This window comes from Myodes glareolus, chromosome 11 (genome assembly GCF_982192425.1).
Source record: "Myodes glareolus chromosome 11, mMyoGla1.1, whole genome shotgun sequence".
NCBI classification, from domain to species: Eukaryota; Metazoa; Chordata; class Mammalia; order Rodentia; family Cricetidae; genus Myodes; species Myodes glareolus.
In genome coordinates this window covers 15,935,806-17,089,238 of record NC_142036.1, presented here as the reverse complement: position 1 = coordinate 17,089,238, position 1,153,433 = coordinate 15,935,806, and the positions used below count along the sequence as shown (strand labels likewise).

At 45.7% G+C, this 1,153,433-nt stretch overlaps 14 protein-coding genes, 4 long non-coding RNA genes, 1 other non-coding gene and 4 pseudogenes across 57 annotated transcripts; 12 read left to right on the top strand and 11 right to left on the bottom strand.

Moving 5' to 3' along the window:
• Positions 1–107,862: 107,862 nt before the first annotated feature.
• LOC148120438 (uncharacterized) lies at positions 107,863–110,945 on the bottom strand. The gene is made up of 2 exons (XR_015739181.1): positions 109,119–110,945; positions 107,863–108,450 (listed from the first exon to the last, which is right to left on the bottom strand). It is a non-coding gene; the product is annotated as an uncharacterized LOC148120438 (long non-coding RNA).
• An 800-nt stretch (positions 110,946–111,745) lies between these two features.
• On the top strand, positions 111,746–113,580 carry Dio3 (iodothyronine deiodinase 3). Its single transcript, XM_048431496.3, has one exon. It carries the CDS (start codon positions 111,746–111,748, stop codon positions 112,658–112,660), a length of 915 nt encoding a protein of 304 aa, XP_048287453.1. The 3' UTR covers positions 112,661–113,580.
• A 165,681-nt stretch (positions 113,581–279,261) lies between these two features.
• Positions 279,262–281,496, bottom strand: LOC125398593 (uncharacterized). Its single transcript, XR_015004605.2, has 2 exons — positions 281,288–281,496; positions 279,262–280,368 (listed from the first exon to the last, which is right to left on the bottom strand). It is a non-coding gene; the product is annotated as an uncharacterized LOC125398593 (long non-coding RNA).
• A 279-nt stretch (positions 281,497–281,775) lies between these two features.
• On the top strand, positions 281,776–416,209 carry Ppp2r5c (protein phosphatase 2 regulatory subunit B'gamma). 8 transcript variants are annotated; one of them, XM_085697945.2, is made up of 17 exons: positions 281,777–281,913; positions 282,495–282,560; positions 305,134–305,308; positions 360,942–361,141; positions 379,550–379,660; positions 381,009–381,101; positions 381,181–381,311; positions 386,262–386,321; positions 387,939–388,047; positions 390,713–390,766; positions 394,533–394,703; positions 400,322–400,449; positions 401,415–401,516; positions 403,112–403,184; positions 407,069–407,185; positions 410,770–410,839; positions 413,559–413,681. In XM_085697945.2, exons 1-16 carry the CDS (start codon positions 281,887–281,889, stop codon positions 410,815–410,817), a joined length of 1,665 nt encoding a protein of 554 aa, XP_085554071.1. In that variant the 5' UTR covers positions 281,777–281,886; the 3' UTR covers positions 410,818–410,839; positions 413,559–413,681. The 8 variants fall into 8 exon arrangements, with proteins under 8 accessions (XP_085554070.1, XP_085554069.1, XP_085554071.1 ...); XM_085697944.2 differs by lacking the exon at positions 410,770–410,839 and having other exon boundaries at positions 281,776–281,913; positions 305,137–305,308; positions 413,559–416,209; XM_085697943.2 differs by lacking the exon at positions 410,770–410,839 and having other exon boundaries at positions 281,776–281,913; positions 413,559–416,209.
• LOC125398598 (large ribosomal subunit protein eL43 pseudogene) lies at positions 367,291–367,632 on the top strand (annotated as a pseudogene).
• A 21,884-nt stretch (positions 416,210–438,093) lies between the features above and the next one.
• Positions 438,094–504,794, top strand: Dync1h1 (dynein cytoplasmic 1 heavy chain 1). Its single transcript, XM_048431305.3, has 78 exons — positions 438,094–438,502; positions 448,487–448,574; positions 450,125–450,298; positions 450,414–450,669; positions 450,885–451,071; positions 452,856–453,127; positions 453,212–453,439; positions 454,018–455,094; positions 455,548–455,727; positions 457,009–457,158; positions 458,692–458,838; positions 461,412–461,552; positions 462,421–462,597; positions 462,727–462,837; positions 462,922–463,041; positions 463,825–464,064; positions 464,851–465,006; positions 465,152–465,265; positions 465,594–465,704; positions 465,782–465,991; positions 466,146–466,292; positions 466,631–466,797; positions 466,881–467,054; positions 467,528–467,693; positions 467,774–467,962; positions 468,109–468,303; positions 469,592–469,874; positions 470,113–470,213; positions 471,251–471,410; positions 472,423–472,666; positions 472,827–473,010; positions 473,389–473,601; positions 474,094–474,332; positions 474,515–474,671; positions 475,808–476,035; positions 476,898–477,128; positions 477,344–477,484; positions 477,718–477,951; positions 478,041–478,247; positions 478,333–478,454; positions 479,299–479,464; positions 481,229–481,392; positions 483,672–483,801; positions 485,479–485,612; positions 486,012–486,126; positions 486,220–486,381; positions 486,465–486,679; positions 486,778–486,982; positions 488,993–489,166; positions 489,247–489,366; positions 489,555–489,675; positions 491,092–491,287; positions 491,724–491,841; positions 492,936–493,151; positions 493,773–493,985; positions 494,087–494,214; positions 494,489–494,642; positions 495,137–495,283; positions 495,370–495,520; positions 495,647–495,900; positions 495,978–496,112; positions 496,198–496,292; positions 496,438–496,612; positions 496,816–496,891; positions 498,618–498,778; positions 498,948–499,059; positions 499,144–499,204; positions 499,295–499,418; positions 499,647–499,760; positions 500,265–500,435; positions 500,680–500,897; positions 500,989–501,092; positions 502,533–502,744; positions 502,988–503,141; positions 503,557–503,699; positions 503,830–503,998; positions 504,151–504,278; positions 504,433–504,794. Exons 1-78 carry the CDS (start codon positions 438,250–438,252, stop codon positions 504,559–504,561), a joined length of 13,938 nt encoding a protein of 4,645 aa, XP_048287262.1. The 5' UTR covers positions 438,094–438,249; the 3' UTR covers positions 504,562–504,794.
• Positions 504,795–505,678: 884 nt separating this feature from the next.
• On the bottom strand, positions 505,679–515,796 carry LOC125398497 (uncharacterized). 2 transcript variants are annotated; one of them, XM_048431306.3, is made up of 6 exons: positions 515,729–515,796; positions 510,367–510,424; positions 509,257–509,387; positions 508,732–508,782; positions 506,595–507,115; positions 505,679–505,812 (listed from the first exon to the last, which is right to left on the bottom strand). In XM_048431306.3, the coding sequence occupies exons 3-6, from the start codon at positions 509,353–509,355 to the stop codon at positions 505,809–505,811; spliced, it is 675 nt and encodes a 224-aa protein (XP_048287263.3). In that variant the 5' UTR covers positions 509,356–509,387; positions 510,367–510,424; positions 515,729–515,796; the 3' UTR covers positions 505,679–505,808. The 2 variants fall into 2 exon arrangements, with proteins under 2 accessions (XP_048287263.3, XP_087767641.1); XM_087911515.1 differs by lacking the exon at positions 515,729–515,796 and having other exon boundaries at positions 510,367–510,783.
• An 11,922-nt stretch (positions 515,797–527,718) lies between these two features.
• Positions 527,719–533,234, bottom strand: Hsp90aa1 (heat shock protein 90 alpha family class A member 1). Its single transcript, XM_087911514.1, has 11 exons — positions 533,076–533,234; positions 532,346–532,507; positions 531,884–532,250; positions 531,434–531,567; positions 530,756–531,076; positions 530,447–530,612; positions 530,055–530,245; positions 529,679–529,826; positions 529,205–529,473; positions 528,703–529,036; positions 527,719–528,387 (listed from the first exon to the last, which is right to left on the bottom strand). The coding sequence occupies exons 2-11, from the start codon at positions 532,505–532,507 to the stop codon at positions 528,278–528,280; spliced, it is 2,202 nt and encodes a 733-aa protein (XP_087767640.1). The 5' UTR covers positions 533,076–533,234; the 3' UTR covers positions 527,719–528,277.
• Positions 533,235–555,867: 22,633 nt separating this feature from the next.
• LOC125398573 (crooked neck-like protein 1 pseudogene) lies at positions 555,868–557,580 on the bottom strand (annotated as a pseudogene).
• An 11,684-nt stretch (positions 557,581–569,264) lies between these two features.
• Wdr20 (WD repeat domain 20) lies at positions 569,265–636,041 on the top strand. 9 transcript variants are annotated; one of them, XM_048431319.3, is made up of 5 exons: positions 569,271–569,712; positions 611,947–612,129; positions 624,465–625,724; positions 629,588–629,603; positions 634,299–635,232. In XM_048431319.3, exons 1-5 carry the CDS (start codon positions 569,464–569,466, stop codon positions 634,364–634,366), a joined length of 1,776 nt encoding a protein of 591 aa, XP_048287276.1. In that variant the 5' UTR covers positions 569,271–569,463; the 3' UTR covers positions 634,367–635,232. The 9 variants fall into 9 exon arrangements, with proteins under 9 accessions (XP_048287268.1, XP_048287269.1, XP_048287276.1 ...); XM_048431308.3 differs by lacking the exons at positions 629,588–629,603; positions 634,299–635,232 and adding exons at positions 628,261–628,325; positions 635,239–636,041 and having other exon boundaries at positions 569,272–569,712; XM_048431313.3 differs by lacking the exons at positions 629,588–629,603; positions 634,299–635,232 and adding exons at positions 628,261–628,325; positions 635,239–636,041 and having other exon boundaries at positions 569,374–569,527.
• Positions 636,042–638,994: 2,953 nt separating this feature from the next.
• Mok (MOK protein kinase) lies at positions 638,995–674,686 on the bottom strand. 13 transcript variants are annotated; one of them, XM_048431322.3, is made up of 12 exons: positions 674,460–674,686; positions 664,624–664,738; positions 659,730–659,819; positions 658,146–658,216; positions 647,005–647,083; positions 646,842–646,890; positions 645,464–645,642; positions 643,482–643,583; positions 642,116–642,289; positions 641,395–641,509; positions 639,620–639,814; positions 638,995–639,536 (listed from the first exon to the last, which is right to left on the bottom strand). In XM_048431322.3, the coding sequence occupies exons 1-12, from the start codon at positions 674,464–674,466 to the stop codon at positions 639,456–639,458; spliced, it is 1,257 nt and encodes a 418-aa protein (XP_048287279.3). In that variant the 5' UTR covers positions 674,467–674,686; the 3' UTR covers positions 638,995–639,455. The 13 variants fall into 13 exon arrangements, with proteins under 13 accessions (XP_048287279.3, XP_085554081.2, XP_048287277.3 ...); XM_085697955.2 differs by having other exon boundaries at positions 639,620–639,820; positions 645,464–645,639; XM_048431320.3 differs by having other exon boundaries at positions 639,620–639,820; positions 674,460–674,685.
• On the top strand, positions 674,478–702,847 carry Znf839 (zinc finger protein 839). The gene is given in 11 exon segments (XM_087911446.1): positions 674,478–674,529; positions 676,955–677,082; positions 677,749–677,887; positions 682,183–682,709; positions 687,349–687,576; positions 690,479–690,571; positions 691,122–691,271; positions 698,567–698,710; positions 698,833–698,965; positions 700,090–700,890; positions 700,893–702,847. Coding segments are annotated over 11 exon segments (2,520 nt in total). The 3' UTR covers positions 701,018–702,847.
• On the top strand, positions 678,503–678,576 carry Trnai-aau (transfer RNA isoleucine (anticodon AAU)). The gene has a single exon. It is a non-coding gene; the product is annotated as a tRNA-Ile (tRNA).
• Positions 702,848–703,002: 155 nt separating the features above from the next.
• Positions 703,003–718,483, bottom strand: Cinp (cyclin dependent kinase 2 interacting protein). The gene is made up of 5 exons (XM_048431337.3): positions 718,339–718,483; positions 713,940–714,108; positions 709,326–709,455; positions 706,056–706,185; positions 703,003–703,640 (listed from the first exon to the last, which is right to left on the bottom strand). The coding sequence occupies exons 1-5, from the start codon at positions 718,343–718,345 to the stop codon at positions 703,438–703,440; spliced, it is 639 nt and encodes a 212-aa protein (XP_048287294.2). The 5' UTR covers positions 718,346–718,483; the 3' UTR covers positions 703,003–703,437.
• On the bottom strand, positions 711,991–712,454 carry LOC146892496 (non-histone chromosomal protein HMG-14 pseudogene; annotated as a pseudogene).
• Positions 718,463–823,693, top strand: Tecpr2 (tectonin beta-propeller repeat containing 2). 5 transcript variants are annotated; one of them, XM_048431333.3, is made up of 21 exons: positions 718,692–719,010; positions 719,486–719,585; positions 727,848–728,135; positions 761,046–761,174; positions 761,907–762,038; positions 769,407–769,564; positions 775,417–775,729; positions 778,357–778,489; positions 779,978–780,307; positions 781,784–782,772; positions 785,256–785,439; positions 786,466–786,639; positions 788,591–788,771; positions 790,584–790,725; positions 793,771–794,011; positions 795,741–795,830; positions 797,757–797,990; positions 808,262–808,410; positions 819,392–819,533; positions 819,751–819,900; positions 820,356–823,693. In XM_048431333.3, exons 3-21 carry the CDS (start codon positions 727,917–727,919, stop codon positions 820,508–820,510), a joined length of 4,245 nt encoding a protein of 1,414 aa, XP_048287290.3. In that variant the 5' UTR covers positions 718,692–719,010; positions 719,486–719,585; positions 727,848–727,916; the 3' UTR covers positions 820,511–823,693. The 5 variants fall into 5 exon arrangements, with proteins under 5 accessions (XP_048287288.3, XP_048287292.3, XP_085554089.2 ...); XM_048431331.3 differs by lacking the exons at positions 718,692–719,010; positions 719,486–719,585 and adding an exon at positions 718,463–718,598; XM_048431332.3 differs by lacking the exon at positions 719,486–719,585.
• LOC146892497 (uncharacterized) lies at positions 729,960–732,797 on the bottom strand. 3 transcript variants are annotated; one of them, XR_015739180.1, is made up of 3 exons: positions 732,433–732,740; positions 732,214–732,302; positions 729,960–731,358 (listed from the first exon to the last, which is right to left on the bottom strand). It is a non-coding gene; the product is annotated as an uncharacterized LOC146892497 (long non-coding RNA). The 3 variants fall into 3 exon arrangements; XR_015004609.2 differs by having other exon boundaries at positions 729,960–730,385; positions 731,326–731,358; positions 732,214–732,726; XR_015739179.1 differs by having other exon boundaries at positions 732,214–732,797.
• Ankrd9 (ankyrin repeat domain 9) lies at positions 823,631–830,562 on the bottom strand. 2 transcript variants are annotated; one of them, XM_048431336.3, is made up of 3 exons: positions 830,353–830,562; positions 829,440–829,624; positions 823,631–828,953 (listed from the first exon to the last, which is right to left on the bottom strand). In XM_048431336.3, exon 3 carries the CDS (start codon positions 828,895–828,897, stop codon positions 827,917–827,919), a length of 981 nt encoding a protein of 326 aa, XP_048287293.3. In that variant the 5' UTR covers positions 828,898–828,953; positions 829,440–829,624; positions 830,353–830,562; the 3' UTR covers positions 823,631–827,916. The 2 variants fall into 2 exon arrangements, with proteins under 2 accessions (XP_048287293.3, XP_085554090.2); XM_085697964.2 differs by lacking the exon at positions 830,353–830,562 and adding an exon at positions 829,888–830,053.
• Positions 830,563–839,753: 9,191 nt separating this feature from the next.
• On the bottom strand, positions 839,754–841,563 carry LOC146892499 (uncharacterized). The gene is made up of 3 exons (XR_015004607.2): positions 841,480–841,563; positions 840,799–840,930; positions 839,754–840,142 (listed from the first exon to the last, which is right to left on the bottom strand). It is a non-coding gene; the product is annotated as an uncharacterized LOC146892499 (long non-coding RNA).
• A 53,859-nt stretch (positions 841,564–895,422) lies between these two features.
• On the top strand, positions 895,423–985,959 carry Rcor1 (REST corepressor 1). The gene is made up of 12 exons (XM_085697965.2): positions 895,423–895,935; positions 896,009–896,068; positions 942,378–942,461; positions 960,113–960,165; positions 964,788–964,949; positions 966,359–966,477; positions 968,504–968,582; positions 970,059–970,253; positions 977,883–977,960; positions 978,147–978,204; positions 980,275–980,504; positions 981,953–985,959. The coding sequence occupies exons 1-12, from the start codon at positions 895,653–895,655 to the stop codon at positions 981,992–981,994; spliced, it is 1,443 nt and encodes a 480-aa protein (XP_085554091.1). The 5' UTR covers positions 895,423–895,652; the 3' UTR covers positions 981,995–985,959.
• A 49,467-nt stretch (positions 985,960–1,035,426) lies between these two features.
• Positions 1,035,427–1,141,395, top strand: Traf3 (TNF receptor associated factor 3). Of its 4 annotated transcripts, XM_085697967.2 has the most exons (14): positions 1,035,427–1,035,588; positions 1,035,992–1,036,100; positions 1,076,145–1,076,279; positions 1,094,564–1,094,672; positions 1,110,496–1,110,754; positions 1,111,959–1,112,010; positions 1,115,681–1,115,785; positions 1,117,216–1,117,383; positions 1,121,503–1,121,583; positions 1,123,968–1,124,042; positions 1,125,435–1,125,527; positions 1,129,581–1,129,721; positions 1,134,679–1,134,853; positions 1,135,605–1,141,395. In XM_085697967.2, exons 5-14 carry the CDS (start codon positions 1,110,513–1,110,515, stop codon positions 1,136,174–1,136,176), a joined length of 1,704 nt encoding a protein of 567 aa, XP_085554093.1. In that variant the 5' UTR covers positions 1,035,427–1,035,588; positions 1,035,992–1,036,100; positions 1,076,145–1,076,279; positions 1,094,564–1,094,672; positions 1,110,496–1,110,512; the 3' UTR covers positions 1,136,177–1,141,395. The 4 variants fall into 4 exon arrangements, with proteins under 4 accessions (XP_085554093.1, XP_085554094.1, XP_048287299.1 ...); XM_085697968.2 differs by lacking the exon at positions 1,035,992–1,036,100; XM_048431342.3 differs by lacking the exons at positions 1,035,427–1,035,588; positions 1,035,992–1,036,100 and adding an exon at positions 1,035,793–1,035,939.
• On the top strand, positions 1,082,146–1,082,775 carry LOC148120437 (guanine nucleotide-binding protein G(I)/G(S)/G(O) subunit gamma-5 pseudogene; annotated as a pseudogene).
• Positions 1,141,396–1,145,561: 4,166 nt separating the features above from the next.
• On the top strand, positions 1,145,562–1,152,773 carry Amn (amnion associated transmembrane protein). The gene is made up of 12 exons (XM_048431345.3): positions 1,145,562–1,145,661; positions 1,146,174–1,146,292; positions 1,146,371–1,146,415; positions 1,150,670–1,150,766; positions 1,150,882–1,151,099; positions 1,151,232–1,151,369; positions 1,151,469–1,151,577; positions 1,151,667–1,151,749; positions 1,151,862–1,152,009; positions 1,152,083–1,152,260; positions 1,152,352–1,152,445; positions 1,152,530–1,152,773. Exons 1-12 carry the CDS (start codon positions 1,145,619–1,145,621, stop codon positions 1,152,638–1,152,640), a joined length of 1,383 nt encoding a protein of 460 aa, XP_048287302.3. The 5' UTR covers positions 1,145,562–1,145,618; the 3' UTR covers positions 1,152,641–1,152,773.
• The last annotated feature ends 660 nt before the right edge of the window (positions 1,152,774–1,153,433 follow it).

The window sequence follows — 1,153,433 nt, the reverse complement described above, 5'->3', positions numbered from 1 at the left end:
ACACTATGAGGGGGCAAGAAGGAATAGCAGAGCTGGGGGATGGCTCGGTTGGTAAAATGTTCACTGTACAAGCGTGAGGACCTGAGATCAAGTCCCCAGAACCCATCTAAAACAGTCAGGCAGGCACGTGAAAGGATTGTAACCCAAATACTGGAAAGACACAAGCAGATCCCGGGGACGAGCCTAATAGGTGAGAGGCAAATCAGTGATAGACCCTGTCTCAAGAACACAAGGTAGACAGCACCTAATGAAGGGTACTGGAGGCTGACTCCTGTTACACACACACACACACACACACACGGACGGGGACCGGGGGCACCTCTTCATAGACACCACTACCTGCTTTTGCAGTGAGCTATACCCTCAACACCCTACCTGGCACCAAGGTTCCCTTGAGCAGGTGCCGTGAGAGAGCGGCGTGGATGCTAAGCGTGGCACAGCGAGAGGCAGGAGACCACGTGTTCCAGACGGTGACAACAAGATGCTACTGAGTCTCTGTGTGGGGAGAAGCCAGACTGCCCTCCACGAGTCCAGAACCAGTGTTCTGTGTTATCTCAGTTTCATATTTGGAAGAGATACTTTTTTCTTCATTTTAAGAGTTGGGAATAATTATGTAATTCTGCCACCTTCTCAAAACTGAGATTTTTCCAAACTGACTCCTGCAGTTTGGGGCTGATATCCTTCCGGGAAATTTGGCTTTATTTTTTTTTCCTTTTGGATTTGTATCAAGTGTGTGTCAATCAAATTCTTTTATCTGGTCAAACGACTTCATTATGAGAGGCATCGGAGAGAAGGGGGAGCAAAGGAAAAATCCTTCTGAAAGATCACCCTTTATTTGCTTTTACTCCGCATATGCATATTGGTGACGTGTGTGGGGAGGCACACCTGTGAATATAGGGTCACTGGGGCTAGAGGAGCCTACCCAGGGTCATGTTCGATCACTCTCCATTTCATTCCTTTAAGACAGGGCTTCTCACGGAACCTGGAAGGAAGCTGGCAGCCAGCAAACCCCAGGAATCCTCTTGTCTCCACCTCCTCCCACAGTACTGGGGTTACAGATGCAGCCACACTCAGTTCTCTACGTGGGTGCTAGAGAGTTGATCTCTGACCCTCGTGCTTGAGCAACAAGAGCTCTTAGCCACTGAACCTCCTCTCCAGCCCTGTAGTCTACTGACTCTTAGGTGTCTAAAGTGCCCACACAGGTAATCGAGCTCCTACCTGTGAATTAGTCAAGTACCTTGAATTTCCTCCTGGGGATCTTCCCTCTTCCTCTTCAGGGTTTAAGAACCTAGAAAGAGGATCAAGACAACTGTGTACTCTAAAACTGCTCTGGACTCTTTGCTGTCCCTCCTCCCCGACACATTCAAAATGGTTGCCAAGGCGCTTCTCATTTTCCATCCTAGATTTATCTGCGGTCCACGTCAGCCATGGGGTTCTTTACTCCCCACAAGTTTCTGAGCACCCCCAAATCTCTGTAGCACAGGGAACTCCAAGCGCAAGGGATGAGTGACAGCAGGGATCCAAGACTGAGGATGAAGCTCGATCAACAAGCGTGTTTGCCTAACAAGCACAAAACCCTGGGTTCGAGCCCCAGCACTGCACAAACCAGGAGTGGTGGTGTGTACCTGCAATTCCAGAACTCAGGAGGCGAGATCCCAGATCCAGGGGCGGCATGTGATGTTTGCATTCTAATGTCACCTGCAGGTGACTTCACGAAGAGGGTGAAGGGAGGAGAGAGGAGGGTGATCCTGTCCTTGTGTTCAAGGGAGAGACTGTCTGCTTTCAGATGTGCATATCCCCGCCCACCCCCGGGGCATAAGCTTTTTTTTTTTTTTTCTTTTCCTCTCAAATGCATTTCCTCTCCCTAGCTGGAGAAATCCCAAGAGAATCTGAATACCACCATCTGTAAATTGTGCCATGGGCTCCAGTGGGCAGGCTTGAAGCTGGGTTTCTCTCTCTCTCTCTCTCTCTCTCTTTCTCTCAATGTTTCTTCTGCTTCAAAATGAGCACAGATTTGTCTGGCTCCCCGTGAGACTGACTCAGAGTCTGAAAGTCATCATTCTTCTCCGTCCCTCTCCACCCTGAGGCCTCTTGGGATTCTCTATATGTAGATGAATGGGAGAATCTACCAATGAGTCACGTGCCTGTGGCTTCACTGAACCCCCAAACCACACATTTCGAACTACACGTGTCAGCAACAGGACACACTATTGCATATGGTTGGTCTATCCTCATCACAGTCAGGGGAGGAAGCCTTGGAGATGGGGTCCACTTTCAGTAGCTTAAACGTCGCCTTCAATACTTCATTAAGGGGTACCACCCTTTGCTGCCATTGCTGAGTGAGTATTTAACTCACTCCTTTCGAAAGTACTGGAGTATTTACAAAGCCAGTGGACATACTTTGACATGTTTGAATCCCTTTCACATACACAAGACTCTTCACGTCACCTCAAAGTGGTTCACCATCTCAGGGTGTGATTCTCACCCCCAAACCCAGAGCCTGCGGAACCAGACAGCCCCTTTAGCACCTGAGATGCCCAGCAGACCCTGAACTCTACTGAAAACTAAAATTAAAACTACTTTGCAACTCTCCCGATAGTTGGCACCCAAATTAAATAGCTAAAGAAGAACAATGCACAAATCAGTTTAAATGTGTGGGCCCAATCTCAAACATTTTTACCAAGTTAGCTCAAAGATGTTTGGAGACAGAATTGAACCAACTTTATAGGATTTAAAAAGTTAATAGCATGTTTATTCGCTTCCTAAAATGTTAGCCAGGTGTGTGTGTGTGTATGGTATGTATGTGTACATATATATACATATATATTAATTTGGCCCATTCAGGTATTGAAAACCAATATTTACAATGTGGTCTAACTCAATCGTAACTGGGAGAGAATATTCCTAATTCTTGCATGTGTGCCCCTATGTGTGCATGCATTTGTATTTACTGATGTGCTCGTGCATGTGTGTATGCAGGAACAGATACATACAGATACACGCACATGGAGGCCTGGGGTAAACACTGCTCTTCCTCCGTTGCTGTCACCTTGTGTTTTGAGACTAGATCTCTCACTGAAGAGACTCTCTAGACTAGCGGACCGGGGATTCCCGGGGATGCCCCTGACTCTACGTCTCCAGTATTTCAATTACCAGCAGGCAAGGCCATGCCTGGCTTTTTTCACATGGGCTCTGGGGATAAAATTCAGGTTCTCATGTTTGCACGGTGGGCACTTCATTGACCTTACCATCTCTGCAACCCAAATCTCTGGATTTTCAGGAACGCCCCCACGCCTGATTGAGCATGAGTGGCTGAAGGCCCTTCGGTGGGGAGAGCTCACAGCATCATTTGCCTCTTTAGTTCGTGACTATAAAACTTTAGGTTCCTCGTGAAAAATGGCTCCCTCAGCCGCACAGACCCACACTGCTGTTCCAGACAAAAGAGGTCAGCTCACAAACCACTAGCTTCCATCAGACATTCTGTCAGTCTCTCTGCCTCAATTGCATAGAAAAGCAACCACTTCACAAAGCAGCTGCTTCCTGTTCCTCTGGATACCGTGTTATTAAGTCAACAGGCATAGAAGCTCGTAAATGGGAGGAAGACAATCTTCCCACAACAGAGGAGATGAGGTTCTAGAAGGTTCTCAGGCTTGCCCATGACCACAGGCTGAACCAGTTCTCCCTTGGACTCTTGATGATCCATATCCTTTCCCTTCCCTCTTGCTTACATCTCCTGCCACAGCTCTGCCTTCTGCCAAGGTTGCCTGGGGCTATGGTGGTCTGTGCCTTCCAGAGGAAGAGGAAGAAAGGCTTTCTCCCACCTTCCCAGTGGCCTTCAAGCCAGGAGACCCTGCAGTAGCAGAGAGGAGCCGTGCCCCTGAGGCCACAATGTCAAGAGACCATAGTTCACAGCTTCAATATTGGAACACAGACCGGCCCACGGGGGCTTTTTATGTCAGCAATGGCATTTGTGTCTGCTCATAACTTACAACAAGGAACTCAAGGAGGGTGTGAGATCCTCCTCAACCCGAGGTAGGCACGGGGCTGGACCAAGCCTACTGCTGCTCCCAGTCAGCTTGCAAATATGTCAATGACCAAACACAGATGTGAATGCACACACACACATATACATATGTGTATATGTATGCATATGTATATGTGTGTGTGTACAAACACTTCACACTAATTGATGATTTCCACACAGAACAAACATTTATATAGGATCAGATATTATAAGTGAACATAAGGGCTAGAGAGATGACTTAGCAGTTGAGAGCACATACTATTCTTTTAGAGAACCTCACTGGGTTCCCAGCACCCACATCAGGCAGGAGTTACAGTTCTGATGCACTCTTCTGGCCTCTGTGTTCACACACACACACACACACACACACACACACACACACAGTATCCTAGTTTAATTCCTGTTGCGGTGATAACACACTAATGGAAAGCAAGTTAGGGGAAGAAAGGATTTATCTGGCTTACGGGCCACAGTCCATCATCCAGGGAAGCCACCGAAGAAACTCAAAAAGGAACCTCAAGATGGCAACTGAAGCAGAGCAACAGGACAGAAGCTCTCGGAGAACACGCAGCCTCCCCAAAGGCCCAGTCATCCTGCCTAGGGCTGGCACCGCCCACAGTGGGCTGGATCCTCCCACATCAACTAGTCAAAGAAAATTCCCCACAAACTTGTCCGCTGGCCAATCTGATGGAGGCAGTTTCTCCGATGAGGGACCCCTTCTCAGGTGAATCTAGTTTATGTCAAGCTGACAAAGAGTAACCAACATCTGCGTAATTAAAAATAAATCTTGAAAATCAGCGAAATCAAATTACTCAATAATAGGCTTAAATGGGTTTTAAAAACATGCCTCGCTGATAAGACAAACACTCAGCCACCTTATTTCTTTTTAATTTGTTTTTGTAAATGTAGTCTTGCCCTTAATGACTGATTTCATTACCAAAGACCTAACTAAGTGCTAGGCAATGTGCTGTGCTCTCTTTGGGTTTCTGCTTCCCCTGTGGGGTACTAACGAAGATGTGGACCCACCCACCCAGCCCGCTGCACATGAGTTGACCAAACCAAGATGCAGAGAGACAGAAGAGCTTTCACAACAGGGCACAAAACTAAGACCTAAGGCCATGTCATTCCTGAAGCCACCGTTGAAATACAAAGCTAGACTCAGATCTTCACCAAGTGCCCAGGCTTTTTGGGATGCAACTTACCTGCTCTACAGCAGTGCAAACGAGAAACAGGTATATGTCTTCCTAAAAGGATGACGTGTTCCCTATCCATTCTGACCAAAAAAGGTGTGTGTACGTGTGCTTGCGCGCACACGTGTGTGCATGCATGTATGTGTGAAAACAGGTATGTCTGTATATAAAGGAGTATGTGTGAAAATTAGTGTGTGTATGTATGTATATATGTATGTACGCAAATGGGTGTGTGTATGTTTATATAGAAATAGGTAGGCATACTACATGTAAGTAGACAGTAACTTCAAACATAGAACTGCTGCTTTCCTTCCTCATAGACTCTCCCATTCCTTAGATGAGGTTTATCTCGCACCAGGCACCCATCTCCTTCCCCAGAGACACATTTGGTTCAGCAGATAAGATACCAATGCTACAACACTCAGCTCGCTGTGGAGATAATCAATTCATGCAAGCTCCTTATCAAAAATGGATGAACAAAGGGTGAATGCATTCCCGCAGGGGAATAAATAAAAGATCTTATTTCCATAGCCCGGAGGCAGGCCCTTTCTCTCTCTGGTGGCAAAAGAAAAGGTGAGAGCCACGTGTGGCATGTAATGGTCCGCACGGCCGCCCAGATGAACAAGGTTTGTCTGAGATGACTGGCAGACGCATTTGCTGAATTTCGCGAGCACTGTCGCTGTGCCTTACTTTTTCAAATATGTTACAATTATTCAGGGTTTTCTTCACAATTTGTTTGTATGGATTTAATACACATTGCTTTAAGTTAAAAATAAAAACAAAAAGCCCAAACCAAAAACAGCTGGGCAGGCATGTCTCCTCTGCTTCTGGGGGTAAATTCTAGAATCTTTTAAAAAATCAAAGTCAAACTCCTCCAGCATCCCGCCTGCTAGCTTGGCTATTTGTCTCTCTGTGCCAAGCTTCATGCTGAATACTGATGTAAGTGTGGCTCACCGTGCAGACTTAAATTGTCCTTCCCACAACTCTATCTCAGAAGCCTGACAATGGTGGCAATCACAGGACTAGTTTTCCTGGGTGAGACTGTTCTATCTGCAATTTCCTCTGACAGGCTCCACGATTTTTAAGTGCAATTAAATGCTAAGAATTTGCCCAGGAAAAGAAAAATCTACCACATTTAAAAAAAAATGAAGCAGGTAAAAAAAAATACAGTTGAACTGAACAACTAATTATTAAATGGTTGTTCTTTTTTTTATGTGAGGTTGAAAAATCAATTTCTTTGTATGACAGGCAACTTCCTGGGTCAGAGAAAGAGCCTGGTGGGAAGACACAGCCACTGCTGGTCTCTACAAGGTTAAAGTTTAGGCTTAACTACTATTGGAGACACAGAGAACCTTGAGAAAACATGCTTCAGAAACCGCTGGACCTGATTCCCATCACCAGGGCAGATCAGGGGACCACAACTCAGAACAGCTTGTTTCCACCAAGCAGCTACATACACACCTTCTTCCCTACCCAAGAAGTGGAAAACAGAGTTCTTGCTAGGCCAATCACACAGGGCCACCCAGACGACCAACCGCACCTGAGACCAGTGAGAGGCGAAGTCCTCCTCTGGAATGGTCCTGGCGGCACTCTTAATAAACATGAATGTAGCTGTCAGGAGTGGCTGTTCCTCCCACCTGTCCATCAGCCTCCTCAGAGATGTCAATCAGCAGAAAGCTAGCCTGACATTGACATAACTATCCAGCTTATGTTCGGGAAATCAGACATTTGTAAGAGATGCCTGCTCTGCTCATGTGCCAATGCAGCTGCTAGAAACCATGGTCGCAGAGGGGTGAGGTCTCCGGGTCACATACCGGTCATCCAGCTTTAACAAACACAGAGCAGAGAAGCTCTCTGAAGGCAAAGGAAAGATAAGAAACAAGAGACAGGGGACAAAGAAGTGCCCCGTGGGGATGTAACCCTCACCCCAAGAAGTGCTTCCTGGGTTTCAGCACTATATAAGGATGTGAGAATTAAGCTTGAGGAAGAACTAAAAGATGAGAATTTAGATGACCTTAAAGAGCTAGAATAGACTTTGTTTAATGCCAGGGATGGGAGGGTGGCTCCATTTCTGGCCATGCTCTGATCAGGGCACAGGATCCAGTCACTCAACAACCAGAGTTTAAGAGTACAGATTACATTCTTCAAGCTGAGGTATTTGTAGCTAAGAATACAGAAGAGGAAAGAAGGGCTTGTTGGGGGCAGAATGAGAAGTTAGCTATTCTCTTTAAACAAGCTGTTTTTTAAACTGCAGGGTCTTCTGTCTCTTTTTGCCACCACCAGGTGTCTAGAAGCAGGGTCAGCAGTTTTTCTTCTACCGTCCCCAAAATAGCTGGTTTCTTGGAGTTTTTAACTAAGTTTTAGAATCTTAGTTCGTTGCAGGGGTTGGGAAGGCTCCTTTACTGCTAAATTATAGACGATGTCACGGCACATCTTACTTACGCTGCGAGTGTGACAGGGCACCATCTTTGAGGGCCAGCCAGAATCAGCTCTGTAACCTAGGATGCAGCAGCCACAGACAAGGCTGGGAGGGCAGGGACCCTGGTGGTGTTTGCCATTCTGGAGACTTCCACCCTCCTCCCTTCCCTGCACCAAGAACTTCCTGAGCCCCAGCCTCTCCCTGCTCTGTGGTTCTCCCTGCCACAGATGTGTCACGCTGTTGTGTGGCAATTTTCCCTGAATTGAAACAGTTCTTCCTACAGGAAGACAGCGAGGGCTTAAGGCTCAGCATACACAAAGCCTATAGGCTCCGAATCTTAGAAAAATCCACAAAGTCCCAAGGTTATAGAGGCACTGAAAGAGCTGCTGGGAGAAGAATCCTCCTCAAGCCTCACTCTACCTGGAGCAGACCCATCGACTTGTCCTGTTTGTCCAGCTCAGCATGCAGGGTGCTGTGGGGATGCAGGTTTGGTGAGTCTTCACTTCCACTATGGTGGGCTTCTGCCATGAACTGTCTTCAAGCCATCCATGTTCCTGTAAACAACCCTTCACCCCTGCTCCTGTCACTCCAATAAACTCATGGGTGCTGTGGAATACTACTTTAACTCTGCAAAGATGTGTTACATTTGTTTATGTTGCAGACTATTACTTTAACTGTGTAAAGGTGTGTTACATTTGTTTATGCTGCATTTGTCTAATTATGTAAAGATGTGTTGCTGTTTTACTTTGCCTGCTGAAGGTACCTGATTGGGCTAATAAAAAGCTGAATGACCAATAGTTGGGCAGTAGAGGAATAGGCAGGGCTGGTGAGTAGAGAGAATGAATAGGAGAAGAAATCTGGGCTTGAGAGAGACGAGGAGAGAACAAGGGAGAAAGAGAGGGAAATGCCTGGGGCCAACCAGACAACAGACAGGCATGGAGTGGGACATACAGAATAAAAGAAAAGTAAAAAAGCGCCAAGACAAAACACAGATGAAGAAAAACAGCTTAATTTAAGTTATAAGAGCTAGTGGAATAAGCACAAGATAATGTTGAGCATTCATGACTAATAACAAGTCTCAGTGTCATGATTTGGGGGCTGGTGGTCCAAGAAAGCCTACTACACATAGGCTTGCCAAATTGAACTTTGGTGGAGTCAAATTGAACTTTGGTGGTTCCCTGTCTGGAGTGAGGGGACATTTGTCTGTCTGCCCAAGAGAAGTCACGCAACACACATACAATGAACACTGATACCCTCTCTTCCCATGTGCCCAAGATGTCTGTCATCACTCAGCGATCTGAAACAACCTCAGCTCTCCTGCTCAGTTAGCTTCCACTTTCCTACTTTCCATCACCGTCCAGGCCTGGTGGCTGGCACATGACAGAACTCCAAGAGATGCTCGCTAAAGGTTTCCTTCCTTTTGAGCTGATAAAATAATGGCCATTAAAAAGTCACCTGGGTCATATTGTCACTGTGTATTTCTGTTTCCAAGTATCTTCCTCCACAGACCATATGGTAGAAACCATAGCTCTCTCGTTGTCCTCCCAGAAATGCCAGGGTGTGTGTGTGTGTGTGTGTGTGTGTGTGTGTGTGTGTGTGTGTGTGTGAAATATGTGGATTAAAGCTGATGATGAAGAGAGACCTGAGCAGGAGCCAGGAAGTGCACATCCAATCCAAGGCTTCAACCTGTGCATGCAGAATATTGGCAAATCTGTTCATCAACACTTTCTTTCCTAGAGGTCTTGAATTCACCTACTGTTGTATGAAGCATGAACAAAGAGCCAGTCTTCTCAACTGTTGCAGTTGGAGGATCTGAGGCCTCACAATGGAAAGAGGAATCCCTGATGCATAGAGGTTCCTTTGGAGAGGAGTTGATCAAGACTTAAGAAGCCCCAACTAGAGACTGTTAAAGTCTCAGGAAGTCAACAAGTCAGAAGTCTCAGGAAATCCCTGAAACTGACTCAGACATGCAAGGTCCCTCCCTCCCCCAGGTCATAATAAGCAGTAAGGATCTCTGAGAGGATTCAAAGAAGCCAGGAGCCTTCCCTTTCCAGGCTACCCCTTTTCCTGGATGGCCATCTTCTATGTCCTTCCCTCCTGATGGATGCTGTGTGAAGCTCCCCTAAGGGCCATCTCCCAACGCGTGTTTCTGAGCTTTCCCTTCCTAGCCTAGCACAGAAGCTCCTGGTGGTTTGTCACACCTTCACAGATAGCTTTCGCCTTGGCCTTTGAGCACTGCTAACTGAGGGGCATGCCACCTTGGCCAGCATTCAGATGTGCTGCCACTCAGGCTCCCACCATCTTGGAAATCTCACTCTCTGTTGTGGACTACTTCTTCCACCCAGCTCCTCTGATTTCAATGAGACACCATGAGATCACCGCCTCGCATATAAAAGACTCCACACGATACCATGAGTTACTCAGGAGGGAAGAGGCAAGCCTGGAAACCATTAAGAGGAGCTGTGGGTGGAAATCTTTCCTGCCTTAAATCAGGCTCATCCCTGTCTCCCACAGAGGCTCAGTTCCTCTCCCGGGGTATCAGCCCTTCAGTGTTCTCATGAGTACACACGTCTAGTCAGAAACAGGACCCCTGCAGAAGATGAAGTGGAATACCATGGCTTCTCACCCTCAACAAGGCCATTCCACTGATTTGGGGAGTTCTCCAACAGCCGCCCCCAGCGGAACTCTTAAAGAGTTTTCCATCGGGGCTGGAGAGATGATTCAGAGGTGAAGAGCACTGGCTGCTCTTCCAGAGGTCATGAGTTCAATTCCCAGCAACCACATGGTGGCTCACAATTATCTGTAATGAGATCTGGTGCCCTCTTCTAGCATGGAGGTGTTCATGCAGGGGGAACATTGTATGTATAATAAATAAATAAATCTTTTTCAAAAAAAAGTTTTCTACCGGGTTTGCCTGAGAGCTTCCAGCTTTTTCCTCTTGAACAAAAGATGCTGCCCTGGGCCTTCTGGTCTTTGGTGATGAGAAGTAACAACAGGGCCCAGAAATGCTCATAGCGCCCCCTAGTCCCTATGTTAGGACTGTTTTACTTCATGGTCTCGTTGGATCCCTGAACAGCAAAGTGCGGCGCTGAATGCTGCATACATACTGAACCATCTTTCTGGACAAGTTATCTTCACTCATCTTATTTATTGGTAGGTTGTGATATGACGTCACAATGCTTTTTGTAATGTGTTGTGATCAAGTACAAGCAGTTAGGGTTTCATCTCCCTAAATAGGTGCCATTGCTTTCTACTACAGAACTGAACCCTTCTGGGTATTTTGGGGGTGGGGAGGAGTGGAGGTTGGATGTAAGTTTGTTACATGTGTGTGTATATATATGTTTACAGGTCTGCGGATGTATGTGTGGGGATAATGCATGTGTACGTGTGTGCGTGCATGCATATCTAGGCCTGAAATTGAAGTCACTTTGCTCTTTTATTTAACAGGACAAAGGCTCTCAGTTGAATCAAGTTCACAGATCAGCCAGCCTAGCTAGCTAGCTTTCTCCAGGGAGTCCACCTCCGCCCCCCAAGGACTGGGATTGCAAGTGACCACCTCATTCACCTGCTCTGCCAGGCATTTTTATGTGGGTTCTTCTTGTTGTTTTTCTTTGGTTTTGGGTTTTGAGATAGTCTATTATGTGGCTCTGGTTGTCCTGGAACTCGCTATGTAGACATAGATCCTGTTCCTGCCTCCCCAGTGCTGGGATTAAAGACATGCGCCACTACACCCAGCCTTATGTGTTCCAGGCATCTGAACTCAGGTACACAGGTATGCACAAACACGCTTGAACCAAGAACCTGTCTCCCCAACCTCATCTTCCAGATCTTCACAAATATGTAACAGACTATTATAAACTGTAGTCACATTACATGCTGTAGAATCTAGGACATATTTCTCCTAGTTCCCTGGACTTTGTTAACCCTCACCCAAGACCTCTCTGCAGGCCTCTCCCCCTTCTTACGATCTCGTGACCACTTTCCACTCTCTGCTTCTATGGGACCATTTCTTCTTCAGCTTCTACATGTACATAAGATCATGGAGTATATGACTTTCTGTGACCGGTTTATTTCACTTAGAACAAGCTCCCCATGCTCCATCCGTGCTGCCGATGACAATGCTCTTTTTCCCCCTTTGTGATGGAATAATATTCTATTGTATAAATATGTACTTTTGATACCCATTTTAATTTCAAAAATGCATCTCCAGAGGTCAAGTACTGGCACACAACACAATTCGGGCTCTAATAAAGAACGCTGACATCTACAGAGAGTCCACTCCATCTGCTCTCCCAGGCCCTGAAAATAACTCAATCAAAACTGAACAATGCATGATCCCGCGTGAGAAAATTAAAAAGCCCTGTAATAATTAAAATGTATATCATAGCCCCACTTCAGCCAGAATTCAGCCAGACTGCTCACTATTTCTACCCAAAATAGCCTGATCTCTTGAAAGACCTAGCGGTTATTAGAACTTAATATAGGTCAGGCAGACTCACTGGATGGGGTCCTGTGAGTTACATAAGCTAGTTTCTGTTTACATGTGCTGGTCAACCATCCCAGGGATACTCTTGGCAGGAGGAAGGTCAGGTACCACTATCCAGGTCATCCACGGTCCTTGGTGCCACATCCTTATGATTGTTTGTGTTCTGCAGTTTCATACCCTCCTGAAGTATGGCGTGTGCTAATACACCCAAGGGTAGGGATTGTGGCTGGAGAAATGGGCAAGCCTGTATAGCGTTTACCTTTCAAGTATAAGGGTCGGAACCTGATGTCTAGCACCTACATAAAAGGGGCTGCTGATAATCACTTGTAATCCCAGCACTGGAGGAGGGGGCTGCCAAGACAGGTATCCCAGGGCTCCTTGGCCAGCCAGCAAAGTCTAATTAGCAAACCAGCAACAACAGATCAATGTCTCCAAAACTAAGGTGGACAGAACAGCTCTTGAGGAACGTCAGAGGTTGTCCTCTGGCCTTACATGGACGAACACACACACACACACACACACACACACACGCAAATTATACACACATAAAAAAAATGCACCCAAGTGTAGCACTCAGTCCACAGTTCATATAAACCATCTCTAAATAGGCAGGCTTTCTTTAACAGAGAACACTTCAGCACCAGAGTTACAACTCAAACTGAGCCATCCAAGGATTCAGAAACCTCCTGGAATGAATGCTTTAAAAAAAAAAAAAAAAAGTTTTTGAAAGTAAGAGAAAAGACCCTGATATTCAGACTCACCCCCCTTTTCCACTCACATTCAAGGCTCCCTGAAGTCCTGGTCATGCATTTGCCACACTCGCTGCAAGAGAGTATTTACAACTGTATGTAACAGGACTGGGAGGGTCCAGTCCTGTCACCATCCAAATATCTGTGCTCCTGAGATGCAGTGACCCTGAAGCACAAGCATCTGCCTGTGTTCCCTTCCTACACTCTGAAATCAAAAGAGATCTTAAGTCTGACATTCATCCTGCCCCACGGGCTTGTGGACAGGTATTGTTAAAGTCAGATCTAAGGAGGGGCCTGGCATCTAATTAAGATAAAGAAGCCCAGAATAAAAGAGAGGATGCTTCGATTAAAACTGAAAGCCTGGCCTGGGTCCAGAGCCGCCTTTAACACACAGTGAAGCAACGCACCAGTTCCTTGACGGTTGGCACAGACCCCAATATCAGTTCTGCTTCCAACCATAAATCAAAAGTGGGCATTTCTGTCTTGTTTGCTTCTCTCTTCCCATCCCCCTAGGAGAACACCCAGGGAGCCAATTTAAAAGGAACCTGGCCCTACATATTTTCTTTAACTATTGAGTTGGAATAAAATCAGCACATCCAAAAAAAAAAGGGTCTCCAAAACCATAGTGTGAATGGAATGAGTCTTTAGTTCAGTCTATGTCTCTGGTTGAAAAGACACAATAAGGTCAAAGGATTTCATGGCTCAGAAAGGCTCAAATCATCCATCCATTTAAAAAATAAAATAATAAAATACTTGGGGGGGGCAACAGTGCAAGCCCGTAAGACAGCTTGAAAACCCCACTTCCCCACCCTGCACCTTTCCTCCAACCCAGCTCTGTTTTCGGCGTTTTGCGTTTGATTATCTTGCTGTCACTGATGATCATGAAATGAGAATTCCAAACTGAGAAAGAGGGTTCAGTTTCCCGGCGAACGATGAGACCTCTCTGAGATGGTCCCCTTTGGAGAGCGTAAAGTTCATGGCAAAGCCACAATCCATTTTTATATGCTAATACTTCTAATTTAGTTCATCTGAATAAGTGGTCTGAAATGGTACCTGGCTCATCGATGAATTGTTAACACATTTTCCGGAAAACCTAAATGCCAAATTTTCCTCCCTCAGACTCCAGAGAGAGTCGTTCTCCCCACTTTTCCTTTCTTCCTGAACCACAGCAATTGCTGCTTCTTTGTTCCCCAAAGAGTTTTGAAAGGAGCTGTGCTCGAGCCATTTTTCCCTCATCACGCTAATCAGGCACTTATTGGCGGCAATGGGGTTTATCAAGCTCTTCAGAGCTTGCCCCCATCACCAGGGTTCCAGCGCGATTCAGTGTCAGCGATGCTTTCCCGGGGGAAGGTTCCTGAACTCAACTCACCCTGGTACACAGACTGTCACTGAGGTAGAACAGTTTCAGAAACACCCCTGCCTTCATGTAGGACAACTTCCCAGGCCCTGGGGGAGGCAGTGAGCAGACACCTGTCAGATACACTTCCTGGAGCATTAGCCAGGACATTCCTGCATCATGGGGCCTCTCCTGACTCTCAGGAGTCAGCTCCTCTTAGGCAAATATAGGCTATCCAAAACAGACATGCTGTTTAGATGGCTCTGCTTTTGTTTGTTTCCCCCTCCATTTTCTAGGGCAGTCCGATGGAGTCGTATTCATTTTTTAAATAGTTTAAGATCCTACCTAATTTAAATCATTTGCCTAATTTAAAACTCAAGTGACAATGACTGAGCTTATAAAGGAGTGTGTCCTCTTCAACCATGGGTGCCATGCTGGGGTGAGTAGGTGCCACTACAACATGCCCCCACTTTCCCTCTTGCTGACACAAGATCTATAGACCAACGAACGTCCTGTTGACTGACAAACAGTCTGTACTATCCTGGGCCCTGCCTGTCAGAGAACATGAAACATACCAATGATTCCCTGTCAGTCAAAGCATATCAATGCTTTTCCAATCCTGGAAACACAGCCAGTCCCTTACAGGAACTGCAAAGCAGGAAGCTAAACATTGAGGACAGTGCCACTGGGTTCCTGTGACCACTCAGTGGTAGAGACAATTACACAAGGGTCAGTGAGTCTAAGAGGGCCAACCTGGCCCTGCAGAGAGAAGGTAGAAGGGAGAGAGATGTGAGGAACACCCACAGACAGCAAAACAGGGGTTTGTTAAATAGTGTGGCTGGATCTGGGCATCTGGTGGTAGGGTACTTGCCCTGGGATATGGGATGGAAGGTAGCTGTTTCTATCACCCTGGTTCCTTGCAGAGATCTTGTTGTATCCCAGCAAATGTAGATCAGAGGCCCAAGAGTTGCCCCTGGAGGGAGCAGGGCCAGAGGAGATGATGAGACAAAGGAGTCAGATATGAGAACTTTTCAGAACTGTGTCTAACCAAATACACAAATATTCTGCTTCAGAATACTATCTAACTCCCCCAACCCAACAGGTCTAGCACACAATCCACCTCCCCTACAACCAATGCAGGCGGTCAGTATTGAAATTATACATTCCTTAACCATAAACCTCTCTCCTCTCCTCTCCTCTTCTTTCCTCTCCTTTCCTCTTCTCTCCTTTCCTCTCCTTCCCTCCCCTTCCCTCCCCTCCCCTCCTCTCCTCTCCTCAAGTCGAATCCAGAAACTGTCAAATACAAACTTCTATTTAACAAAATGAACATCTGCGCTCACCCACCAAGAACAAAACTCCTAACTGTGCTAAGCCTGGCACTTTGCTTTGACAACCGAGTTCCAACTTTTTTTTTCCCCTATTACTTTATTTCCTTAACACACCTGCTTTCTTTACATCCTGCCTTCTTAAGGAAGGGATTAATTTTTTTTATTGCCAAAAACAGTTCTTTTCCAGACCGGGAGTAAAAGCTGTGCTGTGTAGAACCTGTCTGTGGGTCTGTCATTAAATAATCCCAGGGACTGTGGACCCAACCTGCAGATCCAGCTTCTCAAGTAAGGAATTAAGACTGACAGAGATAGCCCCTGCTGGGCAGAGCGGCCTACCCACACCACCCCAGCACAGCAGGCCTGTATTAGCATTAGAACTCTCCGGCTTCCTCCTCAGCCCCTGCTCCCATCCAGTTATTCAGAGGGATATAATTTGGCACTAAAATTTAGTTTAACTGAAACTTTGGTCATAAATGGTCTCCCCACCCCACCCCAGCAAAGCACAATTTCTCTGAGCCATTTTCCAAACATTAGCTGATCTCTTTTTTAAGCTGAGAAAGGTAAAAGTTTATTTTTAAAGATCAGGCTCACATTTCTAAAACCTGGCTGGATTTTTTTTTTAATTCAAATAAACAGTCAGGGTGCCGGTAGCTGTGTTAAAGGACTTGAAGTTTTCATAAGCCCTTGTCAGAGATCTCAGGACGGCTCTGCAGACATTAATTAAAGTTCAGTCCAATGGAGATTCCGATGAGAAAAGAAGGAATGAGAGGTTCAAGGCCGCGCTGTTGTGAGTCGGCTACGGAATTGGAGATTGAAACCCCTCTTTCCCAATGAGCCAGTGAGAGTCTGCCGAAGTATTGAGGAGCCCTATTGAAGGCTGTGGGAGTTTTGGCGGCTTAATGGGATTGTGTTCAGTCCTCAAGCTCCCCTTTAAAAGCCTCCAATAAAAGGGCCTCTCTAATTGCTTTCTGACTTTCTATGAAACTTTCTAAGCTACACTGACATCCTCGAAGACAACTACGGAATTAAATAGTAGAGAAAGGCAAGACAAAGTGGGTGCGGAGAGAAAAAGAGGTTCTCAGCCTAGTGTGTGTGAGGTGGGGGGTAACTCGGCGGGGGGAGATGGGGTGGGTGTGAAGTCTGTGCTGCGAAAAGAAAAATATGAGTGTTCTCTTTTGTGTGCGGACAAACAGCCTAGCGCAGGGAGGTCGCGGCTGGGGTCACGCGGCTCCGGGCTGCAGCTGCCGCGGTGGGGCGGGGGTCCTGGGCGGTCACCGAGAGTCCCCAGCCGCCAGCAGCATCAGCATTCCGGCGGCGCGGGAGGCCGCTGTCCTCGCCCGACCCCGGCCCGGTCCAGTCCAGAGCGCGCCCAGCACCAACTCTGGCCAAGCAAGGTAAGCCGCACGCGGCACCGCCGAGGGCCTAAGTCTGTGCGCAAGGAGACCCCTCGACAGGGCGCACGGCCAGCTCGACATCCTGGTCTCTTGAGTCACCACTATGCCCGGGAGGATCCGGGAACCTGGAGCAGGGGCAGCTGGCCATAATGGCACAGGGCCTGAACCTGATCATGACTTGAGCAGGGACTGGGCTTCACTGTCTACCCAGGGTTGTGTCGCCTCCTCTCTCACTAGGAAGTTCAGGAGGTCACAGGTAACTCTGCACGGGGCATCCGAGGCGGTGGGTCACCTTCCCTTGGAACCTCCTTAAGCAGGCCCTGACCAGCCTGGGCCTCAGAAGGGCAGGTGCAGTGCCCGATGCTCTGTAAGCTTGGCTGCCCCCTGGAGCACCTGCCTGTGCTCTGCCTGAGTGCAAGGCCCGGCGCACTCACTCCGGACCCGGATAGCGATGGCACACTGTGGGGCGCAGAGGGCAAAGAAGGCGGCGGCGGCCAGGCGCCGGCCATCAAAGGCCTGGGGTGGTGGCCCGCCGCATTGCCCGAGGCCAGGCCAAGGACATGAAAGGATCTTTATCCTCGGGTGACACGGCCGGCAGTTTCCTCCTGCCTCCCCCTCGCTTGTCCCTAATTGGGGCCGGCTGCTAATGTGATTAAAGGCCAGTTAAACGTTTCTCCGAGCAGAGGATGGGAAGAGGCCGAGACCCCTGCCCCCTCCCTGGGTCACTCCAGGCCCTTGGTCAGGGGGTCGGTGGCAGTGCCAACCCCAGGACAGCCTGCCCAGGCGCTCCATGATTGTTCCCCTCAGGCCTGGAGGCCGAGGGCGGGCGGGTTCCCGGGGCTTTATGTAAGCCGGTGGGCTTGCGGCCCGGCCGGATTTGGGGATTCTTTTCTCAGTTTCCATTTTCTGGCCTTTGGAACTGCGCCCTGGGCCCTCAGAGCCCAACACCCCTCTGATGCCTGGCGCCGCGGGGTCCATCCACGAGGGCAGGCTTGGGGGTGCGGGCGTTGGGGATCTCTCCACCCAGGACAGTGACTCCGGCAGTAGCGCCCTGGCAATGTGCTGTGGACAATCAAAGCCCGCGACCCCGCGGAGGCCTGTGTGACCGCGGAGTTCCCACGTTGGCTGCGGCGTGGGTGGTCCCGCGCACCCCGGGAGGGCTCATCAGTGTGGCCGCTGAGAGCTTCAGGTCTGCGAGCCAGTTGTGCCCTCTCTGTCCTCTTCATCCTTTTCCGAATGTCGCCTGCGGACTCATGCCTGGAGCCCACAGGCCCTGGGGACCCCCTTCCAAGGCTTGGCCAATGCGTCCAAAGCCGGTGCGCTCTAAGCGTGCAAGGGTAGGCTACTGTCTGGGGCGCTGGGGTAGAGAAGTGAAGAGTGCTTACCCCACTGACCAGCTCTTGCCGGTGGCCTTGAGCCCCGGGAACAATGAGAACCAAAAAGGATCCCTGCGGGCCATCTGATCTGCAGATCCCGAAACCTTTCGCTGAGCTGGCTACCTTGACCACAGTTGCTTGGGAGTCCGTGGTGGTGGTAGTGGTGGTAGTGGTGGTGGTGGTGGTGGGGACTTGAAAGCGTGCCCCAGTGGTATGCCTAAGCTCTGAAACTCCAAGTCTGGACCGGTTCTGAAACTGGGTCAAGGCAAATTTTAAATAAATAAATAAATAAATAAATAAATAAATAAATAAATAAAATTTTTAAGAGGTACTCAAACCTAGGCGTGAACTTCCCGACATCAGGTGGTGAGGCTGCGCGCTCACTCGGTGGGCTGCCGCGCTGGAATCTGCGGGTCCCAACACACTAGCAATTGGGTTCCACACAAGTCCCCACTGCAGGCACACATGGTCCACCGCCTCCATGAGCTTCAGAGAACGAAAACTCTTGCCAGCCCTGAGACATCGGAGAGCGCACTAGGGAGTCAGGCCAAATGGGTCTCCAGGGGGCAGAGAGAGGTCATCTGTTTCCTTCCTTGTCCGCTCCCCTGGGGACCATCACTCCATGGTGCCCACCAGCCAAGCTCACCGCTTCAAGATTCCCAATGCCTTAAAAATTAACGTGAACCGAGCAGGAAAGCAGGAATACTTCCGTGGAAATTTTACATACAGGCTGTTTACATTTTTCCAATATTGTCCAAAATTCTCGGTAGGGCTTTTTCATATCTACTCGTCAGTCTGAACACATCAGAAGATATTAAATGAAAATGTCATTTTATTTAAGTAGAACAAAAGCAGACGGCACTTTTTTTTTTTTACTATTTCTGGGAAAATGTGTTGTGAATGTAAGATTTTTTTTGTCATGCTCAAATCTGTAATTTTTTGATATTTTAAAATATATATATTGCACACTTTTAACCAAAAACCAAGAGAAGATAATTTTTAAAGCAAAACAACAGAAGCCAAGAAACCCTGCAAGAAAGTGGAGGGTTAGGAGCCACAGTTTCCTTTCCCTCACATTCTTTTTATTTGCTTCTTTTTCTTTTATTTCTAATAGACTGGAAAAATAAAGCAAAGGTACAATAATTTCTTATTAAATTAACACATAAAAGTAGCTGCTTTCTGTACATATGGGTGGAGGGGACCTGGTTGTTTCATATGCACAGAAATCCCTGCTTTACGTGATTCTGTCTCCTTCTGCTGCTGCTGAAAACTTTGCCGGTGCAAAAAGGAAACCGTTTCATTTGTGTGTGTGTGTTGTTTTTAAACCTGTTTATTGAACACAGATAAAATTAGAATCCTCATCTATTTGAGACAAAAATTGGCTGATTTTTTTTTTTTTAAGCTGAGGAGTGTCTGCTTTTGTTTGGTGTAGAACAGTCCCATTTAACTAATGTGTAACAAATAGGATGACCTTAGGCGTGTTTGCACTCAAGCTCCCGTTACCCCAGTGGAGAGAAAAATAGTCTTAACGTTCATCTCATCCTGTGGCTTTTTTATTTTCCCCTGAGATAGCTTTTCTAGCAATCTTACATCAATAAATGAGCAATATAGAAAGTAATAATTTGTGTGTTCTTAGCAAGTAATTTTCTCACTTTCAGAAAAGCAAAGCAAAAAAAAAAATCCTCAGTGCCGCTTTTTAGGAACAATCTCTCAACTGAATTCAAGAAGGGAAGATGGATTTTTGTTGCCCCTTCAACAACAGGGAGGAGGAGAGTTGAGATGCAGACAGTTTCACAATGGGGAAGCAGCATGGCCCCCGGCTCCAGAGGGTTAATTGTCCCCGCTCTCCGGTATCTGTTGGTAGCTAGGCAGATAATTGTGCTGACCCTTAGGAGGACTGCTGTGGACTTGTGCAATAAAGAGAAGGCAGCTGAGTGGGCTGCACAGTGGGGGTGTGGGAGAGGTCCACAGCAGAAAAACAGTCCTGTCTTGGTCCCCTCTGCAGGGCGCCCCTGTACTCCACAGCAGATTGCTCTCAGGCAGTGACTGGATTGCTCTATGATATTACTGAGGACCCAGCCACCATTTTTCATGACCCAGGTGTAGATAGAACCTTAGGATTCAAAGCGTCCCGGAACTAACTTGTCACTTCCAGAGGTTTGGAGAGAAAGCCACTAAGATGTGTTTGTTACATTATACATACACCAGAGAGAGAAAGAAAGGAAGAAAGAAAGAAAGAAAGAGGGAGGGAGGGAGGGAGGGAGGGACAGAGGGAAAGACTTTGGCAAGCATCCTGATGGAGTTGGTGTGTGTACAAATATATATATTTGGGGATTTTGCTTCTGATTTTTGTTCAATGCTTCTGGGAAACAAAGATACCTTTGTGGGCCCCAGGATGGACAGCATGGCAGACAGGAAATCAATGGCTTCCTCAGTCAGCATGGTCTGCTGTGTACTTTCTGTTATGACTGGAGATCTGGCCTTGTGCAGGGTTATCTCAATGGACTGCTATCCCAGAAAGGACACATGGGCAAAAGGAAATACAGATGTAGATATCTAACAATGGTCAGGGGAAAGGGCAAATGCAGGTGGACTCTCTCTCATACACATCCTGGACTCCGTGGCAGGAAATTTTACAGGAAAAATAGAATAACAAATGAGAGCCTAGGACTGATACCTTCCAAATGTTCATTTTGGCCAGAATTACTTGATAGCAAAACCAATTCTTTTCATACCTATAATCCCAGTACTCAGGAGGTTGAGGTGAGGGGTAGGGTGTTACAGATAGAAACCTACCTGGGCTATATAGCAATGTCTATCTCATAAACACACACACACACACACACACACACACAAAGTCTCCCTAAATCTTGTTGGCCCAGAACCTTCCTCCACCAGCTAAAAAGCTGTGACCCCAGAAAGCCTTCAAACTACTCCCAGCCTCTAGAATTTGGTGACCTCCGACCTAAGCGGGGTGGGCATGCTGTCTTCCTTTCCTCCTCAAAATCACCAGTACTACCTGAGCCAAGAAAGGCTTTCTCCATTTCCTCCACACACAGGGTTTAGGGCTTCTCCCAGCAGCCAACTGGACCTGTCTTAGGGTCTTTCTTTGCTGACTTGCAAGCACCCTTCTCCACAGGTGAAGAGCACAGAGACTCACAAAGAGAAAATGGGGCTATCCTCCTTAACATAGAGGCTCTGGGGAAGGTTAATACCCCACACACCCATGTCACCCAAATCCTCAGGCTCCATGTAATGGTGCCACCACTGCCCTGCTGAGCCAGGAGCACTATGTGAAATCCTCCAGCCTGCCCTGGCCTGTGCCCAGCACCAGTATCCTTGTTCAGAGAACAAAGTCTCAGAGGCCTCTGCAGGAATCAAAAAGGTTGAAAGCTTGGCTTTCAGAGCTCTCTCCCTGTATCCAGGAAGATGAATAAGTTGTGCCTTCCACCCCAGTGCTTGCAAGACAGCTGTGTATACAGTAAGCATCAATTGTACACCGCCCTGTGATGTGTGTTCTTTTGTCTCTTTTTTACCCAAATAGTGACTGCCATCCCCAGGACCACTCCCATCACGTTTACCTGCAGTGTAGGAAATACATAGACATGCCTGGAAATATACGCTGACCTGAGGCTGTGGGGGAAGACAACTGGGACTCGCCCATTCTTGGATTCCTCCCCTTAGGTTAAGTATGAGAATGTTCAGCTCCTTCAGGGTGCAGTGAGCCTCTGTATCAAAAAAGGCTTGACTCAGTACCTGCCTAGGTTGCCTGCCACTTTGTTCCTGTCATGTCTGACCCCTGTCTCTACCCCCCAATAAGCCTTGCAAGAAAGTCCTCCTCCTTGTCCTCCAGTTCCCCCAATTGCCCCAGTTCCAGCTGCACCCCAGACTTCCCTTTAAGGAGCTTTCTCTGATAGTCTGCTGCAACATCCAGGGTCAATAGGGGATCAGTACAGCTCCTATAATGACTTCCTTTGCTAGTGGCCTAAAATCCTAGGGATCTGCTTGGCCCACCAGAATTCCCGGGCAGAGTCAGTCAGTCATCTCCAGAGCTCAGCAGCACCCACCCAACAGCACTGTGGATACTGACTATCACCAGTCTCCCCACTTTACAGGTTGGCAGTGGGAGCCCAGAGAGATAGGGTGATACGGTTTGGGGTACAACTAGCGGCAGAGTAAGGGAGGCTACCTCTCCTGGCCCTTGAGGACTGTTTTGCTCTGTCTGTTGGCATGCACAGGGTCAGGCCAGGTCTCTTTCTGCCTGCCTGGGCACATGTCATCATGGAAAAAACTCAGTTCCCTCACCACTGCCCCCTCTTCTGCTCTGGGAGAGCTGACTATATTCCTCTTCATTCTTGTCCCTCATGGTGGGACAGGCTAAGATCTTCCTGCCCCATCGAAGACCTAACACTCCAGCCAGGAAATAGCAACTTTAGTTCCATTACCATGTAAACCCGGTGTGTGTGTGTGTGTGTGTGTGTGTGTGTGTGATGTACACACACGTGCACAGGAAATAGCAGCTTTAGTTCCATTACCAGGTAAACTAGGGGTGCGTGTGTGATATGCACGCACGTGCACACAGACTCATCTCACACTTATGTCTGAGCACACACACACAGAAAGCCCTGATCCCGCAGGCACGTGTGTTGAAATTCAGCATCTCCCTCTGCCCTGTGCACCTTAGCTTTCCCACAGTCTGCAAGTTTAGGTGAGGAAACTGACCGCGACCTCTCTCTTGGGTCTGGCCACGAAAACTTACTGAAATGTGCAGTCTGGTTCAAGCTGCCCATGAAGAGTTCTTTTCCCCACAATTTATCTTGGCCTTTCCAAGACTTGAAGTACAAAAGGACACACAGAGTGTCATGGGGAGTCTCAACTGCGGACAGAGTCATCTGGGGACCCTCCTTGCCTAATGGTACTATTCTGGAACTGGAGACAGTCAGACCATCCCTGTGTTCAAACAGGAGTAGAGTAGGGATGGTAGTGGCTGGCCGTGGGCCACACATGCAGGGAGGTGACGCTCTCTACAGGGAGAGCAGAGCTCTCTAAGAATGTTTGGTGCCTAGAGGCATACAAGCCCCAGTATGGTACCAGTGAGAGGCAGGAAGGAGGCTAGTGTGGCAGCAGCAGAGGCAAAAGAGGAAGTATACACATGAGGCAGGATAGTTTAACCCTGACACCCTACCTTTTCCAACCCCAGGGCCCAAGGGAACTGTGGGACCTCCCTGGGTAGCCACCACTCTACACAGAGCCCTGGCGGACCTTACACCTTACGTAAGCCTTTAAATCTCTTCCCTGCATCCACCCCAACTGTGTGGCTTATGAATGGCCTCTCAGTAACCCGTTTCCCTTTTCAATCCACCTCTTGGTTTTGTTTACTGGACAGCTTCTGACCATGTCCAAGCTGCTCCTGCCTGCTGTGTTCTGCTCTCTCGGGCACCTGGAAATGGAGGACCAGGATAGTGGAGGCTCCCTTACAGCACATGTCCACATTCAGCTTCTAATGCCTCTCAGTGCCCACCTTCCTCCAAGTGGAGACCTAGGGCTCTGGTAAAGGAAAGAGAAGGCACTAACAGGGGTCAGTAATGTCCCCCAAGCTTTCTATGACCAGAGGCTTAGAACTCTGAAGCAAGAAGACTTCAAACTTCCACACAGGTACAGATCACACACCTGCTGTGCCAAGGGGAAAGCTGTCCTAAAAGCAGTGGCCTGTGGTGACATTCTAAAGTCTCTCCAGAGCCCCCAAAAGTATAAGACTTACTCACTACCAGACTACCCTAGGTATCAGATATGATGAAGCCTATTGTCTATTCCTGGTCAGGGAAAGCTCAGCCTGTAGGAACAATAAGCGTGGCTACACCTAGACTGGGAGGGACACTGGGAGTCAGTTTTCAACCCAGTAATGGCTTCGCCTCCATACTCTGTAAAGAGAGACCCTTGAGTACAATGAGGGACCACCGTGTTAGGGAGTCACAGTTTGCTTCCAGACTGAGGTGTGTTCCACAAAACAGGCTGAAACTTTCCTAAGGAATCCCGCCAGGGTGGGCAGGAAGCCTGTGGTTGTTGGAGTTAGGCCAGTGTTAATGTAGGGGGGAGCCACCATCCCAGGAGACACCGGAAGCCTGAAGAAGAAGAAAGCGGCACGGAGGTTGGGATGGGAGAGATGGACTAAGGAGCAGCTGCAGCCAGCTCATCTCTGTAACATCCATGGGCCTTCTGCACTCTTCCTCCAAAACCCTCCTTACACAAGGACTTCTTCTCGTGGCAGGGCAGATACCCATGGTTATGTAGACTGGCTCCGTACCCGTTCCCCAGTGTGCCCATGTGGTTTGGGAGAGGGGAGCCCACGGGTGCCCTGACTGGACAGTTGGGCCACTAGCACCTCCCCACCACACACATTTTGGAGGCTATGGTTGACTCAGAGTGGACAAGAAGGCACAGTTGGGCCAACGGAGAGTAAAATAATGAATAGAGTGGAACTGAGGCGGTTAAGCTGGCAGCAGGAACCTGGAGCTAACACTAACTCCGCCAGTAAATGGGGGAAATCTACAGAGCAGCGACTACCTAGGGGAAAGCTGAGCCTGGGTAGAGAGCAAGCCTGCTGTCCCAGTGGAGCACAGCACTGAGAGGGGCCTCTTCTGCCCCTTATGGGACTCAGGGCCCATATGAGACCCCACACACCACACATACCTTCACAGACCCGTGTAATAGAGACTGAGATTTTAGTATAGGCATCTGGGGGTGACTCAAACCTTTAGTAGAGGCTCCTCCTAGTCTCCAACAGGGGACCTTCCCTCCAGGGTCTCCAAGTACCCCAACTCCCCACGGTTAGCTCTGCCTCTTCAGGAGCCAACTGTCACCAAATACAAATACAGGTGCAGTTTCTCCAGAGATGCTGGGCTAGCACAGCCTCTCACATGACAAGAGGACCCAGGGAGAAACTGGCACTCAGCACACTGGACAGTGTTGGTGGTGATGCTGGAGCTGGGCTAGCTGACCTTGAACTCTTGGATCACAAGAACCACCTGTCGGCCACTTGAGCTGAGTTTCTGTCATTGACCCAAGAAGTGAGTGAAAAGGCATTGGAGCAACAGCTGTGTGTGTCCAGCCACTCCCCTACACCGCCAACCTCAGGTCAGCGGCATAGCCCACTCACCTGAAGAAGATGGAAGCTTCCACATGCAAGGCACCAGTTCCGAATACGCACCACAGCCCTGTCCTTGCCCTCCCGGGTCCTCCTCAGGAGGTGGACAATACTGTAGGCTGAGAACGAAAACCAAGATGACCAGCCCATGCCTACACCTGGCCCAGCAGTCATGGGAACCTGACTTGAAGGTATTTTGACCAATTGGTCACTGAGCATTGGGACCTCTATGTCAATGCCTCCTTTGAAAGGTAGAAGATAGTAGATTAGGTTCAGAGACATCAAGGCTGGGGTTTGGGGACCCAGATGATCCTTTAACCAGTAAAAGATAACAGGAGCGGAGAGGGCCTGGAGAACCCACTCTGACAGAAAGTGTTTAAGGCCAAACTAGATATGGAACTTTCCGCCAGACTGTTCTGCCTGCATGGCTTCCCAATAGATCTGTGGAACAGGGCTTGGTGTTTATGGGCCCCAACATTGTGAACATTCTAAGGTCACCTTGAATAGGTGACTTGACTAGGATCAAGGTCACCAGCCAGTAAGAGGCTTGAACTCACCATACCCCAGAAACACCATGAGGAAATGGGCCAAAGAGGGGGGTGGGTAAACTAGTTCTCTTGGAGACTGGTACTCAGAAGTTCCTGTTCCCCCACTGCCTCCCAAGCAGAAACTGGGACAAGAGAGGATGTTTAGGGACAGGGCTGCCATCCTGAGACTTCGAACACCCATCTGCAGCCGTCCAGTCAGACACTTCCTTTACTCTACACAGAAACTGAGGCCAGGTTCCAGGGGGGCTTTAAACAAGTCATGGAGCTTGTCCATTCCACCCTCAAGCCACCGCCATGCCAGCCCCTAGGCCTCCTGTGAAGGCATGGCACTCACTGCAGCCTCGAGTGGCCTTTCTGCACCAGGCTGCCAGGATACCTACAGTCACCAACGGCAACGTCATTCCCAACAGTCAGGCAAGTTCAAGAGTGGCAGGCATGAGCTGGGGAGCAGGCTTGGAGATGGAGAGAGGAGAATAAAGGGGTGATTTGTGTGCCAGGCTTTTAGGGGGGCACTTCTGTTGCCAGGTGGCCCTTGAGCTCTAGCCTGGACTAAATATAGTTCCTCGGACAGTTTCAACTTTGGTAGCGCTGCAGCCGCAACGCAGGAGTCATAGGCCATTCTTGTCTTCCCCGACTGAGAGCCAGGGCAGCCAAGTGGGATCTGGAGCAAGGGCAAGCCTGTCCCTCTGTCTCAGGCACCCATCACTGATATGAGACCTAAGTTAGACCCTGATTGGGGTTCTCCATCTCCAACACGCTGCTGTCCAAATCACAGCACACAGAACTGATGCTCATGAGTAAACACCAAGGTATCCCGCCAAGACTTGGGGACACTTTTATAGTATCCTGATTACTTCTTCTACCGACATCCCACAGGCTCCATGTTCTCCCCTTTGGATAGGAAGGAGGTTTTAAAACAACACGACAGCGTTTTTACTTTGAAATGCAGTAAAAGAGAGTAAAGGAATCCAAGATCCCATCGTCCATATCCAGGGAGTTTCTGTTGGTGTTTTGTAAAATAAAGTCAAATAAGTACCCAGGGAGGAAAATGAAGAGGCTGTGGGAAGGGAGAAGAAGAAAATGAGGCCTGGAAGTTACCTCAGCTGGTAAAATGCTGGGCTGGCTCTCTGTCTAGCTATCACAAGGAGAAGGGGAGGGAGAGAGGAAAGGAGAGAAGGAAAACAAGTAGGTAGGTAGGTGATGGTACTTCAGGTTTTCCTGTATCCTCCACCTGCATTCACACACACTCTCTCACACACACACTTTCTCTCTCTCTCTCTCTCTCTCTCTCTCTCACACACACACACACACACAGAGAGAGAGAGAGAGAGAGAGAGAGAGAGTCCCTGCCCGTGGGGGGGGGTACAAGAACTTATCTTCTTTAGAAAAGATTTTATTTGTGTATATGAGATATGCATGGGTGTTCATATGTGTAAGCAGGCTAAGGAGGCGTGTGTATGCCACAGTGTGCATGAGGAGGTCTGAGGACAAGCCCAAATGTTCGTCTTCACTCTCCAACGTGAGCACATGCGCACACACACACAAAGAAAATGAGAGCCAAGAAGCTTGGTCAGCAGGTCAAGTCATCTGCCACCCAAACCTGGTGGCCTGTAAAAGCCTGATGTCAGGGAGGTCTCATCTGTAATCCCAGTGTCCTTTGATAAGGTAGGCGACTGAGGCAGAAGACCCCCCCCCCCCCCGAAGGTTGCAGGCCAGCTTGCCTGGAGTAGACGGCACAAACAAAGCAAGAGAGACCCTGACTAAAAAACAAGTCGGAGAGTGAAGACAAACACCTGAGGCGGTCCTCAGACCTCCTCACGCACACTGTGACATACACACGCCTCCTTAGCCTGCTTACACACATGAGCACACATGCATACCTCATATACACAAATAAAATCTTTTTAAAGAAAATGAAGAACTCTCTGGTCCAGCCTTACTTTCTCCCCCCTCCCCGCATTGCAGAGCCCACATCCTCATCACCATCAAACAGAAGACAAGACTTCAAGTCCACATCCCACCTCATCATAGATCACCTCTACTGCCTAGGTATGCCCATCGCCTCCCTGGTCCTCAAAGTGGGTGCAGTGATGGCACCCACCTCCTGGGGCCTGCTGAGGACTCACTAAACTAACTGTATAGGGGACTCAGAAAGGGATTTGCCATGATTCATGTGTTTGGTGATGATATAAACAGTCATTGACTGGTCTTTAGAAGCACACACCCCTATCTATTTCTCTATCTTTTTGTTTAATCTGCAAATGGAGCATATTTTGTCTCACCTATTATTTTCTCTCCTGTGTGAATTTAGAGACCCACCCATTCTGGGACCTGCAGATTCACCTTGCACATGAGCACAAACCCAGATCTGTGTGCCCCACACCATTTGCATGCTGGTGCCAGCCACACTGTGTGTGTCTTTAACTTTCCTGGATTTGAACTTTCATTGGCATGCCATGGATGAGGGTCCCATTTCTCTCAGACCTCTGACAGGCCTGAGCATAGCAGCCAGCAATTCCAATTAGATGTTTTGGTGGCTAAGAGCCTTTGTGGATATTTAGGCTAGAGGTCTATACACACTTAGTCCTAGCATCTAAGGTGGGAGCAGCCTTCAGAGAGCACGTGAATCCACAAAGACTATGGAGAGGGTGAGGAGCACCAGACTCCGGAACAACTCACAGGTTGGGGAAACAGTACTTCAACAAGTTTTATCTGCATCCACACCCAGAATACTCTATAGACTGAAGCACCTGACATGAGCCTAACACAGTTGGCTACAGCATTACTTTCTCTGGGGCTTTCCTGACTCTGCCCCCAATACCAGCCTTGGAGCCCCTGCAGAGAAGCCTGCAGACCCAGGCTCCTCAGTGTGACCCTTCAGCAGTTCACTTCCAATCTGCCATGTGGAAAGAGCCGGACACCCTTCTGAGTCAAGCCCGGCGGGGACGCTAATGAGGCTGATCCAGGTCATCCATGCTCTCAGCCACAAGGCAGCGATGCCAACTGCCACTCCATCATGACTCACTTAGAGAAAATTTTAGAAAAGAGGCCCCTTGAATCTCTGATGAGAAAGATGCCTGCCTTCTGATGATCGAGTCTGGGTTTCTATCTGCAGGGCCTTCGAGCCAGAAAAAGAAAGAACACATGTTACTCAGGGTGTTTCTGTGTACATGTTTGAGCATGAGGTTAGCATGGGGATGAACTGCCTAAGGAGAGCAGTTTTCCCTCCCAGATATATAGGTGGGCCTCATCCAATCAGTTGCCAATCAGAACAGAGGGCAGGCCTGCTTCCCAGCACTAGAGGATCCATCCTAGCCAATGGCATTGCGCTCAGGCGTCTAGATTTTCCTTCCCTGCCTCTGAGATTGAGCTGAAGTCTCAGTGTCTTAGGCTGACAGTCTAAGATCCCAGTGCTGCCAGTTTGGTTCTGGTAAAAGATGACTCCTTGGTTTGCCAAGCATTGGGGGCCCTCTGTTCTGGCAAAGCAAGGAGAGGGGGTTAGAAGGGAAGAGAAAGAAAGAGCGGTGTGCAAGCAAGAGAGAGAGAGAGAGAGCACACTTGGTTGCCACCCAGTTGGTGGAGTGTTTGCCTAGCATGCACAAAGCCCCAGATTCAATCCCCAGGGCCATATAACTGAAGTGTCTATAATCCCAACACTCAGGAGGTGGAGACAGGAGGATCAGAAGCTCCGGATTATCCTTAGCTCCATGTTGAGTTTGAGACCAGCCTGGACAACATGAGAGCCTGTCAGATGGGGGAAGAAAGAGACATTTTGTTTCTATAAAGGCATTAATTCATCCAGAGGGCTCCTTCATGACCTTATCTTCTCCCAAAGGACCTCACTTCCTAACGGTTTGTGCCAGAAAGTTGGGGTTCCGTCATGTAAACTTGGGGATGACTCGTTTAGGCAGAGAGCGGCCTTCCTGAGGCTTGGGCTCCAGACAGCCTCCCTGTTGTCCTCGGGATTCAGCGTGACTACTACACGAGTTGGCCATCACCTTACACAAAATCATCTTTTTATTGACTATTCCTCCAAAAAACCTTGGCTGACTCGGTGTCTCGGGTGACAAAAGGACTCACAGAAAGAGCCCGAAATTCAGCTCATTGGTTCAAATATTTATAGTAGTTAAATATTCTTATCTCCTTCAGATGGGATCTGACCACATCTGTCCAACTTGGTCCTATCTACAGCAAACCTTCTTCCTCTGTCTCCTGTCTCGACCAGCCCTGGCTCAGCCTGGCCCCTCAACCCGCCCCATCTGTGGCTTAGCCACCACTGTATTCTGTACCCCCTTCTCATCACCTCAGTTGTCACTTCCTGTCCCCAGACATAACCTAGGCCTCTAGACATCACAGCTTTCACTTCTAGGTCACCATCCCCCAAGGCTTTGAGGGGTCCTGGGGATTCAGGGTGATCAGAGATGACAGAAGAAAAGAGCAATCCGGGAGAGGACACATGAGCACCTGAGACAGGGCTTAGGCTCATGTGCCTCAGCTTCCTAGTCCAAGGGATGGGCCACTGGGATGATGGGTACCAAGCATTCCTTCCAATTCCATTATTTGTGAGGTTTCTCACAACTGTAGCTAAAAGGTAGAAAAAGGCAATAAAGCTGAGACACCCTGGTCACTGAAGCCCTATCTAGTGAAGTCACCTCCTCACAGGACACTTAAGGACACCCACCCTCCTCACTGGCCTCCCACCTCCAAGACAATTCCCGGACTCCAAGATGTCCCAGGGAAGGTAACAGAGATGGGCTGGAGGGCAGAGGAGGACACACTTCCACTGACCATCCAGCCTAGCAGAGCTAGAAACTGTCAAAAAATAAAAATTCCATTTGTAAACAAGATCAAATTATTTGATTGTGAAACCAGGGTCCATGGAATTTGAAATAATTTAATATGAAACAATATCATTTGACCTGGAGGTGGGGAGGGTGCTGAATCCTTCTGTGCCCAGACACGTGGAGCCCAGCCTCAGGGAATATCAACAAAATCCTTCTTTCAAGGAGCAGAGTTCAGAGTCTGCTCCAAGCCAGGTTCTGCCAACAAGCCTGTAGCTCACCATCCTCCTGGAGGGTATAACCCAGATAACTAGTATCTTACCTAGTAAGATGGTCCAGAAAACACGGGTGCCCAGGCAGGGCAGGAATAAGGAGAAAACACATAATTCAAGACAGGAAGGAGATCCAGACAGATCCAGGGGATACAAGTATGAGTCCTGGGGGCAGCTGGAGAGGCTCTGGGGACCACAGTAGAGCAATGAGCAATGGAGCCCAGAGAGCAAAGACCTTTGCACTCAGGGGAGGACACTCAGAGGGGTCCTGGGCACGTGCAACATCAGGTCTGCCTTGTACTGCTGTGACTATGAGTAAACAAGGTACGACCAAGTCCTAGCTTCCTCCTCTGCAGAACACAGAGGCACAGCTCCTTCTCCCTGCCTTCCAGGAGGCTCAGCAGTCACTGCCGTACAGTCCAGAGCTGTGGTCCTCGGTGGGCAGAGCCCCTCCAAGCCGAGCATGTGATTCAGGCAGTACCATCTTCAGGTCCCAGCAACTGGAGGCAGCAGGTGACGTCCTGCTGGCCCGACTAGTGTCTGAAGCATGTGGTGTTAGACTAGTTCAGAATTCTGGACATAGTCTGGTCTCATAGGTCAGGAAGACACCCCATGGCGCTTGTAGCTAAGGCGTCTTGAAGGGACAAGGCAGGATCCTGAGGGTCTTAAAGCCCCAGCACTTCGCCTCCACAGAAATAATAGGGATCTCTCAGGACTGTAACAGCAAGAAAAACAAATCCAAGGAAGCCGGACAGCACTCACGCAAATGAGAACTTTCGTGTCAGGTCCAGAAACTACTCGTTCAGCGAGCCACCTGCGGGCTTTTAACTCAGTGGGGAGATGGAGGCTCAGTGTGTTTAGAAAACTCAAGCTGGCCTTGTAGTTGTGAAGGAAAAGGACAGTCCCATCATACTGACCTGGACTCCCACCACAGAGCAGGCTGCCACTCCCAGATGTCCTCCAGCCTCTGGGTTCGAGATCTTCAGGCTAGCGAGTAGCAGACCTAGAGGCTGCATCCGAATGCTTGCATCGCCCTACCCTTGGCTGAGCTCGACCATGCTGCCTGGGGCCTGGAGGAGTGAGAGAAGACAGGCGCCATGCCGCCACCCACCCTGCTTACACGCACACCAGCCACCTGTGGACTTGGGAAGGGCTCTGCTCTCCCCCACCCTCGGAGATGGCGACGCTACCGAGCCATAAGCGTTATTTTTATTCCTCCCTAAGCCTTGCCAGATTACATTGTCAAGGCCAGCGCTTTGGAGATATTTCCTTGGTTTCGCAATTCACGCAGTGACTAACACATGTTACATTTTGAAAACTTCTCTGAGTAAAAATTTAAGCTGAATTGTAAATACATAAAAGTCTCGGTGTTAATGGGGCGCATGAGTTCTCGGTGACTGTTTTGTAACCCAAGACCCCGAAAGGGTGCGGAGCTGTGTAACCTCAGCAAGCAGGCGCCTGGCCGGGAGCTGCCCTTTGAAGCCAACTCTAGGGGCAGTGGCCCCTACTTCTCCCTGGCATTATGTAAGTAACAACACCTCCACACTCCCTGACCCCATGAGCGTTGGGGAGTGTTCTGAGATCATCAAAGCAGGATTTCAGAACTCCATCGCCCTAATGGCAACTCTGTGGCCATGTTCACATGTGTTACCTCTGGGGCACCACTGAACTCTACGTTACAGGTGGCAAAACTGAAGGACTTGCCAAAGGCACACCCTTCAAAAGGACAGATCAAGACCCATCCCAGGCTTTCCATCTCTGCCTCACAGGGTACTTATGGCTGGATCATCAACTGGCAGACCAGGCCTCTGAACAGCTCAAGGTTAATCACATCCTAGGTCACCATCCTGCACTAGTTAGTTAAAAGCCCAGGGTGGTCAGGAGCATTTCTGCCTCAGTGTCTAAGAACTGTAAAAGAATAGGCAATTAGTGTGAGAGCATCCAGTTGGCCTTATACACACTAGGGTTACAGGAGCCCTGTGGGACTCCAGGGGAAAAGAACGGGCGAAGAAGATGAAAGAAGAGAAGCAGAGATCGTAGGAGGGACTGTGGAGTTTCGGAGGAAGCTATGGAGGAAGGTGGGGGGAGGAACCAGCCCCCACGTGCTGGAGGGAACCCTGTCTGCTCTTGGCAGCCCTGCCCTACACCCCTGTTTATGACCTTGGTGGATAGCACTTATCAGCCCGTAGTCACTGGGTTCTGTTACCTGTGCAGCAGGAATACCCACAATGCACTGGGTGCTTCCTGTGTGTCCCCGCCAAGTTGGGAGTCCCAACCGCATCTCCAGTGGCTCAGTAGAGTGTACACTTGTTGGCTCTTTGTTACATCTATGCACCTCTAAAGGAATAGGGGAGCCACCCCTCCACCCACCTTCAGAAGCCCAACCAGACCCAGGTTTCTCTTGCTTCCCCCCACCCATGTCCTCAGACTGGATATCTCCCTGGATACTCAGGGTGAGTGGACGGCCAGAGGCTCTGCAATCAGCAGGGATCACTTTGGGCCACCTGGGAGCCAGGAAGTAGTACTACGCTAGAGACTTTATGAGACCATAAACTCTTGGTGAATATTGATTTTTCTTCAAAGTTCAGGGACTATCTGTCTGGGTCCCTCGGATCACCCCAGGTCACCCAGGGCTGCCTGAGCAGTCTCTGCCTGGGCTATCCAGGCTGAGTCGGCTTTTTTCCCCCACGTGGCCAAACTGTTGGGTTATTTTTTTTTTTTTAATTTCAAGGTTTGTTGACACTCAGTGCTGTGACTGTGGACTTCCTGTAGGAGGAGTGGGAACACCTGGACCTCCTCACAGAGCATTTTTCATTCATCTCCTGTTGGAGAACTGCAGCAGTCTGGATTCTGAGGGTAAGAGTAGTTTTATTGCAGTCTCCCTGGCAAGGCTGAGCGTTCTTTGATGCCTCAGAGTCATTTGACCCTGGAGGGGAAAAGAACAACTGCCCACCAGTGTCCTGGAGGGAACAGTTAGACCATGTCGTCCCCCAATCTCCTGTGGCAGTTGTAGATGCTAGAAGACATATTGATCTAATGACACCCACTTTCAGAGTGCTTGGAAAGCGGCTAGGAAAGGAGGGTGCTTGCTGGTTTTGGAACATGGTATGTGTGTGCATGCCTTCTTTCAGTCGGGGTGGGGCACAGAAGGTGCAAGCAAGCCATCCTCCAGGTTCATAAGGCATTGCAGGGGGTGGTGATCAACCCAGCAAGAGACAAACCCAGAGACACCTTCTTTGTCACTAGTACAGAAACAAGATCCTGGTCAGGGTGCCCTGAAGAAAGGGCCAACTCCAATAGGGGTCAGCAAAGAAGTCCCAAAGAAGGGAAATTGCAACTATTATCTGGCCGTATTAATTCTGTATCTTCAGAACGTTGTTCGCTTAGCGCCTGCTGGGAACCTGATGGTATTACTCAGCTTTGGGGTAATAATGAGTTTGTCTAGGTCATATAGGGAAGTGCTTTAAAGTTATTCTTTCTTTTTTTTATTATAACAACGACTCATGATACTTAAAAAGACATTTTCTTTAATTCAATTATCAAGTGAGCGAAATGCATTTGCCGGAGATAATTAAAAAGTCTTTATAAATATAAAACAATTATCTCATCAAAATACAGTACTGGATGCTATTATTCAGAACTCCCCCCGCTACACTTCCTCAAAGCAATTCTCAAAGCCCTCCACCCCTCCCTCTGCCCAGCATGCCCAGACACTCTAGTTATAAGTTCTGTCTACCCCCGTGTGACCAGAGCAGGTATCTAACTACTGAGTGGCACAGACCGTAGGCTGCTGGGAAGACAGGTCAGCTGAATTCAGTGAAGTACCTGGCTTGGGTCTTGAAACAGAGGAGACGTGTGGGACTCTGGTGTATCACTGAGCATGGTGGCCGATGCCAACTTCCTCCCTTCCTTCCTTCCTTCCTTCCTTCCTTCCTTCCTTCCTTCTTTCCTTCCTTCCTTCCTTCCTTCCTTTCCTTCTTTCTTTCTTTCTTTTTTTGAAATCTTTGTTAACCTTTATAAACTCCAAGGTCAATTAAGATATACACCAACTAAGGGTTTTCATGGGGATTATGCTGGACAAGGTTACAAATCCTACAATTCACAATGCTCTAGAGGCTATGCAAGGCACCACCCCTCTGTACCGTTTCCTTTCTTTTTCTTTAGTTGTTTTCACTGAGCTATATAGCACTGGGTAAAGTATCACAGTGGGACTGGAGATGATCGGCCAAGGGACAGCCGATTGGGGACTATATGAGGACATTCTTTGCAGTTTTTCTATAAATCTGAAACTGCTCCCGAATGAAGTATCTTTCTAAACGAAAACAACAAATTTAAGTTAATGAACCAGGAGGGCAGAATCTTGCTGTTGCCGGAGAGCTCCCATATTTAGAAGTTCACCCTAAACCCTCTTCCCACATCCAGATCCAGGTGGTCCCTGAACCTCACAGTTGTCTCTTCTGAATCCATCTTCTGGTCCCCATTCCACTCAGGGTGAAGATCAAGTTCCTGTTGACCCCTCTGTGAGACAGGCAGGCTGCTCTGCCTAAGGATGTTCTTCTTTAGGCCTAGGTAATCAGAACACTAAAGATGGTCTCAGGTTGGGTTATCACCCTCTGCTGGAGGTATGGCCCCAGGGTGCGAAGCCAGGCTTTCCCAGCTACCCAGAGCTCCTCACCCTGTTGGCTGGTCACACTTCCAACAAACTTCCTCCTTGGCTGGATGTCAGCCACAGGGTCCCACAGTTGATCATAGCTAGAAGGGACAGGTTGAGCTGAGCCCATAGATCCCCTAGTGAGTACAGTGAGTGTGTCGGAGAACAGGAATGGCATTGACAAAAGGGGGCTGCAGAGGAGATCACCAACAAAGTACCACACATGTGAAAACCGGGACAAAGGAGGCATCCCCAGGGTAACCCAACTGATTAAGATTAAGATACCTGTGTTCGATGTCAGGTGTTGCCAGCCTTTGCCCTCCTCATTAGCCCACCTAGCTGTCACCTTCCCAAAGCCTAGGCAGGAGACAGGCTAAATTAAATCCTCAGAGCTGCACTGACTTTCAAGGGGCCCCTCCCAGTCTACTGTTATCTGTATTAAAATCATTTTTAACAAACCTTCAAATGCTTTCACATTTTTGTCTGCTTTAGGCAAGGTTGAATAGATGGGGGGTGGTAAATCTAAAACTATTCTGTTGAGACAGATATTCTCACCGTGGGTTTGCAAGGCCTTAGGGGTTCCCAGGTCACACTTCCTGCTCTAAGTGACCTGGGGCACATAACTTAGCATCTTCGATCCCATTTGAAAAACATGGATAATGATACCTGCTTTGCCTGGGCTTTTACGAGCATTGCTCAAGTTAATGTGTGTCAAGGCCTTCATTCCATCCTGTTTCCCCCCTCTCCCCACCCCGGAGGGGATCAATAAATACCTCCTCTTGAGCAACCTCCAAAGCATCAGGCAGCCAACAGTGTTTCCTCTGCAAACACTCCAGGGAGACCCTTGGCTTCTTTCTGCAAACAAGCCTTCTTGATTTTATCTTGTGAGCTTAACTCTGCCGAACTCCCTAGTGACCTGAGTCCTGGGGGCACTTCAATAGGGTCATGCCCCTGCACTTTGTCCTCCTGCTCTTACTGCCCTGTTGTTCAGTGCCCACAACCTGCCTGTGCCTCAGTGGGCCTTTCTGGAGTTTCTGGAGCATGCTGCAGGCCCCTGGCTCAAGTTCCCTCGTTGGAATAAGCACAGGACAGGGTGTTTATAGAGGAATAGGGAATTGACTGAAGTCCAGGTTCTGCTCGGAGTTCCCTCTGACCGCTTTCTCTTCCTCCTTGAGAGTGCTGGTGGACAAGACCCCAGGGAGTCAACTCAACAGATCTCTCACTGCCAGGACCTCTCTGCAGGGGCTGGAGAAGGGACAAAGCCCTCCACAGCGCTTGTCAAGACTGCGCTTCCACCTTGGGTCCTCTCTGAGTCTTATTTGGCTAATGAGGTCAGACAGGCTTGTAATTTTAGGTAACTGCAGTCGCTGCTAAGCCTGGAAGAGAGGCTCATTCCCTGGCATTCCCACAAATTCCTCCCAGTTTGTTTGGCTTGGAGAATTGGGCAAGAACAGGTAGGAAAGCGGCGGGTGAAGCCCAAGCCATTGCAAGAAACTGACTCACGGTTACCCACCGCGATGCTCGGTCTCTCATTCCTCTCCTCAGCTACTTATTTATTCAATAAGTATTTATTGAGAAGCTAACATATGTCTCTACCTCTTCACACCCCCGAGCCTTTACCTAAGCTGGGTGTTCCACCAAGCCCACCCATTAGCCAACCTGCAGTTCCTCAGGCTGTGTCAAAAGTTACCTCCTCTGGAAAGCCTGTGTCACTGTGGCTTGTCACCTAAGATCTTTCCTCTTAAAAACCAGGATTGTCCCCAAATCAAGGGCCCAGGACATTCCCCAAGGCAAGGCTTATACAAGCTACTGATGTCTCCCTTTCTATAAAGTGTAGATCCCAGCTGTAATCTCTCTTCTGGCTCCTGTCTGTTGGAGCTGCCTGCCTAAAACACAATAAGCATCTGTTTCCAGTGTGTAAGAAACCAGGGAGCTGTCTATTGGGAGCTACAGGTGGGAGGAACTGAAAGGGAGAAGTGAGGTGATGGCCACACACCAGTTGGTTCTGTGGATCGCAAGGATCATCCATTCAGGAGCAGAGAGACCACCATATGCCCAGGAGGACCAGCATCCTCATCCAGAACTGGGTCTCAGAGGCTCCAGAGAATGGATGGACTAAGAGCAAACCCACCTGCTGGTACAGGTGTCATGGAGCCTCTGAAACCCACCTAGTTGACACTCCTCTTCCCCGAGCCACCAGATAAATAGGTTGATCCTCTGCACATTGAAGCGAGCTTTGGTTTGGGGGCAGGCTCTTGTCAAAGAGCAAGGGAGGGGGCTGTGAGTCACCATAGACGAAAGCAATCCCAGGCAGTGCCAGACCACAGGCTGACTCCTCTCCAGAGGTCCCAGTGGAGGCAGAGCCAGGCTGGAGCCGGGCTGGAACCAGAACAACCTGGGTCAGGGTCTGTGGGACTCGTGTCTGGAGGAGCTCTCGGAGGGTGACTTTCTCAAGTCAGGTTCTCTGCCCACCATGGAGTTAGAGCCAAAGCAAAAGAGATTATGGGAATCTTGTTAGGTATTAAATCCTCGCTATTGAGTGAAACAGCAGATTTAGCCTAACTGAAAGAAACGGGGGAAATAAAGGTAGGATTGCCCAGCAACATCCCGAGAAAGAGGTCCACAGACAGATTGGAGCGTGTGCTGATTAGCTCCTGTCAACTAGAACAACAGTGTCACTCGGGAAGAGGGAGCTGTCAAGTCCAAAAGAAATGGGGGACAAATGATGTAGGTTAGGCTCTCAGCATAGTAACTACTGGCGGCTCTTCTCAGCTCCTCCCATCCTGCCCCTAAACTTCTCCAGCTCAGGGGGGCCTTCCCCAGCTTTTCATTCCCATTTAACTGCTGGTTCAGCCACATGGTCTCTTGTCTTTTGTCTTCCTCTCTTTCTCTCTCATTCTCCTCCCCTCTCTCTCCTCTCATGGTCTGGTTCAGTCTATTGGCCAGGTTTAGTCTAATACTTTCTCTCCCTGTTCTGGACTCTTCCAGATGCCCCTGCTGTACTTTCCCTTATATCTACAATAAAAACCTTCCTCCTCAACCAACCTTGGAGCGGCCATGGCCCCTCTTTATATAGAATCCTCAGTAGATGAAGACGCCTCCATCAGATTGGCATGTGGGCAAGACTGTGGGAACCTTTTCTTGGTTAATGATTGAGGGAGAGAGCCCAGACCACTGTCAGCAGTGTCACCTGTGGGCAGATGACCCTGGGTGGTATAAGGAAGCAGGCTCAACAAGCCGTGGAGAGCAAGCCAGGGAGCAGCTATCCTCCATGGTCTCTGCTTCAATTCCTACCTCCAGGTTCCTGCTCTGACTTCCTTTCATGACGGACTGTGACGTGTAACTGTATGCTGAAATCAACCCAGAATTCCTCCACAAGCTGCTTTTGGTCATGTTGTGTATCACAGTAACAGAAAGCAAGCAAGGACAGATAGTCTAACGTGCACTTAACTGGTACTCCAGGAAACAGCAGAAGCAACAGGGTTGTGAGGTGACTGTCTGAAGCTGTGATAGCAGGAAACCTTCCAAAATTTAGAACAAGTTCAAATCCTGAGATTCAAAAGATGTATCGTGCAGGCAAGCCGCTTTTTCGTGAACAGCAAGATGCCAAAAACAAAAGGAACCAGTATACAAGAATGACTGTGAATTTATAAGTTAAATGGACTCATAAAAAGAAACATTTAACGAATACCTACTAGGTGCTCCTGGGTACATCGATCAAAAGATAGACTTCTTACGCCTCATCCTCCCAGACAGAGAAGCTGCAGCTGTATGTAGAACGAATGGGCAAAGTTTACCTGGCATGAGGAGGTTGAGCACTGTGAACAGTAAGCTAACAGGGACAGGGCATCTGGCACACGTGTGCAGCTGGAGAGGGTGAAGCAATATGGAGTATTCACTCGCAGAGAGCATGAGAGGCCTTCCTGAGCAAGGGATGAGGGGACAGGGGGGAGTCGGCGAGATGGTGGTGAGGGCCGACATTTCTGCCAGAGGATGGGCCGTGGCTTCATTCCATCTTCGTCAGTGTTATGGTCATCCATCTACCTGTCAAATGATTGAGCATCGTGTGGTTTGGGAGCTGGAAGAATCTTTGATATATTCTGGGTGTGAGTGAGTCTGTATCAAATGTGTAAGTGACAAACTGTTGACTGAGTTTCTGTCCTGCCTGGTTTTTGTCCTCCCACCAGGTCTCACAGTCATTTAGCCCCAAAGAAATCACACCGAGGTCTATATTAATGATAAACTAGCCCATTAGCTCAGGCTCCTTATTAACTCTTATAACTTATATTAACCCATTATTCTTATCTATGTTAGCCACATGGCTCAGTACTTTTATCAGCGGGGCAATCACATCTTCCTTCTTCTGTAATTGGGACAGGACTGGGGAGGAATGGGCTTCCTCCTTCCCAGAATTCTCCTAATTCTCCTTTTCTCATTGACCCGCCTCTACTTCCTGTCTGGTTGTCCTGCCTATTCTTCCTGCCTGGCTACTGGCCAATCAGCGTTTATTTAAAACATAATTAACAGAATTGTCCCGCACCAGCAAACTGTTTCCCTCTGTGTGTAATTAATGTTCAGGGAAGAAAAGGACAGGGAGACAGCTTAAAGGACAAATGTCCCTGGGGCACAAGCTTTATGACCTAAGTTCAATCCACGGTCTCCAAAGACACTGGGTACAGTCGTGCACATTGTCATCCAGGGACTTCTCAGTGAGGTGGGAGACAGAGACAGGACAATCTCTCAGAAGTTCCTGGCTGGGACCAGCAAGCCCAGAGTGCACAGTGTGGAAATGAGAGAGGCCGCCATAGAAACAAGATGCCGAGAGAGGCCTTGGCTTCGAAAACCTGTCCTGGGGCTTTCATGAAAGTGCCCAGGCACAAGTACACCCACATCAATAAGTCGAGTAAGTTTTAAAATAGCCTAAGAAGAGGCATTTTTCATATTCATTTTTATCAGCTTGCATTGTTATGTTTTTGTGGTGTTTTGAATTCTACACCAAGGTCACAGATTTATTCTCTAAGAGGATCCATGAGATCCTGGACTTCCATATTTAAGTATGTGATCCATTCCAGTTTCTCTGTATTGTGTAAGGGAGAGAATAAACTTTGACTTACGTATAAATTTTAATATAAATATTGTATTTATGTTTATTTATTTACAATATATTGTATTTATAGATATTTTATGTTTTAAAGTAGATTTCAATTTATATTTTTATATAATAAACATAATATAAATGCAATTAATTATAAATTGGATAACTATTCTCCTACAAAGTTTATATAAATTCTTTTATGTGTTTTTTTATATTCTCATGTGTGGATATCCAATGATTCCGGCACTGTCTTAAAGACAACAATTTAGCCTGGTTCCTTTTTCAAAACTTGGTAGATTATGTCTTCAAGGACAGTCACATCTCCACTCAGTGTTAGCAATTATCCACAATACAGCACATGTTACCTCCTTCCACGTTCACTTCATGGACGACCTAAGAATCTTACAGTGAAATCCCTCACCCACCCTGACCTTGGCTCTGGGCACCGTGTGGTGGGATTCACCTTTCCATATGTAAGGAACTGCAAAGTGAATTCTTGCTGGGTTTTGGTTACCTTTTAAAGAGATAGAAAGATGAGGAAATTTTTTAAATAAGTGTTCTGAACTCGTGGAGCACAATACCGTGAAGCATTTCATGAAGAGCCAATTTGTATTCCACATATGTGTGTGTGTGTTTTATATTTATAATAAATAGAAAATAAACTATGTGGAAGGCTGCTCATCAAAAACCATTTAATTCAGAAGGACTTGTCATCAATTTATAACTAGGTAGCCTGAGTTTGTGTTCTGTATTACCATAATTTGAACATACCTAATCAATTTTTCCTTTCCAATATCATTTATGAACCATGAGAATTCTATTACTATATTTCAAAATAACCATTCTTAAAGTGGTTTTTATTTGCTTTTAAAAATGGGCTTTGTGGTTTGGGGGTTTGGGGGCTGTCTGGTTTTGTTTTTTCTTTCTTTTTTTACATCATTTATTTACATATTTTATATTTTTACTCGACTTTCGATCTAGGTTCATTTTCTTGCTGCTTATATAAGGTCTCTTAACAGCTTTCATAGTGTGAGATACTAGTGTCTTAAAAACTTCTCGCTTCCATTTTTAATGTTATGGTCCAGAATTTTGAGTTCATGGCGGGCGTTCTTCATCTCTGTCCATGTCTCGCCCTTTAGAAGCAGCATTACTGGCAGCCTCACATTGCTCCCCTGTGCAGAACATACCTCGTTTTTCTGTGGCAAGTTATCTGACTTTTTTCTCTAATTCAGGTTTCAGAAAATTGATCCTAAGTGTGATTGTGGTTGTGATCGTGGTAATTGTGACTGTGGTTTTGATTGTGATTGTGGTATGCCGGAGGTGTGATCACGTGCAGTCCTCCATTGTGTGGAGCTATCCTGGTTGGCTCCACAATGTCTTGGATGCAGAGAGTTGGTGTTTAGGCATCACCCTTGGGAATGTTTAAGCCATTATTTCTGGAAAACACTTTTGGTACACCCAGCCTGGGATCTTCCAAACCACCCAAGTACACGACCCCCTGTGGCCACAGGGAACCTGCTTAGTGTTCCCAGCTGTTTTGCTCTGTCTTCAAGTTCACTGGTCCCTTTAATCGACTGTCAACCATCTCCAGTGAAACTTCTATCTGAGATACAACTACAGCTGTTTTTATGTCTCCGACCTTCCTCACTCAACCCCCTATTTCCTCCTAAATACTAGGATGTAGTTAGGACAGCCAGTGGAGCTCTGTTTTCTGACATTTCTTTGTTCATGTCAACTGTGGCTCTGGTTCTAAAGCCTGGTGCTTCTCTGATTAGGAATTTCATGACCTGGCTTCTTGGTGTGTCCTCTTGATTGGGTGCTGAGGAAGGTGAATTTTCCCTTGCTGAGCATCTATCTAGATCTTGCCATGTTCTTTGACAAACATTGAACAAGTAACTTAGCCAGGTCCTGATTGACTGCAACTGGCTTGGCTAGTGCAGATCTGGAGTAGCCATCGCCTTGCATCTTAAACCCACCACCAGGGCTATTCTCCTAGTGCCTGCCCAGTTCTCTGTCCTCTCTCCTCTTTCTCTCTCCTCTCCCTCTCCCTCTCTTTCTCTTGCCCTGAACAGTCCATGCCACCTCCAATAACAGGAGGGTTTAACCTCTACACCAAAGGTCTTCTGTCTCCTTTCCTGCAATATGACCCCTCCCATTCATAACCCTGACCCTTGGGCATCACCTTGGACACCCAAGTGCTCTGCCAAGCTGCCTCCCTCCCTTCCACAGCAGCCTGGAAATAAGATCCACACAGAAAACAATGCAGCATTAGTCTGGTCTCTTGTCCCTCCCTCAGAGTCAGGGTGCTTGCTGGTGTTTGCCTCTGTCTGGCCAGTGTGAGGAAGATGTCAGTCTAGTTCCCATGATGCATCACTGCGGTCTGACCCATGCAGGGGTTCTAAGCAGGAGAGTAACACAGCGGTGGCTTCATCAGAGAAAACTGTAGCAGGGCTTTCTTGTTGGACTTTCTTTTCAGCCTCCAGCCCCCAAATAGTGACACTGAGATTTATTGTTAATTATAAGTATGCAATTACTGATGATGATGATGATAATGATGATGATGATGATGATGATGATGAAAACTTGGCTTTTAGCCTTGTTCCTAACTAGCTCTTATAACTTAAACAAACCCATTTATATTTATCTACATTCTGCCATGTGACTTTTTACCTCTCCTTCATTCTGTACGTCTGACTTCCTTGGTGTCTAGCTGGTGTCTCCCTTGCACCTAGATTCATCCCATGTTCCTCGCTTTCCCCAGAAGCCCCGCCTATGCTCTCCTGCTTAGCTATTGACCATTTGGCTCTTTTTTTAAACCAATCATAAAGACACATCCTCTTTGTAACTTTGTGTAAACAAATAACCCGCAAGAGAGCATGGACAGTGAGCCCTCAAAGACTGAGGGCAGGAGGCCTGAGGCAGGTGAGCACTGAGATCCAGGAAGATGCTGGTCAGCTTCAGGGTGAACGGTCAATCAGGCCTCTGTACTATCAAACCAGACATCCATTTGATCCACTAGGCATTGAAACCACTGGGGGAAATTTGTGACCTACTAAATGTGCACAGACTTTCATACTGATGGTATTCTTTGACGCAGCATAATATTTATACCAAGTTTACATGTACTGTGTGTTATTAGAGATCTAGAAATGATCTAAAATGTACAGGGGTCGAGCTTAGGTGATATGAATGCCCTGTGCACTTCATGTAAGGAACCCAGATGCCAGGGGCCATTCTGGAACCCTTTGGTCCCCCCACAGTACTGAAGAGCACCTGTATTTCAAATGTGAAGCCTGGTGGGGTTCTTGGCAGACTGGGCATCGTGAAGAAAATCGCGCGATGCGGTTTGGTGAGAGAGCTGCGCAGGAGACATGCTTGCCACCCTCAGAGACGGGGCAGTCTGTGAAGGCCCTGTGAATTTAAAGGCATGCGTGATTGCATGGAAATGTGAGGCTGGAACTCAGTCAACAAGTCCTGTGTTTGTGGAGAGATGGAGGTTGTCGATTCGGGAATAAAAGTAGATAAAAGGGAAACAAGAAAGTCAGGAAGCATGCAGAGGCAAGGACCTGGAGGACTGGGGTGAGGAGGAAGGATGAGGAATTCCAAGAGGACCAGAGAATGCTGAGTGGCCAGCCAGGGAAGGGTGTGAGCCATGGGAGAAGCAGTTGGTTTGGGGGTGTAGCAGCTCAGGAGGAAATGAACCCCAAAACCTCGATGGCTCTAGCTATATCAAAGTCACCTGAGGAGCAAGAGGCTCCCAACCCGGCTCTAGAAAAGGCTGGGCTACAACGGGAGTGAAGCCATAGACAGCATCAAAGGCAGCTGTATTCCGCGAAGGGACGCAGAGACCAGAATGGCAATCAGGGTGGGCGAACAGGCAGGTGGATAGCAGTGAGCATGCTTTCCAGCCCCGCGCTGTGTACCCCTGGTCTTCCCCATCCAGGGGACCAACCACAGCTTCTGAGGCAGCTAGTCAGGGTTGACCTCTTCTGAGAGGGGCGGTAGGGGAGTTAAAGACAGGACCGGGAATTGTGGGTAAACAGGATCCTAAATAGGGCTGCGAGTTTGAGCCAAAGCACTGCTCTTGCTAGATGCTACTGCCGCTGCTACTGCCTCCGCACCTCCACCTGAGCATCCTGACACGTGAGAATTCCCGTTGCTCGGTACCCAAGGAAAGGCCTGGATCTACAGTTTGCCCAAGTCAGTGGGATTCCAGGCTCTTCCAGATGGAGGTGGCTGTGCTGTTCTTCGGAACCTGTCCCTCTCCGTAGAGCAAAAGCCCCACTGTGAACACAGCCTGCTCCTGCGATGACTCTGATGGAAGGAGAAGCTCTCCGGCCCTGAGCACATCGCATGCTTCCCCGGGACAGTCGCTTTGCTACATTGACGGCCTGACCAGTGCTCCCTGTGGACCACTGTGCTTCCTCGGCAGCCCCAGTGGGCATCCCTGGCAGCTACCACATGGCCTTTCCTGCGAGGAAACGGTGTGGTATTTCAGCTGGCCTGCAGAAAGAGCGCTGCTGTCTTTGGAGCCAGGCCCGGCTGGTGCATTATTCATGGCCTCAGACCACACCTCTCAGCATGCTGCCCAGGAGCCAAGCAGGCTGATCCCATGGGGCTGGTTAAAGCACGTGTTAATGACCCTGGCATGTGGCTGGGTTCCTGCGATTCTGTGAGGGTCTCTGGGCTCCTCGGAGAAAGGAGAGAGTGCCAGCATCTCCTCCAGGCACAAGTAACTAAACAATATTGAGGGAAGGTCCCCCCAATAGCTCCACTGGCGTAGATGGAGTGGGTGGGCAAGGCCCTCAGGCCGTGGGTACATCACTTTGTTTCTGGGTCACACTCCCATTGGGATCTGGACTTGCTTAGCCTATACATCCCCAGTATGTAGGGCTGGTGGTGCTTGGAACCCCTTCACCCTCCAGCCCCACCCCCTGCTGCTCCTTCTCCTCCCTGCAGGAATTCTCCTGAGCAGAAGCAGGACTAGAACTAAGAAGGAATGAGTAGGGTGCTTGTCTTACAAGCAAAATTGAAGATGGTAGTAAAAGAACTCAGCAATGTGTCTAAGTCACATTCTAACCTGCTATTTATATTTTTTAGATTTCTTATCTATTCTTTGACAATTCATACATTTATACAATGTATCTCCACCATATCCACCCCCAACTGGGACTTCCCACTTCCCTAGACACCTCCTCCCACCTTCACGTCCTCCATGGTCTTTGTTTTGTTTTGTTTTGTTTTGCTTTGCTTTGCTTTGCTTTGCTTTGTTTTGTTTGTAACCGACTAAGTCTAGCGCTGCTTGCTGTAATGTTGACTGATCTTTCTGGCTTGTGTCTGTAAGGGTCTTGTGCAGGTAACCATAGCTGCGGCACATTTGTGTCAACCTCCGTGCCAAGTCCAGATGACCAGGCTCCCACAGCACAGGAAGTGCGGGGCCCCATCTTCCAGCTCTTACATCCCTTCTGCTTCCTCATCCATGATGGTCTCTGAACCCTGGGGCAGGGTTGCTACAGCTGTCCCATTTAAGGCTAAGCACTCCACACTCTAACACTCTGGTCAGTCATGAGCCTCTGCATTGACTGCTGCCCAGTGGAGAAAGAAGTTTCTCTGGCCAAGGCTGAGGGCAGCACTAATCTGGGCCTATTAACAGAAATATTTGCAAGACAGTTTGACAGCATGGCCATCTTGCAAAACACGAGTAGTAGATCCTGCTTAGGCCCTATAACCTCTGAGCCATGGGTTTTTGATCAAGTCTGCAAGACATGCAACGGTATGAATTCCCTGCTGTGGAGAAGGCCTCAAATCCAATCAGAGAGCAATTGGTTACCACCAAAACAGTCATGCCATTGTTAAACCTGTGGCACATCTTGTCTGGTAGGTCACTATGGTAACATACAGGGTGGGTTGCAAGGTAAGACTATGGATGGGTTACCTTCCCCAGTGCTTTCCAGTGCTGTGAAACATAGCCTGCCAGCAGGGAAGAAGCTTCCAACTCCGTCCCAGCTTGATTGATGCTTTGTGTTCTATGACCAAAGTATCCTGTGTCTTTGGCCATGGGATCTTATTATCTTGTTCTGGTAAGTAATCAGATCAGTGACGGTAGTCTGTGTTGTTGGTGGGGGAGACACCAGCCCCTCCAACCAATAACTCACTGGAGATGTATCCCATGCATAACACTGAGATTTTTGTTGAATAACTCATGTCTTCTGGAGAAAAAGAATGTCTATCCATTCAGGATACCTGTGTTCAAATTCCTTTCATTTTTAATATTTTATAACTGGCTTACAAAGGAGTGGGTTTCTATAAGGTTTGTTTTCACACACCCTTCGTGTTGATTAACTAATCCTCAGCCTCTCCTCTCCCATCTCTCCACCCTACTTCCCTGCTGAAGGCTTTTACTGCCAGTATCCCCCTCACCTGACTCTCCTAGCACATGTGTTTTGCCACCCTCTCACTCTTAAGCCCTTTTCTCCTCCCTGACTCATGGGCCCTTTCTAGCTTCTACAGACTTTCCTGATTAAACACACTAATCTGATGATTCAAAGCGAGGGTCTGGTATGATAGTGTCTAAATCCCGGCCTGGGTACATAGTGCTTCGGGAGAGCATTTACTTACCTTGCACCAGTGTGGCCCCATGTCTGACCCCCAGCAAAAACTGGTGCAGCCTTCTTATGTATTTGCCTAAACTTTCGAACACTTTCAGAACACCCCAGGGTCAGAGCAAAGACTTAGGTAAGAAGCTTTAGACTCAGAATATTTATACAGGTCAGCCACAGCAAAGGTACAATGGAGGGGCATGGGTTGAGGGTAGGGAAGAGTGTAGGAGGAGAGGTCTCTTGGGACACTCTTTTCTTTTCAATTTTACTGTGAACCTAAAATTTCCAGAAAATTTAAATTGAAAAAATTTTTTACTTGTCCTCAATACTACTCAACCTGAGCAACTCAACTCAGAGGACTTGACAGTGTTTCTCTACGAAGCTACACACCTGGTGATGGGAAAGAGAGCCTCCTATCGCTAACCCTTGGGTGACACAGATCAAAGCCATGGCATGGAGGGCTACGAATGAGACAGCCTCTATGCAAACCAGTTAGTGGTTCCTCAAAAAGGTAACAAGCCAGTGACTACGGTATTCAGCAATTCTACTTCCTTGTGAATACCCCAAAGAGTTGAAGTTAGGGTTAGGGTTGTGGCTCATCAGTAAAGCGCTTGCCCAGCATTCACAAGTTCTCAGCACCACATAAACCAGGCGTGGGACACTCCTATCATCCTAGCTCTTAGGAAGTCTAGGAAGGAGGGTCAGGAGTGAAGGCGCGTCCTGAACTGTGTCATAAGTTCGAAGCTAGTCTGGGATATGATAGCTATTCTTTGTTATAAATTTGACTACATCTGGAATTAACTACAATCCCCCAACATGGAGGGTATACCTCTGAGACATTTCTGCTTAATTTGAAGTAGAAAGATCTACTTCTAATCTGGATCTCTGAAGACACACTTTTAATCCAGATCTAATCTGAACCATGCCTTTTGCTGGACAAATATAACAGGACAGGAAAGAGGGAAGCTTTTGCCCTTTGCCTGCTTGCTCTCACCTTGCTCCAAGTCCTTTCATTCACTGGCATTGGAGCCTATGCTTCAGGATTCCAGCATCTGCTGAAGACCCGCTGAGACATCCAGTCTTGTGGACTGAGTGGCTACTAGATTCTTGAACTTTCTATTTATAGACAGTCATTGATGGATTAGCTGGACCACGGCCTGTAAATCATTCTAATAAATACTATATAGATAGATAGATAGATAGAGATAGATCGATACAGAGAGAGAGAGATAGATATAGAGAGATATTCATTCTGTAGATTTTTGTTATTCTAGAGAACCCTGACTAATACATGGAGTGAGAACCTGTCTTAAAAACAAAAAAAAATAAATTTTATCATTAAAATAAAGGATTCATACATGAATTCCATGTTCACGGCACTGTCATTCACAAGGCCCTGAAAATGGAACCAACTCAAGCGTCTGTCAGCAGATGAACTGACCGACAGATGTGGACACACAAACAGTGGAGCGCTTTTCAGCTGGCAATGAGAAGAAAATCCTGTCGCAGCCTATATGCCCGTAGGAGAACCTCCAAGACTTGAAGCTGAGGACACTAGCCAGACTCAAAGGAAAAACACGGTACCCTGAGTAGTCAATTCACAGGCACAAAGAGAACAGAGTGACCAGGGGCTAAGTAAAAGGTAGCAGGCAGTAGTTTAACGAGTACAGAGTCTCCGTGTGGAATGGCGGTGGCAGTTGTGCTACACTGTGACTATACTTAATGTCACTTAAAAATGACAAATGTGGAAATGCTATGCTGTGTGTGGTTTACCACTGTTCAATACCAGAATAAGGCAAACAGTTTACAATATAAAGTAAAGATGATGATCATTTCCCCCAAAGATGAAGACAGGGCTGTACCAGGTCATATACCTGAGAACACATATGCTAAGTGAAGCAGGATGTATCCTCCGCAGGATGGAGGCAGGCAAGCATGGGCACCGCGTAGCAACACAGGACTCCACTTGTCTTTAGCTATACACCCTCCTAGGAGCCGCCTGTGAAGAACTGCACTCACACCCCCACTTCAAACAGCGGAGTTAGTTCCCCTTCCCATAGCAATCCTTTGCTGATTCCCCCTTTTCGGCCACTTTCCACTCAAACATATCCTGAAACATACCTGGTGATGAGAGTTAGGGCACCATTCTGGCATGAACCAGTTTCGGACGCATGCACAGTGACGCCAACTGCATCCTCTGAGCGAGGGAAAATCCTCTACTTAGCATCTTCTGCAGAGTTGGGCATGCACTTGATTGAGATCAAAAGCATCATGGGAAGTATCAAAGGCTGGCATAATCCAAGCCTGTCAATCAAGCCAGTGCCACTGATATCATGCCCCTTCACAACCAGCTCTTCCTCCTCCTAGACCCCATAAAAAGAGGCCCCGAACAATAACCTAGCTCAAGAAGCCTGCTGCTCAGTTGGAGCTTATCTGAGCCACATGATTGCTTTGCTTCTGAACAAGTTCCCTGGCACCGTACAGTCCGCGCCTGCGTCTTGAATTCTTTGGCTAAGGCACGAAGAACCCAGGAACACCCAGTCTACGCACACACCAGTGGCAGGATGACAGTGCATTCTCCCACTTTGAAAGGGGACATAGCACATTCAAATGAAGAAAAGAGAGTAGAAGTGGCCAGTGACTGGGAAAAAGCTTAATGACTTCCATTTTGGAAAGACAGAAAGAGTCCTGGAGCCGGTGGCGGTAGTGGAGGTGCAATCAGTGCCATTGCGCCCAGTGGCCACATTCACTGTGAAGTACTTACCTAGCACGGATCAAGACCCCGGGTTCCGTCCCCAACCCTGAAAAAAGAGCATTTCACTGGCGACTTATGCCTGATCTAGATTTTCCCACTTTTTTCTTTTTTAAAGGGATAGGAAAACAAACTACCACCAACAATAAACAGCGAGCATTAGCCCTCAGCCAAGGCTCTCTGAGGCAGTCTGGCACATGAGCGGTCAGCAGGGACCTTCCTGCCACCTTTGCCCTTGGAGCTCCATGGAGCAAAGTCTCGCTGTACCTGGCACTACTTCACCTGGCCAGAGGCCAGTATTCGTAAAACGGCAAAGATAAATATTTTCCACCTGGGCTTGGGTAGGCGTCTGTAAACAGAAAACATTCCGTTTGGTTTTCAGAGCGCATGCCTTGTTTTGATCCTCACACGCTTTCTAACTCCTGTGTTGTTGACTCTCCTCGCTTCTGACACGTGCCCCAGGTCTACTCCTTGGCTCTCACGAGCCGCAGTGCCTTACACGTGACCCTCTGGACTGTTGTGATATGATGAAACTTCTTCCTGTGTATTAGTATAACAGCCTTCTGATGTGGCCGTGGGGTGGGCAGAGTTGAGCTGCACGCTGGAGGTATGGAGGATTCCGAGACCGTTCCATACTTCATGGTCACCCGGCTGGCCAACCTTCCCGCGCTACACTCTGTCTCACCATCCTTCCAGCCGCTGAGGAGATGGGAGATCATGATGCATCAGGTCCTCTGAACCTATGAAATTAACATATGCTAATAGGAGGCGTGGAACCCCAAGCCAGGTCCAGCCCTGGGGGTTTTGTATTACAGATGGATGCTAGCAACAGAATCAGAAACCCGTGAACATAGAGAATGACCAGTCTAAGATCGACATCAGAGCATCAGCCTCAGTGCACAGTCCCATCCTGGGCCTTTTTCATGTCATCATCCTTTCCAAGAATTCTGTAACTCAGCCCAGTATTCAGTAAGGGTCTGTGACAGCATCCAGCCCTTTCCCAGGCCATGCTGTTCAGCTCCCATGGAAGCTCTCTGTGGTTCCCACCTTCAGGGTAGCCAGGCAGTCTTCGTCTTCCAATGCGGGAAAGTATCTTTTGCTTCTATCTTTTGACACTGACTATCTATGCTGAGGCAGGGACTAATTAAACTAATTAATCCCCAGGCGTTTGGCTCAGCATGGAGAAACTAGGCCCTCACACTTTGAATAACTCCAGAGAAAATAATTTGGTTCCCGAACATCTGGGGACCTTTCATGTGGCTTTAAGTTCAAGCCGAGCCAAGACCCAAAGACCTCGGCGTCCCCAGAGCCTCTTCTCTGGGTCTCTGGAGGGGTCTCCCTGTTGGCTGACCCCAGAACCACATTTAGGGCTATCAGGGACATCAGTCCCTCCTACCTCGTGCATCCTCCTCTAGGAAACAAGCCAGGAAGCCACCCTGAAGGGAACCTCGTGATACTCCCACGAAGGATTTGAGCTTTTCCTATAAGGGAGTCGGGGGGCTTGAATACTTTAGGTTCAAGAGGACAGTCTGTTGAAAGGGAAGTCCGAAGACTCCGAGGAGGTGGCCCTGGGGCACCTATCTCTGGGTTAACAGGTCCCTCATGCAGTGCCATTCCTTCAGGACAACAGCAGACTGTCCTTGGCCAAGGCGGGAGGAGCAGCTGGCCACAGTGTTTACTCAGATACCATTCTGGCAAAATTCAGTGTTTTCCTGTTCCTTCAGGATCTGAAACCCCGGGCCACTTGGATGCACGTTTCCGCACGTGACTTTCTAGGGTTGCATCTCTGCAGAGGGTGGACATCCTCTTGCCCAGATCCTCTGCCGCCTTCCTCCCTGGGTTCCTACCCCCACCATCCCATCCCCGACAGCAGGTTTCTGAACAGAGAAAGCGTGCGGCTTCGAACGTGCCTCCGCCGCCCTCACACACTTTGTATTGTGCATCTTGGCTGAGCCATGTTTTCCAATTCCCAGCAACCATTTCCAAGTCAAGTTTTTAAAGAGACTTGTACCTTTGACCTAATAAAAAGCCAGAGAAAGCTGGACAAGGCCTCCCCATAAGTCTCTAAGACCATTCTGTTTATTTGCTTCAATTAAGTTGCGCTCTCTTGTCTCCAAGTCGCCCTTTCTGCTGGAAGCTCTGGGCTTGTAGACCAACGCCCCTTTTCATTCACACTCCCCATGCTCTCTGACATACTCTGGGCTCCAGGAGGACTTGGCACAGTGTACATTCTCAAGTACTCAGCATCGATGATGCCAGAAATCCCTATTGCCTGTAGACACCCATCCTTCCCTGGCCCCAAGGCAACCATGAGCATCACACTGCCCTCCCATCAGGCTTAACTTAGAAACTCTCAGGGGTTCCCTTGTCCTTCCAAACTGGACACAGACTGTCAACCAGAGGTCGGAGTCCCAACACAGCTCAGCCTTCTCAGTCAGCCCCACCATGTGAAGCCTCCCTCCACACTAATCTAAGAACTCATTGCCATCTGTCAAGGCATCCATACCGCCTGCAGCCTCTTCCTCCTGAGTTGTCCCATTAGCCACCAGACCCTTGCACCATGCCATCTGCCTGCTGCTACATCAGCTGCCTCAGCAAAATCCCTGTGGATTTACTGGCCTAGGTGATCTCGCTGCTCTGAAGGTCCAAGGCAGCCCTCACTGTGGAAAGTCAGCATTCCAGCAGGCTGGTAGCTCTGCAAACTTAGGCTGATCTGCTTCCTCAACTTCCACAGCACATAGAGGCCACCCACTGGCTCATCACCTTCTCTGTGACCTTTTCACCTCCTTCTTACCCCTGTAATCTCTCGCACTGGACCCACCAGACAACCCAGAACCCCGCCCGTATAGGCCTTATCATACCTGCAAAGTCCTTTGGGGCCTTTATCTAGCCAAGCACAGTATGCAAGCGCTCGGCTCATTCCAGCTCAAGACATCCATTCGCTTCCACTGTCTCCATGGACTCCTGAAGCAGATGAAGGAATCCTGAGGCTCCCAGAGCAGGAAACATCGGAGCAACACATGGTATGAAGATGAGGGCTGGGTCCCAGCAAGCCTCCCTTAGGTCCTCATCTGTTCATGCACCATTTGCCTGGTTCACCTTCAGTCACCACACTGACAGTGGCCATCCAGGACCTCAAGGCAATTGGTGACAAAGGTACAAGCATGGGTTGGCCACACATCCCTGGAGTGGCGACGGCTATCAGAGAACAAAGTCCCCACTTCTCTCCATGACCAAGTGCTTTCCCACAAAGATGCTTGAGCCAAAGCACCGGGCAAAGGAGTGCACAGACCAGAGCTGGCCCAAGAGGTTAAAGCCAGCCACAGGGTGCCAATATAGCAGCACACACTTAGAGAATACACACATGCACAAGCATACCCACACATACATTCCTAGACATGCACCAACCCCCCCCCCCCACACACACACAAACACATGCATTGGCATACAGGCACTCAAGTGTTTTAACTTCATAGCTTAGATGTAGCCTGAAACATACACTGTATTCCAGACCCTAGGCTTAAAAAGAGGGAACAGGACTGCGTCCTTCGTGTCCTCCTTTGTGATTGGTTCTAACAAGAATGCAGCAGCCCCCATCTTAGACCATGAGCTCTAAGCCCTTTGTGGCGGGCCGCAGAGCAACATCTGGGCTGTTGGTATCTTTCTGCTAATCTGTGCTCATTAGTTCTTTGACAGAAGCTAAAGCCATCTTGGAAGAGGGAACCGCCCCCCAGATAAGACCTCCATCAGACTGGCAATAGACAAATCTGTTAACTAATGATTGAAGTGGGAGGAACCCCCTGGAGTGTGCAAAAAAGTAAACTGAACAAGCCGTAGATAACAAGTCAGTAAGCAATCTTCATCCAGGGCCTCTGCTTCAGTTCCTACCTCCAAGTTCCTACTTCTGCTCCTCCACGGTGTCCCTTCACGAAGGGCTATACGCTGTAAGATGGCGTAAACCCCTTCCTCCTGAGTTGCTGTTAGTCTGTGTTTTATCACAGCCTCAGAAAGCAGACCAGGATAATCCCCCTGAGCTGCCTGTCTTTGAAATACCCGCAAGAAGGATGTGCACTGCCACCCTGTTCCAGCCCCTGCAGAGATGCAGAGTCTCCACCCTGTGACAGACTACCTCAACCTCCAGGGACTGTGCCATCATCAGGAGCCCCAGGGACACAGTGGGAGGAAATGCTATTGGTCCTCAGTGCATAACGGACCCTTCATCAAATCACTTTTGCAGGATTATAAGGCCTGTGGTACTTAACTCCTCAGCAGAACTGACTACAGACACTCACAGAGCAGATGGACGGCAGAATCGCTGGTGCTTTCTAAGATACAAGGCAGGTGGCTTTGCAGATAGCAGAAGGGAGAGGCCAGCTCTGCTCCTTCAGAATCCTCCGTCAGATAAGGGCAGCTGGCCCAGGCCAGGACCTACGGAAAGTGCTGTCTCCCAGGGACCTCTGCCGGCATCCAGGGACTCTGCCAGCGAGTCCGTGAGAAGGATCTGGTGGAGAACCGAGGCCTGGAAAGCAAAGACTCATGAAGTGGAAAGAGCTAGACCTAGGTGAGATCCTTGCGTGAGGCCTCGTACGCTGTCTGATAAGCCAGGTGAATCCACTACCTTCCCCTAATGTGTGCCATGGAAGGCATTATATGGCCCAGGGAACCCCACGCGTGCCTTTCAAAAGCATGCCACGGGCTGACAGTCTCCCCATCAAGGGGTCCAGAGACACCCCAGGCTGCCATCAGGCCGAGCTGCGCTGCTCGGCAAGGTCCATTTTAGGAAGTGAGGGCAGTGGGGTGTGAGGGAGGGCAGACTTCAGAGAGGCCACGTGGGCACAGGAAACTGCAGACAAGGGGGGGGGGGGGACAGCTACAGCACATCCTCTTTTCTAGTTCCTGAGGCAGACGTCCCCAGTCCTGGTCCATGAGGGACAGCAGACCCTTGCCAAGTCCCTAGCCCTCAGACCGCTCACTTCTGAGCTTACTTTTTCGTCGTGATGAGAGGATTTCAAAGCATCCACAGATCCTGGACTTAATTATCCACTGTCCCACACAAAGGTGATAAGCAGGTTTCAAGTGTGGCAGAGTCCACACGGATGTTGGATGCCCAACAGGACAGGCTGTGACTTAGGCCATCACATGTGCCCAGCATGCACTAGATAGAGCCCTATTGGTTTTCAGTAGCTTATGGCACCATCCTCTAGGAGGATGTACCTAGCCTCCCTGAAAATGCCTTATGTCAGTGGGGTGGGATTAGACAAGTTCTGTTCTGTCTCCTTCACCAGGCTACCCTGTGGGGTCTGAGGACAGGCAAGGCCTTCTGGAGAAGATGGAAGGAAGAGGAAGAGCAGCAGGGTGTGGCAGAAACCTGCGCCCAGGCCTGGCAGCAGTCCAGCCTTGCATGGCTTATCCAGAAAGAGGGATATGGAGCTTCTTCCTGCTGCTCGCAGATCAGCTGGGACCCTCATTACTGCTACCGGTCCTGGGATCTAACACAGCACAGAGGGTTGGTTGGAGAGGGAGAGAAGGAAGCCTGTCCCAGGCCTGAGTTTTTGTTTTCTGTGTTATGCTATTTAACCAGGAATAAGCTGTTCTGAGACTGCCGGTGACTCCGTATGCCTACCTCTCCAAGGAAAAGCTGTATCATTGGTCTCCATAGTGATGCAGAAATGCAGACTGTAAACAGAGGTGCACGCCTGTACATGCATGCAACATGCTGTTAGAGCTTGGCCCCTGCCATCACCTGGGAGGCAGGCAAGTGACGCCTTCTTCCCAGAAAGCCTGGGTGAGCTTGCATCTTTGGATAGTTGCGTCAGTGTAGGTCCTTCGTGGAAATGGTTCTCTCTGTCAGTGGTGTGCCCACACCCCAGGTGGCTGTGGCAATCCCATGGGGCCATGCAGGAGAAGAACCTATAGCCACACCTGGCATTCAGTGGCCTCTCAGGAGGACACAAGCCTGACACTGGGGGACCCCATATCAGAAAATATCAGAGCTATTACTGTCCAGGGACTCCTAAGCTAGAAAACTGATCAGCTTGGGAGGGGGCCAAGAAAGCTAGTTGGAAACATGTGAATCCTGAAGTGGCATCCTAGACTACAAGAGGGACCTGGAAGTCACAGAACATAGTTATGACAACCCGGCACCTGCAGAGACAAGGCCTGCAAGACAGCAGTCACGCGGTGGGCTCCTAGCTGGTGGAGTAGTGGGGGAGGCAGCAGACGGCAGCTATGTGGTGGGTTCCTAGCTGGTGGGGGGACGCAGCAAAGGCCTCTGGATGAGCTCTGGAGGCAGTGACATGGGACAAGATAGGAATCAGTTCCCCAGAGGACCATTCAGGTAGCCCCACCACACCACGGCACCCTTTCAGAATCACAGGCCACCGAAGAGCAGGAACTGGTTGGAGCCATCTTTCTGTCCTCCAGGGGTCTTGTTTCCTCAGCAGCCTCCTCACCTGGAAGCATGGCACAGTGACCTTGTCATCTCTGCGCTGAGGGCCCTCCAGCGACTCTGCACCACATAGTAGGCACTCGGGGACATCTTGTGGAGGAAACCTAGCACACAGTAGGTACTAGAGGACAGTAGGTGAAGAAGGCCCGAGGAACACAATGGAGCACACTGGGTGACATCAGGTAGAGGAGGTACTGGCACACAGTAGGTACTTGTACACTGGCCAAGTCAGCCCCCGGTCGTTCTCTGAGGGTACACAAAGTCTTCAGAACCTGACCCCATTATGTACCCCCCTCACCCTAGAACCTCAGTCCCAGGGCCTCTTCTTGGTCACCTCTGCCAGGATCTGGGTGTCCTCAGGAGACCCCGGGAAGCGGGTGCCGCAGAACTGGGAGGCAGTGTTCCTTTCCGTCTTCACATCGGGCTGAGACTCAAAACAAAACTGTCAGATTTCAGAACATTTCACAGCAGCAAAAATAACTGCACTTGGGGAAAAAACATGCAGACACTTCTCAAAGTCATCTAGTCGCTTCAACCATGTGCCAAAGGCTTCTGGAATTGACAGGTTCGGTTTGCCACGCACCAAATGCGCCTACCCCTGCCAACCTCATCTCCCTAGGCTCCCGAAGTTCTTCTGTGCCAAAGCCGTGGTACAGAAAAGACGGCACACGGGACGCCACAGGGCTGCCTTGGCTCGGCCCTACTACGTTACTGGTTCAAAAACCCTTCCCAGAACTCACAGGTCCCACATGCCAGGTCCAAGGTGACTGAAACAGGAGCAGGCAGAAGAGCCACATTCAACTGCACCTGGTTGCACTAGGGCACTCTCTGGTTGCTGTCACATTTGGTCCTCCCAGCCACCCCCAGAGAGATGGCTCCACTCTGCAGATGAGATTTCTATCAGGGACGTCCTCTCTGGTCAGAGTCGGCCTTCCTTTCCCGGGAGGGCATCATGTTGGCTTCTGCATCCTCTGGGAGCTTGGAAGATCTCTCGGTGGGGAACCACATTTGTTCTGAAAGCATGAGGACCTGAGTTCGAATCTCCAGTGCCCATTTTAAAAAGCTGGAGATGGTTGCATGTGCCTATAACCTCAGCACGGGGAAGAGGGTCAAAGGCAGGAGGACCCAGGAACTACCAGGCAAGTCAGCCCAGCCAGAAAGGAGAGCTTTGGGTTCTTCAGGGGACATTGTCTCAGAGAAATAAGGCAGAGGTCAGTAGACAACTGACATTTTGTTCTAGTCTCTAAATATACAGATATGGATGCACACACCCACAGGTACATAGGCCACACATACACATAATAAAGACGGAAGACGGGTTGACTGGGCATGTGGTTTCCCAACCAAAAGCAGAATCTTCTGGCCTCCTAAGCAGTCAAGTTGGCCATGTGACACATTTGGTCACTGGATGCCAGCAATGTCCTCTGTCCCTATTCTCATCTTCCCATGGCAAGAAATGAAAGGCTCGTCTTGGATGGCATGTAGAAGTCATTTCAGGATCAGCAGGGCCATGAGAGGCACAGGGGCTGGGCCGGCACTGTGAAGCTGCCCCAGGAGAACCTGGACCTCGTCCACACCATTGTGGCCTCTGAGGGAAATTAGCACTTAACCTACAGTGAGCATTGGGCAGCAAGACTTGCCACAGCCCCTCCCAGAGCTCAGCTCCGGGAGCCCAACCAGGGAGCCTTTCAGAATCCCATCCAGGGGAAGGCAGAGACTGGTGAAGAAGGTGCTTCACCATGGCAGGACTCTAGCCTGGCTATGACTCAGCATCCATGCTAGAGTCTGTCTCCAAGCAAGAAGAACTGATGGTCTTGAACTAGAACAGAAACAGAGAGATGGAGAGATGTAGACAGGCTAAGGCTGGACATGTGCCTCGGGGAGCTCGGGGGAAGATACTGGAGCTGAGGAAAGCCAAACTAGTGCCAATGAGGGTGGCAGAGAATGCTTGTGGGAGAGCCAGCTGGGATGGGGACAAACCAGCCTAGGGCAGGACACTACTACAGAGCTATCAGTAGGCTAGCAAAGAGAACACGTGCTGTGTCAATCAGATACATAGGCTTGGCTGTCAGAAGACATCCTGAAAGTGCAGGTGAAGTGATTGGCCACTGATAGTTACCAGTGGATACCAAAGGCAGCAGTGGCATTGACTGGAGGAGTGAATGGTGTCACCAAGGGAGAACTTAAGGTGAGCCTAAGGAATAGCAGAATTTTAAGGTTGGTAGAAGGGAAGGGGCCTTCTGGGGGCCCTGTGAGAAAGAGAACCCACAGAGGAAAGAAGGAGCATGGGGGCTGCAAATCCCGACGTTCTGAGAGGGTGGGCTAGGTGGGTCAGTGCAGTCATCAGATCAATCAGATCAATCAAGACCTTTGGGATCGAGGGAGTCAATGACAATGGCAGATGATGCAACACAGAGAGTGAGACCAACCCAGGGACACAAGGGCTTGTGGGAGCCTTTGAGAGCCTGAAATCAGCAAGGGGCTAGGAGGTGTGAGGAGCAGAGACATGGCACGTGGGTCCTGAAGGAGGCAGGGGTGCCTGGGAGAGGTGGCTCTGGCAGGGCTCCGTTTCATTCCGAGGCTTCAATCGTTGCCAACCTCCCATTTCCACCACTTTCTACTTAATATTTTTCTTAGATTCAATCCAAAATAGTCTCAAGTTTTAAACCTGCCTTCTGCTAGACAATATTCTCAGTAAAATCCAAATTTGTTGGGCTATTTTTTTCTAATACACATGAAAGTAAATGTGCTATTATGTAAACGGCCTGTCCAGGCACATCTGAATTGCCATGGGACCCACAGGATTTCCCCTGGCCTTAAGAACTTGGGAAAGAGGAGGGGCACACACCTGTGTCTCAAGTCAGGTAATATGGGGTGACCTCCAGCCTCTGCCAGACCCAGCTGGATGATCTCAGGCACGTGACACGCTCCAAACTCCATCTCTCTAAAGTGGAGATAAACTTGTCTGTCTATCTCTAGCAGAGATGTCAGGGTGCTGTGAGGTCAGAGCGAAGCGCAGGGCAGACCGGCACTCAGTCAGCATTGTGAGCTTTTATAGTATCTATATCATCATTATTGATGAGGATGACCACTATGGGATGAACGGACGGACGGACAGATGGACACACACGTACACACACACACACACACACAGATGGACACACACGTACACACACACACACACACACACAGGCAACATGCCTGGATGCCTGTGACTGGCCCACCTCTCTCTAGCGGGGCCTGTGAAATGTTCCAGCTAGACTCTGGAATAGATTACAAACCGCTAACTTCGGAGCCTCCATGCCAAACATGAGCACGGGCAGACCAAAGTGTGTACCCAGCTCCACACCCTGGTGCGATTGGCTTCTGGGAGGATCCACCAGAGGAAGGAGCTCAGTAGTGCAGACAGGCTCTGCCTCCCAGGGCTGTGCGCACAGCGGGGAAACATGCAGAGGCTGCCGGGTACCACAGCACATGGCAGCCAGTGGATTCCAGTTTGCCCACAGGCTGGAGACAGGAACTCTCCCTGGCTGTCTCCAAGTGAGAAGCTGTGCAGCCAGAGGCCATCACCACCACCCTTGCTCGCTGTACAATGTACAGTGAAGATGTACAAACTGCAGATGCTCATCTTCCTGCCCACTTTTCCCCATTTCTAAGTTTGGTCCTCTCTAACTGTTTTAAATTGGGTTCTGTCCAAACTAGGAGGATCTGCAAAGAAAACCCCAAGCCTGTTCTGAAACGGCTTTCTACGCAGCCTCTGTTGGAATAAACCCCGAACAAACTCTTCCAGATCCTGACCAAGCCCTGTGATGAAACCCCAGCCCCTTCCCCTCACTGTCATTGCCAAACTCAGTTGCCCACTATGACCCACATCCCGTGAGCTGGGGCAGGGAGGGTTCTAAAGATAAAACGGCCCTGTCTGGACAAACAGCTCCAGGAGGGATGAACTCCAGGTTTGCACATAGCTGAGAAGTTGCATTTAATTCCCCACCCCCCAGCCCTCAGATATAAGCCCCAAGCACCCTTTCCCCGTCCGCAGATGCACCCCTCCTGCAGTGCTTGCCCCTCACCGTGCGAAATGAACAGTCCAGTCTACTGTGGTCAGCCTCTTTCTGCCTCCTGTACCCTTAAGTTGTCTCAGAAGTCTAACATTCAGCTTCCTCGGAAGTCTAACAGTCTCCCCTTGCTGGGGGACCAGGGCAGCTGAGGCACATGAGAAAATTTTGAAGTTAAGATACGGCTTTAGAGAGTAGCCAGGTCTTCTCCCCAATTAATAGCAGCTGAAGTCCAGCAATTCAGAAGGCTCAAAGCCACCGTCCAGCAAGAACGCGGTCTGCGGCCTGTCTTGCCACAAGCTCATGAAAGCATTTTCCCAGGGACTCTGCTGCACACACAGGGGCACCCTAAGGACCTTGTTCCTCTCTTCTCTCTGCAGTCACCCGTTTGTTCCCTAGAAGACGAGCAGTCTGGCTTCGCTGAGGTTGACTGGGTCCAGAAAGAATTAACTCAGTTCAAGGTCAGAGGGTAGAGCCCAGCAAGCGTGTTCTATGTTACCGTGGCTGTGTGCTTGGCCGAAGTCGCTCGGCCCGCCTGACCAAGGAGTCAGGCGAACCCCCCTGCTTTGCTTTCAGTACTGGCTGGAGCAGTGCCAACTCGAGGCTGGGGACTGGCTCTGCTCGGGTAAGGTGTGCCTGTAATCAGCACACAGGTCCTCTGAACCAAGGTGCCCCACCCATCTCGCTCCAGGGTAGAGATGCACCTATCGCTTCTAGGACCTTACTAGGCCCCCAGGGCAAAGGGGAGCCCCTGCCCAGCCCTGCTCAGTTGCATTAAATTCCAAACTGGCTGGGTCCAAAGAGCGATCCCAAACATGCTTCTATAAAAATGTGTTGTAAAAGAACATTCTCCCCTCGCACTGGCCCTCTGCCCGCTTCCACTTTGGGGTTCTGGGCAGAATTTGAGAAGCAAACTTCTCACCAATTACCACGAACAAAACAACTCCCAGAAGAGGCAAGCTGCTGCCAGGACGAGCTGGGGACAAACCCCATGTACAAACAGTTTCCATTCTGCTTCAGGAAATCCCCAGAGATGTTCCTCACGAGGCCCAGGCCACAGCCCACACTGCCCCGTAGGCCCCTGGCTTCTCTCACCTGTGGCTCTGCTCCTCAGGTCAGGAAGCCAGAGAAAGCTCCCACAGACACCAGAGTCCAGAAACTAAAGGGATCCAGGCCTCCCCACCTATTGCGGTTACCGCAGCCAAGGCCGGAGAGGATGCTGCTTACCCTGGGCACAGTCCTGGACATATCCCAAAGGTCTCCGAGGGTGGAGGGCTTTGGAGACCCCCTTCCTCACCTCACACTTTATATGATCAGGGAAGAAGACTAGCAGGAGGAAGTACTTCTGCTGGTGGCTAAGACCATGTCCCCAAATGATCCCACACGCTAAGAACTGGGCCTTTCCGGAGCAGATTGGAAAATCCGCCGGAGTGAGTGGGGGCCTTGCCAGCTGCTTGGGAAAATGTCTTTTTAGAGTGTAGGGAGTCATCTCCGCAGCCCTCTCCTTCCAGTTTGTACGGCCCGGTGGTGTGGGCTGGAGACTGTGGTCCCAGACAGGCCTCTAGCACGCATCCTGGCCTTCCTCACAGAGCATCCACCTAGAGTCAGAGGGGGTCCTGCCAGGCTGTGGGGGCCTGAGGAGCTGGAGCAATCAGGGGAGCCTTCCTGGAGAGCTGGCTCCTGAGGATAAGTCGGAGTTCCTTATAAAACCAATTATGAACCTAACCACAGCATTCAGGGGGAAGGGAAGACTTAGAGCCCACAGTCGGCTTGTCGGCATACCGCAAGCATCATGGCAGTTGCTGGGAAGTTGTGAGGCTGGGAAGGTGGGATCCTGTGAGGGCATGAATCCAGTAGTGAAGGAGAGAGATGCTGGGCAGTCTGGCATGAGGCATCCGTACCACAAGCAATGCAGGCTTTGAAAAACAGTGTGGAGCCATAGAAGGCTCCAAATAAGCAATGACATGGGGCCATGTCTTAGAGAGTTCGTTCTGGTGACCACAGAGCTCAGAACAGCACCAACAGTGCCAGACATGGGGGACTGGGAACATCTTTTCTGAATCCTCAACTGTCCAATGGCCCTGTGGTGGCCCACTCGGCTTTTCTGTCTAGATAGGGACCTGACCCACTGACCTCTCAGCAGGCTACAAGGACAGTTGGCTGCCATCTGCTTTTCTGAACAGAAACTCAGCTCGCTCCCTCAAGGTAGATTCCCTTCCTGGTGGCCCACAGTCAGATGGCCTAGACAAGGCCTTTGCCCTCACCCGGGACACCCTGCACAGCCACCTTAGCAAGAGGCCTCCTCTTGGCATTGTCTGAGGGTCCTGTGGAGATGGTCCCACAGCCTGCCTTTTGCCCACCAGTTCCTTCTGCCTCTTCCACAGCTGTCAATCAAGGACACTTCTTCCATGCTCTTCCCCCTTGGAGTTGTTCCTGGGAAACCTCAGCTTGAACAATAGGTGCCAGCTAAGGTCTAGTTAAATAGCCACAGCCGGCTCAGAAGACCCCCACGCAGGTCCTGGCAGAGTAGAGGGAACCCAGGCTATAGCCTTTCCTGGGTGAACAGCCTGAATTCCACCTAAAGGGGATGGGAATGCAGGTGCAGCAGGCACTCAAGAACATGGGGTACAGTGGCTGTAAAAAATAAAAAACACCTCGGGGAGCTTATGAGCCTGTGGACTGACCACAGGACCTAGTGATACAGCACATTCATGGGCTCTGATGAAGACGTTCCTGGCCAGATGGGTCTGCTCTACGAGGTTAGACATGCAGGGAATATGGAGAACCTGGCTGTGATGCTTAAGCTTTATTGCCAATTTGAAACCAAGCCTAGTGGCGCACGCCTTTAATCCCAGCACTCATGAAGCAGATGCAGGTTCAAGACCAGCCTCATCTACAGAGTGAGTCTCAGGCCTGCCAGGGCTCCATAGAACAACCTTTGAGTTGCCTAGGGAATGGTAAAGTACACTTCTGGTAGTGTCTGCAAGGACATGTCCAGAGAAGACCGCAGTGTGGAACAGCAACCAATGGGAAAGGCTCACCCCAAATGTGGGCAGTGCTGTCCAATGGGCTGAGAACTCAGATGAACTAAAAGTAGGAAAATGCCAGCCTGTGCTAGGTTCTCTGGCTCTTCAGTGTGCAGCCAGCCACTGTTGGACTATGCAACCTCCACTAGTGTAAGTCAAGTCAAGTAGTGTGTGTGTGTGTGTGTGTGTGTGTGTGTGTGTGTGTGTGTGTGTGATGGGTTCTGTTCTTCTAGAGAACCCTTGACTAATACACTGGTAGAAAGGATAGTGACTTCTCTGTTGATGCAGCCCTAAGCTCAAATCTCCAGGTCCCCCTGAACTCTCAGAGCCCACACAAGCATCCATTTTTTTTACTTGTCCTTGGAGACAGCCAATACCTGCCTTTACTCTAAGGCCACTGAAACCTCCTCACCCCAGGAGAGTAGACAGCCTTCAGAGTGTACTATCTCCCTCCCTTCTTGGCCACTGGCTGGATGCCCAAAGATAAATCACACTGTTGAGATTACCAGGTTTGTGAAAGGAGAGGAGGCTGGACCTCCCAAAGGCCAGGAAAGCATGGCCAGGACTGATCCCTGGAGAACACTGCCCAGAATCTCAGCCAACAAGTGCAGACTGAAATTCTGGTCGGTTGCTCCAAGCTACTCCGGAGAGGCCTGGAGAGTACTAAATGGGGAGAGAGAATCCTCCAAATGGGAAAGGTATTTGGGTATAGTGGGATGAGTTCCACGTTGCTTGTGGAAAGATAAGACCTGAAGTTAGAGAAAAGGTAGATTCATGGGCAGTAGGGTGTGGCTAGGCCAGCATAGCGCTGGCTTGAATTTGAGGAAATCGGGGAAACATAGAGCAGGTCATGTAATGGAATTGTGCACAAAGTGGGAAGGCCCCCAGCTTTGTATTAGAACCCACATGTAGTGATATCTCACATGTATTCTAATAAATAAAACTTGAATAAATAAAATATGCCTGAAGTTCAGAGAGTAAAACATCCACATGGATCAGCCTTACAGACCAGGTAGAGGTGACACACACCTTTAATCCCAGTAGCCATATTAGTTTGCCATAGAAACCTGGCGGTAGTGGTGCATACCTTTAATCCCAGCACTAGAGAGGAATATAAGACAGGAAGAGACAGCTCTCACATACAGTCTCATTCTGAGATTCCTGGAGGCAGACTCACCATTTCAAACTGAAGTAGAGGTAAGAATCAGTAGTTGGCTGTTTTGCTTTTCTGACCTTCAGGGTGAACCCCAATTTCTGTCTCTGGATTTTTATTATTGTGCTACACCCACAGGAAAGCACACACTTCAAGGATGCACATATACCTGAAAGTGACTTGGCCACTGGTCAGCAACCACTTTCATCACTGGCTCTCTTAGTCAGTACTCTATTGCTATGAAGAGGCACTGTGACCATGGCAACTCTTATAAAGGAAAGCACTTAATTGGGACTGGCTTACAGGTTCAGAGGTTTAGTCTGCTGTCGTCATGACTGGGGGCATATCGACATGCGGGACACACTGCTGGAGAAGGAGCTGAGAGTCCTACATCTGGATCTGCAGGCAGCAGGAAGAGAGAGACTCTAGGCTTGGAATGCGGTTTTTGAAACCTTAAAGTCTTCCCACCAGTGGCACACTTCCTCCAACAAGGCTACACCTCCTAATCCTTTCAAATAGTGCCACTCCTTGGTAACCAAGTATTCAGATCTATGAGTCTATGGGGCCCACTTTCATTCAAAACATCCTATTAGCCAGTCCAGTGCTGGTCTGAGGAACATCAGAAAGGATCATGTGGACAAGGGTTTAGACAGGCCAGATGTGTAAGTTCCCATTGCATGGCAGATCCAGGTCCATGAATGATGGGCCAATTGCAGCATCAAAGAGCCTTCTTCCCTCTTCCCACATTGCTCCCACAGAAGGCACATCTGCCCCTCAGAGCTTGTTACCTATCTTGGGTTTTTATTGCTATAAAAAGACACCATGACCATGGCAACTCTTATAAGAAAAACATTTAATTGGGGGGGGCTTGCATACAGTTTCATAGGTTCAGTCCGTTATCATCACGGCAAGGTGCAGGCAGATGTGGTACTGGAGGAATAGATGAGAGTCCTAAATTTTACAAGCAACGGACAGTCAACCTATTGTCACGCTGAGGGAAACTTGAGCAAAAGAGACCTCAAAGCCCGCCCCCACAGTGACACACTTCCTCCAACAAGGCCACACTTCCTAACAGTGCCACTCCCTTTGAGGGCCGTTTTAAACCACCACAGTACCCATTAAAGAAACTGGTAAGCAAGCACTTCAGATCCCCTGAAGATCTGTCTGGAGGAGGCAGAAGAGGTCTCTAGCCTAAATGAGCAGCTCAGGGTCAGAAGTCTGCAACCCTGGGCCCCACCTACAGAACCCTTAACAGGAGGTGAAGTTAAGCAGATGTGCATGGGCCTGTGACAGAACTGAGCAAGGCAGGGTCTCCCACCCCCTCCGACACTTGAATTTTGGCACCTGAAAACTCAAACTTGTGGCTCCCTCAGGGATGCTACGGAGATCTCCCTATCTGGTCATCCAGCTCCACATAAGCACCTGCTGCAGGCTCAGGCCTGGAGAACTAAGCTTGCCCATAAGGTGGGTCTTTCGACCAAGCAGGAGGTGAGATGGGGCAGACCCTCATCTGAATCATCAACACCTAAAACAATGCCTACAGAAGATTTTAGAAGGTCTCAGTTTCCCCGCATGTAGACAGGATTCCTTGGCAGCAGGGTTTCTGGGGGCCTTCTATGATGTTCTCAGGATCTGACCAACTAGGAGCTACAGAAAGATTTCAGATCACCTCTAGGCCTCATAAAAGGCACATTGTTGGGGAGCATGTGTAAATCAGCAGGAATGTTGGCCAGGACCCTAGGAATCAAGTCCTGGGCCCCGTCCACCGTTCTGCAGATGCTCTGCCACCTTCCAGGACTCAGAAATGACACCCTAGCCACTGAGTAGCTAGTGCCCACCTCACCAACCTCACCGGCGGCCCTTAGACTCCAGGGCCTCAGTCCTGCCGACACTGGCCCCTCACCACAGCTGAGCTTTCTGCTGATTCACTGAGGTGTGGATACCCTGCAAAGCAGCAGCCCCCTGGCCAGCCCTAAGGCGCATGCTGCATAAACAGTCCCACCACTAATGAGGGCTTTCAAAGAAGCTAGCTCCCCAGGCCTGCTCCCTAGGGAACCCAACTTCCTGTTCTCAGCAGCCATTGTGGGAAGAGGAACGTTCCAGAGGCATCCTGGTTGGGATAGTTGGAGCCTAAGGTGGCAACAGGAAAAGAAGGGGTCCTGAGAGAGGTTGCAAGGGGAGAGCTGCTCCTCCTTGGTAACCCTCACGCCTCCTACCCTGGTTGTCAGGTCCAACGTTTGCCCACTCCAGGAGGAGAGCAGAAAAGTGGCCCAGAGTCATGAAGCTGGGAAAGAAGATCTGGGCCTCAGCCTATTGTCTGGTGACATGGCTATCTCTGGAGCTGCTGGAAATGACCACGTTGGGCCTTCCTTGACATATGGAGACACCTGTCCAAAGATGCCTAGTTTGGGGTTGGGACACTGTGAGTTTATAAGACCTCATCAGAGTGTGGCTCCAGTGGTGTGAAGCCCCAGCTTTGGACTTCTGCTGGCTTAGCCTCCCCAGCAGACAAACAGAAAAGGCCAGAGCCCATGGCCTTAGTGGGAAGCTCATTTACCTGCACAACTCTGCTTCTGTTAATAAAGAACTGGGAACCCTGAGTCCCATCATCCAGCTGGGGACACTCCCAGTGCAGATGGTATCAGGGGTCCCCATGTGCAGCCAAGGTGGAGCCTTTTTCCCACCCCTAGAAAGTTGTGCGGGTCCTGGTACAGCACAGCCCCGCTTCCTCTGTTAGAACAGACCCCTGTGGCTGTTGTAAGGTCTCCAGTTCCTCCCTCCTTCCCAGCAGTGACATCAGTTCTTACATTCCTGAAGGAGAATTCAGACAGGACATAGGAGTGGATCAAGCAGCCAAGAGTTTAACCACATGACAGGAAGCAAGGACACACTTTAGAAAAGCGGTAGATGGAGTAGGGCAGGTGCCTCCCCTCCCTTCTCTTATCCCCTCCTCTGTGCCTGTCTCTGGATGGACACTTTCCGGAAAGGGACATATTCTTCTCAGAATCCCTCTTCACCCAGTATCCTGTCTGTTACAAGAAGATGTATAAGATAAATATGTGTAAGGTTTAAGGACCCCTAAAGTTAAAAGTTTAATTAACAACACTCTCTGTGCCTGTTCCCTTCTCAGGAACTCCACAAAGATGGGGAAACTACTGCACCTGCTATTTCTTGCACCTTGTTCTGGGGCCCTGAGCTGGTTCATCTGCGGGGACCACCACAAACTGTCTTTGCACCCTGCTTCATCAATTCCCCACCCTTTTCTTATGGCCCTACTGCAGTGCCCACCACCACCCTATGCCCCAGTTTGTGTGACCTGTCCGTCAGTCCTTCCAAATATAATCTTCTTCTAACCTGCCCAGGGACCTTCCAAACAGCTTTATGTTTGTTGAGGGAAGTGGGTGGGCCTGTCAAAGAAAGCACAGGGTAAAGAGGGGTGGCCCATTTGGACTATCATGGGAAGGAGAACCCCTCCCAACCGGAGGGTGGTGAGCTCCTCATCCAGAGAGGCGTGGGAGTTTGGATTCAGCCCTAGATTGTGAAGCAAGGGAAACTTTTGACATCACCCAGGGCAATGAGGATTAAAAGAATCACTTAGAGAGTCCTCAAACTTGTACAAGAGTCAAGCGTGTGGGTCCCACATTCCCTGACAGGAGCTCCCTGAAGGTGGCCTTCTTCCTTTCCACTCTACTAGGGGTCAGTCTGCAGGGAGACAGCTACAATCTACAGTGGAGGAATGGACACCATCATATCAGTAGCAGCTCAAGAGCTTGGCTGCCCTGGGGCTCAGAAGTGAAGGTTAGAACAGGGGAGAGTGGGCTGGACTCGGAATCCAGCTGCAAGCCCAGGACCACCTCTCGCCCTGCCTAGCTTCTACCCAATGCAAGTATCTCTCAGTGAAGTAACGTTAACAGTCGATGGTAGCTGGGATTTTGTTTTCTGTTTTCAATGTTCTTTCTTGGCAAAATAGAAAGTTGGCACCCTAAGACAGGAACTAAACTTGATTTTTGAAATTTTAATTGTTTGTGAAATCCACAGACTTGGAACTCCATATAAATCTCAATCTCTCCCTGTCTCTCTGTCTGTCTCTGTCTGTCTCTCTGTCTGTCTCTCTGTCTCTCTCTATCTCTCTGTCTCTGTCTCTCTCAGAACATAACTCAGGGTCCTGCAAGTAGTAGGTGAGTGCTTTACCACTGAGCTACACCCCAGCACTAAATCATCTCCTTTTATTCTCCCAGCCCTCACCAGGAACAGCTGGGGTCCATCTAGCCCATTTTACAGATGGCATATAGGTGATGAGAAGGGGCCTGCCTGAGCCCCATCCTGGGGCTGGGATATGGCTGGAACACGGTCTGACTTACTAGAGATCCCACTCCCTTCCTGAACCAACCCCACCCTCCTATGGTCCTTGTCTTCGAACCAGTCTCCATCATCCTTCATCCAACCACATGGAGGCTTATGGAGTCCTTTCTGGTCCTTCCCATCCCCTTGCCAGGAGCAGAAGACATGGTCATCCCGACATTGGCCAGGAATCTGGGTCAGTTTGCCCCAGTGAGGGTTCTGCCCACTTGCTCCTGCCCCACCCACGCTGCCCCACGGCATGTAGCCCAATCTCCCTGGAGTGAGTCTTGCTACCCATGGGCCTTACACACACACACATACATGCACACACATGCATGCACACACATGCACGCACACACGCATGCACACATGCACACACACACACTAGGTTCCTGAGCCCGGGCTGAGGCTGGGGGTCCTAGCTCTCCCTGTCTAGCCTAACATCAATCCCACTGTCCTGAAATGGCCCAGACCAAAGGACCTAACTGCAGTTACTCAACAAGAATAAGGACAAGTTGTTCACAGTGGCCACAGGCCAAGGGTTCCAACTGTGGTCTTGCCTTGCCTCCAGAGACTTCTGCACAGCGCCTCCTGAGCACTGAGTCCTCAGGCCCTGCTCTGTGGGGGAATCTGGCCCTGGCCACACTGCCTCCCCAGCTTCACCAAGCATCAGTGGCCCCTCACAGACAAACATCTGAAACCCACTATCCATCCCTCTGACTTCCCATCGCCCTCTCCCCACACCCTGAGGACACCACTCACTTCTAGTTCCTAACCTGCCCACCTCCCCTCCCGACTGTCCAGGCAGCACCTCTACCAGCATGTCTTTGTGGAGAGAGAAGGCCTGTAGACCGTCTCCTCCTATCCCAGCCCCAGAGCCTCGGAGCCTTCACCTGCAGAGTGGGCATGACAGCAGAGCCCAGCTCATGATGTCATGAATGCTGAAATAAGAGAGCGGGCACTAGTGCAGACACCAGCACGTAGTGAGGGTTCCCCAGTTAGACAGCTTCCTTGGTGCTGTCCACGGCTCATCCCCCACTATTATGGCCCCATTCCATCATCCATCTACCTCCTGGCTCTCTGCCTGTACCACTTGGCCTTCTTGCTCCCCTCACCCTCTCCAAGCAATCTTGTCCCTCACTGTGGCCTTGTGCAACCACTCACCTGGACACTCCTGGGCCAGGTTCAGTTGCCACATGGCCACATCTGCATTGGTGACCCTCAGAAGTCCCCAAAGCTGCTATCTCTAACATATCTCTAACATTTTTTTCTTACCTGTCTCTTTCTGTCCCAGAGGACTCTGCCAGTAGATACTGGTGTGGTGTTTCCAGCTCCTCTCCTGTTACCAAATCTTTTAATCATTCAGTAATGTCTTTGGTTGCAAATACCAGAAGGACTAGCAAACTATGAGTTTCTTTAAACATAGAATGATTTATTTTCTTGGACTAATAGGAAGTCTTTGGGCCATTATGATGTCTATTCTTGGTTGTTAATTTTGACTACATCTGAATTAACTAAAACACAAATGGCTGGACACACCTGTGAGGGAATTTTTTTCTTATTAAATCATTTACAGTGGGAAGACCCACTTCTAATCTGGATCTTTGAAGTGGTGAAGTACGTGTTTAGTCCAGATCTTTAGAAGTGGGAAGATCCATCTCAACCTGGGCCACATCTTCTGCTGGTAGACTATATAAAGGACGTGGAAGATGGGAGCTTACTCTCTCTGTCTGCTTGTTCTTCTCTTGCTCTTGTCAAGTCCATTCCTTCACTGGCATTAGAGCCAGGGAAGAAGATTCCGGCATATACTGAAGACCAGCTGAGACATTCAGCCTCGTGGACTGAACAATGACTGAATTCTTGGACCTTCCCTTGGTAGACAGCCATCATTGGACTAGCTGAACCATAGCCTGTAAGTCATTCTAATAAATTCATGTGCGTATGTGTATTTTTATATATGGTTCATATATATTATAGAGAGATGATAGATGGATGGATAGATAGATTTATTAGAATTATTTAGAGGCTGTGGTCCAGATATATATATATATATATATATATATTCATTCTATAAGTTCTGTTCCTTTAGAGAACTCTGACTAATATGGTCATCATCTACTGACATTGGCTCTACAGCCCTGTAACAGCCTTCCCTGTCCCCCATGACTTCCATTGACTTTGTCTTCATGAATGCAAGATGGATATATCAGTTCCAAAATCAAATCCCAAATAATGTTCAAAGGCAGGAAGCATGAAAAAAAGACAAAGTTGAAACATACCTCATAGTCTCTCTTATCAGAAGGACCAAAGTCTTTTCCAGAAGTCCCTGAGGTCATGTCCTTATATATCTTATTGGTAAGAATTAGCACATGTTGCTACTCAGAGCTGCAAGGGAGTCTCCCAGACAGCAATCTTATATGAATGTGGATAGCATTGTATTGCCCTCCTGCCCTTGGCAAAGCCATGACTCCTCCCTCCTTCCCATCTGGACAGTTCCAGGCTTCCTCGGATGCCCTGATAGTCCTCCATGTGCCCTGCCCACATCCCTTACTGTGTACTGAATAACCCTCATCACTTGCGTCCTATCCCAACCTGATTGTTACAGGCACTGAGAAAGCAAGACGTTTCCAAATTAGCCCTTTTGGTGACTCCTTACTTCTCTGGGAAGAATCCAGACTCCCCTCTGTCCCCAAGTCCTTCCTTAGGGACCTATGTATCTTTCCAGCCTCACCTCCTCCCAATTGCCAACAGACCCCAAATTGAGGATGAGTTCTCCTAAAGTTAACCCTAGACAGGGAAGAGATGGTGTGTGGTTCTAATGCAATAGACACTTCAAGGGCAGTGGGGAACATAACAGAAAGGCGCCAAGAAGAGTGTGCTGCCAAACGCTGTCCACAGGCCAGAGGAAGTTATCCACCCCATGTTAGTCACCCACCTGAGGGGTAAGGAAATTGGGGAATGGGTCACCTGTTCCCAGTCACCATTGGTTCAGAGCCATTCATGAGATGAAGGAGGTCATTCTTTATTGTTTCAGCAGGAATGGTACATTAGGCAGCAAGGCACTTAGGTCCATAGTCCATAGGGTTGGGACTGTGTAACATGCACCTTGGCACAGTCCCCTGTCTTTATACTCTTCAATACCCCTTAGATTCGGAGACTGAAAGCTTTAGAAAGAGATTCAGGGGTGTGTGTGTGTGTCTGTGCGCACGCGCGTGCGTGCGCGCGTGTGTGTGCACAACAATAATAATAAATTTGAGAGCAAGGGATGTGGAAGGGTTTAGAAGGAGGGTATGTGGGAGAGACAGAAAAGAGGAAAGGAAAGGGGGAAGTAACTAAATTCTATTTTAATGAAAATGTATAAGAAGGAAGTAAGGGAGGGAAGGAGGGAGAGAAAAAGGAAGGGAGGGAGGGAGGGAGGGAGGGAGGGAGGGAGGGAGGGAGGGAGGGAAGGATGGAAGGATGGAAGGACGCTGGAGAGATGGTCCAGTGTTTAAGAGCACTGATTACTCTTGCAGAGAACCTGGGTTCAACTCTCAGCACCCATATGGAAACTCACAACTCTCTGTAACTCCAGTTCCAGGGGACACGAAACTTCCCATGGCAAATCACTAATGCATATTTTAAAAAGAACAAAATAAAAGTGAGGAGAGGAAGAGGCAGGGAAGGGCCCAGAGAAGGATCTGATGTGGTCCAGGCAACCTCTCAAGTCCTTCCCCCATGGCCACATTAACAGGGCAGAGACAACCTTTTGAGAGCAGCCGGGACTCTAGAAAGAGTGTAAGAGCAAGTCTCACAGACGCTTACCCTCAGAAAGCCTCAGTTTCCCCTGTGGGAAGTGCCGATCAGAGACCACTGGGAGACTTGCAAGACTTTACAGTATATATCAGAAAAGAGGTATTTGTAATCCAATGTGTCCTATGTTGGGATACTCAACCACATCCAAGTCAGGAGAAACCGCACCTCCCTGGCCCCGGCCCACTTCATTGGCCCCAGGTCTGTGATAAAGACAAGACAGGAGGGCTGAGCCCCTTGCACAGAACAAGCCCCAGAGGCAGAGAGAAGGCAAATTAATGAGTTCCAGAACCCAGGCACCTTCAGAGCCCTTCCATCCCTATCTCTCCCCCAGGGGATTTGAAGCTGGTGGGGAAGGTGACTTAGGGGTCACATAGTGCAAAGCCAACCTTGGGTGCTATCTACTGCTGAGTGGTACCCATACTCAGGTGAGGGTAGTTTCTCATTCATTGTAGCCCAAGTTGTGGCCACTGAATACCCAGGCACAGCAGGGTCAGCACACGGGTGGAGGCGGAGCCGGGAAAGCCCCAGGCAGCAGAGCTGGGTCAGTGACAGGCGGCCCAGTGCCCAGGCAGAGGACAGGACACTATGTTTTGATTATTTCCAGTTTCCTGACCCCCAAGTAGTGATTTAATGTTCCTGTTTACTCCAAGGGCTAGAACAGAAGGCGGGCTGGCTAAACAGGCCTCCCCTGGTTTCACCCCTAAGACTTCCAGAAGGGAGACATCCACTGAGAGCAGAGCATCCCTAGGGTGGGTACCAGGGCTCTGGGTGTATCAGGGACCCTTGAAACAAACCCAGGGCTGAGTCAAACATCCAGGAGTCCCTGGAGAAATACAGTTAGCCCCCTGGGGAGTGTGGCCAGAGCCTCCCTCACTGCCCAAGAAGAGAGGCTACCAAGGCCTAGGTGGTTGAACCAGATAGGTTCAGGAATTCCAAACCCCATCCCCATAATCCCTTCTGGTACCCACTTTGATCTGTGCCTCAGTTTCCCCATTACTGAAGCTGGAGTTGAGCCCAAGGACCCCTTCAGTCATCCACCATTCTCTACGATAGAGTGGGATGGATAAAGGAGATGGTTTGGGGTGGGGGACCTTGAGAGAGACCGTCATTCACTGGAGAGTCGGTTTCAGACTTCTCACATAGGACAGAGGCTGGAGTCCATGTCCAGGGCAGCCTCCTTCACAAAGGGCCCCCAGGACCTGGTACCGGTTTATTCCCGCTGTGTAACTTCAGGCACATCTCATGACCTCTCCGAGCCCAAGCACGCTGATGCCCAGAGTCGGAGGTGGCGAGCAGACAGCAGTCTGCAGCAGGCATCCAGTGAAAATGGATCTGAGAAGGCAGTTGAGACAATCAGGGGCATGTGCCTGGGTCACGACTGCAGACAGGCTGCCCCTCCTGGGAGCCAGTGGCGGTAGGAAAGTGTGGGACACGTGGGCTCAGTTCTGAGAGCAAATCCCGCCCTTTCCTAGTCTCTCCTCTGAGCTCTTGGGTAGAGCTGACTAAAAGAGAGACCTAGGTGTCCCCCTAACGCCAGCCTGAGATGGCACTTGGGAGCAATCAGGAAATGCTGGTCCTAGCCCTGAACTTGAGGACAGCTCTGGGGGTGGGGAGCCAGGGGGCACAGAAGTCAGTGAGTAGAAACTAAGACAAAAGGATCAGCCAGGTCAGCAGCCAGGCCTGCTCAGAACCAATCCTAGGAACACTGGAGGGGGCTCTAGGGTGGAGGAGGGAGTCCTGGGGCAAGAGCAAAAGGGGGGACAGGAAGCTGTAGGTAGGAGGATAGGGCACTGGGCCAGGACAGGGAGGTGCAGGGCCAGGAGGGGCATCCCTGGGATGGGAGGGGTGCCAATGGGGTGGGAGGCATGTCACTTGGGCACATGGTGTAGCAACTGAAGCCAGTTTCCTTAGCGTTCCAGTCCCTTTTTCCAGATTGGCCATTTAGGAGGAAAAAACATAGCCGAGAAAACCTACAATTGCCAGAAAAATGGGTCAGTGGCCAAAAGGGATTGCAACACAGTGGCCCTGAGCAATGTCCACTGGTGCCAGGCTGGACAGGACTCAGCTCTGGGTACCTTCCCGGGTGCCGCCTAGCCTCAGGACCCAGAGCTCAAGCCCCGCCTGCTGGACATTAGAACCTGGTTCCCAGAGACAAATGGACAGCCAGATGGCCACAGGATTTCAGAGTGTGCTAACGGATACCTTCTGCAGGCTACCAGGCAGGGTGGGGGAAGGGATCCAGAGGTAGGAGGTAGGTGGGAGCCGGGAACAAGTTGGGGTGATGCGGATTGAATACACTGCCAGCCCTGGTTGTAAACTATGGGCAGGAAGCCTAGAGGAATGAAAAGGTGTTGGGACCCCCAATGGGAGCTGCAGAGGAAGGAGACAGCAGTCATTATGCTCCCAGGAGAAAGCTCTGGGTCCATGTCCACCCACAGCTAGCACTGTCCAAGTTCTTGCCTCCTGCTTCAAGGCATCCTGGCCACCTGGAGCCATGTGCGCTCCAAGTTCCAGGCTAGGCTGAGCAAAGGAGCATTGCTGCAGATCTTATCCTCCCAAAATGTGGGGTGTCTTGTAACTGAAGGTAGGGGTTGAAACTTCTGCAGGCACAAGGATGACTGCATTGATGAAGTAGTGTCTTGGGGAGCGCTTGCCTATGCCGTGTCCCGCAACTTCACTGCAGCCCTGGCTTCAAACACATGACATGTACATTTTGCAGTGTGCATGCTATCATGCCATGCTGCACCAACAAACACAGGCTGCAATACCTCAGTTCAAATTTGAGACTGCTGTGCATGATGAACTGCCATTTTTACGGTACATATAGTTTTCTGCTGTGGTAGAAACCATGTTTTAACTACAGAAAACAGAATTTTAAAAAAATGGATGGGTGGATGGATGGATGGATGGATGGATGGATGGATAGATGGATGGATGAACGTTTTGCCTGTGTATGCCTGTGCATCATATGTATGCAGCGCCTAAAGAGGCCATAAGAGGGCATTGGATCTCCTGGAACTGTAGTTGCAGATGGTTGTAGGCCCTGTGGGTGCCAGGATTCAAATGCCTGGTCCTCTGCAAGGGCAGCCTATGCTCTTAACTGCTGAGCCATCTCTCCATCCCACAAAACAAAGACTTTTAATATTCCCTACTGTATTCTTCAAATCTGTGTGTCTGTATCTGTGTGTCTGTGTCTGTGTTTGTGTCTGTGTGTCTGTGTCTGTTGTCTGTGTGTGTGTGTCTGTGTGTCTGCATGTGGGTATGTGCGTGTGAGTGCAGGTGCCCTCAGAGGCCAGAGGAGGGCCTTGGATCCTTTACACTGGAATCCCCAGCAACTGTGAGCTGCATGGTACCGAGTGCCCCACTTGGGTCCTCTGCATGAGCAGTATGCACAGTTAACCACTGAGCCAACTCCCAAAGCCTGAATGTTTGATTTTAAAAACTGTTTAAGTTGCTAACTTGAATTTCACTTTCAAAATTGCTATAATTTGACTTGAGATAAGAACAGAATTTCTAAAATTTTCTGAAATGTCCATAAACATGCCTCTGTCATTTTACACTGTGGATCTATGGGAAGCAGTGTTCATTCCCATCATTGATGATTATAAAATCAAAATATCAGTCAGCTCTGAAATGCTTTGAAGATACCTTGTATCCCTGCTGTATCAAATATTTAACCAAGGTTTAATTCTTTATGTAAAAATAGGCATATCCATCACAAAGATGTAAACTTGCTGTCATCTTTAATAGTTAGTAAAATTACATGCATATCAGAGAATTGTTTGCTTTTATTTTATTAAAATATACTAATTATACATAATAACAGGTTCCACTGTGACACTTTCACACATGTATATAATATATTTCATTCACTCCATTGCCTTCTCTTATTCCCCATTCCTCTTGATCCCGTCTCTTCTCATCTAGTCCCCTTTCTACAGTTATATCTCTTTCTGTGTGTGTGTGTGTGTGTGTGTGCATGTAGGTATGTATATGTGTGTGGATAGAAATTTCTGTCCCACCTGGTCCTCCACTTTTCAGTCTCAAAGAAACACATAGGCTTATAGTAATTATAAACTGTTTGGCCTATTAGCTTAGGCTTATTACTAACTAGCTCTTACAACTTAAATTTACCCATAATCCTTGCCTATGTTTAGCCACGTGGCATGGTACCTTTCCTCAGTAAGGCCTTCCCATCTTGCTTCCTCTGTTTTTGGCTTGCGACTACATCTCTGTCTTTCCTCTTCTGAGGATTCCCCTATACTTTCTGCCTGGCTACTGCCCAATCAGCATTTTATTAAACCAATACGAGTGACAAATCTTTACAGTGTACAAGAGCATTATCCCATAGCTTTTCCCCTTTTTTTCTTTTCAAAACAAGAACCCTGAATATAATCTCCTTTGTTTAGCTTTTTTTCTGATCATTATCTATAACAACTTGTAACCAACATGCTAAACAAAGACAAATATCCATAATCCATTTGGGGGGATTGTGGGCATAGTTTTCTAGGCTATTTCCTGCTGGTTGGGGTTACTGATAATCTTATGGGGACACAAAGAAAATTTAGGATTATGGTCAAGATCTGACTAGAGTATTCTGTGAGGCTGGATCATCTCAGTCAGCAGTCTTGACGCTGTTCTGGATGCAGAACTTAGAAGAAACTGCAACATATGTGCATATGTGGATGTATGTGGTAGGTGTGAATGTGTGTGTGTGCAAGTGTGTATATGTATATGTATGTGTGTATATGTGTCAATGTGTGTAGGTGTTTGTGTGCATTGTGTGTATGTGCATAGGTATAGGTGTGTATGCATGTGTATGTACATGTGTGCATGTGCATAGGTGTGAATGTGTGTAGGTGTTTGCATGCATGTGTGTGTAGATGTGTGTGTGCATATGTGTGTACATGTGTGTATGTACAGAGATGTGAATTTGTGAATATAGGTATGTATATGCATGTGTGTATGTGTGTATGTGCCAGTAATTTTCACTGGGATGGGTATGTAAGTGGTGAGAGGAGCACAAGCAGCTCACCAGCGGCAACACCACTGACACTGATGTCTCTCCCTCGCTCAGGAACCATTACCTGCCTATAGGTCCTCAGCATCTCTCTATAGGTGGAGTCCCATGAACCTCTCCTCTCTCCATGCCAGGATATTAGTAGACTCAGTATTATACTGATCCTGTGCAAGCAGCCATGTGTGAGCTCAAGAGTGTCACAGCCAAGCCATGCCTAACAATAACTTATTCTCAGAATTTTGACCACCTAGTAACCTCTACAGGCACCCACTGTACAAAGATGCTGACCAAAGCTGACAGTAGACTACTCTTCGGGGGTAAACACAACTAGAAGACATTTTGACGGACACATCATGTCCATTTAGCCGTGGCTTCCCTCCTACAACCCTTGACCTCCACGGCTACAGGCTTTGGACCGAGCTTACAGTACCAGATATGAATTTCCTTCTGTAGAGCCAACCTCACATCCGATCAAAAAGTGGTTGCTATCCCCATAACAGACATGCCTCTATTGCACCAGTAAGCACATCTTGCTTGACATTTTGATAGTGGGACCAGGACACAGGGACACACGCCTCCCCCAACAGCCTGCATAGCACCCCCCAGCTTTGTGGGGGCTAGCCAGCAGGAAGGATGCCTCAGCTCAGTTCCAACTCAAGTTCTCTGTCCTACAACAGAGTCCATGTGCTATCTTCAGCAATAAGGTTGTATATCTACTTCCGGTGGACAACCAGCTGCAGTGGTGAATGCCTACATTGTCTTGGGGTCTCAAGGGCCTCTCTGGCCAATAGTTTGCATGAGGTATCTACGCCACTCTGGCACTTGGATTTTCATTTTAGTGAAATGAAACCTATGGCTTCTGGGGGCAGCTTTACCCGGTTATGAAGTCTTTTTTTTTTAATCCACCATTAAAAGTCTTTTGTATTTTGATTTACTTTTCACACAAAATATCAGAAACACAAAGTATATGTGTGTCACAGTGCACGTATGGAAGTCAGAGGACAAATTGCAGGAATCGGTTCTCTCCTTCCAACATGTGGTCTCTGGGGCTCTAACTCAGATCGTCAGGCTTGGCAGCAAGCACCTTTGCCCACTAAGCTATCTTACCAGCCCCTATTTTAGTTTTTTAATAAGCTTACCAAATATCAGGGTTGCTTGTGGCTTTGGTCAGCATCTTTTTACAGTGGGTACCTGCAGAGACTCATAGACAGTCAAAGTTCTGAGAATGCGTCACTGTTAGGCATGGCTTGGCTGTGGCACTCTTGAGCTCATATCCTTGTTTGGGGTTGATCTTGCCTCACCCATCCTTTTCTCCCCTATCTCCCTGCCACTCCTCCTCAAACCTTCCCACTCCCAGGACCCCCTTGCACTCTCAAACCGTGTGTTCCATTACCCCCCGCCCCGACCCTGAAGCCTCTTTTATCACCCCTCGTGGGCCCCTTTCTAGTTCCCTGATCATATAAACTCATTCCCACAAAAATACAGTTTTATGAATATCAGAAGTTGGGATCCTCATATGAGAGAGAACATGTGCTCGCCTTTCTGAGCCCGGGTTAACTCACTTAATATAATATTTCCAATCACATCCATTTTCCTGAAAATTTCATCATTGTCAGTTTTCCTTACAGCTGAATAAAATTACATTGTGCATTTTCATTACCCATGGATGTCTAGGCTGACTGGAGTTTCATTTCTTTAAAATGCTAAATTAATTTGGCTTAAGATTAGAACAGAATTTCTTTTAAAAAAAAATGGCCCAGACAAGCTTCTGCCATTTTGTACTATCATTGAAGATGTTCTGAGTCCTTCGGTATCAAATATTCAACCAAGATTTCATCCTTTATGTAAAAATGAGGATCCATGTCAACAGCACATTAATTTGCTGTCATCTTTAATAAATGATAAAATTACATGTATACCAAAAAATCGTCTCAAAATAACTTTATTTAATGTCTGTAAATGATTAATCTGTATATCTATTTTATATACCTTTCTATCCAGGGTCAGATAAAATTTTCTTGGATGAAAAGGGGTCACAGTGTGAAAACCTAAGAAGCTGTTGTCAGCTGCCAACTATATTCCATGTTAGTTGCTGCAGCTTCAACCCCTGTCCCTCTCTGCCCCTCTGTACCCCAGCCTTCCTGGTCTTGATCCTTTGTAGAATGGTAAGTAGGTATCACAGCCATGCGCTGCCTACCTGCTGTGTACAAAGCCTGGGGTCAGGGCTCTGGAACACAGACAGCAAGTGCCTGCCAGGACCCCAGGCCCTTGTGAACAGGAACCAGCAGGGAACCCCAGCACAGAGCTGGAGAATCCCCTGATGCCTGTGAGCCCCATTCTACCACATTTCTCCCCAAATCCTGTGTGTGTCATGCCCACCACCCTCTACTCATAAAACCCCTGCAGAGAGTAAAGGAAGCAGCTGGTCAGTCTGTGCCCTTTGGTGCCTGGATTATCTCTTTCCTAGACCCCCTAGTGAAAATGTCCCCAGCCCTGCTGTAGATGACACAATTGGCTAAGAGAGGGACCTCAAGAGTCAGCTGCATGCTGCCCCTGATGTCCAAAGCTCTGTACCACAACTGAACCCCCATGTGCTGCCTTCCTAAGCCCCCGGCCTGGATCACTCACATGTGGCAGTGGCAGTGGCCCTGGTGGTATATGTCTGAGTCTCAGGGTCTCCTTCTATAGCATAAGAAGCTCCGAACTGAAAATGTCTCAGATCCTTTATTGTCTAACTATCCGTAGTCTACCATCTAAAACAGGAATGCTCAGACCCACAGCACACATGTTCACATTTTGTGTATGCTACACTTTGGCAGACATCAGTAATCAATCAATCACCGATCTCTCAGATATCAGAATCTTTCTCGGCGCAGGGCAGAAGGCATTATTATAGTTACCTCTTCCAGAACAGTAAGAAAGCCTGATAGCATTAACCGTCACAATGCCAGCTGATCGAAACCAATAAAATAAAAACTCTCTTACCAACTCTGCTTGCAGGATGGAAACTGGACTGGGAACAGGTCTGAGGAATGAGAGTCGAACACCAATCAGGTTCAGCCTATCCAGAGGGAAACTGTCACAGATTAAGACCTGTGATCCATACTGGCAAGGAAGCATCGGGCTCCACAGTGCCCGAGACTGTCTTCCCCAAAGACCTTCTTGCCTAGTCCTAAGATTCAGATCTTGACTTTTTCCTCCCACACAAGTTAGGGATATTCACGGCACCTCAGTTACCCATACTCTCCCTTAGTCTTCAATAAACACACTAACATTTGTTTCTGGCTCTCTAAAACAGCTCGGGTCAGAAAGCCGGCACTCCCGGGCTCCAGAGCAGAGCATAAGGCTCCTCTGAACCTGCACATAAGTGGATTTACCTGGCAGGTACGCCCCATTTCGCATTCGCGCTCATTTGCATCAGTGCAAAGACCCAAGGAAGCTAGACGAGTGCACCATTCTTACCCTTTTCAACATCCTTTCTGGTGAGGAAGAGAGGCATTTCGGGGACAGCTTCACATATAACTAAGTGGCAATACATGGGAGACTGCTTCAGAAGGTTGTCTCGGGTGGGGGGAGGGCGTCATCTTCCTGAGGGCCTGATGGGTGGAGTGAGAGGTGAGCAGGAAGTTGGGGTGAACCAGAAGACGGTGAAGGGCCAGAAAACTGAGGTGACGGCTAGCCAAGAGACCCTGGCTGGGAAAGGGGCTGATCGCTGGAGGCTCCCTCCCTCTGGCACAACCACTCTCTGTGACCTGACCCCTCCTTCCGGCTCCAGGAAAGCATCTCAGTTGAGTCCTCTAGGTCCACCTGCAGCTGTAGTGGGGCCAGAAGTCCACCCCAGAATAATCTTGTGCCTCTTGTGTGAGTGGCTATGGACTCCAGGGTGGTCTCCTGGTATCGTCCCGGGAAGGTGGACCCTGCTCTCTGAGAGGGGATGGCAGCAGAGGGTGGAGCAGGAGACCACACAAGGCCCTCTACCTGTGCTGCCAGGCAGGCGCGGGGGCGGGTCTGACAGCTCCCCACACCCACCCTCTGCCAAATTGTACTTAATTATAATGATAAGCGGTGGCAGGCATCCACAGCCACAGGCAGAACACGACAAACACTCCACGGCTCCAAGCCAGCAAGCTAGCTTCCCCACCACGCATCCCTGCACAGGAGGCTCAGAGGGGTGATCTGAGGCCACAGGAGGCCCACGAGGGAACCAGGCTGGACCCTGCTAGCCAGCTCAGAGTGGGTTCTACTAGGTGGAGCCCGGGGGCCCCAGCAACATGGACTTGAATCCTCACCCATCCCCCCGGAGTTCCCAGCATCACCTGCTCATTCGTTCGGCAAAGCAAGTCTGTGAGTGTGAAGAATGACACACACATATGCAATGTCTCAGCCACCTGCTCTCCAGAGGCGGGTCCAAACTCAGGACCTCAGCTTTACACACACCACGAGGGTGCAATATAAGTGGCCTGGCAGGAGTTAGCACAGAGAGGGCCCAGGCTAGGCTGGGTGGGCAAAGCACGCCTCCCGAATTCCAGCAAGATAAGTCTTCCTCACTAGTGAATAGTAGGCGGACCTGGTGTCTGGGCTGGGAGAAGACATTTGCTTTGTTTCCCCAAGAGAAGCCCTCAGACTCATCCTAGTACAGCAAGTGGGGGAGGGATGAGACCTGGCTTTCTTCTTTCTTTTCTTTTCTTTTCTTTTCTTTTCTTTTCTTCCTTCTTCTTTTTAAGCACACATGCCAAGCAGCCATTCTGCCACAGAACTATCTCTCCAGCCCTCTGTTTACTCTTCTTGTAAAGCACAGCCTCGCTAAACTGCACAACAAGCCTTGGACTCACTCTGGAGTGAGTGTACCATCCTCCTGCCTCAGCCTATAGAGTAGCTATGATTACAGACTTGCACCACCCGGCACACAGGTTAGGTGTGTGGAATCAGCTGGAGAAGGCAGGGTATGTGGGTTGTGCAGCTGGAGGAGGAACCCTAATACAGTGCTTGATGTAAAGGGTAGCTCTCAAAAGATACAGCCAAGCCTGATCTGGAAAGACCAGGAAGAAACCTATCCAGGTCCCCGTTACATAGTAGAGAAACTACCCTTCACAAAACCTGGGTCCATAGAGAGGGGTCCTCTGAGACCTATTTTACCTCTCTTTGTAATATACTTCTGCTCCTTTGAGGGTTGAGTGATGGGTGCAGGGGGAGGTACCCATGAAACCCTTGCTGAGGTTCTGCCTGGTTTCAGGGACCCAGAGAGGGCATGGCCAACTACAACAGGACTGAAGAGTGGGTATGGCTGTGTGGAAGTGGCCACAGGCTCCAGGACTTTAGGGTGGTGGCTGCTGGTCGTCAAGATGGGAGGGGCCTTAGGAGCATGAGAAGGGTGCTGTCAGAGATCTTCAGAGAGTGTGGGCTGTTGGGATGGATCTGGGGGTGCAGGTGTTTCAGGGTACATCAGTAGCAGGCACGTGAGTCCATGTGTGGGAGGAGGGTAGGATGTAGGTGGGTGGGAACTAGCTAGCTGGAGTCTGGATGTCAGCCCAGGTCTGGCAGCCTCATCTCCGCCTGAACCACCACATCCCCTGTCTTTCTGTGACTCCCTCATCGGACCCAGAACCTCAGTAGCTTACCAGAGATGGCAGACAGCCCTGCCCAGGGTCCTCCCAGTTTGTTCCACTGGGCTGGTGTGGGTATTGGCTCCTGCCCTGACAGATTGATTTTATAGGGTCTAAGAGGATGCCTCATCTCACCCATAGAGACACACACAGGCCTAAGGCTAGAAGAGGAACCAGAGATACCTCTACAGGATACCCACACATACCCCATTAGCACTGTCCTCAGGATCTTCTGTGGTGTTAAGTTCCCAGGTTAGCCTGGGGTAGCAACTGAGCTATTTCCTCAAGCTGGCTCTCACCTCTGCTCCTAAGCACCCTGTCCTTTGCCGCACAGCCTATATCTGAGCTCCGGAACCTATCCCAAGAACAGGAGGAACCAACCCAGCCTCAGAAGTGCCTACTGAGCTTGTGAAGCAGGACACGGCAGGGTCAACTCTAGACAACACAAAATGAGAGATGTCATGTCTTCCCCTGCCCCTGACTCTTGGTTGTTCTGCATGTAGCTAATACTAGTGTAGTAACTGCCCCATGTAAGACATCAGGTGAAGCTTTAAGCAACATGACCCCTGTGGTCCTCTCAACACTGGTCCATTTATCCCTACATACCTCAGTTCATCGCTCCTGCTACAGAACTCTGACAGTATATCTAACTGTGTCCACTTACCCATCCCTTTATCTAGCCACCCCTCCTCAAACCGTCCATACATTCCTGCTAAAGCAGGGCCACCAGGTATTTGCTGTGGAGATGGACTGGAGGCCTGAGCATCTTCCCATTCATCCAGTCACACATCCATTGGCCCTCTCCTGCATCTACCCTTATATCATTCGGTCTGTTGATTGAGCCAGCTCACCAACAAACCGCTCCATCCATCCATGGATGCCATGGATGTAACAATTGATAGAGCCACCATTCACTGATCTACCAAACACTGCCTTACCACAGTCCATTCATGCATACGCCCATCTCTAACCCAACCAGCCATCAAGGTGCCCATCCAACCACTTATTGACTCTGTTCTCCACTCATAGAAACACTTCACCCAGCAGCAGAAGTGAGCACTTCAGGCCTTTCGAGAGTCTGCGAAGGGCCATGTTCTTCCTTCCGAGCCATCCTAAATGTAGCAAGCACAGATTTTGAGCCTCTTCCTTTCACTCAGTGTCTGCTCTCTGTACCGAGGCCATTTGCCCAGGGTTATCCTGCTTCCCTTCTTGGCCTGACATCAGGATCAAAAGGAACAGCAGAGAGGCAGAAGCCAGTGCGTGGTCCTAGGGCAATGCTACAGCCCCTGCATCTGACATCTCAGTATACGTCTGCACACAGCTAGTAGGTCCCTCTCAGCTGCATGGTCCCCTCCGCCTAGGCCCTGGCTCCTGTTATAATAGTATCATGACAAGGACACGTCACCTTTTATGGGGTCATACTGTGCCATCACCTCGTCATCCTCTAAGGCCAGCAACACCACTACATACACTGTGCGTGTTAGGTTCCAAGATCTTAGGGAAAAGTACAGGTGGAACACATTATTTGTGCCTACCTGCACTTGCTAGGCCACAGGCTATCCAGATATGATCCGGTTCATGGAAACAGGGACCCTGATGTCCCTGCCACACAACTGGGCTTACCCAAAGCCATAGTTCTAGAAGGCAGGAGTGCTAAGATGTAAGTCCACACCTGTGACTCCAAGGCACATGCTCTTGGCGGCAGGTTGGCAGTGACAGGCATCTGTGTCATAGGAATAGCGAAGGACAGAGGGAACCAAGCAAGCTGGAAAGCTCTAAGAGCCCTGACACTCCTCTGCAGCCCCACAGACATGGGGATGAGATGGGGGCATGGAGCAGGATGGGGATGAGATGGGACCATGGTCCAGGATGGGGATGAGGTGGGGCCATGATCCAGGAAAAGAGATCACTGTCAGAGACAGAATGGGAACTGAACCAGGGAAGTGAGCGGGTGTCAGGCAGAGGCCCCTGGCCAAGTCGCGGTGTCAGAACTGATCCAGCTGATAACTCTAAGGCAGAGCTAACACAGGGCAACCAGCTGTTTGGAGTGTAGATGGCCTTGTCTCCTGAGCATAGTCTTTGGACTCCCAGCAAGCCCACCTGAGTAGCAGACTCAGAAAGTACTTCCAATGGCACTCTCTTGGCAGTCTGTGCATGTCTCCATCTGCCTCTCTCCCTCATAACAATCCACCACGATCTCCGCAGCTCTGTGTCTGTGACCTAACCACACTTTGGAAACGTCTCCTCCTGACATAGGGGGTCAGGGATTTAGCACTGGGTCTTCATGCAGCCACGGTTGCCCAGTTCACTGTCATAGCCATTGTGGACACTCTGATCTTTTCGACCAGGACTTTTCCCTGTACACCAGAGTTGGGCACACAGTAGGTGCTTAATGGTTGCTTGTAGAGGAATAAGCGAATGTGTGAACCTAAGAGGCCTGTTTGACGGTGGCCCCTTCTTGACCCTCTGTTATAATTGGGCAGCTTTCCCATCCAGTCATGTGTCCTCAGGTCTAGCTAAGGAACACATTCGTCCCTAGGTGTTTTCCTCAGCTGTCACTATGAACCATGGCATGCTATAGGTCTAGGGAGAGATCATGAGAAGAGGTGTCCCGCCTCTCCTGAGTGTCCTAGCCTTTTACAGTATATGCACTTTGTCTGAAAACCAGAAGTTTGATGCTAAGATGTCAACATGCCTGCGGCCAGTACAGTGAGGGAGCATGACTACTCAGGGTAGTCATGGATAGTCCAGGGGTGCCTGGAATACCATAGTGTGGCCATCTCTGTCCATCATGTGTTAGACAGTCAAGTCACACCAATAGAACAGGGCTGCCATTGCTGTGGAGAGTATGGCCTTCGAGACCACTGACCTGGAATGACGGCCGAGAGGTGTGACTTCAACTGCAAACCCACTGGAGTTCAGCTCACGACTGGAGGGAGAGCAGCCTGGTGAGGGGCGCAAGGACGCCTCTTTTACTGAGGCAAACAGAAAACCTTGCCTCACCTCAGCTGTAATAAGCTAATTTTCTCTTCTAAATGGGTGTAATCAAATTCAGCCCCACAGCCTCATTTCCAGGCAACTTTATTCATTGTTATTTTTATTCCAAGAATTCCTTGGCATTTTCTGAGAGCCACTGAAGGGTTTAATAGCTGCCTAAGTAACGATGTGCCCTCTTTGGAGAAAACAGAGAAGAAAAGAGTCACGGCTGGGGGTAAGGTTGGGAGGACACACGAGGTCACAGCCCAGGCGTGGGAATGAGGCCAAAGTGGCAAAACCAAGGGGCACTCACTGCCTGGCTGGGTGGGCAAGACAGGGCTGTGGTGGGGCCACCAGCTCTGGGGATGGGTGATAGTTACGAAAGGGCTGAGAGTCTGGGCAGAAGAGGCAGTGGGGCCTCTGGGTGGGGACGAACTCAGGCAGGGCAGCAATACCCACAATTCAGAGGGCACGGCTCAGGGCCTCCCATCTGCTGTGCTGGTAAGGCTCCAGGGAACTGGGGTAGGCAGTGGAACTGGCGTTGGCAGCTGTATCCTGTACAACTCAGACGCATGGAGTTCTTGCTCCCAGGAAGGAGCTACTGGCCCTTAGCACACCTTATCTGTGGACAGCCGGCACCTATGGGAGATCCCTGGAACCAGGAGTGCTCAGCATCTCTCCTTTGTCCTCTGCATCCAGGATGGAACCCTGAGGTGGCAGCAGAGGGCCAGGGATGAACTGATACAGGCCAGTGCTGCTTCACAGGCCTGCGGAAAGACCTATGCTATGTCTGGAGGACTGGGGAGCATCCTGGACAGATGACGCAAAGGTCAGACATGCCAGGCTAGGATGGGGACAGGTCAGACATGCAGGTGACATATGGGTGGCTGGAATGGGACTAAGCATTGGGAGATATTAGGGAAGCATTAGGTGGGAATTTGGAGGGACTGAGTACCTGAAGGGATTCGAGATGCTGGAGGCAAGAGAGTCTGGAGCAAGAAGTTAGGACTCCCAGGATGGAGCTGCTCACCAAGACTGAGCTATGTCTCTTGAAACCCTCTTAGTACCTGAGTCAGAGTGAGGGCTACTTCTGGCCCCTCCGGACCTCTTGGTCCTCTCCCATAGGGCCCACCATCCTCCTTGACTGAGTAGGACCCCAGAGCCCAAAGGGAGGGCTGGCCGGTGTGCTTCTCATTGTGCTGTTTAAATCATTAAACAGTTCTTTTGTAAGAGTCCTTTGACGTTCAGGAAGTCCTTTGATGCCTTTCAAAGGCGTTTTAATAAGTGTTTCTAATCCTCTTCTCTTCAAAAACAGGAAGTCACTGTGTGCCGACCGTAAACACCAGAAGGTCCAAGTTAGAATGGCGAAGCAGAAGACCCAGGCACCCGGTGGTTGCTGAGGCCGCCCCACATGGCCAGAGCCTCCATACCAGGGAGACCTTGGTCTGGAGATGAGCCTCAGTCTGTGGAAATGCTGAGCCAAGACCACAAGTGACACCTGGGCAGGCACTCACCAAGGAGGATGTTTCTGCAAAGCCACACTGTGCTCCCCCGAGCTCACTCCTCAGCCAGCTACCCCTACCTACAGTTCTGCCCAAACCCTGAGTCATCTAAGCAGGGAACCCTGGTTGGGGTCTTTGTTCTCTCATGCTCTGTGGTCTTCTGTCTATGTCTACATTGTTTCTGTATCCCAGAATCTCCTCTTTCGACCTTGTTATGCTGCAGGGTCCTACTTGTCCCTCACAGCTCATCCTCCATGACAACCTGTCCCTAGGTTCCCTTTCCCCCTCCAGTCCCAGAGCCCCAGCCCTGGGCCTTCTGCTCAAAGGAAATAGTTCTTCCTTCATGGGCTGAGGGTATGATCAAGCCCTACCTGCAGTTTTCGCTCTGATGTGCCATGGGGTGGGGCAATTGGCTCTGTCTAGGAATACTAGAAGGAAGTAATTACAACTAGAGAATTCAGCCTCCACCCCATCAGCAACACACACATACACATAACCCTGTGATCCAGCAAGCCTCCTGGAATAGCAGGGAATATATATAACCTTTGTCCCCATACAGCATACTGATGCAAGCTGTGCCCAGGGGCCACCAGAGGCCACGAGGGCAGCAGAGAGAGAAGCAGAGGCTGACAAAGGTTGCGGCTGGGCTAGAGAAGGTGCTTGCCCCTGGAACTCTGCAAATGCCTCTCCCTCATCAGAAACTTGGTGGGCACACAAACCAGCTAGACCTGAGCATCTGTCGACTTCTTTCCAACCCCCCACCCCCGTGCCCTTCCTATGTTTTCATTCATTCTGCAAGCAGGTGCTTAGCCTGCACAGAAACTAGTGGATCCATGGGGTTGGGGCAAAGATGTGCTGCCCTCAGGGGACCCTTAATCCCTAGGCCAACCCACCCAAATAAAAGCAGGCTCTAACCAGAACACTATGCGTGTCCCACTGTGGTTTGTGATGGTTCGTTTTAGCTGTCAACTTGAAATCAAGACTCGCTTAGGAGGGGAGTTTCTGAGAGGATTGTTTAAATCAGGTTAGCTTATCTATCCAGATCAGCTTATATATAAGGTTAGCTTATAGGTGTGTCTGGGGGGTTGTCTCGATTATGCCTCTTGGTATAGGAGGACTAGCCTAAAAGAGGGAGGCATTGCTCCCTGGGTTTAGATCCTGAACTGGGTAAGAGTGGAGAAAGCGAGCTGAGAATACGGCACACGCGCACACACTCTCTACCTGCTTCAGGGTCCCACTGCCCTGGGTTTTTCTGCTATGGGACTCCACCTGGAGCAGTGAGCTGAAAATTAACATTTTGCCTCTAAGAGCATCAAGGAATGAACCTAAGAAAAACGGCAGCAAGAAAGGCAGCTATTGCCATGATAACCCTGACCATGGGGCTTTTATACCTTAGAACTGTTTAGCAGAAGGAATATTTGGCATTCGGCGCCTTGGTATAGAAAAGCCATTGAATGTTGTAAGCAAATATTAATCGGTGTCCTAATGATGGACAGAAGACAGTATTGCTGAGAGAAGCAGGAGCTTGGGATGCTTCACGGGGAACAAGGGCTCTGGGAGGAACTGGACGGGGGCTTGCCTGTGCGATAGCCTGGCCAAGACTCTGGCTTCGTTTTGCCCATGTCCTGAGAAGTGAGCGAAGTTAACTTTAAAGAGGATAGACTCATCTCTTTTGAGTGGGAGACATCAAGGCAGCACTGGAGTCAAGCTGGTGTTGAAGAAGCGATTGTAATGGAGAGGTTAGCACCATTGCAGCCTCCTCGGCCGGCCGCATTAGGACAGCAGGAAAGCGTTTAGTCAAGGTCAGTTTACGGCTGGTTCAGCTGCGGCTTATATCTTCAGCTATATCTTGAAACCGGCGGCAGCAGAACTTGGCAATGTTCTAAGTGGCCACACAGTACTGGTTTTAGAGGCAAAGATGCAAGCCTGAGGGGTCATGGGGAGCTGCTGGGGCTAGGCGGTGTGGAACAGGCCCATGGTCCCTGGGGAGAGGCTCTGAGAGGCCATTGCATGAGGCTGTGAAGGTGAAGCCTCGGTTGCAAAGAGACAACAGAATATTGGAGATGCCCAGAACATGGGACGTTTGCCCAGAAGAACTGCGGGTATGGTGTGTAGCCAGCTTAGGGGAAGATTTGTGTGTGCCGAGGCGGCAGAGCTAAAGGGGGTGGGGTTACCCAAGCTCTTTGGAACCAAGATAATTACATTGCAGGCCCTAGATGCTGGACATGGAGCTATAGGATTTGGTGCTTTTCTCTGCTGGGTTTTGCTTTGGTGTGATTTCTCTTTGCTATGCCCTGATTTTTCCTTTTAAGTGTTGGAATGTTTTTTAAAGATTCTGTGTGTGTGTGTGTGTGTGTGTGTGTGTGTGTGTGTCCATGTCTGTGTTGTGTTGCCCATGGAGGCCAAAAGGCAGCTTTGAGTCCCCTGGACATGGAGTGACAGTCAGTTGTGATCTCTGGTGGATGCTGAGAACCAAACTGAGGTCCTTTGAAAGAGCAGCAATTGCTCGTTGCTGACGAGCCATCTCTCCAGCACCAAGTGCTGGACTTTTTAAAGACTACAGGAACTTTTACAATTGGACTCTGATGTACATTGTGAGATAAACATGAGGCTTTGGGAATAAGGGGTGGAAGGGTATGACTTAAGGTGATGTGCCCATGTGTCAGGTTGGCAAGTGATGGGATCGTGATGGTTGTAATTGCCAACTCGACACAACCTAGGATCACCTATGAAGAGAGTCTCAGCGAGTGTCTAGATCTCATTAGCCTGTGGGCGTGACTGTGGGCATGGTCTTGCATACATTAACTAATGTGGGAGGACCCAGACTAAAAGTGGGTTTGGGTCCTGGACTGTGTAAGAATAGAGAAGTCAAGCTGAGCGCAGGCATGCAGGCATCTATTCTCTCTGTGATCCGAACTCTAGGTTTGACTAGCTGGTTCCTACTGCCATGACTTCTCCACTGTGGCAGATCATAACTCGGAACTGTAAGAAAAGTAAAACCAGGATTCCCTAAGTTGTTTTGTCAGTATTTTATCATAGCAACAAAAAGAGATTTTTCTTTAACGTGTCCTGCTAGGACCTTTCACAGGGAGAGGGACACAGAGCTAAATAAAATGATACTGTTCTGTAGTTGTGGCCGCACAGGGGTCCAGAGATGTGCAAAGGAGTAAGTCTGTGCAATGTCCCTGCATACAAGACACCCTGGTCTAAGAATCAGGTGGTCTCAGCTCCAGAGGAGGCCCAGGAGAAGGGTCTACCTGAAGACCCAGGTGGCTCCACAGCGTAACAGACACCATATCAAGGGCTGCGGAGGCCAGTCAGAGAGTCCTCGGACTGGTGTTTCCAAGAACCAGGGTTGGGGTGTTCCTGTGGACAAAGGATTACCTACTTCAGCCTGGAAGGGGTGCTTCTGTAGACAGAGTCACTGTCCTTGTGGTTAATGGGTGTAAATGTGCATCAAGTGTCTCAAGTGATAGTGTCTGCCTCTCCCTTAAAGTCGAGGCTAACAGAACAGCTGGGCTCAGCCACAATGTCAGGGGTACATTTCCCTTTCCAGTTTGGGGAGTGACTGAACTCGGCCCAGGGTGAGTCTGTTGATTTCAAGGGAGGCTGAAAAAGGACAAACTCTGGGGGTAACCCTGAGATGGGCAGGAAGAAACAGATGAGGCATGCCTGCTCAGCTCTTACTGACCATGATGGGAGGCAATTTGTGTTGTGGTTCTGAAGGGAAAGTATGAGGCATGCCAAGGCAGAAGTAGGCAGGACGGTTCCTGAGAAACTAGTAAATGGGGAACATCCCTGCTTCCTGTGGAGGGGTGCACCGGAGCAAGGCATGCTGGTGTGGAGCCAGAAGGAGCAACAGTGAGCTCCAGGACCATCATTGTGGAGCTGCCAAGTGGAGCTAAAGGTAGGGAACACCACGAGGTAGGGGGCAGTGTCCGGTGATGACCAAACTAGGGGAATGCAGAATACTGAGTGGGGGGCAGGACTGGCCTTTGTAGGCCCAGGAAAGTGGGAGGCCACCTGCCTGGGGCAGCACTCTGCAGCCCAGAGCAAGGGTGCTGGACAGTGAGGCCACTGTGGGTGGGAAGGCCGCTGAGGTCCGGCTAACATGCACCCTCCAGAAACTATCCCCAGTTTCCAAGGTGAGAGAGAGGGGCAGGAGTCAAGCTCCGGGGGCAGCAGGGCCTGGTGGGAAAAGGGCACCTCCCGATTGGGGTCACCTCCTTAAAACTTGCTTTATGAACTCCTGGAAAGACAGAGGAGGAGACCCTAGCTAGGCCCAGAAGAAGCCTGAACCCAGCAATAAGACAGCACCTTGAAGGGATGGGGGCGGGGGCAGAGGTAAGGGTCTGCAGTCCCAGACACAGAAACCCCACCCCTGGCTCCTAATAGACCCCCTGCAAGTCTTTTCCCCTTTTACTGACTTGTGTGGATGGCAGGCAGTATGCAGGTTGGCGCTGGCTCCCAGTGCATCCCCCACAACAGACTGCCAGACTCTTACTTGGCCCCAAAAGTCCTGTGGAAGAATAAACAGGTACAAAAATCAAAAGAGGCATGTAGGGCATCCTCTTCTGAGTGTGTAGCAAAGGAAACACTAGCCCAAGGGTGTAGGGAGGAGTGAAATTCTGAGTGATTATGCGCTGTTGACATGTGCATAGTCGCGTCGTGGACCCCAGTGACCCAACCCCATGGGAGTGGCAAAGCTTTCCCCAGGCAAGGCTCAGAGGGATGGCCAGGCCTCTCCCAGGTCAGAGTGCAAATGTTGACATGGGGCGGGGGGGGGGGGGGTGTCAGTCCACCATAGCTTTCTCCTGGATCTTTTCTCCTGGATCTTCACAGCATGAGACCCGTCTCTTATGGCTCCTACTGAGATTAGCCACACCCTCCTGCTTGTTTACCTGTATGCAATAACCCCTCCTCCCTGTACAACTGTTTATAATAAGCACACTGAGCTTCCAGGGTGCTGTGGTTTCCTCATCAGAGAGCCCTGCCCACCCGATCCCAGCTGTGTGTCTGTGTGCTTGCCCTTCCTTCATTCCCTTCCCACCCAAGTCAGGCTAATCCCTACCAGCGTGCAGAAAAGGACTGGTCTGTGGCCCCTCTCGGCAACAGAGCACTCAGCCAGCTCCCAGGTGCCTTGTAAAGATAAGAAGTCAGAGCCTAGAAGGGAGGCCCAGGTGGTAAGGCACCGGCCATGCAAACAGGGGACCTGGGTTTGGGTACTCAGGATTCTTGTGAAAATGCAACATAGTCCTAGAATCCCAACTCTGGGGAGGTCGAGGCAGGCAGATCCCTGGGCTTATTGGCCAGACAGCCCATTTGAATGGGTGAGCTTCAGGATCAATGAAAACCTTTGTCTCCAATAATAGTAATAATAATAATAAAATAATAATAATAATAATAATCGTTAAGAGGAGATTAATTCCAAGGTTATCTTCTGGCCTCTACATGCACACTCACATACATGCATACTAATATACATGCAAGCGCACACACACACACACACACACACACACACACACACACATATATATGAGGAGAGGGAAGCAGAGAAATCCTCTGGGTCACACAGCAGGTCTGATCTGGGACAAAACTAGAACTACAAACCTCAGGCCTCCCACAGTTATCGAAGGATCTGATCCCCATACCGTAAAGCGACCCCATAGTCCAAGTGAATAAAGCCCTGAGAAGCAAGAGGACTCTGAAGACCCCAGGAACGACCCTCTCACTCATAAGGCTCAACTAGTTTAGAAGGAACCAAGGAGCCAGAGGGTCTTCCCCAACCCTGTCACTCCCCACTTCTCTCCGTGTCCTACCCCACCAGCTGTTCCCTAATCCTGGATGTCCTCCTCCATACTGCACCCAAGGGGGGCCTGGTCTGGCCGCAGACCACCAGTTCCTGGAAAGGCCACCCTGGGAATTGTTGTCCCGCCAGCTGAAGTCCATGGTACAGCCTGCAGAGTGAGACCGGCCGTTCAGGTCCCTTCTGGGATCGCTCACATTTCCAGGAAAGTTGCAACACATTAGAGAGAAACTGGTCATACCCTTTCCCATTGGCCTAGAAAGAGATATGGGGGAGGGGGCACAGACCTCTGCCTGCTGTGCCTGCAATGAGGACAGCCTTAGAGGGAGGGCAGGCAGCCCCTGCTAGGACACCTCCCAGGGGGACAATTACTGGACCACTAGGTGCTGGTGGCCCTTAACCGAAGCAGGACCAAAACTCTGCTTCTCCGAGGCCACCCAGCAAGGCTCCACCGAGCCACAGAAGGCTGCAGAAGGGCAAGAACAGGATGGCAACCTCCAATTTACCCCACAGGCTAGGCATGGAGGCTGGCAGGCTGCTCCTCACTCCCCCAGGAGTGAGCTCTCCTCTTGAGGGTGGGCTGGGACTTATGACTCACTTCCTCACAACCATGCCATGGCACCAAGTCAGAGCCTGAAAGACCATGGTTTCTGCCCCCATGGGATCCTTCTGCTTCCCAGTTTATGGGCCTCCCTGAAGTGAGCTGTGACACTGAGAGTACATGTGGTCAGGAGCTAAGGATCCATCCCCATCCCTTCCATCCTTCCACTCCCACAACCCACCCTGCCCCGCCCCACAGCCCTCACCCTCACCATCAGGGAACAAGACCTTAGGTCCAGCAGACCCCAGGAAACTAGGCCTACAGTCTCACTGAGAAAACTAAGGAGCTGATCCTGCCCCAGGGCAGACCAGGTAGATAAAACTCTACATATAAGGGAAACTGGGATACACTTGAGCTTGGAGTCTTGGGACGGACAGACAGACAGAAGACACACACACATACACACCTGGGAGATGACAGACACTGGTGTTCCCCAATGGGGGTTAGTGAACTTTGTTACAGCGATGAATGTGTAACAGGAGGACAAGGGAAAGCAAAATGCACTTACATCCCACCAAGACACTAGCAGGCTACCCACATGAGCAGTGACCCCTGAAAGCCGACAATTGGCTGGAAGGAGAGATGAGAGGAGGGTTGGGAGGAAGGATGGGCTGTAGGATAAACAGAAGCAGTCCTCAGCATGAGAGGGACACACTGTACCCCACCCTTTCCCCCTAGGCCACCCACCCCCACCCGTCCAACATGACCCCCAGATCTCCCCCACAGAGTTTCACCTTCTCTCCTCAGACCCAGTGAAGTGGCCTGAGTCTCTATCATTCATGTTGTACATTCTTCTCAGCCTCCAGTCTCCTGAAAGGAATCCAAGTCTCACATTTTTCCATTAGCCCAATCCCTGGATCACAAACATTCTCCCAGCCTGGCCCACAGGGCCCACAGCAGATGCCTGAAGACTAATGACTTAGGGGCAAATGAAAACACCTCCAAGGTATCCCTGCGTGTGAGCCAGCCCCTAAGCCATGATGACAACAGGATGAGAGGTGGACATGGGTCCCTGCTGGTCACTCCATGAACAACAGAGCCCCTCCTGCAGCCTGCCCTTGTAGGAGGCAGAGCAATGCCCAGAGACATTCCTGGGAAGGACTTCTTCTCAGTGGTGGGGTGGGGTGGGGTGGGGGATAGGGACCCCACCTTTCTGTTTGTGAGAGAGCAGAGATCTTCCCAGAAGAGGGGAGTGATGAGGCCCAGAGCTGGAGCTTCCCTGGGGGGGAGGGAACATCCAACTACAAGAACAAAAAGCCCAGAGTGCTCAGAACCAGTGAGCATCATGAGAGACTAAAAACGAACTTAGAATAATGCCTCTGTAAGCCCTGAGATCAGAGGGGTCGGGGTCAGACCTGACTAGGACCACCAGACTCAAGAGGCCCCCAAGGTCAGGCGTGCAGGACTTCTAGGCTGCTGCCTGTCTAAAGCCTGAGGTCATTGCCTTAGACATCACTTCTCCAAGAGGAGTCCATCTTTGGGAGTCCTTCCCAAGCAGGGAAGCGGCTGTGTGGAGGGCGGTGGTGGCCTGGGCCATAGCTGCTGTGAAACAAGGACCCTCACAGGCCTAGGCCCACGACTCCTGCAAACCCCAGCCCCTCTGCCAGGCAGCGCCGAGCTCCCCAAAGAGAACTGACAGATGATTTAAAGGGTGTCCAGAAAGAAAGAGAAATCCTGTTTTAACATTTATTTATGGTCACATGTATTGAAAAAATATATATATAGCATGTCCAACCCACAGTTCCAGATTCTGCCATTTAGGTCATAAGCATTTAAGCTTAAAAAGCAAGTTGATTTTAAAACATTAAGTAAATGATTAAAAAACTGCTAATAGGAGTATACAATATCAAATCAGATCACAGGGGTCACCTGGCCTGCGTTTCTTGGCCAAAGAGCAAAACCTCCCCTAGTCTAAGCCACAACTATTTTGGACCTTGTCATGGCAGCCATTCCTGGACCCTCAGCTAGGGAAGATGTTCAAGGCAGGGAGGATGAAGCGTGCAGAGGCCCTGGGGCAAGAACAGGATGCTGTGCTCACTGCAAGGGCACCTGGGAGCAAAACAACAAGACTGAGCCAGGCTGCACCGCAATCTGGAGCATGCTAGCCTGGATTGCCCCCTCTCTGTCTGTGGAGTCCCGAGCACACGGCCTCTGTAGAGAGTGTCCTCAGCTCCACACTTACCAGACAGAAGGGGAGACTCCAAGGATCCTGCTGACTAAGTACAAGAGGGCCTCTGGAATCCTGCCCCTCCCACACGCAGTGATCAAAGGACCCAACCCCAGCTGGGTATCAGGTTCTCCCTAGGAGCCTAGGAACAAGAAACTGCCTACCTAGCTAGGTCAGGGTAGAGGATGAGGGCAAAGAGGACCGCCCCCAACCCCACCAGGGCTTGGAAGTAGGAAGTAGTAGATGTCACAGTCCTCAGTGGAAGGGGTGGGGGAGGGGTACTGCCATTATCCCTTCCTGGGCCCACAGAGCTCACTGGATATTGGCCTTATTAGATGCCAGGGCCTCATGGACACAGACCACAGGCCAGTCAGCTGAGAGCAAACCACTCACCTAGGAATGCATAGTAAGGCTTTCCTCCTTCTTCACAACTAAGCCAGAGCCACTGCCCGGAGACCCCAGAGACCACAGAGCCACTGCCCAGAGATCCCAGCCAGCACAGGCCTGCCCTCACTATCTCTCTTCCTATGTCTAGGAAAACTGACATCCCTGGGCCACAGGTGGTTCCAACGCTGTGAAGAACGAATTCAAGTTCAAACAGCTGAGTGGAAGAAGATCCATCTCCCTCCCTCTACACTCTGCTGTGAACACTAGAGGTCTTTCCCAGGCTTGTAAGACTGCATGAGGGTCAGGCTGTGCCAGGAGTTCCCAGACTTGGAACAGAGATTCCCACTTCAACCCCCATCTCAAGCTGGTGCCAGGCCCATGGGGTCCCGAAAAACTGAGCAGGTTTGAAGGCAGGTGGGGCATCATTTTCTCAAGGGCTCTGGGGAGCGAGCTGGAGAGAGAATACAGGAAGGCAGAGCAGGACCCGCTGGGCCGGGGGCCTCCTGCACTTTGACACAGAGACAGCACCTGGCTGTGCAGCATCCGAGGAAGACACCTGCAAATGGGCCCTGTACTTCCTGGACTCTTTCCCCACACCCCTGCCTGTGTGCTCCCTTCCCCATGCATTCAGCTCTGTCACATCCCCTTGCAGAGCCCAGGCCCGCACTTGGCCATCCCAGAGTCAGGCACCTGCCGCCTATCAGCTTAGAGGCCTCTCTTAGCTCCAGGGCAACCTGAGGTTCATACTGCAGAGGTAGGGCAGGCACTGTGTAGGCGAGGGCTGGGAGGGCTGGGGGACCGGTTTGAACTGACCCACAGTGGTTGGTACAGAGTTTCAGAAGGACCTGTCATTGTGTTCAGCAACCAGCCTCTCCCCAAGCTTTACCTCACCACCAGCATTGCGGTCCCGCTGGTGAGTCCCTGGGAAGGACCGGTGCCCTGAGAAACCCCGGTGCCCCGCAGGAAGAAGAGTATGGTCCTCTAAGAAGGAGACTCTGCAGCAGCAGCCATATCCTGGTCCCCAAAGGCCTCATAATCCCCAGGCAGGTAGCACCTGCCTGGGACCTTTCTCCCGCCTGGGACTTTTCTCCACCTGGGACCTTTCTCCCGCCTGGGACCTTTCTCCCACCTGTACCTTGTAATGGCCTTCCCACCTGGTCTAGCTGCTTTCTGTTGCTGCATTGGAAACACCTTGACAACAAGAGGCATAAGGAAGAAAGGGTGCATTTAACTCACTCTTCCAGATGGCAGTCCTTTGAGACAGTCACGGCAGCGGGAACTCGAGACTAATGGTCATAGCACACCCACAGCCAAGGGAAGAGCAAAACGAACGCACAATACTCATCGGGAAGCTAACCCAGGGCTCAAAACCAGGGAATGGTGTCACTCATGTCCTTCAGGCTGGGTCCCCCTACTTCAACCAAGGCAACTGAGACAGTCCCCCACAGGCCTGTCCCCAGACCAACCCGATCTAGACCGCTCTTGATTGAGAGCATCCCCAGGTGATTCTGCGGTGTCTGACTTAGCCATCACAGTTGCCGTACGGTGCGGTGTGGCACACCTTCAATCCCAGGACGCAGAAAGCAGAAAGCAGGTGAGTCTCTGTGAGTTCCAGGCCAGCTTGCTTCACATAGCAAGTTCAAAGAGAGAAAAATAATAACACTAACCCTCACATCGACCTTCCCAGCACGAGGTTCACCTCTCCTTGTTTTTCTGTCTTTGTGCATGCCCTCTGATTCTTCCCAGGGTTAGTGCCTACCTAGCATAACGCTTTGAGGCCTTGAGTGAGGGTGGCAGCTACCCACCTATACCATCCTCTGTCCAGGTAGGATCTCGGCATCACTGAGTGGCAATGACCCTCCCCAGGCCAAAGACCCCCACCCCTCCAAGCCTCAGCACAAAGAAGAATATATAGTGTAACTGATACTCCTACTAGCCCTGGAGACTTAGAAAGTCCTGGAACATTAGGAACGTGGAGACATGGTAGGATGCCACCATCTACCCAGGGCCTGAGTGCAGCCCAGTAGCTCTGAAGCGACAGAGAGCAGAAACTCAGCCACTAAACTGAGTCCTTAGCCTCGTCCATTCCCAAGGCCAAGTCACCCAAAGCCACCCTATGGCACGTGGCTCACATTGGGGCCCCTTGTGCCCCTCACCTAACTATGGGTCGCTTAAGGACAGGTCCTCCTTGGTCTGAGCAGAACCCATTGTAGTTTAGATGACTTGGAAAACAACATGAGCTGGGGGTGGGGTGAACACAGGCAGTGATGGAGCATGGATGGGCATTATGGAGGAGGCATTAAGCAAGGAGCTCCCACACTGATGACTGCAGCCAGAAGATGCAGCGGCCCAAGGGTGTGATGGAGCGGTGACATCACTTGTCACAAGGATGTAATGGAGCAGTGTCCCCTGTCACATGGATAAGCCTAGAGGACACTCAATTGTGGATTCTAATGACTTCCTAAGAACCGAGTGAGCCCTGAGGAACACACACTCATGATCTCTCCCTCTTGCCCAAACCCACTCTTGCCACAGGGTAATCTGTCAGCAAGAGGCCACTGTGAGATGTGGCCCCTCAACTCCACACCCTCAAGACTAGAATGAGCCTCCTCCTGGGAACTCACAGGGAAAAGAATCATGTTAGCATAGACTAGGGGGTATGCAGCTGAGACAGCAAGATTCATAAACAGAAAGGGGGTAGCTGTAAGATGCTGAGGAGAGGGAGGGGACCATAAGGGCTGAGTTTCAGCCATTCATGCCCAGGAATATTCTAGAGTTGCTGGGCTGTACTCAGACCTGAGTGGACAAGCATTGCATGCTGTCTGTGAGTTACTAGGTAAAAAATGATTTGGCTTTACATGGGATGGGTCTCCTGTTGCCCCGGGCTACTCTGAGTCACAAGGGAGGGAAGCCACATGTGGTCCCAAAACAGAAGGGACAGAGGTACTCACGTGCCTAGGAGGAACTCTACCTCCCTGGTCATTCCTGGGCATGCCTAGCCAGTGGCTCTGAGGTCAGGGCCCTGAGGGGCAGGTGTGGCCTCCCAGAGTTCCACATGCCTTCACTCTCACCTGGAGCTTCCCTGGGGAAGAATAACCTCAGAGCAGAAAGTTGACCATGCCAGGGCAGCCAGAGGGCCTTGTCTGTCCAAAGGGTTGAGTCAGGGCAGCCAGCTAAATGTTGGCCCAGTGACTGCAACATGACAACCCTGGGAAGGTCTCCCCGAGGTCTGTCTGCAGCCAGGGGTTGACTGCTAACCGAAGCACTGAGTCCCATGGAAGTTGTTCCTCTTAGGAGACAGATGTTTTCATTCGGGCTCACTAAACCCAGCAGCTTCCCAAAGTGCAGAAAGATGGTAGTGGAAGCAGGGAGAAAGGGCCTCCCCGCCGCCCCCCACGCACACACACACACACACACACACACACAGAAACTGCCACAATCAGAATTCACGCCCTGAGGAGGCCAGCGTGGAGAGGTCCTTCTACTGTGTGTTCTGTCATCTGGGTCCAACTCGACAAGGACAGCATCACCCGCGTGTCACACAATGGCCCTTAAAGCCCTGACTCATCACTGACCTGCCCAGGATCCCACAAGTGCCTGACCAGGACAGCATTCAAAGCTACAGGAAGACCCCGCTACAGCCCCAGATGAAGCCACGCCTCTAAGCAGCTGTGCTCCTTTCATCATTCCACTAACAGTTAACCAGCTCCCCATCCAAATCTATTTTAATTAGTTTACATTTTGTCACTGTGACCAACGCCAAAATAAGACAGGATTAAACAAGCTACAGAGTACCCGCTCCTACCCTGCTTCACGTGTCCTCTGGGTTTTGGCAACCTGGGCTGGAGTAGTGATAACTCATGTTCTTTGGCTAGTTGTCATCAACTACCAGCTCCCCTTCAATAGGCAACACAGCACAACAGCTCCTGCCGCCACATCTGCCACCCCACAGTAAACATGGGGAGTAGAAAGGCGAACACACTTCCTCTCTTCCCTCCAAGGGACTCGGAGGGCTCGTGGTCACTTTGTACACATCTTCGTCAAGGACTTGGGCAGATGGGTACACAGACTCCTGCGAAGGAGACTCCAGTTTACCTCTTCAGATGCACCCTGCCTGAATTTGGAGCTCCTGTTACTCTAGAAGGAGGTGAGAAGCAAGCCACTGTCATGGACAGACCATCTCCAGGCCTCTGGAAGCTAGTGAGCCAGGGGCCTGAGGAAGAGACCCCTCTGCATGGGGTTGGGGAGGGAAAGGAAGAGAGGCTACTTAGTGAGGAACGAGGTGGAGGGGCCCTGGGAAAGACTGTCTGTCTGTGTGGAGCTCTGAGAGGTAGGCAGGCTTTGATAGGGGCAACTGGACAGTTTCAGGAGAAGATTCAGCAGCTAATGACCAGGCGTGGAGCCCATGGCTCGGGACAAAAGCCAAAACTTGAGACAGAGACCATGTTCAGTTATGTGTCCTTCTGCACAGCCGTGGGTCCTGTCTCCTGAGCCCTGGTCGGTCTCCTCAGTGAACAGCCAAGGTCCTCACTAAATCCACCAGGGAGCCAGGCTCACAGGGGGTAGTGGAGTAGGGCAGTGGATACTGAAGTGTCCCCAGAAGATGGAGATAATGAAGGGGGCACAGCCCCCACCAAGGCCTGAAGGACAACTCCCCACCAGGGGTGGTGTGCTGAGCAGAGAGCGGCTTTGGGTACAGCATACAGATCTTAGGAAAGGGAGAATGGAGGGGTGTGCCGAATCCAGTGGACACAGCAGAGCCCAGAGCAAGAGTCGCCAGGGAGGGCTTCCTGCAGGAGGCTGCAAAGTGCTGCTCGCTCGGTGAGGCCAAGGGGACTGGAAGGGCCCAGCCATATCCAAGCCACGTACAGGACAGTCCCTGCAGAGTACACCCAGAACTGAGTCTGACATCACCTCACATCCCACCAGAGTCTCCCCAGTGACCTCAAGAGGTGGAGATTCTTGCCCCAAAATCAGAAAGAAGGAGCAAGTCACTTCCCCGAGGCCACACAGCAAGGATATGGGGTTCAAAATAGTAAGCACTGATTGGAGTTTTCCTGCCTCTTGGAAAGTCCTCCAGGCACCAGCTGGCAATGGCATCCTGAAGGCAGGGGCAGACGACCTAGGATGTTCATTCCAAGCATCCCCCAGAGGCAGGGATAGCACCGTTCTTCTGGATAGGAGAAACCCAGGTCCAGAGGTAAAGCCAGGCCACAATGCCTACCAGTGGGCGGCAGGACTTGAATCCAAGCCTCCAGACTCGGCTGGTTCTCCCTAGTTCTCTTTGAGCCCCGCCTGCTGCTGTTTTTCTGGCTCCTGCTCAGGGTAGAGAACGCACTCTGAGTCTCTGGTTCCCTGGGAGAAATCCATTTTCAGAATCTGGAGGTGTAGACATGTGTTCTTTTTGCCTCTCCAAAGAGCCCTTCCTGAGGACAGAGGTGCCCCCAGGAGCTCTCCGGGACATGGCAGGACCCCAGCAGTGTCAGCCCAGCACAGGGTCTTGGGGAGATGACAACATTCAGGGACAAGGTCCCCTCAGGAGTTTAGAATTCATCCAGTTTCTCAGCCTCGAACAACCCTGCTCACCTTCCACCTGGCCACAGCTGTGACATCCAGGGCTCCGAGGAGTGGGCAGCCACTGTACCTGCCTTGATGACCACTGGAGCCTGCAGACAGCCAGGCCACTATGGTCCTGGTTGCCGAAGCCTTCAAGATTGCTTACCCTGCATGGGGTAAGGGCAGTACTGTGAAAGTCTTCCAATGGTAGGAGCCTCTCCCAGAGAGAGAAGGGAAGGAAGGGAGGAGAGGGAGGCAGAGTAGGGGTGGGGAGATGAGTCTCCCTTCCCCCATATACCTTCCCCTCAGCACTCCTGTCAAGCCCACATTTCAGTTTATCCCCAGCTCTACCCCACCCCTTTCATACTTGGCACTAGAAGGGGGCTCTGTCCTCTCCTCCCAGCACACCATTTAGGCAGCCCCTGACCACAGATTCCTGGGTAGATCCAGTCCCGGTCCCTTCCATAGAATGTGCTCAGGCCTTCCAAGCCCCAACCGTGAACCAATCACTGTGGGCAGGGACCATAGCAGGCCTAGAGCCCCCAAGAAGCAATTCCATTGGCTCCAGAGTTTAAACCCAAGAACTATGATCTCATCCGCAGCCATAAGCCTGAAAGGTCCAGCAAGGCCAGCCTGCCCCAGCCTTCTCACTGGGCCACCACAGTACCCCTAAAAAGAACTCCAAGCCTTCAAGACCAGCAGTAGGAAGCTCTCTGGCACAATGGTCAGTCGCTGATGGAGAGAAATGCCCCCTGGGACAGGGCATGCTGGCCTTCAACACCCCAGACTCCACCTGCTGGGCCATAGTGCTAGAGGCTGAAGACTGCTCCCTCCACCCCAGGGCTGTTGTAAGATTTCTCCCTGTAAGCTCCCACAGGCCCATGCTGGAGTTCTGGAACCAAACCTTGCCACCCTCCTAGGAACCATCCACATCTTTTGTCTCCTTCCAGGTCTCTGGGAGGAAGTTTCAAGCATTCTGGGATGCTGGATCTTATCTCCAGGGCAACAGAATCCCTGGAGGATCCAAGGTGGCATACGGCAAGAAGTTCTGATCTGAGAGACAGGGAGTTGGTCCCCAGAGAACAGCTCTGTGCCTGAGCAAACAGTGTTAAGCACCTCATCATCATGGTTTAGGACCCAAAGGAAGATATCATGGCCAGGATGCCCGTGCCCCATTCCCAAGGGCCTAGCCCTTCCACCACCTCCACCTGAGTGGACACCTACCGCTACCCCTCCAATTTCAACCAAGCCACTTGGAACTGTAGCAGGTGATATTCCACCTTAGATTTCAGCAGGCTTCTCTTCCACCCAGGTCTTTGCAGGCTGTGGCTTCTTACTCATCCACAGTAGCAGTATACTGTGCCACTGACCACATAGGACAAACCATAGTCATGCTTTACAGGGCTTTATGAGGATGACCATGAAGCCATCTCTGTCTACAAGCCCCATTCTCCTCTTCCCTACTTCTTAGTCTATTCTCTAAGACCCTCACCAGGTCTGTAGCATCTCCCAGCATTCACCTCTCCAAGGAACCCATCATGAGACGGGCTGGTGTGGTCCTTCAGATCAGTTGAAGCAGTGTGGGTACCAAATGGATGGATAGAGGAGTAGGTGGACAAAGAGACATATTAATGACTGAATAGATACATGGATGGGTGAGTAGATGGATAACAGATGGACTGTCAGATGAGTAGATGGACAGATTGATGGAGTAGATGAATGGATGAAGAGATGGATGATGGATGGACAGTAAAAATGTGTGGGTGGGTGAATAATATATGGACAGATGGATGGCTGGGTGGGTGGATGGATAAATGATGAAGGATAGATGGAGAGATAGATGGGTGGGTGGGTAGATAGATGATGGACAGATGGGATGGGAAGGCTGGCAGACAGATGGGCAACTTGTGGATGGGCAGTACCATTTCTTAACAGGATTGGGGCACGTGCTTCCCCGGAAGACTCAGCATCCTACGAGTGTGAGAAAGGCATAGAGATTCCCTAATGTTGCATCAACACATGAAAACACACCCAGTTGAGCACCTGGCACACAGTAGGCACTTCAAGCACTAGAGTACCCTTGCTCCTCATTGTCCATGTCATGTCTCCTGAAACAACCAGGAATGAGTTTCTACCATCCTGAAGAACTGTATTTCTAGCACACTGAACCACTTAACTGAAATAGGTTCTTGACCAACATGAAGAAGCCACCAGCCCCAGGAATAGCCCCCAGGCAGGAAGAAGAGGCAAGAGGAGCCCGCCTCCACTCCAACCCCTCTGCTCAGGGAATTACCCAGGGGACAGCTCAAATCTACAGGGTGAGATCACAATAATCATACCACAACCCAATCTCACAACTCCTGCACCTCACAACCCCTACTCAACCAGGGGAGCCTGGAGAAGCTTCTGGAAAGAGAAAGACAAACATCAGAGGCAGGAACTAAGTCTGTCCTCCAACCTCTCATCTCTCTCTTCCCCTGGGCAGCAGCATCTGTTGAGGATCTTGAGTCAAGAAGGCTCTAGTATGCCTAGGAGGTCATGGAGCCTAGCAGGGACTATGGGCACAGAATAGAGAAGAGCCAAGCAGGAAGCCACCATTCTTCCCAAGGGCCGTGCACATTGTTTCTGTGCCAAGGGACTCTGGGGAGGAGGAGATGCACTCTCCCTGCCCCTGAAGCTGCTCCTGACACCTTGTAGAGTCTCTCTATTCTAGGAGCACCATGAAGTAGGCTATGCAGAGGACCTGGGAACCAGAGGCCCCGTAAAGCATTCTTCCCAAAAGAAAATCCTGAGCCTTCTCCTGCTGGGTCCTGGCTTCTGTTTTGTAGGTGACAAAGATGGGACTGGCTACCATTAGAAGCTGCAAGATCAAGTCTAAGTTTGACCCTGATTCTGCACAACCCCCAGCACCTACACTCCCTCTCTGCTTCTGTAGACCTCTATGCTCCAATAGGGCACCAATCACGACTTCTTTGAGCTGAGGATATGTGCAGATACAACTCCTGCAGGCCATGACCCAGCCACCATATCCCATAAACACACAAAAAGGGACAATACCTCCCTTCAAAAATAAGCAGATTGCATCTCAAGGAAGTTTCAGGACATGGCTTTTGGCAGCAGTCACGGGATCTGAGTGCAGGTCTGGGAGATGCACAAAGCCAGTGTCCCTTCAGATGGAAAGGCCTGGCCTTATGGAATGGCCTCTAACAAGGGTCACCTTGAATGAAAAGGCCTGGCTCTTATGAGATGGCTCCTGACAGTTGGTATTTACACCCTGGCCCAGGCCAAGAGTCCTGGAAAAGCCATTCACCAAGCAACTGAACTTCAAACTCTACATCTGCCCACTACAGTGGCTTTTAACCTGGGATCTCTGGATGGATCTGTCACAAGTGCTGTGCTATACATAGTTCGGCTGGCTTCTCCACCAAAGCACAGATCCTATGGGCTTCATACCTCCAGCCATTTCTATTTCAATTTGTCCACAGTCATCAGCTCCAGAACACATCCAGGAAACTTTTATTAACCTGGAACAAAGGGCCAGAGTATGTGGCCCCTTTCCAAGGAGGAGCACCAAGACAGGAAGTCCTTCAGGCTTCACAATAGAGCCACAAAGATGTCGAGGCTACTTCTCCACCTATGGCAACTTTCCATGATACCAACCAGCACAGGGAATTCACTAGACATCCTTGCTCTCCATGAGTATGTGACACTCCTACCAAGGGTCCCACCATGTTGGGAGCACCTGAATATCAGCACACATCTGCCACTCCATGTACAGCTGGAGAGAGAGAGCTGGGGAGAGAGAGAGAGAGAGAGAGAGAGAGAGAGAGAGAGAGAGAGAGAGAGAGAGAGAGAGAATCAAAGAATCAAACAATAACCAGAGTCTGGTTTGGCCACCCCCAGAGGATAAACATCTCCCATCTCCCTCGGACTGTCTTTCACATCATGGGCAGTGGGAAAGGAAGAGCCTTCTCCTCTCATGGTCCATAAACTCATACTGGATGGCTGCACTTCAAGGAGTCTGAGACTCAGAATTCACACCAAGCCTCAGTGCCGGGGGCCATGCTTCTGACCAGCATGGCCTGCAGGCATGCATGGGCACAGTTAGACAACTTGTTTCCTCCACTGATCCTCTGGCGTCATAACCAGACAGATTTTACCACCAGGATGTTAAGGGAATAGTCCACAATTCTTCTGTTGCCAGTGTTCGCTGTGGCTGGACTTTGTCCCTAAACGGGAGGCATCTTCACTCCTGCTTTTACACTCTCATCTCTCTTGTGATGCCTTCTGAACAAGAATAGATATGGACACACATGCACGCACGCACACACGCATGCACACTCCACATTTGTTCCATGCATGCATGCACACACACGTGCACACACTCCATATTTGTTTCACATCATGGTGATTCAACACATTAAAATGTTAGATCTGCCAGAAGTAAAGGAATCTGGGACTTATGTCTGCTGGCTGGTGACCCCACCTCTTTCCAGAGGCTTAGTGGTAGATACACAAGAAGGTGGCTTCTAGGCAGGCGGGAATCTGTCTTGTAAGAGTAGCCCTGCATTCCAAGGCCAGGTAGGAGCCAGGTACCCACACAGTTGCTGGTAAGGGGTATTATCCATTGTCCTGTCCCCTAGGGCTAGAGCATGGTGAATGCTTGCTTGTGCCAGGACTGAGTTAGAGCTGGAGGGTGGGGACAAAAGGCAGGCAAGATGATACTGGAGGCAAGTGGCCAGAATGTGAGTCCGGGTGAGATTTCACAGGATCCCCAGAGAAGTAGACAAGAGCAGGACAAGATCTTCCAAGGTGTCTAGAAACTTCTGCATTAGTGGAATAACAGCACAAGGAAGGCATTGGCCAGATGTTCAGATCCCGAATCTCTAAGGTCAGCGCTGAACCTCCAGCTGCCCAATCTCCTTGGGTTATTTCTGTGCCCTCACTGACTGGTTTGAGTCAGAAGTGGAGAAATGTGTAGAGAAAAGACCACTTTCAAACTAGTAAAAAAAAAAAGGGGGGGGGGCTAAGCACCTCCTTCAGAGGGTGTGTTGCTTAGAAAGGTGCCAGCCTAGAAAGGGAAAGCCAGTAAAGTGGCCAGGGGAAGGGCATATTCATTAGAGGCCACACCCAAAGGGAGCAGGTCCTCGATGACCTCACTCAGCCCTGCTGCCACCAACATGCCCTACCTTGCTTACTGCTGCCATGTGCAAAAGGGCAGAACGGCACATCTTGAAATCCCCCCCAAACCCAGAGCTTTCAGTAAGGCCACACTGCACACATTACTCATTGCACAAAGTTTTATTGGGCACCTCCCAGAAGTCACTCCAGGGGATCCCAGCTGGACCAGGAGGGGCAGGGCTGCCAGGGAGACACAAATTTTATCTGTTGGACAGGCTGCTGGCCACTGAGGAAGAACAGAACAGGCAGAGGGCATGAACTCCTGTGAGGATGGTTCAGGCAGGAAGGCTGGGCTCCCTACATGGGGGAGGGTGGGACAGGTCAGACTAGGGCTTTGGAAGGAAAGAAAAAAAAAACATTATGTGTGGGGGGGGGGAATCCGAAAGCAAAGAGAAAAGCAACAGGAACACCATGATGGAAGTTCAGAGAGAGGAAAGCTCCTGGGCGTCCAGAGGTCAGTGCAGAGGGGAAGGAGCTTAAAAGTAACAAGAGTGATCACCAAAGAGGCCTGAGTCCATGCGACCAAGTCATGATGAAATGGGGCCAGTCCTAGGGCGCAAGACTTGTTCTCCAACACTCCTCTCTAAGGATGGCGCTGAAGCCTTTTCTGAGTCCTAGGAGGTACCCCTGCTGGGAGATGTGAAAGCCACTGGCACTGTCCACCAACTTCCATGGAGTCTTCCGACAGTCTTGGGAAAGGAAGGCAGAGACTATACTTGCCACACCCACCCACCAACCCCACCCAGAGGCTGGAAGACCAAGGGGTTAGTGCCAGGTCCACTTAGCACCCCCCTCACAGGCAGACCACTATGACCCAGATCTTGGGAGTAGAAGGCTGGCCAAAGTCCCGTCCTCCCCAGTCATGCCAAGGCCTCCACCCCCACCCCGAGTTGTTCCAGGGCACCAAATGGACCCAATCCAATATATCCCTCCTTTTCTCTCCCCTGTCTGCCCTCTGCTGGAGCTGGAAGAGGGCAGACAGGAGTGCCCCCTCCCCCAGAGTATGCCCCTCCTGGGCTCTTGAAACAGAAGAAGTCCCCAGAGTCCCCTCCCAAGTCTGTCAGTTCCCACTAAAGTCCAAGCATCGCATGGACTTCAGTATTTCCACTCAATTTCCTTGGCCCAGTATTCACACTCTAGGCTGTTGGGACAAGACAGGACACTTAAGCAACTGGTAGAAAGCCAGAGATCTATAGCTAGTAGGGGGTGCTGGCCTGGAGGACAGTGGGAAAAGAGGGTGGGGGAGCTAAGGAGGGACAGGAAGAAGGGAAGGGGTAGGGGGCACTGGAGTAGGAGTTGTCAAGCCAGGTATGTGCCCCAAAGGCCAGAATCACCCACACCTTGGCTCTGCCCTCACCTGTCCAGGAGACCAGAGGAGTCAGAAGGGCCTGGGTACTTCATCCAGTGCTCTGGAATCCTGAAGTGTGGGGTGTAGCCTGTTTCCCACATCACCAGCAGATGCCCAGGAAGACCACCAGCTGCTTTCCCAGGTGCCCCACATCAGGAGGAAGTGAGGATCGGATGTGACTGGTTCATAGAGCAGGACCAGCAGTGCTGGACTTATATCTGTCCCAGACTATGACTGCCACGTGGCATAGGCTCCCAGACACATAGGAGCATATCCCAGGTGGCCTTTTCAGAAACTGAATGTGGAAAGGGAGGACCTGTTTCATTCCCTGATTCTTGAGGCAAGAAGCAGGACATGCGCTTCCCAGAGATGAGAGACTCTTGGGTTGAGGAGAAGTATGTCTTGCTGTACCCAAGATAAGGTCTCAGAAGCCCCCAATCTGCCTCTCAGACTCCCCAGCAAGTGTCTCTTCTCACTCTACCACCCCAGTCCAACAGAGAAGAGGGGTGGTGGTCTGTGAGCTCAGAGAAGCCCTGCTTTGGGATAAAACCATATGAGTTGGACCCCCAGTCGGGTATGTTCAGGGAAATTTCCCTAGTCCACCTGAAAGATCCTACCAGGACGGCTAGGAACAATAGGAGTCTGCAGGTTTCCCTCAGGTGGGAAGTGCTGGGGTGTATACCCCATCCCACCGAGCAGAGAAAGTCCCTCAGCCACAGGGAGAGGAGACACATTCCCAGGCTACTCTGTTCTCTGAGTATGGTACACTCGGGGCTCCAACTGCAGCAGCCACAGGTCCTACGAAGGGTTCCCGGGCAGAGACCTCGGAAACCCGGTAGCGAGGGCAGGCGCCTACCTGCGCGCCCTCTGGGCCACTTGCCCCGCGATCGACTTCTCCGGACAAGTTCCTTGGCTAGTGGAGAGCAATCGGCAAGCGCCCACCCGCCCCGTTCGCCAGAGCGGTCTCCAGCCGGGAAAGTTAGGCAGCTGGTCTCTTCTGGGAGGGCAGCGCACGGGACGCGAGCGGCTGGAGCTGCCGTATCCGGCTGGGGTTCCGTCACCCCAGAAAAGCCCCAGCGATTGCTAAGGTGTTCTAGGCAGTGCGGCTCCCGGGAGCTACCTTTGGGGTTGAAACCTTGCCCTGGAGGGGGTCACTGTGAAGTGTAACGAAGCAGGACTTGCTCAGGGTCTCGGGGACCCCAGGTCAAGGTACCTCCCCGCCCCGCGCGGCCCCTGAACCCAAGTCGCCAGCGGTGCGCCGCGCACAGGGACAGATTAGAAGGTCTCCACCGCCGCGGCGGGGCCGGCCAGAACCCCACGTTGTTGGGGAGTTACCCCGCACCCCTAAAAAGCCTCAGCACACGTTCCCGGTTGGAAGTACGCACTTTACGCGTCCGGGCGCCTCCGCGGTGAGTCGGGCCGCCGCGCTCCGGGTTCGCGAAGGTGGCTCAGTTCGGGCGCTCCAGTCTCGACGTTCCCGGGGCAGAGAGCAACGTCCGGGGACGAACGGGACGGGTGCGCCCGGCGGCCGGGGCTGTGCCGGGCGAGGCAAGCGGCGAGAGGGGAGCGCTCCCGCGTTCAGGCAACAGCTACCCCTAGTGGGAGAGCCGCCCGGGGCCGGCGCCGCCCCGCGCCCGCTGCCCCGCGCCCAGCGCCCGCAGCGCCCTGCGCCCAGGGCGTCTGGGAGCCGGCCGGGGGCGAGGCTCGGCGTCGCTTGCCTCGACTCTCTGGGTCTCCCAAGTCAGGCACCAGCCCACCCTCGGGCCCTGCCCTCTGCACCTCCGGGCTGGAGCAGAGGGGACGCTGACCCGGGAACCGTGGCGCCCGGCGGGAACGAGATGGGACGGGGCGGTCGCGGCGCGGACTGGGGCGGCGCGCAGCAAGCTCGGGCAGCGGCGGGGGGCGCGGAGCGCGGTGTGCGTGGCGGGGCGGTGCGGGGGGCGGCCGTGTGCGAGGCGCGAGTGTGAGCGCGCGCGGGAGGCGGGCGGACGGGCTGCGGCAGTCGAGCGGCGCCCGCGGGCGAGCGGGGAAGGCGGCGGGAACCCAAAGTTGCCTCCTCGCGGGCCCGCGTCCCCGGCGGGGCTGCAGCCGGGGGCCGGCCGAGCGGCGGCCGCCGACCTGGACTCCTGCGGTACCTGGGCAGCGACCCCGCACGAGCGGCAGCAGCGTGGGCGGCGTTGGCGGCGGCGGCGCGCGGGAAGCGAACCGGAGCTCCGGCGCGGCGCTGCGGCCGCCAGGGAACTCAGCTCAGGTGCGCGGAGAGAGGGGCGCGGACTAGGGCCCGCCCGCTGGGACCTGAGCTGTTCGAGGCGCTTGCGCCGGCTAGACCACTGCCACCCACGACTGCCCGGCCCTGGAATCGGGCTCCTGGCCCCTAGCCGCAGCGGCTCCGGGGTCCCCCACCCCTGAGAGCTGGCTGCGGGCTCAGACCCGCCCCTGCCAGCCTTGGGACGCACCGCTCCACCCTCAGCCAGCCTACGCCGGCCCTCGACCCAGGATTTCTGGGGCATTGGCCGCGCCTCTGGGTGATCCCTCCGGGCTCAAGTTGCAAGGGGGCGGGCCCCGGCCGGAGGTGGAGTCTCCCGCCAATTCAAGCTTTGGCTATAAATTGAGCTCCCTGCGCCATCGAAGACCAGATGCCTCGCCAGGCCGCCTCGCGGTTGGTGGTGGGAGAAGGTGAAGGACCCCCGGGGGCTTCGGGGCCCGCGGCCACCATGCTCCGCTCCCTGCTGCTTCACTCTCTGAGGCTCTGCGCCCAGACCGCCTCGTGCCTCGTGCTGTTCCCGCGCTTCCTAGGCACAGCCTTCATGCTCTGGCTTTTAGATTTCTTGTGCATCCGCAAGCATTTCCTGCGTCGTCGTCATCCTGACCACCCTGAGCCCGAAGTAGAGCTCAACAGTGAAGGCGAGGAGATGCCCCCCGACGACCCACCCATCTGCGTATCAGACGACAACCGTCTGTGCACCCTGGCCTCTCTCAAGGCCGTGTGGCATGGCCAGAAGTTGGATTTCTTCAAGCAGGCCCACGAGGGTGGCCCTGCGCCTAACTCCGAGGTCATCCGACCTGATAGCTTCCAGAGCCAGCGCATCCTTGACTATGCGCAAGGGAGCCGCCCACTGGTTCTCAATTTTGGCAGCTGTACCTGACCACCGTTCATGGCGCGAATGAGCGCCTTTCAGCGCCTGGTCACCAAGTACCAACGTGATGTTGACTTTCTCATCATCTACATCGAGGAAGCCCACCCATCCGACGGCTGGGTCACCACAGATTCACCCTACACCATTCCACAGCACCGTAGCCTGGAGGACCGTGTCAGCGCGGCAAGGGTACTTCAGCAAGGTGCACCTGGCTGTGCTCTGGTCCTGGACACCATGGCCAACTCCAGCAGTTCCGCATACGGTGCCTATTTTGAGCGCCTCTATGTCATCCAGAGTGGCACCATCATGTACCAGGGAGGCCGTGGCCCCGACGGGTACCAGGTGTCTGAGCTTCGCACTTGGCTGGAGCACTATGATGAGCAGTTGCATGGTACAAGGCCACGTCGATTCTAAATAGCCCAGGGACAAGTGTCTGACGTTGGAGAGCTAGGCCTTCGAAGTCCACATGCCAGTGCTACAAATGAAGTCAAGAGTATCTGGGTGCCCATGCCACAGATGCGCACAGCCACAGAACTCAGGCTGGCTGAGTCTGGCTCTCAGCCACCTAAAGACTCTGCTATAGTGACTCCCATTTGTACCTGCTTGACTTGCTCTAGGGAGCATTGCTGTGGCTGGCAACTTTGTCCCTGTTGGAGCTTACCTGCTGGACTTTCTCACACCAGCTCCCAGCGCTCCTTCAGCAATGCAGGACAGTCCCTAGCATCTCACAGCTCTGACTTGTTAGCCACGCCCGCGCGCCCGGAGCGCAGCTGGGTTCCAGCAGCGCCACAGGCTCTTGCTAGTTGCCTGGCACCCACCTGTCGCGCGCGCGCGGGGAGTCCTGCTGCTCTTGTGTTTATTTCTTGTCCCTGAGTTGGAGGAGGGACTCAGGATAGGGAAAGGGTGGGCAGGGTATTTTCCCCTCCTAGCTTTGGGTGCCCTGGAGCCCGGCTGCTGATGACGAACCGTCTCTAACTGGACTTGTCCACGGGTTGGCTCTGAATTGCAGGGGGGCTCTAAAACAGCGCCTAAAGTAAGAGGGGGAGAATGCTCTGGGTTCCATAACTGAACCGCCAAAAATGGGGTGGAAGAGGGACCAAAGGAAGTGGCTTGAGGTATCGGCCCCAGAGGCTAGAACTCCTTGGAGAAGGGGTAGGAGGTTAGTTAGTTCGAATAAAGGGGGATGGGGAGAGCCTGGGAGCCCTAGGCAGAGAGCCGCGATTGGGGGCGGGGGCGGGGGGTGAAGAACTGTCAATGAGTGTTGTGTTGGAAACATTCCTTGTGTATAAACTTTTAAACTACAATAATAAAAACTTGAAGGAAGTTGTTCTGATTGCCTTGGTCCGTTTTATTTTCTCGTGTCTCTGAAAAAGCAAGAAGAATAAAGCACCAAGTTTTCCCTTGCGTCCCCATTGTGACTCTGGGGGAAGAGCAGCGGGAAAGAGCCCAGGTATTGCAGTGGGGGGTACGAGAGTTGGATGCTATGGGAAGGGATTCGCCCTGGAACCGCAGACATAGGTACATGTGCCACACCTGAGCAGAGAACTTGGGGCCAGAAGACCTGGGATGCAGAGGCCCACGAGGAGAGCGGTGAAGCAAGAGGGTCCTCTTTTGCTTCTGCGCGTGTCCGCGCCGGCGCGCAAACATACACACACACTCAGAGACAGATACTAGAACAGCTACAGAGCCGTCTAACTTCCAGCTTAGGGCAATGCTGGGAGAAGTGCGCTGTGCGATGCGAAAGGGACTCTGAACCGCCAAAGACTTAAGTTTCCGCCCCCTGGATTGCCCTTGCTCCCCTGGCCCAGGTCCTTGGGTCGCACTTGTGGAATTGTCTGCGACTAACCCTCCAGTTTGCTAGGAGGTGCTACTAGAAAGGCGCACCGGGGCACAGCGGCTCAGTTACTAGGCACAGTTCACTTAGGGATGGGGGATGTTTGGGGGATGCCCGCGCCCAGGACACCTCTCCTCCCGCTTTCTTAGCCAAACCGTACTGCCGTCCACCCCTCATTCTGCTTGGAAATGGGAAGCAGAGAAGAAGACGAGGAGGATGGGAAAGAGCAGCGGCGGAGGAGGGTGGAGAGGGAGGTCGCAGCTGGCGTCCATCCCTGTAGAGTCGTGGCCAGGAGATTTCGCGCAAGGCTCTTCCTCAGTCTTTCCCCGGCAGCTCGCAGCTCCCGGATTGAGTAGAAGGAGGCTCCACAGACACGAGAGATCAACGCGCCCCACACCTCACTTTGCTGGTGACATCTTAGCAAAAAAAAAAAGTGAGATGAAAAGAGGGGTTCTTAGGCCAGAGTTGAGGTCCGGGTGAAAGGGCTGTGAACCCTGAGCAGTCTGAGCCCCGGGGGCATTGGGACGTATGGCACAAATCTTGATGCAAGGCACGCGCATGGATGAGTAGGACGAGACAGGCAAGATGGAAGACAGGCCCTTGCCCAGTCAGCTTGCCCCTGGTTCCCCGGACAGTCCCTGCTCCCCCACCCCAGAGCGCGCTCTTCCCTGAAAACGCTTGGAACTGATACACTAACATCGGTGAATTACTTTTTATTATATATACTTTTTGCTTTGAAAATACTTCAATTGAAAAATAACTTTTAAGGAAAAAATCAGCACAGATGGTATTTCTGCGTCCCCCATCCCCCTACACCGTCACCCCCCCCCCCCCCCCAGCCGGGCGCACTTCTCATCCCAAAACCTCAGGAAGAATAAACACAGAGAACGCGGCGGAGCTGCCGCCTGGAGCTGGGCAGAACCCGCCCTAAGAACACAGTTGCCTCGCAGAGGCTCCACCGGGCTAATCCGGGTCCCCACTGGTCACTTGAGGGTCTCCTCAAGCAACCCCTGTCTGGGTATGATCGCAAAACAGGGCTTTCTCAAGCGTCCGGGCCACGGCTGGGAGAGTTCGGTGTGTCCTAAAGGCTCCCGCCCTCCCCTCAACCCCCACCTCAGCTCCAATGGAGTCTCAACACCCTTCTTCCTTCCACCTTCCTTTCTTCTTTCTTTCCTTTCTCATCCTTCACTCTTGCTTTTTTCATTTTTCCTGGAAAAAAAAGAATATCCTTTTCTCATTAAAATAATGCGTACTCATTACAGAAAACAAAGAAAATCCTGAATAAAATAAAACCTACTTGCTATACCCTCCCTACCTGTGTACTGTCCACACTTGTATATATCGATCTTAAAAGCAAATGCAGATCCCATCTTTGAAACTCGCCATCAACTTTTACCCACCCTGCCTCTCATAATCTCCTTCTTTCTATATCAATAACTGAGATTTGAACAGTGCCACAAGGAGAGCCAAGGACATCAGTCTGGGTAGGCACTCCAAAGGCCACAAAATCTGCCCCTCTGTCCAGGGCACCGCACACTTCCTGGCGTGAAATAGCTAAGTCAGCGCTGGGGACCAGCTTCACAGACAGACGTGCTTTATAGCATGTTGCTAGACTGACTTCCAGAAAAATCTAATTGGAATTGTTTCCTATTTTCCCGATGTGCCCCTTTCTTTATTTTTAACTAAAAACCACAGAGATGGCACATAAGCTTATTCTCCATATTAAAATTTAAAGACAGAACATACAGCAGAACGCAGAGTACTGACTGAGAACCGTTTCCTAACTGAACATCAGGACCCAGCCATGGGCAGTGCCATCAGTGTACCCCTTGGGTGCTGAAATGAACCATCCCTTCAAGTCACACAACCTGAAGAACTGAAACAGAATAACACGGAAGAAAACAGAATAAACAGAAATACACAGTAAAAATGCCAGTGTGTGCTTCACCCAGGGAACTAGGGAGGTGCAGGGTCCTGCAACAGCCAGAGAGGGAGGGAAGGAGGGAGGGAGGGAGGGAGGGAGGGAGGGAGGGAGGGAGGGAGGAAGGGAGGGAAAGACTCCCGGGTGTGAAAGGCAAGGAAGTCAACTCCTGGATAGTCAAAATGGACGTGCTTGTGAACCCTGACCTCACCTCCTGCCCCTGAGTTCAAGACTACCCGGTGGTGAACTGCTGCGGGGGGAGGGGCGTCTCCCTGCAGAGTCCATTTCAGATAATCACTACTGTGAACGCCACTCAGGGATGTATCTTCCATAACTGGGTTTGATAACCGCCCACCCACCCCACATGCTTCTCTCAGGCCCTTCCCTCCAGCAGCCCCCTCCACTGACAATCCATCTGGTCTGAGCAGGTCTGTGCCTGCAGACTCTGCCTGGAACCATCCTGGCATCTAAACGCCCCTCCCCCAGGAGGCAGAACTCCGCTCTGTCCTCAAGAAAGGCTGAGATTCGTGCCTGTTGGGGGGTGGTAAGGAGAGGCTTTTGACTGCTTCCTTCACCCGCCCATCTCTTGGCTGCTCCAGATTCCCAGAGGTCCAGGCTTAAGGTACAATCCAGCCTCCAACAGGGAGGGAGAGAGATGAAGGCCATTAAAGACGTCCCAAGAGGGGGGTCTCACTGACCCTATAAGGGCAGAGGTCCTCCCAAGAATGTGTGGGAGGAGGGGCTAGCATCCCCGGGAGAAAACAACACAGTCAAGGAAGCTTGAGAATACAAGTCGACCCCACAGAAAGATGTCCTCTACAGGACTGCAGAGGGAGAGGGGGCCCTTAGCAGGAGGACAGACCAAAGGACGAGGTCCAGCCTGTTGTTTGTTACACCTGAGCCTTTGGAGACAGGAACTCCAGACAGGAAAATGGGCACTTGTCAGAGAGAGAGCTTAAGTTGGAGTGGGGTATATCTATCCATCTACCACAGGCAGGGGGGATCCTGGGCTCAGAGGGATCAGAGCTGGCACCTCCACTTCCACCCAGCAGCTCTGCTCTAGGGTTCACCTGAAGGAAATGAAGTATATTGGTGGCTAAAGGAGTAGGTGGGTACCAAGAGGCCAGGCCCCACCCCTGCCTATTTGCAAGAGACACTCCAGAGGGGGTTTACTAGGGGGAGGGGTAGGCACAAGGATAATGCTTCTGAAGACCTGCTGGCTGGTTGGTCACCTTGAAGAACGTGATCACAGCCCATTTCCTGGATGAAGAAAGTGAGGCCCAGTGTGTCAGGCCAGGATATTCAGGCCTGAGCTATTACCTTCCACATTCCTACACGGAAAGCCTCACCTCCTGCAATTAGAACATGACCTTATTTGGAGATCAGGCCTAGAAAGAGGTGATTAAGTTAAAATGAGGTCATTAGGGTGGGCCCTAATCCAACTTGACTAGAGTCCTCCTAAGATTAGGATCCTGAAGCACACAGAGGAAAGGTCCTATAAGGACATGGCAAGAAGGGTATATCAAGCAGTCAAAGTCACAGGATAACCCCGCCCCCCCATCCTCCCCCCCTCCTTCCATCCCAGCTATGGCAACACTGTTACAGCAGCCCCAGGGTTAAAAAGGAATTTTGACCCAGGCTTGCCATCCCCCACTCCTAGGGTTTAACTCCTGGTTCCTCCCTGGGGAGCAGGGGCTGAGGATCTCCTCCTTCTTCAGCAGACCCTCCCCCCCCCCCAGAGCAATGAGTCTGGGTTGGGATGCTTGGTTTAATGTTCTCTTTTAAATATCTGCAAAGACGAGCGCACACACAGCTCTAGAAAAATCTCCCCGAGGTAGGCACAGTACTCCTCCCTGTGTGGGTGAGATTCTGACTGTTTTCTTGCTTGCTTCTTATTGCTTATCTGTAGCCTGTGATTTCTCAGTAATGAACGAGTATTGCTCTTATGACAGAAAAATAAATGCAACTAAGAACAGCAGAAATGGTGACTGTCACCTGGGGCCAGGAAGGAAGGGCATAGGGCAGGCACAGGTGTGGCTGGAGATGGTGGGCTCTGGGCCAGTCCTGAGGAAGGGGCACTATGATTAGAACTAGGCAGGCCAGTAGGCAAGAAGAAAAGGGAGGAATTGAGGAAGAAGAAGAGGGAGGGAGGGCGAGGAAGGAAGGTTGATGAATGACAGGAAAGGCAGTGCAATTTGAATTTCAGCTAAACCACAAGCAATACTTTAGTGTAAGTATGTCCCATGCATTGCATGGGGTACACTTATAAAATTATCCCTCACTGCATTGTTTACCTGATATTGAAATGGAACAGGACATCTTGTTTGTTTCCCCTTGCAGTCTGCAAGATCTTTAGCTCCAGTCTCCCAGAAGTGACTAGATCCTGTCAAGTGGCAGAGGATGCCAGACTCTCTGGAGATTGCATGTGGGGGTGCAAAGTCAAGAAAGAATGGCCACAGCTGGTCCAGGCTTTGCAGAGTCCCCTGCAAAATGAAGCAGCGAGACCCCTGTCCTTTAAACAGAATGCCACCGACAATACAGAAAGTGTTTCTTTCCTCCGTTCCAAGGCATCCCAACTTGTCATGGTGTTTATTTGCTATTTAATGTCATTATACAGAAGGGAAAGGTAACATTTTACTCTTTGTGAAATGTATTGCCATTACCCGAACAGTGTTACTATTACATTAATGTCATGGGATGTAAATGCGCTGCTTGTGTAGCAGCGCTAGTCTAAGTTCTGAATAAATGGAACCAACAGGAGCTGACAAACAATTAGGGTTTTAGCATAAAGAGTCAGCTCCTGGAGAAGACCCCGAAACCAGAGGAAGCAGCAGAAGAAAAAGCAAATGAGACTGAGTCAAAATAAAAGCCAGTGCACAGCAAAGGAAGGAAGAGGCGGCATGCACAGCGGAGGAAGCATTTAGAAGCCACACAAAGGCTTAAAAAGCAAAAACTGAGTCTGGAGCAAAGGCTCAGTGGTTAAGAACACGTACTGCTCTTCCAGAAGATCAGGGTTCAATTCCCAGCATCCGTATCAGACAGTTTCCAACCAGCTGTAATTCCTGGTCCACAGATCTGATGCCTCTGCCCTCCATAGGTATCTGGACTCACATGCGCATACACACACATACACACACACACACACAAGCATGCACATAATTAAAAGTAATAGAAATAAGTTTTCTTAAAAATAAGTAAAATTACAATGGTAAATACATAATTATAAATTATAAATTTTTAATATGTGAAACATAAGAAATTCAACATTTCAATAGCAAAAAACAATTGGATTTTGAAATGGGCAAAGGACCTTTGTGATGGTTCATCTTGATGGTCAGCTTAGTTGGATTTGGAACTACCCTGTGGCTCAGCAATCCCAGTTCTTGGTGCAAATTCACTAAGTGCATTGCAGCAGTGCTGTTCGCAGTGGCTGAGGTATGGGCCAATCTAGGGATCCATCCCTGGGTAAATGCTGGAAGAACACACCATCTTGGGCTGACAAGATGGCTCAGTGGTTAAGGGCGCTTGCCACCAAGTCTGGCGTGGTGGTTTGAATAAAATGGCCCCTATAGAATTATATGGGTATGTTGGAGGAAGAATGTCACTGGAGGTGGGCTTTGAGGTTTCAAAAGCCCATGCTAGGTGTACTTGCTCCCCCCCATACACACACACATACCTGCCTGCCTGTGGATCAGGATGTAGCTCTCAACTACTTCTCCAGCACCATGTCTGTCATGTCTGCCACCATGCTCCCTGCCATGATGATAGTGGACTAAGCCTCTGAAACTGTTAGCAAGTCCCAATTAAGTGCTTTCTTTTGTGAGATTTGCCGTGATCATGGTGTCTCTTCACAGCCACAGAGGTGACCAAGACACCTGGCCATCTGAGTTCCATCCCTGGGAGCCACATGATGAAAAATGACTACAACAAGCTGTCTACTGACTTACACACACACACACACACACACACACACACACACACACAGAGAGAGAGAGAGAGAGAGAGAGAGAGAGAGAGAGAGAGAGAGGCCCAGCCACATGTACAGACACTCACATACACACATATACACAATGTAACTTTTTATTGAAAATAGATATTTCTTTTATACACTATATTGTGATTATATATAGTCCCCCAACACCTCCCAGATCCTCCCCACTTCCTTGCCCTCCCAAATCCTCACCCTCTCTCCCATTAGAAAATAAACAGGCATCTATTTTAAAAAATAATAATAATAAAATAAGATAAAATAAAAACAAACCAGAATAGCATAAAAATTGAAAATCATAATATATAGAAAGATCTTTTTAAAATATTAAAAAGAAAGCACTGAAGAAGGACTACTACTTGACTTTAAAAGATCTGTTTCCCACAAGCTGGAGACCCTGAGATCTGAACCTGTGAGCTCCCAGGCAAGTCCAGTCCCCTGCTTGGGATGACATCTGGAGTCACCAGGAGGCAAACCGCTGAGTATCTATGAGGGTATTTCCAGAGAAGGAGGGGTTTGCTAGCAGAGGAAAATCACACTCTCCATGCAGCGTCCCCAGGGCTGATGTCAGGCACTGAACAAAGAGAAGTGAACTGAACACTAGCGTACATTGACCTCTGCTTCCGGATTGCAGATGCAAAGCATCTTTCCGCCTCACCACCCACCACCACCAGGGATCCACCCCCAGGATAGACCACACCCTTAAAGGGAACCGGAATTAACCTTGCTTTCTTTCTTTAAGTTGCTTTTGTCGGATACTTTGTGGCGGTGACAAGAACTGGCCAGGGAGGAGCATTTCCTTGCTCAGCCCACAGGTGGCTGGGTGAGGCCACTGCGGGAGGGAGGATGTCTGTTTCAGTCAGCTGACGAAGTCAAACAGAGTGAGCCCGTCCAGAAACCTTCTCCAAGACACATCCATGATAATGTTTGTGGGAACACTCTGTGGACACAGAAGTAACCATCAGAGTGCTGGCATGCGCCCTTCATTCATCTCTCCAGCCATAAAGACAAAATCCTCACATTTAGCTATGTGGAGGGTCACCGAAATGAAACCACTTATTTTGGATCTGCCCCCCACCCGTCTATTTTATTCTTGGCAACACAGCTGAGATGTCACTGGTGTTTGTGGCACTTTTGGTTCCCACACATTGTGTTCTGTGAGCAGGTGAACGAGAAGAGTGAAGAGAGCCTCTGCTTTGCCCTTCATCCAGTCCTCTCTACCACTCTGTACGGAGCAGACAATAAAATGACCCTGGTGCCCACTGCTACCTGCACACTCAGCTCACCTGCACTCTCAGCTCACCTGCACACTCAGCTCACCTGCACACTCAGCTCACCCGCACTCTCAGCTCACCCGCACACTCAGCTCACCTGCACTCTCAGCTCACCTGCACACTCAGCTCACCCGCACACTCAGCTCACCCGCACACTCAGCTCACCCGCACACTCAGCTCACCCACACACTCAGCTCACCCGCACACTCAGCTCACCTGCACTCAGCTCACCTGCACTCAGCTCTCCTGCACTCAGCTCACTACATCATGCCATCAGACTCTATGTGACCCAGGCTTTTGTTTGTGTTCAGTGGCCTCTCATGGAACAGTTTCTTCTACACCTCAGACTGCCCATCAGCCAGATTCTGTGAAAACAAAAATGACACACAGACACCAGCCACCACAGTGCACATGGATTCTGATCCAAACCAGGGGACCAAACCAGAGTCAGAGCTTGGATGGGCAAAGGAAGGCATTCGGAAGAAGTGGGAAGAGTTGTGAAACCTGTCCTCAGCTGATACAGGATGCTTGTGTGTGTGTGTGTGTGTGTGTGGTGTAAGTAAAAGAGAGACGAGAATGAGAAACAGAAAGATGCATATCTGTACACTCATGTGCATGTATGAACCTAGGTAATGTGTGTGTGTGCTTGTATGTATATGCATGTGTATGTCTGAGCCTATGATTTCCCCCTCCATACTCCCAATGAGTCTCTGACACCCAGCAAGTGAAAATACAACCAAAGAAGTAGGGTGCCTGGGAGAAGGAAAGCAGTGAGGATCCAGGAGGGCTTCCTAGAGGTCCACCATGGAAATGAGAGAAGGCTGTGAGTGGAGCCTTGGCAGCAGGGAGCAGCATCCTGGCAATTCTAGTTAGTGCAGGAAAGTCCTTGAGGAAGCTCCTGGGATTAAAGGCAAGGGTGGCTAACCCATGCTCGAGCTGATCCTAGAAGGTTCTGGGAGGTACAGGAAGGTGTTATGAGTTGAACAGAAGTGTGGTGGACAAGCCCTACCTAATGCTTCCTAGTGGTTTCATTACACACTGGTGGCTGATAGACTAGAGAGAAGTGTTGGCTTCCAGTTCCGAACCACAACCCCACTTCCTCTGACCTGGACTTCCTCTTCCTTCTTTGGGACAGCTAGGCCCAGTCACCCTGACCTCCACAGGGCTCAGGGTTGGGCACAGCAGAAGAAACCACCCCAGGTAGCTAGCTGTATCAGGGAGCTGCTCTGAGAACCCGCCCCAGGTAGCTAGCTGTACCAGGGAGCTGCTCTGAGAACCCGCCCCAGGCCCAGCTCCTGTGCACAAGCCACTACCACTCTGGCTGCCTTAACGTCTCCAAGAGAAAGAGCTCCAACCACCTTCGTCCCAGGATGCAGCCCCACACCCACAGCCGTCCCTCTTCTGAGGTGACACAGACCCACAGCCCGTGACCCACACAGTAAGGAATACAAGGGGCAACGCCAGCACAGGTAAGATCTTCTGGTTGAAGATCTGAGAGTTTTTCCATCTCCTCAGCTCCTTCTGCACATTCAATACAATTCCCAGGGGTTGTCAACAAACTCACCCCTTGTCCATTGGAAGAAGAAAATGGGAGAGGGAAGGTCTAGGGTGTGGGTGGCCCCATCCTTGCAGCCACTCCTTCCTTAGACCGTGTTCGTTCCTGGTCTGAACTGTGTCAATCCTGAATTCTGCTCCACAGGGACATTTGTGAGCGCACTATGTCAGAACCTTAGACAAACACATTTGCATATTTTTAAGATGTCAGTATTTATTAAATAACAACAAATTCACATAGCACAGCAGTCTCAATGGCAGCAACTTGCTAGATACTCCCTCTTTCCTTGGTAATTCTGGCCAGGGCAACATGGCTTCTTTTATTCTTAATTACTAATATTAAGTCTCAGATAACATAGTACACGTAATACAACAAGTGTGGTGTGTGTGTGTGTGTGTGTGTGTGTGTGTGTGTGTGTGTGTGTGTGTTTAGGTTACAGAATGGCTACAAAGGATTTAAGAGGCAAAGAAGTTCAAAACACCTGAGAAGCCAAAGCTCAGAAGCCAGTGGATTACACGGTAGTTCCTATAGTGACGGTAAGGAATTCAAATGAACACTAAGAAGATGCTATAGGAGCTGCAGAAGCTGGGCGTTAGGTCACTGTCTGTCACAGGTTTGGAAGTGGGTACCCACAGGTGCCACCAGCAGGGCCAATGAAATGTTATTCAGTCTTGAAAGGAAGGAATATCCACCATTTGCCACATAGCAAATGGACCTTGAGGGTACAATGTTGAGTGTTACAAACCAGGCATGAAGGGCAGATGCTGTCTGATCTCATTGACACAAGGTTCTCAGAGTCCTCAGATCCGCAGAAAGGAGAATGATGTGCTCCCAAACAGGACAGAAATCACTGCTGAATTGGCCGAAGGTCTCCGTTCAGAAGAGCCCGTGTTGGCTTTTCATTCCTTCTGTCAAATGTTAAAGTTTGTGCCCTCTACTAGGAGACAAGATTTCCTCTGGGATGAGCTAGACATGCCCTGTATATAGGAGAGGTGCAGTACCACAAAACAGCACCCATCGGCTGGCTAAGGGTGCACAGTCTTGGAACCTGACCTACTCTCTCCAAAGAAGCCCAGGTCAGAAGGACAGACACAGGCACTTCTGTCAGTCCAAGTCTGAAGCTGCAAACAGCCCTGTGACGGGGGAATCAAGTAGGATGTGGAAGGTGAAGCCTTCATGAAGCCTCCTGGAGACCAATTATACAGCAATGTGAATGCGCCTGGCCCTGTGGATTTCTGCACTTGGACCTAAGAAAGCAGGAGCTGGGGACATGGTCCCATGGGTGAAAGCATTGCAGTGCAAGCATGAGAAGCTGCATTTACAGTCCTAGCGCCTGCATGTCCGTCCAGCTTGAGTATCTGGAAGGCCAACTGTCCGACAGGAAATGCAGGTGGGAGTCTGGGGCAGAAGAGGCCTTAGAAGCTCATGGGCCAGCTAACCTGGCAGACACAGCAGGAAACAAGGAAGAACATGAGGGCCAACACCTAAGGGTGCCCTCTGACCACCGCGTTCACATATGTATCCACAATGGGAAACCGAGCGGGGAGGGGACTATCACCTCAGCACTTGAGAAGCAGAGGCAGGAAGAGCAGATTTCCAGGCCAGGCTGGGCCTATCTCAAAAGCAAACAGGCGAATCTTATGATTGTGTATATTGTGTCATATGTATCATGTATATGGTCAAGAATGTTTAATTTAGTGTGAAGTTTCATACCTGTATAGATTGTGTTATATGCTTGGCATTTCTGTTCTCATGTCCATACACACTCTTTCCCCGCTACACACAGTTATTAAAAGTGTATCTCTACAGTCTTGGGATAAGGGGGAACACCGCATCTAAAACACAAAACTCAAACACCAAAGAGAAGATACGGGCATTCTCTCGAGCCGGATTGTCCTTTGGATACCTGCTGCCTCTTGTCCCTGTTTCTCCAGGGTGTGGTCGGCTGAGGCAGCTCACTCCTGGCCCTGAGAGTGGAGCCCCCACCACAGGCTGCCCTTGATGGCCTCTGAGGATGGAGCTGGACAGCAGGAGGCCAGGGAGAGGGTAGGAGGCAGAAATAAGAGATGCAATTTGTTCCCCATCAGTGGCTGCAGCCACTGTGTGCCTAAGCCACTGTGCCTGCCAGGCAGCTCTCCCTCTACCCTGTTCTCTACCTCCTTTCTTACTCCTGGATGACTGGGGAGGCATGGCTCCTGAGGGTCATCAGTCTGGACACTAGGCCTGCCCAATGGACTCCTCCTTTGCTAACAGTCCCATCGTTTGCCTCCTTCCCACACCCAGCTGGAGATGCCACATTCTGTCACCCGATGGATCAAAGAAACTGGGAGCAATAACAATATTTATAACCTCAGCACTCAAGAGGCTGAAGCAGGAGGATCACAAGTTACAAGGGCAGCCTGAACTGTTGGGTAAGATCTTGTCTCCAAAAAACAAACAAAACAAAATGATGACCAGAAGGACGGCGCTGACAGGGGGAGCATTGTAACCCCAGAGCCAAGAGATGCATGGAGCCTACACATCATCATAGAGACAGACAGCTAAGCCAAAAGCTCCCCAATACTGAGAGGGGGTGACAAACAATCATGACGAGCCATCTGTCTTCCATGGCCAGTGAAGCTATCCTGACCCCACCTCAGAAATACCCATGCTTGATCCCCAGGGGCTATAGATGATTCTAACATCTCACGGCAAAGGGTACTTGCAGGTGTGGAGAAGAGTTGACTCTGGATTATCAGAAAGAAAGGCCCTCATGAGAGGGAAGCAGGGGTCAGAGGATGGGTCTGGCTCTCTGGATGGAGGAAGGAACTGTCGTCAGTCCAGGGAGCAACAGTCTCTAGAGGCTGGAAGAGATAGATGGACAGGAAGTTTTCTCTACCAGAGTCTTCAAGTGCAGCTCAGCCCAGGGGGGACAGTCAGGGCAGTCAGCCAGACTCAGGGCCACCAGAACTGAAGAAGCCCTTGGCCTTGTTTCAGGCCAGCAAGCTCAGCTCATTGGCTGCCCCGGTAATTTCAGAACTCACCACCTTCAGGAGGGAATGACATCTGTGGCCCCGCACTGTGGGATTCTGCACTGATGAGAACTCAGGGTTCACACATGGGAGCTCTGACTCACTAGGGTTCTAGGGGCACCCACCAGAAGATGTCTGGATGCAGCCTTGCCAGTGCCCAGGAAGCAGAAACACGCCCAAAGCTCGGCAAAGATACTGAAGCTTGTAACCCGCTCTCAGGGCTGTGCTCAACCATGGCCCCTGTGGCCATACTCTAATGTGTGCCCCACCCATACTGGCTGTGAGTAGGCCCTTAACTCACCTCACTGGGAGAGACACAGATGGGCATCTGGGACTGTGACTTAAGAGGTCCTGGCTGCTTCACTTTCCTGCTTTGGGGGTTGGGGCCACAGTGTAAGGGGCTAGCTACTTTACTGTAGTGGCCATGTAGAGAAGGAGAGAGGCCTGGCCACCTTTGCCTCTTGTCTTCCTACAAGAGATGGCCAAAGCCAGAGGTTCTCAACCTGAGGGTCATGACACCTTTGGGGTCACATATCAGCTATCCTGCATTTCAGATATTTACACGAAGACTCATAACAGTAGCAAAATTACAGTTATGAAGTAGCAAAGAAATAATTTTATGGTTGGGGGCCCCTATAACTTGAGGAACTGTGTGAAGTGACGACAGCATTAGGAAGGTTGAGAACCATAGCAAGCAGAAAAACCACCCAGCTGAGACCATTCAGCCACAGAGGCAAGAGAATTAACCAGGCAGCTGTCTCGACACTCACCTCCGGGTGGTCTGTTCTGCAGTATCTGGTCATTCCGCGCATTCTAGGGGAGTTGGGAGAAGGGAAAAAGAGGCTCCCCCCAAAAAGTAAAACCTGGCATTGTACTCTGGGGGCTCAGCGTAACCTGGGACCCCTTCCAGCAACCCTGTGGCTAGCCTGGATCAACTGGTCACGCTTGTGGGCTCTGCAGACACATAAATGGTAGTGATTCTATACTGTATGCCTGGCAGAGGAGAATCCTGTGAACATGCAGGCACTTGGTGGCTGCCAGAGGAGGGCCTGGGGCCAAGCGCCTCTCGGCGCACAGCTTCAAACAGCTGCGCTATTTCGTGTGACTGTCTCCTCAATCAAGGAAGGCACGTGAGGCCAAGAGTCAAAGTACAAAGCGGGTGCGCAAAGTCCTCCAGTGTTTGTGAACGCATGCATCACCCTGCACTCGTGGACGCCATGAAGGACAGACAGAAAGCCATTCCACAGGTGCCCCCTCCTAGAGTGGGGGGAGAGGAAGTTTGAACGAGGACCAGGGAGCCCAGCCAGATCTTGTGTTTATTTCATGCTGTAAAACCAAAAACTAGCGTCACTCTGTGAAGAATCTGAGCAGTGGGTGTGGATGTGGGCTCTTTATGTTTGGAATGGTTCACAATTTACCATAAAAAACAGAACCCACTCATCCTCCCTCCCCCACTCCACCTCCCCCAACCCAGAGGCCTCAGCCACGCTCCTCAGAGTACTCCTCCCATCTAACTATTGCCAAACTGTGAGGTTGCCCGAGAATACACATCCAACAGCCCCTAAGACCCAGGGGCTTATCCTCTCCGACCCAGGATAGCACCCAGGAGTGGGACCCAAGTAGGCAGACTGAAGAAGGTCACCCGGGGTGAATCTAGGTGCCTTCCAGGGCTAATACCACTGTGTAGCTGTTCACATGGGTTCCCCAGAGTGACCCTCACAGGGATGCTCAGGAAAACGTGGGAAAACTGAGGCACAGAAGAGTCCATCATTTACCCAACCGAAGGTAGAGCCAGAATTGACTCTGTTCTGATTATACCAACTTCTCAATACTGGCTCTGCACATTGCCTCACACTGGGCCAAGGTGTGCCATCCGTAGCCCTGGCTGCTTGATGTTTTCCTTGTTAGCATATGTGCCACCCTCAACAAACCCAGGGCCCCTAAACTAGGTGCTAGGTTTCTGCAATAATGCCCTAGCAAGTTAAAAAAAAACAAAAACAAAAACATGGTAAGGGGCTTTGCAATGCTCTTGAGACCACCGTACACACTCTACATAGGCTGCTTCCACTGAACCCCTCCCCCACCCTAAGCACTCTACGTAGGCTGCTTCCATCGACCCCCCCCCCAAGCACTCTACATAGGCTGCTTCCATCAACACTCCACCCTACGCACTCTACGTAGGCTGCTTCCATCCAGACCCAGAGCACACCGTTCTTGCGTTAGCTTGTACCAGATACCCACAAAGAGGGCTTTGAAACCACTTCTCTGAAGCCATGTGGAAGACTATCAAGCCTCAAGTCATGTGATGGGTACCATGGCTCCAGTCTATGCCCTGTGCAGATAAAGCCAGCCCCATCAACCCAAGGGTTAAGACTCTGGGTCAAGACTCCTGCCACAGCCAGGATGGCCTGCGGGGATTAACGAAGCCGAGGTAGGATGGGAGGCAAAGTGCAGCCTGACACTTAGCTCTCTGAAAGCATGCCCTCTCAACGAAAGGGGTCAGAGACAGGTGGATACTCTGCGGTGGGCACATAACTCCATGCCCCTAGCTGAGTGAGGGCAGAGTGAGCTGGTGCCTGTAGTGTCCCAGTGTGCAGCAAATGGTGGCTGTAACCACACAGATCACCACTAAGGAGTGAGGAGAGGCCTGGCTGATGAGGGTGAAGCCTAGCTGTTGTGACTGCTGTGGCCACAGGCTATCTGTCAGCACAGTGGGCATATTCCTTCCTCAGACCTCAAGGTGATACTCCATGCAGCCAGAGGAGCTGCCCTGACCTGCACAAACTTGAAGGCCCTGACCTTCTTCAGCTGGGATACTCAAAGACACATTGTCTCAGAGGCCACCGCCCACCCCCCACTCTGATCCCCACCATAGCAGCACAGACATACTGTGAGTGGCCCTGAGTAAGCACCCTCTGTGCCCTTGATAGATGCTCACAGAGATCCACCAGGCAGCTGCTGAGGCTGATTAGAACACCGAATCTGAGCCCCTTCCCCTTTGCAGAAAGAAAGGACAGTCACCCAGTCATCCTGCACACAGCTCCCAGGGCCAGGTTGCCACGTCATTGCTCCACCACCAATGAGCCATGAGCACAAGAAAAGGGCTCATGCCTAGCTCTCCTGTCTGCCAAGGAAGTGCTACATCTTAGTACTCTTGGGAGCACTGGCGGGTAGGGACCTGGGAAGCTCGTGTGTCTTCACTAGGCTGAGACATCAAAGCCACTGGGAATATGAGGGAAACTGGATGCAGGAATGCCAGGACTCCAAGAGAACCATGGAAAAAGAGAGATTTACAGAGTCAAGGGTGATAGGGAAATAAATCCCAGGTACCTAAAACAGAAGGATCAGCCTGCGACTACCCCTGAACAAACACTCAGAAGGGTGCTGTTGGACCCTCAAGTGGTACTTGGAGCTGGGGAACCCATCTCTACTGCAAGCCTGACTGGTCAGCCCAGTCATGCCCACCCTCGATAGCCTTCCACTCTAGTTGGATATCTCAATTTGGGTTTTCATTGCTTTGAAGAGACTGCTTCACACCACCTGACCTGGTCTTCACCACCCAAACAAGAGACGGCAACCCCCACCCTCTTTCCATTAAAGAGGTCCCAAGAAGCACCACCTCTATCGGGGCCAGAGAGCACTCGGCCCCCCTATACAAGACCATGGCAACTCTTACAAAGAAAACACTTAATTGAGGGGGTTCGCTTACAGTTTCAGAGATTCAGACAGTTATTGTCATGGCGGGGAGCATGGCGGCATGCAGGCAGATGTGCTGGAGCCGAGAGTGCTACATCTTGCAGACAACAGGGAATCAACTGACTGGCTGGGCAGTATACTGAGTACATGAAACCTCAAAACCCACTCCCACAGTGACACACTTCCTCCAACAAGGCCACACCCACTCCAACAAAGCCACATCTCCGGATGCTGTCACTCCCTATGAGATTATGGAATTATAGGATTGTGGGGACCAATTACATTCAAACTACCACAATGGAGTATCTTTAGGTTGTATGCTTCTGACTTGCAAGATGTCCAGACCAGCTGCTGGGTGCATGTTGCCTGAAAAACATTCTGGTTTCCAGTGGAAGTGGATCTGAGATGTGGAGTTCAGAACCTTGACAAGAGTTTTCATTCGCTGAGAGACACTTAAGGAAATGCTCAGCATCCTTAGTCATCAGAGAAATGCAAATCAAAACAACTCTGAGCTTCCATCTTACACCTGTAAGAATGGCCAAGACAAAAACACTGATGACAACTTATGCTGGAGAGGTTGTGGGGTAAAGGGAACACTTCTGCATTGCTGGTGGGAGTACAAGCTGGTACAGCCCCCTTTGTATATCAGTGCAGCAATTTCTCAGAAAATTAGGAAACAACCTTCCTCAAGACCCAGATACCTCTTTTGAGTATATATCCAAAGGATGCTCAACCGTGCCACAAGGACATGTGCTCAACTGTGTTCATAGCAGCTGTGTTTGTCATAGCCAGAACCTGGAAACAACCTAAATGCCCCTCGACCGAAGAATGGATAAGAAAAATGTGGTACATTTACACAATGGAGTACTACACAGCAGAAAAAAATAATGACATACTAATTTTTGCAGGAAAATGGATGGAGCTAGAAAACATTATTTTGAGTGAGGTAACCCAGACACAGAAAGACAATTATCACGTGTACTCACTCATAGGTGGTTTTTAAACATAAAGCAAAGAAAATCAGCCTACAAACCACAATCCCAGAGAACCTAGACAACAATGCGGACACTAAGAGAGACTTACATAGATCTAATCTACATGAGAAGTAGAAAGCGGAAAAAGACAAGATCTCCTGAGTAAATTGGGAGCATGGGGACCTTGGGGGAGGACTGAAGGGAAGAGGGGAGAGGCAGGGAGGGGAGCAGAGAAAAATGTAGAGCTCAATAAAAATCAATAAAAAAAGATGACTTTGAGCATCTGAAAAACAAAAGCTATTACTAGTTGAGAATGATTAGCATTTCTATTATTATATAATTATATTATTATTACTAGGTAACATATAAATATGTAGGCCCAGACCCTTCTGATACTGTTACATTTACTATTTGATTTTGTGGTTTTATTGTCATGTATTACTGCAGATGATACTCTACATTTTATTTATATACCTTTCGTATCACAAATACAGAGTAAGAAGTAATTACAAGAAAAAATGAATAAGGAAAATGTGGTACATTTACACAGTGGAGTACTACACAGCAAAAAAAGATAACATCTTGAAATTTGCAGGCAAATGGGTGGAGCTAGAAAGCATTATTTTGAGTGAGGTAACCCAGACACAGAAAGACAATTATCACGTGTACTCACTCATAAGTGGTTTTTAAACATAAAGCAAAGAAAATCAGCCTGCAAATCACAATCCCAGAGAACCTAGACAACAATGAGGAGCCTAAGAGAGACATGCATGGATTTAATCTACATGGGAAGTAGAAAAAGACAAGGTCTTCTGAGTAAATTGGGAGCATGGGGAGAGGATTGTAGGGGAGGGGAGAGACAGGGAGGGGAGCAGAGAAAAATGTAGAGCTCAATAAAAATCAAAAAAAAACTGCAGTAATAAATTTTTAAAAAGAGTTTGCATTAATACTGACTAGATTCCCTGAAGGAGGACTGGGGAGAGGGGGATGTCCCCAGGCCCTAAGCACACATGACCCCTGTGTTCAGGTGTACCTTCCCATATACTGTTGCAGTATGAGGTCCTCAGAGCAAAACCGCTACCATCTTCCTGAACTCAGCTGTGCTTGCTTGTAAGAGGACACCACAATAGGAACTGTGGACAGCTGACATTCTCACAGAAGAGGGGTGAGAAGGGCCAGGGGACCCTCACTCGAGACTCTAGTCACTTCCTCAGATACTTGTATGCAAGATATTCTCACAGCACACACACACACACACACACACAGAGAGAGAGAGAGAGAGAGAGAGAGAGAGAGAGAGAGAGAGAGAGATCCAGGCATACATTTTCGCTCACATACCCTCGGGCTCTCACACACGGATGGTCATGCCACACACTTACAAGCTGCACGTACACAGGTTCACACAAAGTCGCAGTCACACACTCACACCACTCCTGTCTTCCTTCCCTTTCTCTCCCCAGTCTTTTGGAACACTGCCTGGGGTATCTGGCAGAGGTTGTTGACCTACCAGTGAGCAAAAGAAATTCTCACCTACCCCTCTCTGGGGGGCCTAAGGTAAGGAAGACGACATGCCTTCCTTGACTAGAGGTGAGAATCTTGGGACACCCCAACAGAGTTGTCTCAGTCATTCATCCCCCAGATCAGTTAGCACAGCTCTGGAAACTCCACCCATCATCTCTACCATCCCAGTCTACCACATACCTGCTCACCTGTGCATCTAAACCCCTGTCCACCTGCCCAATTCAAACCCCAACCAGGTGCCATGCGGAGACAGTCAACCAGTGTAACGGGAACCCTTGCTCTGGACCCATTCCTGAGACTCAGATAATGACTTAAAATGCATGGTAAGTCCCTCTACACAACCCGCCCATCCTGATTGTCACCTAGGCTAAGGAATTCCGAGCCACTGTCGAATAAGATTCCATTTGTGTGTTGACTTGAGCATCTGTGAGATTCCGTGAGAAGCTGACACAGTTACAGGGTTCCTTTTACATAGTTTACACATTCCAGGGACCCCCACCTTTGGTGCCAAACCATTTCTACACACAGTCAGAATGTGGGGACAAGGCTAGGGTGTGGGGGGGAGGCAGGTCCAGGAGCAGTCGTCTCCCCAGAGGAAGCACGTTTTTACAACTTCTGTAAATCCCACCGAGTTGTCAAAAGCTCCTGAACTCAGCTAGTAAATTGTGAATCGGAAGTCTCAGCTCTCTATGGTGCCACAGAAAACATGACAGCTGTTATCAATTAGGGTGTTTCTGCCTCCAGGCACAGCTGACTGCTCCTGGTGGGGTTTCCTGGCGGGTGCTGGGGCTACGGTAGGGCAGGCGGGCAGTCCTAGAGAAGCCCACCTGCTCTCGCCCTTCCCTCACTCGGCCTCGAGGTGGTGGTATTGCCACAGGGGCAGGAGGCTGAAGCCCTGCCAGAGACAAGGGAGGAAGGCATCTTAGGGCAAAGGAAGATGGCTCAGCTGGTAAAGTGCTTGTGGGCAAACACCCAAGTTCCACCCGCAGCACACATGTAAAAAGGCTTGGTGTAGAGTCAAGCACTTGTATTCCCCATTCTGGCAGATCTCTGGGGCTTGCTGCCAGCCAGTCTAGCCTATTAGGAGAGCGTTAGGTACCTCTGAGAGACCCTTTTCCACACATCCTAGGGTATGACATGGTTGATCTCTGTCCCACACACAAACACATATACATGTGCACTCATACACTCAGGGACAGAGTGGGGGGTGGGGGGAGAGGAGACTTCACTTTCAGGTGTACTGGCCTAATTTCTGTATCTGGTAAACACCACAACCAAATACCACTTATGAGAAAGTGTTTATCTGGCTTTTATTTTCACATCACAGTGCATCACTGGGGAAAGCCAAGGCAGGAAGGAATCTGGAGGCAGGAACCGCAGCAGAGGGAGTGGAAGAATGTTGCTTACCGACTTGCTTCCCGTGGCTTGAGCTGCTGCTTCCTCCCCTATATAACCCAGGACCTCCTGCCCAGCCATGATAAGACCCATAGTGAACAGACCCTCCCATATCAACGAGTAATCAAAACAACACCTGGTAGACTTGCCCACAGGCCAGTCTGATGGAGGCATTTTCTCAGTAGAGGTTCCCTCATCCCAGATAACTTGAGCTTTTATCAAGTTGACAAAAAAAAAAAAAAAACTGCCTTGAGAACCCAAGAAGCTCTCTGTCTCACGGGGTTAAGATGAAGACAACTTACTTGGCTTTGTGGCAGGTGGGCAGGCGGGCAGGCTTTGCCATTCCAGACACATAAGGGGAATCTGCCACTATCCCATTCATAATTTACCCCACACTGGCTGTTTTACTGCAGTGTTTTCTATTTTGTCCAATACTCCTTCCCTTCCTCCCAATAAGAGTTCCCTGCACTGTAGGACACCAGCACACTCAGCCAGTTTAAGGGGGATAATGTGATCATAGACGGTTTTTCAAGGATTCTCTTGTTCCCTCCATAAAGAAAAGCCAAGGCAGAGCTAAGGAGAGCAGGGAACTAGGAGGAAGGAGAAGCCCTGTTGGTGCTGGGTAAGTGTGGAGGCCAAAAAAAAACGCAGGCCAATTTCCACCTCGTCTGACAGTCAGAGACTTTGGAGATTTGACAAGCATAGTTGCACGTCCTAATTCAGGAGGTGATTGCTTGGCTCTTTTGAAATTAAGATAGCTCCATGTCATCCTGATGTGTGGTCAGGATTTGTAAAATTTCTGCTCCTTCTGTTATATCTATGAGGTCACCTAGGGAAGGGTAGTCTTCAGCATAAGTGACTTAGAGCACCTTAGTTACCTAGATGACAGAATGCTAATATTTTGATGTCTCAGAGTGATAAAGCCATTGACTGTGTGAGTTGTCCTTTTGTGTCATATTAATAAAGTCTTTTGCTACTTTCTCCCCCATTTGTGTTGGGTATAAAAGTTGTGGAAAAATAAACACAGGTGTATTTCAGGATTTCAGTCACTAGTATGCCCTCCCGAGACTTTCTATGTTTTCTGTCTTATTAGTTAAATGTTTTCATATTCCTTACTTATATTTCTTCAATTCCCATACCCCTACCCTGGTAAGAAGTATTTTTGTTCAGGCCGGTCCTTGACATACAGCACCCAACATGGGACTGGCCTGAGAACCCCAAAATGCATAGAAATGTGGCCATACATACAAGGGAGAGCATGAGGAACCCCATGAGAAAACTGCACCCCAGGTGAAGATAAGAGTAAAGAGGACTTGAAAATAAACAGTAGATAATAAAAAAGGAAAGAGAAAGGTAGGGGAAATATGGAGCAAAACTGTCAATAATTGTAAACACAGGACAAGGAAATAGCTTGTACAACTACCGGTACAGTTGCTTGGATGGATTTTCATAGCTAGAGGAGCTAACGTGAAGCAGAAACAAAGGCAGAGATATTTAGAGTTTGTAGATATTTTATTCCCATCCCTGCACTGGCAGCATATGCGCTGCTGCCTTCGGGCTGCTCCGGGTCTCAGAGAGGCCAAAGTAAGACCTCACCTTCGCCCTGGGCAGCCAGGAAAGACAGGAGACAAAGAAGTTTAAAGGGCTATGTGTCCCTCCCACGGTCAGCTTTCAGAGTCTATCAGTGGAAATGCCTAGGGGCTAATTGATCCATGAGCCAAGGAGCCTATATGGATAAATCTATGGCTTTTAACAGAGGAGAGGGCTCAGGAATTCTATGATTACAAAATTTAAAATAAAGAACCAAGGATAGTAAACCTAAGTCGTGGTCTAACGGTGCAGTCTCAGAGCCGCTACAATGGCGGACGACACCTGAGAGAGCCTGTAAGTTTATCAACCACCTCTAACACTGGCCTCTGATGGGACTGTTAAACATAAACAGCATGGCCTGTGCCCGTGCACAACAAGCAATGAGGGACGGGCACCTCCTGGCCCCTGGTACCCAGGCAAGACAGCCAAGTGGCAGAGGACATGGCTTGCACCCTGTTGTGTGGCCCAGCTTCAGCTAAGAGCCTTGCCCGACCAGACGGCCAAGCCGCAAAAAGGTAGCCTCAGGGAACTGCGGCTCCAGGCCAGCCAAGTGTCTGTGAAAACGTAGAGAAGCAGGTTAAATATGCTTTCTTTTTTTCCATTTTACATTTTTTTTTTTTTGCTTCTTTGTAAAAAAAAAATCTGGTGTTTGTAGGTGTGTGGATTGATATCCAGGTCTTCGATTTGGTTCCATTGGTCCTCATATATGTATTTATGCCAATAGCAGGGTGTTTTCAGTACTGTAGCTCTCAAGTAGAGTTTAAAGTCAGGGATTGTGGTGTCTCCAGAAGTTCCTTTATTATACAGAATTGTTTTGGCTATCCTGGGTTTTGTTGTTGTTGTTGTTTTTCCATACGAAGTTGAATATTGTTCTTTCGAGGTCTGTGAAGAATTTTGCTGAAATTTTGATGGATATTACATTGAATCTGCAGATTGCTTTTGGTAAGATTTCCCTTTTACTATATTAATTCTACCTACCCAAGAGCATGGGAGATCTTTCCATTTTCTGGTGTCTTCTTCAATTTCTTTCTTCAAAGATTTAAAGTTCTTGTCATACAGATCTTTCACTTGTTTGGTTAGAGTTACTCCAAGATATTTTACGTTATTTGTGGCTATTGTGAAGGGTGATGTTTCTCTGATTTCTTTATCAGCTCATTTATCATCTGTGTAAAAGAGGGAAATTTAGGTTGTTTCCAGATTCTGGCTATGACAGATAATGCTGCTATGAACATAGTTGAGCACATGTCCTTGTGGTATGATTGAGTTCCTTTGGATATATACCCAAAAGTGGTATTGCTGGGCCTTGAGGAAGGTTGTTGCCTAATTTTCTAAGAAATTGCCATAGTGGTATCCAAAGTGCCTGTGCCCATTTGCACTCCCACCAGCAATGCAGGAGTGTTCTGTTTACCCCACAACCTCTCCAGCATAAATTTTCATCAGTGTTTTTGATCTTGGCCATTCTTACAAGTGTAAGACAGCATCTCAGAGTTATTTTGATTTACATTTCTCTGATGTCTAAGGATGTTGAATATTTCTTAAGTGTCTTTCAGTCATTTTAGGTTCATCTGTTGAAAGTTCTCTGTTTAGGTCTGTACCTCATTTTTTATTGGATTATTTGTTCTTTTGATGACCAGTTTCTTGAGTTCTTTATTTACGTTGGAGATCAGCCCTCTGTCTAATATAGAGTTGGTGAAGATCTGTTTCCATTCTATAGGCTGACATTTTTGTCTTGTTGATTGTGCCCTTTGCTTTACAAAAGCTTCTAAGTTTCAGGAGATCCCTTTTATTAATGGTTTCTCTCAGTGTCTGTGCCACTGGGGTTATATTTCGGAAGTGGTCTTCTGTGTCAATGCATTCAAGTGTGCTTCCCACTTTCTACTCTATGAGGTTCAGTGTGGTTGCTTTTATGTTGAGGTCTTTGATCCATTTGCACTTGAGTTTTGTGCATGGCGATACTATGCATCTATTTTCATTCTTCTACATGTTGATATCCAGTTATGCCAGTACCATTTGTTGAATATGCTTTCTTGTTTCCATTTTCCCGTCAGCTAGGCAGACTTGCAACTTAGATTAGAAAGATAGCTTACAAACTTTTAATAAGACATACAATGGCCAAAACCTTAACTAAAATTTCCTATGGGAGACCTTGAGCCACTAAGTAAGAGTCTTAAAGGGAGCAATAATCTGAGTTCCACTAGACAGCTTACAGAAGCTGCCAGACAGAGAGGATGCTACACAGGTAGAGGATGCTACACAGAAACAGTAAGTATATTATAGTAATTATGATCAGCCTTAACAGGCATATATATTACCTACAAAACTGACTCCTACAGCAGTTTTATGGCAAAACACTTTGCTTCTATGGCTGCACCTTCTGGTTTCCACCAATTAAGGTATTAGACCTTATTTTAAAGCAGTAGCTTGTCCAGCCCGGAAGAGCAGGATGGAATCTAGGAGATATTTTGACAGGGAACTGTCTATGATCAAAGTTCCTTATACTAAGCAACAAATTAATTGATTATTTCAAAATAGTGATTCTTGGGCAATTGTGTTTGCCCAATTTGAAGGCCAGATCAATAAATAATCTTTTCCCAGTTAATCCATTGCTGCAATTGGCACAACTACATTCCTTTATTCTTTTTTTTCCCTCAAATTGTAGCAAAAGATCCCTTAAAGGATGCTATGCTAAATTTTACAAGTGGTTTTTTCAACGGAAGGCCTGCATATATTGTTACTAGTGAAAAGGAATTGTGGAGCGTGCCCATAACTCCTTGAAAGGATAAAAACAGGAGCATTAAAAATCACCACACAATGCCTTAAGTCATGCACATTTTATGGATGTCTGTGAGTGATCTGCTGCAGACAGATTTTGGCATGATGGCAACAAGGCAACCTTTGCTCTGGCAAGGTGAAAAAGCCCTTGCACTGGATCACGGAAAGACCTGACCCTGTATTAATTTCTGGGAGAGGATGTGTTTATGCTTTTTAAACAGGGAGGAAATAAAGTTTAAATGGATGAGATGACTGTATATACAGCAACGGAGTGCTAGGCCCGATGACATCATAGCTGCTAACACCAGCCCTGATGATATCACAGTTGTTGATGATCCTGATTTTTTTCGTACCACCATGTGCTGCAGGCTAAGGAAAGGGGAACCTGAACCAATGTTTCTGACCAATAACAGCTTGCTGCAGTCTGATAAGGGGAAGAAGATCGTGGCGACGACTGGTGATTCCCAGTCACCGATGGACTTGCTACACAGACCTCCAGACCTAGTGAGTCCTGTTTACCTTGGAGCAGGACCAGAAAGGCAGACTAAACATTTGACTGTTTTACTCTCTGAGACACAGAACTCATTTTGACAGTATAGTATTCAATCTGCTGTTAAATATAGGACTTGAGAGCTGAGACCTAAACTTTCCCCTCAGGGCAAAAAGGACTCTTTACAAGAAGTGTGAAGTCCCTCTTCACAGAGGAGGAGGGTAGCCTAAGGGGTTTTGCTGCTGCTCAGAAACTGGGACAATTACTTAAAAGCAACATTGTGGTTGATCTCTCTCACCCATCAGAAAAACCTTTTCTTGTCTTTCGATTAGAACAGATTTAAGAGACTTGTGATATGACAAACTGTGTCTTTATTGTTAATTTCCATTCTAGAATTATGGCATTGGCCTGGTAATGTTTATGACTGCTTCACTTTACTATAAGATGTTAAGAAAAGTTTGACATTTCCTCTGAGTACTTGGAATTAACGTATTCGATAAATTTAGATTTTGATACAGTAAAAAGTTGTTAAGAAGCACTTTAAACCAACTGATGAGGCCTTTCCCAACCCTGATGAGCCCCTCACCGTTAACTGGGAGACTTTAGCCATCAGGAGCTTGATTAGTCACAAAACATTGTCTAATTGCAGATGAACTCTCTTAACAAAAAATTGACTCAGAGACACAGAGCCCAAAAGTATTTCTCTCCTTTAATCCTATGTTTACAGAGGTCAGTAGTCAGTGATGGGTTTGATTCTTTCTCCCCCCAGGCACCTAAGACATGGACTTGCATAATTAGAATGCATGGTCCGAAGACAAGTAACTCTAGGAAATGGGGAAGTGTTCACCTAAGACAGACTTAATCATCTGTCCTGTACAGAAGTACAGGCTTTATTAAAATTAATAAAAAGGGAAAAATTGTGGAGGCCAAAAAGTGCAGGCCCATTTCCACCTTGTCTAACAGTCAGAGTTTGGAGATTTGACAAGTATAGTTGCATGGTGTAACTCAGGAGGTGATTGCTTGGTTCTTTTGAAATTAAATTAGCTCAATGCCATCCTGACAGGTGGTCAGGATATGCAAATGTACTTCTGCTCCTTCTGCTGTAACTAGGAGGTCACCTAGGGAAGGGTGGTCTTCAGCATAAGTGCCTTGGAGCACCTTAGTTACCTAGACGACAGAATGCTAACGTTTTGATGTCTCAGAGTGATAAAGCCATTGACTGTGTGAGTTGTCCTTTTGTGTCATGTTAATAAAGTCTTCTGCTACTTTCTCCCCTGTTTATGTTGGGTATAGAAGCTGTGGAAAAATAGACGCAGGTGTATTTCAGGATTTCAGTCACTGGAACGCCCTCCTGATACTTTCTGTGTTTTCTGTCTTTATCATTTTTATGGTCTTCATATCCTTTACTTATATTTCTTCAATTCCCACGCCCCTATCCTGACAAGAAGTGTTCTCGTCAAGGCCGGTCCTTGACAGGTAAGTTTACATTTCCTGTGGCCATGATAAAACACTCTGACAGGCCCAACCGAAGGGAGGAGGTTTGTTCTGCCCCACAGTCTGAGTGTCCAGACTGCCACAGTGAGGAAGGCACAGGGGTGGCAACGTGAAGCAGCTTGAAGTCACAGTCAAGAAGCAGAGAGCAGCAGATGAGGGTGCTCAGCCAGCTCCCTCCTTCCTACACAGTCCGGGACCCAAGCCTAGGGAACGGTGCCACCCATGTTTAGGGTGGGACTTTCCCATCTCAACATAATCACCATAACCTGTCACAGGCGTGGCCAGAGCTAACATAATCTAAATAATACCTCTTAGATATACCCAGAGCCTTGTCTGGACATACTCTAGTTGACCATCAACATTAACCATCACAGGCATTGCAGCTACACTTGAAGCCAGAGATACCCTTGGATTTCCTGTAGTGATATTTCATTTGTATTTTAATAAATAAAACTTGCCTGAAGACAGCCACACTAGTCAGCCATACAGGCCAGGCAGGGCTGGCCCACACCTTTAATCCCAGCAGTCACACTAGTTAGCCATAGAGGCCGGATGGTAGTGGTGCACACCTTTAAGCCCAGAACTAGAGAGGAATGTAAGATGGAAGGAGACAGATCTCAGTTCAGTCTCATTCTGAGGACTAGTGGAGGCAGGATCACCATTTTCAGTCTCAGGTGGAGGCAAGAACCAGTGGCTGGCTGCTTTACTTTTCTGATTTTTCAGGTTGAACCCCGATATCTGTCTCTGGGTTTTTATTATTGGTGCTACAATTTCCCATGGTGGGAAGTGAGTTTTCCCTTTAACTAGTGTGATTTGTGTTTCTGCTGTTTGCAATGAAGCCTGTCTACCCTGTTGCCTGATATGCGCCTAGGTGCATGCTGGGCACCAGGATGTAGTAATGAGCAAAACCTACTTTCCCTCATGCACCACAAGAAGCAAGCAGTTCTGGAACAGTCTGAGCCAAGGACTATTCTTGACACTTTTCATAGATTTGATCACTGATCTGCTGCAGCCAGGAGCCTCCGTGAGTTCAAAGTCCAACAGGGTGAAAGACAGACAAGAGTTAGCGTGGGAAAGCCTGACTCAGGATGAACAAAGGTCACAGCTTCTCTAGAGGGCTGTCCAACAAGGAGAGTCACAGGTGGATGGTCCAGAAGAATGCCCGGAAGCCAAGTGCAAGTCATCCAGAACAAGCAAAGAGAAAGAAGACCAAAAAAACAGGAAAAGTAAAGTTTCAGAAGACCCACCCTCACTCCGAAAATGTGCACGGTCTCAGCTAGAGATGACTACACAGGACTGTGTGTGCCTTGTTCAGACGCCATGAAGAAACATCAGAAGGAAACTCAAGTGTTGGCCGCAATTGCCGCCGACAAATGAAACTGAAGGCTAGCTTCTATTTTCATTTTATATTGTTCTGCATTTTCCAAATTCCCAATGACAAACCAAGTTATTTATTTAGTAGTAAATTAAGAGGCACCCCAGGCCCTCTTGGTCCTGCTCAGATAATCCCCACTGACAAGCACAGAGGCCCAGCTCCCAGCTGATTCTAGGTTCTGCCAAGCCGACACCCACCACTAACCATTCCCACCTTATGGGCAAACCCTGTTCACAGCAGGACAAAGGACACAGTTCCTAGACATGGGGACAGTGATCCCAGGCCACAGCTCAGCTTCCTGTGGGCCTGTGAGTCAGGCAGTGGTGACAACAGGGCAGATGCCTTTCCTCCCCATTCCCTCATTCCACCATAGCTCCAGGGCCGCCTCGGAGTGAAGCTGCACTCAGACTTCAGCTCTGCCACAGACCCACTACCTACACCAATGCCATGGTAGCCCTAACCCCTAGCTGGCCCTGGGCACCCCAGGTCCCAGGAGGAACCGCACAGTGTCCACTCCATTTGGTGACAGCCTCCAAACATGTTCCACTAAGAAAGGATGTCAGCTATGTTAATGAATGTCATTGTTGACTGCTTGACACTTGCCTATGTCAAAGAGGAAGGAGTTCAAAGAAAGGCAGGGAGAGAAACGAGGCCTCTCCTGACCCTAGAACAGTCCTAGCCTGGAAAAGGGTCAGAGCTTCAGCCCATCGCAGCCAGGTGCTGCCGGGTGACCGATGGAGGAACAGGTGCCAGAGAAAAGCTGTCTAAGGTGCAGTGCCCCAGTGGACCCAGAAAGCAAATGGGGGCAGCACTGGAGAAGGACATGGGAACCAAGGCCTGCGACCTGCAAGTGCAGAGGAGGGGAAGACAAGGAGACAGACTGCAGAGGCAGCTGTGGCTCCAGGAAGAGGAACAGGAGTCCCAAAGTGAGGTGAAGGTGGAGAGGTTCCGGTGTGCTTCAGAATAAAGCCAGGGAGCAGTGCTGGGCGCTGTGGCCACTCTCGGTGGTGGGTTCTCCATAAATCTGCTCTCTATGAGTCTCACTGCACCTGCCTTGCCAACAGCCCCCAGGGGACACATGCCTGAGGGATACCCTTAGGTCACCCTGCCCACATCCCCTGTGGGCTTCACCTGCTGCTTCCATAAAATGGGTAGAAGTTCTGCCTTTAGAAACACGGAGAAAGAGAACCACAGGAGGCCAGCAGAGTCCTCTGGACCTCCGCTGTTCTGCCCCAGGTGCCGGTGTGGCACCCTTGACTCCACACTCGCCCTCTTCCCTCTCTTTCTTCGTTTCTTTTCTCTCCTTTGCTTTACTCCTTGGCCATCAGTTGCAAAACACAGCACTCACTGACCTCTCCCATCAAAAGCAGCCCCATTTATTTACTGTGGACCAGGTGTGCTGGTCTGAGGGCCGGGCCCGGAACCAGGGAGATACCTATTGCATCTCTACATAGCGACCACAGTGAACTTCACACCCAGCGGACCAGAGAGCTCCTGTGTTTCAGGTCCTTACAATGTTGGTCTTTATGCAAAAGCAGCAGGCACCATTTTAACAAATGTGCCCTTCATGCTGGCTATGTGCTCTTCTGTCTCACTGTGTCAGATAAAGTTGGAGATGTGGTTAAAGAAATCTCAAGCCAATAAAATTAAAGTTCACAAGAGTAAGAAGGGCTTTGTCCAGGACCCCTCAATCTACTCGACTCACCTTCCCGGGCTCTCAAGTCACAGAACACAAGGCCCCATGACAAAGGGAGATTCACCAAGGCCATGCTGGAGGAGTGTCCCCACATTCAGGACTCTGGCGTCCTTGGCTTTTCTGCCTCAGCCGCAGGTGCTTCTGCCACCCTCTATGACAGGTGCATTTTATAATCTAGAAAGTTCCCCTCTTAGTTTGCCAGAGTGAGGCCCTGAAGCAGGACCTCAGCCTTTATAACTGGCTCCCCTCGAAGCAAGGGAGGCATTACCCCACTGTGCAAACCAGTCTCCCTGCCACAAACCTTTCTTCTCTCAAAGGTTTATGCTTAGAATCTGTTGTTCACCCTGTCTCCACCGGCTCCTGTTCTAACACTTGCTTATTCTGAAGATGAAGGTGCTGTTTGTGGGAGCAGTAGAGTTTTTAGTAGATGGACCTGTCTGGTGAATATAGGTCAGTAGAGGTCAGTGTTTGAAGGCCATGCCTGGTCCCCCCCCCCCTCCAGAGGCATTCTCTGCTTCCTAATCCCCTGCATTTGAATAACTTCTGACACACTCACACTGCCAAGGACTGAGCAGCTCCCTGGGGATGACCTGGAGGCAAAATAAGTCTACCAAGGACCTGGGAATGGTAGCAGGTGCCTGTGATCTCAGCCCTTTGAGCTGGAGGCAGAAGGATCAAAGTTCAGGGTCACACTTGGCTTCACAACGAGTTTGAAGCTGAACTGGAATACATGAGATAATAATGAACAATAAGTAAGATAAAATAAAACTGAGACCTTTAGGTTGATTATGTCAGGTGTTTTGCCAGGGTGCCCACAGGTAACCAATACAGAGAACCGGCACCAGAGAAGTGGGGTTGTAGCTACAACTAAACATAATCGTGCAGGGCTCAGGTCTTTGGAACTGGCTTGCAGGGGGAGTCTGGAAAGGTCGAAAAAGTCCTACAAAGCCCCAAGCAGAGCTGGATGGGCTTTTCTGGAAGATCAGCAGAGAGGACAAACTGTGTTCCCGGAACTCCAGGTGGGGACAGGGACTTGACTTGAAATTGGGATTCGGGAAATTTGTGTCACATTTTCTGTGGGGAAAAAAAGTTCACATTCTGGACCTGTCCCCAAAATCTGATGATGTTAAGTCCATTATTTTAAAAATAATGGACCGATGAATTGGCAGAGGAAATCTCTGGACAGTATAGCATTCAAGCCACAGCATAGGTGTTGTTTATTGTTCTCAGCCACGTTTACAATGAGAATTGGCAGCAAGAAGCAGGTCAAAATTTTTGAAAACTGTGTAGGAAGGGGCTTGAACATATTTGAAGTTGCAAACGAGGAGAATGTGGACAAAACAGATTAGTTGTTCAAAAAGTCCGTGTCACCAAAGCACAGTCGTGCATTCTGCACTGGGACAATAGGAAAGATGTCTTGAGGATGAGAGTTCAGACACTGAACGCTCCAGCAAGTAAAGTTAAAAACTGATGGCTGGAGAGATGGCACAGTGGTTAAGGGCACTTGCTGCTCTTGCGGAGAATCTGTGTTCAGACGTCAGAATGCACACCCATGTTTAGAACTGCCTGTAACTTGAGTTCCAAGAAGCCCAAAGCCCTCCTCTGACCTCTACAGACACCAGCACACAGAGTGCACGTATATTCATGCAGACAGTCACACAGAAACATAAAATAAAAAGTGATAAATCTTGACACAATGTAGACTTTGACTGCCACCTTGATACAATGTAGACTTTGATTGTCAACTTGACACAATGTAGGCTTTGACTGTCACCTTGGCATAATGTAGACTTTGATTGTCAACTTGACACAATGTAGACTTTGATTGTCAACTTGACACAGTGTAGGCTTTGATTGACAACACAAAGCAGACTCTCCTGGGAGCACAGGTTAAATGAAGGACTGCCCAGATCAGGTTGGACACAGTTATAGAAGACTGTCTTAAGTTGACTGATATGGAAAGACCCAGCCCACTATGAGTTTGGGTCTGGACTGTATAAGAGCGGGAAAAAGCACCTGCAGAGATGGCTCAACAAGTAAGAACACATACTACTACTGCAGAGGACCCAAGTTTGGTTCCCAGTAGCTGCATTGGATGACTCACAACTGCCTTGAACTCCAGCTCCGGGGGCTCTGATGCCCTCTTCTGAATCCCATAGGCACCTGCACTGACACATGCATAGACCCCCACACAGGCACACACATAGGCTGGTTGGTTTTTGTCAACTTGACACAAACTAGAGGTGTCTGAGTAAAGGGAAACCCAGGTGAGAAATTCCCTCTGTCAGATCACTGCCCAGGCATGTCTATGGGGCACTGACTTTGTGATTGATGACTAATGTCCAGTCCACTGTGGGTGGTGCCACCCCTGGACAGGTGGTCCTGGGTTGTATGGGAAGGGTAACTGAATGTAGTGGATGGTTTGAATAAGAATGGTCCCCACAGGCTCATATTTGAATGTTTAATCACCAGGGAGTGGCAATGTTTGAAAGGATTAAAAGGATTAGTAGGTATGAACTTGTTGGAGGAAATGTATCACTGGGGGTGAGCTTTGAAGTTTCAGAAGCCCACAGCAGGCCCATTCTCTCTCTCCCTCCTTCCTGTAGACCGGATCTAGATAGAGCTACTGCACCATCCCACCACCATGACAATGAACTAAATTGAAACTGTAGGCAAGCCTCAATTGAATGCTCTCTTTCCTAAGAGTTGCCATGGTCACGGTGTCTCTTCACAGCAGTAGAAAAATGACTAACGCACTGAGCAAGCCATAAGAAACAAGCCAGCACGGAAGGTCCCTCCATTGTTTCTGCTTCAGTTCCTACCTCTGGGTTCCTACTTGAGTCCCTGCCCTGGCGTGCCCTGATGATGGACCAAGACATGGGAGTGTAAACCCAATGAACTCTTTCCTTCCCACACATGATGCGGGAGAATTGTCAGTATTCTGTCAATCATATTTTAATAAAACGCTGATTGGCCAGGCAGGCAGTATAGGCAGGAAAACCAGACAGGAAGTAGAGGTGATGCAATGAGAACAGGAGAATTCTGGGAAGCAGAGAGGTTCCTCTGCCATTCCTGTGCAGACCACTGAAGAGGCAGCATGTAATTTGCCCTGCTGAGAAAGGTACGGAGCCATGTGCTAACATAGATAAGGATAATGAGTAACATAAGTTATAAGAGCTAATAAGTAGCCTGACCTAATGGGCCAATCAGTTTATAACCTTATGGAGTCCTGTGTGTGATTCTCTTTGGGATTTGCCAGCTGTTGGGTACCGGGCGGGACGGGAAACCCCAACAAGCCGGCCCCCTCATGTTACACACACATCTTTGGGTCATGGTGTTTATCACAGCAACAGAGACCGCAAACTAGAACAGCATCCTCATTATTGAAAAGAAACAACTCTTTTAGAAGAGTAGAGAAGGGGGTAGCCAAGCAGTATCACCCAGGATCCCCAGAGCCCACACAGAGAAGTACTCCTGCCCAGCAACCCAGAAGTAGCTGTTCAGAGGGCAGGTGTCTCAAGGGTAGATAGTCACCTCTCACGGAACCTTGACTGGGGTCTCAGGCACACTACCAGTGAGGAGCAACCTGTGGTGGCGTATTAGGTTTCTGTAGAAGAACTAAGGCACGCGCGCGCGCACACATATACACACACACACACATATATGAATCTGGATCTTCCTGAGGTGTGTGTGTGTGTGTGTGTGTGTGTGTGTGTGTGTGCGTGTGGAGTTGAGGGGTGATCCAGCAGATGAGAGCACACACTACTCCTGAAGAGGACCATCACTCACTTCCTTGCACCCACCTCAGGCCAGTCACCCCCACAATACCTCCTGCTCCAAGAGAGCAGATCCCCCCTTCAGGATTCTGCAGCCACCTCCACTCACACACGTGTAGCCCCACATGCATATGCACATAGTCTTAAAAGAAACAGTTTTAAATAAGGAGATTTATTAGTCTGGCATATAGGATACAGTCCGAGCATGTATGGTCATCTTCACACCGGAAGATGAGAACAGGTAGCTATTCAGTTCACGATGCTGGATGCCTCCACAGTCAAATCTAGTGCTGAAGGCCTGGAAGATTCTGGAGACTCTGGTCTTCAGACCACCCTAGAAGAACTTGGGTTCTCATAGCAGCAGCAAACAGAGTAGTCTCATTTCTGTTGTGATAAAATACTCTGACAAGAAGTGACAGAGGAGAAGAGAAGCCGATTCAGCTTACAGTTCCAGGCCATGGTCTACCCTGTGTGGCAGTCGAGGAAGGAACTTCAAACAGTTAGTCACATCATGTCCACCACCAAGAGATAAGTGAGTACTTATGAGACCACAGCGATGGCCCAGTGGTTAAGAACACTGGTTGCTCTTCCAGAGGACCTGGGTTCAACTCCCAGTATGCACTCCAGGTCCAGGGAATCTAGCGCCCTCTTCTGACCGCCACAGGTACTGCATGTCCACGGTGCACACACATGCTGGAGAAACCCTCATACACATAAAATAAAAATAAAAGGGACTGGAGAGACAGCCCAACAGTTTAGAGCACTTGTTGCTCTTGCAGAGGACCAAGGTTCAATTCCCAGCTCAACATGGCCATTTGCAACTGCTCATAATTGCGGTCGTAGGGGATCAGATGCCCTCTTCTGGCCTATGTGTGCACCAGGCACACACCTGGTACACACACTTACATACACACATATGTTCATGAAGGCAAAATACTCAAATACATAAAATGAATGAATTCAGAAAACTCAATTTTAGATAAATGCATGCATGCATGTTCTGCTTGCACTGGGCTGTATTTTTCCTCTCCTCTACAGGTCAGGACCTCTAGCTAGAGAACAGCATAGCCCACAAAGGACTGGGTCCTCCTGTATCAGTTAATTAAGGTACTCTCCCATGGGCCAGTCCAATAGAGACAATCCCTCATTGAGATTCTTTTCCCAGGTGACTTTGAGTTAATCAAGTTGACAATTAGAGCTGACCATCAGAAACACCAGCCAAGTGAAGGTGCCACTCACTCTGAGGGAGGGTCCCACACACCCCTAATCCCCCCTGGAAATGCCCCCACAGATTTCCCAGAGGCATGTCTGTTAGTTGATTCTAGATTCGATCAGGTTGACAATAAAGATGAAGCATAGGGGCCGAGAAGGATGTGGAAGAAGACTGTCTCCCATGTGTACTATGAGGTAGCCTAAGCTAGACCTCAGAGTGAAGGGAATCCAAATGCATGCCTGCTAAGCCCAATACTTCCAGGTAGAATCCCTGGTTCCATTTCTAAACATCACCAAGGAACACAATGGAGATCCAACAAGACATGCAGGCTGGTGGTGGCTCTGCCACATCATCTGTGTCGCTCACCATCTGTGGCGCCCACTGTCCACAACATCTACCGTCTGCAGCATCCACCATCTGCACCGCCCACCCACCAGTCTCTCCCGCCCAGGCCCCTCCTTCTTTGGATCATCAGAAGAACCTACAAGGGCCTGAAATCTTTTCTCATCTTGAAAATAAGCAAATGTGAGCACCAGACAGTAGTGGCGCACGCCTTTAATCCCAGCACTTGGGCGGTAAAGGCAGGCAGATCGCTGTGAGTTAGAGGCCAGCCTGGTCTAAAGAGCAAGTTCCAGGACAGGCTCCGAAGCTACAGAGAAACCGTATCTCAAAAAGTCAAAAAAGAAAATAAGCACATTTCTTACCATGCCCCCACTCACTGATAGGGTCAGAAACAGCGGAATTAGAAGAAAGACACAAAATAACAACAGGAATAAGCAATGGATACAATTCCTAAAATCAAGCTTTGGCTTAAGCGCTGAATTCCCTAGCAGTCAAAGCAAAAACAGAGTCATGCTCTATTATAAGATTTAGTCTGTCCAAATAATGGGGTCAGCCATGTTAGCATTTCAGGAGACAAGGAGCTTAGAACTTGCCTGTGACCCCCGCCAAGCTCAGGACAGGAGAGGGAAGAACATACAGCTAGGTCTCCAGAGCCACCGGCATTTGTTAAGTCCCTGTACTGCCAAGCTTGGTGCCAATAAGGCACATCAAATTCAAACCTTTCTCCTGTGCCTCCTCGGGCAAGGTTCTGTCAGTCAGCTGCGTTTCTGAGTTAGGGAAAAGGAAGAGAGCTCTGCTGAGACTCCAGTCAGTGTCCCTGGAAGCGGGGTTCTGGGGGCTGTGGGGAACAAGGCAGCGGGACCAGGATCACCAGCCAGCCACTGAGTTTCCTGTTTGAAGCCTCTGCCCCAGGAAACGGCCTGCAGATGGCCACAGATTGGGGACAACAGCATTGCTCACCACAGGTGACCAGGCACTTGACTTGCTCAGCCTCTGATTTCTGGTCACACAGTGGTGTGAAATCCACTATGAATACTAAAAATTTATAAATTTTTCTGAGCTAGGGACATGGGTGTAGTGGCCTCTCCTGATATTAGGGGACAGTAACAAACCACAAGCCACAGCTAATCTGCCCCAAAGTCCCAAGAGGAAAGTCCTGGCACAGTGCAGGTGACTAACTAGGGCCCTTGGGAGGCCAAGTGTCCTACATGTACCGTTCCACCTATAATTGGTCACCAGGATGTAATCCCCCCAGGTCAGGGATTCCTGCAATGGGATATTATCACAGTGACAGCAATGTGGACGCTGACGCAAGGCCTGGTGTCTATTTGGAGATTCCAGGCTTTAGATGTGGCTCAGGTAACCAGTGTGCAGGAGGTGGTGTGTGTGAAAGGGTAAACCGCGTTCCAGCCTTGGAGTCCTTGGGAATAAAGCAACTTCTTGCCAGATGTTTGCTGACACAGACTGAACATGCACCATCTCCCTCTCCAGCCCAGATAGCCCCTTCCAATGGTCCCATCTCTGACACAGTCTTCTTTTCCTTTCTCCTATAGTAACAGAACCCTGGCGTGGCTGGGCATGTGGTCAGCCAGAATAAAAACTACATTTCTAGAGTTGAGGAGATATCTCATAAATTGCTTGGAAGGCAAGCATGAGGAGCTGGATTTGGTCCCAGCAACCACCTGGGAAGGCCAAGGGTGGTGTTCAGGTCTATAACCTCGTGTTGGAGTGGCAGAGACAGGGACCTCTGGGGACAGCTGACCAGTCAGCCTAGCTAATTGGTGAGTTTCATGCCAAAGAAGACATCTTATCTCAAAATCTACAGAAGGGCAGCAAGATGGTCCAGAAGATAAAGGTATCTGCTGCCAAGTCTGATGAGCTGAATTCATTTCCTAGGACCCATGTGGTAGAAGAGGACTGACTCTCACAGGCTTTCCTCAAACCTTCACATGTGCACAAACACGCGCACACACACACATACACACACATTTTAATTTTTTAAGGTAGAGAAACAATTGAGAAAGATACCAGACATTGATCTTCTGCCACCACATGAGCCTACACACAAGAACTTTTACGTGCACAAAGATTACATACACACACAAGCACACATACACATGCACGCACAAGCACACATACATACACGCATGCACTCACGCACAGACATGCAGAGGCTACATTTTCCAGATCTCTTTGTGGTTGAGGATGACCATGTGACTAAATTCAGGCCAATAGCAGAAGTGCCATATTCCACTTCCAGGTCTTAAAGGGCAGAGGAAACTGGTCCCTCATCTCTTTGCCATGCTCTTCCTCTGAAATGGGATCCACGTAGGGGCAGTCACCCTGAACACAGGAACACAAGAAAGCATGCCGAGGTGCTGGAACTTGGGTCCCTGCTGTATTTTCAGCACAGCAGCCCGATACAGGCATACTGTGATTAATCCATGATCATTCTGAGTCTGCCCCGTGTCAGATTCCAACTGCTACGCCAAGTAAGAAAAATCTCAGCTGGTCTCTTCCATCATCTCCCAGGATGGAACCCAGGAAGTGTCAGGAGCTGAGCTTCAGCTCAGAATACTTCATCTCTACACATGAATACGTATCTCTACACATGAAGTTTGTCCCTCATGGGCCACATTAACCGTCCTAAATAATTCAATCACCTCAAGACAGCCTCAGAGAGTGACATCATGTACCCAAGTTGACAGCTGAAAGAATGCTTGAGAGGGTGATCTGTTTCCAGGGTTCCAGGAGGCTGTTGGAACCCAGGAGGGAGTTCCAGGCTGAGGTTCCTGGACAAAGGTTTGGAGAGGGGTGTGCACTACCAAGCCCTACGCACCTGATAATCTTGATATCTCGCTGCCTTTCTTTCATTCAAATCAAATTTGATTCATTTCAATCAAAGTCACATTTTGTGGCTGACTGGGACACTTTTCAGAGGTCTCACTCTCCTGTAGACACACCTGCAGCCCTCCCAAGGGCATCATGCAGAAACAATGGCTCCACCAAGGAGCCAGTGGTGGGCAGCAGATGCCTGAGAGGTCCAATAGAGGAAGCCTTTGGGAGGCAGGCTGTCACCGACCCCTGACCCTGCCTGGGGAGGAGCCTTAGAGGAGAATTCATACCCTCCCCACAGAACTGCTCCCTCCAGCTAGAGGCCTGGGGAGCCCCTCAGCCCTGAGTTCCAGTTCTGCCAGCTGTGACCTGGGGATGCAATGGGCCCTGCACTTCCCTTATCTTTCAAAAGGAGGAGGGCCTTCCTGCTGGCCCTCTGCCCCCAGGCCTGGAAGACCAGAGGATTGAACGATGTGTGGAAGGGTATGGGCAGTTGTGGGGAGGGCTTTGTGGACTGAGTGGATGTAGAGCCCTTACTTCTACACCCAGGCACAATGAGCCCCTTGCTTCTTTAGTCAAGTACGTCATTGGGCTACTAGCCAGTGAGCCAGGAACGGCGGTCCTGCTCTCAGCACTAAGATCCAAATCCAGCAGTGGGACTGAGTGGAGCTGAGTTACTTACCCACGCCTGTAACTACCACCTACTTCCTACTTCTTTTTTCCTCTTATTTTTATTAGCTCTTTAGAAATTTCTACACTGTATTGTGATCCTGTTCAACCCCTCCCAAAAGTCCTCACAAATCCACCCCACCTCTATACCTAACCAAAATTTTGAGTCCTCTTTAAAAAAGAAAAAAGACGACCACCAAGTGCAATTTGGGCTGCTCATGTTCTCTTGGGTGTGTGGCTTTCCACTGAACTTGTCAATCTACCGGGCGCACACCCTTACAAATCAACCGCTTCCCAGCGCCTACCCACAGCCAATCGCTCCTCAGCTAGGGGTGGGACTTCATGCCCACCCACCCCGCACGCTGGGCTTTGGTTGGCATGAGCTGGCACGGGTCTTGTGTGTGCTGTTACAGCTGTTGTGAGTCCCAATGTGCCTCTTCCTTGCTGGGTCTGGAGAAAAGAACAGTGGTGTCCCCTTGTAGTCCTCCTCACCTCTGGCTCTCCCCATCTTCCTGGGCCCTCTTCACAAAGATGCCCCAGTCATACAGAGAAGGCTGTGATGGATACGCCCCATTTAGGGCTGAGCCCTCTGTCGTCTCTTTTTCTTTGTACATGGACCAATCATGGGTCTTGGTACCCGTCACCGTCATTTGCCAGTCTGTGGTGTCTTGTTGGGGTATTGTCCCACTCACTATAAAATAACTCCATTTAAACTCTTTTTCTATATGTAAACATTGAGGAAATTCTGCAGTAGTTGGTGGCTGTTAGGGAAGGATTAGGAGATATGGCCCTGTCAGGGGAAGTTTGTCACTAGGGCAGAGCTCGAGGTTCAAAGGGTTTCCTGCCATTTCCAGAGTCTTTCTGCCTTCTGCTTGCTCTTTGAGATGTGAGCGCTCATGTGTTCCTGACACCATGCCTTCACTCCTAAATCATGGACTCTACCCTTCTGGAATCATAAGCCAAATTAAATGCTATCTTTCATAATTTTCCTTGGTCGTAGTGCTCTATCACAGCAATGGAAAAGTAGCTGAGACACAGGCTGCCGCCACTATTCCTGCTTACCCTCCGGAACTTGATAGTAAGGTCCTGCTGCAGAGGGTGGCCTTTGGGTCATAGGACATGGGAACATCATGTGGGTGCTGACCTCCAAGTCATGCCTTCTGGGTGGCTTCCATCGCTCTGAAAGCCACTACTTACGTTACCCTGATAACATTAATAGTATGCTATCGAATGGAGAAAGGGAATCCACAATCTTACCCAGTGTGAGCCTTGGGCATTACGATACTGACTGGCCTGGCAAAAGGCGTCCACTGGCATAACAGTGGCACAAGTATTATGGGAGCAATCAACTACTTTGTGATTGGATGTAAAGGCTGCTGCACCAGCCTTAACCACACAGCATGCCTGGTACCGTGAAGTGGGCCAAGGACCCGTGTCTGGCTATGTCCCAGGCCCATGGAGAGAATGTACTACTATTATTCTGCTAAATGGACATAGTATTAAACTGCCCCCTAGCCCTCTAGTTCTTATCTTTATGCCAAGAGATTAGCGCATTTCTCAACTCTCATCAAATAAGCTTCTTTTTGCTGTAGATGGAGGCTAAGACAGAAACCTATAACTGGTCAAGGCGAAAGTAAGGTACTATGGAGTCAAGTCCTAAATGGGACACCTAGATCACACTCTCTCCCCACAAGATTCATTCTAATACTTTCAGATGTGACTAGATTTAACTTAGTCATGTTTGACCAAAGACTGTGCACAAGGGACCCAGGTGTGCAACTTTGCCTTCCAATACCATTTGCATCCGAGCACAGATGGGGTCAGGCGGCATGAAGTCCCACTCCTAGCTAAGAGCGATGGGAGGCTGACAGCTGCTGGAAGAGGGCAAGTCAGCTTTCTTCAGGAATGTGGTCCCTGAGTAGCTACCCTCGGTAGATAACGCACACCTAGGCTCATGCCGGCAGCATGAAGTGGATTCATGAGACTTTTAAAAAGGGAGACAATGTGAAGTTGGGAGGGAAAAGTGGTGGCAAAGAATCAGAGGGTTAGAAATAAGGAGGTGATTAAAACATTATGCGCATGTATGAAATTCTAGAACAATAAAAAAAAAGACACATAGACAAATGGAATACAATAGAGGACCCAGAAATAAACCTGCATTACAACACCTGACTCTCAACAAAGAAATCAAAATGGATGTTGGAGAAAAGGAAGCTTCTCCTGGTTCTGAGGAAGCGGGAGACCTACACATAGAAGAATAAGACCAGATCCCTGTCGCTCATCTCGTACAAAAATCAATTCAACATGAATCAATGACTTTTATGTAAGACTTCAAACTTTGAGACTTGGGGAGAAAAGGCTCTCGGACGAGAGCTTTCTGCAAGGAGCTGCGGTAGCTCAGGAAATAGCAGCAAGGGTTGACAAATGGAATTGAATCCAATTTAAAACATAGGAAGCAATTACCAGAGTGAAGCGACAGCTTACGGAGTGGGAGAGAAACCTTTGCCAGCTCTTCATGTGGTGGGGTTAACATCCCAAGTACTCAAAGAACTAAGAGTTACTAAACCAGGAGAACAAAGAATGCAATAAATAAACAGGAAAATAAACACACTTCTCAAGAACAAGGGTGGATGGCCAACACATGAAGAAAAAGGTCTGGCATCCTCGTCTGCAGGGCTCCGCAAATCAAAACTGTAGTGGGGGCACTCACTTGAGCAGCACGTAAGCTAACACTGTGATGTTACCAAGACCCGGCCCTGTGCAAAGATGGCATGCAAATTCGTGATGCATTTCTTATCTTTACAATGGCAGAGCTTCGTAGCTGGCCAAAGTGCTGAGACTAAGTGACAAGTGCTCAGTCATGAATGGGACATCCATGTCACACACGCACATGCATGCACACACCCTCTGATGCTCAGAGAGCACGACGGAAGAAAGGGCGGAAAGGATGTAAGAGCTGGAGGAAGCGGGGCACGGTTTTAGAACGTTGATTTCCAGACAAGACGTGGCTGCTGCACTCTTGACCGCACAGCCGTTGGGATGACCTGCCAACATATGACTGCAGTGAATAGCAGTGTTTTGTATTCCGTTGATAACAATAGTGAGATAACAATATCTCACCACAAACAAATGATATGTATGTGAAATAAGACGAGCGTTAATCAGCTCTAGTTAGCTATTCCGCAGTGTGTGCATACTTCCAAACTATGTATTGCACATCACAAATGCAATTTAATCAATTAAAATAAATTACTTCAAAATAAAAGAGAAACCTAAAATCCATAATCTACAAGTGTATCTTAGGAAAGTTGGAAAATGAAGAGCAACTCAACTCTATAGCACGCTCAGAGAAATAATCATAAATTGAGCAAAAATTAATGGAGTCAAAAATAGCATTACAGTAGAAAAAACAACAAAAGATGGTCTTTTGAAAAGATCGATAAAATGGATTGAAAACTCTCACACAGCTAGCCAAGGAAAAGATGAGAGAAGATGTAAACTATTGACATCAGAAATAAGAGCTAAGTACCACTGAGGCCGTGGTTGATGAGAGACCAATAAAGGAACTACCCACAATTCCATGCCTATCACTTTAAAGGCTTACACGAAATGTACCAGTTCTGTGAGAGACACATTATACCATAATTCACACCAGGAAAACTAAACAATCTCAACTTCAGCATAAGCCATTAGGGAAACTGAACAGAGGGTCAGAGAGAGATGATTTAGTGGAGAGAGGGCCTTGCATACAGGTCTGAGGGCCTAAGTCCAACCTGGATCCCAAAAAGTAACTGAAGAAAACCAAGTCCTGGGAGATGCTTTATGGCCTACATATATATGCTGTGGCACATGCATGGCTACATGTGTGCATGCACACACATGCACACACACACACATAAAAGAAAGGAAGAAGGAAGGAAGGAAGGGAAGGAGAGAGGAAGGGAGGGAGAGAGGGAGGGAGGGAAGGAGGGAGGGAGGGAGGGAGGAAGGAAGGAAGGAAGGAAGGAAGGAAGGAAGGAAGGAAGAAAGTTGAATCAATAATTAACAACCTTTCAAAAAAGAAAGTACCAATCCCAGAGAGTTGTTCTGGTAAAGAGTTAAGAAAGAAATGCTGTCAATCAGTTCTCTATCGCTTCTTCCAGGAAATAGAAACAGAAGGTGCATGCTCTGACTCATTCTACAAGCCCACCATGACCTCAGCACCAAAACCAGATGTGACATTGTAAGAAGAGAAAGTTGCACGCCTGTGTCCTCTGGGCGGTCTTCCGTCATTTATGAACAAGTTAAATCTAATCATAAGAAACATGTAATATATAGCATGCCTACAGCTGGTTTGTTTCAGAATGCAAGACTGGGACTGGCAAGATGACTCAGTGTAAAAACACTGTCACCCAGCCTGAGTTCAATCCCTAGAACCCATATGGAGGAAGGAGAGAACCAACTTCCAAAAATTGTTTTCTGAATTCCAAATGTGCTATGATTGTGCACACACACACACACACACACACACACACACATGCACAAACACACATGCATACACACGTACACACATGGGAGCATGAATGCACATGCACATACATATATACACTCGGGCATGAACACACATACAATAAATGCAATAAATTTTTAAAGAACACAAGACTGAGTCAACGTCTGCAAACCAATTAATGTAATTTACCACAATAGCAGCATAAAGAGCAAAAATACAATCATATCAACTGCAGAAAAGGCATTTTAGAAAAACCTACATTCCTTCCTTCATTCCTTTTTATTTTAATTCTCAGAAAACTAGAATGAGAAGGAACTTCCTCAACTTCATTTTAAAGCACCTGAAAACCCCTACAGTTGATATTACACTTGACAAATGTGACACCGAATGGCTCCATGGGAGACCAAGATGAAGGCAAGGACACACCCTTCACTGTACCCAGTCAACAGCACGCCGGCCGCCTTAGATACTGCAATAAAAGAGAAAACACAAAACACACATACTCTAAGGGAGGAAATAAAATCATCTTCACCCACAGTTGACATGATTATCTATAAAGAAAATTCCAGCAAATCCACACACGTGCACAGACGAAACCTTGCAGAGCTACGGGCAATCACAGCAGGGTCGAGGGTGCAGCGTTCAGACACAAAAGCCAGTGGCTTTTCTCCGAGACAACAACGAACTACCGGAATTTAAAATTTTTAGCAGAATGTCATCTACGATAGCACCGAGAATGATACGCTTAGCTATAAATCTGCCAAAATACACTCAGGATCTAGATACAGCAAACTACAAGTCTTTAATAAAAAGATCAAACTGAAGAATATCCAAGTAAATGGAGGCCTCTTCTGTGCTCACAGACACTCAATATTCTTTTCGGTTTACCCACAGATTCAGTACAACTGCAAACAATATCTCAGCAAGCTGTTGTGCTGCTATCGACAAACTGATTTCTGAAGTTGATTGAAAGACAAAAGGCCGCAAGAGCCAAAGCAATCCTGGAAAAGAAGCCGACAACGGGATGACACTATGTGACACTAAGAGTTACTATAAAGCGACAGTAGGCAAGGCTTTCCGGCATCGGGAAAGGAAGAAGCAAGCAGATCAATAGAGCAGAAGGAAGTGCAAATGCATCAGCTGATCTTCCACGGGAACAAATGCTGTTCACTGGAGGGTGTGGCCTGTCCCATCAGAAGGTGCTGGAGAATGTGGGACTCACTTGTGAAAAGAGAGGAGGCATGGAGACAAGGAGGAGCAGGAAGAGGGTGAGCTGGAAGAGGAGAAAGGAGAGGAGGAAGCCCTGAGTGAATGGGTAAGGAGTGGATGATAACCAAATGAGTGTGTATTCTTGGACATGAAACACGCCATTACAAGGACCAAAGCCTTGGATGCATGGGAAATTAGCAAAGGACCCGTGGAAATTAGCGAAGGAATCATAGGAAGTTGGCAAAGCCTCCTATATATGAATCAAATTCAGAAATGTAAAACCCTCTTCTGGTCCAAGTACAAGTTCCTATAAGGATTGATCAGTATGTGCAACAATTAGAAAGTGCAGGTTTCTCTTCCTAGATGTGTAGAGGTGATACTGCTCCCCTACAGAGACCCACTTGTGAGCAAGAGAGGAGGCGTGGAGACACTCCGCCTGCACTGTACCTAAGAGTCAAATGAAGTGGTGGGTTCTGGGTTGTGATAGTAATTGGTGCTACTTCATCAGAGTGTGCACAGCTCACCTGAGTCCAGCTTTCCTGTGTCTCTCATTTCTTTAGTGCCCTTATCCCCTCCACCTCTAGTCAGGGTTCCAGGATCAAGTCTTGAGGAATGAAAAAGAAGTTGGAGGGATAAAGAAGAGGAGAAGGAGGAGCATCAGCTAAGAAAAAAAGCTCATATCTTTCACAACAACTAATTCAAAATGAATTATAAGCCAAAATATAAAGTTGCCAAACTTCTAGAAAAAAGCAACAGAAATTCCAGGTAACCCTGGATTTAATGATGAATTTTTGAACACAACACTGTAAGCTGGATTCATTGACCAAATAGACTTGATTGAAATTCAAAACTTCTCAGCTGGAGGGTGGTTCAGTCATTAGGAAAGCACACTGCCCTTGCAGAGGATCCAAGCTCTGTTCTCAGCACCCCTATTAGGCATTTCACAAACACCTGTAACTCCAGCTCCCAAGGATCCAGCGCCCTCTTCTGGCTTCTGCAGGTACTGCACACACACATGTATATGCATTTACACGGACACTCATACCTAAATAAAAATTTTTAAAAAGAGGTTTAATGTATCCAAATTTTAAAAAACTATTTAGGAAGTCAGAGGGTTCTAGACAGGAATGGGACTGCAGTGAGAGACTTTTTTCTACTACAGGCGTGCAGTACAGAGAAGGGGAGGGAAGTATGCTGCCACAGGCGCCACATGGCGTCCTTCAGTCAGAGGCCATTTCTCACTGCGTCATGTGCATGGGTTAATAACATGGGTGTTCCTATCCATGAATGGCTGGATTAGAAATGGATGATAGAGAACTAGAGAACTGGCTCAGCCATTAAAAGCTCACAACCAAAAATCTAAGAAATGGATGGGAGACAGTAGAACCCAGACTCTCACAATGGGATGGAAATTTCTGGCTAAGCAATAAAGTTGATGACACTCGTATCAGCTCATGCTTTGCCTGGTGTCGGTGCAGACAGAAACATTTGTAGGCATGTGCACATCTTCAGGTTCCCGTGCGCACATACTCACGTCTCCCCCTGTCAGCTGAAAGAGCTTAGGTTCAATACGCAACTCTACACCCAGATCCTGGTTTCTACAGTCATCCTCCACAGAAAACAGACAGAGCACCTCGGAGCAAAACGCCCAGGATTAGGGCAGGAAAGGCTCCAGATGAGCCTGGCAGAAACTGAGGAAGCCCTCAGGAGAAAAAGAAGTGATGGGGATGTATCAAAGGTCACAGAGCAACTGGAAGGGCTACCAACGACCCACGAGGAAGCTATAAAATATACAGCAATGGTTCTAAAATAATAAATAAGAGGTCGTTGAGCAATAAAGGATTATTACTGAATTCAGACTATAAAGTAAATATATGTGAATCCATAGTAAGTAAGAGATAAAAGATGGAAAAACAGATAGATGTTTAGATAGACAAATGATTGATTAGATAGATAGATAATAGATAGATAGATAGATAGATAGATAGATAGATAGATAGATAGATAGATAGATAGAGGATGTAGGGATGTATGGATGGATGGATAATAACTCTCTCTTGCAAGAGAATGTCAAGCCATGTGTGTGAGAACTACACATTCACGCTGAAGGAGCAAACTCCCACTCCATCAATTTGGCAGGTGTGTAGTGATGACTTTGTAGATGGCTCAGTGGAAAGGTGGATAAAGGAGCCACTTTATGATGGTGGCATCCCATAAGCACCCGCAGCAGTCATTTATGTTGGAAGAAGGTCAAGATGAGCCAGGCACACTTCACCTCTGCAGGCTTCCTTCCCAGCCTACAGACATTCTCCAGAAGGCTTGGCTACACCCTCGGAAGTGTCGCAGTCACCACAAACAAGGGAAGGCTGAAAGAGATAAAGGCTGGGAAAAATAAACTGCTGAATAGAAGACAACGCGGGGGAAGGAGAGCCAATGAAGTCTGGATGAATTGCAGAATGTGGCATCGATATTGGTCCGTTAATTGTAACAGAATTGGAGAAGAGTCAGTGAGCTTCCAAACCAATCAATAAAAACTATTGAACCTGCAGCGTGGAGAGCAGGAGGAGGAAGAAGTGAATGGCGCCCAGGCCTGCACAGATATGACGAGGTCAGACACAGATGCAGAAGGAGGGGAGAAATAACACCAAACTCATTTGGTGATAAAAAGCCAAAAAAAAAAAATATTGAGAATTCCAGGAGCAGACCTTACACAGAACTGAGTTAAAGTAAAAACTCGCCATGCTGGAAGCTGTTTATGTCAGTGGACAGAAGCTAGAGTGATCTGGGAGGGAGGAGTCTACTGGAGAAAACGCCCCCAGAGGGCTGGCCCGGAGGAATTATCTTTCTGTGCACTGTGAATATGTGTCGCTCGGACTGGCTTAGTAGAAAGCTGGACTGCCGGTAGCTAGGTAGGATTTCCAGGGCAGAAAGAATGCTAGGAAGAAGAAGGGGTGAGAAGTCAGCCAGATGTGGAATGAGCCAGATACATGAAACAGAATAGAGGTAAAAGACACACGGTAGAATATAGATTAATAAAAGTATGGTTTCGGTTATAAGGACTAGTTAGAAACAAGTCTAAGTTATCTGCAAAGCTTTCACAATTAAGAAGAAGTCTTTGTGTGGTTATCTGAGAGCAGGCTGGTGGGACAGAAAAAGGCTGCCTGCAGTCTGGAGGGCATATTCTAGACTGGAGATTGATGTGGGAAGACCCAGACCACTGTTAACAGTGCCTCCCATGGGCAGATGGTCGGTCCTGGAGGGTGTAAGAAGACAAACCGAGCAAGCCGGGAGGAGCAAGTCAGTAAGCAGCATTCCCCCATGGTCTCTGCTTCAGGTCCTGCTCCAGCTTCCTGCCCTGGCTTCCCTCAGTGAGAGGTGAATGGTGGAACCTTCCTCCCGGGGCTGCTTGTGGTCACAGTGTTTCATCACAGAAACAGAACCCCTCACAAAGACACATTCCTACACACCACAGTCAGGGCACTAAAATGAGGAGGGACGCTCAGAACTCTGGGTTTTTATTATTAAGAACAATTAGAATTCATGCTATGAAAAGATCCCAAGTTCCACGGCCACGTAGGCTACAGAGGAGTCTACAGTCAGACTGGATGATCTAGTAAGATCACGTCTCAAAAGAAACAGTAAAGAGTATCGAGGTGGATGCAGTTCAGTGGGAGAGCACTGGGATGCTTGGGATGTGCAAGGCATGGGTTCAGTCCCTCCCACACACAAACATGGGTGAAATAAGAATGCTTGGAGACCAAAAGGAATCAGAGATCTCATAGCTGTCATGCCTGCTCTATTACAAAAGCCTGAAATGGGACCATTGCCGAGGTGGAGGGCAGAGAGCAAGGGGAATGACAGAGAACAGGAAACCTGAGGGGGACTTGGGTGAAATGGGGGGGGCTCTAATTAGGGAGGGGAGGGAGCCAAATGCAGAGGAGGGAGGAGGGTAAAGCAGCAGTGAGACCGTCAGAAAAGGTCACAAGGCAATTCACTACTAACTATCCACCTAAATCACCTATAGTACACGGAAGACTGTGTATAGGCACATATTTATCGTTTAAATGAAACTTTATCATCTGGACTGATAATGCTCCCTCCAAGAGCCAAAGACTACATAAGAAAAAAACAGCAGCAGGCGTGAGAGCCCTCTTCTAGGCTGTTGATCAGCCTGTCTAAGAGACTCCCAAAACACTACAGCCTATCGCTGTTACCCTTAGCGACCCGCCAAGGGTGGAAGGTTAGCCCCTATTGCTGACAACATCGTGTCAGACCCAGGGCCCAGAGGCCCCTGAGCTGGAAATGGCTTGAAAGCCTCCTCCCGGACGACTAATTTTCATGGGACCAGAAGATACCGTGCAGGCTTCCAAAGGATGGAGGCAGCCAGCAGCCCTCCTGAGCTGTGATGCCCATGAACCACAACAGCCTGCATGGTACGGTAACCCTAAGTGTACAGAGTCTCACATACCTTGGTGGCAGCCAGCGGCTCTCTAGATGGACTCAGCCTCACTCGACAGGAGGGAAATTGTGCCTGGTGCTGGAAAACTTGTCATGGATTTTAGAAGAGAACCTACAAAGCCACTGTTCTAAACCAGCATAGCCCCTAACCACTTTCTGAATATTTGACTTTGTGTCCACGGATAAGTGTAGTTCTCAACCCTTGCTAGCAGACAGAGACCATTACAGGAAACCACAACCAATCAAATGCAGAGTTGCAGGGCCCAGTCTCTACTGATAAATCTACAACACAACTCCTGAGCCTTAGGTATACAAGCTACAGGAATGGGGGAGTTACTGGGAGATTGTGCCTCCTAGGGACGTCAGAAGCTATGCCCATAAAAAGGGATTTCTGAACATGAGCTGTTTAAGGAGACACCAAAATACATGCTAACATGGAAAGAGGAAAGTTCATGAGGTCTCAGCTTGACACCAAGAGCTAGAGGAAGCTAAGGCTTACTGAGATCAGGACAAATAACCTCTGGGGAAAGTGCAGCAGTTGGTCAGTCCTGAAAACATAGGTACAGGCAGCATTGTATGGACTGAGCAGGCTGTGTTACATATTTAGGAACACACACACACACATACATATGTAACAACAATTAATGATAAAAGGTCATGAATTTAAAATGGAGCAAAGAGAGGCATATGGGAGAGTTTAAAGGGAGGAAATCACATGCATTACAATGTGAAGAGGCAAATGCCTCTAATCCCAGCACTCAGAAGGAAGAGGCAGGAGGATCTCTGTGAGTTCCAGGCCAGCCTGGTCTATAGAGCAAGCTCCAGGACTGTCAAGGCTACACAGAGAAACCCTGTCTCAAAAAACCAAAATAAAATAAAGATTTTACAGGAATACTTCAGGATGAATGGAAGGGACACCACCTGGAACTTAAATCTTCTTCTGTTTCCTCTTACATTTAAAAAGACATATGCCAGGTGCCCAGTGATACACTATAGGAAACAAAAGCAAAGGGAAAGATGGTAGCGTGATGGACACATGATGGTGGCATGATGGGGACGTGATGGGAGCATGATGGGTGCATGATGGGGACGTGATGGGAGCATGATGGGCACAAGATGGGCATGTGATAGGAGCATGATGGGTGCATGATGGGCACGTGATGGGCGCATGATGGGATCGTGATAGGAGCACGATTGGAGCATGTGGGTGCATGATGGGCACATGATGGGAGCATGATGGACATGTGATGGGCACATGATGGGATCATGATAGGAGCACGATGGGAGCATGTGGGTGCATGATGGGAGCATGATGGGAGCATGATGGGCATGTGATGGGAGCATGATGGGAGCATGATGGGCATGTGATGGGAGCATGATGGGAGCATGATGGGTGCATGGTGAGAGCATGATGGGCACATGATGGGAGCATGACGGGTGCATGATGGGAGCGTGATGAGAGCATGATGGGCATGTAATGGCAGCATGATGGGAGCGTGATGGGAGCATGATGGGCATGTGATGGGAGCGTGATGGGCATGTGATGGGAGCGTGATGGGTGCATGATGGGTACATGATGAAGATGTGAACGGGGCATGATGGGAGTGTGGTGAGAGTTTGATGAGTATATGGCTGTACAATCTCTACTTTTACATGAAGTGATCAAAGAGTCATTCTAAATAGACAGTTAATGTAAATAATGCAATTTAATCCTAGAATAACTATTCAAATTTTTTAATGGGCCTGGTGAGTTGACTCAGTAGGTTAGAGTGTTTGCTGCCAAGCTCGAAAACCTGAGTTCCCTATAACCCACTGGTGTAGGAAGAGACCTGACTCCTGCATGGTGTCCTCTGACCTCCACACGTACACCACAGGGGTATATACAAGTAAACATGTGTGTGTGTGTGTGTGTGTTTGCGCACACACATACAAGTACATAAATGCAAAACGAAAGAACCAAAATGAATAAATTGAAACAAAACCCTAAAGCATATTCCTCTCATCTAGAAGAAGCAGAAAAAAAAAAAAGGAAAAACCCAAGGAGCCCAAGCCAGAAAACCCATAACAGTGAGACACACAGATGAACGATTAAAGGGCAGATGTTTGGAGCTACTGCAAAAGCCAAACCAATACCAACCAAAGCCTCCACAGCTGATGCCCTTAAAAAGCAAGGGCAGGGAGGGAGGGATGGCTCAGCAGTTAAGAGCACTGACGGCTCTTGCAGAGGACAGGGGTTCCATTCCCAGAACTCAGATGGTGGCTCAACCAGCAGTTTCAGGAGATCTAGCGCCCTCTTCTGGCCTCCCTGGGCACCATGCAGGCAAAACACCAACACATATAAACATAAAAGTAAATCTTTCTTTTAAGCGAGGGTAAAATGAAAGAAAGAATTCTTTTTTAAAACCAGGGTTATAATCTTAGTATCAAATATTAGATAAAGAATGTTCAAGACTTGGGGTTTTATTCCTGCCTATTCATCCTGGGTCATAAAGATAAAGAGGTCCATTCATCAGGAAGACATAGTCAGCACAAATGTGTGTTCATATTGTAGCAAAATTCCACTATACAAGGAGCAAAAGCCGACAGGGGGAGCAGATGTGTCTCCAGCTACTGTCAAGGACTCGGCTCTCCCAGTCGATGATATGGGATAACTGATATGAACAACAGTACCAACCACCATGACTTAGCTAGTATTTCTAGACTCTGACTATAGAGTTCACATTTCTTAAGAAAATTCATCCCAACTGACCATCAGCTGAGCTGAAAGATTCAATAAACTGGAAAGGATAGAAACAAAACACCTTATCTAGCAACCAAGCTAACCTACCAACAGAATTATAGGACGGAAACCCCAAAGACACTCCTAAAAAAGTCAATGTCTCAAGGAAGTCACAGGACCTCAGCACATCAGGAACCACACAAAGCAAGGGTAGGGCAATTACTTCAGTGGCACAGCTCTTCCCTGAGGGCTCATCCCTGGGGGGTCTCTTCCCTGGGGGGAATCTCTTCCCTGGGGGGAATCTCTTCCCTGGGGGTCTTTTCCCTGGGGGGCCTCTTCTCTGGGGGTCTCTTACCTAGGCGGCTCAAGGATCTGGGTCTGCTTCCTAGCATTGGGGCACAAAAATCACCTTACCTGTGAAATAATGCTGAAACAATTCTTAAAGTTTTTTAGCTTTGATATTTATATAGAGCAAAACAGAAAATGAAGAAGTCAAAAGTTGGCTCTTTGAAAGGAACAAAACTTGACAGGCCTGTAACTAGCCTGATCAGAGAAGAAAGCTGACATTTCCAAGCCAGAAACTAAGAAATGTTATCACTCCAGGTTCTACAGAAGAACCTCCGGTGCACAGATTCAGTGACTTACACAAGACAGGAAAGCTGGTTGGAAAGCAAAACTTAGTAAAAATAACACGAGATACAATAAAGAATTTCAATAGTCCTAAAGAGATATTAAAATGTAATATCAAAACTCCGAGACTAGATGTTTTCAGCAGTGAGTTACATCAAAACTTAGAAGCAAAACAAAACAAAAATCTCTTTAGAATAATGCCTGAAAATAAATTCCAAATGAACCCGGGCAGCGGTGGTGCACACCTTGAATCCCAGCATCTGGAGTTTGGTTGCAGCAGGAAGCTCTGGGGCAGAATAAAGCAGCAGAGATGGGAGCCCTTGGCTCCTGGAGCACCATGGCCGGAGGGAGCTGGCTGGGGCAAAGCCTGGCCTCCATCTCTGGAAGCATCCCCTAGACCGGCGAAGAGATGAGGACGCCTGACAACGAGCTCGTCACTTCTGCCTCTGAGTCTCGTGCACACAGCAACCGGCGGAGATCATGCACCTAGGGACCCAAAGGTGTCACCCTCTGGTAGGTGGAAAAGCCAGAAGGCTGTGGGGTGGAGGGAAAGCTTCCACAACATGAACAACTCTGGGGTTAACCTGACTGGGGAGTGGGGAGACGAGGGAATGAAGAAAAGACAGACACACAGACACTGGTCCTGAGAAGCCAGGATCGGGTGGGTCGTACACTCGGATGGAGATGCCTGAGTAGCCTGGGAACTTGGAAGGTTCACTCCATCCATCTGGATGGAGGAGGCAGGTTTGTTGCACACAGTTGAAGGAGGAGGCGGGTCTTGCTGATCTCGGGCCTCTGTATGGAGCAGTCTCGGGCTATAAACATCTCCATCTTCCTCAGAGGAGGAAGTCGCCTGTGATACTTCCTGTGTACACCATCCTCATCTGCACACAGACAGGGAGGAGGCTTTGCCGTTCCCCTGAGTCTGAGGCACTGGGATCCTTGACATGGCCTTGCTCACGTCAACAACACACATCCACTCAGCACTTCACGCACCACCACCCACAGAGAGCATTTTCCCAGCGATACGCAGGGCTGGCAGAGGAGACAGAGCTCGTGGGTAGGCCGGCCTACATCCGTTCTCCATACTCAAGGAGACTGAACTGTCAGAGATTGCAGACCCTGGGCCGGGAGAGATGCATGGGCCATGGACAGGGCACTTACCTTGGAACATGCCTGCCTCATGTCCCAGGGAGACATCCTATCAACCTGAGTCATCAAAAGTCACAGGAGATGTGCATACTGAGGTCAGCTTAGGGGACAAGGGCATATTTCCAGAGAAGCTAATTGTGAGAGTGACAGGCTACAAGCCTGAGTATCTGGAGGATGTGAGCCCCTACCAAGAGCTCAGAGGGAAAGATGCCGCTTTGGGGGGGGGCGTGAGAGCTAGGATAGAATGGCCCCCACGTAGGAGGTGGCCCAGGCCACACTAGTAAGGCCTCATGCCACTTAGGCCTGCCTCCCAGGTATGCTCCTTCCACAGAAGGTCTCCTTCAGTGTGTATAGTACCTGGCCTTGGCATTCTGGGGGAAATAAAGGCAAGGCAGGTCCCAGTTTAAACTCATATCCCTTGGGAACCCTGGACAGGGAGCCAAAGACAGAGGCCCAGGTAAGCTGCCTTGCACTGAGGAGCAGGCTTCGGTCTGTGTGTTTTGCACTGCTATGCAGATCCCAGGACTAGGGATTCCCTCAAAGGGGAGCACAGAGAGGAAAGAAGGGACCCTGGGCCCTTCACACCCTGGGGATGGGAGTCTTGAATAGGAGAGGCCAGGGCTGGGGGTTTGCTCACACTCCACCTAGCGAGCTGTCAAAGCCTCATCAACCCAGGATACAGTCCCTCGTGGACTTGCAAATTCACAGTCCAGAGTGCAGTTCCAGAAGCTTCCAGGATGAGGGGAGGATGATGGGAAAGATTATCAATTTCTCCCAATGTATGAGTCCTTTAGAGAACTGTCTGTTCAGTGCATTTGCTCATTTATTGACTTGTTTGTGGGTTTCGCTGTTGGGCTTTTTGAGACCTTTATGTATTCTAACTTCTCACACACCGCCGGCCAGGATTTCCCTCCCATCCCACGGGTGTCTCTTCACTCCGGCAATCTTTTCCTTCGCTGTGCAGGACCTTTGTCATCAGGCACAATATCTTTTGTCAACCCTTCCTATTGTCCCCTGAGCTATTGGAGTTCTAACCAGAAAATCTTTGACTGCACCTCATCTTGAAGTGGTTTTGCTTTGCCTTCCTCTTTGATCCCTTCTGAATTGATTTCTTCTGTACAAGGCAAGAGAGAAGATCTCATTCCATTCTTCCATGTGTGGATAGCCAGCTTCCTCGGCACCGCTTGTTGAAGAGGCTCTTTTCTTCCATGTATGTGTTTAGCGCAGTTGTCAAAAGGCAGGCTGTTGTAGCTGTGCGGGCCTATTTCTGGCTCCACTGTACGCCCTAGTCTTGTGTCTGATCCCAGGCTTTTGTTATAGACACTCTGACACCTCTTTCTTCTTATGATTGCTCTAGCTATCCAGGGTCTTTTTCTAGATCTGTGAATATCATCAGAGTTTTGGTAGACATTGCACTGACTCTGTAGATCATTTCCGGTTGTGTATCTTGGGGCATGGAGATTTAGCCCAGTGGTAGATCAAATGCCCAGCAAATGGAAGGCCCCGGGTTTCATCCTCAGCAAGTGTTCATACCTATATAAGAAAGAAAGTTCCTGAAAAGAGGTGCGCCTTCCAATGGACTGCTGCCTAGCAGAACGGGACCGCCCAATGTTTCTGGTTATTTTTAAAATCCTTGCTTTATGACTGTCTGTGTCCTCGTACTACAGAGGCTTTATGAAACTGCTTTCACTTGGGGGCATGGAATCTGGGGAAAACAAACTCTGTGTCCCTGGGGCCACAGTCACTAATGTTTGGCTCCAGAGACGAGAGCTGGTTTTTATACAGACAGTAATGGTGCCCGAATGAGGCACTCCAAGAATGATCCGCTTTCCATAGAATAGGTCTCCCAGATGGAAGGAACATATGTGCAACACGAACCCCTTGTGTCCACAGCTTCCGCAGGGGCTAGCTACCTGGTAGAGTTTGGTGCTTGCTTTCTGCTCCTCACTAGGGCATTGGTTATTTATTCAGAGCGGCTTGTTAGGACCCTGTTTGACAGATGCCTCGTTGAGGTTTGCGTTCGAGGCATTTGATCTGAGGCATCTTTCCTGTTTTGAAATTGTTTCGGTTCTGAAAGTCGGTTTGTTTTTCTGTTTGTTGGCATCTGGTTTGCTATGGTCGCTAGCTGGCTCTCTTGTTCCTCCAGCCATGCCTCCCGTGTCTAATTTAAGGAAGGAGACAATGTCTGGAGAAAAACAAATAGATGTTCGGTACTGCCGCTGGTTTTATGTTTAGTGCGTTAATTCAACGCTTAAGAATTTAAAAAATGGGAAACTCCAACTGAAGAGAAGTTGGCTTTAGCTTCCCTCAATGGGCAACATTTATTATCTCCAAATTGGTTTATTTTGCATGCTTAACTAAAAGTCCTAGGCAATAAAAATTTTTAAATCACAAACAAGCGGCCTGCTTTAATTGGGATTTAAAATCATCTAAAAAAAGAAATGATAAAATAAGTCCTTTATAAAAGAAACAGTAAGAACTCTAAAGACTATATGTGAGTTAAAAAAGGAATGTCGCAAATAAATAAGAAATTAATTAGAGGCTCCATCAAAACTAGAGATAAATCCTGGGATTAATTCCCCTCCCATTTCTTTCTCTGACCTCCCCTCATCCTTCTTAATCTCCTAACAGAGCAAAACTCTCTACCAAGGAAACGGTTGTGAGCTGCTGCAGATAACAGAGAAAACTCAGGCCACCTGAGCCGTGATGATGACCAAACGTGGGGCAAAGGGCTCTGTGGGGAGGCCTGTGCTGCCTAGAACAAAGTGAGAGACAGCTGACATTGCCAGAGGCCTGATGCCTGACCCAAGAGTCGGTGCTCCTTTGTTCCTTTCCCTTTCTGTTTCTTTTAGATACACAAGAAGGCATGGGAAATATTAAATTATCATCATAAACTAAAGAAATAAAAGTTTGGGGCCTAAAGTAAGATTAAGAAAAATATTTCTCACCGGGCAGTGGTGGTGCATGCCAAAAAAAAAAAAAAAAAAAAAAAAAAAAGACATTTTTCTTCCATTGCTCTTTATCTCCTAAGAGGAAAATGTAGCCTTAAGTCTATGAGAAACTCTGCCTCTATCTCCCATGCTACTGAATCTTGTTACATCTCAAGTAGATAAAAATATACATTTCAGGGCTAAAGAGATAGTTCAGAAGTTTGGAACACTGGCAGCCCTTCCAGAGGACTGGGGCTCGGTTCCTAACACACACACACACACACACACACACACACACACACACACACACACGGTTCTGTAATCCCAGTTCCCTGGGATCCGACAGCCTCCTGATTCCCACAGGCACTGAGCACACCTGGTGTTCTTACATACACGCGGGGAGACATCCTTAAAATTAATTGACAAAGAATGATGTCACAGATTTGTGACTAGTTCACGGTTGTTTTATTTTTTCGTTAATTTTAATTAATTTTTATTTTGTTTTTTACATGTCCAATTAAAATGCACATGTGCATATTTATAAATGTGTGTGTTGGGTGATATGTTAACAGACCTGATAAATACACACTGCCTTGTAAACTTGGGAACTCTAAACATCTTAAAACCTACTCAAATGGTAAGTTAGGGTCTATTAAGTGTTTCATAAAACTTTAAAACTTCTTAAATCTATTTGAATGATATCTCTGGGTGTATTAAGTGTTTCATAGACTCTAAAATGCCATTTGTTCACGTAAACTAGCATTCACTGGAGTCACAAAATAAAAGGTTTAGTAAGTTATGAAATTCAATGCTGTAATCAGGCTCCAAATTATATATAAATAAAAGATATAAAAATAAATATATGTAAATATAAATTAAAATTTTATTTTATTTGTGTAACAGTCGTGGGTAACATAAAAATCATATAATTTCTTTTCTGGCAATGTTCTTAATACAAAATTGTTAAATATGAAATTTTTATTTGTTTGCCAAAGATCTCTGTGTTGTTTCCTTTCCACAAGGAGATTACAAGAGATGCAACCCAAGTAAAGGAACATTCACAATCTAAGTTTTTGGATTTTACAGGGTCTCACTACGTAGATCTCACTGGCCTGGAACTCACAGAGATCCTCCTGCCTCTGCCTCCCAAGTGCTGGGTTTATAGGCATGTGCCCCACCACAGTTGGCCCCAAAATCTAAGTTTTCAAAGTTCTTATCCTAATTTTTAAAAAGCCTTAGATTGTATTCTTCACATTTAATCTTTTCCCACCAAACAAAGCTTTGGCTTGTGAGGTAACCACTGCCTCGGCAGCAAGAAAATTCCCTTTGGGCTGTGGGACAGCTCAGAGGCTAAGATTATGTACTTCTCTTACAGACAGCTGGAGTTTAGTGTTAGCATCACGTCAGCCGAATCTTAACTCCAGCTCCAGGGGACTAGACCTCCCTGCACGCATGCACACACACACACACACACACACACACACACACACACACGCACGCACACGCACGCACACACACCATTAAAAGTAAATCATAAAAGAATTGAGAATGACACAAGCCATTCTCAGTTTAAAACATACTATTACAAAGGACTTTAAATATAATAACCAAAAATTCAGAATTAGTTAAAGAGTCTTCCTCAAAAGATTAAAAAAGCAACCGACGATTTCATCAACTAGAAGAATAAAGGACATCACATCAAAGGCTTCATCCCACCTGCAGGAAGAGGGCTCGCAGTACTCCTAACCTACCCCTGACTGCAAGCCCCGGGAGATGAACTTCTAGATCCCCAGCCTCATAGCAAACATGTGCCAGCTTCACTGAGAACAGCCCCAGCGGACTTCAAACAGTGTGTGTGCTGCTTGTATTCGGGTCCCTTGACAGGTGGGGGTGCCAAGGAACCAAACATTCCTCCCGCCTCGTATGTTTCTCAAATGCTTCCAAAACAATATGTTTCAGGATTGTTTAGTTTATTTTATGTGTGTGACTGTTTTTGCCTGCACCACATGCAGGTTCGGTGTCTGTGAAAGTCAGAAGAGGGCACCAGGTTCCCTGGTTTTGGATACAGGTGGTTGGGAGCCGCAGTGTGGATGCTGGGAACCCAAACCCAGGTCCTCAGGAAGAGCACCCAGGGCTCTTAAGCACTAAGCCGTCTCTCCAGCCCTTGAATCCTTTTATCTTTAGATATTTTTAACTGCTTGTAATATATAGCATTTAATCTCATATGGTCATACGTGATTTTAAAAAAAAAAAAGTGCTAATTGTGGTTTCGGTGATGATACGGTGTGTCCTTCCGTTCATCCTGACTTTGGGACGGCTGTTCCCTGACCCAGAACATTACCTTCCTCAAATCTCGTTTTCATATTTGAAATATCCAAGTGAAGTGCTTTCACTATCTTTGTAAAAAAAAATCTCATTTTTCAGTAGAATTTGAATTTTTTATTCTAATTTTTCAAATTTACAAAAACTACTTCTAATCTTCCAGAAGAATTTATTGGGGGGGGGCTATATCTCAAATCCAAAGTCTAAGGAACTCCTTTCTGGCTGGATTTGGGTTAAATGTTTCTATTCAAATTATACAAAAGATATCGATCTCTAAAAATAACAAAAATCATATTTTATACCTTAAAACATGATGTTTCTTAATTAAATGAATATTTAAGATATCTCATAGTATAACTAGCTGGGATTTTAAAAATAATTAAACAAATTTGCATTATGCTACTAAAAAGGAGATGCGTAACACTAAAGTAACTCTTACTAGAGTCCTGTTTCCATTTCTATCCACTAAAAATAAGAAATAAAATTTGAGGGCGGGAGCAGATGGCTCAGTGGTGAGGAACGCTGGCTGCTCTGGCAGCAGATCTGAGTGCAGACTCGAACCCACAGCCCCCTGAAGTCCAGCTTCGAGAGAGCTGATGCCCTCCTCTGGATTCCTTGGGCATGTCATATCAGGCAGATCTGAGTTCAAGATCAGCCTGGTCTACAGAACGGGTTCCAGGATAGACAGGGCTACACAGAGAAACCCTGTCTCAAAAAAAAAAAAAATTAAAAAAATCTTTCACAAGAATTAAAGTTAGCCGCTCCATATAAGATTATAGTTATGTGTAGATAAGGTTAAAGAAAAGATTATAGTTATAAGATCAGGGCCAAAAGGAAAAATTTGAAGGTAATAGGTAAATAAAATACATAATTCATAGAGCACAAATAACTATAAACACAGGTGAAAATGCCCAGTTGATCTAGTTTTAAATATATTTCATATATTCTAATATATAAATTGTTTAAGTCATCCATCTCCTTTCTCTGAGCCCACTCCCCTTGTTAGGCCAGACAGTGTGCTCGGCTGTTCCAATTTTAGGTATAAAACTCCTATTTCGCGTCATATGTTATGTCAAATACAGATAATTGAACTGTGGCTAGGATTTTAATATGGTCCACAAGCCCCTATCTTAACGGCTCCACCCGCTCTCCCCCTCTCATGAGGACTGCTCTCCTGCGGCTCAGACTCATCTGGAACAGACCCTAGGGATGGGCATTCCTAGCAGTGAGAGAAAGTTCACATCTGGGCTCTTTGCAAACAATAATGTGCTTGGTCATTGGAGAAACTGTGAAGGGAATTCCTGAAAGGACGGACCCTCGTCATCCACTGAATCTTCTGTGGAGCCGAGTTATCTCGGGACATCTTTAGCTTTTTTTTAAAGACATTTATTGCTCCCCTCTGTATGTGGCCTAATGTGTTTGGGACCATTTGGCAAATTCTTTAGACTGTAGACACAGTCCCCTGGTTCCCAGCCAGATAAACACTGCACACAACATCTCAGGACTATAGTAGCCGTAACCCGTCTACCTTATGTTTCCAGCAACGTGTTTGAAAAGCACCTTGGTTTATTACCTTCTTGTTCTCTTACTATACAAACTTCATCAAGCTGTTACCACGTCAAAGCACGGAATGTGGGGTGACCTTTGAATCTACTGAGACCAGATGGTTCCACAGCAAGTGCCCTGCCACTTAGGCCCCCACAGTCTGTGTCCTGATGCAGCTTGGTGCGATTTCCAGCCCCACCAGCACCAAATGTAGTTTTTAACTAAGTATCGTTTATTTACCAATAAAGCCTTGGAAGTCAGACGTTGGGGTGAAAATCTGCTAGGTCAGAGGAGCCAAGAAGCAACCAGTTGATCTTCCTTTTTAGCCTGACACAGCAAGAGAGCGTCTCTCCAGCCATCCCAACCCAAGAAGACCATCAAACTCCAAGTCCCCCCGCTACACTTCCCTGAGCGTCTCTCTATCGGTCTCCCTGGGTCCTGCATACTCTCTATGGCTAATTTCTGTCAACCAGTTACCCCATCATCCACAGTTGGTTTGACTAACGTAGTGTCAAGTTTTACGGTGTGATCAAATATCCCAAAACAGTAGGCTTTCTGTTATACGCTGCCTTGGTCTTGGTGTCTTACCTCAGCAGCAGAAAAGGAACAAATATAGTCCATAGCTCTGGCTGAGACTCCAGTCTTTACATTGAGAGTGGAGAGCATAGAGATCCTGGTTTTAGAGGGGTTGCTTTCAGTCTTTCCATGTTACTTGGGGTTTTGACCTGGATAGCTTCATTATCTTGGTGTTCATGATTTCTTCAGGTCTTTCATCATGAAAGGATGTTGACTTCTCCATGCACTGAGATGACTCATACATTTCTGCCATTGTATCTAGGTTTCTGCTGTACTGTATCTGCTGGTCGGCTTGTGTTGACCCATCCTTGCATACCTGAAATACAGCCAACTTGATCACAATGTACTTTTTTAGTGTGCCGTTGAGTTCAGTTTTCAAGTATTTTGTGAAGATGTTTTCATCTACATTTGTTAGGGAAATTGGCCTATAATTTCCCTTCTTTCTTGTGTCCTTGATTAGCTTTGATATCAAGACAATAGTGGCTTTATAAGATGACGCTGGCTTCACTCCTTCGCTTTTCACCTAGCTTGGGGAGCACTAACTGTTAGCTCCGCTTTCAAAATTGGATAGGATCCAGCAGTGACTCTGCCTGCTCTCGGGCTCCTCTTTGGGAGACTCATCATTACTGTTCCAATCTTGTTTGTTCAATTCAAATAAATCTGTCTAAATTGTTCACATCCTCTTGTTTCAGCTTCAGTAGGAAGTTATCCACCTCTTTTAGAGATTCCAATTTATTGGAATACAGATTTTCAAAACATTCTCTAAGATCTTCTGAAGTTCATTGTTATCTATTTTAATATCTATTTTCTATTGTTAATATTATAAATTTGGGTCTTGGGCTGGAGAGATGGCTCAGAGGTTAAGAGCATTGCCTGCTCTTCCCAAGGTCCTGAGTTCAATTCCCAGCAACCACATGGTGGCTCACAACCATCTGTAAGGGGATCTGGTGCCTTCTTCTGGCCTGTGGGCATACACACAGAAAGAACATTGTATACTTAATAAATAAATAAATATTTTAAAAAAAAATAAATTTGGGTCTTCCCTTTCTCTGGGTTAGTTTGGCTAGGACTTGTCAGTCATATTTATTTTTCAAAGAATCAACTTTTCTTCCATTAATTCTTTGTATTGTTTTTCATCTCCTTTGATTTCTTCCCGCAGTTCTTGCAGTGTTAGCAAGCTCTTGCATCACTAAGATCTTAAGATGCGCCACTACATCATTTAATGTCTCTATTATTTTAACACAGGCACTCACAACGATAAACATCCCTCTTAGAACTACCTTTGCTGTATCCCAAAGGTTCTGGCAACTTTTACCTTCATTCTATTTGATTTGAGATTTTTTTTTTAACCTCCTCCCTGATTTCTTCAAAAATACATCAACTCTTCAAGGGTATATTGTTCAAGCTCCATATGTTTCCATAACTTCTGTTGTTTTTATTGCTATTGATCTTTAGTTTTATTCCACCACAATGTGATAGACTATAAGAAATTATTTTGATTTTCTTCTCATTTGTTAGACTTGTTTTAAGGCATAAAATGGGATCTGTTTTAGAGAATATCTTATAGGTTTCTGAGAATATTGTGCATTCTGTAGCTGTTATACAAAATTTGGATAAATGTCTGTTAAGCCCATTTTATCTGTGGTGATATTTAATTCTATAGCATCTTTATTTTTTTTTGTCTGAATGATCTAGCTATTGATGATCAGAGAATTGAAGCCATCTACGGTTATTGGTTTTGGACTTGACTATATGTGTCCAGTACATGTTTGTTCTATGAAATAGATGTCCCAAAACTTTGACTTGAAGTCTGCTTTCCTATATATGTATATATATATATATATATATATACATATATACATATATATATATGTATATATATATATATAGGAAATATATATGTGCCCTTTAATCCCAGGGCTCGGGAGACAGAAGCAGACGAATCTCTGTGAGTTCAAGGTCACCCTGGGCTACATGAAATTGACTCTGTCTAGAAGAGAAAGAGAGCTCACATGAAGGTGATCCCAGCACTTGAGATCCTATGCCTTTAATTCCAGCACTAGGGAGGTGAAGACAGGAGCGATGTGCCTGGGTGTAAAGAGGAATATAAGGTGGGAGGAGACAGGAGCTCATTGCAGTCTGAGGATTCATAGAGATCGATGCAGTCTCAGGTTTTGTAGAGACAGCAACCAGTCAGTCTAAGGGTTCCTAGAGACCGGATGCCCCTTCGGTCTGAGCATAGGTAGAGGTAAGAAGTCTCCAGTGGCTGCTGTTCTGCTTCTCTGCTTCTTTCTGCAGCTTTTGCCCCTGATAGCTGACTCTGGGTTTTTATTATTAAGACCGATTAAAATTCTTGCTACAGAGAAGGCTACTTCTTCTACACCCAGCTTTACTCTGCTGCCTGTAGATCTTTGAGAAAGATTGCATACTTGTGGGCTTTCCCTGTACAGTTTGGCATGTTCGTTGGTGTCCTCCTTGTCTGGCTTGTGTTTGGGCAGTCACGTTAGTAAGACTTTGTAGGTGTCGCTTCTGATGTCGTGGAGACAATCTCATGGCAAAGTCCCTGCTGCTCTGGCTCTTACAGTCTCTCCCTCTTCCACCATGTTCCCCAAGACTTAGGTGTGGCAGTGTGTTTTAGATGTATCCATTGGGACTAAGCACCCAAACTCTACATACTGATTGATTGTGGTTATCCGTAGTGATCTCTATCTGTTTCAAAAAGAAGTTTCCTTGATGAAGGGTAGAAACTACACTTACTATAGCTATAAGTATAAATGTCCTATTGATTGGTTTTAGGGATTATGTTTGTTTAGTACATGAGTGGTTATAGTTTCTCCTTCAATAACCAGGATTTTACTAGCACTGAGTTTTATAGGTTTCCAGAAGTTATCAATGGTTCTCCTTCTTATTGAGCCAATCTTAAATCCAATTAGAGCACTGTTGGTTACCACCAGGTATGTATGCCACTACAGCACCCAGTAGGCCATTCCATGTTGCTCACTGACGTAGTTCACGGACATCAGAGCTGGGTGGAACTGCTGGTTACCTCCCCCTGTGGGAGCTGGCATCCTGCCTTCTGGTGCCAGGAGAACTAGCTCACGGTGTGGGGCGGGGGGAGACACTCAGGTCAGTTCCAGCTCAGCCTCTGGAGTGCATGGTGTCTTCAGAAAAAAGGGATTTACCTTCCACATCTGGGGGATAATAAAGAGTAACAAAAATAGGCTCTATGTTTTGGGGGTCTCTTAGATAACCCTGGCCAACATTCAAAAGAAGGCTTCTTGTGTCTTGTTAAGAGGGGATACCATAAGCCCAGAAGAAAAATTTTCAATTAACCTATATATGTATGCTTATATACTGAATTCCTTGCATTATAGGTTTGGGGAGTAAATAGTCAATAGTATGAATCCTTGTGACGTTTTTGTTATTTTATCTACTTCTGTTCTTCTATATTTATCTCTCTCTTCTTTTGCAAAAGAGCCTCTGTTTTCCCTTTCAGATCAATTGAATCCAGTTATTTCCCTCTACCTTCCCCCACCTTCTTCTGTTTTAACCTCCACTCCCTAAGGAACACTCCTTTCTCCTGTCTCCACTGTCAGATCATTTCTACTTTATCTCAGCTCCTTCTCTACTCCATGGATACTTCAGTGAGGTTTCTGACCATGTCCCATAGTTATTGGGGGTTGTGGTCATGCTTAATTTTTAATTTATTCTCTAGGTGATAGGTACATAGATAGATAGATAGATAGATAGATAGATAGATAGATAGATAGATAGACAGACAGATGATAGGTAGGTAGGTAGGTAGATAGATAGACAGATGATATATAGGTAGGTAGATAGATAGATAGATAGATAGATAGATAGATAGATAGGTAGATAGATAGATAGATAGACAGATGATATATAGGTAGGTAGGTAGATAGATGGATGGATGGATGGATGGATGGATGGATGGACGGACGGACAGACGGACAGGCAGGCAGGACAGACAGAAATACAGACAAGCTTGTCTTTCATTCCTGATACTCTTTCTTCTCCCTGACCTCATCATCTACTGGTGATATTTTTACTGGCTCTCATTTAATCATGTTTTTGTTTCAAATATTTTTTTCAGGATGTTTGTCAAAATCTTAATTTCCCCAATGAACTCCTCACCCAGGATGTCAATTTCTTCTCTCTCTTACAAACTTTCTTACCCATATCCTGAACTTACCCTGTATCATTCATTGGCTTCTTTCCTCTTTGAAGTCATTGGTCATTTTTGTAAATAGACTTTTGAATTTCCTGTCTATCATTTCAACCACTTAGGGAGTTGTGATCTTTTGGAGGTGTTGTATTGCCTTGCTTTTTAGTGTTTCTTGGTTTCAATGTGAAGGACTGTTGGTTTGGATAGCCCTCCCAGCTTCGTTTGGAGAATCTTCTTAGGGAAAAGTCTACTCTTGGGCACATTTTCCAGTACCACTCAGGAAGGGGAAAACAGACTGCATTTAGGCTGATACCGAACCCAGGCTGGTCAGGTGTCAGACATCTTCCGGAGCTCTCTTTGCTTTGGGAACATTCTTTCTTTGGATACTAGTGTAGCAGAGCAGAGTTACAGAGGGAGCGTAAAACTGAATTTATAAAAAAGAAACCACGTGATACCAGAAAGGAATCGCCTTTCCTTGGCTGATGCTTAGTGTAAAGCCCGGTCAGCCTCCCTCCTTCTTTTTCCCAATCCTTTGCTATTCTTTTTTCCATTACTTGAGGCCTTTTTTTTAAGCCACTTGTAAAATGAGTGTGTTAACAAGAACTTGATCTAAAGTTGAACTTCAAAGAGAAAGCTCTACCAAGACTCCACCTACAAATCCTGCAAAGAAGTTCTCCACATGTGGGAATTTTCCATACCCCCTGAGGTGTCCTTTCCTCCTGAAAATGGGAGATATTCTTCTGTGGAAGTCTCTACCCCATTTTCCCAAACCTGGACTTACCATCTTGACCACAAATGTCTGTCTCTTGCTTTCTTTGCCACTCGCCAAGACCCTGTCCACAGAAGCCCCAGGCAGCAGGACCTCCAGGGCCTGGTAACACTAGGAGGCTCTGTCACTCGTACTTAGTTTTGCAGCCTGCGGGCTAGACAGATTCTCCCACACTGAGACTTACCAATTTGTTCACACTGGAGTGGCCCAGGTGCTAACCAAGGGACATCACCTGGGCATGCTGAATGGCAGAGGAAGCAAGAGAAGCACTCAGATCTGCTCAGACCTGATCTTCATGCTTCAAACTCCACAGTGCAATCAACACCCTGGGAGAGGGCTGAGGCGATAGGAGTCCAGTGCTCGAGAAAGCTTCCGAGTTCTGAGTCTGTAAACTGTGTGGCAGAAGGGTAGATCCAGAGGTCACCTACTGACTTCAGGTGACAAAGTCATCTCCAAGCCCCATAGGCCAGGCTACTGACCACTGTACTGTTCACTGGCCAGGCCCAGTCTCCTGCTGTATAAACACCTCAGCAGTATTCAGCCTCTTCCTCCCCATCACTGCTTCTCACTGATGTACTGGGCACGGATCTGAGTCCCAGGGCTGCCACCCAAGCGTCCCACGGACATCTGTTGAAATTCCCAGTTTCTTGTGTCCAAGGGCAGTAAGCTGGACTGAAGACAAATGGATAGAAATAGAAACAGAAACAAATCATTATGTAAAGGAAAGCACTCCTGAGAATGGGCGTGAATGGAGGAAATGGTCCAAAAAGTGCTGAGCCACGAGGCAGGTGACCGTTTATCGGACACTCACAGAACACCCACCCCTTCCACGCTTGTATACCTTGGGCTTTTCTCATACACGTTTCACTTCATGTAGGAAGTCCTGGTGGGAAGGGGCATCCAGTCTCTCTCTGCCACCTGGCTTCCGGTCTAGTCGCTGTGGCTGTTGCTTATGTGCATGGCTGGTTTACCCATGCCCTATGTGCAGACAGTTCCCAGGGAGACCACAAAAGGGAGTCAGGGTCCCTGGAACTGGAGTTGCATCTGGGTGTGTGTAACCATGTGGGTCCTAGGAATTGAACCCTGGTCCTCTGGAAGAGCAGCCAGTGCTCTTAGCCACTGAGCCATCTCTCCATCCCACCATATGTCAATCTTGATGCTGCCTTTTTTAGTCTCCATAGCCCACGTCACTCTAGGGCTGTGGCTGCTGGCCCCAGGCTCCCTGGCTTATGATCGGCTCTCATTATCAGACCCTAGTGGGAGCTCAGTCTTAAATAAGTTCCTGTCAGCTACGCCAGCCACACAGCCCCGTGACCTATGAAAAGTGACTAAATGGGTCTCTGTCCAGCTGGTGGCCGGTCACAGAGGAGTCACAGTCTCACCAAAACATCCGACCTGAAGTCTTAAAGAACAGTGCTTGCCTTGATGCCCTGTAGGTAGAACTGTCAATCTCTTTTCAGCAGGGCTGCAGGGCTTACCATGTAGATCAGTGGTTCTCATCCTTCCCAATGCTGCGACCCCTTAGTCTAGCTCCTCATGTAGTGGTGACCCCCAACCATAAAATTACTTTGTTGCTACTTTGTAAATGTAATTTTGCTACTGTTATGAGTTGTAATGTAAATATCTGATAGGCAGGCGGGGTTTCTGCTATGGGACCTCCAAAGGGGTCGCAAACCGCAGACTGAGAACCACCAATGCAGGTGAAGCTTCCACAGCCAGAGCCTGGGCCACCCGTGTTTTCAGTGCCCCTTCTGTTTCCCTGGACTTCTCAGCCGTCCTGCTGCCCCTTGTGATTTGTGGTGCTCTTTGCTCTTTCTCTCTTTGGAATGGATCCGATCTGCTCTTGTCTTTTTGCTAGTAGCCAGGCTAACCCAGTGAGCTATGCCCTTGTAGTCTGATTTGCCTTTCCCTAGCAACTGACGGCGGTAAGAACTTCCTGCAGACCGCCAGACAGCTGCACAACTTCTCTCGGTGTCTATCGAGATCTCTTACTTGTTTTTAAATGGGATTGTGTGGGTTTTTACTGACTTGTTTGAGTTCCTTGTAAGTCTTAGATATCAACCCTGGTCAGAAGGGTGCTTTTAAATATCCCTTTACTTTATGTACTCTATAGTCATCGCCTTTGCTGTACCGAAGTTTTTCAGCTTGTGCAGCCACAGTCCTTTCCCAGTTCAATCTATGGAGTCTTCCCATTTTGTTTTCTTCTAGTATTTCCGTAGATTTTATGTTTTTGGTTAAATTTTTGCTTGGAGGAGGTTGCTATTGATTATACATATCTGTCATATGATCTACTCGGTGTGTGGTGATTCGGTACAGTTATACAATATACTGGTGATTAAGTCATGGTAATTAGCCTCTCCATCCCCAGCCCCCTTTATTCTGTCTCAAGCATTGAGCTCTTCTCTTCTGCTCTTTGAACAGCAGTATCTTCATGATGCTATCCCACACCAGCCCTTAGTGATGCCATTCACACCAGACCTTAGTGATGCTATTCGCACTAGACCTTAGTGATGCTATTCACACCAGACCTTAGTGATGCTATCCACACCAGACCTTAGTGATGCTATTCACACCAGACCTTAGTGATGCTATCCCACACCAGCCCTTAGTGATGCCATTCACACCAGACCTTAGTGATGCTATCCACACCAGACCTTAGTGATGCTATTCACACCAGCCCTTAGTGATGCCATTCACACCAGGCCTTAGTGATGCTATTCACACCAGCCCTTAGTGATGCTATCCCACACCAGACCTTAGTGATGCTATTCACACCAGACCTTAGTGATACTATTCACACCAGACCTTAGTGATGCTATCCCACACCAGCCCTTAGTGATGCCATTCACACCAGACCTTAGTGATGCTATTCACACCAGACCTTAGTGATGCTATTCACACCAGACCTTAGTGATGCTATTCACACCAGCCCTTAGTGATGCTATCCCACACCAGCCCTTAGTGATGCTATCCCACACCAGCCCTTAGTGATGTTATCCCACACCAGACCTTAGTGATGCTATCCCACACCAGACCTTAGTGATGCTATTCACACCAGACCTTAGTGATACTATTCACACCAGACCTTAGTGATGCTATCCCACACCAGCCCTTAGTGATGCCATTCACACCAGACCTTAGTGATGCTATTCACACCAGACCTTAGTGATGCTATTCACACCAGCCCTTAGTGATGCTATTCACACCAGCCCTTAGTGATGCTATTCACACCAGCCCTTAGTGATGCTATTCCACACCAGCCCTTAGTGATGCTATCCCACACCAGCCCTTAGTGATGTTATCCCACACCAGACCTTAGTGATGCTATCCCACACCAGACCTTACTCTCTCTATCTGGTCAGCTTGGCTACGTGTTAGCCAACCTCCTCTACCCTCTCTCCCCTACTTCCAGACTATGGGGACCCACATTCTCCCTGGCTTTCTCTCAGTTTCACATACAAGAAAGGACATGGAGTGTTTGCCTTGCTGTGCCTGGCTGATTTCACTTATGCCAGTTTAACACCATCCGTTCTGCTACATTCCATTCATGGCTAAGTAGTATTCCCTGGTCTTGATTCATTCATCTGTCAGTGGGCGTCTGGGTGGATTCACATCTCGACCATCAGATACAGCACCACAATGAGTATGGGACGTACAGCCATCTCCTTGACACACCTTCATTTCTAATATATTTTTAGAAATGGGATTTGGGGATTATCTAATAGATTCACATATAGTTTTTTGAGGAAATTTCTTACTGTCCTCCACAAAGAATGTAGTTTCTTACCTTCCCACCAAAAAAGTTTAGGAACTCCATTTTCAAGAGACTGGAGAGATGTCTTGGCAGCTAAGAGGTCTTGCTGTTCTTGTGGAGGACTGAGGTTCAGTTCCCAGAGCCCACATCCAACAGCTCACAATGACCCAGGCTCCAAGGGATCTGACACTGTCTCCTCGGGCACCAGCACACATGTGCTCAGATGCACTCACAGGTACATACATAAGAATAAAATAAATCTTTTGGAAGAAGAGTTCCTTTTTCTTCATATCTTCACCAGCAGATCTATTCTGTTTTGCCTTATTTTTTAACTATCTTATTTTTATATTTTCCTATTTGTTCATTGTGGTATGGATTGTGGATGTGGGCACATTCTCCACGGCATATGTGTGGAGGCTGTGGCTCTCCTTCCACCACGATCAATCCAGGGATCAAATTCAAGTTGGCGGACTTGAGGGCAAGTATCCTTATCCACTAAGCCCTCTTACCTACTTCTCTAAAGTTTATTTTAATTTTAAGTGTGTGTGTGTGTGTGTGTGTGTGTGTGTGTGTGTGTGTGTGTGCCAGCAGAAGCCAGAGGGGTTAGATCCCCTGGAACTGGAATTGCAGGTGGTTGGGGGCTGCCTGACATGGATGCTCAGAGTCAAATTTGGTCCTTTGGAGGAGCAGTACACACTTTTAGGCTCTGAGCCGGCTCTCAGCCCCTTGTTTTATTTTTGAAGCAGGATCTCATTATTTAGCCCAGGCTGGCCTCAAACCGGAAATCTTCCTACCTCAGCTTCCCGAGTCCTGGGATCCCAGGTGTAGGCCACTACACCTAAACTGTGGCTTTTGTCTTGTTCATCTCAGTCACACAGACTCCTGGGAGATGGCTCTTCCTGTGACTTCGGGTTGCATTTCCCCAGAGCTACTGATGCTAAGCATGCTTTCATGAGTTTGTTGCCCTGTTGGCTGTCTGAACTGAGAAAATTCTGTTTAAATCATTTGCTGGTGTTAACTAGATTATTTGCATTTTGTTGTTCAGTTTCTCTTGAGTTGTTCATATATTCTGGATATTAATCTTTTTTTCAGAATACTTGACAAAAACTGATTCTTCCCTGTCTGGAGGACAGATTCTCACCTCAGGATTGTTTACCTTGCTGGCAAGAGCTTCTCAATTTCATCTAATCCTACCTGTTTGTCTTTAAGATTTTTTTAAAGTTACATGTATGTGTGTATATCTGTGTGAGTATGTGAGTGTAATTATGTAAGGAGACCAGAAGAGGGCATCAGAGCCCCTGGAGCTAGAGTACAGGCAGTTGTGAGTCGACAGATGTGGGTACTGGGAATCAGACTCTGGTCTTCTACAAGGACAGAACCATACTCTTAACTGCTGAGCCATCTCTCCGGCCTCCTCTCCATCCATCTCCTGTGCTTTCAGGGACTCATCCTGAAGCATCATTGCCTATACCAGTGTCTTCAAGCATTTCTCCGCAAGTTTTCATCTAAATGTCCATAGGTTCAATATGCAGTTTAAACCCTTGATGAATTTGACCGAGGTCAAGTTACAGCCTTTTGCATATGGCTTTGCAGTGTCCCCAGCACCATTTATCAAAGAGGGGATCTTTTCTCCAGTGCATGCTGCGTCTCTGTGGAGCTGGGGGCAACAGTACACGTGTGGCTCCTTTCTGGACTCGGCTCTGTTCTATTGCTCTATATGCTCACTGGTTATTGCTGTTTTGAGACAGGATCTCACTATGTATCTAGAGCTGATCTTGTTACGTGAATCGGGCTGTGTATCCAGCATCGTGCTGTCCTGGCTCCTCCATGCCCCCAGCTCTGCTCACCTTGCTCAACCTTGCTTTGGCTGCTCAGAGTTTTGGGTGGCTCCATAGGAACCTTGGGAGCATTTACTGATGAGGGCGATGAGTGAGTGACTGTGGGCATGGACTCCTGGGTGAACGGGTAAGCCACTGGGTCTTCGGCTGGGCGGCTGAGTCCTGGGCAAGTGGTAGGGTGGCTGAGTTGGCAGCTGGATCTCAAGAGAAGAGGCATATGGAGATGTTTCTGGGTGGGTGGCCTCACAAAGACAGACCTCACCTTGGGTCTTGTCACTAAGGCTTCTCCAGTCTGAAACATGAGGGCACTCCCTAGTCCTTGTATTACTTACCCTTGTTGCTGAGCTAAAGCACCATGGCCAGGGCCGCTTACAAAAGGAAGAGTTTATTGGGATTTACAGGCCAGAGGGAAAGTCCATGACCGCAGGGGAGGCATGGTAGCAGGTGGCAAGAGCAGAAGGCTGAGAGATCACAGCTCATCGGCACATCGAAAGCTGGGGGACGTAGGGCGAGACTATGAACTCTCCTAGTCTGACTGCCATGAGGTTCTTCCTCCAGCAAGGCCCCATGCCCTAAAGGTTCCATGACCTCCCCAAAGAGCACCACCACCTGGGGGTCAAATGTTCAAACCCCTGAGACTACAGGGGACATGTTTTCATTCAAATTCCTGAGATCCATGACACTCCAATGGGCCTGGAGACTGTAGCTCAACCCGGAGCACTTGCCTGGCACACACAAGCCCTAAGGTCAACCTTCAGCCTGCGGGAGAGACCGGCTCTAAAATCTGAGCTGGATGCATGCCACCCTCATGAACCTCAGTGTCCCCTATATCAGACAATGGGGGTAGGCCTGTCTGTCTGTGTTTCAGGATGCTGGGATGGATGAGCACAACACCACCTTGAAAAGGGCAAGTTCAGTAGGTCAGAAGATCGTGCCAGCCCTGCCAGGGCACAGCAGGAGCTGCCAAGGGCACAGCAGGAGGCAGGCCCGACCAGGCATGCTCTGAGAGTGTGCGTGGGTACACCCAGGTTGGCAGGGTGACAGGAGAAGGAGCCAGAGCCTCCCAGGCACTCCTGCCCTCTGACCCAGTTGTTCACTTCTAGGAACCAAGGCGAAGGCGGTAATCAAGGATTCCTGCGGAGCCAAGCCAACGGCCAGGACGGTCAGGCAATAGCCCAGAGCCAGTGCCATGTCAGGGAGGCCTCTTTGGAATACTATGCAGCTGTGGGCACCCGAGTTTCTCAGAGATGGCATGTGAGACGCCGTCAGTAGAAACAGGGAGAAGAAGGTAAGAACAATTGCACGCAATGTCCTTGGTGAGGATGCTGTTTGGACGTCCCTTTGGAAATGCCACAGATGGAAGGGCCCTGACCTTCCTGCCAATCCATAGGTATCCTATTTTTTTTTATTCTTCCTAATAATATTCAGTACTACATTCTGGGTTACATTTTGGGTCACACACCTCAGCAGGCCTGGCTTTGACCTTCCTTACCTGCAACCTAAGCAGGTAGCTCCACCACCAGCCCCCTCCCAAAAGTTGGTCCCTAAAGCCAAAGTCCCGACCTCTTCCTGCTGTTTCCACATTCCTAGTCCCGCCTACCGCCCCTGGAAAGCTGGTGAGAGAGTCTTACTGGAGAGCTCGCTTTGCTGACTACCCCTTTTCTGTTTAACCTTCCACATCATCTGCAAGAAGCAGAGAAGCGAAACAAGCAAGGGCGTTGGCTGACTGGGGATTCGTCCAGACCCTACCTCCCTCCTGCACCCCGCCCCGCCTGCCCGCTCCCCCCCCCCCCCTTCCCTCCTGTTCAGGGCTTGCGGCAGCCTGCTCTGGAACACAGCAAAAACAAAAAAAAAAAAAAACAAAAAAAAAAAACAAAAAAAAACAATGCTTTCAATCAACCAGCTGAGCCAAGCCGGACTAGTGGCTCTGCCTCTCAGTGTCTCCCCTTCCAGACTCAGTTTCCCCACCTGGGAAGGGGGCATAATCACACCCCACCCCTCGGACCAGTGCTCATCTGTGGAAGAAAGAAACAATGTAACAATGTACTTTGGGAAGGGGAACCCTGTGAAAGACAGAAGCCGGTTCTCCTGGGGCTCCCAGGTCCTGAGAAGCCAGAACAGAGCCAAACTGATAGCTAGCTGCTTTAAAGACGAACAACTCCCTCAACATCCCCGAGGGCAAGGCCAGGCACGGAGACAGGATCAAGACCCCAACAGAATTCTGTAATGAACGCTCTGCTGTCTCAGTTTATGAGAGAATACATAAGACATGTAATTGCTTTTGTATTTTGGACACTCATTAGGAGAATAATAAATGTTATTATTTATTAATATGGCAATGAATCATTCAGTTTTTTAAATTAAACATTAAACCGCTAACAAATTAAATGTAAATTATTAGGCCCGCGGATGATGGAGAGGCTCCCGGGGGAGGGGGACAGCTAGCTGGCTGCGCAGAGGCGCGCCGCATGGCCCGGGACACAGCCGCAGGGCCGGGGTGAGCCGAGGACATTGCGGCTCGTGGACCCAGCCTGCCCTCTGCCGGCAAACAGCGATAGTGCAGCGGTCCCGAGTGCCCCATCCACCCAGCGCCAGATTGTTCTGGATCCTTCCAAAAGCAGCTACGCCACTGGCTGTCAGGCGCCTGCGCTCACGTCCCGCATGAATTTTGCTGCGCAGACCAGCTAGGGGAGGGCTGTCTGGCTTGGAAATGTGTGCTCCCTTGGAGAAAATCGCTGCCCTTACCCACTGCAGCCTAAACCATGGCTCCCGGTACATTGCACTACTAATATCCGTGCACTTACAGGAATGAAGCACAGAGAGTCTTAGTGACTAGCTGAAGTTACACAGCCAGCAGATACATTACAGCTGTGCCCAGTCCAAAGTGCCAGTCTGAGATCATCTTGTGTTGCTGTTGGTCTCTGAGGAACTGGGGTACCAGACTGCCCCCCCAAGAGCCCCTCCAGAGCCCATAAAAGGTACCTGTATAAGGAGCCACAGGAGTTCTTCCCAGAGGACTAAATACAAATTCCAAGTTATCTAGTGCCCATAGCTACCCAATAAGGGGGGGGGGCGGCGCATGCCCATGCCCATGCCCATTTCCAAGATGAGCAAACTGAGGCACAGAGGATGCAGCAGACAAGAAATTAGAACCAGTACTCCATTCCAACCCAGACTCCATTCCTGATCACTCCAAACTCAGACCCGATCCTTCCAGGAGCAGTGGACAATTCCCCTGCCCTCTCCTCGTGTGTCCACTACCCGGTGTATAACACACACACACACACACACACGACAGGACCCGTGCCTTAGGGGAGCACTAAACTGAAATCACACGAGTCTTTTGTCTATGTTTCCAACGCAGTGTGGGGACCTGGTTGGGTCGCTGTCACACAGGGGGCTATGGTCAAGCTCTGGGGTCTCCAGTTTATTCTTTAAGAGATTTCAGGAATTGAACCGCTGGAGCCCCAGTGCCAGGTGGCAAAGGTCCCAGGAAAAACACCTGACACCCAGTGGGAGAGAGCCTTCTGGGAAGGGGCTCCCGGGCCCACCCCAAACAGAAGAGGGTAGCGCTCCAGAGTTAGTTAGCCCCGGCTGGCGGGACAAGGACGTCCAGCTCACGTACAACCCTGGTTCCTGACATTTCCTCCGTTGTTTTTCTAGGCAAGCCCTGGACTTGCTATGGGGTCAGAGGTCAGTCAGCAGCACAACGGGGGTGGGGGGGAGGTCCTTGGGCCTCTTTCTTTACTCTTTATCTGTGTGTGGTCTCTGTCCCTGTCCCGGGCTGCCTGCCTTGGTCCGTCTAAGTGGGCACTTGCTACCCAGAAAGTCACTCTCCTTCACGTTCCCTTCTCAGATCAGTCGCAACTTATAAGCACGCAGTAAACCTGGCTTACGGACCCTACATCGTTTTCGTAGCAAAGATGGAGCCAGTTTGCTTCCCGTGGGTCACGCCTGTCCCTCTGACACCTGCCCCTGGAGGAGGATGGTCGGTGAAGGAAAGAAAGATTCGGAGAGAGTCACTGCTTTTTGTTTGGGGGGGGGGGGGCGCAGGCTGGAGGTTGAGCTGTGAATTTGTCTCAGCTTTCCTCCGGATGTTCCACCTTTGCAGTAGGGTGCTACAAGGTGCCTCAGTGGGACTCGGTAGGACTGTGCGGAAGTCGGGAGGGGCTGTGCCCAGGTCCCAGCTCCAGGTCAGATAGGGCCAGCAGCGTCGCTGTGCAACGGGCGCCAGAATGAGGCTTGTGCGTCTGCCTCCTGTCTGGGTCCTGCCCCAGGAGGGGCTGACAAGGCTATTATTGCTGTTCTCGCTCAGGGCCACTCAGACACCAGCTAATTTGTTTCAATCTCGCCCCCTCCCTTATTGATCAGTGCTTTCGTAGGGTGTTGCGTTAAATGACTTGTTGCCATAGCAACCATCAGATACTCCTGGGGACCGATGAGTCTGTTTCCTGAGCCAGATCGCCCCCTAAGAGCGCCCGGGAACAAATCTCCTTTCATATCGTGGCTGTCTCCTGAAAGGCACAGGATATTGCTCAGAACGAGTCATTTTGAAAAACAATATTAAAAAAGAACATAACCAGGTTTTTCAACAGATTATGAAGTTGTCTCATAAGGTGCCTCCCTCTTAAGAAATATGAAATCAGATTTTAAAACCTTTGACCAAGTTAATCTTTCTTCTGACTACTTTGTCTCTCCTCAGGAAATAAGCTGAAATATGGAACCATTTCCCTGCGTAAAGGCATCGGCCATATCACTTCTCGGAGAAAAATTAAAACAGACTAAAAGTACAGTAATGGACGATTCAAATAAACTGCGGTTCACACACCTGTGAGCACATCGCAGCAGTGTTTAAAATGATACTTACGAGAGAGGCACTTATGTCGACGGGGAATGGGAAACGAGATTTTAAAACCTGTTTGCAGGGTTAGCATGAACGCAAAAGAAGCCCCAGCTGTGGGAGGGGAGGAGCCACTTGTGCACCCACTGTGCACCCAGCCCATTTCTAAGTCTTGTGTTTCAAAAGAATTAATGTGCATTGGTACTTTTTAAAGAAAAGGGAGTGTGTGTGTGTGTGTGTGTGTGTGTGTGTGTGTGTGTGTGTGTGTTTTAAGCTAGGGTACCTGTTTCAACCTCCAGGTTGACAACAAAAACAAGATCACAAATTCTGTGAGGAGAGAATGAGGGACATAAGCCCCCTGCCCTGCATCAGTGGTCCAACCCTGACAAAGATCAGCAGCTCCCCCACCAGGACGCTCGCATGTTTTTGTAGGAGGCTCCAGTCAGGTGCAGTTCAGCTGGGGCTGTTGCTGCATGGTGGGTCACTGCAGCCCAGGACCTCTATATAGATGAGCTTGGTAAGATGGTGTGTCACCCCAAGATAAGGGCTCTGAGGGACAGAACCTGGAGAGTATCCCCCATGGGGCAGGGGAGTTTAGATTGTACACACTTGCACCATTTGTTTCTGGACCAAAAACACTGATCTGCAATTGCTCTGGTCTAAACCGTAGCTCGTGCAGCATCGTGCCTTGCTGTAGCTTGGGCTGTCCCTGCCTTCCAGCTGAACTGACTCGGTATTAGGAAACAAAAACTTTAAGAGGTGCTCTCATTCTAACCATTGTCCGGGTGGTCAGACAGTGGATGCAAACAGTAGGGCACCCCCACTCCCGCCCTGCGTTGGAGAAGTTGCACCAGGCTCAGCTCTTCCTAAGTCCAGCAGCAAAACACAGTTATCTCCCCACGCCTCCCCGTGCTGCCAGGCCAGAGGTGATCAGGCTCCCAGAGCCTGCAGCACCCTGAGCGCCACCTGCAGTTCTCCCAGAGCAACTACAACACACCGGCGGCACTTTTTTTCTTTTTTTCTTTTTTCTTTTTTTCTTTTTTTCCTTCCAAGTAAGAAAAGAGGTCAGACCACCTTGTCACTTTTGCGTGCACTTTCTGCTGGGTACAGGGGCAGCGGACAGCTGAAATCATGCTCCAGGCCACACTTCTGCTACTTCCCACCTCCACGTACCTCTCCACTGCCGACTGTCTACCCAGATTGACAAGCACTCAGGGTTTGAGCGACATTTACAACCTAGTGGGCTGACTTTAGCGGGAACTGCCTTGGAGACATCAGGCAGGCTATCCCACTGCTGGGAGTCTCCACATCCAAAGCCATAGGGCAGAGAAACACAGCACTTCGTTTGTCAGCTATTGGGATGCAAAAGAGGCAATGTTTGTGAAGCTAGGGCACACACTAGGTGCTCAGTAAAGGGAACTGTGCCCCTGTGCCCCCTCCCAGCTAAGGCCTATCAGAAAGACCTCCTCCCAGAGGACGCTTCTATTCTCCAGTCCAGGCAACTGGAGGGTGAGGTCCACAGGCCTGCACCTGGCTGGTGATCCTCTCAAAGCCCAGGCCCCAGGGAGCCCCTCTGTGCAGAACCGCTGGCTTTCCCCCAGCGTGTCTGATCTCAGGGTGTGGAGGCGGCATGAGGAGATGGGTTTAGGCAGATTGCCTTTCTGCCCCATCCTACTTCAGTGAGTCTAAGCATGTTGCTTCACCTCTCTGACATCTGCATCCTCTTCAGCACAATGCAGATGCTGAAGCCTTCTTGGCAGGCCTCCTGCTGAGATTAACTGGGCATTAGGTGTGGCCTGGTAAGCCTTCCACCTAGGCAAGCTTTGTATCCAGGCACTCATGGCTTTGTTCTTCCTGACAGATGTCACCAGTCAGCTCCCGAGGCAACCCCTGGCTCTTCAGCAGATCTACAGGAGTAGCCATGGGGGCAGAGAGTGACACCCCCCCCCCCCCCCCGCTTCGTTTAGGCTAAGCAAGAGGCTGGACAGGTAATACATACAGGATCTAAAGGTCAGGAACAGCCATCCTCTAATTTTGTGGTCCATGGTCTTGGGCAGGCTCTCAAGCTCAGCTTAGCCCTGTGGGTGGAGGCTTAGCCATCCTCTTCTTCCCTCGTTCAGCCCTGTGACACTTGGCTCACACTAAGCCTTCATGCTGGGCCTACTTTCATGACCACTGTTCAGTTGCTCCTGGTAACTGGGGCCTTATAAACCTTATCTTTAATAAGCTCGCTGTCTTCTCCTTAAAAAGAAAACACTTCGGTGTTTTCTTAAGAATCCCAACAGTGGGGGGTCTGGAGAGATGACTCAGTGGTTAAGAGCACTGGCTGCTCTTCCGGAGGACCTGGGTTCAATTCCCAGCCACCCACATGGCAGCTCACAGCCATCTGTAACTCCAGTTCCAGGAGATCCAGCACCCTCACACAGACATTCACACATGCATACACGCAGCAAAATACCAGTGCACATAAAAAAATTAATAAATTTAAAAAGATTTTTTTAAAAAAAGAAGTAAAAAAAAAAAAGACAGATAGAATAAAGAAAGGTAAAGCCCAGAGGCAGATGGGATAATTTAAGAAAAGCTGGCTGGAAACAAACCAAGCCAAGGCTGGACCTTCATAAGTTTTAAAAAAAAGAAAAAAGGAAGGGATCCCAACAGTGGCTGCAGCATTGTCCAGGCTTGAAGGAAGAACAGAAGAAATGACCGGTTTGGGCAGCACCAGCACTGGAGCAAGCCACTCCCTCTCCCCTTCCTCAGAGCCACCTGACTCGCCCTGCATGCACTTTGACCCAGGAAGTACTTCTGGGAATCAACGGTGGGAGTAAAGGATGTTCCCTAGCCTGATAATTGCTTTGATGTTGAACGTGGGCAAACCAGAAAGAGCAAAAGGGGTTAAGGTGAGCAGTCTGTACTCCAGCCATACTCTAGTCTACAAATAAATACAGAGAGATGGCTCTGGGGTAAGAACACCATCTGCTCTTCCAGAGGACCCAGGTTCAATTCCCAGCACCCACATGATAGCTTGCAACCACCTGTAATTCCAGTTCCAGGGGATGCCAGCCCTCTTCTGGCCTCCTCAGGCACTGCTTACTCGTGGTCCACAGACATATATGAACACAAAACACTCATACACATTAAATAAAAAAACAATAACCCTGTAAAAATTGTCTCACAAAGCAGCCAATGACCACAGGAGACAGCAAAGCACTATGATCTAAATTTCATGGGGTTCCAGAAACGTGGGGATGTGTGAACCTATATCTAATGTGTGCCTAGGGACAAGCATAGGAAGGAACACATAAAATGCTAACGGTACTCATTTCTGGGTGAGTTCGTTGGCTTTTAAAAAAAATTCTCTGCGTTTTTGATGCCTCCCAGAATCTCTCTTTCTGTCGCTGGCATGGCAGTTTGGGTCCGGTCCTTCCTGTATGACTGTGGACAAATCACCTGACCTCTGGGCTTCTAGTTTCTCACCTGGACAGTGCCAACAGCAGCTGTCTCCAAGTGTTGGGGGGGGGCGGGTGTTAAAGTTAATGTATGCAAAATGTTCAGCTTCTGGACTCAAAGATAATAACACCCCAGTGCCAGCTGTTTTTATTATTTGCTTAATTTTCTACGTATAAACATGTCACTGTACTGCTCTGGGGATATCACAGCGCCAGCTCGATTCCAGTGGAGAGAAGATTAAAGCCAGCACTCACAACCGATTAATCCGCTGCGGTTGGGAGCAGTGATTAATTCATTTCAGTTGGGGTGATGCTGTGCAAGCGCTTTAAGGGGACCCTTGTTGAGGGTTTTGATCATTTTCTTAAGAGTATAGAAAGCGTGGCACTGAACAGCTTCAAGCAGGGCAGTGATCAGAGTGCACTGAGTTGAAACTCCGTGTCTACACTGTGTGCGGAGAAGGCTGGAGTCTTCCTGTACGGCTGCAGTGGGTGGAGAGCCAAGTAGAAGAGGCAGGCCAGCCGAGGAAGGCACCCCCCACCAGACTCCAGCACCCTAGGACCTTCAGGAAGTGGATCTCCACACTTGGGAAGAATGGTCTGGGGTATGGACAGGTCAAATCTGGGGTTATCTGTGAAACTGGGGGCATGCCAGAAAATCCCAGAGGCTATGCCATCCGGAAGGCCACCTACAAGAGGAACATATGGTCATTGCTCTGCACAGAGACATCCTGCAGATGGAAGCCAGGGACTTGGGTGGCCTGGCTGCGTGATCCCTATAGGCAGAGACCCCTCACATGTTGGTGCCCCTACACAGGCCCAGGCCCTTACGCACCTCTGAATTCTGACAGGCCTCAGTAGAGCTGTAGGTTGTCAGGGCGTCAGGGCGCTTCACCCCTGTGGTTCAGCTCTGTCCTCTCCCGACTTTCCCTTCATGGTTCCCAGCCCTCCAGCCAGGCAGCTCTGTCCCCTTGCAACACATCCCTCCTGTCTCTTTCAGGACTGTGTACATGGAAGGCAGAAATTGACAGGTGCTGGGAGGAGAAGTACCGGGACATGGTCGGCACTCAATAAATATTTAGGGAAGTGAACTGCGTGGGGAAACAGAACAGAAAGGAGAGACTGGAGTGGCGTGGGTCTCAGCTCTTCGGAGGCCGCTTCACACTGCCCACGGTTCACGCTGTGAACTGGTATCTATATGGGAGTCAGAGACCGTGATTACCAGCTGGAGTTCTTGGGATTTGTCAGGTACCAACTCAATAGCAGAGGCTGGGGAGCAGACCCAGGGCTGGCAGGCTCTGATATTAGCTCTCCAGAGCAGTCTCAAGGTACCCCTGTCACCTACCCTACCTTGGGAATGCACAGGCCTAGCTCTGCCTACCCCGCGTTCGAGCACTTGCTTAAAACCCCCAGAAGCTGGCCCACTCAGGAAAGCTGACTCCCACTGGCAAAATATGAGACTCTGTTCCACTAGCTGTTAGTGTCCCAGGACCCCGCGTGATGTCCCCTGGTGGGTTGATGCTGTTTAGAGGACCATTAAGAGCATGGCATCTGGGTAGTCAGGAGACATCCCCAATTTTTCCAGGACTCCCTTTCCTGGTGTAGGACTAAGTACCAGTACTTCCTGACGGGCTGTAGCGTACAGGAGCACGCAAGGCACGCAGCCCCTAGCTGTTTGCCCAGAGTTTCAGACAGGGACCAGTTGTCTGCTCCCTGGGCTGTGTGACTTGCTGTTTCAGGCTGGCCGGCGTGGGGGTGGCTGGGGATAAAACATTTCCTAAGAAAGGCCATCTGACAGCTCCACGGCTGCGGTGACAAGTTAATGAATTCCACCGCGGTTACCCAAGGCACACATCTGGGCCACGAGGCCGGCTGTCTGCCGTGTTGACCTTTAAAGGTGAGCATTTAACGCCCACGATCACTCACATCTGATCGAATGTTCCGAAGATGAAGCCTGTCTGCAGGGAAAGCGATCACTCACTCTGCCTCCGCCCCCACAAGACACTGTCCTCCCTTCTGAGTCATCACATGGCAGCTTTGCAAGACTGGTTCCCTCCGGCTCTGACGGGGAAAACAGAGCACTTCCTGCCTGGCCTCATGTTGAATGCCAACCCCCGGCCCCGGTACCCCCACCAGGCCTCAGCCTTCTGCACATACCACTTTGATCCCAATCCCTTCTTAAGCCCCTTGTCCATTTTCCCACCCATCTCTGCAGCAATAGATCAGGGAGGATCACATCCCGGGAGACTCACTAGAGAAGAGAAGCCAAGCTAATCCAAGCAAGCAAGATACCTGTGGGTATTATTTCATACAGCAGGAAGCTCAGATGTAGAGTACATTCCAAGACGGGCTGACTCAACAGTTGTGCTGACCCCAAAGGTTGACTTCCCTGCCCTGTACTCTTGTCTGCAATGTACCACTGTGTCCCCATCACAGCGTGGTCCCAAAAGTGCATGTGCTTGTCTGTTGGTGAGAGCATAAATGAACAACCATTATGAAAGAACTAGATATATAGACTCAAACCATGATCCACAGAACTGCCATAGAAGCCAGCAACCCAAAGGAAATGAATTCATGACATCAAAAAGACATATACACCCCTCTTTACAACAGAGGAGACCATTACAGAAGACCACAGCTGGTCAAAACGCAAAGACATGTGATCAGGGGCCTGGCCCTAACTGCTACATCTACAGTTCCTTCACTCGAGGCTCAGGGACCATTACAAAAGAGGAAATGGAAAGACTGCAATCGCTAGAAGATCAGAAAATCTGCTGTGAGATTGTGTCTGCTAGAAATAACAAGGAAATTTACCCGTGGCAACTCAATAACACGGCTGCCCAAACAAGACCTGAAGGACAACATCAGTAGACATGCTAATACAGGAGGGGGACCTCTCCCAGGGCCCCGCCCTCTGCAGAGAACTACAGGCAGTTAAAGAGGACGGCTGAGGTTGGATGAGTCTTCCCCAGGGATGAGTCCCTTAATCATTTAGCCAACAGCAAGTGGTCAGCCTGAAATCATATACACACAAGTAACTATAAAGGGACTGAGCAGGCTGTATTCATGTATGTGTGTGTGTGAGAGGAGGGAGAGGAAGAGGGAGAGAAAGAATGACAAGTAAAGGGGGAAAGGCATGAATTTGAGGGGGAACAAGGAGGGGGACATGAGAGGAATTGGAGAGAGCAGAAGAAAGGGGAGAAATAATATAATTATATTTAAAAAGCAAATAGCGTAGTAAAGACAGGCTCCGTTGCATGTTTAAGGCAGGAGTATTCACAAAAGGCAAAATATAGACTCATCCCCCACCCACGAGTAACCTTCAGTGCATGGATAAAGAAAATATGATGTATCTACCCAGGAGACTGACTACTCAGCCACATAAAGAAAGAACTCCTATCACATAAAGTCACGTGGAAAGACAGAGGTCACTGTGTTAAGCAGCACAAGCCAGATGACTACCACATGTTCTCACTCATTTGTTGGTGGTGCAGAAGAATTGGGTGAGGACTGAGAAGGGAGAGGACAGGAGTACAAATGAAGTTCAAACCCACAGAATACGGGAGTCACCCACAGGTCCTCCTCGGCACAGTGGGCTAACTATTGGGGAAAGCCGTCAAGAATACATCTCAAAATGACTAGGAAATGTCTGCGTGATTCCCAGCACATAACATGGTTACAGGTTAGAAATGCCAGGAACTCTGACTTGATCATGCACATACAAGGAATAAAATAAATGTCTCAAGCAAATAAATATTTTTTAACAGGTCACATGTTGGAAACTTCATCTCCAAAGTCATATGTTGAGGGTGTCCCAACATGGAACTTTTGGAACATGGTTAGGACTAGATGAGGTCACACAGACAGAACGTACAAAGTGGCATTGAGTCCCAAAGAAAAAGAAAACAATCATACACCTTTAAACCCAGCGTTCAGTTCTCTGAGCTTGAGGCCAGCCTGGCCTACATAGCAAGTCCCAAGCTAGCCAGGGCTACATAGAGGGAGCCTGCCTTTAGAGAGATCTGAGTTGGCTCGCTGGCTCTGTTTGGTATGTAATAACCTCCAGTATGTTTTGATTCAACCATGGCCCTCACCAGATCCTGGTACTCTAGGACTTGTAGCCTCCAGAACCACAAGCCAAATAAATCTATGTCCTTGGTGACTTAGTCCCAGGTACTTTGTCATAGAGCTGGAGACAGTCGCTGCCTCTCCACCTGCAAACTGGAGCCAAGATGGCGGCCTCTAAGCTATAGACCCACCTGTGACATGGGGAGCCTGCCCACTGGGCACCACAGAAAGCTAGTGCCTAGTGCTGGCTTCCCAACCACAGTCAGATGAGCTCTGGGACCAGCCATTTACCAGCCCAGTTCTTTATTTTGCAAGGAATGAAAAACCGTCCTTCTCTTCCTGGTCAGTTTATGGCTTCCGCAACCTTCCGTTCTGTCTTCCAAGAGCTGCATTTTGTTTGGTCCCCACTATAGAGCAACTTTGGATTGGTTTTCAAGTAAAGAACAATTGATTTTATTAGTTGTCCTCACTGTCACTTCCTGATTCATGGGGGTTGGGGAGGTGTCAGGGGGGCCACCCATATCTCAGGTTGACCCTGAGCTCACTAAGAAGCAGAAAAAGACTCTGATTCTCCTGCCTCCACTTTCTGAGTGCTGGCTCACCCGATGCTACCACATCAGATTCCTGCCGAGTTGGGGATGGTTCCTGGAGCTTCGGGCATGCTTTGTGCACAGGAAAGCGCTTTCAACTGAGCTGCATCCCAAGCTGTAGATACGCAGAGTTTTACATTTATATCACAATTGGTCAAAGTCTGATTCTTAACAAAATTTCATAATGAACCATAGAAATTAAAAACTGTTTCATAAACTAAAAATCTTATTTTATTACAAAAAAATCTAATATACTTCAAACAAATCCACCCTTTAAAGTATTACAGGCAATGAAAAACCTCAGAAATCCATTGTTTTTTCTCAGGATACATTGTCTAATACCCATATGTAGAGGGGATGGTTATATCTTGGGAAGTTTTCAAACATTTAATTCCTGAACAAAATGCCTGCCAACATCTTCCTGCATCCTATCTTGCTCCACACTTAAGGCTTTTAAAATTATTTACATTTTTAGTCATTTAATAATGCAGACATTTTTTAAACTCTTGAAAATTGTTATTTTTCAGAGGCTCTAAAAGCCTCGGGTCTAATGAAGTATTTCTTGTCTAAATGGATGTAATTCTACAGATATTTTTATTCCCTCTATAATTGACAACATTTTAATTAAAGCTGGAAAGTTATCAGAGTCACAAGACAAGCAGTAATCTCCCCCCCAAAAGCCTAAGTCGTTAATTAGGCAACATAATGAGAATTGTTGAACGTTGGGAATCATGTGGCCCGACAATCAGCCCCGAAGTTAGGCTGCAGACTTTATTCGAATAAAAGAGTCATCCAAGCAGGCAAGGGCAGCAGCCACTCGGTTCCACCCCAGCGCTGGGCCACGTGTGCTCCGTGACCTTTTCTAAGTACCCCCAAGCACGAATTGAGAGGCAAAGTTCCTTACTGAGATCGATGTGCCCGGTACCCGTTGAAGCCCAAGGAGCTGCTTACAAGGTCCAGCAATTACGAGCTAAAGCAGAAATGACTCGCGTAATTGCAGAATCGCTCATTTTAACAGCCTGATTGGAAACTGTCAACACTGTGTGTCTAGGGCTAACGAAGCAAGGGAAATGGAAAAGGTGACATTTTCCGATAATATTATTAGTAAACGAATTGACTACACGTCAGATGACAAAGAAGATGCCATTCCAAGGGTTTATTAACCACCCCCCCAAAGAAGTTTTCATTTGTAGATCGATGCATCTATGCATTAATACATTTCTAATCGGGCTCCATTAAAATTAGAGATCAGCACCCCTAAAGGAAGGAGCAAGAAGGATGTTGCTTGCTCTTTAAGGCAACCCCAAAACAAATCACAAGCATGAAGCGTTGAGACTGGTGAGTTAATACTTGGTGATGCATAGCTCATGATGGAGGCCCCACGGTGTCCCGTGCAGATGCGAACCAATAATGGAAAGTTTAACAGCTCTCCTCCATTAAGACTGTTCTAGAAAACCCTGAGAAGCATGTAATATGCAGTATTATTCACAGCTACTGGTGTAGAACCTTTGCATGACAATCTGACATCCCCATCAAATAATAGGATCGCATGGGTACATCTCATAAAACCCATACTGCGACAGCACAGTCTGCTTCAACGGGATGTGGAAAAATGACACCCCACGTGCCTGGCTGCACCCTGCCAAAGTGGCCATCCAAAGGAGATTTGTTGAGTTTAAGAGCTAAGCGATGAAATGGAGGCAGAAATGTGAAAATGATTCTCACTTAGTACACTGCACTCGGTTTCAAAAAAGCGGTGTACTTAGCTTGACACCTTTGACACCTGAATGAACTTAATTGGAAATTGCAAGGCCCATCAGGCCAGGCTGTCCTTCAACTACGCAGACTGTGAAAAGCACTTTCAAATGTGCAGGAATCCAGGAAATATATTCAGAAGCCCTTCCCCAGGAATCTACTGGCAGACCAGCGGTGAGTATTAAATATGCTTAATTATGGATCCATGGCCAACTGGCTGGAAGGATAAACAGTGCTGAGCGCTCCGTCAGAACAGAAATAATACACCTCCAAGTGGGAGGGGCAGCAAGAAAGAGACTGGAAACAATAAACCTACTGATTGTTACAGAAATTAGCAGGTGGGAAACAAAGAATTGACGCATCAAGCTGACCGACCAGACCTCATCCGTTGGCACCATCTGAAATTGCTCATATCTGTTCATCGTTTACCTGCAAAAAGTGCTGGTTCCGTGTTGCTCGAGCTAATTAAGCATTAGAATGAAGACAGTCACTCAGACGAAAATACAAACTTTGAGAAATCGCAAATGAAACGGAAAAACAAAAACATGCCATCATCGGGATGAATCTTGAAAACATGGCACTCAGGGAAATAAGCCAGACACAGAAGGACGAATGCCATATACACGGGCTTCCACAAGAAAGACAGGACGACGGGCAGTCTCACAGAGGTGGGAAACAAGATGGAGGTTAGCATGGGCGAGGGGACAGGAAGGGGGTGCTGATGAGAACAATTTTTTCCTGGCAGTGAAAGTTTTTGGAAATAGCAGTAATGGCTGCAGTCTTGTGAGTGCCCCTAGTGTCCCAGAATGGAACTTGAAAATGAGTTAAAGTGATAAATTTTATATAATGTAAGTTTTACCAGGTTTTAAAAATCAATAACACAGCAATCACAAACCACTGAGCTGTGTCACCTAAAGCGTGGGGGAGATACATCACAATGAAGCCGGGTTTGTTTGTTTGTTTGCTTGCTTTAAGTAACAAAACAAATATAAAGAAAGCTTTTGAAGAAGAAAGAAAACAGAGTAGGTGGAGAACGGGACAGAATAATCGCCTTGCAGTGTGCTCATCCAGCGGATACTGTGTATCAGTCTAGCGGGGCGGAGAGCGAGCTCAGGCGGAGCAATGCCTGGGAACAGGCTTAACGCGCAGATTAGGAGGGAAAGATCTGCAAATTGGCTCAGAGAGCAAGTCACCTCTCTAAGCAGAGCAATTTAGAAGGATGGAAAAGGCAGGCAAATGGATTTGATTCCACTATCAGACAAGGTGGAACTCGAGCCAAAAGCATCTGGAGCGGGAAAGGTGCGAAGCTATTAGGTCGATGGAAATTTAGCAGGCCTGAATGCCAACGAAGGAGACATCTCGTAACGCCACCGCTATGGAACACAAACACCCCGCCAAAGTACACTTATCCACTGTGCTTGGTCAAGTGAGCAGAAAAAGGCAGGCCAGAGAATAAGTATTCTGATCAATTAAGGAGATATCACTATTGGATGGAAATTTTATACTATGTCTGGGGAGGCAACTCAGCGGAGAATACAAGTTTGACACTGAAACTCCTGAGTTCAATCCCTAGTCCCAAAAATAACATATATATTGTTATTTTAATGCATAAGATATATATTAATGTATATTTTATATGTAATTTATTAACATATATTAATATACATTCAACATGTGAAATATATATTGAATACTGCATACTTTTATTATTTTTAATATGTTATATAATATGTTTTGTATAACGTGTTACATAATACATATTAAAAATAATTAAAAGCATGCAGTATTCTCAAACATACACGAAGCATGCCTTAAGTCATAAATCATTGTTTGTAGTGCTGAGAATTGACCCCAGAGCCTTGCATATGCTAGACAAGGACTTTACCACAGAGTGACAGCCTTAACCCAGAACTTTCCAAAAAAACTATCAATTATAGAAATAACCTTTCATTGATTATAATGAATTAAAATATGGCATTAAAGGCTCAGAAAAACAGGTTTTGCCCCAAATTTTAAATTCTCTCGAAGGGAAAGCAAAATACAAATTGAAATATAAAATGGCAGAACGCTCTTACAAATAACAAGGCTGTGCGCCAGCATCTGGGGACAGGACCAGCTAGTTACCCGGGAAAAACATCACACTCAAATGTTTGTCTCAGCACAACAATTAATGAAAATGCATGCAGCAAGCCACCGCTAGTTATTCTGACGGTACTGTCACCAGCTCCCTGGCAGACACAACCCAAGGACAAAAACAATGTATTTTGCTTCCAGGATGGGAGCGTTCAGTCCCTGGTCACTTGGCCCATGCAAGTGGCAAGAACATCATGGTGGCAGGAAGCGAAGAAAAGGCCAGAGCCAGGAAGACTCTGGGACAAGCTCCAGGCCGAGGACACACCCTCAGGGATCTACTTCCTCATGTAGGCACTATCTCCTCCCTTCCACCAGCTCCCAATATCGACACCACGTGATTACTCCATTGATGGTGTTATAGGGCTTAAGGTCTGTCTGTCCAAGGAAATAGCATCACAGACACATGGACGCATGTTCTGCTGATCCGCCATCTAGTTCTCATACCAAGAAAGTTGATTAAAAGCAAACTTCATGGCCTGGATAGATGGCTTGGCAATTAAGACCACTGACTGCTCTTCCCGAGGATGTGAGTTCAAGTCCCAGCACTCACATGAAGGTTCATACAGTCTGTAATCCTTGTAATTCTAGGGGAATCTGGTGCCCTCTTCCAGTCTCTGCAGATATTACATGAACATGGCACACTGACATACATGCAGGCGAGACACCAATACACATAAAATAAAAATAAATACGTCTCTTAAAAAAGATCAAACATCACAGTTATAGACTCAAAAAAAAAAGAGAGATAGAAGGCTCTGGGGGTGTGGCTCATCTGTGCAATGTTTACCTGGCAAGATCCTGGGTTATCCAACACTGCAACTAAAACTCCAGATAAGCAAGAATCCAAACAAAAACAAACAAATAGCACAATAAGGAACCAATAGATATTTAGCCAGAAATTAATAAACAATGTAAATATAAAATAATGCAGTCATTGTTTTATAATGACAGGAACACAGTTCCTCAAAAAGCTAAATATGGTGAATGACCACAACCCCAGCTACTCCACGTCCAGGTATCAGCACAAAAGCAGTGAAAGTGTGTCACCCAAAAAAGGCCACATGAATGATTCCTAGGGACCAAAAGACAGGTGCAGGCACTGCCCATCAACAGAGGACGAATGAAGCAGATGTGGGTGATGCACACGGTGAAGCCTGGCTCAGCATCACAAAGGTACTGGCAGCAGGCAACAGCTGGAATGTCCCTCAAAACCAGTTTGCTGGGTGAAAATAAGCAGACACAAAAGGTCACCTAGTCCACGATTCTGCTCTGTGATTATACAGAACACAGCTCTTGGAGCCAGAAAACAGCTCAGAGGAGGCTGAGAGAAGGGCTAATGAGCGGCGGGAAATAATTCTCCAATGCATATGAGGTGTTTCCATGGAGCGATAAGAACTTAAACGGGAGCGCGTGATGGTTTCCCGGCGCTGCGAATGCAGTAGATAGCGCTGACTTCTACTGTGAAAAGGTTAATTGTATGTTATGTGAGCTGTATCTTGTAGTACCCAGACTTTCTTGTCACCGGACAAAACACCTGACAGAGCAGCCTAAAGGAGGAAGACGCGTTCTGACTCCGTTTCAGGGGTTCAGTTCAAGGCTTCTTGGCCTCACGCACTCAGTAGAGAGTCATGGCAGAAGGAGCCTGTGGCTAAAACATTTCTTTGCCTTCTGGGAGATGGGAACAGATGGTGGGGGCCAGGTCTCACATGTGAGCCTTGCCTCGGCTGGCTTCCTGCAGCCAGGTCCCATCTAAAGTTCCCAGAACCAACAGCCCAGGGACAGGCATTCAGCGTACACTCCTGGACGGGCAATGTTTGTATTTGACTCTTCTCACCCCAACTTAGAAAAAAAATAAGAGGTGGAAAAATGAAAAAATGGAAAAAAAAAACAGAACCAACTGATAAAGTGAGAGTCTGCTGCTCTGAGAAGAATGAGCAGTCTTCGGTGAGCATGGAAAAGTGGGCAGAGCAACCCCAGCAGAAGAGGCAGCAAGGCAACACGGTGGAAGAAGCTTCCAGAATCCTAAGAGACCATACTGCACAACTCTATACAAACCTGTGTGGAAACTGAGGTGAAGTGGGTGAATTCCTAGGAAATCCAGCGAATAAAAGTTTAAACGGTCCATTTCCACAAGCACAAAAGTATGGAAATAGGACAAATAGCTCAAAACAGCAAACAAAACAGAAACCAATTAAAATGATTATGAAAGTCAAACCCTTGACTTTTGCGGGGAGGAGGCATTTCAAGACAATTTAACTATGTAACCCTGGCTGTTCTGGAACTCACTATGTAGACCAGGAAGGCTAACCTTGACCTCACAGAGATCTGCCTGCCTCCGCCCCCCCCCCCCAGGACCATGTGCCATTGTGCCTAGGCCACTCTTAAAATATTTTTAATTTCCCTGATTCATCCACAAAAAAGACAAGGAGAAACGGGCTGTGGTGGCGCACACCTTTAATCCCAGCACTCAGAAGGCAGAGGCAGGCAGATCTCTATGAGTTCATAGTCAGCCTGGTCTTCAGAGTGAGTTCCAGGACAGCCAAGGCTACATTGAGAAACCCTGTCTCAAAAAAATAAATAAATAAAAATAAATAAATAAGAAAGAAAAAGACCGACAGACTGAAAGGAAGGAAGAAGAGAAAGAAAGAAAGAAAGAAAGGAAGGAAGGAAGGAAGGAAGAAAGGAAGGAAGGAAGGAAGGAAGAAAGAGTAATGATATGCTCTGAATCCATCTCTGTGATACGTCTTCACTTCTAAACCATGCCAATATGGTACACATTGATAAAATAAAATTAAATCAACAAGATTTGAGAAGAACTCCTAAAATTGAATAGAAACATAAATAGGCATAACTATAGGGCAGTTTGATAGCATAACTACATAGACAAAATAATCAACCCAAGGACATTTTGAATGAATTATTTTTGCATTGACAGGAAAAAATAAATCCTTAATTTTATTAAAAGGTTTGTTGATAATCATAAGAAGAATAGAAAAGTAATTAGAGGCCAGGCAGTAGTGGCACACGCCTTTGATCCCAGTACTGGGGAGGCAGAGGCAGGAGGATCTCAGTGAGTTCAAGGCCAACCTGGTCTATTAAGTGAATTCCAGGATAGCCAAGACTGTTACACAGAGAAACCCTGTCTTGAAAAACCAAGAAAGAAAAAAAAAAGAAAAAGAAAGAAGTGAAAACAATCCCACAAACTGTCAAGACTTATGGGGCAGAGCAAAGCAGGGTGAAGAATGAAGCTTGTTTTGTTTTAAGATGGAGTCTTATAGAGCTTAGGCTGGCCTTGAACCTCTGATATTCTTGCCCTGACCTCCCAGCTACTGGGATTACAGATTACAGACGTGTGTCACCATGTCTGAGTTAAAGACATTTATACCTAGCGACACACACATTAGGAAACAAGGAATCTTTCGAAACTCGAACTTTAGAATTTAAAGAAGTAGAAAAAGAATTAACCCAAAACTATCTGAAGGAAGGAAACACAAAGATTAAAACAGAGACAAACGAAATAGAACACTATCAGGGAAAATCAATAAGGTCCAGGATGTTAGCTCGGTGCAGAAACACTTGCTTTGTATGTACAAGGTCCAGGGTTCAAGTCCCAGGACTTGAAAAAAAAAACAATGAACCTAAAGGTTAACTCTTCAAAAAGATCAGCAAAATCAATATATCCTTAGCTATGTGGGCTGACAAAAAAATTTATCTAACCCAGAAAGGAAGGAGGGAATTGTTCTACAAATTCTATCCAAATAAGAAGGGCCAGGAGTGTGTACCACACCCCTACACCAGAGAATTCGACAAGTAGAGACAATGGATTAGTCTCCAGCAACTGCACACTGCTGTGGTGACATTGCTGGGAAGAGGGGATTCCTGGGTGTATCTGCATGGGGGTCTCTCTCTGGGCAGGTTAGCTCTGCATGGGGGTCTCTGGGCAGGTTATCTGAGAACAGGGCCACCCTGGATGTAGGTGGCCTCAGGACATGAGCTGCAGTCTGTGCTACTGCTGCAGAGAAGATGGTGAGCTGGGCACCAGCATGCATCTGCCTGCCCGCAGCCTGACTGCCGGTCTACTGTGGCTAGCTGCCTCACACTCCCGCCACCACAGCTGAAGGGACTAGAGGCCTTCTTAAGCCAGAAGGCAAAGCAAACCTTACCTTCCTTGGATTGATTTTATCAGAACAATGAGAGCAACTGGTACTTTGACTTAGACTAAACTGTGAGGAGAGAAAATCTGAACAGCCTGTATATGTAAGTGGGTTGAAACAACAGCCAAAGTCTCCTGACAGGGGCTAGAGAGATGGCTCAATGGTTAAGAGTGTGTCCTGTTCTTGCAGAGGATCCAAGCTCTGTTCTCAGCAGCCATAGTCACAACCTCCTGTAACTCCAGTTCCAGGGGATCTGACACCCTCTTCTGGTCTCTGGGAGTACCTGCACTCATGTGCTCATACCTCACACAGACATGTGTACATACATAAGACAGACAGACAGACAGACAGACAGACAGACAGACAGACAGACAGGGAGATAGATAGATAGATAGATAGATAGATAGATAGATAGATAGATAGATAGATAGATAGATAGATAGATAGATAGATGGATGGATGGATGGATGGATGGATGGATGGATGGATGGATGGATGGATGGATAGATAGATAGATGATAGATAGGGAGATAGGGAGATAGATAGATAGATAGATAGATAGATAGATAGATAGATGATAGATAGATAGATAGATAGATAGATAGATAGATAGATAGGAAGAGAGATAGGGAGATGGATAGATTATCTAGTGAGGGAGGGAGAGAGGAAGGCAGGGGGTAGGGAGGAAAGAATGGAGCTAGACAGACAGTTTTTAAATTTAAAACATCTCTCTTAACCTCTAGCGGATGTAGATCAGGGGTACAGTGCTTGCCTAGCATGCATGAAACCATAGGTTCAATCCTCAGCAACACATACAAACAAATACACACACACACACACACACACACACACACACACACACACCTTCTGATAAAGATATATTAAAAGCCCAGTACCTGGGGATTTGTGGAATCCAACAAACACTTGAGGGAGCATTAACTCCAGTCCTTCTCATATTTTTCCAAAAACAATTAAAAACCTCCAGCTCATTCTGTGCAGTCACCAGACCAGATACCAAGGACAGCCAAAGGCAGTAGAAAAAAAAATAGAAAGAAAAAAAAGAGCTCACACTGACGTCCTTATGCATACTGATGCAAAATTCAGCAAAATACTAGCAAACAAAGCTAGGTATGTACACATTTAATTCAAGTACTGGAAGGCAGAGACAGGCAGATTTCTGTGAATTCAAGCAAGGCTAACCTGGTCTAGATGGTGAGTACAGCCAGGGCTAAATAGAGAGACTCTTGTTTCTAAGCCAGACCCAAAAAGAGGAACACGGTATGTATTCACTCATAAGTGGATTCTAACCATAATTAAAGGTCTTTGAGCCTATTATTCGTGATCCTAGAGAAGCTAAATAAGAAGATGAACCTGATGAAGATTATTTAGCTATCCACCAGGAGGTAGGAAATAGACAAGAGTCCCAGGTAACCTCGGGTGCATGGGGGGGTGGGAGGGTCGATGGAAGGGGAGAGGGTTAGAGAGAAGGGAGTAGGGGAGGAACGGGGAAATCTTGGTGGCCTGGGATGGGGGGGGGGGGAGGAAGGATGAATATGGGATCAGGGAAGAATATATTTCAACTAAGGGAGCCATTTTAGGGTTTACAGGAGACTTGATTATATATGGGATCCCAGGTCCAAGGAGAGATCCCCCAGATTGCTCTCTGGACAGAGGAGAGAGTGCCTGAATCGGCCATGGCCCATGACCATACTGATGTATATTTTGCTTATCACCATAGATCCTTCATCGGGCGAAGGACGGCGATACAGTCGGAGACCCACATTGGAGCACCGGACTGAGCCCCCCGAGGTCCAAATGAGGAGCAGAAGGAGGAAGAACATGAAAAACGAAATCAGTACTGCGAGGGATGCTATCACCCACTGATACAAGGGAACGGATCTGATGAGAGTTTACCAAGGCCAGTTGGACTGGGACTGAACAAGGACGTGATCTAACCAGATTCTCGGAATTTGGCCGGATTCTATGACTGTGGCTGGCCCGAAGTCTTTCTGAAAAGCCATTGACTATGACACTGGGACCTGTTTCCTCCACATATACTGGATTTTGGGGATCCAGTCTGTTTGGACACTCACCTTCCTGGACCTGGAGGGAGGGGGAAGGAACTGGAACTTCCCACAGGGCAGGAAACCCTGACTGCCCTGGGGGACGAAGAGGGAGGAGGAGGGGGAGTGGGGGGAGTGGGAGGGTGTTGGGAGGGGGGGCGGAAATGGAAACTTTTATAATTTAATAAAATTTACTTAAAAAAAAAGTAGAACACTACACTGATGGAAAAAAAAAGAAATATAGCAAACACATCCAACTGCGTATTAAAGAGAGCATCAATTCTTGGATTTATTGCTGAAATGCAAGGATAGCTCAGCAAATGGAAATTAATCAACACAACAGATCACATGTTATAGTGCTGGAGAAAGACTCTCAGCCAATGTGGTGGAACATCTAGAATCAAAAAAGAATACTTGCCAGGCGTGGTGGTGCAGGCCTTTGATCACAGCACTCAGGAGGCAGAGGCAGGTGGATCTGTCTGAGTTCAAGGCCACGCTGGTCTACAAAGTGAGTTCCAAGATACCCAAGGCTATTATGCAGAGAAACTCTGTCTTGAAAAACCAATAATAATAATAATAATAATAATAATAATAATAATAATAATAATAATGGTAATACTCAGCATTAACCACTATGCTCTACAATAAGAAACATCTCTGACCAAAGTTAAGAGCAGCACAAATCTATGAATAGAAACCTAAATATTTAGGAGTCAGTTTGACAACATGACCTTTAGAAAAACAAGTCACTATGTTCTCTCCAAGGACCCATGGGCTTACCTAGCCGTGAGTTCTGCCCATGCTTTCAGGACCAAGCATGAAGAAAGCTGTTGGTTATTCCTACACACTGTCTTGCCACTGCTGCACAATGGGTTCATCTTGGCTGGCTGGTTGGTTCTGTGGCACGCAGAGGGCAGCACTAGGCAAGACCCTGGACCTTTCTTCTCCCTCAGTCACCTCCACAGCACCTCCCAGCAGGATGAGAACTAGCCAGCAGAAGCTTCATAGTCAGCTAAGGCAGATTTCTCTGTGCCCGGTAACTGAAGCTTGTGACATCTTTTGCATTGGCATCTTATCATCTAGTTTTGGTAGGCAATCAAGAGCAGTGGCATTAGCTCGTGTTGTCCTGGGGACCTCTGGGGCCTCCCTGACTAACTTGTAAGTCTACAAAGCAAGTTCCAGGACAACCAGAGTCACAGAGAAACCCTGTCTCAGAAAGAAAGAAAGAAAGAAAGAAAGAAAGAAAGAAAGAAAGAAAGAAAGAAAGGAAGGAAGGAAGGAAGGAAGGAAGGAAGGAAGGAAGAAAGAAAGAAAGAAAGAAAGAAAGAAAGAAAGAAAGAAAGAAAGAAAGAAATTTTGCTACTTTGGGCATTTCACTAGTATTGATTCTTCCAGTCTATGAACATGGGCTGTCTTTCCTCCTTTGTTTCTTCCTTCTGTCCCTGTTTAACAATGATGTAAAGATCTCTGGCTCCCATGGAGAGTTTGCTGTTTTGATGTCATTGTTAATGGGGTTGCTTTATTAATTTCTATCTGAGTGGCTTTTATTGGTATAAAGGGATGGTACCAGTTCTTCTAGCTGACTTTGCATCCTGCAATTTCCCTGAGTTCATGTTTGAGTTCCAACAGTTCTGTGCAGCCTTGTGGCAACATTTAGCCATCAGCAAACAGGTAATTTTCTTTCTTCTTTTTGGGTGCAGATTGCCTATCTTTTTCTTGTCTGCTTACTTGTGCTAGAACTTCCGATGGTGTGTAAACAGATGAGGCAATGGTGACAGGCTTGCTTTGTGACACACCCTAGCAGAACTGAGCCTTGGTTGTTTATTAGCCTTGAGCTTTTAGCAAATGACCTCTGCCACCTGCTATAGCATCAATGTTCTATAGAGAGCATGAAGGAGAGTTCCCAGCAAGAACTGCACCTTCAGTGTCTGGCATGGCGGAGCACACCTTCAACCCAGCACTCGGGAGGCAGGCAGGCAGATCTCTGTGAGTTGAAGGCCAGCCTGATACATACATAGTGAGATCCAGCTTAGCCAGGGCTACACTAAGAAAGCCTGTCTCCAAAATAAAGAAGAAGAAGAGGAAGAGGAGGAAGAGGAGGAAGAAGAGAAAATAAAAAGAAATTGCACCTTCAAGTTAACCTTCTGCAAAGCTGATTAGAACTTCAGAGACTCTGATAAGGTTGGAATGTGGCAGGTCCTGGACTTACCTGGAATTCACCTTGGGCATTCTTTAGCCCCTTCCTAGACACCCTTGAGCTTATTTGTGTCTGGCTTAACATTCCATGACTAGCAAAATCAAAACCTTTGTGATTCATCAACTTAACAAAATTCTAATTTACACCAACGAAAAGACTAAGCATTGCCATCAGATAGCTTCTGAGGCCTGAAGGTGACACTTCTCCACTTCTCTGCTACCCAACTACTTAATGTTTCCATCAACATATTTGCAAGGCACCTTGGTGGATGACTTCATCATCCTTCATCAAGTTGTTACCACATTGGAACATGGAATTTGGGGTCATTCAAATCTGTGCTGTTGGTCTGACCTAGTTATGAAACCAATGCCACTTAGAAAAGAAGGCATTTAACTGGTGGGCTCATGGTTCCAGAGGGCTGGAGTCCCTGATCATCTTGGTGAGTAGCATAGTGGAAGGCAAGCATGCCATTGGAGCAGCAGCTAAAGACCTCATCTTGCTGGAAATGTTTTAGGCAGGGAAAGAGCGCTAATTGGGAATGGCTTTGGCTTCTGGAACCTCAAAGCCCCCTCAGTGACACACCTCCTCTAACATGGCCACACCTCCTAATCCTTCCCAAACAGTTCCACCAACTGAGGACCAAGCATTCAAACTTACGAACATTTAGGATCCATTCTCATGAAAACCACTGCACAAGCTGTGATCACAGCTCATGTTGGGTTTCAAAACAAATTTCCTTTTATCCCCTTAGATGTCAGTGTTATGATTTTTGTATCAGTAAAACATTTTTTTAATTTTTGATCAAGGAAGGATATTAAACTTTTCCAAATGCTTTTTCTTTGTGTACAGAGATAATTCAAGTAGTTTTAATCTTTTATTTAATTAATGTTTGCCTCACACTTATTATTTTGCATATGTGAAAGCAATCTTGAATATCAAAAGCAAACCCCACTTGGGCATGGTATTATCATATCTTTGATGTGACATTTAATTCAGTTTGCTTGAATTTCATTGAGAATTTTGCATCTAGGATATTATATCATGGATACTAGAATAAAAAGGCTAACACTAAGATGCCTTACATGTCAGAATTCTATAAAAGGGCTCTGAAGCAGTTCCACCCAGAGAACAGTTACAGACACATTTGAAATTGATCAAAATCTCCAATAAAAACATAAAAAGATACAAACGGAGAAATTGCAGCTAAAAGAAATAGCCAAAATTTAATAATTCACTGAAAATGGAATTAATCCCACAACAAAGGGACCAAGATTAAAAACACAGAAATCATTAAATCTGAACAGATAAAAACAGGACGAAGTTGATGGAATGTTGGAAGCCTGTCATTAGCTACCAGAAGACCTAAGACTCTGATCTTCAAAGTCCCAGAAGAAACAGAGAAGGGCAGTAGTGCCGAAGAGGTGTTTGAAGAAATGATACATGTTTCCTCAAGTCTGACAAAGAATAATCCTACAAAATCAAGAAGGTGAGCAAATTCCAGAAATAAGTAACATGAAAAAAATCAACGCCAAGACATATCATTGCCAAACTTGAGAAAACTAAAGGCAAAGAAGAGATCTGGAAGCAGTGAGCCAGGACTCAGAGCCTGAAGGGAGGGCCACATTTGGCAAATGCTGAAAGAAATGTCAACCTTGGTCCCCTATGAATCAGGGTTGTTTAGCTTGGGGGTTTAAAGTTTTAGGCCAATCTCTGTCTCTTTGCTGGGGAGTTTAATTCATTTATATTTAAAGTAACCAAGGAAGAGAAGAGAGTGTTCCTTCTGTTGCTTTATTCATTGTCTGTGTGTGCCTTGTAGCTTCTCTGTCTCTTCCTGTACCAGTAACTTCTGTTGTGTTTAACTGTTTATACTGAAGCATTTAAACTCTCATTTCATTTTGTGTATATTCTTTGGCTGTCTTCTTAGTGGTTACCTTGGGGACTATGACTAACACCCTAAAGTTTTATCGTCTGACTTAAATTTATACTAAATTAACTTCAAGAACTTATAAAACCTCCAGTCCTTTTGTTAAGATTTATGTATTTTATTTTTTGTATATCAATGAATGTCTGCATGTGTGTATGTGCACCACCTGAATGCAGTGCCTTCAGAGGCCAGAAGAGGGAGATACACACACATATACACACAGGAACTGGGGTTACAGATGGCTATCAGTCATCTGAGTCTGGATCTTCTGCAAAAGTAGCAATTGCTCTTACTCCCTGAGCTGTTTCTCCAGCCCCCAACCTACATCCCATTAGTTTCATCCATTAAAAAGTCATAAAATTACACTTTGCAAATTATGAATTTTAAGTACTGGGTTTTTCAAGTGAAGAGTTTCTGTTTGGTTTCTTTTTAGTTTTTATACATTCTTTTCAGTTTTGTTCACTTGCCATTTTCTTGACTTCTCCACATCTTCCTTTAGTAGTCTGAGAATATTTCTGACAGTTTTAAAGCCCCTATCTAATAGATCTGCCACCAAATCCTTCCCAGGGAACATCTGCTGATTCTTTTCTCTAAAAAGGGTCGCATTTTCTTACTTACATGAGCTTCCTACTGTGCCAGTTCTAGAGTCAGATCATCTTCCCTGGAGCCTGAACTTTGTTACTGTCAACGTTTCTCACTTCAGTGTGTGTGCCGTGTGTGTGTGTGTGTGTTATGAAGAGTTTTTTTTAATTGTTTAGTTTTTAATTACTGTGGACTGTCCCTGTGCTTATGATCAGCCTGGGGTGTGGACTCAGAATCTCCTCAGTTCTTTCTGTACCTATGACTTCCACTCAGCATCTGTACCCCCTGCACCATCTTCCCCATCCATGGAGTCACTTTTGTATCCCTTAATCTTTGATGTCTGTCTCTTACATGGGGAGAAGAGATTTTTTAAAAAAAAAAAGGAGAAAGAATGTGCCAGGCACCTCAACTGGAGGGAAAGAGACTTCTACATGGCAGGCAAGTGTGGAACAGTGGCTACCACCTCTTAGCCTCTCTGGACCCAGGAGCAATATTTGACTCCAAGGGCATCTCTTGATACTTGGGGGGAAGGTGTTTTGGGTCCACCCTCACTACTGCAAGACACATGCAAGCTACTCTTGACATATATGAACAGCTGTCTGCCAGTAGGAGCACATGAGACACTGCCACTATGCTCAGAGCTGTAACTGGAAAAAAAAAAAAGCACTGAAATTCTCCTTTGCCACCTAAGCTCTCCTCTGGAAGCTGCAGCCATCGCCAGGCTCCAGGGCTCCAATGCAGTTGTCATGCAGGCAGGGAGACAGAATCCCAGCACTGCCTGCTGGGCCACAGCCCTCCTTTCTCCACGTTCCCCGTTAGATGGCTTCTGCCGGTGTGTCTTCACGTCCTCTAGTTCTGCTCTTCCGCCTAAACCTCGGCCAGTGCCCGTTTGCTGTCACGTCAATCCTCCGTGTCTCTCCCTGACCTTTCGAGCGTATCGAGACAGCTCTAATGATGACTTCTAGCCTCTCGTCGGTTCTGGCTTGCTTTCAGTTCATTGATATTCCTCTTCGTGGCAGGTTATGTTTATCTCTCTGGTAACTCTTGCTGAGACGGAAGCTTTCTGGAGTCTACCTCGTTGGGCACTGGGTACTCTGTAATTCCCATCACCTGAAATGATTTTTCAAAGGTTCCGTGAAGGTCCTCATGAATATTACAACCAGGGCTGGAGAGATGGTTCAGTGGGTAAGAGCACTTGTTGCTCTTCTGTAGGACCTGAGTTTAGTTCCCAGTACCCTTGTCAAACACCTCACAACTGCCTGTAAGCCCAACACCAGTGGATCTGACGCCCTCTTCTGGCCTCTATAGGCACTGCCTTCCCTTGTACAGACATAGAAACGCATCCATTAAAGTTAAAATAAAACAGTCAGGCAGTGGTGGTGCACGCCTTTAGTCCCAGCACTCGGGAGAGAGAGGCAGGCAGATCTCTTGAGTTCAAGGCCAGACTGATCTACAGAGCTAGTTCCAGGACAGCCAAGGCTACACAAATAAATACCTGTCTCAAAACAAGCAATAAATAAAAATACTATGGTCTTCTTTTGAGTCTTCCTCAAGACTGCAGCGTGCTCAACATAAAATAATCACCCCACACTATAGAGACCAGACTTGCTCCTCTCACGTGGAAGTGTCACAGCTCAAATGGAAAGGGATCCTGGCAGTCGGGAGTCAGGGAATACGGAGTGTTACAGCTCAGGAAGAAGAGCGCGCTGACAGTCAGGAGCACCGGCCACAGTAAGCGTAGCAGCTTACTGCTCCGGCAAAAGAAGGTCTTCACCTAAACCTCGCTCGAGAGACTTATTGGGAGGGAAGAATCCAGGAGATGGCTGCCTCTACCAGGGTAGAGGAAGAGCAGCCCCAAACGGAACAGGTGCAGGGCTTTTATAGGGTTTCTTAGGGGCTGCGTTTTCCCAGGGAGAAGAGGGATTGGTTAGTTTTTCCCTGCTCAGGGATTGGTTAGTTTTTTCCCTGCTCAGGGATTGGTTAGTTTTTCCCTGCTCAGGGATTGGTTAGTTTAGTTGGTCAGGGGCAGAGATGGCGGATATCAGCGCCAAACTGTCTTTCTTTCAGTGTCTTTGACACTGGTTTCAGAGTCAGGGCATGTTTCTTTGGTTCTGGGTTCAGGGTTAAAGTATGTTTTTCACTAGCTCAGATCTCAGAACCGGGGTGTTTCTTTCACTGGCTCTGGTTTCAGAGCCAGGATGGTTTTCTCTGGTTGACTCTCTTACCCTACACCACGATCTGGCTGAACCTCGGAGAGGTTCCAATACAGCTAGGGGGACCGGCTCTATTCCCAGCCCTGACTGAGCACTGAGCGCCCTCGCCTGAAGAAGGCTCCTTCCCCAGCCTCAGGCAAGCCCTCAGAGCTTTAAACAGGTGCTTGGTATCCAAACAGACCCTTGTGTTTAGGCAGCAAACATTTCATCAGCGAAGACCACCCCAAACCCCCATCTCTCTCTCCATATTCTTAACCCAAGACATTGTTGTTGATGTAAACCTTCACGCAGTCTCGGCACGCAGCAGCTACCGTTGTCGTGGTCAGCATTCTTTCTCCTTCCTGCATCTAATGCCTTCATCCAAGTTCACCCCTTTGCCTGAACAATGACATTTGATATTTTTTAGTGTGCTTCTTCTTAAGCCCAACTCTATTTTCGTGTGTCTGAAAGTATCTTTACGTAATCGTGAATGATATTTTCTATGCCTCTGACTTCATTTCTGTTTAAAACCAGCTCTGTACATAAGGGCAAGAGGGTGCAGCTTGGTGGGGACGCAGGATGTTGGCGTAGGCGTGCTGCAGAAGCTTGTCCACGGGTTTAGTTAGAACGGGAAAGAAAATTCACCTTTGAAACCTCTTGTTTACGGCAGCAAGACTCCAGCAATGGCGCTCTGGCGACCCCTGGTGGCCGTCAGGGTAAGTGTGGCTCACAGTTAGGGGAAGATGTCCTCCTACATCTTGAAGTGTTTCTACACTAAACACAGGTTGGTCAGACAGTAACCATCCGAAGACAAAACATGTGGGGAAACAGACATAAGAGAAGCCATTCTACAGGCACTTGGATATTGAAATTATCATCTATGAATCTCAAATAAACATGCATTCTTTGTTTATAGAGATAACAAACAAGACTGAGGATTTAGGCAGAGATCAGAAACCAACGGGCAGAAAGAGGTGGCTCTGAACCCCGCACCTGTAAACCAGCACCAGGACTTGGTCCTTCGCCAGTGCTCCTCGGGATACTCACTCTGTGTTGAGGTTAAGACTAATTCCTCGCCTTCCTGACCGCAGAAAAGCCCCCAGATCATAGAGCCAGGTTGCTCATTTTCTGGAAATGGCTGGCTCCCTTCCATGACATGGGGAGAGGGGATTTGAGTCTCCGCCTCTTTCTAGAAGGGCACTAATCATAGGATGGGGCTCCATCCACTCAACTTCATCCAAACCTAATTACCTTCCATGATAGATTAAGGCTTCAGGGTGTGAACTTTGGAGAAACACAGCATTTGGTCCTAAGCAGCCGCCTGGCGTGTCTCATCTGTCACAACTGTCCTAGCTGGGTGTCATCTGACCACTCCAGTGTAACCCACCTCATGTCACCTCGGGCCTGCACTGGATCCGACTTGGAAAACGGTTTTCCCATTGCAAAAGAATAGCAAAAGGCCCAGGATTTGTTCCATCCTCTTGATACACAAGGGAACTGATGCCCACGACTGAACCTTGAACCTGACTTGGGCACTGACTAGTAAAGAAATGATTCCCTGCTCCGCCTCCTGAATGGACAATCTGAGCCCACAGCACTGTGAAAGGCGCATTTGTGGGAGCCAAGCTTCTCGGCAGCCCTGTCTGCTGTGCACTGTGTCCCTGCACACTGTCCTCAGTCCCTGGAGCTCACTCCACACGTGGCAGGCCCACTAGCTGGGTGTGGGGTTTCACTCCTTTAAGTCCATGCAGGAGGAGCTCTGTGAGCTTCAGGCCAGCCTGACTACAAAGGGAGATCCAAGACAGCCATGACTATAGAGAGAGGAGGCTCAGTATCCAAAAAATAAATAAAATTATAAAATAAAAAAAGAATCTCTAGCCCCACCCACACTTGCTTTCTGGGTGGAGCTGTTCTCTCTGCATGCAGTGGGACAGAAAAGGACCCCAAGTTAGAGGCTAACCAGAGGAGTTCACTCTCTCAGAGCTCTGGAGCCAGAAGCTGACTGGAGGCAACAGCCAGGCACATGGCCTGCTTCACACCACTTGGTGTGACGGTCCCTTTCCAGCAGGCCTCACCTCAGTGTCACCCCAGCAGCTTACTTCTGTCTGTCAAGGTGCCCAAATTTTCCCACTTAATAAAGAAGGACACTGGTCATGTAAGATTGAGCACACCTTCATGGCCTAATGTTAGCTGGTTCTTCATGGCCTAATGTTAGCTGGTTCTTCATGGCCTAGTACTAGCTGGTTCTTCATGGCCTAGTACTAGCTGGTTCTTCATGGCCTAGTACTAGCTGGTTCTTCGTGGCCTAGTACTAGCTGGTTCTTCATGGCCTGGTATTAGCTGGTTATTTATGGCCTAGTACTAGCTGGTTCTTCATGGCCTAGTACTAGCTGGTTCTTCATGGCCTAGTACTAGCTGGTTCTTCATGGCCTAGTGTTAGCTGGTTCTTCATGGCCTAGTACTAGGTAGTTCTTCATGGCCTGGTGTTAGCTGGTTCTTCATGGCCTGCTTTTAGCTGGTTCTTACGGCCTAGTGTTAACTGGTTGATTTCTATAAAAAACCTCAGATAGTCCTATTCTGTCATGCTGGAGGTTGGGGCTTCAACTTACGCTTGGGAAAACATAATTTAATGTGTATCACTAAGGAACCCCGGGGGGAAACAACAGAAGGAGTGGGTAAAAGTGCTCACTGTTCAAGGACCTGAGTGTGGAACCCCAACGCCTGTGTAAAGGTGGGGTTTGGTGGCATATACTGGGAACTCCAGCACTATAGACACGGAGACAGGAGGACGCCCGGGGCTCACTGGCCAGCCAGTCTAGCTGATACAGCTAGCCCAACGTTAGGTTCAGTGAGAGACTGTGTCTCAAAAATAAGATGAAGATCTGAGATACCAGCGTTTACGGCTGACCTACACTCACACGCACACGTACACACGCAGGAAAAGTGAAAGAGAGGTGTGTCTAGATGCCCAAAAATCAAAATCTAGAGCAAGGTTAAACTATTTTTAGAAACAGACTGTAAAAGACATATACAGCATCATTGAGCCTCAGGGGCCACCACAGGGCCCTCCTCAGAGGCCCACCCACCCCAGGGCCCGCCCCAGGGCATAGGTATTCTCCCTGGAAAAGGCACACAACATGCTTCTGAGTGTTCCAAAATTCCGGGTCCGTGTTTCCTCGCTGCCCCTTTTAAGTCTCCCAACTCCTTGAAGTAGATTTCTGTTCCCCAGCTTTTCTAGTCTCTGAAGAGAAAATTGTCCTGAATTACTCAGGTTTGAGGATTACAGAAGCTTCAAATTACTTCTAATGTTTAAAATGCCCTGGAGGATGGCAAAGCCCTGTAAAGGGGTTTGAGCCACGGCTGTTTACAAACTCACACTCAAATAAGATTTATATTTCTTTTGTTTTCCTTTGCTTGTGTATAAGGGTGTTTTGCCTGTGTGGATGTAAAGATGACCTGTGGTGCAGTACCCACTGAGGCCAGCAGAGGGAGCCAAATTCACTGAATTAGAGTTACAGATGGCTGTGAACCACGATGTGGGTGTTGGGGTTCAAACCTGGGTCCTCTCCAAGGGCAGGAAGGGCTTTTAATCATCCCTATAGCCCTACAGATAATATTTATTAGTCGAAGTATTCCAAACCAAGAAAACCTTGGAAGCTCCCCCGACTGAGCTATGATGTCAACATATCCCTAACAGTAAACTTCCTCAGGTCAATCACGGAGCAAGATGAACGGCTTCCGTTTCTTTAAATGGAAAAATGTGTATTCAAATTTATGCACTTCGAAAATCCACACTATTGGAGTTGGAGAGATGGCTCAGCTGTTAAGAGTGCAGGCTGCTCTTCCAGAGGTCCCAGGTTCGAGTCCCAGCACCCACATGATGACTCACAACCACTTGTAACTCCAGGTCCAGGGCATCTGACACCCTCTGGCCTCCGTGGGCCCTGGACTCACATGGTGGTCAGACAAACATACAAACAAAATACTGATACAAATTTTTATTTTGTTTTAATTCCACACTCTCATCAAATAGTTCTCATTCCGAGAAAACAAGAATGTGTCTCCAGCTTCATTTACCTTATGAGCTGTCTCAGTGAATGCCATCCTCTGCATTTTCTGGAATTTTAGCCTCTGGTCATTGAGGTTTTTGGTGTGTCTATATGGGGCGCCATGACGGATTTTATTTTAGTGTTATATGCATAAAATTAATTTTATCTGCTTGGCATTGCCAAGATGGATAGAATCATTGTGTTATAAAAATGAAGAGAGGCATTTCAGGAAGCCCCCTAGGAGGTTGGGAAGAAGTTCTTGGGGAAAAAGCAAACAAGCAAACAAACAAACAAAAATGATAATTTCTGTTGAAAAAAAAAAAGAAGGCGTCTGCATTAAGGTAATGACAGAGAAAATCAGTTAAAATGGCAATTGGAGAATTTTTAAATGAAATGAGAGTAGAAAGAAGCTTTCTAAACTTAACGGATGACTTCCCAAGCCCTGAACATTGTTCTCAAGGAGGGGGTCAGTTCAGCATAGCTACTGACCGCACTGCAGAATTGTACCCTGCACAGAGTGCGGAGAGCTGAAGGCTGAGCCGCAGGCTCTCACAGGACAGACGGTGGCCATGTTCCAGAGCTCTGAGTCTATGCTGAATAACAAGGAAATGGCACTGAGCTCAGAATCCATCCAGCAGTGACGGCAAGCCTGCCTGTGGGTCTGAGACCCCAGTGGGCTTCCATCAGCCACTGGCAAGGGTAAAACCCATCATCTCTAGAGGGAATTGTCCTCAGTTCAGACCAAGGATGGCCCTAAGTTAGATCAGTAATGAGCTCATCATTGGAGAGCACCAAGTCAGTGAGGAAGCAAAGGATCATTGGGGAGAGCTGCAGAAGACCACACATTCCCACCCCTTGGCACGCTGGTGCCACTCCATCAGCCTGCAGAAGACTGTTTTCAGCTCACCAAGACAGCAGAGTAGGAGGTGCCAGCCTTAACCCACACGCAGAAGAAACGTTTGTACACACACACACATTCATGTACACATACACACCCATGCCTACATTGTTATTCACAAGCCAACATAGCCCAGAGAAGGAGCTGAAGAACTCAACAAAGGCCCCTCAGGAATAAGATGGGCAGAGCCACTGTGAAGGAGCCACCCCGATGCACTAGGACTCAGCTGCAAAAAAAACAGAGGAGACTGTCATGAGTCACACAGCGGGATCCATCGTCCTCCCAGAGACTGCTCTGCAGAGGACACTGCATCCCTTACCATGAGGTGACCATCAGGCATTCTTGTTTAGACACCCAGAGAGAGACACAACCATACACCCCTCCCCACACCCAAGATAACATTTTAGAGGGATTGCTCTCCCTGTCACAAAACCCACCGGCCACTGGGCATCCCTGGAAGAGCTTCCAACAGCAGCTTAAGTGGCAGGAGTATTGTGAGAAAGCAGACCATGGAGGCTGGGATGATGGGGGGGGGGGGTAAATACAGCAAATGGTAGCAGGAGGGAGGTAGAGAATGGAAAGAAAGAAAAAGAAGAAGAGGAAGGAGAAGAGAAAGAGGGAGAGGAGCAAAGGAAGTGAAAAGGATGGAAGAAGAGAGGAAGGTGGAAAGGAGGAAGGGGGAAAAAGAAAGAAGTGGGGAGAGCATCTCCCAAGCCAGGGATCGGTTCTGCAGAAGGCAGCTGCCTGCACAGCACAGTTGCGGAGGTCACAGCTCCATCCCATACAGACAGTGTACCAACCTCCGCTATTCAAACCTGCTATTCAGTGAAACTGAATACTCTCTGACCTGCCGCAGAGTTGAGCATTGTCCGTGGGCAGCATTGCTTCTTGTCTCCTGTTTAAGCTGCCAACTTCGCCTGGTGACTTTGTGCCTTTTGTGTCTGGTTGCTCTTGGCAGAGTGAAACGCCATTCTCAATCTTGTGCCTGTGTAGCTCTGGGCTTTGTTCAAAGGAAAATGTTTCCAGAAAAGTGCATTTTGCATGTGGTTTTGACAGTCTCAATTTTGAGTGCTGGGAAGTTTTTTGTTGTTGGGAAAAAAAAACTTCATTCCACAGGTTTTTCTGTCTAATACAGGATATTCTGAAGACTGTATAAAAAGCTACTGGGCTGCGTAGTCTATATCAATTTGTCTGAAATTGAGAAAGAGGTATCTGAAATTGAGAAAGTTGAGGAATTTTAATTGAGAAGATGCCAATTAAATAAATAAATAGAACCAATATAGGGCATTTTTCTTAATTAGTGGTTGATGGGAGAGCAGCCCACTGTGGAGGCGGGAGGAACCCAGGGCTGGTGGTCCTGGGTTCCATAAGAAAGCAGGCTGAGAAAATCATGAGGAGCAAGTCAGTAAGCAGCACCCCTCCATGGCCCCTGCATCAGCTCCTGCCTCCAGGTTCCTGCCCTGTTTGAGTTCCTGTCCTGACTTCCTTCAGTGATGAAGGCGATGCTGGCTGAAGTATAAGCCAAATAAACCCTGTCCCCTCCCCGGCTTGCTGTTTGGTCACAGCAGCGGTGACCTAAGACAACATCCAATGGCAAAAACAATAAGAAACAGTCTGAGTTTTGCTCTTCCTTCCGTCACATTGATGCTTACTTAACAGAACTATTCAGATCAAGTTGCTAGGGACAAATTTAAAGACAAAAACGCCCATTTTCTTCCAGTCCATGAAACACGCTATACCCAATCTACCTGCAACTTGAAGTTCAAAATGAGCTGTCGTTCTTCATTGTACACACTGTGATACAATAGAGCAAATACTTACATAAATGTGGCTCTTTCTCAGACTGTAACATCTGTATACACAAATAACCATAGATGTAAGTCAGACAACAGCAAACAAGAGAGTCGCGGGAACGAAGCAGGCGTCAACACACCGTTCTGCAGAAGGGACGCCCACAGAGAGAAAGGGCAAAAATGGCCAGTGTGCTGATTTGGTGCAAGATCATGGATGTTGTTTTGTTCTTTCTTTCTTTCTTTTTTTTTTTTTTTGAGACAGGGTCTCTCTGTGTATCTCTGGCTGTCCTTGAACTTTGTCTGTAGCCTGGGCTGGCCTCCAACTCAATGATCCACCTGCCTCTGCCTCCCATGTGCTGGGATTAAAGGCAAGTGCCACCATTCCAGCAAGATTTTTTTTTTAAATCCCCCAGACCATGAGAAATTCCTGTCCTCTTTTTCCATAGGCCAAGGCCTTGCCCCCTTCCCCAGATTCTGCAATGAATAATTTGGACCCGAGGCTGCCCCTTCTCTGCTGTGGACGTAGTCACGTAACTTTCCAACTCTCAGAGTTCTGAGATAAGCATGGGTGAGCCTCCAGCTAGGGGAGGGACTCGGCACCACCACTCTTCTCTGTATCTCTAATGGACGCTAAGTGCATCTCATGCTGAAGATGGACCACAGCCGTTTATTTCTTACATACACACACACACACACACACACACACACACACACGCACATGCATACGCACACACACGCACACACCGTTGGTAAAGTGTGAGATGCAAGCAAAGAACTCGAGCACAGATTCCCAACACCCACGTGAAGCTGCCATTGGTGGCTTTACATCCCAAGTGTCTGTAAGCAGACCACCGCAGGGAGGGAGGAGCAGAAAGAAGTGGATACCCACGGCTCACCAGCCAGTCCATCAGACCAGTTGGTAAGTGTCGAACCTTAATTAACAAACCCTTGTTCAAAAACTAAGGAGGACAGTGGTGGAGGAAGACACCCAACATTGGCCTATGACCTACATACACACACTCTCACATATACTTGTGCATTTGTACCTGCATACCTATGTGCACGCACACACACACACACACACACATACTACATAGACACATAGAAAGAAAGAAAGCTCCAGATTTGTCTTTGTAATAGCAAGGCTGTATGCAAAGCTATGACAAGGGATAGGCTGGTATCCAGTGGTAGGATATTCCGAAACCAATGTGCTCTCGTTCTTCTGGCCCCTAGACTACACAAGGAAGCTGGGGGCTTGGAAGTGTGGAAGCGTACACACACCTGTCCCATGAAGAAGCTGAAGGCCGCCTCTCATTTTTAATATTACTTTCAGGTTCTTTTGCTCGGTAGAGGAGACCCAATTTCACCCAAATGTCTTAAGAATTGTGTTTAAATAGAGTGAATGATGGAGGGAGGAAGAGAGGGAGGGAGGAAAGGATAGAAGGAGGGAGGGAAGAGAAGGAGTGGGGAGGCAGTCAACCTTTCCAATCCCAGGGAAACTGCAGACACCCAGGAACAGGAAGTCAACTCTCGAGCAAGACTGATCCAAACTAAAATAACACAAGAAGAGGCAATGGAAACTCCAGCCACGGAGAGCAGTGATGGGTAGGCACAGGCCCCAGGGCTGGCCACTGAAGCCACGAGGAGAGTGGTATCATCCAGCAGCTTCAGCAAGAATGTCAAGCAATTCACAAATACATGGAAATTAAGCAGCCAATGGAAACTGGACACCTGACAGATCAAATAAGCAATTTTTTAAAAAGGAATTTTCTTTAACTGAAGACAAAATGGGAAGACAACATAACAGAACTCAATAGGACAAAATCCACCAAATATTGCTCTTTACAGGACAGGAAAAGAACTGACTGTGCCCTTACAGAGAAAGAAATAACGAGGAGAGCAACAGAAACTGGTGGAGACCCAAACCAATAGGGAAGAAATTAATGTGGCTAAGAATTAGGGTTGGGGTGAGGTTGAGACAGGGTAGACTCGGGGTTCTCAACACCTCCAGCTCCTCAGGAACTGGCAAGCCTTTAGCTAGACAGGAAGTAGAAAAAAGACACAAGCAAAATGAGATGTGAAAGAAAAGATGGTACAACTAACATCACAGAAATAGAAAGGATAGAAAGTGACTTTGCAGAATTACATACCAGCAAAGAATTGATTCCTGGTCACAGACAGACTACAGACTGGGACTAGACCAGGAAGGAATTGAAAACCAAGCAAAGCAATTAAGTAGAAAGATTGGAAAGGAACTCTCCTGACGGCTGGTGTTGCAGGGGCTGGAACAGGGGTCTCCCTTAGAACAAACCATTCAGAGAACTCTCCTAGTGGGAAGGCACAGTTCAAGCCAGAGGGGAAACAACAAATTACCTCAAAGAGAGGACACCTCATTCGATCTAAGTAGCTATTGACTATGCCAAGCAAAACTGGATGTATGCTGAGTTGAAAATGCAGGGGTAAGCAAGATGGCTCAGCAGGTAACAGCTCTTGTCACCAAGCCTGGCAACCTGAGCTCCACTCTCGGGAGACACACGGTAGAAAGAGAGCACAGCCTCCCGCAAGTCGTCCTGGGACCTCCACTGTGTGCGGTGGCACCACCTACACACACAAGCCCAGAGAGAGAGGGGAGGAGAGCACAATCAGTCGATAAACAAATAAACACATGCAATAAGAAAAATAAAATATCTGTAGAAAGGAAATAGATTTTAATAATAACAGAGTTTTAAAACAGTCCCACAGTGCAGAGGAACTGGCGAAATAAAAGGCGAAATTCTGCGCTACACCTTAATGAGTAAGAAAGTGCATGCTGGGATCTCTCAAGCAACCTTTAAAGACAGCAAGAGAACATGTAACTTACAGGGAAGTGGGGAAACATGGGAAAGTTCTAGAAACTGAAAGGACAAAGAAGAGACGATAATCAACTGGGTGCTACTACATCGCTACAAACGCAAGGATCAGTGATTACAAAAACGACATTAAGGCTGTTAAGGATGAAGCCCCGCCCCCAAAGGAATAGTACCCAGAAAACACACAGCTCTGAGTCCGAGAGAAAAAGGACAGGGGCTCAGTTCTCACTCCACAGTATGAGCATGTTATGGGATAATGTTCCTGTACCCTGTAAAGATTTGTCACACATGCCTTTAATCCCAGCACTTGGGAGGCAGAGGCAGGTGAATCCCTGTGAGTTTGAGGCCAGCCTGGTCTACAGAGTGAGTTCCAGGACAGCTAGGACTGTTACACAGGGAAACCCTGTCTTGAAGAAAAAAAAAAAGATTTGTCACTCATATTGATTTAATAAAATGCTAATTGGTCAGTAGCCAGGCAGGAAGTGTAGGTGGGGTGACCAGACTAGAAAAATTCTGGGAAGAGCAAAAACAGAGTCCCAGTCACCAAGCACAGGAAGCAAGATGAGACTGCCTCACCGAGAAAAGGTACCAAGCCACGTAGCTAAACATAGACAAGAATTATGGGTGAATTTAAGTTGCAAGAGCTGGTTAGTAATAAGCCTGAGCAATAGGCCAAACAGTTCATAATTAATAATATAAACCTCTGTGGGACTGAATGGCTGTGGAACTGGGTGGAACAGAAACTTCCATCTAAATGATCATCTGAGTTGAACGCCCCAGAACTCAAGTGGCCCAGTTTCATTTCTGCGGCTGAGATAAAATATCACACTGATATTTGCTCATAATTCCAGGTTACAGTCCATCACTTCAGGGACATCACCACGGTGGGTTCTCACGCCGCATCCACAGTGAAGAGCAGAGAGATGAACGCACGCACACATGCTTCATACTCAGCTCGTCTGCTCTGCTCTACAGCCCAGGGCCCAAAAACCCAGGAACAGTGCCATCCACATTCAGGCTGGCTCTTCCCACAGCTGTGATGGTGAATAAGACAATCCCCACAGGCCGACCGCATCTGGGCAGTCCCTCCTTGAGACTTCCCAGGAGATGCTAAGCTGGGTCAGGTTAACAGTCAGAACCAGCACACCCCACAACCCACGTCTGTGACCCCAGCACTCCCGTGGCAGAAACAGGAGAGTCCCTCAGTCAGATAGCATGGTGTACACACTAGGAGGCAGCAAGGAAGACCCTGATCGAACAAGGTGGGAGATGAGTACGGACACGTGAGGTTGTCCTCTGACCCCCTCGTGGGCCACGGCACACACAGGTGCATACACATGCACACAGAATTTTTTTAAAAAGTAAAAGGGCAGAAAGAGAGGAACGCGGGGTAAGCATAAGATGAAGAGAGCACATGGGACTCCGCTGCCACCAAAGGAGACCCAAAGAATAGGCCCAGAGATAAGGCACATAAAGAGGCTCAACCACCAGGGGCCTGCCCACATACCAGTGGAGATGCACATACCAAAACAGCCTGGATGCACTCTAACCAAAACTGGCAGAAGTCGTTTTAGAAGTAGACAGATGCATTGCTAGAGTGTGATGTCGTCAAACCTCTACCGCTAACAAAGCAAGCAGACAGAAAATCAGGAACAGTAGAAAGGCTCAAGACCACAGGCCAGTAAACTCGACCTGAGTGACAGTCAGAACGGAGTGTGCCCGCCTGCTAACACAGGCATAGAGCAATCACCCATCAGCGCCCGGGAAGTCTACAAAGGTCTGCTCCTTCCATACAATATACTACAGAGCAATGAACAAGGTGGCTATACACAGCCATGAGGATGAGCCTCAACTCCAAAGAAGAGAGGGAAAGCCAGGGTACCTAGAGCAGGATTTAATTTTTTTTTATTTTGTGCTGCATTAACTGATTGAATGACTGAGGCATGAATGAGCCATGGCATGAGCGTGGAAAGTAAAAGTCAACTCTTCCCTGCTGCCGCTGTGGGCCCCAGAAATGCAGCTCAGGGCAACAGGCTCGGCTGCCAGGACCTTTATTTGCAGAGCCAGCTTGTCAGCCCCAAAGATTGTATTTACACAAAATCAATCTACAGGGTCTCTTTCTTTGGAAGGTGTCTCGGTCGCTCTTCTGTTGCGGGGAAGAGACGCCATGACCAAGGCAGAAGGTCTTTAATTGGGGGCTTCCTTACAGTTTCAGAGCCTCAGTCCCTGATCATCACAGCAGGGAACAGACTGGAAAAGCAGCTGAGAGCTTTTCATCTTGATCTGGATGCAGTGGGTAGAGGGGAGGGGGGACCTGGCATGGGTTTTTTGAAGCCTCAAAGCCTACCCACGGTGACATACTTCCTCCAAAATGGCCACGCTCCTGAACCTTTCCCGTCTCGGTGTCATTCCCTGGTAACTAAGCACGTGAGGTTACAGAGGCCCTTCTCATTCAAACCATCACAGGGGCTTGCTTAGCAGATGCTTAAGCGAGGGTTCCGCACTCCTGCATCGCTGGTGGGAGTGCAAGCTGGTACAGCCCCTTTGGATGTCAGTGTGGCGATTTCTCAGAAAATTAGGAAACAACCTTCCTCAAGACCCAGTAATACTACTTTTGAGTATATATCCAAAGGATGCTCAATCGTGCCACAAGGACATGTGCTCAACTATGTTCATAGCAGCTTTGTTTGTCATAGCCAGAACCTGGAAATAACCTAAATGCCACTCGATCGATAAGGAAAATGTGGTACATTTACACAATGGAGTACTACACAGCAGAAAAATAATAATGACAGCTTGGATTTTGCAGGAAAATGGATGGAGCTAGAAAACTTTATTTTGAGTGAGGTAACCCAGATACAGAAAGACAATTATCACATGTGCTCACTCATAGGTGGTTTTTAAACCTAAAGCAAAGAAAGCCAGCCTACAAACCACAATCCCAGAGAACTTAGACAATAATGCAGACGCTAAGAGACTTACATAGATCTAATCTACATGGGAAGTAGAAAGTATAAAACAACAAGATCTCCTGAGTAAATTGGGAGCATGGGGACCTTGGGGGAGGGTTGAAGTGGGGACGGGAGAGGCAGGGAGGGGAACAGAGAAACATGTAGAGCTCAATAAATATCAATAAAATAATAATGACAAATCTTTATTTTAAAAAAGTGTTTACTATTAAGTTTTTCTTTTGTGCCTTGTTTTGTTTTGAGGGGCTCGAAACATAAAAAAAAGAAAGAAAGAAAGAAAGAAAGAAAGAAAGAAAGAAAGAAAGAAAGAAAGAAAGAAAGAAAGAAAGGGTTCTGGAGGAGGTAGCAATTCGTCTTTTAATTCGCGTTCTGGCTAAAGGTGGCGATGGTAGTTCTGTTTGCAGAGTGAAGATGTCAAGGGAGGTGACCAGTAAGATGTTGTTGGGTCTCTAGACCGGGTCTGACAAAGTTCAAACCACAGCCCTGGATCAGAGATGGCCTTGATCTCCGAGTGGTTCACACTTTCACACTTTTCATCTTGTGGCCCTGTGTGTGTGTGTGTGTGTGTGTGTGTGTGTGTGTGTGTGTGTAGCGTATGTGTGTGTGTGTCTGTCTGTCTGTCTGCCTGCCTGCCTGCCTGCCTGGCTGCGTGCGTGCGTGCGTGCGTGCATGTGTGTGTGTGTGTGTGTGTGTGTGTGTGTGTAAAAGTTAAGTTACTGACTAAGCCATCTCCTCCAGCCTTTCCTTCTAAGTTGTTTTTAAATAAGTGCTTCAACTGTGGGCCTGAGATTAGGATTTGTGTCTGCGTCAGAGAGGACACACATTTGGATGTTTGAAAGAGAAGTGTTCCGACAAGCAGTCAGCGTGACCTCCCCACCCCACAGAGAACAAGGGGCTGTCCTTCCTGACTCGGCAGCTGTCCCACCATAACAACACACAGTTAAAGAGTTCTTAAAACGAGCATAAAGGGGCTAGAAAGATGGGGCAGTGGTTAAGAACCCAGGCTGCTCTTCCAGAGGACCCAGTTCAGTTCCCAGCATGTATGTGGTGACCCACAACCATCTGTAACTCCAGTCCCAGGGAGCCAACACTCTATTCTGTCCTCAAGGGCACTGCATACATATGGTGCACATATATGTAGTCTAAATACTTATACACATAAAATAAAAATAATCATAAATTTAATTTTAAGATTAACCTAAAGTTGTGATAAAAATGTTATCTAACTGTGCAAATACTGAAACAGCAGAATTTGAGGTTTATAACATAATGAAACACATATTGGCTGAAGGAAGATTGTCAGTCAATGAACTCAGTGTTTAGTTCCCAAAGATGAAAAAAAAAACTCAAAACAAGAAGAAATAATTAACATGACAAAGTTATGGGTGAACTCACACCTGTGCTCCTGGCCCTCGGGAAGCTGACGCAGGGACCACCACAATTTCAAGGCCAGCCTGTGCCACACTGAGACCCTGTCTCAGAGTGAAAAACCAAAGAAAGAAAATAAGAAAGATACCAGATGAAATCAATAAATAAAAACGGGAAAACAAAGTTGGCACTTAAAACAGATTTAGAAAGATAACTCTCTGGTGAAAAACGCATGAAAGACGGTGCAAAATAAAGTGTTTGAAATATAAAAAGAAAGCAGACAGCGAGAAGAAAGCGAAACCACGGTTCACCAAGCTGCCTGGCTGAAATGAGGGACACGTGTGCCCCGGCACTGTTGCACCTCGCTTGAGCAGCCCGTGTATGGTGGCTCTGGTGAACCTGTTCATATGGTTGCTACTCAGGTGTGAGGATCTGAGTGAATCCCTAGAACACACAGAAAGCTGGGCATAGCGTCACACGTCTGTAACGAATGCGGTGCTCTTCTTACAGCGCATGGAAGACAGACACAAGAACTTCCCCAGGAACTCGAGGGCCAGCTAGCCTGCTGTAATAAAGCACAATGGTGAACAACAGAAACCCTGCCCCAAACAAGCTGAAAGACCAACATCTGAGGCTGTCCTCTGACCTACACGTACATACACACACACACACACACACACACACACACACATGTTCACACACACACTCACCCACTCAGACACAATCACACTCTCACACACCCTCACACACACAGTATGGCACACATGTGCCTGTACTCACACAGATAACCTCATGCGCACATACAGACATAGCAAACACAGACAGAAGGAAATCGATAGCATTGTCTCCTCAGGTTAGAGAGAACGACGGCCTGATCCCAGCCACCTAAGCCCCCGTCTTGAGAACCAGGAAGAGAAAGGGAGAATCGAAGCAATCAGGAAAGAAATGACGGTTATGATCCCAGACACCAAGTAAATAAAAAACAGGAATCAATGAACCCCAAAGCTAGTTCTGTGAAATGACCAATAAAACTGACACGCTGTTAGTCACGATAACAAGAATATAAAGAGACAATTAAAAAAATAAAGGTAGCAAAAGACATGAGTTAATAACAGCAGAAATCAGAGAAAAGGCATTAATAAAGACCTCACAGATGATGGCAACATTAATAATGGTTTAAGCACACAAATTCAGACAAGACAGATTCAACAATGGGGATGAAACAGCCCATCCTGGTAATCACGAGATCTACGAACTCACTCAAGAATAAAGTAGACAACTTGAGAGTCCTTTATCTACGGAAGAAAATGAGTTGGTACTCCAAATGGTTCTAACAACAGAGCCAGGGCCAAACATGTTCATCAGCCGTCTCTGTCATCTGTCTATGGGAGAAATAACTGTGTGCTAGCCAGCCTCCCTCCAAGCTAGAAAAGCGTGGAACATTTCCAAATTCATTTCATAAAGCAAGTAATTATCCGACACCGAGGAAAGGGAGAAGAAAGGGAAGAGGAGGAGGGAGGAGGGAGGGAACTGAATCAGCACACGGGGTGAACCTAACCTTGTAAATGCAGATACAAAAATCCACACCATAAACCTTCAAACAGATTCCAGACATATATCAAAGGCAACAAGATCCCTCGACCAAGTAGATATTAGTCCAAAATGGCAGGCTGGTTCAATATTTGAAATCAAAGCAATCCACCCAATTAACAAAGGAAAGAAGAAAGCTGTATGGTTTTATCAATAGATACAGAAACAACATGAGTCTGTGCGTATGTTAAAACTCAATTTAGACTGGGCGTGGTGGTACACATCTCTAATCTCAACATGCAGGAAGCAGAGGCAGGAGGATCTCTGTGAGTCTGAGACCAGCCTGGTCTACCTGGCAAATTCAGAACACAGGGAAACTCTGTGTCCAAAAATAAGTGGAGGGGGGCACTAGAATAAGAAAAAAATGGAAGTATAAAATATGAGCAGAAATTAAATAGAAAATACAGTAGAAGAAATGAGTAAATTTGAAGTTAATTTTGACTCTCATGTCTCACGCACATACCACACACAGGCACACACACACAGAACGAAAAATTAAATGGAACTTTTTAAGGAGGACTAAGAATTGCCGGGCATTTAAGGGGGCTTCCTGCTCAGCCCAAGTTCAGGCCCCAGGACCTGTCGGGGTGGCTCCCATGCCTGCAACTCCAGCTCCGGTTTTGTTTTGTTTTGTTGAAGTCAATAAAATGCTAAACCTACCAGGAGTAATCAGAAATAAAAATAAAAGAGACAAAAGCCAAACTGTTGACTGTTGACATCACTAAAGGGAACAGATAGTTTTAGGATATCTAGAAAATTCAGTGTCAAGAAGAACAGATGCTTTGCACACATTCTTCAGATGCACAACATACCATACTGACAGGGAAAAGGTGAATTATGATGGGCCCAACAATGAAATTGAATTTGCCTTTTTTTTTTTTTTTTGGTTTTTTTTTGAGACAGGATTTCTCTATGTAACCAAGGCTGGTCTAGAACTCACTCTATGGACCAGGCTGACCTATGACCTATCAGACAGATCTGCATACTTCTGCTTCCCAAGTGTTGATATTAAAGGCATGCACCACCACCTCCTGGTTATATATATATATATATATATATATATATATATATATATATATATATATATACTTTTACTTTTTAAAAACTGTTACATGTGTGCAATGCCAAGAGAGGCCAGAAGAGGGCGCCAGACCCCTAGAGCAGGAATTTCCTGTGTCTGAGCCCAGCGAGGGTGTTAAAACCCAACTTGGGTCCTCTGCAGGAGCCGCCAGTGCTCTGAGTCAGCTCTCCTGATTTTCTAGTGAAGAAAATTTCAGAGCAAAGTGGCCTCACCTGATAATTCTGCCACATTTGAGGCGGGAGGGGGTTGTGACACCAACTTCTTCTGAAAGTAGAAAGAAGAAATGTTTTCCAATATGCTCCTGATACAATGGCAGTCTGCATACATTTCCAGGAAAGGAAACATAAAAATAGTAAGCAAGGATTCTTTGTTTAGTTTGGTTTGGTTTTCAAGGCAGGGTTTCTCCGCCCTAGAGTAGACCAGACTGAATTGAACTCCGAATAGTTCCGCCTGCCTCTGCCTCCCAAGTGCTGGGATTAAAGGCGTGTGCCACCACTGCCCAGCGTAAAATAAATTTTTTACAAGACACCCAGCAGTCAATGCTAAGGTACAACGCAGAAATCGGCCTTCAGGGGAGAAACCAGGAAGCCAGACTTCCTCCAAGAATACAGAAAGCATTCAACATTGTGCAAAAAGTGGGAGCCAGCCATGAGAAGGTAAGTAAGGGTTAAACATGAATAGATCACCTAAAGGAAGTTCTTTACTTCCAACCATTATCACCTGCCAGAGAAGGACTCCACGGTGATAAGTTTACTGGAGGCCTGAGTCTCAGTAGTTTACCCTGGAGCAACTCCTGGCTGCAGGAAGAACCACAAACTGAGACTACCAAGCACCACCCAAGAACAGACCATCCAAAGGAAATGCCTACCATTCCAGTCGCTGTAGATAAGATCACCTGCCAGCACACACTCACTAGGACACCCCTAGACAAATGTCAGCCAATCGGGGTCCTGAACCTCAGAAACCCCTCACCCCCACTTTTACTACTATAAAAACCCAACTCTAACTGAGCTCAGGGCTGTTTATTCCAGTATGTTGGACACGCGGAGAGACCGAGTTTGCAAACTTGCTTAAAATAAAGGTTCTTTGCTTTTACATACGGGACTCTCCTGTTGGCTTTTGTGAGGACTTCGCAGATTTGGGCATAACATAAAACACTGCAATAACTAACGCAGCTGTTTTCTTTCTTTTTTCTCCTCCTCCTCCTCCTCTTCTTCTTCTTTTTCTTCTTCTTCTTCTTTTTAGCTTTTCAAGGCGGCTTCACTGAAGTTTTGGAGCCTGTCCTGGAACTAACTCTTGTAGACCAGGCTGGCCTCCAACTCACAGAGATTCCCCTGCCTCTGCCTCCCGAGTGCTGGGATTAAAGGTGCCACCACCGCTTTCTTTTGTCCTTTCTCTGTGCATGTGTGCACACTTGTATGTGTATTTGTGTGTCCACCTACGTGTATAAGTACACATACATATATGCCTGCTTTGGGGGGGTCAGAGGTCAACACTGGATCCCTTCTTCTATTGCTCCCTGAAGTATTTTTGAGGGGATCTCCTACTGCATGTGGAGTTCACCCACTTGGCGAGACTGGCTGGCTAGTGAGCCCCAAGGCATGTGCTGCCGTGCCCAGTTTTATGTGGGTGCTGGGGGCTCTAGCGCTCATGTTTGTATAGGAAACACTTTAGCAGCTGCATCGTCTCTTCAGTTCCCATTTGTAGTTGTTAGTTTTATGTACAGATGTCATAGAGCCACAAAGGGCCCAGTCATTTGGCTAAAGGTCTGTCTGTGTCTCTCTGAGTCTGTCTAAGGCGGAAGACACCAACCGAAGCAGCGGCCCTCCAAGGCCATCAGCTGAAGGCTGGGCAGGTGAGATAGGAAAGGCGTGTGAGACAAACAAGGAGTTGAAAGAAACCATAAACTAACTTCCTAAAAGGATGACCCTGCCCCCAACCCCAACCCACCAACCAGGGAAAACAGCCCAGTTTATTCTTGCTCTTCCCTCTCTTCCTCTCCCTCTTTGGTGACCTTTTCCTTACTAAAATCCCTTCCCAAGTGTAGACAGAAGCAAACTCCCCTCTCCCATGGTCCCAGACACAAACCAAGGCACAATCCACCAAAGTTCACGCTGGGGAACCAACGCGTTTATTGGGTGCAGTGAGGGATTACAAAAAAAAAAAAAAAAAAAAGCGTGGGCAACATGCCAACAGGCCCTACCTAAAACGCCTTACCCAGCAGAAGAGGGTGTCCTGTAGCAGACTCTGCCTGGCTGTGAGGAGCAGAGTAAGCAGACAGCAAGCCCAGCTGGGGTGATCTTTTTCAAGGAGGTGGTATTTGCTTTGCCACTTACTTATGGCAAGTGCTGTGTGCCCAGCCAAGGGCCTGATACACATCTGCTGACCAGGGTGGAGGGAAGCCAGCTGAGGGTAGGGGCTGGAAGAATCTCAGGAAAAACAACCGCAGGGTTTTGTATGTCCAGCTTGAGGGTCTGGGGGAGACAGCTCAGTGAGTAGGGACACTGTTTGCTGCACAGCATGAGGAAACAAGTTCAGAGTCCCAAATGTTGTTGGCGGGACAGGCAACAGTGGTTGAGCAGAGAGGGGGCTCCCAGGATCTGGATGGCTAGTCCTTGTAGCCAAAATGACAAATTGGAAGCTCAGTGAGGGACTCTGGAGCCAAAAGTAAGGTGGAGAAAGCTAGAGGAAGACTCCCAACAGCCAACTCTGACTTTCACGTGCTCACAAACCCGTGAACACACACACACACACACACACACACACACACACACAGAGAGAGAGAGGCGCATGCGTGCACATAATGAAAATAATTCAACTCGTGGTCCCGATGCCCACCCAGAAACAGGAGACCTGGGTCTTTCTCAGAGCCTCATTTATCAGCCTAAGGGACACCAGGGATGGGAGACTGTTCCCAAGGGTCTTTGGCAGGGTGAGAGTAGAGTGGCCTGTGCTGACACATCCTGTCCTTCTTCCCTACATAGCCTGCCTGCAGAAAGGACAGGGGACGAGGACCACAGGCAGGTAACCTGTGAAGAGGAAAAAAATCATCTAATTAGGTATTCTGAGATGTAATGATAAACTGTGAACACCAGATGGCGCTCAAGGATCAGAAAATGCCATTACTGAGTTCATACAAACTTGTTGACAATGTCAACTCTACCTTCACAGCCACTCGTAAGGGATTTGCTGTTGTTATTTTATACAGATGAAGACTGAAGTTTGAAATCATGCAGTGGTACCCAGCAGAGGGCTCAGACCCCACCCCTGTCTCCATTTAGTCCCGCTGCTTGCTGTCTGATCTGTGAGCATTCAGTTCACATTCTGTCTAAGACGCCAGATACTAACTTGAAACGCGGGAGAAGAATGAGCTGCAACCCAGAATAAAATCTTTATTCTTGGGGAACACTCTAGAAACTCCAACTTTTCTTTCCACCACCAACACCCCATTGTCTACCTGCTCATCACCAGGGATGTCCACCCTGGGCCACCCTAAGGCACTGTGTAGAGCATTTCAGAGGAGAGCGTCCTTCCTAAGATGCTCCATCTGCCTGTGAGCTGCTGACAGTGCAGGTCCTGGGGTGAGTCCAAGGAGGGCTGCAGCAAATGCACAAGCTTTGGTCCATGTGACTGAAGTCCTGAGCCAGATCTGAAGCTTCTATGGGACATAGCCTGGGATGTGGTCACATGACACCAGAGCCTTCGGCATGGCTACCTAAATCCCAGATTCATGTAGATAGCTCTGGGGACCCTGTCTGGAACTCAGGGCCACATCCATACACCAGATTGCGAAACACAGTGCTCTACTCATGGGTGCTCCTGGTAGGTGCTGGGGAGGGAGGGACAAATGGAGGAAAAGGAGAGAGAAATGGGGGAGGGGTCTCAGTCAGAAGACAACAGGGCACAGCCAGGGTTATTGGGGACCTGTGGGTAGGTTCCAAAAAGCTGGCATGACAATAGGAGGGTTTGCTGAGAGGGACAAGTGTGTGTGTGTGTGTGTGTCTGTGTCTGTCTGTGTCTGTCTGTGTGTGTGTGTGTGTGTGTGTGTGTGTGTGTGAACTTTGGGAAAGGACTGTAGCTCCCTGTAGCTATGGAGGTCTGTGTGGCCAGAGAACTCAGAGCAACCAGTTCAGCAATGTTGCAGAGAGAGTGGAAGCTCAGAAGATGCAGGAACCAGAACCCTTTCCCCAGTAAAAAAAAAAAAAAAACCCTCAAGTGGTTACAAACACTAAAGGGCAGACGGAGATGCCCGAGCTGAAGAGCTGTGGGGAGAGCCCACCTATTTCCTATAGCTACACCAGGAATACTAGCGTGCACTATTGATGGAATCCCAGGGACTCGGCCCTTACAGCTGGCTGGGAAGCCAACATCAGTTCCCTCTGGAGAGGAGACGGGTTCTTAGGGGCCAGCTAACAGGCCACAGCACACAGCCAGGCTCCTTTCCTGGCCCAATCCTTAGCACAGACATCCTAAGGCCTCCTCCTTTGACAGACCTTTCTCTGCTTAGAAGGGTCATGGGTGATTTCACCTGGTTATTAACCTTCTCATTCAATAGTTAGCACGTGAGAATCTGGGGTGCCTCCCCGAATCACCTGAAGCTTTGGCCCCTATTTGGGGTGCCAAGCATGGGTACTCCAGTGGAGGGGATCCCCCTGCCTCTAGAGCTGCATTCAGATTTCATATTTCCATTATCGGGACCTGTCCTGATGGAGAGAACATAAAATACATGTATGTAGTCCTTACAGAAATATCAATGGTCAAAGGAAGGAGTGTGCTTTTGACTGAATGTCTGAGCCCTCAAAAATCCTGGGTTGAAATCTTTTTTTTATATGTGAGTGTGGTGTACACTGCAGGTGTGCATGCATTTTTTGTGTGTGTGTAGGCGGCACACATGTGGGCACAAAAGCTGACAGTACCCGGCTTCCTTGAGCACACTCCTCTTCATACGCTGAGACAAGGTTTCTCAAATGACCCCGAGCTCACCAACTCAGTCAGTCTAGTCAGCCAGCTTGCACCAGGGATTTGGGTGTCTGCATCTAGCCTGCTGCGACAATGCATGGCCACCACGCCCACCTGGCATTTACGTGGGTGCTAGGGATTTGAACTCCAGGCATCATGCTTGTGTGACAGGCCCTTCACCCACTGAGTCATCTCCCTGTGTCTCTGATGTCGGGGACCAGCCTCGACAAAAATACCTCTCACCAGGGTAGAGGTGTGGGGATTTAGAAATATAGTAAAGAATACGAAGACACAAATGAAAATAATAAAACAGAGAAACATACAGGAGAGTATCGGGAGGGAATTCCAGTGAGTACGGAAAATTCACCCACGTTTAATTTCCAATTGCTTAAAATACCCCTGACCCCAAAATGTAGGAGTAAGACAAAAGACTGCATCAACAGGACACAAGGAAATGAACAGACCAGCTGAAGATCGTGGGATATGTCCATAGTTCAACATTCTCTTGCTAGAACAAAACAAATCACACTCACACCCTAGACCAAAATATTCTGTAGGCAAACCACTCCCTGGGTGGGATCCAAAGCTCTCTCTTTAAAGAAACTGGATCCTTAGACTTTTGTTTCAGGTAGAGGCATATCTACTTCTCTATTCCTGAAATACAAGGGCTGGATTTTAGCCACACCTGTAGACAATAACCTTGAGAGAGCAGAAATCTCTGACCTAAATCCAGGTGGGACCTTTGTTTGAGGTGGAAACACAACCTTGAAGGATGGGGGCAAATTCCAGCTCTCTGACCTTTGGTCCAGGTGGAACTAGGCTCACATTTCAGGCCTCCATACTCTGTGCAAAAATCTTTTTTTTTACTATTGTTTGTTTTGGTTTTTCAAGACAGGGTTTCTCTATGTAACAGCTCTGACTGTCCTGAAACTCTCTTAGACTAGACTGGCCTCAAATGCACAAAGATCCACCTGCCCTTGCCTCCCAAGTGCTGGGATTAAACCCTGCACCGCCACCATCTGACTGCTCTGACAAAATCGTAACCCTCCCAGTAACTTTTTAAGGAAGACGTTGGCATCCGGGGATGGTGTGCTGCTCTAACACCTGCAAAGACGTGGAGGCAGCTTGGAAGTGGGGGTGGGTGGTCAAAGCCTGGAAGAATCAGGGGGTGCAAAATCAGAAAATCCTCCCATGCCTTATGGGACCCCAAGAGTACCCAGAGAGCTCAGGGACAGCAAGGGCTATGGAACAGGTGGCCTTGAACAAACACTGCAGACATACAGGCAGTGATGGCGTCCCTGTTGTAGAATATTATTCGAAGGTGTGTTACTTTTGTTGGTGCTCTGGAACATTTGTCTAATGATGTAAGATGTGTTGCTTTTGCTTACGTTGCATTTGGTTAACTGTGAAGCTGTGATTCTTTGCCTGTCTAAAACACCTGATGATCCTAATAAAGAGTTGACCAGCCAATAGAGCGGCAGGAGAAAGGATGGGGGGGCTGGCAGGTAGAGAGGCTAAATAGGAGAAAAAAACAAGAAGAGGAAGGAGAGCAATGAAGGAGCAAGCAAGGAGAGGAAGCTACCAGGGGCCAGTCATGGAGTAAGAGTGAAAGAAAGGTATACAGAAATAAAGAGAGAGATGAGATAATTTAAGAAAAGCTGGTTAGAAACAAGCCAAGCGCAGGGCAGTGGTGGCCCATGCTTTTAATCCCAGCACTTGGGAGGCAGAGGCAGGTGAATCCCTGTGAGTTTGAGGCCAGCCTGGTCTACAAAAGCTAGTTCCAGGACAGCTAGGACTGTTACACAGGAAAACCCTTTCGTGAAAAAAGAAAGAAAGAAAGAAAGAAAGAAAGAAAGAAAGAAAGAAAGAAAGAAAGAAAGAAAGAAAGAACAAGCCAAGCTAAGGCTGGGCATTTAAAAGTAATAATAAAAACTCTGTGTGGATTTATTTGGGAGTTGGGTGCTGGGCCCCCAAAAGAGAAAAAAAAAGTCCAGAAATTAAAACAAACAACCCCTTCCTGAGGAGCCTGAGCGGGAAGTGAGGATTGAGCTGTGGCGGGAGCCGGTGCGCTGACTGACGGATTGACGGTCTACTGTTTCATGGATGTCGTGAGAAATGGAGAGGGACATTTGGCTGATAGCATTTTTCAGCAAACTGGAAAGCCCTGCTTGAGTCCCTGACTGCTTTTTAATGGGTAACGCTTATCAAAAGAGATGGGGAACCCAGAGTGGCCCAGGAGCAGTCAGGTGACCATCAGAGGAGATTCGCCTGTGAGCAGACACCAGGTGCTAGTTCTGCTCAGGACAATAGAGGAAGGTTCCAATGGCAATTTAGAAACCATGAGGGCTTTCTTCCCTGGCCCAGGCAGAAGGCTCAGAGAGCAGATGCCTGTACACCTCTAGTCCCAGCATTCAGGACGCTGAGACAGAGGACCAAGAGTTCCAGGCCAGCCTCGACTACTCAGTGAAACCCTGTCTCCAAAGAAAAAGAGACAGAGACAGACAGTGTGGGTTCACTGGTCAAGTGAGCCTTTGCCTCGAGACTCCAACCCAGGATCCCTAGAGGAGAGGAATGATCTCAGGAAACTGCCACAGTGGCAGAGACCCGAGCAGAAGACCCAGCCCCTGCCAGGCACAGTGCAGAGGTGTCTGCTGGGTAAAGGTGGGGCTGCTACCCCAGCAGGTTTGAAGGCTAGAATTCACCCTTGTGCATCTAGAAGGGCCCTGCCCCGTGGACCTAGAGGACAGACCATGGTGCCAGAGGGTTACTGCTGGGTGACAAAACTCTCCCTAAGGAGACAACGCATACAACCACTCACCTCAGATAGGAAACTCATCACAGCCAAACAGGCACACCACTAAAGTCAACTCGGTGAACCAGGGAGTTCTACTGGGGTTAATTACAGGAATGTGGGTGAGAGGTTACTTACAGGCAGAGAAATGACTCACCAAAACCACTGCTGCTGCCTGCTGGGAGTCAGAGAAACTGGCTTCAGGCTCCTGCTGGGACACCTTCCACCCTTCCTCAGAGACTTCTAAGAAGGGACCTCCACCATGCTGGGGTGCTGGGGCCAGAACCCCTCAGAGCCTCTGTCATGCTAGTATCTGTCTGTCTGTCTGTCCATGGTATTAATATCGCTCCTGTGCAAAGGTGGAGCAAATGTATAAGGAGCGAATAAAATCCCGAGTGAGTGTGTTATTGACAAGGAGGAATAGAATGCCTCAGACCCATGGGAAGTGGCAAAGCCTTCCTCGGGTCCGACTCAGATGGCAAAGTCTCCCTCGGCGTGAACTCAGGGACGGCAAGCCATTGTCTGGTCTGTGTGTAGATGTTGGCAGTGTGTGCTAAAACTAACAACCATAGCTTCTTCCTCCAGATGATTTCAGCTTTTCTGTACGTGTGTCTGTCTGTCCTTCCTTTATTCCCTTACTGTTAGGGCTTAGCAGCAGAAGGGTACCTTAGGACCAAGGAATGCCACAAAATCACACCACGTAACAGACCTCACATGAGAATCTTAATGGGGGTGAGGTGGTATACAGAGACTGCCTCTGGGAGAACAGCGGAGAAAAAGAACAGGCCGTGAAGGCACTGGCTTTAGGGTACAGCACATGCGCATAGGGGGAATGTGAGACTCGTGGTGACAGTGGAAATATGTCGCATTTGGTGATAGTACTGGCATGACTGCTGGTGCTGAGTTACTGAAGGTGGGCTTGGGGTGCCTGGCTCTGGAATGAGGGCGGTTCTCAGTTTTCCAATACTTACTGCCCTGACTTAGTCAGTGTGTTAGTGCTGTGAAGAGACACCATGATCATGATAACTCTTACCAAGGAAAGCATTTAATTGGGGCTTGCTTATAGGTTCGCTGGTTTAGTCCATTATCAACATGGCGGGAAGCACCACAGCATGCAGGCAGACGTGGTGCTCGAGAAGGAGCTGAGAGTTCTACATCCAGATCCATAGGCAACAGAGAAAGAGAAAGCCCTTGGGCCTGGCTTGTGCTTCTAGAAACCTCAAAGCCCAACCCTAGTGACACATTTATTCTAACAAGGCCACACCTCCTAATCCTTCTCAAGTAGTGCCTCTCCCGGATGACTAAGCCTTCAAATATGAGCCTGTGGGGCCTTTCTCAGTCAAATCACCACACACCCCAAACATGTTTTCAAGATCAAGCCATGCTAGACACAGAATTCTTCTCATAGACTTTGTACTATGTTTCAGCGTCCCCAGTGAACTTCACATCCAAGTCCTTTTACCAACACCAAGGAGAGTATTAGAGGTGATTATATTGGGAGGGTGGAGTCCCTATGAATGGAATTCATGCCCTTAAGAAAGAGATGCAGAGACCACCCACATCTCTTTGCCCTATGCGGGAATAGCAGGCCAGATATGGGTCTGAAGCTCAGGCCCAGCAGGCCAGCAGAGTCAGACACTCAGCAATGGCTTGCTCACACTGACAGACCCGCAAACACAACAGAAAATGGGGACTGAGAATGAGGTGGGAAGATCAACAGGAAACTGCAGAGCTAATGTGAACCACGGAGCCCACAGGACACACTCCTTACAGCCAGACTAGAAAGCAAAGAAATAGCACAGCAGTGGGTTGGAAGTCGACACAGAAAATACATCCCTCCAGGAGCCCAGGCCCAGAAAGACAACATCAGCTGTTCTTTCTCATGTGCTCCCCCCTAGCTTCAAATTATTAGGTTTGCATTGCCCAAGGATTTGTAGCAGTCAGGACACTAGGAAGGGGCCATAGGAGCCAGGTGGGGAAGAGGCCTAACGGAGTGAGGGGACACTGACAAAATGGCAGGGTGTAGGCGGACTTCACAAGTAATGACAGAGACTTAATAGTAATTATAAGCTCAGCCTTTAGCTTAGGTTTTTTTTTTTCTCAACTACCTCTTATACCTTAATTAACCTGCTTTTTATTAGTCTGTGTCTCACCAGGTTCAGGGACTGCTCCTCTGTACTGTATGTCTGACTTTTTCTGCTTCTCACTGGCATCTCACACCCCTTCTTCCCAGAATTCTCTCTCTCCCAGGAAATCCCGCCTCGCCTCTCCTGCCTAGTTATTGGCCATTTAGTTCTTTACTAAACCAATCAGAAGGTGCCTTAGGCAAAGACTCCTCTTTACAGTGTAAACAAATACTCCGCAACAGTAGGGCACAGGGAGAGAAGGGCATGGAGCAGGATCACCAAGCCAAGGATATATAAAAACAAAACCCTTGTGAAAACTCACTGCTTTTTTTTTGTTAATTAAGAATATATATTTTTTTAAAAAAAAAAAAGGATTTGAACACAGACACCCTGCATAGGTGGAAAAGGTGGAAAATGTTATCCCAAGAAGACATGGGACTAAAGCTGATTGTTTTTACTCTTTTGACTCTTCGGGGGGGGGGGCTACCATCCAGCTCCCAAAGAAATACATGGAGGTTTATTCTTACTTATGAATGCCTGGCCTTAGCTTGGCTTATTTAGAGCCAGTTTTTCTTAAATTATCCTGTCTACCTTTTACCTCTGGGCTTTTATTTTTTTTCCAGTCGATGTACCTTTCTTTACTTCTTACTCCATGGCTTGCTGTGAGGCAGGCGGCTGTCCCCTGGCGTCCTCTCTCCTTTTCCTTTCTCGCCCCTTCTCCTTGTCTTCTCTTCCTATTTATGCTTTCGATCTCCCGGCCCCACCTGTTTCTCTGTCCTGCCTAGCTGTTATAACTGTTCAGTTCTTTTTGCTTTATTTTGGTTTTGGTTTTGGTTTTTGAGACAGGGTTCCTCTGTGTAACAGCCCTGGATGCTCTGGTACTCTGTAGACCATGCTGGGCTTGAACTCACAGAGATTCTCCTGCCTCTGCCTCCATAGCACCGGGATTAAAGGCGTGCACCCCCACTCAGCCTATTCATCTCTAGATTAGACCAATAGGTCTTTTAGGCGGACAAAGTAACACAGCTTCACAGAGTGAAATTAATGTTAACATAAAAGAATGCAACACATCTTTGTATCATTAAACAAATGCTCCACAGCATAAACAGTGACACGTCTTCAACTAATATTCCACAACATGGGACTTTCAGTTAAAATCTCAATTCTAGGTATGGAATATTACCAGAGCTATGGGTTAGGGAGCCCCAGAGCAACCCTCCCAACAACCCAGGATATTATCATTGCTCTTAGTTGCTCACCAAAAATGGACAGTCAGACCCCATTGTTAAGAGCATGGCACACTTTGCTTTCAGGGAACAGAAATCGAGCTGTAACTTACCTAAAAACTCCCTCCCTGCTGTCTGGCTTTTGTAGTGCTTTTGGGGGAGGGAGGGTCATTACCAGTATTACCCAGAACTGAGTCCAGAATGCTGCAACTGACCTTCCAAGCAAGATGTACCCACTGGTGCAATAGTGGCATGGAGGTCAAAAGGGTGACCAACTGTTTTTATATTGGATCTGAGGCCTGCTTCATAGGAGCAGATTCATGCCTGGTACTGTATACTGAGGCTAAAGCCCATGAGTCAGCAGATCATGAGCCCTAAGGGAGAGCCTACCATTGTCATCTTGCTAATTGGACTTGTCAGACTGCCTTGGAAATATCTGTGTTTCTCTCCATACATTTGGACCGCCCCCAACACTGACTAGAGAAGGTTCTTATTCTCCTCCTGTGGCCAGCAGTTATGTAGAGGCCTGTTATTGGTCCAGGTGCTGAGAATAAGTGACTATCGAGTGCTTAACCCTAAACATGCCACCTGTGGCTAACACCCCAGGCAGGCATGGGGAACGTCATGGAAGAGGGGGGTGGTAAATGCTGGAGAATGGGGAAAGTGCTGGGAGACGCTGTTATCTAGACACAGCACGGTTACTTTCTCATGGACTCACTGTAGCTATGGTAACCTGCACACGCTCAAGCAAACAGACTCAGTCAACATGCCAACGGGCAGCGCTAACTGGACTCAGGAGATAGCAACAACACAAACAACAGTAACAACAACAAACCCAGGAGGGTGGGAAAGAGGTATTGTGAGAATGGGAGGGGTGATTAGGGGCGAATGGGATAAAATACATTGTATATAGGTATAGAAGTGTCAAAGGATCAATAAAAATGTTAAAAGAAAGAAAATAGAACTGTATACTTGTCCCGCGCTACCTTCTCGCCAGCAAGAACGACGCGGAGCACTTAGGATCCTTCTGCAGTAAAGCTTTAATGCCCCTTGGGAGAGCAAGCATCAGCCAACATGGAGGAGACCCAGAATGAGGGGAACCCAGCCCTTATAAAGGAAACAGTCCTCGCTTCTGACGTGTCACTCTTGGATTGGTCCGCTGCCCATTATCCCAGATGATGCCTCGGGAGTAGACAGGGACGCAGCGGTAGAGAGTTAACAAGCACATGCGCTGGGATTAAAGGCGTGTGCTACATCACCTTGAACTCATAGAGATCTGCCTGTCTCTGCTTCCCAGGCATTGGGACCAAAGGCGTGTACTACCACGCCTTGAGGTCGCAGAGGTCAATCTGCCTCTGCCGCCCAGGCATCAGGACTAAAGGTGTGTGCCGCCACACCTTGGGGTCACAGAGGTCAATCTCTACCTTTGTTCCTTGAAGCAATGGAGAATGTGGTCCGGCCCTCCACATATACTGACTGGGTTGTGAGTTGACGTAAGTTAGAGTCATCAGAGGAAGGAGCCTCAGCTGAGGAAACGCCTCCTCGAGTCCCAGCTGCAAAGCGTTTTTTCAAGTAGTGATCGGTGAAGGAGGGTCCAGTCCATGGCGGGTGGTGCCATCCCTGGCCTGGTGGTCCTGGCTTCTAAAGAAAGCAGGTTGAGAAGCCTGGGGGAGCAAGCCAGTAAGCAGCACCTCATTGATGGCCTCTGCATCAGCTCCTGCCTCCAGGTTCCTTCCCTGTAGTTCAGGTCCTGCCTTCCTTCAGTGATGAACAGCAATGCTGAAGGGAAAGCCTCATAAACCCCTTCCTCCCTAACTTTATTTTTGGTCATGGTGTTTGGTCACAGCAGCAGTAGAAACCCTAACTAAGACAATAATGATCGAAAGGGGGTGGGGAACAGGGCTGTTAGGGAGAGCGGCTCTGTCATTTTGAGAGAGACACGCCAACAGTGCTAAGTCACATGCACAGCACTCACCTGTAAACGGAGTCTGCGCATTGGTTTTCTGGCGCCCAGACCCAAATAATCACACAGAAACTATATTAATTACAACACCGTTTGACCTATTAGTCCAGGCATAATTCTTGCTAGCACTTTAAATTAACCCATTTCTATTAATCTACGTACCACTACAAGGTTGTGGCCTACCAGTAAGGTTCCAACATCCTTCTCCTTTTACATGGCATTTCTTTGACTCTGCCTGCTCTTTCTCTATATCTCTTCCAGCCTAGTTATATTCTGTCCTGCCATAGGCCAAAGCAGCTTCTTTATTAACCAGTGGTAATAAAACATATGCACAGCATACAGAGGGAAATCCCACATCGCTTACCTTTGACCCAACATGACCTTCCCAAGTTGCACAGCCCCAACCTTACTGTGAAAAAGAGAACAGAGAGATCCTGGTGTCGGGGCACCTTGAAAAGCACAGGCCCACCTGTTAATGTCACAGCCTCAAGGAAAATGACCTCCAACCCAAATTATGGTCAAATCAGAGCAAGTTTTATTCATGTGCACATTAGAGCCAAATCTGCCACTGTCTCCCCCTAAGCTGGAGTTCATGAGACTAGCCCCAAATCAATTTCTCAAGCCCTTCTTTTATAGCACAAAACCATAGGGTGGGGATTTTTTGCATGCAAGCGTGGCAACAGAAGCAAGACAGGGCAGTTAAGGAAGGTCAATCATGTAACAATGAGTATAGATCATTTCTTAGAGCTGTTAATTCCAGGAGGTTGGCTTTTTAATGGTACATTCTATGGGGTAGCGTGCAGCCCAGTTCTGAGAAACAGAAACTCAAGTTCTATAGTAATAGAAATTTAACTTGGCCACAGACTCACAATGGCTCCTAGGAACAAAATGGAGATGGGCTGGTTTCGAGCATCCAGGGCAGCAAACATAAGAATGGCCTCAAAGAGGATCTATATATGTTTTTCTTGGAGTTCACCTTATTATTTGGCTTCACTAGGCTTGTGAACTATAGGCTTAATGTCCTTTGTTTGTGACTAGAGTTCACTAATGAGTGAGTACATACCATATTTATCTTTTTGGGTCTGGGTTATCTCACTCAGAATAGTGTTTTCTATTTCCATCCATTTGCATGCAAAATTCAAGATGTCAATGTTTTTTACCGCTGAGTAGTACTCTAATGTGTACATATTCCACACCGTCTTTATCCATTCTTCCATTGAGGGGCATCTAGGTTGTTTCCAGGTTCTGGCTATTACAAATAATGCTGCTATGAACATAATTGAACAAATGCTTTTGTAGTATGATTGGACAGTGGGGGCTGACTGAGAAGCCATTGATAAAGGCACTGGGAATTGCTTTTACTGTATGTACTGGCTTTTTGGGACCCTAGTCTATTTGGATGCACAACTTCCTAGGCCTAGATGTAGAGGGGAGGGCCTTGGACTTCCCACAGGGCAGGGTCCCCTGCCCTCTCTCACGCAGGGAGGGGGAGAGAGGAGGGTGAGTGGGGAAGCGGGAGGGGATTGGGAAGAGGGGAGGAAGTGTAAATTTTTGAATGGAAAAATAAAAAAATAAATAAAAATAGATAAAAATAAAATTATACAAGATACATATAAGTAAATACATATGCATTTAAAAAAAGAATGGCCTCAAAGACTTCACAGACAGAGCAGTCTGGGAACAATGATGAGTCAGGTCATGTGGTATCCTGGATAAGATCTGGGAACATAGAGAATATAAGGGAAACTAAGACAATCTGGATAGAGCATAGACAATATGTGGTGACCTTGGTTCCCTGGTTGGGCAGAGCGGGCTGTGCTAGCATGGGATGTCTTCAGGAACAAGAGCTACGTGGGAGTACAGGAAGTCCCAGTGCTGTCTTTACAGCGATGCTGCGGCCACAGAACTGTCTTTAATGGGGAGGGCTCTTGGGCTGAGGACATAGGGCAGTTGGTAACGGGCTTGCTTAGCGTGCACAAAGCTCGGGGTTTAAGCATCAAGCAGCATGCTAAGACAGGCCCCGTCATCCTAGAGCAAGGATAAAGGAGAGGACCAGAAGTTCAAGGTTATTCTTGGCTGTGCAGCATAAATGAGATAAGGAGACCTTTCTCCACAGCAGGGGAAGGGAGTCAAAGTGTAAATAAGGACTTGGAGAACTGGTTTAGTAGCCTCAAAATGCACAAGGACCTGAGTTTGAATCTCCAGAACCCATGTAAAAACCAAACATGGTAACTCAAGCCTGTAGTCTCCGTCCTGAGTAGATGAAGACAGGCAGATCTTGATTTTGAGGGCCAGAAATACTCTCCAAATCAGTAAATTCCAGGGAGAGACTGACTCTCAAGAAGGAAAACTGGGGACCCTTTCAAGGAAGAAACCCAGAACTGACCTCTGGTCTCCACATACTTATTCACTCACACATGCCCACCCACATATGAATGTGTATAGATTATCCTGCACATGCACAGAGAGAGAGAGAGATTAAATAAACGTGAAAAGGGAGTCCTGTCAGGTCTCTACAACAATGTCCACATGCTCAAGAAATGTGTTTTTACATAACCTTGAACTTCAATTCGAAAGACATTCTGAATTCCAGATGGACGTAAGATTCAAATATGTATTTTCTTCTTAAAATGGGACTAAGAGAGCAATGACAGTGGATATTTACATAATCTTGAAAGAAATAAACATCATTCCAGCAGCAAAACCGCAGAGACAGCTGTGGCCCCACAAGGTGCAATACTCTGTACGGCCAACAGAAAAGTAGCACACCACTCTCTGGGCTCCGGGTCCGACACTGCACATCTGATTAACTCGTTTAATCTACACAACAGGCCTACAAGTAGCAGTGCTGTCCCCAATTAGGGATGACAAATGAAGGTCTGGCAGGAGAACGGCAGCTGCATAGTGAGGAGGTGACAGGGACAGCGGAGCTGCTGTGTTCCTAATCACAAAGGTGGCAGACACACCACAGACTAGGGGCTAGGAGAGCAAGATGGGTGTATATGTTATGACAATGGGGTGTGCACTCTCTCCAATAGGAAGGCAATAGGCACCTTCACAGACAGGCAAAGGAGTCATCCCCACGAGACGGTCGCATAGGACATCACTCAGTCACACTCTAAGGCATAAATCCGCCTCTCCAGCTCCCAGAGGGAAGTCAGCCCCTTGCTTCACTGGCAAACTGACTGACATGGAAGGGATCTGGTCTCCAGTGTGCGCTCACAAGCAGGCTTCTTCAGGAAGCAGGTCCCGGGTGAAGGTCAAAAGCCAGGGGTGGGGCTGGAGAGATGGCTCAGAGGTTAAGAGCTAAGAGCATTGCCTGCTCTTCCAAAGGTCCTGAATTCAATTCCCAGCAACCACATGGTGGCTCACAACCACCATGTAATGGGGTCTGGTGCCCTCTTCTGGCCTGCAGACATACACACAGAAAGAATATTGTATACATAATAAATAAATAAATAAATATTAAGAAAAAAAAAGCCAGGGGTGCTTAATGCAGACTTTTCTCACCAGCAATAGCTGCAGAGGGAAGGGCAGAGGAACAGAGAGAGAGGAAAACGTCACTCCAGACCCAAAGAAAGTCCTGCTGCTTCCACAAGGAGTGACTAAGCCCAACTACCCAGGAGGCCTTGTTCAGTTGTTTTGTTGGGACCAGGTCTCTTTATGTAGTTTGAATGTCCTTGAACTCAGTATGTAGGCCAGGCTGGCTTCAAACTCCCCTCTGCCTCCTGAATGTTGGGGTTCAAGGCATACACCACCACACTCAGCTCTTGTCCAGTTTTTGATGTTTTTCGCCATAGCTTAGACTAGGGGTGCACAACCTTGGCACCTGTCTTTATCCAACAGGGTTGGGGGTTGTTAAAAACCTGCTGGGTCACATGACCTGTCCACTGAATTTTTAAAGTTCTTTCGAAAACTCAATCTTCTGAAGGGATTCTAAGTGTTTATACATATACATATTGTGTGTATACAAAATATATATAATATATTATATATATATGTACACACTATATATATATATATATATATATCTGTGTGTGACCACAAGGCTGTCCCTGGTCCCTGAGGTGGAGGCCTGTGGGCAGGAGTCATAGACAGCAGGTAGCGGGGTGGGGGTGCAAAGGAGCAACACCTCAACACCCTCTGTGTGGGTGTGGTGCAGGTGAAGCTCATCACAGGGATGCTCAGTCCCAGCCTGGCCACCTGCCAATAGCAGATGCATCCCATCAGTTGCTTCCCAGCTCAGCTTTCAAGGGTGATGGGGAACCAGAGGCTGGAATGGGGCCTCTTTGCCTTCTCCAAAAGCAAAAGCTAGCTGCCTTGAAGGAAGTCGGTGACCTTTGGAGCAGAGTCCCCAAGGAGGAGGTGTGAGTAGCACCAGCCAGGGGCCCCGCAGCAAGCCTGCTCAGAGGAAGAACACCTCCCACGTCAGTCCTCCATGTCTGCTTTGCAGGATGCTCTCTCAGGGTTTCCTGTTGCTGATGCGATGCAACACCACGACCAAAAGGCAACTTGGGAAGGAAAGGGTTTATTTGGCTTCTACTTCCATGTTGCTGTTCATCATTAAAAGAAGTCAGGACAGGAACTCAAACAGGGCAGGATCCTGGAGGCAGTAGCTGATGCAGAGGTCATGGAGGGGTACTGCTTACTGGCTTGCTCCTCCTGATTTGCTCAGCTAGTTTTCTTATAGAAGCCAGGAGCACCAGCCCAGGGGTGGCACTGCCCACAGTGGGCTGAGCCCTCTTCCATGTATCACTAAGAAAATACCCTACAACAAGATCTCATGGAGGCAGATTCTCAGCTGAGATCCCCTCCTTTCAGATAACTCTAGCTTGTGCCAAGTTGACATAAAACCACCCAGCGCAGTGGCTGCAGACACAAATGTCCTCGGGCCTCAGCAGCACAGGGTCCTCCTTGTGTGCACAGCAGAAGGAACTTGAGCTTTGCCTCCGGGAGACAAAGGACCAAATCCCAGAACTCCTCAAGAGGCCCCCGTCTGTCTACAGCATAGCTGTGTATTCATCTTCTTCCAGGAGCACCCCAAACTTAGCACTAAGCCCTGCAGACAGGAATTCCATTCCTAAGATAGGCAGGGTCCCCTACAACAGGAGGACACTGGTTGCCACCTGGCTGGGTTGGCACCCACGCAGACACCCAGGCTCTGTACTCTGTCTGGTTCCTAGAGCGCTGGTGGAACACTGGGGACCCTGTTACTGAATTTCTCATTAATGCTCGTACGTGAGATAAACTCACCGTATTGCCACCCCACCTTTGCCAGCACAGCTGTGCGCCTTACAAACAAACCTCTCCAATATTTAGACAAGCTACCCTTTTCTGACTGATGCTGGGATCAACACAAGTAAAAAAAAAAAAATCAGTCTGCCAGGGTGGGGGTGGGAGAAACTGGCAGATTTGTTATCTCAGCGTCCCTCCCAGGTAAACAAAACTAATAATATCTGCTTAATTAACGAGAACGTCTACAGCCTACACCAGCCAGCTCGAAGATTAACCAGCTCGGTTACTACCCTGCCAATAGCCAGGTGGGGCAAATGGAACTGGGCATCTTGTATGCAGTTGTTCCGGGTGCACACGGAGGCGGGCCACGTGCAAACTGTCTCCTGTGGTCAGCTCCTGTCTCAGCAGCACCACATATGCTCGACGCCCATGACTTTTTGGCGGCTCTATGAGTCACCCCCAAAACAAAGTAGCTTAAAACGACAATAAATATTCAGAGCTGGCAGTCAGTTGCCATCAGTGACTTGGGCTGGTCACCTACACAGCTGTGCTGGTGCTTCCTGTACTGGGGACTGTGTCTGTGGTGTTGGCCTGGCACCCACACATTGCCTCCACTTCCTCCTAGCAGGGGCCCAGGCTGTGAACCCAGGTTGAGAAGGGTGGAAGCTCCTCCCCATTTTGTGTCTCAGCTGTCAGATAGTGTTCACACTGGCTTGCCTAGATTAGGAGAGAGGAGCAGAGCAGACACCTCACCTCTTGACAGGGTGAAAAGGGCTAGAGGTCCATCCGTCCCCTACACAGCTCTTTTAGCTCCTCAGACCCAGCATGCACCAGCCCATGTCCCTGCCCAGGGAGGCACTCCCAGGCGTGCTGCTTATTTCTGCCCTTCTCTCTCTCCCCACAGAGGAACAGACCGAGGCTGAGATTGGCAGGCAGCAACAGCCTTGGGCGGCTGGGGAGGAGATCAGCGGAAACAGAACTTAGAGGAAGGAGGAGCATGATGCTTGGCTTCCAGGTCGCTCACTCCACATGAGAGCTGCATCAGATACAAAGGAAAGCAAAGGCATTGTCTGGCGACAGGTGGTGCCCAGGGTGATGCTGAGGGCTCCACAAACAGCACAGGTCTATGTGGCAAGGCCCCCAAAGGAAGTTTGTGGACTCATTTGTTAAGGGTTGTTCTTTAGCAGCTGGGCTTGGTTTGGAGTCTACTGGCCTCGTTGGCATCCTCAGCACTGAAGGGCCGCCTCTGGGCAGGCTCTGAGCCTGGACAGGGAGATGAGTCGGATACTGGGCATACGCTCAAGGGAGAGGACAAAGTCTCACTGCAGGTGAGACAGGAGAAGAAGGGCTGAAGGAAGGACAGAAGTGTAGGGAACCCCCCACCACTAGCCAGGTGAAGGAGAACCAGCCCAGGGTCTGAGGCGGTACCAGAGGAATCTAGGAAAGGGCGGGCCAGGTTTTAATGAGGTTAGATTGTGGAAAGCCAAGCTGCTGCAGGCTCTTCCTCATGAATACAGCAGCTACAAAAGGGACTTCCAATAGGAAAGCAACCCAGTCAGGTTTGAGGTCAGTAGGTGATTCTGGCTGCTGAGGACAATGCCACTGAGGGGAAACAGACTGGAGATGTCCCTGCTGGAGATGGAGCCTAGGCCTGGTGCATGCTAGACAGGCACTGTTTCAGGCAGCTGCGTCTCTAGTTCAAAAGGGTTGGACTCTGAGGAGAGGATGATGGACATTTGGGAAGCTGAGATCCCAAGTCCAAGAAGCCCTCTGGGGCACCAGACCCAATGTCTTAAAGGCACTCGCCACCCGCACTTGAAATGTAATTCTTTTGTGTTAGAAGACTCAGATTTATTTGGAAGGGTTTTGTTTCTGCAATTCTTTAGCTGCAAAACCTTTCATTGAGTTTCTGCTATGGTTTACTGACAAGTGCTGTGCACGGGGGAGGGCTCACTCCTCTCCATCAGGCTGTGGAGCAAGAGTCCCTACAGGGAAGCTCATGCCGCATCTGCAAGGGTCCCAGCTGCGGGACGTCCCAGGCCAGCATCCGACCTCCACCCATGATGTTCCTTCAACTGCCCTGTGGGCTAGTCCCGTACTTTGTTCCTGGGTACCCAGGGAAGAGGTCGACCCAACACCTGGAAAGCGACTTAGGGTTTGGGATGGCGGAATGCCAGGGTTCTAGAGCTGAGGGACGAGGGCGGATGAGATCTCAGGGCTGCACTTATGCTTCCAGAGAAGCTGTGTTGCTGAAGGTGGTGGGGCAGGGTGGAACCCTGACACCCTCAGGTTTAAGGGTGCAAAGCAGGAGGAGAGCCTGTTTTAGAGACAAAGACTGCTTTACACCGTTGCTTTAAGCAGTGACTGTGACGGACCTACTGCCCACTCGCCTGTCTGCCTTCTTCTGGTGCCTGCCTTCTGCAAAGGCCCCTAAGATACTCGTCCTTGCCTGCTGGAGCTGGGGTCCCCAGCAGGGACCCTGCTTTTTCTAGGGATGGGGTGGGAGCAAAACGCATCCAAACTGTCTGCCTTCCTGATCCGGCACAAGGCATACAGGAGAATGTGTGATCTGCCAACCCCTTCCGCTCCTGGTCCCCTGCTGCCAGGCAAAGGGAGAGGCAGGCTCTGTGTTGCCCTAGCAGGAGTACTCTGGGCTGGCTGCCAAGCCGGACAGCAGGGACAAAGCACTGTCGGCTGCTCTTTGACTTGCCTTACCATCCTGGATGGGCAGCCTGTGATTCGCTGCCTCCCCAGATGTCGTCACACTTGAAAAGTTCCCCTGCCTCCGACTTTCTCACTTTTGGGAAACCTCCCAGCAGCCCAGATTCACGACTTTGAACTTTTTCGAGACTGGCTCCGGAGCTTGGGAAGCGACCTATTTTCTCACGGCGCTGCTCCCCTGCTGCACTGTGGACTCGCAATTCCATCCCTCCAGCTTTTCCCCCGCCTTTAGCCGCCCAGCTCTTCTCTCTCAACCTCCACATCACACAGCAGAGTCTGACCTGAGATATCTCGGCCAGTGAGCACCTATTGTGAAGTGTAAGGACCTAAATTCGGACCCCCAGCTCCCAGATGAAACGTGGATGCGGTGGTACATGCCTAGAACCCCAGCACAAAGTCCAGGCAGCTGGAGAGCTCTGTCCTCAGTGAGAGCTCTTGTTGGTAGAAACAAAGTGGGAAGCAAAGAAGAAAGGTCCCTGATGTCCATCTCTGACCTCCACGACCCCAAACACATGTACCCTCCAGGTATGAGTGTGCATGCACAAAACACATATGCACACACACAGTACACACATGAAAAATAAACAAATAAACAAGCAAACAAATAAGTAGGCACACAGAATCTGACTGAAAAGAATTTCATCCAGGAAAGAATCTGCCAATCATCTCCGTTTCTACAGACTCATCTGGAATGTTCTTTGAATCTCTTTCCAAAGGCTCCCTCCCCTCCCCTCATGGGGTACATTCTCGCTACCCTGCCTCTCCCTACCCACTCCTCACTGTCCTGCAATCCAGTGGCATTTGCTGTCTCTGGCTGCCTCTCATGAGTGTAGACAAGCTCTTTGGGACAAGGGGAAACTCAAACTCCTCAAACAAAAGATTCAATGTGGTGGAACATTACTTTAACTAGGCAAAGATGTGTTATATATTTTTATATTGCTGAATATTACTTTACCTGTGTAAAGGTGTGTTGCATTTGCTTATGCTGCAGTTGTTTAATTATGTAGATGCAGTGCTCTTTCACCTTGTCTGCCCAAGGCAGCTGATTGGCCTAATAAAAAGCTAAATGGCCAATAGCTGGGCAGTAGAGGGATAGGGTGGGGCTGGTGGGCAGAGAGCTTAAGTAGGAGGAGAAATCTAGGTTCAAGGAATGAGAGAGAAGAGAGAACAAGGGAGAAAGAGAGGGAGACTCCTGGGACCCAAAGTCAGTCAGCCTCCAGACAGACAGACAGACAGACAGAGAGGAAACAGGAAAGTAAGATATACAGAAGGAAAAAAAGGTTAAAAACCCTGAGACAAAACATAGATAAAGAGAAATGGATTAAAACACGAGATAAGATAAGGCTGAACATTCATAATTAATAACAAGTCTGTGTCATGATTTGGGAGCTGGTTGATTCCCCCTCAAAAAAAAAAAAGCCTGCTACAATTCAAGATGAGTTTGTCCTGGTCATGTGACTTTGAACCTGATCTTACAGCCTCCAGAAGGACAGACCCTGCCAACGCCTTGCCCTCGGACCCTCACTCCAGAGTGCCTGGCACAGGATAGTCTCCATTGTGTGGTACGTACTGGTAAGCTTTTCTTGGGGAGACAAAGAAATACCTATTTACTTCAGATGGAGATGGTAACAACAGACCAAAGAAATAATTCTGACCAAGCCAATCTTGGTGAACCATTTCGTTTATCCGGGTTACACACATGGATATGAACGACTCTCAGGCAGCCACACGGGTGATGACTCAAGAAAACTGTGCCACTGGAGTTCACCACGTGACTTGGAGGCCCCACCACCACTGAAGAAACCACTCCACTACAGCAGTTATTTTTTTAACAGTTTTTTGGGTTTCTACTTTTCTTAGTCATGAGCAACTTCAGCCTCCCCTCTCCCTCCCTGAGGGACTGCTTCAGTCCGGAGAAAAAGGTCACATAACGGAGCTGAACTGTTTCTGTACCAGGCCCCAGCGCCTCAACAAGTGACTTCATTTGGATAGCATGTCTTCACAATAATTAAGGCGAGATGTGGTAGTGGTGAGCACTATGGTTAATGTTCCTGTTTAAAGAACAGATGGGGGGGGGGGTCACAGAGGGAAGCTGATGAGAGCCACCTGGGCAGATGGCTGTTAGGAGCCCAAGAGAGAGGTCTGGCACTGGCTCTGCCTCCTAGCCTCCAGAAGGAAATGAGTCTGCCCACACCTGGCTCTTGGACCCCAATTAGCACTTGGACCCCCACCTCCAGAACCGGAGACAACCATATCCTATTGTCAAGATTCAGCTATGGCAGCCCAGGGACCAAATTCGCCCACCCTGCTAAGGTCTCTTAATGCGACAGTCCATGGAGCACTGGGTCATGTCCTTCATGACCCATCATGGAGCATTAACAGTGCATCTGCCCCAGGCCTGAGTGCTAGACTGAGTGTCAAGACACTGACATTCGCTCCTCTTCATCTCTGTCAGTAGCATCCACGTCAGATGGTAGGGAATCAGTAAGCACATAGTAGGTAGCTAGCAAATTCCTGAAGAATTGACTTCATATGGGTTTGTGATAGCTGCAAGCTTTCCCATGTACAAGGCTATGCACACGTGTGGGCGACAAATATTTTAGTTTTCAGCAATACCCAGAAAAACTAATCACACAAAATAGCTCCTTATGTCTTCCACTGTGACGACTGCCCTGTTCTGTAGGGCACACAACACTGAGCCCTGCTGACAGCTATCACTGGCTTTCACAGCCTCGGCCGGCCTTCCGTGGGGGCAAACCATGGCTCTGCAATACCGTTTGAGGTGAGGTAGACTCTCTGGATGCAGCCGACTGCAAATAGAAGGCATCTCTAATGATTTATCAAGCAGATTAGCAATGTGGATACATGCCTGAGAGAGCATTACATCATTCCAAACTGGCCTTTTGGAAGCACTCTGTTATGAGATAGAGAGAGGTGAGGGAGGGAATGAAAAGGAAGGGAAAAAGGAAGGAACTAGGAGGGAGGAAGGGAGGGAGCAAGAAAAGGAGGAATGGAAAGGGGGGAGGGGGGAAGGGGAGGGAGGGAAGGAGAGAGAGAGGAAGGGAGTGGAGGGAAGCAGACAACATAGTTGAGGAAAAATTAGTCTCTAAAGTTGGTGTGGGAGAATTATCTGTATTCTGTCAATCATGTATTTTAATAAAACGCTGATTGGCCAGACAGGAAGTATAGGCGGGAAAACCAGACGGGAAGTAGAGGTGATGCAATGAGGACAGGAGAATTCTGGGAAGCAGGGAGGTTCCTCTGCCATTCCTGCCCAGACCACCAAAGAGGCAACATGTAAGCTCACAGCTGAAAAAGGTACCAAGCCACCTGGCTAACATAGATCAGAATAATGGGTTAATATAAGCTATAAGAGTTAACAAGAAGCCTGAGCTAATGGGCCAATCAGCTTTATAACTTACAGAGATCTCTGTGTGATTGATTTTCTCTGGGACTTGCCGGTTGTGGGGTACCAGGCGGGAACAGATACCCCAACAAGTGGGCCCCTCATGTTACATACAGTAAATGAGTGCAGTGTGGTGCTCCTCAGAAGGGTCTGTAACACAGGAAATCACAAATCACAGTGCTGCCTTGTCCCCTGTCTACAATGAAAGATTTCAGAGGCCAAGCATCTCATTGACAACCCTCTGGGCATATGCTCTCCTTTGCCTTCATGATACTTTCTTTAGCTTCTCCAGAAACTGGAACGGATTAGCACCTGGCTAAAGCATCCTGACCTTTCAGAGATGCGGAGGGGCGTGCTTCTAGGTTCCAGGGAACAAAGAACACACTTCCTGAGAAGCCCAGATCTCATGGGACTGCAGGAAAGACCCACGATGTAAAGTGTGTACAATGGGCCTGACATTCCAATCACATTGTCAGTTAGTGACCACAGCAGACACAGGCTTAGGCTGGGTAAAGATGGAGGTCTCCACAAAGGTGAGAGACTGATAGGGGGGCTAGGACTCATAAAGAGCCACCTTTCCTCCTTCATCCTCACAGTAGCCTGTGAAGTCTATAGCTTGGGTGCTGTAGGAATTCCTACAGTCGGTAGCCTTTAAGTTACCTGCCCACTTGGGCATGGCCTCTTATACTATAAATGCTGATGTAAAGCACGCAGGTACTCTCTCTTCCTGCTGAAGGATTCCGATACCCTGTTTGAGCAGAGGGTTGTGATCTGTGAGTCTACCCCTAAATAAATAACCCCGTATTATACTCAATTCAGAGCTAGTGTGGGATTTCTTTCTAGCGTCTGTCTTCATCTGGTGCCCACGTGGATCTGAACTCCACACCTACTGGGTGGACTGACTTAAAAGGCCTGAACGGTCCACAGCCCAGAAAGTCTCCCACCCCTTCCCGCTGGCTTGCTTTCACCTACAAAGTGTTTTTTGTTTGTTTGTTTGTTTGTTTGTTTGTTTGTTTTTTGTAAAACCCCCTGCCACAGTGAAGCTAAGTGCGTGGAAATTTCCCAAGCTCACACACATCCCCCACACACACACACACACTGCCATGTTCCCTGCCGCACAGCTATTTTCACAGCTTCCGGTGTGTGCTCCTTCCTGCTGAGTTCTGGGCTCCTTGCTCCATGTACAAAATTGATTTAATTGCTTTTAATTTGTCAAGCAAAGAATATCTGTCAGTATTTAACCAGCACCAAGGTGAAAAACCAAAGCGGCTCAGGGCTATTTGTGGCACCACCGGTTTGTGCTGTCAATGGTCACAACTCTGCAACCACGACTCCTGCTGGACAATAAAGATTACTACACATAAAACAATTGAGTGGACCTCAATAAACTTGAAAGTTATATAATTGCAGACACACTTTTTAGTAACCTTTTTGCTAATACTATGGATTGTATTCTGTAAGGTTTATATGATTATTGTGATACATCCATTTATTGGATATTGGAACTCAGTTTTTTTCATATTATATCCTTAAGAAAATGGTTTAGGCCGGGTGGTAGTGGTGTATGCCTTTAATCCCAGCACTTGGGAGGCAGAGGCAGATGGATCTCTGTGAGTTCGAGGTCAGTCTGATCTACAAGAGTTAATTCCAGGAGAGGCTCCAAAGCTACAGAGAAACTCTGTCTCAAAAAAAACCAAAAAAAAAAAAAGAAGAAGAAAATGGTTTGATAACAGAGCCAAAAACGAGGCACTTTTAGAAATGATATCGTCTTTACAGACTAATAACGAACAGCTAGCTGACAGGATTAACACTATCAAAAGTCAAAAGTTACCTGAAAAATTAATACTATTGAAAATGGTAACATTAATTTGACAGACAAATTGAATCTCTGTCAAAGGGTACTGAGAAATTATCTGAAAGAATTCATACTATTGAATTTGACAATCAAAATTTGTTTTAAAAAAAGGTATGATAGGTTAGCAGATAGAGTATCTCTGTAGGAAGGCAATCTGCACACTATTCAAATTATGTCCAAGGATGAGATGTTATCTTGAAAGGAAAAACTTCAGACCGTGGAATCACATGTGCAGAGTGAGGACCAGAGGCTAGGTGCCTCAATGAAATCACTAGAAATATATACAGGCCAGGAAATTCAGGCTTTACAAAAGACAATAGTAAAAAGATTTGAAAAGATTGGGGAAATTATTGGAGCTTATGAGCAGAGAAAGAAGGTACAAAGACAGGTTTCAACATTGCCAGTAGCTGTCGGAGATGACTTACCCAGTGTTTTAGCTTCCTACCTTGTAATCTACTCTGAGAAAGAATCAAGTTCTAAAGGCCCAGAAGGATCCAAAGAAGGTAGATGATGCCTATAGGAATGAATGTTCTAAAAGAAACTAAGCAAGCATTAGTAACTTATGGTTTGCATTCCGCATTTGTTAGGGAGATGGTAAAGACATGGATGTCTAGCATTAAGACCATGCCACACAACGAGCTTCAGTTAGTTTCAGCAGTCCTGGATGATGGGCTTCATCTGATGTGGAAATGTTATTTCAGGGAAGAGGCAAAAATTTTAGAACAACAGGGAAAAGCACAAGGCCTTGAGACTTCCCAAGATCAAACTCTTGGTGAGGGCACTTATGCTGACCCACAGGCTCAAGCTCTTTATGATGAACAAATCTTGTCCTTATGCCACTAAGCAGCTTTAAATGCTTGGAACAGGATTCAAGAACTAGAAAAATAAATTGAATCATATACCAGGGTTAAACAGGGCCAGAGAGGACCCTTTAATGACTTTTAACAAAGATTAACTAAGTCTGTACAAATAGGAGTAACGGACCCAGATGCTAGACAAGTACTTATTGAATCTCTGTCTTTTGAAAATGCCAGTTGAGAATGCAAAAAGTTACTTGGACCTTTAAAGATTAGATCAGCACCAATTGATGAATGGATGCTGCCTACAATGAATATTGAGATATTTGACTATAATGCTGAATCTTGGGTAGGAGAAGCAATTTCCAAAGGTTTGAGGAGACATCAAAATGCTGAATGTCTTAATTGTGGTAGAATAGGACATCTGAGAAGGGATGGTAGACAAGGAATTCCTAGAAATAATGTCTCCTCTGGGATTGGCAAAAATAAAAAAGGTATCAACCTTCTGGATTATGTAGAAGGTATGGCAAAAGCTGACATTGGACCAATGAATGCAGATCAACAAAAGACAGACAATGCAACCCAATACTGTCAGGAAATTCCTTGGGGAACTTCTCGCAGGCCCCCAAGTAAAAGTGGTCCAGTCATTCCCAGTCAGTGTGGAGGACATGTCTCACCAGGAAAATTTTAAAAAATCCAGAGCCTTCTGAAAAAAACAAAAAGAAAATAGAAAACCCCCATACTTTTCTGGATAATGGAACAAACATAGAGGATGAATCAAAAATTCCAATAGGAAATAGGAAACATATATTTTGGCAGGCTTCTATAAATGATCAAAGACCAAAGCTAAGAGTGCTTATAAATGGCTTTGTAATTGTGGGTTTGATAGACACAGGTGCGGATGTGAGTATTATTACTCCAGAATCTTGGCATCCAAACTGGCCTCTTCAAGAGGTAGATGTTCAATTCCTAGGAATTGGAACCCTATCTCAAGTGAAATAAAGCATGAGATGTATTGAATGCATAGGGCCAGAAGGACAGAGAAGCAGGCTGAGGCTGTATGTGGTCAATATTGCAGTGAATTTATGGGGTCATCACCTGCTGCAGCAATAAAATTCCCAGATTAACATTTCTGTAGTCCCAGAAACTCATAATTCTGGGAAAGATATGATAAGGTACTATACACAAAGGTCACCAGCCATTCAGACTGTACAAGAACACAAAGCAACTAGCAAACCTTTAGAGGTACCAACAGCCCTACCTTTAAAATGGTTAACTGAGAAACAAATATGGGTTAAACAGTGACTGTTAACAGAAGACAAACTGCAGGGTTTAGAACAGATGGTACAGGAGTAACTAGATGCTCACCATATTGCAGAATCAACCAGCCCTTGGAATTCTCCTGGGTTTGTTGTTAAAAAGAAATCTGGTAAATGGAGAATGGTGACAAATCTCAGGGCTGTCAACAAGGTTTCAACCTATGGGCCCTCTACAATCTGGAATTCCTCTGCTTTCTCTATTACCAAAAGGATGGCTTCTTATAGTTATTGATTTGAAAGATTGTTTCTTCACTATACCTTTATAAGAAAAGGACAGAGAAAAATTCGCCTTCACAGTGCCTACTTATAATAATTCTTAACCTACTAGGAGATACCAGTGGACCATCCTTCCACAGGCAATGCTCAATATCCCCACCCTATGCCAATACTTTGTAAGTCAGCCATTGGAAATAATGTGTAAAAATTTTTCTAGGGGCTGGAGAGATGGCTCAGAGGTTAAGTGTACTACTATTCTTCCAGAGGTCCTGAGTTCAATTCCCAGCAACCATATAATGGCTCATAACCATCTGTAATGAGATCTGGTGCCCTCTTCTGGCAGGGAGGTGTACATGTAGGAGGAACATTGTATACAAAATAAAAATAAACTTAAAAAATTTTCTAAATCTATAATTTACCATTACATGGATGACATTTTGATTCAAACATGGATACTTTAGAAAGAATATTTGAAGAAGTAAAGAAAGTTTTTCCAAAATGGGAATTACAAATTGTTCCTGAAAAAAATACACAGAAGAGATTCTGTTAATTACCTAGGTTGTAAAATAGACTTACAGAAAATTAGAATGCAAAAGGCACAAATTAGGAGAGACCAATTGTGGACTCTTAATGACTTTCAAAGATTGTTAGGCAACATTACCATCTACAGCCAGTTGTTGGGATAACACCTGATCTAATAGTTTATTTAAACAAATGAACTATTGGTGACAAATAGGTCTTAAATAGGTCCCTGAGCCTACCTGCCGCCCCAGCCAGTTGTGGTGCATGCCAGTAGGATTTGCTGAAGGAAGCAGAGGCAGGAGGATCTGGAGTTTGAGGATGACTGCCGAGCCTTCTTGGCTGAGACTTCAGGATCACTGTCGGTGGCCATTATTGCCACTTCTGTGGCCGCCTTCATGGCAGCTGGGATCGTCATCAGCCAGATGGCTGCTGTGACTATCTTGTAGCCAGCACCAGCATTTAATATCATTCATGTGGAACATAGAATGAGCATGTTTGTTGGGCGTTTTCCAATTTATTGCTGTTATATTTGTGCTACGCCCATGCCAGTCTGTACCGCCAACCTGTACTATGTAACAGTACCATACTACTCCTGTATTGCGGCACCTGCACTACAGGATCATTCACGAGCCAGGCAAGGGCCTGGAGATTTAAACACACAAAGACACACAGACAGAGACACGGGTCATCCTTAAAACAGGAATGCCCCCTTTATTGTGTTCAGGAGCAGCTTATATAGGGATCCTTAACTGATAGCCACGCCCCAGCCAAACCCACCAGAAACCACTCCCCTCCCATCAGGAACTCCCGACGGTCTCGTGCTCAGAGCAGCTGCAAGCATAACACGTTGTTTACAAGAAATTCAGGATCTGGGGGTTCACAGCTCCCAACACCAGCCCAGAACTTTGGTCTAATTATATAGAAAAGGGAGAGCTGTTAGGGGCTGTGGCCCACCAGACTCTGAATTTTCTGTAAACAACTTGTTATGCTTGCAGCTGCTCTGAGCAAAACAACTTGTTTTCCGGTGTTTGCAGCTGCTCTGAGCAGGAGAGCCTCAGGAGTTCCTGATGGCAGGGGAGTGGTTTCTGGTGGGTTTGGCTGGGGCGTGGCTATCAGTTAAGGATCCCTATATAAGCCGCCCTGGAACACAATAAAGGGGGCATTCTTGTTTCAAGTATGACCCATGTCCTTGTGTCTCTGTGTGTGTCTGTGTTTAGATCTCTAGCACCTTGCCCGAGACTTGTAAATGTGAGTACCGTCCTATAGCACAGCATAGTGCAGAGTACTCGGAACAGGGGTAGTATTTTACAGTTACTTTCCTCTCATGGCTTGGCCAATTATTTATAATCCAAGACTTAAACTCCTTAATATAGGATAATTATTGAAGCATTTATCACATGTTTCTTGCTTGATATTGTTTATGCTGGTTGTAATTCTAATTTTTATCCTGATATTTGTTCTTATTGTATATAATTTTGTATTAGGCTTAGAACTCTCTTATTTAAACAAAAAGGGGTTGTGTTATAGGAATTCCTACAACCAGTAGCCTTTAAGTTACCTGCGCACTTGGGCATGGCCTCTTATACTATAAATGCTGATATAAAGTGTGCAGTCGCCCTCTCTTGTGGCTGCGGGATTCAGTTGCTGTTTCCTGTTCTAACAGAGGACTGTGATCTGTGAGTCTACCCCTAAATAAATAACCCTTTATTTATTCAATTCTGAGCTAGTGTGAGATTTCTTTTCAGCATGCATCTTCATTTGGGTACCAGGAGTCTGACTGTTGGGCTACATGCCTAGGCCCTGACTTCTTTTTGTTTTTAAAGCACCTTGTTTATATTTTAAAGATAGAGTCTCATGTAATCTCAACTGGTGTCAAACCTGCCCTGGAGCAAAGAACGACATTGAACTTCTGATCCTCCTCTCTCTAGAGCTGGGTTGACAGGTGTGTACTGTCTTGCTCAGGTCATGTGATGGACATTGGGCTTCAGCATCCTGCAAACCAATCAAGCACTTTACTACCTAAACTCTATCCTCAGACTTCAAGACACTTTGAAACTCTCATGGATACATGCTCAATTTCTAAACCAATCTTCCACCTTAAGATGTTGGAAGCCACATAAGAGTCAGTTTTAAAGGTAACATGAGGGCTGCTACGTGTCAGTAATCGTCAGACAGAGTTCTTCTCTGCTCTTGTATTAACTATTTCTCTTCTCCAGGGAGCTTGAAGGCCCTCAAATAGGCACCTGGTTTGGGGTTCTGTTTCTTCAGAAGCTGACCTAAGATACACAGGTGCACAGATAACCTTGCTGAGGGAGGGTGTATGGTATCAGACAGACTCAGGATGATAGCACTATTTTTATATAAAATACAAAGAATACAAAAATCACAGTGCACATCGCCTCCCACCGAGAGCCACTATTAACAGTTCTTATAGTGATGTCTTATCTAAGCATTAAAATGTTAAAACATTACACTTGATGTGTAGTTCTGTACTTGCTTGTTCACTAAATAATATAAACCTGGAAAATCTTATTAGCCATTACCCAGCCCTTGGAAGCTTCATTACTTTTCTTTTTTTTATATTTATTGAGCTCTACATTTTTCTCTGCTCCTCTCTCTGCCTCCCCTCCTCCCTTCATCCTTCCTCCAAGGTCCCCATGCTCTCAATTTACTCAGGAGATCTTGTCTTTTTTCTACTTACCATGAAGATTAGATCTATGTAAGTCTCTCTTAGTGTCCTCATTGTTATCTAAGTTCTCTGGTAGTGTGGTTTGTAGGCTGGCTTTCTTTGCTTTATGTTTAAAAATCACCTATGGGTGAGTACATGTGATAATTGTCTTTCTGTGTCTGGGTTACCTCACTCAAAGTAATGTTTTCTAGGTCCATTCATTTTCCTGCAAAATTCAAGCTGTCATTATTTTTTTTCTGCTGTGTAGTACTCCATTCTGTAAATGTACTGCCCTGGGTTCCCCATTGCAGAAGAAGGCCCGCATAGGGGAGGCTGCGGGCCCCTGGCTTCCCGGAGCGGAAGGTCCGCTTATTGCAGCGGGCGGGTCTCTCAGGTCCAGTGCGTGGCTGCCACAGTCTGAATTTCAGGGCTGTTACCGCCGGAGCCTGTCCCGAAGCCTTACTGTGGGCAGTGCGTGGTGCATTCTCTAAATCCGGCCATAGTGCCTGGGGCTTTCTCTTTGACCAGAACCCGCGACCCTCAAACTTCAGAGTGGTTCTGTCAGGGATTTGGTTAATAAACCGGTGCTACCCTGTTAACTTATCGTAATTTGGGGGGCGGAGAGAGCTCATCCAGCAAAGGCGCTAGAGTTTGATACCTGGAAGCCACATGGCGGAAAATGAATTAACCCTCAGCACCGTGACACCCACGAGCTCCCGCACACACAATGGAAAAATAAGTGTAAAGGGCTGGAGAGACGGCTCAGCGGCTAAGAGCTCTTAGAGCTACCAGCACACATGGAAGGCAGCTCACAGTCACCTGGACCTCCAATTCTAGGAGACAAAAAGTCTGCTAATGGCCTCTGCGGGTACCAGGGGCAGGACACACATGCTGCACTGACATACATGCAGTCTAAAAACTCAAAACTCATTTAGAGCAACAACAACAACAACAACAACAACAACAAGCCTATCCTGATTTTTGAAGCACCCTTAAAATGATTAAGATGACCCAAAAGGTAATTTCGGCCAGGCAGTGGTGCACACTTTAATCAGAACACCAGGCGGAGGCAGGTATTCTGAGTTTGAGGCCAGTTTGCTCTACAGAGCAACTTCGTAAAGAAACTCAGTCTCGAAAAAACAAACAAAAACCCAACCCAAACCAAAAACACCAGTAATTTCTTCTTATAGGCTTCCCATATACTTTTCCTTTGGGCTACCCCCACCTCTATTTCCGTATCATTTCCTGCCTCCAAAACACAATCATGAAGAGTAGGAAAAAGAAAAAAAAATGCCACTGTGGACAAAAATACAACAGATAAATCCTCAGAGAAAGGAAGAGAATTGACCCCCTTAAAGGAATGAGTCCCTCCATAGCAGTTAAGAATAGACATCTGGCCTTCTCTCCCTACTTGAGTGGTGGTGATATTTGAATACAAGCAGCTTACTATGTTGAGGTGGTAGTTTTTGTTCTTTTTTAGTCTTATTGCTCTAGCTAGGACCTCAAGAACTATATTGAATAGATATGGAGAGAGTGAACAACCTTGTTTTGTTCCTGATTTTAGTGGAATCGTTGGGAGTTTCTCTCCATTTAGTTTGATGTTGGCTGTTGGCTTGTGTATATTGCCTGTATTATGTTTAGATATGTTCCTTGTATCCCTGCTCTCTTCAAGACCTTTATCACGTAGGGATGTTGTATTTTGTCAAAAGCTTTTTCGGCATCTAATGAGATGATCATGTGGTTTTTATTTTTCTGTTTGTTTATATGGTGGATGACGTTGACAGATTTTCATATGTTGAACCATCCCTGCATCTGTGGGATGAAGCCAACTTGGTCATGATGGATGACGGTTCTGATGTGTTCTTGGATTCAATTTGCCATTATTTTATTTAGTATTTTTGCATCAGTGTTCATGAGTGAGATTGGTGTGTAATTCTCTTTCTTAGTAATGTCTTTCTGTGGTTTGGGTATCAGGGTAATTGTAGCCCCATAAGAAGAGTTTGGCAATGTTCCTTCTGTTTCTATTGTGTGGAATAATTTGAGGAGAATTGGTATTAGTTCTTCTTTGAAAGTCTTGTAGAATTCTGAGCAGAAACCATCTGGTCCTGGGCTTTTTTTGGTTGAGAGACTTTTGATGACTGTTTTTATTTCTTCAGCAGTTATAGGTCTGTTTAATCTGCTTATCTGGTCTTGATTTAATTTTGGTAAGTGATATTTATCCAGAAAGTTGTCCATTTCCTTTAAGTTTTCCAATTTTGTGGAGTACAGGTTTTCAAAATATGACCCGATGATCCTCTATATTTTCTCCATGTCTGTTGTTATGTCCCCCTTTTCATTTCTGATTTTGTTAGTTGGATATTCTCTCTCTACCTTTTGGTTAGTTTGGATAAATGTTTGTTTATTTTGTTGATTTTCTTGAAGAAGCAACTCTGTCTCATTGATTCTTTGTATTGTTTTCTTTTTTCTATTTTGTTGATTTCAGCTCTCAGTTGATTATTTCCTGCCATCTAGTTCTCTTAGGTGAGTTTACTTCTTTTTGTTCTAAAGTTTTCAAATGTTCTGTTAATTCACAAGTGTGGGATTTTTTCCATCTTCTTTATGTAGGCATTTAGTGCTATGAACTTGCCTCTTAACATTGCTTTCATTGTGTCCCATAAATTTGGGTATGTTGTGTGGTCATTTTCATTGAATTTTCGGAAGTCTTTAATTTCCCCCTTTATTTCCCCCTTGACCCATTGATGATTCAGGTGAGCAAATTTCCATGTGTTTGTGGGTTTTCTGGAATTAATATTGCTATTGACTTCTAGTTTTAAAGCATGGTGATCTGATAAGGTACATTGGGTTATTCCAATTTTTTTGTATTTGTTGAGGTATGTTTTGTTACCGAGTATGTGGCCAATTTTTGAGAAGGTTCCATAAGGTGCTGAGAAGAAAGTATATTCTTTTTTGTTTGAATGGAATATTCTATAGATGTCTGTTAAGTCCATTTGAGTCATAACATCTGTTAGTTCTCTTATTTCTCTGTTCATTTTTTGTCTGATTGACCTGTCTGGTGGTGAGATGGGAATGTTGAGGTCTCCCACTATTAGTGTATGGGGTTTAATGTATGATTTAAGCTTTAGAAGTGTTTCTTTGATATATGAGGGTGCCCTTGTATTTGGGGCATAGAAGTTCAACATTGAAATTTCCTCTTGATGGATTTTTCCTGTGAATAATATGAAATGACCTTCTTTGTCTCTTTTGACTGATTTTAGCTTGAAGTATATTTTGTTAGATATTAGGATAGCTACATACACTTAGGTCCATTTGATTGGTATATTTTTTTCCCAACCCTTTACTATGAGATGATGTCTGTCTTTGAGGTTGAGATGCATTTCTTTTATGCAGAAGAAGGATGGATTCTGTTTTTGTATCCAATCTGTTAGCCTGTGCCTTTTTATAGGTGAGTTGAGTCCATTACATTAAGGGATATTAATGACCAGTGATTGCTATCTCCTGTTAATTTAGCTTTCATCATTGGTGATGTTAATTTGTGCATTTTTTTCTTCTTTGGGATTTGCTGTTATGAGATCATCAATTGTCTGTGTTTTTGCTGGTGTAGTCATCTTCCTTGAGTTGGAGTTTTCCTTCTAGTATTTTGTGTAGGGCTGGGTTTGTGGCTGTATATTGGTGAAATCTAGATTTGTCGTGGAATATCTTGTTTTGCCCTTCTATGGTAATTGATAGTTTTGCTGGGTATAGTAGTCTGGGCTGGTATCCATGGTCTCTTAATGTTTGCATAATGCTTAACCATGACCTTCTGACTTTCATTGTCTCCAATGAGAAGTCAGGTGTAATTCTGATAGGTCTACCTTTATGTGTTACTTCAAGCCCTGACTTCTTGTTGGTGACCTCTGAGAGCCTCACCTAGTATATTTTTCTGTACCTTTCCATCATGACTACTTTGGGAAATGGACGAGGAATCTGAGGCTCAGGTGATTAAGTTAACAAGACCCAGCTAGGCTCCAGTCAAAAAAGAATCAGGTATAACTGGGAAGATGCTTCAGTGTTTAAAGCACTTGATGCACAGGCTTGGGGACCAAATTCAGATCCCCCAGAACTCACATAAATGCTGGGTGGACATGGCAACTGCCTGTAGTTCCAGTTTTGGAGGGCAGAAATAGGTGACTGCCCTGCCCAACAATCTTAGACTAGCAAGGCTAACCAACTTGGTGAGTTCTGAGTTTGATTCAGTGAGAAAGGTGGAAGAGTGATGGAGGATGAATATTGACATCAGTCTAGCACCTCCACATGCAGAATACACATGCAGAACACATGCAAAGCACACACACATATGAAGATGGGGAAAAGAATGGGTGGATAGATGAACATGGCTCTAATTTCAACAGCAATGAGGGATGCTCCAAAGAGTCTCATGATCACTAGGCCAGAGCTAGTGGAATGTCTGACATCCTATTTTCCTTACATGGAATTTTCTCGTATTAGCACAACTCTGGGAAGCCACAGAACCCTGAAAAGTGTCCCTCCACAGTACCATAGTAGAAACAAAGATTATAATGGTGAATATTCCATCTTGTGCATTTTTCTACATGGTGACAATGGAAAGGCCCACTCATTACCTCTCCCTCACAAGCTGGAACTTACACAAAGCAGCCTCTCAGGGCTCCAAAGACCAAAAGTAGCCTCGAAAGGAACCCTGTTCCCCAGAGTAGAGGATGGTCTCAGCCTTCCCAGGAACAGTCAGGTCTCCACATTACATTGACCACCAAGATACAGGAAGGTAGGGTGTGCAGTTATGCCCACCCAGCTTCAGGTCCATCCAGGTGGACAATCTCCTCCTAAATAAAGTCTGTGCCCAAGGTTCTGGCTTCCACATCATAGTTGTCTATGACACTTGGTGACTACCACAGAGGGCAGGACAAATTATGAATGTAAAAATAATTTCACCAGAATCTTGGTATCCAAATGGTCTCTTTAGGAGGTAAATGTTCAGCTTTTAGGGACTGGAACTTTATCTCAGATAAAACAGGGTATGAGGTGGGTCAAATGTATAGGGCTGGAAAGACACAGAGGAAAATTAAAAATTTGTGGGGGTGTGATTTGTTACTGCAATGGAATATTCAGTTAACATTCCCCCAATCTTAAAAATAAACCATAAATTAATGTATGTTTCTGGAAAAAAATATTAGAAGGTATTAGAAAGGACAGTCAGTGACCATTCAAGTTGTACAAGAACAGGGCACAAAAGGTGCTGATCTTCCAAAGGCACCCACAACCCTACCTTTAAAGTGGTTGACAGAAAACCTATATGGGTTGTGCGATGACCTCTAACAACAGAAGCTGCAGGCCTTTGAAAAGCTGGTATAGGAGCAGTTACATGTTCAACATATTGAAGAATCAACAAGCCATTGGAATTCTCTTGTATTTGTTGTTAAAAAGAAATCTGGAAATGAAGAATGGTAACAGATCTAAAAACTGTTAATAAGATGATTCAGCCAATGGGTTCTCTACAGTCTGGCACTCCTTTGTCTTCTCTATTGCCTAAAGAATGGCCTCTAAAAGTTATCGACTTAAAAGATTGTTTCTTCACTATAACTCTTTACAAGAAAAAGACAGAGAAAAAATTGGGGGGAGAGATTAACAACAAATATCCCAAAAGCAAGATAATTCAACTTATAAAGTGAGCTCACTGGATCCTCCTCACACTGTACAAGAAACACCAATAACTGGAGCAGCTTCATTCTATACTGATGCAAATAAATCAGGAAGGGCAGGTAATAAAACAGAAAATTTAGGTAAAGTGGATCAAAACCCTTATGATTCTATCCAAAAGTCCAAATTACATGATATTCTCATGATACTAAGAGATTTTAAGGAACCTTTCAACATAGTTACCGATTCACAATATTCAGAAAGAGTTGTTTTGCATATTAAAACCACTGAATTTATACCAGATGATACAAAACTGACATTATTATTTTTCAGTTACAAGATATAATCAGGAATAGGAATCACCCCCATATACATAACACGCATCCAATGCCATACAGATCTACCAGGTCCTCTAGCACAAGGTAATGCAGAAATGGATCAATTATTGATTGGAAGTGTGCTGGAGGCCTCAGAATTTCATAAAAAACATCATGTCAATAGCAAAGTTTAAAAAAGAGACGTTTCCATCAGATAGCAACAGGCCAAGGAAATTATAAGGAAATGTCCTACTTGTTCTTTATATGACCAAACACCACTACTTGCAGGAAGTAACCCAAAGAATGAAACCTGGCAGCTGGATGTGTTCCATTTTGTTGAATTTGGAAAACTAAAATACGTACACCACACCAGTGATACCTATTCAGGTGTTCAATGGGCAACTGCTTTGAGTTTGGAAAAGACTGATTCAATAATCATGCATTTGCTAGAAGTTATGGCCATCATGGATATATCTGTACAAATAAAGACAGACATTGATAAAGCATATGTATCTAGGAAAATGAAACAGTTATTATAATATAAAGCATATTACAGGTATACCACACTATCTGACAAGGGCAGATAGTTATAGAAAGATCAAATCGAACTATAAAGGATATGTTGAATAAACAGAAAGAGATGATAAATACCCCAGAAATAGATTGCATAATGCTTTATTAACTTTGACTTTTCTAAATGCTAATGAGAAAAGAACAACAACTACTGTGGGATAATGGTCTGTACACTGTCACTTGTATTTAAATAAACACTGATTGGCCAGTAGCCAGGCAGGAAGTATAGGTGGGGAAATCAGGCAGGAAGTATAGGCAGGGTGACCAGGCAGAAAGTAGAGGCAGGACAGTGAGAGTTCTGGGAAGAGGGAAGTTTCAGTCTGCAGTCATTATCCAGACACAGAGGAAGCCAGACACAGAGCAAGCAAGATGTGACTGCCTCTTCCAAAAAGGTACCAAGACACATAGCTAACACAGACAAGTATTATGGGCTAAATGTTATAAGAGTTAATAAGCCTGAGCTACTAGGCCAAACAAAGTTATTACCACCTGTTTAGGATAATAAGGAGATGGAAGCTCGCAATTTGTCCCCTATTACAATTGAACTTGTAGTCATATTAGGTATGTTTTCAAAGTCAAACAGAGATATATTTTACTCTTTTTTGGGGGGGGGTTGAGAAAGGGTTTCTCTGAGCTTTGGCGCCTGTCCTAGAACTAGCTCTTGTAGACCAGGCTAGCCTCGAACTCACAGGGATCCATCTGCCTCTGCCTTCCAAGTGCTGGGATTAAAGGTGTGTGCCACCACCACCTGGTTCAGAGATATATTTTAAATAGACAGGTTGTCTTGGAACACTTCAGAGATCTACAGAATATAATATTTAAGATGTTTTGATTACATAGGTTCCTTTTTCTAAATGACAATGAGAAATGTCTGCTCCTGGCAGCACTAATCTACTTCAGAGAATGTTGTTGGGTTTCTCTACTGTCCAGTTCCCGCAATCGTTAGGTCCCAAAGAAATCACACAGAGGTCTACATTAACTATAAACTGATTGGCCCATTAACTCAGGCTTCTTATTAGCTCTTATAACTTATATTAATCCATTATTCTTATCTATGTTAGCCATATGACTCAGTACCTTTTTCAGCACCGTAGTCACATCTTGCTTCTTTGGTGTCTAGACAGGACTGCGGAGGAGTGGGCTTCTCAGAATTCTCCTGTTCTCATTGACCTGCCTCTACTTCCTGTCTGGTTGTCCCACCTATACTTCCTGCCTAGCTACTGACCAATCAGCATTTATTTAAAACATAATTGACAGAATATAGACAATTGTTCCGCACCAAGAGAAGATAATGGGCATTGAAGAAACTCCATAGGGAGTTTACTTTCTTTCTAGCAAAAGTAAGCCACTGGGCAAGAAAACGCCCTTGCCTCGACTACTGACAGTATGCTGCTCTAATTGGGCAAGCAGGACACAAAAGAGAATGACTATAAAACCTTATCAAGACAAGGCAGGACAGTCCTTCAAAAATCCTGCTTCATAGAAAAGTCTGTTGAATATTCTAGGCCTTTAGGCTGAAGATGGATGCCCCAACATTGCAGAGGAACTTTGAGTGACTGTTCTGGCAGCCAGCTGTTTCTGTCATTTCTTACATTTTTTGGAAGTTGCTTGTTTTCACTTCCTGTTTACTCAGTTAGTATTATTTCCTTCTTGGGTCTCTGAAGTAGTTGAAGACTAGATAGTTATAGTTATAGCTTTCTTTGTTTACAAGACTCAGAAAAGAAATTCACTAAAGAAGTGTAAAGTACATAAGGTTGAGAGATATCAAAAGATGATTTTGGATGATAATGCAAATTAAGATAGAAAGCAAATTAGGTGCAAGACTTTGGACTCACCAAGATAGGATAGATATGGAGTATTTTCTCTAATTTTGTCAAATGCAAACGAACTAGACTTTGTTGATGTATTTATTGCCTGTATATATTGCAGATAATTATTGTATATAGTTTTTCTTATATTAGTTATAACACTTTTTATATTAGACAAAAAGGGAAAATATAGTGATACTTTGTTTATGATCTAACAAAGCTTGCCTGAAGATGAGGGTGCAAAGCAGCCACACTAGTGAGCCATAGAGGCCAGGCAGTGGTGGTGCACGCCTTTAATCCCAGCACTAGAGAGGACTATAAAGTGGGATGAGACAGGAACGCACTCTCTTTTCAATCTGAAAATTTTGTAGAGATAAGAGCTCTCTAGTGACTTGGCTGCTTTGCTTTTGGATCTTCAGCTTGAACTCCAATACCAGTTTCTGGGTTTTATTATTCATGCTACAATATCCCTTTTGCCTGGGTTTAGATCAGAGTTTCTGTATTGTAGTACTGCTGACTTTGGGGCTGGAAGACACTTTCTGGTATGGGAGATCCTGTACACTCTGGGAGGTTGTGAGGTGACTCTGGCTTTTATCTGTGGGAGGGGATCAGTACCTCACCCACCCAGTTGTGACGACCTAAAATGCCTCCGGACATTGCCCAGTGGCCCCCAGGGGGCAATGTTATTCTTCTTAAGAATCATTCGTTTAAAGAGCTAGACTGAGTCCACACACAAAACAGAGTCTGCCCATTCCAAACCTGCCATTCTGCCACCCCGCAAATTACTCTCTACCCAAAGGTCCCTCGAGACCCAGTTTCAGACTTTTTGCCATGCTTTTGGCCCTAAACAAGGATATTCAGGAAGGGACCTCCTGGGCTGTCCCAGGCTCCAGCTAACTGAGGACCAAGGGAAACCCTGTAAAGGGAGAAGAAAAGAGAAGGGAGGGCTACTGTGGGCCCACTTGCCCTGCCTGTCGTCCACACTTGGGTTCTGACTGCCCTACCTGCCAAGCTAGGCAGCCCCCACTGTCCAGCTGGCAGCACCGGTGGCCGTCAGAATTGCACCCTCTGCTTCCTCACCCATGCATTTGACCTGGCAGGCCTGTATCCACAGACCCTTCATTAACTTAGTCCCAATTAAACCCATGTGGCAGTGCCATCTGTTTCCTGCCTGTTAAAACCAATAACATCAAACTTGGGATAAGAAGTAAAATCAGGCCTTGACCACACCCTGGCTTTATCACAGCGTTTCACTCCGGCAAGCTCTCTGTTACCCCCACGTGAACGGCACCCCACCACTGGAGCCTTCTAATCTGGGGCACTAATGCTCTTAAGGTATTCTTTCTCCACCTCAGGTTATTTCTGTCCATTTCATCTTCTCCATTGGACTTAGGGATTTGAGAGGAGGCAAAGAGAAGATTGCATCTCAGCCCATTTACCAGGAACTATGCATTTTTTGTTTCCCATTTTCCTTTATCTCTGCACACACACTTTTATTTTTATTCTTTTGTTGTTGTTGTTACTTTCGGTTTTTGTTGTTTTTTTCGAGACAGGGTTTCTCTGTAGTTTTGGAGCCTGTCTTGGAACTAGCTCTTGTAGACCAGGCTGGCCTTGAACTCACAGAGATCCCCCTGCCTCTGCCTCCTGAGTGCTGGGATTAAAGGCATCTGCCACCACCGCCCGGCTCACACACATTTATTAAGGTAATTTTTGGAGAAATCTGTGAAACCTCAAGCTTTTAGGAGTCCCTGGGATTCCTCCTTTTGGTTTTCAGTGTCTATTCCCCAAACTTTTACCTGCATCTCAAAATGGTCATGGATTTTCAAACACCCTTCTCCTCACAACAGGAGCCTTGCTCAGCCTGATCGAGTTCTCTGGGTACCCTTGACCCTTAAACATGTAAACAAGGAGTTTTCCTTGGACAGCTTGGAGCTGAACAAGGCCTCCTGTCAAACCACTGTTCACTTGAAGACCAAACTTACGAAGTATTTGTTTGGTGCCAAGCTTGTGCCTGGTCAGTGCTTGTCACATGTGGGTAACTGAGTTAATGTGACCTCACTAAACCTCCCAAAGCTATAGCAGTTTTCCAGCAGCGGGGGCTGAAGACCCACCGGCCCTGCCTGCCCTCCACTCCTGGGTTCTGGCTGCTCTACTAGGCAGCCCTCTACTGCCCAGCAGGCGGCACCTGTGGCCAACACACTTGCACACTTTGCCCCCTTACCCATGCCTCATCCTTGCAGGCCTGTATCCACAGACCATTCATTAACTCATTACTAACTACACTCTTATTGAAATATATCCAAATTCAGTAAGAAATTACTGGGAGTGGATTTCAGTGGAAACAAAATGAGCTGGAGTTCTGGTTTGTCCTTAAGGGAGGTTACTGTCCTGTCCAGGTAAACCCTGGCCAGAGCTGGGAGGCTAGGCACCTAGGAGCTGATGGTAAGGTTAGAGGAGACCTATAGCTCCATCACAGACTGGAGAAGGCAATTCCCAACAAGAGTGGCATTCAGAGATGAGACCTGGGAAGCTGGGCAAACCCACAATGAAGGTGGCATCCATTTGTTCCAAAGCTAAGCACTAGGAAACTGATTGCCGAAGCCCTCACAACTGTCGCTCAGGATGCTCAGCAAAAGCCAAACACAAAAGGTTACTCTAACACCCAGAGCTGTGCTAGATGGGCATGACAGAAGCTGAGCCCATGAGCTGGTGGCCCTAGAGCCTAAAGTCTTCCCAGAGCAGTGAAACCCACACTGTACAACAGTCTTGACGCTGTGACCCCTTAAATCAGTTCCTCATGTTGTGGTGACCCCAACCATAAAATTATTTTCATTTTTTACCATTATGAATCATAATGTAAACATCTGATATGCAGACAGTCTTCGGCAACCTCTATGAAAGGGTCATTTGACTCCCAAAGGGGTCATGGCCTACAGGTTGAGAACCACTGCTGGAGTACTTCAGGCTGGACAGCTTCTTACCTGCCCTAGTGGCAAGGATGTAGACAGACGGTGTCACCAGCATCTGAGAGGTGGCAATGGGACAGGCCGACTCCAGTGGCTGAATCTAGGTGAAGACATCGTCTCTTGTCCAGCAAGAGACAGAGTCCATACCACTCTGTAGCTGCTAGGTCCTCTTCAAGCGTCTCTGAACCTCTAGTGAGACTTCAGGGGCATAAATGAAGAAACCCACCATGTCTTCAGAGCTGGACACGGAGAAAGCACAGAGCCTTCATGAAGAAGAGTCCCCAGGAAGACCAGTGCCTGAGTAAAAAGGGTTTGTATGATGTGGATGGTAATTCTACAAACTGGAAGCCTAGGCCATCCCAGAAGAAGTATCCCTCAGAGGTGAGCACACTCACACAGACACGAGCACCTAAGTACACTGTGTGTGCTCTCCCAGGTGCACACACCCACACTCGGTATTCTCCCTTGATAGCCCATTTCAAATCCTCTGTGTGCGGTACATGTGTGTGTTGATGTGTGCCTGTGTGCATGCAGATAAGTACATGGGTCTGTATGTGGCAGGGTACAGAGGCTGATGTTGGCTACATTCCTTTATCGCTCTCTCATCGTTCTATTCATTGTTATTGTGTATGTGCATGATGTGTGTGTGATTTGAACAAGTGCCGTGCTGTGCCTAAGGAAGAAAACTGTGGAGCTGGTTCTCTCCTTCCACACTGCTGTGAGTTCTAGGGGCCAGATTCAGTTGTCAGGCATATGAGACAAGCGCTTTACTGAGTTATCTTTCCAGCCCAGCCTCACCCCCCTTTTACTGAGGCGGGGTCTCGTGTAGCTCAAACTGCCCTCAATCTTGCCATGTGAATCTTAAGCAATTCAACAAAGGCTGTGGCCCCAGCACACTGCAACACCCAGTGTCCTCTGAGACTGTCAGCTTACTGGGTCATGGGCTGGACCCTTCTATGTGGGCAAATAAAAAGCAATGACCAGTGAGGCACACGTGTGCTGGATGGTATTGTCGAACTCAGGCGCCCTGACTACTTACCGGGGTTCCGAGGTCATTGTATGGAAGTCGGCAGCATGTCCGCTATCTTGTTCCTGTGCTCACCCTTAAACTCAGATCTGATCAAGTGCCTCTAGCATGGCATGTGACTCGACCTCTAGGCGATATTTCTAAGTGATATTTCCAACTGCCAACTCTGATGTTGCACGGGCTCCTGTGCCTTGAAGACCTCCATCTGTCCACTGTCCACCACAGTACAGAAGTGCAAGCTGACCGCTGCCCTTTCACTCCTACATTCTGCTTCCCTGCCGCCTAAGCAGGACCTCAGGGAGGCATCTGTGATCCTCATTACTGCCTGTTACCGGAGGTGCCTCACCCTAATTATGCGCCAGCCTTCCTCTGACCTTGCCTTGACCCTTGTCCTACACCCCTTTCCACACCCTCGTCACAGACATCTTCAACAATGCAAACGAGTGTTGTGACAAAACTTTTTCCTGGGAAAATGTAACCCACACGTCTATCCACCCCAGTGAGCCACTGTAACCCACACATCTATCCACCCCAGTGGGCCACTGTAACCCACACATCTATCCACCCCAGTGGGCCACTGTAACCCACACAAAACTTGGTGAAATGTATTTTACTGGGGTCACTTACAGGAGGAGTAGAAATGACTCAGACAGCTGCATCAAAGCCACCCCAGCACGGGTGACAGTTAACAAATCTTAGAACCTGGAGCACACTGCACAGTGAGAAGGGAGCTCAATAGGTTGGAGTGTCCTTTCCAGGCCCTTCAGTTAGTTTTCTGCTTCTTCTAGGTCTGATGTCACCTTTGCCACTCATCTCCCTTCCCTCTGGGGTGGGGGTGGGGGTTCTCAGCTTTTATTGCTTACCCTAGCAGGGAGGGACCTAGTAAATCTAGTCAGTTTCAGAGACTTCCTGAAGCTACTTTGAGTTATTTACCTTCTGGGTTTTATTTTGTTTAGGTTTTTTGTTTTGGTTTTTGGTCCACCCCCTCCCCAACCCTCAGGGTCTCTTTGTGTAGCCCTGTCCTGGAACTCGCTTTGTAGACAATGCTGACCTCAAACTCACAGCGATCCACTTGCCTCTGCCTCCCAAATGCTAGGAATAAAGGTGTGCAACCCCCACTCCCCCCCACCACCACCCCGCACACACTTCAGCTACCTTCCTGTTAAAGAGACTTAATATTTCAATCTCTGGAGAATTACTCTATCCTTTCTCCAGCTCTTAAATTTTTTCCACCCTGACCCCTTTGAGCAAGGATCCCTGAGCCTTGAAGGGGTGACTACCGACGCCCACCTATGACTGAGCACCATGCCACAGTAAGTCACGTGTGCTCAGGACCTTCACCAGTGCTCATGAATTGAGGCTGTAACAACTGTGATCAACAGGCATAAACACACGTGTCTAACACAGACCCATCACATCCATCTAGGAAACCACACAAGCTTCTTCCCCAGTGGGATCTACGACCTCCCCAGCCACAGGCTTTTATCCTGGCTTACGGTATTAGACATGAACTCTCTTTCGTGAAGTGGGACTTAAATCCAGCTGGAAGGCTGTTGGTCTTATCCACACAGCCAAGATACAATTACACCAGCAGGCACATCCTGCCTAGCATGTCAGTATTTCAGCACGCAGGGTTCATAGCTGAGTGGTAATGTTGGTGACAGGTCTCCACCAGCAGCCTGCATGTCCCCTTCTGGCACTAGGAAAGCCAGCAGCAGAACAGGAGTTTATGATTCAGTCCCAGCTTAATGTCTGCATGTCCGACAGTTACATCATGCACATACGGTGTCTTCAGCAAGTGTCTTACAGTCTAGTTCTGGAAAACAACCAACAGCAGTAGAAACAGCCTTTATGGGTTGTGGGGCCTTAAGAGCTTTCCTAGACAACTCACAAGGAGGCAGCCCATCCCTGGCACTGGGGTTTTCATTCAATAACCTTATGGCTTCTGGGAGCTTCCTTTTCCACCCATGTCAGGTACAGCTTTTGGATTTAAACTCTGTAGCTGTTCTTTTAACAACCCACTTTTCCTTTCAATTAAGCCAGCCTGAGTGGGATTGTAGGGTGAGTGGAAGTACCATTGTGTATACCTGTTTGTCTCTCCACTAGTTTTCCAGGCCTGCAAAACACTCAGAGGTTAGCCTTCTGTCACCTGGGTAACAGAACCTTGTCCAGAGGCTGGGCGGGGCAAGGCAACATCCCAAACTGCCATTCCGTATCAAAGCTAGCCTTGGTGAAGTACTCTGAAAGCCTGTTGTTATCCGTTCTCAGTAGGGGTCAGGCGACCCAGAGGTTCACAACTAAGAAGATGCTAAAGTCAAACAGAAGCAAGGTCTACTACAGCACAGAAAGGTTCCATCCATTTGTATTAGTTGCTTTCTCCACCAGTCGAGATTGGGTACAAAGCATCGAGAGGAGGTGCTGTCTTAGCTCCTTGTGATCCCTGTTCATCTTCTCTGAGCCATTGTGTTTCCATATCCTGGAGCTCTAGCACAGAACCTCCCTACATCTCCCCACACCTGACTTCTGCTCAGACCAACTGGCCAGGGCCAAGGGGGAAGTGGTCCTGCTCTCCCCTACTGGACCTGCTGGCAGCCTAGGTTGGACAGGCCTTCAGCTGGCACTGTAGTAGCTGCCTCCCGCTCACCATACCCTGGCTGGGCAAACTAACTCTACCTCTAGCATAACCTGCTGGGGGGGGGTGTATCCTTCATATTTTGGGGGTAATTATCCACCCCAATGGCTGACTTAGTCGTCTTTACCTGTATTCTTCTACCACGGATGTCTTCTGTGAACTTCTACTCAAGACTTTTAAGGCCCCCCAAAGCCCCCTAGCACCCAATCTGGCTTTCTATCAATTATTTTCTTAGGAACTCCAGCTCAACACAAATGCTGCCACATTTCTCTTTGACCCCTCAGACAGACTTCCTTCTCTGCTTTACCTTTTCTTATCTCCTCTAGGCTGCTCTCTCGCTTTACGGACACTCTTTACGTGCTGGTCTAAGTCACGGAGATCGGCCGAAGCTTTTCCTACTTTATAAACATCTTTCCCCACTAAAGGGACTCAGCAAAACCACTAAAGCTCCACACCAGCCTCAAGGTCCCTGCTGGGTCAACCTTTTGACTCCTCTGTGAACATGATTTTATCTGGCCCAGTGAACTGGGGTTCAAACACAGCTTCTCTTATTTCCAGTTTCCTCAGTAACATCTGCCCCTCCTCTATGGTCCTCGATATTTGTGGGGACCTCAGATGGAGATAACCAAGTGTTCCTAATGGCTTTGTAAGCTAGCCCATCAGGGACAGGTTTCTCTCACACTGTCTCAGGTTACAGTTGGGTCGTAAGGAAGGATGGGTGGTTATATCACTGTGTTCCTACCTCCACAGCAGTCACTCCCATGTCCCACAGCCTCACACGCCAGGCTGAGACAGGATCTTTCTTTCGCTGCCTATTTAAGAGTCTTTCCTAGTTTCAGTGCTGAGTATTTCATGATCATCTTTGTTTGTTTGTTTGGTTGGTTTTCGTACCAGACCATTGTAAAGACCCCATCTGTATGTTAAACCACAGATTTCCCCTAATTTTCTACTAAAGCTGTAAAGCTGGCACTTGATGAGTATCTTCTACTGCTTTTTCCACCTCTCCCTCTCATCTCCCCATTTAGCTAGCTTACTTGCTAATACAATGGATGCTTCATATCTATCTTTCTTGTTGCAATTGCTCCTTTGTACAAACAAGTTCTTGCTTTACACTAACAAGTACCAGGTTGGCAACCATCTTAGCCGTAGATGCATTTTTAACTGCATCCAAGAGGGGCCAGGCAACCTCTGCCTCTGCTTGCCTGCAGTCTCAACCCTTCTGTGCTAATTTCAAAGACTTCGAGACTTCCTCTAAACCTTTAACTGTTTTCAGAGAATCTCTGTATTCACATGGTGTCCCCCTGCAAGCCACCAGACCATAACACACAGATGAAAACTGCCATTCTGGATTCCCTGCCACAGATACTCCTAATTCTGACAGCTAAGCCTCAGTAGACTGTCTCACTTCCCACAGTAAGAACTATGAAGCTGCTGCCATAGCACAAAGGCGTACTAAAATACCATACAGGAACAGTCACCTGCATCTGAATTTCCTGTGGATGCTCCCCTCAGACTTCTCTGCCTCAGGCGCATGACTTGAGATCCATAGCCAGGACCATGGACTCACTCCTTCCCAACCCATCTCTGGTTCTGTCATGTCCCTGTTCAGGTGCCAGTTATGTTGTGTGATGAAACTTTTCCTGGGGAGATGCAACACACACGTCTAGTTACCCCAGACCAAAACTCACGACAGACCAAAGTACAGGTATGTCCAAAGTCCAACTTTGTGAACCATGGCGTTTTATTGGGATTGCTTACAGGAGTATGGGTGAGGGGTTACATACAGGAGCAGAAATAACTCAAAGATAGCTGCATTACCAAAGCCCATTCCAGCATGCTGACAGCTCACAAAGCTGGGAACCTGGAGCACACTGCACAGTCTGCAGACAGCTCAACAGGTTGGAGAGTCCCTTCCAGATGCCTCAGGCAGTCTTAACCTCTTCCAGGCACAGTCTGGTCTGTGAGTCTTCTTTCCTATGAGTCTTTGCAGCTTAGCTTCCTCCCCTCTGAGGAGAACTCTTGCTTTTATTGCTCACTCTGGCAGGGAGGGACCTAGTGAATTGGATCAGTTTTAGGAGTTTCCTTCTGTTTAAAGAACTTCCCAGTAGGATGACATGTTTTCATCTTGTGGACACGAGGAGATGTTCATTTCCAGCTAAACATGCTTTCAGCATCCTCGCTGCACTGGAAGACAAGTCCAGCTCCCCAGCAAGCCACTCCTATCTAGATTAGATTGTCCTTCCCATCTCCTCTCCAGCATCAAAACATCCTGCACCTCACTGTGTCCCCAGCTAGACCATCCCCACCTTTTCCTTGCAGACTTGTCACATGCTCTGGGGGCTGATACAGGGTTTCTTGTTTCCATCCAGACATGCAAATTACCAGAAGACAGGGGAGACAGACACCTTGCTAACCAAGGAACTTTTTGTGCAGTGCTTTGCATCGTGGATGTACAGCAAATGTCTGTCAAGTGGATCAAGGATGGGCAACCCCGGATCATGCACAGTAGTAACCAGGATGTTGGCAGCATTGACTTCTCTCCAAAAAGTCCAGACTTCTTGCATTTATTTTTAAAATACAAAATTAATTAGGGACACTGTTTTTTCTTTATTTTAGAGAAATTTTTAGTCCACTTAAGAGAGTAATCATGATTTCTTCTGCAAAAAAAAAACCTGTCCAGCTTGCCATGCCGACCTCCAGATTACTTTCATTTAGGTGCATAGTCAGACACCTGCGGACAAAACTTACTCTCAGGACCTCCTACAGCATGTTTTGATCTTTCTTGTTTGTTTGCCCCGCACAGAGTTCTGGTGAGAACAACCAAAAATGCTTTGCTTGGTATTTTCAAATGCAGAAAACAAGGGTTAAGAGGACACATTGATTTTTCAGTGCCTTAGGCTGGGGATGTAGCTGAAGGGTCTGGCATTTGTCTAGCATGCTCAAGGCCCTCGGTTAGACGACGGCAGCTCCTAAATCATCCGAGTGAGCATTTAATGTGTCTCGCACTTAAAACAGTTCACTCCAGAGCCCTACTTCCTAGTGAGCTCCATCAATATAGGATATGGGGCATTAGCAACTTCAAAAAGGATTGTAGAAGTAGGGAATGAGAAAGCTAAGCTTCTTCCCTCATAAAGACCTATCAGACAAGGGAGAGAATGAAGTGATTCCTAGTCCATGCATTTTCTCACAGACCACTGCAAATTAAAGAATAAAAGTGTCAAAGGTGCAGGGTCGCCCAGTTTTAGTGGAGGCGACAAAGATGCGGGCTCCGGTGGGCAGGGCCGATGGGCGGGGCATGCAGGTTGATGCCTCAGAGCGCGCGCAGCAAATGGGCGCTGTCTCGGTGGATCCTATCCCCCACCCCCCAGACGGGAGGTGCCTACGCTGGGGATGCGGGGGTGGTCTTGCGGGTGGGTCGTGCATGAACCTCTGCACGTGGGGTTATGAGGACCGCGGTGGGTGGAGCCTGTTCTGGAGAGAGCGCCTTTGCCTGCGTGGGCGGGAACGAAGGGAGAGGAGTGGGGTCTGTAGGTGGGGTCTCAATGGGTCACGCCCCCGAGGCATGCGGTGGGCGGAGTCCACCCTAGAGCCAGCAGCATTGCCCTCGTGGGCGGGGCCTAATGGCCAAAGGAAACCGCCGCTCGCGCCCCATCTCTACAGAAACATAGCCGCGACGCGGCTTTCGGGACAGTGCTTTTCGTGCCTGGACGGCTGCTGAATAGTTACCATAAGTTTCACATGTGTACTTCTGCTTCTCACTGTCCTCTGCTCTCCGCCCCGCCCAGACTCAGCGGATGCGCCTTTATCACCTCCGTCGTATCCATACGCCCCTCTCTCTTCAGCAGCTTCCTTCCTGCTGGCCCCACCAAACCCTTCAGACCCGGGCAACTCATCCGCACACGAGCCGACAGGCATCGAGGGGGTGGGGACCGTCCGCGCAGTGGGCGGGGCGACGCTGCGGAGCGTTAGGGCACGTGAGTCCGTATTGGCCAATGGAGTGACGCCGTTGAGGGAGGCGGGGCGGGGAGAGGGCGGCGTGGGGCCGGCGCGGGGCGGGGCCTGACGCGGGGGCGGGGCCTGCCGGGAGAGGGGCGGAGAGACGCCGCCGCCGCTGCCGCCGCCGCCGCCGCCGCCGCGGCTGCCGCAGCCTCTGGGAGCCTGGAAAAGGGGAAGCGAGAGCGAACGAGCGACTCAGTCCCCGGGCGGCGGCTGCAGCGGCGGCGGCGGCGGCCGGGGCGGCGCGACGGCTGGGCCGGGGGCGCTTCTGCTGCTGCGGTGGCGGCGGGCGGCGGCAGGGGCGGCGGCGGCGGCGGCCCGCACCAGCCATGCCGAATAAAAACAAGAAGGAGAAAGTGAGTCGGGGCGGGGGTCTCCGAGACCGGGTCGGGGGGGTCCCCGCGTCGGCGGGTGGGGGCGGGGCGGCAGGTTGTCCAGGCTCGCGGGCGGGCCCAGGGCGCTGACAGGATTGCATGGAGCTGGGGAGGCCGCCCAGGCTCTGAGGTGGCGCTGAGGTGCCGCGGTCGCTCTGGGTGGCGGCGGATGCTCCGTGCAGTGCTGTGCGTGGCGGGGGCTGGGGTGCTGGAGTCTTCCAGACTCGCCCCAGAAACCCTCACTCGTGAGGTTTAAGGGTGGGAGGGAAGAAAGGGATGGGCCGAGATCCCTGCCTATGATTGAGTTTATCTGACCCTGCCTGGAGTTTTCACCCCCCCCCCCCCGCCCAACCTAGCCGAAGACCATGAAGAGAAACGGAATCTGAAGGCTTCTGATACTGTGTCTGTATTCCATATGATGTAGTTTTGCTGCTGGCATATTAAAGCCACCAGAAGCTCTCAGTGCTATGAATCAGTTTGGAAACGGCATTTGAGCCGATGCTTAGCGGTTCACATATTGAGACCACTAATTGATTTTTTTTTTTTTTGGTAACGTTTCCCAGGAACCACCAAAACCGGTGAAAAGTGGAAAAGGTTCAAAAGAAGGACAAGACACAGCAGAGTCAGAGGTAACTGGTGTCACATACTCATTGCTTTTCCTGAGCAGCTTTTATTTAGGGTCTAACACACAGGGTAATGAAAACCAAAGTCTCATAAAATGTGTGCCTGTCTGAGACTTTTTGAAGTGTTTTCATATGTTACTTATTTTTTCCCACTTTTATTAAAGTGCACGCCATAAAGCTGACATTTTAAAAATAAATTTGCTGCCTCTAACTTAGCAAGCCTTCCCATGTGAACTTGTCTTAAATTGAGCCCCTACCTCAATTTCATATTCCTTTTAGCCCCTCCTGCCTTTCCTGGTTATCCGGTGGCTTTCTGGGTGACTCTTCCGTGGTCCTTGCTTTTCTTGATGCAGTCTCTCTAGCTGGTGTCCTGGGCAGGCTTCCCCTGCTGATATCTGTTCCCTTGAGGCCTTTTCAACCACATAGTACTGGCATTTATTTGGCATCTCTAATTTGGGTACTTTTTACAGTCTTCTGTTTCTTTTCTCTCCAGTCCCCTATCCTCATTGGTGAGTTCTGACTTTCCTTGCTTCCTGACTTTGGCTTATTTCCCCTATAGCTGGAATGCCCCTTGGGTCATTTGGGAGAATCTGTGTTCCTTGGTAGAGTTGTATCTTGGGGGCATTTGCAGAGCAGCCACTTTCTTTTGCCTTCTCTTGTATCTCATTGTCTTGGAACTAGAATGCCCAAGGCCAAGGATCCCAGAGCTCTGTTGGCTTGGTTTTTAAAAGCTCCTCATTAGTCTTCATTCTCCAGAACTGGATCTTCGAAATCTGACCACAGACATTTTTAATTTGTGAGTGTTAGGCCTCTCCTTCCTGCAAACCGCATTAGAATTTAGAGTTGGGCTCTGCCTGGGAAGCGCAGTTAACTGCCGATGTCTGCAGGGGTTATTTTCGTTGCAGGTTGTCTTCCCCTCTCACGTGGTGTGTTCTAAGCCTCCCTCCTCTGCAGCAGGTGGTTCATCCCAGCAAATCTGTTTCCCTCCCTAGAGCTGAAAGCAGAAATCCAAAAGGTTCCTGAAATACCAGTAGTTAGGAGTGTCTGTGCCAGTCTTTGCCTGCCCTTTCTGTACAGCAGACCGTGATGTTTTCCTGTGGCAGCGCTTGTGTTTGACTGCCTTCCAGAGCAGTCACAGTGAAATGTAGCTGCTCTTCAGGGGTATACGCTGTGTGCTTTCTTTGTTGCCTTATAGTTAGTTAGAGCTGCTAAAACTTCTTACTGTTCTCCAAACCTTCCTTGCTCAAACATACCTGTATCCCGTTCCTCTTGGGGATCGCAGAGAAATATCAGTATGTGTGTTTCATTTCTCTGAAATGAACCTTGCTGTAAGGATAGGGCAGATAATGTTGAGTTTTGACCTGAAAAACCCATCCCAGTTCAGAAACGCCCATGCCAGTGCTGTGTAAGAAAGTATCTGTGAAGTGCATTGGGGAGTTTACTGGCAGCTGAGTAGGACTCTTGAGTGTGGCCTGCCATGTCCAGTGTGATGCCCCAGTTGTCTTTTTGTGTCTTTTCTAGTGCAGCTGTCTAAGAACTGGAGCCACAGAGCTTGAAATGACCACTGAAAAAGCACTGAAATGTTGGGCACTCCACTCCTTCCTCAGAAGGAGACCCGAGGCAACGTGGCATACTAAGCATGACACTTGGCAGATCCCTGCATACATTATTTTGCAGGAATACAAATCAAGGTGCTTTAGTTCCTGTGAACTCTGAGTTGACTTCTACTTTCGGATCACTGTTTTCCTCCCCTCAGCCTTCAGCCCTATTCTTTTCTAGTCCCACCCACTTACAGAATATGATTGACTCAGCGAGTGAATTAAGTCATTACTGCACACACTTTTCTTCTCCTATTGCTCTGAATTGGACTATTTTAACCTGAACAGTTGAAATAGGTTTGGTATTCCCGGGCTGCTCGTGGAGCCCTTCTAACCTCATATCCCCTTCACAAGCAGCAGTTGCTCACATCGCCCCGCAAAGATGGCTCTGAGTCTGGACAGTTGACACACTCAGCCCTCACAGCCTGAAGAGGCGGACAGGGCAGGTGCCTAGCCATGGATGAGCTGCCAGAGACTTAGGGAATAATCCCAGCAGAGATTCAATAAGTTAGCCGTGTCAAGTATGTGGAGAGTCCTTACAGACACTTGGCTGGCGGTCCCCAGTCTCACAGGACACAAGGCATGAAGCAGTTTATACCAGGATACTTGGGGCTAGACGTAGGCTTTCTCATGAGGAAGGAAAGTACTAGAGTGAGAGACAGCATGAGACACATTGCAGAGCTGGAAGTTAGAGAACAAAAATGCTGGTTCTTGCTCGCCACGATTGATGCCCTCGCTCCCCTTGTGCAACGTGTTGCCTCATCTCTAAGACAATTTAGTGAGCTAAAGATTTTGGGGACCATTTTTCACTATGTGGGACAGATTAGGCCCTACTTTTTCTAAGAAATTTTGCCCTGTAAGATGTATAGCAGGATAGATCTGTTAGTATAGTGACAAATACTGTTAAAGGTGGTCTGGTCTTTGATTTATATAATATTTATATATATTATAGGTATATAATCAATGTTAAAGGTGGTATAGTTTTATATATACATATGATAGGTATATAAACACTGTTAAAGGTAGTATAGTTTTATATATGTATGTTATACATAAAAATACTGTTAAAGGTTAGGATAGTGACAAATCCCGTTAAAGTGCTGGACAGTTCTTGCCTTGTTCTGGAAACCTCGTCACTGTCGTGCTAGTACATTTCTCCTTTCTTTTTTTCTCTGTCGAATAGGATGTTAAAGTTGGACTTGTTGCTTATTCCCATGTGTCCTGAAAGTAAGCATTTCTTTCCAGTGCTAGATACAGGTTTATTTTGTGTGGTATCTTTAACTGACAGGCCACAGCTGTTCCATGGGCCTCTTGAAGTTGGAAAACATTGTGGAGATGGACAGAGAGAACTAATTAGCATTCGGATATAGAGGACCATGACTAGGCACATTTTTATGAACACTTAAAATCTTAAAGAAATTATACTGGAATCTGGACATTGATTTTGCAGGGTCAGGCCATTGGATGGTGTTGCTGTGTTGTCTTGTTGTGTTTTTTAAGATCTGTGTACTTTGTACAAAGTTGATGTTTTAAAATGTGTTGAAGATTTTTATAAATGGTTTGTTCCGGCACATTAAAAGCGATGTGAGTCTGGTTCTTTGTGTGTACTTCCTATGCCCGGCTCAGCTTAGTTTTGTAGGAAAGTCTCTCCAGCAACTCTTATGTAACAGCCAGTGCTCGGAAAGAAGCCTGAGCAGTTTTCCCTCAGACTTGAGATCTCATTTTGACACCATTTCCCTTTCTGACTATTCTGTCCCTTTGCATTCTATTGCCACTATACCCATTGGCATCCCGGAGCAAGGGAGAATGAGACTGAGCCTTGTTAGGGATCACATTGTACTGGCTGGTAAATAATGTTTCTCTATACATTAAAACTAAAATTTACAAACATTATTTATCTAGTAACAGAACAACAATTATGTGTAAACATGAAAGTAAACGTAAAAGAAACCAGGGGCTTTCTGTTCGTGTCTCTGGATCGGGCATCCTTTTTGAATAAATTTGAAGAGACTATGGGAGTGGTTTGGAAAGAGCCACATGGTGATTTATCTGACACCCTCTGTGGAAGGGCCAAAGCCTCCATCCATAGGTTGGCTTCAGCCTTACCTTGATTGGCCCTTCTCAGGTCTAAGGCCCTTCCTTGCCCAGTGTGCTCAGGTGCCACCTCAAATGGAAAAGCTTGGGACCTGTTAGTGGTTGGTTTCTCCAGGTTGCCTGCCTTTGGGGCCTCAGAAACTACTTCTTCCTGAAGGTACCCTTTCCTCTGGTTCCCACTCCATCCACATGTGAGGTGAGAGGTGGGACCCCTGAAGCCCCATGGGCCACCAGTGCATAGTCTACACTAGCCGTATCAAGGCAGGTGCTTTGTTAGAGGCTGTTGTCAGGCTGTGTGTACTGATCCTGGCCTCACCCACTAAATGCCAGTGACAAAGATTGCTAACATCTCCAGAGGGTGGACTGGCCCCTGCTGAGCCACACATGGAAAAGAGCTCTACAGTGTGTGCACACTTGCCTCTAGAGTGTGTCTGGTGCTCTCTCCCAGTTATGCTTGCGTGTAGAACAGCAGTGCTCAGACAAAAGGGAAGGAAGGGCCCTTTATACTCCTCAAAGGCGCTGGGAACCCAAACAGCTTTTATGTAGGTGGGTTACAGCTAGCTACCCATATTTTTCATATTAGAAATTAAAACTGAAAAATTTGAGTATTCATCAATTCAGCTAATAATAGCAATAATACTCATTACATGCTAGCAAAAATAGCATTCGTGTGAAAATAACTGTTTAAAACAATTCACTGAGAAGAAGGGCACTGCTCTGGGTTTTTGCAAATCTCGTTAGCTGCCTGGCTCAACATTCAGTTAGCACATGCACAGCTCCCAAAATTCTCCACAACATGAGACTTCAAAGGAGTCATTAAGCCATGTCTAAGTTAACTATGAAGACAGTTTGGCTTCCTGGATCCCTTGAAGCATCTAAAGGGACCCTCGGTGGCAGCTGCAGACAAGCTTTAAGGACAGCTGTTTCCGAAGACCCTTCTGAGGACTGGCAGGATGGCTCAGTGTGTTAAAGCACCTACTGCCCAACCTAACAACCAGAGTCAGCCCCCGGGACCCATGGTAGAAGAGAACTAACTCAGGCAAGTTGTCCTCAAACCTCTGGCACACATGCACACAAGATAAAAGAACTCAAAAAAGAATCCCTTCCTGTCTTACCGTCTTCCGAAAAGTTGATGGGAGCCTTCGATTTTTTTTTTTTTTTTTTAGCAACAGCTCAAATTCATCTGTTCTGAAATTTAGGAGGTTTGATTTTTTTAAAATTTATTTTTATGTGTGTCCGTGAGTGTTTTTGTTTACATTTGTGTGTGTGCACTGTGTGTGCCTAGTGCCCATAGGGGACAAAATAATTCTAGGAGTTTGTAAGCTGCCATGTGGGTGCTTGGAGGGAACCCAGGTCTCCAAGGATGACAAGTGCTCCTAACTCAGTCATCTCTTCAGTTCAGGGGAAGGTTTTCTTTTCTTGGGCCATATTGCTTTTGTCTTTTAAACTTGGTTTGCTGTCACTTTTGTAATATACAGCCTTGAGCCGCCAAGCCTTCCTGTGACCCACATCCCTTACTAGCTGAGGCCCTTGAGGACAGCTATTTAACACGACCTGTGATTTGTCTTTGTGCTCTCCATGTGTCAATTAGGACCAACAGTCGAGAAATATTTGGTTGTTGGATTTAAAAAGTGCTTAGAAGGTTGGGAATTTAGACCAGTCGTGGAGCCCTTACTAGAAAATGCAAAGGCCCTCTGGTCAGTCCTCAGCACTTAAATAAATAGTGCCAGAAAAAGGAGAGCTTCAAGTCGGTTAGACTTTTTGCTCTTCCCCATTATTGAAGTTATATAAATGACTTTTAATTATTATTTACTTTATTTTTGATACCCAAAGGAATTTCAATGCAGAATTTCCATTCAATATTATTTACTTTAAGTAAATAACATTTTACTAGCTCAGATGATTGACACTTAGGACTTTTAATTTATCTTTATATCTGAGACAGTGTCTTACTATGTAGCCCAGGCTAGCCTCTTACCTCAACCACACTGATGTTGAAATTATAGGCATATGCCACCACACCTGGAACTTTTCTGATGTTTTGTGAAAGTTTTGACTAACAGAAAATTGCTTTAAAAAAAAGAATAGTTGTTTTACAGACCTTACTAAAAAAGGTCAGTGGTAAATATAATTTATCTATCTATATAGTCTGTTTTAATTTAGAATTTCCACTGAAATGTGTTTCTAGTTCCTAATTACATTTATTTGAGGAGTTTTTCTTTGTTTTGTTTTGTTTTTTGTTTGTTTGTTTATTTGTTTTCCGAGACAGGGTTTCTCTGTAGCTTTGGAGCCTGTCCTGGAACTCTTGTAGACCAAGCTGGTCTCAAACTCACAGAGATCTACCTGTCTCTGCTTCCCGAGTGCTGGGATTAAAGGTGTGCACCACCACCGCCCAGTGAGGACTTTTTCTTAGTAGAATATATTTTTACTGTAAAATAGTACACTTCATGGATGGGTAGATGAATGATGGATCTCTGGCCTGGGTATCTTTGGTCCTGTATGAGTGAGCATGGTGTTGAGGATTGGGGAGGATAAATAGACAAGTGCAGTCCTGACCGGTTAAGAACTACGCATTAGCTCTGCACTATGACGTGTGACCCCGTTGCCTCTGGACAGTCTGCAATTGGGAGTTTCTAGCCAGTTCCACTTTGATGGTGTTGAACGAAAGAGCTTAGCTGAGGCCCATCTTCTAGGAAGAGCCAGCTGCAGCCTTGGGTAAGGACTCCAGGTGCTGTTAGCACCTAAACAGATAGGACCAGGTCCCTGAGACAGAGCTAGGGTTAGAGGTGGGAGAAATTACCTAACGTGGAGGCACAGGCAGCAGCAGGGGGAGTGCAGGCATTCTGCCGCAGGACACAGCAGCTGTTTTCCTGACCTTGTAGAGGAGCTAGCTGTTCACTGACTAACTGCCCAGTCACTGACATGGGTCACAGGATGTTGTACATTGAGGTACAAGGCAACTCTGAAAGTTTCAGTGAAGGGAAGAGTGTATTTATCTTAGAAGAAACTATCCAAGAGTGTTTCTACAAGGGAGAGGCCCACCTGAGGGCACGGCTGTCTCAGCCCCTCCTTAGCCTCCCTGAGAAGGGCCACTTCCCAGTCCACAGCGTCCTTGTTTCTCCACCTGGGGGAGTCAGAGAACAGTCCTAGAATTTAAACTCAAGGAAGAGAATAAATGCCTTACCTTAGCTCGAGGATACACTGGTCTTTCCTTTATCTTTTTGTATTTTTTGTTAAGAAGAGTTACAACCATAGATTAGCACACACCCTCTTGCTGACAAATGCTAGTTTTGATCCAGGGAGGAGCTCAGAAGTTAGCCACATCAAATGATTTCATTTCAACCTGAAGTGGTGAAAGTTAAACTTAAAATCAAGTTCCTTGGTGCATTAGCCACATTTCAGGTGCTCAGTAGCCACAAATAGCTAGTAGTTAGCAGATGCAGAATATGTCTGTATCTGAGAGAGTCCCGTGGGGCACAGTTGACTTGTAGCCAGGCAGTATTTTACCCGACTACTTCTAATATGAGTAAATGTAATTAAATTTAACCTATTATTTCTCTTTAATAATACAATTTATCAAGTTTCATATTAAAAATTTAAATGAAGAAATGATAAATTGGCAAGAGAAGAAAATAGATTTAAAAAAAGAAAGGAAAAGAAGGAAACACAAAAGATGGTGCCTTGGTGAGATGGCCCCAGATCTACACATGAGGAAGACTCCTTTTCCCTGGGCGAGGAACCTTGAGAGACCCAAGACGAGTTACACAGTGTCACAGTTATTCTTGCAGACAGTTTCTTATAGGTCTGTATTTTTTTTTTTAGTCAAAAAGTTCATGGTTGAAAATGAAATAATACAAGGGCTGGGGCTGTTCATTGTAGAGTGCCTATATACCTACTCTGCACTAGACCCTGGGTTTGATTCTCAGCACTGGAAAAAAAAAATCTTTTTTGTTGAACTAGTACAGAAGTATATCCCCCTCACTACACACTCAGCTTGCTTTAGGTGGTCAGGGACAGTCTTACCAAGGAGTTGACATTCAAGGTGGGAGCTTCATCCCAAGGGTGATAGGCATTTGGAGCAAGAAAGTGAGAGCAGGTGACTGCAAGGTTTGCAGAACTGGACCTGGCTGCTGAGCTGCTGTGCAGCAGGGCAGACGTGACATGAAAGTGCTCTCTCCATACACACACAGGGATGTAATGCCAGCACAGCTGGCTGGGGCTCTGGTCTTGGCGACTTATTGCTGACCACTTGTTTTCAAGACCTCAGTGGAGCTGGCTTGAGACTTTACTGGGCGGAACCAGGCCCTTCACCAACAGCATCAGTTTCCTAGACAGTTAGGTTTCTCTGGAGAATATGTTTTTCTTTCATGGACACTCAATTCTTTCATGTTCTGCATAAATGATACAGTAGAGGTGGCTGTGTACAACATGGGGTAAAAAATTCATCTTCTCCCTCCTGCCTTCCACCGTAACAGGTTCCACATCCTCTCCTCTGGGGATACATGGAGCCAGACCACATCCCCTCTCCTTAGCTTCCTGGTTGAAGATGCATCTATGGAGAGAACTCCACAGGGACACCTGTGACACACTCTTCGGTATCCTTGCTCCTAGATGTCACAGTTCTGTGATTCCTTCCTTACCACTGGAACAGGACTGGCAGATTTACTAAGGTCAACGATGGCCAGCACTGATCAGAAAACCCTCCTTCCTCTCTATTTCCACCTCTCAGCAGGAACTGTTGGCCTAGAAAAAGAAAACTTTCTGTGAAGGTCCAGATATAACTGTCCTCGGCCTGAAATATTTGCACGGCTTGTCACAGCCGCTTACTGTGCTATTGTAGGGGAGAGCAGCCTTAGACAGTGTTTAGCAAATGGCGACACCTTCCGTCAAAACTGTCTCACAAAGCAGGTGAGGTAAGGCAGTGTGGCTCAGGGGCATGGCTTTCTGCCTCTCAGGGGCGAGGGGCGAATCCAAGCAACTGGCAACACTTAGAGAAAGTGCGAGGGGTTGGTTATGCTGCCATCCTTGGACCCTCATCTGCAACCAGCCCTGGTTAGCTCAGCGCAAACGGCATCCTTGTGTTTGATTCCATTCAGCATCATGAACTTCTTGAGGTTCCAAAGGCTTGGCCTTGCTCAGTGGCACAGTAAACATCTTACATGTAGTTATGAATTTTTAGAACTGCAGAGTTTGAATGAAAGAAGAACAACCTCTTATATGGTAAGATGCTTAGGAGTGAGGCTTTGTCTCAAACCTGTTTGTTTGTTTGTTTGTTTATTTGTTTGTTTGTTTTGGTTGAATGAGTAGTTTTGAAGTACAGAGACTAACAAGCACCCATGTTATCTGTTGCCCTGATTATTTCACTCACATTTAGGAGGTTGCTTGTGGGAATGAAAGTGACAGACTTTAGAAGTCTCCTGTTAGAAATTGTTACCTTTCTTGATACCTATATTGTTTCTCTATGGTAGTCTGTGCCACCATTCCCAATGGCTGCTGGGAAGACACGGGGCAGTAGCAATTTCCCTCTCTATCCACTGTGGTCATAGCAAGTCTGCAGAGGGCCTGCCTGTGTGCCTTATTGCCCCAACTTCCCATGGGGACTGACAGTCCTGCTTTCCCTCCACTCAAGAACCTCCCCTTGATGGCTCCAGAATCCTAGTTTTTGGGCCTTGAAAAGTCAGGAAGACAACTGCTCTGTTCCTTAAGATACCTTAAGTCATCCTGCAGCCACCCAGGGTTCCCCAGAGATGCAGTTTGCAGACAGATGTAGTTCACAAGCAGAGATGCGGTTCACAGACAGATGCGGTTCACAGACAGATGCAGTTCACAGACAGATATGATTCACAGACAGATGCAGTTCACAGACAGATGCGGTTCACAGGCAGATACAGTTCACAGAGATGCAGTTCACAGACAGATGCGGTTCACAGACAGATATGGTTCACAAACAGATACAGTTCACAGACAAAGATGCAGTTCACAGACAGATGCAGTTCACAGACAGATATGATTCACAGACAGATGCAGTTCACAGACAGATGCGGTTCACAGGCAGATACAGTTCACAGACAGATGCAGTTCACAGACAGATGCGGTTCACAGACAGATGCGGTTCACAGACAGAGATGGTTCACAGACAGATATGGTTCACAAACAGATACGGTTCACAGACAGAGATGCAGTTCACAGACAGATTCTGTTCACAGAGATGCGGTTCACAGAGATGTGGTTCACAGGCAGAGATGCAGTTCACAGACAGCTGGTGGCCATAGTTTGCACTCAGAACTCCATTGGGAAAGATCAGTTATCTCAATTCGGATTTGATAAGCAGCACTGTTTGGGACTAGTATATCAAATGCAAGGAGACTAAGGGAGGAAAGGCTTTGGGGCCTCTCACACAGCTAACAAGTAGATCAAAGCAAGCCTGCCATGGTCTCCAATCCAGGACAGTGGCCAGAGGGAAGAACCAAATCTCCGAGAACGTCCCCCAGCCAGGCAGCAAACAGCACACACTCCTCCACAGAAGTCAGTTTTAAGACTGGTCTCTTTATTTCATGAGTGAGCTCCTGGCCTGTAGAAGCCCCTGCTGCTTCTCACTCACTGTCCAGCCCACGTCAGTGATGAGCCACAATGGCACTCACTAAGCCACAGTTGTTTGTAGCAGCAAGCCCAGAAGGGTAAAGGATGCCAGAGGTCAGAGCAGCAGCCGCACTACCTCCTTCCAGAGCATTTCCTCAGCTTGAGCTCCAGGAAGCCCACAGACACCAAGCAGCCTCTCCCTAAAACCTGGCATCTGTGCCGTTCCTCTTCTGCCTGGATCACACTCCATCCTAAGGCTGTAACACACTTTATTGCATCAGCTGAGGATGCCCAGCTTGGCTCTGCCTTCTGTTGTGGGTAGGACTCCTGCAACCATGTGTCAGTGTGCTTCTCTGTGTGCCTGTTTGAGTCCTAATGGGTGGGTGTCTTCCAGGGAGTAGGATTGCTAGGTCATCTGGTAATTGTGCGTTTAACTTACTGAGGAACCTCAACTTTCCCCCCACATCCTTGCCGGCTATTGCTGTTTTCCATTTGTTCCAGATTCCTGCCTATGCTGACACCGGTAGCTGGTGAGCACCTTTCCATGTACCCCTTGTTGGCCATTCGCATGTCTTCTTTGGAGAAATGTTCAAGTCCTTTGCTTCTTTAAAAAAAAATACTTAGTTTTAATTTTTATTTAATGTGTGTCTGTGTGTATGTGCCACATACGGGTATCCGTAGAGGCCAGAGGAGAGTACCAGATCCCCTAGAACTTGTTACAAGTGATGGTGAGCCACCCATTGTGAGTGCTGGGAACTGAATAGGGATTCTTTGGAAGAGTATCAAATGCTTTTAACTGCTGAGCCATTTCTTCAACCCTAAATATTTCCCTTTTTTGTTATTTTCCCCTTTTGAAATTATTTTTTTTACATACAAATCCCAGTTCCCCCTTCCTTTTCTCCTCCCCACCTCCCATCCACTCGTCAGAGACATTAAGGCCTCTCCTGGGAAGTCAACTAAGACTGTCCTATTCCCCAGTTGAGGCAGGACCAAGGTTCTTGCATCATCCCCCTCCCCTGTGCCTACGCTGACAAGGTATCTTTACATAGAGAATGGGCTCTACCAAGGCAATTCATGCATTAGAGTTAGATCCTTGTCCCACTGCCAGTGGCTCCATATACTGCCCAAGCCACACCAATGTCACCTATATTCATAGGGCCTATGCAGGTTCCCCAGTTGTCAGTCAGCAGTCAGTGATCTCCCACTAGCTCGGATCAGCTGATTCTGTGGGTTTCCCCATCATGATCTTGACCCCTTTGTTCATATTATCACTCGCCCCTCTCTTTGCCTGGAGCTCAGCCCAGTGGTTAATTGTGGATCTCTGTATCTACTTCCTTCTATTTCTGGAGGAGGGTTCTAGCTTCTCTGGGGTTGTGGACTGTAGGCTGGTTATCCTTTACTTTATGTCTGGTATCCACTTATGAGAGAGTATATGCTATATTTGTCTTTCTGAGTCTGGGTTACTTCACTCAGGATTTTTTTTCTAGTTCCGTACATTTGCCTGCAAATTTCATGATGTCCTTGTTTTTTACTGTTGAATAGTACTCCATTGTGTAAATGTACCACATTTTCTTTATTCTTTCTTTGGTTGAAGGGCATTTAGGTTGTTTCCAGGTTCTGGCTATTAGGAATAATTCTGCTATGAATATAGTTGAGCAAATGTCCTTGTGGTGTGATTGTGCCTCTTTGGGTATATGCCCAAAAGTGGTATTGCTGGGTCTTGACGTAGACTGATTCCTAATTTTCTGAGAAATTGCAATACTTATTGCCACAGCAGCTGTACAAGTTTGCACTCCTAACAGCAATGGAGGAGTGTTCCCCTTAGTCCATATCCTTTCCAGTATAGGCTGTCAACAGTATACTTGATCTTAGCCGTTCTGATTGGTATAAGATGGTATGGTGTCTCAGAGTTGTTTTGATTTGCATTTCCCTAATGACTAAAGATGTTGAGCATTTCTTTAAGTGTCTTTTGGCCATTTTAGATTCTTCTGTTGACAATTTTCTGTTTAGTTCTGTACCCCATTTTTTAATTGGATTATTTGGTAGTTTGTTGTCTAGTTTCTTGAGTTCTTTGTCTATTTTGGAGATCAGCCCTTTGTCAGATGTGGGGTTAGTGAAAATCTTTTCCTATTCTGTAGGCTGCTGTTTTGTCTTGTTGACCATGTCCTTTGCTTTACAGAAGATTTTCAGTTTCAGGAGGTCCCATTTATTATGTTGCTCTCAGTATCTGTGCTACTGGTGTTATATTTAGGAAGAGGTCTCCTGTATCAGAGTGTTCAAGGCTACTTTCTGCTTTCTTTTCTATGAGGTTCAGTGTGACTGGATTTATGTTGAGTTCTTTGGTCCATTTTTCTTGAGTTTTGAGCATGATGATAGATATGGGTCTATTTGCATTCATCTACATGTCGACATCCAGTTATACCAGTACCATTTGTTAAAGATGCTTTCTTTTTTCCATTTTCTATTTTTAGCTTCTTTGTCAAAAATCAGGTGTTCATAGATGTGTGGATTAATATCAGGGTCTTTAATTCAATTCCGTTGGTCCATCTATCTGTTAAGTTTCTGTCTGGAAGACCTGTCCAGTAGTGTGAGTGGGGTGTCTAAGTCTCCCACTATTAGTGTGTGGAACTGAATGTGTGATTTAAGCTTTAGTAATGTTTCTTTTACAAATATGGGTGCCCATGCATTTGGTGCTTAGATGTTCAGAATTGAAATTTCCTCTTGATAGATTTTTCCTGTGATAAATATAAGATGTCATTTATCTCTTTTGGTTGATTTTAGTTTTAAGTCTATTTTGTCAGATATAAGGATAGCTACACCATCTTGTTTCTTAGGTCCATTTGATTGGAAATATTTTTTTTTACTAACCCTTTACTCTGAGATAATGTCTGTCCTTTTGAGGTTGAGTTGTGTTTCTTGTATACAGCAGAAAGATGGATTCAGTTTTCATATCCAATCTGTTAGCCTGTGTCTTTTTATAGGCAATTTGAGTCCATTTATATCAAGGGATATTAATAACCAGTGATTGCTAGTTTTTGTTGGTGGTGTTGGTATTATGTGTGTTTTTCCTGTCTTTGGAATTTGCTGCTGTAAGATCATATATTGCCTGTGTTCTTGTGGATGTAGCTGATTTCCTTGGGTTCAAGTTTTCCTTCTAGTACTTTCTGTAGGGCTGGATTTGTGCTTAGGTATTTTTAAAATATAGTTTCATTATGGAATATCTCGTTTTTTCTGTCTGTGGTGATTGAAAGTTTTGCTGGGTATAGTAGTCTGGACTAGCATTTGTGATCTCTTAGTAGTCTGCAGTCAGTGCCTGTCCAGGACCTTCTGGCTTTCATTGTTTCCATTGAGAAGTCAGATGTAATTCTGATAGGTCTGCCTTTATATGATACTTGGCCTTTTTTCTTTGCAGCTCTTAATATTCTTTCTTTATTCTGTATGTATAGTGTTTTCATTATTATATGGCATGGGGACTTTTTTTTTGGTCCAGTCTATTTGGTGTTTGGTATGCTTCTTGTATTTTCATAGATGTATCCTTTAGGTTGGAAAAGGTTTCTTCTATGATTTTGTTGAACATATTTTCAGTGCCTTTGAACTGAAGTTCTTCTCCTTCTACCCCTATTATTCTTAGGTTTGGTCTTTTCATGGTGTTCCAGATTTCCTGGATGTTTTGTGTTAATCTTTTGTTAGATTTAACATTTTCTTTGACCAATGAATCTATTTTCTCTATCGTATCTTAACGCCTGAGAGTCTGGTCCATCTCTTGCATTCTGCTGTTTATGCTTGCATTTGTGGTTCCTGATTGATCATTTACCCAAATTTCCCATTTCAAGAATCCCCTCAGTTTGTGTTTTCTTTATTGTCTCTATTTTAGTTTTCAAGTCTTGAATAATTGCTTTCACCTGTTTGCTTTTTTTGTTATTTTCTTTAAGGGATTTGTTGATTTCTTCCAACGTTTTGTTTGTCTTTTCCTCTTCTTTAAGGGAATTTTTCAGTTCTTCTTTAAGGGCCTCAATCATTTTCATAAAGTTATTTTTAAGGTCTTTTTTTTTTTTTGGTCATCTCTGTTGGGGTGTTCAGGTCTTGCTGTTGTAAAGTCAGTAGTTTCTGGTGGTGCCGTGTTGTTCTTTTTCTGTGTTCTTACCTTGTCTACCCGTCTCTTCCTCCAATTGGTGTAGTTGGGGGTGTGTCTCCCTTGAAAGCTCCTTCAAGTGCAGGCATAGCAGAGCCTCTGGTGGGCACACCCAGGCTGGTTGGTGACTTGGGCCTCTGGCGCTCCCAGGCGGGTGGTGGTTGTAGCCTCTCCTTTGCTTATTTTTAATTCTATTGTTTTCCTCTTGTTGAGTTATTGGGAAGTATTGTGTTCTGGCTACTTGACTGTTATATATGTAATTCACAAATATTTTGTCTTTATTAGTTGCCTTTTACTTTGTTGATAGTGCCTTTGGCATTATCAAATTATATTTTTAATGAAGTCCAATTTATCTTTTTGTTCTGTTTCATTGTAGTTAGCAACTTGCTGTCAAACCCAGGACCTTGAAGGCATCTCTCTGTGTGTCTGTGCAAGTTTATGCTGTTACCGCTTGTATTTTGGGTCCTCGGTGTAATTTGAATTAGATTTTACGTATGCTACGGGCTGGAGATCCATTTCTCCTCTTTCCCATGTGTCTGTCTAGCTGCACCAGCTCTCTCCATTGCTGCCTATATTTTTTGTCCACAGAGTATGTCAGTCAGATTACACTATTTTGACAAAAAATATATTTTAAAAGATATTAACAGACATGCAAAAATAGCTTGGGAAATATAGTCTGGGAAAACAAGCCAGTTGGCATTGCTGGAACATAGAGTGGGTGTGTTGGTGAGTGCCTGCAGGTATGTACAGTTTGTGTGTACAAGCAGTTATATGGATGTGGACACAGGAGTTGAGTCTGTGGTACAGTAGAGGAGAATCAACAAGTAGAGTGATGGCAGATGGAAGCAAGATGAGACACTGTTCTGATGCGCAGAGCTGAACGTCCCTGTAGACAGTGGTTCGAGATGTGGCCCGTGAGGGGACACAGCTCAGAGTACAAGAGTGTAGAGCCATGGCTGCCTGAGTGAGGAAGCAAAGAAAGCTTCAGTCCTGAACCAGTGCCCAAGGTCAAGAATCTGAGAAGCTTGGGTTGGGGTGGAAGTGGGATGAGGAGACGAGGCATGTCACATCCAGGGGACAGGCGCTGACACGGCACCAGTTCAGGGGACATTCGAGAATCAGAGTTCCAGCATGCCCGAAGTGAGGGTTGTGCGGCAGGACTAAGGTTCAGAAAGGGAAGCCTGGAAGCAGAATACAGTGAGAGAAAAGAGGAGCTTTATACTCTAGTCTCATCTAGAAGTAGTGTGACTAAATCTGAGATTTTTTTAAATTGTTGTTATGAATTATTTTCCTGTACACAGGAATAAGGGGGAAAGTTTGTTCTCCCAGAGTCCTCTCCCACACACATGGCTGTGATATCACCAGAGTGCTGCCCGCCTGCTCTTCTAGTGCTCTCCTTCCTCTTCTTAGGTTGTCCTGAGGTGAATGGAGCCAAATGTGTGTTTTGCAATAAGGGCTTTTTTGTACTAACATGCATAACTAGAGCATATTAATGGGGGTCAGCCCCCTAATCACAGTATTTGCATACAGTGATGGTGTGTGGTGTGTGGTGATCATATTTGGCTTCCCTTTCTCCACTTCTGCTAATCCCTCTTCTGTATTCAGGCCAACTGCATTTTTAACTTCCACATATGACAGAGACCATGCAGTGCTTAACTGTGTTTGACTTATTTCACAGAGCACAGGGTCCGCCAGTTTCCTCCTTGTTGCTGTAAGTGGCATGATTTTATTCTTATTTATGAGTGAGTAGTATTCCATTGTGCATCTGTCATCTGTTTGTGAGCACCTAGGCAGATTCTACATCGTGGTGTCATTGATGGCACTGCAGGAACCTGAGTGTGCAGGTAACTTGATCCCCTTTGGATATAGAACCAGAAGTGAGATAGCTGAATCATATGGTAGAGCTATTTTTAGGTTAGTGAGGAACCACAATTCTGTTCTTCATAATAGTGCTAGCTGACATTCCCACCAGCAGTGTGCAGGCTCCTTTTCCTCCACATCCTCGTTAGCTTTGAGGTGTGCATGTGCATGTGTGTGTGTGTGCGCGTGCATGTGTGCGAACATGTGTTCACAATTCTGAGGTGAGACTGTAGCTCGTTAATGATACAAAGTAACTTCACATACTTTTTGGCCATTTCTGTTTCTTTTGAAATCAATCTATTCAGATCATGTGCCCTTTCTTAATTGCATTGCCTGCTTTTGTTATGTTTTGTTTTTATTTGATATGTGTTCTGGATATTAACCTTCCATCAGATGACTAGCTGGCAGACATTTCTTCTCTTTTTGTGGGCGGTCTCTTCACTCTGTTTTCTTTGCTGTGTAGAAACTTTATTTGTTATGACTCTATTTGCCAGTTTTTGCATGTTTCCTGTACTCGGAGATGCTTAAGCAGAACCAAACTACCGTCAATACCCCTTGAAAAAGAGCAGTGAACACATGCCCAGGTTGCTATTGTGCTTAGCTTTAGTTCAGGTGAGATAAGCTCCTGGCTATCCTTGGTTGTTATGGTACCCGACTTTCTCCTGCTCATGTGGGTTCCTTTTCTCTTTCCCCTCACAATTTAGCTATTAATAAAATTAAATTAGTCACATATTTTTGAAAGATGTGATTCTCAACCTAGGGTGATTTTGCCCTGCTACCCCACCCAGGGGACATTGAGTAATGCTGGCGACATTCTTGTCTCGACCTAAAACAGAACTTTTGTCTTCCAGTGGGTAAACGTCCTACAGTGCACACACAGCCCCCACAGCAGAGCTACCTGCCTGCACCCCATGCTGCAGTAGCCACCCTCTGTGCCTCCCACCCAACTCCAGTCAGGACTGCAGATTGCAGTCCTATCACTTGTTAAGTGGATGCCCTTTCCATTTTGTCTCTGATGGGCTGGTGGGTAGAATGAAATCTAAAGGGCAGTTTCAGGCTTGCCCTTTAGGGGAAGCAAAAAGCACTTCTCAAACTGTGTGTCACGTGATAATGGATTGTCTCTAGTACTTGAGTGGCAGCAGTTTTTACAGTTCATCATAAAGCTGAAGAGAGGGAGAGCTTCAGAAGGTGCTAGAAGGCAGAATTGCTCAGTGGAGAGTGCAGGGAAAGAGGATCAAGGCAGTGCCGTCATCACCCAGAAGTGGGGCTCGGTGGCCAGGTGTGACCGAAGCCTGGCTGCACTAGTGCTGCAGAACATCGAGTTCACCTGCACATAGGGATGTTAGAAAAGGGCGAGAGAAGAATGGGTGGGGTCTTCACGGCCAATCTGTTCGGTCAGCGCTTGTTCCAAGATTGACTGTGAGCGAGATGGGTTGGCCTCTAAGAAGGAATATTTGTCTAGAGCCACTTCATTTCTCCAGGTGCTAAGCTTTTTCCCTTTCTGTGGTGACCCTTTTGACCGCCCCCCTTCTCCTTAGACTTTGATTCTCTCTTTACAAGTGACTCCTGGTAGACCTTATACTATTTACCCACATGAACTCATGTAGTCAGATTGGCATCCATGCCTCAGGTCATCCTCCCTCCCCTTCTGCAGACCTAAGCCCAGCCCAGCTATTCTCTCAGCTGTGGCTCCCTTCCTGTGGGCCCTGTCCTGCCAGCACCAGGCATAATCAGACGTTCCTCACTGGAAACAGCTGCTCCTGCCTCCTGTGCCCTTTCTCTCCAGCCAGATATCTCTATGATGTTACTCATGGCTCCTGCTTCATCTTAGCTCTAGTTAACTTCTCCCATGCTCCTCAAGGGGTTCAGCATCCCCCAGCATGACTGCTGTGCCACTTCTACTGCTGCTAGACACCTTCTGTGAGGCCACACTCCCCTCCACCTGTACTGCTGAGCCCCGTTGGTGTCTTCTTCGGCCAGGTGATCATTCCCAAGTCTTGAGCAACTTACTTAGATATTATTCACTTCTAATATTACACGACCAGTTCCAGTGGCCTTCCCAAGTGTCTAGTGGTTGTCCAACAGCATTGTCCTGAGCACCGGGACACAGTGAGAAAGGTGAGTGAGATTTTGTCTCATGGGCAGAATGGGATGGATAGCCATTGGCCAAGACTACAAGGAAAAGAACCTAGCTGCTGAGTCTTATTCTTAAAATAGAATACATTCTGGAAGAAGCAGGGAGATGTAACTGTGGCCTGTTCATCCAAGTGTACCGCATCCCCACATGGGACCTCAGACAGTGCAGTTACATTGAACTTACTGCTTTGTCTTACGGGCTGCTTGCCTTGCAGTTCCCCTGTCTACCTCAGTCAGAAAAGAGACAGCTCCCAGAGTCTCTTCTCCACTCCCCATCCCACACACTTGCCTTGTCCTCCGACCCTAGTGATTTTGCAGAGTGTCTGATATTTAGTTGTCTACACTTAGCTGCTGCTCCCTGTCCAAGCCAATCTCTGAATATCTTGTTTATACTTCAAGGCAAAGCCTTCCCAAGGTCAGAGCCCACAGAGCCAAAGTGCCCATTAGAAAGGGAGACCTGCCCATCACTGCCACACCACACCACTTCACCTCATTTTTAGTTCTCTTACAGAAGGTCAGTTCTCACCTGGGCAGTTGTTCTGCTCACTGCCCTGGATGGCACCTGTGCTTTTCCAGTCTTCCGTATACCTGTCCCTTTCTGTGTGAATGACCTGAAGCCATGCCGAGGCCATGGCAGAGGGTGGGGAGTGGAGGTGAGCTCCTTACTTCAGAAAAGCCCTTCCTGACTGGTGACTCCTGAGAGCCCCACAAAACTGACAGTGAGCAGACAGGCCTTGTCCTCCAGGGAAAAAGATGTGCTCCCTTACAGTTGATAGAGTGTAAAGTCACAATGTGCTCAGAACATGACACGACATGGCAGGTGCCATGGAGGGTAAGCAGCATGGCAAAGGGGAAGGCCTGGAGTAGCTGCAGGAGGGGACATGGTGGTGGGGCCAGGTCTGGAAAGAGGCATGTAACCACCATGAAACTAGAAGAAATTGCCACAATGGATAAACATGGAGCAACGGCCAGATTTTCTCTCTGGAAGTTCTGCCTCCTCATGGGTGATAGCTCTGGAGAGGCCCAGAAGGAGGCAAAGTCAGCAGGGTCCAAGGGGTGGGAGCTGATGGTTTGGTGTCTGCAGAAGTTGTACCATCCTTATTTCTTCAGACATTGGAAACCTTACCTTAGCTTGTTTCCCAGCAAGGGTGGCCTCTGAATTTGATTTGCTTCTGTTTTGTGGGTTAATCAGATCACCCCTAGTCTTATACTTGGTTATGTAAGATGCATAGCTTGTTTCCCTCCTGTATGAAGTGACCTTGGAGCTGTTTGTGTTCGTTTTTTTTTACCTGTTGTGTCTGTCAAGGTTCTTGTATATATGGTCCTGCATTGGACATTGGAGACAATGAAGGGAGATGGAAGTTTTAACAATCTGTAGTGTGTGCACGGGAGCTTAGTGTGTACAGCAAGGAACACTCTGTGGGCATGTCCTTGAGGCTGTGGAGTAAATTCTAGAGCTTTTAAATTATGTTATTATTTTACAGTGTGTGTATGTGTGTGTGAGTGTGACTTCGTGAGTGTAGGTACTTTGGGAGGCCAAAGGCATCGGATCCCCTGCTACTGAAATTCCAGACTGTGAGCTGCCCGGTGTATGTTCTGGAAACAAAACCCATGTCCTATGTAAGAGTAGCAAGTTCTTTTAACTACGAAGCCATCTTTACAGCTTTTGAAGGAGCATCCCAGGAAAGGTGAGCTGATAAGTTTTAAGTTGAGAGGAGGGCTTCATGGAAGAGGCCAGTTGTATGTAAATGGCACTTTCTTTTTAATTTTGATACTGTATTAGTTCATGTGTGTGCATGTGTGTGCACATAAATACATGGGATATTACAGGAGACAACCTGTGGGAGTTGGTTCTCTCCTTCCACCATGTGGGTCCCAGGGATTAAACTTGGGTATCAAGCATGGTGGCAGACACCTTTATCCGCTGATCCATCTCACCAGACTGCACGTGGCCTTTTCATTCTCTTTGTGCCAGATGGTAAGAATGAGAGATTCTCTGTAGTTGTTTGTCACAGTAACCAATGACAGGCATAGCTACTTCTAAAGGAAAATTTTTATTGTGCTCACAACTCTGGAGGTAGCTCAGTTCTGGTGAGGACAGAACAACAAGAGGCAATGACTGGAGTGTGAAACTTGCCTCATTTCAATCCAGCAGCAGAAAGAGCTCCCAGTGACATAGGACTTCCTGTTAGGCTCCACCTTTTAAAGGTCCATGTCACTTCTATACCGTCACCCCACGGATCAAGATCAGATTATAACAAGACGTCAAGATCAGAGTCCAAGAAAGTACATTCTGACCCCAGCCTGTGGGAAGGGTACCCGGCCCCCACTCTCGGGTCAGAACTGCTGCTGTTGCTCTGGGCAGTCTCATTTTGGAGCACCCTTTCTGTTTGTAGGCTGCTTATTTTAAAAGCAAAGCAGGCCCGTATTACAATTAGCAAACATGCATTCAAGGACAACAGATAAGTTGGGGCTTGTGTTGGTGTGGCTGGTCTCCATGGCCCTGTGTGGTGATGGGAAGGGGCTAAGGAATTTTGTATCTTCAGGTTGATGCTTGTTGACTTTTCAGCATGTATATGTATGGGGAGGGAAGATACACACATGTGTGTATGGATGTCCTTATCTGTGTGTGTGTGTGTAGGCCAGAGGTTGACTTTGTGATCACTTTCCACCTTGTGTTTTAAGACAAGGTCTCTCGCTGAACCTACAGCTTACTCTTTCAGGTAGGTTAGCCTGCCAGTGAGCCCTAGGGATCCAGTCTACCCATTTCCACCCCTGCTCCCCACCAGCACTGGAGTAACAGATAACGCACACGCTTTTACACAGGTTCTGGGAAATCTCAGCTGACATCCTCATGCTTAGGCAGCAGACACTTTACCCAGTGAGCCATTTCTTTAACCCCACTAGTGACCATTTGAAAGTGCGTCTGTGCAGACACGAACGCCACTGTTTGGGAAGACGGTACAGCGGGCATGCTGTGTGCATCTTCCCTTCACTGTTGTAGATGATGGCTGTCATTTCCACCATTGTCCACATGGTAGCAGGAAACCACAGTGTGTCACATCAGCTGGTCATGCACAGAGATTCCTCTGACTGGGGGCCAAGAGTCCACATAGCTCCCCAGGATTCCTATGGGGAGATGTCCACTGAACCTGTGTCAAGGGTCTCCAGTGGCTCTGCTTTGTATTCTCTGAGAGTGTTCATTCTTCAGGAATATCTCACTGGACATGTTGAAACTGGCCTCAAGGAGGTTGGCTAGCCCTGAGGATCATCATACCATCAGAGATGTGCCTGTTAGGTGGGAGCCCATGGTGCAAAGATGAATAGTTGTAGGCTAAGGAAAGACACCTGTATGCAGCAGACAGAATAGTGAACTTGAGAACCTTCTGTCACAGGAGGTGTTTAGCTCTGTTCTCCCTGATGCTTCTGTTCAGTGATTGTAGGAGCACATGCTCTCACATCTTACAGTTCTAGAGGGCAGAGATTGAGCACAGGACCCAAGGAAAGGTGTGGCAGGGTGACGTATCTGACCCTCCTCTGTCTTCAAGCCACAGTGAGCTTTGTGTCTCTCTAACTCTTGGACTTCAATTTCCACTATCTCCTCTCCTTTCCTTGTTCCACCATCCTGCCTCCCTCATGAAGATCTTTCTGCTGACTTTGGCCATCTTGATACTCAAGGATCCTTTCCCTCTCTGGTGACCTTAGTTCATTTGCCAAGCAAGGTGACATAGCCACGCATCCCAGGTTGTAGGATGTGACCATTTTTGTGGCAGTCATTACCTAGCCTACCACATTGTGGTAATATTTTAGAAGCCAACCAGGCAGGTGGCCTACACTTGTAATTTCAGCACTCAAGAGGCTGAAGCAGAAGGATCATCACTAGTTGGAGATCAGCCTTGTTATATAGTACATTCAACACCAGCCTGAGCTATCGGGTAAGACTGTTCCAAACAGGCAACTACCAAAGAAATCAGAGGTCTGCAGGGGACATAGTAGTTAGGTGCCTGTGTCTCTTACAGTCCAGGATTGCTAAGGACAGAACGTAAGGCTCGACCCCCAGTAGCTCCAGTTAAGGGGTGTGCAGGACACTCCCCCACACCCGTGCGTGTTTCTCTTGTGCTGTATTAGCTGTCATCTTAAACAATCCATTTTACATTTTGATTTCTTTTTGTTTTAAAAGCAGATAGCCAGCAGGAAAAACAGCCTGGTGGCTGTCCAGTCTTCGACATCCGCAAAAATAAAAGCCCCAGTCCCTCAGCCTGTTGTCGTCCCTGTGAAGAAAGACAAACGACAGAATTCTTCACGCTTTAATGCCAGCAATAACAGAGAACTGCAAAAACTCCCGTCTTTAAAAGGTAATTCTCGTTTGTCTTCTCAGAGTAGAAAGTTGGTTATTGGGAAGGAATGCTATTTCAGAGCCTTGCTGGCTCCTTAGGGATTAGGTTTGTGTTTGTTGTTTGTTTTTCCTGGTTCAGTTTTTCCTTGGTTTAAAGGCCACTTAACTTTCCTAAACTAATATTTTTAATTCCAGAGCTTTGGGGATAAAAGTCTAATAGCTACATGTGTTAGAAGTACACTACACTAAGACAATAAGGAGAACTTCTTCAAATCCTAGCTATAAGTAAGCCAGCCATTTTACTTTCACATAATTCTCTGGCTTGTCTTGGAATTCCAGCCTTCAGAAGGTAATCACAAAAGTAAAGGCAGACAACCAGCTTGGTGTTTTGCAAACTTTTCTGGACACCTGGGTCCTTTGCCTGAGACTGGCCAGGGAGTAGGGCCTTTCGCTTGGAACTGCTCTCAGTGGCACAGCCCCCTCTTTCTACCAGAGGAACATTAAACTCTTACGTTTTCCTCCAGAATGGCTCAGTGTTGGGGTACTTAAGACCTTGTCGAGGAAAATGGGTAAAGGAACCTATAGTAAGATGTGAACCTCTGATACTCTTTACATGTTCTGAGATCTAAGACCACTATGTGAAGTAGCTATTAGATGTCTGTCATACCTGAAATTTGTAATGATACATCTTTTTATAATTAATCTTGATTGAGTATGTGGAGAGCAGGAAGTTGACCTTTAGAGCTCTATTCCCAGAGCTCCCTGTGGATGTGCCTGGGGGAGGGGAAGGTAAAGGCTTTCCCACCATTTGCTAGCAGGTAGTTGGACCACTTCTGGACACAGGGCCTGTTCTGAGGGGCATGGCACCAAGCAAAGGTCCCTTGCTCTTTGGATCTCAGTGTCTGGGTGGTGAGACAGTGAGTGACTGATGCATTACTCCTCCGTGCATTGCCCTCAGTAGAATCAGAGAGATGTGGCGTCTGGGTTGAGGAGAGCTCAGAATAACTGTGTTGAGCCTTGCTTTAAGACACAGCTGTCCCTGGTGCTCGCTGTCATCAGGGCCCAGGACGGACACAGCATATGCTGGACTGTGGTTTCTGTCTTAGAAGCTTTACATGTTGCAGGGAGTCTCTGTGCTGTGCAAGGCACCTCTTGGCCCACTGCTCTGTCTCTGCCTATTGTTCTCCATCTCTGTCTCCACCTTTCCTCCTTACACCATTTCTTTTTCTTTCTTTTTTTTTTAAATATTTATTTATTTATTATGCATACAATATTCTGTCTGTGTGTATGTCTGCAGGCCAGAAGAGGGCACCAGACCTCATTACAGATGGTTGTGAGCCACCATGTGGTTGCCGGGAATTGAACTCAGGACCTTTGGAAGAGCAAGCAATGCTCTTAACCACTGAGCCATCTCTCCAGCCCCACCATTTCTTTTTCTATCGCATCCTCTTACCAGACCCGAGATGTACTGGTGCAAGGACTCAGTGCTCTTTCCCGAAGGCAGCCCTCGGGTTTCCGTGTACCGCTCTCCTGCCATCATAACAAGGATTGATGTGCCTGGGTTTCAGAAATAGTCCAATGTGGCTGACTCGTGTGCTCATGAAGGAGGCTCAGCTGGACGAGCACTTTGTGATAATCTGTGTCTTCCTCTCGTAGTGGGTCCATGCACTGTCACTCTGTAACAGCTATGTGGGGTTCTGAGTACATCTTTTCCTCTCTTCCATATTTGTGGTTGTTATGTTCCCTTCTTCTGTTTCTGTTTAGTACTCCCTCACTCCCACAATTATTCTAATTATCCTATTTTTTTATCCTTTTGTTTACTAAGTCAAATACTGAGTTCTCTTATTTTTAGTTTTCTAACAATATAAAGCCATGTGCTCCTCTGAGAATAACTTTAGCTCTACTCTTAGGTTTTTATTTTAACTTTAGGTTAGATTACCCCCCCTCTTTTAGAGTTTCATTGAGACACAGTTCACATACCCTGAGATCGTCTATCATAATAGAAGTTTTAATTCTTTAATAAAAGTGTACGGGTGTGCAGTCATTCCACACTCAAATTTTAAAGTGGCTCCATCATCTTCCATTTACTTTGTGCCCAGTTTCTCTCAGCTCCTACTCCTCCCCATCTACAGTAGCTGTTGCTCTGCTTTCTGTCTCTAGAGTTGAAGCCATATGTGGTCTTTTTTTTTTTTTTTTTTTCGTCAACCTGTCTTATTTTGTATGTATGGGTGTTTTGTGTGCACCACTTGTATGTAGTACCTGAGGAGGCCAGGAGAGGGCACCAGATTCCCTGGGACTGTACTTACGGGTGTTTATGAGTACCTGTGCAGACTCAGGACCTCTGGAAGAGCAGCACTGCTCTTAACCACAAAGCCATCTCTCCAGTTCCGTGTGGATTTTTTTCAAAGTGATTGATCCTTTTATTTGCCAGTTTCTAAAGAGATAAGTCATCTTTAGCCCCTTTCAAGGATTAAGAGTATTTTGCTTTTGTTTTACGATAATTTGATGTATCTATACAATGTGTAACAACCCAACCAAGGCAATTAGTGTTCCATCTCCTTAAGCCTGTATCATTTCTTCTTTGTAGGTATTTTGAAATCTGTAATAAATTGTGAAAACTAGTCATCCTATGAAACTACTACTGGAACTAGGCTCTTACCTAACTGTTGGCACCTATTACCCATCTGTCCTCTAGTGACTGCTGTTTCCCTCAGGTTCTGTGAGCTCAGCTGTTTTTGCCATCACTTTGTCGTTCTCAGTAGAAATAGAACGTGCAGCCTTTGTGTTTCTATCGCTGGTGTATTTTACTCAGTGTCCTTGTGTTGTCCCAAATGAATTTATTTATGGGTCACTAATAAAGACTCCATTTGGTGTGTGTGCCATGTTGCCCATGCCCATTCTCTTTCAGTGGATACCACAGTTGATATCTTTAGTTGGACTTTTTTGGCCTACCAGCTCCCAAGGCTTTGTTAATTATGAAAGCTTGGCCTTAGCTTAGGCTTGTTCCCAACTAGTTCTTATAACTTAAATTAATCTGTTTATATTAATCTATGTTCTGCCACGTCTCATTATCTCTCCTCCATACCATAAATCCAACTTTCTCCGCTTCTCCACTTCTCACTGGTGAATCCCTGTCTCTCTGACTCCTTTCCAAAGTTCCTGTCTCTGCCCAGAAGTCCTGCCTGTCGCCTTCTGCCATTTCTGTTTTCATTAAACCATTCAGAAGGTGCCTTGGCAAGAGACACATCTTCACAGTGTACAAAAAGATTATCCCTGTCTTGGCTGCTGAAACGTTGCTGCAGTGAGCATGGGCATGTGCGTGGCTCCTTTGGATATGTCATGGAATGGGCTTTGTTGGGCAGCTCCACAGTGACTGTGCTAATTGACATTCCTAACCATCTTTCACATCTTTGTCAGCATTTGTTGGACTTTTTCCTTGAACAACAAGCCAGGGAGGAATGGTACCTCCTTGTATGATTTGATTCATATTCCCTAGATTTGGATCATTTGCTCACTTGAATGAGCTAGGGAGGGATATTATCAGTTAAGTTCCATGTATGACTGGATTCTGTCCCGTCGGTTGACTTGTTAGTGCACCTGTTCTGTCTAAAAGTTGTCTGTGTACTTCCTCAAGCTTCCTGCTTTGCTATGATTCCATTTGTCTGATTTTTCTTTGATTGCTTGTACTCTTGGGGAATCAATAACAAGAATCATGCCCACACAGCATCATCTTCTAGTAGTTTCCTGGTTTCAGAGCCTAGCTTTGATCCATTTCAAGTTAATTTTTATATATGAGAAGAGACAGGAGTCTAGTCTCATGCTTCTACATGTGGCTGTCCATTTTGTTGGCATCATTTAGCTAACAGACTGTCCTTTCCCATGGCATATTTTCAGTTGACGGTGTCTGTGGACTGATTGATAGGTTTTCAGTTCAATCTTATCCGTCTGTGTATCAGTTTTACACCAGTGCTGTGCTATGGCTTTTGAGTATATATTTGAAATGGGGTTCTTTGACTCTTCCCGTTTTGTTCTTTTTGCTCACAGTTGCTGGGGTGGTGTGAGAGCTCAGTTCAGGGGTGGAGTGCTCATTGAGACTACAGAGCCCTCTGATTGTCCCCAGCACCACAAGGATATTTTGTGGTTCTGTGCAGATCTTATGCTTGTTTTTCTTTTTCTATTTCTATTTCTGTGAAGAATGTCATTTAGTATTTTGATAGGAGTTATATTGAATTGGTCAGACTACCTTAGATAGTATAGACTTTTGTATAATAATGTTCATTCAGCCAATCCATGCCCTTGGGATCATGTTCTTCCATCTTGGGATGTCACTTCTAATTTGTTTTATCACTGCTTTTTAACTTCAGTTCTGTCAGTTTCCTGGTGTCGTTTATGCCTAAGTCCTTTGTTGTTTATATCTGTTATGGATGGGGTTTTCTTTAGTTTTCTGCAAATTTGTTGTCACTACATAGAAATAACCCTAGAATTTTGGTCTGATTGCTTGCTTCTGTTTTTGAGGTAGCCTCAATGTATTCCCCAGGTTTGAACTTGTGAGCCCAAGTGATGCCTCCCGAGTAGTTGGGTCCTCAGGCATGTGCCATCACGCCCAGCTTACACGGACTTTTCTTTTACTGTACCATTGATTGAACCAAGGACTTTATGCATCGCAGGAAAGTGCTCTGCCACTGAGCTATATCCCCAGCCTTATTTTTCCTTTATTATTTTGCAATATAAATTCACTAATTTGACCATTCTATCCTTAAACTTACCTTGCAGTTCAAACAGGCTCTGAATCTTTAGTGTCCTGCCTTAGCCTTCTGCATAGCTGAGATTATGGTTTTTAGTGCCAGGCCTGACTTACACTTGATTTTTAATGTTGATTTTGTGTTTGGCAATATTACTAGATTCTTATATCAATTTTTTCTTTTATCAGTTTTAGTAGGTATTTATTAGTGGAACCTTCAAACTTTCCTATATAGAGACTGGAGAGGTGTCTCAGGAAGTGCCAGTAAAAAGCACTGACTACTCTTCCAAAGGACCCAGGTTCAAGCTCTCGCTCTCACATGACAGTTTCAGGGGCTCTGTCTTATCATTGATCTATGGCTGTTGCTGTGACGAGACACCATGACTTTTTTTTTTTCAAGGCAGAATGTCTCTGTGTAACAGTCTTGGCTGTCCTGGATCTCTCTTGAAGACCAGGCTGGCCTCAGACTCACTGAGATCCACCTGCCTCTGCCTCCCAAGTGCTGCGATTAAAGGCATGCACCATCACTACTGACAACAATAGCAGCTCTTATAAAGGAAAGCATTCAATTGGGGCTGGTTTACAGTTTCAGAAGTTAGTCCATATTAGGCAGAGTGGAAAGCATGGCAGCATGCAGGCAGACATGGTGCTGGAGAAGGAGCCGAGAGTTCTATATCTAGATCCACGGGCAGGAAGAGAGGAATGAGATTCTGGGCCTGGCTTGTGCCTTTGAGACCTCAAAGCCCACCACCCCCAGTGACACCCTTCCTCCAACAAGGCCACGCCTTCTAATCCTTTCAATAGCCCAATTTCCTATGCGCCTATGGGGGCCATTTTCATTCAGACCACCACAGAATGCAGTGCCCTCTGCTTACTTCCACAGGCACCAGGCATGTATCTAGATATATCATATGTTTGCATTGCCTGGGGAGGCCAGAAGAGAGTGTTGAATCCTCTGAAACAGATGTTACAGGTGGTTATGACCTACCATGTGGGTCCTGGGAACCAAGTCTGGATCTTCTGCAAGACCAACAAGTGTTCTTAGCCACTGAGCCAACTCACCAACCCCCATTTTAAGTTTTTAAAGAAAGCTTTAGCCAGGTGGTGGCAGCGCATGCCTTTAATCTCAGCACTTGGAAAGCAGAATGAGATGGATCTCTGTGAGTTCCAAGTCAGCCTGTACTACAGAGAGAGTTTCAGGACAGCCAAGGAAGCCCTGTCTTGAAAATCCAAAAGAAAAGAAAAGTTTGTTCGTGACTTTTTTGTATTTTGTTCATTTGTTCATGGATGAAATTGGGTTGTAAAAGTCCTCCAGTGTTACTGTATTATGAATATAACCTGTCCCTACAGATTATCAAGCCACTGTGTATCTTTGTATTCTGTTGTAGAACACACATCTATGTCTAATTGTTATGTACTCTTACTGAAGTTAACCCCCACCACAACATAATGATATTTTAAACCTCTTTTAAGAATTTCTTACCTCGCCTCTATTTTATCTGGTGTAAGTGTAGATCTAGTTTTCTGATCCTTGAACTTTCAGTCTATTTGCTTTCACCTGTGCAGTGTGTTTCTTGGAGATACCATGTAGGTTGGTCTTGTTTTTTTAAATGTCTCTTGATAATTGTAGAAGTTAATCCATTGTCATTCAGGGTTATTGTTAGGTAGGAACACAGTCTTGGCTTTCTGCTAATCAGCTGGTTGCATAATATTGTTTTTTTTATATCTCTTAATGTTTATGGTTTGGTGTTTTTCTTTTTAGTACTGATACTTTAATAACTGCTCTTCTAGTGAATTTGACTTAGTCATTTTTTGTTTTTGTTTTGTTTTTCAAGACAGGATTTCTCTGTATAACTTTGGCTGCCCTGGAACTTGCTCTGTAGACCAGGCTGGCCTTGAACTCACAGGGATCCACTTGCCTCTGCTTCCTGAGTGCTGGGATTAAAGGCATGCACCATCGTTGCCTGGCGATTTAAGCATTTTGTTTTCATGATCATGGCTATCTTTATGTTCCCCAATGTAGGAGTTCTAAAACGAGATGTCTAATGGTAATGTATTCCCTCATTTTTTTGCTTCTCTTGGAGACTTGAGTTCATCATTCTGAAGAATAGCGCTATTGGGCATGGTGGTTAATCCCAACACTGGTGAAAATGAGGACATCCCAATACACAGTCCGTGGGAATATAAAGTGGCATGTCCTTTTTGGAGAACACTCTGACCATTTCTTCTAAAGCTAAACAGAAACTTAACATACAAATCTGTAACCCACTCTATCTATACAAAAGAAATGAGAATATATGTTCATGTAGATTTACATGGGTGGTCACAGAAACATTATTCATGACAACTAAAAAGCAACTCAAATGACTATTCACTGCTGAATGGAAAAATAAAACACGGTATTATCCATGTAAAAGACTATTACTCAGCATTAAAAAGAAAGCACTCAACACAGATGAGCCTCAACAAACATTATACCAAGTGAAGAGCCATATGTAAAAGACCATGTGTTGTGCATCCAAGAATCCGAGACCCAGCAGTGTTGTCCTTTTGAGGCATAGCCCTGCCTGGCGTGTAGCTTACTATGTAGACTAAGCTGACCTCAGATTCACAGAGATCTCCTTGTTCAGCTTCCCAAGAGCTGGGATTAAAGGCATGCACCACCCAGACCCCCATGCCCAGCCATTCTAGATGTCTTTAACTTGACCTTATTGAAATGGAAATTCTTTTTGTGTTTGGATATGAGTCCTTTATTCCCCCCCACACACAGGGCCTCACTGTAGCTTTGGAGTCTGTCCTGGAACTGGCTCTTGTAGACCAGGCTGGCCTCGAACTCACAGAGATCTGCTTGCCTCTGCCTCATGAGTGCTGGGATTAAAGGCGTGTGCCACCACCACCCGGCTTATGAGTCTTTTATCTTATCATAAAACACAGTCATCACTGTTATAAAAATTAAATATAAAATGCACCCTTAATTCCCATTGTTCTCATTAGTAAGCACAGAATCATTTCTGTTTCTTTGTAATAAGTTTCTGAATATTTGTCCTGTTGTCTCATTGATACTCTTCAGATTTGTCTCTATCTGCAATCCTCCTATGGACTTTTAATTTCATATATTTTTTCATTTCTGGAATTTCTAGTTGATTTTTTTAAAAAAAAAACTTTTAATTTGCCTTGTAGGCTGGGGTGATGACTTGGTTGGTAAGAGTGCATGATATACAAGTATGAAGACCCAAGTTCAGATATCCATGTAAAATGCTGGATATTATTATGCCTTCCCGTAAGATCAGCCTCCAAGGTCAGGGTTGGGAGCAGTCAAGGATATGACAGAATCACCAGGGCAGCTGGCCACCTACCGAGGTGAAAAACAGAAAGTTCTAGGTTCAAAGATATTCCCCGTGTTGAGGGAATAAAGCAGAGAGCATATAGAGCACATACACATGCACACACATGCGTACTGTGTGCATATGTACATACATTCGTATACTGCAAACACATGTACACGTGGGCATATATTGCACACACACAGGTACACACATACCCAAAAGAAATGTCTTATAATTTTAAAATATTTTTGCTACCCTCTTGCATGTGCTGTCAAGCTTGCCATTTTTTTTAAAACAGAACAAACACTGGTGTTTTCCAGACTATGTCAGAAAAGACTAAAGTTGAAAATTGTGGCATCTTGCTCAGAATGTCCTATTCCTGTGTGCCTCGTTATTTTTTATGATGTGCTAATCGCCATACTCAATATTTTAAATAAATTGAAGTCTAGAATGAAAACCCTTCAGCAGAGGTTAGTGTTTTGTTTTGTTTTTTAATCTTTAACCAGAGACTTTTTGCCAAATGCTTGCAGTTTGGGAGTTCCCTAAATCATGACCCTTGACTACTAAATAGTCAGCCAAGCTAACTGCTCCACCCAGTGCCCTGCTCACCCCTGTAGTTGCCTAAGTGGAGCCTCTGTTGGCTGGAGTACATCACAAGTCACACTGTGTAGCTCGGGTGATGGCATCCTCATTGTGGGAGATACATCATCTATGGCAGCCGAACAGAAGTGAGGACAGGCTGCACCCCCAAGCGAAGGTGCCAGCAGAGTGATCTCTTTCGTGCAGTCGCATCCCCCTGTGCAGTGCAGAAAGCACTAGGAATAATTTGTGAGGTACATCTCGTGTCCTGCACATGAATCCCCATCAGCTGTACAAGGCTGTTAGCTCAGGCCTTGCTAACCCTTCAGAGTCAGTAGTGGAGCCAGCTAACGGACATTCTTTTTCCTACCAACTGGATGTGTGAAAACTAGAATAGGCTTTATTCTGTCCTTGGATTAGCAATTTCCCTCTGACCTTTTGATGAGTATCAGTGTGGCTATTTTATTATCTTTGAATTTAGTGGAATCTTTGATTTTAGCTTTTTTTAATTAAATGTTAAAATGCATGATTTCAACCCTTGGTATGCCTCTTTAAAATTTCCTTTTATTTACTGTCACTTATTTTATGTGTATGAATGATGTGCTTCATGAATTGATGCACAGACGTGCACCATGTCTGTGACTGGCATCTATGCACGTCAGAAGAAGACATTAGATCTCCTGAAACCGGAGTTACAGGTGGTTGTTAGCCACCATGTAGGTACTAGGAATCAAACTCAGATCCTCTGCAAGAGCAGCAAGTGCCCTTAACCTCTGAGCTGTCTCTCCAGCCCACCCTGTGTATCTTGGGACATGTCATCAGTTACTTTTGAGTGTTTGTGCACATGTGTATATGTGAGATGTGTGTTTGTATGCATATGTACATTTATGTGTGGAGCATTGGTGTGCATCATGGCACATGTATGGAGGTCCTAGGCAGCTTCAGCTGTCAGCCTTCACCTTCCACCTTGTTTGAAGGGTCTTTTGTTTGATGATACAGTGAGCTAGCTGACCCAAGGTCTTTCTGCCTCTGCCTCCCATCTCTCCATAGCACCACTGGAATTACATTTTTACATAGGTCCTGGTGATTTGAACTCAGTCCTTCATACTTGCATGACAGTCACTGTACCCACTGAGCATCTCCAGCCCCTTACTTACTTTTGATGCCTCAATTTCTGTTATGGTGAGATGCCTCCCAGGGTCATTATATACCTTCTTGTCTCAAGCCTGGCCTTAGCTGTTTTTCAGAGTCTTGGTTCCTTTTAGTGGAGAACGCTGTTGAAGGTCAGAATCCTCATACATGATTGGGGAGGGGGTGCTCATTGTACTGGGACACAGTACTTTTAACTTAAAGGAAAGTCAAGTATACATTATTTTAAATAATACATTCACTTAATATTTTCTATTTAAGTTTTACACTACAATGTTTTATTTTCTAGGATTTTCAGTTTTCTCTCTTTGTTTTGTTTTGTTCTTGAGACAGGGTTTCTTTGTGTAGTCTAGCCTATCCTAGAACTAACTCTGTAGACCAGGCTGAACTCTCAGAGGCCTCTGCCTCCCAAGTACTAGAATTAAAGTCATGTGCCACCACCACCCTGCCCTCAGTTAACCGCTTATTAATGGAAAAATCTTGATTTCTCACTTTAATATAAATGTGACTGTGCTCTCTACTAAAACAACTGCAGCATAGGTAATACTGACATTATTATAGACTAGAATTTGAATTGATTCATCTTATTGTAGAAAGAACTGTTGACATTTGAATCAGGGTCCCACTAAAATTTTAAATATCTGGTGAATGGTGTTTCAGGTACAACTCGGTGGTGAGGTACTTGGTAAGACCCTGGATTCCATCTTAGCACCACATAGTGGGAGGAAGTATCCCTGAGAGGATTGGCTTTGTAGGGTACTTAACAGTCTCTTGTTTAGGTGTATACTGTGCCTTCCTGCTTCCTGAGACCATGTTTGTCTCCTTCAGGGATGGTTTCTGGTTCCCCTCATGAGGTCGGGCACACTTCTTATGTGTTGACGGCTCAGATAGTTGGCTGCTGTTGGTGGTGTAAGCCGGGCCTACTCTTCCATGTCTTAGAGACAGTCGTTGCTTCTACAAAAGCTATTGCTTTTTGATTCATGCTTTCATATCACACTCCTCTTCTGGCTTTCCTTACTCTGTACAGTATCTTTTTAGGTGTTTGGAATTGTCTGGGTGTCTAGTTAACTCTAATACACATAGGAAACCCCCCTTCTTTGTTTAATGCTTACACCGCCCAGTGTCGTCATATGCTCCACGATGGCGGTGAATGTGGCCTGCTTGCCCTGTCCCAGCATTAGTGGGAACGGAAGCCACAGCTCTCAGTGTCAGCGTTACTCCATTCTGTGGGTTCGCAAACTTTTTGAGCAGCACAAACAAATTCTTCTATAAACTTGTTTATAAAGTGTTGTTGTCATTGTTCATGTTCATTCCTTAAGCTGAATTAAAGAGAAGTAGTGTGTCAGAAGATGGCCAAAAACCCATTACAGATTTTGTCCACAAAACCAGTGTGTGTGAGAGATGCCTGTCCCATAGTGCTTGTTTACTACTGAGTAATATAAAAAGCTTCAGTCATTTGCTGCGTGAAAGACTATTTTGCATTTTAATCTGAGAGGTTGATTACAGTCTTCAGACCTACTCATTGAAAGATTAGTCTAAGTCAACCCCTTCATTGACATTTTTGGATCTGGAAGGTTGAAGTGCCAAATGTAATGAGACACATGTTTGTTGTTGTTTTAAGTGACTTATGAGGGCAATAAGTTATTCATGACTTGTTTCTTGAGTCTTTTTCTGTGTTTTAAAAACGAAAGGTCAACCAGGTATGATGGTACACACCTTCTAGTCCCAAAAGTCAGGAAGGAGAGGCAGGCAGAGTTGGAGGCCAGTGAGTGTCATAGTGAGACCCTGTCTCAAAACAGTGTCAACAAGATTGAAAACAAAGCCAGGAGGAGGCTAGTGTGGACCTTCAGTGAGCTGTAGGTGAGTCGCTGAGTATTGTATTTTTGTGAAAAGAGCCCTTCCATTTCAGAACTCCTCAGACTGGCTGTTGAATGGCAGGTAAACGTTGCCTTCCCTTGTGAAAGCTCAGTACTCCACCTTCATTCTAATATAGTTGAAAGTAGAAGTGCATGTTCTCACTGCTTAGAAATGTATTCTGCTTATGTTTCCGGGGGTTGGCCTCTTTTCTAATGCTCCGGTTCTTTATTTTCTCACTGCTTTGGTGCTATGTCTTCTCTTGATGACCTTTATGCCCTGGTGGGCAGGTGCCAGAACACAGAAAATTCTTAACTACCTGTGGGGTTAGAGCATAGGAACGAGTGAGCAGAGAGGTGACCACAGGTGACTCCTGGCCAGGCCATAAGTAATAGCCAGCAGCTTGACAGACAGTTGAGCCTGCAGTCAGCCCCTCTGCATTCTACAGGCTGCCCTCCTTCCCACATCTCTCCCTTGAGCTACTCAGCCTTTCCAGGTGGCATCCCAGGTTTCTAACTATCCACACCACCTCACATTTCATGTGTTTTGCTTAAGCCTTCTTCACCTTTCACCTAGATTTCTTTAAACCCTTTAAATTCAGATCTTTATCAAACATGCATGTGTGCAGTGTGTGTGTATGTGTGCATAGGCATGCACACACTATTCCTTGGGTATCTACCTTCTGTTCACTCTTTCCAGCTAAAGACCTGATTCCCACAGCAGCCTGCCTCCCCCAGAGGTAGACCATGACCCACCATTTCTACTGCCCAATGTCTCCTGAACTTCCCTGACTCAGACCTTACCTTCATCTTAAAACTGTGGCGGAGTGTACATAGCATGCTCATCATGTGACCCACATGCCACAGGTACAGTCAGCAGCATTCAGTGCATTCCCAGCTCTCCATCCATACAGTCTTCCCAGACTCTCATCATCCTTGCAGAAGCTTTGCCCTGCAGTAGATTCCCCATTCCTCCTGCAGGTCTGGGCAGTCTCCACTCTGCTCCGTCTCTGGAGTGTGATGTGATGGCTGCAGGAGTCTCATATAAGCAGAGTCCTCCTGTATCTGTTCTCCATCTGGCTCACTTCACTTAGCAGGAGCCCTGAAGGCTCACCAGAGCGTTCCAACTTTCTAAGGCTAAATGATGTTGCATTGCATGTTCTGGGTACCTTCCTCTCTGGACAGCTGAGGAAGAAAGCGTTCAAAAATGCTACCCTTCACCATATGCTGGCCATTGTCCCCAGTGTCCATGAGGGCAGGGCCTGTTAGTACAGATCCAGGAAACTCATGGTGGATTTGCCATAGGGAAGAGCTCTTGGAGCTCTGACCTGTCCTTCCCCATCCCTTCAGCATTCAGGGAGACTGTGTGATGTCACCTCTCAGGATGCCCAGATACCATCAGTGTCATGGCTTCCTTCTCCTTCTTCTGCCTTGGGATCCTTCTTGAAAATGAGATCAGCTGCTTAGCTGACCTGCTATAGGACTGGCAAAGGTGGAGGCAGACTACACAAAATAATTAGTATGGGAATTCTGAGATGCTTGGATACTTTCTATATAGTCCGTGGTTTCCTGTATTCTCAGAGTAAAGAAAGATGTGGGCACCTGCCCTGGTCTGAGAGGCATCCAAGTGAGGGCTGGAGAGATGGCTCAGTGGTTAAGAGTACTTAATTGCTTTTCCAGAAGTCCTGAGTTCAATTCCCAACAATCACATGGTGGCTCACAATTGTCTGTAATGGGATTAGATTTATTTTTTCTGGTGTGCATGAAGACAGAACACTCATATACATAAAATGTATGAATGAATAAGTAAATCTTTTTTTAAAAAATAAAGGAATTTAAAGTGAGCCCAGGATTGTACATAGGAGCTGGAGTAGGCAAGCTTTACTTCCCTTCCCGGACATAAGCTCTCCTGGCCCTGTTCAGTCACTGGAGACTTGCTCAAATCAACAGAGCCATCAGAGCCTGTCCCTTTGTCCTTGGTGCTGGCAAGGCACTTCCCTGGCAGCCTTGGCAGAGCTGCATACTGAGAGCTTTAACCTGTCTAAGGAAAGTCTATTTTGAACTACAAGTGAAGCCAGTTTTTAGGTTATAGGCTTCTTACCCAACAAGACCCACAATAGCCATCCTCACACAATTTCCAGGAGTTTCAAAAACTGGCCCTAGCCAGCCTGATGCCAGCATACTGCCATTCCAGTGCCACAGACTTCTAGGTTAAAATGCTAGATTGGAGTGGTTGAGAAAGAAAAAGAAAACCTTTGACTAACTTTAGAAATCAAGATTTGAAAGTTTTCTTCAGAAATACTACCAAAAAATAAAATCAGTAGGATGTATTTATAGGCAGGGTTTTTTTATTTTTATTTTTTAAAAGTAGAGAATAAAACATTGTCAGAAAAACCAAAGAATACAGCCTAAGTGAAGATGGTCACTTTAAAGAAATTTCACACTAGCTCAGAACTGAGAAATAGATGGTTATTTATTTAGGGGTAAATTCACAAATCAGAATCTTCTGCTGGAACAGAGATCAGAACAGAGAGAGAGGCCGGAAAAGAGGCCGGATACATGCTCTGCATCAGCATATATAGTACAAGAGGCCACACCCCAGTGGCCTTTTCAGCACCTAAGGCCTTTTCAGGTCTTTTGTGTAGTGCAAAGATTCTATACCCAGAATCTACACAGAAAGCTACATACAGCTCCACTGGCTACTTTTCCTGTAGGAGGCCTGCTGTGCTGAGCTGACAGCCACCATTTTGGCATTAGTTCCAGCCCTTCACAGTGCAGCCCCAGCCTAGAAGGCTTGACAGATGTTGAGAAGCAGTGTAGAGGGCTCTAGCGCTGGAGACACATGGTGACTTGAAGACGCACATCTCTGCATCTGCCAGCAGTAGAGGGGTTTGCTTCATGGCCGGAGCAGTGTTGTGCTTGATATGGTTTGGAAGCATGCCCCTCTTAGTTTTGCACTGCCAGGAAGAGACATAAAACCAAGTGTAGCCAGGGGCTCTCTATTGCCTGTTTGACATGTTCTTGCAGTGCACTGATGAGAGCACCCTCCAGACACTAGCCTGGGAGAGAGACCCATGCCCCCAGTCGGTCAAGCCCAGTGGTTGCCCCAAGCTTAGTCTCCTAAGTGGCTCTGAAAGTCTTGTGTCTCTGCTGTGTCAGCCAAGGGGTCTTCCCGGTTTACAGTTGATGGACAGATGTGTTCTGAGAGGAACAATGGCTGCAACTGTTTGCATTTGGCCTTGTTGGGACTGGGCTTAGTGGCATCCTGCCAGGGTTCTGCACTTTGGGTTTGAACTCAGTGAGGGTAGCAGAGTCATTATGAATTTTGACCTCTCTATGACAGGTTGGGGCATGTGTTGCTCCTTTCCCAGACAAGAAGCCTCCTGGGCCACTGAAGGGTCCATCTTCCCAGGTGTCCTCTCTGCAGCCCCTTTGCAGCAGCTGATGTGACTGCTTTAGCAGTGCTGAAAAACAGTGAAGTCTTAGTCTAAAAGAGCAGCCCTGTGCAACTGTCACCCATTAGTGACCTCTATGACACTGAGAAATGTATTGTCCTTTCCACTCATTTCTAATTTTTATGCATATATATTTTGATGGCTATGTAAACTTAAACAATCTATGGCAGTCCCTTTGACATTAAGGTAGTTTACAGTAAGTGTTTTAGAATCATAAATAAAATGTCATAGTCTCAAAGAATAAACTTCTTGCTGGCTGGTGGTAGCCCACACCTTTAATCCCAGCACTTGGGAGGCAGAGGCAGGCAGAGCTCTGCGAGTCTGAGGCCAGCCTGGTCTACAGAGTGAGTTCCAGGACAGCCAGGACTGTTATACAGAGAAACCCTTTCTCCAAAAAAGGTTGGTTGGTTGTCTATTTAGATTTTTCAAGACAGGGTTTCTCTGTAGCTTTTGGAGCCTATCCTGGAACTTGATCTTGTAGACCAGGCTGGCCTCAAACTCACAGAGATCTGCCTGCCTCTCCCTCCCGAGTGCTGGAATAAACTTATCAAAGAGTTAAGAAACTCTTTCCACCCGGAAGGAATAAGCTTAAAATTTAAACTTATTAAATAAGCTTTAAATAAAGATTTAAGAAACTGCTCCACTGAAAACTCCAAAACACTCAAAACAGAGATAGAAGGCAGCACTGAAAGAGGGACAGACAGCCTGTGCTTTTGGCTTGGAAACTAAGGGTGGTTAAGGGGTTAATGCTGTCCTAGTGACCTACAGATGTAGGCAATGCCTAACAAAATATGAGTGATATTTTATTGGAAAACAGAAGAATTCATCTTAAAATCTATTGGGAAGAGCAAGAGATCCCAAATCTTGAAAAAGAAGGAAATGATTAGAGGACTTATGCATCTTGATTTTATTTTTATTTTATTTCTTTCTTATGTGTACAGTGTTCTGTCTGCCTGTATGCCTGCAGGCCGTTTTGAAAAGGGTTATAAGCCACCATGTGATTTCTGGGAATTGAACTCAGGACCTCTGGAAGAGCAGCCAGTGTTTTTAACAGCTAAGCCATCTCTCCAGCCCACATCTTGATTTTAAAATAACAAAGTTATGTTGTGGTTTTCCATAATGACCCCCAAGATCAGTAGACTATATTGGAAATCCAAGAGTAAATCCAGTTCAAAGAGTGAGTACTGGAAACTGTTAAGTTCACAGGGAAAAGACAGAAGTTGAATCCTTAGCTCACACAGAGATAGAAATTAACTTAAAATGGGTCAAAATCCTAAATCTGTGAACCAAAAGTATAAAAACCCTTAGAAGAAATTGGGAATGGGAAGTTCATGATATTTGATTTAGCAATGAGTTTTTTGGACACAGTGTTAAAAAGTATGTGTAATAAAAAAAAACTAGGTAAATTGGACTATGTCAAAATCGAAAACCTCAGTATATGCAGGGACACACAATCAGCAGAATGGGCAACCTGTAGAATAGAGGAAAATGTTTGCAAACAACCTACCTGATAATGGATTAATATCTAGACCATATATGAAGAACTCCTACACATGAGCAACAACAAAACTTTATTTAAATATATAAAAGATGTAAGTTGACATTTCTCAGAAGAATATAAACAAATGACCCGTAGAGCCATAGATACAAGCTCAGCATAACTAATCACTAATGATGCAAGTGAAAATTATACTGGGACCATACACACACACAAAAAAACAGTATTGCTGACAATGTGTATTGTATATTGTACATCAAATAGTACCAGCACTGTAAAAACAGTATGGAGGCAAGTTGTAAACTTTAGAGTGATCTTACTGCAATTCCACATCAGAATACATAACCAAAAGGATCTAGAACCCTGAACTGTACACGTGAAAATGGTTAAGATGGGGCTGTACAGGTATTTGCTGCCAAGACTGACAATCTGAATTCTATTTTGGGAAGACCCACAGTAGAAGGAAAGATCTAGTTCCTGCAAGTGGTCCTCTGATGCCTGCCATGATGTGTGTGGGCACACACAGACACACACATACAGGTGAATGTAATCTTTAAGCAGTTGGGATAATAAATTTTATGGTATCATATTTTAGCATGATTTTTAAATATGTTCTGAATGAACTGTTTTATTCATGGTTATTTCTAGAATTGATTCTTAAAGTAAAATTACTAAGAAAAGCTTCTTGGTACCAGAATTGAACTTTATTTTCTAAGACAGTGAGCACAGTTCATAGCTCTGTTGTCAAAGCTTCTCATGTGCAGTTACTGTCATTTGTATCATTAGAGTTGGGCAGAGGTGCTCCTGCCAAGCCCAGCTTCTGTCCCCTGGGACCCACGTAGTAGGAAGAGAGAACTGACTCTGAGCTTCCTCTGATCTCCACATTGGTGCTGTGACATGTATGCACTAAATAAATACAGACAAAATAAGTAAATGTAAAAAAAAATTATTGTTGAGTCAGATGGTGGTGGCGCATGCCTTTAATCCCAGCACTTGGGAGGCAGAAGCAGACAGATCTCTGTGAGTTCAAGGCCAGCCTGGCCCACAGGAGCTAGTTCCAGAACAGCTAGGGCTGTTACACAGGGAAACCCTGTTTCAAAAAAACAAAACAAAACAACAACAAAATATTGTTGACCTAATAGATAAAAAATACTTTCTGACCATTCTTTTCACATGAACTAGGTCATTTAAATCCTAAAGGCTTAATGTTTTTCTCATACATTTTATTAATCTGTATTTATATTTTCTGGGGGGAGGAATCTCTAGAAGTTTGGGGTTATTTCTGTTTTTTAAATTAATTATTCTGAAACATACAAAATAACTAGTTTCAGATTTGAGCAGCATCCTTCAGGTGTTTTTAAGTATCCTTTTCTGGTTGTGGAGTGCTTCTTCCCGTCTAAAAGCTGTGGGAAGTGGAGTAGTTGTCATTTGTTTTGTTTGCTTATCTAATTCCTACCAGGTTTATTTTGGTATGAGAAAGATTTCAGTTGACTTTTCCTGCATATAATTTAGCAGTTGTCGCCTTTCTCCAGCCCACTGACATGGTTTATTGTGCATCGCCTGAGTGTGTCTACTGGGTTGGTCACTGCTTCTGTCCCCCCGTTCTTCCTCTCATGTGTGCCTGGTCACACTGTTATAATCTATTGACTTTATAGTTGGTGGCATTAGCCTTTCTCTTCAGAATTGTCCTCATTCTTGTATTTTATTTTTTCCAAGTAAATTTTAAAATGATTTTTTCATTTATCTTGGAAAATAAAGAGACCCATCTGAACTTTGAGTGGGAAAGAATAGCAGGCCCTTAGTCAGGCTCTGACCCGACTGTCTTTACAGACACCTGTTCTTCCAGCTCGGGAACACATCTCCTGACTGTTAGCTTTTTCCCCTTTTCTCCTGTGTGTTTATATTTTTGGAGGTTTAGGGGAATCTTTTTCTTTTTGTTTTTCTTTCTTTTTTATTATTATTTTTTTATTATTTATTTATTATGTATACACTATTCCTCCTGCCTGTACACCTACAGGCCAGAAGAGGGCACCAAATCTCATTACAGATAGTTGTGAGCCACCATATAGTTGCTGGGAATTGAACTCAGAACCTCTGAAAGAGCAGCCAATGCTCTTAACCTCTGAGCTGTCTCTCCAGCCCCCTCTTTATTATTTTTAAATAGAGTTCCACTGTGCAGTCTAGTCTGTCATAAACTCCTGTTCCAGCTGAGTGCTGAGAGTACAGTGTGCCCCATCATCCCATCTGCAGTATGTTTTATCAGTGATTTCCAGATTATGGTCTTAGAGTTCTTTAAAGAACTACTTTATATGCATATGGTTTCAAAGCGTATGGGAAAAATCACTAATAAAGTTTGAAATCCTTTGATCTAAGATCATTAGGAAAAATACATCAAAAAGTGTCTTCACTTTCTTTGCCTTTGAACCTGTCTATGTTATATAAAGCTTCTAGGCATCTTCTCCACTGTATTTCTGTATTCCAGTTCGTCAGCACAGCCGTAGGGTGTGCACATCCCCATCTCACCCCCTATGAAATAGTAAATTATTGACAGGCAGAGTACAAGAAGTATTTGCTTGTGGACCCCATTGCTCTTGGTGTCTGATTCACCTGGCATCACTCCTTGAATGAGAAGGTGATGGTGAGGGAGGTGTGCCTTGTCCTCAGCACCGCCTGACTGGGGAAAGGGGATAAACTCTTGAGAGACAAAGTGGGGTCAATTGAGAAAGTCCTGGGGACAAGTAGGCAGGCGGAATCTCTTGTGTAGCCTGTATATGCACGTGTAGAGAACACCATTGGGTGACTTCCATGTTCCAGGATTGCTAGGACTGAGGTGTAACTCATGGCAGCTCGCTGGCCTGGAGTGCCTGAAGCTGCAGATCCATCTAGCCCTGCAAGATCCTCCCCTCTGTAGAATCCCGCAGCCCCTTTGGCTCTGAGGGAAAGAGGATAGGGATACGAATAGGCTTAGATTTTTTTTTAAGATTTATTTATTTATTATGTATACAACATTCTGCCTCCATGTATGCCCGCACGCCAGAGAAGACACCAGATCTCGTTACAGATGGTTGTGAGCACCCTGTGGTTGCTGGGAATTGAACTCAGGACCCTTGGAAGAGCAGCCAGTGCTCTTAACCACTGAGCCATCTCTCCAGCCCCAGGCTTAGATTATTTTTTTCTGTTGAATTACCTTAACAGTTACTGAAAACATAAAATCTATGTTCTCATTGGGGAGGGAGGGTCCGATAATCACTCTGAATAGGTTATCCATTCATTCACTACAATTATTAGGCTAGACCCATAGAAGTAACTGACCAGTGTGTCACATGTGTTTAGGAGTTTAAAGGGCTCTGTTTTTCTTGTTCTTGAATTGAGCAGGTTATAAAATGGCACAGCATCCTTACAGAAATGTTTCTTTTTCTATGAGGTGAATCATCTTTCAGGTCTGCCAGAGATTCCTTCTATTTTCATATTTGCTTTCTTTTGGACCTAGCAGTAACATTCCTTTTTGTAGGGAAATCATCTCGCTGACAGCTGACAGTGCTCCAGTTTAGAAGTAGTCTTTCTCCTGAGAGTAGAGTTTTACATTAACTTTAAAAAAAAATGATATGAATAGTAGCATAACAGAAATAAATGAAAAAAACTTAATTTTGAATGTAAAGAAAGTAAAACTAAAAGAATCTAACACATTAACATTTTTAAACTACAAAAGTAGAGGTGGCCAGATGGCTCAACAGGTGAAGGTACTTGCCACCAAGTCTGGAGACCCAGGTTTGCCCTCTAGGACCTATTTTGTGGGAAGAGAGAGCTGTTTCCCTGCAGTTTGTCCTGAGCTGTGGAGATACACACACACACACACACACACACACACACACACACACACACACACACGATAAATAAATAAATCAAATCGGATATAGCATTTTAACTTGTGTCCGTTTCCCCCATTCTGTGCCCTTTAAAAAAGTCCTATAGTAGTACTTCTTGGCTATTGATTAAACAGTTCTTTCATATTTTTTTTTTAACCCTCATTTGAGATTGGGAGTGAAAATGACTCAGGAAGAAAATCTTTGTCCTGATTATAAGTCCCTCATTTGCCCTATTGGTAGTAAAGAGGAGGCAGAACACTAATGCATTGGAGTTTTGTAATATTCACATAGCCATTACTTTTTTAAAAACTGGGTTGCCAGGACACAGAACGCTCCTAAAGTGAGTCTTCTGGCTGGGGGGTAGAACATAGTAGCCGGTTTGTCTAGAGAGCACTAGGTCCTAGGTTCAACCCCTAGCATTTAAAAAAAAAAAAAAGAAGAAGAAGAAGAAGAAGAAGAGACCCTACTAAAGGAATGAAATAAGAGTTGGGAGGTAGAGGGTGCAATACAGGTGGGTATAAGGTGCCACTTAATTTGGGGAACCAGTTTGGGAAACAGTAGAGTCATGGAGAACGTACATGAATATGCTTCCTTTTTCTGGTTCCTCTCACTGTTTGATTGGGTTGTGGCCTCTGGTGCCATCCCCTGAGAGCTAGAATCCTTGCCTAAAAGTTAGTAAAAAATAAAGACCGTAGAAAGCCGGAAAATGCCCAGGCTTTCCGTGCACACACACTGACAGCCAACAGAACGCTCTTTCCGTTTGCAGGCTTTTTTTTTTCCAGTGTCATTTTAAGTTGCAGTTTCTGGCCAATCAGCGAGCTCCATGCCCACTGACATCACGAAGCAGCCAGTTCCCTCCAGCTGCAGAGAGCTTCAGTTTGTCTTCTTTTTTTTTAAACTAAAATGGAGGCTGGTTTCTTGCCTTAAGGAGTACAGCGCCCTTCCCGCTGGAGCCTAGATGTTGACATGTAATAAGGCGGGCAGCGGGATGGTGGTGGATGCGGCCAGCTCCAACGGGCCTTTCCAGCCCGTGGCCCTTCTCCACATTCGAGGTGAGTTATTGTGTGTTCTACTGACCGGAACCTTCCGTGGGTAGTTAATAAATGGCTATTGTGCTTTGGATAGGAAAAGCAGGAAGTCTATCCAGCAGTACCCCCTCCACATTGATGGGACTGCCCCTGAGCAGACCGGAGTGTCCCCACCGATTGGTGGTCATTCTACACATTACTTACGGGGCCTGTGGCTCAGGAGGCCTTGCACGCAGAGTTCAAAGCTGGTTTTTCTGCTTTCTGCCTGCTCTCCCATCCCCCCCCTTTCGAGGCTGTGCTGATGTCAAAGGATGTGAAGTCACTGCCTGGGGAAGGAAGGAGAGGCGGGCCGGCGGTCGGCCTGGCCAAGTTGTCTGCTCGCAGAGTTTGTGTTACCTTGGTGTCGGTGTTGTTTAATACTGTAAGGGTTTTGAATTAAGGATGAACTTCGGGCAGAATGTACAGAATTGATCAGAAGAGAACTTCCTTTTGGAGGATGTGCACTCTAGTTCTGAAGCCCGAAGGGAAATATGCTTGTGCTTGAAATCCTAAGATCTGCTGGTCTTCTGATTTTAAATGTTAGCTGTTAGCTTTAGTGCAGCCTTAGGAAATGTTTTGCATTTACAAAGGCTTCCTTAAGATTTAAAAGGGCAACAAGTTTTCAGTGTGTATATAGGTCACAGGAATGCCCAGACTGTGGGAAACAAATATGTAGCTTTTTTTCCACCCTCCCCCTACCCTGAGATGCTGTAGCAATTGGCTTCCACAATGACTAAATGTAAGACCGCCAGGAAGAAGCAGAGGGTGACTACAGAGAACAGAAGGTGCCTTAGCAGCAGGACTCAGGCAGCTATTTGTATTTTAATTTTGAACCATTGGCTAGTTAGCAGTAACGTGACTGGTTATGTGTAGAAGGTCAATATTAACACATTTAAGGTAACAGTTGTTTCTTTAATTTTATATGTATGTGTGTTTTGCTTGCATCAGTGTATGTGCACCATGCATGCCTGTACCCACAGCGCTCAGATTCTCTGGAACTGGAGTTATGGGTGGTTATGAATCACCATACAGGTGCTGGGAAAACTGAACCATCTCTCCAACCCCAACAAATTTGGTTGGTGAGGCTTCTGGTTTTTATTAGACACTGATACTCTAGTTCTTCTTTGGATTATGAATTTATTCTAAAATAGCATCATTTGGTTTTATATTTTATATTTATTATATTTTATAATAGAATCTTTAATTTGTGAGAGCCCTGTTGTTAGTTCCAAACTTTACTGTGCCTATCTTGGAGTGACTGTCCCCTCTTAGTTTAGTATCTAATTGTTGAGGAAAGTAGTGAAGCACTGGCCCTGCAAGGGACTTGAAGGTTTAAGAAAAGGTAACCTATAGCAATCTAAAACTTGCTTGTAATGCAAACAGGTGGGCTGGCTTCTAATTTTAAATCTCAAAGAATACTTGATTTCCTCATAAAAAAAAACTTCTTAAAGCAAACACCTTAACTTTTGTCTTAAACTTGCTGTAAGCACTACTGTGAGCCATTTAAAATGACTAACTAGTATGCACCCCTTCCCCAGGAGCCCTGCCAGAGAGGGATGGAGAAAGGACAGAAAGAAAGGCCTCCTGGGCAGAGAGCCATGGGGGGCACAGGGACTTGAGGTACTGGGAAGGAAGGACAGGCCCTTTGAGATAGAGGGGTCTTTCACCCAAAAGGGAATGCAACTTGCCAAAGAATACATAGCCCTTAGATAGTAGAACTAGATTCCAAATCCAGGAAGCTGTTTTGTTTGCAATCTTTAAAAATACTTTCACAAAGCAATGGTCGCTGTGGTAGACTATCTTGCAAGGGGGTTACAGTTTGCTCTGCAGTACTCTTGTTGTCTGTTCAATTCAGTGGCCCTTTTTTGCATGACAGTTGTACACCCAGTGTTCATTTCTTATTCATTTTACATGCCCCATGTTTGTCATTGCCATGTACCAGGCTGATCCTAACTTGGAACATGCAGATGCAGATACACTGGCGTGGGGGCAGTCAAGTAAACAAGGAACACTGCTGCTTACCCGATTGCAGTCTCAGGTAGTTTGGCAGCTACTGATACTGGTAGTGGTTAATGTATCAGATTTGCCATTCCTGAAAATTCAAGTGTGAGAGGGATGTAGTTTAACCTGGCACAGCCCTAGCTGCCTCTAAGGGAAGAGGGCATGGCTGTAAATTTAGCTATCTGACTTAGATTCTGCGCTTTTGCAGCACTGTCCAAGAGAATAGCCTGCTGTGATGGGAATGCACGCTATTGACGTCCACTATACTAGCCTGTGGCCACATGTGACCATCAAGCACTTAAAATGCACAGCTGATAAATCAAATTCTTTTAGATAAGTGTCAGCCAGGGGTTGTCGAATTGAACAGCAAAGGTCTAGTCTGGAATTGGCACTTTCTCAAGTAAAGTCCAGACTGTAAATATTTTTGACCCTGAGCAAAAGCAGCCACAGAAGAAAGTTGTCTGTTGTCCAACAAATCTTTATTTACACAAGCAGATAGCAGGCTGGATTTGCTCATGGATCCCAAGCTGCTGATCTGTTCAAGACTACTGTAGCATGTCTGAGTTGCCTGTGAAGACTAGTAGGACATGATTCCTGAAGTCTCCAGCCTTGCCTCTCCTGCCCTCCATGGCTGGCCCTGGAGCTCAGCTCCCCCACCTCAGGGCCAGGTTCCAGGGAGGGACAGCTCAGCCAGGAAGATGTCAGTGACCAGAGAAGGAAGCAGGGCAGGCAGACTAGAACCTTTTCTGCCTCACACCTGTCACCTTGTGCTGATTAGTCTCCAGTGAACGTCCTGGGTGACGGCGGGGGCCTGGTGGGGACTGGAGAGCGTGCAGTTCTTTCTCCTGGGAATGCTGCTCTCTCACAAGGTCTTGCTGGGTCATGGGTTGGCTGATGTTTACTTTGTCTCTAAGAACTGAGGAAGAAACCCTGCAGGAAGCAGGTGAAGAAGTCGGCCCTCACCCTCCATTTCCTAGCACGACAATGTGCTGATGTGCTGAGTGAGGGCGACTGTGCCACATGGGGAGGTGACTAATTCAGGACACGCTCAAGGATGCATCATGTGAGCGAGTGCTGAGAATGGGGTCCACTGTTACACACTTTTTTGGGGGAGGGGGTGTGTTTCCATGACAGGGTTTTTCTGTGTAACCTTAGCTCTCTTGGAATTCGCTTGGTAGACCAGGCTGGTCTTGAACTCACAGAGATCCACCTGCCTCTGTCTTCCAAGTGATAGGATTAAAGACGTGTGTCACCACACCTAGCTGAGTTACCTACAGTCTTAAAACAAGACAGGGAAACTGCCAGAATGAGACTCTTGAAAGAGTAAGGATTCCTTCTCTGAACAGTCTTTGGGTTGCTGTCTGTCACCCGCCCTCGGAGTGGCTCGGCTCTGGGCAGAGTGCAGGAGTGCACCTATGCACCCTCCCTGCGCTGTGTGTCAAATTGCCTGCTGTGTCACTATTGGGGTGGAGGGTGACCTCCTGGGGAAGGGTGTCTGTGAAGGCTGCACACCTTTGCAGAGATTGCTTCTGCCCTTGGATCTGGAGAGAAGGCCTACTGTGGGATTCCTAAATTCCTTCACTGAGATATGTTAGTCACTTAGAAGTGTGAGAGAAGAAAGTGTTGCTTGGTTGGTAGAGTGGTTGCCTATCGTCCATGAAAGCCAGGGTTCAGTCCCCAGCACTTCACGAAGTCGAGTATGGTGAACAGCACTCTTGAGGTGGAAACAGGGATATCAGAAGTCCAGGGCAACATAGTGAACGTAAGGACAGCCATGGCTCCAAAGAACCTGGGTAAGTGTCCTGGGAGAGAGGAGTGAGGTGTCTCAGCCTAGGAAAGAGAACCAGTGGCAAGTCAGAGGCACAGCTGGAGTGCACCAGCTTCTGCTTCTTCACCCCACATAGGCTTTAGTGTGTGTTTGCCCCACAGTACTGTGTGACAGGGAACACTGCTCACTCAGGTCCCCTGCTGTGTCTCATCCTCAATGTCACCCAGCCTGGAGGCCTGGTCTGTGGCTACTGCTTCAGAGGCAGAAGTTGTGTTGACTGTGCTTATTAGTGCCACAACCAAGGCCACATCCATCTGTCCCACTTTTCCTTTCGAATCCTTCCACTGGAAGACATCATGATTTCCATTTTTTTCCTGGAGAGAAGGGAACACCTTCTGCAGGACCACAGAAATGCAATGAGTCTAAGGCACTTAGAGCTCGGCACAGCTCCTGTCACAGGAAGGTGAGGGAGGGGAGCATCCTGCGTGCACACACACGTACACACACACACACACACGTACACACACACACGTACACACTAAGAATTTTTAATGTAATTTTTAAAAAATTTTAAAGCCTTTTTAATCTTTAAAAGACACTGCCCACAGCAAGCAAGGACACAACACTCTACAAGCACATAGAGGCCTGCTTTTATTTTAGGGCCTTGAATTATTCATAAGCCAAAAAATCCTGGTTTAAGAATGCAGGTTAAACTGTAATGGTTAAATGCAGCGAGTAAATCTAGATCAGCTTTTTGTTTGGAAAAATACAAACTGAGGGCCTGGTGGCTCAGCAGGAAGGACTCCAAGCCTGGTGATCTGAGTTCCATTTCAGGGACCTACATGGTGGAAGGAGAGAACTGAGTCCTGAAAGTTGCCCTCTGACCTCTGACATACATATGCACATGCCCAGAATGTATTTGAAATGTTAGTAAGACAACTACAAACCAAGCTGTGGAGTGGTGTTCACTTGTCATTCTGGCAGTGGGCAGACTGATGTAAAAAGATCAAAAATTCAAGACTAGTGTAGGATGCTTATCAAGTTCAAGGCCAGCCTGAGGCTATATTGTGACAGATGCCTGTAGGTGAAACCTGTAGCTGTGGTTTGGGGCAGTTGGAGAACCCTGGTGCTGTGGGCTCTCCTCGGTCCTCTGAGCACAATAAAGATAGGATGTTGTGACTTACTGCTGTGAGTGGAGTGCAGACTCCCCTGTCAGGATCTCTGCAGCTTACCCAGAGAGTCAAGGGTAAGTCTCAGGTGGCATGCTGATACAAACATTGTGGGGTCTGGGGACAGAAACACCCAGTATCCTTTTGCTCTACGTAGGCTTTAAGTAAGGTTTTTTATAATGTTTGAAAGAAGTACCTTAGAAAAGCTGTGCTTTAGGCCATGTATGAAGAAATCGCTCCCAAAGTAGCCAGCAGCTGTCCTGTCTGTTAGCTGTTTTACTCTCTGGTTGTTGACTCAACAGTGACTGCACTGCTCACTGTGTGGTATTTTGGGGTGTATACTTGGCTTGATACTGACAGCATTCTTTTTTTTTTCTAAGTTTATTAAATTATAAAAGTTTCCATTTCCGCCCCTCCTACTGACAGCATTCTTATTGGCCAAGGCTCCCTTTGAGCTCCAGGGTAAAGATAAAGGTGAGGGTGGGGCCACCAAAACACTGGTTATACTAGACACACGCGACCCCTTCTGTGCCTCGAAATAGGAATAATAATCTGATTCACCTCTCCAGTGTCTGTGAGGGATAAACATGTAAATGTATCTCAATCGCTTAAAATGGTGCCTGGACTGTTGTAAGACTCTCCGCGTGTCAGTGGTGGCCGTGGTGACCCCTTTTGTGGGACACCTGTGTTACTTTCTGGAACCCAGCAGTTAACCACAGTTACAGCTGGGGCACCTGTTTGTTTGCTCTTCTTGAAGCTCAGTTGAGGTCTTTCTCTCACTTCTCAAGCCTTTTCATCTCTTGCCATGTGCACCCTAAAGCAGCATCTTCAGTACCCTGTGCGGGTGTATAAAATTATCTGCTGCGTGATCCCAGGTGCCACCTCCATGGCCTGTGTCAAGTACACGTTAATCCCTGATCCAGCCTCCTTAGTTCTGTACTCTCAACCCCAAACTAAGAGCTCACACTTGCCTTTTTAACTGTTTTGAAGTAGAGTGTTAGCATTAACAGTCGATCTAGAAGTTAATGAAGTTAATGATGCTGATTGTGACCACCCCAGATAGTGCCATGTGTCATTTGGGTTTTGAATGTAAATATTGATGTCTGTTTTAGCTACGGCTTCTGGGAGTCTCATTAAAGCTCTGGGGATGAATTCCTTTTTTATATTGATTTTGTTGTTGCTTTTCCTTTTCTTGAGATGGGGTTGTTGTTCAGGCTAGTCTCAAACTCCTGGGCTTAAACCCTCCTTTTTCAGCCTCCCATGTGTCTGGGACTACAGGCATGTGCCACTGGACCTAGCTAATGCTGGTTTGGGTAATTGGGAAGTTTATATTCTGTTTTGCTTCCAGATTATTTTCATCTTTTGCCTGTTAAGTTAGGTAGTATTTGAGCTAAGTGAGATCTCAGTTGTAAGTCTAAGTCTTACTGTTTTAATTTTTAGTATTTTGATATTTAGTAGAATTTGATGTTGCCAGACAGTGGTGGCGCACACCTTTAATCCCAGCAGAGGCAAACAGATCTCTGTGAATTCAAGCCCAGCCTGGTCTACAAAAGAGAGTTCCAGAATAGACTTTAAAGCTACACAGAGAAATCCTGTCTCGAGAAACCAAAAAAAAGAATTTGGTATGTTAACATTTGATTGGGGTTTTACCATATCTGTTTGTACATGACAGCTTTTATCATACGATAAATTTTTTGTCTGCTGGCTACGTTACTCAGTAACACTATTTCTAAATTGTAGTGTTTTAAGTTATAAAATCCTGAGAACAATAATGTACCATTCTAGGGAACAGTCATAACACTGAAGTTGCTGGCCTTTCAGTCTTGGGAGGCCTCAGAGAGGAGGTGGGAGAAGGTGTAAGCCAAACACACTTAAGAGCCACATACTCGGAACCCAGTAGCTGTGATAGCCTGCAGTCTACAGAAAACCACACACTTCAGGGACCCCAGAGTTGGAGAACTACCTTCAAGGGGTCTGCAAGTGTCCCTTGCAGATAGTCGAAATGCTGTCTTCATAGGAAAACCAATGTGTGGACATTGCCCTGGTGGTGAAGCAATGTTGGGTAAACAGTTACTTTCATAGAACAAGATAGCAATGTTCAGCTAGTAGTCACCGTGCACTTTGTCGTACGCATGCCTGTCTAATCTAAGAGCATCCTTAATGAAGATGAAACTATTAGTTTTAGAAAATCCCACTCTTGATGCATGCTTTGTCAAGTCTATGTGATGAAATGCAAAGTTCACACAAAGGCATGCTGGAGTTCCTTGGCCATCCTGTGGAAACACCCCATCTTGGTGAAGTGAGTTGCAAGCTTAATGCTCTAGCCACTTTCCTGGATCCATGGTTTTTACTTGAAATAACAAAAGTTGCACTGTGTTTATGACACAAACATTTGGCACATTTTCTCAGATATCCAAGAACTGAGCTTTATCAGTTCAAAACAAACAATTTTGACACTTTTTTTTTTTTTTGCTACTGGTAAAATTCTAGTTTTTCAACAAGTATGGATTTTGAAAAATTTGTATCTGCCATTGTAAGTATGGCAGATCCTCAGTGAAGACTGTCCTGCTGGGATTGGTGGTATTGTTCACTGACAGTGGGTCTGTGTAACTCAATGCGCCAGTATGCTCCTAGGGACCAACAAATGACAACACCACAAGACATATGCGGCAATGGAGCCGTTGACTATGTACTGCACACAGTGGATTTTCATGTAACCAAACAACTCATCAGTTTGGCCTCAGATTCCACACTGCAGCCAGTATTTAAGTATAGTGGATCATGCTTATGTAAACCCAGCATGTGGGAGACTGAGGCAGGAGGATCACTGTGAGCTTTAGGCTTGCTTGGGCTACAGAGGAAGGCAATTTCAAAAAAAAATCAACAACAAAAGTAAAATACAGCAGCAGCTCTCACTTTTTGAATTTTGGTGTAGGATCAAAGTCCATTAAAAACGCTCAAGCTGTTGAAGTAGCCCCCCTTTTCTAACTAAGTATGTTCCTGTTGGCCTGAGAGAGAGGGAGGGAGGGAGGGAGAGTTTCCCATACCCTTCAACCAAAACAACTTACCACAGGAAGTTGAATACAGAAGCAGCCATGCAAATCTACCTGCCTTCTGTTAAGTCTGCTGTCAAAGACCTATACAAAAATATAGAATAGTGTCATTTCCCTTAATTTTAAAAAATAAATTTATTTTAGTAAAGGTGTGGCCTGACATAAAATAGACCTATTAATAATTTAAAGAAGAGGGTGACATTTTAAAATTTCTCCTATGTGGCCTGTGCTTCTGGATGTAGTAGTGCACCTAATCAACGCTCTTCTGGGTCTTCATTGCAAAGTGCCTCTCATCTGCAATTTGCTGTGAGCACTTACAGACCATTTTCTGTGTATATGTTTACCTAGCCACACAAATAATATAAATGCGTTCATTCACAGAAAGTTTCTAGTCATTTTTATTTCTTCAGTTATGAAGGGGGAAAAGTAAGATAAAAGGAATTCTAGGAACCAAACCTTTGCAAGTTTTTAACAGTTAGGCGGTACTGTGAGCTGTTGTTACATTTTATAATCCCATCTTGTACTGTTGATGCTTACAGAGCATAAACTCTTGGTTCGGTCTCCCATGTCTTTCTGTAAACTTGGTTTAAAACTTTTGGACTAGGTAAGCCTTTGGAAGGAGGAGGCAAGTATAGTGGAATCTGCCACCTGCCTGGCAACAGCCCACACTCACACTCTGCAGTCATTTCACAGGTGTCAGGAGAGATGGGGCACAACAACCCCTTCCTCATCACAGACTGGAGATGTGAGCTTCTAATTCTGCATCCTTCAGACCTGAACCGACTTGCATTCTACTATTATATATGTGTTATTATGTATATAATAGAATAATAATGTATTTTATATATAGTAACATATATATATAGTTACATTATATATAAAATATATTACTAAGAGACCATCTCTGATCTTTTAAAGGACATTTTACTTTAATTTTAAAATGTTAGGCCACACATTCACTAAATGACCCTGCCCACCAGACTCCACCCTTCCTGGGTTGTCAGATGAGGTTGTCCAGGAATCAGCTGTCAGATCTAGGATGAAGGACCAACTCATTTACAGGGTCTGGGTTAAATCTCAGTACCTTCCTGAACCTGCAAGCATGTTCTGTGTAGAAATACATTCCATCAGATTCCTTCTTTTTTTTTTTTTTTTGACAATCTAAGGTTTGGACAGATTCCTTATTTTCATAGGCACTGAAAGAAAGGAATTTTGAAATTGCAGAGTAACATCCTTGAAGATGAGAAGCACGGTGAGACCACACAGAGTTCTATGTCCTGCTGGAGGTGCCTGCCAGGAGGCAATGCCAGCAGCCATCCCAAGAGTGGGCTTTCTACAGAGTCTGATACATTCAGATACATTTTTGTTTGTTTGGGATATTCTTGAGAGAGCCCCTCGTTATGTAGTTCCAGCAGCCCTCAAGTGCATTACCCTTCAGCTTCAGCCTCTAGAGTGCTAGGATTATAATCATGTACCACTACATCTGGCTCAGCCTTCCTTCACAATACAGTCACAAATAGAGTTTGGGAAGCTAGAGAGATGGCTGAGTAGGTAAGAGTACAACTCAGCAGCACAAGAATTTAAGTTCAGATCCAGCTCTTATGGAAGAAGCTGGGTGTGTCTGTGGGCATGTGGCTGTAACCCTAGCGCTGTGGGGTGGAGACAGGGAGAGGAGATCCCTGGAGCTGCCTTGTTGCAAGCCCAGGTTCAGGGCCAGTGAGAGACCCTGTCTAAAAGGAGATAGCTAGAGAGTGATGGAAGAAGACACCAACTGCCCTCCTGTCTTCCTCCTCACTACACACAAAGTCTATGCACCATGCATGTACTCACACAGCATTTTTATAACTCCGAAACAACAGTAAAATGTATAAGCAAAATTGGGGCTGGGGATATAGAACTCAATGTTGGGGTGCTTGCTTGCCTAATATATATGAGGTCTTGGGTTCAGTCCCTAGTGCTGCAGAAAAAAAAAAAAAGCAAACAGAAAGCTAAATTTATATTCTTTTGTTTGGTTGGGGTTTTTTTGTTGTTTTTTTTTTTTAAGACAGGGTTTCTCAGTAGCTATGGAGCCAGTCCTGGAACTCCCTCTGCAGACCAGGCTGACCTTGGACTCACAAAGAACCTCCTGCCTCTGCCTCCTGAGTGCTGGTACTTAAGGCTGTGCCACCACCGCCCAGCCCAGCTCTTTTTTCTTTTTTTTTTTTCTTTTTTTTTTTTTTTTTTGGTTGCCTTTTTTTCTTACTTACTCTAAGGGGAAAAAAAATCCATTCTCTGAGGTTAGCCTTGAATTTGAGACTAGCTAGCTAGCTAGCTAGCCTCAGCCTCTTGAGGGCTCAACTCCAACTTTAATTTTTCTGACTTACTTTCTGGGTGCAGCTGAGACCATTACATATTGAAACTGAAGTTTTCTGAGGCAGGTAAACTTCTGGGGCAAAGTGTGACTTACTTATATAGCATAGTACTAGTAGGAATTCTGCTTTTTTTTTCACTTTTAAGTTTTATATACATTTAAGTGTGAGCTTTAAAATATTAATTATGAAGTTTTGTATTTCGTTTTTGTGTGAGCTGGATTTATCATTATTCAACTAAATGAACATGGATTGTGCTGCCTTACTAGGTTGGAAAAACAACTCATGGGGTATGTGTGTGTGCACATGGGTTTTAGTAAGTCGGAGCATCAGCTAGAAAGGAACCCCGTCAGCCTTACTGCCTCATTTAGTGCAGCACGTGGGCAAGGGCTCTGACTTTTCACCTTTTTACTTTTTACAAAGAGAAGAAAGCCTATGTAAGGATGATGGGCTGAACTTGGAGCAGCAAAGTAATTTCTGACATTTGCACTTCACATTTAAATGTTAAAGGGGGGGCTTTAAGAAGCACGTTCAGTAAAGAATTCTTTGGCAGGAAGCAGAAACTTATCAGCCAAGTTAATAGTCTTAACTGTGGCATCCATAGTAACTAACTAGTCAGGCTGCCTGGGTAAATATTTACCCATCAGCCACTCAGCAGAGCCATCAGCACTGGACTTCTTCCTACTACCTGGTGTGCCAAGCATCACCATCTTTCATCTCCTCCAGGGTTCTTCATATTGTTTAAGCAAAAGGTTTAGAAGAGCCGCTTCCTGGGAGAAGCCAGTGTGCTGTCTGTGTCTCCCAGTGAGAGTAGAGTGACCCTCACTGCCATCATTAGCCCAGGAACCTTTTTCATCTTCAAAGCTCCTTGCAAGTATTCATTAGCAGTCGCCCTCTTTCCTGTGAGGTAGTAAACAGGTGTTATTAGCCCCATTTTTACAGTTGTGGAATTCAGAGCAGAGAGTTTGCCAACTTGCCTGAGGTCTTGGAGCTGTGGGTGACAGAGGCCTTGGGCTTTCTGACTCATAGTTCTGGGCTCACATACTCTGGATGAGCATGGGAAGCTGCTCTTGCAGGTTCCTTTATCACAGAGATCTCTACACAGCTCTGTCTGATGTGTTTACGGTGATGTAGAGTGCAGGATACCGAAACAGGCTAGTCAATCTGATGGTGTCATCTAGAAAAACACAAGATGCAGATCCTGGGGCATGAAGGTAAGGCTTTTCCCAAGGGACTGTGGTTATGGTTGAAATTAACTCGCCAAGGCTTTGGGTTGTGTAGCTGTATCCAGTACTTGGCTGCAGCCTGTCTTCATGGAGCTGGTGCTCATGGTGACCTGCCTCCCCTTGAGTTAAGGATCTCAGCTATCCTGAGAGATCCACTGTCTCGCTGGATTATTAAAGCACAATTGGCAAGAGTAGTTCAGTGTAAACGTGGCGTTATTCTGAGAGTCTGGCACTGTGTGTTGTAGAATAGAGACATCTGCCTCTGAAAGCTCTGTCTTAGCTTACAAGTTTGAATTTGTTGAAGGAGAAATGGTCATAGACAAACATTTCTTGATATGTGCCATGAAAAGAAGTTGGCATGGCTGTAGAAGCGTCATGAACTTGTGTTCCTGCCCATCTCCTTCCCCTTCCCCACTCTCATACTCTACGTGCTGTTGGTAGCATAGCAGCCCTGCAGCCTTCACTGTACCAAATGAGTTTCAACTTCAGACAGAAACTAGGTAACTGAGCTCACACCAGATGGAATGAAAGACAGCAGACCTGAGCCTTGACTTCCTGCCTGTGCCCACGTAAAGTGTGATGTCTTTCATTAGGTGAGTGTTTAGAAATCACTGACATGGTGCTTGACCATCTGTCTGCTCAGTGCTAGACTTGGTCATGTTACAGGTGCTGCAAGTATGTCCAGAGGCACTGAGGGGAGAGAGCAGGAGCTGATATTTGACAAAGCTGTTACCGGAGCAAAAGTAGATGGTATGAGCGGTGTTCAGACCAGGAAGGGGTTTGTAGTGAGTAAGTAGCAAAGCAGCATCCCTTAGGCTGCCAGGAGGACGCAGGATCCAGAGCAGTGATGTCCAATGCCACTGTGTCCTCTGACAAGGGAAGGCCAAGCTGCCAATGCATTTTCTGTGACTGTGATGAAACATGCACTCAGAAGAAACTGAAAGTGATACCTACAAGAGAAGAGTAGACTAGGGAGGCTGCACGAGCATGGCCTCATGTGTGTCTGAAGCATGTGAATAGTCGAAAGATGGAAAAGAGAGCATTAAGAACGAGGGTATGGGTTGATTATTGACTCACCAGGCATTGCTGTCCTTGTGGTCTCTGAGGTGAATCCACTGGTTTTACTCACGAAGCTGGGTAGAATGCAGTTTTGAAGCACTACCATCCTGGCTTTGGATTTGAAGCTGACCAGAAGCTGGCTTTCCTACTCCTTCTGGCAGGCAGGCCCTCTCAGGTTCTGCTCTGCCTGGCTAGCATGGGCTCCTTTGCCAAGACAACAGCGCTGGTGGAGCATTCAGGTCAGCCCCTGGCGAGGCTTGGCTCATGCTCTGCCCATCTGGATTAGCTGACCTTTCATTTCTGTGTTCATTTAATTGAATGAACTGTCTGTCTTGCTGCATGCACTTGGTAGGCCTGTTCATTTTTTCTTTTTTCAAGGTGAATGGCGAGGTGGTCAAAAGCAGCTCTGCTGAAAAAGTTCAACCTTCACAGACCCTCAAGAGGCTGGGACCTGCGCTTTCTGGGCTGAGAGGGATTTAAAGGAGGAAGTTGACCCTTTTTGGTGCTGAAGAGAGGAGGCCTCAGCAGGGCAGGACGATAACTGGGAAACTAGAACAAAGAGGGGAGGGACAGGGACTGGTGAGAGTGAATGGCCCAAAGGGTGTGGCCGGTGGCAGTGTGACTCTGCACAGCCCTTGCTGACATAGGCTTTGCTAGGTATTTTCCAGTTCTGCGGGTGTCTTCACTGTTTTGCAGTAGAGAGGTTCTAATCTGCACAGACTGCTTCCATTTGCCACCTGTGCTCTGTGAGTCACAGCTAAGGCCATAGAGAACCTTAAGGTTTACTGCTGTTTCCTCTAAGAGTCGTGTCATTATACAACTTGAATTTAGGCCTTTTTGATCAATGTTGAGTTGGTTCTTATTTACAGCGTAGGTGTAGGGTGGCCTTCACTCTTTTGCATATGAATACCGTGTAGATAACTGTATCCCACCCCACTGAAAATAAGACCTGAAATGGGAAGGCTGTTTCTGGGCTCCGACTCCATTCCATTGTGCCCGTGCGCACCGGCTGTCTTGGCTGCTTTGGCTCTGCTGCACAGCTCTACACCCAGGACATGTGACTCCTGTGGTTCTGGTCTTCTTTCTCAGACGTTTTGTAAGCATACCCTGTTTCTCCTGTTCTGTGAGGTTCATGGTGAGAACAGGGTCACCCACACTCACTAGGAGCACCTCCAAGTCTGAGGGGAAAGCCCACCTCCCAGATGTTTCTGCCTCTGAAACCTAAAGGATTTATCTTGAAACCTCTCTGGGTTACACACAGTTCAGGATAAAACTTTGACTGTAAGCTGCATGGGAAACTGATCATCTAGGAAGCAAGCAGGATGACCCTGTGGCTTCACATCCTCCCAAGTGAGTGTGGGGGAGAAACCACTGTCCTCTCTAGGCCAGAGGCCAGCCACAAAGCTTACATGCCTTGTCTATGTGGGGTGGTGATGTAACCTGACTCGCAGGTCCTGTGTCCTCTTCAAACTTGCCGTCCTTTTCTGTTGATCTTGACATAGATTTGGTTCCCACCAGCCTGTTCCATCAAGATGAAATCCATTTCATTCATTCCCTGGGAGATGAGGGACCAGACTCAGTCATGTCCCAACCCCTGCGCAGCTCATGGCAGAACTTGTGCTGTCTAGAGGAAGAACAAGGGCACTGTGTTTGGGTTTCCAGTATAAAGGACTGTCCTTAATTTTGAGATTGTCCTTTTGAATATTAAAGTCGGCTATTTTTTCATAAGTCGTAAGCCTGTGAAATTCCAACTCCAGCCCACAGACCCAAAAACATTACATTCAGAGTTGCCACATAATACTTCAAATTATTTCTGCGATTTCGGAGTCCATGTTTTATATGAACTATCCCAAATAAGCAATTCAGAAGAAACTGAAGCAGTTGGGGTAGCCAGTGGCTGACGGAGGGAGGAATGGAAGATGCTGACTTGCTCAGTACAGGGTGTTCTCAGTAATGAAGTTCTTAAACGAGGTGGGGTGACTGTACTAAATGTCACTGCTCAGCCAGGCGGGGCGGTGGTGACACACGCCTTTAATCCCAGAACTCGGGAGGCAGAGGTAGCAGGTCTCTGTGAGTTCGAGGTCAGCCTGGTCTACAAGAGCTAGTTCCAGGACAGGCTCCAAAGCTACAGAGAAACCCTGTCTCAAAAAAAAAAAATACAAAACAACAACAACAAAAACCCTCTGAATCTAAATGTCACTGCTCTGTGAGCGTTAAAGCTCTATATTCTGTGCTGTGTGAATGTTACATTCTTTTAAAAATTATTCATTGGTAGCCGGACATGGTGGCACATGTTTTTAATCCCACCACTTGGGAGGCAGAGGCAGGCAGAACTCTTGAGTTCAGAGTCTTTCTCTACACAAAGAAACCCTGTCTCAAAAATAAAAAATAAAAAGTTTTCATTGATATATAGCCAGAATGATATGACCTGCTTCTTGGATGATCAGATTCCCATGCAACTGAACAGGACCAAACATTTTACCGTGAACTGCTATCATTAATGAAGTAGAATGCTAGCTCCAAATAGTTTACATAGAGGTTGGAAGGTGTGGTAGGTATTTATTGTAATGCTGTAGTTCTGAGGACCATTCTCCACATTCATGTAGATAGTGTGTGTGTATGTATGCGCATGCACGCATGTGTGGTGCTCATGCATGTGTGCATGTGTGTGAGTTGGTGAGACTCTAGTGAGTACTCATCTTATACATGTAGGGGTGGCAGGGAGCACTCTGCTCACACGTGTAGACATTGTATGTGTTGGTGAGGATCTTGGAGTGCTCTGCTCACATACATAGACATTGTGTGTATTGGTGAGCATCATCATCACTAGAACCTGCAGAGTTGGACACAGGTTCTGCTTTGGGAGACTTGTAGTTTAACTATCAGCCAAGACTCAAAGCAGTTCTTTACCTCATCTCAGAAGGGCTCTCTCTTTACACCCTGTCACACTGTACAACTGGACTTTTTGAAGGCCTGTTCAGCTAAATCTCATTGAACTTTCTCTCGTGACTCAGCTGAGGTCACCTGCTCTTGGTGACTGTCAATGTTAGAGGCAGCCATTAAGTCTAGCTACCGTCACTGAAAATAAGAGGAGAGGTGTAAACTTCCAACACATCTTGTGTACTGTAACATTGTCTGATAGTTGGGTAGAGCCTTCATATTTACACTTTGTCACTTCTTCCTGCTGCCGTAGCACCTGTCCAGCTACCAGGTGAAAAGTATTGCCCTCAGGGTGGCCTTGTAGGATGTCCAGCCTTTCAGCAGCTGCATATGATGGGAGGCCTGGAGACATGTGTATGTGTGTTAGTAACATGGGAGTTGGGTGTATGGCTATGATGGGACCTTATTGTAAATATGTACATTTGTCAGGCATTTCTAAGCACATTTGTTTTGGTTTGTTGGTTTTTTTCAGACAGAGTTTCTCTGTGTATCCCTGACTATCCTGGAACTAGCTCTATAGACCAGGCTGGCCTCAAACTCACAGATCCGCCTGCCTATCACACAAGTGCTGGGATTAAAGACATGCACCACCACTACTCAGCCACTCTGAACACATTTGTATGTATTGTAAATTTTAAGTGAACAGCTAATAGCACTGGTGCCATGTGGCATGAGGGAACTTGCTCAGGGATGTCCACAACCCAGGTGAGCAGTTCCTTTGGGGGAAGGTGTGTATTACTTTTGTTTTTTTCATTTTGTTAGTTTTATTTCTTTTTCCATAAGTGGAATGCTCTTTGTGGACAAGCTAGTTAGTATGTATGATACATTGATATTAATGCCTTGATGTATTAAAAAAGCTAATATTTAATAGGACATGGGGCATTTTATTACTTTTTGGCTACTTTCATAGAAGAATTTGATGTGACATAAGCCATCAGAACATCTGCACAGATCTGTTGATGAGGGACAGAGTCTCAGGTAGTCTGGGCTGGTCTAAAGGATGTTGTCAAAGATGACCTTGGCCTCCTGCCTCTCACTCCCAAGTACTGGAATTACAGGCATGCGTCACCATGCTGGGCTCTACAACAGGGTATTAAAGTGTAGAAAGAAACTAGAAACCAGTATACAGAACTGATTCAACTTTTGAATGGAGGTTTTTGGTTTTTGATGCTATTGGGTGTGGGGAATGCAACTGATGGGAATGGGCCAGTGAGTACGTTGTAAGAGAGGACACAGTCCTGTAGGGTATTCCTTAAATAAGTGAAAGAATTTGCCCGTTGTTGACATCTATTAAGAAACATTCTTTAAGCAGCAATCATATGATGTAGATTTGAAGGCAAAGCTGTAGAACCAGTGGGGCCTGAGGAATCCCAGTCCTTAGTCTTATAACCAAAGCTGCTGTCTTAGTGTTCTGTTGCTATGAAGAGACACAGTGACCACCACAGCACTTTTTATAAAGGAAAGCATTTAGCTGGTGGTTTGCTTATAGTTTTAGAATGCTAGTTCATCGTGTTGGGGAGTATGGCAGCACACAGGCAGACATGGTGATGCTGGAGTGGTAGTTCAGAGCTTTATTTACTTCCTGGTCCACACACAGAATGAGAATGGCCCTACTATGAGCTTTCGAAACCTCCAAGCCCAGTCCCAAGTGACACAGCTCCTCCAACAAGGACATGCCTCCTTATCCTTCTAAACAGTTTGTCAGCTAGGGACTGAGCATGCAAGTATAGGAGCCTGTGTTGGACATTCAAACCGCCACAGCTGGCAGGGGTCAGCAGAGGCTAGGTGGAAAAGCACAGCCATGGAGGTTAAAGTCTTCCTCGGTCAGGGAACAGCAGGAACTGCACACCTGCCGCATTGTTGCTGTTAAAATCTTTGAAGAAGGCAAAGAGAGGATGGCTTTTTTGGCCAGTGCCTCCAGGTGTGGTCAGCACACACCACTGTTGGCAGCACCAGAGAAGATTTTAAAGGGATACCAAGTTGAACACTATTTTGTTTTAGTAATTATATACTAACAAATGTGAAAATATATAATTAACATGTTAAATCCATGGTTTCTTGGGTCACTCTTGCTTAGGACAGGGCTTAGTCAAAAATGTGTCCATTCAAAGCAGAACTCAAATAACGGCTGGCCCCAAAGTTGTGGTAAGAGTCTTAGAGGAGGAGTTGGCAAGTGTCTGGAGCAAGGGCCTCCTGGGACAAGAAACCTTGGGTGCAGTCTGGAAAGACTGAGGACATCTCCCCAACTCTTCCATGAGGCTCACAGGGGTCTCAATGCATGGACGTCCATCCCAGGAGCTACCTTGACCTGCAGGGTCAGACTGCAGAGCACAGTTTGCCTCTGTGGTGCTGGTGCATTCTCTGCCAGTCTTTGAGCTTTTCCTCAGAGGCATGGACTCTTAGCTAGCATGTCTTGGAGCAAGTTACCTAACATCTCGGGTGCTCTATAAAATAACTATAATAACAGTGTCTCCCCAGAAAAGAGCTATGGGTCTTGAATGAGACTAGGGATGTGAGCACTTGACCTGGGTCTAGAACATGCTAAAACCATGAACTCCAACTAAAAGACTGACTGCTGATAGCTACCGTTTTCAGGATGACTGACTTGGCCTCAACATTGCCCACAAGTTGTTCTGTGGCCCAGGCTGCCAAGATGAAAAGTCAGATGTTATAAACCCCTGCAGCCCACTGCAGGCTCTGTCAGTCCCACCAGGTGTGTCTTCCTGACCTGTCTGGTAGTGAGGAGGCTTGCTCAGTTTGACTAGGCCAGCTTTGGAACAGAGGCTTTAAGACGACAGGGCTGATATTTCTGCCTTAAGTTTGGCAAGTGTTACAGAGTCGCTGAATTGCTGAAAATGTCTGGTCTGATCATATGATTTGATGATTCTGTGGGCTCCTTTGGAGAGACCACAGTATGCTCAAGTTAGTTCTGACCCTCCCTGTAGTGGCCAAGTTAAGTGATAGTCCAGTCTTTCTCAGGAGACTGTTAGGATTGTCTGACAAGATGATGTTTATAAAGCACAGCCTCAAAGGTCAAACTTGCATGAACTTGTGTCTTGGAGTTCATTTCCAGCTGTCAGTTCTGAATTGAAAGTTTTAAATGGTCTTCACGTTGTTTGACCAAACATAGTACAATCAGGACAGATGTATCTTGAGTGTGGCATCCGCCTGAGAACTTGAGCAGGTGTTGTGTTGTATCTGGACCTTAGACTCCCGTCAGCAGCAGAGAGGCCTTGTGTAAAGCCACAGTGATTCCAGAACAAGTTTATCTATCTGCCAAGCTACATAGAAACCTTTCTCAAAATTGAAGGCGCAGAGGAGCACCTGACTGAGGCATATAGCTCAGCGGTAGAGTTCTTGCCTAGCTTGCACAAGGCCAAGGCTTGGGGGTTGGGGGGGAAGAAACAGCATGTTGCTCCTTCCATTTGGCATTTGAATGTAATTATAGAGGCTGTTACACCAGCCATTCCTGAGCAGACAAGAGGGGACAGCCTCAGAGGCCCATTGTCATCCCTGACCTCTGCATCTTCTAAAATTGCAAAGACATGAAGTCTGAGCTTTCAGAGGTCAAAGGTCTGAAGACATTTAAGGTTCTTGGTGCTGATGCTGTATGCAGTACCATGTTTATTTGGTCCTGTAGGACCCTGGGATGGATGAAACCATCCTGTTAGTGACTGCTGTTCTCTTCACTGTACACTTTGAGTAACCCTTAAACCAAACAACATGGTCAGTCCAGAGCATTTTCATTCACTTGCAACTCTAGAAGCTCAGGGAAAGGGATTGAATGAAGTCCTGATGGGACTCTCTGCTTCCATGTCTGGGGAATATGTTCAGAGCACATTCCCAGGGAGGAAAGGTGGTGCCACCACTGGGAACTCAGAACCTCTGATTCCAACTCCTGTGATCACCTAGAACTGGGACACTGAATGTTGTACCATTCCTGACCTTGCAGGAGTGTGGACTTCTTGGCCAAGACCATCTAAGGAGGGCACAGCTCTAACCCTGCTGGATACAGAAGACACTGGAAACTAAGAAAAGGGATACAGGAAGGGGCCAGGGCAATGCTGGAATGTACCCCCCAAATCTACTTCCTCCAACAAGGCCTCAGCCACTTCTCTTTCCTCTTGCCACTTTCCCGGGATGCTGTCGTACAGTGAGTTCATCAAGGGGTTCCTTTGCGGATGAGCTCAGAACCCCCAAGAACCAGTCAGAAAGCCCATTAGCTGGCAGCTGCCAGGAAGAGAAGTCATGGCTCATTGACATGGGATGTGTTGGCATCATTAGTTTACATGACACAGTTGTCAAGTGCCTTTTATTTGTGGACGCTGAGCTGAGAGCTGGATGTCTACAGAAGCTGGCAGGAGCAGAACATAGCACACATGGCCCTATCTTGTCTTTGATCCTTTTTAGGCAGCCCACTCACAACTCTCAGCACTCAACTGCTGTACCCCATCACAGGTTCCAAGGGCCTGATGAAGCATGCTCAGACGGGATATGAAAATCTTCACTGGCTGACTTCGTTGCTGCTGCTGTAGCTAGCATCTCAGCAGCCATGCTTTGATGGCCAGGCACATTAGACACTGGAACCAACCATAAGTTAATTGTTGACATGATTGTTCTGAGTGAGGTTTCTTTTACATATTGATATACTTGAGGCAAGGTAATATAAAGAAAAGGAGTCTATTTAGCTCATACCCCAAGTTTGTGGTGCCCACTTGATGGCCTTCTCTACTTTTAATTACCTCCCTGTCTCTAAACAGTGTTGTGTCCTAAGTCTCTATCTCCTGCATACCTCACTGTGGGGCCTGAACTTTGCCACATGAGCCCTTGAGGGACATTCAGCTATAGCAGGATTTCACTTGTATCTTAGAAGGGAAAACAGTGGTGGTCTCAGAGAGGCATCTTAAGGAAGATCCAGAGCACCCTAGTGCCATTTTGTGTCCACTTTAGCTCCCAAAGATGACAGCATGCACCATTTTTGATTTCCTGGTGCTTGTGTTTTGTGACCCTGATTCCCAGACTGTCCCTTTAAGACTAGTGTTTCAGTTGGGAATCCTTGGCTCCATGGTGCCAGCATACAGGCCCTTTGACTATATCCTTCATTGATCCTGTTCTCAACCCTGCAGTGGCCTTTGGGTATGAAAAGAGCCCAGGATCTATAGCAACAGAGTTTATGTCCAGAAGGAAGTGTTGTGTGTTTGAGATAATGAGAAAAGAAGCAGGAAACGGAGTAGAGACCGACAGAACTGACTCTTCCCTTAAACAGTATCCAGGTAATGATCTACGCTGGGCTGTTTGTGAGTTCTGGGAGCTTTCTGTCACGGTCATATTCATTGTCTGCCCTTGTTCTTTAGATAAATGAGCTGCCTGTTGCTGAGCCTGGCCACCAGGTGTGGCAGTGTTATTTAATATTTAATGAATGGAAGATGAAGTGACATGTCTCTACCATAGGTGATAAGCATTTGCTAATTGGCAGTAATGACAGCATCCATCTCTGCTCCCCACGGGCATTCTAGACCTAGGTTCTGAGGTAGGGAATATGACCTGCATCAACAGACGGCACCACTCTGTCGGATTTGTGTGTTTACTCTTAGGAGTTTGTGTGCCTTGTCTTAATATATTTCTGTTTAAGACACCAAGTCTTCTCTTGGGCTGAGTGTTTGAGTCCCTCTTTCCCACTGTGTAATGGTGAACGTTCTGACCTCTTAGTTCCTCTTGTGTGTTACCTGTGCCTCAAAGTGGGGATCTCGCCCTGGATGTACACAGCCTGCTAAGGCTTACAGTAACTTCATGCCTTATGCTCCTTACTTGGCGGGGTCTAGTCCAGAAATCAGCTCGTTCCCTCTGTGTGTCTTCAAAGCTTCACTAGAAAATTGACGTAGCTGAATTACAGTTTTCTAGGAGACCAGTTTCTCCTGGCCTACACCTTATCTCCACCTGACCTCCCCACCTCTTCGCTGTTATGGAGTGAAGAACATGAATGAACTAGAACTTGGCTTCAACTCCTGCTCTTTTAGGTGAAATGACTGCCTCATTAAATAGCATTGTAATTTCACTAGAACCAGTAGTGGCAAAGTATAAGGAAGGAGTGTGCCCCATTTTCATCTGCAAGTGAAAGCTCTCACCCTAGGCTTGAGGCTGGAGTGGCTGGGAGAAATGGACAGCCTCAAACTCAGGTGACCTGCATCTCTTCCTATGATGAGGATGTGGAAGCCATGGGACTGGAAGTTGGGAAGGAGTGGCACAGTGGAGCTTTCAGGCTGTCTGTCCGAACATGTAAGACAAGAGTGGTGGTGTAGAAACCTGCCGCAGTCTGCACTACCAAGTGTTTTCTTGTAGTGAAGCTCTGGTGAAGCCAGGCGGCACTTTCACTTTGCCCTAAGTGCACTTTCACAATCCAGAGGAAGGATGGTGTCAGGGCCTAGTGAGAGCAGATGCTGCTTGCTGCTTCGCTATAGTTTCCCCTGGGACCGCCTAGCAAAACCTAGCCACAGGTGGACAAATAATTCTCTAGCACCTACCTGTTTCTTAGTGCCAGGTGCGTACTTCAGTCCTTAGAGAAAGTAGTTCAGGAGACATGAAGTACGATAGAAACTGAAGAGGCTGGGGAGATGGTTAAGAGCCCTGACTGTTCTTCTAGAGCACCCGGGTTCAATTTCCAGCACCCACATGGCAGCTAGCAACTTTCTAGAACTTCAAGATCTGACACCCTTCCACAGGCATACATGTAGGCAAAATGCCAATGCAAATAAGATAAAAATAAGTTATTTTTAAAAAGATAGAAACTGAAATAAAAAGTGAAATGACATATGCCCATTTAGACACCAGCACGGGGCAGCATGTAGTGAAACCCAGCTACTCTGTCAGGCTAACACAGAATCTTTAACTATTTTTTAGGGAAAGATAAAGAAAAAGATGTAACATGGTTTTAGGGGTGTTAATATGGAAAATACACACATTAGAATGGGAAAGAGAAGACACTTGCACTTTGAAATTAAGATTTATTGTGAATTTGAGAAATCATCACATATTTAACAGTTCGAGGGAATTAATTCAGTTATTAGATCTTGGAGACTAAGGGTTGAGCGTTTGCCTGGTAAGTACAAAGCCCTGAGTTCTGTCCTCAACACTACCAAAAATAATCGTGTGGTGGTTATTTTTAATTGTCAACTTGACACAGTCTAGAGTCACCTGCGAAGAGTGTCAGTGAGGGATCAGACCGGCCTGTAGTGTGTCTACGTACAGGGTTGACTGAGGAAAGAGGACCCAGCTCATATGGGCAGCCCCTTTCTTTATTCAGGGCTTCATGAACTCTGTAAGTGTGACGAGGAGACTTAGAAGGAATAGGCATGTCCACATTCTTTCTCTGCTCTTGACAGGGATATGGCTAGCTGCTCAATTTCTTGCTCTGACTTCTACACCATGATTGTAACCTAGAATTGTAACAAATAAACCCTTTCTCTCTAAGTTAATGTTTGTCATCATCATGGCACGAGAAACAAAACTAGAACAAATCGTTATCATTGCCTAGTGGTTTTGAGTACTGTATGTGCTAAAGTTGTGAACAGTGTTTTTAGAGCAGTGGTGAAAAACAGAGAGATATATTCAATTGGTCACAGTGGGAAGAGGAATAAATGAAGGGATCTAGTCACCCCTGTGTCTGTGTTTAGGGGTACTAACATGAGAATCGAGCTTAAACAAAGGAAGAATTGGAGCAAATGGCAAGAGGTCTGTATAGTCAGGAAGGTCTGTTTCTGGTTCTCCAAGGTGATCTGAAGAACTCCCTGCCCCCGTCATCACTTGAAGGGATCAGCATAGTTTCTGCAAGATGGTCACTTCTGCTCCAGGATGAATCTTCACCTTTGTGGGTTTACCCTCAGCTCTGGTGGAGGTGGTGACAGACCTGCCCTTTGAGGTTTTACTCTTCTGGGACTCTAGACCTGGCTCTAAAAAGGTTAAGGTTATTTCTGTGCCTTTAGCCCAAATAAAGGAGACTGACACCAAGCGAAGGCCAACTGTCAGGCTTTGGTTCTGTGTGTGGGAGACTCCCAAGTGAGGAGTTGCTGCTCGGTGCCTGTTTCAAGAGGTCATGTCACTTCGTGTACATAAATTATGTTAGCTTATACTTTTATGGGGTAAGTTTGGATTCATAGAGCTGGGGGTACAGCTTTCATAAGACCTCTAGTTGTGTCCCCAGAACCTCAAAAAGTAATAACAAAAGAGATCGTTGTCACCACAGATGACAACCTACCAGGCCAACACCCTGAGGAACAGAGCTAAGGCATGGGGAGTTTGCTGAGGCCAGGGACACAGGCTGTGCCTTGGCCTTCTCTTTGCTAAAGTAGGTCTTCCTGCTCTGGCCTCCTGACTTAGTGTCTCTTCCTAGGAGATCTTGTCCTCAGATCAAGTTGCAGCATTCTTCTGCTTACAAGCCTCTGTGGTTCAAGTCCACCTTCCCACAGTTCTGAGATCTTTCTACACAGAGCCCTGACTACAGTGACCCCAGGGGAGGATACACATGTCAAGAACAGGCAGTCCCCCGAGGCCCTCAGTTTTCTTAAGGTTCATGTGAACTTTGTGCTCTACTCTGATGCATGTAGTGTTGTTGTGATGTAAATGTATTTGAAAGTATGATGCCTCCCAGTTAAATGACCTTAGTCTGTTCCACTCAGATTGATCTATTCCAGCAGCTGTGTGCGAGACCATTGTAGATCCTGGGGATAAGATGATGGCTGAGTCCCTGCTCTGTGAAGACATTCCACTGAGTGCCAGGGTAGATAACTCAGGAACCGTATCCTGCAGTTGGTATCATCTTCAATCATGACAGTGTCTTGTTGAGGAATGTTGTTCTGAGTGGTCTCACCAGTTTGTCCCTTAGCTTTAAGTCCTACACTTTGAACAGTGGGTACCTTAGATAGTCTTCTCCATCTAGCATAGCTGAAGCACCCCACAGTTCCAACAGCCCCCCAACTGTGTCTCCTGCTCCTTGCTCTTTCCTGACAGCAGTGTAGTCCATGAATTAATTCCTCACTATGGCCACAGCAGCTAACACAAACAACTGGAGGGAGGTGTGTTTAGGCTGGTACAGGTTCAGTGCTCTGTCCGTGCTTGCTTAGTTCTGTGAATTTGGGCAGAATGTCCTGGTGGTGGGAATGTGCTGAGGTTTGTTGCTTGATACACACACAGGAAGCAGAAAGGGGCATACGGGAATGAGCCAGGGCAAGATAATGCCACAAGGACCAGTGGCATGCTTTTTCCAGCTAGATCCCACCTCCTAAAGTTTCCAGCAAAGGACCAAGCCCCGCAACTGGTGAGCTTTTGGAGGAACTACTTCATATCCGGACCATAATTAATATATCACCCTCCATCTCCATCATAATGAATTAACTCTTCCTGGAACCAAATGGTTCACACCATCCCAGTACGTAGTAGATCACCTTCCTTCCCCCTGGGTCCCATGGTGCTTCCTTAGGTCCCCAGAGTAGTAAATGACCTCACCTCCCACGTAGGTTTAGTGGTTTTTCTTTTAGATTGAGTGTTGTAATCTATCTTCAATCCCAGCAGAGTGCCTGCATTTGCATATTGAATTTACTAGTCTTTATTTATTTACAATGCTGAGAATGAACCCTAGTCCTCAACATGTTAGACAAGTGCTTTACCACTGAACTAGCTCAAAAGTTCCTCCAGGAGCCGTTTTATATCCACTCCTTAAGGTGCAGCCAGTCCTGTGACCCTGGTCTTTTTTTTTTTTTTCCAAGACAGGGTTTCTCTATAACGTTAGAGCCTGTCCTAGAGCTCACTCTGTAGACCAGGCTGGCATTGAACTCACAGAGATCCGCCTGTCTCTGCCTCCCGAGTGCTGGAATTAAAGGCCTGAGCCACCACCACTCAGCTGAGACTCTGTTCTTATACCACTGTTGGCTCATGCACATGTTTTAGATCAGTGGACATACCAAGTCACAATTTTATTTTATTTTATTGGTTTTTCGAGACAGGGTTTCTCTGTATAACAGCCCTTGCTGTTTTGGAACTAGCTTTGCAGACCAGGCTGACTTTGAACTCACAGAGATCCACCTGCCTCTGCCTCCCAAGTACTGGGATTAAAAGTGTGTGCCTCCACTGCCCTGCCTAAGTCACAATTTTAAAATGTTCCATTTTATTTGATGTTTGTATATATGGCATGTATATGTGTGATTGTGGGCAGAATGAGAAACAAGATGGTTGTGTAAATAGAAAAAAAATCCGAAGTCACTAAGGTCTTTATCTTGATTGTTTAATTTTTCAATAAAGATGAGCCCATGAAACTTCATAGAATGTTCCATGGAGGCCAGAAGAAGGCATTGGATACCCAAAACTGGAGTTTTGACAGATAGTTGTGATCAGTGGATGTGGATGCTGGAAACCGAATTCTAGTCCTCTGTAAGAGCATACATGCTCTTAGTTGTTGAGCCCCATTATTTGTTCTTACTATGCTTTAAAATTTTTGCCCAAATGCATGTATACTTACTTAGTTTATTAAGATATAATTCACAGCTAATATAAAGTGCAGTAAATAGTTACAAAACAGAAACCCATGGAACTACCACCCTAGCCAGACATCCAGAGGTCTCTCCAGCTCCTTAACAGATTCAGGTGTGCCAAGTGAAGGTAGATAACCCCTTCATTGCTGCTTTTGTGCCAGTGTTTTGTTCGGATGCATCCCCGTCTGTCTAGCTGTGCTTCAGGCGTTCCCATTGTTCTAAAACAGTACAAATGATGGATATAGGATGCCTGTCTGATCCTCCACTGGATATGAGCTGTTAAAACAGCTCTGCTGGACATTCTCTTAAGTGTACTGTGGTACATAGATGCTGACATCCCGAGGTTGTGTGTCAGGGCTCCTGGGGCACCGATGTCCTCAACAGAAGTTGTCAGCGCCTAAAGCCCCATAGCCCAGTGAGCTGGGTGTGGAATGCTGGCTACAGCTCTGCTCCTCCCCTGCTGTTGAGTATCTGCCAACTCTTGGATAGTTGTAGTGTCTGGTTGTATTTTTGTTTGTTTTGGTTTTTAAAACAGTCTTGCTATATTGCCTACAGTGACCCACAAACTTGCTGTGTAGCCTAAGCTGGCTTTAAATTTGTGGTTCTCCTGTCTTGAGTCTCCAGAGTGCTGGGATTACAAACATGTGACCAAAAACCCAGCTTCTTGGGGTGATAGAAGGTTTTGGCTTCACTGTGACTTCCTTAATGAGTTATTTTACTGGTTACTAGGTTTTGCGTCCAAAGTCCTCTGATTCTTTCTTTTCTATCTTATTTTATTTAATTAGTATAATTAAATTAAGATGAAGTTTTGAGTCAGAAACTCATGTGTAACTCCAGCTCACCAATAACTTGCTCTGTAGACCAGACTGGCATTAAACTCAGAGATCCACCTGCCTCTGCTTCCCAGGTGGTAGGAATAAAGGCCCACCTGACTGTTCTTCTATAGTTGTCTTAGTTTTCTCTCTATTGCTATGATAAAACACATGACCAAAACAAGTAGGAGAAGAAAGGATTAATTTGGCTTACATGCCCACATCGCAGTCCATCATAGAAGTCAGGGCAGGAACTGAAGCAGCAGCCCTGGAAGAATGTCATTTAATGGCATGCTCCCCCTGGCTTGCTCAACAATCCAGACCCACCTGCCCCGGGGCTAGTACTGCCCTCAGTAGGCTAAGCCCTCCCCACATCAACCATTAATCAAGAAAATTCCCCCAGGCTCAATCTCTCTCTCTCTCTCTCTCTCTCTCTCTCTCTCTCTCTCTCTCTCTCTCCCCCTCTCCCTCTCCCTCTCCCTCTCCCTCCCTCCTTCCCTCCCTCTCTCTCTCTCTCTCTCTCTCTCTCTCTGGTTTTTCAAGACAGGTTTTCTCTGTTGCTTTGGAACCTGTCCTGGAACTCACTTTGTAGACCAAGCTGATCTCAAACTCAGAGAGATCCGCCTGTCTCTGCCTCCCGAGTGCTGGGATTAAAGGCATGTGCCACTCCTGCCCAGCTGCCTGCAGGCCAATCTAATGGAACTATTTTTCTCAGTTGAGATTCCCTCTTTTTAGATGACACAAACTTATGTCAAGTTGACAAAAAAAGTTAACCAGCATAATATTATTTTTATAAAGGCATTAGACTCTTGCCTATTAGATCTTATGTCTGTGACCCTCCAGTTTTGAGTTTTGAGTGTAATGTGATCTGACTTGTTCTTTCTTTCTGTCTCTATTTCTTGGACCCTGTGTCCCAGCTGACATAGTGTCCTGTGTTGAAAGGCTGACGGTATCCTTTGTCCTGCAGTCCAGTGTTGCCGTGACTCCAGGGTCCATCTCTTGCCCCAGTGGCCCCACACAGTTCAGCTGGCTAATGAAGCCTCACAAAAAGTCCTGCTTCTGGAGCAGCAGCTCCTCCCACCATAGTTCCTCTCCAAGATGCCCTTGTCCCCACTCCTCCCTGACTAGCACAGACACACAGGAAAGAGGAACACTGTGCCTGGGCTTGCACATTGAAGGAATATTTACAGAAACAGGGTCAGAATTCATTAACAGGGTAACCAGTTACACTAGGCTTTTTTTTTCCTGTATTGCAACAGTAGTCTGAAATTAATCTTTCAGGGAATATCATCTTCAATAGCATCAGAGCATAGCAAATCCCAAGAAACCAAATAAAATAAAATAACATTCAACATATTTTAATAAAAAAATTAAAGAGAACTTGAGTAATTGGAGGAATAGTTTGTTTTCTGGCCTGGGATACTCAGTATTGAAAACTTACACATTTCCCAAGCCTGTATGTGCAAGTAAAGCTTAATGAATGGTTCAGCCATGAAGGGAAACAGGTGAAGGATTCTTAACTCCAGCAGTGGTACAATTGGGGGGTGGGCACGGACGGACAGTGCTGGCAAAAGAGAGTCCTGTCTGTACAGACACTAGGGCCTGGAATTCTTCATGTAGACCAGTCTGGCCTCAGATTCTCTCCTTCTGTCTCTGCCTCTTGGATACTGAGATTGGTGTGTGCTACTTCGTTTGGTAGAAATGGTCATTAAGATGATGCATGGAAGCCGGGTGGTGGTGGTACACACTTTTAATCCCAGCACTTGGGTGGCAGAGGCAGGCACATCTCTGTGAGTTTGAGGCCAACCTGGTCTACAAAGTGAATTCCAGGACAGCCAGGGCGGTTACACAGAGAAACCCTTTAAAAAAAAAAAACAAAAAAAAACCCAGACAAACAAGTAAACAAAAAAAAAATGAAATAGAGAACTAAAGAGGTGATTGTTTACAAAAGACCTGAATTTAACTTTTGCAGTAACCCACAACCATCTGTCATTCCAATTCCAGAGAATCTAACACCCTCTTCTGACATCCAAGGGTACCGTACACAGTTGGAAACAGACATGCATGCAAAAAATAATTTTAAAAAAATCTTAACAAAAAAACACACAGTAGTCAGGTGTGGTGGCACACACCCTTAATCCCTGCACTCGGGAGGCAGAGGCAGAAGAATCTTTGAATTCAAGACCAGCCTGGTCTATATAGAGAGTTCCAGGACAGCCATAAGGTAAGGTTAGACCGCACCTGATCAGAGATTCATTTTAACTGAAACTTGGCATGTAGAGGGAGGCTTGGAGTTTGGGTTTGTTGTTTGTTCTGTGTAAATATCATATATGTGGTGTGATGCGTGTGTGGCATGTGCACTTTACTAATTGAGTTGTCTCCCTTGGCTTTTTTTTTTCCAAATCAGAATTCACATTATGCCTGTTGGCACAATGAGGCCATTGAGTCGCCCATGACTTGAGTTAAAATCTGTACCTAGAATTGTCAGTCCTTTCTATATTTGAGGCACACAGTGCAAGTTCATCTGTGCTGCTGGCCATTGTATTAGTGACTATCAGGACTCACAGAAACCTGCAGTGTTCTTCACTGTCCCACGGTGTTCTCCAGGCTCCCAGCTCACTCCTTTTTATCATTAAGACAGCCTGGAGCACAGGCATCCATGCTGGGTTAGAGTGAGTGCTTCTCGGGTTCTAGAAGACATTCATTTGCTTCTTATATCCCACTAGTGTGCCTTGAGTAACCCTGGTGATTAGCCCCCATCCCTGGAATGATGGCTCTCTCTTCTGGCGCACTGTTGCCATGCTGTGTCATGATACTGCCTCTCCACTTGCTGTCCTTCACCAGGTCATTTATAAAGTAGCAAGGGAATGTACCTAGTGTGCTTCCAAGTTCAGTTGAACACTAGTGTTGCAGTAGATGGGCTTTGTTTTATTTATTTATTCATTCGCTCATTTATTTGTTTTATTTGCTTATTTATTTATTGATTGATTGAGATAAGGTCTCATTTTGTGGTTCAGGCTATCCTGAAACTCACTGTGTAGCCCAGGCTGACCTTGAGTATGAAGCACTCCTCCTGCCTCAGTCTTCTGAGATGCACTAATTCCAACACACAAGTGCAGTGGAGGCATCATGTGTTCCAGTTGTCTTGAAGATAGGCAAGTGTGAGCTGGGGGCCTGGAGACAACTGCTGGGCAGTGGAGAACAAGGCAGCTTTCAAGAGTGAGTAGCTGCTAATAGGATGGATGTGTGAACCTTAGTGCTTGGAAGATGTGCTTCAGAAAGATGGGTCTTCTTGTTGTTGCTAAATTTTTTTTAAAGACTTATTTATTTATTTATTATGTATACAGTGTTCTGCCTGCATGCATGCCTGCACACCAGTAGAGGATACCAGATCTCATTATAGATAGTTGTATGTCACCATGTGGTTACTGGGAATTGAACTCAGGTCCTCTGGAAGAGCAGCCAGTGCTCTTAACCTCTGAGCCATCTCTCCAGCTCATTGTTGCTAAATTTTAATTTGTGAATTAATACAAAACATTCCAGAATCCTCATCTTCCTCCTCTTTATCCTGGTTAATCTGAAAGTAGTGCAGCTCATAGTTCTCTTTGCTGTTGGCAACAACATGCAGCCAGTCTCGGGGATTGTTCTTCAATTTTGCTGTTGTTGTTGTTGTTGTATTGAGACAGGGTTTCTCTGTGTAACAGTCCTGGCTGTCCTGGAACTCACTCTGTAGACCAGGCTGTCCTTGAACTCACAGAGATCCACCTGCCTCTGTGTTCCAAGTGTTGGGATTAAAGTCTCACACCACTACCAGTTGACTTCAGATATTTTTTGGTAAGATATTTCAAATACCTTTTGGACAAAGGCACCTTAAATATAACAGTGATCTTTCTCTTGCTCTGTTGATGATCACAACCCCTTTGCCAAGATTCCCAGCTTTTCCATTCACATGAGAGGTGTTTGAGGTACAGGAAGAAGCATGGTCCTCAGCGTCTCCACCCACCTACCTTCTTGTGCTGTCCTATCAGCAGAAAGGGGGATTTAAAAAATCCTTTTAATATAATACACTGACCAAGAATATTGAGTTAACTTGCATTTTTAAAACATGGAGATATTTGACAGGGTGTAAGCACATTATTTTAACTCTGCAGCCCTATTTCGTTGCTATTGATTTTAAAAATAATAATAGCCAAATGAAATGTTTTATTTTTTAAAAGGTTTTAGTTTTAGATTTATTTATTCTTTTATGTGTGTGAATATTGGCCTGCATGTATGTATGTTCACTACATATATTCCTTGTGCCCTTCAGGTCCTCTGGAACTGGATACAGATGGTTGCAAGCTGCCATGTGTGTGCTAGGAATCAAACCTTGGTCTTATGCAAGAGCAACCAGTGCTCTTAACCACTGAGTCAAACTTCTAGCCCCTATTTTAATTAATTTTTATTTTAAGACATGGCTCACACTGGGGCGATGGTGGCAGAGGCAGGCGGATCTCTTTGAGTTCAAGGCCAGCCTGGTCTACAAGAGCTAGTTCCAGGACAGGCTCCAAAGCCACAGAGAAACCCTGTCTCGAAAAACCAAAAAAAAAAAAAAAAGGCTCACTGTGTAGCCCTCACTGCCCAGAATTCACTATGTAGACCAAGCTAACCTATAGAATTTACAGAGATCCACCCGCCTCTGCCAGAATTAAAAGTGTACACTACCAAGACCAGTCTCCTTGCTGGTTTTAAAAAACTGTTCCGGAAAGAGGTCTTAAGAAACCTCACTGACCACTGGGTAGAAACTAGGCAATGAGTAGGATTTGGATAAGGGTATCAAGTAACTCGTGGGATAAACTGTGGCCTCCCCCCCCCCCCCCCGCCAAGACAGGATTTCTCTTTGTAGCCCTGGTTGTCCTGAAACTCACTCTGTAGACTGGCTTGCCTCAAAGTCAGAGATCTGCCTGCCTCTGCCTCCTGAGTGCTGAGATTAAAGGTGTGTGCCACCACCATCCTGCTTATCTGTGGACTTCTTTGTTCTCTGTAGTGCTGAGAAAATGAACGAGCCACAGACAGAATCTATATAGACAAGCTCTGACAGGGCAAGTTCACTAAAGGCATTCTGGCAAGTTGGAACACAAACAAAGGTGTAGAATCGATGCAGCTTGTAAGAAGATAGTTCAGAAAGCAAACCCTTTTCATGACAGCATTGGGGGTGCAGCTGGTCAGCGGGCTCTGTATGTAGTGATGTGATGTGCTGGCTCACAGGATCTCACAGGTGTCCTTTAGCAGTATGTCTCCACCTCCTCACGCTGCTTCAGCGCTTTTTATCTCTGCATGGTTTGAAGTGGGTTATGGAATTCACGTAGCAGTGCCTGCATGCCTGTTCTCTCTGATGTTAGCCACTAAGGATTCAGATAAATAAAAGTCGTCATCAGAAGGCACCTGCCATCGCATGGCATCCAGGTGGGAAGTGAGGAGTGCTCAGCAGATTAGCTGCCTATTTACTGCAGGTGCTGGACGACTGGCTCAGTGTGCCTTGCCTTATCCACCTAGGAAGTAAGGAAGGGCCTTGTAGAGAACCAGATGAGAAAGTCGACAGTGGGAATGGTACAAGAGCAATGGAGAAAAGGGTGATGAGCTCCTAGAAAGGCCTGTGCAGAGGGAAAGCAGAGCAGCATGTCTTTAGGGACACTTTCTGGGGGAGGCGGGTATGGGAAGGTACTCCCAGGATGCCTCACACGCAGCTAAAGAATTTACGCAAGTTCATCTATTATTATGACCACACTTGAAATTAAACCAGAGGGGGGAAAACTCAAAAAGAAAAATTTTAATGTTTTTATAAATTATTTCAGAATGTAATGAATTACAGGCTCATACCTGTGTGACCAGCACTTGAGAGGTAGAGGCAGAAGAGTCACTGCAAGTTTGAGGCCAGCCTGATCTACATCAAGTTCTAAGCCAACCATGGCTGCATACCTAGCACCTATTTTAAAAATAAAATAGTAATGAAGCTATTATATACATTGAAAAAAGTTAATAGTTTTATGAAAATTGATATATTTTCCTAAACAAACTTTAGAGAGAAGAATGACATGATTTTGTGTTTTGGGAAGTCTCTGTAATGTCTGGTTTATTGGTGGATGACTGGGTTCTCCTTTATGCATCCGCTCTACACCAGCCTATGGCCATATGATTCTTTGGTTGGATGTAGGAAGGTGTAGTCTCAAGAGAGGCCCTTGGAGAGATTTGTGGCCATTTTAACAGAACATATTAAGTGAATAGTTCGTTAAAGGATTAATTTGCATAGATAATCTGAAACAGATGAATTACAGGCCCATCTTATTCCATAAAAATGGCAGTGGTCTCCTGCACACTTGGAGGGATTGTTTGGTTCTTGAACAGTGTCACAGAACCATTTGCTAATCATTAGGGAAATACTAACTGGTTGAGGTAAACAAATACTCTAAAATATTTGACCAGTCATGTGTGTGTGTGTGTTCCACCATCATAACCACGTGACCTCTTCTTCAGCCCAGAGCCATCAGTCTCACACTCTCACACTGGGCTAAACTTCTAAACTTCTCAGAATACTGGACTGTCATGTGGAGCTGTGTTTGAATCCAGTTTAGTTTCATCGCCCACCACCAGACTGACAGTGATCCTCTGACCCTGTTTTTATGTCTCAGTTGTCTCATTAAAAATGAAATGAAAGGTGTCAGTATCTTGAAGTAAGTGCTCACTGAGTAAGTCACTGTTGCAGTTGCAACGGCTATATTTCCGTCATCATGAGCACTGTCACACAGAGTGAAGAATGGAAGGGGCTTTGAGAACACCAAAGGGTCACCCTTACTGCAGGTCTTTGGGCAACCAGAAGCCTCCCCAAATCCCATACCTGTCACACTTCCCTTTGCAGCATCACCCAGACCCAGCCTTACTGTCTGCAGCTTGTTCTTACCCTGTTTTGCCCAGCATAGAGTCAGGATTGTGAGTTTTGCTGCTGGAAAGTATTTGTCACTGAGTGCCTTCAGAAGGGTTGATTGTGAGGGGTGCTCTCAATGATTCCAAACCTGTGACCTCAGCAGTAAACAGCTGTGACCCCCCCCACCCCTTTTCACTGTTTAAAGAATATTTAACCACTCTTCACCTCACCCATCTCTTTTCTTGCCCCTCTATTAATTCAAAACAAAAATAGGAGACTGAGAGTGTGTCTAGTTAAGAAGCTTTGTGTCTTGCCTTTCAGATGTTCCTCCTGCGGATCAAGAGAAGCTTTTCATCCAGAAGCTTCGTCAATGTTGTGTCCTCTTTGACTTTGTTTCTGACCCACTGAGTGACCTGAAGTGGAAGGAAGTAAAGCGAGCTGCATTAAGTGAGATGGTAGAATATATCACCCACAACCGGAATGTGATCACAGAACCCATTTACCCAGAGGTCGTTCACATGGTAAGTGACAGCGCTTACACAGCACACCGCGAACTGAGCTGCAGGAGGGTCCATTGAGACCCTAGCCCAACACAGCCACACTAGGGATCCTCCCTCTTCCCTGAAGGTTTGGGCATGCCCCAGGACCATAATGGGGAGAGAGCTGTTTGCAGGTTTCGGTTTGCTGTGACATCCATCATCTCTAAAGCCTTTGACGTGATTTTTTTTAAAGCATATGTAACATCAGTGTTGATATCCTCTTGTAGTTTAGAAGTAAATATCTCGCCCATCCGTGTACAGGGAAATTCTAGCACTCAGTAGAAAGTAGATGCCTGGGGTAGGGTGCAGAGCTCTTGGTCTTTCCTTAACTCCATCTCTCACACACTGTGGAAACCAGCCTCAAGTCTGGAACCCTAAGGAGCAGTATTAAGTATCTATAGCTACAAATATTCTCCATCCCAGGTCCTCCAGGACCAGGTTTTCTCCACCCGCCTGTTCCCGAAGCCTCTTAGGAAAAAACCACTCAGAGGCTTAATATTAATTACATACTCTTTGGCCTATTAGTTCAGGCTTCTTATTAACTAACTCTTACATCTTTAATTAACCCATTCTGTTATTTTATATTTTGCCACGAGGCTCATTGTTACCTGTTGCTTCTTGGGTGACTACATGGCGTCTGCCTGACTCCACCTTCTTTCTCCCTGCATTGTTTAGTTTTCCCACCAAGCTATGTTCTGCCCTGCCATAGGCCAAAATAGCTTCTTCATTAACCAATGGTAGTAAAACATATTCACAGCATACAGAGGGGAACCCCACATCAAGTATCATCTGCAACTTTTGTGGTTTTATCTTATGTCAGTCCTCTTGAAACATTTTTTATGGCACACATCAAGAATATAGCTTCATTTTCTTCTGTCATTATTAAATGTGTTCTTACATTAGATATTTAAGGTCCATTTCCTCCATTCATTTAAGATTAATATATTGAACTCAACTTTCTTTTAAAATTAAATCTGTTTCATGGTACCTGTTAAACTTGTTAGTAAGTCAGTTACAGTATGGAAGGTTTCTGTAGACAGAAGTTTCTCTCTGACCTGGTCCTACAGCTGTTCAGTCCCAAAGAAACACACAGAGGTTTATATTAATTATAAACTGTTAGGCCTGTTAGCTTAGGCTTATTACTAACTAGCTCTTACAACCTAAATTAACCCATAATTCTTGTCTGTGTTTAGGCACATGACTTGGTACCTCTTCTCAGTAAGGCATTCTCATCTTGCTTCCTCTGCATCTGGCTGGTGACTGACCCTGTGCCTTTCCTCTTCCAGAATTCTTTAGTCTGGAATAAAGACTATACTTTCTGCCTGGTTACTGACCAATTAGCATTTTATTAAATTAAACCAACAAATCTTTACAGTGTACAAGAGTATTATCCCATAGCAAATTTCTATTTTTAAGAAGTCTTGGCAGCCAGTATTGCCTAATTAATACTGTTTAATCCAAGAAGGAAGCATTTGCCTCATTTGGGTCAAATGTCTACTTTTGAGTTGAACAAGTTTCAGACTGCTTGACTCGGTATCTCGTTTGTTTCATTGGAGCAGTGGGCAGTACCAGAAGCACTTGGGATGTCCAGCACTCTGGAGTCTGCTTTCTTGGGTTGGTCATTGCTTCTCCTGTGCAGTGGGAACCCTAACTAGAGTTTCTGCTTCTGTCTTAACTTTGTTCCCCCTTCTGAATATCATGCCCTCCCTTGAGGTGAGAAGAATTTGACACACATGTCCTGAATCTCCTCTGTGGGCCAGACACAGAGAAAGGACAGATTTCTACCCTCCCAAAGCTTTCTTTCATCCGAGGTGGGAGACAAGAGTGAAGTAAGCCAACCAGTACTGTATCATTTCAGATGATGATGTCCTGACGAAAAGTCAGTTGCAAGACTGAGAGAGTGATTTCTGCTTTTTCCCATGTGGCCAAGACGATCTAGAGAAAAGGAGTCATGAACTACTCAGACTGCCAGATACCTGTGTGTGCTTTCCCTGGCCTCCTGTGTGTCTGGTGCTTTCTGAGCAGAATGGAACAGAGAGAGATTGAAATGTTGTTTTATTTGTTCCTGTATTTGTATGGACTGATGGTGTGTTAGTTGCTGTCTCATCATTATGACACACTGCCTGACTGTGGGAAAGGTCATGGTGGTGGCAGTCTGTCCGTGGTATGACTTATGTTCATCTTGATGAATCAAGAAGTCAAGAGAGCTCCAGCCACCCTGTGCCCCTCAAAATCCGACTCCCATTGACTCATTTTTACCGGCCACACCTCCCACTTCAGAGGTTCCACCTCTCCCAAAACAGTGCCATAAGCTGGGGGGCATTTCAAACCCAAACTTACAGACAGCAATGGTGAAAGGTGCGGTGAAGAAAGAGTGTGGTGGGGTGGATGTAGCTGTAATATGTGCTACTCTGAGACAGAGAGAACATATGGAATTCAGGCAGCCAAGGCCTCCTTCCCAGCAAGTCCTGCTCTGGGTCCATTCCAATGAGAAGCTCTGCAGCCCTCTGCCTCAGCTAGTGGCCACACACATACAACACTTTGCCTATGCTTAACTGCTACCTGCTGCTCTGTTTCTTCTTTTTGGAGTATGTATAGATTTTGTTCCTAGTGTTTTTAGAGGCATTAATTTCTACTAACTTTAAAGAGTTCACAACAGTGTAGCTGTCCAAATATGGCCTGTTTGACTGGAGTACTGTATGGCTTAATGGCTGTAAAGGTATTATTTATCTTATAGCTCACCCACTACCTGGGGAATTTGAGTTTTTTAGTGGTACATTTTCCCCCAAAGTAAATCTTGTCTTGCTCCTTCACCACTGCCTGAACTGAGTGACCTTTGACCTGCTCTCTGTCTCTGTAGATTGACTGTCTAGGACATTTCATGAAATGGACCCATACAACATTTCTTTCATGACAGGCATTTCCAGAGAGTGTGGTCGAATCTAATCCATGTCATAGTTTATGCTTGTATTTTATTCCCTTTCTTAGACAAATAATTTTGTTATAATATTTTATTATGTAGATACACTCATTTTATTTTTATTTTATGTATATGACTGCTCGTATGTCTGTGTGCCATATATGTGCAGTATCTTCAAAGGCCAGAAGAAGATGTCACATCCTCTGGGACTAGAATGACAGATGATTGATTGTTAGCTGCCATGTGGATGCTGGGTATAAAACCTCAGTCCTCTGAAAGAGCAACCAGTGTGCTCTTGACCACTGAGCCGCCTCTGTTCATTTATTCATGAGCTGGTGGGCATTAGGGTTATACCTGGCCTTTTGTTTTGAGACAAGGTCTCACTATGTAATGCTAGCTGACCTGTGTAGCAAGCTTTCTTGTGGGACTATCTTGGATTGCCAGCCCCCAAATAACGGCACGAAGACTTTTAAATTATGAAAGCTTGGCCTTTAGCTTAGGCTTGTCCTACTAGCTCTTATAACTTAATCCATATTTTTAAATCTACCTTCTGGTGGCCTTCTGGTGCGCTCCTCAGTACCGCACATCCTACTTGCTCTGAGTGTGATGGCGAAATTTGCTACTCTAGGTTTCTCCTCTCTAACTCACTCTCCCCAAAAATCCTGTCTATCCTCTCCTGCCCAGCTATTGGCCATTCAGCTCTTTATTAAACCAATCAGAAGGCACCTTGGCAAATACACATCTTCACAGTGTACAGATATTCTACAACAGACCTGGAATTCTGTATGTGGGCTGGCCTGGAACTCACAGAGATCATTTTGCATCTGGGATTGCAGACATGCCTCACCCTGCCAGCTTGGGCTTGAGCCTTTGTATATAAGCTGCTCCAAAGCAGCACAGGTGCAAACCTGTCTCTCTTGGGCGTGTACCTAGCAGTACAATGCTCTGTGGCTCACAGTTTGGAAAAATGCCAGGCTGTTTTTTGAATGGCTACACTAGTTCACACTCCCAGCTGCAGTCTTGGGTGTGAGTTTCTTCACATCTCCAGTACTTTGTTGCCTGTTTGTTTCAAATGTCCTTGTGAGTGGGACCTGGCAACTCACTGTGATTTTTATTTGCATTTGTCTAACATTTTCGTGTGGCTGTGTGTTTTCATATACCAAAGGTGTTGGTTCACTGCAAACCAGACTTTCACAGACAGCTAGAGTGACTAAGGAACTTTAAGTTCCAAGCCAAGGGTGGGGTGTGGCAGCGGGATACAGAAAGGACATTTGGCCTCCTGGTTCTTAGGCATGCATTGCAAAGCTTCGTTGTGTCCTCATTTCAGACTTTAAACATAACCAGCCATATGTATTTCAGTTAAATTATCTGGTTAATCTGGTTTTTAGGCATGAACATTTTCTAACGGTCAAAATGCAGGTGACAAAACTAAGTTGTGGTGTATTTAAGATGCTCAAAAGTAATAAAGGTGATACCGTTTCCTCTGCAGTGTATGAGGAGTTACCTTCTGGAGTTGGAACCCTTTAAAATCTGAAGAAGACTAGATCTATGCCCCAGTTTTTACACACGATTTCCAAGGCTTCAAGCTTTATCCTGATCCGTGCTTCACAGGTTCCTGGTTCCCAAGACCTTTCAGAAACTCAGTAAAGTCAGACATTTCCATAGTAACACCAAGACTTTGACTCTTCCACTGTGCTGATGATGTAGGGGCAATAGTGAGTACAACATCTGACAGCAAGAAGCCAGCCGGTGACCTTGCTGACTATTGTGTTCATCGTACCCACACATTCACAGAGAGGAACATAAACCTCCAGGTCTGCTTGAAACAGTGAATATAATGTAGTAGTGTAATGTCATTTCATCACGATCTTTCAATGCTGTCTGATGAGCTATGGAAGATGGCTGTAGTGTTTGCATGATGCACAGGGGCCTTGAACCAATGCCTTCAGAGAAGGTGTGCAGTGGAGTGGAACAAAATTTGCCACTATTTGCATGGAAACTGTATTTTTCCTGAAAATTACTGACAAAAACCCGTGATTCAGACTTCAATATTTTTCTTTTCTTTTCTTTTCTTTCTTTTTCTTTGTCTTTTTTTTTTTTAAGTATGTGGCCCACCTGGGTTTGACTGAAAGTAGGGTCTGATCATCCCCTGATGAGGTGTCACCTGTAGTAAATCACTGCTGGTCCAGTCTTGTTGCAGTACCAAAGAAATCCATTTACTTGTCTGTTCCTCCCTCTCAGTACATACGTGGGTGAGACAGGAGGGCCCAACTGTTCTCTGAATAGCCACACCTAGTGTATTAGTCAGGGTTCTCTAGAGGCACAGAACTGGTAGAATGAACGTGTATGTACATAGAAGGGGACTATAGTCTGTGATCCAACTAGTCCAACTAGGCCTTCTACCAATGAAAGGTCCAAGTGGCTGCTTAGTTTATGAGACTGACTGTCTCAGCTGGTCTTCAGTATATGTCAGAATCCTGAAGAAGTAGGCTGTAATGCCAGTGAAGGAATGGACTTGCCAAGGACAGTAAGAGCCAGCAGGCAAAGAGAGCAAGCTTTCTTCCTCCATGACCTTTACTTAGGCTGACACCAGAAGGTGTGGCCCAGATGAAAGGGGGATCTTCCCACCTCAAAAAAATCCAGATTTAAAGTGGGTCTTCCTATTTCAAATGATTTAATTAAGAAAAATCCCCCTTTTTAGTGTACCTAGCCACTTGAGTTCTAGTTAATTCCAGATGTAGTCAAGTTGACAGCCAAGAACAGCCATGACAGCTTGAAAATATAAAAGAGTGCCACTCCTCTGGCCAGATCCTTTAGGTTTGGGGAAGAACTAGTTATTTCTTGTAAGCATCTTATATTTAGGCAGGATAACTATTCTAACTTCTGGCTAATTTCTCACATAGCAGACCCAAGTAGATAGAATGATAAAATGCTCTTTGGGGGTCCTTGGTCATTTTTAGGAGCTTAGCAGGATCCTAATTCCAACAAAGTTAAAGCTAGCTCTTACCTTATAAAGTCGCTGTCATCAGAGACCACGTTTCCCATACCCTTCGGAAGCTTGCCAGAGGTCCAGGTTCCCAGGTACCCCGGATCCTGCAGAAGCAGACCCCTGGGGATGCCCTGCAGCACTCCGTGTTCATCTGCCATCCCAGTTGTGATAGATACACCTGCTGCATGTTTAACAGAAACTCTGACTTCTCTGGGCTCAAGCATGGGTCACAGCAACATGGCTGAATACACTGAGAAGGTCAGGGTCTTTCTTGGTAAATATGGACCTGCCATGGTTCCATATTCTATAGAAAATAGCAAAAAAGATAGAGATCATTCAACACGCCAAGTGTACCTGCTCCTTCTGTGGCAAGACCAAGGTGAAGAGACAGGCCCTAGTGTCTGGCCCTGTGACACCTGTGTAAAAATGGTGGCTGGTGGGCCTGGACCCTCTGGGCCCTACAACACTATTTCTGTTGTTAGAGTCAAGTCTGCTGCCTGAAGAGTGAAGGAACTAAAAGACCAGTTAGAAGCGCTGCCATTTAAACATCCCTACCCCGAATAAGTTGATCCTTGTAAAAGTAAAGCAAAACCCTGCTGACAGAAAAATTGAACTCCTGAGTCACTGAATTGATGTGATGCTACTTTCCACAAAGTCTTAGATGCAGGAAGGGAAATCTTGAGGGCAGAAAAGAGTCTGGCTAGAGCACTGTTTGGATAGAGTGGCTGGCTCAGGGGCCTTCACAGTGCATGGAGCTCTGGGATTCCCAGCCACCTGTGCTGGATCACTAACAACATAGCTCGATGCATTCACCGCGTCAGGAAACACATACTGCATCCCTTATGGACTCCAGCACCCTTCTGCCTTGGGGTGCTTCCACTGAAAATGGTAGTGCATCTCAGCCCTCCCAGAGCTGCCTGGACACGTCTGAACGACAGAACTGGACAGCAGTAGGCACAGAAGAGAGCTGAGGGCTGCTCTGCCTGACCTTTGCCACTGTCAGGAAAATGAGATGATTCTTGTCAGGGACAGTGCTCCAAAGGCCTAAGACACAAAAAGAAGATAGAGTCCGGATCCCCAGAACCTGATGAAGCCCTCTGGGAGAAGCAGTGCCTGGGGATGGGGGGACTGCCTGTGAGTAAATGAAGGAAGGGCTTTGACATGGGGCGCTGTGGGATGCTGGCTGACTGACTGACGAGTGTTGAGGCATTTCAGAGAAATAGTAAGTAAGCTACGTGGATGGGATAGCTGAGAGAAATGGGCAAATGTGGGTGGTTTTAGAGCAGAAACAAGATGTGGTGTGGATTTGATTTGAGATGTTTAGGGAGAGGAACTATACCCCAAAATTCTGACTTTAAGTAGAATGACAACTCCAGTTCTAGGTGCAGCTTCCCAATTCACTACTGCATGTACTCAAAGAAGAAATTGTCAAACATTCTAGGATAGCCCAGACTTGGTCCACAGACTCACAGGGACAACTTTCTCTCTGTGCTCCTTGTCCCATGATCAGGTGCAGCTTTATTCTTTTAGACATCCTTGGATGGTGATGGCTCTTACAATCTTCAAGGAAAGACTAGCCCTCAGATAACTGGCCTGATACCCATGTCTCCTGCTTGCCTTTGATCCATAACCATAACCAAGGAGTAGGTCCAAGGAGCATGAGCCACCAAACAGCATGGTGAAGTTGGGGAGGGACTTGCTCATGCCTGCTGCTTTTCACCCAATAATTGTGTTGCTTTAGGCTGATAGCTTAATTCTCTTAGGTGCAAATTACTGCAGAGGGAAAAAAGCGATCACTCAGTAAGCAGGACCTGAGTTCCCACAACCCATGTGTTTTTTTAAAAAAAAAAAAAACAAAACTGACATGGTAGAGTATAGAGCATGCTTGGAATAACAAAACTGGGGAGGTGGTGACCAGGCCAGTGACAGACTCTGTCTTTAAACGACAGCTAAAAGATTGTACAGCATCTAAGGAATGACACCCAGGGTGGCCTCTGACTTCCACATACAGAAAGCTCTCACGGTCTTGTGCCACATGATGACAGGGGAAGTGCTAGAAAGATGGATAGTCACTGTGATCAAGTTTGCGGCTCCACTCTGGCCTCTGAAGGGACCAGAAAGTAACCATCTTTCCAAGGCTTTGCAGAACACTTTCCAGGTGACACTGAAACACGTCTTCCTCTCTTGGAACTAGTCTAGGTTTTGTTTCTAATTTTTTTAAATGTTGTCTTATATTTATTTTATTCACAATATTTTTTGGAGACGCATTCCTCACAGCATGCCTGTGAGACTACATGTGACAGATAATGAACTCCCTCTTTATCCCTCGTTATGGAGCACATTAAAAAACAAAAAACGTGCTTTGTCTGCACATATGTCTGCACCACACACATGGTGAGTCTCCATGTGGATGCTGGGAACCCAGGTCCTTTGAAAGAACAAATGCTCTTAACCACTCAGCCAACTCTCTCTTATTTCTAATTGTCATTCCCAGGCATTGATACCTTGAAATGGGGTTAATTTTTGTGACTTTAAGGTTTTGGTTTAGTGTGAATGTTGTTTTTTTGTGTTGTTTTTTTGTTTTGTTTTTTTGCAGTACTGGGGATTGGACCTAAAGCCTCATACATGCCAGGCAAGCATTCCCAAACTGGTATACCACAGCCCAACTTTTCTGTTGCCTATTTGTATTTAGAACATTAAGCTGCAACACTATTTCAGAGAGTAAGTTAGATTAGGTTAAGTGGTGAGTGGGATATTAAAAACACGTGGTATAAAGTGTCATTTTATGTCTGTGACATAGAAATAAATTCATAAGGGTGAAATCAAAATAGCACAGAGAAAGTGAGTCACGAAATAAACAGAAAAGTGTCACTCATACCAGAGACTGAGTTATTTAAATAGGCTCTAAAAATAAATCTAGAGGGGTACAATCCCAGCTGTTAGCAATACCTGTCTTCGGAGAGTGTGACCTTGGAAATTCCCCTTTGCTATATATTTTGATGATTTTAAAACATTCTAACAACAATTATGTTATTATCATCAAAAATCCACAAATTAAAAAAAAGAAAAAAGCTAAAAGCAATCATCTGTGTAGCCTAATGGCAGTACTGCCTGTGTGGGATTCCTGTTGATTTTCAGGAAATTTTCACCCTGTTATTTAGAGCTTGCCCCACTGATGTGGTCGTCGTTGCATAGTTGATTGTACATTTGGCTTGGAGGTTTTCCTCAGGGTGTACTGGGACAAAGCTGAGATATCTGTACTCGTGTCCCAGGACACTCACCTTGTGTGCCACATGATGGCTGATTTAACACCCTTCTCTGATGTTTCAGAGTGGAAAGGAGCACTTTGTAAGGGTGATGAGTCTGCAGCGGGAAAGGAAAGAGCATTTAGAATTGAGAAGAAAAGGATAGTCTCCAGTGAAGTTTCCAGGATAGTTTAAAACCTACTTCAAGTGAGCGTTAAATCATGCGGCCCGTTTTACTTAATAGCTTTTACTTTATCGGCCTTACAGTAACATGGGTTAAAGAAGACTGAATGACAGTGGCCAGCTAACTTTGAAACTGTCAGCATTTTTAGAGATCTACTCTTATAATTTTGAAAATTTTTTGTAGTGTGGAGGGCCAGCTTATTAGGGTTTCTATCCCGCCCGGTACCCCGCAGCTAGCTTAGCCCCGGAAATAACAACACACAAATTGTATTCATTTAAGCACTGCCTGGCCCATTATCTCTAGAGAGTTAGTTACTGGCTAACTCTCACATCTTGACTAACCCATTTCTAATCATCTGTGTAGCACCACGAGGTGGTGGCTTACCGGAAAAGATTTAGCATGTCTGACCTGGTGGCTGACTCCATGGCATCTGCCTCATAGCCCTCTTCCCAGCATTTTGTTCTGTTTACTCCGCCTACCTAATTTTCTGTCCTATCAAGGGGCCAAGGCAATCTCTTTATTGACCAATGAAAATAACACAATAGACAGATAACCCTCCTCCATCAATTTTTCCTTGTTTAATGGTTTTAAATAGTAAAAGAAACACATGATTGTTTTATAACAAATGAAACAAATTAAAAAAAGCTCACTTTTCCTTCACTTTACCCTTCCCCTATTCCATCTCCCATTTCTAACCAAATAATTCATTTGTGTTTTGTTTTGTTTTATTTTTGAGAAGACTGTTGAGGAACCTTTGGGGATAATGAATGAGTTCATTATCTGTCATATGTGGGCTCACAGGTACTCTGTGAGGAACATGTCCAGTGTGTCAAATGTGCATAGTTAATTGATTGTGAGTGACATCTCTGTAAAGCCAGATGTTTAAGCTCCAGAGTTGTTAGGTAATAGCCAGCATGATGGCTCCCCCTACAATCCCAGTGCTCGGGAGGCACAAGCGGGAAGATAAATGGCAGCAAGTTTTAAGCTGGTCTGGTCTTCGTTGTAAACGCCCCTCAGGTCATCAGAGTTGTCGGGTGTTTCTTTTGCTCTCAGAGCACAGTGAAGGGATTAAAAGGACTGGGATCAGGCGGGGGTAGGGGTGATCTGGGAATGTTACAGGAGCTTCTGGCCTAGTGAATATCTTTCTAAAACTGTGTGATAATCTCTAATCTCTCTACATACCTGTGTGACATGGTCTTTTCCAGAATGTCAGGGAAGGGGGGCCCATCCTGATGTGACCACTGGGGTCTGGTTTCTGTTGCTAATCAAGTGTTTGAGATTCATCTTGTTGTTGAGTTCCTAATTCCCTATACCTGCTTGCTATTCACTATGCAAGTGCTTACCCCTACCCAGTTGATGATGCTGGCATGCTTCTAGCTTTGACTGTAATAAAGCTGCTGTGTTTATAGAGCTTTGCACACAACAAACAAGTTTTTGTTCATAAACTTGGTGCACATTGATGGATTCTGGGGCCTGCACATGTTCGCACCCAAGAACTCTGTTCCTCATTTAGATGCTGTCAGTTCTGACTCATTAATTGGTAATGATGTGGTGTCATGGTAGAGGAACTCAGAAAGGTTTTCCTCATGTTTTTGTTACAGGTTTACATGTGGTCTGTTTGACTGCAGGCTCTTTCAGCATATGGACATTGAACTGTCCATAAAGAAGCTGCCAGTCTCCATAGAACAACTTTGACCCTTGTTGTATATCTGCTGACTGTATTAGTCTGTTTCTGGACTCCACTGTGCTCTCTCTTCTCAGACACTGCCATCTGTTGGCTCCCAGTGTCACATTAGGATTCTTGGAGCTGTCCTGAGCTCACTGGTGCTGTTTCTTTGCTCTATGCTGTTCCCGGGCTTCCTGCTCATTTCTGTCTTCAGGTTCCCAGTCTCTTCCGCGGTCTCTCGTCTGTTAAGTCCACCCTGTAGTTCTCATCTCTCCACTGTGGTCATCATCTCTGGTGGATTGTATCTTGTCTATACCTCAGCTTTTGGACACAATGCATCCTCAACACCATTGTTTGCTGATACATCAGTCAGGTCCATTCAGATAAATGGCCTATTCTCTCTCTGTAAATCACTTTTCCCTGCTTTTCTGCCTGTCTGGTCATCTTTAGCTATGTGCAACTGTGGATTTTGTCCCATTGAGGCCTGTATAGTTAGGATTTTCCTTGTAATGTTTTTGAGGCATACTTGGAGATGCAATTAGGTCATATAGATGTAGTTGCATCCTTTTGGTACTTGTTTGTAAGATGCATTAGGAAGCACCTGAGCCATACTAGCCCAGGGATAGCAACTTTCCATTACCAAGGCAAGGCCCTTTTGATGTTCAAGGCTCCATGGGTTGTGCATTTTCCTGATCTGCTTGGTTGAAGCAACCAATCTCCCAGCCTCCCTTAGTAAAGTCAGCTCTCAATATTCAAGGGGATTTGCATATCTGGGGATGCTCAAGTACTTTATATGAGGGGTATAACCATGTCTTCCTATCCACTTTTAGTACCTCCTACTTTTAGTCATCTCCAAATACTTAAATCTCCTACAGTGCAAATGCTGTGTAATGAATTGTTATACTGTATTGTTTAGATCATGGCTTTAAAAAGAAACCTACATGTGCAGCAGAGACAGTATTTTATTGCCAAATATTTTTGAGCCTTGGTTGACTGAATCCAAGGATGTGGAACCCACAGGTAAAGGGCCAACTGTACTGGACCATCTCTAATCCTCTCGTGTGTTTTCATGGCCTCTGATGGTTTTCTCACATCAGATTGCTTTGTGATATTGTGCTAATCGATGATGGAATTTTCTTGTTGCAGAACTATGCACCTCCCTTCTCTGTCGCTCCACTGCCCTAACTGCTGAGCTCCTCCTGGGTTCTTTTCTGTACTCTGCAGCCTGGCAGTACCTGGTGACAGTTAACAGGGCTCCCCTCATCTGCTAGGATCAGAAGAATGTACTTTCATATATTTTTACCTAGTATGTTTAGTCTTTGGGACAGTAGAGTAAAACCCATCCCCTATGACACTTAGCTGTATCCCAAGTGGACCCTGCAGTGAGCACAAGGATGCAGGATTAAAGACAGTTGGATAAAGTGATGGTTCTGTGCTTTTGTGCATCATCTAGTATATAGGGATGGCATGGCAATGACTGGGGAGTGGGAGTCTAAGCTCTGAACAGTCTTCTCACTTCCTTATATCGTGTGGGAGGTGCAGTGTACTGACTGGGATATTCTGAAGCCTTCCTATACCACCTCAAATTTTATCCCAATGAAAACATCAATCTGCTACACAAAGCAAACATGTTAGAATGCTGGTGGTAGAATCCAGGTGTAACCACTCACTAGACCACACTTTCAGCTTTTTTTGTGTGTGTTGAAATTTGTGAGCATTAAACATTTGGGAGTACAACATCTATTTAGAACTAACCTTTGGCTCATGGTAAATAACTTAGGATATGCTTCTTGATCCACTTTGCTTTCTTGTGGTACTGGGAATGGAATCTAGGGCCTGTGCATGATGACTATCCTCTGCCAAGCAGTTACATACTCAGCGAGCACTTGCTTTGGTTTGGTTTTCTGTTTTGTTTTGTTTGAAACTGGGTCTCTTGTAGCTCAGGCTGGCTACATAACCAAAAACAGCCCTGAATTTATGACACACTTGCTTCCACCTCTGATGTGCTGGGATTACAAGCATGTGCTCCCATGCTCTGCTGTATGATATGTTAGGGATGGAACCCAGGCCTTTGTGCACTCCAACCAAGCACTCTGCCAACTGAGCACCAGCCCCAGCCCTTTCTCCATTATTTTTAAACTTATACTAATTGAACTAACTTAAGAATTATTACTTGTCATGTATGAATCTTCTACTCTTAAACTAAAAAATGTTAAACCCATTCACTAAAATGAGTGTCCTGTTTCATGCTTATCAGAAGTAAGATTGTGTTGCACATTTAGTTGTACAATAGATAGCCATAAAATAGCAGTGGTTATGCACAACTTTAGTCCCAGCACTCAGTAGGCAAAAGCAGTAGGATCTCTATGACTTCAAGGCCAGCATGGTCTACAGAGTGAGTTCCAGGACAGCCAGAACTGTTACACAAAGAATCCCTATCTTTAAAAACAGAAAGCAAAACAAAACAAAAAAAAACTCAGAATTGTTAGAAAAACAATTGTTAGAATTTTGCAACTACATTCCCTTTATTTAATATTCCATAAATATTATGTAAATTTTTATTTCCCTGATATGTTCAGTCATTGCTTTAGAACATGCAGGGGACCCAGGTTCAGTTCCAGCACCACCAGGAGGCTCACAACTATCTGAAGCTACAGATCTAGGAGAACCAATGCCTTCTCTGACCTCCACAGGCACAGGGCACACTGGTGTACAGTTCATACATTCAGGCACTTACACGTACACATAAAACAAAAATCTTACTTTTAAAAAATAGATCATGCAGAATAAACATCTGCAAGCTGAAAATACAAACTCAAAAATACACCAAATGCTAAATTTTTGAGCACCAACGTAATATCTCAATGGGAGTTTTTACCCTTGACCCCAACCCACTAAAAATGTTGTATAAATGTATAAATTAAGTACATTAATGGGGAAAATATTTTTTTAACTTACCTCCAAGTTATATGTGGTGGTTTGGGGGATTTTGGGGGTTTTTTGTTGTTGTTGTTGTTGTTGTTGTTGTTGTTTAGCTTTTTTGTGTTTTTTTTTGGCAGGGGGTTCTCTTTTTTGGGGGTTTTTTTGAGATAAGTTTTCTCTGTGTAGCTTTGGAGCCTGTCCTGAAACTTACTCTGTAGACCAGGCTGGCCTCAAACTCACAGAGATTCGCCTGCCTCTGCCTTCTGAGTACTGGAATTAAAGGTGCATACCACTTTGACTTGGTTATTATATGTTTAATGTACATGTTAAGCATAAATTTTGTGTTTATACCTGTATTCCACCCAGAATAGCTCGTGTGTGTGTGTGTGTGTGTGTGTGTGTACACATATAAAATAAAAAATAAAAAATCTCCGCAGTTTTAAGACAGAGGTTTCTTTACCACCCGGTCCCACAGCCATTCAGTCCCAAAGAAACACACAGAGGCTTATATTAATTATAAACTATTTAGCCTGTTAGGTTAGGCTTTTTATTAACTAACTCTTATAACTTAATTAACCCATAATTTTTGTTTCTGTTTAGTCATGTGGCTTGGTACCTTTTCTTAGTAAGACATTCTCATCACCTCTGAATGGTGGACTGCATCTCTGCCTTCCTCTTCCCAGAATTCTCTTAGTCTAGTTGCCCCACCTAAACTTTCTTCCAGGCTACTGGCTAATCAGCATTTTATTACACCAATACAAGTGACAAATCTTTACAGTGTACGAGAGCATTATCTCACAGCAGTTTGGAAGACAAATACAAGCAGCTCTGATATGAAGCATTTCAGATAAGAGACATTCAACTGGTTGAGTAAATTGTAAAAATGAAAAGTTATTCAAATGCAAGAATTTTAAGTGTAAATTTTTAAATACTGCTTGCAGGCATCTACTTGGAGGTAAATTACATTGTTTGAAGGTAGAGAAGAAGGTGAGATTGAGTCAAGCAAAACAAGGTTCTGCCTCGCTCTCTTGGAATATTATATAGTGCTGCAGAATCTGAGATAGGGGGATAAAACATATCAGCCTAGCACTTTCCTATTATCCCAGCACTCAGGAAGCAGAGGTAGGAGGAGCTCTGTGAGTTTGAGGCCAGCCTGGTCTACAGAGCAAGTAGGACAGCCAGGGCTACACAGAGAAACCCTGTCTTGAAAAACGAAACAAAAGACTCTTTTAAAATTATTTCGCAGACTATTTTGACTTATATTTAAATCAAACAATAGGACAATCTGAGAAAGATCTGCAGGGCTGACTTAATGAAAATGGGAGTGTTATGTGCTTTCTGGTATTGCAGTTAGTTAACGTCATGGCACAGGTGGAGCTTTGTGAACCACATACATAAACATGTACCCTTGCAAGCCTGCTCTTCATGTCTACAGGAAAGGCATTTGGGACATGCTTAAGAGTTATAACTTCCAGGATGCTTCTGCGGACACTGTGTGACCCTCAAAGCAGCCTGGTGTGAAGAAAGAGCTTGCCCTTTTCAGAGATGGCACAACTGAGGCCCAGGCAGAGTGTCCATTACTGTTTTGATTCTAGATAAGACCACAGAGAGGTGCTGTTCACAGTGTTGTGCTGCCCTCCCACATGTGACCCAGTCCTGTCATCTGTCCCTGTCTCCATATGTCTGAATATATACATTCCATTTACAAGATCATGACAAGTTGGCAGACTCTATATAGTACCTCAGGCTTCTTGCCATCCATCCCTGTCATAGATGGTGTTGCTGGAACCACTCTGCCCTGGTTCCATTGCTCGGAACACCATGGGTCCCAATGCATGGAGGTGACATCAGTACCACTGCCCTTCTTAACCTGTGTCCTTTCACAAACTTAGCTCCTGACATTTTTATATTTAAAAATGCTGCCAGATTAGAAACCCAAGTATAATTTGGGGTGTCACATGTTTGCCTCTGTCCCTTTCCCCCACTAAGCATTAGCATTTCTCTGACTTTTTCTGAGGAGGAGCATTGTCAGTGTATCATAGTGCAGTAAGAAAGTGGCTGGGAGCTCCAGGTACCAGGTTTCCTTATGCGAGAACTCCTGGGATGACAGATTCCAACGATGATAGACACTGCCTTTTCCCTCTTATGGCCTGTGACATCACACTGCTCCTAAATACTGCTAGAACAGGTTACATAACTTGTGTCATCTTTAGTTGTAGATCGAACTTGAAGCTCTCATCTGGGTTGTTCACCTGTGAATGGTGTACCGTGGGGCCTTCTCACTCTGAGCAGGTGACCAGTGTGCTGTTCCTCCCTATGTGGTGTGTCCATGCCTGTGGGACAGTGTTCAGCATCACCAGGCTCTTCCTCTTCCCCAGCTTGCTCTGCCTATGCTGACTCTCTGCTCCTGAGCTGCCACCTGCTAGAGCCTGCGGCGGCTTGTACCTACCCGAGAGCAAAGTGCCAGTCTCCATTTTTGAAGGCCACTTAGCTCCTCTCCACCTGAGGAGAAGTGACAATCAGTTGAGGCAGAGGACTCAATTTTAACTTTCTTCTCCCAATACATTCACAGCCTGGGAGGCCAGGGTCATTCTGTCGCTGTTGGGCAGGCCCTGGGAGGAGCTGGTGGCCTGCCCAAGCTGTGTGTGACTGGGCTCATCCCATCTTCTTATCTCATCCTTGAGCTTCAAAGTGTGTTACCTCAGAAAGCTCTCCGTCCTGGACCCCATCTGCTGAGAAACGTCCCACGTGTCTGCTTGTCTCTCTTACCATTCATTGTTTGGAGGTCTCACCAGGCCTTGTGCACGTTTCCTGGATCTCCAAACCCCCGAAGCCAGAAATCAACACTCATACTCCATATGGGCACTGGAGTTGACCATCTAGACTTTTCCTCCTCTCACTGTTTGCATTGTTTCTGAGTTTCCAGCCATCTTTTCTTCCTTGCATTCCTTTACTGCCTCTTTTCCTTCGTGTCATTCTTTATAGAAGTTGCACTCCTAACTTTGATTGCTGGTAACATCATACGAAATCCACAGGTTGCAAGATAGGTATTAGTGACAGTGAAGAAAGAAGTAGCTGCTGGTGTTGACATATTTCTATAATCCTGACTCTTAGGAGGCTAAGCCAGTCCAGCCTGGAATACACAGTGAAACCCTTTCTCAACCAAAAAAAAAAAAAAATGAGCTGAGAGATTTCTTAGTTGTTAGAAGCACTGGCTGTTCTTACAGAGGATCTGGGTCCAGTTCCCAGCTCCCACATAATGACTTGCAACCATCTGTAACTTCAGTTCTAGGGCATCCTGCACCTTCTTCCGACTTCCACGGGCACCAGGCATGCACACAGTACACATAACAGATATGTGGGTGAAATATTCAAACACATAAGTTGAAAACCTATCTTTATAAAGAAAAAGATGGAAGAACAGGGAAGTATCAAGTATTCATTTGCATGATGTCACTAGGACTCTGAACTGCATGGCTCACCAACATCCCAGGAGGTTGTCCTAGAGCTGGCATTCGTATTTATGTCAGATATTTGGATCTGTGCTTTTGATCATGTAGAACAAGGACTTTTTTCCCCCTGAGACAGGGTTTCTCTGTGTAACAACTCTGGCTACCTTGAAACTGCTTTGTAGACCAGGCTGACCCTGAACTCACAGAGATCTCCCAGTCTCTTACCTCCTCATGCGACAAGGACTATTTGGTCACTTATAAGCCAATTACCAGATCCCAGGACTATAGCTGGCATTTGGTGGGTTCATAGTTGTTATGAGACAACAGGTCATATTTAAACCTATTGCTTATTGAAAAAAAAATCTTACAAGTCAATTACTTAGAAAAACTAGACTTTGCTGTTTCTATCACTGGCCAACCAAGTGTTTTGTGCAGGTCCAGACAGACCAAGGGCTCTGTTTAGCCCCTCTCCACACTCTCCTCCATCAGCTCTTCCCTGTGCTAGTGAGCAATCCTGTCTCAGAAGTGATCTCCAGCTGCCCCAGAAGTCACTTACCTGTCTTGGGTTGCTGTGGTTGTTATGGGCCCGACCCTGTGCAGTGTAGCCTTTGCTGTTTTCTCGGTGTTCTTGTTTCTTTAGTCTTTTCTGTGGTCTTCGTCATCGTGTCCTTTTCTGGCGTTTTGCTTGCCGACTCACTAGACGTAACAGTCTCCTAAGTAAGTGCTAACCTCTTAGCATCGGCTGGGGTCAGCTGTCTTTGACAGTTTGACAGGTGAGAGTCACAGTGACTATAGCAGTTGGTTTGCTGATACTATGTCCAGAAAGGTCTATTTCAAGCTGCAGGTTTGACCCTGTCTTCTCTGGAGACCCACACCTCTTCTGAATTTTAAAAAAAAAAAGAACAGCTTAGAATAGGAAGCGTCTATCGCTAGGATTATTTAGTGTTTCTTGGAATGTTTCTTGATAATACTTAAGTAACCTGGTTGTGATCATGGAATATGTGGGTTTTAGTTTGCAGTTAACATGTTTCGAACCTTGCCACCCTCCTCCAATCCTACGGGAGCAGAATTCGACCCAGAAGAAGATGAACCAACGTTAGAAGCAGCCTGGCCTCATCTGCAGGTACTGGACTGGCACCAGCCCTGATAGAATACCCTGTATGCCATGTGGGTAGTGGCCCAGGGCCTCTCTTTAACTGTTGACCCACAGGCTTCTGATCTAAAGGAATCTCTTTTTAGCAGAGGAGAGAGGTGGGAGAAGAAAGAGATTGATGATTGATTCTATGAAAGCCCATTGCACAAGCTACAGACTTATTTCTCGTTCCTCAGTGATGATTCTAGCGTTTCTAATAACATTGAATTTGGGTTTTGTCCTAGTTAGAGCTGCTGTGATGAAATACCGTGACTAAAGCAACTTGGGAAGGAAAAAATTTGTTTGGCTTAGGCTTCCACATCACTGTTCACCATCAAAAGACATCAGGACAGGAACCCAAAACAGGGCAGGAACTTGGAGGCAGGAGCTGATGCAGAAGCCATGGAGGAGAGCTTCTTACTGGCTTGCTTATCATGGCTTGCTCAGCCTGCTTTCTTATAGCACCCAGAACCACCAACCCAGAGGTGGCAATACCCATAATGGGCTGGGCTCTTCCTCATCAATCACTAATTAAGAAAATGCTCTACAGGCTTGTGTACAGCCTCATCTTACAAAGGCATTTTCTCAGTCTAAGTTCCCTCTTCTAGATGACTACAGCTTGAGTCGAGGTAACATGAAACCAGCCAGCACAGGTTTAGAGCATTTCCCAGGTGTACTTGCAGTTTGCAGTGAATGCGTTTAACTAATACCCCTGTGCATCCCGGGCTCCTTGCTGCCAAATGATAGTTCCCCACACACCTGTGAGATGCAAGGTTGACTGGTTCTGAGGCCAGCCCAAGCAGACTATTTACATATATCCTTGGTGAGGAGGCAAAAAAAAAAAAAAAAGGAAGGGAGGAGCCAAATGTTCTGCCCTTAAGGCATCTGACTTCCACACAGTTTATGACAGACAATCCATGCTGTCCAGCCAACTATGCTGTTCATTTACAAAGGGAACCCAATGGCTGTGGTTCAGTGTCTGTTTTTGTGTTCCTCTCCCGGGCAGTCCTTAAGTTCTTGTCCCCTTAGAATGCCATGATACATGTAGATAGCATTCTGCAGATCCCACCCCCATGCTTGGTCATGGTCCCAGGTGTCGCAGATGAGCACCATGGGAAGCACTGTGTGCCATTTAAGAGATAATCTGTGGCTCTCACTAAATAAATAATTTCATCTGCAGTTATAATTATGCTAAGCCACATAATTCAGCATTAATTTTGAATGCATGTGTATTTTTAAGTCTAGTGTTTTCAAGCAAATAAAGATTGAATTTGAGGTGTTCTTAATCCAACTAATGAAGTGCCATGTTATTTGACTCATTGTTTTTTTTTTCTCCTAGCTTGTTTATGAATTTTTCTTAAGATTTTTAGAGTCTCCAGATTTCCAGCCCAATATAGCAAAGAAATATATTGATCAGAAGTTTGTATTACAGGTGAGTTTCAGCCAGGTGTTCCTCAGCAACCTTAAGTGCAGGATGGTCACTGTCACTAAGTGCTATGTTTTTCTTAAAGCTTCTAGAGCTCTTTGACAGCGAGGATCCTCGGGAGAGAGATTTTCTAAAAACTACCCTTCACAGAATCTATGGGAAGTTCTTAGGTCTGCGTGCTTACATCAGGAAACAGATAAATAATATATTTTATAGGTAAGTCCTCATGTGGTTGCTACCCACCCTCAGTGCTGTCACATCAGAGATGGGAGGGGAGCTGAGCAGCATGCTAGTCATGTGCAGGTGACCCTACCACACCACCACTCTGTACCTTGTCCCTCTGTGTTCCTCTGTGCAGTTTTGACTGCTCAGTTGTTAGTCCACCCCTGCTTCTCCTCCCCAATGTCTTACCACACACTACCCTTACTTGAATTCCTGTAATTCAACTGACAATGTCCAGTTGTCCTGAGTGTGGGTGGGCTGACCCTGACTCATTCACCTGCTTTTTACCTTATTATTGCTGCTCAGTCACAGGAAGACAGGAAGGAAGAGGGAAGGAAGTAGTCAGCCTTTGCCTGGGAAGATCTGTGAATTAGTTGAGCAGTTTGAGGGCCAACCAAGCAGAGAGAGCACTGGCGGCAGACAGAGCAGGACAGCTTTCCTATATACCCAAACCTGTCCTATCAGCCTCTAGCTCGGAAAGGACATATCAAACCCTTCAAGTATATTGATAGCTATGACCCCCACCCTTGTCTCATCTCTGACCATGCCTCGTGATTCTTACAGTCTAACATCCCAGGTGTGTGTAAAGGTTCACGCCTATAATCCCAGAAGATTGCCATAGCTCAGGCCATCCTCATCTACATAGAGATCCAGATGAGTCAGGGCTACATTCACGTGGTTTGTACCACTGCTGTTATCTGATTAACACCGCTTCCTAGGCTACCTCTGTGCTTCCAGGTCCTGCCCACTCTCAGTCTGTGCAGCCATGTGTCATTCCAGGCTGTCCTGTCTGCCCTGCCTTAGCCCTCAGACCTGCTTCCCCAAGCAAAGTTCACCTGAGCTGACATGGCCTCTTCTCCCCAGGATCAGCCTCAGTGGCACAGTGTTACAGAATGGGTGCTGGTGGAAGTCTGTGTAGCTCTCACCTTGTAGCCCTGGCTAGCCTATGTCCTCCTGCTTCTGCTGAGGTGAAGGGTGTATGGCACTGCTCAGCCTGCTTTGTGTAGCTTTCTTCCTAGTACCAGGAAAACTTACTAAGGTTATCTTGTAATTGTTGGCTTCTTGGGTTGACTTTCTGCTCTCAGATATCTGATTCCAGGCAAGCCTAAAAGTAACAAATCTTAGCAGTGATGGAAACAGTATGATATCCATCTGATAGAAAGTAAGTTTCACACAATCTAGCCATGGGGCCAGGGCATGCTTATGCCTGCCTGGTCCTTCTTCCCCACAGTGACTGAAAGTGGCCAAGAAAGGGGAGCTGAGACAGAGAGACTGAGCAGCCGATGTGGCCCTTCTGGTCCTTCCAGGCCTGGTGTGTCCCTGCAGCTGAATCCTTTACCTGATGGCACATGGTGATATTGGGGCCTTCACCATGTGTTTTTCCTTTGAGTCCCTTCCAGGTTCCTCCTAATATATAATATTTCTGTAATGGAGCCCAACCCAGCCCTGACTTGCTCTGACTATAGTGAGGGAATGATGTCAGCTCCTACATATTCAGCTCCTGTTTTTCACTCCTTGGTGTTCTGCTTCCTTGCAAGATCATTACTCAGCTGATGTCATTCTGTACACAGAATGGGTTCAACTTAAATTCCAGTCTGTTCGCCCTGAAATTCAAGCTTTGGCTGTAGTGTTTTGTTTCCTCAGGACTAGTGGTTTTAGTCAGGCGACAGAACCCCGAATCCACTAGCACCTGCCGTGTGGAAGTGGAAATGCCTTCTGCTGTAGAGAGCTTACCTTTGATTACTGGGGCGCTCAGCTCCTTATTCAGAATACATCACACGATTCAGTTCAGTTCTCACAAATGGATGAGGGTACAGTTGGCACTTTTGTGTTTCCTCCCTTAGGTCATCTCTTCTATACCTGTCTTTATATGTGTGTGCTCCAAAGCAAGCATGTTACTTGGAATCCCTGATTGGCTTGGCTCTTTTTCATTGTTTCATGTGAAGAGAGTCAAACAGCTCAATTTCCCAGATCATGGAAGTCCTGTGCATGTTGAGTATCCTGACCCAGTAATCCACACACTTAAAAATTTGAATACTTTTGGTTGTGAGCCTTTAACAGCTGAGCCATCTCGAAAAAACAAAAAAAGAGAAAACAGTTGACATTTTGAGCACTTGCATGATGCCACAGTGGAAAATTCCACTCTTAACTTGTGTGATGGGTCATAGTTAAAATGCAAGAGCAGCCAGGTATGGTGGCTCTCGTCTACAGTCCCAGCTCCTCGAGAGGGTGGGTCAGAGGGATCATTCGCACCTAATAGTTACTTGCATACCAGCTTGAGTAGTGTAAAGAGAACCTGTCTCCAACCTAAAAATATTACATAGCATTACCTTCCAAGAGTATTTGCATAGAGTAATTGAATTTTTGGTTTTAGCTTTAATCATAGCCCAAGATATAGCTCATACATATGCAGGTGTGAATCTGAATGATCCCTGATATTGTCTACTGCTGTTCTGGAGCATTCCAGGTTCTTAATCCACACTTATCTCTTGTAAGAAAAGGCACTTTTAAATAATTTGGTTCAACTTACTAAAAGCCACGATTCCTACTTGTAATTTCTCAGTGAGTCAGTTTACTAGTGTGAGCAAACAGTGACCCCAGGGCTGGTTTTAGTAAGCGGTGCACTGGAGGATGCCAGGCCAGTAGAGCAGCCAGACCTTCTCTTGCTGCCCCACCCGGTGCCATGGCTTACATCACCACCTGTGATTCCTCAGCTCTGTCCTTGGCCTGGGCTCAGAAGAACTGCTGTGCTGCCATGGTATCATCTAGGGCAGTGATACCCTGGGTGGCTTCTCACTGCTGTGCATCTCTGTCCTCATGGTCTCTCTGATCATGCATAGAGCCTTGTGATTTATTTTTTATTTTATTTTTTGTAGCCTGAATTGACCTTGACCTGACACTAATACTACTGTCTCTGGCTTCCCAGTGTTGGAATTACAGACATGAGCTGCCTCTTCTGGCTTCAGTGCACCCTCTTATGAGCACCAGCTGCCTCCATGGGAGTCAGGAGAAGCTCCCAGTCTCCTCAAGGGATTAGCCCCAAATTAGCGCCACTTTCTTCCATCTTTGGTATTGTCAAGGCAAACCAAAAGACAGTTCAGCCCCATAGGAAGGGAAATAGATCCTGCCTCTTGGTCCAAGGTGCAGAACACATCCAATGGGAGACTGCTCTGAGCAGCAGTTCCAGCCCAGGTTCAGATCAGTCTGGGCTTTTGCTGTAGAGTGAGGAGCACTCCAGCTTGCTCTGCTGTCTGCTCGGCTTCCCAGACTGTCCTCTCTGGGAACTAGTCCCCTTTTCTCTCTCTTACACAGTCAGCTAAAGGTGCTTAGACATAGAGGCTCTCATAGAATGATACTAATATGAAAGCCACGTGGCTTACAGTGACCACCATCCTCCCATAATATGCAAGAAGGCTAAGCAGCAGGGCCCAAGGGTCACTGTGAGCTGTGTGCAAGGGTGCTGCACCAGCTCAGAATTATAACTGTGGGTAAAACCTGTGAAGCAAGAGGAAACCACTTTCCTGCACTGACTTCCGCAGACTCACTGATACGCCACTTCTGTGCTCTGGGGCAGGGGTAGGAAGAGGTCAGCAGGAAGCGGATGTGACACACATTGTCATGACCACAGCCAGGCCTCTGGCAGTGCCCTGGCAGCTATACTTTTAGACTACAGCCAAGCACATCTTCATGTTTCTGTGTCTGACTGCCATGGCCTTGGAGCCTGCCCACGTGCTGTCCAGGCTATCATCCTGTCTCACCTGCATTCACAGACCCTGTTCTCTCCCCTCTGCATGGATCTGTCAGTACCTTCTTTGGGACTTAGTAAGTAAGAGCCATCAGGGAGGCCTGACCATTTGAGAATACAGAATTGGAACTCGCTCTGTAGACCAAGCTGACTTTCACAGAGATCAGACTGCCTCTGCCTCCCAAGTGCTGGGATTAAAAGCATGCATCACCACTGCCTGGCTACTTACTTCTTCTGTACTTTAAGTCAGTTTGTCTCTGGACACTGATATTTGGGCCAGACACTTCACTAAGCAGCTGCTGAGGGAGGCTCTCTCACCAACAGGTGGGGGCCACTTCTACCGTCACATGTCCAAAGCGCACTACCCTGATGCTGTAGACCACCAATAACCAAGCAGCTAGGGTTCAGTTTCCATGGGACTCCTGCGGGGGGTGGGGGAGCCCAGGGGTTGGTAGGCATTCCCCTGTTCCCTATTCTTGTCCCCAGTTCACTCACCAGACGTGTTTAAGAACTACACAGATGCCAGGCTTGGTCCTAGTACATTCACAGGAAGTCCCTGTCCTTGTCTGGAGGGAGACAAGCTGGCACAGAGAGTGGGGTGCATATTTCTAGAGCTCCCGTAGGAGCCTGATTCGGGTATGATGGGCAGCGAGCGCTCAGAAGAAGAGAAGTGGACTGCACTTGGAACTAGTGTTGGGGAAGCAAGGACAGTATTCATAGGGAGGAGGACAACGTTGGGTATTCAGAGAGGAGCCTCTAGCCATGGCAGGGAGTGTGCTGGAGATTGGAGGCTTTAAAACTGAGTGAGACATCACCTCATGTTGAAAAGCTGCAAAGAAACAAGATGGATTAGAGGATAGGATAGAAGGCTGGGTAGATGTGAACACAAGACAGACAACATGCAAACTGCCAGAGCCTGAAACTGCTGGTCAGGGCACAGGTGTTGGCTGTGAAACTTCTTCAACTTTCCTGGATACTTGAAATTTTTCAGGATAAAATATTGGAAGAAATTGGGCTTCACAGGCTGTCTGCCCTCAAGGGTATTCCACCGTAGTCTTTCAGGGCTTTGTGGGTCCTGAGAGGTGTCAGCATGGCACTGCTGGTTCCTCCTGTAGCCTTTGAGCTTCCTTGTTCAGATTGCTGTAGTGTCTGCAGCTTTTACTCAGGGTCCAGTGCTGATGACACATTGTATGTTCCAGGTTTATTTATGAGACAGAGCATCACAATGGCATAGCAGAATTACTGGAAATACTGGGAAGGTAAGTTCCTGTCACTGACAGTGCATGACTACAGCTAGAGCTGACACCAGATGATCTAACTCATTGACTTTGACTCCTCCCAGAGCACAGCCATTCAAGCCAGGTCCTGAAAGGACGGAAATAGAGTTTCACGTAAGGAAAAGGAAGGTTGATTGGCTCATGGATTAGAGTGCACAAACAACAGCTTCCATCTTTGTGGCTCCATAGGCAGAGCCCTCTTCATTCACCTCAATCTATTACTATGGAAACTATGGAATTTCAACCTTTTTCCCTCAAGTAGTGTTAAAAATAGTTATAAGAAGAATGTTGGTATTACAAGCTTATTTGAAGAATAGATTATATACATGAGGTGTTGAGTAAATGGCTAGTATTTTAAATTGTTTCAACCTGTTGACTTTTCATATATATATATTATGATTCAATTTTTTATCATCTTAAACTGAGTAAAGTTTTTACTTATTTTTTAAAATGGCCTGTAAATATAATGTAAGATTCCCTGACCCATTATTTCCTGAAAGATTTCATCTTGGAGTGGAGCTAAGAGGAAGGTCGACCTGGACAGTGCTCTCTCCAGTGCCTCTAGGGGAGTCCATGGGCATGATTAGCACCTAAAAGTTCTGAGTTTCTCTAAAGTGAAGACACCCAGTATATATTAGAATCTAGTGGTTCCCTTCAGCCTCTGAACCTGTTGTCTTTGTGTGCCCCCCTCAACACACACACACACACACACACACACACAAGAAAACTGTTGTCTGGTAGATCTGGTCCCTCTCAAGTTCCTGCTAAAGATGTGATTTGAAAAAAATGGCTGTACCTAGGTTGATCTGTCCCTCGCTGCATGGCTTACTTAGTATGGTAAGGGTGCCTCTTCCCAGTCATATGACCTTGGACAAGTTCCTTCTGTGAAATGGAAAGAAAGCTCGGTTTCCTTCTGGTATTTCCCTCTGCCATGTATCAGGAGTGATGTGAACTGTGTTAAGTGTAAGTCTTACCACACTCTTTTCACCCCTTCCTCTAACACAGAGTTCACCCAGGGTTCCCCTGCAGATGTGCTCATCACCCTTGGTGGGGACGGTGGCAGCATGACTGGAGGATCAAGTTACCATTGTTCTGACTCTGGCTCTGGGAAGCATTTGTTCTCTTTGTCTAAGCACAAAACCACGTAGATAGGCCAGTTAATGTTCAGTTTGGTGTTCCTTCAGTGGCACGCCTTTCCTACAGAATGAACAGCAGCCAGTCTGCACACGGGGAGTGAGAGTGGAGGGACACTCCAGGTCACACGAGGATAATGATCGGGAATTACCCCCAGGAATGTAGAAGTCTTAAAGAAAAGTACTGGGTGGGAACACCTGGATCTCATCGTTGTCCCCCAAGCTGTTCAGTTCCCTGCTGTTTTCTAACCCCTGTGCTGTAACTTAAGTCCCAATACAAAAAAGATTAAAATGTCTATGCTCCTGGAAGGCCTTTTTGTTGTAGCTCTTGTTCCTTTCAGTGTTCTCTTTATTCTGAAATATTTTGCCCATTGGCTTTTCATGCTGAAAACAAAAACTGAAAGAACAAGATACCTGACTATAATCTGGAATGTGTAAATACTCAAGCTGAATTCTCTTTTCACAGTATAATTAATGGATTTGCCTTACCACTAAAGGAAGAGCACAAGATTTTCCTGTTAAAGGTGTTGCTGCCCTTGCACAAAGTGAAATCTCTGAGTGTCTACCATCCCCAGGTAAGGCCAGCTGAGCACAGCTGCACACCTCTGCAGTGGTCCATCCATTTGTGGGAGTGATTCCTTTCCCGTATCACTGGGAGAGAGGTAGGGAGATGGCTTAGTTATATAAATGTTTGCCATCAAGTATGAGGACCAGAGTTGAGATCCCCAAAACTCATATAAACGGCATATTTATATAGCATGATGTGCTAGGCCCACTGTGCGTCCAGCTTCAGAAGGTAGAGGCAGAATCCCAGGAGCAAGCTGCCTAGCTAAACTAACAATGTAGCTAGCTCCTGGTTCAGTGACAGAAACATTGCCTCAATGATACAAGGTGGAAAGAATCAAGAAAAACACCCAATGTCAACTTCTGGCCTCTGTGGGTTCATACACATGAACGTTTGTAGCATTGAACATGCACAAACATCACACAGATTTATGCATACACAAAAGAAAAAAGCTGGGTGGTGGTGGCACATCCTTTTAATCCCAGCACCCAGGAAGCAGAGGCAGGCGGATCTCTGTGAGTTCAAGGTCAGCCTGGTCTACAGAGCAAGTTCTAGGACAGGCTCCAAAGCTATACAGAGAAACCCTGTCTCAAAAAAACAAAAATAAAAACAAAAAAGAAGAAGAAGAAGAGGAGGAGGAGGATGTCAGCAGGGGAGAGTTCAGGAGAATCTCTGGAATATAGATTGTATCGAGACAGGAGGGTCCACTTTGAGAGAAAAAAAGGCTTCTTACAACATGATCTAAACCTAATGTCTTAAAGACCTATGACAACTTGTACAAACTGGATTTTTTTTTAAACTGCAGCAATCTAACTGTAGTTGTGCTGAAACCTTAATTGCTGGTTCCTGACTAGTTTCTGTCTGTATTTGAATCTGCTTTCCAGTAGACAGAATCTGAGCTATGCTGAGTCTCAAAGGGTGGCCACTCTCATTTGCAGCCCATAATTCTTTACTCTTGGCTGCCACATGGCTGAACACAGAATAGGATGCCATATGTGTTAAGAACACATGGACAGAGGGATGGAGAGTTGGCTCAGCAGTTAAGAGCACTGGCTGTGCTTCCAGAGACCCAAGTTTGTTTCCCAGCACCTGTTGGAATCCAGTGCTTTCCCAGACCCTAAGTTATTTCTCTCTGGACCAGACCCCAACATAAACTATCTCTCTTGACCAGCGTGGAGGCACGGTAGTAAAAACACAACTCACATGACTTTATCGGGAGGGAGATTCTCCATGATCCCTCATGAAATTCTGAGTTTACATGCTGAAGATTTCCTCTTGTTTATTCTTCAAACAGCTTTTATACCAAAACATAAACTGAGTGGGAAAATCATTAGCATTCTGTTTCCTAGGTAACCAGGTGAATGGCTTTTAGTCACGTCCACATCTACCTGTACTTGCTATCACGTCTTCCTGGTCTGTATGCTAGCTGTCACGTAGGCTGAATTAGCACCTCTTTTCAGGCATCCTCTATTACAGAGAAGGAGCACCTCACCTTTTGTTAGGGTAGCAACAGCCTGTCTGGAAGGTTCCGTGACCACTTCAGATACTTTAGAGCCTGGCTGCTGTACCGTATAGAAATATGGACCTACAAGCACCCACAAGACAGCCAACAACCATCTGTAATCTGTGTCCCAGTGGATGCTTTTCTGGCTGCTGTAGACACTGCATGCCCATGGTGCATAGTTACACATACTCATAAAATAACAAAACATAAAAAAATTTACACCCCCCCCAATACACACACATGTACACCTAGTGAGGGAGAAGAAGAGCGCATGGAAGGGCTGTGGGTGTAGTAGGAGAGTACTCGTCACGTGCAAGGTCTTAGGTTCTGTTCCCAACACTGCAAGAAAACAAAGCCCAAAGATTCTTACCAAAGCTTATAGCTCATAACTAGAATCTTAGCATCCCGGAATCTGAGGCAGGAAAATCATGAATTTGAGGCCAACCTGAGCTGTATATCAAGACCTTGTCTAAAAATTAAAAATAAAATGGAGATTTCTTGAGAGCTCCTTGGAAGTGGGTGGCATGGGATACATTACAGAGAGGACATTCTTTCATTAATTGAATAGCATTGGCTTCCTAGGAAATATCCACTTGTTGTCAGATAGGTATCACATGGCAGCAGTCCAGTTGGCTTGTTATCATGTCCATTGTTGAACAAAAGCTGGCCATGGTGGTGCACACCTATAGTCTTAGGACTCTGAGACTGAGGCAGGAGGCTTGTAGCAAAACTATCTCAAGGGAAAATAAAGGATAAGTAGCTCGGAAATTTCTGATAGTTTGCCAAAATAAAAAAATTTCCAGTTATTATATTACTTGTCCATTCTAATCTTCAAAAATGCCATGCACACACACACACACACACACACACACATCCCTCATTCCACTTGATTTGTTGGTAGTGTCTGAAAACTTTCCCTGGTTTTTATTGTTCTTGGGACTGAGCATAGCTATGAAATCTGTCAGAAATTTGATAGGGAAAGAACTATCTATCCACTGAGCATCAGCCCCAAAGAAGTACCTCTCAGAGCATTATGGGTGTTAGTCGTGGCGGTCGTGCACAGCATTTCCACCACACCCAGCCGTTTTCCCCAGGCTGGTGTTTGAGGTTGGTATAGAAGCGTTTCTGTGCTGAAGTGGCTTGCTGACGCTTTCTCCCCCGTCCCTTCCAGCTGGCGTACTGCGTTGTGCAGTTTTTGGAGAAGGACAGCACCCTCACTGAACCAGTAAGTGCTCTCCCGGGCCCTGAGCACCCGCCATGCCATGAGTGGCACTGATGGAGGCTGAGCTCACTCCTGGGTTGGAAGTTTGAGTGTGGTAATTTGGCTGCAAGTTCCATTACTGCAATAATGGTTTTCTGAAACAAGCTTGCCACCTTGTCTCTTACTGCTTGGCAATCCTTGGAACATGGCATCTGAGTAACTGTGGACACCAGCCTGGGCCCAGTTCAGTCCTCCATATTTGACAGCACATGTCCTGACTCACTCACACGCCCTGAAGTGAGAGACTAAGTCACTTGTTATACTCAAGAGGATTCTTTCTGTTCTGGAAGTTTTTTCTAAGTTAGTGTTACTGTTTTACAATCACTGAGCAAGCAAAGGCTAGGCTGCTGACTTTTGGATTGGATTTCTAATTGGTATTTTATCTCTATTAAATTTTATTTTATTTTAGCTGGGCAGTGGTGACTCACACCTTTAATCCCAGCCCTTGGGAGGCAGAGGCTGGCAGATCTCTATGAGTTCTAGGCCAGCCTGATCTACAAGAACTAGTTCCAGGCAAACTCCAAAGCAACACATAAAAACTCATGATTTATCTCATGATTTGTGTGTGTGTGTTTCTCATATTCTTTGATAGCTAGAGAATTCACCAAGTGTTAATCCACCTTTGTCACAGACAGGCTTCTCCCTCCTAAAGCACCTTTGCCTGCTGGACCCTGTCCCAGCCAGACCCCAGGTATATTTAGCCCAGATGGACCGTTTCCTCAGCTATCTGTGCAGAACTGCACTCAGGTGACAGTTCTAAAGTTTCTGTCCCACTAATGCAGTGTAATGACTGATGGGCAGCTTTGTGAGGGGTGAGCTTCACTGCAGGAGGGAGAGACAGCGAGCATGCTGTGTCACATAAACATCGACTGCCAGCCTCTGGCAGGACCCTGCACAGACAAGCTACAAATCCCACACACTCGGTGTAGTGGCTTCATCCCAAGCTGTTGTTTGATAGTTCCTGTTGAGAGATGACAGAACATCACTGTCCAGCTACAGAAAACAGCTTATCTTCAGTATATGCAAAGCCTTCAGGCTCATCTAGCAAATTTCTTCCTTTGAAATGCCCATTTTATGAAAATGCAAAGGCCATTGTGTCTGACTTAGTGGTGAACACTTGCTAAGATGCAGGTGTGGACTGGAAAGGAGTGTGTACACTCAGCACACAGAGACCTGCTTTGCTGCCCCGGGGCTCCTGGTTGCCATATGAAACTGCTTTAAATGTAAGTCACGTCAGTTACTGCAGTCAAATTCCCAATAAAAGATGACTTAGGAGAGGGTTGAGCCTGACTCATGGTGTGAGAGCACAGCAGAGCTGGGGCTGCAGAGCGTGTAGCTCAGACTCCTTGGTCCCAGCAGTCAGGAAGCAGAAAACAGGGAAAGCCAGAACCCAGCTACCCTCCTCCTTTCTCAATTGTTACTCAGACTAGGACCCAAGCCCCTAGTGTGGTGTCACCAGCACACAGGCAAGACTTCCCTCTAGTTAGTCCTCTGGAAAAGTCCAAAGAGACAAACCCTCAAGTGCCTCATTAATGCCTTACGTGTTCCTTAAACCAGTTAAACTGACAGTGGAAATTGCCTATCACAATGTTCCACTTCAAAGATTGCAGCCTATAAAGGGCATTAGCTGACTGTAGAATTGATATTTTTTATGTACTCCAGCGTTGTCCTGGGCATGTTAGACATATTTACTATTTACTTTGTTGCCGGGATAGAGGCTTGTGGGAGATTTTACACAATTGTGTCTGTTTTTGCCTGTCTGTCTCCTTCAGCTAATAGAATGTCCCGTGGTCTTGGCAACCAGTACTTTGCTCTTACACAAAGACAGGCTCCCCAGGACTCAAGGCAGGACTCCTGGCATGCTTCCCCCACCCCACGAAGGGACCATGCCGTGAACCTGGAGCCTAAAGCTGCTATTGTCTAGCCTTACAATGCCTGGCATGCACTCCTTCTGCAGAGTCCTGCTCCAAGCACACAGCCAGAAGATTGGGTGCTGCTCACAGTAGTGAGATCCCAAAGATCAGAAAAAGTCCAGGGTGATTCAGGAATTAAGAGTTTTCCAGCAAATCAGTTCAAATTGGTGGTGCTGTGTAGCTCCTGCATGGCTTTAAAGACCACTGACATGCTGGGCAGTGGTGCATTCCTTAAATCCCAGTACTCAGGAAGCAGAGGCAGGCGGATCTCCCAGTTCCAGGACAGCCTGGAGCTATAGAACAAGTTCCAGGATAGCCAGGACTACCAGAGAAACCCTGTCTTGGGAAAACCAATGAATAAATATTACATACATACATACATACGTACATACATATTAAAACTTTAAAAATTAAGCCAAGTTTAAACAGTATGAACTGTTTATTTCTCTTAAAGAATTTCTTTTTGTGGGTCATTCAGGTAGCTCAGTGGATAAAGTGTTTGATGCTAAGATTGACAACATGGGTTCAATTCCTGAGACCCATATGGTGAAAGGGAGAGAACCAGTTCCTACAGGCTTTCTTCTGACAGTCACACATAAAATAAATGTGATGAAAAGGAACTTTATATATATATATAAATGAAACCATAGGGTGGGCTTCATGCAGAGCATTGTTTAGACTGGAGCATTAAAGGGGAACACTAGCACCGTCAAATCTGGGCCACAAGCCCCGACTCCAAGAAAGCATGCAACAAGGCATGCTTACTTCGGAAAAGGAGTGCTCTCTTCACAGCCTTGGTTTTGCAAGTTGTGTTGAGATTTCTCAAATCCTCAAGCAACAGAAAACTGGATCCCAGGGTTTCTTTCCCATGTCTCTTTAGTTTTTCATCTTTCATCCTGCCTCACAAACAAGGCCTCACAGCTGCTTCAGAGGGACAAGTTGTACCTGTTCAGTTGCATTTGCAGGGGTGGGTGTGTGCACAGTGTGTATACACATGTGTCCTTACAACAGTGTACCTGCTGGTACTCATTGTACTTATTCGAACTAAGGTAGTGAAACTTTAAAACTAAATCTTCATTGTTAATCTTCATTGACTCAAATCCAGTGTTTTCTGCTTGTATAATCTATTAAGATATTTTGAAAGTATAGGATATTTTTAAAGTTTCCCAGCAGACACTCTTTCTAGCTGTCTGACCTAGGCGAAGAGAGTAACGTTCAGTAGCCACAGACTAGGAAAGCATTGTGACCTCATAGCGTTCAACTCCCTGGCTCAGACTAAATAGCATTTCTCCCAATCAAGGCCATGGCTGCCATGTGCTTCCTTCTGAGCAAGCACTTGTTCTTAAGCTCCAGGTAATCACACAGAGCATCATGACCCCAGCTCAGGTCCACCTACAGTGAATGCAAAGTTACATCTGTCACATTGACAACACCCTTTTTGGTATATTTTAACAAAGTTGGAAACAGTGTATGTGTGTGTGTGCACGCATGCACGTGCACATATACATATTCACAAATAGTTAACTTGAGAAGTGGATTGTGCATAATGTGTGAATGTTGCTGACAGTGTCAGAACTGCCTATTTCCACACTAGAACAGTCTGTATGGTCTCCACTGATGATCGGTAGGGGAATGGGCCACATTAAGCAGATATTAAAATGTGTAAAACTAGACTGTTAATGAAAGAAAAGCATGCTAGTGCTGGTTCTCAGCATTGTCTCCTGTGTTACTTTGCAGTAGGAACATCTAATGGAAGCACAGACATCTTCCTCTTGGGCATCTCAGGCACCACTTCATTTGCCGCTCTTGTTTTATAGGTGGTAATGGCACTTCTCAAATACTGGCCAAAGACTCACAGTCCAAAAGAAGTAATGTTCTTAAATGAATTAGAAGAAATTCTGGATGTAATTGAACCATCAGAATTTGTGAAGATCATGGAGCCTCTTTTTCGACAGTTAGCCAAGTGTGTTTCCAGCCCTCACTTCCAGGTATGTGTGCAGGTTTGGGTGATGGGTCAGGAGCTCCTGTTAAATGACATTCTCGGTGTGAAGCTGCTTATACCCTGGTTCTGCTGTGATCTAAGGGTGAAATTCAAATTTTTTACTTGACATGTACTTCAAAATTAGATGCTTAAATTTGAGCCAGGCAGAACGACTTGTTCCAGTCATCCCAGTACTTGGGAAGCTAAGGCAGAATTGCTACAAGTTGAGATCAGCCTGGGCTATAGAGAGACCCTGTACCCACCCACCCACCCACCCCCCAAAAAATAACATTTTTAGTTCCGTGTAATTTCAATTCTGACCCCTGTTCTCATCACTGAAAATATATTCTTAGCAAGCATGATTGGCAGCATCGTCTGTAAAGCTCTGCATTCAGGTGTGACATGCTGCCAGGTTCATAGGGCCCTATTTATCATAATTGAGTTATCAAAATCATGAGAATAATAACTCAACAATAAAACCTTCAACTCTGAAAATCTCCCCCTTCATGTGTGCTTCTTTTCTGGCACATAAGTTTATATCTCCTTACATCTTTTAAAAAATAGTATTCATATTTTTCTTACTACCATAATCCTGTCTGGGAGGCTAGTATCTGTCACTCACTTTCTACTCTTGAGTTCTCCCAGCTGCTTGGCTTTTCTCCCCTTCCAGCTGATGTGTGTGGTTTGTTCATTACCAGCATGGTAAAGATGTAACGATCTGCAGAACTTTGGGCTCCAGGAAGCTGGTGACCCTGGAAGCCATAACCACTTAGGCACCATGCAGTTGAGCACTCAGGACTTCATGAAGGGACCAACAGTCCTGAGAGATTTCTGGGGTTCCTGATTCTCTCCACATTGAGGATCTTCCATGCAGAGCCTTTGCCAAGTAAGGAAAGAGTTATCATTGGGACCAGCAACACTGAGACAAGAAAGCCCAATAGCTCTGCTCCGGGAGTGTGGTAGCCACCAACCACCATGCAGAAAGGCGAGGTTTGCTTCTGCTGTAGAGGAACCTCTAGTACAGGCTTTCCTGTTGCACACAGCTGAGCTACTGTTATTGTAGACATCCATGGGCATTTTATATTTGAACTAGAACAGGAAAATTCTGTTTCCAAAGCTTGGAGTGAGCAGTTTTTACAAAGGAGCACCACCAGTGTTTAAAAGTATCTGGATCTCCCCATCCCCACCTCAGACCACCGGCCAAGGTACAGGTGTCAGAACCCCAGAAGAGTCAGAGAGACACCAGGAGTGTTTGGGAACTTGAACCTCCCCAGTGACAGAAAAATGCCTAATCATATGGAAACCTAGTTTATAAGAGGTGTTGGAGGCAGAGGGTCTAGAGTTTAATTGGAATATCTCTTCACAGGGAGATCATACTTCTCCCAGAAACCATTGACCGTAGGGTAGAACATACTACTATCATTTTGCTAAACTGATAGTATTTAGCTGGCTTCTAAATACTTAGCCTGATATCCTTAGGTCAGCCCAGCTCGCACCCTCATCAAAGACTCTGCTTTTTGCAGTGGACAGAGGCTAACACAAAACCACAAATGATCAAAGTGCAGAGAATAAGTGACTGGGGTGCTTGCTATCATATCCATATCATATCATCTTCCTCCAGGGCTCAGGGAGTGTCACAGAAGAGGTGGGAAGATTGTAGGACCAGAGGACAGGGACACCTGCTTAGAACAGTGTGTCTGGACAAGCTGTGGTTGCCACACAAGTACTGCCAGAGCCAATATAGCCAATATTCCAGTATGAGTGGAGGCTTGGTTCACAAGGCCCGACTTATAGTTGAAAAGTTGCAGATAGTCAACAGCTGCTGGGAAAAGAGTCAGCTTTCTCAAGGAGTGTAGCCCCTAGTAGGTTATTGCTGCTACAGTGGGCAGCCTTATACTCATGTACATGTGGGCAACACTGATTAGACTCCACAGGTTTTATATACATATTTGTATATGCTGTTGATAGCTTTTTAAATCTTTTGAGACAGACTCTTACTTTGTAGCCCAAACTGACCTCAAACTCATCCTTCTGCCTCAGATTTCCAAGTGTTAAGATTACTGGTGCATGTTACCATAAAATTTTCATGTAGGAAGAAAGCCCATGGGTGGGAAGGTCATATGCAAGGCATTGACTTTGTTTAGTGGGTCACAGTTGAGTGATTCGGGCCTGCTCGCCCCCGCTGTGCATTAGGACCATTCCTCCCATAAGCAATCCTGTCAAGAGCAATACAGTCTGCTCCAGAGATACACAGGCACCTCTGTTGGTGATTGTTGGTGATTGTGACTAAAGAATTGCAGGGTTTGGCCACCCTCATTTTCCATTGGTAACCAGCCTAGCATCCCTCCTTCACTGCCAAGACACTTTGCTCTTTCTTGTAGGGGCCTCCCCCATTTCTGCTTTCTTGATAGACCCAGGTCAATACCATGTACATTCTAGAATCTTCCAGAAACATGTGGCTAGTTCTTTCTTAATATTTAGATGTTTTTCTATGCAATTTTTTTCCACACACACCCCCACCTCTCCTGGCCATCTTGGTAACTTTCCTTGGTGGAGTTTGTCCTGCACCTAAATGCATTTCTACAGAAATGGTGGCTGTAGAAGAGACAACATTTTTGGAGTCAGTCAACTCTAGACACCAGCTTGTAGAAAGAAAGGGGCCCATGAAATGGCTCAGCAGATCAAGGTGCCTGTTGCCAAGCCTGTTAATCTGAGTTGAATATCTGGGCTCTACATGGTGAAAAGAGAGAACCAAGTCCCCAAAGTTGTCCTCTGACCACACACACACTCTGGTATGCACATGCCTCCACCTCAGCCACACACACACACACACACACACACACACACACACACACACAAAATCAATAAATTATGTACTTTTTAAAAAGGTAAGTCAAAAGTACATGTGGGTACATGTGTTGGTACAAAGCAACTCTGAAAATGAGTAGAAAGGACAGAGTGAGTTGTACGTCCCCATCAAGGGCCCCGTGTTGAGGAAATCTGAAATGGAGTACTGTGCCACCTTGGTCAAAAGCCAGCACCTGGTAGTACAGTGGCAGTACTATTGGCTGGGAAGAACACGCAGAGGTCCTGAGTGTGCATGGACTGTCACTGAGCCAGGAGATTGACATCATTGGAAACATGGCAGAGTAACTGAAAGTTTTCTTTAATCAAACTGCCAGAGCTCATTTCAAACAACTAAGTGCAGTAGTTAATCCCTGAACTGAGGCAGGAGGGTCACAAGTTACAGACTACTGTTTCTCAAGGAGAAAAAAAATTTGTGTTAAAAGCTAAAACAGAATTTATAATTTGAGCCTTTAAGCACCCTGTCTTCTGTTTTCTGATGTGCAGTCTTGAAATAGTATATCAAAAAATATTTATTGATAGATAAGTGTTCTCTCTAGTCTCTATGAGTTCAAGGCCAGCCTGGGCTATATGTCGAGCCCTAGGCTAGTTAGGGCGTCACAGACCCCCCCCCCGCCCCATCTCAAAAATAAAGGAAAGAAAGAGAAGAAGGTGTTGAGGCCAGCAAGATGGCCTGTCCAGTAAAGGTGCTTGCCTTGCATGCCTGGTGACCTGACTTCAATATCAGAACCCATGTGACAGTGGGGGAAGAGAATGGACTCAGAGTTAGCCTTTACCCTCCATTCACATCATAGCGCATGCTCTCGTGTATATGCACAATGCACATACAGTAAATTAAAATACAGAGCCGACAAGATGGCTCGACAGGTAAAGGTGCTTGCCACCAAACCTGACAATCAGTTTGATCCCTCGGACCCACATAGTGAAGGGAGAGAGCCAACCCCTCCATATTGTCTTATGGCTACAGTTATGCCATACCACAGACATATACACACATGATAGATAAATGTAATTTTGTAAAAAATTAATAATACAGGTAAGGTGTTGGTCAGACATGATGGTACACCTATAATCCTTACACTTGGGAGGCCAAGGTGGGAAATTTATACTCTTGAGTTTGGCCTGACCTACATGATTTAAAAAAAAAAAAAAAAAGGATGAAAGCATAGAAGGTTTTGAACTCTTAAACAAGAATTATCTGCCATTCACAGTGGTGCACACCTTTTTTTTCCAGCACATGAAAGGCTCAGGCAAGAGACTCAGCATCAGCGATAGTAGACATTCCAAAACTGTGTGTATGCGTGTGCACATGTATGTTTTACATTTTTTTATGGGCATGGATGGAGAGAAGTGTGTGCCACAGAATGTAAGTGGAAGAGTTGGTTGTCTTGTACCATGTCAGTTCCAGACATCAAACCAAGGTCATTAAGCTTGGTCACAAGTCCGCCCCATCCATTTTATGTGTTCTGTATTTCTGTATGTGCCTTTCCGTTCCCATTTACAAAGCTCACCTCTCCTCTGAGGGACTAATCCTGGCTCCTGAACCCTCCACAGCTGCCTCTTCCTGCCCCACCTACTCAGTCAAGGCTTCTGGTGGCAGAACTGTAGTCCCACTCTTCTCTGAGCGTGGCCACCACACTGCACTCTGGCTGTGCTTATGGAGCACGTACAGCTCTGCCTAGAGGACTGTGTGCTGGACAGCACTGACCACATGCCCTGGTGGCTTTGTGAAGTCTGGCTCTTGCGTGTACTTGTCAGAGTCAGGGCAGAGCATGGACAACAGCATATCTGGATGGAGGGATGTGAGTGCTTATCCTAGCTTTCTTGCTCTCTGTAATGGGAACTAGTGGTAACTAATATAAAAGACCCACACACACACACACTGGCTCCCCAATTTACCCAAAATGAGGGCCGGCTGGCTCGCAGACCCTGTTATATGGCTCTGCAGCCCTGCCAACTGCTGTCCCTCTGACTGCTCCCTTGCCGTCTTTGCTCACAGGATCTGCCTTAGATACAGCCCCTACGCTGACAGACAGCCCTCTTGCCTCTGACTATCATTGTCACCTCTAGTAAATCAGTTATCATCTCTGTTTTCTACTCCCCAGCCAAGTGTATGCTCTGCGTCAGCCTCTATACTAAGTGGGTGATACGCACACTAGAGACAAGTGGGAGTGAGTGGCTACGGATGGGCCTGGAGAGGTGGCTCATCAATAATGTACCCATTGCACAAACTTGAGGACCTGAGTTTGGAGCATCTGACCACACCTATTAACACGATACTGAGGGGCTAGAAATAGGAGGGTGTTGCCAGCCAGCCTTGCCAAATTGGGGAGCTCCAAGTTTAGTGAGAGACCCTGTCTCAAAAAATAAAGTGGAGAGCAACTTGGAAGACACCCAATGGCTTCTGTGTGTGTGTGTGTGTGTGTGTGTGTGTGTGTGTGTGTGTGTGTGTGTGCTTGCGCATGCGTGTGCTACAGACTTAATGCATTCATGCACACACAGTTTGACTTAGTGTGGCATTCACCCTGGGGTCTCATATGAATGTTTATTGAGTAATTGGAAAAGTGAACAACATTGTTGACTTTTTGATACGTAAGTTATCCTTTGCCTCTTCATTGAGTGTTCAACATCACAATCTAGACTATTTAGAATTGATGGAAATTGTTGGTCCAGTATAGCTTACTCTACTCACAAGTTTAACAGTAAGAATGTCTGTCTCCTGTCTGTGCAGATGACCCACATTTCTGCCCCTTCTTCCAGGTGGCCGAGCGGGCGCTGTATTACTGGAACAATGAGTACATCATGAGTTTAATTAGTGACAACGCAGCGAAGATCCTGCCCATCATGTTTCCATCCCTGTACCGCAACTCGAAGACTCACTGGAACAAGTAGGAACCGGCAGCCCATCCGCTTCCCATTTTTTAAGTAGCACATGCCTTGCTAGCTACCACTGCAGTTAGAGCTGAGGTCTAAACTCACCATCACCTTTCATAATGAACATCAGCTTCTTTGTGACTCTTTAAGTTAAGCAGCACTGTGCATTGTCTCTGTGGCCTGTCGTTGGCCTCCTTACCCCATGCCAAGCCAGTGCAGAGGCCTGTTTGTCTGCACCCAGTTCCCTGCTGGTCTCAACAGTAGCACCTTCCAGGCCTCTCCTAGAGCCTCCTGGGGAGTTTGAATGCCACTGCAAATTTCATAGGATCAGTCCTGCCAGAACTGTCAATCCTTCAGTGCCCTTTAAGTCCCACGACACATCGGGGAGCCCATGGGTTAAACCCCAGGGCTGCCCTGCTGTGGACATTACCCAAGGATGAAAGAGAAGAGCAGGTGACTTATGTGACTGAGAAGTGTTCTCTCTCCTCCCTTTCATTTCACTTCATGAGGGCAAAAAAATTAGCTCACCCAGTGAAAGCTCTTGATGCCTTGCAAGGTGCTCCCTCTGGATGCCAGATGTGTTGGATGCTGAGCTGCACACTCAGCGTTAGCCAGATGTGAACCCCAGAGCTTTCCTTTCCTCTGTGGAGCACCATAAACACAGTCAGTCTTCTGTTGCTGCCATCTGAATAATTTACCTGTAATTCTTTGTTCTATTCGATCTCCAGGTAAAGTGACATTGGCTGTTGTTACCAGGAAGGTGACCTTTCTGGCCGGGCAGGTGCCTGCAGGCCCTGACTGGGAAAACAGATAGAGAAAGAGCTCGCAGCTTGTATTAGAACCCAGTGAACTTGTTGTGGGTAGGACTTCAGAAATAAGGGAGACTTGGCAGTTTAGAGGGGAAGGGGAAATGGCAGGAGGTAAGAGAGGGATGAGAAGGGTCCAGTGTTGGCTTTTCACTGTGGCCTTCACTCTGCAGGACAATACACGGCTTGATATACAATGCCCTGAAACTCTTCATGGAAATGAACCAAAAACTCTTTGATGACTGTACCCAGCAGTTCAAAGCAGAGAAACTGAAGTAAGTGCTCCTTGCCCAGGTTCCAGGGTGGGTGCTTATTGTTTTCCATACTCCTTAATATTCCACTGCCATTGTTTGTCCTACAGAGTTATTCTTCATTTTGAGAAAAAAAAAAAAAACTGTTCTGCTCTTGTTTAGGAAGCAAGGTAAAGGTTGATGGTAGCCTGTTACCAAAGAGCATGTGTCTAACACCCGGGTCCTCGCCCTTCCACTAGCTGAGTCGTCTTGGCCTTTTTCATGGTGCTGCTTCTGTGCACCTGAGGACTTCGCAGAGACTGCCTAGAGCCCAGGTGCTCTGTCCCTAGGCTGGGCACATAGTCATGTGGCTGATTAGTAATGACTGGCTGGCAGGATAGCTCAGTTCCATATGTCTGATAACTTGAGCTCAGAACCTGTGTGCAAACAGAAAGAAAGTGTGGACTCTACAGCATTGTTCTTTGACCTCCACACTCATGCCATGTTCTAATACAAGCTGCTAGTTCTGACTCTGTCTGTTTCCCCAGTCAGGGCTTGCAGGTACCTCCCCACACCCAAGTAATAATAATGCATCTTATTTATTTACTTAAATAAGTCACTTTTCAGGCCAGGCATGGCAACACAAGTCCATCACTCCAACATTCTGGAGGCTGAGGCAGGAAGAGTACTATAAGGTTCAAGGTCACCTTAGCTATATAGTGAGACCTTGTCCTTTTGAATAAAGAAAAAAAAAATCACCCTTCAAACCCAGTGTGAACTGTTGGCATATTTTAGCTCTGCTTGCCACTTAAACGTGACTAAGGTAGAGAAACTACAGGGTGTCTGTCTAGCCAACCACCATTTCTTTGTTCTTTAGATGATATGTGAGTCTTGGCTGCATATTAGGCTCTGTTTTGGTGTCTGATAATACAGTACTGAATGCAGCAATTTCCGTGCTGTAACAGGCTGGATAGAGTGAAATGCAGAATGCATGTCAGTGAAGCACAGGGTAGCAGAGCTACACCAGACCAGGTCTCAGCCCTCGAGGGCGGAGTGCACATGGGCTAAAGTCAGTGTGATGTAAGTGTCTAAGAAAGAGCTCCCCAGTGTCCCCTCCTCCACTCCTAAGAGAGTCACAGTGCTCCAAAAGTTGCCTGTGGTAGCATTTTGAGGCAAAAAAAAAAAAAAAACAGTGGCCTAAATTCAGTGCCTCTAATAATGGTATCAGAAGCAACCCTGGTCTCCCTTGGGATACTGTCATCGCTGGGGTGCTGGCTGTGGCTTCCTTGGCTCTTCTGCAGACCTGCCTGCCAGTGGGTATGAAAACAGCCAGCCAGCCAGGCTAGGAATATTGGACCTACTTGCAGGAGATAGGGAGTGTTTTAAATTCTTGTTTAGTATTTAACTTTTTTACTTTTTAAAATCTTTATTCTAACTCTTGGCCAGTTTCTAGGTTTGGTTTCTGTAACATTAGGGTTTCTTTCATGTCGCATGTGTTGAGAGCCACAGTAAAAGACATGGAATAAGACCAGAAAGGCCCTGGAAAACGGGTTGTGTTGCTAACATCTCCAAGCTTTCGCCCCCTATCCTGCCTGAATGCAAGTCTTCTCTAATACAAATGACGTTTTACTGTTTTTCAGAGAGAAGCTAAAAATGAAAGAGCGAGAAGAAGCATGGGTTAAAATAGAAAATCTAGCCAAAGCGAATCCCCAGGTACTAAAAAAGAGAGTAACACGGGAGTGTTGAGGCGTTGCTTGAATGTTTGATGAAATAGGATCTAGCCCCACCCCAGGAGGGGAGGCCATCGTCACTAACACTGTATGTGCAAATGTCCACAATAAAACACTTTCCAACTTTGTAACCTTCCTCTTGTATAAGTACTTATTTGCCACACAGAATTTTTACCACAAAATCGACTTTTTTCTCTTCTTTTTAAAAGTAAGATATGATGTGGTAAAAAGAAAATCAGGATGTAACCTCTTAAAATTGTAATGTCCTTTCTTGCTCAAATGTCATAAATGCTGTCACTTGAATCATATTTCTTTTTTATTTTCATATTTGAAACAGATGAAGTATGCTGATAAACTAACTGACTTCCGCCCTGCTCACACTAACCTTTCCTCTACCCTAGCTGATGCCCGTGTGCTCTCGCCAGGTGAAGTGAGACACAAATGGTCATATCTATCAGAGCTGCTGGCAACTCAGCAGCCTCCATCCAATGTTAGCTCTTAGGCTGCCAGAGCCTGGGACAGCTTTGCAGTCATGGTCCTCTGGTGTTGTGTCTGCCGGACTGAATGATCGGTGATATCGGGGTGTTTCTCCTTGCTCTGTGTCTGTCTGGTTCTATCGGTCACTTGATGAAATGTCTGACCTTCCACACTAAGATCTCTCAGGCTTCTCTCAGCTCTCCAGGGAAGAAAATGTTTTACTTAACCGTGTATTTCTTTTTGGTGAGAAGTGTGTATAAATTATTATATAAGTTGGATGTGGGTTTTTTAATCTTTGTCATTTAATAAAAACGATCCATGAAGATAACAGTGTGTACTTTCCTATAAAGCAACATGCTGACCTGCATCCCGTCAATGAAAAGAGACTTAACGGCAGTCTGTTACAGGTTTGAGGTTCCACCTAGGACAAATAGCCCACATTTCCCAGCCATGCTGTCCACGCTACAGAGAAGTTCTTCTAAGGCCTGTAGCTTATTTCCAGAGAGCTGCATTTATGGGTTAGGTTTATGTTGAAAGTGAGGTTGAAGTACTGATAGTTGTAAAATGTGGGAAAAGCATACGTGGACAGCCTTGCCGACATTGCCCTGGGAATCTTGATTTGTTTGGAAGGTTTTATTTAGCTAAGGAGTGAAGAGCCTTGGAAAGTGTGCCTTGTCTAGAATATGGAAATAATCTGTTGAAAAGAAAACTGCCTAAAACTTCTTCATCCAAACTAAGAGCTGGTTGTTGTGTTAACATGTGGCCTGGGGTCACCACTGCCCTGCAGCGAAGATGCCTGGTTTATTCCTTTTGATGGCTCTCTAAACTGTCTGTGGTGATACCATACCTGTGGACCTCCCTTCCCACTGTCCTCACCCCCATCTCTGTGTGGAACCATCTGTGACAGCCATCAGAGTCTTGTCCACATGCCCAGCCCCATGACACAGTGTTTCTAAAGTGGAAAATACTTCATGTGCCAAGACCTCAGAGCTGAAAGTATAGCCTTAGAACTCACTCTCTTGAGAGAAAAGTTAGTACTAATTTCCGGTCAGTGCTTATTATTACAGGGTTCAGTATGGTGTTGGATATGTGAGTTCTTAAGCAGTTTTCATATCAAGTTTGGTGAGAGTGAACATGCAACTTCAGCATCCAAAGGAAGGTTACCAGTAATTCAGTGTGTTCACTGGCTTCCCGAAGCAACCTCTTGTTTCTACAGGCCAAGCAAGTATCTCACCTGCCCGGAGATGTGAAATGCCCAGACAGGCTGGAAGCTGTGGCTTTAAAGACATTGTTTTAGCAGCTGTGGCTGCTTCCCTGGGTTTTCCGTGTCTTATGCTTTGGGTGGAATTCTAAAACACTGGTCATTTCCAACAATGGTGTGTTTCTTTTAATCCACCAAATAGACTCTAGAGCATCCTATTGCTCGTCCCCCACCCCCAGCTGGGATGTCGTGTGAGCGCAGTTGGGCCACTGGCAGGGGATCGTGTCTCAGGTCCTCCACTTTCTATGGAGGCCTGTGCATTCTCATCCTCCGTGAGCTGCTGCCTCTTGAATTCCTATGGTCTTTGTGGAAAGCCTGCCTGTGCCTACTGGGAGTGAGCTTCATCTGCTGTGAACCAGCACAGCCCATGAGCACAGAATCCTTTCCACGGCTCGTGCAACTCGTGTGGGAAACACTGGCTTTATCCTGGAGTATCAGGATGAAGCCTCTGCTTGAGCTCGGCCCCCAGTAGTGTGTCATGTAGACGTCATTACTTTCTCTTCCTCCCCACCTGACTCTGAGCGCCTTGAGGACAAGGTGCCATGTATCCAAAATCAAATTATGGAAATTGCCAGTGATAAAAACATAAGAGACAAATACAGCCTGGCACCTAAAAGCATAGGGTGCATAAGGTAGCCGATGCAGCCAGAGCATAGCACACGACCGAGACAGGACCACTCTAGACTGCAGGTGTGGCTCGTGTCTGTTGGAAGGTTCAGAAAGAAATGGCACTGGTATTGGATGAGGTCTAGCCCGGCGGTAGCAGGGAGTCCTGACTCTACAGTTGTCACACAGTCTGCGTTTGAGGCAAGGGCCCAAGACCTAGGCAAGTCAGAAGATATTAGAGAAACTCAGGGTCGGCCTTGAGGGAGCTGTGATAATACTGGAGAGAAGGCAAAAGCCATCTTCCTTCATCCTTCCAAATATATGTAAGGAGCACAATGGCCCAGGCGGACTTGCAGTTCATTTGGCAGCAGGATGGTGTGCCAGAAGGGCCAGGCTCACAGGGGACTGCCTCTTAGAGGAGTGTGTGAGGGGGGGGCTACTGAGCAGAGCAGGAGGGCTCTGCGGTTATTAGAAGAAACTTGAGTGCCAAGTGTGGTTACAACAAGTACAGGGCCTGGAAGGTAAAGCGAACACATGGTTAGTGTCCAAGAGGTAGCCTATTAGAGAAAGAGCAGGAGCCAGACTGGCCTGAACAGAGCTGCTAACCAGAGGGGTGGCTGAGACCAAGTATGTGGGTGGCCATAGCCGGGACACAGGACCCAGCATCCTCTTCAGGCTTTGGGCTTCTTGGCAGTACATACCTGGCAAGGGAAGAACTGAGCATAACCCCCAACCTGCAACAGACACTGACTCTGTCCCCGCCACCCCGGCTGACCACACAGGGAGAACAGGTGCCAGCAACTAACAAGTTGTAGGCTACACCCGTCTGCTCACAAAGCCTAAAGTCACTGGGGCCAGGGTGGGGGCCATTTGCCATTACAACCTGCCTGATACACCCAGAACACAAGGAAGTGGAAAGCTGAGCACAGGGCCCCAAAGCATAGCAGGCCTGACTCCAGGGGCACAGGGTGCCAGGTTAGCGGAATCAGCAAAAATCAGCTGCGTTAGTTTTTGGTGACAAGAAGGATATTGGGATGTATTGAAAGGTTTGAGATATTAAGAAACTATTGAGGACGTGGAATGAAGGAGGATTTGAGGCAGCTGCCCCAGGGTGGACGTGAAGAAGGGAAGAGAGCTGGGGGTGGGGAGGGCTTGACAAGCTGTGTACAGAGAACAGGGTGAGAAGTGGCCATTTGCTGTGGGCAGTCCCCCTTTAGTGTGTTGTCTCCAGAGGTGCAGGAGGGCTTTGGGCTGACTTAGGAAGATGTAGAAGTGATCTTGGGACCAGCAGAGGGTCATTCCCATAGCCTAGACTGAAGGAGGGTGAGCCCCTTTCCAGCATCCAGCAGGCAGCAGCCCACAGGCTTCATCAGTGGACAAGTAGGCCAGTTTGTCTCCTACCACATGGCTTCTTGTGTGAGAGGGCCACAGGGAAGGACAGTGGGCAAGCAACCCCTGCAGTATGAGTGCCTAAGTTCAGACCCGGCACCTAACAGAGAGTGACTCCATACTTTGCATTGCAGTATGCAGTGTATAGTCAAGCCAGCGCCATGAACATTCCGGTGGCAATGGAGACAGATGGGCCTCAGTTTGAAGATGTGCAGATGCTGAGAAAGACAGTGAGCGACGAGACTCGTCAGGTAAAAGTGCATTGAGCTCAGCAGGGCTGTGCCCGCTACAGATGTGCTTGACGGGTCCGTCACATTCCGCTAAGCTAATGCTGTAAAGGGAAATGTAGCCACCTGTTAGGAAACATCTGTAGATCTGAACGATCAGATTGCTAGAAAAGTTAACAATTAAGTGTATGTCTGCAATTTGTTGCTTCATTTACCTTAGTAACAGAAACCCAACTCCTAACTATGTGTTATATGAGCGTGAGCAAAATCTGAAGCTTTGCAATAGCATCTTGCCATTCACTTTTCCCTTTGCAGCCCTCTCACTTCTGCTCTGGCTCAGAGACACTTCCTTTAGTTCTTCTTAGCAGGTGTTAACACCCCTCACCTCCCAGGACACCAGGATGGGGAAGCTTAGCCTCCTCCAGGAACCAAAGCCCCTGTGGCAGGCCAGGGCTGTGCCAGCAGCCATTCCAGTAACTGCAACTCCATGCAACCGTTTAGAGCAGTTCTGATCCAGAGATTTCTTTCTGCCAAATTGAGAACACATGCAGAAAGGTATTAAGGAGGGTTATCCACTGAGTTCTTCTGCAGGTCCTAAGAGTCTGCATTCGTCTGGGCATGCTCCCTATTCCAGGCAAGTGTAAGCAATGCCTTGAAGGGACCTAGAGGTGTTGATTATTCTGACTTGTGAATTTTAGCCCCCTTTGACCAATGATAGGATCCCTAGACATTAGCACTCAGATTCTAGAATGTAGAAGGGAACCCTTATTGCTGCTTAGCTTACTGCTCTGATATCTATTGGAGTGCAGTTAAATAAACAGAAGGGTTCTCTAATCTGTTTTGTTTGGTTCCAGTAAATCCCCACCTGATAAGATAGGATGAGGCATTACTAAGAGTGAGCATCCCATCAGTCCCAACCACACGTGTCTGCAGAACACCAGACACGGAACCTTCTGAGCTGGGCTGTGGTCCCAGAGTAGCACACAGAAGCACTTCAAGACCTGGCCTGAAGAGAGGGTGCAGCAGCATCTCTTCATGATTACTGGTGGCGGGGCCCTAAAAGGCTGTGGCTTGTATGTCAATACCGTAAGCAGAGGTGCCTGTGGCCATTTCTTTTCACCGCAGCAACATGGTCGCCCAATTGGGAGTCACAGCTGCCAGTCACAGTGCTGAGCAAGGAGGGCTCAGCCTTAGCACTTGTCATGGGAATCCATGTTCATCCTCAGCCTCTTGACTTAAAGTTTGTTTAAATAGATGAATGAATAGTTCTTTCTACTCAGCCAAACATGAAAGAACTAAAAATGCAATGGAAAAACTCGGGAATTAGTTGAATTCTACACTTTCCTTATAGTGGTTATTCTTGGCAATGAATAGATCGCATCAAGAATTCAACTGGACCAGGCATGGTGGCACACACCTTTAATCCCAGCACTCAGGAGGCAGAGGTAGGCGGATCTCTGTGAGATCGAGACCAGCCTGGTCTACAGAGTGAGCTCCAGGACAGCCAAAGATAAACAGAGAAACCCTGTCTTTAAAACAAACTGACAACAACAAAAAAAGAATTCAACTGGGCCTAGTTACTCAGGCCCATAATCCCAGCACTTGAGAGGACAAGGCAGGGGAATTGTGAGTTCAAGGCCAGTCTGGGGCACATAGTGAGACTCACCTCCTGGAGGAAAAGGAAGAGTGAGGGAGAGGGAGAGGAGTGATTAGAAAAGGAAGAAAACCTATGTATTTTCTGTGTTCTTCCTGTAGGCACTAGCTTTCCTGTATGATTTCTTTGTAACTTTGAAAGGAATGCGGGTCACCTTTTTTATTTTCACTTTGATTTTGCATCCCTGAATTTGCCAGTGGCAATCCAGCTGAATGCTTATCTGAGATGCCCGTGTTACTCTGGGATTTGGTGACCTCTTCCTCTTTTTTTTGGGGGGGGGGGCGTTCTACTTGGGTCATATAAAGTTTAGAAGTTGAAGGCTTGTAAGCCATTTACTGCACAATGAGTACTTGGAAGTTCAGAGAAATTTTTCTTCTGGTACATCCTTCAGCTTTGGTCACAATCCACTATAACTTACACCCTGTGCTTTACAAGATAAGCAACTGGATCGAGAACACACCAAATTCATCTTACACCTCAAGCAAAAATGCCTTGAAAAGTATCTCTGACATTGTTAGCCCTGGTACCATGGAGCCTTCCAGCTGTTACCCATTGTGGTGACAGGTACCCTTTTGGTAAAACCAGTTGGGCATTCTCAGCAGCCTTGGCAGATTGCTCTGAGAGGCTCCTGTGGCCGTCTGTTTCTGTGACTCTTAAAATTACATCATCTAGTTGAGTTTTCTATGTGATTGGCATTCTTACAAAGTCGGTCCTCCACCTTGTTTTTGAGTTCTGTGGCACATTCTCCTGAGTAACTGACAAGTGGAGATACACCTCGGTGGTAGAGTGCTCGCCTAGGGTGTGCAGAGGCCTGGGTGGCTCCCAGCACATCATAAACCTTTCATGGTGGCACTCCTGGAGCCTTAGCACTTGGGAAGTGAAGGCAGGAAAAGCAAAAGTTCAAAGTCATTCCTGGCCATATAACACTTGCAGAGGTCAACCCGGGCTCAAAAACAAACCAGTTCTGAAATTGGTATGGTGCAAAGACAGAGTAGGAGGATCTCAAGCTTGAAGCCATCTGGGCAACAGTAAAGAGCCTGCCTTGGAAATTGAATAAAAAATTTCTGTGGAAATTCAGAAGACCTAGAATAGCAACCCTGAAAAAAGACAACACTGCCCAGTGTCAAGATGTCTGTGGTTTAAACCTCTGAGCTTTAGTAAATGAAGTTGCGTGAGTCTCAGTGTCTAGATGAAGGTTTTCTGAGAGGTACGGGCTCATAGGCAATATTTGAAATGATAAACTCATTTTTTGTTGTTTTTGTTTCTGTTTTTTGAGACAGGGTTTCTTTGTGTTGCCCTGGCTGTCCTGGAACTCACTATGTTAACAGGCTGGCCTCAGACTCACAGAGATCAGTCTGTCTCAGCCTCCCAAGGCTGGGACAAAGGCGTGCGCCACCGCCACCAGGTGAAATGGTAATCTCTTCTTCATTTGAGAACATTTGGAATTCTCAGTCAGTTATGACAACAAAAGAATGTGCCAAGTACCAGATGTTGTATCCTATGCCTGTGGTGCCAGTGCTCTGGAGACCAAGGCTAGATTGTGTACATTTAAGGCTAGTCCAGGCTACACGGGAAGACCTTGGCTCAAAACCCAAACAATCTAGAGCTAAAAACTAAGGGCTGGGGTTCAGGAATGTGAGCACTTTCTGTGGCCCTCAGATTTATTTTCACTGTTCTTCAAACAAGATTCCACGTTTCTCTAAGTGGGTTTGACTGTTGGGTCAGGACAGGGTGAGAAGCAAATAAGATGGTTTTGCTTGAGACCAGGAACAGGAGTTAGTGCTAGGAAAGGCATCTGATGTTGGGGGAGGTGGAGACATTCAGTAATGTCTGGATTTCCTTCGTGGAACCTGTGGAACCCTGTACAGAACACCCCTGGAAAGTGTGTTAGCTTCATGGGAATAACGTTGATATCAGAGATGTTTAAAATATTAACAATTTTCATTTTTAACAGTTGATCGGGAGAAAAGCAGTGTCTACCACGCAAGTCAGGAAGGTGTAGAGACGGAAGGCAGGCAGTGCAGGTACTCCTTAGAAAATGCCTAGAGTATACTTACGGCTTTGTGTCTGCTATAGCGTGATGAGTCGCCACGGTGCGCATGAAGTATTTTTCCCTTCTTTCCACAACATCACACCTTGTGATGGGCAAGACAGAACTAAAGAACGTTGACTATTTCTACCCTAAATAGTTTCATTTCTAAAGTTTGAATTCAACACCTTTCCAAGATAAAGGAGGTGTGCTCCATTGTGTCCGCAACCCATGTTCTCTACAGGTCCTCTAGCACTGGCTGTTGGCATCTGCCGTGTCTCATGCCAACACTTCCTGCTTCCTCATCCACCCACCCTTGCCTGCATGCTGCCAGCACATCCTCTCCCCCAGATCTTGCTCATGCTACACCACCATCTGCATGGTGTCTCATTCTTCCCTGCCTCCTTTCCTCTGTGATTCCTCTTGTGGTTTGTCAAATCCTCTGCTTCATGCATCCATTTGCAATGCTAAGCAGAGAGGCCCCTCGTATTTGTCCAGAAGCTCTGGTCAGTTCCATTTCCTCAGTTCACCTTCACTGGGTACAGCTCCAAGGCCTTGACTATGGTCTGTATGTTAAGGCATTTCTTCTCTCTGGCATGCCTGTGTCAGAGGTAATTACATATTTCACGTATTTTAAAATGTTGGTTTGTATTAGGATGGACCTAAAATTCAAGGTAGAATTTTACCTCTGAATTTTTGATGGGTTAGAAAAAAAACACTCTTTACGTGCTAGCTGTGGTGGTGCACACCCAAAATCTCAGCACTTGGGAGCCTGAGGCAGGAGAATCATGGATTTGAAACCAGCCTGGGTTTTGTAGCAAAACTCAAATCAATAAATGCACTCTTAGAAGCATGTGTACTGGTGAGTGCCTGTATGGGGACAGGTGACAGTCTATGGGGACAGGTAACAGTCTGTATGGGGACAGGAGACAGTCTGTATGAAGACAGGAGACAGTCTGTATGGGGACTGGTGACAGTCTGTATGGGACAGGAGACAGTTTGTATGGAGACAGGAGACAGTTTGTATGGGGACTGGTGACAGTCTATGGGGACAGGTAACAGTCTGTATGGGGACAGGAGACAGTCTGTATGGAGACAGGAGACAGTCTGTATGGGGACTGGTGACAATCTGTATGGGGACAGGAGACAGTTTGTATGGAGATTGCTGATTGGTTTCTTGGCAGGCAAATCAAAAAACGTTCCTTCACCATGTTGAGTGCTAAGGTTCAAGTGACAGCTCTAGCAATAATCCTGGTGTCCGACAAGACACCGGAGCCCTTACCGCTACTGTTTTCATAAGCAGATCCACAGAGAACCCTGCTAAGACACCAAACTCTGAAATGCAGGCTTCTGTTTGTGGCTTGACAGGTGCTTGAGTTTCCAACCGGAGTATCGGAGCATGTTTTATCACCATATGGAAGTCCGACATCAGCACACGGAGCAGCCATTCATACATGCTATCTCTGTTGTCACATAATTGGCTTTCAGTGGTTCTTTTTTTCCTAGATTACATCATAAAGGTTTACTTTCTTTAATGCTGTGTTTTTTGGTTGGAGACACTGGATGGAAAGGAAAAAGTTGGGGTTAAGGAAATTAGGTCCAAAAGCACTGCAGACTGCCTCCAGTCTTCTCGCAGTACATTGCCTTGGACAGCTGAGTTGGTCTGTTATGTTCCAGAGCGCTGGTGCTAACATCACAGCCTCCGCTAAAACTGAGAGATGTTCAGTGCAGGCTCTTCCCTCTGGCCCCGTTCTTTGCAGATACAGTTAGCTAAATCTCTGGGCCTACTGGCTCATGCTTATAACCCCAACACTTGGGAGGCCAGGGCAGAAGGATTGCTATGAGGTCAAGGCCAGCATGGACTTCATAATAAATTTAAGGCCATCCTGAGCTACATAATGAGATCCTGTCTCAAAACAGGTACATATGTGCGTGTGTGTGTGTGTGTGTGTGTGTGTGTGTGTGTGTGTGTGTGTGCACAGTCTAAATCTTCCTGGTAAAGTGGAGTTCCTAAACTTCGGAAAGAGAATGAAAAGGAATTTTTTATTTCCTAGACTTGATTTGGGAACTTTTATGTAAATGACCTCTGGGTACAATTTTTTTTTCTAGTTGCATAACCCATTTAACAATTCCTACTGTAAAAAACTTTTAGAATTTTTTGCAGAAGTTTTAGCTCTGTCTTACCTGGTTTGAATGTAGTTTGTTACTATTCATTCTGCTTTCTTCTAAAGAAGTGTCTACATTCTGGAATGTGTGTAACAGACATGATCATAAAGTGACATTGGTGATGTTCTATGAAAAACGAGGGTACAAGCTGGGCAGTGGTAGTGCACACCTTTAAACCCAGCAGAGGCAGAGGGTAGAGGCAGCTGTGAGTTTGAGGTCAGCCTGGTCTACAAGAGCTAGTTCCAGGAGAGGCTCCAAAGCTACAGAGAAATCCTGTCTCAAAAAAAAAAGGGGGGGGGGTAATTAGGTGAGTAATAAGAACTGGAGGTTCTTCAAACTGCCCACTAGGCTTCACACTCATCACATAGTGTTTAGGATATTTGGGGTGAACGAATAGGAAATGGGCCCATATCCTGTGGCCAGCCAAGGCTGTAGCACATCTATGATCCTTGCTTGCTCCATATTTTCCTTTTACTTCTAACTCAGAAGCAAACTCCCTTCTCAGTCAGCCTAGTGCGTAGCCAACTGCATTGCATTTGTGATTCCAGGCACAGAAAGACCCGAAGAAGGACCGTCCCCTTGTGCGCCGCAAGTCCGAGCTGCCTCAGGACCCCCACACCGAGAAAGCCTTGGAGGCTCACTGCAGAGCCAGTGAGCTGCTCTCCCAGGATGGGCGCTAGCCTGTGGAGCAGCACGTCCGAGTTGGGCCTGTCAGTTCTCTTCTGGATGCTGTAGAAAAGCCGTACTGTTTGTGCCATACCAATCAGCTGCTCTCAAAGTCAAAGCTCCCTCCGACCCGTTCTGTGGGCAGTAATGCTCGTCTGCCTCAGCTCGAGATTAGGAGTTCAAACAATGGTGGCTTCTCTGGCCCTGCTGGCTAAGCCAGGGGTTGATGACAGTGTTGTCACCACCCCAGCCTAGCCCTGAGTAAGACTGTGTCCCAAAGTCAGAGCTGTAGGAAAGCACCCTAGTTGTCTTCTTGTCCTACCCAGTGGACCCTATGCGCCTACGAAATAGGTAGTTCTATGGTAACACCATGGTTTTCAAATCAAAGGAACACTTTAGAAGGCATCGCCTCCTTTTTTAAGACTTTACAACCTTTGACACATTTCCACAGTTTGCTGTGCCAACAGCTAGTGTTTGTTGGTTAGACCTCATAGAAATGGCTCTTTGCTTTCACATTCTAGCTGCCTACTAGGCAAGTAGCCAACATCTTCAGTGCTGGGACCTCCCAAGGTGTTTCTTTCCTTTGATGAATGGCATACACACTGTGTCATGCTCCCCTTACTGTCTACCGAAAACCATATTTCCTAGTCTGTGGTAGAGGCCAGGGTTCCACCTAAGCTCAGAGAGGCAAGCTCTGAGAAGTGCTTTCTCAGTTCACCTTGACTAGAATCACAGTGTTGGAATTATATGTCCATGTTAATTTGCATAATCAGTTTTTCATCTAGTTACACATTATCCTTCAACAAGGCTTTTGAATTGATAAAATTGTCAGATCTAAGAATTCCACATTGGTAGAACATGACAATAATTAAGCCACTTGGCCTACTGCAAACTGCGTCTGCCTTTGGGCATTCTGCAGGCCGTGCTGTTAGGGTGCCCTCGGTGAGCCTTTCTGTTAAAAAGCACACATTACCAGACTCATAAGGAAAAGTGCAGTGTCTGCGTTTCCGCCCGTCTACACATGCTGCTACAGCTTCCCAGACTTCTTGCATGGATTAAACTTCTGTTTTAGGTGGAATAGCACGAGGACAAAAATCCTTAAACTTAGCGCTTTGTCTGTTCTTTATTTCTCTCAGGGTGGCCAGTGTTTTACTTATCCTGCTTGAAAGCTACGTGAGATGTGTACCGCTATTCTGAACAGTGGCTAGTTTCTTGTGTCTCTGCATAAAAATAACTTAGTGTTAAATGTCTTGATGCATAAGAGGTAAAAATGTGGCTTCTTTTAAAATCTGTTTTTTTAATTGTGGTCTCGGGTATCCATGGGGGAAAAATATTGCTCTCATGTGGCCACAGAACCTGTCCTGGGTCTCCTTAGCGCTCTGCTGATGCTCACACGACACAGCAGGAAAGACAGGCATCTGCAGGAAGGGGAGAGCCATCAGGACACAAAACGGAAAGGTGGCCCCAGCTGTGGGTAGACAGGCTGGTTGCTTGGGTGAGAAGAACACTTCCTGAGAAACTTGACAAGTATCTATCCACTTTACATTATGAAATCTATCATTTTAAAAAAAGTTGAGATGCCTTCTCCTTTTGAGGGAAAAAGGGTGCTTTTATTGTCTAAAGCAGTGTTTATGTGTTTTGAACCCCATTGTTTGAACTCTCGTCTTTAGCTGGTAGAGTCTCAGATGGCCCTGATGTGGGGTGTTCCATATGTGGGGAGAGGTCCCGGGAGACTCTTGCTCTGTGTGGAACTCAAGCTATCAGTATCCGGGTGATTGTTCAAAGCTCAGCACAGAAGAACATCAGCTGGTCTAGCTTTTATTTCTGCTCTTTATTGAAGACAAACTTCACCAATAAGGAAGAAAAAAAAAACATTTTGAGAGAAACTAATTTTCTTTGACAAAAGTATTACTCAATATTTTGGCCTATTAAAGTTTCCCTAGTTAGTACTTGGGTTCCCTGTGCTAATTGCTCAACTTATATATTGTTATAGAGACACTGTTGGTTCTGTACCAAACTGGTTTCCAAAAAAAGTACCATGTTGAAAATAAATGGATGACTGTTTTTCTTCTTAAGGCTCTAAGTTTGGCACCTTCACTCTTTCCAAAATGTATCTGTGCGCCAGAGATGTCACAGTTCCAAGTGTCTTTCTAGTGTGGCTTTGTATGGCTTCCTTTGAACATTGTACATACATTGTATCTTTGTTTTATGGTAATAAGTAATAAAAATGTAGACTTCGTATTTTGTACAAAATGTCCTATGTACAGAATTTAAAAAAATTCATAGAAACAGCAAAGATAGGTAAGTGGCACAGTTATTTTTCTTTAGAAAATATCTGTAACTTTATGCTTTAGTGAAATGTTAAGTACCAACATATTTTTTAACATTTTGTAATTCAAAACTTTTTTGTTTTGACATTGTTTATGAAGAAAGACTTCATGCACTTGCCATTTAATATGCTCTTTTATCTGATTTTAAAGACCTCTTTAAAATGGTGTATTATATGGACTAAATAAAGAACATGTGAATTTTATCGCTCATCATGAAACTAAATTTAGCCATGGCATTGGGCAGTCTGGTTTCAACACGCTGTTACTGTCAGGTCATAGACCAGCCACTCCAGGGACACTGGGAACAGATGTCCTGTGTCCCCCTATTGAGTGCCAACTGTCCATTAGCGCCTCGTCTCCACTCTTAGAAGCTGAACCTGTGAGTTACCATATTACCTCGTTGACTGAAAAGGCAGATGCTAGGTGTGGTGATGCACACCTTTGATCTCAGCACTGGGAAGGCAAAGGCAGACAGATCTCTGTGAGTTTGAGGCCAGTCCAGTGTACGGAGTGAACTCCAGGGCTATAGAGAGAGAAGGAGAGAAAAAAAGGCAGATGCAGCTTTTGACACCCAACACGTGATTTTTAAATAGGCAATGTGTATACGAATCTGATGGATAGAAATCTAATGGGGTTCTAACCTTGATTCCTGACTAAGTGTCTGGAGTGGGTGGACATGCCGAGGGTGTGAGCTTAGGTCTGTGCTGGCCCATTTGTTGCTGACACCTGTGAGAACAGCCCAGGGGCTTCACTCTGCCTGTGCTTGATCCATGCAGGGAAGGGCACCTCTGGGTCAGTGACCCTTGCCCATTACATGGTCTCTGGGTTTCCATCCCTTCTGGTAGGAGCTAAGCAATGGAGGCCAAATCCCACGCAGAGAGAAGCCAGAGGAGGCCTTGGGCCTCAGACCTGCAGAAGCAGCTCACAGGTTAGAAAACACTAGATCTGGGGTAGTAACTAGGATTACTGCTTCCTGGCACTGGATGGTGACCCAGCTGGAGAAGGACATCATGTTTGGTAACTTCACACACACAGCACAGCACAAGAACTGGCCAGAGGTGTGCTGTGATTGACAGCTGCCAGAGCCGCAGTGCTTCAAGAGGCTCTTGGGAAAACTGGAAAAGCTCTGTGTTTCCTTCCCTGAAACCCATGTACTAAGTCAGCAGTGGTGGCCAGGAGTACTACTCTCCGCCATCGTTGTACCCAGGCATTGATCTGTAGATGCCTCTCACCCTTTGGCTAAGCTCCATTTGTTTTCTTCTTGGCCTTTGGGCAAGGAACTGCCCATGCCTCGACCACTGACAAAGTGGACGATGTCCAAACTGGACAAGCAGGATACAAGAAAAAAAAAACTGCCAAACCTTGCCAAGACAGGGTAAGACAGTTCTGAAAATTTTCCTGCCTCTGAAAATGGTCTGTCAGTTACTCTAGGCCTTAGCCAAAGTTGGTTGCTTCAACATTGCAAATGAGACTTTGGGTCACTGCTCAGGCAGCCAGTTGTCTCTGTCATCTACTGCACATTTTGGAAGCTGCTTGATTGCACTTCCTGCCTACTTGAGTAATATTATCTCCTTTCTCGGGCTTTTGATGGGTTGAAGATTAGATAGTCATAGTTACCATCCTCTTATGATCTAGCCAAGCCATTTTCAGTACAAGACTTAGACTCCTTAGGATAGGATGTTTATTAAAACATTAGGATATGTTCCTTGCTTAATATTGTTTATGCTGGTTGTAATTCTAACTTTATACTTGATATCTATTCCTAGTGTTCATAGTTTTATATTGGATTTGGAACTCTCTTATTTAAACAAAAGGGGGAGGTGCTGTGGGAGCTCCTTTGTCCAACCAGAGTGTTGGCCGTTCTTTCCATTCACAGTGAAGAGACCAGGACATAAGAGTTTAAGTCACTTGCCCCAGGGTCACAGCACTGAGTGGAGCCAGGACTCAGCCCATGCACCAGGACCTATTACAGGTAGGAAGGCCCCATAAACAAGGCACCACAAGGACAGTAAGCTGTGGAAACATCCAGGTAAACAGTGTGAATTCATGTCTATATACTCCAGACTGAGAGTTGAGTGACCATGAACTCTCAGTGAGGCCCCCAGAATCTGGGGAAGGTGTGGGCATAGGAGGGTGTGGACTGAACTTGGCACCTGCCTGGCAGAACCAGAAGAACCTCAGACATCAGTCCATGCCTCATGGTGCTTTAGGAATATTGTTTCTATGTAAATTTAAGCAAAGTCTCAAACATGCTGTACCAAATTTCAGCCATCAAAAAAACCTCTATTCTCATTGCCTTTGTTACTAACACTAACATGAAACTTGTGAAGATCATCAAAAATTCACCTCATAATTAAATCTATATGTTGTTACACATGATTCAGTGGAGAAAAATGGGTTCCACTTCCAAAAATTTGAAATCCACCAGCCTTAAGTTAACATTGGCCTTTGGGGCGGGAGGTGTTGTTTCTTGTTTGGGTTTGTCTTAAGGAACCCATCTGAGTAAAGAGGTTGGCCCATGCCGGTGGAAGCTAGGTACCCTTCCCCAACTCAGCTCACCATCTCCTTCACATCATCTTTACAAACAGAATCTTATTTTTGAGACAGGATCTCATTCTGTGGCTCAAGTTGGTCTGAACTCACTACATAGTCCAGACTAGCTTCGAACTTGCAGCAATCCTCCTGCCTTAGCCTCCTGGGTCATCGTGCCCAGTGTCACAAAAGCATGTGAATTCTTAAGAACTTAAGGCTGACGACGAGAATTTGCCAGGCATGGTGGCCCAAACCTGGAATCCCAGTGCTTGGGAGGCTGAAGGAGGAGGACCAGAAGTTCAAGGCCTGACTGGGCTATGGGAGGCTCCGTCCCAAAAGAAATTTAGAGCATATCTTTTTCTCTCCCTGTTTTCCTGGTCATATCTAGTTCAAGGCCAGCTCAGCCTGCATTATGCTTATGGGAAATTGACCAAATATGAGCTGGGTCAAGCTAGAGCTTTCAAGTATGTATTTTTAGAAAGTGGTGTCTAAGAAACCAGCTGTTAGACCAAGGGGTCCTGACCAATCTTCTCAACTCCTGATAATAAAGCAGGCGGGAACAGATGTGTCTGGTAACAGTGTGAGGGGCACAGGGAACCCAGGAGCCAGGGTTGGGGAGTCTGGGAACCCTGGAACTCTGTGGAAGTGTGCACCTTCCACTGGGAAGAGCTTTCCATAGAGCAGTGGTTCTTAACCTTTAATACAATTCCTCATGTTACGGTGATCCCAACCATAAAATTATTTTTGTTGCCACTTCATAACTAATTTTTCTGCTGTTATGATTTGTAATGTAAATATCCGTGTTTTCCAGTGATCCTTAGACCTGCAAAAAGGCCCCTGCAAAAGGCATTCAGTTCCTAAAGAGGCCATAGGTTGAGAAGCACTGCCATAGATGCTGTGTGTAGGCATATTCCCAATCTTAACAATACTAAGTCATCTTCACTTCTGTCTTCAAAATATAGCTTGTAGGAAGCTGTCCATTTTAGACTTAAGGTGTCCATTCATAATGACTTTAGAGGCATCTTGAAGCCAGTAGGGCCAGAGCTTGGTCTTTCTGATGGAATTACCTCCAGGAGCCCTAATTTCCACCCTGGTTGGAAGACTTGAGCCAAGGCTTCCCCTCAACAAAGAGGATAATCAGAATCTCATCAGAGCTGTCCCCAGCAAGGTTGGAATGAGAATATTTAAAAGCTTGTAAATTGATTCCAGTGAGCATTACCCAGGGAACAGTGAATTTGAGGCCAGACTGATTTACAGAGAGAGTTCCAGGACAGGCTCCAAAGCTACAGAGAAACCAAAAAACAAAAACAATTAATTAATTAATTAAAATAATTAGTAATTAATAAAAATTAAAATAAATAAATGAATTAAGAATAAATTAAGAAATCGAAAAACAAAAACTAAAAAGGAAGACGTAGGAAGAGGAAGCAACTGGAAGTGCTCTGCATGAGGGTGTTTAGGACAGCAGCTGGAAGGACATGTTACAATCAACAGGCTGATGTCCCAGCCAGAGGAGATGGGCTTGGCTCGGTTGCCACTTGTCTTCTGCTCACATTTAGTCTTCAGTGCTGGCTTTGCCTGGCAGTGGTGTGAGTCAACTCACGGCGAGGTCTGTATACCTGAAAGCTCATCTGTCCTCAGGGTTGGTCACATACGCAGTTAGGTCTTAGTATCCATCCCCTCCAGGAGTAGAGCTGATGCTAAATCTCCTAGACCCCTAGACTATATTATTATGGTATACCCAGCATGGTCCCAGTCCCCAAGAGAAAAATGGCATAGCTGCTACCTTTGAGAACTGGAGACAAGGCCAGTCCCACTTTGGGGGACAGTTAACCCCTTCTTCATCAGATCCCCTCAAAAGATCCCCTCAAAAGAGGAATAGTGTGCAGGGAGGTTTGTGAACTTGGCCCGGACTTGACAGATAAAGCAGTTCTGGGGTCTCCTAGCCAACACCCACATACCCCAAACTTGATGCTCTCCCCCACTGAACAGCCCCAAGAAAACAAGAAGGATTCAGAGCCTGTGATAAACTTTGCAGCCAGTCTGAGAACATGGAGGTCTTGGAAGATGAGACTAAACAGTCACTAAGGAGAAGGACACAGCCAGAGACAGGGCTGTCCTAGCCCAGGAGGAAACAGTCCAGAACTTTAAACTGCTAGGAGGTGGAATGATATAAAGTCTGTATATCCCAGACTGACATTGAGCTTCCTATATAGCCAAGGATGACTGGACTTCCCAAATGTCTTCATCTCCCAAGTGCTGGAAATATGTATGTACAAAACCATGCCTGGTTTTTTGTGCTAGGGATCAAACCTAGACAAGCACAGTATCGGCTGAGCTATTCCCTCAACCCAAGACTGTTTTGTTTTTTGTTTTTTGTTTTTTTTTTTTGAGACAGGGTTTTGCTACAGTTTTAGAGCCTATCCTGGAACTCTCTTGTAGACCAGGCTGGCCTTGAACTCACAAAGATCCACCTGTCTCTGCCTCCAGAGTGCTGGGACAAGGCTCTTATTCTCTATCAATATTAACTACATATGGGGAGCCCGACATAGTGCAAACTCCTGCGGTATCAGTAGGTTGAGATAAGAGGATCACTTGAGCCCAGGAGTTACTGTCCAGACAAGAGAGCAAGGCCCAATGTCATAACAAGGTAAAATAAAAGACCTCCCTTTACTTTTAACCTTCAAGTCTGAGTTGGAAAAACACTTGTAAGTGGTCGCGATGGTGCAGGTGCATAGATAATGACGGAATAGCACCTAAGAGCTAGAAGTATCACAGTCTCTCTGGTTTTTTTACCTCCAGCCTAGAGTCTGGCATGATTCCATTTCATCCATCACAAGTTGCTCAGAATGAAGGATCACTCAGAGCTGTGGGATGCAAACACATGACTCTATCCATGAGCCCCTATGACTTAGCCATGAGGGCTGTGCCAGGAAGACATAATCGCCCGGCTCCTGTCCTGTCCTGTGTGAACATGTACCCAGATAAAATGCTAACTCTCCCCTAAAGTTGACTTGGGGCCATGGTCAGCTTTGTAATGTTCATACATAGGTCCCCATTGCCAGTCTGCAAGCCAGTACTGGGCACAAGAGAGCATCATCCTTCATTATCAAGAAAAGAACAGTGACATCTGGTCTCCAGATTACTGATCCAGTATTTACCATGTCTGGTCAGCTTTTCCTCTACCTTCTGAGAGTGACAGGCATAAATTCTACCTTCTGAGAGTGGCAGGCATAAACCATGTTTTTTTTCATAATTCTGTACTTGAGAATAAATGGCATCACTTTGCTCTCTTTTGAAAAATTTTAGTATTACAATATGGATCTGCCTCATGACCTAGGAAATTTAAAATTCCATTTTTTTTTTTGGAATTTGTCTACTTCAAACCCCTTGGTTTACAGAAAATGAAATAAACTCGTGTGACTTTTCCTGAGGAGCCATGAACAAATTCTGTTCCAGAAAGGGCACTCAGAACATAAAAGATTCTATCCAAATCTACTCAGTGAACCAGTGAGTTTGCTGGGATCACTGACAGAAACATGGTGACATAAGGACTCAGGAACATGGCGTCTCTGAAGCCCACTAGCTAGCTTCTAAACAGCTTCACCCAAAAGTCTTCCTCTTCCCTGGCAGTTTCCTCTTGACTGGAAGAAGGGCCTCGGGAGTCCTCTTAAGAACCTCCCTCCAGGAGAAAATGTTTTTATTTCAGAGAAATAGCTACGCAGCTCAGAAAAGGGAAGTCATACTAGCTAGCAGACACTGGAAACCAAGTCATAGCACCTACTTAGTAGGATCCAGCAAGGCTGCCTGTTGATGGATCCCTTTTGTTGTCAACCACTTGCATTCACTTTAGGCTGTGAGGGGCTGGTTAGCTGGCTGGGTTGTTGGTTGGTTCTTTTAATATAAGGGAGGCATTGTGTGTGTGTGTGTGTGTGTGTGTGTGTGTGTGTGTGTGTGTGTGTGCATGCACATGCACGCCCACATACATACAGAGGCCAGAGGGATACCCCACCCTGTTTCTCAGGTCTTTATCCTTTGACTGACAGTTACACCATGAAGTCTGGTACTCAGGCGCAATTACACTTTACACTTTTCCAGTTGTCCAGCTTGTATAATACATCTCAGCTTCCACGATCACAAGTCAATTCCCATAATAAATCTCCACTTAAGTTTTATATATAAGCTGAGCATACTGGTGCACACCTATAGTCCAGCATGCAAAGGCTGAGGCAGGAAGACAGTCTGGACTCCATAGCAAGACCTATCTCAAACAAATCATATATATGGTTGTTCTATTGTTTCTGTCTCTCTAAAAAGCCTATTAACTAATATGCTCGCTGAGCAAGTAAAAACCTTGCTTGGAATTTGTCTACTTCAAACCCATCTTCAGGAAGATGGAAAACAGTTTTTTTTTCACTGTCTGGTGGGGGTGTGGATAATTGCAAACATAGCAGGAAACTAGAAAGATCCCCTAAATTTGTTGTAGTGTCAGTATGAATTCAGAATATATGTATACATACATACAGGCTCAGATAATGTCTTAGTTAGGGTTTCCACTGCTGTGAAGAGACACCATGACCACGGCAACTCTTATAAAGGAAAAGCATTTAATTCAGAGGTTTAGTACATTATCATCTTGGTGTAACATGGTGGAATGTAGGCAGACATGATGCTGAAGACAGAGCTGAGATTCCTACATCCTGACTTGCAGGCAACAGAACACGTGGTCTGTCTCACTGGATGTAGCTTGAGCATAGGAGACCTCAAAGTGCACCCCTCACGGTGACACACTTCCTCCAACAAGACTACACCTACTCCAAGTAAGCCACTCCTCCTAATAGTGCCACTCCCTTTGGGGGCCACTTTCTTTCAAACCACCAAAGATACCAAAGTAATTATGAAGCCTGTGGAGGCAGAAGCAGTGATACTCAGCAACAGCATGCTAGGTACCAAGTCCCTGTCCGCTGGGAGTACACATGTGCTCCATTAAGGGAACACAGCTCCTTGGAGAAGCAGTCCAGTCCACAAGTTGAATCTAGACCATCTTTTTTGTAACAGAAAATAAGAAAGTGATCAACAAATGATGATAGGCATTTGTTACAAGACATAGGAGTCAGGCATGATGACACAGGTCTTTAATGCCAGCACTAGGGGTAGTGGGGGACTGGCAGATCGCTGTGAGTTTGAGGCCTGCCAAGTCTACATAGTGACTTCCATGACTACATAGACCCTGCCTCAAAGCAGAAGGAAAGAGAACATGAGCAAGGAAGTCAGGACTGCGAGGGCTGCACCCACCCACTGTGACAGTGGGGCTGATCTAATGGGAACTTACCAAGGCCAGCTGGACCGGGACTGATGGAGCATGTGATCAAACTGGACTCTCTGAACGTGGCCGACAAGAAGGGTTGACTGAGAAGCCAAGGACAGTGGCACTGGGTTTTGATTCTACTGCATGGACTGACTTTGTGGGCGCCTAGTCTGTTTGGATGCTCACCTTCCTGGACCTGGATGGAGCGGGGAGGACCTTAGACTTCCCACAGGGCAGGGAACCCTGACTGCTCTTTGGACTGGAGAGGGAGGGGGAGGGGGAATAGGGGGAGGGGAAGGGAAATGGGAGGAGGGGAGGAGGTGAAAATTTTTAATAATAATAAAAAGAAAAAAGTTGAAATGTAAAAAAATAAAGTAAGTAGATATTTACATTGCAAAAAAAGATATTTTGGACATCAATACTATAATAATAATTCAATAAGTCTACAACCCACTATATAATATGAAATTCCTGAGTCAAATATTAATGAATGAAAAAGCCACCGAGGAAATGTGATGGTTAGTCTTGTCAGCCTGACCAGTTGTAGCATCCCATTGGAACTGGCCTGAGCAGGAAAGGCTCACCGTAATGTGGCCAGCACCACCACGGACTGGAGTCCTGGGCTGGATTAAAAGGAGAAAATGAACTGTGCACCGGCATTCATCTCTCCACTTCCTGACTGTAGATGCAGTGTGCCAGCCACCTCATATCCCTGTCACCATAACTCCCCTGCCGTGACGGGCCATATCCTCTCACACTGTGAGCCAAAGTAAGCCTCCCTCCCTTAAGTCCATCCACAGCAACAGGCTAAGTAGCTGATACAGAAAGAAAAGCTCTTCCGTGCAGAAGACTCCATTAATACAGGCAGAGAATGATGGAGATAGGTAACTATGGGAGACCAACTGCTGCCAAGGTGACTGACAAAGGCAAAACACAGACCACTGGAAGCTAACTAAGACTGGCAGGTGGATGTCTGAGAAAGAATGGAGCGTCAATGCCACAGACGAGTATCTTTCTAATCTGCTAGGCAAACACAAAATGGGAAAGTGGCTTTACACTGCAGACACCTGGCAGGCACCACCTTGGCCAGAGAGTCAAAGTTCAATGACCAGTGTGGACAGGAGGACATCACAAGCCTCCTGAGATGGTGCACCAAGAGGAACTGCCATTCTCTCTGGTATCTGCTTCCCAAGAAGGCAAGGCCAATCTGGTCCTGGGAACACACTCACTAGATCCACAGAAGAAAGGGGTGTGTTCTCCAAGACTGTGGCATGGATTGAAGGTCTGTGTCCCACTCAAACATGGGGTTGAAAGGGATCCCCGGTGTGCTGCCACTGGGGGAGCTTTCTAGAAGGGCGTCAGCCTTTCTACCTCTGCCTCCCTTCCTCCGGCCATACAAAGACATGAAAGTCCTCGCCTCAAAAAGATGCTGAATTCAACATCTCTGGCACGGGGTGGGGGTGGGCTCCCACTGTCAATATAACCATCCTACTGCCTCCTCATGATTTCCTGAAGGGACGAGAAAGATCAGTGGCAGTTGAGAGGAAGGAAAAGTGGATCATTTCTGGCTATTGCTCATGGCTTGCAGATTTGTAGAAAAAGGTTAAGTGTTAAAAACATTCTGGGTTTTGTTTTGAGACCAGGTCTCACTGTGTGGAAAGACTGACCTTGAGCTCAGAATCCAACCATCCCAGCCTTCTGAGGGCTGCGGTTAGAAACACGTGCCGCCAGCAACACGTGCATAGACTGAGCTGAAAGAGCAACTACACACTTCAGCCGTGGTGAAGGTGAAGTGATGCTAGCTGGAAACATGAACAAAGAGTGAGAAAAGCCAGAGCCCAATTCCCACTCTTTAAGATTGGTTTGTTTATGGTTTTCTTTTTGTGGTGTGTGTGGTTTTTTGAGACAGGGTTTCTCTATAACTTTGGAGCCTGTTCTGGATCTAACTCTTGTAGACCAGGCTGGCCTTGAACTGACAGAGATCCGCCTGCCTCGGCCTCGGCCTCCTGAGTTCTGGGAATAAAGGTAGGTGCCACCACCGCCTGGCCTCGTTTGTTTTTCGAGACAGGGTTTCTCTGTGTAGCCCTGGCTGTTCTGGAACTTGATCTGTGGACCAGGCTGACTTCAAACTCACAGAGATATCCCTGCCTCTGCCTCCCAGGCTTTGGGATTTAAGGTGTGTGCAACCACCATCTGCTGTTTTTATTTCAATTTTAATGTGTTTGTTTTTGTGTGTGGGTTTGCACCTATGAATGCAGGTGTCCCAGAAGGCAAGAAGAGGGTGTTGGATCAAGAGTTATAGGCGGTTATAATGATGCTGTGAATCAAATTCAGGTCTTCGCAAGACCTATCTGCATATGCTCCTTCCTGCGGAGCTGTCTCTTTAGACCCCCAATTCCCTTGTCACTAAAGATGGGCAAATTGAGACCAGAAAAGTTCTGGCACACACTTAGGATTCTAATTCATTCTCAGTTTGTCTTTCCTTCCCTACTTCTGCCTCCCCAATGCCCTCTTCTCGAATAATCAACACTGCAGCCAAGGGGGACCTTCCAAAAACACCCATCTGTTCCGTTCACAGTCCTGCCTGTAATGGAAAAATTAAAAATGCTGCAGATCCCCAGCGGTGGCAGGCAGCAGAAATGCTGCAGGTTCCCCAAATGGTGGTAGCAGGCCCTGAGAGCAGCCAGTCCCAGGCAGGGATGGCTGGTCCAGGGTAAGGAGACACACAGCGGTGGGCAAGACACAGAGACATGGACAGGCTCGTCATGCAAAGTGAGGGTGGATATTTATTCAGTGGGTTGTGGATGGGGAAGGGAGAAGGGGAGAAGAGCAGAGAGAGAAAGAGAGAGAGAGAGAGAGAGAGAGAGAGAGAGAGAGAGAGAGAGAGGAGAGATAGAAGGGGGGAAGAGGAGAAGTGGGGAGTGGCAGAAGCTGCCTCTTCCGAAAGGGAGAAGGAAAAGAGAGGGAGCTCAGGCTGGAAGCTGAAGATCAACCTGTCTCAGCAGGGGAGCAGTAGGCATGGCTTGATGGCTTGTCTCTTAAAGAGACAGAACAGATCATTACACTGCCAAGCAACTTACTTTTACTCTCCCCGTGATGGCCTGAATTTTTCCCATAAGCCTTCTAACACTAATAGGCATCTTGACCTAATCTGACTTTTGTCTTTTTATGATTTGTTTGCTTTTGAAAAAAGGTCTCACTAAGTAGCAAAGAATGACCTTTAACTTCTATTCTTCCTTCCTCAACCCCCAGAGTAGAAAGACTACAGGCCTGGACCACTGTGCCTGGCTTCTACTCATTTTTGTGTAAGATGCCTCTGGTGAAGGGCCCTGAGCTGCTCAGTTTCCCTCTTATCTACGACCAGTCACCCCAGGCTAGCCCATGAGATCTAAACAAGCAATGTTCCTATTACCCTGTTAATGGCTATACCGTCAGGGTCTGGCACTGTGTGGGACACCCCCACTCCAGCGCTCACTAGCTCAGTGTCTGATAAAGGCATGTACAGATAAATGTAGGATCAACGAGAACAGCAAAATCCAAGTGGGGGGGGGCGAACAATTAAAAGTGTATATGTGTGTGTGTGTAAGATACGCCTGCCAACCCAACACTTTTAGAGGTGGAGGCGGAAGCAAAATTGAGAGCGGGCAGGGCTACATAATACCCTGAATCAAAATCAAAAAGCAAGCCGATGACAGCAAATAGCTCTGTAGGAACGAGAAGTGTAATACATAATACAGAAAGCATCGAAGAATTAAAATAAGCAGGATCGCTCAGTACAGCTGCACCAGGACAAGAAACCAGGGCAAAATTTGCTATGAAAGTACTCGCCATCTCCGCAGGCAGAAGCACGGCGCAGCCTCTACAATGCATGTGACCGGATGGATCACAGCGCCCGGAAGCCACATGACCTCCTTCCGTCTCCAACACAGAACGAATTAGGGCAAGCCGGGCAGCCACAGAAAGAGAAAACGGACACAGGAGGTCGTGTCCCTAATAGGGAAGGGAGTGCTGACCGTAGACATTTCGGACCCGCGTTTAGAAATATGCCCCACAGCCCACAGGACAGGGAGATGACAAAAGTACAAGTCCCCTAACCTAAAGTCTGGCGCAGGAAAATGACGTAGGCGACGCAAAAAAATTTTGGGACAGCCCCCTAAACTCCAACCTCGCGAGATTCACAAGGTAGCTGGGGGAAAATGAACCAATCACAATGCGTCTTCTTCCGGACCGTGATGATTGGTTTGATGACTCACATGACAGAAGACCGTACGTGATCGCGTCCCTGGCTACACGTGACCCATCCGGCAATCTACAGAAGTGGTTACTGGGCAGCTATTGTCAGGCACGCTAGAAACTAAATGCTGGTTTCAGGGCTGCAGTAGGGTCGGTCACTTGCCACGTAAAGGGCGGGGTCGGTGACGTGGGTGACTGGATTGCCTCCGCCTCGTAACCCCGAGGCGTGGCCGTAGTTTGGGTGGAGCAGAGCCAGTGTCCTGTAGCAGCGTTGCAGGCGCGGGTGCGGAGAGAGAACGGCATCTCTAACCCAGGAAAAGAAACAGGCAGGCATGGAAACACTTCCCACCCAAGTGTAACAAGCATACGATAACAAACAGGTAGAGGTTCTTGGTATGTAAATAACTGTAGAGGAGCAAAACTCACATGGGTCGACGAGATTTTGAGCACCCATCTTTCCCACTTCCTCGGGGTGCCTTGTTTGTTTTTTGTTTGTTTTTTTTTTTTTAGACAGGGTCTTTATATATATTTCTGCCTGGCCTGGAACTCATTCTGTAGACCCTGAACTCAGAGATCTCCCTGAAAGGTGTGCACCTCCTGCCCAGGCCTAGTTTTGATTGCTTTGCTTTTTAAAATAAACTACCTGTCACAGCCTCAGTCCGTGCGTCTTAGTGTTCTAGGACACAAGAACCTGGAAATCCGGGCTGGTGCCCTCCAGGCTCAGAGCTACGCCTTTTACAAGGAAGCAGCATGGAAGCTGACCACCCACAGAGACAGCTCCCTCCTGCATACGGTTGTTGGGTCTTGAGAAGGGACTGTCAGCCCCCAGCTCTCCATCCAAATGAGGCAACAGGCCCTAATGTTGTCTCTTGCCCACTGCTTCCTGCCCAATATACCGGTAACCCTAGAAGGTAGCCGTGGTGTTGGGAGTGCTCTGTCAGAAACTTGGACACACCTCTCTTCCACGTGTTAGAATTTACATCCCTCTTGTTGACTGTGGTCTAGAGTAGTCCTGCTTTCACTCTCTTAATCACTAATAACTCTCAGATCATACATTACAGCTCAGACTGTGTTGCATGTTATAGAATGGCTATACAAGGCTAGAGACCAGTGAATTCACAGGCTGCTTTCTGGAGGCAGATAGCGGCTACAAATGTTGTATTTAGAAATGGAAGAGCTCAGCTGGACAGTTAGCTGTTGATCATAGAATTCAGAGCTACCAAGCTCGGAGCCGCGGAGCTGTAGATCCAGGCTTCAGGTGTAGAACCGGTCCAGATGGGTGAATGGATGGGTGGATTGACAGTTTAGTCAGGCCACGTGGTAGGTGGTGATGGGCTGAGGTGAAGCCCTTGGTAGACTTTACTGGTCTTGGTTTCACTGAGTGATCAGCTCAGAGGTCAGTGAGCACTGTTACTGTCATGAAGGCAAGCACTCTCAGGTACGGGTGTTGCACCCTTCACTGGTCTGGTGTGTTTGGTAAGTTTGAAACCCGTTTTTTCTGTTGTTTTTAATCTGCCTATATGCTTATTTGTTTAGTCCACTTTGAGAAGCCTCGAGAGTGCTGATATTTTACTTTTAGGAATAAGGTAGGTATCAGTTTATGCCTCACAGTGGTGCTGGACAGGACAAGGTCAGGGTCATTCTGCCTCTGCGTTTGCACTCAAGGGGAAGTTAAATGCTGCTGGAGTCACACTGTAAGTACTCTGCTCAGTTTTTAAAATTACATTTATTCATTCATGTATGTGCATACATGTGCACACCATAAAGGTAGAGAACAGTCAGTATGTGGGTCCTGGAGATCAACCACAAGTTATAGGGCTTTGCTTCCCTTTATTTTGGAGATTATGATAAAAATGCATCATTTCTCCCTGCAAACCCTTCTTCCATGGACACCTCTTTGCTTTCTTTCAAATTCATGGCCTCTTATTTTATTAGTTGTTACATGGATATGGATATATACTACACATTCCTAAATATAACTGCTCAGTCTGTAGAATGTTAGTCATAAGGCTGTTTTGGGGGCTTTGGATAAACAGCTTGGCCTTTACTAACAATTGCTGTGCTCTTGCCTCGGGAAGACTCTCTCTCCCACTCTTAGCACTTCCTAGTTACCTACAGCTATTTGTGTGAGACTGAGGCTGCCCACTTTGGCACGCCTATTGATGTCATCCTTATTCTTCTCATATCTAGGCTGTCATGTTGGCTCTGGCATCCCTGGGAGACACAGTCTCACAGCAAACTCCTTGTTCTTCTGGCTCTTACACTCATTCCATCCCCTCTTCTGCAGTGTTCCCTAAGCCTTCAGAGCTGCGTGCTTTGTAGTGGTATCCATTGGGATTGGACTCCACAGTCCCACATTTTGATTCATTGGGATTTTTCTTAAGACAGGGTTTCCTTGTGTGGCCTTAACTACTCTGTAGCTAAGGAACGGACTCTAGACCAGCTGGCCTCAAACTCACAGATCCCCCTGCCTCTGCCTCCCAAGTGCTAGGATTGAAGGTGTGCGCCACCACTGCCCACCCATTGTGATTTTTGTAATGGTCCCCATCTGTTGCAAAAAGAAGCTTCTTTGATGAGGGGTGAGGACTGCATTTACATGTGAGTATAAGGACAGATGTTGAAATTGTTATTTACTGTGTTGGTTTAATAAAGTGGGTGTAGGTTGTCCAAGATCCACGAGTTCAATAGCATAGGTAGTGGGCTAGGTTTCCTTGACTGTGGTTTTGAGTAGTCCTGACTTCACTCTCTTAATCACTAATAACTAGGCATATTCTCCATCCTGTTGAGTGGGTCTTAAGTCTAATTAGAGCGCTGTTGGTTACCACCAAGGTATGCACACCACTAGGGTCCCCAGTAGGTCATTCCATGCTGCTCATTGATGTCGTCCACAGGCATCACAGCTGGGTAGAACTGCTGGTTACCTCCCCCTGTGGGAGCTGGCATGGTGCCTTCTGGTGCCAGGAGAACTAGTTCTCAGGAAGGGGCACTCAGGTCAGTTCCAGCTCGGCCTCTGGAGTGCATGGTGTCTTCAACAATAGGATCAGGTTCTTGTTTTGTTTTAATTTTTTTCCTTTTGTTCTTCTTTTTTGAGATGTAATATTATGTAGGCAAGCTTGGCCTCAAATGTAGCTAAGAATGATCTTAAACTTCTGATACTCTGTACCCACCTTTCCAGTGCTGCTGTTAGATTTTTAAGTCATTTTTTTCCGGTTTTGGTTTTATGAGACAAGATTTCTTTGTGTAGCCTTGACTGTCTGCAACTCAGTCTGTGAATCAGGCTGGCCTTGAACTCACAGAGATTCCCCTGCTTCTGAGTGCTGGGATTAAAATCATGTGCCACCACTGCCCACAGTGCTGGTGTTAGAAATATGCAGGTTCATAAAGAGCTGGGGCTAAATTGAGGACTTTGTGTTTTAATATATATTTTTATTGAACTCTACATTTTTCTCTGCTTCCCTTCCTGCCTCTCCCCTCCCCTTCAACCTTCTCCCAAGGTCCCCATACTTCCAATTTACTCAGGAGATCTTGTCTTTTCTACTTCCCTAAATTGAGGGCTTTGTAAATCCTAGGTAAGTACTCTGTCAACTGTGGCACATCTCCAGTCCTTTGCTCAGTTTTCATAGAAACAACTATTTTTGTATTCATATCTCATGGATTTACAGGAAACTGAATTACATTTCATAATTATAGGAAAGACAAATTATTAGATGTTGATTTATTGGCTTGTTTGGTGATCTACTTAAAGCACGGCTTGTCCTGCCTATTTGCGTATGACTTCACTTGCTCCCTAAAACATAAAGACCTGGAGAAGTAGTTGAAACAATAGGTCATTGTCCTTAGCAACCTGCTGACTGCTACATAAGCTTCTGTAAAATCTCACTTCCATGCTTGCCCCACCTTGTGATTTTTTTTTTAATTATTTATTTATTTGTTATGTATACAATATTCTTTCTGTGTGTATGCCTGCAGGCCAGAAGAGGGCACCAGATCTCCTTACAGATGGTTGTGAGCCACCATGTGGTTGCTGGGAATTGAACTCAGGACCTTTGGAAGAGCAGGCAATGCTCTTAACCTCTGAGCCATCTCTCCAGCCCCCTCCACCTTGTGATTTTAGAGTATAAAATGAGAATACAAACTGGACCTAGAGTTGAAGCCTTTCAGTCCTGGTTTCAGTCCTTTGGTGATATCTCCCACTCTCATTAGTGTTGGAGTGCTTATTCCAGAAAGATTTCTGTATCATTTCTGGAGGCCCCAGCGAGATCCTCACTACAACCCCAGTTGGTCCAGAGAGGTTGCTGGTCCTGGGCCTCTCAGCCCACCAAAGGTCTCTGGAACTAAGAAGCACATGCTCTGTGTGGGTTGCCCAGGTCCCCTCCCAGTAACCAAGTGGATTGTGAGACCCAGGACCAGAGTCTCTGACTGGAAGAAGACAAGACTAAGCTGGGCATCCAGACCAGGTGGGGACTCTTGGGGATAGGAGGAAGCACTGGTGTGGGCTTGCTCATCCAACAGGACATTGAGTCCAGTGCCTCAGTGGGATACTGAGGTGGCACTGGTCTCCAGATAAAGGCTTCAAAGGATACTAAGGCACTTGTATTGGTCTCCAGAGAAATGGACAAACTAGGAATTTATTTTTTAATTATTTATTTTATGTTCATTGATGTTTTGCTTTCATAAATGTCTGTGTGAGGGTGTTGACTCCCCTGGAACTGGAGCCACAGACAGCTGTGAGCTACCATGTGGGTGCCGAGAACTGAGCCTGGGTCTTCTGGAAGAGCAGCTAGCACTCCCAATTGCTGAGTCATCTCTCTAGCCCCACCCCCAGATGAGGAATGTAAAGTTGGAATGTATAACTTCTCAATGGATGGTAAATGAATGTGTAGACGTTTGTACTGGCCCCACAGTCCTGTGGCTGCAGGATCTGAGGGGGCTTCAACATGTGGTTCCGAAGCGTATATATTCACACCTCAAGTCATTGCAAGGTTGGGGGTGGCAGGTAAGGCAAGGCAGGTGGTGAAGCAGACACCTGCTTGAGGAAGAAGCTGCACCACACAGGTAACTCCTGTTTAGAGAACTCTACTGTCCATGGAGTCTGCACAGCCCTGATGTGACACCTGTTCCATCCTGTAAAGTCTGTTAACCTTTGAAGACACCAAGGAAATACTCCTATTTATTTTCCCCAAGGAAGAAATCTTGCCCATGATACCACCTCCCAGCTGGCTCTAATTGCCAGCACCACATGGGGCCAAAGCAGTCACAAGACCACCTGATCCTTCTCCTCCAAAGCCATCTGCCCCAGCACTGAGGGAAATGCCAAGCCATCCCCTCATCCAAGAAGGTGGCAGCTTAGTCATCTGGCCACATAGTTGTCTGAAGAGGGGGGAGTGACCCTCCATGATTGTGGAGAAATTTTAAAAGAAATTTTCTCCTCACAGCCACACTTAAAGGATAAGCCACTCCCCAATTCAGATATGGAACCTTTTTTTTGGATGGAAGCCAAAGCCTACAACAGGGGGCTAGCCCTTCTCATCAACAATCTCAAAACTGCAACATATTGAGACAGAAGACTGCTGACCTTGGGGGGCACAAAAAAATTAAAAACAAGCACCATATTCTCCAGGTCCTAGATGCTGTTGAACACATCCTTGCGGGGGTGGCAATGGCGCACTGCCAGACTCAGTGAAACTACAGGCCCTGAACCCTCTCCCATTACCTCCTAGAAGATGTGTTTACACTCTGGGTGCTCCCAGGGCTCCACTCATATATGCCAGAAGAAAGAAAACAGGCAACTGATGAAGGAGCTACTAAAAATCAGGAGGACTTCTGGGTGTGGTGATGCAAGCCTTTAATTCCAACACTTGAAAGGCAGAGGAAGGTGGATCACTGTGAGTTTAAGGCCAGCCTGGTCTACAAAGCAAGTTCCAAGACAGCTAGGGCTACACAGAGAAACCCTGTCTTAAAAAACCAAAGTCATCATCGTCATCATCATCATCATGCGGACTGACTGATGACCACAGGAAAATAAGTCCCGAGATCACAGCAAACAGATGGAATTGCAAGCAGAGACAAAGTCACAATTACTGCCAGAGATTTTTCAACACTTCTCTTTCTATAATCGATAGAACAAGAATACAGACAGGTAGGAGGTGTGGGTCATTGCAGCTCGGGGCTAGAGCACTTGCCAAGTATGCACAAGACCCTGGGTTCAGTCCTCAGCATAAAGAAGAAGCACACAAAGCAGAAGAAGCAGGAGGAGGGTGGAAGAGTAGGAGGAAGAAGAGGAAGAAGGAGAAGGATATAGAAGAATTAAAACACCCCCCATAAGCTTAAAATTTCCTTTTTTTTACTATGTATGTATTTCTTTTTTATTAATTTTATTGAGCTATACATTTTTCTCTGCTCCCCTCCCTTACTCTCCCCTCCCCTTAAAATTTTCTAGAACACTTACTCAACAGCTGTGGTACACTCTAATCTCCCTTTGATATAGGGAGCCAGCTGGTACAGCTGCACTGCACAGTCAGGCTACAGAGATGCTGGTTCAAGACCAAGGAGAGCTGTACACCAAGTCTTAGGCCACACCCTACTTGAGAGGAGGGAGGGAAAGAATCAGGAAAACTTGGCTGTGAGGGCCTCTATGAAAAGCTTTTGGCGTGTCAAGCAAGGAGACTGAGACTGGCTTTGTCCAGGTGTAGAGGGTTGTTGGCCACAACACTAGCTGGGAACATGAGGACTGGATAAGAGAGCTAAGTGGTCAAGGCAGGGTTCATTGCTTTTATTTCCAATGCTGCTAGACAGGGCAGCAGAGATACGGTACTTGCAGGGGTGTGACAGGTTTCTTTCTCTTTCTTGCCTTGCTTTGTTTTGATTTGATTGTTTCTGACACAGGATCTTCTTCATATGTAGCCCAGGCTGTCCTGGGATTTGTGATGTTTCCTGCCTCTGCCTCTCTAGTGCTGAGATTTAATAGATGCCCATCCTGGACCATTTTAAAGATGTAGGCTGGGTGAGGGAGGTAAAAATTAGGAAGGCTGAGAGGAGAGGGGGATGGGCACCCAGGGAGTAATAATCTCGGCTGGGGACACAGGTTTTGGTAGGAGATATATGGCTGGTACCACTAGAGGGTCTGAGGGGGAGAATCTAGGGAGTCCCAGGGGCGTCGAGGGGTTGAGTGAATTGTCTGCCCAGGTAGATACTTTTCAACAAATCTTCCTTGTGGATGGTGGGATATGGGCTGGCATTCACTTGGTGACCGGGTGGCGCCCACGCAGATGAATGGGGAGATGGGGATGGAAAGGAGGTCCCCGAAAGTGAGAGAAAATTCCCAACCACCAGAGGGCGTGAACGGACCGTTCTGTTCCTGCTGGTGAGCGACTACCCTGGTCTCCAACCTTCATTTCCTGAAATTTCTAGGACCCCGATTCCGTTCAGCCCTCACTTTGAGGCCCATTCAACACCTAACCAAGACAGAAAGAGGGGTACCTGGAAAAAGCTTCATCAAAAAGAGTTCTTCAGTGCCAGCTGTGTCCTCCAGCAGCGGCTAGCAGCCCAAATGGTTGGGAGGTTCCAAAACTTTATGTACACAGCTGAGACTACCGCCTCCACTGCTCCCATCCCGAGCCTGGGAACAAACAGTAAACAAGTGTTCGGTGTTCATCAGGCCTGATAGTATTGTAGGAAGTGGGTTGATTATGAACGAATGACCACAGGAACCACTCCACGATCCCCAGTGCTGGAATTACAGACCAAAACAGGATGAGCTGGAAGTTTGCTCGAATCTGAAGTCTCCCAAATGCTGGGGTTAAAGGTGTATGCTACCACTGGCCAGCTAAGACCTTTAAAAAAAAATACCAATATGGGATTCAGAGTAGGGGTATATGGAATTATAGCCTGAAGACTGGTTTGACGGGGTCCCACTGAGAGACTGTGTGTTGGGCATGGGTTGGTAGGGGGAGCAGAAGGAGGAGAATGAGTCTGGCACCACGTTGGGCCTAAGCAACACTTCGTGCAGTATCTTAAAAGGGATGTTGGGAACAGAAAAGATCTCTATATGGTGTGTCACCGATTTATGACAAAATTAAATGTACTCTGGCAGCCACCATTATCCCACATCGGCTGAGAGAGCTCTCTCTCCAGCGCCTCTCAATATTGAAAGCAGATCTTTTCATGGACAGGAAACTAAGGAAAAGTCAGGGTAGGGTCCCATTCCCACCTGGGATCGGCTGAGTCCTGTGCCTATGAGGCAGAGGGGCATCTTCAAACAAGCTCCACTCCCCATCAGGCCTGTCTGGCCAGCCTCTGCCATGATGCACTTACATGTCTCAGCAGCCTGTGGGCAGCAAGCTGCTACTCAAGCGTGCCTATTCTTACTATATTAAAAACAAACTTGTTTAGAGGAAAAAAACAAGCAGGTCTGGTCCATTTTGTATCCTTGTAGAGAGATCATTTCTGTCTTCTTTGTTTAATCATTATAATCCAAAGTCTGAGCCTGTTCCCTGATTTAGAACCAGGATGCAGATGTGAGTCTCTTGGAAGACTGAATGACTACATTTCCCAGACAGACGCTGACTCACGGTGCAGCCAGTGTGCAATCAGCCCCTGCCCCCACCAAGTCCCTGCAGGTTATGCAGAGGGAACAGTGACACAGCAGCTAGTGTTAAGTGGGTGTCCAGCACTGGTCACTGCTGGTGTGACAGCATTTTCAGAATTCCAACTCATGGCAGTTGCTTTGGGTCTGTTTTCTCACCTCTGCAAAGATTATTTAGAACTTCTTGGAAGCATCATACCAGAATGGACTGATGGAGGGAGGATGGGGATAATCTGTTCTCTCTCACACATGAGCTTCTAGAAGAATCATCTGAGTAGTTCCAGGGCTCCATCAGCAGTCTCTGGGACCTGGCACTGGGTAATTGCACAAGAAATAAGCATATTGTAGGATTCACTGTTTTCCAAAGATGATTTGAGAGAATCAGATCATGCCATCATCAGTCCACCAATCAGGATTCAGCTTTCTAACTGCGTTATCATATTTTTAAAGATGACTTTGGCTTAGTTCCCTCTACCCAATTGAAAAGCAAATTATGAATCTGAAATTTCAAAGGCCAATTAATATTCCTAAGAAAAGTAAGCGGCCAGTTGCTGACCTTTTTGTCCTCCGTGTATGGGAGGAGGTGGTGGTGAGTCAGAAGCAGGGATACTTAGTTGGGAGGCATTTCAGCCCCTGCCTTCCTCTGACCCCGATTCTTGAGCCCATAGAAGGGCTGTGCAGGTTCAGGGCTGGGAGAGGAACAGTACTTTTGTCAGCAGATTCACTCATATGGGTCCTCCCCTTACAGACACATCACCCTTGCTTGGTAAATGACGCTCTCTTCAGAAGCCAGGTCCCATCACAGCTTGATGCTATCTGCACTCCAGGTTTCTTTAGGTCTAACCTTATACTGCACTGCAGTCATTGCCCCGCCCATAATCTTTCCTTTCCAGAGGCCAGTTCCTTAACTGAGACCGTCTCACCCCTTCCACCCTCTTCCCTTGCCAGATTAGCGAGGTTAACTGTGGGCACGTCCCTCATCTTCTCTTCCTCTGAAAAAAGTCCCCATATTCCCATGTATTTCTAACAACGAGTGCGTTAAGGTTGATACTGACACTCCAGACTCATTCATTCATTCAATGGGAGAATGCAGGGAACAATGCCGGGCAGAAGATGAGCGCTCGCTAAATGTCAACTCCAGTCAATGCATTCTTCATACACTATTTATGGAGCCTACGGGGCTCTGTGATATTCTTTGCGACCCTGCAATGAAAACAGACGCGGTTCCTGGACCACTCCAGGGCGGAGATACGCGGGCCGCTCCCTACGTTCGGACTACAAGTACCAAAAAGCCACACGGCACCGTGCTTAGCCCCGCCTCCAGGCGCATGCGTAACGTCGTGACGCCAACCGCGAGCGGGCGCCGGTGGCTGCAGCCAGCGGGCGGGGCGGGGCCGGCGGGAGCGGCGGCCTTTAGGGCGGAGCCGGCTCCGCTGTCTGCAGTCGGCCGCGGGCTAGCGGACGCTGCGTTTTCGTGCTCCGGTTCCTCTCGCTCTCTGCTCCCTCGCGCCCGGCGGTGACCGCCCTTCTCGACTCTCTCTCTCTCTCTCTCTCTCTCTCTCTCTCTTCCCTTCTGCGAATCCGCCATGTCGGAGCCCGGCGGCGGTGGCGAAGACGGCTCGGCCGGCCTGGAGGTGTCGGCGGTGCAGAATGTGGCGGACGTGGCGGTGTTACAGAAGCACCTGCGCAAACTGGTGCCGCTGCTGCTGGAGGACGGCGGCGACGCGCCGGCCGCGCTGGAGGCGGCGCTGGAGGAGAAGAGCGCCCTGGAGCAGATGCGCAAGTTCCTGTCAGACCCGCAGGTCCACACGGTCCTGGTGGAGCGCTCCACCCTCAAAGGTGCGCGGCGCCCCCTCCCCGGTCGCGTGGAGCGGCAAGGGGGCCCCGATCTGCCGACGCCCGCACTGTGGGGTCGCTTTGTCTCCGCGGCTTCTCAAGATGGCCGAGTTGGGTGGAGACGGCGTCTCCCGGGCCTGGCCGGGAGCAGGGCCGCATCTCTGCCTCCAAAGTCACATGAGCTTTTCGTTTCGATTCGTGTCCAAGCTTAGCCCGCTTTGGGAATGATGTGTCTAGGGCAGCCTGGGTGCTGACCCCTGGGTGGGCTCGAGTACCAGTGGGTTGGAGAGAGCCTGAATGGGCAGGCCCTGGGCACCCAGCATCTCTGCTGTCTGTGGCTGCCTACGCGTAGGCCTCCCTTGGCCTCACAGCATCGTTGCTGAGTGGGTGTATCTCCCCATTTTACAAACCAGGAAACCGAGTCCTGTGCCTGGCCCAAGGTCACCAGATAGTACTGGACCTTAGACTATACTGAAAATACCAATTTCTAGTTCCTTGCTTGTTTTGCTGATCGGGCTTGGAATTGTTGATTAGATAATTAATTGCTGATTAATGACATCCCTGTAACCATTTAAGTGTGATTTCAAAGATTTAAAAAAAAAAATGTTGGTTACCTGGTTGGCGAAGGAGGCCAAAATATAACATACTCCAGTTGTCTCCTCCGGTAGACACTCGCAGCATCCCTAGATGCATTGTGGAATCTGGAGCTTGCTTGCAGGATTCTTTCCTCTTGGAGTCTTTAAAACCACTTCGTAGCATCTGGAGAACATGTGTGACACGCTGGGGAATGGGTGTGGCATCCCCTAGGAATCCAGAGGTGCTGTCCAAGTAAAATTTAAAATTAGCACTTAAGAGATTGAAGATGATCTAAGAATGTTTGCTAACACGTTCCTTAGAATGTCAAAAGACTGGTTGGTTCCCTGGTAGAAAACCGAAGTCACTCCTCTTGTCTCAGATAGTTTGTATCTTTCAGATAGTTTGTATCCCTTAAAGGCTGTTCTTATTTACAAAATATTCATTGTGACTTTGGTTTGGGCCGGAATTTAGAAGATAGCAAAATATTTTTCTTTGATCACAAGGAATGTTGAAAGCAGTTAAGTTATTGATGCTTGTTTAGTGTGGCTGAAGGTTGTTTCCTTTACATTTGGCGTTTGTATTCCTGCATGGAAATTGCTAGTGTAAAAAGGGAGAAAAAAACCACTTTTGTCTCTAAAAACGTGTAGCTATAGAAAATTTGAAACATACCTGAAATAAAAATCACCTAGAATCCTCCTACCCAATAAAGCCCCTGTGGGCCCTTTGGCCCATGCTCTTTTGGACTTTTGTGGGGTGTGTGCAAGTCTTTTACTAAAATAATCCTTAATCTATGTTTTGGAGTAGTTTGACCCTAGCTAATTCTTTTATATTCTTTGTTGCACAGTTTGTGTATTGAGATCAGTAATTTAAACCCAGACACATGAAAACCATGAGTCATGGTTTCTCTTTATGAAAAAATTACCAAGTTTTGCTCTTTGCTCTGGAGTGGTGGTCAGTAATTTGCTTTTCTCCTACAAGTCAGTCTGGAACCAAGGGTGGACTGGCGCGGTGTCTATGCAGTACACATTTCTTTGGGCAAAGGGATGGTCCAGCATCCCAGCCCAGGTTCCATAATGACTTGCACTTTTGAAAGTTGACTAAGGAATCTGAGTGTCTGAGACTGAAATACCTCCCTTCTGTGTTTATAAAAAAAATCCTGGGTGTATTCCTAGCAATGTAACATACCATTAATTTCTTGTTCACTCATGAAAACATAGGGAAAGATTTAAAAATTCAAGTTTATGCCTTAAGAACGCATTCTTGTTAGCATCTTTGTAATCTGTTCTGAGGATTGAATCCAGGATGTTGCACATCCTAATAAGCACACTCTTGTTGTTGTTGTTGTTGTTGCTATTGTTGTTGTTGTTTATTTGTTAGGAGAAAAACTCTCACAGTGTAGCTACTATTGACCTGGAACTATGTAGACCAGGCTGACCTCAACTCACAGAGACTACCTGGCTCTCTGCCTCCTGGGGGCTACCAAGCACACATTTTAACACTGAACTGCACCCCTAGCACCCTGGGCCTATACAGAATCTGGGCCCTTGCGGGAGGGTTTTGTTTTGGTAGTTCTTAGGAGTCCACGTTGACTTCTGCACACTTAAGTCAGGTATGTGCAGGCAGTAGTTGATTGCAGTGAATAAATATCACCAACTGTAATGAATAATGTAGCTGTTTTCCTGAACTGGGAAGTTTGTTTTTAATATTAGTAACCCCTCCTTTTCCTCTCTTTTTAAAGACAAATTCTCATGTATTCTAAAGTGGCCTGAAACTCGTTTGTAGCCAAGGATGGATGATCTTGACATTTCTGCCTTAGCCTTCCATGTGCTAAAGTCATTCATTACCTTGGCCAGTTTTTACTGTGATGTACAGGGCTTAATGTATGCCAGGCAAGCACTCCACCAGCTGAGCTGTGTCTCCAGCCCCTTCCCAAACACTTGTACCAAGTATGTAAAGGCATTTTTGTATATGGCCTGATAAGTTCTTCTTTTTTTTTTCAAAGCTACCCCAACCAGCTATAAACTTTGCATTAAAGTGCAGAGTTCCTCAAAGTATAGCTAGAATAAGGGTTATGAGATTAACAGTTTATTTGGCTAATGAAGCATCCTCAGAGAGTCAGCAAGTAAGTCACAGCTTTTCACTTTGAGACATCTCCTTTCTGTAACCCCTAGTTGTGAGAAATTGTTTTCTTCTAGATGAAAAGGTGTTTGTTCCTTAACTGGATGGTTCATACAGTAAGGATGCTTTCGTAGCTTCTTAGATGAGTGCTGGTTTCTCTTGTGTTCCTGGCAAGTTGGTCCTGTCAGTAGGAACATAACTGTGTCTCTGCGACTGGTGTCCTCCAGCTTTATGAGTGCCCAGCAGGGATGATGTGGTACTGAGGGGGGGAGGGGAGAGGCAGGCGCCACATACTTGCTCTTCACTCAGTTCTTCAGCTTGGAACTTTGTCTTCACTGCTGGGAATAGTGGCTGCTCTTAGTGTCTGTCTTGAACTGGCAATGCAGTATTTTCTGAGTAGGTAAGGATTCAGCTCTTCGTTAGTGCAGAGTGGCTGGGGACTGGAATGGGAAGAAATTTCACATACCACATAGAGTAGTTTATGATTCCCAGCTTTATAGAAGCATAGCTGTGTGGAGACCTAGGAAGACTGTTCTATGGGCTTTCAAAGGTTGTTTTCTAATGTAATTTTCATGAGAAATTATGAAGTGTGGTAATCGGTGGCTTTAAAGACTTCATACAGCCGCTGGGGGTGTTGAGGAATGCTGGTGGTCAGAAGTGTTTGAAGTATGACTTTTTGCCTCTCTAATATGAAATATTTATCAATCTGAAACTTTCTGATCTTCAAAAAATTGAAAATTTCAGATTATGGATCTTCAGCCTGCATTCATTTCAGACTTGATCCTCACCTGGTTAGTAAAGTGATCAATAAGTCAACAGGGAAAGCTTTCTATGAGGCTGTAAGCTGTCAGGGTGCAGGTGGGGCCCTACACCTTTATGGGGCAAGGCAGTCTGCAGCATGTGCAATGTGCAATGCAGTAAATGTGGTTTTCATCCAAAAGAGTAAAGACGGATGGGCTGGACATCCCAGGAGAGAATCAGTTTACCCTTGTTCATTACTGAGGAAGGAAACAGGAACTCTAAGATCTGTTAGAAAAAGGACTTGGGGTGGGGGTGGGGGGCTAGAGAGATGGCTCAGCAGTTGAGAGCACTGGCAGTTCTTTCAAAGAACACAGGTTCTGTTCCCAGCACTCACATAGTGGCTCACAACTGTCTAACTCCAAGATCTGACACACTCAAACAGACATGCAGGCAAAACACCAATGCACATTTTTGAAAAGGAAAAAGGACTTTGTTGCTGTTTTTTTTAATTGAAAAAAATTTTCCATGTAATATTTTGACCATATTTTTTCTCCCCCCTAATTTTTCCAGATTCTCCCCACCTCCCTGCCCATCTGACTTTATGTTCTTTTTATCTTTCAAAACAAAAACAAAAAGATTCCAACACTCGGGAGGTCGAGATAAGCAGATCTCTGTACAGGTGAATCTCTGTGAGTTTGAGGCCAGCCTGTTCTTCAGAGCTAGTTCCAGGACAGCCAGGGCTACATCAAGAAAGCCTGTCTCAAAAAGCCAAAATAAGAAAAAAGAAACCACAGAAAGCTTCACAAAGCAAAAATCAAAGCAAACATAAAACAATAAGGTAAAAAATGCCAAACCACAGTAAAATGAAACAAAAAGTCTACAAAAGTACCTTTGACTTTGTCTTGTGTTGGCCAACTGCTTGTGAGCATAGGGCCTGCCCTGAAGTGTGGTTGATTACCCAGTGAGACTACACTGGAGAAAACTGGTTTTCCTTTTGCCAGCAGGTATTAATTAATTGTAGACAGCTTCTTGATTATGGGTAGAGCCTACATCCACTTCTCTTTTCACCATACTGGGGCCCTGTCTGGCTTGAACCTGTGCAGGTCCTGTGCATCTTGCCACAGTCTCTGTTAGCTTGTTCATTCATGTGGCAGTCCTGTTGTGTCTGGAAGACTCCTTTTTCTTGAAGTTTCCACAACATCTGGTTCACAGTTTTCCCACCTCTGCTTTCAGATAGATCCCTGGTCCTTGAGGAGAGGGGTTTGGTGAAAGGCAAAGGATTTTTGAAGATTTCTTAAGCCTGAAAGCTAGTTTATGCAATTCTTCAGTGCCTCTATTGAGATGGGAATGGTTGACGCTGGAAATATGACTCAGTGGTTAAGAGCACTCACTGCCCTTGCAGAAGACCTGGGCTTGATTCCCAGCCCCTAAATGGTGACTCTCAACCTCTTTTTGCCTCCGTGGGCAACAGGCATACAAGTGGTACACAGATGTACATTCAGGCAAAACTCACATACACATGCAATAATATTAAAAATTTTTAAGGATACAAATATTTGTTTTAGTCTATTTCTTATCAATTATTTCTTCTAAATTAATATTAACTAAAAAGTACTAAGTCCTTGGGACTGGGAGGTATCTCAGATGATAGGGTTCATATGTAGTCTTTGATTTCATCCCCAACACATGGTAGGGTGCTTATGGAGTCTTTGGTTTGATCCCCAACACTTGGTGGTGCATGTCCATAATCCCAGCTCTTGGGAGGTGGAATTAGGAGAATCAGGAGTTCAAGGTCGAATCCAAGGCCTGCCTAGACTGTGTGAGACCTCTTTTCCAGAAAAGAAGTATTAAGTTCTTTCAGCATTAGTGACTTTCTGTTTAAATTAACTAAGTTTTATACCAGTTACAAGTAGTAAGTAGGGTGTAGTGCTTCCTTAACGCACCCTAAAGGCTGTTTCTTTGCGAACCTTTCAGGTTGAGAAAACCTGACTTTCTCAGAGTTCTTAGCCCAGTACCAGCATAGGGGGTGGTGTGGCCTCGAAGTCATGGTCCCTAGCATCGGAGATGAAAAAGGGATAAAGCTAAAGCATTCGCATGAGAAAAGAGGGTTCAAGAGGAAAAATGATTAAAAAAAAATCCAGGAACAACTCAGTTGTTGTGGGATGAAGGGCAGGAATGCCTCCATCTGCTCTGTGGTTGGCAGAAAGTTGACCAAGCTTTATCCCTTTATCCCCTTTCCTATCTTCCCTGTCACCACACTTGAGGAAAATGTCTACTCAGGTGAGCGCAGTGCAATTCTTACTGCATTTGAATTTCATTAAGATGCAGTGTGCTCCTAATTTGCACTAGTAATTTGAGATACATCGGTCTGTCCATAGAAGCATGCACATCCAAATGCTCCTGCCAGTTGACCTTTGCCTGTCAGTGTGGACCAGCACAGAGTGCAGTGCAGCCCAGCACTTCCTGAGCTGTGCTTAGATTCTTCACCTGTGTTAACTGTATTAACTGGGAACTCACAGGCCTCAGGAACCTGATTTGAGACCTATTGAAACGTACCATCTGATAAAATATGTATGTTGTGTATGTAGATAACCTAGATAGAAGGCAGTCACAACCTTCCTATTATTAGCAATTAATAATCAAGTGTCTTTATTGAGACAAAAAGGGAGCACACACAGTTCTGGAACAGATCCATAACTCTGGCTAACCTGAACTCACTCTGTAGACCAGGCTGACTGAAAGTTGTGATCCTTCTGTCTCTGCCTCCCCGGTGCTGAGATCACAGGTGTATGCCATCAAATTTGGCCTTTTGCAAAAAGATTATTTGATGGCAATTTGTCAAACATTATAACAGTCTGTAAGTGGGATTTGAGCATATTCAGACTTTGATTTCTGTAGTTATTTCCCAGGAATTTATATAACAAGACTGTTTCTCTGACTGGTGATGGCTTCCCCGAGTTATTATCAGAGGTGCTGGAATCTCACCAAAGCCGCAGGACTGTCCAAGTTCTTCCTGTCTGAGGATTATGTCATTGGGCGTGTCTTCCTGAGCCAGCCTGAGCCACTTTCTGCAGCACTGCAGTGCTCCTAGTGTTGAGCTGTGACATTGGCTACAGAGCCCTGACACATTGCCTGGAGTGGGCCATGGAGCCGATTTGATTAAGAAGTACAGGCCACAGGCTGAGAGCTGGCGCCTGCCCGCTTCTCTTCTGTGACTGTTTCTGTGAGTGGTGGTGACCATCAGAGAGATGCTCCACAGCTTTCAGTTGTACCAAGGGTTTCGTTTAGTGGTTATAGAGTGTTCTTTATTGTCTGTATGTTACTTGACTGTTACTTCGTGATACATTTCATTTATCTATCTATCTACTTACTTACTTATGGTTTTTCAAGGCAGAATTTCTTTGTGTAGTCTTGACTGCCTGGAACTAGTTCTGTAGACCAGACTAGCCTCGAACTCACAGAGATTCACCTGCATCTGCCTCCTAAATGCTGGGATTATTTTAGAAAACTAAAGGGAACAGTATTTCTTTCTTTTCTCTTCCTCTTCTTTTTGTTTTTGTTTTTGTTTGGGGAGACACAGTTTCTCTGTGTAACCCTGGCTGTCCTGGAACTTGCTCTGTAGACCAAACTGGCCTAGAACTCACAGAGGTTCACCTGCCTCTGCTTCCTGAGTACTTGCATTAAAGGCATTTGCCACCAGACCTGACAAGAAAATAGTTCATAATTCCACGGCCTTGCCAGTGTGTCTTTATGTGCTTTGTCTTACACTTGAATTTTAGAGATTGCAGGGAGAGGTATGGCTACTTTCAGGCAGCAGGGTTATCTTGTGATGTAGCCTAATTTGAGTGATTGGAGAACCAGTTTATAAAGGGTTTTTGAACAGTTTTTAGAAAGTTAAAAAAATTTAAGCCCCTCCTTTGACATTCTGCGGTTACTCATTTGAGCAAGCCCATGGGAGGGCCTGCACAGGAGGAACATGCTGAATCTCTTGGCAAAGTATGGCTCCTGGTCTGGATGAATGGCCACAGGCTTATTGTCATCGCACTGGGTGACAGCCCTTAGTCATGCTTCAGTCTCTTGGACAACTGAGTACTTCTGAGGGCTTCTGTCTGGTTATACAGCCGACAGATGCAGACATTCTGCACCTGCAGGGGGTGCTTTTCAGCTTTCACACAGCACACAGTAGACAATCTCTTTCCTACGCTGAGATGCAGAATACCAACACAGTCAAGAGCAGGGACTCCAGTGCCATAGAGAAGTGGCATGTAGCATCTGGTGTAGTCACTGTCTTATGTTCTCAGGGTTCCTGAGGCCTTCAGGGTACTGTCAGAAGATGCCAACTCCCACATAATGACAGTCATTACTTTTAAAAACAAGAGGCAGTACTAGGTATACTAAAATGTTCTGCCACCCACTTCTTCCCCCCCTTCCTAAAATTATATCAAAAACAGTTGTTTGAAAGAAATGTCTCCTGGATAAGATACATTACATATCATGGTTTTTAGTGTGGATTTTATTTTTAAAGTTAGCTTACAGAGAGATGATTTTGGTTACAGCATTTGCACACACAGGTGTCATTTTACTTTGTTATTTGTTATTCAGCCCCATCCCCTCTTCTTTCCCCATCCTACCTGATCCCCTCTTACTGCTCCCCTACTTTCCCCCTAACATTCCCACTTCTGTTTTCATCTGTGTTTTACTCCCTCCCCCTTAAGATTGTTTCCTCACCTCTCACAGTTCCCTTCCTACCCCACAACCCCACTCCACTTAAATCCAAAGCCCACAGGAGAGGAGACCTTTGGTGTTTGAGTCGCTGATCCTGAACTTACTTAACCACAGTGATCTTCAGCTCCACCCATTTCATGTGAACATCATAATTTAGAATTTTGCTTTTGTCTCATCTTAAGCTAACAGCAGATAGCATTTGCTCAGGCTCTGTATTTTATACCCGAGTTCCATGGTTTAATTGCTAAAGAAGCCTTGTAGACCCCCAGTTCAGTGTCCTTTGCCCTTCTCTGCTCATGGATGTGAAGTTCACACTACTCAGCCTCTGCATCTTCTGTTAGGTTTATTGCCTTTTCACCTACCTTGTGGCTTAAAAATGAAGGCAAGGCTGGTGTGGTGGCTCATACCTTTAATCTTAGCAGAAGCCAGCCAGGGTTATACAGTGAGACATTGTCTCAAAATTTATTTATTTTTTTAATATATTTATTTATTTATTATGTATACAATATTCTGTCTGCATGCCTGCAGGCCAGAAGAGGGCCCCAGACCTCATTACAGATGGTTGTGAGACACCATGTGGTTGCCAGGAATTGAACTCAGGACCTTTGGAAGAGCAGGCAATGCTCTTGACCACTGAGCCATCTCTCCAGCCCCTGTCTCAAAATTTAAAAAAATAAAAAAGGAAATGTACAAATAATCCTGTTAAACAAATTCCTAAATTGTATGTAGAGTTTGCTAATGCTGGTATTTCACACTGTGAATCATTGTGGAGGTAATTCAACTAGAATGCTCACATGCCTCAAAGGTTATTACTTGATAGAGAAGTTTGTATTGTCTTATTATTTTATTATAATATTATTCTTTTGAGACAGTCTCGCTATGTAGACTGGGCTGGCTTTGAACTCACAGATACCCACCTGCCTCCCAGGTGCTAGGATTAAAGAAAGGTCTGTGCCACTACACCCAGATCACTCTTATAAATTCTTTCTATAATTTTCATTTTTAGTTTAGATGTCTGATTCACATGCCTCTTGAGCATGTCGTATAGCCGAATTCCAATAAGCTTTGTGTGGGACCTGTGTGCTTTGTGGTCCACAAGATCCTTGCTTCCCATTAGTTTCAGTGGAAGAGGCGGGTTCTATCTGGAGCCCACAGCAGATTGACAGGTGTTTGGCAGGGCAAAGGAAAAGCTGGATGACTGCCTTTGAGGTCATTTCTTGTCAGCAGTCTTCCAGGGTGGACTTCGCCCTTGGCCTTGATCTGCATGTGCTGGTAAACAGCTTGTATGGAATTGTAGGTCTCTGTATCCTCATGGTGATTTCTGGCTGAGGGTCTTGGGGACCATTTACTTACACTCTATACCTAGACAACAGGGCTAATAGTTCTGCCAGCCTAGGGCTGACTGTATGACATCGAAATGCTTGTCATGTCATATACTAGGAGCTGTATACTTGGAATGGAAAGAAATTTGTACATTTGGGACACAGGAGGTGAGTGTAGTGGGCCAGGACAGTGAGAATTCGGCAAAACCACTGGCACTGCCCACGGGCATGTCTAGCCTGGGACTGCATTTGTGTCCTCTTGTTAGTCCTTCCAACAACCCACACACTCAGTATTGCCTGGAAGATACAGAGAAGTCAGCCTCCTGTCCCCAAGATCACACAGCAAACAAATGCCCAACTTAGGAGTCAGGAAAAACAGGTAGTATCAACACCCTGGGTCTTGTGAGGTAGGGTGGGTGGGGTGAGGGCCAGTCTCTAAGACTTGATAGATAAGAAGTTAGAAATGCCAATGTGAATTTGACATTATTATTATTATGCCTTGTAGAGGATGTTGGTGATGAAGGAGAAGAGGAGAAAGAATTCATTTCCTATAACATCAACATAGACATTCATTACGGGGTCAAGTCCAACAGGTAAGTCGTGTGTGTATGCCATTCTGTCAGTAAGACACGGGTCTACTGCAGTAAACACATCTTGAACTCAGGCAGGATTTCTAAGTCTGTGGGTTCTGACACCCTCCAGTTTCAATCGTCATCCATGCTGTTGGTTATGCTTGAGCTGTCGTGTTCTCTCCAGGAATTTCAGGTTTCAGTCAGATTGTATTCATTGGTCTAATGATAAATAATCTCAGCTTTTATCTTATTTTCATCATTATAACTGAATAGTAAACATTCTTGTGTACAGGCCTGATTCTTTTTAGGATAAATCCTTCAAAGAAGTCTTAATAGTTCACAGAAAAGACATCATTAAAGTTTTAATGCATGTTGCCTTCCAGAAAATTTGTATCAACTCATAATTCCAGTAGAAACTTTCAGATTTCCATATATGAATACTGTCATTATTCTGCATCGGGAGTCAAGACTTCTTAGGCAATTTCAAGGCTACAGGGGAGTTGCTGAGTACAGGGGTACACACTGTGCCCCAGCATTTAGAAGACTGAAGCTAGAGGATCTAATGTTTGGGCTCAGCCTAGTCTGCACAAGAGGGAGACTCTGCCTCAAAAGAGAGAAAAAAGGCTGTAGAAGAGTTGTGTACAGTTGGACAGGGGTAGGACTTCCAGATAGGAGTTGCATTTGCCATGCGTGGTTTGTGGAAGCACAGTGATTTGCCTGACCTGCACTGCAAGAATACATATATTAATTTTTCCTTCAGTTTTCCATCTTTTGTAGTACTGAAAGCACTCAACCATGGGGGAGGGGGCTGTCACAATACAACCCACAGGAGTCTTTGCTCTTTTTCCACCATGTGGATTCCAGGGTTGGGGATTGAGCTCAGGTTATTAGGCTTGGCATCAGGTGCCCTTAACCACTGAACCGTGTCATTGGCCCATGTGATATATTAGGGAAATAGGAAATCTAGTTGAAGTGGCGTCTGGAGGTGAGGAAGAGAAAAAACTAAGGCGTGAAACTGGGAGAAGTGTCCAGTTAGCTGATACGTGGTTTTTATTTCTGAGCTGACATGATAGTTAATAGGTCTGTGGTGCACAGTAGTGCAGGTACAGTTAGTAACAATTAACACTAGTGCAGATATGATTGATGCACAGCTTGCAGTAGCTTGAGGGGTTGGTTTTAAGCCAGAACTGTGAATTCTGCCAGCCCAGTTGTTACCTTTGCCTGCTGTCATGAAACATACTATAACCATGTTCTCATACAGGGTACAGTCATTCTCCCACGGTGGGAAAGGAATATGATCACAACTACAAAAGCAGCCATTCAGTCTAGTTGGTTGGTTAGTTTGAAACAGAGTCTCACTGTATATTCCTGGCTGCCCTGAAACTCAGAGAGATAATACCCCACCTCTGCCTTTTGAGTGCTGAGATTAAAGGTGTACGCCACCACACCTACCTAGCTCAGTCTGTTCTTAATATAATTTTAAGTTAAACATTCAAATAAAAACTATAATTATTAAAACTAATTAAGAATGGGGCTTCCCTGTTCTGATTTTTTTTTCATTTGCCTTTTAGCTTGGCATTCATCAAGCGAACCCCTGTGATCGATGCAGATAAACCAGTGTCCTCCCAGCTCCGAGTCCTCACGCTCAGTGAAGACTCGCCATATGAAACACTACATTCTTTCATCAGCAATGCTGTGGCTCCTTTTTTTAAGTCCTACATCAGAGAATCTGGCAAGGCAGACAGGTAAGCACTGCTTTCTGACTGCGTCTTGGCTCCATCACATTACAAAGGGGTATCTCATTGGCACTGAACAGACTTAAAGAATGCTCTAGTTCTGAGATACATCCTGTGTTTGTAGGGATGGTGATAAAATGGCTCCTTCAGTTGAAAAAAAGATTGCAGAACTTGAGATGGGACTCCTTCACCTGCAGCAAAATATTGAGATCCCAGAGATCAGCTTACCAATTCATCCCATTATCACAAATGTTGCAAAGCAGTGTTATGAGCGTGGAGAGAAGCCCAAAGTTACAGACTTTGGTGATAAAGTTGAAGACCCAACTTTTCTTAACCAGTTACAGTCTGGAGTTAATCGGTGGATCCGAGAAATTCAAAAGGTAAGAGCACATAAGTGAAAGCCAGTGTGAAATGGCTTGCTCTTTTTGTGATAACGTGACGACTGGAGCCCCTCCTGCTCTAGAGGGCCAGAGTTCGGGCAGAACAGTGGGTATATTGTGAACTGTGGGAGCGTTTAATCCAGACCAAACCCTTCAAATATATAGGGGAGAGATCAACTTGAGACTTACAAGTCAATGTCATCTTATTTTCAAAGGTGACCAAACTCGATCGAGATCCTGCATCAGGAACTGCCTTGCAGGAAATCAGCTTTTGGCTAAACTTGGAACGTGCACTGTACCGTATCCAGGAGAAGCGGGAGAGCCCAGAGGTCCTCCTGACTCTAGACATCTTGAAACATGGCAAACGTTTCCATGCCACTGTCAGTTTCGACACTGATACAGGTAAAATCCAAAACTGATCATCTGATTCACAAGTTATTGATCTTGCTCCTTAAGATCTTTGATGATTTAGATGAGAATTAGTAGATGCACCCGGGGCCCAACCTCGTATGTATCAGTGGGACATGCTCTAACACTGCTAGTCTAACTCTTAACCCTTTTTTTCTCTGACATCTTGCCTCATCCTTTCCTTCGTTCAATAGGATAAAATTTTAGGGCTCCCCTCCCTGCCTGCGCATTCCTTTCCCTTTCATGGCTTTTAAGAAACTAAGACAGTTTCTAGGCCTGAGGATAGTGAACCCTGGGACTTGACCTTATGTTTCTCCCTGTGTGGTTGCTCGGTAGTCAGGTGGTTATTAGCCTCATTCCGCAGAAGGAAAGCAAATCAATATTGCTCCACCTTCCTTCTTCTAAATGGTCAATAAGTGCAGAACACACACTTTTCTTCTCAGCATCTCCTCTCCCTACCCCCAGTGTTGAGACTTGAACCCAGTGTCTCTTAGATGCTTAGTAAATGCTCTTCCACTGAGCTATCCCCCAGCCTAACCAGAGAACTTCGGAGTTGGAGGTAGGATTCTAAAGTCAAGGCCAGCCTGGTCTAAATAGCAAGACCCTTTCCAAAATAACTAAGGGATAGAAATGTAGCTCAGTGGTAGAGTGCTTGCCTAGCAAACATTAATTCTTCGGTTCAGTCCCAAATTCTGTAGTAGGTTAACTAATTTGTTTTTAGTAGGAACACTGGGAGTGAAGTTGCATTGACATGTACTAAACCCAGAAATGTTTGACCAGGTAACTATCTGTGAAGCATTTCTCTAAGCTTCATAATCACAAAAATCAAGTAATTAAGACCCATTTATTTCCTCCCCACAAAGTGTGGTGCTCAACATTTTAAGTGGAGCCCCTCAGGCTACTATAACTGCCTTACAAATGTTGACTGGTATTCACCAGCACTGATGTGCATTCTCACTTTTTCTGAGCTGGGCTCTCATGTAGTCATGTAGCCCAGACTGGCCTCAAACTTGCTATATAGCCAAGGATGACCTTAAAATCCTGACCATCCTGTCTGCATCTCCCCAGTACTGGGGTAACAAGTGTACACCACCACATCTTGCTTTGAATCTTCCATAAAACTTTTTTAAAATCTTATGTCAGAGGAAGCGGTAGATCAAAAGCCAGTTTTTCCTGATAATTCCATGTTCATAATGATTCATTAAATTCAGCCCTGAGTGAATGTTCTTAAGGCTGACATTGACGTTTCTCTAAACTTAATTATTCCAGTAAAATGTGTAGGTAATACTAAAGTTAAGTCGTGCAGTTGCCTCTAGTAGTTCAGGGCTGGCTACCATTCATTTTTAACGTGTGCAAGGATTGCGCATGAGTGTATGTGTGTATGCATGTGTGTGTTTGTGTGTGTATGTGTATGTATGTGTGTGCAGCATGTGTGTACACAGTGCCCACCAAGACCAGAAGAGGATATTGGGTCTTCTGGAACTGAAAACTTACAATGGCTGTGAGCTCCTGTGTGGGTGCTGGGAACCAAACCCAGATCCTTTACAAGAGCAGCCAGTGCTCTTAGCTACTGTGCCTTCCATCAGCCCGTCTCTGCTCTTAAGAAATGCAAAACTGAGGCCACCATAGGGGCTGTTACTCTTTTCTTTTTTAAATATTATAAATGATTTTTTCGTAACATTTGTAACGTCAAAATGCATTCCATAGTTAAGACATAGTTTACTTGACTTTATTACTTTCCACAAAAGCCACTAACCCTTTTCTTCAATCTGATCTAGGTCTCAAGCAGGCATTGGAAACAGTGAATGACTACAATCCTCTGATGAAAGATTTCCCTTTGAATGACTTGCTATCTGCCACTGAGCTGGACAAAATAAGACAGGCTCTTGTTGCAATTTTCACACATCTGAGAAAGATCCGAAACACAAAATACCCCATTCAGCGGGCCCTGCGCCTTGTGGAGGCAATTTCCAGGGACTTGAGTTCTCAGCTGCTCAAAGTCTTGGGCACTAGGAAGTTGATGCATGTAGCTTATGAGGAATTTGAAAAAGTAAGTCTTAGTTCTTAGAGAACCATCTTGAACCAGTGAACTAATGCGATGTAATGACAAGCCCATCTGCCACATTTCACATAGGTCATGGTGGCTTGCTTCGAAGTCTTTCAGACGTGGGATGATGAGTATGAGAAGCTCCAGGTGCTGTTGAGAGACATCGTCAAAAGGAAGCGGGAGGAGAACCTAAAGATGGTGTGGCGCATCAACCCTGCTCACAGGAAGCTCCAGGCGCGCCTTGACCAGATGAGGAAGTTCCGCCGCCAGCACGAGCAGCTGAGAGCTGTCATCGTCAGGGTCCTGCGGCCTCAAGTATGCTCCTTGTTTGGATGCCTCTGAATTAACTGCTTTGTACTTAGTGTTTTTCCTTTAGTTCTCCCTTGTCATCTTTGAGATCTCTTGATGCTGCGGTATGTTGTAATAGGTATCCAAATACATAGTGTGCCCAGCATGGCGTCCAGCTCAGAGGCAGAGTCCCCCCACCATGCTCAACCATTCCTTCTGCCCTTCACCCTGAAAGCCCTAGAACAGACACCCTGGGCTTTAGATTGTAGTTTGTGACTTCTACAAAGTCTTTGCCCATAAATAACAGGAAATGATTGCTGTCTCTGAGCTTTATTAAAATAATTCAGTGGTTCCTTGTCTCTTTTCTTTGTATATCTTAGTCCTGTATATGTTCTTTCTCCTCTTTTCTTTCCCACTTCTTTCGTACCAACTATTCTTTCCTTTTTGAAAAAATATAGTAAAGACAAAAATCTTTATAGTATGGTCGTGATTGAATTGTGATATAAAGTAAGGAAGGTTTAAAAACCCCACATTGCTGCATGACTCTGCATATGACAGAGTGAACTGCTTTTGCAAGTGTTTTTTGTTCCAAATCTTTGTTTTAGGTCACGGCAGTTGCACAACAGAACCAGGGAGAGGCCCCCGAGCCCCAAGACATGAAAGTGGCTGAGGTCCTCTTTGACGCTGCAGATGCCAATGCTATTGAGGAGGTGAACCTGGCCTATGAGAATGTCAAGGAAGTGGATGGACTGGATGTTTCCAAAGAAGGTACAGAGGCTTGGGAGGCTGCAATGAAGAGATATGATGAGAGGATTGACCGTGTGGAGACCCGCATCACTGCCCGCCTTCGAGATCAACTTGGCACAGCCAAGAATGCCAATGAGATGTTTAGGATTTTCTCCAGGTTCAATGCACTGTTTGTCCGCCCACACATCCGAGGGGCCATTCGTGAATACCAGACCCAACTAATCCAGCGTGTAAAAGATGACATTGAATCTCTTCATGACAAGTTCAAGGTCCAGTACCCACAAAGCCAAGCTTGTAAAATGAGTCATGTCCGTGACTTGCCCCCCGTGTCAGGCTCTATCATCTGGGCTAAACAGATTGACAGACAGCTCACTGCCTACATGAAGCGCGTAGAAGATGTCCTGGGCAAAGGTTGGGAGAACCACGTGGAAGGGCAGAAGCTGAAGCAGGATGGAGACAGCTTTCGTATGAAGCTCAATACCCAGGAAATCTTTGATGACTGGGCAAGGAAGGTTCAGCAGCGCAACCTTGGTGTCTCAGGGCGTATCTTCACCATTGAGAGTGCTCGTGTGCGGGGTCGCACTGGGAATGTGCTCAAACTAAAGGTGAACTTCCTTCCAGAGATCATCACACTGTCCAAAGAAGTCCGAAACCTCAAGTGGCTTGGCTTTCGTGTGCCACTTGCAATTGTGAACAAGGCTCACCAAGCCAACCAACTCTACCCATTTGCCATCTCACTGATTGAAAGTGTCCGCACTTACGAACGTACCTGTGAGAAGGTGGAGGAGCGCAACACCATCTCGCTCTTGGTAGCTGGCTTGAAGAAGGAGGTGCAGGCCTTGATTGCAGAAGGCATCGCCTTGGTGTGGGAGTCCTACAAACTCGACCCTTATGTGCAGCGCCTGGCAGAGACTGTGTTCAACTTCCAGGAGAAGGTAACCCTTTAGCATTCACGGTGAATCTAGTCACCAAGTCAGGGAATACTTGTTCTGCCCAGCAGTCTTTAAGATTGAAGCTAAGGCCGCTGGAGCCCAGGGAGGAGAGAGACTTCCTGGAACTTTGGGAATGCCGGCGAGTAACACTGAGAAACCTAGATAGAGAAGGACATTGGGGCTGGTAGGTGTGTGCCAATACAGCTAGAGGGAGAGGACTCCAGAACAGTTGGGTGCTTGTTCCTTGAGCAGGGCAGAGGGGAAGACACTGATGGTGTCCCTGGCCATCCTTTCCTCTCTGGGCCGTGCAGGGGGAGCAGCATCCTCACTACAGCAGCTAGGGCTAGCTCTTTACAGACTTCTCTGCTCTCAGTGAGCAGAGTGCTTCATGAGAGGAGCATGAATACAAGTCATAGAGCAAGTGGATGTGTTAATCCTAAGTATATCTCCCTCTAGGTGGACGATTTACTGATTATTGAGGAAAAAATAGACCTGGAAGTCCGTTCCTTGGAAACCTGCATGTATGATCACAAGACATTCTCTGAAATCTTGAACAGAGTCCAGAAGGCAGTAGACGACCTAAACCTGCACTCTTACTCCAATCTGCCTATCTGGGTCAACAAGCTGGACATGGAGGTACTACTGAGTTTGCCAGAGCATTTCTCATCTCTGTTGTCTCTGGGGGTGTGGGCCCTGTTAGGTATGGCCTTTAGTTTGTCTGGAAAGCATTTTCCTTAGATATTTACTTAACTGGTCTTGTTTCCTCCAGAATCCTCAACTAATGCCACAGGTGAATGCTATGGGTCCTGTCCCCTGTGATTCTCAGCTGGGAGCAGGGAGTTGGGGCTTAGAGGGGAGTCCCTCTTTTATTGCTGGATACTTGCTAGGTTCCTGTTGGCCTTTCCCCTCCTGGTCATACAATTTAAGTTGTTTAGTTTTATGGATTTTTTTTTCTTTTTCTTTTTTTTTTGGTGGCAGTGGTGGTGATGCTGGGGATGGGTTTCCAGTGCCTTGCTCACCATTGATCCATTCCTCCGTCCCTAGCCCTCCAGACTTCCTTCTCTAATGGCTGCCCTCTCCACACCAAATTCCTAAAGCTGTAGGAGCGTGAGACCAGGACTGAATGGCTTTTCTTACTGCTGCATTTGGAAAGGACAAGTGGCTAGAGAGGCCATAGCAGAGGTCATAGATTGAATATGGCTGGTTCTCTCTTTAAATTTAAAATGGTTCCCACAAGTCAGGCAGTAGTGACACACGCCTTTAATCCCAGCACTCTGGCAGAGGCAAGCAGATCTCTGTGAGTTCAAGATCAACCTGGTCTACAGAGTGAGTTTCAGAACAGCCAGAGATACACAGAGAAACCCCATCTCAAAAAACAAAAACAAACAAGTAAAATAAAATGATTTCCACATAGAAGATACAGTAGGAAGGCAGGTTAAGGGCCCACAAATACTGTGGATAGCCCTCAGCCCTCACATTCCTGCAGTGTTAAATGACCTAGGGCATGCTGGTGGCAAAGTCATTCAGAGGTCCTGTCAGTCATATAGGAATTGGCTCATTCTGGACAGAGAGAAAGCATTCTTCTCCTCGTTGATCTCCAAACTAGTGTTTGTAGTTTCACCTTTAAAGCTGACTACCTCCAAGCCCCACAAAACAGCTCTTAAAGTGGGTTTTCCATCATAAGTAACAGCCATCTGCAGCATGGCATTAAGTTTCCTTGTCACCTAGGAGCTGGGGAGACTGGTGCCCACAAGTCCCAAAGGTGGAGAAGGCAGTGGAGATGAGGCTGCAGGTGTGACAGAAGTGGAACAGGATTAAAGTTGCAAATGACTTTGACACACCCGCCACCTTCTTATTCTCATTCTGTGTGAGCTGACCTGCAGAAACAAGCACTCAGTGACCCTGCTTTCCCTGTAGATTGAGAGGATCCTGGGTGTTCGTCTGCAAGCTGGGCTCAGAGCTTGGACGCAGGTTCTTCTTGGACAAGCTGAAGATAAAGCTGAAGTTGACATGGACACAGATGCTCCACAAGTTAGTCACAAACCTGGTGGAGAGCCAAAGATCAAAGTGAGTATCTCCTGAGCACTCAGCCAGGTGTCAGCAAAACAATTCCTCTCCTCTTGGGAAGTGCCTCTAGAAGCTGAGACAAGAGGATCAGAAGTTTGAGGTCGGCCTGGGCTATGTAGTGAGACCCAGTCTCAAAAAGAAGTACCTGTGAGAACAGGGTCAGGGGATGTAACTCAGTGTTAAGGCGCTTGCTTAGAATGTGGGAGACCTAGATTGAATCCCTGGCACCAGGACTGGGGACTGGGTATGTGGTGCCTATGAAGAAGTCACCTTATGGTGGAAAAGCCGGACAGACACCATTTAGCCAGTTGATGAATGTTAGCATCACCAGCAATGTGGTGCTTGATCTGAGAGAAGCCATTGGTACTTTCTTAAACTACAAGCTTTATCTTTTTTTCTTTTTTATTATTTTTTAAACATTTTGTTAAATGTTTATGTGTGTGTGTATGTGTGTGTGCGTGCGTGCCATGTGCTTGCAGAGGTCAGAAGAGGCTGTCAGATCACTTGGAGCTGGAATTACAGGCAGCTCATAGCTGCCTGATGTTGGTTCTGGGAACTGAACTCAGGTCCTCTAATAGACATTGTGTGGTCTTAACTGTTTGTGCCATCTCTCCTGGCCCCCTTTTTTTTCCTTTCTTTTTTTTTTTTCCCGAGACAGGGTCTCTCTGGACCTTATCCTTGAAACTTACTCTGTAGACTATGGGTATGAGTAGTCTGAACTCATAGAGATCTGCCTGCCTCTGTCTCCTGAGTGCTGAAATTAAAGGGGTGTACCACTATATTCCCTTTTTCTTCTTTAATTCTTATTTTTTTTAACTTTTTAGTATTATATTTATTTGTTCCTAAAGCATACTATGGGTAAATTGTTTAGATTACATTTATTTACTGGGCGGAGGAGCATGACATGCTTGTGGAAGTCAGAGGACGCCCGTGGGAGTCAGTTCTCTCCTTCCATGTGGGTCCTAGGGGTCAAACTCAGCTGTCAGGGCTTAGCAGCAGTCACCTTTCTCAGCTGAGCTCTGTCGTCAGCCCATAAGCACGCTTTTTAAAACATTGTGTCCCAATGAAACAGTAAGTGTGTCTTAGGTAATAAACTTATTACCCAGTGGAGATAAAGTTGGAATTCTGGATTAGCCTGAAGCACTGACTTGCTACCAGTAGCATAGACGGGAGATCAGATGAATCCCCATATGGCTGGCATCAGTGCCCGCCTTCCCCTTGCTTCAGTAATACTTGGTTTTCAGGCCACAAGGTCATTTTATTGAGCATGTGGATTTCCATGAGTACCTATTGTGTATTCCAGCCCAGGTAACAGGGCACCTGGAGCAGATGAGGCAGTACCTGCCCCCAGCCTCATGTGACCTTAGGGGGACAAATATGAACTAGCCCAGGAGTGCAACTGAAAAGAGAAGTGACAGACTTTGTGGTTCTATCTGAAAATGTCATGGTTTAGGAAAGGGTTGTTAAGAATCAAAACCGTTTTGTTGAAACATGTTACTGAGTAAAAACAAAACTTTTTTTTTTTTTTAACAGAACATTGTTCATGAGCTAAGAATAACAAATCAGGTAATCTATTTGAACCCACCCATTGAAGAGTGCAGGTACAAGCTATACCAGGAGATGTTCGCCTGGAAGATGATTGTGCTGTCCCTGCCCAGGATCCAGAGTCAGAGGTACCAGGTAAACATCCAGGGACTCGAAGCACATGCCCTCTGACTAGGTCTCAGCTGGTTCCATGTCCTAAGGGAAAGCTTGGTGTTTGCAGCCTCCTTTCTCATCTCCTCAAAGTCTTCTCCATGAGCTTCTTTGGTTTTTCAAACAGCATCTCTATGTAGCCCTGGCTGTTTCAGGAACTCAGTATGTAGACCATGTTGGCCTTGAGCTCAGAGATTCTTCTGCCTCTGCCTTCTGAGCGCTGGTATTAAAGGCACCTGTCACTGTGCCTGGCCCATGAACTTCTTTTGTAATCCCAGTCCTACTGTTTCCTCCCTACTCCATTGTTGTTTGGTTTGGTTTTGGTATAGGTTCTCACAGTATAGTCCCAGCTGACCGCCACCCTCATTCTCCTGGATACTGGGATGACCACAGCCAGCTCCTACTCTTAGAGAGGTTTTCAAGCACATGAAGTGGGAGCCATGAGCTCCTGACGGAAACCTTGTTTATCAGCACGTAGCTGTTCTCAGTTCATTGGTGGATCTCCACTGACAAGCTAAAGCAAATCCTAGATTACAGTCTTCCTGGTATACTTCCAGGGCCAAAGGAAAACCCAAAAGACCATTTAGTCCAAATTCTAGCCAATGTCACTTCTAAGTAAGACCAGTAGTTTTCAAGTGAAAAGATTCCACAGCTCTGCCATGCAGACTGTTCTAGAACTTAGTAATTATACTAGAAACACATCCTTTAAAGTTAAATAAATACATTTATTTATTATTTTTATCTGCATTTTCCCCCCCTGGGTTTTTTTTTTTTTTTTTGTCTGCCTGTATGTCTGTGTGAAGGTGTCCGGAACCCTTGGAACTGGAGTTACAGACAGTTGTGAGCTGCCATGTGGGTGTTAGGAATTGAACCTGGGTCTTCTGGAAGGGTAGCTAGTGCTCAGAACCACTGGGCCATCTCCCCAGCCCAAAATGCGCCTTTTCCCCCCTGACTTTGAGCATAAGTGTTACTCTTCTAGGGTATGAATTACATTTATCTATTTTGGTTATGTTTGCGCATACACACACTCTTTTTCACATGTCACAGTGAGAAGGTGGAGGTCAGAGAAGAACTTGCAGGGCAGGTATCTCTTTCCACCTTGTAGGTTCATTCTGGGAATTGGGCTCAAGATGTCAGACTTGGTGGCAAGTGCCTCGTGATCCATCCCCCCAGTCCTTGTAGTATGTTTTGCCCAACTAATCAAAACCACGCAATGATGTTTTCTGTCCCCGGCATCTACTTATTGTCTTTGGATCCTCCTTGTCCTGTTCTGTGTTTAAAGCTTTGCATTGTCTTGTCTTTTCACACTGGGCAAATGAAAGCTAGCCTATTCCTGGACACTAATACTCAGATACTTGTGCACCTTCAACCAGCTCTGCTGTGATCTTCATGTTTGTGTATGCGACCTGACCCTTGCCGGGAACCCAGACCAGTCTCCAGTTGCTGCTCTCCATCTTTGTTCTGTCCTGTGGTCATGACTTGGTGCCCTTCTTGCTGTACTTCTTCCTCTCTCATCCTTCTTTCCACGAAGTCCAGCAAACGAGTCATCCATGACATCTGTCATTACTCTCTGTAAAGTTCATCCTGGTCTGTTTCACCACAATCACTGTTCCCCTGCTGTCCACGGTGCCACTGTCTGCCTCGGGTTGCTAATGTTCCTCCTCCCGTTCTCTCTGCCTCTATCACCTAAAATCAGTCTCCATTTATGGAGTAACCCTACCATTGTTCCTCTGTGACTTCTCTCACAGCCTGCCATCTCTCTTGCAGGAAAGCTGCAGTTCTGGTGCTTGTTGGGCCCAATAGAACCTTTTTGCCTTTCTCACCTTAATTTCTGCTTCCCCTCCTGGCTCTGCTCAGGACTCACTGCACTCTTGCTGGCCCTCAGCTGTACAGACTGACTCTGGCACTAGGCACTCTGCTCACAGTCCCTGATAGCAAATATCCCTTCCCCTCTTTCTAATCCCTGTTCACATATCACCTTCTGTAAAGCATTCCCTGGTTTTCTATTGAAGGCACAACCCAGCCACAGGCATGAAGCTCAGTGGTAGAGTGCTTGTCTAGCATGCTCAAGACCCCTCAGTTACTATAAAAAAATAAAATATGACCATTCCCTGTCCCAGCTCTGTATTCCCTACCTCTTCTCTACTCGTTCTGCACAGACTTGCCTCCCATATGACAATCTGTATGTGTGTGTTCTTTTTCTCTCCTCCTATAGAATGTGACTTCATGTGAATGGGAGTTTCTGTTTATTGCACTTAGATGTAGGAAATGCTCAGGCAGTTCAGGTGAACCAAGGGCTCCTTGCATTCTTTAATCTTGTGCCATTAGTGGCTTCATGTTTTCCAGTTCGTGGTTAATCTTGTGTTCCCTTTTTTGGTTTAATGAGTTAAATATTTAACAAGGCTTCTTGTTACTTGTAGCTAGAGAAAATGAATATTCTCTCTAATGCCCTTTTGATGGCGACTTTTTTTTTTTTAGTCATTTTTAGTAAATAAAAGGTGACTGAGACTGGCTTTGTGTACACTGTTTAACATTCACGTCCGACGCTTGTTGGTCAGGTGGGAGTGCATTATGAATTGACTGAGGAGGAGAAGTTCTATCGGAATGCATTGACGCGCATGCCCGATGGCCCCGTCGCCCTGGAAGAGTCATACTCTGCAGTCATGGGCATTGTGACTGAAGTTGAGCAGTATGTGAAGGTAAAAGGCTCTTAATCCCACCCAAATGCAATGGCTACTCTATTCTGGACTTGCAAGAGTATGAGAAAAGGGCTGGGTTGTAGCTCAGAGACCCTGGGTTCAATCCCCAGCACCACCAAAAAAGGACATAAGAAGGAAAAAAATACCGGGAAGGTAATATGGCCCAATGGGCAATATGTGCTTTATTTACTTATTGTTTATCTTCTACATGTTTATTTATTTTGAGACAGGGTCTTATTCCTTATTCTAGCCCTGGCTGATCTGGAGTTACTTGCTTTGTAGACCAGGCTAACCTAAACCCTAAACTCCTGAGAGCTTGGAGTACACGTGTGTCCCTTCACCTGGCTGAGTCTTGCTATGTAGCTTGGGCTGATCTAGAAGTAGTTCTGTAGACCAGTTATGCCTTGAACTCACAGAGATCCACCTGTCTCTGCCTCACAGTGCTAGGATTAAAGGTGTGCACAATCACCGCTCAGTGGTATTTCCTTATTTAAAGCCAAGAGTGAGTAAATGGTAGGATAAATATTGTTGGGTATTTTTTATTTTGAGACAGGGTTTCTCTGCATAACAACCCTGGCTGTCCTAGAACTCACTTTGTAGACCAAACTAGCCTCAAACTCACGGAGATCCACCTGCCTCTACCTCTCCTAAGTGCTGTGATTAAAGGTGTGTGCCACCACTGCCTGGCATATTATGGAGTCTTGATTATGGTTTTCAAGAAAAGTAAATTTTCTCCTTTTGCTGTATAAATTCTGAGACTCCGAAGTGATGTTCTTTACTAGTATAAAGACCGTGGACATAGTGATTACTAGTATGTTAGTATTCTACAGAACAGCAGGCTAAACTGAGCTGTGTTCCTTATTTCCAGGTTTGGCTTCAGTACCAATGTTTATGGGATATGCAAGCAGAAAACATCTACAACAGGCTTGGGGAAGATCTCAACAAGTGGCAAGCTCTCCTGGTCCAGATAAGGAAAGCCAGGGGAACCTTCGACAATGCGGAAACAAAGAAAGAGTTTGGACCGGTGGTGATAGATTATGGCAAGGTGAGCTCAGCTTGTTCTTGCAAAATATCTGGAGACTGAAAGCTGTGTTGGTGTTTGGCTCTGTGTTGGAGCTTAGAAACACTCCAGGAAAGAACTTACAGAGCACTGTTGTTGTCGCTTCACCTGCAGGTCCAGTCCAAGGTCAACTTGAAGTATGACTCCTGGCATAAGGAGGTTCTCAGCAAGTTTGGACAGATGCTGGGGTCCAACATGACAGAATTCCATTCCCAGATCTCAAAGGTGAGGAGCGGGATGTTGCCTAGGGGACTGCCTGCTGCAGGTTAAGCCTGGCCCCGTGGTAAAATACAACTTTCTCTCCAACAGTCTCGCCAAGAGCTGGAGCAGCACTCTGTGGACACAGCGAGTACCTCTGACGCAGTGACTTTCATCACCTATGTTCAGTCTCTCAAACGGAAGATCAAGCAGTTTGAGAAGCAAGTTGAAGTGAGTTCTCACGTCTGGCCCTTGATTACCTGTTAATATCTGTGTTCTGAGGGAACACCCGAGTGTGGCCATAAGCCACATAACCACCGGTGTGCTTGTTAGAGTGGAAAGCTTGGGTGACAGCACACACCTGCAGTCCAGATTAGGGAGACTTAGGCAGGAGCATTATGAGTTGAGGCCAGATTAGTCTTCATAACAAGGTCTTATCTCAGAAAAGAGGCTGTGGGAGCAGAGACATGACTGAGTGGTAAAAGGCACCTGCTGCCAAGCCTGATGGCTTCAGTTTTCCCTAGAACCACATGGTAAAAGAAGAGAACTGACTTCTACAAGTTGTTTTCTGCCTTCTGCTCGTGCACGTGCGCACACACAACAATAAATACATGTGAAGAAGAAAGCAGTGTAGGTAGACACTGGACACTGGCGCCATGGGAGTCTGTGCTCTATGCTTTAACAGCTCTGGGTGATTGTCACGCATAGTTAGGTTTGCTATGTCTGCTTAAGTCTGTTACTGTTTTCAAGTGCTTAGGAGCTGAGTTACAATCTAGGATAAAGGGATGAAGCACAGTGCAGTGTACTCTGTCCCTACTGGGTGTTGTTAGGTACAGTAACTACAGGCCACTGCAGCCTCTGTGACCACAGTAATCTGGAGGTGGACAATTGTAGGATAGAGAAACCTTGGTTTGTGTGTTCTCTAGTCATGGGAGGCCTTCTTGTTGGGACTTTGGCAGTAGTTTCTCTTACTGCTATAGGAAGAAAAAGCAAATTATCTTTTAACTCTCACAGCTCTACCGCAATGGTCAACGTCTGCTGGAAAAACAGAGGTTCCAGTTCCCACCTTCTTGGCTTTACATTGACAACATTGAGGGTGAGTGGGGGGCCTTCAACGACATCATGCGCCGGAAGGACTCTGCCATTCAGCAACAGGTGGCAAACCTGCAAATGAAGATTGTGCAGGAGGACCGAGCTGTGGAAAGTCGCACCACCGATCTGTTGACAGACTGGGAGAAGACCAAACCTGTCACGGTGAGCTTCGCTAAGCCCACCAGCCTGCAGCACAGTGTGGGTTATTTCTGTCAGACATAGGAAGCTGTGCTGTGTTTAGCTTTCCAATACTAAAGACAAGATTACCCTTCTCTAATTAAAAGGCTGGACTGGCAGCTAATCATGTAGGCTGAGACAGAAGGATCACTTGAGTGTGTGAGCTTAGGACAGCATAGCAATATAATAGGAATAAGAAAGTGAGGCACTGAAAATGTAACTGGTAGAGATTTTACCTAGTGTGTGGATGTCCTGAGTATTTGTAGATAGTAAATGTGAAAACCAGTGATAGTCATTTAAGTCATGAGTGGTTTTACTTACATTTGTTTATTTAATGTCTGTGGGTGTTGTGCTTTCATGCCTGTCCATGCACCATGTGTATACAGTGTCTCTGGAGGCCAGAAGAGGGTGTCAGACCCTTGAAACTGGAGTCAGAGACAGTTGAGAGCCACCATTTAGGTGCTAGGACTCAAAGATCCTTTGGAAAAGAGTGACCAGTGCTGTGAACCCCTGAGCTAGCCCTCCAGCCCCCCAGGAGGTGTTCTTAAATCTTTAAAACCAGTTTTGCTGTTTTTAAACTGTCCTTGGGTATGCTTAAAGTTTAGAATTTGATTTCTCAAAACAGCTGAAGCTTCACAAGGCGGGTGCAAGCTGTGTACACCGTGGAGAGACGTGGTTTCTGTCTTGTCACTGTTGGCTCCAGTGTCTCTAAGCCCCAGTACTCCCCTCTCCTGGGACAGCACTGCCACTCTCTGTGCTCTGCTGTTTCAGGGCAATCTGCGCCCTGAGGAGGCTCTTCAAGCCCTGACCATATATGAAGGGAAGTTTGGCCGGCTGAAGGATGACAGAGAGAAATGTGCAAAGGCCAAGGAAGCACTGGAACTGACAGACACGGGACTCCTCAGTGGCAGTGAGGAGCGTGTGCAGGTAGGGAACTGCTCCACCAGACTCTGCCACTGTCCTGGTCATCCCAAGGGCCCTGACACATGCCAAGGTGGTTTTCCTTTTTGTTGCTAATTTGTGAACTGCTTTAATGTCCCCAGTTCAACTGCCTTGCTATTTTCAATCACAGGTGGCCTTGGAGGAATTACAGGACCTCAAAGGTGTTTGGTCAGAACTTTCTAAGGTCTGGGAACAAATTGATCAAATGAAGGAGCAACCATGGGTCTCAGTTCAACCTCGTAAGGTAACTTGTGGAAGTAGATGTCTATGAATCTGTTTATTAGCAGTCACAGAAAGAACCTTGCAAGTTCACAAGCTATCACTTATATCCTTAAAAATGTTACTTATGTGGTTCATCCAGACTGAACCTTGTTCTAGAGCCATTCACAAGATTGTAGCTCAATAGGTAGAACGCTCTACTCTGGCTGGTGGGCGCAGGTGGGCCTTTGTAACTTCTAGGCTAGCCTTGGATACATAAGATTATGTATCAGAAGGAAATTTAAAAAAAAAAATTCAGTAGTGGAATCTGTATCTGTGTTTGAGAGGGACTCCATTCTCGTGTCTCCTGACAGCTTCGACAAAACTTAGATGGCCTCTTGAACCAGCTGAAGAACTTCCCTGCACGGCTCCGGCAGTATGCCTCCTATGAGTTTGTTCAGAGGTTGCTGAAAGGCTACATGAAGGTAGGTGACTGGCACATGTGGGTACTGGATGTCTTTTCAGAAGACACCTGCTCACGTCCTGTTTGTCCGCTGCACAGATAAATATGTTGGTAATTGAACTGAAATCTGAAGCGCTTAAAGACCGTCACTGGAAGCAGCTGATGAAGAGACTTCATGTTAATTGGGTGGTTTCTGAGCTGACCCTGGGCCAGATCTGGGATGTTGACCTCCAGAAGAATGAAGCTGTTGTCAAGGATGTACTACTAGTGGCACAAGGGGAAATGGCTTTGGAAGAATTTTTGAAGCAGGCAAGTGATAGGAGTGGGTATCAGGCTGTTGTAGGGATTTGACTGTGTAAAATGAAGCATTGTCGTCTGCATATCTCTATCCCCAACGTTTGGTGCCCTGCAAATGCTGAGTACTGATTTGTGCTGGTAATGGCCTCTTTCTGGCTCCACTCAGATACGGGAAGTGTGGAATACATATGAACTCGACTTGGTCAACTATCAGAACAAATGCCGCCTGATCCGAGGCTGGGATGACCTCTTCAACAAGGTCAAGGAGCACATCAACAGTGTATCCGCCATGAAGCTCTCTCCATACTATAAGGTGCGCTGCCAGGACACTTTCCTGCAGTCTGGGATTAACACCTCAGGTGTCTGTTTATGTAAAATGTGGATCAGACAACTTGGTAGGATTCTAGTGTGCAATGTTTTTTTTCCTGGGACAGGGTTACTCTATAATTTTGGAGCCTGTCCTGGAACTCGCTCTGTAGACCAGGCTGGCCTTGAACTCACAGAAATTTGCCTGCCTCCTCCTCTCGAGTGCTGGGATTAAAATTGTGCACCACTGCTGCCCGGCCCTAATTTGCAGTTTTCTATGAGTTTTGGCATATGCCTGAGGAAAAAGGTTAATGGTTGATCTCTGCCCTCCTGTGTACCCACCAGGTTTTTGAAGAAGATGCCCTGAGCTGGGAAGACAAGCTGAACCGGATCATGGCTCTCTTTGACGTGTGGATTGATGTGCAGAGGCGCTGGGTCTATTTGGAGGGCATCTTCACAGGCAGCGCGGACATCAAACATCTGCTGCCCGTGGAAACCCAGCGCTTCCAGAGGTATGGCTGATTCCAGCAGGCTCAAGTGCAGGCAGGGCTAAGGAACCTCTGCAAAGGCTGACCAGCTCTCCTTTGTTCTCTAGTATCAGCACAGAGTTTTTGGCTCTGATGAAAAAAGTATCCAAGTCTCCACTTGTGATGGATGTTCTGAACATACAAGGAGTACAGAGGTCTCTGGAACGGTTGGCAGACCTGCTCGGAAAGATCCAGAAAGCTTTGGGGGAATACCTAGAGCGAGAGAGATCGTCTTTCCCCAGGTGAGTCTGAGAGAGCCAAGTTCAGCTCTGCTTTGTTCTCTTTTCCTGGTGTCGCTCAGTTTTGATGTCAAGGGTATCGATGGCCAAGTCGCTGAGTCATCTGCCTTGCAGCACTGGTTTCTAATGCCCTCTGAACTCCCAGTTTTCCACCTCAGTTTACTAAACTCATTTTCCTGCCAAGCCACTTGCTCACTCCAGGTCTAGCTCTGCTACTTCCTGTGTGGCCTCTCCTCATTTCCAAGGAGTTTGCTATGGCGAGTGAAGCAGGTGCTGTCAAAATGACTTTAGTGATTGACACTGAATTTTTCCAAGTCTTACTGTAAACTTGTCTCTGACCAAGCCCTGCCGGGTGTTTGCATGAGATTTGAGTTAGGCTGGAGGTTTTCCTTCTAGCCACCTCCTCCTGTACTTAGATATTTGCTCAGTCACCCTCTGTACACCAGGTGGTAGCCACTGGGTTGTTTTGATTTCAGGTTCTACTTTGTGGGTGATGAGGATCTGCTTGAAATCATTGGAAATAGCAAGAATGTAGCTAAGTTACAGAAGCACTTCAAGAAAATGTTCGCTGGCGTCTCCAGCATCATCTTAAATGAGGACAACTCTGTGGTCCTTGGCATTTCGTCTCGAGAAGGAGAGGAGGTAGGCGCAGTACATTTGTGGCTTAGGGACTTCTCTCACACACTTGCACTTCTTAACTCTTGAAATGGTTTTATCTTCAGGTTATGTTTAAAACTCCAGTGTCTATCACTGAACACCCCAAAATCAATGAATGGCTCACTCTGGTGGAAAAGGAGATGAGAGTCACCCTGGCTAAGCTTCTGGCAGAGTCTGTTACAGAAGTGGAGATTTTTGGAAAAGCAACTTCAATTGACCCAAATACGTACATTACTTGGATTGATAAATATCAGGTAATCTTTAGTAGAAGTGGGCAGGTTGAAGCTCTGACTGACTTGTAGTCTAGCTCTTTGGGAGGTGAGACAGAAAGGCTACCCCAGGAGTGACACCTCATCTCAAAAAAGAGTGACTCTCTGATCTCCTGTCTTGTTTCTTTCAGGCCCAATTAGTGGTGTTGTCAGCCCAAATAGCCTGGTCTGAAAACGTGGAGAATGCACTAAGCAGCGTTGGGGGTGGTGGAGATGTGGCCCCCTTACAGTCTGTGCTGAGCAACGTGGAGGTCACTCTCAACGTGTTAGCAGACTCCGTCCTCATGGAGCAGCCCCCTCTGCGAAGACGGAAGCTGGAGCACTTGGTGAGCCTCATGCCTGACCCTGTCTTGCCTTGCAGCTCAAGTGGCGAAAGGAAAAGAGGCTTAAAAGTGGATCTTTTGGGGGGCTAGAGAGATGATTCCATGATTAGGAGCATGTACTGCTCTTCCTGAGGACCTGAGTTCAGTTCCAAGCACCTACATCAAGTGCAGTAACTCCAGCTCCAGGAGAATCTCTGACCTCTGTGGGCATTTGCATTCATGTGCGTATCCCACACACACACATATACACACATGTACATAATTAAAATAATAAAATAAATTTTTAATGGGCTTTAATATTAAAAGAAAAGTAAACTGGGAGTTGTGATTTACGCCTATAACCTTAGCCTTGGAGAAATAGAGGCAGGAAGATGGGAAATCTAGGCCAGCCTGGTTTACATGAGACTTTTGCCCAAGTTCTAGTGAGTGTACATAGGCATTCAGTGTAGACTAGGGTAGTCTTTGGGTCTCCAGTCCTTTGTAAAGGTAGTCTTGGTGACGCCTAGGTTGATAAAATTCTTGCTGCGATAGCGTGAGGACCTGCATTCCAGTGTCCCAGGTCCTGGAAAAACTGTTCGAAGAACGAAGGTGGAGTCCCCTAAAAAGTTACACTCAGGGGCTGGAGAGATGGCTCAGTGTTTAAGAGCACTGCTTGCTCTTCCAAAGGTCCTGAGTTCAATTCCCAGCAACCACATGGTGGCTCACAACCATCTGTAATGAGATCTGGTGCCCTCTTCTGGCCTGCAGGCATATACACAGATAGAATATTGTATACATAATAAATAAATAAATCTTTAAAAAAAAAGTTATACCCAGAGTTGACCAAGACCTCTGCACACACTTGTGTGCCTGTGTACATACATTCACAAAAGTGTGATGTCTTATGGAGGAGTTGGGTGCCTGTGTGGGAGTAAGAAGGTGACCAGCTTTTTGAGAGTGTATCCTGTTTCCTGTCATCTTCTCCCGAGAGGGGTGATTGCAGCAGCATGGTGGTACAAAGTGGGCAATCCATGGAACAGACACAAGAAAGAGAAAGCTGTTCTCTTTCTTGTTCAGCTGCACAGGGCTGTTACTTACAGTAGGTTTTTGGCTTTTGTGTTTTCTATAGCTCTGAGTCTGAGATACTGTTGTGTGGGTATTCCACTGTCTCTGTGGATGAAGTTCTGTTTGGGGTTTGGAATATTTGCTGCTAGTTACTGTGACTGGGCCCGAATCCTAAAATAAACAGATAGGCCGCAGACACAAAAAACACATGTTTCTTTAGCTTATGGCAAATTTTTTGCTTCCTCAGATCACAGAGTTGGTTCACCAAAGAGATGTGACCAGGTCCTTGATCAAAAGCAAAATTGACAACGCCAAATCTTTTGAATGGCTCAGCCAGATGAGATTTTACTTCGACCCTAAGCAAACTGATGTGCTGCAGCAGCTGTCCATTCAGATGGCAAACGCCAAGTTTAACTATGGCTTTGAGTACCTGGGTGTTCAAGACAAGCTGGTGCAGACACCCCTCACTGACCGTTGCTATTTGACAATGACACAAGCTCTAGAGGCCAGGCTTGGAGGCTCTCCATTTGGTGAGTTATTTCTCAAATCTGCACAGATGGTGTCATGTCACCTGTAATTTTTACATATCACGCTGAATGTTGGGATGCGTTTCTTTATCCCATGGTTTCTACATTCTAAAATCTTTAATTTCCTTGCATTTATTACATATGAATTTTAAAATACATTTATTGCTCTCTTCAAACTAAGAATTTACTACCAATTAGGTAATGAATTTGAGTACCAGATTGCTTTTCTTTCAAATAACAGGACCTGCTGGAACCGGGAAGACAGAGTCAGTCAAAGCCCTCGGCCATCAGCTAGGGCGCTTTGTCCTGGTCTTCAACTGTGATGAGACCTTCGATTTCCAGGTAAGATTTTTTTCCCCTCACAATATCTAAAACCATTAAGCTTCCCCTCTCAAGAGACTCAGTACTGCATGCCTTACTTACCTGGTGATGTTCTGAACTGTGACAGAGTCCAGCACACACATTGAAGTCAACTTGACCTTCATAGTCTCAAAGTTGACCGTTACTGTTTGTCTAAAATAGTCATTGCCTGTCTGTCTGTGTATTTATGTATCTGAGACTGGGTTTCCTTATGTAGTTCAGGCTGACCTCGCACTCATAGTCCTATCTCAGCTGGGCTAGCAGGCTGCACTGCCCCCTCTAGCAGTAACTATTCTCCTTTCGCAAACCAGGGGTCAGACCCAGAATTTAAATGCTAGGCAAGTGTGCTTCCCCTGTGCTGCACCTCCGTCTCTGGAAGGGGATACTTTGCTAGCTGACATATGTCTGAAAACAGTGACTATTATGGAAAAGGTTTTCTACATTAACAAAGTGACAAGAAAAAAACCAACAAAAAACTTTATCGAGGGATATCGGCACAGGATGGAATGCATTTCTCAGTGCATCTTTGTAATGGTGATGCTCTGTGTGAATGAAGAATGACTCACTGAATTTCTGCATTGGGAGGTAGACATTTTGAAGGGAGTAGGGAAGGTTTCAACAAAGTGTGACTTGCTCAGGGTTAGACAAGTCAACTGCAGTTATCACAGGCTGCACACCTGAAACTACAAGATGTCTCCGCACAGTCCCGGAGGCTGGAAGCCCTCTGTGATTTTGTTAGAATTGGCTCCCTGTGTCTAGGTGCTGCTTTCCCACTGTCTGAGCATGTGTCTTTTCTCTGTGTGCAGAGAGGAAGGGAGAGGCAGAGAGAATGAGTTCTGATACTTTACTCCTACAAGAACACCAGTCGTCTGACTAGTGTCCCCCTGAATTTTACCCCTGTAGGCCCTCTGTCCAAATATAGTAATGTTGGAGTTAGGACATCAAAAGATAACTTTGGGAAGAGACAGAAGTCAGTCCGTAACAAATGGTTTAAGTTTCTTTGGTTCCTTTCATTCTAGGCGATGGGACGTATCTTTGTGGGGCTTTGCCAGGTGGGCGCCTGGGGCTGCTTTGATGAGTTTAACCGCCTGGAGGAGCGGATGCTCTCAGCTGTGTCCCAGCAGGTGCAGTGCATACAAGAAGCGCTGCGGGAGCATTCCAACCCTAACTACGATAAGAGTAAGACTTTCCTGTGGGGTTTGTTTTTTTTATTACTGAAGAGCTGGAGGAAAATCTGATGTGTAATCATTTGCTTTGACAGCTTACTCCCACAGACAAGCAGTGTAGTGAGTCATGGTTAGCGATTGGTAGTGGGCTGGGTGGTTTGGGATCAGTTTTGTTTCCTGGTGCTGGGCAGCAATAGTACCAGTTCCTAGTCCTGAAGCAGTGCATCCTCTGCAAGGCCAAGGTCACAGCCCACTCCCTTCTACACTTGTGGCCTTCAGTGACCCTTTCTTCCATCATCGCTGGGAAGCCAGCCTCCTGTTTGACATCAATGTCCCCACCATCTGATTTGTAGGGTGAGTCCTCTGTCAGCATAGGAATGGCTGTCCTGAAAGACTCTGGGGGTAGCATTTCTACTTGTATCTAACAGCCCAGGCACATGTGGTGAAAGTAGGCTTGGTGCCTGAAGATGTATTATAGGCTGGCACTACGTTCTCCCTGTCTGTGCCTACCCTTTTTTTTTTTTTTTAACTTTTACTTTTACTCCATAGCCAAAGCAACTTGTGTTAGAAAGAACCTCCCAAACCAGAATAAAACAGAATTATCAGAGCTACCCAATAGTCACTCACAGTAAACACATGTTCAGGCGGCTGCAGGATTTGTTTTATAAGTTGAGCTGATGCTAAGAGGAGCTAATTGTCATGATTTCCACGGTCAGTTGCGTCACCCAGATTCACTGTCGGGTTTGTTCTGCTGCTGCAGTTGCTGACGTTCAGCATGTTTGCACACAGTGAGCGGCTTGCCTCGGGTGCCTTGATAGATGCCCCTCTGTGTGCTTGAGTGACATTAGGTCTGAGTGAAAGTAGCCCCTTAAAGCCTCCCCTCACCCCAGGAGTCCTGGGCTTTGGTCTTGAGGTCAGTAAGGGAACAAGTGATGTTCTATCAATTTAGAGATATTCAGGTGTTTCTATTTTTGTTTTGTTTTGTTTTCTGGTGTCTTTAGTAAGTTCATGCCATCTCATTTCAGCCTCTGCCCCCATTACTTGTGAGCTGCTGAACAAACAAGTCAAGGTTAGCCCAGACATGGCTATCTTCATCACCATGAACCCAGGCTATGCAGGTCGCTCAAACCTCCCTGACAACCTCAAAAAGCTGTTCCGGAGCTTGGCGATGACCAAGCCTGATCGGCAGCTGATTGCACAAGTCATGCTGTACTCACAGGGCTTCCGGACTGCTGAGGTCCTCGCCAACAAAATCGTCCCGTTCTTTAAGTGAGTAGCTGAGAGTCATTCACAGACAGGCTTCTAGCTTGGTAGATGGCTAATGTCCTGTCCGCAGTCCCCTCTCTTTCAGACGCCCCCTTGAGTCCCTGACTTTAACTATTGTCTTCATAAAGGGTGCTGCTTTTAAAGAAAATGTCTTCCCTTTCAGACTGTGTGATGAGCAGCTGTCTTCTCAAAGCCATTATGACTTTGGTCTTCGGGCTTTGAAGAGTGTGCTCGTGAGTGCAGGCAATGTGAAGAGGGAGAGGATTCAGAAGATAAAGAGGGAGAAAGAAGAAAGGGGGGAAGCAGTTGATGAAGGAGAAATTGCCGAGAATCTGCCTGAGCAGGAGGTTTGTATACTGGTTTTGTTGTTTTCCCTTCACTCCCTGTGTACTGTGTAACCTAGGCTAACTTTGAGCTCGTAACTATCCTCCTGCCTCATCCTCCCAAGTGCTGAGATTATAGGTATCCACTACCACACCCAGCTTACAAGTGTTCTGTTGATTTCTCAAAACATACACATTCTGAAATTTACCTTAAGATACTTAGGTCAAGACCTCCGAGTTCACGTAGGATTCTCTTACCCTGATGTGAATTGAGTAGACTGTGGTGTTCCCATGGTGACTTGATGGAAGGGATGTGAGTGAGTGTTGCTTACATTGTTGTGTGTAACACCTTCTAGGGCAGCAGCCCTGCTCCTGTCTCACAGCACTCCTTCCCACCCATAGATTCTGATACAGAGTGTCTGCGAGACCATGGTGCCCAAGCTAGTGGCAGAAGATATCCCACTACTCTTCAGCCTCCTGTCAGATGTGTTCCCTGGAGTTCAGTACCACCGTGGGGAGATGACAGCCCTTCGAGAAGAGCTGAAGAAAGTGTGTCAGGAGATGTACTTGACATACGGCGATGGAGAAGAAGTTGGAGGGATGTGGGTTGAAAAGGTAGTGTAACTTGCTGCTCCCAAGGCCACAGGCTCCTGGTCGGCTCAAGAGACCTGTTCATCAAGGTCAGCGAGGGTATTGGTGATTTAGATTTGCCCAAAGCTTATTGTCTCTTTACTAACACATACAGATAACAAAACTTGAATTGTCTCTCACATGTAGTGCTAGCTCTAAAAGTGCTGGCTAAAAGTATGATTATGGTGGAGATTGGATTTATGCTGTTAAAAAAATCTGCTTAAGGATTTCCTAGTGCCACGGTTTATCTGATCTTTTCTCATCCATCATCTTTGTACATGCCCGTACTGAGAAAGCTTGGCCCAGACTTCCTGCTTTGTTTAGAAATGTCTTTGACATGTGCTCCCCATAATCTCTTGGATTTTTCAGGCTTTGAGGAATCCAGGGGACGTGTTTCTTGCTCACTGTCACCAGAAGTGGCTGCAGAGCCTGTCTCTCTTGCCCTGATGGTCTCAGTGCTGATCTCTGGCTCTGCAGGTTCTCCAGCTCTATCAGATCACCCAGATTAACCATGGCCTAATGATGGTTGGGCCTTCAGGAAGTGGGAAGAGCATGGCTTGGCGTGTGCTACTGAAGGCTCTGGAGAGGCTTGAGGGTGTGGAGGGTGTGGCCCACATAATTGACCCCAAAGCCATCAGCAAAGATCACCTCTACGGAACGTTGGACCCCAACACCAGGGAGTGGACAGATGGTCTCTTCACTCACGTGCTGAGAAAGTATGTTTACTATGGTTAAAGTTTCTATTTCGGGGACTATAGGACCCAAGTGCTTGTGCGTACTGTGTTGATTGACTTCTCCATGAAGTCCATAAAAATAACAGAATCCATTGGGAAAGGTGAACATTTTAAATCTAGGAATCTTGGTTTGAATAAGCCATTTAAATTTCTTTTCAAACCAGGATCATAGACAATGTGAGGGGTGAGCTGCAGAAGCGCCAGTGGATTGTCTTTGATGGTGATGTGGACCCCGAGTGGGTGGAGAACCTGAACTCGGTGCTAGATGACAACAAGCTCTTGACACTGCCTAACGGGGAACGCCTCAGCCTGCCACCCAATGTGAGTAGCCACCAGTCTGTCCAGCCGGAGTTTACTCACTCACACAGCATGGCTCTGGGAAGACGGTCCTTGGGTCATAGCCCCATCCACTAGTCAGTAGTTCACTTTCCAAGACTCCGTTACCCCATGTCATCTAAAGTGGATGGTTCCAGAGATAAACAGCTTAGAAGTTTTAGGTAACTTTTTTTGTTTTTTTAGAACAGGGTTTCTCTGTGTAGCCCTGGCTGTCCTGGAACTCGCTGTGTAGATCAGGCTTTTATAGTCTGTTCCTAGGATGTTCTCTTCACTGCTTACTGTTGTTAATCTGTTCTCATGCTGATTTGTTAGGTGATATTTGTCCCCATGTATATATACAGATGGGTATATACGGAGCTCAGCACTGTCCGCAGTTCCAAGCGTCCATGGGGAGTCTCGGAGTTGTCCCTGCAGATGAGGTGCCAAGTGGCTGGCCGTGACTGCTATGAGGCCCACAGAAGTGGCTGGGGAGGGAGAGTGCAAGAAACACTGTGAGAGAGAGGTGCTGGTGTTTGTGTCCAGGTTGAAGCTTATGGCTCAGAGACAAGCTAGAGATTCTGGTTTAGTCTTAAAGTGTGTGCTTCTCACATGACTTGATTAATCTCATCCGGTCCTTTTGGTGACTGACTGTCCAGTAGGTTCTGACACTGATCAGATAGCTTGATCTTGTGAGATAGCTGACTCTGGTTAAAGGTCTGGAAGCTCACCTTCTGGTTAGAATCTTAGCCCACTGTTTACCAGTGATCAATCTGGGCAGGACACCGAACACTGGATGCAAGTACAGATACAATGGGCTTGTACTTGAGGTGGGTGAGTTTGAGTGTATAGAACGTGGGAGCAATGTCTACAGGAAATACCTGCTCACCAAGGCTTGCCATGATAGCACCTTGTGAGGCAGCTGGGGCCCCCATGCCACCAGGAATTTCATACCAGGTGGAGTTTCTTACCCAAATTCTTAAGGAGTAAGGTTATGAGTATTGTAACCATAAGAATTGTAGATTTTTTTTTTAAGTGCAAAAAATTTAGAATGCCCCTTTAAGTATGCATGTAGGTAGAGGATTTTTAATATTCAAGTTTCTGCCAAATTCGTGTCATTAAATTTGTCTAATTCTTCCTCCAAGGTGCGAATAATGTTTGAAGTGCAGGACTTGAAATATGCAACCCTGGCCACAGTGTCTCGCTGCGGCATGGTGTGGTTCAGTGAGGATGTACTGAGCACAGACATGATCTTCAATAACTTCCTGGCCAGGCTGCGCAGCATCCCCCTGGATGAAGGGGAAGACGAGGCACAGCGTAGGCGGAAAGGCAAAGAAGACGAAGGTGAAGAGGCTGCTTCTCCAATGCTACAGGTAGGCAGACTGCTTGTTCTCTGAGGGGCCACAGGTCTGGGTCCGTGAGGGTGGGATTGAGAAATCCAACACTCAGTAGAGTTTTAAGGAGCCAGGTTTGTGTTGCAACAGCTTTTGAGGAATCTCACTGGGCGAAAGTGAAAACTTAAAAGGAGAAAGCGAAATGACTCAGTGGTAAGGACACTTGCCTCCATCCCCACTGACCAGAGTTTCATCTCTGGATCCTACGTGCTGAAGGGAGAGCACCAAACTCCCACAAGTTTTCCTCTATTGTATACTGTGGCACTCATATACAAACACGCACACAACACACACACACATTCTCATTCTCTCACTCTCACTGTCACACACACACACACATACATACACACACATCTCAATTTCAAAAATGAGAAAAAAACACGCGCCTTTAATCCCAGCACTTGGGAATCAGAGGCAGGTGGATCTCTGAGTTCAAGGACAGTCAAGGGTACACAGAGAAACCCTGTCTTGAAAAACAAACAAAAAGAAAAAAATGTAAAGTGCTCTTTCATATACTTTATTTTTCTTTGTAATCCATCAGTGACTGTCGTTATCCATATTAGTGGGTGAAAGGTAGTGTCCCTGAGGAAGCATTAGGGTAAAAAAAAAAAATGAGAATTGAGGGTTGACTGTTGTAGCATTACTCGAAATTATTTATTTCAAGGTCACATGACCCTCCCACAGTCTTAGGACAGATGAAACCTCTGCTATAATTTCTTTTTTAAAGATTGTGTAGTTCATGCTAGCCTAAAATTCACAATCTTCCTGCGTGAGCCTCCCAGATGCTGACTTCCTCCAGCATTTTGGAATGGTTGTTGTACATTTTTGTTATTTCTTTTAGATTCAGAGAGATGCAGCAACAATTATGCAGCCATACTTCACGTCCAATGGCTTGGTCACCAAGGCCCTGGAGCATGCCTTCAAGCTGGAACACATCATGGACCTGACACGCCTGCGCTGCCTGGGCTCGCTCTTCTCCATGCTGCACCAGGCCTGCCGCAACGTGGGACAGTATAACGCCAACCATCCTGATTTCCCCATGCAGATTGAACAGCTGGAACGCTACATTCAGGTTAGGGGGCATCCTGGCAGCTAGGAGTCTCCAAAACATTATGTCACTTGAGTGTGCTGTTTCCTGGGTGAAGGTCAAGCGTTCACAGGGAAGCAGGGGCTAAGAGAGAGGTACATAGGTTGTCCACTGTCCAAGGAGGCTTCAAAGTCAACCCTACCATCACTGTCTTTCATTTTGTTCAAATTTCATAAAAATTTAATTTAATTTTTCAATAGCGCTATCTGGTCTATGCCATCCTGTGGTCCCTTTCTGGAGACAGCCGGCTGAAAATGAGAGCAGAGCTGGGCGAGTACATCAGACGGATCACCACCGTGCCGCTGCCCACTGCTCCCAACATACCCATCATTGATTATGAAGTAAGCATAGCTTGTTACAGCCTTTACCCCCTGGTTCTAATTTGTGAGTGTTACTTGTCCTGGAGCAGCCTGTCTAGAATTTGACTTTATCTTTTAGTGTCTTTGGTTTTGCAGGCTGAACAAGGAATGTGGGTTAGGTTGTCCTGTCCTTATAGTGAAAGATCCCAGCTGTGTTAGTCCTGGAAGAAAGGAGGCACAACAGCCAGAGTGACTCATCCCCATCTTGTGTGTAGGTGTCCATCAGTGGAGAATGGTCGCCGTGGCAGGCCAAGGTGCCTCAAATTGAAGTGGAGACGCACAAGGTGGCAGCCCCAGATGTTGTTGTGCCAACTCTAGATACAGTCCGTCATGAAGCTCTTTTATACACTTGGCTGGCGGAACACAAGCCCTTGGTTTTATGCGGTCCTCCTGGGTCTGGCAAGACCATGACACTCTTCAGTGCCCTCCGGGCCTTGCCTGACATGGAGGTAAGATCAGGAGATGGTACAAACAAAAGCTTTTGGGGTGCACTGTGGGCTTGGAGTTAGAAGCTTACTTTGTGTCTACCTATGCAAAGGTCGTGGGCCTTAACTTTTCAAGTGCCACTACACCAGAGCTGCTGCTGAAGACCTTTGACCACTACTGCGAGTACAGGCGCACACCCAACGGCGTCGTCTTGGCTCCCGTTCAACTTGGAAAGTGGCTGGTCTTATTCTGTGATGAAATCAACTTACCAGATATGGATAAATATGGCACACAGAGGGTCATCTCCTTCATCAGACAGGTGTGTGCACGCCAGTGGCCCCTTCTCCGCACCGTGTTTGTCATTCACATCTTGCTCCTAATTGTTATACACCCTTCTCGTTCAGATGGTGGAGCATGGAGGCTTCTATCGTACCTCAGACCAAACGTGGGTTAAGCTAGAGAGAATCCAATTTGTTGGAGCTTGCAATCCACCCACTGACCCTGGGAGAAAGCCCCTCTCACACAGGTAAGCAGCTCATGGACTTTTGGCCATTGTTTTACACACACACACACACGTCTCGTGAGGCCCAGAAGTGCCGTGAACATAACATAGCAGCAATCTGATTTGAATTATGAAGGTAGCAAACTACAGAACGATGGGCTGGCCAGATGCCTCAGCAGGTAAAGGAAGTTCCTTCTTAGCCTGACAACCTGAGTTCACTCCCTAGGACTCAGATGGTGGAAAGAGAACCAAAGTGCAAGTTGTCCTCTGACCTCCACAGGTACGCTGTGGTGTGCCCCACACACTAGTTGATGAAAAAATATATAAAAAATATTTTAAAATATTGCTTATCAAATGATTCCTCTTAGGTTATTTGCCCTGTACTATAACCAGGAAGACATGTTAAAAATAAAAGCATTAGTAGCTGGACAAGATGGCTTGTGCCTGTATATCCAGACTTTACAGGAACAAGAGTCTAAGGCCATCTGAGCTCAAAGTGAAACCATCTCAAGATGTTAAAGCAAAGCAGTAGGCTAGCAGCAGTGCTCCAGAGCCTCACACAGAGAAGGTGGGTGCTGGGTTCAGTCCCTGCACTACCACCAAAAAAATAATAGCACAGAAAGAAAGGAAAAAAGAGCGGGAAAGAGGGAACATTGACTTTATGGGAATAATGATTTGCTCAAAGCCATCTGCAAGGCCAAAATGAGGCTTGGTTATTCCAAGTTTTGTGTACTTTCCATGGTACGTTAGACACCAGCCCCAGCAGTGTGTGTGTCCTAGGTCAGCTTTGACATGGGTCCTGTTGAGTGGAATAGGAGTGACTGGCTGAGTCTGCGGGAAGGTGCTAAGCTGTGCTGTCCCGGTGCAGGTTCTTGCGCCACGTGCCTGTTGTATATGTGGATTACCCAGGACCGGCCTCCCTGACGCAGATCTATGGCACCTTCAACCGAGCCATGCTGAGGCTCATTCCCTCGCTCCGCACCTATGCAGAACCCCTCACTGCTGCCATGGTGGAGTTCTATACCATGTCACAGGTACATGATGCCGCCACTCAGAATTCTTTCCCTCAACAGCAAAGAAACCTGTTGAAAGACTGGGATCCACCTAGGTCTGGTGGCACAGGGTTGTAATCTCAGCTGCTCAGGAGGTTGAGGCTGGAGGATTCAAGCCCATCATTTGATATTCTTTGAACACTTAAAAACCACATGTTAGGGGTGGTGGTGAAATGGTTCACATAGTAAATGTGCGGGTCCCACGTGGTGGGAAGAGAGAACCAACTCCGTCAAGCTGTCCTCTGATAGAGCTCCACTCCAGTGTATGTACACACACACAGTAATGGATGTAAAATGCACTTGTTCTTATTTTTAAAACTACATGTTAGAGCCAGGCATGGTGATGCATGCACCTTGAATTCTAGCACTTGAGAGGCAGAGGCTGGTGGATCTCCATACTCCATGCATTTGAGGCCAGCCTGATCTACATAGTGAGTTCTGAGACAACCAGAGCTACATAGTGAGACCCTGTCTCAGAATAAAAACAAAACAAAAGCCATCAAAATAAATAAATAAGCCTACATGTTATGATTGGAGTTGTAAAAATAGATCTTTGGGCTGGGAGGTAGCTCAGTCGTCCCACTGCTCATGTAGCAAGGTCAAGGGAGCCTATGCCACATGAGACTTTGCCTCCGAAACTACAAGTAGACCTTTACCCTGCTGAGAAGTGTTGCTTGGGTTTTTGACCCGCGTGGTCCTTTAATAGGTGCCGGCTGTCTACACCAGCTGTCTGTAGTCCTTTGGCTCTTTGTGCTCTTTCCTGCAAGGACTTTTATGCATTTTAGGTTTTGTTTAGTTTTTCGAGACAAGGTTTCTCTGTAGCTTTGGAGCCTGTCCTGAAACTAGCTCTTGTAGACCAAGCTGGCCTCGAACTCACAGAGATCCGCCTGCCTCTGCCTCCCGGGTGCTGGGATTAAAGGCGTGTGCCACCACTGCTTGGCTGGTTTTTTATTTTGTGTATGGGTGTTTTGTCTGCATATTTGTCTATGAACCAAGTGTGTACAGTGCTCAGAAGGCCTAAAGAGAGTGTCAAATCCCCTGGAACTGGAGTTAAAAACAGTTGTGAGCCACCATGTGGGTGTTGGGGATTTAACCCACGTTCCTCTGGAAGAGCAGCCCATATTAACCACTGAGACATCTCTCTAACCTGTTTTTGTTTCTGTGGACTTTTCTTTTGTCCCTTGTTTGCCTTGTTATTTGAGACAAAGTCCCACTCTACAGCCCTGGTCTCAAACTCACAGAGATCAGCCTGCCTCTGCCTTCTGAGTGCTGGGATTAAAGGTGTGCTCAGCTGTGTTTTTATTCCTTAAAGATAGGGTCTTAGGGACCCAGGCTTACCGGGGCCTCTGTGTGGAGCAGAGTAACACTGAACCCCAGCTGTGCTCCTCAGCTGATCCTAGTGCCTGTTCCAGTCCAGAGGGAGAAGTGTGGGTCTGATTGAAGGTTGTGACGTCCTGCTTTGTTAGAGTCTGTGGAGTGAAGGGCTGTCTGTGTCCTCTGATCTTTATGGGAATGTATTCATTTTTATCAGCCTTGGGGATGGAACCCAGGGCCTGTAACATCATGGATGAGTGTTCTACACTAACTACACCCAGCCTAGCTGTTTGAACCTTAACATTGCCAGTTCATTCTTGAATCCTTTAGGTCTAGATTCTCTTTAGTACAGAAATGTTTTATAGCGTTTCACCTTTTAACCTCTTTCACACCATCAGACATTGACCTAAGCTCTGTTTTTCACTCCTGCAGGAGAGATTCACTCAGGACACACAGCCACACTACATCTATTCACCCCGTGAGATGACTAGGTGGGTAAGAGGAATCTTTGAAGCACTGAGGCCCCTGGAGACATTGCCTGTTGAAGGCCTCATTCGCATTTGGGCCCATGAAGCCCTGCGTCTCTTCCAAGACAGGTAAGGGAAACCAAGGGTTCTCTGATTACATTCTTCCCTCTTTGTATTCTGGGGTCCTCTGTGCAAGGCTGGCCCACCCATGCACGAGCCAGGTGGGCAGCAGTAGAAGCAGCCTACCATATTTTGATGTGACTCACAGCCACCTCCAGATCTTGTTTCCATGGAATTCCTCAGTACTGTCTGCTGCTGTGTGACTGGGCAAGGCATTTCGGTGGACATCCCATACATGTGCCCATGGGTGCTGATGGGGCTTTACAAAGCATGGATTTACTGGCAGGGTAAACTGCCTTCCAACAGTTCCCAGTGCACAACTCCTTTCTGTCTTCCTTACTCTCGACCCATTTTCTCTGTGGCTCTGGGACATTGGCTGTTATACTGTAAGTGGAGAAACTGGCAGGCCGGACCCAAGTGCAGTGGATTGTAGAAGACCCTCTAGCTTCAGTTGTACAAGCAAAATAATTTTTCTTTGCCTTCCAGGGAGTCTTGGAAACCACTGGTATTTTTGTTGTGTATACTTTTTTTTTTTTAAATATCATCTTTATAGTTCAGTATAGCTTTCATTTTATAATAAATTATTTTCCTCCTCGTCCTGACCTGTCTGTTTTTTCGGGCACCAGATCTCATTCTCATTACAGGTGGTTGTGAGCTGCCATGTGGGTGCTGGTAATTCAACTCGGGACCTCTGGAAGAGCAACAAGTGCTCTTAACCTCTGAGCCATCTTTCCATCCCTTTTTCATGTTTTTAATCTCATGTATTTTAATCTCATGTAAGGATTTGCGGGGGGTTGGAATTATTTCTGTATGCTCGTGAGATTAGCTCCAGCTTTCTGAGCAGCAGCACTTTGTTTTGTTTGTTTTGAGCCAGGGTCCCAGGATGTAGCCTGGCTGTTCTGAAACTTGATAAGTAGATCATATGCTGGCCTTGAATTTACAGAGATTCTCCTGCCCCTCTGCCTCCTGAGTGCTGGAATTAAAGGTGTGCGCCACCACACTCAACTTACTTGCAGCTTTTTTTTGTCCGTGTTATACAAGGGTCTTCCAGTGCTGTCTTCTTGCAGATGGCTGGCTTTCTGGCCAGTGTCCTTTTGTTTCTTGGTTTCTGCCAAGTTGCATTTCAGAAAGATGCTGTAAGGGATGCGAGAATAGGCTCAGAAGATGAAGGTGAGCCATGCATGCCGACACAGGCCTGTCATCCCAGCACACAAGAGGATCAGGAGTTTAATATGAGTTTCAAACCAGCCTGACTGTATAGGACCTTGAGTTTTTTGGGGGGAGGGTGTTGACCTTGACCTTGCTTTTTTTATTTGTTTTGTTGTGGGGGGTGGGCTTTTGGTTTTATTTAAAAAAAAGCCATCAAATATAGGCAAAGTGAGGGACACATGGTGAAGTCTGCCCTTTATAGGCTACTGCTTGAGAAAAGGTCTTTGTTATTATGTGAACTATCTTCACTGTTACTGACACAAAATTATAATTATTACAGAAAATCACAGAAATTTTTATTTAGACTCAAAACAAGTAATTGTGCAGCTGACTGGTGGTGGTGCACACCTATAATCTCAGCACTTGGGAAGGAGAAGCCTGTGGATCTCCGAGTTTGAGGCCAACCTGGTCTACAGAACAAGTTCCAGGAGAGCCAGGGCTACACAAAGAAACTGTCTTGAAAAATGAAAGAAGAAATAGTTGTACATATAAATCTGCTTTGGAAACCTAGCATGATTGTATATACCTATAAAATTCTAACACTTGGGAAACTGAGGCAGGATTTCTAATTCAAGGTAAAACTGGCTCTAGAGTGAGACTACCTCACAGTGCGTATTCACGCACACACGCACGTGCTCACACACACCCACACACAAACACTTGAGGACCGTGTCTCTTGTCTGCTCTGTTGATGTTACAGTAACACTGTGCGGGCTCGCCTATGTAGGTAGAACACTGTTGTTAGCAGGTATAAGAACAGATTTGAGCTGGACTCGCTAGTGTATACCAGACATCTTGCCATACAGAAGGCTGAGATGTGGGAATCACTTGAATCTGGGTGTTTACGACTAGCTTGGGCAACATAGTAGAGGTTGGGAAAAGAAAGAAACCAAATTTATCATTTTATTTCTTAAATAAGTCTTGTACAGTGTCATGGTGCCAGGTCTATTAAAATACCAGGTTGCTTAAGCCATGTCCAATCCCCAGCAACTGAGAGGTGGAGGCTCTCAGCCCTGACACGTGGCTGCTGTCACCAGGCCTCGGTGACTCTGACAGTTGTGCTGCTCTCCTTAAAACAGGCTTGTGGAGGACGAAGAGCGGCGCTGGACTGATGAAAACATCGACATGGTTGCTCTGAAGCACTTCCCTAACATAGACAAAGAGAAAGCCATGAACCGGCCTATCCTGTACAGCAACTGGCTGTCCAAGGTAACAAACCGCAGCCGCAGAAGCTCCTCCTAGTCTTCTGTCCCCGTGCTTAGAGTTATCCTCTGATCTGTAGCTCAGCAAGTCAAATGATCTGTCACCTTGCATACGTCTGGGACCATGGTCAATCCCTAGTACTACTCAGAAAGGAAAAATCAAGGACTTTGGTTTCAGCAGAAGCACTAAGCATTGTTTGTTTTTCAAGACAAGGGTTCACCGTGTAGCCTGGCTGTGTTGAAACTCACACTGTAGATCAGGCTGGCCTCAAACTAAGAGATCTGTCTACCTCTGCCTACTGAGTGTTGGGATTAAAGGTGTTTGCTACCACCGCTTGGCAGCACTAGGCATTTTTGGCTTTGCGTTTAGGCAGAAAGCCCCTGGAGATATAGCTGGCCTAGCCTCTCAGTGTCTTCCATGTGTGATGATCCATGGCAGGAGCAGTGGTCTCTGAGCATCATGGCCTTCACCCCACACACACACACTAAAAAAATGAGCAGTTGTCAGCGATTCATAGGAAAGCTTCTTAATGCCAAATAGTAAATGACAGTGACATTTGCAGACAGGCGTGAGTTGTCCTTTTCCTGTAAAAAGAGGAGGATGCTTTCTATTTAGTCTTGATACATATTTCATACAGAGATTACTGCTGATATGAGGTAAGTCAAAACTTTCATGGGGAGGCCATGCTCTAAAAGCAAAGGAAGGGACAGAGGGTCTATCTCCCAGTGTGGAGATCTGACAGGCAACTGTGCATTGAGTTTGGAGAGCATCATAAGCTGGGCTGGGCTTGTAGCTCAGTGGTAAAGCACTTGCCTAATGCATAAGACCCTGGGTTCCATGCCTAGTACTACCCAGAAATTGATGTTCTGAGCTTATATATATGTGGTCCAGCTACTTTGGAGGCAAAGGCCAGAGGATCTTTTGAGCCCAAGGCAACATGATGAATTCCCATCCCCCAAAACAAAGCATAATGGAATAAAATAGCTCCACATACCAAGGAGCTCCTGCCCGTCAGGAGGCTAACTGCTGCTAGAGACAGCAGAGTAGGTTGCTCAGTGTTACTAGAACTCTCTGGATTCTAAACTCTGGCCCATCTCTCATTTGAAGGAAGCCTTCCCTGGTGGTTTTTCTTTTTACTGTTTCTGGGGTCTTCTGAAGAGCAGCATTATTACCAATTTAACCACCTCTAGTTAGTGTTGGGTATATTGTGAGCTGTGGTTTGTCTGTGTGTTTCCCTTCTGTGCACTCAGCCTGTCTTGCTAGGCTTCCCTGTGTGTATGACTGTGTCTTCCAGCTCTGCTGACCTCTGATCTCTTCTCTGCTTTCTGTCCTGAGTGTAGTAGTACAGGCCCTCGTGCCTGCTTCCTTTTCATGAGTATCTTGACCATTCTCAGCTCTTTTCCTCTTTCAAACTCACCTTAGAATTGGCTTGTCAGCTTCCTCCAAGAGCGCCATCAGCCACCTCTGAGCTTTTGGTGGGAGTACATTGAGTCTGAGTCTGGAAGAGCCGACACGTGTGCTGTGTGCTCTCTATAGTCGGCTACTACAGAGGGACCTGCACATGTGAATGCCCTGTAGTACCTGAGTACTGTCTCCTTGCTGTTCTTGGGTATCATAGAACTGCATGTCTAACAACTCAGTGATCTGATTAATGTGCGTGCTGCTTTTTTGTTTCCCAAATAGGATTACATCCCAGTAGACCAAGAAGAGCTAAGAGATTATGTCAAGGCTAGGCTGAAGGTCTTCTATGAAGAAGAACTTGATGTTCCTTTGGTCTTATTCAATGAAGTGCTTGACCATGTACTCAGGATTGACAGGTAAGCTTCACCTCTTACTACCACAGCCCTCTCCTTGGCTATGTGCAGATTCACCCTGGTCCTCATGCTGTCTTTCCCTACTCCTCACCTCAGCCTTGCTGTTGAGCCCCTTCCTCTTATCCCGTAGGCCTGCTGCCAGCTTGGGTCCTTCAACCTCCAGCTAGAGCTGGGTTCACCCCCTCATGTCATTGGCATCTAGAGGACAGGGCTGTGTCTTCCGGGTCTTTGCATGTCTGCTAGACACAGCACTTAGCAGCTGCTCACCAAATGCTTTAACATACAAGTTCAAGGCATGATGAAAATGTTTTAAACACCATCCTAGAAAAGTCATGGGTATGAGTATCAATTGGTAAGTGAGTTGTAAAGCCTGGAAATTTATCTCCTCTGATGATGTTCCAGAATATTCCGACAGCCTCAAGGTCATTTGCTTCTGATTGGTGTTAGTGGAGCTGGAAAAACCACCCTGTCTCGTTTTGTTGCCTGGATGAATGGCTTGAGCGTGTACCAGATCAAGGTGGGTCTGTTGGGTAGCCTCTTAGTTCCAGAGTCTCGGTTCTGCATGTCGCTGTTGTATGAGAAAAGCCCTGACTTGTGGCTGCTTCTGCAGGTCCATAGGAAGTACACAGGGGAGGACTTTGATGAAGATCTTAGGACGGTTCTCAGACGTTCTGGCTGTAAAAATGAAAAGATAGCATTCATAATGGATGAATCCAATGTCTTAGATTCTGGATTCCTGGAGCGAATGAATACCCTTCTGGCCAATGGAGAGGTAGGGAGCCATGTGTTGTAATGTGTTTTCTGGTATCTCCTTTCAAGGTAATTAAGCCACAGTGAGGCTGTTCTATCCCCCAGGTTCCTGGGCTCTTTGAAGGGGATGAATATGCCACACTGATGACTCAGTGCAAAGAGGGGGCGCAGAAGGAAGGCCTGATGCTGGACTCGCACGAGGAGCTCTACAAGTGGTTCACCAGCCAGGTGATACGCAACCTGCACGTGGTGTTCACCATGAACCCATCCTCAGAGGGACTCAAGGACCGGGCAGCCACTTCACCGGCCCTTTTCAACAGGTAATGCTGACTCTGCTGGCTCCAGGTCTTGGAACTGGGCTTCCATCTGTAGCAAACCCACTCTGGGGAGCTGTTCGAGATGTGAGCATCTCTTTCAGGTGTGTGCTGAATTGGTTTGGTGACTGGTCCACTGAGGCACTGTATCAAGTTGGCAAAGAGTTCACCAGTAAAATGGACCTGGAGAAGCCAAACTATATAGTCCCTGACTACATGCCGGTTGTGTACGACAAACTGCCGCAGCCGCCGACACACCGGGAAGCCATCGTGAACAGCTGTGTGTTCGTTCACCAGACTCTTCACCAGGTGTGTGCACTTTGGAGCGCAGCGTGCAGAGGCAGAACTAAATGGGTCTAAAGTCAGACGTCTGGGAGCTTCACAGCTGGCCCATACTGTTGCAGAAAGCAGATGCTTTTCCTCAGCTCTTCATGACGCCATGCTTTTTGTTCCTGTTTTGTTTTGTTTCTCAAGACAGGGTTTCCTTTGTGTAGTCCTAGCTGTCTTGGAACTCACATTGTAGACCAGGCTGGCCTCACACTCACAGGTTGACATCTATTCTTGTCAGCAGTCTTTTCCTTCCTTCTTACCTTTTCACCCAGGCTTTGTCCATCTAGAGCAAGAGGCACTCATGTCTCCTTGGCGGATCAGATGGGGGGACCAGTGAGATGCGCAGTGGGTAAAGGTGCTTGCTGTGGAAGGCTGGTGACCTGAGTTTGATCACAAGAACCTCCGAAAGGAAGGAGAGGACTAACTTCTGAAAGTTGTCCTTTGACCCTCACGCACAAACCATGGCATATGTGCCCACACATGCACATTATATGCACACAGCAATAAAATATAAGTAAATAAATGGCCAGGTGGGCAAAAGTTTTACAGACTGTAGGAGCCAATGCTGCTACAGAACAGAAGCTCCTATATGCCGTATAGGAGCACAGGAGTGGCTGTTCACAGTGAGTAGGCATACTGTACTGCACTTCAGAACTGCAGTGTAGGCTGTGACCTGCTGACCTTAGCGGTCAGCCCTTACTTTAGGAGCTTTCAGTGTGTGTGTGTGTATGTGTATGTGTGTGGGGGGGGGGTTTTGTTGGTGGTAGTTTTTGGTTTTTTTGTGTTTCAGGAACTCACTCTGTAGACCAGGCTGACCTCGAACTCACTAAGATCCACCTGTCTCTGCCTCCCGAGTGCTGGGATTAAAGGCATGTGCCACCACCCAGCAACTTTCTAGGAGCTTTCTAACAGACAAATCCAATCTCCTGACTGTTGAGAAACCTTTATGAAACCCACTCAGAGCTGTGTGCAGCTGTCACGTAGAGTTCCCACAGCTATTCCAGTTGGCCTGTTTCTGATACCTCCTTTCCAGCATCAACCAAAGCTGTTTATCACATAAAACCTGTTCTTACTCTTTGTTGTCCACTAGAAATAGGCAAAGGAAACTAGACTCTGCCTTTAGTGACTTCCTGCAGTCCCAACACTCTTGAAACCTTAGTTAGAACTTGAGAGATGGCTGGCTGTCTTTCCAGAGGCCTGGGTTCTAGTCCCAGCCCTCACATGGCAGCTCCCAACTCTGTAGCTCCAGTCATAGGGCTCCGACACCCTCTTCTAGCCTCCATGGCTACCGGGCATGAAATTGGTACACAGACATACATGTAGGCAAAACACCCATACACATAATTTTTTTTTTAATTTTAAAAAAAGAAAATGGAAAATGTACGTTCCAGCCTGTGTTACATAGTAAGACCCTATCTTTAAAAAAAAAAAAAAAAGACTATAGAGATGACTCAGTGGTTAAGAGTACTGGCTGCTTTTGCAGAGGTCCTGAGTTCAATTCCCAGCACCCACGACCATCTGCAATGAGATCTGATGCCCTCTTCTGACCTGCAGGCATACATGCAGGCCAAACACTGTATACATAATAAATAAATCTTTTCTTTTTTTTAAAGCGTAAAAATAAAAAAGACTAAACACGACCACATTGACATAGTAAATCCATTGTTTATGGGGCGTTTTTCACATCACATATGCTTCCAAGCCAAGTGTGATAATCCCAGCACTTGGAAGATAGAGGCAAGAGGGTTGGGAGTTTGAGTTCAGCCTGGGCTATATGAAGCCTACCTCAAAATAACAAAAGAAATGTTTTCCAGGATGGGTGTTTTGTGTGCAGTAGCTCATCAGGGTTTAAGGGTGAGGTTTGAGAGCTGAGGCTGGCTTGAGTATTCTGACTTGTGAGCGCCAGGCCCATTCCCCCATGTCACACTGCAGTCTGACAGGATATAGTTGAGGCTGAGGAGTGAGGAGTTGAACTTTGTCTTCTAAAAGGCCAATGCACGCCTGGCAAAGCGAGGAGGCAGAACGATGGCCATCACCCCTCGGCACTACTTAGACTTCATCAATCACTACGCCAACCTTTTCCATGAGAAACGCAGCGAGTTGGAGGAGCAGCAGATGCACCTGAATGTTGGGCTCCGAAAAATCAAAGAAACTGTTGACCAGGTAGAGCAGAAGCAGCAGCCCCTGGGGAACCCCAGAGGACTTGCTCTTTGTCTCTGTCTTGAATATGGTTTGTTCCTTAGGTGGAAGAACTGCGCCGTGACTTGAGGATCAAGAGCCAAGAGCTGGAAGTAAAGAACGCAGCAGCCAATGACAAGCTGAAGAAAATGGTGAAGGACCAACAAGAGGCTGAAAAGAAAAAGGTGCATCCTTTTATTCCAGGGAACTTACCTGCTGGACTGGCACGTGCAGTAGGAGGGTTGGTTTGAAAAGGGCTCCAAGTTGAATGGGTTACAGGGTGTGTGTTGGCAGGAGGTGAGCTGTTTAAGGTTCACTTAGCAAGTCCCCCGGTGCTTTAGCCACACGCACCTGAGCCATCCTTGCATTCCAGGTCATGAGCCAAGAAATCCAGGAGCAGCTGCACAAACAGCAGGAAGTAATCGCAGACAAGCAGATGAGTGTCAAGGAGGATCTTGATAAAGTGGAGCCTGCTGTCATTGAGGCCCAGAATGGTATGTAAATGCTGTCAGAGCCTGAACTTCGGCTCACTGAAGACGCTGTGTGGCTTCCTACGAGGGCCAGTGGTGGGTGTTTCAGAAAAAGCCTTTTCTAAGTGCTCCGCCTGTTTCCACCCCTTAGAGCAGAGCTCATATAACACCAGTCTGATTTACTGTAGCCAAGCCATTCTTATAAGCGAAAACTTAGCGAAAGTACCCTGTGTCTTGCTGAGCGTGGAGCACAAGCCTGTAATCACAAGTAGTAGTGAGGCTAAGGCAGGAGGATCTTAAAAAGTAAAAAATAGGGGCTGGAGAGAGGAGCTGAGCAGTAAAAATTCTTGCTGCTCTTACAAAGAACTCAGGTTCAGTCCCTAGCACCCACATGCCCCTCACTACTTCCTGTAATTCCAGTTGCAGCGGTTCCAGCATCCTCCTCTGGCTTCCTCAGGTGCTGCAAACATACGGTGCACATACATACCTGCAGGCAAAACACTCACACTCAGTGGTGCATGGGCACAACTTTAATTCCAGCACTCAGAAGACATAGGCAAGTGGGTTACTAGTCACTTCCTCTGTCCCTGAAAGGCCCATAAAGCACTGTAGCAGTCGCTCCCGCATGGTCTGTGGTCGCCCCGTAAAGAAGAGTGACCTTAGCTGTGCCCTGTCCTGCTCACTAGAGTTTGGTGTGTCTGGTGGCCTAGTTCTTAGCACTTCATTTCACACCTCACAGAGTCACACCAGAGTCATACCACCTGCAGAGGCTCAGAGTCTCCGTGCAGAAATGGATATGAAGAGAAAGTTTTCTACTGAGTAATTAAAGTATTTACTAAAACTTAAGTTTAAAACCCTGCATTTCAGTTTATAAAGGTAATGGCCTCTAGACAAGCCCATTAGACTGCTGTAAATTGTAGCAGATTGTGAGGCTTGCGCAGGCCTCAGCCTGTCTGTGGCTTGAGGTCGCTATCTGCCTCATAAAGCAAAAGTGGGGGTGTTATCTTCTGGGAGAACAAGTCATATTTTCTCTGAAAAGTTTTCCTCTCCAACATAATAAGTAACAAGAGAGAAAATAGCTGGGAGTGGTTGTGGCACACGCCTTTAATCACAGCACTGAGGAGGCAGAGGCAGGTGGATTGGACCTCTGTGAGTTCGAGGCCACCCTGGTCTACAGAGTGAATTTCCAGGGCAGTCAGGGCTACACAGAGAGACCTCGTCTCATAAAGACCAAAAGAAAAAAGAGAGAGGAAAACATAATTATAGCTGGTTGACAGTGTAGTTCTTGAAACTGAAACAGTTGGACACCATGCTTGCCAGAAACAGTTAGCAGTTTAGGGTAGGTGAGGTAAGGTGTGCTCTGAATGGGGCAGAGCCCTGGTGGCCGCTCTGTGCGGTCTCACCTGGACTCTGTCTCCACACTGTGCCCCTGCTGGCCAGCTGTGAAGTCCATCAAGAAGCAGCACCTGGTGGAGGTGAGGTCCATGGCTAACCCTCCTGCGGCTGTGAAGCTGGCCCTGGAGTCCATCTGTCTGCTGCTGGGGGAGAGCACCACAGACTGGAAACAGATCCGCTCCATCATCATGAGGGAGAACTTCATCCCCACCATCGTCAACTTCTCGGCAGAGGAGATCAGGTGAGGTCCTTACTGGAGAGATTGAGGCCATTTGCAGTGGACACTCTGGCATGTCATCTACTAGAGGGAACGGGTCACACTAATCCCACAGGTGCTTTCAGCACCGTCACAGAAAGAAACACCCTCCTCTGCGGATGTTTTTGACATCGCTGCCAGCAGTCAGCTTCATCCTCCAAATAGCTGTGAGTGCGACTGCACTCAGCCCTTGCTGCAGCAGAGCAAGGCTCTTCCAGCTGCTGCCCCAAAACTGACCCGTGCTGCTGTGAGGGGGCCAGAGCCAGAAGCTAGCAGAGCCTGTCCTTGGCAGCCCTGTCACCTTCACCTGAGAACCAGGCCTCAGCCAGCATCATCAGAACTGCGAGATCTTTACATTTGTATTTCATGGAAGTACATTATTTTTATTTTGTGCATGCTTAGAAATAATTTCCTCTCCTAGTGATGCCATAAGGGAAAAAATGAAGAAAAACTACATGTCCAACCCCAGTTACAACTATGAAATTGTCAACCGGGCTTCCCTGGCTTGCGGCCCCATGGTGAAATGGGCAATTGCACAGGTGGGTTCCTCCACAGCTGGGCCTGCCACTGGGGCCATTCTCCTGCCACTTCTTTGTTTCCATTGCTGTTAATGCTCCTGTGGTCATTTTCTGGGTTTTTGTTTATTGTTTGTGTTTAAAAGAAAACCATAGTATAGGTTAGATGAAAAGGGTTAGGTGAAAAGAGTGTGGATGCCAGGAGGAAACGATGGAGAAAAGTCATGCCTTTTAGTCAGTGTGGGTTAGATGTAGACTTAGCTTATTAGGAAAGGAAAAAGCACTGCCAAGGGTGGAGTGGGCTAGTGACCTGAGAAAGGGCCCAGAAAGCCAGTTCTTCCGTGGGAAGGGAGGTGCCGGTGCATGGGGATGTGTGTCCCCTGGGCATGTGGAGATCAGAGGAAATCTGTGGAGTCAGTTCTTTCCTTCTACCTCTACATGGGTTCTGAGAATCAAACTCTGGTCTCTGGGCTTACATAGCAAGCACTTTGATCTGCTGAGCCATCTTGCCATAGGGTTTAATTTTAAGGGTTTTGGTTTAGTTTGGGGTTTTTTTTTTTTTGTTTTTCGTTTGTTTGTTTGTTTGTTTTGTTTTGTTTTTTGAGACAGGGTTTCTCTGTAGCTTTGGAGCCTGTCCTGGAACTAGCTGTTGTAGACCAGGCTGGTTTCAAACTCACAGGATTTGCCTGCCTCTGCCTCCTGAGTGCTGGGATTAAAGGCATGTGCCACCACCGCCCAGCTTAAGGTTTATTTCATTATTTTTTTTAAAATTGTGTATGTGTCTGTGTTGTGAGTCTGTGTACATGAGAAATCCAGAAAAGGGCTGAGTGCTGGGAAACAAACTCAGGTCCTCTGTAATGTGAGGGTGGAAATTGCTCTTAACCACTGAGCCATTTTCTAGACCCATTTGGTTTTTGAGAGAATCTCCCTTTAAAGCCCAGATTACTACAACCCAAGTACCAGGACTACAAGCACCAGCACCATCCCTTGCTTTTATTTTTAACTAGCTATTCTAAGTAATGGGCTTCATTGTGACATTTTTCACACATTCATGTCATTACACCTTGTTCCTTGTTACGTGTCATTGTTCGTCACACCCTATGCCTTGCCCTTCCCAGCTGAACTATGCAGACATGTTAAAGAGAGTGGAGCCCCTGCGGAATGAGCTGCAGAAACTGGAAGATGATGCCAAGGACAACCAGCAGAAAGCCAATGAGGTGGAGCAGATGATCCGCGATCTGGAGGCCAGCATCGCCCGCTACAAGGAGGAGTACGCCGTCCTCATCTCAGAGGCCCAGGCCATCAAGGCGGACCTGGCGGCTGTTGAAGCGAAAGTAAGCCTTGCCTTGCTGCCCAAGATTCCTGAAGTCTCAGTTACATAGAACGTTCTTGGGCCTCCCTGGTGAAAGCCTAAATTAATGGGTGTTGACTCATACCCTGAGTTTTCACTAAGAACATTGACTTTAACTCACTTCCTCCTTGAGTCCTTTACATAGGCTACCAGTATGTCTTCCCCTTTGGCCATACCCAGCTGTTCCTCACCTCAGGCAAGTCCCAGGTGTAGATCTCTCAGAGCTGAAGGTTAACGCTCTGCCTTGGCGGCGTGTGCTCTGATGAGATCCCAACACACGTGTTGTTAGTGTCTGTAGCCCAGCCTGAGTCTACTTCTAGTTCTCCTGGACCCTGCACACAGTGTAGATACTTTTTTCTCATTAATTCAGGGGGTCGGGTATGTGTATGCCATAGCACACATGTGGAAGCCAGAGGATACTTCTGTGGAGTTGGATCTCTCCTTCCACTGTGTAGGTTGCAGGGATGGAACTCTGGTCATCATGGCAGCAAGAGCCGTTACTCACTGAAGTATCTTATTGGCCTCATGGATGAGTTCCTCTGTAGTATTCAGGGTATTCCTAAATATGTCGTTTCATTTGTGTCCCCCTCTCTGTCCCCTTTAGGTAAACCGGAGCACTGCACTTCTAAAGAGTTTATCTGCTGAAAGGGAACGTTGGGAAAAGACCAGTGAAACTTTCAAAAACCAGATGTCCACCATTGCTGGCGACTGCCTCCTGTCTGCTGCCTTCATTGCTTATGCAGGGTACTTTGACCAGCAGATGCGCCAGAACTTGTTCACCACCTGGTCTCATCACTTACAGCAAGCCAACATCCAGGTAACCGGCAGTCCAGCCAGCGCTGGGCACATTCTGACCAAGTGCTAACTGGACCATCTGTGGCGCCAAGTCACAGGGGAGATAACCAGCCCCCCTTTCAGTTCCGCACAGACATCGCAAGGACAGAGTATCTCTCCAATGCTGACGAGCGCCTCCGCTGGCAAGCCAGCTCCCTGCCTGCTGATGACCTGTGCACAGAAAATGCCATCATGCTAAAGCGCTTCAATAGGTATGTGCTTCCAGGCCAGAGGTACAGCTAGGGACCGTGTGCATGGCCGTTCTGTTTAACTGTATCCACCACACCTGGGTGGAGGAGATGACTGGAAAGTGCTGTACAGAGGCTGTGCTAAGAGGGCAGTGTTTGCTTTTACATCTTTATTCAGTTCTGCTCACCACAGGAATGCTTCAGAGATAACTTTATTTAAGTCACATCTGTTTGTGAATAGGAGCCTCTGCCTTTCCTGGTGGACTCTTCACCTACTCTCCTGTCTCCTCATCCTCAGGTATCCACTGATCATTGACCCCTCGGGACAAGCCACTGAATTCATCATGAATGAGTATAAGGACCGGAAGATCACAAGAACCAGCTTCTTAGATGATGCCTTCCGAAAGAATTTGGAGAGTGCTCTGAGATTCGGCAATCCCCTTCTCGTCCAGGTTTGTGTCTATATTTGGATTTGTCACTCCGGTTGTGGTCCATCAATCTACAGTTGATGTAAATTAAATTTAAATCACACAGCCCAACCCCTGATGGTGTGTGAACTTTGTTAGGCTTTGTTTGATACTAAAACAAGAATAAAACCCCCAGCCAGGTGTGCTAGCACACACCTTTAATCCCAGCACTCAGAAGGCAGACTCAGGTAGATGGCTGAGTTCAAGGCCAGCCTGGTCTACAGAGTAAGTTCCAGGATGCCAGGGCTACCTGGAGAAACCCTGTCTCGAAAAACAGAAACAAACAAAAGCTGGTGTTCAGTGTGGCTGATAAACCATGTGGTTATCATATCTCTGAGCTGTTTTTTGTTGCTGGGGATAAAACCCAGGCCTCACACATACAAGTGCCCTGCCCAATAAAAAGACAGAACTCAGCTTCTGTCTCCTCGAAGGTAGGATCACAGGCAGGAAAATGACAGCTGCTTTTGTGTCCTACGTAGGATGTGGAAAGCTATGATCCAGTTTTGAATCCAGTACTGAATCGTGAGGTTCGCCGGACAGGAGGGAGAGTGCTGATTACCCTCGGGGACCAAGACATAGACCTGTCACCGTCATTTGTCATCTTTCTGTCTACCCGAGACCCAACTGTAAGCAGGGGACACTTAGTAGATGAGCAGGACGGTGGTGTTAGGAGGTGACTGAAGCCACCAGCCTGTCTTGTCCTTTCTGACAGGTGGAGTTCCCACCAGATCTCTGTTCCCGGGTCACCTTTGTGAACTTCACGGTCACCCGGAGCAGCTTACAGAGCCAGTGTCTCAATGAAGTGCTTAAAGCAGAAAGGCCCGACGTGGATGAGAAGCGCTCTGACCTCCTGAAACTGCAAGGTACTTTCTGGTCCTCGACTTCCAGGTGGTGGTGCGGGTGGCAGGCTGGGCTCTGAGGGACAAGGGGCAAGGATGACACTGGACACCTCAAGGCATACGGATGCCAATCCTGTCTTCTCTCTCAAGGGGAATTTCAGCTGCGTCTGCGGCAGCTAGAAAAGTCTCTGCTGCAAGCTCTCAACGAAGTGAAAGGCCGAATTCTGGATGACGACACCATTATAACCACCCTGGAGAATCTAAAGCGGGAAGCTGCCGAGGTCACCAGAAAAGTGGAGGAGACAGACATTGTCATGCAGGAGGTGGAGACCGTGTCCCAGCAGTACCTGCCGCTGTCCACTGCTTGCAGCAGCATCTACTTCACCATGGAGTCCCTGAAGCAGGTGAGGCCCTTGGCATAGCAGCCCTGAACCCACTCTGGTCTGGGGCCCACTCTGATAGTCACACGACTTCCTTCCAGGTTCACTTCCTGTATCAGTACTCACTGCAGTTCTTCCTCGATATCTACCACAACGTGCTGTATGAGAACCCGAACCTGAAGGGAGCCACTGACCACACGCAGCGCCTCTCCATCATAACCAAGGACCTCTTCCAGGTAGAGAGCAGAGCATGCATCTGTGTGGTGTGAGGATACAGAAGTACTGTCTCCAGAACACCAACGTTCCCTTCTTGGTCCCTAGGTGGCATTTAACCGAGTGGCTCGAGGCATGCTGCATCAGGACCACATCACCTTTGCCATGCTGCTGGCGAGGATCAAGCTGAAAGGCACCATGGGGTGAGTTCAGTTGGCTCAGGTGTGGGTGTGACTCTGCAGGTCATCCTGCTAGGGTGCCTTCTCCTTTCCCTGACCTTTGGATCACAACTGTTATCTCAGTTTCTATGTAAAGATAGCCCTGCCTGACCTGTGCCACCCTTCGCAGGGAGCCCACCTATGACGCAGAGTTCCAGCACTTCCTCAGAGGGAAGGAGATTGTGCTGAGTGCTGGCTCCACCCCCAAAATCCAGGGTCTGACTGTGGAGCAGGCGGAAGCTGTCGTGAGGTTGAGTTGTCTGCCTGCCTTTAAAGATCTGATTGCAAAAGTTCAGGCAGATGAGGTAATTGTCTTGCATGTGTTCCCAGTGAAAAATGTCGCCTGTGAGCAGCTTACTCTTGTCTGGAAGCCCAAAGTCTTGACTGTGTGCCTGTGTCAGACCCTAAAGGTCTGCTCAGCCAGTGGAGCAAAAGCCTGGGCTGCATGCCCAGCGCCATACACACCAGGTAACTGTTCTGTGCTAACACTTCCCTCTTGTCTCTGCAGCAGTTTGGTATTTGGCTGGACAGTAGTTCACCAGAGCAGACCGTGCCGTACCTCTGGAGCGAGGAAACACCTACAAGTGAGTCAGATCCAGGCCCCTGCCATTCTCTCTCTGAACCTCAATATAAATTTGGGTGTAATGTTTCCCAAAAGAAGTCATCAGTGACTCCCCAGCATCAAAACATGTTAGAAGCCAGTCCAGAAGGGTGATGAGCCCTGAATCCCAGCTACTCAAGAGACTAAGGTGGGAAGATTGACAGTTCCAGGCCAGCCTAGGCTACATGATGAGATCTTGTCTCAAAACAACAAAATCGCCATTTTAGGAAACCATTTAGAGAGATGGCTCCTAAGTAGTTGACTAAGAAATGGAGGATCAGATTTCTAATTCCTCCCTCAAGTCATCGTTAGTGACCATAGGAGGATGGAGGAGGCGAGAGATATAACTCAGTGAGAGAGTACTTACTTACCTAGCAGGCCTAAGGCCCTGGGAAGTCAGTTCTCCTTACTGAGGTGTGGGGATGCCTAACAGATGAAGGGTTAAAGTATTTGTGATTGTGCCGCATGTACTGAGTGCATCATACCTGACCCTGGGCTAACAAGGCCACAAAAGGAGGGTGGTAGCAGCATGTGGTCTCAGGAGCCCAGGGCACAAGGAACTACACACTCAGCCAGCCAGGTTCATTTCCCAGTGAAGCCTTACAGGGCTGCCACCAACAGACACATGTGCTGTGCTTTTAGAATCAATAGGTGAGGGCCAGCAAGATGGCTCTGTGGATAAAGACCTGCGTTCCATTCCTCTGACCCACAAGCTAGGAAAGAACCAACCCTAGCCATCCTGACCTCCACACTTCATATGCAACACACAGTTCATGGATGAGCTGGGTGTTGTGGCTACACATGGTTGTACATACAAAATAAAAAATTTCAAATGTATTAAAAAAAAAAAACTCCCCCCCCCCAGGGCAACCAAGGGCAACATAGAAAGAAACCTTGTCTCAAAAATAAATAAAGTTTTATTTTGGTCAGGTATTGTACTGCATGTCTTTAATACCAGCACTGAGGAAGCAAAAGTATGTTGGTCTCAGAGTTCAAGGCTACCCAGGACCACATACTGAGATCCTAACTCAAAAAACGGGGACTAGGGATTAGTTGGTTTAGTGGGTAAAAGTGATTGTTACACAAGACAAGTGACCTGAATTTGGATCCCCAAAACCTGCAGACAGTAGTGCAAGCATCAGTGACCCCGGCACCCCCCTGTGAGGAGATGGGAGGAAGAGAGAGATCAACAGCAGTTCACAGGCCAACCAGCCTTGGTCACACAGTGGTAAAGAGATACCCTGTTGGAGGCTGAAGGGATTGACACCTGAGGTTGTCCTCTGCCTTCCACACACATGCCATGGCATGTGAGTGCACATGTTCCCACATACAGGCAACCACACATAGTCAACAAATGAGCCAGGTGTGGCAGCCACATACCTGTAATCCCAGCACCATGGAAGAAGAGGTGGCAGGATCATGAGTTCAAGGCTAGCCTGGACTGTCTGTGACGGTAGTAATATCAACCAATGGCACCTGCTCAGTACTCCCATGCCTAGTGTTAAAAACTTGTCGCTGGGCATCTGAAATGTCAGTAGACAATAGATGCTCCTTGGGCCCAAGAGAATCAGTAGAATGTGTGCTTGTGGGCGAGTTTGAGCTGAATCTCAGGCTGAGCGTTTGGCCGAGTCAGTTCCCTGAATAGAGAAGTCAGAAGTGATGTTACCTCCAAGAGTGCCTTTACTTACCCTTGCCATATCTCATTTCAGCTCCCATCGGGCAAGCCATCCACCGCTTACTACTAATTCAAGCTTTCCGACCTGACCGCCTGTTGGCCATGGCCCACATGTTTGTTTCCACAAACCTTGGGGAATCCTTCATGTCCATCATGGAGCAGCCACTTGACCTCACCCACATTGTGGGCACAGAGGTGATGTCCCAGTGTCTCATCCTGGCTCCCATAGACAGCATTTGCCTTGGCACCAGCAGCTGACCACAGCCCAGGCACACTGCTTCTTGGCTGCAATCTCCCAAAGCCAACACCACCTTGAGGTCCTATCTTGCAACTGATCATCTCATATCTACCTTTTCATTTACAGGTGAAGCCAAACACACCTGTCCTGATGTGCTCTGTGCCTGGGTATGATGCCAGTGGGCATGTTGAGGACCTCGCAGCTGAACAGAACACGCAGATCACTTCTATTGCCATTGGTAAGGACGCTTGATGGTTTCGTGGACATGTGCCAGCCTTGAGCAAAAGGCTGCTGCTGCTCACACTAAACTTCCTTGTCTCAGGCTCGGCAGAAGGCTTTAACCAAGCAGATAAGGCCATCAACACCGCTGTGAAGTCAGGCAGGTAGGTGCAATTGGCTTGGTCTTAAAGACCTATGTGTACCCAGGATCCCTGTGAAGGCTGTCGAGTCACTGTGACTTTATGTGTGTGCAGGTGGGTGATGCTGAAGAATGTACATCTGGCTCCAGGGTGGCTAATGCAGTTGGAAAAGAAGCTGCACTCCCTGCAGCCACACGCCTGCTTCCGACTTTTCCTCACCATGGAGATCAATCCCAAGGTGAGCAAAAGGTGTAGGAGCTCTGGGTGCTGGTGCCTTCTGTGTAAGCGGTGTGCACAGTCAAGAACCTACCTGTATCAAAGCCAGAGGGTTACTGGGTGTGGTGGCACATCTGCAATCCTAGAACTTTGGGTGTTGGGGCAGGAGGATTGCCAGGAGCTTGAGGTCAGCCACACCTTGTCTCCTTAAAATAAAAGCAGACATCATAAAGGCCACCTTGTCCCTCAGGTGCCAGTGAACCTGCTCCGTGCAGGCCGAATCTTCGTGTTTGAGCCCCCGCCTGGGGTGAAAGCTAACATGCTGAGGACATTCAGCAGCATCCCTGTCTCTCGGATATGCAAGGTAAAGGGCATGGCCCTGGATACACCCGCACATACCCCAAGACCAGCCGCCTTCCTGTGCACAGGGGAAGGCAAGAAGAGTAGGTTCCAAGTGAGCAGATGCACCCCAGAGCTATGACCCAGAGTCCACTCCAGATTGCATAGTAGGCACAGCCCCTGAAGCCACTCTCTGCCCCTGTGCCACATGAGGACAATGGTACTTCAGCAAGGATCCCTGTCAGTTCTGCTTTGCTTAGTGCCAAAATCCACTGCTTGAGTCCATTTTTAGAAAGCCTGTCTTCTAGAAACCTGTCTAAATTCAGGTGCCGCCGTATCTGTCCTGGTCTACAAACTGGGTGCTTCTTCTGTTGGCCGTTCTGTTTGACTGCTGCTGCAGTCCAGGTGGCCGAGGTGTGAGGGTGTGAGTCACTCTGCAGATCTTTACTTCTAAAGTAATGTCTAGTTTCCATAGACAAACACATGATGCTCTCTGATGATTCTGTCCCTGGTCTTCTTCCTCGTCTAGTCTCCAAATGAGCGTGCCCGCTTGTACTTTCTGCTGGCATGGTTCCATGCCATTATCCAAGAGCGCCTGCGCTATGCTCCACTGGGGTGGTCAAAGAAATACGAATTTGGAGAATCTGACCTTCGATCGGCTTGTGACACGGTGGACACATGGCTGGATGACACAGCCAAGGCAAGTAGGCTGTGCCACACCAAAGATGTCAGTGCACTTAGGGGAAAATCATACTCAGACACATCACATGTGATGTGGGAAAATAGCGGATCTGAACTCAGGAGTGCTAGTATTTTAGCAGCCAGAACTTAACAGTGTAGCACTTTCTATATGGGAGTAGGTCCCAAGTGAGCGTCTGCACCGTCAGAGGTACAGAGCCAGCCCCTTGCGTGTACCCATGTGACTCAGCCTCTCTTCACCCCAGGGCCGGCAGAATATCTCACCTGATAAGATCCCATGGTCTGCCCTGAAGACCCTGATGGCCCAGTCCATCTATGGTGGCCGCGTGGACAATGAGTTTGATCAACGTCTACTTAATACCTTCCTGGAGCGTCTGTTCACAACCCGGAGTTTCGATAGTGAATTCAAGCTGGCCTGCAAGGTTGATGGGCACAAGGATATTCAGATGCCTGACGGTATCAGGTATGGCTGCCTGTGGGGACAGAAATCATGGCAGAGGGAGCATTTGGAACCAGTTTGCCCAACTCTGATTCCAAATGTCCTGCTTTCTTAGGCGAGAGGAGTTCGTGCAGTGGGTGGAGCTGCTGCCTGATGCCCAGACGCCCTCGTGGCTGGGCCTGCCCAACAATGCCGAGAGGGTCCTGCTTACCACCCAAGGTGGGTTGTGAATCCCTTCACTCCTTTAGAGCCTGCTGAGGAAGGAGGGCTTCTTCACCTCTGGAAAGGTGCAGAAAGGTGGCTTTACTTCCAGGTTGGAAGCACTGATAGGGGCTTGGTTGGTAGACACACAGACCTGTGCCCTAGCCTGGGGCAAAAAACCAGAGTTCAACATCTGCTCTACACAGCATGCCCTAGGCTTAGGCTACATGAGACCGTGCCTTAGACAACAAAACATACCTTGTATAAAGCCAGTTTTTGTTTTGCTTTTCATAACATTGCGAGTAGAATCCAGAGCCTAACACAAGTTAGCAGGGCTCTGTGAGTGAGCCACAGGCACTCCCGGGACTTCAACACTGTTCTCTAAAACAGCCACTTAGAGCCTGGCTTCCTAGCACCCATATGGTAGAGGCAACAGGGTCGAGAGTTCTTGGCTAACCTAGGCTGGCCAACCTAGGCTACATAAGATCTTCTTTAAAAACATCAGGTAAGGAGCCAGGCAGTGGTGGTGCATGCCTTTAATCCTAACACTTGAGAAGCAGGGGCAGGTGGATCTCTGAGTTCAAGGTCAGCCTGGTCTACTGAGCAAGTTCCAGGACAGACAAACCCTGTCTCAAAACACATACCCAAAAGACTTTCCCCCTGAGCTACTGAGAAGTAACTTCAGCCAGAAGAGAGCCAAGAAAATAAAAGTGGAAATACATTCTAAGTGCCATCTAGTCAATGATTCTAAAGCAAGACTCTCCAGATCAGTAGCAACAAACAGTGTAGTACTTTCTGGGGGTGACAGGTTTGAGAGGTGCTTGCCTAACTTGATTTGTCAATGGAGAGTGGATAGTGAACAGCTGTTCCATGTATTTAGTTTGAAAACGAGTATTTGAGACTTGGAAGCTAAGCAGGTTAGGTACAGGCTCAGAAAAATCCCTGGGTCAAGTGAGACCAGGAGTAAGTGCTGTGTCCCATCAGCACTGTCAGGAACCTGATGCCCCAGGGTCACTGTCCAGCTTCTCAGCCTTCCCAGTCCGGAAAGCAGGAAAGCTCAGCAGTTTGACCTTCAGTTCTCCATGGGAGAGGCCCAGGCCAGGCACTAATGTGCCTTCAGTCACAACTGGATATGGGCATGGTTGGTGTGGGCAGAGTTCACAGGAATCCCAGCTGCCATCCCAAACATCCCCGTGGCAGACTGAATGCATGGCTTCTGAGACCCAAAGCTGTGTGAACATACTGCAACATCATGGGGCATGCCCGAACACTGGTTCTGTACTGTTAGTGTGACATGGCCTGTTTTCTTCTGTGTTTACCCCTTCTCTGGGCCTGGTCTGCGCTTAGATCATATGTGCACAGTCCAGTAGGGTGCTGTGGTGACTTAGTGGTGATGTCCACTGTTTCTTGACATTGACCTCTTCCTCCTTGCCTGCCTCCCACCCATGGCTGGCCTAGGTGTGGACATGATCAGTAAGATGCTGAAGATGCAGATGCTGGAGGATGAGGATGACCTGGCCTATGCAGAGACAGAGAAGAAGACAAGGACGGACTCCACATCTGATGGGCGCCCTGCCTGGATGAGGACACTGCACACGACGGCGTCTAACTGGTTGCACCTCATCCCTCAGACACTGAGCCCACTGAAGCGTACTGTGGAGAACATCAAGGTATCTGGGCTGGAGCCTTCACATTGTCCTAAGAGTTGGTGTGCTAATCCCCAACCTTGAGCAAGAGGAAAGGCCACTTGTAATTGAACTGTTTCAGAACTGTCCATGATCTGAGAGTTAGGGGCAGAGGTCATTCTTTATATTGGGAGCTGGTGGCAAGGCTGGGGCGTAGGATAGATCTGAGATCCCTCTTAAGGTTGACTTGCTTCTGTGAACAGATTTTCCTCTTCTCTTTGGTTTTAGGACCCTTTGTTTCGGTTCTTTGAGAGAGAAGTGAAAATGGGAGCCAAGTTACTCCAAGATGTACGCCAGGACCTTGCTGATGTAGTCCAAGTGTGCGAGGGGAAGAAGAAGCAGACCAACTACCTGCGCACACTCATCAATGAGCTGGTGAAAGGTGCTGAGGTGCAGGGTTTGCCAGTCAGCCGTCCACTCCCGTGGATAGGCACCCTACAGCCCTAAGCCTTGCCTGCATCTTTTCAGGCTTCCTCAGGGTGGCTTAGGAGCGGGTCGGTCTGAGAACCACCCCTGCTTTTCCCTGGGCTTCCCTGAAGTTTTTGTGCAGCTTCTGTGACTTTGCAGGGTGATGCAGTGAAGGGACACAAAACAAGCAGAAGCAGGGCAGTGTCCCCAGTCCAGAGACAGAGTGCATGTGCAGTGCTGGGCCTTCTGGGTGTGGACAGGGTACCAGGTGCAGCCAGGAAGTAGAGCTGTGCTATGCAGGTGTTGGCAGCCTGAGCCACTTCAGCTGCTGGGGAGTGGGGAGTTGGCAGAGCTGATGCCAACACCTAGGTCTTGGTTCCTTGTTGCAGGGATCTTGCCTAGGAGCTGGTCCCACTACACGGTGCCTGCAGGCATGACGGTTATCCAGTGGGTGTCGGACTTCAGTGAGAGGATCAAACAGCTACAGAATATCTCCCAGGCGGCCGCATCTGGTGGTGCCAAGGAACTGAAGGTGGGTAAGCATGGCCCTGAAAAGTCAGGGTAGCACCCTGGACTTAGGTGGAAGAGTGTCCTTTAGGATGGGGACCGCCCGGGTCTGTGCCTGACCTGCTCTCCTTCCCCTGGGGGCTCTGTTTCTACAGAATATCCATGTGTGCCTGGGTGGCCTGTTTGTGCCTGAGGCCTACATCACTGCCACCAGACAATATGTGGCCCAAGCCAACAGCTGGTCCCTGGAGGAACTCTGCCTGGAAGTCAATGTCACTGCCTCCCAGAGCGCCACCCTTGATGCCTGCAGCTTTGGGGTCACAGGTAAGCTAGTGTCTGGGTGCTCAGACAGCCATTCAGTGACCTGACTGTAGTGCAACTGGCCAGGCAGAGCCCCACTGAGCCCGTGGGTGCCCTGTAAGCAGGGCTGGGTGGCTGGGGGCCGCTTCAGCCCAGGTCTCCATGTCTCCTCCCAGGACTGAAACTTCAAGGAGCCACATGCAACAACAACAAATTGTCCCTCTCCAACGCCATCTCCACAGTCCTCCCGCTAACACAGCTACGCTGGGTAAAGCAAACAAATGCCGAGAAGAAGGCTAGTGTGGTGAGTGCCATCTCCTTCGCTCCGAGGCTCTGCCTGTGCCGTGCCTGGGGGCTCTACCTGCCTGGCATCAACTTCACCACAGCCCTGAACCCCACGGGAGCAGGAGCTTCCTGTCTCCAGAGTAAGTCACAGCAACCCCCTGTCTGTCCTACAGGTAACCTTGCCTGTCTACCTGAACTTCACGCGGGCGGACCTTATCTTCACTGTGGACTTTGAAATCGCTACAAAGGAAGACCCTCGCAGCTTCTACGAGCGTGGAGTTGCAGTTCTGTGCACTGAGTAGAGCTAGGCTTTTCTCAAATCCCTGCTGGAATAGTAACATTCAATATCTAACATTCATTAATCCTTAAGCGTTGGAAAGTTTGATGGACTGGTGAGAAGAAAGTGTTTGGTCTGCGCTGGAGGAAGTGAGAGCTGCTGCTGAGGTGGGGACGGCTGGAAAGATGCACGTGTGTGTACGTGTGGACGGCTAATGGAACGGCTTGTTTTATTATAAAACACTAAGTAAGCGTGGCAGCCTCCCGCCTCTTGTGGTCGCTCCGTCTCCTGTGAGAATCCTTGTGTCTCCCCCCCATGGTACAGCCCACCTCACCTTCGTCACCGCGGTCACAGGCTCTGAAGCAGCCAGGCGAGGCTAGGAGAACTGCACTTCATCCTGAGCCTGCCTGCAACTGTGTTCTTGACTGAAACACTAAGACTTGACTGTCTGACACCTCCATCCCCCAGGCACCTTTTCTGTCCTAAACACAGCCCTGCCACCAATCCCGTTCTCCCACACTTCATGTCCATACCGCCCCAGCATGGTGAGAGAGTGGCCTTGGCCTCACAGTAAGGGTGGCAGTTAACCTGGTTCTAGAATCTGGGTTTCCACAGTGAGTGTGGCACTTGGTGGGCAGAGGCTATTGTTAGCTGTAAGGACTCCTTAACAGAGAGGCACCCCTCCTAACCCCCAAGGGCTCTGGGAACAGACACAGCAAGCTCATGAACAGGAGGAAGTGGCCAACCCTCACTGTAAACAAAAGCTGCCAACATTATCTCCCCGAGGAACAGGAACACGGAGGTGACTCTGCCCTGCAGAGCCCACAGGAACCACTGTGGCTTTTCCTTGCTGTCCTTGCCCAAGTCTCTGGGGGACTGCTGGGAACACTAGTTTCGCCCCAGCCCCATAACTGGACTTCTGGTTCCGGGAGCACTGGTTCCGGGAGCACCTCCTCCCCAGGGAGCACTCCCACCTACCCCTTCCTATAGTCAGAAGAGTCAGTTCTGCTAGACAGTCACCACCCGCCCTATTGTCCTCTCTGGCAGAGCCAGCCTGGGCACTGATAAGCAAGACCCGACCCCCTAACCAGTGCTGGAATGGCCCCAAGGTGGACCTTGCTCTGCCAAGATTGGGCACCTCCTTGTGGCACCTTTTTTATTTGTCCTTGGGAACCTTGTGGTCCTTGTCCTGCCGCCATGGAGGATGACACTAGACTGGAGAGATGGGACCTGGACTTCTAGCGTCTGCACCAGACTCTTGCTCAGCTCTCACTACCTACAGGAAAGAAAATTACAATGAACCAAGGTAGCAGAAGTGGACCGGGAGGAAACATGCCACCCACAGTGTGCACAGCATTCTCGCAGGCTGTCTGAGCTCCCGGGTGGCACAGGACTTGATCAGCACGCACAGTTAGACTGCTGAACATTCTAGGAATGAGGAGGATCTGCCCTGCCCCCTGTCTCAGCCCGCAAGCCCGCACTTAGGAGACTAAGGCAGGAAGGTTGCTATGGCTATGCCACATGGTCCTGGGTCACCAGGTGATGGCGGTGCACACCTTTAATCCCAGCACTCGGGAAGCAGAGGCAGATGGATCTCTGTGAGTTCAAGGCCAGCCTGGTCTACAGGAGCTAGTTCCAGGACAGGCACCAAAAGCTACAGAGAAACCCTGTCTCTAAAATCAAATAAATAAATGAGATAAAATAAAAATAAATTTAAAAAAACAAGATCCGGGAGTCTAGGAGGCCCGGGGAAGGCCACTGGAACCACCCCTGAGTTGTAACCTATTTAACTATTTTTTACATTGTATCCGCACACATACAAGCACGCCACTATGTGTTCCTGTGTGGTGGTCAGAAAACAGTGTGTCGAAGATGGTTTTCCCCTTCCACCATGTGGGTCCTAGGGATCAAACTCTGGTCATCAGGCTTGGCAGAAAGCCCCCTGACCCTCTGAGCTGTCTCCCCAGCTTGGTAGAGACCTGTTTACCACTCCTCGCTATTGGTCATGAGTGTGCCCCTGACTCTGTGCTAACCCGGCCCCTGGGTGAGGCCGCATACTTCTTCTTTCTCTTAGTTCTCTCGGGCTCTGAAAGGAAAAGCTCCAGCTTCCTCTTAGAAAACAGCCTAGGCCCCTTGTCTCTCTCACTCCCAAATCTGGGAGGTGGTCTTGACGCTCTGGCTCTGCTGGGCAGGTGTCTGCTCATCTCTGGGGTCTCCACAGGAATGGGGGGGCTGGCAACCCTTGTCATCCTCCAGTCCTCTGGTGATGGAGACAGCCTGGCAGGCCACGCATTAACCTCCTGGGGGTCAAGTGCTTTCAGTTCGCCCTCAGGCAGCATGTCAACATCATTGACTTCCAGGGCAATGGGGGCCCAGCCAGACGCTTTCATAGTGAGATCCGGAGCCTTTGGCAGGAGCGAGTCTTCCACGCGGGTCTCCTCAGCAATCTTGAACTTCAGTGTGTAGGAAGGTGTGTTGCGGTTCCTGTCACCCAGGAGGCGGTAGGCACGCTGGCGGTAGTTGCGGTAGGTGGGATGACCCGGAGTGTCTTCTGAGTCACCATCATAAGGATCTAAAAACTAATGACAAGTTTTTTGAGGACTTGGCTATGTGTGAGGGCCTGAGACTCAGTTCCCATCACCACAGGTTGAAAAGTTTCTGAACCAGTGGATAGTCCCGGTAGCAGGCTGGTGTGCCACACAGATGCAGAGAACACCGCTGTGGTGACAATTGCATACGATTTGCTTTGCTTCGAAACTTTTTGTTGTTTTTTTGTTTGTTTTTTGTGACAGGATTTCTCTGTGTAAGAGTCCTGGCTGTCCTAGAACTCACTTTGTAGACCAGGCTGGCCTCGAACTCAGAGATCTGCCTGTCTCTGCCTCCTAAGTGCTGGGATTAAAGGCGTGCGCCACCACCGTCCAGCTTTTGAAAACCTCATAGCAAAGGAACTCATAGCAAAGATTGACCTGAAACTAACCATGTGGTCAGATGACTCTGAATTTCTAATCCTCTTGCCTTCATCTTTCTGGAGATCAAAACCACAGCCTGGTAAATGCTAGAAAAGCACTGATCTACATCCCCAGATAGTGGGGGGGGGGGTGTGTGTGTTTTTTTTGGTTTGGTTTGGTTTGTTTTTTTGTAAAGATGATCTTCACTGTGTTGTGTAACCTTAACTAGCCTGGCGCTGCCTACACTGAGTGTCCTCACGCTCACAGAACTCTTCAGCCACTGCCTTCCTGGTGCAGGGGTCAAGGCCACCGCAGCTGGCTTGTTTTCTTGTTTAAGACAGGGTCTCAGGACTGGAGAGACGGGGCAGCTGCTTAGTCTCTAACACCCACGGCAGCTCACAGCCATCCATACCTCCAGTTCCTCTCTGGGCACCTTGGGACTGCATACATGTAAGCAAAACACTGAAAGACAGGGTTTTACGGGCCTGGTGGCACAGGTCTTCAATCCCAGCACTTGGGAGACAGGCAGGTAGATCTCTTTAGTTCAAGGTCAGCCTGGTCTACAGAGTGAGTTCCAGGACAACCTGGACTACAAAGAGAAACCCTGTCCTGAAAGACTAAAAACATAAGTAAATCAATAAATTAATTAAATACAAGACACTTAATTAAATACAAGACAGGGTTCTGTGTAACCCTGGCTAGCCTTCAACTTCTCGTCCTCCTACCCCAGCCTCCCAGATGCTGGGATTATGTGTGTGGCCACCCCTGTGGTAGTCCTGGCTGTTCTGGAACTCACTCTGTAGACCAAGCTGGCCTCGAACTCACAGAGATGGGCCTGCTCCTGCCTTCCCAGTGCTGGGATTAAAGGTATGTGCCACCACCGGCAGTGGTGCTTAATCCTTTTAACAGTGCTTGTCAGGGCCTTTGGGGAGTCCCCCCTTACTAATTTGTGCTGTAGGGATCAGAACTTCCTGTCTGTCCTTTCTTTCTGTAGGCATATTTTGTCAATATTTGTTCCTGTCTTGTGGTAGCACTGCCTTTCGTGCCCGCACTCGAGGTGGGAGAGACAGGAGGCCAGCCTGGGCTCTGTAGTAAGACCTCCTCCTCTAGTTACCACCACCAGATGACTGCTGGGCTGTGCCCAGCTGCAAACATCCCCTGCCTGGACTCTGACCCTCAGCCTGCTCACCAGGCTGGCCTTGGCTTTGGAGAGACCCTCGGGGACCTCGGCCAGATCTGAGACCTACCTCTCTCCAGATGCCTTCGGCAAAGTCCATGAGGTTCCTTCTGGAACTGACCTGTGAAGAGGGGCTTGGTGCCAATTTTGCCATGGCAGCTTAACACACGGGGCACTTGGGTGCCCGCTTCCCACACCACAGGACATACACTCGCCTTAGCAAAAGGAGGGAACCCTGAATGCTAGTCTTCCCAGAGACTAGCAGAGGCAAGGGAGCCCTTCCTGGGCACAGCCACACAGCACCCTGGCACTGGTTCTGGGCCCAAAGCCAGAGGGAGGTGGAGGACTCTGCACGTTCTTTCTCAACTGATCCTTGCACACATGCAGAAGCAGTGAGGTCCACGGAGCTAACAGAGGAGCCCAGGCCAGCACCTTCCCATGAGCCCCAGGCTGCTGAGGAAGGTGGCTTTTGTTTTTTTTAATCAAAGAGCACTGGAATTTGAATACTTCAGTTTTGGAAAGGGAGGAAGGGATCCAAAACTTGCAGAGATGGCATCTCCCCCACCACGCTCCCCCTTGCTGAACAGGAGGGCACCTGAAGGCGATGGCGAGCGTGTCTCTGCCACTTTCGGAAGCCAGCTGCACTGAATGCTGCCCTGATGCAGGTGTGTCGGCTGGGTCTCAGGCTGGCCATCCCTCGAGGCCAGGCACGTGGACTTTACTTAACTAAAAATAGCAAGTTAGAGGACAAAGCCCAGGTCAGAGGTTCTGGGGAAGGGCAGGCCACAGAGAAGTTGGAGGGAACAGTCTGTCCTACCCTGTAGCCCAGGCTGGCCTTCCTGATTCTCTGGGAACATGAGGCAACTGAGGCAGGAGGAACATTAGTTCAAGGCCAGCTTGGGATATATAGTAAGACCCTCCATCAACATAAAGTGAGGGCAGTGGCCAGAGTTCAGACCATCCAATGCTTGCATAGCACAGCTCGCTCATGTAGCACACGCTAGACCTGACTCAATCCCCAACACCTGTGAAAATGGAGCAATGTCTCCCCCAGCACTCAGGAGAGAGGAGGATCAGAAGTTCAAGGTCATCCAGCATGGGCTACATGAGCTCCTTTCTCAGTAAACAAAACGCTATGGTTGGGATACATACATACAATGGTAGAGTACTTGTCTAGCTATGGGTGCAAACAGGGGGAGCATCAGGAGAGCACAAGAGACAGTGCGCTCCATCGAGAAAGAGCCACGTGGATACATGTGACGAAACGTTCTAAAGTTTAAAAATAAGGGCCGGGGTGACCACTCAGAATTAAGAGCACTGGCAGGTCCTGAATTCAATTCCCAGTAACCACATGGTGGCTCACAATCACCTGTAGTGAGATCTGGTGCCCTCTTCTGGCCTGCAGGCATATATGCAGACGGAACACTGCATATAATAAAATAAGTTTTGAAAAAACATTTTAAAAAAATAAAATGTAAAAGTGTTAAAAATGGAGCTGAAGAGCTGGCTCAATGGCTAAGAGCCCTTGCTCTCTCAGAGGACCCAGGCTCAGCTCCCAGCGCCCAGCTAATGACTCACCACCGCATTTAACTCGAACACCAGAGGATCTGGCGTCTCCTTCTGGTGTACAGACATAAATTCGGGCAAATCACTCAGCCGCAAAATAGATATTTTTTTAAACACCAAGAAAACTAGCTCTACGAACCTCCTTGAAGTTTCATGTCACTCAACTGCTCCAGAATCTTCGAAGCATCTGCTAGATCCTGTTGGAAAGAGCCTCCGTCACATCACAGTGCACACGCAGCACACACGCAGCACGTTGTATGCTTTTCAGCAGTAAATCCCGGCTCCCTCAGACTGCACTACTGGGAACCCAGCTCTGAACCCCGCAAAGCAAGCAAAAAACTGGCCCTGCCACACCCTCATGAGCACACACAGAGCTCATGGACATCTTAAAGGTTAGGAAAGCCCCAGTAGAAAAGAAAGCTGGAGTCTAGCATGGTGATGCTCACATCTGCCTCTAATCCCAGCACTGGTGGGGGCAGGGTGTGTAGAGGCCTGAGGGTCAGTTCAAAATCATTCTTAACCACACAGGGAACTGAGGCCAGTCTGGCTACGTGAAACCTCGGGTGTCTCCAAGGGAAAAAAAAAAAAAATGGAGAAAAGGGAGGAAGGGGCTGAAGAGATGGTTGGAGGCGAAGCCCCTTGACTGCTCTTGCAAAGGACCTGAGCTCAGTTCCAGCACCCACATAGAGTGACCCGGTCATCCGTAACTCCAGCTCCAGGGTATCAGACTCCTCTGTCTTCCTAGCGCATCAGCACACACGTGTACATAAACACACACACTTTAAAATAATACTAAAAAAAGAGAGAAGAAAGGAGGGCAGGAGTGGCTCAGTGGGTAGGAGCCCTGAGGATTCGGGTTCAATTCCCTGCATCCACATCTGAAACTTCAGCCCCAGGGGTCAGATTCCTCCTCCTGGCCTCCATAGACCTGCACATGAGGCACATATACATGCAGGCAAAACACCCACACACATAAAAATACGCAAATATATGGCTTTTCAAGGCAGTTTCCCTGGCTGTGTATTTTTAAATACCTACGATGTACATTACCCGGTTTTCCCCTTTCCTTTTCTTGTTCCAGGACCCCAAGTGACGCTTAAAAGTACTGCTGCCTGCAGCATTTGAGACTGGAACAGTTTCAAAGGAAGCCACTTTTAGCGACCTTACTGGTTTAGGGGTACACTGAGCAGAACCTCCCCCCTCCCCCCCCCCCCCGTGGAATGGCCTGAGGTTTTCCTTGTGAATGAGCTGGGGTCATTGGTTAGTCAGAGGTCACTTCATCACCATGACGGGTGCCACAGTCCACAGGGACTGGGCCTCTGGCCGCGGCGGTGTCTTCGGGGCCCCATGATGAAGTTCACCCCCATGCTCTCCTTAGAAGTCAGTGTCACAGCCACACTGGGTTGGGAACCATCTACCAAAAGCAGAGATCTACACAATCGTGTGCTGTGAGCTTTGCCAGGGATCCAAAGAAGCTGATCTGGGCAACAGTTTAAAGAGTGGGCCTAGCAAGCAGAGGGACCTGCTTGACCGTTCCCGGCTCCTCAGATTATCTGCACCCCTCTGGTTGGCACCAACTAAGTGTTTATTGTTGTTGCTATTGTTATTGTTTGTTTTTGTTTGGTTGGTTGGTTGTTTTTTGTGAGTTTTTTGTTGTTGTTTGTTTTTGTTTTGTTTTTTGAGACAGGGTTTCTCTGTAGCTTTGGAGCCTGTCCTGGAACTAGCTCTTGTAGACCAGGCTGGCCTCAGACTCACAGAGATCCGCCTGTCTCTGCCTCCCGAGTGCTGGGATTAAAGGTGTGAGCCACCACTGCCCGCTGGTTTCTGGTTTTTTGAAACAGGTTTCTCTGGGTATCCCTGGCTATCCTGGAACTCACTCTGTAGACCAGGCTGGTCTCAAACATAGAGATCCACCTGCCTCCGCCTCCCAATTAAAGGTATTTACCACCACACCTGGCTCTTTTACTATTTCATGTGTAGGGATGGTGGCCTGCATGTATGTCTGTGCACCACATGCCTGTGTGTGTGAACTCCACACACGCACCATGGTACACATACACAACAAATAAATAAAAATATGTCAAAGAAAAAACATATGCACAAAATGCCCTTGACTACACAGCCTACCGATGAGAAAACAGCTCAGCAGTTAAGTGCACTGGCTGGACCGCCAGAGGACCCAGGCTTGATTCCGAGACTCACAGGTGACCCACAGCTGCAACGTCAGTTCCAAGGAATAGAAGGCCCTTTTCTGGCCTCCGAAGGCACTAAATGCACACATATCTTCAGGCAAATACTAATACACATAAAATGAAAATATAGCTGGGCATGATGGTACATGCCTTTAATCCCTCTGGGCTGCTTCCCCAGAGGACCAGGGTTTGATTTCTAGTGTGTATACAGTGGCTCACAACCAATGTCAGAGGGAATCTGACGCCCTCTACTGGCTTCAGGGGGCACTGCAGGCACACACATGGTATACAGATATTCAGGCAAGGCTCATGCACATAAAAATAAACACATTCTTAGCCAGGTGGCTGTGATATTGCGTGCCTTTAATCCCAGCTCTCGGGAGGCAGGCTCTGGTCTTCAGAGCGAGTTCCAGGACAGCCAGATATATACAGAAAAACTGTCTTGAAAAAATAAGTCTCAAAAAATTAAAAATAACAAAATACTATGAACTCAGTCTGTCCCCCACTGCGTACTCAGCCTGTTTAGTTTAATTGCCTTGAAAGCAATGTAACTGACCCTGCTATATTTGGATGTCCCATGTAATCAGCTTTTACACTAAGCTAAACTAAATACGTAGCTTTAATCTTAAACTTACATAGCTTTAATCTTAAACTCCATGCTCTTCCATGCCCTAGCCCAGAATAGTGTGTGTACGCGTATGTTGTGATCTTTTCTGAGAGCAGTCAGTAGGTGAAAAGCAGTCTCAAAAGCATCCTCAGGGCATGGTAGCATGCAACTTCAATTCCAGCACTCAGGAGGCAGAGACAGGCAGATCTCTGTGAGTTCGAGGTCAGCCTGGTCTACAAGAGCTAGTTCCAGGACAGGCTCCAAAGCAACAGAGAAAAAGAAAGAAAGGAGAGAGAGAGAGAGAAAGAAAGCTAAGAAAGCTAGCTGCCACGGCAGCTCAGCGTTGGTGCTTGCTTACATGCCTCAGATCCTGGGCTCAGTCCCTCACACTGCAAGCGTTCCCAGGAAGGGATTCTCAACAATCCACCACCAGTTCCTGTTCAAAAACGGATGGCTTGTCCTTGCACTGACATGCACTCTGAGGTTCCCTAAGCACCTTCCCGCGGTGTCAGAGCTAAGAGGATTAGCTTGAGTGTAGCCTGCAAATCTGAGATGGGTTCTCCAGGCACTGCTGACCTGGTCCACCCTACCTCAGGATGCTCTCCGGTGTGAATCTAAAGCCAGGCATGATTCCTTGGATCAGGATCCAAGGAGAGCAGGGGACCCACATTTTACAGACACACACACAGACACACACACAGAGACACACACACACACAGACACACACACAGACACACACACACACACAGACACACACACAGACACACACACACACAGACACACACGCACACAGACACACACACAGACACACACACACACACACACACACACACACACACACCTAACAAGAACAGCTCCTATTGTAAGTGCTTTTGGGGGGCAAACGAATCATCCACAAGTTTCCAGCTGGGATCCGTGTTTGGAAAATAGACCTCTCAGCAGTCAGAGCAGAGCAAGTCACTCCAAACACAGATAACACCCTGCCCTGTGCCTCCCCTGGTGGGGACCTCGGAGAGGTCGACAGGCTCCGTGTTTGGTGCACAAATCACAGGAAGCTGGGTTTTTTTCTGTTTTTTTTTTCCTCCATCATTAATTTTTCTAAGCTTGACACCCCATTCTCTACTCAGTACCATTTTGATCAAATACCCAGAGTTTTAGTTGCTAGGAAAGTAATGACCTCTGAGCTGCAGTTCTAGTCTGAGCAGACACTTTTCACAAACACAATCACTTTTCACATGATTGCACATGCATGATCGTGCCACAGTGATCCTGCGTGGGTCAGAGGACAACTCCCGAGAGTCAGCGCTCTCCTTTCATGCAGACTTTGGGACTGATCTGTTTGTCAGCTTTGGCGGCAAGCGACTACTCTTGCTGAGCCATCTTGACGGCCCCTGGCCATTCCAACATTAACAAACTAAGAAGGAATATTTATGTTTTCTACCTGTCCCTGGTACCCGCTGATAAAATGTCAAAACCAGGCTCGGGGTATACCTTGGAGGCGGAGTGGCGGTCTAGCACACACAGGGTTGGGAGTGAGGGGTACGAGGGAGAGGCGGGGATGGCCGACTTGCAGTCCAAGGCAATGTTGTCCAGTCTCTAAAGTGAGAAGCACCCCTGAAGGCCTTCTCCCCACAGGGATGGTGGTTCTGCTGGTGTGGGAGTCAGCCTCTCTGAGGAACCTGGGTGTTAGCAGAACCATTCAGACCACACAGTTCTAACCGTCTCAGGCAAAGGCCTGTCCACAGTGAAGTTGCAACCAGGGTTCTAGTTCTCAATTCAAGTAGCTCTGTCTAGCGGAAATTCCTCAGGTGAAATGATAATTTATTTAGATGCTCCCCCCACACACACCGACTTTGCACGTAGATGCTAATCCGGCACATTAATTCCAAGATGCCCCTGAATCCTCCTATGGGTTCAAAGGTGGGCAGAGGGTCCCTGCTCTCTGACAGTTGAGTAGGTCAATCCTAGGCATCTCCTGACCCTTCCCAAACACCACTCTTTGTGCCTAGGGCAAATGAAGGGACCCCCCCCCCCCATCTACCTCACAGCAAGATCTCCTGTAAAGAGTAAGCTCCTGGAAAGGGCAGGAGGGCAGGGTGACCTACCCTGAGAGGTCACATCTTCATTCTCAAAGGATAGTGACCCTCACGTAGAATCGAGCAAAGCCTCCTCTTACAACCCTTCCTCACACCCCCCACCCTCCTTCACAGATGCCCTTGTAGGGACAGTGGCTTCAGTGCATGGTCACATATCTGGTGGAGCACATGTAACCACATCTGTCCAGAGATCCAAGCTGCACCACACTTACTCTGAAAGTCAGTCCAGATTTAGCCTGCTATAGAAGAGACCAGGAGCAGGCTGTGGTGGCGCTCGCCTTTAATTCCAGCACTTGGGAGTCAGAGGCAGGCAGATCTCTGTGAGGTCAAGGCCAGCCTGGTCTACAGAGTGAGTTCCAGGACAGCCAGGTCTGCACAGAGAAACCCTGTCATGAAAAAAAGCAAAAAAAGAAAAGAGAAGAGAGAGAGAGAGAGAGAGAGAGAGAGAGAAACTGGGCCCGACAGTAGCTGGACAGGGGCCACTAAGTCAGGCCTCTAGGAATGTGGCTGGTGGCCAGCGTGGCCTGGGGTAGATGTTCATTTAAAGCAGTTCACAAGCTTCAAGCTCCTGGTTTGAAGGGTGCAGGACTGTCATTGTAGACTTACCTCCTGGATGAGATGTTCATTTTGGTCCCCAAGTGGTCACCCTGAGTCAAGCAGGAAGGCAGTTGTCCTGTGCTTTAGGCCTGTGTGAGGTCACAGGTATCTCCATGGCAACCCAAAGTGCATGTTCCTGGGTCCACTCAGGACCATAGGCCTTAAATCCCAGCTCCCACCACCCCTCCCTTAGTTTCCAGTGCCCAGAGTCCCGCTGTCTGCCTGCCCCATGCCTCACGTGCTGTCCCACCATCCTGTGACAGGCCTGATCCTCACAGACACAGGGACCCTGCACTTACCAGAGAGGCCTCTGTAAAGCCAAGACTTCTGGGAAGTCTTGTCCTGTGCCCCAGGACATCTTCCACACGGCTGGCCCTCGCCTCCGACTATGATTCCCACCCCACCCCACCCCCATCCCCCACCCCCCCAGTCACTCTGGCTCCTCTCAGACCACTCAGCCACAGCTCTTCTGTGGGACGCTGCAGAAGCTGGAGCTTGTTACTATCTGCCTCCCACACCGTCATCCCCCAGCTGACCTGGGGACTCTGAATCCCAGTTTCAGAGCCAACTTGAACTCCCAGGGCAGATGAATGAGAAAGGACACCTGTGCATTTTTTTTATTATGTATACAATATTTTGTCTGTGTGTATGCCTGCAGGTCAGAAGAGGGCACCAGACCTCATCACAGATGGTTGTGAGCCACCATGTGGTTGCTGGGAATTGAACTCAGGACCTTTGGAAGGGCAGGCGATGCTCTTAACCACTGAGCCATCTCTCCAGCCCGACACCTGTGCATTTAAAGGCAGCCTCCAGTTACTCTGAGAAGGCGAGGATGGAGAGGCATCGGGGAGAGGTGGGACGAGATGAGGGAATAACTCAGTAACTGAGGGAAGGAGGCCTAAGGAAAGAAGAGCGATCTCAGCGCTTGGAGCAAAGGAGAGCAAAGGAGCAGGGAGAGCTCTGTGAGTTCCAGGCCAACCTGATCTATAAGAGCTAGTTCCAGGACAGGCTCCAAAGAACACAGAGAAACCCTGTCTCAAAAAAGTTAAAAAAATAATAATAATAATAAAAAGAAAAACAATAGCAACAACAAAAAAAGTGGACCATAAAAGGACCCTTAGGGAACTGGATCTCTAAACAAGAAACTGGGGTACATGCAGCCAATGACACCCATCTAGTGAGCCCACTTTTGAGGTCCAATGCCGTGCAAGCTACAGGCCAAAGCACTATAGATACTCTATACTGTGGTTTTACTCTTTTGACTTTTTGCGAGGCCCACCACCTAACTTCCAAATAAATCACACACTGAGACTGATTCTTAGTTATGAATGCCTGGCCTTACCTTGGCTGGTTTCTTACCAGCTTTTAAATTATCCCCGATTACCTTTTGCCTCTGGGCTTTTTTCTTTCCTTACTTCTGTGTGTGTGTATATATATAATATACCCTCTCTATCTTTTTTTTGATTTTTCGAGACAGGGTTTCTCTGTAGCTTTGGAGCCTGTCCTAGTCTTGTAGACTAGGCTGGCTTTAAACTCACAGAGATCCACCTGCCTCTGCCTCCCGAGTGCTGGGATTAAAGTCGTGCACCCCTATGACCTGGTTTATTTTAAAGCAACCTTTATTTTTTTTCAAATAATTTAACTTTATTTTATGTGCATTGGCATAAAGGCATCAGATCCACTAGAACTGAAGTTATAGACAGTTATGAGCTGCCATGTGGGTGCTGGGAATTGAACCCGAGTCCTCCGGAAGAGGAGCAAGTGCTCTCAACAGCTGAGTCATCTCTCCAGCCCGGCCATTCAGCTCTTTATTAGACCATCAGGTGTTTTAGACGGGCTTCACGGAGTTAAACAAACGCAGCATAAACAAAAGCAACACGTCTTCACATCACTAATTAAACAAATGTTCCGCAGCATAAACAAAAGCAATACATAATACCAAGATAATATTCCCCAACATTTCTCTGTGTCTCCTTTCTTTTTTTTTTTTAAAGATTACTATTTTACTCTACTTTATGTGTATGGGTGTTTTGCCCACGTCCCTGCATACCACAGAACCAATGATGTCAGAAGAGGGTGTCAAGAGTCTCTGCAACTGGAGTTAGATGGTTGTGAGCCACCATGTGGATGCTGGGAACTGAGCCCATGTCTTCTGCAAGGGCAGCAAGTGTTCCTAACTGCTGAGCCAGCCCCACTCTATGATTTTCATGTTAGAGAAGCAGCTGGTGCCTTGCATAGGCCAGCATATGCTTCACCTCCCCAATGAATAACACATCTGGCTGACTTACATTTCTGCTCTCCCTTTTCTGTATCTTTTATTCATTCTTTGACAATTTCATCTGTGTATATACAACGTATCTTGATCTTCATCACCCCAATTTCTCCCTCCTACCTCTTCTGATACCCCTTAACATGTCCACTTACCACTTTCAGGTCCCCCCTTTTTTGGAAGCCCCCCGAGTTTACCTAGTGCTGCCAGCTGGAATGTTAGCTAACCTTTCGGGCTCGTCTTGCCAGGGTTCTGTTCACGGGTGCAACAGCTGTCTCGTGTAGAGACTGTTTCACAGAGCTTCTCCCCTCCTCCAGTTCTTATGCTCTTTCTGCCCCTCTTCCACATATCCAGACCTTGGGGAGTGTTGATAAGAGATGTCTTACTTAAGGCTGAGCTCTCAACAATCACTTATTCTTAGTAATTTGACCAGTTATGAGTCTGCATTGCTGCCCATGGCAGAAAGAGAAACTTTATCTGGCTAAGGTTGAAAGCAGCACTAAGCTATGATATAAGCATAAAGTCTGATAAATCCATTTGGCATTTAGGTTCTTCCCAGGGCCTATGAACTCATAAGCCAGTGGTTCTCAACCTGGGGGTAGGGACCACTTGGGGATGTTTCACAGGGGTAGCACATCCGATATCCTGCATATCAGATTATCTACATTATCATTTGTAACAGTAAAATTACAGTTATGAAGTAGCAATGACATAACTTTATGGCTGGGATCACCACAACACAAGGAACTGTGTTAAAGGGTCACAGCATTAGAAAGGTTGAGAACCACTGTCCTAAGCCATGGATTTTGACAGGTTTACAGTCCCGGGGATGAATTCTCTTCTGTAGGGCACAGCTTAGATCCGATCAGGAAGTGGCTACCTCTGTCACCTTCACACTACAGTTGCGCCAGGGTTGCTATGGGAGCACGCAGCAGCATCGAGTGCTAGGGAAGCCACTTATGACTTTCCCCACAGAAGCCTGCAGGGCTCCTTTCAGCACAAGGGCAAGTTTTCAGTTCAGTTCCAGCTTAATCTATGTCCTGCAAGCAAAACGTGTGGTGTCTTCTCTAAGCGGAGACAGATCTTTTATTCCCGGCCACCCAGACCTGAATAATCATACAGAAGCTATATTAATTACAACATTGTTTGGCCAATAGCTTAGGTATATTCCTAGCTAACTATTACATCTTAAATTAACCCATTTCTATTAATCTGTGTATCACTAGGCTGTGGCCTACTGGTATGGTTCCTGCATCTTTCTCCAGCAGCTACATGGCATCTGACTTTGCCTTCTTTCTCCCTGCATTCAGTTTCATGTCTCCCCTCCTCCCCCATCTAGCTCTATTCTGCCCTGCTATAGGACAAAGCAGATTCTTTATTAATCAATGGTAATAAAACATACTCATAGCATACAGAGGGGAATCCTGCATCAGTCTTCAGCTAGAGGGTCTTACCAGTTGGTTATGGTGGGCAACCAAGAGCAATGGCAATAACTCCTATATTTGAAGGACATTTGGGATCTCCTTGGCCAATTATTTGGTACTTTTAATATCTTTTTTGTTTGTTTTGTTTTTTTTGTTTTTGTTTTGTTTTTTTTGTTTTTGTTTTTCGAGACAGGGTTTCTCTGCAGTTTTGGAGCCTGTTCTGGAACAAGCTCTTGCAGACCAGGAGACCAGGCTGGCCCCAAACTCAGAGATCCTCCTGCCTCTGCCTCCCAAGTGCTTGGATTAAAGGTATATACCACCACTGCCCGACTTTAATATCCATTTTTAGATCATGTATATGACTGTTTTGCACAATTTGTATATGCCTGGTGCTTATGGAGGCCTGAAGAGGATATCAGATCCCCTAGAAATGAAGTTACAATTGTGAGGCACCAAGTGGGTACTGGGAATCAAACCCTGGTCTACTGGAAGAGCATCCTGTTACCTTTCGTCGTTGTTTTGAGACAGGGTTTCCCTGTAGCTTTGGAGCCTGTCCTGAAACTCGCTCTGTAGCCCAGGCTGGCCTCGAACTCACAGAGATCCACCTGCCTCTGTCTTCTGAGTACTGGGATTAAAGGTGTGCCACCACTGCCTGGCTTAACCAGTGCTCTTGAACACTGACCAATCTCTCCAGCCCCCAATAATTTTTTTTCTCAAAGCTAAGGATTCTGATCCCCAATAATTTTTTAAAAATAGGTTCTTGGGTCTCATGGAGCCCTGACCGGTCTTGAATTCACTATGTGGCCCAAGATGACCAGGCACTTCTGATTCTCCTGTCCCCACTTCCGAGAGCTGGGATTATAGACACAGCCACCAGCCACATGGTGCTGAGTCCACCACTCTGTGGTGGGACCTGGAGGATGGAGCCTAAAAATGAGATGAACTAAAGTCTCATGCAACAGTCAATTTGTTCAGAGCATCAGATAATTTATACTGGGGGTTAAGACAGGTCACCTGAGTCAAGTTCTCACAAGCTCAAGCTGCATACAATCACAAGGACAAGCTGCACATGGCAAAAATGTTTTTCCAGAGAGGCATATACACAAATCACAACAGCCAGTTGTAAAGAACAACCTGGTGAGCTTGTTCCTATCTGCTACACTTGGGAGGGGCACGAAAGCACAGTCAGAGAACAATTTAGTGTTCTGAAGAAACTGAGGCCACAAGACTCTTGTCTTGGCCAGGCGGGCGGTGGTGACACACACCTTTAATCCCAGCACTCGGGAGGCAGAGGCAGGCAGATCTCTGTGAGTTCGAGGCTAGCCTGGCCTGTAAGAGCTAGTTCCAGGACAGGCTCCAAAGCTACAGAGAAACCCTGTCTCGAAAAACAAAAACAAAACAAAAATGCTTTTTTCTTGGAGTTTTCTCACAAGCACTCAGAATTCCCATTGCATGATTCCGTTCTTGAACTGTGTCCCCACAGTGCTGCTAGGGACTGTGCACACTAGGTGAGTGCTCTACCAGTGGAATTACAACTCAAACCCTTAATTTCTTTTGATCTTTGGCACTTGCTTTATTCTATTCCATTTTACTTTGAGACAGGGTCTCACTATATCCCAGACTGGCCTCAAACTCAAGATCCTCTTCCTCAGTTTCCCAAGTGTGTTGGAGAGAGACCCAATACTCTTGTGTATCCCTCAGTTCTGTCTGGATGCTTCTCCAGCATAGCTCAGGATAGCTCTATCCCTTTTACTTCCTTCCCATCAACTAGAATACCAGGCTTGTCTAGTTTCCATGCCAACCACATGGAACATTTCTATATATTTCTAAGATCAAGCAGGCAAAATTTCTCTAGTCCAAGCCGGGTCTCACTCAGGGGAAGCACTGTAACTTCTCAGTTGTTCCACGCTGATGTCAAGATCACTTTCAGAAGGACAGAGAATATGCTTGCATTGCCAGATCATGTTTAGTTTGGTGCTGTCTTTTTCGTTTTGAGACAGGGTCTCACTATGTAGTCCTGCCTGGCTCATCTTGAACTTATTCTGTAGTTCAGGCTGGTCTCAAACGCACAGAGATCTGTCTGACTCTGGTCCCTGAGTGCTGGAGTTAAGGAGACACCTCTACTGAGTCCAGCCATCTGACTCTAACTTAAAATGCACTTGCTGGGCTGGGCAGTGGTGGCGCACGCCTTTAATCCCAGCACTTGGGAGACAGAGGCAGGCGGATCTCTGTAAATTAGAGGCCAGCATGATACAGAGCTAGTTCCAGACAGCTAGGGCTGTTACACAGAGAAACCCAGTCTTGGGAAAAAAAACACAACAACAACAAAAAACAACCAAAAAAAAACAAAAAAACAACACATTCTGGAGCTAGTGAAATGGCTCAACAGGTAACAACACTTGCTGCCAAGCCTGGCAACCTGGCCCTAAATTTGATTTGATTTCTGGAACCCAAGATGGAAGAAGAGAATGGGACCCCCTGAAAGTTGTCCTCTGACCTCCACACATGGCACATGTATGTGCATATGCATACATACGCCGTAATATAGAAAAATAGATAAAATGCATTTTCTGCCAGGTGTGATAGCAGGTCTGTAATCCCAGAACTTGGAGGCTGAGGCAGGAGGATGATCTCATAAGTTTTCGGTTGGGCTGCATAGTGACATCAAGGCCAGTCAGGACTACATAGTGGATGCTGTCTTAAAAACAAAACACCAAAATAGCAAAGGCCTGTAATCTCAGAACTTTGGGAGTAGAAGCAGAAAGAACAGAGTTCAAACTCATCTTATGTTACACAGGGAGTTAGAAGCCTGTTTGGACATAAAGTCCTGTCAAAACAAACAAAAACCAATTACCAAACAGAGAATACACGGGCTGGAAAGATGATTCGGCATTAACTGCACATACTTTTCGCAGAGGACTTGGCATCAGGCAACTCACAACTGCCTGGAAGTCCATGTCTTCCGACTCCCCATCGTACCTCATCACATGCTCAAACCCTCACTCAAGACACACACACACGATTTAAGAAAAAAATTAAGTCTAAAACAAACAAATGCTTCAACTGAAGGAGACCCCCACCCCCGACACACACACCGGGGGTTCTCTTCTGGACCCAGGATTAGGCACAAACCATACCCAAATACCTGTTTTTACAGAGATCCTTTTAAGATTTTTTTACTTTTGTGTAAGTGCTCTATTTGCCTGTATCCCTGCATGTCAGAGAGGGCATCAGATCAATTGGAGATGGTTGTGAGTCACCACGTGGGTGTTGGAATTGAACCTAGGTCCTCTGGAAGTGCTCTTTAACTGCTGAGTCAACTCTACAGCCCTGTGAGACTTTTTATTGAGCGGAGAAGAAAAGTTAAAGTGGCTGCTTTCTGACTCTGGCAGAAAAAGAGCAAATGACCTTGCATGTGTAATTTTTCTTTTTTTGAGACAGGGGGTCTCTCTGAAGCTTTTATTTACTTATTATGTATACAATATTCTGTCTACATGTATGCCTGCAGGCCAGAAGAGGGCACCAGACCTCATTACAGATGGTTGCTGGGAATTGAACTCTGGACCTTTGGAAGAGCAGGCAATGCTCTTAAACACTTAGCCATCTCTCCAGCCCCTCTCTGAAGCTTTGGAGCCTGTCCTGGAACTAGCTCTTGTAGCTCTTGTAGACCAGACTGGCCTCAAACTTCCACCTGCCACTGCCTCCCAAGTGCTGGGATTAAAGGTGTGCGCCACCACCTCCCAACTTATTTTTATTCTTTTGGTTTTTCGAGACAGGGTTTCTCTATAGCTTTGGTTTTGTTTTGCTTTTTTTAATTTACTTATTTTTATTTTATATACCTTGGTGTTTTGCCATGGGTGTCAGGTTCCCTGCAACTGAAGTTACAGACAGGTGTGAGCTGCCATGTTGGTGATGCTGGGAGTTGAACCTGGGTCCTGCCTCTGGAAAGACAGTCAGTGCTCTTAACCACTGAGCCATCTCTCCAGCCCCTATAGCTTTGGATCCTGTCCTGGAACTCGCTCTGTAGACCATGCTGGCCTTGAACTCACAGAGGTCCATCTGTCTCCGCCTCTTGAGTGATGGGATTAATGGCGTGCACCACCATCCAGTAGGGGTAATTTTTAAGAAGAGAAAAAGGGGAGGTCTGTGTTAGAATGGGCAAGGATGCAATGGTATAGTTTGACTGGACATGGTAATCAGGTGAACCAAAGGGTTTTTTGTTGTTGTTTGTTGAGACAGGGTTTCTCTGCGTAGCCCTAGCTGTCCTGAAATTTGCTCTATAGACCAGGCTGGCCTTGAACTCAGAAATTCTCCTCTGACTCCGGAGAGCTGGAATTAAAGACATGCACCACCACTGCCAACGGTGGCTCCAAACGGGGTTTTTGATTGCTGGACTTCAATATTTTGATAGCTGGACCTTGGTAGTCAGCTTCAGGAGGAAGTGAACAAATAAGGGAATAGACCTTGGTGGCTAGCTTTAGAAATGTAATCTAGTGGTTTTAGCAAGGCAGAGGGAATGGAGAATGCTGGCCAGGGTCCCTCCATCAACAAATCCAGTCCCAGAATTTTCACTGGTCAAGTGTCAAGGCTTTGAAGCGCTTTCATGGGCAGGTGAAACACGGTGGAGACCAACACCTGGCAGACAGTCAGTTCAGCTTCTCGGCTCTGCAGTAACATACTAACTTTGCTCAGACTTCAGGGTTGCTATTAATACACAGTGACTCACCAGAAGTGCAGCTTCCTGGAATGTTCTTCCTAAGGAGGTGATGTTCCTTCCCATGGAAGACAACTATGCAAATCATGAGCACATCCAGAACACTGGGGGGGGGAAGAGCTTCCTAAATGATACAAAAGCATGTAACCAATTGCCCTCTGCACAAACATAAATTATCAGTGTATTTACCAGTTAATTCATCCCACAAATATGAATCAGGCGCCTGCCTTGTGCACCAAGTCAGCAGTGAACAATTTCTGTCCACACACCTTTATTTTTTCGAGACAGGGTTTCTCTGTAGCTTTGGAGCCTGTTCTGGAACTAGCTCTCGTAGACCAGGCTGGCCTTGAACTCACCAAGATCTGCCTGCCTCCCAAGGGCTGGGATTAGCCTCCCAAGGGCTGGGATTAAAGGCATGCATCACCACCACCTTTTCAGTTGACAGTGGTTTCATTACAGTGTGCAATGCTACTACAGACGGTACATGGTAGGCTGGGTAGGTAGGGTAGGTTGGGGTGTAGTGCAGTGGTAGAACACTAACCTACAATGTGAGAGGTATTGAGTTATATCCTTAGCACCAGAGAGTGGGAGGGAGGTACAGAATGCAAGAACATTCAGGGGTACATGTCACAAAAAGATTTTCTCGAGAGTGGCATCTAAACAGGCAGAAAATGAAAGTGTTAAGCTGGAACACAAAGGCAGAGAGAGACCACGGCTGCCAAGTTAGTGTTTAATCAGGCCTGCTTGTGGGTAATGAAATGTTTTGAAAATAATGTGATCTTAGCATGACGGCTCACACCTGTAATCCTGGCACTGAGTGTGGTGAGTCCAGTTACATAGCAAGTTCAAAGACAACCTGGGCTACACAGAGGTCTCACAAGAAAAAATAAGCTATGGTTCCAGCCATAAAAAAGTTGAAACTTTTTTATGTTTCAACACTAAAAAAAGTTATGTTCAACATAACAAAGTGTTATGTTGAACACTTTTAGTCCTAGTACTTGGGATGTAGAGGCAGGTGGATTTGAGTTCGAGGTCAACTGGTTTACAGAGTGAGTTCCAGGACAGCCAGGGATACACTGAGAAATCCTGTCTCAGCTGGGCAGTGGTGATGCACACCTTTAATCCCAGCACTTGGGAGGCAGAGGCAGGTGGATCGCTGTGAGTTAGAGTTCAGCCTGGCCTGAAATAGCTGAACAAATAGCTAGTTCCAGGACAGGCTCCAAAGCTAGGGAAACCCTGTCTCAAAAAGGGAAAATAAAAAACCCCCAACAAACAACAAAAGCTAAAGATGTAACTCAGCACAGTGATAGAGCACTTAACATCCATAAGGTCCTATATTTAATGCCCAAGACTAAACACAGCAAAAACAGGGGATGGTGTGTACTTGTAATGCCATGCTTGGGAGGAAAACAGCTAAAGATATTTTTAGCTATGGAAGTTCAGATTAGCCTTGGCTGTTAAGACCCTGTGTCAGACTGAAATCAGATCCCTTTGCTGGCTAGTTTTGTGTCAATATCTGGAGAAAAAAAACCTTTTAGTAACTTTTAATCAGATTAGTATGGGATATGTCTGGAGGATAGTCTAGATTGTTAATTGCTATGCAAAGATCCAGCCCATTGTGGGGAGCACTATTCCCTATGTAAGTACATATACTCCCAAGATATATTGACAGAGGAAACAGTTCAGCACAAGAAAACAGGTAAATTGGCTCTCACTCATCTCTGCTCAGCTGTGGATGTGATAGAGGACTAGCTTAAGTTTGTGCAGCTGGATTTCGCAAAATGGTGGTCTATACCATGGTAGTATAAAAAGAGGCTTGGGTGGTGGTGGCGGCACATGCCTTTAATTCCAGTACTTGGGTAACGGCAGGTAGATGGGGGGAACCCTAAGATTGCGCTGTATGCAAGCCTGTAGGTCATCATCTTAGTAATAGCAGGGGAGCCCAGGTTCTGTAAGCAGGCTGAGCAAGCTGACCAGAGCTAGTAATAGGCACCCTCCATGGCCTCTGCCTTCCCTTCCCTGTTGGGTTTCTGTCCTGACTTCTTTGATAACAAAGCTGTGGAGGCGTAACATAAATAAGCCCTACACTCCAAGTTGGTCATGGTGTTTCACTGCACGAATAGTAACAATCCCTAAGTGTAATTGTGTCAGTAGACATGAGGACACAGCTGCTTCTTTGTTAAACATCTTTCAAAACCAGGTTTCTCTCTAGTTTTAGAAACTACAACAGGCTGGCTTCTGATCAAGAGATCTGCCAGTCTCTGCCTGAGTGCTAGAATGGAAGGCATATGTAGTTGACTGTCACTATGTACATCCATTTGTACAATTTGTCAATTTATACCACCTGACAAGCATCTCAAAGGCTTTGAAGTGATTTAGGATTAGACTCAAAACCGAATTGTGAATGCCTAGTAACCAAGTCCTTAGAATGGTAATTCAGCCTTGTTAATGCTGTGACCCTTTAATATAGTTCATGTTGTGACCCCAACCATATTATTTTTGCTGCTACTTCATAACTGCAATTTGAGTCTTAATGTATTTTTCCAAAGGTCTTAGGTGACCCCTGTGAAAGGGTCATTCTACTAACCCAAGTTGGAAACCACTGCCTTAGAGATTTTCAATAACTAATGTGACAAGCATGTAATAATGGTCCCTTAGTGTCTGATCTATGAAGACCAGAATTCTATGCTACCACCCTCCCCAAGCCATGCATTCAGATCAGGATCCTAATTTTATATACTGCTATTTCCATTTGCTATCTTCTGTCCAGGACTGCTTGTGTTAATAAGGATGAAAATTAAGGATCTTGCAAATACTACACGCACTAAGAGGCTAGCTCTATCATCCCTATAGAAGTTTCACCTTGAACTTCGGACCCTGTTACATCCTATCTACCTCTTCCTAACCCAGTTCCTTCAAGTACCTTCAACTACCTTCCACAATGATAAGATTCTATTAAGAGCCAGGCGGTGGTGGTGCAGAGAGCCTGGTTTACAAGAGCTAGTACTAGGTCAGGCTCCAAAGTTACAGAGAAACTCTTGTCTCAAAAAAAAAAAATTCTAGTAAGATTGTAAGATTTGGAAAGAAACCTGATACATGGTCACAGAATTAAGAACAAAAACACAAACACTACCAGTTCCACCAGAAAAACTGGGATTAGGCTATACATGGACTGAACTTCACCCTAAAAATTTAAGGCTAGATATGACTTAGTGTGTCACCATTTGGACAAGATAAAAAAAAATTTACTCTTGTGCCTACTAACAACAAAGTACCCAACTTTATGAGATTTCAGAGCCCAGACTGGCAGCAAACTATACAAAGATGACCTTGAACTCCAGTTCCTCCAGCTACCACCCACGGTATTGGCACAAATATGCCTCATTTATAAGGTGCTAGAACAATACCTAATACAAGTTGGGCTTGAGTGTTCTTTACCCTTACCCAAAAGTAATGGTTTTGAAAGAGATCTCAATATACAGGGAGGGCAGTCCAGTATTAAACTGAACTGTTCCACTGGGCAAATGGAGCAATAAGAACCAACCACAAAATTCCCACACCTCTACTTAAAAAAACAAAAACCACACAGATGTCACAACTTTTTTTCTCATCTGTATTTACCTTTTAAAGCAGAATGTGATTGGGCACTGTATTTCCACTCACAAGCCTTGCTGAGTTACAAGACCTAGGGAAGCTTAGGTTTTTGTTCTTGGTACTTTGGAAAACAAGCCACATGGGGTTCCTGTTTTAGCTTGTGTTCTTACTTCTAAGATTAGTACATGCAGAACTATAGGGGATGAAAAATTTTAAGATGAAACTTAAGCCATCTTAATTTTTTTCTTTTAAACATGAAGCTATCTCAGAACACTTCCAAGTGAAATTATTTGGTCTAATAAGGGATCCAGCTTGACAGCTAAACACTTCAGACCACAAAGTTAATAGGTTACATTACGTCTTACAACAAACGTTCTACCAACCTATTGAATCAAACCTATAGTATCACAGTATCACACAAGTAGAAAGAAATTTTATCTTCCCCTTAGTTTTCATGCCACACAGATGCTTTAAATGTTAACAAAAATAAACAAAAATCCTGGGAAATATATTATCAGAAGGAATGATAGTAAGCAAACATATAGTTCTGGTGAAGCTTAGTCTACTTCTTCCATGCGTGATGTGTCGTCATCTCCTTCCAGGGGTGGCATTTCTTCAGTTACAGCAGCACTGGTATCATCCACAGTAGGATCATCTTCATCAATACCTGTTTTGGGGATAAAGTGTTACAGTTGTTAATACCAGCTAAGGAGCCTCAATTTGCTGTAGACTGAGCATTAACAAAACCTCATACCATGCAGGCCAAATATATGCCTATAAACCCCAGTACCTGAGAGGTAGAGAGGCAGAATTGTCCAGGGGCACCCTCAGCTATATAATACACACATGGCTAGTGTGGGCTAAATGTGACTATGCTGAACAGCAATAATCCATTTTTGTCTCACACAGCTCAAAATTAACATATCCCATTCAACATGTTTCTTTTCCTTCTAACATGTAGTCTGCATAGTCTGCAGCTTACCTAGACCAAGCTTGATCATCCTGTAGATCCTGTTAGCGTGTGTCTGGGGATCTTCCAGACTGAAACCAGAAGACAGGAGTGCAGTTTCATACAGCAAGATGACCAGATCCTTCACAGATTTGTCGTTCTTGTCGGCCTCTGCCTTTTGCCGGAGGGTTTCAATAATGGAGTGATCAGGGTTTATCTCCAGGTGCTTCTTTGCTGCCATGTAACCCATCGTTGAGTTGTCTCTGAGGGCTTGAGCTTTCATGATTCTTTCCATGTTTGCTGTCCACCCATATGTGCTTGTGACAATACAGCATGGGGATGTCACCAATCGGTTTGATACAACCACCTATTAAAAAAAAAAATCAGGCCATGACTAAGGTCTACAAAAACTGACCAGAAATAGTTATTTGCAAATATAGGCAGTTATGTAACCCATCAAACTAAGTATTTCTAAGGTAAAAAGACCAAGTAGCAGGTTAGCCAGTGATAGCAGCACAAGGAAACATTCACATACCTTTTCAACCTTTTTCTCCAAAATATCTTTCATAATTTTGCAGAGGTTTTCGAATTTTGTCTTTTTTTCTTCCTGCTTCTTTTTCTCCTCTTCATCTTCTGGAAGCTCCAGTCCTTCTTTGGTAACTGACACCAAGGTCTTGCCTTCAAATTCCTTCAGTTGTTGCACACAATATTCATCAATGGGCTCAATCATATAGATTACTTCTAAGCCATGCTTTCGGAGGCGTTCCACAAAAGCCGAATTAGCGACTTGGTCCTTGGTCTCACCTGAGAAATATATTGTAAAGTTGATGGTACATTCCTCTAAATCCCAGCACTTGGGAAAGAAAAAGGTTTTCATGTTGCTGGGCAATGGCACTTACATGCCCTTAATTGCAGCAGAGGCAGGCAAGATCTTAGTTAAGGCCAACCGGGTGACATTCTTGCTTACAGAAAGAGCATCACACAGAACAGCTATTTACTTAACCATCACCTGTAATAAAGTAGATGTGCTTCTGGTTTTCCTTCATTCGGGTGCAATAATCTTTGAGAGAAACCATCTCATCTCCAGAGGCAGATGTGTAGTATCGCAACAGCTCTGAAAGCTTCTTCCGATTTTGAGAGTCTTCGTGAATTCCAAGCTGAAACAAAAAAGCATAGAAATGTTTCACACATGTACATATAGAACCAGTCTTTTATCCCAATTCTTGGTAGGCAGAGGCAGGAGGATCTAAGTTTGAGGTCTGCCTGATCCAGTTCCACACAGCCAGAGTGCTACATAGTTAAAACCCATTTCAAAAACCAACCACCAACCAAAAACTGGAGCTATTGAATGCTGCCAGTAGCAGGAAAATGTTGTCAACACCAACCTTTATATTTTTTGAGAACTGCTCATAAAACTTTTTGTAGTTTTCTTTATCTTCTGCCAGCTCAGTGAATAGTTCTAAGCATTTCTTGACCAAATTCTTTCTGATAACTTTCAAAATTTTGCTTTGCTGCAACATTTCTCGGGAGATATTTAGAGGAAGATCCTCAGAATCCACCACTCCTCTAATGAAATCTAGGGAGGAAAAGACCAAAGATAAACAAATTGTTCCGAAACTTAATGCTGCAGGGGATTGAACCCAGAGCCTCAAGTTAGGCTAGGACTCTGCCAATAGGTTACATTGCCAGTCCCCCAAACCAGGGCAGACCCCGAAGAAGTAATGGGATTACTTTTCTTGACTGTTACCAGTGCTTTTTCTTTTTTATTCATACTTACTCAAATACTCAGGAATTAACTCCTCACAGTTATCCATGATGAAAACTCTGCGCACATACAACTTGATGTTGTTCTTTTTCTTTCTGTTTTCAAACAGGTCAAAAGGAGCACGCCTTGGGACAAAAAGGAGGGCCCGGAATTCCAATTGCCCTTCAACAGAAAAATGCTGCAATAGAATGAAATACTTTTAACTGCCAGACAAACTTCTCCACTGTGCTATTTGACAGATACTCAACATAAAAGGGTTATAAAGATAATCCAAACTACAAAGGCAGACTGGCTTTAAGCACTCAGTAGTCAGTCACTCACCTTTACTGCCAAATGTTCTTCCCAATCGTTGGTTAAGCTCTTGTAGAACTCTCCATATTCTTCATTAGTAATGTCATCAGGATTTCTGGTCCAAATAGGCTTTGTTTTGTTGAGTTCTTCCTGATCGATGTACTTTTCCTTTATCTTCTTCTTCTTCTTCTTGTCACCATCCTTCTTTTCTTCCTCTTCTTCATCGGAACCGACATCTTCTATTTCAGGCTTGTCGTCAGACTCTTTTTCTTCTTTTTCCTTCTCTTCCTCTTTATCTTCTTTTTCTTCAGCTTCATCATCACTTACTTCCTTATCACGTTCCTTCTCCACCTTCAAAGAAACACATGTCAATATTTGCACTGTACATTATACACTAAAGGATAGACTAAGGAATGAAATATAATTAGTCAAACCCAAGTGGTGATCAGTAAGTATCACCTAGACTTTCTCAACAGCCCTTTTCAGTGTACAAAGACCTACCGAACTGGTTCCAAATAGGCTTCAAGCTATCTCTAGTAAACATCAGGTTCACTACTACTTTTAATAACTAGGATCTTTTGGGGAGAGGGAAGGGGAGCAGAGAAAAACATAGCACAACAACAAAAAATAAAGACAAAAAAGTTGAACTAGGATTTTAGTTTCAATTATCCTATAGAAATTTACTCTGCAGTTGAACGTCATACTTACGAAGAGAGTAATGGGATAGCCAATAAACTGAGAATGTTTCTTCACGATTTCTTTTATTCTCCTTTCCTCCAAGTACTCAGTTTGGTCTTCTTTCAGGTGTAAGATGACCTTTGTTCCACGACCCATTGGCTCCCCTAGGGAAAAAAAAAGATAATGGCCTAAATTTAAAAAATGGCTATTAATAACCTTAGCACTTGATGGAGATTTGAGATGAATGAAATCAAAACTAAAATAACGCATCATCACCTCACTATTCCCAAAAGCAAACACTACAGATGCAAAGGCCCCACTGTTTGCACCACTGAGCAAACATTAGCTGTACAATTTTGTATTTCCTCCAGCAGCCCAGCTCCTCCATCCCCCTTCAACAATTCTGTTGGAGGACTTCACATCTCACAGAGCTCTCCAGTTCTCCCAACTACCACTTACAAAACTCTGGCCTTTGCCTACCTGTGTCAGTCCTCACTGTGAACGATCCCCCGGCTGAGGATTCCCAGGCGTACTGCTCATCGTCATTATGTTTGGTGATCACAGTCACTTTCTCAGCGACCAAATACGCAGAGTAAAAACCAACACCAAACTGGCCAATCATAGAAATATCTGCACCAGCCTGCAAAGCCTCCATGAAGGCTTTGGTGCCAGACTTGGCAATGGTACCAAGATTATTGATCAAGTCGGCCTTGGTCATTCCAATTCCAGTATCCACAATGGTGAGGGTTCGATCTTGTTTGTTGGGAATAAGATTAATATGCAGTTCCTTCCCAGAGTCTAGTTTGCTAGGGTCTGTCAGACTCTCGTATCTGATCTTGTCCAGAGCCTATTAAGAGAGCATGAAAAACGTCAAGCATAAAGCCAAGCTACAAGGTGAATTTCTAAGGAACCAAAACCCAATTCTCCAACGATAACACTCACATCTGATGAATTGGAAATGAGCTCCCTCAGAAAGATCTCTTTGTTCGAATAGAATGTGTTGATGATCAAGGACATCAACTGGGCAATTTCTGCCTGAAAGGCAAAAGTCTCGACCTCTTCCTCCTCCATGGGTTGGTCCTGGGTCTGGGTTTCCTCAGGCATCTAGAAAGAGTACAGCGCTGCTGTGAGCATCATGATATGTCTACAGCCATACTAATGACTTCCCACTCTAGAAATGTATTTTGAGACCAATATTCCGGATTAGGAAGGGAACGAAACAGGGAAAGGCGAGAAGGGGAGGATGGATGACAAAGGGATGACCTCATTTCAGAATGCGGTAATTACGAGGCGCATGTGCGCGCCTCCGGGAGAGCGTTCGGACCCAAGCGGCTCCACGCACGCCGTCCCCAACGGCCACCCTCCCCCCCCAGCCCTCCGCTATGGCGCCTCCGTCCTCCGCCCGCGCCTCAGGAGCACCAGCGAGAGCCGCGGAGGCCTAGCTGAGGCAGGAATCGAGCGCTCGCCTCGCCCGCCGCCGCTCCCTTCCAGCAGCGCTTGCCGCATCCTGGGCCTGGGGCTAAGGCGCGGAGGCCGCCCGGGGCCTAGGGGCCATGGCCGCCCACCTCCGCGGGCTGAGGGAGCTCGGAACGCGCCCCGGCACCGCCGCCGTGCCGCATGAGGAGACCACCTCGCCCCCACATCCCCACTAAACCCCTCGTAGAGGCCTCACCTTTGCTGAGTGACCACGCACGAAACGTGACTAGCCGCACCTCGACACCGAAGCAACTGGCGCGCCGCCCCCCAGCGCCGGCCTTATATAGACGCGGGCCCGCCCAGCGCGCGCGCAGCTTTTTCCAGAAGCCTCCCGAACCTTCCGGAAGAACCCTCCCCAACCGCCGCCGCGGCCGCGCGCCTGCGCCTGCGCACTGGCAGGGTCCCGCCCCTCCGCCGGGAGCGCGCAGAACGAACGCAAGCCCTTCCTCCACAGCTAGGCGCTCTGCGCCTGCGTAGTGAGGTGCCTTCCGGGGCCGCGCGCCGCCGGCCACGCCATCCAGCGCATGCGCCTGAGAGGCGCCATGTGAGCGCTTTGGAATAGGGCTCGTCTCCTAGGTGCCGGGGAAAGGGATGTTCTGTTGTGAGCGCGCGCTCTGTGTGGACCGGCGGCCGGCCTGTCTGCCGCGCACATGGCCTTTGCATTGGTTTGTTCTCAGTGAGACGCAGAAAAGGGCGCCTGCCCTGGGTTCCCCATTGCAGAAGAAGGCCCGCGTAGGGGAGGCTGCGGGCCCCTGGCTTCCGCCCGGAACGGAAGGTCCGCTTGTCGCAGCGGGCGGGTCTCTTAGGTCCAGTGCGTGGCTACCACAGTCTGAATTTCAGGGCTGTTCCCGCCGTAGCCTGTCCCGAAACCTTACTGTGGGCAGTGCGTGGTTCATTCTCTAAATCCGGCCATAGTGCCTGGGGCTTTCTCTTTGACCAGAACCGCGACCCTCAAACATCAGAGTCGTTCTGTCAGGGATTTAGTTAACAAACCGGTGCTACCCTGTTAACTTATCGTAATTTGGGGGCCGGAGAGGGCTCATCCAGCAAATGCGCTAGAGTTTGATACCTGGAAGCCACATGGCGGAAAATGAATTAACCCTCAGCACCGTGACACCCACGTGCTCCCCCACACACAATGGAAAAATAAGTGTAAAGGGCTGGAGAGACGGCTCAGCGGCTAAGAGCTCTTAGTGCTACCAGCACACATGGAAGGCAGCTCACAGTCACCTGGACCTCCAATTCTAGGAGACAAAAAGTCTGCTAATGGCCTCTGCGGGTACCAGGGGCAGGACACACATGTTGCACTGACATACATTCAGTCTAAAAACTCAAAACTCATTTAGAGCAACAAAAAAAGCCTATCCTGATTTTTGAAGCACCCTTAAAATGATTAAGGTACCTTGTCTCGAAAAACAAACCAAAAAAAAAAACCCCTCTCATTTTTAAAAATACATCATAATGGCTCCTGCCTTTAAAATGGAGTCAGGCAGATTCCGCGCTTGCTGTGTAGACCAGGCGGGCCTACTTCTGCCTCCTGAGGTGTGCACCTGTGCACCGCTGTACCAGATGGGGTAGTCTCTTACAGTGGCACTTGCTTTCCCTGGAGCTACCGTTTGTGTTGGGTACCTGGACCATTAGCTGTTGGCCTTAACCGTGTGTAGCAAGCGTCACAAATCAAGCTCCGAGCTACAGAGAAGTATTTTGCTTCTTTGGCCTTTTGGTTTCCACACTGGGAATTGAACCCAAGGCTTCCTACTTGCTATGCTAGGCAAGCCAAACCCTACCTCTCAGCTACATCCCCAGCTCTCTTTTCATTTTTTGAGACAGGGTGTCAGTTGCCAGTATTGGCTCTGAAGGAACAGTAGCTCAGGCAGACTGTGAATTTGCTATCCTCTTAGCTTTCAGGTAGCAGGTGGATCTCTGTGAGATCAAGGCTAGCCTGGGCTACACAGAGAGCTCTTTGCCCGCCAGGGATATGTAGAGAAACCCTGTTTTAAACAGAACAACATCAAAGGCCATAGCTCTGGGGGCCAAAGAGGTGACTCAGTGGGTAAAGGGCTTGTCATGGCAGTGCTGAGTTCAGATCTCTGGCAGTCATATAAATGCCAGGTAACCGTGGAGGCAATACCTGGTCCAAGAAAGACCACAAACTGAGACACCACCCAGGAACAGACCATCCACAGGAAATTCCTAAGGTTCCAACCATTGTAGACAGCATCACAAGCCAGCACATACCCATCGTTTTTCACCAGGACACCCCTAGACAAATTGAACCTGTCACCCCACACCCAGCTAATGCAACTTTTCTGGTTTTTGTCTTAAAATAGTGTCCTTTAGAAGGGCGGGCTACCTCCTCTTGCCACATCTGTGCTGACGAGGTCCCGGCAGGCTTGTAATGTAATGTGCACACAATAAACCTTGCTTTTGCATTTCGGTGAGTCAGTCTCCCTGGTGGTCTTTCGGTGCCCCCATGGACCAGGTATAACAGTGATAACGGAAAGCAAGCCTTCCCTCTGGGGTCTAGCTGAAGTCCCTCACCAGTTGAGAGTCAAGATCTTCAAAACAATGGACAGCATTTGCTGTGAAGGTTGCCTACAGAGACAATGTTCCTTGATATAGAGATATTTCAGATAAGATTTTCAAAAAGAGGGGCTGAACTGATAGCCTAGCAGTCAAGAACCCAACCTTCCAGAGTACCAGGGTTCAGTTCCCAGCACACACATGACAGCTCTCATCTGTCACTCCAGTCCCAGGGGATCTGACTCCTCAGGCACTGTACATACATGGTACACAGACATTCATTCAGGTAAACACTCATACACACAAAAATAAAATCTAAAAAAAAGTTAAAATGAACCATCCTTAAGACCTAAACATCAAAGCTGGGTGGTGGTGGCACACACCTTTAATCCCAGCACTCAGGAGGCAGAGATCGGCGGAGTTTGAGGAAAGTCTGGTCTACAAGAGCTAGTTCCAGGATAGGCTCCAAAGCTACACAGTGAACCCCTGTCTCGAAAAATCAAAAAAAAAAAAAAAAATCAAAAAAAAAAAAAGAAAAGAAAAAGAAAAAAAAGATCTAAACATCAGGCTAGAGAGATGACACAGCAGTTAAGAGCATTGATTGCTCTTTCAGAGGATTCAGGTTCAACTCCCAGTAGTTATGTGGCAGCTCACAACTGTCTGTAACTCCAGTTCCAGAGCTTCTGATATCCTCACATAGACAGACATGCCGGCAAACACCAAGGCATATTAAAACAAACATACAACCGGGTGGTGGTGGTGGTAGGGTTTCTCTACGTAGCCCTGGCTGTGCTGGAATCCATTCTGTAGACCAGGCTAGCTTCGAATTCACAGATCTGCCTGTCTCTGCCTCCCGAGTGCTGGGATTACAGGTGTGCGCCACTGCTGCCCAGCTGCCTCACACCCTTTTCTAGATATGAACCTAAAATGTTCTGGGAATCTCAGACTAGACTAAAAACTTTGGCGTATGGTAAAAACATCTGAACTGTGCCTGCCACTTTAGTGGCTTGTGGTTTTTAGCTTATATTTGTCATCTTATGCCATGCACCCCAGGACCCACCAGGATCTCACATAAGTTCTTCAGCACCTCTTTGAAACGTGACTCTAGAAGCCACTGAGGTCATATATATCGCTCATAAAAAGACACTTGAGATAATTCTCCTCAAGCTCAATAGAGGCCTGAGTCTCAGTAGTTTTTCTTAAGGCAATACCTGGTTCTAAGAGAGACCACAAACTGAGGCCACCCAGGCACCACCCAGAACAGACCAGCCAAAGGAAATTCCTAAGGTTCCAACCATTGTAGATAGGATCACCTGCCAGCACACACCCATCGCTTTTCACCAGGACACCCCTAGACAAAAGTCAGCCAATCAGGAGTCCTGAACCTTAGAAATCCCTCACCCCCACCTTTGCTACTATAAAAACCCAACCCTAGCTGAGCTTGGGGCTCTTCGACCATTCGAATACAGTGGACTCGTGGAGAGTCCCAATTTGCAAACTTGTGTAAGAATCAACTTGTCTCTAAATTTTTTCATCGGTGAAGAATCCTAGCTTCACCTAAGTGTAGTTACCTGAAAGAACCCAGGCAGCTGCAGGCAGCGACATGAGATTGTGGCCCATGTCCCAGTGTGGCTGGCAATTTTTGGGAAATAGATGGGCTTGGGCAGGCACAATGACAGTTCAATGGAAAATAAGGGGAGAGACTGGGGTATGCCCTGCTACAATGTGGGTGTAGAGAGAAGGGTTAGGATCTCCCCTCAACTGTCTCTTTGACCCCCATGTCATCCCATCACGAAAGTCCAGGCCTTATCTGCCAGTGCTTATCTGGAGGCAGGGATGGGACAGTTGTGCCTGAGTCCCACATTAGCAAATGCTCCGACCTCCAGTGGCACCCCTTAGAAGCTCTGAGAGAGGGGAACACACCAGAAAGATGTGAACAACCAGTGGGGTGAGCTTAGCCAGGTTCTTCAGTCCTGTGAGCCCAGAGGTCTTGGAGGTGACCTGGAACTTCTTTCCCCAGAAGGCAGCTGTTTCCTCAAACCTGCTGAGTCATCCCATTCCTCAATCTCCTTCTGCTTCCCTGAGGGCTGTTGCGCCTGCTGTGATTTTTTTTTTTTTGAACTGTTCTTTCTCCTATACTCAGGAGCTACTTTGAAACAATCCAAGCCTCTAGGAACCCACCCAAGGCCCCCCCTTAACTGGCTTTTGCTGGGCTGATTTGTGCCTTTCTCAGCAGAAACCCCTCAGACACCATGCCCTCACTATCTAGGCTGTCAGCCCCAGGTCCCCACTAGGCAGCTCATCCCCCCTGTCCCCAGTATGGGACCCAGCCCACATATGCACTGACTGGGGAGAACCCCTCCTCTATCCATCTCCGTGTTAGACCCATACCTGCAGGTCTGTCACCAGGTCACGACAATACTATCCACACTGGTGAATGTTCAGTTTAGGACAGCCGGGTGGGACAGCTCTGTCAGCCCTGACCAAATTATCTAGCAAGTTTAAAAAGAATATAGAGGCTGGATTTGCTCAGTGGTAGAGGAGATGTTTTATGTGTGCAAGGCACTAAGTTCCAGCCACAGCACAGAGGCACACAGGTGCACGTAGAGCGAAGAAATGCGTTCAGGGAGAACCAGAAGAGACTCTAAAAGGGCGAGGGGCTGCTGCATAGCTTTCTGGTTTGTTCTAGTCTCTCTCTTCCTCTCTTGAGTTCCGTTTTCTCAGCCCCGCACAGCCCCTAAAGCAGCACAGGTTTGGTAATGTTCACTGCTCTTGAGGCGGTGGGACCTGGGAGAGAAGGGCCTAGACAGACTAAATAAAGTCTTATGGAATAGCCAACTTTATTCAGAGCACCAGGCAATTTTTACTCTGAAAGTTAAGAAGCGTCACCAGAATCAGATTTCAATCACAGGGACAAGCCACACCGGGTAAAAACACCCCCCCCCCCCCCCCGGTCGTCGTGAGTAATCTGAAGTGAACTCACTCCTTTTCCCCACACCTGGGAGCCACATAAAAAACACAGTCCGAGAACAATTCCTTGTTTTTGAAGAAATAGATCACAGGGGTCTTGTTTTCTTGAGGTTTTCTCACAAGCACTCAGAATTCCCCTCACAAGGCTCCCTTCTTGGACCGTGTTCCTTGTTCCAACATTGTGAACCAGGTCCCACCAGGGCTGTTCGACATCTTCGCCACTCCTTCTTTCATTCAAATTACTATAGTAGCTCGAGGGGCTACTGAGTTGACTTCTCTCCACCCTTTTTCTTTTCTACTTATTTATTTATTTCCATGATTTTTATTGAACTCTACATTTTTCTTTGCTCTCCTCCCTGCCTCTCCCCTCCCCCTTCAATCCTCCCCCAAGGTCCCCATGCTCCCAATTTACTCAGGAGATCTTGTCTTTTTATACTTTCTACTTCCCCATGTAGATTAGACCTATGTAAGTCTCTCTTAGTGTCCTCATGGTGGTCTAAGTTCTCTGGGATTGTGGTTTGTTGGCTGGGTTTCTTTGTTTTATGTAAGGCATTGGCCTCTCCACCCTTTTCCTGACTCTTTATTGAGTTCAGCTCACACTAGGTGCCTGCTCCACCGCCCTACGCTTACCAGGCTGAAGTGAACATTTGGGTTGCCATCTCGTTATCCTAAGGGCTACATCCAGACCCCGTCAAGGGCAGGTCGCTGTGCAAGGATACAGACAGAATTTGTAAGTAGACCCCGGCAGGCCTAAGAGGAGGCGCGGGTGTTTAGCGCCACCTGCTGGTCAGATGTTTGAGGACTTCCAATTGGAACCTTTAAGGGAGAATTAGAGAATGTTAATTGAGCTCCAATGGAGATGACTGTCGTTGGGGTCTTCACTCAGAGAGGAGTTCAAAGCAAAGCTTCTTGTAGTTCACTGAGCAAGGACAAGGCGGGGTATGTGTGTGTGTGTGTGAGAGTGATGTATCCAGATCACGGAGTCCCCCCAAAACCAACAAGGAGACGGAGTCCTGTATGTAAAAGCAAAGAGCCTCAATTCTTACACAAATTTGCAAATTCAGACTCTGCGTCTTCCCAACATATTGGAGTGGTCTGAGAGCCCCCAGCTCAGCTGGGGTTGAGTTTTTAAAAGTAGCAAAGGTAGGGGGTGAGGAATTTCTAAGGTTCAGGACCCCCGATTGGCTGACATTTGTCTAGGGGTGTCCTGGTGATTTCTAAGATTCAGGACGCCTGACTGGCTGACATTTGTCTAAGGGTGTCCTGGTGAAAAGCAAGGGTATGTGCTGGCTGGTGATCCTATCTACAATGGTTGCAATGCTAGGAATTTCTTTTGGATGGTCTGTACCTGGGTAGTGCTAGCTTACGGTTTTTCCTGGAAACTGGTGCTGCCTGCTACAGCAGCTATGTGACCTGGGCACCATGCATGGCCAGGTTGCCCTGGGTCCTGTGTGTGTGTGTGTGTGTGTGTGTACACTAATTTGCATACAAGACAGTCTGGAATTTTCGATATCCTTTCTGCCTCAGCCTCCAAAAGTGCTGGGTCAACAGATATCCAACTGCAAGGTTTTGAAAGCAGCAAGCTTGGCTGCATTAGGTAGTGCGGAGACTATACCCCCAGCTATGCAGGAAGTTGAGACAGGAGAATGACACGTCCCAGGCCTGCCAGAGCTATAACGTGAGTTCTGACCTCCCGAAACCTAGAAGTGATCTGCCGTTGAGCAATCTTCCTAGTCCCTGTTCGCATTCCCACCTGTTGTTCCTGAGGCGCAGGAGTGGGAGGGGTTGAGCAGAGGTCCAGTGCTCCACCACCCAGCTCCATTTCTTTTCCCTTTCCCTTTGGAGACGTGCTTTCGCTGAGATGCCTGGGCTTGTCTGGAACTTTCTGCAACCAAGGCAGGCAATGAAATTTTAATCTTCGTGCCTCAGATGCTTGAGTCGTAGGGATTATAGACCTCTGTTATAATTTGGGAGAGGCAAGTTGTGTGAAAAACAGGTCTCTTCCTTGAGAATCATGAAGGTAGTAATGACCTCCCTTCGTGCCTGCCTACCTGGACAATTCTGCACCAAACAGTTATGAATGCATGGGTAGAAGCAGGCAAGCTGAACACATTAGTAATGCGAGCACCAGATATCTGGACTCCGTAGCCCAAAACCCCGAGTGGACATGTAGACTGCCTTATTCTTGCTCCCCAAGTTTCCCCATATCTGCCTGACAGCAAAATAGTATCAACTTCCTGCACTTATTTCGGGGATTACATTTCCTGATGAGGAACTAAGTCACTGGAACAGGATGGGGTTCTCAGAAGGAGCAAAGCTACCTAAGTCAGGCAATGCGGACTGTGTGAGGGAAGCCATGGCAGGACCAATGAGGAATTCATGGGCGGTGGCACAGTAAGTGGCTGTGGGCCACACACTGGGGAAAAGTGCAGAGGCTGAGAGCTGTTCCTTGGGGCTCAAGAGACTGTGTGAGGGAGCTGCGGACTGAGGTGTGAGGGGAAGGACACCTCACCTTAGGACTCTTACTGATTCTTGATTATGGAACCGAGGGCAGGGCCCACTAAGCCTGAGAAATTCTAGTACTGTAGGCCATAATTTGGTCTTGTTTCTGTTATAGGCGTCCTCCTAATGTCCACTTCACATGTTAGGGTTCAGTGCCCGCAGTGAGGTGGTGAAGAGACAGGACAGAGTGACCCCCCAGGTGAGTAGATGCCTGCGGTTTCCATCGCCTGTTGCTTAGTTCCCATCTCTCTGGCAGTGTCAGTACTTTTGTTTCTTTGGGCACCCACCTTACTAAACCGGACTGTGTTAACTCTGGTGGGGTAAATGATCTCAGAATCTCACCGTGACAGCCCCCCAGACCTCAGCACAACTGACTCCATGATGGAAGTAGCATGCAGATAAAATCAGCACATAGATAGTACCACCTGCCAAGAACAAAGACCCGCCGGGCGGTGGTGGCGCACGCCTTTAATCCCAGCACTCAGGAAGCAGAGACAGGTGGATCTTTGTGAGTTCGAGGTGAGCCTGGTCTACAGCGCTAGTTCCAGGACAGGTTCCAAAGCTACAGAGAAGCCCTGTCTCGGAAAACAAAACAAAAACAACAAACAAACAAAAAAATCAAAGACCCAATCCATCGAAGTCTGTAGTTCTGGGAAAGTCTCTCGATGTACTAACCTTGCTTTTTGGCTTCTGTGGTTCTGCTTCTGGCTAACTGTTCTTGGTGACTGACCTATGTTAACCCAGAACACGGTTTTTGTGCTTAAAGGCTCACCCTGAGGAAGGCTTGGTGCTAGACTGGGATCCCAAACACCCAGTGTAGGCACCAGTCAGCTAATAAAGACTTTCTATTGGCTTCAAGCCATGTCTGAGCTGTCCTCTCCCCACGATAACCCCACTCCGTAAGTACCTGCCCTGGCACTTGAAGTATCCTGCTTTGAACAGCATCAAATGGGGACAGGACCAATCATGTTTGCTTACTTCTCATTTTTTTTTTAGAGTTTTTTAAAAAGTTAATTTTTATTTAATGTGTATTTGTGTTTGACTAAATATATGTCGGTGTTGCCATGTGCAGTCTGTGCCTGATGAGGGCGGAAGAGGGCCAGCTCCTGGGACTGGAGGCACAGCCAGGTGTGAGCCATCGTGTGGGCACCGGGAATTGAACTCAGGACCTCTGAGAAAGCCACGGTGCTCCTAATGGCTGAGCCATTTCTCCAGGCCATACTTTTCCCCTTGGGATTCAGGGTTATGAGGATGTAAGCCTGGAGCGGTGGAGGCTCTAAGTCTGGTGTCATGGAGGATGAATCCACCAGGGAGGGAAAATCAGGGCTAAGAAAAGGACAGTGAGAAGCTGGTGAAGGTCCGGTGCCATGGAGGCTCAGCCTCACCACAGCATGGTCTGCCGTTTAGCTGTAGGCTGATAGTCTCTTTTTCATTTAGGCTAATGAGAGCCGGGCTCCTGCTGTTGCTATCCATAGGAGTTCTGAATGTAAACATCCTTCGTCATTCCTGGGAATTAGTTGGGTAGGGGTAATCACAAAAGATTAATTAATTTTCTTTCATAAATAGAGCTCTGTGTCTTACACATTGAGGAGAGGGAGCCTTATTTGCTAGTGAGGCAGGACTCTTGGGTCAGATAAGAAGCTGGTTAGCAAGTGTTGGATGCTATTTGTGCTCAGTGGCAGACTCTCTGGTCGTCTTCAACAGCCTCTCCCTTGACAGCTCCACTATCAGGGCTGGAAAGCTGAACCGCAAACATGCTTTCCCAACCTTTACAGGGCTGGAGAAGACCACGTGACCCTGCCCCAGGCAACAGGACATAAATAGGAATTGGATACTTTGGGGGAGGGGAGACAAGGGACATGTTTTAATGAATTTTTAAGTTGCCTCAATTTCTTTCTACATTTATTCGGTGTTTGTCGTGTGTGTGCGCGCGCGTGCCACAGCATGAGTGTGGAGGTCAGGTTAGAGAGTAGTCTGAAGTAGTCACCTCTTCCACCACCTGAGTCCTGAGAGAAGAAACTCGGGTTGCCAGGACTGGGGGGAAGGGCATTCATCTGCTGAGCCATCTTGCCAGTCCACCTCAGACAATTTTTTGGAAGATAGCAGAGATACAAAGATAAATGGGGAAAAAAACCTGGGCACACTAGCACATACTTGTAATCCTAATGCTTGGGAGGTAGGGGCAGGAGGACCAGGAGCTCAACGCGGCTTGAACTCGAACTTCTTGGCTACATTGCACATAAAGAAAGAAAGGAAGAAAGGGAGAGAGAGAGAGAGAGAGAGAGAGAGAGAGAGAGAGAGAGATTAAATAAAAAGTTTTTAATTTAACTTTTCTGAGATAGAGACTTGCTATATAGTTCAGGTTAGTCTTGAACCCTGGACCCCCCTGTCTCAGTCCTCCGAGTGCTGGGATTAGAGGGGTTGCCACTGTGCTTGACCCCTGCATCCTTTTGTCTCACCATGTAGCCCAGGCTGGCCTGGAATTGTTGACCTTCTGAATGCTGGGGATTCCAAACATAAACCACTGAGCCCAGCCTGACCTAGTTTCTGCATGCCAGGGACTTGGCTAGGGGCGGGGAGACAGAGAGCCACAGGGCCAGCAGTTCCTGTTCCAGTTCGGCAGCTCGCTGTGGGAAGGAGACCCAGGAATAGGTAATTGTGTGCCCTGACATAAGTGCAAGGCTAAAAATGGCTTAAGGTGTTGTGGGCACAGTGAGGACCAGGGACGGTTTCCCTTGAACCAGCTTGGTGGCATCAGAGGGGCACATCGAATGGAGGGAACTGCACAGGCAAAGGTGTGAAGCCATGTGATGGGTTCCATGGTAGCTACCACACACGGAGCCCAGGGGAGAGGTAGCACGCCAGTGCGTAAGTGTGTGAGTGTGACCTCCAGCTGGCAGGGGACAATGGAAAAGCCAGCCAATTCTGAGATACCTCTTATCCTCCTAAGTCCACCTCCCGAGAACTGGAACTACAGGGTTGTGCCACCAAATCTTGTAGTTTTAGGAGGTTTTGCTGTCAGGTGGAGTTTGCATTTAAGAGACACAGCCTACACACAGGAGACGGAAATCTGCTGTAGTGGTCTGAGCAGCAGCTGGGGACACTCTGTGAATGAAGACATCTGGCAAGCTCTTGGCCTCCACTGCTTGCATTGGCATTATAGAACCCGGCCTCTCCGGGTTTCAGAAACAGCCCTCCAAACTGATGCTTGTTGATGTTTTGTTTGGTTTGTTTTTTTTCCTAGACAGGGTTTCTCTGTGTAGTCCTGACTGTCCTGGAACTCGCTCTGTAGACCAGGCTGACCTCAGTCTCTCAGAGATCCGCCTGCCTCTGTCAGGATTAAAGGTGTGCATGCTACCTGGCTGCTGTTGACTTCTAAAAGCATCTGCCCATGCAATCGTGCACTTGCTCCTGGGATTTGATTTTTATTTTGTTTTTGCTTGTTTGTTTGTTGGTGCCTGGGGTACAACACAGGGTCTCATCCCTACTAGGCAAGTGCTCTACCACTGTGAAAGGAATACCCTCAACCCTAAATCCATTTTGGAAAAAGAATCTATTTACGATCAAGGTGTTAGCTTTGACTTCAGTACTCAGCAAAGAGTCATTAAGAGCGTTTTGTTCTTTTAATCTGAGGTGGGTTTTTAAAGATTGTACAGGGCTGGGTGGTGGCGGCAAGCGGATCTCTGTGAGTTCGAGGCCAACCTGGTCTACAAGAGTTAGTTCCAGGACAGCTAGGACTGTTACACAGAGAAACCCTGTCTCGAAAAACTAAAAAACAAAAACAAAACAACAACAACAAATAAAAAATACTTTAAGCCCAGTACTAGGGAGGCAGAAGCAGGTGGATCTCTGTGAGTTGGAGGTCAGCCTGCTCTACAAAAGTGAATTCCAGGACAACCAGGGCTACATAGAGAAACCCTGTCTTGAAATAAACAAAAACAAACAAACAAACAAACCCAAGAAACCAATAACAAACAAGCAAACAAACCACAACAAAAAAGACACACTGTCACACACAATGACTTCAGGAAACACACACATCAGCAGCTGATGCACTGCAACCTCCTAGGGCCTGGGGAAGGAGGAATCTTCACGCATGGAGTCCATGCAGGTCTGCCGACATTTTGGGGGTCTCTGCTCACCACTTTTCCTCAGGTTAACCCCTAAGTTGTTGGTTTTTATGATCGATGATTTTAATTTTTGTGAAAATGGGAACTGAATGCAGGTCTTGTGCATACTGAGTGTTGTACTGAGTTCTCTCCCAGCTCTATTTGATTTTGGAACAGGCATCCTGGAGATTGGGTGAGTCTTGGACTCTCTGTGTAGCCTAGGATGACCTTAAACTCCTGATCCTCTTGTCTCTGTTTCCTAAATGCTAGGATTACAGACGTTTGTCACAGGTAAACATCCAACCTCCAGCTGCAGGAAGAATTAAGCATTTCGTGTGCAACTCCAAGGAGAAAGGACTCATTACGTGGGCTGGTTTCCTCTAGGCTTCTCCTCACTGCCTCAGGCAGTGCTAGCTGGACTGCTTTCTCACTGAGCTAAATCACAGCTGTGCTGAGCCCTGTGTGTCAGAGTAGGTGTCCGAGTCTGGAGGGAGGTGGTGTTTGGGCCTCTGGACACCGCAACGGTTAGTACAGACACTGAGAAACATAGGGGCGCAGTTGACTAGGCTGTGGCAAGGAGAAAATGATGTCTGTTTCCAAGGAGAGGTGTCAAGATATTATAGACTGGGAGGACAGCTGGGCAGGTAAAGGCACTAGGCCAGGGGACCTGAATTCAATTCCCAGAGCCTTATAAAGGGAGCAGGAGAGAGACAAACCTGAAAGTTGTCCGTTGATAGCTGTAAGTGTACACGCACACATAGAATGTTTAAAAGATCAATGGGATTGTCTGCATTTCTTCTTCTGGTTCATTCCAGCCTAGCTCCAGCTCTCAGGTCAGAGCCTGTTTCCTTGAGGCATGGTCATCAGTATGTCCTTATCTGGCTCTGGAGGAGGGGCAGGCATATCATGACTACAAGGTTCCTACAAGCTGAGTCGAGGTCAGAATCTGGGGCACCCCACAACAGGCCACCCCAGCTGGATGGAACTCTAGGGCACCCCACAACAGGTCACCCCAGCTGGGTGGAACTCTGGGGCACCCCACAACAGGCCACCCCAGCTGGGTGGAACTCTGGGGCACCCCACAACAGGCCACCCCAGCCAGCCAGAGCTCTGGTCCAGGAATCCTTCTCACTGTGTCTTCTCAGTATTAGAGTCCAGTTCAGTATCTGTGTCCTGTAGCATGAGGGCCGGCTTGTTGGGGTTTCTGTCCCGCCCAGTACCCCAACAAGTCAGCAAGTCCCAAGGAAAATTACACGGAGTCTACATTAAGTTATAAACTGATTGACCCTTAGCTCTGGCTACTTAGTAGTTCTTATAACATATATTACCCCATTATCCTTATCTATGTTAGCCACACAGCTCAGTACCTTTTTCAGCTGGGCAGGTTACATGCTGCCTCTTCGGTGGTCTGGGCAGGAAATGCAGAGGGAGCTTCCTAGAATACTCCCAGTCTCTTTGCTCCACCTCTACTTCCTGTCTGGCTTTCCTGCCTATACTGCCTGCCTGGCCAATCAGCGTTTTATTAAAATATGATTGACAGAATACAGATAATTCTCCCGCACCAGTATCCTTTTTCTTTTCTTTTTCCTTTTTTACAAGCTGCTGAAATTGGATAAATTTTTGTTTGTTTGTTTGTTTTGCGAAACAGGGTTTCTCTGTAGCTTTGGATCCTGTCCTGGGACTAACTCTTATAGACCAGGCTGGCCTTGAACTCACAGAGATCTGCCTACCTCAGCCTCCCAAGTGCTGGGATTAAAGGCAGGCGCCACCACCGCCCGGTCTGTGTCCTTTTTCTTCTCTCTCTTTCTTTCAACGGTTTTGAAAGAACTATGTAGTTTGAAAGAACTATGTAGCCCTGGTTTTTTTCTGGAATTCAAGTTGTAGTCCAGGTTGGAGAGGAACTCACAGAGGTCTGCTTGCTCTGTCTCCAGAATACTGGAATTAAAGGCATGTGCCACCACACCTGGCATGTTGTCTGTCTTGATTTTTTTAATCTTTTTTTTTTTAAAAAAAAAAAAAAGATTTATTTAGTTATTATATATGCAGTGCTCTGCCTGCATATATGCCTGCAGGCCAGAAGAGGGCACCATATCTCAGTATAGATGGGTGTGAGCCATTGTGCAGTTGCTGGGAATGAACTCAGGACCTTAGGAAGGGCAGTCAGTACTCAATCTCTGGGCCATCTCTCCAGCTCTCTCTTGATTTTTTTTTAAAATAATCTTGTTATTCTGTGTGTATGTGTTTTGCCTGCATGCACTTGTGTGGCTGTATTTTGCTTGCATGAATGTCTGTGCACCACTTGTGTGCCTGGTGCTTCTGCAGACCAGAAGAGGACATCGGATCCCCTGGTGAAACTGACTTTAAAGATAGCTGTGACCAGGTGGGTGCTGGGAATTGAACTATGGTCCTCTGGAAGAGCAGTGATTGGAGCTGTTGAGCCATCTCCCCACACCCAAGTTTCTTTAAAAATATTCTTAATTTATTACTTTAGTCTTTGGTATTTTATTTATTTTTTTATTTTTTCGGTTTTCTGAGACAGGGTTTTGCTGTAGTTTTAGAGCCTGTCCTGGAACTGGCTCTTGTAGGCCAGGCTGGCCTCGAACTCACAGAGATCCACCTGCCTCTGCCTCCAGAGTGCTGGGATTAAGGGCGTGTGCCACCACTGCCCAGCTAGTTTTTGGTTTTTTCAAGTCAGAGTTTTTCTCTGTATAGCCATGGCTGTCCTGGAATTCACTCTGTAGACCAGGCTCATAGAGCGCCACCTGCCTCTGCCTCCCAAATGCTGGGATTAAAGAGGCATGTGCCACCACCACCTTTGTGTGTGTGTGTGTTGAGGGGGGGTTAAGACAGGATTTAGTTGTCCTATAACTTGCTCTGTAGACCAGGTTGGCCTCGACTCACAGAGTTCCACTAGCCTCTGCCTCCCAAGTGTTGTGCGCCACCATTGCCTGGTTGTTTTGGTTGTTTTGTTGCTTGTCTTTAGACCAGGCCTGCACTGGAGTCACTAAATTGCTAAGGGTGGCCTTGAACTCCAGGCATTCCTGCCTCACATTCCAAGTGCTGAGGTGCCACCACACCCAGCAACTCTTACTTAAGAGTGTTTGAATTTTGGGTGTGGTTTTGTTGTATCAAGCAAGGGTTCTAGTCTCTGGCATCCTACGGATGGGCTTTGAGTATCAGATGTCTGGCCTCTGCTTCCTGAGTGCAGGCCTGAGGTCACAGGCATGCACTACCATACCTGGCTGACTTTTGTGTATTTATTTTGGTTTTTGGAGACAGGGTCACTATGTAACCTTGCCTGGCTTAGTATTTTCAGTGATTCTCCTGCCTCAGTCTCCTGATACCTGGTATTATGGGTATGTTACCATGCCCAGCTCACAATGATTCTTAAATAACTTAATCTTCCAAATTAAATTTAGAACAATTTAAACAAGTTTGGAAGAAAATTCTGTTGATTTAGACTTGGATTATATTAATTTATTTCTAAAAGATCTTATTTTTGGGCTGGAGAGATGGCTCAGCGGTTAAGAGCACTGACTGCTCTTCCAGAGGTCCTGAGTTCAATTCCCAGCGCCCACATGGTGGCTCACAGCCATCTGTAATGAGATTTGATGTCCTCTTCTGGACTGCAGGCATACATAACATGCAGACAGAATACTGAGAATACTGTATACATAATAAATAAATAAATTAATTAATCTTTAAAAAAAAGTGTGTGTGAGTATGTGGTGTGTATCTCTATATGTGTCATGTGTGCTGGGTGTCTGTGAAGGCCAGAAGAGAGCATTGGATCAGGTCCTTGATAGCAAGAATGATAGGCAGTTGGGAGCTGTCAGGTGTTGCATCTAAACACAGGTCATCTTCAAAAGCAACAAGTGCTCCCAAAAACTGAGCCATTCAGTCCCCCATTCAATTTTAAAAGCTTTTATTCATTCATTAATTCATTCATTCATTTTGGATTTTTGAGACAGGGTTTCTCTGTAGTTTTGAAGCCTGTCCTGGAGCTAGCTCTTGTAGACCAGGTTGGCCTCGAACTCACAGAGATCCACCTGCCTCTGCCTCCCAAATGCTGGGATTAAAGGTGTGCACTACCACTGCCCAGCTCAGAAACTTTATTTTTGAGAAGGGTATCACTGTGTGGCACTGGCTGGCCTGGAATTAGCTATGCAGACCAGGATGGCACTAAACTGAAAGAGGTAGTGATGTGGCCACCAACCCAGCTGGCTCCACTGATTTTGTGCTATTAAAGTTTTTCCAACAAATTCTCTACTCTACCCTACTAAATGGAAAGCCAACCATAAAAAGTCCCCACTGAATGCAAGCTGGTACAACCCCTTTGGATATCAGTGTGGCGATTTCTCAGAAAATTAGGAAACAACCTTCCTCAAAACCCAGTAATACCACTTTTAGGTATATATCCAAAGGATGCTCAACCGTGCCACAAGGACATGTGCTCAACTATATTCATAGCAGCTTTGTTTGTCATAGCCAGAACCTGGAAACAACCTAAATGCCCCTCGACCGAAGAATGAATAAGAAAAATGTGGTACATTTACACAATGGAGTACTACACAACAGAAAAAAATAACAGCTTGAATTTTGAAGGAAAATGGATGGAACTAGAAAACATTATTTTGAGTGAGGTAACCCAGACCCAGAAAGACAATTATCACATGTACTCATTCATAGGTGGTTTTTAAACATAAAACAAAGGAAACCAGTCTACAAACCACAATCCCAGAGAACTTAGACAACAATGAGGACACTAAGAGAGACTTACATAGATCTAATCTACATGGGAAATAGAAAGTATAAGAGGACAAGATCTTCTGAGTAAACTGGGAACATGGAGACATTGGGGGAGGGTTAAGGGAGGAGTGGAGAGGCAGGGAGGGGAGCAGAGAAAAATGTAGAGCTCAATAAATGTCAATAAAAATTAAAAAAAAACACCAAAGGCAGTGTTTACTTTTAACTTTTAAAAAGGATGTATTTTATTATTTTCCATGTATGAGTGTTTGGCCTCCATGTATGTATGTGCACCACATGTTTGGTTGGTGCCCTCAAAAGTCAGATGAGGGCTTCAGATCCCCTGGGACTGAATTACAGACCATTGCAAACCGCCGTGTGGATTCTGGGAATTGAACTCAGGTCCTCTTCAAGAGCAATAAGTACTCCTAACTGCTGAGCCATCTCTCCAGGCCCAGACAGTGTTTTATTTTATAATTTCTTGAGACGAGGGAAGTGGATGAGCTGGGACCACGCTGTGGAAAAGAATCATGGACATGCTAAACAGATACATACTTGCAATCAGCCTACTAACAATCCCCAACAGACCAAAACTCCCTTCTCTAAGCCAGAAGCAGAGCTAGCTGAAAACACAGGTACTGTAACCAGAAGGCAGAGTTTAATCTCAGGCGCAAAGTCTGAGAGAAGAAAGCAGGAGCAAACATGTTCTCAAATATGTAACCTGAAATCACATGTATCTAACATTCTAAGTGAGATGAGACAGGTAACAAAAGTCATAATAATGTCAACATTAATGTAAGGTAATAAACATCATAATAATGTTAACGTTAAGGCACTAAGTTTAGGGGCTGTTCCCATAGGAGGTAAGGTTTGGCAAATACACATAACTGCTACACACCAGGCTCTAGGCTACATACAAGATGCCAAATAAGAATGATGGGATTCCTTTTCTGTTTGTTTTGAGACAGTATTTTGTTTTTTGAGACAGGGTTTCTCTATAGCTTTGGAAGTTGTCCTGGAACTTGCTCTTGTAGCAGGCTGGCTTCGAACTCACAGAGATCTGCCTGCCTCCCGAGTGTTGGGATTAAAGGCGTGCGCCACCACCACCCAGCAAGACAGAGTTTCTTTGTATAGTCCTGTATGTCCTGGAACTCACTTTAGACCAGGGTGGCCTCAAACTCAGAGATCTGTCTGCCTCTGCTTTCTGAGTGCTGTGATTAAAGGCATGCGCCATCATGACCCTGTTGGTATTCCGGTTCTTAAGAAGCTTACAATTGACCGGGGAAGGTGGACACACATATGAAGTACCTATTAGAAATCCTAGTACGTGTGGATCAGTGGTTAAGAGAAATCACTGTTCTTCCAAAGGACCCAGGTTCCGTTCTCAGTATGTATGTCAGGTGGCTCACAACTGTTACATGTTTGTTACTCTAACTCCTGGAGATTCCCTGCCTTTGTTCTGGCCTACACAGACACTTGTACTCACACAACACATGTACACCCACAAATAAACAAGACAAAAGCTTACTAAGAGGGGCTGGAGAGATGGCTCAGAGGTTAAGAGCATTGCCTGCTCTTCCAAAGATCCTGAGTTCAATTCCCAGCAACCACATGGTGGCTCACAACCATCTGTAATGAGGTCTGGTGCCCTCTTCTGACCTGCAGGCATACACACAGACAGAATAGTGTATACATAATAAATAAATAAATATTTTTTTTAAAAAAAAGCTTACTAAGAAATCAATGTGAACTGGGTGGTGGCGGCACACGTCTTTAATTCCAGCCCTCAGGAGGCAGAGGCAGGTGGATCTCCGAGTTCTAGGCCAGCCTGGTCTACAGAGCAAGTTCCAGGATAGTCAGGGCTGTTACACAGAGAAACCTATCTTGAAAAACCAAAGGGGGAAAAAAAAGAAAAAAAGAAAGAAAGAAATCAATGTGACAAAATTCAGATTTGCAGTATAAGGGAAACTCTCTCAGAGAAAGCAGCCATTAAGTTGTAACCTGAGAAATGAAGATGAGTTGAATGAACAGGTGTCTGACACCTGTAATCTCAACACCTGGGAACTGGGAGCAGGTGAGCCAGGGGTTCAAGGCTAGCCTTAGCTATAGACGACCCCATTCAAAAAGCTAAATCATACCATGCTTCCTTCCCTAACACACACACAAAATCCCCCAAACTGACTAAAAGGAATACAGATTGAAGAACATACAAGCCGAGGTGGTTTTTAGAGTCAAGTCTTGCAGGATGAGTGGCATGTGACTGCCTCTGGTGAGGGGGAGGGAAGGAATCTGATTTATGCAGAGGCTGAAGGCACAGGTATGGCAGGTATGAGGAACTACAGCTGCCATGCTGGGTAAGAGAGCATGGAAAGGAAACACCAAGAGAATCAGGGGCAAAAACACAGTCTGGATGGAGGACGAGCAAGTAGGGATTCCAATCAGTGTATGTGCAGCATTTACTGTGGCTTCCGGTTCTCACGACCCCTTCGGGGACAGCAAGATTGAACAGTCCTTTTACAGGGGTAGTCTAAGACCATCAGAAAACATTATAATTCATAACAGTAGCAAAATTACAGTTAAGAAGTAGCAATGAGGGCTGGAGAGATGGCTCAGTGGTTAAGAGCATTGCCTGCTCTTCCAAAGGTCTTGAGTTCAATTCCCAGCAACCACATGGTGGCTCACAACCATCTTCAATAAGGTCTGGTGCCCTTTTCTGACCTGCAGGCATATACACAGATAGAATATTGTATTCATAATAAATAAATAAATAAATAAATAAATAAATATTTTTTAAAAAAAAGAAGTAGCAATGAAAATAATTTTCTGGTTGGGGGTCACCACGACATGAAAAACTGTATTAAAAGGTCACAGTATCAGGAAGGTTGAGAACCACTGGCTTTAGTAAACTGGCGGACTCTTTTTTATCATATTGTGTGTGTGTGTGCACACACACCTCAACAGGCATGGTGTGGGGCAAAGGACATCTTTGTGAGTCATTCTCCTTCACCTTTCCACAGACTCAGAGGATCAAATTCAGGTCACCGGGCTGCAGCACTGTGCACCAAGTGCTTCGACCTGCAGAACTATCTCACTGGCCCTGTGGTTCACAGTTGGTTTTCACACAGGGTGTCATGCAGCTGACGCTGACCTTGAACTCTTGATCCTTCTGGCCTCCCCTCCCAATTGGTTGGAGTGCAGGTGGGCACCACCACTCCTGGTTCATGTGCTGGGAAACAATTTTAGGGTTTTGTGCATGCTAGGCAAGCATTTTACTTACCGAGCTACATTCCCAGTCCTGTAATACATTTCTAAATGATCAAACACAGCTAACTTCTTGACAGAGTCCCAACTAACTTCCCAGAAATCTGTAGCAAGAGGTCTCTTAGGTTTGGTGGCTGCTTCTCAACTCCCTGGCTGCACTGATGAGGCTCTGCAGAGAATTACTGGAAACTTCTAATTATTTATCAGGAACACGTCAGTTTTTGCTGTGGAGGGGTGCTGGTAATTTTCTTTTGGGTACCGATTTTTGAAAGCAGGGCTCTGCACATAATTGGCAAGACTACCAGTGAGTCCCATCACTTCCCAGTCAATGTTTTGGTTTAGTCTCTGTCTGTATGTCTTTTTCTTCCTCCCTCTCCCTTTCCATCTCTTTCTCTGACAGGGTCTTTTTTTTTTTGTATAAACTTGATTTTAGTCTGACAGGGTCTTATATCAAAGCCCAGGCTGACTGGAATTCACTACTTAGCTCAATGGCTGGTCTCAAACTCACAATGATCCTCTTCACCTCTGCTGACAAAGTGTTGGTATTTCAGGCACTCACTCCCCTACCTCCCTGGATTTAAAAAATATTTAATTTAAAGTTGGGTATTGTGGAAGGGTACATAGTGAATTCCAGGACAGCCATGGTTATAGAGACTTTGTTTCAAATAATAACAATAGTAATATAAATTCATGTGTGTGCCTGAGTATATATGAGCACCGTGTGTTTGTGTGTGTGTGTGTGAGCCTGCAGAAGTCAGAAGAGGACTCAGTCCCTGGAACTGGAGTTACAGACAGTTCTAAGCCACCGCATGGGTGCTGGGAATTGAACCTGGGTCTTCTGCAGGAACAATAAACATTCTTACTCACTGGATCATCTCTCTAACAACTTTTCTTTCTTTTTTCTTTTTTCTTTTTTTTTTTTTTAGCTTTTTGAGACAGAGTTTCTCTTTAGTTTTGGAACCTGTCCTGGAACTTGCTCTGTAGACCAGGTTGGCCTCGTACTCACAGAGATCGACCTGCCTCTGCCTCCTGAGTGCTGGAATGAAAGGCATGAGCCACTACTGCCCGGCTAGCCTTGCTTTCTTGATCCATTCTGACTGCAATAAAATGGAATCCCAAACCAGTTTTAATTTAATTTGTATTTCTGCACTACAAAGGATGCTGGGTGTTTTTAGAAATATTTATTGGTGCAAGTGTGGTAGTATCAGCCTCTATCCCAGCTTCTTGAGGCGGAGGCAGAAGGATCACACTGGGTCCAGGAGTTCTGGGCTGTACTACATGCACTGTCTCGATCAGATACACAAGTTCAGCATCAATATGGAGACTTCCTCGGGAACCACCAGGTTGCCTAGGGAGGGGTGAACTGGCCCAGGTTAGAAATGGAGGAGGTCAAAACTCCCATGATGATCAGAAAAACATTTATTGGTCACCCATGTTTCTTCTTTGAGAACTGTTCATTAGCCCATTTATTGGTTGGCAATTTTGTGTTTAATTTTCTGCAGTTTTTTTTTTACACACTCTAGGCAGATATTTTGTTCCTAGCTAGATGATAATTTCTGAAGCACAGTTGGAAAGAATTTTTTCCTGTTTTGGAATATGATCATTTTGGTTACCGTTTCCATTGCTCTGCTGAGGCTTTTTGATTTCATGCAATTTTATTTGTCAGTTCTTTGGGGCTATTTCCTGTGCTACCAGAGAACGACTCAGAAAGGTTTTTGCCATACCTCTATTGCTGCTGTTTTCTGAGATACGGTCTGTGTAGCACTGGCTGGTGTAGAACTCACTATGTATACCAAGATCCTTATGAACTGGAGTCTTCACATGGGTGCTGTGGATTGAATGTGGGCCCTCTGGAAGAACAGCCAGTGCCCTTAACTGCTGAACCATTTCTCCAGCCCCTAGAGTTATCTTTTCTAAGACTGTAAAGAATGTCACTGGAATTTTTGGTGAGAATTGCACTGCATTCCTTTTGATAATATAGTGTTTTTTTTTCTTTTTGAGACAGGGTTTCTCTGTGTAATGGCCCTAACTGCCTTGGAACTAGCTCTTATAGACTAGGCTGGCCTCAAACTCACAGAGATCCACCTGCCTGCTGACTCCCAAGTGCTGGGATTAAAGGCATGCACCATCACTGCCTGGCGATAATATAGCCATTTTTATGATATTAATTCTGCTGATCCAGAAGTATGGAAGGTCTTTCCAATATCTAGTGTCTTCTATAATGCCTTTTTTCAGTGTTTTAAAGTTTTCATTGCGGAGGTATTTCATGTTTTTGGTTAAATTTATTTCTGTAACATGAGGGCCAGCTCGTTGGGGTTTCTGTCCCGCCCAGTACCCCAACAAGCCAGCAAAGCCCAAAGAAAATCACACACAAGACTCCATAAGGTTATAAACTGATTGGCTCATTAGGTCAGGCTTCTTGTTAACTCTTATAACTTATATTAACCCATTATTCTCATCTATGTTAGCCATAATGGCTCAGTACCTTTTCCAGTGTGACAGCTTACATGTTGCTTCTTCAGTGATCTGCGCAGGAGTGCCAGAGGGACCTTCCTCCTCCATAACCTTATTCTATTCTCTTTGCCCCGCCTCTACTTCCTGTCTGGTTGACCCGCCTATACTGCCTGCCTGGCCAATCAGCGTTTTATTAAAATATGATTGACAGAATACAGATAATTCTCCCGCACCATATTTCTAGGTATTTTATTTAATTTTTTTTAACTAAAAAAATTCCTTTACTTGTGGTTAATTTCCCATCCACATTTAACCCAAGAGTCTTTTTAAAAATAATCCAAAAGGTAACTATCAAAGATGCCAAACAAGTCCTTACTAGGTAACTATATGAAAACATTCAGAAGTCAAGTTCTAAACTATAATTTATATAAAGTCACAACATTTAAAAAGGTGAGAGTCACTCTCATCCATGTCCTTATCTGGATCCTGTTCGGCAGTCTGTTTTTCTTCTTGCTGTTTCTCCCAAAGCTTGGCCATTGCCAGAAGCTTGAGGTTAGGCTGGTTGGCAGCGCGGTCTGGAAAGACGCAATCATAACATTCTCCCCACCCGGCACACCGGACCCATCGTTGGCCTGGGCTTCTCTGGTGTGAGTTTGTCTGCTCTTTCCTTGTCTGGTACTGCTCCAAATTCATCTTCAAAACCTCGCCAGGATTCCAGCACCATAAGTCTCTCTTCCTCTTCTTCACAGTTTCTCATGGTTTTATTTGCCTTTTCATAAATCTGTCTGCATTTAGCCACGTTTCCTTCTTTCCCTGAGGATAACTCAACCTGAGCAAAACTGATCCGTACCTTGACATGCTGTGTTCGCCGAAGCAATTGTCCGTAAAGGTTCTTTCAGTTTCTTCCTGCTCAATCTCAGAATCAATATATGATTTCCAAAGTACCTCTGGCGTGTCTAAGCGTGGCTGGCTGATGACTAATTCACAGATTGTCTGAGCTCTATCAATATCACCAAAGTCTAATTCTGCAGACTTAATCCATGAGGAACAATTTTTAGGTCCAAATTCCAAGAACTTCTCATAAACCTTCTGACATCTGTCAAATTTTCGAAGCTGTAGTTCCAGTTCTATATAACCTTTGAATAACTTATTCTTTGGACATTTGCCTATGGAAGCCCCCAAAGCTCTTCTGGCAAATGGCAGATTTTTCTGTCGTATTTCAAACTGTGCACAGTATAATCACATTTTGGCAAATGTGAACTTTTTGTGAGGAATTAGTTTCAAAGATGCTTGATATACCTGTCTCCTCCCGCCGTATAGTCCTCTGTCTGCCCAGCCACATCATTCCTGTCTCCACCTCCCTACTTCTGGGATTAAAGGCATGGGATGCTAAATGCTGGGCTCACTTTTGTGTGAGCTTTGTTTCTCTTTCAGACAGACTCAATCTCCTATAGCCCAGGGTGGCCCTGAACTCACAGAGACCCCTCTGCCTCCCATGTCCTGGGATTAAAAGTGTATGCCACCACTCCCTGGCTTCTAGTGGATTAGTTCTACACAACGATTTTCAGGCAAACTTTATTTGTTACCTAGCCCAAAACAGACTATATTTTTTTTGTTGTTTTGTTTTTTGAGACAGTGTTTCTCTGTGTAATAGCCCTAGCTGTCCTGGAACTAGTTCTTGTAGACCAGGCTGGCCTCAAACTCACAGAGATCTGCCTGCCTTTGCCTCCCGAGTGATGGAATTAAAGGTGTGCGCTACCACCGCCTGGCGTAATCAATGTTCTTAGTCCTAGACGTATCTCCAGCTCTAGTTTTGAATTTTTGTTTTATTGAAATGGCTGGGTTGTTTTGAATTTTGTTTTTATTTATTTATTTATTTATTTATTGTGTGTACAATATTCTGTCTGTGTGTCTGCCTGCAGGCCAGAAGAGGGCCTCAGATTTCATTTCAGATGGTTGTGAGCCACCATGGTGGTTGCTGGGAATTGAACTCAGGACCTTTGGAAGAGCAAGCAATGCTCTTAACCACTGAGCCATCTCTCCAGCCCCCTTGAATTTTATTTATTGGTGTGTGTGCAAATGCAGGTGCCCACATGCCATGGGCACTTGTGGGAGTCACTTCTCACCTTCCACCATGGGCTCCGGGCCTTGAACTCATGCCCTCAGGCTTGCGGAACAACCGCTTTTATCCACTAAGACACCCTCACCAGTTCTTTTCAAGGCACTATTTATTTTGGTGTTTGTGTGTACATGAGTGGTAACTCCCATACCCCAAACAACTTTCTGGATAACGTCCTCATTTTCTCAGTGTAATCAATCTGCGGTAAGATGTTTATGGGGCAAAAATAAAGGAAAATATGGCCCATAATAGTGATTGTATAGAAATCACTGTTTTCTGTGCTCTGCATGTTATGACTTTGAGGGCGGTCCTGTACACTCCCCATGGGGTTTCACCTCCCCAGTGGTAGAAGTGCATGACAATTTAGTGTGCCCATGTCTACCTTCTGTAGTCTCCTTAAAACAAACACAGCTCTGAAAATAAACAAACAAACAAACCAAACAAATAAAAAAACTTACTGTGTGGTCCGGGCTGGCTTCAAACTCACGGTGATCCTCCTGTTTCAGCCTCTGAGTGCTGAGATTACAGGTGTGAGCCATCATATCCAGTTTTCTTTCCTATTTTCCTCATATTTTATTGATTTTTTTTGTGTGAAGCAAGTTGTCATTTTAATTTTACATGCTACTGTGTTATGTGAGGAAAATTTCATACAAACATTATATCTTTCTTGTTTTCAGAAAGAGGGTCTTGCTTAGGTCGCCCTGACTGGCCTGGAACTTGCTAGGATCCCCTTGCCTCTGGACGATAGGCATAGGCACTATGCTCAAACTGTGTCCTTTTTTGTTTTGTTTTGTTTTGTTTTAAAAGTTCAAGGACAGCATGATCTATGGAGTGAGTTCCCGGGCAGCCAGGGCTACACAAAGAAACCCTGTCTCAAAAACACAAAAACAACACAACTGTGGCTGGGCTGGGGAGACAGCTCAGTGGATAAAATAACTTGCTACCTGAGCCTGGCAATCTGAGTAGCACCTGTAATCTCAGCCCTGCTAAGGCGAGAGGAGAGGCTCATGGGCCAGAGGGCCTGAAGTACGCTGTGACAAGAGAGACCCAGCCTCATCAAGGTGGAAGGGTGAAAGTCGTCCTCTGACCGCCACATGAATGCTGTGATTGTACAGGCTTGCACGAGTGCATGTACTCACACACCTAAACACAAGTAACTAGTTGAGGGGATGTGGAAATGGCTCAGAAGATAAAGCATTTGCTATGTAAACATCTGGACCTGACTTTAATCATCAGTACCCATAAACAAGTCAGGCATAGCTGTGTGCCTGTAATCTCACCACTAAGGAAGCAGAGTCAGGGAGCTCTCTGGGGCTTGCCAACCAGCCAGTCTAGACCAGTCTGTAGACTCCAGGTTCAGTGAGAGATCCTGTCTTTGGCTGGCTCATTGGCCTATAACTCCAGCTCCTGGGGAATCCAACATCTCTGGTCTCTGGGTACCTGCAACTCCCAAACACATTTAATTGGTTTTATGAGCCAGGGTTTCTTTGTGTAGTCTTGACTGTCCTGGAACTCACTCTGTAAACCAGGTTGGTCTTGAACTTGGAGATCTGTTTGCCTCTGTCTCTCAAGTGCTTGGATTAAAGGTATGCCTAGTTTACATATATATAAGTTAAAATAAAATAAACCTTTTTGCTGTGCATAATGATGCATGCCTTTACTCCCAGCACTTGGGAGGCAGAGGCAATTATATATATTTGAAAATATAAATATGTGTTTATATATATATATATATATATAAAATACATACATATACACACATATTGTTTGTGGACATACCCACATATAGACACATGTAATTGTGAACAACAAAAATAAATTTGAAAAAGTTAGATGAAGAAGCAACTGAGGAAGACACTTGATGTCCACCTCTGGCCTCCACATGCACATAAATATGTGTACACACAGATGTATATCACACACACATACACAATATACACACACAAACATGTATACCACACACATGTACACAATACACACAATGTACACACACAAATATGCATACCACGCACTCACACACAAACATGTATATCACACACAAACATGCATACCACACACATACATACACACAACTTAAAAAATTAGTTGAGTCAGTCTGATTTGTTCTAGGCTACCTTAAAATCACAATCTTTCTGCCTCAATCTCCCAAGTGCTGAGATTACAGCTATGTACTACTGTGATGGTTACTCTCTCTCTTTTTTAAAAGATTTATTTATTTATTATGTATACAGTGCTCTGTCTGCACACCAGAAGAAGGCCTATCTCATGACAGATAATTGTGAGCCACCATGTAGTTACTGGAAGTTGAACTCAGGACCTCTGGAAGAGCAACCAGTGCTCCTAACCTCTGAGCCATCTCTCCAGCCCGTGATGGTTACTCTTAATTTTCATTTTGTCTGGATTAAGAGCTACTCAAAGAATTGGTGAAGCAGATTTCCTGGTTTGTCTGCCAGAATATTCCCAGAGAACTGGTAAGCAATGCCTTGAATATAGGCAGCATTATCCAATAGGCTGGGTCCAGATGGAATAAAAGTGGAAGAAGAGGGGTCTGGGGCTGTAGCTCAGTGGTGGAGCATTTGCCCAGCATGAACAAGTTACTTGGTTTGATCCCTAGCATCATCCACACACAAAGGTTTTCCAACATGGTAAGTAGTACACGGCAACAGGAGGATCAAGTTCAGGGTTCAAGTTCAAAGACATCATTGGATACTTAGCAAGCTGTAGGCTAGTCTGAACTCAAATCCTGCTGGAAAAAAGAAAAAGGAATAGGAGGAAGATGAGAAAGACAACGGACACAAATATGCAAGCGCCGCTCTTCCTGGACGAGGGCTTCTAGTTCAGTTGCTGTCCCCCGTGAACATCTCCAGCCATCCACACTCATATTAATGGCTCCCACACATCATCCAGGCCTTCACTAGGTTAAAGCTTGTAAAGCTAGCACTTGGGAGGCTGAGGTAGTTGAATTGCCATGAGCTGGAAGTCATATGGGACAACAGTAATAGCCTGTCTCAAAAATCCAAACCAAACCAAACCAAACCCCAGGCACAAGCCTTCATGAGATGGATGAACTATGATGTAAATGTACCTCTCAGCCTCTAAGATGACCTGCATTAAAGGTGTGGTTTACATTGTGACAGGAGGTACATTACACTTCTCTGTTTCTAAAGAACTTTAGAGTTTAATTCATACAAGCAGGTGCCTGGGGAACATGGATTGGGAAGAAAATAGATTTTAGGGTGTATGATAGTGGTGTAAGGAACAAGAAATTAGATGGGTTTGAATTTATTGCTATTGGTCCACTGAGCAGAGATTCTCATTAGTTTACAAAGAGAGGCGCTAAAAAGGCAGTGGAGGCATACGACTTTAATCCTAGAATTTGGGAGGCAGAGGCAGGCAGCTCTCCAAGGAGGCCAACTTGTGTCAAAAAACAAAACAACAAAACAAACAAAAAGAAAGGAAGAAAGAAGAAAAAGAAAGAAAGAAAGATGCTAAGAGCTTATCTGGTTGGCTTAGTATAGGGCAAAAGATGGCCTGCTGTAAGACCTGAACACGCTGGACATGCCTTGGTTTACTACTGATAAAGTGGTTTTTGTTTTGTTTTGTTTTGTTTTTAGAGACAGGGTTTTTCTGTGTAACAGCCCTAGCTGTCCTGGAACTAGCTCTTGGAGACCAGGCTGGCCTTGAATTCACAGAGATCCGCAGGCCTCTGCCTTCCCAATGCTGGGATTAAAGGAGTGCTCCACCACCGCACCATCTTCAGAGGTATTCTGAAGATCCAAAAACTGGAATGGTGGAGTGGATGTGTTGTGTAAAAGCTCCACAGTGGGAGGGTCCAGATGTGCCCTTCCTGATGCTTTAGGAAACAGATCTGTGGGGAGCATCAGGACCTGAGGAGCTGTTGCTGCTCTCATTCTGGCAGACCTTACAGTGAGAGCCACTTAAAACCTTGACACTTAAGTGCAATGGGCACACTGGAACCTGGTGTGGTGGGACCCAGTGGTAGTATTCTGTCACCAAAGACAAGGGGAACAGCAAAAGTCAAACAATGATTGAATATCTGACTCGTATAGACTTGCGATGTTGGCTAATTGATCATTGTGTTCCCACAAGTTAAACAGATAAGAAGCCTACTGAATTATTTGGTTTGTATTAAGCAGAAATTCCAGAGAACAAAAAAAATACCTTGGATCATAGAGGCAGAGGGCTACAGGCCCTCAAATAATTCTCAGTCTTGAGCCAGTTTGTGGATCCAAAATCCTATGAATAAAGGTGATGCCAGGTCCTATCAAGGACATTTCACTGTCTTGTCCTTCCCTAAAGGGACTTGTGGTCTTTTACCAGGGAGACTGTGTAATGAGGAAAGAGAATACTAGCTCTACACTGATGTTGAGTTAGGGAGGAGCCAAACAGCACTGTAGCCCTCAAAATTAGAGTCTTTTGGAGGTCACGTCACCAAAACCGAGTGTGTCCGGGGGACTGTGAACCCATCCTGCGGTCATTTCTTCAGTCCCAGAATGCCTAATTGGAACATTTATACTTAACATGCTCTCTAACCTCTAAAGTGAGGGCTATTATGGTGAAAAAACCAAATGGAAGCCATTAGGGTTACCTTTACTTGGAAAAAATGTGACCCCTAGACAATACTGTATTTCTGGTGGGATCAGAGTGACCAGTACTGCCATTAAGGGCTTGAAAGAAACAGAGTGGCAGTCCTAAGAGGCCTATTTAACTTTCCTATTTGAACTCTGCAGATCTTAGAAAATGCCACTTGATTACTGGAGACTTTGCCACATGGTGAACCCAATTTCAGTTCCTGTACCAGATGTGGTTTTCTTGCCTGGGTAGATTAACATGATATGCAACTACTGACCTGGCAAATGCCATTTTTTATATACTTGGCTATAAGGTTCACCAGAGGAGATTTGCTTTCAGCTGCCCAAGGTCAACAACACACCTTCACTGACCAACCTCAGACACAGGAACTTCTAGCTCTGTGTTATGCAGTTTCAGGGATCTTGATCTTCTTCTCTCCCACAAATTATCACACTGGTCCATTACACTGATGACATCATGCTAACTGGATCACATGAGTCAGTCAGCAGCTACTCCAGACCTTTTGGTAAAGTACTTGTGTGTAGGAGAATGGGAAATAAATTCAACTAACTTCCAAGGGTCCTCTCTCAGTGGAATTCCTAGGAGTCCAGTGCTGTAACAGCTGCTGAGGTTTCGCAGTTTGAGGTGGAGAATAAGTTGTTGCATCCAGCCCTTACATTAACTAGGAAAGAAGCACGGTAGCTAGTCTACTTGAGCTTTGGAGGCAGCATACTCCTCACTTGGGTATTATCGGCGAATCAATCCCACATCAGTTATGTTTTAAGGGGTTATTTATTTTGGGGGGTAAAACTTACATATACCATAAACCGTCAGGAAGGGAGCCAAGTCGCAGGAGCTGGGAGCAGGAGCCAGGAGCAAGCACCGGAACCAAGAGCCGGAACCAAAAGGGTCTGATCCGGATCTGTTTCTCTTTTTAAAAGAGAAATATACCACGCCCCAGTGGGCTGGTATTTTAGTAGCTATTGGCTGATGGAGCGGAAGTCGCTCCCCGCTGCACTGTGGGCTCGTATTTCAGTGACTATTGGTTGAGGCAGCGGAAGTTACTCCCACAACGGGGTATGTTACTTCTGTCCACATACTAGGTAACTTTGAAAAATGCTGGTTTTGAAATTTTTTTTATTATTTACTTTGTTGTGAGTACAGGTGCTCCTGTGCCATGATCTGAGTGTGGAGAGCAAAGGATAAATCTTGGGAGTAGATTCTCCTGCTAACTTCTGGGATTGGGACTCAAACTCAGGACAGCAGATCTGCCTCTATATACTTCTACCTGCTGAATCACCTCCCTGCTCCTCTCCCTTGCAGGGTTTGAGGAAGGCTCTGCTGTTACCTGTAGATAACTACTCTCCTTTTAAGAGGGAGTTCTTGGCCAGCCATTGAGACCTAAAAGTGGAAACTGAATCCTTGACAATGGGCCGTTAAATTACCATGTAACCAAAGCTGCCCATCATGAACTGGCTGCTATCCATCTGATCCACAAAGCCATAGAGTCAGACCTGAACATCAGTAAGCCATTATCAAAAGTTAGACGAGGCCCAAGAAACCCCTGAAGCCCCTGTGAGTTGCTCACGTTTCTTACTCCTGCATCCATTCCTTAGAGTGTGCCCTATGATCAGCTGACAGAGGGAGAGAAGGCTAGTGCCTGATTGTAGATCGTTGTGCATGTTCTGTGAACACTAATGGGAAATAAAGCAGTTGGAACACTATGCTCCATCTCTGGGGCATTCCTGAAGGACAGTGGTGAGGAAAATCCCCACAGTGGGTAGAACTTTTGTGGTGCATCTTGTTATACATTTTACTCAGAAGGAAAAATGGCCAGATATGTAATTATAGACAGATTGATGAGATTTAGTCAATGATTTGGGTGGCTGGGCATTATGATTGAAAAATTGGTGACAGAGTATGTGGACAGACCTCTCCAAATGGAAAAAAAGATGTGAAGATATTCGTGTTTTCATGTAAACTCTCCAAAAAGTGACCTCATCAGGAACAGCCTGTAATCAAGTAGATAAGATGACCTATTCTGTGGATAGCAGTCAATTATTTTCCCCAGCTATCCCTGTCATTGCCTAATGGGCTCATGAACAGGGTGGTCATGATGGCAGGAATGAAGTTTCTTCAAGGGCTTAGAAAAATGTACGAGGTAGTGGCTTGAATGAAAATGGTCTCTACAGGTTAATATTTTTGAATGCTTGTTTCCTCAGTTGGTGGAACTGTTTGGGAAGGATTAAGAGGTGTGACCTTGTTGGAGCAGGTGTGTCACTGGGTGTGGGCTTTGAGGTTTCAAAAGCCCACACTTCCCAGTTAGTGCCCGCTGCTACAGTGCCATGCCTGCCTTCGGCCATGCTCCCTGACATGACTGTCATACACGATAACCTTTGCAACTTTTTTTTTTATTTTATTATTTTTTTTTTACATAACCTTTGCAACTTTAAGCCTCAAATTAAAGGTTTTCTTTTTTAAGTTGTCTTGGTCATGGTAACAGAGAAGTAAGACAGACTTCTACTCAGGAAGGGGGAACCTGGTTGTGACTGGTGCTGAGCAATCTGCCAGCAGCGGAGGCCGAGCCCTGAGCTCAAAGATAGCATCATTCCCTCGGGTGGCAGTTGGTTACACTGTACCATTTCCATCTTGGAAGCAGCAGCACCCTGTCAAATATACCATGGGCTTATGAACTACTTCTCCACTGTAATGACACTCCAAACAGCTCACTTCCCAGCCGAAGAAGTGCAGCGGTGGGCTCACGATCATGGGCCTCACTGACCTTTTAATGCTCCCCATCCTCACCAGAAAGCAGCTGGCTTCACAGAATCACCTCCGTCTTGAGCCACAGCAGCTGCTGTCACTTGCACAGGAATCTCACAAGATCAGTGCCACCAACAGTGCTATTTTGGAAGTGGGGGGAGGGTGCACATTCCGGTCTGTAGGATATATAAGCCATTAATAATTGCTGATGGAGAGGACACTGTTCCATTGTGGATGGATGCCCTTAAGTTGTTTATGTTCTTCTTCTTTTTAAAAGATTTATTTATTTATTATGTATACAATGGTCTGCCTGTATGTGTCCCTGCAGACAGAAGTTGGCACCAGATCTTATTACCGGTGATTGTGAGCTATCATGTGGTTGCTGGGAATTGAACTCAGGACCTCTGGAAGAGCAGTCAATGCTCTTAACCACTGAGCCATCTTTCCAGCCCAGTTGTTTATGTTCTTGTAAGCTTTCACCTATGTTCCTAAAAGTGATCACAGTTAAACTCACTGGTTCCCAAGCTAGACTTGGGTGAAGCTCTTTGTCATCCTCAGTCAGACTCCTCAGGGAGCTCATGTATCACCCTGTGCCCGGATGGACATGAGAGCCAATGACAGATTTGGGAAGATCAGCTGCATGGCTCTGACTGTGAATAATAAGCCAGGCAAACTGAGCCATCTAAGGATGGAGCGAGCATGGGGATAATCCTGACATGGCCTTCTTTCCCTGTGTGCCACGGAATGGCATACCTCCTGCTCTGCCCCTGCTGTGGGTGAGAACACATGCAGCTGAGGTTGAGCTGTCTGGCCAGAGTGAACCTGTCTATACAGAAAGTGGAATTACAATGGGAAGCAGACAAGCACAGAGTGTCCTTCATATTGGCCCTTGACTTGGTGAGTAAACTGGACAACACGCCAGACTGAAGTACTGGCTTTTCATTTCTTCTTTTTTTCCTTTTTGTTTTTTAGATACAAGGTTTCTCTATATAACAGCTCTGGGTGTCTTGGAATTCGATTTGTAGACCAGGTGGGCCTCGAACCCACAGAGATCCACCTGCCTCTGCCTCCCAAGTGCTAGAATTATTTCCTTTAAAGGGGTCTAAAGTAGCCCAGGCTGGTTTCTCTACTGGCTAGTTACTGAGAATGTCCTTGAACCTCCTGCTCCCATTTCCCAAGTACTGGTATTTCAGGTATGTGCCACCTCGCTTGATTGGCTTTGAGTTCTTCACCCTCCTTTCTCAGCCTCTGGAAATGACAGGCATTCCAGGAGTATGTTACCATGTTTGGCCAAATAAAAAAAATACAGAATAAAGCCTTAACATAAGCATTAAGGCATACTGGTCTTACTGGTCTTAATTTTCTTTATTTTTTTTTTTATTTTGGGCCACCAACTATCTCCCAAATCATGACATGGAGACTTATTATTAGTTTTATTAGTTTTGAATGCTCAGCCTAGCTTAGGCTCGTTTCTGAGCGAGCTCTTTTAAGTTAACCTGTTTCTCTTTATCTACACTTTGCCTGCCTCAAGACTTTTTACCTTTTTTTTTTTTTGCCTCTTTTGTATCTCTCTTATTTATTTATTTACTTACTATGTATACAGTGGTCTGTCTGCATGTATGCCTACAGACTAGAGAGGGCACCAGGCACCAGAGCTCAGTATAGATGGTTGTGAGCCACTGTGGGGTTACTGGAAATTGAACTCAGGACCTCTGGAAGAGCAGTCAGTGCTCTTAACCTATGAGTCATCTCTCCAGTCCCTCTTTCTTTCCTTTTTAAAGACAGAGTTTTGCTATGTGGCCCTGAGTGGTCTGGGCGTCTTTGTGTAGACTAGGCTGGCCTTGCTATCTATTGCCCCTCTCTGCCAAGTGCTGTGACTAAGGCATTGACATCATGCCAGTGGTATATTGGTCTTATGGGCAACTGAATATTATGGTTGAAAGTAAACAATTTTTTTGGTTCAGTTTCTGCTTATTGAGGTTTTCCCTCCTAAAGTATATTTTCCGCTATTAACTAGAAAACCCAACCGAATACTTTTCAGATAATTGAGGCTGTTATTTATTCCTCAAGATGTCCATTATAAACATCTGTTTTTGGTTCAAAATAACATAGCTATGGGAGATTGGGATTGCTCACCGAATATACCCTAGTATTTTTAAGAATTCTGATCCATATTTGTATTTTAGAAAAAGACAAATAACAACAAAATGAAATTTAACGTGTATTCTAGAAATGTATTAAGGATTTTTAAAAAACGTTTTTACTATGCATACAGTGTCATGCCAGAAGAGGACACCAGATCTCATTACAGGCAAATGTGAGCCACCATGTGGGTGCTGGGAATTGAACTCAGGACCACTAGGAGAGCAGCAAGTGCTCTTAACCTCTGAGCCACCTCTCCAACCCCACAATGAGCATTTTAAATTGAGTGTGATGATCACACCTTTAATCCCAGCACTCAAATCCCAGCAGGTAGAATTTCCTATGGAGTTCCAGGACAGCTAGGGCTATTTAGAGAGATAGTCTTAGGCTGGGCAGTGATGGCACACACTTTTAATCCCAGCTTGGGAGGTAGAGGCAGGTGGATCTCTGTGAGTTCAAGGCCAGCCTGGTCTCCAAGAGCTAGTTCTAGACTGGCTTCAAAGCTACAGAGAAACTCTATCTCAGAAAACAAAACAAAACAAAAAAACAAAAAACAAACAAAAAACAACAACAAAAAGAGAGAGATAGAGACAGAGAGAGAGAGATACAGTCTCCCAAAAGAAAAATTAACTAATTAATTACATAACCAAATGGATTTTATTGTAGCGCTATCTTTTTGCCAGCATGTACAAACGCTACAAGGTGTTAGTGTCATGCATTTCTGCAGCACTGGCACAGTTTCTGTTGTTTATGCTCTTGCTTTCTACTACACAAAATGTTTATGATTTAAACTTCACAACCTTAGTTTGTCAGAGGAGCGGTTTTGAGACAAGGTTTCTCTGTAGTTTTGGAGTCTGTTCTAGAACTAGCTCTTGTAGACCAGGCTGGCTTTCAACTCATAGAGATCCCCCTGCTTCTGCCTCCCTAGTGCTGGGATTAAAGGTGTCCACCGCCACTGCCCGGCTGCTCCCCACTTTTTTAAAATGAATTTTTGTAAGTTGGAGCCTTGCTCCGTGGGCTAGGCTAGCCTCCAACATCTGGGCTCAGGCTTTTCTTCTTTCTGCAACTGCAAGTACCACTGGTTTGCTTCACTGATTTTCACTCTACAGACATGACTTTTCAGGAGTACTTCATTCTTCATGTAACAATTTTTTTCCATTCTAGAATTCTATTATAATGTTTATTACTTTAGAAGCATTCGTATTCCAGTGCACATACCCAGAAATCGATGCATCAAATGGTGCTTGTTTCATACAACTTTAATGTGCGAGCTTGTCCTTAGTATTTAACTTTAACTTCATATAACTTTATGGTTCTCCTAGCAAACAACTTTAAGTTCCACTCGAGGCTTTAAAAAATTAATTAGCTTTAACTGGTGGTGGTGGTGCACGACTTTAATCCTAGCTAGCACTCGGGAGGCAGAGGCAGGTGGATCGCTGTGAGTTCGAGGCCAGCCTGGTCTACAAGAACTAGTTCCAGGACAGGCTCCAAAACTACAGAGAAACCCTGTCTTGAAAAACAAAAACAAAAAAAAAACCAAAAAAATTAATTAGCTTTACCTTTATTACGCAGTATTAAGTACTAGGCAAGAATATCATGCACAGATTCAATGTCTAGGTCCCGCAGCTAAGGGCTGTGACCCTCGCCCTTTCCTCTAGAAGTGACGGAGTGTCGATGTTTGCACAGGAGACACAAGTGCTAACACGACCAACTTTCTCGAAAGTGCTCACCGGTCAGATTTCGGGTGAGGCTTGAAAACGCAAGTCCTGTACATTTATGCTCTTCCAACTCTGCTTTCAAACAAGTAGCAAACAAGCAGAAACAAAACCTTGGGGTGTAATAAAATCCAGTCCTTCTCTGTCTTCTGCGAAACTGCGTCGGGGAGGCGAAGAGGGGTTTGGGACCCGGCACCCACCCTAGATCCCGGGGGAGGGCGAGCACAGCTGGGATGCACAGGTCCAAACACCGGTCTTCCCCGCTCGTCTCTCTTACGGTCCACGGGACAACCAGCCGGCCGAGGTCAAGGCGGCGTCCTCTCTCAGTTTCTCCGGGTGAGGGTCCATTCAGCGAAGGTCAGAGCGCCCACAGACTCAACTCACCTTAGCAACGCCTAACTTGAGCGCGGCACACTCGCTCCCACAGGCACCGAGAGGGCGGCACCCAGGGGAGGAGCTTGCGCACGCCCCCCCCCCCGGGCGGAGCGCCCCAGGTGAGCACGCGTGCGCAGTGGGACCGTAAATCAGCCCTCCCCCTTCGCCTCGGCCCGCCTTCGAGGGGCGGGCTCGCGAATGGGCGGGGCCACGAGAAAGGGGGTGGGGAGTGGAGAACGAGCGGCCGAGGACGGCGCCTGCGCGGTGGGCGTGATCCGGGCACTTAGGGCAGGATGAACGCTGCTTTCCAAGATGGCGACGGAGGGAGGAGGGAAGGAGATGAACGAGATTAAGACCCAATTCACCACCCGGGAAGGTCTGTACAAGCTGCTGCCGCACTCGGAGTACAGCCGGCCCAACCGGGTGCCCTTCAACTCGCAGGGATCCAACCCTGTCCGCGTCTCCTTCGTAAACCTCAACGACCAGTCTGGCAACGGCGACCGCCTCTGCTTCAATGTGGGCCGGGAGCTCTACTTCTATATCTACAAGGGGGTCCGCAAGGTACCGACCCGAGCGTCACCGGGGGCACGCCGGCGGTGCGGGCCGAAGCCGGGAGCTGGGCGGTGACAGCGAGGCCGGGGTGACCGGTGGGGGCGGCCAGCGCTGGTACTTTTGAGTGGGCCGGTAACTCCGCCGGGGTACTCCGGAGTGAGGCGGGTGGCGGCGGCGGTGCCTCGAAGGGGAAGGGGTTCTGGAATTGGGGCCGGAGAGACCCTGGGAACAGCAGCTGGCTGCCTCCCCTGGTAGGGTCCATCAGGTTCCGACACTGCCGGGGAGCGGGCCTGAGTCCCCGGAAGAGGTGCGGCGGCCGTCTTAGGTGGCCTGGCTTCCCGGGAGGCTCGAGAGTCCTGCCCTGAGTGAGAGGACCGGGGCGCGAGGCGGCTCGGAAAGGTCCGTAAGGCGGAACCGGGACAGGGAGGCGGAGGACTTGGAGACTAGGTCAGAAAGGACCTGCTTGGCACGCAGGGCTACTCCACCTGCTGCCGCACTGACACTTCCTCGGAGCCTCTCCTCCCGGTGTCAACACTGTTTCCAAAATCCTTCCCGGGAGAACTGCTGTCATTGTCTTCGCCGAGGGAACCTTCTCCCGAAAGATTTTTGAAGAGGGTCATTCTGTCCCTTGTATTATGACAGGGCTTGAGTACTCGCACTTGGGAGGTGGCAATGATGTTTTCAATAGGCTAAGTTGCTTCAGAGGTGTTCTGTGTGAGCGTGTCTAGATTTATCTTGTCTGACGAGTCAGGCTATGCCCCAAACAGGGAGGGATGTGCCTTAAATGCTACTTTTAAGTAACCGGCCAAGAACTTAACAGTAATTCTGGGAGGAATGTCATCGTGTTTTAAAAAGTCTCGTTAAAAGCAGCAATTTATTGACGCTTTTCTTTCTGTCATTGGCAATGTATCTATGTTCTGAGAGTTGCTTGTTTTTAACTTTTGTCTGTTGAGTGAGGAATGAATGTACCCCATAGCACCTCGGATGGAATGTGACAAGGTGATGAAAGATTAACTTATAAATGTTCAGTTGGTGGGAAAATAAATTGTTCATATCGAAGAGTACACATTACCAAGGCTTAATATATCCAGAGGTTTTTTTCTTTTATGTTGTATTGTATGGTTATGAGAACAAGGAAGGAGATAATGGTATGCAAATGTTGCGTGTTGTTTCTTTAATCCAGGGTGAATCTTTGATTTGGGTTTAGTCAGTATACTACGGTGGTGGGTGGTTTTTGCAAGTAGTCGGTTAACTCTTCTTTCTTTTGGGATTGGAAAGTTGCGGTTTGTAGTGTAGGAGCTGAAGTTTTAGTGTTAACTTCCAACTTTATTATTGACTCATTGGTGACCTTGGATACTTTTGAAACTTTTCCTTTTATTCCTTTAAAAAAGAGAGGGTTTCAGTGCACATTATAATTCGTAATATAATAGCTATAATGGTCCTTAGAGTCCTGACACACACTCAGTAGATGTAAATTATAGAAACAAGCACTAAGAGTAATTGTCAAAAAAGAAGCTGCTATCTCAACATTCCTTCTTTGAATACCAGATTATTAAGGTTTTTCTCTGCAAATAATTTTAAAAGACTGTGTTATCTAAGCTTGTTTAGGGGCTGGGGAGGTGACTTAGAGATTAAGAACTTGCACTGATCTTACAGAGGACTCCAGTTTAGTTCCCAGAACCTGTGTCAGGCTATTCCCCAGTACCTGAAACTCCAGAACTTTTCAGAGTTCTGAGTACTCACTTAGAGCACACACACATAATTTTAAAAAAAATAAAATAAATCTTAGAAAAATTAGAATTAGATCCTACTGTGGTTGTGCACACCTACAATCTTAGCACTCAATTTGTGATTTTTGTGGCCATCCAGGACTATAGTTAGCACATTTGAGGCCAGCCTGGGGTACAGTTAACAAGTTTGAGGCAAACATGGGCTATATAGTGGGACCCTACCTAAAAAAAGAAAAAGAAAAAAAAATCCAAAACCAGGTGGGTGTTGTGGTGGTGGCACGCACCTTGACAGGACAGGTGGATCTTTTTGAGTTCAAGACCAGCCTGGCCTATGTAGGCCCATTTGGGCTACATAATTAGACCCTATCTCAAAACTAAAAACCAAATAATGATGATATAAAAATGCAACATGCTTCAAAGTTAAATTCACAGGGTCTGGAAGATTGATTCCTCAGTAGAAGTAAGAGTGCTTGGTGTTCTTCAGAGTCCAGATCCCAGCTCCCGCATCAGGCAGCTCACAGCTGCCTGTAATCACTGCTCCAGAATACTCAAAGCCCTCCTTCAGACTCCTTTGGGCACCTGCGTACATGTGGCATTCACATATATATGTATAGCTAAAGAATGAAAAAGTTTAAAAAGTGAAATTTATGCCACACGGTGGTGGCACACACCTTTAAACCCAGCCCTGGGAAGCAGAGACAGGCAGATCTCTGTGAGTCTGAGGTCAGCCTGTTGTACAGAGCGAGTTCATTGCTACTGAGAAACCTTGTCTTGAGAAACCAAAAAATAGAAAGAAAGAAAGAAAAAAAGAAAGAAAAAGAAATTTACTCGCATTAATGATTACTAATTTGGGTGTTGCTTCCTTTTCCCCATTTTTTGTGCTCCTCCCCGCCAGTGTTGGGTGTGGACAGAACCTCAGGGCCTCTGTCATTTGTTAGGTAAGTGCTCCCTTGCTACTTTAGGCATCCAGCCCTGAAAGTCTTTTTTGGATCATTCTTATGACAAACTTCATCTGGATCGAGTAGCTCTGGTTTGCATAGTAAGAAAAAGACCATTTGTTTAGAAGTATTAAAATGGTGTTCTAAGAGCTTAAAAACTACACTCAACTTTCTTGAAAACATGTCTGAAACACTGCCACACGCCTTTAATTATAGCGTTTGGGAGGCAGAGGCAGGTGAATATCTTAGTTTGAGGCCAGCCTGGTGTACAAAGTGAGTTCCAGGACAGCCAGGGCTACACAGAGAAACCCTGTCTCAAAAGAAAAAAAAAGTCTGAAATGCATAAGTTGCCTTTAACTGGGTGATTTGAGTGCTTTGATACTTTGTGTGTGTGTGTAAAATTTTATCTATCTTGAGATACATTTGTATTTTGTGACATATTTAAACTCATCTCTGTTGCAATTGAAGTTTTTCTTTCCATAAGTGAGTTTGTACTTATTGTCATTTCTGAATATAAGTGACTTTTTTGGTTTGGTGAGGTCTCAAATGGACCAGGCTGGCTTTGAACTTGTCAGGTAGCAGAGGATAATCTTGAACTCCTGATTCTCCTTTCCTTTATCTTTCAAGTTCTAGGCCGGGTGGTGGTGGCGCACACCTTTAATCCCAGCAGCTGGGAGGCAGAGGCAGGTGAATCTCTGTGAGTTTGAAGCTAGCCTGGTCTACAGAGCTAGTTCCAGGACAGGCCCCAAAGCTAGAGAGAAACTCTGTCTCGAAAAACCAAATAAATAAAATGTAAAAAAAAAAATTAAGTAAATCAAGTTCTAGGAATATAGATACCATAGGATGGTGGTGAGTTTTGGCTTTGATTTTAAAATAGAGCTGATAATTTGCCCTGTATAAGGAGGGTTGACACCTAGAGGCCACCCTTCACCTTATAACTATATAGTGAGACCCTATCTCAATAAAGCAAACAAAGTAGTCAATAGTCATCTTTAGTTAGGAAGTCAGAACTTACTTTTAGTAAATAGGTCTTTTACTGGCTGTTTTGACATGTTTTTGTTTTTGTTTTTTCTTCAAGAAATATAAGTTGTGTTTGTGTGTGAGAAAGAGAGAGCACGTGCAAGCTGGGACTCAAACCCAAGGGTCTCATAATACATATTAGGCAAGAACTCTTGCCTCTTGAGTCACATTCCTCAGCCCAAGACGGATGAAATTTTACCATTATTTAGATCACCTAGAAGCCCCAATTTGGTTGAGATTTACAACTAAATGAAACATATGTAGAACGGATAGTATTGAACCCAGAGTCTTAATGTGTCCTGGGCAAACACTACCACTGAACTGTCCGTTCCCTTTGCCCCCTGCCCCCAATTATTTTTTGAGATAGGGTCTCACTGCTTAGTCTAGGCTGACCTTGAATTCATGTTATGCTTGTACAGGTCCTGGGATTACAGGCATTCACAAGCTAAGTGTATGTGTAGCACAAATTCAAATTGGTTTTACCAATAAAAAACCCGGAATCAGATTTAGGGGTTAATGCTGAAAGATCAGAGAAGCGGAGCAGTCAAGCGCTTGTTCTTACCTCTATTGAATCCTCAGACCAAAGAGACAATCCTGTCCCTACAAATCCTCAGACTGAATGCTGCAAGCTCCTGTCTCCTCCCACCTTATATTCCTTTCTCCACCCAGCCATATTATTCCTGTCTCAACAACCCTAGTGCTGAGATTTAAGATGTGAGCCACCATTGTTTGACTCAGTTTCTCTTAGACTGATTCAATCTCTTATAGCCCAGGATGGCCTTGAACTCACAGAAATCTGTCTGCCTCTCCCTAGTGCTGCAATTAAAGGTGTGTGCCACCACTGTCTTGCCTCTATGGCTAATTAGTGTGGCTAGCTCCACACTCTGATCTTCAGGCAAGCTTTATTTGTTAGAGCACACACAAGCAATCACCACATGTATGTGTTCTCTTTCTTTAGAGGAATCATGGGGTCCTGAGAGACTGACGTTTTGGGGAAGTAGTCTAACACTGAGGAGTACAATATGGGCTCTTTTAAATGCTTAGAGGTCAGAGTCTAGCAGTAGATGATATAGGTATAGGTAATTTCATCTCCCTCAGAAAACCAAGGCTAGAGAGGAGATACATTTATTAGTGGTTTTCATTATAAGGAAACGGAAGCACATGTGAGCATAAAAAATTATTTTAGACAAATCACACTTTCTTTGTTTTTGTTTTCAGACAGAGTTTCTTTGTATAACAGCTCTGGCTGTTCTGGAACTTGCTTTTAGACCAGGTTGGGCCTAGAACTCACAGATATAAGCTTGCCTTTGCCTCCTGAGTGCTGGGATTAAAGGTGTGTGCTGGCCTGACTAATCAACCTTTTAAATCCATACTGTAGGCACTTCAGGATTTACCCAGTGTTGAGTTACACATTATCTTACTAGGGGTTTTCTTTTTCTTTCTTTATTTTTTTTAGATTTATTTATTAATTATGTATATATACAGTGTTCCGCCTGCATATATGCCTGCATTCCAGAAGAGGGCACCAGATATTGTTGTAGATGATTGTGAGCCATCATGTTGGTGCTGGGAATTGAATTTAGGTCCTCTGGAAGAGCAGCCAGTGCTCTTAACCTCTGAGCCATCTTTCCAGCCCTTACTTTTTCTTTTTTGATGTATGGTCTCACTGTGTAGCTTTGGTGGGCTTGGAACTCACAGAGAGATCTGGTTGCCTCTCCTCCCCACCCCCAGTTTTGGGTTTAAACATGCCAGGCCTTCACTGAATCTGTATCAGCCTTATGCGGGAGATGGAAACACCTTTGATTTCTTATGTTCTGAGATAAAGTTTGTGAACCTGTTTTGCTTAGTTGAAGACAGTAGGTTTTTTTTTTTGTTTCTTTTTTTTTATTTTTCGAGACAGGGTTTCTCTGTAGTTTTTGGTGCCTGTCCTGGAACTAGCTCTTGTAGACCAGGCTGGCCTCGAACTCACAGGGATTCGCCTGCCTCTGCCTCCCAAGTGCTGGGATTAAAGGCGTGCGCCACCACCGCCCGACAGTTGAAGACAGTATGAACATCAGTATTATACTGCACTAATCATTTCAACAGATTCGAGTGACTACCGTAATCCTAGTAATATTGAGCAGGATGCTATGAGAGATGAGAAAGACACCTCCCACGGAACTGTGAACTACTAGCTTTTAAATATTTTATGACTTATTTTATTATTTTATTTTTTTAAAATATTTATTTATTATGTATACAATATTCTGTGTGTCTACAGGGTATAAGTGGGCACCAGACCTCTTACAGATGGTTGTGAGCCACCATGTGGTTGCTGGGAATTGAACTCAAGACCTTTGGAAGAGCAGGCAATGCTCTTAACCGCTGAGCCATCTCTCCAGCCCCTATTTTATTATTTTTTAATATTTATTTATTACGTATACAATATTCTGTCTGTGTGTATGCCTGCAGGGCAAAAGAGGGCACCAGACCCCATTACAGATGGTTGTGAGCCACCATGTGGTTGCTGGGAATTGAACTCAGGACCTTTGGAAGAGCAGGCAATGCTCTTAACCTCTGAGCCATCTCTCCAGCCCCCTATTATTTTTTTTTAAAAGATTGTTTTAGGAAAAAGATCCCAAAGGTAGCTATTTTATTGGACCTGTCCTTTTATTTTGTGGAGACTGTTTTTACATCAATGTGAATGGTCTCCATTCAGATCTCAGTTTAGCCATCACTTCCTCTGCAAATCCTTATGTGAATTCACAGGTTAGATCAGTTCCCCTTTGCATGTTCTTACAGCACCCTGTACTTCACCTTCCTGACATTTTCTCAGTTTGTAATTCCCTGTGAGAATATCTCTTTTGTAGACAAAACTTCCTTACAGCAGATTTGGCTTTTCCTGCTGTCTTCTCTCTGTCCATTGCAGTGCTCATCATTGAGGCAGGACCTTTGCTGCCGTATCTCTTGAGTTGAATGACTCAGTAAAGCTGTGTCTACTCATACTGTACCTTCAAAAGATTTCCAAGAAGCTGAAAGGCGTCCAAGTGGGTCTAAAAGTAATATGGGTAATTTTTAGTAGTTCATATCTTAAAAAATTTTCCAGTACTACCAATAGGTAATAAAGTTTACTTTCTTAAAATTGCAAGTTAGAGACAGTAAAGTAATAGAAAGTAAACAAATGCTACAGGTTATTTTATTGTTGTTTTTGAGACAGGGTCTTAATTTGTAGCCCTGGTAGGGCCTCCAGGCTCACTATGTAGACCAGGCTGGCCTGGAACGCATAGTGATCTGCCAGTATTTGCTTCCTCAGTGCTGGGCTAGAATGTAATACCTCCATACCTGACTTGCAGATTGTTTTTATCTATTGCTATCAAACCATACTACCTACAAGACTCATGTACTAGAAACAATTGCTTTAAAATTGTAGTCTGTGGGGACTCCCTGTAATACCAACAGTTGGAAGGGGAGGCAAGAGGACCAGGATTTTAAGGCCAACATTGGATACATAAGACCCTGTCTCAGAAAGCTGAACCAAATCAAACCAAATATATTCAGATTTACTCAACATGCAGACTAAACCTCCTTGCTCCTTCCTCCCCTCCCATTTCAGACTCCACACCATGAATGTACTGCTCAGGACTTTATTGATGTGATGATTCCTGTGGTACATGAGAATTAAATTTTGATGGGTCTAAGGCCTGTTATCTGTTAAGATTGTATGATCCCATACTCAGTTTTAAAAGTGAAAATAAATTGATCTTTCCATTGGGGAGATGCTGCTAATGTTTTTAGGTTCATTGCTTCTTTTTTCCCCCCAAACAAGGTTTTTTCTGTGTAGTCCTGCCTCCCTTGCTATCCTGGAACTAAATCTGTAGACCAGGCTGGCCTTGAACTCAAAGAATCTCTTGCCTCTGCCTCCAGAGTGCTGGGATTAAAGGTGTGTGCCACTATAACCTGGCAGTTCATTGCTTCTTAAATTTAAATTTGGTGGCTCAGTGGTTAAGAGGCTGTTCTTCCAGAGGTCCTGAGTTCAGTTCCCAGCAACCACATGGTGGCCCACAACCATCTTTAATATCTGGTGCACTCTTCCTATATATACAGGCAGAACGCTGTATACATAATAAATAAATAAGCAAGTTGAAAATACTGTGACTTCTAGGTCTTTATATTAGTTAAGGTTTATACTTGTGTGCTTGAATGAAGTTGGAGCCAAAAGAACCAGCTGATGCCATTTAAGTTTTATTGAGGAAAGTGGATGGTGGACTGATTTGGAAGAGGAGGAACATTTTGTCTTGTTGTCAAAAACTGCAGGACCACCTGTTGGTGATGTTGAAAAAATGCATGCTTTGTATGGAGGGTGAACTGGATGCCACACACACTCCTCCTGGCTTTAGATATTGGATGGCTTTAGGATGTCATATTCAAACCCTTCTGTTCTTTTCTTCTTTCCTTCTCTCCCCTCAGTGTTTTTCTTTATCTGCATAGGTGATTAAACCTAAGCATGCTGGGCAAGCATTCTGCCTCTGAGCTATCTGCCTTTTTAAGTTTTGAGTTAAAAAATATATATATTTTTAAATTTATTTATTTGTATTTTATGTACATTGGTGTTTTTGTCTGCATGTGTGTCTGTGTGAGATGTTGGATCCCCTGGAACAGGAATTACAGACAGTTGTAAGCTGCCATGTGGGTGCTGGGAATTGAACTCGGGTCCCTCTGGAAGAGCAGTCGGTGCTCTTAACCACTGAGCCATCTCTCCAGCCCCTAAAAAATATTTTTAAGATTAACTTAACTGTACTGTTTTGCCAGCATATGTGGTTGTGCGCCATGTGTGTGCCTGTGAAGGGTACCAGATCCTCTGGAACTTGAGTTAAGGATGGTTGTGAACTACCATGTGGGTACTGAGAACTGAACCTGGGTCCTCTGCTAGAGCAAGAAGTGCTCTTAACTGATGAGTAGTCAACTATGTAGCCCCCTCTACCCTTTTTTTTGGGGGGGGGGTTGTTTTTGAGTCAAGGTATTAGTAACTTGTTCAGTTGGCTTTGAGGTTTTTTTTTTTTTTTTTAAGACAGGGTTTCTCTGTGTAGCCCTGGTTGTCTTGGAACGTGCTCTGTAGACCAGATTAGTCTCGAACTCAGGATCCACCTGCCTCTTCTAAATGCCTTGGCTTAATTTTTTTTTTTTAAATTAAGTTTTGTGGTCATTGTTTGGTGGTGCTGAAGGGAGAAGATGGGAAAAGAACACAAGGTCTTGCTGAATAGCCCGGACTGGGCTAGAGTTCATGGCAGTCTCCCCACCTTAACTAAATTCTTGGGTGCTGGGTGGATAGGTATACACCATCACGCCAGGCTTACTTTAAGAAATTTTGTACATAATCTAGTAGGGCACACATTGAATTGCTGAATATCTGAAAATCTTTGCTTATTTCCATTGAGAATTGCTTTCTGACTTCTGAAATAGTGATTTTTTTTTAAACTTTAGAATCTTGCATCCTGAGTGGAAAGCATCGATAGTTATTATTTAAAGTAGGAAATACTTACCTCTCTAGAGAACCTTGCATCTCTTGAACTCAAAGAGGAGTATAGTAATGAATGATCCCTGAGTAGATCTGAGCAGCAATAAGAAACACACAGTGGCCTGGAGAAATGACTCCATGGTGAAGAGCACTGCGGCTCGTGCAGAGAACCCAGGGTTGATTCCCAGCACCACGTGGCAGCTCGCAGTCATCTGTAACTCCTGTCCCATGAGCAGTCTAACACAAACAATTAAATAATTCTAAAAAATCAAGACTCACAGAAAACGTGTATGAAATCAATAAAAAAAATCACGAATGTCATGTTTCATGTTTTTTTCAAGTCAGGGTTTCACTTTTTTTTTTTTAAGCTCTGGCTAATCTGGAACTCCTTGAACTCACAGAGATCCCCTTACCTTTGCCTCCCTAGTGCTGGGTTTAAACACATGCACCACCACCACCCAATGAATGTCGTTCATTTTTTTAAGGCTATTTTTACTATTTTTAATTATGTACTTGTGTATGTGTGCGCGTACATATGAATGTGAGTGTTATAGAGGCTAGAGGCATTGGATCTTTGGAGCTGGATTATTCTGGAGCTGGAGTTATATACGTGGTTGTGAGCTGCTTGACTGGGTGCTGTCAATAGAGCGCAAGTCTTCTGCAAGAGCAGTTTACATTCTAACTGCTGTGCCTTCTCTCCACCCCCTGCATGCTGGTCTCACTGCAAGTGTTGTGAAATGCGTGTGTAGACCAAGTTCTGCCTTCATGAGCTTGTTGATGTAGTTACTATTTTGTGATTAATGCTAGTGACATAGTGGTACTGTGTTAGAACAGAACTAAAACAAGAACCATAACAGTGGACTTGTCATTAGCTAGTTTGGCTGTAGAGCTAAAAAACTTTTCCAATTAGTTAGTAATATGCCTGCCATATAAACAAGATCCCAGGCCCCCAATAAGAAGGCAGGCCTAGTAAGTAGTGCTGTACCTTTAGCCCCAGTACTAGGGCGGGAAGGGAGAGATGACAAGACAGGCAGGTTCCCTGAAGCTCACTAGTTCATCTAGCAGAATTGAAGAGCCTCAGGCTCAAAAAATTTGACCATCTCAAAAATATAAAGGTGGTGAGTGGTCGAGGAAAGACACCAGTGTCAACCTCTGTCCTCCATTGATGGGCGTGGTTGACCGGTAGTTAGAATTAACCAGACCAGCTCAAAAACAAAAGAATATAATTTAATAATTGGAAAACAGAGAAACTCACACGACTGGGGTCCCGCGAGAACCACGGGCAGCCAAGAGAAAGAGAAAACAAGGGGCGGGCACCTGGATTCCCAGGTCCTTCTTCCTTGGCCCCAGATTGCCACACCCTAGCCAAATGTGATTGGCTGAGCTCCCCTGTCATCTCCCCCTTTTGTCTAAACAAGATTGAACCAAAACCAATACAACTATATACAATAGGAACAGATACCAAATATAAAATACAAGCAACAAACAATATTAAGCAAGAAACAAATAACAAAAGTTTTACTAAGCATTCTATTTCAAGGAGTCTAAATAATGTGTTGAAATTAAGTTTAGCTAAATCATGAGGAAGGTAACTACAATTATCTAATCTTCAACTCTGTAGACCCTTTCTGTTTGTTTAACATATCCTTTATAGTTCGATTTGATCTTTCTATGACTGCTTGACCTGTAGGATTGTATGGTATACCTGTAACATGCCTAATATTATAATAAGCAAAAAACTGTTTCATTTTCCTAGAAACATAAGCTGGACCATTACTCGTCTTTCACTCTGTAGACCAGGCTGGCCTCGAATTTACAGAGATCCGCCTATCTCTGCTTCCCAATGCTGGGGTTAAAAGCGTGCACCACCATTTTTAGGTCCCTGTTTTAATACAGTTTTGAGCCATAGTTACCAGTTTAACTAGTTGCTATTCTCCAAGGTTTATTATATAAGAAGTAAATGATTTATATTGTAATAGTTAGTGACAAAATTTAACGGACTTTTGGAAACAAAAAATAAAAAAGATAAAAATTGAAGTGAAAAAAGAGTTGGTGGGCTGATTGATTGATGGTTTATGAGTTATATACCTGAGTGTTTGTAATGTTAGGTTTTTGTAATAATGCTAATAAGAAACCCACTTAGAGGGATGAATTGGCTTATGTCATTGAATATTTGGCTGGGAACCAGCTCCATTTGCTAAGATTTTATCTATCTATCTATCTATCTATTTATTCTTTCATTCGTTCATTTATTTATTTATTTTTGGGTTTGCTTTCCATCAGCCTGCCAGCCTAGCTGCTGTGGCCAGATGCTGGAGAGGTGATAGGCTCTCATCTACCAGATAGGAAAGTGCTCTATAGACAGATGCTGAAGAGAGACATGAGCTACACTGAGTGTCTTGTGCTGGTTTGGGGACCTCTTCATCTAGTCCGCAGTGTTTTGTTTTAACCCGTTTCCTCTTTTAGACTGACCTTGAGGGCAGAAACCATATCTTATTTGTCCATATCCATTAGACTTCCACTACATAGAGACAGGATCAGTATTTAACTCAGGCTTGCCTTAGACTTGACAATTCTGGTGGCACATGGCTTTAATTTCAGCACTCAAGGGATAGAGGCAGACTGACCTCTATGAGCCTGAGGCTAGCCTAGTGTACAGAGTGAATTCTAGGCCAGAAAGGAATACAGAGATCTTGCCTCAATAAAGAAGAAAGGAAGGCAGGAAGAAAAGAAAGGAATAAAGGAAGGAAGGAAGAAAGCTGGTTTAAATTATAGTTCTCTAAGGACCCCTTTGAATGAGTCAGGTGATCTTTCCATCCCTTTCAGCAGCCAGGTGGGCTCTCTGTTACTCACCATTCATGGAGGTAGGCCAGCCCCCTTCCATGGGTTGAGAAACGTTTAGAAATTTGTCAGCCGTCTGGCCTCTTGTACTATTGGACGTCTCCTGGTCTAACTGAGGAGGAAGCAGTGCCTAGTGTCCTGAACGCCTGACACTGGCTTTGTGTTCCCTATCCTGGAGTCCTGGGGAGAAAAGTCCATACTTGGCCTTCCAGAAAAAAATCCTGCTGCCCTCCAGTTCTTTCCTGTTGGATGCAGGAGTTGTACAGCTCCTTTCATTCCCCCTTCCCCTAGTCCTGGTCTAACTGTACATGTAGCTAGCAAATTGAGGAAAGTAAGATCTCAACTAACTAAAAAATAGTATTTGTTGTCCTTCTGGCTTCCCATGCTGTGCCCAAAGTCTTGGGTTTCCATGAGAGAGCTCAGAGGGTGGAGGTGGAGTGGCCTCTCAGAGCCTGAATAGACCAGTCACCTCTTGTGTCCCTCTAGATCCTCTCTTCTTAGACATTGTCACTTTTCTTTCTTTCTGGTGGCTCTGCTCTGACTTGTTGGCTGCCTTGGCTTGTGGTAGACTATGTTGCCTGTCTCATGGTTGTCCCTTCGCTAGTGCCTGGAAATCAGGTACTGTGGTTTCATTTGTACTGTGTGGCCATCTTGCACTGCGACTTCTTGGTTCTATGGTTTCTGTGGCCACTCTGTGGTCCCAGTCTACCTCTGGCATGCTCTACTACAGTGACACTCAGGGTCGTACCATAGCATTTCAGCATTAAAATCTGAATTTGCACAAAGCCTTTACCTTTTTAGTGTGACTTTGGCTCTCAGTGTCAGATTCAACATGGCACTGGCTATTCAACTTCTTGCTGCCAAATCCACTGGCTACCATTCAGCTTTTCAGCAGCACTTGGCACCAATGTTTATTTACTTATTAATTATTAATTTTACACTTTTATTTTAGTTTCTGTTTGATGGGACATATACATACCACAGCATGTATGCTTGTTAGGGAACAGTTTCTGAGAGTTGGTACCTTCCTTCCACAAGGTGGATCCTAGGGACTAAACTCAGGTCTTTAGGCTTGACTATAAATGCCCGCCTTATCTGTTGAGCAATCTTACTGGGTGTCTGTTTGTTTCTATATTTATTACTTTTAAGTTAGAGTCTTACTGTATAGCTCAGGTTAGCCTTGAATTTTCTCTGTAGTCCAGGCTGCCCCATCTTCCCCCCCCCATCTTTGTTTTCTTGCCTGCTTTGGCTTCCTGAATACTGGGTTTACAGGTGTGTTTCACCCTGGTTTGTCTTAACACTTTAAAAATTTACTGCCAGTGGTGGTGGCACACACCTTTAATTCCAGCACTCGGGAGGCAGAGACAGGCAGATTTCTGTGAGTTCGAGGCCAGCCTGGTCTACAGAGTGAGGATCAGGACAGGCTCCAAAGCTACACAGAAACCCTGCCTCGAAAAACAAATAAACAAATAAATTTACTATTATTATTGTGGTGTGTATGTGTAGGAATACGTGTGCCTTGTGGAGGTCAGGGTAATTTTCAGGAATTGGTTCTTTCCTTTCCACTGTGTGTGTTTCAGGTTAGGGACAACACTCAGGCATGTGCAACAGCCTGCTGGTTGGCTCCCCCCCCCCATCTTTTCACTTTTAATCCTGAATTCACCTTTTTGGCCCACGCTGCTTTGGATTCTTTTCTTGGTTCGTTTCCTACTGTCTAGATTTTAATTGTTGGGTTTCCTCAATGACTTAGTCTTAATTCCTTTCTCAATTCTATTATATTTCTTGGCTACATTTGAAATTATGTTTCCCTTTTGTTCCTGAAATAGTTTGTTTATGTTCTCCCCCCCCCCCGGAAAAATGATTTATTTCAGTAAATGAACCCAGTGGGTATTTCTGTGAGAGCACAAATTAGTTAGAGCAATTAAAACTTGAACTAACATATGCTCTGGCCAATCTCGGCCTCAGTCACCTTCAGCTGTAGATCTTCCTTCTTGATAGTGAATGGCCTTGCCAGTTCTTTCTTCAGCTCCCGTTTTGCCATGTACTTTTTGGGCTGTGTGTGTCTAGTCCTAGACGTATCCATCTCTGTGTTAAAACTACCTTTCTGCTCTAGACCTTGACTTTGGCCTACGTGGTGCTAGGCCCTGTCACTGACTTGAACTTTATCCTTCTCATTCAGATTTGTTTTTCCCCAACAGATTTACAATATTTGCTTGTTTTTTTTTTTTTTAAATTCAGTGTGGTGGCTTATGCTTATAATCTCAATACCCAGGAGACAGAGGCAGGAAGATTGCTATAGGTTAAATGCCAGTTTGGGCCACATAGTGAGACACCCCACTCTCCAAACACACACCCATCAACACACAAATACTGAGCTCATTTTTCTGTTTTATGCATGTTGCTGTGTTCTCTTTATTCCTTTAGTTTTCTTTAGGTTGCTCTCTGTGTTTTTCCCTAGCTTACTGGATAAAAACATGTTTAATCTTTTCTTGTTTTTAAATGATAGGCTCAAAGTTCCTGTGAGCTTTATTGCTTTAACAGCCTCCCATGTATTAGGTAAGTGTTAAAAAGTATTTGGGATCTGAGTAGTTTTTTATTTCATTTCTTACTTCGTCCTTAACTCTTGATTCTAAGTAGACAGCTTTAAGTTTCTATTAATGTGCCTTTTCTTGTAAAATTAATAAATTGGTGAGTGTGTGTATGTCGTGTCTGTGCATGTGCATGCTATGGTATGTGTATGTAAGTCAGGACAGCTTCGTGGAGTTCATTCTAGAGCTTGAACTGAGGATGTCAGAATTGTATAGAGCCATCTCCCTAGCCCATACTTTTTTCTAATAGTTAAAGTTTTAAAAAACTACATTTATTTACCTGGTAGGGGATGAGGACGGACACATGCATTACATGGTACACTAGTGGAGGTCTGAGGATAACTTTTGGGAGTTGGCTTTCCTTCTATCATATGGGTCTTAGGAAAAGAACTCACTCTTCAGGGTTAGTGGCGAGCACCCTCACCTGCTGAGCCACCTCACTGACCCTTGGTGTGTCTTTGTCCTCTACAAAACATTTGAATTCCTTTGTCATTGTGCTTCTTTCTCTCCCACTCTCCTAGTTTTACTGTTTCCTGCTGATTCCTGTTTGAAAGTTTGCCTTGAACGGACCTGTGCGCGTTTGCTTCTCTACTCAGCTCTCCTAGACAGCCTCTAGTCTCCTCTTGTCTCTCCTGTCCCGACTCTTCACAGTTACTAGAATCATTACAAATGGGAATGTGATGTCATTCCTAGACTTAAAGTCATTCAATGACATTTATTTGTTTGTTTATTGAAACAAGGTTTCAGGTGGCCCAGGCTGGCCTCATGTGGGCTATGTAGCTGAAGATGACCTTGTATTTATGATCCTCCTGCTGACACCTCCTAGTGCTACACTGCTTAGAGTACTGACTCCTGTTGATTCTACCACGAGAAAGAAAAGGGGAAATGATGTAGGAGGTCCTTCTGTCTTTGTGTTGCTTTCATTGGTTAATAAAGAAACTGCTTCGGACCTGTTGATAGGGCAGAACTTAGGTAGGCAGGGAAAACTAAATGGCATGCTGAGAGGAAGAAGGGCGGAGTGAAGAGATGCCATGGATCTGCCATGAGATAGATGTGCTGAAGCTTTGCTGGTAGGCCACGACCTCGTGGTGATATACAGATTATTAGAAATGGGTTAAATTAATATGTAAAGTTAACCAATAAGAAGTTAGAGCTAATGGGCCAAGCAGTGTTTTAATGAATATGCTTTCTGTGTGATTATTTTGGCTCTGGGTAGCTGTGACAAACAAGCGGCCTTCCTGTTACATTTTTGCCAGGAATGTAGCTCAGTGGTAGACTACTTGTCTAGCATGCCCAGCACGCATGATTCCATCCCCAGCAATACAGATGAACAGAAAAAAACTCCAAACCATGACCTATTCATATTGCGCTAACAAGCCCTTGCCTTCCTTATTTGCAGCTCTTTCATTTTCTTGCTGACTTACTGGCTTCCATTTAATCCCTCTGAATAGCATTAAGGTTCTTCATACTTATTTTTATGTGCTGTTTTCTCTGCCAGAAGTGTTGTTTTCCTCTCTTCCCTTCGGTCTTCTCTAAAGGGGAGCTACACCCTTTATCAGAGCAATGACATGAACTGTGTTCCCTCTGTGACTAGATCATTCCCCATATAGCTACAAGGCTGGCTCCCTCACCTTTTCTGATTTCTGCCTGTTGTGGTTTGAATGAAAATAGTCTCCATAGGTTCATGTTTGAGTACATGGTCCCCAGTTGATGGAACTGTTTGGGAAAGATTGGCGGATGTGACCTTGTTGGAGGACGTGTGTCACTGGGGTATGCTTTGAGGTTTCAAAAGACTCAAACCATTCCCAGTTTCTCTGCCTTCACCTTGTGAATCAAGATGTAAGCCCTCAGTTGTTCCTGCCTCTGTGCCTTTGCTCTATCATCATGGGCTCTAACCCTCTGAAGTGATAAGCCACAAATTAATGCTTTCTTTTATAAGTAGCCTTGGTCAGTTGTTTTATCACAGCAATAGAAAAGTAACTAAGATAGTACCTAAATATGATTCTGCTATTCCTTTCCAGACAGGGACTACATGAGGTGGGAGTAGCTTTTCATTCTGTAGTCCAGGCAGTCTTAGATCTCATTCTGTAGCTCGAGATGACTTTGATCTCATGGTCCTTCTGTATCAGCTGAGATTATGGACATGAGCAGCATATGTAGCTTGACTTCTTCGTAGTCCTTTTTACTGTCTGATTCTCATCTAACTTGTTTGTGCTTTCTACAGGAAGAGGTATTGATTATTATCTTCACTCCTGAGGTCTAACTTAGAAGGAAATGTATCAGCTCAGGACCCCCAAGACCAAGTTCTCAGCACAAAGGAGATTTGTCCTGGAGGGACAAAGGACTGCATCTAGATAGAGAGGAGACAGGTATGGCACATAGGAAAATTGTGGTTTATAAAGGGAAAGAGAGAAACCCCATGTTAGGATGAGGAGTTTAATTTTTGTTTTTGTTTTTTAAGTTAGGGTTTCTCTGTGTAGCCCTGGCTGTTATGGAACTTTCTTTGTAGACCAGGGTGATCTTGAATTTACAGAGATCCAACTGAGTGCTGGAATTAAAGATGTGCACCACCATGCCTTGTTTGAGTTGTTTAATTTTATTTGGACATGTTAATTAGGTGAACCAGAGGGCACTTTTGATTGCTGGACTTCAGTCCTTTGATAGCAGAACCTTGGTAGTCAGCCTCAGGAGAATGAAGTGGCCAAATAAGGGAGTAGTTCTTGGTGGCTAGCTTTAGAAATGTAGCAGGTTTTTAGCAAGACAGAATGGGAGAGAAGGGCAAAGCCTGGTAGAGCTATGTTGCCAGGCCCGGCTAGCGAGAGTTCCTTCCTAAGTGTCTAAGGCAGTGCCTGACACATAAAGTAGAATTCAGCGAATACTAGTTGAGTGAACTGTGAAAGAACCTATCTGAGGCGACTTAGTAAGAAAGTCTCCATGTAGGATGTAGGTATTATGGGTATTATGGCTTCTTGTTAGGCCTGTTTTGTTCTTTAAACAGTCAGTGCATTTGCATGGTTCAAAATTCAAAGGATATTACAATAAAAAGTCTCTCAAATCTTGGCCCCAAGCACCATGTTCTCTTCACAGATAGCCAGTACTGGAGCTGAGGATATGGACATGTGGCTTCATGGGTAGAACAGTTAATTGCTTATCATCTACACCAGAAATAACCAGCAGTAAGTAAATCATAGGTATATTCCATCGATATCAAAATGCAAATTTTAGCATCAGTATATTTATACCTTGTCTTATTTTTGTTTTGTTTTGTTTGAGAACATTTCTCTGTGTAACAGATCTGGCTGTCCTGAAACTTGATTTGTAAGCCAGACTGACCTGAACTCACAGAGATCCACCTGCTTCTGCCTCCGAAGTGCTGGAATTAAAAGCATGTGATGAGTGCGCAGTCTTAATTTAATGAAATTCCTCCTTTGATGGCGATTGAATTATGCAGTTTATTGTAACCTTATATACAGCCATTTACCATGTGGGTGGAGTATCTGATAATAAATTATTCTGAGTAGAATATATGGGTCAAAGACGTACATTTGTAATTTGGAGCTACACAGCCACGGTGTCTTGTGCAGGGTATACCAGTGTTGACTTCTGGTGCAGTGCAGCAGATGAGACGTGGTGTCAGTGGAGATATTGTGTCTCACGGTTGGAATCACGCTGAGTGCATGTGTTTAAGAGCCTTTATATTTCCTTTTCCTCCTTTTGAGACAGGATCTTACTGTGTAGCCATTGACTGACCTGGAACTCAATAAGTTCTGCCTGCCTCTGCGGTCCACCACACCCCACACCTGACACTGTTCTGCAATTTTGAGACATTAGTCCAGGCCAACCTTGTTATGTATATAGCTCACACGGGACTTGAGTGTTTCTGGTCCTTCTGATTCCCTTCTTAGTGCTGGGACTAAAGGGACGTGTCGCCACACCTCACTGAGAATCGTGTTTTTTTTTTTTTTTGAGTTGTCCAGGTCTCCACCCATTCTTTTCTAGTAATATTTTGGTCTTTTGTTTGTTTCTTGAGACAAATTTGCTCTGTCTTGGAAAGCACTATGTTGCCCAGGCTGGCCTTGAACCTGCTGGAACCTTTTGTCCCAGGGTCTCAAGTGATGAGAGTTACTGTGTGAGCCTGGCTTTAATTGTCTTTTAAATTTACTATTAGTATTTGTGTTTAATTTGCTGTTAGTATTTGTGTTGTGCGTGCATATGTGAGTGTTGCATATGTGAGGTCAGAAGACAGCAGTGGTGTTGGTTTGTTTCTTCCACTTTTGTCTAGTTCCAGTTGTCTTTTTTATTGTTGTTAAGTTTAAAACAGTGCTGAATATACAGCCTATGGCTAAACTTTGCATCAAAACAAATTTTGTGAATGTTCAGGATGTAAATGAAGGTGGAAAGATCAGGAATAAGTGTAGTAATGGCTAAATAACATTAAGGTATATAAAAAAATTGAAGAAAACAAGCCAGTTTTTTCTTCTCCCTGCATTGGGGCAAATACCATTTGGATCTCTTTACTAATTCCTGGTTCCGTCAGGTAAGCTGATTGTAGTTAGGATGAGGATTCTCTTGTACCTTATACCTTTTGGGCAACAGTTTGCTCTGAGATTGTAACATTCCATCCTGCAGAGAAGCTCCTTCAGCAGGAAAATAACTCAAAATAGCTTCAGGAAGCCCCTAAAATTACCAGATTCACTAGGCCCCTCCCTTCAGAGTAAACAGTAAAGCTGCAAAGACAGACCACACGAGCTGCTTGGGAGAAGCACATACCATACTAGTCTGGAAGAGGCTTAAACCACCCGAGGCTCCTGGAAAGGGCTTCTCCAGCCTGTAGAGGTCCCTGCAGGCTGTGCAGTGTACTCCAGATTCCCAGCTTTGTGAGTTGTCTGTCACCCATGGTGGGGTGGCTTTGGCGATGCAGCTGTCTTTGAGTCATTTCTGCTCCTGTAAGTGACGCCTCATCCATACTCCTGTAATTAACCCCAATAAAACTCACTGGTTCATCAAGTTGGTCTTTGGTGGTATCTGTACTCTGCTCTGTCATGGGTTCCCCATCTTTGTTGAATAGACATGTGTTGCATTTCCCCAGGAAAACTTGTGTCACAGAAGCAAAGTTTTGTCACACAATAGCATGTATATTCTCACGTGTTTTCATCGGTCTTCATGGTAGAACTGAGGTCTAGTGTAGCTCTAGTGTTTAGACTGTGTTTTGTGGTCACCTGCATCAGAGTTGGTGATAATTCTTTCCTGCTGTGCTCTTTGCTTCTTGTCTTCATGTTCATGTTACTTAGCCTGGACTTAACCATTGTCCAGTCTGTTCTTAGTCACCATTTTTATCAACTTGCCTGCAATAGCTCACTTTTCTAATAACATCAAATCCAAGCTGAGCCTACTAACTAAGCTCACCTGCCAATGGCTTCCTCAGAATTTCCCATTTCTCTTGAGAAGATTGTCTCACCCAGATTGAACTACTTGTGCTGAAATCATTGCTGCCTTTACACATCTCTTTTGTACACCTGTCTTAGTTTTCTCTTAGGCATCTTACCACACCTTTCTGCTTGCCTGTAGTACTTTATATTTACTTCTTTCATATACAGAAACTCCCAGTCCAGCTGTTAAGAGAGTTTTCTGCTCTTGTAGAAGACCAGTTCGGTTTCCAGCACCCACATGGCAGCTCACAACTGTCCTTAATTCTAGATTAAAGGACACCCAGCAGCTATGTGTCCACTCCAGCAGAACTGTTTGTTGGCATAGAAATAGACCTTTTGCAGTTACAGAAGTCTTACTGAGTGGAGCTAGCATTGACCCGTTCAGGTTGCAGGTTCAGCCCTTTGAGACTAATCCCCACTTCAGACCCAGTTGCAAGTCAGCAGAGCTTCTGATGGATTGACTGCATAGTCAAGTTTCCATAACTCTCTCCCAGGTTGGATTTATTTATTTTTTGTTTGTTTTGTTTTTCAAGACAGAGTTTCTCTGTGCCCAGGACAACCACCCCAATTAACTTGGAACTTACTTTATAGATCAGGCTGGCCTTGAACTCACAGAGATCTTTCTGTCTGCCTCCTGTGTATTTGGATTAAAAGTGTGTGCCACTACCACCCTGCTTGATTTATTCTTAAGAAAACACTATTTTCAACATTTGCTAATTTATTTTAAAGGGTTAAAAATTTTCTTTATTTACATTTTTGGTTTGTTTTGTGGGTGTGTGCATGCTATGACGAGCATGTGGGGGGTCAGAGGACAACTTGCAGGCCTTCTCTCTTCCTGTGGTGTCTGGGGCTTGAACTCTGGTTATCAGGCTTAGCAGCAAGAGCGTTACCTGCTGAGCCATTTCACTGGCTCTGTAAAAGATATTTGAAGGTTACAAATAAACAGGTAGATGAGGTGGTACATAGGACAATGTGTGGAAAGGGGCTAAACCCAGGGCTTCTGAATCAGTGGAGTTGAGGGGTACAGCACTTCTCCGCCCATGGGCGAGTTTTTGTTTAACCATAAACCTCCATGTATTAAGTTGTCCAGATGCTCTCTGAACCCTGTTCTTTGGGTTTTTATTTTATTTTACCTTCTGTACTTGTTATTGGTCCCCCCCCCCCCTTTTTTTTGAGACAGGATTTCTCTGTGTAGCTTTGGAATCTGTTCTGGAACTCACTCTGTAGATGTGACTGGCCTCGAACTCACTGAGATCCATCTGCCTCTGCCTCCCACATGCTGGGTTTAAAGGTGTGTGCCATCACCACCCGGCGACTGTTGCTGCTGCTTTTGAAATAGTATTTCACTCCGTAGCCCAGCCGGTTGGAACTTAATATGTAGCCTACCTAGGCTGGCCTTCAACCCTCAGTTATCCTCCTATTGTAGCCTCTTGTAGCTGAGATTGCAGGTGTGTACCACTATGATAGACACTCATTTGTGTTTCTTTGAGACAGAGTCTTACTGTGTAGCCTCGGTTACTGGTCCTTCTAGTTCTTCCGTTTTAGTTTCCGTAGTGCTGGACTTCTGGGCATGACCTGCCATACCTGGATTTCATGTTATCTGTGTTTCCCAGGGTGGTCTTGAACTTATGGACTCAGATGATCATATCATTTTGGCCTCCCAAGCAGTTGGAACTATAGTGTGTGCCTCTATATCTGGCTCCTTTGAGGTTTCATTGGAGACATGGTGGCTGTTAGTAGACTAGGTGGTGAGGAAGCCCAGAACGGCCTGTCTGATAATAATCTTTAACACTTGGGGGTAGAGGCAGGAGGACCAGAAGTTCAGGGTCATCATCAGCCACATAATTAAGACCAGTCTGGTCTTACACGAGACTCTGTTTCAAACAAACAAACCAAAAGAGAAATAGGGATCTTATCATCTGTTGTCAGGCAAGATGGGCCATGGAATTAAGATTAGAGTTTTTTATGACTTCCCTGGGGGTTGGGAATGAGATGGACAGAGACACACATGGTAACAGGTACTCTGTTTTATGAACTAACTGGTACTTTCACTGATCAGACTTCTAAATTTATTTTATAATTTTAAAAAATTACATATCACCAAAAGCAATCTACAGATTCAACGCAATGCCCATCAAAATCCCAACAAAATTCTTCAAAGACCTCGAAAGAGTGATACTCAGCTTTATTTGGAAAAGTAAAAAACCCAGGATATCCCAAACAATCCTGTGCAATAAAAGAACTTCTGGAGGCATCACAATCCTTGACTTCAAACTCTACTACAGAACTACAGTACTGAAAACAGTCTGGTATTGGTATAAGAACAGACAGGAGGACCAATGGAACCAAATAGAAGACCCAGATATCAATCCACAACATTTTCGAACACCTGATCTTTGATAAAGAAGCAAAAAACATCAAATGGAAAAAAGAAAGTGGTGCTAGCATAACTGGATATCAACATGTAGAAAAATGAAAATAGACCCATATCTATCACCATGCACAAAACTCAAGTCCAAATGGATCAAAGACCTCAACATAAAGCCAGCCACTGAACCTTATAGAAGAGAAAGTGGGAAGTACACTTGAATGCATTGGCACAGGGAACCACTTCCTAAATATAACCCCAGCAGCACAGACACTGAGAGAAATAATTAATAAATGGGACCTCCTGAAACTGAAAAGCTTCTGTAAAGCAAAGGATATGGTCAACAAGGCAAAACGACAGTCTACAGAATGGGAAAAGATCTTCACTAACCCCACATCAGAATGAGATCTGATCTCCAAAATATACAAAGAACTCAAGAAATTGGACACCAAAAGATCACATAATCCAATAAAAAAAATGGAGTACAGACCTAAACAGAGAACTCTCAACAGAGGAATCTAAAATGACTGAAAGACACTTAAGGAAATGTTCAGCATCCTTAGTCATCAGAGAAACGCAAATCAAAATAACTCTGAGATTCCCTCTTACACCTCAAAGAATGGCCAAGACCAAAAACACTGATGACAACTTATGTTGGAGAGGTGGGAATACCAGCTGGTACAACCCCTTTGGCTGTCAGTATGGCGATTTCTCAGATAATTAGGAAACAACCTTCCTCAAGACTCAGTAATACCGCTTTTGGGTATATATCCAAAGGATGCTCAATCGTGCCACAAGGACATGTACTCAACTATGTTCATAGCAGCTGTGTTTGTCATAGCCAGAACCTGGAAACAACCTAAATGCCCCTTGATTGAAGAATGGATAAGAAAAATGTGGTACATTTACACAGTGGAGTACTACACAACAGAAAAAAATAACGACATCTTGAATTTTGCAGGAAAATGGATGGAGCCAGAAAACATTATTTTGAGTGAGGTAACCCAGATACAGAAAGACAATTAATCACATGTACTCAACTCATAGGTGGTTTTTAAGCATAAAACAAAGAAAGCCAGCCTACAAACCACAATCCCAGAGAACTTAGACAACAATGCAGACACTAAGAGAGACTTACATAGATCTAATCTACTACATGGGAAGTAGAAAGTGTAAAAAGACAAGATCTCCTGAGTAAATTGGGAGCATGGGGACCTCGGGGAAGGGTTGAAGGGGAGGGGAGAGACAAGGAGGGGAACAGAGAAAAATGTAGAGCTCAATAAATATCAATAAAATAAAAAAATTGCAAAATCTGTAATAAAAGGTTAACTTAAAAATTACACTATATCAAGTTCAGTAAATCATAAATAGCTAGAAAAATTTTTGCTTACTTTGATTGTCTGTGTTGTAGTTTCAAATCCTACATTTTTTATTATATACACATTTTTCAGCGGGCAACTGAAATATTTTTAAAATGCAAGGGATATATTGTTTGTTTCTAGTTCTTGGTTGAATGCATTTAACAACTAGATATTTGTATTATTTACTTAAAATGGTATATAGATTTGGACCTTGTGGGCATGGCCCACCATTTTTGGATTTCACTGAACCTGACCATGCTCCAAAACAGTGATGTCAGGAGCTACCAGGTTTTGGAGTATTTCAGATACTGGATTTTTAGGTTAGGAATGCCTAACCTAAATAGACTAGTAAAGTCTATGCAAGTGTCCCCAAATCTGAAAAAACCTCAAATTTAGACCACCTCTGAACCATGGGCATTTAGAATAAGGGACTGGCAATCTGCAATTTTTAATGTCTTCCTAGCACTTGCTTCATGTCAGGCATCTAGTCATTTTATAGACTCTAACTCCTGCAAACTCCTCAAGCCGCATCTGCTAGGACTGTTGTGTTACCTCCCCTTTTCCCTTTGTGTTATAGTGGTGTGGAAGGCAGGTCACTGGTTCAAGCTCACAGGTCAGACCTGGGTCAAGTCTGTATGTCCTGGTTGCTGCTCTATTTATTAATCACTCTTCTGTGTGTACTGCCGGTTTTCATCCAGGTCTTCTCTCCAGATGCCACTGTAATAGCATCTCTGAAGTAGAGTGTATTTATATTGTTCATTTTGGAGTTTTCCCAGGTTAGGGTCTGTGTGGAGAATGCATCTGAATCTACCACTCGGAGAAATTGATGGTTCCTTTTAAAGTGTTGCCAGTCATGTTGTTTGCCAGAGATTCAGGCACAGCAGTGTGTCTGGCAGTAAAGGCAGGTGGCTTCTAGAATGGGACAGTTCCTGAGTGTGATGTCGGTCTGATGTGTGCCGAGTAAGTCCTGGCTGACTCGTGCTTTTGTCCTTCTTTGCTTCCATCATTATTCACATGGTGTGAGGTTTCAGGATTTTGTGAAAACAGCATAAGTACTTGGACTTGCTGTGCACAGCAAGAAAATCAGAGGGTGTTGTGTTATGTGTTTTCACACTATTTAGGATCCTTTGTGAGGGACAGATCAAGTCTTCCCAGACCATTGTAAAGAGGCCTTTTCGGTCGTAGGTGCTGTCTGTGGCCCTCCTGCTTCTTGCAGCATTAGCCTTTGCTGCGTAGGTGTGTGTTACCCCAAGCTGAGCTTCTTAGCTTTTCATAATTTTGCAGCATAGTTTTAAAATGTTACTTACTAGCTGGATGGTGGTGGTGCATGTCTTTAATCCCAGCACTGGGGAGGTAGAGGCAGGCAAATCTCTTGAGTTTGAGGACAGCTGGTCTAATGAGTTCCACAGTAGTCAGCTACATAGTAAGACCCTGTCTCAACAGAAGAAAAAAGGCGGGGGCACCTATTTCTGCCATTCTCATATTTGCATGCAGAATTTAGAATTCTGCATATATTCTATTGGCCAGACTTGTATTCGTCATCATTTGCCTGAATTGTCGAGGTATGATGTTCCAGAAGCCCTCGGGAGCTTTGGAAAAAACTGAGGGGGTAGGCTTTAGCCATAATTGGTCTGGACACAGCCAGCTTGAGAATTTGTCAAAAGGCAGGCAACTTCCTTGTCTCCTGATGCAGGTTGGCTCAGTCAGAACATACCTGTGAGCCTTGTTCCACCTAGTGAGTGTCATTTGTCTATCCTAGACTTCATGGGTTTTGCAAAGTTTCTGTGTTTATTTTGTGGTATAAGCACTACACTTGCAGGTTGTAACAATTAGTTGTTACTGTCTGATGAAGTAACAAGAAAATCATAATGAAAGGCAAGGACATTAAGAAGTGAAGACTTTTGTTTGTTTCCTGAGATGGATGGGTCTCAGTGTGGCCTAGGCTGGCTTTCTCCTGTAGCTTGAGGGGAGGGGGATCTGGCTGTAGTAAGTACATTTACAGTGAAAAACTCAGAACTCTAAATTATCTTCATTTGATTCCTTGCAGTTTATTTCTTTTAAGTTGTGTATATTGAGAGCAAATGTGGAGTTTTAATTTGAAAGTGCTATTTCCCTTGCTTTCTTGAGGTTTCCTTCCAATCCCCTGGTATTAGTCACAATGTTAGGTGAATTGTCTTTTAAAAAAATGTAGCCCATGTTGGCCCTAAAGTTTATATATATAGTCATCTTCTGTTCCAAGTGCTGGGATTGCAAGTGTGGGCCACCATACCTGGTTCGTGCTAGGCAGGCACTCTGCCAACTGAGTCACATCTCCAGTAATATGTACAATATATTCAGTGACCTTTTCTACTAGCCCTTTGCTTCTTCTTTGACAATACAACAACATAGTAAGTCTAAAAATGCCATCATTTAATATAAAAATTTTCAAGTAAATCTGTGTTATTTATTTATCTTTGAGACAGGATCTCATTATGTGTAGCTTTGGCTAGACTAGAACTCTGTATTTAGACCAGGCCGGCCTTGAACTCACAGAGATCGTCTGCCTCTCCTTTCTAAGCACTGTATTAAAATTTTTTAAAATTGTATTTATTTATATTTTATGTATGAGTGCCTGCATGTATACCTGCATGCCAGAAAAGGGCATCAGATCCCATTATAGATGGTTGTGAGCCAAGCTACCATGTGGTTGCTGGGAATTGAACTCAGGACCTTTGGAAGAACAGCTAATGCTCTTAACAACCAAGCCATCTCTCCAGCTCAGCCCCCAGCACCACCATTCTTGGTTTCTGTATTATTTTTTTTGAAATTCTGTGTTAACTTACTCTACAGTTCATTGGTCAATCTGTATTGGGTACTGGAAAAGAACATGAGGTGGCCAGACTCCTGTTGCTCAGAGAAGTGCTCATTGCAGCACGTTCAGACATGCTTTGTAAAAAAGACATGAACTAACTGGATCTTGCACATTCTTCTCCAAGGTCTAGCCTGATAAGTGTAGTTCCCACCCTGCAGCAAGAAAGCTTCTTTGCAACTATAGCCAATCAAAATTCAGAGTTGTGGAACCCAGTCCCAGTAGACACATTTACAACACAATTTCTGTACCCAAGGCTCAGGGGTCATTGTGGAAGAGGACTCGGAAAGATTGGCAGAGGAACAGGGAGTTTGCTGTGAGATTTCTGTTTTCTAGGAATGTCAGAAGCCACACCCATAAAGTTACATCGGAGTGGCTGTCTGAACATGAGCTGAACAAAGAGGACACCAATAGGCATGCTAACACGGGATAGGGAAAGGTCGTGTAGGCCTTAGCTTTACACCAAGAGCTTCAGTGCATCAATTGGTTATCCAATACCAAATGGCCAGCCCTGAAAAATGTACTTACAGGTAACATTATACAGACTAAGCAGGTTGTAATTATGTATTTAGAAAAGTATGTGTGTATGAGCATGTGCATATATACATATATGCATGTAACAACAGTTAATGGGAAAAGAGATCATGAATTTGAAAAAGAGCAAGAAAGGACATATGGAAAGGTTTGGATGGAGGAAAGGGAAGGAGGAAACGATGGGATCACAAAATTTTTTAAGAAGTAAAACAAGTCGAGGTTCCTTTCTTTTCTTTTCTTTCCTTTTTCTTTTTTCCTTTTTTAAAAGATATGACAGGCAAGGTGTGGTGGCACATACTAACAAATACCAGTACCTGAGATGTTAGGATTTCTGTGTCTGGCCTGTATGGCAAGCCATACACTGTTTCAAAAAACCGAAAGAGAAGGCCAAATGTGGTGGCAAATATCTTTAATTCCAGCATTTGCAAGGCAGAAGCAGGAGGATCCCTGTGAGTTGAAGGCCAGCTAGCCAGGGCTACAAAGAGAGAGCTTCACCTAGAGAGGGCCTGTCTTTAAAAAAAAAAAAAAGCAAAAACTGGGGCTGGAGAGATGGCTCAGTGGTTGGGAGCACTGATTGCTCTTCCAGAGGACCTGTGTTCAATTCCCAGCACCCACATGGCTGCTCACAACTGTCTGTGAACTCCAGTTCCAGGGGATTGAAACCTCTATACAGACATACATATCAGCAAAACACCAATGCACATAAAACAAAAATAAATCATTAAAAATTTAAAAAAAACGGAAAGAGGAAGAAAACACATTAAGTCTGCGTAGTGTGGTTAAATGGCTAGACGTATGCTTCTGTGAGGTGGCCTACCCAGTGTGTAAAAAAAGCACTTGTCACCAAGCCTGTTAGTCTTTCGTGGTGGAAGGAGAAAACTAATTCCCCTAATTTTTCCTCTGACCTCCACAGGTGCACACTCTCCTGTAGAGAAATTAGTGAATGTAATAAAAAAAAGTTAAAAGTATGATGTGAGCACTGTAAAACCTCAGTCTGGTCACCACATCCCTGGGCCTCTGTTTCTTGTAGAATAAGGAAGCAGAGAGGGTCTGAAGGACTGCTGCATAATTGGTGATTTGAGGATTGCTTGTGTTACTCTGCAACTTGAATTGGAACATGTACAATATATCATATATGTGCCTTGCCAAATATAATAAGTAAAACTCTAGCATGACACTTTAAGCAGCATATAGGAACTGTGTTGCCTAGTGATTGCTGTTTGTTTGTTTTCTTGAGACAGGATTTCACTGTGTAGACCAGGCTGGCCTAGAACTCACAGACCTCCCCTGCCTCTACCTTCCCGGTGCTGATATTTTTTTTTTGTTGGTTTTTTGTTGTTGTTGTTGTTTGTTTTTTGTTTTGAGACAGGGTTTTTCTTTAGCTTTGGAGCCTGTCCTGGAACTAGCTCTTGTAAACCAGGCTGGCCTCAAACTCACAGAGATTCGCCTACCTCTGCCTCCTGAGCACTGGGATTAAAGGCATACACCACCACCGCCCAGCTCCCAGTGCTGAGATTTAAAGCATGTGCCACCATGCCCAACCTACTCCCTGGTGTGTGATTACCTTTAATTTACTAGTATTAGCTCAGCACTTTTAGAAAGGCATAGGATTTTCCTTTCCTTGAAAAGTCCTCTTTCAAGGAGAACTTTATTGTAAATTGTTGTTGGTTTGTGATTTGTTGTTTGAGTCAGGATTTCTGTGTCTAGTCCTGGGTGGCCTGGACTCACTCTGTAGACCAGGTTGGCCTTGAACTTGCTGCAGTACTTGTGCCTTTGTATCCTGGGTGTTGGAATTGTACCAGGGTTTATAGGTGTTTGCTAGAATGCCCAGCTTTTTCAGGGAGAGCCTTAATAATAATAATCCCTCATTCCCACCCCCAGCATGCAGTGTTATAGTAAGGATGACCTTGAACTTTCGATCCTTTTGTTTTCCAAGTGCTAGAGTTTTAATCTTATTAACAATTCCTGTTAACATTGGGGTCATACCTGAGCTTTGTGCATGCTAGGCAAACCTTCTGTTGACTGAGACCTATCTCTAGCCTGTTTGATGGGTTTGAAACAGAGTCTCACACTTTAGTCCAGACTGGCCTGAAACTCAATGTGTTGTAGTCCAGGGTGACTTTGAACTTGTGGTAGTCTTCCTTCAGTCTCCAAGCTACTGGAATTATAGGTGTGACCTACCACATCTTACAAAATAACTATTTTCTTAAGAGTTTAAGACGGGTATCTTTTTGCAAAAATAAAAGCACTTTTCTTTCTTTCCATTTGAGATATTGACAGTATTTTTTGGACTAGAACTATATATCTCTGTGCATATTTAACAGAAGGGCTTATTAAAACATAGGTCATTTGAATATGACAGCGTTTTAATGTGATGAGATCTGGTGTTAGAATGTGTGCAAATTGAATTTGCCTAATGTTTATTCATAGTTTTTCTTTAATGAAGAAATTGGTATTTCATTAGCCTAAGTGAGACACCAGGACAGTCATTTGTAGTGAGTAACTCTTGTGTCCACAAAGTGCCACAGAGTGAGGAGGTGATGATAGAGATACTATTTAGCAGCTTATTACAGTACCTGGGCATGGTGGCACTTGCTAGCGGTATTCCCAGTATCTGGGAGGCTGAGGCAGAACAGTCTTGAGTTACAAGTTGACTTGGGCTACACAGAGACTTGTCAAAACAGAAAAATAAGGAGGGGGGTGGACAAAAGAACTTAGAAGTAGAAAAACTATTCTGAGAAATAAAGGAGTAGATTTTTACGTTGTTAAGTGTTTTCAGTGACAAGATGCCTTGGGAAAAATGACATATGATAGCAACAGAAGTTTGTCATTTTAGCAGATAATTGCTAGCAGTGCAGGGCCTGGAAGATGCTGGTTTGTTGTCCTGGCCCTCAACTTCTTCCCCTGCTGTCACCCCATCCTCCCTAAGAAACCTGATTTTGATGAACAGCAAGCCATTCTGGACATCGTTGCTGGGAACTGATGTGCCTTTTGTGACTGTGGACCTCTTCCCATTTGAGCCTGACAGAAAGGTGATGTGCTCACATCTGACATCTCATTAATGGCCTTAGCACTGCTCTTTGGCTCATTGTTTTTCCTTCTGCCTAGTTGCCTGCCACACCTCTCACAGCCTTGCTGCTGCTGCACATGCAAAACAGCCCTGGCATGTGCATGATAGGCACTCACTCCAGGTCAGCTCATCAGAGCATGCTGGCAGGCACCTTGCCAAGAGCTTGTTTTGGGTAAATTGAGTGGATTTGGAATGCCAGGCATTGTGGGCTGTGTGCTTGTATGTACAAGGACAAAAGAAGGGCTAAGACTAAGAAGGGAAGCCACTGCCATGTTCTGCAAAGTCATGGAAGGAAAACATACCAGGACATGGTTTCTCCTTCTTAAAAAATGTAGGGCAATAAGAATTATCCTGTCCCCCCTCCAAAGCCTGTAAGATGAGTGTGGGTCTTCATGTGTGTTCAGAAGAGGAAATTACTTTCTTCCAGTGCCCCACCCCCCTTTTTTGGTTTTTCGAGACAGGGTTTCTCTTTAACTTTGAAGCCTGTCCTGGAACTTGCTCTGTAGATCAAGCTGACCTTGAATTTACAGAGATCTGCCTGCCTGCCTCCCAAGTGCTGGGATTAAATGCGTGCGCCACCACTGCCCAGTTCCTCCAGTGCCTTTTAAGTGCCAATTGTTTATGCTGGGAACTGTACCATTATCACCCCACTTTAGTGGGATCAGTGCATTAGAAGGGAGGTCTGGAGTCTGGGCTAAACTGAGCAGGGTGGACTACCTGATCCCACAAGACACAGCCACACAGAGATAGATGTTTAGAACTGAATACCACTTCCAGGCCTACAGCCTTTTACTATGGTAATGTAGAAGGAGCATAGGTCCATGGAACCTGCCACATGTCTCTCACATGGTTCCACTACGCCTATTGCTGTTTCCATGTTTATGGAATAAGAGCTTCAGTAGTAGCTGTTGCATAGGCTTAGAATGCTGGGTAAGGAGCTGATGTGCAAATATGCTCCGCAAACTCTAAAGGCCTACCATTATTTGCTTTGGAGGTTTTGTTTGTTTGTTTTTTGTTTTCTGTTTTTACAGATGGGTACCCAAGAAGGCAATTAGTTGTTAGCATTTTAATCAGCAAAAGGATTATGTTTATGTCTGTGCAAGTCTGTTTTGTGTTTCTTGGGTCCTTTACCTTTATTCTTTTCTATTACAGACATTTAATATATTTTATCTATGTCAGGCTCCCTACTAGAAGATGGTCAGTAATGTTGACAAGATCCTGGCTCTTGAAACATTGATGTGGGATGTCTCTCTGTATGCTGTGAATATGTTTTATTATCTACCATTGGCTAATAAAAAAAGCTGATTTAGCCAATAGCCAGGCAGAATAGAGCCGGATGGGAAATCCAACAGAGATACAGGAAGAAAAAAGGTGGAGTCAGAGAGATGGCAGCAGCCACCAGAGAAGCAAGCTGTGAGGTGACAAGCCACAGCCTCGTGATAAAATATAGAATAATAGGAATGGGTTAATTTAAGTTCTAGGAGCTGGTTAATAATAAGCCTGAGCTAATAGGTCAAATAGTTTGTAGTCAATATTAAACCTCAGAGTGGTTATTCAGAAAAGGCTGGCAGGAGAGAGAAAAAAGTCTGGTTGCATACTTAAATGTGCAGTTGTTTGGCATCATTTTTCTTGCTGAGATAACTGAGTCTAAGCATACTGATTTATTAGTTTACTGATCTATAACATACTCATGGTTGCCCGTTGTGTGTGTCTATCATTTAAGTGTTCGACTCTTTACATACGGGTTTTTCTTTGTTTTTTAAAACACGGTTCTACTGTGGCCCTTACTAGTCTGGAACTCACTTTATAGATCAAACTGGCTTTGACCTCGCAGAGAATGTCCACCTCTCTGCCTCCTGAGTTCTTTACATAGTATTACGCTAATTGTGCAGGTCTTTGGATGTGACTATTGAACCGAAGGGACTGTGAAAGGGTGAATTGTGTGACTGACTAATTTTGTTTGTCTAAAGGACAGGTTGGACTGCTGACATCCGCACGTGTTGTACAGCTATTATATTTATGTGTTACCTGCTTGCATCAATATTATAAATGGATGTAATGAACATATTTGAGAGTGTCTGTATGATATTTTTATAACTAAGCAGTTATCCCGCTCAACTCTGAATACCTGTGTTTCCTGTGGCTTAGAAATCTTTAGTGTTTCTTCAATTCCAGAAGATGTGGACCAGTAGGCCAGCCCCAGGCAGTAGACTGTATGCTGAATCCTGGCAAGCACTAGAAGCTTCAAGTCTAACTAAATTAAAATTGTGGAACAATCTTTATAATGTACATAATAGGCTTTATTTTTGAACCAAAGTTTTAAGGTAACACCCCTATACTTCCCCCCCCCCCCACACCAGTAGGTATTGTTTGTGACCTTGAAAAGAAAATTTTTATTCTTATTGTCTGAGAGGTGATCAAGAAGAATGATGGTGGCGGGCCAGTGAGATATCTCAGTGGGTAACAGTGTCAGCCTGGCAATCTGAATGTGAACTTCAGGGAACTAACTACATAAAGGCTGAGGGAGAGAACCGACTCCACAAAGTTGGCTTCTGACCTCCACCCTTGTGCTGTGGCATTAGTTGTCTCTCCAGCCCCCTTTCATACAAACATGCACACATTATACTAAAATGCAAGGTGAATGATAATGAAAACACCAGTTCTTCAGATTTTCAAAATGGTGTAAGGGCGACCTTTGAAGCATTTGACTGCTGCTGCCCTTAGCGATCTCCTCAGGTCGTTAGTGATTTGACAACCTTCTAATCATTTCCTTGACTTTTTAAAAAGAAGTTGGGCTTTCACAGTGTATGGAGTATTATTAGACCATGTACCACTAATAATGTGGCCTACAGTGAGGGACCCTCTGAAGGTCAAGGGAAAGACAACCAAGGTCAGTGATGGGAGGAAGCTGCCTTGACAAACTGCCCAGAGCAAGTTTACTAGATAAAAACTGGAATAGAGGGCCAGGCTGGCAGGCATAGAAGCACACGGGCAATGCCTTCGGGGTAAGGAGGAGTAGGGATGGTGCTAAAGCCCCTTGGGAGCTGGGATGGCTGATCTGTCCTGTCTTGCAGAAAGAGCCCTGGAGGTTTTATATGAGAGTGATTCCGCAAGATGAATCTGGCAGATTGTGTGTGATAATTGGACAGGATAGAAGTGGGTGGAAAGATACTGGTACAGAGCCAGGGAGGCCAAACTGGGCCAGAATGGAACAGGCAGGCCTTAGATGGGCCATGAAACTGTCATTTGGGCGGGGAATGCTAGAAAGGAGGAGTGAGTTTAGTTGTGAGAAAAGGGATTGGACGCAAAGAATACACAGAGAGCACTCTCGTTTGAGCATTTTAATTGTTAAACTTGCTAGTAAAAGGACAGTTTTCTTTCAAAAGACTGGCTTGCCCTGGGTGATTCTCAAATGTGAATGGGGAAGGAGATTAAATTCACCTTTATCACTTACACTGCTCCCCCTAACATGTTTAGGATCTGTCACTTAACACATTTTTCAAAAGAAGTCAGATGTTTTTCATACCATATCAAATGCCCTGGACACCCTAAGAGGATCAAGTAGCAAGTTCCCACAAAGAGAGCCTCAGCTCAGGACCACGTGATGTGGCACGCTTATGTTCACTACACATAGGCTCAGATTGTGGAACCAGGCTGCCTCTCACAGGTTCCAACCAATGCTCAACACTTGTGTTGGCTCAGCAGCATTCTGCAGGGAGCCAGGAGGATGGGGTAGCAGTGTGTGCTAGGAGGAACAGTCCTCACCATATTTCAGCAAGATTCATCTGAGAAGGGGCTGGAGAGATGGCTCAGAGGTTAAGAGCATTGACTGTTCTTCCAGAGGTTCTGAGTTCAGTTCCCAACAGCCACATGATCATCTGTGATGAGATCTGATGCCCTCGTCTGGTATGCAGACAAAGTGCAGACAGGTTCAACTTAGAAAAGAATTCCCAAGGCGTCCATGGTCCAAGGAAGAAAGGAATTTAAGAATTCTTACTGGCTAGAACGTAGGTAGTTGACTCTGATTTCCTAGTGGGATTATTTTTATATAATTTAAAAAAGATTTATTTATGTGCAAGAATGTTTTTACTTAGTCAGGCATGGTGGTGTACGCCAAAAAAGTGTTTTATTTGCATGTTTATGTGCACCATGTGTGTGCCTGGTGCCTGATGAGGCCAGAAGAGGTTGTTGGATCCCCTAAACTGGAGTTAGCTGTGAGCTGCCTTGCAGGTGCTGGAACCTGAACCCAATTCATCTGGGAGAACAGCCTGTGCTCTTTATCACTGAGCCATCTCTCCAGCTCTCTTGTTTGTTTTTTTTTTGTTGTTGTTGTTTTTTTTGTTTTTTTTTTTTCTAAGAACTGGGATTGGGTCTCACTACTGGTCATGATTGATTGCCACAGCCTCCTAAGTGCTGATAAGACAGATGTGGACACCAGAGTTGTGGTCTTGATTTTGCATTTGTTCCTTTTTGAAATGGCGTGTCACACTATAGCTCAGATGGGCCTAGAATTTGTGAATCTCCTGCCTCAGCCTAGATTGAGGGATGTTGGTTTGGATGTTTCTGTTGTATAAGGCAGGCCAGGCCTCATATGACATAAGTTAGTCTCTAGCTTTGAATTTTGTTATTTTGTGACAGGATCTCATTTTATCAGGCTGGCCTCCAGCTCACTTTATAACTGAGAATAACCTTGAATTTCTAGCCAGCTTGTTCTGCTCCCCGAGTGCTAGGGTCTCTGCTCTGCATGCATCATAGGGCCTGGCAAGGATGTATTTTTCAAGCATGGCTTAAAGGTTTGTACTAAGTTGAGCTGATGAGTATGATGAGACATTGACACATTATTTTAGATAAATAACTCATCATATGCAGAACTCGTATGCACTTCTAACCTTGAGAACAATCAAGAGTAACTATAGTTCCTTCAGCAAACCTCAAGTGTTTGTGATATTACGGATATGGATTCTCTGTTGAGTCTGGTAACCAATATGATAGGATTCTTAGGACTGGTAAGAGATTTTAAGAAATTGGTTCTAAGCAGGGGGTTGGCACCATGCCTTTACTGCCAGTGCCCAGGAGGTAGAGGCAGGCAGATCTCTGTGAGTTTGAGGCCAGTCTGGTCTACAGAGTGAATTCCAGGACAGTCAGGGCTACACAGAGAAACTCTGACTCAAAAAAGAAAGAAAGAAATGGGATCTGTTTTAAATTCATGTTTAAAAGAGTTCAGATGATTGGTCATAATTAGGATGCACCAGGATGCAATTCGGAAGCCACCAGGAAACTGAAAACAAAGCTGAATTTGTAGAGCAGGACAGTGTATGTACCTTTACTACAGAAGTTCTGCTCCTTAAGGGAGATGTTTCTGTTGTAGGAGACTGCTTGTTCATTCCTAGCTGCCCAGACTTGAAATAACCACACAGAAACCTGTATTAATTGCAATACTGCTTGCAACCAAGCTTAAGTGTATTTTTGGCAAACTCTTATATCTAAAATTAACCCATTTCTATTATTTTATTCTATTTTATATTTTACCATGAGGTTTGTGGCCTGTTTGTAAGGTTCCAGCTGGCAGCTTGCATCTTTCCCCTCTGGTGGTACATGGCATCTCCCTGAATTCTTTTTCCCAGCATTCAGTTTAGTTTTCTCTGCCTAGCTCTGTTCTGCCCTCTATAGGCTCTAAACAGTTTCTTTATTTATTAACCAATGAAAGCAACACATACAGAAGGACTTCCTACATTTTCCCTTTTCTGTTTAAATACAAAGAAAGGCTTTAATGTAATAAAATTACATATAACAAAACAGGTATCAAGCAAGAATTACAGTTACAATATCTATATCTACTTTATCTTTTATCATAACTAAGGAAAACTATGACTGTCTATTCCTCAATTCCATCAAAAACTCCAGAAGGATATAATATTGCCAAGTTATCAGCAAGTGCATTGTAAGCAACTTCCAAAACTCTAGTATTGAAAGAGACACCTCACTGCCTGGACAGTCACCCAAAGTTCTTCTGCAATGTTGTGGGCACCCATCTTCAGCCTACTGGCCCACAGTACACAGTATCTGGCAGACTTTTCCATGAGCAGGAAATTTCTTTTCTTTCTTTCTTTCTTTCTTTCTTTCTTTCTTTCTTTCTTTCTTTCTTTCTTTCTTTCTTTCTTTCTTTCTTTCTTTCTTTCTTTCTTTTTTAAGACAGTTTCTCTGTAGCTTTGGAGCCTGCCCTGGAACTGATTCTTGTAGCCACCCAGGCTGGCCTCGAACTCACAGAGGTCCTCCTGCCTCTGCCTCCTGAGTACTGGGATTAAAGGCATGTGCCACTGCCGCCCAGCTGAAGCAGGAAATTTCAAGCACAGTTCCACCTATATTGGCAGTTTGTTAGTCACTTCTTCTGTGTTCTGCAGAATGTCTGGCAGACTCTTTCATGAAGCAGGAACCCTGAAGGACCATCTCACCTTCTTTAGGCATCTTCAACAGTCATTTTTCTGTGGGTTCTGCATGTCCAGTTCATACAGCATAACATCAAGCAGTCCAGGCAAGAGCAGTTTCTTGCCCAAATGGCTAAGTAACTCCATAAGGAGCCTCTTCAATGTCCATCATCCTCTTGAAGTAGATTGGTGCTGCTAGAGCAGATGTGTCTCATTGTCATGAAAAGTCCTAAGTTATTAAAACATTTTAAATGCCATATTCTGAAGGTCTCTGAAAGATTTGAAGAATACCTATTTAACTGAAGTATATCTCTATATATCTAGAAAACCTAACTAACTTGACTACAAGCTTGACTATTATAGATGACTCTCTATTAATCTATATTTCTTAATTATATATTGTATTTCTAAATGAGCTACACAAACACAATACCTTAATCAAGATCAGAAATACGTATAAACGGTTGGAGAGATGGCTCAGCTGTTCCGGAAGAGATTGCCTGCTCTTCCAAAGGTCCTGAGTTCAATTCCCAGCAACCACATGGTGGTTCACAACCATCTGTAATGAGGTCTGGTGCCCTCTTCTGGCCTTCAGAAAGAATATTGTATACATAATAAATCAATATTAAAAAAAAGAAACACATATGAACAGTATAACAAAATTGACCTTAAATTTGTATTAATAAACCAAGATCCATACCAGTGGAAATCTCTATAGCATATTCCCCTTTAAATGTAAACAAATATTTATAAACAATATTTAGGAATTTGGGCATAGTACTCTCCAAACTGCTTCTAGCTTTTTGTTGGGCAAAGTATTTTTGGGGTGTTCATGGTGACCTTTCAGGGGTTCTTGGCCCATCAAACCACAGCAGTCTGAAAGGAATCCATAGGTTCTCATCTTCTGTGGAAACAAAAGAAGAACATCTTTTCCAAAGCAACGTATCCTTAGACCCAAATTCTGAAATTAAGATACCTTTAAAATATATAGTTGCTTTAGCTTAGCAGCCCATACAATGAAATGTCTCTCTGTACTTAGCTCTTTCACAGTCAAAAAATTCAAAGAGAGCACACATAATCCAAACTGTGTATTTTCCATCTTTATGTGGCTTATTTTTATTTTTAATCTATAACTGTACTCTATCTCTTTAAAGACTTTGTTTTATTTTTTAAAAACAATTTTAAAAGCCACACATACAGAAGGACTTCCCACACCTTGTTCCTCTGGTTTTGTTTTTAACTGTTAACAAATAAAAATAATTCTGAGGACTAGAGTTCAGTTCATGGATAAGAGCATTTGTTGCCTTTCCAGAGGACCCAGGTTTGGTTCCATGGGGTTCACAATGACCCAGTCTCCAGTCCTAGGAGATCTGACACCTCTTATGCGTTCCATAGGCACAGATATGCATACAGGAAAAACACCCATACACATAAAATAAAAATAAATAAATTTAAAGAACTAAAAATTCTTTTTTACTATTCATTTATTAATTATGTATACAATATTCTGTCTGTGTGTATGCCTGCAGGCCAGAAGAGGGTACCAGACCCCATTACAGATGGTTGTGAGCCACCATGTGGTTGCTGGGAATTGAACTCAGGACCTTTGGAAGCATTATTAAATGCTCTTAACCTCTAAGCCATCTCTCCAGCCCCCAGAACTAAAAATTCTTAAGCCATGCAAGTGATTAAGCATTTAGACCTTGTGGATTGTTTATGTGTTTGGGAACTCAGATGAACTGAGGAGCACAGAGCAGTAGCCAGGAGAACAAGTAGGTCTTAGAAGTGACTGGCAGGATTCCTGAAGATGGCCAAGGAGACTACCCTAACTAGGAGCATGGCACATGAAAGCTGCAAAGAGAGGCCCTGTCAGCTGAGGTTTGGCGTGGTGTGGAGAATAACTGAAGGTAGAGAACACGGGGCCTGAACCCCTGCATCCCTTCCTAGTTACCGCATCAGAGATGAAATGGGATAATGGGCGTCAAGTTCCTGGTGTGGGCCTGGTCTGTAGTAACTGTTGCTTTGTGAGACCAGGGGGGAATGTTGCAGCAGGGGAGATCTTCACGCTTTGATAGATGGAAATGGAGGTAGCAAAGCTTTGGACCTCAAGTACGGACAAGATGGTTGTGGTTACTATCTGAGAGCCTCTGCCTGTGGGGAGGCAGGGCTTGTTCTCTGAGGCTACATGACAGATAAAATGACAGATAAAAGCTACCTGTCAATAGGGAAGGCAGCTTTAAGTCTAAGCTTGCCAAGTTATAAGGTCTAGACTTTCTCCATCCTGCCAGATGGCCTCAAGCTCAGAAGCCATCTGCCAGGGAGTCATGACCCCTTGACGAGAGACAGAGGCTGGCTCAGGTAGTGACTGCTGCTGTTAAAAGGAGTGTGAGCTCCAAGTAGTACCACACACAAAGTAGGGAGTAAACAGGACAGAAATATATCGAGCTAGGCAGTTGGTTGTTGAGAGAAGACGGGGAGACAGCTGTGCTGTGTGAACTGACAGACTGTGTGGTGGGCTTCTCTTTTGCCAGGGCTAGACTTCAGAGACCTCAAGTACCAAGAGTAGAATCCAGGAATACTTTCAGAGAAGTAATTTTTGTGTGTGTGATGGGTGCCTAAGGAGTGGGGAGCAAGTCCTTTGGGTCTCTTCAGGCTTCACAGTAGTTAGTTCTGTTTGGTGTAGGCAACATGTTGTCTGATGTGCCATTAGGGAGCAAGGGGCTTGGACAGAATAGCCTGAGATATAGAGGAAGTGTCCTAGGGTACAGTTGTGCGTTTGTGTGTCCCAAGAGGTGGAGGACCAGCTTCAAAACACAACCACTGTAACTCCAGGTCCAGGGCATCTAATACCCTCTTCTGTGCTCCTCAGACATGCCTGCGGTACACTGACACACATGAGGCAAACACACACTTGAAATTTTCCTTCCTTCCTTCCTTCCTTCCTTCCTTCCTTCCTTCCTTCCTTCCTTCCTTCCTTCCTTCCTTCCTTTCGTTTTTCGAGACAGGGTTTCTCTGTGACTTTGGAGCCTGTTCTGGAACTAGCTCTTGTAGACCAGGCTGGCCTTGAACTCACAGAGATCCGCCTGCTTCTGCCTCCCAAGTGCTGGGACTAAAGGTGTGCGCCACCACCACCCGGCTATGAAATATTTTTTAAAGTAATAATTTAGTGATTTGCACTTCTAAATGGAGTTTTATTCTTCAGCTGCCAGTTGTATCTTATTTTGGCCACTTTTCCTTCTGGTAACTTCATTGTTCTGGAATGGTTACTCTCGTTTCCACAGCCTGGGGTCTTCTTGCCCAGCCTTTAGGGCCCAGCAGGAACCTTCCGTCGAGTCTGTCTTGGGTCCCTTTAGGTGCTTTCTGGTTCTGATCTCGACTCTACCCAGCTGTTGTGAGCCCATCTCTTCTCACGGCAGGTGCCTCCTCATCCATTCTCCCTGCAGCAAGGCCAACACGCTTTGTTTTGAATTAGTGTCCCCTCCATTGACTTCAGTGCTGTTTCATGGGCGCACTCCCTGCTTCACCCTCCAGACAGTCCCACAGCAGGTGGAACAGGAAGTCTCATCTGTAGTTTTGGTTTGTTTGTTTGTTAATCTCATTGTGTAGCCCGGACTGGCATGGAGCTTTCTTTAGACCAGGCTGGCCCTGAACTCAGAGGTCTTGCTTTCCTTTGCCTCTCAAGGCAAGCCTCTCTTCTTATTAAAGGCAAGCCCCTCTTCTGAGGCAAAGCTGGAAGGGTAATCTGCCTCCTTTGTGCTGGGCTCCCAAGACCGCATGGCCCTCCCGGGTACTGTGAAATCCTCTGTTTCGAGCTTGCTCAAAGTCACTCACAATTTTGAAGTCCTCCTTTCTAGTCAGTATTTGTTCTTTGGGAATGAAACAGAATAATAAGTCATATCGTGTCACAGGTCCCTTTGGAAGAAGGGAGGGAACTGCGGCCTGTGGGTTTTCGATGGTACCTGAGGTGAAGAGAAGGATGTTATAAAGAATAGACAGAGCGCCATGCATAGGAATGGTACTGTCTCCACCTGTGGTTTTACCTTTTCCTTTTTATCTTACTGTAAATTGTCTGTGTCTGTGGAAGAGCGTGTATATGCAGTCCTTGGGCTTGACAATAAGCGCCTGCACCACTGAGCCATGTTACTGGCCCTTCACCTGTGATTGTCAAACATAGGAGGGGGTATGGCTGCCTTTGTTCAACAGAAACAATTTAGCATATTGCACTTAATGTGGGACATTTCTTCAAGAAAATAAGCATCTTGGGAAAAAGGGAAACACATGGATCAGAGTTCAGTCCCGGCGACCTGCATGGTGGAAGCAGAACCCTGACTTCTACAACTTGTTCCTTGGCCTCCACACACTCCACATGGCACCCGTGTGTACATACACTTGATGAATGTTAAAAACATTTTTTTTTTTTTTTTAGCCAGGTGGTGATGACATACACCTTTAATCCCAGCACTGGGGAGGCAGAGGCAGGCGGATTTCAGTGAGTTCAAGGTTAGCCTGGTCTACAGAGTGAGTTTCAGGGCAGCCAGGGCTACACAGAGAAACCCTGTCTTGGAAAAAACAAAAAACAAAAAGCAAAACAACAACAAAAAAACTAAAACAAGCTGAGCAGTGGTAGCGCACGCCTTTAATCAAGAGGCAGAGAGGCAGGTGGATCCCTGTGAGTTCGAGGCCAGCCTAGTCTACATAGTTACAGGACTAGCTCCATAGCTACTGAAAAACTCTGTCTCGAAAAACCAAAACCAAACCAAACCAAACCAAAACAAACATTTTTTAATGGCACAGAGTGGGGATGGGGGAGGGGGAGTTGGACACATTGAAAAGTCACTATTTGCTTTTTTCCTTAGAATGTTGAATGTATATTCTCCCCCATCTGCTGATGGTCAACAGAGCTAGGTTCCAAGTCCAGCTCTGCCATTAACCAAGCAGGGCGGTGACTGCTCTCGATGTTGGGTGTTGCAGGGCTGCTATAAGCAGTAGAGGTGATGGCAGCAGCAGAAGCCGCCCCTGGTGGTGGTTCTCAGATCATGGACATCTGATCACCTGGGAGGCTTATAAAGCTACAGCTTCTAGGCTACTCCCATCATTTCTAATGCACAGAGAATTTGCATTCTGAGTTTCCAGTTAATGCTGCTGCCTGCCAGTCTGTAGTCCACACTTTGAGTACCATTAACTCTAGATAACTGAACAGTGGACTTTCAGATACTCTAGACACACCTGAACTGTATGTGCATAGACTTACTCTGTTAGACTTCTTGGAATGCATTTGGAAATATGGAATTTAGGATCAAAGGGGTTTTACTTTTGAAGTTCGGAAGTCCTTGTTACACACATTTGAAGGAGGAAAAATTGTGGAAGCAACAGTTCCAAATGAATATTTTATAGATAATCTAACATATCTAGTTGGCTACATATGTGAAATTGCTTTTATAAAACATGAGGTGAATTTAAGTCACAATTGAAGCAGTATTTTAAATAACTTTGCTTTTAAAATTGAAGTTTATAATGGAGTAGCGTATGAAATAGTTTAACTTAGCTTTCTCACCTCAATATGCTGTTTACTGTATGTATTTTTCTCTTTCCTCCAGGCTGCTGACTTGAGTAAACCAATAGATAAAAGGATATACAAAGGAACACAGCCTACCTGTCATGACTTCAACCACCTAACAGCCACAGCAGAAAGTGTCTCTCTCCTAGTGGGCTTTTCCGCAGGCCAAGTCCAGCTCATAGACCCCATCAAAAAAGAAACTAGCAAGCTGTTTAATGAGGAAGTAAGTAGCACCCCGCCTGAGCTGTTGAACCCCTGTAAGAGCTCTGTTCTTACTCAAGGGTAGTGGGCCTTATTTTACATGTTGAGCCAAGCCATTTTTCATCTGCTCTGCTGTCTTTACCTCGTATTACACCAGTTTAAATGTTGTGGATTAATGTTCTGAACTTGTTTTTCCTCGAGGTAATTGTTTGTGCATTTGTGCAGAGAATGATCAGCTACTACAGATACCTTAAACCCTTCTGCATGGGGGTGGGGAGATGCCTCAGTGGGTAAAGTGTGACTTGGGATTTCCAGCACCCACATAAAAAGCCAGACATGGCCAATGTGTCTTTAATCCTAGTCTTGGGAAGAGGAGACCGAAGGATCCCAGGGATTCACCAGTCAGTTAGTCTAGATGACAGTCAGTGAGCTCCAAGAGACCCTGTTTGAAGAAAAAGATACAGAACAGTAGAGAAAGCTTCAGGGTGTTGACCTCTAATCTTCACAGATGTGTGCCTCATGTGCATACATATGCATAAGCACACAGTGCTTCAATAATAGAGGCAAGCATATTGATAACTTGAGGTGCGATTTTTGTTTTGTTTTGTTTTGTTTTGTTTTGAGGCAGGGGTCTTATTGTGTAGTCCTGGCTGTCCTGGAACTCACTCTGTAGACCAGGCTGACCTGGAACTCACAGAGATCCCTCTGCTTCTACAGAACTGCAGGGATTAAAGGTGTGTACTTTGTATCCAGTTATACACACACACACACACACACACACACCAGACAGAAGTTGTCAAATAGATTGTACTTATTCAAGCCATTATAGTAGATTTTCAGCTCCAAGTATTACCACATATTTGATAGTCTTTCTCTCCTGTTTGAGTGTGACTTTCCTAGAACATGGCGGAGGTGAAGTACACTTGATGAGGTAGACTCTCTGGATTCTAATCTCCACCTTGTTACTCAGCCTTTTATGAATTGTTATGTGAAGGTGGCTTCATGTCAGAAGGATGAGTGGTTTGTCCTGCTGCTCGGTTTTAGTATCATGTGCATGGAGCAGCGTGCTCTCATGTCTAATGTAGGAAGTGGTTTTGGGAAGGGAGAAGAATAGCCCCAAACTCACACAAAACAGCCACAGTTCTGATTCTTTGTAGTCCTTATGGCATTTGCTGTCTGTGTGTTCAGTACCATCCTGGGTCCTTTGAGTTTACTAGGAATAAACTTGTCCTCTACATTGACAGCTGAAGAGAAAAGCTATTTGACTCTATTTCCTTTAAAAATCTGAATCAGGAAAGTATCTATTTACCCAGATGTTTTAGTAATGCCATCAGAAGAAGTGATTTGTAAGTAATTGATTTTATCTGTCTGTCTGTCTGTCTGTCTATATTGATGAGGACTGGGAAAGATGACCCAAAGTTACTCTTCTGCATTGTTAACAGAAACTGCAGTTGGAATCATTTGGGGGTTTTGCTTGTGTTTGGGTAGAAGAGCGTGTGATGGACTGGGAATGGATTGAACCCCGTGCCAAGCTGTTGGTAAACAAGACCCAAAGGCAGTTCTGACAGAGGATGGCACAGAATGCCACTTAGAGAACAAGAAAGGTTTGTGTGTTGTGTTGGGGGAGGGTGGGGGAGTTAGAGTCCACATGACTCTGATGACCAGACCCCTTCTGTCCTGGTGATGGAGCTACAGGATAGAAAGCAGATCCTCCCTCTTCATGATGTAAGCACAAGTTCTTGCCTACTCTCTGATTGCAGCTGAAGTGGCTGTTCGGAATGTGAGTACTGTGCAAGCTTTAATGCCAGGTTGGCATTTGGAGCTCGAGATTGAAACCAAATGCCCTTCACAAGTCTTTGGTGGTGTGAATCCATTTCTCCCAAGCACAAAGGCTGCACTTCTCAGAGTGCCAGAGATGTTGTAAAAAGATGTCCTTGTGCTATACTCAGCATTGGTGTGAGATTTAGAGTTTCCTGTTACTTGTGCATAGGAGGGTGAAGAAATCTGCAAAGAAATGTTAAGTCCATATCAGCAAGTTCATAGAGTTATCGTGATATTGCTGGAACCAGAAATTAATTCCAGAACCTTCCTGGTTGTAGGCTTGTAAGCCCCACCGGGTGTGGTTGCCAGTTTGACCTTGCCTTCTTAGCAACTCAGAAGGATTGACAGGTAGAGTCCAGGAATGGACTCATCAATGAAGTACTGATGGGATACATGTTTCTTGTGTTTTTGGTTGTTTTGAGACAGAATCTCATGTAAATCAAACTGGCCTAGAGCTCGCTATATAGACCAGGCTAATGAACTCATAAAGATCCATCTGTCCTCCTTTCCAAGTGCTGGGATCAAGGGTGTGTACCAGTATACCCAACATGTGTATTCTTTAATATGTCAAATAAAAAAGTTTATAGATTCATTTATTTATGTATTTATTTATTTTATATATATTGGTGTTTTGATTACATACATGTCTGCATACCACATTCATAGTACCAAGGAGGCTAGAAGAGGGTATCAGACCCCTGGAACTGAAGTTACAAACCATTATTAGCCAGCACGTAGTTGCTGGGAGTTGAACTGATCCTTTGCAGGCTCTTAGCCACATAGGCATATATCTGACTCCCTTCCACCCACCACTGGTATTTTAAATTTTTCTTAAAAGTCAGATTTATCTGGAAACGGGGTGGCTCACTGAGAGGCTGAGGTCGGATCACTAATTTAAAGCCAGTCTGGACTTCACAGAGATCCTGTATCAATAGAAAAAGATTTGGAGAAACTTAGTGAAAGGGTCTGAGAAGTACCTGCAGAGCACAGCACTGGTCTGGAGCTTGAGGGCACTTGTAAGGGTAGGATGAAGACAAGGATGCTCTTCAGAAGAAAAGGAATTAGGCATGGTGTTGCATGCCAGGAATCCCAGCACGGGGGAAGCCAGCTTGGGCTGCAGAACAAGACCCTGTTTAAAAACAAACAGACAAACAAACCAGAACAAAAACGTTGGAAAGAAAACATTTTGGCATTTTCTGGAACATCAAGTGACAACCTAATCAAGTCACTGGGTGGAGTTGGTGGTAGTAGCAGAAGTCATTACCAGAAAGAGGAGTTAAAATCAAATTATTCCTGTCATGTGAAAAAACTTGGACTTAACATGGAGACTGTAGGGGAACTTTAGGCTTTTAGTCAGGGATCAAATATGTTTTTTAGAACTCTTGTCAATTTTAGAAGGTAGGTTGGAGTGAAGGAAGAGACCATGAAAGTAGCACGACCATTGGGAAGGCGCTAGTGAGTGTGAGGTGAGGACTGGGGGCTTGAACTAGACTTGGCAGTTCTTTACTTGTTCAGCATACCATGAGCACCTGAGGGGCAGTGTGTGCAGCAGACAAACCTGCCCCATGTCACCCTTTAGAGAGGGCTATAAACAGCACCCACACATACTCGAAGCCAAGATGGCGACCCACTGTGGTGTGGGAGGAGAATGCAGACTGCTTTAAACTGACAGGTGAGAAGCTCTCTTAGAGGAAGTGGTGTGCTCCGAGCTGAACCTCCTAGGAGGAGGCCACCAAAGGAAGGGCTAGACAGGAGGCAAAGACAGATCATTCTCTGAGTTCGAGGCCATCTTGGTGTAGAGAGCAAGTTCCAGGACAGCCAAGGCAACATAGAGAAACCTTGTCATGAGCAAGAGAGAGAGGGAGGGGGGGAACAAACCCAGAGGACAGCTTCTAGGTAGGACAGTGTGAGGTGAGGAATGAGGATGGAGGGCCTGATCCAGGCAGAGTCGCTTTAGGAAGCCTGGGTGGTAGGATCCTAAGGAGAGAACAAGCACAGTCAGATTGTCATGAGGTGTTTGTAAAGTTTTTTTTTTATTTTTTAATTTTTTTATTTGTGTGTGTCTTTTCTCTGCGCACATGAGTACAGTGCCTCATGAGTCCAGGAGAGGGCTTCAAACTCCCTGGAGATGAGTTAGAGGCAGTTGTGAGCTGCCTGACATGAGCAGTGGGGGCACATAACTTCTGAGCTTACTCTGCAGCCCCCAGGTTGGTGTTCAGGGAACTTACTGTGGAGGGAGATAGTAACAAGTCTGAAGGTGCTGGCTGCTACTGCATTGTGTGAGACTGAAAAAGGGGCAGGGCTCAGTAATGGAGGGAAAGATAGAGGCTGCATCTTGTATTTGGTTCATTTCAAAGATCCACAGATGCTTGCAGGTGTGCATCTGAAGGGCAGGACATATGGGCAGGATGACTCAGAAAGTGCAGGTACAGCTGCCAAGCTGGATGACTTTGAGTTCCATCCCTTCTACACATACACACACTGGATGGATGAACAGATGGATGGATGGATGTAATAGAAATTTTAAGGAGGGATAAAAATTTGAGTTACCAGTTTGTAATCACAACTTTGAGATCCTAAGCAAGGGTCTATGGGGAGAGTGCTAAGAACAAAAGAATGCCTGAGACTGAGCTGACTGTACTCCAAGACTGTGGCCCTCTCATTCCATTCTGCAGAACATCAAACAGCCAGTTAATGGCCCAAAACCAACACAATTCAGTAGCACCAAGAACACAGACTTCGAACAGACTAGGGTTCAGAAGAGCACTCCATTTGCTTGCTGTGTGTCTGTACCTTACCTCCCTTCAGCTGGCGAATGGCAAGAACAGTACCTGCATAGCTGCTTGTGGAGAGGTAACAGGGCTAAGTAGTGAAGAAAGCGCATAAGTGCTGGTCCAGTGTTGAGCAGTCCTCAGAGCAGGGAGATGTCAAGGCTTCTTACTAGTGGGTGGGATTGGGGGAGAAGACTTTCTTGGGAGGCTAGACACAGTTTTGAAAGATAAACCTTTTTTATTTTTTATTTTTAAATTTATTTTTCTAATTTTGCAGGGCAGAAATTCACTTTGCCTGTCAAAGCCAAGTGGTCTCTTTCTGTCTTCCTCACTAGTTCCCTATGCTCACCCACCTGCTCCATCCATTCATGTGCACACACTTGCATGCCCCGTTTCTAATGTCTGGTGCTGGTATATGAAACTCAGATGTATGAAGAAAATGGAATTGTAAGTTCTTCACATGTGATGTAGATAAAAAGAGATGAAAATTTTATATCTGGAAGCAAGTATATTTTTAAAGGTGATTTTTTTTTTTGGCCTGCAAATTGAAACTGAGAAATTTAAGTGCTTGTGTATATAGAAAAATTGGAAAATAGAGAACAGAAAAGCCAAGAAAACATCACCTAGTGATTACGGCTAACCATCATAGTCTGTTTCCCTTCCTTCCTCTCTCTCTCCCTCCCTCCATCTGTCCGTCCATCCTAAATGGGGCAGGAATTGAAGGATTCACACATTTCACTAGATTTACACTGACCTTGAGTTTGCCCTTGGTCACTCCAGGTCTGTGAACAGAGGAGAGCTCTGTTCTTGTTCCGTGTCTTGGACCTGTCCCCAGACACTATAGAGACTTTTGCAGTTCTGCCTGCTCCTGACCAGATGGAAGGAAAAATACCTAGTCCTTCTAGAGTCTTCTGGGAAGTGAAGTCCTCAGCTCCCTCCTGTCTCTGCCTTTTCTAGTCTCTCAAAGTGGATTTTGAGGTTTCTGTTTGTTGCTTCCTGTATGTGCTTGCCACACAGTGCATCAAGATGGTAGAGTCTGCCTTTGAAATGAGAGCCACCTTGACTTGTAGTCAATGATTTGGACTTGCTGGAGCACCCAAGAGTTTGTTTTTGTAACTACTGATCATCTATTTGGGGAGAAAATGTTACAAAGGGACAAGAACCACTTGCTATATTATAATAATCAAAACCTTTCTTTGTAAAAGTTACAGAATAGTAACTTCAAGGAATTTTGAAAGTGGTTTTGTTTGTTTGTTTTGTTTTTGAAACAAGGTTTCTCTGGCTGTCCTGGAACTGACTCTGTAAACAGGGTGTCCTGCAGACCTCAAACTCAGAGATCCACCTGCCTCTGCTTTGCCAGGACTGGGATTAAAGGCGTGTGCCACCACCACCCAGCTTGAAAGTGGGTTGGTTTTTTTTCTTCATATATTAATAATACTTAATAATGGGTTTATTATGGCGTTTTCTTTTTAAAGGTTTATTTTCATGTGTCTGTGTGCATGTATGTGCATGTGTATGCAGGTGCTATTGGAGGTCAAAGCAAGTATCAAATTCCCCTAGAGCTGAAGTTATAGGTGGTTGTGAGCCTCCAGGTGTGGGTGCCGGGAGAGGCCATGGGAAAGAAGTGCTCTTAACTGCTTATCCTCACTCCAGCTGTGTCATCGTGACACTTCCTTATGTATTTTGATATATTCACCCTTTTTCTCTCTGTTGTCCTTTGCACACTTGCTCATCCCTTTGTACTTCCTAGTGAGTTTCATTAGGATGGCTTAGGAGAACATGGACATCTTGCCAGTGGCTGGACTACTGAAGACAATGTCTTTCCTTCCCCTACTAGCTGCTTAATGCATAGAAATTCACAGAGCTGGCTAGGGCGCCATGAGCCTTTCCCTCTTCCTTGAGACAGGTGTTAATGAATCCGGTCTTATGGAGATATTATGCAGGTAACTATAGCTACTATGAGTTGAGGACTGAAACCACTAGGTTTTGGAGATGGCGGAGCTGGTAAAGGCCCTTGCCACCAAGCCTGAGACCCACATGGTGGAAGGAGAGAACCTGTTCTCACAAGTTGTCCTTTGACCCGCCATTTGTGAGCATGCGCACACATGCAAACTTTTTTATTTCTTTTAAAATGTTGGGACTGGAGAGATGGCTTAGTGGCTAACAGCACTTGTTGCTCTTGTAGAAGGCCCAAATTTGGCTTCTAGGGTACCCTCAGAGAGATACATACATACACTTAATAAAAATAAAGATAAATCTTTAAAGAAACAAAGTTTGGAGGTGGGCCAGTGGTGGAGTATGGAGATGACATGGTTGTGCATTATATCAGTTTTGGTTTTGCTGCTTTTTTTTTAACTGATGGAAAGAAATGAACAACAATTATCTACTTCTTAAAGTTTTAACTTTGGTAAAAATGACATCTAATCCTTTCTTGGTGGTTTTGAAATACCCATTTCTTTACTTCTGTGGGAGAGCTTCAGCCCTCTCCAATTATCTTTATGTTGCCTTTTTAAAAAAACTGTTCTTATACTGTAGCTTTCTAACAATTGTTATGTTTATATTACAGCTAATATCTGTACTGTAAAATGCATACCCACCCCCAAGTTGGTTTTTTTTGTTTTTGTTTTTTTGTTTTTGCTTGTCATGCTGGTAGAAGTAAGAAAAATAAAAATGAAATGCCTCAGAAAGCTTCAGTTCAGATTTATTTGTCATGGACACTTGGATGTGGCTGCAGATTTCTTTCCTTTTCCCTTCTAACTAGTCTGGGGGGTCTGGAGACCCCTACTACTGCAGTGGACATGATGCCCTTTTCTTATATAGTGCGGTTTCTCCTTGAGTTACTCTCTGTATTAGAAGAGGGCTGAGCTCTGGCTCAGTGCTCCAAGGGTCCATACAAACTTCTGAGTCTGCGGCTCTACCTCTGACCCTTGACCTAAACACCGCAGTGTTCTGTTGTGCTTTGGCCAGGAGTTTGGTTGGGTTTTGTTATTGTCTCAAAAGTGGTATTAGAAATGGGCTCTGAGTCTTTTGGAAGCTGGCTCTTCCATGGAGAGCTCTGTGGTCACCATAGTGAGTATGACAGAATGGCCTTGCTGTGCTCCCTCTGGGTGGATTTTTCCAGAATTCTACACTCTACCTTGCTGAACCATCTTCCTCAGAGATCCCAGGATGTCACAGGTTTGTAGCTCTCCATTCGCTTGACTTTTCTACTCATTTTCACTTGCTACAGACTGACCTCAGCTGTCTCTGGGGCTGAACTTAAGGGTCTTTATGAACTTTATACCCCTCTCATTGTTCCCACTCACACTCACTGTCAACAGATGCACCTGACATTACCACTGACTAGGTTGGAGACCAGTGACCTCCTGACCTCGTCTGCATTTGACCTTCTGTTCTTTCTGCTAGGAATTCCTCCTGTTCTAGAGCCTGTGGTGCCCCGTGCCTGAAGTAGCACTGTCAAGGACAATGCAGAGTGAGCTGCAGGTGTACACTCACATTTTCAAAGGATGGAAATCGGGTGAAATTAATTTTAAGAATACACTGTATTTTATCTCATACAGTCAGATATTTCATTATACGATATTAAAACTAGGAATGAGATCTTTGACAATCTTTTTCTATACCACACCCGCAGAATCCAGTGTGTATTCTACATTTATAACACATCTCCCTTGAGGCGAGCCACATGGAAGGGACAGTATATGGCCTCTACAGCCTGGCCCTATCCTAGGACCTCACAGCCCTGTGTCTCAGTTCACAGTCGTGTTCCAGCTGCCCCAGCCTTTCCTAGTCCCCCTTTCGCTCCTGCCTCACCCCCACCCACCCCTACCCACATGCAGTACAACTTGGAGGAATAGGACTTTGTAGGGTATCTTGCTCATTAGATGAGAGTCTGCTCCAGTGAGAACTCAAAAGCAACAAAGGAATCCGCCACCTACACTGGTTCCTAAAATGACTCTATTGGGTTTTTTGTTTCATTGTTTTTTGTTTTATTTTTTAAATCAGACGTTTTCTAAAATAAAAATGTAACCTTTTTGGTGTAGAGACTGGGCTGTGTTAAAAAAAATAGTTTTTGAGACAGTCTTGCCATATCCTCCTAGCTTCCCTGATGCACCCTATGCTGCCTAGCCACGATGCCCACCTTTCTATGTAATTTTTATTCTTATATTTATTGAGTAAAATGTTCCAAATGTTTATGTTTCTTTATTTGAAAGATAGATGTAGGACACTTTTGTTCTTTCTCTATTACATTCAAAATTAGTAACAACCTAGAACAATTGAAGTCAGGTAACCGCTGGTCAAGGAGTTGTATTTCCCACTTGCTGTGCGGTCCGTGCTAGGCTGGCACTCTGTTGCAGGGTAACTTTGTTAGTGGGCATGGCAGGCTGGTCCTCAGACCTTCAGGTCTTCAGGACAGGAGACAGCTACCCATTTTGCAGCCGCTCTCAGTGGCACACTGCTACTTCTACAGGGTCTGGAGCTCTGCGTCTGTTCCCTCAGCTACTCCTGTGTCTCCCCAGCACACTGTGTGCTGGTCTCACTTTGTGCCCAGCTAACTCTCACATATTAAGGGGCTTTTCTTAGCTGTCCTCTTAGACTGAAACTGCCAAGACATGCCATTCCCAGCACCTTGTTTTCCTTTCTGGATATTTTTTTTTCTGCACAGCATTTACCTCACTACATCTGCCATGTAGAAAGGGATTTAATCGATGCCATATAAATAAATGTCTGACATGTGGTATGCATTCAGTGTTGACTGAGTGAATGGACGTGACTTCAGACAAGTGTGAAGACCTCTGAACTTTTCTGTCTCTTCATAGGCCATACCTTCTGATAGGGAAAATAGGCACTGGTGGGAGCATAAATTGTTACAGTCTCCATGGGAAGCAATCTGGCCACACCTCTAGAAAGCTTGTAAGGCTTACACCCCTTTATCTGTACATACTGCTCACACTTGTGAAAACTGCCCTGGCTCAAGGTCGTTCACACTACATCAATACTGACCAGCAGGGGGCTTGTGATTGAGTGCTTTGTAATTCCAGAGAAGAATGGGATGCACAGGTTGCATCATTGAAAGGGAAACAGAGGTGAGAGTTAATACATTTGTGCCCTATTTGGCAGTTGTGTAAGCAAGCATTCTGGGTAGATGAGCTAATCCCAGTGACTGGGGCAGCAGGTCCTGAGTGCAGGAAAGGAGTCCAAGTGAGACTTTCTGCTTGTAGTCATGTAGAATTATGAGTGCTCAGGCTTGTGGAGTGGAGCATGAGGGAGTGGATGGAAAGCCTCTTGCCAACACCTGGCACCCAGAAATAGATCTTCAGGTCAGAAGTGAGGCTTGTCCTCCTGCTATGCCGTGCCCCTGACTCAGATGTGCTTTCTTGGATTTGGTCTGTCATTGCTCACACTGGTGTGCCCAGTCCCCAGGGACAACAGTAAGGTCTGCATACAGTGGGTTATTAGAGGTTTTCTCTGTCAGCTACATCCACAGATTGGCCTAAGGTGGTTGGAGTGCACATTTTAGTGAGTAAAACTTTCTGCACTGCATCTGCTCACCGCTTCTGCCTCCCCATCACTCTGCACTGCATCTGCTCACCGCTTCTGCCTCCCCATCACTCTGCACTGCATCTGCTCACCACTGTCTGCACCTCCCCATCACTCTGCACTGCATCTGCTCACCACTGTCTGCACCTCCCTATCACTCTGCACTGCATCTGCTCACCACTGTCTGCACCTCCCCATCACTCTGCACTGCATCTGCTCACTGCTGTCTGCACCTCCCCGTCACATAACAGCACTTCCTTTCTTACCAGAATTATACTTTCTGAGTTCCAGTGGAATTTTTCTGTTGTACTTTTTTTAAGTTTGTAGGTAAAAATTTACACCTAGTCATACTGTGAGAAGTTTTAAATTTTCCACATGAATGGAGTAATAGTGATTGGAGAAAACCAGGCTAGGGTCAGGACAGTTGTCTGACTTTAAATCCAAGTTACATGTGCAAACCCACCTGGCATAGTCATGGCCCTGGACTCAGAGTGAGTGAGTGTGGAGCAACCTGGCCTCATGGACAGAGTTAGCAGTGAACCTTCAAGGTCATGTAGCTGGATCTTAATTTCTGCACCCTCCTAACACCCTCTTCTCCCATAGGCTATGATCTAGCTATGAAGATTATCTGACCACTTGTTAAGAAATCTCATAATTTATGACATTATGAAATAGTCTAACGGAAATCCTGCAGAACAGTGCTGGGTGTTTAGGCAGCTGACATTAACATAAGGCAGGTGCCATTGATAGGCAGGTCACCAAGCAGGAAATGAAAACATTGACTGTGTTATCAAGGGCAGAACTTATTGGCTAAGATGCCTGTCATGCTGTTCTGTGCCAGGAAGCACTAATAGCTCATGCTCCTTGCTCAGACTCGAGAACCTGTAACTCCAGGCCTCATACTATGGGCACTCCGGCTCCTGTTTTTCTGAGCAGTCATTTGTTACAGCCCATTCCCTCTGAGGTCTTACTTATGCAGTGAGCTCACATGATTCAATTTCTTTTCTGTCCTGTTATTTATTATTACTATTGTACCTAGTGCTGTATATGAAAACCCAGATCCTCATGCACATTGCACCCCAGCTTCCATTCTTTTAAAAGTCACATTATTTCATTTCTGTCCTCTTCTGTAAAAGAAATAACACACATTGCTGATACATGGTCACCAAACCAATTAGGCAGATGGTTGTAGCTCAGGTCCATACTAGTGTGCCCTGATGACTTTCTGAGATTCTTGTTGGGGAACCCCAACCAATTAGGTAAAATGGTAGCCCTTAAGCCCTTGGGACTGTCCCAGTAAAGAGTAAAGAAGTAACAGAGAATACCTGGCAGGTATTCCAGGGAGTTGCAGGGCAGGATTGGGAACTTCTGGTGAGCTCTGTAGCCTTTGGAGGGTATGTGCTCTGATGAGTCCTATAGCAGGGTCTGCACAGAGAAGGGTATCCCTTCTGTACATCTGAGTGGCATTTGTGTCTGCTTTTGTTTGTTTGGTTTTAAAATTTAGACATTGTATACATGCATTTAAAGAGGGCAACTAGGTCAGTGGACCAGAGATGAGCATGAAATAGATTGACAGTGGTGGAGCACAGGCTCCCAAGCCAACCTCCATCTTCAGAGAGAATCTGGGAGATGTGGGTTAACATACTCACAGGCCAGCCTATGGAGTGAGTAAAGACACAGTGAGTCCAGGCTGTATCCTGTCCAGGAAATGTGTTTTCAAGTCCTGTGTTCTGCTGGTCACAGGCTGCAGATGATTCCCTGTCCTGGAGCAGCCACAGAAGGGACCAATGTCGTTAGCCCATGGCCTGAAGTGACAAAGGCAAAGAAAACTATGAGGACAGAAACTTGTCCTTTGAGTCCTTATAGAGGGGATGTAGCTGTAGTGAAACATTCAGTTATTTCTACTGTAAGGGCCAAAGGCTGTCCCACACCAGTGTGCCTGTGGCCTGGCACAGAATAGGCCCTCAGCAGATATTTATCCAGTGATTGATACCCTCAGTAAAAGACAGGGTCCTGACACCCAATTGCAATTCTAGAATGGTCCACATGCTCGTCCCTGGCTTGGCTGACACAGGATAAATATGGAGTGCCTGAATGGACTCTTTCCTTCTTGCCGAGAAGCAGACAAGCTTTTTTTTGTTTTTTTGTTTTTGTTTGTTTTTTTTTCTGGAAATTAGACCTTAACTTCTCCATTGTGATAACTTGTTCTCCTTTGTCTTCACAGAGACTAATAGACAAGTCACGCGTAACCTGTGTCAAATGGGTTCCTGGTTCGGAAAGCCTTTTCCTAGTAGCCCATTCAAGTGGGAACATGTACTTATATAATGTGGAGCACACTTGTGGCACCACAGCCCCCCACTACCAGCTTCTGAAGCAGGGAGAGAGCTTTGCCGTGCACACTTGCAAGAGCAAATCCACGAGGAACCCTCTCCTTAAGTGGACGGTGGGCGAGGGGGCCCTCAACGAGTTTGCTTTCTCCCCAGATGGCAAGTTCTTAGCATGTGTGAGCCAGGACGGGTTTCTGCGTGTGTTCAACTTTGACTCAGTGGAGCTGCACGGTACAATGAAAAGCTACTTTGGGGGCTTGCTTTGTGTGTGCTGGAGCCCAGATGGCAAGTACATTGTGACAGGTGGCGAGGACGACTTGGTGACAGTCTGGTCTTTTCTAGACTGCCGAGTAATAGCTAGAGGCCATGGGCACAAATCCTGGGTCAGTGTTGTAGCATTTGATCCCTATACTACTAGCGTAGAAGAAAGTGACCCTATGGAGTTTAGTGGCAGTGACGAGGACTTCCAGGACCTTCTTCATTTTGGCAGAGATCGAGCGAACAGTACACAGTCTAGGCTGTCCAAACGGAACTCTACAGACAGCCGCCCTGTAAGTGTTACCTATCGGTTTGGTTCAGTGGGTCAGGATACACAACTGTGTTTATGGGACCTTACAGAAGACATCCTTTTCCCTCACCAACCCCTCTCAAGAGCAAGGACACATACAAATGTCATGAATGCCACAAGTCCACCTGCTGGAAGCAATGGGAACAGTGTCACTACACCTGGAAACTCTGTGCCCCCTCCATTGCCACGGTCCAATAGCCTTCCACATTCAGCAGTCTCCAATGCTGGTAGCAAAAGCAGCGTCATGGACGGGGCCATTGCCTCTGGGGTCAGCAAGTTTGCAACTCTGTCGCTGCACGACCGGAAGGAGAGACACCATGAAAAAGACCATAAACGAAATCATAGTATGGGACACATTTCCAGCAAGAGCAGTGACAAACTGAATCTAGTTACTAAAGCCAAAACGGACCCAGCTAAAACTCTGGGAACATCCCTGTGTCCTCGGATGGAAGATGTTCCTTTGTTAGAGCCGCTGATCTGTAAAAAGATAGCTCATGAAAGACTGACTGTATTGGTTTTTCTTGAAGACTGTATAGTCACTGCTTGTCAGGAGGGATTTATTTGCACATGGGCAAGGCCTGGTAAAGTGGTAAGTTTTAATCCTTAATGCTGCACCAGATCTAGAACTTGACTAGGTAGTGATTTTTTTTCTTGTGGGAGGGGTGGGATGTACAATGAATGTGAATGACACTTCTTAATGTAAATCTAAATGCATCAGAGCCATAATTTTGGATACTGCATGCCATGTAATTCTGAATCATTTGATAATCCACCTTAGAGCATTGAAAAATATATAATCAGACTAATTGCCAGCCAAGCCAGTCATCCCTCTGGGTATATAGAGTCCCAAAGTTAGCATTCCTGTATCAGACTATTCCGGTTATAGGGAAATCATGACAGTGTGGAGAAATAATGACATTAAAATGCTAACGTCGAAATTTATGCTTTAACTGGGATATTTCTGCGTAACTCCTCAACTAGATTGTTGTGCACCTGGTCAGTGTATGTTCAGTACAGATGGCCATTAATTATCACTTATGGTCCAACTTTTTATCTTAAATCATAAAATGTTTAGGAATCTATGAAATTTAACTTAGGAACAAAGCGTTCATCAGGGTTGATTGATATTATTTTTACATTGTCTGGCAATCCACAGAAAGAAAAGAGCCTTAATTTTTAAAACCCATTTTAGTCATTTTATGACAATTAAAATTGTTTAATAAACATCGTTTTTCAAAGAAGCAGTTTGTAGAACTCTGATTGCAATTGTGCCCTAAACTCCCCACATGTCTAGAGCCTGGAGTGAGGATGCTGGGCCAAGGACACCAGCCGCATCAGCTGAGACTTGTGTGTTAGATGTGCAAGCTTGTGTTTTTCCCAACAGGGAAAAGGAGGTGTTGTCTGTTTTGTTGGGGGGAGCTTTATTTTAGGGTCAGGAAGGTGTGGCTAGAAGTCAAGGGCAGGCTTCTCAGTTCTGCTTTGTGTGGACTGTTAGGTTGTCCAGGCTGCAAGATACCTTTTGACATGGCATTGGGGAGGGGGGTCAGTTCCCCCACAGGGAAAGCACAAGGCACGCCCACCCACTTCGTGTTCTTGAATGGTAGCTGTGAGTCCAAGAGGACTCTTGGAGACAGGTGCTGGTGCAGGACTCAGATCCTACCCTGGAGCCCTGTGTCCTGTGTCCCCTCAGGAGCAGTGCTGTGTGGCTTGCCCCTGCAGCAGGAAAGTAGTGGAGATTGCAGCTTGCTTCTAGCTCCTTAGGTCCTGCTCAGCTGTTCAAGAATTTCTTTTAATCTCTAGTTTTTACAGGTTTACTGGAGATTTTCCAGTTCTTTGAGCTGGGTATTTTGTGTCAGAATGATAGTTACTTTATTTGTTAATTTATTTGGAATATTTAGGATTATTTCTGTCTGGTACCCCTTTGTCATTAACTAAAGCAGTAGTGACCATTTGTATTGCCCTGAGTAGTAGATATGACACAGTAGCAAAGATCTGGCAGCTTTCATGTCCGCAGTGTTGAGACTCTGATAGACAGCAGCTGTCCACCTGGCTTCTCTCTCCAGAAAGCCAGACCAGACCCAGGCCCTTTCCCATGCTCCTCCTTGTTCATGGCTGGACCAGTGCCCCCATCCCTGTCCTGTTCCTCCTTGATGAAGGAGGTTTCTGTTTAATGTGGTAGCCTCTGAGATTGTCATGATGACGATGCCCATGAGATGATGGCAGCTTCCAGGATATCTCACCTGTATGCCAAGACATTTTTGTGTCCCTGAGCAGATGCTCATGTTCAATCTGCCGTGGGAATATACTCCTTAGTTCTTAGGGTTAACTGATCTGAGGGAGCAAAGACCGCCGCCATGAAGACTGTCTGAACTTCAGAGGTCAAATCGGGCTGCCAGGTGGGCAGGTTAGAAATGAACACTCGATGTGCAGTTTCTGAAATTCACTTTCAAATGCTTCTGAGGCATTGAGTATGCAGTTTCCAAATTCAGGACTTTGTGTTTGGCCCAAATAGAGTGACCAACCATAGGTAAGTAATATTTATAATGACGATATGCTGACCTCTCAGTTGTGAAGCTGTCTGCTGGCAAGGGAACCATCACATGTGTGCTTGGGAACCCAGCACAGATAATGGGCACTTACGGATCTGCCCTGGTAGCATGCCTAGCCCCATCTGCTGGGACGCTGAGAGGGCGACCGAAGAGTCACTTGCTGTTGGGAATTGGGAGAGCAGAACAAGAGGTGGATACACTGTTTCCTTTAAAGGGGGAATGAAAACAGGCCTCAGCTGTATTGCTTGATAGAGGCCTGTGAATTCTTTTCTGCATCCCCATGATAATGTCACAGTTTGTGATTTGGGGTTTGGTCACAGTCTCTTCCAGTTTCTGCTGCTAAGTATAGTATCCGTTAATGTCTGTTCTGGAAACCCTGTTTGGGGCCCTCTGCTGTGTCTCTTAATCTCCTGGACTTCCCTGCCCTGTTCAGGGACTGGTAAGAGCCCAGGGTCAGTTGTAGAGGGGCTGTCTTAGCTGCATGATCTGGCCCAGGCTGGCCCCTGCATGCAGGGCAATGCTGCCCCAGGCCCACTCTGCCCCCCTGACTGACTCCTGCCCCCCTTTCTTTGACAGCCGGCAGAGCAGTTCTGCAGGCAGGAGGACAGAGTGCAAGGTGTTCTCCAAGACCAGAACTAAAGGTGCGGCAGCTCCAGAAGAGGGCGCTGGAGGGCGGGGCTCCTTCCTCCTGGTGCCCTGCAGACAGAGGTGGTGGGTGTCATGGGGTTGTGTCATGATGGTTTCTGATCTCCAAAGAATGATGCATAGGGAGGGCTACCCTGCTTCCACGGTAGTCACCCTGAGAAATTTGGACATGTTTGTAGTTTTCTCACCAAACTTTGAGCTTCCTCATCAAAACTTCCCTGTTTCTCCGTTGAGCAGTCTCTTTTTTTAAATAAGTTTTTTAAAAAAGATTTATTTATTTATTATGTATACAGTGTTCTGTCTGCATGTATGCCTGCAGGCCAGAAGAGGGCACCAGATCTCATTACAGATGGTTATGAGTCATTATGTGCTTGCTGGGAATTGAACTCAGGGGTCCTCTGGAAGAGCAGCCAGGGCCCTTAACCTCTGAGCCATTTTTCCAGGCCCCTGTTGAACATTTTCATGAACAAGAATGTCTCTGATAGCTAGCCACCCCGGAATAAAAGAGCTTTTGACAAGAAGAGGGAGTCGAGTCCCCATGGTGTTGCCCAGCGAGGGCCCCGCTGTACAGGTAGAGCCTGCTGTCTGTCCTGCTCGCCCACTGCAGACGCCAGCTGCACTGTAGCTGTGGTGAATCAGCCCCAGCCTGGTCCCGCTTTACTCTTTCTGTGCAGGCCGTGCTGGGAATTGAGCCAAGGGACTCAACCTCTGCCATGCTGGTTGCTGCACTTCTGAGCCACATCCTGGCCCTTTGAGAGGCTTGGAAGTTGTGCCTTCTTTGAAAAGCAAATGTCCCTGAGAGATTCTGTGACACCTGCGGCCAGTAACTGGCCTCCAGATCAACCTCCAGGGGTAAAGAGCTTTAAGATAGTCTGTAATGCTGATTGAGTTTAGTAGTGTTTTGAGAGCCGCTTAGGTCAGGATGAAGAGTGAATGTTTTTAGAAAAGCCCACATTCTGAAATCAGGTGTGACAAGGGCTATAAAACTTGGCAGTTTCTGTGAGGGTGTGTACACATCCCACCCCAGGATGTCCCCTCTGGCGCTTGTCTTAAAACATCCAGGGTCATTTCTCCATATCCACATTCTGAATTTTTAATAAATTTAACATATTGAATTTGTGCTAAAATGAGTGAGCCTGCCTTAGCACAATGTGTGTCCCTGTCTGTACAGTCCTCTCACTTCTTGCTGGAGGGAGATATTTTCTTCTTTGTTGAGCAAGCTCAAAGTGTGAGGAGGAACAAGACACAAGACATGTAGGGCCAGAAAAGGTCCTGTGGAAACCCCAATGCCACCACCAGTCTATCTGACCACTTGATAAAAAAACTGGGGCCAGAGTTTGGTGGTGGCTTTCCAGTGACTGATGCTGGAATGCAGGCTATGCTATGCTGTGGGCAGTCAGTCATGGCTGAAGGGGTCCATGGTCCCTTATGCCTCTTGGTTCAGGGCCAGTTGCACCATTGAGGTTTGTCATCTCATTCCCTCACCCATGGAGCCTCTACGCACTTTCCCATGTAGGCCTGGTCCTGAACTTGAAGGTTGGAGTTTGTTTGGTTCCTAAGGCTGAACATCCGGGGATGCATGGGGGAGCCCCACACCCACCAGGCCGTTTCTGTCCAGAGCATGCTGTCTGCTCGGGCTGACTGGACCACCATGAGCTGGCTTAGGTTAAAGGTGCTCATCAAAGTGCTGTGCAGTGGCCCAGGGAGAGGACGGCAGTGTGGCATTAGTGAAGCCTGCGGCTCTCTGTGGAAAAGCACTTGTATTCAACCGTTACCTTGAGACTCAGCTCCCAGGTTCAACTGTAAGAACATGCTGTTCTGGTGGAGCATGTCACACTGACGCAGAACTTTTCGTTCATGCTGCAACTGTACATTATCTTTGTGTCATGGCTCAATTTCTGACTCTTGAGTTAAAAGTGTGAAAGTCCTGCATTTTAACTTCTGTGTACTTGGGTTTTAAAGATTGTTATTAGGTGACGTTGTGTAAAGTTGTATGAGTATTTATCTTCAGTGAGCTTCAAGGTAAATGTATTTCCTTTCTTACATTTTCATCTGATCTCTTCACAACTTGAATACATTTCCTGAAGAGCCCTCCTGCTGTGAAGCACCAGGAACCGAGCTCCTCCTGTTGCAATAACTACTGAAGCTTGAATACCCTTAACCCTGAGAACCGTGTTTCTGTTTCATTGCTTTGGTTTTTAGCTGTTCGCTTGTCACTGTCACAGAGAAGAGACTAACCACATACTTGACATTCTGCAGTACTGGGGGCTGTCCTCTGTATATTGACATTGAATAAACGTGTGAATGCATTGTAAATGTAGATAATTTTCAATAAGTCATTTTCACATCTAAGCTTTACAAAAAAGAATCTCAGTGAGCCAAAAAAGAAAGCTGTTAAATGCTGTAAAATTAAGAGCCTCGTTAACATTTCTAGAACAAATAACCATGGAAGCCATCTCTTCCTACTGACTGTGTGAACCGCTGACGCTGAGCTTCAGAGCCGCAGGTCTGTGTGAGCTTGTCTGGATCAGGCCCTGGGATTCTCTTTGAAAAGGGTTCAGTGTAATGTGAATGTTAGCTCTGGAGGGAGCTAGGCCACCAGTGGCCTCTGCAGCCACCTAGGCAGCCTAGTGAGCTGAGGGCTCTGTGGGTCTCTGTAGGAGCTCTTCCCTCTCAGCACACTCCCACCTCACCCCTGCTGGGCTTCTGGGCTGGGGAACGGCTTTTGTCATCACCCAGAGCCATCACCCAGTGCAACAGGAGCGACAGGAGCAGGCAGCAGGTGACACTGCACTGGGGACAGGCGGGTCAGCCATGCATATTGTCCCTCAGTAAATAGACTTCACTAGTCACCTCCATCTCCAGATGCTTACATGCAAGAATTACAAATGGGTAATTTAACCCGCAGGTCCCTGCCGGGGTGACATGGTGAGAGTGAGCTGGACCAAGGTGCTCCCACTCACCTGTCAGCTCTTGTTTCCTGAGACACTGGGTTCTTGCTTATCTGCCTCTCCTCCAAGCTGCTGCTGGTCCTGTGCTCTCTGCCTCGTAGCCCCCACAGATAGTTCCAGGGTGTTTCCTTACCGCCTGCCTCTGCGTGCAGATTGTGTTGACTGTGTGCTGCCAAGCAGGAGAGCTGTTCAAACCTGTAGCTCAAAGTGACCCCTACACACACACACACACACACACACACACACACGAGAAGCAAAGGGGGCTTTTTCTTAGAAACTAAATAGCTTAAAGGCCTAAAAAAGGCTAATGACATTTTCTTTTTTGTTTAAAGAAAACCATACCATTTGATTTTTTTTTAAAGACATAGCTACTGTATACCTGGAGAAAAAGAGTTGTTGTCCCTTAGTGTATGGCTACCTGTAGATGTGGGTGCCATGATGTAGTTAGAGGCTCTGTAGCGGCGCCTCTGTCTTGGAGCTGTGCCTCTGAAATCAGCCTCTGCTTTTTTGGTGGACTCTGGGCAGCTCTTGAAGGGGAGGAGCCAGAGAAGATTTCCTCTGGCAAACCAGGGCCCAGCGGGTCACAGAATGAGGGCCAGCTTAATGTACAACCTCAAAGAAGCCTTCAGCTACTTGCACATTTCATTTTTTGTCTTTCCCTGGATGTCTGTAAAGAGTTTGACTAGTTTCCCTTTTGTCATCAGAGACCAGGCTGTGTAGCCCCTTTGTGCCGCCTTCAGTGTGACCTCTCAGTGGGTAGGTCAGGGCTAGCTAGTGAACAAGGCCCACAACCCAGCAGGACCCAGGGTCCCGGGACAGTAAGTCACGACATTGAGTCTGGTTACGCTGATTTCTTTCATATACATTATACAGAAGTGTGCTTTCTTTCTAGGCTTTCTCTGGTCTTTGCTGTAGAGTGTGTGGAATAGAATAATGGATTCTTAAGCCCAGATAGATAAGAGGAACACACCCAGGGCAAAGAGCAGAAGTCCAAGACACGTCTTTGCATAGTACAGCATCCGACCAGTTATAATCCACCTCAGCAACATCCGCCAGGGCAGGCGGGAAAATGGACTCCTTCTTTGGTTGTTCTGGTTTCTAAGGAACAGTTTGTTTTTATTGTATGTCCTGGTGGAATAAGGCTTAATTCTATTAGCATTGTATTATTGTAAATTAGAATCTAACCCAAACCAAGACCTGAAGTATTTTGTTGTGTAATTTTGAAATGAAATATCCAGCAATGTTGGCAAATTTGGTGAGACCAGAAAAGCTCAGGCTCAAGAGTCGTCGTATCCCTGGGACTAGGGGACACTGTTCAGGTTCTCTGCTGGAGAGACCTTCTCGGTTTTGTGAAGCCTGTACATAGTGCTAAGTGGCTCAGGTGCACACACCCAGCAGGCACACACAAGTTCTCCCTGTGTGCTAGCTCTGATCTTGACTCACCCGTCCCCAAGCAGAGAAATCAGAGGAGGGCTGTAGAACCACCACGTTTTGGTATGAGAGTGGCTCTTTTGCCTTTTTGGCCCTGCTTCAGTGGGGCGTGGCCGCTTCCCCTTCCACCTCCCAGGCTTTACACTACAGCAGGGACTAATGGTGATAGGCTGGGGTGTAGCTTAGTGGAACTCAACCTCCCCCAACCCCATAAAGGATATATTTTACATTCTCTTTCTTTAGGGGAACAGGAGTTTCATACAGGGTCTCCTGTAGCCCTGGCTGGCCTGAAATTTCCTTTGTGTCTGAAGGTGACCTTGAACTCTTAATCCTCCTGCCTCTTCTTCCCAAGTGCGGGAGTATTAGGCCTACACCACCACACCCAGTGCCTCCACTGTAGACTCTGCAAGGACACATCATAAGAGTAAACAATGTTGAGGTCACTGTTCTAATGGTGAGCAACAAAGCGAGGCAAGTCTTGATCTGGGTGCTGGTGCTGACCAGGCTCTGATGCAACCCAGTCTGACCCTGCGCTAAGGCCCTTTCCTGTTCTACAGTTTTCAGTTTCTGGTGGCCTGTGCTGGCTTCACACATTCTTCTAGGGACCCAGCAGGCCAGTGTACTCAGGAGCCTGTGACCACAGGGCCAGGGAACTAGAGGCCAGATCTATCTGGTTCTCATTTCACCTTCGCAATAGTCTTCCTGTCTATGGTGGAGGGCCCTGAGGTCCTGGCCTCCACTCATGGCCAGGGCTGACATGGCAGAAGTGAACCCCCACTGAGCACAGCCCAATTCTCTGACATTTGAGTGAGATTACAGGAGTTGAAAGGTAGGTAGATGTGATCCGCTGGTTGAGGAGACCTAAGTGTGCTCCCCTTGGCTTAGTGGCCAGGATAGTGCACATGATGAAGAGAAAAGACTGGTTCCCCTGAACTCCTGAGCATACCGTGGACAATGGGGGCCTTGAGCAAGTGTTGACTCTGGGCTAGGACAAGACGGATGCAGTGAAAGCTATGTCAGTGGGAGCTAGAATCCTGGAGCCCTGGTGATGTTTGGAAACTCCTCATCCACAGAATTGCAAGGAAAAGGACACAGAGGCCACCAGAGTGGACACATTCATTGTCAGGCTCTTGTTGACTCTCATAGCAACCATGAATTACTTGGCCACCAAATACCAAGTTGACATGTGCACTGTCGCAAGCAGTGTACTTCAAAGGCTCTTATACACTCGCCTTTGAGAGTTTTTATTTGATTATGTACTGTAATAAGTTGGGATATATTCAGTTAAAATTTATTTCCCCTGGTTTCTAAGTCATTAACTATTTAAAAATCGTGCATCTCCCATATGGTTGGCATCACTCTTCCATTGGCTGGCCAGAGACAGGGCAGGCCACCTTCTGTCTGCAGTGCTGCTCAAGGCACAGAAGGCGGGTCACATACTAAAGTGGCTGCTGTCCTTAACCTCAGCTTGGGTGGACCTGGGCCTGTTTGCATCTGCCTTCCCTCACTGGCGTGGTGGGTTTGCTGGAGGTATGAGGGGCGTGGCTCTTTGTGCACTGTCTGAACAAGGGTCTGAGGGGATAAGAGCTCCTACAGACACAGATCAGGGCCAGTTGTTATATTCCATCTGTTCTTGGCTTTGTCTAGACCAATAGATTTCAACTCTGAGGTAAGAAACTGTAGGTCAGATGGCTTGCAGTGGCCAGCTGTTTCCTAGCTCCCTCCAACAAGGTGTGGGGTGAAGCTGATGACCCATTTATGACTGTCAGCCTCATTTCTGCACTGAGTCTTTGAAAATGTAGCAGTAGTGTTTACTTAGCATTAAATGTCATTTATAAATAATATTCAACAAGTAAATAATTCTTTGGGATGACTAAAGGATGTTTGTTTCCACGGAACCACCCCCCCCCCCTTTTTTTTGTTCTAATGCTGCACTACTGTAATCTTCAGATTCCTAAGAAATGAGCACAAGGCTCTGCCATAATTGCCCGCAGAGTAATCAGTGCTGAGGATTATGAGGGCACTGGGAGCTCGTCTTACCCATTGCAGCTGCAAGACTCACCCCCCAGGGCCTGAACTCCTTTTATGTACCTGTAGGGCCTCTTCACTGGAGGTCAGCTAAACTAAGGGAAAAGGAAAATGCCTTAAGTGCCACTAGACTCTGTCCTTGGAAGCCCACCTGGCTTAGGGCCTGGTCTGACCTGACAAGCCAGAGGTGGAGCTGGTGACCCTGTCTGCAGCTGCCGTATCTGAGCTATGCCTTCTAAAGGCTCTGATGGTCCTCGATAGACACTTCTATCTAACTGCTAGCTGGTGTTGGGGCACAGAATCTCATTTCAGGCACAGGACAGTGCTCTGAGAGGAATTAACTAGGTGGAACAAACGACAGGGAGTGTGTTAAAGCCCTGGTTTCCCGCCCTTGGACAGGCATACAAGCCTGTGAAAAACGCTGGCAAAGGGTGAGCGCCGGGGCTGTCTGCGCTGCCCCCGTGTCTTGCTGGATTAATGTAAACTGCTTTGTTCGCAGGGCTTGTTGTCATCCCCAAACCAGGCCAGTTCTCCAGGTGGGACTGTAGTGTAGCAGCCGCACTGCTGCTCCCAGGCTCCCCCGGACACGTGTGGACCGAGGGAGTGACAGACGACAACGGGGCCATGAGCTGCGCTGGAACCACATGCAGGCGGCAGGCAGCGGCAGCCTGTAGGGCTGTGTGGAGCTGCTAACCCAAAGAGTTGCTTCCATTTTTAAATCAGTCTGTTGGGGCTGCAGTAAAAAATGAGAAATGGAATTTTCTTGCTTTTTACTCTAAAATTCAATGTAATTAAATCCCATATATAATATATATACATATATACATAGTGTAAAGTAAAATGTTTCTTGGACAAGAAACCTTAAATTCAACTGTTATGAATAGCACTTGGCTCTGGTTTTGCACTGATCTATTTTATACTTTAGGTAGTCACTAGACAGCCTGGGATGCACTCATGAAGACAGTTCTCACCTTCTGACTTAAATACATAACTCAGAAAGACAGATGCTGCAATCATAGATTTAAAAAAACTGTTTGCACTTAAAATAGTTTAATGCTAATAGAAAATGACTTTGAATATGGGGATAGTGGACTCCCAGCTTCCATAACTTGGAGTGAAGATGCCCTTTTTATCTGTTAACATTTATTTTATTACTGTTGTTTTCAATGCAATCAAGCCTGTATTATATATGTAAATAATGTAATTCTGAAATGGGGGAGTTACTTCACTAGTAATTTTCATCATTTAAGAGTGATATTTCTAATTCCCAAAAACATTAATATTAAAATTATCTTGAATATACTATTTGTTTATCCTTTTTTAACTGATGCTGTGTGGTTTGTTTTGTTCTGGCCTCACTCATTGGTTGGTATGGAATTGCTCCGTTCTTTGTCCTTCACATCCCTTGATCCCTCACTGTCAGTCCAGTATAAGGCTGACTGTGAGAAACATGTCTCATTTGAGAATTCTTGGCTCTGGGCCAGTCCTCACAGTCCAACATGCCGCAGGAGCCGCTCAGGCCTGCAGGCTCTACGTGTAAGCACCATGTAGCCTTTTCCTTATGCTGCCCTTGAAAGCTGAGAGCACACACTGTAAGTTTCCACAGCTCCATCCGCCGCACCATGACTCAGGCAGCTCAGACGTCATCACACGGGGCTTCCAGAGGACTGACGTCAGCAGGCGTGCATCTCTATGCTCAGGTCCAATTCCCTGCCCACTTGTAGCTGCTGCAGGTGATACCTAGAGACAATGCCTGTATTTCCAAGCAGGAGGACCTTTCTCACCTTTTAAAGAATCATACAGAGCTGGGCCCTTGAAGGTTTTTATGTGCCGAGACTAAGTCATGAGGTGTCTGAGACATTTCTCCAAATGATCCCATTAACTAGGGGGCATGTGGAAGGAGTGTGGGGCTTTTGCTAGCTTGTCTGAATTTGTAGCAGCTGCGGCTGCAGCAGGATGATGCTACTGCACAGTTCACACACCAATGCAAGCCCAAGTCTGTCTTTATTCACATTAGGTTCCTGGCTCCCAGACCAGGGAAGCCACTCACTTCTGCTGTTGCCCTAGCCTTGGAAAGGTGTAGGGAACCTAGCAGTCTCCTGAAGCAGCTCCATTCTAGATCTTCCCTGTCTGCAGGGAGTGACGGGAGGAAGTCACGTGAACAGCAGGGCAGTGGAAGGGCAGTGGAAACTGAAGCACTGCCTCAAGAGACCTCCAGTTGTATTCCACAGGGGTCCTTGCCGTGCCTTGACCCAGTCTGTCACCTTTTGTTTCCATTTGAAAGCTGTCAGATGTTTCCTAGTTTACCTCGGTGACTGTGCCAGTAACAAACTTTCCTGGCTGTTCCTAATATTAGTCCCTAGCCACATGGTCTAATGTGCCTTCCAGATGGTCTTATACCTGCCCAACACCACGGATAAACAGTGTACAGCAGGTCCTGGAGCCATAGGAAGTGACAGCTCACTTACCTGTTGCTGTAGGACTTGATGGATGGCCCTCCACGTGTGGGGACTGGGCAGAGGGAAGGCTGCATCGTAGTGTCTTCAGTCATAGCAGGTAGAAGGTGAGACTTCACAGCACAGACTGCTGCGGTGACAGTTCAAACACTTAGCAAGCAGTTGCCGTTCAAATTCTGCTGCATGGGAGAATCCATGGTGCACTGGGCTGGTAGGCTAGGCCCGTAGGAGGCAGAGAAAGCCAAGAGGTTCCCCTCAGGTCCTTGCTGCAGCCTTTCCAGATACTGGTTCTCTGCCCCAACTCCATATACCCAAGCTCAGCCCAGCCTTGCAGGTCCTACTTTGGGCACGCTGTCATGCCCACTCAGCTGGCTTCCGTCTCTGGTCTCCTTGTGTGTTGGACTGGCTGCAAGCCTGGATAATGCCTACTGGACTAAGACTCCTAAACCAATAGCAAAGGCAGGACAGCCCTTTTCCAGGGCCACACCACGCTTTCAGAAGAGTGCAGGCCACACCCACCAGCCCTGGCTCTGTCCGTTCTAAGCCTCATACCCAGAGTATTCCATGCCCGCACTGCCCTCTGCTATCCCATCTTCCTCCTAGAGTCTCACTGCCCTTTGACTCCTGGCATTGCCCCTACCCACCCATCTGTCTAGTGGCCTGAAACTTGGGCCAGCAGAGTCCCGAGTGATGGGGTCAGATATTTGAGACTCAACACTTCCCTGGGAAGTTTCGCTTTTTAAATGGCACATATATTCGTGGGTTTTTTTTCTTTTTCTTTTTTTTGAGACAAGGTTTCTCTGTAGCTTTGGTGCGTGTCCTGGAACTAGCTCTTGTAGACCAGGCTGGCATCAAACTCACAGAGATCCGCCTGCCTCTGCCTCCTGAGAGCTGGGATTATAGGCGTGCACCACCACTACCCTGATTTAAATGGTATATATATTTGAAAGGATGATAAAAGAAAGCATACTCAATTCCTTTGTTCCATAGGGCTGAGTAGAGCCTAGGTCACCACACTGCTAAATGAGTGCTTACCATGAACACATGGGGCCTGGGCTCTACCCCCAACATAGCAAAAGCAAAAATGGAAGCCAAGAGGCTTAGGCCCAAGTCCAGCTGTCTGACGAATGCTTCTGCCCTTTTGAATCCACTCAGTGCCATTCTTTTACATTTGTTCCCATCATGTGCAGAAAGAAGCACCAGGACACCTAGTGTGTCACTTACTGTTCTCTGCTCCATTAGTCCCTTGGTGGCCAGCAAGCCCCAGAGACCCTCCTGTCTTTGTCCCCATCTTGCACTGTTCCCTGCCCTGGTGATCAGGTTATAGGGGTGTAACAGTACCAGCTTTTACATGGATGCTGTGGATCCAATTCAGGTCCTCTTCTCGTGCAAAAGCACTCTGACCACTCCCTGTCTTCCTAGCCCCAGCCTTCTTTTTCTAGGGCACAAGGTGCCCAACTTGCCTACCTGCTCCAAGTCACACTGACAACCAGACAACTGGTTCTGCAATTCTGAGGGAGTCTAGGCACTAGCAATCATGACATGGCCGCCACGCAAAGCTGGCACTCAGAGGACACGGATGTCAGCCTGCCCAGCTGCGGCTCAAGAAAGCGAACACAAAGGAGTGTCTTGTAACACATTTAAATGGAGCCCATTCTGATGAGCCACTGTCAGCAGCAGCAATCCTTGTGGTACCACAGCCACAAGACCTGGAATACCTGCCCATCCTGTTGGGAAAACACTGAGGTACAACGTGCACAGCCGCCTCTCAACCAAGCCTAAGTCACTCATCACAGAGATTTTGGTCTATCTTTTATTTGTTTTCTTTTCTTTTTTTCTTTTTCTTTCTGAGGCAGGGATACTCATCGAGTAGCCCAGGCTGGGCTCTTCCTGTCCTCCACCTCCCCAGTGCTGGGATTACAGGCATGAGTAACCAAGCCCAATCTTATGTTTTGATTCATATAAAAAGTCACCTCAAATCCTTACATTATGAAAATGAAATAAACCCTTGAATGAGGTGGTTTTACAAATATATTAAACTGGAACATTCAGTACAGCTGCTTTGGGGTTGCAAACACACGCGGCTCCAGGCTGTGGGTACAGATGGGCTGCTAGGCAGCTTGTCCTGGGCCACCAAGCATTGTCAGGACCACCAGCACACAGGGCATCCTCTGGCCCATCCACTCTCAGCCACAGAGGCCTAAGCCTGCTCATAGCGCCTGCCCTTGCTCTCCAAAAGGGTGACCAGGTGGTGTGCTGCTCAGTATTCGCCCCCTTTCCTGTTGATCGTGGGCAGGTGATACTGTTTCAGGTGAGGTTTGATGTCCTTCTGTGTGTCTGTCTGGTAAAGAAGAACCACAGACGCTGAATGGAGACTGAGTCCAGGCCCTAGGGCAGCCCCACAGAGAAGCTAGAGACTACTACCTTCTTGTTCGCACCAGTACACTTCAGGGGTCTCAACACAGGGACTCTTCCGTTTGCTCCAGTGCCCAACACTGACCGCAGCGCAGGACTGGAACACGATGACAGTCTGGTCACTCCAGACAGCCTCAGTTTAGGCAGCTCCATCAAGCTGGTTGGCCCTTGTCTTCTGGCACGGCACTCCTCTTGCCTCAGGGGCTGCTTCTTGAAACAGAACACTGATCAGTTCCCCTTCAGGAATCAGCTCAAGCAAAGGACACTCTTTTGCCTGATCAAACTGCTTGGCTACAGCCAGGATGGAAAGTACAGTGAACAGCCAGCCACGAGTGTATGGCAGCCTTCCCACAGCCCACCAGTAAAAGGAGAGCCTCCCAGCAACCCTCTGTTCTGCAGATCCTACCAAGCACTGGCCCTCAGCACAGCCTTAAGGCTGAGCTCTGGCCAACTTGCAGTGAGGAGATGGGCCGGCGCAGGCTTAAAAACACTGCAGCTATGACTGGGCTTTCTAGGCCCTGTTCACCCCAAGAGGCCTTTGGACAACTTCAGGGTAAGAATTAATTTGTTTGCTTATTTGCTTTTGAGATAAGGTCTCAGTATGTAGCCCTGGCTGGCCTGGAACTTGCCCTGTAGACCAAGATCTGCCTGCTTCTGCCTTCTGAGTGCTGGGATTAAAGGTGTGTTCCACCACGCCCAGTAGTTTCTGCATTGTTTAAGTACTGAAAAAAACGCCTAGCATGTGAAGATTTGTGGAAAACATAGTGTGCAGCTCCCTGGAATAAGATTCTTCCACACTGGGTGCCCTCATCGAGGTGTGGCTTGCAAGCCACAGCCAGAAGACAGGCATAGCCTTCAGTAACTAGTGCCCATCTTGGATGTGACTGCACACTGGGGGTGAGGTGGGATGGAGGGGTGCCAGCAGACAACAGTTTGAGGGTAGAAGGTGACATAGTTGAGCAGGCAGTTTGGAGGCCATTTATGGTTGTAGGAGCTGAGGGAGAGGAGATTACCATGTGGGCCTGGGCGTCTGAGGCCCCCTGGGAAAGACAGCCGTGGGGAATGCATGAGACACTGCACAAGTACACTGGCTTCCTGGGATGCGGGAACAGCAGCCAAAGCTCTAGGAGACACTGATTACCCATGTGATCAGAGCTGCCATGCACAGTAAAGGTGGGAGAAACAACTGACTGGTTGAGCAGCTACAAAATGAATGTACAGGTAGAGTTTAGGTACTAGCCCCAGGCTGTACGGCTGGCAGAACTCAGCCAATGGGTTCCACATGTCAGGATGCAACAGGACAGGTGGAAGGGAAGATGGAGAGAGTGCACGGGGAAGCTGTCATGTCTAAGTAGGAAGAGTGCAGAATAACTGCTGCTAGCCAGGCTGATGGCCTCTTGGCCACCGTGCTCACCAACTGTAGCTAGGGCTACAGTGGCTTCTCAGTACCTCCTGTTGGGGTCATCCTCAGGACATACGCAGATGTGACCACAAAGGGCTTTGGTGCAGAACAGGTACCCATGGAATGGTCCCCCCTCTGGGCTTACACACATGTTCTTGTAGGTAGTGGGGCAGAAAAGGGCCTAGGTAGTTGGAGGCAGGTCCATACTACCTGGAGCAATTAGGATATTCCTGGCATGAGACTGTAATAGCATGGTGTCCAGGATTCAGTTGACATGGTGTCCTTTGGAGCAGGTGTGTCACTAACCTCCACACCTTGTCCTCAGACACAAGTTATGTAAAGGCTTCCGGTCTCTACCCAGCTCACTGATTTCAGCTCATACCTGCTTTCTGCCCTCCTTTGAGAATGACCAGTTTTGCCTGGATGGCTCTGGCACCATGGGGTACTTCGGGAAGAAAGCTCTTCTGTGGTTGGCTAGGGTCTGTGTCTCAGCCGCCCTACAGGGGAGGAAAAGAATGTGGCCATCTCTGATAGTGGCTCCAGAGCTTAGCTGTTTCCTTCAGCTACAAATACGCCCTTATGAGTGGACATTCAGGCTTTTTTCCACAGAACTCTAAGAGTCCTTTTCTTCCCTTCCTGTACAAACTCAGTGCTGTCTGGGCTGGGAACAAAAGTTATCTTAACCATGCAGTATTGTACGTGGCCTTCGTAGGGCCACGTCAAATTCAAGAATGTATAGATGTGTGAAGTTAGGTGCCCTTGCTAAGTCCCTCCCGCATAGCACTTAGAAAGCACTTCTAGAGCTAGGTGGCATACATACCACGCAGTGAACTTAAGCTGACTATCCTGGATGTGTCCCAGGCTCTTCTAAGGAGCTTACCTACTAGAGCTTTGACATCTAACCCCAAAGCAGCCACATATCCCTCCTTCCTGTGCTGGGAAGCTGCTAACTCTCTCACCTGAGGAGGGACACATCACAGAGACCGTCTCAAGAGGCAACACCCACTGTCAGGATTGAGCTGTTCCCAGGCCAGTTCCTTGTCCCATGGTCTCATAAACCAAGACTTCCCACTCATCACTAGGCAATCTACCAGAAATCCTACCTCTGCACCTGGAAATAGGGGTGCTGAAGGGCTTGGTGAGCTGCGATTCGGTCATCGGGGTCATAGGCCACCATTGCATGCAGGAGGGAGAGGCATTGCGGGGACAAATTGGTTGTCAGTAGAGGTATTCCTGATCCCTTTTTAAAAGGAAAATCAAAACTCATAGCTCTCGACCTGTATTGAAAGCCCAATGATAATAAATCATCATGCCATTATTAGAGCACTGGCGGCCGCCACCCTGCCTCTAAGGGCCCTGCACTGAAAGTAAGAGCTCACAATCCTCAAGGGAGCAAGTCAGGATGGCTGTGGTGGGACATGTGTACAAGCCTAGCACTGCGATATAGCAGTATGAGGATCAGGTGTGCAAGGCCAGCCCAGGCTACATAAAGAGTCTGAGGCCAACCTGGACTTTGAAAAAGGGTAATGGAGCCGGGCATGGTGGTGCACACCTTTAATCCCAGCACTCAGGAAGCAGAGGCAGGATATCTCTGTGAATTTGAGGTCAGTCTGGTCTACAGAGTGAGTTCCAGGACAGCCAAAGATACACAGAGAAACCCTGTCACAAAAAAAAAAAAATAGCCCATAAAGGGTGATGGGATAAGAGAACATACAACTCCAAGAGAGAATCCTGCTAAGCCAATGGCTCTGTGAGACCCAACCATCAGTGCAGCTCGACTGCCGGATAAAACACTTTGCTCTGAGCTGGAGGGGGGCTGCACAAGGGATGATTTCTGCATTTCTTGTCCAATTTTGCTGTAAACTAAACCTAATAAACAGGAATGTGTGTGCTATAAATGTACGGGACTCCCTTGCCTGTAAAAGCAGGAACCTTACCTTCCCATGTGACTAGAATTAAAGGTGAATAGGAGAAAACAAGGTGGGTGGCTTTTCTACTGACCTTCCTTGGACCATGGGGCTTCTGGGAGATCTTTTCTCGCAAGTTTCCCACTCCCTACAGGCCTCAGCTTCATCTCTCATCAAATCAAAACTCCAATGGGGCTGCAAGGGCTGGGCATCATTGTTACCCTCTGACTGCTAATTGGCAGCCTCAGGAAGTCATCACGGACAGCCTTTCTGACAAGCAACCATTCTCTCTCACCCAAGCAGACCCAAGTCCCATATAAATGCTCTGGGGACGAAACTCAATACCAGGCCTTCCTGAGAGACGGGGAGAGCTTTTTGTGACTCAAGAAGAGTGTGGCTCCCTGAGCCCCCAAGAGACTTGGCTGGCTCCCCTCTCACAGTGGGTGACCCAGAAAATGCCATGGGGTCATGGAAAGCTCTCGGCACCATCCCTGGCCTGCTGTAGAAAGGCTGGGGCCCAGACAGTGAGTACACAGCAGCCTCCAGGGAACATCACACTTACTGTTTGAACTTGGTGAGTGTCTTCTGACAAGGTGTACCAATGACATCATGGATTTTTGAGATCTGGTCCAGTTCATTCACGCCAGGGAAGAGGGGCTGCAGGCTGCAGGGGCACAAGGAGGTGCGCTGCAGTGAGGCAGGCCTCCCCGACACAGGCTGTCCCAGAAGTAAACCTCTGATCTGGAGACTGTTGCTCTTTCTTTGACCTGGGCTTTCCCTTCTGCCCCAAGTATTTCTTTTTCTTTCTTTCTTCATTTTTTTTTTTTTGGAAGACATGTCTACGCTTATTTTTTTTTTTTTGCTTGTTTTTTGTTTTTCAAGACAGGGGTTTCTGGCTGTCCTGGAACTCGCTCTGTAGACCAGGCTGGCCTCAAACTCAAGAGATTCACCTGCCTCTGCCTCCCAAGCGCTAGGATTAAAGGTGTGCACCACCACCTCCTGACCTAAACTTACACTTTTAAAAAATGTTTTTAAAGATTTATTTATTTATTATGTATACAGTGTTCTGTCTGTATGCCTGCCTACTGGCCAGAAGAGGGCACCAGATCTCATTACAGATGGGAATTGAACTCCGCACCTCTGGGAGAGCAGCCAGTGCTCTTAACCACTCAGTCATTTCTTCAGCCCAATTCTTAAAATTTTTAAAAATTCTGTGTATTGGTGTTTTGCCTGCATGCATGTCTGTGCACCATGTGCCTGCCAGGTACCCAAGGATGCCCAGAGGATGACATCAGACCCCTTAGAACTAGAATTCTGGATGGTTTGAGCCACCATAGGGGTGCTGGGAACTGAATCCAGGTCCTTTGGAAGAACAGTCAGTGCTCTTAACTTCTGAGTCATCTCTCCAGCCACCTACGAATTTCTTAAGAGGCAGTCAGTGGATCTCACTCCTCAGTCCAGCACCCAAGGTTCTCTACTATGAAATGCCATAAACTACACAGAACCTCCTGGCAGCCCACAGGAGTTTGCTTGAGAAACTCCAGGTGGCCGAAGTCAAGTATGTTGGCAAATTAGTTTCAGGAAGCCTTCAGCTCAGAGTTGTTCTAATTTGGGGACATGATCCGTGTTCCATGCCACAACAAAAACTTAAAATACAACTTTGGCAGTAGGACTCTTTAACTTCATGGCCAAAGGGGACATTGTGAGAGATTAAAAAACTGCTCTGAGCAGAGGACATGATTACTAACGGCTTGCCTGCGGCCGTCTGAAATTTTGCTCAGATGTCATGGGCTGCTGTGCTCTTAATTATCTGTCCTTAAACACCCTTCCAGACTAACTCATGGATCTTAGCACATGACAGAATTGTCCACCCCAGTAAAGTCACCGCTGAGCTTCCCAAATGACATTATTCATCTATACAGACTAGCAGCGAAGAAGGCCTGAAGTGCATGTCCACACCATTATTCCACAGCAGTTAAAAGAGCAGGTGGGACTGCTGACCCCTAGTCCCTGCCTGTATTGATACTTCACCTGAAGATCCCCCAGAAGCAAAGACTGCACCCACTCCTCCCTGGGCCTGGAAGATAACACTCACCTCTGAGTGAGACCCCCAGTCTGTTCTCAGCCACTGTTCTTCCCAGGAATGGTACCAAAAAGTCAGAGGAGGTGTGAGCTGGGGCTTTCTAGAGAAGTCCAATTGTGCCAGAAGGAGCCTCGTGCCCACACTGTGGCAGGGTAGTGCTGCCTTGTTTCTCTGATCATGCCTGTAGTCCCTGCACGATCAAGCCCTATCCCCAGCTCCACCCTGCCACGGGGCCTGGTGGTACTACTGCCCAGGTCATGCAAGTAAGGGCAAGTACTTAGCAAGAAGTGAGATGAAAACCTAGTCAGTTGCCTGCTGAAGGAGAGCCCAATGCAGTAGCAACTAAGCAGAAACCAGAATGACCTCATCCTGGAACTTGAAGGAGCTGGCAAGTGCCTTGCCCAGCCTCACCATGTGACCTGCCCACATCACCACAGGCTCAGCAGCTGGCCCTGCTCTACCTGGCAATCTCGTAGAAAACACAGCCAGCACTCCACAGGTCCATCTTGTACGTGTAGAACCCATCGGTGAGAAGACACTCTGGGGCCCGGTACCACCGGGTAGAGATATACTCTGTGTAGGGTTGCTTGGAATAGACACTCCGGCATGACCCAAAGTCCCCTAGTTTCAGGACATCCTGCTGTAAGGGAGAGAGAGCAGTCTATAGCCACCGTCACACAAACCATTTAAACATACAAACTAGGGGAAAATCCCAGCATCTAAGCATCTCCAGCACACTATGTATAGGCTTTCTAAGCAACTCTAGTGAAGAACGTGCTGGAAGAATACACTGTAATGCAAGAACACGAACTTCCCTGTGTCTAAAAGGCACCCAAATCCAGATGAGTACCACCACCAGTCACAGACATCCTCCTGCAGCAGCTCCCAAGGCCATCTGTTCTGGGTGGCTCAGTTCTAGCCTCATTGCACACAGGCTTCCTGCAGCCATGTGGCTCAAGGGAACTCTTCTGATAGCAAGTCAGTTAGAGAAACCATGCATGGGACACTTTAAATTTGGGTAGTAAGGAGACTTCAGAACAGATCTCAAGTCTAAGAAATCTCAAATTTGGAAGGCCCCCAAACCCGCCCTTTCCCAGCCGACATTCAGCATGGAGAATGGCTATGTCCATTTCCAGTCAGGGAGTAGCTGTCTATTGAGCAAACTGCCTCCTTATATTTCATTCTTCCAGGAGAAAGTCAACAATGCAGACAGCATTTGCTAAAGCAAGCCTCCTTTTACAAACTTGGAGGGAGAACCAAGTCTAACCCAGGCCAGGGTAGACAGTCTAGAAGGCACAAGGCCCTAGCTTCTATTCCAGCACCACGAAACTCAAAGCCAAACCATACTTTCCAGCTATCTGGGACAGAAGAGATATCCAGTGAATCCAAGTTTATATTATGAGAGATGGCTCAGTGGTTAAGAGTGTGTATTGCTCTTGCAAGAGGATCCAGGTTCAGTTCCCGGCACCCACATGGCAGCTCCAGCTCCAGAGGTCTTGAATCTTGGCTCTTCCATGGCTACCTACACTTTTGTGCACATACACACACTCAGACAAACACATACACTTTTCTTCTTCTTTTTTTTTTTTCATGAAAAGGTTTTTCTGTGTAGCTCTGACTGTCCTGGAACTCACTCTGTAGAGCAGGCTGGCCTTGAACCCACAAAGATTCACCCACCTCTGCCTCCCAAGGCTGAGATTAAGGGCATGTGCCACCACCGCCCGGCCAAACATATATACTTAATTAAAATTAAAAAAATAAATCTAGAAAAAAGAAAACATTCAAAACTTTATATTCTACCTTTATTTTGATATCAAGTTTCTATATAAAAGTTTTTACCTTTACTAGTATATTTTCTGGTTTTACATCTCTGTGAAATATCCCGTTTCTGCATTGAGTATTAAAGAAAGAATGAAGAGAATGACTTTCACTTCACTGATCCAAAGTCTCCGCCTAGAGCCGTGTCCCTGCATGCTGGAGGGGGTCCACCCCTCCCAGCTACCTGTGCATGTGGTCGAGCGATTTGCATAGCTGGTACATGTAATGCATGATCTTTTTCTCTGACAGTGGATGTCTTCTCCCTGTGCAGTCAAGGAAATGGCCAATATGTTTACTAATGACACACACACACACACACACACACACACACACACACACACACACACCACTTTATGAGTAAACATAAACCCTGGGGGGGGGGTGGCAGCACACACACACCTGCAATCCCAGCATTTAGGAGGCCAGAGAATCAGGAGTTCAAGGCCATCCTCCACAATCTGTGGACTTTGAGCCTAGCTAGCCTGAATCACACAAGACCTTAGCTCAAAAAGACCCTTCCTCTCTAAAAAAAATTAAGTAAAGTATATGACAGCTTAGGTTCCCCTGTAAAAGATAACCTGAAGCACTGTAGGAAATAGGAGCACATGTATAAAACTCCATCTAACTTTGAAACCTTTACTCGGGAGGGCACAGGCACGGCACAGCGTGTGTGTCAGTCAGAGGACAAACTGGGAGCCAGTGCTCTCAAAACAACAAAAGAAAATAACTTTCAGATCTCTAAATCACCAAGTGGTGGTAGCTAGCACACACCTTTAGGCACTTGGGAGGCAGAGGCAGGTGGAGCTCTGTGAGTTTGAGGCCAGCCTAGGTTATAGAGCAAGTTCCAGGACAGGCTCCAAAGCTACACAGAGAGACCTTGTCTCAAAAAACAAAACAAGGGGCTAGAGAGATGGCTCAGTGGTTAAGAGCACTAACTGCTCTTCCTGACGTCCTGAGTTCAATTCCCAGCAACCACATGGTGGCTCACAACCATCTGTAATGAGATCTGGTGCCCTCTTCTGGGGAGTAGGCATATATGCAGACAGAACATTATACATAATAAAAATCTTTTTAAAATTAAAAAAATTTTTTAAAAAGTAAAAATAAAAAAAATAAAAATATATAAAAACAAAACAAAACAGTTTCTAAGTGCAACTAACTTTTCATTCAACGCCATAATCATTTTTATTAGACTGTTTCACATGACATTATAATTTACTAGAATTATAAAAATCAGTTAGGGCAATGTGGACACTAAGAGAGACTTACAAAGATCTAATCTACATGGGAAGTAGAAAGTAGAAAAAGACAAGATCTCCTGAGTAAACTGGGAGCATGGGGACCTTAGAGGAGGGCTGAAGGGGGAAGGGAGAGGCAGGGAGGGGAGCAGAGAAAAATGTAAAGCTCAATAAAAATCAATTTAAAAAAGAAAAGAATCAGCTAGGGACTGGGGAGGGGGCTCAGCAACAAGAGCGTAAGCGCTTAGCTCTTGCACTACACTGGCCGCAGTTTCAGGGGTTCAGACACCCTCTTCTGGGCTCTGCAGCTCACACACATTCATTCAGGCACTCACACATACACATAAAACAACTCTTAAAAATATAAAATATAAAAGAAAAGGGGGAGGCACATGACAGCTTAGTGGTTAGAGGCACTGGCTGCTCTTGCAGAGTACCAGGTTTTGGTTCCCACAAGGTTGCTCACAACCATCCATAACTACAGTTCCAAGTAACCTGATGCCCTCTTCTGCCTTCCATTTGCATCAGGCACAGGTATGGTGCACAAACATACATGCGGGCAAAATACTTATATATATAAATTTTAAAAGTTAATTGGGATTTTGAGCTGGACGGTGGTGACGCATACCTTTAATCCTAACACTTGAGGGTGGAATTCTGAATTCAAGGCCAGCCTGGTCTACAGAGTGAGTTCCAGGACAGCCAGGACTATACAGAGAAACCCAGTCTCAAAAACAAAACAAAACAAAACAAAAAGACCAAACAACAACAACAAAATTTAAGATTTTTGTTAGCTTTCTTAAGCTTGGGGGATTTTATAACCTAGTATCTACAGCGTTGGAGAAGTAGCTCAGCTGCAAATCACTTGCCCAGAGTGCTTAGGCCCTAGGGGCATTCCCCAGTACAAAAACAAAACAAACAAACATACCAAAGAAAACAAAAAACAACCCAAAAGCCAGTTGTACTAATGCCTTATGTTTTTAATTTCAGCACTTGGGAAGCTGGGGCAGGAGGATCCCCACAGGTTTGAGGCAAGCGTGGACTACAGAATCAGATCCTGTATCCAAAACCTTTTTTCTATACAAAGAAAACAGAGACCAAGTATAATGACATAAATGTGAAATCCCAGGACTGGGAGGGCTGAGGCAGGAAGTGTCCCTGTTTCAGGGCAGCCTGAGCATGTAACTTCCATCTCCGCACACCTGCTGGAGTTGGGCTCTGCTTAGGTCATTCCTGGGATCACAAAGGAATTAGCCCGAGTCCCTCCCCACCAATTCCCTCTGCCCAGTGCATCCCGGAGCTCCAGCTTCAGACCTGCCTTCACACTGTTCCACCTATGAGAGTGCACTTGGCAGTCTTGCTCATTTGTGTATCCAAATCTTTCATTTGTCCTATTTATTTATCCATTTATCTTATCCTATCCTTCCTATCTATCTGTCTGTCTGTCTGTCTACTTTTGGGTATTTTTGAGACAGGGTCTCTCTATAGACCAGGCTGGCTTCAAACTCACAAAGATCCATAGGCCTCTACTTGCCATGTATTAGGATTAAAGGCCTGCGTCACCATGTCTGGGCAATTGTTACTTTTTAAAATTAACGTGTGTGTGTGTGTGTGTGTGTGTGTGTGTGTGTGTGTGTGTGTGTGTGTACACATGCCACAAGTGCGTGTGGAGGTCAGAGCACAAAGCACGCCTTTAATCCCAGCACTCAGGAGGCAGAGGCAGGTGGTTCTCTGTGAGTTCAAGGCCAGCCTGGTCTATAAGAGTTAGTTCCAGGCCAGGCTTCAAAGCTACAGAGAAACCCTGTCTTGAAAAAAAAAAGAAAAAGAAAACCTCCAACTCAGGAAAGTCAACAGATTTGGCAGCAAGATAAGTTCAATCATCTCATAAGTCCACACATCCAGATCTTTTTTTGTTTGTTTCAGTTTCTTGTTTGTTTTCTCAAGACAGGGTTTCTCTGTGTAACACCCCTTGCTGTCCTGGAGCTTGTTTTTAGACCAGGCTGGTCCCAAACTCACTGAGATTCGCCTGCCTCTGCCCCTCAAGTGCACGAAGCTGGCTGGTGTTATTATCTGAACTGGACTCAGGAGATTGGGCTGTTGGGAAGTCTCTGCTCTGCACCACAGCCATCTGATGATGGGTTAGAGTCTCTGCTCCATAGCCATCTGGTGATGGGTTAGAGTCTCTGCCCTTCACCATAGCCATTTGGTGATGGGTTAGAGTCTCTGCTCCATAGCCATCTGGTGATGGGTTAGAGTCTCTGCCCTTCACCATAGCCATCTGGTGATGGGTTAGAGTCTCTGCTCCATAGCCATCTGGTGATGGGTTAGAGTCTCTGCCCTTCACCATAGCCATCTGGTGATGGGTTAGAGTCTCTGCTCCATAGCCATCTGGTGATGGGTTAGAGTCTCTGCCCTTCACCATAGCCATCTGGTGATGGGTTAGAGTCTCTGCTCTGCACCATAGCCATCTGGTGAATGGTTGGAGAAGCAGATGCTAAGGCCCTCACTCAGGTCTAGAAGTCCCAAGCATGGGTACAGGACCCAAGAATCTAGTTTCTTAGCTGCCTGGGCCCCAGCATGAGTCCTGGTCAGCTACCCAGCCCTCACTATTCCTTAGTCCCTTCACCCAAGCTGAGGGGACAGGGACAGCTCTTTTCCCTAGGAGGGTGTCCTCATGGAAGTTAGGCACCAGAGGAATGGTATAAAACCAGTGTTCGAGACACTGAGAGTCCACACCCAGAAAAGGAGTGGGCTAACCATCCATTGTCCAGTCATCTCACACAGACCCCAGCCCTCCCAGGTTCAGTGCATGTCTGATTCCTACCAGTTCCTTCTTTTCGGTCTGCATAGCTGGAGTCTTCTAAAGTACATTTTCAGAGTACTGTCCCTCAGAAAGCTCAGGGGAATGTCACGTGCAATCTCAGAATGTAAAACAGCGTAAGTAAGCAGTGACAGGTGTTCACTGTGAGTCGGAGCATCTGGAGGAAAACTGGCCTGCACTGTGTCAGGCTCTCCAGCATGCACACACTCCCATAAGCCCCTGTCCTCCAGCCAAAGCATGGCATTCTGGTCAGGCTTGGAGGCTGCATGCTGGGCCCAGCCCAGCCCAGCCAATGGCCCTCCATATCGGAGGCCCAGAGGTCGTGCCCACAGCATGTGTGTGCACAAGCATGCTTCTGAGTCACCCAAGGAACACCTGGTATCTCACAAATGCTCCTAGAGACACGTCAGAGAAGTGAGGACCAGAGTGAAGACATGATGTAGGTAGGATGCCACTCTGAGCAGAGCCTGAGTGGTCCAGGCAGCCCTTTTTGTCAGCCATGGCAAACTCAAGGACACAGCCCTTCTGGCTCTCTGCTCTGAAGCTGTGTCATCTCAGGTGACTGAAAATAGAAATATCTCAGTTTTGTTTAAAGAAACTGAGTTTCTTCACCCCTAAAAAAGGGCTTGGCTGAATAAGAAGATCAATATAGTGGTCTATTATTTGTGTTTGAGTAAATAAAGCTTGCCTGAAGATCAGAGAGCAAAGCAGCCACACTAGTCAGCCTTACAGTAGTGACATACACCTTTAATTCCAGCACTAGAGAGGAATATAAAATGGGAGGAGACAGGCCTCAGGCTCAGTTTCAAGTCTGAGGATTCATGGAGGCAGGATCGCCCATTTTAGTCTGAGGAAGAGGTAAGAGCCAGTGGCTGGCTGCTTTGCGTTTCTGATCTTCAGCTTGAACCCTATTATCTGTCTCTGGGTTTTTATTATTTGTGCTACAGATCAAAATCAGAACCACACTGCCTTCTGTAACACTCTGCTTACATATAAACTACACCACACACTGTAACTGCAGAGTGACAGTGACGGAGATGAATGACCACTGGTCACTGAAGACACTGGCAGGTAGGACACTGCTCTCCACACTTTACACATGTGACTTAAGCCTCAAGCAACCTTCAGAGGTAGACGCTAAGAGCTCTCCAACTTCAGCCTGATAGTAACACAGACGAGCCCAAGGAAGATACCAAAGTACATGGCTGAATATGGACTCTGAGCAACATGCTGTATCATAAACAGTAGATCCACACTTCCCTGAATACAACTGGTGAAGTGCTAAGATAGGCCACTGCTGGACTCAGCCACAACAGACAGACTGCCAAGGTTCAAGCAACATTGCAGAATGAGGAGGGGAAGAAGGAGCGAGCCAGATGAAGTAGAGTGCTGTGGACACTGTCTCCCTGGCCAGACAAGACCACGGAACTACGACTGCACTGCAGCCCCACCACCAGGGTCCTGTTAGGGAAGGACGAGGAGCTCATGCGGCCCTACCCTTCCCTCAGGATCTGTAGGCACCCAATGGAGACATTTTGTTCAGTGGTGAATCTTCTGGTAAGGTGCTCATGCTCCTGTAGATAACCTGTCACCAGAGCCGCGCTCCTGTAAACAACCGAGACTCACGGGGTCTCACACACAGGAAGAAATAAGCACACCCCTGATGCAAACACATACATGCAAGCAAACACTCAAACACATAAAAATCAAAATATTGTTTAAAGATGTGAAACTATAGTCCAGTCTACAAAGCAAGGTCCAGGTCAGCCATGGCTACACAGAAAAACAGTCCAAAACAAAACATAAGAAAGTACAAGAAGGAAGGGGCTAGTTGTTTTTCTGTTTGAGTTTTGTTGTTTCAAGAGTTTCAGGGCTGGAGAGATGGCTCAGTGGTCAAGAACATTGCCTGCTCTTCCAAAGGTCCTGAGTTCAATTCCCAGCAACCACATGGTGGCTCACAACCATCTGTAATGGGGTCTGGTGCCCTCTTCTGACCTGCAGACATACACACAGACAGAATATTGTATACATAATAAAAAAATAAATATTTTTTAAAAAAAGACAGTTTCACTGTGTAGCCCTGGCTGTCTTGGGACTCACTACTTGTAGTAGTCCAGGCTGGCCTTGAACTCACAGAGACCAATGCCTCTGCCTCCCAGGTGCTGGAAATAAAGGCGTGTGCCACCACCACCAAGTTTAAAAGAGGGATTAGTTGGGAACAGGAATGGGATTAGCAGGAGTTGGGGGGGAATGGCAGAGAGGACAAATAAGATCAAAACACATTATAGACATGTATGAAAATGTCAAATGAAATCCATCATTATTATAATTAATATAGGCCAATAAAAAACAACCATAATGCCAGGCAGTGGTGGCATACACATTTAACCCTACTCCAGGGAGGCAGAGGTGGGCAAAGCTCTGTGAGTTCAAGGCCAGCCTGGTCGGTCTGCAAGTGAGTTCCAGGACAGCTAGGACTAAACAGAGAAACCCTGCCTCGAAAAACAAAAACACAAAAAAACCATAATCGATGGTCTCATCATTTTTGAAAAAAGTCTTCAAGTGACAAATGCTGTCTCACCCATATTCTGAATGGCAGAGAACAATGGTCAGGAAAATAAAGATGTCAGTCATTCTGAGTCAGACTTTCAAAAAAGTACTAGTAATCCTGTAGCAAAGATAGCTAAGGGCTGGAGAGACGGCTCAGCTGTTAAGCTTACATAGCTCTTGCAAAGGACCTGAGTTCAGTTCCCAGCACCCATGTCAGCCTGTAACTCCAGCTCCATTCCAGGGGATCACATGCCCTCTTCTGGCTTCCATGGAAACCTGCACACATGGTGTCATGCATGTGTGCAGAAATGCAAAAAATTATTAAAAACATAGCTTATATTTGTTTTCCTTCTTATCTATGTACAAAAACTGAATGATCCTCTAAATAAAGGTAGCATTAAGCCTGCTAAATGCTGAAGCTGAATTGACGTTTCCCTCCTTGCTGTTGGTACATAAGAGATCAGATCTGATAAAGAATGCACTTACCTAGTTCAGCAAGGTTTGCATAACAGTTTTGCTGCATGGTGGCAAGGCACTGAGCACCAATCAAGCCAGCTCTGTCCTGGTGTCTCCTGCCTCATGTCATTCTCCCACTATCATGGCCTCATTGCAGGATGCCTGCTTCACTCACAGCCTCGGAGAGCACAGCCCTGAGTGACACAGCCCTACCACTGAGCAAGGATGTGTTCTAAAAAGTGCTCTGAGCCAAGCTCTTCTCTCCCAATAATGTAATAAACACTGGCTGTTGCCACTGGAGCGTCTCAGGGTTTAGAAGACTAAGCATTCAAAGGAGGAAGGGGAAAGGCTGGGAGCAATGGTAGGGAACTGTGCAGCCACAGTCAGTGCACAGCCTCAGTAATCAGTTCCCTTGGTTTTGCTTTCCAGGGACCTGACTGGACTTTTCCCTTACCGGGCAATCCTGTGTGCACTATGTTATACCTCTACAACAGCCTATGGCAGGGAACTAGGACGGAGACACCTCATGCCTGACTGACTCTGCCACAGGTTCAGGTAAGCCTGGGAGTCTTCAGTTCTCAGTCAGCCCTGCCTCCCTTGACACCTGCCGGACAAAGGCAAACAGCCACAGCACACTTTCTTCTAGTTATTTCTACAACAGACGATATGTGTCTTAAATATCAAAAGCCACACCTACAATGCTGAGTCTCCACCTTCTCGGATGCTTGCCCAACCCAGACCTTGCATATCGTATATGTGAGTGGACAACCCACTGAAGCCAGCATGACCTTGTCCTTCATTCCGTAGTTGTTTTTAGTATGTGACAGTGCTACTGAGTGCTCTAATGACCAAAGTCATTAAAAAAAGGCATTAAGGTCACATGACTGCTATTCGAAGCAAAAGTTTTAGTGACCCAGAGCTTTCAGTAAGTCCACACTGTCATCAGTACGAGCAAACAATCAAGAGAGACTTCCTGGAAGACCAAGCTGGGCCAGGGTACAGAACGCAGGTTTCACGGACTTGAGTCTCAATGCCAGCTCTGTCCTACCTGAAGAGCTTTCCCCTGGATTACTGCCTAATCCCTCAAACCTCAATTAGCTCATCTGTAGTGATAACAGAAACAGGACCAATGGCAGTTTGTTCTCAGCGCATGCAAGCCGGGCTCAGTTCAAGTCTGAGTTCTGCTGCTTACTAGGCAAGGTGCTTACTTGGGCAAGGTGCTTTTTTTTTCCCCGGCTCATTGATTTCTTCATCTATAAAGTGGGGATATGAACAACAGGCAGGGCTGTAGGGGATCTTGGGCAGTGTATTTTTATAAGTATTAAGAACAGCACCTGAGGGCGGTGGTGGCACATGCCTTTAATCTCAGCACTCGGGAGGCAGAGAGGCGGATCTCTGTGGTTCGAGACCAGTCTGATCTACAAGAGCTGGTTCCAGGACAGGCTCCAAAGCAACACAGAGAAGCCCTGTCTCGAAAAACCAAAACCAAAACCAAAACAAAACAAAAAAACAAAAAACAAAACAGCCCCTAAGCAGTGTGAACAGCTGAACAGCCACGGGCAGTCAGCTGTAGCAGCAGCCTATACTTCTTTGACTCCAAGACACCTGCCCCCATGTGTTACTAATTCTGGAATCATAGTGTGTATTTCAATAAATGCCTTGTAAATGCTGCCAGCTTTTATTCAGATTTTAACATCTAGGGTGCCTGATAGAGCTGGCAACAACTTAGATTCAGTGCAGACCTGTGAAAGATACTCAACACTCACGATAAAGGCCACAAGCTTCTATTAGGTATTTACAGAAAAGTGCTCATCATTGTAAAATGGTATCTTTCAAAGCTCAGAAACAATTTGTATGGACTGTGAGCTATTCTCAATAATGTAATCATTGGCCAAGCATGGTGACACAGGCCTTTAATCTTAGCACCCAGCACTTGGGAAGCAGAGGCAGAGGCAGTTAAATGTCTGTGAGTTTGGGGCCAGCCTGGTCTACATGTCTACATTGTGAATTCCAGGACGGCTAGTACTATGTAGAGAGAACCCGTGTCAAAAGAGAGAGAGACAGAAAGAGAGAGACAGAGAGAAACACAGAGAGAATGTAACCACCAGCAGCACTCAGAATCCTCCCAACTCTAGGCATGACCAGCCCGTGAACAAACTGGGTCCTTCCCTGTACACGAAACACCCTCGGCACTATCTTCCTTCTGAGCCTCAGGTTTCCTCTTGGTTACCTACTTTTAGATAACTTCAAAAATCTCTCATTTTGGAGGTTCTGCGGGCAGGCAATTGAAGCGCTCTTTTCCCTGCTGTTTTGCTGTCGTTAATCTGACTAGCGGACCATGGTGAAAATAGCTGCCTACTTTCCTTTTTGGGGATCCAAAGGCCACTTTGTTAAAAATCACCGACTCTTCGCTTGGGTATGTCACAGTATCCAGGGGTAGCTTTCGTACCTTAGGAGGATGGAAACGTCACCTTCAGCCCATACTGCTGCCCTCACTTCTGAACTTGTGTCCCAGAAAAAGCCATCAAGTTTGATTACCTGTGCACAGACCTCTGACTGCTCTAGCCCAACACTTTCTCCCACCTACCTCTGTCCTGAAAATAGACCCAGGTACGGTAAACACATTTGAAGATTTGAGTCTCCATCATACTTGGCCACCTTAAGAAAAAATCGCCTTTTGCAAACCTTTCAGTGATTGTCACCCTGCACAGCAGACAGATAAGACAGACCTGTTTGGGTAACTGTCAACAATGATTGTCTGTTGCGCTAACCGCAAGTCTTTCACAGTCTCTAAAGGTAGATAAAGAAAGAAATGCTTCAGTTTCTTCAATGACACAATCTCCTGGCTATGGGGAATTAAATATACAATTTTCTAAATATACTTTTCTCAAATGTCTAAACACATAGCAACACAGACATTTCTCCTCCCCTTGAGGACAGAGCATAAATACACCACACCCCAGAAGGCAAAAAAAGGTTTCTAACATTAGGTATGTATCTTACAGATACAGAGAACTGTCACTAAACAACCAAGGAAGTGATGTGTGCAGGCTCCCTTGTGTTTTGTTTTCTGAGATGTGGCCTTATTATGTAGATAAGGACTTGCTCTATAGTCTATGCTAGCCTCTGGATTCCTGTCATTCTGCCTCAGCCACCAGTACTCTGGGACTGCAGGTGTGAGCTGCCATATCAGCCCTATACAGATTCTTTAAAATGTAAAGTGTTGGGGGCGGGTGTCGCTAGGTGCCAGAGTCAGCTGTTTGAGGCAAAGGTTTAAATCATCTCTGAGCTTTCACCAGAGAGCCATCACAAAGACGGTGTTTACAAGACTCCACGGCAACTTTTCGCTCCTTATCCATTTCTTTCTTTCTCTTTTCTTTATGTATTTATTTTCCTCCAGTACTAGGATTGGCCCCAAGGCTTTTCACATGCTAGGCAAGCATTATACCACTGAGCTAATATCCTTAGGCCTTTCTTCCTTAACATTTGAGACAGTCTTACAGCTTAGTCAAGGTTAGTCTTAGCAATCTTCCTTCCTCCATCTCTCAATAAGCCTGGATTACAGATATGTCCCACCAGGTCTGGCAGCTGTTTTGCTTGGTTCTGTTTCTCATTTGTCCTCTGGGTATCGTGTGATCTAGAAAATAGACTATCTCCTATATCACTTTCATAGTTGCATTTCATCATGACATCTAACATAACCTTGAAGTCAGATACTCAGGGACATCTGCTCAATGAAAGCCATAGCTCTGCTTCCTGGCACCCTCAGGACACTCTGCACCATCCAAGGCCATAACAGGCCACTCAGCAAGTGAGCTGTCCTGAACAGTGCTTTACTGTCCAGAGGGAAGGAACGAAGCAGCATCCTGGAGTATGAGCTATGTCAGGCTCCAAATGCAAGGAGGGATGATCCTCCCTATGGCAGTCCAGGGGAGAGCTTGGCTTCTTGGGACCACAGAAGGGAATGGTGAGCAAAGGGAGGAGTTGGGAACAGCACACCCTCAGAGTGAAGCCCTGTGAGGAGGGCATGCCTTCAGCCTAGCCTCATCCAAGTCACAGGATCTCCCAGAAAGCTTGTGGCGTCCGTCATCGCTAAGAGGCTGTCGGAACAATGCCTCCTGGGCCCAGGGCAGCAGCTCTGTACTGTACGCTTCCCTGTCACTATAGTCACTACAGCAGTGCAGTGGCTACAACACATCGGGAACCCCAAACATTTCTTACAAGGTTATCTCAGGTTACATTTCAAAATTCTCCACATACCTCGTATTAGCTCATAAATATTCATGTCCATGAGTTCACATATTAGTGCAAGAGAACCAGATTTCCTGTCACTGCGGAAGAAAGCAGACTTTACTTTTTCTTGTCTTAATCAGAAAACATAGTCAAGTCATTTAATACACATTTGCACACATTTCTGGTGAAAAAGGCATTCTTACAAGAGACATAACGGCCATGAGATTATTAAGATGGCATAGAGTTTAACTTTGAATCAACATTTAGGCTAAAACTAATATAAAATACTATGAAAACTCTAAAGCAAAGTTCTAAAAATCACCTTTAAAAAAGATATATCATGAAAATACAACGTTAATTACTAGCAGAAAGAAGAGAAAAGCTTAGGAGTTGATGAATTTAGATCAAGCTTTGTGGCTGCATGGTTAGTTTTTCTGTTTGTTTATTTTGTTTTACTGTTTGAGACAGGGAGGGTCTTTCCATTATGTAGCTCTGGCTGTCTTGGAACTCATGTACATCAGGTTGGCCTCAAATTCATAGAGCCTTGAACTCATGGAGACCCATCTGCCTCTGCCTCCCAAGTGCTGGGAAAGGCGTGTGCCACCATGCCCAGCTACACGTTTAGTTTTGATTGATCTATGTTATATGTTACTTCAATATAATCAAGATAATTTACAATGGGGGTGGGGGCAAAACCCAAAAACCTGTCAGAGGAGAGAAGAAAGACAAATGCTATCACTTACATGGGGTCTGGGTCTGAAAGTGAGTGGCGCAAAAGGCCCGGGAATACCAACAAGCTTCTGATTTTACTCAGACCCAAGTCATGAAACTACATTGCCCCAGATGCTGCTCTGTGCACCTCTAGTCTGCCTGGCAGGGCTCCCTTTGCCTGTCCTGCACTCACGGACCTTGGCACTGTGCACATCACAAATGAATGCTCGTCTCTCATATGTGGCTGAGATGACTTCCAAGAGGCCACACAGCTACGACAAGACTCAGCATTTTGATTTTAAACCACATTGTCCCATGACTGACATCTACTACACTTTTGTTGGCAGATGAGTTCCTTTACAAATTTGATAGGCCAGGTCCCTGAAAGCTGTACATGGCTTCTATACCTAGGGCATCAACCCACAGAATGGCAGGTCCTGGAACCTGTAGCCTGACTTCCCAGCTCAGTGAGCTTAGAAGTACAATGCAAACACAGTGGCAGGGTGGGGGTCCCATGGCTGTGGCCATGCTCTGCTTTCTTGATTGACAGGTAAACTTTATGCAAATTATTATTCTACAAACATGAATGAAAAATATCATAAAACTGTATCAATTATGATAAGAATTATGATAAGAAGGTGCTATGCATTCATAAGAGAGTAATTCACAACAAGGCATGGAGATCTGACTAAGTTGCAGGAGCCAAACCTTGAAGATACAGGCTTTCCAAACATGGGTAAAACAAAACATTTTCATATTAGGAACGAGACACAACTTGCTCAAATAACTGTCACCCTCTCAGCTACAAAACAATTTTTAAATGTCTAGCCATGATAACAAAATAATCTTTAGTATTAAGTTTTCTACTTTCGATAACTTTCCAAGCTCAAATATACTTACAAAACCACTTCATGCAACGTAAGAATGTTTGGGTGTGGATTCAGGCGCCTCAGTGCTTGTATCTCTCGTAGATTGTTCACTTGCTCAATACTATTATGTAGGCAAAAATGCACAACTAATTTACAATTAGGTCAACTATAAAATTAAGAGTTATGAAATCATATTTATGTCCCATGATCAAAATGTAAAACCGCACTCATATTTCAGGCAGTTAATCAAGTTTTATTTTTTTCACCAAAAATTTAAATTAAGCATAAATTAGGCATACATCTTCATTATCTTACAAAATTTAAGGTTTCTTTTTTGGTGCTGGGACTCAAACATATGCATGAGAGATGGGAGACATCAAATCAAGGCTTTTTTCTTTTTTTTTTCTTTCTTTTTAAAAATTTTTTCAAGAGGGTTTCTCTGTGTAGCCCTGGTTCTTCTAGAACTTGCTCTGTAGACCAGGCTGGCTTCAGACTCAGAGATCTGCCTGCCTCTGCTTCCTGAGTGCTGGGCTGGGATCAAAGATGTGAGCCAGTACCACCCGCCTTAAATAAAGGTTTTATCATTTAGGACATAAAATTTTATCATCTATTATCACAAAAAGATTTTTGGTTGTTTCTTTTAACATATAAATATATATAATTCTAATTAAATGTGTTGAAAATATTTATTAATAATTAATGCTAAAGAAAATTTACTAAGAGAACTAAGCAACTAAACAAGTGCACACTAGCTGAAAGTCAGCATTTCAAAGTTCTGAGGTACACCATTCTCATTATCATAGAAAATGTCTGCTTTCTCGGCATCCATTTACCTGGAGACAGGTGAGTCCACCCCAGGCTCTCCTTGATGAAGGGCACTGCATTTACTGCTCACAGTTCAAAGCCTAACAAAACCAGTGTAGGGCTATGAGCTGGCTATTGCTACCAAAAAGTCCTTTGAAGAAATCACCCCATTTGGGGCTATGGGGATCACACCCAGCCAAATGACCCATTGTTCCAGAGTCTTCCATCTCTGAGTCTCCAAAAAAACTAGGGATGTCTATCTTCCTGACTGCTGGCTGAGTTCTGTTCTGCCAACTTTTCCCATGTGGAAAGTTCAGCATGTTGTCTAGTTTCTCTGAGAGGTTATACCTAACGGCACATTAGTACATTTCTGCTTCTTCTGAAACACATTTATTGAGCCATGAAAGCTGCTACCCAGAAAAAGGCCCAGGACCCAGGAAAAATTCCCACAACCAGCTGCATCACAGAGCTAGGCGTCAGCTGGAAGCCTGCTATAGTCGGAGAGTATTTTTGACTGCCTTTCCCCGTTTCCTCCCTTGACCCAGCACAGTATTCAAAGATCTGTGTGTTTACACCTGCCCGTGGCTCCCTGGCTGAGTACCCCAGCCCCACCATAACATCCTCTGCCACAGCAAAAGTGCCTCCCTAAATGCTTTCTGTAATTTATCCATTTTTATTTTATGTGCATTGGTGTTTTGCCTGCATGTCTGTGTGAGAGTATCACATTTTGGAGTTACAGACAGTTGTGAGCTGCCACATGGGTAATGTGAATTGAACCCGGGTCCTCTGGAAGAACAGTCAGTGCTCTTAACTGCTGAGCCATCTCTTCAACCCCCCAACAGCTTTTAAAACAGAGCTTCCTACAATGTATTCTATAGAATATAATTTATCAGAATTTTTTTTATTATTGTTATTATCATTACATTCATCTATTGTATGTGTGTACATGTGTGTGTATGTGTGTATGAGCACATGTACATGAACCTGTATTATGTATTCTATAGAACATGATTTATCAGGAAAATGGATTTTTTTATTATTGTTATTATCATTACATTCACCTGTTGTATTTGTTCCCCAGACAGTTTCTTTTCTATTTTGATGTCATATATACATATATAACTGCAGCTATCTATATAAATCTAGGAACCGCAAATGAGAAAAACAGACAATATTTGTCTTTCTGAGACACTAACTTAATCTGCCTAATATGATTATCTCCAATTGCATCTATTGTCCTCCTGCAAGTTATATAACTTTGTTGTTCTTTACGACTAAGAAATTTATCTCGTGTCTAGAAACATCTCTTCTTTGGCCATTCTTCTGCTGATGGACACCTATACTGGCTCCCTGACTCAGCTCCTAGAAACTGCTGTAGAGAACCCTGGCGTGTGAGTGTCTCCCTGGTATGTTCACATGGAGTCCTGCAGTAAACACCTAGACGTGCTATGTCTGTTATATGGTAGATGGAGTTTTAGTTTACTTGTGGGGTTTTTGTTGTTGTTGCTATTGGTCTGTTTATTTATTGGTTTGTTTTTGAGACAGGGTTTTTCTGTGTAGCCCTGGGTGCCTTGAAACTTGCTTTCTAGACCAGGCTGTTCTTGAACTCAGCGATCTGTCTGCCTCTGCCTCCGAAGTGCTGGGACTAAAGGCATGTGTGATCATACCCAGCTATTTATTTATCATGAGGAGATCATGCTCATAAATTGCTGAGATATGAATTTTTGGTTGGGGGTGCTGTTCAGTTTGTAAAGTGCCTGCCTAGCATTCATGAAGGCCCCACCACATGAAGCCACTGAATTTAGAGAATTATCGTCTTCTCGTTTGTTTTCTGCTTATCTAAGAATGTAAAGGTTGTCAATGCAAATGCACAGTCTCACCTCAAAGAGAGTAAGAGATGGGGCTGGAGAGATGGCTCAGTGGTTAAGAGCATTGCCTGCTCTTCCAAAGGTCTTGAGTTCAATTCCCAGCAACCACATGGTGGCTCACAACCATCTGTAGTGAGGTCTGGTGCTCTCTCTGGCCTGCAGGCACACATGTAGGCAGATATTGTATGCATAATAAATGAATAAATATTTAAAAAAAAAAAGAGAGTAAGAAATGGTTTATTCTGGAGTCACACAGGTATGACCGTGGCTCAGAAGTTTGGCTCAGATACCATGTTCCAATGTGGGTAACATTTTTCTGAAGTTCTTTTTTTGTTTTGTTTTGTTTTTTTATTTTTCCAAGACAGGGTTTCTCGGTTTCTCTGTAGCTTTGGAGCCTGTCCTGGAACTAGCTCTTGTAGACCAGGCTGGCCTCGAACTCACAGAGATCTGCCTGCCTCTGCCTCCCGAGTGCTGGGATTAAAGGTGTGTGCTACCACTGCCGGGCCCAAAGAAAATCTTTAATCAGTGTACTTTAAAATACATTAATAGAGAGATGGCTCAACAGTTAAAAGCACTTGCTGTTATTACAGAGGACCTGGGTTCAATTCCCAGCACTCACATCAGGTGGTTGGTTGACCTGTGACTACAGCTCCAGAGGATCTGACCCCCTCTCCTGGCTTCCAAGAGTACCTGCACACATTTGCTACACATACATACACCCAGGCCTACATAAACACACATGAAATAAATACACTGGTGGGAACATCAGGTAGGCAGGATCCAGCAAAGCAAAGAGATTTCTGCAATAGGCCCCAGATGCAATCGGATGACATTCTTAGGCTTTGGCTGGTGGAAAATAGTGGTCTTTTAGTATATTCCAAAAGGGATTTTTCCAAATGGTAAAAGAGATGTTGATCAAATGAAGCGATGAGCAATGAATGGCTATTTAGGAGGCGAACAACTCTCTGCAACTCCAGTTCCAGGGGACCTGATGCCCTCCTGGCCTCTACAGGCACCAGGCACACACAAATGCAGACAAAACACCCACACACATAAACAACAACAACAATAATAGGGGCTGGGGAGATGGCGCAGTGGTTAAGAGCACTTGCAACTCTTGCAGAGGACTGGGTTCAGTTTCCAGTACACACGTGGTGGTTTACAACTATCCATAATTATAGTTCCAGGGGATCTGACCTCTGCAGGCACCTGGCATGCATGTGGTGCATATATATACATGCAGGCAAACACTCAAACACATAAAATAAATCTAAAAAATAACATAATAATAAAATAACCAGAAGTAAAAAGGTTCTATATCAATATGGGGGAGTTACTAAGTTTTCTTCATAACTTCTTTGTATGTTTAAAATAGTAATTTCTTTGATATAAAAACAAATCCATTTGGCTTAGAACCTCTTACTCCAATATTTCTTGGTTACAATGAGGCCAGAATTGTAATAATAATACAATATTATTCCATCATATAACAGCTTTTGACTCCGTGGTGTGATGCTCCCTGAGAAGCTAAGACTTTAAGAGGCTGCTATGTGAGACGAGACCACAGCATAGGAAGTATAACCCAGGACCTGGAGAGATGGCTTGGTGGGTAAGAGCACTGACTGCCCTTCCATTCCCAGCACTCACATGGCAGCTAAAACTGTTTCTGGCTCCAATTTCAAGGGGACCTGATGCCCTCATCTGGTCTCCACGAGCATTGCATGCACATGGTACACAGATATACATGCAAGCAAAATACACACACAAAATAAAAATAATGTAAAAAATTATAAGAGAAAGAAACATCACACATAAGAAACTATAGCTCTAGGGCTACCACTTCCCACAAAGAGCAGAAGACTGCTCCTGGGGACTAAATTTCTCTGTTCCTATCTGCAGATTATTTTTCCAATATATTAATACATTAATTGATTCATGTGAATAAGTTTCCAGATACTCTATGACATTTTGCTGAGGTTTGATTTATAAAAACTCACCATACACATACTGTGTGAGGTAAACCACACTTTTACAAGCATGCTGTCGGTGTTAACAAGACGTTAACGTCTTGTCACTGTAAACTTGGACAAGAGAAACCCCGGTGTATTAAACACATTAGCTCACAATCTTAACTGTCCAAGGACATTTGTTATAGCTTACATACCTGTAAATGAATACAAGCTTCCCACTAACATAAGATGCCTCCTGATTCCAACCTGTGCCTGTCCACGCAGAGCGAGCCCGGTCACATACCTTTCAAAGTGCTGCTTCATCTGTTTACATGCATAGTAGTTCCCATCTCTCAGGCTCTGCATCTTCATAACTTCAGAAAACGTTCCCTCTCCTATCTTGCCAATTGCTTTGTAGTCTATAAGTAGAAATAAAGTTTAATTTACACTTATGTTTCATAAATACTTCCCAACAAACAATCTATCTCTGTGTAATTTCTCGACAACCCACTAGATCAGTTTTCCTAGCTCCGCACAGTCCCAGAGCTACGTTGTGTTGGCAACAAGGCAGCAGCTCCTGCTCCTGCAGTGTCTGCTCTCCCTGGAGAGATGGAATAGCATCACTGTCCCTGCCAGAGGCGAAAGGCTCTAAACGGCTCCAGCAGGAGGAACAGGACACGGGCTGTGGTTCCAGGCAGATGTCAGAGCGTCTGAGCAGTCTTCTGAAAGTCACCTCCCTGGTCCTGCAGAGCACCCAGCCCCTCTGCAGTTGTCTCTTCCTAACATTCTCACATGACCTAATTTTCTGAACGCTATCAGCAGCGTTCCTATCCCTAACTTTGCAGCTGCTACCACCATCCCCATGCTGGACAACGGTTTACGCCTCTGACATAACACCTCTCTGCTTTAAATGTTTAGAGTGTCCCAGGTAACAGCAATGTGAGCCTTAAAAAGGAATGTGCTGTGAACGAAGCCCTATAGGCACCCGGCTCTAGTGGCTGTGGAAGCAGCAAGAAGGCGGTGGAGGGCACTGGAATGACTGCTGCCTGTCCTTGACTAAACGTCCACAGTCTCCTGGCACAGGGGAGGTGACAGGGAGTCAGGAGACTAGACACCTTCACAGGGTATCTCAAGGAAAAGACAGGCACAGCCAAGAATCAGGGCTTTCCAAGCAGAAATGGAGGAATGGGGACATGCTGGGAGCACCAGGCCCACTGGGCAGGAACAGTTTCTATAGACAATAACAGAAGACTAAGATGACAAGACCCTTTGGCAAAGGGCAGGTCAAGAACCTTCTCAGTAAGGCTGGGAAACTGCTCAGCGGAAAGAGTGAGTGCTTACCTAGGGCAGGAGGCCATGAGTTTCATCTCTGGTCCCACAAAAGGCAAAGCCACATAAGTAAATATGGTGGGCAGAAAGTTACTACCCCAGTGGCAGAGCTTTGAGGAAGCTTCTGTAACTGAGAAGCAGAGGAAGAAGCCAGGAAGAAAGCAAGGCAGAGGGCTGGGTCTGTCTACCAGAGAACATGGATGGGTGCAGAGCAGAAGCAACTGTGGGAAGCAGCTGCACACAAGCACACAGCACACATCCACACAGCAGCCTTGACTGAGGCAGCCCTAAAGGAGGCATCATATCTGCAGGCGTGCACACTTGCATCCTTGGCCAGATTTCTTTTTCTGTTTGTTTACTGAGACAGGATCTTTCTATGTAGCACTGGGTGTCCTGAAACTCACTATGTAGACCAGGCTGGCCTTAAACCCGCAGCAACCTGCCTGCCTCTGCCTCTTGAGTGCTGCGGTTAAAGGTGTGAATCATCAGGCCTGGCCTGGAATTTATTCTGTTGTTGCTGCTTTTTGCTTTGTTTAAATAATTTTAATTGCTGGACAGTGGAGGTGCACACCTTTAATCCCAGCACTAGGGAGGCAAAGGTAGAAAGATCTCTGTGAGTTTGGGGCCAGCCTGATCTACAGAGCGGGTTCCAGGACAATCAAGGCTACACAGAGAAACCCTGTTTTAAAGAAACAAAAAAAAAATTATTTTTGTATATGTGCAGCAGAATGCAAAACAGTTTCTACTCTCAGGAGACATGCCAACAGATAACATTTAGAGACAAAGACAGCTATCATATGTCACAATAGCAAAACTAGACTTATAAGATCATTTCCAGTTATTAAGGAGGTATTATGGAACAGCCATGAGTTGAAACATTATATTTTGCTAAATGTACTTTCAACTAATAATTAGAAAGATGGGAAAATGGGTAGACATGATGCCAAGAAAAATAAAAGTATGTCAATGAGCTCACATATGTATGCATAGGAAAAACTGAATGCAAAAATCCCATGTTTTGCATTTATATCTAGATAGGAATAAAGGTGACTTTAATCTTCTTCCTAACTCTTTTCTATATTGTTCAATGCTCAAATACATTTATCTCAAATGTTTGTAAAGATGGGCATTTCATTGCAGTGGTGGAACACGCCTTTAATCCCAGCACTCGGGAGGCAGAGGCAGGCGGATCTCTGTGAGTCGAGGCCAACCTGGTCTACAAGAGCTAGTTCCAGGACAGGCTCCAAAGCTACAGAGAAACCCTGTCTCGAAAAAAAAAAATTAGATGGGCATTTCAAGACCTTTAAGAAATCAAGGAATTTGCTTGCTGTGGAGCTCCTTTGGTCAACAGTGTTTTTAAGATAGCAGCCCACTTGGGCTATTGGCCAAAGGAGCTCCACAGCACTTGCTGGCTAAGAACCAACAGAAAATAAAGCAAACTGTCTTAAAGGTGAGATTAGTGTAAAGCGGTCGTCCGTGGGCAGGCTGTAGAAGAGAGCTCAACTTTAGGAGGAGGAATCTGACACTATCAATTCCAAAGTGTTTCACCACAAAGAAATTGAGCAGGCTTGCTTTGAAAATGAAGTGGGGTGGGGGGGTCAACTGTGAACTTTAAAATGTTAAGTGCACAAAAAGCATCCTAGCTGGCTCTAGACCATCGAACCAGCAACAAACTGAACCTGCTTCCCCACTGATGGCTGGAATAGATGAAGGGTCACTTGTTTTTCCCTGGCTCTGCTGGCAGACACAAGGTCTGGGGTATAAAACAAGAATGACAGGTAGGAAGAGAGAGAAAGCAAGAGCCCTGTAGGAAAACACCCAGGAAAAGCACCTTTCTTGCCAAGGGAATCTGACCTACTTCACAGACCTTCGAAATAAAAGCATGACCTGCAAGGAAGGCACAAGACAGAGCTGGGAAGGAGGCACAGAGCTGTGCTATTTGAACTAAAAGCCTGGTCCCATGCTCAGTTATCTAGGGGGAAAACCACAAGAGTCAAGGGCAGAGAAAAGTAAACCATGGCCTATAGAGGAGTCCATCTGGGCTAATTAAAATTCTACTCATTCTTGTTAAATTAAATCTGTGGATGTGGAATTCAAACCTATTAGCACTTGAAAAGTGAGGTCAAACTTGCCTTTCATGAAATCTGTGTGCTCAGTGTAACACTTTCCTTCGCAGTTGCTCCCAGCAGTGGTGGGCCAGGTCACACCCACCGTGCAACCCAGACCAACGCGGCCGGGGTGAGAAGGGCTGAAGAGGTTAACTGCTGAGTGCAGCTGGAATCTACAGGGAAGAGGAATTCCACCCATTCGAAGCTTTTTGGGAGATTTAGTAGTTCAAACCACACTATTAAAACCAGATCAGGACTTCGAAAGAAAGGGTTGTACCCAATTAATTATTTCTGTAGTGAGTAATATTGTGACCTGAATTACCAAACATGGCAAAAACACAAAAGGACACAAAATTATTCAAAAGCTAGTAACCATTTAAATTTAAACCACATTCACTAACCCAGGTAGTCTACTACTAGGAATGCATGGCACTGGTAACCCTGCAGCCCTCAAGAAAATCTGTATTACAAATGTGTATATACACACAGAAAACTGATGCACTTTAAGAATGCTAAACAGGACCAACTGTGTCAAGTCGGGAGGATCCTGCAACTAACGAAAAATTTACTGGTTGAATTTATTACAAAGCCAGTATGCTTTCATTTATTTTTATTTCAAAAGTTGATACTGATGGATCTGTTTATAAAAGCAGAAGGTGATGTGCATACTAGGAAGAAAGTGGAAAAGGGTGATTGAGAAAGCTTGCAGCCCCTATGAAAGCTCTGACATTTAAGAGGGGCCGGCCTAAGCCTTTGTGCAGTAGCAGAGTGTAAATCTCCCCGGTGAGCACACATGCCAGCTGCTCTTCTCAGAGGGCACTGAATAAACTTCTTCTTTCAAAAACACAAATCTCTGATATAATAGCAAATCATTATCACCCTTTATTAGTATAATTTTGCTTTTGTTTTTGTAGGTATGTCTAAATAATCCATTAGAAAGTTCAGACAGGCTGGGTAGTGGTGGCTCACGCACACCTTTGATCCCAGTACTTGGTGGATCTCTGTGAGTTCAAAGTCAACCTGGTCTACAGAGAGAGTTACAGGACACTCAGTGCTATACAGAGAAACCCTGTCTTGAAAACCAAAAGAAGGGCTGGAGCGATGGCTCAGAGGATAAGAGCACTGGCTGCTCTTCCAAAGGTCCTGAGGTTAATTTCCAGCAACTACATGGTGGTTCACAACCATCTATACTGAGATCTGGTGCCCTCTTCTGTCCTGAAAGGATACATGCAGGCAGAACACTATACATGATAAATAATTAAATCTTTACTTACAAAAAAAGAAAAACAAAGCAAAAATAAATAATAAAATTAAAAATTCCAGACAGGAGGCTGGGTGATAGTGGCGCTCGCCTTTAATCCCAGCACTCGGAGGCAAAGGGAGGTGAATCCTGTGAGTTCAAGGCCAGTCTAGTCTACAACAGCTAGTTCCAGGACAGCTAGAACTGTTACACCGGAAAACCCTGTCTCAAAAAAACAAAACCAAAAAAACAAAACCAAAAAAAACCAAAAAAAAAAAAAAAACCAAAAAAATCCCCAAAAAACCCAAAACCTTGCAGTCTGGATAAAAGCTGAGGATTAGATGAGGACAGAAAAAGTCTGAATTTTCCTCTTTTATTCTTTCTCTCTCATGTCTTCCACCCACTGGATAGCAAGGCATTCATTCCTAACTTCTATGTGTCAGACACAATGCATGACACATACACCATCTCCTCTGACCCTTGAGCAACTCCTCTGAGATGGTTACTATTCCTGGAGACAGTTGTCACTATACCTGTTTCAGGATGAGGGCTGAGGGGACTGGAGAGATGGCAGTTAAGAGCACTTACTGTTCTTCCACAGGACCCAGATTTGATTCCTAGCAGACTGGAATGATTTATTTTGATATGGAAACTAGAGCTATGAAGAAAACCAGTGTAACCAAGGTTAGTAAGGGGCCTGAGGCTGCCATATCTGCTTAGCTCTGTGCCTGGCTGCAGAGTGCATTTAGCTCCGTGCCTGGCTGCAGTGTGCACCTAGCTCCGTGCCTGGCTGCAGTGTGCACCTAGCTCCGTGCCTGGCTGCAGTGTGCACCTAGCTCCGTGCCTGGCTGCAGTGTGCACCTAGTTCCTGAGCTCATGCTCTTAACTTTACCCTGGGACACCTAGCTACTCACTGTGCAAACAATACACAAGATAAAGAAAAAGGACAGAAAAACTGACTAAACATGAGTGTCACCAAAAACTTGGTCACAATTAATTTCTGAACACACAATGACCACCAATGATTCAAAATCAAACAAATAATAAAGCTGAGGTGTGTCCAGTACCTAGCCATGCTGCATCATACCTTTACTTTACCGGAGCCTTGGTATTGAACAAGCAACAGTGCACCAGCTCAGCAAACGCCATCAAAACCCACAGCACCAGTGAACCTCTAACACCCTGGATGTTGAATTGCTGGGCTCTTACCAAATTTACAAAGATTTCTGTTTGTACACGAATAGAATGAACTGGCTACAGAAAACAAAGACTTTTCATATTTTCCTATCATCATTTCTCAGCACATGGGTATTAGTATTATTTCTGGACTGTACTGTATTAGAACAGTGGTTCTCAACCTGTGGGTCAAGACCCATTTGGGGGTCAAATATCAGATATCCTGCATAGCAGATATTTACATTACAACTCATAACAATAGCAAAATTATAGTTGTAGATGGAAGTTACTGTCCTGTCTGGTCAAGCAGCCTGGTCCTGCAGCCATCCAGTCCCAAATAAACACACAGAGATTTATATTAATTACAAACTGTTTGATCTGTTGTTCAGACTTATTATCAACTAACTCTTGCAACTTAAATTAACCCATAACTCTTTCTATGTTCAGCCACGTGACTTGGTATTTTTTCTCAGTAGAGCACTCACATCCTGCTTCCCCTGCATCTGGCTGGTGACTGACTCTGTGCCTTTCTTCTTCCCAGAATTCTCTTAGTCTGGTCGTCCATCCTATGCTTTTTGTCTGGCTACTGGTCAATCAGCGTTTTATTAAACTAATCTGGGTGACAAATCTTTACAATGTAAAGATCCCATAGCATTGGTTATGAAGTAGCAATGAGATAATTTTATGGTTGGGGGGATCATCACAACATGAGGAATTGTGTTAAAGGACTACAGCATTAGGAAGGTTGAGAACCACTGGGTTAGAAAGTCAAATTGCCATTTGAGTAGCTGACAAGTTATACTTCAAAAAAAAAAAAAAACCTGTTGGGAGCTGGAGAGATGGCTCAGTGGTTAAGAGCATTGCCTGCTCTTCCAAAGGTCTTGAGTTCAATTCCCAGCAACCATATGGTGGCTCACAACCATCTGTAATGATATCTGGTGCCCTCTCTGGCCTGCAAGCACACATGTAGGCAGATATTGTATGCATAATAAATGAATAAATATTTAAAAAAACCTGTTAAATATGGTTGGAGAGATGCTCAATGGTTAAGAGCACTGGCTGTTCTTGCAGAGAACTGGGATTTGGCTCCCAACACCTATGTGGTGGCTCATAAATGACTGTAACTCCAGCTCTAAAGAATCCCTGTCCTTTCCAGACACTGTATACACATGGTGCACAGACAGACATGCAGGCAAAACAGCCACATGTATAATAAAAAAATTAAAGATTAAGTTTGCATATATAATTTGCATTTTATCATTTATCTGTTTTTAACTTTTCTGAGCTTTTGTTTATTCTTTTTTAAGTGTGTATAAATGGTGCTTGTGTGTGTGTGTATGTGTGTGTGTGTGTGTCAGAGAAAGAGAGAGAAAGAGAGAGAGAGAGAGAGAGGACATCATAGCTGAGCTGAGAAGAAAACCTCTGGTGTTGGCCTTCGCCTTCTACCTTATTTGTAGCAAGGTCTCTTGTGTTTACCTGCATGCTTTTTGAGAATATTCTATCTCTGCCCCCAATCCCACAATAAGAATGCTGGGATTGCAGGTACACATTATTGCATATGACTTGTTCTGTTTTGATTTGTTTTGTTTGTTGAGACAGTAGCTCTCTAGGGTGTAGCCTTGGCTGCCCTGGAACTTACTATGTAAACCATGCTAGCCTCAAACTCAAGGAAATTCGACTACCTCTGTCTCTGAGTATAAAGGTAGTCTTTCTTTCTTCCTTCTTCCTTCCTTCCCTCCCTCCCCCCTTTTTTTTCTAGATAGGGTTTCCCTGTGTAACAGCCCTGGCTATCTTAGAACTCACTCTGTAGACCAGGCTGACCTCGATCTCACAGAGATCCACCTTCCTCTGTGTCCTGAGTGCTGGGAGTAAAGGTGTGCGCCATCACTCGGCAGTAATCTTTCTTTTTTTTAAAATATTTTTTATGGTTTATTTAATTTTATTTTTATGTGCATTGGTGTGAAGGTGTCAGATCCCCTGGAACTGGATCTTCAGACAGTTGTGAGCTGCCATGTGGGTGCTGGGAATTGAACCTGGGCCCTCTGGAAGAGCAGTAGTGCTCTTAACCACTGAGCCATCTCTCCAGCCCCGGCAGTAATCTTTCTTAAAGGGAGGGATACAGTGGCACAAGACTGTATAAGAGGCAGAGGAAGAGGGAGTGCCCCAACTTTGAGACTAGTTTGATCTACACAGTGAGTTCTAGGCCAACCAGGGCTGTCTCAATCAACAATAAAACTAAAAGCAGAAAAGTTAAAAATAAAATTAATAGAGGGATTGATACCCACACATACAAGCATACACAGGACATGGTGAGAGTGGTCATCTCTAGAGCCTGGAACACAAAGGGTCCAGGAGGAATGAAGGGCAAACAGAATGCTCAAATGATCACTTCTAGCCAGTAATACATCAGCTGACACCAAGTACTCTGGAGGAAACACTGGAAAGGAGACATATCACCTGACATACGACTTACAAGGTACCTAATTAAACTACAGCTAATCATGAGAAAACCATCAACTGAATCCAAATTTGGAAACCAAAGAAATATGACACCAAAAAATAATTTGTGATTCTGGAAACAAAATAACCATAACGGACAATTCCTGAGTTAATGAAAAAGACTGAAATAGGAACCGTATATTGAGTAACAGTTGTAGTGAGCTGTCCCATTTTCTGAATACATCTGCACATGAATAATGTGTGTATCAGCATGTGGCAATGTGACTATGTAGGGAATGCCTTCGTTCTGTGTGAGGGAAGTGAATGTTCACAGGCACACACATGCCATGCTATGTGTGTGGAGGTCACAGGAAACCTCAGGTGTTGGTCTTCACTTTCCACCTTGTTTGAAAGAGTCTCTTGTTTGCTTCTGAGTAGCCAACACAAAGGCTCTTAGGCTCCCAGGGATTCCTGTCTTCACCTTCCATCCTGCTGGAAGAGTACAGGAATTACAGATAGGTGCTACTGCCTCTGGATTTCTGGCAGTCAGAGGGGACGGAGCTCAAATTCTCATACTGGTAGAGTAAGCACTTTACCCACTGAGCCATCTCCCTAGCCTCAAGTCCCTGGACCTTACATACACTTGCTGAATTAGTGGTGGTGAAATGTGATGATGTCTACAACTAACTCAGTGGAAAGAAACCAATCTGTCAATTGAGCAAGGAACACCAGAGCAAAATGAGCATGCAAAATAAGACAAAATAAAGAAAAGACTTAGAAATATGCAGGGTACCGTCTTAATTCTTCTGCACATTTGAAAATGAAATACTTGGGAAGGAAAAGATGAATATATAAATAACACGTGTCTATAAGTGTGCATTATTAAGTAAAAGTATAAAGATGTTTGTAGGCTGTGCATTTTAATTGCAGCTTTGTGAGGCATTAATGAAAATGACAACCATGCTGGACTTGGTAGCACAGCCTGTAATGCCAGCACTTGAAATATGGAGGCAAGAGGATCAGGAGTTCAAAGTCAGTCTCAGCTACATATCTAGCTCAAGGTCAGCCTGGGCTAAATGAGATCCTGTTTTCAAAGAAAATCCCCTAAAACAAAGTGATAACCATATAAACACTATTGGAGAGAAGAAATGAAAATGCATGACAAAGGGTTAGTGAGATCACTTATTTTTTAAATATTATGTAATTCATGGTACATAGAAATTACTGTTGGTAATCAAAATATAATGTATATTTAATATTATAACTACAACAGCATAATATAATCTTACTAGCAAAAGGAACTGTAATTTTTCTGCACCTCTGGCTACAACTATAAAAGGCAATCATAACTGTATAAGCTGTGCAAACCAAACAGCCGTCCCAACAAAGCCAACCTAGTTAGTAGTCGCACTCGGATTTAAGTTACCCACAAACCCCCAAATAAGTCAATTTTTTCCAGTCCTTCTATTTTCTAGAATGACTGCCTCGGTTCCCAACTTCTAAGAGACCGTTTTAAATTCTGCTGAAAGATTGCTTCAAAAACACTAACTTAACTCAAAAAGTAAGACGCAGCTTTGATCGTGAATGCCTTTTCAGCCGCTGTCCGCAAAGGGCAGGGAGCCACAATGTGAGCGCTCAGAGCCCACAGCCGAAGGTCTGAGAATTTCAGGTGCGAGCAAACACACAGACGAACGAACGAACGAATGAATGAAATCACACTCAAGTGCCCAAGCTCCAGAATAACCGCCTTGTCCCAGGTGCCTGAGCCGGAGCGGCTCCGGAGCGGTCACAGCGCGGCGCCGCCACACAGGCCTCGGGGACCCTCGGCCCTTCCCCAGCCCCACTCACTCTTCATCCTGAACGCGGATGACGGCGACAGTCCCTGGTCGGTCCCGGGCCGAAAAGAGACGAGACTGTGGTACCGGCCTTCTGCTTTCCTGAGGCGGCTTCCGGCTCGTGGACCAACGCGGGGGTCCCTCTGGAGAGCGTTAGGATCCGGCCGCCATATTGTATTCCTGTTGCCCTAGCAACCGCCATACCGCCCCCCCCGCGGGGGAGGGGGGGGATACTGGGCCGGAGACTGCCGCCCACACATGCGCAAAAGAGAACAGCGCCTGTCTCTTCACGCATGCGCAGTGAGGCCAGCCGCCTCAGTTTGGTCGCTAAGCAACCTCTCTCCCTCTCCCTCCCCCTCTCTCCTTTAAATTTAAGTACAGTTTCTTAACGTAGTGCGTAGGCGACCTTGACGGGGCTGACTCTTCCCAGCTCTCCTGAGAATGTCGCGATTTGAAACCTGATGCATGAACCACGTCCTTGGGCTTTAACTAACTGCAACACCCCTTGGCACCTGTTCTGTGCCAACACCTACTGTTGAGCATCTACCAGCGGGGGATTATAGCGACTGTTATGTAAACGTTTCACTTTTTCAGCAAACATTCGTTTGCTACAAGCACTGCTGCAGGCATTAGGGATATAATGAAAAGCAGTGTGGTCAAGATCCTACATTATTTATTTATTTATTTACGGCAGGGATGTCTGTTTTTGTTTTTGTTTATCAAGACAGGGTTTCTCTGCGTAGCTCTGGTTGTCCTGGAACTCACTATGTAGAACAGACTGGCCTTGAACTCATAGAGATCCACTTGCTGGAATTAAAGGCCCACACCCTCAAACGCGGCCCCCTAAATTGTTGTTACTGTGAAGTGAAGTTGAAAAATCCTCATCCCAAGGGGCTGCAGTGAGGACAAATGAGACGTCTCTGGGGCTTTACCCAATTTCTTGCTGACTTTTGCCTGAGGCCTGAGAGGTCTTTTGCACAGCAAATGCTCAATAAATGTTTGTCCAAAACCAGGGCGCTTCTGCACCTGCCACTTCCCTGATATTCCTGTCTGGCTAGGGGCAAGCCTGGTTTTATGCCAGTGTTGAGGATGCAGGACAAACTTTACCCTTGAGCCAATTACTCAGGTAAATGAGAGAAGCACTTAGCTGACTTGGGCTGCAGAAGCCATTGCCCGGTTGTTGGAGTCCCAGAGTGGCAGAAGGCTTTGTTAAGGTCACCTACTGGTGGTCCCTGGGCTCAGAGAGTAGTCCATGGCTTCTAACTCCCTGTGCTTCTGCCACATTCAGAAGAAACTGTGCAAAAAGACTTTTGACAGTGTGCATGTTTTAGGGAGGAGCGTGTTTCAAACGGGTCCCTGAACAACTGATTTGTTTTAGCAAGTTAGAAACAACATCTGCAAAACCTTTCTGTTTGCCTACTTTTCGTTTTTATTCTCTAACAGTTTTGATATAACACATGTGTGATAAAACATTTAAATTCCAATTTCCCGTTTGGCTTTCCATTTCTCTCCCCATCCCCACCCAAGAATTAACAAGCAGGGGTTCAGTTTCTATATGGGACATTTCACAGGTCCTAAGACAAGAGTGTGGTCTTTTGATTGCTGAGGGGCAGTGGTCTCTATTCTAGAATTCTCTAGTTGTTGGTCTGGTGGGGGGCAGAAGAAAACGTGATCAGACAAGCAAGGACTCAACACTTTCCAGGAGCCGCCAATGGATAATAGATGTCCAGAGTCCAAAGGAAAGTAAACAAGGGAGGAAAGACCCTGGACTGATAGGAAGGAGATCCAACACAGGCAAGGAGGAATGGGATTCAAAGCTTGGGGGTGAAGCTGGGGAGATGCGCAGGGCAGTGGGCGTGTGCAGAACAGCCAACCCAGATTTATAGCAGGAAGCTCTGGATGGGAGCCTCCAGCTGGGAACAACAAACAAAACAAAACAATACAACTGTTCTCTGATCACACGTTTGACTGCTTTAAAAAGGAATTCAACAGTCTAACCAGATCAGTGACTCTCATGTAGAAAACTAAGTAAAGAAACACAGGACAACACAAAAAGTTCTACCAGAGAGAAATAAATAGCTGGAGGTGCGCTCATTTAGTCGTTTGTTTAGCCCGCATGAAGCCCTGGGCATAGCCCAGCCCCCAGCACAACACAGCCTAGCAGTGAGTGCCTATATTCCCAGGGAACCGCTGAGGGGTGGAAACAGGAGAAACAGTTCAGTGCCATTCTCAGCTATGAGGCTAGCCTGCGTTATATGTTACTCTCAAAAAAGCGAACAAGTAAAAATTCAGAATGTGGTCTATTTAAAATGCTGCATATAAAGACACACATCCACCCCCTTTAAGAAAACTTAGTATTTGATACCATTTAGTTAGCCTAATGGCTTGAGTTTCGTGGGTCTCGGGTGCCCCCTAGCGTTCACTATTAGTCACTGCGCCTAACGGTGTTCAAGCCTTGGAGATGCTTAGTGCTGCCCCCCACCTCCCCCAATCCGCAACCCCCGCCAGGTTCCGATCAGACCCTTGGGAAAGCGAGCTCGAACTCCCAGTGTCTGCTAAGGTTCGCTTGGCTGCGGCTTTCTGGAGAGTACGACGTGGTGGGGGAAGATGATTTATGGTATAAACCTGGAGATGAAGTAGGAACTGTGAAGCAGATTCCAAATAGGGGCGTAGGGAAGCCTGCCCTCAGTGACATTAGGAGTCTTGGTATAGGGAAGCGCAAAAGTCACGTGGCCTCAAACTCACCTGCACCACCATGAACACCTGATTCCGCCTCCCCACTCCCGCCCCCCCCCCATGCCGGGGTTTTATACGGGCTAGCGCTGCCTCGCCTCGCCCAGCTAAGTTATTTACCGGCTTGCAGAGACAGGTTCTGTCCAGAACTTACGTCGAACCTACTGTCTCTGCCGCACGAGTGAGCCACCTCTCTGAGTTTGGTTTTAGAGAAATCTGTAGAGTGACTTATTCTGGACACGGGGTTACGAGGCACAAAATAGTTACTATTTTAGTCTAAGTCCGCCTTATTGCCCGAATTTACACTAAAATGCTGGGGTGGTGGCTCAATCTTTTGTTTGTTTTATTTTGTATTTGAGAAAAGCTTATGTCTTATTCACTCCTTGTATTACTGTACTTAGGAAAGATTTATAATGGCATTTTCGAGCCAGGCAGAGGGGCGCGTGCCTGTAATCTCAGTATTTGGAAAGCTGAGGCGGGAGAATTGCCGCTAGTTGAAAGAAGAGTAGACGTGAATTTCAGACCTGTTTGAGATGAAGTTGAATATCTTTCTAGCCATCTGCTGTTAGAAACTCAGTGAAGTGGACAATGAGTACAACTTCGTACAGACACTAGGGGAAAACGGGAAGTCTGTTGAAAACACTAAACTTTTGGACAAGAGAATGAAGGAAGCGGAAGAAAAACGCCAGGAGCAAATTTCTAAGATACGTAAGCTCACTAAGAGTTTCTGCTTCTGAGTCCAGTCAAAATTAAGTCTTTAAGAGCAACAAATAAATAATCAGACAAGAAAGAAAGGAAAGAAGAAAGAAAAAGGGAGGAAGGGAGGGAGGTGAAGAGAGAGAGAGAGAAAGAGAGAGAGAAAGGGAGATAGGATTCAGATCCGCAAAGGAGGAAGCCAAGGTCCTAGCAGCTGCTGGCGACTGAACGCTGGGGAATTCGGTGGTTCTTTGCATGTATCTGGATTTCCGTGTTCTAAGTTTGATTTAGAAACCTAAAGGTTTCTGGCTGCAAAGATTTTCGGAACTCTGACCTGGGATATTTGAAAGTTTCCTTACTGCAGAGTCAGGCCTTGAACAGGCAACTGGCATTTTCCTTAGGAAAGTCTGGGTTCTCTGTAGGAGGTCGCCTTCCCTGGAACCCTGGGTGACGGTTTTTCCATCTGGTCAAGAGGTAATACACAGAAAATGAGCACGGGTAAAGCGGTAGCACATGGGAAAGCCTGGTGCTTGAAACTCAGGAGAGGAAGGGGAGGAGCCAGACAGCGGGGCACAGGACGCCTGAAAAAACCTTGTAGGAGATCTGAGCAGAGCCTAGCTGTCGTCTGGCCGGTTAGCTCAGTTGGTTAGAGCGTGGTGCTAATAACGCCAAGGTCGCGGGTTCGATCCCCGTACGGGCCAGGTTGACCATTATTTTTACAATAAATTTGAAAATGGAAGCGACTACCTATCTTAACTCTGAAAGTTGTCTAACCTCTTCCTGGGGAGTCGTAACCAGGCTGTGCGTCACAGAAGTTCCTCCTGCTACTTGTCGCTGGCCGCAGAAGTCCCTTGCATGCTCTTTAGGACATTATAGGTTAAGCATTCAAATAATCTGCGGTCTTAAACGCTGCTCATGTCATCCCGGACATTTTCCAAGATTCCAGCTCCTCTGGCGACGCCGCCGGTGGACCTCAGTGTATTTGGAGTTCATGCTGAAAATGCAAGTCAGGACAACGCATTCCGCAGGTTATTTCCCGAAAGCTGGGCGGTCCGGGTAGTGCCAGCCAAGGAACGCTGCGGGGTTTTCAGAGATTGACCATAGATCTAGAAACCTTCGCCTGACTCTGCCTCCCTCCTATCAAAGATTTTCAGCTACCCACTTCTTCCTCTTGGTTCTGAATTTGGAGGCGAAGGACATGAGAAGATTTCTCACTGAATGCTCGAGTCTCAGGACCCGTCAGCGCTGTTTAGTTTAACAAAATCCACCTCTTAGCTCCTATGTGGGAGCTAATCCTATGTTGGATTTTGTTTTCCGTAGCTCAGGCTCACCTTAAACACAAGATCCTCCTGCCCTCACCGCCTGAGAGCTGAGACTACAGTATGGACCTCTACACCTGGCTGCCCTACCCCTTTCTCAAATGTAGAACTCCGAATTAGATAGCAGCGGCTGAAGTCCACACAGTTTAAGGTCTTGGTAAGTGCTTGAGATGTAGTAAGAGGTATGGATTCCATACTAGTGAGTAGGACTGTTGTTATTCCAGACAAAATGATGGACTATTGACATCCGGAATAAGGTGTCTGCACATGCCATGTCTTGGGTATAAGTTCCAGGTACTTGGTTAGACCCAGGGACACAGTAGGGAGTGGAGCTGGGCATAGAAACTAGATTTCGACCTTGCATTCCTATTCACCCTCACCTGACCATTGCCTTCCACCATGGGGAAGGGGAAACTTGGCCTTCTGCACAGAAGGGCTGGGCCCCTCTAGCTTGTGCCTTGTGGATGTGAAACTGTGGTAACCAAGCTGAGACAAGTGATAACCTTAAGGAGTGATAACCTTCGTTCGGTTTTCATTTTTTTTGTTGTTGTTGTTTTTTTTCTTTTTGTTGTTGTTTTTTTTCGAGACAGGGTTTCTCTGTAGCTTTGGTGTCTGTCCTGGAACTAGCTCTTGTAGACCAGGCTGGCCTCGAACTCACAAAGATCCGCCCGCCTCTGCCTCCCGAGTGCTGGGATTAAAGGCATGCGCCACCACCGCCCGGCTCTCGGTTTTCATTTTTAGAGCTAGGGATGAAGCTGGGCCCTGCTAGTGTCCAGTGACCTCTAAGAAGCTGTATCCCAGCCCTTCGGACTGTGGTTTTTGACATGACTTTTCTGTAGTGAACATGGAGGAGATGGTGAAGGCATTGGCTCTTTTTCTTTTTTAGTTTTATTGATTTATTTAGTTAGTTAATATGTATACCGTGTTCTGCCTGCATGTACACCTGCATGCCAGAAGAGGGCACCAGATCTCATCAAAGATGGTTGCAAGCCACCATGTGGGAGCTGGGAATTGAACTCAGGACCTCTGGAAGAGCAGCCAGTGCTTTGAACCTCTGAGCTGCCTCTCCAGCCCCAGACTTGGCTCTTTGATTAGAGTAGAAAGAAAATGGTTGTTTTTTTTTCCCTTGTCAATTTGACTCTCTGATAACTGGATTCTGTTGTGGGTGAGCTGTCTGACAGCAGGAAGAATAGGCAGATTTCTGCCTTCAAAACACACATGGGAGGGTGTTCAGAATGCACCACTGAAGTATAAAGGTTATTTAGGAGTTTGGAGAGATGGCTAAGTGGTTAAGCTGTTTGGTCCCCAGCACCCATGTCAGGACACTGGCAAACACTAGACACGTTCTTCTGGCCTCCGTGGGTACCTGCACACATGTGACATTTAGTTACACAGACACATGCACATAAATAAAAAAAAACTCAAAAAAAGAGTACTTTAAGTCATTCTGTGGTGGCACATACCTTTAATTCCAGCACTCAAGAGGCAGAGGCAGGCTGATCTGTGTGAGTTCTAGGCCAGCCTGTAGCATGAATAATAAAAACCCGGAGACAAAAATTGGGGTTCACCCTGAAGATCAGAAAAGCAAAACAGCCAACCACTAGCTCTTACCTCTCTACCTCAGTCTGGAATGGTGATCCTGCCTCCAGGAATCTCAGAATGAGACTATGTCTGTGGGCTGTCTCCTCCCATTTTATATTCTCTAGGACTGAGATTTAAGGTGAATACCACTGGGATCAAAGGCACTCAGCACTGCCCAGTCTCTAGGGCAAACTAGTGTGACTACTGGGATTAAAGGTGTGTGTCACCACTGCCTGGTCTGTAAGGCTGACCAGTGGGGCTGTTTTACTCTCTGATCCTCAGGCAAGCTCTAGTTATTAACATACAAATGAAATATCACTACACCAGCAGGGTCTACAGAGTGAGTTTCACCCCCCTACCCCCACCCATCCATCCAGCTACCTATATTCCATTAGCTATCCATCTATTCATCTTTCTCTTGAGTGTGTATTCTGGGCCAGAGCTTGTGTTGGGCACCCAATGAGCAATATGTCATTCCTGCCTTCAAGATGGATACAGTCTTATAGTCTGTAGGCCGCAGGTGAGGGCGGGATAGGTCACCCTAGTAACACTTTAGGAGGCTTGTGAGCACTAATGTTAAAAATCCAAACATTGGACCTGGATTAAGTGGGTCAGTGGTTAAGAGCACTGGCTGTTATTACAGAAGACCTGAGTCCATTCCCAGCACCCACATGGGGGCTCATAGCCACTTCTTTGGGCCTCTGAAGGCACCAGCAACATAAGTTGTGTACAGACACACACTCATACAGACATGCACAAAACAAAGCAAAGCAAAAAATTAAGCACAAACCTTGTAGTCCCATTATGAAGCAGGATAAATTTGAGGGGACATGGGAAGGGAAAAAAGGCCCTACCCTGGAGTTTCTCTGTCTCTCCTCTTCTTTCTTCCCCTTTCTTTTCCCCTCCATAACCCACTAAATAAATATCCAACCTCACTCTTCATAGTGTGCCTGTGTGTCTCACGGCCCACTGCCTGCTGCAGCCACTCGGGGATCCACGGTATTTTAATTAATCCATTACAGGAAGGATCGCCAAAAGCTCAAAATCAGTCAAGGTTACAGCAGGAGACCCTGGCTCAAAAAAAAAAAAAAAAGAATTTAAATCTTAAGTTGGTGTAGTATTTTCCCGTAAAGCTTGGAGTGATAGTGCGTGCCTATAACCACAAATTTCTAAGTGGGGTTATGAAGACGTTTGAACTTTAGGACTAGGGAGTAGTGTAGGTCAAGACCTCCTGGAGCTGGTGGAGTCTGAGAAGCGAACTATTTAAGGACACGGCGGCGTCCTCCGCGAGGGGGCGACAATTAAGTACAGGACCCGCTTCCGAGTCTCGGAGATAATCTTGGTCTGCAGCTCACTCGTAGATTCCGTCTTTTCCCGGGTGACGCACTTCCGCGCCGCCACTAAAAGCGACACGGGTTCGAGTCCCCGCTTCGGCAGCCGTGGCAGGCGCGGAGCCAGAGCCCGGGAATCGCAGCGGCAGTGACTCCGCTCTTCCGGGCCAGAGCCTCAGTGCCGTGCGTGTGGCCCCGCTGGACCCCGAGCAGCTGCGGCGGGTCCTGGAGCAGGTGACTCGGGCGCAGCCACCGCCCTTCGTGCTGCAGGACGCGGCGCAGCGGCTCCGGGACGCGGCCCAGCAGACCGCCCTGCAGCGGGGACTGGGGGCCGGGGCCCCGCGCCTGCTGCCGCCTCAGGTGAGGCGCCGCGGGGGTGGAGAGACTCCGAGGTGGCCGGTGCCGCGGGCGTTCAGAACCCAGGTCTTCCCCAGACCAGCTCCGTGGAAACGGTACAGGGACGCACCCTGCGCGCCCAGCCCTCTTCGGAACATTCCCCTGCCTCTTCTGCTCCGTGCCCCTGCGAGCCTCCTGGTTCCCCTTACAGGCCTTTGTCCTTCGTTCAGTATTTATATAACACGTGTAGTATGGCAGGTTCTACACTAAGACCAAGCTTACCTTTCAACGCCCCGCGGATAGTATAATACACGTTCTGGGGGTGACAAGAGAGAACTTTCTAGTGGGCGGTTCCAGAGCTCTGATACTGGAGCCCAGAGCTGAGCAGATTAAGAGAAAACATCATAGTGGGCTCTGCCGGAACACAGCAGCCGCTAGCCCAGACCTGGGCAGAGTTAAGCACTCTCTCTGATAGTTCGCTCTAGACTTTGGCAAAACCCCCGTGTCCACTACATTGTCCAGTACAGTAGCAAATCAACACAGGTAAGCGCTGTACTGCAAAACAACCCGAGCGTTTGGCCGCTGGGGAAGTAGGAGGATCCAGAGAGCTCCTGAAACTCCAGGTACTCCATGTCGGACGTAAAAGCACATCCCCTTCACTGACTGTCATTGGACATGATAAACACGTATCACTTCCGAATTGCTAAAAGGGAGAGCTATTTCCCCCAGAATAGGTAGAGAGTAGGATTCAGCCGTCTTCAGCATGGGTTTGGTTCTGAGGTCATTTTTGACTGTATAGGCTTGCTTCCAATTGGTCATCAAGACTGGATAGTAGTAGGTTAACGGAATAGTTTAACTTTAAATTAAAAAATAGAGCCTGGACAACTGAACCAGCAAGATGGCTCAGTTTGGTAAAGGTGCTTGGTGGGGAAAGGAAGCTGGCAACCTCGGCTTGATCCCCAGAGCCCAGGAAAAGCTGGAAGCCGAGAACTGTCTCCACAAAGTTGTCCCCTGACCTACATACACACAATACATTTTTTAAAAATTAAAGGAAAAGACTGGAGACCTGTGTTGCTAGAGTTTGGTAAGGCAGTATGACTACCTAACAGCACTTTCTAGAAGAGTGAATGACCCTCCCTGGACATCGGTTTCCTTGATTGCAGGAAGGGCAGCTCACTAGATAGCGATAAGGGTCCTGACGGGTGTGACGCTGTAGAAGCAAGTGTCTCCCCAACTGTGCAGCAAATCTGGGCGGAATGCAGCACACTGCTGGGACAGCCTCCAAGAAGTGGCCGCTCCTGCTTAGCGTGTCTCTGCTCCGTGCCACACTTCCTCTGAGTGCCATAGTTGTCCACAGCCACGTGATGGTGCATGTTTGCTTTTTGTTTATTGGAGATTAGATCTCATTTCTCAAGCTGGATGCAAATTTGATGTGTGGCTGAAAACGACTTTGAATTTCTTTCCTTTTTTTTTTTTTAATTTGATACAGGGTTTCCCTGTGTAACAGTCCTAGCTGTCCTGGAACTTACGCTGTAGACCAGGCTAGCCTCAAACTCACAGAGATCTGCCTGCTTCTGCGTCCTTTCTGGGATTGAAGGCATGCACCGCCATGCTGGGTTGACTTTGAATTTCTAATACTTCCTCAATGAGCTCCAGAATGCTTGCACCCCCACACTGGCTCTATGCAGTGCTGGGGGCTGAACTCAAGGTTACTCTGTGGCTAGTTAAACACTACCAACTGAGCTGTATCTCCAGCTTCTGAGGAACCAGCTCAGGAGAGGTTGGCTTTGCCCAGTGTCTCTCAGGTGGCTATACTATAGAGCCTCTGTACTCCAGAGCTACACCACACCACTAAACATGGCCACAACTTTGGGTGACTGTCCAAACAGCCAGCTGTTTCTGTCATTTCTCGCATTTTTTGGAGGTCACTTAATATTCTTTCCTTCTTGTGTCTCTGAGGGAGTTGAAGTCTAGATAGTTATAGTTTTTCTTGTTTATGTGACTTGGAAAGATACTCACTAAAGAAGTGTAAAGTGGCATACACCTTTAATCCCAGCACTCGGGAGGCAGAGGCAAGCAGATCGCTGTGAGTTCGAGACCAGCCTGGTCTACAAGAGCTAGTTCTGGGACAGACTCCAGAGCCACAGAGAAACTCTGTCTCGAAAAACCAAAAAAAAAAAAAAAAGAGGTGTAAAGTGTATATTGAAAGATAGTTTAAATTAGATACAAGTCTTTGAACTCACATAGATAGAACAGATAATGGAGTATTTAATCTGAATTTGTCAAATGCAAATGGGCTAGACATTGTTGATGTACTTATTGCCTGTATATATTGTATGTAGTTATTGTACTTATTGTATATAGTTTTTCTTATGTTAGTTATAGCCTTCTTTTTTTTAGACAAAAGGGAAATATAGTGGTATTTTATTTGTGTTTCAATAAACAAAGCTTGCAAGAAGTCTATGAACTAGAGGAAGTGAAGCATGACCCAGACAATATCTAACCAAGGCTGAAACCTACAGATAAAAAGAACTGACTACATTCAGAAAAAAGGAAATAGTTTCTATCTCAAAACACACAAAGCACTGTTGAAAAGCAGTATCTAAGCTAGATTTGCAAAAATGGATTCTGTCTGAAAATGCAGAAGTAGAGGAGAGGCAGCGTTCCAGGGTACAGTTGGCTAACTGATAACAACCATTGGTGCCAACAACACAACTACCATTTATTTTATGCAGACATTGGGCAGTCCAGTCATCCAGTCTCGTTCTTCTCCTCCTCTGCTCGCTCTCTTTCTCTCTTTCTCTCCCTCTCTCTCCCTCCCTCCCCCCTTCCCTCCCTCCACTCCTCTTCCCTTCCAGTTATTGTTAGTGATGAGGACTGCTCTCAAGGACTTGTGCTTCTAGGCAGGTTCCCTGGCTCTGTACATTTCTTTCTTTCTTTTTTTTTTTTTTTGAGATCCGCCTGCCTGTGATTAAAAGCTTTGCTGCTATGCCTAACCCTTCATATTTTCTTTCTTTTTTTAAATTGATTTATTATGTGTACAGTGTTTTGCCTACATGTATGCCTGCAAGCCAGAAGAGGGCACCAGATCTCAATACAGATGGTTGTGAGTCACCATGTGGTTGCTGAGACTTGAACTCAGTACCTCTAGAAGAGTAGCCAGCACTCTTAACCTCTAGGCCATCTCTCCAACCCCCTTGTTTTGCTTTTCAAGACAGGGTATTCTCAGGCTGTCCTGGAACTCTCTCTGTAGACCAGGCTAACTTTGAACTCACAGAGAACTGCCTGTGTCTGCATCCTGAGTACTGGAATTAAAGGTGTGTGCCATCATTGCCCAGCCCCTGTACATTTTCTTAATGATCACTCCTACTTGAGGTGCCTCAAGGAGGCCCAGAAGGGTGACTGATCAAACCCAGGTTCAGAACTTCTAGATCTCAGTTTAAAGTGGAGTCAGGCCAAGTCTTCTGACTTCAAAGCCAACACTGTAGACCAGGGTTCTGTGCCTTTCATAGATGGAAAATTCCAACCTTATTATTTTTCTAATTGTGTGTGTGTGTGTGTGTGTGTGTGTGCGTGTGCATGTATGTGTCATCTGATACGGATCCTGGGAACAAACTCAGGTCTGGTGGCTGTGTGTGCTCTTAACCACTGAGCTATTTCTCCAGCCCTGGAAAACTTAAGCTTTTGAAAAGCTTTTCTGAGCTAAATGGTGGCATATACCTTTAATCCCAGCGCTTGGGAAGCAGAGGGAGATAGATCTCTGTAAATTCAAGGACAACCTGGTCTACGCAGAACTAGTTCCAGGACAGGCTCCAAAGCAACAGAGAAACCCTGTCTCAAAAAACAAACAAAAAACAGAACAAAAAGGCCATTCTGTTTCTCAGGCTGCCCGGGGCCAGGGTGGTATTGGAGAGCAGAAGGTACCTCCCCTAAACACCAAGGATTATTGAACTGAAGACAGAAGCAGAGTGTGCCAGGTGCTCTCCGTCTCCATCTATTTATGAAGGCAGAAGGCATCCTGCCCTTTCTCAGCCAGCGAGAGCGGAGGCCAACCCCTGAAGACAGCTGTAGATTGTCTGCCTGGAGACTCTGAACAAACTCTACTAACCAACCTGAATCTGGAAATAAAAGACGGAAGAGAAGGAAGAAGAGGAAGAAGAAGGAGAAGAGGAAACATATGCTCTTCTTTGAGTTAGATCTTGTAAAGGGGCAAGCCCAGTTGAACGACATGTGCTCAGCTAGTGGGCTCTGCACTGGTGTTGGGAATTCTGGAAGGCTAAGCTGATTTATCTTCCTGGGCATGGCCTCCCAGCCAAGTTCCCAATTTACTTTGTTACAATGTTTCCACCTAGTGGCTTCCTTCTTCTTTTAATTAATTTTGTTTTACGTGTTATGGGTGTTTTCTTGCATGTATGTCTGTGCACCATGTGTGTGCATTTTGTCCTTCAAGGCCAGAAGAGGCTGTTGGATCCCTGGAACTGGAGTTACAGATGGTTGTGAGCAACCATGTGGATGCTGGGATTAGAGCCCTGATCTCCAGAAGAACAAATGGCTCTGTTGACCCGAGTCATCCCTCCCTCCCCATGGATTCTATTTTTTTTTTGTAGTTGTTTTATTCTGCTTTTTGGAGACAGGATCTCACTATGTAGCTCTGACTGTCCTAGAACTCACTACATAACCAGACTGACCTTGAACTCACAGAGATTATGACCTCTGCCTCCTGGGTGTTCAGAAAGTTAAAAATGTGCCATTAAGGTTTAAGAGTGTTAACTAAAGAAAAATAGTGTAGGAAGTTTTTTGTAATTGACTGGACATTTTACTACTTTAAGGTTTTCATGATGGCATATAATGCATGATTTTTCAAAATCTCATTTTGTTTTATTTTTGGGTATGCAATACTATCTAGAATGGTCAGCCTGAAGAAGTTGAAGAGACAATGGTACCTGAGCCAGAAATTAGAAGCCCCTCGGCTCTTCTGAGACCAGAAAAATGCCTAAAACCTAGGAATGGAAGTTGGGCAAGCCAGGCAGAGTTAGGCACAGCCAGCCTCCAGCAGAGCAGAGCTGTCCAGCCAAACAGTCACCCTGCTGCATCATCAGGACTGAGCCTCTCCAGGGGAGTGCAGCTCCGGGAGGTAATTTGCTATGATACAGAGTACTTAAGCTTGCGCCTGGTGCAATATGGAACAGCTTCTTACTCCCTTCTCTCTGTTTCTTGTTTGTTTGGAGACAGGGTCACAATGTGTAGATTTCTGCTAGCCTTGATCTTACAGTCTTCTTGCTTCAGTCTCCTGAGTGCTAGCGATATAGGCCTGGGCTACCATCCCTGGCTCAAGGTCATATTTCTGAAGTTAAAAGTAAAACACCAACATCCTAGCCTTGTGTAGTGGTGCACACTGGAAATACTCGGGAGGTGTAACTGGACATTTCTCTCCCTCCTGTCAGTTCCCAAATAACCACTCTATGCTTAATATCAACTACAAACTGTTTTTACTATTGACTCAGCCTTATTACTGACTAGCTTTTACATATTAACCCATTTCTATTAATCTATGTATTGCCACATGGCCGTAGTCTTCCCTCACATTTTGCTTCTCCAGCGGCTTCTGGCATCTCCCTGACTCCACACTTTTTCTCCCTTTATCTCAGTTTACATTTCCTGCGTGGCTCTATTCTCCTGGCTATTGGCCAAATCAGATTCTTTATTAACCAATGATAATAAAACATATTCAAAGCACACAGAGAGACATCTCCCATCAGGGAGGCTGAGGCAAGAGGGTTGAGAGTTCCAGGCCATGGAGCTAGAGAGCTGGCTCAGTGGTTAAGACTTGGGTTTCTAGAAAATGGTTTTCCTAGAACATGTCTTAGACATAGTGTGGTGTTACAGCTTGAAGCTTTGCTCCATTCCATTTGTGTCATGACAACCTTGAATGATTGACTGTTGAGACTTGAAGTAGAATCTTTGGAATTAGTGGTTGGCATTAGAACTGCACCATTTTCAGAGCATTTCGGCTCCACTCCCTCCCAGGTTTCTGCTGAGCACCGAGTCAGCCTCCTTTCATTTATTTCACAGTGGTCTCCCACCTTAACAGATGCTCAGCAGAAGCCCGGAAAGCAAGTTGCTCAGGTGACTTCAGGCAGGAGGCGGGGCCAGAACTTGAGTCCAGATTACTTGGTGCCAGGGGCAGTGAGGCTGTCTGAGGCTGTGCATAGATGGCGGCCGTGGGACTGTCTTCCCGACAACACCCTCTCTTCCTCCAGTCGAGTGACTGTGAGCAGGGGCACTGTGATTCTTAGATGAGAGCCCCCACCCCAGAAGTTCACATTATTTATATATGATCTGTACCCATGACGTCTGACCAGCTCTGGTTGTGGAGGGCAGTGTGAACAAACTGGGCATAGCTGCCACTCGGACAGGAAGTGGGGGGCGGCAGCCAAACCTGTGGGTTGACAAACTGTTAGGTGGATGTTCTCCCTGAGCTAACACTAGAGGTGACTGCTATCAAAAACTTGCCCAGAGTTTAAGTCATGGCAAGGTGACACCTTATAAACCAGCTTTCCTGTGCATCCACAGAGCTGAAACCACAGGTTGCTCTTCCTTAGAGTTTTTGAAAGTTGAAGTTAAACTGATTTATTTAGTGCATGCGTGTGTGCTCCATGCCTGCACTTATTACATGCAACTGTGGAGACCAACTTTGCAGAGTTGGCTCTCTCCTTCACCTTTCATCTCAGTTCTGGGGGTGGAATTCATGCACCAGGTTTGTGCAGCTGAGCTATCCTGCAGGCCCAATAAGCTTTTTCTTTAGCTTTTCTGGTCCTCTTAGGTTTTGGCAGCTCCTGGTTACTCTCTTTAAGCCTGGGCCTCATGGCCTCCCTGCACCTCACCACTTGGTGTTTGCACCTCCTGATTAGACCTCTCTCTGGGGCATCGTGTCCCTCATCAGAGAACTCGCCAGAGGCTGGGCATGTGGCGCACACCTTTAATCTCAGGACTTGAGGCAAAGCAGGCAGATCTCTGGGACCTCAGCCAAGGCTGCAGAGTGAAATACTTTCTCCAACCAAACAACCCCCAAAACCAATCCTCCCCAAGACCAATCCCTCCAAAGAGAAAACTCTGTACCGGGGTGGCCTGTGTACTACCCCATCTTCCCTGTTGGGAGAGTGTTCAGCTGGTACCCTGTCTAGCCCTGGAGTACAGAGGACCACCAGTGTCAGGCTAGAAGCCTTCTTATTTCTCTTCCCTTTCTTCTCCTTCCCTTCCTCTTTCCTGTTTTTGTTCAGTGTTTTGAGACATTATTCACTCTGTAGCCCAGGCTGGCTTCAAACTTCCATTATGGAGCCCAGGCTGGCCCTGACAGTCTTTCTACCTCAAACTTTCCAAGTGTTGAGATTATAGGTTAAACCACCACCCTGGTTCTGCCTCTTCTCCCTGCCCCACAACCAGCCCACCCCACTCCACCTTCCTCTTGGACCTGATAAGCTCTCTCCCTGCCCCTTCTGCCACACCTTTGTTAGCCAGTCCTCACCTCCTTGCTTTTATGCTAGTGTTTCCACCTGCTGCCGTGCCCCCTGCAGACCCGCACCCTTCTTTCCTTATACCACCTGCCCAGGTACTATGATGCATCCTGTATTCCCCAGAGGCCTGAGGCAAGAGGTCCATTTGAGGCTGGACCTTGAGAATAACTTAGACAACATAGCAATACCCCACCTCTAACAAAGCATAACCTCCTTCCAAATGCCACCATTGGAAGGAATCCAACTCTTTGGTCTTCTCCCAGCCTAACCTGGGCTGCTTTTCCAACCTCCTGCCTGCCTGCCAGTCCCTGGGTGCTGTCTGCCGCTGTGTGACTCTCCTCTGCACCCAAGTCCCTGGACTCGTAGTTAGCTGCTACTCTGGGGCACCGTATCTGAAGCTAGAACTGACCACGGTGTTCTGTCGGACAACAGCATGAAGCTGCGTAAGCTGGATCCTGGGGGGTCTTTCTGCCCAAGTCATACCAACTCCAGTTGAAGGTGGCCAACTCTTCGTTTTGGCAGGCTCTCCAGCAGTGTGGCCGAGAGGAGCTGGTGGAGTTGGTCCTGCCCCAGCTGGCTCAGGTGGTGACCCTGTATGAACTTCTTGCAGGGAAGGTAAGTGGCTGTCGTATGTCAGGTCAGAGGGTTAGTTGAGTATACCGTGAGTTGACCTCCCTATTTACTTTAGAACACACCAGGCCATTTGGAATAATTTACTTTCCTTCCCTAGGACAGAGCTAGAGAGCTCCGGAGCCCAGAGCCTGCCTGTGTGGGTGTCTCAGTAAGCCCCTGTCGCTCTCTTGACTATTTTAACTTTGCGTAGGGAGATAGAGTAGGTGCGGAAAACTGTGGTGGCCTTAGGAGGTGGGAATGTGCCCCTGAGGAGCTAACGGTGCCTTTTTGTCAACTGTATGCTTCCTGTGGGGTCACCCTAGTCCCAGAGTTTGTGGCCTTCACCCTCAGGGTTTGTTTTCTGGCATCCTACCCCCCGATCTGGCCTCTCAGCTGAGCTTGGTGGTGGCATACATAGTAGGCACCACCAGGAAGTGAAGGAAATGCTGGCCACTGCCCTCTTGCGGGGGTGAGGACCTCAGCTCCAGGTTTATATTCTGCTTTCTGTGTCATTGCCTCTGTTTACACGCTGCTCGTCTTCACCCTCACAAAGGTTGAGAGACGCCCTGGAGCGAAGCCTTTCTTTCCTGCTGTGTACAAGGAGTTTGAAGAGTTACATGACGTGGTGAAGAGAATGTGCCAGGATGACCTCAGCAGCTCTGACCTGTGTCCTCAGGAGCCCCTGGAGATAAACAATGATGAGGTGCCATCTCGAGGGGCAAAGCATTGCTCTTAGTTAGCCGAAGGAAGGAGTCTGAACAAGGAAAGGTGTTGCTAGTAAGACATCTTCATATTAGCCACTGTGTGGCCTTGGCCTGGCAAGTGAAGTTTTGTTTTATTAATATAAGTGCTATATACCCTTGTTCCAGAAAACTGAAAATTATAATAGTTCAAAGAAAATTGAGAACGATACAGGGCTAACTCTTTTTCTTTTTCTTTACCTTTTTCTTTCTTCCTTTTTTTCTTTTTCTTTTTTCTTTTTTTTTTTTTTTTGGTTTTTCAAGACAAGGTTTCTCTGTGTAGTCCTGGCTGTCCTGGAACTTGCTCTGAAGACCAGGCTGGCCTAGAACTCACTGAGATCCACCTGTCTCTGCCTCTCAAGTGCTGAGATTGAAGGTGTGCACCACTGCTACCAGTTTCTTTCTTTCTTTCTTTTTCTTTATTTCTTCCTAAAAAACCTTTTTATTAGATTTATTTTACTTTATGTGTATGAGTGTTTTGCTTACATCAGTGTCTGTGCTGCATGTTTGTACCTCGTACCCAGGGAGTACAGAAGAGGGTGTTGTATCCATTAAGACTAGAGTTACAGGTAGTTGCTAGCCATCAGGTGGGTGTTGGGAAGGCCCCCGGGCCTCTGCCAGGGCAGCAGGTACCTATGCTCTCTCTGTGGCCTGGCTTCCTGTACGTTACAGGGATAGTGGTTATGTTTGTGGCTATTCTGACACAATTCTTACTTCATTACCCAGCTGCCTTTGGCTAGGTTGAGCTCTTTTCAAAACATTAGTTTGGAGCTAATAGGGTTTGGCTTGTTTTGGACTTCTTTTGGAACTCAGCTCTGGCGCGCTGTATGTGAAACAAGCCCCCTCACCAACCCTGACACACCTGCGCCCTCCCCTGGGTCTCAGAGTCCTCTGCTCAGAAGACTTAAGTGATACTTTCTGACTTTCTGGCTCTCACACTGCTGCCAAGGATTAACATAGTCTCCGTTATGTAAAAATCAGTTACACATGTAGCGTGAATGCTTTGAAAGGCAGTATAGAGGCCTGAAGAGGTGGCTCAGAAGGTAAGGGACTTCTTGTTCTTGCAGAGGACTCAGGTTCAATTCCTAGAACTCACATGGTGGCTCACAACCATCTGTAATTCTAGTTCCAGGGGATCCTATACCTTTTTCTGACCTCCATGGGCAACAGTCATGCACATGGTGCATATGTTAGCGAAACACTCATATACTTAAAATAAATAAGTCTTGAAAAGAAAAAAAAAGACCTTGTGGCCTCAAGCTGCGTTTCCTTCCTACTAACCTGATGGAGCTGCCTGTCTGCAGTGAGTAGGTGCTGATATAATACTGATTTCCATGGCAAGCTACCTCAGTCTGTACTGTAATAGGGTGTCTTAGTTACCTTTATATTACTGTGATAAAACACTATGATCAAGGCAACTTATTTTAAAGAAAGCATTTGGCTGGGTGGTTGTGGCACATGCCTTTAATCCCAGCACCCAGGAGGCAGAGGCCTGCAAATCTCCGTGAGTTACAGGACAGCCAGGGCTACACAGAGAAACCCTGTCTCAAAAAACAAAACAATAAAAATAAATAAATAAAAAGTAAAAAAAAAAGGCATTTAATTGGCTGTGGTTTCAGAGAGTAGAGCCCATGATGGTGGAGCAAAGGCATGGCAGCTGGAATGCCGTAGGGCTCACATCTGGATCTGCAGCAAGAAGCAGAGAGGACACTGAGAAAGGCATGATCTTTTTAAATTTCAAGCCCATCCCCAATGACGCAGCTCCTCCAACAAGACTACACCCCCTAGTCCTTCTCAGACAGTTCTAGCAACAGGAACTAAGCAGTCAATCATGAGCCCATGGAGCCATTCTCATTCAGACCACAGCAGTTGGTGTGTGCTGGTCTGAGGATTTTTGGTGGTTGGGGGAGATGTTATTGGTCACCATTGAGAGTCTGGAATTTTTTATGTCGAGAAGGATGATCTTGGATGCTAAAAAGTTATTTTTATGTCTGGGTGTTCTGTCTACACAAATTAGGGCTTTGATTGAGATGATAGCCCTGTGACCAACACTCGGGAGAAAAGGGTTTATTTCAGTTTAGAACTCACATCCCACCCCTGAGGAAAGTCAGACCAGGAAACTAGAGGCAGGAACTGAAGTAGAGGCTATGATGGGGTGCTGCTTATTGGCTCGCTACCCATTGATTGCTCAGCCTGTTTTTTTTAAAATTTATTTTTTTAAAAGAAAACAAACTATCTTTTTTCATATTACATACCAATCCCAGTTCCCACTTCCTCCCCTCCTCCCATCCCCTCCATCTACTCCCCTACCCCACCCCCTTATCCATTCCTCAGAAAGGGTAAGGCACATTGCTTTGGGGAAGGTCCGAGGCCCTCCCTATTATATCTAGGCTGAGCACGGTATCCATTTAAAGAGAATAGATTCCCAAAAAGCCAGTACAAGCAGTAGGGATGAATCCTGGTGTCACTATCAGTGGCCCCGCAGTCTGCCCCAGCCATGCAACTGTCACCCACATTCAGAGGGACTAGTTTAGACCTATGTTGGTTCCTTCCCCATCCGGCTGGAGTTGGTAAGCTCCCATTAGCTCAAGTAGACTGTTTCAGTGGGTGAACCCATTGTAACATGAGGGCAGGCTTGTTGGGGTTTCCGTCCCACCTGGTACCCCACAACCGGCAAATCCCAAAGAGAAATCACACACAGGACTCCATAAGGTTATAAACTGATTGGCCCATTAGGTCAGGCTTCTTGTTAACTCTTATAACTTATGTTACCCCATTATCCTTATCTACATTAGCCACATGGCTCCGTACCTTTCTCAGCTGGGCAAGTTACATGCTGCCTCTTCGGTGGTCTGCGCAGGAGTGGCGGAGGGAGCTTCTGCTTCCAGAATACTCCCAGTCTCTTTGCTCCACCCCTACTTCCTGTCTGGCTTTCCTGCCTATACTACCTGCCTGGCCAATCAGCGTTTTATTAAAATATGATTGACAGAATACAGATAATTCTCCCACACCAACCCATCATGGTCTTGACCTCTTTGTTTATATTCTCACTCCTCCCACTCTTCAACTGGACTTTGGGAGCTCAGTCTAGCGCTCCACTGTAGGTGTCTGCCTCTGTTTCCATCTGTTGCTGGATGAAGGTTCTATGGTGATATTTAAGATGTTCATCAGTCTGACTGCAGGGCAAGGTCAGTTAGGACACCCTCTCCTCTATTGCTTAGCTGGGGTTATTCTTATGGATTCCTGGGAATTTCTTTAGTGCCAGGTTTCTTGCTAGACCCATAATGACTCCCTCAATAAAGATATCTTTTTCTCTGCTCTCATCTCTGTCCTTCCTTCATCTCGACTATCCTGTTCCCTCAAGTTCTTCTACCCTTTCCTCTTCTTCCCTCCTCTTCCCCTTCTACCCTCTCTTCTCCCCCACCCCCATGCTCCCAATTTTATCAGGCGATCTTGTCTATTTCCCCCTTTCAGGGGGATCTATGTATGTTTTTCGTAGGGTTTACCTTGTTACTTAGCTTCTCTAGGATCATGAACTATATCCTTTGCTTTATAGCTAGTATCTACTTAGAGTGAGTATATACCATGTTCATCTTTCTGGGTCTGGGTTACCTCACTCAGGATGGTTTTTTCTAGTTCCATTCATTTGTATGCAAATTTCAAGATGTCCTTGTTTTTTACCACTGAGTAGCTGAACAGTACTCTAATGTGTAAATGCCACATTTCTTTTATTCATTTTTGGGTTGAGGGGCATCTAGGTTGTTTCCAGTTTCTGGCTATTACAAATAATGATGCTATGAACATAGATGAACAAATGTTCTTGTAGTATGATTGAGCATCTTTTGTGTATTTGCTCAAGAATGGTATTGCTGGGTCCTGAGGTAGGTTGATTCCCAATTTTCTGAGAAACCGCTGTACTGATTTCCAGAGTGGTTGTACAAGTTTGCATTCCCACCAGCAATGGAGGAGTGTTCCTCTTATTCCACATCCTCTCCAGCATAAGCTGTCATTGGTGTTTTTGATCTTAGCTGGTATCTTAGCATTCTGACTGGTATAAAATGATATCTCAGAGTTGTTTTGATTTGCATTTCCCTGATGGCTAAGGATGTTGAACATTTTCTTAAGTGTCTTTCAGCCATTTGAGATTCTTTTGTTGAGAATTCTGTTTAGTTCTATACCCCATTTTAATTGGGTTATTTGTAATTTTGAAATCTAATTTCTTGGGTTCTTTATATATTTTGAAGATCAGTCCTTTGTCTGATGTGGGTTGGTGAAGATCTTTTCCCATTCAGTAGGTTGCCTTTTTGTCTTATTGCCTGTGTCCTTTGCTTTACAGAAGATCCTCAGTTTTAGGAGGTCCCATTTATTTATTGTTGCTCTCAGTGCCTGTGCTACTGGTGTTATATTTAGAAAGTGGTCTCACGTGCCCATGCATTGAAGGCTACTTCCCACTTTCTCTTCTATCAGGTTCAGTGTGGTAGGATTTATAATGAGGTCTTTAATCCATTTGGACTTGAGTTTTGTGCATGGTGATAGATATGGATCTATTTTCATTCTTCAGCATGCTGACACCCAGTTATGCCAGCACCATTTGTTTCTTTTTTCCATTGTATAATTTTAGCTTTTTTGTCAAAAGTCTCATGTTCATAGGTGTGTGGATGAATACCTGGGTCTTCGATTCAATTCCATTGGTCAGCCTGTCTGTTTTTATGCCAATACCAAGCTGTTTTCATTACTGTAGTTCTATAATGAAGCTTGATGTCAGAGATGGTGATGCTTCTGGAAATTCTCTTGTACAGGATTGTTTTGGCTATCCTGGATTGTTCTGTTTTTTCCATATGAACTTGATTATTGTCCTTTTAAGGTCTGTGAAAAATTGTGCTGGGATTTTAATGGGGATTGCATTGAATCTATAAATTGATAGATCTTTCTGTTTTCTGGTTTCTTTCTTTCTTTCTTTCTTTCTTTCTTTCTTTCTTTCTTTTTCACTTTCTTTCTTCAAAGACTTAAAGTTCTTATCGAACAGGTCTTTCACTTCTTTGGTTAGTGTTACCCCAAGGTATTTTATGTTGTTTGTGGCTATTGTGAAGGGTGATGTTTCTCTGATTACTCCCTCAGCTTCTTTATCATTTATATATATCAGCCTGCTTTTTTTTCTTTGTGTAGTACTTATTTATTTGTGAGGGTACATGAGTGTGAAGGTTAGAAGACAAACTGCTGGGAGTGTTTCTCTCTCTATCATGTAGGTAGGTTCCAGGATCATACTCAGGTCTTCAGGACTGGTGGCAATCACCTTTTATCCACGGAGCCATCTTGCTGTCCCATAGAGGTGGCAGGCACACATCTGTGCTCACAGTCTATGTGGTACAATATATCAGCCTGCTTTCTTAAACCATCCAGGTCAATGTTCCCAGTAATCTGGGCTCTCCCACATTAACCTTTAATCAGGAAAATTCCCCACAGTCTTGCCTACAGGTTAATTTTTGTTTGTTTGTTTGTTTTTTGGTTTTTCAAGACCTCATTTCTTTGTAGGGTTTGTTTTTTGAGACCAGTTTCTCTGTAGCTTTGGAGCCTGTCCTGTAAGTAGCTCTTGTAGACCAGGCTGGCCTTGAACTCACAGAGATCCGCCTGCCTCTGCCTCCCAAGTGCTGGGATTAAAGGCGTGCACCACCACCACCATTGCCTACAGGTTAATTTTATGGAGACATTTTCTCAATTAAAATTAGTTCTTCCTGGATATGTCTAGGTTTGTATCACATTGCCACAGAAACCAACCAGCACAATGTATGTCTGTGTACTGTGTGGGTGCCTGATGCCTCAAGAGGACACCAGGTCTCCTGGGTCTGGAGTTGTACATTCTTACCTGCCATACGGGTGCTGGGAATTGAACCCAGGTCCTCTTGAAGAGCAACAGATAGTCTTAACTACTGAGCCTTCTCTTCAGCCTCAACCTTGACATTTTGATTTTCTTGCCTCCACCTCCTGGGTGCTGAGATTATCAGTATTTACCACTGTGTCCCAGGTATGCTGTACTGGGGATTAAACTCAGCCTAGTGCATGGGAGGCAAGCACTATACCAAGTTAGTTACATTCCAAGCCTCTGAATATATTCTTAACAAGGCTTTGGATTTTATTTTTTTAATTATGCATTATAAACATAATGGATTATTTTGCAAAGCCTTTTGCAGATTCCCCATATATGACAATAGTCACCCATGTTGTGATTCATTTTTATTTTATGTGTGCTTTAGAGTAGTGGCTGTGACTTTATAAGGGGACACTATTTAGCTTGGGCAGTGCTATACTTACGTAGCCCAATTTTCTGCATTAGTCATGTTCTGCTGTCCTTCCTACTGATCCTCACCCTGTCTTACACCTACAGTTGTTCTCTTTTTTGTTTGTTTGTTTGTTTGTTTATTATGTATACAACATTCTGCCTCCATGTATGCCTGCACGCCAAAAGAGGGCGCCAGATATTAAAGATGGTTGTGAGCCACCATGTGGTTGCTGGGAATTGAACTCAGGACCTCTAGAAGAGCAGCCAGTGCTCTTAACCACCGAGCCATATCCCCAGCCCCCCAGTTGTTCTCTTTTTAAAGCCTAGTGTAAAGGACATTAGCTGTCTCTACACCTTTACATTTGCTAGATATACATGCATATATATGTGTACACATATATGCTTTGTAGATAGAAGACATACTGAGCTTCACAAAGACTTTGTAAGGCACCTGAAACTTAGGTATCCAGATGAGGGGGCATAAGGAGTTAGATGAGGGAGAAAAAGATCCCTAAGATTGATTTTTTTCAAGACAGGGTTTCTCTGTAGATTTGGAGCCTGTTCTGGAACTTGCTCTGTAGATCAGGCTGGCCTCAAACTCACAGAGATCCGCCTGTCTTTGTCTCCCAAGTGCTGGGATTAAAGGCGTTAACCATCACCATCTGACCAGAATTGAAACAGAAAGTAAAAAGAGGAACAATTGGCAGGAAAGGAACCTTGGTTGCCTTAGCATTAGTAAGGTAGGCACTGAGGAAGAGAGGTTCAAGTCCACCCCCACCGACAGATCCTGTGAGCTTTGGTGAGGCTGGGTTCCACCCTTAGCTGCTCCGTGCACCTTTGCATCTGTCGCCTTTCTCCTTGTTAACTGCACCTCACTGTACAAAGGAACCGCTTGGATTTCTACTCAGGTGTAGACAGGAATTGACACACTTGGCACACTGTCTGCTCTAAGCAGAGTTTATTTCTCCTGTTTCCCCTAAGGTTGCTAGGTTACTAAGAATCACAGAATACCTGAGGAAGAAAGATACACACCCAAGCAGTGCACCTGAGTGCTCCAGCCAAGAGATGAAAGGACAGTTGCAGGACACCAGTGGACAGAAGAGGGGGAGGGAGCAGGCTGTGGTGGTAAGTGGTGCAGAGCTGACGTCTGTGTAGACGTTGGTTAATGGCTGACCTTTCAGTCACAGCTCCTCGGCCTCTCTAGGCCATTCCGGGAAGGTGCAGCTGTGCTTCTGCTCCCTCCCTAGGCCTCAGGGGAGGGGCTGGCCACAGTGAAGAAGGCCCGAACAGCAGCTCTGCCCACAGATGTCCCTGAGTGTCCTGCTGCCATCAGTGGATGTCAGCAGACGCCTGGGTCCTCACACGCTCCAGCCAGCAAGGGTAAATCACATGTTTTGTGGGTTGTCCCATGCTCAGTGGTCCTACTAGCAGGCACAGAGGTACCCAAGTCCATCACTTTAGGGGCTGGGGATCCCTTCAGCCCGATTTGAGAGAACCCTCAGGTCTCTTGGATTTTGTCTCTAGCTTCCAATACTTTATTGTTCCATGTTGATGCTCATGTCATGAGGTGTTGGGGTCTCCTAGAGTCCTTTATTAACTAAGAGTTACTCCATAGTGGTGTCTCAGGCTAGTAGACCCCAGCTGGTCTGCTAGGTTGGGCAGAGTTAGGTTTCAAGGACACATGTATCAGTGGCTTAGCATCTGAGACATGGCTGCACCGAACATGTGAGACTTAACACTTGAAAAGAAGACATTTTTTGCTTTAGTTCTGGCTGTAACCAGACCCTCTACTAGGTACTTTGAACATACAACATTGCCAATACTCACATGTCTTTACAAAGACTCACCAGCACTGTCTGATTTCTGGCCTGATGCTAGGGTCTGCAGTGGAAGAGGCCTTGCCCATTTTAGAACGTCTATGCAGCTCTACCCTAGGGGAAGGCAGTTGTGTTGGGTGGGAACAGTGACCCCTCTGGCACCAGTGTGCAGCACCACCCTCCTTAGTCACCTTTCTTTTTTAGCTTCTGTATTTTGGAGTTCAGTGATCCCTCTCACAGTTCACGTCCTCTCAGCAAATGGTCCTTCAGGGTCTGCCTATGTTCTACATTCCTGGGGCCCGGTGACAGGATCCTTGACCTTGAGACAAAGTTCTTAGCTGTTCCAGATGGATAGGTCATCTGGAAATACCTTTCAGCTTTTCCAGGGGTGGGGTTGGGCTGGGGGTTGTCATGGATCTGTTTTGAAAGGCCCCTCTTACCCTTGAGCTCCCCTCCAGAAACCCGCTCCTCTTTCATTCATTGAAGTCAGCCTGCTAAACTCTTCTAAACACAAAGATTTTTAATACAAAATCTACCTTTCTAAGTAAATACAGTAGCCAATAAAAAGCCTGCTGCCCAGCCCAAGTAGCAAAGAGAATCTGCATTGCTGCTTCTTTGAAGGAAGGTCATTTGGACCAGCTCATCGTGGTGACGAGTGAGTGACTGCTGTTTTTCCTAACTATTCAGGTTCTGCCTCTGCAGCCACTGAGAACCCTTCTCCCTGCTCTGAGGGAAGCTGTGGGGAAATGGTCCCTGCTAGTGATGGAAGTGTGCCACCTGTGGGCCAGCAGCTGTCGGTGATGACATCTGCTAACTTGGAAGCCAGGAGTGTCTCTGCAGATCCTGCTCTTCTGTGTCAGGATGTCAGTAGGTCAGCTCTTTATTCCCAGGTAGCAGAGCCTAGAGGGCTGCCCCCAGCCCAGTTGTCAATGTTTCCTGAAGAGAATGCTCCAGAACACACTGCAAAGCAGGATTCTGAGGCCATCCAAAGAAGCAACGGTGTCTGTGGTACCCCATCATCAGGTGAAGGAGCGGAGTCTCTGCTTCTTGAAGAATCAGGAAACGCAGAGGCAGGAGACCTCAGAGAAATGAGCCAACCCCACCTCAGTAGGCAGCAGGGCAGCCCCAGCCATGCCCTGCCTACAAAGGATGCAGCCTTCTGACTCCAGAAAACCTTGCCTATGAATGTCCTGTCAGCTGCTCGTGTTTCTAAGACTATGCCCGTGCCAGGGCCTCAACCTGGACCAGATGGATCACTGCCCACTAATGGGGGTCCCAGTGTTGGAAGCGAAGCTGGGAATGTAAGCTGGTTCCTCTCTAGGATGGAGGCAGATGGCCGGAGAGAGCTGGAGACTGTGGCTGCTGTGGGGGAAGCCCTGGCTTTTGAGATTTCCGATCTATGCCAGGAAGTGTTGTCTCAGGGACAGGAGCAGGTTTCTACTTGGACTTCCAATGGGCTTACTTTGTCCCGTCCAAGTACTTCAGTGTCTCAGAAGAGAATGCTGTCATAGTGACTAACACAAGGGGTTCTATCTTGAGGTTTGACCCGCCGGAAGGGGTTGCTTTGGAAGCCATAGAGGCCTTCCACACTGTGGAGGCAGAGCCCTCTCAGTGACCAAGAGTCAGGTGTGTGTGTGTAGGCACTCTTAGGAGAGACCAGGAACACTTGAGATAATGCTGCAGGGCAGAGCTGGGGGATCATGGCTGTACCTCGTGCAGGTCCTTGCGTAAACATGACTGCTGTTCCCACAGCCCTTGCAACATCCCAGGCACTTCCTGTTTTCTCAACAGATCTCAGGGCATATCGTAGGGATAAACAGGCAGGTTTCCTAGTAGGAACTGGGGGCATCCAAGTGGCTTAGGCAGAGCTGTGTCCTGTGGACTGGGCCACTTCTCAAAAGCCCAGAGCTTCTCCACTATCTAAATTATTAATCTGCATTTGGAGTATGTGGACATTTATTATAGTATCTTCAATACTTTCTGATTTGCCTGGAAATGCTTTATAAAAACAAATTTAAAAAGACAGCACCAACCCCTTTTTCTCAAGGTATTCACCATGAATTCATCTTCAAACCCTCTCAACCCAGTTCGGGTAAATTCCAAGCTTTTTATTTCCTCTCTGTTAATTGGGCAGGATTTGGGATTGTAGAAGACATATTTGCGTGACTCACTACTGTGTTCACCTTGATGTGCTATATTGACCTCTGATGACATCCTTGTTCTGTTCCGATACAGTACTCTGCAGAATCAATATTGTGTTTATCTTTAGTTCCTTTATTTCTGCCTGGCCTTGGCAGTATTGATCTTTCCATTAGCTCTTTTGAACAACTTGCTAATGGGTGTCTGGGGAACAAACTACCAAGAATACACAAGAGCTGGGCATGGTGTGTCCGTAATCCCAGCATTTGGGGAGTTGAGGTAGGAGTATAGTGATTCTGAAGTCATTATGAGTTCTCTATCCCAGGATACCTTAAAAAAATGTCTAAGAGTACATACTACTCTTGGAAAGGACTTTGATTCCCAACATTCGTTCAAGCTGGACAGCTCACAACTGCTTAAAGGATCCAGCTTCAAAGGCTCCAACACCCTCCTCTGGCTTGTGTGGATACCTCAAGCTAAACAGATACAGAGTACCCAGGGCCCAGATGTAAACAGTCATGATCACTGGACTTTTTATTGGCTTGGCCCATCATTTCATGCAAACAGCAGCAATTTTTGGTGCTTTTCATTTCTATTACACTAAACTCAGTGAACTCTACAGGATTAAAAAAAATATATTTATATATTTAAAAATCTATTTATTAATATATATTATAGGATATAATATATAGTATAGTTCACGCCAGCCATAGGTGGGCGTGAACTGGTCTCCCAGAGGACTTGAATTTGGTTCCTAACAACAAGGTCAAGTGTGTGGCAACCACCTGCAAACTCTAGCTCCAAGGATACCTGTTTGTGGCTGCCCTGGTCATCTGTACATGTAGCACAGACACAGTAAAAATAAAATCTTAAAAAATGACAAGATTTTTAAACCTTAAATATTTATGGGATTTTACTTATAATTATAGAACTAAAACATTCTCTTCAAATTTTAAGTCCAGGGTTGGAGATATGGCCCAATGGTTAAACAATTCAGCTTGTGTGAAGCCTGGGTTTGGTATCCAGTACCACAAAAACAAAACAAACAAAAAAGGTGGAATAGGCACAAAGTAAAAATAGGAAACTCGGGTTTTCTATAGAGGTGTAATATGTAAAGTATACTTGTTGGAGCCTGATAGGGGAGTTCAGCCAATCACTTTCTGTTTGTGGGGTGTGTTGCCTTAGGCTAAAGCTTGCCTATAAACCTAGCAAGTGCGCTCCCGCTAGCTCTCTCTTGCCTGGCTCTTGCGTCCGGAGGGATCGTTTGGATTCTGGTGTAAGCGGTGTAAGTCTTACTTCTGTTTATTAAAGCTGTATATTTTGTATTAAGATAGTCTGGGGACTTTTCACTACCGATTGCCCTGTGGCTTCAGGAGCCCATGTGACTCCAACACAAATATCTATTTTCCCTAACTGGACTGGTACAGAGGCGTGTGGAATAACCAGACACAACTTACACCATTGTTACGGAAAAGGGCATCTCAGGCTTCTTCCTCCTGAAGATCTCCCCTGAGGATCTCCCCTGAAGCTCTCTGTGTTTATTCTCCAAACATCTTTTATACCAATACATAAACTGGGCGGGAAAATACATCATCATACTGTCATGTAGGCAACCAGGTGAATGGCCTTTTGTCACGTCCGCATCTGTCTGCTGAGTATGCTAGCTGTCACGTAGGCTTGAATTAGCATCTCTATAAGGCATCCTCTAAATTACAAAATGAGGCCCCTCAGCCACTCTTCTTCTTATTCCACTCCGTGGTGGTCACATGCTAATCTGGGACAGGGCAGAAGGGGAGGACAGCTGCCCAAGTACTTTTGTGTCTGGAGAGGCTGCAGTGGCTGTCCAGCCAGTGATCTGAGCCCTGAGGCTGTGGGCACAGGTAAACTGACTGGCAGTTACAGGGCCCGGTGCCCTGTTTCCAGGAGCATGCTCTCCAGTTGCAGCTTGCTGTCGCTCTCTATGTACGGCTGGTGGAGCCACATGGACAGGTAGGTCAGGATGAGGTTGCGGTCAGCAGTGTGGGCCAGCTCAGCACCAATGGTGTGCTTCAGGAGGAGTTCCTTCTTGTATGCACTGGAGAGCCGGTGGGAGACCTCATCTGCAACAGACCAGGTACCGTGGCTGCATGAGAATGCACTCTCCTAGACTCAAGCCGTGCTTTCATAGGCTTCTGGTTCAAAGCCAGAGTCAGAGCTGGCCAAGTGACTCATCTGGTAGAGCACCAACAGGCATGAAGCCCTAGGATCAATCCCTGGCACCCCATAAACTGGGTGTAATGAGCAGAGACTGGAGGCAGAAGGAAGGATGAGAAATACAAGATCATCCTCAGCCAGCACATAAAACTCTCCTCAAAACAAATCAGAATAGCACTGGGATAAAGAAGGACCAAGCTAGTTGAGGTAGTTAATTGGTAGGAAACATAAGGCCACACAACCCTCGAGTGTAATTGGAGTTTTCTTTGGGTCACCATCCAGCTCCCAAATAAAGACACAGAGACTTATTGTTAATTGTGAATGCTTGGCTTTAGCTTAGGCTTGTCCCACTGGCTCTTTTAACTTAATTAACCAGTTTTTATTCATCTACATTGTGCTTCTCTTTCATTCTGTTGTTCTACTTTCCTGCTGTTTCCGTGTCTGTCTAGCTGGCTGGCCACTGGCATGTCCCTGGCATTTTCTTTTCTTTCTTCCTCAAGCCTAAATTCTTCCTATTTACCCTCCCTGCCGGAAGTTCCACCCATACCTCCCCCCTTGCTATTGGTCATCCAGCTTTTTATTAGACCAATCAGGTGCCTTAAGTAGGCAAGATAAAACAGCAACACAGTTTTTAATAATTAAACAAATACAACACATCTTTACACAGTTAAACAAATATTCCACAACACTCAAGTAACACACCATAGCTATAAAGAGTCACCTCATCAAGACTCAGCAATAATAGCTCTTGAAGGACTGAAGCAGGGGGACTGCTTCAATTTGGAGGCATGCTTGGGCTACAAAGTGAGTACCAGTTCAGCCTAAGACACATATTAAAACTGTTTAAAAAAGTAAGGAAGGAACTGGAGAACTGTCCTAGCAGTTAAAGAGCACTGAAGCTCTTCTAGAGGAGCTGGGTTCAATTCTCAGCGCCCATATCAGGCAGCTCACAAATACATATAACTCAAGCACCAGGAGGACACAAGGCCTCTGCTTTCCAAGGGCACCCGCATTCATGTATATGCATATATCTACACACAGATACAAATAATCACAAATAAATCTTTAAAAAAATAAGCCAACATCAACTAGCCTAACCTTAAATAACATGGCATTCTGTGTATATGTATACATGCTGCATTGTGTGTAGAAGTCAGAGTGCAGTTTTCAGGCATTTGTTTGTTCTACTAGCATGTGGGGCCAATGGGTGAAAATCAGGTCATCAAACCCAGACGCCTTTACCTGCTGAGCCATCTTACCTGCTCCCTTAGCCATGAATTTGAGCCCAAACCGCCCTTAAAATTGCTGTGATCCTCCTCCCAAATACTAGAATCACCAGCTTGCACCATGTGCTAGTTAGTTTTACGTCAACTTGACATAAGACAGTCGTTGGAGAAGAGGGAGCCTCAATTGAGAAAATACGTCCATTAAGTTGACCAGTGGGGCATTTTCTTGGTGATTGATTGGGGAGGGTGTCATCCCTGGGCTGGTGATACTGGGTTCTTTAAAATGGCAGGCTGAGCAAGCAATGGACAGGAAGCCATTAAGCAGCACTTCTCTATGGCATCTGTGCTAGTTCCTGCCTCCAGGTTTCTGCCCTGCTTGAGTTCCTGTCCTAATGTCCTTTGATGATGAACAGGGATGTGGAAATGTAAGCCAAATAAATCCTTTCTTTCCAAGTCACTTTTGGTCATGGTTTCATCACAGCAATAGAAATCCTAAATAGGACAGACCATCACTATCATGCTAAATTTCATTTTTCTCAATGGTCTCCTCCCATGAGGCGTATCCTTAACGGATGGGCTGACTTATTTCTTTATTATGCCCTTGAACTGACAGTTTTCCTGCTTTTGCGTCTCTATTACTGGCATTATAGGGATGTGCATTACTACTTCTGCCTTCAATTTACATATATATATATATATATATATTTTAAAGACAGGGTTTCTCTGTATAATAGCTCTGGCTGTCCTGGAACTCATTTTGTAGACCAGGGTGACTTCAAACCCACAGAGATCTTCCTACCTCTGCCTTCCAAATTTTGGGATTAAAAGTGCCACCACTGGCTGGCTCATATATTTATATTTTAAAAGACATATAGATGCCCCGTTTTCATTCCTAAGGACTAGAGCTAACCAATGCTGATGTTCTTCTTAAAACCACCTCCAGAGCTGGGTGGTGGTGGCGCACAGCACTAGGGAGGCAGAGGCAGAGGAACTCTGCTCCAAAAGCCAAACAAAACAAAACAAAACAAAACACCCCAAAAAACAAACAAACAAAAAAACTAAAAAACCAAAGACACCTTCAGAAGAGCTACTTACAAAAGAAGGTTGTGGGCCATGTGTGAAACAGAAGGGGCCGGTTACTTTCTTCCCTGTAATGGTAATTTTCTAGTTCACAAATTCCCTTCGTGGTTGAAGACAGCTTTTCCATTTTCATTTGTATTTTGGTCTGAAAAAGATATTAATTTGGAGTATGAGAATATTGCTTAGAATTTCTAATCTCAGATTTAGTAACTATAAAAAATTTGAAGGCTATATGTATAGTCCTGGTGGGGCTAAAATTCTAGTAACTCACCCCATTACCGCCACAGACAGATTTCCAGGGTGTGTGAGCAGGTGGGTACTGTGGTTTTGTTAACTTTGGATTACCTGGACTTTTACAGCCTCAGACAGAAGAAGGCTTGGTGATTCCCACCTCAGTAAGATCTCTAAGAAGCACTAGTGTTTAGCTTCAAATACCTGGAGGGATCCCAGTGGGCCACCGTTATGGAGTGAGATAGGCAGAGAGGCACTCAGCATGTGCATTTCTGTGCACCTCTGTGAGCCTCCTACCCACACAGAAGAGCACAATGAAAATATGAAACCCACAGATCTCCCTCCCTCTGCAACTGTGTCCTCTGTCAGGAAACACCAGCTCTTCTCCACAGTGACAAGAAAGGATGACACGGATGAAGGGCAGTGAAGTACCTGGTTAGTTATATGAATGATCATTAAGATAAACAGAATTAACTAGGATTCTACGTAGATTTAGGTAGCAAAGGTTTATTAAAACTAAATATCTAACTCCTGAGTATAGTTAACTGCTGCAGGAGCTCCTTCTGCTCCTTCAGCCAATAGACTTTAAGATACCAGCCCACTTGGGCGTGGTCTTTTGCTTTAAAAAGCAGCAGTAGCCATGCACTAGCTTGCTTGCTTCCTGCTCCACTTCCGGCTACTAGACTCCTTTCCTGGTCATGTAGAGGGCTGCTGTCTAGGATGGTGATCTGTAAGTTTTTCCCTTTATAAATAAATAACCCTTTTATTAATCATAATTCCAAACTGGTGTGGGATTGTTTTGTGACTTATGCCTTCAGTTAACTGCTATGTGTCTGGGGGAATAAAAGCAATATACAGCATCAAAATCATAATACCTTGTACTTGATCCTCCCAACTACCTAGCCCCTGGTTTTATCTAAAGTGGCATACACTAAATTCACCAAATGTTAATATTTAAAGGTATCTACTTTCTTCTCAAATTGTTTTAGGTTTAATATTTCACTTGGCTTAACCTCCAGACGGGTTCAATCATTTCTAGTCTCAGATGGGAAGATCCTTAAGGTAAGGTGGGGAGGCGGGGCCAGGAAGGGGTCTGTGCTTCCTGTGCATCCCATGGCCGACCCCTCCTAATTCTAGAAAAGCTTAGAAGGGTTCAGAGAGGAGGAAAATCTGGGGGGTCCTGACCTGTCATATCTATAGTTGGTCCCCCACAGGGACAAAATCATATCTGTGTGTGCTTTGTTGAGCTAAAAGTGTAAAAACAGCCTACACTCATATATTTGTAGCTGGAGTGTCTCCCACAGTAACATAGAACACACTTAAATGGGGGTGCATCTTTAAGGGGAAAGGCTGCACCAATCCCCCAAGAAAAGATATGTAAAGCCAAACCTCTGTAATGGCCAGGTAAACAAGAAAAGCAGCATTCACAGTCTTCAACCCCAGCTTTTGGGCTTGAACACAGAATGAGAATACTTTTCCAAGACAGTTTAAGACAAATTCAAGCCAGGCGGTGGTGGCACATGTCTTTAATCCCAGCACTCAGGCACAAAGACAGGTGGATCTCTGTGAGTTTAAGGCCAGGTGGTCTACGAGTGAGTTCCAGAACAGACAGGGCTACACAGAGAAAACTGTCTCAAAAAACAAACAAAAAACAAAATAAAACAAAACCTGAGTCAGGGTCGCCAGAACAGAGTTTCTTTCTTTCTTTTAAAAAGATTTATTTATTATGTATACAGTATTCTGCTTGCATGTATGCTTAGATGCCAGAAGAGGGCATAATCTCTCATTACAGACGGTTGTGAGCCACCATGTGGTTGCGGGAATGGAACTCAGGAAGAGCAGCCAGCGCTGCTGTGAGTCATCTCTCTAGCCCTGAGAGTTAGTGTGTAGAGTTTACTTTCTCTAGTAAGATTGATTGTTTATGTGTGTGGGTGCCTGTGGAAGCCAGAATTGGAGCTGGAGTTAGAGACAGTTGTGAGCTGCCCGATATGGGTGCTGGGAACTGACCTGCAGTCCTCAGAAAGAGCAGCAAGTGCTCATAATACTCAAGACATCTCTTTAGCTCCAGGACAACAGGTTTCTTCTTTTTCTTTTCTTTATACAGGGTTTCTCTGTGTAAAGGCCTGGCTGTCCTGGAACTCACTATGTAGACCAGGCTGGCCTCGAACTCACAGAGATCTGCTGTCTCTGCCTCCCGAGTGCTGGTATTAAAACATGAGTGCCGGGCTGGAGAGACGGCTCAGTGGTTAAGAGCACGGACTGCTCTTCCAGAGGACCCAGGTTCAATTCCCAGCACCCACATGGCAGCTCACAACTGTCTGAAGATCCAGTTCCAGGGGATCTGACACCAATGCACATAAAAAAAAAAGTTAAATAAACCATAAAAAATATTAAAAAAAAAATAAAACACGAGTGCCACCACCACCTGGCTCTTTCTTTCTCTCTTTCTTTGTCTTTCTTTCCTTTCTTTGCCTTCTTTCTTTCTTTCTTTCTTTCTTTCTTTCTTTCTTTCTTTCTTTCTTTCTTCCTTTATAGGGGGAACAGCTAACAGGTTTCTAAAAGGACTTTTCTATACAAGGGATATGGCCCCTTGAGAAAAAGGCTAACTCTAGGACAGAGGCAGGAAATATTCAAAGTAAGTCTGGAACAGCTTTCAGTGCTAGTTAGGAGGGAAATGTCAGAAACATTCCCAAGCTAGAGCTGTACTGTGGGGACAACATTTCAGCCAGAACCCCCAATGCCAATGTGCAAACAATCTGAACAAGAAATCCAGGATCACAACCTGAAATTAGACCTGCTATGTCCACACTGATAACTCGTGACCGCGGCTGCTTCAGTATCGTGTGGCAGTACGGAGAAGTCACCATGACACTGTCTGGCCCCCAAAGTCTAAACATTTACTCAATGGACCCTTTGTTAGGTAGATGGAAGAGGAGGCTGAGGAGGAGAAAGGGCCTCTCACAGTTTGAACACCCCCACGGTCAAACAAACCCCAAACAGTTCCATTAGGCTTGAGTGACAGTGATGTAGATGGCTAGCTCCTTTAGGTCTTACCAGGCCATCCAAGATGGCCTGCAGCTCCTCACATAGCGCTTCAAGTTCCTTATCATATTCCAGATTCGTCTTCTCTTCCTTTTCACTGGAAGCTGGGCTGCTGCTCTCTAATTCAATCTTCTCTTTACTCCTGGACAAAGCAGAAGGTAATGGGTACAAATTACATGCTTTAAACTCATCTCATGTTGGGTGACCAAATGTCTTTATCCCAAGGCTTGAGGAGGAAGAGGAGTTCATAGTCAACCTGACTTCACAATGAGTCCCTGCCTCAAAACACAGAAAAGATGGGAGGTGGTGGCGTACACCTTTTATCCTTGCAGCACTCGGGAGGCAGAAGCAGGCAGATCTTTCTGAGTTCAAGGCCATCCTGGTCTACACAGTGAGTTCCAGAACAGGCTCCAAAGCTATACAAAGAGACCCCATCTCAAAAAGCGAAAAAAAATTAAAAAGAAAAAAAGGGGAGGAAACCCCTTCACCTCATTTTATTATAGTAAATTCTATAGAAGTCATTAGCCACATAATCATGTTAGACATTTTACATAAATGTTGCAAATGTCATTATAGTAGATGTTTATTTGCATACACAATGAGCATATCCATTGATCACTCAAGTTTGCTATGCTCAGATAGAACTGAGGGCCTCCGGTGTGCTGTAAATGCTCTATTGCAAAGCTATACTCCCAGCCCTGGGCATCCTTGGTGTAAGGCTTAGTGCCAGTTGTACAAAGATGCATAAGATATGGGTCATTTCCTGAAGAAGTCAAGAGTTGGTGAATGGTTTTTAAACTGAAGTCTGTGATCCATATACTTTGGACATTAAAGGCTTGGTTTTCAGCCTATGGTGATGTTAGGAGGAGGGGTAATGATTAAGGTTAGGGTCTAGTGGGGAGATATCTATTTGTGTGATGGCATTCCCTTCACAGGATTTTGGGATCCCAGTATCTTCTTTCTGGCCCAGCCATGTGCATCCACTGTAATGTATGCCACCCGCCACAAGTGCTGACAAAACCAGGAGTTAATCTCTGGCGTTTCCTCAAGAGCCATCCATGGTTTTGAAGACATGGTTTCTCATCACTGGAACCTGGGGCTCAAAGACTAACTAGGCTGGGGTGGTGGCCTGTCTCTTTCATCTCAGTCCTGGGACTACAAACACACATTAGGGGGCTGGAGAGATGGCTCAGAGGTAAAGAGCACTGGCTGCTCTTCCAAAGGTCCTGAGTTTAATTCCCAGTAATGAGAACTGGTGCCCTCTTCTGGCCTACAGGTGTATACGAAGGCAAAACACTGCATACATAATAAATAAAACCTTAAAATGCAAAACAACAAACAAACAAAAAACTCAAACACACATTGGTTATCGAAGTCTGAACTCAGGTCTTCGTGTTTGCATGGTGAGTTCCTGACTGACTGAGCTACCTCTCCAACTCCTCCTTCAGTATGTCGTCCTAGCTGGCCTGGAACTTGCTATATAGTCCAGGTCAGCCTCAGACCCACAGAGATCCAATTGCTTTTGCCTCCCAAGTGCTGGGACTGAGGAAATGAGCCACTGCACTTGTTTCTCCCCGACCCCCAGACAAGGTTTCTCTGGTTAGCCTTGGCTGTCCTGGAACTTACTCTGTAGACCAGACTGTCCTCAAACTCACATAGATCTGTCTGCTCTGCCTCCTGAGTGCTGGAATTAAAAGTGTGCACCATCATTTGTTTCCTTTGTTTTTTTCAATTTTTAAAAAATTTATGTGTATGAGTATTTGTCTTGTCTATCTGTTGTATGTGTACTATGTGTATGCAGTGCCCACAGAAATCAAAAGAGGGCATCAGATCATCTGTAGTTGGAGTTATAGACAGCTGCAAGCTGCTATATGGATGCTGGGAACTGAACCCAGTTCCTCTGTAATAGAGTAGAATTTTTTTTTTCTCCTTCACAACGGAGATTTTATTGGTTGAGGAGCAAAGTACACAGTCTTTTCTTTCCTTTCCTTTCCTTTCCTTTCCTTTCCTTTCCTTTCCTTTTTGGTTTTTCAAGACAGGGTCTCTCTGTACTTTGGAGCCTGTCCTGGCACTAGTTCTTGTAGACCAGGCTGGCCTCCAACTCACAGAGATACGACTGCCTCTGCCTCCCGAGTGCTGGGATTAAAAGTGTGTCCCACCACCGCCTGGCTCAATTCTTATACCCAAACTCTGAGGAGTCATACATTGTGTTCATGTACCCAAGAGCCATGTGTTGTTTCTCAGTGAACGTATTCCATGTGATGTTCCATCCTCACACTTGGTAAGTCTTCCCTAAGACCTCACATAGTCAAATGCTCACAATCCTCAGTCCCACTGACTCACCATTTTATACCATACACAGTGCACACTCAAAAGTTTATCTCTCACAGCACATTGTTACCCTTGTTAGGAAGATGGGCCGCCATGAGAGGACAGTCCTGACAGGGCAAGGGGAACAAGTCTACTAGAAACACGAGACCGGACATAACTGAAAATATTCCAGAGACAAATGCACAACCAAGACTCCAAATTACCATTTAGTATGCTTTGTGTAGTTGGATATAAGACTATCCCCCTCGATGGAATGTTATGGTGACTCCCGAGACAGTCACAGCCTTTCCTGATTCAGTATCCTGCTATTTTCAGGTTGCACCAAAAAATAAACAACCACAAGTGATTTAATGTCTTAAAAAATCATTTATACTTAAAAAATTGGATAAAGCGGGATTTCTCCCCCTTTTAAAAATGTTTCTAGAGCTACTAAAAAGTTCGCATTTACAAAATAGTTGATAAAAATATTCCTCTGGATTGTACAAGAAGGGAGGCGGGGACACCGACAGCCATGATGGATGGTTAGCCGGACTTGGCCTCTTCCTCCTCTCCTCCAGAGGCTGGACTCCGGTATTCCATCTCTCCGTTTCTGCAGGCAGATCTGTGGTTTGCTGCTCAGCCACTTCAGCTTGTTTGCCTTTGCTCCCCTCTTCCCTTTAGTTTGCACGTTTTTTATCTGATGATTTATCTTTTCCCGCGGCCTTTTTCTGGCACACGTCAACCTTGTCAGGGGCAGGCTTGGCTGACAGCTTCTTGGAGTGCTTGGGCTCCCTTTGCCACTCCATCCTCACTAACCTTCCTCTTGGGCATCGTGGTGGCGCTGGATGGGAGGCACGTGTGATGCCGGACCTGTCATGGAGCAGCCACACAAACTCTAGAAAATACTCTTAACCATGGAGTTATTTCTCTAGTCTCCCCACCCCCACTTTGTCTTTTTTAGGAAAAAAAAAATGGAGCTGGAGGTGGCAAACACCTCTAATTCTAGTTCTTGGGAGATGAAGGCAAAATGATAAGAGGTTGAAGGTTATTTCAACTATGTAGTGAATCTGAGGTCTGCCCAGGCCTACATAAGTCTCTGTCTCAAAACAAACAAGGGATGGAGGCTGGAGAGAGGTCTCGGTGGTTAAGAGCACTTGCTGCTCTTTCAGGGAACCCAGGTTCCATTCTCAGTATCCACATGGAGGCTCACACCCTTTTCTGGCCTTTTTAGGAACTGCACCTATGTGATGCACATACATACATGCAGGCAAAACACTCATATGCATAAAGTTAATAAACCTGAAAAACAATAATAGCAATAGGGTCTGGCCAGAGAAAGAAGGATTAGTTATTAGGTACACCGACTGCTCTTCCAGAAGACCCAAGCATCCACATGGCAGCTCACAATCACCTGTAATTCTAGTTCCAGGGTTCTGGCTTCTGTGGGCAGCAGACACACAAGCGGTACACATATATACAGGTACAATATTCATATATACAAATAAAAAGGTATATAAAATGAACTGGGTGCAATGTGTGTTTCCAACTCCTGAAGGAGGTTATGGCAACATAGTGAGGTCCTGCCAAAAATGTAAATAAGCCAGGTATGGTGCACACATGTAACCCTAGCAAGTTAGGAGATTGAGGCAGGAAGACTTTTGGGTATTCAGGGCCAGCTTGGTGGAGGGAAACTATTTAAAAAAGAACCAAAAAGCAGCTAAACAAAATCAATAAATGGAAGGAAGGGAGGAAGGGCTAAATGGCAGGCAGCAGTATACACATGAAATCCCATTTACCTACCACCCACATTCCTAAGAGCAATATCGTGTCTTCCTCTTCCCAATCGTCTTCTAACTTTATAAACAGATGTAAACAATATGTAGTATAATGTTATATTTACTTTTACATTTATTTGTGTGTATATAAAATGGGCCCATTTATGCCATGGTGCGATGGGCAAGGATAACTTGCATAGTTTGGTTCTCTCCTTCTACCATGTGGGTTGTGGGGACTGAACTCAGGCTTCGTGGTAAGCACCCATACTCACTGAGCCATGTCCCTAGCCCAAGGTGTCAAATGTGTAATCCTCCTGTCCCTGCCTTTTCAGCATATCCTCCCAATGTGGGCCACAACACCTAGCACGCATCTGCATTTAAATGTATATGTATAGTTCATATTTGCATGTATCATTTTGTCATTCTTTTGGGTCAATATTTTATTTTACTTTATTTACACCAATAAATCCTCACTCCCTTGACTCTTAGGCCCAATGGTTAATGTGACAATACGGAGCATGGGCACTCCACATGTACTTACAATAAGCTGACTTTCAAGTTGGCAATATTGCTCACGGTGGTAAAACCGGCGTCATTGAGGCTTTCCCACTTCAGGATTAAGTTATGCCAATCAGCTGCATTGTCCTTAATTTTCCTTGCACTGACGGATAAAACAGGTTTCCTGGGTGTTGCAATTCCAAGAGTCTTTGCTGAGAGGGACCAAAAGAAACACGACTATTAAGGAACACATGATCACAGTCATCCATAGTAAAGTGGTCTGAAATGTCACACCAACTGGATAAACCAATGTTCCAGAATCTAAGAGGCTGTTCACAGCTCATGGCTCCATAAACACTTGCCTACTTTCTTTTTAAGACAGTGTCTCAAATGTAGCTCCAGCTAGCCTTGAACTCAAAGAGATCCTCCTGCCCCTCTCTCTCCAGTGCTGGGATTAAAGGCGTGTGCCACAACACTTGGCACAGCACCTTGTCTACTTAAAGCTGTGGCTTTTCCATTATCTCTTGTATGAGATAATCTAGTCTTGACTGTACCCCCACTATCCTCTTCCAGGCACCCTGAATCCTTAAACGGAGCCTCTGACTCCTGAAAGCTCATCACACCACACACCGAGCAAGCGGGACACTGGACATGCAGGGGTGATCTGGCCAGGCTGCTGCTGCTCCGCCTATGACTTGGGAAGAAATCGACACTTCTGCCTGCATCACCGCTTCAACACTTGTCTCAATCCCCACCTCCAGTCCTCCATCACCAGGCAGAACTCCAAAGCACATGCAGCTCTCTCCGGGGCAGCTCCTTCCTGAAGCGAGTGCTGCCCCATCTAAGACTCACCTGATCCTCAGCCTGAGGAAAGCAAGACCAAGAGCAGAGTTTGAGCTGCCTTCTCAGCTTAGAACCCTAAGTAGTCATCGCACAGCTGAGCGGAATCCAGGACACACGACAGCTGCCTGCTCTGGAGGCTACGCTTCCTGGGCATGAATCCTAGCTCTGCCCTATAATCTCTGAGTATAGACATATTTGTCAATCTCTTGGAGCCTCAGTGTTCTCATCTGCAAAGTGGTGATAAAACAGCATCTACTCCATAGGGCTGTTAGAAGTGGATATACGAGTTTGAGGCTGCCTGGTCTACATACTGAGTTCCAGGTTGGCCAGGGCTACATAGTGAGACCCTATCTCTAAATAAATAAATTCAGTATTAATTAGGGCTCTGTTTTTTGTTTTAATGGTATTGGGACTGAACTAGGGTCCTGTGCATACCCCATTGGGCTATAGTCCCATCCCATTTTATTGTATGAGATGGTATTACCAAGTTGCCCAGGCAAGCAGAAGTCATTTTATACCTCAGACAGACTTTGAACTTTCTATCTTTCTGCCTCAGCCTCCCTAGTAGCTTGGACTGCAGCCTGTACAACCATACCTAGCCCATAGCTCTTCTTTTAAATATGTTGAATTTTTTCATTCATTCTTTTTTTAAAATTTATTTATTATGTATACAGGTCTGTCTGCATACCATAAGAAAGCACCAGATCTCATTACCAATGGCTGTGAGCCACCATGTGGGTGTTGGGAATTGAACTCAGGACCTCTGGAAAAGCAGCCGGTGCAGTGCGGCGCTCTTAACCTCTGAGCCATCTATCTCTCCAGCCCTTTTCATTCATTCTTTACTTAAACAACTAACAAATATCAGTAGGCTACCTTCAATATGTCAAGTATGAAGAGTGAAGTGACTGAATGAGACTAGGGCCTTTTCCCACAGCACTTACCTTCCAAAAGAGAGTCAAACAATACCCAAGTAAATGATCTTAGCCAGTTCAGATCATAAGTACTATGCAAAAAATGGAACAGGAAGCCAGGTGTCATGGCACAGACTTTAATCCCAGTGCTCCAGAGAGTGAGGCAGGAGGATTACTAAGAGTCCAAGGCCAGGCAACCACTGTGAGTTAAAAAGAGGCTAATGTGGGCTGTGTAGCAGGACTCTGTCCTGTGTTAGCATGAACATGAGGTATGAAGCCAGGGAGAGGGAGGCAGCATGGGCCCTAATATGACCATGAATTTGGTGAGTATAACAGACAGGACAAACCAGCATTACCAGGCTAAAATGGAGAAAAAGTGGCAAATACGGAGGAGCTCACACACCTAGAGCCGCACATGCCAAACAGGACGAGCTAAGCACAGCGAAGAGCAGGCAATGAATAAGCTTGGAGCAGAACAGCGACATAATGTCCATATCTTAAACCTTACCCTCATTGCCAAAATAAGCAAAAATTGGTTAAAAATACTCCCCCATGAGATATGAAAGTGGAGAGAAATGCTGGGTAAGAGGGTATCACTGGAGATGGGGGACAGAATCAGAAGAGGGTCAACCAAAATTAAGTATGAAATGCCATAAAGAAACCTGCAACTTTGTAAGTTAATTAAAATGAATAAATAAATGAAAATTTAAATCCTCCTGTATAAGGAGCAGATGGTGATGAGGACAGAAGGAACTATTTAAAATTGGACTGGAGGAGAGTAACAGAATTCCTGTCAGTTTTTACTTTAGTCTTAAATGTTAAAGCCCCCTCCCATGAAAAAAAAACCTCTAAGGAAAGAAAATCCTTAGGGTTCTTAGTGGGATATTCCATATGCTGAAGTCTTGTAATGGTGTGCTAAGTGTCAGTGTGGTAACATATGAAAGGCTTGTGCACACAGGTAAATTGTTCACTTTTGAGAAATAAAATGTAACTTCTTTTTGTATTTGGACATCAAATTATCAGATTTTAAAGATTTGTGTGTCTCTGTGGGAGTGTCTGCCAAGGCCAGGGGGTGACCCATCTCCTGGAGCTGGCAGTGTAGGAGTTTGTGATATGCCTAATGTGGACGCTGGGGACCAAACGCCAAGACTCTAGAAGGGCAGGAAGTGCTCTTAACTGCTAAGCCATCTCTCCACCTTCAAATTTTGTTTTTCTATAATTTAACCTCACCTTCATCAGGGGACTAGAATATTTTGAGACTCATTTTTTTCTGATGCAAAAAATTTATAGCTAAAATTCTATTTGTTATTGACTTACTATTAACTTATCTGTAAATTGCAATAAATATATTTGCAATAGTTAAATGCAAAAAAATGAAAGAAAGAAAGGCATTGCCCTGGTCAGTTTTGCTGTTAACTTGCTATACCTGGGGAGAACCACACTGAAGAGTTGTTTGTGGGGATGTCTGTGTGATAAATGATGTATAAGGGCCTAGCCCACTACGGTGGTGGGCTGTATAAGAAGACTATCTGAGGGCCTGAGGGATGGCTCAGAAGTTAAGAGCACTTCCTGCTCTTCTGGAGGACCCAGCACTCACATAGAGTCTCACAACCGGCTGTAAGTTCAATTCCAGGGGATACTATATCCTCTCTGGCCTCTGTGGACACTGCACACATACAGTGCACTTAGATAAATGCAGGCAAACACTTATACAAATAAAATAATAAATGAAATCTTATAAAGACAAAGTAAGCTAGCTGGCAGTGCACGAGCCTGGGAGGGAGCTGGAGAACAAGCGCCAGTGAGCAGCCTTCCCTCACTGTTTCTGCTCCTGCTTGGGTTCCTACCGATTTCCCTCAGTGATGGACTGTGTCCTGTTAGGGTAAACCAAATAATCCCTTCCCTTCCAAAGGAGCTTTCTAGTTGGGGTACTTTACCACAGCAACGGGAGGCAAAATTGAAGAGTTCCATCAAATACCTTGGTTACATTAGAAATCACCGCAGTAGACATTTGTCACCTATACTTTGGCTGTCATCACATTCACCAGTGAATCGAGTTATCCGCTTAATGTCTATATTCCCCGCTGGACTGAGTTCAACCAAACTAGTTTAGTCTCGTTTCCTCCCACATCTTGCACATAGCATATGCTGAATCAAACATGTTACATACAGGAACTGCTCTTACTACCTGTATTCGTCCCTAAGTGGGGGTTCCTGAGAGCGAGGATCACATCGGACTCAGTTTGCCGGCCCCACTTAGGAACTCAAGGCACAGGTCCGAGGTCTAGATACTCCCAGCCAAGTAGGGAGCTATTAGTGATCGGTCACAGGCCAGGGCGGTACTGATGTTACTCCAGGAGACCACTGCCATACGCACTAATCGGCACAGAGACAGCCTTTATTACAAGTTGCAAGCTTCACGGCCGGCGTTCCTGATTGCCGGAGTTCAAGCAAGGGTTTCTGGAGGGGCTGGCATGTTGGCGCCAATGTGCTCCGGAATGCTCTAAGCGTCACACTTCTGACTAATACTTCACAGACATCACCACACTCAGATCTCTCACGGGAAAGAATAGGCTCCTGACAGCCCGCGAGGTTCATGCGCGCCCTGCATGTCACACGGCGGACTCCCAACCTTCCCGCAGACCTGCAGCCTCGCCACAACAAGGGAAGCACAGCCCTCACACGCACCTTCCATGCGGTCCACAGGTAGATATCAACAAGGAGACCGAGGCCCCGCCCTCGGACTGAGGAAGTGGCGTCACTTCCGCTCCATGGGTCGGCCGACACTTGTGGCTCTGTCACTCAAGCTCTCCGAGGAGTCGCTGCTGCTCTCGGAGGCCCAACCCGTTGCCCAGGCAACAGGCTCCCGGCAGCCCCTGCGGCCCGGAGTGCATCCCGCCTCCTCCGGGCTGGCGGGGTTGACGAGTCCTGAGGGGCTGCCGCGGGAGGTGAGTCCCGGAGCTCGCTGGCGGGTCCTCGATGCCGCCGACGTCCCCGACGTCGGCCCCGCGCCGTTCCTCCTCCTGGCAGAGCCTCCCCTTCCTGTCTCAGCCCGTCGGGTCTCCGCAGTCGCGTCGCCCTCCCTCTGGCAGCCACCGCGCGCGGCGCGTCTGTCACAGCCCGCGTCCGTGCCGGGCACCGGACGTCGCAGCGTTCGTACACTGCCCGGAGCCGCGGCGGCGCCCCAGCTCCCCTTGCTCCTCCTCTCCTGCCCCACCCTGCATCCCTCTCGCGGCGGGCTCCAGGCTCCAACCTGGAGATTGACGTTTCTTTCTGTTCTGTCCCTCCAACCCTCAGCAGGAACCCTTCCATTCGCCCACCAGCGCCAAGCAGCTGGCTTGGGCGTCCACTAGGAGTTCAGTAAGTGCTGGTTAAATGCATAAGCGATTGCCTCCCGGTTAATAAGGACTGTGTGGGCTCGGAGGCGGAATGGGCAGTGAGGGTTAAAGAATGGGGTGACCCCGGGTTCAGACCCGAGGTCCGGTCACTGCACTTCCCTTTCTTACCAGTTTGCTGGAGCAAGTGTCAACTTCCTAGCTTTAGTTTCGTCATCTGTAAAATGATAAGTTTTTATCTTGGGGTGGTGGAGCGTTAAATGGGTCAGTGCATGCACAGGTAAGTACAGGGTCTGGCTGATCAATCTCAATAAAGGATAGCTTGACTGTTGTCACCCACACGACTCTGCTGGCTTCGCAGCCTTTTCCTCTAGTCCATTTAAGTCTCTGGCTTTCCAGTACTTTCGTTTCCCTTCTCAACTTTGCTTCTTTTTCCTGCTCTTTTGTGCTTTCTCTTTCTCACTAATATTCAGGGACTTTTCTGTTCCATTTGTTGGTAGAATGTGAAGGGTATCGTTTTGTCATTGACTGAAAAGATCATTTGCAGCCAAGATTTTAGAAACTTTTGGAGAAGGGAGCTGCAGAAAAGCTGGGTCCTAGGTATGAAGTTGCTCTAGTCCCTTATCTCCAGAGTTTGTCTTAAGCTGTAACCCTTTTTGTACCTTCTTGTACCCAGCTGTAATGCTGATATGCACTGGGACCATTTCGTTTGCTTTTGTAACCTGACTTATAGCCTGTGTTTGTTCACTCACCAAGTGTTTACCAGGGCCCATCTATGCCAGCTACTGTGCAGGCCTTAGGGATGCGTGACTTACTCTTAACACCCAGTCACTACCCTCAGGAAGGGTGTGTAGCCTGGCTCTTGAGATTTCAAACCTGCGAATCCCATTTGATTTGCAGGGTAGACTTGGGAATCAGGGATGGGGAGGATGAAGTCTGGTCATTTTTTTCTTAAGTTTAAAAACTTATTTTATGTATATGGGTGTTTTGCCTGCATGTATATCTGTGCACCCATGTGTCCAGTGCCTGCAGAGGTCAGGAGAGGGCATCAAATCCCCCAGAACTGAAGTGATCTGCCAGGTGGGGGCTGGGAATTGAATCCTGGTCCTCTGGAAGAGAAGATCTTGCTCTGAAGGGTTGAGCTACCTCTCCAGTGACAAGCAAGTTTGTTTTTGATGTCTTTTTCATTGTCTTTTTCAATGGAAGACTGATTTTTATTGGACTTGTTTTCAGGTTTTTCTGAAGAAGTTATCTTTTGGGGTTGAGGAGGATCCCATTTTACAGTAGCTTCTGTATAATTTGAGCCAAATGACTCCTAGAACTTAATAGGGAAAAAGGAAGGAAACAGACAACAACCGTTGATTGAATTTGTAGAGATGAGGAATGGATTAGGAGATAGTTATGCAAATAATAAAAATGGGCTTGGGGCTCAATCTTGGAGAATTCTGCCAGTATTGACCCAGGAATTTGGGAAAGTCAGAGGACAGATATTAGGTGGTGTGTTTTTTCTGTTGTTGTTTTGTTTTGTTTTGTTTTCTGTGACAAGGTTTCTCTGTGTGACAGCCCTAACTGTTCTGGAACTAGCTCTACAGTCCAGGCTGGCCTCAAAATCATAGAGATTCTCCTGCCTCTGCTTCCCCACTGCTGAGACTAAAGGTGTGCACTAACCTTTAGTCCCAGCAGTTGGGATGGGTGTTTTTTTTTTTTTTAAATGAATTGTTGAGACAGAAGCAAGTTTAGATTGCGTGTTTGTTTCCCATGAATGTACGCTTTGGATCTGGTTGTAATAGTTACAGTGAGTCTTTGCTGTAGTCTTGGGGCAACGTGGCATAGTTTTTTGTTTGTTTTGTTTTGGGGACAGGCTCTCACTATAAAGCCCAGACTATCCACAGACTTGCCCTCAGCACAGGGTTTTTGAGAGAGAGATTAATCCAACAAAGATGAGTACAGTGTTGGTTGTACTGTACTCTAGTAGTTGTTTGTGGTTTTGTTTTAGTTCATTGGTTGGGGGTGGGGGTTGGCAGAATCTGGCTGTGTAAACTTTGATTGGTTTGTGAACTGTCAGTGGAGACCAAGCTGGCCTTGAATTTATGGCAATCATTCTTCCTCTACCTACCGTGTTCTGGGATTACAAGCTCGTTTAGGAGTCAGCGTGCTGCCTCATGGGGTAAGAGCACTTGCCTTGCAAACCTGGTAACTTGAGTTCAATTCCTGGAACCCATGTAAAGGCAGACAAAGGACCGGCTCCACAGTGTTGTCCTCTGGCTTTCACATAGAAACCATGGCACAAATACACCTACGTATGTGCATCTCTCTCTCTCTCTCTCTCACTCACACACAGACAGACACACACACACTGATAACAAATAAATAAGAATGTAAGGTTTGCAACTGGAGCAGAAAATGTAGATGGAGATGAAATTAGATATAGAACTTTCTTCAGATGTCTGGTTTCAACACTTGGGTTGGGTTTAACCTGCGAACAGTTGGCTAGCCAGCAGGTACAGAAGCAGGGAAGCAACAGCATTTCATTTGTAAGATAAAGTATTCCCTGACCCTTTGCGTTCCACCATAAAATCTTTCTTTCTTTGTTTGTTTTTCAAGACATGTTTTTCTGTGTAGTCCTGGTGGTCCTGGAACTCATTCTGTAGACCAGGCTGGCCTTGAACTCAGAGATCTGCCTGTGCTGGGATTAAAGGTATTAATCTTAATATGTCATCTACTGGCCATGGTAGTGTATGATGTACTCCCAGCAGACGTGAAGCTAAACTAGATGATCCCTGGAAGTTCTAGGCCAGCCAAAGCTATGGTGTGAGACTGTATATCAAAATAAATGAATAACTTAAAAGCCAAAATAAAGATGGGTTGCTAAATGATCTTAGCAGATTATATTTACAAACGTATACACACACATATGTGTAACAATTATAATTAAAGAGTAAAGAAGCCCAGGAGGTGGTGGCTCACATCTTTAATCCCAGCACTCAGGAGGCAGAGGCAGGCACATCTCTGTAAATTCTGACCAGTCTAATCTACAGAGCAAGTTCCAGGATTGCCAGAACTGCACAGAGAAACCTTTTCTCAAGAAAACAAAACAAAAGCAAAACAAAACAAAATAAAAAACCAAAAAAACCCCACAAAACCTACAGAGAATAAGAAGCTATGGGTCAAAAAAGCTGGGCATGGAGGTCCCTGCCCGTAATCTCAGCACTTGGAAGAAGTGTGAGAGCCATGGGCTAGTGAGACTGTAAAAAAAAAAAAATTGTACAGGAATACTAATTGTTACTTTGTATTGAGTTTAGAGAAGGTCCTTGAGACATAAATGCTATCAGAGCCTCTAGTGATATGTGACAATTATACTGCTGAGTACATAATTCTGTTCTGGGTTACTCCTAGCTCTGGTTTTGGGAAATGCTCATTAAAATGATGGTTGGATATAGTCCACCTTCCATGTTTATGAATTTGATGGGGGAGGGGAGAAAAATTATAGCTTTCTTTAAAAAAAGTTTTTCTTGATGTGTGTATCTGTTTTGTGTATTCCATCAGTATGTGGGTGCCTATGGAGCTAGGAGAGGGTGTTTGATCCATAGAGCTAGAGTTACAGGAAGTTGTGAGCCATCTGAAGTGGGTATTTGCACTCTTAACCACTGATCTGTCTCTCTAGCCCATAACTTTTAGCTTCACTTTTGTGTTTTAAATTGAAATGCTCATAGCCAAGGAAGCATTGCTTATATATTTTAAATTTATTTATATTTGTGTGCACTATATGTGTCTGCTTATCCATATGTGTACCATATACATGCAGTGCCTGAAGAGGCCAAAGAGGGCACCAGATTCCTTAGTACTGGAGTGCTGCCAAGTTGGTGGGTGGGTGCCAAGAACCAAATCCATGTCCTTTGGAAGAGCAGCAAGTGCTCTCACCTGCTGAGCCATCTCTCCAGTCCTAGCATTATTTATCTTAAAGACTGGAATAAAAGGACTGGGTATAGCACTAGCAAGAATGAGGGCCTTGTGTTTGATATCAAGCAGAGAAAAGACAAAGGCAGGGCAGAGGGAAGGGGATTGCATTGAGAATATTCTTTCTCAATAAGACTAGAAGTTAACATTTTATTTATTCATTCAACAAGTATTTATAGACATCTTCTCTATGCTAAATTGGCATTCCTTCTCACAGAAGAGGTTATTTAGCAAGTGAAGAATCAGAAGCTGTGATGAGGATTATGAAGGCCATGTGGATGGAAAGGAGAATTTAGATATTCATAAGTGATCTGGCCTGGGAAGGCCTTTCTGTAGCTGAGCCCCCAGGGATGAAAAGAAGCCACATCTGTGGGAGGAGATGATTCTGTGTAGAGGGCATAGTGAATTCTAAAGCCTGAGTGGGGAGAAGGCGCCCTTGGTGTTAGTGCCTAGAAAATAAGTGAAAGTGAGCTAGAGGGAGAAATTAGGATTAGTAAGCGCTAGGGTTTCGATGTGGACAGCATTTGATTCAGAGCCTGGCTTTGCCCACCTACTTCAGAACTGTGACTATTTTCAAAAAGTTAACAGGTGTGTGCCACCATTTTCAATAAGTTAATTTTAGTAGTGCTATTCCACCACCAGGATTACAGGTGTGTGCTACGGTACCTGGTTTATATTCCGAACCGTTTTCAGATTCCTGTTAGTATTACTAATTCATTTCCACTGAACCAGACTTTTATCACCTTTTGAAATATTTACAAGGGTCTGGAGAAATGGCCTAAAGGTTAAGAGTACTTGTTACTTCTGCAGAGGACCTGGGTTAGTTCCCAGCATCCATCTCAAGTGGCTCACAACTCCTTATAACTCTGGTTGTGGCCTCCAATGGTGCCTTCAAGTGCATATACATGCATACTTGTGTATATACTCAGACACTCACATACACACACAATTAAAAATTAAAAATAGGGGCTGGAGAGATGGGTCAGCAGGTAAGATACTTCTCTGCTCTTGCAGAGAACCTAAGTTTGACTCCCAGCATATGGTGGCTCACAATTGTCTGTAACTTCTGTTCTAGGGGATTCATAACCTCTTGTGGCCACTGCAGGTACCAGACATGGTACACAGATATACATGCAGGCAAAACTCCCATACTTGTAATACTAATAATGATAATAATACATTTTTAAAAATATCTTTAAAACCGGTTCCCAACAGTATTCTTGGATATGTATCTGTGCTGCTTATAATGGTAAAATAAAAATATTTATGTTAAGAGAATTTTAGTTGATACATATAATGTATTCTTTGTTTTTTGTTTTATCTACTGTGTAGCTCAGGCTGGCCTGAGGTACACTTTGTAGTTCCCACTGGCTCTAATTGGGGAGCCTTGCAGACTAGGCTGTCTTGTAGACTAGGCTGGCCTCAAACTCACAGAGATCCATCTGCCTCTGTCTCCCAAGTGCTGGGATTAAAGACGTGTACCACCACCACCTAGCAAAAGATGATATTTTGCTGCTGGTCCATTTCTGTCACTCATTCTTTCCCTATCTATTATCCTTTCTCAGCATTTGTTCCTCTGTTCAATGCGTAGTTGCCGAGTGCCTCTGACATTGCTAACCTTTTTCTGATGCTGGTCTAGAGGATGTAAGTGAGGCATTGTGGCCTCTGCTCTCATGGGATTTACAAAGCTGTGTGTGTGTGTGTGTGTGTGTGTGTGTGTGTGTGTTGCGCATGCACATGCATGTGTGCACATGCACGTACATGCTTACATGTGCAATAAAGCAAGAAGATATGTAGACAAAGCAAAGCAGATGACACGATCGTGCTGTGCTTGAGTGGGTAGCCAGACATATCTTGTGTAGGAGGTGCATTTAGTAGAGACACATTTGTTGAGGCCCTTTATGGCAAAAGCTGAATGATACTTAGATCATTCAAGACCATCAGGTAAGAATGAGTTTGATGGCTGGGTGGTGGCGCACGCCTTTATTCCCAGTACTCGGGAGGCAGAGGCAGGCAAATCTCTGTGAGTACAAGGCCAGCCTGGTCTACAAGAACTAGTTCGAGGATAGGCTCCAAAAGCTACAGAGAAACCCTGTCTTGAAAAACCAATAAATAAATAAATAAGAAGAAATGAGTTTGATGAACCTGATCAGAAGAGGACTAAGGGCTCAGTCACTCAAGCAGATAGTGATAGAAAACTCAAAATGCCAGTGAATTAGGCATCCAAAAAGTTTCTTGAACCTGTACTGGCTAATTTTATGTTTACTTGGCACATGCTATATAGCTATCAGAGAGGAGGAGCCGCAGTTGAGAAAATGCCTCCATAAGTAAATGGGCTTTAGGGCATTTTCTAAATTAATGATTGTTGGGAGTGGACTCAGCATATTATGGGTAGTGCCACCCCTGGGCTGGTGGTTCTGGGTTATTTAAGAAAGTTTGTTGAACAAGCTTTGGGGAGCAACCCAGTAAGCAGCACCCCTCCATGGCCTCTGCATTAGCTCCTGCCTCCAGGTTCCTGTCTCACTTGAGTTCCTGTCCTGACCTCCAGTGATGAGAAGCAATGTGGAATTGTCAGTCAAATCTTTTCCTCCCCAGTTTGCTTTTAGTCATGGTGTTTCATCACAGCAATAGTGACCCTAACTAGGACAGAACCTGAAGATGTAAACTATACCTCCAGATTGAATCAGACAGACTGACAATGTACACCTGTTGGTTATATCAGAGTGATGTCCAAGGGCTGTGGACTAAGGGGAAAGATTGAGTGACATTCAAGGCTCAGCTCGGTGGTCTCAACTGAGTCTCCCACTTCAGTGCCATCTTCTGAAAGTTGGGGAAGAGGTCACTAATATTCTTTAAAAAATGCTGGCATGCCCCCCCCCCCCCGCAGGCTCACAGAGCAGCCACTAGTCCAACAGAGACAGCTGTGGGTCTCTGCAAGATCCCCAGGGGCCATGTAAACAGGAGGCAAGCAGGCGGGAGCGTCTGGCTGTGGGCAGGCAGGCACATGGCAGGCAGGTAGGAGACAGAGACATGGACATGTAGAATGAGATTAAAATATTTATTCAGGGGGTTATGGAGGAAAGGGGGAGGGGGAAGAGAAAGGGAGAGGGAGAAGGAGAGGGAGAGAAAGAAAGACAAAAACAGAAAAAGGGAGAGAGAAAAACAGACGCCAAGAGAGAAAAGAAAGAGACCAAGATGGCGACGAGGGATCAGAAGTCAATGGGAGTGGGCGTGGCTTGTCCCTTAAAGGGACCAGAGATCAAAAGAGATCAAAAGGAATAACAGTCACCTCATGCCAGGGCAGAGCAAGGCTTAAAACGAGTGAGTGAACTTGGTTAACCACAGGTGCTGGTGAGTGTAGAGCATCTTGATTTAGTGCATGGATGAGCAGGTAGGAGCTGCAGGGTGCGTGGGTTCAAACACTGACATGGATGATGGCTATGGGAATAGACATTAACGAGGAGGGGATTATTTCTCTAGAGTGGGCTTATTGTTCTAATACAGGCTTTCTCATGTGTCTTACTCAGACAGGTGGGACTTCATTGCTGGATGTTTTCGGTGGAGTCTTTACAATACTCTTTTTCTTGGGGGGTGGGGATTGAAGCAGAACTAGAGTCAATTTAGAAAAGTTGGAGATTGATTTGTTTTGAGATTGTTTTTACTGTAACCCAGGCTAACCTGAAGCTTACTGTCTAAATTTGAACGGCAATACACTTGCTTGCAGTCTCCTGAGTGCTGGGATTACAAGTATTCTTCTGACTATTAAAGAAGTATGAAGGGCTGGAGAGATGACTCAGCCATTAAAGGCTAGGCTCACAACCAAATATATAAGAGTTTGGTTCCCAGCACCCACGGCTGTCTCTCCCGCCACCAAAGGAAAAAAAGAAGAAGTATGAAAATGAATTTAGGCATGACTATTGGGACCATTTATGAGAGAGAGAGAGAGAAAGAGAGAGAGAGAGAGAGAGAGAGAGGGGTACGCTTAGGAAAAGGATAGCACATACTTGAGTTGTGGAGTCTTCTCAAGAGAGCTGCCTCCTGGCTCACTTTAGTTCACACTAATCCTGATCTTTTCATGGAAGCCCCTGTATAGTTTTGTATCTCTTTGTTGTTGCACTGCCTTTCTGGCTAGATCATAAACTCCTTGAAAAGAATTATGCTTTATGCTCTTCTGTTCCATCACTGTGTTGACTATAGCGTCAGTAATTCATTTTTCATTATAATATTATTATTATTTCACATGTATGGATTTTGCCTGCATGTAAATCTGCAACACATGCATGCTTTGCCTATAGAGGCCAAAAGAGAGCTTTAATCCCCTGGAGCTGATTGTGAGCCATGATGAGGGTGCTGGTGATTCAGCTCAGGTCCTCTGGAAGAACAGTCAGTTCTCTTAACTACTGAGCTGTCTCTATCATCCCAGTTTGTTTGTTTATTTTGGTTTTTCGGGACAGGGTTTCTCTGTAGCTTTGGAGCCTGTCCTGGAACTCTTATAGTTCAGGCTGGCCTCGAACTCACAGAGATCAGACTGGCTCTACCTCCCAAGTACTGGGATTAAAGGCACGCACTACCACCGCCTGGCATTTATTTTTATTTTAAATTATGTGAATGTGCCTCTGTCTGTATGGGGTATGTGCATGTGAGTGCAATATGAGTGGTGGCCAGTAGAAGGCATCCCGTGGAGCTGGAGTTACGGGAGGTTGTAGACTACCTGACATGGGTATTTCCCAAACTTGAGTATTCTGCAAGAGTGTTACATGCTTTTAACCATTAAGACGTCTTTGCTACCTCCTCATCCCCCAACCATGATTCTTTCCTGTTGAAAATATCATGTTCCCACTATTAAATATTGTGGCTTTTTGGTATGACTAGATACTGAAAGAGTTACAATGCTGTATTCTGTAGCCTGCAGGTTTCCCTAGATGATGAATAAGCATTCCTTCTGCCTGAAGAACACCTGTGGAAACCTTGACCATGGCATCGATATCAGAACCTGTAACATTCCGAGAATTCTGCCCTTTGTACTATCTCCTCAATGCCATTCCCACAAAGATCCAGAGGGGCTTTCGCTCTATTCTGGTCTACCTCACAGCTCTGGATGCCAACGGGGACTACATTGCGGTGGGCAGCAGCATCGGCATGCTCTACTTGTACTGTCGGCACCTCAACCAGATGAAGAAGTACAACTTTGAAGTAAGTCTTGTTTTCCTTTGCATCTGAGTATGTGCCAGCCATACTGCTGTTTCTCCACTGGTGTTCTAACTGTACTACATGAGACACTGTACCTTACACTTGCTAGCCTCCAGCTTCATACCTCAAGCCAACTAAATATTTCCCCACCTCTGTCAGGGTCCATCCTCGACAAAAATACCTTTCTTCCAGAGATGAGGCCCGTGAATTTAGAAATATAGCAAAGAATACAAAGACGCATACAAAAAATAATAAAACACAGAAACACATAGGATAGTATCGGGAGGGAATTTCAGTGACTACTGAAAATTCAGCCGTGTTTAATTTCCAACAGTTTGATATTACCCCTAATTTCAAAAGCTAGGAGTAGAACAAAAGGACTCCGTTAACATACAAATTGAAAGACACGGGGTACATTCACCACTCCTGCCCTAGACGAACCACTCCCTGGGTGGAATCCCAAATTATTTTCATAAAGGGAACTAGAACTTAGTTGGACCCTTAGACTTTTGTTTTAGGTAGGAACCAGCTACTTCCCTATTTCAGGAGCACAAGGTCTGGCAACTAGGCACACCTGTTTACAGTAGCCTTGAGAGAGCAGAACTCTGATTTACCACTAGGTGGGACCTCTGTTTGAATTAGAAGCACAAAACAAGTCTCTCTGACCTTTGGCCTCTTTGGGTCCCTACAGACCTTTGTCTCTAAAAATCTTTCCTCACTTTAAAAGGACATTTAAATGTTTACCAATTACACCAGGCGGTGGTGGCACATACCTTTAGTTCCAGCACTCAGGAGTCAGAGGCAGGCAGATCTCTGAGTCTGAGGCCAGCTTGGTCTACATAGTAAGTTCCAGGACAACCAGGGCTACACCAAGAAACTCTTGAAAAACAAACACAGAACAATGTTTACCAATTGCTAATAAAGTTTGTTTCTCAGTGTTGTGCCCAGATTCAACCCCCAGAGAGAGACCACTAGAGAGGCCCAGACTGTTTAATTAGCATAATACAAACATGTTTGAAACCCATCTCTGACCCCACTGCACTGAGGTAGAGAGGAGTTGTATCTCCTCTGTGGGGTAAGTTTTTAAAGGTGTAACTACAAAGAGGCTTTTTGAAGCTGCTTTTGGTAGGGGTGCAAGGTCTTTTGCTCTGTCCCACCCTGCTTCTTTAGCACTAGGAGTTGAGGAAGGCCACTATCTTCCTGGGAAAACATTATGCTAGGAAATTTCTTCTTACCCCTTTGAGAATAAGGGGTGAGGGTCCCACACTCAGTATCTAACTTAAATTCTACTCTCTTGAGATTATTCTGAAAAAGATTTACAGTAATCATTGACATAGTCCCAGACTATACACATCTTAAATAAAGTGACTGGTATGTGAATGGCCTGGTACAGCGGTCACCATTTAGTGAGCTTCTGTAGCTTACCAAGTACATAGCTTTAGTCTTAAAAATAAAAACAAGCTGGGTGGTGGTACTGAAAGACCCCAAGTATGGGGAGACTCTCACTCAAGTCTCGGGATAACACGACCCCCCCCCCCCCCCCCCCCCGTAACTCATGAGAGATCGTCCTTGCTGCAATCACAGGAGGTTTAATTGACAAGACAGGAACCAGTGCACTGGGGCCGAGACCCATAACTCACGCAGGGGAGGTATTGTCCTTTAAAAAGACTATATGATGGGAGTGCCCCAGCGGCCTGCAAGCCAGGCAGAAGCTGCCGCCAGAGCAGTACAGGTTACCGGAGGCGGCAGAGCTGGTCCTGTCATGTAGCAGGGGAGAGTCAGGCAGGCAGGTGCGGTGGATAATAGTAACAGACATAAGGCTAGACATAAAGGTAAACATTTATTACTTAAAGAAAGGGAGACATAAAGACATGGAGACAAACATAGAGAAAGACAGAAACACGTGTGCACACGGCAAGAGACGGACAGAAAAGGGGAAAGCCAAGATGGCGACGAGGTCAGAAGTGGCTGGAAGTGGACGTGGTTAGCCCTTAAAGGGACCAGAGGGAACATAAGGAATAACATTCCCGGATCCTTTTTATAATAAAAAGTAGAAGGTTAGACATTACAGTTTGAAGGAATTGGGCTGGCAAATTCTCAAGGCTGCTTCTGGCTGATTTGTGGGCGTCGTCTTTGGGTGGGGGTGAGGGAGATCTGAGAGAAGCTGGGTGCTGGTCACATCCTGGCATAGTTGGTCTCTGTTCCTGACAGGACAGGTGTCTGTGGCATGGAAATGTCTGGTGTCCCTTGTACCTGGTTAGGGTGTTGGCAGAACAGAGGACAAAGTTAAATTGAGAAAAAATTTTTAGGACCAGGGAATTGAGGGGTTTGTATCTGACCTGTTTAAGATGGGTTCTTTAATTTGACTCCCTGGAACTTATAAGAAAAACATAAGTTTTAGACATATATATATATTGTATTAAAAACTCCTTGGGTTTGTAAAAACAGAAATTATAATGAAAAGTATTTTTATTTGGTGAGACAACCTGGCAAAACCTCTTAGCTATCAGACTGTCAGAGATCTTTGAGAAGGATAAGATTTTACTTGAGTTACTGATTAAAAAATGACAGAGAATTTACTTGGTTGGCATCCAGAGCTACTCTTTTGGGTCCTCCACAGCTGCTGAAGGTTGTATTTGACCTTTGTTGTTTAGCGCAGAGCCTGTCAGGCTTTAGAAGACCCTGTGGGCTAAGAAATCTTTAGGAAGACAGGCCTTCCTTGACCTGGGCAGCTAGGCTGTCGATTCCAGTGATCCTGTCCGCGTTTGGAGGTCTCCAGTTTAGGTGAAAGGCAGTTTTTGCCCAATGGTCAGCGCTTGGCAGTCGAAGCAAACTGCAGACGGACGCTGGTCTGTGACCGTTTGTCTTTTGTCTTTTTGGAGGAATTAGAGTGCTTGCTAGGAGCCAACCTGTCTCTTTTTGTTATGAAAAGTTATTTAGTAATTAAATATTTAAATATCACATTCCCCAGATTTCTGAGCAGTTGAGGCTGTTTATTAGGTATAACTGCAGTATAGAATCTGTCTGGAAGGTTGGGTCTGAGTTTGACTGTATTGACTCTTAACAGGTAAGATCCACATTTGTAAAAAGACAGAAAGAAAAAAAAACTGTTTGTAACATTAAGATTAGTGGCAGAATTGACAATGGTAGAGAATAGCTTAATATTAAATATTAGAGAGTTAAAAGTACATACCAGTTTAAAATATGAGACTTATGATTTTGTAGTCTGAAACGAGATGAAATGAACAATCATTATACATAGAAAGATTGAACAGGAATTAGGCAAACTGCATGCTTTTGATGGGCCCTATCAAAAAGCATGTCATTATGCAAAACACCTGTAATCAGAGTTAACAAGGATTTCAGTGAACACCAAGGAGGGGGAGAGGAAAGGCAGGACATACATAAGAATGAGAGAGCTTGGTCGCGTGATCTGGCTCTCAGTGAATCTAGTGATAAAGTCACCTGACCCCAATGAACATGGCGGCGGCCACGTGTTGTGGCTTGAATGGAAAAACCGCAGGAATTTTAAAAGCTGGGGGCCGCCTGATTGTTATCCAGAGTCTGAATCGTGAAAACCCGCATAAACAGACAATTTAAAGACGGATAGGTGTGGAGGATTTTTGAGTAAGGCATATTTAGGCTGGTACGGCTTGCTTTCCCAGGTCAAGACCGTGAAAAACCCACAAAAACCGTGGCATCTTGAGCCTATGGGGAACGGCTCCCCGTTTAGGTGAGATGCAAGCAACCATCCGAAACATGTGCCCAGGAGTCCGAGGTGCCCATGTGGGATAGTATCGGCTGAACCGGATCAGCCAATTACGTCCGTGAGAAAGATGGGAAGGAAGAAAAGATTGAAATAAAGAGGAAGAAGGCTGGAGGCCCTGGGCCCCCAGGTGAGGGAGTGCTGGGAGCTGGCCAGGCCAGCTGTCCCAGGCACGGGTTCAACAGGATGCAAGCTGTAATGAACGCCAGCGAAGGGGTGAAGAAGTACCCACCCCGAGCCTAGAAACACCGGGAGGACCGGTCAATCCCGGGGTTAAAAAGGCTCAGTTAAGCTGGCTGGAGTGAGGAAACTTACAATTAGAAGCCGGTGTTGTTTGTAGGAATGAGTCCAGGCAGTTGGAACACATAGGTCGGTGTTGAGAAGTCCTCGGTCCCGATTCAATCCTGGGAATAGGAGCGGGTGAATCTATCCGAGCCACGGCACCAAATATTGTTCTTTAAAAAGACTATATGTTGGGAGTGCCGAGCGGCCTGCAAGCCAGGCAGAAGCTGCCGCCAGAGCAGTACAGGTTACCGGAGGCGGCAGAGCTGGTCCCGTCATGCAGCAGGGGAGAGTCAGGCAGGCAGGTGCGGTGGATAATAGTAAACAGACATAAGGCTAGACATAAAGGTAAACATTTATTACTTAAAGAAAGGGAGACATAAAGACATGGAGACAAACATAGAGAAAGACAGAAACACGTGTGCACACGGCAAGAGACGGACAGAAAAGGGGAAAGCCAAGATGGCAACAAGGTCAGAAGTGGCTGGAAGTGAGCATGGTTAGCCCTTAAAGGGACCAGAGAGAACATAAGGAATAACAGGAGGAGTTCGACCCTGAGTCACTGGGAGAAGGGGTTTTTAAGGGAAGAAACCACAGCTCAGTAATACGAAGGGGTAGGGAGGTCGTCATAGAAAATTCTGAAAATCCAGTGATGATCACAAGGGGGCAACTTCCTGTTTCTCAAGATTATTCTCAAGATTATAACCTGCTAGTTCCTGAAACACAGTATTCCAAAAATACCAATGATAATCACAAGGGGGAAACTCCCTGTTTCTCAAGATTATTCTCAAGATTACAGTCTATCTTCAGCTAGTTCTTGAAACACTGAACTGGCTAATTCTATATTTCTGATTTTTCTCCCCCTGCTTAGATTTTTGGCTCTATTTTTTCCTGCTGGGGGGGGGTGGATTTATCCAGGGCTTTTATCGGGGGGACCCAGATTAATCTAGGTCTTTCAGTACCACATGCCTTTAATCTCAGCATTCAGGATGCAGAGGCCAGCTTGATCTATAGAGTTAGTTCTAGGACAGCCAGGGCTACACAAAGGATTCCTGTCTCGAAAAGCAAAGCAAACCAAAAAACCCCCATAAAACAAAAACTCTATGTATGTAGCCCTGGAACCCATGACCCTTATGACTCAGTCTGAGTTAAGCTTCCAGGTGCCCTAAGTTATGCCTGTGGATAATGATAGTAAGTGGCAACACTGGCATTTGAACTTGGCAGACTATGTAGTCTGTACTAATGTAGCTTAGCAGTGGCCTGCTTGCCTAGATGCATACAAGCCACTGGGTGCAGTCCTCAGTACTGAAAACAACAATAGCAGCAAAACTATTGTAGAGACTAGAGAGATGGCCCAGCAGTGAAGACCTTTTGTAGAGGACCTGGGTTCGGTTTCCAGCACCCTCATAGTGATGTACAACCATCCCTAATTCTAGTTCCAGGGAATCTTCTGAACTCCCAAGGGCACCAGCCATGCATGTGGTACACATATGTATATATAAGCAAAATACTTATACACACATGCATTATATAGCTTAAAAAGAAAAACTGTTGCTTTTTTTGTTTTTAGTTAGGTAGATAGGTGGTTCAAGATACCATCCTGATGTAGCCCAAACTAGCCTAGAATTCACCATGTAGCTTAAACTAGCCCCAAGCTTGTGATCTTCCTACGTCAGCCTCTTAAGTTCTGGGATTGTTGGTAAGCACCACCATGCCCATTTCCCATTGCTATTTACTTATTTATTTACTTGGTAAATAATATTTCACAGATTCAACTACTCAAGTCCCGCAAACATTAAAGATAATCATAATTAATATTTGAACTATAATTACAAATTTAATATATCAAAAATTTCTCAAATCTTCAAACACTTAACAAGGAAGAGTTGTGAATGAAAGATGAACCCTAGCAAAGTAAACTGAAGTTACTGTCAGAGACATAGAGCTTAAACTGCTAAGGATAAGAAAAACTCTTAGGCTGAGCATGGTGGCACCACATGTCGTTAATCCGAGCCCTGGTATGACAGAGGAAAGTGGATCTCTGTGAGTTCAAGGCCAACCTGTTCTACACAGTGAGTTCCAGGTTAACCAGGCCTATTAGAGAGCCCCTGTCTCAAACAGAACAAACAAACAAAAACAAAACTCTTAAACATAACTAGAAAAAGTAGCCTATTAGCTGTAGGAGATGGTGATTTGAATGACTGTACATTTCCCTTAGAAATCAGAAGACAGTAGCATATATTCTGAAAGAACTACCCAGCTGAGGATGGTAGCACGCACTTGTCTCAGCTACATGAGAACCTGTGGTAACAGGATCACTTGAGTCCCCAAACAACACAGCAAGACCTCTCTTAAAACAAACAAAACTTCCTAGAATTTCCTAGCCTTGTAATGTCTATTATAAACAAGAGATATCTGGGTGTCAGGGCTCACACCTGGAATCCTAATACTTGACAGGCAGATTGCTGTGATTTTTTTTAAATGAACTGAACATTTTTAAAATATTTATTTATTATGTATACAGTATTCTGTCTGCATGTATGTCTGCAGGCCAGAAGAGGGCACCAGACCTCACTACAGATGGTTGTGAGCCACCATGTGGTGGCTGGGAATTGAACTCAAGACCTTTGGAAGAGCAGGCAATGCTCTTAACCGCTGAGCCATCTCTCCAGCCCCAGATTGCTGTGATTTTAAGGTTAACCTGGACTACTTAGAAAAACTAAGGTAAACCAGATGGCAAAAACCTGTGATCCTAGCTTTCAGGAGGCTGAGTTAGCCTCCTGAGATTGTGAGTCTGAGACCAGCCAGTTCTACACAGCAAGTTCCAGGCCTGCCAGAGTTTTATACAGCAAATAATTAAACAAATAGAAGAGAAGGAAAAAGAGGGATTGGAAACCAAGTTTTCTTAGTTAAAGGAAAACAGAATATTGATTGTCAATACCTGCTCTGAAGTTACTGTTTAAGAAAATCTTTCAGAGGGAAAAGCATCAGGAATGAAAGAACAATTAGAGTAAATTCTTAGGGAAATAAAATAGGTTATTTTTTCCATATTGAGTTCTTTAAAATATATTTGACAGTTGAAATCGATGTGTGTAGATATAGTCGTATGAAAGACAGACACAAGTAGGGGTGCTATATGGTGCTAAGGATCATATATTCTGTTTGCAGAGGTGAAAAGTATATGTGAGTTAGGGATGCAGCTCAGTGTGGTAGAGCACATGCTTACTAAGTACAAGCCTATGCACTGCCCGGGTTAAATATGCATACTTATTTACTACATATACAAGTATTTAAGTGCAAATGATTCAAATATATCTAAAAGACAGAAATTGTCAGAGCAAATTCACAAAAAGATGAAGGCAAGGCATAGAAGCATGTGCCTGTTACTTTGTGTTTGTATGTGTGTGTGTGTTTGATCCCTGAAGCTCATTGACCAGCCAGAGGTTCAGTTTCAGTGGGAGACCCTGCTGAAAACAAAGATGATGAACTGGCAATATGATCCTCAGGTAAAGGCACTTGCTGCTTGGAACCCATGTAGTGGAAGGAGAGAACCAGTTTCTACAATTTGTCCTTGGACCTCTACATGTGTACATAGGATGTGCTTATTAACACACACAAAATAAATAAGTAAATGTAAAGCAATTTTTTAAAGCAATTGAAGACACCCAACGTCAACCTCTGAGGCTCTATATGCATGCACACACATATGCATGTGTACCCACATGTGCACACCTACACTAACAAGTACATACATCACACACAATACAACACATACATACCATACCATACTCAAACAGAAAGAGTAAAATAAATATAGCACTAGGCAGAAATTCAATTAAAATGCAACGATACAAATTAAGTTAAAAGTAACAAGATAGGGCTGGGGTGATAGCCTAGTTGGGGAAGTATTTGCTGCACAAAGCAGGAGGATTCAAATTCAGATCTACAGCACTACACAAAAAACCTCCAGTTCCAGCACTGAGAGCCAGAGACAGAGGGATTCTGGGGACTTGTTGACCAGCCGGAGAGTCTACCTGAAAAGGTGAGCTCCAGGTTCAGCTCGAGATCCTGTCTTAGACAATGAGTTAAAGGGCCTGGAGAGATGGCTCATCCGTTAAGAGCACTGGCTACTTTTTCCAGAGGACCTGGGTTCAATTCCCAGCACCCACATGGCAGCTCACAACTGCCTGTAACTCCACTGGGATCTCACATCTTCACACCAATGCACATAAATAAAGTTAGAATAAAAATTATAAAAAAGAAAATAGGTTAAAGAGTGTACTGGCTAGTTTAATGTCAACTTCATACAAGCTAGAGTTCTTTTGAAAGATGGAACTTCAACTGAGCAAATGTACCCACTAGGGTAAGCACCCCCACCCTTTGGTTTTTCAGGATAGGGTTTTTCTGTGTAGGCTGTCCTAAAACTAGCTCGGTATACCAGGCTTCCCTCGAGCTCTGAGCTCCACCTGCCTCTGCTTCACAACTATCTGGTATGGTGTATTTTTTTATTGATGACTGATGATGATTCTATCTCACTGTAGTCTTTGCTACCCGTTGGCTAGTAGTCTTGGGTGCCATAAGACAGTAGACTGAGCAAGTCATCATGAGGAACAAGCCAGTAAGCATTGATGCACTGATGCTCCATGGCTTCTGCATCAGCTTCTGTCTCTAAGTTCCTGCCTTGTTTACCTGTCCTGGCTTCCTTCATGATTGACTGTAATAGGGACATGTAAGCTGAAATAAATCTTCTCCCTTCCCCCAAGTTGCTTTTGGGCATAGTGTTTTATCTCAACAATATAGACCCTAACTAAGACAGAGGACAATAGAAGAGGATATAGTGAGTTCCAGTTCAGCCAGAGTTATACAGCAAGACCCTGTTTTAAAAAAGGTGTGGGGAAAAGATGGAAGGTGGGCGGGGTAATGGTGACACGAGCCTGTAATCCAGCACAGCAGGGGGATCAGAATTTCAGGGCAGCTTTGTCTGCATAGTGAGTCCCAGGCTTGCCTAGGCTGTGTCAGAACTTGTTTCAACAACAACAGCAAGAACAAAGGAAAATGATACACCATGTAAGTAAATACTGATCAATAGAAAGTTAGAGTAGACACGTTGGTATCAAGACTGTCTTCTAAGCAAAGAGGTTAACAGGGTAAAAAGGGATGTTACATAATGACAATGGTTTACAAAGAAGACATAGGAGTCTAAGTGTGTCAGTCCCTAATGACAGAGCTTCATCATACATGAAGGGAGAACTAGAACAAGTCAGTATTTAACAAGAAACTTGGAGTCTCTCAGTAATAAAAGTAGAAACTAGGAAAACAAGAATATAGAAGAGTTGAGGACTCACCGTCAGCCAGCTTCATCTAAATTGACATCTATAGAACTGAATACACATTTAAAAAAAACATTCTCATTCTGTGGCCTTGGCTAGTCTGGAATTCACTCCGGAGACCAGGCTGTTCTTGAACTCAGAGTTTAGCCTGCCTCTTCCTGCAAGTGCTACAATTAAGGGGAACACCACCATCCCACCTGGATACATATTCTTTACAAATACCTGTGGGACATTCACCAAGATTATGAGTCATAAAATGTGCCACCACAAGTTTAAGTTAGACTGCACTGCTTTGCTGTTTTGTGGAAACATGATTCTATAAAGTGTACAGCTTGATGAATGCACACACACCGTCCCTGGTAATCTCCTAGATTGGATAAAGAACATGTATACAGGGGCCAAAAAGAACATCAATCATCTTCCTCTGTCTCTCTTTGCATTGTTGCCTTGAAACAAAGTCTTTTACTGAACCAGAAACTTACCATGTTGCATAGGCTAGCTGACCATTGAGGTCTCAGGATCCATCTATCTCAGCACTTCAGTGCTGGGGTTATAGTCATAGACACACATCCCTGCCTTTTTTTTTTTTTTTTTAACTTGGGTGCTAGGGAGTTGAACTCAGATCCTCAAGCTTGCACCATAAACATTCTTAGTTACGGAGTCATCTCCTCAATCCCTTGAAATAGCATCTTTTTCATTTCGTTTTTTCAAGACAGGGTTTCTTTGTGTAGCTCTGGCTGTCCTAGAATTTGCTGTGTAGACCAGGCTGGCCTTGAACTCAGAGATATGCCTGTCTTTGCCTCCTGAATGCTAGGATTAAAGGCCTGCACCAACACTGCTCAGCCAAATGGCATCTTTTAAAATGAAGTTATGTCTTAAAGAAGGAAACAGACCTTTAATGTGGTAAATATAGCTAGTATGTGCTTTTGTGAGTAGTATCTTTGGAATTCCACCACCAGCTCCCCACCCCCAGGTGGTGGGAGGGGGCAGATGGAAACACAAGAATTTGTTCTTACTTATTGGCCAAAAGTATAATGATGATGGACCAGAGTTTCCAACTGTCTGATTTGAAGCTAAATACATGATGTCTCTTTGCTTAGTCTTCAGCTTGTAATTTCTTGGACTCGCCTTCAGGTTCCTCTATGGTTTGATACCCAAGGGGATTCCTAGCTCTCAGTTTCACAATGTCTCCATGCTTATTCTCCCAGCAAATTCAGTCAGCAGCTATCTTTGGAGTCAGTATTCTCTCTCATGTCAGGTCCTCCATCTGTGTAAAGCAGACTGTGGGCAGCTCTGCCTTTGTGGAGCTACAAGTCTAAAGAAAAGACCAGAAAAATAAAAGAAGTAAGCTAAGTAAAATATCAAGCAAACGAAGCAGAACAAACCGGTCAAGGGGCTAACAGGTGTCAAGAGGTGTGGTAGCAATTAGCAGGAAGTCCAAGGAACATCCAGCTAAGAACATGACACTTATTTCATGAGCATGCCCAACACAGTATGTTGATCCTCCTGTAGTGGTCCATTCTAGCTGGAGGATTGTAAAGCCCCTGAACCTGGTCATGTCCATCCTGTTTTTTAGTCCAAAGAGTCAGGGTTCAGAAAGTGATGAATGTTTCATTCAGTTCAATCTGGTATAGTTTCTAAAGTGATGCAGAAATTTGTCTCTCCATGCAGCTAAAGTGTGTTTGTCTAATGTCTTCCTTTGCCATTCCCTATGCCATTCCCTATGAAAGTAACTCCTGGATCTGGTGAGATCCAGAATTGTGGCCTCTGATGCCTGCTCATTGATGTGTTGGTATCATTGTAACATGGAGGCTCTCACATGTCCTTACCATGGGTTGTTTCAATTCATTGATGGCTAGGTGTAGTGATATTTCATTTGTATTTTAATAAATAAAGCTTACCTGAAGTTCAGAGAGTAAAACAGCCACACTGATCAATCTTACAGACCAGGCAGTGGTGACACACATCTCTAATCCCAGTAGCCACACTAGTTTGCTATAGAAACCAGGTGGTAGTGGTGCACACCTTTAATTCCAGCACTGGAGAGGAATATAAGACAGGAAAGACAACTCTCATACGCAGTCTCTTTCTGAGATTCCTGGAGGCAGACTTGCCATTTTAGACTGAGGTAGAGGTAAGAGCCAGTGGCTGACTGTTTTGCTTTTCTGACCTTCAGGTTGAACCCCAATTTCTGTCTCTGTTTTTTTTTTTAATTAATTGTGCTACATCTAGGAATTTAATTTTCAAAAATTTTTGATGGTGGCTCCTGTTTCCGTATTTAGGAGTCTGAGGCAGAAGATCGATCTGTTTAATGCCATTGTGGGCTATGTTCCAGACCAGCCTGGGCTATCTGTCTTGGCACACCCTCAGTTTGGATTTCTTGGAACTGGAGTCACAGATGATTGTGAGCTGCCTTGTGGGTACTGAACCCAGGTTCTCCACAAGAGTAGCCAGTGCACTATTAACCTCTAACATCTTAAAATCTCTCCATTCCAACCACGTAATAGTTCTTAATTCCCTAGTTCAGTTTAATTCCAAATTTATGTCTGTGTGTGCATGTGAGGACTTTTGTTGTTGTTATTTTTCTTTTTCAGAGAAGATCTTATATTCATTCACTGTATAGTTAAGGATACCTTTTAACTCCTGATCTTTCTTCCTGTGCCCTCCAAGTGCTGAGATTACAGATGTATGCTACCATACCTGGTTTATGTAGTGCTGGGGGGGTCAAACCCAGGACTTCATGTGTGCCAAGCAAGTACTCTACCGAATTGAGCCATGTTCTTGGCACCCCCACACATTTCTTTTTCATGGAAATTAACAAACTGATTTTAAAGTGTAGATGAAATTGTAACAAGTAAAATAGCCAGTATAGTAGTTCAAAAGAATGAGATGTGAAACAATGAGCTCATGGGAAGCAAATTACAAAGTTTCAGTAGCCAAGGCAGTGTGGCATTAGTACAAACAAGGGCAGACCTAGCAGATTACTGGCATAGAACCAAGTGAAGACAGCCACAATGTATTTGGACACTAGAGTCATTGTAGATGTGTATAGACTGGAGATCACTTGTCTAAACTATTTGAGACCACTATTGGTTCCACTTTTTGAGTTTGAATTGGGCTAGAATTGGGGCTGGGCAAGCTGTACTGCAGGATGTTTTCTGATAAATGGCCTGCCACGTTGAATATGGACATAGAAGGAAAGTGAAGCTGGATCCTGCTTCACTTCACATGGTGATTTTATCAGCATTTTAAGTATTGTGGTTGTGTGCTGGCAATCTAGGTGTCCCCTTCCTGAGTCATTTGCCTCATCCTGTTGTTTAGGCTCTTTGAGCGTCAGTCTTGGGCTCCCCCTTCAGCCAGTATCACTCCTTACTCCATTGTGAGTTATGGAAGTTGCCAGAGGAGACAGCAAGGTTGTATGAGAACTCTAACAGTCGTTCTTTATTAATGAAGAAGGAAAAAGAGGCAAATTTTATGAATCTCTATCTTATTTGGCCTTCTTAACTATCTCAGAGTATTTTGCACATACCAGGCTTTTGATATACTAGCAGGTTCTGCTGAAGTTTAAGCTTTGGCTCACCACAAGAAGCTCATAATGAAAGCTTTGTTAGACTTCATGGTTCCCATGAGCCAGCTCACAAAGAACGCTTTCTCCTGATGTGGTTTTGTCCATGTATAAAGGAAAAGAGCAGCCTGCCAAGGTGCCTGAGAAGGTGGGTGGAGCCAGCCTGATGCTTTGGTGTAGGCCCAGAAAGCCAGTCCAGGCGCCTTTCAAATCAAATCTTCCTTACTTAACAGCTTTGTTTCCTTTTGAGACAGTCTCACTTTATTGTTCAGGCTGGCCTTGAACTCATGGTGGTCCTCTTGACTCAATATCCTGAGTACTGGCAATTGCCAATTTGCATCTTCCCAATCTTCACATTTTTTTATTATTAAATTTCTGTTTTAGGAGGTTTTATTGCTAGCCAGAAGACAGCAATATGTGATGTAGGAAGTGGAGAATAAGGGAGGCAGGAGACTTAATACACAGTAGATTGTGGCCAGAGTTATCTGAAAGAAACACAAAGTGACTTGATGGGTAAAGGCCTGTGACCTGAGTTCAATCTGGAGGACCCACATAGAGGAAGAAGAAAACCTACTCCTGCAAGTTGTCCTCTGACCTGTACTCAGCGTACACAGCACGTGTGCACACACAGATACACATCCCAAATAAGCAAGCAGAAGAATGTCTCCCAGGCCAGACTGAGAAAGGACTGCTTTTATACCAGAAAAGAGAATGACTGAAGGAAAGGACTGTCTGCTGTGTCCCTTGGAAAAACGAAATATCAGCTCCTGTAGCAGGGAAACCCAAGAGCTGTGTCCACAGAAGGACAGCTCTGTTCGAAGTCTGTGCCTCAAGCAGCTCTCATGGTGGGACCCTTGTGGTCTGTGAGCATGATATTTGATCAGAAATTGTTCCCTTCTTGACAAGTATTCCACTTGTTGCTCATGTTGATAGACTGTGGGGGTAAAATACATAGGTCACTCCTCTGGGCATTCTTTGCATAACCATTTGTTTATTATAAAATAACAAGGTGGCTTTTTGACTTAATCTTCAATCTCTCAAATATGGTCATTAGTCTCCTTGACTGATGAACAGCAGACACCAAAAAGATTGAGTATCTGAGTCATGAAGGTTGAGGGCCAGACCTTCATGTGCTGAAGCACCTACTCCAGTGCTCAAGGGGGCATATACTTTAGGAAAAGCTATGATTAAAAACAAGGGAAGACTTAATCCCAATTTGAAAGCAGGGTTTTGGTGAGATGAATATGTAGTCAGATGGATATGTAGTCAGAGATGGATATGTAGTCAGAGCTTCAGAGATGCTGATGACAATGTCTCTCCAATGTGTCATTGCAAATTTTGAAACGCAAGATCATATTTCATATTCACACATGAAAACAGAATTTTAACTGAGTGTAGTGGTATACGCTGTAATCCCAACACTTGTGAGGCAGAGGCAGGTGAATCTCTATTAGTTTGAGGTCAGCCTGTTCTACAGAGTGAGTTCCTATACAGCCAGGGCTACACAGAGAAACCCTATCTCAAAAAGAATGAGACCAGCCTGGGTAACATAGGGAGACCCTGTCTCAGTAACAGCCAAGAAGAACATCATATCAAAGCATTTTGTGTTTGACTGACTGTCATCTGGGGCAGCAATGTTACCTATCTGTCTTTCTGTACCTGTCAGGCCTGACCATGTCCTCCTATGACACCCCCCATACTTGATCTATTTGATAGAAAAGTATGAGAATCTAGACTCCTCTACAGATGGCTTTGTTTGCCTCTGTAAGTGAGATTACAACACAGGTGCTCTTCAGATTAATTGTCTGGCTGTAGCATCTTTAAAGTGAGAGAAAAACTCAATACTTGATGCTGAATGGAGCAGATTATTATTGTTACTACTTGTAATTGGATGTTTCCTGCTCTTACTGCCTACTGACTCAGAGGCTTACTATAAATTATAAATGCTTGGCCAATAGCTTAGGCTTATTACTAACTTTTACATTTAAATAAACCCATATTAATATTTATGCTTTGCCATGTGCTTCGTGGATTGTTATCTCACTTTTTACATGTCCTGCTTGCTGGCTGCCTGGCATCTTCTTTAACTCCCCTGACTCTGCCCTCCTTCCTCCCATCATTCTGTTTGGTTTTTCCACCTAACTTCTTGCTACTGGCCTGTTAGCTTTTTTTTAACCAATGAACATAGACCACAACAGCTCCTCCTCCTCTCCCTCATACCAGGGCCTTGTGCATGTACTTTACCACTGAGCACCATCCTTTCATTTATTCATTCCAGTCAGTGCCTGGGAGAAGACATATCCCTTTGGAGTTTTCTTGCCAGCCGAGTGATCTGGCGTACTCTTAGTTAGGGTTAGATCCTGGGAGTTACAGCTCTTGCAGAGGTTATGCATCCCGGCTTCTCTCTGTGTCTGACTTGGAGTCCATTCTCCTCAGCTCTCCTCAGCTGAGGTCTCAAGGCTCTGGGTGACAGCTAGCAGCTGGGAAGGCAGTCCCAGGGCATTTGTGGCTTCAGCGCTGCTTTCTGCCTGCTTTGGCTGCAATGTCTTTATTTTTGGTGCTGCAGATTTTCCTTACTTTTGTGAAAACGCAGCAATACATTTCAAAGGGCTCTTTTCTGTCTTAGTATTCCCAGGTGTGTTTGTACTGTGTGAGGCTGAAGCCTCATAGTCTGTTTCTGTCTAAACCATGGTTGAGTGCTGCTGATAGTCTGATTTCTTTTTTCTTTCTTTCTTTTTTTTTTAACATGAGCATGTACCTTGTATCTGATTGCATTCTTTTTTTAATATTTATTTATTTATTATGTTTACAATATTCTGTGTGTATGCCTGAAGGCCAGAAGAGGGCACCAGACCATGTGGTTGCTGGGAATTGAACTCAGGACCTTTGGAAGAGCAGGCAGTGCTCTTAACCACTGAGTCATCTCTCCAGCCCCTGATAGTCTGATTTCTTGGGGTAATTTGGTTGTTAGAAACCATGACATTTATTAATGGTCAATTAATATTAATTCAAGCTTAGCACATAGGCTTATTAGAAAACACATGTATACATACTACAGTGGATACTGAATGATTATTTTTATTTTGAAACCATTCAGAAAAATTTCAAACTGTTTTAAGTTTGTGCTATGGCAAGCAAGATCTCTAACAAGCTACTTAGCTTCCCTGTGTACTGTGGTTTTTCTATTTACATATTCTTAGGGAAAATGTTCTTTCAATATCCTGTTACCATGTTAAGACTTTGTATATCCAAAATGTATTATGTCACCTTCTACCTTAGAAGCAATGTTAGGGAATTTTTCTGGTGGCACCAGATAATAAAATTCCTTTTTTCCTCTTTCCTCTTCACACCCCTAACAGACTATCTATCAGTAAGATCTTTGACTTTGAAGGCCCAGAGCCCAGAGCTGAGGCCTAGCAGATTCTAGAGACAGTCATACTTGCTTGTGAACCCTGACTTGATTCTGACTGCCTTTGACAATTCAAAGCAGCTTCTTGGAGCTCAGCCCCTCCTTTATAACACAAAGGCAGTGATAGCATCTCCCTTCATAGTTGACTGTAGATTCAGCAATGCAGATACAGTGCTTAGCAAGGTACATATCACAATCAATCAAAAAGGGTGGCACATGCCTTTAAACCCATTACTCAGGAGACAAAGGCAGATGGAGCTCTGCGAGTTTGAGTCCAGCCTGGTCTACATAGTGAGCATGAGTTCCAGGCTATCCAGAACTATGTAGAGAGACACTGCCTTAAAAAAGAAGTTGTTACACTGTTATGTTGTTATCACCATCCCCAAAGATCTTGATGGAGTTTGTCAGCATTGTGGCTTCACTGCCTGGGGAGCCCATTTCATTAACTGTGCTTTGCTAGACTTGACACTTGCTAACTTTGTTTCTTTTGGGGTGGGGGGAGTTTCATTCTGTAGACCAGGCTAGCCTTGAACTCACAGGGATCTGCCTGCCTCTGCCTCTCTGAGTGCTGGGATTAAAGGCGTGTGCCACCACCCAGCAACTCTTGCTAACTTTGGCCTGAGCTACTGCAGCAGACTTAAGTTGGTCTTCCTGTGTAGCCCTACTCCCTGTTCCACCTGCCTGCTTCTAATCATGCTTAAGACAGATCTGACTGATAACACTAGCAAGATCAAGCATCTTCAAAGGCTCCCTCTGTTCCCTATTGCCTGAGATCTGGATTTGTTAACCTGTATCACCATCTGGCATTGGATTTATTTATAGCCCACAAAAATATCCTGAAGGCTGTAAAGAATCAAATGAAAATGAGTTGTCGGGTACCACCCCCAGCTGCTGTAGGCAGCTTTTTTGTGTGCATGTCTCATAGCTAATCTATTAAGAGAACCAGGACTATAACTTACTTTGGTAAACCATAGCTTCACTTGGTCCCTAGAATTTGGACAGCTTTCTCACATATTTGGCAGGATGACTACTGTAGAAATTACCACATCAGAAATTAAGGGATTTGCCAAAAGGGAAAACAGATGTGTGATTTTTGTGAATAAATAATTTCAAAATAAAAGGTGATTTCATAAAGGATTTGAAACTTGAATATTTGTGTGCTGTGCCATGGTTTTAATACACTCACCTGAAGATTGAGTCAGTGTTAGTTAATAGTATATTGAACTAAGAACTAAAGATGCCAGAAATCAGTTAGAAATTCTTTTCAGGTATATTGTTTAATTAACTGGACAATTCTGGGAAAGGCAGGTCAAGAGTCACCTCTCAGTGGCTCTTTGCTTGTCCACATAGACATCTAGTTGATCTTGGCTCTGGAGTGGGCTTTTCTGACTTTAGACTTCCTTTCTGGCTCTCTCTCTCCCCCTCTCACTTTGAGACAGGGTCTTTCAACGTAGCCTTGACTGTCCTGTGACTTGCTCTGTAGACTAGGCTGGCCTTGAACTCACAGGCCTGCCTCTGCCTTCTGAGTGCTGAGATTAAAGGTTTGTACCACAACCACCCTGCCAGACCTTTCTTTTTATATTTATTTTTATTGTTTGGGAAATAACCTCTTGTCAGAACTCCATCACATTCTCTTTCCCTTGGGCTTTTGAGACAGGGTCTCTCTACACAGTCCTGATTATCCTAGAACTCACTCTGTAGACCAGGCTGGCCTCCAGTTTACAGAGATCCCCTCTTTCTGCCTTCAAGTGCTGGAATTAAAATCATGCACTACTCTTCCTGGTTCTCTTTCAATAATGACTCAGTTTATTCATGATTAATCAGCATTTCTTTCATTAGAAATGGCTTCTTTAAATTGTTGTTATTTTGGAGATTAAAATTTTTAAATGGAAAATGTGGTTTCTGGGAAGATAGTGGATGGTAGGAAACCACTAGGCATTGCTCCCGTTTTTAGCTTGAAGTTGTTTGTGCAGAATCTGTCTAATGAAATTGATTTGGAACTCAAGTCTGTTAGCATGTGACTTCTAGACAGCTTAATGGTAAAATGTGGTAGATTTGGTCAATTTTAGTCTTTAACATAATAGCAGATACTATGTTTCATCCCTTGTCCTGTGGAAAGCAGCTATGTTCCTGGAACACCTCGTGTTTCAGGACCCAGAGTACTCTTGTTGTGCCTGTGTCACAAGACCCTCAAACAAGACAACCACAGAGCTAGTATCTGATGCAAACACAAAGGGGTTTATTGATTACAAGCCCAAGCTCAGACCACTGTCCAACACGAGAGCGGTGTTGAGCAAATACATGTTGTTATGGTTTAAGTTAAAATGCTGCAGGTCCTTGAAGTGGCTGCCTGGGGCAGCGCATCCCCAGAGCAGCTAGCCCCAGGCAGGAATAGCGTAGTTCCCCCAGTGGCTGGAGTGGCCTTGAGTCCCAAGGAGGGAGCCACGGTGGGTGAGAGACCTCTATGGGTCAGCCAGTCCCATGAGGTTGGTCCTGGACAGGGAACCACGGGGCAGGCGAGAGTCAGAGACGTGAATAGGCATGCCATGCAGAGTGAGGAGGTTGGATATTTATTTAGTGGGTTATGGAAGGAAAAGGGGAGAAGGGAAGAAGAACAGAGAGAAAGAGAAAGAGAGGGGGGGGAGGGGAGAGGTGGGGAGAAGGGAGAGAGGCAGAAGCTGCCTCTTCGAGAAAGAAGGAAAAGAAAGAAAAAAGGCTAGAAGCTAAAGATCGACTTGCCTTCTTGGATGGGGGTGGGCGTGGCCTGTTTCTTAAAGGGACAGAGCAAACCACTACACAGGTTAGGGTTTATATAAGAAAAAAACACAAGGGAAAACCACAAGTGGGACAAAGCCTTGTTAGAGGGTCTTGGAGTAGCTACTTAACCTGACTGGTTATGGTGAGTGGAAGTATAGAATTGAAGAGTAGAGTAGTTATAATACATCAGGCATGGTTGAGGCATGTAGCTGTCATTAACCATGCGGTTAGTGGCTGTCTTGAGTCATACCCTCATCAGTCTTACCCAGGGTGGAGTTAGACTCGTTTTGGGAACTTGGGGGAACTTGGGATCATGGTGAGGGCATAAGAGGGGTGGTCTTAGTTTAGTTCAAATTTGACCCTCATACTCTGTTCTCTAAATATTTGGAAGGTAGGTTCTTACTGTTGATAGCTGCTTCTGGTCACAAATGTGTCATGAAGGTAGATGGCCGTTTTGAATTTCCCCTTACTCTTGTAGTGCCCTCTCTTTTCAACTGAAGTGACTTCTAGGGTTGGCCTCATGAGTGCTGGGATTAATGGTATACACCGCTACTACTAGCTGCTACAGCACTCTTATAAAGGAAAACATTTAATTGGGCTGGCTTATGGATTCAGAGGTTTAGTCTGTTTTCATTATAGTACTAGAGAGGGAGTTGATAATTTACACCTTGATTTGCAGCAACAGGAAGAGGGAGAAGGCCATTGAACCTGGCTTGGGTTTCTGAAACCCCAAAACCCACTCCAAGGCCACACCTACTCCAACAAGGCCATATGTCCTAATCCTTTCAAATAGTAACACTTCTATGAGCCTACGGGGGCCATTCTCATTCAAGCCGGCACAGCAGCAGTCATTTTATTGCTACATTCTTTTACCAGAACAATAGTGTTTGGTTCCCGTAGGTCCCTGGCCTATCTAGTCTCATATTCTTGGCCACCCAAGCAGTACTTCGGCATGGAGTAGGCCTTAGATCCAATCAGATAGTGATTGGTTACTCCTACAACTTTGTTCCACTATTGCACCAGCATATCATGCAGGCAAGTCACTATTTCAGAGTGTCCTGGCTAATTTTATGTCAACCTGATACTGTTAGAGTAATCTGAAAAGAGGCGACCTCAGTTGAGAAAATGCCTCCATATGATCCATCGGTAAGGCATTTTCTTAATTAGTGATTGATAGGGGGAGGGCCTAGCCCATCGTGGGTGGTTCTATTCCCTTGCTGGTGGTCCTGGGTTCTATAAAAAAATGGGCAGAGCAAAATAGGAAGCAAGACAGCAAGCAGCAATCCTCCCTGGCCTCTGCCTCAGCTCCTACCTCCAAGTTCCTGCCCTGTTTGAGTTCCTATCCTGACTTCCTTCTAAGATAAACAGCCATATGGAAGTCTCAGGCAAATAAACTCTTTCTTTCCCAAATTCTGGTTAGGATGTTTCATCACAGCAAAGGTTGTGTTAAGACAGCTAGGTTGGTCTTTACCTTTCTCCTCTGGTAGTGTGCAGAGTACCTTTCAATACCATGAGTACTAGTCAGTAGTCGTGAGGACCTGAGTAGTTAGGCACCAGTTTGGCTTCTCTGTGTTTAATGAGATATGTAAATGTTGTCTTCAGCATTTGGGCCTTACCATACACACACACACACACACACAATTTAAAAGTAAAATAAATCTTTAAGAAAAAAATAGTACACTTCTATTATTAGTAAGGCATCAAATTGGTAAACATTTGAATTACAATAAGATGGCTCAGTGAGTAAAGGCACTTATTGACACACCTGATGACTTAAGTTCAGTCTGGAACTCACATGGTGGAAGAAGAGACCCAACTATAACAAATTGTCCTCTGACCTACACATGCTGTGCCACACCCTCCTTTACACACAAAATAAATAAATGTTAGCAATTTAATATTTAAGCCAGGCAGTGGTGGCACATGCCTTTAATCCCAGCACTTGGGAGGCAGAGACAGGTGGATCTTTGTGAGTTCGAGGCCAGCCTGGTCTACAGAGAGAGTTCTAGGACAGGTTCCAAAATGTAGAGAAACCCTGTCCCCAAAAAAAACAACAAAAAAATTTTTTTTAATTAGGTGAGGGGTGGGGATCTAGTTTATTGGTGGAAATTTTACCTAACATGCACAAGATCGTTGTTTCAATACTTAATACTGAAAACACAAAAAAAGGTAAATTTTTGGTAAAACTATCAATATAAATTACTTTAAAGAACACATAAAAGAGCAGGAGAGATTGCTTGGTGAGTCTCTTACAGAAGACCTGAGTTCCCAGAACCTATATGGGGCTGTTCACAAGCAGCTGCAGCTTCAGCTCCAGGGAGATCTGACATTTCTGTCCTACATGGGCACTGTATTCATAAGTGCATACACATGTGTGTACAAGTGCACATAATTAAAATAATAAAAATAAATCTTAAAAAACTCACACTAACTTTACCTTGATAACAAAGCCTGACAGAGATATCAGGTAAAACCATAAATCATCATAAATAAAGATAAAAGCACCATCCTTTGTGAACAGATTACAGAATTCCTCAACAAAATGCTAGCAAACTGAATTCAGCAGGTTCAAAGAATTATATACCATGGTCAAAGTCAAACTGATTCCTAGAATGTAAGAATAGTATAGTATAGAAAATTACTGTAAGGACTGGGATGTAGCTCAGTTGGCAAGAGTTCTTACCTAACATGTATGAACTCTGAGTTTGATACCTGGCACTGCATCAAACCAAGGCAAAGTGGCATATTCCTGTAATCCTACCAATTGGAGGTAGAAGTAGGAGGATCAAGAAGTTCAAAGGTGCCAGGTGGTAGTACATGCAGAGCGAGGCAGGAGGTAGGGAGATCTTTATGAGTTTGAGGCCAGCCCAGTCTACAAATCAAGAAACTGTCTCAAAAAAAAAAAAAAAAAAAAAAGGAAAAAGAAAAAAAATCAAAGTTTCTGGGTGGTGGTGGTGCACACCTGTAATTCCAATTCCAGCACTTGGAGGCAGAGGCAGGAGAACCCTCTGAGTTCAAGGCCAGCCTTGTCTACAGAGCAAGTTCAAGGGTAGTCAGGGTTACACAGAGAAACCCTGTTTCAAAAAACCTAAATAAATATAAAGAAATAAAAAAAGAAAAAAAATTCAAAGTCATCCTCAAGTTTGAAGCTACCCCTGACTCCATGTGACTGTCTCAGAAAATTACAAATAAATAAAGTAGTTCATGTTGTGGAATTATAGACATGCACTGTCACAGTTATCTCGAAAGCAGGGGTTCAAGAGATATTTGTATATTCTTCATAGCATTAGTTAAATTATCTAAAGTGGGGAACAGTTCAAGTCTTCATTAAAAGATGAGTGGATAGCTGGGTGTGGAGGCAGAGGCAGGTGGATCTTGAGGCCAGCATGGCCCTCATAGTGAATTCCAAGTCGGCCAGGGAAAAGGAAACCACATAGTGAGACCCTGCCTGGAAAAAAGAAAGAGGCAGATAAGATAATAGAGTACCTGTGGCTTGAAAATGCAGGAAGGGTATCTGGGGAAAATAAGTGGAGGGGAGGGAGCAAGAACATAGTCTAATCATAGGCACGTGTGGAATGCTATGAGGAAACCATTGGCTTTATGTGCTAACTTTAAAAAAATGATAATTAAAAAAGAAGAGTGGATAAAGCCAGGCATGGTGGCAAATGAGCAATAATCCCACCACGTTGGAAGCTGAACAAGGAGTATGGGCAGTTTGTTCAAGGTCATCTTAGGTAGTATAGAAAGACCCAGTCTCAAAAACAAAAACATCCAGGACAACAAGAAAAAAAAAGATTAATGAGTAAGCAAACTGTGTGGCTATATAAAGAGATGAAATAAAGGACATTCTAATCAATGCCTTAGCATGCTTCATAGACCTTATAGACATCGTGTTAGGTAAATTGCAGTCAGAAAAAGATAATAGGGTCATTAGAATCATGGCGGTCTAAGTAAAATGAAGTTGCCACCAATTGGATGGGGAGGTGTTCAGTGGGAGAATGGGGCTTATTGGTATTGTGTGGTGATATTTTATTTGTGCTCTAACAAATAAAGCTTGCCTAAAGAACAGAGGGCAGAGCTGTTCATTAGTTAACCGTAGGGGTTTGGAGGTCTGTACAGACAGATAGGAAGTGATATGGCTGGGCAAAGAGAGAAATATAAGGTGGGAGGAGACAGGAGCCTGGCCCATTTTTGGCTGAGAAGTTAGCAAGGTAAGAGTTGACTGTGACTCGCTCCTTTGTCTCTGATCATTCAGCATTTACCACAATATCTGACTCTGGGTTTTTATTATTAAGACCAGGTAGAACTCATGCAACAATTGACACCCAACTTAGGGCATGAATTCACATAAAAGCACACGCTGGAGCTGCACGTGGGGGCTCCTGCCATAGTCACCACTCTACTGGCTCAGCTCCCCCGCCTCAAGCATCTGAGTGAGTTTGGGATTTTCCTGTTGCAACCTCCCTACAACAGTCTTCAGCTGCCACCCAAACTTCAAACACCACTGTACTTACCCTCCCTAGACCAGCTGACTCTGCTTTCTGGCAGCTCCTGCCTCACATGCTTCTTCTGTATAATCCCACGTGTGTTTTTCAGATAGCCGTCTCGCTCTCCCTTGTTACCTCTTGCCCTAGACCCCCTCCTCGGGCTGCCACTCTCAGCTCATAGCTACATGCTAGCAGCTGCAGCTGTCCTCAGTCATACTGTGTACTGCCTGTATTCTCTGTTTAGATGTGCTACACCTCACATTTCACCGACATCATCAGCAGATTTGTGGAATCAATTGGTGTTGGTGGAGACTGCTTGTTTGTTTCCCTACTGACCCGACTCAAAATAATCACTCAGAAACTATATTATTTGCAATACTGTTTGGCCAATATCTTAACTGTATTGCTAGGTAGCTCTTACATCTAGATTGAACCCATTTCCATTATTTTGTATTTTACCAAGAGGCTTGTGGCCTACAAGCAAGGTTCTGGCTGGCGACTTGGATCTTTCTCCTTTGGTGGCTCCATGGCTTCTCCCTGACTCTGCCTTCTTTCTCGCAGCATTCAGTTTAGTTTCCCCGCCTAGCTCTATTATGCCTTATCACAGGCCTAAGCAGCTTCTTTATTCATTAACCAATAAAAGCAACACATATACAGAAGGACTTCCCACATCTTTTTCCCATTTTCTATTTAAATAAAAGGAAGGTTTTTATCTTTAACATAGTAAAATTACATATAACAAAGCAGGTATCAAGCAAGAATTATAGTTACAATATTTATATCTACTATATCTTTTATCGTAACTAAGGAAAACTGTAACTATCTATTCTTCAACTCCATCAAAGACTCCAGAAGGATATAATATTCCTTAAGTAAATAGGAAGTGCATTGTAAGCAACTTCCAAAATTCTAGAATTGACAGAGACATCTTGCTGCCTGGACAGTCACCCAAAGTTCTTCTGTAACACTGGGGCATCCATCTTTAGCCTACTGACCCATAGTATCCATCAGACTTTTCCATGAAGCAGAAAATTTTGAAGGGAGTTCAGCCTATATTGGCAGTTTGTCAGTCACTTCTGTGACCTGTAGAATGTCTAGCAGACACTTTTTGTTCTTTCATAAAGCAGGACCCCTGAAGGACCATCAGCAGTCATTTCTCTGTGGGTCCTGCATGTTCAGTATGTACAGCATAACATCAAGCAGTCCAGGCAAGAGCAGTTTCTTGCCCAAATCACTAACCAACTCCATAAGGAGCCTCATGAATGCCCATCTTCCTCTTGAAGAAGAGGAAGTGAATTGGTGTTGCCTGGAGCAGATGTGTCTCATTGTCATGAAAAGTCCTAAGATATTAAAGCATTCCAAATGCCACATTCTGAAGGTCTCTGAAAGATTTGAAGAATACCTATCTAATTGAAATATATCTCTATATATCTAGAAAACCTAACTAATATGACTACAAACTTGACTGTTGTAGATGATTATCTATTAACCTGTATTTCTTGTTTATATATTACATTTTTAAATGAACTACATAATCACAATACCTTAATCAAGAGCAGAAATACATATATAACAAGATTGATGTTAAATTTGTAACAATAGGCCAAGATCCATACCAGTGAAAATTAGTCTTATCTATATAATATCGCCCTTTAAATGTAAGCAAATATTTATAAACAATCATTTAGGGAATTTGGGCATAATTCTCTTTAAACTGCTTCCTGCATTTTGTTGGGTGAAGTAATTTTGGGGGTGTTATACTGTGATCTTTTGGGTGGTCCTTGGTCCATCAAACCACATTGTTCTAGAAGTTCTCATCTTCTGTGGAAATAAAAGCAGAACCTCTCTTCAAAACCAACATATCCTTTGAATAAAATTTTGAAATCAAGATACCTTTAATATACATATGTGTGTGTGTGTGTGTGTGTTTAGCTTAGCAGCCCCAGAATCAACTACCTCTCTTATAGTAAAAAAAAATTAAAAGAAAACACAATAATATACATAATTCAGACTCTCTGTGTATAATCTAGCTTTATGTTGCTTTTTTTTAAAATATTTATTTATTATGCATACAATAGTCTGTCTGTGTGTATACCCACAGGCCAGAAGAGGGCACCAGACCCCATTTTGAGATGGTTGTGAGCTACCATGTGGTTGCTGGGAATTGAACTCAGGACCTTTGGAAGAACAGGCAATGCTCTTAACCTCTGAGCCATCTCTCCAGCCCCTATGTTGCTTTTTTTTAACTCCTTTACTTTTTCTACAATTTTACTCTGTCTCTTTAAAGACTTTGTTTTATTTTTAAAACCATTTACTTTCTTTTATAACTGTCTATCTCTTTTTTCTTCTCTCTCCCAAGCCAACATGTATTTATCCCACACTGTGATCCATTTAGAGGTCTTTTGTATCTAAATCTGTCTTTATTGTGTATCTGTAATTATTTTCTGACCATGAGTGCCTTTGTATTTTTCTAATGCTAAGCGGGTGTTGCTAGGACTAAGGCGTCTTTGCCTTTTGGCTCCACCCAGTCCAACATGTCGGAGGCATGTTTACCTCCTGTAGTTTCACTTTTGCAGTGGGTCTATGTTGTGCCTTTAAGCAGTTTGTACCACGTTGCTCCCAAACCCCATTTAAATGCTCCATCTCCTAAAAGAGCCAGAGTTCGTGCTGGTAGCACCACCCAGAAAACCACCATTTTGAAACCACATGGTTTTTTTTCCTGCTACTGCTGAATCAGGAAGACCTTTCTTAAAGGAGCTACAGCATGCCGCCTTCAAACAGAGCAAGAAGCAGTGTTAAATTCTGTTTTTTTTTTGTGTGTGTGTGTGTCTAGAATTCCTTTCCAAACTCTCTAAGGTTTTAAGTGGATTTAGTTGGCACACATTGATGCGCCAATTTGTTGGAGGAAGCCGCTTGTTCATTTCTCAACCACCTGACTCAAAATAATCACTCAGAAACTATATTATTTGCAAACTGTTTTGCCAATAGCTTACGTGTATTGCTAGCTAACTCTTACATCTAGAATTAACCCAGTTCCATTCTTTTATATTTTACTACAAGACTTGTGGCCTACTGGCAAGGTTCCAGCTGCTGGCTTGCATCTTTCTCCTCTGGCAGCCCCATGACTTCTCCCTAATTCTGCCTTCTTTCTCCTGACATTCATTTTAGTTTTTCCCCCACCTAGCTCTCTTCTGCCTTATCACAGGTCAAAGCAACTTCTTTATTCATTAACCAATAAAAGCAACACATATACAGAAGGACTACCCACACCAAATTGGGAATTCTTAAAGGGGAAAATTTGTTGTAAAAAAAAAAGTTCTTTCCCATATTAAAAAATGAAAGACACTATTATTAATGTCTCTGTATGATTACACAATGGTGGTTTAAAATTGGAACAATTAAGCGAAGGGATAATCAATTTTACCAGGATTGACATGTTAATTATCATTTTGATAATCTTTATTGTTGGTTTGATACTCCTTCGTTTATCCTTTTAAAAGGTGGTTGATAAGAGTGCCAAGATACAGGTCTTAGAAGAACTTATTAAAACAGATCATAAAGATATTTAGACCCAGACAGATAGAGTAATTTAAAGGGAAACCAATCTCAGCATTGAACTTTAAGGTTAGAGAGGAACAGCCTAAGGTTTTCAAACAGGCAATTTTATCCAGTAATCTTACAGGAACAACTGCCAAATGATAGATATCCCCAATACTGTGCAAGAGCTGAGTGGACTCCTATGGAAGTATTATATTTAAGGAGATTCAAGGAATGTAGTCTCATATGGTATGCATTCACCTTTTGTAAAACAAATGTTAAACTCGTCAACTTATAATAAAATTATCCCTCAAGACTGGAGAGACTTGGTTAGGGACAGAGAGGAATATTAAAACCATATGTGGCTAACTTAGCGATGAATTTGTAGGGACATGATTTGTTACAGCAGTGGAATACTTAGATTAACATTCCCCCAATGTTAGAAACAAAGTATAAATTAACATATCTTTCTGGGGAAACTATTAGAAGGTTTTATGAAGAACAGTCAACAGTTGTCGTGTACAATTGACCATTCAGGGTGTACAGGAACAAGGCACAGAACCTGCTGCTATTTCAGAGGCACCAACAGACCTATCTGTAAAATGGTTGACAGACAAACCTGTATGGGATAAGCAATAGAGAAACTGCAGGTTTTAGAACAATTGGTACAGGAGCAGCTAGATACTCTGCATATTGAAGAATCAACCAACCCTTGGAATTCTCCTGTATTTGTTGTTAAAAAGAAGTCTGGAAAATGGAGGATGGTGACAGATCTAAGAGCTGTTAATAAGGTGATTTAGCAGATGGGCTCTCTACAGTCTGGTACTCCTTTACCTTCTCTAGTATCTAAAGGATGGCCTCTTAGAGTTACTGATTTAAAAATTGATGCTTCTATATATTTACAAGAAAAAAGAGAAAAAATTGCCTTCAAAGTGCCTGCTTATAGTAATTCTCAGCCTGCTAAAAGATATCAACAGAAGATTCTCTCTTAGGGAATGTTAATTAGACCCTACCCTGTGCCAGTATTTTGTAAGTGATCTATTAGAAATGATATGTAAGCAATTTCCTCAATATATAGTTTATCATTACATGGACAATATTTTACTAGCTGATTCAAATGTAGATATTTTAGAAAGAATGTTTGAAGAAATGAAGAAAATTTTGCCTTTTGGGGATTACAAATTGCTCCTGAAAAATTACAAAGAGGAGATTCCATTAGTTATTTAGGATATAAAATAGGTCTATGTTATGGGATATCTCTTTATGTGATATGAATATGTTTTTATTATCATTAGTTCATAAAATAGCTGCTTTGGCCTATTGCAGCACAGAATATAGCTAGGCAGGAAATCCAAACAAATATATAGGGAAAAAGAAGACAGAGTTTGGGAGACACCAGCAGCTGCTGAAGGAGTTAGATGCCAGAGCATTGATGGTAAGCCACAGGGCACGTGGTGATACACATTTTAGAAATGGGCAATTTATATGTAGAGCTAGCCAATAAAAAGCCTGAGCCATCTATCAAACAGTTTATAATTACTATTAAGTCTCTGAGTGGTTATTTAGGAACTGGTGGGTGGGAGAGAAACCTCCAGTTACAGGTCTGCAAAAAATTAGACCCCAAAAGGTGCAAATTTGGAGAGATCAATTGCAGACTCTTAATGATGGTCAAAGATTTCTAGGAGTCATTTCCTACCTATGGTCCACTGTTGGGGTTAAAATGGTCAACTGAGTAAATGGTTCAAAAACATTACTTACAAGGTAATAAAGAAATCGATCAACTATTGATAGGAAATGTGCTGGAGGCCTCAGAATTTCATAAAAAACGTCATGTCAATAGCAAAGGTTTGAAAAAATTTTTCCCATCACTTGGCAGCAAGCCATGGAAATTATAAGAAATTGTCCTACTTATTCTTTCTTGCACCAAACTTCACTACTGCAGAAAATAACCCAAAGGGTACTCAATGGAATGAAATCTGGCAGATGGATGTGTTTCATTTTGTAGAATTTAGAAAATTAAAATATATTTACCACATCATTGATTTCTATTCTGGATTTCAACGGACGACTGCTTTGAGTTTGAAAAAGACTGATTTTGCAATCACACATTTGCTAGAAGTTGTGGCTATCATGGGTATACCTGCACAAATTAAGAGTGACAGTACTTCAGCATATGTCTCTAAGAAAATGAAACAGTTTTTTACTTATTACAACATAAAGTATAGTACAGGTATACTGCACAATCCTACGGGACAAGCAGTCATAGAAAGATCAAACTGAATTCTAAAGAATATGCTAAATAAACAGAAAGGGGTAATAAAGGCCCCAGAAATAGATTGCATAATGCTTTATTCACTTTGAATATTCTAAATCCTAATCAGAAGGGAATGACACCTGTGGAAAGATTTTCGATAATAGAAAAGTCAGCCCGTATACTTTAAAGTTGTGTTCACTTCAGAATGGAAACCAGGATATTTGTTACATTGGGGAAGGGGTTTTGCTTTTTTATCCACAGGAGTAGAAAGTCTATGGATACCATCAAAATTGATAAAAGTTCAATTTAAACAAGAGAGACTTCTTGATTAGAAGAGGTGATAGTTCATTAACTAGTTTGCCATTCAATCTAAAGTAACTTATATGACTAACAAGTGCTTCTCATTTGATCAGATATAACTTGCCAAAAGAGAACCTCTCTAAAGTTAGGGTTGGAGCTGGGTTTTGTTTTTGTCTTTTCAGGAGAATAAAGGTATCGAGTTAATGAATCCCAAGACCACTGGACAAATGAGCCATCTGAAAAAAAAGACCAAATCATCCAGAAAATAATTTCCCAAGAAAAAGAGTAAATTGGCCTGTTGATGTATTAACATTCTCAACAACAAATGGTCTTTTTGTAGTCTCAATAAATAACTGTTGAAAATTAAAGCTGGCTTTGGAGTTGGAGTATGGCTCTCTCCTTCTCTAAATCCAAGCATCCTTGTTGAAGTAGAATAGAATCCCAAATCTCTGTCTCATGACAGAAGAACCTGATATGGAACAGGAGAAAAACCAAAATTTTGGGACTATTCTATTGCCACTAATCTCTTAATCCTTTGGTTTTATTTTGACTCTTTAAGGCTTTTCTTAAGATATAAATATTATCTCGAAATTTCCAAGATTGATATATACATATATTAAAATTTTTGTTATGATATTAATGAATGTATAGAGTACTGATTAATTCTAGAAAAAGGCCTCATATAGTTTCCTGTACATAATTTTGGGTTTCAGTGTCTATTGGGTAGCTAGGAATTAAGTTTTTGTACTCTGGATGTTTGTACATAACGAACAATGATCATTTAACCTCTTTGAGATCTGCTGCATATCTCATTTAAAACACTTAAGTTTTCTGCAGTTAGCCAATACCATGCCTAACAGCGACTTTTGAAGTTTCCAAAAGGAGCATGGGACCCACAACAACAATTCCATGAGTTCTAGGGAAACACCACTAAGCTGAAAACACCACCTAAGGATTGGCTTTGGACTACAAACTGTTTAGGACAATTTCTATGGCTAGCTGAGACGATCTAACCTAACAGACTACTCTACCCAGGACTTGAGACAAGCCCCACACTTTCCCATTACACAGAGACTGGATAACAAATGATAGAGCTTCCTCTCCCAGGACCCCCTAAAGATGCCATTGCCCCCAGTCAGCAGAAGTAAATTTGATGCCCACATCCTCAGGAGTTGGGAATGGGTGGGTGGTTTTTGGTCTTTCATTTGGTTTTGGATATTTGTTATTGTTTAGGGGGATTGGTTAAAAGTTGTTATTGCTAATGGTCAGGAAAAATGCTAAGCAAAGGAGTTTGGATTCAGGGTTCTTGTTTTGAAAAGAAAAACAGGGGATATAGATATGATTGGATGGCTAGGTAGGTGATTGAGTCTACTCTGAAAAGAAAAAGAAGGGGATATAGAAATAGGATAAAAAGGTAGATTATTGAATCTACTTTTAAACCAAAAAAGCAACTATTAGTTTTAAATATTTTACATTGATATGGATTTTTGTAAATTGATACAAATTTAAGATTATTTTTGTTAGGCCATACTGTACATACATTTCTAATCTTGTTCAAGGTATTGCAACTATATAACTCACTTAGCAATGTAATATAAATTTCTAGTCCTTGAAAGTAAGCCATTGGGCAAAAAAGTGCTCTTGCCTTGACTGCTGACAGTATGCTGTCCAAATTGGACAAGCAGGACACAAAAGAAAGTGTTTGCCAAACTTTGCCAAGACAAGTAGGACAGCCCTTAATTATATTCTGCTTAACAAAAAAGTCTGTCAGATATGCTAGACCTGTAGGCTGAGGATGGATGTGCCAATGTTGTGGAGGAACCTTGGGTGACTGTCCAGGCAGCCAGCTGTTTTTGTCATTTCTCACATTTTTTGGAGAGAAAATATTACCTGCTTACTCTGGTAATATTATTTCCTTCTCAGGTCTTTGATGGATTTGAAGACTTTAAAGTTATAGTTTTCTTTGTTACTGGATTCAGAACTAAAATTCACTAAAGAGGTGTAAACTGTGTAAAGGTTGAAAAACATTTAAAAGATAGTTCTGGTATTGCAAGTTAGAACAGGAAGTGAGTTAGGTATAACCTTTTGAACTCATCAAGATAAGATAGATATGGAGTATTTTCTATGAATTTATCATTTGCTAATGGACTAGACGTTGTTAATGTACTTATTGCCTGTACATATTGTATATAGTTATTTTACTTATTGTATATAGTTTTTATTAGTTATAACCTTTTTTATTTTAGGCAAAAATGGGGACAAATGCTTGCCTGAAGATCAGCAGGTGGAGCTAGCCATTAGTTAACCATAGAGGTCTGGAGGTCTGTACAGACAGACAGGAAATGATATGGCTGGGCGGAAAGAGAAATATAAGGTGGGAGGAGACAGGAATTCAGCCCTTTTTCAACTAAGGAGTTAGCAAAATAAGAGTTGGATGTTTCTTGCTCCTTTGTCTCTTATCCATTTACTCTAATAGTCTGGCTCTGGGTTTTTATTATTAAAACCAATTAGAGTTCTTGCAATAGTTTTGTGGGTTTTTTGTTGTTGTTTGCTTGCTTGCTTTGGTTTTTCAGATAGGGTTTTTCTGCCTGCCTAGCCCTGACTGCCCTAGAACTCTCTGTAAACCAACCTGTTCTTGAATTCAGAGATCTGCAGGTCTCTTACCTCCCTCGTGCTGAAATTAAAAGCATACTTCACCACCACCTAGTGGGGCTTGTTATTTGGTAGGTATAAAGTTCCCATTTCAGAGCTGGAGAGATGGCTCAGAGGTTAAGAGCACTGCCTGCTCATCTAAAGGTTGTGAGTTCAATTCCCAGCAACCACATGGTGGCTTACAATCATCTGTAGTGAGATCTGGTGCTCTCTTCTGACCTGCAGTCATGCATGTAAGCAGAATACTGTATATACAATAAATAAGTAAGTCTTTAAAAAAGTTCCCACTTCACAACGTGAAAATAATTCTGGAAATGGATGATGGCTGTGCATTATGGATATACTGTACCAAAATGTATACAAAATCGTAATTTGGGGTTCTATTAATAATAACAATAATAACAGTAAGGCAGAGATCCTAGACTCATTTGTTTTCTGACTTGTACACATTTCCGGCCAGAAATTTATATGCTGTAGCCCCGGGATGTAGTTTCATGTTTCCGGCTTTACATCTAGTTTTCTTTTTTTCATATAAGTGCCTCTGGTGATTTGTTTTTGGCATGTCCTCCTTCAGGGAAAGACAGAGTCTATCACTGTGGTGAAGTTGCTGAGCTGCTTTGATGACCTTGTGGCAGCAGGCACCGCCTCTGGGAGGGTTGCTGTTTTCCAGCTTGTGTCTTCCTTGCCGGGGAGGAACAAGCAGGTGAGTGCTCAGGTTCTGGCACTGCTTCCCTTCTTGGCAGGGTCCTCAGGTGTCTTTAAGATGAGAAATCCTCAGAGCTGGGTGTGGTGGGCACACTTTTGATCCTCGCACTCCCAAGGCAGAGACAGGTGGGTCCCTCTGAGAGACCACCTGGTCTACATAGTCAGAAAGGTGTGGTGGTACTTACCTGCCTAGAAATCACATGATTCAGCATGACATTGTGCAACTTCTAACTAGGTGATGTCTTTGTCCCTGCTTGGGATCATAAAGCACAAATCAGTGCTCTTCTTTTTACTTAATTCCCTCTGTGCTCTTTGTGAGGTTTTTAAAAATTGTATTTGTTTTTAAAAACTGCACACACACACACGCACGCACATGCACACACACACGCACACACACACACACGCGCACACACACACACACACACACACACACACGCACACACACGTACTACCGTTCATGTATAGAGGTCATAGAACATCTTGGAGGAGTCAGTTCTCTTTTTCTATCATATGAGTTCCAGAGATCAAACTCACATCCCCAGGTTTGGCCACAATTACTGTTATCCAATGAGCCATCTTGTTGGCACATCTCAGTTTAGAATATGGATAGACATAGGGAACCTCGTGCACAGTTCTGTGTGGAAAACCAGCTCCTCCCAGAGTAGGAATGACATTCCCATAACTGCAGCCACTCACCTCTCCTTTCCTTGTGCTCTGTTGTCACCCATAGCTTCGGAGATTTGATGTCACTGGTGTTCACAAAACCAGCATTACAGCTCTGGCTTGGAGCCCCAATGGGATGAAGCTGTTCTCCGGAGATGACAAGGGGAAGATCGTCTACTCCTCTCTCGACCTAGACCAGGTGAGGTGATTTTCAGAGATCTGTATCATATTGCAGTCTTGCTTCCTTCCCAGTGGCTCGTGCTCTCCACCACTGTGCCCTTAACTGCCAAGTGTTACTTACAGGGTTTTCTCTCACGGACATCTTCAGTGTTTTGTAAACTTCTGCAGTGACTAATGAGGTGGCCTGCAAAACCAGCAGTAAAAATTGTACGAACTTGAGTCAGACGTGATGCTCTGTAATTTCAGCACTTGAGAGCTGAAGTAGGAGGGTCTTCTTGAGGTTAAGACCAGTCTGGGCTGCATAGGAAATGCCAAGCCAACTAGAGTTGAATAGTAAAACACTTACACACTTTCCACAGTGTTTGTGTGGAGATCAGAGGACAACTTGCAAGAATCATCTCTCCTTCCACCACATGGGTCCTAGGGATCAAACTCAGGTCATCAGACTAGATAGCAAAGCACCTTTACCCACTGGGCCATCTTGGCAGCCTCTCAGTATGTTCTTATTTCCAGGATTCAATCCAGGGGCACAAGCAGAGACCTGGCAGACTCATTTCAAATAGGTTCTGCTCTGAAGCCCGTGACTTTCCTACTGCAGATCAGGCTTTATGATGCCCGTATTTTGTTTGGCCATGTGCCTGCCAGATGGACTAAACATTTGATGAACTACCCGTTTTTCCTCTTCATTCCCTATGTTAGATTCTAAGAACCTAGTGTAGTTTGTTTATTTGTTTTTTGTTATGTTTTGAGATAGCCATTATGTCTAGCAGAACTGACTGTTTATTAGCCCTCTAATCTAAGACTGAACTATTACAAATATTCCCTGGTAGTAGTTTATATCTATAAAATATACCATGTTGAAAATTAAAGCTCAGGCTGGGCGGTGGTGGCACATGTCTTTAATCCTAGTACTCAGGAGGCAGAGGCAAGCGGATCTCTGTGAGTTTGAGGCCAGCCTGGTATACAGAGCTAGTTCCAAGACAGCCAGGGCTATACAGAGAAATCTTGTCTTGAAAAAAACCAAACCAAAACAAACAAAAAATTACATGGAATTTTCCTTCCCTTTCCTTCTTTCCCTTTTTTTCTTCCCCTCCCTTCCCTCCCTCTCACCCCCCCTCACTCTCTCTCTCTCTTTTTTTCTTGTATGTGACCTAATGAGTTTAATTAGGGCAGCTTACATAAACATGAATATAAGAGGTTATTTACAATAGCATGGGCAATGTACTAGTGGCTACACCACTGAAGAAAATCTCTCTCTCCCCAAGCAATCATTGACTGCCAGTAGTTCCTTATGGGGAGGTAGGGTCTTGTGATTCCCTCCCCTGTCCATTTTGTTAGGTTGGTGACCCCAATCTTACACTGATCTTGTGTAGATAGTTGTAGCTACTATGAGTTCATGACCGTATTATGCCCAGAAAATAACATTTCACAATACTCTTCCCTATCTTGAGGTGCCTTATATCCTTTCTGTCCCCATCTTCTGAGATGTTCCTTGAGCCTTGAAGGGGATAATATAAATGTCCTATTTAGGGCTTGGCGTTCAATAGTCATGTATTCTCAGCACTTTGACCAGTTTTGAATTTTTGCAGTTAACTTCTACCCACTGGGGGGGAAAAGGCTTCTTTGACTAACACTGAGAGAAGCACTCTAAGGACATAAACCCAAATATTTAGAAGGTAGTTTGATCCAGCGGTGGTGATGTATACCTTTAATCCCAGCACTTGGGTGGCAGAGGAAGGTGGATCTCTTTGAGTTCGAGGCCAGCCTGATCTACAAGAGCTAGTTCCAGGACAGGCCCCAAAGCTACAGAGAAACCCTATCTCAAAAAAACAGAAAAAAAGGTAGTTTTATGGGTATGACATGTCCATTTAGCAAAAGTACAATAATAGCTTCCCTGCTAGTGCCTATGACCTTTCCAGCTATGGGCTTTTGACCAGATTTAGAATAGCAGGCATGAATTCCTTCCCGTGGTGTGATCTTAGAACTGAGCAGAAACTGGTTGGTTACCCCTATAATAATCACACCACTGTTGCACTAGTGCCTACCGTGCCTGACAGGTAGATAGTATAGTACACAAGGTCCAAAACTCGGTAGGACTGATGACTTTTTTCTCTTGAAACCTGGATTGCACCACCTTTTGGCACTCTGAAAACTAGGTGACAAGGAGTAAGCTTTCAGCTCAGTTCTTGCTTGATTTCTTTATGCCTGGCAACCTAAGCATGTAGTGTCTTCAGCAATAGGGACTATCATCTAGTTTTAGTGGGCAGCCAAAAGCACTGGTAGGTTGGAGAGATGCTGTCTTAATCAGTGTTCTATTGCTCTGAAGAGACACCATGATCAGGCAACTCTTATAAAAGAAAGCATTTACTTGGGGGCTTGCTTATAGTTTCAGAGGTTAGTCCATTATCATAATGGTGGGAAGCAGACAGGCATGGCGCTGGAGCAGTAGGTGACAGCTTTCTATCCTGATCTGTAGGCAGGAGGAAGAGGGAGGGAGGAAGACTGAGCTTGGCATGGGTTTTTGAAACCTTAAAGCCCACTGCAGTGACACATTTCCTCCAGCAATGCCACACCTATATGATGAGCCTATGTGGGCCATTCTTATTCAAACCACCACAGATATCTTAGAGACTAAGAGTGCTGGGTGCTCTACCCAGCTGGGTTCTATTCCCAGCACTCACAGTGGCAGTTCACAGTTCTCTCTAACTCAGTCTCAGGGGATCCAGCACCCTCTATGACCACTGGGAACTAGGCAACCAAGTGGTGCATAGACGTGCATCCAGGCAAAGCACTCATGCACATAAAATAAAAAGTAATGGCAGTAGCATATATTGTTTCTAAGGCTTCTAAAGACTGCTTCACAGAGAGGAGCCTACGCTGTGGCCTCAAGGAGCAGCTCTATCACGTAGGGGTTTCTTTAAAAACTGATTGCAATGTGGAATCTGAAACCCTTGGTGGGTTTTTCCTACCTTGTTACATTAAAACTTGTTAGTTTATCTTCTACTTTGAGTAGATCTTTTATTTACCCTTGCATAATTTTCAGTATCACGTACCAGTCACTTAGTAGAATAGGAATCTCAGAGGATGCTGATCTTCCAGATGTTGATACATGTGTTATATAATATCAGAAGACGGGGGCTGGCGAGTTGACTCAGCAGTTGAGAGCAGCACTGGGTGCTCTTCCGGAGGACCTGGGTTCAGTTTCCAGCACCCACATGGGGGCTCACAACTGTTCAACTCTAGTTCTATGTAATCTGACACCTTCTGGCTGTTGGGGCACCAAGCATACACTTAGTGCATAGGCGTTCGTGCAGACAAAACACCTATATTACATAAAATAAGTAAATAAATAGTTTTTAAAAAGAAAGTGCCATTATTAATATCTCCGTCATGCCAGTCAAAAAATTCTTCAGCTTTTAGAATCTTGTCTAATTTATATAAATACAAGTTTTCTAGATTCTCATCTTCAGTTGAAGGTAACAAATACTGAACCAACAGGCTCTCATTATTTATGTAGATAATGTCTGCCAATACCTCGTCATTCCCTGTAATTACAGTGTTTCAGGTAAAAATGGTGTGAAAACAGTATCTCATTTGAATTACAGTCCTCCTATGGCAGAGATTTGTCCCCTTTCTTTCTTCCTTCCTTCCCTCCCCCCTCCCTCCCTCTCTCCTCTCCTCTCCTCTCCTCTCTTCCCCTCCCCCCTCTCTTTCTTTCTTTCTATTTATTTATTTTGGTTTTTTGAAACAAGATTTCTCTGTGTAGTCCTGGCTGTTATGGAACTCTCTCTTAGATCAGGCTGGCCTCGAACTCAGAGTTCCTCTGCCTTTGTCTCCTAAGTGCTTGAACTAAAGGGATGGTGTGCCACCACCAGCTACAGATTTGTTTTTTTTTTTCCTTGAGACCCATTGTGTATCATTTTGCAGAAGGTCCATGTGTTCACAGCCAATTTGTTGATATCCAGTGCAAAAGCACCATTCCTTAGGGGTGAAATTACCATTTTTCTTTATCAAGATGTTCTTCATTGAAACTCATATTTTTAGTGTGAGTGTGTGGTGATAAATGATGACCTTTGTAGTTTGGTGCATTGGTCCTGGTTCATAATGAGGTTCCAAGTGGCTCCATACACAGTGATTCCTGTGCTTTCAATGAAAGCACTTAGAGGGCGTTTTGTTGGGCATGCATATCCGTTTAGCAAAGTGACAGTAGTGATGGAAGGGGCATGGAGATGTGAGGAGAAAGACCACTTAATTAAAGCATGTGTTTTTAATTTGTGTACATAGGCTGTCTCCCTCTAAAGGTGGTTCAAGAGATCAGTGTTGAACATGGGCAAGATAAGGGTTTTTATAGCCCCAAGGTAGGGGGTTTCCAAATGGGCGATTTGGAACGCAAATAGGCAGAGTTACAGGAGCCACATAACAAGGTTCAAAGATGTGGTTACCATTCCTGGAACAGGCAGTATGGAACCCTTTGTAGTTAAAGTTGCAGGTGAGGCATAGCCCAATCCTTGAGAAACAGATTTAATCATAAACATGAATGAACCTAGTTTATCTTTACTATTAGATGACTTTTAAGCCTAAGATGAAGGCAGACTGGTTAATCAGTGACTCAGAGGTTAGGAGCACAGACTGCTTTACCAAAAGACCTAGGTTTCATTCCCAGCAGTCACATGGTAGCTCATAACCTTCTGTAACTCTAGTTCCAGGGGATCTAACACCCTCTTCAGGCCTCTGTAGCTATCAGGTACATATATGATTTACAGACATACATCAGACAAAATACTCATATATATAAATAAATTTTTTAAAAAAATTTTAAGATAAAAGACATATAACAACATTCTGTGAAATGTTTTTGGCCTGGCATATGCTATGAGAGAGTCTTAGTCTTAGGGACCTAGGGTTATGCAGACCCCACATAGAACAGCTGCTCTGTGGGAACATCTCTTGTCAAGGTTATCAAGTGTTTAGATTGTGCTCTTTTGTGGTGCTTCTGTGGAGTTGTTGCTCTCTGTCATCTCCCCCTGTCCAAGAGAAGGCCACTCAAGCCTCACTATTCAGGAAATGGAAGGGAAATAAAATTTGGGGAAAACTATCTAGAAACACCCTGAAAAGTTTTTATTTATTTTTATTTTATGTACATGGTGTGTGCATGTATGTCTGCATATCACTTGTGTGCAGTGCCGCATTAGAGGCCAAAAGAGGCATCATGTTCTTTGGAGTGAACTGGAACTGAAGTCAGATGTTGTGAGTCTCCTTGTGGGTGCTGGGAACCAGAACCTGGTCCTCTGGAAGAGCATCCCATGCTCCTAACTGCTGAGCATCTCTCCAGCCCTGAAAACTTATGCTTAATGAATATTCTCTCAAGCCTCTTTTTTTTTTTTTGCAAAAGTCTTGAGAGAATACTCATCTTTCTGAAATACAGTATAGTGTAATTCTACCATAGGCTAAGTTAGACTAGAAAAGTTACATTCTGACTAACTTGTAGGAAGAGGAACTACATTCAAAGTTCTCAGTATTAGGAGAGTGTAACATGAAGGGCTGGCTTGTTGGGGTATCTGTCCTGCCTAGTACCCCACAGCTGGCAAGCCCCAAAGAAAATCACACACAGGACTCCTTAAGATTATAAACTGATTGGCTCTTAGCTCTGGCTACTTATCAGCTCTTATAACACATGTTATCCCATTATCCTTATCTACGTTAGCCACATGGCTCAGTACCTTTTCCAGCTGTCAGCTCACATGTTGCTTCTTCGGTGGTCTGGGCAGGAATGGCAGAGGGAGCTTCCTGCTTCTTAGAATTCTCCTGTTCTCATCGCTCCACCTCTACTTTCTGTCTGGCTTTCCCGCCTATACTGCCTGCCTGGCCAATCAATGTTTTATTAAAATACATGATTGGCAGAATACAGATAATTCTCCCGCACCAGGGGAGAATGGAAATTTCACCATCTTCCTTGTGGTATAGTTAGATAACTATGGATATAACAAAATTGAAGTCAGAAACTTAAAAACAGTAGATTTTACTATGTATAATTTGTGTCAGTGGGTCTCATTATTTGCGTGCCCCCTCAGACACACAAAGAGACGCTGATGTTGCATTATTCTTTTTGTTTGTTTGCTTTTTGTTTTGAGACGGTCTCTCTCTACAGCCCTGGGTGTCCTGCAACTTGATATGTTGACCATATCTTGAGTGTAGAGATCTGCCTGTCTCTGCCCCTGAGTAGCAGGTTGAAGGTGTGCGCCACCATGCCCAGCTCTTGCAGCGCTGCTCTTAAACAGTTGGTCAAACTGCTGCTGCTGCACTTGTGACTCGTCCTCCCCTCTCTTCTTTGTGAGTTGTTTGCCGATGGAGCCCAGAGAAGGACACTGAGGGGAAGAGTGGCAGAAACAGGCTTTTTGATACTGGGTCTTCATATATAGCCCAGGCTGGCTTTGAACTCACCGCAAAGCCTGTCTCAGCCTCCTGTATGCTGGGATTAGAAGCATGTACCACTGTACCTGAATTAAAGTCTGATTTCTGATACGTGTTTTGTATTAGCAGTAAAATGCCTTTAGAAAGTCACTGTGTGTCTAGTAAATGCTCTAATCTTGTATTTAATACATTGTATGTGTGTAAGGAGGGGTGTGGAGAATTCAAGTTCATATGTCAAGGTCAGAGGACGACCTTCAAGAGTCAGTTTTCTACTTCAATAATGGGTTCCTAGGGTTAAACTCCGGTTATCAGGCTTGTGTGACAAACCCAGTCTGTCTGCTGAGCCGTCCCATTAGCCCTTCCATTTCTTTCTAACATCTTTTCTGTGACCCTTCCAGCTGAAGGATACAGTGCCTGTAGACTTGCTTCAGGCTCCTTGTGGAGAGCCTGTGAGAGGGGGTCACGGTCACAGCTTTCATACAGTCATGCTCTCCTATGTTAGAAGATACTTAGTGTATGTCGTATGGCCTACTTCGATAGATTCTTCTTTGAATTATTTATGAAAAAACTATTAGAGAAATATGTAGGTTTTTAATATTTCTTTTCAACCCTAGTATACTACAAAATAGTTGTTAATATTACTGTTTTCTTGTTAGTAAGGAATTTTCCAAATGTCATAGCAGTAGGTTAACAATGAATCTGGAGAAAGTTAATATACTTTTTGTTGTTTTTTTGTTTTGTTGAGATAGGGTCTCATGTAGCCCAGGCTTACTTCAGACTCACCATATGGTCAAGAATGACTTTGAACTCTTGATCTTCTTGCCTCCGTCTCCCAGGTGTGGCGATTATAGGTATGCACACCATGCTCGGCACCCCAGAATACTTTTGAGTTCAATACAGTTAACAAGCAGTATCTGTGTAAGCACTGTGAGGGAGGCTGGGCAGTTTTACCCACCGTGGCCTGGCTCTCTCGCAGGGTATCTGCAACTCACACCTTGTGCTGGAGGAGCCGTCATCCATTGTGCAGCTGGATTACAGCCAGAGAGTGCTGCTCGTGTCCACCTTGCAGAGGAGCCTGCTCTTCTACACCGAGGAAAAGGCTGTCAAGCAGATTGGATCCCAGCCAAGGAAAAGGTAGGTTTCAGGCATATCCATGTGGTTCTCAGTACTGGCCCTTAAATTCTCCTAGGTTTCTTGGTAGCCAGATGTGAGACCACAGTCACACCAGCTGAGGTGCCTGGTAGCTTATGCCTGCCAAAAGTGCTTCATGAGCCTGATGGGAACAGGGGATCTTCTAGCTGAGGAGATACAGGGGTCTGGGAGCATCGCCACTGCAACCCAGGACTGAGTCTGAGGAGCCTAGGAGGCAGGGTTGTGTGTCCACTCCAGGTGTGGTTTCTCTCTGTAGCCCTCTCTTGTGCACACTAGCAGGTTGGGCAGATGAGACTGAGTAGCCTAGCAGATGTGGGCCTCTCCCATTATGGAAACCAAAAGACAGACCCATGTCTAACTGATGGTCTTGCCAATGGCTGTGGGGTACAGTTCAGAGTACTATAGGATTTAAGCAAGGGCAGAGTGGCAGTGGTACGTGTCTTTAATCCCAGCTCTTGGGAGGCAGAGCCAGGCAGGTCTTTGAGTTTGAGGACAGCCTCGTCTACAGAGTGAGTTCTAGAACAGTCAGGACTATGCAAGAGAAACCTTGTCTCGAAAAACAAAACAAAGAAATTTAAGCAGGCTCCCACTCAGCCTGGGATCAAAGAAAAGTTTCTGCAGGTCTGAGGACTACGTGCCAAGTAGGAGAGGCTAAGAAGGGGGTGGTCCTGGGCTGAAAGAGTGTATCTGTCCTTTGATAACTGCCAGAGGAAGGACAACAAAGAGAAGGCTGAGGACCTAGGACTGCCCGCAAAAGGAGCATATACATCCTTCATATCACTGTCCTGAAAGGAAGACAAAGACAAGATCTCGTAGCCCTCTGTTGCCACTTTGTGTGGAGGTAGAGAGTAAGGAGGTCAAGGACCTTACCTGTGAAGGAGGGCCGGGAAGGAGCCAAGTGTGTATTGCAAGGTTGCTGTTAAGTAGTTTTGGGAGTTAGAAGGTTCTCATCTTGTACCCTCCTTTCAATAAAGGGATATTGTTTCCTGCATAGGTTTGAGATGGCCATGGATTAGGAAATGTCAAGAGGATTTGAGACAGTCTGGAGAGTAAGGAGACTGGCAGGCATTGGGAGGGCCTCCCTGGGGCTGGTGGTGCCATTGGTGACAAGCGTGAAGGGAGTGGAGAGTGAGATCAGACAGTTTGGTGCAGCCATGATCTGTCACGTGCCTTCTGTTTTGCAACAACACTAGGTTTATTCTCTTCTCTGCCTGGCAGCCTTCCTATTGAAAGATTCTCACACCCATTCTTTGGCTCCTGTGTTCTTTTCTCAATACCTTCTTAATGCCATTAATAGTCTGGCCTCTTTATAATAGGTATCTTCCTGTTGGCCCTGGAAACCTCTGAGATTATGCAGCCTGGTTCTGCAGAACTCAGTTCTGACTTTATCTCTGTGGATATCCCCTTCTGCTTGATGCCAAGTCCTAGCTCATTGGAAGAATTGAGGAATGTAAAGAAAGGCCTAACTTCCTTATCTTGTACTTGGAAACTTTCTATGCCTGTCATAAGTATGGTAAGATCTCTTGGTAGCTGGTCCTTTCTAGCTAAATACCTTCTGTCAGCTCTCTCACAGAACCCTCCTGAACACACAGACATCCTCAAAGCCAGCTCTCCTTAGGACCCCTCTTCATGATGCCCACCTCTCCTCCTATACAGATGCCTGCTCTACTGTGGGGTGAGCCCTGGTGAAGAGTCATCTTCATCGCTCGCACACCTACCCTCTAGCATCACATAGTTTTCTAGAAGGTTTCTGCTCCCTGAGTACATGTTAAAACACATGCTCTGATTACATACTGTGAACAAACAGAAGTGACAAGAGAGTTTAGAGGTCCTATAAATAGAAAGAAAACAGACTTAAAAATTGGATCCCCAAGCAGATGATTTGACAGGTAAGAAGAAACAGCACTGGGTTGCCTAACTAGTATTCCTTTGGGCTCTATTGTTTAGGGGGCCTCACCAGAACAAACTCACTAAAGGCAAGAATCAGACACAGTCCTATTACATAGTTGTCTATAAAAACTCTATGGACTCAAAACAGTTGATTAGTCTAATGATCTTTGTTCTAAGCTGAATCTGACATATGATATCCTCCCTGGATCCTTTCCACAGGGATTTAATTACTAGGCTTCAAGTGGGGCCTAGGGAGACATGCAGAGGAGATTCCCCACCCCCAGATAACTATCCCCCTAGAGGTGATGGGGAGTGAAAGGAGATGGGCTGTGAATGGATGGGACAAGGTGGCTTCTCAGGCAGGAGGCTGAGAATGTCACAGGCTTGGTTTTGAGCTGTACTGTAGTTTTCTCATTCAGTCTCCACTTGTTCCTGTATATGGATGTTACACTTCCTACAGATTAGCACAGGGAGATCTCAAAAGGCTAATAACTGTATACTCAAGCCAGTGCCCTTTCTACTGTCTAGATCCAAGAAAGAACAGTTCAGAAAAAGAATCAGCAAGGCTTAGAGTTGAGCTAAAGCTCTTCAATTTGAACTTTGGTAGAAATCTGAGCATTGATAAAGATATAAAAATAATAATAATTCAAATACCAGATGGGTAACACAGTGTCAGAGTACTTGCCTAGCATGGATGAGGCCCTAAGTTCAATCTCCAGCCATATGTGAAAGAAAAAGAAAAGGAGCAAAATGTCTTAGGTGGGCTCAGTGGTACACACCTGTAGTCCCAGTTCTTGGGAAGTGGAGACGAGAGGATCAGAAGTTCAAGGCCATCCTGGGTTATATAGCAGTCATTATAGACTAGCAAGTTCCATGCTAGCATTGGCTTCTTGAGATCCTGTTTCAAAACCAACAAATTAACAACAGCAACAATCCAGTAGTAAGATTGAATAAATTATTTAATTTTAAAGATTTTATTTAGAGTTGGGCATAATAGTGCACATCTTTAATCCTAGCACTCTGTGAGCTTCAGGACAGCTGAGCTGTTACACAGCGAAACCCTGTCTAGAGGGGAGAGAGAGAGAGAGAGAGAAAGTTTTATTTAGTTGTTTTTAGTTAGACATGTGTGTTAACGTGAGTACAGATATCTGAGGAGGCCAAAGAGGGCATTGTTCCTCTGGTTATAGGTTGTTAAGCTGCCTTGGTGGGGGTGCTAGGCATTGAATTCAGGTCCACTATGAGAACAACAAGTTAACCACTGAAACATCTCTCTAGCCCCAGAATAAATTATTTTTAAAAAGTACTTCACATGTAATTGAGTAGTAGAGTGCTTGTCTACCATGTTCAAGGCCCATGGTTCAATTCACAGTACCATAAAAACTAAATAAGTTAAGTATTAGATTTATAGATATGCATACTTTCCCAAACCCATGCATATTCCAGTATCCCAAGGAAACATTTTATAGCAATATTTATGTACTTTTAAAAAAATAATATAAAGTCGGGTGTAGTGGCTATAGAATCGGAAAGTGAGACAGTAGAATTTTGAGTTTGAGGTCACTCTGAGACATACAATGAAGTCTTATCTCAAAAAAAGGATAATTTTAAAAAATTGAATAAATTGTGAAAAAAACTATTCGGCAGTCAAAATTAATAAGCACTGTCGCTTCCTATTTTAAATCAAAGATTAAATCTTAGAAACAATGGTAAGTATTAAAGACAAGTTACTTAAAATTATCAAGTAGTGGGGTATGTATGTGCACTCTGTGTATTTATCTATGTGTAGAGCCGAGCAGTCCTTCAACAGTTAGAGCACATAGCTGTTCTTACTGAGGATAAGAGGTCCTTTTCCATCATCCACATTGCATGGCTCACAACCACCTCTAACTCTAGTTCCAGGAAATCCTATGCCATCTTCTGGCTTCCACTGGCACTTGCTCTCATGTGCATGCATGCAAACACATGCATAATTTTAAAAAATTATGCTGGGGACTAGAGAGATATCTCAGGGTTACAAACACTGGCTGCTTTTCCAGAGGACCTGAGTTCAATTTCCAGTAACCATATGGTGACTCGCAACCATCTAGAATGAAACCTGGTGCCCTCTTCTGTCGTTCAGGGATACATGCAGGCAGAACACTGTACTTCATAAATAAATAAATCTAAGACCGAGCAGTGGTGGCGCACTCCTTTGATCCCTGCACTCAGGAGGCAGAGGCAGGCGGATCTCTGAGTTCGAGGCAAAAAAGAGAGAGAGAAAGAAAAAAGAAAAGAAAAATTATCCCCTAAATTAAAAATATTTTAAAAAGTCAAGCTACAAAATTATACAGATGGCATCATTCATTAAAATGAAAGTGCTAAATTGGTGTTGGGGTAAATAAATATGTGCTTGACGACGTATCAATACAAATGAGAGTGAGGGCTCAGCCATTAAAGGCTAGGCTCACAACTAAAAATGAGAGTGATACACACAAAATTTAGTCCATTGATCTGAATTTTGGCCAGGACAAATTATTAGGAGCCCAAAGTGCATGCATGATGCAACTGTTGACTTGTTCTAGTGGTAGAGGATGAGTCCCTGGTGCACATTATATTAGGCTTCGTGACATTTATTGTAAACACTCTATTTTGTTTTCTTGGTTTTAGAGACTGGATTTCTCTGTGTAGCTCTGGCTGTCCTGGAACTTACTCTGTAGACCAGTCTGGGCCTCGAACTCACAGAGATCCACCTGTCTTTGCCTCCCTAGTGCTGGGATTAAAAGTGTGCACCACCACCGCCCAGTACAAATACTCTTTTAAATTTTTGTTGTTGTTGTTAAATTTGTTTATTTTATTTATTTATTTAAAAATTTTGTGGAACAGGATTTCTCTGTATAGTTCTGACTCTCCTGGAACTTGTTTTGTATACTAGGTTGTCCTTGAACACAAAGATCTGCCTGCCTCTGCCTTTTGAGTGCTGGGATTAAAGAAGTGTGTCACCACTGCCCAGAAATTTTTTAAAAATACTTATTGCTGTGTGTGGTGTTGAACACCTTTAATTCCAGTATTCGGGAGGCAGAGGAAGGTAGAGTTCTGTGAGTTTGAAGCCAGTCTGGTCTACGGATCAAGTTTCAGAACAGCCAGGGCTGTTACACACAGAAACCCTGTTTCAAAACACTAAAAAATTATTTTATGTGTATGAGTGTTTTGCCTGCATATATGTATATGCAGCACATGCATGCCTGGTACCTGAGGAGGTCAGAAATGGGCATCAGATCCCCTGGAACTAGAGTTACAGCTGATTGTGAGCCCCCATGTGGGTGCTGGGAACCAAATCAAGTCGTCTACAAAAGCAACAGTGTGCTTTACCACTGGGCCGTCTCTCCAGCTCCGCATATACTCTTCTGTGTGGATTGGGTATTTCACAGTTTTGTAAGACTACCAAGCTTGAGAATGGGAAGAGAAACTGGTACACTTGATGGCTTTGGGGAAATTTTGAAAGAGATATAGATGATCTACTCTAGATGTAAAGCTTTTCATTCAAGAAACTAGGCAGACCACAGGCTCAGGCGTTAGAAGGAGCAGCATTGCAGAGCAGGGTTAGCAGGGACGGCCTGTAACATATTATAACAGTTCCCTCATGAAATTGCAGCAAGGATTAAAGGGAGAGTGGACGGAAGTGTGGGACACAGGCAAGCTGCGGTGGGCACCATTGATCGTCCTCAGAATCTAGGCTGTATGCTCCGGGTGCTGTGTACTTGTGACAGTGTGGTGGGGCCTGGGTGACACAAGGGTGCCAGGAGACTTAGTGACCGACACACAGTAGACAGGACAATGATTTGTGTTGGTCTACAGATTCTTAGAGCTGATATTAGGAGCTGACAATTATATCTCTTCAAGTCAGTCCATGCCTGTTTTGTTTTTGTTTTTGTTTTCTTTCTTTCATTTTTTTCTTCCGATTTTAGTACTGGGAAATTTGGTGCTTGTTTTATACCAGGACTGTGTAAGCAAAGTGACCTAACCCTGTATGCAGCCCGGCCTGGGCTCCGGCTGTGGAAGGCTGATGTCCATGGGACCGTTCAAGCCACGTTTATCCTCAAGGATGTCTTTGCTGGAGGAGTCACACCTTTTGAGCTCTACCCACGTCTGGAGCCCTCTGATGGGGGAAGTTGCAGCTCTCCTGAGAAACACCTGGGGCTCGTTTCATGCTTCTTCCGGGAAGGCTGGGTGTTGAGCTGGAATGAGTACAGTATCTATCTTCTGGACACCGTCAACCAGGTGTGTGGGAGAACTGCACCTGCTGTGGGGTCACAGGGCAAGAGGAGGGTGCAGGTCCATGGGTGTTCAGCCGCTGGACTCCTGGAAAGAGGAAAGGTGCAGCATTAACTCTGATGCTTGCTTGTTTTTTCTTTTCTTTTGTGACAATCAAGGAAATCAAATGGACCTTGGTAATTTTTGTAGATTTGAAAAATAATTTGCTTTTTGACATCCATAGTCCTACTCTCCCAAGAAATTAGATGTTTCTGGGGGAGGTCTTTAAAGCCCCAAATTAAAAATGTTCATTATAACCTTTCTAGGTTTTTTTTTTAATTGTATTTATTTGTGTATGGTGTGTGTGTGTGTGTGTGTGTGTGCATGCATACACATGTGCAAACTTGTGATCACACTTGAGTGTCCTGCACCTATGCGGAGGTCAGAGGACAACTCGTAGAGTTGTTTCTCTCCATCCACATTGGGTCCCAGGGATTGGACTCAGGTCATCTGATGACCTGACCTGATGGTCAGCACCTTTGCTGCCAAGCCTCTCACGAACCCATCCTTCCCATCCATTCATACTTGTCTGTATGTATTCATGCATGCATACATTTTTTTGTTGTTGTTTTTGAATTCAGGGTATTTGCGCATGTTAAGCACATGCTCTGCCTCTTAGCTACACCCCTCACTTCTAGGTTGTGTGTTTTGTTTTAGTTTGACATTTTGCAGTATGTGGGGTTGAACTCAGGGCCTCATGAATGCTAGTCAAATGCTCTACCACTGAGCTATATCATCAGCCCTGTTTTGTTTTTGTTTTTTACTTTTTATTTTGAGACGGGACTCATTAAGCTGCCCAGGCTTGTCTTGAACCCTTTCTGTAGTTCAGGTAGACCTTAAACTTGATTGCCTTGACTCAGCCTACCAAGTACCTAGGATTACTCCTGTGCACCAGGCCTTTCTAGGTCATGTGACAACTCAAACATGACAGAAACATTAACTCTGAGGATTGACTCCCAGGCCTCACACACAGGTGGTGCCTGTCCAGGAGCAGGGTCCTCCCCTCCAGTGTGCTCGTCCCCTGTTGCTGTTTTTGTTTGTTTGGTTTTTTTTCTTATTTTATTGTGCTTCTTCTTATCCAAAGATAACCATATTATTATGCCTTTTTCTTTTTCTTTTTATAAACTTACTGGCATATCTTAGCAACTTCCCAGGATCATTAACTCACGGTAGAAAACAAGGTATGCCTGAATCAGGGTGATAAAAGGTCACTCCTAGAATCTCATTTAGGACTTTAAATAAAGTTGTTTGGTTTCAGTTACTTCTTGTTCTCAGATCAGAGCTTCTGGCCTGTCCCACTCCCTACTCCGCCTCCAGAATCCAGGCCAAGCTCTCTTCCTCCACATGAGCTCTGTGGGCCTGTGGCACAGTGTCTTTAGAGAGAGCATCCACAGAGAATCAAAATCACCTGCCCCCATTGACGCCTCCCTAGTTACCAGCTGTGCTTGATGACACTTTTGGTGCAGAGGTAACTTGGCGCTATAAGGGGTTGTCACCTTTTAACCCTTCACTTGTTTATTTGAATTCTCCCATTATAGATGACTTAACTTTTCTCCTGGGTTCCCGTTGAACTTCCTAATTATTGGCTTTAAGACATGTTGCAATTATGCATCAGTTCTTTTCATCTGAACACTTCCCCTGTGCCTCTCATCACAGGTATAATTAACTTCACTTCATATGCAGGGAAATGGAGACACTGTGTCTGTGAACAGACACTGCCTCCACCATCAGAGTCTGCCCCTCTCTGAAGCACCATGATTGGCAGCTTTGGGAACCTAGTGTCTTATATCCAGCTTACTGTCAAGGCTGCCTAAAAATTAGCCTAGGCTCAATGTCTCCTGCAGTGAACTAATCTCTCAAGCATACTGTCAACTGAAAATCAAGAACTGGTTTAGATTCGTGTGGACTCAGGAAAGTCCTGTGCAGTACCATCTGCTTTTAGCCAGGCATCTTTTTCCTTCCTTCCTTCCTTCACTTAAAAGCTTTGGGCTGCAAGGCTCGTAGTATCCCATAGAAAACACAGTAGGAGCACATGTTGGCTGGTGTATCACTACTAGCCAGTCCAAGAGAGATGATGGCAGAGGTTTGTGCTGTCGACCATTGAGGAATCTTAGTTGTTGCTAAGATGGCAGTGCTCAAGCCGCACTTACTGAGGCTGAGGCTTCCCAGTGATCAGGAAAGGAAGCTCAGCAGGAGAAAACCTGTGCTGTGTGCATAGGCCACAAGGACCAGGCTAGGCTTTGGCACAACATAGGTGGGATGACAGGCAGGTCAGAATGTCCAGATCTCCTGCCCTGACAAGGAGTGTGAGCTTCATGTCATAAGAAGGCTGAGAACAGCAGCTCCAGGAAGAGAATGACTGAGAGGTGGGAGAAACTGTGCACCTCAATGGCCCCAGAATGGCACCTTAGCGCTAAGTTATGTGGCTTAAGTCCCAGATATCAAATACTACCCAACTGTGGGTTAAATTACTTTTAAGAGTTCTCCAGGATCTGCCATAATAAAATCCAACAATTACAGTTATTTGGATTATCACACCTGCTGATTATGTTTTTGTTTTTATTGCATTGTTTCATATTTGTTTGTTTTGACAGGCCACCGTTGCTGGTTTGGAAGGACTGGGTGATATTGTGTCTGTTTCCTGCACAGAAAATGAAATCTTTTTCCTAAAGGGAGATAGGAACATTATAAGGATTTCAAGCAGGCCTGAAGGGCTGGCATCCATAGGTTTGTATTCACTGCAAGTATGCTGTGTGTGCTGAGTCCTTACCACAAGTCCTGCTTGTGTTAAGATAAATGCAGTTTAAAACAGCTGAATACCTTTATTCCCAGCATTCAGGGAGGCTGAAGTAGGTGAGGCCAGCTGGCTCTTCAGAGGAAGTTCCAGGACAGCCAAGGCTACACAGAGAAATTTCTGTATTGAAAAACAAAACCAAATAACAACAACAACAAAAGAAAGAAAGATAGTTTGGGGTTTGCTTAGACATGGAAGTATTTGAAGGCTTAGGATCCTGAAAACGTTAAGGATGTTTTAAGATAGATACTGGGCGGTCTCGCTGTGGTGGAGTGGCCATTAAATGTGAAGGTGTGGTTGAGTGAGTAGGAAAGAGAAACGAAAAACTACTTTCCTGGCCCCAGGTGTCCTGTCTGAGGTCCTGTGTGTACTTAATGTCTCTGAGACACAGATCTGTGTAATTTTAAAACAATGAAACTTGTAATCTGTAATCTGATATATATCTCTTGCCCTAGACACAGACTGGCTTTTGGGATTGGTGTTTTCCCCTGTGTTTTGGGTGTTTTTTTCTTTGTTTGTTTGTTTGTTTTGGTTTTGTTTTGGTTTTGTTGCAGGGTTTCTCTGTGTAACAGCACTAGCTGTCCTGGAACTTGCTTTGTAGACCAGGCTGGCCTCGAACTCACTGAGATCTGTCTGCCTCTGCCTCCCAAATGCTGGAATTAAAGGCGTGTGCCACCACTGCCAAGCTCATGTGTCTTTTTGACTGCTGTTACATGGCACTTGTGCAGAATGTGGTACCCAGTAGATACTTGGTAGTGAAAGGATGGCTGCACTTGTTGAAGTGCACAGCAGTTTCTTGTTGACAGTGTTAAAATTGGAGATCCTATCCCTGGAGACCTCAGTAATGCTAGGTTCAAGGAAGGGAGGCTCCACTACAGTGGGACATTAACTGGCCCTTTATCACAGGAACCCTTGTCACCCTGCTTTCTGCTTGCATTGACACTGACCTCCTATGTTCTTCTCTATGGTGAACCCATTCTAGTGGGAATTTCACTTCTCTTCCTTGAATTTCAAGGAATTTGGTTATAAGACACATGCATTTTTAATGCCTCTTAAGTATTACGGTATAGTAAAGGCAAAGTATAAATAGGAAATTAATTTAACTGTTCTTGATACAGAAAAATTGATAAAGAATTTGTATAATGGAAATGAGAAGTGCTTTATATTTAGTGGTGTTCTGTTACTGGTGATATTTACAAAAGACAACTGCAGTTCATTGTTTTACTGATTTTAATATATGAACTTGCTGAAGCACAAAGGCCCCTTGCCATCTTCTGTGTTGGGGTATTTGCAGTTGCTCAGTTTTTATCAGGAGAACATCTTGGTTGTCCTGTGAGTGCTGGTGCTCAGGCTAGCACACTGAGTGATGCACAGCAGTGTCGCTGAAAGCACCACAGTAAAGCTAAACTCTTCTTTCTCAGCAAGAGATGGTCTGGAGACACGATGTTCAGAGCAGGTCCGTGGGCAGCATTTGGAAAAGTCACTTGGGGACACTGTTTGTGAGACAAGGCTTCGAGGCTCTTCTGTGGCCAGTTCTGTGGCCAGTGAGCAGCGGAGCAGGAGCAGTTCATTCAACTCCACGGACAGTGGCTCTGGGCTGCTGTTGCCCGGACTTCAGGCCCCCCCTGAGCTGGACCAGGGTGGCCCGCCATCCTCACAGAGATTCAGTGTTATCAGCTCTGAAGACTTTGACCAGGAGCTTATTGTGAAACCCATCAAAGTGAAGAAGAGGAGGAGGAAGAGAAAGACAGGTACTGTCCATGGACAAGTGCACACTGACTCATGCAGCACCTAGGCCTGGACCTTTGGGTACTACCACGAAGGGATGATAGTTCTCACGAAAGGAGTGCTTGCTGCTCTTGGTGGAGCAGAGGACTTTACACATTGAAAGCACTCACCCCACAAATTGACAGTGCACACATACACACATAGGCATCTCTGTAGGACTTGTGTTGGTAGGGCATTTATCCATGTGGTCAGGCCCTGATTAAATGGTCTGGAGTTTGCTCTTTTTAATGTTTAAGATAATATCCACTGTCTTAGGATTTTTATGTCTGTGAAGAGACACAATGACCATGGCAACTCTTATAAAAAAGACATTTAATTGGTGTGCCTTGCTTACAGTTTCAAAGGTTCAGTCCATTATCATCATGATGGAGAGCATGGCGGCATGCAGGCAACAGGAAGTAGATTGAGACACTGGGCAGGATCTGAGCATAGAAATCCTCAAAGCCCTCCCCAACAGTGGCATACTTCCTCCACCAAAGCCACACCTCCTAGTAGTGCCACTCCCTATGAAATTATGGAGGCCAATTGCATTCAAACTACCACATCCATATATACGATTCATTAGACCAGAGACCCTACAAACATGTGGACAATCATTGAAACAGGGATTTATGCTAGTGTATTTGTTGGACACCTTACATTTTGTGTTGACATCTTACCACATATGGGATTTAACACAGAACTTTTTTTTTTTAAGGTGGATCTCTCTGTGTAGCCCTGGTTGTCGCAGAACTTACTGAATAGACCAGGTTAGCCTTGAACTCACAGAGATCTTGCTGCCTCTGGCTCCCAAGTGCTGGGATCAAAGGTGTGCACTACCTTGACTGGCCACATAGAACTTTTTGAGTTACTCAATCCTTGGTGCCTATTGATCCTTTTAGCTAAAGGTTACTACATTATTGAAGAAAAACATTATTGAACTCTTATGCATTTTGACAATTTTAAAAAATTGGCCTATGTTACATGGTGCTTAATCCCTACCCCACTTTTCTAGCATTTCTCTCAGGAGGCTTCTGGGCATTTCTGATATGAGATCATTTCTACTTTTTTTTCCCCCCCTCAAAGACGGGGTTTCTCTTTGAAGCCTAGCCTGTCCTGAAACTTGCTCTATAGACCAGGCTGGCTTCCAGCTTAGAGATCCTCCTGCTTCTGCGTCCCGAGTGTTGGGATTACTGCCCGGCTTCCTCTTCTTTTTATGGGACTGTAGTCTCTGTAAGTCATTGAGGCTAGCCTGGAACTTACTATGTAGCTGAGACTGGCTTCAGACCCTTGAGCTTCCAATCTCTAACTTCTAAATTCTGGGACTACAGAGATTAATTTATGCCTTACAGAATAGCCTTCATTTAAAATATTTCTTTCTTGAGCCAAATGTTTTCTCAGTACTTCTGGTTATTTCCATGGATTCATGCTTTGTTTTGAATTTTCTCATTTTAAATTAGAAGGTGGAACCAAGAGCACCTGCCAAAGTTCCCTCGAGTCAACTCCCTGCTCCGAGTTCCCTGGTGACAGCCCCCAGTCCTTGAACACAGACCTCTTGTCCATGACCTCAAGTGCTCTGGGAAGTAGTGTGGATCAGTTGAGCACAGGATCTCCAGACCAGGAGAGCAACCCCAGTGCTGAGGTGAATGGGATCATTCAGGAAGACAGTGGCCCTGAAGCATTCAGTGTTCTGGAGGTTCCTGAATCTGCCACTGACCCAGTGGATGAAGAAAACGGTACTGGAAAGGAAACTTACCAGTGTGACCACACACAGGACATGGGCCTGCTCAATGGAGTGTTGAATTTACCCTTTCAGCCAGGGGAGGATGGGGGAGGTGATGACATCATCTCAGGACCCAAAGAGGAGCCTGGTGCTGCTGACGGTGTAGCAGTACATACAGAGGTATGCCTGTGGAAACAGGACAGCTCTGCTGAGGCACAGGAGGTGAACACCGTGGAGTTCAGTGACCCCCAGAGCACTTTTCTGGACTCACTTACAGTACCTTCCAGCCTCAGCTGGCCCCCAGGCGCCGAGCAATGGCTGCCTGGGCTTGGAGTTTATGAAGTCAGCACTGAGGAGGCCAGCCCAGAACCAAACATCCTGGCCCATGTGGAGGGCCCTAGCCACCCAAGCTCAAATCCTTGGCATGTAGTCACCAATAATGATAAAAATCACAAAGAAATACCTACCTCTGAATGTGACATAGGAAATGTGGAAGGCCAGGTGACTCCTCTTGTCTCTGCCTTCGTGGCCAGTGCCCATGAGCATTGGCTGGACAAATCTTTCCAGGACCAGGCAGTGACATCCAGTGATGAGGAAGACATTTATGCCCATGGACTCCCATCTTCATTCTCAGAGACAAGTGTGACAGACCTTGGAGCTGGTCGCTCTTTGCAGGACCTGAGCCAACCAGGGACTGATGACACCACTCTGCTCAAGACAGATCAGGTCTGTGTGCTGATGGAGGAAGCATGGCTAAGGTGGCAGCTGCGGCAGCTTCTTCTTTTCCTTTAAGGGGCATTCTTGGCTCATTTATTTTCCTTCTTAGGGAAATCATACTCTTGCAAAACTTGCAGCTTTGAAGTCTGTGTTTGGGGCAATTTCCTTTGCAGGGGTCCTGAATAGTTGGAACTGTAGTAATTCTGACCCTGCTCAGTTGACCTCTTACTGACAAAAGTGGTGTCTTGCAAGGTCAGACCAGTTTGGGCACTTAAGTTAGCCTGGGACATTGGAATACCACTGGGCAGAGGACTGTTTGCTCTGAGCACATATAAGGTGGGTAGTTCCTGCCCTTCTCCACAGTCCATTGACTCCTTGAAACATGAGTATGAATTGGGGCCCTTCCCAGAAATGCTGTTTCCTCAGCATCTGCATAGTGCCCCTGGGACACCCTGCAGAATGAAAACCCTAATCTGCTATGGGGCTTCTCAGCCAGTGTAATTTATTGTTCTTAGTACTTTTATATTAAAAATTATTTTTAAAAAAATCAAAAAAACAGGGTCTCGCTACATAGCCCTGGCTGTCCTGGAACTCACTATATAGACCAGGCTGGCCTTGAACTCAGAGATCCACCTGCCTTTGTCTCCCAAGTGCTTGGGTTAAAGTCTTGCACCACCATACCCAGCCCTAAAAATGATTTCAGGTACTTATTTTCTTTATCATGTAAATGTTAGCAAATGTATTTGTCTTCAGAACTAACTGCTTCTACTGCGTCACCACATTCTCTGCCTTCACAGCTAAGAGCATGTGCTGTGTATCAGTTCTCACTACACACAGGTCAGTGCTGAGCACTAAGTCACTTTAAGAGCAAAACAAACTGGGACACAGGTGCAGTTGTCCCCAGTTTATGGAGAATGAAATTGAAGCTAAGAAAAGTAAAGTGATGTATGCACCAGGTCACATTATAAGTGACATGCGGAGTGGCCCAGGATTCTCTCCCATTCTTTGTGTTGTGTCTCAAAAGTGAATGGGCCAGAAGTTGGACTGCTTGTTCTGATCCTGCATTCATCTTCTCAGTGCATCGCTTCCTAAGTGCCCCTAAATGGCCGTGCATGTGTTCTTGCTGGGAGCTCAGTGCAAGTGACAGCTAGCCAGGCCCATGTTCAGAGGATCAGGTGAATGGGACTTGAACCAAATGTGAGCTGTGGGAGGCCCCAGCAGGTGGTCACCTGATATAGAGTATTAGCTGACAGATCATAACTGTTGGTGTATGTTAGGACTACTTGGAAGCTTAGGAAAGCCTTCACTTGTGGAGAATGATCCTGGATCTCTGAAGTTACCTTCCAAGTTTGCCAAACCTGTTCTTGCTCCAAATAGCAGAAAAGGTTAGAAATGTTGCTTGTTGTTTTTTTTGGGGGGGAGGGGGAGGACCAGGGCTAGGAGCAGAAAATTTGCTGTGGTGGAAAAGAAGTGGACACCATTCTCTTTCATGCACTAGCTTCCGTAGCAGGTGTTTGTGCAACTACATAGAATAGCTTTGACTTTTGAACAGATCCCTAACAACATGGGGCCAGCATGACAGGTCATGGGTAAAAGCTAATGCCTGATAACCTGAGCTCCGTGTTTAGGACCCTTGTGATGGAAAGAGAGAACCAGTTCACAAGTTGTCTTCTGATGGCCACACATATGCTATAGCACACTCATGAGTGCACATACATAATTACATTACATTTTGTCATACAAATGAGAAAAATATAGCAACAAAACCTTAGTGTACAAAATTCAGGCAGTGTCTCTTCCACACTTCCCCCAACTGTTCCCATACAACACGCCAGGTGTCCAAAGGTTAGAACAATGTTTGAAAAACTAATGAGGACAGTGGTAGTGCTGTTTCCATAGTGCATCTGTCATAATTAAATGCACAGAAAGTTGATTTTCATATGTGTGTTGATGAACACGCCCCCCTGTGTAAAGTAAGGTATGCATAGACTAAAGCCAGATCTCTTGTGGTGTGATGTCATTCTCTACCAGCACATGCAGCCTGTAGCCTATGTGGAGCATGTGTACCAAGAGAGCTATGAGCACAGCCCATAAACTTACTTAAAACATTGAGTGGGTTGTTGGTTTTTTGTTTTTTTTTTTTTTTTTTTTTTGTGGGACTGGGTAACTCAGTTGTATGGTTTCTGATTATGGACTTACTAGATGACAGTGTTTTGTTCTGTGAAGTGGTTGGAGGATACAAGCATTACAAGCATTACTTGGGAAGGGTGCTATGCCATGAGAAAGTGTTATCCAGGGATGTTATGGGGTCTTCCATGAGAACCACAGCATCTGATGCAAGAATGTTTTCTGAGGTTGGATCCAAGGAGAGCAGGGGAGGCAAGGCTTCTCAAAGAGCCTTTCTTTAACAGTCTGCCCACATTTCTTGTTGGTAATAGTATGATGACACTGTGTCTCTTGTCACAGAACTCACTGGCCTCTATCTTTGTTAGTTTGCAGAGAGCTGGATGGGCTACTCGGGACCTGGCTATGGCATCCTCAGCTTGGCGGTCTCGGAAAAGTTTATCTGGTGTCTGGACTACAAAGGTGGCCTATTCTGCAGTGCCCTGCCTCGTGCAGGGCTGCGCTGGCAAAGGTTTGAAGATGCTGTCCAGCAGGTGGCAGTCTCTCCCTCAGGTTCGTCTCCCAGCTCCCATTTCCCAAACCCCAACCGGGCTCCCAGCTCACAGGCAGCTCTCCTCTGGCAAAAGCATGCTGTCATCAGATGGCCCTTCGTGCCAGCTTAGGTGGGTTCTGTAAAGATCATGATTACTTCCTTTGACACTGACATAGGGTAATGAGTATTCAGCATACTTGCTTGAATTTTTGAATTCATTAATTTCAATTGATGAAATTTTTTATTTCATTAATTGCAGTGATAACACATGAACATATTTTTGTAAGCTATACAGATAATTTGAATATTGAGGTGTTTTTTTAGTCATGTTGGCACACTAAATCCTCATAAAAATAACATGTATTTCTGTTTGTCAGTGTTGCTATAAAGCAACTGAACTAGTGAAGACAGGCCTGTGGATGTGTGCTGGATGTGTTCCAGTCATCTGATTTCTTTTTCAGAAATTTTTTCCCTGACTGCAGTCGGGAAAGTCCTCAGATTTTCATGCCATTCTTTGGCATTTTAGTGAACCCAAGGAGACTTTTTAGAGTATAGCTCTTTGGCCAGGCCGGCTCATGGTACACACCTTTAATCCCAGCACTCAGGAGGCAAGCCATGAATTCAAGGCCAGCCTGGGCTACTAAGTAAGTTTCAGAACAGCCAGATCTGACACACTGAAAAACCTTGTCTTGGAAAAATACAGTTCTGCTAGTTGTGCCTCACTTAACTGGTCAAACCTACAGTACTGTCACTTTTCTCCCCAGTGACTGCCTCTGTTCAGCTCTGTGCTCTGTGCTGGATTTCTTCTCACATCTAACCTTTAGGTCAGTCCCAGAAGGTAGAAATGACTCCATTTTTCTATTGAGAAAAATGAGGATTGGACACATTTACAATGATGTCCAACAACAGGCAGCTGATGGTTTCAAACTCTGGCATGGTGGGCTCTACTCTGAGTTGGAAACTGTCCCTTGCAGTGCCCAGAATGGAGTTTTTGTGTAGGTGATCTCATGTTTGTTGAGCAGTGAGTAATTTTTTTTTTCTCCTAGGGGCCCTTCTCTGGAAGATTGAACAGAAATCTAACCGTGCTTTTGCTTGTGGCAAAGTGACCATCAAGGGAAAGCGGCACTGGTATGAGGCTCTGCCCCAGGCTGTGTTTGTGGCCCTGAGTGATGACACAGCCTGGATCATCAGGACCAATGGAGATCTGTACCTTCAGACAGGTAGTCGAAGGCTGTATACATTGTCCTTGTCGTTTGCTGAGTCTGCTGCTAGTCACGTTCTGACTGCGGTCACGGGGTACAGAGACTGAAAACCAAATTAAGTAAAAACATTTCTAGAAGCCCAGTGTTTGCCATGGAGAGCAATTCTTCCGCCCCACCCCACAGACTGGGCCTGTACAAGAGTAAACAGATAACAGTGCCCTGCGCTCCTGCAGCTACCGATGGATGCCTTTTGCATACCCTGCAGTATCCATTCCTAAGAGGCAGGACTCGACATCCCCTCCCTTTTCCCCAGCTAGGTCAAACCCAGAACGTATACATGTGTTTACATGTGAATTCAGGGGAAAGACAACAAGAAGTAATTTGCTGTAAATAGAAGATTGACTTGTTCTAGGAAACTGCCCTTAGGGAAACCTTTAGCTGCTAGAACTGGCACAGTGGGACTTGTTTATTAAAAATAAGCTGTAATGAGTCAGTGTTTGTGTACTGTCAGCACAAGGGAAATGGTCCAGCAGCGGGCAGGGGTTGTGTTTGGGCTGTCAAGAGGCCATATTGGATTTACACGAAGAATGATGTAGTCATTTAATAATCCTGATTCTGAGAGCTTGGTTTCATCTTTGGAATGAATCATCAGCCAGGAAAACTTCTCCTCATTGAAAGCTCATTTCTCATCTGGCTGTCCAGGTGTGTAGGAGCCTCACACTGGTGGGCAACTCTGCCAGCTTCATGGATGTGTAGGGCTGGAGCCTTCAGTTTAGTTAGTTCTTGTATCTTTGAGTGGAAATAGGCTGCTCTGAGAAGCACTTGCATATCCAGCTTCCAGGGCATTGATTTTGGTCCTGGCAGAAAAAGTGATACTTTGAGTCTATAGGTAAGGAGCGGGTGGCCTCTTGACCATTATGCCAGAGCAGTCACCAGAGCAATTTCAGATTACCCTGACCCTCCTCAGACCTGCTAGATTCGTGTGGGCTTGGCGAGGATTTGCAGAAAGAAGTCCTGCAGGCAAGTCTGTGCAGTTGCATATGCTGTAGGTGCCTTTGTGCTTGTACTGCTAGGGCCTACTTGCAAGCCAAGGCTGTGGAGCATGAAACTTAGATGTTAGCTGTTCTGCATGCTCCCTCAGTAGTAGCCTTTGACCTCGTGTCGGTGCATGACACGCATTACTGAAAGGCCTCAGAGATGTGAGGGAAGCATTTAGAGCCCTGACTGTCACAAGCATTGCCGTATGACAGATCTCGGGTTTTACCTGGGGAGTGGGGATTTGCACTTTAGCTGGGTATCCCCATACTGTAGGCAGAGAATGGGAGCAGAGCTGCCTGAGCTGCTGGGTCTGCAGCTGCAGATAGACTCCTTGTCTCCCAAGGCCCTGAGGAGCACAGCCTTGCTGGCAGAAGGGAAACCCTCCATGCTCTTCTGCTAGGCTGGCTGCTTTCCTTCCCTGGACTGCTCTGTCTTGAGAACTTCTTAAGCTACTTTGGAACACCAGAAAATTATGAATTGTATCTCTTTACTGTCCAAATGACACCCAAATTTGCCTCAAGATTTCAAGATGTCAGCTTGAAGCATGATTTACTTTTGTTGTTGTTGATACAATCTCAGAAAGGAGCCAGGCGGTGGTGGCACACGCCTTTAATCCCAGGCAGAGGCAGGATCTCTGTAAGTTTGAGGCCATCCTGGTCTACAAGAGCTAGTTCCAGGCCAGGCTCTAAAACTACAGCGAAACCCTGTCTCGAAAAACCAAAATAAATAGATAAGTAAACAAACAGATAGATAGATAGATAGATAGATAGATAGATAGATAGATAGATAGATAGATAGATAGATAGATAGATAGGAATGGTATCTATTATGGGAGCCCATAGATAACAAAAATACCAAAAAAAGAAAATCGCAGATCAGCATAGGGTGTGATATGCTGCTGATGAGTCTGAGTCTTCTCCTTTCGCTACAGGTCTCAGTGTGGATCGGCCCTGTGCCCGAGCTGTGAGGGTTGACTGCCCCTACCCGCTGTCCCAGATCACAGCGCGGAACAATGTGGTGTGGGCACTGACGGAGCAGAGAGCCCTCCTGTACCGGGAGGGCGTGAGTAGCTTCTGTCCTGAAGGGGAACAGTGGAAGTGTGATATTGTCAGGTATGGGCCCCAATGCTGTCACATTTATCTCTGACCAGGCACCTAGGTGAGCCTTTTCTGGACAGGTTCCCTGGTGATGTCAGCCTTGACAGGTGGCCTTGGGAGTACTCCAGGCTCCTTGCTGGTGTCACATTGCAGCATGTGGTAGAGCATTTGCCTAGCATGTACAAGGCCCTGAGTTCTGTCCTCAGTACTACATAAATTGGACTAAATGGCACATGCCTATAGTCTTATCTCTCAGGAGATACAGGCAAGAAAACCAGAGTGCTTTGGATACACATCTCAAAAAAAAAAAAAAGAAAAGAAAAGAAAAGAAATGAGAACAAAAAATGAGTGTATCGCTGAACATGAGAGTCACAGTTCTCATGATGTCCACTCAGAGCTACCTGCTGTAATGTGCTTCTGTTGAGTCTGATGGTGTAGCTACAAATGCTCATTTGTATTTTTATCCTAGTCGGTTGAAATTATTTGTTCTGGGCAGCAGGGGCGCACACCTTTAATCCAGGGCTTGGGAGGCAGAGGCAGGCAGATCTCTGAGTTCAAGGCCAGCCTGGTCTACAGAGTGAGTTCCAGGACAGCCAGGGCTACATGGAGAAACCCTGTCTCGAAAAACAATAAAACAAAAAGCAAACAAAATAAAACCAAAATTGTCCCTTATACCAGATCAGGATGGTGTTGGTTAGGTTCAGCTAGGCAGTAAATCTTCACAGAAGCCCTGCTGGGAACCACAGGACTCTGGAACCACCTTCCACTATGGTGAAGATGCAACCCTTCCAGCTTAGTGGGAGCCATGCAATAACCAATTGGGTGCCATTTGGTGTGAGGATACTAAGAAAGAAGGAGAGCACATAGCAGCGAGGAGCTGTTGTCTGCCAGTAGTGCTTGGGTAGGCAGCATGCCAAGGCTGGCCTCAACTGAGCCTCAAAGCTGCCAAGGATGTCCCCAGATGAAAGAAGTAAAGGTAGATGTAGGCGGAGATCGCGTGTTCGTTTCCTGCCGCCCAGATTCCCAAAATAATCACACAGAAGCTATATTATTTGCAATACTGTTTGGCCAATAGCTTAAGCATATTGCTAGCTAGTGCTTACATCTAGAATTAACCCATTTTTATTATTTTATATTTTATATATTAATATAAAATATTAAATATACTTTATATTTTAAATTTGTATTAAATATATTTTATATTATTATGTTATATATTTTTATATTAGGTTCGTGGCCTACCGGCAAGGTTCAGCTCACATCTTTCCACTCTAGCTGCTATATGGCGTCTTGCAACTCTGCCTTCCTTCTCTTAGCATTCAGTTTAGTCTTGCCCCCCCCCCGCCCCCAGCTTCTCACAGGCCAAGCCAGCTTCTTTATTCATTAACCAATAAAAGCAGCACATATACAGAAGAACTTCCCACACTAGGTAGACTCATCAGAAAAGAGAGGCTTGCCCAGAGATAGCTATACACCACAGCATGCAGGGGAAGAGGATCAGGGGAAGTAGAGGTGCTCTTGACCTAGGTGCCTGCTCATTTGTGACTGGTAGTTTTGTTTTTGTTTTTGTTTTTGTTTTTTATGAGCTTTCCCCACCATCTGGGCTTTTAGTGTGTCTTTCCAAAACAGCCACATGTATGGACAGCATGTATTACCCACCAGTGTAACTTAGACTCTCAGTTTCTTCCTTGTCACTCAATAATTCACTCTTCTGAGCAGAATCCATTTCTTCTCAATGCCAAGCCTGTTCAGAGACACTCAGTGAGGTAGCCCTCTGTATACTGTGCCTCCTGGGTGGAAGCTGATGCTGTTTTCTCTCACTCCCAGTGAAAGGCAAACTCTGGAGCCTGTCTGCATAACTCTCGGGGATCAGCATACTCTCTGGGCATTGGACATTCATGGAAAGCTATGGTTCAGAACTGGTGTGATTCCCAAGAAGCCTCAAGGGGATGATGACCATTGGTGGCAGGTAGGTGATGGTACTTTCTGGCTTGGAGACCCACTTTCTCTGCCTTCTCTTTTTCCTTAAGAAACTGAATTAAATTAGTAGTAGTGCTTCTAACATTGGGTAGATAGACTTTCCTGTGGCTAGTATACTAAACACACACACACACACACACACACACACACACCTTTCCCTCACAGGAAATCTTGTAAAGTTTTCTTTGCTTTGATACAGGCTGGAATTTATTATTTATTTAAATGTTATTTAGGCATTCATCATTATAGGCTAAATAAATCCAGTGACATCCATTTAAAGAAAGACCTGGGTAATAATGATGTTTAATTCTGAACAAATGGTGCTAAGAAAAGAGACTAAACAGTAGGTTTGAAACCCAACCCACAATTAAAACTCATCTATCTCTACTTGCTTGAAAGGCCTTTAAGTAAATGATATTTCAACAAAGAACTGAGCATTTCCCCACATACTCCCACAGAGGAGAGTACTGTGAGAAGTAAGGGGTGGAATCAAGCCAACTTCCCATGGTTCCAGCCCAACTTTGGGTGGATTTTGCAAGGAACATCTACTTTTCCCTCTTGGTACCATTCAGGGTTAAGCTCCTTACCCCCCACATTGGACCTAAGGTTGCTCTGACAGATGTACAGTGTAATGCCTTAGCTCTATGTCTATAATTAGATATTCTAGGTAATATTTGAGGTTATATATAATTTAACAATACCTACTATATACTTATAGCCATATATGAACACACACATGTATACAGCACATAAACGTGTGTGTGTATGTGTGTATAGTGTGTATATATATATAGTGTATATATATGTGTGTGTGTGTGTGTATGTATATGTATATACTAAATTCCAGAGGGAATTTTTCATATTTCCGTGTACAATGTGCATACATATGTGGGGGCACAGGTGTATATGTGCATGTATGTGGCAGCCAGAGTTGATGTTGAGGCTCCTACTTGATTGCTTTCCACTTTATCTACTGAGGTAGGGTCTCTTGCTAAACCCAAAGCTAGCTCACAGATGTGGCTAGTCTAGCTAGCCAGCATGAACCAAGAATCTGGTCTCTACTTTTCAAGTTCTGAGATTATAAGCAGGTCACTTTGCCTGCCAGTATTTTACATGGATGCTGGGGATCCAGACTCCAATCCTGACACTGGTGTGCTCAGCACTTTACCACTGAACCTTTATTCTGTTGGTTTGCATGTTGAGGTGCTATGTTTAAGCCTGGGCCATGTTCTACCATTGTGCTGCATCCCCCTGTCCCTAAATAGCACAAAGAAAACGCTATCATTTTTTCATAACACTTGAACTTTAGCTGGACAGAACTGTCATGAGGCGTAGAAGCAGAGTAAAGTAGTTCCTTGCTTTCTTTGACTCTTATGTTTGGCTGCTAGGTATTTCCTTTCTCTTTTAGTTGAAGACCTGCCTACAATGTCTGTCTGTCTGGGGTGTCACAGGCTTGGTGAGTGACTTTGGTATAGTCACTACCAGATCTCCCGTGGGCACTGGCCCTGAGTTGCATAGCATATGCACTTGAGTCTCTAAGTGGAGCTCATTCTTCAGCACTCAGGGAGTCACAAAGCCAGGCTGGACAGAACTCAGAATGCTAAATATGGCCACAGGCTCTGCAATGGGGCTGTCTATTCCAGCTTCAGTGAGGACAGCATTCACAACTATCCTGTTCCTTCACAAGCAGAAGGGCAGCAGTTAGGTGTGATATACTAACTTCTAATGATTTCTTTTGTGTTTGTTTTGTTTTTTATTGTTTTTTTTTATAAATTTTTTTTTTTATAAATTTAAGCTCCCTGTAATACTTTCACTTAGTATTTCATTGTATGAACTGGGTATGTGTCCTAGGAATATTTTGTGTTTATGCCAATGTCTATAATAAATAAATCCAACAGGCAAAAATACTGGAGAGAAGATGGAAGATTGCTCAGCATATTAAAGTGTCTGCTAAGCCTGATGACCTGAGTTCATTCCCTAGGACCCACAAGGTGGAAGAGAGAAGTGACTCCTGAAAGTTGTCCTTCTACATGTGTGCTGTAGCATGTATACCCACACACATACATAATACAAACATGAATAGAAATAAATGGAATGTAATCTTAAAATACTGCATAAAGTTCTGCTGAGCCAGGCTTCCACCTGCTTCATAAAGAGCTCTGACACAGGGCTGGAGAGAAGGTTCAGAGGTTAAGAGCACTGGCTGCTCATGCAGAGGATCCACGCTCAGTTCCCAGCACTCACATGGTGGCTCACAACCACCTGTAACTCCAGTTTCAGAGGTTCCTGTGCCCTCTTCTGGCCTCTTAAGTACCACACTGGTATACACGCATACATAAATACAGGCAAAACACTCAGACACATAAAATATAAATACTAATTTTTTAAAATTTTAAAAAGATTCTGTCACAATTGGCTGCTAGTAAGGGAGAAGTTTCCTTCATGGAGACAGTTGTCCCAAAGTGTCTCTAGAGCTGTCTGTACAGACTTTTCAGGAATGTTGTCAAGGGTCACAAATCAGAGCCAAATGGCTTCCAGAATCTTGGGATCATCTTGCTTAAGCTGATATAATTGGTAATATTCACAATTATAGCTTAAGCAATTGCATCGCCCAACTGATAACCTTTTTTTAATGCTCATTTTATGATTCTAACTATTATACATTATTGTCTACTGGCAGCACCTGAATTTTAAAAGGAAATTGTTCTTTATCACTCTGACTATAATAAAAGGTTTCTTAAGTGAGGCAGATGCTATTTAATCAAAAAAATAATACATAAACAGACCCATGTAATTAAAAAGCATGACAAGGTGACAACAGCTCTTTCTTCCTTGCCCTTCAGCCCAGCCTGTGGATTTAATGGCAACTGCTTAGTAACTCCAGTCCTTGTGCAGAGAGTTATATGCAGGGACTTGGTCACTTGGTGGCCTTGCTACTGGGTACTTGGATTTGGGTGTTGAAAAGTTGCCTTTGTAGGCAGGTGGTCTTGAGGGCCTGCATTGATACAAGACTCAGCTGGTATCCTTCCTGCAGGTGAGCATCACGGACTATGTGGTGTTTGACCAGTGCAGCTTGTTCCAGACCATCATGCATGCCACACACTCAGTAGCGACAGCAGCTCAAGCCCCTGTGGAAAAGGTAGCAGATAAGTTGCGCATGGCATTTTGGTCTCAGCAGCTTCAGTGCCAGCCCAGCCTACTAGGGGTTAACAACAGTGGTGTCTGGATCTCCTCAGGCAAGAATGAATTTCATGTTGCTAAAGGAAGTCTCATAGGTGAGTCCATTACTCTTGTTTTCACATTATTCCTACTTTATTTGTTTATTTATTTATCATGAAGACAGGCTTTCTCTGTGTTGCTCTGACTTTCCTGGAACTCTCTCTGTAGATTAAAGGTGTACACCACCACGCCCAGCTCGCAGTGGAGGGTTAGGGAGTTAGCTCTGTGGTTAAAAGCAGCGGCTCTGTTCCTGCACTGCATGGCAGCTAACAAATGTCTGTAACTCTGATTCTAGGGGATCCAAGGGGCCTCTGGTGTATAGACCAGACACACAAGTGGTACACAGACATACGTGCAGGCAAATACAGCTCATTTTTGTGATCATTTGTTTGAGTCAGAGTCTCATATAGCCCAAGCTTCCAGACTGGCCTTGAGCTCCTAATCCTCTTTCTGTACCTCCCAAGTGCCAGGATTGTAGGTACGTACCATCACACCTGGCTGCAGCTCAATTTTGTGTTTAGAATTCCAAAATCCATGCAGGGGTAGGCAGTGAAACAGCTCTGCAGGTAAAAGCACATGCCACACAAACCTGTAGACCTGTGTGTAGACCTCTAGAACTCATGTAAATAGCAAGATACAGCCAGGCATGGTGGCACAGGCCTTTAATCCCAGCACTCAGGAGGCAGAGGCAGGCAGATCTGTGAGTTCAAGGCCAGCCTGGTCTACTTAGTGAGATCTAGGACAGCCAGGGCTATGTAGAGGAAATTCTGTCTCAAAAAAAAACAAAACAACAACAACAACAGAAAACCCCACACAAAAACAAAAAAGAAGAAAAAGAAAACAAAGAACAACACCCAAAAGAACCAGATACAGTGAAGGCTCCTGTCAGCATTCCTGTGAGGAAATAGGGGCCGACAGGGACGGAAGTGACCAGGAGTTTGCATACACAGCCCAGTGGTAGAAATAAGAGAGACCCTGTCCCCGAAACAAGGTGAAAAGAAAAAACCAACTTCTGGAAAGTTGTTCTCTGATCTCCACACACATACCTGCCACACGTGTAGACACCTGTGTGGAATCTTTTCAAAAGGGAGCATGTGGTTAGGTAGCGATGGCTTAACAGTTAAGTATATGAGGCAGGAGTTCAGATCCCAGCACTCACAACAAGCCAAACATCCCACACATGCCTGTAGTCCAGCAGCAAGGTGCGCAGAGGCAGGAGAATCTTTGGGACTTGCTGACTTCTAAGCTGACAGAGAGAACTTGATCCCGAGGATCAGGGAGAGACCCTGTTTCAAATATGTGGGTGATAGATGAGAACACCCAGTGTCCTCTTCTGGACTTCATGAACATGCTTAAGCAATACCTCCACGATAACACATGTATGTATACTTACATAGACACATATATGTAAATATTTTTTTAAAAGTCCACCAAACCTACTGAGAGAGAATAGTCCATTTGCAGTGGGGAAAATTATGGCCACTGTTGAACACACAAGATGCTGGCCATGTCTGTGGATGACCTGGGTGTTCATTTCTGAATGATTCCCCCTTGATGGATTTCCTCTAGCTCTGTCCCCCGTGTAGCCTCCTTGGGCATCAGTAAACAAGGTACAGCTCATCTTGATGATGCTTAGAGACATGAGTAGCTCACGCCACTTTGTTTAAGGACACTTGAAATCACTGTAAGAGCTTTGAAGGCCAGCTGGAGTGTAGAACCAAAACTGAAGTGTTATAGTTTTTTTTTTTCCTTACCTTAACCCACTTTTATATTTATTCTCTCTAGGAACTTACTGGAATAACGTTGTTCCCCGGGGAACTGCTTCGGCCACAAAATGGGCCTTTGTGTTGGCTTCTCCTGCTCCTACCAAGGATGGTGAGTCAGTCTTAGCCTGGCAGAGAAACCTGGTGCACAAGTTAGTCAGCAGCTGAGAACTTTAGACCAGCATCTGGCTGTGACGCTGTGGCTGTGGAGATGTGGCCTCAGACCTTGAGGCAGGGGACATGGCTGTGTTCTGAGCCAGCAGTCCTATGAGCTAAGCTGAAGGCTTTTAGCTGGATAAGTGTGTTCAGGAGAGCCACTGAGGGGAAGCAAGAGTGGCAAAACTGAATCTGAGATGGTATCCTTTGGAAGGAGGTCACCGTGCCGTGTGGTCCTAGGAGCTAGTAGCAGATGACTCTCAGTGTCAGTTTGTATGGCCATAATTTCCTAAGGTTCTTTCCCATTTCTTTTGGGGAATTCTGTCACTTCCAAGTAGCTTCATTCTCTAGTGCTTCTTGCTGCTGGCTTCTCTTTGCCCTGTGAAGGTCTCATGCCTCAGGCTTATCTTATCCCTGCAGAGTTGGGGCTTCTGCTGCAGAACCACCCAATTAGCTGGAGGCCCTAGGCAGGCAGGTGGCCTGTTTGAGGAGCCAAAGCCTGTTCCAAGGGTTATGTGGAGGCTAAATGAGAAAGTTCAGTGATACCTACAGTGAAAGGAAACAGTTTGGTCATTGAAGCCATCAGTTGCCCTAGCCCTGAATAACTTGATTCAGTATAGTAAACATCTGCCCACTGGACTATACTGCCCACAGTCCTACCTGGAGTCTCATAAGACTACGGTAAGTTGTTTCCTGAGTCTGACACAGCTGCTTTGCCCCTAGCTGGGGGATGTGGCTTGCAGCCTTCACTAATGGTCTGCGTTAGCACGCACAAGCATGCACACATGCTACTTCCCTGGGGAACTCTTTAACTAGTTTATCAAGATCTTTTTTTGTTGTTTTTTAAGACAGGGTCTCTCTCTCTGTAGCCTTGGCTGTCCTGAAACTTGCTTTGTAGACCAGGCTGACCTCAAACTCAGAACTCAGAGATCCACCTGCCTCTGCCCCGCCTTCTCAGTGCTGGGGCTAAAGGTGTGCGCCACCACCCAGCCAAAGTTTTTAAGTTTAGAAAAAAAAAAAAAAAAGAGGGTTGGAGAGATGACTCCATGGTTAGGAGCACTGGATACTTTTTCAGAGGTCCTAGTTTGATTCTCAGTGCCCCCATGGAAGCTCTGTCTCCAATTCCAGTTCCAAGAGATACATATAATACCTTCTGTCTTCCGTGGCATGGGTCCTGGGAAAGCACATGATGCAGATATACTTGCAGAGAAAACATTCATGCACATAAAATAAAAAGAAATATGTCTTAAAAAGAAATAAATAAGAATTCCAAAACATCTGGTCACAAGTTTTAGATAATATTTAACATTACACAGTGTAGCCAGGATTTGAGTCCCTAAGGATGCTGGGCATTTCAAGCACACACTATTAAACCTGAAAGTTCTAGAACAACAGAGGACTACACGTATAACTCTTGAGGCCAGGGCAGGAGGAGAAGGATTTCTGCCTTCAGCAGCCCACTGCCAACCCCATTAGCAGAGGAACTAAGAAAGCGCGTTCCCAGGGACTGCTGGCCCCTCTCCTTCTTCGGTTTTGGCAAGATTGACAGTCCTAATATTCTGTATTAAAAATACACTCTGAGGCCTTGATTCATATTCCTGGGTCATTAGAAATGGGGTTCAGAACCAGTACCCCAGCGTTTATAATGTTCCATAGGCCCTGCTTTCTTCCCAGTTCTTTAAAATGTCTCAGACTTGATCTTTGAAATGCCTGATGGTGGTGTTCCTTCTACTCCAGAGATATGGCATACCTACTGTAGCCTGTGAGGTAATGGTGAGTGTTCAGGCAGAGGCTGTGGCCAGTTTTCAGGACTGTGCAGTGCACTGTGGGCAGGTGGCTCAGTGAAGCAGCGTTTGATGACAAGTGTGACCCTTTTCTGTAGGAAGCTCCTTGTGGCTGTGCCAGAGCAGCAAGGATCTGTGTAGCATCAGTGCCCAGAGTGTGCAGTGCCGCCCCTCCACAGTGCAGTTGCCTCCCGACGCCGAGATGAGGACCTACGCTGCGTGCCAGGATGCACTGTGGGCCTTGGACAACCTTGGACAGGTGTTCATCAGGACGCTTTCTAAGAGCTGCCCCACAGGCATGCACTGGACGAAACTGGACCTTACCCAGCTAGGTACGACTAGTACGTGAGTGCTTCCCTCGTGTGGAAAGTGGGTTCATGTGACGTATGTCAGTTGCTGGGCTTATAGCTCAACTGGCCACTTGCCAGGTTAAATGAGCTTCTTAAATTTGGGGGAACTTTACCTCTCTTACTCCCTGTGGTTTGTACTGCTCAGAGCCACAAGAGCTATGAGGTGTCCAGAAAGTGCCCCTAAGATCTGCTTAAAATTACGACACTCTTTTCTCTCTGATCTTTAAGTCTGAAATGGTGTTTGTGACCTGTGACTGAAAGAGCCTACTGTGGGCTGCTGCACACATAGGTGTGTGGTGCGGCTTCTCTTTCAGCTGGTTAAGGGGGTACTGTGCTGCTAGGAGTTACTTTTCTGTGACCTGTCCCAAGAGTTACAGTAGGCACAGCCTACGGTGGCATGAGGGGTACTTCAGGCTAAGAGATGATAAAATGAGCATGCAATATTATATTCTCAGTTGACTCAGCAACTCAAGTGTGGTTTGTCTGATACTGGAGGTAGAGACTATGCCAGGCAGCTCTCAAGGTCAGAGTGAGCTTGAACTTCAGTAGTTCTGTCTAGGAACTAGACATTGTTGTACACTGGCAACCAATATTTTGTGGACTTGAATAAGTGTTTAATGTAAAATAACTCAGCTATATGAGAGAGGGTGGGGGAAGAGTAGGAAGGGCTGTTTCCTACATTAACCTATATATATATCACCACCCTTCTAGTGAGCCTGGGCCTGGGCCAGGCAAGTGACTCTTAGCAATGGGGTTTCTGCAAACTGTTAGAAGAGATAAGGCCCTGAACATAACCCAGTCTGTTGTGAAAATTGCATGGCACCACTAGGAACTTCACAGGAATTGAGATTGTTTATGCCTTGGGCTTCATACCCTGTCTTCCAGGTCATCTAGCTTTCCAGGGGCATTTGTTAGCCTGACAAGACTGCAACTAGTTATGGCCCGGATATGGGTGCCAGTTGAGCCTGTTGCTCGGACTGGGAGTTCTTTTATCTGCCCAGAAACTCACTGGCCCTGAGCCTTTCTCCAACAGTCCCTGCCAGACTGTGGAGAGAGGCTGTTAGTATCTCTGAGAAAAACCAGGGTTTAGTGTGTATTCTCCTCGCTGCCAAACCTTGAGGTCTAGGGAAGTCTATGCTCATGCAGCTGGAAATGGAGCCATTTTCCCCAAATCAGTCCCTCCATACGGTCACCCTACCAGTTGTCACCCCATCCCAAAGGACCCCAGCAAATCTCCTGTCTAAATGTGAGATGTCTCATCTTATTGTGTAAGACTCCTGGACCTTCGGTTATAGCACTGGCCTGTAGGCTAGTGGAGTATGCACTTGAACCCCATATTGCACCACCATATTGTATACTGAAGCCCTGCCTCTCTTAAGTCTCTATCTTGCTCTGTGGTCTCATTTGTTGTGTTATATGAATGATATATATAATCAGTATATATAAAAGAAATAGACTCTTGGCATCATTTTCTCAGCATCCTGAAACGATGGCTTAAGTCTAGCTGGTAGGATTGGTGTTGGCAAGGGGGTAAGACAGGACTTAATAGGAAAGGGGTTGGCCCTTATGCTAGAAGCCTTCCCTTGTGCCATTAAGGGCACTGAACTGTACCTAAGGGCACTAGGCTGTCCTATACTGCATTCTCTCAAGTTATGGCTTGTGTATCTAGTAGGGAAAGCAGGTATCTCAAGCGATAATTTTAGCCAGACATAATGGCTTACTATTAATCCCAGAACACATAGAGAATTCTAGGCGAGCCAAGGCTATACACAATGAAACCATGTCTCCAAACAGAGTCAGTTTATTATTTTTATTTTATGTGTATGGATGTTTTCCCTGTATATTATATACCACATTCACACCTGGTGCCCACGGAAGCCAGAAGAGGGCTTTGGATCCCTAGAGCCAGAGTTACAGATGATTATGGGTACTGGGAATTAGACCTCTGGAAGAACAGCCAGTGCTTTTAGTCACTGAGTCATCTCTCCAGCCCCAAGAAATATTTTTAAATCGTTAATTAAGACCAGCAAGATGGCTCTGAAGGTAAAGGCTCTTGACAGCATACCTTATGACCTGAGTTTGACCTCTGGAACTCACATGGTGGAAGAGAGAACCAACTCCTACTGGTGGTCCTCTGACTTCTACACATGGACCACGGCACATGTGTACCCCCACACAAAAGTGATTGCAGATTTTGAGCTTAGGTGAGTATTGTCAGCCTAAAACCATCGTATCCGTCTCCTTTTCACCCTTACAAACTACGTGATTGCCAAAACAGTGGCTGCACCTGTAATTGAGAAAGCGCTGAGGCAGTAGCATCACCAGTTCAAGGCCAGCCTAGACTCTGCTGATGTCAAAACAGAGCCACAGCAGCCGGGAAAGGGATAAAGAGACTAATTAAATGGCTATCAATTGAACCCAGTTAAAGAGGTAGAATATAGAATTTTACAGTGATTTATTCCAATCCTGTTTTTTTTTTAAAGATTTATTTATTTATTTATTTATCATGTATACAACATTCTGCCTCCATGTATGTCCACGCATCAGAAGAGGGCACCAGATCTCATTACAGATGGTTGTCAGCCACCATGTGGTTGCTGGGAATTGAACTCAGGACCTCAAGAAGAGCAGCCTGTGCTCTTAACCACTGAGCCATCTCTCCAGCCCCCAATTCTGGTTTTTGGAAGAAAATGTGTACATTTAGCAAATATTTAAGATGCTCATAACATTCAGTTCCCATTATTCATAAATATGCATGTCAGATACTAGACCATTTAGCAAAGTAATACAATTTGTAGTTTAATTCATTTGGTCACAATGTAATGAAAACATATTCAGTGTCAGTTTGTGCCTTTAGGTCACAAATAAGATTATGCCATGCGATAATTTATATGGAGAGTATTTTATAATTTAGGAGACAACAAGCAAATGCTACTATTATTCTATAGCGCATACGTAAAAAAATTCTATAGTAGGGTATGGTGGTACATTCATGTAATCACAACTGAGGCAGGGCATGTGCAAGCTTGAGGATAGGCTGTGCACACACTTTTTAAAAATCAATTTTAAGAAGAAGTGTTGCTTTTGGGTTTTATTTTGTTTTTGAGACAGGGTTTCTCTGTGTAGCTTTAGAGCCTGTCCTGGAGCTCATTCTATAGACCAGGCTGACTTTGAACTCACAGAGATTCTCTTGCCTCTGCTTTCTGAGTACTGGGATTAAAGGCATGTGTCTTTTGTGAATAAAGTAACTAAAACATTATCTCCTTAATTAAGCAAATAAAATGGAGGTTGTCAGGGTGGGCTCCCTCTCAGCCACAGCCCCAGGCATCAGAAACTTTGAAAGCTGACCAGCTTTCTGTTCCCGCGAGCACACTGGTGATATGGCACCGCCGAGCATGCTTTGCTCCCTTCAGGAGGAAAGAGCCAAGGAGGAAGTAGACTGACTTGATGGTGTAGTTGAGAAGTAGCAGATCACTTTTGTTTACTAGAGCCTGTCATGGCTGCTAACTCTGAAGAAATGTGAATAATCCAGACAGGGTTTGCAGGGAGGAGCCTCTGCCACCCTACCCTGTGGAACAGACTTAACAACATCTAAAGTAAAACCTTCTTTCAAAAACATAAGCCGTTCACTAAGTCGTGTTTGTCTTTAACCTGGTTCTTGGATTCTGAGTGTACTCTGTAGGGTGCATGCCATAGGCTTCATTTCCTCCAAATGCATATCTATTCACCTTATATGAACTCCTGTCCCATGGGTAGAGTTATCAGTAGTTGTCAACTCAGAGAGGCCAGCCCAGTGTGCTTTTGTCCCCTGTAGCTGGTCAGCTGCTGCCTCAAGTTCTCCACTGGCAGATTATAGATTCAACATGAAATTGTCTTGCAGTAGCTCATCAGTCTCGGTCTTTTGTACTGTATATTGTTGTGGAAGTGCTTTATCATGGACTTCCAACATCTGATGTCAGAACTCTAAGAAGTTCATCTTAACTCTTTGGTAAGACATCAAGGAAATAAAAATACAGTTTATCTTAGAATAAGAGAAATTATCAGGTTTAAGAAGTATGCAAAGGAGTACTATCATCCTTTGGTATTCTGGAGTAATTGGTCCTGTCTAGATACTATAGTGGAAGGATGCACAAGTCCCTTATATAAAATACTGCAGAATTTCCTATCACCTGTGTGCCTTCCACACCTTAAAGTCACCTCTGGATTACTCACGAAACCTAATGCAGTGCAAGTGCCATGGGAAGAATGTTCACACTGCCTTCCTTGTTTAAGGAACAATAACAAGAAAACATCTGTACGTACAGGTCAGGTCAGTACAGTACAGCTTTTTCAGGTATATGTTTGTATATAGTGTGCATGTGTGGACATATGTAATGGGCACACATATGCAAGGGCCCATGAATATGTGGGGAGCAAAGGTTAACACTGGGTATCCTCCTTGATTGCTCTCCACCTCAGATATAGAAGCAGGCTCTTTCATTTGAGCCCAGAGCACACCGGTTTGATTGCACTAGCCAGCTTGCTCCTGAGATCTGCTGACTCCATTTCTAATGTGCTGGGGATCCATTCTCCAGTCCTCAACCTGTACAGCAAGCTTTTTACCCTCTGAGCCATCCTCCCAGCCCTTTTTTGCTTGAAGGTTTTCAATAGTTAGTTGAAACTGTAGATGGGAACCCAAGATCCAGGGACATTTCTGACAATTGTTGTGTAGGAAGGAAGAAGTAGTTAAAGCTTATGTCATGAAGATAACTAACTTTCCACATGGCAGAACTGCTGTGTTCTGATACAGTCACAGGGTTGTTATTCATCTTGTGCCAGTGACAACTGTATCCACCCAACCCACAGAATTGCCAGTTAAACTAATGGTGCCATCTTTTTGCCATACACACAGGTCAAAATGACTCATCACAATTAAAAACTTCTCATCAGACAGTAATTAAGAAAATGACAGAGTAAGCCACTCACAGCAAACATGCCTGGCAAAGACTTGCATCGAGACCATGCGAAGAACTCCTCTAGCTTTTTTCTGATCGCAGGACTGCTTTTAAACTGCAGCGAAGACTTAACAAGCATTCGCAAATGAACACATGTTATGCTGTGGAGCTCTAGCTGCCCTGAAATTTCCCTTTCAGACAAAGCTAACCTCAAACTTGGAGCAGTCCTTCTGGCTCTACTTCTCGAGCAGCACTTCTCAACCTGTGGGTCGCGATAGGTTTGGGGGTCATATGACCCTTTCATAGGGGTTGCATATAAGATATTTGCATTATGATCCATAACAGTAGCAAAATTACAGTTATGAAGTAGCAACAAAAACAGTTTTATCATTGGGGTCCCCACAATATGAGGAACTGTATTAAAAGGGTTGCTCCATCAGGAAGGTTGAGAACCACTGGTCTAGAGTGATGGGATTATAGGTTTACATCACCACACCTGACATGCATGTGTTCATGCAATCAGAGGTTTCTCTGTCTTGCCCTGTCCCACAACCACTTCTAAATAATCATTCAGAGTTTTAATATTAATTACAGAATGTTTGACCTACAGTTCAGACTTATTACTAACTAGCCCTTACATTTAAATTAACCCATTTCTATTAATCTATGTATTGCCATGTTGCCATGGCTTTTACTAGTCCGCTGGCATCTTGTTTCTTGGGTGGCTGTCTCACATTTCCCGCGACTCTCCCCTTCTTTCTCCCTGTATTTTGTTTGACTTTCCAGCCTCGCTATAGTCTGCCTTGCTATAAGCCAAAGAGGGTGTCCTCCAGTATCCTCCAGGAGGAACCTTAAAAATTCAAGGTCATCTTTAGCAGTTGAGCAAGTTGAGAGCAGCCTGAGATACACAAGGAGACAGAGTTTCTCTGTGTAGTCCTGGCTGTCCTGGATCTCTGTAGACTAGGCTGGCCTTAAGCTCATAGAGATCTGCCTGCCTTTGCCCCACAAGTACTGGGATTAAAAGTATGTGACATCACTGCCCATCTTTTCATAAGACACTGTCTTAAAAAACAAACAAGAAAACTAAATGTTGGGCTGGCGAGATGGTTCAGTGGTTAAGAGCACTGACTGTTCTTCCAGAGGACCCAGGTTCAATTCCCAGCACCTACATGGCAGCTCGCAGCTGTCTGTAACTCCAGTTCCAGAGAATCTGACATCGTTATACCAATGTGCATAAAATAGAGTTAAATAAAGTTTAAAAAAAAAGAAAGAAAACTAAATGTTAACAAGTGCTGTGAGCCACAAGCATTATACAGTAAAAGTACAGCTGACAGATCTATAGACAGAGCCTCAAGAGTATGATCTGGTGGAGAACCCAATTTGTAGAGCTTCGGGAATATTTATTTTTTATAGTCACTGTCAATTCTGTAAAAATTTTGTGACGCCATGGCTCTTTTCCCTTCCACAATGGGATTCATTCCAAAATATCCCAGCAGTATATAGATCATTCCTTGAGATAGCTTCCTCCTGTACTGGCTCTCATTGCAGGGCACTGATTTGAAAGCATTCACTCAGCCAAACCTTTGTTCTCATAGTCAAATCTACATAAAGCTAGTCCTCTCCAATTAGGCTTACCTACAGGACTTACTGACATGAAAGGAGCCCTGAGTAGGAGGCACTGAACAGAAGAGACAGTGTGTCTGCTCTTACTGATAAACAAGTCTGGGTGACCCTGAATTCTCTAACTGCCAACTCAAGAGAGTATAACCTACTGACCTTTGCTCTTCCCTAACAAGCTATTAATATTCTGTACTTACCTTTTACTTGACACAGCGTCTTAGTCTAGGACATTAACTGATCCTTTACCTCTAAAGTATCAGGAAAAAAGCTTGGTTGCTAAACCAGGCCCAGAGAAAGAAGTTCCTTCTCACCTGGGTGCCAGTGGATACAGCACTCTGATGCTTAGCCTGGGGGCCAAGCTCCATCCTAATCCTCCCAGTATCTGCTGGGGAACTTCACAGTCAGGCTCCTTCTGAGACATAAGGCGCCTACCTTGTCAGTCTTATATCCGTCCTGTTAGCCCTAAGAAATAGATGCTAGGTATCATTGTTATTAGCTATGTCTGTGTGGGTATATAAACTGGAAACCTTGCAGGATGTGTAGAACAGGGAGGAACATCAAAAGAGAAGCATGGAGGAGGAACATCAAAAGAGCATTAAAGAGAGCATGGGGAGAATAAATGGGACATGATAAAAATACTTATGTGAGCAATTTATTTTATTTACCCTCTGACCTTATTAGTCAGGTTTTCACCTGTTATAGCAATTCTTCTGCATCCTGAGAGGTTTAGTGGGACTTAATCACAATAGAAACCTTGATAAGTAGGATATAAGCAACCAGATTTCACAGAACAGTGCTAGTCAGTATGTAAAGTGGTACAACTTGGGGAAACTGGCATTCTGTTTAAAAGTCATGCTGCCAATCCTGAACCACGTGGTAAAAGGAAAGAACCAACTCTTACAAGTTGTCTCTGACTTACCACTTACACACATACACACATGTGAATGTAGGGGCTGGAGAGATAGCTCAGTGTCTAACAGTTTCTTGCTCTTGTGGAAGACCCAACTTCAGTTTCTAGAACCTATGTCAGGAGGCTCACAAACACCTGTAGCTCCAGCCCCAGGGAGGGATCTGATGCCTCTGGTTTCTGCCAGCACTCACACAATCACACACAACCTCTCTCTCTCTCTCTCTCTCTCTCTCTCTCTCTCTCAACTTAAAATACAATAAAAATAAATCTGATAAAAAAAAACTTTAAATTTTTTTAAAATATCTTAAAGTAAAACATCTAACCTGTGTTCTGACAGTTCTATATGAAGAGAATAGGGGCTGGAAAGATGACTTAATGGCTAAAAGCCTGGGTTCAGCTCCCAACACCCACATGGTGACTCACAACCATCTGTCATCTACTTACAGGAGATCCACCTCCCTCTGCCCTCTTCAGGTATTGTACACACATGGCATACTCGCATACATGCAGGCAAAGCACACACATGTAAAAAATAATTTAAAAATCTTCTTTGAAATAAAAGAAAAATAATACAGGTTTCTGCTCCCCTCACTCTCCTTTTGAGACCTGGCCTCATTGTGCAGCCCAGGACAGCTATTCCTATTCCTTCAGTCTCTCAAGGACTGAGACTCCACTGTCAGGCCTAGCTTGCCACAAGAAAACAAAACTTACGCAAGAGTGGCTATAGCAGTTTTGCTCTAGTAGCAAAACATGGAAATGGCCCAAATGTCCACCGGTAGGTAAATCCAGAAGCTAAGTGTGGCATTTGTGTGCAGTGAAGCTTAGCAACAAGGGTGAGTGACTGCTGCCTCAGGCTGCTTCCTGCTGTACTCATGGACCTTGGTTCTGCCTGTCTGAACCCTAGAAGACTGAACTAAGTTCTGGTGGTAGAAGTCAGTTCAGGATCCATCCTTGGCTATATAACAAATTTGAGGGCAGCTTGGGAGACTTGAGAACCTGGCCTAAAGCAGAGGCCATGGGACCTGAGAAAATTCTTAGGGAGACAGAATGTTCTGTATCTTGATAAGGTATGGGTTGTTCTAGTAGATTAATTTGTCAAATCTGGACTTGAACCTGAACTTGAACTTGAATCTTTACATTTGTTGTTTATAGACTTGGAGGTCCGAGGTAGCTGGCCTGGATTCAAATCTACTGTCCCTCTTTGCTTCCTGGGTTGGCTACCTCCTGCCTGTGATCCAGTATAAATTTCCTAATTTCTCCAGTGCAAACCATCTATCTATTGTTTCTGTAGGTTTTAAAGTGAGGTTGTGGACCTGGCTGAGAGCCCTATTACAGTAGATATTAGGCAACTTGCTACATTTTGTTTTGTTTTGTTTTTTCAAGGCAGGGTTTCTCTATGTAGCTTTGGAGCCTGTCCTGGAATTTCTCTGTATACCAGGCTGGCCTTGAACTCACAGAGATCCCCTTGCCTCTGCTTCCCGAGTCCTGGAATTAAAGCATGTACTCGGCTCAACAGCTGCACTTTTTAATTGCTAGACTATTATCAAATATAATTTATGTTTTTTCTTGAGGTGCTATATCAAGTGCTCTGCTGTTAAGCCACACCTTCCAGCCCAGATTCTTTTCTAATTCCTTTCATTCATTCTCTCCTATGGCTAGCAGCTAGTTTAATTAGCAAAGAGAAAATGCAAAAATGAAAGTGAAGAGCCGGGTCTGGTGGCACAAGCCTGTAATCCCAGCACTCAGGAGGCAGAGGCAGATGGATCTTTCTGAGTTCAAGGTCAGCCTGTTCTACAAAGTGAGTACTGGGATAGCCAAGGCTACACAGAGAAACCCTGTCTCAAAATAAATAAATAGATAGATAGATAGATAGATAGATAGATAGATAGATAGATAGATAGATAAAGTGAGGTTCTTTAGGAGATTTAGTCTCCCCCACACACAGTTTCTTCATTCACTTCATTTGCTAACATACAAATGATGACAGCGAGTGTTTTGGTCAGAGCTCATATATGAGAGCTCATCGGTGTCCTAGAGGGGCTGGCCTTAAACTCACAGAGATCCTCCTGCCTCTGCCTCCCAAGTGCTGGGATTAAAGGTATGCACCACCACCACCTGGCTCTCTTGCATTCTTACTGAAATTTGGAAACATAAGGACAAGAGAAAAGTCAAATTTGGCAGATTCTGTTTCACACAAGGTTTTTATCAGGCTTTTTAAAAGATTTTTTTATTTATTATATATACATATTATATATATGTGTGTATACAGTGTTATGCCTGCAAGCATGCCTGCAGGCCAGAAGAGAGCACCAAATCTCATTACAGCTGGTTGTGAGCCACCATGTGGTTGCTGGGAATTGAACTCAGGACCTCTGGAAGAGCAGCCAGTACTCTTAATCTCTGAGCCATCTCTCCAGCCCCCAGGAGATTTGGTCTTAATTCTGGTAAATATGCGTCCCCGTTCCACACATCCAGAATTTACTACAATGGTCCCATGTTGGATGAAGCTAATGGGGGAACTCACATGGAGATGTTTATCCCCAGGCTTGATATCTCAGGGTACTGTGCTTGATGGCATCATGGCTTCCTAGCCAGCAACCTACACAGAATACTCTGAGGCACCTGGCAGCTAAGCCAAGGCTCCGTACCGCATTTGGAAGGACAGCCAGGTGACATACACCAGCATTCAACTGCAGAGGTAGCCTTCTGTCTCCCTCTGAAGTAGTTTATATACCCGGTGAAAGATTAGTCATTTGACAAAATAATTACAGTGTATTGTTTCTCTGCAGGAACTGTAAGACTGACCAGTTTGGCATGTGGAAATCAGCATATCTGGGCCTGTGACTCCAAGGGTGGAGTTTACTTCCGTGTTGGAACTCAACCTCTGAATCCCAGTCTGATGCTTCCGGCCTGGATCATGATTGAGCCACCTGTCCAGGTAAGCAAAGCCAGCTGGACAGAACTTTTATTAAGAGGGAAGCTGTTAGGGTGCCTCCCAGGCACATGGAGAGGCATGCCCGTAAGTGCTATGGTCGCTTGACATTCCAAGCTTGGAATTTGGTATTGTTACGTTTATAGTTAAACAGGTTATTCAAGATTATTTGAACCAGCACAAGTTTTTTTTTCCCTTTTAAAATAAGTATATTTGACTTCTCACCAAATGAAAATTACCCTTTTAAAATAAATTAAACTCTGTTCAGAGATACAAAGAAGAAAGTAAAATTTACATAGGGTGTTGCCATGGAAATATCTGTTCTCAGTGGGCTTTGTTGTTTTCTCTAACAATAGTGGAGACTGAACCTAGGCTCACAAATGCCGAGCACTCTACCCTGAGCTGCAGCCCTGGAGCCCTGGTCCTGTTATTAGTGTTCAGTGAGTGCCTTAGAAGTTTTGTTTCCTCGATTAGTAGAGCGTTTGCCTAGCATGTATGGGGATTTAGTTCCAGCACTGCCTTTCCCAAACCTGTGGAATTGCAGTTTATAGTGTGTTCTCACATGGTTTTTGTTAGTTGCTCCCAAAGACCTAAATAGGCTTGGTTTATGTACTAGATATGTTTCTCTTAAACTATGTAAGGAGAGATAGCTCAGCGGTTAAGAGCACTGAGTATTCTGCTAGATGACAGGGCCTCAACGTTCAGCATCCACATGGTGACTCATTAACCATCCCTGACTCCAGTTTAAGGTGATCCAACATCCTCTTCTGGCCTTGTTGGGCATCAGGCACACATGTGGTACATAGACGTACATACAGACAAAACACTTTATACACATAAAAACAAACAAACATAGGCCAGGCAGTGGTAGCCCACACCTTTAATCCCAGCACTCAGGAGGCAGAGGCAGGTGGATATCTCGAGGCCAGCCTGGTCTACAGAGTGAGTTCCAGGACAGCCAGGGATACACAGAGAAAAACAAAACAAACATACAGAAAAAAAAAAACTTTATGTGAGGGGCCATAACATCTCCAGAGTTATTTTCTCAGACTTCTGTGAGTTTACAGGGACTTCCTGTTTCTGCTTCCCATCTCTCCATGGAGAACTAGTATTATGGATGCATATGACCACCTCTGACTATGTGGGCTCTGAGGTCCAGAAAGTTGGTTAACTTCATCACTTTTTCAGAATACCCTCTTTGGCTTTATTGATATTCTATGTTGTTTTCCTATGCTTTATGTATTTCTATTCTAACTTTTCTCATTTCTTCCTTTCATTCTGTGTACAGTGCTTTGCTTCATATTGATGCCCCACTGATAGCTCTGAACTATATTTGTTACAGTTATGCATTTTTGAGGCCCCGTGATCACAGTGTGCTGTGTGCAGGCTTTGGCACATAGAGGGTCATAATAAGTAAAGAGCTAGACTACAAGTTATGGTGGCGAAGACCCTGTCCTCAGCCTCCGCCACAGGGACCTCTCTGCCTGCTGGACACGGGGGAACTGGACAGCGTGAGCAATAGCGTTGCCATGAGGACGGTGTCAACACACACAGACTTCTGCTTCTGTCTCCATCTAGTCTCCACAGTAACCTCAAGAAAGCAAAACTAAAATGGAGACGAGAGCTTTAATATGAGTGGCTGAGGTCTCCACTGTAGTGACGGACAGCTTGACCCAGGAGAACACCCAAATAGAACAAAGTCACCTGGAAGAACTTTAAAACTGCTCTGAGGAAAGCAGACAGTTAAATGGCTGTTATATATGCATCCTTCAGTAGCTCTGCTGAGCTGAGCTGTAGTTTCTCATTTTGTACACTCTCCTGTGTTGTAGAAGGAATTCACGATGCCCGGGAATTTGGAACTACAAATGCTCTCTCATTTGTTCCTAGGGGAAGCTTTGTGTGTGTGTCACCCTTAACACTGCCCTTTTCCAGGAAGTGTCCTTTCCTTAATCCTGCTTTTGCCCCAAGAAGCAGAAGCCAGAGGGGTTCCATCTTTATAAGGAAATGATTTTGCTTAGAATAGTTTAGCAGCCTGCCCAGCATCACAACCCTGCTATATGAGGCAGACTCTAGTGGGACCCAGTCTTGCTCTTGCTAACTGCCCCTGCAAGGCTTCTGGTGGACCTTACACCCTAGGACTATGTCATTTCTAAGGTTAGAGGCAACAGTGAGATATTACAGATGGTCTCCTTGTACCAGCCTAAATGCTTTAAGCACGTGTCCTCCTTCGTGGCAACCCAAAAAAGCAGTTATTTCTGTCTCTTTCTTCCATTCCCCCCCCCCCCACTAACCCCCTTCCGCTCTGCACCTGACAGGGCGGGGCCTGGGACCCCCAAGCACCCGAGGGTTCCCACCCTCCACCCCCCACCGCACTGGCCTGCCCACTTACCTGCCGGCCTTGGGAGGTGCTCAGGGCCCGTACCCTCCCACAACCGCGGGCTCCCACACCCAGTGGGGGTGGCACCCCCAAGCCCTGCACCTCAGCCTCAGCCCACCCCCTGCCCAGGAACCCTGTCCTGCCAGAGGGACAGGCAGCTGCCCCCTTTCTCCTTTTTGTTTGGTTCTTTGGTTGGTTGTTTTTTTTTTAAGACAGGGTCTATATCATTTAGACTAATCTCAGATTTACTATGTAGCCAAAGATATGTTTGATTCCTGGTCCTCCAGCTTCTGTATCCTGAGTGGTAAGATTATAGGTTTGCTCCACCAGGTTGACCTTGAACTTGGTGTGCTCTTCCTGCACCTGCCTTCCCAGGTGCTGAGATTACAGGGGACCAAGAAGGCACTCCAGTTCAGAGTGATTCAGAAGTTAGTTGCCTGAGGCCTTATCTCTAGTAGGTGCCCTAGGCCTTTGGCCCAAGATGGAGTCACCTAAAACACCAAGATTTATGATCCATGTGGGACCCAGCCCTGTTGGGAAAATGGAAACTGAACATTCTCCAGTTCCCAGAAGTTTGCTGACTGCTTGTCTCAGCAGAACACTGTTCTAATGGCCAGAGCCCCCCCAACACACACACACACACACTTGGCTTATTGCAGCCCCCCCCCCTTTTTTTTTATTAGGTGTACTGTGTTCTGCCTCCATATATGCCTGCAGGCCAGAAGAGGACACCAGATCTCATTATAGATGGCTGTGAGCCAACATGCGGTTGCTGGGAATTGAACTCAGGACCTCTAGAAAAGCAGTCAGTGCTCTTAACCATTGAGCCATCTCTCCAGGCCCTGCAGTCTCCTTTGCCTGCAGCAGTTCCTTCTTCCTTAATGCTCTCCCACTAAACTCTCACCCAACTGAAAACACCCTGTAAAACCCAAAGTCCTCCTGGGGACAGCCCAGCAGTTCATACCCTGAGTAAAGCCTCAGTGAGTTCTGGTTCTCTCTTTAAGCCATGCAAGTGTCAGAGCCAGAGTGCAGACTTGGGTGTCTGACACCGGATTTGGTTCCTTCCTATGGCTCTAGGGTCCTAGACCTATGCTGGAACACTGACTGCAGGCACTGTGAGGGTGGCCATGATGCTCCCCTTGAGCTCATTGACATCACTCACAGACTATAAATGACCTGTGTGCCCGTGGTGGCCTCTGCACCTCTACTCAGGCTTTGTGTCTGGTGAAGGACATCTCAGAGCTGAGCAGAGGTAGAGCCACAGAGGGTGCACCAGGCACATGAAATAGCAACAAAGCCTCTCCAGTTAGCAGCAGCTCCTCTATTTTTGTTTCCTGGTCTTTGGTAAAACCTCCCTCTTATAGTGGTTTTGGGGTGAAGTTTCTACAAAGTACTCAAAACAAATGAGTCAGTTTTCAGACTTGCTAGTGTTTGGGAGGCCTTGGAGGAAATATTTTTAGTTGTTTTAGTTGCTTTAGTTGTGGAAGTTTGCAGGGTTTTCTGTCCATATTCAGGGTGCCTCTAAAGCCAGCACAAGTGATGGTGTGTTCTTCATAGCACTACGGGCTCTGTGGGCTAAATAAAAGAGGAATCCTCAGTGCTAGAGAGATGGCTCAGTGGTTAAGAGCACTGAATGCTCTTCCGGAGGTCCTCAGTTCAATTCCCAGCAACCACATGGTGACTCACAATCTTCTTCTGGCATAAAGCCGTACATGCAGATAGAGCACTTATATACATCAAATAGAAAGGAAGGAAGGAAGGAAGGAAGGAAGGAAGGAAGGAAGGAAGGAAGGAAGGAAGGAAGGAAGTCAGAAAGTCCTCAGGTACTTACATCCCACTTGAGGCTGCGTCTTCTTCCAGGAGAACCCTCCTTAGCATTCATTGGGTCACTCTGAGCAGGTGCTGCTTCTTCCTGATTCATCTCCATTGCTCAGCTGCTGAGCCATCTGCCCCCAGTTGTCTCCGCTACATAGTGTCGTTATTGGACACCCAGTGTTACTTACTCTGCCTAGAGTGTGAAGACGTGGCCTGGCAGAGTGAATTGTATAACACCACGGTCATAGAGCTGGCAAGTAGCCAGGCTAACATGTAAAATGTTATTTAAATTCCACTGTTGTTACTATGTTGTGGTTCTCTGAAGTTTCATTGTGCTGTGCTGGTCTGTGAACATGAGGTCTTCCCATCTTCCAATTCTTTCCTTAGTGTTGTAATGTTTCCATTGCAGAGGCCTCTTACCTCCTTGGGTAGTTTAGTTCGTTTCAGTTTTTATATCCTCTATTGTTGCTTTTTACACTTTACATACACTTTGTGTATGTGGTATATGCATTTGTGTGTAATTTGGGTGCAATTGCCCGTACACGCACACGTGGGAACCAGAGCTCGGCATCTTGTGCCCCTCCATAGCCTTCTGCTTTTGAGACAATATCTCTCACAGGAGCCAACACATAAGCTAGACTGACTAAGCAGTGAGCCCTCAGGGTCAATCTGCTTCTCTACTGTACCCTAGCACTGGGTTAGAGATACATGCTGCTGTGCCCAGCTTTCCCCTGGGGCGGGGGATCTGAGCTCACATCTTTATGCTTGTGGAAAGTGCCTCACCAACTGAACCAGCGACCGGTTCCCCCTGATTTTTTTAAAAGAAGGTGTTCTCTCTCTGACATGAAAGTTTGCCTGCCTGTGTATATGTGCATTACATTTATGCAGTACCACCATATGGGTGCTGGGAACTGAACCCAGGTCCAGTGTAAAAGTAGAGTAGGGATTAAAGGTGGTGGCTCACACCTTTAATTCCATCACTCAGGAGAAAGGCAGGTGGATTTCCATGAGTTCAAGGCCAGCCTGGTCTACCAAGTAAGTTCCAGGACAGGTTCTAAAGCTACACAGAGAAACCCTGTCTCAGGGCAGGGTTGGGGGTGGGGGAGTAGAAAGAGCTCTTAACTGCCAAATCATCTCTCTAGCTCCTTTTATAGAGTTTGAAGACAAGGCTTCATGTACCCAGGCTGGTCTCAAATATAGGCCCTGGTGACCTAGAAGTACTGATCCACTTGCCTCTACCTCTCAAAAGCATGGATTACAGGTGTAATCCATGCCCAGCTTCTGTGATTTCTTTCTTAGCAAATTTGTTATTGGTTTATAGAAAAGCTTGTAAGTTTTAAAAGAGTTTTTTATGTGTATGAACACCTTCATGAATTCATATTCTCCACGCATGTTCAAGTGCCTGCAGAGACCAGGAAGCCCCAGGTCCTCTGGAACTGGAGTTACAGCTGTATGAGCTCCCATGTGGGTGCTGGAAGCTAAACCGAGGTCTGCTAGCTTTCAGTGCTGTTAATGCCTGAGCCATTTCTCCAGTTCCGTAAAACAAGTTCCTAATTTTTGTGTTGATTTTGTATCCCAATACTTTGCTGAAAGTGTTTATTGGTTCTCATTTTTGTGTGTGTGTGTGCAGCTTTCATGATCATTTAATACAGAATCATACCATTTGGAAATTGGGGATAATTCAGCTTCTTCCTTTTCTATATATCCATTTTATTTCTTTATCTTGCTTTATTTCAGTCTGACTGAAATTCAAGCACTATATTGAACAAGAGTGAAGAATCCACATCCTTGTCTTGTCTATAATTTTAGAAGAAATGCTCTCAGTTTTTATCTGTTTATATAATGTTGGCAATAGATTTGTTAGATAGAGCTTTTATTATGTTGAGGTATGTTCCTTCTGTTCCTGCTTTCTTTGGAGCTTTTATTATGAAGTGATATTTAATTTGTCTACATCTTCAGAGATGTGATTTTTGTCTTATCTGTATACTGTAATTTATTGGCTTGCATATGTTGAACCACTCCTGCATCCTTGGATTGAAACCCACTTGATGGGGATATATGGTGTTTTTATGAGTTGCTGAATTCATTTTGTAAGCATTTTATTGAGAACTTTTACATCTGTGTTCATCAGGGAAGTTGGTGTGTAGTTTCTCATTTTATTTTGTCCTTATCTGGTTTTGGTAGGAGTAGACTGGCTAGTTCCACAGAATGTATTTGGTAGTATTCTGATCCTCTCTGTCTATGGGGTGCTTTCAGGTGCTTGCTGTTTGTTCTTTTTTAGAGGTCTGTTAGAAGGAAACCACGAAGCCATCTACTGTGGGCTTTTCTGTTTGGAGGGGCGATTGCTGCTTCTGTCTCATTTCTTGCCAAGGCATTTGCTTGCTTTATCTTCTTGAATTGGTTTTGTATGTCATATATGTCAGCCATCCTCCTAGCCCCCAAAGGCTGTTTTGTGAAGAATCTTCTCCCTACATGGCTCCTGGATGGTTTAGATGTCCCCAGCTTGCCTGTTTGTGTGTGTTCTCATTCTTTAATAGTCTTCTCCTTTCTGTAAGTAAGGGTGTAGTCAAATCACCAAAACCCTGGGAGTATAAAGAATGGTTTATTGGGGACCAAACTGCCAAGATCTTGCAGAGGAGAAAAAAATGCTGGGAAAGCAGGTTTTATGTGACAGTCAGCAGAGTGGGGCCTTTGTTCTAATACAGGCTGTTTCAATTGACTAATGCCCTTGTCAAAGTGAGCTTAGGGCAGTTTGAGAAGGGTCCCTCAGAATACAGGCCATTGCTGATGGGTTAAAAGAGGCTCCCTCCTAATAATCAGAAACCCTCTTAAGGTTTCCGTTTATGCAATAACAATCCTTCTGTTTAGGACAAAGTTCCACTGGGGGAGGGGGCTGGCTTGTTCTAACACTCTCTCCCTTCCTTATTTTTGTTGTTTGCTCATCGGTAGTGTTGGGGATGATTTGATAGTGCTATGAACTCACCTACTAGTTGGATCTAGCTTTGTGTTTTCATAGCAGACATTTTCTTTAAATGTTACAAATTCTTGATTTTAAGAATGAGGCAGGAAGGGCTGAAAGAAGCTTTGCCAGGTTAGAATGAAGCTCTGTGTGAAACGCTGGCCTGGCGTGCAGGAGGCCTAAGTTCTGTCTGCAGCGTCCAGCGCAGGCCAGGATGTAGATCAGTGATAGAGCACATGCCTAGCATGAGTGAGGGCCTGAGTTTGAGCCCCAGTACCGTATAAACCACGTGCATAGAGGCACATGCCTCTAATCTTAGCAAGGTAGAGGCAGGAGAATCAGGAATCAAGGCCAGCCTGAGTTATATACTTTTTGGTAAAAAAAAAAAAAATTTTAGCTGGATGATCTTAGTCCCAGCACTTGGGAGGTAGAGACAGGCAGATCTCAATTTGAGACCAGACTGGTCTACAGAGTGATTTCCAGGACAGCCAGAGCTATACTACATAGAGAGAATTTGTCTTTAAAAACCTAAATAAAAGATAGATAGATAGATAGATAGATAGATAGATAGATAGATAGATAGATCGATCGATCGATCGATCGATGGATGATGCTGTCATTTCCAGGGACACACCCCCCCCCCAGCTAGCCACAAGTTGTTTATGTGAGGGCCCCTTTAGCAGCCCAGTAACGAGCTATAAGGAGCACAGGGGCAGTGCAGCATGCTGACTATCTCAGCCACAGCAGTGAGCAGATAGTGGTCCAGTTGGTTTTACCTACCGGCTCAGGAAAGACAGGATGTCGGAGTTGCCCAAGAAACCTATTTCTAAGCGTGTTTCTGCAGCATATCCCCTGTAACTAGCAAATGGTGCTCTTTGCTGGGTTCTGAGACATGCTGTAGTCCAGATGGGAAGTCCACTGGCATTAGCATCTAGGTTTCAAGCTTTTCTGAAAAGAAGGGAAGAGACCAGAAGCAGAAGAGGGTTTGCTAGAGAAAGCAAGGGACTAAGGAACAAATAAATGTAGGTGTCACCACCATGGAGCCTGTAGGTGAACCCATACACCTCAGTGTCCTAAGGCTTAATTAAGCCTGCGGACATCAGAGTACACAGTAGAGACCCTGAGTCCTCTGGGAAAAGGAAAGTATAGGGCTGTGTCACCTTTCAAATGGATTAAAGGTTAAAAGAGAGAAAGTTGAGGAGAAAGAAAAGGAAGTCTTTAAGGTGCCGCTGGCCTCAGGCCGTTCTGCTTGGGTAATGTCTCCTCTGCTGGGCTCAGGAACAAGTGAGGGTATGCAGGCGTGCACATGCCCATTATGTTCCCGGTTGTAGGTAGGCGTATTGAGATAAAGGCTCAGCTTGGCAGGTTGGAGGACTCTGGGCTAAGCCCAGTCACTGCAGCTCCAGACACTAGTGTTGTAGCTCTCCTTACCCAGAATATAAAGGAGCTGGGCTTGACTGACCTCGTGGGTCACTTTGGAGCCAAGATGGAATCTTGAGCTCTGGGAAACAGAAAAGCCAGTTTGTGTTAGGAGGCGTCTGTTTGCTCCACAGCTGAAGTTAATTATACTGTCCATTGGTTATTGTTTGGGTTTCCCCAGGCTTCGCGCCTCTGCTCTGCTCATTTTGTTAACATTTCTCAAGCAGCAAAATCTTAGACACAGGAGCTGTTTGAGGAGGAAATACAAAGCATGACTTGCCTTCCCTAGGAACCTGTCAGTGCAGGGGGAGAGTGAGTGCACAGAGGGAGCTAGGGAGCTGGCGGAGGACTGCTGTGACCTGTGGTGATTGTGGAGGCCCTGGAACCATCCTGATGGCTCTCAGGACAGCGGGCTCCAGCTCTTTGGACTCAGTATGCACCAGGGCCATGAAGCACTGGAGCAAACCGCACAGCCTGTCCAGCAGGGCCTGTTGTCTGTGACAGCAGGTAGAAAAGGACTCTAGTGGTAACTGCCAGTGAGTAGGCTGGGACACATACAGATTGTGCCTTTCCACTGACGGGTGTGGCTGCGCCTCCTGTCACAGCAGCCTCTTTTCTAGAAGAATCAGTAAAGTCTTACTGTTGTATGGTGGCTGATCAGGCAGAGTCCTTTCCATGGGTGTGTGCCAAGCCCAGTGTACTAATTCATACATGCTGGGCATGGTGGTAGACAAAGTGCTGCACCTTGAAATCCCAGCACTCAGGGCAGATTATGATTTAAAGGCCAACTTAGCGTGGCATGACCTTATCTCAAAAGAGCTTAGGTAGGGCTGGGGATATAGTTCAGTGATAGAATTAAGCATATTGCTCAGAGGAGACTCCCTAAGGTGTATTATTTGGGCACAACCAGCACTGCAAAGCTGGGCATGAGCAGCAGGCCCAGGCACTGAGCTCCTGTGGTGGTCCATGGGCATTCAACTGCAGATCTAGAATAGGCAGACCCTCTGTGGCATATGTACCCTTTGACCCTGCTGGCCTAGAAGGTGACTTTTAAAATAACTCTGGTTTCTTCTGCTGCTGTTTTATGTTCCCTGTGACACTGCAGGGTCATGCAGAGCCCTGCGGCATCCTGCTACAGCCCTATACTCTACAGCCTTGACTCTGGCAACCCTTCTTTACCTACCATCCATATAACACAGATGCCTACATCTACCTTCTCTTCCTACCCCACCACCCTCACATTCCTTCTGTACTTGGTGCTCTGCTCATCCAATCAGATGAACCTGATGATGGGTAGAAAGCCACCACTGAGAATGGCCAGTGGGTGAGAAGTTGGCAGGTTATGAGTGCTTCAGTAGACATTCGGGGATGGGTAGCTCTCCACAGAGGGAGAGAGAGTCTGGCAGCTCGAGCCAGCAGGGGTGTGATGTCAGCATCATGACAGGAGCTAAGTGGAATGTGGCTTGAAGCATGCATCATAACTACATTCATGACATCCTGGGAAGCACGATGCAGAGCAGAGACCACATGTCGGAGAATAACTGGCCAGAACTCAGGAAACTAGAGCCCTGAGAGGGCTTACAGCAGGGATAACTCAGTCCAAGAAGGGAAGCGTCGGCACAGGGATCAGCCAGTCCTTCAAGGCTTTGGTTATTCACCTGGACTCTAGGTCACTCTGCTCTCCAAAACATTGGGGCTTTGTTACTCTGCAGAGTGGCCTGCTCCGGCAAAGCAAACAGCATTGCAGGGATTTGCTCTTGCCTGGGAAAAGCTGACAACATACCATGGCATGTTGGCCTATGCAAAGGAGCAGTGCAGCCAGCCTGGAGCCTACCTAAGAGCCAGCTCCTGTCAGCATTCTCTCCTCTGTCTCCCATACTACAGGAAATGTCACCTGCAGACAGGTGACAGACAGGAGGACTCAGAGTTAAGGGAGAGTCTCCAGGTAGATGTCAGGGCCCAGGTGAGCTGCCCATGTGCTTAGTGAACGTTAGGATGACCAGGGGCAGGTTGTACCCAAGCGGGCTGCAGTGCCTTTTCTGCTGCATGAGCTGGGGTCGTCCCAGCTCGGCTTCTCTGTCCTGTGTGCTGCGTGCAGTTCCACCTTCCATTTCTCCTCATGTCAGTCGCTCCTTATCCATACACTCTGCCTCTCCATCACCAGCTGAAGTTGTCTGGTACGGTGTCCCATAATCTTGTTTGTGGGACATTATGAGGATCGCCTGGTAAATGTCTTTCTTTCCTGTGAGACTGAATGCCAAGTGCAGAACACCAAGGAGCCACCCCAACTTTGCCTCTTCTGCTGTGACTGCTGCTCCACCCAGCCGCATGTTAGCTGGCCTGCTACAGTTCCTGGTGTGCCTCCGGCTCCCTAAACCTCTTGTCCTTCTCTGAGGACTGTCCCTTCTTGTTTCCAGCCTGCTGGGGTCACTTTGGTCAGCGTCCATTGTAGCCCCAATGACCAGATGCTGTGGGCCCTGGACAGCAGATGGAATGTGCACGTACGGACTGGAATCACCGAGGAGATGCCTGTGGGGACAGACTGGGAGCATGTGCCAGGTAGGGACAGTCCAACATGGATCCCATTGTCCCCCGCACAGTGGGAGTCTGGCTGGGCTAGCCTGCTTGGGGCACCCTCTCCCTTGGTGCCCAGAACCATACAGTGTCACTGTACAGAAGTCCTGGTGACCAACACAATATCTGGTGAGAGCAGCACTGGGAAGGGTGCGTTGTCCAGTGTTTTCCAGAGATGAGCTGATACCCAATTTGCCCACAGGGTTACAGGCCTGCCAGCTGGCATTGAGCACCAGGACCGTGTGGGCCCGCTGTCCAAATGGTGACCTCGCCCGCCGCTATGGCATCACAGACAAACATCCTGCAGGGGACTACTGGAAGAAGATTCCTGGAAGTGTCTCATGTTTCACAGGCAGGTGCTGGGGACTTGGTATCTCCTGGGGGTGGGGAGTGCATATGGAAAGAGCTGCCCCAACTCAGCTCTACATCCTACAGCCAGACCAAGGACGAGGGCTAGACATGGGTTCTGAAGGCACCTAACGGGAACAGGTGCTGCACTGCTTGGAACAAACTGCTGGTGCAGCTATGTACACTTGTAATCCCAGCACTTGAAAGGCTGTGGGGGACACTGTTGTGAGTTCTAGGCTAACCTGGGCTACATGGTGAGTTCCAGGCCAATCTGGGAAACAATGTGAGTCTCAAAAAAACAGCTAAAAAATTAAATTGAGTGAACAAAGCACAAGTCGGGAATGACGGGCTCTTCCCCATCTCTGAGCCTCCAGACTGCACCGGGGCCTACTCAGCAGCTGTGTGCTTTGTCTCAGGCTGTGTGGTTTGCAAGACTGTGACTGGCTGTCATCTTTGCAGTGACCTCATCAGACGAGCTGTGGGCAGTGGGCTCCCCTGGCTATCTTCTCCAGCGACTGACAAAGACGTTCAGCCATTCACACAGTACCCAGAAGAACAGCCAGGCAGTCACCTCCCACCCCGAGGACCTGGAGGACGAGTGGGAGGTCATCTGAAGGAGCCCCAGGCAGCCAGTCAGGGAGGAGCTGAGGCTCTGTGATGGACGCTGCTGATCCCCAGTGGCTCGCTTATGGACATGCCTCTTCCACCAGGCTGGACACCCACACGGGCTTTCATCTGTATTTGTTTCCGTCTCCTCCAGAACTCACAGCCTCAGCCATGAGCCCGGAGCTGTCGCTGGGGCAGCGGCACCTTTGACATCTTGCCAAGGTCACCTCCAAGTGGGCGCAGTGGCTGCCGCTGCTCCATTGCATGCACTAGTTTCTGTGCACCACAGTAAATTCTCTTCAGCAACTCCAGATCCTGGTGTGGGGGCCAACAGGGACACTGCCACAGGCAGATGAGTCAAAGCCAGGAAGAGTCAGGCACATGTCCATACCAGAACCCCAGGCCAAACAGGCCTGCACACAGAGCTCGCAGCATTGGATGTGTCTGACAGTGTTGACTTCTCACAGGAACCCTCACATCTCTCCCAGAGATACAGGCCACAGTGTGCATCCCACACCAGACATCCCAGGTGGGAAGTACCTGTCCAGGATGGGGTACTGGACTGTGCAGGGTAAGGGTACACACACACTCTCGCCTCGTCATGTTGCCCACACTCGGGGTAGCTGCCCACCTCCTGCCCACATGGTCCATTTAGTCCAGCGCAGGGTGCTAGTCAGACTTGGGGGCTGAACTAATGTAGAGACATCTTTGGGAAGATTTGACTAGTGTGCTAGCGGGTACCCTAAAGCCAGGCACCTCCAGATGATCTAGTGATCACCTCTCCTTTGTCCTGTCACAGACCTGAGTAAGATACCTCATCTGAGATGCAACCTCCAAACAGAAGATGGGTCTATCTTCTGGAAACAGTGAAGGTCTTTTGGTCCTTCAGGAGGTTTATCCTAAGTCCACCTTGTCTTGGCTATAGCTTTGCAGGCGTGGCCATCCCCTATCATGTTCTCAACCCAAGAGTAGCCAGTGTCTTCAGTGAGCATAGCACTGACTTCCCCAGCAGGAGCAAACACTGCCTCCTGCTCACAGGTACCATGTTCCAATCACAGCTGGGACAGCAGAATTCTTTCCTCAGGCATCTGAGCTTCAGGGCAGGCTGTCCACTGTGTGTGTCCTTCCCTGAGCCTGCTGCCCCCCACCCAGGAGGTCCCTGTCACTACTCCACACCGGCTACCTTTTCTTTAGTCCACCTGGTCCGGGCAGTTACTTGATGTGTGTTTTTCACTAAGCATGTGTCAGGACCCTAGTACCAGGTCAAGCCCCAGCAGTCATGAGCAGAGGCTCCCAGGTCTGAGCAATGCCAGCTGCTGCAAGCCTTGGCTGCACTTTTATAGATTCCTTTGTGGAAGACTTAGACAGCAGAGGCAGCCCCACCTGGGCTGCGCCTCTTCTGTGAACGGCGTGCCTTGCCTGGCCCCTCACAATGGCAGTACCCCCCTAAGCCCGTGGGACAATAGTGCAATTAGTTAAACAGACACTTTAAACTACTTTGAGCTTCCATGCTTTATATGATTTTCTTTTTGGTTTGGTTTTGTTGTGATGTCCTTTGAGATCATGCAGAATCTTAGACTTTTCTCCAATGTTGAGTATAGTGACTAAGCAGGGAGGCCTGCAGAAGCCAAGCCCAGCTCAGCCACACTGCAGCGGAGCACCTCTGCCTGGTCTCAGAACTTGGATGGTGTTGAGCCAGCTTCCCCGGGTGGTATAGTGGGCAGTGGCTATTCCACAGATGGACACACCCACTGGCAGCCCTAGAGAGAATGCCCCCAAAGAAAGCAGAATGAAGGGCTGTCCTCAGACATCAGCCTTTTGTTATTGCATTGAGACAGTTTTATGAGGCCCAGGCTGGCCTCCAATTCACCATGTAGCTAGCCACAGATGGCTTTTTCTAATCCTCCTGCCTCCACCTTTCAAATTCTAGGATTACAGGTGTGTACCATAGTGCCCTGCTAAGATGTCAGTCTCCATGCAATGAAGTCTTTGAGTATAGTTCACTTTCAGAATCCCCACTGGGATCTCTCTCTTAGACAGGGGAATAATTAAAATCATGGTAGTACCCACATATACCCCGATTTACTGCTCAGGTCTCCTAGCTTGTCCCCTCCCAGAAAGGAGAGCATGGTTAGCCAGTGAGCCTTGGAGAGGTTGGGTACCTTATTCACAATCACACAGTGAACATGGGTCAGGACCTAGCTTGGCGAATCTGCTGACCTGTGCTGGTGCCAGCATGACCGGGCCCGGACCACAAGCAGCCAGGCAGCACCCTGCAGTCAGTATCGGCTTCTATAGGCACTGCAGGTGGAAGGAGACAACTGCACAGCTGCTGTGCCTACTGTTTCCATTTAGCACTGGAAACCTGCCTTTGCCTCCCGGAGGGCAAATGCTCTATTCACCCAAATGCTGGGACAACCACACGGAACTCATATGGAGATTTTTACATATTAAAGTGTAGAACCTGTAAATCAGAAATCCGTGTGGGGCTGGGGATGTGGCATGGTAGTGATGAACTGAGCATGCACACCACAACACAGACCAGAAACCCTACATGGACCCAGAGCATGCCTGCAAGTCCAGCACTCGGGCAGTTGTCAATCCTGGACCACACAGTAACAAAAACACTAAACTTAGATTGCCACAAACGTGGTACCCATGTTGAATGTTCACTGTAGGGACTTGTCTAAACCTGTAGGCGCAAACATTTCTGGGAAAGCCACTGAAGGGTCTTCGATCCAAAAGCCTCACTTTGGCCTCCTGAGCAGCTGTCGAGAACCGTCAGCTGGGACGTGTATATACAGTCCTGGCCCAGCACGCTGCTGCCCCTAGGTCCAGTCCTCAGAATGTCAGCGAATAATAGAACAGGGAAGGTGACACTGTCTGTGGATTTGAACACAGGCCTGTAAGGCCACAGGATGTATGCCAGCAGGGGGGCCCACGGGGATCTCACGGTGAAACTGCTGACCTATCAGTACAGCATGGTTTACAGAGAGAGAGGCGGACACTGCGGTGGGGGTGCTTCTTGTGCCTCGCCCTTCAGGAGGGGCAGAGACAAGTTCTCACTTCGGACAAGCAGCTGGCCAGTGATTCGTTTCCAAGTTTGTGTCTTTTTTATCCTTTGAATGTTGAGCCATGTAAATGTATTATTTATTTCAAAACTAAATAAAATTTACATTTTAGAAACCCAATTCTCTTAATTTTTCAGTATTAACAGTACTTGAGTCAAATACCACAAAATCGACACCACACACATTTTTAAAATCCTTTTCATAAAATACTGGGAAATGCTTATACCATGGTGATTTTTTTTTAATGATTTGTTTTTATGTGCATTGGTGTTTTGCCTGCATGTATTTCTGTTGTGAGAGTGCTAGGTCCCCTAGAACTGGAGTTACAGACAGTTGTGAGCTGCCATGTGGGTGCTGGGAATTGAACCCCAGTCCTCTGAAAGAGCAGCCAGTGCTCTTAACTGCTGAACTATTTCTACAGCCCCTACCATGGCGATCTTAAAAATACTGAGTTATGGGGGGCGGGGTTCAGTGTGGAACACTTGGCATAGTATGGTTCCACCTCCCCAGCATTGTCCTTCACCCTCTACACCCCCCCAAAAAAAACCTCTGTAAGAAAACACCAAGATGCTTGGGCAGGCACTAGCTGTGAGCAGTGTGACCAGTGTCTCTCTCCACAGGAGCCTAGCCATGCTCGGGCATGGACTTTCCCCCACAATCCCAGTGTTCATTTCTATGTTTTGTGCATGTGTGTGTGGATGTGCGTGCTAGCACAAGTCGGAGAGCCCACTTTGTGGAGTCAGTCCTGTGCCTTCCCCCTTTACACAGGTTCCAGGGATTAACTCAGGATTCCAGGCTTTACCCACTGAGCCACCTCGAAAGAAACAATTATGTCTAGATTTCACTGGAGGTAGAAATTTCCACTTCCCCCTTGACTGGGACAGTGGTTACATCTGTGTAGACATTAGTCATAACTCATCAAGTTACAAATTGATGCCTTTGTGTTTTATCATGCAGAAGTCAAATCTCAAGTTTATAGTCAGAGCCAGTCATCAAAGGGTGTGGGGGGCACTAGTACCAATTACTGATATTTACTTTCTTGAAGCAGATCATCAAAGGGTGTGGGGGGCACTAGTACCAATTACTGATGTTTACTTTCTTGAAGCAGAGACAGGCAGGAGTAACCTAGAACTCATTATGTAGCCTAGGCTGACCTTGATAATTTTTTGAGACAATCTCACATTACTAAAGCTGACTTCAAACTGGAGAAGTAGCCAAGGATAACCTTGAACTGTTTGCCTCCACCCTGTGAGTGCTGGGATTACAGGTGTGCACCACAGTGCCCAGCTTTATTTGGTGCTGGTGATCAAACCCAAACACTTTGTAGGTGCAAGGCAAGCACTCTACCCTCTGAAATATATCCTGAGCTCGGAAATCAACTTTTTTCCTAAGATTTATATGCATGAGTGTTTTGCCCCCATGAAAGTCTGCACCATATGTATGCCTGGTGGCTAAGGTGAGGTCAGAAGAGGGCATCAGATCCCCTGGAAATAGTTACAGACTGTCTAAGCTGTCATGTGGGTGCTGGGAACTGAACATGGGTCTGGAAGAGCAGCCAATGCTCTTAAGCACGCACTGAGCCGTCTCTTCAGCCCCTGGCTATGAACTCTTGATCCTCTGTGCTGGGATCACAGCCAAGCACTACTGTGGTGGTCTGCAGTTAGTGGACAGGACTCTAGCATGGTATGTGCTTCCCTCCTGCCTCCTGGGGAGCCACCTTGTCTGTAAAGGGTTTGAAGTAATGTACAGACCTGCCTCCCATGCTGTGACTAGTACAGAAACAAAGCCAAGGTTAAAGCAGATGGAGTCCATGTGGAAAGTGACACAAGCCAAGGACGGAGGCGGCAGCAGGCCACAGCACCAGGGCAGACCTGCCCCTCCAAGTCCAGGTGAGCACTCAGCAATGAGCCTCACTGTGGCTCACTTTCACTGTCCTTCCAAATAGGCATCAGGGGCCAGAAAATCTAGCTCCTGGACTCTCTAACTGGGGTGTGTGGTGCAGCTCTCCTGGGGACACATTTGACATTTTGTTGTGGGGCAGGATACATCGGTGAAAGGTGACATTCATGAAGTGAACAAATAAACCAAGGGAAGAACAGACTTGATCTTCTGTTTTGGGTCACCAAGGTCACCTCCTACTAGCTGGTAGTGAATGTCAACACAGAGCCTGGCAGGCTCCAGCCCCCTCCAGATCTGCTCAGTACTGCAAGCTCATGGCCAGGGTGACAACACCCAACAAGGTGGTCCTTCCTGGGGCTGGGGAGCCTAGGGGACAGATAAGCCACACGCTGAGGCCACCCACCCTTCCGCTCTCAGAAACTACCACCCGATAGGTGAAGCTTTGCTTATCAGAGAGGCACCACCTCTCCAGGCCTCCTGCTTCCCGAAGTGCAGATGTGACAGCAGATCTAGAACAGGAACCAGGCCTTTCTCTGAGGAGGCTGACGAGGCTTCTCCACCCCTCCTAGTAGTGAGGCCCCACCCAAATCAGTGTCCCAAGTGAGTCTTCCTTTGCCTTTGTACCCATCCAAGGCACAGGAGCTGAGGCCCAATCAGCAATGGTGACTACCATGACACTTATGTGCTTGTCACCATGAGCCAAGTCACCCCCCTTGGGCCTGATCCTCGTTTTATGGTGCCAATTCCTCCCACAAGGTTCCACCCTGCATCTTCCCTGGTGGCCACCACAAGGCCTAAATAGTGCACTGCCCCTCCTCCAGACCAGGCAGCTCTAGAGAGGCCATCAACAAAGCAGCAGTCTGTCTACCTGAAGGAGACAAGTGCTCCTAGCCCTCATCAGCAGACCCCAAAGGGCACTGGGCTAAGGAGACACGAGGGCAAGTCAACATTCTCAACAGGGGCCCAGCTTTCTAGGCTCCCCCAGGAGCTACTGCAAGCCACTGTTCATGTCCTGCAAATACGGAAACACCACCATCAATGACATCCTTAATCTGGACCCAGAACCTCCCAGAAGTCCAGGGGGACCAACCTTGAATGGGTCAAACCTGGAGTTGGGGAAGACATTAGCATCCATCACCCACAACTGCCAGGGCTCAGAGAAGCAAGTTAGGCAGAAGTAGAGCTTCCGATCTAGATGTAGGATCTGGACCCAGTGGTAACTTCTTGTCCCACTCATTGGTAGAGGGTGTGTGTCACATTTTCAGGCCTGAGAAATGACAGTAGTAATAGTAGGGCCCAGAACAGAGGTAGCAAGGTCTAGGGGCCCTTCCTGCTCTCCCCACCCTCCCTCCTGTGGCCCAGAACCCCGGCATGCTGTACTCAGGGGCACTGAACAGCAGGTGCCCCAGCAAGGCTGGCCAATTCAGCGGACTGCTGGCTTCTACTCCTGGCAGCACATCATGGCCCACAAGCCCACACCACAGAGGTTGAATTTCACAGTCCGGCGAAATCCCTGGGAGGGTGATCCAGCCCTCCTCCCCGGGCCTGAAGTTCCTGCAGAGACTCCAGCTCTGCAGTCACAGTCCCCCTACCCTGAAAGATGATGGTGCATTCATAACAAGCCCCCAATCTTCACAAGTTCCCAGCAGAAGCCAGCTCTCCAGGCCAGCCAAGAAGCTCGCCTAGGGTGATGACAACCAGCCCCGAGCCACATTAGAACCACATGACATCCACTGCGAGAGGGGGAGGAGCCCATCCCTGGGGTTGGGCAGGAGGCTTAGAAGGGACTCCTGGTCCTGATGGGACAGAATGCTGGGAACCCTCGGCCGCGGTGGAGCAGGTGCAGTGCCAGAGCTGAGCACAGAGGCCCAGGGCGAGCACTTGCCAATCCTGAGGGCAAAAGGGGACTACAGGGCCAATTCCAGGCCGGGGTGGGGAAACCTATGATTCAGAGTAAGATACTACAAACACACTCGGCCTGGCTCCTCCTCTCAACTCCTGTCACAGCTGCCTGCTCAGCCCTGCTCGTCCTGGACACAGAATCAAGTCCAACTCCACGGGCCCATTTACAGCACAGGACGACAGGTCAGACCTGCACAAGCCTGTGCTCTCGGCCTCAGCACATTCTGTCCTCTTGCTCAGTCGTGTCAGTCCCCACCCTCTGTCTCTGCTCCTCTCCTGCTTGGGTCAGCTGTCAACTCCCGGGGACTCCAGGTCCTCACCCATATCCGTAGCTGAGCAGGGAGCCAGTGCACTTGAGCAGGAGTGTGAAGAGCCAAGGCTCTCTTAAGAGCCTGCCTGACTTGGCAGCCCTAGCCCAAAGGCATGCGACAGACCAGGCAGGTTCTTCTGTACAGTCAGAGATCCATATATGTAAAGTGCCGGGTACAACACTCCCAAAAATACTTCTGTCCCCAAATACAATGCCAAGGGTGCCCCTGAGTCTAGCTCTTGCCCGTGAGGTCCAATGGCTGCAAAAAGGGTGGTAGAGGCAGCTCATCCAAGGCCTCGGGGAAGCGGCCGGGTGAGATGGTGGTGACCAGCACCTGCATAGCTCGCACAAAGAGGGAGGGTGGCGCCAGCCCTGCTAGCCACTGGAACTTGTCCTCACCCAGCAGCCTCTGCCAGCGTAGCCGGTCTCCCAACAGCTCACATCGCGCTGGGCCCGCAGCACCCCCCGAGGTGTACAGTGCCAGCAGGTCAAGCAGCAGCAGGCGGCGCTGACATAGCTCCCCAGGCGGAGTGGTGCTGGAGGTGGCAGCGTTGACAGTGGCAGAGGCGGCCTCAGCAGCAGTAGGGACTGAGCTGGCGTCCCGGCCCAGCTGGCGCAGCAGCAGCTCCAATGGTGTAAAGCCACCACCATCTCGCAGGCCTGGAGAAGCTCCATGGCCAAGCAGCAGGAAGAGGCACTCGGGGCGCGCAAGCTCACAGGCCACATGCAGCGACGTGCCACCACCCTCCACGCGGCTGCAGCCACGTCGGTCCAGAAGGCGCATGCGTTCTTCGAGTGGGAAATCCCGCACAGTACGCAGGATGCGCCGCAGGATGCCCACACGGTTGTAGCGCACGGCCAGCGCCACATGTGGTCCAGGTGCGTTGCAACAGCGGAAACCCGCACTAGGTGGAGCGAGGGCGCGCTGGGGGAAGGTGGCCAGCAGGTAGTGAGCATAGGCTTGGTGGTCGTGCACGAGCGCGTACAGCAGGGCCTCCGACGGCGAATAGGCGGTGGCGCGCCCGCGCTCGTCCCAGTGAAAGGCCTCGCTGGCACGCATGTCCTCGAGTAGCCAGACCGGCAGCAGGTCGCGCACTGCCTGGTAAAAGGCGAAGGACGACTTCCTGCACTGCTTCTGCACCCGCAAACGAGCTGAGCCCGCGCCCTCGGGCGCGCCATTGGCACTGCGTCCTGGCCTGGCGTCCCATGGCATGCTGGTCTCTGGGAGTCTCCTGGCCTTAAGGCATGGGTCACACCACCCAGACCAACCTGTTGGGCGAAGGAGCCAAGGTCATAACTCCCTCAGCCTGAGAAATGGCATCCACCCTCAGTCTTTGGTGCCTCTGTCTGAGCCCCTTTACCCATCACAAGCCTCGCCTCTGCTAGTCACTGCCCCCAGCTCTGTTCTCTCTTAGGTCCAGAATCATGCTTGAATTTCTACATCTGCACCCCGTCTCTCTAGTTTCTGCTAGAGAAGGCGGAACCTGCCAGAGCCTTCAAATCTCCCAACCCTCTGCAGCTCTGGGACCTTCGGGAAGAGCGCCTGCTCACAGCTGAGCCAGGTCCCGCCAACTGCAAATAGAGGAATCCATGTGACACCCAAGACTCATGCCCATAGCACAAGCAGCAGAGCCCAACTCATCCAGCCCCAAACCTATCCCCAACTCCACTTCTACCCTGGCCCCCAGCAAGGTACCCTTGAGAGCTTCTTTCCAAGAAGGTCATGGATGTAACTGTTCATTCAGACAGACCTACCCGGTTCCTGCAGGCGGCCCTGGGTTCTACAGATGTGGCTTTTCACTTTGCCGCACCAAACCCCAGCTTTCTCACCAGCAAGAAAGTGGTGGCAGGTGGCAGCCAGTGTGCCCAGCAGCCCGAGTAGGGGAGTGGCTCTGGTCCTTCATCCACAAACACTTTTGCTGCCCATCAGGAATGAGCTCCTGGGAGGAGAGAAAAGGTGAAGTCAACAGAGGGATTGGAGCGTTTACTATCTGCAGTCCACTCCAGGTCCATTCACATTAGGCCAGTACTGTTCAACAGAGGACAAGCTAGTCCAAGGTCAGTCACCAAGTTAGGCTGGGCCAGGATAAGAGTCTAGGTCTCCTGCATTCTGTTTGGGGTCCATTCCAGACACTGCAGACCCCAGCTTAAACCCGGCCTCAGCCCTGGGCCCCCAGCCTCAACCTGAGCCCTGGCCACTCACCCTTGCATGCCCCCACCTTGGGCAAGGGTAAAGCCCTAGGTCACAAGGGACACGGGACGATGAGTGGGCCTTGTCCACACACTGTGTAACACGACCATTCGTGGTAATTGGGTTGCAGAGGGGGGCACTAGGGAGTGGGCTGCGGCAGCCGCCCCTCTGGGACGATGCCATGACTGCAGCGTCTTCCCGAGCCTGGGCCCCCGCGCCCCAGGTGTACTGTGTGGGCACGCGTGGGGTGCAGGGTGGGTTACGTAAAGTTCGGTCGCCCCACGTCACTGGGCAGAGTCACGGCCGCGGCTCCGTGACTGGAGGTTGGGCCGCCAGCCAGATCCTCCCTGACCCTTCCCGGCAAGGACCGACCGACCTCGACCGCGGCGGCTCCCGGGCGCGCCCGAGTGTCTGTTGGCCAATGGCCAGGATCGGGGCTGCACCTGCGCGCGGGGACGCCCGGGACAGGCGACTCACCAAGCCGCGCGACCCTGTCCCTGCGGCGAGTCGGAGCGCGCCGTCCGTGCACTGGCGAGCAGATGGAGATCCCACGACGCCGGACGTGGAGAGAGCCGCCGCCGCCCGCGCCCGCCGCACTCTGATTCACCGCGACCGGGTCTTCGGGTGCTGGTGCCGGTGCGGCCCAGAGGCGGGCGGCGGGCGGCGCAGTGCGGCCGAGGCCGGGCAGCACCGCGGGCCAGACCGCCACCTCCATTGGCTCACGCTGCCGGCCCCCGCCGCAACCCATTGGCCGCTGCGCTGCACCATTGTTGCGTCACGGGCCAAGGGGCGGGGCGCTCAGCGGGGCCCGCGGAAAACTTCGGAGAAACTTAAGGGCGCGGGGGTGGAGCGTGAGAGAGGCCGGGGACGGGGCGGAGCTTGGAGGGCGGGGCATGACGGGGGCGGGGCGAGTCCGGGCAGTCGCCCGAAGCTGGGTATGTGTGGTCCAAGTATTTGGCCACAGGAATGGGCTCCTTAGCGTGCATCTAATGTGGCTGTCTTTGCTCTATAGCTGAAGCAAGAGTCGTATTCTGGGCCTTTGAAGGCAGCTGGCATTTCAGGCTGTTTTTCACTCAGGAGGAGCTGGGTAAGTCACCTAGCCTTCCCACAAAGGACCCTGGAGCTTGAGGTCCTGACTTTGGGAGGTTTAGGAGCTCAAAGTCCATTCCATAAGCACTAATTGTTACACCTAGGCCTTTGATCTCCTTATCCCCACATTATCCGAGGCCAAGCCCTTCCTGGTGAAGAAGTCCCAAATTCCCTTCACAGGCTCTTCTGTCTTCTCCCAGAATGTCTTGGCTCCATCTTGGCTCCTCTGTTCCACCCTGACAGTTGTGGCCCTGTCAAGGCAGCGGGTGAGGGACTTAACTAGGCTGAAGTCTGTCTCACCTGGGTTCTCTGAGCAAGCCCAAGCAGGCATCTGCCCAGAACCCCAGGTACATCCACACTTTCACACACACATGCACACTTTGGAGGCATCCTGTAACCCTGTACCCCAGAAGGCCAGATAAACAATCCAGTAGGTAGACAGGCCCTGCAGTTCATAGAGAGTACAGACGGCTCAGTGTGTAGGCATCTTTGTAACCGAGACCACAAAACATGTTTACACCAGCCTGCCAGCTGTGATCCCAGGACCCCTCACCACCTTGTAGTCACCTTGTAGACTAAACCAACTCCTAGGAGGTCCATGGCAGCCCCCAGCCATGGCCAGGAGGGAGAGGCCAGGGAGCACTAGGCTCAGGGTCCAAGCCTTTCTTTCCCAGGCCTCAGCTGTCAACAAGTCGTCTCTGTTTCTTCAAGTTTTCTTCTTCAAGATGTCTCAATACGAGGGAGCGTAGCAAAGTGAATGACCTTTGGGAACCCCAGCTCCTCCTCCATCCTAAAAGACATAGGGAGAGGGCGCCCGCAGTTCATCACGTGACTCCTTACCCAATTCTACTTTTCCAGAGCTTAAGGTGAGGCTTAGCGCCTTCTCCAGCAGCTGTATAAGGAGGAGGAAAGGACGCAGGTTGCAAGACCACGGGGTACTTGGCTTCAGGGACTTCTCCATGTTGTTGTCTGACTTCCTCTCCCTGCTGGCGTTCCCAGAGGACTCAGTCCAGCCTGATCCCACTTCACCACTCAGAAGCATTGTGTGTGCAGGGACTTAGCCAAAATGTCCAGGTGGTTTGCCGAAAGGAACCTTCCAGAAGGATATTCAGAAGGAAGCTATGCTGGAGAGCAGGAGGAGAGGCTGAGGTCAGCGGACCTTACCTGCTGAGACAGGGTCATGAATGTAGGCTGCAGACCTGGGGTGTAGGTAGAACTGGAAAAAGTTATTTTGCTTGTTAGCTTAGGCATAACACAAAAATAATACAGGCTCCAAAGCTACAGAGAAACCCTGTCTCGAAAAACTAATAATAACAACAATAATAATAATAATAATAATATGGCTCCCTGGGTAGGACGATGGAGAGACACATAACTAGTATTTAACTAGGTGGGTTGCCACTAGTTCTGAAAGACCTCTGGTGCGGGGAGACTCTCACTCAAGTCTCAGGATAACATGACCCCTCAGGAACTCATGAGAGACCGTCCTTGCTGCAATAGCACGAGGTTTATTGACAGAACAGGAACCAGTGCACTGGGGCCGAGACTCATTTCCCACGCAGGGGTAGAGTTCGACCCCGAGTAGCTGGGAGGAGTATTTAAGGGAAGAAACTATAAAATTCCGAAAATAACAGTGATTATTGAAAAATTCTGAAAATACTAGTGATAATCACAAGGGTGTAACTCCCTGTTTCTCAAGATTATTCTCAAGATTACAATCTAACTTTATCTTCAGCTAGTTCCTGAAACAGAGTTACTGAACTGGCTAATCTAGATTTTTGATTCTTCTCACCCTGCTTAGATTTTTGGCTCTATTTTTTCTGCTAGAGGGGTCTGGATTTATCCGGATCTTTCGGTTCAAGGCCATCCTGAGTCTGGTAGCTCTGAAAGTTGGGTAGGCAGATTTTCATTAGTTCAAGGTCATCCTGAGCCACACAGAGTCCCCAGAGAGGAGAGAGACAAGAGGATGTTAGCTGATGTCTGAAAGCTGACAGCTACCCTATCACCTAGACCCATTCCCTGCCTTGTGCCTCTGAGGTAGCAGACAACTTTGTGACTTTCTTCATCATGGCGCCAAACAGTCCCTACCCTCAGCAGCCTGCCTTTTTCCCAAGGTCACTGCCATGGCTTTAACTTGCCCCTTGGGCTCCTGCGTTGGACACCAAGTCCCCAGTGCAACCGTGTTGAGAGGTGGTAAACCAGGCCTTGACCCCCAGCAATGGCTGATGTTTGTTTTCTGGAGAGGCCACTTGACAAGAGTTCCACCTTTTGGTCTCCCTCTGCTCTCTCCTCCTCTCTGGCTCCCTGCTCCCTAGCCTGGAACTAGGAGGATATTCTTGCTCCTTCAAAGTTGCCCCGTTCCAGTGTTCTGTGGCTGCACGGAGCAGCTGTGACAACTGACACCACCCATCCTCAAGACCTGCCCACTGCTCTGGGTGAGAGGCTTGCTGGGCAAACTGCCCTGGCAGGAAAGATTCCAGTGCTGTGAACATCTTGCCCACATCTGTAGGGACCACAGCGAGGTCTAAGATGGTGCCTGCTGAGACCAACCATGACCCCACCCCCAACATGTCATTGCTGCCCTTCAGGGCTACCCAGGTGACGCTGTAGATAGTCGTGAGGTGACATGATTCCCAAAGAGTCAAAGGAGGCCCCAGAGTTAGGGTGGGGTTGGAGATAAAGCAGAAAGTTTTGCTACCTGGACATAGAGTTTGACCTTTGACCCTGATATGTGTTTGCCGAGACCTGACCCAAGGCACACTTTCCTCCCTCATGGAGAGCTCGTGCCTTGCCAGGGTAAAAGCTGCTGGGTCTGCATGGGAAGCTGGGCTGCTGGTTAGGGCAGAGTGAGGGAAGCAGGGAAGGGAGGACCACTGTAGGTGAGCGCTAGGACCCAGGGCGCTGAGAGACTAAGCAGGAGGGCTCTGAGAAGAGAGGGCACTCTCTCAGCTCTGAATGTCTGCTGAGGTGCCACTACAGAGGAAGCAGAACAGCCTACTGTAGTGGTCGGGGTGACGGCTGAGGGGGCACATACTGCATGGATTCCACTGGTTTGGGTGTGTGAGGAGAGAGTCCAAAGTTTCAGGCTAAGTACCTGGAAGCTGAAAAGAACTGAGATAGGAGCTGGAAGAGGTGTCTCCATAGTGGCAGGAAGTTGGGGAGAAGCCTGCCTGATGATGGACTGCTGGGATTATGGGTACAAAGAACCAGGGAGATGGTTCAGCCAGTAAACATTCTTGGTGCCAAGCCTGTTGTCTTGAGCTCAATCCCTGGAACCCCAGGACATAGTGGAGGGAGAGAATTTTCTCCCTTAGGTTCTTCTGACCTCCACTCGAACTGTGGCTTGCACGTGTGTACACATGCACACGTCTGTACACATGCACATATATGTACACATGCACATACATACCCACACACAGCTGAGTCTTCTGACCTCCACTCGAGCCACGGCATGCACCTGTGTGTACACATGCACATATATGTACACATGCACATACATACTCACACACAGCTGAGACAGCATAGAGGAGAAGTGAAGCCCAGAGCAAGAACCTTGTATTTCCAGCAAAGGGAATGGGCCCTCGGAAGCAAGAAAAACCTAGGGATCCTGGAAGCCAAAGAGGCCTCAGGAGAAAGGTGTAGTCAGCAGAGGAACCAGGCAGCCAGGACGAGAACACTGTCACACATAGTCACTGTGTCCTTTACCAAGGTTGGGTGGAGCAAGGATCCTATTTGGACAGGGTTCAGAACTCAGCAAGCAGAGGACTGGAGAAGTTTCTAAGGAACAGAACTGGATGGCAAGGAGGGTGAAATAAGGTAACAATAACAGGCTCCTGCAGTGTGTAAATGTGCCCGAGTGGGGGTGGATGCACACACGGGCACACCAATCCATCCAGTCACGCTCTGCCCTCACGTGCCTGCTCCTCCCTCCTGAGACACCTCCTTAGCGCAGTCCCCAGGCAGCCCCAAAGGGAAACTGTAAAGCTGCCAGGGAGAGTGCCTGTGGCCCGCCCTGGTGTGGAAACTGGGGTGGTACCTGCCTGGAGGGAAGGGCGCCTCAGCTAGAGGCACGCTGCTTTTTGTGGAGACCGAATGTTGAGCATGGATGCCAGGGAGGGCACAGGTACGAGTGATAATATGTTACATCTACTCTGCTAGTTTCTTTTTAATATTTTACTTGTACATATTATACATAATAATGGGTGCATTATGACATTTTCATACGTGTTCTATGTTCATCCCATTCCCCTTCATTGGTTCCCTTCTGTGCCCATTCATCCCTTCGTCTTCCTGCCTTATCCCCTTCTTGCTCATCTTTTTTTACTTTTATCTTTCCCTGTGTGTGCATGTGTGTAGTGCCTGAGAAAGCCCAGAAGACAGTGTCTGATCCTCTGGGACCAGAGTTATAGATGGTTGTGAGCCACTCTATGGGTGCTGGGAATCAAACCTAGGACATTTGGGAGGGCAGACCACTGAGCTATTTCTCCAGTCCCCACACAGTGTGTGTGTGTGTGTGTGTGTGTGTGTGTGAATGTGTGTGTGTGTGTGTGTGTGTGTGTGTCCCCCACTGAGTTTTGCCAGGTTGTTTCTGGGACTTGAGAACACCCTACAAGTTACTGCACTCCCTTGCCTATCAAGGGATAACAATTCTAAACCCTGTGGGAGAGGTGGGTCCCCATACGCCATTCATTCTTTTTTGAGACATGGTTGTATATATCCTAGGCTGGCCTCATACTCATTATATATTGAGTAGAATGACCTAAAACTTACGAGAATCCTGCCTTCACTTCCCAAATTCTGGGATTGTATGCCTACACGCCGTGCTGTTTATATAACGCTGGGGATTGAGTCTAGGGCCTCCACATGCTAGGAAAGTGCTCTAGAAACTGAGCTGCATCCATGGGCTTAGTTTTCACTGCTCAGTGAGGAAGAGTGGAGCTGGAGAGTCCATTTACTGACTACCTGGAGGTGTTCCCTGACCTGAGCTCCCGCATGGCCCGCGGAGCCTGACACAGGCCGGGGACAGCCCATGGAAGCACAGTACAGGCTCAGCGACATACAGAGGGTGACAGCAATTGCAGCACATGGAGGGGCTGGTGCCAGACTTGCTGGGTTCTACGTAGCCAGCCCCCCACCAGTTGAGGACATGGGCTAGGTGACTGCACATGTCAGATGCTAGCCACATCCCTGCAATATGAGTCAAGTGCAATATCAGCCAGAGAGGTCCTCAGAGATTAAGAAGGTGTCCTAGGGCATACCTTCCCAGGGGCAGGATGGGCAGAACCAGGGAAGGAAGTGGCCGGGAGCCTGTGAGTCAGTAGGGGCCTCCCATGGTTGTCCCCACCTCAGCCAGGTCCTGTCTTTCTGCCAACTGACTGAACTAAAACTTACTTGGTCTTTAAGGATGAACCTGTGCCCCACCCCTGGGGCCTTCCTCAGAGCAGAGAGCCTCCAGTCCTCCCATCCTCCCTTGGTCCATCTCACTGGTCTTTCAAGCTCAGTCTGAGCTGTCAGTGAGAAGGGAGATAGGACAAAACCAGGTAGACACGAGGAACTCACTAGAGGAGCAGGGTCTGATGCGCACAGCAGAGCAATGGCAAGCCAAAGCCGGCTGGGCCAACTCAGACCAGTGCTCCAGTGTGAATAGGCAGCTCACACACTAGCCAATAAAGATGTGCCGCTGTGCCAGGAGTCCATAAATGGGCAACCTCTTGCTTTGCCTAGTGAGGCCAGCCTGTACCAGCCAGGCGGGCACTATGGACAAGCGAAGTGGGAAGTCTTACAAGCATCTGCAGGAAGCTAAAGGGGAGAGGCTCCTTGGAGGGCCTTGGCAGTGCCTAGAGAGGCCGCATTGTTTCTTTGCAGTGCTGGGGATGGAGCCCAGAACCTCACATCCGACCACTCCTTTGGAGACATCCTATTCCACTTAGTCGTTGGCTCTCCTGTTGTTACACGCATGGTGCTCACTGCAGTGACTCTAACGTTCCCTAAAAGAACTGAGTCCTGGGAGTAGATAGGTGGCTCATCAGCTAAGGACACCCGATGCTCTTGCTGAGAACCCGAATTTGGCTCCCAGCACTCCTGCTGGATGGATCACAGCTACTCTAGTTCCAGAGGATTTGACAGCCTCTGCTGGTTTCTGCAGGCACCTCCACTCACTTGTACACACACGCACATAGACACATAATTAAAAATAATCTTCAAAGCACACTTGAGCCTGAATTTCATATTCAAATTCATAACTGCTATTACATGGTTAAACAGAATACAGGCGTCAGCCGAGTACCCAGGAGATGGCTTATTTTGCTGTACAGCCTGCATCCCTGCCTTACTGTGAGCTAGGCCCTACCGCCTCTCTCTTTTGTGTCTTTGTAGGATTCCTGAATCCAGCCATGCCTGATCACCCAGCCTTTTCCATTTCGCGAGCTGGTATATTACGTTTTTTTGGTTAGACCAGTTTGGAGAAACACTCTGCACTCATAAGGGATTGGCTGTGACACCCCTGCTCTCCTGGCATAGCGATGGTTGTGCTCTGGGTTCTCAGCAGGTGACTCATGACATGCCAGCTACAGCACAGCCACAGGCAATAAGAGAACCTACACGGCATCTCACCTGCCCTTGGAGACAGAGAATCTTTTCCTAGAGGACGGTGAGGGTCCACTGGGTCCCCATGGGCACAGCCCTGCCAGCCACAGAGACTACCCCAGTAACTAAATTGCTATGCCTCCTTTCTTATTTTAACACTTACTTGTCTTTATGAGTGCCAGTGTTTGCCTGCATGTATGTATGTGCAACATATATGTGCTGGTTCCCATGGAGACCAGAATAGGGTGCCAAGTCCCCTTGAAGCCGGAGTTACAGATGTTTGTGAGCCACCATGTGGGTGAGGGGAAATGAACCCAGATCCTCTGCAAAAGCAGCCAGTGCCCTGAGCCATTGCTCCAGCCCCAGGGCTCCCTTATATTTCCACAGGGGAAAAGAGTGTTAAAAGAAAGACAAGTGTGAAGCCTCAGCCCGCATGGCTGGGGCTATCATAGCACTCAGTAGGAAAGTGCTTTCGTAGCAGACAGGTCCACCCCCAGGGGCTGTTGTCAGAACCTACAGAATGAGAATGTCTCTGTCAACTATATATTCAGTCGTTCCAATAGCAGATTAATATCAACAATCTATAAAGAACTATAACAATTAAAACAGCAAAAAGAAGTCACCCAGTCAACAGGCTTAACCAACTGAATACCCAATTCTCAAAAGAGGAACTATAAACCCAGTCCACTAAATATCTGAAAAAGTGGTCAACAGCTTTATTCAGCAGGAAAATGCAAAGTAAAGCTTGAGAATCCGCCTCACCCCAGTGAGAACGGCTGCACCCAAGGGGACAAATGACATCAGAGGCTAGCAAGGATTGGGAGGGTGGGAGTGAAGACTGACGGGGCCACTATGGAAGTCAGTGTGGAGGTTTCCCAGGGAGCTAAATAGAACACTTCTGGGTGTATACCTGCAGGAATCTAAGTCCTTTGAAAGAGCCACACAGTCAACAGTTACTGGTCTAACTGAGTGTTAAAGAGACAGGGCCGTTGACAAAATGCTGTTTCACTGTCCTTTTCCCATCAACTACTGTGTGCTAGGTCAGGATAGGCAGGCTACAGGTAGGGACTCAGGCTGGCAGGAAGGACATGGCAACACTGTTGGTCAGCAATTTCCTCCTGGAAAAAGTCCCTTAAGACTCCAGAAGCAAACTCAGAAACCTTAGGAAGTCCCTGACACGTACCAGATTCCCCAGGCCTCCATCTCCCTAGTGTTCTATGAGCCGTGAGGATTGCTGAGGATGGGAGACTCCCAGAACCTTGGAGCTGCCTGCAAGGTGTGCAGAGAGCTCCGGGTCTGCAGCTCCCATGAGTCATTGCACACGTGGGGTCGCCTTGGTGGCTCCTGTAAGGAACCCTAATAAACTCATTGGGTCACCCAATTGGACTTTGGTGGCATCATTCCTTTGATGTCCTTGGTTCCCTTTCTGGAATGAGTATGTGTTCGTTCACGTCTCCCCAGGGATGGGTGTCACCCAGCGCCATTACCTTCATTTCCTCCCAGGAAGGCAAGGTTTTAGGTATGTACATTCTGTATAATCCCACTGGGGTCTAACTCTGTAAAAGCTGGGGTCTCTCCCATTATAGGTCCCCATCTTGCCAAGTGGTGGTGGCACAGGCCTTAATCCCAGCACTTCTGAGGCAAAGACAGGTGGGTCTCTGTGAGTTCAAGGTCAGCCTGGTCTACAGAGTGAGTTCCAGGACAGCCAGGGCTACACAAAGAAGCCCCATCTCAAAACAGAAGTCCCCATCACATGACACAAGACAGGCAGAGATGGTGAGCTAGGCTCTTCCATCCCTGGCCAGGGAGATGGGTTGTCACAAAATTTCTGAGTAATGGTATTGGTCTTTTCCACAAACAGGCCCTTGGACCTGAACTAAGAACTCTAGGTGTGTGGACATGGAGGCTTCCTAGAGGACAAGGAGCCATCTTATAACATCTATAACTAACCAGAGCCAATGATATCTATGCCTAATGCCCTGGGGCATGCTCCCAAGGGCAACCTTCAGCCTCCAGGAACTTGAAGATGCTTGATTGACAACTTGACTGAATTGAGAGCCGCCTAGGAGATTTGTAAGGAAAGCTCCTAGTGTGTCTGCGAGGGCATTCCCAGTGCCAGCCGACTTGTGGGTCAGCAATCGGATGTATGCAGCACCACCCAACAGACTAGGGACCTAGGTGGAGTAAAAGTGGGAGCTGCTGGGTGTGGTAGCCTGTGTCTTTAATCCCAGCATAGGGAGGCAGAGCCAGGCAGGTCTCTGTGAGTTCAAGGCCAGCTAGGGCTACACCGACCCTGCCCTAGGGGTGAGGGGGAGAGGAAAGGAAACACAGGAGAAAGCCACCAGCATGCGCAGGCTCCACTCTTCCGAGCCAGTGTCCCCATGGTATCTTCAGCAGGCTTGCTTGTTTGTTGGGTTAAGTTTTGAGTCAGTCTCACATTGCAGCCTCAGCTGATCTTAAATTCAGGATCTGATGCTCCTGCCTCAGGCTCTCAGAGGGCAGGCGATGACAGCCATGTACCATAAGTCTCTGCATCGGTTCAGTGCCCATTCAACAAGTGACTCCCAGGAAACATCCAGGCCTTCATCCTGTACTGTGGGAACACTTCATGTGAGATGCCTGTCTCTGAGACTGAACTGCAGATGGCAGTGGTCAAACTCCTGCGCCTTCAATCCTAAATTAATCTAGTGACTGCCCTTGAATAGTTATGGACGTCACATACAACTATATACAATATAGCCTAGACATATTCTGTTGGTGCTGTTCCCCTAGAGACTCCTAACAAATATACCTGCCACACCAAAGTCAGATGTGAACCTCTCTTTCTCCCAGCCATCTCCACCCTACTCTTCAAACTGAAACCTCCCCCACACCTCCCTGAACCTTAGCGTTCAGGCTTCAGTCCCTTTGCACAGGCTGGTCCCTCTACCAGATATGCTTTTCCACCGAAGCGAGCATAGTTTCACTTCTGAAGTGGCCTGGCAAAAGGAGTACACCTACCCCACCCTACCCCACCCACAAGCATCCTGCCTAGAAGGTGGTGATTTCTTTAGGTCATCTCAGAGGGTGGAGCCTGCCTGTCCTGCCAAGAAGGTGGAAGTTGCCCCATAAATTAGGATGACTAAGTGGAGAGAGAGGTAATCGCGGGGGGGGGGGGGGGGGGGGGGGGATCCTGAGATGCTAGGACGGAGGTGGAGGAGGGAGTGTGAGAAGGGGGCTGGAAGCAGGAAGTACTCACTCCTCTCTCACCTGCTGTGTCCGAAGGGCAGACTGGGAGCACAGCTAGGCTTCTAGGAAGAGAAGCTGCAATGGCCCAGCCGGAATCTGACCAGGACTCAGACCTGCAGGGCTCCTTCCAGTGGAGGCACAAACTCTGACACCCTGGGGGCGGGGAAGTTAGTAGGTCAGGAAGGCGAGGAGGAGAAAGCCAGTTCGCCCCACACCCCTTGACCTTCCCAGCACCTAGCCCTGGATTTCTGGCTTTGTGACTTTGAGAGCGCTGCTGGTTGGAGAACTCATCTGCTCTGAGGAAACAACCCCACCTCTCTGGACCGTGAACCGCGGGGCCAGACACCTATAGCCTCCACATCTGTGCTACCTATCTTATTTACACAGTGCCATTCCGAGCTGCCAACTCGAGGAGTAGCGGCAGCGGGCAGTAAAGCAAGGAAGAAGAATAAACGGAGGCCGGGGTCAGGAGCAGGACTAGTCCAGGTCACACAAATCTGAAAAGTCTTAATGATACAATGACCCCTGCACGTCAACCTGCCGTCGAGAGCAGCTTTACCCTGCAGTCGCCCACAACCCAAGCGGCCCGCATCCTCGCATCTTCACTGTCTCGCATGATGCAACGAGACACTCTACAAGTGCCTAGGGCAAGATGAGGCGTCCAACCCGCCCATCCGACGCGTGGGGCCACGGAGAACTCACAGGGAGGGGTAGCATTGTACTGCAGCTCGGCCTGGGAGGAAAGGCGAGGCGTGGTCTCTGTATTCCTGTCTGTGCAGCCGAACAGTGGCCAGCACTGCCCCCTAGCGGTAGAGGTGGGCATCGCGAAGCCTCAAGGGCGCGGCGCCTGGGAGGGTGCCAGGTCCCCGGCCACCAAACTCCAGGAATCCGCTGGGTCGGCGGGTTCGGGACCCACTGCTGGCAGTGCTACCCATTTCTCCAGCCATGCACCCTCCGCAAGCCCCTTTCTACTCAAGTTTGCCTCCTACACTCAAATCAGGCCCGGTCCTGGCTACCCCACCCTGCGGCCACTCCGGGGCCCCTTTGCGTCCTGCACTGGCCTTCCTGTCCTCCACGACCCGCTCCTCTCATGGCGAGACTGGTCCTGCCAATTCCCATACACTCCCAGGCTTTAGGTTGTGCAACACTTAAATCTACAGTGCTTCAAGGTGCTGGCAAGGGCTGTGTCGACACGCCATCATTGCCCCTACTGGCCAAGAAACACACTAGCCTGTGTCTGCACATTGCCCTCTGCCTGCAGGTGAAGGTGGCCCAAATCCAGCCCTCTGCACAATTCCACCTCTCACTTCCGGTCACAGAGTCAACCATGCTCTCCACCTGGAATACTGTCCTCCCAGCCTAGCTTGCTCACTTAACTGCACCTCAGGGAGCTTCCTTGGTCCCCTTAGGCCCTGGTCTGGCCTTCCCCAGGTGCACGTTTATTTATGAGGCTCCTGGGTGCCTGCAGGGCTGAAGGCTGAGAAGACACAGACATTGGGGTCAGACAGCCTAAGGAGCAAGGTTTCCCCGTACCCACCTGGCACCTAAGAGGTGATGTCGGTTGTGACACTGAGTGCTTCGGGGCAGGAACCCCCAGTGACACACCAAGAGCACATAAAGTGTTCACTGCTGTCTAGAGAAGACCTCAACGTTCTTTGGGAAGCTTTCTCCTAGAGGGACCAGATCAGAAAACAAGTCTGGGAGGGGATCCCCAGCAGGAAAAAAGGGTATTTGGTCAAACTGTCAGCTCACCTTTCAGGCCTTTAACCCCAGCACCGGGACACAGGGGCAGGCTTGGGCTCCTTAGAGAGTTGTAGGCCACCAAGAGATATACAGTGAGACCAGCCTGGTCTACAAGAGAAAGTTCCAGGAGAGGCACCAAAGCTACAGAGAGAAACCCTGCTTCAAAAGACAAAAAAAAAAAAAAAAAAAAAAAGAATTATTGACTGCTCGGTTCCAGAGGTCCTGGGTCCAGTTCCCAGCACCCATGTGGCAGATCACAGCTGTCCATAATAATTCCAGTTCTAGGGGATTTGACACAATGCAGGTGAAGTAAAACTAAATTAATTAAAATATAAAATATAAACAAAAATAAAACAAGCAAAAGGCTGGACTGAGCCAGGTCTGGTGGCTCATACATACCTGCAGTTCCCACGCTCAGGAAACTAAAGCAGGAGAGTTGTGCGAGTTTGAGGTCAGCCTGGGTTGCAGAACAAAACCCTGTCTCAAAACAAAGAAAACAAAACTAATGAAGAAAATGCTGGACTAGAAGGGGAAGGAGGTGGAGAGAGGTCTGCACATTGGTAACTCAGTGACCCCTGAGAGGCAGTGGAATTCCACCACGGGAGCAGCTACTCACCACTGTGTTAAGAACCAGCCCCGCAGGGCGGCTTAAGACAGCAATGTTTGCTATTTCTCGTTGCTCTCCAGTGTCCTGGATGGTTCTGCCTTCTGTGGTATCAGCCAAGATCTCAACAGAGCTGCAGTTATCTGGAGGCTCACTAGGAGAAAAGTCCCCCAGGGCTTCACCTGTTAGGAATGATTCAAAATAATGACTGGGGGCTCAGCTGGCTGTTTCCTATTCTGCTGGGGTTCTGGCCCTAAGAAGGGCTTTGGCTCCCCCGTGTGTGCGTGGCTTCTCCGCGGGGCTTACTTGTGCTTCCTTACAGTCTGGCAGCCTGGATTTCATTGATCAGCATGTTTGGTTGATGGAGGAGGCATGGAGGGCGGTTGCTTTAGGTAAAGCGGTCAGGGCCAGACTTTCAGAAATGGAATGCAGTAATGTTCAGGCTGAGCTGGAGGAGAAAAAAGCGAAGAACCCTAGGCCATGGGAGCAGCTACCAAAAACAAACTGAACTATGAAGTTGGTACATTTGAGACTTGACGGAAAAGCCAAGTGGGGGGGGGGGCAGGCAAGTAGGTTTGGTGGGCAGGGCCAGGTATGTGGGCCTTGTGGCCTAGACATTAAAGAGCAGTGTGATATGACGAGATGCTGTGAGTGGTGGGTGTGCCAGGTAGGTACTAAGACACTGTGTCCTTAGGCTGAATGCAGTTGAGACAGCATCCTGCCCTCCTGGACCATCATCTGACATGGGGATTGAAGAAAAGCATCACTACTGGGTGTGATGACACAGACTTTTAGTTCTAGCGCAATTGGGAGGCAGAAACAAGTGTATCTTTGTGAGTTCAAGGCTAGCCTGGTCTACAGAGAGAGTGTAGGCCTACCAAGGCTATATAGTGAGACCCTTTATCAAAACAAAACAAAACTAAACAAAAAACAAGGGGGGGTGGGCTGGAGAGGAGGGGTAGGCTGGAGAGATAGCTCAGTGGTTAAGAGCACTGTTGCTCTTGCAGAGGACCCCAGTTCAATTCCTAATACCTACATGATGATTTACAACTCAACTCCAGGGAATCTAACATCTTTCTGTCCAGGTGTGCACAATACATGCATGAAGGCAAAAAACTCATACATATAAAATAAGATAAATCTAAAAAGAATTATAAAAAGAATTTTAAAAAGGAAATAAAAAAAAAACACTGAGACCTGAAGAGATGGCTCAACAGATAAGAGAATATGCTAGGGGCACTGGCTGCTCTTCCAGAGGTCCTAAGTTCAATTCCCAGAACACACATGGCGGCTCACAACCACCTGTAATGAGATCTGGCACCCTCTTCTGGCCTGCAGGCATACATGCAGATGGAACACTGTATACATAATAAATAAATTAATAAATTAATTAATAAATTAATTTTTTTAAAAAAGAGAACATGCTAAACTTGAAAGGACTTACATTTCTACATACATACACATAGCTGAAAGTAAAAATAAATCTCCAAAAAACACATCACTAAGGACCAGGCTCAGTGGCATATGCCTAAATCCCAGAACTTGGAAACTTGGAAGTAGAAACAGGAAGATTGGGAGTTCAAGGACATCCTCAGCTAAGTAATGAATCAGATACCAGCTTGAGGTACAGAAGATCTTGTTAAAAAAAAAAAAAAAGAAAGAAAGAAAGAAAGAAAGACAGAAAGACAGAAAGAAAGAAAGGAAGGAAGGAAGAAAGAAAAGAAAAGAAAATCCAGGGGGCTGGAGAGATGGCTCAGAGGTTAAGAGGACCTCTTCTGGAGGTCCTGAGTTCAATTCCCAGCCACCACATGGTGGTTCACAACCATCTGTAATGAGATCTGGTGCCCTCTTCTGGACTGCAGGCATACATAGAGTCTGAACACTGTGTACACAATAAATAAATTTTAACAAGGAAAGAAAGGAAGGAAGGAAGGAAGGAAGGAAGGAAGGAAGGAAGGAAGGAAGGAAGGAGGAAAGTCCAGGCAGTGATGTTGCAGACCTTTAGTCCCAGCACTCAGGAAGGCAAGGACAAGCAGAACTCCGAGTTCAAGGCCAGCCTGGTCTACAGAACAAGTTCCAGAACAGCAAGGGCTACACAAAGAAACCCTGTCGTGAGAAATATATTTATATTATATATTTTATACATATAAAAGTGAGATGGGGCTGGAGAAATGGCTCAGCAGTTAAGAGTTAAGCATTATTCTTATTACAGAGGCTCTGAGTTCCCAGCACCCACATCAAGAGGCTTACCCCATCTTTAACTCCAGCCTCAGGGGAGTCCTATGCCGCTGGCCTGAGATACACCTGCTCCCAGGGACACACACACACATGCTCATACTTTAAAATAAATTTGTAAAAAAGATGCAAAGTGAGGTAAGACTGCCTGTGTATGAGGAAGAGAAACCTTTTAACGTAGAATTGCTAGGCCTGCACAGGGAGGTGGATGGCTGAGAGGACTAATTCAGGAATGAAGGCTAACAGCCAGGCGTGACCCCGGCGTGGTAGCTCATGATTGAAACCCCAAAACTAAGGAGGTTGAGGCAGGAGGATTGCCTTGGTTGGAGACCAGCCTAGACTCCTCAGTGAGACTTTGTTACAAAAGCAAAGTGACTATTTAAAAATGAAAGAAACAAAATGGGGCTGGAGAGATGGCTCAGAGGTTAAAGGCACTGGTTGCTCTTCCAGAGGTCCTGAGTTCAATTCCCAGCAACCACATAGTGGCTCACAACCATCTGTGAGACCTGGTGATCTCTTCCTGACTGTAGGCATACAAGCAGACAGAATACTGTACACATAATAAATAAATAAATCTTTAAAAGAAGAAAAAAAGAAACAAAATGCCAGCAACAGAGGAAAAAATTAGGATACAGATTGAGGGAATACCTTTGCAAATTATATATTCAAAATATAGCTCAAGTCCAAATGGATCAAAGACCTTAATAGAAGAGAAAGTGGGAAGTATACTAGAATGCATTGGCACAGGGAACCACTTCCTAAATAGAACCCCAGTGCTGCAGGAGCTCCTTCCGTTCCTTCAGCCAATAGCCGCTGAGATACCAGCCCATTGGGGCATGGTCTCTCTCTCTCTTTAAAAAAGCAGCAGCTGTCCTCCATTCCCTCTCTGGCTTCCAGCTCCACTTCCGGCTCCTAGACTCCTTTCCTGATCGTGCAGAGGGCTGTTGTCTGGGACGGTGATCTATAAGTTTTTCCCCTTTAAATAAATAACCATTCTATTAATTGTAATTTCAAACTTGTGTGGGATTGTTTGTGACTTACGCATTCACCCCAGCAGCACAGACACTGAGAGAAACAATTAATAAATGGAATCTCCTGAAACTGAAAAGCTTCTGTAAAGCAAAGGACACAGACAACAAGACAAAACGACAGCCCACAGAATGGGAAAAGATCTTCACTAATCCCACATCAGACAGAGGTCTGATCTCCAAAATATACAAAGGACTCAAGAGGGACTGGAGAGATGGTTCAGTGGTTAAGAGCATTGTCTGCTCTTCCAAAGGTCCTGAGTTCAATCCCAGCAACCACATGGTGGCTCACAACCATCTGTAATAAGATCTGGTGCCCTCTTCTGGCCTGCAGGCAGACATGCAGGAAGAGCACTGTATACATAATAAATAAATAAACCTTAAAAAAAAAGAACTCAAGAAATTGGACACCAAAAGATCATATAATCCAATAAAAAAAACGGAGCACAGACCTAAACAGAAAACTCTCAACAGAGGAATCTAAAATGACTGAAAGACACTTAAGGAAATGTTCAACATCCTTAGTCATCAGAGAAACGCAAATCAAAACAACTCTGAGATTCCCTCTTACACCTCAAAGAATGGCCAAGACCAAAAACACTGATGACAGCTTATGTTGGAGAGGTTGTGGGAATACCAGCTGGTACAACCCCTTTGGATGTCAGTGTGACGATTTCTCAGAAAATTAGGAAACAACTTTCCTCAAGACCCAGTAATACCACTTTTGGGTATATATCCAAAGGATGCTCAACAAGTACATGTGCACAACTATATTCATAGCAGCTTTGTTTGTCATAGCCAGAACCTGGAAACAACCTAAATGCCCCTCAGTCAAAGAATGGATAAGAAAAATGTGGTACATTTACACAATGGAGTACTACACAGCAGAAAAAAATAACAACATCTTGAATTTTGCAGGAAAATGAATGGAGCTAGAAAACATTATTTTGAGTGAGGTAACCCAGATCCAGAAAGACAATTATCACATGTACTCACTCATAGATGGTTTTTAAACATAAAGCAAAGAAAGCCAGTTTACAAACCACAATCCCAGAGAACTTAGACCATAATGCGGACACTAAGAGAGACTTACATAGATCTAATCTACATGGGAAGTAGAAAGTGTAAAAAGACAAGATCTCCTGAGTAAATTGGGAGCATGGGGACCTTGGGGGAGGTCTGAAGGGGGGAGGGGAGAGACAGAGAAGGTAGCAGAGAAAATGTAGAGCTCAATAAATATCATAGGAAAAAATATAGTAAGGCCAAGAACTGGTAGTGCATCTTTAGTTCCAGCACTCGTGGCAGGGGGTGGGGGGCGCAGAGGCAGGCGGATCTCTGTTAGTTCAAGGCCAGCCTGGTCTACATAGAAAATTTCAGGCTACCCAAGATTATATAGTGAGACCCTGCCTCAAAAAATTTTTAATCAAAATATATCTATAAAGAATATGACACACACACACACACAAGTGTGTGTGTGTGTGTGTGTGTGTGTGTGTGTGTGTGTTTTACTGGATTGAATCCAAGGTATGATTGAAACCTTGGTATGAAAGTAAACATCGAGAAGACTGAGATACACCACATGGGAAGAGCGCACAAGGACTTTAATGTTGTAATGAAGAATCAGAACCTCAAGCAAGCAGTCAGCTTTGTCTATCTGGGAGGAAACCTCAGTTCAAAGGAGGAACTATTTAAGACGTCAAGAGGCTGCATTCCAGGCAGTAGGAAAAGTTTGGTCAGCAAGAGACACAACAACAACAAAATTACAAGTATATGAGACACTTGTCTTAGGCTGCCTTCTTTACAACTCCAAAACCTGGACAATGAAATGTTCCTCAGAACAGCGGCTGAATGTGTCTGAGATGGCATGTGTCAGGAGGATTCTAGGCATCACACGAAGAGACAGGCTGTGCAACAGTGACATTAAGAAATGTCCCGCGCTACCGTCTCGCCCGCAAGAACGACGCGGGACACTTAGGATTCTTCTGCAGTAAAGCTTTATGCGTCTTGAGAGGGAGAGCATAAGCTTACATGGCGGAGACCCAGAATGAGGGGAACCCAGCCCTTATAAAGGAAACAGTCCTCGCTTCTGACGTGTCACTCTTGGATTGGTCCACTGCCCATTATCCCAGATGATGCCTCGGGAGTAGGCAGGGACGCAGCGGTAGAGAGTTACCAAGCACGTGCGCTGGGATTAAAGGCGTGTGCTACTTCACCTTGAACTCACAGAGATCTGCCTGTCTCTGCTTCCCAGGCATTGGGACCAAAGGCGTATACTACCACGCCTTGAGGTCACAGAGGTCAATCTGCCTCTGCCGCCCAGGCATCAGGACTAAAGGCGTGTACCGCCACACCTTGGGGTCACAGAGGTCAATCTCTACCTTTGTTCCTAGAAGCAATGGAGAATGTGGTCCGGCCCTCCACAAAGAAACATCTCCATCTACAGCAGGAAGTAAACTACAGGATACAGCAACGGCACTTGAGATACGTCAGCCATGTTATGAGAATGAATGGTGGCAGATACCTGAAGATAGAACTGCTTGGAGGAGTGCACGGGATAAGGCGAAGAGGAAGGCCCAAAAAACACTGGTAGACAGCACAAAGGAAGACTGTGAAACCCTGGGTGTGACAATAACACATGCATCTAGGACTGCCCAGGATAGGAACAACTGGAGAACTGCCATAAATGGACTGCCCATGCAGGCTTAACATTGCCAGGCATAACTGATGATGATGGTGATGATGATGAGGATGGTGATGATGATGATGATGATGATGGTGATGATGATGAGGATGGTGATGATGATGAGGATGGTGATGATGATGAGGATGGTGATGGTGATGATGATGACGATGATGATGAAGACGATGATGATGAAGACGATGATGACGATGATGATGATGATGGTGATGATGATAATGATGGTGAAGACGATGATGATGAAGACGATGATGACGATGATGATGATGATGATGACGATGACGGTGATGATGATGGTGATGACGATAATGATGAAGACGATGATGATGATGACCATGATGATGACAACGATGAACGTTTTGCCTGTGTATATATGTACACCAGTACACTATGTACATTTCTAATACCCACAGAGGTCAGAACTGGAACTGAATTACAGATGATTATAAGTCCTCAGATAGGTGGTGGGAATTGAACCCCAGTCCTCTGCAAGAGCAACAAATATTCTAAGCTACTGAGCCCTTTCTCTAGCCCTAAGAATCCCGAGACAGGGTTTCTCTGTGTAACCCCTGGCCGTCCTGGATATCACTTTGTAGACCAGGTTGGCCTTGAACTCAGAGATCTACCTTCCTCTGCCTCCTGGGTGCTGGGATTAAAGGTGTGCATCACCACTGCCCGGGCCCCTAAGAATTCTTAAAGTGGTCTCTGTGTGTGTGGTGTGTATTACGTCTGCCTAACAGGTGTTGAGCTTAAAGGCATGTACCACCATGCCCTGTTTTAATGCGTCTTTTTTTAAGAAGATATATTTTATTGTATGTTTATGGTTATTTTGCCTGTACTCTATGTCAGTGCATACAGCGACCAAAGAGGACAGAAGAGGGTGTTAGATCCCCTGGAACTGGAGTTGCAGACAGTTGTGAGCCACCGTGTGGGTGCTGGGAACCGAATCTCGGTACACTGGAGAGCAACCAGTGCTCTTAATGACTGAGCCATCTCTCCAGACCAAAGGTATAAACAGACTTTACTAAAGGAGATACACAGACTCTGGTAAACTCCTGACAACATACTTAACACGCCATTAGTCACTGAAGAGATACTGGGAGACAGGCATTGAAATATCTAAAATTAACAGGCAGCGACAGTGCGTGCCTTTAACCCCAGCACTTGGGAGGAAAGAGGCAGGAGTAACTCCGTGAGTTCAAGGGCAACACAGCCTACAAAACAAGTTCCAGGGCAGTCGGGGCTACACAGAGAGAAAAGATCCTGTCTCAAACAAACTAAAAAGAATATCTAAAATGAAATGGACTGAGCATTGAAGCACATGCTGACGTGAAGCAATTGGAACTCTCATTCATTGCTGGGTGGAATATAGGCTGAAGTAAGGACTTCAGAAACCAGTGTGATGGGTCTTACACAAGCCATGTGACCCAGGAATTCTACCCCTAGCTATTAGTGCTCAAGAGAAATGAAAACAATTTCTCCACAAAGCATACACATTTGTGGAAGCATTATTCATAATATCCCAAACACGGAAGCACATGCATGGCTGCGTATCCATTAACTGGTTAATAGATAAAGAAATTGTTATATACCCTTACAGTAGAAAGTGCATACCATAGCAGAGATGAACTTCAAAACTATGCTACACCTGGCAAGGTGGTGCACACCTTTAGTTCCAGCACTCAGGAGGCAGAGGCAGGCAGATCTCTGTGATTTCAAGGTCAACCTGGTCAATACAAAGTTTAAGGTCAGTCAGAGCTACATAATGAGACCCTGTCATTATGTCTCATATGTGCTAGTGAACACAACTATATACTCTTTTAATTGTTTATTTTTTTGTTTTTGTTTATTTGTTTGTTTTTGTGGTTTTTTTCAAGACAGGATTTCTCTGTGTAACAGCTATGGCTGTCCTGGAACTTGCTTTGCAGACCTGGCTGGCCTCAAATTTACAGAGATTTTCTTGCCTCTTCCTCTCAAGGGCTGGGACTAACGGCTTGTGTCACAAGAGCCAAGCTAATTGTACGCTCTTTAATCCCAGCACTTAAAGGGCTAATGAAAGAAGATTGTGAATTAAATGGCAACCTGGACTATATTATGAGACCCTTTCTCAAAAAACAAAAACAAGGGGCTGGAGAGTTGGCTCAGTGGTTAAGAGCACTCTTCCACAGACCTGAGTTCAATTCCCAGCACCCACATGGCAGCTCACAACTGTCTGTAACTCTAGTTCCAGGGGACCCAGAATCTATGGCAAAACACTAATACATATAGAATAAAATTTAAAAAAAAAAAAGAACACCACCAAATATGGGTGCAGGAGTTGACTCAGTGGTCAAGAACATTTGCTGTTCTAGGACCCTGGTAGGTTCCCAGCACAGCACGTATTTCTGATGACTCACTACTGCCTATAACTCCAACTCCAGGGGTTCCAATTTCCTCTTCTGGTCTCTTTGGACACATATCTGCAAGCATGCGCACGCGCGCGCACACACACACACACACACACACACACACACAAAGACTAAAAATTAAAAATAGTCTAAGGGGGAAGACATAAAAAGCCAAACCAGGCTCATCCGTGAAATCCCAGCGTCACTCGTTCAGGAGACTGAGGCCGGGAGATCTGTCGGGGGCAGCTTGATGAGCCATACAGTGAGACCACGGTGTAAATGCCAGAGTGAGCATGCTTTATTATTTTATTTACATGAACTATTTAGGAAACGCAATCTACAGATAGAGAAAGCAAACCAGTGCAGCGGTGGCCTGCAGGGATTGGCTGTAAGCAGGCTTAAGGGACCTTGGTGAGGTGACAGAAATGATGTAAGAATGGACACGGGCACTAGTTTGCCCAACTCTATAAATGTATTAAAGATGTAAATGTAAAATGTGGATTTTGCAGTGTCTAAATATACATCAATAAAATTCTTAAGAGGAAAGAGCCAGGGCTTGGGCAGCTCTGAGCCTTCCCAGTGCCAGAGCGCATGCGCCAGCCATTTCTGGCGGGCCAGGACCCCCGGCTGGGCTGGGAAAAGCGTGGTGAGTTGTTGAAGAATTGATGCCATTTTGAGTAAATATTCCAGGTGACGAGTGTGTCCCCCAAGCTGAATTCTTCCAAGCCGGGGAACTCAGTTAACTTCTAACAACAAGCTCTGCCTCCTGGGAATTCAGCCCAGCTGCACAGGTGAGGCAAGCAATTAGCGCAGGGCAATTAGGGGTGCGCCTCATTTGGTGGGACCCCGGTGGAGCAGATCTGGTGGGAAAAGCAGAAGGGGCTACCCAGAAACGACTGAGAGCCGTCCTCTCCCTCCACCCGAGAACCAAAGATGGGGTAGGGGACCAGGGCCGTTGCAGCAGGCCACCTAAGGACTTGAGGCGAGGTTAGGATCACAGAGTGATAAAAGGACTGGCGAGGGCACCCCTGTTGCTCAGGGGTGAAAAGCAATGTGGGCTTCCCCATCCCGCACCAATCAAGGGTCAAGTGCCAAGTTCCAGGTGCCTTGATAAAAGGTGTTGGGGTTCCCATCCTTTGTTTCCCACAAGCTTGTGGTTCGAGGAGCCGGGGGATGAGCCATTTTCAACCTTGACTGTCACCTTTCAGGCTCCCTGGAGTCGCTTCAGGAGTCATGGAGGGAGCCCATCCATAGGCTGATCACCACCTGTAGGGGGCAGCCTGGAGATGGCATAGCCAATCAGATGCCTCCCTGCATCTTAGTGGTAAGACAGATCCTAAGGGGCTGTGGACCTTAGTCCAGGTTGGCTGTGTGGAGGGATGAAGTCAAACACCTTGGGACGTGAAGAGAGGACTGGAGCCAGGGATGCCCTCTGGCCCTTGGTGACTTTATCCTGGCCACCATCAGCGCTAAATGTCTGTTTAAGCCAGCTGTTCCACTTCAGCCAACCTGAACCATTCAAGCTTCACTATGCTGAGCTGAATTCACCATCATCAAAATGTTGCCCCTCCATGAGCACATACACACAGCTCAGTGTTCACAATGACCAGAAGGCAGAGGCCGTGCACTCACCCTCGGAAGGATGTTTGGATAAACTTGGAATGCTAGTCAGCCCTCGAAGGGAACACAGTTCTCTGCATGCTTCAGCAAGGATGGACCTCGAGGACATGTGTCTTTCCCCAGTTCTTGAAGGTGGACACAAAGGGATTGAGAATTCCAGGGGAGGTGGCTCTGTGGTTAAGAACCCCTGCTGCCCAGCACATAGGAGTCAGAGGCAGCTGGGTCTCTGTGAGTTCGAGGCCAACCTGGTCTATGTAATGAGTTCCAGGACAGCCAGGGCCACACAAAGAAACTTTGTCTTAAAACAAACAAACAACAAACAAACCAAAACAGAAGAAGAAAAATGGTAAAGAGAGGATCCAGATGTGGTATACACCTGTAATTCTAGCACCCAGGAGGTGAGTTCTAGGTCAGCCTGAGCTATATAGTACTTCAGGCAAACTTGGGCTACAGAGTGAGACCCCGTCTCATCTTAATAAAAACAAGCCTGGCACGGTGGTGTACCAGCTTTTTAAACCCAGCACTAGGAAGCAGAGGCAGGCAAATCTCTGAGTTTAAGGCCAGCCTGGTCTACACACTGAGTTTCAAGCCATCCAGGACTCCATTTTTTTCCTCCTGGATTGCTTAGGATTCTAAGCCTACTTCCTGGAAGAAGCCGAGGTCCAGAGGGATGCATGCCCCCAGGTTTACACATACAGAGGTATGCTTCCGTGAGGCCTAGGATCACCTTCAACTGAGAAAGGAGGTTGCTAGGCCTGGAGCCATAGGTGGGGTAGGGTCCTGACAGGATAGTCCTGCCTGTGTAGTCTCCTCCTCAGGCTTTGGCCTCTATCCCTCGGTTATCCCAGCAAGATGTTCCCCACCGCCGCCCCAGGTGTGTCAGGACTGCGTGTATGCCACTGGTCCTCGCGCATACTTACAGATGGAGGAGGCTGTTCTTCGGAGACAGGTAAGCACAGCTCTACCATTCTATCCCCTCAGAAGGGTGGTAGAGGTGGGAAGCACTCCCTGTGCCTGAAGGGCGGCCATAGCACAAGGTAGAAACATTTCTTGTTTTGCCTGCTGTGGACATGTGGCTGGTTGTGTATGTTACCAGACAGTGTCTAAATGAATGGACTAGGCATGTGCCTTGAGATGATAAATCTCTGTCGTGCACACACAAACACTCAGACACACAAGTACTGTGACACACACACATACACACACACACACACACACACACACACACACACACACACACACTGTCTTGTCTGACGTTTTGCCCCCTCAGCATCTATCTGGGATGCTACATATTCCTGAGATTGGGGGACTGCAGCCGAGCATGGGATGGAGCTAGTGTCACGCAAAGGCCAGGACCTGGGCAAAGGCTGTCTTGTCCATCCTTGAACTCTCACGCCTGGGTGCAGGTATTCTGGAATTTGTGCCTGCATCTAATACGTGTGTGCTCAGTGAGTACCCAGCTACCCTTGGGTGAACCGGGGTAACGTGCAGCTGTGAGAGGAAGAGGCCTGGCCCCTGTGCCCTGCCTCTGGAAGCACTCTTCGCCAGAGGTGCCTGTTACCAGGGTGCCCTTTCCAGCAGGGGACAGTGAAGAAGGACAACCACGGGTCTTCCAACCAGCTACCCCAAGACCCACCCAGAGATCTCCGCTCCGTGGGAAGATGGAGGACCACAGGGCCAACAGGCAGCCATGCCACGCCACCAAACCTGAACGAGCCATGCGTTCACACCCATTTGGAGGGAGAAACTGAGGCTCAGCCCTGCCAGAGTGCAGAGGGTACACTGCCTCTCATGAGACCCATTCTTCTGTTCCCTTCCCTTCCCTCTGAAGAGTATGAACATCTTATTTATGATACGGTGGTGTGAAGGTGAGCGCAATGATGTTATAACATCTACTTCTACCCCCAGATTCATGTTTTCCTTCTGACTTTACATAAAATTAACCCACTTCAGTGACTGTCATTCAGAACTGGAGAGGAAGTTCTGGAAGAAGGGATGCTGGGACAGAGACAAAAGATACCCAGGAAAGAGCCGGGCGGTGGTGACGCACCTGTATACTCCCTGCACTCCAGAGGCAGAGGCCGGTGGATCTCAGTGAGTTTGAGACCAGCCTGGTCTACAAAGTGAGCTCCAGGACAGCCAGGACTGATGCATAGAGAAACTCTGATTTGGCACCTGCACAACAGATTGAGGCAGGAGGCTGCCTGGGTGTTCAGGGCCACACTGGGTAATGAAGGGCACAACAACAGAGATGTGGCAGCTGATGCGACAGGAGTAAGTGGGGGAGGACTTGACAGAGAGGCTGAAGCTCTCTGGGGCTGGCTATGGAGAGCCCATTGTACCCATAGGCAACTCAACATGGCGCTGCAGCTGACGCTTTCTTAACCCGCTCACCTCACAGAGGCAATCGCAACATCTCTAAAGGACATGGGCTTTAAAAACTTCAAACTACTCTTGGTCATTCCAAAAGACACACGTACCCATCCAGACTTATAAGATAGGATCACTTTCCAGGAGCTCCTGGGACCTCTGGGCCTATCCCCGTCCCCACACGCCACTAATTAAAAATTCTTTATTTAGTGGTGGCGCACACCTGTAACCCCAGCACTCGGGAGGCAGAGGCAGGAGGATCTCCTGTGAGTTCGAGGCCAGCCTGTTCTACAGAATGAGTTCCAGGACAGGCCCCCAAACTACAGAGAAACCCAGTCTCAAAAAAACCAAAAACCAGAAAACAAAAATGGGGGGGACTGGAGAGATGGCTCAGAGGTTAAGAGCACTGTCTGCTCTTCCAGAGGTCCTGAGTTCAGTTCCAGCAACCACATGGCTCACAGTCATCTGTAATGAGATCTGGGGCCAACAATGTATATGTAATAAATAAGTAAATCTTTAAAAAAATAAAAAAAGGAAAAGGTTCTGATTGATCTTGGATTAATGACTCAAACCCTTAATCCCAGAACTCAAAAAGCAGAGGCAGGTAGAACTCTGAGTTCAAGGTCAGCCCGGTGCACAGAGCAAATTCCTGGTCAGCCTGGGCTACATAGTAAGCCTCTGTGTCAGGGGAATTTTTTTTTAAAGCTTTAATTTTATGTGTATGAGTGTTTCGTCTGCATGGATGTGTGTGCACAACACGCATGCCTGGTAGGCGAGGAGGTCAGAAGAGACCATTAGCTCCCCTGAAACCAGAGTCATGAGTGATTGTGAGCCGCCATGTGGATGCTGGAAATGGAAGCTGTGTCCTCTGTTGGAGCAGCAAACACTCTTAACTGCTGAGCCAATTCTCCAGCCCCAGTAATGTCTGATTAGGACTGCATCAGGTCTGCTCCGAACCTCGGCTCATCCACCACTTGAGAGCCACATGCTCCGTTCCTGGACACATGTAAAACATAATGACATGGGCCGTTAAACATCAGCCCAGCTGCTGAAGAGAACGCACACAGCAACTGCAGTTCTTAGGAACACTTGCTGAATCGAGGCCTGGCACGCCTGTGGCCTTAGTAGTAAGAAAATGGAGACAGAAGAATCCGTAGTTCAAGGTCATCCTCCGGCTACACGTGAATTGAGACACTGCCCAAAACAATAACAGTGACCCTAGGTTGATGTGTTCCAATGGTATTTGGAGTATTTAACCTTCAGATGGCTGTGGAATTGGGTATGAAGAGACCGCTGTGAAGGGGGAGCGGGAAATGTCAGAATTCAAAGGCTGCTGAATGTGGGTTGCTGCCCGTTGTGTCTCTAAATTCTGTGTTGACTGAAGAGGCAATGGCCCCCAACAGACTTGGCCACAGTCACAAAGGTCCAACAGCTCTGGTATGTGGGACAGGGCAACTCCTGCAAGTTCAAGAAGATGCTGGTGAATATGCATGCTAAAAAAAGCATAGTGAGTTAGGCAGTGGTGGGCACGCCTCTAATCCTAGCACTTGGGAGGCAGAGGCAGGTGGATCTCTGTGAGTTTGAGGCCAGCCTGGTCTACAAGAGCTAGTTCCAGGACAGCCTCCAAAGCCAGAGAGAAACCCTGTCTCGAAAAACCAATAATAATAATAATAACCACCCCATGGTGAGCCCTTTACTCACTAGCCTTTAAGTGATATTTTTTCTTTTGTTTTGTTTTGAGACAACCTCACCATGTAATTCAGGCTAGCTTCAAACACAGTGATCTTGCCTCCTGGGTGCTGGAATTGCAGATCCAAGCCACCATAGTTCTAAGTGACATATTATTTTGTTTTTGTTGTTGCTTTGAGACAGAGTTCTCTGTAGCCCAGGCTAGCCTTTAACTAACTTAGAGGTCAAGGATACCCTTGAATTCTTCATCCGCCTACTTTCACTTCTCAAGTGTTGGGATTACAGGTGTGTACCAGATATGTATGCAGTTGTGTACCAGGTGTGTGGGCAGGTGTGTGCCAGGTACGTGTGCTGGTATGTACCAAGTATATGTGTAGGTGTGTACCAGATATGTATGCAGTTGTGTACCAGGTGTGTGGGCAGGTGTGTGCCAGGTACGTGTGCTGGTATGTACCAAGTATATGTGCAGGTGTGTACCAGATATGTATGCAGTTGTGTACCAGGTGCGTGGGCAGGTGTGTGCCAGGTACATGTGCTGGTATGTACCAAGTATATGTGCAGGTGTGTACCAGGTGTGTGTGCAGGTGTGTACCAGATATGTATGCAGGTGTGTACCAGGTGTGTGTGCAGGTGTGTACCAGGTGTGTGTGCAGGTGTGTACCACTACACTAAGCTCTTAGCTGACATCTGACATTCACTATCTCATAGTTCAGGCAGGTCAGAAACCCAGAGGTGACTCAGCCCACTCAACTCAAGGTGTGGTGGAGACAGCATCTGCTGGTAGCTTTAGGCTCTGGCCATGTGGGTCTCCCCAGCGCTGCTCAGTGCTATAGCCTCTGATGTCCTCTAACTTCCTAAACAAGAGGTTGAAGCAAGCTCCCAAAATAGAAGTCACGTTCAACCTACTTGTAGAGTGATACCATCCTCCACCCTATTCTATTTACTCGTCAGCCTTTTCCAGGATCCAGAAGCCAATTTGAGGAGCCAGGATCCAAGGCCTCTCTGAAGGCTGCCTCTCACTATACCCCAGTGACAGTTATGGTTGGGCAAGGGTATACTGTTTAGGATTGGGTGCCTGGCGCTTCCTCTCAGCCACTCCAGGAACTTGGTGTCTAGAGGGCAGCTGTCCTAGGAACAGAGAAGGTTAGTATTCTGTCCCCGCAGCCTATAACACTAGAAGCTGGAGCTGGCCAGGATTCCAAGGTCATGTGTTAGAACCCAAAGAGGAAGCTGAGTGAAGAGGCTGTGCCTGAGGGGCCTGCAGGACAGGCAGGAGCAGTCAGTGCATGCTGTCTGAGGGGCTGCAGGACAGGCAGTGAGTGCATGCTGTCTGAGGGGCCTGCAGGACAGGCAGTGAGTGCATGCTGTCTGAGGGGCCTGCAGGACAGGCAGTGAGTGCATGCTGTCTGAGGGGCTGCAGGACAGGCAGTGAGTGCATGCTGTCTGAGGGGCCTGCAGGACAGGCAGTGAGTGCATGCTGTCTGAGGGGCCTGCAGGACAGGCAGTGAGTGCATGCTGTCTGAGGGGCTGCAGGACAGGCAGTGAGTGCATGCTGTCTGAGGGGCCTGCAGGACAGGCAGTGAGTGCATGCTGTCTGAGGGGCCTGCAGGACAGGCAGTGAGTGCATGCTGTCTGAGGGGCCTGCAGGACAGGCAGTGAGTGCATGCTGTCTGAGGGGCTGCAGGACAGGTATGAGCAGTGAGTTCATGCCCCATAGGAGCTGGGTGTCTTTGAGTCTGAAACTGGGAAGCTTTGGGGTGCCTTAAGTTGGAGTTTGGGGTAGAAGGGGTGAAATGGGAGGGCAGAGTTCATGCCAGATTACTGAGCCTTCTAGATTACAGCAGACAGCTGAGGCCAGAGCCCCAGGGCTCTGCAGCTAAGTGCAAGGGACAGCTGAGGAAGTGGCTGGGAGCAGAGGGGGGGAGGAGCAGGGGAGGAGGAGAAAGTCCTGCCAGAGTGGGGACACCCTTGTGTGGGCCTACACAGGGTGAGGTGGCTGTTGAGGCAGAATAAAGTCAAGGCTAGGACAGGTAAAAGTTCCTGTTTGGGTTGGGTAGGTGAAGGCTGGACGCCTGGTACTGGCTTAGAGGGTCAGTACTGCCTCAGGCTCCACCCAAGCTGAACATAGCCAGGTGTCCCCTCCCAGGTGGAGGCAAGTTAGGTGTGCCACCCAGAGGTGGGACTCCTGCCCCAGCAGGCCCAACCTGTTTGCCCTACACCCTGCCCAGTCCAGCACCACAGCCCCCAGTCCAGTCTCTTCTGCCTGGGAATTAACACCCTTCACAGAGCCAGGCTGGCATACTGTCAGGCATTTCCTCCTCCAGGAAGTCTACCGGTCTCTTGAGTGTATGAGGGAAGTTATGAGAGAGACGTAAGCCTCCAGGTGCTCCTCAAGGGCAGACATTTGGTTTCTCTGCAGAATGAACTCCCAACACTCACTGTGATAGTCCTGTCCTCATCAGATTCTCTGGCACCTGCCCTATAGAACGTCTGTCTCTAATAGCTGGACTGCGGATGGACTGGGGATGGATTAGATTGGCCTGAGGATGGGGATGGGCTGGGCAGGGCATGGGGATGGGTTGGGATGGGGCAGGGGCTGGGTTGTTCTGGGAGTGGGGTGGGGTGGGGCTAGATTGACCTTGAGATGGGGTTGGGTTGGCCTGGGGATGGGCTGGCCTGGGAATGGGCTGGGCTGGGGCTAGGCTAGGGTTGGGCTGGGGTTCGGGGTTGGGCCTGGGCTGGGCTGGGAATGGGTGGTAGAGCTCTAGCTGGAAACACACAAGTCCATTGTTCAACCCCCAGCACCACACTCAGACAAGAGATCCTCTCCAGCAAACACAGGATACCTCCTTGCTCCAATTGCCCCTGAGCAGAGCCCTCCAGATGCCTCCTCACTGCCCCCATGCTGTCCTGACGCTGGCCTCACCCGTGGTGGCCTTCCTCTTGGACTCTACATCTAGACCTGTCTACTTGTCTGTGCCCAAAGTCTTTCCTCTCCTAACCTGCCTTCCTCTCCCCTGTCCAGATGACTAAGCTCTTCCCTGCCCTGCTGTCATCTCAAGCTCAAAGCCTGCCTGCTGAGCTTGAGAGAGCAAACTCTTGCTGGCCTCATTTCCTTGGCTGTTGACTGGAGGTGAAAGGAATCCCTCTCCTCTACAGAGGCATTGGAGGAGGGCACAGGAGGAGAGTGGTGGGGGTGTCTTTGGGTCCTGCTGGCCAATCCACTCTTCATGGTCGGTGGTGCCCTCATGGGGTTCCCCAGGTGTGTGAGCCCACCAAGGGTCCCCACTGAAAGTGGAAGCCAGTGCCAAGGGGCGCTGCTCTCCCCTGCTTTCCAGCTGGAAAAAGCACCCAGAAAACAAGACTGCTGAGCTCCAAAAGGACTCCAACCAGAACTGCAGTTCTACAGAGGCCCTGGATGCTGAAAGCCAGGCAAGACTTCTGAGATTTGGACCCAGATCCAGCCCGCTGGTCTGCACACAGCAGCCTCCTTTGAGGGTTCCAAACTTCACAGCGAGTCGCCAAGATCACCTCCCTGATCCCTCTGGCCTTGGTGGGAGGTCCAGGCTCAGGCTCCCAGTGTTGGTGTGTGGCCCTGTACACTCACTCATTTCCCCTGTGGGGCTCTGGCTGTGTGATCCTGCAGCTCACGATTATGAGGGGACTTTGAACCCTGTCACAGCCCTGATGTGGAAAGTAACTCTGGTGGCTTCTCAAATCCAACCTCTCCTCTTGCAGCGAGGTCCCTCCCTAACCCTCTAGCCCTTGGCCTCATGGGAGGAGCCTGAGGACCCATTTTACAAGTGGCATGTAAGGTCGGACAATGTTTTAGCCAGGAACTTAACTTCCGGTGTTCATTCCTGTGTAAGCCTGCCGCACGCAACCCCCGCCCCCCAACCCGCCTCCATCTAGTGACTCACTGCAAGTCTAGATATTCCTTGTTAGTGCCCTGGAGCTGCTGGGGAGGATGGACACACACAGGACCATTCCTGTCTCCATTTCTCCAGCACTACCTCGGTTGGACCTCCTCCATGGGGTCTGAGACAGGCTGGTGAAGCACCCGTTTCTCCACTGCTGTCCTGAGTAGCCTGAGGGCTCCCTGAAGCTGATCTCCTGAGGTCTGAGGACTGCTCCTTCTAGGCTCACCCTCACCGGTCCCTTGCCCACGTCCACGGCTCACTGCTTGCTTCTTCCCTCAAAGGCATCCTAGTTTTCCAGGAACGCAGCACCTGTCCACCCTGCTGGTGGCAAACCACAGTGCCCCATGTCTCCCAGTACTGGGCCCAATCATTAGCAAAACCTCATTAGTTTATAGCCAGTCTTTAGGCCCTACAGGCAGCAAGGACTGACTCATCCCCACTGAGGCCTCTTCATTCAGGGATCTCCCCCATGGGGTGGGAGATGAACAGCGAGGCTCCTGGTGCCTGTCACAGGACACGCTGGTGGCGCAGCCTGACCTTGGCCATTCAGTCACAGACTCCAGCTTGTTTAGTCTCTAAGTGGTCCCTGGCCTTGGTGTATTTCCTGCAGCCAAGCTGAGTAGCACAGCTAGCCTCAAGGTCCCTGTTTTCTGTGTCCATTCTGTGCGGGTGCTGTCTGGAATAGCCTTTGGCATGTCTCCAGCGACACAGAGCAGCCCCCTTGGTGTGCGCCATCGGCAGGTGTGGGCTTGGAGCAGGGAGGGCTGCAGCCTGAGACCACACCCTGTCAATTACAGGGGTGATCCGTGTCACAGAACCAGAATGATGAGGGTGGGGCAGAGAGAGCAGCCGCCAGGGAGTCCAGAGACTGAAGCATAGATTTGAGCGGGCAGTGAAGGGGTGGGAGTCGAGGGATAGAAAGTTGGGAGCTATGGGCTCTGAGACAAGGATTCCCCAGCTCCCTGGGAGGTGGGGTGGGGGAGGGGAGTGGAGGCTGATCCCTAGGAGCATTGTGGGCCATATGCAGCCTTTGGATGGGAGCCCAGCAGCTCCGAGGAGCCCGGCCAGGGTGTTGCCAGACTGCTTTAGTGCATCCCTCTGGCCTCAGTGCCTTCCCAGGCTCTGCCAGCATGAGAAGAGAAGTCCTGCTTCATTGTTCAGCACGACACCCATGCCGCCTCACTCTGGGCAACTGTGGGGACAAGAAGGGAGGTGGGCGCAAGGCCCTGGTTTGCAGATGTTTGTAGACTCCAGTTAGAAGCTTGGCCAGCCAAGAAAAGGGGCCAAGTTCTGCCTTCACCACTTGGGGAAGTTCCCAGGAAGGTGCCTGAGGCAGAACGAGTGGAGTTTATGAGGGAGAGGTGCCAAGAGGCAGGGTAGCAGGAGGGGTCCAGAGAGAGGGTGGAACCGAGACAGAGAGGGCCGGGACATGCTCTGCCTGTGTGTCTGTCTCCTTGCCCAAGGCTGCCAAGGTGCCACAGGGAACACTCAGAGGCTCCTGTGCTCAGGGAGCTCAAAGATTAGGGTCTGTGTGTGTGTGTGTGTGTGTGTGTGTGTGTGTGTGTGTGTGTGTGTCGGGGGGGGGGTGTTGTCAGATCCTGAACAGAAGTGGGGCAGAAAAGATCACATCAAAACCAACACCTGTTTGATTAAAGAAGCTTAGTCGTGGACAGGGGAGGAGTTTGGCTAGACATGGAGAGTAAACCATGTTCAAATCTGTTTCCTCCTGAAGCTCACTGAAAACAACAGCAACCCTCCCACCCCCCACCGCCACAGTCAAAAAAATTAAAAAAGTTAAAGGAATAAACGTAAGAAGAGTTGACTGTGATGTGGGTCCTGCACTTGTTGTCAAGTGAAAATGGATGGAACTCAACAGAACAGAAGCAATCCATAACTCTGCAGTCCCAGCAGACCAGGTTGGGGTGCTGGGCCCTGGGAGCAGAGGGAGGTGGGGGTGGGACGTGACAGCTGCTGACAGAGGTGATAGGCTGCCTGCCCTGTGGCAGATGCCCCTAAGGAGCCTTCTGGTTTCTGTAGCTTGGACTGGTTTCTCCTGGAGCTCTAACCAGTGGAACAGGGCCACAGTGGCAGGAGGTCTTTGGTGGTTTCATTATGTCATGCCTAGGCTGCCTTAGCAGAACAGAAGGCCAGCTGCTAGGCAGAAATCTCTGGAGAAGAAAGCCATGCTGAGGAGCCCACGGCCTGTAGCCTCCAGCCAGTCAGAGGACACCAAGCCTGCTGACAGCCCAGCATTCAGGAGGCTGAGCCAGGAGGGCTGCTGTAAGCTTGAGGTCAATCTGGGGTCCATAGAGAGTACAAGAACAGTTGTAAACTAAAGAGACCCTGCCTCAGGAAACCAACAGAAGCTGTAGAGAGAGCTCACTATGCAAGAGTGAGGGCATGAGAGTCATTGCCGGCACCTGTAAAAAGCTGCGTGTGCGCCAGCCATTGCGGTCCGTGCCTTGAATCCTAGCGCTCAGGAGGCAGAGGCAGGCAGGCCTCTGGTCTACAAAACAAGTTCCAGACTGGAACTTGTTCCAAGACTACATAGTAACATAGGAAGAGCTTGTCTAAAACGAAAAAGCAAAGAAAAAGAAAGAAAGACGGACATGGCATCTTTAATCTCAGCACTCAGGAGGCAGAGGCAGGCAGATTTCTGAGATAGAGGCCACCATGGTCTACGGTGTGAGTTCCAGGATAGCAAGAGATACATAGAGAAACCCTATCTTTAAAAAAAAAAAAAAGGGCCAGGCGGTTGTGGCACACGCCTTTAATTCCAGCACTCGGGAGGCAGAGGTAGGTGGATCTCTTGAGTTCTAGGCCAGCCTGACCTACAAGAGCTAGTTCCAGGACAGGCTCCAAAGCTACAAAGAAATGTTGTCTCGGAAAAAAAAAAAAGAAAGAAAGGAAGGAAGGAAGGAAGGAAGAAAGAAAGAAAGAAAGAAAGAAAGAAAGAAAGAAAGGCAAAGCTAGAAGCTAGGTGGGGCGCATGCTTGTAATCCCAGTGCAGAGCCAAGTGAATCCCTGAAGTTTGCTGACCAGTCAGTCTAATTAAGGAACCCTAAGATCCCAGTAAGAAGGAAATTTTTTTTTCTCAAAAAATAAGTTCAATAGCTCCTGAGCAATGACACCCAAGGGTGATCTCTGGCCTTTATATTCAGGTACACATACATGGATGCACATCTACACACATATGCACCTGTACATATGTGAACATACATGTGCACCTACCTAGAAAAACACACACACACACCTATATACATAAAAGCACACAAATGAGGACCAGGTGTGGTGGCAGATCTCTGTGAGTTTTAGGCCAGCCTGGTTTATAGAACGAATTCCAGGACAGCCAGAGCTACACCGAGAAACTCTGTCTCAAAAGAAAAGAAAAGAAAAGAAAAGAAAGCACACAAGTGGACTTATTCACAAAGCCTAGAATGGCGGTTCATGCCTTTAATCCCAGCACTTGGGAAGCTGAGACAGGTGGATCCACAAGTTTGAGGATAGCCTGGGCTACATAGTGAGTCACCAGGCCAGCCTGGCCTGTAGAATAAGATTCTGTCTCAAAAAACTAAAATAAGGAAATAAATGAGATCTAAATGGGAATAAATTAAGTGGGAAGAAAACAGAAAATAGGAGAAGGTGGATGGCATGGGCTCGCCTCGAGAACAAGCCTGGAGATGATGGGATCGAGCTAGCAGGGTCTCAGACGGGCATGACTGAGGACACAGACCTGCAGAGCGCAGGGCTCACTGCACTCTCGAAAAGTCTCAAAAGGACCTAAACCAAGGCACATCATGGAGCTCTGTTGAAGCCGCCAGACAGCTTTACAAAGGGAGAAAACAGAAAAGCAATAAAGGCCCTAGCCTCATCAGCAGTAGCACCTAGCCTGTCATGGTGGCTGCAGCCCATAACCTCACCACTCAGAAGATAGAGCTGAGCTATAAAAAAAGGCAAAGTAATAAAAGTGATGTTATAAAGGATTTACCAAGAGATTTGCTTAAGAGACATTAAATCAACAAAGCAGAACTTAGCTAAGGGAGTGCTGCCTCCCCAGTACCCAAAGAAAAGTAGTGTGTTAACTGGGCCTGCCAGAAAGAAGCTGAGTTTACAGTGGAGTCCGTAAATGTCTGTTCACGGTATTGACAACCATTCGAACCATCCCCAGTGGTGATGTTTTGTTTGTGCTAAAACAAAGCTTGCCTGAGGATCAGAGTGTGGAACTAGCCACTAGTTAACCATAGAGCCAGGCAATGGGGGCTCACACCTTTGATCCCAGCACTAGGGAGGTGGAGACAGGACAGAATATGGCTGGGCAGAAAGAGAGATTTAAGGTGGGAAGAGACAGGAGCTCAAGACATTCAGTTTGAGGATTTGTAGAGACAGGCTCTTGCCCCTTGGTTCTGAGGACTTTGTGGAGGTAAAAACTAGTGACTGGCTGCTCTGCTTCTCTGACCTTTCAGCTTTTACCCCCTATGTCTGACTCCGGGTTGTTGTTATTATGACCAAATAGAATTTGCTCTACAATCCCCAGATAACATGGCTCTTAACAGGCCATCCAAGGGGCAGTGCAGGCTCACAAGCAAAGCTAAGTCCTGGCCTTCCATGAAGCCTCCAGCCATCATTCTGACTGGTGGGCAAGATGACCCCAGGTAACAACACTGGTGTCCTTAAAATAATTCTGGCCCTAAGCAATATCATTGCTGTGTAAATCTCCCTAAGTGGTCAGACTTGTTTAAAATTGTTCAAAGTCTAACCTGGGGCCAGGACCTGAACATTCTGACAGAGAATGTGGAATGCATAAGCCTAGAGTGTATGTACGTCAGTAAAATCTTCTTCATGGCTGTTTCTCTTTGAGCACCAGCTGAGCCAGACATGAACCATATTAAAGATGTCTTTATTAAGTGTACAGAGTGATTTCTCACTGGGAAGGCATATTAATTCTATAGCCAAGGCAAAGAGAGCCAGGAGTTCAAGGTTATCTGCAGCTAAATAGGGTATTCCTGGCATACATTACACTCTATCTATAAACAAACAAAAAATTGCACTGGAAGCTGGAAGGGAATGGAAAAATGCCTTCAAAACACTAGGGAGAAAGGGTTTTTTTTTTTTCAATTTGAGTTTCTATACCCAGCCAAACTATCATCAAGCAAAAAGTTGGTATCAAGACTTCTCAGACATGTAAAGATTAAACAAATCCATCTGTTACGTACCTTTTATTGGGAACGACTAGAGGATACTCTCCAGTGAAGGAGGAAGCCAAGAAAAAGAAAAACATAGGCTCCAAGAAACAGATCCAAGAGAGAGAGGGGCAAAGGGGGGAACCCAGATCACCAGTAGCTGCTGTTGGCCCAGAGAGCATCAGTGTGGGCTGGTGACAAAGCAGTGAGAGCACTTTTGGAGGTGTGGGGAATACCAGATGTGATGAGGTAGTGGTGAACACCGAGAGGTACAAAAAAAGGCTTGTTGTTAGTCATTTCTTGCTACACAGCAGATTTCCACACATTTTATCTGGCTCGGTGCATCAGGAACCTGGCATGACTTGTCCGCATTCTTTGTTTCACACGCTCCGGGCACTTCAGTCTAACTCAACGTGTGGCTGCCGGAGAGGCTACCGTGGGCTTTCTTAAGTCATGAACTGAGCTTAGTAGCAATTATCCTTTTTTAAAAAATAATTATTTTAAAACTATGTCAAGGAACTGGAGCAATGGCTCAGAGGTTAAGAGCACTGATTGCTTTTCCAGAGGCCCAAGTTCAATTCCTAGCAACCACATGGCGGCTCATAACCATCCATAATGAGATCTGGTGTCCTCTTATGGTATGCAGTCAGTCATAAATGTAGGCAGAACATTGTGTATATATATGTACATATATATAATAAATAAAATCTTTTTTTTAAAAAAGCTATGTCAATATGTGTGTCTCTGCATAGCAAGTAAGGTTAGTTTTTAAATGTCAATTTGCCACAAATTCGGATCACTGAGTAGAGACCCTCACTTGAAGACTGTCCTGACTGCTTAGATTGACGTGGGAAGACCATCCTGATTGTGGGCGGCACCTCTGGTTTTGGGAGGAAGCTCATCTTGCCTTTGTCCCTTAACTTTCCCTGTTGCTGCTGGGTTGACATGTCTATCACTGCCACTGCTGCTGAGTTCTTTGCTAATAGAACCAGTGCTTCCGAGTTTTTATCCTGGAGTAGGCACCAGGGATCCTCAAGATTTTTCCAGGCTCCCAGCCCCAGACTGGGACTACTGATTGCTGCTCAGCAGCGTGAGACAGCTCTTCTGGGAGCAGGTGTCATGTCAGGGGCCCGCTTGATTTACCAGGAAGTGTTAGATGTCCAACAGAGGTTCTGGGAACCAAACTTGGGTCCTTTTGTGAGGACAAGAAACGTTCTTACTACTGAGCCATCTCTTCAGCCCCTATTTTTTTTTTTATAAGACACTAATTGGGGGCTGAGCTGGAGAGATGGTTCTGTGGTTAACAGCATTAGCTGTTTTTCCAGAGAACCAGAGTTTCATTCCCAGCACCTGGGTACATAGTGGCTCACAACTCTAGTTCCAGGGACTCAGACGCCCTCTTCTGAATGCCACAGCACCAGGCATGTAGGTGGTGCACAAACATACAGGCAGGCAAAGCATTCATACACATAGCATAAAGGTTTTAAAAAAAAATCTTTTAAAAATAAAATATTTAAAATGAAATGTGGCATCTCTGGGGAGCAAGGCAGAGAGCCTGGATGGGGGTGAAGGGTTTTTCATTCTAGGCCATATTATATGTGTCATATGTGTGTATCACATGATATATATGTATTATATTATATGTGTGTATGTATTTTTTTTTTGAGTCAGGGTCTCTATATTATGCTTATCCCAGAACTCACTCTGTAGACCAGGCTGACCTTGAACTCACAGAGATCTGTAGACAGAGACTACTCATGCCATCCAGACCCAAATAATCACACCAAAACTGTATTAATTACAACACTGCTTGGCCGATGACTCAGGCGTATTTCTAGCTAGCTCTTGTATCTTAAATTAACCCATTTCTACTATTTCATATTTTACCACAAGGCTTGTGTTTTACCAGTAAGGTTCCGGCATCCTTCTCCTTCCGCAGCTACATGGCATCTCTTTGACTCTGCCTACTCTATCTCTGTCTGGATTTCCTGCCTGGCTTTACTCTGCTAAGCCATTGACTGAAACAGCTTTATTCATCAACCAATGAAAGTAACACATATACAGAAGGACTTCCCACATCAAAGATTCACCTGCCTCTGCCTCCCAAAAGGCATGCACCAGCACCCCGGCTGTTGCAGGCTGTTTTGGACTGTCAGCTCCAAAATCATGACACAGAGACTGATTATTAATTATGAAACCTTGGCTTTAGCTTAGGCTTGTCCCATTAGTTTATAGCTTAAATTAACCCATTTCTATTAATCTATGTGCTGTCACATGACTCTTGGCTTTTTACATCTCCTGCATGTCCTGCTTCCTCTGCATACAGCTGGTGACCACTCCCCCTCCAGATTCAGTTCCTCCTCTTTTCTCTCTGCTGGGGAGTACCACCCAACCTCTTCCTGCCTAGCTATTGGCCATTCAGTTTGTTATTAAACCAATAAGAAGGCACCTTGGCAAAGACACATCTTCACAGTATACAAAAAGATTATTCTACAACAACTGGCCAAAAGAAACACATTATTTAAAAAGAGATTTATGTCATCATTTAGAACATAAAAAATAACTTAATAATTGACAGTCCTATACTTGTGTCATGTACACACAATACACACATAAATAAAAATAAATCTTTTTTATTTTTTGAAGACAGGGTTTCTCTGTGCAACAGTTCTGACTGTCCTGAAACTTGCTTTGCAGACCACGCTGGCCTCAAACACATAGAGATCTGTCTGTCTCTGCCTCCTGAGTACTGGGATTAAATGCATGCACCACCACCAACTGGCCAAAAGAAATCTTTTTTTTTTTGAGAGCAAAATAAATCTTCAATGCATATCAAAATCCCAGCAAAATTCTTCAAAGACCTTGAAAGAATGGTACTCAACTTAATTTGGAAAAGTAAAAACCCCAGGATAGCCAAACCAATCCTGGACAATAAAAGAACTTCTGGAGACATCACAATCCCTGACTTCAAACTCTACTACAGTGCTACAGTACTGAAAACAGCCTGGTACTGGCATAAGAACAGACAGGAAGACCATGAAACTGAATAGAAGACCCAGATATCAATCTACACATCTTCGAACACCTGATCTTTGATAAAAAAGCAAAAAATATCAAATGGAAAAAAGAAAACATATTTAACAAGTGGTACTGACATAACTGGATATCAACATGTAGAAAAATGAAAATAGACCCATATCTATCACCATGCATAAAACTCAAGTCCAAATGGATTAAAGACCTCAACATAAAATCAGCCACACTGAACCTTACAGAAGAGAAAGTGGGAAGTACACTTGAACGCATGGGCACAGGAGACCACTTCCTAAATATAACCCCAGCAGCACAGACACTGAGAGAAACAATTAATAAATGGGACCTCCTGAAACTGAAAAGCTTCTGTAAAGCAAAGAATACAGTCAACAAGACAAAATGACAGCCTACGGAATGGGAAAAGATCTTCACTAACCCCACATCAGACAGAGGTCTGATCTCCAGAATATACAAAGAACTCAAGAAATTGGACACCAAAAAAATCACAAAATCCAATTAAAAAGTGGAGTACAGACCTAAACAGAGAACTCTCAACAGAGGTATCTAAAATGGCTGAAAGACACTTAAGGAAATGTTCAACATCCTTAGTCATCAGAGAAATGCAAATCAAAACAACTCTGAGATGACAACTTATGCTGGAGAGGTTGTGGGGGAAAGGGAACACTTCTGCTGGTGGGAATACCGGAATACCAGCTGGTACAACCCCTTTGGATGTCAGTGTGGCGATTTCTCAGATAATTAGGAAACAACCTTCCTCAAGATCCAGTAATACCACTTTTGGGTATTTATCCAAAGGATGCTCAATCGTGCCACAAGCACATGTGTTCAACCATGTTCATAGCAGCTTTGTTTGTCATAGCCAGAACCTGGAAATAACCTAAATGCCCCTCGGTTGAAGAATGGATAAGAAAAATGTGGTACATTTACACAATGGAGTATTACACAGCAGAAAAAAGTAACAACAGCTTGAATTTTGCAGGAAAATAGATGGAACTAGAAAACATTATTTTGAGTGAGGTAACCCAGACACAAAAAGACAATTATCACATGTATTCACTCATAGATGGTTTTTAAACATAAAGCAAAGAAAGTCAGCCTACAAACCACAATCTCAGAAAACTTAGACAACAATATGGACACTAAGAGAGACTTACATAGATCTAATCGACATGGGAAGTAAAAAGTGTAAAAAGACAAGATCTCCTGAGTAAATTGGGAGCATGGGGACCTTGGGGGAGGATTGAAGAGGGTAGTGGAGAGGCAGGGAGGGGAGCAGAGAAAAATGTAGAGCTCAATAAATATCAATGAACAAACAAACAAACAAAAAGAAAATAAATCTTCAAAGGTAATAATAAAATATAAAAATCTTTATAAAAAGAAATTACACTAAAAAGAAAACATGAGCATAGCATATTGTTCAGTTACAAACAAGTTTATATAATCATAGTGGCTAGGACTGAGTATCAGCTCAACTGAAAATCATTACATAGTGATAAAGTAAGGCAACTTGGAGCATATCTACAGTATGCAGGAAGAGATGTGAGAAAGCCAAATTCATCTTCTAGAAGATTCCTAACTTGCATTTGAAATAGAGAAGCACACCAGAGCCCAAAATGTGGCAGGCAACTGTAGGGCGGGAGCAAGACAGAGAACCCAGTGGTGGTAGTGGGCATTGCTTTTCATTCTAGATCGATTTGCCTTTTAAAATTCTGCACAAGCCACATGTGTGCTCTGGAAACTGGCATTACATGGCTAAAAATACACACTGATGAATACAGAAAGAAATAGGAGGAGGGGGACATCCGTTAAGAGTGAATGGTGAAAAAAATTCCCCCAAATCCTGAACTGCACCAATCACCTCTCCCCTGGAATGGGAGGGTCTTCTGTTCCCAAAACCAGATCTAGGGAGGAGCAGATGCCCAGGGAACTCAAACTGCCGCTCCTAGGAGTGGAAACTGGCATTTCTACCTGAAAAATACAGTGCTTGGGTGTGAGCAACGTGAGGCTCAGAACTCTCCTGTGCAGTTGAGTCAGGATCCTTCCAAGGAGAAGGGAAGAAGCCAAAGGCCCAGGACAGGATGCTTCTACCCTGGAGAGACTATCACAGACATTTCCTAGGGTTAGTCTGAAAGCCCTAGAATTAATTCTATAATTAATTAATTAATTATTATTAATTCTATAATAATTATATAAATTATTCTAGAATAATTTAATTCTAATTAAAAAAAGAATTATTTAATGTATCTAGTGTTTCTGCACTAGATGTCAGATGGAAGAAGAGAACCAGCTCTTGCAAGTTGCCCTCTGAGAGCCAAGGGGTGGTTGTGCACACACCTTTGATCCTAGCACTCCAGATGCAGAGGCAGATGGTTCTCTGTGAATTCAAGGCCAGCCTGGTCTACTGAGTGAGTTACAGGACAGCCAGGGCTACACAGAGAAACCCTATCTCAAAAAAACAAACAAAACGTTTCTTCTGATACACACACACACACACACACACACACACTCCACAAGTCTTGTGGAATGTCGTTTTAACTGTGTAAAGGTGTGTTACATTTGTTTCACATTGCCTGCCTAAGGCACCTGATTGGTCTAGTAAGAAGCTGAAGGGCCAATAGCTAGGTAAGAGACAGATAGACAGGGTGGCAGACAGAGAGAATAAGTAGGAAAAGAAATCTAGACAAAAAAGGAAAAGAAGGAGAAAAGAACGAGGGAGAAAGAGAGGGACACGCCCAGGGCCAGAAGCCAGGCAGCCGCCAGCTAGACATGGAGGCAGCAGAAAAGTAAGATATATAGAAAAACAGAAAGGTAAAAAGGCCCAAGGCAAAACATAAAGAGAAACATATTAAAGCAAGAGCTAAGCTAAGGGTGATTATTCAAATCTGATAAGTCTCCATGTCATGTTTGGGAGCTAGTTGGTGGCCTAAAGAAAGCCTACTACATACGAGGGTAAGGAGGTCTTTAGACCTTCACCTGAGATCCCAGCCCCTTTGCCCTCCATCCTCTCAGCTGTGGCAACCTGCTGAGGTGATTAGGGAAGCTGAGGATACAGTGGAAAGGGTAAACGGGGCCAGCTTCATCTGTGCAGCCGTGTGGAGGGCAGCATCGGAGCTAGGGTAGACTTCCAGTGATATGGCTGCTTTGAGGCCATCCCAAGATCTCTAAATGACCCCTCTATAATGACCTGAGCTCTGTAATAAACCCAAATAAATAAACTCATTAGTTCGACAGGTTGAATCTGTCAAATGAATGGAGGAATCATTGCTTTGGTCTGTTACGGTACCCAGTCTGAGGTGTATAAACATTGATTTTTTGTCATACAACAGTGAGTCACCAACTCACAGGCCCTAGGGGATCATGGCTTAGGTCCTGGCAGGGAAGGGAGCCCTTACTAAAGGTCTGGGGGTTCCGGCACCAGATCAGAAACTGTCTAGCATGAACATCTCCCGACTCCTATGGGAGCCCGTAGCAAGGCCTGCAGAATTCCACTGCATGCCCTCTTCTGCAGGGGTCCAGGGACACGGGGCCTCTGCCACTTGAGCTTGCTTTCCCATGGTGGCCACAGGGCACACAATACTGTGAAAGTACTCAGTATTCAGTTGCAGGCTTAAGAACTACTTAAATGCCGGGTGGTGGTGGTGGTGCACACCTTTAATTCTAGCACTCTGGCGCAAAAGCAGGCAGATCTCTGTGAGTTCGAGGCCAGCCTGGTCTACAGAGCAAGTTCCAGGACAGGCTCCAAAGCTACAGAGAAACCCTGTCTTAAAAACCAAAAAAAAAAACAAAAAACAAAAAAAAACACCAAAACTTAAATAATCAATTTTCTATTTTCACCACAGCTTTTTGTTTTGTTTTGATTTTTTGTTTCTGTTTTTAATTACAAATCAGGGTGATGACACAGACCTGTGATTCTCGGAAACAAAGTCAGAGGTTTGCTGTGAATTGAAGGCCATCCTGAGATGTACATAGTTCAAAACCAGCTTAGGATATATAGAAAGTGAAACTACATCTTAAAAAAAAAATAAAAGGGCTAGAGAGATGGCTCAATGTTTAAGAACACAGACTGTTCTTTTTGGATTCCCAGCACCCATGCCAGGTGGCTCACAAATGCCTGTAACTTCAGATACAGGAAGATCCAACTCTGCTGGCCTCTGTGAATACCTTCATCCCTGGGAACCCACACAGGCACCTATGCATACAAAGAATTAAAAATAATATAAATCTTTTTAGCTGGGCATGGTGGTACACACCTTTAATCCTAGCACTTGGGAGGCAGAGGCAGGGAGATCTCTGTGTTCAAGCACAGCCTGGATAGCCAGGGCTACAGAGAAACCCTGTCTTGAAAACTAAAACCAAACAAAACAGAGGGGCAGCAGAGGAAGCAGTTGTAATGTTACAAAAACTAGTATCATTAAAGAGAAGTTGGTTGTTCTTCACTGAGACGATAGGAAAGGTTCCCTCAGGGCAAAGCCCCTTCCTTGGAAGGTTCCAGCTTCATATTCATCTGAAAGTAGAGGTGGGGTGTACACTGAGAGAAATGTCTTCACAGGTCTGCCCTGCAAGGTGCAGAGACTCCACCACAGCTTTGCTCCAAGGGAACCAGACTCCTCTCAGGTTGGCAGCAGAATTTGGTAGCATGGTGCCGGTTTTGTAGACGTGCAAGATGCAAGGGCTGTGGAGGCTTGCACCTAAGTTCCAGAAAACTCTAAAAACCAGACAGTGTGTGGCAGGGTTCCTGGATGGAGGTAACTGGGTGAAACTGTGAAGCCTGCGCTGTGATGGGACTCAGGATGTTAGAGACGTCAGGACCGAGGGGTCCCTGCCAAGGACGGCTGCAGGCACAGAGTGGAGCTCCCCTATGTAAGAGGCTTTTTGTGCTGCAGGCAGCGGAGCTGAAGGGGTGAGTACACCCAAGGCTATTCACGTCTAGGTCTCACCATAGTGAAAGTCCCAGATGTTACACATGATGCTTCAGGGTTTGATATTTTCCCGCTGGGCTCTGGTCTTGCTTTGGTCTTCCCTTGCTCTGCCTCTTCTGGAGTGGGAGGTTTGTTGTGAGCCACTGTGTCGGAAGTATGGAAGTTTCTCTCATATTTTATAGAGACTTACAGTCCTGAGTCTCAGAAGAAATTTGGAGTTTGAACTTTTTTAGAGATTTATGTATATGAGTGCTCTATCTGCATGTACATCTTTATTCCAAAAGAGGGCGTCAGATCCCACTAGAAATGGTTGTGAGCCAACCACGAGCGTGCTGGGAATTGAACTCAGGACCTCTGGAAGAGCAGTTAGAGCTTTTAATCGATGAGCCATTTCTCCAGCCCCTGGAGTTTAGACTTTTGAACAGTTAGATGGGTTAGGACTTTAAATCCTCTTACAGATGAAATGTACATTTTGTATTCTTATTGTCTACAAGTCTTTAAAGTGCAGCATGAAATATTATAGTTTAAAAGTAATTTGGGATCTGGTGGTGGTGGCAAACACCTTTAATCCCCACACTCCACAGCAGAGGCAGGGGATCTCCGGGAGTTTGAGGTCAGTCTGGTCTTACATAGTGCACAAACTGCTGGGAGTGGACGTCTGTACTCAGCACTCAGGAGGTAGAGGCCAGAGGATCAGAAGTTCAAGGTCATCCTCAGCTACACACTAGTTTTAAGGCCAGCCTGAAACACATAAGATCCTACATAAAAAAAGGAGTAGGAACATAGTGGCCTGTAACTGTAATTTCAGCACTCAGGAAACAGAAGCAGGATTGCTATAAATTCAGGGTCAACCTGATCTTGCAGCGGTCTCAAAAGGTGTGTGTGTGTGTGTGTGTGTGTGTGTGTGTGAGAGAGAGAGAGAGAGAGAGAGAGAGAGAGGGAGGGAGAGAGAGAGAGGTATGTGCCCAAGCATGGAAGTGAAAGGAAAAGAAAGAGAAAATAAACCAAAAAAAAAAAAAAAACCAATGTATTTAGTTATCAAGTTGGAAAGGAGTAGATTTGTGATGATTTGGTTGTTTACTTATCTTTTATCCCAGCCCTGAATTTGGGATAGTTGATCTTCACTGTCAACTTGGCCAGACTCAGAGCCACCTAGGAGATACATCCTGGGGAATGTCTGTGAAGGTGGGTCCAGAGAGGTTAACCAAGGAGGAAAAATCCACCCTGTCAGCATCATTCCTTGGGCTAGGGTCCCCAACATTCACTTCTGATCGTCCTCTTGCTTTCTGAGGGTGGCTGGAGGAGGGGAGGCCTGTAGCTGGGCTGGGCTGGAGATCCTAAAGAAGGGAGCTTTGTGCCTCAAGTGCAGTCAGCCTTCAGGGTCTCTGCAGCCCTGGCCCCATGCTGTGTGCCCCTGCTCTGAGGAGGCACCTACTGGACAGACGAATGGATAGATGGATGAAGAGGGGGCAGTGCTTCGCTGGGGTCTGAGTCGTGTGTGTGCTGCCTCCAGAACCGGTCCATAAGAAGCTGTGATTCCCTCAACCCCAGACCAGGATCTGAAAGCTGGAGCTTGGGAGACTGGAAGCTCTCGCTGAGTTGCTGTGGTTTCATTTGGGGACCCAGCTGCTCCCTGCACAGCTGTCTGTCTAGGGAGCCACAGCTGTCCTCCTGGGTGAGGCAGGGGTGGGGAAAGGAGATGCCTGCCATCATTTAGCCGCTCTCTCAGACCACCCCATGAGCTACGGTGAAGGAGGGGCCCTGGGTTAGCATCACCAGAGTCCCTGGTCCACAGCACACAGCCAGTCCTTCTGCTTACAAGCAGTGTGGTCTGGAGAAGTCCTTACCCCTCCTTAGGTGTCACACTGGACAAGTTAGGAGCAGTGGGGCTAACAGCCTCACACCCAGAACCAGGGGGTCAGTGGTGTAACTCTCAGGGAAGGGAATCCAAATGCCAAAGGCCTGGAATCCTGACATTCGAGTGTCCTGGAAGAAGAGCTGTGGAAAGGAGAGAAAGAATTTCTCTTTTTCCCCCTTTATTTCCATCTGAACCTACTGATTGAACAATGCAACCTAGGGGCCAGCCCGAGCTGTGTGAGACTCTGCTTAAAAAGAAAAAAAATAAAAAAACAGGCCAGTCATGATGGCGCACACCTATAATCTCAGCATTCAGGAGACAGAGGCAGGTGGATCTGAGTTCTAGGCCAGCCTGGTGTACAAGACAGCCATCACTCAGTGCTATACAGAGAAACCTTGTCTCAAAAATAAAAAGACAAAAACAAAACCAAACCCAACGAACCAAAAAAGGCTTGTCAATAGTTTCTTTCTTGTAACATAATGTTTTTAAGATTTATCTATGTTCAAGAGTTATCTATGTTGCCTGTCATTATGTATATATATGATATATAAAACATGATATATAATTTATATATTAATATATTAATGTTATACATTACTGTATTATATAATGTTGGGCTGGAGAGATGGCTTGAAAGTTGGGAGCACTGACTGCACTTTCAGGGGTTTTGAGTTCAGTTCCCAGCAACCACATGGTGGCTCACAGCCATCCAAAGTGAGATCTAGTGACCTCTTCTGGTCTGAAGGCATATATGTAGACAGAATATTGTATACATAATAAATAAAGAAAGAATATAAAATATTATATATACTATATACAATATAGCATATATATTATATAATTTAGATGTGTATATATGTACGTACACACACATATTTTTGGGGGGGTTTCCGAGACAGGGTTTCTTTGAGTAGTTCTGGCTGTCCTAGAACTAGCTCTTGTAGACCAGGCTGGCCTCGAACTCATAGAGATCTGTCTGCCTCTGCCTCCCGAGTGCTGGGATTAAAGGTGTTGCACCACCACTGCCCGGTTTTAATGTTTATAATATTATATATATAATGCTTTCATTCACATACACATACACTCACACAGATTTTATCCTTTGATTTATTTTTTATTTGTCTGTGTGTGTGTAGGTGAGTGTGGGCATGTGTGTATGTGTGTGCTATGCACAAGGGAAGGTCAGAGGGCAACCTCTGGTGTAGTCTTCACTTTCCACCCCATTTGAGGCAGGGTCTCATTGCTGCTACAAACCTCAGGCTTGGTGACCTGAGGGCTTCCAGGGCATCTGTCTCAGCCTCCCGTCTCAGTTTGGGAAGGCTGATTATAAGGAGGTGTTACCTTGTCCAGCTTTCTGTGGGCTCTGTCAGTCCTTCTACCTGTAGGACAAACACTTTACCTGCTCGGCCACTCCCCCGCCTGATGAAGTGGTATCCCTCTGTGGTTTTATTTGTGTTTCCCTGACAATGGATGATGATGGCATTGTTTGATTCTCTTCTTTGGAGAAATATCTGTAGGTCCTATGCTCTGTTTTCTTTCTTCCTTCCTTCCTTCCTTCCTTCCTTCCTTAAGATGTCATTATTTTCCATGTTATTATTCTTTAATTTTTGCAATGATGAGTGAAAAAGATTTTATTTTTTAGTTTCACATCAAAACTCAGTGGAAAGTACAGAGGTTTGCCTTACACTGTCCCTGGCATGTTTCCAAGATGTCCAGCAAGGGGCAGTTTGCTCTTGCTTCCTGTCTATCACTTGTAGGCAGCATATCTTTCTTTTTTATTGTTTGAAAATTTCATACATACACACACACATACACACATACATACACACATACATACACACATACATACACACATACACACACACATACATACACACATACATACACACATGCATACATACACACATACACACACATACATACATGCACACACACATACATACATACACACGTTATGTTTGATCAAATCCACTCCCATTCCTCCTACTTTAATTCCTTTTCCTTCCTGCCCTCCCTCCCACCCTCCTCCCCTCTGTTTTCCCTTGAGCTACTCCTCCACCCCCAGTCTATGTATTGTGTGTTCTTTGTGTCCCTTGTAGTCTCAAGCTGAGGAAGCATTTTATCCAGGGTAGGGGGAAGATGAGGAAGTGACTGGTCACCCACTGGCTCTTAGCTCTCATGCTAAGGTAAAGCCTGGCACCTCCACGCACATTTCCACAGCAAAATACTCAGGAAGTCATATCTAATTTGAAGATAACATGCGATTTTCTTCTGAGCCTCAAACTAGAGGCTCTGAAAGTCTGGGAGTGTCTCTAATGACTCACAGGTTAAACACAGCTCCTCTATACAGGACTTGTGAGTACTTTTCTACGCCACCATTCTCTTCTCTAGGGGAAGTGGGCCAAGCCAGGTGGAGCCATCCAAGCTTGGCTAAGGAGATCATTTCTCCAACAGTGTCTCCTGAAAGGGTGTTTCCTAGGATTCCTTGGGGGGCCTGCGGTCTTCTTATGACTATTTCCTAGAGGAAAGGTGGGCAAACCTTTTGTAAAGGACCAGAAAATAAATATCAGCCTTTTGGAACCATATGACTAGCTGTTCCTCTCTGCCGTTGTAATGCAAAAGCAGCTATGTGTGATATGCAAATGAACAGGGATGGCTGTGTGCCAATAAACTTGTATTTATAGACACTGAAATTTGAATTATATAATTTTGTGCTACCACACCTAGCTTCCTGTGTCACAAAATATTATTTTTTTCAACCATTTGAGAAATGTATGGCCGGGTATGGTAGTTCATACCTGTGATCCCAGAACTCAGGAGGATGAGACAGGAAAATTACCAGGCAATCAAGGCCGGCCTGGGCTATATAGCAAGACAGTATATTTTTGATAAACGAATAAATAAACAAGATGGAAAGAGTGGGGCTGAGGAGATGGCTCAGTAGGTAAAGTGCCTGACCTTGAGGTGCTGAGTTCAAATTCCTAATACCCACATTAAAACTGGGGCACAGCAGCAGGTGTCTGTAACCCCAACGTTGGAGGCATGGAGACATACCAGTGCCGAAGGCTTGTTGCCAGTTCACCTAGCCAAATGCTAAGTGCCATGTCTTTGAGACTCTGTCTCAAAAATATAAGGTGGACAGCAATGATGACCTCCTTTCTTTCTGGCCTCCACACATGCGCCCTTCACACGTGAGCATATACATATAGAAACAGGAAAAGCCATTCTTAACTCATGGCTGTACAGACACGGGATGAGCCGATCTGGTCAGTGGGCTGTGGCCTCAGCTCCTTTCCCTAACATCCATGTCCTTCCCAGTCCCAAAGTCCTGACTGCTGCTGAGCCACAGCTTCTCACACAAGCTCAGCTAACACCAGCACGGTGTTCCTCCAGAACTATGTCCCATTCTTTCACCCCTGACCCTTTGCACAGGCCGTTCTACAACTGGAACTGTCCTTCCCTTTCTATTCCATTCCATGGGAACCACAGCCTCTATTGCTCTGAATACAATCAGGTCTCTTCACGGTGGCTCTGCATACTCTCCCCCCATCACCTTGTCACATTATACCCAGATATTTACAGATGTATTGGTTTCTTTAGCAGCACCAAGAGCTCCAGGGAGGCAAAGGGACCTTACCCTCTTGTGATCTGATCCCAAGCTGCTATGGTTTGAATGTGGGAAACTCGATCCTCAAGTCAGCCTCTGGGGAGTGGACACGGGGCCTGGTGTGTTAACATCGCTACTGTGAGCTTTGGAAATGCGCTCACTATCAAGCTGAGTGCAGTCTCTTTCTGTCCCTCCCCTTTTCTTGCCCTTCTGTCCTTACACCTGGGCTGACACAGCAAGCCAGTCCCGGCCAGAGGCAGGGCCCTTGGCCTTGGCCTTCCTAGCCTCAGACCACCCAGCTTCCAGAGTCAGTGTTGTCACAGCTGGCAGGGAATTGCAAGTCAAGGCCTGCCTGGCTACACAAGAGTTCAAGGCTAACCAGAGAAACTTAGTGAGACCCTGTCTTAAAATATAGGTTTAAGGGCTGGAGGGATGGTTCAGTGGTTAAAGAGCACATTGACTGCTCTCCCAGGGGACCAGGGTTCAGTTCCCAGCACCCACATGGCAGCTCACAACTATCTTTAACTCCAAGATCTGATTCCCTCACACAGACACATGCAGGCAAAACACCAATGTAAATAAAAATAAGTAAATTATTGTAAAAACTAAGAGTTTAAAAAAGAGCTGTAGACACGGCTCAGTAGTAAAGCACTTGCCGTCAAGGGAGAAGCCTGAATGCAATCCCCAGCAACATAAAACCCCCAAATAACAACAACAGCAAAACAAACCAAACAAAAACCCGTGGTAACCTTTCTAAGATATATGATCAGAGGCCTGAAGTAATCCCCCCCACCACAGCTCTGCACTCTGCCCCAGTTCTCCTCCTGCCCCACCAGGAAACCTATGAGCCAACTAGCCTTACCCTTTCCCTCCCTGCAGGGACCAGCAACCATCCCACTACTTTCTATTGGCTTCCTAGCTGTGAACATCATGTACGAGTAAAACATTCTGGCATGTAACTTTCTGAGGATGGTCTATGTAGCATAATGATTTCAAGGTGCGCTCACCTGGTGGCCTTGTCATAGCACCGTAGTTCGAACCAGGGCACACTAGAGCTAGCTGTTCCTGCTTCATTCATCATTTCATTTTTTTTTGTTTTTGTTTTTTTTTTTTTTTTCAAGACAGGGTTTCTCTGTAGCTTTGGAGCCTGTCCTGGAACTAGCTCTTGTGGACCAGGCTGGCCTCGAACTCACAGAGATCCGCCTGCCTTTGCCTCCAGAGTGCTGGGATTAAAGGCGTGCGCCACCACTGCCCGGCTCATTATTTAAAATCAAAGAAGTAAGCCAGATGTGATGGGAATGGTGCACGACTTTCATCCCAGCACTTGTAAGGCAGAGGTGTGAAGATCTCTGAGTTTAAGGATGGCCTGATCTACAAAGTGAGTTCTAGGACAGCCAGGGCTACACAGAAAAACTCTGTCTCAAAAAACAACAACTGTATGTATGTATATTTATTTATTATTATGCATATATTAATTAAATAAATTTTTGTTTTGTTTACTCCTTTTTGATTTATTTTTATTTTAGGTATATGGATGTTTTGCCTACATGTATGTCTATGCTCCATGTATGTGCAGGGCTTGCAGAAGCCAGAAGAGGGGACCAGACCCCCTGGAACTGGAGTGACCGACAATTGGCTGCCATTGGGAGTGTGACTAGAACCCAGGTCCTTTGGCAGAGTAGCAGGTACTCTTAAAGGCTGAATCATCTCTCCAGCTACCAGTTTCACTTAATTTTTGAGAGTGGGTTTTGTTGTACAGCTGGGGCTGACCTGGAATTGCATCTCTTAGATTCCAGCTGAGAACCCATCACACCTGTCTCTTCCTTCTTTCTTTTTGTTGGTTTGTTTTTATTTTTTTCAAGACAGGGTTTCTCTGTGTAGCATTGGCTGTCCTGGACCTTGCTCTATAGACCAGGCTGGTCTTAAACTCACAGAGATTTACCTACCTTTGTTTCCTGAGTGCTGGGATTAAAGGCGTGTGCCACCACTCCTGGCTAAGTGTTATTATTTATTTATTTAAGAAAGGGTCTAATGGATCCCAAGCTTACCTCACTATATAACTGAAGAGGACCAAATGTGGAGATGGCAGGTGTACCAGCCGCTATGCCTGGTTCATGCCATGCCAGGGATCAGGTGCAGCTCCAGGCCAGCTCCTCTGCTCTTATGTGTTCCTATCAATCCAAGGGTAGGCTGGAACCTACTAGGTAGCCCAGGCTTGTGTTGAACTCATGGTAATCCTGCTGTTCAACATCCTGAGTGCTGGGATTACCAACAGGAGCCATCACATCAGCCGATCTCCTGTATCATCCTGTGACCCCGAGCAAGTAATTGTCTACAGTGAGCAATCTCTGCTTCCTCAGGATGCTCAAACAACAGGTCATCTTGGCATGTCCACCCTACCCTCTGCTAATGGAGTTGGCTTTGAGGACATTTGAGGACTTTCCTTGGCCCTCTCAGTTGCCTTTCACAATCTGGTTGTTTGTCTCTTCTTTATTTTTATTTTGTAGAGTTGAGCTCAGATCTGAGGAAATGAATTGACTATATCCCACTCCCCACTGTTTCCCAAGATTTTTCCTTTCTTCCCCACAATCTTTTTTTTTTTTTTTTTTTTTTTTTTTTAAGACAGGATCTCTAACAGCCTAGGTTGACCTTTAACCAAGTGCTGGGACCATACCTGGTTCTCCTCCAGGGATTTCTAAGGTTTCCTAAGCAGCACCTCGGGACAGGCCCCGCCCCTTTCTCGGAGATGCCTAAAGTCCAGGAAGTGAGGGTTAAATGGAAGGCTGGTTTGCCAGAGTCCTGCTGTGCCTCGGCTAATGAGGGTTTTAGGTAAAGGAGAAGGTCCCTCCGCTCCCACCAAGAGCCCCACACTTGCTGTGGCCAATTGTCCCTGGGAGAGATGACCCAGGGACACTAGCAAAGCAGACATTAAGGACTGCAGGGGGACCCCTGGGGAGGTGGTATGGTAGTAACTTCCTACATTACCCAAAGGACCCCAAGAGGTGCACCTTGCTGGGAGGACCCCAGATGTATTATCTTTAGTGGGGGATCCACTTGGTAGCAAGACAGCAGGCAGGCAGACTAGCTGTGTGTGTGTGTGTGTGTGTGTGTGTGTGTGTGTGTGTGTGTATGTGTGTCGGGGGGGGGGGCGGTCTAGCGAGGGAGAGATAACAAACCAGAGCCAAGAGTCACAGAACTGTAGAGATAATGCTGAGAATGGCGGTGGGGGAGGGGCGGAGGGGCAGGGAAATGGGAAGTGTCCAGGAGGAGGAGGAGGAGGAGAAGGCGGCGGCGGCGGCGGCGGCTGTGTGTGTGTGTGTGTGTGTGTGTGAGAGAGAGAGAGAGAGAGAGAGAGAGAGAGAGAGAGAGAGAGAGAGAGACAGAGACAGAGAGAGAGACAGAGAGAGAGAGAGAGAGAGAGAGGGAGGAAGGGAGGGAGGGAGGGAGGGAGGGAGGACGTACAAACTTTCTGGGAAGATCTGGGATAAGGTGTTCTAGGCTGAGGGGCTGAATAGCCCACGCTGGATGTGCAGGGCAGCTGAGCAAGTGAAGGTCAAGGATGGAGTGGGGCCAGCTGTAGGGCTCCGAGGTTTATCCCCAGTGCAGCAGGAAGCCCAGGGTAGGTGAAGCAGGGAACAATGAGATCCTGCTTTCCTTTCTGTTTTTCTTTTTTGAGACTTGGTCACACACAGTCCAGGTTGATCTTGAAGAATGATCTTAAATTTATTGTTTGTGTGAGGGACAGTTGTGGGAGAGGGAGTGAGTAAGTGAGAAAGAGGACATTTGCAGGGAGGTCAGAGGACAGCGTCATGGAGCTGGTTTTCTTTGTCCACTTTCACATGGATTGGGGAATCAAGCTAGGTTTCTAGGCCCTCGAACTTCTGGTTCTCTTCCTTCTCCCTCTCTAGTGCTGGGAGTGTAGGTGTGCCCTGGTGTGAGGTGCTGGGGTGTATGTATGCTAGGCTCTCCCCGCGGGGCTACATCTCCATGCCCAATCTCCCCCACTCCCCAGCCTCCACTCGCAGTCCTAGTCTCTGTGTCTTTTCTGACTATCTTGTGGAGAAGACATGGCTCCTTGGGAGGATGTCCTGTTGAGCCTTGGGGAAGGTCTCATCGGTCACTTCTAAAGGCAGGCACTTGTAAGCAAGGGACAAAAAAGAAGTTAATTTAACTGGGCCTGGACATAGTTGGCGGTCTCGAGGAAGAAGTATACACAGCTGCCTCGTGTTCCAGACCATGAACTGTGACCTTGTCTCCACCTCCACCTGTCTGGCTTAGGAAGGGTGAGCTAGTTGCCTTTTTTTTTCTCTTTCCTTCCTTTCTTCCTTCCTTCCTTCCTTCCTTCCTTCCTTCCTTTCTTTCTTTCTTCCTTTCTTTCTTTCTTTCTTTTCTTCGAGACAGGGTTTCCCTGTGTAGCTTTGGAGCCTGTCTTGGAACTCGCTCTGTAGACCAGGCTGGTCTCGAACTCACAGACATCCACCTGCCTCTGCTTCCCAAGTGCTGGGATTAAAGGTGTGCCCCGTTTAGTTTATCTTTTTTTCTAATTCAGCAAACTCAAGGAGGAGGGGGAGGGGAGGGAAAGGAGCTATCAATCTTGTGGACAAGGGGTGGGTCCTCAGACAGGAAACCGCAAGTTGGAAGGCAGTTTCTAGATGGAGAAAACAGTCCTCTCTGATGGTCTGAGAGCCAGCATTAGCCCATTCTGGGCAGGCTCCTGGGAGCCAGAGCTAGGGTCAGCAATTTTTTTTCCCTGGCAATGAATTTATACTCTAGTGTATTTTCTGTTCCAGCCTGACCCCTTAACAAAACCAGCAGGGTTGAGTTAATGAGCTCTTGCCGAGTGCTGAGCCCAGGGAACTTAGTTTCAGTGCAGAGCAGACCATCGGCCAGGCAGGACGTCACAGCCATAGCCATGATCATTTCAGAATGGACGGCTATGCAGGGAGTGGAGGCCATCAGTAGCAGAAAGACTCCTTGCCTTTGGGGGGTAGTCTGTGGGTTGAGCCGTGAGAGACACCATGTGGACATATGACCTCTGTCAGAGGAACTCCACACAACAAGGATGAGGCTCCAAACTGGGGACTCTCAAGCTAGACTTGTAGTGGGGGACCATTCCATTCCTGTGGGAACTGCTCTGAGGCTCAGGTTGGGGCCCTTTCCTTTCTGGTGCTGGGACCCTTCCAAGGAGTCTATAGGTTCCAGAGGCATGTGTTCCAGGACTATTTTTGTGGGAGGCTCCTTAGAGGTAGTCGTAAGGGTTCTGGGGCTAGATGGCGACACAGGCATAGACTGCTTGGGCTCAGGGGCTGAAGCAGTAGGTCGTGAGTTTGAGGCCAGTTTGGGCTCTACAGTGAGGGCCTATCTCAAACCAACAAGAACAAGCAAATAAATAAAAAGGAAAGCTCACTGGGGTGTCTAAATAAAGGGAGGGTGACTGGACAGGAAAAGACATGAGCTCATCACTTCCCCCTGAGCCTTCGGCGCCTCCTCCCCAGCTGCTCCTGCTTACCTTGTGGTTGGCTTGCAGAGTGAGTGCTTGATAGGGTGAATGTAGGTAGGGTCTGGTGGAAGAGGAACCTGTGGGGGCAAAAACGTCCTACAGTGGCTTCCTGTGAAAATGGGTCACCTACACTGGCCCCGGTGCCCTGCCATGCCAGAGCTTCCGCAGCAGCCACTGAACAACGAGAGCCAGGACTGGCACACTGAGGCTGAGGGGAGGCCTGTCCCACTCCAGCAGCCCAGGCAACACGTGGGATCAACAGAAATCAAGTCTGTGAAAACTCAAAGACTGTATGAGTACACACACTTCTCCATTGTTCAGTCATGTTTCCCTGTGTGCGTAGGTCAGGGGACAACCTGCTATGTCATTCCTCAGGGATGTCCACTTTTTCTTTTCTTCCTTTCTTTTTTTGCAACAGGGCTTCTCTGTGTAACCCTGGCTGTCCTGGAACTTACTCTGTAGACCAGGCTGGCCTCAAATTCACTCAGGGAGCTACCTACCTCTGCCTTCTGAGTACTAGGATTACAGGCATGTGCCACCACCGCTGGAGCTGCTGCTTAATTTATTTATTGGGACAGGATCTCTCTGTGTAACCCTGGTTCCACCTCCTGAGTGGTAAGATGCTACAATGCCTGGTTTATTCAGTGCTAGGAATCAAACCCAGGGCTTTGTGCATGATGAACAACTACTCTTCCGACTGAGATATAGCTTCAACGTTACTCCTTTTTTCTTTCTTTCTTTCTTTCTTTCTTTCTTTCTTTCTTTCTTTCTTTCTTTCTTTCAATTTTATCTGTATGGGTGTGTTGCCTGCATGTATGTCTGTGTCAATGGAGGCAAGAAGAGGGCATGAGATCCCCTGTAACTGGAGTTACAGATGGTTATGAGTTACTGTGTGAATGCTGGGAATTGAACCTGAGTCCTCTGTAAGAGCAGCAAATGCTCTTAATAGTTGGACAATCTCTCCAAGCCCTATTTCTTAAGCAGCTTTATTGACTTGTAATTCATCTAATTCACAGTATACAGTTGATTCTTATATTCATAGAGTTAAGTAACCATCACCATAATCAATACTAGAACAGCCCATTACCTCAAAAAGAAACCTGAGGGCTGGCAAGATGGCTCAGTAGGTAAAAGTTCTTGCCTTGAAAGCCTGCTGACCTGAGATCAATCCCTGAAATCAGTTGTGGAAGGGGAGAACCAACTCCTGAAACTTGTCTTCTGTCTTCCACATGTGCACCATGGCACGTGCCCAACTATATGGGGAAGGGAGAGGAGAGAGAGAAGCCCTAGAAAGCAACAGGGGGCTTGCATACACAAGGAGTGAGACCCTGGGTTTGACCCCATTAGTGGCCATAATTGCCCCCCACCTTTAGTCTAGGAACCATCCATGTATTTTCTCTGTACACATCAGCCTGTCCCAGACTTTTGGTCTCATACAGAATCATCTCATTCCCAGGGTTTTATGAGGGACCCCTTTCACGTTCTATAATGCTTTCCAGGTCCTTCCCTAGTAAGGTAACAAACTTGGTTCCTTTCTATGGCTGAGTCGTATTCCAGTGTGTAGATTCCAAACCACATCTAACCATTCATCCACATGACAGTCATTGTACTTTTGACTTTATGGCTATTATGAATGGTACTTCTTAGAGCATATGTACACATGCTTCCACATGGACATGCTTTCAGTCCTCTGGGGCCGATATGTCAGAGTGGGATTTATGGGTGAAATGGTAGTTCTATGTTTAACTTTCTGAGAATCTGCCAAAGTGTTTCCCAAAGCAGATGTGTCATTTTAAATTTCCACTTGCAGAGGGTTCCAATTTCTGCATGTTTCCTCGGCAGTTGTTATTGCCTGTCTTTCTGGTAACAGCTGTCATAGCAGGCATGACAAGGCTGCCCATTGTGGGGTGGGTTTTAGTTTTTGTAGCACTGGGGACTGAGTCCAGGGTCTGGCACATGCCAGGTAAGGACTCCAACACTGAATTGCTCTAAGTCTGGTCTACATAATTTCCAGGACAATCTGATACACACAGACTTCCAGGCCAGTCTGGGCTGCAATGTAAGACTCTCTCTCAGAAAACCAATATACACATGTGTGTGGATATGCACGCACGCACACACACACACACACTACATATGATATGAAGCTTGCTCCTAGGTTTTCTTCTGTTTTATGGTTTTAGTTCTTTCTTGTAATTAGGTCTATGATTCACTTCACTTGTTGAGTTGTTAGCGTACTAAGCAACAAGCCAGTGGCAGGTCGAGTATCTCTTGTGACTTTGAAGATATGTAACATGAGGGCCGGCTTGTTGGGGTTTCTGTCCAGCCCAGTACCCCAACAGCTGGCAAGCAACAAAGAAAATCACACACAAGACTCCATAAGGTTATAAACTGATTGGCCCATAGGGTCAGGCTTCTTGTTAACTCTTATAACTTATATTAACCCATTATTCTAATCTATGTTAGCCATAGTGGCTCCATACCTTTTTCAGCTGGGCAGGTTACATGTTGTCTCTTCGGTGGTCTGTACAGGAGTGGCAGAGGAACCTCCTTGCTTCCCAGAATTCTCCTGTTCTCATTGTATCACCTCTACTTCCTGTCTGGTTTTCCCACCTATACTGCCTGCCTGGCCAATCAGCGTTTTATTAAAATATGATTGACAGAATACAGACAATTCTCCCGCATCATTTCCCTCTTTTTTTTTTTTAACAAAGGAAAATACCCATAATCCATTTGTTGGGAATGTGGGCGTAGTATTTCAGGCTACTTCCTGCTGGTTGGGGGCGCTGATGGTCTTATGGGGACCTAAAGAAAATTTAGAGTTATAATCAAGTCCTGACTGAAGCATCCTGGGAGTCTTGGTCATCTCAGGCAGCAGCCTTGAATCAGTTCTGGATGTAGAACTCTGTCATCTGGGTCATCTGTTCCTGCCGGAGATTTCTCAGGTGGCCTCCCTTGGTCAAAGGTGATTTTTCTTAACTCTGAATAAATCCAGAGCCTCTCGTTTTCTGTGGAAACAAAAGCAAAATCTCTTCTCCAAAGTAACATACCTTTTGACTTCAGTTTTGAAGCCAAGGTATTTTCAAAATTCCTATCTTGGGTTAGTTCAGCAGCATTTATAAACAAAAGTCTTTTAGCAGTTGTTGCTCCTTCCTCAGCAATCAAACAATTTAAAGAGAGCATAATAGCATACAGTATGAAGATTCTCTGTGCATTTTCCATCTTTATGTGGCTTTATTTTAACCTCTATTTCTTTTATTTTTACTTTTACTTTTTGAGACAGGATCTTTGTATATCTTTGTCCTGGAATAACACTGTAGACCAGGCTGTCTTTGAACTCACAGAGATCCTCCTGTCTCTGCCTCCCCAGTGCTGGGATTAAAGGTGTATGCTACCACACCTTGAACTCACAGAGATCTGTCTCTGCCTCCCAGGCATTGGGATTAAAGGCGTGTACTACCACACCTTGAGGTCACAGAGGTCAATCTACCTCTACCCCTTGAAGTCACAGAGGTCAATATGCCTCTGCCTCCCAGGCATTGGGATTAAAGGTGTGTACCACCACACCCAACTACTCTCTTTCTTTCCTTTTAACTTTAAGAACTTTAACTTTTAGCCTGCATATACACACTGTAAACCATTTAGAGGTTTTCTTCCTCTTTGAATCTCTCTTTACTGTATATTTTTCTTTTTCTGACCATATGAGTCTTTAATTTACTAAGCAATATGGAGAGCTGTGGCTTTGATGGCTAGATCCAGCTCATTCCTTAGCTTTTCAGCCTCAAGGCTGAGGTACCAGCCAGAGCTGTGTTCACTGCCACAACTCTATGGCGTTTCAAGGTCCTTGCCAGCAAGCAAGCTGCAGCATTCTGCTCACAGACCACACTCAGTCGGACTGCCTGCCTGAAAGAGTCAGAGTTTGCTCTGGCAGGACAGCCCAGATAGCCAGCATTTTAAAACAGCACAGCTTTTCTCCTGCTACAGCTGAAAACTGAAAAGAATGCGTTCAGCTTGTCATCAACAACATTTAAGTGTTTTGTGGCAGGACCTCTTTAAAGAGCTGCAAGGTTTTGCAGCTAAAGCTGAGTCAGGAAGCCTCTCTCAGATGAGAGCGTTTGCTTGCCTCTAGCAAGCAAAGTAGACCTGAGAAATTGCTGCCACCAAGAAGCCATGCTTTACTCTATTCTTTTCCAAGCTTTCTCAGGCTTTCTGTGGATTCAGTTATCCACGTCTGGGCGCCATATGTAACATGAGGGCCGGCTTGTTGGGGTTTCTGTCCAGCCCAGTACCCCAACAGCTGGCAAGCAACAAAGAAAATCACACACAAGACTCCATAAGGTTATAAACTGATTGGCCCATAGGGTCAGGCTTCTTGTTAACTCTTATAACTTATATTAACCCATTATTCTAATCTATGTTAGCCATAGTGGCTCCATACCTTTTTCAGCTGGGCAGGTTACATGTTGTCTCTTCGGTGGTCTGTACAGGAGTGGCAGAGGAACCTCCTTGCTTCCCAGAATTCTCCTGTTCTCATTGTATCACCTCTACTTCCTGTCTGGTTTTCCCACCTATACTGCCTGCCTGGCCAATCAGCGTTTTATTAAAATATGATTGACAGAATACAGACAATTCTCCCGCATCAAAGATAAGTGCAGATGCTCTTCTAAGAAGCTGCCTGGACAGTGGGACAGGGTTCTGGGCACTGCTAATGCTGTCTGCTTTCTGTGATACCTTTCCCAGGTTCGTGGGCTCCTGGATTCTTCACATTCAGCTCAGATTTAAACTGGTATACTAAAAGTCTCAGTTTCTAAACTTTTTTTTTTTGCCACCCACCAGCTCTGGCCATGTCTGTCTGTCTCCATCTCTGTAGAAGCTGTTCTTTGCCAAGTAGAATGTTCTAATAATGAGTCATCTAAATCAGTAATAAAGTATCAACATGAGCCATCAACATTTTATTTTTTATTTATTTGATTGTTTTGAGGTTGGCCTCAAACTCTCAGGACTGAACTTGAACTCTTGATCCCCTGCCTCTACATCCTGAGTTGCTGTGGTTACTGGTGGGTGTAGCCATGCCTGGTTTCTGTGATGCAGGGGAAATGAACACAGGGCTTCCCACATGCGAAGCTAGGTAAGAACTCTATCAATTGGGTTATGGCCCTAACCTGCAACATTGTATTTATTAAGGATCAAGACAAGGAATTTCATATAGATTTTTGCTGCTGGCCCCAGCATTCCCCTCCTGGTCCACAGCTCTGTGGCTTAGATGTGTCCTTTTCCCACTACTCTTTAAGTCTATGACTTTGGGCAAATCAGTCACCTCTTACTGCCTCAGTTTCCTTATCTGCTACACTGGGATGATGACATAATTGTATTTACTGAGGGTTATTACAGGGGCTATTGATTTCAATGCTAGCAGAGCTCTATACACAGATACTTATTCTATGTATTGGGGAAGGCTAGCTTTTTGACTGCATGCTCCTGTCATTTGTATCATTCAGTATTCTTGAGTTGTAACAGAAATCCAAAGCAATCAATTCAAAGGCTAAGATTTCATGCCTGTAACATAGGATGAAGTAGGCAGTAGGCAGAGTTCAGATGGCTCTAGGTTCCTTCAGCCTAAGCTCACCCTCTATTATGAGTGATGCAGGTATGGGGAAGGGTTTCCTAGAGAAGGGACCAAATTAGGGTGAGGGAGGCAGGATGTCCTAGATGTATCATAGTAGTGGAAAATCCTGGAATCTTGGCTTACCTTATTCAGCTAGGCTCTGGGCTCCTCCTCTTAGGTCCTGACCTCAGAAATGAGGATGCCTTCTAAGAAAAGTTCTAGAAAGGGCGGTGGCTGTTCTGGCGGTGTCATATACCCATGCCTGAGCCCATTACTCACGGACAGGGGACCAGGAACGGTTTTTCGAGACAGGGTTTCTCTGTGGCTTTGGAGCCTGTCCTGGAACTAGCTCTTGTAGACCGGGCTGGCCTCAAACTCACAAAGATCCGCCTGCCTCTGCCTCCCGAGTGTTGGGATTAAAGGCGTGCGCCACCACTGCTCGGCTGACGAGGAACGTTTTAATGTCAACCAATTCTGGGTCACATGTAGGTCAGGAATTCCGGTCTCTAGGAGCCAAGCAACTGGAAGAGGAAATAGGGGACGGAAGAGGACAGAGACTGGTAGTAAGAGCTTCTCCATGTAGCCAACATTTCAGGAAGATTTCACCTGTTCTAGGGGATCCCCTTTCTCCTCTGGGATTTGTTTCAGCTCTGTGCACCCACAGTAGCTTGTACTCCACATCACCCTTCCCTCAACATCTAATGAGTACCTACTGTGCTGTAGGCACAGAGAAGAGGAAAGCACAGACCATGAACAGAGCAATTATAGGTTAGGAGGAAGGGGCGGAGCTGTGAAGGAGACTGGAGGAGGTGTCTTTGAGGCAGAACAAGTGAGAGAGTGAGGATGTTCAGAGAGACCATGGAGTTCTGGGAGGAATGGTCTGCTCAGGTGCTTCTGGAAGGCTCATTGCTACCAATAATTGCTATTGTACAGGGTAGCAAGGAGGGAGGGGTGAAACAGGGTCCTTCAGGTGGGGTGAGAAGAGATTGTGGTGGGAAGGAACAGAGAAGGCAAGTGTAGACCAGCTTCTGAGGGCTTTGTTGGCCAGGGGAATAGAGACGTGGAGCCAAGACTAGAGGGTCCTAGGAGGCAGGTCTCTTTTGAAAATACTGGTCCAGTGTTAGCCTGGAGTGGGGCAGAAAGCACTGGCAGTGTAAGGAAGACAGCAGGGGTGGGAGAATCTGAGGAGGGGGAGTGCAAGGCAGGGGACATGTGTCAGTTTGGGGACTCAGGAGCACTCCTGCCTGAGGGCTTTAGCTTTTCTCAATGTACTAGGTGAATCTTGGCCTAGAAGCTTAGGAACAGAGGCTGTGGAGGTACAATGAGAGTATAGGGCTGAAGTTGTTTTGGACACTAATACAGTAGATCTATTAGTGTATGGAGTATCATTTTTAATACATGGTTGCATATTTTCCCCATCAAGGAGTTATGTGTGGGCACCACCACAACAGCAATAAGAAAGAGGGTTTCCTTCATTCAGGTTGAAGGCTCCTTATGGCAGAGGGAGGGAACATAAGCCTGGAGGAGATGAGCTGGTATAAAACATCCACCAGGAAGTCAGTCATGGTGACTCATGCCTTTACCACCAGCACTGAGGAGGCAGAGGACAGCTTGGTCTCAGTAGGGAGTTCCAGGCCAGCCTGGACTACTACTGAGACCCTGTCAAAGAAAAATATAAACAAAAACCAATAAGTCAACCAGTGTTGTCCCCTGTTCTTTAGTGAATGGAAACACCAGCTGACAGGTTGCAGGCCAGTGGATACCCATGTGGCTTTGCGGTTAAACTAGAGCAGTGAATGTTTGTTAGGGAGCATAGTTGTTGAAAAAAAAAATACAAAGCAGGTATGGTGGCTTTTGTTTTCACACCACTCACTTGGTGGTGGTGGAAGCAGAAGGCTTGCTGTAAGTTTGAGGTTAGTCTTAGCTACAGTATGAGACCTTGTCTCAAAAAACCAGCCACAGCTGGCAGTGGTGGTACAGGCCTTTAGGGAGGCAGAAGCAGGTGGATCTCTGTGAGTGTGAGGTCAGCCTGGGCTACAAAATGAGTTCTAGCACAGCCAGGACTATACAGAGAAAGCCCATCTTAGGAAAACAAAAACAAAAAACCCAACCATGGGGCTGGAGAGGTGGCCTAGTGGTTAGGTGGTGAACTGTTCTTGCAGATGACCTGGGTTTCCTTCTTAAAGCTTAGTGGGACAGTTCACAAACTTCAGTAACTCCAGTTCCAGGAGACCCAACACCCTCTTCTGACCTCTGCAGGCACCTGCCCATAGGTGACATTCTCTCTTACACACATATATAACTATAAATAATATCTTTTAGGATGGCAACACATCCATGTAATCCCAGTACTTGGGAGGTAGATGCAGAGGGGTGAGGGGTTGAAGGTCATCATCCTCAGCTATGTAGGGAGTACAAGACCTGCAAGAGTTAAAGGAGAACCTGTCTGAAATAACAAAGCCCAACCAACCAACCAATCAAATAACTAACTGGAAAGTTCACTGAGGCACCCGGAATTTACAAACTAGCAAGATTTCAGGGCTGGCAGGTAGGGTGGGGGTAGGCAGTAGAGAAGAGTTCAAATAATCTCAGCTTCCTTCTTCCCAAACCCATTCTCCCTTTCAGTGACTGGTGGGGTGGGGGAGGCCACACTGGATCAGGGTCTAAGCTTGGGTGAGACAGGTAAGGTGCCCTGGGTGCAACATAGTAGCTGAGAGTTGAGAGCCATGGGATCCTGGCTTGCCTTAGCCAGCCAGGCCTGCCCTAGAGGCTGTGGGCTTCCCTTTCTGGGGCCCTGATTCCAGAAAGAGGAGGCACTTTCTAGGAAGTAGCTGAAAGCTTGGGGTTCCAGTGGGTAGGGAATGGGATTCTTGTGTTGGGTCACTCCATCTATCCTATTAAGTAACTGAAATCACCGTTGTGCTCTGTAGGTTAACCTCAATCTATGGTACATCTCAAAAGGCAGGGAAGGAGCAGGGCGGAGTGCCTCCAGCCTCCAAGGTTCAGCTCTGCCGAAGTCATGACTTCATCCGGGTACTTGTCCCAGAAGGTCACCCCTGATTCTCACCTCTGATTTTGCAGATATCCTGGGGCTCATGCTGGCAGCACCCTGGGTTCTCTAAGTAAAGGGGTGTCCTTCAGAGAGCAGTCCAAGAGCAAGACTAGGAACTTGGTGGGGGCAGGGATCTGCTACCGGGAGGCTCGGGGCCCTGTTCTTAAAGGCTACTTAAAAGTGAACGTGGTCACTTCAGCGAAGTTTAAAATGATTCGCGCTGCAGAAAACGTGGAAGAGAAAACCCTGCTTATTTATTCAGGCTTTAAAGCCATAAAACTCTCGTTTTCTCCCTGTAGCTATTTATATCCTGAGCGGGTGTAAAAACTGTCCCCATGTGAAGCCCAGGTCTAAAGTAACTTAAACGAAAAATAGCCATCTCTCTCTCTCTCTCTCTCTCTCTCTCTCTCTCTCTCTCTCTCTCTCTCTTTTCTTTCTTTCTTTCTTTCTTTTTTTTTTTCATGGTTTCATGTATAGTCCCCAGGTCTGGCTGACTGCTGGCGCGGGGGGTGGGGCAGCCCACCCAGCTCCACAAGCAGCTGTCACACAGTGACGGCCCCTCGCTGATCACTCCAGGGACAAGGACGCCCGAGGCTGGGTGTCACCGACTCCTACGCGTTCAGGCCCTCGGCCCTGCGGGATGGGGGAAGGGCCAGGGTCTCGGGAAGTGACCCTCCTCCCGCGTCGAGCCGGGACCCAAGCCCTTTCCTTTTCCTCGCGGTGGGGCCCCCAGCCAGTCTAAGTCCCGCCGCCGCCCCGGGGCCCGCTCGGCACCTCCCCTCACCCCGACGGCTTCGAGGTGCTCCCGGGCCGATCGTGCCGACTCCTCCCGCTGCCCCTCGGGCAATGCGGGGACACGGTGGCCCCCAACCCAATTAGCGGGGAGCGCCATGGATTCTTAGCACAACTGCTTTCTTTCCCTCGGGGGACACTGCCACCCGAGAGCCTCGTCCCCAGGTTCCCTTGCCCTAGTACATCCCAATCCCCCTGGGCGACGCGGGGGCGCAATTAGTTTCTTCCAATTAGTTTCCCCTCTTTGTATAGAACCCATTCAAACTGTGTGCGTACTCCTCCGCGCGAGGGGGAAAGTAGTCCCGACCTTGCCCGCGATTTCTCTTCTCGCGTCGGGCACATTCACTTTGGGAAGCCGAAGGGACGCTCGGCGGGATCCCTGGGGGAGGTGACGCGGGGCCCACAGGGTGCGCGCGGAGGGAGCGGGGCGCCGGGGGAGGGGGAGGGGGCTAGCAGGGCGGCTAACTCCTCGCTGTTGCCTCGAGAGATGGATCATGGGGCGTAGAGCGATCGCAAACCTCAAACCACGTACAGTGGGCGATACGCGTCAACCTAACCGGGCCAACGGAAGCGCGGAGCCTCCCCCCTTCCCGTGCTCCCGCCCCCGTAGCCTGACGGACGCCCCCGAGGACCTACCATAAAGCCGCTGGCCGCCCGGATCTCGTGAGAGCCAATGGAAGTGCGCGAAGGCGGAGCCTCCGCGCGACGGGTTAGGCTGCGCGCGGCCCTCCTCCGCCCAGGCCCCGCCCCTCCCCCCGCCCGCGGCTCCCGGAGTAGTTAGAGCCAGCGAAGTGCGGGCGGCGATGAGAGCCAAAGTTGCGCTCCGTTCGGCGTCGGGGGCTTGAGGCGGCTCGTCGCTCCGCCCGTCTGGGCCTCCTCTAGCCCCAACTCGCGCCAGCGGATCCCGCGCGCCCGCCCGGCCCGGCGCCCACCTGCGCCCCCTGCCCGCGGCCCGCCGCCCGCGCCGCACGAGCCGGGGTCCCCGTCACTTTGGCCCGGCCCCGGGCCCCGTCGATGCCGGCCATGGTGGAGAAGGGCCCCGAGGTCTCAGGGAAGCGACGAGGAAGGAACACAGCGGCCGCCGCCGCCTCGGCCGCTGCCTCGGCCGCCTCGGCCGCCGCCTCAGCCGCCGCCTCAGCCGGCACCGCCTCCGCCTCGGCCGCCGCCGCCGCCTCGGCCGCCGCCGCCCCCAATAATGGCCAGAATAAAAGTTTGGCGGCGGCGGCTCCCAACGGAAACAGCGGCAGCAACTCCTGGGAGGAAGGCAGCTCGGGCTCGTCCAGCGACGAGGAGCACGGTAGGTGGCAGCCGCCCCCGCGCCCGGCCCGAGCCCGCGCCCGCGCTGACCGCCGTGCTCTGCTTCCCCGCAGGTGGCGGCGGCATGCGGGTGGGACCCCAGTACCAGGCGGCTGTGCCCGACTTCGATCCCGGTGAGTAGCGAGCGGCGGGAGCCCGGCGACAACTTTGTTTTTGTGCGTGTTGGCCTACGGTCCGCGGGGGCACACGGGGCGCGAGGGCAGGCGGCGCCGCACGCTCGCACACGAGTGTGCTGCAGATCCGGGTGCGGGGAGGCCGCGGCCCGGGTGGGGACAGTACCCGCCCGCTGCGCCCCTGGCACTGAGAAGGCCACACTTGACCGGGCCGGAGTGGGGTGTCCCTGCGTTCAGGTGAGGTGCACAGGGTCCAGGACGGGATCCCGGGTGGCAGTGCTGGAGAGTTGGCGTCCTGGGGCGCTCGGACTCAGGGCTCCGCGGAGACTTCTTACTTCGAACAGTCTCCCAGTGTTACCCTGCCAACCCTGAGCTCTCGCTACCTCTTGACTCCCGTCCCATCCCATCCTGAGGGCCAGTGGAGTAACGATCCCCCCTTCCCCCCGTCCTTCCACTCCAACCAGGTAATAAAAGAAGTGTGCTTTCCAGAGAGCATCTGCCTAGATAAGAGAGCCTCGTTTGTGGCTGCTATTTTGGGATCCGTTTGTAAATGTGTGTGTTTCCTTTATTTCTTTTTCTTTTTGGGGGTGGGGTGGGAAGGAAGAGATTGTGAAAGAATAGAACCATCAAAAAGCCATAGCTAACCGACCGTGTCCATCTACTAGAAATCCCTGTCCCTAAGAATGGGGCATTTTAGTTCCCTTGCTGCTGATCTGTGTGGAAGAAAATTTAAAGTGATACTAGGGGGGAAAATCCTATCAGACAAAGGAATTCGCTGGCTTTTAATGCCCACGATCATGTCCCTTCTCTGTATGAGACTGACTTTAAAGGTGGTTGTTACAGGAAATGTTTGAAGGGACGTGGGTTTTGTTTCAGAAATAAAATTCAAAAGACAGTCTTGTACAGCTAGAGTGAACCGTCCTGGCTGGAGGGCTTCAGAACAGGAGGCTTTTCTAAGTAGGTTATACCACTAGTTTGAAAAGATAAACGCTTTTCCTTGGAAACAAGACTGCAGAAATTGCAAGGATTTGGACCTTGGAAAAGGAGATTGCTTTTAAGTTGTTATTAAGAGACTGAACTCTATGTTTAGGTAAAAGTGAAAATATAGGAGAGGGATTCTGGGTGAGCGTTTGGACACCCCAAGAATAAATGACTTTCAGATTGTGACTCCAATCCCTCACATTTATGTAGTCTAACTCCCCTTTCCCCGATTTCGATTTTGTAAATTCATGTTAGTGTTTTGGGATGGTTTCCCTTTCCCCACATCTTTTTCTGGGACTCACTTCTCATGTGTGAGTGACAGAACAGCCAGGTTTTTTTTTGTTGTTTTTTGTTTTTTTTCTCCTCTTCTGTACAGGGCTCCATTCCTGGGTTGGCCACCAGGGGAAGTATACTGTTTTTGGTTACAGTTGACCCTATCCTTATTTTGTAGGTCAAGTCTATCTGCAGTGATACATAGAACATAAAGCTTGCCACAAAGTTTCTCTCATGTATTCTTCTTAAATACTGAATTGATCAGACCTTCCAGAAACTTGGTCTTTTTTCAACACATTTTTGTTACATATTTTGAAAGTTTATCTAAATGTTTGTATGACCACATGCCCAGTGGCCATAGGATTTAGATCTCTTAATCTCTGCACTGTCATTAACATGTCTGGTGCCTTCAGAATTAGACTTTTCTTTGAAACATCAAGTGTAGTAGGATAATTTTTGAACTCTTGGGACTTTTTTTCTTGTTTTTTCGAGACAGGGTGTCTCAGTGTAGCCTTGGCTGCCCTTGAACTCATTCTGTAGACCAGGCTGGCCTCGAACTCATCCACCTGCCTCTCTCTCTCTCTCTCTCTCTCTCTCTCTCTCTCTCTCTCTCTCTCTCTCTCTCTCTCTCTCTCTCGTGCTGGGATTAAAGGCGTGTACCACCACCACCTGGCGACACAGGGTGTCTTTATACTCCAGGCTGATTTGAAATTTGCTTTGTGGCCCAAATTGGACTTAAATTTGCCATTCATCCTTCTAAAGCACCTTTGAACTTATTTTGGTTATTAATATTTTTTTTTGATCTTGTACATATTGTATATTTCAGGATGTGATAGTTAATTTTATTTATTTTTGTCATGCTGGGATTGAACCCAGGTTCTTAAACATGCTAGACAAGCACTCTGCCACTGAGCTACATTCTCAGCTTGTCTTTGGACTTTTGATGGGGAATATATTTGCTAGAGTCTTAACAGACTAGGAAGTAAAGCATTGTAAATGTTCTTATGGATAGCTTTGTTGCCAGTTCATTGTTCACATTGACATTTCTAAACTTCCTATTTTTTTATTTGTTTTAATCTGGAAAGGAATTTAACTGTTAATGGAATTATTTCATACCTTGTTTTGTCAATCTGAGCACTGGGACACATTTGTTTATTATTTCTAAGTGATTTTTCATGTTGTGTTTTTGAGTTTTTGTTTGTTTGCTTGTTTTATTTTTCGAGACAGGGTTTCTCTGTATAACAGTCCTGGCTATCCGGGAACTCCCTTTTTAGACTAGGCTGCCTCAAACTCACATGTTTGCCTGCCTCTGCCTCCCAAGTGCTGGGATTAAAAGCCTGTGCCACCATGCCTGGCATGTGTTTTCATTTAATATAAAATCAAAAGAGAGTCTTGCTGGTTTTTTCTTGTTTGTTTGTTTGTTTATTTATTTATTTAGAGACAGGGTCTAGTAGCCCTAGCTGTCCTTTAAATGTACTAAGTAGGCTAGTACTAAGTAGGCTAGGGTGACCTTGAAATCACAGAGCTCTCTACCTGTTTCTGGTTCCAAAGTGCTGGTATTAAAGGCGTGTGCCACCAAATCTGACTGAGACTTCTGTTTTCAAGCAGAAATGGTGCAGCATCTTTGTTTACACCAGTTTGCCTTTAGACACAAGACAGTTGTTCTCGATCCCATCCCCAATACAGGGTTTCTCTGTGTAGCCCTGAGACCATGGAACTCACTCCATAGACCAGGCTAGCCTCAAATTCAGAGATCTGCCTCCTTCTGTTTCCCCTTCCATCCACCTTTTTTTTTTTTGAAATGTATGTGTTTTGCCTGCTCTTAATGTCTGTGTACCACATGTATGCAGTGCCTTCTGAGGTCAGAAGAGGGTGCAAGATCCTCTGGAACTGGAAATAGAGATGGATGTTAGGATGCTGAGAATCATACCCAGGTTCTCAGAAAGAACAACCAGTGCTCGTAACTTATGAGCCATTTCTCCAGAACTATATGAGCTTATAAGAAGTTTGGGGTGTCAGGTAAGTCATCATACACTTGTAATCCCACCACCTGGAAGGCTGAAGCAGGCTAATAAGCTCAAGACCCTTTCTTAAAAAACAGAAACAAGACTGGGGAGATACTTTGGGCATGAGTACTTGTTATGAAAGCAAGAGGAGCTGAGTTCAAATTTCTAACACCTATGTGAAAAAGGTGGGCATGATCACACATGTCAAACTAAGCATCCATGTTCAGTGTGAGGGCCCTGACTCAAACAAAAAAAAAAAGGTAGAAATTGATAGGGAAAAATCCTAACATTCAGATTGCTCTAACCCCACCCCCCCACTTCTTGTAAACACCCAAGGACGAAATGGACAAATGTGAAATCAAGGGTGTTGTTACTGCTTTTTCTTCCTGTTGAGTACATTGTTCTTTCCTTCTGGTGCTGGGGAGTGTACATGCTAATTACATGTTTCTGTACAGCTGTATTTTCCAGAGATCTGCCTGCTTCTGCCTCTAAGTTTTGAAAGCACCTTGTTTTTTTTTTTGTTTTGTTTTGTTTTGTTTCCTGTTTTAGTGAGCAGAAAGCTGCCATCCCTCCCCTGCCACTCTTCTTTATAAGACATGGTTTTTCCAAGTAGCCCTGGCATGCTGGCCTGGAACTGTTGGTGATCTTCCTTCTGTAGCTTCCTGAATTCTGAGTTACAGGCAGGAGCCACCACAAATGGCCTACAAAAGCTTTAAAAACCAACCAACCAACCAACCAACCAAACAAATACTATGTATGAAGATGTGTGAATGGACGACACCCCCCCCCCCCCCCCCCCCCCCCCCCCCAACGAGAGACAGGGTTTCTCTGTAGCTTTGGAGCCTGTTCTGGAACTCACTCTGTAGATTAGGCTGACTTTGAACTCATAGAGATCTACTTGTCTCTAAAGGTGTTTGTCACCACCACCTGGCTGGACATTTTTTAAAAGTCTTTTTAATGAAAACTGGCCTCACAACTCATGGTAGTCCTCCTTCCTCAGCTTCTTATGCATTGGCATATGTCATCAAGCCTATCTTTATGATAATTTTTTTAAAAGTCTGTTTTGCTTATTTGTAGACCTCAGATTGACCTAGTTTCTAGAGTGGTTGAAACTCAGTCAGTACCTTACTTTGTCCAAGGAAAATTTAATTCTGTCATCCCTCACAAATAGCTGATGAGGTGGATAGAGTGCCATAGTTCCGAAATGCTCCGTGGTCCTTATAACCTAAGGCCCAGGCTAGACTTAGGACCCGGCATAGTTAGGGATGAAATGTTCTTTCTCTCTGTTCACAAGGAAAGTCTTGACCCTATGGGGTTAAACACAATTCAGCGCACAGCCTTCCCTTTGACTCAGATTTTGCTGCCACATGTGGTGTCCAGCCTTGTCAGATTATGCTCTTAGATTCAGTATTTAAGGAAGAGTGAGGGGGAGAATGCTTTATGTTATTATTACTACTTTGTCTGTTCTACATTAGCAGAGCACCTCTTATTTTGATGATCAATAATGTTTTTCTATTAAATAATGTGAAGGTCCCCCTCCCCCCCCTTTTTGTTTTTTCTAGACAGTTTCTCCAGCTCTGGCATATTGACACACACACACACACATCATAAAACAATTAGAGGACACTTTGGGGAATTGTTTCTCTCCACTATATGAGTTCCAGTGATAGAATTCAGGTCTTTAGATTCAGTGGCAAGTTCACTAAGCCATTTCACTGGTCCTTTTTTGAACTTCTAATAGCCCTGGGACGATCAAGCTTAGTTTTATGTGGTGCTAGCAATTGAACCAAGGTTTAATGCATCCTAGGCAAGAACTTGCTAACTGAGCTACATCCCCAAACCCTGACCTGTATTATATTTCTTTGGTCATTTGTATGATGCTCTTTGTAGATTTTTAGCCAGAGGAACACAGTGATAGGATGTACAGTTGGCTTCAGCTTCCTTAGACATGTGTTATAAGTAAAGTTTATACTATGCTAGTTTTTTTTTTAAAGATTTATTTATTTATTATGTATATAACATTCTGCCTCCATGTATGCCTGCAGGCCAGAAGAGGGCACCAGATCTCATTACAGATGACTGTGAGCCACCATGTGGGTGCTGGGAATTGAACTCAGGACCTCTGGAAGAGCAGCCAGTGCTCTTAACCTCTGAGCCATCTCTCCAGCCCCTGTGTTAGTTTTTTTTTTTTTAAATCATAGTTCAGACGTGCTAAGATTATGAAGAAGGGAAAGAATTTGGGACAGGTGCAGGGAATCAACCTCAAAAATGCTGTGCAAGTGCTCTGCCACTGCAGACAGCCTCCCACTGTAAGACTTCTGTTATCCTTTTTGAGGAAGTCTTTTATTGTAGCATCAGCCAGCCTTGAAATTGCCATCGTCCTCTTAGGTCTGCTTCCAGAGTTTATGGTTAGCACTGACTTTTCCTTGTCAGCTGACTTGTAAAGGTGTTATGCCTTGTTCAGAGTAGGCAGCTATGTGAACCTGTGTTTATCTGCTTTGCACTAACTTTTTTTTGTTTTATTTCTGGGAATTGAACTTATGGCTGGGCAGGTACTCTATTACTGAGTTACTTCCATAACCACTTTCACCCCTATTACTTAAAAAAAAAAAACAACAAAACCCACTCATCCTTCATCCATCAATCCATTCAGTGTATAAATTTGAAGGTCATAGAGCAACCTTCAGGAATTGATGTTCTCTACCATGTGGGTCCCAAGGATTAATTTCTGGTTTGGCAAATGTCTTTCATCTTAGTCTCATGGAGCTTATGCTAGCCTCGAACTCACTGTGTTGCTGAGGATGGCCTAGTTCTCTTGCCTCCTACAGGTGTGTGCCACTACCCTGGCAGCTGTTCTGTTTCTACATGAGGGAAATAGAGGCCTAGAAAGTTATAGTGGTCTGTATTTGTCTTTATTTAATTTCCTAGTCATTAAAACTGTCTCAAGGTAGGGCCATTTGAACCAAACCTTATGTTTTATTGTTTTAGGGCCTTGTTATTGGGTTCGGTTAGTACTGAGTCAACTCTACATGCTTAGAATTTTGGAAAGAGAAGAGTTTTAAAACTATTAAAAATTGAAATGCTAAGTTAGTTATTATATATAATTTGATGGTGCCTTTTTATTTTGCAAATCACATAAGAGAATTATGAATACAGAATTATTAGGTGTGGTGGTGTGCTCCAGAGTTCAGTTCCCAGCACCCACACTGGGTGGTTTACACCCACCTGTAACCCCAGCTTCAGGGAAATCCAATACTTGATTTCATTGGCATATGCCCTCCTCCAACATATATAATTAAAAAAATAAAATAAGTCATAAAACGCAAGCAAACAAAGAGTTAAAGAGAAAACATTTCAAATGGAATAGTGCTCTTTCCTGAGACTGACCATTGTAATGTAAGCCATATCAGGTCTAGTTAAAGTCGTACCTTCTCTTCATTTTATTTATTAATTTGAATTGAGTTGCATTATTTATTTCTGTGATTGTTTACATCCCTCAAGAAGCAGGCAAAATTAGATGTGCAAATGATTCATTGGGATAAATGCTTGTGAGGATAATGAGGAAAGTAGCCAGGACCTGTGGTGTGCATGCAGGTTATAGCACCTGTGAAAGAGAGAGGCTTGAGATGGCAGGGCACTTGTAACATGACTGTTGAGGGCAGGGACAAGAATCACTATTGGTTTGGATACTTGCTGACTTAGCCATTGGCTGGGGCAACTTCTCTTTTACATGGATGTTGAAGAAGACCTGAAGGTTCTGGGCAGCTTAGACTGTTGGGGAACCCACTTCCTGTAGAAGGGAAATTAAGTGGCATACTTCAAGGATTCTAGAACTCTGAATGTTGTTTGATTAGTAGATTGATTTTTGTGGTGCTGGGATCAAACCCAAGGTCTTGTTCATGCCAGGCAAATGTTCCACCCCTGAGTTACAGCCCCTGCCCTTTTGCTTTGAGACCAGGCCTGGATGTGCAGTCCAGATTGATTTTGAAATAAGATCTTGGCTCTCTCTCAAGTACTGGATTTATAGTTATGTGCCACTACACTCAACTGATTATGTATGTTTTTATATTTTAGGAAATACTTAGGTGTAATAAGTTCTCTCTCCAGACCTTTTCTGGTTTTTAAAAATTATCTCATTTTAAGATGTTTCCTAACTCAAGATGCTTATATTTGCTGTCTAGCAGAGTATGACTTTGAACTGTTGATCCTAAGTAGGAGTATGGGTATGTACCAGGTTGGCTTTGAGCTTGTGACAGCCTTTTTTTCTGTTTGAATCTTTTGTGATGAGAGATATGTGTACCATTCTGTCCACTTTCTAGTTTTTATCTAAAAAGAATTTTTTGTGCATGTTCATCTATTTTTGATACTTTTGAAACAAGTATTCCCTCACTCATAAGGCATACACACTCTGAAGCTAGCCAGGTAGGTAGATAGTTAAGCAGATTGAGTTCTTTCCTCTTTCCTTTTAAAGATTAGTACTATTTGCTGGGTGGTGGTGGTGCACGCCTTTAATTCCAGCAGTCAAGGCAGGCGAATCTGTGAGTTTGAGGCTAGACTAGTCTACAGAGTGAGTTCCAGGATAGCCAGAGCTACACAGAGAACCCCTGTCACGAAAAACCAAATAAATAAATAAATAAATTATTAAAAACAAGGACTCCCCATGTACCTCTGGTTGGTTTGGAACTGACTATGTAGACCAGTGTGGCTTCCACTTCTCCTCCCTCTGCCTCTGAGTGTTGTGATTACAGGTGTGCACCACCTTGTCCAGCCCCCAATTCCTTTTCTTCATGGTATTAGAGTTATATCTTTTTTTCTTTTTCATTTTGAGACATCTCATTATGTAGCCCTGGCTGACTTGGAATTCAACTCTGTAGATCTTGCTGGCCTCAAACTCAACAATCTACCTTCCTTTATCTCCTGTGTGCTGGGATTAAAAAAGTGTGTGTTACCAGGTCTGGCTTAGATTTATTAATTTTTGAAACATGGTTCTTTGTTTTATTTTATATTTTCCTAATTATACGAAATTAGTGAGGTTGAGTTGCTTTTTTTGTTTGTTTTTCAAGACAGGGTTGGTTCCTCTATGTAACAGCCATGGTGGTCCTGGAACTCACTTTATAGACCAGCCTGACTTCAAATTCAGAGATTCTGCCTGCCCCTGCCTCCCAAGTTCTGGCATTAAAGTGTGTGCCACCATGCCCATTGAGTATCTTTATTATTTCAAAAAATTATCTTTTTATTTTATGTGTGTGTGTGTTTTGCCTGCATGTGTATGTATGACCATGTGTGTGCAAGTAGGTGCCCATGGAGGCCAGAAGAGGGCACCAGATACATCTTTAACGGGAGTCGTAAATTACCTTGTGGGTACTTGGAACCAAACTTAGATCCTCTGCAAGAATAACAAATGTTCTTAACTGCTGATCCATCTTTACAGCCCCCTCTTTATTTATTTTTTTAATTTGTATTGTGTGTGTGTGTAAACAAGAGCATGTGGAGGTAGGAAGACAATTTTCAGAAATTGATTGTACTATGGGTTCTGGAGTCACAGCTCAGGTCTTCAGGCACATGCAGCAGTATTTCTAACTGCTGTGCCATCTCAGTGGGCACCTTTGCTGTTTTCTGTAGTGTTGGTAATTTTTATTGTATGTTTTAATTAATAAAGTTTTTGAAGACAGGGTCTCATTGTGTAGCTCAGGCTGGCCTGGAACTTGCAATGTAGCTCAGGCTGGCCTGAACTTACAGAGATCTGCCTGTTTTTCTTGACTGAATGCTAGCATTAAAAGTGTGAGACACTGTGTGAAGCTTCTGTTTTATGTTTTGAAACAGGCTCTTGTTGTCTAGCATGCCCTTCTTTGGTAGCTCTGTTGTTGTTTTTTTTTTTTTTTTTTTTTTTTTTTTTTGTTTTGAGACAGGGTTTCTCTGTGTAGCAATGGTCCTGGAACTCACTTTGTAGAACAAACTGACCTCAAACTCACAGCGATCTGCCTCCCAAATGCTGGAATTAAAAGAATGCACTGCCACCACCTGACTTTTCGGTGTCTATTTTTAAAAAACAGTGTCTCGGGGGCTGGAGAGATGGCTCAGAGGTTAAGAGCATTGCCTGCTCTTCCAAAGGTCCTGAGTTCAATTCCCAGCAACCACATGGTGGCTCACAACCATCTGTAATGGGGTCTGGTGCCCTCTTCTGGCCTGCAGGCATACACACAGACAGAATATGTATACATAATAAATAAATATTTAAAAAAAACAACAGTTTCTCATACATAGCTCAAACTGGCCTTAAATCTACCCTCCTCCTGCCTTTTCAAGAACTAGATTTCTAAGCTATGCCACCATGATTGATTTGTTGGTCCCCCCTTAACAGTTCATGCAAGTTCATGTATTTGGATGTTAACTTTAATAGTTTCATATGCAGTTTTTGTTTTTAATTTTGATTATGGGAGAAGGGTTTTAATTTCTTTGATTTGGAAGGAGTAAAAATATTCCCTTGATTGGGGATTGTATTTATACTGGTGTTGGTGCTTAGCTCCTATAATGCGTCACTGTAGGACTCTTGGTTTCTGAGATGCCTATCTCCAAGAATTGAGACCTTTTGGTGTTTTCAGAACTAATCCTCTTCAGTTTATGTTGGTATGTTATTAACTGGTTGACCCAAATTACAGTGTCAGGTGAGAATCTCTGATTTAATGTCTGCCTCTCATGCAGTTATAGTAGCATATTAGAGGTTAAAGTGAAGGCTTTGATTCCTGGAGTTGTCAGTTATTTTCTCAGAAGGGGTTAAAGTGCTGTCTTGGGCATTTTGCCACTGGTGCACAAGAGAACGATGGAGCATGTGGATAGAGAGATGCAGCTTGTCATCACTAACAGGAGACTAACAAAGTAATAATCTGTCAGGGCTGGGTCAGGTTAGCACTCATTGTTCCAGACTTGTTTTTATACTATTTGATCATTTAACCCTTCCAGAGTCACACCAAGGAAAGATACTATCTTCATTTTCTATATTCAGAACCCAAATAGTTAGTTATGGTTCAATCTGGAAATATTCAGTAATTAACTCAGTGTTAAGTTGCCATTAGCTTTAAGAGACAATGTTAAGAATGGGCCATGAATAACTTACTAACAAGGTAATTAATATCAAGAATTCAGTCTGGTATGAAACCAGAAAACCTCTTTAAGGAAAACATTTCATAGCAACATTTTGTTGCATCCATAGATTAGTTCTTTCCTTGTGACCTAAATTGTTAGATAGTTTGTTTATTTATAAGCAGAGTCATCCTGTGTGGCTCAGACTAGCCTCTACTGCTCTTATATTCAGGCTCCTAAATTTTGGGATTCTAGGCATGTTTCATTGTAGTAGCTGAGGATCGATCTATCTATCATCCATCTACCTAACTACCTATCTACCTATCTGTGTTGTTTTCAAGGCAGGATTTCTCTGCATAGCCCTGTACTTACTCTGTAGACAATGCTGTACTGGAACTTGGAGATCAGCTTGCCTCTACCTGTGCTGGGATTAAAGGTGTATCCACCACCACAGTGGTTGAGTTTTATGTTTAGAGTTGCCAAGCTAGCTTCATGTTAAATTATCATTCTTCTAATTAGCAGTGAAATTAGATGAATGGGAAGCATCTAGCTTGGTGACTGGAGGCAAGCTGTTGGTAGCTTTGCAGTTTAGAATGCACTGGAAGGGTTTAGTTTTAAAGATGTATTTTTTTATTTTATATGTATATCGCCTATGTTTATGTATTTACACCATATGTGGGCCTGTGGAGGAGGTTAGAAGAGGGTATCAGACTCCCTGGAACTGAAATTCAGTTGCCATGTGGAGTACTTGGACCTGAACCTGGGTCCTCGCGAAAGTAACAGTTGCTCTTAATTAAGCCATCTCTCCAGCCTCACTGGAGGTTGTTTGAAGGGAGCAAGCAGCTAGTGTGACTGTATAACTTCAGGTTGAAGTCTAGCAGTGTGGACTGCTCTTTAACATTAGAGATCTCTGTCTCACCTCTGGAATGTGGTGTACAGGACTACATTGAACCTGAGCTGTGGAATGACTTTAAGGACTTTTTCTTGTTGGGGATGGTTGTGCGTGTCACTGATCCCAGGACTTTAAGAGGCTGAAGCAAGAATATTGATCAAGTTTGAGGCCAACCTAGGGTACAGAGAAAGATACTGATTTAAAAACAAAAATAAAACGAAAAAACTAAATGATTTTTTGAATAGGATATGAAATGATCTCACATTTACACAGATATGATTAGATACCTCAGTAGTATTGTTTTGCAGCAAATTTCTTTCCTTTTCATATTGCTCCCAGTTTTCCTTCAGAACTCAAGCTCTCCCTTCACCACTAAAACCAATGTACGTCTTAGTCAGTACTTGTGCTGTATTTTTCAGGGTAGTATGTATAGTTGACCCTTGAGTGGTACAGTTGAACTGCGTGGCCTACAAGCAGATTCGTAGGTTGGATTTTTGTGACAATTAGAAAAAGCACACAGGTGAACCGTGTAGCCTAGAGAAACTGAAAACTTTAAAACAAAGTTGTCATGGACATTGATGATATAGATGTAACCTGCTTTTAACTTAATGTCATAAGCATACAAACATACAAGAAGTTGACTTTAGGTGGGCTGGTGGTACAAACTTGTAATCTCAGTACCTGAGAGGCTGAGGCAGGAGGATTGTTGAGGGTTCGAGGATAATATAGTGAGTGCCAGACCAGTCAGAGCTATGCTAAACTAAAGGTTGGGGATAAGAAAATTGAAATTTATTAAAACTTAACACATACACAGACTGAACAGTGTCAGTCAGTCTAGAGAAACATAAAATGTTGGGTTTGGAAGGTCTAGGCCAGCATGGGCATTCTGAGCCCCCCCCCCCTTCCCTCCTTCCTTCAAATGTAAAACAACATAATGTACGTAATTATACTATAACAAGATAAAATCGACTAGTGCATATTTCACTACTGTTATATCTGTGGCTGCTTCCGGGTTTCATGTTAAACCATATGTGAGTTCATCATCATCACCCAAGCAGGATCTTGCAGTAAACTGTGTGTTGCAGTAAAACATGGTATCTTGACATTCTTGTGTATTTTTCTACTATATAGAATGCATATATATGAAATATGTGTTATTGATTGTTCTCAGTAAAGCTTCCAAGCAGAGAGTGGTGGTAGTTGAGTTTTTGTCAAGTACGGCCAGAGAGAAGGCTCAGCTGTTAAAGGCTAGGCTCACAATTCAAAATGTAAATTTTTGTCAAGTCAAAGTAATGAGTAAATAGAGCTGAAGTGCATAGCTCATAGTGAGGCACTTAAGTGTGGGCTACAAGACCGAAAACTGCAAAAAGAAAGAAAAAAATTTCATTGAATGAGAAGTCTCACTTGAATTTTGAACATTTCTGTTTTGTATTACACATACTCATTGACTGTGTAACTCTCATTGACATAGAAGTTTCTGAACCTGATGTAAATTTTAAAAAATTATGTGTGCAAGTTTTTACCTGCATGTATGTCTACACTGACTACATTCCTGGTGCCTTCAAAAGCTAGGAAAAGGCATTGAATCCCCTGAACCTGGAGTTACAGATGATTACAGCCCCCATGTGGTTGCTAGGAATCAATCCCAGGTTCTCAGGAAGAGTGACATGTGTTCTTAACTCTTAGCCCCTGATGTTCTGCTTTTAAACTTAACATGGGAAAGGACTGGATAGATAGATGGTTCAGTTAAAAGTGCTTTCAGAAGACCTAGGTTCAGATCCCAGCACCCGTATGGTGCCTCATAGTCACCCCTAACTCCAGTTCCAGGGGACTGGATGCCCTCTTCTGAACTCTGAAGGCATCAGGCAGGTAAAATAGTCACATGCATAAAATAAAATTTAGAAATCTAAAATAAAATAAAAAAGCACCAGAATGGGGACACTAGGGTGTGAAAAAAAGCTGAGTTAACCTTACCTGATCTTAAAAGTGAGATTTTCTGGAAGATAGGAATTTTATCACATAGTTCAGGTTTCTTCTAGGGAGAGGTCTGTGCAGAAGGAATAATGCAAGTTCAAGTCCAGTGTGGGATATATAGTGAATTCTAGGCTAACTTGGGGTATGAGACCCCATCTCAAAAAGTCAACCAATCAAAATCAAACCATTTCTTTTGTGATCCACAAAGTCTGGTAAGTATCTTTTTCCCCCAAGATAGCGTTTTTTTTGTGTAACATCCTGGAACTAGTTTTTATAGACCAGGCTGACCTCACAGAGATCCTCCTGCCCCTGCCTCCCAATTGCTAGGATCAAAGGCTTTTTTTTTATTGCATCAGATAAGTTCTTAACCTCATCTTCTGTCCACTTATCACAGTTGGTTCTGAGGTGCAAGTGGAGAGTGGTTTTTTTAAAATTTCATTTTTATATATGTGTACCTATTTATGTGTGTGTCCACAATGTGAGTGCAAGTGATTGAGGAGGCCAGAGGAGGAGTTGGATTCTCTAGAATTGGAGTCAGAGGTGGTTGTGAGCTTCCCAGGTGGGTGCTGGGAGCTGAACCCCAGTCCTCTGCAAGAGTGACATGATATGCTCTTGACCACTGAACCATCTCTCCAGTCTGTTTATGTTTTAAATTAATGATCTTTAGCTGGGTATGGTGGCACACACCTTTAATTCCAGTACTTAGTTGACCAAAACAGGCAGATCTCAGCCTGGTCTACATACTGCGTTCAGGACAACCAGGGCTGCATAGAGAGACCTTGTCTCAAAAACAAAAACCCAACCAACCAAAGAAACAAACAAAAAACTATACAAACAAGCACGGTCTTCAGGTTTTTTGATTTTTTTTTTATGTTTGTTTTTTGTTTTTTTTGAGACAGGGTTTCTCTGTGTAACTCTAGCTGTCTTGGAACTCACTCTGTAGACCAGGCTGGCTTCAAACTCACTCTGTAGACCTGCCTGTGCCTCCCGAGTGCTGGGATTAAAGCTGTGTGCCACCACCTCCCGGCGATCTTCAGTATTTTTATTTATTTGTGTGTATACAGGCATGTATCCCGTGGCCAATGTGCAGAGGTCAGCTTTTGGATGTCTGTTCCTTCCTTCTACTGTGTGGGTTCCTGGGATCAAACTCATGCCATTAGGCTTGGCAGCAGGTGCCTTTACTCACTGAACCATATTACAGTGACTCTCCTCTAAAAAAGATGATTATTATTATTTAATTATGTCTGTCTTTATAGGTATGTGCACTTGAGTGAAGGTGCTGAGGGACAAGGTGCCCTGGAGCTGGAGTTACAGGCAGCTATAAATGGCTGAGTCGGTTCTTGGAACTGAACTGAAGTTCTTTGCAGGAGTAGGATATGCACTTGATAGCTGAGCCATCTCTCCAACCCCTCTAGTTACTGTTTTTGTTTGCTTGTTTTTGAGACAGGGCTTCATACATTCGAGCCTGGCCTCAAACTGTCTGGTGTAATTGAGGATGATCCTGAACTGAGGATGATTTTGAATTTTGCTTTATGTGTACAAGTGTTTTTCCTGAATGTATGATGTGCACCATGTGTATGTCTGATACCAGTGGAGATCAGAAGAGGGCATCAGATCTGGATCTAGAGTTTACTTTTGGTTGTAAGGTATATGTGGATTCTGGAAACTGAATCCAGGATTCTCTGTAAGAGCAACAAGTGCTTTTAACTATTAAGACATAACTTTAGTCCCAACTTTGCATTTCTAATCCAATTGTCTTCACCTCCTGAGTACTGGATTTCCAGGAGTACACAAATGTTTGCACAATTATGCCTGGAATTTTGCTATTCTGGAGATTGAACCCAAAACCTCATGAGAGGCAAGCACTCTATAACAACTGAGGTCTTTCATCCCAGTTTCATCTCCTTTATTATATATTTTTAAAAATTTTTATTTATTTATGTGCATTGATGTTTTGCCGTGTGTGTTTGTGTTCTGGAACTGAAATTACACACAGTTGTGAGCTGCCATGTGAGTGCTGGGAATTGAACGCAGGTCTTCTGGGAGATCAGTCAGTGCTCTTAACCACTGAGCCATCTCTCCAGCCCCTATATTTACTTAGTGTGTGGACACGTGCATGTAACCTGAGTGGAGATCAGAGGACAATTTATAGGAGTGTTTCTGTACTTGTGGGTCCTGAAGATTAAACTCAGGTTAGTAGATTGTGCTGAAAATACCTTAAGGTGCTGACCTGTGTTGATGGCTCACAGTTGTTTTTACTCTTTATTAATTTTTTAAAATTTTGACAAAGTGTCTTACTGTATAGCCAGATCTGGCCTTGGTAGGCCCCTGAGTGCTGAGGTTGCACATGTACCATCATGTTGGACTTTAACGTCCATGATTAAGAAGGTAGCATCTTGTCCAGGGCTAGAAAGTTCCGCTTGCTAAGTCAAATCCTCTTGTGCATTATACCCGGATAACTGTGAGTTCTGAAGTTTTCCTGTTCTTCCTGGGCTTGGAGTACTTGTGTGTGAGCGTTGTGATTGTTCAGTTTGATTCTTTAGTGTGTCCCCTTTCCAGAGAGCCTTAAACAGTTTCTTTCCTTTTTCCTTTCCTTTCCTTTCCTTTCCTTTCCTTTCCTTTCCTTTCCTTTCCTTTCCTTCCCTTCCCTTCCCTTCCCTTCCCTCCCCTCCCCTCCCCTCCCCTCCCCTCCCCTCCCCTCCCCTCCCCTCCCCTCCCCTCCCCTTCCCCTTTCTTTCTTTCTTTCTTTCTTTCTTCCTTCCTTTCTTTTTTTTTTTTCTTTTGGTTTTTCAAGACAGGGTTTTTCTGTAGCTTTGGAGCCTGTCCTGGAACTAACTCTTATAGACCAGGCTGGCCTTGAACTCACAAAGATCCGCCTGCCTGCCTCTTTGCCTCCCGAGTGCTGGGATTAAAGGTGTGCCACCACCACCCGGCTATAATTTATTTTCTTTATATATATTTTTTTTTAAGATTTAATTTTGGGGGAAGCTGGAGAGATGGCTCAGAGGTTAAGAGTACTGGCTGCTCTTCTAGAGGACCTGAGTTCAATTCCCAACAACCACATGATGGTTCACAACCATTTATAATGAGATCTAGTGTTCTCTTCTGATACAGACAGAACATTGCATACATAATAAATAAATTAATTTTGGGGAGCTGGAATGCTGGTTCAGCAGTTAAGAGCACTAGCTATTCTTCCAGAGGTCCTGAGTTCAATTCACAGCACCCACATGGCAGCTCTCAACCGTCTGTAATTCCAGTTCCAGGGGACAAACACCCATGGCAAAACACCAATGCACATGCAGACAGAACATTCTTTTTTCCTTCATTTATTTATTTATTTATTAAAAATGTTCACCTCCTCCCCGCTTCCCTTTTCCCTCCCCTTTCCCACCTCCCCCTCCCTCTCTAGTTCTAAGAGCAGTCAGGGTTCCCTGCCCCGTGGGAAGTCCAAGGTCCTCCCCCCTCCATCCAGGTCTATAAAGGTGAGCATCCAAACAAACCAGGCTCCCACAAAGTCAGTCCATGCAGTAGAATCAAAACCCAGTGCCATTGTCCTTGCAGACAGAACATTCTATACATAATAAATAAATTAATTTTGGGGCAAGAGAGATGGCTCAGCATTTAAGAGCATGTACTGCTCTTCTAGAAGACTTGAGTTCATTCTCAGCAACTTCATCAGGTAGCTCACAGCTGTCTGGAACTCTAGCTTTAGGCCAGAGCCTCTAAGGGTACCTGTACTCATGTGTACATATTTATGCATATTGAAAAATAAATCTTAAAAATCTTTTAAAAATTTACATTCCTGCCCGTGTGTATGTCCATGTGCATGTACACACATACACACACTCATATGTACACATGCACACATACACACCCATGTGTGCTTTATGAACCTGGAGACCAGAAGATGGAGTTGGAGATCTTGGAACAGGAATTACAGATAGTTGTGAGTTACCCAATATGGGTTTTGGGAACTCAATCCAGGATGCCCTTCACTCCAGCTCCTCCTGCATCCACTTTGCAGATACTGGGGTTTAGGTGTATGTTGTCACACTGGCTCTCAGCCTGGCTTAGTAAAACCAGAATAACACATTTTATGTTTTGATAGCTATTGTTTCAGTATTTGTAATAAGGTGTATGATCTGATATAATTGAAATCTGATTACTAATTGATCATTATAATCTAAATTTCTTCAAAATACAGTTGTTTTGAATTCAAAAGTTAAGAATAAAATAAAAACACCCCCTGGACTGTATTGGACCTCACTTTTTGCTTCTAAGTTGGGGTTGGGGAAAGATCATTCCTTTTAGTAACCTTTTTAGGAACTTTGCCTCATAATCATTTTCAGTAACATGTTTGTCGCATATATCAATACTCATAAGCTGAAATGGGATTTGGTGTATCAACTGATACACTCTCATCCTGGTTTGTTGCTTGGCACAGATCAGTTTCCATAGCATTGCCATTTTTGTATAGAACTCTTAGTGAACTGAGAGGTTGGGGTTGGTGGTATAGTCCTCTTACCCTGATTATAGCTGGTACAAACTTCAGTATCTGAGATTTCATATCATCTTGAAAGTTAAATTTATGAATTTTTGTTGTTGTTTGTTTTTGTTTTTCAAGACAGGGTTTCTCTGTAGACCAGGCTGGCCTTCTCTGTCTCCCAAGTTCTGGAATTAAAGGTGTACATACCATTCCCACCTAGCAATTTATGAATGTTCTTTAAGAAAGGGTTTCATTTCTGTAGAAAAAGAAGATTGAAATCCAAATTTTTTTGCTAAGTGCATGGCAAGAGAACAGTAGATGTGTTAATATTAATCACTTGGAATGTAAGTCCTGTAAAACTGTGTTTGAGACAAAGCTAACAATAGCCTTTAGGCATCCCTAAAGCACTCAGCTTTTACCATAGATACTTAGTTGGTTGTCTCTTTAGTAGTAAAGGAAACATAACAATTTGAAATGTTACATTTGGCTGAAGAGACTGCTCAGCAGGTTAAGAGCACTTGCTACTCTCACAAGGACCTGAGTTTGATTCCCAGCACCCACATGGTATCTCACAATGTAACTTCTAGTTTGGGGATCCACTGCCCTTTTTTGGCCTCCATAGGAACCAAGCACACATGTGGTATACACATATACATGTGGGCAAAACACATATACATATAGGCATTAAAAAAGCCTAAAATTTACAAATAGAGTTACCTTGTTGAAATAAGATGATATACATTTAAGTATTTTGTATTTTTCAAAAGCCTGATTTCCCTCGTGGCATGTCTGTTGCCTTGCTTTTCACACATTTCATTTTTGTGCATGTTTTCAGGACCCACTATGTAAGGAGTTGTCGGACTCCTTACACTCACTCCAGCAGTACACAGACACTCTCTGTGTACATTCTCTGTTACTTGCAACTTTCCTGAAGGTTAATAAGTGTGCTTTTTTGTTTATGAAAAAATTTAACATCAGAAAAATAGAATATTAGTGAGTTATGTGACCAATTGCCAGTAATTTATATATTTGTAGTTAAGATTTTTATAGCCAGGCATGGCGGTGCATGCTTTGAACCTGATGGTTCTCAACCTTTCTAATGTTGTCACCCTTTAAATACATTTTCTCATATTGTGGTGACCCCCAACCATAAAATTGCTTTCATTACTACTTCATAACTAATTTTGCTACTGTTACGAATTATACTGTAAATATCTGAGATGCAGGATATCTGATATGCGACCCCTCTGTAAGCGGTCAAAAAATAACCAAAGAGGTGGCAACCCACAGGCTGAGAACTGGTTCTTTAGTCCCTGTAGAGGTAGGTGGATCTCAGATCTCCTAGTTTGAGGCTAGCCTGGTCTACAGAGCGTTTTTCAGGATAGCCAGAGCTACACAGAGAAACCCATTCTTGAAAAACAACAAAAACCTGTAAGTGTAAGATTATGCATAATTATATATGGTATATTATTAGCTTATGACTTTTTGGTGTATTTTCTTTAAAAATTTTCTGGCTGAAGTTTTCTAAATGTGCTTTGTGTGTGGGTGTGGTGTGAGGTATTGATCCTCTACATCGAGCTATAGTCTGCCTTATAAGGTGGTATGTATATATGCATCATAGCACATAACTTTGGATATTAAATAGAATTATTTAATGAGTACTTTTCTATCATCATAGAATTCTTAGTCTGATAGACTAAAAGCCATGGAACAGTGTATCTCTGTGCTTTAGAAATTTAGGGCCATGGTGAATCTAGTAAGATGATTGAAATGGGGTGCAGAGGGAAGACTTTCCAAAGATGCCTCTGGTTTTGAACCAGGATCTATCATGTAGATCAGGATGGCATTGAGTTCCAGATTTTTTTTTTAAATTCATAGATTATTTTTCTCCCAGAATCACAGAAATGCACCTGCCCCTGCCTCACCTGTGCTAAGATTAAAGGCATGAGCCGCAATACCTGGCAAGTTCCAGGTCTTTTTTGGCTCCTCCTGATAGCTTGAATTAAAAGTATATGCCAAAGTCTTTGGTTTCAGAAAGGAAGATACTGCAGGCTGATGGAGTCTCATGTTTTGATTGAATCCCATAGGTAAAGAGGCTTGTGTTTTTGGTTTTTGAGACAGTCTCACTTTGTAGTTCTGAATTTCACTGAGATCAATCTACTTTGCCTTGTGAATGCTAGATTTAAAGGTATGACCACCACACCCTGTGGGCTTGTGTGTGTACTTTTTTTTAGAACCCCATAAAATAATGGGGACACATTCTAAAGAAGAAAGGAAATGTTAGATGATTTCTCTCTTTAAGTGCAATGGAGTTCATTTAGAGAAGCTACTATGGGACCTGTTGATCACTTGATGTGGCTTCAATGGATTCTCCCTTTCTCACAGTACTGGGGATAGAAGCCGTGCCAGTACTCTTAACACTTGTCCACATCCTCTAGTCTCACTGTAGGGGCCTCTCTCAGGCTAGATACGTAGTTAGGGATAGAGTGCTTGCATGCTTGCTTTCTATGTCTGAAACCGTAATTTCTTTCCGGGCACTACAAAAGAAAATAAAAGGATAGTAAACAGGAGGTGTGTGAAGCTGGTGCAGACGGTTTCATGGTAAATTTTAAAAGCTGAAGAAAATACACTCTACAATAACAGAAAATGTAAAGTAAAACATCACCACAATGATTTATGAAATATGTATTTTGCATACTTGTATGTATTGTAGTTTTTTCCTCCTCATCCTTCCCTATTTTCTTTTCTTTACCTAATTTTATTTATTTATCTTGAGATTGCTTGTATATGCCCTGGAACACATATATGCCCTGGGGTAGATGTGAAGGTGTCTCCTTCCATTGTGGATTCTGGGAACCACTCAGGCCATCAGGCTTGCGTGGCAAGCACTTTTACTTGCTGAGCCATCTGTGGACCTTAACTTTCTGTTTGAAAACCACATTCTCTACCTTTGAAAATCATTACCCTTTAGTCCATGACACTGGAAAAGCTTAAGCCAGAGAGTTATAGAATTGCAGTTGGAAGGACGCAATGAGAGGGTGTAAGGAAGGGTTCACTGAAGTTGGAGGAGACTGTTGGCTCAACTTTGTTTTTAGGACAGAGTCTTTTGCTCTGGCAAATGTTGTTTTTGGCTTAGTGGTGCTGCCCCAGTGTCCCCCGTAGCTATCGCTCATGGTACTGGTCTACAGTGCAGGAACTTTGCACATAGGACATGCTCACCTGTGCAGAGGCCTGCTGAGGCCCAGGGTCAGTGTTGGGATAGCTCCGCATTGCTTCTCCACCTTATTTATTTTTTAAGATTTATTTTATTAGAACGAGAGCGGCTGTCTGTCTGTCTGTGTACATGATCGTGTACCCATGCAGAGCAGAAGAGGATGCCACATCCTGTGGAGTTGGAGTTACATACAGGCAGTTTGAGCTGCCTGACTTTGTTCCTGAAAAGAACAGTTCATATTCTTAACTGCTGGGCAATCTCTCTAGCCATCCACCTTATTTTGTTTAGTAAGCCTCTTACTGAACCTGAAACTCACTGTTCACATAGACTGGATGGTCAGCAGGCCACCGGGATCTGCCTGCCTCTGTCTACCTGTACTGGGGTTACAGACTCAAACTTCTGTGCCTACTTTTCACATGGGGTCCTCATGTTTGCATGGCAAGCATTTTACCTACTGAGCTAGCTCTCCAGCTTGGCAGTGAGCATCTGCTATATGCTAGGCTCTGTCCTAGGTGTCATATAGAGCACTGAGCAAAATATAAACCCAGGCCCTTAGGGAATTAAGTTCTTGTGAGGGAATGCTGCTGGAAAACTTTAGGAGAGTGAGAAAAATGTATTTGAAACTTCCATCTATTAGCATAGAGATTTTTATCTCTGTGCACATGGGTGCCGGTGACAACTTGCATTGGGTTAAAGAGTTTATATTTCTTTATTGGCAAGGTCTCAATATGTAGCCCATTCTGGCCATGAGTTTTGATCTTCCTGAGTTTATGCCTAGCTATAGAACTTTATAAATACCTTATTTAGTCAACTTTGATTATTATGTACCACCTTCTAGATACAAATACGTATCTAACTTTTTATTGATTTTTTTTTAATTGAGCTCTACATTTTTCTCTGCTCCCCTCCCTGCCATTCCCCTCCCCCCTTCAACCCTCTCCCAAGGTCCTCATGCTCCCAATTTACTCAGGAGATCTTGTCATTTTCTACTTCCTGTAGTAGAAGGAGCAGACTGCGTCCCGCAGCCTGGCTAGCTTAACCCCCAAAATAACCACACAGAAATTGTATTAATTAAATTACTACCTGGCCCATTAGTTGTAGCCTCTTATTGGCTAACTTTCTCATCTCGATTTAGCCCATTTTTTTAAAAATATTTATTTATTTGCTTATTATGTATACAGTATTCTTTCTTCAGTCCAGAAGAGGGCACCAGGCCTCATTTCAGATGGTTGTGAGCCACCATGTGGTTGCTGGGAATTGAACTCAGGACCTTTGGAAGAGCAGGCAATGCTCTTAACCTCTGATCCATCTCTCCAGCCCGATTTAGCCCATTTTTAATAATCTTTTTGTCACCACGAGGTCGTGGCTTATCGGGAAAGATTCAGCATGTCTGTCCTGGAGGCTCCATGGCCTCTCTCTCTCTCTCCTTCTTCCTCCCAGCATTCAGTTATGTCCTCCCCGCCTCCCTCAGCTCTGCCCTATCAAAAGGCCAAGGCAGTTTCTTTATTCAACCAATAAAGCAACACAAATACAGAAGGACCTCCTTTCAACAACTTCCCACGTAGATTAGATCTATGTAAGTCTCTCTTAGTGTCCTCATTGTTGTCTAAGTTTTCTGGAATTGTGGTTTGTAGGCTGGTTTTCTTTGCTTTATGTTTAAAAACCACCTATGAGTGAGTACATGTGATAATTGTCTTTCTGGATCTGGGTTACCTCACTCAAAATAATGTTTTCTAGCTTCATTCATTTTCCTGCAAAATTCAAACTGTCGTTATTTTTTTCTGCTGTGTAGTACTCCATTGTGTAAATGTACCATATTTTCCTTATCCATTCTTCGATCGAGGGGCATTTAGGTTGTTTCCAGGTTCTGGCTATGACAAACACAGCTGCTATGAACATAGTTGAGCACATGTGCTTGTGGCACGATTGAGCATCCTTTGGATATATACCCAAAAGTGGTATTACTGGATCTTGAGGAAGGCTGTTTCCTAATTTTCTGAGAAATCGCCACACTGACATCCAAAGTGACCGTACCAGTTTGCACTCCCACCAGCAATGCAGGAGTGTTCCCTTTACCCCACAACCTCTTCAGCATAAGTTGTTATCAGTGTTTTTGATCTTGGCCATTCTTTGAGGTGTAAGATGGAATCTCAGAGTTGTTTTGATTTGCATTTCTCTGATGACTAAGGATGTTGAACATTTCCTTAAGTGTCTTTCAGCCATTTTAGATACCTCTGTTGAGAGTTCTCTGTTTAGATCTGTACTCCATTTTTTTTATTGGATTATGTGATCTTTTGGTGTCCAATTTCTTGAGTTCTTTGTATATTTTGATAACCCCTCTGTCTGATGTGGGGTTAGCGAAGATCTTTTCCCATTCTGTATAGTGTCGTTTTGCCTTGTTGACCGTGTCCTTTGCTTTACAGAATCTTTTCAGTTTCAGGAGGTCCCATTTATTAATTGTTTCTCTCAGTGTCTGTGCTGCTGGGGTTATATTTAGGAAGCGGTCTCCTGTGCCAATGCGTTCAAGTATACTTCCCACTTTCTCTTCTGTAAGGTTCAGTTGTGGCTGGCTTTATGTTGAGGTCTTTGATCCATTTGGACTTGAGTTTTGTGCATGGTGATAGATATGGGTCTATCTTCATTCTTCTACATGCTGATATCCAGTTATGCCAGCACCACTTGTTAAATATACTTTCTTTTTTCCATTTGATATTTTTTGCTTCTTTGTCAAAAATCAGATGTTCGAAGATGTATGGATTGATATCTGGGTCTTCTATTCGGTTCCATTGGTCCTCCTGTCTGTTCTTATGCCAATACCAGGCTGTTTTCAGTATTGTAGCTCTGTAGTAGAGTTTGAATTCAGGTATTGTGATGCCTCCAGAAGTTCTTTTATTGCCCAGGATTGTTTTGGCTATCCTGGGTTTTTTTCTTTTCCATGTGAAGTTGAGTACCATTCTTTCAAGGTCTTTGAAAAATTTTGCTGGGATTTTGATAAGCATTGCGTTGAATCTGTGTATCTAATTTTTTAAATTGATTTTATTGAGCTATACATTTTTCTCTGCTACCCTCCCTTTCTCTCTCCTCCCCTTCAACCCTCTTCTATGGTTCCCATGCTCCCAATTTACTCAGGTGTTGTTGTCTTTTTCTACTTCCCATGTAGATTAAATCCATGTAACTCTTTCTTTGGGTCCTCTCTATTTAATTTTGAATCATGTAGGAACTGGGGAAATTGAACAGGCTTTAACTTATTTAAGCTAAAAGGGAACTTGCTATGTATACCAGGCCAGCCTGAAACTCAGTCCACTGACTCCTAAGTATGTGTGCTACCACAACCGGATCCCATGAACCTTCTGTGCAAATTATCAAATGTTCATCTTTTGTAGAAAAAGTTAGCTTTACAAATTCTCAGTGGATGTTAATCAAAATAAACCACAAAATTTCAAAAACCAGTGCTTTGTCATTTTGTCATTAATATTTCTAAAACTGTATTGAATGAATGAATATATATACAATACACACACACGCACGCACACACACACACTGCATAGGCTGTACCTGACAGGAACTAGGTTCACTATTACTTGCATGTAATTAATAGTTTTTTGTGTAAAGTTTTCAACACTTTTAGAAAACTGAGTAATGAAATATCAAGCATACTAACCCCTTTCTCTCTCTCTCTCTCTCTCTCTCTCTCTCTCTCTCTCTCTCTCTCTCTCACACACACACACACACACACACACACACACACACACACACTCACACTTTGTTTTTCAAGACAGGGTTTCTCTGTGTGGCCCTGGCTTGGAGTCCTCTGTAGAGTAGGCTGGCCTTGAACATGGAAACCCTTCTGTTTCTGCTCCCCAAGTGCTGGGATTAAATGTGTGTGCTACCACTTGCTAGTTCCCTAATTTTTTTTAAATTTATTTTTTCTTTTCAATACATCCTCTCTTTCCATCTTCCCTCTCTCTCCCCAGATCCACTCCTCTGTTTCCCTTCAGAAAATAGCAGACCTCCCAGGGATATCAGCTGAACATGTCATAACAAGGTACAATAAGACTAGGTCCAAACCCTCATAGTAAAGTTAGGCAGGACAGCCCAGTAGGTGAAAAAGGGTTCCAAGACCAGACAAAAGAGTCAACCTGCACCACCACTGCTAGGAGTCCCATAAAAACACCAGACTAACAGCCATAACGTGTGCAGAGGACATAGCACAGACCCTTGTAGACTCTGTGAGCCCCATGAACCCTGCTTAGTTGCTGTCTATGGACAGTGTTCTCCTGGTGCCCTCAACCCCTCTGGCTATTTTTTTTTCAAATTGCATATTTTGTGTGTGTATGTCTGTATGTGTGTACATCTTGGTGTGGGTGTGGAAAATTGAAATGTGATCATTCAGGCTTACCCACTGAGCCATCTCATTGGCATGGCTATCATAGTTTATGAACATTTTAAAATGATTTTTTATGTGTTCATAAAACTTGTATATTTTCAGTTGTTTTTTAAAATACATTTTTAATATTTATTTATTTATTATGTATACAATATTCTTTCTGTGTGTATGCCTGCAGGTCAGAAGAGGGCACCAGACCCCATTACAGATGGTTGTAAGCCACCATGTGGTTGCTGGGAATTAACCTCTGAGCCATCTCTCCATCCCTTTCAGTTGTTTTTTTAAAATTTCTCAAAGTGAAATTAATTGCTGGTTCTGATTTGTCAATATCTTTCTTTAGAGTTCTGAACATGTATTTGTAATGCGGTGTTTACCAGCAGTGTATTGCAGGGACATTGAGTATATTTACTGTATACTTTTTTGTTTTTAGAAATAATATCTTGCTCTGTAACTCAGGCTGATCTGGGATTTGAGATCATCATGCCTCAGCCTCCCAAATATTGTTGCAAGTCCTGCCTGGCTTACTGTGTACTCTTGGCTTACATTAGGAAAAAATTGATTTGCACAATCTCTTGTTACTATATTCCAGGTTTTAGAGGTGTTGGGATACTTTTATTTTCTTTCATGGTTTGTCTTTATGTCTTTTTCCCACTGAAGAGGGTACCTTTGGCTTTCTAATGAAATATTAATTCTGTAGTCAGTGGTTGCAAATACATATTCTTAGATTGTTGCTTTTTTTTTTTATTTTCAAGAGAGGGTTTCTCTGTGTTACATACAGCTCTAGCTGTCCTGGAACTCACTTTGTGGACCAGGCTGGCCTCAAATTTACAGAGATCCACCTGCCTCTGCTTCCTGAGTGCTGGGATTAAAGGCATGCGTCACCACTGCTTGGCATTTGGTTGCATTTTAATTATTTAACTACATATGTTTTCAGTTAGATGTGTGCCTTCTTTTGCATGTGGTCCTATTGTTTCTAATTTCTAAGTTGCTTACTCTCTCATTTCTCCCAAATTCTCCTGACAGAAGATAGTTTAAGGTAATACATGTTTATTAAAATCTATCTATCTATCTATCTATCTATCTATCTATCTATCTATCTATCTATCTATCTATCTATCTATCTATCTTTCTATCTATCTATAGAAATGAGCTAATGCTAGCTATATTTTTAATTTTTAAATTCTATTGGTCATTACATGTATGTTCATTTATGTGTGGTGAGTGGGTGCTTGTGCCCTGGTGATGTGTGTGGTTCAGAGGACAGGGTTTGTTCCTTCTGCTGTAGTTCCCAGGCTTGAACTCAGCTTATCAAGCCTGCTTGGAAAGTACTTCCTCTTGTTGAGTCAACTTGCTAGCCATCTTTCTCTTTTTCTTCTTTGGTGCTGGGGATGGAAACTAGTTTCTTTGCATTCTTAGGACAGTGCTTCACCACAGAGTATGCCCTCTGCATTTCCATGTAACGACAGCACATGTATCCATAGTCTGTATGGATATAACCAGAGCCTGAACCTACTAATGGGAGTTTTCTGTTTCTAGTATTCTAAATGACAAGTGATTTATGCTCACTTGGATTAACTTTTCTCCAGAACAGAATTGCTGGATTAGAATTTGTATATAAGTGCCTGAAATTTTGCTGTAGAGGTTAATTTTGATTTCTTACAGATGTCGAAAAGTGCTTTTTTACTTTTAGAGTAAGTTCAGTCCATCTAGCTAGGGAATTTAAGCATTTCATGTTTTTGGATCATTGGGGTTTTCTTTCTTTCTTTCTTTTGTTGACCATGGCCTATTTTATTCAATTTTTTTATTGACTGAAAAAAAATCTGTGTATTAAAGGAAGAAGTTGTTGGACAAAGGAGTTCATGCTTATAATCCCAGCTCTTGAAGCAGAGGCAAGATTACTGCTACTTCAAGATCAGCCTATATAGCATTTCAGGCCAGCCAGGGCTACATTCAGTAAGTCGCTCTAAGACATATACTTGGCACATGTTTTTCTTTTGATGGTGAGATGCTGTGCCTGTGCAAAAGTTTTAACTGAAACTTTTTTTCTTTTTTAAACAAGGTCTCACAGTGTAGCTCAGGCTGCCTCAAGTTTACTTTGTTGTCTAGTCTGACTTTGAACTCTCAGTCCTCTGATCTAAGATTCTCAGTTAAAGTTTCAAATTTTATGTAGATAAATTTATCATATTTTTGAATTCTAGGCTCCTCCCGAGACATGGTTTTTCTCAGTGTATCAGCCCTGGTTGTCCTGGAACTAGCCCTGTAGACTGTGCTGGCCTTGAACTTACAAAGCTCTCCCTGCCTTTGCCTACTGAGTGCTGGGTAAAGACTTGCACCACCACTGCCTAGCAAATTCTAGGCATTATTAATCTTGGTTGCCAGGAGGAAGATGGTTTTTTTAAAGAAGTTTTTACTCATCAATAATTCTTTTTTTGTGATTAGTATTTTTACAGCTTATAAGAAAGTTATTTAGCTCAAGTATGGTGACCAACATATAAACCCTGCAACAAAGAGGTGAATGTAAGAGAATTACAGGTTTGAGGCCAGTGTGGACCACAGGGTAGGATAAAGTGGTTTCTACCTTGTTTTCAAGTCATTTTGACAAGTTTGCTACATCAAAAATACCAAGAAATCTGTGCGCCAATTGTGGTAGTAGAACATGCAAAAAGCCCGAGGTCATTGTCATTTCAGGCACAGAAGTCACCCGCTGAAGGCTGTGTCAGGCAACAGGTTTAAAAAAGGAAATGATAATGAAAGACCGGAATTTGTGGGGCAGGGATAGGTGGGTTCCAATGGGAATATACTGGACAATATGTTTACGTTTAGAGCATTGCCTTCTGCTCAAGTTGGGGATGATTCCCTTAGGATTCTTTTCTTGATTCCTACAGCTGCCACTGCACTGTTCATGACTGTATCCATGGGAACATAAGTAGGATAACATAAGTTTATAACTTGTTGCTAGGCAGATGTAGCTCACCATGTATTAAAATGTTCTCATTAAAAAGTGTTTGAAGGGCTGGGGTTTAATTCTGGTATAGAGTTTGCCTAACATGCAGGGTATGGGTTTTGGTCCTTAGTTCTACAGACGAATGAATGAATGAATGAATGAATGAATGAATGAATGAATGAATGCAGAATGAATGATAAAAAGGGCAAAGTGTTTGATATTTTCATTTAGTAGGGGAAGGTAAACAGGGCAGTTTTAAATTACCACTCCAAAATTACATAAATCTTTTGTCATAGAAATGGTTAGTCTTGTTTTTATTTGATTGGATGTTTGAAATGAAGGGAAATATTTGGAAGCCTAGTCCCTTAGACATAAAGTTCTAGTGTGTGTAGACTTAATGTGACACTTGGCCTGTCCCAGTGTGTATGTCAGCTCTCAAAGTGGTCTTTCCTAGATCTTCTGCCTCAGAGTTGAACTATTAGCAGGGGAGGCCTTATGGGCATTAAAATAATCTGTCTTTTTCTTTGGTTAATTCTTTTGAGTTATAATTTTTGAGTAGGTAATAATAGCATTAATAGAACCATGACTTTTTTTCTGTCCTGGAACTAGCTCTTGTAGACCAGGCCGGCCTCGAACTCAGAGATCCATCTGCCTCTGCTTCCCAAGTGCTGGGATTAAAGGCATGCGCCACCACCGCCTGACAAAGATGACTTAATTTTGAAAGGCATATCATGAATTGTAATTGGCCGCTAGTTGTGTTGTCCATGCAGGCACATGCAACACTCATAATTTAAAAAACAAGGATGAGAGATGTTAAGTAATTTGCACAAGGTGTAGGCTTTTTGTCTCACAGCTGATACTTTCCAAGAAAGCAGGGTCCATAATTCTGCTGTGTGCCCTGTGTCAAGTCAGTTTCTGTGGGGTAGAAGTTTATGTAGGGGAAAGGCTGGTTTTACAATGATAATTGATAGGCTTTTCATTTATTAGCTTTGAATTTATATGGCTGTAACTCAGATCTCTTTTTGAGTAGCATTTATTTTCTTTTTTCTTTTTCCTCTCTTTTGTTTTTGTGTTTTCAAGACAGGGTTTCTCTGTGTAACGGTCCTGGCTGTCCTGGAATTTACTCTATAGACCAGGCTAGCCTGAACTCGAAGAGATCTGCTTGCTTCTGCCTCCCGAGTGCTGGAATCTTGCCCCATCATGCCCAGTACACTGATTTGTATATTTAACAAAGAACCTTATATAATTTCTGGATTTTATGTTGAGAACATTTGAGAATATGTCATTTCTCATGATTTTCCTCCTTCCTCCCTCCCTTCTTTCCTTCCTTTCTTCTTCCTTCTTATTTTGGTTTTTCGAGACAGGGTTTGTCTGTGTATCCCCGAGTTCTAGGACAGCCAGGGCTACACAGAGAAACTGTCTTGAAAAACTGAAAAAACCAAAAACAAAGATAAAAAACTTTATACTTAATCTGCTAAGTAGGGATTGTTTAGCTGGCTTCAAATGAAAACACTGAGCAGTTGTTTTTGTTATTTAAGATACTCTTAGAGATCCACCTGCTTCGGTCTCTGGAGTTCTGGTATTAAAGGCGTGCCCCACTCCCGGCTGTAACATCCTTTTAAATGTGCTCATAAAGCTCAACTGTTAGCACTGACAGAAGCCCCAAACTGAGGTCTAAGCATCCACATTACATGGTGGTGCACAATCATTTTTAACTCCAGTTCCAAGGGATTTGATGCTCGCCTGTGGCTTTCAGAGGACAGGACTCACCTGTAGTGTACATAAACATACAAGTGAATCACTCTTAAATGTAAAAGTAAAAATAAATTTGGAAAAAATATTACAATTTAATCTAGTCCTGGTGTCTAGGTTACTGTTTTAAACTGCTAATTTGTTCTGGCGCTCTTGCATCTGGTCTTAGGAAGTGTTTTTGTTAAGCTCTGGAGAAGGATCTGTTCCCTCCATTTAGACAGAAATCTGAGTCCTTTTGAGATGAGGGAAGTCTGCTTCAGTCTTCCTGGTAGAGCTGGGGTTCTCTTTAAGAACATTGTAAACGTTTGCAGCCTTAAGAAATGGCTGGGTAGTGAGTAAGTAGATGAAAGACCTGCTCAGGAGACCTCTCCTATCTGTCATCTCTTGGCAGTGATCACATTTCTCTCACTTCTACTAAGTCTTGTATTCTCAGAAGCAGTGTTTCTCGTTGTGATTATAGAATTGTTTGTTTCTCACATGAGTGTCAGCTTGTTAGTCTCTGGACTATTTAACCTTTAACTATTCTATCATATACTCACCTGCCTGTCTCCCAGGTGCTAGGATTAAAGGTGTGCTCCATCACGCCTGTCCTCAAGATTTAGTTTTAATTAAAGTTTAATAATTCTTATTTAGTAACTGATACCTCCTGGCTATGGCTGGAGTGTGGTGTAGCCTTCCTGTGGTGTGGGAGCTCTAGAGAAGAGTTTTAATTAAGGACCACAGTTTCTGGCAGAGAGAGGGACATGGTCATATTGGATGGATATCAGTTAGAATTGGTGGTCTTGGGATCATTTCATTCCTACGGTTGACTCTTTAGAAAAGTTAAGTAGTTGAATGTTTAGGTAGGTGGTGCAGGCATATGGTACAAATCCAAAAGATGTTAAATGGTTTGCATGGTACAAATATCTTTTTTCTTCGTTCCCACTCTGTTTCCTGTAGCTGGAAACTGCCATTTTTACCTGATTAGCTGGCTTCCTGGGGCTCCTCTTCAGGTATGGAAATGTCTGGGCTGCTATGGCAGGTGCAGAGTGATTCTGGAGCAGTTTGTCTTGTGATGCTCCATGGCATTCCTTCCTCTCGGTATGTTTCCTATGGCCTCTTTTGCCTCTTAACTCTCCTCCACCCCCCTTTTTCATGACATCTTAATTCTTTTTTTGGTTTGTTTGAGATAAGGTCCCTTGACTGACCTTGAATTTGTTTTTCTGCCTACATTCCAAGTGCTATATGCATGTGTGTGTAAGATGGTCTTCTAAGTAGCACAAGCTTGTCTTGAATTCAAAATTCTTGTGTCTCAGTTTCTCTAGAGCTGGAATTGCAGGTGTGTGCCATTATATTAAATGTGTTTTTATTTGTTTTATAATTTATTTTGCCACTGTAAACAGTGGACATTTGCAAAAATGGTTTCTAAAGATGGTTTTGTAAATTATTCTGTGTTGAGTGGTGGATATTGGACATGTAGCAGAGACAGGATTTTGTATGTGCATTTGTCTTTGACTCTTAGGTGACTTCTGTTCTCATTTAAGGTGCAGTTACAGGTCTATCTATTGACTTTTTTCTTTTTGTTCTTTGGGGTTTCGGATAATTTCTATTACTCTTTTTATTTGTGTATGAGAATGGCATGTGTGTGATAAGAGGAAAATTTCTTGAATTAGTTTTGTCCTACTCCCAACTTAGTTGTGGGTATTGATCTCAGTTGTCAGTCTTGGTGGCAAATACCATTGTCTTGAAAAACAAAAAATAAAACTAAAACCAAAAAAAAAAAATCACAGGCCATTTCATCCTTCCATCTTCATGTCTTCAAGTCTAATATCAGGAATAGATATTTCTTTAAAAACTAATATAAGTTTAAGTAAATTACAGTGTTACAAATTAGTTTCCCTTTTTTATTTTAAGATAGAGGGCTTAGCTCAGTGATAGCAGGGGTTAGGTCTTGGGTTCAGTTGTTAGTATCCCTCCTGCCTTCCTGTCCCTGAAAAGGATAAAGTGGTATAGAATTTGGGAGCATGAGAATCTAATATAGTCCTCACAAATCTGGATTAGTTACAGTAAGTCATTTGTTGTGCAGGGCTAGGAAGGTCTGATAAGACAGTGATACTGTTTATTCCACCCTGTAACAGACTGGTCCACTCTTTGCTCTTTCATATTGTATTATTTCCTAACAGAATTTCTCATTAGGAAGAGGAAACATGTAATCCAGGTGTAGCCTATAACCCAGTCCTAGGATCGGAAGCGATAGGATTTCATGGTCTAGGCCACCTTGGGCTTCATAGTAGTCAGACCCTGGTTTCAAAAAAATGAGAGAGAAGAACGCAGTAACATAATTTGTTAAGTGTTTTAGGGATTGCTAGAGAGGTGATTGAGCACTGGCTGCTCTTCCAGAAGCCTGGGTTCTACTCCCAGATCCCACATGGTGGCTGACAAGTACCTGTAACTCCACTTTTAGGGAATCTGATGTTTTTTTCTGGCCTTCTCAATCACTAGGCACACAAGTGGTACACATATATGTCTATAGGCAGGCAAAAGACCCATGCACATAAAATAATAAAAAATATGTTTGGGGAGAAGCATAGCCTGAAGGGGGCACTTCTGTTAGAAGAGGGGGCATACAGTGACAGACAGCAAGCAGAGCCATCTGTAGGTGAGCCTGGCGGAGGCAGCTGGCATGTTAGTAAGTGTCCATGTTAGACCACAGGTCTTGCTGCTATTCTCTCCCAGGCTTCTGTAGTGAGCTGACCTTGTAGTTGCAGGTAAGGCCTGCTCTCTCTACTGCTCAGACCCAGGGTGATGTGAAGTTACCTGTGCCTTCCTTACCTTTAGCACATAGACTAGGTCACATGGACTAACCTTTGTTTCTTTGATCTAAAGGGAACTGAGAAAACTGAAGGATCTGCCTCTCCTTTTACACCCTGTCATTCTGCTTGTGCTTTCCTAATACTGAAGGAATTGAAGAGCCTGTTTCTCCCTCAGGATCCCTGTCACACTGTCCATGATGGCGATCTCTTCTAATGAAGCTGCTCCTTGGACATGATGCTTGCTCTCCCACCCACTTCAGGTGCTGGTGCTGCAACTCTGTCCTAGTAAAGTTCATCTAAAGGATAATTTCACTTCAGCTTCCTTTCTGCAAACCTGCCCTGTTTTTATAACCGTCATGTATGGGAACCTAATTCAAGCTGGACATGAGCTATCGCTAAGGATGACTGTGTGTACTTCTGCTTTGTTCTTTGCCTACATTTGCTTTGTGTGTTGTTTCCTTACTGGTTAATGGTTAAATTCACTTGTCCAACATCAGTCTGGTGCATGTAGTATCCAGTTCCTTCAAACTGAATCTCTTGCTGGATGTTTGAGATCATTCCAACTTACTGCTATTATCAATAACATTTGATGAGTAATTGTGTAGTCCTCAGTGACTATGTAAGTGACAATATCTATTTTTGAGATAAAAAAGAGAGTCAGAATGGTAGTGACAGTAGTACTGGTCACACTGAAGGAAAAGCTAAGTTTAAACATGTTGAGTCGGAGATACTTTTGAGTGACTGAATTTATATGGCATTGTGCTGTGAAGTTAAATATTCCAAAGCTATTAACAGAGATGGTTGAAGAAATCTCAAGTGTAAATATGATATAGGAAGAATCATTGTTACCAGGTTAAAAAGAAATACCCCAGAGAAAACGTGTCTAATACAGGAGCAAAACAAAAGCAATCAAAAGTCAATTTAAATTCAATTTATTTGTGGGGGCGCGTGGAGGATCTCATGCAGCCCAGGCTGGCCTTAAACTTGCCAGGTAGCTAAGGATGACCTTCAACTTCTGATCCACCATTCTGAGAATTGACATTATTGGTGAGTGCTACCATGTTCAGTTTGTGCCATGCTGGAGTTTAAACACAGTATTTTCATGCATGTTAGCAAGCACTCTACCAACTCTGCTATATCCTGACTTAGCCCCTCTTCTCTTAAATAGAGGGTCTCAGCTGCAGCCTTACTGACTTTAAGCTAAGACATTCCAAGTGCTGCTCTGATTACAGATCTGAGCTACTACACTCAATGAACTTCATTTCTTTATTAATTTTTTTTCTGGGACCAACTGTATGTAACTTTATTTCCTCTGTATCCATCTTTATTTTCTGTTTTGCTCTCCCCCACCCCAATTTTCCTTGCTTTGTGTGTTCTTTGGTTTATATAGTAAAATGATTTTAGTTGGGGAAAAAAAAAAACCTGAATATGTCAGTCCAGTTTCTAGATGGATAGCAGACCAGCAATTGGCCTGCCTAGAAACTCTTAAAAGCGCCGTCAGAAAGTGAGGGGCTTTACATTAAGTTGTAAGGATTCTGCTTCTGCCGCTTAGTTCCCAGACTTGTCAGTGTGGTAGACTGCTGTGGTGTAGGGAGGGAAACAGGGTACTGCTCCCTTTCTGGAACTTTTCAGTGGTTAGCTCCCTGTGCCCTTTATCAATTCAATATTTATGAAACACTTGTAATGTGACAAAATGCTAGAGATGCCATGGCTAAGGACTGGGATTTAACAGTGGAGGCAGAAAAAAAATAATTGGTATTATGAGTTGTAACTAAACATTAACCAGGCATGTAACACTTTTCTATCCTCACAAACCTGGGCAAGGTTTACATCATGCTTACTGTTCTTTGTAGACAGCAGAGTTCTCCAATGGCTCATGATAAAAGTATGAATGGGGATAAAGATATCCCTGGGTTGTATAAATACAGAGAGGCTCTGTGTGTGTGTGTGTGTGTGTGTTGGCCTGGGCTGGGGGAGATTAAACACAAAAAATAATGATCCTCAAGTCTGTCATAGTTGGTGGTTACAACAGGGTGGAAGAAATTGGCAAGAAAAATTGATTGCAGTGGGAGAGAGAGAGGCAAGGCCTGAGTGGAAAATAGGCTGGTAAGATTGGGTACCTTGTGTACCTAAATGCATGGGGAGGTGACAAGGAAATTTCCTTTCCAACTTTCAGTTAACCTTTTATATATAATATAATTCATAGTTTATTATGTTATATAATATACTATATAAACAGTTCTAGATTTACAGAAAAGCTACAAAGATAGCATGGGGAATTTCTCTACCCCACACACCCAGTTTCTCTTCCTAATAACATCTTACTTTGACTCTGTTAATGCTCTGTGCTTACTTGTTGCCTTCTTAGGTTCTTGGCCATGACATTTCCGTAGACTTTACTTCTTTAAATGACACTGCTGTTTTGATCAGAAGTTTTTGTTTTTTGAGTTTTTTTTTTTTTTTTTTTTTTTTTGCTTGTTTGGTTTTTGGTTTTTTTTTTTGGCGGGGGGGGGGGTTAAGGCAGGGTTTCTCTGTAGCTTTGGTGCCTGTCCTGGAACTAGCTCTTGTAGTACAGGCTGGTCTCGAACTCACAGAGATCCACCTGCCTCTGCCTCCCGAGTGCAGGGATTAAAGGCGTGCGCTGCCACCACCCGGCGATCAGAAGTTTTATAGGGTGTTTGGGGTTGCCTTTCCCCCTCATTACTATATTGTGGTTATGGCTTTGAAGGAAGAAGACCACAAAGGAAAAGTGTCACTGTTTTTTCCTTAAGAGATGTAATGTAGAAGTACTATGGATATGGATACATTGTATTTAAGGTTTTTTTGGTTGTTGTTGTTTTTCTTTTTTGGTGTGTGTGTCTGTGTCTGTGTGCATACACAGGGAGTCTGCCTGTTAACACCCTTTCCAGTGTTTGAGTTCCCGACAGATGCCACTGTGCCCTGCTTTTCATGTAGATTATGGAGATAAGAACTCAGGTTTTCATGAATGTGGGGCAAGCACTTTACTGACTGAGACTGAACAAGCCCCGTTTCCTCTTCTCCTGTCTTTCAGTCTTATTCATTCGTTCATTCATTCATTTATTGAGACTGGCTTTCTCTGTGTTGCCCTGGCTGTTCTGGAACTCATGCTGTAGACGAGAAATCCGCCTATTTCTGCTTCCTGGGTGCTGGGATCAAAGGCGTGTGCCACCACCGCCTGTGTTTTTTGTTTGTTTGTTTGTTTGTTTTAAATGACATCTTTAGGCAGGTGTGGAGACATCTTTAATCTTAGCACTAAGGAAGCAGAGACCTGAATTTGAGACCAACCTGGTATACACAGCTTCAGGACAGCCAGGGAGGGCCACATAGAGACCCTGTTTCAAACAAACAAACAAACACATACAGTCTTTGATTTTTCTCGGCGTGGTTGTGCTACTTCTAACCTTAGCACTTGGGAGGCAGAGGCAGACAGATCTCTGTGAGGCCTCCAGAGCTACACAGTGAGACTATCTCAGAAACAAAAGATAAAAACCCCAAATAGTCAACCAGCCAAATTAAACAACAATAACAACAACAACAAAATAGCTTTGTGGCTGGAGGTAAGGGTAGTGGTTTAAAGTACATACAGCCTTTACACATAACACTATTTTGGCCAATTCGAATTGCCTATAACTCCAGCTCCAGGTGATGTGTTGGCCCTCTTTTGGCCTTCATGGATACCCACATATGTTTGCACATGCACACACATAGGCACATGCACGTCGATAATAAAATAGCAACTTTGTTGATATAATTCATTAAATACAATTTATTTATCTAAATGTGGAATCTAGTGATCTTGATTGTATTCACAGATGATGCAGCTGTTTACCAGTGGGTAGAACATTCAGAATATTCTTAGGCTGGGTGTGGTGGCACACATTTAATCCCAGCACCTGGAGGCAGAGGCAGGTGGATCTCTGAGTTTGAGGCCAGCCTGGTCTTTAGAGTGAGTTCCAGGACAGCCAGGGCTATGCAGAGAAACCCTGTTTCGAAAAACAAAACAAAAGAATTCTGGACTTAGTAACAGTGATTTGCATTTCTCCCATACCTCACAGCCCTTTGCATCCACTAGTCTATTATGTCTTTTATTTTTCTTTTAGATTAATTTCATGCGTATGGTTCTTTTGTCTGCGTGTATATATTTGCGTGTGTGTGCCTGGTGCTTTTAAAGGTCAGAAAAGAGTATTGAATTTTTCTGAGACTGGAATTACAGACAGTTGGGAGCTGCCATATGGGAGCTGGAAATCAAACTCCAGTCATCTGCAAGACCAACAAGTTTTCTCCAGTCCTATTATGTCTTTATGATCACCTCTTCATATACTGTCAAGTTTTTGTTTTGTAACTTGCTATAATTTGGCATAATACTTTATACTTTTTTTATGGCAGTATAAACTATCTTATGGATGTTCTACATTTTGGTTAATGGGCATTTGGGATCATTTTTGCTTCTTGCTTATTATTTATAATGGTGCTATGACTATTTATGTACAAGTTTTCAGGTGGCTGTATAGAGTGATCAAATGCTTTGAAGAATCAGTTCCACTTTATATTCCCAGTACTCCAGACAAATAACCTAATTTGAAAATGGACACAGCGGCTAGTGTGATGACTCAGGAGGTTAAAGTGCTTGCCTTGCTAGCCTGATGACCAGAGTTCAGCCCCACTCACATAAAGGAAGGAGAGAACTGACTCCAGAGTTGTCCTCTGACTCCTACTTGTGCTTGGTAGTACATGTGCCCACATGTGTCCCCCAACATGGATATACATAATAATAATAAATAGTAAATCATTTAAAGCTATAAATATAGAAATGTTAAAGAATTTGAATTAGATATCTGTCCAGAAAAGATGTTCACAAATTGCCAGCGAATGCACCCACTATTTGTCATCAGGGAAATGGCATTGAGATACTACACTCTGTTTACTTGAGCCAGAAATCAGACAGTAACAGGTATTGGCCAAGATGGGGAGAAATAGGAACCAATGTCACTGGGAATATAAAATGGAAGTTGAGGGGCTTGAGAGATGTCTCAGTGGTTAAGAGCACTGTCTGCTCTTCCAGAGGTCCTGATTCAATTCTTAGCAACCGCATGGTGGCTCACAACCATATGTCATTAGATCGGGTGCTAACACTGTGCTCTTAATAAATTAATCTTTTTTAAAAATGGAAGTTGATGTTCTCTTCCCAAACAGTTGACAAAATAGGCCCTATATGGAAGGAAAATTAATTCATGGTTTTAAATCATAACCAGGAAATATGCCGGAAGGATATTGTAGGACTAAATGATTTCAAATTGAAAACACTGTGGTTAGAAAACATTGAATCAAGCATTCAGAGTTTTGTTTCTTTTTTATTTTCCTTTTTTTTTAGTTATGTGTCTGTGTGGTATGTTCATGTGAGCATACTTGGCTGGAGAGTACAGAAGAGGATGTTGGATCCTTTAGAGCTGGTGTAGTTGTAAACCACCGAGTATAGGAGCTGGAAGCTCAACTTGGAGTTTAATGCAAGAGCAGTACGTGCTTTTAACTGCTGAGCCATCATTCCAGCCCAGTTTTACTTCATGTGTGCATATGTTGTGAATGTGTGTATGTGTGCATGTTTTCATGGGTGAGTGTATATATGTCCGTATGCACATGTGCACATGTTTATGTGGAGACTTTAAGTTGACATCAGTGCCTTCCTTGATTATTCCTCACCTAAAACTGAGGCAAGTTCTGTTGCTAAGCTTAAAACTTAATGGCTAGTCTGGTTAGTCAGCTTGCTCCAGGGATTACAAGTGGCTGTCACTCTTTTATATAGGTTCTGGAGATGAAGTTCCAGCTTTCACACTTGTACAACAAGCACTTTGTTCACTGAGCCATTTTCACAGCCCCTTAAGCAGGAGTTCTTAAAATCACACATTATCAAAATTCAACCTAAAGACATAATGGGCTGGATAGACTCAGTGGTTAAAAGCACTGGCTGCTCTTTCATAGAACCTGAGTTCAATTCCCAGCATTCGCATAGCAGCTCACAACTGTTTGAAATCTTATTCCAGCTCCCTCTTCTGGCCTTTGTAAACACTGAATGCATGTAGTGTGCAAACATGTAGACAAAACACACCTCTACACAAAATAACAACGAACTGTTTTTAGATAAATATATACTAATTATTAATTTTAATAAATTAATTGATACTTTTATTATGAGGAATGATAGTAAGAAAATAATTACAGTCTTTGACTTCTTTGTGTAGCTCTGACTATTCTGGAACTAGCTCTGTAGACCAGGCTGGCCTTGAACTCACAGAGATTTGCCTGATTCTGTCTCCCAAGTGCTAGGATTAAAGACATGTGCCACTACCATCCGGCCATACAGTAGATTTTAACGTCTGAGTGGAGGTAATTGAGTGTTGGTTGGCATTGGGTACTATGATAGGCACAGCTCAGTATACACAGGGTGAGAGTTCAGATGCAAGACTACTTACTGTGATGTCAGATGATGCACATGGGCTAGCAATACAGAGACACCTCTGGTTCATTACATGTTTGAATTTCAATTGATTTCTGGCTATTTTATGTTCAGAAGCTATTTTATTTGCTAAACTTTTAGAGACCCCATTTTAAGAAGCTGGAAAGGGCCAATTTTACTTTAATAAAATAATATTGTTATAATATATACTTTCTTTAACTTGAGTTTTGTAATAAAACGGGTGTAGAGCAAATTTTTGTATTTTATTCCTTAAGATTCCGTAGTTTATTCCATACCTATCAAATGAAGATTAAATATTTTTCTTTATTTTGTACTATGACAAGTTCTGTAGCTACTATCCTAATGAGTCAAGGCTTCTTTGAGAGATTTGTATGCACATGTCATGTGTGTAGATATTTGGAGGTTTATTTTAAGGAATTTATCTGACTAGGGAGCTGACTGATTTGAATCTGTAGGGCAGTCTTAACGGGGGAGTTGATTCATCATTCTAAGTACCTTCTCCCAAAATCCCAGTATTTTCTTATAAGACCAGACTTTCAGTGGACGTTATGGAACATAAACTCTGTTCTGGGTGTAGATATTAACTTGATCTACCTAATACTTTATAGCAATACCTACTTCGCCCCACTAAGGATGAAGAACCTGGGGGATGGCTTGAGCTGAGGAAAGTAGGCCGGCAGAGGCATAGTCAATACCCCACAAAACTAAACAGCACTTACCAATGTTCATTTGAAGCCCTCTTAGTGTCTCTAGGCCAGGGCTTTGAAGGTTTACAAGCTCCGACACTATTTATACATAAACCAAATGATGCTGTAGGAGGTGTTCTTCTTTTGTTTTTCTTTGAAATGCTTATTAAGATGCAGTCATCTCTGTAGGTCTGACTAGCAATGTGATACCCTTGCTGTGTGTCTGTGCATCTAGGTGAGGAGTTGCAAGGACGCATTCATTACCTAATGTCAGTTCTTGTAAGATAGCACTTGCACACTGCACTTCCTGTCACTAGTGTAAGCCTTCTCTCTGTTGGTGCAGCTATTGGTAATTTCTGCTTTCTTGTGCTCCTTCTTGTTCCAGGCATGTCTGAGTTTATTTTGAATCTCCTAACACTTGACATCCACTAACTGGAAACAACAGTCTTAGAGTTAGCACCTTTAGTGTACCAGTTTGTATCTAGAAATAGTGGTACGTGCTTTCTTTTCATCTTACAGTTCCTCGTTGTTCATAAAGCAGAACTGATGAACTTCTGTTATCTTTGATCCCTTCAAGAAACAACTGTATGACTTTCTTCTCTCTTTCCTACCCTTCCATTCTTCTATCTTTCTCTATAGCTTGAACTCATTATATAGCCCAGACTGGCCTCAATCTCATGTTGATCTTCATGCCTCAGCTCAATGCTGGAGTCCATGAGCTTTTCTTAATCCTCCCTCACCTGTGTTCTGGAAACCATTGGTTTCTGCGCTCTCTCTCTCTCTCTCTCTCTCTCTCTCTCTCTCTCTCTCTACCTCTCTCTCTTTGTCTCTACTCCCCCCCCTCTACCCCCCCCCCTCTGTATCATTTTGCCATACTCTTAAGTGCTGTATGAATAGAGAAGACAACCTTTGGCCTTGACTTCTTGTCTTTTACTTTTCTATTGTAACCATGACCAAGGCAATTTATAAAAGAAAATATTTAATTGGGAGCTTTCTTACCATTTCAGAGGTAATAGTGAATGACTATTACGGCAGGAAACATGATGACAGACAGGCAGGCATGGCACTGGAGCGGTAAGTGAGAGAGCTTAAGACTGATCCACAGGCAGGGGGTAGAGAGAGTGAGTGAGGCTGGGCTTAGAATGGACTTTTAGAACCTAATGCCAACAAGGCCACACTTCCCAATACTTCCTAAACAGTTCACCAACTGGAAACCAAACATTCAAATTTGGTCCTGTGGAGGCCATTCTCATTCAGACCATCACATTTCTTTTCCTCGGTTTTTATCCTCAAGACAAAACCTGTGCAAATGAATAGTTACTGCTTATTTTTATTGCCGTGTACTAGCTTGCTGTATGAAAATACTGCCGTTTGCCCATTTCTCTTAGATATTTGTGTGTTTTCTAGTTTCTGGTGGTTGTGAATAAAGCTTTTTTAATGTGTATGAGTGTTTTCCCTGCATGTATGTCTGTGCATCACGTTGCCTTGTACCCATAGAAGCCAAAGAGGGCATCAAATCTCCTCTAACTGGAGTTAGAGAGGATCATAAGTCACCATATTGATGTTGGGAATTCAACCTGGGTCTTCTGGAAGAGCACTAAGTACTCTGAACTACTGATCCATCTCTCTAGTCTCACCTCCTAAATTCCATATTTTGATTAACAACTTTTAGTCTACAAAATATACTGTTGAGAGATATACTGCATACTTGAGAAAACATTTGCATATTCATATATGTTTGAATATGTTTGCATATTCAAAACTTAAACATAAGTTTGCATAAAGAATTCTCATACTCAATAAGTCAATAAGCCATTAAAAAAAAGAAAACAGGCTAAAAGTCTAAACAGTTATATCCAAAAAAATACACGTAGCATGTATTACTGAGCATCAGAGAAACTTGCACATTAAAGTGTGAACGCACTGTGTGGGTGCACTGTGTGGATGCACTTATAAGAGTGTTTAAAAGGCCTCGGCAAAACCAAGTACTGAAGAGTGAAAAATTCTACTGCTTTGCTGAAGTAAGTGAATTATGATAAAGCCACTCACAAACAAGCAGGCAGTCTTTTAGAAAGAAGCAACTGTTACCAGAAGACTGATTCGGGAAACTTACTCTTCAGGGAAATGGAATTAATACATGTTCTCAGTGAAACTCACATCCAACTGTTTACAGAAGCTTTGGGTGGGACTGAGGAGCAGTTAGAACACTAGCTGCTCTTCCAGCAGGCCTAACACCCACATTGGGCAGTTCCCAAATGTCTGTAACTCCCATACATGGCATACTGACATACACATGTAAAATAAAGACATTTAAAAAAACATTTTAGATATTTATTGTGAAAATAAAATAAATCCAAATAAATGAAGAGAACTGAATAAGAAAAAGAAAGTGGTTACTAATGTTCAGTTAACATGTAAGAGTATCTAGGGCCGAGTGTGGTGGTGCACACTTTTACTTCCATGGCTCAGGAGGCAGACAGACCTCTGTGAATGTGAGGTTAGCTCAGTCTACATAGCACAATCCAGAACAGCCAGGGCTACATAGAGAGACTCTGTCAAAAAACAAAACAACAACCATAACAGAATGTTGAGTCTATCTACACTGGGGCACAAAGCAGAGAAGCAAATGTTAAAAAGCTTCAGGTTGGTAAGTGCTGGGGAGATGGTAGGGTTCCTAGAGTGCTGGAGGACAACATTGGCTTCTGGGAGTCACCCAGGAACAGGAGTTCCACTCATGGAGAAGAGACTTTCAGAATGTATTTGTGTGTCGTTTATATTGAAGGAGTGTAAGCTCAGCACAGGCAGCAAATGCCAACCTGTTGCAGGAAGAATGCATTTCAGAAGGAAGTACTGGAGAATGAAGGCCCACTGGTACCCGACCCTTGAGTCCTACAGGAAAGGTTGCTCCATGCATTCAGAGACATTCTGCACCCACTTTGTTGGCAGTACCACATCTACTTGGTCCACAGCTCTAGGTCTTTGGTGCTGAGTGATGCTCTGTAGATCCCAGGAATGATTCAGAGTACAGTGAAAGTGAGGACTCAGTAGTCCCAAAAGCCAAGCTGCAGCTCTTAGAACTGGGGTGCTCTTCTGGGTATTGCACCAGGATGTGACAGGGAGAGAGCCTTGAGTATGGGCAAGAACTCCCAAGGACTGGGCAGAGGGAGACTGCAGATACTCTCAGCTTGTGATTTGGTTGGATATGAGCCTTGCTGATAGTAGGCGTTAGACAGTGTGTGTTAGGTGAGCTGTGTGTCTGTGGGGGTTGGGGAGTTAGTAGGCACAAACACAGCCTGTTTAATGCTCGACTTGAGTCACTCATTGCTATTCTTGTAGCTGACAGTATCTATAGGCTTAGTATCTATGTCTAGGCAGGTGAATCTCTGCGAGTTCAAGGCTAGTCTGGTTTATAGAGAGAGTTCCAGGACTATACAGAGGAACCCTGTCTCAAAAAAATAAAACAAGGGCTGGAGAGATGACTCAGTGGTTAAGAGTTTTGGCTGCTCTTCCAAAGGTCCTGAGTTCAATTCCCAGCAACCACATGGTGGCTCACAACCTTCTGTAATGAGGTGTGGTGCCGTCTTCTGGCCTGTAGACATACACACAGAATATTGTATACATAATAAATAAATAAATAAATAAATATTAAAAAAAAACAAAAGAGAGAGAAAAGAAAAGAAAAAACTATGCCTAGCCATGCCTGCTTGTTTAGGCCTGTTGTCCCAGATATAAAGTATCTGGTGGGTGCAAGGTGCTAGGTTCAGTGCCTAGAATCTCCAGAATAGGGAAGTAGTTTTCCAGCTTACGGCAGTGACACAGTAGGTGTTGGAGATCTAAGACTGCTGACTCCTGCTCTGTTCTGATACATGGCTATCAAATTGAGATTAAGAACAATGGGCTGTCTTATATAGATTATGGTTCTGTTATCATATCTAATGATACTTTCCTTGAAGCAAATTTGTTTTTTTCTATGTATTTTTCTAAAAGTTGTATAATTTCTTGTTCATTTACAGAGTCCTTATTTCCAAGGTACATTATGAAAGACTCATTCACCTCTCCTTCTCTTCCTCCCTTCTTGCTCCCATTTTCTCTTTCTGTCATAGTCTCAGTCTGTAGCTCAAATTTGTGGCAGTTCTCATACCTCAGCCTTACAAATGCTAGTATTGTAGGTGTGAGCCACCATCACCATTTTTGTTTGTATTGTTTTGATACAGGGTTGTACTATGTATCCTTGACTGACCTGGAACTCACTAAGTAGACCAGGGTGGCCTCAAACTTCTCAAGAGATATCCTCCTGCCTCTGTCTCTCTCAAGTGCTGGGGTTGAAGGCTTGACGACCATGTCCACTTTAAAGTTTCAGTTACTTTTTTTTTTTTTTTGCTCAAATTTTTCTAGATTTGACTAGAGGAAGTTAGAATCCATTGTTCTTTAAAAATCTTATTTTGTGGTGTAATAAAACATTCTAGGGTCTAGGATCATCTTGTAATCTTGTGAGCCCTGAAATAAAACATTTCTTCAAGATATCTTAGTTATTTAATTGGAAGCATGTTTAGAAGTCCCATATGGGAGTTAATGTGTTTAGTTTTAAAGGAAGACTTTAAGGAAGACTTTCTCAGTGGATAGATGGAACTAAATGTGTTGATGCACATGTTCACAAAGCTGTAGTTCTTTTGGTGATAGAGTCCATGTGGTTACCAACAGTTCCTGCCCACCACCATGGGATTCTTTTTAAGAGCCTCCCCTTTTCTATATTTGTGACTCTTCTTTAGCTTAACTATTTTGAGGTTCAGTCATGTTCTTTTTGTTTGTTTGTTTTTGTTTTTCAAGACAGGATTTATTTGTGTAGCTTTGGAGCCTGTCCTGGAACTCTGTTCTGTAGTCCGGACTGGCCTTGAACTCACAGAGATCTGCCTTTGCCTTCCCAGTGCTGAGATTAAAGGTGTGCACCACCATCACTCAGCTCAGTGTGTTCTTATGTGTTTGGTTTATTTCTTCTTATTGCTCAGTTGTATTCTATTGCCTGGATATGTTACAGTTTGGAGAAACTGATAGACTTTCTGTCCAAAGTGTTAGTTGCATTTTATATCGCCACTGTCAGTACAGAGAGTTTCATTTTCTCCATATTATCACCAAACTTGGGCATTGTTTTAAATTTTGTACTTATTTTTGGTTGTGAGCTTAGCCTTTTAGCGGCTGCACCATCTCTCCAGCCCAGATTTTGTACTTTTTAGTAAGCATGATATAGTAGTCACTCAGGAAGCTTTAGTTTGCCTTTCCCCTCATCTGTTGGCTTTAACCTTGCTCTCCCTCCTTTACACACACTTTTTCTCTTTCTTTTTTTGGTTGGTTGGAAGGTTTTTTGTTTTGTTTTGTTTGTTAATCAGATCTGATCTGACTGTATAGTTCTGGCTGACTGAGAACTTTCTCAGCCTCCAAATGTTGGGATTGTAGGCATGCATAATCACACATGACTTTTGCTAAACACTTTCTTTGATGATAATATTGTTTTGGCTTGAATGTTTGTCTACTTATGCTAATATCCATAAGGCTAGAATATTGGGAGGGTAAGTCTTTTAGTTGGTTAAGAGGCCATGAGAGTTTCATACTCATGAATAGGTTCAGTGTTTTTATTAAAAAGGTTTGGGCAGTGGACTGGATTTTTTTTTTTTTTGGTTATTCAGAATGAACATTTTTACAAACAGAATTATTTTAAGAAAGACATTCTGGGCCAGGTGTGGGGTACATATTTTTAATCTCAACACTTGGTAAGCAGAGACAGGTGTATTTCAAAACCAGTCTGGTCTACATAGCAAGTTCCAGACCCTTCAGGAATACATACCCTGTCTCAACAAAAACAAAATTAAAAAGATATATTCAAAGGTGCATGCTATTCCATCTCTGTTTGTCACTTTTCTTTCTTTATCTTTTAGACCAGTGTTTCTCAACACTGCGATCCTTTAACACAGTTCCCCATGTTATGGTGACTCCCACCATAAAATTATTATGTTGCTACTTCATAAGTGTAGTTTTGTTATTGTTATGAATCATATGCAGGATATCCAGGGTGGTCACACAAAAAGGTCATTCAACTGTCAACAATAGTTGCAGCCCCCAGGCTGAGAACTGCTGCTTTAGACTCTTGTTTCCTTCCCCATGTAAGTCATTCTAGTGGACTTTATGAATTTCCTAAGACACTTATAAGTTATTTTATTCATTATTATTGTAAGGGTATAAGGTAAATGGTAGGTGATGTCATTATTTTAAGGCTAGAAGGCCAGAATAGTGGTGGTATTTACTGCTTTTTACTAACTTATAATAATACAGTTTTTATTTCCTTTCTACTAAGCCAAACTGGCAAGGCGCAGTCAAGAACGAGACAATCTTGGCATGTTGGTCTGGTCACCTAATCAGAATCTTTCAGAAGCAAAACGTAAGTCTTGAAGCTCCTTTATTCCTCTCTCTTTTTTTTTTAGATAATGCAAAATCCTGAAGGCATTGTTGTAACTCAGAATTTCTCTATTACAGCTCTCTCACAGTTTCAAATAGAGTGTAGAAGTATATATTTTATTTTTTTTACTATGGTCAATTTAAATATTATCCTGTCTGTGATTTTATTTTCCTTAACAATTTCCTGAATTCTGTGTAAAGTAGTAATGAGTGTGACTAAGGACATTGGATCAGAGTAGAAAGGAAATCATGGGCTGGAGAGATGGCTCAGCAGTCACTTGCAGAGGACCTGGTTTCAGGGATCTGATGACCCCTTCTGACTCTTGTGGTGCACACATACCAATAGGTAAAACATTCTAACACAGAACTTAACTGTGAAATATGTAACCCCTCAGCTGGGAATGCATAGAATGAACCCAGGGTTCACAGTCCTAGGCCAGTACTCTACCTACAGCTGGAGCTGTATCTCCAGCCTAGCTTTATTAGCAATGTTACTGGCACATACCCTGAGTATACTAACCTTTGCTTTGGAGAGGGAAGAGTAGAGAGGTTCTGTTAAGGATATTAATTGTATTTTCTGTCTATTTATGTTACCCTTTTCAAAGAATTTTTTACAAGATTTATTTATTATGTATACAGTGTTCTGTATGACTGCAGACTGGAAGAGGGCACCAGATCTCATCTTGGATCGTTGTGAGCCACCATGTGGTTGCTGGGAGTTGAATTCAGGACCTTTGGAAGAGCAGCCAATGCTCTTAACCTCTGAGCCATCTCTCCAGCCCTTCATTTTACCTTTTAAGACTATTTTTTTTAAAGATTTATTTATTATGTGTACAACATTCTGCTTCTATGTATGCCCACACACCAGAAGAGGGCACCAGATCTCATTACAGATGGTTGTGAGCCATCATGTGGTTGCTAGGAATTGAACTCAGGACCTCTGGAAGAGCAGTCAGTGCTCTTAACCTCTGAGCCATCTCTCCAGCCCAAGACTAATTTTTTTATCTGCGGTATTACCATAATTCCTTGCTGTTTGAAGGCTTTATTTTCTTTTTTTTCATTTTTTATTATTATTATTAAAAATTTTCACCTCCTCCCTTCCTCCCATTTCCCTCTCCCTCCCCTTGATTTTCATTATAACTAAGAAATAAAACAAATTCTTCCTTTGAGAAATTTTCAGTGGAGTTTATGGATGGCATTTATGGAGTTTGTTAACTGCAATTCCATCACAGTTTTTGGTATTATACACGTCTGGCCTGGAACTCACCTGCTGGGATTAAAGGTGTGCACCACCATACCCACCTTAGCATTTCTGATTCTTACCATGCTACAGAAAGTTTTCTGTGTAGTTCGTAGTATGTTTTGTTTTTCATCCTTCTTACAGTAATTTATAAAATCAATTCATGTCATTTTGAACATGCTCTTACAGAGCAGAGAAGAAAAAAAGAAACTGAAAAATCTATCTCCTTTTAATCTGTAAAACTTTGTTTCCCTAAGGCAGTCTGCTTCCTAGAGATTCTTAGGCACCCAGTGTACCTGTCTCCCTTACTGTTGGAGTTGTTTTACTTTCATGTGATTTGATTCTGGCAGTCTCGCTTCATCTTGGTTGCTCCCCTGGATGCCCATGGAGAAGAGCAAGCATTTCTGAGCCTTATACCCAGCACAACACATGGTTATGCTGCCCATGTCATGCAGCTTTCACTCTCCATAGCAGCACAAGGGGCACTCTTTAAATCTTGAGTGTAGAAACTTTCCACAGCTTAAGAGACAAGGAATGCTGTGCTCTGCTCTTAACCTGCTCCTCTGAATCTGAGCTCCTAGATTTTTTGTTGTTGTTGTTTACTTCATTTTTGGTGGGTTTTTGTTTTGTTTTTTGCAGGGCTTGGAAGTCTAACCTTTAACAGCTGAGCCAATCTCCCCATCCACTAGGATTTTCTGTGTAGCCTCAGCTGTTCTGGAACTCACTATGTAGACCAGACTGGGATCAAAAATGTGCACCATCACTCCTGGCCTATTCCCAGAGTCTTGATTCTCTTTCATTCACAGTACTTCTTCTATTATATTATAGAATTATAGGATTATATTAGTACCTTTTCTCTTTTCTTTACCCCACCCCTTTCTTTCTAATAAGCATTTCTTGTATCTTGACATTACATACTAGAATCTTTAGGATCAGAATTTAACTTTAATATTTATTCTTACTAAGCATAAAACCACTGAATATATAAAGTTAATATGTCACCCCTCCCCCAAGAATGAAACTTGCTGTGTAACCTAGATTGGCTTCAACACTGGGATCCTTTTGCCTCAGCCTCCTGAGTAGTGACCTATAAGTGTGCACAGAATACCTGGTTGAAATTTTTAAACACCAGTATTGTGTAAATTGAATTTCAGCTTCACTGTTAAGCTCTACTCAGTATTAGTTAAAAGTTGAACTTTAAATATTAATCTAAACTAGTGGTGGTGCACACCTTTAATCCCAGCACTCAGGAGATGAGACAGGCAGATCTCTGAGTTTGAGGACAATCTGGTTCATAGAGGGAGTTCAAGGATAGCCAGAACTAGAGAAAACCTGTGGGTAGGTGGGGTAGAAACATGCAAACAAACAAAAACTATTCAGAAATAACTGCTTAGCGTTTTAGAATTATTTTAGAATTATTAAATTATTAAATTATTATTAAATTATTATTTATTAAATTATTAAAAAAAATATTAATTATTAAATTAGAATAATTTTAGAATTATTCTGTAGGCCAGAAGAGGGTTCCAGATCTCATTTTAAATAGCTGTGAGCCCTCTTCTGGTCTGCAGGTAGAACACATATATAATCTTTAGAAAAAGAAAAAAAGAAAACAAAATCTTCCAAAACAGAAAGAAAATATACTCTGCATAAAACAAAAACAAAAAAGAAAAGAAAAAAAACTGGGTGGTGGCAGTGCATGCCTTTAATCCCAGCACGCAGGAGGCAGACACAGGTGGATCTCTATGATTTCAAGGCTAGCCTGGTCTACAGAACGAGCAGGAGGAGAACAGCTAGGGCAGTTACACAGAGAAACCCTGTCTCAGAGAGAGAGAGGAGAGGAGAGGAGAAGAAAAGAAAAGCTGCTCTAGAATGACAGGTCCTGAGTTCAATTCCCAGCAAACTATCCATATACACTTACAGCCTACCCTGCTGTAAAAATCTTGCATCTATAGAGTTGAGGTGCATCTGCACTAATACATTATCACCACTCAGAGTATGTTGACAGAGCTCTCTGCTGTGTTGTATATGATTGTTGTTCAAAATAGTTTCACTGGGCTAAGAATCCTTTTTTCTTTTCATCCCAAACTCAGGGCAACTGTTGACTTTTTATTGTCTCCATAGATTTGTCTTTTCTAGAATGTTATTGAGCTGTATTACCAGTATAGCTTTTTAAGATCGATTTTGTTTGTTCTCCTCCCCCATACCTACCCCTTTCTCCCAAGACAGAGTTCTTCTGTGTAACTGATTGACCTGGAATTCACTCTTTAGACCAGGCTGGCCTTTAACTCTGAGATTGGCCTGCCCCTGCCTCCCAAGTGTTGGGATTAAAGGTGTGTGCAGTACCAGTTCTGGGTGTTTTTTGCTACTTACACAGTAGTATTTTCATTCCCTCTTCCCAGCATAAATTTATTCTCTTAGGTAAGTCCATTGCATGTGTAGTTTACTACCATAATGTCTTCTTGGGGTTGTTTTGAGTGAATTTTTTTTTCTGTGAGGTTAGTTTTTATTCATATTTTTTGGCGGCAGTTTTACATGTTTAGTAGTGTTTCCAGTAGTAAAGGCTCTGGGAAGTTTGTACTTCAGTGGCAATGAGGAAATGAACATTTTTCCCCCTACCTTTTCTTATCGGATGTTTTTAGTCTCATAGGTAGTTAGTTGTCAATTTAGGTCTAGTTCTTAGGTCTCTAGACTACATTTACTGCACACATCTGCTTTCATGTGCTGCTTTGGTTAATCAAGTATAATTAAGTGTTTAAAACATTACTAATATTTCACAAGTTGCTTTGGGTTATGTCTAAGTAAAAATGATTCAGTGGGAGATGCAGCCTGTGGGATGTTGAGGAAATGTGCCTTGTAGAGACACAGTTGGGGAAGAATAAATAATTTTTAGTGGCATAAACAAGAACCACAGAGTTAAAACACAACTCCATTAATGAACATATTACTTGAGAAACAGTGGTTTGATATGTAAGGGACAAAGCGTGAGTGTCATTTACAGTTTGCCACGGTGTAGTGAGAATTAAAGAGCAGCAGCTTGCAAGACTTAAATGCTCACTAATTGGAAGAAGGGTATTTGAGCCTTAACCTATTTGGCACCAGGTATCTCCTGTATTCACTCAGTTGTGATGATTTCCTTGATCACCAGAAGTGCCTCTTCCTAGTGGAATGACTCTCAGTGTTTTAGAGAATAGTTGAAATGTAAGTAGGAGTTTGCTAGCTGGACAAAGGGAGAGGAGGGCATTTGTATCTGGGATTGAGACAGAAATACAGTGCTTAATTTGAAGACCGTCTTGTCTGAGACACGCTGTCTTTGAGACAGTGAGAAGAAAAACAGACGGGAAGCAAGCAGATGTTGATATGAGATGAGCAAGGTCAATCAGTGTCTAAAAGCCCTTGCTGAGTAAAGTTGACTACCTGAGTTCAATCCCTTTAGGCGGATATTTCTGTCCTTCCTGCCAGCTCCCAGATCACGACACAGAGACTTATTAATTACAAAAGCTTGACTAATAGCTTAGGCTTTTCTTAACTAGTTCTTATAATTTAAATTAACCCATATTTTTATTGATCTACCTTCTACCACGTGGCTTTTACCTCTATTCCATTTTGTGTGTCTAAACAGCTCCAGGTCTGTCTGTGGCTCCTGACAATGGCACCCTTCTTCCCAAGGTTCTCTCTTTCTGGCTCTTCCACCTATACCTCCTGACTAGCTAATGGCCTTTTAGCTTTTTATTAAACCAATCAGAAAACACCTTGGCAAAGATACATCTTTACAGTGTACCAAAAGATTATTTTACACCAAATCTCTGGATACCACAGTGTAAGGACAGAATGACAAACTCATAGACAATGTACTCTGACCTCCACAAACATGTTGCAACTTGAGCACATACACATATACTCACAGTAATAGTAGTGATGAAAGGTAGGGGTGGATGAGAGATCCCTTAAAGAATTTTAAGCTAGAAGTGATAGTCATTACCATCAGAAAGTTCCTGATGGCTTGTGATTTAGAAAAGAAATAGGTACTTAGGAGTAACCCATGTTGTTGAAGGTCAGAGAGGTGGTAGCTCTAATCCTGCCAGTACCTAGGATGCAAGGTTAAAGTTCAAGAGGTCAAACGTGTAGTGCTAGGAGCCTTTGAACTTTTCAGAAGTGGAGACCACATGATTGTGGATTGGGTAGGTGTTCCTTGACATAACTCCTGCGTACGTTCCTTTTATACCATGCCGCTCTCTGTGTACTCTTTACCCATTTCTGGGCATCATCCTTACACTTTTGGCTACCCAGTCTTCCAGACTTGTTAATTCCCACAGGGTTTCCCACCCCACCCCCGAGTTCCTCTTTGTTGGCATGTTTCATACTGCTCCTGTGCTTGCATGCAAACCCATCAAGGTTTGGATTTGGCCTGTGCAAGCAAGATAGATGCATTAGTAACATTAAGTTCTCAAAGATCTGTGCACACAGCACACCAAAAAGACTTGAGTTCTTTTTGTTTGTTTGTTTTGTTTTTTTTTGGGGGGGGGGACAAGGTTTCTCTGTGTAACAGCCCTAGCTGTCCTGGAACTCGCTTTAGCCTCCTGAGTGCTGGGATTAAAGGCCACCGCCCATGTGCCACCACTGCCCAGCAAGACTTGAGTTCTTTAAGTGTACACAGTTTGCCATATTCTAGGCTCATTCTGGTGCTTACTGACTTAGGCGAAGCAAAATATACCAGAGCAATCAGTCATGAAGGACTATTTCTTGGGCAGGACATCTTAGGAGCAAGACTAGGCTAAGGGTGTTTTTTATTTTTTTTTTATTCTTTTTATTTATTTTTTTTTAAATTGCATTTTGGGATGAAGAGTTGGGTTAGTGGTTAAGAGTTCTTGTAGTGGACCTGGGTTTGATTTTCATCATCCACATGGCAGCTCATAACAGTCAGCAACTTCAGTTCCAGAGGATCTGATACCATTTTCTGGTTTCCATGCTACAATACCTACATGGTGCACAGACATACATTCAGAGAAAACACCCATACATATAAAATAAAGTTGTTGTTTTTTTTAAAAAAAGATTTATTTATTTTATTTTACCTGTATGGGTATTTTGCCTGCATGCATATATATGTTCACCACATGCATGCCCTGGTGCCATGGATCCCCTGGAAATGGAGTTACAGACAGTTGTGGGCTGCCATAATGGTGCTGGGGATTGAACCTGTGTCCTCTAGAGGAACAGCCAGTGCTCCTAACCATGGAACCATTTCTCCAGCCCCTAATATAAGTTTTTAAAAGATTTCATTTGTGTCTGCACCATAACACTCATGTGGTGGTCAGAGATAGCTTCTGGGAATTGGTTCTCTTTTACCACGTGAGTTCTGAGTGTTGAACTCTGGTTTTCAGTCTCGATAACTATCCCTCTCACCTACTGAGCTGGTTCACAGCTCTCCTTTGCATGAGCTCCACCCCCTTTCTTTCTGGCTGGGTCACCCAAAATTCTAGTTTGCCTGAAAGTCACAATGCAGTTCAGACTGGTTTTGAACTCACAACGGCCTACCTCTGCCTTCCTAGTGCTGGGATAAAAGGGATGTGCCACCAGACTCAGCCTCCTCTTTTGTTTTGTATTTTTTCATTTTTTATTCTTTTTAAGATAGGGTTTGAAAGAGATGAACTGGAATTTGGACTTGTTGAGACGTAGCTCCTGAAGAGGTGTTTTCCAGGGAAGGCTGCTGCACCATTGGTAGATCTTAATAAAGTGGCTTTGTACTGTTTGAGATTCGTCACAGACAGATGGTGCTACTCACTGTGCGTTATGCATTTTGTAGTATATGCATCTGGGTATGCTTATGTGGCAATTTGAGTATTTGACTGCATTTTTAGAAATTTATAAAAATGAGGAAAAACTGGTACAGTTTTAAGGAACATAAATCTTGTGAATAATATAGTCAGAGTTGAAAATAATTGACTCTCAAGGACAGCCATACAGGATGGTGAAATTTAAAATACTCATGCTAAATAAATGAGGAGTTTTTAGTGCTAACTTCCTTGCTTATTAGCACCTCTCTGCACTTTCAGTACACATGTCATTTTTTGATAAGAGTATCTAATAGGTTGGAGAGGTGGCAGACTATTCAACAGATTATTAAAACTTCTTTAATCCAAAAAAAACCAACTGTTAACCTCAAAATACTTTATATTGGTATAGATTTTGGTTTATTGGTACAAATTTAAGATAAATTTTATTATACTATATGTACATTTCTACTCTTGTTTATGCAGCTCATTTAAAAATGTAATGTATAGTTAAGAAATACAAATTAAAAATCATCTGTAATAGTAACTTAATCATGTTAGGTTTTCTAGATATGCAGAGTTATATTTCAGATGGATAGGTATTCATCAGACACTTCAAAGACCTACAGAATATCGCATTTAAAACGTTTTAAGAGCTTAGACTTTTCTCGACAGTGAGAAATGTCTGCTCCTGGCAGCACCAATTACTTCAAGAGGATGATGGGCATTGAAGAAGCTCCTTATGGAGTTTGCTTTCAATGTGGCAAATATAACCATTTAGGGCAAGAAACTGCTCTTGTTTGGACTGCTTGACAATATGCTGTATAAACTGGACATGCAGGACCCACAGGAAAATGACTGCTGAACTTGTCAAAACAAGATGAGACAGTCATTGAGGGTTCCTGCTTCATGCCAAAATATCCTGCCAGATATTTTGCAAGACACAGAAGAAAATGACTTGACAAACTGCCAATATAGGTGGAACTGTCTTTCAAATTTCCTGCTTCATTGAAAAATCTGCCAGATACTATGGTTCTGTAGGCTGTAGATAGATGCCCCAACATTACAGAAGAACTTTGGGTAACTGTCTAGGCAGTGAGATATCTCTGTTATTTCTAGAGTTTTGAAAGTTGCTTACAATGCCCTTTCCAGTTACTTATATAATAAATAGCCTTCTGGGGCCTTTGATGAAGTTAAAAACTAGATACTTATAATTTTCCTTAATTATGTTAAAAAATAAATTAGATATGAAACTTTAGGCTGACAAAGATAGGATAGATGATAGAATATTTTCTTTAATTTTGTCAAATACAAAAGACTAAATATTATAACTAGTTCTTGGTTGATAGCCATTTTGTTTTATGTAATTTTACGATGTTAAAGTTAAAACCGTTTTAATTAGACAGAAAAGGGGAGTGATGCAGAATGACCTTCTATATGCTGTGGATATGGTTAATAAAGAAGCTGATTTGGTCAGTAGGCAGGTAGAATAGAGCCAGGCAGGAAATCCAAGCAAAAAAGATAAAGGGAAAAAGAAGGCCGAGTAAGAGAATTGTCAGGAGCTGCCAGAGAAGCAAGATGTGAGGTAACACCACAGCCATGTGGCAGTACATAGATTAATAAAAATGGGTTAATTTTAGATATAAAAACTAGTTAGTAATAAGTCTGAGCATTAGTCTAAACAGTTTATAATTAATATAAGCCTCTGTGTGTTTATTTGGGACTGAACTACTGCAGGACCAGGTGGGACAGAAACTTCCAACTACGTCTTCTGTTCTTGCAGGGGACTTGAGTTTGATTCCCAGCACCTACAAAGACTCCCAACCATCCATATGATGGATGTTATGATCTCGAAAGGTCACACCAGATGAATAAGTGGTGCACATACACACATGTAGCCAAAATACTCATATACATAAATCATAAAAAGTCATCCTGTTGCATTACACATTTTCTGAACTATTTATAGTGTTGAATATTTTTTAATGATTTATTTTTATTTATATGTGGGGACTTGGAGGCCAAAAGATGTCAGATTCCCTGAAGATGGAGGTACAGGTGGTTATGAGCATACCTACATGTGTGCTGGAAACCTAACTCAGGTTCTCTGGAAAAGTAGCGAATGCCCCTAACCATGGAGTCATATCTCCAAACCCATAGTATGTTTGCCATTCTAAATTTCTTTCTTTCTTTCTTTTTTCCTTTTTTTTGTTTGTTTTGGTTTTGGTTTTGGTTTTGGTTTTTCAAGATAGGGTTTCTCTGTAGCTTTGGAGCCTGTCCTGGAACCAGCTCTTATAGCCCAGGCTGGCCTCGAACTCACATAGATCCACCTGCCTCTGCCTCCCAAGTGCTGGGATTAAAGGCATGGGCCACCGCTGCCCGGCTACCATTATAAATTTCTGCATAAATACACTGTAAATCTATACCCACTATCTAGATACATTTTGAATAGTTTCTATTCAAGATATCCCAGTGGCTTTCTAGTTCCTAACATGTTTTAAATTGGAAGCTAAAAGTTGCAACATGACCCTGAGTTGTGTAACTAGTATTTGCCCTTGTGACCCTATTTAGAGTACTCTCATTAGTGCCTTCTTAGTTACTTTGTCTGGAGTACAAGTATTCTTCTCCCAGGTGTCCAGTTCCTTAGGTGAGACTACCAGAGAGGTCTTTAACACCCTATGAAATAGGAACCACTCACCGTCTTACCTCACTTGATTTCCTTCCGTCTTATTACCCAACATACTGTTTATTTTATGCTCCTCTGTACTGTAAGACTGAATGTAGAAGTTTGTTATGTTTGATCTGTTTGTTTAATTCACCACATACCCCTTTGGTATGTGGTGAGTAAATGTGCAGTATCAGTTGAAGAAAGAAATAGGAGGAGTGTGAAAATTCCTCAGCATACAGTTGCAAATTCAGGGTTTTTATCTGTATGCAGCTTGGATCATCTGGAGTCTTCTAATTTCCTTGTGGTCATCAGTTTACTCAATAAATAATTTTTGTTCCTGCTTATGATGTACTAGGTACATAACCTGACAGCCCTGCTTAAATGTGGCTTTCGTTGATGGGAAACTGCCTTGTGAGTGTTGGAATGTACCCAGTACGGTTCTGGTTCCTAATATATGCTCTAGAAGAGCTGGCTAGAATGGACAAAGCTTATTGATCAGAGCTGAGTGCAGTGCTGAGTTAAGACTCTCTGACATGTCTGGCTTCTTTTGCCTCTACTCATTATTATGTCTTACCTTCTTTTCTCTACATTTGAATCTCATCTGGCTAGTTAGAATTTGTTTATTCTTTCTGCCAACTTAGGAAAGTTACTTTAAGTTTTCACGGCGGACATTACTACAGAAACATTCTTTGACCTGTCTTTGTGTTTCATTTGTTTAGCCGAGAAGTCAGTGCCAAATAATTTTCTAGAGTGTCAGATTAGCTTACCACTGGTACCAGAAAAGACAGAAAAAAGGAATTTACTCCTTCTCTGGTGTTATTGCTCCTTCTCTGTTATTTACTCCTTCTCTGGTGTTATTTATACATTGTAGATAGTCTAATGGGCATAACATTGTTGTTCATACCCAGGAATTATACTACTTTTGTTAGGTATGATAATGACTTTCTGTTTTATAAAATGTACTTTTTTTTTAAAGCATGCATATGTAGGGATGAAATTAACTGAAATTTATTTTTAAATTAATCAACTATAAAGCAATTTGGGTTCAACTAGCCAGATTGTGAACACAGATTAAAGTATTGTCAATAATTTAATTTACTTACTTTTTTGTGAACCACAGAAAATATCCTATGATAGTAAATACCACTTAATATTTAAGAGATTGGGTTTTAAGATGTGAAAGTTACTCTCCAATGGTTTTGGGGGAAATTACATACTTACATACAAGTTTTTTTATTATTATTAAAAATAATTGATGACCTAGTGTTGGTAGCAACAAGGACATATGCCTTTAATCCCAGCTCTTGGGAGACAGAAGCAGATGGATCTCTGTGAGTTCAAGGCCAGCCTAATCTGTAGAGTGAGTTCTGGGACAGCCAGGCTACACAAAGAAACCCTGTCTTGAAAAATACACCCCTCAAAAAAAAAAAAGAGATAATTCTTCATCCTACCATATGGACATTTTTTGTTTGGGGAGATGCTGTGACGCACAAATGCTAACCACCTCCCACCCCACTGTGTGACTGCTAACCACTGTTAGTTTGCTTTCTAATCTCTATTCTGTGATGCTGTGAACTATGGTATCGCTCCATAATTTTTAAACTCTCATTTTCCTGCCATTAAAAATGGAAGTAGGTGCTTAGTAGTGGTGGCACACACCCACACCTTTAATGTCAGGCATATCTCTGAGTTCGAGGCCAGAATAGAGCAAGTTCCAAGACAGCCAGGGCTACACGCAGAGAAACCCTGTCTTAGTGTAGGAGTGGGGAATGAAATATGCTAGGTGTAGTCATTCAGGCCTGTAATCCCAGAACCCTGGAAGCTAAAGCATGGGAATCAAGATTTTGAGGTCAACTTGGCTACGTAATGAGACTTTATCTCGAAGGAAAACAAAACAAAAAATGGAAGCTGGGCATAGTGGCTCATGCCTGTAATCCCTGCAAACCAGAAGGCAGAGGCAAGAAGATTAATGTGAGTTTATGGCCAGCCTGCCTGGTCTATATGGGTAAATTCCAGGCTAGCCTGAATGATAAAGTGAAATTCTGCCTCAAACAACAATAAGTAAATCTCACACAGACAATACTCTACCACCAACAAAAAACGAAGATGTGAATTTTGGACTGTTATAATCGTTCGTCCTGTAGCCCAATTTACTTAGCCAGTTTTTTTCTCAAACACTTAGTTTCTTTTCTTTCTTTTTTTCTGGTTTCCTTACTCTAAATAACACATGTAAAGTTGAAAGCATGGTGTCTTACCCCTGTGGGAAAGGACTTCCTTCATTCTGAAGACTAGGCTGCCTAGAGAAGTATATTCATAGATCCTTCTTTGGTACTTGAGGCAATTATAGTCAATTGAGTTATTTCTCTCTTCAGCTGTAAGGAGAATTCCAGAAGGCCCCAGATCACATCTGCAGGAGCAGCACTAGCCACAAAGTAGACCTGAAAGATCTGCTGAAAGATCCAGTGTACAGTAGACTAGTTTATTCTACACTGTCTTGCTGCAGCCTGCTCTGTAAGCTCTGTAAGACCCTTTTCTCTAGCACTGTCCACTTAGAGGGCCTATACTGCATGAAGAAAAAAATCCCTTCAAGATATTCTTAACTCTGTCCCCAGAAGGATCAGTCCTAGAGAGGAAGTGACTTGGGAGAAGCATGTGGCAGAACTTCCTGTGTGATACAGCTTGTTTCCCTCACTGTCCTGCCACAGCTTAAAGACAGATAAGCCACTCAAGGTACTGGGATTTAGAGACCAAAAACAAGCCTTTTGATTGACACTGTCCTCCATAGGTGGCCTTGAAATGAGTCCTTTTTTTTTTTTTTTTTTTTTTTAAGGCAGTCTCTATCCGTGGGAAAAAAAGTTCGGGGCATTAATATACATTAGGTACTGAAGGTGTAACTCAGTGGTAGAGAATTAATCTCATATAGGAAAGATCTGGATTCAGTTCTGAACACTGAGGAAAGCAGCTTAAAAAGTACGTTTCTTACCTAGAAATGCAGCTCAATGGGAAAACACTTGCCTAGCATGCATGAAACTGCAGGTTTGATTTCTAGCACTGCAAAAAGGAAATGTTTACGACAATTCATAGTTGTTTACATTTGATTATTCTAACACTCTATGAAGGACTGAAGAAAAGTCTCATTCTTGTCCTGTAGTTGAACAAAGGAGTTCAACTATCAGGTCCTTAGCTGAAGCCAAAGCCTTTGACTTGGTTGGGGTCTAGGACTCTCTGTTATAATCAGCTATGAGAAGTAGATACATGATCAGCCTATCTTCCTCTCTGCCTTTCCGTAACCCTCCTTTTCTTTCTGTTATGATTATACAGATCTTGATTCTTTCCTTTGGATTATAGTGTACATAGCCAAGTACGAATTGAAATCATTAAGATTGCCTTGAGTATTCTACTCCTTGCTGAGGGACAAGTAAAGTAAGTTAACTTGATGTGGAAGAGTTAGAGGAGTGTTGTAGCTTAACATTAGATTTCTGTTTGTTAGTTTGCTTGTTTTTGTTTTTGAGATAGTTTCTCACCATGTAGCTTTGTTTGGTCTGGAACTTACTATGTAGACCAGACTGGCCTCAGACTCAGAGATTCACTTGTCTCCTTAGAGGTTAAAGGTGTTCACCACACTCAGCCCTAGTCTGCTTACTCTTACACTGATAAATGGAAACTTGAGTTCTAGAAAAGAGGACAGAATTATTCCAGTTATGCAGTAAGTTGATGTAAGACACAGCAGTGTGGTTTAGATCAGAATAAAACATAACATGCATGGCTTTGTATGGAGTAGTCATCTGTTTTGTTTCTGATATTGTATTTACTGGGTATCCAGGGAGGGATATTCCATGCAGTGGGATTTTGTTTTATAAGACCAGACTAAGAAATAGCGCTGTTCGTCTGACTCGTATTGTCATGTCCCTGTCAACCCCCACCTTTTACCCTTCAAGTGTTAGCTGTAATATTGTCTGTGTCCACCAGGTGGCAGAACTGCTGTATGTAAATGTTCCGTTTGCTTGTGTAAGTCTTAGGGACAACTTCTTTAAATAATTAATAAAAGGAGATGCCATGGTATTTATCATACTCTGTTGTGCTGGGAATTGAACCCAGAACCTTATGCACGCTGGACATAGCACTCGATTGAGCAACATCTCCATTCTTACTACATTTGTAAAAAATGTTTGGAGTGCTCAGTTTGTGCTGTGAGAGAAATTGCTGTCATGCTTCCTTTGCAGTATCTAGTGCCATTGCAAATCTTGACTGTATTTTTAAAGCTCCATTAAGGCCATAAGCTATGTCCTCAACCTGCCTCATGGTGTCAGCCTATTACTCTTTGGATTTTCCGAATCTCTGCAGTGTCTGGGGGAGGGAAGGGTGAATTAAGGTTACCATAGCAGTTTTCATCTGCATCTTTTGTCCTTTGCAATTACATTTCAAGTTCTTACTACTTGATACTAAAGACTTGTTTTATTAAATTAAAAACATTAATTAAAAAACAAAGCTTAACACCAGCCATTTTCTATTACTTGTCCTCAGCTTCTATCAAATTCTTCTGATCATGACTATATTTTCTTACTCTGTTCAGGCTACAGCAAAATAAGTGAGTTTCCCAACCCCTAAAAAGCCATCGGTTAATATACTCTGTTTTACAATCACGATGCTACATATCTGTGACCATTACAAATAATATCAGATGGCTTTCCATGTTTGTTTTGATAGTAATTATCAAACAAACAATTGTACTGTGCTGTAATAGCTTTACTTTTGAGCATAGTGAGTTCGCCCACTGGCTGATTCTAATGCTTCTGACCTGCAGGCTGGTGTCAGTCTAGCAATCAAAGGCAGTCTCCTCTCAAGAGTGAGCAGGATGCACTGGGGAAGGCTGCAGTAGTATGTGTGCCTGCAGCAGGGAATTGTGCTGCTGTTTTCTTAAGCTTTGTGACCTTTGTAAATGGTCCTGACCTGGTCCCCTGGTTCCTCTGCACAGGACTCACTCACTCCCACACTGAAATGAGCTCTCTGTAAGCTTTGGACAGAATCAGAGATTATTGTGACTGAGACACAGTATTGAAGAGGACCTGGTGACACTTGCCTTTAATCCCAGCATTCAGGAGGCAGAGGTAGGCGTCTATCTATGAGTTCAAGGCCAGCCAGAACAGGTCTGCAGAGTGAGTTCTAGGACAGCCAGAACTGTTACACAGAGAAGGTATTGGAAAAGTCTTCCGAGTCCTCGTCTTTTAGAGTATGGGGAAACCTGTGCTTCTCTTTTCATATTTCATCTACTTTAAGCACCTGTTACCTTTTGTTTTTATGAGAGCAGAGTTGACTTTCTTAGGTGGAAAACTTCTTTTCACTTCAGTTAACCATGAGGGAATTTTTGAATAATGCACACCTCCTCTCTCATTACTTTGTCTGCTGTCCTGTGCAGAATAGGGTGGTGGTAGGTGTCCATTTCTCTCAGAGAGAAGTGAGGACCAGGTCTGGTGGGAGAACACAAAGAAGTGAAGCCTATCAAAAGCAATATTTGTCCAATGTCTTAGAATATTTCAAAAAGAGTAGACACCCATGGGCTATGTTCCCAGTTAGACGATCTGACTTTGCTAGGGAGAGTTGATATTTGGTGTCAAAAGCAAAATCACAATTGGGATTTCTGAGTTTGAGGCCAGCCTGGTTTACATAGCAAGTTCCAAGACAACCAGGGCTACACAGAGAGACCCATCACAAATAAAAAAAAATAAAATTAAATTTTAAAAAAAAAGGAAAGAAAAAAGTCAATGAAACAAAAGAAGCAAAGGCAGTCTTGGCTATTAATCTTTTAATGGGCAAGCAGGGAGAGAGGAAGACTTGAGAGAGATGACAAAAGGATGTCTTGAGAGGAAGACAAAGGAGATGGGCTCCCTGTAAGATCCCAGAGAGGCAGAATAGCAAAATAGCTGATTAGTGAGCAGGATAGCAGAGGAACTTCACTCTCGTGTAGTTAGCACTGGCTGCTCTCTGGGTGCACTACCTTGTACAGCTCCTTTTTAAACAAGTGTGGAGGTCAGAGGATGACGACGCAGTTGATTCTCTCCTCCTACCATGTGAATCCAAGAGTTAAACTCATTTTGTCAGAATTGGTAGCAGGTGATCTCTGAGCCACTTTGCAAAGCCCCTATTTTAACTTTTGTGGGGGGAGTGGTGGAGTTGAGGCAAGGTTTTATCTCTAGCTGTCCTGTAACTCACTCTGTAGACCAGGTTGGCTTCAAACTCACAGAGATCCATCCACCTTCCTCTGCCTCCTGAGTGCTGGAATTAAAAGGTGTGTGCCACCACCACCCTGCCTCCTACTTTAATTTTTTAAAGTCCAGTCTTTCGGGCACCACTCCTAAAGGTAAGTCCAAATGATTGTAACCAATAACTTTTATTAAACACTAGGAACACAGAAGTTGCTAAAGAAGCATTGAAGTAAGACATTGTGGGTCCAGACACTGCTGTAGAGCTTTTGCCTAAAGTTGAAGGCCCACCTTGACCCTGTTGCAATCAAGCAATATCAGTAGAGACAGAGCCTGGTTTGGATCTTGATGCTCTGTGAGCACACCTAACTTTTGCTGCCTTTGCCTTTCGGGATAGATACCACTAGCATTAACTTAGCAAACTGTCTCAGCTTTGTTAGATTTCAAGGATAATGGCTAAAAATGTCTACAGACTGGTACAGAACAGGTTTTTTCATGGATGTTTGTAGTGAGGGGCTGGCTTGTTGGGGTTTCTGTCCCGCCTGGTACCCCACAGCCGGCATACCCCAAGGAAAATTACACACAGGACTCTATAAGGTTATAAACTGATTGGCCCATTAGGTCAGGCTTCTTATTAGTCCTTATAACTTTTGTTACCCCATTATCCTTATCTACGTTAGCCACATGGCTCAGTACCTTTCTCAGTGTGGCAGCTCACATGTTGCCTCTTTGGTGGCCTGGGCAGGAATGCAGAGGAAGCTTCCTGCTTCCCGGAGTATTCCTATTCTCATCGCCCCGCCTCCACTTCCTGTCTGGTTGACCCACCTATACTTCCTGCCTGGCCAATCAGCATTTTATTGAAATACATGATTGACAGAATACAGATAATTCTCCCGCACCAGATGTTAAGGCTCCACATGTTAACTTATTCATCACAAGCTCCAGAGCACTAGGTAGATACACCAAAATGACTCTCCTCCCCCCCCCCCCCAGACAGGGTTTCCCTATGTAACAGTCCTAGCTGTCCTGGAACTAGCTCTTGTAGACCAGGATGGCCTTGAACTCACAGAGATCCGCCTGCCTCTGCCTCCCAAGAGCTGGGATTAAAAGCAGGAGCCACTGCCACCACCCTGCCAAAATGACTGTCTTAAAGTGGCTGTGATAGTTGGTTTTAGCGAGGCAGTTTGGTCACTCTAATGAGATGCGGTCTCAGATAAACAAAAAAGAGTAGCTATAATATGTTTTTTAATTACAAAATATTTATTATTTGTGTGTGTGTGTGTGTGTGTGTGTGTGTGTGTGTGTGTTGTTTGTATGCCATATATGTGGGTATTATTGCAGAGACCAGAAGAGGGAGCCAGATCCCTATTGTCCCCAAGTTGGAGTTACAGGCAGTTGTTAGTCATCTGGGTGCTGAGAATCAAACTCCTATAGAAGAGTAGCTGGTACTATTAACTACTGAGCTGTCTCTTCAGCTTGTCCTATTTTCTTTTACACCCAATAAGTTTCTAAATCCTGGAAAATACAAGTGGAAGCAGAGTGTTCATATTCTCATTGTGTGGAAATAGGTTCATATTTGTATATATTCATTTGGTCTTGTCTCTGGGGGATTGAGATCCACACTAGGGTTGTTTTCTATGATGCTGCCTTTTATTTCCACTTGAGCATGACAGGTTTTAAAAGAGACTTGTCAGCTCTGGCGAGTGTAAACTTGATGTCCTCAGGCTGCTCACTATTGTCCTCTTTTTCCAGTGGACGAGTACATCGCTATCGCCAAAGAGAAGCACGGGTACAACATGGAGCAGGTAAAAGCATGTTTGCTACTGATCCCTTGAGTATTTTCTTCTGTGTGCTGAGTGGGCGTATGGTAGCAGATACCAGCTAGTTTGGTTTTCTCATTGGAATGTGTGATTGGTTTCCCATCCTGGTTGTATAATGTCTATGATATGTGATTGTATAATGACTTATGGTACTACGCTCAGACATGTTGCTTACACTATCCAACAGAAACTGACTGGATAATTTGAGGTATTCAGCTAGGGTTCAGTTAAGCTGAATGTCTAACTTTGTTTCCCATTGCAGACACTTTGTATGGTGGGGTAAATGATAGTGACCTCTGAAAATGTTTGCCTTCTTTGATTTCAGCCATAGTGTTTTGTCTTGGGCTGTTTGTGTTCTCTCTTTATAATAGAGTTGGAAACATCTCCAGCCCATCTCCTGACAAGAACCATAAGACATCTTAAGGTGAACATACATGAGTCTAACAAGGGAGGGGAAAAGCACACACAGACTGGCTTCTAGAGCCAGTTTCTCAGTGAGCTCAAACAGCATATAACAAGTTAGCAACTTGTATATTTCAGCATAGTGGGAAGCTCCTGTTAACAACTGTTGGTACATTTGATCTGTAAAGACATAGAGCTTCGAATTGTTCCCACCCATAGAAAGGTAATAGCTGTCCACACCTCACCTGTAGCTCTACTTTAAGCACCTGCACATGTATTCTGGCAGCAACTTGCATGTAGTTTGTAGGAACTAGAGTACACAAACATACCCTGTCTTCCATGTGAAAATCTGTGATGAACACTTGATCTTTGAGATATGATGTATTACTGTTCTGATTACAAAAGCTAGGCAAAGGAGCCGGTGGCCATTGTGCTCAACCTTGCTGCTGTTGAGCTCTTCTCCCAGCTGAAGTGACTGAGGAAGTAAAGGGGCCTCAACTTCTTGCTCTCTGCGCTTTTCATTTGCGAGGGGTAGACATTAAAGATGAAGACAATCAAATGGAGCAACATGTGAGGAGAAAATTAGAGAGATGCTGTCCATGTCCAAGGAAAGAAATATGCTCAGAAAAGATCTAAGAAATAACACTTGGCTGGGTGGTGATGACACACACCTTTAATCCCAGCACTCGGGAGGCAGAGGCAGGCGGATCTCTGAGAGTTTGAGGCCAGCCTGGTCTACAAGAGCTAGTTCCAGGACAGCTAAGACTGTTACACAGGGAAACCCTGTCTCGAAACAAACAAAAAAATACCGCACCTTGGGCTGGCTGATTCTTGGCACACAGACAGATCGCAACTATAAAAAAAAAAAAAGTAACAAAATCACCACAGGGGAAGGAAGCATCTGTTCGCCATTGCTAATGCATGATTAAGTCCAGATGTCCAGTTTCTGACAGAAATCACAACGCATACATCAAAGCAGGAAAGTATGGTGACTGGATAAAAAGCCTTTTGTGAGTTTTCCTGAGGAGGCATGATCTTGTCCTTTCACCCCAGTTAAAACACCAATGACAGAGCACAGCACAGTTCCCACCAAGCTTGTGTAGTGAGCCAGTGAGCTTGCTGAGGTTATTTGCAGGAGCATGAACTTGCTAGTTTCATGAACTTTATCTTGACAAAAACCAACTGAGGAAGGATGATTTTTATTTTAGCTCGAGATTTCAGGTAACAGTCCATTGTGTAGAGGAGTCAGGATGGGAACTTTTGACAGCTATTCCCGTCATCCACAGTAAGGATCAGACAGAAATGAGTGTGCAAGCTTGCGTGCATGCTTGTTTATGCTCAGCTGGATTTCTCCACTTAGGATCCCTGCTTAGGGTATGGCACTGCCCACAGTGTGCTTGGGGTTCCCACATCAGGTAGCTAAAGCAATCCCCCACACAGGCAAACCACAGACCAACCCAGTGTAGAAAAATCCCTCCCTGAGATTCTCTTCTCAGGTAAATCTAGATTGTGTCAAGTTGACATTTAAAACAAGCCATCATTATTACAGGTGACTCAGAGGCGGTTGCATCACTGAAAAGCCCATAAGTGACAGCTCACAAAAACTGCATCTCTGGAGCTCCCGGAATAATTTCCAGGCAGCTTTACAGGTCACAGTCTTCTCTCCCTAGTAATCCTTACTATGCACATAACCTGGAATGTGGATGAGGATGCTTGTTAATCTTGTAACGTTTAGGAACTTCCTAAAACTTCTAAGTCTTATTTACTTCTCACAACTCAAGGAGGCTTTCTTTAGGATAGAACTTTAAATTTTGAGAAATTGATGCAAAGAAAGACCTGATGTCAAATCTCTTACACACACAAACACACACACACACACACACACACACACACACACACACAACACACTAACTGGTACCAGGGATAATCCCAGAACTTTGAACATGCTTGGCAAATGCTCTATCACTGAACTGCATCCCTTAAGTCTCAAGTCTTACCTCAAGACTTTAAAGTAGTTATCTTACAAATGCTAAAGAGGCCAATTTTGGCCAGGCAGTGGTGGCGCATGCCTTTAATCCCAGCACTCAGGAGGCAGAGACCTCTGTAAATTTGAGGCCAGCCTGGTCTACAAGAGCTACTTCCAGGACAAGCTCCAAAGCTATAGAGAAACACTATCTTGAAAAACAAAACAAAAGAAAACAAAAGGCCATTTTGAATAGGCAGATCAATGAATTTGAACATAGGGCAATTTGTTTTACTGTTTGTGGTACTGGAAGGTGGAAGATCAGGACATCCTGCATGCTAAAAAAGTATTTTACTACTGAACTATACCCCTATCCCAAGAAAACTTAAACTTACTGAGTAAGGGTAGGGGAGGTGAACAAGAATGAACAGTACCTAGGAGTCCTGTGGGACATCTTCGAGGAGAAATAATGTAAGTAATTTAGAAATTTCAGGAGAAGATGGAGGGAAGGAATGGGGAGAGACTTTGAAGGGAGGAGGAAGGGTAGAACCTCCTGAAGTTGATAATGTACCCAAAAATAACTCAACATACTTCACAATGAACTCACCCCCACCAAGATTCAGTATGAGACATTCAAAAAAGCCAAAGATGCAAGAAAAAAGCCATTGGTGACATGCAAGAGATCACCGGTAAGGTTATCAGATTTGTCATCAGGAATTTTGGAGTTCCAAAGACAGTGAGTGATCTGATGTATTTGAAGTGGTAAGAAAAAAATCAAAAACTTTCAACCAAGAATTGTCTGTTTAGATCAGATAGATGTTCAACTCCATGGAGGGAACACATGCCTAGCATACACAGGATCCTGTGTTCGCTCAGATGGGGCTATAGAAAAAGGAAAGAGAAAAAGAGTCCTATACCTGATAGAACTTCAAAAACAAAAAGAGGGACTGGTGAGATGGCTCAGTTGAGTAAGGGTATTTGTCACCATGTTTGATGACCTGAGTCCACATGCTGGAAGGAGAGAGTCTGCTCATGCTAATTGTCCTCTGTCATCCGCATGAGTTCTTCGGCATGCATGCACATGTGCACACAAATGAACCTGCATGTGCACACACCCAACTAATTTTGTTTTGTTTTTTTGTTTTCTGAGACAAGGTTTCTCTGTGTAGTCCTAACTGTCGTGGATCTAGCTCTTGTCGACCAGGCCGGCCTTAAATTCACAGAGATCCACCTGTCTCTGCCTCCTGAGTGCTGGGATTAAAGGCGTGCACCACCACTGCCCAACTAAATAAATTTTTTAATTAAGACATTTCCAGATCATAAAATGAAATAAAATAAAGGACTCGCCATGTCCTCTCTACTAAATTTTTTCTTCAAGAATGCTGTAGGAAACCTGTAGGAGAAATAGGATATTAGATAGTATTCAGAGCCAGATGAAGGGATAAGACTGGAATTAAGATAACAAGCTGGGTAAAGCCAGTATCAGTATCATTACCTTAGTGTTCCTAACTCTGCATTTTCCAAGTAGCTTAAGTAATTTATTTAAAACAAAGTTAGCTTCCCCCTTTTTTTTAAGCATATGATATAGAAAGATAGAATTCTGTCATTTCTACAACTGAAAGGGATGAAATTACTGTAAAAGAAGCTTGTTTTTTTTTTATTTTGTTGAAGCTATTCATATAAAAATTCAAATCCAAATCTCATAACTTGAGAATGTTTAATGTGATCCCTGTGATAAAAAAGAATAGCTAGAAACCTGTGGACCCGGCGCTTGGGAGACTGAGTCAGAAGGATTGGGAGTTTGAAGCAAGCACAGACTTCATCAGGAGAATCTTGAAAGGACAGAAATGCTAGTTTTCCACTTTTTTTTGAAACACTGACTAGTCAGAATCCTAGGCAGTTGGTTGCTGGGGCCTGGAACAGAGGTGATAGAGGGAAGAGAGCTACTGTTGAGCCAGCAATGTTTGCTTCACAAGATGAGTCTTGGGAATCGGTATTATACAGTACTGTGCATGTTTTCAGTACCATTGAGCTGTGTGCTGAAAGGAGCTTCGAATTATATATACTAGGTGTTAACATGTATCTTCACAGAACTGGGATGGAGTTGATGCCTGAAACTTCACAGTGTTATATGCGGCAGTCTTCTTTCTCACTTATCTGATATAAACATGCTGATCTCATTCCCATTTTAATATTTCCTTTATTTGTTTGTTCTAAAATTTCACTAATAACATTTTTCTAGGCTCTTGGGATGCTTTTTTGGCATAAGCATAATATTGAAAAATCATTGGCCGATTTGCCCAACTTCACCCCCTTTCCTGATGAATGGACTGTGGAAGATAAAGTCTTATTTGAACAAGCTTTTAGTTTTCATGGGAAAACTTTTCACAGAATCCAGCAAATGGTAAGCAGATTTCTTTGATAGTTTTTTGTTTGTTTGTTTGTTTGTTTTCGCTTTTTATATCTTAGAGTATATGTGGGATAGGGCTATCATCAACTTCAAACATCTGGTTTATTATTTGTTTGTTTTATATGTGTGGGTGTTATTGCTTGCGTGTATGTCTACATATCACTTGTGTGTCTGTTGCTCTCCGAGACCAGAGAGGACATCAGGTTCCTGGAATGAGAAACATTTGTGAACTGACATCTGGGTGCTGGGAATTGAACCCAGGCCTTTTGAAAGAGCAGCCAGTTCTTAACCACTGACCTCCCTCTCCAGCAAATATCTCCTTTTGAATAAAGTTCCTTTGGACAAAGCAGCTTACTGCAGTGCTCTTAAAACATTCACTGCTCTGTAGCTCAGCAATTAGGTATAGAGCGAAGCATTCTCTCCTTCAAGTTTATAGTCTACACCTCCACGTCATCATTCAACCCTATAACTGCAGTCCTCACAAGGTTAAGCCAACAGAAAAGGATCTTTGTCTGTCTGTGGAAGATTTGCATATTTTTTCCTTTTCAGAAAGCTATTGATACACTCCAGGCTAATATTTACTCATGCTTGCATTGAATGTTAAAATGAATTTGTAAACGTTAAACCTTAAACCTGGAGCTGGAGAGATGGCTCAGAGTTTTCTTCACTTGGTCATGAAGACCAAAATTTAGATCCTAGAACCCACATAACAAGCTAGGCATTTTATACATATCTGTAACTACAGCCCCGATGGGGGAGGTCACAGATTTGCTGGGGCTTGCTATCTCAGCGTGGCTGGGCATGGTAGTCTGCACCTTTAATCCCAGCATTTGAAGGCAGAGGCAGATGGAACTCTCTGAATTTAAGGCCAGCCTGAAAAAAAAAAGAAAATGTCATATTTTGAAAAATGCAAAACAAGCTAATTGTTTTTGCTGTTTTTTTTGTAGTTCTAACTCTGTTATGGGTTTTCCTTTTTTCATACATAAAATATTTCATACATAAAAATATTCAATATTGAAAGCATAAAATACAATGTGAAACTCCACAACTTTAGTTCTGACTGAATGGTTGCTCTAACTGCAAAGAAGTTCATTGAAGTGTATGGTTTTGAGTCTGGTTAATTTTACTGTGTGATTTTTGTTGTTGTTGTTGCAACCTTTTTATGATAATGTTTAAGATAAATTTTTAAAAAGGAAATGCATTTTAAGAGGATTTTTTTACATTCCATACATTTCATTTTTTTTTTTTTCCAAGACAGGGTTTCTCTGTAGCCCTGACTGCCCTGGAACTCATTATGTAGACCAGGCTGGCCTCAAACTTGCATACATTTTAAATCTTTATGTCCTAAACACATTTTATTAGTACGAACTTCACATGTACACCAACTTGCTTTTTGCATTTAGCTTCCTGATAAGTCCATAGCAAGTCTGGTGAAGTTTTACTACTCTTGGAAGAAAACAAGAACTAAAACCAGCGTGATGGATCGTCATGCTCGGAAGCAAAAACGGGAGAGAGAAGAGAGGTGAGTGCGCTGCTCAGGATGTCATCTGAGCATTTGGTTCTAAGAGCTGGGAGGACAGAGAGGACAGGTAGTATGACAGGGTTTCCCCTGTCCCAGAACTCACACAGTGTCTTCAGTTACCTGCCTCTGAGATACTGTAGATATGAAAGTCCCTCTGTAGATCTCTGTTCTGCAGTCGGTGAACTTTTAACATGTTCCTTCGTTCCCCTTAAAGGTGACACCCTTAATTAAAAGGGGTTTTTGTTGTTGTTTCATGGGCCAGATGTTTTTATTTTATGTATAGGCTATGATAACAAAAGTCATTTGGCCTGTGCTTCTGTTTAACTTGCTATAAAAGGAAGAAAAACAATTTAGATTTTTATATCTGTTCCTTACGTTGTTGCTGTAGCAGAAGCAACTCCAGGAAGAGGAGAGCAGAGATGGTGGCAGGAGCCTGAGGCAGCTCATGTCCACCTTGTTAGTTAGCCCACAGATGGTGTCGCCATAGTCACAGTATATAATTTCCCTTTGATCAACCTGATGTAGAGAATCTCCTCGTGAGTCTAGATTTTCCTGTCAACTGGAAAATGAGTATTGACCAGTACAGTCCTTCTGCCCTTGACTATCTGTGTCTGATGTAACAAAATCAGTTCATTATCTCTTAGAAGGAAGGGTATTGGTTTGTTGTTGCTATTAGTTTTGATCTCTCTTTCTCACACACGTGCACGTTCTTGCTCTCTCTCTCTCTCTCTCTCTCTCTCTCTCGCTCGCTCGCTCGCTCGCTCTCTCTCTCTTTTTCTCAGCTTCGCAGTGCTAGGGTGCTGAACCTAGCACTCTACACATTGCTAGGACTCTACCCCTGAGCCTGCCTCCCAGCCTGGACATTCATTGTAAGGATAACTCATTAAGCTGTAGGAAGGAAGGATGTATCTTACCTCGTGCTTCCTCAGTTTCCTTACAGCAGAGAGCAGTGAAGACGGCTGGTGGTTTGGGAGGAGGGCAGCATGGAATTGGGGCTCCCCTGGGAAGGATTCCTGAGACACAGTGTGAGGTTGGCACTGAAGACATTGTGTTCTGCCCTACTACTCTCCTGGTTTTAACTGGGCAAATTAGGATAACTGCTTGACGTCTGAGAGACTCAATTATCTCATTTTTAAAGATGGAGTTCTTTACTACCTCAGGCAAAAAGCATTTGAAGTACCATGCCAATGTATTTATAAAACTTAATTTGAAAATATCAATTATACAAGCCACTAAAAGCCATGAGTAGAGAGCTTGAGCATGGACATTTTTTCTTTGTTGCCCAGTCTGTTTGCAGTGCAGTGGAAATTCACACTGCATAGCTTTCAGTGTTGTCAGGAGATCTTTCCTGGCCTTGCAGTAAATAACTATGAGGAAAAGTAGATGCTTTCTGCATTTGATAATTTAGCTAAAAATTTAAAACACTTGACAAATACAGAGGAACAATATTTTATTTAGAGTTGATTCTGGTAATTAGAAACAAGCTAGTAGTTCTTCATCACTTAGACTAAAACAGTGCTTCTCGATCTGTGGGTCGCAACCCCTTTTTGGTTAGGGGCAAACAACCCTTTCATAGGGGTCACCTAATTCCATCCTGCATATCAGTTATTTACATAATGATTCATAACAGTATCAAAATTACAGTTATAAAGTAGCAAGGAACTATATTAAAGGGTTACAGCTTTAGAAAAGTTGAGAAACACTGCCCTAAAAGAACTACAAGGTTGGGATTCTATATGAATTGTAAAAAAAATGTTCATCCTAGCAGTCTTTAGATATATAGAACAATTTTAAAATAAATTTTTGTTTTGTTTTGTTTTTGATTTGGTTCCTGTGTGAAGCCCTAGCTGTCCTGGAACTTGCTTTGTAGATCACGCTAGCCTCAAACTCAAGAGGTCTGCCCGTCTCTGTCTCCCAAGTGCTGATATCAAAGGCGTGTACCACCTCACCTGGCTATTTGTTATGTTTTTATGTGAAATAGAGTTAATACAGAATAAACTTTCAGTAATTTGTTCTTATCTTCCAGTGAGGATGAACTGGAAGAAACAAATGGAAGTAACCCCATTGACATTGAGATTGATCCAAATAAGGAAAGCAAAAAGGAGGTATATTTCTCCCTATTTCTCATAGGCAATAAATGTCATAACTAGTTCTACCAGTGTCTCCTGTCTCTTGTGCAGTAGTGTATTATGTGCTGAGTCCAAAGGTTCAGATGGAACTTTATAGATAGTCCTTGCTACTGTGAACAGTACTGAATTAATGGGTCATATATCTAAATATTTGTACACTATTTTCCATTAAAATAATTCCTGAAAGTTGAACTGTTGCCTCAGTGTATCCTATATGCATATTATAGCTTCTTAAGGTAGACTCACTGAAGTAGGGTTCATGCTCTTTTATGGATGACAGGTCTTCTCAGGGAGTCATGGAAGTCCCTGAATAACATGGTCCTTGGGGCTAATAGAGTGAGATTGTTTGGAGAGTGAAGTGTATTTGGGGTTCTGCTTTGTTTTGGTATATTGTTATTTGTTAGGTTTTTCAATACCACATTTTAAATGAACAATTTTTTGTAATTTTGCCATATTTTGTAATTCTTTTTTATGTGGCACGAGTTCTAACTGAAAAAGAAAATAGGTTAAATCTTAGTTTAGGTGTAAATGTCATTAAAACACATGTGACCAACAGGTAATCTTTATGAAATAGCATAATGCTACACAGAATATAGTTTATTGTTTACTCATATTATTTATTACCACATATTTAAGGAATTTCTATTACCATCATTGTTTGATTATGTTTCATTATTTCATTTTAGTCTTTTAAAATATAAAGCAAAAGGTTTTCTAAGTGTTTGGCTTTATCCTTGAGTATTATCCGTCTCCCCACCTCCCCCCGGTATACTCTTTTTTTTTTTTTTTTTGAGACAAGGTCTGCTATAACCCAGGTTGGTTCCAGCCTTAATAAGTAACTGAGACTGACCTTGAAATTCTGATTCTCCTGCCTACCAAATTTTGGAATTACAGATATGTCTCCACCCATGCCCAACTTAAAAATCTTATGTTTAAATAATACCTGTAAGACAGTCCTTTTGTCACCAAGATTTTGTATTTTTTTGTTACTGAAGGTTTTGTTATTAGAGAAAGTACTCAAAAAGAGCACATTTGTAGGGAAAATTATGTAAGTCAATCCAAAAACTAAATTGTATATATCCTAATGGAAAGGTTAACGACTTCCCCTCCCCATCCCCCCACATCCACCATAGGTGATCTGTGTCATGCAGTCTGATTTGCTGGAGATCAGAGTACTCACTTATCCGCATGTCATATAAAGAACTCCAGGGTCACAAAGCTTGTAAGAAAACACAATTGTTTTTTCTTTCCTTGTGTTGCTTATTATCAGAGGCCTGAAGTAGAAAAGAGTGTTCCATGAAGTGAAGTGTCCACAGATAGCTTCCCCTTAGGGTACTCAGATAAGAATGGTGATTGTTTTAGGTTGTTTGGGACCATGTTAAAGACATACACTACTATCCATTTGACATTTTTGTTTATTAATTTTATTTACCAAATATGTGTATCATACAGGTACCCCCTACTGAGACAGTTCCTCAGGTCAAAAAAGAAAAGCATAGTACACAAGCTAAAAATAGAGCAAAAAGGAAACCTCCAAAAGGAATGTTTCTTTCCCAAGAAGATGTGGAGGCTGTGTCTGCTAATGCTACTGCTGCAACCACGGTGCTGAGACAGCTGGACATGGAGCTGGTCTCCATCAAACGACAGGTACCTGCCAGCCTGGCTTGGTGAAAAGTTGGTTTGCACACTAGAATGTCCTCACTATTTATGCAGGCCTTCCAGTCTTAGAGATGTCAGAAGAACATTTCATTTCTCTTTTAAAAATATATGTTTATTAGCATTAAGGTGATATGTGTGGAGGTCAGAAACAGCTTTGGGGGATTATTCTCTGCTTCTGCCTTGTCGTGGAGTCTGGGGATTGAACTCAGGTTGCCAGGCTCGCATGGCAACTGCTTTTACTTGCTGATCCTCTCTTAATGCATCACCAAGAACATTTTATTTCCAAGGATTTAGGCAGAATATTTTGAGTACGGCCCTTCTCTTTTAAATATTACTTTTAAATTGAGCTATTTTATAGAGAGAAATGTATATGACATTTATATAAATTAAATTATATAATTTATATAAATTAAAACAGTTGGTGTGTGTGTGTGTGTGTGTGTGTATACACCGATGATTTTTACAGCATCAACCCACTCAATTAACCTGTCTGGGCCAGGACGTGGAACATTTTCTTTAGTACCCCTTCACCACTATTCTCTTCAAGCCTCGGAAGTTCCATTGTGCCCCTCATTCCTGACCCACCTCCCAGGAGAGGACCACTCTTACAATGATTGGGTTTTGTTGTGGTTGTTGTTTTGGGGTTTTGTTTTGTTTCAAGGCAGGGTTTTTTTAATGTAGCTCTGGTTGTCCTAGATTTCACTTTGTAGACCAGGATGCCCTCAAACTCAGAGATCCTCCTGCCTCTGCCTCCAAGTGCTGGGATTAAAGGTTTATGCCACTACTGTATGGCTAGGTTGTGTGTGTGCCAGTTACCTTGGTTTCCTTCCTTCCTTCCTTCCTTCCTTCCTTCCTTCCTTCCTTCCTTCCTTCCTTCCTTCCTTCCTTCCTTCCTTCCTTCCTTCCTATTATTTTAGTTATTTTTTCTTTTCCAGAGCTGAGGAGAGAACCCAGGGAAGCACTAGAAAAGCACTCACCACTGAGCTAAACCACCAACCCCTACTATTCTGAAGCACAGAGTCTTCACTGAGGCTTGTAGTGTGGTCAGTGGTAGAGCACTTGCTCAGTGTGTGGGAACCTTGGGTGTGGTTTCCACCATCATCAAAAGAACCTTCACAGATTGTTTCAGTCTACTTTTTTACATTATCAAAAAATAAGCCTAATTGTAATTTTTATGTGTAAGATGTGCCTGTGTTTTATAAAGCAGTTACTTTTGATCTATTCTTTTTCTTTGCTATGTAAATAGCCTACTAGCAATACATTATACTATGGTAAGCATTTGGGTTGTTTCTATTTGGGGCCATTATACAAACTATTATCATGAATGTTATGTATCTGGTGCATTATGCATGTGTCTCTGTAGAGCACATTTCTGTTGGATTCCATAAGAGTAGAACTGACAGATCATATGTTCAGGGAAAATAGTCTTGTCAGTGTATATGTATTTTGGTTGTACCATACCAGCATTTCCCACCTACAGTACACTTTGGACTAACTTGTGTGTTACAGGTGAAACCTCCCTAACCTCTCCTCACATGTACACCTTCACCCTACTAGTTATGACAACAGAAATATCCCCTGGCATTGTTGAATCTCCTCAGGGTGACACAGTTGTCTCTGTTGATAATGGCAGTTGTCTTTAAATTGTGGCCTTTCTCCTGTGCATTGTGATGAGGTCTCCTTAGGCTTTGTTGACATGTTTACCTTATTAGTTATTGGTTGGCCCTTGGACTGTCCTCTTTTTATAGTATGTCTGCCCAGTCTTTGTCCTTGGTCTTTTACTGGACTGTTGATGTTTGAATGATTGAGGCCTCAAATTTACCATGTTCCTGTCTCTGCCTCTATATTTCCTTATTGAATTTTTTATCAGGTTGTGAGTTGTTTCCTACCTGTCTCATTAGATCATTTACCACTCTGTGTCCTGTCCTTCCACTCTCTTAATGGCATTTTCTGAAATTCATTAGTACAGGTTCTCACTCTTTCCCTCAGGTTGGTAGTTTTAAGTCCTGGTCAAAACCTTCCCCAGGGCCTGGAGAGCTGACTCAGGGGTTAAGAACACTTGTTCTTACATAGAACATGAGTTTGATTCCCAGCGCCAACAATGATAGCTAACAACCATCTGTAACTCCAGTTTCTGGGGAACCAGTGAATCAAGGGAATCTTCTGACCTTCACTGACACCAGCCATGTACAAGATGCAGAGACAGGCCAAACACCTACACACGTAAAACAAAAATAAAGAAAGCTTTTTAAAATGAACCTTTCTCCAGGTGGTGAAGGTTTGTTGAGTATCATCTTAGCATCATTGTTTTAGCTTTTGCATTTTGATTTTTGGTCTGCTCAGAAATGTGTTCCTGGGTGTGTTGTTACATGTGAGTGTTTCAGTATGGGCATCTATTTCACAAGATACTTTTTACTGAGAAGGCTTTCAGGCCTTTGTTTAAAAACAGACAGGTCTGATTTTGTGTTCTTTGTTCTGTTGTTCGTCCTTCACAAATGCATCGTGCCCTGATGTGTGTTTTATAAATTTGTTTGTGTAGCAGTAAAGTTTCCTAGGTCCTAATTGTTCTTGGCCCTTTGTATTCCCATATCAAATTTGTATCACTTTTCAGTTTTAGGGAAAATTTCAGGAAAAAAGAAGTTCTACTAGAATTTTGATTGGGATTTTATTAATAGCTATCAAATTAATATCTTTATTGGGTTTTCTGTTGAGTAGAAATGGTATGTCCCTTCACCTATACAGATCTTTAATTTTTTTATGTTGTGTCATTTTTTTATATGCAAGGCTTAGAATTATTTCAAGATATTTGGTACATTTTGGAGTATTCTTATAATAGAAGTTTTTTGGTGGGAATAGGTTTGTGATGGGAGTTGTGCTGGAGATTTCACACAAAGGCAAGTACTCTACCACTAGCCATATAGCTGGTTAGTGGATACTATTTTTTTTATTGTTTTTTTATGGTTATTTGTGCCTGCTATGTAGAAAGGGCTCTTTACTTTAATCTGTTTGCATAGTGGCATTTAAGTGGAAAAGTCAGCCTCACAATCTAGAATGGACCTTCCCTCAGGGTTTCTTTCTTCTTCTTCCCTTCTCCTCCTCTTCTCCTTTCCTTCTCTTCTCTTTCTCTTTCTCCTTCCACCTCTTGCTTAGTTAAGACTGAGTAATTGGAAACCAGCAGTCAAAGTCGTCAGACCTTGCTGGTGGTCTCCAGAAGGGTGGAATTGATAACTGTGTTTTTTCTTTGATTCCAGCAGCACAGACCAGGAAGCCAATCATCATTCCAGAGTTAGGAAGTTACAGCTCTGTAGCCTGCTACCAGCACAGCCATGCTCAGATCCTAGGAGAATCCCTTAATCTTCCTAGACACCTCTTTTCAAATGAGGAGATTAATCTTTGAGGGCTGATCCTTGCAGATCTTCCAGGTTGCTGTGCGGGGCATTGTCAGTGTTGCTTGTAGTGGGAAAGCTCTACTGAATGCCGATCTAGTGGTGAGGGAAGAAGAGGCTCTCCTCTGTTACTAGTTGTGCACGGTCAAGGACAAGAGTGTTTTTAATTTGAACTAATTACTCAGGTTGGCACTGTGTAGAGGGAGGACTTGAACCTATCATGGTAGTGAGGAGGCAGGTGCTTAGTAGCAATTCTAGAGTTAACATGACAGTTGACAATCAGTCATAGGGGTGGTTACTTTGGGAACCCTAAGTTGGTTGGTATATCAAGGAAACACCTCAGAGAGAAAGAAAACCTGATTAGCATCAGTTCAAGGAGTCCCACTGTCAGGTTGTCATAGTTGCTATTGTAAGTTCTTCTATCCAGGGACACTTAGAGCTCCAGGGTTTTGTTTTGTTTTTTGTTTTTTTTTAAGTTTGTCTCCTGAGAGTCTCAGCTTTTTTTGCTGTTGTCTTCTATGAAAGCTGCAGAAGCCATTTTGTAATGCTTGAATCTATATTCAGGGCAGTAAGAAAAGGAGATGGAGGCAGGGGAAACAAAGATCTTCTACCAGAAGCCCAGATGGCTGCTTGCCAGCATTCACGCTCTTCTCCTGGTGTGCAGGAAAAGGGCACCTTTGAAGACAGTGAGAATTGGATGCAAAATGTCAATTTTCTCATTGGCTAAGCTTGTGGCAGGAGATCTTCTCTGAATGGAGAATGAATGATCTCACAGGAAAGAAAGGTTCCTGTGAATGGGATAAAGTTGAAACAAATAGTACATTCACCTGGGAGGTCCAAGTAGGGCACTAGGCCAGCCACATGGTTACTTTGCTTGTTTTCTCTTTAAATGCTACATACAGCCATATTCTGATTCTTTTTTTTTCATTTTCTCATTTTTTAAATTGGTATTTATTGAGCTCTATATTTTTCTCTGTTCCCCTCCTTGCTTTTCCCCTCCCCTCTTCAGTCCTCCCCCAAGGTCCCCGTGCTCCCAATTTACTCAGGAGATCTTGTCTTTTTATACTTTCTACTTCCCATGTAGATTAGATCTATGTAAGTCTCAGTGTCCTCATTGTTGTCTAAGTTCTCTGGTAGTGTGGTTTGTAGGCTGGTTTTCTTTGATTTATGTTTAAAACCACCTATGGGTAAGTACATGTGATAATTGTCTTTCTGGATCTGGGTTACCTCACTCAAAATCATGTTTTCTAGCTCCATCATTTTCCTGCAAAATTCAAGATGTCGTTATTTTTTTTTTCTGCTGTGTAGTACTCCATTGTGCAAATGTACCATATTTTCCTTATCCATTCTTCGGTCGAGGGGCATTTAGGTTGTTTCCAGGTTCTGGCTATGACAAATAATGCTATGAACATAGCTGAGCACATGTCCTTGTGGCATGATTGAGCATACTTTGGATATATATATACCCAAAAGTGGTCTTGCTGGGTCTTGAGGAAGGTTGTTTCCTAATTTTCTGAGAAATCACCACACCGATATCCAAAGGGATTGTACCAGCTTACATTCCCACCAGTAATGCAGAAGTGTTCCCTTTTCCCCACAACCTCTCCAACATAAGTTGTCATCGTGTTTTTGATTTTGGTCATGTTTTCAGGTGTAAGATAGAATCTCAGAGTTGTTTTGATTTGCATTTCTCTGATGACTAAGAATGTTGAACATTTCTTTAAGTGTCTTTCAGCCATTTTAGATTCCTCTGTTGAGAGTTCTCTGTTTAGGTCTTTACCCCATTTCTTTTTTTATTGGATTATGTGTTCTTTTGGTGTCCAATTTTTTGAGTTCTTTGTATATTTTAGAGATCAGACCTCTGTCTGATGTAGGGTTAGTGAAGATCTTTTCTCAGTCCGTAGGCTGTTGTTTTGTTTTATTGACCGTGTCCTTTGCTTTACAGAAGCTTTTCAGTTTCAGGAGGTCCCATTTATTAATTGTTTCAGTGTCTGTGCTGCTGGGGTTATATATAGGAAGTGGTTTCCTGTGCCAATGCATTTAAATGTACTTCCCACTTTCTCTTCTGTAAGGTTCAGTGTGGCTGGCTTTATGTTGAGGTCTTTGATCCATTTGGACTTGAGTTTTGTGTATGGTGATAGATATGGGTCTGTTTTCATTCTTCTACATGTTGATATCCAGTTATGCCAGCACCACTTGTTAAATATGCTTTCTTTTTTCCATTTGATATTTTTGCTTCCTTGTCAAAGATCAGGTGTTTGAAGATGTGTGTATTGATATCTAGGTCTTCTATTCAGTTCCATTGATTCTCCTTTCTTTTCTAATTCTAATTCTAATTCTAGAGTTTGAATTCAGGTATTGTGATGCCTCCCAGAATTTCTTTTATTATACAGAATTGTTCGGGCTATCCTGGGTTTTCATATGAAGTTGAGTATCGTTCTTTTTTTTTTAAATAATTATTTATTTGTTATACAATATTCTATCTGTGTGTATGCCTGCAGGCCAGAAGAGGGCACCAGACCCCATTACAGATGGTTGTGAGCCACCATGTGGTTGCTGGGAATTGAACTCAGGACCTTTCGGAAGAGCAGGCAATGCTCTTAACCACTGAGCCATCTCTCCAGCCCCTTGAGTACCGTTCTTTTGAGGTCTTTGAAGATTTTGATGGGCACTGCGTTGAACATATTCTGAATCTTAACCTTGTTTCCTTTCCAGGTGACAAAATGTTGACAACTAACCTGTTTTATTCTGACTCTAAAATAGCAGATTCCATCTCTCCACCCTTCTCTGCTGATTTTTCTAAAGACAAGGTTTACTCTCTATCTCAGGCTGGCTTCCAACTCTTACTCCTAGTCATAAACTTATGAGTCTAAGACATGATTGCCACAAGTGTGGGACCAGCCTGGGCTACAGAGTAAGACCCTGTCTCAAAAAACAATCTACCCCATAAGCAACTGACAGAAATTAAATTTTAAAAGATTATGTGGGAACCAGATGTCATACACACCTTCGTTTCTTAGCACTCAGGAAGCAGAGGTAGGAGGATCTCTTGAGTTTGAGCCAGCCTTATCTACAGGACGGGTTCCAGACTTGCCAAGGCTACATAGCAAGACTCTGTCTTGAGAAAATAGGACAAATATACCCAAAAAACCAACAAGGTAGGTGTGTGTGTGTGTGTGTGTGTGTGTGTGTGTGTGTGTGTGTGTAAAAGGCTGTTTGGCCTGGGTAACTGAGTTCCCCACAGCCTACATGACAGGAGAGAACCAGCTGCACAGAGTTGTCTCCTGACCTCCACATGTAAGCATGCTCACACACACGTGATACTCACATACCTTAGTATTTTTGGTTTTGTTTTTTCAAGACAGGGTTTCTCTGTAGCTTTGGCACCTGTCCTGGAACTCACTCTCTAGACCAGGCTGGCCTCAAACTCACAGAGATCCACCTGTCTCTGCCTCCCAAGTGCTAGGATTAAAGGTGTGTGCCACCACTGCCCCACCTCGTTATTTTTGAAAGAGAGAATAAAATAGACAGGACAGGAAGCAGAGCCTGAGGACACACACAGGCTGTAATCCCCACTGTTAAGGAGGCTGAGACATGTTCAAGGCTAGTCTAGAGTGCTCTGTTCCAAGTTAGTCTATGAAATTCAGCAAGAGTCTTGTCTTAAAAGTAAAAAAGGGCTGCATGCACAGGTGTGTTGCTATGTATTAGTGGTAGAGTAAGGTCTTGGGAAGGTCCCCAGGGAGAGGGTGTGCCTTGCCTTTCCTACTCTAAAATCTCTCTTTGAGTTTGAATGCTCCTTTGCTGGTAAGATTTCTCTTTTTAATGAAAAAAAAAAGTATCTGCTGCTACTGAGTATCTTTGATGTTTTATTTATCAAAATCATGTTCTTTCCTTGGCTTTCTTACTGCTTCTATAGTTTTTTTAAAAACAAAAGCTGTTAAAAGTCAGAGTTCCATTCCATCCCACAATGTGGAAATGCCCCACCCTTTGAAGCTGCAGAGCAAGGGCATGCCCCGTGTCTGTCCTACTCTGCTGTCTGCAGGAGGCTCGCTCCTGTCCTTGTCTTCTCTCAAAAACTAGGTATGCTGAGTAAGCAAAAATATAGGAAAAAAGATAATTTGTGAGAAGATAAAGATGGTACACTTAGTCAGTTAGGTACCCATCAGAGATGTCTTTTCTAGTATTTTTTTCTTTTTTTTTATTTTTAAAATGAAACTCTTTTCTCTCTTAGATTCAGAACATTAAACAGACGAACAGTGCTCTTAAAGAAAAACTTGATGGTGGGATAGAGCCGTACCGACTTCCAGAGGTAGGGTTGTTTATCTCAGAGTCAGGGCTGAGTTGTGCTTGAAATTCTGAGTTTACATGTCTGTTTTGGAAAGATAGAGACAATTTTAGGAACCTAGTTTATATCAAAATTCAGGCACAAAAAAAATGTTCATTAAGCTGCCATGAAGATGCATGTAATAAGTTGACAATCCGTTTGGCTGTCTAGGTCATTCAGAAATGCAACGCGCGATGGACTACAGAAGAGCAGCTTCTCGCCGTTCAAGGTAGGAGGGAGCTCCGCTACGCACATGGGAACTGTGGTCACTGTAAGGGGAATAATACGTTCTGTTCTGCTCTCCCTTCGTTCATGTGGAAGGTTACAGTATCATAGCCATATCTCTCTCCTAGATGTGTGATTTGCATGCATATGTGTTGTTACTGAGGATTGAGCCTAAGACTATGCTAGGCAGATGCTGTACCACTGTGAAACATCCTCAGCCCGTGTTTTTAATTTTTGAGACAAAGTCTCACCTTTTGCTCAGGCTGGCCTTGAACTCTAAATCCTCCAGCCTCAAACCCCAAAGTGTCAGGCCTGTATAACCCTTCCCATTTTTAAAAATTAACCTGAAAGCCATAGTTGTCTAGGAGTGTGAGTGTATTATATTTTAGAATTGCTTATTGCAGTCTGAGTGGGTGAGTATACATCTCAAATGACAATGAGTATTCGCTTTCTTCATTCATTCTTTTGTTTATTTATTTTTGATTTTTCAAGGTAGGGTTTCCCTACATAGCCTTAATTGTCCTGGAACTTGTAGACTAGGGTGTCCTCCCACTCACAGAGATCTGTCTGCTTCTGCCTCCTAAATTCTGTGATTAAAGGTGTATGTGCCACTACCACTGAGTATTAGCATTTTTTTTTAATTTTTTTATTATTTATTTATTTATTTGGCTTTTCGGGACAGAATTTCTCTGTAGCTTTAGAGTCTGTCCTGGAACTAGTTCTTGTAGACCAGGCTGGCCTCGAACTCACAGAGATCTGCCTGCCTCTGCCTCCCGAGTGCTGGGATTAAAGGCATGCACCACTACCGCCCTCCGGAGTATTAGCATTTTAAGACAGGAAATGTTGCTTAAAAAGGATTCTGAAAAGGCAAAACAGAATGTCCACAGCCATGAGGCACTTGACTGGAACCTCAGGAATTTGTATGATAATAACATGCTTTAAGAAAGGTTTCTAGGTGTTTAAGAGCACTGGCTGTTCTTCCAGAGGTCCTGAGTTCAATTCCCAGCAACCTCATGGTAGCTCACAACCATCTGTAATGAGATCTGATGCCCTCTTCTGGCCTGCAGGCATACATGCAAGCAAAACACTGTATACTTAATAACAAATAAATAAATCTTTTTTTAAAAAGGTTTCTTTTTTTAACATTTATTTTTTTATTATGTATGCAATATTCTGTCTGTGTGTATGCCTGCAGGCCAGAAGAGGGCACCAGACCCCATTACAGGTGGTTGTGAGTCACCATGTGGTTGCTGGGAATTGAACTCAGGATCTTTGGAAGAGCAGGCAATGCTCTTAACCTCTGAGCCATCTCTCCAGCCCCCTAAAAAAGGTTTCTAATGGACAGGATTTTTACTAAACTTCTATGCTGTCTTCTTAAAGTTATTATTAAAGGTGATTGCCGTGCTTTTTATGCTGCTGTAGCGTGTTAAGATAGTGTCTGTGGTTAAAAGCCTCTATGGTATGTTACTAGGATAAAGAGGTAAGCGGCAGTTGGTTTTTTTGTTTTGTTTTGCTTTGGGGGATTTTGGGGTTTTTTTGGTGGGTTTTAAGTAGCGAACACAGGTCATCAGCAAGTGCTTTACACATTCAGCCGTCTCACCAACCTGAGTTGTGGTCTTTAAAATGGCTAAGAGCACTACTGCTCTTCAGAGGACTAAGGTTCAATTCCCAGGACCCACATGGCAGCTTATAACCATTTGTGACTCTAGTTCCAGAAGATCTGAAAACTCCTGGCCTCTGCAAACACAAGGGGCATATGTGGTACACAGATATACATGTGGGAAAAAAACTCTCATATATATATATAAACAAATTTAAAGATGGTTTTTCTCTTACACTTAAAATTATTTTTAAAAAATATTCTCTTGGGGCTGGAGAGATGGCTCAGAGGTTAAGAGCACTGGCTGCTCTTCCAGAGGTCCTGAGTTCAATTCCCAGCAACCACATGGTGGCTCACAGCCATCTATAATGAGATCTGGTGTCCTCTTCTGGCATACAAGCATATATGGAAGCAATGTTGTAAATATAATAAATAAATAAATCTTTTTAAAAAAATATTCTCTTCTGTCCTTAGCCATTAGGAAATATGGGCGAGATTTTCAGGCAATCTCAGATGTGATTGGGAACAAGTCAGTCGTTCAGGTGAAAAACTTTTTTGTAAATTATCGGCGCCGCTTCAACATAGATGAAGTTTTACAAGAATGGGAAGCAGAACATGGTAAAGACGAGACCAATGGACCCAGTAACCAGAAACCTGTCAAGTCCCCTGATAGCTCCGTGAAGATCCCCGAGGAAGAAGATGAGGTAAGTCTGAAAGGGGTGGTCTCCCTGCAGACTGTGCTCAGGGCTGCTGAAATATCTTATATCACTCAGCAACTTTTAGCTATGAATACAGTACTTTGCGTCCCAACTCAGGTAGCTCATTACTGTGGCCTGCAGATACCATAACTCCATTCTGGCTTCCTTCCACACTTATAGTAAAATTTAAAACCCTCAGGAAGTACTGAGTAGTGTCCTACAACTTAGGCAGGTCTTAAGTGTTAGGCCATTGTTAAGGACTGCTGACCTTCTGGGTGAGTCTGCATGCCTTTAGGAGCTCTTGAGTATGTCCAGCAGCTACCTTCCAGCTTTGATGCTGTCCAGGGTGGATAGCTTAAGCTGGTGAAGACACTTTTAGGTCCTGTGGCTTCTGGGACTTCTGTGACAACTGGCATTTTGGAGATACTTGTAATTTTGGAGATGTTGACCCTGATTTCGTCAGAACTGTCAGGAAGGAAGATGGCTCAGCCTGCAGACATCTGTCCACTTCCACTTCCTGTGTTAGGATTGCTTACCTGCTGCCTCTACCCACCCCAGGAGTGGGGCATTACCCCTGTACATTTCTGCCTTCTCTCCTACAGAAGATGTACATCAGGCCGAGGCTAGACAGTCATTATAAACCTGGATTTGTTCACTAGTCCAATAACTTAAGTATTGATTTACCTTTCTGGGGAAATTTACTTTCTCTGTCTTCCTTAAACCACTCAGGGGTGATTTGGAGTTGATTGGCTTATAGTGTTTGTTTGCTCTGACCTGGAGAGCACACTAACGAATACGTTAAAGGAAAGTGAGGTCACTTTCATGCAGGGCCTCAAGATGCTTCCCTCTGTAAGGAAAGCATTGCAACATGGCAACTTTGAGAACTAGATTCTTAAGTACTTTCTGCAATTAAGTCTGTATAATGTGTGTACAGAATCTGCACATTTCCAATATGAGCAGCACTCACTCTCCAGTTGTCCTGGTGTAGGGCCAGTCTGAGACCCAGGAACATAGACCACCTACGCAAAGTGAGGTGTTCTCACCTTTAGCAGTAAGTTTTGCCTAAGTATTAACTGTTGCTTTAGAAACACATTATCTTCTCTAAATACCCTGGGCTCTTTCTTGTAGGAAACATTGAAAAATTAGGGGCAAGAAGGGCATATAATTATTGCTGGAAATACCTGAGCTGCCATGTTTTCCAGGTACTGTGTTGACATGCCTCTTAGCTATTTTATCTAACCTTGTGAAGAGCATCATTATTGTACAGCCTCTGCAGATAGGGAAGCTCAGAAAGAGAGAAACTGGTCGAAGGTGGGCTAGCACTCCCCGCCCTGGGAGCGTGAGTGCTTGCAGTGCAGGTTTGCTGAATGCAGGCTGCTCTTGTTGGAGCACACTCGAGCTAGTGTGTGCTGATTGCTGTTCTCACTCCTTTGTTTCTTTTTCTCCTCTTTCAGGCTGCTTCTGTCCTTGACGTAAGATATGCATCTGCCTCATGAAAACTGCTGGTAGCTTTGAACACTTGGTATGGACGACATGTTATCCAGATATCAGGTATTACAAGACATCACCTAGCCATCTGCATCACATCTCTGTGGACAAGCAGCTATTACCAAAAAAGGCATACACTTCCAGTCCTGTGCTACATCTGCCTTAATTCTTTGCTCGTTCCTCCATGTTGGCACGACTTCCCAGAGAGCTCCGTTGCATCTCATTCTGCCTAAGGGCTGGGGGACCCACGGCCTGCACACCTCCCACAAGTCTGGGACCTACCCTCCAGTTGGCTCCCCTGAGCCCCATCAGTGGCAGCTCTCCCAGTCAACAGCTTCAGAACAGGTAGTCTTGAAAGGCCCAGCTGTGTTCCTGCATGGCCTGCAGTTTCTACTTTGTGCATAGTGTAATTCTCAGAAGGCCCTGTAGGCCTTCTAGAAAATTTCTCCCCGCCTTTTGTGGGGCAGCCACCTAAGTAACATCATGCTTCTTTGGAAATCACAATCCATCGGCAGACCACATCTTAACCTTTATCATACTAAACTTCCTGATACAACTCCTGTTTTCCCTAAACAGAGGCAGAATTATGGTTTATAAATCAGGTGGCTCCTCCTCCTCTTTCTCTCCTCCTTAACTCTTTCCCTTTTCTCCCTTTCCAAGAGATAAAAGCTCATTTGCAGCAACTGTCCTTGGACATTGTAGCTTAATGGGAACGTGGACCTCAATGCTTTCTGCCTCCAACCTCCAGCATTGGAATCCCAGGATGTGGGTGCACCCCATCTCTTGATTCCCCAGCTACCACTATCGTCACCCAACTCGGAGAGATTTGGTTCATATCACTGTACCTGGTGCTTGTACATTTGGAATTGGTGCCTTCTCCTTCTGGCAACCATGTTATCAATCGCTTTTCTGTTCAAGTGTCTTATTTAAAGTTTATTGCTTGCCAAAGATGACATCATTGAGGTGTAGCAGATGGGGAGAGCTTCTGCAGATTTGACTCAAAATGTCAGGTCAGCTCAGTAGAGGACATGAGGGGAGCTGGGATTGTTTTCTAGATGCTACACACCATTAGCTCTCATTTTCTTGGTGTGCCTGGCCATTGTATGTCACTCCATGTGTCCTTTTGTGTCATTTGTGTACTAGTGTGATCACACACACACCGTCCCCTCTCTTTTAGCAGCAGATAGGACAGAAAAGTGATGGATGTGTTGCTTAGTGAGACCAAGATGAGAAGAAATAATCTACAGAATGGTATGTGATGCCATCTGTTTAGACTGGGAACAAGCAAAGATTTCTGATAAATGTTCTGAGATTTCCAGAATCACTTTTGCTCTCTTACCAGACTGTGGGCCTGCAGGGGGTTGAGGAGCAGCCGGTCAGACGGCATCCATGGCCAGTTGAGACTGCACTAACCATGTGGAAATATCTTTCGTTGTTGTTTGCAGTGTTTGAATATTTTTTTTTCTGCTTTCAATACCAAAAAGAGAAAAAAAAGTAGATGCTTTAAGGTATGAACGGAATCCTTAAGAGTTTAAAATATGCAATTAAAATTCGATGTTTTTACTCCTAAGCACCTTCCTTTTTTTTTTTTTTAAGTTAGCTGATTTTCTCTTCAGAAAGAGGTTCAGCTGTAGAAATCTAGATTGGGGGTGGGTTGTACATTCTTTCTGAAAAGTCTGGAGAAAGGTCATTCCAAAGGAGAGTACAGAAGGACTTTCTTCATCCTGTCCCACACCAGGTGCCCGTTGGTCAAGAGCCTGTCGAGCAGTGCCAAGACACAGCCACTGTCCTTGTAGGGACAGGTAACAGAGTAACACTAGTAACAAGTCAGCTTTTCTTTGTGTTTTTATCATAAACCTGCTGTGTAACAGAAAGGGGAGGGAAAGCATGATGGGGTCAGACATCAGCCTACACTTTGCATATCACTCACAGGGACACTAAGGCACCTGATAAAGCCCTGCTCACCTAGCTTTTTGCATGTCCTATCTCCAGTGAGCAGAAGCAGTGTGGGTGGTTGCTACAATGGCTTTCTCGTTCTGCCAGTGGCTCTATGTCTGTCTTTGTGCCCGGGCTACTTTCCTTAAGATTTGCTCTCAGCAGTGCTTAGACTTGATGATCCCTGGACAGTGTGGTAACCAGAGCAGCTGAGCCAGGCACCAGGCACGTTCTGTACTGTCTCCTAGTTCCAAGCACTGATGGCCTCCAGCCGTGAAGTCAGGCATCAGAATGATTCTGGTCAGAGGAGCTGGTTTTGGCTTTCTCTCCAAGGGAAAGAGGCATACCATTTTCATTTGACAAAGGGGGAAGTGGTCTTTGCCTGGCTGCTGTTGGAATGATCTTCATGTTTTAAACGTTTCATGACACAGTCTGCAGTGATATAAATCCAAGAAATCACTTAGCTTTCAAAGCTGAGGGCTCTGGTCTTGAACTGTGACTGTTCAACATGTCAAAAATTAGGTGCACCAGCAGGTTAGGTTGGACATGATGCCTACTTCTGATGGAATGTCACTTGAGCTTTGTGTTCTTAAAAATTATCAATGTGAATGTCATAATTATATATTTTTGTGGGAAAATCTTCTAAATATAAGTTATTGTGCAAAATATAGTATCATGGACACAAATAATAGTCTAACTTTTAGTTTAGAGATCCCTAAAGATATAAACTGTATTGCATATGCATTAAAAGTTTGTTTTATTTAATTTTATGTAGACATGTAAAGTGTTTAGGTAATTCTTTTTGCTTATCCACTTTTTAAACACCCTGTTACTTGAATATTGTGTTGACTGGTCAGCAGCAGTGATCACTTCTGTAACATAGCTCTTTAGCTGGGTTCCCAATGCCTCGGTTGCGCTGCTCAGTGCCGTGGTGTCACAGTTAGGTGCTGTGTCAGCAGGAGCAGAGGTTCGTGTAGCGCTCCCACTGCCTCTTTGTTTGTCAGGACAGCTCCCTAAAGACGACTTTTGACAGTTTATAAGACCCACCCAGTGATGGTCACAAACCTTAATCAACAAACAAAAGACAAAAAGCTTAGTGTGGTGGACTAATTAAGCAGTTATTTTCTGTTTATATACAGTGTCCGCAGTACTACACACCACTCTGAGTGAGCTCATTGTCACTTTAAAATTGCAACTATACCCTGCTTTTATCTTTCTGAATATCAGATGTACTATTGGTATAATTGCACACCAAAAATAAGCCCAACAGTGCATTACACTAACTGGATCCCTGCTTCCATGTAAGCAAAGGAAAGACAGAGCAGAGCCTGTCTTCCTCTCGTGTCTATCCTGTTTGTACACCTAGTGACCCAGGATTCAAGTTTTTAGCATCAAGTCAGCTTTGCCTCAGATTGACTAAAGGCAGTTAGATCGTCCGAGCCTAATGACCGTGTGCAATGCTCCTCCCGCCACTCCCTGGGTCTTTGCAGCTTCTCCTCACTGTAGTAAAGCACAATTGCAGGAACGTTACAATTCAGAAGGAAGGTCAGTAGAGTCTATGCATGTTGTAAAATAATGAGTGTTTACAGTCACCTTCTCTAAAATGAAAATTTATACTGGAGTGGATAGCATTCCATTATGTAGACTTAAAACTTTGCTAAGTGCTTTTTAGATTGCTTAAAAGTTTTTCAAGATTTTAAAAGATGTATAAGGTTAAGTTTGCAAATATAACGGAAATGCTGTATATCTTTTGGAGTGATAAAAATCCATGTTAAAATTTTAAAGAAAATATGTTGTAATAATGCTGTTGTAAGTAATATTTCCATGTCTCTTTGCTTGTTTTCTAGTTCAGCACAGTCATTGTGGTGAATGTCCATAGCATTATAACTGCTTAGCCATTGGATTATAACATTTGTTAGTGGAGATTGGGAAATTTATTTGTGAAATTCTGCAGAATTCATTTTTCTATTTCCAATATTTGCTGAAGTTAAATAAAAATTTTCAAGCCATTGATGTAATAAAATATGAAACAAAACAATTTTCTGCATCCCCATGTTTACCTTAGTACAAGGTGGAGTGTCTTCCTCACTTTCCAAGCAGGCTTTGTTTCTGATTGTATTATTGCCCCAGTGCCAGACCCTGTGAGATAGACAGCTTGGGAGGGTGCCGGTGACTATTGCTCTTAGCTTTTAGATATATCAGAATGTTTTGATAATCATTTTGTATGTGACTAGCTGATAGCTGGCATCAAATTGCAGTGTATATTTTATGAAGTTTTTAGTGTTATGGTCTTAAGAATAGAGATTGGGTAAGAGGAGGTTTTCCTCATTAACAGTTTTTCTTTTATCAGCTTGACCAGACTTTGACCTATTCCTAGAGACTGGACTCTGCATAGTCCCTGATCTATGGCAGTGAAGAGGAAGACTACTGTCTTTTTGTTTCGGTCAGCAAAACATAATCACTTCTGGTTCAGTACCTGAGCAGTGTGAGAAGTACTGGCAGCCTCTGTGGCCTTACCTTTTCCAGCTAGAATAATTTCCATTAACAAATACCTAAGGTAAATTAACTTATGTAGGAAGGTTTCTTGACCCACAGATGCAAAGATTTTCACCCATGACCATTTATTTGCCCTCCGATTTTTTTTTAAAGATTTATTTATTTATTGTGTATACAGTGTTCTGTCTGCATATGTGCCCACAGGCCAGAAGAGGGTGCCAGATCTTATTACAGGTGGTAGTGAGCCATCCTGTGGTTGCTGAGAATTGAACTTAGAACATCTGGAAGCACAGTCAGTGCTCTTAACCACTGAGCCATCTCTCCAGCCCCCAGCCCTCCAATTTTTTTGACAGTGTCTTGCTGTGTAGCCTGCTGGCCCTCTTCTTTTGACCAGTGGTAATAGCAGGTAGCACAGCATGGAAAGAACATGTGGCAGAGCAGCCATTCACTTCCTGTCTGAAATGGGGTCGAGGAAGACTTAAGGCCTGCACTCCCATAATCCCCTCTAAGGTCCTAGTCCCCAGTTACCTAAAGACTTTTGCTAGGCCCCACCTTTCAGAGGTTCCTCCCTCACTTCCTGTCAGTTCCAAGTTGGGGCCTAAACGTTTATTTAACAAATGAGCCTTTGGGTAGCACTTGGTCTGCGCTGCAGCGGGTCACTGCTACGGGAATCTAAGTTCCAGAGCTAACGTTGCCTCACACAAAATTTGCAGTAAGTGGGTGGAGTCGGATCTTCTTCGGGTGACTGCATCAGCTAGGAAGTTGTGTAAGAGTGAGGGGGAAGGGAAAGGGGGAGCAGAGGGCCCACCCAGCAGCCTCAGCACTAAGTCTAGACTAGCAGAGAGGAGAAGCCCATAGTCCAGGGGTAGCAGTGAGCAGGTGGCTCCGAGCCAGTGCTGCAGGAGCGCCTGACAGGAACGGTGTAGCAAATTTGTGTCTGCAGAGTCTTCTTGCAGCTTATCCTGAGAACATGCCATGTGTTGGGGGAACCTTTTGAAAGCAACATCCCAGAGACAAGGCTCTAAGAGTTGCGTGTCAGACTGGTGGTGGTGGCAAGAGGGCCCAAGTATAGAGGATAGAACCTGGTGCTTCCTAGCAGGACCTCTCTCCTGTCACAGATCACCATGGATCTGTTAGGACAGCTACACAGAAGGGTTTGTTTAAGTTTGGTCTTTCTTGATTTAGAACACTAGCTTGAGCCGGGCTGTGGTGGCACATGCCTTTAATTCCCTGCATTTGGGAGACAGAGGCAGGCAGATCTCTGAGTTTGAGGGCAGCCTGGTCTACAAAGCGAGTTCCAGGACAGCCAACTGTTACACAGAGAAACCTTGTCTTGGAAAACAAAAAACAAAATGAACAAAAGACCAGCTTGAATGGGAACAACTCTTTCAAAGACTGACAGAGTGTATATAAACTTCAAGTAGGCAGGGAAGGCCATGGGTCCCCAAATCAGAAACAAGAAGACTTCAGGTCCAGGCCTACTTCCTCCAGTCTAAACATAAAAGGCAGGTAACTTCAGGGTCTCCTCTTGTTTCTTACCTCACGTGAGATTGCTGCTTGCTCTGACTTCAGCGCTCCCATGTGGGAGGCCACAGGAAATTCTCCAGAGCTCCAGGACTGCCTAAAAGATGGAGTTATATCTTTAAAGCAATTTCTGGTTTGTACTATTTGAGAATGAGAGCAGTATTAAAGAAAGGGCTAGGGACTGCCATAGCTGCTGGCCCACAGCCCCCATGCTCCATGGACTTAACTAGTAGCCAGTGTCTTGTGAGGTGCTGGCTTTGAAGGGAGGGTTGTGTGTGCCATTCCACGTGGTCAGATCTCTTGCTGTAGAGTCAAGGCCATAACTGCTGTGCACTCCACTGACTTCGCACTTAGGCTGTCAAGGCTCCCTTATAGGGGAATCTCAGTTTATTCTCTGGTTCTGGGCTATGTGTCATTTCTCTCTGTCCCACAAGTGGGAACACAGCAGTTGCCTTGAGCAACCCTGGGCAACCCCTAGCCTTTCTCGTCCAGTCGCTCTCCCTTGTCACCACCTGTGAGGTGGAGCACCTATAGATAGCATGCTCGTGCAATATCCACCATTGTCCTCTTTCTGAGCTGTTCTCCTCAGTGATGTCTAATCTTCAGCATTGCTCGCACCTCTCCTAGTCACTCCACCATAATCAGGAACCTACCTGTCATTTATTTTATATTTATTATGTATATGGTTATTTGTGTGCACACCAGAACAGGGCTTTAGAGCCCATGGTACTATGGTTATAGACAGTTGTGAGCCGCCGTTGTAGGTGCTGAGAATTGAAGACCAGTGCTCTTAACCATTAAACCAACTCTCCAGCCCCAGTCAGGAACCTCTCAACATGATTCATTTGTCTCAGAAAAATACATAGCCCTTCTTAAACCCTGCTTTTAAGGACTGCCTTTCTGTGCTTCTCTCCACCGGCGCCACAGTCCTTTTCAGGGCCACCTTCTTCCGCTCTCTGTACACAGCAGATTCCTAGGCTTCAGCCTCTGAATGTCACTTTGACACACTGAGTTCTGCTGCTTATAAAGAAAGAAAGAAAAAAAACCCAACATTTAGTTGAAGGCCAGCCCGGGCTTTATAGCAAGACTCTGTTTCAAAAATCAAAACTAAAGGCTAGGTGGGATATGGCTCGGTGACAGGGCATTTGCCTAGTGTGTACAAGTCCTGGGCTCCATCCCTGACGATGCCACACATATGTGTATACACACACACACACACACACACACACACACACACGTTACTTCATTCCTTTTTTGAATAGAAGGTCCTCGCAGCACCTTAACCGCCCAGTTCTCTGTACAGTGTTGCCTGTGACCAGTCCCCCTCACAGCCCCCTCAGTTACTGCCTAGCAGACATGCTTACTACCCCTCCTTTGTGGAAGAACAAACTCAGACTTGGAAAAGCATGTGTTGCTGCATTTTGCAGTAACTTTGGGATAAGGGCTGTCCTAGTCCACAGCTAAGCTCCCTTCAGACGGCACTGCACTACCTGAGCCGTGTGTCATGAAGTCTTGTGATCTTGCTCACTCCCGTAACCATCTCAAGCTCTTCACCTATAAACAGGAATAGTGACGATTTTGTACAACAATGAGCTTGGCCGGGGCCAGCCCCATTGTCCTGTGCGGAGTGGAACAGAAGCTTAATACAGAGCTGGCCTGTTGAGTTTAAAAACTAGTATTTTTTTTTTTTTTGCAGGACCCCTGTAGGGTGAGCTGAAGTATCCGTCCTTCACTGATGTTTAGATGAACCCCTCACTTTGATGTTCACTACCCACCTGTCCTTCCACCCTGAATAAGAGAGGCCCTCAAGGGCTTTATTGACACTCACCAGCCATTCTCTGACTTTATAGTGTGTGTGTGTGTTTTGAAGATTTGCTGTTTGTTCAGAATGGTAAAACTCATCAAAGTTATTCTCTCCTCCACCATGTCTCCGCTCCCATAGCTCAGGGTTATAGCTGCAATTCCCATGCTGGCCTTTTCAGACAGGTTCTTGAGATACTCTGAAGCCATAGAGGTCATCCTCCCAGCCCTTGGTTCCTAAGTGTGAGCCCTGACTCCTGTGGTCCGAGGTTGCCTAGTGATCGTCAATCATCTTCAGTGAGGCCAGAGTCTATATGAATCCTCTGTGCCACTAGACAGCATTAGCAGGATCAGTATGGGATTTGGACTATGCCTGCCCTGTCTGCAGGGTTCTCTGGTGACATTTCTTTCGCAAGCTTTCTAAGTAAGAACACCATGGTTATGCCTCCCCATGGAATCTCCTCCCGTTATGTGTGCCTTGTTTTTCCTTGACGGTTAGTATGTTTTGTTGTTTGCTGTAAAATGTCTGGTGCAGACTGCTTAGGAAGAAAAATAGGCTTATTTCCCTTAAAATGTTTTGTTGTTGCTGTTGTTTTTAATTTTGGGTTTTTTAGACAGGGTTTCTCTAGCTTTGGAGCCTATCCTGTCCTGGAACTTGCACTGTAGATCAGACTGGCCTCGAACTCCCAGATCCACCTGCCTCTGCCTCCCAGTGCTGGGATTAAAGGCGTGCACCACCACTGCCCAGCCTTTCCCTTAGAATTTTAAAGGCTGAAACTGCACATACCACAACAAAGGTTTAGATGAGGGCCTGTGAGCTACGACCTATCAAGATGGTTGAGAATGGGGCTGGAGAGATGGCTCAGTGGTTCAGAGCACTGGCTGCTCTTCCAGAGGTCCTGAGTTCAATTCCCAGCAACCACATGGTGGCTTGCAGCCATCTGTAATGAGATGTGGCACCCTCTTCTGGCAGGCAGAGTATTGTATACATAATGAATAAATAAATCTTTAAAAAAAAAAAAAAGATGGTTGACAATGGCAAGAATGTGTTTGAGAGAGTGAGAGGCCATGGAGAAGCCGGAAGCCCAGGTGCAGTTCTCATGACAAATAGCTCACCATGCACACGCGCTGCCTGACTCTTCAAGAGCTCCCCTGGTCTCAGGACCTTGGCTAGGCTCCCATGCCCACTACACTGGCCTCCAGTTTCCCATACACAAACATCAGTGCCTGCCAACTCTGAACTAGGTCAGAGTTGTCTTGGTCAGTGGAACCTTCTCAAGTATGGCAAAGAAACTGGGTTCTCCTGCTGCCGCAAACTCTCCCATCCTGTAAAGAAGTTTGAGACAACCTGCTGGAGATGACTGACAAGGCCACCAGAAGTATGGCACCCTGCAAAGGCTGAGGGGGCCACATAAGTGACCCTGGCAAGACCAGCACAAAGTTATGTGTAGGAAACCCACCCAGGTGAGAGCACTGGCCCTAGGAACAGTGGCTTCTGGTAGCAGCTGTCATCGTTTGGCGTAGCTCGTCATAGTAACACATGACAGTTGGAGAGGATGGGACAAAATTCAGGTTGCAGGAAAGTGCTAAGCCAGGGGCACTGCATGCAAAGCCCTCAGAGACGTGGTCTCAGGTCCCTCTCAGAAGCAGGTTTAGCCTCGTACATGGAAAGTGCAAGCCGCTGCTTCCGAGACTAGGCCACCACTCTGGCTCCCTAAGGTATAACCCAGAGTCTCCCATGAGACACCACTGAATAGAAATACTGGCCACTTCTTGGGATCACACTTTTGACATCCAAGGCCAAGAGTAGGAATATACTCTGGTCAGCCCTCCCAGGTATTTACATTAAGGAGATTCAAAGTCGAAGTGCTTCCCCCACTGGGCAACAGTATTTTCCTGCCAGATGTATCTGCTGGGGTGGGAGTGCAAAAGAGCATGGGTTCAGCCGGTTTCCAGTCAGAATGAGAATGAACTCTGGGCCAATTTCACAGAGGTGTGGGAGGCAGCATGCCCTCTGACAGCACCCGCAAGTACCTCTGGACCCAGTCCCTAGGCAGCAGGGAGGATGGGGTGTCCAACCTGCAGGTACCCCTGGGCCCTATATATTCCCAGGCAACAGGACTGCCTTAGAAGCATGATCCTACTTGAGCTCTGGTGGGTTGTTTAAGATGTTAAATCTCAGGGAAAGGCAACTTCCTCGAGTTTAGTCATGAGGTATTTCTGGAGCCTGCATGATAGCACCTGCAGTAGAAACAGCACAGGCACCCAAGTTCTAGTCAGGGAGACAAGGAAGTGAGATCCTTCGAGCAGGGGGAGAGAAGTGCATTTGCTGTGACTTAATTGGCTGGTGCCTGGAGTGACTGCAGGTCTGGAATGGACCAGAAGACAGAGGCATCTTCCCTGCCCACCCAGACCCTTAGTGGCTTTGTTAGCGGCTGTTGAGTTCACGTCAAGAGTCTGAGCCTAGGGCTCACGATTCATCCATGCACCACCTTGTAGCATGAGAAGCAGGACGAGCAGACCCCAGCCTGGGGCATACAACTTGTCCCAAAGCCCAGGTTATGGTCTCTGGGTGCCGTTTCCCGCTGAAAAGATGAGTGCTCTTTGGGGAAGTGGCTGGGTTCAGGTGTGCGGGTTCTGGGAATCTTGCTAAAGACTCAAAGAGTACCCAGAGTGGTGGGGTCTTATCCAAACAGCTCAGGCGTCAGTTTAAGGCCTCCTACTGGTCTCATGGGATAGCTGCCGCTTAGAAAGCCATGAAAACTGTAAGAATTCAAAAGATCGTAATGGTATTATTTAAGTTGATCTTGGGCAGGAAGACACACATGCCTGACACATGGATGTGGAAGTAGAAGGCAGTTCTCTTTGACCTTCACGTGGCATTTGATGAGAGCACTCGGGTTGGCAGCTACTATGACAAGTACCTTTACTCACTGACCCATCTCAAAAGCCCGATGATATTTTTATAAACCCTTGTTAAGCACTTTTGGAGATAAAAGGTACATCAAACATGGATCGAACTTTTATCCAATGTGTTTCAAAACAAATCATTGGGTAAAAAAGTTATTCTTTTGTAGAACTGTACCGTACCACATGCTGGGGATTTAGGAAGTCCTCGGTTTGTAAGGCATGGACAATCCCATCAGATCAGTGACTGACAGAACTATCGGGAGGCTTGATGGAGGGAGCCCCAACAGACCTAGCTGGGCCTGAGCACCTTCGTACCTGTGACATGGAGACCTGCCCTTCAGGACTCAGGAATCTGTCAATCGGAGTCTCTCCCTCTCCGCCCTTGGGCTACAGCAACTCCAAGAGCATTTTAATTACCCTTCAGCTGAAAATAATCACACACCTGTAACCCCAGTGCTTGGAAGCTAAGGCAGGAGGATTATTAATTACTATGACTTTGAGGTTCACCTGGGCTTCAAAGCAAGCCTGTCTAAACAAACACACAGGTTTTTTTTCTTCCCCTGTGGAGGCCAGATGAGAGCAAAACATCCACATGAAGACAAAGCAGCATCTGACACCCTCTGGCCTCTGAAAGGACCTGCACTCATACTCAAACTCAAACACAGACACATAAATAAAAATAATTCTTTGCAAAGGGGTGTTCATGCTATGGTGGCAATAGCCTTTAATTCTAGCACTCAAGAAACTGAGGCAAGTAGACTTCTGTGAGTTCAAAACCAGCATGGTCTACATAGTGTATCTCAGGACAGCCAGGGCTGTGTAGAGAGAGACCCTGTCTAGGAGTTTTGGGGGACTCTGAAGATGGCTCAGCAGTCAAGAGCACTTGCTCTTAATTTGCTGTCCTTGTAGACCAAGGTTTGGATCCCTGCACTCTGAAACTAGAGAAATGATTCCTCAAGCTATCATTTTGGTGTAGTCACAGCCATCTGTAACCATTTCCAAGCAATCCTGAATCCCATTTTTTGGCTTCTGTAGGACCAGGCATGTGTGTGATACATAGACATATATGCAGGCAAAAACTGATATAGGCAACAAAAATTAAAAACTTAAAAAAAACAGCTTCAACATGATTCATAATGACAAAAATTATGTGTGTGGACACAGCAAGAGTGTTGCTGCTGGTGACTGGACAGTGAGATGTGTGATGTTAGCTTACTAACTCACCGTGGCCCGCACTCGACTGAGCTCACAGTCACTGTGATCCTTCTGGCTTAGTCTCCTGATCCTGAGGTTACAGCTGTGAGCCACACCTAGCTCTAGACGGTTTACACTTTTTTTTGGTAGGGTCTCACTATATAGCTCAGGCTGGCCTTGAATTGGCCCAGGCTGGCCTCAAACCTCATAGTCCTGTGTCAGCTGCTTGTGTACAGAGTCACAGGCTTGTGCTGTCATGTCCGATTCAGATACAATGGAGTTTGGAGCCATAAATGGTTGTTTTTGCAGTGGACAGATGACTGCATAATGATAGCTGCAATGGTTTTTTTTTTTTTTTTTTTAAGTCTTTGTCAGCTTGATGGACTTTAGAGTTACCATGGAAACACATCTAGGCATGTTTAAGAAAACCTTTTCAGAAAGGTTTATAACGAAAGGGAAAAGTCACTGTGAATGTGGGTGGCACCATCAATGGGGTAAGGTTCTGAATAGAAGGAGGGGACAAGAGTGCTGGGGAGCAGCTCAGTGGGCAGAGCGCTTGCTAAGCAAGCACAGGGTCCATAATCTTGATTCCCAGCACCAACAGAAAGGAGAGATGACAACATGTGTCTCATCCCAGACCAGAAGGCAGACATGTGGATCCCACGGGAACTCATTCATTGCCAGTCTAGCCAAAATGACTCCCTCAGATTCAGTGAGACTGTCTCAAGAGGTAATGTGCAGAAGCCATTGAGGAAGACTTCCCAGTTTCAACCTCTGGCCTCTACACACACCTGCACAGACAAGTGCACCTTCACATCCATGCCTATAGCATGTGTGCGAGAGCTCACACACACATGAAGTGAGCTCGTGAGCTGAGCACCAGCCTTCTCTGTACTTGCTGACTGGATGCAGTGTACTTCCCGGCCTCCCTACCTTCCCCATGTCAGCATGGTGTCCTGTACCCCTGAAACAGCCAGCCGAAAACACGCCCTTGCCCTCTCGTCTTTCCAGGTTTCTAAAAATGTATTTTTACTCTATGCTTGTGAATGTTCTGCCTGCACGTGTCTGTTGCTGTCAGGAAGGGAACTGGAGTTCCAGATGGCCGTGAGGTACCGTATCGGGCCTGGAAGCTGAGTCCAGGTGTTCTGTAAGAGCAGCAAGTGCTCTGAGCTGTCAGGGTGTCTCTGCAGCCCTCAGGTTACGTCTTGTGAAGCATTTGAACACAGTAAGGATTAAATAACTCCTGCAGAAACAGGCCGTTCTTTGAGAGATTATAGTCATCGTGAGTGCGTGTGCTCACTTTGGGCACCCAAATATATTCAGCAAATATGAAAATGAAAGATGACGTAGCAAGAGACTTCAGGACCATTTTAAATAAGAAGTCAGATCACCAGGATGGGAAATCCACGAGGATGGGCACTTTGGACCTGAGGGACCAGCATATTCGTGCCACAGATAAGATGACTCTTCTCAGGCACACACAGACTTACAGAAGAGAGACCTCAGACGAAGTCCATGCATCTGTGGTCAGTTGCTCCTCATCAGGCAGGTCAGGAACACACGCTGGGGGAGGGGTAGTCTCACCAGTAATGGCACCCAAAAAAAAAACATAGTTATCACTCCATATTCACTCAAAGTGGATTAAAGACTTAAATATAAGGCCCCAGGCTGGAGCCGCATGGACTGACTGAGCCAGCGGCTGGGATATTGAACTCTGTGGTGGCGGATCAGTTCCTTCTGGCTGTGTTAGTCTGGCCTCCCATGTTTGATAGCCTTCTGTTAGAACATGTGTTCTAGGTGGTTGGGTATCACTGGGAAGTCAGGGACCCTTCCTCCCTTGTCACCTTATTTGCCCTGGAGTGTCTGGCCAGCGTTACTGTAGCTATGTTGACTGTGTTGACTTTCAATTTAATGATGTTTTTATTTTTGTGGCACACAGTAGGTCAGAAGACAGCTTGCAGGAGTCAGCTCTCTCTCCTACTGCGCCATGTGGGTCCTGGGGATCAAACTCACGTTGTCAGGCTTGACAGCAAGTGCCTTGGTCTGCTGGGCCTTCTTCCCAGCCCCATTGTTTTTGAGACGGGTATCATATAACACAGGCTAACTTCAAAGATAACTTTTTGAATTGACCCTCCGACCTCTACTTCCTGGGTCTCCAGGTTGCAAGTCTGGGCCACTATACCTGACTTCCCTGTGACTTTCGATTGTTTTGTCTAGGTGTGTATTTCTTCATCCAGTCTCTTTTCTTCATTCTTAATATATGTACCTTGTGGATCATGTAGAATTTGGTCTTCCGTTTTAATTCAATCTTGATAATTTTGTCTTTATTTTTTGTTTTGTTTTGTTGGCTTTTTTTTTTTTTTATTGGAGACACGGTTTCCCTTTGTAGCCCTGGCTATCCCGGAACTTGCTTTGTAGACCAGGCTGGCCCTGAACTAAGAGATCCACCAGCCTCTGCCCCCCAAGTGCTGGGATTAAAGGTGTGCCGCTATGTCTGGCGATAATCTTGTTCTTTTAAAAAAAAATTATTGTGTATGTGGCCTGAATTATGTAGCTGCACTGTGTGCATGTAGGAGCCCGTAAATTTTGGAAGAGGCATTGGAGTTATGGATGGTTTTGAGCCTATGGGTGCTGGGAATAGAACGTGGTGCTTTCAACTGCTGACATCCCTCCAGCCTTGTTAATCTCTTTTAATTGGCACATTTATACTGTTGATGTTCAAGCAAGTCTGTTGAACATGGCAGCACATACCTGTAACTTTGGAGTTGGAAGCTGGAAGATTAGGAGTTCAGGGTCATTTTAGCTACACAGTGACTTGTGGTCCACAAGGGACCCAGTTTGAAAAGCAAGCATGGGGCTAGAGAGATGCCTCAGTACTGACTGCTCTTCAGAGGTCCTGAGTTCAATTCCCAGCAACCACATGGTGACTCACCACCACCTGTAATGAAATCTGGCGCCCTCTTCTGGCCTGTAGGCGTACGTGCAGGCAGAACACTGTATACATAATAAATAAATTAAGAAAAAATAAAACAAACATACAAACTTTAAAAAATGAAATGAAATGTCTACCCTAAAACAAGCCCAGCTGAGAACCAAAGTATGTCCTGACCCTGTTGGGCTGCAGTGCCCTCTGCCTGCTTGTCTCTCATCTGTTGCCATTCCCTCCTGGTTTTATCTTCTGCTTTGTTCCTGTTTCGTCTGCGTTTTTGAGAGTGTGTGTGACTCGGTTTCCTCCTTTCACATTAATTAGTATTTCTTGTAATTTGCAATTTGCATTTACAGCTAATGCATGCATGCCCACTTTCAAGTAACACTTCACAGGGCAGGGTGAGCATGCTATACTGATAGCACTGGTTGCCCCGTCCTATCCATAGACCATTGCAGCAGTGGCTTTGCTTATACAGAAGTGTGTGTGCCTATGCAATGCAAGCAAAAGCTAACATAACACACCTCTACTATTAAATTCAGGTAGCACTTGAAAGACTGAAGCCAGAAGACCACCATTATTGTTTAAGGCCAGCCTGGTCTAAAGAGTAAGATGTCTTGATGGGGGTAAAAGGAAGGGGGTGAAGAGAAGGAAGGAAATAGAAAAGGATGGAGAGATGAAAAAGAGAGAAGGAAAGGAGGAAGGAAGAAAGGGGTTAGAGGAATTGCTCACCATTAAGAGTACCGACCATTCTTGCAGAGGACCCTGGTCCAGTGCCCAGAACACACATGGCACCTCACAATTGCCCATAACTTCAGTTCCAAGGGGATCTGAACCCTCTTCTGGCTTCCATGGGCTCCCAGCTTAGAATATGTGCAATTCTGCAGGACAGAAATTCCTCTTTTTCAAGTTAGTGTCATAAAAAAGGCATGAAGGAAGCCAGCGAGCTATCTCAGCAGGCAAAGGTGCACCAAGCCCGATGACCTGAGTTTGACCCCTGGGACCCACATGGTAGAAGGAGAGAACCACAAGTTGTCCCCTGAGCTCAGTACACACGTGTTCTAACATTAGCTCCTCCTCCCCTAAAGTAAACTAAAAACAATGAAGGCATAGCAGTCCCGCCTATAACCAAAGCAATGAACAGACTTCATCCTTGCTGATGGGACCACCCATAAAGATGGATTTGGGGCCATAATAATGCAATCTGAATATGACCTGGGAAATTAACTGCTTTAAGAAAAGATTGGTCATGTTTCTGTGAAACTGACAAGATGGTAAATGCCAGTTCCTTCTAAAGAGCTGGGGTTGCAGCTCAGTGCTGGAGCCCTTGCCGCACAGGCTGGAGGCCCTGCATTCCAACCCTGGGACTTGAAAAAAAGAATTGCAGATCAGTTAGCAGTGCAAACAAACCACAAGCATCTGTGGAAGAAGACTGTGGAACCTAGGGTTTGCCCTGCAGTACTCCATCAGAGCAGCCAGCATTGGCCACGGATGATGTCACTGTAGACACAGCAACCAGCATTGGCCACGGATGATGTCACTGTAGACACAACGGTCATGTTTTCTAGGAGCCAGAAAAACAGACCTCCGGCTGCTCCTCCAGAGGACCTGGGTTCAATTCTCAGCGCACACATGGTGGCTCGCAACTAGTTCTAGGTAATCTGATACTCTCTTCTGACCTATGAGGGTCACACATAATTCACAAACATTCATGTAGGCAAAACATCCACACACTTAAAAAAATATATTTTAAAAATACTGGTTTCTTTAAAATGGTGACTCACCTGGCATCCCAGAAAAAGCATTCATTTAATGGCACAATTTGGTGGCATTTAGCATGTCATTGTGGGCACAGCCACCACCTCCATCTCATTCTTCACCCCCAGAATAAAACCCTACACCCACTAAGCACTGACTGCCATCCTCCCTTCTCATCCTTAGCAATTACGAATCTGTTTTCCATTTCTGTGGGAATTGCTGCCTATTTGAAGCTGGCTTATTATGCCATTTTCTTTTGTGTATATTTGAATTATCATCATTAAAATATTTACAGCTGGCAGTACCCACTTCCTGGATCACTGAGGTTGTTTTTGCTGAAAGAAAAGAAAAGCCCGTGTCATGTGCTTATGTGTGTGCGCGCGCACACACACACGTGCACACACAGAGACATGGGGGACGCAATTAGAGGTTATAACAGACTTGGGAGTGGCAGGGGTTCTGGTGCGGCTAGATAACTTCAGATGCCATCTTTGGGCCCCACCTGGCCTAGCAGATGATCTTGCTGTTTCTTGAAACTCCACCCCTACGCTATGTGATGAACCCCCCCATTCTGTTCCCTTGAGAGCTTTCTGAACCTTAGCTCCTCTCTAAGCACTTGGAATCTCCAGTACTTTCTTTCACCCTAGGCACCTGTGATGGTTTGAATGAGAATGGCCACCATTGGCTCATTTATTTGAATAGTTGGTGGTTAGTCTGAGGAAGTGTTTGGGAAGGATTAGTGTAAGTTGTGGCCTTGTTAAAAGAGGTGTGTCATTGGTGGTACACTTTGAGGTTTCAAAAGTCTATGCCATTTCCAGTGTTCTCTTATTTCTTTCTCTCTGGTTATGCCTTAAAAAGTAAGCTCTGGGGGCTGGAGAGATGGCTCAGCGGTTAAGAGCACTGGTTACTCTTCCAGAGGACCCAGGTTCAATTCCCAGTATCTACGTGGCTGCTCACAGCTGTCTGTAACTCTAGGTCCAGGGGACCTGACACCCATGGCAAAATACCAATGCACATTAAATGAAAAAAAATAAAAAAAAAAAGAGGAGGAGGAGGAAAAAGGAGGAGGCAAGAGAATCTCTGTGAGTTCGAGGCCAGCCTGGTCTACAGAGTGAGTTCCAGGACAGCCAGGACTGTTACATGGAGAAACTGTCTCGGAGAAAAATAAGGGTGCAGAAGGCCTGAGGCTGAAGAGGCCCCAGGACACTGATCTTGTCATGGGCCCAGCCTCTACAGTCTGTTTTTTAGATTAACTGTAGGCCCTTACACTGTTTTTTGTCATAGAAACGTGGAAAGTAATACAGAGAAAACAGTCCCAAGAATGGGTTTGCTGCTCTGATCAACTTTGTAGTAGCTCCCAAGAGGAATGTGGAAGAGGGTGGAGCTGTGGGCTACCGAAGCCCTAAAGCACTGTAAGCAGAACTTGGTGGAGCTCAGAATATCAAGAGAAATATTGACAGTGGAAGCCGAGCTCAAGAAGAATCAGAGAGGCAAGGGCTATGGTGGGAACTGGGTAAGGTCATTCGTGTTACTTTCTGGCAGAACCAACCAATGAGACTGCTTTCTGCCTGTGTCCTGAGAACTTGTTTCACAACAGTGAATTAGGATGTTTGGCAGAGGACGTTTCATAGGGTAACATCCCAGTGTGGTGTGATGACCTCCTACTGCTCTACGTGAGCTCTCTGGTGAGGGGAGAAAATGAAGAAATGTGTAGTCTGGCAGCGAGTGCCTTTACAGGCTAGGCCTTCTCTCAGACCCAAGCACTACTGAGTTTATAACACACAGGCAAGATGGTTTGGAGGGCAAAGGCACCTGCTTCCAAGCCTGGTGATTCAGTTCCTGGATTCAGCTCCACATGTTAGCAAACTGGGAATCTATTGAAATATTTTCTTCTTTTGTTTTTGTTTTGTTTTTTGAGACAGGGTTTTTCTGTAGCTTTGGAGCCTGTCCTGGAACTAGCTCTTGTAGCCCAGGCTGGCCTCGAACTCACAGAGATCCTCTTGCCTCTGCCTCCCGAGTGCTGGGATTACAGGTGTGTGCATCCACCACCTGGTTCAGCTTAACCTTTTTCTTAATGGTGCAGGCCTCACTCCCCAGGTGTAGACACATCAGGGCTCTTAACTAAAGGCTGGGTTTTCCCTCAGCTCTTCTCTGCTGAGATCATGGAAGCCTCCCAGAGTCTCCCTCTGCTCATGTACAGGTTAAAAGTTGACCAAGTGCCTCCCAGAAAATTTCAAGGAGATTTTCAGGTGCCCTTTCTGTTCTCCAAAGTGCTTCAGATCCTACACCAGTCGCGGACAAAGCATGACCACACTGATTATATGGTCGGTGGCTAGATCAGCTTCACTATAAAGAACCCTGCAGTGGCTGTTCTTGGTTGTCCACTTGACTGTATCTAGAATTAATTAAAATCCAAAAATGGCTGGGCACACCTGTGAGGGATTTTTTTTTTTCTTAGTCAGATCATTTGCAGTGGGAAGATCCACTTCTAATCCAGGTCTTTGAGATGGGAAGATCCACCTTTCATCTGGGCCACGCCTTCTGTTGCCAGCCATATAAGGACATGGAAGAAGGATGTCTGCTCGCTTTCTCCTTTGCCAGCAAGTCCAGTTCTTCACTGGCATTAGAGTCTACTTCTTTGAGATTCCAGTGTATACTAAACGTCTGGTTTAATCTTAAGAAAAGCCACTCTACTGACACAAATGAACTCCAGTGAGACCAGATTAACCAAATTAAAATGCCCATGTTTAATAAAAGCAGCTCTCTCAGTGGAGATAGCATGGCGGGGAGAAGAACCCACGCAAACCCCGGAGACCACGTATTCCTTTTTCTGACTTGAGCCTAAATACCCTGTGGGAGTGGTCCTGACCCTTCCTGGGGAGGGCTCAGCGCTTCGCAGGCTGGGAGTTGGAGTCCAGACCAATGCAATTCCCAGGCCAGAGGCTGAGGTAATGCTTCCAGTCATTCATCCCAGACTCCTTGGATATAGAGGTGTTAGAGGGCTGGGGTCTCACTTTCGATCAAACACTAACGACCAGCTGAGACATCCAGCCTCATGAACTGAACAACTAATAGTTTCTTGGACCCTCTGTTCACAGGCAGCCATTGTTGAATTAGCTGGACCACAGTCTTGAAGTCATTCTAATAAATCCCATGTATATTTATATAGATAGATGGAGAGAGAGAGAGAGAGAGAGAGAGAGAGATTCCTTCTATACATTCTCTTCCTCTAGAGAACCCTGACTACACAGATGCCTTCTTGGACTGTGCCCTTGTCCCCCATGAACCTCGGAACCTTTGCTGGCCACACTCCAGAATGCAGATGGGACCTGCCTCCCTCAGATGCCGCAGTCCCTGGCGTGTCTTGCACTTGTTTTATTTGTGTATTTTTGGCCTCCCTCCTTTCGAATGTATGTTGGTCACTGTTCTGTTGCTATGAAGAAACACCATGATCAAAGCAAATCTTATTTAAGAAAGCACTTTTTTGAGACAGAATCTTACTATGTGGCCCTGACTGTCCTGGAACTCGCTCTGTAGACCAGGCTGGCCACAACCTCACAGAGATCCGCCTGCATCTGCCTCCCAAGTGCTGGGATTAAAGGCATGCACTACTACCACCTGGCAAAAGAAAGTATTTAATTGGGGACTTGCCTACAATTTCAAAGGTTTAGTTCATTATCATCACAGTAAGGAGCCTGGCCTCACACATTGTGCTGAAGCAAAAACTGAGAAGTACAAGTAGACAGACAGACCATGGGGTTTACACCCCCAGTGACACGTCCTTCAACAAGGCCACACCTCCTAATCCTTCTAATTTTTTCAAATAGCACCTTACTCTCTGATAACTAAGCATTCAAATACATAAACTTATGGGGGATTCTTCTTAATCAAACACCAAAGAATATAAGGTTTTGATGCAAAGACCTGTGTTTTAGCTGCTGCTTCACCGATCGCACTAGAATTCCTGGCTCACAGCAGGTAATCAGGACGTTCTGAGTAAGTAGATGGATCATGAATCACATTCAGGATGGGACCAGGCCTCAACACCTTTTATCCCCAGCAGTACCGGGCTCCATGGCAACAGGCTCAGATAGAGTCACTGCCCTTCTCAGAGTCCGTATGAGGTGGATAAACCTGAAAATTCAACCAGACCCAGATAACAAGAAAGGGGAAGAGGGATGAATAGTCAAGAAACATTAAGTCCCGCCTCCCCATCACACACTGCAGCGGGAGGGGACAGCCTTCCTCCCTCTAGAGTCATCCTCAAAGGCCACTCAGTCCTCTTCCTGCTGTTTGTGAAGCAAAGAGGATGTGCTCATGGGTAAGACCCAGGCTGATGCTGGGCACATCTGGCAGAATGAGAGAGCAGGAATTCTCTGGTTGCCATGACTTGTGGAGCACTGCCAACTGGCCCACCCAGGTACAGAACCCCTGTCAGCCTCCTGGGTGATAGAGTACCACAGCAGGCAAGACTCAAGCCAGTGGGAAGCAGTGTCTAGGTAGAACAGAGAAAGATCGACTTTATACATTCAGCACAGTCAGAGAGGAGGAGTCTTGGACAACGGCAGTAGGGGCACATCTAGAGAGCCAGAGTCAGCCTGGCACCAGCAATTGGCACACAAGCTGTTGTCTGGGGCTATTGGGAAGAGAGCCACACGCTGCAGTTTCTTCATGGTGAGGGAGGAGGGTGGGAGGCTGCACCTCCTCTCCACCTCTTCTCTTGTATCCTCCTGAGCGGCTGTTGGTTTGCTCTGCCAGCAAACAGAGGCTTTGAGCCAGAGTGCAACGCGTTAGTCACACCCATTCCTATTCCAGAGACTTGTAGATGTTGGGAGCTGATGCTTGTGCATTGACAGGCCTGGAATTCCAGCTCCTCCCCCTCCTTCTAGGCCAGGAGCTGGGGCTGTCTGAGACCTTGGACTGTGACCACCAAAAGGATCACACTATGCTCCATGGTGTTTCCCTGAACTCTCCCGTGTCCCTGTGGAACTTAGTTCTTGGGGACACCAAAGCAATGGGTAGAGACACCTATGGAGCAGTCCCATAAGCTCCTGCCCTACAGTCCTAGCAGTCAGCTCTGCATGCCCAGATTCCAGAGCCAGTGCTACTGGGATTTGCTTTTCCTGGAGGTTCTAGAACTCTGCCACTTCAGAGGCACTGGCTGGTTCTCATCCATACTGCATTTGATCACACCTCATACACACTGCATTCCTGAGCATTCGATCACACCCTCATCCCCATTACATTCCTGAGCATCCGATCACACCCTCATCCACACTGCATTCAATTACACCCTCATCCACATTACACTCCTGAGCATCCGATCATACCCTCATCCGCACTGCATCCGATCACACCCTCATCCACATTACATTCCTGAGCATCCGATCACACCCTCATCCACATTACATTCCTGAGCATCTGATCACACCCTCATCTGCACTGTTCCTTTTGCTCTCCAGCTTGCAGCTTTGTGCTTCCTTCCTGGCTGACACAGCTCCCTGGCTCCTGACCCAGGCTGGCCTGTCCACTGATAGTACCTCACTTAATTCCTGGCCTTTGTGCCTCCCCTCCAGGCCTGGGACGCTGAGTTGCCTAATTCTCCCCTTTTCCCACTCAGAAACATTCAGATAGACAGTATGTGCTGTGGGGCCTGTCAGTGTGTCCTAGGAGCACCAGCATTTCTGCCCTTGCCTTCCTCTACCTGCCTGCTCCGTGGCCTCTCTCTCCTGCTTCTCTGACTATGAGAATCAGCTGCAAGCTTTCACCCTGGCTCTGCTTTCCTAGCAGGCTAGGCTGCAGGCCTCCGCCTGCTGCTCTGGGGAGCAGAGCCCACTCCACACTGGAGCTGGGCACACGCATCCTGCCACTTGCATAATTCTGGTCCATTTAAGCAGAGAGGGTCTTACTGAAAGGGTATTGAGTTCCTCCCAAAAAATTGAAAATGGAATTACCATATGGTCCAGCAATTCCTTTTCTGGGCACATACCCAAAAAATTGAAAGCAATTGAATTGAAAGCAAGGGCTGGCTGGAGAAGACGTTTTTCCTCTTGTGCTCACAGCAGTTGATAGGCAGAAACCGCCCAGGAGCCCATGCACAGCTGAATGGAGAAACCGATGTGGGCTAGCCAGACAGTGGAGTCTTAGCCCTGCAAAGGAAGGAAACACTGATGAGCTATAGAAGGCGTGAACCAGCGTATTTAACATCTCCCATAAGAAGAGATGGAGAAACCAGGTGTGGTCGTGCACGCCTTTAATCCCAAAATTTGGGAGGCAGAGGCAGGCAGATTTTTGTGAGTTCGAGGCCAGCCTGGTCTACAGAACAAGTTCCAGGACAGCCAGAGGTACACTGAGAAACCCTGTCTCACAAAAATCAAAATAAATATATAAATAAATAATGAAATTATCCCAGATTTGCTGAGAAACATTACATTTTAAATCCAGGAATCTTCACCTGGGGGGCAGTGGTGCTTGGGGCAGCTATGTGAGGGGAAGCTGGAATATAGAACAGAATCTGCACAACCAGAGCCCTGCCTCCAAAGGGAGTCCTCCATAAAAGAGGGGTATTCCTAAACCAGAAATGGGACAATTGCCACCAGCAGCCTCTCATTGTAAGAGATGCTGAGGTGTTGCTGGCCACTATGGCCCTGGCCTGTGCCACATTCTAGCATTCTGGAGGCTGATACAGGAGGATCCTGAGTTGGTGGTGAGACATTGTCTCAAACAAAGACCAGGACTGGAGAGATGGGTTAGCAGTGGAGAGCACCAGTTGGGTTTAATTCCCAATACCCACGTGGCAGCTTGAAATAATCTGTAACTCTAGTTCCAGGGGATTCAGGGCATGCCTGGTGGTGCACAGGCAAAACACTGACACATGTTAATTTTTTTTAAACCAAGAAACAAGGGAGGACGAGATGAAGGGAAATAGAGAAGAGGGAGAGAGAGGGAGTAGGGATGATCTCAGGGGTATCACAGATTTATAGTCAACTTTGCTTATAATTTGGATAAGAAGAATTTTTTTTTAATTTTCTAATGAATTTTTATGATAGTATACAAAGTAATGAGTTTCATCCTGGTACCTTTGTCTGCGTGTGTGTGTGTGTGTGTGTGTGTGTGTAAGAGAAAGATTGAAATATTATACTTTGTTCTCATTCTTTGCTACAACTGAGAGAGCTTAACAAAGAATTACAAGCTCGTAAAGAAGATAGTTAGCTCTGGGCTGGAGAGATGGTTCAGAGGTTAAGAGCACCACTGACTGTTCTTCCAGAGGTCCTGAGTTCAATTCCCAGCAACCACATGGTGGCTCACAACCATCTGTAACGAGGTCTGGTGCTCTCTTCTGACCTGCAGGCATACATAATAAATAAATCAATCTTTTAAAAAAAATAGTTAGCCCATAAAATGGTCAAAGAGGTCCTAAAGAAAGGCAAGAACCATTGGTGCAATGTTGGGAAGGATGCAGGGCTTGGAGCAGGTTACCCTGCCACTGGCAGGATGCAGGCTTTTAAGATTCTGGGACCTGGAGCCACCTGAAGCCACCTGGACTGGAGAAGCAGCTTCACAGACCTTGCTGGCTAAGTCTGGCATTGGAAATGAGGGAGCCACTGCTTCACCAAGGCTCTCACTGAAGATTGCAGTGTCCCTGCACCGCCCTCTATTGGCAACACCCAGCATTGCTCCAGTGGGCTGAGGAGCCCTGAGTTCATTGGTCAAGCATTGGCAAAGGGTAGTACTGAAGACAATAGGCATCATTGCATATTTGATGCTAGTGTTTGTTTCTTTCCTTCTTTTTTGAGGCAGCTTGTTGTTGTTGTTGCTGTTGCTGCTGCTGCTGCTGTTTATTGGTTGTTTGAGACAGGGCCTCACTATGCATGCCTGCCTAGCCTGGAAATTTCATGTAGGCTGTATGGACAAGGCTGGCCTCAAACTCACATGATCCTTTCGCTTCTGCCTCCCAAGTATTTGGATTAAAGTCATGCACTGTCACATGGGGTCTGAACCAGGGTCTCATGTCCCTGAACTTTCTCTATAGCTCTCTGAGGGTGACCTTGAACATCTGATCCTCCTGCCTCCATCTCCCAAGTTTGGGAATTGCTGCCGCCATGTTTGGTTTTGTTGTTTTTTGTTTGCTTATTTGTTTGTTTTGATGTGGTATGGTTTTTGGTTTTTCAAGACAGGGTTTCTCTATAGGCTTTGGAGCCTTTCCTGGAACTCACTCTATAGACCAGGCTGGCCTTGAACTCACAGAGATCTACCTTTCTCTGCCTCTGGAGTGCTGGGATTAAAGGCGTGCACCACTGCCCGGCTTGCTGTTTTGTTTTTTATGTGTGTTTATTGATTGATTTGTATTGTGGAGGTCAGAGGACCCAAGCTAGAATCTGAGGGAACATTTTCTTTTCTGTTTAAACTTTTAAAATTAGATTTATTTATTTTATTTTATAAGTGAGTATCTTGCCTTCATGCTTGTGTGTATACCACATGTGTGCTTGGTGGCCATGGAGGTCAGAAGAGTGTTGTAAGGAGACTGCTTGTTCGTTTCCCAGCTGCCCAGACCTCTGAAATAACCACACGGAAACTGTATTAATTAAACCACTGCTTGGCCCATTAGCTCTAGCTTCTTATTGGCTAACTCATACATATTAATTTGACCCATCTCCATTAATCTATATATTGCTATGTGGCAGTGCCTTACCGGCAAAATTTTGGCACATCTGTCTCTGGTGGCAGCTCCATGGCTTCTCTCTGACTCCGCCTCCTTTCTCCCTGCATTTAGTTTAGTTTTCCCCGCCTAGCTCTGCTCTACCCTATCACAGATCCAAAACAGCTTCTTTATTAACCAGTGGTATTCACGCATACAGAGGGGAATCCCACCTCAGAAGAGGGCATCAGATCTTGTGGAACTGGAGTCAGGGATAGTTGTGAAGTGCAATGTGGGTGCTGGGAGTAGAAGCCAGATCCTCTGCAGAATTACCAAGTGCTCTTAGCTATTGAGTCGTCTCTCCAGCCCCAAGAGTATTTTCTTGATTAATGATTGATGTGGGCAATCACCCTTGGGGTGATGGTCCTGGGTTGTATTAATAAGCAAGCTGAGCAAGGAAGGAGAATCAAACCAGTAAGCAGCACCCCTCCACAGCCTCTGCTTCAGTTCCTGCCTCCAGGTTCCTACCCTGCTTGAGCTCCTGCCCTGAATTCCCTCAGTGATGGAGTGTGAACTGTGACATGCAAGCAAAATAAACCCTTTCCTATCCAGTTGCCTTTGGTTATGGTCTTTATCAGAGCCACAGACACCACACTAGACAGAGGACAGCTTGTAGGAGTCAGTTCTTCCCTTCCACTAAGGAGCATATTCAGGAGATCACCCTTACCTACTGGTACACTTCACCGGCTCCATACCTGGCTTTATGTAGCATTGAGTCTCAAACCTAGGGCCTCATGCACGCTAGGCAAACACTCTACCAACTGAGCTACATTTTCAGCACCTATTTCTGGTTTTCCTTTCTACTTTCTTTCTTTTTATTTGTTTGTTTGTTTTGTTCTGTTCTGTTTCTCTGTAGGGTTTCTCTGTAGCTTTGGAGCCTGTCCTGGAACTAGCTCTGTAGACCAGGCTGGTCTTGAACTCACAGTTCCCTACCTGTCTGCCTGCCTGCTGCCACACTCCCTTCCGTGATGGTCATGACCTCTAACCCTCTGGAACTGTAAGCCCCAAATTAGACACCTTCACCCATCCCTTTCCTTGCTCATGGTGTCTTATCACAGCAGTGAAGGAGTAACCAAGACAGTCTGTGTGTGGGTGTGCGTGACGGTGCAGGAGCCCTCAGAAGCCAGAGGCATAGGAGTCCATTGAAGCTGAAGTTACAGGCTGTTATGAACTGCTTGGGACTGAGCTTGAGTCTTCTGCAAGAGCAATATATGCTTCTAGCCCCTGCGCTGTCTCTCTAGTACCCTTGATTTCTTTAAAAGAGAACACTAACTAGTGTGATGCAATCCTAGCGTTTGAGAAGCTGAGGTGGGAGGAATGTCACAAGTTCAAGGCCAACCTGGACTATGTAGTGAGCTCCAGGCAAGCCTAGGCCACAGAGTGAGGCCCTGTCTCAACACACACAAAGGACAAGCAGTCATGCTGTGCTGACTTTCTAATATAAACGTGACAGATGGAAACAGCACCGAGGGCAGAGCCAATGAGCACTCACTGTTGCTATATTTTACTTGAAGAAATTTGATTCTAATTCTGAGTATGCTGGGATAAACTCGAGTTTAATCTCTGGAGCCATCATTAAAAATATCCGTAACCACTCATAATAGGAAAATTACAGAATACTGAAAAATATCGCATCAGCACAAGAGGAAGGAACAGCTGCAGAGAGAAGGCGTTGAGAGGCGGGACAGCTGAGTCACCAGACTCCAGGTGAGTCCAGTGGATGAAGAGGCACTTCAGCGCAAGGGCAAAGATTTCACATGCCTGTGACTCCTACTCTTGGGAGGCTGAGGCCAGAGGATGACGGCTTTGAGATATTGTTACAGAGTACGACCTTGTCACAACATAAAACAAGGACTGGGCATGTAACTCAGCGGCAGAACACTTGTCTAGCATTTGCAAGGTCCCGTGTCCTGTTCTCAACACCACATACACCATGCACACATGTGTGCTCACATGTGCAAGTAGGTAAAGATTATCACACTGGGTTGTTAAAAGGTATTTATTTTTACTTTGTCTTATGAGGGTTTTGCTGTCTGCAAGAGTGTGCCTCACATGCCTGCTGCTTTTGGAGGCCTCAAGAAGGTGCCAGATCCCTGGAACTGGAGTTAGCAGCGGTTGTTAGCTGCCATGTGGGTGCTGGGAATCCAACCTGGGTCCTCTGCAAGGGCTCTTAACTACTGAACTCCTCTCCAGTCCCAGATTTGTTTTTAACCTAGCATGTTGGTGGGTGTGATGGTTGTTCTTGGCTGTCAACTTGACTGCGTCTGGAATTAACTAATATCTGAGAGGCTGGGTAGACCTGAGAGGGATTTTTTTTTCTTAATTAAATCATTTGAAGTGGGAAAAGCCACTTTTACTCTGGATCTTTTGAGGTGGGAAGACCCACCCTCAATCTCAGCCACACTGTCTGCCTGTGGCCTATATAAAAGGACATGGAAAACGGAAGCTTTTCTCTCTTTGCCTGCTTGCTCTCAGCTCACTGGCAAGGCCATCCCTTCACTGGCACCACAGCCCACTTCTTTGGAATCTAGTGTACACTGAAGACCAGCTGAGACACCCAGCCTCGTGGGCTGAGCAACTACTGAATTCTTGGGCCTTCTATTGGTAGACAGCCATTGTTGGACTAGCCGAACCACAATTTGTAAACCACTCTAATAAACCCCCTTTCATACATATCTGCATATATTCATTGCGTCTGTACTGTCCCTCCACAGAACTCTGGCTAAGACACTAGGGATGTGGCTTAGTGGTAGAGGGCTTTCCAATCATGCATGAGGCCCCGAGTTCAATCCCCAGTACTGGAAGAAAAACAAATAGTGAAAAGTAAGGCTCTGGCACGTTATCCTTAAGAGATGTACTGTATATGATTCTCTTTTGTTTTTCTCTGAGACAGAGTCTCATGTGGTCCAGGCTGTCTTCAACTCGCTATGTAGCCAAAGATGGCCTTGGACTTCTGGATTTCCTGCCTCCACCTCCACTGCAGGCATCTGCTAGCACACTTAGTTTACACAGTACTAGGAGCAGAACCCAGGCTTCCATTCACTCTGCCAGCCAAGCTAGGGCTCCAGCCCAGAGACAGCACAGAAAGGTGGGAAGGAAAAGCACGTGGAAGGACTTCCACACAGACATGGACCCTGGCAGCTGGCAGGCTGGTGAGTGGTGCAGGAAATAGGCTTTCAGGCAAACACAGTTGTGAGGCAGAGAGGGAGCGCTCTCCACAATAGAAAGGTCAGCTCATCAGAAGGACGCAGTGGCTATGAATATGCATATCTCTGTAAGGAGCTCGGGAGCACAGGAAGCAAGGGCCTTGGAACAAAAGGGAGGCAAGAACAAATGTGTAATTGCTGGAGATTTTAACAGCCCGCTCCCAGCACTGACAGAACAGCTAATAAATAAAGCATTGACGCTGGAGCACTCCGGGAGCTCACAAACTGAGGGCATGAGAACTGGCCTAGTACCCCCTGCTGGGAACCCTTAGCTTCTGGATGTGCCTGTCACGATATCGTGTCTCCTCCAGTCACAGGGCCAGGTAGAGCCTGGGCTTCCGCCTGTGGACAGCTTTGTCAGTGCAAAAGCATCTCATCTGCTAGCGTTTCCCGTGAAAGGAGAAAGGCTGTGATGGGGACAGATCGGTCTGGATTTACATGCACAAACTCCACGTTAGCCTTCGGGCCTCTAGTCAGCTTTTGCAGGAGGCAGCCCGGTGCCTCCCAGTGCCGTACTGGTACAGCGCAGGGGGCAAACGCCGGTCCTGGGTCTCAAGGTGCTGGCGCTGGAGCTGGCTGCTCTCACTGACGAAAAGCCCCGCTCCTCTGGCCAAGCCGGAAATAGTCACAAGGGGTGATATTTTGAAAAGATGAGCTGGACGTCTGAGAGTGTGGCCTGGGCCTCTACCCGGACGCCTGGCGCCCTGGTGGCTGGGTTTGGTGACGGAACCGTTTTAACCGGCAGAGCACGTCACTTAAGAAGTTTGAGATTGAAAGTCTAACAGGCAGCAGGCAGTTCTCATCAGCTGTTGGGGTGTTCCTTGCGCTTGCACAGGAGATCTTGGCTCTGTGCCCTTGGTTCCCAGGCCTGCAATTTCACCCCTTCATGGGGATATTGCCTGTTACCGTTCCCACTCAGTCCTGGAAACATCAGCTCCGGAGCCTAGTCCTCTGCTGACCCTCAAGCCTTGGGTCACCGCCAACCCCCTGCTCTCTGCAGCCCCCCCTCCCCGCTTCCCACCCATGAGGTCAGTCCCATGGTGCCCAGGGTGTGAGTGAGGACTCAGCTTAGACATAGCAGTCCAGGGACCACGACCCCAGTTCCAGCTCTGGAGGCCCAGCAAGAGGGGATGGGGCCCTTGGTTTCTCTGAGCTTGCCCTTCACCAACTCTTCAGCCTGTGTGGCCTGCCACTTAGTTGCACTGTGGCCCCATCCTTTGTCTGGGTCATTCTCTACTTGGTACCCACTGGGAAGCTCAAAAGGAACCACACATGCCTACCCCTTTTTAGGGTCTGCTCGCTTATTTCAGTGCCACCACCTGTGGCATGGCCGGGCAGAGCTGCTTACCAGGGTCTATTTTTAACCCCAAGGGTGTTGTAAACATGTCCCCTCAGGATGCCGCAGCCTCTGAGGCCCCGAAGGCCTCTCTTCCCCAGGGCCACCCCTGTGGCTGTCACATTCTCCTACAAGGCCCTAAGGAGGGTAAGGGAGCACCCAGCCTCTCTCCCACTCCTGCAGTAGAAGGTAACCCTGTACTTCCATCTCTGGTCTAAGGCCTGCGTTCCAGGACTGGCACTTGGGGACTCTCTAAGGAGCTGCAGTATTGACAGGTCAGGTCCTCAAGAGTCAATATGCCCAATATCAGGACCCTGTGCAGCAGGGACTACAGGGGAGCAGTCTGCTCCCTTGGGGACTCTGTATGGCAGCCGCCGGGAGCCTGAGCCAGCTGACTCTAGCGTGGGTCAGTACTGCCTCTGATCTCACCCCGCACAGGGTCTCTAATGCCCCTGTGTGAAGAGAGTCCAGCCCCGTCTTAAAGAGCCAGTCTTCAGCCCGGACCCTGGGGAGGGGGGAACAGCATCGCAAGTCACTGCCTATTGGTCCTTGTCCCTGTCGCAGGTGGGCCCAATCACTGAAGCTTTGGCTTCCTGAGCGGTCTAGGAGCTGACATCTCTGTACGGCTTCCCTCCCGCCTGGCCGCCTGGCTTTCTGGCTAATCACGCTGTTTGTTTTCCCAGAGCAGGTGGGGGCAGGGCCTGTCATCCATTTTCCAGCTTGTGCTGCGACAGCGGCTGAGTGCATGCAAGGCAGAACCTTCTGGTTCTGCCTGAATTAGGCAGGAAGCAGCAGGGAGCGTGGTTGGAGAGATCTGTGCAAACCCAAAGGCAACAAATAGGCATCAGCAAATCAACAGTTACCCCCCACAAATCAGCAACTGCTCCCTGGACCCCGGGGCGTGGGGCATGGCTCACCTTCCCTCCCTCACCTGGCTTGGTTGTGTCCAAGCCATGACCACTCTAAGGAGTCTCTTACAGGGCTGGTCTTACAGGCCCTTCTTAGACCCCTTTCTAGGTGAGGAAGGGGAAGTTCAGAGAGGTCAGAGGTCAGAGAGCTGACAAGCACCCTAAGAAACCAGGCCTGGTGCCGCAGTGCATGTGGGGAATAGGGAAGGCTTTGGGAGGGCCACGGAAGTTTGGAGGCAGGGGTGGTCTCCTCTGTGAGTACCCAGTGTCACTGTCCTGGGGGGAGTGGAGAAACACTGGTGCCTCTCCCCTGGGTAAGCAGGCTATTGAGACAACAAACCCCAAGGAATTGGAATGTCCATGGAAATCTCACACTGGGGAAGGGAAAGGGCTTGTCTTGGTCACAGTCTGACAACTTGCTGGATAGACGGGAAGCCAGGAGCCCAAACCAGACAGAACAAAGAAGGATGAGACCACACCTTAACTGGGACTACTTACGGTTAGACATACTCTTGCCCTGTTTGAGTTAAACCTCATGTTCAGTCCCCAAAGATGGGCCTGGAGTCGCTGGCCCTCTTTCCCATGTGGCCACAGCGAACGAGTCTCGTTTCTCTGCTTTTCCCATAACTTGCCTTTCAGTTGGTGGATTGAGGAAGATTGGTGAGCCTTGCCTGTTAGGGCCTCTAGGGCCCCGACTATGATGCTACTCCCAGGAACAGCGGGCCAAACCCGTGTCCACTGCAGCATCCTAGCAAGGCCAGACCCTCATGAGGCCCAAGGGGCAGTTCTGCGGTTCTCATAGCACCCCATCTCAAACCACGAGAAGGGCGAGGTGCCTACCTATGACTGTTGGTGCAGGGGCTGAGGTGTCCTGGGGTCAGGTCACCCTGCCACTCTCGGAGGGTCCTGCCTGAAAGCAGAAAAATTAAGGCCCATCTAGCCTGGTGGTACAGGCCTGTAATCCCAGCTTCTTGGGAGACTAGGCAGGAGGATCAAGGCCAGCCTGGACCACTTAGTGAGATCCTGTATCAAACTAAAAGAAAGAAGAGGGCTAGAGGGATAGTTCAGTGGGTTTCAAATATATTCTTTTGGAAAAAATAAGAAAGGAAGGAAGGAGGAGGGAGGGAAGGAAAGGAGGGAGGGAGGGAGGAAGAATAGAGAGAAAAGAAAGGGTGGGCAAGTAAGTAAGGAAAGGGAGGGAGCCTGGCCCCGAGAGTCTAGGCTACTCCTGGCCTGGTCTTATGGTCATATCCACCATATCCGTGCAGAAACTGGGGCACAGGACAGGGACACTGAGAACCCAGATGAGAATCCCCAGACTCAGGGCCCTGCTCAGGAGGGTCCTCACCAGCACAGCTTCCGGGAAAGAAGGTGGTAGTGTCCGGATGTGGTGACCCCATGGAAAAGTCTGTAGACATGAAACCTCCCTGGGAGGTTAAAGGTCAATAAAACCTCTGAAATCCAGGACCCTGCTGCATGGCCTATTGGGACCTCTTGCTCTGGTCTGAGCCAAGCCTGGTGGAGACTGGGCTGCTCATCAGGATGAGGAGGTGGTCAGTGAGCACAACTGCTCTCAGCAGCAGATATGCAGGCCTGGGGACCAGCCCCAGATCTGTCAGGGCTAGAGAGAGGAAGGGCAGAGCTCTCTCTCTCTCTCTCTCTCTCTCTCTCTCTCTCTCTCTCTCTCACACACACACACACACACACACACACACACACACCATCTCTCTCTCTCTCACAACACACATACATAAACAAACACACACGCAAACACACACATCATCTCTCTCACACACACAAACACACACACACCCTCTCTCTCTCTCTCTCACACACACACACACACACACCATCTCTCTCTCACACAACACACACACATAAACAAACACACACACAAACACACACATCATCTCTCTCACACACACAAACACACACACACACCCTCTCTCTCTCTCTCTCTCACACACACACACACACACACACACACACCCTCTCTCTCTCTCTCTCTCTCACACACACACACACACACACACACACACACCCCTCTCTCTCTCTCTCTCTCACACACACACACACACCCTCTCTCTCTCTCTCTCTCTCTCTCACACACTCTCTCTCTCTCTCTCTCACACACACCCTCTCTCTCTCTCTCTCTCTCTCTCTCTCTCTCTCTCTCTCTCTCACACACACACACACACACCAGCCCACTGCTTAGCAGCTGTGTGACCCATGACAAGCAGACTTTCAGTTTTCTGAAAGTCTTTCTCTGGACTTCAGATTCCTTATCTCTAAACAGAGATAACAGAATCCGTTCCACGCAGTGGGAATGAAGGGAGTCATGGGATGGGCTCATCCCAGAAGGCCTGCTGGAAGAGGCTGCCATCTTAACTGTCATGGACATCCATTGACCAGCCACCCCCTTCCAGATGTACTATGTGACTTTCTCCTCTGAGCATCTCAGGACCCAGTTGAGCAAACACCTACAAGTCCAGGAGGTCTCTTGCCAAGCTGCCCACCCCTTCCCTCCACGAGTACAGGCTGCAGGCAGCTGGGTGCCACTAGGAGTCAGGTGGAATTGAGGGACAGAAGAGAGGCCCCAAGCATTCACTTCGGGATACAAGGAAGAGCCCCTTTTAATCCTGAGTCTGTACAGGAAAATGAACATTCATGATTTTCACCTTTCCTCAGCTTAAAGTAAAAATAACTGTATTGGGACCCACAGCCAAAAGTTCTGTGCTTACAATAATCCCTTAAGACTATTCCTCAGAGGAGCTAGAAAGATGGCTTAGCAGTTAAGAGCACGGGCTGCTCTTCCAGAAGACCTGAGTTCAATTCCCAGCATCTACACAACTGTCTGTGATCCAGCTCCAAGTTATTTGACACCTCACACAGACATACATGCCAGCTTGGACCGGGCACTGAGCTACGTCTCTCTTGGAACATAACTGAGTCCAGTGGCTCCTCACTGGTCTTCTGGGACAGGGCCCACAGTATGGCTGAGTACAAGGTTTTGAATACAAGTGAAAAGGAGGTGGTACAGAATGAAGAGACCCCAGAAGAGGAATATCCCGATTACACACACACACACACACACACACACACACACACACACACACTTGTCCTGGTCCCTGGCAGCATCATATCCTCCCTGGATCACTGCCAGCCAATGGTACTGTAGATGTAACTGTTGGTACAGTGTTTGCCTTGCATGCATGAGGCTCTGGGTTTAATTCCCTGTACCATATAAAACTGATTGTGCTAGTGTTCTTGGGAGGTGGAGGCAGAAGGGTTGGGGTTCAAGGTCATCCTCAGCTACACAGTAAATGTGAAGCTAACCAAGCCTACATGAAACTCTGTCTCAAAGCCACATCAAACAGATCAGCCAGGGCTGGCACCACAGCCTCCTCCAGTCGCATCCCCTTAGTGGTGCCCCTGCACTGGGCCTGGCCTCAGGAACTCTGTCCTCCTGGCGCCAACTCTGCTCTGGGTCCTCCTGCGCCCAACCTACCCCGCTTTACCAGTCTGTTTCTTTGCTCCATTTCAGGGCACCATGCCCCAGGCCCAGCTCGTCTAACCCCGACTCTGGCCCCAGAAGCAATTCACCTGCTGCCCGGAGGGTTCTCAGATCTATACTCCAGGTCACCTGCAACTTCCTGGTTGACAAATGCAAGTCTGATTCTGCCGGTCCTTCAGGCTTCTAGGTGTGAATTAGGAAGGGGACGGGAAAGGGTCATAATGTACCAATGAGCTTGCGTACAGCCCTTTGCTACACGTGGGTCTGAGGCAGGGGTTCTCGATCTTCCCAATGCTATGGCCCTTTAATACAGGCCCTGATGTTGTGGTGACCCCCCAACCATAAAATTATTTTTGTCACTACTTCATAACTGTAACTTTGCTACTGTTATGAATCGTAATGTATATATCTGATGGACAGGATATGCAACCCCTGTGAAAGGGTCAGTTGACCCCACAGGGTCGCAACCCACAGGGTTGAGAGCTACTGTTCTGAGGGTTCTACACTGAGAACAGCAGCTCCTTAGATGTCTGCCACCTGTCTAGCTGCACTGAACAGCTGCAGACAGGCACTTTTCGGCTTTCATCCCCTCCTTCCTTGGAAGTATCTCCTGCAGTTTTTCATTTGTCCCCATGGTTACCATCATGTCAGTGCATATTTGCCAGGGAGATTTGCTAAGAGCCCTCCAGGGCACCACCACGTATCCAGTTGACACTCAGTAGGACACCAATAACTACAGGACAACCACTCTCAGAGTATGGTATGAGACGCTCCCTTTCGAGGGACGCTCAGACCCAAACCACCAGGGTGTGTGGGATATCCTGCGTGTCCCCGCAGAGACTGTGTAAAGATCAAGTGAAATGACTCAGCGTGGCCAACATCTCTCCCCTCTCTCTGCTTGCCCTCACCACACCTCCACCAACGGGTTGCTCAGAGGACCTTGACACCCAGTGACATCCACAGACTGATACTTCAGGGTTCCCAGAGGTGATGAGCTCACCGTGGTCCAGTGAGACCGAAATCCACATCCTCAGTACAGCTGTTGCTGCATGTCTAGAATATATATAAACTTATATTTTGGGATTGGCCAGCGGGTATCAGCATCTGGTGGACCTGTCTGGGCATCAGCAGATGGCTAATATATTGGGAAGGTCAGTGACTTGGCCAGTGATGCCAGGAACAGCACTGGCCTGAGAGAAGAAGAAAATGAGTTTAGAAAGCCCAGGATGTGTAAATCAATCTGGTGACAGAGGGTGCAGCAGAGAGCAGTGCCCTGCGGAGTCAGTCGAGGACACCAGGGCCGAGCAGCCTTTCCCCATTTATTTAGATAGGTGAAACTTAGCTTTAATTATGGAGGAGAGTGCGGCATGAGATATTTTCAAAGAGAAATGAGACCTCAGCTATTACATCTTTAAACGTCTCTGCTGGAAAAGCAGAGCGGCCGCTGTGGAGGACCGAGGACTGAAGGAAGCGGATGTGCGTGTTGCCGCGTGGGTGAAATAACGGCGAGGAGCAATTCCAATAACGATGGCCGCAGTAGGGGAAACTGAGGCAGAGGTGAATGCAGGCATTGGAACTCGAGTGCCTGCCTTGTGAGACCTGAGAATGCCCCAACCCAACCTGACTCACTTCCCTGGGGCTAAACCTTCCTCCCCTCTAGGAGCAGTGAACTCTGGTCTCCGGCGGGGAGGTCAGTTTGGAGGTATTTCATCTTGCTGTAGTTCCAAGCATTAGAGAGAGTAGATTCCGTTTCTTACCTCCAGTTAACTGATGCTTGGGCACTAACTACGCCACCAGGCCCACCTCCACCTCTTTGGTGGTATTCAGACTCACAGGGTCACAAGCCTTGGGGACCTTGGCAGTGGTTTCTGTTTTTGCATAGTTCCTGTCATTCCCTGAAGTCCCCCATCCCTGAGATCCCCACTATAAAGTCCCCATCCCTTGGCATTATTTTGGGATCGCCTCCCCAGAGAGAAGGATGTGTGCTGGCTCAGGTTTTAAATCTTCAGAGGCCTTCTGGAAGGTTGGAGGCCGTGGAACTAATGGCATTTGTCTCTCCTGTTTGGTGTGAAGCTGGGGCTCCCACAGGGAAAGGTCAATGGCTGGCAGCCATTTTTCTTTTCTGACAGCCAGTCCTAGGCCACAGCACACATCTTAGTGTAGTCTGTGCTAGGAGTGGGTACCCGTATTCAAAGGTAACTAACCAGGAGCTGAGTTAGAAACCCTTGTGGAAACCATCCCTACTTTTGTGCCTAATACTCCTGGCTACCGTTGGTAACTTCAGTGTCTCCAAAGGCCTGGATGATGGAGGCTTAGTCCCCAGCGTGGTACTGTCGGGAAGCGATGGAACCAAGATGCAGGGCCTAGTAGGAAGGCATCAGGCATGGGGTATGCCCTTTGTAGTGGTCTGCTCTGTCCCTTTAAGGGCAAGCCACACCCACTCCCTTTACCCCCACCCCCACCGCTGAGGCAAGCTGATCTTCAGCCTCCAGCCTGAGTCTCTTCTCTTTTCTATCTCTCCCCTGAAGAGGTAGCTTCTGCCTCGCTCCATTCTCCCCACTTCTCCCTTTCCCCCTTCCCGTCTCTTTCTCTTTGTTTCTCTCTGCTCTTCTCCCTTCTTCTCTTACCTCCTCTCCCCCTCCCTTCCATAACCCTCTAATAAATATCCAGCCTCACTCTGCATGGCGTGCCTATCCATGTTTCTGTCTCTTACCTGCCGCGTCTCTTCCTGCCTGGCACCAGCTGCTTTCAGAGACCTGCCACGTGGTCTTGTGGTGTGCCCATCTGTCTGTCTGTCCTCGTGGGACTCGCTGCCCCTCGTGGCCCACTGCAGCCACTTGGGAGCTGAGCTGTCCCTGCCTGGGATTGGCTGCTCTTGGGACCCACTGCCCACTGCCGCCACTTTGGGCCCTGCAGCATTTCTGCCGCTGCAGCCACTCGGGGATCCACAGCATTTTACTTAATCCAATCTACCCTTGAATGGGTCCTAGTCTCCTTTTCTCTTTTGTTCCCTGTTAGGGTTGGTTAATCTTGACTGTAACCTTGACAGGACTCAGAATCACCTAGAATACAAAACTCTGGGCATGTCTGTAAGGGGGAAGGTCCAGAAAGGTTTTAATCAATGAGGGAAAACCTACCCCGGGCATGGATGGTGACGTTGCATGGTCTAGGGGTTCTAGGAGGAATGAAAAGAATGGAGCACTGGCAGTCACCTGTCTCCTGACTGGACTCAATGTGATCAGCGGCCACACACTCCCGCCACTGCAGCTAGGGCTGCTGTGCCGCGTCCCCTCCACCCCTGCCTTGTACCTAGAACTGTAAGCTACAATAAGCCCTTCCTGCTGTGATGGACCTCTACAGGCCCCAAGCAGCAGGACCAACAAATAGTGGACTGAAATTCCAATCTGTGAACCAAAACAAATGGTTTCTCATTACAGACCGAGTCTCTCCAGTGTTTGCTATGGTGGGTGAGAGTTGAGACATCTCTATCAGCAAACTCCTCAGTCCTTCTGGACTGGTGATCCCTCGCTAGGCCTCACCATCCGGTGGCTCAGCTATGCCAAGATGCATCCGGGACGACAGCGTCTGCCGTGAGAGGACGCTGAAGGGCGTCCTCTGGAGCTTCTCATTTGCTGCCAGGCTTTGTGCGCGCGAAACAAATGTGCTGCCGTCCTGGTCTTAGATCGATAAATCAGAGTTTCATCATGTAGTCCTGTGTGGCCTTGAATTTACCATCCTCCTGCCTCAGTCTCCCACGTATTGTAACTAAGTGTGTCTACCACCATACCTAACACTTCAGCATCCTTTTTAATTTTTTTTTTAATTTTTAAAAAGATTTATTTATTTAACGTACATTAAGGTTTTTCCTGCATGTATGTCTGTGTGAGGGCATCAGATTCCCTGGAACTGGAGTTACAGACAGTTGTAAGCTGCCATGTGGGTGCTGGGAGTTGAACCCAGGTTTATTTGGAAGAGCGGTCAGTGCTCTTAACCTCTGAGCTGTCTCTTCAGCCTCTGGTATACTGTTGCAAGGCCATTCTTTCGCTCATTTGGAAAACATGGCTCTCACTGTCCTCTGCCGACTCTCAGCAGCAGAAGAGAGGCCATCTTTGCACCTGTTTATCTGTCATTTTATATTCCTCAGGAGCCATTCCCTCATTTCTTATTGGCTAGGATTGAGTCACATGACCCAAGTTAAGCCAATAACTGGATAGTAGAATCATTGGTTTACTCAGAGCCTAACCTCAAGGCATACGGAGTCTGGACCCAGGACAAAACTGTGTCTGTAAGGAAGAAAGGGCAGATCCCAACTGAGGGACTTCAAATCTGTCCTCAGGCCTGCTGATGATGGTACACACCTTTAATTCCAGCGCTTGGGAGGCAGAGGCAGGCAGATCCTTGAGTTCAAGGCCAGCCTGGTCTATAGATCTAGTTCCAAAACAGCCAGAGCTACAAAGAGAAACTCTGTCTTGAAAAACAAAAACAAAACTGAAACAAATCTGTCCCCAGAATCTCGGTCTGTCAAAGGCCTTGATAAAAAGCTTCATTTCTAATCTGTCACAGCAAGATCTTCAGATCCTGTTGAGCCCTGCCAGGGTCTGAGTCGGCCTGAGGTCCCAATATCCCAATAAGAGGAGAAAGCTACTAAAGTATTACCTGTTGGCTACCTGTTGAGTGCCGCTGAGACCACCAATCACCATCCTGTGTCTGGAGAAGTTGTGCTGTCCTGCAGGCTTTCAGGAACTGGCCTCTCCTGCCCCTAGTCCAGTTGTGCATGTGGTCACTTCTGGAATTGCTCCTCTGATCTTGCCTGACTCTCTGGGAGGTGTGCCCCAGCATGGCTCATGGGAGCTCTCTTAACCCTCACCTGGGAGGCTGGAAAGCCCACCTAGAGCTTACACAGCTGCCCTGGTCTTTCTTCACGCATGTCACCCCCGTTTCAGTCACATGTCCCAAGAGCCACCTCATGTCCTACTGTCCAGGTGGCCCACCTTATTTGTGCCTTTCTGGTCATCAGTCTGATGAACATTTAGAGGTAGAAACACTATCTACCAACACGAACATTACCAACACCTCTATGGTATTGCCAAGAGTGTCAGTCTGAGCACCAATGTGCACACACTCGTGTGAACAAAGTTTCCCTTCTGTCTAGAACAAATGCCCAGGAAGGCGAATTGCTGGCCAAGTCATTCTGATGGGAAGGGCATCCACATTTCAGAGGTTAATGGGTGGCATCAGAGGATCCAGAAGGATTGTGGTATGGACTGGACTGTCCCCTCACCACAGAGGTTGGCCCCAGGCCTGCTCTATATTGGTTTCCATTGCGGGGACCTTGTCATTCAAGAGTCCTAAAAAGGATGTGCCCAGCCCTGAGCAGGTACCTGTAAGCCCAGTGGAGAGAACAGTTCTTTGACATCGGTCCTGGGTAGAGACGAGGTGGCCTTCTACCAAGGACATAGACGGGCTAGGATGTGGGCATTTGCTCTGACTCCTTTGCCGCTCAGGACAGGAAGCCCTCACCTGCCCTGCTGTACCAAGCACTAATATTTCATTCGAGTTTTCATGTCTATACCACTTTATTCTATTGTATCCTTTTAGACTTGAAAGTAAATCTTAGCTAATTCCAATAAGAGCCACGTATGGATTGCCCAGAATTTAATTATCTTTATTAAACAGCTAATAAATATTTACTACAAACCCCATTGCACCATAAAATTGAAAATGGTACCTTTGCATGCTTGCTGGGCTGCGAGACTGGAGCCGGGCTGGGAAGGACAGGCTTGCCGCTGAGCTGTGGAGCTCTGCACAGTGCGTTCTGTAATGAGAGCTGATTGCTTGCCAGCGCTTTTGATCTGGGTTTGATCATTTCATCCAGCAAGAAGGCCCTCATACAAGCCTCTCTTCAGCTGCAGCTCTAGAGCGGTTCCCTTGGCTCACCCGAGGAGAGCATTTTCCACCGAGATGGCTTGTAAATTAACTGAAAACTTAGTGGTTTCATAATTTTTGAATTGTAGATTTCAGCTCCCCTTCTTGGTCTCTTAAATCTATTTTTTTTCCTTCCCTTAAATCTTAAATTTGCCATGGGTTGTATCCTCAGAGAGAGAGATATACACCTGACATTTCAAAATGTACGGAAAAATCACTAAATCCCTTCGAATGTTACTTTGAAATATAGTCGCCCACTCGCACACCTGTGTGTGTGTGAGTGTGTGTGTGCGTGCGTATATATATGTGTGTGTGTATACACCCAGTGAAAATGTAATCTTGGGAAAATTCTTAAATATTGAAAAATTTATCCAAGGGACCCAAAGATGTTTTGCAATCAGTAGTTTGGCGTTTAGCAAGGCTCCCTAGCTCTAGTCTAAAGTTGTTTTAACCAGTGATTGGGTGACCCTGGGTGACCCTGTCCTTTCTTGAAACTCAAAGTTCATCTCAAGGTCAAAATCAGGATTGGGGCTACTCAGGAAACCCTCCAGGGGCAGTGCCTGTCTCTTTTGTATTAGGCAGAGTATTAGAACACAGCCGATAGAATGTACATGTATTACTGAATGGGACTCGCTAGGTCGACTTATACAATAGAGTTGGGCAGTCCACAGTGGCCCTCTGCTCCCTGGAGAGCCTGAGGACCCAGTAGCTGCTCAGTCCATGAAGTTCCAGCAGTAGAAATGGGACATGTTCACCAGCCAGTGAAGGCAAGCCACGCAGCTTTACCCTCAGACCCCAGGCTGCCTGTTGGAGGTGGCACACACTCTGAAGGAGGGCCTTCTTTCGCTCAGTTGATTCTCTCTGGAGTGCCTTTGCAGACCCGCCCAGGGTGTCTCTTAGTTGACTTCAGACCTTCAAGTTGACAACCCAGATTAACCACCAAACCTCCAGGATCCCTAAAGCCCATCTCTGGCTGGCCACAGCCTTGCTTTCAGAGGTGGTGACATCTCCATAGGTCAGTATGAGGGGCAAGGGGCTGGCAGTAAGGAGACCAAGGACCAGGCCTTAATATGCAGTTATCAAGGATGAAGCGACTTGGGCTGGAGAGTCAGCGGTTAAGAGCACTGGCTGGCCTTTTCTTCCAGAGTACCTGGATTAGATTCTGAGCGCCCACACGGTGGCTGTTCTAGGATATACAACACACCCTACTGGCCTCCGTGGGCATCGCATGTGGTACACAGATGTAAGTGGTGTCAAGATGTAAATAAATCTTTTCAAAAAGTGTGTGTGTGAGTGCGTGCACAAACACGCACATGTGTGCATAATACACACACAGACCTTTGGGCCACCAGGTTTCTGAGCAGCGCACCAGTTAATGAGTTTTGCTGAACAGTATTCAGAAAGTGCCTTCTGTAGCAGCTAAGCCTGGCTCCTACTTATGTGTGTTGGCAGTTTGGGCTGGCTCGGTGACTCTGACAGGGCTGGGTATTACAGGATGTAGTTCAGGCTTCTACCAGGTGTACACTGCTCACTAGGATGCCTGGATTCTCCTCTAGGATGTCACTGAGGACGCATGACTCCACGTAGAGTTCCCATGCCGTTAGAGAGTGGCTCTCAGCACACTGGTACTTTCCAAGCTTTTGCCTGAGTCATATATGCCAACATGTGGAGACCATGACCAAATGTACTTTGGTTTTTTAACATTTTTTCATTATATTGTTTTTATGTATATGGGAATTTTGGTTACATGTATAACTAACTGTGCCACATGTGTGCCGTGTCCATGTAGGCCCAAAGAAGGCATTGGACTGGGCGGTAGTAGTGCACGCCTTTAATCCCAGTACTTGGGAGGCAAAGGAGGCAGAGCTCTGTGAGTTCAAGGCGAGGCTGGTCTACAAGAGCTAGTTCCAAGACAGGCAGGCTCCAAAGCTACAGAGAAACCTTGTGAAGAAGTAGAAGAAGAGGAAGAAGAAGAAGAAGGAAGAAGAAGAAGAGGAGGAGGAGGAGGAAGAGGAAGAAGAAGAAGAAGAAGAGGCATTGTATTCTTTGGAACTGGAGTTATAAGATGTATGGTTGTGAGCTGCCATGTGTGCTGGGAATCAAACCCTGGTCCTCTGGAAGACCAGCCAGTGCTCTTAAATGCTGAGCCATCTTTCTAGTCCCATTCTCAACAAAGATCTTAAAGCAAAACGGACCATGGAGGGAAAATGAAAGCCACATTCTAGATGAAACATTCTCATTTTCTTAAATCTTACCCTAACCTTTTTTTTTTTTTTTTTTTTTTTGTCTTTGGGGATCCATAGTATTCCCATCAACCCACAGAAACATTGGAACATTCACGTTCCTTGGCTTAGGTACCCTGGGGATTTGAGAGAGGATATCACAGAGGAGGTCCAGAGGCCCATGACATCCTTCTAGGGTGATCTTGGATCTGAGGCCTGGTGTTCAGTTTCTATATTTAGAGTCAGAACAAAGTGCTTGTCCTAACAGCAAAAAACCCCACGCTGAGTTAGAGCCCCCAATTTCAGTTCTTTAACCATCCGTGAGGGAATTTTTTAGTTTGCCACATACTCAAAAAGAAACAGCAAGAGAGAAAAAGCCATTTCCTGGGATTAACCCACTAGCTCAGCCACCTGAGGGCCCCAGGGAGTAACTGGAGGGCCTCACCTCTGCCAGTGACCTCCTGAGGTGCCCCTTTGGGAGTCTTGCCTTTGGGCTCCTAAATGTCTTCAAATGGTTGATCAGCCATAGGGCAATAAGAGCCTGGGTTTGCCCTGGCAACCAAGAAAGGGAGAAGGAGAAGGATCCAGCTCTTAGGGGCCTGCTCAGATCCCACTAGGCACCCACACTGGACACCACACACCTCTGGAAGGGTCACGGAACTAGGCCTTCTACAGACCAATGCCACTATGGTCAGATGGCCTGGGTTCTACACGCACAACTTCTGCTGACCCTGGACCGTCAAGAGCTCAGTATCTGGAGATTCTAGCTGAACCAAGTTTACCTACTATAAACTATTGACTATAAACTTATTGTAGGGGCTCAGACGCAGGACAACCTGGATGGGGACAACACAGGAGCAAACAAGCCTGGCCTGGAATTGTTGTTCTTTTTTCCCCTCCCTGTCCCTTTCCCTATTCCATTCTTATTTATTTGTTATTGTGCATGTGTTTGTGTGAAGACAGGGGCATGAGCGTTGTGGCGTGTGTGTAGAGGTCAGAGGGTAACTCTCTGGAGTCTGTAGAAGCAGGGTCTGTCCTGTTCCTGCCCTTACCCTGCGCACCCCGGGGCAAGCCCCTGCAGACTCTCTGTAAGGACCTTAGGATGATGAATCCTCACCACCACATCAGATGGAGCTCGTCTGGCTTGCACTTTGCCCACCACGCCGTCTCCCCTGCCTTCTTTCTTTGCTAGTCTGGTAATGATCTTTCGACCTCTGCCTCTCAGGTTGTGGGATTACAGGTATGGGCCACCAGGCCTGTCTTTGAATTCCTTTTCCATCTATTACACTTGGCCAATCATCTTCCACAGCTCTCCAAGTCACCTATTAAATAAAGAGGTCAAGGTCGGTGGCCATGAGAATGCAGGACAACGTCTGTAGGCCATTCTAGAGACATTCGACCTGCTGTGGGTATCCTGCTGTGGCTTGGGCACAGCCGGCGTCCTCCTGCGGTAGTGAGAGAACAGGGACGGGGGCTGGAGAGAATGCTCAGTGTTAAGAACACTGGTTGCCCTTCCAGAAGACCACAGTTTGATTCCCAGAACCTATGTGGCAGCTCATAGTCCTCAGTAAAGCCAGTCACAGGGGATCCAGTGCCCTTTTCTGGTTTTCTTTTCTTTTCTTTTCTTCTCTTTTCTTTTTTAAAAGATTTATTTCTTTATTATGTATACAGTGTTCTGTCTGTATGTATGCTTGCTGGCCAGAAGAGGGTACCAGATCTCATTACAGATGATTGTGAGCCACCATGTGGTTGCTGGGAATTGAACTCAAGACCTCTGGAAGAGCAGTCAGTGCTCTTAATCTCTGAGCCATCTCTCCAGCCCCCCTTTTCTGGTTTTCTTGTGCACCAGGCATGCATGTGGTACACAGATATATACACAGACTTTTGTCACACCCATTCATATAAAATTGATAAAATTTTATTTAAATTGCTTCAGACAGGGTCTTTATGCATAGGCCTGATTGTTCTATTAAAGAATATTTTTGTTGTTGTTTTTGCTTTTTGAGACAGGATTTCTCTGTGTAGCCCTGGCTGTCCTAGAATTCACTCTGTAGACCAGGTTGGCCTGGAATTACAGAGATTCGCCTGCCTCTGCCTCCTGAGTGCTGGGATTAAAGGCATGCGCCACCACTGCCGGCTCCATGGTTAAGAGGACCATAGCTTCTTGGTTAGGGGTGGCACCTTTTGCCTGTTGGCCCTGTTGCATCTGGGAGGCATTGTTTCCCTAGAGTCGTCCACCATCTCTGGTTCTTACCATCTTTTCACCTCCTCTTCCGCACAGATCCCTGTGCCCTGAGGAGATGGGTTGGATACTCCATTAAGGCTGGGTGATCTAGTGTCTCACTGTGTACACTGCCCACTTGTGGAGCTCTTGTTAATTACCATCTACTTGGAGAAGAAGGTTCTCTGATGAGGGCTGAGCCATGTGCATGGTGTGCTGCTAGTTGTGGGTTCCCGCTAGAAAGAGTTTTGTGGGTTGGAGGTGCCACAACATCCTGGAAAAGAGCTAGAAGGAAAAGCTGCCAGGGGCTGCCAGAGAGAACAAGGGAGACCGCAGGTCTGCCCAAGTTTTAAAATTTAAGAGAGTGGAAATGAATCAACTATGGTATGTAGTGTAGGGCCTTTGAAAAGGGACAAGCGTTAGGTGAAGTCATTTGAATGGTGGCTTTATAAGAAGGAGAGGCTAGAAGGGACATGCAAACTTCTTGGCTTTAGCCACACAGCACCTTTTGACATTTTGGTGCTCTGTGAGTTCCAAAGGTCAATGCTAGATGTGGCCCTTCTACCTCACATCTCCAGAGTGGGGAGCCAGGGTCAACCTCTTTAAGTTAAAAGTTCTGTAACCTGCTGGGCGGTGGTGTCGTACACCTTTAATCCCAGCACTCAGGAGGCAGAGGCGGGTGAATCTGTGTGAGTTCGAGGCTAGCCTGGTCTACAGAGTGAGTTCCAGGACAGGCTCCAAGGTTACACAAAGAAACCCTGTCTCAAAAAAACAAAAACAAATGAAAATAATTCAGTAACCTGTGGTGTGCTCTTTGCAATAGAAAATGGACTCAGCCACTCTTCTCAAGAAAACTCCAGGTCCACAGATGCCGGCCACACCCACACCAGTGACTGAAGTCCTTAGACCCTCCTGAAGGTGACGCTTCACTGTGAAACCTGGTTCAGAGAGCTTTGGTGTGGCTGGGTGACTGGATGGTGACAATGGCCTCCTTGCTCTATGTTCTCTAGACCTTGGCTTTCTGCAGATAGGATAACAGTGAAATGGGCTCTGGACCCTCCGCCCTGGAGTACTATTCAGTAGATCCTCCCACTATTTACTTATTTATTTTGTGTGTGTAGTTTCATTTATGTGCATGTGTGTTGGGGGCCAGGGATAAGCCCCTGCCTTCCTTAATTGATTCCCACTTTATTCTTTGCAATAATTTCTTTCTCTGAACTCAGAGCTTGCTCTTTTGGCTAGACTGGCAGACTAGAGAGTCCCCAGGGAGCCCCCAGGGAGCCTCCTTGACTCTGTTTTCCCAGCTCTGGTCCACCCCTGCCTGTGTGGGTGCTGGACATCCAAACTCAGGTCCTCAAGCTTGTTTGAGAGCACTTTGCTGATGGAGCCTTTTTCTTAGCCTGTATCATTTGTTTTCATTACATTTATACACGTGTGTTTGTGTTTTGTGTATGTGTGTGTGTTTGTGTGTGTACATACCACATATGCAGAGGACATTGAATTCAGGGGAACTACGTCGAGCTTCAGAATTTAAGGCAGGTTTTTAGGCTTAGTGACAAGAATGTTTAACACCTGAGCCATATCATTGTGCTGTCACTAAATTTTGAATATGACAAACCTCCCTAATTCCTACCTTGTGCCTGTCGACTCCGAGTTGATGGCCTTTCACTCTGCAGTGCTCATGGGAGAGAATGTGGGCTTTTAAACTACATGCCTTCATAGACCTCGTACCCGTGACATTGTGCAGCCCAGTGGCCTGTAGGCTTCTTCATCAGGACTCTCAGTGAGAGCCACATCTATCTCACCTCTAAATGCACAAACATACTCATGCACATCCACACAGAACCAAAGCTGACGGCCCGCAAAGCCATCAGTCCTTCCTGGAGTGTATAGTATTCTACTTCATTTCTATTTTTTTTTAAAGATGCTGGCCACACCCACTCAACTGGCTGACAGCCTGTGAGCAGAGGGAAACCTGCAGTTTGGAAAGCAGTGTGTGGATGGTGAGGAGCTGGGGCACCTGGGACACCTGCCCATGACTGGGCTGGAGGTCCACGGGCCCGAAGTTTCTCAGAGGTGTTTTTGCATGAACAAATGACAGAGTCAGCTTGTCATGTGGCAGGGCAAAGGGTAAGACAGCTCCCGGTCATACCCTAGGGATGTCTCTGTCCTTTCAAGGCAGCTGTGTAACCTGAAGTTACCACCTAGGGAAGCCAGGCTGGTCCCTGCTGAGGTAACAGGACTGCTTCTACATGCCACCAGTGCAGGCATGGCAGAGCTATGCATGATAGCTGCGGGGTCCTTACCAGCCAGGGCCTCTCCTCACAGGTCCCAGGGGGCAGGGTGGGGCTCAGCGGCATATTTCCGCTGTGCAAGAGGGGAAACCCGGGCCCAGGGAGATCAAGTGCCTTCGTAAGATCTCACTGTTGTTCACGAGCTGACTTCTGCTTTCTCATCCTGCTCTAGAAGTCTTCTGCCCCACTCCTAATTTGTTTCTCTGTCGCTGTGCTAAAACACCGACCGAAACCGCTCTGGGGAGGAAAGGGTTCACTTGGCTCCCAGTTTCCCATCACAGCTCATCACTGAGGGAAGTCAAGGGAGGAGCTCGAGGCAAGAACCTGGAGGCATTAGCCCAGAGCCAACTGTGGAAGAGTGTTGCTTACTGACTTGCTCAGCCACCTTTTTTTTAAAGTGAGCTCAGGCTCACTTACCCAGGGATGGGTCTGCCCACGGTGGGCTGCGCTCTCCCATGCCAATCAGTCATCAAGAAAATAGCTCACAGACATGCCCACTGGCCTGTCTGATGGAGGCAACTCCTCAGCTGAGATTCCCTTTGCTCAGGTCTGTCTGATTAGCACATCTGCCTTTTTAAGGCAACTCTTCACTGTGATGTTCTGGGAGCCTTTAGCAAGAGAAACGTGAGCTTGTGTGGGGATGCTTGCAAAAACCTGTAATCCTAGCACTCAGGAGGTGGAGCTAGGGGTATCAGAAGTGCAAGGACAGGTTCAGCTTTGTAAGACCCTGTCCAAAAACCAACCAAACAAACAAACAAACAAAAAGTCACATAGCTCAGTGGGTAAAGGTACTTGATTGAAGGTACTTGTCACCAAACCTGATGACCTGAGTTTGATTCCAGGGATCCATCAAGCCAAACGCTGTAATCTCAGCACTGTTTGGCAAGATGGAAGGTGGTGAAGGGAGAGTTGACTGGAAGTGGGCAGGCCAGCCATCCCAGGGTGTGCTAAGTAAAAGCAGAAACAAAACATCATAGCCAGGCAATGATGGTATATGCCTTTAATGCCAGCACCCAGGAGGCAGAAGCAGGTAGATCTCTGTGAATTCGAGGCCAGCTTGGTCTACAGAGTGAGTTCCAGGACTACCAGGGCTGTCACACAGAGAAACCCTGTCTTAAACAACAAAACAAAACAAAACAAAAATCCTGCCTCAACAAGATGGGAAGCAAGAGCTGACTCTTGACAGTGGTCCTCTGACCTCCACATGTTCCACATGCTGGAGGCATGGAGCCTTTGAGTCAGAGGTGTAGCCTGGGGGAAAGGCCATGCCAGTCAGACTGGGGCTTCCCAGTTGGGCAGGAGGGGGAATTACAGGATCTATGCTGGCCACTGTGACTCTCTCACTTTCCCTGGGGTCAGCTACTGAAGGCAGCTTGGTAAAGGCTGCACAGAAGTTGGGTCACAGCAGAATTCTTTGGCTCCTGGGCCCGTATTCAGGACTCAAGATCCCTAACCATGGTTTCTTTCTCCTTCAGCCCTGAGATGGACTCCTTTTACCCTGGCACAGAGGTCTCTGTGGCACTTGGGAGTTGAAACTGAAAACAAAACAGACATACCTAACATGCATGAGGCCTTGGGCTCAACCTCAGCACCTCCAAAAACAAAACAAAACGGAAAACACCTCAGAGATAGGCGGATAAGACCTGCCACTGAGCAATCCACCATGAGTTTTAGAAGTCCAGCGGGTCAGCTCTTCGGCAAAGGGCAGCTTCATTTCTCTTCCTGTGTCCACCTGCCACCGCCCTGTCCCCCTTCCTACTTGCCGGAGCTAACTTCTTGTGACACAAGAAGATGTCATTATTGCCCAGTACTCTGTGTGTATTTATTGGATGGGGAAAAGGTATAAGGTTGACGTGAGGGGACGACAGGCTGTTACTTGACAATGGACACCCGCATCCCGTCTCATAGGGAGACCAAAGGCCTGCAAGACCCTGCATCGCCGACCCCTCCTCCTCTCTTCCAGGAGCTCCCCCAATGCTGGCTGCAGCCATCCTGATCTCCCTGACCTCAAGCCTTTGCTTTCCATGCTACCATCCTCATAGCATCTTGTCCTTTTCTTCCAGACCCATCTGCCCCCATCTGCCCCCTACCCTGACCTTTGCTCAGGCCTCCTCTCCCTACCAGAAGGTAAGCTCAAAGGAATGGGCACATTCTTGGCTCTGAGCTGCAGGACTGGGCAGGGGTGCCGCTGGCCAAGCAGGCATCAGCAGGCTACCTTAGGAAGTAGGGGAAGTGGGAAGGGCGCTTCCATCTGCAGTCACGTGGTATTTCAAGCTGGAAAGATGAGGAATCGTGTCCTTTTCCTGTGTTTGCAGGGAGATGGAGTATTGCGATGCCTAGGATTAGAATGATCCTCACAGTTTCTAGACGGTTCTTTTCCTTTTTTTCCCGGGGCTTGATGCAGATGCAGTAGCTCCTCCCTCCTCACTTCCTAGGCTGCCGCTGTGTGGGAGGAGCTGAGCCTTTCACAGGACTGTTTCAGCAGCCATTGGCTTTTGTTTGCAAAGGGCTTGGGGAAAGTCGAAGGAGCCAGCATGAGCTGTGAACTGGGGAGAGGACCAGCAGGGACAGAGAGATGAGCCTCTGAGATCTTAGGAAGGCATTGAGCGGGTGTTGCTGGTGTCTCCTGAGGTTTGTTGTGGTGGGGCTTGCATAACCCGCCCCTACCTCCCATGACATCCTTTGAAGGAAGATTCCTTTTTCTTGGGAGAGTGGTGGCGGGGCATCTATCTTCTGAAAGTGTTGAAGGTGAAGGCAGGGACTGAGTACAGGGATGGAGTCAAAACTACCAGGTGGAGACAGGCCACGTCAGGACTGTCATTCCCTTGTACATGTTCAGGCATGTGTTTGGGATGGCATAGGTGGTATGTGTCTGTGTGCACATATGAATCTTGGGATGGGGCCCTTAAAACGGGAACATCTTTGTTTCCTGATTGGCCTACAGAAATGAGAAAAAAATTGAACTTTTTATGTGGCTCATTTTCCAACCTCTGACTTTTCTCCCCCATCTCCTCAGCATTATACAGACCTGGGAATGCGCTTTCTTACCCATTGGCCTGCTCTTGTCTCCTTTATCAACCTTCCTAACCAGAGACGTGCTACCTGCAGCCAGCTTTGTTGGTGCAAGGCTTCTGTGCAGGGTTCCCTGAGGACAGCACTGAGCAAGGATCGGGTTCGGCTGTGTCTCCTCAAAGACGGGACCCCTTCCACTACCACCAGCATCTTTTAGTCTAAAGTGGTGTTTGGACTTCGGGTCACGAATCTCCAGTAAATTTAAAGGGTCATGATTGGCATAAACAAACTAAATAGGGGCCTCTGGGATGGCTCAGTGGGTCAAGGCACGTGGGATTTTGGACCTGAGTTCCATCAACTACATGGTACCTACACAGTGGAAGGAAAGAACTGACTCTTTCAAATCCCCCTAATATAACCTCCACAAGCATGCCTCGGCACATGTGCCCGCTTCAAATCCCTCTATATAACCTCGACAAGCATGCCTCGGCACATGAGCCCGCTTCAAATCAAACAAATAAGCATAATAAAAGTAAGTTATAAAGCTGGATATGATGGTGTACACCTGCAGTTTCAGCACTTGAGAGACCGAGGCAGAAGGATTAGGAGTTCGAGGTCATCCTCAGCTACACAGTGAGCCTGGGGCCAGTCTAGGTTATTGGAGACCCTATTCAAGGAGGCGGGGGGGGGGGACGGGGGGAGAGGGACAAGCTCCAGTGAGCCCCAAGCTTGCTCTGTAGCAGAGTGGCATTCGCCTAAAATTCTAGCACCTGGGAAGCTGAGGGAGGAGAATTTCAAGTTTGATGCTATCTTGGATTACATAGCAGAACCCTGTATTAAAATTAATAAATAGATAGGGCAGGCAAGTTGACTCAGTAGGTAAGGGGGCTTGCTGTCAAGCTGGACAAACTTGAGTTCGATCCCAGGAACCCACGCGGTGGAAGGAGAGAACTGACTTTTGCAGGTTGTCCTCTGACCTTTACATGCTGTGTCATGGCACATGCATGCATGTACCACACTGTGACACACACACACACACACACACACACACACACACACACACACTTTCTCTCTCTCTCTCTGAATACATAAGTGATTAAAATCATTAAAAAAAAACCCAAGTAGAACAGAAATATCAGAGCACATTACCTGTTTGGAATTAAGTATTGATGTGTATGTGGGTATGTGTGCATCATGTATGCAACAGGTTTGGAAGCTACTTGCTGGGAACCCTTACCACAGCTGTAATTTTGCCCTGTGTCCTTCCTTTGGCAGTAAGTATTTAATGTGTTTTAGTGGGCGAATTGTCAGTTCTCTTCAGCCCACATCAGACCCACAGAAGCAGGTGGCTTCCGCTCCGGGAGCTGTCATTTGAGGCACTGGGAGGGGCCTGATGACACCTGTTCACAGGCCTGAAGCCCCTAACACCAGCAATGAATGCTTTTCCTCTTAGGACAACAGATGGGAGCGGCTCTCTGAGCGGTTGCACTTCGGTGAGTCATCTCGAGATCTCCATGCACGTCTCCCCAAAATGCAGCAAACTGAACATGACGGGCCACATACATTCCTGAAAGAGATTTCTTTGTCCAGAAACAGTGTGAGCGTGTTGTTCAGCGTTGCCATAGGGAACAGCCAGCTTTGCTTTTGAAATGCCCAGAAGGGAGCACTCTGATTGGTTCTCTGTACTGCTCATCACTTCTGCCCAGCAACTGGCACTGCGGCGTCCAGAATACCCGCCCCCAAAGCCGTGGCCCTGTTTGGGGCAAACTTCTTTATGCTGTCGGTTCTGCCTCTCCCCCAAAGCAGGGGTCTGGGGCTGCTGAATGGGGGAAGGCTTTGGGGTGGTGAGAGAGAGAGAGGGACGACCAGGGGCCGGGCTCCCCCGCAGAGGGCTCCACGCTGGTGGACTCAACCTACTCATTCTGAAAGAGCCTTACTAGCGCTTTGGCAGAGAATAAAAGGAGGCATGCAGCCGTAGGAAACCCCGCGCTCAGGTCTTTGTACCTTCTGCCTTGTGGCTTATTTGAAAAGAATCCAAGTAGTGCAGCCTAGAGACGAGAGCCTTTCTGGATTTGGGCAGTTCCCTTGTGCAGACCGTGTGAAGCATGAGAGCAGTACAGGCACCGAGTCCTCAGTGTGGCAGGACTTCACCCTGGACAGGGCTGCGGGCATGGGACGAGGCCTCAGAGCACAGGGTGGGAGCCAGGGCACCCTGAATCGGCTGGGTCATTAAAGACACCCATGAGGGGAAAGGGGAGGCTCATCTGACCAGTGAGCTCCAGAGGCCGCATAAGGGGCTGCCACTCTAGCGCTGTGGCTTGGGGTCACCCTCCATCTACCCTCGCGTCTGAACTCAGAACTGTGGCCTGTGGCCCAGGTGGGGGCGCCACTGGCCTAGCTGAGTCTGGCTAACCAGGATGCTGTCTGGGCTCTGGTATAAGCACCTGTTGGCTAATGCATCCAGGGATGTCCTGTCACACTATCTAGGCTTCTAGAACATTCCACGAGGTAAGCTGGACAGATGATGCTGAACTTCCTGCCTCTGTTCACTGCTGAGCACGTGCAGGGGTACCGACAGGCTGGTCACACTGGTCTCAGCTTTGACCTTGGACCCTACGAGCTTTCTTGAGAAGTGTGAGTTTTTAACGGATTTGGAGATGATCACAGACTCTCTCCTCAGTGGTCTGAACTTCTTAAGGATAGGTCCCCATTTGCCCCCCATCTTGCTAAGGCATTAGGGACCATCTGGGGAAGGAGCCCTGTGAGCCCTCGGTGACCATGGGACAGCAGGCTGAAGCCGCTGGAGAAATGGGCGTCCCTGGCCTAGAGAAGTGCCCAGGGCAAATTGGCTACCCTGTCCACACTGGGCCAGACCCAGTTTCCTGGGTGGGTGGGTGGGTGGAGTGAGCCAAGGAGGAACTCTGCTAAGCCTCTGAGAGTTCGGTCAGATGGTGCCAGACCCACCTGTGAGAGGCATACCAGGGGCACGCGTGGAGGCGGCATGTCTGTGTACAAACGTGAGGGCTGTCTGTAGGCTCTGCGCGCCTGTGAGCTCTGTCGGGATGGGGGGGGGGACTGTCCGTGTCCGAGCAGGAGACACTCGGAACGAACTCTGCACGTGTGTCAGCAGGTGCCCGCGACCGAGTGTCTCCTACAGGTGTGAGTGTTCGAATAGGCGACAGGGTAGGGGCGGCCCGTCGAGGTGGCGACGCGAGGAACCTTCTTCGCCTAACTCTGCCTGACTGGCTTTTTGACCCGGAAAGACCGGGACGCGGGCGGGGCGCGAGGGCGCACGCGCGCGCGCGCGGAGGGGCCCGGGCCTGAGGGCCCTGGGCGCGCGCCGTCGTTGCTAAGGCCGGCGGCGAGCGCGGGGCCGAGGGTCCCTAGCAACGGGCGCGGGCGCGCGCCAGCCGATGGGGATGGGGGGGAAGGCGCGCGCGGGCGGCGGGGGCGGGCGCGCCAGGGCGCGCGCCGGCGGCCCGCGGGGATTTCCAGCGCGCGAGAGGAAGTGCCAGCGCGAGGGTGCGTGAGGCGGCGCGGCCGGCGGCCGCCGCGTGCGCGAGCCGGGTTGCAGCCCAGCAGGGACTTTCCAGCCGGCGGCGGCAGCGGCCGCCGGCCCTTCCCCGCCCCCCGACATGGGGCTGCCCGGGGAGCTGGACGCTGCAGACGACGGCGGAGGATGCGCGCGGCGCCCCTGAGCCGGCCGAGCGGGCGGGCCGCGGGGTAAGGTCGGCGGGCCGGGACGGCGGGGCGGCGGGGCGGCGGGCGGCTCCATCCCGGCGGCGGCCCCGGTCCCGGCGGGTCCTGCGCGGCCAGGCCCGGCCCGGCCGACTCACCGTCTGCGGTGCGGCCCGCCCGCCGCCCCAACTTTGGAAACTTTGTGTGTGAGGCCGGCCCCGGGCCCGAGGCGCCGGCGCTTTCAGGCGGACGGGGCAGCCAGGCCTCGCGCCCTAGGTGCCCGCCCCAAGGGGTGCTGAGCCGTCAGCATCTCAGAGGCCCGGGGCTTTGGCGCGGTACGGAACGACGGAGTCAGGGTGTCCGCATAGATGAGCGTGCTCGTCCTGGCTGGTGGAGGTGGGTTTTTGAGCCATTATTTAAAAGTTTATACTGAGTCATTGCTCTGCAGATGAATGACTGATTCATAGTCGGAGAGCTGCAGAGAGGCTGGAAGGCAGGCGGTTCTGGGATCCTGCTGGGTTCGAATGCACACCTTCCACCTTCGATTAACACCAAAGGTCAGAGTGGGCTCCCCACGGGCGAGTCATTAAAACGATCCCTGCCGCGGGGCTTTGCAGGGTCTGGAGGCGCCGGGCTACGGCTCATGTACGTTTCGCCACGTTTCCACACTGTCACCAGCCCCGGGTTGGGGACGCGGGTTTCAGGATTAGATCTTTAGAGAGAATTCTGCGTGGAAAATTCTTTACCTTTAATTTGAAACGGCCACAAAATGCAAATGGGTGAAGTGCTGTGGACGTGCTCTGAAATCTAAAAAGCATTCGGATCGGTTGAAGGAACTGATTTTATTTTCATGGCTTTTGTACTGAGCTTTGACTCAGTTTTGAGAATGAAATAGAATGGTGTGTGTGTGTGTGTGTGTGTGTGTGTGTGTGTGTATTTGTGTATTTGTATGTGTGCTCTTTTTGTGGAGTCTTAAAGGCTATATCGTGTGTTGTATTGGCGTCTTAATTTACATTCACAGCATACATCTGAAGAGGAGCCATAATTTTTTTTTTTTTTGGTAGCATTTTCTGTGACTAGATGCACAGGTGAAATCTTTGGAAATGGTGTTTTGTTGTCTGTGAGATGCTGATGTGTAGAAATGTCCAGGTGGACCCTCAGTTGGGCTTTAAAATCTTGTGGTGCTGTTCAGGTCTTGGAAAATGGCCTGTTGAAAATACTGCATCATTGTAGGGTGTCTGGCAAAATAGTGTACAGCCATCCTTTATTCAAAGGGGAGGAAATGTTTTCCTTTTCGCCATATTGTGACATCTTAAATATTAAGAATTAGTCTGAAGGTGAAAATTCTCTGGCCAAAACAAATTGAGCATTTAAAGTATGGAAAGTGGGGAATTTATGACAGGAGTCAGAAATCCCTGAGTAGGTGCTGGGGATGGAAATCCAGATGGATCTTGGGTTCCATACTCACTGGCTCAGATCAGACTCATAATGGACAAGGTTTAAGATGTAAGGTGTCTTACCCAGACACCTCTGTTCAGCTGTCACAGTGCAGAAGCCAGGGAAGCGGGGAGCTGGCCAGGGAGAATTCCAGCATTTTTAAAACAAGACATTCATGTGAATTCTGTGAGGGAAAAGAAGACCAATTATTTTCCTTGGATGTTATCCATTCTTTTTGGAATTAATCAGATGGCCTCAGTGAGAAGGCTGCAGAGACATTCCATTGGAAACAGGCAGTAGTCAGTTGTTGGTGCTCTGAAGAAAGTCCTTCATTTAACTGGATGCTTCTTGTCCCTGTGTTTGGGATTTTTTTTCTAAACACTTCTGCTAGAATCCCTTAGAAATCCCTTAGTGTGTAAATCAAGATGGACTTTGTGGGGTATTGTCAGGATAGATATGCTAAAGAGCCAAGTAGATGAGCATGATTTATCATTCCCTAAAATCCTTTTTTTTGGTAATGCTGAAACTGTACCTCGGGAGAGATGAAACTGTCACTGTGGTGTTGCAAGTCTGAGCTAGCTCAAACACACAAAGGAAATTGCATTAAATTTGCCTGTCTTTGTTTTCTCATCTTGGATAGTAAGACTCTACAAACAGCAAATGAGCTAACTTATCAAATATTATGCAATATTCAATTTCTTCTCAGTGGTAAATTTCAGAATTTTTAACAGAAGTCTCATAACCCAACGTCTTAGTGTGATTTGTGGAATCAGAACCCCTGTATGCATCTTTGCAAGTATTTACAGAAGAAAAATAATTGTTTTTGTTGATGTTTGTGTTTGTATATGCTCATTACAATTCAGATATGGAGGGAAGCTGAGAAGAGAGCTAAAGTGAGGAAGGAGGTGAGATCAGAGGATTTGGAAGGTGACCAGAGAGGGGCAGCCGAGGCCTGGGTATAGCTTGGTGCTTAGGCTTGGAGTCAGAGTGAGGGAGGCCCAGAGGCCTGCAGACAGGAAGGCAGTAGAGATGAGTAACTGGATTGGTGTGGTCTCAGAGAAGCTAACAGAGAGAAGAAAATGAAATTTTAAAAAGAAAACTATAGAAGAAAACATTAAATTTATTTGTGTAGTTTCTATGATTACTAATTAATAAAAATATAAAATGCCTTTTCATTTTGGAAAACCTTATTTTGTATATCCCAGGGAAGAATTGGGATGAGAGGCCAGTCTAGAAAGAAGAAGGTGAGGTTCCTATCAAACACAGAGCCTTTGTTTGGTGATACTTGGTGTTTCAGACTTGGGGTCAACTGCTAGGGAGTGAGATGTCACTAGTGCAAGTGACTGTTGACTTCTGGCCCCTCCAGGAGTCAGGTTGGCATTCATGCTGCAGACAGACAAGCATATTATTAACCTGGACTTGGGAGTCTTTTGCTCATTTAATTAACATTCAGTTAATGTGCCCCAAGTTCCCATAATCTAGTTACTATGCTAGGATGAGTGAGACACAGCACCTGTTTTTAGGGTCATGATCTGTAGAAATCTGGGGCGTCTGGGTCCCTGTGCACAGTGAAGGGCAGTGTCAGACCCATCTAAGATCTGACTATGACACCAGGACAGGAACTTTCCAAAAGAAGAGTGAAGAAAAATATAAATCATCATCTCACCCCCAAAGAGTTGACCCGTGCTGGGCAGTGGTGGCGCAGGCCTTTAGTCCCAGCACTTGGGAGGCAGAGGCAGGTGGATTTCTGTAAGTTCAAGGCCAGCCTGGTCTATAAGAGCTAGGTCCAGGACAGCTAAAATTGTTACACAGAGAAACCCTGTGGTGGAAAAAAAAAGTTGACTTGTCACACAAGTAAAGACTTACTAGGAAAAAAAGGAAAGTCATCCACATAGGAGGAAGTGAATTAGTGTGTTATATAGAAGTCTGCAAGTATAGGGTGGGGCTTGTGTTACAGTAAGAGAAAAGCTCCTGGCTGCCTGTATTAGTCAGGGAAGTATCTGGGAAAGGCACCCAGTTGACCAGTATTAGGAAGTCTGGTCCCACTTGTAGGACCCTGAGAATGACAGTAAGAGGATCTTCCCCTCCCTTCTATGTAAGGTGAGATCTGTTAGCTTGCTGCCCTGTTGCTCCCTGCTGGTATATATGATGTTAGTAGTGCTGCTAGCCAGTTTCCCAGATGTTTTATTTCCTTTGCTATCCTCCAGCTCTTTCAGGCTTTTGTGTGTTTTGAAGCTGAAGTAATCTGGCTGTCTCTGACTGAAGAGCATGGTTTGTGGAAGGGAGTAGAGCAATGGAACCAGTTTGGGTCACAGCACATTGCCGTGCGTACTCTTTCTCTTTGTAGGCCAGTGGTTCTTAACCTTCCCGATACTGTGACCCTTTAATACAGTTCCTCATGTTGTGGTGACCCAACCATAAAGTTATTTTGTTGCTACTTCATAACTGTAATTTTGCTACTCTCATGAATCGTCATGTAAATATCTGATATGCCACCCATAAGGGGTTGTGACCCACACGTTGAGGGTCATTGTAGATAGAAAATTTCAAAAATCTGTGGTGGTGGTAAAGACACAACATACTTCCCCCAAACCCACCACTCTAGTCCTTATTGAGGGACTTGACATATTTTAATTCTCATGAAATGAAATACTGGATCCTGTGTTTCATTTTTAAAAATAATTTTATTTATTATTATTGTATATGAATGATGTGTGTATAGCAAGGAGGTGAGTGACACTTTGGGCATGTAGTAGTCAGAGGACAACTTTGTGGGGTCTGTTCTGTACTTCCTAGTCACATGGGTTCTGTTGATTGAGTTCAGGTGGTTATACTTCACCTTTGGATGGCAAGCTTTACTCTTTACTCTTTACTCACTGAGCTGTCTCATAGTCCCCAATATTTCATTTCATGATCTCATTTTTAAAAGATTGTTTCATGTTGATTTTAAACATTTGAAAATTAGCTAGAGGACTGGTAAAATGGCTCAGCAGGTAAGGTTGCTTGCCAACAAGCCTGATGACCAGAGTTTGATCCTTGGAACTCATGGTCAAAGCAAAGAGTTGGTGGAAGGAGAGAACTGACTTTTTCCGATTGTCCTCTGACTTCCACATATGTGCCTCTTCCACCATGAAAAATGTAAAGAGAAAGGAATGAAGTGGAGGCTATTTGGTAACTTCTCATGAGGCCATTTTACTATAAAAGAGATACGGACTGCTGTTCGGATTTCCCAATTTCTTCTCCACTTCAAAGGCTGATTATACATCCAGACCATAATGCCATATTAATGAGAAGCTTGACATTTTTTGAGTGTTGAGAAAGGCTAAATTGAATAAGCAGGTGGAAGATGATGTGGCCTTTCGGGCAGTTGTAAGCAGCATTCCAGTGGTGAAATACATCTCTAGGAGTCATGATAATTTTTGTTTATTTTTTAGACAGATTCTCCCTGTGTAGCCCAGGCTGCCCTTGAACTTGGGATTCTTCTGCCACATCCTCCCTAGTGCTGAGTGAGCCACCATGCCTGATGAGTTTTAATACTTTCTTTTTTTCATTTTTTTTAAGACAGGGTTTCTCTTTAGCTTTGGATTCTGTCCTGGAACTCACTCTGTAGAACAGACTGGCCTCGAACTCACAGAGATCCATCCATCTCTGCTTCCAGAGTGCTGGAATTAAAGATGTTCACCACCACCACCACCAACGAGTTATAATAGTTTTGATGTGGTTTTCCAAGGTTAACTTTTATTCTGGAAGGCTAATGCCCATTTGGAGACCTGCTTGCACACGAGGTAATTATAATTAGGTGCTTGTGACACCTGTTCTTTCAACAGGTACATGGAGAATGTTTGTATTTAGATTCTGCAAGGTAGGAAGAGAAGAAGGACACAGCAGAGGACCACAGTGTTTCATAGTTTGACAAACCCAGTGCCTCCCGTGATCGTTTTCCTGGCCCACTGTCTTGTTCTGCTGCTCTGACACATTAGAGGGAGTTATGCAGTGGGAAACTACTACTGTTTTGTTGTTGTTTTGAAACGGGCTCTTTATGTAGTCCTGGCTGTCCTGGAACTTGCCACCTAGACCAGACTGGCCTTGAACTCACAATTGTTTCTGTGTCTGTGTCTGCCTCCAGAGTACAGGGATTAAAGGTGTGCACCGTTAATCTTGGCAGGGAAACTTCTTTGATATAGACTTCTAACTTTCTTGGAAGAACAGGGAAAGGAGTCCTTTCCCCACTAATACTTAGAAGTCCTAAATTTACATGGAAATTAAATTCTCTGCTTGTTGGATTAGTGCAGTCTGCTGTAGAGTAAATTAAGTGTATAGGTTCAGAAGACTTTTCTCTAGGACTTTATCTCTAGTAGGGATGGGGTAAGCACATGAAATTTTCTTTATATAAATTATACATTGTACTCAGTAATCTGTTTTAATATAAACATACTCTGCTTCTAATCTTCAGTAGAATTGATTCTCCAAAAGATGTATTGTGTTTATTCATGGCTCTCTTTGGAGCCCCCACAATCTAACCACACATTTGAAATACTTTTTGTTCCTAGGTGTTTTGAAAAACAGATTTTTCAAACTGTATTTAATCAAACTTTTTTTTTTTCTTACCTTTTTTTCGAGCATGTACTATGCTGGTGGCTAAGACTAAAAAGTCAGGTAAGCTACTGAGTGGTCTCTGCCCTCATGGAGTCTCCAAGCCATGGCCAAGCTAGAATAACCCTTTGGTGATAGCACAGTGTGGTAGGTGCTGTGATCGTGAACAGAAGTGCTGTGGGGTCTGAACCACATGCTGTGCAGGAATTCTCTTGGTGCTGAATTCAAAATACGACAGCACAAATGAAGAGGAAGTACCACGGAAGCCCAGTGAGTCTGAATTTCATGGCTGCCCTTCCTGGGAAAGGGAAGATGAAGCCCAGCTGTTGAGGCTGTAACTGTACCCTTCACAGGAAAGAAAAGGAAAGGAAGAGCAGGTTTTTAGAGGTCCTGTTTTCACCTGTGGGCCTTTTTGGCCAGGTGGTTTGTTATGCTTGTTTTCTGATATGGAGGCTCCCTGTGCAGTTCACTTTGGCCTCACATTTACCATGTAGCCCAGGTTATCTTGGAATTTCCAATCTTCCTGTTTCTGCCCCCAAGTGCTGGGGTTTACAGGCCTATGTCACTACACCTGGCTACAGTGCAGTTGTAGATTTCGTTCAGTTGTAGGTTTTTTTGGTTTTGCTTTGTGAGTGTAGGTTCTTTTGTTTCTATTTAGTGTCCCTGCCCCCCCCCCCCCCCCAGGCACATTGTGGATTGTTTGAGCAGTTTTTCATGCGGTCTTTCTCTGCTGACATTTGCTTGGCTGTATTAGCTTCGCTCCTCCCTAGTCAGTTTTCATTCCTTTTCTGTGTTTTAGTGTAGTTTCTTAGAGCAGCACCAGTGTGCTTTTATCTTTAACAAGCCTATCTAGAGATTGGGGTTGTAGCTCAGTGGTAGAGCCTACTACATGCAAAGCCCTGGATTTCATCCCAACAGTGAAAAAAAAAAATCAATTAGGATACAGTTTACTCTTGTGGTTCAGATATTACATACATCTTAGCAGTCCCTAACCTAATTTACTAATGTGTTTTCTTTCCTCTTTATCTCTCTTAATTTACATTTAAACCAGTAGTCTAGTACTAATGATAGTATTTAGTCCTCATGCCTTTTACAGAGTTTTACAAACATTAGCTTGTTAGTGGTGAACAAGTCCCTGAGGCCTGGTCACTCTGTAAAGAGCGGTTATAGCTCAGGACCCATTTATCTCAAATGTAATTTTGACTACAGATGGCTCATGGGAATATAAGTTAAAAGAAAGAAGCTTTTCCCAATTAGCAGGGAAGTGATGTTGGCTGCTTCAGAGGATCTGACTGTTCCGCTAGTACCCTGTGAAGTGTTAGATTGGAACTAGGAAGGACCAGAGACTGCTGGGTCAGAAGTGTAGGCTTTGTTCCATCGTCATATTCCTACTCCAGGGAGGGCTGGGAGTCAGAATACAGCTGGATGCCATGGCACAACCCAAGTCTGTGGGTTGATCTGTGGGTTGATAGAGGCTTAATCTTTTGTTTTAGACAAAAGTAGGTAACAGGCAGTAGTATGTGAGCAAGGATCTCAATGAGTCCAAAATTTGCCCTACCCTTTTCCATGTTCAGGGAAGTTCTGGTGTGTCTGACTAATCTCTGAGATTGAGATGACAAACTTCTGAGATAGGGTTTCTCTGTGTATCTTTGGCTGTTGTGGAATTCATTCTATAAACCAGGCTGTTCTCCAACTCACAGAGATCCACCTGTCTCTGCCTCTTGAGTGCTGGGATTAAAGATGTGCACCACCACCACCCAGCTGTGAAGAGGGGATTGTTTTCTCTTTTTTCCCCCACGGTTTAGCCTGAAGTGTGAGTGAAAGTGAGACACATTTGTGACTGGAGAGATGGCTCAGTGCTGAAGAGCACTGGCTTGTTCTTCCGGAGGACCTGGAGTTAATTCCCAGCACCCACCTGATGTCTCACAGCCATTCTTAACTCTAGTTCAGGGGATCTGGCACCAGGCAAATATGCATTGCATATCCCTACACACCTATGGAATTCTGGTTATTCCTCTAGCTGACTGTCATGTCAAGTTACTTGTCATCTCTAAAGTCTATCATACTATGTCATCTATGGCATGCAGAGTTCTGGAGATGGGTCCTGGTGGCAGCTGTACATTATGACTGATTTCAAATCACTAAACTATATGTTTAATAAAATGGCTGAGATGGTAAGTCTTATGTGTGTTTTACAGTAGAAAATTAATTGTGAGGTATAAAATGAGAAGTAATGGAAGTACTGGAAAGATGACTCAGCAGTTAAAAGCATGCGCTGCTTTTAATGGAGGACTGGAGGAGCTCAATTCCAAGCACCCGTGCCGGTGGCTCACAACTGCTTGTAACTCCTGCTACAGGAGGATCAGATGCATCTGTCTTCCAAGGGTATCTTCACTCATGTGTACACCCACTTACAGAAACATTGAAAAAAAAGAAGTGATAAGTAATGGGGGACAAGAAACTAACATATCATAGTGATAAATCCCTCTGTTATTATAGCATCCACAGCAGTCCACAGATTGTGTAGCCTGTGCTTCAGAATTAGTTTGAGGTCAGCTTGGGGTATTTAAAGACCTGTCTCAAGCTGGGCAGTGGTGGCACACGCCTTTAATCCCAGCACTCGGGAGGCAGAGGCAGGCGGATCTTGGTGAGTTTGAGGCCAGCCTGGTCTACAAGAGCTAGTTCTAGGGACAGGCTCCAAAGCTACAGAGAAACCCTGCCTCGAAAAAACAAAATAATAATAATAATAATAATAATAATAAGACCTGTTTCAAGAAAATAATATAAATGAAGTGATAATTGCTCGCTCTTCCTTTTATGTATGTTTTCCACAAGGTGAAAGGTAGGCTTTCTGGGCTGTGTCGGAAGAGTATCATATATATGGTGTTGTAGGGGAGCATTATTGAACTATGAAGAAACTATTTATTCATCCCCCATTTTATTTTATTTTTCCTTTCTTCTTCCCTCCCTCCCTCCCTCTCTTTTTTCTTTTTTTCAGTTTTTTGAGACAAGGTTTCTGTAGTCAAGACTGACCTTGAGAATTGCAGTTCTGCCTCATCCTCCTGAGGGTGAGTGATGGGCTTAAAGGCTAAACTACCATGTCCAGCTAAGGAAGTCTTTAGAACAGAAGGTAAAATGTCTGGAAACCAAAGTCACATTAATTTGCATAAAAGGAACATCTATATTTAGATATCCCTGCTTTTTTTAAGAAAGCATTTTTTTTGCATATGATTGAATTTTTATAAGTTTTATTTTGATTTTTTCTTTCCCATTATTTAATAGGAATAATGTTTTGTGATTTATTCAGGGCTCTTCAAATGCTTGAAAGGTCTCCTATAAACTCTTAAAATAGCCCATGTTTCTCATAATCTCGTAGCTTGCTTCTTTTCTATTGAAGCAAAAAAAAAAATGTTTATAACCTTCATGAAGAGAGTTTCTGGCATATGGTTGGTAGTCAACTATTGGTTAAATAAATCCGTAAATTGTAGTTCAACATTTTCTTCCATTGAGACAAAATTCACGTAGCATATAATTAACTATTCTAAGGTGTGTGCTCGAGCATCTGTGTTTGCACTCTATCTGTTCATCTGTCTACGAACATTTAGTTTTTATCTTCTTTACTGTAAGGAATAATGTTGCCATAAGCAGATTTTTTTAAATATTTATTTTATTATGTATACAATATTCTGTCTGTGTGTATGCCTGAAGGCCAGAAGAAGGCACCAGACCTCATTACAGATGGTTGTGAGCCACCATGTGGTTGCTGGGAATTGAGCTCAGGACCTTTGGAAGAGCAGGCAATGCTCTTAACCGCTGAGCCATCTCTCCAGCCCCCGCAGATGTTTAAGTGTATGTGTGTCCTCTTTTCTTCTGGATGTGTCTCCCAGAGCATTGGTCATACTGCACATCTGAGTTTAGTTTATTTCCACCAGTAGTGTCACAGTTTCTTCACATCGTCACTGTTCTAGGGTGTGAATTACTGTGTTGTTGTCATTTTGATTTGTTTTTTCTTGATGACCAGTGGGCTCTCTATGTGCTTGGTGTCCTTTAGTATATAGTTTTTAAATGTCTAAGCCCTTGGTCTTTGCTTTAATTGGGCTGATTTTTTTCTTTAGTTATAAGAACTCTATATATTGTGGACATGAAACCTTTCAGATATACGATTCGCGACTATTTTCTCCCATCTGGTATAATGCTTCATAAATTCTGTTGATAATATCCTTTACACAAAGCTTTAATTGGTATTTATTTATTTATTGTTACTTGTGATTTTGGTGTCAAGTGTAAGAATTCATTGCTAAACCATTAATATTTATCACTATGCCTTCTAAGAGTTTTATAGGATTAGTTATTATGTTTAGGTCTTTGGTCCAGTTTGAGTTTGTTTTTGTATATGGATCAAGGTCGGAGTTCCCACTTCATTTTTTTTTTTTTCTGAAGGAGACTTCTTTCTTCATCGAAAAGTTTCAGATATATTGGTTATAGATATTTGCATTTCTTTCTGGACTCTTAGTTCTGTTCTCTTGATCTGTATGCCTATCCTAATGTCTGCGCCACACGATTTTATTGTTGTAGCTTTTTAGTAAATATTGAAGTAGTAAGCTTTGAAAATGAGAGTATTCCAACTTTATCATTTTCAATATTGTATCGACAGTTTTGAGCCTCTTGATGTTTTATGTGAATTGTAAGGGTTGCTTTTCTGTTCCTGTGGAAATGGTTACTGGAATTTTAATAGGGATTGCACCGAATCAGATTGTTTTGGAGTTGCCGTCTTAATACTGCCTTCCACTTCATGAATATGGATGTTTCCTCATTTGCTTCCTCAGATCCCCTCCTTCCTTTCCCTCCTTCCCTTCCCGTCTTTCATGTTGCTGGGGATTGAACTGAGGTCCTCATTGAGTGTTAGACAAATAAATACTCTACTGCTGAGCCATACTACCAGCCTTCTTTAATTTATTTTTCATCAGCATCTTGAGGTTTCAATGTATAAATATTCAGCTCCTTGGATGATTTTAATTCCTTAATATTTTGTTCTTTGTGGAGTCTGCTGTAAATAAAATATTTTCTTTATTTTCATTTTGGATTGCTGTTAGGTATAGAAGCACAACTTTTTTCTTTCTGTTTGATGTAAATTTATATGTTGCCTGTAGCAGATATTTTGTGGGATTTTTTTTTTTTACTTTTGTTTATTTTGTTTTATGTGCATTGGCATTTTGCCTGCATGTATATCTGTGTGAGGGTGTCAGATCTTGGAGTTACAGACAGTTGTGAGCTGCCATGTAGGCACTGGGAATTGAAGCGGGGTCCACTGGAAGAACAGCCAGTGCTCTTAACAACTGAGCCATGTCTCCAGCCCCGGGGTATTTTTTTTAATGTGTATATGAATTTTGCTTGTGGGTATATTTGTGCACTGTGTTCATACCTAGTGCTTACAGAGGCCTGAAGAGGGCATCAGATTCCCTGGGACTGGAGTTACAGATGGATGTGGGTTCTGGACATTGAACCCCGGTCTTCTGAAGAGCAACCAGGTCTTAGGGGATGTTCTTCATTCACTTTGTGTGGAAATAGAGATACTTTACATCCATCCGCTTTCCAGCCTGATGCTTTTATCTGTTTTTCTCCATCTTCAGTATCCAGGATAGTGATGAGGATCATAGTGGAGATGTACATCCTTGTATTGCTGATCTCAGAGGAGCTTTCAGTCTCTCACTGGTTCATTGCTTTAGCCTATGAAGGGCCCTGGATTGGATTCCCAGCTTGGGGTAGGGGTTAGCACAAATCCTTAAAGGCTCTTTGTTAAAATAAAGAAATTTTTGTTCTTGTTCATTCCTAGTGTTCTGTTTTTTTTTTTTTTTTCCGTTTTCCGAGACAGGGTTTCTCTGTAGCTTTGGAGCCTGTCCTGGAACTAGCTCTTGTAGACCAGGCTGGCCTCAAACTCACAGAGATCTGCCTGCCTCTGCCTCCCGAGTGCTGGGATTAAAGGTGTGCGCCACCACTGCCCGGCTAAAAATGATTTATTTTTGTACATTGGTGTTTTTGCCTGCATGTATGTTTGTATAAAGATGTTGAATCCTCTGGAACTCTAGTTATAGACAGTTGTGAGCTGCCGTGTAAGACACTGGGAATTGAACCCAGGTCCTCAGGAAGAACAGCCAGTGCTCTTAACCACTGAGCCATCTACCCAGCCCTTTGTTTTGTTTTTGAGACAGAGTCTCTCTCTATGTAGGCCTGGCCCTGGAGCTTGCTTTGTAGACCAAGATGACCTTGAACTCAGAGAGATTCTCCTGCTGGGATCAAAGGTGTTTACCACCAATCCCTGGGATTGTTGAATTTTGTCAAGTCCTTTTGTAGTTTGAGAATGAGCATGTATTTTTTTTATTTGTCCACTAAACACAGTTTAGTATACTGTGTTATAGAGACTTTGTGTGTGTATGTACAAGCCTATGCATGATTGTCTGTGTATGTAAGAGCCTGTGTGCATGTTGATATGTGTGTGTGTGTGTGTGTGTATTTACAAATCTTTGTTCATGTTTGTGTAGGTACACATGCGCCTGGAACTCAAAATCACCCTTAGGTGTTATTTCTTAGGAGCAATCTGCTTTCTTTTTTGAGGCAAGATCTCTCACTGGAACTTGAATTTTGCCAGTCAGACTAGGCTGGTTGGTCAGAAGTGTACCTGTCTTATGTGTGGTGGGATCAAACTCAGATACTCCTGCTTGCACTTTTACTGATGGAGTTGTTTCCCTCTAGCCCTAGTGATTGTGTGTATTGAATCATCCTTGCATTCCTGGGGTAAGTCCTGATTTGTCATGTATGTAATCCTTTTAATAGTTATTGGATGATGTGCCACAGTTCTACTGAGGACGTTTGTGCTTGTGTTCATAAGGAATAGTGCTTTGTAATTTTGTTTTCTTCTAATATCTTTTGCTTTTGTTATCAAGGCACCCAAAGGTATATCATGTTTATATAGAATTTTGTTATCTGGTCTCCCCAATCTCCAGTCACATAAAAAATTCTAGGAGCCAGTAGTGGTGGTGCACACCTTTAATCCCAGCACTCAGGAGGCAGAGACAGGCGGATCTCTATGAGTTCGAGGCTAGCATGGTCCACAGAGGGAGTTCCAGAACAGGTTCCAAAGATGCAGAGAAATCCTGTCCCCCCTCCCCCCAAAAAAAGAAAAAGAAAATTCTAGGAGGATTCAAAGCAGGCATGGTGATGATACTACACAATAATAGCTTCTTATTGCCCATACTTCCCAACACATGACTGTAGTATTGGCTGTAAGGTCAGTTGTTTCCCTTAATGGCTAACAGCTGGAAAAATCATGGCTGACATTACCTCCATCGTCCTGTATCTACCAATAGAAAATGAGGACGGGAACTCCATCCTTGATGCGTTGGTAGGGGAAAGGTGTATTTCAGTTGTTTGGTTCTTTTGTTCCAGGTAGCTCTGAGTGAAGTCACTCACTGGGGTCTGTCTTGTGGCTGATCTGATTTTAAGGATTCAATGGTTGCACTGACATACCTTTGTGGTTGGAAGGTGTAGATCAGTGTTTTCCTTTCTCTTTGTGGTCTCAGGTCTGCTGCTGTTATAGTCAATGGACTCATTGCTGAGTGTGGCTGCTCAGAACTCCTAGACAATGATCTTTCTTAAGAGCTGCTTTCTTAAGCCTGAGTTTGGAAATCAGTGTAGTGTTATTCCTGCCTCAGAGCCTTTCCAAGTTTAAAGGGTGGGATGTAGATGGGATCTTCTTTTTTTTTTTTTTTTTTTTAAATATTTATTTATTTATTATGTATACAACATTCTGTCTGTGTGTATGTCTGCAGGCCAGAAGAGGGCACCAGACCTCGTTACAGATGGTTGTGAGCCACCATGTGGTTGCTGGGAATTGAACTCAGAACCTTTGGAAGAGCAGGCAATGCTCTTAACCACTGAGCCATCTCTCTAGCCCAGATGGGATCTTCTTAATGAGAAGAGTGTGACAGATGTGTGACCATCCACCACTGTCTGTATGATGCTTGGTAGCATGGTGCTCTCAGCAGTGTTGTCATGTACTCCTTTGAATGAATCCAATGCTTTGAATGAAGCATTAACAAGCTCTGGAGTGTCCCCATTCTTATGTGGGCAATTGCTGTATAAGGTCTATGTGTCATTCACATATCAGGAATTGTTTTTCCCTTTTCTAGCCCTGGTCTTGCTGTATAACCCAGGCTGACTTTCAGTTCTCCTGCTTTTCACTCCAAGTGGCGGGATTTTAGGGTGCACCCCTATTGTAGGCTTAGCATTGGCCTTTGGTCTTTCACTTGTGATCATAGTCTAAGGATTGGATCAGTGGTTTGGGTGCAGCTTTGGGTCTGTGATCCTTGATCCTTTCCATCCTGTGAGTTGATTTAACATGATCAGTAGACATTCATATTGGGAAATTTAAATTAACATTTCTCTCTGGTTTTTTTTTTTTTTTTGGTTTTTTCAACTTAGATTTCTCTGTGTAGCCTTGGCTGTCCTAGAACTCATTTTATAGACCAGACTGGCTTACAGACTCAGAGATCTGTCTTTCCTTCCCAAGTGCTGGGATTAAACATATGTATCACCACACATGGCCAGTTATTTCTGTCTGTTCTTAAAAAAAAAACTTCATTGAGAAAATAATGGTAAATCTGCATATCATAAATGTCCTTTTCATGTAGATCATTTTAGCAAGTTTCTTAGAGACTTGTTAGAATCAGCCTGTGACTGTTTCTACATAAAAGGATGGGATCAGTTAGTGTGCACAGAGGTATGCATCAGCTGTAATATGGACATTTCATTTCTTGTGGCTCTTGCCTTCTCAGCCTATTTTAGCCGATGGTTGCAACACTTAGCAAGATCTCACATGATGATGTCACAGGGGAGTGAGGGAACAGAGTTAAGTAATGAAACTAGAAGTATGTCTCTCATGTCATTGTGTGTTGGAATCTATGAGCAAGGAGTCATGCTTGCTTTTATCTGCCCAAAGAGATCCAACATTTCTGGCCGGGAAGCCACTAATGCTATGTTTCCCAAGCAAGTCACTTCTAGGTACCTTGCCTTCAGTGCAAAAAGCATGAATGAAAAGCATGTTCTGTAAGTGTGTGATACACCAGAATGACTGATGAGGAATTTCAGGGAACCCTGGGTTTTTTTACTTCCCTCCTGTGACTTCTGAGGTCAAGAACTTCTGGTCTACATGGTCTGAGGTCTCTTGCCACAATAAAGTTATAAATGTATGTTTTGAATAGGGTGCCTGCTTTTCATTCTCTGTCTTTTTTAAATACCTTAAATTTGTCAGTTTTTGGAGTATCATATGGGACAAAATATTTGCTCTCTGTAATCCTCTGGCCATGTTACTTGATATCATGTACCTGCCTTGTTCACAATTGCCTTCAGGATTTTCTGTACCACAGTGTGGTTGGTGACTGTGGTCCGGGCCTGACCAATGTGGGGGCCAAAGTTGGGTAATTAGTCTTTGGGGAGGATGGTAAAGGTACAAGGACAACAACATTTCATACAGTTGGTGCATGCCCTCAGCTTGCCTTATTTCTCGGTTCTGGTGCTTAGGGCATGGTTGATCTTGACTTAAGATGAACTAATGTGGTTAACCTTTCCTTTTTCCCTAGGGCAGTTAGGAACTGCATCAGGTTTTAATCACTTATGCTTGAAGTAAAACCTGTCAGGTATGGCTTAACCTGTGAAAAGCTGTCTGAGAAGTCTTCCTTGAGACCACACCTCCATTTATAAAGCTTTGATCTTTTGTTTTTCTAAGCATGACTTTTTTTTTTTTAAACTTTTTGAGACATGGTCACATTTAGTCTAGATTGGCCTTGTACTTTGTGTAGCCAAGAATCACCTTGAATTCCTCCTAAATCTATTTTCCAAGTTCTAGATTACACATGCGTGCCATCATGCTCAGTAGCTTCCTTCCTTCCTTCCTTCCTTCCTTCCTTCCTCCCTTCCTTCCTTCCTTCCTTTTTTTAAAAATAAAAACCAACATTCTCACTATGTATCCCTGGCTGACCTGGAATTTGCTGTGTAGACGAGACTAGCTTCAAATTCATAGAGATGTCCCTGTGTCAGTTTCTGCCTCTGAGTGCTAGGATCAAAGGCATGCACCACCATGCACGGCTTATGTAGTGGACCTGTTTCTGAGTGTTAGACATGTACATTGTGTGAGTGAGTCTGAATTGTTAAGGTAGAGGGGTGTGATGGTTACTCTTCATATTGACTTTGTCTGGATTTGGAATCACCTAGGAAACATGCCCCTAGGTCTATGTGACTTCTTTTTTTTAAAAATTTATTTATTTATTAAAAATTTCCACCTCCTCCCCGCCTCCCTTTTCCCTCCCCCTCCCCATCTCCCCCTCCCTCTCTAGTCCTCTAGTCAGGGTTCCCTGCCCCGTGGGAAGTCCAGGGTCCTCTCCCCTCCATTCAGGTATATTTAACAGTAATTCTGAATGTGGGTGACGGCAACACGTGAATCTGGGGCAGGGCTTAATACACAGAAAAAGAGGAAGAAACCACTTGAGCACCAGCATTCATCTCTCTCTGCCTCTCTACTGCAGATGTTCTGTGACCAGTTACCTCAGTCTGCTGACACCTGTGCCTTTGCTGCCAGGACACACTGTACCATTATGTAAAACACACTTTTTCTTAAGTTTCTTTTTGTCAGGACTTTGGTCATGGGGATGAGAAAGTAGTCAGTACACAACAATAATGTCAAGGAGGTGGGCTGTTGCCATGGGTAGATCTGGCCATGTGGTTCACAGGCCTTTGTGACTAGTTTGGGAGGAAGAATGTGTAAGAGTTTGGAGTTGTGTGCTAGAGAAACCCTGGGGTACTGTAACCAGGGCTTAATGGGCCATGCTGGTAAAACTGTGGAAGACCAAATGCTACTAGAAAGGCAGATGGTAAAGACTGCTTAGTAGGTTGTAGGGGCGCCAAGGACCCTACTGGGACCTGGGCTAGTGACCATTCTTGTTATATTCCGTGCCTACCTCCTCCGTCCCAAAAAATTCTGGCTACTTTTTGTCCATGCTCTAAAAACTTGAGTGAGGCTGAATTTAAATACAATAAGCTGTTTGGTGTAGGGATTTTGCTTGTTTGGTTTTTGTTTATTGAACTGTCCTGGAGCTCACTATGTAGATCAGGCTGGCCAAAGAGATCCTCCTACCTCTACCTCCCTAGAGCTGGGATTCAAGTTGTTTGCCACCATGCCCAGTTTGGTAGGAAGGTTTAAAAGAGCATAACATCAGGGCTGACATGATTACTGTTTACTACTCTTTCTCAGATATACAGTGAAGAAGAACAGAAATAGTGTGTGTGGTTTGGTGAAAAAGAAATAAGTGTAAAGTTTCAGCAGAGGTTGGTGTGGAAGAAGCAACTATACTTATTGAAAAGATAAAACACCATCGAATAATCCTCAGGATATGCAGAGACAGTAGAGGAGCCATACCCTGAGAGTAGACCCCCATCATCAGAGGGCTCTTATCAGTGGAAATGCAAATTCATTTGTAAGAGACACCTATTGCTAAAGCCAAGGAGGGGATTTCCTGCTTGAAAACAAACCCTTAGAGGATTGTTCTTCCAGGTTCAGTCCTCAAGGCATAGAGAAACCAGTATAGCTGTGATAGAAGGGGGCTAAACTATATCTTCAGCTGGAAGCAGGACTTGGCATTTTTGTTCATGTGGTTTTCAGGTATGAAAAATGCAAGAATTATGAGGTAATGAAGGCAGCTTACACCAAAGTTCCAGAAAGCTGCTGAAGCCAAGCAGTGTCTGGTAGGGTTGGGTTCCCTACAGTGAGGCCCAAAGAGGCCAGGGTAGGAAGCTGGGATGGTGAAGTCTAAATAGCACCTGAAGCAGGTCCTCTGGAGAGGCTGTGTGTGCGACAGGTGGTACAACTGAAAATTCAGTGCTGTGCAAACCCATGGGGGCCCAGATGATGCCACTGAGAGTCCCATTCTGGACTGGGAGCCTCAGGATTTGATGTTTTCCTTGTGGGATATTAATCGTGCTTTGAGCTGATGTCTCATTGCTGTACCCCCAATCCTCCATTTTGATATGGGAAATGTTTATTTTGTGCCATTGTATATTGGAATTATCTACTTGTTTTTAAAACTTTTTTTTTTTTATAGAGTCATAGATAAGAGATTGTCTGGAGTCTCAGAATAGACTTGAGCAATTATGGATTGTTAAAAAACTATGGGAACTTTTAGAGAAGAAGAGATGGACCAAATATATTTTCATTATGAGATTAAAAACAAACTTTAGGAGCTAAAGGTGGAATGTTTGATTTAATGTGATATATGATTTGGGTGTCAAGTTAAAGAGACATGGAATTGTGATGCTCAGCCTGACAGGACTTAAGTCACTTAGGGAACAGACCTGGATTTGTCTGTGAAAGAGGTTCTGGAGATTAGCTGAAGAGGGAACACCCCACTCTGTGTGGGTGACACCTTCCCATGGTACAGAGTTTTGGACTAAGTTTTTTAAACATAACACATGCACACACACATGCGGGCACAACACATACACACATACACACACACGAGGAGAGAGCAAGTTGAGTACCAACATTTGTCTCTTTCAGTTTTCTGGCTGACTGCAACAGTGCACTGACTTCTCATTCTCCTGTCCCTGCCTTCCCTGACAGGTGAACTACTTCCTTGGATGTATACTAGAATAAACTCTTCCTTCCTTTGCTTTTTGTCACAGGCCTTTGGTCATAGCAACAAGAAAAGTAGCTAATTCTAGGGCTAGTTCCCTCTTGTATGATAAGGCTGTATGGTGACGGGACAAGAATCAAGGGGAAGTAGGGGCCAGCAGCCAAGTGGGCCACCAGCCCTTCTGACTTTTGGCAGTTCATGTAACCCCTGTTTCAAGAAACCCATTTTCTTGGAAGGTCCTAAGACTTAGCCATATCTAGATGACTTTCACAGTTACTGTGGCAATAAAATAATGATCTCATCATAAATACATTTACTGCAAAGATCAAAAAATGCTATTTAAGCCGGGCGTTGGTGGCGTACACCTTTACTCCCTGCATGTCCCCCCAACTTGGGAGGCAGAGGCAGAAGGATCTCTGACTTTGAGGCCAACCTGGTTTGTAGAGTTCCAGGACTGTTGCACAGAGAAACCCTGTCTCAAAAACAAACAAAGCAATTTAAGGCTAAAATTGTATTTTTCAGTTCAGAGAGAGAAGGTAGGATAAATGTATAAATGCCCATCAAACATTTATACATGTGTTAAGCTACTGAGTTTGGAATATTGTGCTTCATGTAAGTCAGTAGAATGGAAATAGAATGCCCAGATCATAAACTAAGCTAGCAAACCAATGCTTAGATCAGGCTACATGGGAAATTTTAACACAAAAGCTTCATAGGAGGACTAGTATTAGAGTGAAAAATGAGACAAGAGTACACATAGAGGACAGAGGAGTGAGCTGAGACCGTGGCTAATTTGGACTGTTGAAAACAGAATTATGAGTTAGGGTGATGGGGGCTGGAGATATGGCTTAGTGGTTAAGACCACTGACTCATTTTCCAGAGGACCTGGGGTTCAACTTGCGGTACCCACATGGCAGCTCATAACTGACTTTAAGTCTGGTTCTAGAGAATCTGAAATACTCTTCTGGGTTCCATGGGTACCAGGCTATGCTCATGGTGCACAGTCATACATGTAGCCAAAACAGTTACAGACATGGAATAATAATAAAAATTTTTAAATGAGGGTGACAGTGTTGGGTCAGATTTACAGTTTAGAAGGCTCCATTTGGGACTAGATCTTGGAGGAGCTGGGCGGATGAACCTAAGGTCTATAAGTATACTTTGACCAGTATGTACAGATTCTACTCAGTTAATAAACTCATGTCTGCAAAGTAGCAACAACATAACTGTTAAAACTTTTTCTTCTACTGCTGGTATTTGTTCTGTCTGCTACCAGGAAGTAGTGTTTCTTGGTTTCACATTCCTGTGCCTATTGGTGAGGACTTAATGGCCTTTAGAAGGTATGTCTAGGAGTTCATTGGATTCAGAGGAAGGAAAAAAGTACAAATGGTCTTGAGTCTTTGATGTAGGGTATGTTCCATCACTGAAGAGTTTAATGTCACCTTTTGGTCATTGTTGAAAGTCTCCCAGCTTCTCTGATAGAAGTATGTTTTCTGCCAGGCTGTGGTGGTACACGCCTTTAATCCCAGCACTCGGGAGGCAGAGGCAGGCGGATCTCTATGAGTTCGAGGCCAGCCTGGTCTACAAGAGCTAGTTCCAGGATAGACTCCGAAGCTACAGAGAAAGCCTGTCTTCAAAAACAAAAACAAAACCAAACAAACAAATACATAAGAAGTATGATTTCCATGGGAACTCCCTGACAAGACTTGCAGGCTGCCTTCTCAGGCCTTTTTCATAACAGCTTCTCTGAATACTTCAGTCTGGTATTTCTGAACTCTCCCCGCACATTATATCTGTCAGAAATAACCACAAAAATGTGGACTCTACTCCAGATCATTTCTATCAGGGAAGACAAGAAATAAGAGTTTGGTGGTTCTTTGAAAAAGGCATGGTTGGTGTATACCTGTTATTTGCTATTTGTGTATGTGTGGTATTGAGAATTGAACCCAGGACTTTATGTATGCTGGGCCAGTGCTTTACTACTGAGTTGTATCTATATCCTGAACTCCGTAATATTCAGGAGGTGAAGTGTGATAATCATGAGTTTGAGACCAGTCTGGGCTCCATTATGAGATGCTGGGTTTTTTGTTTGTTTGTTTTTTAAAATCACTTTAAAGAGCTCCCAAGGGATCACATGATGCTCAACCAGGCTAAGAGCCTCTGCTATATGAAGAATGTTCTTTGATTCTTGAGAAATACAGAATCTCAGACCCGCATGATCCATAGCTTCTATTTCAACCCCTGTGCCCTTGGCGTGAGAAGCATTGTGTGTGTGTGTGAGTCAAGCCCTGCCTTTCAAAGCGTGAATGAATCTGAGCAGGTTACCAGCCTTTCTAAGCCTCTGGCCTTGCTCACAAAATGAGTTATGGATATGCAGACACCCAGCTCCTCAGTCACAATTTTGAAACTACAGAAACTCTGAGAACAAATTTTTCCATAGGTTTCTGCCATCTGACCTGAGCTTATGTGAAGCTGCTTAGACTCTGTTCCACTTCTTGTGAATCATGTGGATATTTCTGTATTTCTCTGCAGATGTTAGTGTGTTTTCTACTGGATGATATCCCAGACATACCTGGGAGTGCTATATAGTGTACAGCACAAAATAATTCCTTTCTAAAGATCCAATAACATGACCTCCGAAACACACCTGGCAACATCATTGGATAAGAGACTGACTGGTGCTATAGATGCTCATTTTATTGATCTGTTAGAATAGGCAACCTTGGTATGTGTTAGTGTGTGTAAAACTCCAGGCAGTAGGAAGGTGTCCACCAAAGCCGTTGTTAGTGCTCTCCCAATTCCTCCATTTGTGTGTCTTCACTTTACTGCTTGGTTTCTGTTTTCCCAGCACATTTAAATTTCGTATGCTAGGCTTTGTCTTTCAGGTACTGCAGCAATATTTTCTGTAAATCAGAAGTGAATTGAACCCACAATGAGTTTGCATCATCTAGTTTGAGGTGTTATGGAAGTAAAAATGTTTCTTTTTCTTTTTTTGAGACAGGGTTTCTCTGTATAACAGCCCTAGCTGTTCTGGAAGTAGCTTTTGTAAACCAGACTGGTCTTGAACTCACAAAGGTTTACCTGCCTTTGCCTCCCAAGTGCTGGGATTAAAGGCGTGTGCCACCACCGCCCAACTTTTGTTTGTTATTTTTTGGGAGGTAGAAATGTTATACTGGCTAGTTCATGTGAACTTGACACAAATCAGAGTCGTTAGTGAAGAGGGAACCTCAGCTGAGAAAATGCTGCCACCAGACTGGCCTGTGGGTAAGCCTGTAGGACATTTTCTTAATTGATGATTGATATAAGAGGGCCCGCACAGTGGTGGCGCACACCTTTAATCCCAGCACTCGGGAGGCAGAGGCAGGCGGATTTTTGTGAGTTCGAGGCCAGCCTGGTCTACAAAGTGAGTTCCACAGTGAAATCCTGTCTCAAAAAACAAAAAACAAACAACAACAAAAAAAGAGGGCATAGTTCACATTGGGCAGTACCACCTCTGGCTAGATGGTTATGGGTGCTATAAGAAGGCAGACTGAGGCAGTCACGAGAAACAGATCAGTATGTAGCACTCCTCTATGGTCTCTGCTTCAGTTCTGGCTTCCAGGTTCCTGTTTTGAGTTCCTGCCCTGACTTACCATCACTATGGACGGTAACTATAATATGAAATAAACCCTTTCTCCCTAAGTTGCTTTTGGTTATGGCATTTGTCATAGCAATAGAAGCCCAACTAAGACAAATGTCATATAACATGGTTCTTGCCAGCAAAGAGCTTGGAAAATAGTTCTAGAGCGAAAACATGAGTAGATGGGAAGTGCCTGTTTCCCCAGCCACTTAGTGATTGACATTCAAGGCAAGAAAAGAAGACATGTTAGAATATTGCTTATGCTCTTGGTGTGATCTCCTACATCTCCTACTTAGTTTTTTTTTTTTCTCAAGACAGGATCTCTCTGGGTAACTCTGGAGCATGTCCCTGAACTTTGTAGACCAGGCTGTCCTTGAACTCACAGAGATCTTCTTGCCTCTGCCTCCCGAGTGCTGGGATTAAAGGCACGCACCACCATCGCACAGCTAAACTAGGAAGTATTTTAAAGATAGATTCACTGTGTAGCCCAGGTTGCCTTGGACCTCATTTTTCATACCTAAGTAAGCCTCCTGGATTTGCAGGGGCTACTGCATATTGGAGATGGGATTCTTGTTGGGCATTAACTTTTGGAGAGATAGCAGACCTTCAGCTTTTTGTTACTTTTCTTTCTGTCTAGGTGTGATGCATGCCTGAGTATATCCAGGGATAATGGTGGTGTGGTGGTTAACAATGGGGATGCTAGGTGCAGGCTGTCTTGCCTAAGTGACCATGGATGGATGGGTCTTTAAATTATTTCACCTCTGGTATGTATGTGTTTATCTAATGTCTAAGCCCTGTATGATGACATATACTTGTAATCCCAGTACTTGGGAAGACAAGACACTAAAATCGTGGGTTTGAAGCCAGACTGAGCAGTGTATCAAATCCCAAACCAACCTTGACTATACAGTGAGATCCTGTCTCTAAACAAATAAGTAAAGTAAATAGCATTTAGCACAAGTGTTTTATTAGAAACTGTTGGTACAAGAATAGTACTGGAAACTAATGACTAACTTGGGACTCGAAATAGAATATTCTTGCTGGGATTGATACTGAGAGTTGGAGCCAGTGGGTCCTGACTTGCTTATAGAATGCATCTGAGTTGTCTCCCATTTCTCTCTCTTTGTATTTTCATATTTTACAATTAATTAATTACCAGCAGCAGAGTCTCTTGTATCCCAAGTTGGCCTTGCACTTGTGTAGCTGAGGATGACCTTGAGTTTATAGTCCTCTGCCTCTCCCTTTTGGGCACTGGGATTTTATATATATATATGTATATATATATATATATATATATATATATATATATATATATATATATATATATGTATGTCTGTTTTTTGCAGTGCTGGAGGTCGCTAAGTAAATACTCCTCCAACTGAACTATATCTACAGCCCTGTCTTTTTCTTTGTGAGCATTTGATGATGGCTACATATAACATAAAAATATGCATCAATATAACTCTTGCCTTTGAGCAGGTGACCACATGAGGTTCACTGAATAGCTGATTGAAAATTCAGAAATAATAGTATTTATTTGTACCTGTCTTCATGCAAGTTCAACCTTTACCGATTTTCTTTTTAATTGTCTTTATTGAGCTATATATTTTTCTCCACTCCTCCCCTTCTTTCTTCCCTGTTTATTTTCCTTGTAGGGCCATGGACTCTTCAGTTCTCGGGAAAATCCTTCAGATTCTTTACTCTGCAGTTGACCTAGGCTAGGAAAATAATTGGGGCATTTCTGTTGCATTGAAAATGATTATAAGTATCTTCCAAACTGGCCATTGTGAGAGCCTCCCAATGGCAGAGGAGAGTAAACATGTGACCTATGCCCTTTTAGAGGACCAAGAATACAACACTCTGACGTAGCTTGTTCTCAATACTGGGTTCTATGGACTCTATTATTTAAACTCATGTGAATTTTACTTTCTTGTGTAAATGTGTGTTTTTTACTGTTACAAACATCTGAAATCCTTCCTGTGCACTGAAAATGACCTTTTAGGACAGGAAAATGTACGACATACCTCTGTGCCCACCATACAGTCTTCACTTTTATTTTTTTAATTTTTATTTTTTAAAAATATTTATTTATTATGTATACAATAGTCTCTGTGTATATGCCTGCAGGCCAGAAGAGGGCACCAGACCCCATTACAGATGGTTGTGAGCCACTATATGGTTGCTGGGAATTGAACTCAGGACCTTTGGAAGAGCAGGCAATGCTCTTAACCTCTGAGCCATCTCTCCAGCCCCCCAGTCTTCTCTTTTAAATCAAGCACCAGGAAGGATTTGGGACTTCCTTGAGCACAGAAATGGACACTTCTCCAGTCTCTTACTTGTCTTCACTTTTCCTTGGCCCTTAGGGGCATATTTGCTCTACATGCATATTTAGTGCCTTTAGTTTAAATAATTTGATAATTGGTCTCATCAAAAATTTCAGTCTTGCTATGTGGGGATGGTGCATGCCTTTAATCCCAACACTTGAAAGGCAGAGGTAGGCGGGCCTCTTAGTTGGAGGCCAGCAGCCTGGTCTACAGAGCGAGTTCCAGGACAGCCAGGGATACACAGAGAAACCTTGTCTCAAAAAAAAACAAAAAGAAATAAATTTTCAGTCTTATAACCACTATCCCTAGTCCCATTAAGGGGAACGGGGAAAGCCAAGAGACTCACTGACATTAGTGTGATGGCTCTTAGATACGTTGGGGAAAGTTAAAACCTTAAAAAAATGGTAAACTGATGTGAGCATCTGAGATATTACTAATTTTTTTTAAAAGCAATTTAAGGTGTGCAGAAGACGCTTACTTCTCTGCACTAAGTGTTGTTCATGGAAATGATAGCAGGGAGAAGAAAGTACTGTATGAGGCTCATGTTCTTGGTCTGTGGGTTCTGGGGCACCCATGCTCTTCAAGGAGAATCCACACTAACTTCAGATAAGTTCCCCTTGAGGGTGTTGCTGAGGCTCAAGGTGTAGTCACTTGAGACTTGTACTGATTCTTCTACCTGGTTAGCTAGCCTGACACAGTAGTACCGGGGAGACCTGTCACCTCTGTGGTTCCACCCAGTGCTACCTGTGGAGAGAATGGTCTTCAGAGCCTTGTTTTCCAGTGTGTCATCAGTCTCAAAAGGCCGTGCTCAGCCTGGCCATTGGGTTTATTTGAGGATCTTCCTCCTGTAGCAGAGAAAATACCAGGTAATGTGTTTCTTCTCACAGCTCTTACCTCAGACTCGCTCTGGTTTCAGAAGCATTAGCATGATGTTATGGCCCACTGTCTCACTAGGATGGGTGTCTGTCTGTGTACTTTCACCTTTACCAGTGACTGTACTTCAGTTGGTTTAGTTGTTTTATTAACATATTGTGGGCTGCTCAAGAATTCTCTTAAGTAATGGAGGCTGGCTTTGAACTCATGATCCATCTGTCTCCACCTTCCAAGTACTCATCTAGTTGTTGTTTTTCAAGACAGGATTTGTCTGTGTAGCCCTGGCTGTTCTCGACCTCTCTGTAGACCAGGTTGGCCTTGAACTCACAGAAATCCACCTGCCTTTGTCTCCTGGGTGCAGGGATCAAAGGTGTGTACCACCACAACCCTGCTCATTTAATTGTTTCTAAGGGACACTTAAATTTTAACTGAATTGATCCCAGTTCTCATAATTCAAATTATATAAAAGATCACTTGGGGGTTGGGGAATGTACCTCAGTTGGTATGTTTGCCTAATGACAAAACCCTGGGTTTTATTCCCAGCACTGCATATATTGAATATATTGAATGTAGTGTCACAGACCCATAGTTCCGATACTCAGGAGATGAAAGCAGGGGGATAAGAAGTTTAAAGTCATCCTTAGCTACTTAGCAAGTTTGAGACCGGTCAGGGGTGTGTGGGACCCTGTCTCAAATTAAAAAAAAAAATGTCTACAACAATCATTCTCATTCAGAGGTGGGGGATTAATCTCAAGCCCCAGAAGATAGTTGGTAGTATTTGAGAACTTCCTGTATTAGGATATGTTCCTAATACAGCTAGTAGGAGGCTAAGGATATTTACCCTTAATCCATGTTTGGCCCTACCACTGGATTTGTATGGTCTGAAGTATTGTTAGTGCCAGTGTGAGAAATCTTGATCTAGAAATGGTTCAAGGACATTCTTTCTTGCTTCTGATAAATGTGTGACTCAGGTTGTTTGATTTGAGACAGGGGCTCACTGTGTATCCGTGGCTGGTCAAGAACTCCCTATATAAACCAGTCTGGCTTGGAACTCATAGAGATAGGCCTGCCTCTGCCTCTCGAGTGCTGGCATTAAAGGTGTAGGCCACCATGCCTAGCCCAGGTTTAATGTTTTTGTAAGGAATTTGATCTTCAGGCATTAACTAATTTAAGCATTAGAATATTTTTAATATAGCAGGGCTGAAGTGAGAATGTGTGTTAAAACTGGTGGGGGCAAGGAGGAGGATGGAAAGATAGTTAATAACTCATACTACTCTTGTAGGAGAACCAAGTTCAGTTCTCAGCACCCGTATTGAGTGGCTCACAACTGCCTCTAACTCAGCTCCAGGAGATCCAACTCCTCTGGCCTCCACAGGCACCTGTGTACATACCTATAGGCAGATACACACACTCATATTTAATAAAACTAAATTTTTGTGTTGTTTTTCAAGACAGGTTTCTCTGTGTAGCCCGATTATCCTGGAATTCATTTTGTAGACCAGGCAGACCTCGAACTCAGAGAGATTCACCTGCTACTGCCTCCCGAGTGCTGGAATTAAAGATGTGAGTCACCACCACCTGACTTTAAAATAAATCTTAAAAAAATAAAATTGGCAGAAGGAACTGAGAGGTTAAAGTGCCTGGGATAGAAGCCCAGTCTTGTTTATTAAATTCACCTGGATATTCTCTTCATAAGGTTCTGTAATACACAGCAAAACTTAGGTTAGTAGATTGGGAATTTTTGAGTAGGTACTATTAGAAATATAATAAATTTCCAGCTGTGGTTCCAAGTTCCCCAAATGTATGTGTTTAGTTTGTACCTCTCTTGAGTTTTCTCACTGAACTGTTTATTGGACTATTACTAGAGTCCTGGGTATGTACTATGTACCACCCTAGAGCAACATGTTCAGAAAGCCATGTGGGCAGCTAGCATGTTGTTATGAAGGACAGAAAGCCCACCAGCTCACTCTAGAAGAGTAGAGGGAGGGTTGGCAGGGTTGTGACAAATTGAATGGAACATTCCACACAGTTAATCTGAGAGGAGTCAGCTAACTAGGATCTGTAGGAGAAAGAAATGCTTTTGCTATTGTTTTTATTTTATTTTTTTGCGTATGGGTCTTTTGCTTGTTTGTGTGGCTGTGCACTACATACATGCAGTGCTTTCAGAAGCAAGAAGAGGATATCAGATTCCTTGGGGTTGAAGTTACAGACAGTTGTGAGCAGCAATGTGTACTGGGTATTGAATCTGGACCTCGGGAAGAGCAGCCAGTGCTGTTAACCACCGAGCCATTTGTCTAGCTCCAAGAAGGAATTGTTTTACTCACAAGCTCCAGATGAAGTGATCAGGCCAATTGAGAACAGGATCCCTAGGATTCCTGCCTCCTTCCTGTCCACTACCAGCTAAGCCAGAAGACTGGGGCTCCTTACTGACTGCTCTACTTCCCTAGTGCTGTTCTTAATCCTGCTGTTCTTACCCATCTAGTCCCTCAGTCCAAATGAGCCCTTTTGTCACTCTGGTGCTCTCAACTTTTCTCAGCTCCATTCCCACTGCTTTATCTGCATGTAGTGTATCCTGCCCAGAACACCGTTTCTATATTCTTGGATACCTACCTGCCCTGTCCTTGGCTTCCCCCTTCCTGTGGTGAATCTGCTCCTGCACTCAGGCCTATCTGTTTGCTGCAGAAGCCCCTTGGACTCTTTCCCTACCCCCAGTTCTGTATCCCTGGCTATTGGCGTTTTCAGACACAGAACACTTACTTACCTGTGCCTCCTTTCACTAGAGGAGGGATGATTCATGGGGACCCACCCTCCTTCCCGCGGAGCTGGGACTTTTGCATAGGGGATTTTTGTGTCATCTATTTTTTCCTCACCCTTTGGGAGTATGAAAAGAACTGAGGCTTAAGTGATGAGGGGTGGGGACAGTGATTGCACCTCCTGGGAGTTCTCTGATCCCTACAGCTGGCCTGTAGTTCTCCCTGTTTTCAGAAGGGGAGTTGTATGATTTTAGAAACCTTTGAAGTTGCCTTTCTCATTATCAACAAGGAAGTGGAAAACTCAAGACACTGTATTGCCGTAATTACTCCAGCATGCAAATTGCTATGGCAACAGAGTTGAGGGAGTGTACTTACGTGCTCTGCTGATCCTTAAGTTGTATCTAAAATGCTCAGTCTCATTGTGTTAGAGATGGAAAGTGCGCAGTCCTGGTGTCTATACTTGAAGTAGTGTGTTTGTTTGGCTTGGCGGTTTGGATGGGCAGGATGTGGAGAGAGGCATAAGGAATCACTCTGGCTTCAGCTTTGTCCCTTGTTTTTGACAGGCTGTGCTGTAGCATTCTAGAATTTCTAAAGGAGAAGGGCAAGATAGTCAGGTAGTACAAGAATCCTGAGGGGCTTAGAGAGAAGAAACTGAGACAGTTAAGATGATTGGTGGGTGGCAGACATTTCCAAATTGATCTAGGCAGGTCTTGGGTGGACACACATTTTATTAAAAAGAGCTGGAGATACTGATTTCCTGCTGGGGAAATACACACTCTGTGTGTAATGGCTGGTTGCTTTTTCTAGCGATATTCTAGTCCTTGTCTAAATCTTTTTTTTTTCTTTCAGCAAGGTCTCTTTTATTCTATGTTACTCTGCCCTTGTAGATGAAGTTACTTTTGAATGCCTAATCCCATGCCTCCATCTTGCAAGTGTTAAGATTACAGGATGCTCTACCATACCCAATTTTGGTCCTAGGTTTCTTTTAGCTTTTGATACAATAGAATTTTTAATTTGCTTATTTTATTTTTTGATGGTCCTAGTTCTGAATTTAGGCCTCATGCATGCAAGCAAGCCCTCTACCACTGAACTATGACTACAGCCTTTACTCCCCTCCCCCCTCCTTTTTTTTCTTTTTTTGGTTTTTTTGAGAACAGGGTTCTCTGTGTAATAGTCATGGCTGTCCTAGAACTCACTCTGTAGACCAGGCTGGCCTCAAACTCACAGAGATCCACCTGCCTCTGCCTCCCAAGTGCTGGGATTAAAGGCGTGCACCACCACTGCCCAGACATCCTTTATTTTCTAAAAACTTAATACTTATGTATCATCTAGAAACTCAGTGTATACCAAGTGAGTATAATTTTATGGTTCAGTTTTTAAAAAAAACTCATATTTGATATTTCTTTATTTTTTATTATGTATACAGTATTCTGCCTGTATGTCTGCCTGCAGGCCGGAAGAGGGCCCCAGATCTTTTTATGGATGGTTGTGAGCCACCATGTGTTTGCTGGGAATTGAACTCAATAACTCTAGAAGAGCAGTCAGTGCTCTTAACTGCTGAGCCATCTCTCCAGACCTATGATTTAAATTTTTTAAATTTATTGTTTTATGTGTATATGTGTGTGTGTTTGCCTACATGTATGTTTGTGTGATGTGGGATTCCCCTCTGTATGCTGTGAATACCATTGGTTAATAAAGAAACTGTCATAGGCCTATGCAGAGCAGAATAGAGGCAGGTGGGAAAAACTAAACTGAATGCTGAGAGAAAGAAGGTTGGAGTCAAAGAGAAGCCATGTAGCCCTGCCGAGACAGATGTCGGAACTTTACTCAGTATGCCACGTTTTGTGGCGATACACAAGTTAATAGAAATAAGTTAAATGAATATGTAAGAGTTAGTCAATAAGAAGCTAGAGCTAATGGGCCAAGCAGTGATTTGATTAATATAGTTTCTGTGTGGTTATTTCAGGGCTGAGCAGCCAGAAACAAACAAACGGCCCTCCTACTACATTTGTGTACCATGTACATGCCAGGTACTTATGGAGACCAGAAGAGAGTGTCCAGTTTCCTGGAACTAGAGTTACTGCCAACTGTAAGCCACCATGTGGGTGCTAGGCATCAAATTTTGGCTCCCAAGTGAAAGGTTTCTTTTTTTTTTCTTTAACATTTTATTTTATGTGCATAGGTAGTTTGCCTACATTTGTTTGTGACCACTTACAGGCTTTGTACCTGTGGAAGCCAAAAGAGGAGTTACAGACAGTTGTGAGCTACCATGTGGGTGCTAGGAATTGAACCTGGGTCCTCTGGAAGTACAGCCAGTTGTTTTAACTGCGGAACCATCTCCAGTTCCTGAAGATTGTTTTTAAGTTTTATAATAAAATCTCTGACAGCACAGAATTTTTGCCTTTTTATTATAAAATAATATTTGTTTATTTGTTTAGAGAGAGAGAAAGATTAGTCTATCTGTCTCCAGGACAAGGAAGTGGAGGTCAGAGGATAACCACTGGCATTTATTTTTTCCTTCCACCATATATGTGTAGTGATATTTTGTTTGTAATCTAAACAAATAAAGCTTACCTGAAGATCAGAGTGCAGAGCTGAGCCACTAGTTAGCCATAGAGGCCAGGCAGTGATGGCACACACCTTTAATCCCAGCACTTGGAAGACAGAGGCAGATAGATCTCTGTAAATTCAAGGCCACCATGGGCTACACAAGATTGAATCAGTATAAAGAGAAACAGCCAGGTGGTAGTGACTCACGCCCAGCAACAGGGAGGTGGAGATGGGAAGTGATATGGATGGGTGGAAAGAGGAATATAGGGCGGGAGGAGACAAGAGCTCAGATGCAATCTAGAGATGCAGTTGGAGGATTCAATCTGAGCGTGCACAGTCTGAGATTCATAAAGACAGTATTCAGTCTGAAGACTCATAGAGACAGGATTGCCCCTTCAGTCTGAGCATCGGTAGAGGTAAGAACACTCTAGTGGTTGGCTGCTCTGCTTCTCTGATCTTTCAGTATTAACCCCTATATCTGACTCTGAATTTTTATTATTAAGACCAGTTAGAATTCACGCAACATGTATGTTTCTAGACTCTTAAGATGGTCAGGCTTAGCAACAGATACCTCCCACTGCTCTTAAAGACTGTGAATTTTGGGGCTGGAGTGATGGCTCAGCAGCTAAAAGTATTGGCAACTCTTCCAGAGGTCCTGAGTTCAGTTCCCAGCACCCACATGGTGGCTCACAACCATCTATAGTGGGATATGATGCCCTCTTCTGTCATGCAGGTATACATGCAGATAAAGTACCATATACATAAGATAAATCTCAAACAATTATTTTAGCTAGATGTGGTGGCACATACCTTTAATCCCAGCACTTAGAAGCCAGAGACAGGTGGATCTTTGTGTGCTTGAGTTCAGCCTAGGACAGATAGGGCTGTTTCAAAGAGAAACCCTATCTCCAAAAAAACCAAAAAAACAAAAAACAGAGATCTGCCCTACCTCTGCCTCCCGAGTCCTGGGATTAAAGGCGTGCGCCACGACTGTCCGACTGAAGATGTAAAATTATGTGATCATCAGGCCAGTGGGATAGATGGCTCAGCAACTAAAGGTGCTTTCTGAGTAAGCCTGATGACCTAAGTTTGTTTCCTGAAACCCATGTAAAGATAGAAGGAAAAAACTGACTCCACAGAGTTGTCCTTTGACCGTCATACACTTTGTACATACACGTGTACATACACAAATAATAATGATAAGTAAAAATATGTTGTGATGACTTAAAATAAAATGGCCCCTAAAGGGAGTAGGTGTGGTCTTGTTGAAGGAAGTGTGTCACTGTGGAGGTGGGCTTTGAGGATTTATATATGCTCAAGCCACACCTAGTGAGACAAACCGCTTCCTGTTGCCTACAGGTCAAGATATAGGACTCTTAGCTCCTTCTCCAGCACCGTGTCTATCTGCATGCCATCAATGCTGCACCATGATGATAATGGACTAAACCTCTGAAAATGTACGCCGCCTCAATTGAATGTTTTTCTTTTGTAAGAGTTGCCATGGTCAAGGTGTGTCTTCATAGCAATTGAAACCCTAACTAAGACATTATGTTATTATCGTTTCTGTTGAACAGAAATTTTTTTCTTTTTTTTTAAAAAAAAAGCTAGAATGTTTCCTCCTCCCATGCTGGAGCTAGAACACGGGGCGCGCTTAGAAAGTGTTGTACCAGTGAGCTATATGGTAGCCCTTTAGAGGTAGTTTATTTAAATTATTGATATTATTTTCTTTTTAGTATTTTTGAGGTTATTGTATAATTATATAACTTACCCCTTCTCTTTCCTCTCTTCAAGCCCTCCCACATACTTCTTCCTTCTTCCCTCCCTTTTTCCTTCCCTCCCTCTCTCCTTTCCTTCCTTCTTTCCTCTCTCTTTTCATATTTCTCCCCAAAACAGGGTCTCACTATGTAGTTTTGGACCTCTATGGGTAGACCAGGCTAGCCCCAAACTCATAAATATTGCCTGCCTCTGCCTCCTGAGTGCTGGGATTAAAGGAATTTACCGCCTGTCTAGCCCTTTTCTTTTCTTTCAAATTCAAGATCTCTCTCTCTTTTTATTTATTACAGATGTATATATGAGTGTGCATATTTTCCTAAATTAAGTATAAACTTCTCAGTATGTGTAATATAACTTATATGTATATATGTTCAGGCCTGACCATTTGGTATTGGATAATCAATTGCTCTGCTTTTCTCCGTAAAGACCACTTCTGCTCTCAGCATTTGTTACTTGCCTGTAGTTAGTTCTTTGTCAAGGGTTAAAGCCAGAGGTATTTCTTAATATGTGGTTGGTTATGTAATGGTTGTGTCATGGTTTCTTGACTCAGTTCTGTATTGTTGGACATATAGGTTGTTTCCAGTTTTCTGTACTTAATATAATGCTGTGGTCTTCTGTACTCCTGTGACTGCTGCTGAGACACTGCATAAACATGTTTGTGAGGTCTGTGCTATGTAGATTCCTTCTGTTGAGAAATTGTAAGTGTTTTCATTTTAATAAAAGACTAGTGTTAAAATAAGGCTCTGCATAGAATCACTAAGCATATATTGAGTCTCCATGAGGAATCAAGTTCTGTTCTTGGTAGGGAACAGTTTGGTAAGTCCAAATTCTGGTCTTCTTGAAGTTGATATTTTAGTGAATGAAGGACTGGTCACTAAACTGGTCATCTTTAGTTAATACTAAAGAGCGGCATTAGCAGAGAACAGAAAGCAGGATCACGATTAGGCTGCAGGCAGAGGCTTGCTCTCTTAGTACATTTGCCAAGTCTTTCTGAGTGGATGGTATTTCAGTCTGGACTGAAAGAGTTGAGGGCAAGGGAGCCATGAGAAACACCTGAAAGCAGAATGTTTCAGGCAGAGGAGCAGAGAGAGTGTGCTTGTTTTGGTGTCTGTTTGGTTCTTGGTTCTGAGGGTGGGGGTGTGTGAGAAAGGGGTACATTTTTGATCTGAGTGATTGTATGGTACTGTTTATCAGAGCAGGGATGGCTGGAGGCAGATGGGAGGGAAGGGAACCCTGGGTTCAGTGTTTGACCTGCTAAATGCGAGTTGCCTTTTGGTGCTTAGTTGGAGATACTGATATGGTCATTGGATATGGGAGAATTGGGGTTCACTGCTACCAGCCTGTATCCTGGAAGGGGTGGAGCAAGAAAGAGAGAAGGAGGACCAAGGACCCAGTACCAGAGTGGTGTGTGGCTTTGCCTCTGGAATACAAAGAGAAAGTACAGCAAGAAGGCAAGCCAGTGGGAGGGAAGAACATCTTCCATTGCCTCTGTTTCCAAGAATGTAAGAATGTCAGCGGGAGGGATTTGAGGGGTATATTTCAGTTCACTGTAAACTGTGTGTGACTTTTTAATAAGAAAAACATAAGAATTTGTATCAGTTGAGTTGCTTCAAAGTGCTAGCCCTCAGGGTTTTGTTTCCTGTGCCTTGGGGGTGCTTTGATGGAAAAGTTTGAGAAGTCACTTCATTACTGTAGTCTGTTGTTGTGTTATTAAACCTCACCCTAGTGAGTGTTTAACCTTAAAGAGTTTGAGATTCACTTACCCATTTTGTTATCCCTAATAGAGCTTTTGCAGCTGCTCCAAATATCCCTGCAGTTGTGCATCTTAATAGTTGTTTGGCAAGCTACTTCATTCTGCACTGGGGAAGGTCTGATGGCATGCTGCAGTGGCCTTTAGAGATTCCCGTACCCCTCCCAGGTAACAATGTGGAGGGAGTGAGTCCTGCCTAGGCTCCTTAGGGACAATGTCAGGAGCTCTTTTCCCCTGTGTTTTTGTTCTTTTTGTGTTTTGTTTCTGGATTTGGAGACAGGGGTTCTCTGTGTGGCCCTGACTGTCCTGGAATTCATGTTTTAGACCAGGCTGACCTCAAACTCGAGAGATCCTTACCTCCATATCACTGTGATCAAAGGCATGCTCTACCACCCAGCCCTGTGCTTTCACTCTTAGTAGAGATGCTGCTGCTCGTAATTCTGGCAGGGTGCTTGGGTGAGCCAAGTACAGGGTTCTTAGCTACAGTTTATAATAGTTAATTGTCAGCTGTGATTAAAAGTTGTTGGTATAGCTTGTTTTTTTCTTTTTCTTTTTCTTTTTGTACAGTTAATATGAGTAATTTCTCCTTCCTCACTGGGAAGGAGTACAGTGACTGGACTGCCACAGCAACTTCGTCCTCTTCGTTTTGAAAAATAACATGGCAGAGGATGGGGGAGGTGTCTGTAACTAGTCTATATATGCATGGCTAGGTCTGTCACTAGCCCTATGACTGATATCTCTCTCCCCAGCCAATGAATACCACCACCCTACACCTTGCTTCAACTTTTAAAACTATGTGTAGAATGCTTCTGGAGTGTCTCTCTTAACATAATATTCTTGAGAGTCCTCCATGGCCATGTTAATAGTAATGCACATTGGCAGTTCTAGTCTTAGAAATAAGTATCCTAAAGTTTGGAAATTTCAAGTTTCTGAAAAAAATTAGTGAATGTAGCCCATATTTTAGCATATCCTAGATAGTACCTCGTCATTGAACAGGTACACAGAATTTAAAAAGTAGTTTGCATTGCAGAATTTTTCTTTATTGTACATTTTGACTTTTAAGTAATGATGCCAGAATGTAGAGGTATTCATTTGATTTTATGGTTACTTGCAAACAGGGTTAGGTGGGAATGCTGTCGTCATTCCAAGGTCTCTCATATATTTAAACTAAGTTAGACTTGCAAAAATGACTGAGTTTTACGGTTGTATTTTGTAACCATTGTGTCCAACATTTTGAGACAGTTTGTCCTTTCAAGGGCCTTTCATATACGTTGTTAGCGGAGTTATATCATCTCCATAGGGTTGATAGTGTGTGTCTCATTTCTTTCCTGGTCAAGGAACCTGGGATTTAGCACAGGAGCAGTTGCTTGAGAAGAGTCACACCAGAGTGGTGAGGGGCCTTTCTGGTCTGCCTACAGTGTAGACCAGAGGAACAAATGCTGTTCTCGAACGAGGGTCATGCCGCATCAGAGTTAAAGTGAAGGTACACTGCTTGACGTTGACACACTCAGAAAGTTATTCCTCAGTTGTAGCCCTCTGTAAAGTAGAGGTAGCAGGAAGCCACCACCACAGACCAGTGCAACCCAGGCACATCCACACTGAACTTCCCTATTCTAAGCTTTCCAGTGGTGAAACTTAAAGGTAGAATGAAGGATCTCTTATTTACCAGCACTAGCACTGGGGACAGGTTATGTTCTCTGCCAGCCTCTTTCCATCCCTATGTATTGTATACTGATTAGTTGTTGGCTCCTCCTCTTTAGGTGTCCCCAGGAGGCTATATCAAGAGTTTGATGTAAGACACTGGCCTGTCCCTGCAGTACTCTGCTGGGAAGTCCCATTCAGGTTGGAGCACAGGGCCTGGCTTCATTGGGCTGCTTTGGACTAGCCAGCTCGGAAAAATTGAACTGCTGTGCTACAGTTGCCTGTAGCTGGTGAGATTAGGACAACTACAGAGCATAAGCCTTGATCCCTGACTTGAAAGGTAAAACTCTACTGGGACTTCAGTGGGGAGCGCCCAGAGTGGCACCTAAATTTGCCCAACAGCGTGTGATGAAAGCTCCTGTGAGGGTTTAACTACTCCAGTGAGTCTCTAAAGCATAGTGATGACAAAAAGACATTTCCACCTGCTGTCTCTCTGCTCGTTTCCTACGTGCTGTGAGATTTTCCAGGTCAGTCAGGAATTTACTAGTGAGTCGAATCAACAGTCACGCATCCCAAAGGAAGGAGGATATGTGTGCAGAATGTTCCCGTGATTGAAGAGTGAGAGCATCATAGAGTGCTTACATCAGGACAACTACCACAGACTGGCTGTGGTCCCAGGACCAGAGTCCTGTAGCAGCCCATTGTTGACCTGATACACTATGTGATGGGGCTGTATCCATTTATTCATGTCTTGCTTGGAATGAGACAGAGCAGGAAGGTTGGAAAATGTTCTTGCTAGACATTGGTGGCACATGCCTTTAATCCCAGTACTCAGGAGGCAGATCTCCTGTCTGAGTTCGAAGCCAACGTGATCTACAGATTGAGTTCCAGGACAGCCAGGACTACACAGAGAAATTCTGTCTCAAAAAACAAAAAACAAGCAAATAAAAAGTTCTCCGAAAGGCCAACATCCTCTTTTTCTAGTTAGTATCAGTGAGCCCTATGCATGCCCATAAAACCAGGAAATAGCTGATTAACAAATGACCCAGGGTCTGGGTTTCAATCCTGGCTCCCACTTAGACTATAATTAGGGCTTTTGTGCCTCAATTTCCCTATCTGTCAGGTGAAAATGATACTAGAAGCTACCTCACAGAGAACAATTGAGTTTTGTGAGTGACAGTTTATCATTATGGTGGCTATAGGTCATCCAGTGAGACTGCAACTGTGAGATTGATGGTGTGTCTTCTGTGAATGGCAACTACAGCTTCATACAGTACACATAGAACTGTATGCCACAAGCATAATGTGGAAACCTTGGGGATAACAGGAGAAAGGGGCCTTGGGAAAGGAGGTTCTGAAATGTTTCGGAAGTTGGGCCTGTGGTTAAAGCACAGTTAGGTAGATATGAGAGGTGAAGAGGGAGTGTTTTCATGATGCCTTCAGGAATGTGTGGGAGTGACCAGCAGAGCTTCAGTTTGTTTATTCATTCACGTAGTTTTTGATTTACTGCCTGTTCGTCATACTGTACTACAGATTCACAATAGAACAAAGTACATCTGAGAAGAAGCCACTGTGCACAGGAATCCCTTCTGGTCTGTCACCAGAATCAACAGAAGCCAGCTGTTAAGCCGGCTGGGGGCACTAGAGTAGGACTACATGGCACAGAGCTGCCTACTAGGTTCACATTTTGGCCCTGCCACTTGATCCTCATGAGTCTTGGGCAAGTGTATGCCTTAGATACAAGAAACTCTGATACTTTGTCATCTGTGGATGCACAGAGCTGCTCAGGGATGCTGCTGTGAGTGTAGAGGGGTCGGGCCCTAACATTAGAGTGGAGCTCACAAACTCTTACTGAGGATCAGGGATGTGCACAGCTGTCTGGAGTATGCATTCTCTTGTCTTTCCTCCTTCATCCATCATAGTTTCCTTCCTTATAGGACCTTGTCCTGATCCCTCTTTGATCCCCAGAATAGCTTCTGTTCTCCCTGCGGTGTGCTAGGCCTGACCTTACCACTGTCCTCACACTTGGAATGACTTGTTCCTCAGTTGCATTCTCACTGAATGGTTTGTAACCACCATGATGTTAAACTGTCATTCACATTCTCTTTCCATATAATACATAGTGTTCACCAAGTGAATCCATGAATAAACAGATTTATTAATGCAGTGTAAAAGCCATTTAAGAAACTGCTACCATTAAAGTCTCTTTTTCTAAATTTGATTGTATGGTCAGTGGTTTAGTATTTCAGGTCCTCTAACCACATGGTGGTTTTTTACCATTCTGGGAAGGTAGCTGGGGTGTCCAGGTGAAAGCTACTTGTACTTGTACAGGAGCTAGACATACTGACTTGTTGGCTTTTTTTTTTTTTTAATGAAAGCTGTGGTTCTCAGAGCTTCTCAGCAGGAACATAGAAGCTGACAGTCTTGGAGGCAGATGTGCAGATTCCTCACAGGCAGCAGGAGCATTAAAAACTGTGTCACTATGCACGTTTCATTCATTTCAGCATCGTTATCTGGCTCAATCAGCTGTCCCAGCCATACCCCAGAATAAAGCACAAACCAGGCAGCCTTTAGGAACAGGTTGAAAACCCAGAAATACATCTAGAAGTTTGTAACATTTTTTTTAAGATCCTTAAAAAAATCTTTGTGGCTCCAAAGGTAGCTCCCTCTGCCGAGAAATCTGTCTCCAGCGCCTTTGCTTCTGAGGTTGGTAGCTTTCAGAAAGACTGCAATGCAGCGGTTAGCAAAGCCCTGTTAATATGGAAGCCACCCGCTTCCCTTCACACTGCTGCCTGCTGCCTCTGAGCTGAAGGAGGAGATGGTGGGTCTAATATGCCTCAGGACCCTCGGCTCTGTGATTAGATGCAGACAATTCTGTGAGTGCCGTGGCTACAGGCTTGTCCTGCAGCAGCTCTTAGTTTCTGGTGCAGTGGGCTTCCCTCAGGTGTGAAACTGAAGATGCCTTTGCAGTTTGTGCCTGATATTTTGGTTTTCATCTATGAGTTCAGATGGTGGGTTATACAAAGGTAAGGGACTTTAAAAAGCATGCATTTGTATATTTTAAGTATTTATGAATATCCAAAATCAAAGTAAATTATAATTTGAATAACTCTTCACTGAATCTAAGAAATAAAACTTTGTATCTTGTTAATGACAGTTCTGACATTTGAAGAATTGTCTTATTTATTGTAAAGTAATATCCTCCATTGAATTACTCAGGGTGTTCTTTGAAAAGGGTTTGCTTTTCCTTTGACTTTCTAATAAACAAGCTTGACTCTTAGAAATATGGATTATAACATACTTGTTTCTTTTAAACAATGAAAATTTCATTGATCTGGCATAAAATATTTCATTTTTCTGGCATAGGATATATCATCAGCCATATGATGATAGATGATGAAGTCTGATTCCCTGAGTTCTTATTTTTTCTCATATGAGCATTTTCTCAAGTGTGGAGCTCTGTGCTTATGCATAGGATGAGCTGGGTACTACCGTCAGCTGGTCTTCTTTGTTTATCTAAAAGGGAGGCTAAATCCAAACTCAGATTGGTTTTGCTATAAATTGGTGACCCAAAAATGCATTGAATGCTTCATGGTTGTTAATTTTATATGCCCAACACCAAGAAATATAATGTCAGGGTTACCATGGCAACTGCATGTGTTCTGAAAAGCTTGTGAATGGGCTCCGAACCTCCTGGCATTTTAACTGAGATTTTCCAGCTGAGAGCCTGCATACATGATCAGTGTAAATAAATTCAGCTTTCTATGGAAAGCACATTCTTTCTCTGTGCTTACCAGAGTTGGCTACCCTGCCCAGCTCTTTCTCTGGTGACATCTACCTTGTCTCTTGGTTCCTGGTGACAGATTATGGTTGAAAGACTGTTTTTAGCCTCAGGTTGGAGAACCATCTCACCACAATCAATCAGTGGGCCATGTAGAATGGGGCTGAAAATGCCTGGTAATCCCCCATCCTGAACTGTACTTGTAACTTCATGTCCTGATGTGATGTGGTGTGGTGTCTTGGCAGAGCTTTCTGTCTATGTGAAGAAATTCTTTCCAGAAGTTTCCAGGTTCCAGAGCCTGACTTCCTCTTAGATTGTAAGTTGTGGTGGTTGGTTTGGGGGAAAAGGCCCAGTGATCAATCTTGTGAAAATTTTAAAGGAAGACCCATGGCTTCACTATCAAGGGATTGCTGGCAGCGTTTATAGCTAGTTCATTCCTCAAGCTGAGTGTGGGGGCGCACACCTTTAATCACAGCACTCAGGAGGCAGAGGCAGGCGGATCTCTATGAATTCGAGGCCAGCCTGGTCTATACAGTAAGTTCCAAGCCAGCCATAGCTACAAAGAACTCTCAGACAGCAAAAAGGCAGTCTTCCACAGACATTTAAAGCACATTGCAGGCTTTTTGGAGACAGGATCTTGCTTTAAAGCCCCAGTGTGCTTGAACTTATTACCTATACCTGTCTTGTCTAGAACTCAGAATTATATGGTATAACTTTTAATTTGAAGGTAGGTTATTCTTTGAGTTACCCATTAGTGGATGTATTGCTGTGACTTACCTATGGGTCTCATTTAGGAACTTTGTCTAATTCTATCCCTTTATTTTCAGATGAAGAAACTGAGGCCCAAAGAAGTAATCCACTTGATTGGGATCCCAGAATAGATCAGAACCAGGTTCACTATCAGAAACCTGCTCCTGGCTCCTGGCTGTCTGATCCCCTGAGGTTCATTTCTGACAGACAAGGTTTGCTATCAGTTAATATACTTTTTCTTTTGTTTTCCTTTTGTCAGAAAAGGAGTCTTTCATAATTTAAGGTCTCTAACTTAGAGCTTTTAATTAAAAAATTGAATTTCCACGTTTCTTTTTTTTCTTGCATCTTTTGTGAGCTTATCTTTAGTGTGCATTCATGGGAATGACATGGCGGCTGCCCTGTGTACTACCTGCTGTGATGGGAGCTGTGAGCAGTCATGTACTCTAGCTAAATCCTGAATTGAGGAGCTAGGAAGATGGTTCAGTTGGTACAGTGCTTACCATGCAGGCATGAGGACCTGAGTTTGAATCCCCATACCCTAAGTGCCAGGGCTTGTGAGGAGAAGGGAGAGGTAGAGACCAGGAGAGTCCTGGTTAATGAGTATACCAAATCAGCAAGCTCCAGGTTTAGTAAGAGACCTAGTGTTAAAATTTGGGGTAGAGGATGTCAGGTGGTGGTGGCATATGCCTTTGATCCCAGCACTTGTCAGAGGCAGTAGAATATCTGAGTTCAAGGCCAGCCTGGTCCACAGAGTGAGTTCCAGGACAGCCAGGGATATACAGAGGGACCCTGTCTTGAAAAAATCAAATAGGAAAAAAAAAATGAGGTGGAGAATGATAGGCTAAGACACTTGATGTCAATCTCTTGCCACCAAGACAGACACACACTCTCACTATCTGACTTGACGCCTGTATTAAAAAGTGGTGCAAGAGAGAAAGACGCTAGGCAATAGAGTTCATATGGAGGGGATTTTTATTAGGGGAAAGGGAAGGGGACACCAAGAACACACTCCAGACAGGAGCAGCAGAAGAGAAGAGGGAGAGAGGGAGAGAGACAGACAGACAGAGAAAGATGGGAACATAGTGAATGTGCACAGCAGGTGTTCTTAGTGGGCTGCAGCTGAGGACATAGCCTGTTAGAACCCCAAGGGCAGGCCAGTACAGATGCCTGAGTACTAACAATGACACCATATTTAAGGCAGAATGACATAATGATAGTAGGTTCAATCAATCAGTTTATTTATTTTTGATTTTTCAAGACAGGGTTTCTCTACGTAACATCCTTGACTGTCCTGAAACTTGCTCTGTAGACCAGGCTGGCCTTGAACTCACAGAGATCCACTTGCTTCTGCCTCCTGAGTGCTGGGATTAAAGCTGTGTGCCACCACCACCCGGCTCAATCTGTTTATTGCAAGTAGTAAGAGGTTTCCTTCTCAGAAGCTGAAATGCAAATTGATTTTTCAGCCAGATTATGGTTAACCCTGGTTTTTAATTTTTTAGTGTTCAAAGAAAACTCAGGGGGCTGGAGAGATGGCTCAGCGGTTAAGAGCATTGCCTGCTCTTCCAAAGGTCCTGAGTTCAATTCCCAGCAACCACATGGTAACTCACAACCATCTGTAATGAGATCTGGTGCCCTCTTCTGACCTGTAGACATACACACTGAAAGAATATTGTATACATAATAAATAAATATTTACAAAAACAAGAAAACTCAGATTTTTGTTGTAGGTCACTTAAAATGTCAGATTGTATTATTTTCTTTTCTGTCTTTCTTTTTGCTTTTTCCTTCTTTAAAACAAAACAAAAAGCTAAAAAAACAGGGTCTCTTCATGTAGCCCTGGACATCCTAGAACTCTCTGTAGACCAGCCTGGTGTTAAACTCTCAGAGATGTCATGTCTGTCTCTGCTTCTCCAGTGCTGGAATTAAAGGTATACACCACCATACTGGGTTTCTTCTTAAAAAACAAAAAAATTATTCTTTTATTTTTATTTTCATTTTCTTTGTGTGAACAGATTTGTGAATGGTTGTGAGCCGCCACTGGGACCCGAATCCCGAGCCTCTGAAAGAGCAGTAATGCTCTTCATCACCGAGTTGTCTCCCTTTCTTCTTTTCTTCTTTCTCTGCTGCTGTACCTTTATTCACTGAGCCATCTTATTGGCCCAAAATGTGTTTTTAATAACAGAATTCATATAATGTAAACTCTTGTTATGCAGTAGTATCCAGTGTTGGTGTGTTCACAGTTGTTCAGAATCCTATTTAGTTTTAGAACACTTTCATCAGCCTGAAGTTATAGACTCTTAATTTGTTCAACAGACAAATAGGAATAAAAGCCAGCATCATGGCACATCATGTTTAACCATGGTCCCGTATGCCTTACCTATAGGTGCAAAGTCAAACTGAAGAGTGAAATAGTAACCTATGGCTGCAGTGGCTTTTCTGCTGTGCTTCAGAAGCACTTCTTAGGTGAATAAGAGTTTATATTGAGGCTCTGGTGAAAGGTGAGCTGTAAACTAGGTTTTTGAGGAGAGGGACGTCGATTTTGATAGGACAGAGATCGCACTACAGACAGAAGACCATCTGTGGCAGATCTTCCTGTCAGATGAAAATAGGGTTTGAGTTTGTGTATAATGTACCTACATAATTTTCCTTTGCCATGTGTGCATGTTCCTGTCTTGTCCTCCCTGTGCCCCTTTATTCCCACACGTGACTGTTTAAAAGATCACATCATAGGGAAAAGTGAAGGCACGGTCCAAAAAGGAAAGATCTGGTCTTAGATAGGACCAGTGGGGTCAGCACCATTTGTCTGTAAAAGTCGACTTAATAAATATTTGTGAGTCAGTGCTGTATGTCTGCCTCTGTGAGACTGGTTCTAGTACTAGGGGTGTATTTTACACTAAGAATAAATTCAGTAGCAAAATCTTATTAAGACTATATTTTTTTGTTTTGTTCTGAGGAAGAAAATACAGTAACTGAAGGATAGTTTCTTGACTTGTAAAAAAAAGAGATGTGAGCCAAACGTGGAGGCACATACTTTTGATCCTAGTACTCAGGAGGCAGAATCAGATGGCTCTCTAAGAGTTTGAAGTAAACTTGGTCTATATGAGTTCCTGCTCATACATAGTCTGCTCATAGTGACACCTTGTCTCGAAAAATAAGAGGGTAAGCCAATGTAATGCTGCATGCCTTTACTCCTAGCATTCATGAGACAGATGCAGATAGATCTCTGAGTTTGAGATCAGTCTGGGCTACATTGTTCCAGGGCAACCAGAGCTACATTGTGAGAGCCTTTCTTGAAAAAATAAACAGACAAGGGGCTGGAGAAATGGCTCAGAGGTTAAGAGCATTGCCTGCTTTTCCAAAGGTCCTGAGTTCAATTCCCAGCAACCACATGGTGGTTTACAACCATCTGTAATGAGATCTGGTGCCCTCTTCTGGCCTTCAGGCATACACACAGACAGAATATTGTATACATAATAAATAAATAAATAAATAAATAAATAAGGAATTAAAAATAAATAAATAAACAAACAAAACCAAAGAGGAGAGGATGAAATTAAACTCAACAGGCAATTTAACTTTTCATGGTCAGATAAAGCTACATATGTTACAGAATGATGTTTCACAAAGGAAGTTGATTCAGGGCCAACAAGATGGCTCAACAGGTAAAGGCACTTGCTTTTAAATCTGACAACCTGAGTTTGATTTCTAGAAGCCACATGGCAGAAAGAAAGACTTGACTCCCCATAGGTTGTCCTCTGATGTACATATATACACAGTGTTACATGGTGTGCACACATGAACATAAACTTCTTAAGTGCTTCCACAAGAAATGTCAAAATTTAAGTTTTTTTTAACAGTTTTATGCGATTTAGGGGGGCTTTATCTATGATGCCTCAAACTGAGCATGCTGTCTTATTCCTGTAATCCCTAGTAGCTCTAGGGAGGCTGAGGCAAGAGGATCTATATGAGTTCAAGGTTAGCCTTGACTGTAAGATTACAGAATAAATTCCAGGCTAGTCTGGCTACAGAGTGAGATCCTGTCTCAAAAACAAAGAAAATTTCTGAAGTGAATTTTATTTCTAATCCCCACATTTGGAAAGTTAAAGCAGGATCATTACAGTTCAGGACCAGTCTGTACTACATAGTAAGATTTAAGATGGCCTGTGCTACAGAGTGAGACAACATCTCAAAGGAAAAAATGAAGACTCGAAGGCCCTAGGGCTGTGGAGTCCAGATTTGCCTCAGTTTATGATTTTCTTGCCTCTAATCCTGCGTGTCACACTTTCTTTTGTTTGTAATGTATAGACTTAACAAATAGTGAACATTTGTGTAGAAATGATCAGAAATCATGATCTGGTAGAATAAACTGAATGAGACCAAAGGAGACTTGTATATTCAAGTCCTGCTTGGCCTCTATGTGCAGCATTGTCTCTTCCTGCCCCGACAGGGTGCTCTGTACTGTCTTAGGAGGACCTACTGTCAGTTGAAGTAGGCCTAAGATTTTGAGTGGGAATGGGGCTTTAAAGTAGTGTTTATAGTTTACGTGGCCTGCCTTGGGGGCGAGGAATTGTGGTTCTGTGAATCACTATAGGGGAGTAAAGGCAAGGGACAAGAGGTCAGAGAAGATTTTAAGGCTTTTTTTTTTTTTTTTTTTTTTTTTGTAGCCCTTGTCTGTACCGTTCAATTCAGAGGACTCAGCAGCCTAGAGAACCAGACTTTGACTACCCTTCTTTAGTTTGTGTGATGGTTTGAAGACAATGGCCCCCAGAGGGAGTGGTACTATTAGGAGGTTTGACCTTTTTGGAGGAAGTATGTCATGTGGGGTGGGCTTTGAGGTTTCTTTTGCTCATGCGTAGCTCAGTGTGACAGTCAGTTGACTTCCTGTTGCCTGTGAAGTGTAGCACTCTCAGTTCCAGCACCACATCTACCTGCAGGCCATCTTGCTCCCTATCCTGATGCTAATGGACTGAACCTCTGAAACTGTAAGTGAGCCACCCCAATTAAATGTTTTCTTTCTAAGAGTTGCCATGATCATGATATCCTTTCATAGCAATAAAAAACTTACTAAGACAGGTTGTATCATTTCTGTATAACATCTACCATAGCATTAAAAACATGTCCCCACTGGAGAGATGGCTCAGTGGTTAAGAGCACTGACTGCTCTTCCAGAGGTCCTGAGTTCAATTCCCAGCAACTACATGATGACTCAACAACCATCTATGATGAGATTTGGTGCCCTCTTCTGGTTTGTGTATATATAATAAAGAAAGAAATCTTAAAAAAAACAAAAAACATGTCCCTATACTTAGCGGGCTGATTTAAATTAAATTATTAAAAAAAATAATTGGGCTGGGTGATGGTGGTGCACACCTTTAATCCCAGCACTCAGGAGGCAGCAGCAGGTGGATCTCTGTGAGTTCGAGACCAGCCTGGTCTACAAGAGCTAGTTCCACGACAGGTTCCAAAGCAACACAGAAACCCTGTTTCGAAAAAACAAAACAAACAAAAAACCAAACCAAAACAAACAAACAAAAATGTGAGATCTTGTTTGCTACACCATGAAAAGTTACCTCTGATACGCCAAACTGTAGAAGACACTCAAGCCTAGGTGATAGTCTTGGTGGACACCTCCTCCTGCCCAGCCTGTCTGGCCCTGGGCTATGTGCTGCCCATATGAGGATGCCCCTTCTCTCAGACCTAGTTATGTGTCCTGCTGTTCAGATTACCAGAGATATGCTTGACTTAGGACCTTAACCTGTGGTTCCTCAACAATGCTTCCCTCTTTCTGAAGAAAGTACTGCTACTGTTGTTACCATGTTGAGTGTGACCACTGTAGTTGCTGTCTCTGAACAAATTGTTTCCTACTTTCAAATTTGCTCATCTAAAATTCTATTGGTAGTATTAACTTAGAACAGGTTTTTAATATATGATTTGTTTAAAAATGCCTTTAATCCCAGGGGGCAGGAAGATCTATGTGAGTTTGAGGCTAGCGTGGTCTACATAGAGTTCCAGGACAGTCAGGTGGGACCCTGTCTCAAAAAACAGACACCTGCTACCTCTTGCCCCTCACTAGGACAGATGAGTTGGCACATTATTCTGAGCACTGTTTTGGGTTCCTCCAGCATCACCACCATGAACAAGGTGATTCAGTAACTTTGGCTGGAGGCCAGGTTCTGCCATGTGAAATTTTCCCAGGCAGCTGCAGACTCAAAACAGTTCTGTTTGCAGAATGTTAAAAACGACCCTCTGCCAGGCGATGGTGGCACGTGCTTTTAATCCCAGCACTTTGGAGGCAGAGGCAGGCGGATCTCTGAGTTTGAGGCCAGCATTTCTGCAAGAGGTAGTTCCAGGACAGCTAGGACTGTTACACAGAGAAACCCTGTTTTGTCAAAACAACAACAACAACAACAACAACAACAACAAAAAGACCCTCTGGAGGTTGGAGAGATGACTCAGGGGTTAAGAGCACTGGTTGCTCTTCCAGAGGACCTAAATTCAATTCCCAGCACCCACATGGTGGCTCACAATCATCTACAATGAGATCTGGTGCCCAATTCTGGCGTGCATGCATACATGGATGCAAAATGTTCTATACATAATAAATAAATCAGTCTTTTTAAGAAAATGACCCTTTGTTAACTGTTATTAACTGGAGTGTCTTCTTCTACAAGTCCCCTCAGCCCCCAGAAAGTCTGCTCCTTTTTGTAGTCACATTCTTCAGAGGTTTCTCAAAGCACTTTTCATGACCCAGTGACTATTAAAGAGAATTAAATTTGAAATCTGTACGAAAAGCTTCCTATAACACACATGCCGCAACATACAATCTCAGTCTTTAACATTACCCCTCTTGAATTTTCATGGAGTTCTGTTTTACACGGCTTAACTATTTTATATACACTGGTTACAGCATACAATAAAACAGCATACAAAAAAGTAAAAAAAAAATCAAAACAAAATCAAGAAAACCACTGTATTTCACCTTTAATAAAGACTTTGTTTGGTTTGGTTTTTTTTCAGACAGGGTTTCTTTTTGTAGCCCTGGCTGTACTGGAACTTGCTCTGTAGACCCGGGGTAGGGAGTAGCCTCAAATTCACAGAGATCCACCTGTCTCTGCCTCTCAAGTGCTGGGGTTACTGGGGTTAAAGGCATGCACTACCACTGCCTATCAGTAAAGATAATTTAAAAATGCCATTTAGTATCTGAAAGTCATTTAGCATTAGAGGTTTCATTTTGTGTTTGGAAAAGATGTGAGATGTCTTTTTCCCCCCTTTTATGGAGAGAGGTGTGGGGGGAGTGGGGGAGGTGTATACAGATGCATGTGCACAGGTATGTCCATGTGGAGGCCAGAGGAGGATGCCATGTGTCTTCCTCCATCACTTTCTGCTTTACTCTTCAGAAACAGGGTTTCTCACTGAACCTGAAACTGTATTTTGGCCAAGCTGGTTGATCAGCAAACTCTGGAATTTGCCATTGGTAGGGGTGGGTTACAGGCATGTGTGACCATACCCAATTTTTTATGTGACTACTGGGACTTCAAATTCAGATTCTCACGCTGCCATAGCAAACACTTTTATCCATTGAGCCCTCCCCAGCACCGAGAAGTAGCCTTTCAACAAGCACATTTTTAAAGTTCAACCTTTCCAATTTGCCTAATCACTTCTGAAGCACTGTGTGCATGTCCTGCACTTACACACATACATACACACACATGCACGCACACACTGATATAAAACACATGCTTCATAAAATGAGATATTTAATACTGAGCCACTTAAGCATTTACTTTTTCTTACTCCATTTACCTGTGTCTATTATTTTCAGATCTGAGGATTAGAGAAAATGATTATGACATTAATGTCCTCTTGAGGAGATCTTCCCTATAGCCCTATGCATAGAAATCACTGTTCTATATATTTTATATCTTTTGTCTTAGGGTTTCTTTCTGTTTTGTTGTTGTTGCTTTATTTTGTTTTGTTTGTTTGTTTTTTGGTTTTGGTTTTTCAAGGGAAAGTTTCTCTGTTTAACAGCCCTATTTGTCCTGGAACTAGCTCTTGTAAACCAGGCTGGCCTTGAACTCATGGAGATCAGCTTGCCTCTGCCTCCCTAGTACTGGGGTTAAAGGGCAGGCACCACCACCGCGTGGCCCTGTTTTAGGGTTTCTATTGCTGAGAAGAGACACCATGACTACTGCAGATCTTATAAAGGAAAACATTTAATTAGTTTAGAGGTTTAGTCCATTATCATCATGGCAGGGTATGACGACTTGCAGACAGACATGGTGCTGGAGAAGGAGTTGAGAGATCTACATCTTGATCTGCAGGCAACAAGTGGTCTGAATGTCACATTAGGCGAAGCTTGGGAAAAGAAAACCTTAAAGCCCACCCTGACTGTGACACACTTCCTCCAGTATAACCACACCTATTCCAACAAAGCCATACTTCTTAATAGTGCCATTCGCTGAGGGCCAAGCATTTTAAACACATGAGTCTATGAGGGTCATACCTAATTCAAACCACATCTCCCTTTGGCAGTTTTCATGTCTTACACCTCGAGCCTGGACTGTCCTCCTTCTTAGCCTGATAGTTGGTGAATGCAGGGCCTCTGTCCTTATCCTCTTCTCCTTCATAGTGCCCAGCATGAGCATCAGACAGATTAGGGTGGTTTGAAGTCTATGTTAATCCTTTCTTTAATAAGATTTTCTCAGAGGTTTTTAGGTTCAGCCAAGAAATCTTTTCCCCATGACCAACTTTACTAGTTGTTTGAACTATTGATTGCTTCATTTTTTCTTCCCTGTTTTAGAATAAATGTTCTTTTATGTTCCAAGTGGGCTCTTCCTTGTTACTCTTCCCTTGTTTTTGCTTTTAAATATAAAGATGGAAAGAATGAAGTAGTGGTTTTTTAAAAAACTGGTAAAACCTACCCCAGTGCTTTTGGCATTCTGATGTATAGACAAACCTTTTAAGTTTGTTTTCCTCTAAGTGCTAGACCAGGGAGAAAGTGTTGGCATTCAAAAGTAATTGAAGCTAAATTCCCTGCCAGTGTTTGGCTTGCTTGCCAGCCTACATGCGAAAGGTGGGATTGACTGTGACCACAGTGCTTTTTGTGCAGGCTGTCTTCCGGGAATGCCCTTTATACCGGGTCCTTCCTAGACTTCCTTAGTAACTGTCTAACCTATCTTCAAAGTTCCCCCCTTATTTTTTAGCAAAATTTATTAATGTAGTGACACTGTTTGAAAGGATTATAAGGATTAGGAGGTTCAGGGGTGGGCTTTGAGGTTTCAAAAGCCCACACCAGGCCTGGTGTCTGTCTGTCTATCTGCGCGCGCTCTCTCTCTCTCTCTCTCTCTCTCTCTCTCTCTCTCTCTCTCTCTCTCTCTCTCTCTCTCTCTCTCTCTCTCTTCCTTTCTCTTCCTGCCTGCAGATCAGGATGTAGCTCTCAGTTACTTCTCCAGTGCCATACCTGCTGCCATGCTCCCCACAATGATGATAATGGGCTAAGCCTCTGGAACTGTAAGCAAGCACCCAATTAAATGCTTTTAAGAGTTGCTATGGTCATGGTGTGTCTTCATGGCAATGGAACAGTAACTAAAACATAACCTAAATTCAGCCTGACTACATTTTGCTTTTTTTGCACCCATGCTTTGTGTGCATATATTTCATGGTTATAGGAAAGTTTAAATTCTCTTAGTGCTGTCTTGTCTTCAAAGTGTCCTTTTTTTTTTTTACAAAACTAATTTTTATCCATTTGATGATTGTCTTTGATTGATATGGTAGGAGCATGCACATATACATGTGACTATTTGTAGCACGATTAATAAAAACCCAGAGTCAAAAATTGGGGTTCATCTGAAGGTCATAAAAGCAAAACAGCCAACCACTGGCTTTTATCTCTACCTCAGTCTGAAATAGTGATCTTGCCTCCAGGAATCTCAGAATGAGACTATGTCTGTGAGCTGTCTCCTCCCATCTTATATTTCTCTCTAGGGCTGGGATTAAAGGCATACACTACTGGGATTAAAGGCACACACTACCTGGTTTCTATGGCAAACTAGTGTGACTACTTGGATTAAAGGTGTGTGTCACCACTGCCTGCTCTATAAGGCTGACCAGCAGGGCTGTTTTACTCTTTGATCTTCAGACAAGCTCTAGTTATTAACATACAAATGAAATATCACTACAACTGTTGATAGCAATTGATGGGAGCGTTTTCTGTTTCCCAGACATCACTGAGAAGAGAATATTGATAATTCTTGTTAGCATTGGTCTTACTTTTACTTCGTGGGAGACTTATTTCTGGAGACTTCCATTTGCACTGAGATGAAATAATGGGACTAGGTCTCTACCAGATCCAGAGGAGGCAAATAGTATAGAATTTAAGGGGGCACCAAAATAATTGGTAATTGAAATTAATGATATTTTAATATAATACTTTTAAAAATCAAATTAAGGGCTGGAGATACAGGTCAAAGGTTAGCAGCAGTGGTTGTTCTTCCAGAGGTCCTGAGTTCAGTTCTCAGCACCCACATGGTGGCTCACGACCGTCTATAATGAGATCTGGTGCCATCTTCTGGCCTGCAGGCGTATATGCAAGCAGAACATTATATAATAAATAATCCTTTTTAAAAATCAAATTAGTTGAAATATGTGGTGAAAATTAAAAAATTTTAGGCAAATATGATATTAGTATTGATTGTATTTTCTCATACAGCACTGTGACTGGTGCTGTATTTTAATTTTTCTATGTTGTTCCCTAGTGTCCTCCACATTAATTTTAATGTTTTCTTTCATTGTACATTTTCCATATTCTCTTAAAATTTGTGTCTGAGGCAAGTCTTCTATTTCACCCAAAACCAGAACAGCTTAGAAACCATTTAAACAATTTAGAAACCAGGCAGAATATGTAAAAACAATTTTCCGACATTTATGCAGGGTAAATTAGGACTGTGTCCCCTGAAACAGGGAACCAGGTGGACAAGCACTCAGTACCCAGCTCATTAACTAGAGCAGGCACTGCGTGATTTCCTGTATAAACGGCAACAAGCCCTCGTGCTGGGCTTGTAGGACCTCTTGGTTTCTGTCATGACCATTTTGCTCTCTCTTGTGCTTCCTCTATAAAAGCACGAATGTAATCAAACAAGTATAGATCTGTTCCAACAAAACTTTATTATAAAAGCAGCAGCAGGTTGGATTTGGCCTTTAGGTAGCTTTTTACTTGGTTCAGAGGCAGAGTCTCCACACATCAGGTAAGGGAGAAAGGCCAGAGTCCAGCAACCTCATCAGAGTGACAAAGCAGAGCAAATTTAGGGAAAGGGAAGCTGCTTGGAACTGCAGGGATCTGCACAATGACCCCAAAGTCTTGCCTGGGTTATCACATGCACAGCAGACATACCTCAAAGCCAGAAAAAGCCATCAGAAAGAGCAGACTGTCATATAAGGCTGGGAATATGTCCTAGCATTGCCTTTCATTGTTAGTGGGATGCAGAGCAACTTTTCATCCAGGATGGTGTGTAGCTAGCTCAGCAGTCTATAACCTGTAGGAGGCTGTAGCCCTACAGTAAGTTGCTTCCAATTTTCTCTAGCCAAGTCTAGGTAATTTATCTGTATTCCAAGAACAAAGCCCAGAAACTTGAAAAGGTACGGTAAGGACTGAGGCTGGAGCACAATGGAAGAGAGAGTGCTTAGTGTAGACAGGACTCTAAGTTTGATTTCAGCCACTATGGAAAAACTCAACAAGAACAAAAGAGAGAGTATCAGAGAGAATTATAGAGAAAATTAGCAAATTTTCATGGTATTGGGGGCAAGGAACATAGCTCAGTGGTACATTGCTTGCCCAGTGTGCATGAGGTGTTCAGTCACCAAGACTCCAAGGGAGAGGATAGGACAGTAAAATCCAGTATTTAGCAGTGTGTGAAAGCAATCAATGGGGTCCGGAGATGGCTTAGTGCTTGTTCCTTTAGAGGAGGTCAGTCTCCAGCATCCATGTCACAACTCACAAGTACCTGTACGTCCAGTTCCAGGGGATCCAACTTTCTTTTCTGTGTGCCAGGTATGTACATATACATATACATAAGGCAAATCATGTACACACATAAAATAAATGAATACTAAATTTTTTTTTAGAAAAAAAGGACTGATCTTAACTAGTTGACTTATGAGTTAAATATTGAAAGAAAAAAACCTTAATTCCAAACCTTAACTGTTAGTTTTTTACCCAGCACAAAGCTCTTTGTAAAATGAAGAGAGATTTTTAGCCAAGAAAAGCTAATCCAAGAACCTAGGACTCCATAGCACACACAGCCTAGGTTCCAATCCCAGTCTCAACCCAAGAAGAAAACAAAAATATCTGTCTGGCATGGTGCCTATAACTCGAGCACAGAAGAAGCTGAGCAGGAGGATTGCAGGTTGAAGGCCAACCTGGTTTACATAGTGAGACACTATCTTAAAAAGAAAAATAAGAAAACCCGAATAACTAAAAAGAAAAATAACAGAACTTATCGCCAGCAGAATTACACTTGAGAAAATACCAAAGGATGTTCTGATAGAAAAAGAGGACAATGTGGAAGCTTGTAAAAGGGTAATAGGAACTCAGAATGGTCCGTCATGGGCTCATTTTACTTCAAGTAACTTTTGAAAAAGTAACTATTTAAGGTGAAAAATAAAGTGTATTTTGGAAGTTATAATACTTGTATGATAAAATAATAACAAAAGATGGAAGGAAGAAAATGCAAGTATGGAGTTCATAAGGTTTTATTTGTTTTGTTTTTGTTTTTTGTGCAATAATTTGTATGTAACTTAGACTGGTATGAAGTCTGTGTTCCTCCAGTCTCAGCTTCCTGAATGCTGGGATTAGAGGCATGTGCCACAATATGCCTAGCTTTGTAGATATGCATAGCTATGTAAGAACTTTGTAAGATTCTATACTGTGAAAAATTGAAGATGTATCTTATATCAGGGAAATATTCTTTCAGGGAAAAAATTTGTCAACATCAGAAATATACAGTGGGACAACAACACATATCACAGGCCAAAGCATGATAATGTAAATACCTTTATGCCAGCACTTTTAACAAGTGAAAACAATTGTCAAGTGTTACTCAAGGAAAGATATAATCAGTATATTTATTAAGGAGCTTATATTAAGGCTCCTAAGATAGCAGAGCAGGTGAAGGCCGAGGACCTCAAGCCTAAGGACTGGAGTACAGTCTCTGGGATCACACAGTCAAGTCGACAACCAACTTTGCAAGCTGTCCTCTGACTTCACACATGCTTTGTGACACGTGTGTGTCCATATACATACATCAAATAAATAAATAAAATTTTAAAAGAAACTTTACAATTTTTGAAAAAGAAAAAAATGTTGAAAAATAACTTAGTTTTAAATAAAATACCTAAAAGAAGACTATATATTATTTTACTGGCAAATTACACTAAATGTTTAAGAGAAAGAATGTTGGGGCTGGAGAAACAATTCAATGGTTAAGAGCAGTTGTTGCTCTTGCAGAGGACCTGGGTTCAGTTCCCAAAACCCTCATGATGGCTCATGACCATCTATAACTCTAGTTCTAGGGGAGCTAATGTCCTCTTCAGATCTCTGCTGGCACCAGGCATGTACATAGTGCCTGTACACTCATGCAGGCAGAACATTCATAAACAAAAGTAAATCTAAAAATAAGAGAAAATATTAATTGGACAAAAGCTTTTTTAAAAAAATGAAGTAGAATATATTTTCTAATCAGTTCTGCAAAGCTGGCACTATCCTAATTGCAAGACCAGACAAAACATAATGAAGACAAATTTTCATGAAAGATCTATAAATCAAAGAAAAATCCCTCATATATTTGGCTAATCAAATCTATATAACAGGTAAAGAGGTTGCTTCATAACGACCAGAAAAAGTTTCACTTCAGAATGAAAGGTTAGTTTAACATTGGAAAATCCATTTTGGCCAACTGGGGTAGTAGAGCAAAGAGAGATGCCACGGTGATGCAGAAATGGAAAGTAGAAAACACAGAAGGCAGAAGACAGATAAAATGGTACCTCATGTGTAAGTGAAGACAGGAGGGAGATGAAGGGAAGGAGATGTGTGACTGGGTACAGAAGCATCTTGGAAAGGTAATAGTTGAAAATGGAAGATGCTAGACTTAAGGCAGAAGGATCAGGAGTTCAAGATTGTTCTCAGCTACATAGTTGAGTTAGAGACCAGTGTGAGCTACACAAGACCCTGTGTCAACAATGCAAAAGTTCAGCATCGGGCTGGAGAAATGGCTTAGCGGTTAAGAGCACTGACTACTCTTCCAGAGGACCCGGGTTCAATTTCCAGCACCCACATGGCAGCTCACAACTGTCTGAAAATCCAGTTCTGGGGGATCTGACACCTTCACACCAATGCACATAAAATAAAGATAAATAAATCATAAAAATTTTTTTTAAAAAGTTCAGCATCTAACAGATAAATGACTGTCACATAAGGTGTAATGATTTGCAGGATTGAGCACATAGACAGGTGCACAGAGGGAGCAGTGAGTAGAGCTGATGGTTTACAGTTTTGTCATCCAGAAGAGTGTAAGATTTTACAAATGTTGGGCCTTGATAAGTCACCATTTGTGCTATAGTTTCTAAATAATAAAGGAAATAAAGAGATTATTTAACTTGATGATTTAGGAGCAGGGACAGGAGTGGTACCTAATCCCAAAGAAGACAATAGGAGCCCCTTTAAAAGAGCAGATTGAAACCCAAATATGAGTAATCACTTCTAGTATAAGTAGATCAAGTGTTCCAGTTAAAAGATAAAAATATTAGGGCTGACCAGATGGCTCAGAAGTTAAGAGCAGTGGATGCTCTTCCAAGGTTTTGAGTTTAATTCCCAGCAACCACATGGTGTCTCCTAACCATTTATAATGGGATCTGATGCCCTCTTCTGGTGTGCAAGCATACATTCAGACATAGCACTCATATATAGAATATAAATCTTAAAAAATATTTAAAAATATTAAATTGGAATTCTAAGAAATTTAAGTCAGTGCTACTCACTCCTTGTAGGGCATAAGGATTCATAAATGTTAAAATTGAAATGAAGAAAAACATACTACACAGATACCAAACAGATGCACGATTGTATAAAATTAGATAAAATAAATACACAGCGTGGCAGACACAGTAATATGGGCAAGGGTCTCAAATATATCAACTTTTAATATATTAATATCCTGTTACATAGAGAAGTATGTATGTGGACAAGTATGCCACAGAAAGCATGTGATCACAGGACAACTTTGGATTTGTTCTCTTCTTCCACCCTTATGTAGACTCCAGGGATCACAACTCATGTCATCAAATGCCTTTATTTACCCTGAGCCTTTTCACCAGTCCAGTTCAGTTTTTTTTCTACTTCTCCATTTTATCATCTTTTAGAGACTTGGCATACTCTGCAGGATTGTCTTACCTGGGGAAGAGAGAATCTACATGTGTGAGGTCAGGTCTGAAAGCAATATACTTTTCGCTTATGCCTCCATTTTATTAGCAGAACTAAATGTTTATGTTGGCTCATAAACCAACAGACAGGACTGTGAGTGGGTTAGTCAATGGCATGTACCTGTGTGACCATCAGGCTGAGGAAATTATTTGGGGGCATATCAAGCTTTCCACAGTTTATAATTATAAAGGTTTCAGTTCAGAGGAAAATTAATTTTAAACTTAGATAAACCTAACAGCTTAACTTCAGAATGGTCAAATAGACATTGACAGCAGTTCTAAGAAAAGTGAACACATTCATAATCACAATGAAGATTTTGAACATAGCTATAATTGATGGAACAAATAAGCAAAAAGTAAATGTAACTAGCATCTAACTCTCTGGTTTGATGTTTTATATATATCTAAAAATTAACCTCAGGTCTCTTTCAAGTACACAAGGATGTTTATAAAAACTGGCCAATCTGACCGGGAGGTGGTGGCCCACACCTTTAATTCTAGCACTTGAGAGGCAGAAGTAGGTGGATCTCTGAGTTTGAGGCCAGCCTGGTCTACAGAGGGACAGAGGGAGTTCCAGGACAGTCAGGGCTACACAGAGAAACCTTGTCTTGGGGGTGGGGGAAAACTCAAAAAATAAAAAAGCAAACAAACTGGCCAATTTTGCATAGTAGTTCAAGTCATTGTCAGTATATTGCAGAACACTGTTGTAATACAGATTGTAATCTATGACCTCTATGGAATCAAGTTTTAAATCAGTAATGAAAAGGTAATTATAAAATCCTAATACCAGTACACAGAAAGCAGAGGGATGAGGATTGTGGCAAGTTTGAGGCCAGCCTGATATGCATTGTAAATTGTAGGCAAGCCAGGGCTACATAGTAAGACTCATTTCAAAAATCGTTCTTTTTTTTTTTAGATTTATTTATTTATTATGTACACAGTGTTCAGCCTCCATGTACGCCTGCAGGCCAGAAGAGGGCACCAGATCTCATTACTGATGGTTGTGAGCCACCTTGTGGTTGTTGGGAATTGAACTCAGGACCTCCGGAAGAGCAGTCAGTGCTTTTAACCTCTGAGCCATCTCTCCAGCCCCTCAAAAATAATTCTTTCACATAACTCATGATTAAAGAACATTAGTGGAAGCTAGAAAGTATTTTAGGTAGAATGATTAAAACAGTATCAGCAGTGGGGTAGGCCACTTGTAGGTACCCGACTGGGTGAAGGTCTTTCTTGCATGTTCCTCCAGGTTTTCAAGTCAAAGCTTTACTCAGAGTCGACTGATGGTATTGTCAGCTGCAGGCTTCTTTATGTTCAAGTTCAGTGGGAAACAGAATCTCTAAGTAAAAAATATTGTAAAGTTTGACTTGGGCCATGTTCAAAGAGTAGATCGTCTCTGGTAAGACAGGCCCAAGTAAGTGCTTTTTTAGGCCCAGAGCTCAGAAGGTGGTAGGCTCAGCATGGGAAGTTAAACTTGGTGAGAAATTCGGGTACAAAACTCTGAACAGACAGGCTTAGTCTGTGGCAGGCAAAGAAAGTCAAGGGCAGCCCCCAGTAATCATTAGATATAAATTTTTATAAAATTTATTCAGGTTAACCTAAAGTTTGTATTAAGGGTTTGTAAGGATATCAGTGTAAGGTGGTGCACTTCTTTAATCCCAGCACTCAGGAGGCAGCGGATCTCTGAGTTCAAGGCCAACATGGTCTACTAGAGCTAGTTCCAGGAAAGGCCCAAAGCTACAGGGAAACCCTGTCTCAAAAAACAAAACAAAACAAAAAAGTTTGGAAGGATATCCAAAAAAAAGTATGCGGCTATTTAGTCAGCAGGATTAATACACCCAATGAGTTCCGTTCAAAAAGTGAGCAACAGAGGTCCTCTCAAACTCTTCTAGGAGTGCAAATTATTATAGCTACTGTGAGAAATACTGGGCTTTCTGTAGAAGATATTGAATTCCATGCTTGCCTGTTAAAGCAGTCACTCTTCTAGATGTATATGTACACCTAGGTACCTGTGTGTTTGAGGTAGATTAGCAGAAAGGTCTTATAAGGTTCATATTTGTTCTTAATCAGGCATTTTGAACCAAGGGCTGGATAACCAAGTTATGTATTTTATTTCAATATTACATGGTAATGGAAGCAAGCCGTAGCCGCAGCACAACAGTGTAGAACAACAAAATGCAGAATGAGAATGTAAACAACAAAGGCAGTCGTGGTGGAGCACACCTTTAATCTCAATTCTTTGGAGGTAGAGGCTGGCAGATCTTTTTGAGATTGAAGCCATCCTGATGTATAGAGACAGAATATGATTCTATTTATATAAAATTCAGAAGCAAGCAAAAATAAGAAATAAAAGAAAAACGTAGTATGTTCTAGGGTTGTTTACCTGGATTTTAACTGTAGTAAGAAAAGCAAAGAACTACAACTGTAAAAGTTAAGGTAATAGTTTCTTTTTTCTTTTTTCTTTTTTTAATGTGTGTATGTATGTATGTATTTTAGTTTTCAAGACAGCATTTCTCCGTTTAGCCCATGCTTTCCTGGAACTCACTCTGTAGACTAGGCTGGCCTTAAATTCACTGAGATCCGCCTTCTTGAGTGCTGGGATTTAATGTGTGCATCATCACTACCTGACCAAGGTAGTGGTTTCTTGGAGGTTACAGAATCATTGCATTCAGAGCAAAGTATTCAATGTTTCTAGAGTTCTGGCAGCACTCCATTACCTGACCAGGGTAGTACTAGGCTTACTGTGTAATAACCATGGTAATACTGTGTGAATGTTACCTCAACTTTGTTGTGTTTATGTAATAGTTTAGCATAAAAGAAACTTAAAGGAAAAAAGAATCAAACTATACTGCATGGTGTGATCTTTAAAGTGTAGAAAAATCATAGTGCATGTCTATATAGAATGATTAAAAATATTTATCGTGAACTTTCATTTTATAAAAATGTATGCTCTGGAATTCTGTATTTTAGAGCTTTTAACATTTTCCTGCCGCTTTAAAGCTGACCAGGCCTTCTTCTTGATTTTCAGGTACAAGATCCCCATTATTTGAAGGGTAAGGTTGGCACTGCTCGACGTCTTGTGGAAGCTTCCCCCTCACGCCTAGCCTTCCCGAACCTCCTTAAAGCATATGACACAGGTATGCTGTTAGGAATTTTTAATATGGGCAGACTTCTTTTTAAAACTGTTACCTTTTTGCTTTGCATAAAAATAATGTAGTTCCAAAACATGCTGAACTTGCTGGCTTTTAGCCATAGCAGTTTCCTTTTTAGGCAGTTGTTGAAGATCTGCAGATGTGCCCCTGGGTTTGGTTTGGTTTTGACTGCATCTAGCTTTATTTTCTTTCTTTTTTAAAAAACTCTGTGTGTGAGAGTATTTGTGTGTGTGTTTTGGGATTTGTGCACAGAATGCAGGACATCTGTGAAATCCTGTGTGTGTGTGTATTTGTGTGTGTGTGTTGGGGGGGGTTGTGCGTCAGAATGTAGGACATCTGTGAAGTCCTCTCTCTCTCTCTCTCTCTCTCTCTCTCTCTCTCTCTCTCTCTCTCTCTGTGTGTGTGTGTGTGTGTGTGTGTGTTGGGGTTTGTGCATCAGAATGCAGGACGTCTGTGAAGTCCAGACGAGGGTATAAAGATAACTTGGAGATTGGAAGTACAGGCACTTGTGAGTTGCCTGAAATGGGTTCTGGGATCCAAACTCAGGACACTTTTAAAAGCAGTACAGCTCTTAACCGCTGAGCCATCTCTTCAGCGCTCTTTCAGTTTTTTAAAGCCAGCATTAAACTGTGATCACAATGAACAGGGCCTCTGGGGCTAAAGAATGATTTAATAACTTCAGCAAACAAGATTAGCGGCCTTGCAGCCTTACCAGGCCCACTCTGAAAGCTTTTCCCCTGCATCTCACCACAGAAGCATGCCTCCTGATGGTCTGCTGGCCACTGCTCCACTGTGCCTTTGCCTCCTTAACCATCTTTCAATAGGGACTTGAAAGGGGAAAAACATACTGTTCTAATCTCTAATTTGTGATTGAAAAAAAAAATTAAAAAGGAAAGGACATGACTACTTCTAGTATGGTGATGATTGAGTGACATTTTATGTGTGAAATTAAGAACCCATAATATGTTACAACATTAAGATAAATACAAAAAAGGTTTGAAGTATTTGCAAAGTGAAAGTTAATACATGGCTACTTTTGATCAGTTAAAAAGTAGCCAGAAAACTGTTCCTTTCTAAACCCAGCAGCATCATAGTGCCACCTCCACCCCAGAGTTAACAGTTCTTTCTGTTTGTGAAGTAGGCTAGTAGCCAGTAGTCTCCAGTCACTGTAATCTTCTCCACCCAGGTTCCCTGGAGTTTTTGTGCTGTGATTTTCAGGTTGGTTGTACTTTATGAGAGCTTTCCCTGCCTGGCTTTGGCACTGAACGTGTGACAGATGGGTATATGCAGAGGCTGGTTCCCTGGCTTCATCAGCCCTCTTTGTAGGCTAGTGTGTTCTTGTCTGGAGGCACAATGTCTGCACCTCTGTTCAGTCAAATAGTAAATAGGAAAATATACACCTGAGTCTTTCTTTTTATAAGTTCTCAGCCATATGGTTCTACTATCACTTGTATGTAACCAGTTGTTTACATACAACAACTGTATCATATTTTCAGGTATGCTTAGAGATAACCAGATGCCATTTCTGGCCAGCAGAGCTTTCTGATTACTAGGCACAGTGTTTGGTCTGCGACAAAGCCTGCCCTCCTTGCTTTCTGGTCTCTTTAGGTGTTCTCTACTCATCTTGAAGCTTCTTCTTTTTTTTTTTTAAGAGATTTATTTTTTTATTTAGTTTATGGTGTTCTGTCTCCATGTATGCCTGGTTGTGAGCCACGATGTGGTTGCTGGGAATTGAACTCAGGACCTCTGGAAGAACAGTCACTGCTCTCAACCTCTGAGCCATCTCTCCAGCCCCTCTTGAAGCTTCTTTACTGCCACCTGCAGCTGCCTGCTTTTTCTCAGCAGCTCTGGTTTCCTTTGTGGGAAGAGGGATCTTGGGGCCCTGGGACTTTTATATTTGTCCTTTTTCCTCTCATGCTGAAAATCTTGATTCCTAAAGACGTAGCATAATCATTCAGTTGTTTAACCTGTTCAAGTGTGTGGTTGTTTTAAATAACAATACCAGCAGCCTATCACAAACATTACACTACGAACATAGCTTTATATTTCCTGCAGTTCTTTGTATTATTGGACTGCCAAAGAGCTGCCCTTTTAAGTCACTTGAATCATGTGATTATTTGAATGAAAATGGCCCTCTTGGGCTCTTATGTTTGATTACTTGATCTCCAGTTGGTGAACCAGTGGTTTGTTTGGAAAGGACTAGGAGGTGTGGCCTCATTGGAGGAGGTGTGTCACTGAGGGTAAGTAGGCTTTGAGGTTTCAAAAGACTCATGCCTTTCCCCTCTCTCTCTCTCTCTCTCTCTCTCTCTCTCTCTCTCTCTCTCTCTCTCTCTTTTTCTGCCTCCTGCTAATGGATTAAAATGTAAGCGCTCTGCCACTGCTCCAGTACCAAGTCTGCCTGCTCTGTGCTGTGCTTCCTGTCATGGGCTCACCCTCTGAAACTGTGAGCCCAATTGAATGAACCCTTCCTTCCGTTAGTTACTATGGTTGTATTTTGTCACAGCAACAGAAGACTTAGCTAAGATGAGCTATTCCCTTGCCACATCATCAACTGGTTACATAGTTAATGCACATGTTTCACTGTTTTTTAAAGAAGAGAGTCTTTTTCATTTTATTTGTATTGTGACTTTACAAAACCTTTTCATGATTCCAAGTCACAATTAAATACTTTTCAAAAATCCAAGCTTCTATTCCTAATCCTTCATAGTGACCAAAAGATAGGTATCTACAGCTTCTCATCGTTTTCCAGAGATGGAGAGGAAGAGCTGTTTTCTTTCTTAGCCCCATGTCCTCCCCAGGTATGACAGTATCAAGTGTTCAGTGAAGGGGAGCAGAAGATTTGAATTAGACCTGGAGCAGAGTTTAAACCCAGCAGAAAAGGGAAAATCTAAGGGAGAATGGAAGGAGCGATGAAAGCTGCCAACTCCAATACCACATTTTATTCTAAAGTTTTAAACATTATAAACTCTCATTAATGTTTTTTGCTCTTTGAATCCATTTTCCTGTAAGGGTAACACTCTAAGTAAGGGTTTACAGCCCCCATCTCCTCTCACCTCACTCTTGTGGCCAGGCAGAACCTCCCCTGAAAAGATCCTATCTGCTGCAGGACACCTACACAATGGCTTTAGCTTTGGGTCCTGCTCCTACCTTTCTGTCTAGATGTCAGGACTCCAACTATGGGCCAGGGGAGCTGTTGTGGGGAGGCTGCTTGTTTGTTCCCAGCTGCTCAGCCCAAAAATGACCACACAGAAACTGTATTAATTAAATCACTGCTTGACCTATTAGCTCTAGTTTCTTATTGGCTAGCTCTTACATCTTAATTTAACCCATTTCTATTAATTTGTGTATCACCACATGGCTGTGACTTACCCCCAAGATTCTATCCAGTGTCTGTCTCTGGCGGGGCTCTATGGCTTCTCTTGACTCTGCCTTCTTTCTCCCAGCATTCAGTTTAATTTCCCCCACCTAGCTCTTTTCTGCCCTATCACAGGCCAAGGAAGTTTTTTTATTCATTAACCAATAAAAGCAACACATAGACAGGTCTACATCTAAGAGGTGTTTTAGAACTCCTAAGTCGTGACCTGGAGAGCTGTGGGACTGTTTGGCACATTACCCAGCACTAACAATACTCAGTGAACAATCACCTGTAACTCTAGCTCCAGGAGCTCCAGTGCCATCTTCTTGCCTCCCTGAGTACCATGTATGTGGAGCACATATAGGTGAGATAAAACACTCATACATAAAAGATAAAAAATAAATAAATCTTTAAATAGTCTAAATTAAGCTATTATCTGTAATTTAGTTTTTTGCTCCTGTCAGTTTGTGTGGGTTGGTCTGTGTCTCTCAGTCTCTCTTTGAACCAGAACTTTTAATAATCTTGTTAAGTTGACTGAGTTAGAGGTGTGGAAACAGACCTCAGGATGTGTTTATGAGCATGTTTCCAGAAAGGCTTACTAGAAGACCACCATGTGTATAGACTGCATTACGTCATGGGCTGAGGGAGTAGGATATATTAAAAGGAGAAAGCAAGCTGAGCACCAGCATTCATTTCTCTGCTACCTGACTGCAGGTGCAATGTGACCAGCCGCCACATGCTCCTGCTGCCATGCCTCCTCCACCATTTTGAACTGCACGCTCAAACTGTGAGCTAAAATCAACCCTTCATTCCTTCAGTTGCTTTGGTCATAACAGTAACAGAACAGCTCCAGGTAGTAAAACGTGACTGTTTATGTTCTGCTCACATGTTCACATGATCTTCACTCCTGTGCTCAGCAGTCGGGGCCATTTTCTTTGTTTATCTGATGCTTCTCTTTTTTGGTTTTCCCCGGACTTTCCAGTTCTTTGGAACACTCTTTTGTCAGCAAATGTACTTTTGTTTCTAGTTTCTAAGCTTCAAAATTAAAATGAAGTGAAATCACAAGAGTAGAGACCTTAATGCTGAAATTACAAGTGTGAAGTTACTATCTATTCTGCTCTATGACACATGAAAGCCAAGCATCCACAGCAGCTGGCTGGAATCTGTAAAGCTATGTCCTCATATAGAGGACATAGAGATATCTTATGGTGGGTAATATAAGGCCATCAGATACAGTAGATTTCCCCCTGAAATTATAGTAGATAGTGAAGAATAAAGCATTAAGTCTGCTTGAAGGACAGCATAGAGTCCTACAATATAGCAGTGCGAGGATGCGCACTCCGGGGCTGCTGCTTATGCTCACTGCTGGCCTTGGTTCCTCTTCAGGGTTGTTGTATACGAGTGATAAGTCCATACTCTAGACACGCAATTCCCTTCACTGTAACTCCTTGTCTAGAGGTGCCGTCTTCTGTATAGTTAAAGCTAACTCTTCATATGTTGCAAGAAAACATTCTTTTCCTGCTTGATTTCCAGGAGGATGGAAGCTGAAGTGCCAGTGATAGCCTCAGGTTTCCATCATGTGGGTGATCTGCCATATTACACAGATTTGTATGTGTTCAGTTTCTGGGCATTGGAAGCTCCATGTTGCTTTTCCAGTTCAGTCCGTTAAATGTTAGTTGACAGAACCCTAAAAGTTGCTTCAAACACCATCCTTAATGCCTTTGACTGAAACAGCATTGTAACATGAATAATAAAACCCAGAGACAGATATCAGAGTTCAAAATGAAGATCAGAAAAGCAAAATGGCTAGCCACTGACTCTTCCCTCTACCTCAGACCAAAATGGGCGATCCTGCCTCCATGAATCCTCAGACTGAGACTGAGCCCGAGCCCGAAACCTGTCTTCTCCCATTCTATTCTCTAGTGCTGGGATTAAAGACATACATGACCACCGCCCAGCCTCTATGACTAACTAGGGGGGCTGCTGGGATTAAAGGTGTGTATCATCACTGCCTGGTCTGTATGGTAGACTAGTGTGACTGCTTTGCCCTCTGCTCTTCAGGTAAGCTTTATTTATTAAAACACAAATAATATACCACTATACATCATAAATTTTCTTCAATAGGATTATAAATATAGAATTTCATTAGCTTATGATTGCTAAATCTAAATTTTAGGACATATATATTATAATATATATGGTGTCTATAACCATGCAAAAATAAGTGAAATTAAAGTATTTCTATCCAGTCATGACATCTAATCAAAAGTTTCCACAGTCTTCTGTTTGGAGAGGTTTTAAAGACTGATATTGCTATTTTTTCTCATAGTGCATAGTTTACATTGGGACATGGGGAATTTCTGACCCACCAGGATGGATGCAGCTATCTTAACTTTAGGAGCCCTGCCCTTCCCCACCCTCCACGAGACAGAATTTTATTGCAATTTTTTTTTATTATTTATTAAAAAATAAAGCTCAGAGGTAAATATTAAAAATATAAATCTGAGAGAATGCTTAAGATATAAGAGCTAGTCAATAAGAAGTATGAGCTACTGGCCAAACAGTATTGCAAATAATATAGTTACTGTGTGATTATTTTGGGTCTGGGCAGCTGGGAACGAACGAATGAGCAGCATCTGCCTACTCGCATCTTCCTCCAAGGGCCTCTCTTTCCCTTCTCTCAAGTCCACCAGGGAACTCCATTTGGGCCAGCTGAATATGAACTCTACATCTCTAACCATTGCCTAATTCTGTTGAACATCAGACCATAAGACAGACCAAATTCCCATAACATTTTTCTGTTTTTGTCTAATTAAAAAAGAAAGGTTCTAATTCTAGCAAAGTAAAACTATATATAATAAGAATGATTGCCTGGTGGTGGTGGTGGTGTGCACTTTTAATCCCAGCATTCTGGGGACAGAGACAGGCAGTTTTCTGTGAGTTCGAGGCCCGCCTATTCTACAGAGTGAGGAAGGACAGGCTCCAAAGCTAAGGAGAAACCCTGTTTCAAAAAAAAAAAAAAAAAGAGGAGAAAAAGAAAAAGAAAACATATTATCAGGTATTGTCTAATCGAAAGTAAAGGTATTAACCTTAACAAAATGAAACTATATCCAGCAAGAACAATTATCAAGTAAGAGATACAGTCACAATGTCCAGTCCATTTGTATTTGGTAAAAACTGTCCTCTCTCCATGAGTTCAATGTTTCATAACTAATTTACTTTCTACCATGGTTAAGGAGAACAGTACCTGTAGCTATCTAGTCCTTGACCCAACCAAAGACCTAAGAAAGATATACCATTACCTGAGTAAACAGAAAGTACAGAACAAGCAACTTCCAAAATTGTAAGAAATAACAGAGACAGCTGGCTCCCTCAACAGTTACTGCAATGTTGAGGCATCCAACTTTAGATTACAGGCCTAGAATATCTGTCACACTTTTCTGAGAAGCAGGAAATTTTAAGGACTATCCTACCCTTTCAGCAGTCACTTTTTTTGTTTGGATAGCATACTGTCAGCAGTCAAGAACAGGGCAGTTTCTTGCCCAAATGACTAGCTTTTGCCACAAAGAAAGTTAACTCCATACAGAGGTTCTTTAATGCCCAACATCCTTTTTTTTTTTTTAATGTTGATTGATGCTGCCAGGAGCAGATTTGTCTCATTGTCAAGAAAAGCCTTATGTTATTAAAACATTTTAAATATCATATTCAGTATGTCTTTGAAGTGTTTAAAGATCATCCATATATATATATATATATATATATATATATATATATATATATTGCCTGGCTGATTTTTTTTTACAAAGATTGACTTCATCTGTAAATAGAAAAAGGCTAATTCTCAATGCAAGAGGGTAAAAGTGAGATCAGCACCTATAGATGAATGGATATGAAATATGGTTGATATTGAATCTCATACTTATGGTGATACTTGGATAGGAGAAAAGATTTATAAAAAATCTAAGAAAAATCAAAATGTCAGATGTTTTAATTGGGATAAACAATGTCATCTAAAAAGGGATTGTAGGCAAGGTGTTTCTAGAAATTTTTTGTTTGTTTGTTTGTTTTGTTTTAAGAGATAATCCAAACAGAAGGCCTTAACTTTCTAGAGTATGCAGAAAGTGTGGCAAAGGCTGACACTGGACAAATGAATACAGTTCAACAAGGGACAAGCAAGGTAACTCATTGCCATCAGTAATTACTTGTAGGGGCAGCTCTTATAGGCCCCATGTTAAATTTGGTTCAGTCATTCCCTGTCAGCATGGGGGAAACTCCTCCACAGACCTAATGCCTGTTGTTAAAATCCATACTGCTCTGGATGCCAGAACAGCTTCAGTAGGTAAAATTTTCAGGACAGACCATAAAACAAGTATTTTGCCAAATTTCTATAAATGACCAAAGACCAAAGCAAAAAATACGGATAAATAATACTGTAATTGAAGGTTTAGTTGCCCTGTCCCTATCCATATACTCATGCACACACACGGTGGGATATGATGTTGAGGGTGTACTTGCCATGGCACATGTGTTAAGGTCAGAGGACAGCTAGAGAGAGTCAGTTCTCCTTCTACCATCTAGGTCTCAGGGATCAAACTTAGGTTGTCAGATTTCTTTTTTCTTTTTTCTTTTTGGCAAATGTTGTCCACTGAGCATCCCTACTCCATAGTTTTGAAAACAGGGTCTCGTATAACTTTGGCTAGCCTCAAACCTGCTAGGTAGCCACTGAACTCCATTTCTAACTACCCTCCCTGTTTTGAGGTCACAGAAGGCTTTTGTTTTAGTTGTGGTCAAGAGCAGAGGAAGCAGTTTCTCCTACCCACTGGTAGCCTGACAGAAATGCAGAGATCTGTAACTCCAGGTGTTAATGAAGCTGCAGATGGACAGTCTTGTGCTGTTTGTGGAAGTGTGTACATCTTCCAGGAGAACTCTTTGGAAATATGAAGCTAACCATTTCTGCAACCTGTCCACCAGCTTTCTCTTCACTTCTAACAGTTCAGGGCCAAGAGTATCACAGTTTCCAGAAGAGCAAAACCAGGCTTTAGAGATAGCGTGTGCTTTTTATCACATGGCCTTTGTTTTGTTTGTTTATTTGTTTGTTTGAGAGGATTTCTCTGTAGCTTTGGAACCTGTCCTGGAACTAGCTCTTTGACAAGGCTGGCCTTGAACTCACAGAGATCCACCTGCCTCTTTAATACTGGGATTAAAGGCAAAAGCCACCATGCCCAGCTCAGGGTTTCTTTGGGTATCTCTGGCTGTCCTGGAACTCACTTTGTAGACCATGCTGACCTCAAACTCACAGAAACCTGCCTGCCTTTACTTTCCAAGTGCTGGGATTTAAGGTATGAGCTTTGTTTTTACATTGTAAAACCTGAAAATTATTCTGAGTTTAAACCCTTAGAAAACTAGGCTGCTGCCTATATTGCCTGAAGACTGTATTTGCCAATCCTGGAACCCTAGTCTAGGATGTGTGCCCTAGAGGAATTTGTCAAGTGCCTCAAAAGAAATGAGTCAGGATATTTGGAGTTGACTGTGCAGAATGTAGGAACTGGAGCACCATTGATAAGTAACCATTACTGTAGCAGCAAGACCAAGTGGATCCCACAGTAAAAATGGAAAAATTTTATAATGCTGGTGATAGAATATTGATAAGAAGAGAAATTTGAACTAGATATGGTAGCTCACACCTATAACCCCAGCATTTCAGAAGTAGAGGCAGGAATATTAAGGACTCAAGGTCATCCTCAGCAGCATATTAAGCTTGAGGCCAGCCTGAACTCTGTGAGTCTGTGTTTGGAGAGATGGCTGCTCTTGCAGAGATCCTGGTTTGATTCCCAGCATCCGTGTGGTAGTTCACAACTGTCTAGAATTGTAGTTCCAGGATCCAACACTTTTCCCTGGGCACCAGACATGCAGAGATATACATGTAGACAATATATCCATACACATAAAACAAACATTTTAAAGTATGAATGCTAGTAAGAGACTTAGGAACAGAAAGTTGAGGTGATATTTACATTTTTAAGAGAGGTGCGGGGATCCTGGCGGTGGTGGTACATGCCTTTAATCCCAGCACTTGGGAGGCAGAGGCAGCTGTCTTGAAGTGTTTCTTAATAGAATTTTAAAGGACAACTGGGTGTGGTGGCACATGCTTTTGATCCCAACATTTAGGCGACAGGCAGGAGGATCTCTGAATAAAAAAGATTATGTTTGGGGCTAGGGAGATGTGTCTTGAGTACAGTGCTTGTCACACAAACTAGTCCCATACCCCAGAGCCTGGGTGACCGCGAGGTGGGCCTGGCCACCTGCCTGGTAGTCCAGTGCTATAAAGGCCCGCAGACGAATCTGGCTAGTCACAGCAGTGCGCTCTGGGTTAAGTTGAAAAAACTTTCTGAAGCCGGGTGGTGGTGGCGCATGCCTTTAATCCCAGGGAGGCAGAGGCAGGTGGATCTCTGTGAGTTCGAGGCTAGCCTGTTCTACAGAGCGAGTTCCAGGACAGCCAGGATTACACAGAGAAACCCTGTCACGGGAAGGAAAACAACAACAACAACAACAACAACAAAAAAGAGGTGGGAGAATCCGAGGAAAGAGCAGTACACCGACTCTGACTGAAGTCGTCACTCGTCACTTCATGGCTCTGTGTATTTTGCACATGATCACAATATGTGTCTGGTATCACATAGTCCATTAATTCTAAGCAAAGAAAAGATCCTACCTAGAGAGGTTTTAGAACCTACCACTTATCCTCCCAAGCAGTGTCTTCAACAGGGTTGACCACTTGGGAGGGACGGCGAAGATCAACTGCTAACCAGTAACCTCCAACTCAGCTCTGCTGCTCTTAGACTAATACCGGAATCCTCATTGCTGAGCTGAATTGAGTCTTATTCTTTCTCAGAATTTGTCTGCTCTAGATCTCTTACGTTTCCACATGAATTTTAAGACTATCCTATTATGTGCTAAAAGGCACAGAGGATGAGTCAGGGCTTTGCCCCAAGCTCCTTCCCTCTTATGAAAGAGCTCCTCTAGTCTATGGTTCAGTTAACTTTAGTGCACGTTTGAACATTGCCATTGTGAACAGAACACCTTGAAAGAAGCTTTCTGAAGCAGACTCAACAAAATATTATGAATTGGAAACTGGGAAAGGTGCTGGAATAAATGTTCTGAGCAGGATTATTAGGGTGTTATTCAGCCTCTGAGAGTATAGCGTGTCGCTGATACTGAGTGTTCTATGAGAAACCAGACTCCCGTAATTGGGCTAGAGAGCATGGTCTTTTTAAATTACTCTATCTTTCTTTCTCTTTCTTCTTTCCTTTTATCCTTCTTCTTTTCTTTTCTTTTTCTTTTTCTTTTTCCTTCTGAGACAGGGTTTCTAGGGAACCTGTCCTGGAACTCACTCAGACCAGGCTAGCCTTGAACTCACAGACTTAGTTCCTGTGTTGCTAGGATTAAAGGCATGCACCACCACCGCCCAGCTAGTCTTTTTAAGTCTTTTGGCTTAAATTTATTGTCTGTAGAAGCACAGTTACTATAACCAGTTTGTGTATGTGTTTTAAGAAATGCAGCTAGACATTTTGTTAGCTTTGCAATTAAAAAAAAAAAAAAGACATGTGCCATGCATGACACATACCTTTAATTCCAGTGCTGCATACACACAGCGGTACATGGAAGCCAGTAAGATGGCTCGGTGGAGTGGGTAAGGGCTCTTGCTGCTAGACTTGCTGACTGAAGTTTGATTCCTGAGATTTACATAATGGACGGAGAGAACCGACTCTTGTAAATTATCTTCTCACGTGCGTGCATATATATGCCATAGCATACACTCACTGCCCCTTCAGCTCCCCTTATAAATCAGTGTAATTTAACAAACTATGTGCCAGGTGGTAGCCACGCATGCCTTTAATCCCAGCACTCAGGAAGCAGAGGCGGGTGAATCTCTGTGAGTTCAAGGCTGGCCTGGTCTACAAAGTGAGTTCCAGAATATCCAAGGTTGTTATACAGAGAAAGCCTGTCTCAAGAAAGAAAGGAAGGAAAAGAAAATGAAAACTGTGGCATGCCATCTTTGTATTGTCAGTGTCTTTGTGGAGAAACTTGTTCATGCTATTTACAAGTAAAAAAGTAAATTTTGACTATCAGTATTAAGTGGTGTAGTGAAATTCAGAAGATAGCAGCATGAGTGAAACTCAACAAAATGTATCGAATACTAAATAATAATAATTCAGGCTTTCACGTGCTGACAAGAGAATTCTTCAAGATGAATTGTTGGAAACAATGAAAACGATGACATAATTCAGATGTTTGACATGGCTTGTGGAGGGAGGGTGGCTGTTTGCCTCCTTGTGCGCTGCCTGGGTCGAATTCCTCACCTAAGCATGAGAGGAAATTACCTGCTGAGTAGCTCTGCCTTTGGGGGGGGGGGGGGGTCAGGGTTCTTCGTGTCTTATTTGTTTGTTTTCTGAGATTGCGGACTGTTGTGATAAAAATGAGAATCTTGTGCCCCTCATGGCAAGCACGATCCTCAGCCTGCAGCACTGACTAGCTTCAGCATTAAGGTAAACGTAACCTGCTGTATCTATTAGGTATCACAAGCTGATCAATTTTAAATTGCATTATTTTGAGTAAATTATTTTGTATTAGTTTACATCAAGATTTTATGTTAAGATGCAAAATTTACTCCATTTAAAGTACAAGCCCAGTGACTTTAGTCTACAGTTAGCCAGCTGCACTCTCTAATTTCAGAATATTTTTACCTTCCCACCAAGAAGCCCCACTCCTCTGGCAGTGCCTCTGCCACATTCTTCTTCCCCCACTCCTACAGCACTGGTCCCCACTTGTCTGGGCTCCTGTCCTGGGCACTCTACTCAGGTGGTTTTTTCAGGCTCTCATGGCTAGTAAGTATGCAGCACACAGACCTGCTGTGCCCATCCTGTGGTTTCTCTTTCCTGAAGTTGCTTCCTTCACACCCACTGAGCCTTAGAATGACTGTGTGAGGGATGTGGATAGGTTGCCTACTGTGGCCCTGGAGGTGTTGAGGAGGTGAGTCCCCACAGACCTGCCTCCAGCTATTCAGTGCCTTTTGCAACAGACTGCTGCAAGGCTCTGGTTGATAAACTAGGTATAGCATTTTTTTTAAAAAAATCTGTTTCCTTTCTTTGACATTCTACAAAAACAAAGACCTGCAGCTGTAGTCTTTTCTTATTTATATAGAGCATAACATTCTATAGCAAAAGAAAGATTACTCATCATTAGCTGGGTCTCTTGGTGTGGTTTAAATAAGGGTGGCCCCATAGACACAAATATTTGGATGATTAGGGAGTAGCACTAGGAGGTGTGGCCTTGTTAGAGTAGGTGTGACCTTGTTGGACAAAACGAGTCACTGGGGGCAGGCTTTGGGGTTTCAAGTGCCAAGCCAGACCCAGTGATTCACTCTCTTTCTGCTGCTGCCTTTGGATCCAGATGTAGAACTCTCAGCTACCTCTCTCCAGCACCATGTCCGCCTGTGTGCTGCCATGATGATAATGAACTAAACCTCTGAACTATAAGCCAGCCCCAATTACATGCTTTCTCTTACAGAATTGCTATGGTCATAGTGTCTCTTCACAGCAATAGAAACCCCAACTTAGAAATAGGAATTTAGTTACCCTCATTTCTCGTCATGAGACCCTACTGAACACAGCTTCCCAGGCACTGTAGAGCAGAGCACCATACTGAAATTTGGTTTTTACATTGCACAGAATTAAAATTCTATGTTCCTGAAGTAAGCTCGACACAAAAGTCGTTTGAGGTGAATGTCTCAGACTTCATCTTTCAAGTAGTGCATTAGGTACATACTGAGCACTCACTACCTGTCAAGGCACTGTTCTCAGTACCTGGGGTTATCAGTCAGTCCGCTGAAGATACCCAAGTCTGCTGTTCCCCAGTGGGAAGTGCCATGGGACAAGCACATAGGGTTACTTGGAGCTCCTTTAGAAGAAGGGGAGGTACACTGTGAGATTGGACTATGCAGGGATACTGAGCACCCCAGGGGCACAGAATGGTTGGTGGTGGACATCCAGTGAGCTCCCTGCAGATCTTCAGTCCAGGCCACGTTCACACATAGCTCAGAAAAGCAAGCTGCCATTCTTGTGAACAGGCTTCTCAGTGGCAGACTGCAAGCAGAGTCACTGACCCCTTGAAGTCATCTGAAAACTTACTTGTACACATCTTTGGTTTCATACAAGGCCACAACAACATTCTCTTATTAAAGCTTACCCAGGTGTGGCTGAACAATCAGTTCATTAATTTTTTTGCTGCTGGCAGCCATTTTTATACATCTCATGAAAAAATTGTTCTTGCTCCTCAGAAAGAACAGCAGAAAACTGTACATTAGCAGGACTTAGGGGAAGAGGAAGACTCAGCTCTGCCCCAGCCTTCTCCTGGGCACTTGTATCTGCTCTGTGCCTCTGGTATGTGGGGGTTCCCGGTCCTAACTCATAACTCTGAGTCTCACACTGACATGAGAAGTAAGGGGAGTCCTGGGAGTAGATGCTTCAAATATTGTGAGTTGACAGGATCTGTCCCATCTGAGTTTAGATAGAGGGTTTTGTTTTTATGGTTTTTGTTTTTGAAATGGTTCTCATGGATTCCAAAATGGCCTCAAACTCACTGTGGAGCAGAGGATAACCTTAATCTACTGATCCTCCAGCCTTTGCCTCTGAGTGCTAGAATTACAGGTGCTAGCATGCCACCAAAACACATTTGATACTAGGGATCCAATCCAGGCCAGTTCTCTACCAACTGAATTATATGCTTGCCCATTCAAACTCATACATTTTTTAAATAGCAAAAATAAATTGTGCAAGAACAGTTTGCATTTTTAAGGGAACTGGTAACCTTTGAAAGCATCTGTTTACTTAGCAGATACATGTCATGGTGTGGGAAAGGACTGGAAGTGGAAGACAGAAAAATAAATTTTGTGTTTCAGAAGCCACCACAGGCTTCTTTCTGCAGGTCTTTTCTGACCTGCTTCTTTGCTGAGGTGCACAGGGAACAGTACTCGTGGGCTATGCAAGCTGAGCTAAGTGTATCAGTGCCTGTATGCTAGAGCCACCCAGAGAGGTCTGAGTGAAGATGGGTGTGGCAAACTCCTAAAAAATGTCTCTGAGGAACTTTACAGTGTTACTAATAGATACGATTGTCTATCATTCAAAGTTTCTTGTTATAAAACTTCACACTGATTGTGGAATATCTACAAAGGAAAGAGAAGCCAGCCTTTTTACCACCATCTGGACTCATTTTATCTGTGCTGGACTACTGAAGGTGTTGTCACTGGTGTGTGATATTGGTGCTGGCTATAATTTCCATTAAAGACAGTGTTTCCTCAGGAATCTAGTCAATTGCTTTGTGTTCTTGATTAGTTTTGCTTACTTGACTTCAAGGCTCAAGTGACAGAGCTGCCTATCCTGAGATCTGTGTGGCTAAATTGGGGAGTGCTCTCATTGTCCATCATGGGACTTGCAAGTGGAAGGCAGAGAAACTGGTAACCAGATGTGGAAAGTGAACCTGTGCAGGGGCTGAGGAGACATATCCAGTCCCACGTCCCTCTGCCAGGCCTGACCTGAGCACCTTTATGCCTTCCTGAATCTCAGCCCCCCAAAGAGACCCTACTCTGTGCTCCTCATAGGCTCCATGTGACAGTACCGTGGCTCTGTGCTGTGGGGGCTTACTCAGATAAACTGAGGGCAGAAACAAGGGCCCTGCATCCCGCAGGCACATTCACACATGGCTTGTATGGTCTAGAAACACCTCGCTTAAAATAAGTACCACTGCTGGAACATGAGGTAGTGGACTAGCCACAGGCTCACTTTGGCTTTATCACAGTCTGGTGGGAGTTATGGTCAGTGACTTAACTAGAAAATAAAATTGGCCAAGAGTGGCTGTTACTAAGACTGGAGGAGTAGGTGGCTCAGGGGTTAAGAGTGGCTACTGCTCTCGCAAAGGACCCAAGTTTGATTACAACTATTTCTAACTCCAGCTCCATGGGATCTGATGCCTTTTGCTGCTAAGAGCACCTGCACTGACATGTATGTCTCCATGTGTAGATGATACACACACCATTAAAAACAAAATAAATCTTAGCAGTAACAATGGCTGCTACTTTGGGCAAATCATTGGAATGAAGCTTTGGCACAGAAAAATATTTTGTGCATTTTAAGGAATCTTGGAAATAGAGTTTACGAAGTCTTTTTCTCAACAAGTATTTGAATAGTAGTGTTAACAGTGCTATCTGGATAATGTAAAGAAGGAAGTCATGTGGTCTGTCTTGCTCCATGGTAGACTAAGGCTTGGAAGGAGTCTGCTGTATTCTTTAAATACTGAAAGTATGACCTCGGGCACTTTTGCTTTTCTCAGTCATGTTTGTTAGGCCTTCCCAAGGATGAAGGGGACGATGGACACTTACCATTACTTCTCTCCTGGCAGAATTTCTTTTTCCTAAGATGGAGTCAAGCAAAAAGATGGATGCTGCTGGAGCACTGCAGCCCAACCCACCTCTCAAACTGCAGCCTGATCGCAGTGCAGGGACAGTGCTTGTGCCAGATCAAGGCGGCTACAAGGAGAAGTTTGTGAAGGCAGTGGAAGACAAGTATAAGTGTGAGAAGTGCCGCCTGGTGCTGTGCAACCCAAAGCAGACTGAGTGTGGGCATCGGTTTTGTGAGAGCTGCATGGCTGCCCTGCTCAGGTGGGTGTTGCACATGTCTTCAGGCTGCCTGGCCAGGGCAGCTATACCTATCTTCACCTGTTTCTCTCAAAACCGTGAATGCTTTTAAGTCCAACTTCAGAGGCCTTTAGGGAAACGCAGGGAGATCTCATGTCTGAGTTTTCTGAGGCCTCTGTACCTTGCCCTACCTGCCTCACATCCCACCCCCAGGCCTCTTTCCTGAAGTCTCCTATATGGTGTCAGCAAAGCCTCGAGCCCCCATCTGTGTTGCTGTATTATGCTCAAGAAGTTCACGTTTATGGTAGTGATGCCAAATGGTAAGTCCTTAAAATAGAAGTAGAGGAAGGTAGGGTCACATGGAAGACAAACAGGTGTAAGTATGCATGCTTGCCTAGGAGGTACACATAGAGCTTGTACCAAGACCCTAGAAGCTCATGAGCGTTGTGGGTTGCTGTGGTAAAATCAGAAGGGCGGATTGGAGTTAAAGGACAGAACTTGAATTGGCCAGGGAAAAACTTCATCCTGTAGCTGTTGTGTATTTGCCAGGCATTGTGCTTGGCCCTTGGGTCCCTACAGGACATACTACTACACTATCGGTACTCTCAGGACACATTAGCTTTAAAGGCCCACCCTCTTCCCAACTGGCCACTCACCCCTGGGTGTCTGAAACCAAGACCAAGCCCAGTAGCTAGTTTCCTGTGTGCCCTTCGCCCTCATCGCATCCCTTCACTGGACCCATAGTCCACTGGGCTTTGCCTGCTGAGAGTGGAAGGACCATAGTTGAACTTGGGGTGTCCTAAGGGATAGAGGCAGTTCCCCTTTGCAGGTGCCACTGGCATTTTTATACACAGTGAACTTGTCTGTAGCCCAAGACCAGAATATCAGAAGGCCTTCAGTACCTGTGGGTTCTCTTTCCAGAGGATCCTCTCTGAGACTCAGTATGACACCAGTAGGACATGTCACTTCATGTTCTTTAAGTTTTTCCAGTGGGATTGAGCTATTGAACGTAATAGCTTCCTTTTGAAAAATTACCATTTTTTTTTAAGTTTGGTTCTTTTTCTACGGTGGATTCCTATTTAAGTTAGATTTTCCATGGCATCCTGGAACTCTGCCTGTTGCCGCAAGCTAGAGCAGGTCTGACTGCAAAGGAAGGCGTTCTGTGTGCCCACTGAGCCTGAGGGAAAGAGGGACTGCTGCTCTAACATGCTTATTTTGCTTCCTTCAGCTCTTCGAGTCCAAAATGTACAGCGTGCCAAGAAAGCATCATCAAAGACAAGGTACTCGTATCTATTTTATTTCCTTTCTTCAGACAGAGGCTTACTGTATAGTCCAGGGCCACAAACCTAATGATCTTCTTGCCCCAGCTTCTGAGTGCAGAGGTGTGCAACCATGCTGGGTTTCTTGGGTGTTAGATACATTTCACATAGCTTGCGTTTGGTGCTCTGGAATTCAGCTTAAAATTTTTAAATTTATTTATTTATTATTGAGGGGCAGTGCATGTATGCTATAATGTTTGTGTAGAGGTCAGAGAACAACTTTATGGGATTCTTTCCTTCTACCTTTAATTGAATCATAGGGATCAAATTCAGGTTGCCAGATTTGCACAGAAAATAATTGACCCTTTTTAAATGAGACACCTTATTACATAGTTTTTGTACAGTGCATTGAAATTCAGTTTTATTTCACTGTTTTTCTTTGTTCATTTGTTTGAGTCTCAAACTCATGGATATCTGTGTGCACTACCACTTCCCAGCTATTTCCCCCTTTTAAGTGGTGCACACCTTTGATCACAGTATTTAAGAGGCAGGTGGGTCTCTGGGAGTTCAAGGTCAGCCTCCTCTACTTAGCTAGTTCCAGGACAGCAAGAACTACAATAAAGAGAAAGTCTCAAAAAAAAAAAAAAGTTAGTATTTTTGTAGGGAGGTGAGGATGGGGGTCTGGCTCAAGCTAGCCTTGAATTCACTTAGTATCTGAGGTCCTGTCTCCATCTCCCAAATTCTGAGATTACAGATATGCGCTCCCACACCTAGTTTATGCAGTACTGAGGTATATCCCAGGGCTTCAAGTATTCTTTCCAAGCACAGCACCAACTGAGTTAGATCTCTAGTCCCTTGGGTTTTGTGTTTGGGTTTTTTAGTTGTTGTTGTTGTTGTTTGTTTGTTTTGTTTTGGAGACAGGGTTTTACTATGCAGCCTTGGCTGGCTTTGAGCTCATAGAGATCTATCTAGCCGCTTCTGCTTACATGTGGATTTTTTTTCCCCTCCCTCACTCCCTTCCTTCTTTCCTTTCTTCTTCCATCCATTCTTCTTTCTTTTCTTTCTTCTGTCTTGTTTTTGGGGATTGGTAGCCCATCCAGTATAACCCATCCTGGCCTGAAACTCATGACAGTCCTCCTGCCTCAGCCTCCTAGGACTGCAGGCATGTGCCATAATACTCAACAGTTAGTTTTGACAGTGGTGCAGCAGACTCCAAGGCCTGACATTTGTTATATGAGTGCCTGGGCAGACTAGGAATAGGGCATCATTCAGGCACATGTGTCCATCTTCTGTTACAATTCCTGCAAGGCACTCTGTCCCCTGAACCAGTCCCACCTGCGTACTTCATGGGATGGGAAGGTGTATAAGGAGTGCTGAGGTGCCTGTTACGGCGGTGCCTAGCTGTGGTTAGAACATTGCTGTCCTGGTAACTTTCTTCTCATGCAGTTTACACTCAACTTGGACGCTAGCTTTTACCTTCAAACATGCCAGTGGGGAGGTGGGGAGTATGGGCTTTGAATTTGTTCTCGGTCCCCTTCACAAGTGTCTTGAAGTGCGGAGACAGTGAATGAGATCAGCCTGCTGTCTGCCCATGTGGCTGTCACTGTACAGTTAGAGTGTGGATACCAGTGAGGCTCTCCCCTGTCTTCTTCCTGAACCCAATCCCTCTCCTTTTCTCTTGCACATGGCCACCCACATAATACTAAGCCTTTCTAAGCACATTTGTAGTTTGAACAAACTAACTCTTAAGGACTTAAATGTCAATAAAAATGTGTATGATTCCAATATTCTGATTAATGAGCCTAACAGTTTTTAATGTAGGCTATTAAATTCAACAGTAAGAGCCTTGCCCTGGGGTTTCCTGTCAAAAGCATTTGCAAGTGCCAGACTTGTTGGTCAGGGCAGCCCAGCTGAGGCAGCTGGCCACAGGGCCCCTGAGCTCTAGGGAGAAGGGTCTCTAATGTGACTTGTTCTGGATAGTTAGAAAGGGAGTTAGCCAACCCTCCCTGCTTTTCTTAGCTCATTAGCGCATCTCTGCTGCTGAAGACTCTAGCCACTTGTCAGTCACTTACCCAACTCTTCTCCTTTCCTCTCCTCTCCCCTCCCCTCCACTTCTCCCTTCCCTCCCTCCTTTCTTCCCTCCCTCCCTCCCTTCCTTCTTTCCTTCCTTTTTTTCTTTTGTGAGACAAGGTTTCTTTGTGTAGCCTGGCCTGTCCTAGAACTCACTCTGTAGAACCAGGCTGGCCTTGAACTCAGATCCACCTGCCTCTGCCTCCCAAGTGCTGGGGTTAAAGGTATGTGCTGCCACCGAGCCTGGCTTTTACCCAATTCCTTTTCCTAACATGGCAGCAGGCCTACCTTGTTCACATGTATCGACAATTGTGACTGAGAGAAAGAAGTTAAAGCCACAAGTTAAGGTGACTGTTTTTAGTATCTATTTCATTTAGAGTTGTGATCCTTATTTCTCTCCTCCCCTTCGCTCCCCTTCTCTTCTCTTTTTTTCCTGAAACAGGTTCTCTACATAGTCCTTGCAGTCCTGGAACTCAGGGTGTAGACCAGGCTGGCCTCAAGCACACAGATTCTCTTGCCTCTGTCTTCCAAGTGTTGTGATTAGAGGTGTGCACTACCAGTCCCAGCTTCCATCTTAGTTTTTGAAACAGGATTTGTCACTGACCCCTGGAGCGTCCTGATTGGGTAGAATAGCTGGCCCTTAAGCTCCAAATTCTGTCTCTGCCTCCCCAGCACTGGGTATATAGGTACACACCAACATGCTTGAATTTATGTAGGTGACAGCATCCCAACTCATGCTTGTACAAAAAGCACAGGGATGGCTGAGTCATCTCTTTTTAAAATTTTACCAGCTACTGATTCTGTCTCTGCCTAGAAGTCTGGAGAGGGCATATTAAGTGCCCTGTCTTCCTATCACAGATATTGACAGGTGGGAGTTGTCTCAGAAATGCCTGAGGACCAAGATGTTGTAGACTCTTGATTGTTTTCTAAAGAAAAATAAAATTAAAGGCAAGCAGGTGGTTCATTTTCAGGAAAATAGTTCATTACTAGCTCATCCTTGTGGCACATATTTAAAGCTAATTTTGGGCTAAGATGTGGCTCTGTGGTGGAGTGTTTCGTTAGCATGCGCAAGGGCCTGGGAGTCCTTCCTCTCTGGAGAAAAGAGAAAGCATGATTTGGAAAAAAAACTGAGTTATAAGCAGCATACACTAAGAAGGAACCAAAATTATTTCACAAGTTGTCCCAAAACATTATCTCCACAATTATTGGTCTGATTCTGACAAGCTTTTTGTATACCATGTTGAATTACCAGCATGTCGCTACATCCCTTTGACAGGTGGTACCCCTCCAGGACCATCCACTGCTTATTGGCTGGGAGCGTGAGCCTACCCTGTCGTGAGGCTGTGTCAGTACTCAAGGACCATAATGCTCCAAAATGCTTTTACCCAACATGCCTTCTGATTTACTTAATAAAAGGTAGTGGCTAAAGTTATATGAATTAAATGGTGTCTCTTAGTGGGGCCGGCTCCTTCATTGTACTTACAGAAATTAAGACGGTCCTTAATGCTTCCTGAGACCCACTTAAGAGTTGCTCTTAGCATTTTTAGAGTGGTTTTACCTTGTCCAATGGCAACATATGAAGATTAAGAAGTATTAATCCTCTAACTAACTTTCAATTCAGGTGTTTAAAGATAATTGCTGTAAGAGAGAGATCCTGGCCCTTCAGATCTACTGTCGGAATGAAGGCAGAGGTTGTGCAGAGCAGCTGACTCTGGGGCATCTGCTGGTGAGTACCCAAGTGACCCCAGAACCAGAGGCATCTCTTTCCAGCAGTGAGCCTGACCAGGGCAGCAGAACACGGTGTGCACCATAGTGCTCTGTTTACTACATTCTTTTCAAACAAAACCATGTAAGAGAATGTCCAGTCCCTAGGACATAAAGTGTCATTTCTCGTGACATCAGTGAATTGTCATCCTCTACCCTACTTAGAATAAAGAAATTGGAGTTGGGTTTTAATTTTTTTATTTATTTATTTATTTTTTTAATATTTATTTATTATGTATACAATAGTCTGTCTGTGTGTATACCCGCAGGCCAGAAGAGGGCACCAGACCCCATTATGAGATGGTTGTGAGCCACCATGTGGTTGCTGGGAATTGAACTCAGGACCTTTGGAAGAACAGGCAGTGCTCTTAACCTCTGAGCCATCTCTCCAGCCCTTAATTCTTTTTTAAAAAAAGAAAAAACTTACTGTCTTTTGACAGTTTGATACATGTATCCAAGGTCATCTTGATCATATTCAACCCCAGGACCATTGTCAATTCTTTTTTTTTAAATATTTTTTATGGTTTATTTAACTTTATTTTATGTGCATTGATGTAAAGATGACAGATCCCCTGCAACTGGATCTTCAGACAGTTGTGAGCTGCCATGTGGGTGCTGGGAATTGAACCCAGGTCCTCTGGAAGAGCAGTCAGTGCTCTTAACCTCTGAGCCATCTCTCCAGCCCCCAGGTTTTAATTTTTAAAGATACTTTATAACTTTACTTCTACCATGAAAGTTCATGTAACTTAAGGTTGCTTTTTTTAATTTGTGTATTTTATTCAGAGTGGATAATTGAATTAGAATAAAGGATTTAAAGGGTTAGTGTGTTTTGTGTGTGTGCGTGTGTGTGTTTGTGGTGGTGGTTTTGTGGGAGGAGAGGTTGACACAAATTTTACTCTATAGTCCAGGGTGTCGTGTGTGTAGTTTTTGACACTGATTTTGATATACATATATATACATACACACACATATATCAATTACGCAGACACACGCACATATATACATATACATACATACGTATAAATACACACACACACACAGTTCTAACTTTGAAGTCAGGATCCTCCTGTCCCCCTCTCTCAGCCAGTTCTGCTAGTATGACAGCTCAGGTCTACATCATCACATCTGGCTAAAATAGTTCTTAACAGAGACACCCCCACCCTCCAGTTCTGGTAATAGAGAGAACGAGTGCATGGTCCCTTACTCACATCTGTGTTGAGGAAATACAAGGTACACACAGTGAGCCTGTGTCTCTTGTGCTTGCCGTTCTACTGCATAGAACTGTCCCTGTTGCAGGGTCATAGCATCTGCAAGACATCACTATATGGCAGTTACAGTCTGCCGTTTCACAGTTAACTGCTTTCCAGTTAAGAACTTTGGTTTGTTCTACAGGTGCACCTGAAAAATGAATGCCAGTTTGAGGAGCTTCCCTGTCTTCGTGCCGACTGCAAAGAAAAAGTATTGAGAAAAGACTTGCGGGATCATGTGGAAAAGGCCTGTAAATACCGAGAGGCCACATGCAATCACTGCAAGAGTCAAGTCCCCATGATCACACTGCAGGTGCGATGTTGCCTGTTCATGTCCCTTCTGCTCAGCTCAGGTGCACTTCCTCTGCAGAGATGATGATTCTAACAAGGATAAAAAGAAAGGATTAAATAGCAATTTTCATCTAACTTTATTTCAGAGTAAAGCTGTATTTGTTTTGCCTATTTTGATTTATATAATTAACACTTTCCATTGCCTTGATTGACTCACTTGAGATGTCAAAAAAATGAAGAACGATGATTCAAAAAAGGTAGAATTTGTAACTTGTCCCAAAGAATAGCCTCAAATTGTGATGGGGTGCTTATCTTCTCACAGCTGTGTGGCACAACCATCACTTACAACAGGCTCGTTTATCCTGCAGTATCACAGGCAGCGGTGTCTTGGGAAAGACGAGGATTTAGATGTTTTCCTGCCCTTTTGTTTTGGCATGGTCTGTTCTGTGTATGCAATGGAATCATCATTTCTGTGTGAAAGATGAGACATTGAGGGTAGAAGACCAACTTCAAAAACGGTCATTCATCAAGCAGTCTTTGGTTGTGTACCTACTGTATACCATGCCATTCCAGAACATGGACTGCTTGCAGGTTGCTGAGAGGGGACTTAGGAATTATCAGGAGAACTGGGGACCCTGGCCAGGTATTGCTTTGAGGCCAACAGGTAGGGACTACTCTTGGTGGTGATGCCAGGGTCATCAGAAGGGGGACTGTTGGGGTACAGCCATGGTACAAGGGCCATTGCTGAGTTTCTAGTGTCTATCATGTAACATGTCATGGCCACCATGTTAGGAGAATCTCCTATCCTATGACATGAGATGTGTTCTGCTCTGCTGTCTCGGTATTCACTCCAATCTCTAGTCAGACCTGAGTCTGGGCCTCATTTTATCTGAACATCTTTTTCTTGTAGAATACCATAGACATTTCCAGTTACTAAAAGCTTTTAAGGACTATATCTTCTCCTTTGGAAAATAGCATTAGAATGTGTCATAATTGAGCAGTTCATCTAGTAACAAACTTCCAATGAGTGAGATACTGACCTAATAAGTAGCTGTCCAGGCTGTACATATGTTAATACACTGCTGTCAAAGTTACACTTTGCTCCTTGCAGAGATCAGTTACTTGAGAGTAGAATCAAGTCGTTTTCCTTTGAGAAGGAAATGAAAACGTGGGTTAGATACCACATAAGCAGCCACCTCTGAACAGCAGGCGAGGCTGTAAGAGTCAGGAGAGCACATGGTTAACCATGTGTTGATGGCAAAGGGGCTGACTTGAAGTTTCTATCCTTAGTCTGCAGTCTGAGAAAGGAGATATACAGGTATACAGTTAAATTCCTGTGGTATGGAAAGTACTGTGACCATGATGTGTACAAAGCACCAGTAAGAGAGGGCCAGGGAAGAAGCAGCACTTGTTTCATTGGAATTTTTAATTGGCAGCCACAGATGGGAGAAGTTGGACCTGGAAGGCAGCTTGAGATCTGAATTTCGCAAAGAAATGACTGTTTATTGTAAATCTCTAGAGGCCTTCATTGTGGAAACTGGCTGCAGGCTCCTTTAACAGTGTTACTAGTGTGTTCTGCTGTTGCTTTCATTTTGTTTTGTGTTACTCAGGATAGAACTCAGGGCCTCAGAGACTGCTTTTTTTTTTTTTTCCAATCTTTTTTAAGACACGGTCTGGCGTTCCCTGAAAGCACCACTCATTTAGGCTGGCCTTAAATTTGGCATTCTCCTGCCTTGGCCTTCTCAGTAATCACCAGCATGTGGCACCCCATTGGCCCTTCACTTTCATTTTTGTTTTGAAATAGGTTCTTTTGTAAAAGCCCAGGCTGATCTTAAACTTTCTGGATACCTGAGGATCACCTTGAACTCCTGCTCTGTCTCGGTTGAGGTGGCTGTTCCCAAGTCCTTGCCTCTCTAAGGATGCAGTCATGAGAGTGAGGGCTTGTCCTTATTAATGACAGCTGCAGATCCAATAAGGTCCCATTCAGAGCCTCTGAATGAACATGGGCAGTATTGTGGGAGGGCACTGTTCAGTCAGTATTATGGGTTGAAGTCCTGAACAGACAATTCAATAAAAAGAAATATCCATGATTAGTAAGAGGAAACACACCAATTCACAATGCCTGAGCTATAGGACTCCCCACATTGTATCCCTTCCATTAGACTGTCATAGATTAAAAAGCCTGATGGAATTGGTAAAGTGCAGGAATATGCTTTCTTATGATAATGACATTTCAGATTGGGGTCAGGTTATTGGAGAGCAGTTTGACAACAGTTCATCAAAATCTAATTTAAACATGTGCATCCTTTGATGCTTTTAAAACCTTCCTGCCAGGCAGTGGTGGCGCACACCTTTAATCCCAGCACTCAGGAGGCAGAGGCAGGTGGACCTCTGTGAATTCGAGGCCAACCTTGTCTATACAGAGCGAGCGAGTTCTAGGACAACTAGGGCTACACATAGAAATCCTGTCTCCTTATCCTGTCTCTTTCATGGGTGTGTAAAAGTACATACAAAGGTACTGACTGTTCTGCCTCATTGACCTCCCAGTCATCCTGCCAGCTCCTCTTCCCCTCATCTCAGCCCTACTTTCCCTTACCTTCTCCAGTGCTATCTTGGTTTTCCCTCTCCACTATGCTTATGTTGATGAGACACAGGCCAAAGAATGAAGATGGGAGTGTGTAAGTTCAGAGAGCATAGAGAGCACCTATGGTTCCTTTACCATGTCTCAGAGTCCCCGCTCTGCTCTGTAGACTCGTGACCTCGGCTCTTGGGAGAGTACTGTGGCCCCACTTGATTCACAAGGCTAGCTACTGGGTTTCCTCTGAAATGTGCAGAATGCTTTGATTTTGGGGTTCTTAAAAACTCCAGATCCATGCAAACCCCACATGATGGGTCCTTGAGCAAGCTGTTCCTTGAGGGAGAGCTATGACCAGATTCTCCCTGTCCAGCTCTTCTAGTCAGTATGGAGCGATAGTAGACTTGTTACCACATACCATATCCAGAGGGGCTCTGAGATCCAGCGCAGGAGCAGGGCAGCTTAAACTTGTAGGGTTCACACCTAGAAGGCCCAGGCCTTTACATTCCCACGAGATTGAGCCTGGTGCCTTCCTCAGGTCAGTGTCCTCTGTTAAACAGTTACTTCCAGCCAGGTGATGGTGGCGCACACCTTTAATCCCAGCGCTTGGGAGGCAGAGACAGGCTGATCTCTGTGAGTTCAGTGCCATATGGGTCTACACAGCTAGTTCCAGGACAGCCAGGGCTGTTACATAGAAAAACCCTATCTCAAAAAAACAAACAAAAACGATAGATAGATAGATAGATAGATAGATAGATAGATAGATAGATAGATAGATAGATCGATCGATAAATGGCATGTGCTTCCCATGGGGTACTGTTTTGGCCCTGTACCTGCCTAGCTAGACTGAGAAGTGCTGGAACAAGAGCCATGGTCCATTAACCTACCTAAAGACAAATGTCACTGAAGGCCAAAGGAACTAGAAAACCTACTGAGACCTGGAAGTGTACCAGGACCTTGGAAGAACTGTTGAGCAACTTACTCAGCAGTAGTCGCTGTACTGGCACTTCTATCTCTGCCTTTGCCTTCATTGTTGGTCTCATGGTACGTTATTGGGCCCTTGGGTTTGATATCAGCAGAGTTCTTGCTCTTGCATTTTTATGTACAGGTGCCCCTCACATTGAGGTTAACAGTCCTGATCATACCATTTCAATAGGGCGTAGACCAAAATTTATCCATACTTGTGTACTAAAGATAATGTAGGCAAAATTTCAAGACAGCATCCTGGAGGCTATTAGAGATGTGTCTTGTCCAGACTCCAGACTGAAAGGCCAGAGGAAAGTCTGAGCATGGGCATTTGACCAGCCCCACATTGTCATAGGACCCTCGACCTGAGATCTGTTGGGGAAGGAGCTGGCATTAGGATGTCACCATCATTGTATTCCACAACTTCTCTCTGAGTCGCATCTGACTTGATGTCACAAGGTCCTAGACACTCATGCTATGATGAGTGTGACGTGGTAATGGTGGGCACAACTTCCTTTGAGTCTCTGTTGGAGAGCTTGTGGACACTGAGAAAGATGAACTTTGCTGGTCCACACTTGAAGCATTCCTTTTTCTTTGTAGAAACACGAAGACACTGACTGTCCCTGTGTGGTGGTGTCCTGCCCTCATAAGTGCAGCGTCCAGACTCTTCTGAGAAGTGAGGTACGGCACAGCCAGGGCTCAGGCAAAGCCCTGTGACATTGGGTCCCATGTACTCTTCCTGAGTCAAGGGCATCTATATAGTCCTCATTCATGGTCAGCTGTGGTAATGTGTGGAACAAGAAAGACAGGAATTTTTTGGGAGTCAGAAGCAAATAACAAAAAGCTACAAAAAGGTAAATTCAGGATTAAAAAGACTAAGAATTGAAAAAATGTGAAGAATCTACAAATGTAAGTAAAGATGGTTCTTCAGGTTTTTTAAAGCACTGTTTTTAAATCTATAAAATACTGAATTTCTGTAAGATTGCCTCAAAAAAGTAAATTTAGACCTTCTAAAACCATTTGGCCACTTCATGGGTAGGGCAGTGCTAGAGGGGTGTCGATACTGAGTGGAGGGGCATCCACATTTGAGACCATCCTTAGGGGACGTGTGAGGAATCCCAGCAATTGTACAATGCACTCTGCCCAGGTACTTCTGTAAGATGGGTAGATTTTATCATTACTTTTATTTGATCTGTCCTATGGATAGATCCACGTGGAAAATTCTAGGAATCCTAACACTTTTATATGTGACCTGACCTGGAGCCCCCATGGTTGCTTAGTATCTGAGGCTCTGACCTTTGGAGCGTCTTGAGGCTTCTCCAGCAGCCTGGCAATTGGAGAAAGGCAGCCTAGAAACACTAGTTCATGTGGGCCTAGTGCTAGGGGTACCAGGAGATCTGGGAAGACCCTGAGAGCCATGCTCACCTAGGTATATCCTCCCAGGACAATGGTGGGTAAGGTTGGTGTCAGGCCTCTGGGAGGACCTCGGGGAAGCACAAGTAAATTCTCCATGCTGTACCACTGGAAGATCCTTTTGTTAACATCTGGAGAATCTAACTGCTAAAATGATCCCCAGAATTTATAACCCTCACTTCAGTTCTGTCTGCTCAGAGCTCCAAATTAAGATGAAAAGTAGCTTCCAAGTTACTTTGATTTCAAAATAAAATTTTAAGCCACATTTCTCTTGGTTTCAGTGAAAGGAGCTGTGGGCTGTGCATTAGTCTCGCTTCTGTTCCACAGCTCCTGTAAATTCTTGAGGGCTCTGAGTGTACTTATAATAATACCAGGTTAGGAAAGAGTAGAACAGTGAGTTTATAGTAGAAATAGCTTGTCAGAACAGTGTGCCCTGGTTGTAGCATTAGAAGTGTTAGCTGGTCATGATTGTAATTGTAACAGTGGCCCTAAAAGAATGTCACACCTCAACGTTTTAAACTGGCCCACGTTGACCTGCCTGTGAGGCCTTCTGGGTATTTCCTCCGAGTCCTGCCCAGAGTGTCCTGGCTGAGTTCAGGGAAACTGCAAGCACGCTAGGCTGCTGCTCTTTATGACTGCCTAACTAACAGGCCCTTTTCTGTATGGTTGGTTGTGGTGGGGGCCTCAAGGCCCTTTTCCAGGTTGCCTTTCTTCAGAGTTGTTGTGAAAGGATCGATGAACAGAGGAAGAACGGATCCCTGTTTGTCCTTCATACCTAAATACTGAACATAGAAAATAATCACCTTGGTCCTTATAGACTGAGGAAACTACACAAACCTGCACCTACCATATCTGCACAGGCGATGCAGAATAGGGCTATGAGAAGAAGGCAGCAGGCATACAGGAATTGTGTCAGCCCAGACACACGTTTGTCCTTAGTATACATCTTTTCGGTTCCCTTGTCTCTTGCTTGGGGCATCCTGGAGCTAAACTAGAGGCTGTCTTCTCTCAGGATAGATTTTTCCAGGCACTCCTAATCTTCCATCTGTGAGAGGAGACAGCATAAGATCCTTGTTGTTAGAATGGCTGTAGGGATCTTTGAAAAGAAAAGCTTATGAGCCTCTGAACATGCCAGGGGGAAAAAGGCCTTTCAGATGAAGGAGTGAACTCACCTTCATCCATCTCAAGTATTACTAGTAATGGTTCGGTGTGTGAGCTTGCTTTGAAAATGGGTTTATTTTTGTGTACTGTATAGTAGGTGTGTGACTCAGTTGCATCCCAAATGCTTTCTGACTTTTTGTGTTTCATACAGTTTTTGTTAATAGTCTTTAAATGTGCATTTCAGTTTTTTTTTCTTTTTTAATTCTGGCACTTCAGACGGCATGTCACAGTTTGAATAATTCATTCTAAAGAAATTGGAAGTTTAAGAACTGTTACAGTGAATGTATTTATGTATATTGGTGTGTATACGTGTATACTTGTGACGAAACTGTATTTTACTGCCTGAAGTCCAGCAAGCAGATGATGCGTACACACCTGCACTGATAAAGACCTTCTTAACAGTACAGCCTGGATGCTCTCTGTGCCCTGATATGTTTGAACATTTTCATGCAAACGTTTGTGTCACAACTCACGTCTCTTTCCCGTTGCAGTTGAGTGCACACTTGTCAGAGTGTGTCAATGCCCCCAGCACCTGTAGTTTTAAGCGCTATGGCTGCGTTTTTCAGGTCAGTATCCAACATTTGTCCTTCCCAGTTACTGACGTTCTGCCATTGAAGAAAGTTCTCATAATAATATTTTAACATTTGAGTTCTTACTCTTTAATCTTTGTCATGAAACCAAATCGCCCTGCCGCATGGGTGAAACAAGCCATACATGCAGCAGGGGTGGGTGTTCACTTGCCAGGCCAGGGATTTTGAGACTCAGATGGAGCAGCATGGGAAGTCAGTATGCCCGAAGAACTGCTGCCTCCCAGACAGCTCCCGGTAGGGAGAACACAGTGACATTTGGTGGAGTTTCTGTGGCGATGTAACTGTTTATTACCTGAGTATAAGTGAGTATTAAACTGGATGTAGCTTTGGCACTGCTCATCAGCCCTTAGCTGTAAGAATCACACGTGGGTGTCTGTAGTGCTTTGTTCCCAAGTGTGCTGACTCTTCCCCTGCCAGCCTGTAAGAAAGCCCACTTCCTGGGGAACAGTGTTTGTGTCAGAAACCTGCATATGGCTTTCTGTTCATTTTTTTAAAAACATACCTGAGATTACAAGTTAAGACTGAGTTTATCAAAAGGCAAAATACACTACAAAGAAAGTGTCTCTATTTAGCTATATGTATTAATAGTGCATTGTTATGGAGCTGGTATGGAGGCAGTGAGCAGCATCTGCGAAGATGAAAAACAGAATAAGAATGAAGACTCCCTCGCTTTAGTCTAGGAGGCGCCTGCAGCTCCCTGTTCTGTCGTGCGTAGTGCCATCCATCCTCTGTGTGTGTGCGTATGTATGCTGATGCAGAGCTGGGCTCAGATCAGCATATATAGAGAGATATTCTATGTACAGAGTATATGTTTTGGAGATCATAAAAACACTTTTTCTGATTTCTTAATTTTCTGGTATCAAAACAAATTATATTCTCAAATTGGTTGTTTCCTTGAATATGCAAAGTACTATTTAAAGTGCTTGCTCTTGGCTGGATGGTCTGCATCTTATGTACTCTGTAGATTGTTTATGTTTTGTATGTAAATTTCTCAGCACACTCAGCCTGGTGAGGCTGTGCCTTTTTAAATACAATACTGTACCCTAGTTCACTGGACTGCTGTAGCAGCTATACATTCCAGAACATTCTCTGTGTATCTTCATGAAAATGATTTATAAAGAAACAGGATGAATTTCAAATTTAATTCCTTGGTTTTGCAAGTATGCAACATTGATGAGAAGCCACTAGGGAGAACTTGAGGGAGGAGCACGAACTTGAGGTCAGCTCTGCAACATCACAGTACAGATGTACTGCAGCCTAGGAGGCCCCGAGTGAGAGCCCCCTTCCCTGCTTCTAGAGTTGTATGTTAGGTTTTCTGACCTGTAAGTGGTCAGATTGGTTTAGTGTCACCCACGTTTGCTCTTGCAGGGTACAAACCAGCAAATCAAGGCCCATGAGGCCAGCTCCGCAGTACAGCATGTGAATCTGCTGAAGGAGTGGAGCAACTCCCTGGAGAAGAAGGTAGGCATGGAGCTTTTGGCTTTTGTCAGGCTTTATAATTCCTCAGACTATTTAAACAGGAGATCTACTTTCTAATTATCATTGGCTTTTCTTTTTTTAATGAAAGGACTAGCATGAAGTGATTGTCAGTAGAGTCAGGTTGTTTTTTGGTGGGTTTTTGTTTTGGTCTTTTTTTTTCCCTGAGACAGGGTTTCTCTGTAGCTTTGGAGCCTGTCCTGGAACTAGCTCTTGTAGACCAGGCTGGCCTTGAACTCACAGAGATCCACTTGCCTCTGCCTCCGAGTGCTGGGATTAAAGGCATGTGCCACCACCACCCAGGGAATCTTCAGCTTCTCTGTGTAAGTGTTTGCTCCTGTTTAACTGCCAAACAATGTGCAGTGCCTGTTTTCCTTCATTCTCTGTTTAATCACTTTGTGGGTCATCTTAGCACCGATCTAGGACAAAGATTATCCTAACATCCATAATCTGGTCCTCAGCTCCAGGCCTTCTGAAAAGTATCCACCCTGTGCAGGTAAATTGCTTCTGACGGCTTTGGCACTGATCAGCATGGAGATTGCTAGTCTGGACTGCTTAACCCCAAATACGGGTTGGCTCCTTACAGAGCAGGTTTGCCAATCCCCACGTGTCTGGTTACTTGTGTTGATGATCTTCAGCTGGGTCTTTTGTAAGACTCAGAGAGGAAAACATGTTGCCTTCTCCCCGTGTTTGCAGTTGGTTCTCTTGGCTGCACTGACTGCATGTCTCTGCACAGCATCACTACCAACAGCCTCATTTTCCAGGAGGGACTGTGGGCCTCGAGCAAGGTCCTCTCAGTGAGAGTGCACCTTTCTCGTGCCATTTGTTCTGTGGTGTCACCTCCATAGCTTTGTACCTCCATGAAGAATAGGGGAAACACTCCAAGGACTGTTGGGAGAAATGGTTATGGGCTCACACTCATCATGGCTCATTTACATTCAATACATCGGTTGGAACAGGAGGGCGTTGAGGTGATTTAAGTGGTTGGTGCAGCTGACATTGGAGTTTTAAGAAGAGTCTTGTGTTAAGTGTTTGGTACAAATAAATGTACTTCAGAGTCTAAAGGTTTTCAATCTTCCCAATACTGTGACCCTTTAATACAGTTCTTCATGTTGTGGTGACCCCCAACCATAAAATTATATTCCTTAATACTTCATAACTAATTTTGCTACTGTTATGATTATAATGTAAGTATTTTTGGAGATAGAGGTTTGTCAAAGGGGTCACAATGCACCGACTGAGAACTGCTGGTCTAAAGTGACAAAGTAGGAGGTTCTCAAGGGAGCTGGCATGTGCCATGTGTTGGTAAAATTGGAAAGGTGAAGTGAGGACCGGTGAGGACCAGGAAGAACCATGTTCACCAGCAGCAGGAGCTGTGCCAGTGCATAGTAAGTTTCTGGTAGCCCAGTCGGTGGCCATCTGGAAACACAGTCTTTGCCCTGAACCCATTGATAGCTACTTAGGAATCTTTTTTCCCTCTTCTTGAAGAAAGTGTTCATTTCTGGCATTAGTTACTATATAACCTTAGGATGTCCTGCATCTCACAAGTTCATTTAAAAGGCTCTTCCTTGTACTTAATGACTTAGTTATAATCCAGGTGTTGTGGCATAGACCTTTAATCCCAGTCCTTGGGAGGTGGAGGGAGGGAAGGTCAGAAGTTGAAGGTCATCTTTAACTATAAAATTCAAGGCCAGCCTAGGTTATTTGAGACCCTGTCTCAAAAGGAGAAAAAAAGAATTAGTTTTTTTTGTTTGTTTCACTCACTGTGCTGTCACAGCATGTAGGAGTTTAGTGGCTCTGAGGAATGTGGCTATCCAGGACGCCCAGGAAATGTGGGCCAAGGATGTCTTTAAGATACGGAGGTCTCAAGCCGGTGGCACACGCCTTTAATCCCAGCACTTTAATCCCGGGAGGCAGAGGCCATCCTGGTCTACAAGAGCTAGTTCCAGGACAGGCTCCAAAGCTACAGAGAAACCCTGTCTCAAAAAACAAACAAAAAAAGATATGGAGGTCTCTTTTTTTTTTAACTGACAGGAGAGTGGGTATGTTGTGCTTCTGGAACATGACTGCCTCCTAACCTTAGTGGTGGCCATTTAAGAGGTACATGAAGGCAGCAAAGTGCAGGTACTCCAGGGCTTTGCTCTACGATGTAAGTGTGAATTCACTAAGTAAGTTCAAGTGAGGGAAACTCCAAAGGGAAGAAAGTAAGAATACTTAGTACGATGTATGCATGTTACTGTTAGTTGCTTCTGCTCAACCAATACTTGATTGCTGCAGGAAAGTTGGTATTTTTTTTTTTTTAGAAATAACAATGAGATTCTTGTTAAAAATGGTGTTTCCACTTGGGGTGAGAATGAGAAAAGCCTGGAAATTCAATCTGGCATTGCCAGATGGGAATGATGGAACAGTAACTTCAGACGAGTTCTGTAAAACTGCTGTTGCCCTTCTTCATTGGCACAAGTTGGTACTGCAGGAGCTTATGGCCTTATGTGGTGGGAGAAGGCTGGAAAATTGACAGCTTCATTCGCTTATGAGACATGCAGCCTTGGTGTGCTCCATTTGTTTCCTTTCTGTTTTGTTTTCTTGGTTATTCGAGACAGGGTTTCTCTGTGTAACCTTGGCTTTTCTGGAACTCTGTAGACCAGGCTGGCTTTGAACTCACAGAGATCCACCCACCTCTGCCTCCCAAGTGCTGGATTTGAAGGTGTGTTGTTGTAGGGAGGCCCGGCCACCCGGCTATATTAGACCTGAAGTAATCTCATAGGAACTGTATTGATGAAATCACTGCTTGGTCCATTAGCATTAGCTCTAGCTTCTTATTGGCCAACTCTTAAATTTAACTTAACCCGTCTCCTTTAATCTGTGTATCGCCACGTGGCAGTGGCTTACCAGCAAAGTTTCGGCGTGTCTGACTCTGGCAGCTCCATGTCGTGCCTGTCCCATCCTTCGTGTCCCCCATCCCCCCCACCTAAGTTCTGCCCTATTATCAACAAGCCAAGGCAGTTTCTTTATTCATTAACCAATAAAAGCAACACATAGACAGAAGGACCTCCCACACCAGTGTGTGTAGCACACCTGGTTAACTTTAATGAGTTTTTGTGTCTGGGTCTCTTTGGGTGTGAGCTCCACCTGTTTCTGAGGAGTTGATGGACTAGCCCAAGGGGAGATGAAGTGCCGTGACAGATAGTGATTGTATGCATAGTGTGATGTTTGGGTGTGCATCTACTAGGAAATGGTTAAAACAAGCGAGCTGATAACCCTTTTTATATGGTGTGAACATTTCAGATCTGTCCTCAGCAGTTTGATATGCTCATTTCATTGTTAGCAGCTGTCACCATCTTGTGCAGATCTTACAAACAGTTCTTAAGTGGAAATTTTGTGCCTTTGACCAGTGTCTCCCTCATCTCCTCAGGCCCAGGGCCCCTTCCCTTTACTTTTGCTACAGCTTTTTGGTTCTAGTTGTGAAAATAGGCAGTATGTCTTTCTGTTCCTGGCCTGTTTCACCTAGTGATGCTCTCCTGGGACTAGCTTATTATTATTATTATTATTATTATTATTATTACTACTACTACTATTATTACTATGATTATTTCAAATAGACTATAACAGAAAGTATCAAGTACATTGCAGTTTTAGAGCAGATATGACTTTGTAAGGCCCATTTTTCAGGTATATACTCAGTGCTGTGCAAGCTGGATAAAATATAAAATTGTTTGTTATTATGTGCCTTGACCAAATCCAGAAGCTGCACTAGGGAAAGATTTGTTTTCAGTGAGCACTTTAAACACCAGCCCCTTGTTCTGAAATTCAGTTGACCCCTCTCAGGCATTCCTTACCTGCAGGGAGAGACAGAAATAGCTTGCAGGGTTCCCTGCTAGTTCTCCAGATTTCTACCTTTTTGTATGGAGGAATTTTTCTCCTGGGCTCCTTTTAAAGAGCCAGTAGAAAGCTTATGTTGTGAAAGTTTAATTACTATCATTATTGTTAATTAATATCAAACCACTTTTTGTTAAACTAATTGAAGAATTTCTTTCTCAGGTTTCCTTGCTGCAGAATGAAAGCGTTGAAAAAAACAAAAGCATACAAAGTTTGCACAATCAGATATGTAGCTTTGAAATTGAAATTGAGAGACAAAAGGAGATGCTTCGAAACAATGAATCCAAAATCCTTCATTTGCAGGTGAGCATCCTGCCTGGTGGCAGGCAGGCGTTACTCACTGAGTTCCTGGCAGACAAACCCTTGGCTTCTCTGGCTTGTGTGAAAACCCAAGGGCAACTTGGGTCTGCATGAACCTACCCAGGAAGCTGACCCAAATCCCTCTTTTGTGTCTTCAACTCATTGGAGAAAGTAAAACTTAAAGCCCTTGTCTTAAAAATTAGCTGTTTTAGCCCACCACCAGGCTATGGTGGCGCACTCCTTTAATTCCACCCAGCACTTGGGAGGCAGAGGCAAAGAGATCTTTGTGAGTTCAGAGACAGCCTGGTCTACAAAGCAAGTTCCAGGACAGCCTGGGCTACAAAGAGAAACTCTGCATCAAAAAGCCTGAATGAATGAGCAGATAAATAAAATAAATAAGAATTAGCTATTTCTGGATGGGGTGTAGCTCAGTGGTAGAGCGTTTCCCTAGCATGTGCAAGGCCCTCAGTTCCATTCCCACCACTCCAAAAAGAGAGAGTCTGTGCAAAATCTGTTTTTATTCCTATTTAAGATACATTGTTCATTAGTAGTGTGTGCCAGGTTTCACTTCCTAAAGTGAAATCAAGCCAAACTGCTTTGTTTTATACACATATCTAACTTTAGGTCACCATAATAATCCAAAGATACCCCCAAAACAACAAAGATAAATAAACTTGCAGGGCTTGAGAGAGGTTTCTGTGGCTAAGAGTTACTCTCTCAGAGGATTAGAGTTTGATTCCCAGAACCTTACAGCCCCATAAGTCCATTGCCAGGGACTCTGGTGCCCTCTTCTGGCCTCTTTGGGCATTGCATGCATGTGGCGCTGCGGGTCTTAAAGGAAATACAATCAAAGTGTGTGTGTTTGCATTTTGCTGGCCCAAGAAAGGTTGCTGTTTTTTGTTTTTTGGGGCTTTTTTTTTTTTTGCTGTTTTGTTTTGTTTTGTTGTTGTTTGTTTCATTGTTTTTCGCTACAGGGTTTCTCTGTGTAGTCCTGGCTATCCTGGAACTTACTCTGTAGACCAGGCCGGCCTTGAACTCACAGAGATCCACCTGCCTCTGCCTCCTGAGTGCTGGGATAAAAAGCACCAGCTGTCTTGAAGTGTTTCTTAACAGAATTTTAAAGGACAACTGGGTGTGGTGGCACATGCTTTTGATCCCAACACTTAGGCGACAGAGGCAGGGGGATCTCTGAATAAAAAAGATTATGTTTGGGGCTAGGGAGATGTGTCATGAGTACAGTGCTTGTCACACAAACTAGTCCCATACCTCAGAGCCTGGGTGACTGCTAGGTGGGCCTGGCCACCTGCCTGGTAGTCCAGTGCTATAAAGGCCCGCAGACAGATCTGGCTAGCTAGACTAGTCACAGCAGTGCGCTCTGGGTTGAGGTGAAAGAACTTTCTGAACAGAATAAGGTGGAGAGCAGTAAAGCAAGGAAGACTCCAAAAGTCGACCTCTGACCCTTGCACAAATCACCCTGCATATTCATATATCCCCCACACGTATACAACACATATATTCTAAAGGAAAAAGATGTGTTTGGGTTGTGACACCCACCCCAGTACTGGGGTTGAGCTCAGGCTCCTGAACTGACTAAACTGTGGTCCTGTTCACTTTGTGTTTTGAGACAGGGTCTCACCAGGCTGCCTGGGCTGGCCGTTAGCACACTTCATAGCCCAGGTAGGCCTTGCTCTTGTTCTCCTCTTTCTTCAGCCTCTTCAGCAGCTGAGTTTACAGAGCTCTGCCACACTAGCAAACCAACTTTTCTATCAAAACGGTAGCCTGGGGGCTGGAGAGATGGCCCAGTAGTTGACAGCACAGTTTGCTCTTCCAAAGGACCTGGGTTCAATTCCCAGCCCCCACATGACCACTCACAATCTATTGTAACTTCAGTTCCAGAGGACCCAACACCCTCATACAAACATACATGCAGGCAAAACACCAATGCACATAAAATAAAAATAAATCATTTTTTTTTATATGGTAGCCGGGCGTAGTGGCATACACCTACGGATAGAGGTGCTTGTCACCAAGTCTGACAACTTGAGTTCACGTATGTAGTTATGTAGTCCAGGTACCTGCAAGGCTCAGGTGGGAGGGACTCTCTTGAGTCTGAACAGTAGCATCATGTGATCTGTGACTCAAAACAAGCCAGCTGGTCACAAACTGAACTGAACCGCATGTCCTGCTGCAAGTTGCTGAGTCCTTGCAGTAGGGCTCAGGTGAGCGTCCACAGTCCACATGGAACACCACCATGCTCTCACTTAGCAGGGTTGTGTTGTCAGGGCCTAGTGACCTGAAGGTGACAAGATATACCAAAGGACATTCACTGTAGCCCTGAAGTTCATATAGCTCTTCATCTGTGTCTCTAAGAAACAGGCACTAAATCGGGGCTGTTTATTCTGTGTGCAGACTGCTGCTTCCCAGCTTCTGAACTTGCAAATTAAACTCCACACCTGCAACCTGCTCTTAGAACGTACATTTATAGAAACATTGCACTGTCAGAGTGTTCACCAAGGCACTTCAGGAATTAAGCCACTAACTAGTTCCTCACATGCTCACAGAGAAGGCTTGACACAGACCTATATTCTGCCTTGAATCTGTGTTGGTTTTGCAAGAGAAAGGTCTATCTGAAAAATAAGACATCCCTTGCTGGGATGCAACTCCTAATTTGTTTGGGTGTGCCCATTTGTATAGAACATGTACCTATATACAGAATATGTGCCTCTGTCTCTGCAAGGTTTACCAGGTGCCGAGGCAATGCCCTGTATTCATTGGGAGACCTTCATGGCCAGTGCAGTGGCCTTCCTATGCATGTTACTAGTTATTGGGGAGAAGCACCTCAGGGCCATGGAGCTTAAAGTGATTAAATGACTTGTGCTAGGCCATGCTGCAATCTCTCTTGGTCCTCTAAGTAACCAAACATCATCTTTCCCACCTTGGTCAGGCTTTTTCTTTTTACCAGGACCCATAATAGCTTACTTTATGAGGGCAGTTCATTCAGAGGACCAAGACTGTGGGTGTTCGTTAAAGTCAATACAATTGACTCCCAGAAAACAGGATTTTTTTTTAAAGCTATGTCAAATTGTTACACAGAACCATCCAGTACAGGTTTTGTTGTTTTTTTTTTAAATAAAAAAATATTTTTATTTAAATAAAAATATTGTATTATGTATACAATATTCTGTCTGCGTGTTTGCCTACAGGCCAGAAGAGGGCACCACACCTCATTACAGATGATTGTGAGCCACCATGTGGTTGCCAGGAATTGAAGTCAGGACCTTTGGAAGAGCAGGCAATGCTCTTAACCGCTGAGCCATCTCTCCAGCCCCCGGAAAACAGTTCTTATGATTGTACATTCTTGTTTAAAAGAGACAGAGGTCTGGAGCAATGGCTTAGCTTACAGCCAAAAATAAGATAAAGAGACATTCACATAGCAGGTTTTTTTGAAGATTAAAGACATCTGTGCTGTATGTGGGGGTAATATATGTGCACATGTGCGTACGTATGTATGCCTATTGCCAGCTTTTTATATGGATGTTAGAGATTTGAATTTATGCCCTCTTGTTTGCACACCAAGTGTTCTTACCTCATCCTTCCTAAATGTCAGCATCAGGTTTCCTGGAGAGAGCCAGGGAGATTTGCATCAGCCTTTCACTCTAGTGAGAGAATCCAGACCTGCCTTGTTTGTTCCTTCCTGGTTGGTGACAGCCAACAAAGGTGCCGACACCCAGAATTTCAAATATAGACTTCCAAAAGAAGAAGTGAAGATGGTAGGCTGTCCCTGGGGCTGTCCCCTGAGCACCCTGTGTGACCAGCAGCTTCCGAGCTACTCTACTGCCTTTGGAGGTTATTTGCGTGAATAGAAACTCTTAGGATCCTTGGCTCCGTCACAGGAGGCAGACAGGCTGGAGCACGGGCTCTGTTACCCTCAGAAGTGGAATGGTTTGTTTCTATACAAAGCTTTTCCGAGTTACTTAAGACAGTGCAAAATTGGCAGGCCCTGGGTCAAGACAGTGTCTCTACATGCATATGTCCTGGTGCCCCTGAGTGCAGAACCTACTCTCCTGGGCCAGCCCACTTAGCTCTTCCTAGGCCTAGGCCCTGTACGTAGCAAGCCTTCTCTCGCCAGCACTCAGGGCCTCTGGTAGAGGTAGGATAGAAGGAGCGCTTTCTTTTTGTGGGCCTTGGCAGTTCTAGCGTTCCTCTCTGTAATCATAGAACAGAAGCAGCATGTCTGTTCTCAACCAGGCAGCAGGGTAGGCAGACAGTGCCAGATCATTATAACTCCATCATCCTGAACCTGATTCCCTTTGATTGATAGGAGCCAGGGGTCTTGGGCCTTGAGAATATTCTACTACTTAGACAAGCTTTGACCTCAGTCCCTTCTTCTCTGTGCCTGTGGCAACCTGTGGTGCTAGAGGTACAAGTGGATTCAAGGTATGAGGCTTTCGGCAGTCTGGTGGACAGGTAGGGAACAGCTCTTAGTGTGAGGTCAGGGTCACTGCCAGAGTTCCGAAAGGAAAGTCGGTGGCAGTCATGCAATGCCTGGATACAGGTCTGTGACACAGGCAGTTTGTCATCCCAGAAGAAATAACCAAAAATGGGGAGGCCTGTGTAGGAGCTATGGGCAGGAAAAGGAAAACTACTTCAGGGCCACGTGCACACTTATGATATTGGGTATTGTTCCCTTTCGTCTGATCCAGCCCTGCCCTTGTGATGACTTTTAAAAACACTGCAGACTGGATGTGATGGCACGTTAGCCTGGTCTTGCATGAGACAGATCACCATCTGACTGCTTCCAGCTCCACTGTGTTCTGCACAAGTGCTTATCCCCAGGAGACTAGTGGTCTCAGCCAGTGGGTGCACAGTGATTGACGGCTCCACTTGGCATTTGGGGGTGACAGCACAGCATGCCCAGAGTTCTAACTGGTTTTCACCTTTAACCCCTTTGGTCTGGAAGCGAGTAATAGACAGCCAAGCAGAGAAACTGAAAGAACTCGACAAGGAGATCCGCCCCTTCCGGCAGAACTGGGAGGAAGCAGACAGCATGAAGAGCAGTGTGGAGTCCCTCCAGAACCGTGTCACTGAGCTGGAAAGTGTGGACAAGAGTGCCGGGCAGGCGGCTCGCAACACAGGTGAGGTCACTGGGTCTGAGGTAGCTGCTCCCACTTGCCCCGGCACTGCTGCCTCAGGAAGTGGTGCATCAGGCGCAGCACACGCAGCCTCACAACAGCCCCTTGAGGCACAGGTGTTGCGTGCTGAGAGTCCTCCGGCAGAGACAGGTGTTCTCTTAGGTTTGTCCTTCCACAGGAGTCCCAGCATGGCAGGGTGCACTGCCCTCCCTTAGAGAGGCTGGACCACAGCATGTCAAGGCCTATTGGTCAGGGTGCCACAGACACACTCTGAGGCCCAGAGACAGGAACAGACCAGGCAGGGGAGGTGGGCCGCCTATTGCCCAAGTACCTCTATGAGCATGTATGTGCTCTGAGCTGTGAGTCTGGATGGGTGCAGGGGTGACTTCCATGAAAGGATTAGAGAGTAGGGGTCGGTTATTATGCTGCATGGGCTGATTAAGCAGATGGAAGGCGTGTGGTTAGAATAGAATAGGAGACTGCTTAGACCTAGAGCCTAGTGTCCCTGTGGATTCCAGGGCCATCGGACAGGGGAGTGTGGGCAAGTAGGCAGCCAGGCTCTGACAGCTGTGGCCTGACAGTTGGTACACTGGTGGCTACCAGAGGGGAGGGGAAGGAAGAGGTAACACTTTGCATGTGTCTGCCGTCTGCAGTGACGGTGACATCTGCGGGCTCCTGTTCCAGACACTGATACATATGCGCTTCTCTGATGTTTGCATGTCTCCTTTGCCAAATGTTTCCTTGCATGTGGCAGGCCTGCTGGAGTCCCAGCTGAGCCGGCATGACCAGATGCTGAGTGTTCATGACATCCGCTTGGCCGACATGGACCTGCGGTTCCAAGTCCTCGAGACCGCCAGCTACAATGGTGTGCTGATCTGGAAGATCCGTGACTACAAGCGCCGGAAGCAGGAGGCTGTCATGGGGAAGACCCTGTCCCTCTACAGCCAGCCTTTCTACACAGGCTATTTTGGCTATAAGATGTGTGCCAGGGTCTACCTGAACGGGGACGGAATGGGGAAAGGGACACACTTGTCACTGTTTTTTGTCATTATGCGTGGAGAATATGATGCCTTGTTGCCATGGCCATTCAAGCAGAAAGTGACACTCATGCTGATGGATCAGGGGTCCTCTCGACGTCATCTGGGAGATGCATTCAAGCCTGATCCCAACAGCAGCAGCTTCAAGAAACCCACTGGAGAGATGAATATCGCCTCTGGCTGCCCAGTCTTTGTCGCCCAAACTGTTCTAGAGAATGGGACGTATATTAAAGATGATACAATTTTTATTAAAGTCATAGTGGATACTTCGGATCTGCCTGACCCCTGACAAGTAACTGGGGAGGTGGATTCAGCAGAAGGTAACTCCTCTGGGGGGTTGAAGTGGTCTGTCTTCACGAAGGTCCTCGCCCTCAGAAAGGACCGTGTGGAACAGGGTAAGCAGCCGGAGGAGGAGGAGGATGCGTGGCTGGCAGGAGGAGCCACACGTGAAAACAGACCCCAATGGATTTTCTAATAGACTAGCCACACTCACTCTGAAGAATTATTTATCCTTCAACAAGATAAATATTGCTGTCAGAGAAGGTTTTCATTTTCATTTTTAAAGATCTAGTTAATTAAGGTGAAAACATATATGCTAAAAAGAAACATGATTTTTCTTCCTTAACTTGAACACCAAAAAAGAAAACACACATGGAGGAAGCAGGACGTGTCAGCATGTTAATTTAAAAGGAGAACTTATGAAATATTAATACAATTCTGATATATTCATCCTAAAATTCAAGAGTGCAATCTTGTTTCAAATATAGTATACTGTCTATTTTTAAGGCCTCATCTGGTCTCTGTTTTAATAATTTGTTTGTCAGAAGGCCCTGAGTAGACATAAAGTCTCTAAATTCAGAAGTCATTTTTAATTTAAAGTTCTATAAGTAATTGTTACTGCAACATTTTGTTTTAAAACGTTGATAGACTGATATTTCTTGGAAGAAAGTGTAAAATATCAAACACTGGTTATCACTTGTGATAGGAAAGAGAATATTCAACCTGTCGTTATTTCTCGTTAGAAATGTAACCCTTCGATATCTGTCGTAGTTAGTGACACTACTTCACAATGACTATGAGAGGGACAATGCTCATGGATGCTGTGCATCATTTCAGACTTTAAATTGTTTTCACCCTAAAATAGGGCATTAGTTGAACTTTGGAGTTCTAAACAAAATCCTGTAGGTTTTTAAAATTCTGCCCCATGTTTAGACAAGCTCTCTGTTGCTGACAGCGCCAGCCTTGGCCTCCAGTGTCCAGTGTACGAGGATAGGCAGGCAACCTGGCTGCAGGAGGCCCCAGCAAGTGTTTCTCATCCTGTCATACTGCTGCATTCAGCTAATGATCTCCGAAAGCGACGTCTGTGCTCAGAGATGGTGGCATACGGTACATGTGCCTTAGATGTGACATGCTGCTTCTTGTCCCTGGGTTTGCACTCCCCATGATTCTAGAAGGTAATAGTTTAACCAGATCTTTCTCTCTCCACCACCAGACCTTTGTGTCTCCCAGGGCCCTCAGACAACTCCAAACCTGCCTGGGGAAGCCAGGCCTCCATTGGCAGCTTCTGGAGGCTCTGCTGCTAAATATTCACAGATTCCAATTATAGGTCCCCAAGAGCAGCTCAGTCCCACCCCAAGGGAAGGAGGTGTGGGCAGAAGCCACACCCTTCCAGGTCTCCACAAGGGCCCTGAAAACCCCCACAGCATGAAGGAGAAACCACCCTACCCTAAGCATTCCCAAGACCGGACCACTGGTCTAGGGGCCTGCGCAGGCTGGCCAGCAGCGGCCCTGGCCTCCCTGTTAGCAGGCTGGCCAGCTGATGCCCAGCCTGTCCTGTCCAGATGGCACTCTAGCTCACTGTTTACGTCTCTCGATGGTCAAACTGTGATAGAAGCCTGGAGCCCTGCCCCGGTGCCCCTTTTGCTATGCACCACACTTCATGGTGCTCTCACACTGATGGGTGCTACACGCGACGGGTGCTTCTTAGGCAAAACCAATGTGTGCGAACCACCACATCTGTGCCACTTGCCCAAAAGGCGCGCCCACAATTGGCCAGCTGGGCCCGCGCTTCAGACTGCCTGCCTCTGGGCTCTCCCCATGGTCGCGCGGGGACAGCTGGGTTGGTGCCTGATGGCCTACCTTGTCTCTGGTGCTGCCATCTGTCCTGGGTGTGCCTTTGTCCCAGTGCCTGCTGGAAGTGCCCTCCTCCTGCACACCTGTCCCCGTGCTTCCACAAGCGACCTCCTGGTCTCCAGCACTTGGCTGCCCTCATGCTGAAACATTGGTTTTTCACCTGCTGTTCCTTTCTCCACTCTCCTGGGATTGCTTTGGGGTAAGTCAGTGGAAAGACTGCAGAGCCCATGCCCTCTCAGAGGTGCCGTCTTCTTCCTCCAGGCCTGTCCCCCCAGGGTTCTTCCCCAAAGACCTGGAGTTGAGAGGACTACCTGGAAGTCCCTAGCTGGCCTCAGGTAGCTTTTCCATGGCCAGGTATCAGCAACAGGAATATCCCTGCAGCACCCCTTTTGAAGAAGTCAGCGCAGTGCCAATAGGTAGAGGCCAGTAGCATCATGGGGCTAATAAGATCATGTCTTTAGGTTTAGACCCTGATATAAGGGTGACCCTGAGGTATCCTCAGGTATTCCCTTCCTGTTACTGAGACTTACAAGACTCTTCCTATGTGATGTGGGCCCTCCTGGCCTCTTCTGGGTACCTGCAGGATGTGAGTAAACTGACTAAGTAACTATTGTCCCTGGGATGAGGGTCCAGCATGTCACAGCTTCCTGTAGTGTGTCTCTTGCATTTCTTGGTAACAGTAGAATAGTGGCAAGCTTATACCCTTGTGCCCTGTCTCTTAATGTGTGAAGGACGTGCTGAGACACGTCTCCTGGGAGGTGTGGAACAGGTCACATCCTGCCTGGGTGTGCCTTGCTCTGCTCCATCTCAGCATTCCTTGGTGCCCCTTTGGTGCTCACCACCTGGGCCAGTTTGGGGCTGTGGTCTCAACATAATTGAGGCCATGTTGCCAGTTCTGGCAGCCAGCCCTCACCATTTCACAGGGTCCTGGCCACAAGAAACACAGGGTGGTCATGCAGTGCGTGTTCCTAGCTGTGCAAAAGTGTCAATTGCTCGTCCTTTAAAGGAACATTTGTTCCATGGCCTCCATGAGGAAATTGGACATAACTTCCATAACTCCTGCTTGCTTGGGGCTGTGTCCATACCTGCTCAAAACTGCCCCTGGAAAGATGCAGGCCATTAAGTGTCAGTGTGTCCTGAAGCCTAAACCATGACTTTTGGGAGTAGCTGGAAGCCTGTGTTAGTAACAGCCCAGGATCAGACTGGGACTACCTTCCTTGGTCAGGGAAAGAAAGGTAGCCCGAAGGGCCCTGGTTGGGTCTATCTTGCTTCTTGGGGACAGACAGACCCAACCAAGGCCATGTAACATGCCAGACTGTGGGTAAGCCAGCAGTGGGTGAGACGGCAGAGAGTGTGTGTGATGGGCTCATGGAGGAGAGTAGCACCCGCACCCAGGCCCACCTAACTCCGTTTCTGTAGAACACATGCTCAGCATTTGAAGGAGCAAAGGGCTGTTGAGAGGGCCTGCACCTCAGTCCACATCCATCTCCCCTTTTTGGAGTAGCCCGTGCACAGATGCACCGTGTCCCTAAGACAGCACAGCATTCAGCTGAGGGAGGTGACTGCCATCCTGCCTCCTTTCTTTCTCTGTTCTTTCTCCATTTCCTCCAAGGACTGGTACTCCAGGGAGCTATGACATGAAACACTGTGGCTTTGCTTCCTGGGCTGCCTCCAGCAGGGTCTTCAAACCCACCAGCACCAGATCCCCTTTGAATTGGCTTAATCTGACAATCTGTGGTTACTTCATAAGGACCTGGAGGTCAGATACAGTCCCTTGTGGGTAGCTGGTCACCTTCCCATACCTTGTTAGTCTGCCCCAGAGTCCCACCTGCAGTTGGGACCTGACATTAATGCTACCACTCTAACTGAGCAGTATATGGTAGCAGTCGCCCATGGCAGGCCTGACAACCAGTGGGCTGCGTCCAGTAAAAGAGAGGTGGTCTGGGCATGTCACGCAACAGGGTTCCTGGGTGGACTACTCCTGCCAGCCCAAGAGGAGACCAGGGGCCGTGCCAGTGCCAATAGAATGGCCCTTGCCTCTTCCCCCCTGCACACTGCCAAGCATTGCAGGGGCTATTGCCAAGACATTTCCCACCTGACAGGTGACAGGGTGAGTTAGTCCCTACCCTTCTATATGTCCCTATGCTTGGGACCATCAGTGGATGGAGAATGACTTGGTGGAGCTTAGGGTACTTTTTCTTTCTTTTTTACTTTCAATCCAGCCTTTTCCTGGCTAGACTGCAGGAGAGCTAGTGTGAGTTCCAGGCATGCCATGGTTTCTGAGTATGTGTGACAAATGAGGGTGTGTCCCCAAATCTTCTCAGACTAAGATCACGGTTTTGTCTTCCGCTTGCAAATACATAGCAGCTGTTTTCTCCAAACTAGAATGTATCCACAGGGCCTGGGTCAGGTGAGGTGGTAGTTGCCAAGTGACCCAGCCATCATTAACTGTCCCACTCCAGCTGGTGCTGGTTTCCATGGGCACCCTGGCATCAGGGAGCCAGGCCAGCAGCCCTTCCCAAAGGCCTGAACATATCCTAGCCTGTTGTCCACTTGGAGGGTTCCCTGCACCGTTGCATGGCAGATGGGTATGACCTACACCAAGGCAGCCAAAAAGCTAACCAGGCCCAAGCAACCAAGCAGAGTGACTCATTTCCCTTGCCACACCATGTCTGGAGTCTTTCTTGTGAGGTTACTGTGGAAAGGAGGTAACAAGCCCAGGGTTACAGTGCCACCCCATAGTCAGTGGTGACTGGCGTACACCCTTAGTCAAGTAAGATAACCTTCAAAGGCAAATAAATGACCTAATTGGAAAACACAAAAGCTGGCCTTCCTTCCAAGGATTTCCCCAAGAATCTGTAGGCACTGACTGAGGAAGTGGGGGTCAGTGCAGACTGTTGTGGAGTTGCGTTCTTTTCTCTGATGGCACGCCTCTTGTGTTCAGTTCTTTTACCCAGAAACAAAGACCAAAGAAGGTCAATCTCTCATTTGACTGTATTTTTAATCTGACTGTTGACACTTGCCGTCTGTAGTAACTGCTGGCTGTGAGGCCCCATCTTGACAGTCCAAGTGATTGTGACCAGTGATTAGTCCCGTGTTCTACCGCTCTTCTAAGAAACTGAGACAGTGTGCATTATTGCTCAGCAATAATCCTGTCACTAGGAGTTAGCAACATGTCTCATTTCCTGATAGCATTATGATGTTTCATATTCTGTTTACTGTATGTTATATGTGGTTTCATTTGGTATTTATTTGTTTTGAGGTCTTGCGATGTTTCTGTTCTGCTGCTAATAATAAAGTTTGTAAGACTGTAGAATGCAAAATTTTGCAATGCTAAAGTGTCTATTAGAGGAAAATAAAGCTGATTTAAGAGTCCTGCTTTCTCTCTCTCTCTCTGTCTCCTCTCTCTCTTTTCTCGAGACAGGGTTTTTCTGTGCAGCCCTGGCCGTCCTGGAACTAGCCCTGTAGATCATGTAGACCAGGCTGGTCTAGAACTCACTGAGACCAGCCTGCCTCTGCCTCCCAAGTGCTGGGATTAAAGGTGTGCGCCACTGCCCGGCAAATCCTGCTGGGCTTTGGGTTGGGTCTCCTCCAGCTGTTCTCACAAGTGGCTGAGACAGTTGCCTGGGGCCACCCTTCATTCCAAGATGCTACCATCCTGAGATACCAGAAGGTTCTAAGCAAGGCCTTCTTGCTCCTGTCATCCCAGATCTTGCCTGCAACTCACAAGACTGTGGATTGGTCCAGGGTGAAGGACAGAGCACCAGTGAGAACCAGATCCACAGGTACCAGGACTAGATAGGAGCTATGCCCAGCCTAAAAGGAGCCCATGTTCTGAAAGGTCTGTCTTAAGTGGAGAGCATGAGGCTTAGAGAAGAAGGCATGCCCCAGCTGCCTGGGGGCCATGCACTCTGTCCTAGACAACAGGACGATAATAATCAACACATCTAATTTTTAAAACCCCTGGAGAATTCAAAGCTACCTTCCCTGTCCTGTCCAAACCCTGCCACGGTAACTTCTCCATAAGTGCTTCTGGACCACCTGCAGCAGAACCCTGAGTCCTGGGAGCTGGCAGGGCTAGTGGGCCCAGGCTGAGGACAGGGATGACAGCAGGCTAACCCCTGGCATAGGGCTATCTCGGTCATGCAGACACACCTACACCTATGCTGTCAGGGAGCATGATAGCATTTGTCCCTCAGGTCCCATGTAGGGTGAGTCTTCTGGTGGCTTTGGACTGCTGGACCCTGCACCTCTACCCTTCTGGGGTGGAGCATACCAGCCAGGGTCATGACACTGAGCTTGTAAGGCTTGTCCTGTATGCCCCTAGCTCTGGAACTTGGAACTCTACCACTGAACTTCCCCACCTCTCTGGGGTCCTGAAGACAGCCCTGTGACCACACTGGGTGACCAGGACAGGACCTGCTCTGGGGCCGCTCCTCACTCAGATGCCACCAACCAAACTACTCCTAGCCAAGCAGCCTTTGTCCCTGCAGGGACCCCGCCCAAGGAGGGACAAAGGGTATTCAGGCCTGGAGACAGCAAGCCTGGCCTCCAGCTGTGACTTCCCCTGACCCAGGGACTTCAGACTCAATACAAAAGAACAGGGGGCGACAACTGGCCATGTGGCGGGGGGGGGGGGGGGGGGGGGGAGGACAAAGGCTGCTGGCTCCTCATCCTGAAACAGGCCAATGTCTTAATGGCATCTCTCAGAACAATACTCCTTGGAGCCCCCTGCCTCCCCACGGTCCTCTCCTACCGCTCACAGATAAAGGGGGCAGCAACCACCTAGTGCTAGCTGTGCCCTGGCTCTGGGACCGACTTTTAAGATGGAAGAATGAACAGAGACTGAGAGGGTTGACAGCTGCTCCCAGCATTTGAATCTCCACGCCCCCCCCCAAAGCTGTATCTAGCCCAATCCCAGCAGCAAAGCGCCTGCCTCTTCTAGCTCTTTGTCCAGCTTCTAGCCTCCCGTGCCCTTGCCTCGGTGCCTTGGTGGGCTCTTTATTTCTGCAGACATCTTTGTCCATCTGTCCCTTACTTACCCCTTCCTGTCATTCAGCGTTCCCACAACGCTGGGTAGGCCATGAGCTACAATGGCCAAGCACAAAACCAACTGAGAGAACATTCGTTACCGTTTGAGTGAACCAACGGGAAGCCTCATGGTGACTGTACCAGCGGCCTAGTGAGGGAGATGGCTTCCCTGGCGTGTGAAGGTTGACTGTGTACAGGTAATCTGACAGAGTGGAGTAAAGCCGAAAGAGCAACTGCCAAGCCCCTGGCTCCTCCCTTCCCTGGAGTAGCCCTGCTGTGAATACTCCTACTTTGCTTTCACACACTTCCTGTGAAGGTCCTGATCAGTTCACAAGTGTGTGTCTACATGTGCCTGAGTGCCTAGTAGCATGTTTGCAAATCAAGGCTATCTGTAGATTCACTGCATGCTAGTCCCGGCCATTCCTTCCTGACCCAGCCTTCCTGTTGCTACCATTTAGTGCCATCCCTTACAGGAAGCCTCTTTGCCCAGGTGCTCCCACTACCCTTCCCATGTGGTCACCAAGCGGCTCTGAGCACCAACATGGCCACTAGAGCTTGTGTCCCATGGGTCAGTCTGGCTCAGCAGTGAGGCAGAGCCCTTTCTGCCACTGCTTCCTCTCCAATGAGAAATACAACTACAGGCACCAAGAATGTGACCCCTAAGTTTCCTTTGTGGGTAACCTGGCTGGAGGCCAAGAGCAAGTCCCCCTCAACAGTTACTCCTGCTGAGCCAGGTGAACTGATGCCCTCTTTGAAGGCAACTGGACCAGGGTAAAGGGTAGACAGCTGATTCCCTGGCCAGTTTGGGCCCAACCTGAGTGTGGAAATGAGCGCCCCCTAGTGGATGAAATGCCTTCTGCATGGTCAGGGGTAAGGACCGAACTCTGGAGATGAGTGGATAACTCCAGGGAGGAGGGGTCGGGCAGTCCCAAGGTCTGAGTGGCTCTTCCATCAGCAGCCCTTCCTCTGCCTGCCATCTTCCCCACTCTGCCGCCCGTGACCATTCACTGGTGCGCCATTGCCCCAGCATCCATCCACCTGTTACCTCCAACACCCCTGCTGTGGCAAAACACCCAACAAAGGCGACCTCAGCAAAGAATGTGTATTTGGGCTCACGGAGCACATGACTGGTAAGGCATGGTGCATGTGGCAGCCAGTCATACTGGCCGTACAGTGGTTTGCTTCTCAGGATGCAGAGATTATTGCTGCCATTCAGCTTGCTTCCTTTGCCTTTGTGTTTAGTCTGGAACCTCAGTCCATGGGATTGTGTTGTCCATTTGGACGCAGGTCTTGCTTGCTTCTCTGGAAATACATTCAGACTCACCCAGAGGCGTTTCCATGGAGACCAGTTAGCCTGACAGTGAAGTTGAACCATCACACCCTGTTCATTCACCTTCCTTTGCTGGTGCTTTCTGCACTCATCCGTTTTGCCCCACATGGACATGCAGCTGGGCAGGGCTGGATCACAAGGGACAACTCCCAAGGTACATGTGTACCTCTGGACAGGGAGACGCTTCCAGTAGCTCTCATTGTCCCCTTTGCCCACCCTCCATCCTTTCAGCATCCCCCAAGCGACCCACCTCATCTTCTGTCCATTTCCATTTCCACCCATTCCCTATTTTTTTTTTTAAAAAAAAAGTCCCACCTCTCCTCCCCCTCCCTGTTACCTCGGCCACCTTCTATCCCATCCGAATGTACCTAACAACATCTTCACCCAGGGCAACAGCTCTTTGGCCCACCCCTCCTTCACAGCCCACTCTCCTCTACCCATCATCCCCACATAATCTATTCATGTCTGTTGGCATCTAGGCACACAGCCACCCTCCACTGTCCCCTACCCACCCACCCATCAGTCAACCACCCTCTGCCACTGACCTAGTTAGTCTCTCTCCAGACTCTGCCACCTCCCACTGCTCCCAGGCATAATACCGAGCACTGGGAGCCCCCATCTACCCCGTACCCACGGAAGCCCTGGCGTAGTCTGCAGATGGTTCCCCAACATGGGACACGACAAAGCCCCCTCACACTCCACCACCATTTCGTGACTGGCTGGCCTTTCGTTTTTTCATTGATCCTTTTCCATCCATTTTCCATCCTGCATAGTCCACCAGGCCCATCTTCTACCCACTCACCTTAACGGTCCATCTGTCCAGGAACATCACACTCTGCCCTACCTGCCGGTTCACCTTCAGAACCACTACACGTCTGCTCCTTGACAACCCTTTCTTTCCGGTCTCCAGCACTCACAACTGCTGCAGACCATGGACTCAGGCCTGGAGAAGATGGGCAAAGATGCCTGAGCCCCCAGCGTTATTGGCCACCTCCATGCCATGTCACAGGCAAAATCAGACCAGCACCCTCTTACTGGGCACTCAAGGCCCTGGGTCCTAAAGTGCGGATGCTGAGATCACCCAGAAGATTCCTCAAAGGAGCCTCAGGAGACAACTGGGCGGGTCGGAGGTAAATGTGTAACATCTCGGCGCCCCCTGCCCCTCAGCCCCGCCCGGTCACATGGGCCCTCGGAGCAAAGTCCGCATCTGCGACCTGAGAGCCTCGGCGACAGCGAGATGGGTGCTCTGGGACAAGTCCTGCTGTGGCTGCAGTTCTGCGGTAGGCCGGGGTCTGCGGCCCTGAGGCTGTTTCTCTAGGCCCGAAGGGTGGCGATCTCAGGAGAGGGTGGGAGAAGGAGGCGGCGTTCTCAGCCTGCCTCGATTTCCCTGTCCTCTGCCGTGGGCTGGTGCCCAGGAGAAACCGCAGTTCTGCCCTGTGGACCTCCAGTCCCTCGCGACTCCTCTGAGCGCAGTAGGGAAAGGGCCGCCGGTTCCCGGCTCCCGGACGCCTCTTTGCGCCCAGTGCGGACCCCATCCCGAGAAGTCAATAACGGGTGGACACGGGCGACGTCCCGTAGAAGGGCACGTTTGAGAGGGCTCTGCTGATAGGCTAGGAGTGCACCGGAGAACGCCACGCAATGGGGTGCTGGTTGTGCTGAGAGACCAGAACCCGGATCAGGGCCACCTCGGGTACCTGATCTGCACCAGGGGTGAGGGCATCGCTGCTGCGCGTGCTTCTCTGGAGGGCCGCCTTCCCAGAGGGAGGCAGACACTCAGCCTTCCTTTCTTTAGCACTGACTCGGGCCGCCTACAAACTTTGGATCCCCAACACCAACTTCGATACTGCGTCCAACTGGAGCCAGAACCGGACCCCGTGCGCGGGAGATGCAGTCCAATTCCCGGCGGACAAGGTACCTTGATGGGGACTTGGGGAACACTGGGGTGGGGAGGCCTGCCAGCTACACAGCTGACGCCGTCTCTTGCTGCAGATGGTGTCGGTCCTGGTGCGAGACAGTTATGCCATCTCTGACATGGTAAGGCTCGGGGTCACAGGGGGCATGGCTGTCATAGGATCGCCGAAGGCCCATTCCCAGGGCTCTGTGCGTCGCCACTGGAGCCGCTGGGTGGAGATATTCTCTGGGAGGGGGCATCAGAGAACACGTGGTGTCTCACAGCCAAGCCCTCCCCTAACCCCTGTCCTGAAGAACACGTTAGCAACCTGCCTGAAAAGCTAGCCCCCAGATAGCCCGGAGGGTTAGAAGCAAGAGGCTAATCAGTCCGCGTGTGCTAAGGCTTCAGTGCACCAAAGGTTGACGGCCTCGGCGACCCGCGCTCAATCCCTGTGGTTAGTTTTGTTTCTGTTTGTTGGTGTGTTTTTCTTTTTTTTTTCCCTGTATATGTGTGCAGTGTGCAGTGTGCACACAGGCCAGAAGAGGGCAGGGGTCACTTGGAGCTGGAATTACAGATGTTTGTGAACCTCCATGTGGGTAAAATTGAAATTTATGCCCTGGCAATGCTGAAGCATGCATGAGCAGACAGTATATGGCGGTTCTGTTGAATCTGGATTCTGTTCTGTTCTGTTGAACAATATGAGTTGGGTTTCGTATTCTAAGTTGATGAGGACAACTGACCAGGTCTCTTCCTTGCTGGGAGGAAGAGCAGGCAGTGCTCTTATCCGCTGAGCCATCTGTCCAGCTTTCCTGGGGTTCAAACTTGGGTCCTCCGGAAATACAGCCTTAGTCTCCAAGCCATCAACAACACCAAATCAAATGAAACTAAAAGAAAAATATTCCAGGGGCTGGAAAGATGGCTCCGTGGTTAAGAGCACTGACTGCTCTTCCAGAGGACCCGGGTTCAATTCCCAGCACCCACATGGCAGCTCACAACTGTCTGATGATCCAGTTCCAGGGGATCTGACACTTCACACCAATGCACATAAAATAAAACGTTAAATAAATCATTAAAAAATATTTTTTTAAAGATGTATTTATTGGTTATATACAACATGTTTACCTGCGCACCAGAAGAGGGCACCAGACCTCATTACAGATGGTTGTGAGCCACCATGTGGTTGCCCGGAATTGAACTCAGGACCTCTGGAAGAGCAGTCAGTGCTCTTAACCGCTGAGCCATCTCTCCAGCCCATTAAAAAATATTTTTAAAAAAAGAAAAAAAAAGAAAAATATTCCATGAAATATTTGAATCCCCACTTCAGCGCCAAGGGTTTGTTGTTGTTTGTTTTTGTTTTGTATTGTTTTTGGTTTTTTGTTCTATTTGGTTTGAGTTTTTTGTTTTTGTATTTTAGAGACAGGGTTTCTCAATGTAGTCCTGGCTATCCTGAAACTTATTTTGTAGACCAGGCTGGCCTCGAACTCAGCAACTGACTGCTTCTGCCTCCCGAATGCTGGCCAGCAAAAAGTAATGTTTTCTGTGGGTCAGGGTCTCAAGTAACCCAAGCAGGCCTTGAATTCACTCTGCTGACGAGACTGACCTGGGACTTCTGATCTTCCCGTCATGCCTTCAAGAGGCTGGGATTACAGGAGAGAACCACCAGCCACGGCTCAGTACCCAAGTTTGATGGCACCCATCCTGCACTGAATGCATGCTGGGACTCACGGGTGTGGCAGACCTCAAGGACAGTCCCTATCAGGGCTACAGTGAGGTTGCCCCGACTAGTTTAAAACACCACCTCTCTGGCCCCGGGGACATGCTATATGTAGAGGTGAGAGCTGTGCAGGAGCAGCGGCTGAGGGACGCCTCTATTACCACACCAAAGTTTTAAAACTCTGTTTCTGAAAGGGCTTCACAGCCGCCGTTCCTTTCTCCTCTCTCTCTCCTCTTCAGCACCCCGGCTCCGTGTGACCTACCTGGGGATGTCTACTAATGGACAAGGGCGTGGGTCACTCTGAAGAGGCAGAATGTCACCTCTATTTCTTGGAGTCCCCTCAAGCTCTCAGTGATATCCTGGCCCTCCCCCTTTACCACTCAGCCAGGGGGCTTCCTTGTGGTTCTGATTGTCACAGAGAACCTGTGTGCAACCCCCAGGACACTCGCATCTGAGGTGCCGAGTTCTCCGTTCTAGAGCAAGGGCTGTGTCTCTTAATATCTCCACCAGCTTCTTTCTTTTATGAATTTAAGACATGATAATGGCACATATAATCCCAGCACTCGGGAGGCAGAGGCAGGCAGATCTCTATGAGTTCAAGTTCAGCCTGGACTACAGAGCGAGTTCCAGGACACCTAGAACTACACAGAGAAACCCTGTCTCAAAAAACCAAAACAAACAAAAGCAAAAAAATTATATTCTACAGTTCCATTGGTTCTTCTCACATAAAAAATGGCAGTCATTCATCCTGTTTTTAGGTCTACTTATTTCTCTTTTTTTTTCTTATTGGACATGCTCACTGCTCTTATGGAGTTAGGAGCTGTTGTCATGTTGACTTGTTAGTGAAAAAGCATGTTATATTTCTCTACTGGATGTCATGCTGGCACTAAGTTGGATGACAAGCTTTAGCACATTGTAGAAATTCTATTGCTAACCACATGGTGGCTCCCAACCATCTGTAATGAGATCTGGTGCCCTCTTCTGGCCCGCAGGTGTACATGCAGGTAGAATGCTGTATACATAATAAATAACAAAGAAAAAAAGAAATTCTATTGCTAAAGATAACAGCTTTTTCAAAAGTTAAATAGGGTGTTGAACTTTTCAGGGTCTTTTCTGTTTGTTTTGTTTTTCGAGATGGGGATTCTCTGTGTTACAGCTCTGACTGTCCTAGAACTCACTTTATAGACCAGGCTGGCCTCGAACTCACAGAGGTCCGCCTGTCTCTGCCTCCCGAGTGCTGGGATTTAAGGCATGCGCCACCACTGCCCGGCTCCAACATGAGGTCTTGAAGCTCTCCCATTATTTCATGTTTATGCCTCAGTCTCCCCAGCCCTCAGATATGAATTTGGTACTTAGTCATCCACCATTCTCCTGGACTTCTTTCTGCCTTCTGTGGTGCCTGGACTTGGACACCTGTCACTGAACATCCTCAGCTGGATCAGTCCTGATGTTTATTGTTGGTTTGGTTTTGGTTTTTGAGACAGGGTTTCTCTGTGCTACATTCCCGACTGTCCTGAAACTCGCTTTGTAGCCCAGGCTGGCCTCGAACTCACAGAGGTCCGCCTGCCTCTGCCTCCCGAGTGCAGGGATTATAGGTGTGCGCCCCCACCGCCCGACCCGATGTTTATTTCATCTAGTGCTCACCCTCTATCTGGGGTGATTTTCCACATTCTCTTCATTCTTCCTCTTCAGTTCTGTTCATTTTCTGTGATGCTAGGCAGGTGCTACACCTGAGCTCTCCCGCAGCCCTGCTCTTTATGAAAATACATCCATTCACATGGGTGTATGTGTCGCCTCCTGTCTGTCTGTCCCCAGCTGTGGAGTCCCTTGCTTTCAGTGTGTTTCACCCTTGGTGTGGGTGTAGCTGCTCTGTGACCTCATCTCCCCTCTCTGGTACGAGCTTTTGGGCAGGTGTGAGGCTCTGGGAAGACCAGAGACCCCACCCTGTCCCCTCATGGGTACAAGAGCCTGGGTGGTGGCTAATGACTAACAGAACCTGATGGCCCTGCAGGGAGCAGCTCACACACGCCGCCACGCCCCCAAGCTCTGGGAAGATGGAGGGATGAGGGTCCCGAGACTCGAGGGACCGGGAAATGGTATATTCCCTTCCGCACAGTGTATTTCTAGCATAGACCCGAATTTGAGTGGCGAGGGGCTCCCATAGGGGAGCTATGCCACGAGATATAGGCACTCTTAAGTCCCCTGCCTTCGCCGGCATCCCTCTCCCCGCAGTTGAAACCCGTTCTCAGTAGCTATGGACATTTTAAAGTTTGGCTTCTAGGACCTGGGAGACCTTGTCTTATCTTTTCTCCAGGATGATGGGTGTTGGCAAATGTCACCTCCTGTCCCACGGATTCCCAGAGTCTCAGTTGTGTCCTGCTCCTTAGCATTGGACATTGCCCCCTGGCCTATGTGACCCTCTAGCCTCGGCTTCAGATCAGAGTTGGGGATCCTTTAGGCCTGGCACATGTGGTGCCCTGTGTACAACACCCTTCCCTTTTCTCTCCCTGGTAAGACCCAGCTCTTCCTGTTAGCCTTAGCCAGGTTAAGGTTTCCGGGCCCTGACTCTTTGACTAAGATCCCCGTCAACATCACAGCTTGGGTTTTCCTGGTGTCAGGGAGGTGTTAGTTGGGCTCAGTGAGTACCTGGGCCATGTGCCACCTCAGTCCGCGCCTCCCACAGCTCCTGCCACTGGACGGGGAGTTCGTCCTGGCCTCAGGAGCCGCATTCAGCGCTGCTGGAGTCGACTCGGACCCGGCCTGTAACTCTGGAGAGAAAGGTGAAGGGGGCGTGTCTCGGGAGCGGACCTCGAGGCGTGGCTAGAGTGGGCGTGCCTTGTAGAGCGCGGGGCGCCGGGCTCAGCGCGCTGCCTTAGTTGCTGCTTGCATCCATAGGCGCCCCGTTGCTCTTCCGAAATCCCGACCGCTTCTCCTGGCTTGACCCACACCTGTGGAGCTCTGCGACCCAGGCGAACGGCCACTTCTCCGTGGACGCCGAGCGCGTGCCCTGCAGCTACGACGATGTCCTCTTCCCGCGCGACGGATCTTTCCGCGTGGCGCTCGGCCCGGACCCCAACCCGGTGCATATCCGCAGCGTATCGGCCGTGGGCCAGGTGAGCAGGCGGGAGGGCTCGGGTTCCATCCCCTGTGCGCATCCCCAAGGAGTCCTACAGCTGCGCACGTGGCCCCGCGCACTCAGACTCTCTCCTCGCCTTCCTGGCCACCCGTGATGCCGCCACCCACAGACGTTCACACGCGACGAGGACCTGACGGCTTTCCTGGCGTCCCGTGAGGGGCGCCTGCGCTTCCACGGGCCGGGCATGCTGAGAGTGGGCTCCCAGGCCTGCACCGACGAGTCGGGCTGCGTCTGCGGCAATGACGAGGTGAGTGAGCCTTGACGGGGACAGCGCGATGTCCGCTTGGCCGTGGGGCGCGTGGCTGTCCCTGCGCTTTCCTGCACTCACCGCCGTGCCCCCACCCAGACGCTGCCGTGGATCTGCGCGTCTCTGCTGCAGCCCCTGGGCGGCCGCTGCCCCCAGGCCACCTGCCGCGACCCGGTACTACCCCAAGGACAGTGCTGCCACCTCTGCGGTGAGCGCCCCGCCCGCCCTCTAATGCGCTCCCAGCGGGCTGCCCTCTCCTACTGGGATCCACGGCGTTGACCTGTACTCCCGTTGCAGGAGCTATCGTGTCGTTGACCCACGACCCCACATTTAGCCTGGAGCTGTATCGAACGCGGCTGCTGGACCTCTTCCTGAAGCAGGTAACGAGACCACACGGAGGGTCCCGGCTGCTGGCAGCTGCGCCCGGTCTCTACTGCCCTCCCCCAGGGTCCAAAGCAGACCCCTCCCCCCATCAACCCTCTCCCTTCTCAGCCGCAGTACCAGGGCCTGCAGGTGGCTGTGTCCAAGGTGCTGCGCGAGGCCCACACCGAGATCCAGGTGGTGCTGGTGGAGACGGAACCCGAGACCGGCGCAGCGGGGCGGCTGGGCCAAGTGCTCCTGCAGGACGCAGTGGCACAAGGTAACCTCGTGCCCTTCCGCCCCTCCGCTGGCCCAGCTGGCCAGGCGCCGCCGCTGAATCGCCCTCGTTGCAGGCGGCGAACTTGGCATCCTGTCGGCGACTCTGCGGCAGTCGGGCAGGCCCGCGACCGGAGGCTCCGCGCTGGATCAGGACCGGTCCGGTGCCTGGCTGGCGAGTGGCGTGGCGGCCGTGGTGCTGCTGGCACTGCTGGGGACGGTGCTGCTGCTGCTGCACCGCTGCGGGAGGCTCAGGTACCCTGGCCCCTCCCGAGGGCGGGCTCCCAGGGGTTCCCAGAGGCTGCTCGGGCTGCCCCAGGGGTTCACCTGCGCCTGCATTCCGCAGGTGGACAAGGCATGAACAGGCTGAACCCGCATCGGCGGGACTGCCGCTGGGTTTCCGCAATCCGCTTTTCAATGTGATGGTCTTCAAGCAGGAGGTGAGATGGCGGCAAGAAACTTTGGGGGCCTTCCCAGGGGCTGGTACTGGGCACCGTGAGCCCCCTGACCCTGTAACCCTACAGCCACAGCCCTCAGTGGAACATCTCGGATCAGCCCAGAAGGTGGACATCGACACCAACTTCAGCTACTTCGTTAACCCACTCTTTGCCGGGGAGGCAGAGGCAGAGGCCTGACCTTCTCTTGGGAGAGTCTAGGCCTCCAACCCGTGGACTCTTCATCCCCTCTAAGACATGACTTCTCTTCTCATGACGAGGACAAGCCTACCTTGTCTAATAAAGGGTTGTTTTGGTTTTTGGTTACCTACTAGCATGGGTAGTCGGTCACATTTCCTACTTCTGTTTACTTGAGTTACGGGGATCTGAACTCAGGTCCTCAGACTTGATCCACAAGCGCTCTTACCCACTCAGTCACAGTGTTTTGTTTTGTGTGGGAGCTTCACCCTGATCCTAAGAAGGCATTACATTTCGGGGCTCAAGTATCTCCCTGCCTTAGCATCTAGGATTAGCTGGGGCTTTAGGTGTGGCCCCCTGAACCCAGAAGCTTCTCTTGGCCACTGATGCTGGGATGGACCTGTCCCAGCTGCTGACCTGCTCAGATTTGGTTTCATGCCAGAGGAAAGCAGGTGGTGACCTTTAAACCGTATCACTGCCTGGTTCGTTCTCACTATCCCCACCCCCATTCTTTGGTCTGTGTGTTGTCATCTCCAGTGATGGTGATGGGGGCAAGAAGCAGGGGCGGGGCTTGCTGTTTGTAGCCACACGGGGAACAGGAAGCTGCAGTTCACCTCAGGTTGCCCAGCGTTAGCTGACAGCGTGGTAGGAAACAGCAGTTTCGGTTCTTAGTAGTTTTGTGGGGAGACACTGTATGCGTGCTAGGCGTGGTGGTGCGGACCTGGAATCCCAGTGCTAACAGTGAGGCAGGAGGATGGAGAGTTTGAAGACAGTCTGGGCAGCACTGCAAACCTCT

Coding starts and splice junctions, on each gene's coding strand:
- Hsp90aa1 (XM_087911514.1), bottom strand. CDS start 532,507: ATGCCTGAGGAAACCCAGACCCAGGACCAACCCATGGAGGAGGAAGAG. Junction 532,251..532,345: donor TCATTTCCAATTCATCAGAT/GTGAGTGTTATC, acceptor CTCTCTTAATAG/GCTCTGGACAAGATCAGATA. Junction 530,246..530,446: donor GTTAATTCCTGAGTATTTGA/GTAAGTATGAAT, acceptor TTTCCTCCCTAG/ATTTCATTAGAGGAGTGGTG.
- Cinp (XM_048431337.3), bottom strand. Junction 706,186..709,325: donor AGGCCATCTTGGATGGCCTG/GTAAGACCTAAA, acceptor TATCTTTTTCAG/ACCAAAATACAAATGAAAAT. Junction 703,641..706,055: donor ATGGCCCACAACCTTCTTTT/GTAAGTAGCTCT, acceptor GGTCTGTTGCAG/ATGAGGTCTCCCACCGGCTC.
- Tecpr2 (XM_048431331.3), top strand. CDS start 727,917: ATGGCATCGATATCAGAACCTGTAACATTCCGAGAATTCTGCCCTTTG. Junction 775,730..778,356: donor TTCTGGACACCGTCAACCAG/GTGTGTGGGAGA, acceptor TTGTTTTGACAG/GCCACCGTTGCTGGTTTGGA. Junction 795,831..797,756: donor TCCTGCTCCTACCAAGGATG/GTGAGTCAGTCT, acceptor CCTTTTCTGTAG/GAAGCTCCTTGTGGCTGTGC.
- Rcor1 (XM_085697965.2), top strand. CDS start 895,653: ATGCCGGCCATGGTGGAGAAGGGCCCCGAGGTCTCAGGGAAGCGACGA. Junction 942,462..960,112: donor GAATCTTTCAGAAGCAAAAC/GTAAGTCTTGAA, acceptor CTCTTTTTCCAG/TGGACGAGTACATCGCTATC. Junction 980,505..981,952: donor TCCCCGAGGAAGAAGATGAG/GTAAGTCTGAAA, acceptor CTCCTCTTTCAG/GCTGCTTCTGTCCTTGACGT.
- LOC125398497 (XM_048431306.3), bottom strand. CDS start 509,355: ATGGCCAGCCTGAGACCCAGCCGACACACCTGCATCAGGGCAGCATTC. Junction 508,783..509,256: donor ACGCTCGCCATCGCCTTCAG/GTGCCCTCCTGT, acceptor CCCTCTTCACAG/GTCAGTTCCAGAAGGAACCT. Junction 507,116..508,731: donor CCGAAGGCATCTGGAGAGAG/GTAGGTCTCAGA, acceptor ACTTGTCATTAG/TTTTTAGATCCTTATGATGG.
- Traf3 (XM_085697968.2), top strand. CDS start 1,110,513: ATGGAGTCAAGCAAAAAGATGGATGCTGCTGGAGCACTGCAGCCCAAC. Junction 1,117,384..1,121,502: donor TCCCCATGATCACACTGCAG/GTGCGATGTTGC, acceptor TTTTCTTTGTAG/AAACACGAAGACACTGACTG. Junction 1,134,854..1,135,604: donor GCAGGCGGCTCGCAACACAG/GTGAGGTCACTG, acceptor TGCATGTGGCAG/GCCTGCTGGAGTCCCAGCTG.
- Ppp2r5c (XM_085697943.2), top strand. CDS start 281,887: ATGCCGAATAAAAACAAGAAGGAGAAA. Junction 281,914..282,494: donor ATAAAAACAAGAAGGAGAAA/GTGAGTCGGGGC, acceptor AACGTTTCCCAG/GAACCACCAAAACCGGTGAA. Junction 390,767..394,532: donor ACAGCACCCTCACTGAACCA/GTAAGTGCTCTC, acceptor CTTGTTTTATAG/GTGGTAATGGCACTTCTCAA.
- Ankrd9 (XM_048431336.3), bottom strand. CDS start 828,897: ATGCCATGGGACGCCAGGCCAGGACGCAGTGCCAATGGCGCGCCCGAG.
- Amn (XM_048431345.3), top strand. CDS start 1,145,619: ATGGGTGCTCTGGGACAAGTCCTGCTGTGGCTGCAGTTCTGCG. Junction 1,151,578..1,151,666: donor ACAGTGCTGCCACCTCTGCG/GTGAGCGCCCCG, acceptor CTCCCGTTGCAG/GAGCTATCGTGTCGTTGACC. Junction 1,152,261..1,152,351: donor CACCGCTGCGGGAGGCTCAG/GTACCCTGGCCC, acceptor TGCATTCCGCAG/GTGGACAAGGCATGAACAGG.
- Dync1h1 (XM_048431305.3), top strand. CDS start 438,250: ATGTCGGAGCCCGGCGGCGGTGGCGAAGACGGCTCGGCCGGCCTGGAG. Junction 461,553..462,420: donor AAGTTGAGCAGTATGTGAAG/GTAAAAGGCTCT, acceptor CCTTATTTCCAG/GTTTGGCTTCAGTACCAATG. Junction 494,215..494,488: donor ATGCTAAAGCGCTTCAATAG/GTATGTGCTTCC, acceptor CCTCATCCTCAG/GTATCCACTGATCATTGACC.
- Wdr20 (XM_048431319.3), top strand. CDS start 569,464: ATGGCGACGGAGGGAGGAGGGAAGGAGATGAACGAGATTAAGACCCAA. Junction 569,713..611,946: donor TCTACAAGGGGGTCCGCAAG/GTACCGACCCGA, acceptor TCTTTCCTCCAG/GCTGCTGACTTGAGTAAACC. Junction 612,130..624,464: donor GCAAGCTGTTTAATGAGGAA/GTAAGTAGCACC, acceptor TTGTCTTCACAG/AGACTAATAGACAAGTCACG.
- Mok (XM_048431320.3), bottom strand. Junction 659,820..664,623: donor ATGAAGCAGCACTTTGAAAG/GTATGTGACCGG, acceptor CCTACATAATAG/TATTGAGCAAGTGAACAATC. Junction 646,891..647,004: donor TCGCTCGACCACATGCACAG/GTAGCTGGGAGG, acceptor TACTCAATGCAG/AAACGGGATATTTCACAGAG.